This window comes from Macaca nemestrina, chromosome 3 (assembly GCF_043159975.1).
Source record: "Macaca nemestrina isolate mMacNem1 chromosome 3, mMacNem.hap1, whole genome shotgun sequence".
NCBI classification, from domain to species: domain Eukaryota; kingdom Metazoa; phylum Chordata; class Mammalia; order Primates; family Cercopithecidae; genus Macaca; species Macaca nemestrina.
The window spans coordinates 149,221,439-150,296,803 of NC_092127.1; the positions used below are offsets into that span (position 1 = coordinate 149,221,439).

The 1,075,365-nt window shown below is 37.2% G+C and overlaps 6 protein-coding genes, 5 long non-coding RNA genes and 1 other non-coding gene across 36 annotated transcripts; 7 read left to right on the forward strand and 5 right to left on the reverse strand.

Annotated features, from left to right (window-relative positions):
- The first annotated feature begins 18,914 nt into the window (after positions 1–18,914).
- Positions 18,915–92,184, forward strand: LOC105487671 (nuclear transcription factor, X-box binding like 1). 4 transcript variants are annotated; one of them, XM_011751182.3, is made up of 23 exons: positions 18,915–18,969; positions 19,382–19,618; positions 22,009–22,182; positions 27,320–27,429; positions 29,348–29,478; positions 33,396–33,574; positions 33,819–33,980; positions 34,058–34,158; positions 34,879–34,993; positions 36,673–36,797; positions 39,062–39,184; positions 42,631–42,721; positions 47,435–47,555; positions 47,782–47,941; positions 48,967–49,058; positions 54,730–54,751; positions 55,178–55,318; positions 58,621–58,787; positions 70,936–71,005; positions 79,048–79,152; positions 82,210–82,296; positions 82,988–83,041; positions 85,813–92,184. In XM_011751182.3, exons 2-23 carry the CDS (start codon positions 19,384–19,386, stop codon positions 85,984–85,986), a joined length of 2,739 nt encoding a protein of 912 aa, XP_011749484.1. In that variant the 5' UTR covers positions 18,915–18,969; positions 19,382–19,383; the 3' UTR covers positions 85,987–92,184. The 4 variants fall into 4 exon arrangements, with proteins under 4 accessions (XP_011749484.1, XP_011749482.1, XP_011749483.1 ...); XM_011751180.3 differs by having other exon boundaries at positions 18,951–19,032; XM_011751181.3 differs by lacking the exon at positions 18,915–18,969 and adding an exon at positions 18,999–19,217.
- Positions 92,185–93,023: 839 nt separating this feature from the next.
- LOC105487675 (corin, serine peptidase) lies at positions 93,024–369,748 on the forward strand. Of its 10 annotated transcripts, XM_071093632.1 has the most exons (24): positions 105,118–105,368; positions 107,714–107,849; positions 115,580–115,661; positions 142,022–142,166; positions 162,041–162,241; positions 186,286–186,493; positions 207,782–207,963; positions 258,684–258,797; positions 268,157–268,264; positions 271,708–271,818; positions 273,909–274,025; positions 277,446–277,553; positions 286,410–286,641; positions 289,820–289,965; positions 297,901–298,008; positions 306,305–306,418; positions 308,308–308,418; positions 309,515–309,644; positions 329,541–329,657; positions 332,094–332,143; positions 332,292–332,466; positions 348,424–348,695; positions 351,634–351,767; positions 356,066–369,748. In XM_071093632.1, the coding sequence occupies exons 3-24, from the start codon at positions 115,614–115,616 to the stop codon at positions 356,246–356,248; spliced, it is 3,114 nt and encodes a 1,037-aa protein (XP_070949733.1). In that variant the 5' UTR covers positions 105,118–105,368; positions 107,714–107,849; positions 115,580–115,613; the 3' UTR covers positions 356,249–369,748. The 10 variants fall into 10 exon arrangements, with proteins under 10 accessions (XP_070949731.1, XP_070949735.1, XP_070949736.1 ...); XM_011751189.3 differs by lacking the exon at positions 115,580–115,661 and having other exon boundaries at positions 105,120–105,368; XM_071093630.1 differs by lacking the exons at positions 105,118–105,368; positions 107,714–107,849; positions 115,580–115,661 and adding an exon at positions 93,024–94,220.
- LOC105487676 (uncharacterized) lies at positions 122,682–128,682 on the reverse strand. 2 transcript variants are annotated; one of them, XR_011621311.1, is made up of 3 exons: positions 128,389–128,682; positions 125,405–125,548; positions 122,682–123,196 (listed from the first exon to the last, which is right to left on the reverse strand). It is a non-coding gene; the product is annotated as an uncharacterized lncRNA (long non-coding RNA). The 2 variants fall into 2 exon arrangements; XR_011621312.1 differs by having other exon boundaries at positions 125,401–125,548.
- LOC139362421 (uncharacterized) lies at positions 130,811–146,435 on the reverse strand. Its single transcript, XR_011621310.1, has 3 exons — positions 146,379–146,435; positions 141,973–142,158; positions 130,811–130,948 (listed from the first exon to the last, which is right to left on the reverse strand). It is a non-coding gene; the product is annotated as an uncharacterized lncRNA (long non-coding RNA).
- LOC105487674 (uncharacterized) lies at positions 232,262–246,353 on the reverse strand. Its single transcript, XR_011621308.1, has 3 exons — positions 246,064–246,353; positions 233,614–233,713; positions 232,262–233,365 (listed from the first exon to the last, which is right to left on the reverse strand). It is a non-coding gene; the product is annotated as an uncharacterized lncRNA (long non-coding RNA).
- LOC105487672 (ATPase phospholipid transporting 10D (putative)) lies at positions 358,373–495,430 on the reverse strand. Of its 9 annotated transcripts, XM_024794702.2 has the most exons (26): positions 495,206–495,430; positions 473,639–473,798; positions 472,550–472,667; positions 447,254–447,580; positions 444,416–444,610; positions 430,348–430,552; positions 427,940–428,025; positions 417,318–417,424; positions 416,900–417,031; positions 416,376–416,503; positions 416,001–416,253; positions 406,008–406,246; positions 396,390–396,578; positions 392,747–393,356; positions 391,989–392,095; positions 389,940–390,066; positions 387,229–387,413; positions 381,848–382,157; positions 379,243–379,319; positions 378,487–378,612; positions 374,785–374,985; positions 371,236–371,316; positions 369,644–369,748; positions 369,021–369,086; positions 364,568–364,755; positions 358,373–360,732 (listed from the first exon to the last, which is right to left on the reverse strand). In XM_024794702.2, exons 4-26 carry the CDS (start codon positions 447,541–447,543, stop codon positions 360,402–360,404), a joined length of 4,338 nt encoding a protein of 1,445 aa, XP_024650470.2. In that variant the 5' UTR covers positions 447,544–447,580; positions 472,550–472,667; positions 473,639–473,798; positions 495,206–495,430; the 3' UTR covers positions 358,373–360,401. The 9 variants fall into 9 exon arrangements, 8 of the variants coding, with proteins under 8 accessions (XP_024650470.2, XP_024650471.2, XP_024650472.2 ...); XM_024794703.2 differs by lacking the exon at positions 473,639–473,798; XM_024794704.2 differs by lacking the exons at positions 473,639–473,798; positions 495,206–495,430 and adding an exon at positions 465,271–465,316 and having other exon boundaries at positions 472,550–472,751.
- Positions 495,431–495,482: 52 nt separating this feature from the next.
- LOC105487677 (COMM domain containing 8) lies at positions 495,483–525,074 on the forward strand. Of its 2 annotated transcripts, none has more exons than XM_011751196.2 (5): positions 495,483–495,631; positions 498,931–499,086; positions 502,528–502,680; positions 506,014–506,169; positions 507,567–525,074. In XM_011751196.2, exons 1-5 carry the CDS (start codon positions 495,566–495,568, stop codon positions 507,585–507,587), a joined length of 552 nt encoding a protein of 183 aa, XP_011749498.1. In that variant the 5' UTR covers positions 495,483–495,565; the 3' UTR covers positions 507,588–525,074. The 2 variants fall into 2 exon arrangements, with proteins under 2 accessions (XP_011749498.1, XP_011749499.1); XM_011751197.3 differs by lacking the exon at positions 495,483–495,631 and adding an exon at positions 495,930–496,256.
- A 7,691-nt stretch (positions 525,075–532,765) lies between these two features.
- Positions 532,766–951,021, reverse strand: LOC105487679 (gamma-aminobutyric acid type A receptor subunit beta1). The gene is made up of 9 exons (XM_011751201.3): positions 950,882–951,021; positions 950,619–950,710; positions 950,085–950,152; positions 807,382–807,602; positions 644,601–644,683; positions 557,655–557,792; positions 557,399–557,551; positions 554,246–554,490; positions 532,766–535,946 (listed from the first exon to the last, which is right to left on the reverse strand). The coding sequence occupies exons 1-9, from the start codon at positions 950,959–950,961 to the stop codon at positions 535,602–535,604; spliced, it is 1,425 nt and encodes a 474-aa protein (XP_011749503.1). The 5' UTR covers positions 950,962–951,021; the 3' UTR covers positions 532,766–535,601.
- LOC112427757 (small nucleolar RNA U13) lies at positions 662,112–662,215 on the forward strand. Its single transcript, XR_003019487.1, has one exon. It is a non-coding gene; the product is annotated as a small nucleolar RNA U13 (small nucleolar RNA).
- Positions 804,287–811,654, forward strand: LOC139362423 (uncharacterized). The gene is made up of 3 exons (XR_011621314.1): positions 804,287–804,309; positions 805,123–805,143; positions 811,599–811,654. It is a non-coding gene; the product is annotated as an uncharacterized lncRNA (long non-coding RNA).
- On the forward strand, positions 949,846–952,241 carry LOC139362422 (uncharacterized). Its single transcript, XR_011621313.1, has 3 exons — positions 949,846–949,935; positions 950,569–951,257; positions 951,697–952,241. It is a non-coding gene; the product is annotated as an uncharacterized lncRNA (long non-coding RNA).
- A 36,323-nt stretch (positions 952,242–988,564) lies between these two features.
- Positions 988,565–1,065,440, forward strand: LOC105487678 (gamma-aminobutyric acid type A receptor subunit alpha4). Of its 3 annotated transcripts, none has more exons than XM_071093637.1 (9): positions 988,565–988,649; positions 989,861–989,979; positions 1,003,732–1,003,799; positions 1,005,487–1,005,707; positions 1,005,943–1,006,025; positions 1,008,718–1,008,861; positions 1,011,786–1,011,938; positions 1,018,071–1,018,322; positions 1,054,909–1,065,440. In XM_071093637.1, exons 3-9 carry the CDS (start codon positions 1,003,797–1,003,799, stop codon positions 1,055,445–1,055,447), a joined length of 1,395 nt encoding a protein of 464 aa, XP_070949738.1. In that variant the 5' UTR covers positions 988,565–988,649; positions 989,861–989,979; positions 1,003,732–1,003,796; the 3' UTR covers positions 1,055,448–1,065,440. The 3 variants fall into 3 exon arrangements, with proteins under 3 accessions (XP_070949738.1, XP_011749500.2, XP_070949737.1); XM_011751198.2 differs by lacking the exon at positions 988,565–988,649 and adding an exon at positions 989,224–989,457 and having other exon boundaries at positions 1,018,071–1,018,330; positions 1,054,917–1,065,440; XM_071093636.1 differs by lacking the exon at positions 988,565–988,649 and adding an exon at positions 989,224–989,457.
- The last annotated feature ends 9,925 nt before the right edge of the window (positions 1,065,441–1,075,365 follow it).

The following is a 1,075,365-nucleotide window of genomic DNA, read 5'->3' on the forward strand; positions in this document are numbered from 1 at the left end:
TTTTTTTTTTTTTTTTTTTTAGAGAGGAAACATGTAGCTTTAGGGAAATTCATGATAAGAGTGTTGACTTGGATACCGTGGATGCCAAAGCAGGAACTCACCTTTTAGCAACCCAGACACCAGTCATATTCCAAGTTGATTCTAGACTCCAATTGGTAGTCCAGAACTAGCATCTTAACATATGAGGACTAGAACAGTTCTGGCATAAGGGCAGGAGTGAGGAGGGGGAGGTGGGTAGGATAAAATCTGAAGATCCCTAATAGTTGTATCTGAGAGGAGCTGGGACTCAGAGATGGTAGATCAGTGAGGGAATAGAAATTCAATCCCTAGTCTTGTCAGTGTGTCTGGTGAGTGTTTACCCTGTTCTTCTGCCAACTCTATTATAATATAGAGTTCTCATAGGAAGAGACTGCTTTAACATTTGGTATACATTTTTTTTTAAAAAACCGTTTCCAACTTAAAATATGATGTGATTAAGCTTCCTACCATTAGGTGGCAATGTAGGTCTACAATTATAACCTTGAAAGCCCGACGCTGTTTAGAGATTACAAACGGTATACTCAGTGCTCTTTGGCAATAAAGAGTAATATTTCTCTGACACAAGTATTTCCAGAATATTTTAGTATAGCAAAATATGTACTAGTTTGAACTGAAAACATGATCAAATAAAATTTAAAATTTAAATTTAATGGGTAAAGTAATAAGACACATTGAAGCATTTGAATATTTCTTAATTTCAGGAAGTTCACCAAGGGAATAATAATAATTACATCACAAAAAGCTTACTGATGTTTAAGACATGTACTATAGATAAACAAAAAAAGGGGACAAAAAGGAGCGAATGGCATTTATATTAAAATTAAGTTTACATTTTTATTTTTAAAAAGTCCATTGCTTTAAAAAGTCTTAAAACTACTGATTTAACAGTATTGGAAATAAGTCTACTTAGGACACTGTAAATTTAGGTAATGTTCTTCCTGTGTTAACTGAAACTGTGTTATTGGATGCCCAGGTTTATAGACAGTTCAGAATATAAAATATGAATCAACAAGTGTGTAGACTCAAAAGAAATAGTTTGATATTCCCTGAACTAGTTTAGGTGAAGAAGAAAGAAAGTGGAGAATTCAAGGAAAGGGAATGGAGAATGTAGAAAGGCCTCTGAGATCATCTAGTCCACCCCTCCTCATTTTACAAATACAAAAATGATGACCAGGCAACAGCAAGATTGTTGAGAATGTCGAGTATTAGAAACTGAGTGAGAGCGGGAAGTTGTTGAAGTTGTTTTTTTTTTTTTTTTTTTTTTTTTTTAAAACAGAGTCTCACTGAGGGCAGCAGGAGGCAGCCACATGCCTAGGCAGATAGGGGCAGGTCCCCAGTGAAACACTACCTCCAAGCTGAAGACAGTTTAAAGCCTGAAAGCCAAGCTGCAAGTTGAATCCTCAGACCGGATTGAGAACTTGTCTTTCCGTTTGGCATGCTTTCCTCTGATTGATCCCCACCCTTCACCTACTTTGCATATACCTACCCTTTTCTATTGGTTTTCTATACTATTGTGCCCACCTTTGAGTGGTGTCTTCCCTTTAATCTTTTTTGCATACTCACAAACCAATCAGCATGCACTACCTATTCTGAGCCAGTAAAAGGCCCCAAGCTCAGCCATGCTGGGGGCCTTCCCACCTTTGGGTAGGGGAACCACCCCAAAACCCCACATCCCCTATTTGCTGAGAGCTTTCCTTTTGCTTAATAAATTCTACTCCACTCACTCTCCAGTGTCCATGTGCCAAATTCTTCCTGGTCATGAGACAAGAACTTGGATATACCTGAGCTAAGAAGCAGAAAGACCACAACATCACTTTGTCATCCAGGCTGGAGTGCAGAGGTGTGATCTCGGCTCACTGCAGCCTCAACTTCCCAGGTTCAAGTGATTCTCCTTTCTCAGCCACCAGAGTAGCTGGGATTACAGGTGCAGGCCACCATGCCTGGCTAATTTTTGTATTTTTAGGAGAGAGGGGGTTTCACCATGTTGCCCAGGCTGATCTTGAACTCCTCAGCTCAAACAATCTGCCCGTCTTGGCCTCCCAAAGTGCTGGGATTACAGGCATGAGCCACCACACCCAGCCAAGAGTGGGAATTTTTACCATACTTTTCAGAGTAATATGTTAATATCTTGTAGAGTCAAAGTTGGGAATAACCCAAACCCAGTAATTTCATTCTTATGTGTAGTCACTAGAGAAAAATCTGCCAGATATGCACAAGGAGACATGTTCTCAAGAGCATATATAACAGTAAAAATTGGCCAAAACCTATCTATCAAAAGGAGACTAGATAAATAAGTTGGAATGTGTTTATACAATGGAATACTATACAACATTTGAATAGTAACAGATAATACTCAGGTAGTGCTTGGTTTGTACCAGGGACTGTCTCAAAACCTTATAGAGATGTTAATGCATTTGATCCTCAAAACAACTTATAACATAGGTTCCATTATGTTACTTGTTTAACAGATAAGGAAACACAGGTACAAGCAAGTTAAGTAATTTGCATGAGAGCTGCAGAAATAAAGTGGCACTGCTGCTATTGGAACCTAGACATCAATGTCTCTTCTCTGCTCTTGACACTTTCAGTTGTGCTGAGTTTTTTTTTTTTTTTTTTTTTTTTTTTTTTTTTTTTTTTTTGAGATGGAGTCTTGCTCTGTCACCCAGGCTGGAGTGCAGTCGCATGATCTCAGCTCACTGCAATCTCTGCCTCCTGGGTTCAAGCAATTCTCCTGCCTCAGCCTCCCAAGTAGCTGGGACTACAGGCACTCGCCACCACGCCCGGCTAATTTTTGAATTTTTGTAGAGTTGGGGTTTCACCATGTTGCCCAGACTGGTCTTAACTCCTAAGCTCAAGCGATCTGCCAGCCTCGACCTTCCAAAGTGCTGGGATTACAGGCATCAGCCACCGCACCTGGTCAGTGCTGACTTTTATATGTACACACAATATCACCTATACAAAATTTACAAAAAAAAACCACAGCATTAAATCGTGTTTATGGATCTGTACATATGATGTAGAAGTTTAATGTCAGCCAGGAGAATGGTAGAGGCCAGAAATCGGAGCAGTGCTTACTTCTGTGGGGGTGAAGGACAATGAGATGGGAGGGAGGGTGAGAAATACCTAGCACTTCAGCTGTCTGTGCTGTTTCATGTCTTAAAACAATGTGAAGCAAATGGATCCAAATGTTAAGATTTGATAAAGCTATCTACAGATGTCTGTATATTACTCTCTATAATTTTTGGTATATTTGAACTATTTCAAATAAAATAGAAAGAGGAGAAGAGTTTAGTATAAATTCACACAGCTAGTTCAGTGGCAAAGCCTGGACTTTTGACCCTGGGTTCAGTGCTTACTTCACTATCACATTGGGCTTGATTGCTTTCTACACAGACCAAGTTGAATGCTTTATGGGGTTCTACTTGGCGATAACATGCCTGTTATCCATATGTTTCTACTTTAAGCTGGCCAGAGTGCATGTTGAGTAAATTTGGGACAATGCTTTATAGAATTACATTTCATGTCTGGCTCTTGATTTCCTGACTGGTTAGAGATGAAAGAATGCATTTTTCATCAATGTATCCCTTTGGGATTCTGAAAATAGCAATTTACCACAAAATTACTCATGAGCCTGACAATGTTGGTTCTTAAAAGAGTTGATATTGGATTTCTTGTCAGATTGCCAATTTCTCTTCTTTCCAATTAGGTTCATTTTTGTTTTATCTGGGCTGAGCTTTAGCCAGTCTTGGACTTGGTTCAATGAGTTACTTGAGTTATTTCTTCAGAGAGCAGGGGGCCTGTTTCCTGGGTTTCTCACAAAAATTCCAACTTCTCCTCTTTCCACTCAGGTTCATTTTTGTTTTATCTGGGCTGAGCTTCAGGCAGCCTTGGACTTGGTCCAAAGAGCTACTTAAGTTATTTCTTCAGAGAGCAGGGAGCCTGTTTCCTGGATTTGTCACAAAGATTCATGATGCCAAGGAGTGCAGGTACTTTGGTGGCACCAAAATCCATGGTGTTCCATGATCTCCCCCAGTGGTATCATTGCTTACTCTCCACAGGAAGAACGATAGATGAGCCACCCAGTTGCACTCAAGGGATGAACATTTGCCCACTGTTATCAGGGGGTCTCTAGGATAGGAATATAATTTTCCCCCCTCATTTTAAAATTTAATAAATCACTTCCAGCTCCTCACTTTGAAAAAAAAAAAACCCTGATAATTAATTGATCTACATTACCAGTATTTCCATTGTTCCATTCACATGTAATTTCACAATGCCTAAAGAGGACAAATACCAGTGGATGGGCTTTACTTAGTATGGATAAACTCCATTGGATAAATTCAGTGTGAATAAATTCCACTGGAGTACACTTAGGGTAGAATAATTCAAATTATACTTTAAAAATGGTTGGCTCTAAGAAATCAAATGCAATTGAGACCTACATAAGGAGTTTTGTAGCCAGTAAGGAATAGCAAAAATATGCCAAAGAGGTTTGGTTTCATTAGAAAGAACTTTTAAGAAATATTTTCTTGCATTTGTAGAAAATCACTGGGCATCTGAACGTAGATAGTTGTATGCACTTCTGCTTCATGAACTCTGAATATATTTTATCAGAAGGTTTAGAGAATAACTAAAAGGCTGATATTTGCCATATGTGAATAAATAGTCATGGGGAGGGGACACGGGACTCTAGTCCAGAAACATAAAAGGCTAAGAGAAATATGGACCCCAGACCTGAAGTTTCCAATTTCCAAAAGAGTCTCATGCTCAAAACACAGCCCTGAACAAAGAGCCACTGCACCTGAAGGAACCATACCAAATGGAAATGTGGGCTCTGCACTCTGATGACAATAACTAGAAGCATTCTCCAGTGCAGTGGAGATCACATTAAATCTTAGTGACTTTCCACTACAGTATCCAGGATGGGGGCCAGGCTGAAGAATGTCTGAGATAAGTATATCAAGATGGACAAATACTACAAGTTCCTATAGAAAGTTTACAACTTTCACTGGTGCAAAAGTTCCTAGATCTTCTTTTCTACTCTCTTCCACTCCACCTCCCATGTGTTATCATTTTTTCCTTCTCTGTGGAATAGTCCCAATAGTGTACAATGCCTCAAATATTAATACCTGATACTTGACCCCATTTCTGTTTCCTGTTAACACCGTTTCTTTGTTCTCCTTTCTCGTAAAACTCTTTCATAGCATTTGTTCTTGTAGAATTTTTTTCTTATTGTTCTTTCTCGAATCTGATAGAATTAAGACTTGCTACTACCACTCTACTGAAACCTCTCGTCAAGGTCACCAATGACCCCTATATGGCTAAATCTAATGGTCAGTTCTCAGTCCAAGACTTACTAGACCACTTGGTAACACTTGACAGAAATGATCACTCCCTCTTTCTTGAAACACTTTCTTCACCTGGCTTTTGGTCAGTTCTCTGCCTGAACATCCATCTCCCTTGCTTTCTCCTAATCGTCAGGTCTTTAAATATCAAAGTATTGTGTAGTCATCATATTCACTCCCTAAGTGAGCTCATATATCTTATGACACTTTATAATGTCCACGTGTCGAAGACTGCCAAATTTGTATCTCCACTCTCTCTTCTGAACTCCAGACTTGCATATTCAACTACATACTTGATATATCCTTTGGTGAGAACTTGATGTACCCTAAACAGAACTCATGATATTGTCCTCCAATCCATTCCTTCCCTAATATTCTCTATCTTAGTAAATGGCACCTACCACTCCTTCAGGTGAAAAACTTTGGGTCATCTTTTCTTTGCCTCTTAGTCTCATACCTAATAAATATCTAAACTGTCAGTAAATGTTGTCAACTCAATCTTCAAAATATAACCGGAATCTGACCATAACTCACCTTTTCTACTCCTAGTCCAAACCGCCACCTTTCACCTAAACAAGTACAGTAGCCTCTTAACAGGTCTCTTTAATCTCACTCTTGCTTCCCTTCCAGCAATGGTCCATTTCCCTGTAGTAACCACTGTGATCATTTAAAAACATTATTAGATCATGTCACTCCCTTGCCTCAACTTGCTTAAAATTAAATAAAAAATTCCCACCATAGTCCTGCCTATTAAATGACTTTTGATTACCTCTGCAATTTAATTGCCTACAACTCTTCTGCCTGTTCATTCTCTTTTAATCAGATGCGCCTGCCTGCTATTCCTGAAATACACCAAATATATTACTTTTTCTTGGTTCTTAGAGTTTCCATTTCCTCCTCTGGGGAAATTCTTCCCCCAGTGTCCAGTGGCTTATGCTGTCCCTTTATTCAGGTCTCTGTTCAAATTTTACCCTATTACAGTGGTTTCTGGAACTACCTGATTTAAATTCAAACTGTCTTCCCCTTATCCGCCTGCACAGATCATAATTTGACATTATATTTTTATTATCTGTCTTCTCTACTAAAATGAATATTCCATGAGTGCAGATCCTTTATTTCATGTATTGCTCATTTCCAGTGCCTGGAAAGTGCCTGGGATATAATAGGGGATCAATAAATGTTTCCTCATGTGATTAATAAACAGGTAAATTTTCCAACCAATCCTGGAAAGATAAAACTCAAGAGCTCAAATTAAGTTGATTGAAAGATTAGAATTACTGAAATGTGATTATTATTTGCACATCTAAGTTTTTAAACCAGGGGTCAGACTTACTTACAATTTTAATTCTAGTTGGCCATTCTACTACAAGGCCCTCCCCATCTTAAAGCATCCTATCTCTATATTAGTTTTCCTGAAAAATATTGCTTTTACGATGTTACCTCCCTTCTCTTAAACCTCATAGTGGTTACCTATTGTCAACATTGAGACCAAACTTTTCTACTTCTGTTTTAAAGGTCTTTGCTAACCCTTTTTATCACCTTGGCTGTGTATTCAACAGAATTTTATCTGTTCTGATCCCAAGCACAGGCTATGCTTATTTTCGTATCTAAACCTTGACTCATGACATCCCTACCACTCAGAATGCCTCCTTCCATTTAAATCTCACCTTTCCCTTAATCATTTTCTCAGTTCTCAGCAACTTCATGACCTCTTTATCCTTACCCTTGTACTTTACATACAGTGAACCCTTCCCATCTCTGAGTATGTCTGTCCAGTGCCTGACAATACTGAGTATCTGTTAGACTCCATTACTTACTGATTGACAAATTATTTAGCTGAGTATTTGAAAAAATGTATATTAAATATGAATGAGTACTTAGTTTATTTTCTCTCTGTTATAAACGTTATTCTAGAAAAGTAAAATGATAGTCCCATTTTGTTCAAATTACTTTATTTTAATGAAGTTCATATTATACAATACTTTTTTAATCATTAAATTTGAATACTACTAAGTAGTGTAAAAAAGGATTCAGTCCCCTAAAGTTAGGGCTGGCTAGGAAAGTCAATGTGATAATTTAATTTTTCTAATTCTCCTCTGCCCTACCCATGGCAGAACAGCTTTCTTATTTTGCCTGGTAAATTTGCACTTCACGATATTTTTTCCTTTTCCTTTTTCTTTTCATTCCTGAAGTTTGGTTGGGTCTTATTAGCATTTCAAGTAAAATTGATATAAAATGTATACAGTGCCTGTGTCAGTCAGGGTCCAAATAACAATTAAAAGCACACATTGGGTTAAATTTAATACAAAGATTTATTAAATTTCGATAAAAGAACAACTACAAGGAAAACTGTGGTATTCTAGACCTGGGGCCAGGGGGCAGGTACACAAGGAAGGACAATAAGAGTTCAGATCTTATTAGAGAAGGTGTAGTTCAGCACACTGGAGAGCAAAGAAGCTTGCTGGTCTGTTCTAGTCAGAGCTGGTCTGCAGTCCTGGGCAAGTAGGAAGTAACTCTCTAGAATGCATGTAGAACACAGTAATCAATGATCAGGGTGCGCTTGCATAGAGAGATTAGGGGTTGGGATACAGGTGAGGTGTGCCTGAATCTGCAATGGGTGGGAATGGAGGCAGGTGCTGGGACCTGCGGGAGGAAACGTCAGTAGCAAAGTGAGTGGTGGTTTAGGGCACCTGGGGTGAGCCACAGGCCTTTGGTGTCCGTTTCCTCGTGCAAAAGCTGCTCAGGAATGTTATCGCCAGTCCAGACCGAGGCTGCAAGATCACAGATACTCCGCGCAGCAGCCAGAAACACTGGGAGACCACGGTCCTGCTCACGGTGCCTCTTCGGCGCCCTCTACTGCAAAAACAGAACATTTGCTCTGTGGAGATGCTTAAAGGAGTCTGTCAATTGTCACAGAGTGTATATGTAAATATGAATTGGAGCAGAGAGGCAATACATTGGTAACTGGCACAATGTTTACCTAAGTATAGATGTACTTATCAAGTATAAGTGTATTTGAGAAGTTGCATATGAATACTCTGGCAAAAACAATCCATATCAAGACAACATGTCAGTAATGAACAAATAAATACAATGATAGTCGTCCGTTGGTATGGGGAATGGTTCCAGGATGCCCATGTATACCCAAATCCAGGCACACCTAACTCCTCCAGTTGGCTCTGTGGAACTCGCATCTTTTTGCGTAATATTTTATTAATATATTTCAATTTACTTTTCTATTCTCCTGTTGATGACATTACAGATGTTCCTGGGTTTTGGCTATCTTGAATATACCTGCTATAAACATGAGTTTCTGTGAAGCTATGCACTCATTTCGTGTGTGTGCATAAAAAGAAGTAGAATTGCTTGGTCATAGTGCTTTAGTAGTGGGCCATGTTTATCTTTAGTAGATGCTGCTAAACTTTTTTTGAGTGTTGAACCAATTTCCATTCCTACCAGAAAGTACGGGAGTTCTAGTTTCTCTACATTCTTGCAAACAGTTGGTATTGTCAGGCTTTTTGTTTTAGCTATTCTTGTGGATACTTTTTTAAAAAATTAAATTAAATATAAACGTACAATTGTAGTTCTCAATATTTAACCTAATGTCCGTTTTAATAAACACAAAAACCTGTTTCTCTCAAATGCTATCTGAAATTTCAAAGTAAAAATAACAGCAATGGTATTAAAAATTTTTTTATTTCCAAAGCTTTTGGGATACAAGTGGTTTTTTGTTACATGGATGAATTATATAGTGGTGAATTCTGAGACTTTAGCCCACCCATGGCCAGAGTAGTGTACACTGTTATCTAATGTATAGTTTTTTTTTTTTTTTTATCCTCAGCCCCTATCCTCCCCCATCTGATTCTCTCAAGTCCATTGTATCACTCTGTATGTTTTTGCCTACTCGTAACTAACTTAGCTTCCACTTATAAGTGTGAACATACGGTTTTTGGTTTTCCGATCCTGAGTTACTTAGAATAATGGCTTCTATCTCCATCCAAGTTTGTGCAAAAGGTATTATTTCATTGCTTTAATGGCTGAGTAGTATTCCATGGTGTATATAAACCACATTTTCTTTGTCCACTCATTAGTTGATGGGCACTTACGTTGGTTCCACATCTTTGCAATTGTATATTGTGCTGCTGTAAACATACATGCACGAGTGTCTTTTTCATATGATGACTTCTTTTCCTTTGGGTAGATATCTAGTAGTGGGATTGCTGGATCAAATGGTAGATCTATTTTTAGCTCTTTAAGGAATCTCCCTACTGTTTCCCACAAAGGTTGTACTAATTTAAATTCCCACCAGCAGTGTGTAAGCATTCCCTTTCCCCACATCCGTGTAAACATCTATTTTCTTTTTGATGTTTTAATAATGGCCATTCTTGCAGGAGTAAGGTGATATCTCATTGTGGTTTTAATTTGCTTTTCCATGATGAGTGATGTTGAGCATTTTTTTCATGTTTCTTGCCCATTGTAGATCATCTTTTGAGAAATGTCTATTCATGTCCTTTGCCCATTTTGCCCACTTTTTTTTTTTTTTTTCCCGGAGGGAGTCTTGCTTTGTTGCTGAGGCTGCAGTGCAGTGGCGCAATCTCAGCTCACTGCAACCTCTGCCTCCAGGTTTCAAGTGATGCTTAAGCCTCAGTCTCTCAGTTGTAGCTGAGACTACAGGTGTGCACCACCATGCCTGCCTAATTTTTGTATTTTTAGTGGAGATGGGGGTCTCACTATGTTGTCCAGGCTGGTCTCGAACTCCTGAGCTCAAGCAATTCACCCACTTTGGCCTCCCAAAGTGCTGCAATTACAGATGTGAGTCACCAGTCCTGGTCTTTGCCCACTTTTTAATGGGATTATTTGTTTTCTTTTTCTTGCTGATCTGTTTGAGTTCCTTGTAGATTCTGGAAACTAGTCTTCTGTTGGATGCATCTTGCAAATATTTTCTCCCCTTCTGTGAAGTTGTCAGTTTACTTTGCTGATTATTTCTTTTGCTGTGCAGAAACTTTTAAATTAGGTTCCATTTACTTATTTTCATTTTTGTTGCATTTGCTTTTGGGGTCTTAGTCATGAATTATTTGCCTAGGCCAATGTCTAGAAGAGTTTTTCCAATGTTGTCTTCTAGAATTTTTAGTTTCAGGTCTTATATTTTAGTCCTTGGTCCATCTCGACTTGATTTTTGGATAAGGTGAGAGATGGGGATCCAGTTTCATTCTTCTACATGTGGCTTTCCAGTTTCTCAAGATCATTTATTAAATAGGGTGTCCATTCCCCAATTTATGTTTTTGTATGCTTTGTTGTAGATAAGTTGGCTGTATGTATTTGGCTTTATTTCTGAATTCTGTATTCTGTTTCACTGGTCTATGCATCTACTTTTTTCCCCCCAGTACCATGTTGTTTTGGTATCCATAGCCTTGTAGCATACTTTGAAGACCAGTGACAGGATGTCTCCAGATTTGTTCTTTTGCTTAGGATTGCTTTGGCTGTTCAGGCTCTTTTTGGTTCCACATTAATTTTATGATTGTTTATTCTACTTCTGTGAAAAATGATGTTGGTAGTTTGATGCACTGAATCTGTAGATTGCTTTAGGCAGTATGGTACTTTTCACAATATTGATTATTCCAATCTATGAGCATGGAATGTGTTTCCATTTGTTTATGTTGTCTACGATGTCTTTCAGCAATGTTTTGTAGCTTTTCTTGTAGAAGCAATGGTAATTTTTGAAATGTGTTCTCAACTTACATATGCTTCCACTTTATGATATATACTAGCTCTCCACTGCAAAAATTTACAATGATAATACAACAAGTGTTTGTTTTCTCACTCAGTGAGCACATAAGATTATTTCTGATTCCTAAGTGATTATTGTGATTATCACTTTCATTATATAATAGGGCAGGGGGAAAATCCTGATTATATGAGCCCTCTCCCTGTTTAGGTACTTTAAAAATAAACGGAATTTCTAGGTAAACATTAAATGCATTTACACAGTTATCATTTGCATGGTGGTTAAGAGTATAGGCCAGGAGTCACACTACCCATTTGCAATCCTGGCTCTGCTACTATGTTGAATAAGAAATTGTTTTGATGGGGGAGTTGCTTCCAAGATAGCCAAATAGGAACAACTCCGGTCTATAGCTCCAAGCAAGATCGACACAGAAGACAGGTGATTTCTGCATTTCCAACTGAGGTACCTGGTTCATCTCGTTGGGACTCGTTGGATAGTGCGCGCAGCCAAAGCAGGGCAGGGCATCACCTCACCCAGGAAGTGCAAGGGGTCGGGGGATTTCCCTTTCCTAGCCAAGAGAAGCTGTGACTGTACCTGGAGGAACGGGACACTGCTGCCAAAATATTGTGCTTTTCCCACAGTCTTCACAACTGGCAGACCAGGAGATTCCCTCCTGTGCCTGGCTCAATGGGTCCCATGCCCATGGAACCTCATTTGCTACTAGTGCAGCACTCTGAGATCAACCTGGGATGCTGGAGCTTGGAGGGGAAGGGGCGTCTGTCATTACTGAGGCTTGAGTAGGTGGTTCTATGCTCACAGTGTAAACAAAGTGGCAGGGAAGCTTGAACTGGGTGGAGCCCACCACAGCTCAGCAAGGCCTACTGCCTCTCTAGATTCCACCTCTGGGGCAGGGCATATCTGAACAAAAGGCAGCAGACAGCTTCTGCAGACTTAAATGTGCCTGCCTGACAGCTCTGAAGAGAGCAGTGGTTCTCCCAGCATGGCATTTGAGATCCGATAATGAATAGACTGCCTCCTAAAATGGGTCCCGGATCCCATGTAGCCTGATTGGGAGACACCTCCCAGTAGGGGCCAACAGACACCTCATTCAGGCAGGTGCCCCTCTGGGATGAAGCTTCCAGAGGAAGGACCAGGGAGTAATATTTGCTGTTCTGCAGCCTCCGCTGATGATATCCAGGCAAACAGCGTCTGGGGTGGACCTCCAGCAAAATCCAATAGTCCTGCAGCTGAGGGGTCTGTCTGTTAGAAGGAAAACTAACGAACAGAAAGGAATATCATCAACATCAACAAAAAGGACATCCACACCAACACCCTATCTGTAGGTCACCAACATCAAAGACCAAAGGTAGATTAAACCAGAAAGATGGGGAGAAACCAGAGCAGAAAGGCTGAGAATTCCAAAAACCAGAATGCCTCTTCTCCTCCAAAGGAACACAACTCCTCGCCAGCAAGGAAACAAAACTGGATGGAGAATGAGTTTGACAAGTTGACAGAAGTAGACTTCAGAAGATCAGTAATAACAAACTTCTCCGAGCTAAAGGAGCATGTTCTAACCCATTGCAGGAAAGCTAAAAACCTTGAAAAAAGGTTAGAGGAATGGCTAACTAGAATAACCAGTGTAGAGAAGAGCTTAAATGACCTGATGGAGTTGAAAACCACAGCATGAGAACTGTGTAAAGCATACACAAGCTTCAACAGTCAATTTGATCAAGCAGTGGAAAGGATATCAGTGATTGAAGATAAAATTAATGAAATAAAGTGAGAAGACAAGATTAGAGAAAAAAGAGTGAAAAGAAACGAACAAAGCCTACCAGAAATATGGGACTATGTGAAAAGACCTAATCTACATTTAATTGGTATGCCTGAAAGTGATGGAGAAAATGGAAAGAAGTTAGAAAACACTCTTCAGTATATTATCCAGGAGAACTTCCCCAACCTAGCGAGGAAGGCCAACATTCAAATTCAGGAAATACAGAGAACACCACAAAGATACTCCTCAAGAAGAGCAACCCCAAGACACATAATTGTCAGATGCACCAAGGTTGAAATGAAGGAAAAAATGTTAAGGGCAGCCAGAGAGAAAGGTCGGATTACCTACAAAGGGAAGCGCATTAGACTAACAGTGGATCTCTTGGCAGAAACCCTACAAGCTATGACTACTGGGTATATAATGAAATGAAGACAGAAATAAAGATGTTCTTTGAAACCAGTGAGAATAAAGACACAACATACCAGAATCTCTGGGACACATTTAAAGCAGTGTGTAGAGGGAAATTTTTAGCACTAAATGCCCACAACAGAAAGAAGGAAAGACCTAAAATCGACACCCTAACATCACAAGGAAAAGAACTAGAGAAGCAAGAGCAAACACAGAAGCTAGCAGAAGACAAGAAATAACTAAGATCAGAGCAGAACTTAAGGAGATAGAGACACAAAAAAACCTTCAAAAAAATCAATGAATCCAGGAGCTGGTTTTATGAAAAGATCAACAAAATAGACCGCTAGCAAGATTAATAAAGAAGAAAAAGAGAAGAATCAAATAGATGCAATAAAAAAATGATAAAGGGGATATCACCACCGACCCCACAGAAATAAAACTACCATCAGAGAATACTATAAACACCTCTACGCAAATAAACTAGAAAGCCTAGAAGAGATGGATAATTTCCTGGACAATTATACTCTCCCAAGACTAAACCAGGAAGAAGTTGAATCCCTGAATAGATCAATAGCAGGCTCTGAAATTGGGGCAATAATTAATAGCCTACCAACCAAAAAAAGTCCAGGACCAGACGGATTCACAGCCGAATTCTACTAGAGGTACAAGGAGGAGTTGGTACCATTCCTTCTGAAACTATTCCAATCAAAAGAAAAAGAAGGAATCCTCCCTAACTCATTTTATGAAGCCAACATCATCCGATACCAAAGCCTGGCAGAGACACCACAAAAAAAGATAATTTTACGACAATATTCCTGATGAACATCCATGTGAAAATCCTCAATAAAATATTGGCAAACTGAATCCAGCAGCACATCAAAAAGCTTATCCACCACGATCAAGTCGGCCTCATCCCCAGGATGCAAGACTTGTTCAACATATGAAAATCAATAAACATAATTCATCACATAAACAGAACCAACGACAACAACCACAAGATTAATTAACTCCATAGATGCAGAAAAGGCCTTCAACAAAATTCAACAGTCTTTCATTCTAAAAACTTTCAATAAACTAGTTATTAATGGAACACATATCAAAATAATAAGAGCTATTTATGACAAACCCACAGCCAACATCTTACTGAATGGGCAAAAACTGGAAGCATTCCCTTCGAAAACTGGCACAAGACAAGGATGCCCTCTCTAACCACTCCTATTCAACATAGTATTGGCAGTTCTGGCCAGGGCAATCAGGCAAGCGAAAGAAATAAAAGGTGGGTATTCAGTTAGGAAAAGAGGAAGTCAAATTGTCTATGTTTGCAGATGGCACGATTATATATTTAGAAAACCCCATTGTCTCAGCCCAAAATTTCCTTAAGCTGATAAGCAACTTCAGCATACAAAATCAATGTGCAAAAATCACAAGCATTCCTATACACCAAGAATAGACAGAGAGCCAAATCATGAGTGAACTCCCATTCATATTTACTACAAAGAGAATAAAATACCTAGGAATACAACTTACAAGGGATGTGAAGGACCTCTTCAAGGAGAACTACAAACCACTGCTCAAGGAAATAAGAAAAGACACAAACAAATGGAAAAACATTCCATGCTCATGGATAGGAAGAATCAATATTGTGAAAATGGCCATACTGCCCAAAGTAATTTATAGATTCAATGCCATCCCTATCAAGCTACCATTGACTTCCTTCACAGAATTAGAAAAAACTATTTTAAATTTAACATGGAATCAAAAAAGAGACCATATAGCCAAGATAATTTTAAGCAAAAAGAACAAAGCTAGAGGCATCACACTACCTGACTTCAAATTATACTAGAAGGCTATAGTAACCAAAACAGCATGGTACTAGTACCAAAACAGATATGTAGACCAATGGAACAGAACAGAGTCCTCAGAAATAACACCACACATCTACAACCATCTGACCTTTGACAAACCTGACAAAAACAAGCAATGGGGAAAGGATTCCCTATTTAATAAATGGTGTTGGGAAAAATGGCTAGCCATAGGCAGAAAACTGAAACTGGATCCCTTCCTTACACCTTACACAAAGATTAACTCAAGATGGATTAAAGACTTAAATGCAAGACCTAAAACCATAAAAACCCTAGAAGAATACCTAGATGATGCAATTCAGGACATAGGCACGGGCAAAGGCTTCATGTCTAAAACACCAAAAGCAATGGCAATAAAGGCCAAACTAAACAAATGGCATCTAATTAAACTAAAGAGTTTCTGCACAGCAAAAGAAACTATCATCAGAGTGAACAGGCAACCTACAGAATGGGAGAAAATTTTTGCAATCTATCCATCTGACAAAGGGCTAATATCCAGAATCTACAAAGAACTTAAACAAATTTACAAGAAAAAAACAACCCCATCAAAAAGGATGTGGCAAAATATATGGACAGACACTTCTCAAAAGAAGACAATTATGCAGCCAACAGACACATGAAAAAATGCTCATCATCACTGGTCATCAGAGAAATGCAAATCAAAACCACAATGAGATACCATCTCACACCAGTTAGAATGGCAATCATTAAAAAGTCAGGAAACAACAGATGCTGGAGAGGATGTGGAGAAATAGGAATGCCTTCACACTGTTGGTGGGAGTGTAAATGATTTCATCCATTGTGGAACACAGTGTAGCGATTCCTCAAGGATCTAGAATTAGAAATACCATTTGACTCAGCAATCCCATTACTGGGCATATACCCAAAGGATTATAAATCATGCTGCTATAAAGACACATGCACAGGCATGTTTACTGAGGCCCTATTCACAATAGCAAAGACCTAGAACCAACCCAAATGTTCATCAATAATAGATTGGATAAAGAAAATGCGCCACATATACACCATGGAACACTATGCAGCCATAGAAAAGGATGAGTTCATGTCCTTTGCAGGGACATAGATGAAGCTGGAAACCATCATTCTCAGCAAAATATCACAAGGACAGAAGACCAAACACCACATGCTCTCAGTCATAAGTGGGAGTTGAACAATGAGAACACATGGACACAGGGAGGGGAACATCACACATCACGGCCTGTTGCAGGGTTGGGGGCTGGTGGAGGGATAGCGTTAGGAGAAATACCTAATGTAAATGACGAGTTGATGGGTGCAGCCAACCAACACGGCACATGTATACCTATGTAACAAACTTGCACGTTGTGCACATGTACCCTAGAACTTAAAGTATAATAGAAAAATTGTTTTGACCATAACAATACCTACTTCATGGTTGTTGTGAAAATTAGATGAGTAAAAGAAAAAAGGACCTAGAAGAATGCTGGCATGTAGAAAGCACTCAAGGACTGTCAGTCACTGTTATTAGCTATTAAGTATTAACGGGAACAGAAACAATTTCTCAAGAAAGTTTGACATGGAGATTTAGATATAATGCTAGTCCAGCTCTCTGGCATATAACATAACTCTAAGAAGGATCTCTCTTTTTAGTAGCCACTGAATACTTCTTGGACATTACCTAGTGATAATTACTATATTCTCTCTCAGAGTTTAACAGCTCCTTTCCTGTATGTGAAAACCCCACTGAAGAAAAATCTCTCTTCAGGGTTTTCAAACTTTGAAAGCTGGTTGCAGCTTTAAACTTACAGTTCTTATACAAGTGCAGCATTAAGAGAGCTGCTGTGCACCTCTTAGTTTCTAACCAATGAAGTTATATCATTCTCAGATATGTTATTTCTTTTTTTCTTTTCATTTTTTTGAGATGGAGTTTTGCTCTTTCACCTAGGCTGGAGTGAAATGGCACGATCTTGGCTCATTGCAACCTCTGCCCCCGGGTTCAAATGATTCTCCTGCCTCAGCCTCCCTAGTAGCTGTGATTATAGGCACCCACCACCATGCCCGGCTAATTTTTGTATTTTTAATAGAGACAGGGTTTCGCCATGTTGGCCAGGCTGGCCTCAAACCCCTGACCTAAGGTGATCCACCTGCCTCGGCCTCCCAAAGTGCTAGGATTACAGGCGTGAGACACCATGCCTGGCCATGGGACTTCATTTTTGAGTTTGGTTAATGTACAGGCAATTTTGCAATGTCTATGTTTAAGACATTAAAAGCATGGTTTCTAATATTAGACTACTTAGGATAGAATCTTGGCTTCACTACTTCCTAGCTGTATGATCAAGGGCAAATTGCTTAATCTCTCTGTGCCTCAGTGTTCTCAGTTGTAAAATGGGGATAATAAATAGGGTTACTGTGAGTACGAAATTAGTTAATACATAACGTAAAACACTTTAAACAGTGCCTGACATCTAACAAATTCTATCTATTATAATAGAAAGTTATGATAAAAATAGAAGAATTAACTAAGTTGAAGGACTGTTTAAGGACTGTATAATCCCACAGAGCCATCAATATGTTTCTCAGTCCCAGATAGACCCCAGAATGAATTTTTGCAATCTACCCGACTGTATATATGCATATGTATCTTACAGGAAAACTCAGCAAAATCATAAGATTTAGGTCCTGGCCCTCAACTATTTTCCTTAACAAAATTTATTTTAGGGAGATGCTGTGAAGGTAAAAATTATCATGTTCCAGGGAAGCCTCATTGCACACTACAAGGGACTATGACAATAACAGGTTTTAGATTTATTTTCTACATTGCTCTAGCATTTTAGAATGGTACTTTTACTACTCAAGCCACTTTCCTGCAACTCTCCCCCAAATTTCCCTCCTTCACAGTGACCAACCTCAAAGCGTTTTCAATGTAAGTGCCTTTCCTGTTAATGAGACTTCCCTATGAAAATAAATACAATTTAAAGGCTGTTGGAACCTAAAACTCACTAAGCCTGGAGAGAGATGTGACTGTCATCGGAGTCACACATGGTTACAACTTCTGTTTCTCAGATTACAGATTAACTTGCTTTCTTATTTTTCTTGTTCTATACAATGGGTAGAGAGAATTAAACGAAGTTAAGGACAAAAACTTCCTGCCTTCTTAATGATCCTTATAGATTAAGTTCTGCTTTGTTGCCCTGGTTTGCTTAGATCAGATGAAAGAAAATCCTTTATGAAAAACGTTAAACGTACCCTTCCCAAAAAGAAATACTGTCTATAAGCAAATTGTTGTAACTATTCGCTAACCTTGTATGAGAAAATGTTGTAATCCTCCTAAAAACGTCTCCGTTTCTGCCTACATAAACGAAATCTTAAATCTCTACCTCGGAAGGCTGACTGCTTTCCTAGGAGTCGGTGTTTCTAAGGTGGGCTATCCTCAAACTTTGTGCTTTTGATTATTTTACATTGACACCTCCTGCCATCCGCAAGCCCAAAGGCAAGGATAATAAAATATGACAGAGAGCCAATTGGGACAGAGCCATGAAATCCTCATACCCAGCTGGGTTTAGGGCAGTCCTGCAGAAGCAGAAGCAAACTGGGGAGTCCCTAGACCCTCTGGACCCGCCCACCTCCACCATCGTCCGCCCCTATGACCTTCGACCCCTCCCTAGCCCCAGAGCACGCCGGGAGTTGTAGTTTTCAGAGGCCAGCGCAGGCGCTTGGGGTTCCCCTCACGCCCAACCCCCGCACTTTTCCGGATAAGGAAGCGGCCCGTGCTGCCACGCAGTCGCCGGACCGCGGGCGAGGGCTTCTGGGAGTTGTAGTCTGTTGGGGCGAGCGCCGTCGGTAAGGAGACGTAGCTTTCAGCGGGGTCTACCGCTGCGGTTGGTTCCGGGCAGGAGCCGCAGGGTCAGTCTGTGACTCTTCCCCTACTACGCTCCCCCAGAGGCTGAGGAGGCGCTTTCCTCTTCTCCTCCGGCTTTCCGTCTTGGGCACTGTGTGCTCCTTGCTCCGCGGTTTATTTCTCTGCCTAGTCCTCCCTCGCCTCTTCGGTCCATCTCCAAAGCCCGGGCTTGGCGGGGACTCGCCCTCCGGTAAAGGCAGGGCCGCGACCTCCTGAAACTCGGTGCCCGTCCTGCAGGAACCTTCCTCACTCGGTCCCTCATACGGGGTTTCCGCACCGACTCTCTCCTCCTTCGCCTCGGTCGTCGCTGCGCTCACCTCCTTCCACTCTTTTTTTTTTTTTTCTCCTCTGCAGGGATGGAAGCTTCCTGGCGCCAGGTGGCCGGTGGCAGAGGCCGAGCCCGGGGACGGGCCACTGCCGCCCCCTCAGGAAATGGAATCCATCTCCGCGGCGCCGGAGGAGGGCGAGAGAAGGGGTCGGTGGGCGCCGTTCCTTTTGGCGCCAGTCCCGGAGGAGTCGCGACCTCGGCGGCTGCAGGGAGCAGGCACAGCCCAGCGGGATCCCAAGCCCTGCAGACTCCCGCAGCCAGCGGTGAGAATGGCTCCCGCCCGCGGGCTCACCTGGATGCCTCCTAAGGCAGTTGCTAGTCAGGACCGCCTCCGCCCTCGCCTTCTCTCTTTCACTGCTTTTCCCCTCCTTCGGGAGTTTGTTTTCCGGCCCACTTCTCCAGCCTTTCAGGTGGCAGCTCTTTTCGGCACTCTAGGTAGATTTCCATCGCACCTCTTTCATCTTAATTTTAGGTGGTATTACCTTTGTTCCTTCCCTCCACTCTTGCCTGCTTGAATCTCCAGACCATAAGTTGTAAAGTGTGGCCCGGTGTTCTGATTTGGTCTATAGTGTTGTTTGGTTAACACAGTTTTATATGTGGATTGGTTGTCAGCGTTTGTTTGTCGTTTTTAAAAATCTGGTTAACAACCTTGTGGCTTTAGTATCTTTGTGCATGGCAACAGTCAGCTCAGCTGAGTCACAGAAATCCCATTTAGATTGGACTTGGGCACTCCCTCTCACATTCTCTCTCATTTCTGGAGCCAGGTGTCTTTTGTCATCTTTACCTTTGCCTTTGTTTCTTGACTTTTCTATTCCTTGTAAGCACTTGAGCTTTTGATACCTTCCTTGACTGTAGTTCCTATTTACAAATTCCATGTCCTTCTGTGGATATATCTGGTGTTGCCTCCGATATATCAATACCTTTCATCCGAGACCATGTTTTCGTGGAGCCAGGGAGCACTTACGGTTGTGCATGGGGCCGAGGGAATAATCCCTGAAATCATTTTATTTTTGTGTTTGGAATGCATTTCAGGATACATTTTTTTTCGGGTGGGTAGCAGAATTGAGTATCAGTGATTTTTCTCCTAGGCTAATTTTAAACGTAGGTGGTATTGTCTTAGCATGCAGTTAATGGTGGTAATGATAAGGTATGCAATATGGAGACGTGTGAACAGGTTTGGTAAACTTTCTTAGATCTTGTGGGTAGAATGAAAACAAGCATTCTCTACCTGGATAGTTGAGATTTGGCTGTAAGAAATAATACGTGAGAAGGTTGCGTTGTCAACTTGTCTTTACCTTGAGATGATGTTAGATGAATACATTTATCAGGTTATGAATGTTCTCATTATCTCTGTCCAATTCAGCCTTTTTTCTTATGTCTTTTAAGTGCTAATTTCCCATAGATTAATGACATTTATCATCTCTTTTATGACAAGTTTTGAGTTATATATCTCATAGCCAGTTCTTTTTTCCCAGTGCTCAAAGATTGCTAGGGAAGCATGATATACATTTTGGTCCTGGTTTACTTGAAATACTCAGTTTGTTTTGTTAATAACCCCTAACCAAACTGGCTGCAATAAGAAAAGGAAAATGTTTCATGAGGGAACATAATCAAGTATGAATATACCACCTAAGCTAAGAGAGCTTCTCTTGGTAGTGGCTCATCAGTTTCAAGTACAATGTGAATTTTAAAATAGTCAATCAGTAAATTTAAAATCCTCTCAAGATGGGAATTCATGAACTCAGATCAATTCTGCAGGTTTATGGCTCCCTTCTTAAACTGTGTTTGCTGTCCATAAGAGCTTATTAACACTTAGTGCTTGAAGAAAATCCCCGTGGTCCTTGCTCTCAAGAAGTTTGAAGCTTCTTTGGGAGTATGTGCAGTGAAGTAATCTGATTTTGTTTTGCATGATTAATCAAGTAACAAAATGAGAAGTACAGATAGTGCTAAATAGTGGAAGAACAAATCCAAAATTAACATTCTTTTTGGAATGAAGTTGGAAGAAACATGTTTTCCATGTTAGTATTTTGTGTGGATTAATGTAAAATGTTTATTTTTTTGTGATCACAAAAAGTCAATACTAAAGGCAAAAAGTTTTTGACCTAAGAAGCCGATTATAAATATAGTAGGTGTATAGTGAGTACTGCTGATACAAACTCTTTCGTGGGACTGGGCTGGACTGGGCTGGACCGTCCTGTCCTGTCCTACCTGTTGTTCAGAAGGTGGTAGTTTGAAGTACCTACCTTCCCTGATTCTTTATGTGCTCACTGTGGACATGTTTCCTCACTTCTTAAAAATTATTGTGCACAATGTACTTTAAAACATCTTAATTTTTGTTAGTCCTTATTTTGAAGTTGATCACCAGTATTTTGATAATTCTATTGTATTTTCGTATGTTTTTGTTGATTTGTTAATCACCTTTTTCATAAAAATTTGCTGCATTTTAGCAGGATATTTACAAAAGTGTAAGTTTTTGTTGTGGTATCCGCTTTATTTGTGTGTCAAGGAATTTCAAAATACTTTTCTCATGGATTACAGGAAGATAGAATGCTCCAAAGGTGACTTTGAAATGCATGTTGTAAAATGATAGCACATTATGCTTTTCTTTTTGAGAGATTGTTTTGCAGAAATGAAACTTTTTTCTTTTAAACAGAGCTAATATCTCAGAAAAAATTTGAAGAAATCAAGAAAGCTAACCAAGCTGCAGCCAGAAAACTTGTTGAAGAACACTTTAGCTCTTCATCTGAAGAAGAAGGAGATGAAGATTTTGAAGGAAAACAAGGAAAAATAGTTGCAAATACGTTTATAACATACACTACTCAGACAGGTACTGATCATCTAAATTTTGACCTTTGACGTCAATGAAACTGTATTCCTGACATTTTTTTGGTAATGCCTTTGTTCTATATGGAATAGATGTTATGTCTTAAGACGAGCACTGTGTGTTCTAGAGTTGAATTTTTGTACACTTTGGTATTTGAGTTATACATTGTGTAATACTAATTTTTGTATAAAGCAAATAGAATGGCAATGGCTCTTTTATAGCCTTGGGAGGCCTTTGTATGTATTTAATTGGCATTTCAGTAGAAAGCTTGGATGGGGCTGCTAAAGCTCTGGAGCAACAAACTGGGGCAAGTTTTTTTCTGGTTTTGATGATTTAATTTAACTAGAGGACTTTGTGTACCCCCTCAATCTATTCATTTTTTTCATCGTGTTAAATGTGTCTTGAAGTCTTTTTAATTCTTTATTTCCTTATTTTATATCTTATTTACAACATCTGATGTATTTATTTTTAGAGTTGGGGTCTTATCCTGTTGCCCAGGCTGGACTGCAGTGGTACAATCATAGTTCACTGCAGCCTCGAACTCCTGGGCTCAAATGATCCTCCTGCCTCAGCTTCCTGAGTAGCTGAGACTACAGGCATGTGCTGCACCTAGCCATACTTTAAAAAAAAGAAAAACCTAAATTCCCTCAGGTTTGACATGTACATTCGTGTTATCTGTGGTTTATATCTGGTTGCTCTTAAAGCCACATATGTTTATGTGAGAATGGGCCAAAGTGATGTTGCTGTGTACCACTTTAGTATTAAGTGTAAAAATAGATTATTTTAAATGTAAATATTGTCAAACTTTCTGCCTTTTATACTTTAAAATTATTATTGGAAATATTCTTGCATGTAGGCCAGGCACAGTGGCTCGTGCCTATAACCCCAGCACTTTGGGAAGCCAAGGCGGGGGGATCACTCGAGGTCAGGAGTTTGAGACCAGCCTGGCCAACATGGTGAAACCCCGTCTCTACTAAAAATACAAAAAAATTAGGTGGGCGTGGTGGTGCACACCTGTAATCCGAGCTACTCAGGAGGCTGAGGCAGGAGAATTGCTTGAACCTGGGAGGTGAAGGTTGCAGTGAGCCAAAATCACGCCACTGCACTCCAGCCTGGGAGACAGAGCAAGACTGTCTCAATTAAAAAAAAAAAAGTAGTAGTATTTTGCATGTAATGTCAACATTTATTAATATATTTATAGAAATGTCATATTGTTTATATACCTTTTATTAGTAATATATATTTATACCCTTGCTTGGTTCTTTTTCTTACTTTAGTATACTGTTAAAACCAGGAAAAACCTTAGAAATATTTTGGGAAACAATTCTACAGAGAAGAGGTGACTTTCCTAGAGTTACACCATTAGTAATTGGGAGAGCTGCGTTTAAACCTAGTTTACTTAGCTTTAGAGCCATTACTGGGATGATTGCATCTTCTCTGTAAAAGCAGGAAAATTCTGAGGAGATTAGATGGTTACTTTTGTACCTGTTTATGGGGGAAAAGCAGCGTTGTACAGCAGTTAAGAACATTGACATTTGAGCCAGATTGCCATGGTTTGATTCTTGGCTTTGCTACTTGGCTGTAGGATGTTTGACATATTGCTTAGCATCTTAGGGGCTCGGTTTCTTCTTTTGTAAAATGGGTATAGTGACACTAAGTACCTTAGAGTTGTTAGGATGAAATGAATCACTATGTGTAAGTACCGTAGTGCTTATGGTAGTGCCTGTTGTGTAGTCTGTGCTGTGTATCTGTTTGCTGGAATGTTTAATGTATTTTGTGGCTTGATTATTAGAGATTTTCTATCATAGCTGCTGCTTTCTTTTAAAAAATTTGTTTCCTTTTTCAGTCATGTCTTCCCTTGATCATAAGGCCCCACATCCTAAGCTCTCTTCTACTCTATACTAATGTGTTCCTTAGTTATTATATTGTGCTTTCATGAGAAGTATAAGGCCAGTGATGCCAGGATTCAGGACTGTTGGTACAACAGAATCAGAAGCATAACAGAGTTTGAGCATGAGTTAGCATAAAGGCAAATAAAGAGCATGAGAGTTAGTCTTTTTTTTTTTTTTTTTTTTTGGAGACAGTCTTCTTCTATTGCCCAGGCTGGAGTGCAGTGGTGTGATCATAGCTCCCTACAATCTTGAACTACCAAGCTCAAGTGACCCTCCTGCTTTAGCCTCCCAAGTAGCTGGTACTGCAAGCGCACACCACCATGCCTGGCTAATTTTTTTAGAATTTTTTTGTAGAGACAGGGTTTTCCTGTGTTGCCAGGACTGGTCTTGAATTCCTGGCTACAGGGAATTCTCCCACCTCAGCTTCCCAAAGTGGCAGGCGTGAGCCACTGTGCCTGGCTGAGAGTTACTCAAGTCTTCAGACAGAAGAATTTATGTATTTCACCCTTTCCTTCCCAACCCATAACCTTGGTGGTTAGGTAGTTGCCTGAGTATACTGATAGGATCATGAAGATAGTTGCACATCATCGAGTAGGTTTCTAAGGAATTTACCATAACTGCTAAGGAATTAAGATTAGGAAGTTTGGCTGAGAAGTCTAGTTTGGCAAGGTAAGAATTGATAAAAAGTAATTCTAAGGTTAGAGGGTTTCTTGTTTCTAAAGGACTTTATAGAAAATAATCTTAAGAAGTTTTCTGCTTTGAGAGGACTTCGCTTGAACCATTCTAGATAGAGTCAGATTTTATTTTACAACAGGAAATGCAATAATGTCTTTCAGTCTAGCATGTAGAAAACATTTGTCATTTGTAAGTTTTATTAATTTTTAATCTGCTTTTAGTCTTACAGTGTTATGGTAATTTTTATATGCTGTGTTTTGTATAAAATTCATTAGTATTTGATTCCCATTCTTTTGCCTCTACCAATGTAAGAAAATCTGATCACTTGATTTAAGAACATACATGCCAGAGTAATGGGATGGTTCCCACCTTAACATTATTGAATTGAAGACCAGGACTTTACCAAAGGAGTTCATTTTTATTTGAGCACAGCCTTTGCATTTTTGTGATTCTTCTCTCAAATTTCGGACTTGCATGGCCAACTTCCTGATGAGTATCTCTATCTTGCTGATGCATGGACACATCAAACTGCTGTTGAAAGAGAACTTTTTTATTCTTTTGTGTTCTTTATCTTAATAGCACTACAGTTTTCTCAGTCACCCTCCCAAGCCAGCCATCTGGGAGCAGAGATGGCATATGCATGTTGTTTACTGCAATTCTCCCTCTGCCCATGTCAGACAGCTCAGCAGACACAGCACTCTTCCTTCTGAATCTTGACATGAACATCACCTTTTAAAACTGATACAATCTCATTGTCACCAAGTCCTCCTAAGTTTTACTTCCTAAATTTCTTAAATCTACCCTTACTCTGCCTGTGTACTGTTACTGCCTAGTTTAAGCCTTTACAGCTGCTTAATGTGGATTAAATCCATATAATAATTGTGAGGTAGATAACTGTTACTACTAATTTTACAGATGAGAAAACCGAGACACATTAGGTCACTTGCTCAAGCTCATTTTTTGCTTTATCTGCTGTAACTACCTCTTAACGGGTACTTCCTGCTTTCAGTCTTGGCCTCCACATACTCATTTTTCTTTAGTTGCCAGAGTGATTTTTTAAAATGCATGACTTCAAATGCCATGCTATCCACTGTGAAGTGCTGGGCAGTACATTTTATTGATGCAGCCAAACTTTAAATGTTTCGAAGAAATCTTACATAAATTTTTAAAATATAAGGTTAGTTTTTATTTTGTAAAAGTCTGTTCTGTCTTCTTCTTAAATACTGTTTTTTGAGTTAGCTGTTAAATTAGATGAAATTTAAAATGTTTTGTATCTGTTAATGCCAGCTGAGTTGAAAAGCAAAATAGACACCCCATATTATTATTCTGCTCTTAAGGATTTTTTAAAATACTACAATGTTTGTTTAAAATAAAGCAATTGTCTTTAATAATTTTATAATAATTTATAGTTTTGAGAGTATGTTTGTGTTTATTTTGTTTAATGTCCTAAATCACATTTATTTTATGGTAGGGCAAGCTTTTGTAAGTGCTGTGTTTGTTCAGATGATTTTAGAAAGTAAAGAATTAGCCACATGTCCTATTTATGTCATTTTTCTTTTTGGCAACTTAAATTTTGGCTTGAACCACGTTATTACCATGATAAGTTCTGTACTTATGTTAGTTTATGTTTTAATCTACTTTTTTTTGAAGACTCAGTCAACCTCTATTGAACATATCTTTATTGTTCTAAAGCCATGCAGGCTTATTTTTCTCATACTAAAGTGACTCAGATTATTGCCCTTTTATTGTCATTTGTGCTTTAGGTGACTTGTTCTATTTTTCATTTTGCTGTTACTTGTTATTTGTTGGATCTTCCTGCAGTAACTGCTCACTGCAGTGTAGCGTAGAGGTTAAGAGGGTTCACTTTGTAGGCAAACTGAAGTTAATTCTTTTGTGCCTCAGTTTTCTCATTTGTAAAATGAAGATAATAGCTCATTTAATCCTATTGAAGTACTAATAGTACAGTGTCTAGCAAGTAAGCACTCAGTAATTACTCAAAGAAAACGTCTGGTACTGTTTTTTCTAAAAAGCTTATTCTGCCTTCTTAAGCAGAAATAGTGAACATATTTCATGAGATGTGGTTATCGTACTGTAAAAACCTCAGGGTCTTTTCATCAACAAGTGTTTATTAAGAATACACCTACTAAATTCACACACACACACACCCCCACTCACTCACATCTATGCTTATATTTATGCTAAGTGACTCTACTAATTAGTTTAGGCTTTCTTTCACACTTTGCGTTTCCTTAAGACTTTACATCTTCCAGCTCTTGCTTATGGCTCTGCCTCCAACAAATTTGTTGAGAATTGTAATAGCCAAAAAAGTAAGTATAACTGAGAGAGAGAGCTGAGGTGCTGATTTTGAACCATGTATACAAGATTTAATACACAGACTTTGTTACCTCTTGACAGCTCATTGGTTACTTTTTTAAAAAAACTTCTTGTTTTACAGCTATATTTTGAGCAATTGATAGTGCTAGACAGTTCTTACGTAATGTGGTGCTATTAGTGAGTTTGTGTTATTTTCAGATGTTGTTTAGGGTGAGATTTTCAATCTTTTAAATTTCCAGATGGAGATACACGTGAATTAGAGCGAACAAAACAATATGTAAATGAAGCTTTTCAAGCAGGGGCTATGACATGCTTAATTTGTATTGCTTCGGTGAAGAGAAACCAAGCAGTAAGTTTTTCTCCTTATTTATATTAATGTATCTCCCCAAAATATCTTAGTTTGCACTTATAATATTTAATGATTTATTCTTTTGTTTACTTTTGTTTAAAAATACTTCATTTGAAAATTTTGTATATGAATTGATCTTCATTTTAAAATATATAATTTTTAAAAAATTACCACTAAATGAGTATCCAGTATTTTTAGCACTATTGAAATAACTTAGTTGTCTTCAGTTTTAATGCAAATGTTGATTTGATAGAACATTTTTAGCATCTGTACTTTATAGATTCCCACAAAAGTGAAATGTTAAAATGTACTATATTTTACTACTTTTATTGGGTTTGGAAAAAGATACAGTCCGTATCTTCAAGAAAGTAGAACTTGGCAGTAACACTTATGGCTTAATTAGTTAGCGTATCCTGTGTTAAAGGCATTTTGGGAAGTGGTGAGGGTCAGTGGGGAGAGAGATTTGGACAAAACTCATGTCCTTGGAGGAGCTATGGCCTAGTGATAAAAATATCTCTATGTAAATTTAAAAGGGCATTAATGAAGCAATTAAGAAGTGATTACTGAATATGAAAGACTCAACATTTAGACCTTAGATTAATTCACTACTATTATAGCAGCATTGCCTAGAGAAAGCAAATCAAGTCAGATGAAATAGTTTGGTCATGTAGAGTGAATCAGAAATTTAACATGCTCTGGTTGGATAGAAGAGTATATCAGATATAGATTCCTTTTGTGCCTAGAGTCACATCTAGTTGGTTTACTCTGATTTCAGCTACAGGGAATGCATAATCTCTGCATGCAGATACAAACCCACTTTAAACACTTGCTGTGTGTGTGCGTTTTTTCCACCTCTGAATTTTCTTCTTGGAAATTGACTTAGCTAGTACATGGCTATAGTGCAGAAGCACTGGAGAGTTAAAGCCCCTTGCAGCAACATTGCACCACAGGGACTTGGTAGGTGAATGCCCCAACCTCCTTATCATTAGTGGTTGGGGCTGGGCAGTCCAAGGCGTGTTTTACATGGTTCTGCAGATGGTCCCCTGTAGGATTGAGCTTCTGTGGCCCTTAGTGGTAATCAGCTCAACAATATGCCATTCATTGGCATTTCTTTTTCCCATCTAGTCCCCTTACTCCTGCATCCAAGTTCTTATCTCAGATACTGCTTTGGGGATAACCCAAACTAAGAAGTTGGCTGTTTAATGCTGTTGTTAGCTCATGCAATATGCTACATATCTGATTTTCTCGAACAGTTGTAAAATGTTATAAGGAAAGGGGAACTGATTTTTATCAGTTTTATCAAATTATTTGGCAGGTTTTAAAAATGAATTTAGTATTATTCTTAAGCTTTTAAATTATGTATATTCTTAGTTTTTGATTACCTAATTTTTAAAATTTAGCATTAGTTAGGTGTTAGACTAACAGGTTTTATGTAACAAAAGGGCTATGTAGATATATATGTGCATATTTATGTTTAAGGATTCTTTCGTAGTATTATTTATACTTGGAAATAACCATCCAACAACAAGAAATTTAAGTACCTACGTCTACATGATGTAATGTATAGCTATAAATATGCTTATAAGAAAGACTATAAAATTACATTTCAGTTATTATAGTATGACCTTATTTTTTAAAAGTATGAAAAAAATATATATAAATTTGGAGACTGTCCAGAATGTTAGCAGTAATTATTTCTAGCTGAATGAATCTGTGTGATTAATAATAATTTTCTTTAACATATTCTACTTTAAATGCATTTCCCATGAAACAGTTCTGTTATACTGGAAGGAAAGACCTTTTTTCTTTAATCCTTAGGTAGCTCTTGAAAATAGTTTAGTGTGATACTCGTTTTAAATTATTTTACAATTAACAAAGAAAAATTAACATATATTAACTTCTGATACCTTTGTCTTAGGTTTGGAGCTGTTCGGGATGTTTCTGTATATTTCACATGCCCTGTATCCAGAAGTGGGCTAAAGACAGCGAGTTTCTTGTATCTTCTGTGACTGATGATGATTTTGGAAAGAGAGATTATCCCTGGCCTTGGTAACTTTTTCTAGTTAGTTGGATTATTATTATTATTTTCAGATGGAGTTTTACTCTTGTCACACAGGCTGGAGTGCAATGGTGATCTTGGCTCACTGCAACCTCCACCTCCTGGGTTCAAGAGATTCTCCTGTCTCAGCCTCCTGAGTAGCTGGGATTATAGGCACCCATCACTACGCCTGGCTAATTTTTTGTATTTTTAGTAGAGACGGGGTTTTACCATGTCTGCCAGGCTGGTCTTGAACTCCTGACCTCAGGTGACCCATCCCAAAAAATCCCAAAGTGCCAACTAGGCTGGCATGCCACTGCGCCTGGCCTAGTTGGATTATTAAATTTGTAGAATAAATGAAAATTGTAGATTCTACGTTGCTTTATTGGTGGTTTCAATATCCATGTTGGGCCTTTAATTAGTCATTTGGTGTGTAAATATATGGAACCTTGATAAAGGCTGGTTTTTTTCAATTTGAATTTATATAACTAATAAATCATCCAGACTTAATTTTTCCTCTGCAAAACAGTTCCTTAATTATCCTTTGAAAGGACTTTCAGTTTTCTGTAGGACTGAGAATCATTCATAATTGTGATCTTCTTGTCCAGAATTCTATGAGGATGCATTATTATTACCTTGTACAAGACTATCATTTAATGTATTCTGATTATAAGATTCCCAGTTTTATCCTCCCAAATCTCAAAACTGCAAGTGTATAATATACAATATCATTATTTTTTTACATTTATTAGTTTTGCTTATTATTGATGATTATTTGGTCTTGAGAACTTTTGTTATATTTCCAGAAAGAGTTGGAGAGTCGAATTTTATATCTCTGCTAAGTAAAGACAACAAGAAACTCATTCATGTTGGCTGTCCAGAGAGGTAGATTGACTGTCAAAGTAATGAAGCATAAGCTTCAGGGGCTCTGTGTGGTCACATTTTGTAACTTTAGTAACTAATTTTATGTTTAAAATTTTGAGTTTTTTTTTTTTAAATTTAAATTTTTATTTTTTTGAGACAGTTTTGCTGTGTTGCCCAGGCTGGAGTATAGTGGTGTGATCTCGGCTCACTGCAGCCACTGCCTGTACGGTTCAAGCGATTCTCCTGTCTCAGCCTCCAGAGTAGGTGGGATTACAGGTGCCCGCCACCATGTCCGGCTAAGTTTTGTATTTTTAGTAGAGATGGGGTTTCACCATGTTGGCCAGGCTGGTCTTGAACTTCTGGCCTCAGGTGATCTACACACCTTGGCCCCTCAAAGTGCTGAGATTACAGGTGTGAGTCACCGCATCTGGCCAGTGGTGTAGTTTTTAAAAAACATTTAGACATGCTGGTGACTTTTAGAAGAGTATGTAAAAATAATTCTCAGCAATCTGTGAGAGATTTTATTTTCCTGTTACCAATGGGGATATTGAAGTTAATTGAAGGGAGATGATTTCACGCTCCTCACTCTTAAGTAGTGGAGCCAAAATTTGAAACCTAGGATTTCTTACTTTTAAATTCAGTGCTTTTGCTATTCTTTCATCTGAGTTATGTTTTTTGACCTTGCTTTTAGAACTGTTATTTTTCTTTTCATTGAATGCACACTTTTTGAAAACTGTTTCAAACATTTCAAAGTATATTTGTTTTGCTCCTGCATATTATTTACTTGTGGTGGAGGACTTTTAGTGTTTAATAGGTACGGAATTAAGCCAGGTGTTCCAGCTTGTTAGTTTAGAGATTTAAACCTTACGTATATATTTTTTTACCCTCACTTCTGTTTTAAGTAGTCATTTTGCCATAGAGAAGGAAAGGATCAATTAAAAAAAAAATGTACTGTTACTTCTAATTTAAAAGGAACAACAGTTTAATCAGCTGTGCTATATACTTTGTGTTTCATATTTCATACTTTTTTAAGAAAATAAATGACCGTTCTGGTTAAGAACCCATTTTGTTTAATCCTCATCAAGATGGAGCTAGAACTTGGTAAAATGTTAATAATTTTAAGTTATTTTATGGAAATAAAAAATTTAAAATACAGGTTTCTACTAAGATACTACTTTTTAATGAATAAGATCTAGCATAATTACATTTCATTGTTGTCATCCCATTTTAAAATAAAACTCATACATTTGCATATATTACCCTCACTGGGCCAGTTCAGTTTCAGTGCTGATGGGCAGTGTTAAGGTATGTTGAGTTGCCTGTTAGTCATCCATACCTACGCTTATTAAAAATACATATCCCCCTCCACACTAGCTTAAAGGAATAGTAAACACTTTTAATAAAAAAAAATTGAACTCTTCCAATAAAGTGCCAGTTATTTATTCCAGAGACAGATGAACTTAATATTTTGTTTTTGATTTTTCATTACAAGAACAAATATCTTTTGGTTATTTTGAATATTTATGTGGCATTTATTTGGAAACCGAACATATTCTTATGACGATGAAAATATTTTGTATATGATACAAAAGAAATTTAAATGTTAATATGAAACTTGTTCCCGTGTAATGTACTAACTATACTCATTTGTCTGGGAGATAAGGTTAAAGCGTCTTTTGAGAATGAAGTCATCTATGATGATCTACAAGTACATTTCTGATAGAGCTGAAGGTTAACACTTCTACTACCAAAATTTATTTATTTTAATGGTGGAAGTTTAAAGCCTTTCATGGTACTTGAACTTTTCTTTGACTTAGGCACATTCAAATTATATCTTTTTTTGGGCTGGGCACAGTGGCTCATGCCTGTAATCCCAGCACTTTGGGAGGCCAAGACTGGTGAATCACTTGAGGTCAGGAGTTTCAACTCCTGGCCAACATGGCAAAAACCCCGAATCTACTAAAAATACAAAAAATTAGCTGGGCGTAGTGGTGCACACCTGTAGTCCCAGCTACTTGGGACACTGAGGCACAAGAATTTTTTGTACCTAGGAGGCAGAGGTTGCAGTGAGATGAGATTGCGCCACTATACTCCAGCCTGGGTGACAGAGTGAGACTCTGTCTCAAAAAAGAAAAAAAAAAAGAATTATATTTTTTTGTGCTAGATGTTGTGAATTATGAAATTCTTTATTTTCAAGTTTATTTCCCCTTAATTCTAAATTGTAGTCATGTTTCTTGTGGTATTGCCTGTCTATAACCTGACTTCTCTCTTCTGTTTGCTGTTGCTAATATATTTTGTTTATTTGTAATCCACAAAACAAAACTTAAAAAGTTGAGCTTTATGAATAGCAGAGTGAATTTCTCAAGAATAAAGTTCAATGAGATCACTTGGACTCGGGAAGGGGAACATCACACACCGGGGCCTATCACGGGGTGGGGGGCGGGGAGGGATTGCATTGGGAGTTATACCTGATGTAAATGACGAGTTGATGGGTGCTGACGAGTTGATGGGTACAGCACACCAACATGGCACAAGTATACATATGTAACAAACCTGTACGTTATGCACATGTACCCTAGAACTTAAAGTATAAAAAAAAAAAAAAAAAAAAAGAATAAAGTTCAGGTAGTTAGTAGAAAACTAATGTTACTTTCTTTTTGTAGCTGTATTCTAGATATGTGCTGTTTAATTCATGGTAACTGGCCACATGTAGCTATTTCAATATTCAGAAATTATAAAATAAGAAATTTGATTCCTTCCTCAGTTGTAAGCACTAGCCACGTTTCAAGTGCTCACAGTATGTGGCTAATTGCTACTGTATTGGACGATCCCGGTATAAAACTGTTTCATCATCTCAGCACATTATATTGTGCAGTGCTGTTCTATATGGTTGAAATAGATTTTAATAAGATCTTGTTTTTTTTACTAACACAAAGATGGAGCAGAGTTCCTTAACATAAAACTGGTTTAACAGAATATACTCTGTTACTAAGTTCATTTATATTTCTCTCTCATGTTGCTTTTAAAGGCGAAGTTAGCTTTAATAATTTATTCTTCTTTGTAGTCCAAAATGTAGGTTTGAGTACAAACGATCTGAAACACCTAGTAGGTACTATTGCTATTGTGGAAAAGTGGAAGATCCACCTTTAGATCCGTGGCTTGTGCCTCATTCATGCGGCCAAGTATGTGAGCGTGAATTTAAACCTTCTTGTGGCCATAAATGTTTACTCCTCTGTCATCCAGGTGAGTTATATATTGCATTTTTAATTGTTTGTGGGTGATTATTTCTTCTTATGTTGAGACAAAAAAAAAATTGTAAAAGTTGAATTCACAATTGAAGTTTGCCATGAGAAAATATTGAAAGTTATTGCCTTTTGTCAAGTATCAGTAAAGAAAGTTCTAGAAATTATTGATAGGTGTAGAAATTGAAAGTTTTAGTTTCTGACTTGAGATTTTTTTTTTTTTTTTTGCTTTTACTGAATTCTAGGTCCCTGCCCTCCTTGTCCAAAGATGGTCACAACTACTTGTTACTGTAAGAAAGCAAAACCTATCCCTCGTAGGTGCAGTGCCAAGGAATGGTCTTGTCAGCTGCCATGTGGACGGAAGTTGCTTTGTGGGCAACATAAGTGTGAAAATCCTTGTCATGCAGGTAAAAGGCCATACCCATTAGATTTTTCTGACTAAGCAAAAGTCAATTTCTGTGCTAATTTATCGTTGTGGTTTTAGGAAGCTGTCAACCTTGTCCAAGAGTTAGTAGACAAAAGTGTGTCTGTGGCAAAAAAGTAGCTGAAAGAAGTTGTGCAAGTCCACTATGGCACTGTGATCAAGTAAGTTTATATGCATTTCGAGGGGTGGGTATTAAAGAATACACAAAGCATAGACAACCTAGAAAGCAGCAAGGCTAATCAGGTTTAGTTGGATAAAAGGCAAGGAAGAATAGCAACTCAGGTGAATTATATCATGTTTTAAGAAACTACTCTTAAATTTAATATCATTTTTAATTATTGGAGGAAAAATTTTTTTCAAAGTAATAGGTATTTATTGAATTTTGGATTCACTACATTTGTACTCTTTCTTGCTAGCTCTTGTCCCCTTCTTCTCTTTCCCGTCTCTTCAACCAGCACCCCTCTCTGCTTCTTGAATTAATCAAATTGAGGAAGTAAGATTGGTTTTATAGGTTGCTTGTCCTAGAATTGGCATGGTTTTAGTGCCACTTAGAATTCCTTGTTCGTGAAAGGCCATATGAAGCTGCATGTAGTTTTTTTCCGTATTGCATTTTTAAAATATACTTTTTGGTGCATAGGAAATATATGTGTGTGTAAATGTATGTATATATGTACCTATATATACGTATATGTACCTATATATACCTATGTATATATTTACCTATATATACACATATGTATGACACCTGTATAAAATATAAAGTAAAATAATATGAGGGACATAAGCAGTTGTTTATTTGTGATTGAAAAATAGATTGTGTCTTGTATGAAGTCTTTTTTGTTAACTTTTAAATCATTAGTGTTTATTGCGTTTTATTTTAGGTATGTGGAAAAACACTGCCATGTGGTAATCACACATGTGAGCAAGTTTGCCATGTTGGTGCTTGTGGAGAATGTCCTCGATCTGGGAAAAGGTTCTGTCCATGTCAGAAATCAAGTAAGACTTATTTTTTTTTATATATAGGAAATGAGCTATCAAGCCATGAAAAGACATTCAAAAGACGTGCTCCAGGAAACTTAAGTGCATATTACTAAATGAAAGAAGCCAGTCTGAAAAAGCTACAAAATTTAAGCCTCCAACTATGACATTCTGGAAAGGTCCAAACTGTGGTGATCAATGGCTTCCAGGGGTTGGGGAGAGAGAGAGAGATGAATAGGAGAGACATAGAAGATTTTCAGGGTAGGGAAACTCCTCCGTGTGATACTGTAATGGTGAATATATGTTGTTATACATTTGTCCAAACCTATAAAATATACAACACCATGAGTGAACCCTTATATAAACTATGAGCTTTGGGTGATTATGATGTGTCAATGTAAGTACATCATTTATAACAAATGTACCACTCTGGTGGGGTTTGATAATAGCAGAGGCTGTGCTATTGTCATTATTATGTAATAGGTTATAGGTGAGTTTATTTTAGGCTGCTTTCAGGTAAAGGCATAGTAGGATAGCACTTTGAGTCAGCTTCTTTGACTCCCCACAAATAACAGCATCATGTGTATAAGACTGCTTCTGGCCGGGCGCGGTGGCTCAAGCCTGTAATCCCAGCACTTTGGGAGGCCGAGACGGGCGGATCACGAGGTCAGGAGATCGAGACCATCCTGGCTAACACAATGAAACCCCGTCTCTACTAAAAATACAAAAAAATTAGCCGGGCGAGGTGGCGGGCGCCTGTAGTCCCAGCTACTCGGGAGGCTGAGGCAGGAGAATGGCGTAAACCCGGGAGGCGGAGCTTGCAGTGAGCCTAGATAGCGCCACTGCACTCCAGCCTGGGTGACAGAGCGAGACTCCGTCTCAAAAAAAAAAAAAAAAAAAAAAAAAAAAAAAAAAAAAAAAAAAAAAAAAAAAAAAAGACTGCTTCTAATACTTGTCATAATATGTTTATGTTAAAGGTGAGTTTTATAATTTTGTACTTGTTGCAGTTTTTTAAGAGAGATGGTTTCATTCTGTTGCCCAGGCTGGAGTGCAGTGGTGTGATTCTAGCTCACTGCAGTCTCAGACTCCTGGGCTCAAGTGATCCTCCTGCCTCAGCCTTCTCAGTAGCTGGGAATACAGGCACCTGCCACCATGGCTGGCTCATTTTAAAAAATTTTTGTAGAGATAGGTTCTTCCTATGTTACCCAGGTTGGCCGCGAACTCCTGGCCTCAAGTAATCCTCCTGTCTCGGCCTCCCAAAGTGCTAGGATTATAACTGTGAACCACTGCGCCTGTCCTGAGTTTTATAGTGTTTTAAAGTCTACATCTTTCTTTTTGTCTTTGTGGGGTAGTTCAGAGCAAATTTTTTAAAACAAATTTTTAAATTAGGAAAATTCATGAATGATTTATGTAGTCTTGACTCATTTCTTTAGATAACTATTTCTGAAGGAGAGAGCCCTTAAAAATGTGTTTCTTGAGGATGGTAACGTGTCAAATTTCTTTTTAAAAACCATAAGCTTAACAAATATTAGGGATTATTTTCATTAAAGTTAATTTTTCCCAATGATTATGTGGATACAAAAATTTATAGTCTGAAAGTGCCAGCATGCCTTAGGGAGCCTGAAGAACATAGCATTTTGCTGATGTTTAATAATAATGTATCTTATTATTAACATTGACTTTTTGTCTGTTTTTAGGATTTTCTTTGCCTTGTACAGAAGATGTACCAACTTGTGGAGACAGTTGTGACAAAGTACTTGAATGTGGAATTCATAGATGTTCACAGCGTTGTCACCGAGGTCCCTGTGAAACATGTAGACAGGTTAGTCATCTTGTGTAATAGTTACTTTTAAGAACTACCTATCATAATATATCAAATGAGATTGTCCTGTGGTTGTTTTCTATTACTTATTTTCATATACATCTGTGTCATGATCTATATGAATTTAGTGACCTAATATTAGGGTAAGAAGCAGGAGAGTACAGGCATACCATGTTTTATTGCATTTCACTTTATTGTGCCTTGCCAATACTGTGTTTTTAATAAATTAAAGATTTATGGTAAGCCTTTGTAAAACAAATCTTTCAGCTCCATTTTTCCAACAGTATGTGCTCATGTCTCTGTGTCATATTTGGTAATTCTTGCACTATTTCAGACTTTTTCATTATCATTATATCTGATATGATAGCCTGTGGTCAGTGATCTTTGATGTTACTATTGTGATTGTTTGGGGGTGCTGCAAACCATGCCCATATTAGACAGTGAATTTAATGGTTACATGTTGTGTGTGTGTTCTGACTGCTCTACTGACCAGTCGTTCCCCATTCTCTTTCCCTTTCCTTGGGCCTTCCTATTCCCTGAGAGACAACAATATTGAAATTAGGCCAATTAATAACCCTACAGTGGCTTTTGTAAATGTTCAAGTGAAAGGAAGAGTCGCACATTTCTCATTTAAATCAAAAGCTAGAGATGGTTAAGCTAGTGAGGGAGGCAAGTTGAAAGCTGAAATAGGCTGAAAGGTCTCTTGCATCAATTAGCCATGTTGTGAATGCAAAGGAAAAGTTCTTGAAAGAAATTGAAATTGCTACTGCAGTGAATACAGGAATGATAAGAAAGTGAAACAGCCTTATTGATGATAAGGAGGAAGATTTAGAGGTCTACAAAGAAGATTAAAGGAACTATAATATTACCTTAAGCCAAAGCCTACTCCAAAGCAAGGCCCTAACTTCAATTCTGTGAAGGCTGAGAGAGGTGAGGAAGGTGCACAAGAAAAGTTTGAAACTAGCAGAGGTTGGTTCATGAAGTTTAAGGAAAGAAGCCCTGTTCATAATATAAAGGTGCAAGGTGAAGCAGCAAGTGTTGATGTAGAAGCTGTCAGGTTATCCAGATGATCTAGCTAAGGTAATTGATGAAGGTGGCTACATTAAAGAAAAGATTTTCAAGTGAGATGAAATAGCCTTCTACTGGAAGAAGATACCATATAGGACTTTCACAGTTAAAGCTTCAAAGCATCAAAGAATAGGCTGACTTTCTTCTTAAGGGCTAATGTAGCTCCTTAATTGCTCATTAATTGATAATGTAGCTCATTAGTGTAGCTCATAATTGAAGCCAATGCTCATTTACTATTTCAAAAATTGTAGGGGTCTTATGAATTTTGCTGAACCTAGTCTGCTTATGCTCTGTAAATGGAACAACAAAGCCTAGATGACAGCACATCTATTGACAGCACAGCTTTATGGCATGGTTATAAGCCCACTCTTGAGACTGACTGATCAGGAAATTTTCTTTTCAAAATATTACTGCTCATTGACAATGCACCTGGTCACCCACGAGCTCCGATTGAGGTGTATAAAGAGATGAATGCTTTTATGCCATGTCTGCTAACACAATATCCATTCTGCAGCCCATGGATCAAGGAATAATTTTGACTTTCAAGTTCTATTTTTTAAGAAATACATTTCCTAAGGCTATAGCTGCCATGGATAGTGATTCCTCTGATGAATCTTGGCGATGTAAATTGAAAACCTTCTGGAAAGGATTCCTCGTTTTAGATGCCATTCAGAATATTCATTATAACAAGAGTAGGTCAAAATATCAACATTAACTGGAGTTCATAAGAAGTTGATCCCAGCCCTCATGGATGACTTCGAGTGTTCAAGACTTCAGTAGAGGTCTAGACTTGAGACTTTAAAGTTGTATATGTCATTTTGGTTTTGACCAGAGTACCAAGTCCACAAGTTAGCTTACTAGGTAATTTAGTTGTTTTGGCTTTACTGAGACAAGAGTTGCAGATGTTATGGTTGTAATGAAATGGAAGTGGTTTTTTTATGTGGGTTTTTTTTTTTTTTTAACTATTTAATATCAGTTTTCTAAATTTAATAACAAATTTATATGAAGTCCTTTTTAGAGCAAAGTAAGATATAAGTAAATGTTTTAGGAAATTCAAATTGGTTTTTGGTAAAGTTTGTTATACAAATTTAGTGTTAAAATTTTTGTTCTTTATGTTTTAATAATTGTAAAAGGTGCAATGTGAGGAGAAAATATTAACAAAAATAATTTTAATAGCATTTATTTTATTCTTCCAGGAAGTGGAAAAGCATTGTCGCTGTGGAAAGCATACGAAACGAATGCCTTGTCATAAACCTTATCTGTGTGAAACTAAGTGTGTTAAGATGCGTGACTGTCAGAAGCATCAATGTAGAAGAAAGGTTTGTGTATTAACCTTGGAAACCTCTGATTTAAAGACTGTATTGAATTTCTCCATTTTGGACCCGCAATAAGTGCTGTCTTGAACTCTTTCTCAAATGTTCAGGCATATGCTTTGTTTTAATATATTAATAAATATTCTAGATTAACCTTAATCTAGATAATTTTTGTACTAGTGGGAATTGTACCAATTTTTTTCAAATGAGAAGTTTCTTGTCCTGTGCATTGTCCTCTCAGCTTGATATTTCTGATCACTGACTGTTTCTGATCACTGAAATGTATGATTTTCGTATATTTTATATTTGTGTATTTTATAAACCCCAAATACATTGTCTTTACATTTGCTTTAAATAATCAGTTATCTTTTAAAGAGCTTGAAAAAATAAGAAAAAGTAATTTTTGATATTTATCATCATACTTTTGGTGCTTTTCATCTTTTTGTACAGATTCACATTTCCATCACATTTCATTTTTTTTCTATTCTGAAGGATTTCCTTTAACATTTCTAATAGTGCTGGCCATGAATTCTTTCAACTTTGTATGTCTGAATATAACTTTCTTTAGTCTTTGTGAAAAATATTTTTACTTTAGAGCTCTAGTTTGGCAGTTTTTAACCCCCATACTTTGAAGGTATTGCTCTACTATCTTTTAGCTTGCATTTTTTCCAATAAGTAGTATGCTGTGATTGTTATATTTGTTCCTCGGTACTGATTGTTTCTCTTTTTTTCTGGCTGGTTATTAAGATCTTTCTCTTTATCACGTTTTCAGCAGTTTGTTTCTGGTGTTCCTTGGTGTAGTGTTCTTTATGTTTCTTAACTTAGTTTTCATTGAGCTGCTTAGATCTGTAGATTTATAGTTTTTATTATATTTGTGAAATTTTTGGTCTTTATTTCTTCAGATTTTTTTTTCTGTTTTCCCATACCCATCACCTTCTGAGACTTTGAGGACATGTATTTTATATGCTGCTTGAATTTCTAAGTTCACAAAAATAAAAAAAAAATGTTTATTTTTCAGTCTGTTTCTGTTTTAGTTTATATAGTTTTGTCTTCAACATCGCTAATTTTCTTCTGCATTGTCTAATCTGCTTTTTATCCCATCCTGTGTTTTTCATCTGAGAAGTGTATTTTCATCTCTAGAAGTTGGATTTGGGTCTTTTTTATATCTTCCGTGTTTCTCCTTAGCATGTTCATGCTTCCTCTATCTACTTGAATGTTAGATAGGTTATATTTGTAATGTCTGCTTTAATATCCTTGTGTACTAATTCTGTCATCTTTCATTTCTGAGTCTGTTTCTGTTTATTGATTTTTCTGCTTTTTTGGGATTGTATTTTCCTGCTTCTTTGTCTGCTAGATGATTTTTGATTGTTTCTAGACATGAACTTTACATTTTGGGTGCTGGTTCTTTTTGTTTGTTTATTTGTATTTCTTTAAATATTTTTAAGCCTTATTCTGGGACAAAGTTAAGTTACTCAGAAATTCTTTGTTCTTTCAGAGGCTTGATATTTTTAAGTGTGACCAGAACACTCTTTTGTTTAGGGCTAATTTGGCCCCATTACTGAGGCAATAAGTATTCTAAGTACTCTACTTGATGCCCAGGTATTAGAAGATCCTTCCACTCTGGCTATAAGGAACACAGAGTTTTTCCCAGCCTTGTGTGATCTCTTGAAATTATTCTGCCTTCTCTTTCCAGTGGTTCAGCTTTTGGGTTGTTTCCTCTCACACAATACAGACCAGTACTCAGCCAAAGACCCAAGGAGTTCTTTCTGGAGTTCTTCAGAGCTTTTTCTGTGCTGCTGCCTTCTCTCCACAAATTCTAGCCACACTGGCCTCTCTGAATTACGAATGTTGTCTACTCAACTTTGTAAGACAGCCAGATTCTGCTTATGATCTTCTTCCTTGTGCTATAGCCAGAAGTCTTCATGTGTAAGCTGATGGCACTGCAGGCCTTACCTACTTTGTTTCCCTTCTGTTAGGGACTGCCATCTGTGCTGCCTCATTATCTAATGTCTGAAAACTGTAGCTTCATATCTTTTATCTGGTTTGCTGGTTGTCTGAGACAGGAGTGTAAATCTGGTAGTTGTTATTCCATTGTAACTTGAAACAGAGGTGTCTATTGGCTTATTCAAGTCATGGACCACATAACCTTTTCCCCCACCGGCAAAGTGATAAGATAGGCACATAGTATTACTCAATAAACATTTGTCTAATTGAATACACTGTATTGCCTTTTTTTTTTTTTTTTTTGAGACGGAGTCTTGCTCTGTCGTCCAGGCTGGAGTGCAGTGGTGTGATCTTGGCTCACTGCAACCTCCGCCTCCCATGTTCAAGCAATTCTCCTGCCTCAGCCTCCCTGAGTAGCTGGGACTACAGGCATGTACCACCATGCCTGGCTAATTTTTGAGAATAAACTATATTGACTTAATTGCTTTTTAATAATGTATATTTTGTTTTTAGCTATTTTTATATACTGCAACTATACAACCCTAAGTTTCTTTAAGACAATTGTATTCTGTATTTCCTTTCCAAAGTTAGGTAAGTAAGAAGTTAAGGAAAGAGTTAAGATGGCAATATAGACTTGAAGTAGTTGACTGGTGTCCATGATTGAAAAATTAGGACAGGTCATAGCTAGCTATATTTCTCACACACGGAAGTGTCTGTGAAACCAGGGAAGTGACAAAGAAAGCTGGATGCAAGTAGCCTATCTCTGCTTCTCTTCTTTAGTCTCTTATTCTATGGTTTGAAAATAACTGTCAAACGAAGCCAGGAACAGTGGCTTATGCCTATAATCCCAGTACTTTGGGAGGCCAAGGCGGGCAGGTCACTTGAGCTCAGGAGTTTGAGAGCAGCCTGGGCAACATGGCAAAACTCCTTCTCTACCAAAAATACAAAAACTACCCAGGTGTGTTGGGGAGAGCATGTGGAACTAGGTACTCAGGAGGCTGAGGTGTGAGGATGGCTTGAGCCTGGGAGGTGGAGGTTGCAGTCAGTCAGGACTGTGCCATTACACTCTAACCTGGGCAACAGAGCCAGACCCTGTCTCAAGAAAAAAGAAAAAGAAAATAAATAACTGCCAAATGAATCTGTACATTGACTTGATTTTAATTAAATTTTTTAAAAAGCCAGACTAATTGTTTTCCTGTATTGACATTCCTTTGGTTAATATTGTTAGTCTCTGCATAGATAAAGGAATGAAATTATCTGATGGAAATGTTTTGAATCATAGAATGATTAACTGAAGGTCAAGAAAATTTAGCTTGATTTGTTAAATTAGGTCATCATAAGTTCTTAGTGAAGTATGTTTACTTACCAGAAGAATGTTGATATTCTTGAACACTTCTTTTAGTGAAAAGTATATCTTTTCTTTCTATAAGTTCTGTAACTAGTAATGACATGCCTATTATTAATGGGTTTTTGAATTACCTGTTCTTTATATGTTGCTTTCTCTTCAGTGTTGCCCTGGAAACTGTCCACCTTGTGATCAAAACTGTGGACGGACTTTAGGATGTAGAAATCATAAGTGTCCATCTGTCTGTCACAGAGGTAAACTTTAACAATAGCTATGATTTTATGTTTGTATTGATGTAGTGGTTTTTTTTTTATTGTCAATATTCAATATAATGTATTGAGATAGTGTTTTATAGTCATCGTGTATCTCACTTGACTCTCTTAACCTTGAGAATAAGGTAAGACAGTTTGCCAGTGTCCCTATTTTATAGGCAAAGAGGTTGAAACTTAAGAGGGTTCAGTGACTTACTCAGGGAAATGTCTAGTACATTTGAACCCAGGATTTCTGTATATAAAAGTATTGTCCTTTCTATAACACTATGTTGTTTTCCTACTTCCTAACTTTCCCCACACAATTTTTTAATCAATGAAGGTATTCTTAGCGTTTTGAACACCTTATTTATTCTGAATTTTATGTACTTATTTGGAGTTAAATCTAGTGAAGGATTAGATATGTCCTAAGCTGGTGATTTTTAAACATTTTGATCTCATGACCCCTTTACACTCTTTGGTCCCCAAAGGCCTTTTGTTACAAATGTGAGTTTTATTCATTGACATTTATTGTATTTGAAATTAAAATAAAATGTAATAATATTTATTTTTTTAAAAAATAGCAATATTAATCCCATTATAATTATATCTTAATACAAGTAATGTACTTTTATGAAAAATAACTATTATCTGAAAAAAGTAGAAAATTTTACATTCCTACAAATGTCTTTAATGTCTAGCTTAACAGAAAATAGCTGGATTCACATATATTCATTCTACATTCAATCTGCTGTGGATATCACTTGTCACTAGCTTCTGGAAAACTCTAAGCATGTAAGACCTTGCAGACCTCCTGAAAGGGTCTCAAGAACCGCTAGGGTTCCTGGAGTATACTTTGAGAATTACGTTCTAAGTTATTACTAGACATTGAAAACTGAGTTAACTTCACTCATTTGGATTATGTTGATATGAAATGGAATCTACTGAGATATGGTATAGAGTATTAGAAAGATCATGAACTTGGAGTAAGAAATCCTGGATTTAAGCCTAGACTCTGCCAGTTAGTAGTTTAATACCTAGAACAAACTACTAAACTGTTTCTTGGTTGATCTCCCAATCCTTTCAGAAATCCTGCATCATATATGGAACTATTGTTATTTTATATGTGGAACAGGCCAGGAGACTATTGGCCCAAGGTGAATAGAACTAGTCACAGAGTCAGGATGTGAACCCAGTGTTTATGATATTTCCATTATATTACATTCCTTCCCCGTTAGGAAAAGTGTCAGATTCTATTACCCTGTAGACATTTTCTGTAGGTATTCTTTGATTTGTCAGTGAAGTTTAGAAACAGTTTTTCAGGTATATTCTCACCAACACTAGAAAGATTTTATTTTCTTTTATAGTCATTACATCACTGACCCATTGAGTTTTTGCAGATTTTTGCAAACTACATCTCTGTAATGTAACTGGTTTAACAGTAGTAAATCTACTATTTTGTTATTTACCACATTGCAAGATCAAAGGAGGAATGAGATCATCTTGATAAACATCTAAAAATGGTTGATAAATCCAACATTTATATAAGATAAAAATTTAATTGGAAATAGACATATCCTTAACCTGATAAAGAGTATCTGCAAAGTTTAGAGCAAATATAAATATCATACTTACTGGAGAAGTGTTGGAAGCATTTCCTTCTCTCATATTTTTGTGAAGCAAAGCCCACAAATATTTCAGTATTAATCTCTAAAAGATGGATTCTTAACCTAAACATAGTAAACATATTTCTTCATATCAGCAAATATCTGGTGTTCAAACTTCTTGTTGTCTCATAAGTAACTTCATTTTTTAACGTCAGTTTATGGACTCTAAAACCTAATAAAATTGACATTGTAATTGGTTTTGTTTCAAAAGTCTTTTAATTTATAATTTCCATCCTCTATCTCCTTTTTTCCCTTGTGACTTATTTGTTGAAGAAACTAGGTTGCTTTATTTAGTTTCTCAGAGCCTGGGTTTTGCAGATTGCATCTCTGTGGTATTATTTAACATGTTCCTCTGTCTTCTGTATTTTCTGTAACCTGTTAATTGGATCTAGAGGTTTGATCAGATTCAAGTTTTGATATTTTTTGGTAGAGTGGTGTTTTTTTTTGTCATTGTTGTTGTTTTTTTAGATTTTTATTAACCCTTAAAAAAGCTTATTAGTCACAACAAAATTTTCCCTGATGGAAAGTATATGGAAGATGCTGTTGTGCAACTCTCAACATTTGTTTCATCTACAGTTTTAAAAGAATGTGGAATCATAGTATCATACTATTTTTCCATCATTCTAGAATCCTTCATAAGCAGAATTATACAGTAATTTATAGGGGGAATGTACTAACTGTATGCTTGTGTTGCGGGTATATGAAAATTTGATTTATAGTTTTCTTTTCTTTTTTTTTTTTTTTTTTTTTGAGACGGAGTCTCTCTCTGTCACCAGGCTGGAGTGCAGTGGTGTGATCCCCTCACTGCAACCCCTGACTCGCCCGTTCAAGTGATTCTCCTGCCTCAGCCTCCCGAGCAGCTGGGATCACAGGCATACGCCACCACGTCCAGCTAATTTTTGTATTTTTAGTAGAGCCGGGATTTCACCATGTTGGCTAGGATGTTTCGATCTCCTGATCTCGTAATCTGTCTGCCTCAGCCTCCCAACGTGCTGGGATTACAGGCATGAGCCGCAGCCCCCGACCGATTTATAGTTTTTTTTTTTTTAAGTTCTGGATCATCTGTGTTTATAGTTTTAGAACTACCCGAATCATACCTATTTTGGCTGTTAACTGGTATTGGACAGTGTAGTTATAGTCTCCGTATACTACTTTTTCATTTTGAAAGTATTATCATGGAAGTATTTTAATTAAAATATGTTATGCTTTATAGGTATATATAACGAATTCTGTTGGTCAGTAGGGAGACTGTTTAGAGAAATTATCCCTTATTCTCAAAATTTAATTTTAAAAAACGTGATACTGTTGTTTAGAATAGCAAAAAGGTTATGTTTAAGTTCCTCTGCTGGAGATGAACGAAAAATTGTCATTGTTAAGTATAGAAACTGATATAATATGCTGAATGAGAGCTGACTTAAATATTACTATCAACTTTAAAAATACAACTTGTAGTCATTCTTTGGGTAAAATAAAAATAAAACTTGATTATGTGGGTTAGGATAATTGACTTGCATTAACATCAAGAATATATATGTAAAACACATTGGGTATTTTGTATAATAAATGTTATGTTTGACCCTACGATGTTTTACCTCTAATTTTCTCTTTTTTTATGTTCATTATTTGAATTATAATTCTTAATTTGTATTTGTTTTAGGGAACCATTTTGAACTTCTAGAGGCACTTAAGCCAGGATATTGTCCATCTTTAATCTTTTTTTATCAGGTTAACTCCCGGTCCATGTTTTGCTTGGTCCTGACACCTAAGCAACAGTCTCTTTAAGATATTCATTTCTTTGTTGAAAACTCTTCTTCCTTCATTATTTCATTTCTGATAGAGTTCCTTACGGAGAAAACTAGAGTGGAAGAAAGCTCTTAAGATAATAACAGAATCTCTTGGAGAGAACTTTATAACCTGCTTTAAAGATTTCTTTGATTTTGTTTTTTTATATTTCTGCCAACCCGTAATAAAAGAGCGTAAAAAGCTGAAACCAAAATAATATTTTTTTTTTTTTTTGTTTAGAAGAGATATATTTGGGATTATAGCCTAAAATGGTGCCTTAGTACTTAGTCTTTCACAAAGTACAGTTAATGGAAAATGGACTGTACTTGCTACTAACCAATATCAGGTCATGAGAGAGAAGTTACTGGGAATTCGTCTAAAAATTGTGTACTTGGATAGATGTATGAAAATAGGCCAACGATATTATTGTTAATGTTAAATTTTCCAAAGACTTAAATCCATTTTTGCTTGTTTTAGTTTTGAATGAATAATATGTTAAATTTGTTGTGTAGAACAGAAGTTTTAGCAAATTTTAGAGAAATGTCTAAAACTTTATTGAGATACTGGTGGGTACAGAGAGAAAAGTGTTATAAATCAGGGGCTGGGTGCAGTGGCTCATGCCTGTAATCCCACCATTTGGGAAGCTGAGGTGGGAAGATTGCTTGAGTCCAGGAGTTCAAGACCAGCCTGGGCAACATAGTGAGACCCTCCCATCTCTATAAATAATCAGAAATTAACTGGGCATGGTGGTGTGTGTCTGTAGTCCCTGCTACTTGGGTGGCTGAGGTGGGAGAATTGCTTGAGCCCAGAAAGTTGAGGCTGCAGTGAGCCATGATCATGCGACAGCACTCAGCTTGAGCAACAGGGTGAGACCCTGTTACAAAAAAAGAAGAGAAAAATGTTACAAGTCAAAAGTATACAGCTTGTTGAATTTTTACGAACTGAACATAGCCAGGTAACCAAAACTTACATAATTAAACAGAACATTACCAGAATTTTCAACACCCTACTTGGATCCTTCATAACCATTACTCTGATTTTGAACAGTATGGATTAGTTTTTCTTGTTTACTTTATATAAATGGAATCATGCACTATGTACTCTTTGTGTCTGAATCAATGTTTTATGGTAAGATTCATTCACGTTGTAGTTTCTTCATTCTGGTTGTAGAGTATCCCATTGTGTGAATATACTAAATTTATGTATTTTACCATTGATAGGCATTTGGGTAGTTAAGGAAACTTTTTAATTGTCAGTATTTTTTTTTCAGGCAGTTGCTATCCCTGCCCAGAAACCGTAGATGTGAAGTGTAATTGTGGCAATACAAAGGTGACAGTGCCCTGTGGCCGAGAACGTACCACAAGACCACCCAAGTGCAGGGAGCAATGCAGGTGAGTTTGAAGCTTTGTACAAGCTTCTATCTGATGTTGTACAAATTTAAATTCATATTGGCTTTTAATATTTTAATTTAATTTTGCTTTAGTGTTTTAAAATATTAATATTCACAGTATACTCATTCTATATGGAATCAGAAGATATATAAATAGATAATTGTCCTTTAGATGTAATTATTCAATGATTAAAAGTAATTTTTGAAAATTGTACTTCATGATTTAGTCGACCACCAACTTGTCATCATACAAGTCAAGAAAAACATCGCTGTCACTTTGGCTCTTGTCCACCATGTCATCAACCTTGCCAAAAAGTTTTGGAGAAATGTGGTCATTTGTGTCCTGCTCCGTGTCATGATCAAGCATTAATAAAGCAGACTGGCAGGGTAAGGGAATAATGCTATTAAAGAAATAGTGCATTGCTGTGGGTTGTACTTTCTTGCTTTTACTTAGTTTTTCAACAAGCAATGATTAAGCGCTTATTGGGAAGCACTGTGCTTGGAGCAGCGTACAAGGTAATCAAGACTTGATTTTTTTGTTTTAAGCAACTCACAGTGTAGAAAAGGAGTGAGACCAATAAACAGTGTTTGCAAATACAGTGTGATAGTTACATTATGATCATGATATAGATGAATTTGGCAGTCCTCCTTCATATATTGTGGTTTAGGGTTATAGATATCTCCTATAACCTTATTTTAAAGATTTGTTCACTTTTTAATATTTTATTTAATATTTATTTATTTATTTTTTGAGACAGAGTCTCACTCTGTTGCCCAGGCTGGAGTGCAGTGGTGTGATCTCAGTCACTGCAGCCTCCACCTCCCGGGTTCAGCGATTCTCATGCCTCAGCCTCTGAGTAGCTGGGATTATAGGCGCCTGCTACCATGCCCAGCTAATTTTTGTATTTTTAGTAGAGATGGGGTTTCACCTTTTTGATCAGGCTGGTCTCGATCTCCTGACCTCAAGTGATCTGCCCGCCTCGGCCTCCCAAAGTGCTGGAATTATAGGCGTGAGGCACCATGCCCAGCTCATCCTCATGAATATTGAGCCCTAACTAAGTATCAAGCATTTTTTTAGGTGCTGAGGAATAACAGTGAGTAAAATAATGGAGGTTATATTCAATTGGTAGATGTTTTTCTCATTTCCTTATTGGAAGTAAAGGAGGCTACACTGCCTTTTTTCTACCATTTATAAACTGGATTCTGTCTCAGTTATTAATATCAAATGTATGTGGAGGGGGACAATTTAATACAGATAAAATGGAATATTTCAGTAAGCACAATTTATTGATTATTTGAAAGAATTTCAACCTGCTTGAGCAGAGGATACATGGAACTATTTTCTTAGATTCTTAAAATGGCCATATGGTTTAATCCCTCTGACTTAAAATTCTTATGTATTTTATTTGTAGCACCAGCCTACAGGCCCTTGGGAACAGCCTTCTGAGCCAGCATTTATTCAGACTGCATTACCGTGTCCTCCATGTCAAGTTCCTATTCCTATGTAAGTATTAGAATTTCAATTAAAAGAAAAAAAAAATTTTTTTTTTGACATAGCTTAAAGGGTATCTGAAGTCAATCTCCCTTTTTTCTTAGTTCAGTTCATTATTATTTCAGGCCTAACCTATAAACTAGTCTGTCTGTCTTAAGCTTCATTCTTTTCAAACATGTTTGTCGTACTTGCTTATAAACCTCCTATAGATACCTTTTTTTGAGTCTTTACCCCCAGTTGGAGTTTGAAGTCCTTCTTAGCTTTCCATAACAACTTGTGCATGCAGTTACAAAAACCAATCCAAGGAACATCATTTGTTAGTTTTGCTGATGATTCCCATACTAGAGTGGAAGCTCCCTGAAGACAGAAGAAAGCCAGGTTTTACATAAGGCAAACTTGGGGAATATTTAAAGGAAGCCTTGGAAATGAGAGGAAGTAGTTTCCTGTATGGGCCAGTGAATGACTAGGACTGAGCTATAAAGAGCTGAACCTACAGTAATAGGGAATCCTGGAATTTTTTATACTTCCAGCAGAGGTTATGGAGTATAGGGAAAAAAGAAGCGCAGAATGCTGAGAAGCAACATAAAATTAGAAAAGGGGCTGTTGTTTACGACTGAGGTGCCAAATTAAACATTGGTATTTCTTGTGTATTGGTCTTTTAAAGAGAGGGTTGTTTTTGTTTTTTAATTGTAAAAGCTTTCATTTGCACAACATTCCTCCCAGTTGAAATAGCATGTATATTTTTGTATATTGATCACATAGTCAAGTTGGGAGGCAAAGTGTTATTAGGAGATATATGCACAAATAGGGTAATTTTAGTCTGTAGATTTAATGGAGGAGGGCTGTGTAGTTAGCAGAGAGGTTTTTCATGTAGGTATTCAGTTATTTGAGGCTACTCTTTTACTGAAGACTTAAGTTATAATCATGAGGAACCAAGTTGTTGCTAATATCTCTTACTAAGTTAGAATTATTAGCGGCCTAAAATTTTTCCTTGAGAGAAACAGAAGAGACATTGATATTATAATTCATAGACACAAAAATGTTGTCATATACATAGTACCTAGTTAGCATTGAGTTCCTTAGTCTGGGTTTTTTTTTTTTTTTTTTTTTTGAGACGGAGTCTCTGTCACCCAGGCTAGAGTGCAGTGGTTCAATCTCGGCTCACTGCAACCTTCTTCCAGGTTCAAGCGATTCTCCTGCCTCAGCCTCCCGAGTAGCTGGGACTACAGGTGTGCATACCGTGCCCAGCTAATTTTTGTAGTTTTAGTAAAGCTGGGATTTCTCCATGTTGCCCAGGCTGGTCTCAAACTCCTGGCCTCAAGTGATCCGCCCAGATTGCTAGGATAACAGGTGTGAGCTACCGTGCCTGGCCCTTAGTCTGTTTTATATTAAGATTATTTAACATGTATGTCTATCTTATTTAATTCGGTTAATTTGCTTGAAATCTCAGTTTGGATAAAATATTATTTGACAGTAGAAAAACTGCCTGGAATTACTAAGTCATGTTTACTAGAGGTTTAAAAAATGAAATTAGATTTACAATGGTCTTTCTTTCTTACTTGACTGGAATATGTTGCTGGAAGATGTGTGTGTGTGTGTGTGTGTGTGTGTGTGTGTGTGTGTATTAAAACAGATTGTCTCTTAGAGTAATGGCTCTTGAGTTTAGGGTTGTGCTTCCCACTAACTTCTTCTATGAATAAGTCATATACCTTCTCCGTTTGTTTGTAAAATAACGAGGTTCAAGATAGGTATAGTAATGTCAGTAAGGAGAGAGTTTTCAGAGGTCCTTACCATTATAAAATGTCCTTTGTGTGTAGCAACAATTTGTAAATTTTGTCTGATGTTAGTATAGCCACTACAACTCTCTGTTGGTTACTAATAGCATGGAGAAATTCTTAGCAGCAAACTACTGAAACTGACTCAAGAAGAAACAGAAAATCTGAAGAGATTGAATTAGTAATAAAAAATTTACCACCAAGAAAAACCAGGACCAGATGGCTTCACTCGTGAATTATACCAAAAGTATAAAGAAGAATTAACACCAATCCTTTCACTTAAGGAGGGTCATTTCCCAACTTAATTTAACAAGGCTGGTATTTCCCTAATACTAAAACCAGAGGAAGACATTACAAAAAAAGCTGCAGACCAATATCACATAAGAATATAGATGCAAAAATTCTCCACAAAATACTAGCAAATTGAATCCAGTACCATGTATAAAGATTATATACCATGACCAAATGGAATTATCCCAGAAATATAAGGTTGATTCAACATAAGAAAATCAATCAGTATAATTCTTAGGTCTCACTCTCGCCCAGGCTGGAGTGCAGTAGTACAGTCCTGACTTACTGTAGCTTCAAACTCCTGGGCACAAGGGATTCTCCTACATTAGCCTACTGAGTAATTGGGGCTACAAGCATGCGCCACCATATCTAGCTAATGTTTTATTTATTTGCTTATTTATTTTAAATTTTATTTTATTTATTTATTTAGAGACAGAGTCTCGCTTTGTTGCCCAGGCTGGAGTGCAGTGGTGCGATCTTGGCTCACTGCAAGCTCTGCCTCCCAGGTTCAAGCAATTCTCCTGCCTCAGCCTCCTGAGTAGCGGAGATTACAGGTGTGTGCCACCACGATGGCTAATTTTTGTATTTTTTAGTACGGATGGAGTTTCACCATGTTGGTCAGGCTGGTCTCGAACTCCTGACCTCATGATCCACCCATCTTGGCCTCCCAAAGCATGAGCCACCACATCTGGCTGGTTTTTAAAATTTTTGTAGAGATAAGGTTTCACTGTGTTGCCCAGGCTGGTCTCAAACTCCTGGCCTCCAGCAGTCCTCCTGCCATGGCCTTCCAGAGTGCTAGGATTATAGGCATAAGCAAGTCACTGCTCATCCAATTGGTGTAATTCTTATCAGCAGAGTAAAGGGCAATTGATAGATGTAGCACAGCATTTGACAGAATCTGACAAACTTTCTTGATAAAAACACTCAAAAAACGTGGAAGAAAAAGATAATTTCCTCAACCTGATAAAGGGCATCTGTGAAAAACCCACACAGTTCACGTAATACGTCGTGATGAAAGATTGAAAGTTTTCTGCCTAATAACAGGAACAAGACTAGGATGCCTGCTCCTGCCACTTCTTTCAACATTGTACTAGAATTTTTAGCCAGAGCAATTAGGCTAGAGAAAGAAATTAAAAATGTCTTTTTACTTGGAATAAAGAAGAACAATTTGCATTTTCAGATGACATTGACATGATCTTGTATGTGAAAAGTCTTAAGGAGTCCTCAAAAATACTATATGAGTTTCTTAATGAGTTCATTACTGTTGTAGAAAACATCACTATACAAAGCCAGTGGAATTTCTGTACACTGGAAACAAACAGTCTGAAAATGAAATTAAGAAAACAATTCCACTTATATAGCCTGAAAAGAACATTTTGTTTAAGAAATTCAATAAAAGGAATAACAGGATTTGTACAGTAGAAAGGACAAAATCTAAATGAAAACCTAACTAAAAAGAGCAGTAACATTTATCCCTCAACATAATTAGACTGGAAGTAGAGCAGCTCTATTGTTGGTAAATTTGGCTCATTCAATTACACCTCATCAAAACCTCAGATTGTCTTTCCATTTTGTTATCCTTGGTGTGTCATCTTTGACCTCAGGCTGTTTGCTTTTTTGTTAACTTCTCAACCCAGACATGAAAGTTTCCAAAGGGAGAAATGGAAATGTGTATGCCTTCTGTGTGTCATCATCATCACCTTCTCTTTCTTTCTCTTTTTTTTTTTTTGTAAGGGTAAGGAAACTTCTCCGAAGCTCCACAGGAGAACTCTTTTCACATTTCATTAGACCATTTTTAAACCATTCCCTGGAAAGGGAAATGATGTGTTTGTTTTCTTAAATAGACTTTATTTTTTAAGAAAGTGTTCACATTTACAGAGAAAATTGCACAGAAAGTACAGAGTTCCTATGTGGGCCCCCATACCACACAGTTTTCTCTGTTACTAACTTTCATTAGTGATACAATTTTTACTGTTGAGGAACCAATATTGGTACGTTATTATTCGCTAAAGTCCATAGATTACATTAGGGTTTACTTTCTGTGTTGTATGGTTCTGTGGGTTTTAACAAATGCATAGTGTCATATATTTACTATTAGTTTTATACACAATAGTTTCATTGCCCTAAAAATGCCCTGTGCTGTACCTGTTCAACCTTTTTTTTCCTTCCTCATCTCAAACTCCTAGCAACCACGTATCTTTTTATTGTCTCTATAGTTTTCCCTTTTCCAGCATGTCATATGGTTGGAATTTTACAGTGTGCAGCATTTTCAGACTGGCTTCTTCACTTAGCAGTGTGGTTTTATGGTTCCTCTGTGTCTTCTCATAGATTGATAGCTCATTTATTTTTATCATTGAATAATAATCCATTGCATAAAGGTACCATAGTTCGTTTATCCATTTACCATAGAAGAACATTTTAGTTGCTTCCAATTTTGGCAATTAAGAATTAAGCTGCTATAAACATTTATGTGCAGATTTTTGTGTAGACATAAGTTTTCAGCTCATTTGGGTAAATTCTTAGGAGTGTAATTGCTGGATCACATGGTAAGACTTTGTGTAGCTTTTTAAGAAGCTGTCAAACTGTTTACTAAAGTGTCTGAATCATTTTGCAATCTCACAACAATGAGTGAGAATTGTTGCTCTATATTCTCACCAACATATGGTATTGTCAGTGTTTTGGATTTTAACTGTTTTATTTTCAATTGATACATAATAATTATACATATTTATAGGAAATGTAATGCTGTTTCAGTATATACAGTGTGATATAGTGATATATAGTGTGATATATAGTGATCAGATCAGGGCAATTAGCATATCCATTATCTCAGACAGTGGATATTGTTCTTTGTTTTGGGAACATTCAGTATCCTCTTTTCTAGCTATTTGAAAATATATATTATTGTTAACTATAGTTATCTGTAACTATAGTTATAGATATCTATATAGATATCCATTGTTATAGGTAACTATTGTTACCTATAGTTAACAATAGATACTATAGTTAACAATAGATAACAATAGTTTTATAGCACTGTGGGATAACTATAAAACACCAGAACTTGTTCTTCCTATCTATCTGTAATCTTTCAACTTTTCTTTCTTCAGTATTGTGTTGGCTGTTCTGGGTCTGTTATCTTTCCATATAGACATTAGAATCAGTTTGTTGATACATACAAAATAACTTGCTGGTATTTTGATTGGAATCATATTGAATCTGGATCAAATTGGAAATAAACTACATCTTAATAATTTTGAGTCTTTGTAACTGTGATCGTGGAATATCTCTTCATTTATTTAAATCTTTGATTTCTTTCATCAGTATGTTGTAGTTTTCCCATAGAGGTCTTGTATATATTTTGTTAAATTCATACCCAAGTATTTCATTTGTTGTGCTAATGTAGTGTTATGTTTTTAACTTCAAATTCTAATTGCTCATTGCTACTATATAGGAAATCAATTGACCTTTGCTTATTAACTTTGTGTCCTGTAACTTTACTATAATTGCTTATTCCATTTTTGTTTATTTTTTTACTGCTAGTAGAGTTAGCATCTTTAGATATTGTTTTTGAATAATTTGTAATGTTTTCATTTTATTTTATTTTTTCCTTGTAGGGAATGTCTTGGGAAACATGAGGTGAGTTATAGGCACAATTTTAAAGTAAAGCTTATAATCTATACTATTACATAGTATAGCTTTACTAGAGTTGTTAGAAATAATAAAGTCAAAGTATTGTTTTTTACTGTTATAAAGAGTACAAGAGTTTACTAATTTAAAAAATATGTAGTGCCTTTATTTGAGAATTAGCCTGTGGATATGCATTCACTACCGAATCGTATTGAATTTTCCTTTTAGGAGGAGGATGTTTTCCTTCTTGGCATTCATTACTTTGGAATATTTTGATAGGTTACTTTGATTTTGATAATCAATATTATCTGTGCAAACTTATTATACCTTTCTGAAACTTGTTCTCAAATGATAGCAGAGTAATTTTGGAAACATGTAATATGTCCAGAAACATTTGTGTAATGTGTGCTGTGCTGATTTCCTTTATTTTTTAAGGTGAGTCCACTACCATGCCATGCTGTAGGACCCTACTCTTGTAAAAGAGTTTGTGGAAGAATCTTAGATTGTCAGAATCACACATGTATGAAAGAATGCCACAAAGTAACCAAAATTGATGGCTGCACTGGAAAAAACAAGGTAATGTTCTTAGATTGAATGTATATCTGCCCGTAGTATTCTTGAAACGTTTTTACAGCAGTTATACCATAAATATTTTTCTGTTTTGCTTTAGCTTCCTTCCTCTTTTTTTGCCCTCATCCCTTCCCCTTCCTTGCCTTTCCTAAAACAGCTGCCTTAAACAGCTTGGTGTGTATAGTTCTGTATGTTTATTCCAGTTCATAATAATGTGCCTTTTAATGTGGAATCCTTTACATACTGTACCTGTGTTAATACATAGGATATGGTTTTATGATAAAAATACATAGATTATGTATCTTCTTAGATAGTAGGTAAGAGTATCACCTCCATTTCTTTCTGTTCATATCTGAGTTTAGAGCATTTACTCCAAGTTAGTTTTCAAACCTGACACACAGGATGGATGTTGTTCATAATTTTAATAAATTTAAATAAATTCCCAATCTTTTGTTGAAAGTAAAATAAATGGCATCACAGATGAGCACTGTTTCTATGTGTATAATTAACTAAAAGCATTTTACAAGTGTTTGAGAACTCAGCTATTCAAAGATCTCTAAAAATTGTCATCTTACAAGGAAAAACAAATGTAGCTAGTGTTAAACTTTAGTTGTAAAATAATTTTTTTCTAGACTTCCATTCTATAGGGAGTTGTAATACTTGTGTCTAAATGAGAAATAGGCCAGAAAATTTAAGTGTCACTTTATTATTAACATTGAATTTACAACTATTTAAATTATTAATATGACTTGTGTTATTGAAAATTTTAGTTGCATTGTTAGGGTTTTTTTTTGTCTTCAATTTATAATACATGACAACATAGGTATTCTTCTTTTTCATGTGCAAGCATATGTGTAAATATATTGCTTATAATTTCTTCATCGATCCATGACTTGACCCTCAAAAATGTACTCATGATAATACTAGAATTTTAAAATCAAACTAACAAATAATGATACAGAATCATTTTAACTAGTTACGGTGTAGCTGCTCTATGGCTTCCCTCTTCCAGATTTCCAGAATATGAAGTGAGTCAGAAAAAGCTTATTTTCAAAGCTGATGTGACTATTAAGAGATTTATTGTGGATAATCCCCAGATTGCTTCCTGGGTTAAAGCTTCTGTTTTTCTTTTTAAATGAGAACTGCATATGATATTTGACAGATTGACTTGCTGTATTTCTTAACTAAGATAGTCTTTCCTAGAAGATAGAACTTGATATTGGAAGTGATCCAGGAAAATAGCTTAGCTAGTGTAGATTCTGTGATTTTTGTTTGTTTGTTTGTTTGTTTCCCCCATAGCTGGAAGGAGCTCATATTCTAAGTATACTTTTTGTTTTGCAAATAGAGAAACTGAAGCTCTGTGACTTGTCCATGATTCTGCAACAGGAGAGTAGCAAATCAGAAAGTACTATGCCTGATCTTTTAACTCCCAGCCCAATATGCTTTTCTACTCATGTTATTTAAATAGAAGATTTTTGTAGGTGTACCACATAGGAAGAGCAAATGAAATAAACTCTTTATGTTAACTTTGGTTCTCTTTGCATATTTTGTTACTCACTGCCTAATACTTGCTTAGTCTTTCCCATCTCAGAAAGTCATGTTACCATTTTTACCCAGTTGTGCAGATCAAAGACATAGGAATCATGCTTGATTTCTTTCTTGTCTTTGTTGTCCTTTTCCCACAGATAATCCTGTTAGGTTTATCATCAAAATAGATCCTGAATCTGACAGTTTATCATAACCTGTACCTCTACCATCCTCATCTAAGCCACCATCACCTTTGACTTAGGTTTCTGCAGTAATTTCCTAGCCAGCTTTTCTACTCTCACTTTGTTTTATTGCATCAGCCAGATAATCTTTTGAAAAATGTAAATCGAGTATCATCTTCCTGCTCCATATCCTTTGGTAGTTTTCAGTCACTCTCTGACCAAAATTTAAATCCTTTTCAATGGCCTATAAAGGCTCAGTAATGATCTTCCCCAGCTTTCATCTGACTACTCATCACTCGCTTGCTTACTCACTTCTACCTCTGTTCATCCTGTTACTTGAACATTCTACATTTGTTTTTTCTTAGAGCCTTTGTATTTGTTCCTTTCCTCTGGAACTCTCCTTTCTGGTGGCTCTCTCCCTCATTTAACTCAATTTCTATTCACACGTGATCTTTATCAGTCAGGTTTCCTTCTTGTTGCTGCCATCACTCTTTCTTATCCTGCTTTATCTTCAGAGTAGTTACAAAGACATTATATTTATGTTCTTTACCTCCCCACATAAATGTAGGTTCCAGGAGCCTATCTCATGTCTTCCCAGTGCCAAGAACAATTCCCAGCACATAAGTGTTGAGTATTTGTGGAATAAATGAATATACTTTTTAAAAATAAAATTATTTTATAAAATTATAAAATAATATTTTTATAATTTGAAACACTATTTCTTTTTAATCCTATATGTCAAAAAATAGCTTAGAATTTTATCATAATAATTGTTGTAATCATGGCTTCTCTTTGGAATGATAATAAAAATGTTTGACCTTTAAGATTTAATATCCACGTCTATAGCTCTCTTATTTTACCTCAAGTATGATGTGAGAAAACAAACAATATCCTGAAACAAGTATTTTTAACCTTCTTTAGTAGATTGTAATACTAGTTAACATTATTAAATCACTAGAGAAAAGGGATTTAACATTATTAAATCACTAGAAAAAATGTGCCTTGTTAAGTTACATTGAGGTACATTTATTTGTAAAATGTAATTTAACTTTAATTCCTTGATGTGCATTAAAATATAAACTACTGGTCATTATTTTTTCACTCTATATGTGTTTCTCTTTGGCAAGGTGAGATAATTACCTCCAGACTGTTTAGTGCTTTGGAATTTTTATTTATGTGTTAACAGTGTATTGATTTCTTTAGGTCAGTGTTGATTATTGTATAGAAATCAATGAACATTTTTACTGTGTATTTTTTTTTCTGTCTTTGACTATTCTTTAGGAAGCAATTTACATTTTTAGTGGGATACTTTATATAGTCAAGTTCATTTTAAGGTTCATTTAAAAATGAGGCAATTTGACTTAATGAGACTCATAGGCAAAAAAAATCTATATGGATAATAGTCATATTGACAATCTTGCTATTCTTTAGTTTTAATATTTTTAAGATAAATGAGAGCATGTACCATTTGATACATGTACTTCTAAGAGCTGCAGAAGTACTTTATTTTAATGGTATATATAAATTTTATAACTCTAACATATAGAAATGTTAGGCTTACCTTGTACTTAGGTGATTTATTTCCATGCTATTTTTCAGGCGGGCCCAGAATGCCTTCATTGTGAGGAAGGGTGCTCCAAGTCACGGCCACTAGGTTGTCTTCACCCATGTATTTTGCCATGTCACCCTGGAGAATGTCCACCTTGTGTTCAGATGCTTAGAATAAAATGTCACTGTAAGATCACAAGCCTATATGTGGAATGTAGGTAAGTAGACTGAAAAAAAAAGTCTTATTTTATTACAATTAGTTGAATTGGTATCTTTTTATAATTAAGAACCCTTTATAGTGTACTTTGCTTAAACTCTAGATGCCTAGATTTTCTAATAGAGACCTGGAAGGAAGACATGTAGAATACTACACTTTCTGGATACTTCATCCTGAATTCAAACAGGGAAATTGTGCTTTTTTTCCATTTTGGGATTCTGTATAAGATTTTGTTATGAAAAAAATGGTTTCACTGCTTTTAAAAACATTAAAGAAATACTCCTATACCTGATAGTTTGACTATGTCAAATTAGAATTTTGTTCAATCAAAATTTGACTTGTACATACAGGCACACCTTGTTTTATTGGACTTCACTTTATGGTACTTGGCAGATACTGAGTTTTTTACAAATTAGAGTTTTTTGTCAGCCTGCATTGAGCAAGTCTATTGATGCCATTTTTTCAACAGCATATGCTCACTTTGTGTCTCTGTCACATTTTGATAATTCTCACAATATTCAAGCTTTTTCATTTCATATCTGTTATGATAATCTGTGATCAGTGATCTTTGATGTTTCCATTGTAATTGTTTTGGGGTGCTATGAACTGCACTTCTGTGAGACGGTGAATTATTGATAAATGTTGTGTGTGATTGAACTGCATCACTAGCAGTTCCCCTATCTCTCTCCCTCTCCTTGCGCCTCCTTATTCTGAGAAACAACAGTATTGAAATTAGGCCAATTAATAACTCTACAATGGCTTCTAACTGTTCAAGTGAAGGGAAAAGTCACATGTCTGACTTTAAATCAAAAGATAGAAATGATTAAGCTTAGAGAGACATGTCAAAAGCTGAGATAGGCTAAAAGTTAGGTCTCTTGCACCAAACAGTTAGCCATGTTGTGAATGCAAAGGAAAAATTCTTAAAGGAAATTAAAATTCATTCCAGTGAACACAGAATGATAAGAAAGCAAAGCAGCCTTATTGCTGATATGGAGAAAGTTTTAGTGGTTTGGATAGAAGATCAAAGCAGCCACAACATTTAGAGATGTTCCTAACTCTCTTCAATTCTGTGAAGACGGAAAGAGATGAGGAAGCTGCAGAAGAAAAATTTGAAGGCAGCATAGGTTGGTTCATTAAGGTTTAAGGAAGAAGCCATCTCCATAACATGAAAGTTCAAGGTGAAGCAGCAAGTGCCGATGCAGAAGCTGCAGCAAGTTATCCAAGAAAGTTGAGATAAGATCATTCATGAAGGTGGCTACACTAAATAACAGATTTCCAATGTAGACAAAACAGCCTTCTATTGAAAGAAAATGCTATCTAGGACTTTCATAGTTAGAGAGAAGTCAGTGCCTGGCTTTAAAGTGTCAAAGGACAGGCCAACTCTCTTGTTAGGGCCCTAATGCAGCTAGTGACTTTAAATTGAAGCCAGTACTCATTTACCATTCTGAAAATTATGCTACATCTAGTCTGTGCTCTATAAATGGAACAACAAATTCTGGATGACAGTATATCTGTTTACAGCATGGTTTATTGAATATTTTAAGCCCACTGTTGAGACCTACTGATCAGAAAGAGTCCTTTAAAAATATTACTGCTCATTGACAATATACCTGGTTACCCAAGAGCTATAATGGAGATATGCAAGGAGATGAATGTTGTGTTCGTGCCTGCTAACACAACATTCATTCTGCAGTCCATGGTTCAAGGAGTAATTTCAACTTTCAGGTCTAATTTTTTGAGAAATACATGCCAGATATAGGTAGTGATTTCTCTGATGGATCTGGGTAAATTGAAAACATTCTGGAAAGGAGTCACCATTCTAGATGTCATTAAGAACACTCATGTCAACAGGAACAGGAGTTTGGAAGAAGTTGATTCCAGCCCTAATAGATGATTTTGTTCAAGACTTCAGTGCAGAAAGTAACTGCAGATGTGGTGGAAATAGCTAGAGGACTATAATTAAAAGTGGAGCCCATAGATGGGACTGAATTGTTGCAGTCTCATGATAAAACTTAAACAGATGAGAAGTTGCTTCTAATGGATGAACAAAGAAAGTGGAATCTACTTCTGGTGAAGATGCTGTGAACATTGCTGAAATGACAACAAAGGATTAGGATTTAGAATATTACCCAAACTTAGTTGATAAAGCAGCAGCAGGTTTGATAGGAATTTTGAAAGAAGTTCTACTGTGGATAAAATGCTGTGAAACACAGCATCGCATGCTACAGAGAAATCTTCCTGAAAGGAAGAGTTGATTGATGCAGCAAACTCTATTGTCTTATTTTTTTAAATTGCCACAGCCACCTCAATCTTCAGCTACCACCCTGATCAGTCAGCAGCCATAAACATCTAGGCAAGATGCTCCACCTGCAAAAACATTAAGACTGACTGAAGGCTCACATGAGTGTTAGTAGGTTTTAGTAATAAAGTATTTTTAAATTAAGGTATATACATTGTTTTTTATTATGTAATGCTATTGCATACTTAGTAGACTGCAGTATTGTGTAAACATAACTTTTATATGCACTGGGAAGCCAAAAAATGTGTGTGACTTGCTTTAGTGTAATATTCGCTATATTAAGGTGGTCTGGAACTGAACCTGCAATATCTCTGAGTTATGCCAGTAGTTAGGCATATTTTTTTTTTTTTTTTTTTTTGAGATGGAGTCTTGCTCTGTTGCCAGGCTGGAGTGCAGTGGCACGATCTTGGCTTACTGCAATCTCTGCCTCCCGGGTTCAAGCAATTCTCCTGCCTTGGCCTCCTGAGTAAATGGGATTACAGGCGCGTGCCACCACACCCTTCTAGTTTTTGTATTTTCAGTAGAGATGGGGTTTCACCATGTTGGTCAGGCTGATCTTGAACTCCTGACCTCATGATCCACCCACCTTGGCCTCCCAAAGTGCTGGGATTACAGGCATGAGCCACCACGCCCAGCCTACTTAGGCATAATTTTTAATTTATGGATTTAAAAGGTAGGCCTTTGTTTATTATAAGCATTGCTGTTATAGCACCTATCACACTAGGATATGACCAAACCAGTATGTTTTCTTTATTTAAAAAAATGCCAGTTTTTGCTTATGGATTATTTAGATGGAAGAAAAAACTTTCCCTTTTATTTAATAATGATATAATTTACCACTTAACTCTCCTGGCTGTTTCACTCCAGTCTGTAAAGTGAACTTTTTGTAAATATATTTTGCTCAAGTTTCATTTGGGAATATTACTTTATTTCATATTTTTTAGCATAATTACATTTTGAAAAATTCCTGTTCATATTAGCTAATATTTTTGTTCCCTAAACTCTAGACTCATGCTTTGTTAAATTATAGAAGACAAATTTTATTCTTTTCTTATATTAAAGTTATTTTGTTGAAATCTCAAAAATAGAGTATTATAATTTTTAGTCTTAGAAATTTTGTAGGGGGAATTTAGAGGGCAATTTTGCATTATTAATGGATGGTAATGATGAACTTGAGCAGTCTCACACCTGCATTCTGTTTGTTTATATAGCTTGTTCCTCATCAAACTTTCACCCATGAATTTTAGCATCCATTGATGATTCTGTTGTAAATCAGTTGTTACTACGATAACATTTGAGAAAATAGAAAAAGCTCTCAAGAACAACACACATGTGCATGTGTGCCCAGATGCTTCATTAATGAAACCCTTGACCATTTAATCCCAATGATACTATATTAAGTATTCTAGAGCATAGAAACCCAAGGAAATAACTAAGTGTATTTTATAAAACAAATAAGAAGTTGCCAAGTGAGAATTTTCCAACTCCATCTGCTAAATTTATTAATTGACATTTTACTGTAAGAGCTAGCCCCACCTCGTATGTTAATACTAGCATGAACCAGTGGATTCTTTATTTGGTCCTTCGCCATCATTTTGATGTTTAATTTATTGAATGTGAAAGGCCCATGAGAGGGTCTTTAAACTGGTTCTCTTGTCCCTTTGATGTGTTTCCATCTTTGTTTTAGTATTTTCTTTTTTTTTCTGGCTAATGAAAATGTCCCAGGCTCATTTTGTACTTTACGTATCCTAGCCCAGGACTCAGATATTTCTCTAAGGGCCTTGTTAATGGACAGTGATATTTAAAAACCACTTGGTGTGCTTTTTGCTCCTTGTGTATCATTGCTTCTAAGCTCTCTGTTTTGATAAGGACCATTTTTAAATTTATTTTAGTGAATTGGCTGTTGCCGTCCTTCGCATATTTTTTTTCCTTGGGGTTTGGTCTTTCTTTACAATACTTTTGCCTCATAATTGATTTCTCTCATCTCGTATCATTGGTTAACATCTCCAGTCCAGTGTTAAATAGTATCGGCCCTGCCTTGTTTTTCTTTAGAGGAATTACTTCCTGTATTTCTACATTATGTAAGATGTTGGCTTTGTCACCATGTTAGAGAGTATCCAACAATTTCTGTTTTCTTAAATGTGTGTGTATATTTAAATCAGGATTGGATGCTGAATTTGCCAAATGATATTTTAGCATCTGTGGAGATAATCATAACATTTTAATCTTTGGATCTGTTGATTTTGATTAGCTAATATTTAGGATTTAAAAAATGTTCATTAATTGTATTAGTCTGTAATTTTCAAATTTTGTATTGTCTTTGTCAGATTTGGGTATCAACATTACATTTGTTTTACAAAATAAACTTGGCTATTTCCTTGGTTTTCTTTGCTTTAGAATATTTTATGTAGTATCATTGGGATTAACTGGTCATTGAGGGTTTTATGGAATTCCTCTATGAAACCATCTGGGCCTGGTATGTATGTGTTGTTTTTGATAACTTTCTCTGTTTTTTCTAATGAAAATTTCTCTCTTATGGGGTCATTTTTGGGAAACTTATTTTGCTTATAAATTATCTATTTCATCTAGATTTTTCAAATTTATTTGTATAAAAGTTTGTAAAGTAGTTGCTTATTGTGATGAAAATTTTGTTGTTGTTTTACGATTTCCCCTTGTCATTCTTATTTTGAATATTTTTGCTTTCTCCCTTTTTCTTGAGTGTCAGTTAGTAAATTTTTTTATTTTAAAAAACCTAGAATTTTGATTAACTGGATTGACTGTTCTTTTATGGTTTACCACATTTTTTTCTGCTCTTATTTTATTATTTCCTTTAAAAAGAAATTTCTAAATTTCTTTAAGAAGAATTGAGAATTTAATTCATTTATTTTTATGATTTCATTTTTATCATAGATGTGCTTAAAGCTTATGGATTATTTACTGCTTTAGGTATATTCCATATATTCATGTGTGTACTGCTTTCTTTATATTTGAGACTTTCTGTATCTTTACATTGTATTTCCTCCTAAACTCAAGATTTTAAAAATATAAGATCTAGTTTTATTGTGTTGTGATCAGAGCATGTGTTTGTAATTTTTTTCTAATTTATGGAACTTAACAGTACTTCCTTTGTAAAATAAGGTGATCAATTTTTATGAATGTTCCATGTGCTTGAGAAGATGTAATATCTTACAAATCAGAATATAAGATTTGGGTTGTGTGTGTGGATCATGTTTTAATACAGTAGCTTTGTCTTATATTGAAAATGCTGTGTTAAAATTCCATATTATTAGTGTGTTTCTTTTTGTTTTGTTTTTGTGTTTTGAGACAGTCTCACTGTATTGGCCAAGCTGAAGTGCAGTGGTGTGGTCATGGCTCACTGCAGCCTTGAACTCCTGGGCTCAAGTGATCCTCCCGCCTCAGCCTCCCAAGTAGCTGGGGCTACAGCCACATACCACCATGCCTGGATAATTTTTAAGAAATTTTTTGTAGAGATGTGGTCTCACTATGTTTCCCAGGCTGGTCTCGAAACACCTGGGCTCAAGAGACCCTCCTGCCTCAGCTTCCTAAAATGTTGAGATTACAGGCGTGAGCCATCATGCCTAGCCTATTAGTGTGTTTCTGTGTGTCTTTGCATCTGCTGTAGATTTTTGCTTATAAAGATGATTAAGCTGTTACATGTTGTACAGCATTTTTAGTAATTTTGGCTCTTAGCATTGAAAGGTATCCTTTGTCACATTTAATACCTTTGTTTGAGTTCTTATGCATCCCCTTTTTCATTTTAATAGGCAAGTTAAGTAAGTCCTTTAAGAATTTTTAATATCACTAATATCTTTGGTTTAGCTCTGAATTATTACTTTATGATTACTGTTTGTATTATGTTATGTCACTTTTTCTTTATGTGATATGTTTTCTCTGCTCTTAAAAGTTTCTCCTGTTAAGGTTTGTTTTCGTTTAGTGGTTGATTACTTTTTATTTGTACCTTTTTAATGTCTTTAGACCCTTGTTTCTTTCATCTTTTACTAACTGGTTTGGAGCTTTTAATTTTATCACCTGGTTCTCGTTTAAGACTGTATGACAATCAGTGAGTTATTTTATTTGCCTTTTTTTCTCTCCTTCTCTTCTCATTGTTTAGTTGCATGCTTTATTCTTTTTCAGAACATACAACATATATATATTTTTCTACCCTCATTCCGACCTTTTCTTCTTCTTCTTCTTTTTTTTTTTTTTTTTTTTTTTGAGATGGAGTTTTCGCTCTATCGCCCAGGCTGGAGTACAGTGGCACGATCTCGACTCACTGCAAGCTCCACCTCCCGGGTTCACGCCATTCTCCTGCCTCAGCCTCCTGAGTAGCTGGGACTATAGGCTCCCGCTACCACGCCGGCTATTTTTTTTTGTATTTTTAATAGAGACGGGGTTTCATCGTGTTAGCCAGGATGGTCTCGATCTCCTGACCTCATGATCCACCTGCCTCGGCCTCCCAAAGTGCTGGGATTACAGGTGTGAGCCACTGTGCCCAGCCCTTTTTTTCTTAGATTTTCAATTTTAAATTTCAACCATCAGTCTTTTTGCTGAAATTTCCCAGTCTTCTCTTGGATGAATGAAGTGCATCCTCTAGTAGTTTCCCCAAGAGAGCTTGTGAGTATAGTATTCCCTGAATGCTTAATTCTTAAACATTCCATTGCATGTTTCAAGAATGTTTTGCTGTAGCATTTACAACTGTATAAAAAGTCTTTTATTGGTGCTTTCTTTCCTAGAATTTCTTGGAAATGTTGCTCTATGTTGCTTTTGTTTATATTTTACTTTTGAGAAATTTGATGCCAATCTCTCTTTTCCTTATGAGTTAATTGATCTTTTTTGCCTGGGACCCCTAAAGTTATTTCTTTCTCCTTCACTTCCCTCCTCCTCCTCCTCCGTCTTTAAAATCTAATGTTTTTATTAAGGTACGACTCAGGGTTAATAATTTTTGATAAATTTTTCCAGGTACCTTATTAGCCCTTTCAACATATAAGTTCAGTATTTTTATTTTCCTGGATTATAGTTTTAAATGCCAGATCTGTTTCATTTATTTTGTTTTTGTTTTTTAGTGATACGAATTGTGTATATGTTGGATTTTCTTTTTCTGTCTCCAATTTCACTCAATTACTTCTTTGACACTTTTTTCTAAATCTCATTTTTATCATCTAGGTTGTTTTGCTGCTTCATTTCAGGGACCCTTATTAACTTTTGATTCAAGTATGTTCTTCTGTAAATATGTTATTCCATGAGCACCTTGTAATTTAGTTTTTATTTCTGATATAATTTTATCTTATTTTTTTTCCCCTAAATTCAGTCAACCTTTGTTCATTTCTTCTTTTTCTTCTCCATTATGTTCTTAGGTTTTGCTTTTCTGACTTAAGGTGGTAGTGTATTGAAGGGCCCTATACTTTGCTTATTTTGGGTAATTTGCTAGGACTCACAGAACTCAGCATATAGTTATACCTACAGCTATGAGTTATTACAGCAAAAGGGTAGGAGGCACAGTCAGCAAAGGGAAAAGGCACATGAGGTGAAGTGTAGGGGAAACCAATCACAAGCGTCCAGAGTCTCCTCCCATTGGAGCCACACAGGATGCACTTAATTCCCCCAGTAATGAGTTGTGACAACACTTGTAAAATGCTTCCAGCCAGAGAAGTTCATTAGAGACTGAGCACCTAGAGTTTTTATTGGGGGAAGGCTACATAGGCAGCCTCACCTGGTACATACCAGAGTTCAGGGCTCTCAGAGGGAAAGAAACTGTTCAACATAAACCATTGATTTATACAAACAGTTTAGACATAGTCAGCTGTTCTTATCAGTTCTAGGAATGGTGGGAACCTTACTGAAATCCAAATTCCCAAGCACCAGCCAAGGGCTAGTCTTAACAAGGAGGCCTTTCAAAAGAGCGGTCAGGTCTGCTAGGTTAACGCTTCTGTACAGGCGGTGTTTCATATAGTTACTTCAGTTTGGAATATTATGTTCCAGTTTTCTTCTTCTTTGTACTTCTTTTTTTTTTTTTTTTTTTGGGTGAGAGATACAGGAGGGGATTTTCATCAGTGAAAGGGCTTTGGATGTCATTTTCTGTTTATTTTCTATAGTAGTTTTTTATAGGTGTAAATTATATATCTTTATGTTTTCGGACAGAGGTTAGTATAAGATTTCTAGTTGATGACCACTCTCTTCTCAGTGTGGGAAAATACAGTTTTTTTAAATGGTTGGCGTTTTAGGGTGGTGCTGAGAAGAGGAGAGGAGTTATGTGTCCTTATTTTACTTTTGTTTTCTTTGGTCTTGCAAAATCCTAAATTTCCCTTCTTCTTTTGCTGGGTCTAAAGAAGTCTGCCTAAAGTCTGCCTTTCCCTTTTTACCTTCTTCCCAGAGTTGCCTTTCCAAGATTGGCTACTTGAATCTTGTGTACTTACTTTATTTTATTTAATTTTAATTTTAATTTTTGAGACAAAGTGTCTTTCTGTCTCCTAGTCTGGATGCAGTGGCACACTCACGGCTCACTGTAGCCTTGACCTCCCAGGCTCAGGTGATCTTCCCACTTAAGCTTTCCTAGTAGCTAGGACTACAGGTGCACACCATCACACCAGGCTAATTTTGGTGTTTTTTTATAGAGACGGGGTTTTGCCATGTTGCCGAGGCTGGTCTTGAACTCCTGGGCTCAGGCAGTTCACCTGCCTCGGCCTCCCAAAGTGCTGGGATTAGAGGCGTGAGCCACTGCACCCAGCCTTGTGTGCTTTTTAAAATCCATTCCCTTTAGTTAGTGCTGTGGTCTACCAGGATATTTTCAGGGTTTTCATACTTATGGGGACGTTTTTCTGTTGCGATTTTAGCTCAGCCTCCTCTTCTCTTTTCCATTTAGTTTTTTTTAGAACTCCACTAACTCTATGAAAATACTTGCATTGGGAGCTTGAGAAATAGCTCTATCAGAAATTGTTTTTTTTTTTTTTTTCCTAGTTATAGGTAATTTGAAGTTTATAGAAATTTGTAGAAATCAGCTGGGCGCGGTGGCTCAAGCCTGTAATCCCAGCACTTTGGGAGGCCGAGACGGGTGGATCACGAGGTCAGGAGATCGAGACCATCCTGGCTAACACAGTGAAACCCCGTCTCTACTAAAAAATACAAAAAACTAGCCGGGCGAGGTGGCGGGCGCCTATAGTCCCAGCTACTCGGGAGGCTGAGGCAGGAGAATGGCGTGGACCTGGGAGGCAGAGTTTGCAGTGAGCTGAGATCCGGCCACTGCGCTCCAGCCTGGGCGACAGAGCCAGACTCCGTCTCAAAAAAAAAAAAAGAAATTTGTAGAAATCTTCTGGTTGTGCTGCAGTCATGGGATTTAGTGATTTTATTTGTTATTAATGAGCTATATGTTTTTTGAGGGGGACATGTGGATATATTTGGATTAAGGTGGCTTCCATTACCTCAGCACTATAGATTTTTTTTTCTTAAATACGTATTAAAGTATAAGTTTTAATATAGAATTCTATCTCTTCAGTTCTTATAATTTCATTTGCTTTCAATTCAGTGAATTAAGTCATCTTTTCCTTTTAGTCCTGTGTGGAAAAAAACACAAACTGTTTTTCCTCTGCTCTTAAACCACAATAATCAACACAAAAGACTTTTGTGACCAGATGTGTGGGAGTTTCTTCCAACCAAAAAGAAAACAGTCACTTTTATAGCAGGCACCAGCTGGGTGTCCTGTAATTCATTTCTGAGACTACCTGGAGAAAGTGTCAGATCCTGTAGGTTGAGGGCTCAGTCCCACAAGACTGCCTCCCCTTCAGACACTAGTCTCAAGTTCAGGCCTCTGGAATATCTGACTGACTGGCTTCAAGTTTAGGTTCACACAACCCCCTCTTTGGGTTTAATTTGCTAGAGTGCCTCACAGATCTCAGAGAAAAACTTATTTATGTTTACTGGTTTATTATAAAGGATATTGCAAAGTATATAGATGAAGAGATACATAGAGTGAGGGATGAAAGAAGGGGTATGGCAATTCCATTCCTACCCCTTCCCCACCATTCTCATACCACCCTCCAGGAATTTCTGTGTTCAGCTATTCATAAGCTTTTTGTACCCTATCTTCTTGGGCCTTTATGGAGAATTCATTGGATAGGCATGATTGAAGTACGGACACTCATGTAGAAGTGTGACTGGACAGAGGGTTTGATCTAATAACTATAGACCGAGTGGGGAAACTCAACAAGGCCTGTTTCAATTCTTTTTGGCCTGTGTGTGAAGCATTCCTTCTTCCAGAGTATGGGACAGGACCCCTTCTGAAATGGGGTCTTATGACCTACAATCAGACAAGGTAGGTCAGAGAATTTCTTTATGGCCTGGTCAAGACAGAAAGGTGGAGGAAGACTATATTTTTAGTTTTAATGGCATGCCTTGGGGAAAAATAACAGGGGCTGTGGGAGTGATGAGCCAAGAACCGTGGACGAAAACCAATATATGTATATTTTTATGCCATAGTCTTTTTCTGCTTAATGTTAATTTCTTCTGTAGAATTTGGATATAAAAGATATAGACCTTGAAAATTTAATTTATTCCTAAGTATAGAGTAACAGGAATAAAATAATGTTAACTCTTAAGTTCAGAGGTGAACATTCTACTTGGAAGAATCTTAAAAATGCAATAGTGTTTAATAGAGCCAGCATAAAAACTTTGTGGTATTAAGTGAAACTTTGCCAAGAAATATCTTAGAGTATATTTATAGCTAATTTAGTATGACTATTTAGATAATAGTTTTAATTAACATTAAGGAGACTGAACTTATAGTATATTTTGGCAGTTATGTCTGGTGAAAGCAAGAATAGGAAAAGCAAGAAAATACAGAATAAAGGAAAAGAGGAAAAAGGTATGGGAGAGAGAAAAGTGAGATGCATATGATAGGGAGTTTTAGATGGTCACTAGTTACTGACTTAGGCAGTGTCTATTGGAAAGTAGGTTTATTCCTTGGTGTTTGTGACTTTTTTCTGAATTACTCACTGAGATATAAAAGTATTTTAAAGTGCAGTGTTCTAAAATGATCAGATCTGAAGTGAATTACTATTTTATTTTTTTTTGAGACAGTCTCGCTCAGTCACCCAGACTGGAGTACAGTGTCATAATCTTGACTCACTGCAACCTCCGCCTCAGGTTCAAGCGATTCTCATGCCTCAGCCTCCTGAGTAGCCAGGATTACAGGCATGCACCGTCATGCCTGGCTAATTTTTGTATTTTTAGTGGCTAATTTTTGTAATTTTTGTATTTTTAGCTTTCACCATGTTGACCAGGCTGGTCTCGAACTCCCAGCCTCAAGTGATCCGCCTGCCTTAGTCTCCCAAAGTGCTGGAATTACAGGCTGGAGCCACTGTACCTGGCCTAAAATGAATTAATTTCTAATATTAATAGCTTACCCAAGCTTTTTAAATAAGTTAATTTTATTTCTCATCAAATAACCTAAATTCCTCGATTTGAACATATTAAATAGTTTTAAAATTTTTTATGTAGGGGCATTAAGAACAATTGTAATTATGAATTTAATCTATAGGGAAAGATAGTTACAGAAACTATTAAAGAGAGGCCAGGCCCAGATGATATTTTGTGTGTGTTTTGTACTTCTTGCAGCAATTACACTTTTGGCATTTGACTTGTTAGTAGTAAAGGGCTGGATGATTTGAGTTATCAGAACAGTTAAGTAATTTGAAGATAATTGTTACAGATAGAGAATTAAAGTATTTCTTGAGGAAAAAAGATAATTTTATGGATATGTTTGAAATGAGTTATTTTTAGAAAAATTATGCTATAAAATGGATTTTTGTTTGAATGTCATCAACTTTCTTATTTTTAGAAAAATAACCACAGCTGATGTAAATGAAAAGAACCTCCTCAGTTGTTGCAAAAATCAGTGCCCTAAAGAGGTAAGCTTTAGTAGAACCTTTTAAATTGTATTCCTTGGGCATTGTTTCTCTTGGATTTTCTTTTTTCTTGTTTGGTCAAATTATTTCAGGTCTTCTCTGTTGTAGCTTTTTAAATAAAAATGTAAGACATACGGTAGATGCATCTCATTTTATAAATTTGGTGATATTAGGACCTGAAATGACCCTTTGAAGATTTAAGAAAGCAATTTTAAAGATAGCTTACATACTTTATATAATAAAGTATTAACCTAGTGCTTATCCCTCAAAATGTGATTCATACTTAAAGTATGTCAGAAATGATGTGGGTCATAGCAGTTAGACAGTAAATCCATAGTAGTTTGTTTTTAAAAATAGCGGTGCGTGTGTGTATGCATGTGCATGTGTGTACATCTGTGGTGGGATAATGTGCGGGGATAGATATTAATATCCATAGCATTTTGAAGATGGTGACGTAGAAGATACCTCTGCATTTTCATTGTGGCCTTTTGTGTTGGTGCCATTCAGATCATTGACTCTTTCAAGTTCATTACTATGTTAATATAAAACATTCACCTATAAAGTTGTGTTTTTAAAGATTCTGGTGGTTGTGTAAGCATTTTATTCAAACTAAAACTATCAAATGTAGTTAGAAAAAATTGTGCAAAGTAAAAAGGTAAAGAAACTCGCTAGTGATTTATCCTGGTAATAATTTGAGAAACCAAAGCAGTCCATCTACATTTGGCCAATCTGAAAGGGAAGATGCACTTTTGGATTTGGGAGTGGGACAGTTAAAATTACTTGATTTGGGTAGACATTTAAAAAGGAATCCTTTTGACTTACAGATGTACTATATAGTACCTTTTTCCTTTAAATTGTCTTTATACACTTTTCTAAGTGTTTCTCACCTTATTTAGAGTCAGAAATAGATGACAACAGAGTCTTTTTTTTTCCTTTTCTTTTTCTTGTTTTTTTTTTTTTTTTTTTTTGAGACGAAGTCTTCTCTGTAGCCCAGGCTGGAGTGCAGTGGTGGGATCTCGGCTCACTGCACTCTCTGCCTCCCAGGTTCATGCCATTCTCCTGCCTCAGCCTCCCAAGTAGCTGGGACGACAGGCGCCTGCCACCATGCTTGGCCAATTTTTTGTATTTTTAATAGAGACAGGGTTTCACTGTGTTAGCCAGGATGGTCTCGATCTCCTGACCTCGTGATCCACCCGCCTTGGCCTCCCTAAGTGCTGGGATTACAGGCGTGAACCACCATGCCCGGCCGATGACAACTGAGTCTTAAATATCATAATCAGTCTTTGATTAAGTATAAAACAGGAATCAATACATTACGTACCTTTTTAGTATTTTCCTTTAACTAAGGCTTTGGACCACTTTTTATGGATTTAAAATCTGTTGGAAATTGAGTTTTTAAATTTATGTAAGATTATAAGAAGAGAGGCTATTTGAAGTAACAAATGGTTATTTCGATAATCTGTCTTTATAAGTGAAACTAGGGCGTGGGATATTTCAAATTTAATTTTTTGAATTATTCAAATCCTGAACTTGCCTTGTTAAAATAAATTTTATTTCATCCCAATTCAGATTCCATGTAATAAGTAGTTGGGAATGTTTTATTTTTAATCTTAGTAACCTGGTATGGTTTATTAGGTAGAAATATGGTAATTTAATTCAGGTGTTGCTAATTTGTAACTTAGAATTTCCTTAGCTATAAATAAGTTGTGATGCTATGACTTTTGGTGGGACTAGATGGGTCATTTTCATGATTTTGGATTCTAGCTCCTTCTGGAACCCCTGGTATTACTAGATCTCCCTGGGCTTTCTTGAAAAATGTATCTGGAGCCTGGGAACAATCCAAATGGCCGTTATAGTTTGGAACAATCTAAGAGTAGACAGGTGAATTTCACTGTGTCTAGTAGAACTCATTTTCATTTATGGTCTCTTGACGTGGGTGACACCATAACAGTAATTCTAACGCTTTAACATTCATTAGAATCACTTTAAGGGTTTGTTAAAACACGGATTGCTGGGCCGGGCATGGTGGCTCATGCCTGTAATCCCAGCACTTTGGGAGGCTGAGGTGGGTGGATGACCTGAGGTCAGGAGTTCGAGACCAACCTGGCTAACATGGTGAAACCCCGTTTCTACTAAAAAATACAAAAGAAAAAAAAATAGCCTCGTGTGGTGGCATGTGCCTGTAATCCCAGCTACTCGGGAGGCTGAGCAGGAGAATCGCTTCAACCTGGGAGGCGGAAGTTGCAGTGAGCCAAGATGGTGCCATTGCACTGCAGCTTGGGCAACAAGAGCAAAACTCTGTCGCAAAAAACAAACAAACAAAAAAACACAGATTGCTGGGTCCCTGTCTAGAGTTTCTGATTTTGTAGGCCTGGAGTGGGGCCTACATTTTGCATTTCTATTAAATAGTAAACAATAGTGATACTGTTGGTCCAAGAGCGCACATTGAGAACCTGTGAGCTACAGAATGAGGTCATAATTAGAATCAGCCAAGAAGTATATCACTTTGAATCTTTGTACTTCAAAGTTAAGGTATGGGATTCTGGTAAATTCTGATGTACTCTTATATATGTTCTCGTCTCTTTCCCATACTGTAGATTCTTATGGGTGGGGCACTATGTTGTATTTGTCTTTGTATCTAGTGCCTGTTACACAGGTTGTACACATTAAGCTGCTGGTAAATGTTTATTGAATGTGAATAAAAGAATAAATTGTGGGAGTGGCATAAGCTTATCCTTCCAGCTCCACTGTGTCTCTGATATACACTCTATGGATTATTAGGTTTGAATTTAACTAAGTGAAAACATAAGGATGCCGTTAAGAACATACCCGTTCTTAACTGTGCCCCACATAGGCATTTCTGCTCTTTTTTAAAAGAGATATAAAGAGGAACAAAATGGAAGTTTTATTTTATTTTACGTGGTATGGGGCTTCAGTTATTTTATTTTTTAAAACATGTTTAAAGTTTTTAATTGATAAAATTTTATATATTTACCATAGGCAACATGTTTTGAAATATGTATACATTGTGGAATGGCTAAGTTGAGTTAATATATGCATTTTTTTATGGTGAGAACACTTAACATCTACTCTTAGCAATTTTTAAGAATACAATATATGTTATTAACTATAGTCACTATTTTGTACAATAGATGTTTTGCATTTATTCCTCATATCTAACTGAAATTTTGTATACTTTGACCAAAATTCTCCCAATCCCCTTCTGTCCTTCAGTCACTGGCAACTACCATTCTGTTCTTTCACTTCTATGAGTTCAGCTTTTTTATATTTCACATATAAGTGAGATCATGTGGTATTTCTACTGGTTTTTTTTTTTTTTTTTTTTTTGAGACGGAGTCTCACACTTTTGGAGTACAGTGGTGCAGTCTGGCTCACTACAACCTCAACCTCACAGGTTCAAGCGATTCTTCTGCCTCAGCCGCCCTAGTAGCTGATATTACAGGCACACGCCACTACGCCCAGCTAATTTTTTGTATTTTTAGTAGAAACAGGGTTTCACCTTGTTGGCTAGGCTGGTCTTGAACCCCTGAACTCGTGATTCGCCCACGTTGGCCTCCCAAAGTGCTGGGATTACAGGTGTGAGATACTGTGCCCGGCTGGTATTTCTGCTTTTTAAAATTATTTATGAATTTGGTTTTCTCATTCCCATGCAAGCTTTTCTACTTTTTAGTTGGGAAAATTATTTAACTTCTCTGTAACTGAACTTGTTCATATATAAAATGGGGCACTAGTAATATCCACTTCAGAGTGCTGAGTATTATATGAGGTAATAATATGTAATGGACTTAGTTAATGGTAAGCACTATATATGTGGTAGTTATGGTGATTATGATTATCTACAAACAATATTGTTCTACAAGCATTTCTTAGTTCTTTTGAAAGAGGGCTTTTCCTACTATTGGAATTAAAGTGGAACATTTTGATGCAGACAGTGTTGTTTGTCGGTAAACCGTTTGGTATGACTTACTGAAGTGCTGGCAGAATGATGTTGAGGGCTGAGTAGAGTAGAAAAACCCTGTCCCACTTTGAGTGGGAAGGGTAATACATCTCATCTCTAAGTGAATATTTTAGAAAGACCTCTGTTTTTTGCTGTGAAATCTGTATTAAAGATAACCATCATTTTATCTTATGCATTCAAGTCAGCTTTCTTTGTAACTGCTTTTCAGTTTTTTCAGAAATATAACCTGGGTTTTGAGATGACATATACTTACTTACACATCTAACAGGAAAATGGTCACGTGATTTAATTTTTTTAAGCAATGAAATATCACATATATACCTAAAAGTACATAATATAATATAAATATGTATAGTTTAACAGTTAAAAAGTGAATACCGTGTTAACTCTACCCAGGTCAAAAAATCAAGTAATGCTGACATACCAGAAATTTGTCAAGGTCCCTGTCTGACTATAGTTCCCATCATCTATCCTATAGGCTAACCACCCTTTTATAGTAATCCTTTCCTTACTTTTATTTACAGTTTTTACTACCAGTATGTATATCTGCAGACAATATTGTTTGCCAATGTTAAAAGTTTAAAAGTATGTACTTTTGTGACTTGCTTATATATGTTTGTCATTTTTAATTGCATATAGCTGTAGTCCATTGATTCCATTGTATGAGTACACTATAATTTATTTGTTTTACTGTGGGTGGACATTTGAATAATTTCCAACTGGGGTTGTTATCAAAAATACTGCTGTGAACATTCTTGCTTTTGCAACCTGGTACATATGTGCACAGATTTCTATAGGCATGCAGTAGTGTAATTGCTTGGTCATAGGGAATGTTTAATTTCGACTTTAATAATATCAAATTGATTTCCAAAATGGTTGTATCAGTTTATAATCAGTAACTTTTCCAGTTACTGAAAAGTATCAGAAAGTTTTTCAACTTTCCATTGATGAAAGTTCTTGCTCTTTCACATCCCTACCAACATTTTGTGTGGTCAGCATTTTTTATTTTTGCCAGTCTTTTTGCATCTCATTGTGGTTTTAATTTACATTCTCCAATTACTAGTGAGTTTGAATACGTTTTCAGGATTAGAGGTATTACTTTTGCCTGTGGGACGTATGTTGGATACCAGCACAGTGTACACCTAGATGAGTTTCAGTTTTCCTAGTTGCAAATTGCAGAATCAATTTTGGCTTACTTATGGAAAAAAAAGGAGAGAGAAGACATTGTGGGGAGCATTTGGAAGACACTGGGGAGCAATTCACAGATTCTGAAGGATATGCTATACAGTCAAGCTTTGGGAAAGGCAGGATCTCTGCAGCCTAAGGGGGCTTTACAGTGAGATGACTACTTAAACCACCATCTCGCTCTTTTAAGTTTTTAGATTCCCAAGACAGAAAACCTAATAGACTCACCATGGATCCAAGGGCTCCTTTTGGCACAGGCAGCCACAGTCAGGGAACTAGAATAGGTAGCATAGCCATGGCTGTGGCTACTGGGGGAATTATGGTGAACCAGGCAGCCATCCCAACGTATGTCTTCTACAACTTTTACCAGTATGTGACAGGGTCACATGAAGGATTTAGAGAAAAAAAGATACCATGTATTGAAGGCAGAAGACCTAGCCAGAGAAAAGACAGACTTTGAAGATGTCAATGAAATTGTGAAGAAGAGTATGAGGTCTTTTAGGAGGCAGAAAGATATAACATCAAGACCAGTGATTTTTAACCTTTCATCAGCCCCCAGCGCAACAGAATACTGTTTACAGTGAAAGATGACACTGTAATATAGCCATGATCCTATGTATTTTCACAAGGTCTTCCTTTATTGAATCTGATAAGCTTCCCTCTTCACTTTCTCCTATAGAATCATTGATTTAAATGATAGATATCAGAGGCCAAGAAGGATCGGGGGAAGGGGATAAAGTGATGTTGATTAAGGTATATTTCCAAATAGCTAGAAGAGAGGACTTGAAATGTTCCCAAAACATAGAAGTGATCAATACTCAAGATGATAAATACCCTTAAATACCCTGACTTGATCATTACACATTCTATGTATGTAATAAAAAAATATTACATGTGCCCTATAAATATGTACAAATATTATGTATCAATAAAAATATAATAAATTTGAAGTGGAAGGGTTACTTTTTAAGAGACGCTAACTAATGCAATTACCTTAGAGATTAATTAAGGAAAGAGGATATAGAGATGTATTTTGAGAGTAAGAATAAGTGGTAAGCTAATGCCAAATGTTTATGAAGTCTGGCTAGAGGCACTGGCAGGAATGAAGGTAAGAATGAAATTAAGCAATACAAAGGCTTGAAACAACCTCTGTGAGGTAAGTATTTGAAAATGAATAAATATTGAGCTTGTTAAGTAGTATTGTGTCCAGTATTAGATATAGGGAAAAACAAAACTGAAATCATTCAGAAATACCTGGACTTATTCTATTAATAGCCGTTCTCTGCCCTATAGTAGGATTAGTGGAAGTGCACAGTGTGAGTGATCTGAATTTAGTTTTAGTATGAATGCCTCAGCTAAAAATTAAAGAACAAAAAAACCTAGTCGCACATTAGAAAGAGACTAAAGACAATGGGAAAGGATTCCAAATTTCTTAAAGTGAGTGGAGTCAGTAGTTCGAAAGATCAATCTGGTGAATCATAGAGATCAGTAATTAGAGAATTTAAATGTTTACTGCGGGTTCTACTATTTGGGAGGTATCTTTGTTAGGGATTATGACATGAGAGACACAAAGAAATGCAGATGTTCCTTGGTTTACAGTGGGCTTATGTCCTGATTAAACCTATTGTAAAACTGGAAAATGGTTTTAAGTTGCACCACCGTAAGTTGATGACTGTCTAAGACCATTGCCCTCAAGGAACTTATAATAGTAACAAGTTTTATTATAATATCTAAATATACTGAACTCATTTAATCCTCACAACAGCTTTATAAAGTACTAATTCTCTTTTACATGTGGAATTTACATGTGAAATTTTACATGTGAAACACAGAGAAGTCAGGTGACTTGCCTAAGATCCTGCAGTTAGTAAACAGATAATCTGGGACTCAGTTCCTGATAGTTTGACTTTGACATTTAACCCCTAACAAATAGTGTATTTTATATACATTCTGGTTGGAGAGAGAGAAATATATGAAGTACCTAAAAAAATTGTTTTTTTGCAAAATTTCAAGACACCACAAGCAATGTTACAACAATTTAGAAACAGATTTCTTACTTAACTACTATAATTTATTTATATATAGGCAGATTATATCAGGCCGTTATGGTGATTTAAGTCATGTCTTAAAGTGTGGATAAGATTTGAATAGACAGACCATTGACATTCATCTTAACACTTGACTAGGATAGGAAGACAGTAAATAATTAAAGACACGGAGCATAGACATCATGGCAATTACTGAGTTGTTTTGGCTGCCTAAATGATATGCTTTACTATGTAGTCGAAAGGGTAAATGTTGTAGAATAAAAGGCTAAACAGTTATAACACAATATACAATGGCTTAAGGACAGGGCATTTTCTTTTTTGTTTTTTTCCCACAGTGCAGTACAGGGAAGGTAGGTGTGTCATTGTATTCCATGTGTTCACCCATGAATCCAAGTCAGCTGGCGACTCTGCTCTCTTTGGCACATGGTTTCTATTATTGCTCCAGCTTTCATCATTTCCAGCACATGGGGAAGAGAAGAACATGAAGTATACTCTTGAAATGATTTGAAGCATGAATCACCTGTACTTGCTTACATTCCATTGACCAGAACTTAGTTACATGGCTAAAACTAGCTACAAGGGTGGCTGTAAGATATACTGTTGGAGTGGAGCTGGGGAGAATATTTAATTAAATTTAATTAAATTATATATATATAATTAAATATTTAAAATAATTTAAATCTAAAAGAAAAAATAGTTTACACATTAGCCCATTAGCTAGGATTGATCGACCCTTTGTGTGATGGACTCTCTTAAAACTGTTGGGGTTTAGGGGAAGGTAGAGTATGATCAAGATGTAAGTATGTAATTGCTTTATTTTGGTTTTATTTTAGCTTCCTTGTGGTCATAGATGCAAAGAGATGTGTCATCCCGGTGAATGTCCCTTTAATTGCAACCAGAAGGTAAAACTTAGATGTCCTTGTAAAAGAATAAAAAAGGTAAATATTTTAAGTTATTGAAAATACTTTTCTATATAAATTGTTTTTGTGTGGTTTTCTTGTTTTTGTTTTTTGGTCTATATGTTTTGGTAGTTGTTTGGCTTTTTTTTTTTTTTTTTGCCTTTTAATTTTAAGGTTTTACTTAATAGAATCTTTTTATTATTAAAATGAGCCTACTTGTTCTGTAAACACTTATTTTAAAAATAAGCTTTGGTGATTTAATTTTCTGCAATTTAATAGTAAAAGGAAAATTATTTTTTATGTTAGAACCAAGTTCAGTGCCCTCTGTTGGTCAATGTGCTTTAGATTTGACGTCTTTGAACAGGTAACACAATGTAACGGATAGAATGTTTCATCACTTAAGAAATGGCTTAAGGTTAACTTTGTTGCTATTATTTATGAAATGCTTTTTACCATCAGTATTGTCCTTTGAAAATACTGCCTTAAAAAGACCTCATATGAATAGCCTTATAAAGTAAAATAACATTTAAACTTGGAAAGAACTAATTTTAAGATAAAATGATGATAACAGAGGAGTAAATGGGCAAAAACTAATGATTACAAAGCCTGATGGAAACAAACTATATACTGCTCAACAAAACTTATGAAGGAAAATGTAGTGACCTAATAGTCTTTTTCTTAATTCTGTTTCCTTAATCTTCCCTATTGGCAATGCTTACTTACTCCTTTGAAACCAACTTTTTTGACCTCTTATTTACCCTATCTCAGTTATAGTCGTTAACTCCTTTTTTCCTTCCTATTCGTATTGTCATTCCCTAAAGCTTGTCTTTTTCATGTCTTGAAATTCACTTTTATTTATCCATGTGATGGATATGTATTGAGGATCTTTTTTAGGTCCTTTGCCTTTCATTTTTGTTCATAGTTTCTGATATGTTTTCCTAGGATAGGGAACTTCTGAATTTAAATTTATATACTTGGCCTTTTAGGGAGTGGAATCTTTAAGTTTCAGAAATTTAAATTGACCACCTGTATATGAAAATAAATACTTGGTCAAGCCACTTTTAATCTGAGATGTCTCTTAAGTTTTCTGTGAAATCTCATGTCTTGTCCAAGTGCTGTATGCCACCCACCCGTTAGTACTTTGGAACAACTCTTTCCTGGGCTTTGGCCACAACTTCGTGACCCATTTCCTTGTCTTTAGTCACGCCACTTCCCTGTTCTAAATTCTTCAATGGCTCTTCATCACTTATGGAAAAAGTGCATTGTATAAGAAATGTGTGGGTATATGCAGACTTGGCATACCAGGGAGGCTGTGATAAGACATTTGCCTGCTTGTTCAGTCTCATCATCTAGCAATCATCTCTGTTAATCTGTTACTTGAGTGCCCTAATACATATATTGTACCCTCACTTAGCTTAGGATGTGGCAATGTATATATTTCTTTTTCTATGTAAAATACAATGTTTTTTTCCTTTACCTCTCTGCTGACTAGAATCCTGCTAATACTTATTGCAAGCACTTCCTTATTTGAGAAGGTTTTCCTTCTCCAGGTTCCCTTGGGAAGGCTTAGCTGTTCCTTCCTCTTGACTTTCTTTGTACTGGGTTCATAATGTAGAGCTTTGTGATTCTAGGTATCTGTAACCGTGTTTCCTTATCTGTAAAGTAGAGTTTATTATAGAGAGTTATTGAAAGGAATAAAAGAGGTAGTGCTTACATAGCATTTAAAACAATGCTATGTTTAATAAATAGTAGCTGCCATTACTATTGTTATTTATTTAGCACTTAACAGATTATTATACTGTTTATTTCTTATTGTGTTCCATTTCCCTGTCATAGTGTTTAGCATATAAGATACTCTGTAAGTATCTTCTGAATGAGAAAAAATAAAATCCTCTTCTAGGCTGATGGACTTAATGTCTGTAAACACACGATACTTATTTTTGTCTCCAGTGTTTGTTCGGGTTAACTTTCTTCTGTCTGGACTGTCTTTGGAGGAAAAGACTATGTTTATCACTATATTGAGCCGAAAACGAAGAACTAAGAAATAAAAAAACAAAAAAAAACCATCCAAGTAATAAAATTCCATGCTATAAAATGCTTTCACTAAACACACTTTACTCAGGATTTGGTAATCTCATGTCTAAACTGTGGTAGATTTGAACGAAAAACTAGAGTCTGAGGTTCTGGTGAGACAGGAGAAACTGATACAAATTAGATATACTGAGAGTAAAAGTGACATTGGCAGCAATAAATGAATGAATAAAAGATAGATAAACATACTACAAAAGGCAGTCTAAGACTAATATAAAGACCACTCTTCTACTCAGGAGGTCATCGTTTTATTCTGTCATAGTACAGAAATTGGTCATAGTTTTGATGTCAACACATCAAAAACAGTAGATCAGTGTTCTTTCATTAAGGAGGTAGCGAGGTGCCAACATAAGCTTTAGAATAATTTTCATCTATACTTAAAAGAAAAAGTTTAACAGTCAAGAGAAAAATTTGTAGCTCCCTAGAAAACTCTCTAGAGCTGCACTATCTGAGATGGTAGCCACTAGTCACATGTGGATATTTAAATACAAATTGTAATGAATTAGCATAAAATAATATTAAAAATTTGGTTCCTCAGTTTCACCACCCACATTTCAAATGCTCAGTAGCCATATGTGGCTAGTGCTACTCTGTGGACTAATGCAGATTTACAACATTTCCATCCCACACACATACCAGGAAGCTCTGTTGGACAGCACTTTTGTAGAACCTTGTATTCCCTGGACATTTTATAAGAATAACAAACAATAAAGAAAAGTAAAGAAGAAAAACAACATTGGAGCTAAGTCTGATAGTGGCATGTAGTAATTATTAAGTGGATTTAAAAAATTTTTATGGTATTATCTTTTTTAAGTTAAGAGAAAATAAGAGAGTAATCACTATTTGAACCAGATATTTAATGCTTGCAACCATATCATCATTAAATATTAAGTCACATCAAATAATACTTATAACCTTAAGCTATTAGATAAACTTTGCTTTTTTATGGCAGACAGGACTTTGAGGGGAAAATCATTTAAAATTTGAAAATTGGGTTGTTTGTAGGAATTGCAGTGCAACAAAGTACGTGAAAATCAGGTTTCAATAGAATGTGACACAATGTGCAAGGAAATGAAGCGGAAAGCATCTGAGGTAATGTCTCGTTAAATATCATTTTAAAGGCTAGTGGCCTTTCCCTTCTTATTTTGTGTATTTGTGTGCTTATTAAAAACAACTTGAAATCTCATTTTTTTGCCTTTATAATAAAAGCCTAGTTTTATAGGCCTATTTTGAATGGCAGATTGGGATTTTCATTGCCTAGTGTATATCAAGACTTTTCGTCTTCTACGCCCGCTACAAGATTTTGAGATTCTTTGCTGCTTGGGTTATCTCTAGTGTTACTGTTTCCCTCCATTGACCCAATCAGTGATCTCTTGATTTTGTTTGAAAGTAAGGATTCCCTTCCATGATAACACATTTGAGATAAATTTAACTCTAGAGAAACAACAGTATTTAATAATTAATTCTAGATTCTTAATACAGCAAAGAGGAAAAAAGGCAATTTTAAAATTTACTGTTACAATGTTTTAACTCTGTAATATTGATATTACTTGTTAAGCTGAAATGTTCATATAAGGTATAACACTCCACCCACCACCACCTTCAGTTTATTAGATAGTGCCTTAGTAAAACCTTGTCTCAGTATAGCATTTACATTTCTTTAAATGATTTCAAGCTCCTAAAAGTTGATATGGGTTAATAGAACCTGGATGGGTAGATGTTAAAATTCCATATAAAATATGATGACTAAATTGTAAATTGACTTTTGAATGTGTATAAACAGATAAAAGAAGCAGAAACCAAGGCTGCTTTTGAAGAAGAAAAACGAAGACAACAGGTAACCAAACAAAATACCCAGATTTATGTCTCTTAGCATCATTGCTAGATTTTGTGCAAACACAGGATATGTTCCAAGGTCAAACTAAGGGCTAGTCTCTGTTGTGAACTGAAAATAACATAGTTCTTGTAAAACAAAAATGAGCCATCTACTAAGTTCACTTTAAGTATACTGAAACTCTGAGAAGGTATGAGATCTCATATATTCCCAAATTTTTTTTTTTGTATTGGAAATTTTTTTTTTTTGTATTTACTTTCTTGCCAATATCATTCATACTTCAGCCAGAAGAATTTTAATTCCTCCGTTGGCTGGGGAGTGAGAGTGAGCGAATCATCACCATTGTAAGGCATCTTCTGGAGACCTTGAGTTTACTTATCTAAAAGTATTTGAGTTCTATTTTACTGACTTGCAGACCACCTGTAACAAATAAGTGCAGTTTACTAATCAGTACATTTATTTTAATAATACATTCCCATATTTCCCTATTAGACCTTTAAATACAGGATTATAACCTGTTTTTTGTTGTTACCAAGATAACAAGTACATTCCCGATACCCCATGTTTAAGTATTTACTTTATTGATCATATACTTCAATGAGTAGCTTGACTTTCTAATAGTGATGTATAACTTTTTATTATTATTTGTCAGTTTGTATCTTGAAATGCTTTATACTTATCAGATTATATTGTATACCAAACTACTGCCTTTATGAATGATGAGATTGAAACTTGCATGATTTGCATGAATGAGGAAATTCAAACTTTGATGAGTTGTAGGAACAATTAGAACGATTAGGAACATTAGAAGCAATTCATGTAGTAAATAATGGTTGGCCAAGATGACCTTTGAGATTTTATGGTTCTGTAAAGTTGCTTTGCCTCATATCCCCAAAATAAGTTATCAGAGCTAATATAGTAAAACGTAAGTTGGCTGGAATCCTAGGAGATTAAGTTATTAAGAGAAGTTTAGTATGTTTTCTCCTTATTCCCTTTGCTATCTTTTTATAAATTGTCATGGATGAAAATCTTAAATACATTCTCTGTTTACTGACTCTTTAAGCAGAATATAATCAGTCCTTAGTATATGTATGTTCTGCATCTGTGAATTCAACCAACCACAGATCGAAAGTTTTTTCAAAACAAGTAAAAAAAAATACAACAATAAAAAATAATACACATTTTAAAATACAGTGTAACACCTATTTACGTAGCATTTACATTGTTATAGAAATGTAATAGGAAATCTAGAGTGATTTAAAGTATACAGGAAGATGTTTGTATGGTATTTGCAAATCCTGCACTATTTATATAGAGACTTGATCATCCTCAGATTTTTATATCCAAGGGGATCCTAGAGCCAATTTCCTACAGATACTGAGGGATCACTGTATACAGCACATAATATATACTTGGTGACTGTGAGTTACCATTTAACCCTCAGTTATTTTATTGTGTCTGTGATCCTCAAGTTTGCCTGCTTTTAAGATGTTTTGATGTTTTTCTATATATCTGAAACTAACCACTTGGGAGTAGTCTGACATTTTGGCTCATTGAAGAATGCCACTTTGTATTAAACTAAGTTTATTATTAGATCTTTTTCAAGTGTGGTTTATGGCCACAGTAATGGATATGTGAACTAAAGTTTACATTTCCTCCTGTTAAATAACTATTTACAAAGTTTTATGTAGATATTATTAAATACATACATATTTTAACTATTGTCTTAATTATGCACTATAGCATATTACATTATTATGTATAAAAGTTTAATAAGTACTTAGCAGTAAGATAACAATCCACATTTGATACTGAATGCAATTCAGTTGCCTTCTTTTAGTACTAGTTTAAAATGTTTATGTCTAAAATAGTCATTTTGATTTTAAAGCGTGAATAATTTTTTCCTTTGAAGAATTTTTACTATTTTAAAAAAATGTATTTGGTAGAGAAGAATGGAGTTTTGGCAGCTTTTTTCTCTTTACTCACTTGAATTTCGTTCTTAAAAGCCACTAATGTTTATTGCATGCATTGTAAACAACTAGAATTATAGGTATCTTCATTCTCACTAGGCATCACAGCACTTGCTAGAAGCTTTATAGAATGACGGTTCTATAATAATTGGATTGAAGTATAATGGTGTCAATGTATAAGACCAGTGTCTATTTTAGAGCACTCTGATTTAATAAGACATTTTATTTTATTGTTTATTTTTATTTTTTTGAGACGGAGTCTCTCTCTGTCGCCCAGGCTGGAGTGCAGTGGCGCAATCTTGGCTCACTGCGAGCTCCGCCTCCCGGGTTCATGCCATTCTCCTGCCTCAGCCTCGCGAGTAGCTGGGACTACAGGCACCAGCCACCATGCCCGGCTAATTTTTTGTGTTTTTAGTAGAGACGGGGTTTCAAACTGTTATCCAGGATGGTCTCGATCTCCTGACCCTTGTGACCCTCGCGCCTCAGCCTCCCAAAGTGCTGGGATTACAGGCGTGAGCCACTGTGCCTGGCCTAATCAGACATTTTAATATTTAGTGTCATAGTCAGCCCTACAGTTTGAAATATTCTCTTCTGTTATCTCCCAGTCTCCTTTCTGCTTACCTAAACCCTGAATTTGTTGAATGCAATCAGTGGTGGAGAGTGGTGTTTTAAAACAATCAAATAAACATATTGACTATATATCATTACTATTAAAACATTACCCAAATTGATTTTTATGTGAATGGAAAGTTTCAAATCAACATATGCATTGAATTTAATTAAAATGATGCTATTTTTATTTAGGCTGAACTAGAAGCTTTTGAAAACAGACTGAAGGGTCGTCGGAAGAAGAACAGGAAAAGAGATGAAGTGGCAGTGGAGCTATCACTATGGCAAAAACATAAATATTATCTCCTTTCAGTGTGTGGAGCTGTGGTTGTGGTGTTTGCATGGTATATCACCCATGATGTCAATTAAAAAAAGTTTCTATCTTTTAATATAACTCAGATTGGATTTAGATAAGTTGTTAAATTTGAAATATTAGAAAATGTATATTATAGAACATGATATATATTTACATTCATCTCTGTATTCTCTTTCAGCTGTTGTTAGAAGGACAGAATGTTAAACTTTATCTTAATTAGTATACTAGAAAGGGCAGTATAACACTGTTTAAAGTGAAAGCATGACTGAAATTGTAAAATATTTCATAAGGCTTAGAGGCAGAGTAACATGTGTTTTTTTTCATTGGGCTTCCTTGTACTAACTTAGTTTTTTCATTTAACATTTCAAACCAACACTCTAAAACATAGTTCAGATGAGACTGAGCCATATGTGCAGTAAGAAAAATATTTCTTAATGTTTTGGTTACTTATTGTAGAGTACTTTTCTTGATCCTGTTAACTTTGTACTTTTTTTAAAAAGTGATTTTCTAACAGGCCCCTTAAATTGTGACATGAAGGTGTATAATTAGATTTCAGATGTTGGTTTATTAGTGAGGAATTTTTGTCAATAAATGTCATGTGGCTTGTTCTTCAGAGTATATAGTTATTTTCAACAAATACCAAGCTAGATTCCTCACATGTGGCTATTTCTTATGTAAGAAGCTTTTCACTGAAGTTGGCATGTTTCGTAAAACTTGTATGTGTCTTTTAAAAATAAGAATAAAAGGAAAATTAGTATTTATGAAGAATATGTACTGACAACAGGGCTTATGAGCTTTATGTACTTTAATCTCATTTCTCTTTGCCACAATCTTAAATAGATTTCAGCTGAAAATAATCAGTTATTATGAAAACAAATGGAGAAATATCAGTAAATCAAATGTTTGAATTATAATTCCTTTCAAATAGTTTTACTATTTATATGATTAATGTTTACATTAAAATTTTTCATACCAAATTTATAATCTAGAATATTTATTATTAGCTAAAATATTCAGGAGCCTATAATTTTAAGATAGGCATTAGTGTCAATGTATAAAATTCTAATACTTCATGTGGAAGACATTCATTGATGTATATCTAAAAGTGGTAGAAATGTGTTTTAAGCAGAAGTAGGAAGTAGGATTTTAAAATTTTGCTGGATCTAATTCAAAATTTAGTGTCATATTCTTTTTTTTTTTTTTTTTTTCCTCTGTTGCACAGGCTGGAGTGCAGTGGCATGATCTCAGTTCACTGCAACCTCCACCTTCTGGGTTCAAGTGATTCTTGTGCCTCAGCCTCCCAAGTAGTGAGGATTATAGGCATGTGCCACCAAACCCAGCTAATTTTTTTTTTTTTGTATTTTTAGTAGAGATGGGGTTTTGCCACGTTGGCCAGGCTGGTCTCGAACTCCTAGCCTCAAGTTATCTGCCCACTTCATCCTCCCAAAGTGCTGGGATTACAGGCATAAGCCTCCACACCTGGCCCTAAGTATTAGCTGCTGTCCAGAATTAAAGGACAGTCATTCCTTTCTTCATGGGTGTTTTGATTTTAGAATTGTTAACCTTTCCCAGTGGTAGAATTACAGGGCTGGCATTTCAGAAGCTCTAAATCAGATACACTACACTCAAGTTATTACCTGCACTAACTAAAAGTTGAGTGTTAAGGGAACAACCGGGTGTCTACATGGAAAGTCATTTCCATCTATGCCAGAATCTTGGCCTATTAAGTGAACATGAGACCTAGTTCATATCTGTTGTTTATAGGGCTTCTGTACTTGCTATTTTTTTTTTTTCCCCCAATTTGGGGAAAAGAATTTAAGAGCAGAAGAAGGAGACTGAATGAATGGTATATGAAGTTGTTTGTTGTTTTTTCATCTTTTTGGCTAGCTCAGAGCATAATTAATTTACCCAAAGTCACACAACTATTCCTTCACTTATTCAATCAACAGATGTGTTTCCTATATGTCAGGAACTTTCTATGTTTTGGAGATAATGGTGGTCTTTCCTCCTATATTGCTAAGGCACAGACAAGCACAGGCAGGTAATAGACATAAAAAATGAACATGATTTAATGTGTGGTAAGTGGTATTCAAGAAAATAAGAGGAATGGTATAGAATGTGGTGGAAGTAGAGGGTACAAGGACACTGGCTAACTTAGAATGGTAAAATCCCTCTGAGATGGGGACATTTGAGCCGTGACCTGAATGACCTCCATTTGAAGATCTGTGAAAAATCTATATGAGAGAAAGCATTAAGTACAGAGTCCCCAGGTTGGGAAGTGCTTGGCACACCTGAGGAGCAGAAAGAAGGGCTGGTGTGGCTGGAGCCTAATGAAATTTAAATTGAGAGGAGGATATGTCTAGGCCAGTTTATGTCATGCTTGATAGACCAGGGTAAGAAATGTAGGTTGCATTTCAGTTGCAGTGGACAGCACTGGAAAGCGTTAAACAAGGAAGAGCCTTTTTTTGGGGGGTTTTTTTTTGTTTGTTTGTTTGTTTGTTTTTAGGGACCGCTGGCTACAATATGGAGAGAAGACTATAATGGTACAGGGACAAGTTAAGTTTTATCTAAGTAGTTACACTGATTTGTTCTGAGGGAAATTAATGCATATTGTCCTTTTAGCTTCAGTCTGAGCAAATTAGAGAAGGAATGGAAAAATTTACCAAATAGCCACTAACAATGGCCTAAGATTGTGAATGTGATGGTCTTGTTTTCCTCCTTACTTGTGGCATTAACAAACTGTGTTAGCTTCCTATTTGAAATTTGTGGAATATGTATGTTGAAATCTTAGTTTTTCAGTTTAAACACCTTTAGGAATTGACAAACAGTGTTGGTTTTTCAGTCAATTTCACATCTAAATTAAATGAAAACAATCTCAAATAAGTATAATTGCTACTGAAATTGCCAAAGAAATTTTACTGAGGCAAAGCAGTGAAAACATTTGCCTTCTATAAAGAAGTTATGATGCTTGAACTTAATGGCTATGAAGGTTAAACATTTTAAATACAGATTAATCTCTGTGCTAGTGTTTAGAGAGAGATGACATATAAGAATTTTTTGGCTCTTCATGTTATTTTAAATGCTCATGAGTAATACCAGAAACAGACTTTATTTGGAAATAGATATACTATTTAAGACAAAATTTGAAGAGATTTATTTTGAAGTGTTCCATTTTTCTTTGAGAAATATATTTTTTTCTTTGCCTAGATACCTGGCACAGTGATGAACTTAATAAAGACTCTGTCCTCACTATGCATATGGTCTGTGTTGCGGGCTCTTCCACATAAGCAAACAGGTGAAGATTAAGCCAGGCCAAGAGAGCCGTGGGAAAGAAGGGCCACCCATGTGGGGGATCTAGCCCACTGCCAAGGGTGACTTTTTAGGATGCTTGGACCTCATCCATCCTTTTATAATCAAGATTATTAAAACAATGGGAGATGCTGTATGCTGATCTCCAGAAGAACAAAGGATTAGTTGGGTGTTAAACCAAGAACACTAAAGGTGCAGCAGTAGCCAAAATTTTTGGTATAGGACAAAATTTTTGTCCTATATACCTGTATAAATTTTGGTATAGGACCATGTACAGGACAGTATAGGGAAGGCTGTAAAAAGAACCTCTGAGGACCCAGGTGACTCTAGCTGTTAATGTCTGCCTGTCCGTGGATATTGGGAACTGAAGCAGATATCTAAGCTGTAGAGCTAGAGTTGACATGAGATAGCTCTGTGTCTTCTTGGGTCTGTGGAAGTTGCCGTCTTTATTAAAGAGTGGCAGTGTTTAGACCACTCTAAGACCCAAGGCTTATGAGGCAGGCTGGGGAGATTCCAGGGTGAGGAAGAAGCAAAGTACTAGCTACTACCTCCTAGAAGAGATGCGAGAATTTGGGAGTGGTGGGAGGAACTGAGAGACCCTCTGATCTCCAGCGACTTAAAGAGACAAGCAAGACCAGGTATCCACCTGCGAAGCCATTTTTTATATATTTTAGAATCTTGGCATATTGAACAAGCTCAGGTCTATTGCTTACTAAGCTTCTGTTCTTGCTAAGTTTCCAATTAGTAATTTAAGTCGTGCTGTGAAGGATTATATGCAGTTTGAAACTCCACAGTCCAGATTCATTTGAGTTAACACCCTGTATCCCATATATGTATTCTTTTAATATATCACCTAATATTTCCGAAGCCCCCCCAGTCACTTTCATCTGGTCATCCTCTATTCACAATACTTTTTCCTCATAGCACTAACTAGTACCTGTCCTCATATTAAGTGTCTGTTTATTATCTACCTCCTTCCCTGGAATGTAAACTTCATGAGGGCAGGAGTGCAGTTTCATTTATTACTATAACCTCAGAGTAGAGAAGCATGCCTGGCCACATAGTAGATGCTAGTATTTGTTTCCTAGGGCTGCTGTAACTAATACTGTACATGAGTGACTTAAAACAACAGAAATTTATTCTCTCACAGTTGAGGTGGCCAGAAGTCCCAAACCAAGATATAACAAATTATATCTGCAAAGCCCTTATTTCCACAGAAGGAAGGTGACATTCTGAGGTTCTGGGTGGACATTAATTTGGCAGGGAGTAGTTGGGGGACACTAACCTACCACAGTGCTCAGTAAATATTTATTGGGTGAATGAAAATTCAGAGTGTATTCTAAGATGTAAACTCCTTGGACATTTTCATCATGGTCTTCTCTTAATAATTGGTACAGAAGGTAAGGATTGGTTTGTGGTCCAGAATTTTTTAGGCTCCAATTCTGCTTCTACCACTTTCTACTTGTGAGATCTTAGGGAAGCTATTTAAGTTTGTAAGCCTCAGTTTCTTCTGTAAAATGGTGACAATAAGAAATAACAGTAAGTGCCCAGTAAGTTTTACCTATTATGTGTCTACAACTATTTTAAAGCACTTTCTATGTGTAATCCTCATAACAGCCATATCAGGTGAGCCTATTACACTTCTCATTTTATGACAAAGGAAACTAGATTTGTGTCAAGAATGAAAAACCCAGAAAATTATATGTCACTTTATGAAGTGCTTTGCACATAGAACAGCTTAGCCGCAATAATATAGATATGTGACTTTACCTCGTAACTTTAAGACATCTCAAATTGATTCACAAATCAGAAAAAAAGTCTGTTGTGAAGTGAGGTGTCTCAGTTTTTGCGCATATGATTACTGTCATTGAGGGTGTTCTGTCCCTGGGAGGACTGGGTGGGATGCTGACCAAAGGTAGGGGCATATTTAGGCAGTGAAATTGCAGTGTGAGACCCCTCTGTAGCACTAGGTGTGTGAGAGGACTACAAATAAAATTCCTTTGAAATTTCTTACGGGGTCAGATATTACCTCCTTCTCAAGACTACTATGGTATATTAGAGTAGGGGATTGATGTCCCAGAAATACTATGTACAGCAAACAGAACGTTTACACAAATTGCTTTTATCAGATACTGAAAATATCAGTGGGTTAAAGTGTATTATAGTACATATGGATATGTTGTATTCCCCCTTTCGACTAAATAAACTCTCCCCTCTCTGCAACAGGTAAATTTCCAGTTTACCTGTTTCTTGCTGTTTTTATTTATTTTTTTATTTTGCAGGCTTTGCAGCTTTATATCTCAGCTGAAAATATTACATTCTAACTCCCCAAAGCTATTCTGACATTATTTGCAAGTATTTTTTCATAGTTTACATGTTTGTGTATTTGTTTAATATATTCCACAAGAGTAAAAGTCTTGGTGAGGGTAGGAACTCTGTCTAGGTTGTTCATCTGGCAGCCAGCAAACCCAAAATAAATATTAGTTGAATGACTAGCTAAATAGATGAGCCATGGGGTAGCATATCTGTTTTAGCTACTGCTTGCCTGTTATCCTTGGATGCTGCTTGCTTCTCCAAGATCTCGCTCTTGTTCTTAAATTGTCTTCAGTTGTAGTACTAAGTACTAATTTGATCTATAATGTGGTATGTGCTGAAGTTTGCTCTGTAAAATCACCGTTTCCTAGGTATATTCAATACCTTTAATTTTTCCATAAATCTCTTCAAGGTTTGTGTGTGTTTTCTTTTAAATGAACTAACTAGTTGGATGTATTCTTGAAGTGCTAGACAATAAAAGTTTCAATAGGCTAGAAGTGTTTCTTTTTGTAAAATTATTTTAAGAAACTGGATGATGGTTGTCACTTAAAGCTGAAATGCAAATGTAGCTAGTTTTTTTAAAAGAATAATTCAAATAGGTCATTAAAGATTACTGTGAGCACACTGCATATTCTAATCAGTTTGACTATGTTTTGAGACTTCTAATAGTTTATGATTCTTGACATTTTAAAAGTTTATTACAAAGAATATAAAACATCTTTACCCTCATTATATCATTACCTTCATGCAAAGAATACCTCATATATTCTGGTGCTGTTGGTAACTAGAACTGGTTGGGTTTTCTTGCTAAAAGGAAGTTTGACAAATGTTTATTTTACACCATTAATGCAATTAGCTTTAGTTCTCAGAGGAACTAAAAGTAGAAAAGTGAAAAAGTGAGGGAGATTGAGGGACTCTGTCTATCTCAAATCCACTGAGTTAGCTACTTTAATTTCATAGTCCCTGTAGTACCTCCACCAGAGGGCAGAAAGTGGAAGAGAAAGGAGATGAAATAGAAACTTGTACTTGGCCTCAGAATACCTGTAGAAACCTTAGCAATTGAATCCAACCCTCACGTTATAGGTTGAGTTAACTGTGACCCAGAAAGACTATGTGATTTGCTCACGGTGGATCTGTCAGATGCATCTCTTAGGTTCTTGATTCCCAGACTGGCGCTGCGATGGTTGTGTGTGATGAGGTAGTATCTTAGTAAGAACACAATCCAGAAGTCACTGCCTCAGCTACTTTCTAGCTTGTGTAGGCTGGTTACTTCAACTCCCTGATTCTGCTTTCTTTTCTCTAAAATAAAATAATAGCTTCTTCCTCAGAGTAGTTGGTGGAACTAAAAGAATACATGTAAAGTGCTTAGTATGACATCTGCCACATAGTATGAGCTGAATTATTGTGAATTATGTTAAATTTGTCAGATACTGGTTTACAAATCTGATGTTAGAATAACATGGAATCAGTGTTTCAGTCATTTTACTATACATATGCAATATTTTCTACATTTGATCTCACTTCAGAAACAAAATACTGATTCCCCCCCTTTTACAAATGTGTATTTTCCCAGCAATAATTTTCAAGAACAAGTGCTTGGCCCATATTTTGTTGTCTCTACCTGACTTTAGATAATGGGGATGGATTTATTCAATAACCTCATGAGTAATTTTCAAAATTTCCATTGAAATCTTGATTGAAATTGGATGAACAATCATTTCTAAGAAAAACCCAGTGAAGTGTCTTTCTTTGCCACATTTGACAATTGCCTTGGACTTGCTAAAGTCCAAGGCAATTACTGTGATGAGTACCTCCGGTGTCCTCCTTGACGCTGTCTTAGAAAAGGTAGCTGCTTTTGAATGACAGAAAGGCAGGAACTTTTTCGCCTTTTAGGTTCAACCTGTAGGTGCCCTCCGCAGGAAATCAGGAACTAGGTTTTTGGAAGCAGTCAGGGTAGGGTTCTCCCTTGTCCCTGCAGCCTCAGCAAAGACTCAGGCAGTCTGGCAAAAGCAGTTTCTTCAGCATACCTAACAGAAGGCAAGTTTTCATATGCCTGATGCAAATAATGCCCTCCAAACGTTAAACTTTTTTTTGAGATAAACTTGTTCTTTAATTGCCAGTGCCTGCAGTTAATTTTGATTGGCTTCACTCTGGTTAAAAGAAAATGCTCTCGATGCGATATGGAAAATTTGGAGAAAAGTAATTCTTTTGCTCCCAACCACTCTCACACAACTTAAACTTAATCGTCCTGTCCTTTTCTGCTGCCCTCGTTTAGTGTAAGTTTTTGGGGGAGACCAGCAGAAACTGGCTTTCCATATGCCCCTGAATAATAACTTCTTTGAATGCAAAGAGGTGGGGACACGGAAGATCTGTCATTACGGGTTATTATGGGTGGGACCCAGAGACGGGAGTGAAGAGAGGGTGTGGTCCGCGGGTGGAATCTGTAGAGCAGACAAAATATGGGGCCCCTGGCCCTTAAAGTTCAGTTTGTCTCTCTTGAGCTTGGAGAAAGGCATCCGTAGTGCCTCCCCGGGGGACACGTAGAAGAGAGAAAAGCGACCAAGATAAAACTGGACAGAAGAATAAGCGAGACTTGTTCTCCATGAAACAGTCTACTTCCCTTGCTCCGGAAGAGCGCTACCGCAGAGCCGGGTCCTCAAAGCCGGTAAGATCGATGATTCGCTGTCCTACCGCAGCCAGGTCTTATGGCCTCTTAGTCTCGGTGAATTCAGGGTCAGCCCCTCCCTCCCCCGTCCTCTCCTCTGCCAGATGCCACCTCCTTCCCCGGCCGTAGGTGAGCTCCCGCTCTGACAGTCCCGCGTTCAGCGTCCTGCACCCAGTTCCCAGGCGCACGGCCCTCGTCCCGACCTCCACCCGGGTCGCCCGGCATCCGAGACCCTCCCAGGGTCATGGGCAGGGTTTCCTTCAGTGTTCGAGTAGGCTCGATCCAGAGACCCCGGTCCCAATGCCGGGGGCGATGCCACCTTTCCTGCGGAGTCCTTCCTTCGCACGGTGCCCTCCACGCGTCTAGTGGACTTGGCTGCGCACTGGCCGCACTGGAGACTGTAGATGGAGCTGTCGGAGCCAGCCCCTCGGGGATCTACAGCTTCCTCTCTGCGCCGGCGTCGCGGGCGCCCGGTGGCTGGAAGGACTGCGCAGCAGCCTTGCCTGCCCTAGACGTAAGTCCCCTTCCCCAGCTGCGCGCGCCTGGGTCTCGGTCCCTCCACAGCCCGGGTTGGTGCCTGGGGATCCACTCGCCCTTCCTAAGCGCTGGCATCCCAGAACTGGCCCTCTTGCAGAGTGCTGGGAACTCGTAGGTCCCTGCGTGCAAACTTTCTCCGGCGTGAACCTGCCTAGGCACAGGAGCGCTGGCCGCTGGGGGCGCAGGCTCTGCGCTGTAGGATTTGGCTGGCTCCGATCCAGTCCTGGGAAGGGGCAGCGTTGGCTCTCGTTCAGGAGGAGAAAGAAAGGGAAGAGCACCACGGACAGTCCCTACTGGCCTGAGTCCCCAGGAAGAGGGTCTAATTTGCGGCTTCCCCTCTCCTCCGGTGTCATTAGGGCCCTGGAATCTGCTTGCTACCGCAGGTACCAGCTGCTCCGAATCCGGGACCGACCAGTGACGATAGCTGCAGGCAGAGAGGGCAGGCTGTGCGGGCGGAAGGGAGGTGGTGTCTTGTCGGATCTTACTGGGACCCAGTTCCCCAGCTTCCGTGGCGGGCACCCCACTCCTGGTACTACCTAGTCGGGGCCAGTGGATGGCGGTGTAAGCGCTTTTTGCACGGCTTCCCGTTCCTGGGACCGAGCTCTGGGAGCTGTGACTATGAACTCAGCAGGGAAGCCGCGGGGCTGGGCATTCCCAGGGAAACTGTTCCAGTAATTCATGAAGTGGAGCTTTCCTCTCGCGGGAAACTTCTGAGAACGATGCGCTGCAAAGATTGACTCCTGTACAAGACTTCGACGACTGACATATGCAGAATTGTGGCTTCTAGTTTTTATTTTAACTTTTTATTTAAAGTAACTTATCGATGGAAGCAAAACTCTGCAAAGGAACGTCAGACCGCTACCAGAATGGGGGTGAAGTTAGGACTTACTGATGATTATTGTCCAAGGACACATTTAAGCAGATAGTTTTAAAATTAATTTTGGCATAACCCTGAGACAGTACCTTGAGACAATGAGAGAAACAATGCGTTTATAAAAAGTTACTAAACCATTTTTTTTTTTTGTCACAGTCAAAACATTCATTCGCTTGTTTCTATTATTAGGTGCCCAATAGTTTTGTTGTGTGAGATTGTGCTAAAAATCGGTCCTTAGATCCTGGGGCTTGAGACGTTAGAGGAGGTTCCTGGGGCTTGACAGGTTGGAGGAGATGTCTGCATAGACTCACGTGTGGGCTTGACTGACCAGGCAGGTTTTCCATAGAATGCTTTCCAGGACACCAAGAATTTCAATAGGATGAACTATTTTGTGTTTATTTGGGTGTGGAAACACATCAACCTCAAAACCTCAAGATTCTATAAGGCCTTTAAGGGAGAGGGGACTCTTTCCAGAAAGTTCCTTTCAGGGTAGGCTTACAGGACCAACGATGAAAGCCTCTGTTAACCTTCCTGTGGGTTAAAGAGACACACCAAGAATTACTCTATTAACTTCATCAAGTACATATCCAGATATAGGAACACTTTCTTAAAAGATGCAAAACTCACTTCTTCAGAAACCTTCTTCATAATGCTGCAGAAATCGCAATAGCAACAGCATAGAAGGCAGGCATCAGTCCTTCCGCATCTTGCATTCCACAACCAGCTGTGGTTTCCTTTTGGAACGGTGGCATTCTCCACCATAGCTTCATGTGGATTTCAGCATTTGCTAGCTCCATTGCCCAGCCAGCCCCTCAGTTGACCTCCCCCACTGTTGGGGGCAGACAGGAAGTTAGAGGAGAAGCTGAGTGGCCCAGGAGCTCCAGAGAGTCATTTTCCAAAGCCTGTACTTTCAAATCTCCATACTGTTAATGAGGTACTCCCTTGCTTATTTTTCCTCTTTTTCGCACTTCTAGCCTCTTTCAACACAAAGACTTGTGGTCTTAGGGTTTCTGAGTGTCTCCACTGCCGGGGGTAATAAGAGCTCTCCGAGGAGCAGGAGAGCCACAACACTGAATTGTTGCTGAGTGTATCTGAGGGGGAAAGGTTTATTTGACCTGCTACTTCTACCTAATAAGTTATTCAACAAGTATGCATTCACACATCCTGTTAGCCCCATCACTATTCCTGGCATTCCATTTTGCTGGACCAAATGGAAAACGAGGCTGGCTGGCTAAAGGGTACTGACCTGATACTAGCTAGTTAAACATACTAGGTTCACACTAAACACTCAAGGGATTCCAAGACTTACCTGTTCCTCAGAGTCTACACACTCACATAACGACACATACAGACACAATACACTTGTTTGTTTTATGTCTGTTCAGAGAGAGTGGAAATGGCAGACCCCTTAAGAGTGGAAGGTGCTATAGATGGCCTGCCTTGGTGGGAAGAGTAGGAGCTTTGGTGTCAGACCTCTGACTCTGCCCCTTGAAAACCGCAAGGCTCTGGGCAAGTCAAATAATCTTCTTGCTGGGCCTCAGTTTCCTTGGTCAGAAAATGGAGATGGTACCACTGACCACTGGTAGGGACACTGCAGAGTATGGAATATGTACTAGAAGTACTTTATGTAATAGTGGTATATTCCAATGAAGTTTCCCTAACCTTTTTTAAAAAAGAAACTACTTTATTGAAGTATTGGTGAGCAAAAATCCATATATATTTAATGTAAACAATGTGATAAGTTTAGAAATAAGTATACATCGATAAAACCATCACCACAATTAATGTCACAAACCTATCCATCATCTTCAAAAGTTCCCTTCTGCCATCTTTATTATTGTTATTATTATTTTGTTATAAGGACACATAAGATCTACCTGCCTAGCAAATTTTTAAGTATAGAATATAGTATTGTTAACTGCAGAAGCCATGCTGTGTAGTAGATCTCTAGGACTTATTCATCTTGCATTACTGAAACTTTATACCCTTGGTCCAATACCTCCCGCACCACCATTCTACTCTCTGCTTCTATGAGTTTGACTATTTTAAGATTCCTCATTTAAGTGGGATCATGTAGTATTTGTCCTTCTGTGTCTGGCTTATTTCACTTAGCATAGTGTCCTCTAGGTTCATCTCTGTTGTAAAAAATGGTAGGACTTGTTTCTTTGTTAAGGCTGAGTAATATGCTACTGCATGTATATATACATACAGTTTATATATACCCCATTTTTCTTTATCCATTCATCTATCAGTGGACATTAGGCTGCTCCTATGCTTTTTGCTATTGTGAATAATGCTGCAATGCACATGGGAATGCAGATGTCTTTTCAAGATCCCAATTTTAAATTCTTTGGTTACATATCTAGAAATGGGATCATATGGTAGTTCTATACCGTATGCTTGTACCATATGCTGGATCATATGATAGTTCTATTTTTAATTTTTTTGAGGAACTTCCATAATCTTTCCCATAATGGTTGCACCAATTTACATTCCTATGAACCATATACAAGAGATCCATTTTCTTGGCATCTAACACTTGTTATCTTTTGTTTTTTGATAATAGCCATCCTAACATCTTAACAGTGGCAAAGGGCTGAAATCTCTTTGTGGTTTTGATTTGTAGTTCTCTGATGATTAGTGATGTTGAGCATCTTTTCATATACTTACTGGCCATTTGTATGTCTTCTTTGGAGAAATGTCTATTTAAGTCTTTTGCCCATTTTAAAATCAGGCTATTAGCTTTTTGGCTACTGAATTGAAGGAGTTCCTTATATATGTTGGATATTAATCCTTTATCAGATATATGATTCACAAATATTTTCTCCCACTTTATAGGTTGCCTTTTCATTTTGTTGATTATATTGTTTGCTATGCAGAAGCTTTTTAGTTTAACATAATCTTATTTGGTTATTATTGCTTTTTTTGCCTATGCTTTTGGTGTCATATCCAAGAAATTATTGCCAAGGGCAATGTCAAGATTTTCCCTTACGTTTTCTTTCAGAAATTTAACGGTTTCAGGTCTTATGGTTAAGTCTTTAATCCATTTTAACTTGATTTTTGTGCATGGCATGAGATAAAGGTCCAATGTTATTCTTTTGCATATGTATAGCCAGTTTTCCCAGCACCATTTGTTGAAGACATATCTTTCCTCCATTGTATATTCTTGGCAACCCTGTCAACCATGAATGTATGGTTTTATTTCTGGGCTCTCCCTTCTGTTTGGCCATATGGCTGTTTTCATATGAGTACCATACTGTTTTGATTAGTGTAGCTTTGTAATATATTTTGAAATCAGGAGGTATGATACCTCTAGCTTTTTTTTTTTCTTGCTCATAATTGCTTTGGTGATTTGTTTCCTAATCTGTTTTTACTTGAGGAACCAGTCTCATCCTAGAGTTGGTGAGAAATGTCTCAAGACTTTTTCCACAGGCAGTTTTCTGTGACTCTAGAGCCATGTGATGCAATGGAGTCTCTTAGCCAATTGTGGTTGTTTAAATTGAATCAACATTAAATCAAATTAAAAATTTATTTCTTCAGTCTCCTTGGGCACATCTTAAGTGCTCAGTCATTTTATAAAGCTGGTGGCAACTGTATTGGGCAGCACAGATACATGATCTGCTTCATTGCAGTATGTTCTCTCAGGCAGTTCTAGAGCTTTCTTTTGCTTGAGTGATGATATAAGAAGATTTTAGGATGATAAAAGTTTTCCTAGGCCAAGGCACAGTGGCTCACTGGAATTATTGGGGGCTGAGCCAGACGGATCACCTGAGGTCAGGAGTTCGAGACCAGCTTGGCCAACATGGCAAAACCCCATCTCTACTGAAAATACAAAAAAATTAGCAGGGCGTGGTGGCACCTGCCTGTAGTCCCAGTTACTTGGGAGGCTGAGGCAAGAGAATCACTTAAACCTGGGAGGCAGAGGCTGTAGTGAGCTGAGATCGTGCCAGTGCACTCCAGCCTGGGTAATAGAGCGAGACTCCATCTCAAGAAAAAAAAAAAAAAAAAAGAAAAGAAAAGAAAAGAAAAAGTTTTCCTGTAAAGCACCTCTGTTTGCTTCTTTTTCTTTTAAAAAGTGGTTTCCTATAGCAGAATCACTTCTGTTTTCTTGAGGTCTCTTACATGGCTTAGGCATTTGTTGAATAGTAAATGGCCAGATCCATGTACAAATCACTGACAAGTGAGTATTAGTCACATAATCCTCTGAGTTCTCCCCTTCAGCCTTGATGATTTTGCTTATGTATTGTTCTTTTCCCTCCCTATGAGCTTTACGGCTGATGATTTTCCTGACTTTAGAGCAGAAACTGATACAACAGAAGAAGGCTCTTCTCCCTCCATGTGTACTCCTACATGTTGTACCATTTTTTACAAGAATGAAAGCACTATAATACTAAGTTCAATGTTTGGGGGAAAGATCCACCAAGTGTTTAATCAGGCTTAAAAACTAATACTCCACTTCACTATGTAGGACCCCTTCTTGAACTCATCCTCATTTGACAAACTATACATTTTTCTTCCATGGCCTTCCTGGTATGTGTTTCTGTGTGTTCTCTTATTATAAGAACATCAGTCATATTGGATTTAGGCTTCACCCTAATCCAGTATGACCTTGTCCTAACTAACTACAACTGCAAAGACCCTATATCCAAAGGAAGGACACATTTTGAGGTTCTCGGTGGACATATATTTTGGAGACACTATTCAACCCATTACAGATGCATAGATAGGTCAGTCTTTTTCCCTAGCTGGATTTCTTACCCTATGAAGTATATTCTGTTCCTGAGGCTTTGCTAAATCTGCTTTAGTGCAAGCACAATCTGTAATGGTTATTATTCTCACAAACAGACGATCACCATGCAGGTTGGGAGATTATGTTCTGCTAATGAGCACTTTCTACCTGAGTGTGGAATGCATGGGATGACTCACCTTGGGACTGCTGAATCAGCTGTTCTTCCCCAAGCCTGTCACCGTCCCCGGCTCTGTCTTCAGTCTCTACCCTTTCTCTTCACTCATAAAGAGCCACAGACATCCTGGAGCACTGGCTAGTCTGTTCGCCTCATTCTTGAGCCTTCTGCAATAGCATTTGGTCTGCTCTGAGCTCTGCTGAAGGGTGCCCATTAATTATGCCTTCCCCTCTGCCTGCTGGCAGTTGTCTCGATCAGCTCACCTTATAGCAGCTGTTTGCATATTTTCCTGCAATACATTTCTACATGTCCAAACCATCAGAGCCGGTGGTGACAAATGCAGTGTCAATGCTTGATCAGGCTGGTTGGGGATCCAAGGTGGTCCTGTAGGTGATCCATCTTGTCATTTAATGTCAGTGCTGAAACTCTGTAAGAGGCTCAAGACGACATCTGTGGAGAAGGGCCAGTCAGCCAACAGGGTGGCTTAGGAGCAGGGCAGAAAATACAGAGGCGAGTTGCGAAGACCATTTTGGTGTCTCCAGCTTGTGCTTCTTTAGCCCAGGGTCTCTTCAACCCGTTAACCTTTAGGTTGACAGTACTTGAAGAGTACCTTTTGTTTGTAGCACTTGTGGGAAGTTTTAAAGTCCTATGCAGCTATGGAAGTAAGTGTCAGTGTCTCTGAAGCCACAAGTGTCATTCTGCTGAAGTGTCATAGATTAAGATTGACAGTACCAGGAAATCTTAATCTGGGACTCCAAGAACCTCCTGAATGGTGGAAAATACTTTTATGCATAGTTCTGTTTGAATTTTTCTGGCTATATAGCACCACAACTCCCCAAGAAGTGAAAGCCATAAGCTAGACCTCAATAGCTTTAATGTATGAGAATTCAACTACAGAGTCTGGACAAAAAGAATACATTCATCCCCTTATTCAACAAACATTTATGTGACGGGTATATTATTAGGCACTTAGGAGATATCCATGAACAAAACAAGGATTCATGCACTTGTGAAGCTTAGTTTCTAGCTAAGCAATAAACCCTAAACCACGAGTGCAGGGAGGAGAGATGAATATTTAATTAATATGAGTCATTCTACTCAGTGTCCTGGAGTAAGAGCAAAAGATGAGAGAAAGGCATCTGCCATTAGTTTCAGAACCTGGTGCCTTTTACATGTATCCTTTTTTGCAGTTCCATGTGTGATCCTGGGTTTAAAGATTGTGCCATTTTATTCTCTAACCTCAAGCCAATTAATTAATCTGGTACTCAACTGATGAGCCGGCCTGTTCCAGATCTGGAAAACAAAACAAAACAAAACAAAACAAAACACCACATGGGATTTATTGACAGAAGTTACATTGGTCTCCAATGTGACACTCTCTTAAGGCTTTTCAGGGATTAGTTTGACAGTACATAATTTTCATCTTCATGTGCCTATTGTAGAGCCTCATTCTGGGAGCAAGATGCTACTCCTCTGTAGTGTGGTTTGGAAATCAAAGCTACATTGTTTTATTTACTATTTCTCTGTCATCCTTTAAAACAGTGTTGTCCAAGTCAAGAACCATCAGAAAGGGGAGTTCAATAAGAAGTTGATACTACGCTGCTGAAATTTTACAGAAGTCAGTTAACCTTTTAGACCCTGGTTTACTTGTGTAAAATGAGGTAGTTGGACTATTTACTCTTTCAGGGTCTTTTTCCATCTAAAGGCTATAATTTTTATGTGGCAGCAGAAAATGAGCAGGACACTGCCCCATTTTACTTTATTCTTTCTCTCTTTCCTTTCTGATAGCTGATAAGCTGGTGTGTTTTTTCCTTCCTGACACCAGATGCATGGTATCTTTCCTAACAACCACTGCTGCAACTCTCTGACACCAACTGGGTGTCCAATAATTCAACTCAATTCTGACACATCTACCTGGAGTTAGTGTCAGATCCCACAAGACTGCCCCCACTTTAGATGACAGTTGCAAGTTCTGGGCCACCTGCACTTCTGACTGGCCAAGAATCAGGGGTTCCTGTACCTCCCTCCCTCTTCAGGTTTGATAATTTGCCCTAATGGTTTACAGAACTTAGGATGACACTTAACTCACATTCACTGGTTTATGATAAAGGATAGGAATGAACAGCCAGATAAAGAGGTGCTTAGGCTAAGGTCCAGAAGGTCCAGAAGTGTCCTGCCCCAATAGAAATATAATGTTAGCCACAGATGTAATTTGATATTGTCTAGTAGCTACACTTGAAAAAGCAAAAATAAACAGATGAATTTAAAATTAATAAGATAGCTTATTTAACTCAGTAGATCCAAGATTTTATAATTTTAATATTTAATCAACATAAAAATTATTAATGAAATCTTTTACCTTTTTTTCACAACAAGACTTTAAATTTCACTACCCTTACAGCATTTCTCCATTCAAATGAGCTACATTGCACCTGCTCAATAACGACATGTAGCTAGTGTCTACAGTATGAGAGAGTGAGATGGTCCGAATAATGACCTCCTAGAATAAACCCGCGTCCTAATCCCTGAGACTTGTGAATATTATTTTATATGTCAAAATTGTCAAAAGGGACTTTGCAAATGTAATTAAATTAAGGATTTTGAGATGGGGAGATTATCTTGGATTATCTGGGAGGTCCTGATGTGATCACAATGCCCTCAGAGAGTTCAGGAGCTTCTGTCTCCATGGAGTTGGAGTGCGCCACCTCCCAGAATATAGATGTGTTCACCAATTCAGAAATTCTAAGCCCTGACACTTAGGGGTTTTTATGGAGATTTTGTTCATCACACAGGCATGAGTATGTGGTTATTAAATCAATGTCTAGCCCTCTCTTCTCCTAGGAGGTTGGGGAGTAGGGCTGAAAGCTCTAAGCTTCTAATCAAAGTTTGGTCTTTCTGGAGACCAGCCCCTATCCTGAAGCTAGCTAGGGGTTTTCAAGAATCCAAGAATCACCTCGTTTGAACAAAAGGTGCTCTTATCACTTCTATCACTCAGGATATTCCAAGGGATTTAAAGGAGTCCTGTGTCAGGAACTGGGGAAAAAAGCAAATATATATTTCTGATTATGCCATAGGAGTGCTGCCTGGGTAAGGGGCATCCTACATGATCTTAGTGTCCGCTTCCCTCTTAGTGGGCATTTGCTAATTCTTCTTACAGTGACCCTCTGCCAAAGTGAAAAATTGCCTGTTCAACCCCAAAAGACCAATCAGAGGAAAGCTGGGAGGCAATTTAAACCACTATAGCCCTGGTTTCTCTGAGGGTATCTACTCTGGCTAGAGGTCAGATCTGAACATCTTACCTATGTATGCAGCTCTGGGTGGTGAACAGAACGAGGAGAGACAGTCATTGGTATCAGGGCTCTTCCACCAGATGGCCCAGCATCAAGCTAGGCACCAGGTGTGCCTCTGGGTGCTGAGGAAGTGTGATATAGGAGAAAATCTTCTTCTTTAAATAACTATGTAGGAAATACGCCCTTAACTTTGAATATGCATTCAAAGTTAAGAAATAATTTTTTAGAAAACTGTAATAAAAATGTGCTCAGAATAGCAAAGGAGCAGAACTTTAAGGAAGAAAGGGAAAATCCTGAGACTCTGAAATTTAGGAGGGTTGAAAGTAAAACCACTCAGGAAGTAGAGTGAGCCTGATTAAACCATTAAACCCAAGCCAGGAAATCAGCCAGGCAGCCTTGGGTGCAGAGGTACATAGACGTGGGCTCAAGTTCTAGCTTATCACTTACTGACTGGGTGCTCCTCCTGCAAGTTAATTTCCTTTAGGCTCCATTTTCTTCTCTAAAAAGTTGGAATAATACATCTCTTACAAGGCTGTAATGAGGACTTAATGAAAGAATGTATTAATGAAAATGCTTTATTAGAATGCATGTTGCTGGATAAATGTATTTTTTTTTATTGTTACACTTACCTAATTGTGCATATCCCTAATAAAATATCCCTCTTGAATTGAAATCTTAATTGCAGGAATTTAGTAGCTCTCTCTAGAGAAAGAAGAAATGTTGCTTCCAAAGTCTGGGCTCTCTTATAAGTAAGGCAAAAATAAAACAACTGAAAGTTAATGTCACCCTGCCTCCTTTATGGTCTGTCGTAGGACTGCTCCAATATAAATATAATGTTAGCCACAGATGTAATTTAAAATTTTCTAGTAGCTGCACTTGAAAAAGCAAAAAGAAACAGATGAATTTAATCTTAATAAGGTAGCTTATTTAACTCAATTGATCCAAGATTTTATAATTTTAATATGTAACCTACATAAAAATTATTAATAAAATCTTTCCTTTGTTTTCATACCAAGTCTTTAAATTTCACTACCCTTACAGCATTTCTCAGTTCAAATGAGCTGCATTGCAGGTACTCAATGTCAACACGTAGCTAGTGTCTATGGTATTAGAGAGTACAGGGCTATATGGAGCGAGATGTTCTAAATAATGATTCCCTAGATAAACCCACATACTAATCCCTGAGACCTGTGAATATCATTTTATATGTCAAAAGGGACTTTGCAAATGTAATTAAATTAAGGATTTTGAGATGGGGAGATTATCTTGAATTATCTGGGAGGTCCTGATGTGATCACAATGCCCTCAGAGAGGCAGAAAGGTCAGAATCACATATGACAATTAGTGATGGTGGATATAGAGATGGGGGGAGGAATGTGCTTTGAAGATGCAGGAAGGGGCCTCAAGCCAGGGAATAGAGGCAGCCACTATAAGCTGAAAAAGGCACAGATTTTCCCTTCAGAGCCTTCAGAAGGAAGCAGCCTTGATAACACCTTGACTTTAGTCCAGTGAAACTGATTTCAGACTTCTGACCTCCAGAACTGTAAGATAACAAATTCGTGTTCCTTTAAACTACTAAGTGTGTGGTAATTTGTTACAGCAGCAAGAGGAAATGACTATATAACTGATACACAAATATTCACATCATTTCCAAGCCTGTTTGTTGCCCTGGCTGCAGAGTCTTAGACAATCACAGTTGGCTTCATCTCAGCTTGTGCTGGAGTATGCATTTGCAGTCATTCCTAGGGTTTTTGTGCATTACTGCTATCTTCCCTTAGCGCTGGGGTCTATTTCTTTCTCTGACCCAATTGCAACCTTTGATGCAAAAACTCAGTTGGTGTCTTATCACTGCCCTTAAGGATGAACAGAGGAAGGAGGTTTCCTTATTAGGGTATAGTGTGCAGCAGAAAAAAGCAATGGTTGGCTGGATTCAGCGGCTCACGCCTGTAATCCTAGCACTTTGGGAGGATGAGGCTGGCAGACTGCCTGAGGTCAGGAGTTTGAGACCAGCCTGGACAACATGGTGAATCCCTGTCTCTACTAAAATACAAAAATTGACCAGACGTGGTGGCGGGCACCTGTAATCTAGTAAGCTAGTCGGGAGGCTGAGTCAGGAGAATCATTTGAACCCGGGAGGCAGAGGTTGCAGTGAGCCGAGATGGCGCCATTGTACTCCAGCCTGGGTGACAGAGTGAGACTCCATCTAAAAAAAAAAAAAAAAAAAAGCAATGGTTTGAAAAAGTCACTGGTACTCTTCACTATCTGCTCACTTTTTTTTTTTGTCTGGTAAGTGTAAAAATGTTCTAAAAAGTCTATTCATTTAAAAGAATTACTGCAATGTGGGCTTGGGATTCAAGTGTAACTCTTACATCTTCATCTATGAATGTTGGCGAATGTGTGATTAGGCCAGTGATTCTGGAACTTTAGTGTGCATGAGAATTACCTGGAGGGTCTGATCCAACACAGATGGCTGGGTCCCATTGTCAGTTTCTAATTTAACGGGTCTGGGTTGAGACCCAAGAATTCATGTGTCTAACAAGTCCCAGGTGATGCTAATCAGCCGCAGATAGGTGTGGTGTGGGAGAGCCGAGCAGAATACCTCGCCTGCAAGGGGGACTCCCAGGCCTCACTTATTTTTTTTATTTTTTTTTTTTTTGAGACGGAGTCTCGCTCTGTCACCCAGGCTGGAGTGCAGTGGCCGGATCTCAGCTCACTGCAAGCTCCGTCCCAGGCCTCACTTCTATGGGGAGGGGGCCACATAATTGCCAGGAAAGACTCTGAGGCTGGCTTTCCATCACTGAACAGGACACTTACAGAGCCCTCCTCCAGCAACAAGCACAGCAATTGGTTGCTAAGGAACTGGAAAGTCACACACAGCCTCTCTTGCTTGGCTGTTTTGTGTCTCACACCCTGAGGCCTGAAGAAGATGACAATTCTGAGCTTCTCAAGTCTCAGTTAAAAATACCTCATTTGCCACAGGCCAGTGGTGTGCTCACATTTCCCAGCTGGAGTGACTCCCTGGACCTGGGGCTGCCCTGGTGGAAAGTCTATAAGCAGAAAATACCAGATTAAAAATAGGCCTGGGGAGGCCCCTCAAAGCTGGCATACCCAGCTGCCCACGTTGGGTAAGCAAGGCAGAGTGGGGAGGAATCTTTCAAGCCAAGAATGACTGAAGGACTGTCTGGCTGTGTCCAGTTTCATTCCCTAAAGAGGTTAGGACAAACTTGAAAGTTTAGCGTTCTCTTTCCCCTTGGCCTTTGTGGTTTTTAGAATTCAAAATCTAGACTTGGATATACAGCTCTAATCTGGCTTGTGGTGATTTTTATTCTGCCTTCTTCTGCATAACAATAGAATCATAACAGTAGGACTGAGTTTCCATCCTGTTTGAAATTAAAATAAAGAAGGTGAACCTGGGGCATGGTGGCTTATGGCTGTAATCCCAGCACTTTGGGAAGTTGAAGGAAGAGGATTGCTTGAGGCCAGGAGTTTAAGACCAGCCTGGGCAACATACTGAGACTCTGTCTCTACAAAGCAAAAAAAGAAAGAAAGAAAGGCCTTTCCTAAGGCATCCTAGTAAGAACGTGAAGTGGTCCCAACAAAGGACCTGCAAGATCTCACCTGTGTGTGCCTTGGTCAGTGGTCTGAGTTGTTTTATGACAAACTCAGCTTACCTGTTTGACTGGCCTCCTGGTAGCACTGTGTGTGTATTTTTTTTTTTTCTGTTGTTGTTTAACATTACCTCTGTTAACTGAATATAAATAAGGGGAACAAAAATGCTCTTTGAATAAGAAATATATATTCCTAACTAACAATATTCTCAAATCATTTCATGTCAGTCACTCCTAAAAGTGATCTTGTATTGTTATTCCTCTTTTATATATGCTTTAGGAGAAAAAAGGAGTAAAAAGAAAAAAAAAAAGAATAGCATTGATTGCTTTCCAGAGATTTCAAAACTTTGGATTTTCCTATTCCCTGCTCCTTGGTGAACAACTCAGTCCTGAATTTGTTCAGTGGACAGAGTAAGGTAGGTTCTAAAGTGTGGGGAGGGACAGCAGCATGTCAGCCACATCAACAAGGACAGCTGGCCAGCAGAGTATGTTGGTGCCCAAGCAGGGTAAGGATGGTGTCTGTGGAGGTCAACCTAAGATGGGGGTCGGGGTCTGAGTAGGAGGAGGAAGGTGTCCATGCATAGGAGGGCCCGGGCAGAATGAGCATGGCATCTGGGACAGGGTGAGCATGGCACCCACATGGCAGCTGGGGCTGGGACATGGGAAATTAGTTACAGACTGGGGGATTGATCAAGCAATTAAATGTATTAACAGTAAGCCAGCTTTCTCCCTGTTGGAAAAGGAGTTAAAAGTATAGAAGGTATAGTAGATCTGGACCTCTGTGATATGGGATTGAAATTGGAGATATGGGTATAAATGTCTGGTTTTCAATGTGTAAAGATAGATATAGAAATAAATACAGAGGCCTATGTGTATGTGTACATATGTGAATGCACACACAATATAAATACATTTTTTCCATATAGTTCTTTCTACTGAGAGAAATTGGGAACAGCAACACCCCAGGAACAATTAGCACATCCTATGCATACCAAGGGGCCCTCAGATCTTGTTTTTTAATGTCATTTTCTACAAAAAGTAACCAGGATCCTTGGAGAAATGGCTGATTCCAAGGGTGATGCAAGGCTAGTACCAGATGAATCCAAAATATCTCGTTCCAAAAAGCAAGGAAATGCTCAAAGAATGATGGGGCATGTCACAAGGACACAGCAGCCAGCTTTAATGAACTCCCATTGACCAAATGAAGGGCAAATTGAGGATCTAAGTAAATTATGATAGTAACAAATTATAAACCATTGAAAGAAATAGGAAAACAAGAGTCCATTCTTATGTAAGCAAATAAAAAAAGAAATGGGGCTAGGCATGGTGGCTCACGCCCATAATCCCAGCACTTTGGGAGGCCGAGGCGGACAGATCACGAGGTCAAAAGATTGAGACCATCCTGGCCAATATGGTGAAACCCGTCTCTACTAAAAATGCAAAAATTAGCTGGGTGTGGTGGCACACACCTGTAGTCCCAGCTACTGGGGAGGCTGAGGCAGGAGAATCGCTTGAACCTGGGAGGTGTAGGTTGCAGTGAGCCGATATCGCACCACTGCACTCCAGCCTGGCGACAGAGTGAGACTCCGTCTCAAAAAAAAAAAAAAAAAAAAAAAAAAAAGGAAATGGAAAGTTTGAAGAGATGGGATATTAACATGGTTTCAAAGTACCTCTCCACAAAATAATGTTACAATGGGGAGGCTTGACCCACCCCAACAGTATCATGTGATAGATATGACTGTCATCAATAAAAGGACAAATTGATAGGATTCAATGAGAACAAGGCAACGCCATTTTTGTGTTATTTCTCCCAAAGATGTCTGAATTTAATCCTAAACCACAACTGAGGAACATTCTACAAAACAACCGCCCTGTAATTTACAGAAGTGTGAAGGTCATAAAAGATAAGGGAAGACTGAAGAAGACTAAAGAGACATGAAAACCAAATGTAATTGTGATTCTAAATTAGATCCTTTTGGTAGAAAGGGTATTATTGAGACTAATGGAAAAACCAATGGGGTCTGAGAATTAGGTGGTTGCAATGTATCAATGTAATCTCTTCATTTTAATGGCTGTGTTGTGTTTAGGTAGGAGAATGTCCTTGTTTGTAGGAAATATCCATTAATATATTCTGGAGCAGTGAGGCATCTGGTTAGCAACTGAGTATCAAATGGGTCAGAAGAAAAGTTCTTTGTACTGTACCTTCAACTCTTCTGTAAACGTGTGTGTTTTAAATTTTTTAAAAAGGAAAAAAGCAAATAAATTTTGTTTAATAATTTCAGAAGATATTTTACTTTAGCGGTTTTTTAAAATCTACTCTAAGACAAACTTTATTTGTAGTCATGGACATTTTTTCTTTTTGAAAGTAGTGAACAATTTAGTATACTGTTAATATACAACTTAATCTTAAATGAAATATTTTCCCCCTAACTTCTTCAGTTGAAAATATTATTATTTATAATCCTTTAATTCACATCCACAATTCTTAATTGTGTTTCCTTTGAAAAGGATAAAAGTTGATACATGAAAGCTAGGCAAGTATTAAACATTTATAGAACTCTTTTAAATTAGTTTAGTCTGCTTTAATTTGGATCTGGAGGTATGTCTTTTCATAAGCAAATTAGGTGCATCTATAATATACATAGTTTAAAACATTTATCATTTCTACGTTTGGTTTTGTCTCAAAGTACAGATAACTTTAGCACTGGGGAGAAATGAGACAATCGTTTAAAAAATATTTTCTTGCTTGGGAATACCAACTGTGGAAAGATATCAAAACAAAATTTTAAAATGTGATGGATGGAACAGTGGGATCTATACTCTCAAAAGCCTTCTTTTCTTTATATCAACTTCTTATAATTTTAGAAAATGATACATAATTCTTAATACCTTGAACTCTGATCATAAATATTAAACATTCAGTACAGTTTTTATTATAAGTATGTATTAACATATTATTTAAAATATTTAAAACCATCAGTGGAAAGAAGCAGGGAAGGTAAATTATTTGATTATGACTGAAATAGTAATTCTAATAATTTATATATAAGTACTTATAGTAAACATTAACATTCCTCATCATTGAAATATTTTCAACATGAGACTGCTCTCTGTTGTAGTTAAATTGAACATGTTTTAATAAAAAGGTTGAAGTCAGTTTGTAAGTTCATTTTATTATTTTTTTTTTGAGATGGGGTCTCGCTGTGTCACCCAGGCTGGAGTGCAGTGGCATGATCTTGGCTCGCTGCAACCTCTGCCTCCCAGGTTGAAGCGATTCTTCTGCCTCAGCCTCCCAAGCAGCTAGGTCTACAGGTGGGCGTCACCACATCTGGCTAATTTTTGTATTTTTAGCAGAGATGGGATTTCACCATATTGGCCAGGCTGGACCTGAACTCCTAACCTCATGATCTGCCCACCTCGTCCTCCCGAAGAACTGGAATGACAGGCATGAGCCACCATGCCGGCCATAAGTTCATTTTTCACATTGCCATAAATTACTTATGCTGTACTATCTATAGCATTTTTTAATTCATAAAAAGTATGACTCAGTCTATAGCATTAATCACAATTGTAATTAAATGAATATTTGTGTAACAATTGACTCTATTTTCCCCTTGATAGTTTGTGTATTCCATAAGGACAGGGACTATTGACTTGTCCATATTTTATTTCTACCTCTTAGCACAGTTTATCAGATCACTTTCTCATGTGTTTTACATTTTTTATTGTGAGCTCATTTTTTGGGCAGGGGGCAGTTACAGAAGTGCAGAGTGGTTTTGGTTTGCTTCTGACAGGCACCCTAGTGGAATTACCAGTCTGAGATCTACTTTTTTTTTTTTTAATTATTATTATTATACTTTAAGTTCTAGGGTACATGTACTTTTATATTAATTTCACAGCTTGGGAATTCCACACCTGCTGCACAATGTAAATTTGTACCCAAGTCTGCTCATGAGACAGGCTTGGAATTTTTCATTTCTTATAAGAGCTTTTTATTGTTTTCACTTTTATGGGGATACATTATTTTAGTCCTTTCCTTGGGCTAAGTGGAGCTTTCTAACTTCCCTTTCACTGACAATGTAGCACTGTGAAAGTCCCAGATTTATTTAAGGTTCTCATTTCCAGCTCCTAACCTAGGCCTTTTCTCAGGTCTCTTTCTTGGCATTCAAACCCCAGACCCAAGCTCCTGGTTTGACATCCAAGAAAATTTCTCTCCCTCACCCTAATTATTTCCCTCTAACCCTAATTTCCAGAATGTCTTAGCCCCAACTTTTACACCTCCTGTTCTGGCTTTCAGTTTCCCCTTCTTTTCTTGCTCCTAGAAATTCCTCTCTCTTTCTTTTGACTGCAGCTGTGTATTTAAACCAGCATGAACAATAGTTGAAACCATGGATGGTTCCATTTTAAAGAAGAAATGTGTCGGGAGGGGAGGAAAGTGATACTTTCCAGAGTCAGGCACTTTTATACTCTGGACATTCTCCAAACCCTGGGAGATGGGGCTGTTTATTTGGCTTCAGGATTGTAAGAGAAGTTTCAATTAGGATCCCCCTGGATGGTCTATAAAAGTATTGGGAAGCATTCTGTATTTGGTAGCATTCTATGATTATAAGTTATGAAAACCTCTTAGAACTGGCTAAACCAAAGAAGGTGATTTTATCTTAGGCTTATTTGGTGTCTCACAGATCCTAAGGGCAGGAAAGCAGGCAGGTACCAGGAGGGACTAGAATTTGGAGGTAGAAGGCTGGTGGGAATTAATGGAAGAGAATAAGCTTAATTATGGGCATCAAGGTACACAGATGAGATGCAGGATGCCTCTGATCTTTGTTTCTGAATCCGGATCTTGTGAAACCCTTATCCAGTTAAGGCTATTGGGATCATTTCTCCTCTCCCTTTCCCGTTTTTGGGAGACTGATTCCCTTCATGTCTCTCACTGCTTCTGTCTCCTGCTTTTTTACATAGGAAATTATTACTCATTGTAGAGAGATTGTCTTTCCCTGGCCATTTTTGTCTCTGTTTGTCCCCTCTTCCTCTAGGAAGGCCCAGTTGAGTTTGCAAGAGTTTAACTTCCTTCTTAATTTAGTCATTTCCCATCTACATTTTCTGTAGGTTCAGTACTCTTTGCTGGGTTTACTTTTAGTTTCTCTTTGTTTTCTGGCCATGATCTTTTTCCAACTTGCTCTTCTAGACTTCCTTTGTGAAGTCTCCCATAGTGAGAAATATCAGATCGGTAGATTCTGGGTCTGCCGAAAGCTTTCATCTTCAAGTAAATCCTGTCTACCATTATCCTCCTGAGTTGACTAATTCCCACCCAGAAGGTGTTCTCCTCTCAAATCCGCATCTAACCTAGGCTTGGACTCAATCTATTATGGGTTGCCCAGCTCCCTTTTAAATATTTTTCATTTTTGCTATGTCTTCTCTTTTTCCTAATTCCATAAATTTTCTATTATATTACACATACAGTACTTATGTACTCACCTATGATAACTGTGTCAGGCTGAAACTTGACGCTTAAGAATTATCAGATAATTTTATGTTGATTTTCCAGATCTTACCCTGTCCAATACATCCAGATTTCCAATACCTGCTTGGCATAGTTGTCCAATCTTTTTTCTTTTTTTTTTTTTTTTTTTTTGACAGCGTCTTGCTCTGTCACCTAGGCTGGAGTGCAGTGGTGTGATTACAGCTTACTGCAACCTTGACTTCCTGGGCTCCAGTGATCCTCCCACCTCAGCCTCCCAAGTGGCTGGGACCACAGGAGTGCACCACCATGCCTGGCTAATTTTTGCATTTTTGTTAGAGATCGGTTTTTGCCATGTTGCCCAGGCTGGTCTTGAACTCCTGAGCTCAAGTGATCCACACTTCTTGGCCTCCCAAAGTGCTGGGATTACAGGTGTGAGCCACCGTGCCTGGCCAGTTGTCCAATCTTTTAGGCATGGTTCCTTAGTTGTTCTTACAATCAAATGTCTATCTGCAGCTTTTAAAAACCTACCTTTTAGTAATTTATCATATCCTTGACCTTTTGGGGACAGTCAATTCATTTGTTTTCTGAGATCTTGTCTTTATTCCTCTGTTTGATTTATTTGAGTTCCAGCCATACTTTATTGTCTAGTAGCTCTCAGAAGCATCTCTCTCTTTCCAATAAACTATTTAAGCATATTAGATTTGGGCGCAACTCTTTGCTCGTTTGTATCTATCCGCACAGACCTTCAGAGTCTCACTTTTTCCTTCTCATCTGCTCAGCCTATCTGCTCAAAACTCAAACTTTCTCTTAAGGAAAACTCTCTCTTCCTCTAATTTAGTAGTTTAGTCAACTCTTTTTCAGAAAATAAGACTGAACTATGTTTTTCAAACCATTTCAGATATTTTTTGACCTCCTGAGATAAACATTCTGTAGAGACAGGATGTTTAATGCACAGACCTTTGAATTGCCTTTTCAGCCTTTACATTTGCAAAAGTTTTATTGAGTTGTGTTCCTACTTCACCCCAAGAAGAAGGAATACATGATGATAAAGTCTTGTATTTTTTTTTGTTTTCAAATGAAATCTACCACCTATAGAAGGGTAAATCTACAGCTGAATCCATGAATTAGGTCTACGAAATCTAGAGACTGGGTCAGAGATTATTTGTTTAACAAATCCAGGGTGAACTTAGGATCATGTGATGGAGGGTGGCTAGAACCTGTGAACAAACTCTGTGCATCTTAAGGATTGAGGTCTCCCCTTGTCTGTTTCTTTCCATGGCCCTGAATGTAGCTTAAAACAACATAAGGAGGAATAGAATTTGGGGTAGCCTTTCTTCAGTTTAATACTTATATTAAGACTGGCACAAATAGTCAAAACTAGAAGCTCACATCTACTTCTTGAGAACCAAAGGATCTCAGCTGTTTTGTAGTTTCCAGGCAGCACCTTTTGTCCTGTTCACCTCCAGAAGCTAAAAACTTGATCCTATCTCAGCCACAGCTGAAACATTGGGTCTGTTTTTGAGGGAACCGGCATAGGCTGCAGAGACTGTCCACAGTCTAAAGTCCTACAAGGACCATGTTTGGTATGGGTCCACCAAGGCTTAAAGCCTCATGCTCTGTCAGCCCCAGAAATAATCGCTCCATGTGTGTTTTTCCCCCCAGTACCACTCCATACTGTCTTAAGACTCTTGGTTCGAGAGTAGTATATGTTAGGTTTTAAAGAACTTAATACATTCTGTCACTTATTTTTGATTGACATTCAATTGATGTTGACATTCAAATTCTGTGTTCTTTTTGTTCCAGGTAGGGTGATGGTCACACACAATTAAGAGACATAATGGTTATTTTTTTTAATGTACCATACCTCTGTGGAAAAAAGACATAAGCCTTAGTGCTTACCTAAAGACCTAGTGTTTATTAATTGCCTATAGGAAGGGGAACAGTTTGCTTACTGAGGGCTGTGTCTTGTATCCAGAGAGTCAAGCTGACCACACCATATTGGCTCAATAGATGATTGCTGAATGGCCCAAAAGGTTCTCAACTAGTGAAGGTGGTACTCTAAAGAACATTTGGAAATAAAGTAGGAGCTATTTGTTGGTCACAATGTGTGTATTTGTGTGTGTATGTGTTATGGCTGGCATTTATTAGGTGGTGGCCAGGGATGCCAAATGTCCTGCAATATGCGAGAGAGTCCATCAGTGAAAAATTGTCCTTCTCAGAATATCAATTATATTGCTTTTCTTTGGCCTCCCTCCTCCTTCAACCAACAGATATGTGCTTTGAGGCTCATTGGAATGAACGCTCAAGAAATACTGTTGTTTCGGTGCAAAAGTTCACTCTGCACCTATGGTTGATTTGTTGTTGTACTTTTTACATGTCTGCATTACGCTAGTCACAGGGTATTGAAGTCACCTGTGAAGCTGTATATCTTCTTGGAGGTGAGCTGTTAACTCCCTGAGGACAGGGACTATGTTTTCTTCATCTTTATAGTCCTATAACACAGAATAGATGTTACATAAGCATTTGTGGAATAAACCAAATTAGTGGGATTTTAACATGTCATGTAGACATGTTTTGTAATGGAAACCTCAACACAGAATTTCTCATTTTTCAACTAGAATATTTGTGGAAATATAGCAAAAACATATAATGAATGTTAAGCTTGGAATTCATCTTTTGCTTTAGGTGTTCAGAAAGAAATTGCTGCTTCATCTAATGCATGACATCATTACTTGTATTTTTTCACTGCAGGATTCCTTTTCAGCAGGTAGGTTCAGTAGGTTAATTGTTTTCAACGTCTGTTTATGTTTTACTTTGCATTGAAATGCCTGAAATGAATTGTGGTAGAGCATAAAATCCATTTTGTCTTGTATGCTTTCCCTGATTATTTTCAGCTGTAGAAAGTCCATATTTTAATTCTCTACTCACTTTGACAATCTGTTTCAAGTTTTAAAAGTCACAACATTTCCCTTGTTATAGGATCAGTGAGTCAATTAAGTTTCTAAGATTTGCACAAATTCAGGAGCCTCCTTAGCGCTAAATGAAATGTGGGTTTGGCTTTATGCTAAATGTTAGACTCCTTTGGATTTTACCATAGCTTTCTTAGAAACATAGTATCAAATAATCAAGATGTGAAATTTAAAACATTTTTATCAATAAATATCAAATATTTAATTTCCCAAGAAATGGATAACCCAACCCTCTTTCCCCGTTGTAGTCTCTATTGTTTTAAAAAATATAGATTGAAAAACTGACCTTTAAGATTCTCCAATATATGCAAAAAGGGTTCTGATATCTGCCTTAAAAGGAAACTTTATTACTTTAAAGTTTGTATCTTTCATAAAATGATAGTATTGGCAAGTTTGAGATTGAGGGCAAAGTCATCTTCAAAAAGGACACAGGATCCTATTTATCTATCTTGTCTGGAAAATGAGGAGCCTACTGTTTCTTCCCAAAATCATCGTCTGTAACTATTACACAAATATGACCCTTCTACAGTGCACTGAAGAAAATAGGATTTACTTAAAAGGCTAAGCTATTCCCTTATTGCCTCTGAAGATATCTCCTTATTTAAATAAGGATAATAACTTTCCTCCAGGGAAACTAGATAGAGCAAACTCTGAACTATGTGTTAAAAAAAAAAAAATCAGGACTCTTGAGTTTTCTGAACTTGAAAGAAACATTTTTTTTTTTTCGTTTTTCTTTTGCTTTACTAATTTCACTTTACTTTTGGGATATTTGTGGTTGGAGAAAGACCTTTTTATGCCTTATTTGCAGATATGTAGATACGGTTAAGAATGGAAGATGACTTTATAAGGTCATGTAGATTTTCAGTGGCTGAGACAATATTGTACAAGTTGCCTTTGAAACATTCCAGTCTCCTCTCTCACAGTTCAGACTTCAGCTAAACAATGTATCCACAAAACAGAAACGCTAATGTGATATGGTGCCTGGGTACTGGGTTATTATTATCTAGTCTCTTTGATAGGATACATATTTTGCTGGTATTTAGTCTCCATATTGAATCTACATTCTGGGATATGTGATTCTGAAATTTGGGAGAGGACTATATGGTGCTGTTATTTTGTTAATTTTCAAATGGAAAATGTGGGCAGGGTTGGCTTGCAGTACCATGTGTTCTGGTGTGAACTGAGTAATTTCATTTTGAGAGATGGCATGAGTTATTTGAATTTCATATGCTTCAATTACATGCCAGAAAATGGGATTAAAAGACTTACTGAAAACCAGATGCTTGTTCTTTATGTCTCCTGGGATATTAAAAACAAACATCACAACAAAAGATATTTGGGTTTGGAATAATTCCCTGATGGATGATTGTGGAGGCATTTTGCTTGTTGGTTGAGGGAGAGCTATTATTGTAGAGAATTGACAGATGCCTGGCTTGAGAACTATCCATATTATTAATCTGTTACTCAACAAATCTACTTTTAATTCATGTGAGGGTCACTTTCATAATTTTTTAAGAACAGAGTAGGAAGCATCTAGCACTGTCCATTTTTCATCTTAAATGAGGGGGTAACAAGTGACTTGTTTTTGCTCTATAGACAGAGTGGAGATGGATTGGCAAAACTCCATCTCTAAGACTGAAAAAAGAACACCAATCACATTTTGGCATAATGATTGTGCAGGACAAAGTTCCAAGTTGAATATCTAGCAGCAAGTGGAGTCTCAGTATCTGCATTTCTTTAGATTCGTGAGTATATTAATATGTGACAGTGTAATGCCCCCACAGTGTTTAGAGGGAGCTTCTGTGTCCAGTTTAGGATAACCCAGTAGGAGTGACTTTATTATCCTTGAGGCTGGTCCTTGCTTTTCTGAAATGGAAGAGTACAGTTGCAGTTTATCATCTTCCTACCTGAAGAATTAAGGTACTAAATTTGTCTCAAACCAATACATAGTGTTGATTTTGGATGATTTTTTCTTTTTAGTTTTTTTTTTTAACATTGTAAGCAAATATTTTGTGATAAGACAAGAGGTCATTGAATTCTGCCATAATTTTGCATACAGTCCCATCTATTAAAATGAACACTCTCATTTTGGTTTGAGAACAGTTTGACATTTTGGCTTGGTAATATCATAAACTTCAAACAATAAATAGAATTTTAGCTAAATCCACCAGATTAGCATATGAATTAGGATAACCTCTAGCAAGTATTGTTTGTGCATCTAAATAAAGTTAACAGACTGTAATGACTAACCATCTTGTATTAACTAAGTCTACATAATTTTATTTAAGAACATTTTGGTATTTAATTTTGGTAAGAATAATTTTGGTATTTAATAAAATCCATGATATAATGTCACATTAGGCAGATAGAATTAATCTTCACATTTCAAAACATTCTGCTTATCAGAGACAGTTTAAATGCTGCCTCAAGTTTGCCTGATCTTTGATGGCAATTTAAACAAACCTTGTTTAAAATAAAAATATCAACATATCTCTATCTGATGATGTACCTTAAGAAATAGCAAGCTGATGTTAATCTCTTTGTAGACAATTTCTCTGAGTGCATATTATTGCTTTCAGAGCTAAAGACAGCATATGTTTGGCAAAACCTTGGAATGGTCAAGGGATAGGTTTTGTTTTGTTTTGTTTGTTTTTAAATTAGGCATTGGGAGAAATAATTAAGCAAGCACTTGGACTATGGTTTCCAAACTGTGTGCTCTTGTACTCCAGGTTGCTAAAGTGACTCAAGGGACTTTGCTGGATATTTTTAATTTTTGAGGTAAATACAGCGATACTTGACATCTGTTGGTCATCGAATGAAATACTAGCTTGAGGTAGCTCACAGTTTCAACATTAGATTGTGCTCTATTCCTTTTGATGTCCTGTCTCCACAAAGCTGGGTTCTTGGCGGTTGCTATGCAAAAGTTGTGCTATGAAAGAATCCATGTGGAGCAGGCAATGAGGGGTGGCAGTGTCTGATCTGATTCCAAGGTGTAAGGAGTTGTGTGGTAGTCAACAGGTACACACATCATATTAGTATGCAATTGTGGTTATTATTTATGTTTTTACTTCTTGCCAAATACATTTTCTACTTGAAGGATTTTTGGATGATTTAGGAATAGAGTCTGTAAGAAGTAGTTATTTGCATAATTATGTACAAAGTAATTTTTATTTAGGAAATTTAATTAATTCATTTATTTAGTAAGTGTTTATCCACCCACTCCTGACTGTGTTCAGGTGCTGTTCTAGATACAGAGCAGTCACTGATGAGAAAAGGGCAGTATTTGCGTATATAGCAAGAAATATACTGAATTGGTATGACTTATGCTATGACTGTGTTTTTAAAGAAGCAGCAATAAATTTGTACTTTCTAACTCTAAAATCTTATGAGTATTTGTTGGTTCCTATAGTCTGTGATGCAGGTTGCGGTACTATTTCAGCTTGAATGTTTCTGAAACTAGTGCTTTCCTTTCTCCTAATGTAGCACATATAGTATTTATTTATTTATTTATTTATTTGATACAGAGTCTCGTTCTGTCTCCCAGGCTGCAGTGCAGTGGTGCGATCTTGACTCACTGCAACCTCAGTCTCATAGGTTCAAGCAGTCTTCCCACCTCAGCCTCCTAAGTAGCTGGGACTACAGGCAACCACCACCATGCTTGGCTAACATTAATTTTTTTTCTTTTTGTAGTGATGAGGTCTCACTATATTGTCCAGTTTGGTCTTGAACTCCTGGGTTCAAACGATCCTACTGCCTCAGCCTCCCAAAGTGCTGGTGTTATAAGTATGAGCCATTGTGCCCAGCCACATATATAGTCTTGATAATTTTTTTTTCTACTTTGAAGATTATTTTTTTTTCTTTATGGATTTTATATTCTAATGAGGGAAATAGATAATAAGTAAGATAAACAAGCAAAACGCCTAATTTATGACATAATGATAAAGAGCTAAGGAGAATGAATACAGCAGGGAAAGGGGATACAGGTAACTGGAAGAGCGGATTGGCTTTTTGATAGATTGGCCATTGCCAGTATTACCAAGTAGGTAATTTTGAGTAAGGACCTGAAGAAAGAGAGGTTGCCATCTGTGTGGACACCTGAAACAGCATTCTTGGAAGAAGGAAGAACATGCTGAATCCAGTGGTCAGTTCTCAATTCTCATATTACTTGTGCTTCTTAGCAGGTCTTGTCACAGTAGATCACTCTGCTACCATAGGGCCACTCTCCAGCTTTCCTCTTCTTTTGCTGATAGCTCCTTTACTGGTTTCTCCTTCTCTTTATTTCCAAATGTTGGAGAACTCTAGAGCTCAGGCATCATAATTCTTTTTTTCTCACTCTCTTCCCTGTTCAGCTCATCCTATCCTGTGGCCAAACACATTTAAATTTGTATTTCCTACCTTGACTTCTCTGAAATCTAGATCTGTATATCCAATTGCTCACTTACCATTTCATCTACACAGTCAAATACTCATCTTAAATTTAATACATCCAAAATCAATTCTTAGCCTCACTACCAACACATGCTTCACATTCTTCTCCACCCCAGGAAATGGCATCATTATTCACATAGTTGCTCAAGCTAACACTTAGAATTCCTCCACGAGCCCTCTTTTGCTCTTCCATCCCACAGAAAATCCATTGGCAAATCCTGTTGAGTCTAACTTCAAAATATTTACCTCAAATGAGTATTTCTCCTTCTATAGCTACTTTCCTACTCCAAACCATCACCATCTTTTTCTAAGAATATAAAAGTAAACAACAATAGATATAATAGATATAGCATTATTATATAATTATAAAATGCATTATAATATATACATATAATATTAATATAATATTTTTGGAATATAGCAACATGGCATATGATTATATAATAACATATGCTATATATGTGATTTACATAATTATAAATATAAATATAGAAACAAGTTATCATATAACATATCCCATACTGTAATGCTATAACTGAAAATATTGGTGCATATTATCATAAATATAGAAATTATCTCCTAATTTCCACCCTGCTTAACTGTTACTCTCTGCCTCTTCATTTTCCATATGACATCTAGAATGGTCTTTTAGAAATAAAAATTTGATCATATCATTATTTTGCTCAAAACTCTTCCCTTACTTTGCATCCTTCAGAAGCAAACCCTGCCTCCTTACCATGTCCAACAAAACCCTATATAATCTAGCCCCTGGCTACCTTTCCCACCTCATCTCAAGACATAACCTTCCCTGGCACTTTGCACACCCATCAAAGCAGCTCCTGCCTCAGGGCCTTTTCTCTAGGTATTCTCTCTGCCTTGGATATCCTAAATCTTCCTTCACTTTATCCATGTCTCTGCCCAAATGTCATGTAAAGCAGAGGCCATCTCTGACTACTGTATCTAAATATAATTCTCTACCAGTCTATAGTCCCGTGTTCTATTTCACCTTTCTTGATAGCCTTCCTCACCACATAAAAGTATAGTGTATATCTATATTTATTTTTTATTTTTTTTGAGATGAAGTCTTGCTCTGTCACCCAGGCTGCAGTGCAATGGTGCAATCTTGGCTCACTGCAACCTTCGCCCCCTGGATTCAAGCAATTCTCTGCCTCAGCCTCCTGAGTAGCGGGGATTATAGGTGCCTGCCACCACGCCCAACTAATTTTTGTATTTTTAGTAGAGACGAGGTTTCACCATGTTGGCCAGGCTGGTCTCGAACTCCTGACCTCGTGATCTGCCTGCCTCAGCCTTCCAAAGTGCTGGTATTACAGGTATGAGCTGCCGTGCCTGGACATATTTATTTTATTCTTTATCTTTCTGTTGCCTATCTCGGGCAGGATCTTTTTTTTTACTTTTATTTTTCACTGCTGTGTTCATACTGTTTCTTAGAATGGTGCCTGGCATATATTGAGTTATTGATAATTATTTGTAGAATGAATGAATCAAGATCTCTCTTTTGAGCTTCATACCCCCTCCCTATTTAAAAACATATCATAGCACTTAAAATTTTATCTAATGAGAAGTTATTTTTCTGACTCATGTAACTATGAGCCTCTGGAGGAGAAAGAATTAATATTAATGTCCGATTTTCCAGTGCTCATAAAAGACTTGGATACATAGGTGTGTTTCGTAAAATGACACTTAATGAAATAACAATTACCTGGACTCATCCCTCCCTAAAGAAGCAATTCAAGGAACCTCTGGTGTTTCCCCAATGCATTAGACTAGTTAGAGATACTAGGCATCATGATCATCAACTACCTTGCTCTGGATACAATACAGCCCATTTCTGGTTTAGAAAATAGTTGAGTGACATTCAGGAAGCATCTGAAATTTTAGATTATAGTTTTTATAGCTAAAAAATGCTAAGATAACATTAGAGCATCTTAGATTTCATAGAGTTCAACATTAGTGGTCATCTAGTCAAATGCCTTACTTTACCCATGATAAAGCTGAGGGCCGGAGAGGTGGTGCTATTTTCCCAGGTGATGACAAAGTCAGAAGTAGCTTTAGGATACCTAATTGCAGTCTGATTCTTTCTCCACCATACAATTTTCCATATGTTACTCAATTTATTTGATCTTGGTCATCACCTCTCCAGTGGTAACCTCAGAAGACTGTATCTAGGTAACGTCTTAATTCTACTCTGTTTTCACATATAGATTTTATTTCCGTATATTTAGAAGCCTCAGTGGTCCAAGTCAGTGAGTCACACTTTCATGACAAGAATATTAACAGTGCAGAAACATTAGATCAGACTTTTAGACAAATTCTAAGCTGTATCTTGACTCCAGATACTGTTTTAATTAATTTAGGGGAGTTAAATAAGTTTAACACAAGACCAAATTAAGTAAGAAAGTGGCAGGTTTTAATTGCAAATATGCAGCAACTCTCAGGTGAGGTTCTCTGGTCCACAAGTATGGGGCCAGGGAAGTCGCGCCGGCTCCTGCCGTCGGCGAACTTTTATGCATTGGCACTGGAAAGGGGAGGGCAGTGGGCGGGATAGGGGCACCTTCATAGGCCTGGTCGGGTAAGTTTTGGTTTCTTCAGATTGATGTCACGTGGTGCGTGCTCAGTTGATCTGCACTTTCCCGGGTGCAGGCAAGTTGGTGATGAAGAACCCGGAAGCAACAGGGACTGCGCCATCTTGTTCACCTTCCTCCATCTTGTCGCTTTTCCCTCACCCAAACAGTCCAACCTCTTATTGATTATAAGAATTTAGGACATCGTTGTCTGTCTGGCTGCTTCCTGCTGTTAGGGGGCATAGTTAGGGTCTGAGGTGGGCAGTTGGATGTAGGGAGGTAGGAACATTTGATTGAAGGTGACTCAGGTGATTTCTTGGACCCTGGCTCAGAGAAATTTTATAAGACCGGGAGCAAAACATAAGGCAAGGCAGAGGATTAGTATAGGAGTTAGGAATGGAAGCATTTGCTGTATTATAGGCAGCAGCCATACCGGTAGTCTGGGGGTTAAGGGGAGGTTAAATTGTTGAAGCTCCTTTTTGATTTTGTTTAATGTTTGGACGTTGGTGTCAACTAGGCCTGATTCAATTATGTAGTAGCAACACTCCTCTCCTAGGAAGAGGCATGTTCCTCCTTTTTCAGCAGTGAGAAGATCTAATGCCCGTCTATTTTGTGCCGCTACCTGGGCCACTGAGGTGATCTGACATTGTAGGGAAGCTAAGCTTTCAGCTGAAGCCTCTATGGCTGCCTGGACCTGAGTGGAGAGGGTCTGTGTGGATTGAATTGAGTAAGCCAGGGCCCCTGTTCCAAGTCCTGAGGCTACTAGGGACGATGCTAGGGAAACCCCGATAACTAAGGGAAGAAAAATGGCCCATTTTTGGATTTTATTACTGGAAGTGGTAAGCTGGGAAGCTAACTCGGACATTTCTCCTTTGCCATATAGGGTTAAGCTAGGTACTAAAGACACCAGAACGCAAAGGGATTGGGTGTTGGAGGTGTGGTTAAGAATTTTAGATAAAGTTTGGTTACACCAGAAGTAGCCGCCAATGGGGGCCATCTGGGTCCCGTTGGGAGCTTGGGTGTGATTACACCATGAAGAGTTGGGAGTATAGTAGCAGAAAGGAAGGGTTTGACTTTGTGGATTATGATATAATGGGACTTGAGGCAAGGATGTTGCTTGAGAGAAGCTGGTAGAGTTGGTGGTGATATTGAAAGCAACAGGTAGAGGGACTGCCACTAAGGGAGTCTGGCTGCCTGTTTCAAGTTAAGTCCTTGGCGAACAACTGTTAACCATGAGAATGGATCCTCATTGTTAGGGGGGCTTAACTGCTTTTGTAGTTTTTGTTCATGAGATTTTATGGCTGAGGTTAAATTTTGTAGGGCCTGTACACCTTTAGGGAATTGTACTTGCTGAATGTATACTCTCTTCACCTGGATGGTTGCAGTGGGATATGAGGAAAAAGATGATGCATATAGCCCACCTTTTACCCCCTGGGCCCACTGAGAGTCCCAGGGATTGTTAATATTGAGACTATATTTTCCTGTTGTACCATCTTCAGTAAAAAAAAGATGGCATTGGGATCTGGAGTTATCTAAAATTACATGATGTATTTTACAGTAATTGTATGGACACCCTAGGTTGGTTTCTTCCCAGTAGTTTTTACAATTATATTCTGTTTGGTCATATAAGAAACATATGGCCGGGAGGCCTCCAGTGATGGAACTTAGGGAAAAGTTTAGGGAGAGGGCAGATTGACAGCCCTGGGGGGGACATTCTGCAGTGCCCTGCATGACTGAGTGTACCTGGTTGTCTGTAGACCAGGTTTCAGTTACAGAGAGTCTCCATATAAAGTTAGGATTAGTAGGAGTAACTAGGGGAATTAGAGTGAACCATAATAATGGTGGCAAAAGTGTAGAGAGTAAGTTCAACATTGCTGAAATCACAGAGGGCACCCTGCCAAGCTAGGTCTTCTATGAGAGTAAAAAGTCGGGAAACCCACTGGTTGGGAGATGGATCAGGAAGGAGGGTATCTATGGGGTTTATGAGGGGAAAGTCAGTTAAATTAAGATGAAGAATAGCGAGGAAATGGGAAAATTTGAGGAGGGTGTAGCACATCTAACTTGTTTCTATTTTGGTGATTTTTAGACGGGTGGGTGACAGTTGGGTGGACTGCCACTCCACCTGAGGGGGCTGGGCTCTCTTTAACTGGGTAAAATGGACCCAGGAACCGTGACCTAAAAGCTTGGCTGCTGTAGAAGTGGTGAGAATTACTGTGTATGGGCCTTTCCACCTAGGAGTAAGGCCCTTTGCATCTAGATCCTTGAGTAGAACCTGGTCACCTGGAGAAAGGGCCGAGGGGGTGTCTGGATTTCCTTCTGTAGGTGGGGCAAGTGACCTTTCAGTGTGTTCTCTAAGTAATTGTCTTAGGAGAGAGAGATAGGGTAAGTAGGGTGCCAGTGGTGTTGGAAAAGTAGGGAGTTCTTGTAATGCAAGAGGGCTCCCGTAAACCAGCTCAAATGGACTGAGGCCTGTAGGGCTTCTAGGTGCCACCCGTAGTCTGGTAAGGGCAAAGGGAAGTAGGGTTACCCACAACTGCTGTGTCTCTATGGAGAGTTTGGTTAATTGTTGCTTGATGAGTCCATTGGCCCGCTCAACTTTTCCAGACGACTGGGGATGGTATGGAATATGTAGCTTCCAGGTGATGCCGAGTGAATCTGCCACCAGTTGGATTACTCTGGAAATGAAGGCCGGCCCATTATCAGATTGGATTGATTGGGGGAGCCCAAAATGTGGTATAATTTGTTCTATAATTATGGTAGCCACAATGGATACACTTTCCCCCGTAGTGGGGAAGGCCTTTATCCATCCTGAGAAGGTATCTACTAAGGTGAGTAGGTAGTGGAGTCTTTTGTGTCTTGGCATATGGGTGAAGTCAATTTGCCAATCTTCTCTGGGTTGATGCCCTCTAAGCTGATGACTAGGGTGTATGTTGCGTATTGCCCCCTGAGTGTTTGCCTTTAGGCAGATCAGACACTGTTGGCCGATTTTTTTTAGATGAGAGAGAAGGGATGGACACTCAATGATGGGAAATAAAAAATTATATAGAGCCTGGTGCCCAATGTGCAGAGAGTTGTGGATGTCTCTTAGGATTTTTTGCGTTTGAGCTTCAGGGAGGACAACACAGTTTTGGATAAAGATCCATTGGTCAGGCGTTATGGTTGCCTGGGTTTTGTAAAAGTCTACTTTTTTCTTTCTTCTGAGGAATAGGAAGGGGAGTATTGGGAGGTTAAGAAACAGAGATTGGGGACTTTTTGTGGAGAGTGCTATTGATTTTGCTGTGGCATCGGCAAAGTGGTTCCCTTGGGCAATTGGATTGGTAGGCCTTTGATGTCCTTTGCAATGAATGATAGCCACCTCCTTAGGGGAGGTTAGAGCTTGTAGTAACAGTTGGATTTGCCTGCCATTTATAATGGGAGTTCCTTTGGTAGTTAAGAATCCCCACTCTTGCCAGAGTATAGAATGTGTATGTGCTATCATGTATGCATACTTAGAGTCAGTATATATATTAACTGTTTTTCCCTCAGATAGATGGAGTGCCCTGGTTAAGGCAGTGAGTTCTGCCTTTTGTGAGGTTGTGCCTAATGGTAGAGGTTTGGCTTCTATTACTTGGGTGTTAGTAACCACCGCATATCCTGCGTGTTTGTTTCCTTGGGGATCAGTAAAGGAGCTTCCGTCTACAAAGAATGTTAGTTGTGGATTTGGGAGGGGTTGGTCTCATAAGTGGAGATGAGTTGGGAGGGCTGACTGAATGACCTCAGAACAGGAATGCTCTGGGGCATGGGAGGTATTTGGGGTAGGCAGGAGAGTGGCCAGGTTAAGAGGGGAACAGGTGGTTATTTTAATGTCAGGGTTTTCTAAAAATAGGACATGGAATAATTGTATGTGGGAAGGAGTGAGATGACTGATACACTTGTGGGAAATTAGATCTTGGAGGCGATGTGTGGAATGGACTGTGAGGGGGCCTCCTAAGGTAAGTTTTAAGGCTTCTTTGGTCAGTTCTGCTGCCGTGGCTAGAGCTCGTAGGCAGGGCTGCCACCCTTGCACTGTGGTGTCCAGTTGCTTGGAGAGATAAGCAACTGGCTTTAAGGTTGCTCCTATTGGTTGGGCCAAGAGACCTGTGGCTACTTTTTGGCATTCATCAGTGAAGAGATAAAACAGGTATTGGGGGTTAGGCAATGAGAGAGTAGGGGCTGACAGCAGACACGACTTAAGGCGCATAAAATGAGTAGTGATTAGTTTTGGATTGGACAGGGGTCCTGTTGGGGACTCTTTTGCAGCCTGGTAAAGGGGCTTGGCCAGGACCCCAAAATTTGAGATCCAATGTTGAAAGAATCCTACCAGTCCAAAAAAGATAAGATTTCTTCTCCATTGGTTGAGGGGGTGAGGTCCTGAATAAGACTTAATCTGTCTATAGTAAGGGACTTGGACACAAGAGTAAGTTCTATACCTAAGTATATAACTGCAGGGAGACAAAGTTGGGCCTTTTGTTTGGTGACCCTGTAACCTAGCCCTCCTAAATAATTAAGGAGGAGGGCGGTGTCCTGTAGGGAGACATCATGTGAAGGGCTACACAGGAGTAAATCATCAACATACTGGATAATTGTGCTAGAACTGATTGGGCACTGGGCCAGATCTTTGGCCAATGCCTGTCCAAAAAAATGGGGACTGTCCCAGAAGCCCTGAGGGAGGACTGTCTAGGTTAGCTGAGTAGACGTATAAGTTTCGGGGTCTTCCCAAGTAAAGGCAAACAGAAAATAGTGGTTGGGGTGTAAGGGAATGGAAAAGAATGCATCTTTTAAATCAAGGACTGTGAAGTGAGAGGTTTTGGAAGGTATACGGGATAAAAGGGTATATGGGTTTGGGACCACCGGCTGTGTTGGGATTACTGCCTCATTAATGATACATAAGTCCTGAACTAATCTGTATGCCCCTGAGGGTTTTTTGACAGGGAGGATGGGGGTGTTACAAGGAGAATGGGTAGGAATTAAAATCTGTTGTTGGAGTAGATGATCTATGATGGGTTTAATTCCTAGTCGGTGGCACAAAGAGAGCGAGAATTGGGGGTGAGACGGAAAGTGGGTAGGGTCTTTTAAGTGAATGAGAATTGGCTTATGGTGTTGGGTGACTACCGGAGTAGAGGTGTCCCATACCTGCGAGTTGACCAACACTGGAAACTTTGGGGGGGAGGATTAGGACCTTGGTTATGAGGGCACAAAGGCGCTATGAGGGTGATGTTAGAGCCAGGGTGAGGATGAAAGGGAAGGGAAATAGATGCCTTGAGCTTGGTTAAGATGTCTCATCCCAAAAGGGGGGTGGGACAAGAGGGCATGATGAGGAAAGAGTGAGCAAAGCATGCATAGTCCAGGCAGCAATTTAACATTGGGGTCTGGCGAGGGTTAGACGGTTTACCGTCTACCCCAACTACTGAGATAGTGGATGGCTGACTAGGACCTCCATAGGTTGGCAAAACAGAATAGGTAGCCCCCGTATCGATGAGAAAAGAAATTGGCTTACCCGCTACCTGTAGAGTTACCCTAGGCTCGGCGAGGGTGACCAGGGTCTCCGAGTGGGGGTAGCGTCAGTCGTCGTCCAGGTGTAGGAGCTGGAAGGAGCCTTCTGACCCTTGAGGAGAGGCACCACGTTGAGGCGCAATGCCTGCCCTGCTGGTGTGGCAATCAGACTTCCAATGTCCCTCCTGCTGGCAGGCTGGGCATGGTGTGGTAGGCAGGTGAGGATTTGGGCACTTATTTGCCCAATGCCCAGTTGCACCACACTTGAAGCATTGGTTGGACGGAGTGGCCGCTTTGATTTGGGGACACTGGTTTGCCCAGTGTCCTGGGTCTCCGCATTTAAAGCAGGAGCCCTTAGGAGACTTATTTTTGGCTTTCCCTGCTGGCAAAGTGGGTAATGCAGGTTGGAGGGCAGCCACTAAAGCTTGTGCTTGGAGGGCGGCCTTCTGTTTTACTCTGGTTTGTTGAAGAGCTTCCGCTGCTTCTTCCCTAGAGTTAAAAACCTTGAAAGCCAACTTGACTAAGTCCTGAATAGGGGTTTGAGGTCCATTCTCTACCTTTATTAATTTTTTCCGGATGTCAGGGGCTGACTGGGAGATAAAATAAGCGGCAAGGACAGTAGCTTCTGCCGGAGAGGTGGGATCCAGTTGGGTGAATTGGACAAGTGCCTCTTTTAAAAAGGAGGCAGGATTCTCATGTGAATGTTGAATAATTTCTTGTAATTTATCAAAATTTACTCTTTTGTTAGAGACTGCCTGCATGCCGGCTAAGAGGAACTGTATCATAATGTCTCTTCTGCGACGCCCGGGTTGTTGGGGTTGGTAGTCCCACTCAGGGTCTGCAGATGGGACAGCTTGCTCACCCACCGGGATGGCAGGGTCAGTTAAGTGTAATTGGTCTGCATGCTGCCTGGCGGCTGCAAGAATGCGCTCTCTTTCCCTTGAGTTTAGAGTGGAAGTAAGAATGACATGTAAATCATGCTAGGTAAGGTCATATGCCTGTCATAGGTATTGAAACTCCTTGGAATATAGGGTGGGGTTAGCTGAAAAGTCGCCGAGCCATTTTGATTTTGGAAAGATCTGCCAAGGAAAAAGGGACATGGACTCTAACTAGCCCTTCGGCTCTGGCAACCTCTCGGAGGGGGGCCAGCAAACCACTGGGAGGGGTAAGGTCAGGTTGATTAGGTTGATTAGTGGAAGGTTGATTAGTAAGGTTTGGTATAGTGGTTTTCAAGTGGGTATGAGCCGCAATGGGAGAGGTGGGAGGAGTGGCTGAAGAAGGAGCGGGAGGGGTGGTGGGAGGGGCATAGGGAGGGGGGTTGGAAGGTTGGGAGGGAGGTGCCCCGCCTTCGGCCCTGTCTGAAATGGAGGTGGAAGGTAGGGGGGAGGTGCCCCACCTTCGGCCCCATCTGAAATGGAGCCGGAAGGTCAGGGGGGAGGTGCCCTGCCTTCGGCCCCATCTGAAATGGAGGCACAGTCCTCCTCTGTTGTTGAGGTGGGGGCCAAGGGCCGGGTTTTAGCTAATAAGACCTGGGCCATTGAACATTGGGCACACAGGTCTGGGCAAGAGCGCAAGTCCCAAAAGCCTTGGACATAAATGATTTCTGACCACTTTCCTAGTCTTTGACAAAAATTAGAGAGGTCTAGTAGAATATTATAGTCAAGCCTACCTTTGGGTGGCCATTGAGATTGGTTGTCTAATTTATATTGTGGCCATGCCACCGTGGAAAGGAAGATTAGTCTTTTTCGTTTTAGATCCTGAGCCAAATGTAAGGTTTCTAAATTTTGGAGGAGACAACCCAGGGGAGTGTCCCTAGGGATTTTTGATTGTGAGGTTCCCATTTCCCAGCCAACAGAAAAACAGAAACAAGCCTTGCACAGCAACAAAGTGTCCCTTGCCACTGTTAAAGACCGGGGCCTCCTGGAGCCACTCAGAGAAAAGAGGAACTACAAGACGGACATCTCCGGGTTGGAGTCCTCTAAATGGCCACCTGGTGGCCTAAAAGGGGCCTCGGGCGTGCACACGACTTCTGGCTGAGGGGACTTCTGGTGAATAGGTAGGGAAGGGGAACACTCACCGAAGAGGGCGACTGCAGAGCAGTGGCACAAAAGAAACCGGAATGCTTGATGTACTCAGGAAGGTTTCTGAAGCTGGAGTAGCAGGTTCGTGAGGGAGGAGGTTCCTAGGGTCCCCCTGAGGGGTCCCGAGGAGGGGGGTCTCCTCCCGGGTTTCGGCACCAACTGTTTTAATTAATTTAGGGGAGTTAAATAAGTTTAACATGAGACCAAATTAAGTAAGAAAGTGGCAGGTTTTAATTGCAAATATGCAGCAACTCTCGGGTGAGGTTCTCCGGTCCACAAGTATGGGGCCAGGGAAGTCACGCCGGCTCCTGCTGGTGGCGAACTTTTATGCATTGGCACCGGAAAGGGGAGGGCAGTGGGCGGGATAGGGGCGTCTTCATAGGTGTGGTTGGGTAAGTTTCGGTTTCTTCAGATTGATGTCATGTGGCACATGCTCAGTTGATCCACACTTTCCCGGGCGCAGGCAAGTTGGTGATGAAGAACCTGGAAGCAACAGGGACTGCGCCATCTTGTTCATCTTCCTCCATCTTGTCCCTTTTCCCTCACCCAAACAGATACCAACAACATTATTGAATGTTACCCTAACTTGAATTATTTCTGGTAGTGACAGGGTTTTCTAGTAGCAATTTAAATAGATTTATATACTACTATGTAATCTATGGATTGTTGGGAGTCATTTTAATGTAAGCATTTTAACAATGAAAATTGCATTATGCTTAGAACATATAGGGACAATAAAAGTCACAACCCTCTTGAGCTTTTTAGAACCCCTGATGCTTTGAAATGTGTGTTAAAGCATTACTCATGACTATTTCTTTCCTAAAATGATGGCAGCTGTGTTTCCTATCTTGTGATGAGTATTTTTAAGATCACCATACAGAAAAGAGCAAGATTGTATTTAGAGCACATGTCGGGTTTATATGGTGCAGTTTTGGCAAAAATAAAACAAAGAACAAAAACTTTGTGAGTAGATTCTTTGATAGAAATAGTTCACAATTAATAAGTACTTAGAAAACTGAAAACTAGAATCACCTCCAATAGAATTGCAGTGTTTTTATTTAACAATGGCAAGCAGATACAACATATTTAAAAAGTTTTTGTGGATTGCTTATAAAAGTAAAATGCTAGATTTATTGGTCTATGATCCTAGAAAATGGATTTTATTATTTTAAGCCTTTTTTCATGATCCTCTTTCCTTATCCAGCTGGGTAAATGTTCCTCCTTTTTCCACTTATAACACCTCAAGCAAATCATTCTGTTTTCCTCATTGAACTGAAATGACGTATTTATACTCTGATTTTTCTTTCATTTCGTTTTTTATTTTTTTAATTATACTTTAAGTTCTAGGGTACATGTGCACAACGTGCAGGTTTGTTACATATGTATACATGTGCCATGTTGCTTATCGGCTTAAGGAGATTTTGGGCTGAGATGATGGGGTTTTCTAAATAGACAATCATGTCATCTGCAAACAGGGACAATTTTACTTCTTCTTTTCCTAACTGAATACCCTTTATTTCTTTCTCTTGCCCGATTGCCCTAGCCACAACTTCCAACACTATGTTGAATAGGAGTGGTGAGAGAGGGCATCCCTGGCTTGTGCCAGTTTTCAAAGGGAATGCTTTCAGTTTTTGCCCATTCAGTATGATATTGGCTGTGGGTTTGTCATAAATAGCTCTTATTATTTTGAGATATATCCCATCAATACCGAATTTATTGAGAGTTTTTAGCATGAAGGGCTGTTGAATTTTGTCAAAGGTCTTTTCTGCATCCATTGAGATAATCATGTGGTTTTTCTCTTTGGTTCAGTTTATATGCTGGATTATGTTTATTGATTTGCATATGTTGAACCAGCCTTGCATCCCAGGGATGAAGCCCACTTGATCATGGTGGATAAGCTTTTGGATGTGCTGCTGGATTCGGCTTGCCAGTATTTTGTTGAGGATTTTTGCATCAATATTCATCAAGGATATTGGTCTAAAATTCTCTTTTTTTGTTGTCTCTGTCAGGCTTTGGTATCAGAATGATGTTGGCCTCGTAAAATGAGTTAGGGAGGATTCCCTCTTTTTCTACTGATTGGAATAGTTTCAGAAGGAATGGTACCAACTCCTCCGTGTACCTCTAGTAGAATTCGGCTGTGATTCCGTCTGGTCCTGGACTTTTTTTGGTTGGTAGGCTATTAATTATTGCCTCAATTTCAGAGCCTGCTATTGATCTATTCAGGGATTCAATTTCTTCCTAGTTTAGTCTTGGGAGACTATAATTGTCCAGGAAATTATCCATTTCTTCTAGATTTTCTAGTTTATTTGCGTAGAGGTGTTTATAGTATTCTCTGATGGTAGTTTGTATTTCTGTGGGGTCGGTGGTGATATCCCCTTTATCATTTTTTATTGTGTCTATTTGATTCTTCTCTCTTTTCTTCTTTATTAGTCTTGCTAGTGGTCTATCAATTTTGTTGATCTTTTAACAAAAACAGCTTCTGTATTCATTGATTTTTTGGAGGGTTTTTTTGTGTCTCTATCTCCTTTAGTTCTGCTCTGATCTTAGTTAATTCTTGCCTTCTGCTAGCTTTCGAATGTGTTTGCTCTTGCTTCTCTGGTTCTTTTAATTGTGATGTTAGGGTGTCAATTTTAGATCTTTCCTGCTTTCTCTTGTGGGCATTTAGTGCTATAAATTTCCCTCTACACGCTGCTTTAAATGTGTCCCAGAGATTCTGGTATGTTGTATCTTTGTTCTCATTGGTTTCAAAGAACATCTTTATTTCTGTCTCCATTTCATTATGTACCCAGTAGTCGTTCAGGAGCAGGTTGTTCAGTTTCCATGTAGTTGAGCAATTTTGATTGAGTTTCTTAGTCCTGAGTTCTAGTTTGATTGCACTGTGGTCTGAGAGACAGTTTGTTATAATTTCTGTTCTTGTACATTTGCTGAGGAGTGCTTTACTTCCAACTATGTGGTCAATTTTGGAATAAGTGCGATGTGGTGCTGAGAAGAATGTATATTCTGTTGATTTGGGGTAGAGAGTACTGTAGATGTCTATTAGGTCCACTTGGTGCAGAGTTGAGTTCAATTCCTGGATATCCTTGTTAACTTTCTGTCTCGTTGATCTGTCTAATGTTGACAGTGGGGTGTTAAAGTCTCCCATTATTTTTGTATGGGAGTCTAAGTGTCTTTGTAAGTCTCTAAGGACTTGCTTTGTGAATCTGGGTGCTCCTGTATTGGGTGCATGTATATTTAGGATAGTTAGCTCTTCCTGTTGAATTGATCCCTTTACCATTATGTAATGGCCTTCTTTGTCTCTTTTGATCTTTGATGGTTTAAAGTCTGTTTTATCAGAGACTAGGATTGCAACTCCTGCTTTTTTTTGTTCTCCATTTGCTTGGTAGATCTTCCTCCATCCCTTTATTTTGAGCCTATGTGTGTCTCTGCATGTGAGATGGGTCTCCTGAATATAGCAAACTGATGGGTCTTGACTCTTTATCCAATTTGCCAGTCTGTGTCTTTTAATTGGAACATTTAGGCCATTTACATTTAAGGTTAATATTGTTATGTGTGAACTTGATCTTGTCATTATGATAATAGCTGGTTATTTTGCTCGCTAGTTGATGCAGTTTATTCCTGACATCGATAGACTTTACAGTTTGACATGTTTTTGCAATGGCTGGTACCTGTTGTTCCTTTCCATGTTTTGTGCTTCCTTCAGGATCTCTTGTAGGGCAGGCCTGGTGGTGACAAAATCTCTAAGCATTTGCTTGTCTGTAATGGATTTTATTTCTCCTTCACTTATGAAACTTAGTTTGGCTGGATATGAAATTCTGGGTTGAAAATTCTTTTCTTTAAGAATGTTGAATATTGGCCCCCAATCTCTTCTGGCATGGAGAGTTTCTGCCATGAGATCTGCTGTTAGTCTGATGGGCTTCCCTTTGTGTGTAACCTGACCTTTCTCTCTGGCTGCCCTTAACATTTTTTCCTTCATTTCAACTTTGGTGAATCTGACAATTATGTGTCTTAGAGTTGCTCTTCTCGAGGAGTATCTTTGTGGCATTCTCTGTATTTCCTGAATTTGAATGCTGGCCTGCCTTACTAGGTTGGGGAAGTTCTCCTGGATGATATCCTGCAGAGTGTTTTCCAACTTGGTTCCATTTTCCCCGTCACTTTCAGGCACACCAATCAGACGTAGATTTGGTCGTTTCATATAATCCCATATCTCTTGGAGACTTTGTTCATTTCCTTTTACTCTTTTTTCTCCACATTTCTCTTCTCATTTTATTTCATTCATTTGACCTTCAATCACTGATACTCTTTCTTCCAGTTGATCGAGTCAATTACTGAAGCTTGTGCATTTGTCACGTAGTTCTTGTGTTATGGTTTTCATCTCTATCAGCTCTTTTAAGGTCTTCTCTGCCTTAATTATTCTAGTTATCCATTCACCCATTCTTTTTTCAAGGTTTTTAGTTTCTTTGCACTGGGTACATAGTTCCTCCTTTAGCTCTGAGACGTTTGATCAACTGAAGCCTTCTTCTCTCAACTCGTCAAAGTCATTCTCCATCCAGCTTTGTTCCATTGCTGGCGATGAGCTGCGTTCCTTTGGAGGGGTAGATTCTCTCTGATTTTTTGAATTTCCAGCTTTTCTGCACTGCTTTTTCCCCATCTTTGTGGTTTTATCTGCCTTTGGTCTTTGATGATGGTGACGTACTGATGGGGTTTTGGTGTGGTTGTCCTTTCTCTTTCTTAGTTTTCCTTCTAAGAGTCAGGACCCTCAGCCGTAGGTCTGTTGGAGTTTGCTTGAGGTCCACTCCAGACCCTGTTTGCCTGAGTGTCAGCAGCCGAGGCTGCAGAAGATAGAATATTGCTGAACAGCAAGTGTTGCTGTCTGATTCTTGCTCTGGAAGCTTCGTCTCAGGGGTGTACCCCACCATGTGAGGTGTGAGGTGTTGGTCTGCTCCTAGTGGGGGATGTCTCCTAGTTAGGCTACTCAGGGGTCAGGGACCCACTTCAGCAGGCAGTCTGTCTGTTCTCAGATCTCAACCTCTGTGCTGGGAGATCCACTGCTCTCTTCAAAGCTGTCAGACAGGGGCATTTACCTCTGCCGAGGTTTCTGCCTCTTTTTGTTTAGCTATGCCCTGTCCCCAGAGGAGGAGTCTACAGAGGCAGGCCATCCTCCTTGAGCTGTAGTGGGCTCCACCCAATTCGAGCTTCCCAGAGGCTTTGTTTACCTACTTAAGCCTCAGCAATGGTGGTCACCCCTCCCCCAGCCTCACTGCTGCCTTGTAGTTACATCTCAGACTGCTGTGCTAGCAATGAGGGAGGCTCTGTGGGCCTGGGACTCTCTGGGCCAGGTGTGGGATATAATCTCCTGGTGTGCCATTTGCTAAGACCCTTGGTAAAGCGCAGTATTAGGGTCGGAGTTACCCAATTTTCCAGGTGTTGTGTGTCTCAATTTCCTTTGGCTAGGAAAAGGAATTCTCTTCCCCCTTGCACTTTCCAGGTGAGGCGATGCCTCGCCTTGCTTCAGCTCTCACTGGTCGGGCTGCACCCATGGACCAGCGCCAACTGTCTGACACCACCCAGTGAGAGAAACCCGGTACCTCAGTTGAAAATGCAGAAATCACCCATCTTCTGTGTCACTTACACTGGGAACTGAAGGCTGAAGCTGTTCCTATTTGGCCATCTTGGTCGCACCCCCCCTGAAGATTATTTTTATCTTTCAACCTTTTGTGGAGTAACTTTGTACTACAACAACAATCAGTTTGTTTGTCTGCCAATTTACCCCCAGTACAATTATATCATATTTCGTTTAAAGCCCCGATGAAAAGATTAAGATACAATTTTCTTAAAAGAATTTATATTTTAGTTTGATTATCAAATTAAACATACAAATTTAAAAATACACATATATGCAGATATACACTGATACACTACATCAGTGGCTCACCTACTTTTTCTATAAAGGACCAGATAGTAAAGATTTCAGGCTTTGAGTATCATATGATTTCTGTTGCAAATACTCAATGTTGTTGTAGTAGCAGGAGAGCAGTATAGACAGAATATAAACAAATGAACATGGCTGTATCCAACAAAACTGTGTGTACAAAAATATTCGGTGTGCTGAGTTTGGTCCATGGATTAGTTTTCTGATACCTGTTCTATATATTTAAGATGTAAAATTTATCACAAAAGATAATCCAACCAATTAGAAAATAATTCTTGGCTGGGCACAGTGGTTCAAGCCTGTAATCCCAGCACTTTGGGAGGCTGAGGCGGGTGGATTACGAGGTCAGGAGATCAAGACCATCCTGGCTAACATGGTGAAACCCATCTCTACTAAAAATACAAAAAAATTAGCCGGGTGTGGTGGTGGATGCCTGTAATCCCAGCTACTTGGGAGGCTGAGGCAGGAGAATGGCATGAACCTGGGAGGTGGAGCTTGTAGTGAACCGAGATGCCCACTGCACTCCAGCCTGGGCAACAGAACAAGACTCCATCTCAAAAGAAAAAAAAAAAGAAAGAAAAGGAAAGAATTCTCACTTGGTTTCTTCTGGGCTGAATTCCTGCTTTAGAGTAACCTGGTTGTTGGCAGCTATTCCCACCTTCAAGAATTATCTGGACAAACCCACCTAAAACCCCTAGTCAGGTATATCTGGTTCATTGGCTCTTTGGTAAGCGCCGGCTCTGGCCTCAGGAATAATTCTTCTGTCTGAGGGGTTGACAGGAATGTAGCTCCTGTCAACCCCTCAGACAGAAGATTCAAATAATGTCTGCTGGATGCAAGGGAAATCTGGCTGTGACATCTGTCACCCCATTGATCACCAGGGTTGAATTGGCTGATCTGCCTGGCTAGGCAGGTGCCCCTTCCCCCCTCACTGCTCCATGTGCATCTTCCCTGAAGCTGTGTGCTCTGTCAAAGAGGGCGACCATCCCTGATAGATGAGGACCCATCTTTGGTCAGGGGTATTCAAGTAGGTACACTCCCCAACTAGAACCTCCACACAAGCTCTCAAATATTCTCTGTTTGCAGCTGTGGATGTGCCCTCAAGAATGCACCATGTGTTGACAAAATCAAATGCTGCCTGAAGGTAAAAAAAAAGGGGTAAAGACTTATGTACTTGAAATGTCAACTATGATCTTGTTGACCTTTGCAAACTTGATAAAATGGACTCAAAACCTTGTATACCCTATGTAAATCCAAAGCCCTCCCCAGAACCTCTGAGAGCATGGCTCTCATGATTAGCTCTGGTTCCAGGCTCTGCAATCTTGAATTAGTTCAGCTTTGGGGTCATTTTTCACGTTGTCTTTTCTCATCATGCAAAGATAATACAGCCTCTCTCTTACTCTGGCTATAGTGTGGAGAACACGTTAGGGAGTGCATGGATAAATATAGGTAAACCAGATATGAAGAGGTGTTTGCAGTATTTCAGGTGAGACATGTTTATTTTTACTATAATGTAGCATCTATTAGACTACAGAGTTTCGTTTTGCATATTAATATATCCCAAGTGCCCAAACAATACCTGACACATGATAGTTGTGCAATTACCTTTTTTCAGATTGCCAACCCTGGAATAATACCAGATATGGGGATGAAAATTGTTTATTTGGTTCCAGACTTGTTGAGTTTGAGTTACTTTTACAACCTCCAATGAGGAGATGTCAAGTGGTCAGTTGCATATAATGGTCTGGAGATCAGAGGAAAGATCTATGGTTGTTATTTAAAGATGCAAGTCACCTATGGATTGCTACTAATTGAAGATAAACGTGTGGATGACATTGCCTGGGGAGCGAGTGAATGTGAGAATTGAGCCTTCAAAAATAGAAGGAATGACCAGAGAGGCAGGAGAAAGAGAAGCCAAAGGAAGAAAGTGCTTGATGGCTATCTGAAATTTTGACCCCTCAAATGATACCAAGATGGCATACAATTGTGGTAAAATGGTACATTGTGCCAGTGTACATTATGCTTTTAAAATAAATGTAGTTCTTAAGATACAAGAAATGAGATTTCATTAACAAGATTAGTAAAACATAAGAACATTTGGAAGGCTGAGGTGGGTGGATCACTTGAGCCCAGAAGTTTGAGATCAGTCAGAGGAACATGGTGAAATCCTGAATCTACAAAAAAATTAGCTGGGTGCGATGGATGGTGCGCACTTGTTGTCCCAGTCACTCAGGAGACTGAGGCAGGAGAATCTCTTGAGCCCAGGAGGCAGAGGTTGCAGTGAGCCAAGATTGTGCCACTGCACTCCAGCCTGAGTGACAGAGTGAGACCCTGTCTCAAAACAAAACAAAACACACACACACACACACACAAAAAACCCAAAACCAAAACCAAAAATAAAAACAACAACAGCAAAAAACACATAAGAATGACATGCTTTACAAATATGTGCAGGTCCAATCAGATGCGTTGTTCCCTACCCTTGCCATGGAATGCTGTGCCTGTGCTCAGCTTGATTTCAAGGCTGAGGAAGGTGCTTGTGGAAGAGGGATGCCATTTGGAGAAAGGATTGTTTAGAGTCCATGGAAACAAAGCTTAAGGATGATTCTGGTTGTTTATTTCACCTGGCCTTTACTCAACAGTGAAGTCTGAGAGTTGCCTTGTGTTCAGAGGAACCTCGAAGGGCCTGTGCATAATGTAGCATTTGCAACAGTCCTAAGTGGCCATGAGTGCAAGAGGAAAGTTATGCAAGTTATTCAAGAAGAAAGTGCTGAAGTATTGAATTTCTCCTGTGTATTTCTTCCTCCTCTCCCTTTGAAAAAAGCAATCAATTCTCTGGCCGGGCACGGTGGCTCACGCCTGTAATCCCAGGACTTTGGGAGGCTGAGGCGGGCAGATCACGAGGTTAGGAGATCGAGATCAGTCTGGTTAACATAGTGAAACCCTGTCTCTACTAAAAATACACAAAAAATTAGCCAGGTGTGGTGGTGTGCGCCTGTAATCCCAGCTATTCAGGAGGCTGAGGCAGGAGAATTGCATGAACCTGGGAGGCAGAGGTTGCAGTGAGCCAAGATTGTGCCACCGCACTTCAGCCTGGGTGACAGAATGAGACTCCATCTCAAAAATCAAACAAAAAAATCAATTATCTTGTCACTGAAGAAAATATTTGGTCTAATCATGAGTATCATTTTTGGAGGTCCAGTACTTGATATATACTTAGATGAGATATTAAAATGGGCCTCTAGCGTTTTCTCCGCTGACTCTTTACTTATAAATGCTAAATGAGATGTATCTGGCTCCAGCAGTCCAGATGGCAATGAGCCATTGTGAATTCGTCACCCAAGGTTATCCCTATAATGCTTCTGTGATCACCTTAGCGAGGAAGCTTCTTCATTGTTGTAGAAGTTAAATATATTTCATAATTTCTTACCTCTCTGTATACACTTTGCAACATTTTTTTTAACTCGTAACAGACTTTTTCAGGGGTACTTTTCTCAGAATTATGGCTGATTCAGGGTTGTTCTCTCTACAATATCTTATGTGATCTTCCAGCAAATTATATTTCTATCTTTTGAATTCTTATATCACTTTAGCTGTAAGAGTCATGGTGCTTATCATTTGCTATCTTGCAATATAGTTATATTATTCATGTACATATCATCTCTCCTACAGGACTGTGAGCTTTTGAGAGACAGTGATTTGAAGTCATTGTCATATCCATCATTATTATTATAATTAGTAGGTGTTCAGTAACTAAGTAAAATAAACAAGTATCAACTTGTTTCTGCCACTAACTTTGTTGGCCTATAGTCCCACACTTCTGTTTATTGATTGATTTTTTTTTTTTTTTTGTAGACAAGTGTTGTATATAAGCCTGAAAGGGCACTGCCTATCCAATGCTGGTATTGTAATCAATGTGCTATTGCAGATCTCATATTATATTGCACCAGTGCTATGTCTTCTTGAAGATCAATTGTAAATTAACTGTAAATGATAACACATTGGCTGGTAGCTTAATTCAGGTACAGAGGAATTGGATCAGTAAGACATTAACCTAGGAAATGAAGCTCTTCTCAAGTTAACAACATAAGTTATTTCAAATAATGTCTCTCATGGAGAATTCTTAAAATTACAGAAGCTGTCATCATATTATGTAGTGAACATTGCTTGCAATATGGGTTAGTGAACCTATATTCCCAGATAGAGGGAATAAAGCAGAAATGGGAGTCACATAAGCCTTGCAATTCAGAAGAACCCATCAAAATTGTCTTTGCATCCATGGGAAATAATCAAATACTGGTCAGGAAGTCCTGGGAATATTACAGGACCATTCTGTTAGAACAACTTCTTGATTATTATAAGGCTCTTTCTCAAAGGTCATTCATTAAAAAAAAAAAAGTTTGGTATTTATTACAGAGGAAGAACCAACAAAACCTGGTGATGTATGGCATAGGGGGATGATGAAATGGGGAGTCTTCGGACTCCACTCTCCATATTGGAATGGAGGAATTTCTGTAAATACAAATATGAAAGTCAGTAGAAGAACTAGTTTGCAGATAGAGAGAGAGAGAAGGTTCGTCTTAGTTTTGGACTTGTTAAGAAGAGGGGCTACTACCCACCAGGCATTAGAAGTATGTAGTGTAACTCTGAAAGGAGTTTAGGATGCAAGAGAGATTCAGGAGATAGTTACACAGAGGTTAGAGTTCAAGTTCTGAAACTGTCAGAGGAGAAAATGCAGAGTTAGAAGTCCAAGAGAGAGTCGTGAGAAATGTCTTCATTAAGGAGACCCAGAGAGTTTCTTGTAGTGATTCAAAGCCCTTTTAGTACCATCTCAGATGTTTTTTTGAGGTCACTGCTTAAAGCTAGCCATTTGTAATAAATGAATTTCCAGATATCATTTCTGGCAAGAGATTGAACTAAGCAAAATTTGAAGCATTTGAAGACAAGAACTTTATCTGAACCATCATTTTTGCACTTTGACATCCTCTCACAAGGGATGGGCTGCAGGGGCAGCATGGACAGCTGAGGATGTCCTCAGAGTTGTTAGCGTTTAATTGGCAATCAGGGCAGGCTCCTCCTTATATTTCAACTTGTCACTAAATGCATGGTCAGTAATAGCAAGCCTGGCTGAATTATTAATGACCAAATACTTATTTTATCCAGATTCATTCACATTTGGTTTAGACTAATGAGACAAAAAAGAATGAAGTCTGGATAATATTCTGTCTACACCTACTTACCAATTTTGTATCACTGTATTAGGCAGTCTTCAATTCTGTTGTAGCTTTGGTCCAGGGTAAAGTTTTGCCATGGTAATTCATAGCCCTTTGGAATTATACCAAATTGACAAATATGTTTTAAAAAAGCAAAATGGGATATTGTTAAAAGCCCATATACTTCTGAAAAATGTTTCATAAATAGATAGTTTGCTCTTCCCTGAATGTAGATGTACAGTTATCTGTTCATTTATTGACATGATTTGGTGACTAAGCTCATTTCATACCCTAAAGCACAAACAGTAAAATCTTTTTGGAATGCTGCTGTTTTAAATGGATAGCTGTAACCTAAAATTTCATACCTTGTATTGTAAAACTAAAACCATGTTGCGTTTTCCTCTTTTACTTTAGGTCTTGAGAGCTGATGACAATAACATGGGCAATGGCTGCTCTCAGAAGCTGGCGACTGCTAACCCCCTCCGGTTCCTATTGCTGGTCCTGATTCCATGTATCTGTGCTCTCGTTCTCTTGCTGGTGATCCTGCTTTCCTTTGTTGGTGGGTGAGGCCATTATTAAAGAAAAATGAAGTTAAAGTGAAAATTAGCATGATTTAGAAGAGTGATTTCTACTTAGTACTTATTTAACCTAAAGTGTCAGTCAATGAGAGGATTATCTGTTCACAACGTTATGCAAATCTGCAGTTTCAGCTACTGTAACCACTCTACTGGTTATTATTAATATTAATGAATGAGTTTATGAATGTAAAACATTTAAGGAATGATTATTAGGTTGCAGGCACTTTGAAAGTTCCTGAGAACTCCAGGATGGTTAAATTAGTCCTTTCTTAGGAGCTCACAGTTGAGAGGAAGTGATGATTATCACACAAGGCAACACATGTTTAAGATAGAAGTGTATACAAAATCCTATGGGCACATTCAAAGAAAACATCATGGAGAGTTAATGTTTTAACTTTGAAATTAAGTTAATAGAAATTTGGATTAGAAGACAGTAGTTCCGGAGTCACATTTGGCAGAGAAAATAACTAGTACAAAACTATAACCCCTTGAAAGATGAACATAGATTTAGAAACCTGGGCAAAAATTTGGCAGTGGTGGGAAATGCAGCTAGACTGATAAAGTTCAAATGAAACAGGATCTTACATTTTCATACTAAATACTAAAGGATTTGGGGTTTAGCATTTAGATCACTGGTTTTCAAACTCTATTCCATGGTAACAAGGTTCTAAGGAGGAGACTTAAGGATTGCACAAATGTTTGCTTTGACTTTCGTTAAAAAAAAAACCAGATCTTAAATACACACTCAAACTACATATTACATACCACATTTTTAACCAGGTAAAAACCAGAAACCAAGTAATACGTGCTGACAGTTTAACTCATTAATATTTGCATCTTGCTATCTTTTTCTAAATGAATGATACTTTAAGTTTGAAAGGTCAACTTTTTGGAAAAAGCAATAAACTATTATCACTGGTAGCTACCTAATGATATGAATCAGGATTTTTAAAAATATGTGCAATCAAATAAAATAGAGAAATAAATATCAAGACCATGCTGATCTAATTGCATTGCCATTGATTTTGAATTTTTAAATTTTGCCAAACCTCCTTATTATTTTCTTACTGGTTTATAGAACTTACACACTTAGATCTTACAAAGTAAGTTAATCACAGTAAAATACAGCTCATATCTATTTATAGATATTAGGCTTTTATATGATATTTGTTTGAAAATAACGTTAATCTGCTATAAAAATGATTACAAAACACTGCTATGGGTGGTGGATTACCACTGGAGGATCTTTCCAAGAAAGGAGAACTCTGATTATTTTGCATTTGCAAAAGGCAGTAGAACTGGATATACTACAGAGTACTGAAGGCAGAAAGAAATGAAGGCAGGGAGACCAGTTTGGGGCTCTGACTCTGGTCTAAGTGAAAGGTGATAAGGGTTTGAAATAAGGTGTTGGATGCATTAAAATCAATATAAATCAAAACTGGAGTTTGGTATGAGGGAGAGAGGAGTCAAGGCTGACTCCTGGATTTCTGGTTTGGGTAACCAGGTTTTTTAAAAAACTGTTTGTGGGTACATAGTGGGTGTGTATATTTATGAGGTATGTTATATAATTTCCTACAGGCATGTAATAAGCAATAACCACATCATGACAAATGGGCTCTCCATCCCCTCAAGCATTTATACTTTAATGTGACAATAATCCAATTATAATCTAGTTTACAAATCAATTATACTCTATTATTTTTTACAATCCAATTATACTCTATTATTATTATTATTATTTTTTTGAGATGGAGTGTTGCTCTGTTGTCCAGGCTGGAGTGCAGTGGCACAATCTCGGCTCACTGCAAGCTCTGCCTCCTGGGTGCACGCCATTCTCCTGCCTCAGCCTCCTGTGTAGCTGGGACCACAGGCGCCCGCTACCACGCCTGGCTATTTTTTTGTATTTTTAGTAGAGAGAGGGTTTCACTGTGTTAGCCAGGATGGTCTCAATCTCCTGACCTCGTGATCCGCCCATCTCAGCCTCCCAAAAATCTATTATATTTTTATAATCCAGTTATACTCTATTGTTTTTAAATGTACAATTAAACTTCTATTTACTATAGTCAACCTGTTGTGCAATCAAATGATGTCTTATTAATTCTTTCTAACTATATATATTTTTTGTACCCTTTAACAACCCCCACTCCTCTCCCCACCCCCTACTATCCTTCACAGCCTCAGCCTCTGATAACCATCCATCTATTCTCTGTCTCCTTGGGTTCAACTATTTTGATTTTTAGCTCCTAAAATAAGTGAGAACATTTGAAGTTTGTCTTTCTCTGTCTGACTTATTTCACTTAACATAATAACCTGCAGTTCCATTCATTTTGTGGCAAAATGACAGTATCTCATCCTTGTTATGGCTGCATAGTACTCCATTGTATATACGCACCATATTTTCTTTAGCCAATCATCTGTTGATGGACATTTAGATTGCTTCCAAATATTGACCAGTGTGATCAGTGCTGCAAAAAACATGGGAATGCAGATGTCTCTTTGATGCACAGATTTCCTTTCTTTTGGGCATATACCCAGCAGTGGAATTGCTGGATTCTATGGTAGCTCAATTCTAGTTTATTTGAGGAACCTCCAAACTGTTCTTTATAGGGGTTGTACTAATTTACATTCCCATCAACAGTGTACAAGGGTTCCCTTTTCTCTGTATCCTCACCAGCATTTGTTATTATTGCCTGTCTTTTGGATATGAACCATTTTAACTGAGGTGAGGCGATATCTCATTGTAGTTTTGATTTGCATTTCTCTGATGGTCAGTAATATTGAGCCCCTTTTCATATGCCTGTTTGCCGTTTGTATGCCTTATTTTGCGAAATGTCTGTTCAAATCTTTTGCCCATTTTTAAGTTAGATTATTCGACTTTTTAAAATAAAGTCGTTTGAGCTCCTTGTAAATTTTGATTATGAATCTCTCATCAGGTGGGTAGTTTGAAAATATTTTCTTCCATTATGTGTGTTGTCTCTTCACTTTGTTGATTGTTTCCTTTGCTGTGCAGGAGCTTTTTAACTTGATGTGATCCCAGCTATTCATTTTTGCTTTGGTTGCCTGTGCTTGTGTGGTATGACTCAAGAAATTTTTGCTCAGACCAATGTCCTGAAGAGTTTCCCCAATGTTTTCTTTTAGCACTTTCATAGTTTGAAGTCTTACATTTAAGTCTTTAATCCATTTTGATTTGATTTTTGAATATAGTGAGAGATAGGGGTCTAGTTTTGTTCTTCTGCATGTGGATATCCAGTTTTTTAAGCACAATTTATTAAAGAGACTGTCCTTTCCCCACTGTGTGTTCTTGGCATCTTTATAGAAAATGAGGTCTCTATAGGTGTGTGAATTTGTTTCTGGGTTCTCTATTCTGTTCCATCAGTCTGTGTGTCTGTTTGTATGCCAGTATCATGCTGTTTTGGTGACTATAGCTCTGTAGTATTATTTGAAGTCAGGAAATGTGATTCCCCCAGTTTCATTCTTTTTGCATAGGATAGCTTTGGCTACACTGGGTCTTTTGTGGTTCCATATAAATTTCAGAATTGTTTTTTCTATTTCTATGAAGAATGTCTTTGGGATTTGGATAAGGATTGCATGGAATCTGCAGATTGCTTTGAGTACTATGGAAATGTTAACACTATTGATTCTTCCAATCCATGAACATCAAATATGTTTCCATGTTTTTGGTGTCCTCTTCAATTTTTTTCATCAGTTTTTAGTTTTCATTATAAAGATCTTTCACTACTTTGGTTAAATTAATTTGAAATCTGGGCCCATTTGTGTCCATTCTTCTTGGGAAGGTGTTTCGGGTCTTCTAAGGGACTTGAGCCTGAGACCCTACAATGCTGCAATTCTTGAAGACTTCTAGAGAAAGGTACTGCCTTGGTGGTGCTGGATAAAGTCTGAAAGAATTCTCTGAATTACCAGGCTGAGACTCTCATTCTTTTCCCTTACCTTCTCCCAAACAAACAGAGTCTCTCTCTCTCCCTGTGCTGAGCCTTATGGAACTAGGGGCAGGAACACAAGCATCCCCCTGGCCGCCACCACTGGGACTGTGCTGGTTCAGACTTGAAGCCAGCACAGCACTGAGTCTCACCCAAGGCCTGCTATAACCACTACTTGGCTACCATTTAAGTTCACTCAAAGCCTTAGAGTCTACAATCAACAGGTGGCAAAGCCAGCCAGGTTTATGTCCCTACCTTCAGGGCAGTGAGCTTCCCCAGGCCCCAGGTGGGTCCAGAGATGTTGTCTTGGAACCATGGATTGAAGTGAAAAACCTTAGAACTTCAACTGGTGTTCTATTCTACTGCAGCTAAGCTGGTACTTAAACCATGAGACAAAGCCCTTCTCACTCTTCCCTCCCACTTCCATTGGCCAAGGAGCCTTTCCCTGTGGCCACCACCACCACCAACCCATGGGGGCTTTTGCCAGGCTACCACTGATGTTTCACTTAAAGGCCCTTCAGTCAGTTTATGATGCATGCTTCCAGGCCTGGGACTCACTCTTCGGGACAGTGGACTCCTCTCTGGCCCAGGGCAGGTCCAGAAATGCTAACTAACCAAGAGCCTAAGCCTGACTCAGGGACCCCAAGAGCCTGGTTGGTGCCCTACCCCACCGAGGCCAACCAGGCACTTAAGGTGCCGGGTAGAGTCCCCTTTACTTTTCCACCTGCTTTTCTCAAATAGAAAGAGTCTTTCACCATAGCCACCACAGCTAGGAATGTGCAAGGTCACATCTGAAGCCAGCACATCTGAGCCCAAGGCTCACCGCATATAACCTGGGTATTGCTGTTGGATATTCAGGACCATGGGGCTCTTTGGTCAGCAAGTGCTGAATCCTACCAGGTCTCTGCTGTGACAGACCAGCACTGAGTTCAATGTAAAGTCCCCCAGTTGCTGTGCTCTCCCTTTACTAAGCACACCGATTTCTCCCTGCCACCCACTGCTGGAGGATGAAGGAGAGGTGGCACAAGCACTCCCTTAGCCACCCCAGCTTGTGTCTCAGTAGGTCACATGTCTCCCAGTCCGTCGGCTCTGAACCCAGCTCAGCACTAGGGCTTGCCTAGGAATTGCAGTCCTTGTGGCCTAGGCTGTCGCTCAAGTTCACTTAAAGTCCCAAAGCACTCCAGCCTGCAGTGGTGAGGCTTGCTGGAACTCAAGCTCACCACTGTGATGGGCAATTACCCTTTGGTCAGGGCCTATCCAAGTGTTTCCTCTGCTTTCTGCTGTGAAGGGCAGCACTGAGTTCAATGCAAAGCCTCATAATCACTGCACTCTGCCTCTCCCAAGTGCCCACATTCTCCAAGCTGCATGGCTACTGCTGGGGGATGGGAGAGGATGGTGTCGGCATTCAAGACTATCTGTCTTGCCCTCTGTAATGTCTTCTTCAGTGATATGAAGTTAAAAGCAGGTACTGATTGCTCACCTGATTTTTGGTTCTTGTGTTAGTGACTTTTGTGTGGAGTTAATTGTTAAAATTTGGTGTTCCTTTGGGGTGGGGGACAAGTGCTATAGACTTCTATCAGGCTTCTTGCTCTGCCTCCTGTATCTAACCAGGTTAGTTTTGATGCTACCGGTTAACATAGGAAGTAAAGGTGCAGGAACCTGATACAGGCAGATGAAAGAAAGATTGGAAGGTTGATTTGTGTATTAGAGATTCTTATGGGACAACCAAGTACAATGGAATCATAGTTGAATTCAATAGTGAAAGCAGTTCAAGAAATGGAGAAAAATGAGAAATCCAACATGTTGCTTTCCTAAGGAATTTCAAGAGAAATCGTGACCAAATATGATGTTTGGCTTCTGTGACAGAGCAGCACTGACTTTAAAATTTAACTTCCAAGTCATTGGCATAGGACTGAAGCTAGGGGATCCAGGAGGGAGATTGAGAAGGGAGGTCTGCCATGCATGCGACAGTCTCAGTGGCAGTTGAAGCAGCGTGAGTCGATGAACTCTGAAGAGAAAGTGCATCAATTGGAAGCTGAGGGCAATGCTCTGGAGGATGCTAGTGTTGAAGGGGCAAACAGTAGCGAAAAAGAGATACAGGAAGACTAGAGAAGGAAAGGAACCCAGAAATGCTGGCTTTTACAGATGCCAGAGGTCAGAGGGTGACCAAGTAAGAGGAAGACAGAACGAGTGCCCCAGCCCAGGAAGACTGAGGGTTTTCTGTGGGAGTTTTAGTCACTTCTTGCTCTGTGGTGTCACCTGTGGTCTGCTCTCAGGCTAAGACAGTAAACCGTCCTGAAACTCATCTCTGCCACTCTCTTCTTCTAAGAGTCAGCACCCCTACAGACTGGCCTGCTTCTCCTGCCTCTCCAGTGCCCTTCAGTAGTTGTCTTTTTGTGTTTTGTCCAGAGTTTATAGCTATTATCTCTGGACAGATCTGTCTGGTAAGAGCTTCCTCAGCTATACCACTGTCATTTTAAAAAGTCCGTTTGTCATGACACTATGTTCATTGGCTCACACACTTTGAGGAACACTTCCTTTCCTTCTCAGGATCTAATGCTAATATAAAATGTAAGTACATTTAAGTACATCTGTGCTTAGAGGCCTCTGAGCAGAGGGCAAAGGAGGAATGCTTTGCTTTAAATGGGTTATTCCTTTTAATTTTATTATTAGTTAATTAATAATAATTTATTCTTATTAATATAATATACCATTCGATCCAACCATTTACAGTCTACAATTCAGTAGTTTTTAGTATATTCATAGATAAATGTAACCATCACTGCAGTCTGTTTTAGGACATTTTTGTCATCTCAAAACAAAACTCTGTACCCTTTAGCTACCACCCAATCTCTCCCCATCTCCTCACCCCTAGCCCCAAGCAGCCACTAATCTGTTTTCTTTCACTATAGATGTCCCTATTCTAGACATTTTGTATTACCATATGTGGCATTTTGTGACTGGTTTCTTTCCGTTAGCATATATTTTTAAGGTTTACTCACGTTGTAGCATGTATTAATACTTTATTCATTTTAATGGCTGAACAATATTTCATTGTATGGATATGCCATAGTTTTTCCATTTGTCAATTGATAGGCATTTGGGTTATTTCCACCTTTTGGCTATTATCAATAATCCTTCTATGAATATTTATGTGTATGTTTTTGTGGGGACATACATTTTCATTACTCCTGGGTATATACCAAGAGCGGAATTTTGTATCACTTATGTAACTGCTCCTAAATGCTATTTTGTTTATATTGAGGCAAACTTTAGGAAGTGGGGGTTTTCCCATGCATCTTCAAAATCATTCTTTTAGCAATTCAAGATGCAGAAAACAAATAACCTCATTATAAAGTGGGCAAAATACATGAACAGATGCTTCTCAAAATAAGCATACAAGTGTCCAACAAACATGAAAAAATGCTCAGCATCACTAATAATCAGAGAAATACAAATCAAAACCACAGTGAGATACCATCCTCACACCAGTCAGAGTGGCTATTATGAAAAAGTCAAAAAACAACAGATGCTGTTGAGAAAAGGGAACATTTGTATGCTGTTGGTGGAAATGTAAATTACTTCAGTCACTGTGGAAAAACTTTCGAGATTTCTCAAAGAACTTAAAATAGAACTACCATTTGACCCAGCAGTCTCATAACTGGGGATATATCCAAAAGAAAATAAATCATTCCACCAAAAAGACACACACTCATGGCAGCACTCTTCACAATAATAAAGACATGGATTCAGCCTAGGTGGATAAAGAAAACATTGGGGCTGGGCGCGGTGGCTCACTCCTGTAATCCCAGCACTTTGGGAGGCTGAGGCCGGTGGATCATGAGGTCAGGAGATCAAGACCATCCTGGCTAACATGGTGAAACCCCATCTCTACTAAAAAAAAAATACAAAAAATTAACCGGATGTGGTGGCGGGCACCTGTAGTCCCAGCTACTCGGTAGGCGGTGGCAGGAGAATGGTGTGAACCTGGGAGGTGGAGCTGGCAGTGAGCTGAGATCGTGCCGCTGCACTCCAGCCTAGGTGACAGAGCGAGACTCTGTCTCAAAAAAAAAAAAAAAAAAAAAAAGAAAGAAAACGTGGGATATGTGTGTATATATATGTGTGTATATATATATACACACACACACACACATATTCCATGGAACACTATGCAACCATAAAAAAGAATGAAATCATGTCCTTTGCAGCAAAATGGATATAGTGGGAGGCCATTCACTTAAGCAAATTAATGCAGGAACAGAGAACCAAACACCACATGTTCTCAGTTATAAGTGGGAGCTAAACATTGAGTGCTCATGGTCATCAAAATGGGGACAATAGACACTGGAGACTACGAAGGAAGGCAAGGGTTGAAAAACTGTGGGGTACCATGCTCATTACTTGGGTGATGGGATCATTTGTATCCCAATCCTCAGCATCACATAATATACACATGTTACAACTTGCAAATGTACCTGAATCCAAAATAAAAGTTGAAATTTTATAAAAAGAGAAAAAAATTTAAAAACATTATTTTAATAAATTCTGTACCAGATGATTTAATATAGCCATATTGAAGTAATATCTGCCCAAATAAATATTCCTTATTTTATAACTGAGATGTTTGTTGTTGTAATGAGCAATACAAGTATTTTATATCTTTATTTTAAAAACCTCATTAAATTGCTTACTTTAAAAAATGTTCTATTTGATTTGAGTTTATAACTTCGTGCTCATTCAAAGTTTTGTAGTTATTTCTGTGTACATTAGGGTTGCTAAGGGATGCTGAGATGTCAATGGTGTATAAATAACAGGAGGTCTAGCTTCAAAAGCTAAGGAGATAATAATGAAGGGATTATTGATTAGAAAAGATAAAAGCCTTATGCTGACAAATACAGATGTACTGTGTGTCCCTAATTTTGTCTGTTTTGGCTTCCCTCATGCAAAAAATCAAAGATGATAAAAAGATTTCTGAAGATAAGAGAGTTGTGTTGTCAAATAATTGCTTTAGCAGCAGGCTATAGAAGAAAGCAGTAGTAAATTGTTTTTCAACCCAACCACTAAACTGAAGCTACAGCTACAAAGATTGTTTAGTTTTGTATTTCCCAACTCGGCAGATAGTCTGAGTTGTCCATATGGTTCCAAAGATTTGAACTCTAAAAGAAGGACTCAGGTTCTTCAAAGAGAAATTGAAAAATAAGAAAGTTACATTATATGTAAGTTTTTATTTCACTAGTTATAGTCTAATACTGATGGTCCATATGACAAAGAAGAAAGAGCATTCAACTTGGCACTAGAAAGTCTGGCTTTAGGACTTTACTCTTCCATTTACCAGACATGTGAGTTTAGGTAAGACATTTTATTTTCTACATGAGATAACTCTTTTTTGTATCACAGAATTGCTATGGAAGTCAAATGAAATGTTTGTGAAAGTGTTTTTATAAATGATAAGTTCATCATAAAAGTAAATTATTTGTTTTATTTGCTTATGAATAATTATCAAATAATTATTTTAATAGTCATATTATACCCAAGTAACAATTAACTAAAGATACATTTTTGTCTCATGTTAACTCTGTCCATAAGCATTAAAACCTTTGTGCTATGACCTGTTGTCATGGTAACCCCGTGATCCTAACCCCATAACCCTAGCATCAGGCTGTTGCTATAAGATATTTGAATTGCCTTAAAGTAGCTAGGAAGAAATAAAGCTGACCAACAGTTAGATTTGTTACATGATGACAAGTTTGACAGGACTTTTATTCTTAGGCCTGAGATTTACTTTCAGAGACTAATTTCTTTCTTATAAGAACTAAACCTGCAATGGTTTGTGCTGCTTCATATGACTACAAGAGTCAATTTATGCCATAGAGTACTTTGAGATTGAACTGATACCTTCCTTAAATTTTACATATACATATATAATTATTTAATATATTATAAATTCACAATATTATATATAATTATGTTATATATTATTACATCATAACATAAATATACATCTTGCAACATTTAAAGTAAAATTATTTTGATATGTTGAGAAACATTTAAAAGAAACAAAATTAGCTATAATGTAATACTGTTCGCTCCTTTAACAAATATGTATTGAGTGTCTGCTATATGCAACACAGTGTGCTATAGGTATTGGGCACAGCAGTGAATAAAGTCTACCCTCAGGGACTCCACAGTGAGAGAGGAAGGCATTAAACAAATGATCACTTCATTAATTAATTACAACAGAGGTTACTGCTATGTGGGAAGAGACAAGGTGCTAAGAGAACTTATGACAGGAACAGAACCTGGGCTGAGACGAGGGAGGATTCCCTAGGGAGTAAGTAGTACTTCAAACATGAAATGCACAATGAGGATGTTGATATAAGAGAGTGACAGGGTCTGGTTGTAGCATTTATTTATTTATTTATTTGTTTATTTATTCATTCATTAAACCATTTTAATGAGGTATAACTGACATAAAAAAAGCTGCACATATTTAATGTATCACAACCTGATGAGTTTGGAAACAACTATATACCTGTGAAACCATCACCACAATTTCTGCAATAAACATATCCATCACCTCCAAAACTTGCCTCACATCTTTATTATTTTTTCCATGATTAGAACATTTTCCATGATTAGAACATAACATAACATCTGCCCTCTTAACAAATGTTTAAGTACACAAAGAAGTATTAACCGTAGTCACTATGCTGTATAGTCATCTCTAGAACTTATTTATCTTGCATTACTGAAACTTTATACCCTTGGATATCACCTCATTTCCTCTTCCCCTCTGGCAATTGCTATTCTACTTTCTGATTCTATGAGTCTATTTTAGATTTCTCATATAAGTGTGATCATGTATTATTTGTCGTTAGCATAATGTCCCCCAGGTTCATCCATATTGCCACAGATGATAAGATTGTCTTCTTGTTTAAGGCCAAATGATATACCATTGTGTGTATGCCACATTTTTAAAATTTATTCATCTGTCAGTGGACATTTAGGCTGCTTCCATGTCTTGGCTATTGTGAATAATGCTGCACAGAACATGGGAGTGCAGATAGGAAATCCTGATTTCAATTCTTTGGATGTATACCCAGAAGAGGCATTGCTGGATCATACAATAGTTCTATTTTTAATTTTTTTGAAGGACCTTCCATTCTGTTTTCCATAGTGACTGCACCAATTTACATTCCTACTAATTTGTTATCTTTTGTTTTTGATAATAGTCATCATAACAACCATGATGTGACATCCCTTTATCATTTTGATTTGCATTTCGCTAATGACTAGTGATGTTAAGCACCATCTCATATACTTACTGGCTATGAGTATGTGTCTTCTTTGGAGAAATGTCTATTCAGATCCTTTGCCTGTTAAAAAAATCAGGCTACCTTTTCTTTTTTGCTATTGATTTGTGAGTTTCTTATTTTTATGTATTTTGAATGTTAACTCTTGATCAAATATGTGGTTTACAAATAATTTCTCTCAGCTTTTACGTCTACTCAACCTCTGTTTTGCTGTGTAGAAGTTTTCAGTTTGATGTAACACTGCTTGTCTTTTTTTTTTCTTTGTTGCCAGTGCTTTTGATGTCATGTCTAAGAAATCCTTGTTAATAGGATTAACAAGAATAAGTACTTAGGAATAAACCTAACCAAGGAAGGGAAATACTTTTACACTGAAAACCATGAAATACTGATAAAAGAAATTAAATCAGACAGAAATAAATGAAAAGACATTTAATGTTCACTGACTGGAGGAATTAATATTGTTAAAATGTCCATACTACCCAGAGTGATTTATAGATTCAATGCATTCCCTAGCTAAATCCCAGTGGCATTTTTCAGATGAAACAATCCTAAAATTCATCTGGAGCCACGAAAGATCCCAAATACCTAAAGCGATTTTGAGCAGAATGGACAAAGATAGAGGCATCAAATGTGCTGATTTCTAACTATATTACAAGGCTACAGTAATCAAAGAAGTATAGCATTAGAATAGAAACAGACATAGAGACCAATGGAACAGAATATAGAGCCCAGAAATAAATCCACATATATATGGTCATCGGATCTTCAACAAAGGTGTGAAGAGTACACGAGGGGGGAAGAATAGTCTCTTCGACAAATGGTGTTAGGAAAATTGCATATCCACATCCAAAAGGATGAAATTGGACCCTTATCTTATACCATCATACCAAAATCAAGTCAAAATGGATTAAAGACTAAAACATAAAACTGGAAACCATGAAACTCCTAGAAGAAAACATCGGGGGGAAAAAAAAAGGCTCTTTCAAGATCTTGGAAATGATTATCTTGGTTGGGACTTTCAAAAGGTGTCATTGGCAGCTGTATGGAGAAAGGGTTTTAGCTTTAAAAGATGTCATTGGCAGCTGTATGGAAAAAGGGTTACAGCTGAATATGTGGCAGGGAGTCCTATAAATGTATGGGGTATGGTCTGAATTAGTTTTTTCAAACTATTCTTCATCTCAATTTATTCACCCAAGTTTTGTTACAAAAACTCTCATTAGAATGCTTCTGACTTTTTCTTTCTCAGCCTGTTGAAGACTTGGTTTTAAATATTCATCTGCTCATTTCATTCATCCATATATATCTAAAATAAATTTATTTTAGCCATAAGCTTATGAAAAATAGCTTAAAATTACATTTCTCGTTTTCTTAATATGATGGAAAAATGTATGTATGGCTTCTTAATTTTTTAATGAAATGAGGAAAAAAGAAAAATTATAGTGGTATGTAGAGTATAGGAAGTTTAATAAACTGTTCATTTTTCTTGAATTCAATAAAAATATTTCCTTTAGAAGTGACATTTCTCCTCAAAAATGCTAGATGAGCTGGAGATCATTGAACTTAAATACAGTTTTCTCTTAGCAAATTTCTCAGCGGTTTGTGGCTTTTACAAGAATTTGGAGGTAAAAGGATCTTAACTTCCTAACTTATAATGTATTCTTAGTATCACTTAAAAATAGAAAACCTCCCAAATTCTTATTTCTTCACACCCAAAATTTAAGATTCTCTATGATCTTTCATGACCTGACTCCACATTACTTAAGACTTCAAATTCTTTGAATAAATCTGGCTTTCTGTTGTAAATTCACCAACAGAGGATCCTCAAGCATGAGAATTGTTTTTCTTTAACTACTGAGGCCCAAGGTTATATATTATGTCTAAAGCTTTTTGAAATGGTAGTCTAAAGCCTTGTTCTCAAGTGTGGCCCATGGAATAGCAGCATCAGCATCACTTGGAAATTTGTGTAAAATGCAGAATCCAGAATCTCAGTCCCCACTCCAAACCTGCTGAATTTGCATTCTAACAAGAACCACCCCAGATGATTCCTATACCTCTATCAGTCCCATTCTGATCCTCTCTTTCACTTCTTTTCGTCCTCCTATATCTATACTTAGCAAGCCCACCAGTGTCTTTTTATCCAATGTGCTGCATTGGAAACCAATGTGTATTTGAGCAAGACTTTGAAATGAAGAACCTGTGTTTCTCTCTGTGTCTGTCTACATCAGTTCATGGTAAGAATGTTCACCGTTAGTTAGTGCCAGCGATGCTTTCTTCTCCCCAGATGTGCTATGCACATATGATCTTCCTCAGTGATGACTACTACATTCATCTCATTATGCTCTTCAACTATGCCTTCGTATTGTCACCTTTGATTGTCCTTCAGTCTCTCTGGCTGCTGTTTCTCAGTTTCCTTATGCTAACCTTTCTCTAGCTGTCCATTAAATGGCAGGTGTCTGTCCTCAGCTCTCTTCTCACTTTACACTGATATCCCTCTTGGCAATGTCAGCCATTTCCATTAGTTCATTCATCATTCATACATTCAATAAATATGTATGGAGCCCTACACTGGTGCTAGGTGTTCTGCTCGGGGATTGAGGTATAGATGCATGGGACAGACAGTTCCACTTGAGTGCATATGTGCTACAATATAACCAGTGCATGCTCTGGGAACACAAAGGAGGGGCAGCGTTGTTGGGGAGTCTGGTGAGGCATCTGGAGGAAATCATCAGATTGCTTCAAATTTGGGCTCCCCCCCCCCCCACTGAATGTTTCACAGGCCCTTATATTCAATAAAGTGTAACAACAACAACAACAAGCTCCTACAAATCTATTTTTCATACTCTATTATCTATTGTTTTAGTCAAGATTTGCTAGACTCTGTCATGTAACAACAACAAATCCCCCAATACTGGTGATTTACAAACCACAGTTAATTTATTACAATACTACATGTCCTTTGCAAGATGGCAGGGGGCCTGTGCTCATCGAGGTCTTTCAGAGACCAAATTGATGAACTAGCCACCATCTTGAACTTTTGTGGTGATTGTGCCAGAGCTCTGAAGACTCTTATATCAGCAATTAAATGCTTCTGCCTAGAAGCAACGCTTTTTAGTTTTGCTTATAGCCTTGAACTTGAAGCAAGGGCTCACTCAAGAGGCCAGAGAATGCAGTGCTCAGCTTGTGCCCCAGTAGAAGGAGAGAGAATTGGAAATATTTGATGAACAGCACTAACGATATGACACCAACTCAGTTGGGGATACGTTTGTTTACTACATCATTCAAACCAGAGACCTCAAAGGGACCTTTCTCTCATGTTCATATGATTTTGCATCTTTGGAGCTTTCTCCCAATGTTCCCTTTGTCCTTAGGGTTTTGGCATTGGCTAAGGCCTTACTCTTTTCTCACTTGGAGTATTACAATAACCTTATAACTATCCTCTAAACTTTTAAACGTCACTCTGCTGCCAAAGTGATCATTCTAATATGTTTCACCCTATTTAAGACCCTTCTAAAATTTTCCATCACAAGGTAAATTCCAAGCCTCATACAAGAACTATCCTGTCTGGTGTCTCTTTCCTTTCCAGCCTTTTCTCTTACCAGGCTCCTGTGTGCTAGCCATATTTTTTAATTACTTGCTTGTGGGCCTTTTCGTATGGTTTTCCCTTTGTTTTATCTAGAAAATATTTCACTCCCTATTGCCACGCCACCCTCCTCCCTACAAATACTTTGCTTAAACCTAGAAAATCCCTAATCAACTTTTAAGATTCACATTTAGGATACTTTTCTCTAAACAGGCTTTCCTGACTTTTTCAAATGGAATGAGGACAATCTCTCTACTTTTTGCTACCAGATTGTCCTATGCATATCATTCTCAAAGCGCTTGTACCATAGTTTATATTAACATTTTTTAGATTGCATGCCTGTCTCCCTCAACTAATCTATAAACATCTTGATAGTAAGGACCTCTTACTAAATGTTGTGTTCTCAGCAGAGTAAGTATGAAGTTCTTGGCACATAGAAAGTGCAAAGTAAATGTCTTTCACATGGCTAAAGATACAAAGCTAAGAAATTAATTTTAAAATCACATCATAGGAAGATAAATTCTGCAAGCACACAATGGTTGATTTTTACAACCTGTATGTTTTGTCCAAAATGAAAAGTGTATGTGGGTATATGTATATGTCTCTTTGTCATGTCCCAACTCAAATATTGGGCAAGTTAATTCACTCTCATAAACTTCAGTTTCCATCTCTCTAAAACTGTCAAAAAGATTAATTATATTATCTGTTTATAGGATTATTGGAAGGTTAACTCAGTTGATTCCTATAGTGAGGGAACTTAGCAAGGTGCTTGTATTAATTTCCTATTGCTCCTGTAACAAATTACCACAAACTTGGTAGCTTAAAAAGATAGCACAAATTTATTATCTTAGAGTTAAGAAGTTCAAAATAGGTCTCACTGGGCAAAATTTAAGTGTTCCTTCTGCAGACTCTAAGAGACAATCTATTTTCTTGGTTTTTCTAGCTTGTAAGGCTTCCTGTATTCCTTGGCTTGTGGCTCCTTCCATCTTCAAAACAAGCAATGGTCCATTGAGTTTTTCTCACAGTTCATGACCCTGACACATACTCTCTTATCTCCCTCTTCTACTTATAAAGACCCTTGTGATTATATTGGGCTCACCTGAATAATCCAGGATAGTCTCTTCATCTCAAAATTCTTACTTTAATCACATCTGCAACATCCCTTTTACCACGTAAAGTATGTAAAGCAGAATATTCACAGGTTCTAGGTTTTGGGATGTGTCATCTCTGGGGGAGCATTATTCTCCCTACCACAGTGCCCAATCTCTTCATTACAAGGAATCAGTAAAGTTTGACTTTTATTATTATTAGAATTATATAATATTTCTTAAATATAATTAAATTGTTTTTTTGGCTATATAGCTGAAACACTTTTGAGCCAGACTATCTTAATACAAAGTGACTTTCTATTAATAATTTAGCATGAAAAAGCCATAATTTTCTCACTCCAAATTTGGGTTAAGTGATTCACTTCTGAAAATTAGCCATTTCGTGATACTGGGATCCACTTATAGTAAAATGAAATCGATATTTATCTGAGAGTACCTTAGTAGCCCTAAAGAAGACAATTTTATTGTGATTACCATCAATGTGTAGTAATGACTAACAGTTATGGAGAACTTAGTGCCAAGAGCCATTCGAAGTGTTTATATAGGTATTGGCTGATTTGATCCCAATGGTGTAGGACTTCTCCTTAGTTCAGCTAAAAGCTGGGTTCTTGTTACACAGTTATGAAAGATTAGGCTCACAGACACTTTGAACGGTGAGAAAACTGGAATTTATTGGGCGAAAAGGAAAAAAAAGGGAAACAGGGATTCTCAGCAAAGTGGGACTCCTGCTAGCCAGTTTCCCGCCTCACAAATTGAGTCCCAGATACCACCCCGGAACAGGAGAGGCCAGGCTCCACCCCTCTGCAAACGGTGTGAACCTTCTGAGGCTCCACCCCATTGTGCGCTCCTACCAGTGCCAGACTAGTCGGAGGTTCTGCCGGGGAGCCATTTTTATTTGGCTGTCTCACCACGGCCAGCCCCATGAACAGGTGTTTTATTTTTCCTTCCTTTTATGGCAGTTGAGACTTTGTCCAAAGTTTCAGGGCAAGTGATAAAGATGGGATTTAAACTCAGGTGGTCAGGCTGTAGAACCTGTACTTTTAATCATAGCGCAATAAACACAGAAATGTAGAAAAGAATGAGGCAGTATTAGAAGAAAAAATACTCTACTTTGGGCTGATATCTCTTAGCATTTTTATAGCTCATCATGATACAGGTTGAAAGCATTTAGTTTTATTGAGTTATAATACTTGCACTTAAAAAAAATGCATTGTAGACAACCAACTGTGTTGGGAGTTGGTCAGCTTCCAGAGATACTTGAAAACAAGTTGTCCAGTGAGTTCAGGCTTTTAAAGACATGTCCTTTAAGTTTATTCTCTCTCTCTCTTTCTCTCCCCCCAAAATATACTTTGAAAACATTAACTACAGTGCCTCTCAAATATTATCTTTCTCTTTATTCTGCCAAATTGCTTTCAATACATAAAGCTTAAGAGTAATGAAGCTGCCTTTTTAAAAGAAAGTTGTTATCCAAGTCAGTGTTTTCTTAAAAATGTCGATGTTTCAGAGGACTTCTTAGGATAAACAGATGTTATGAACACTTTATTTTTATTTATTATTATTTTTTTGAGACAGAATTTCATTCCTGTTGCCCAGGCTAGAGTGCAATGGTGTGATCTAGGCTCACTGCAACCTTTACCTGCAGGGTTCAAGCAATTCTCCTGCCACAGTCTCCGTAGTAGCTGAGATTACAGGCGCCCACCACTACGCCCCGCTAATTTGTTTTTTGCGTTTTTAGTAGAGATGGGGTTTCACGTCAGGGTGGTCTAGAACTCCTGACCTCAGGTGATCCACCCACCTCGACCTCCCAAAGTGCTGGGATTATAGGCATGAGCCACTGCACCCAGCCAGATGTTATGAACACTTTAAACACTGTTTGGTTAAAATGATAAAGGAAAGATTATTAATAAGGCTAATTATTACCAAAAAGGAACAACTGTTGAAATATTTTATATGACAAGAAACTCATTGTAAGGGAATTACTTGAGGATACAACCGTGAACAATTGGCATTTGCTAAAAGTATGTTGACAGAACTGGATTCCTACTCACAGGTTCAGCAAGATTAAGTAAATCAATTTAAGGGCCTATATATTCATTACAACCACAGTAGCATAAATACCATCTTATGGAAAAAATCTCTTTAAGCCAAAAATAAGGAAGAGAACAGTTAAATGGATGTAAGTAAAATTATAGGTCATTGATTAGTAAATTATTCTGTATGGATGAAATACATTTCCTATGGTAATTAAGCCTATCACATTTATTTTGATTAGGATAAATTGTAAATAATTTTGAAAATCAATAAGAATTAAATGAATTCCTTCATTTTACCTACTGCATTGACTTCTACTCATGATCACACAGACAGTTTGGAGAGCATGTTACCTGCAATATGTCATCATGATTTAGCTTTTATGCTTCAATGTTTTATTTAGAATCTTTTGGCAGAGGAAACTGTTGATCTCAGTTAGCTAGAAACAGCTGCTTTTCTATTTTTATTTGTAGTTAATGTTTTCCAAGTGTCAAGCGTATGTAGAGAAATTTTTTCCATACACTGATATTAAACATTTTATTTATATTTCTTTTATTTTTAATGGTCCTTGGGACTATTTAGAAAAGTGAGAGCCAATTAGAGCATTCACTGTAAATGCTTTTAGAAAAGAAAATCTCCCTTGGGTATTTCTATGGATGGGTCAATATCACATTTATTTATTTTCGTGGCATGCTCAAGTACAGTGCAATATTCTGGAAACAAAAGCTGCTGTTTATTTTGACTGAGTTAAAAATACATGATCTCTTTCCAAGTTTTCAAAAGTTTCTTCCTAAAGACAAAGCAAGGTGGTTTTCAATAATCTTAGGTTTGGTTCTTTGTTTTGTCAATGAATGGATACCTTGAGAAAGTGGCCAGTTGATAATCTTAGTTTAATGAGTATGGAAAACCAAACATCATATGTTCTCACTCATAAGTGGGAGCTAAGCTATGAGGAGGCAAAGGCATAAGAATGACACAATGAACTTTGGGGACTCAGGGGGAAAGTGTGGAAAGAGGGTTAGGGATAAAAGACTACAAGTTGGGTGCAGTGTATACTGCTCATGGCATGTGCCAAACTTCGTGGGGTGCATGGGTGCGTCAAAATCCCACAAATCACCACTAAGGAACTTACTCGTGTTACCAAACACCACCTGTTTCCCAATAACCTATGGAAGTAAAAATTTTTACATGAGTATTTCTTATTTCTTATAGTTATATTTTTATTTTCTGGTCGAAGATGAAGATATTTTCTTCTTTTAGTTTGTGCTTTAGAGGGTTTTTTTTTTTTGGTTCCTATGATACAAGTTTTGATAAATGTATGAGCCCTCCTATTTTTTATTTGCGTATTATGCATAGTTTATGCATAGTTTACTGAAAATTAGTGCAAAATGTGGGAAATAAGCTGATGGCAAGCACCATTGTGTCCTTTGATGACAGATACAGTGAGCGATAGAGCACATGTCCTGGGTCCTGAGTAGCATACAATGACCAGTGAGATTAAGAAACTAAGGAAGCAGGAAGAAAAATGCTGTAAGATTCACCACATTTTATTTGTGGTGAGTCTTGGGTGAGGTAGAATTGCCCTAAATTTTTGAAGCACCAGGAAACCTTGATAGGCGACTCAGTTTCTAAACCATTGGCTCATGAGAAAGCCATGTTTCATCACAGGGCTGTGTGATTTGTGGTAGAAAAGAAACTCTTGGTTTTGTGGTTGTTGACCCCAAAAAGGAGGTCATTGCTATGGCTTTCATCTTTGTCTTTGTGTTTACCTGGTTAGAATGACATATGGGAAAGTAGCTCTAGAGTTTTCTTAATGTGTTTTAAAATAAATACTTCTAATATTTCAAACATAGGATTTTGTTTTGTTTTGTTTTTATCTTTCAGGAACATTACAAAAGGTCTATTTTAAATCAAATGGGAGTGAACCTTTGGTCACTGATGGTGAAATCCAAGGGTCCGATGTTATTCTTACAAATACAATTTATAACCAGAGCACTGTGATTTCTACTGCACATCCCGACCAGCACATTCCAGCCTGGACTACGGATGCTTCTCTCCCAGGGGACCAAAGTCACAGGAATACAAGTAAGTCCAAAGGTGATACATGCTAGAGGCTTTTAATGTCCCACAAGTAGGTTTTTAAGTTTGGCAACCAATCCTTTTAATTCACAATCACTTGCTGGTCACAGAGGAAAATCTCCACTCAGTTTCCTGGTAAGCCTAGCTGAGTGCCCTATTCTGTTTTTTGTTTGTTTGTTTGTTTGTTTAGACGGAGTCTTGCTCTTGTCACCCAGGCTGGAGTGCAGTGGTGCGATCTGAGCTCTCTGCAACCTCCATCTCCCGGGTTTAAGCAATTCTCCTGCCTCAACCTCTTGAGTAGCTGAGATTACAGGTGCCCTCCACCACACCTGGCTATTTTTTTTTTTTTTTTGTAGTTTTGGTAGAGATGGGGTTTCACCATGTTGGCCAGGCTGGTCTCGAACTCCTGATCTCAAGTGATCCACCCGCCTCAGCCTCCCAAAGTGCTGGGATTACAGGCGTGAGCCACTGCGCCCTGCCAAATTCCCTATTTTTAAACATGAAATGACATCAGCCCAGATGTTCAGGTAGGAATGAGTAAGAAATGAAAATGTATCGATGCCATTCAATATTTCTGAGGTCTGAAAATTTACACTGCTTGCCCCAATATAGTGGCATTGATTTTGTAGTGGTTCATCTGTGAAAGTTTGCACTCCAGTTTTGAAGTTTTTGAAGTTTTAAGTTACTTATTTTGAGTTAATAAGTAAGTTAAGTCACTGACATTGTTGTTGGTCCCTTGCAGGAGGACCCATTCAATAACAGGATGCTGAGTGATTTAATGGAGCTATCCCCCTATTTACTTTTTTTTTTTTTTTTTTTTTTTTTTTTGAGATGGAATCTCTCTCTGTCTCCTAGGCTGGAATGCAGTAGCACAATCTCAGCTCACTGCAACCTACACCTCCTGGGTTGAAGCGATTCTCCTGCCTCAGCCTCCTGAGTAGCTGGGATTGCAGGCACGTGCCACCATGCCTAGCTAATTTTTGTATTTTTAGTAGAGACAGAGTTTCACCATGTTGGTCAGGCTTGTCTTGAACTCCTAACCTCATGATCCACCCGCCTTGGCCTCCCAAAGTGCTGGGATTACAGTCGTGAGCCACTGCACCCAGCCCCCTGTTTACTTTTGAGACATTCATGTTTTTGTTTTGTTTTGTTTTTGTTTTTGTTTTTTATCTTGCTTCCTTTTTCACCTTCTATTATTGGCTGTAAAGTTTATTTTATATATTGGTGAATGACAAAAAAAAATCACACCTTGAGAAAAATGGCATGTGCCAAACTCTTCTGCATGAGGACAAAGGGAGGGATTTGTTAGTTATTGCAGAAGAAGAGCTGGGAGAGAGAAAAGACAGAAAGTGTGGACACGGGGCATGATGAGGTGATGAGAGGTGACAGATGACATGCTCTGGAATGTGATTCTACCTTTTGATAAAGTTACTGTGCTTCCAGAATACTCGGTGGGAGTGGATTTGTATGGAAAATGCCAAGAAGCTTCAGCTCTGATACAACCAATGCTAATAAAAAATAATCAGAGCACAGTACAGCCACTGCCAGAATTTTATCCATAGTTGTCTGGCCTCTTCATTTCTACTTTCTAAAACAAGGTTATGTGATTGAAAATTACACAAAGCCCATCCACCCATGATCATTGTCTTGAGTGTTTCCCTTTCATGAAAACCCACAAAGGGATATCACATCTTAGGTCTGAGATGGCGTATTTATTTTTATTTTGAGCCAGGAAAGGGAGGATTAAGTTGACTTTTAGCTATCATAGTATATGTTTGCCAGTGTTTGAGGAAAAGCAGGATTATTCTATTTCTCCAACCCAAAAGAGACAGACAGTTTGGATTCCACTGTTTCACAGAGCACCTATAGGTATTAACTGTTTCTTGTGAATAGTGTTTACCATTGATTCATATGGATTTGGATTCATTATCTGACAGTATTTTTGCAAACCAGAATTATGCCAAGTTAAATTTATTTTCCTCATGGGTTTAATTTTGAGGTTTTATTTTTCAGTCATGTCTTAAGCACTTCATTATTTTTTTTATTTTTTTTTTTTTTGAGACGGAGTCTCGCTCTGTCGCCCAGGCTGGAGTGCAGTGGCCAGATCTCAGCTCACTGCAAGCTCCGCCTCCCGGGTTCACGCCATTCTCCTGCCTCAGCCTCCCGAGTAGTTGGGACCACAGGCGCCCGCCACCGCGCCCGGCTAGTTTTCTGTATTTTTTAGTAGAGACGGGGTTTCACCGTGTTAGCCAGGATGGTCTCTATCTCCTGACCTCGTGATCCGCCCGTCTCGGCCTCCCAAAGTGCTGGGATTACAGGCTTGAGCCACCGCGCCCGGCCGCACTTCATTATTCTTAAGAACAGTGGTTTTCATCAGAAGCGCAGAAGCAATTTAAACAAAAACTCAGTCAAGTTAATGTGGTTGCAATTACAGTAATTGTTATTTTCTTCTACTAAGTGCATTTGTCTTTATTTTGAAAGTTCCATTATTTGTTAAGATTCAAACAGGATTGACAAACACATGTCCTGAAGAGTAAAGAAACATGTGGCAGTTGTTGCTCAGATTGGAAGTTTGATAGAAGTCTGACTCATTTGCTCTTCCTATGGCTGGAACGTTGCTTGTGAATATGAGCATAAATTGACATGTAGAAGAAATCCAGGCGAAATTAGGATGGGTAAATGGAGAAAGGCCAAAACCCTGGCATATGTGTCATTTGATGTTGTTAATGTACTTGACAGTTAGCATTAGTCTTTACTGTCTGACCACATAGACTCAGTATACTGTCAATATCAACTAAAAGTATTTATTGCAAGAAATTTGATAGCTTTCCATACATTTAAGTAATAGTGCAAGCCTGTGATTATAGAAGTTTTAGAGAATGTTTGAATATTTTCTCTGTGATCCTTATAATTAACTGATGAAATACACCAGACAGGTAATAGCATACACCATTTTTTCACAGTGTGAAATTGAGTTTTAGAGAAATTAGTTGGTGTATCCAGTATCACTTGCCTAGCAATTAGTAGACATGAAATTTTGATTCAGCTCTTAGGACTCTAAGATCAGTGCTCTTTCAAGTTTTTCATCATCATTTAATCTGATTGTTTTCTTTGCAGTAGCATTATTAAACAAATTTTAAGTTCTGGGAGAGAAGAAAGAGTAGACTTTTTTGTTGTTGTTTTTATTGCTGTATAGTCAATGTGTAATAAAATATTAGTTGAATGAATAAATAAATGAACTATAGTCATTTTAAATTTTAATACATGATTTATCACTTTTGCTAGAAGTGCCTGATCACACTTCTACTACTTGATGTGTATTTCACCAATTTTACTTAAAGTATCATTTAATGTCTTAGATCTGTATTAACACCTAGCAGAGGGTTTACTTTTATCCTCCTCTTTTATTATTCTCAAATTAAGATGTTATTTTCAATTCGTGGCATATGTAAAAGCTATTTAAATATACTTCAGTCCAAAAATACAATGGTCAGACATTCTATTCTACCCAAATATCCTGGGTAGGAAAAGTACCAAGAAATAGTCTTTTCCTAAGACATTCTTCTTGGAGGTTCTTAATGTAATGCCAAGACATAGAATCCTGCATTTCGTAAAGCTTTAACCAGAATACCCCCTGTATTACACTGTGTAGCATAGTTAGGTTTTGTGAAAGTGAAATAAGTTTTATGTGATATCTGGTACTTCTGGAGTTAACATTAGTTACACTTTGAAAACAAATTATAATGTGAAAAAGGGGCCTATCTGGGGAGGGGGAGGGGGGAGGGACCGCATGTTCTCACTCATAGGTGGGAACTGAACAATGAGATCACTTGGACTCGGGAAGGGGAATATCACACACCAGGGCCTATCATGGGGCGGGGGGAGGGGGGAAGGGGGAGGGATTGCATTGGGAGTTATACCTGATGTAAACAACGAGTTGATGGGTGCTGACGAGTTGATGGGTGCAGCACAGCAACATGGCACAAGTATACATATGTAACCAACCTGCACGTTATGCACATGTACCCTAGGACTTAAAGTATAATAGTAATAAAAAAAAAAAAAAACAAAAAAAGAAAAAAAGAAAAAGAAAAAAAAAAAAAAGAATGTATCAAAGATGACCCTAGGTTTCTGATTGGCTCAACTAGATAGTAAGTAACTGGTTAATTCTGGGAATAAAATTATTCTAGCTGTTTATGTAGCTAAATCTAATGCAGTGCTTTCTTTAAACTACATTTAAATCCTGGAATTAAATCCAAGAGCAAATTAAAAAAAAAAAAAAAAAGAAAATAACAAGTACTACAATGTTGACAATGTTTACTCTAAAGGAGACACTATTGGAGATTAACTTTTAATTTCTCAATCAATATTTACATTATTGCAAGAAATATATATGGGAAACTGGGAAACATGTGGCATAAACTTCCAAATATAATATCTATTAAAATGAAATATATACATATATTTAACCTGGGTAGCTAATGTTGTATAACATTCCATATAATAATAATGCTGTTTTAATAATAATAATAATAAAAAGGAAAAGGCCCATAGTTAATGTTCATACTATGTTTCAGCAAGGAATTTTTCTAGGTTGTATTCTGTATCTGGGATTTTATTTTCACCATTTTTTCCTTACATATTTTATAACTATTTAAATATATATTTAACTTTAAGGAAAGGGAAAACTTCTGCCAACCAAGACCTTTTGGGTAAAAGATAACATGGAACACAATAAAATGACCTAGTAACTCTGATAAGAAGTTAAAGTGACAAGAGAGTAAATTCATGTGCTGAAAGCTTAGGGTGTTCTGTTCTCTTATCACATCTTTGATAACTAGATCCTAAATCTTCTATTTCAGATGAAAATGCATTATCCCTCTCATGTACTTTTCTAAATATCTGCTTTTTTGAGATATAATTCATATACCATAAAACTCATTCTTTCAATGTGTACATTCAGCAATTTTCAAATATATCACAGTGTTGCGTAACCATCACCACTATCTAATTTTAGAATATTCTCATCGTTGCAAAAAAAAGTCATATTCCCCGCCCCCTATTTCCCCTTTCCCTCAACTCCTGGCCAAAACTAATCTAGTTTCAATCTCTATGGATTTTCTTATTCTGAAATTTTTATATGAAAAGCATCAGACAATATGTGGTCCTTTGTATCTCCCTTCTTTTATTTTGCATGATGCTTTCAGAATGCATCCATGATGTAGCATGTGTCAGTACTTCATTTCTTTTTAGTGCTGAATAATATTCCATCATGTGGCTGTATCACATTTTTCTTTATCCAGTCATCCATTGTTAAAAATTAGGGTTGCATATACATTTTTAAAAACTATTATCAATAATGCTTCTATGAATATTCATGTACAAGTTTTTGTGTGGAAATGTTTCCAGTTCTCTTGTGTTTATACCTAGAAATGGAATTGTTTTATTTCTCTGTTTCCTTACTTGTCTTCAGTCTAGTTGTTCTATCCATTATTGAAAGTGGGGTATTCATGTCGTCAACTACTATTTCTTTTATTTTCTTTTTTTCTTTCTTTCTTTCTTTCTTTTTCTTTCTTTCTTTCTTTTTTTTTTTTTTTTTTTGAGATGGAGTCTTGCTCTGTTGCCCAAGCTGGAGTGCAGTGCACGATCTCAGTTCACTGCAACCTTTGCCTCCTGGGTTCAGGCGATTCTCCTGCCTCAGTCTCCCAAGTAGCTGGGATTATAAGCACACACCACCATGCCGGCTAATTTTTGTATTTTTAGTAGAGACAGGGTTTTGCCATGTTGGCCAGTCTGGTCTTGAACTCCTGACCTCAAGTGATCAGCCCACCTTGGCCTCCCAAAGTGCTGAGATTACAGGATGAGCCACTACGCCTGGCCTTCTTTCAGTTCTATCAGTTTTTTGCTTCAGATATTTTGATGGTCTGTCATTAGGTGTGTAAATGTTTACAATTGTTATTTCTTCTTGCTATTTTGAAACTTTTATTAATATATAATGTCCTTCTTTATTTATTCTACCCATTTTTGATTTTTTTTTTTGAGACAGGGTCTTGCTTTGTTGCCCAGGCTGGAGTGCAGTGGCATGATCTCAGCCTACTATAACCTCTGCCTTCTAGGTTCATGCGATTCTCCTGCCTCAGCCTCCTGAGTAGCTGGGACTACAGACACACACCACCATGCCTGGCAAATTTTTGTATTTTTAGTAGAGACAGGGTTTCACCATGTTGGTCAGGATGGTCTTGATCTCCTGACCTTGGCCTCCCAAAGTGCTGGGATCACAGGAGTGAGCCACTGCCCCCGGCCACCATTGTTGATTTAAAGCCTGTTTTGTTGATACTGATTTTCCTTAACTTATTATGGAGTTATATCCTTATAAACTCATTGTTACTTGAAACTGTTGTAAGTAAAAAATACATTTAATACATCGAACCTATAGAACATTGTAGCTTAGCTTAGCCTCCACCTTAAATGTGCTCAGAACATTTATATTAGCCTACAGTTGGACAAATCATCTAATACAAACCCTATTTTATAATAACATATTGGACAGCTCATGTATTTTATTGTATACCTTACTGAAAGAGAAAAACAGAATCGTTATATGAGTACTCAAAATACAGTTTCTATTAAATGTGTGTCACTTTTGCACAATTGTAAATTTGAAAAATTATAAAAGTCAAACCATCATAAGTGAGTCATCCCACTATCTTCTTTTGGTTACTATTTGCAGGGAATATTTTTATCTATCCTTTCACTTTCAACCTATTTGTGTCTTTGAATCTAAAGTGAGTCTGTGGTAGACAGCATATAGTTGGATTATGGTTTTATCCATTCTGCCAATCTCTGTCTTTTGATTGAAAAAATTTAATCCATTAATATTTGAAGTAATTACTGATGACAGACCTACTTCTGTCATTTTGCTGTTTGTTTTTTATATACCTTATAGCTTTTTTTCATCCCTCATTTCCTGGATCATTGCCTTCTTTTGTGTTTAGTTTTTGTTTTTTTTTAAGTATTGAAACATTTCTCATTTCCTTTGTCATATATATATATATATATATATATATATATATATATATATATCTCAAAGCACATATATATATATATTCTATAGCTATTTTATTTATGGTTACCATTGGGATCACATTTAACATCCTAAAGTGATAGCACTCTAACTTGAATTTATTTATTTATTTATTTATTTTTTTGAGACAGAGTCTTGCTCTGTCGCCCAGGCTGGAGTGCAGTGGTGCGATCTCGGCTCACTGCAAGCTCCACCTCCTGGGTTCACGCCATTCTCCTGCCTCAGCTTCCCGAGTAGCTGGGACTATGGGTGCCTGCCCCCAGGCCTAGCTAATTTTTTGTATTTTTAGTAGAGATGGGGTTTCACCATGTTAGCCAGGATGGTCTTGATCTCCTGACCTCGTGATCCACCTGCCTCGGCCTCCCAAAGTGCTGGGATTACAGACGTGAGCCACTGTGCCCAACCTCTAACTTGAATTTATACCAGTTTAACTTCAATAACAAAAACTCTGTTCCTTTAACTGCCCTGCCCCACCTCTGAAACCTTTCAAACATTCCATGGAATCCAGAGTTCCAAAATAGTTACATCAGACAGATTCTGCCAGTGCAGTTGTTGTCTAGGTGGGGAGACAGATTGCTGGTGTTTTCTGTTCCACCATCTTCCCAGATGCTCTCTAGTAAAAAAAATTAACTTTGACAGTTTTCTTGCCAGTATTTTCACTGCTTTTATGGAGGAGTAGATTTTTGGAGGATCTTACTTTGCCATTCTGGGAGTATTTCCTACTCCTCAATTGTTTTTTACCTTACTTATTCACTCTGATTCCTTCTTTCTCATTTCCTCCAATATGGGGAGTTGATTTTTCTCTTTCTCTTTTATATAATGTATGAGTGTGATTCTGTTATATATGTTATTTGTAATTGAAGTTATTTCCCATTTTTGCATAAATTCCTTCATTTCTTCTCCTTCTGCCTAAGAAGAACCTAATAACAGCCAAATGTGTATGATTTTATAGTTTTCTCCATCCTCTTGCAATCTCATTTAAACATGTATACATACATGTACACAGGATAATATTCACATAGAGGATTTGGGTAATTGTTTTTATTACTTTTTTTTTCACAAAGTATCTTTCCCATCCAAGAATACTTCAATATCTTCAAGGCAAAAGCTTAATTCTAATCTATTGTTATAATGACTAAATAGTATTCCATGTTGTCATTATACCATAATTCATTTCAACCATTTCCCCAGTAATGGGAATTCACTTTATATCCAGCTTTTTCTCCCTCAATGAACTACATAGTCTTCTTTCCGAAGAAAAAATGATTTGGATGATGACCATGATACTGTCTAAATTGCAGTGATTTATTTACATTGATAACTAGACATGGACTGAAATGCCCTAAACTCATACCCAAAAGTTACTGGGTGTAGAAAGCTTATGCACCAATTCAAAACCCTTAGATTATTCTTTCTTCTTAGTTTTATGTTTTTAACATGAGATGTTTTCATTAGCTTTAACATGAGCTCTACAAGAATATGAAGCTGGCTGGGCACGGTGGCTCACGCCTGTAATCCTAGCACTTTGGGAGGCTGAGGCAGGTGGACCACCTGAGGTCAAGAGTTTGGGACTAGCCTGGCCAACATGGCAAAACCTTGTCTCTACTAAAAATACAAAAGTTAGCCAGGCATGGTGGCATGCGCCTATAATCCCAGCTACTCGGGAGGCTGAGGTAGGAGAATCGCTTGAACCTGGGGGTGGAGGTTGCAGTGACCAAGATCACACCACTTCACTCCAGCCTGGGCAAAACAGCAAAACTCCACCCAAAATATATATATGCAGCTAAGAGGATCAGAGCAGGTCTTGGAGTTTTACCTGGGTTACTACTCATCAGGCAACTATCCAAGAGGAGAGTTTGAGAAAGGGAGTCTAATTAGACATCTGAAATCCGGTAAATCTCTTACCTGTTAAGGGATGTTGGCCAGGCTGGTCTCAAACTCCTGACCCCAAGTGATCCTCCTGCCTCAGCCTCCCAAAGTTCTGGGAATACAGGCGTGAGCCTCCATGCCCAACTTATAACCATAATTTTATAATAGGGACAAGCATAAATAATATCTTGAAATGTTTGTGACCACTCTATATTGATGCAAATATCTATGATTTCTAATTTTTTCTATAGTTGTTGCCTACATTGGCAATTTAATTATACTACATTTCAGTTGGGTGTTATTGGAAATAGAGATGTTATTTTTTCCCCATACAAGTTCATAGACAGCCTAAATTTTATGTAGGGGCCATTGATTCTTTGGATTCTGATTATGGGCACCTGCTCTAGAGGAAAAAAATATTTTGTTGGTACCTTGGCGGGTCTGAGGTCTGCCTAAGCTGCTTCTCAAGGTCTTAGTGTGTAGTCGTGACCCCTAGATGCCATTACCACGTGCTGTGGTGGACACTAGTGTTAGACCCCGTTGTTCAAGTCCAGTTGGTTTCTCTCCTCTATATATTAAATCACATCTTTTATGTTTAAAGAACAATTATGAGATTCAGACATGGACTTCTGGCTAACAGCAACATCTAAGCAAGAATGAGTGCAATATTTAAGTAATTGTTGCATGCTTATTTGGTTGTTAGCATTCTAGTAAAGACTTGCACAATTCTAGAGGGAGAAAAGTAGCTCGAATGTAAGAATGGACTCTCTTTTTCCCTTTTCCCTGATTTCCTTCCCTTCCTCCTCATTCCATCTTTAGACGATTCTTTCCCTAGGATGTATTGGGTTCCTCCTGGAAAGAGCAAACTCAGTCATCTTGCAGAACTAGGCTTCTGAAAGCAGTAATGGAACAGTGACTGTTTTACTCCCCTTTGGGTATAGTCCTAGATTTCCTTTTTCAAAGATGTCTTGGCAAGACTCCTGACCCTCTCTCCTAAATGAATCCTGCAATATCCTCCAGGTGACAAATGCCCCCAAGCTTATATGTTTATGTCATATTAATACATATAGCAAGTGAGGGTCAGAGTTAAACAGTCACATCAAAAGAGCTTGTGGCTCAAATTTTTTCTCTGCAGCTTCATTATCACAATTTTCTCTTTAGGAAGAACAGCCCAATACCCTTGATTCACAGAGAGAAAAAAAGGAAAACAAACAAAACAGTAGCATGTTAACAGCATTGCAAAAACAATTCTAGTCAAACTCAATGACAAAATGATCTTTTAAAAGTCAAAGGCTCAGATGAAAGTCAAAACAAAAATCAAAAAAACAGAAAAACCCAAACTGTGTAATTTACTTTTATCTCTGGTTCTGAAAGAAAAATTGGCACTTTATGTAATCTTTTGCCTGAATTATTCAATTTGTTGACTATCTCAGGTTTTTGGTATTTGTATTATTTTGTGTTGAGAGCAAAAAACCCATCAGTGGGAATCTGTATGCTATACTTGCGCCTGTGGAAAATATGCCTTTTCACTTGTAGCTGAAATGATTAGGGTAATGAGTTTTCCAAACCAAAAGCTTTACATCTGTTCAATTTGATGCAATCCACTTCTTGTGTTTCAGTGTTAACACATTTTATTCTTCTATTTTGCTGCTCTGGATCATTAATCTAATATTCACATGTGGTGTTTGATTTTTTTTTTTTTTTTCAAGATGGAGTCTTGCTCTGTCTCCCAGGCTGGAGTGCAGTGGCACGATCTTGGCACACTGCAACCTCCACCTCCTGAGTTCAAGCGATTCTCCTGCCTCAGCCTCCTGAGTAGCTGGGATTATAGGTGTGCGCCACCACGCCTAGCTAATTTTTGTATTTTTAGTAGAGATGGGGTTTCGTCATGTTGGCTAGACCGGTCTTCAACTCCTGACCTCTTGATCTGCCCGCCTCGGCCTCCCAAAGTGCTGGGATTACAGACGTGAGCCACCGCGCCTGGCCAGGGTTTGAATTAATAAGACTTATGGTATAGTACTTGTATATAATTATATTAAGCTGTGTAAACCCATTCTGATGTCTGTGTACTTTTCTAAATTTTATGAGATGTCTCAAATTTTAGAGAATCTAGGTTAATATTCTGTGAAGCACCAAATCAGCAGCTATTTATTGGATGTCATACTCTGGGTTTTTGCAGTATGGACTATAAAGATGGATAAGACAGAGGGCCTGTCCCCAAGCAGCCAGTTATCTACTAACTGCCTTGCAACATGAACATATTCTTACGACTTGAGAAATAAAGTGAGAAATTTTATAAGACAGGCTCAGAAAGCAAACATGATCGATTTCGATTCTTTTTATTTTTCTAAAAGATAATATTGCTAATTCATACCATTTTAATTCTATAATAAATGCAACATTTTTTTCATAAAGTTTTCTTTACAAGGACAAAAATATATTTTAATTTAAAGGTCTATCTTGGAACTTCTATTTTTAAACAGATTAAACTGCTTCATTTTAAAATTTAATAATTATCTTGAATCAGTTGAACAGAGCCTTTAGTTTTCAATTTTGTCTGTAGAGTATGGGAAGGCCAACATTGCTGTTGCTGGTATTAATGGGAATGTTATCACCTCAGGAAGTGGGAGATATAAAATTCTGTAATTTTCTCATTGGAATTGCCTCCAAATTCCTCCATTGTTTTTTAAGTAATCAAGCTCAGAGAGTTTGTTTTGTTGTGGCTATATGTTTGTAGATGTGCACTCAACATAATCCTCTAGAATGTGCATTTCAGGAGACTGATTTATGATGTCCTGATAGCTGTTAAGCCACAGTAACTATGTTACCATATAATGTGTCCTTTAAAGTAAACAAAAAATTTTTTAAATGAATAATATGGGAGGTTGCTGTGGGAAAGAAATGAAGACTTGGTCGGGTGTGGTGGCTCATGCCACACCCAGCAACTTGAACCTGGGAGGTTGAAGTTCAAGTGAGTCGAGATCTCACCACTGTACTCCAGTCTGGGCAACAGAGTGAGACCTTGACTCAAAAAAAAAAAAAAAAAAAAAAAAAAACCCAAAAAATCCTAGCACTTTGGGAGGCTGAGGTGGGTGGATTGGTTGAATTCAGGAGTTTGAGACCAGCCTGGCCAACATGGCAAAACCCCATCTCTACAAAAAATACAAATAGTCGGGCATGGTGAGGAGCGCCTGTAGTCCCAGCTACTCGGGAGGCTGAGGTGGGAGAAGCACTTGCGCCTGGGAGGTTGAGTTGAAGTGAGCCAAGATCTCACCATTGCACTCCAGCCTGGGCAATGGAGTGAAACCTTGACTCAAAGAATCCCCCAAAACAAAAGATAAAACCCCAAATCCATAGAAATGGAAACCTTACATCTAAAGTTTTTTTCCTAGAGTTTCTTTAGCTTGTTCTAGAGATTGGGTAATGGCCAAACAATCATATCACAGCCAATCATGAGAAGCAGTGAAGCTAAAATGCCTGGGGACACATCAAACACCATTAACTTCCCCGTAGAGTTGGCCCTACAGGTGCCAACTTTCTCCCTCTTCAGCTGAGCTTCTGTGTCTTCCCTCTATCCACTCTCAGTGCCTTCCCTCTGAAGATCTGTTTAAAGCATTCCAGTCATTAAGAAAATGTGGCACATATACACCATGGAATACTATGCAGCCATAAAAAAGGATGAGTTCATGCCCTTTGTAGGGACATGGATGAAGCTGGAAACCATCATTCTTAACAAACTATCGCAAGAGCAGTAAACCAAACACTGCTTGTTCTCACTCATAGCTGGGAATTGAACAATGAGAACACTTGGACACAGGATGGGGAACATCACACTCCGGGGCCTGTCGTGGGGTGGGAGGAGGGGTAGGGATAGCATTAGGAGATATACCTAATGTAAATGACTAGTTAATGGGTGCAGCATACCAACATGGCACATGTATACGTATGTAACAAACCTGCATGTTGTGCACATGTACCCTAGAACTTAAAATATATAAAAAAAAGAAAGATAATAAATGAGGCAATTCTAAAAAAAAAAAAAAAAAAAAAAGCCAGTCATCTCAGTCCCTCCAGGGGTGCTGTTCCACTTGTATGTGTCTAGTCGTCCATCTCGCCCTCTCTCTAATTTCTTTATTGTTAAAGAGAAAACATGAAATCTAACTTCTTAACAAAGTTTTGAGTATACATTACACTTGTTAATGTGCCCATTGTTGTACAGCAGATCCCCAAAACTTTTTCATTTTGCACGCCTGAAACTCTATACCCATTGGTTAGCAACTCCTCGTTTCCCCTTCTGCCCAACTTCTGGCAACCATCATTCCACTTTCTGCTTCTATGAGTTTGACTATGTTTGATACTTTAGGTAAGTGGAATCATGCAGTATTTGCACTTTTGTGACTGGCTTATTTTACTTAGCATAATGTCCTCAAGTTTCCTCCATACCGTATGATATGACAGAATTTCCTTCTTTGTTGAGGTTGCTGCTGCTTTTATAGAAGAAGCCACTGCAAGACTTGTCAGTGGAGCTAGTCTAACAGTCTCGCACATGATAAGAACTCAGAAAATACTAGCCAGAAAGGTTAGGAGGAGTCTACTTGCTCCCTTTTCCCCTTTGGACCCATGTACTACTCTTTCGTGCTGATTCCCACATCCCTCACCAAAAAACAAGCCAGACTTATGACAGAGAAGCTGGTCACATTTTTTAGTTTATTTTAAAAGCTTTTTAAAAAAATAATAATTTTATTATCGATCAGAATTATATATCTACTATTTAAGCAGTATAGAAAACTGGAAGCATAAAGCAAGAAGGAAAAAAATCATTCCAAATTACCCTACCCAGAAAGAAACCATGTTTAATAACATGAACTAAACATCCTTCCACACCCAGGAGTGTTTTATCTTTTAGCGATTAATAATAAATATAAAAGGTAAATATACCTTTTATCTTTCAAATCAATGAACCTGGTTTAAATAAATATATATACCTAGGTATATATTTATATACTAAACATACCTAGAAGGTATATTTATTAGAAGATAAAAGGTATATTTATTAAAAGAAAGAAATGACATGTCTTATGTGTATTTTAAGGAGACTAGAAGTTCATTTTAAATGTTTCCTTTTGAGTATGTAGAACATGCCTTTCCTTACAATCTTATTCTCCATAAAAATCTTCCTTTGCAGAATCAGAGAGTAAAAAGGAAAACAGTTGCTCAACTTGATTCTGACTTATGATAGATTTTAAGTTTAGAGGATTCTGAGTTAGAGAGGGTTATCTAAATGAGCCTTTTACAAATACATTAAGGACCACAATACCCAGCTGGTATAATCCAGGCTTTTGTATGCAAACCTGCCCTGTTACTCCTAGAATTCATTACTCCCATACTCAAATCTTAATTATTACTACATAATTACTCCCAATAAACTACATAGGGCTGAAAGTCCACTGAGATCTCATCACCTTCATAAGTGGTGAAATTTAAAACAAACCACTAGTGAGGCAGTGGATTTTACAATAAATCCTTTACTTATTGAACATGTTGCTCCAGTAAGTAATTTTTTATACTCTCATCATTATAGAATTTATTTTTACCACTGTTGGCATGAAAAACAAATAATTTCTATATGTGTTAAATTTTGGCTAAATATGTAAAATGTGTTCCAATTCCAAATTCTTTTTAAAAAATATTCTATAGCACTAAGTGCCTTTGTATCATAGAGACTGAATACGTATTTTTAAATGACTAATGTTTTAAAATGCTTACTTTTTAAAAAAAATATAACTCCCAGCATTGTTTTATTGTACAAGTAAGCAAAACTAAGTAATTCAACTTTGAATTTTGTTCCTATATAAATCAGTAACTATTCCCTTTATAAATAGATACATTATAGAATCCAGAAGAAAAAAGCAGAATGAAAGCTTACTTTGGGTCTTTGCCTCAATTTTCCTACCTATGTAACTTGGATACAAATCTCTCCCCTGTCTAGTTCACAGAGTTTTTGTGAGTCACGAATGAGATAATAATAATAGCAAAAACTTCTATATCACATACTATGTGCTGGACATTGTGTAAACATTGTTTTATCTTTATAATAAGCCCATTACACAGTTATTATTATTTCCATTTTACAGATAAGGAAACTGATAAACAGAGGAGTTCAATAACTTGCCAAAGGCCACATAAATATAAAATAGTAAGCCAGGATTTTGAATCAGACTGTAGAAACACCATACTATGTACAGAAATGTGTTTAACAAACTTGAAGACACTATATGCATTTTAATTATTGTTATTATTCAATCATTCATAATTCTAGGATGGATGATTTTATGGGGCAAGGTGTAGTTCTTTCACAATCTATAAAAAAATGCCTGACAGATGCTGCTACAGCTGCAATGTTAAATCTCACTTAATTCTATGGAATGTGAATAATTGATTTACAAAAAAAATTGACCCCTCACTGTTTTAAAAGCATTGTCACAGTAAGTAGTTGCTTGAATGAATGAATTGCAGCTTGTTATGAGCCTTTACTTACGATTTAAACGTCTTAAAACCAAGTATGAATGTGCATTTAGTAATAAGATAGAGACAATTACATATATACATATATGTCATGTGAAAGCTTGAAGCTTGGCAAAATACATCACCAAGAGAATCAGGGTTGCATTAGAAAACGTTTGGTCTAGAATATATACAATTATATAGAAAATAAACTCCCAAGCCTCGTATTTCTCTTGACAAGAATAGCTAGCTTTTACTTAACTCTGATAATTTACATGGCATTGCACAAAATAGTTACATATTTTTGTATAACTTAGCAAGACATTGGCTTAACTGTGCCTTCACTATATCTGTAAAGACTTTTTACAAATGTTATAAATCACTCATTAAGAAAATGTGTCTTTTGTTTCCTGATTTTCTCTTATGAGAAGTAGAATAGTTACTATGTTTAGGTTTGGTTTACAGTTAGTTAAGACCTGAACAGAAAATCAAATACCACATGTTTTCACTTATAGGTGGGAGCTAACTGATGAGAACACATGGACACATAGAGGGAAACAACACACACTAGGGTCTATCAGAGGGTGGAGGGTGGGAGCAGGGAAAGAATCAGGAAAAATAACTAATGGGTACTAGGTTTAATACTTGGGTGACAAAATAATCTGTACAACAACCCCCCATGACACAAGTTTATCTATGTAATATACCTGCACATGTACCCATGAACTTAAAATAAAAGTTAAAAAAAAAGAAGCTTAAATCTTCATAGAGAGACCCTGTCTTCAGTTTTGTGTTTTCTCTTAGCTTACTGTAACCCTCTTACGGATCTTCCTAAGTACACAAAATCCTTTCAAATTAGTTTTTCCCTGAAATCATTCTGGCAAAATGTTTTTTCTTAGGTGAATTATCTAGAATAGAGAATGACCTTCATTATTCCACTCTGCTGATGTAGTCCTGACCCGAGTTGACTACCTTCCTGGTACAGCCAGGAATAGGCACCAAAATTTTCCAGTCTAATTGGTCCCTCTGTGAGGGCTCACAACCCATTATTTCCCAATGCAAAATGCTGCCTTTATTTACACGAAATATGAAAAAAGTTGTTGTAATATCACTTGGATCTCTTTTTATTTTTTAACCTCAAATAATTTTTTGGGGTGAGTACACTTAAAATCTGCTTTCTTAGCAATTTTCAAAGTGTACAGGGCATTATTATTAACTATAGTCACCATGCTGTACAATAGGCTGCTTGATCTTACTTCTCCTGTCTAACTGAAATTTTGGATCCTTTTACCAACATATCGCAATCCTCACCCTTACAGCCCTAGTACATGGTAACCATCATTTTACTCTCTGCTTCTATGAGTTCAACTTTTTAAGATTCCACATATAAGTGAAATCATGTGGTTTTTGTCTTTTGGTGCTTAGTTTTCACTTAACAGAATGTTCTCTAGGTTCATCTGTCTTGTCATAAATGACAAAATTTCCTTCTTTTTAAAAGCCAGATAGTATTTCATTGTGTGTATATACTACATGTTCTTTATCCATTCATCCATTGACGGACATTTTTGTTGACTCCATATCTTCGCTATTGTGAATAATGCTGCAGTGAACATGGGAGTATAGATTTCTCTTCAACACTTTGATTTTACATCCTTTGGATATATAGCCAGTAATGGGGTTGTTGGATCATTTTGTAATTCTATTTTTATTTTTTGGGAGAAATGTCCATACTGTCTTCCATAATGGCTATACTAATTTACAACCCTATCAACAGTGTGCAAGTGCTCCCTTTTCTCCACATCCTCACCAGCACTTGTTATTTTCTGTTTTTTCATTTTTTGTTTTTGTTTTAGTAATAGCCATCCTAACAAGTATGAGGTAATAACTTATTGTGGTTTTAATTTGCATTTCTCTGATGGCTAGAGATCTTGAACCTCTTTTTCATATACCTGTTGGCCATTTGTATGTTTTTTTTTTTTTTGAAAATGTCTATTTAGGGCCTTTTCCCACTTTTAAATTTGGTTATTGTTTCCTAACTACTAAATAAAATTCCTTTTGTATTTTGAATATTAACCCCTTATCAGATGTATGGTTTGCAAATATTTTCTCCCATTTTATAAGTTATTTCTTTGCTGTGTTGACTGTTGCCTGTGCAGAAGCTTTTTAGTTTGATGTAATCCCATTTGTCTATTTATACTTTTGTTGCCCTTGCCATTGGGATCACATTCAAAAAATTATTAACCAGACCAATGTCACTGAGCTTTTCCCCTATGTATTCTTCTAGTAGTTTTATAGTTTTAGGTTTTCAATGCAAGTTTTTAATTCATTTTGAGTTAATTTTTTGTATGGTGTAAAATAAAAGGCTAATCTCATTCTTCTAAATCTTTATATCCAGTTTTCTCAACACTATTTATTGAAGAGACTATTGTTTCCCCATTGTGTATTCTTGACATCTTTGTTGAAAATCAATTGACCATCAATGTGTGGATTTATTTCTGGATTCTTCATTTGATTACATTGGTTTATATGTTTATATGCCAATATCATGCTTTTTTGATTACTATAGCTTTGTAGTGTATTTGGAAATCAAGTAGTGTGAAACCTTCAGTTTTCTTTTTGCTCAATTTTTTTTTTTTTGGTTGTTTATTTTTTGTGTGTTTCCATATGACTTCTAGGATTTTTTGTATTTCTTTGAAAAATGTTATTAGAATTATAATAGGGATTGCACTGAATCTGTAGATCACTTTGCATAGTATGAATATTTTAATCAGATTAATTCTTCCAAACCATGAATACAGGATATTTTTCTATTTATTTGTGTTTCCTTTAACTTCTTTCATCAATGTTTCATCATATTCAGTGTAAGATCTTTCACCTCCTTGGTTAAATTTATTCCTAAGTATTTTTTTTTTGTAGCTGTTTTAAATGTGATTGTTTTCTTGATTTCTTTTTTTATATAGTTTGTTGTTAATGTATAAAAGCAGAACTGGTTTATTTTTATTTTTAATTTTATTTTATTTTTCTCTCCTTCCTTTCTGATTGAAACAACTGATTTTTTATGTTGATTTTGAAAATACTACTTTTACTACTTTTCTGCATGTGCTTATTCTAACAGGTTTCCTTGTGGAATCTTTAGGTTTTTCTAAATATAAGATCATGTTGTTGCAAACAGAGACCATTTAACTTCTTTCTTTCCAATTTGATTGCCTTTTATTTCTTTCTCTTGCTTAATTGCTCTGGTTAGGACTTCCAGTACTATGTTGACTAGTAGTGGCAAGAGCAGGCATCCTTGTTCTCTTCCTGATCTTAGAGGATGGCTTTTCTCTTTTCCCATTGCGTATGTTGTTAGCTGTGGATTTGTGGTAGATGGCCTTTATTGTGTTGAAGTACATTTCTTCTATACCTAATTTGTTGTAGGCCTTACCATGAAAGGATGTTTAATTTTCTCAAGTGTTTTTTCTGTCTTTTGAGATGGTCATATGGTTTTTGTCTTTCATTCTGTTAAAGTGATGTATCACATTTATTAATTTGTGTATGTTGAAACATCCTTGCATCCCAGGTATAAATTCCACTTGATCATGGTAAATGATCTTTTGAATGTGCTGTTGAATTCAGTTTGCCAGCATTTTGTTGAGGATTTTTGTATCTATATTCATGAAAGTTATTAACTTGTAATTTTCTTCTCTTGTAGTGTCTTCGTCTGGCTTTGGTATCAGGGCAATGCTGGCTTTGTAAAATGTGTTTACAAATATTCGTTTTTCTTCAGTTTTTTGGAAGAGTTTGAGAAGAATTGGTATTAGTTCTTTAAATGTTCTGTGGAATTAATAGTGAAGCCGTCAGGTCCTGGGCTTTTCTGTGATGGAAGACTTTTTATTACTGGTTCTTTCACTCACGTCAGTGAGAAGAGACCACCAAACAGGCTTTGTGTGAGCAACAAGGCTATTTATTTCACCTGGGTGCAGGTGGGTTGAGTCCGAAAAGAGAGTCAGCAAAGGGAGATGGGGTGGGGCCGCTTTATAAGATTTGGGTGGGTAGTGGAAAATTCCAGTCAAAGGGGGTTGTTTTCTGGAGGGCAGGGGTGGGGGTCACAAGGTACCCAGTGGGGGAGCTTTTGAGCCAGGATGAGTCAGGAGAAGGAATTTCACAAGGTAATGTCATCAGTTAAGGCAGGAACAGGCCATTTTCCCTTCTTTTGTGATTCTTCATTTACTTCAGGTCATCTGGATGTATACTTGCAGGTCACAGAGGATATGATGGCTTAGCTTGGGCTCAGAGGTCTGACAGATTCAATATCCTTTCTCATTATTGGGCTGTTCAGGTTTTCTGTTTTTTCATGAGTCGGTCTTGGTAAGTTGTATTTACCCAGGAATTTATGCATTTCTTCTAGGTTATCTAATTTGTTGTTGTGTAATTCATAGTAATCTCTTATGATCCTTTGCATTTATGTGGTGTCGATTATAAGGTTTTCTCTTCTGAGTTTTCTTTTTCTTAGCATCCTATTCTCATTTATGGATGCAATACCTATTTAAATCTATATATCTTGCCTCATAGGAGACAGTCATGGTTTAGAGTTATTTTCATGGCATAGCTATTAATTGCTCATTGTTATCATTCTTTAAATTTTCTCGGGTAGGATGATAAATTACATGATCACTTTACTCTGAAGTTATTGATGATTTTTTAAAAAGTTCTCTTCTGTCTTGAACTATTTCTATTTTTTCCGAGTGACATTTTCAGTTATTATTAACCTTATCTGTGGTACCAATAGCCATGCCAGTTTTCTCGGTTTTCAGACCACTTGTGTAATTTTTTTTAGAGATAGATGACTATTTTTCTTTTTTTTTCTTTTTAATGGTGGTAATTTCCTGGCCATCTTGTATTCTGTGTCTGTGGGTGGAGTGAGGAGCAATTGTTTCATATACAGATCTTTAATGTCTCCCTTTTTTAGTTCCAGTTTTTGTTCTTCTTCTCTGCCTTATCTGCCAGCTCCAGCCCGGAACGTCTCCTAGGTTCTGCTGGGCAAATTGACTTCATCCTCTTTCATAAACTTCAAAATTTTTTGCATGCTGTTTTTGGATGGTGGAAATTTGCTAAAAATATTTATGTACTGATGGAAGCCCCTCTCTATGCTCTTTGCTGTTATGAGTTTATGCTTTTTTCCCCTTTACTATTCTTTTTTTTGTGAGGTGTCAGGAGGGAGGATATATGCTTAATCAAACATCTTGAATAGGAAAATAGTTGTACCTTTTTTTTTTTTTTTGAGACAGAGTCTTGCTCTGTTGCTCAGGCTGGGGTGCAGTGGTGTGATCTCAGCTCACTGCCAACCTCCTCCTCCTGAGTTTAAGCAATTCTTCTGCCTCAGCCTCCCGAGTAGCTGGGATTACAGGTGCCCGCCACCATACCCAGCTAATTTTTGTATTTTCAGTAGAGATGGGGTTTCACCATGTTGGCCAGGGTGGTCTCAAACTCCTGACCTAGGTGATCCACCCGCCTTAGCCTCCCAAAGTGCTGGGATTACAGGTGTGAGCCACTGCGACCTTTATTTTCTTTTATAATTAGTATAATGATGCCTTCTCTATTTATTTTTCTGGCAGAGGTTTCTGGTTGAACACCAGTATTCTTTCTCCTTCATTTGTAATTGATCCCACTCCCCATTTTTATCTGGGCACATGTCAAACTGGAATAATCCTAGCCTGTCATGCAACTAGATGTGGCCATGTGACGAAGTTCTGGATAATGGGATATATGTGGAAGGGTCTTGTAGCAGCTGGAACTGTTCTTAAGAAATAGTAAGAGTGTGCCCTTGTCCTCTTTACTACTTCTCCACCCTTCTGTCTGGACCATAGGTTTCACTTTCTTGGGCCATGAAGTTAGGGCTACATAAAGAGCCTATGTTTCTGGCACCACGGGATCCAATTCCTGTCCTGGACCACTCATCTAGACTATTATAGGGCAGAGAAATTTTGTTCTGCTTAGAGCAATGTTATATTCAGTTTTCCTTCACTACAGCCAAACCAAACCTAACTAATACAACCTTAAAAGATAAGGGTAGAAGTGGTTTGTAAACTATAAAGGGGTACTCAAATGTCAGATATTATCATACCTTACTCCAGATTCGATTTTGAGCTCTGCCTCTGAACTGGCTACTTTTCAACTTTCAAATCTTTTTATCACCAACAGCTGGATTAAAGTAGAATAAAATATATTCATCTATTAAATGATTATGTAGTTGTTAGTTCTTTAAAATAATCTCAGAACCACAAAAGTAAAGAAAAAGTGTTAGAATATTTCAGTACATTAATCTCCCTAATAAGGAGCTTATAAAAGTAGAAAAAACACCCCTAAAAGTCAGTAGGAAAAATCTTCCAAGGATATGAAACTGAAGACAAAATGCAAATGGTCCTTAAATATATGAAAAGGTGCTCAACTTCACTGGCAACAAGTTAAATGCAAATGAAAAATCACCCTACAATATAATTTCTCACCTATCAGATTAGCAAAAATCCAAAAGTTTGACACTGTTCTCTGTTGATGAGACTGAGAAAGCAGACATCCTCACACACTGTTGGCGAGAATGCAAAATGGTAATTCTCGACGATGGGGGAATTTGACAATAGCTGCCAAAATTCTGAAAGCATTTATCCATTTACCTAGCAATTCTACTTCTGGGAATCTATTGTACATTTCAGGCATATGTACAGGTTACTTATTACAGCAATATAATAGCAAAAAGTTGAAAACATTTCAAATATTTATTAAAGGGAGGTTTTTAAAATAAATCCCAGTACAACATACAATGGAATGTTATGTGGCAGTAAAGGAAACAATGAAGCTCTCCAAATGCTACTATGGGAAAATTCCTAGGATTTTTTTTTTTTTTTGGTGGTGGGGAACGGAGTCTTGCTCTGTCGCTCAGGCTGGATGGAGTGCAGTGGAGCGATCTCGGCTCACTGCAAGCTCCACCTCCCGGGTTCACACCATTCTCCTGCCTCAGCCTCTGGAGTAGCTGGGACTACAGGTGCCCACCACTATGCCCGGCTAATTTTTTGTATTTTTAGTAGAGACAGGGTTTCACCGTGTTAGCCAGGATGGTCTCAATCTCCTGACCTTGTGATCCACCCACCTCGGCCTCCCAAAGCGCTGGTATTACAGGCGTGAGCCACCACGCCCGACCCCTAGGATGTTTTCTATCTTGCATTTTTCAAATGATCTCTTAATATTCAGTGGTTTCTTTGGCTAGATGGAGGGAATGAGCCTTTTGTTATTCAAATATGGGCTTCCATCAAAGGCATAAGCCCAAAAGCTGATAACCTCTAAATAAAATAATATAATCGAAACTGATAAAAATATGTGGTCAAAATAGATGGGTGTATTACATATTACTATAAATACAGACCTTGTGATATTTCATTATATGCTTTTTAGCTTCTTCCTCTCATGAACTATTAAGAATTATCTTAAGAACTATTTTTAACATAATCCTCTACATTAGCTCTAAGTAATGGAAATTACTCAGAAGACATAGTTTCAGATCTGCAATTTATACATAATGGCTATGCACCTCTAGGCAGATTTCTTAGCCTTCTAAAAATTGAGTTTTCTCATGTATAATATAGATATGATTTCATATAACTAGGCCTTGAAACTGAGGTAATTGTGAATAAGAGAATCTTGTTTAAGCAACAACAATAAAAGCAATGAATCTTTATACAGACAAGAGAATACCGAATAAAAAAGAAAATGTAGAGACTCCTAAAATCCCATCATATAACGTATATCAACATTTTTGTTTATCTCGGGTCAACCAGGCAAATTTCTGGCATGAAGACATTGGAAAAGCCATGGATGTAGTTTTGCCCAAAAGAGCCAACTATGGGCGACGATAATATCAGAGGCTCTGAGCTGCTCCTGAACTGTTGACATAGACAGGATTACAAATCTGTGCAAAATTGTGTTTTTAAAACAAGATCATTGTATATAAATTGTTTTGTGACTTCCTACTTTTATTTATTATATTATGAGCATCATCCCATGTGATTAGTCTTCTGAAGCATCTTTCATGTACCTAAATATTCTATTGTTTGTTCCATATATTTAGAACAGTACTTTTTGCTGAATATTTAGATGATTTCTATCTTTTAAAAAGTGTAAACTATGCAAAGATCAAGATCCCCGTAGATAAATCCACATTCACAAATATGATTATTTCCTTAGGATAAATTTCTAGAAATGACTTGACAATGTCAAAGAATTTGCATGTTGAAAAGATTTTTTTTGGATCCATATTGCACTGCCCTACTGGGATCCAAAAGAAAAGGTGATTACCAGTTTATATGCCTACCAGCTATGTATGCAGAGTATGTATTTTCCACACATTTTCCCAGGACACGAATACTCTTCCTCTGTAAGTATTTGTAGCTTGATTTCATTATCCTACACATATACATACTTACATGCACATATGTGTATGATTGCATATCTAAATTTTTTCTTACAGTAAGTATACTTTATCTTATAAACAAATACTAAATGAGTTTGCAAACATCTGCTCCTGATGTGTCCACTCTTAAATGTGCTTGTCTTTACTTCCCAGGTGCCTGCATGAACATCACCCATAGCCAGTGTCAGATGCTGCCCTACCACTCCACACCAACACCTCTCCTCTCAGTTGTCAGAAACATGGAAATGGAGAAGTTCCTCAAGTTTTTCACGTATCTCCATCGCCTCAGTTGCTATCAACATATCATGCTGTTTGGCTGTAGTCTCGCCTTTCCTGAGTGCATCATTGATGGCGATGACAGGTATTTGGGAACCCAAATTATTCAGTGATAAGAGTTGGTTATACCAGAAGTATCCTAGGAGAAAAAAAAATTATCCAAATGACTCCCTTTCATTTTGGTTGTTATTAAAGGAGTAAAAAAACCCCACATTAGTCATGGCTAGTTCTAATTCTTTGAAAATGGAAATGTTTTGAAAATCTGGAATAATTTTATTTATGGGAAAAAATTATTCACAATGTTAGATTGATGCTATCAGAGGAATACCATAATAGCTGTTCCAGTGAGGATAGACAACACACTCAAAGGGGTGATAAGAGAGTTTCTTGAAGAGACTATTTATGGAGCTGTGGGCAGGGTTAAGAGAACAAGTAAGTGATAGGAGGCACCAGGATCTCATGATACGGAGATATAGTTCCACCACCCAAGATGGAAGGGGAATAATGGCCAGTAGCACCTAGAGAGAGTTGTATCTATGGGTGAAGGATCTCGGACAGGCCAGGTGCTATGACCCTAGGCAGAGGAGCATGGCCGCTGCCAACCCTTCAGTCTTGCAGTGAGAGAGAAGGAGGGATAAATACCCTGACCTCACTTACCTCCCACCCTCCCATCTGCCAGTGCCTCTCACCAAATGAAGTCATCCACAACCAGAGGACAAGGGTGCATAATTCATGTGAGCATGGTGGATGAGATCCAGAATTTCAACTAAATCTCATCAGTTCAAAAGTCCCAAATCTTATACTTTAAAGCAAGTATCAACCATACCTAGATGTTGGGTGGTTCTTCCACTCAACACTGGGAGGCAGAGCAGGGCGAGAAGGGCAAAGTGTAGACACAGAGAGATAGACAGAGGCTCTCCAGCATGATATCAAACAGGATCAGGGAAAATTTCAATAAGTACATCAATCAAAAGTATGTCATGGAATTTTTGGAATATTAAGTATACACTTAAAAAAATTTCAAAACATGTGTTACTTATTCACACATAACACCAATTATTTTCTGAATTAAAATGTTACAAAGTTTTAGAATAGTAGTACAAGAATAAGTTTCATTTTTTCTGTGTGTTTGAATTCTTATTTATGTTAAATTGGCAGATAAAATTGCATGCATTTATTGTGTAAACATGATGTTTTGAAGTATACATACATGATGGAATGGCTAAATCTAGCTGATTAACAAATACATCACCTCACATTGTACCATTTTTGTGGTAAGAACACTTTACATCCATCGCCTTAGCATTTTTTAAGAATACTACACATACACACATACATATATACACATATGTGTGTACATATATATACAGACACATACATATATGTATGTGTGTATATATGTGTGTATACATGTGTATATATACATTCATATGTGTACATATGTGTGTATATATGTACATATTTGTCTATATATACATACAGACTTAGAGACGGGGTCTTGCTGTATTGTCCAGGCTGGCCTCAAGCTCCTGGGCTCAAGCAATCCTCCTGCTTCAGCCTCCCAAGTAGCTGGGAGTGTAGCCACACACCACTATGACCACCTAAGAATACAATATATTTATCAATAACTATAGTCACCATGCTATATAAAAGATCTCTTTAACTTATTCCCCCTAGGTAACTGTAATTTTGTGTCATTTGACCAACATTTCCCCAATCTTCACCCTTGAACTTCCCTAACCTCTTTTAACCTTTATTCTACTATTTCAATTAGATCAAATTTTAAATATTTTATACATAAATGAGATCCTGTGGTATTTGTCTTTCTGTGCCTGACTTACTCCGCTTAACAAAGTGTCCTCCAGGTTGATCCATGTTCTGGCAAATAACAGGATTTTTTCTTTTTTATGGCTGAATAGTATTCCATTGTATATGTGTGTGTGTGTGTGTGTGTGTGTGTGTGTGTATGTATCACATTTTCTTCATGCATTCATTGGTTAATGGATACTTAGGTTGATTCCATATATTGACTATTGTTCCATTGTCTCTCTCTCCCCCGCCTTCCTATTCTGGGAGACACAGTAATATTCAAATTAGGCCAATTAACAACTCTACAATGGCCTCTAAGTGTTCAGGTGAAGGGAAGAGTGGCATATCTCTCACTTTAAATGAAAAGCTAGAGATGATTAAGCTTAGTGAGGAAGGCATGTTGAAAACCAAGATATGCTGAAAGCTAGGCCTCTTGCACCCAATGGTTAGCCAATTGTGAATGCAAAGCAAAAGTTCTTGTAGGCAACAAAGAACTTTTGCTTTGTAGTGCTACACCCGTGAACACACAAATGATAAGAAGGCAAAACAGCCTTATTGCTGATATGGAGAAAGTTTTTGTGGTGTGGATGGAAGATCAAAACAGCCACAACATTCTCTTAAGCCGAAGCCTAATCTAGAGCAAGATCGTAACTCTTTAATTTTGTGAAGTCTGGAAGAGGTGAGGAAGCTGGAGAAGAAAAGTTTGATGCTAGCAGAGATTGGTTCATGAGATTTAAGGAAAGAAACCATCACCATGACATAAATGTGCAAGATGATATAACAAGTGTTCATTTAGAAGCTGCAGCAAGTCATCTAGAAGATTTAGCTAAGATCATTGATAAAGATGGCTACACTAAACAACAGATTTTCAGTTTAGGCAAAACAGCTTTCTACTGGAAGAAGATGCCATCTAGGACTTTGCTAGCTAGAGAAGTCAGTGCCTGGCTTTAAAACTTCAAAGAGGGACTGACTCTCTTGTTAAGGTCTAATTCAGCTGGTGACTGTAAGTTGAAGCCAATGATCTTTTGCTGTTCCCAGAATCCTAAGGCCATTAACAAGTATGCTAAATCTACTCTATTCATACTCTATAAGTGTAACAGAAAAGCCTGGATGACAGCACACCTGTTTACTGATAGACCAATGGAATGGAATCGAGGTCCAATAAATAAATCCATGTCTTCACAGCAAACTGGTTTTTGACAAAGGTGCCAAGAACACTCAATGGAGAAAGGACAGTCATTTCATGCAATGGAGAAAAGACAGTCAATAAAGGGCAATAGGGAAACTGCTTTCTGATTATTTTGAAGCCCACTTTTGACACCTACTGCTCAGAAAAATACAAATTTCTTTTAAAATATTACTACTCGCTGACAATGCACCTGGTCACCCAAGAGCTCTATGGAGATGTATGAGGAAATGAATGTTATTTTCTTGCCTGTTAACAAAATATCTCTTCTGCAGCCCATCAATCAAGGAATAATTTTGACTTTCAAGTCTTATTATTTAAGAAATACATTTCATAAGGCTGCAGCTGCCATAGATAGATTGTGATTTCTCTAATGGATCTGGGCAAAGAAAATTGAAAACCTTTAGAGAATAATTTACCATTCTAGATTCCATTAAAAATGCTTGTGATGCATGACAGGAGGTGAAAACATTAACATTAACAGGAATTTGGAAGAACTTGATTCTAACACTCATGGATGACTTTGAGGGATTCAAGACTTTAGTGGAGAAAGTAACTGCAGAGGTTGTGAAAATAGCAAGAGAACTATAATTAAAAGTGGAGCCTGAAGATGTTACTGAATTGCTACAAGCTCATGATCAAACTTGAATGGATGAGTAGCTTTTTATGGATGAACAAAGAAAGTGATTTCTTGAGATTAAATCTATTCCTGGTGTAGATGCTGTGAACGTTGTTGAAATGACAACAAAAGATTTTGAATATTACATAAACTTATTTGATAAAGCAGTGGTGGGATTTGAGGTTTTGATTTGCATTGCCCTAATAATTAGTGATGTTTAACACTTTTTCGTATACCTATTGGCCATTTATATGTCTTCTTTTGAGGAATGTCTATCAGGTTTTTTTTTTTTTTTTTTTTTTTTTTTTGCCCATTTTATCATCAGGTAGTTTGTTTTCTTGCTACTGAGGTGTTTGAGTTCCTTATGTATTTTGGATATTAACCCTTTATCAGATGTATAGCTTGCAAATATTTTCTCCCATTCCATAGGTTGTCTCTTCACTCTGTTATTTCCTTTGCTGTGCAGAAGTTTTAGTTTGATGACATCTCATTTGTCTACTTTTGCTTTTGATGCTTGATCTCTTGGGATCATTTCCCAAAAATCATTAACCAGGCTATAGGTTCCCCCTATGTTTTCTTTTAGTAGTTTCATAGTTTTGGCCCTTACATTTAAGTCTTTAACCTATTTTGAGTTCATTTTTGCATATCCTATGCAATAAGAGTCTAATTTCATTCTTCTGCATGTTGATAGGCAGTTTCCCCAATGCCATTTATTGACTCTCTCTTCTCCATTGCATGAAATGACTGTCCTTTCTCCATTGTGTGTTCTTGGCATGTTTGTCAAAAACTAGCTTGCTGTAAAGGCATGGATTTATTTATTGGATCTCAATTCCATTCCATTGGTCTATTCGACTGTTTTTATACCAATACCATACTGTTTCAGTTACTATGTGTATTATTCCAGTCTCACACTGCTATAAAGGACTGCACGAGACTGGGTAATTTATAAATGAAGGAGGTTTAATTGACTCACAGTTCTGCATGTCTGGGAAGGCCTCAGGAAACATAATGGTAGAAGGGGAAGCAAACACATCCTTCTTCACATGATGGCAGGAGGAGAAGTTCCGAGCGAAACGGGGAAAAACCCCTTATAAAACCATCAGATTTCATGAGAACTCACTCACTATCACAAGAACAGCAGCATGGGGGTAACTGCCCCCATGATTCAATTACCTTCCACTGGATGCTTCCTATGACAAATGGGGATTATGGAAACTACAATTCAAGATGAGATTTAAGTGGGGACACAGCCAAACCATATCACTATGTTTTGTAGTATATTTTGAAGTTAGGTAGTATGATGCCTCTAGCTTTGTTTTTTTGATCAAGCTTGTTTTGGCTATTTTGTCTTTTGTGGTTCCATGCAAATTTGGAGATTGTATTTTCTGTTTATGTGAAAAATGTCATTGGTATTTTCATAGGAATTGCATTGACTCTAGATCACTTGGGTAGTATGGACATATTAACAATATGAATTCTTCCAACCATGAACATCCATATCTTTCCACTCATTTGTGCCTTCCTCAGTATTTTTCAATGTTTATAGTTATAAGTGTAGAGATCTTTCACTTCCTTGTTTATTCTAAAGTGTTTTTCGTAGCTATTGTAAGCAGGATTGGGTTTTTAAAATACATTTTTCAAGCTGGGTGTGGTGGCTCACGCCTGTAATTCCAGCACTTTGGGAGACCAAGGTGGGCAGATCATGAGGTGAGGAGATTGAGACCATCTGGCAAACACTGTGAAACCCCGTCTCTACTAAAAATACAAAAAATTAGTCGGGCACGGTGGCACGTGCCTGTAGTCCCAGCTACTTGGGAGGCTGAGGCAGGAGAATGGCATGAACCTGGGAGGCGGAGCTTGCAGTGAGCTGAGATTGCACCACTGCACTTCAGCCTGGATGACAGAGTGAGACTGTCTCAAATATATATATATATTATATATATAATACATACATATTTATTTTTTTCAGTTTTCTGTGTGTGTATAGTACTACTGATTTTTTCATTTATTTTTGTATTCGGCTACTTTACTGTATTTGTTTATAGATCTAACAGATTTTGTGTGCGTGTGTATGTGTGTGTGTGTGTGTGTGTGTGTGTGTGTGCATGTGTAGTCTTTAGGGCTTTCTTTAAGGTTTTCTATATATGTAAGGTCAGTGTTTTCTGCAAACAGGGACAAGTTAACTTCTTTCTTTCCGGTTTGGATGGCTTTTATTTCCTTCTCTTGCCTAATTGCTCTGACCAGGATTTCTAGTGCTATGTTGTATAAAAGTAATGAGAGTGGGTATCCTTGTCTTATTTCAGATCTTACAGGAAAACTTTTAAATTTTGTCTATTGAGTATGATGTTAACAGCTTTATTATGTTGAGGTACTTTCCTTCTAAACCTAATTTGTTGAGTATTTTTATCATGAATAAATGTTGAATTTTGTCAAATGCTTTTCCTGCATCTGTTGAGGTGATCATATGTTTTTGTCCTTCATTCTGTTAATGTGATGTATTATGTTTATTGATTTGGTTATGTTGGGCCACCCTTTCATACCTGTGATGAATCCCATTTGATCATGGTGAATGATCTTTTTAATGTGCGTTTGAGCTTTGTTTGATAATATTTTGCTGAGGATTTTTGCATCAATGTTCATTAGGGATATTGGCCTGCAGTTTTTTGTTTGTTTGGTTTTTGTTTGTTTGTTTTTGTCTTGCTTTTATCTGGTTTTGGTGTCAGAATAATGAGTTTGGAAGCATTCTCTCCTATTCAATTTTTGGAAGAGTTTAAGAAGAGTTGGTATTAGCTCTTCTTTAAATGTTTCATAGAATTTAGCAGTGAAGCCATCAGGTCCTGGGCTTTTCTTTGATGGGAGACTTTTATTACTAATTCAATCTCCATACTCCTTATTAGTCTGTTAATATTTTCTGCTTCTTCGTAATTTAATCTTGGTGGGTTGTACATGTCAAAGAGTCTACTCATTTCTTCTAGGTTATCTAATTCATTGGCATATAATTGTCATACTAGTCTTCATGGTCCTTTGTATTTCTGTGGCATCAGTTGTAATGTCCCCTTTGAATTGCATTTTGAAGTGCAAATAAATTCCATGGTATTTGTACTGATTTAATTAATGTATAAAATATTCCCCAAATAGGGAAAAAGTATTTATTATTTTAAATGGAAAAAGCCTGCATTGCTATAGTGTTGAGGTAGGATAAAAACAGTAGATTCTGAATCGCAGAAGTAACTAAAGAACTGTTACCCAGTGGCATTCAGGAAAATGTTTTGTTGTAAACTATCAGTTGCAGGTGTTTTCACAGTATGAAGAGAGAGAAGAGCTGTTAGTCTTTTCCCATGAATGAAGATATGGGGTGATAGTGAAGAGGCCCTTTATGTTCCTAGACTGCAGTAGTATAATACTGTGGTTGTGAGCGTATCCTAGGGCTGCCATAGCAAATGACTACAAAATCTGGGTGGCTTAAACACAGACATTTATTCTCTTCCAGCTTTGGAGACTTGAATTCCAAAGTCTAGCAAGGCCATCCCCTTCTTCTGGGGCTCCAGAAAGAATTCATTTCCTTCCTTTGCCAGCTTCTGGTGGTTTCAGATATTCTTTGACTTATGGCCAAATCGCTCTTGCCTTTGTCTTCGCCTTCACATGGTGTTCTCCTCTGTATGTCTGTGTCTTCTCCTCTTTTGTCTCTCATATAGACACTTGTCATTGAATTTAGTGGCCACCCATACAATCCAAGATGACATCTTCATCTCAAGATTCTTATTACATCCACAAAGACCTTTTTTCCAAATAAGATAATATTCACAGGTTCCAGGAGTTAGGACATGAACATATTTTTGGGAGACCAGCATTCAACACACAGTAGTGGTTGAGAAAGCAAGCTCTGAAGGCAAATGCAGCAGCTCCCTCTTATGTGATATGGATATAGTAGTGGTATTTACTTTACAAAGTTAGTATGAGGATTAAGTAATAAAACATGCTTGGAACAGTGCCTGGCTCTTACGAAGAAACGTCATCAACAGTTATAAAATACTGGATTGAAAAGGACAGGTAGTACTAGTGAAATATGAAGGTTATTCATTAATAATTATTAACTAATTATAAGGTATTAATTACTATGAAAATATTAATTTATTAATATTCATTAATTATTAATGAATGAGCATTCCTGACATATTCTAAGTATTACTTATTAATTATAATATTAATTGTCAGTTACTTATTTATTAATATTAATTATTAATAGAATAAGTATTGCTAACATATGGTAAGTATTCTAAGTATTGAAAGGTTGCAAAGAATGTAGAATACTATATGGATTAAAACAAAACTAGGTAGACTACATAGGGCTTCTGGAGCTAGATGTCAGTTCCATTTCTGCTTAATTTTTCATAATTTCACTTACATCTCTTTGCTTTAATTTCTCTATAGGCTCTTGTATACACATAAATAAGATAATAAAATAAAATTCATTCAGCTTCCAGGAGTCTCTAAATTCATTTCGATCATTATCCTGATTGTAATTCAATCTCTACTTGAATATTGTAAATTTTTACTTAAGCTACTTACAATTTTCAGGGCACTTTTAGGTACAATTTGCTTTTCCCCTGACCTGATAAGTGTGCTAATACGGTAATTTTTTACTTTCTATTTTAATGGAAAATGATATCCATTATTATATTAATTTTCAAGTATCCTTTGGGGACTTATTTTATTTTTTATTATTGCATTTATTATTATTATTTTTTGAGGCAGAGTCTCGCTCTCTTGCTAAGGCTGGTGTGTAGTAGTGCGATCTTGGCTCACTGCAACCTCCACCTCCTAGGTTCAAGCAATTCTCCCTGCCTCAGCCTCCTGAGTAGCTGGAATTACAGGCACCCACCACCGTGCCTGGCTAATTTTTGTATTTTTAGTAGAGATGAGGTTTCACCACAATGTCCAGGCTTGTCTCGAATTCCTGACCTCAAGTGATCCACCCGCCTCAGCCTCCCAAAGTGATGGGATTACAGCTGTGAGCCACCACTCCTGGCTCTGCATTTATTATTATATTTAATTTTATAATTGCACTTTCAGACCAATGCTTCTTGCTGTCACTTAGTGTATGTGTGGGATCTGCAAGCTAAATTTAATAAGCAAAGTGAGTTCAGAGAAGTAAAATGTATTATAAAAATAATTCTAATGTCAAATATAGTTTTCTTTTATATTTCATTATTTTGGATCATTCATCATACTAATTTCCTCTGCTAACCAAACAATGAAGATTTGCTTGTGTTTCATCCTAGAGACAATACCCACTTAATACTATTTAAAACTTAATTTAAAAGTATTATAATGGTATGTGTAAATGTTATAATTTTTAACCTGATTCCTTTGAGACCTCAGATTCTCATCAACTATAGTGTATGTTATAACAATGAGCTTTGACAGTTTCTCCTTTAGACTGTGTCTGCTTTTAATAAATGTACATACCATGTACTGCAAAACAGGCTAATTGAAATGGAGGAGACCCAGCAGATTGTCTCCAGCTTGCTTATATGTTCCAATACATTGCAGATATATTCCATGCTCCTGAAATGAGATTTTAACTTTAAGAATTTGATGTGTCAGTTATTTATTTTTCCCTCTGACATACTGATTGGCCACTAGGTCCTAAACAAATATTCTTAATATCTAGAGCAATTATATAAAAAATTTACATAGCAACATGACTGAGATTAAAAATTTCACCTGAAGCATGGGAACTATATGTTTTCCATCGTGTACTCAGTTTTCCATAGTATACTATAGTTTTCTTTAGTGTACTTAATCCTTGTAGGTTTTCAGTAGAACTAAATGAGTTTCCTCAAATGAGCTTCTTGAAAAACACCATACTGTTACCCAAATTTTATATTATGTGTGTTCACTGAAGATTAAAGAATTTCATCTGGCAACTGCAGAGAATGCGCTTGAAAGTTTGGGGGCAGATTACATTTGATTCAAAGCATAGCTCTGTCCATTGCCAGTTTTAAGTCCCTACCATAGTTTCTGAAGCCCTTTTTGCTTCTCTAGTGTCATAGACCTGGCTCCAGTTGCAGTGACCTTCCTTTCTACCTCTCAAAAATGCCAACCTCTTTCTAGCTTCCTTTGCGTATAATGTTCCTTTTACCTGGTAGCATCTTTCTCCTCACACTAAGCCCTCTTTTCAGAAGACATCTCTGCAGAGAAATCTCTGATCATACTCAATAGGGCCTGTTATCTTTCACCATGGCACAGTTATATCCCCTTTTGCATGTTTATTGCCTTTCTTACTTTATAAGCTCCACAGTGGCAGAGAACTTGTTGACTTTGCACACCATTGTATACCCATTGTTCAGAACACTGCCCAGCACATAGCAGGTGCTCATTAAATATTTAAGTAAAGGAATAAATGAACTCTTCAATCAGGGAATCCTCCTAAATGTCTAGGTTAATGAGAGTTCAAAATATGTTGACTGTAGTTGTACTACACTTTTTGTATAATTTATATGTTCCTAAAATTTTTGCATAAATCAAATTTTGTATATATTTTAAAGGAATTGAAACTTTAAGGTGACTTGGATAATATTTCCAGAGATAATTTAGCTTCTTTCTGAAGCTCCTGAGCTTCTCTTTTTAAAATCAGGCAACACTGATGATCTGGTTGGCAGAATAACCAGCTAAAAGATGTTACATTAACTCTCACTTCTCCATCACTGTTAAAATCCTGGACCTAATGGATAAGGAATCACTAGATTGTGCCTGAAGACTGGCTTGGCGGCTCTGTGCTTCTTCTTAATATTAACTCATATGTACTCAGGTAAAAAGACTTTCTAATTGAAAATTTTAGCATTAAAGTTTATATAAAGAACAGAAAGAAAACAACAATAAAATGTCTAATGTCTAGAGGATACTGACGAGAATAGCGATTGAGAATCTGTTCATGTGAAGAATTCTTGAGGGAACTGGGAGTGTGAACCTCTGAGGGCGTACCATGGCCATTCTCAAATGTTTCTGGGCCATGAGATGGAAGGCGGAGCATACTTTTTCTGTGTTCTTCCACAGGGCAAACATATTAATAGAACTAGTAATTGAAAGTCATTGAGGAGTAAATTCCTACTTAGCTAAAGGAAGAATTTTATGGATAATAAACTTGTGTAAATATAGAATTGTCATCTCAGGAAATGGTGAGTTTGCTACTACTGGAGGTATTTAAACCAACTGATGAGAACTTACTGGAGACCCTAGGGTAAGGAATCCAGCATCCTAAGGTTAATTGGTTTTTCATTGGGTTGAGAGGCAGGTCCATTTACAGTGGCCCAAGGCACTGATGAATAAGGAACTCTAAAAACTCATGAAACAAGATGAAGAAAATTAAATTTGGCATAGGTTTTCTCAAAAACACTCTTATGTTTGCTTTGAAATACTAATCAGAGAATCTTCTTGAAGGTTTTGGGGGGCATGGTGTTGACATATGATGGATCATATCCAGTAGCAACAACTGGCCACCTAACTGCCTTCAGAAAGAATGGGCCAAGTTAACTGCAGGACTTCTGGTTTACTAAGTTGAGTTTGCAAATTGGGACCCTGCTACCTAAAGTCCTGTTTCTCTTCAGTGCAAATCTCAGTTTCTCACCCAAATAAATATTAGACAACTATTTAAAGGGTATCACCCTGGGAAGGAGCTAGGTCATCTGCTTGACCCCTCTGTGTCTTAGGTGGATTGGTCTTTGCTTAAACAGTTCATGGTAGAAAATAGAATTTCAGGCTCTAGGTGTTAAGTTACATATATCCCAAATTGTTTCACATTTGGGAATAAATGGAAACATTAAGGAATTAAATATTTTCATATTTATAGTTTTTAAAAATGTATATAGATCAGTAGTCAAGCAAAAAGAATGAGCATTGTTGCTGTTACCAAAGAAATATTCTGAAAGTCATCTGCTGCTTACTTTCCTGAATTTATCTGCTAACTTGGAAACAGCAGTCAGGTACATGAGTTCTGGCAACCTGGCTGTTTAGGTGGCTGGTTGTAGCAAAGTTCCCATTTCAACATCATACAACACTGGTGACTTAGTTGCTTTTTTGGCATTATATATAAAATATGAAGTGATAGATGAGGTTTCATTTTATGAGCCAAAATGGCTCAAAGCATAGGTAAGATACTGTCATATAATTCTGATTACTTTCATTTTACAAAGATGTAAAGCTAGAGAATCAGGCCATGACAGATAAAATATATCTAAAAATGCCTTGTCATGTTACTGACAGTGTCACAAGCGCACACATTTCATCAAGCTCTGTGCAGTACCTTTCTTCTCAATAATTCATTGGTATTATGTGTTGGGGGAAGTCAGGGACCCCGAATGGAGGGACCAGCTGGAGCTGTGGCAGAGAAACATAAATTGTGAAGATATCATTGACATTTATCAGTTCCCAAATAATACTCTCATAATTTCTTATGCCTATTTTACTTTAATCTCTTAATCCTGTTATCTTCTTAAGCTGAGAATGTACGTCACCTCAGGACCACTATTGTAAAAATTGATTGTAAAACATGTGTTTGAATAATATGAAATCAGTGCACTTTGAAAAAGTGCGATTTTCAGGGAACAAGGGAAGATAACCATAATGTCTGACTGCCTGTAGGGTCAGGCAGAATAGAGTCATATTTTTCTTCTTGCAGAGAGCCTATAAATGGATGTGCAAATAGGAGAGATATCACTGAATTCTTTTCCCATCAAGGAATATGAATAATTAATACCCTGGGGAAGGAATGCATTCCTGGGGGGAGGTCTATAAATGGCCGTTCTGGGAGTGTCTGTCTTATGTGGTTGGGATAAGGACTGAAATACGCCCTGGTCTCCTGCAGTACCCCCAGGCTTTTTAGGGTGGGGAAAAGATCCCGTCCTGGTAAAATTGAGGTCAGACCAGTTTTCCGCTCTCGAAACCTGTTTCCTGTTGTTTAAGATGCCTATCAAGACAGTATGTGCACAGCTGAACATAGACCCTCATCAGTAATTCTAATTTTGCCCTTTGCCTTGTGATCTTTGCTTTGCCCTTTGCCTTGTGATCTTTATTGCCCTTTAAAGCATGTGATCTTTGTGACCTACTCCCTGTTTGTACACCCCCTCCCCTTTTAAAGTCCTTAATAAAAACCTGCTGGTTTTGCAGCTCAGGGGGACATCACGGACCTACAGATATGTGATGTCACCCCTGGAGGCCCAGCTGTAAAATTCCTCTCTTTGTACTCTTTCTCTTTATTTCTTAGACCAGCTGACTCTTAGGGAAAATAGAAAGAACCTACGTTGAAATGTTGGGGGTGGGTTCACCTGATAATTATGTGGCTCTGATTAGAATCTATAAATAATACTTGTTATTCAATTCATTTGAATATCCATATTTATGGCACCATTTTATAATGTGTAAAAAAAATCAAAACAGCTGCAAAATAATTAAACAATTGCACATTTCTTCTGTGATCTGTTAATCTCTCATCACCTGGGCCCTGGTAAGTATGCCAGATATTAATGAGAATCAGGAATGTGTTGGTTAAAAGAGAATGGAATTTTATATTCTCTTTCAGAGTGGCTGTGTCATTTTTACATTATTCATGCCCATCTTAATTCAAACTGTGTTTATCTGTTAGTATTTTCTAAGTTTCTCTATTTTAAGAGTGACACACTACTATTGACATAACAAACAAGACCCTCAGTCTGTGTAGGCTTTTCATTTATAACACTTTTACTGACATTTAACTATTACATGGGCATTATTTAAAGGTTGAATAGTGCGTGTAGAACCTGCTGACCTGAAGTGGAGGGGACCTCGTGGGCAGGTAGTGTGAGCTTTTGTATACCCCATTAAGTTGGGAGTTAAGTTCCCCTCCCAACTTCGCTACTGACAGCTTTATCTCAGACAGGAATCACCTCTGCATGTGATTCATTTACTTATTCAACAGATAATTATGGAGTGCTGACTGTGCACAGCAGGGATAGAGCTGCAAATGAAATAAACAAATATCCTTGGCTTCACGGAGCTTATGTCATGTCAGTGAGAGATAGGCAGTAAGCAAATAAATAGACAGATAATAAATATTAATTTAGCAGATAGTGATAAGTGCAATGAAAATATCAAAGCAGGGGAATGGAGAGCTTTGGGAGGGTGGGAGTATGGTGATAAGAGGTGCAATTTTAGGCAATGTTGCTCAGGAAAACTTACTGCAAACTTACATTTGATCCATGAGGATCTGGAAGTCTGGGAGGTGAGGGAGAGCCAGATATACTGAGCATCATGTCATAATTGATTGAAGTGGGAAAAGAGGTCATGATGGGATCAGTACTGCAAGCAGTTACTGTTGCCAAGGTAAGGAGTATTAGTGGCGGGGGGGCGCTGATGTAAGGGAGGGATAGAGGGTCTTACTAGGAACTAGCTCTATCTCAGCTCCTGGTATCAGTTTATTCAACAAAGATACCTGGAAAATTATCAATTTATTCCTTTAGCAAACACTTATTGGTGCCTATAATGTGCCAGGCACACTGCTAGATGCTGGGTTATGGAAATGAATAAAACATACTACTGTCTTCAAGGGACTCAGCATAATAGAGGACCAGACATAAACACAATTAAATTGCTGTAAAATGTGATCAGTTTACAAGGCGTGGAGCTAACACAGAGAAAGGAGAGGAATTCATTTTATCTGGCATTATTAGGGAAGGCTACTAGCAGGGAGGAGGTAACTGCTGAAATTAATTTTGGAGGAAGAAGAAAAATATACCATGTAGACAAGGTGGGGGAAAAAGGCAATTCAGGTGGAGTGACAGCCAGATCTACCGTATATTAGAGAGAGTACAGCTGGCTTAATTTTTCTAGAAAATACAATGGGAGAGAAGGGAAAATGGATTGGAAGGATTTTTAGGAAGTAATATTGGCAGTATTTAGTGATTATTTGCATATGAATGGCTAAGTTGACTGGAAGGCAAAGGCTTTTGGGCTTGGAGACTTAGATAGATGGTATTACCACCAAAAAAATAATGCATATGCAGTCAAATGCTCTACCCCTGAGCTATACTCCCCGACAAAATAATGTATATGAAGGAGGAGTGGTAGAAGTAGTGGAGAAGGAGTTAATATTGAGATCATTTCTTATGTTGATTCAAGAAGTTCATGGCAGTAATTTTCTTTTGAGTGGAAATGAAAACAACTTTCCTTCTGTAGCAGATAACATGATTTAGACTTTATTCAGTGGTGTGCTGGTAAATTGGATCCCTGAGAAAGAAAAAAACAAACCAACAACAAAACCATTATTTATAGAATCTGCTGATTCTTGTGGTGTAAACACTCCTACCAGATGTCAAGCTAATCATAGTTTATCTGCTCACACGCCACTGTGTTTCATCCCTTGACAAGTATTTGCTGAGCTTTCACTAGGTGCAAGGCATGCAGCTTTGTGCTGGCTGTTTCTTATTTACTTCTCCATATCTACTTTCCACTCTCTTCCATCCTAACTCTTTCCAGGAGAGGCCGCTTTAACAGTGGCTACTTTCTAGTTTCCTGTTGGATTCAACCAATGGAAGCCACCAGCATGAGATCAGAGTGTGGGAGGATAGGCAGTTTGGGTAGTGATCCCCTGGTTGTCTTTCTGCCAGGTTACATGGGTTGACTGCAGCCCACTCACTGGAAGAGGCCACAACCCTTATCAAGCAGCCTTCCCCATACAACTATCTCCAAGTTCCAGAAAATTCTCTTTCCCTTGTCTCTTAAACCTAGGGTGCTAACAGCTCCCTGCAGCAGCCTACTGTACTTCCCCGTGTTGGTTTATCTAAACCCTGCCTGTACCTTTTCCTTCTGTAGGAGATCAGAGCCCTTTCATTAAACACTCTGCGGTGAACCTGCTTTAGTGGCTCACCTCTTTCCTGGTAAGATCATGACTCTTACAAATGAAGAAAAACAATGACACACTCCTGGATTTTAGAGTCAGACCAATGTGACCAAAAAATACCCCAACTGCTTCCATTACTTATCTTCTGATGGGAGACAATGACATGTAAAAATTCCCTTGCACTAAATTCCATCCCCACATTTAGTGAAGTAGAAACCAAAGAAGCCTCTTTCCTGCTTCTCTCATACCCCACTAAGCCTAACCTTTTATATGGTCTCTTGAGGTCACAGAATATGCTGACATAGGAAGCCAATGCTGTTCGCTTATCATAGAGAGAACAAGCCATCTATTATTATTTGGGTTTTCCAGTAGTGTTGTCGTTTGTTGATTTATGTTCCTGTGTTATCTGTTGCTCATGGATTGTGCAAGGACGTCAGATAGGCAAGATATTTGGGAGCACTGGGATGGAGTCACAGTATTTGGCTATGAAATCTGTTTAGGCTTCAATTTCCTCATAATGCAAAAGGAGAAAATGGGAGTAGATTATCTTGGAAGATCCTTCCAGCATTAACATTCTCTTCACGACTAAGTAAGGTCTGCAACTCTGGGAGCTGCTTGTGACTGATTTTGTGAGTATTTTTCACTGAACAGCTCAGCATAACAAAGACAAATTTAGGAGTGTATTTTTAAAAAGATTATTGTGTGAGTCTTGTCAATGAATAGGACATCAAACTCAGTAGCATGCCTTTGACAATGTGATATGTCAAGAAAAGTGTGTTAGTTATATATTGCAAACTGCCGTAAACCTATCAGCTGAAAGAAATACACTTACATTATTACACAGTTGCTGTTGGTCAGAAATCTGGGAGTGGCCCAGCCAGGTCCTCTGCTTTAGGGTCTGTCATATAGGTGAAATAAAGATATTGGCAGGGTTGGGGTCTTATCTGAAGGCTTGATTTGGGAAGGATCAACTTCCAAGCTCATGTGATTCTTGGAAGAACTTAGCTCATGTGATTCTTGGGAGAACTTCAGTTCCTTAAAGGCTTTGGTTGGGGGGTCTTAGTTCCTAGCTGTCTATTAGCCAGAGTCAACCTTCAGGTCCTTGCCATGTGGGTCTCCTCAATATGACATGTTGCTTCATCAAAGCCAGTAAGGGAAAGAGTCTGTTAGCAAGACAGAAGTCATAATCTTATGTAGACTAATGATGAAATTGACTTTCCATTACCTTCCGTTGATTGGGAGCAAATCACTCAGGCAACCTACATGCCAGAGGAGGGGATTAAACAGGGCATGAATACCAGGAAGCAGAGATCATTGGGGCCATCTTAAAGTCCACCTGTCACAAAGATTCTGTTTTGTTTTTTTTTTCTCCCTCATGAAAAAAGAGTTTTAAATTCTGAGTTATCCTAATGTATTTAAAGATTAGTTTATTTGCCAAAAGTAAAAAGTGACAATTAAATGCAATGTAGGATCCTAAATGGAGATCCTGGCAAAATTCAAAAAGGGTCCTTAGTTTAGTTAAAGGTATTGTATCAATGCTAATTTCCTGGTTCTAATAATTATACTATAGTTATGTAAGATGTTTACCTTAGGGGAGTCTGGATGAAGGATATATGGAAAATTTCTGTACATTTTTTGTAACTTTTCTGTAAGTCTAACAGTAGTTCAAAATAAAAAGTTAAGAGAAAAGTGATTTATAAAACTTGAAAATCCATTAACCATATAAGCCTGCCTTGTGGCTGACTTATTTCATAATTTAAACTTTATGTCCTTATCAGAACTTGTTTTTTGCAGATAAAATATATATACTAATTTGTATATATACTATAACAAAATTATTTGAAGATAAATTCTCTAATATTTTTATAGATAAACTGTACAGTTTTTGGTAGATAAATAATTTTACAACACCCTTCCTAGTGAAAACACCATAAAAACTTCACTATCACTATATAGTATTATTATTTATACAGTTATCAAATGTTTGAACAAATAATTATAGAGGAGATATAAGAGCTTTCTGCTTTAACTTTAGTTGAAATGTACTAGATACTTTTGCACAACACCAAATGCACTTCAGACATCAATTTAAAATAAGCATCCTTTCTAAAATAGTTTTTAGATAGCTAAAGTGGACTCCTTCCCTGTGCAGAGCACTGTTTTAAAGTCATCAATCTGTTTGTTGCTTGGATATGGACACATACTCCAAAATAGTGTGGCCTATCTCACCACACTGTTCTATGTGATGAAAAGCAAAATGCTTCACCCTTCCATAGGCAGTTGAATTTTATGCAATGCAAGAACAAATGACTCCTCATTTTGCTCACTGTTTGAAAGTGTTGCTAGTTATTAATACCCCATCACTATTTCACATATATCCTGGTCCAGCAGTTTAAAGCTTATGGGTCTCAGTTGGTTACACCTCTTAAGAGAACTATTTGGAAACACTGTAGACATTTTTCTTAGGCCCTATTTTTAGAATGGAAGGCCTAATGGTATTTTAATGTCTCTATATATTCCCAGAACAAATCTTGAGAAAAATGCCTGTTACCTTTTGAAATTTAGCAAAGCTGGTGGGATTACCAGTGCTCCTCTGAGAAACATTGCCTTAAAGAATGAATTTTGACTTACAGAATGTTAGCAGTAAAAGGACTATGAAAAATGATCCAAACTCCAGCTCTTCCAAAATCCTCATTTTTCAAATGAGGAAACTGAATTTTAGCATGAGTGAGCTATTGGCCCAAGATTCAGCAGTGGAGGAGTGGCCATGTGAAAGTTGCAAAGTGATAGACTGAGGCTTTCCCGTAGAAAATGACCACCATAAGAGTCAATGACAATGATTCCATTTCTGAATTAAAGACTTAACTTTAGAACTTGAAAACAGTCTGCTGGCCTCCTGCATGAAACTTCATTTTTGTTACCCTAGAAGATTCTAAGAAAAGATGTAGAATGATTAAAAAAATAATAAAATAAAATAAAATAAGTCAGTTCAGAAATGAGGAAAGGTCCAGGAACCACTTGGGAGAATTGGGCTCCAGAGTGTTATTCAGTTTGCAGACATCTTTCTCATCTTCAAAAAATGTTGAATGTTTTTTCCGCTTTAAATGGTATCTGGAGTTTCATCAGTTAGAGATTCCATTACTCCAGTAAGCAGTCTTCTTTTAATGATGCAAAAATCTCTGGGAGGGTTAAATATTCATTTATTATTATGCATTATTCTGTGGGTTTTTTTCATCTATTTTCTTATTTGAAAGCCTAATTGAGATTAGCTGTAATTGGGAGTGCTGTTTTGATTAAGGATAGGGAATAATATGTTTCAAGCACTCTGGTAGAGGTGGCCATCTAGGTGGAGTGCTGGCATCGGGGTGATCACAATTGCATTGGGACCCTGGGACCTTGGTCAAGAACTAGGTGGCAAAGAAGGAACACCAATGACAAGCCTAGCTTGTTTTATAGCTTTACTGTGGGCTGGCTCACACCTAGTGAAGAAAGCAGAAATGTATTTACCCTTTTCTTGTGTTCCTTAGCCCCTGACAAATACTGATTCAATGCACATTTGTAGGCTTTTGTAGAATGGAGATCTCACCCATAATGTATGTGATGGTGCCACTCACAAAGTGCATATCAAGATTTGCACTCTCGGCTGGGTGCGGTGGCTCATGCCTGTAATCCCAGCACTTTGGGAGGCTAAGGTGGGCAGATCACCTGAGGTCAGGAGTTTGAGACCAGGCTGGCCAACATGTTGAAAGCCCGTCTCTACTAAAAATACAAAATTAGCTGGGCGAGGTGGCGCATTCCTGTAATCCCAGCTACTCGGGAAGCTGAGGCAGGAGAATTGCTTGAAACCAGGAGGCAGAGCTTGCAGTGAGCCTATGGCGTCACTACAGTCCAGCCAGGGCAACAAAGCCAAGCTCCATTAAAAAAAAATAAATAAATAAATAAAAAATAAAAAGATTTGCGTTGTGCTTACAAGATATGCATTCATGAAATTAGGACTTACTTGTACTACAGTAGTAAGTAGAATAGGTCCTGGGTCAATCTGCCTGAGCTCTAATCCCGGCTCTGACCCTCATTCCCTCAGTGAACTTGGACAAATGTCTTATTTTTCTGTGCTTCAGTTTCCTTATTTGTATATTGGGGATGAGTAATAACACCTATTACTCATCCTGTTCTGATGCATGTGTGGCACTAAGAGCAGTGCCTGGTGAACATAAGTAACTGCATGTAGTAATTTTATGTTCTCCACATTCCTTAACTGTGTATCTTAATTTTATTTAAGAAAATATATTTGCTAGCTTCTCTGAGATAAGATTCAGGACAGTCAGGAAATATTGAAAAACAGTGTTATTTAAGTGATCCTTTCTTAGTCCTAGAAATATCTAATATATTTCAGGTGTCTTCTTTATACCAATAAACTTGCCTGAACGAATTCATATTTTATATGCTAAAGCTAAATATTTCAAATACAGAACCTCTTCTTCAACATCTTCACTATTGAATTTGGTTACATATTAATGTATGTAGACAATTATATGAAGATCAGTATTCTAAAAGATATTCAGTTTTAAGGTGACTTTCTGAGAGGAAGGTAAAATATTTTTATCTGAATGTTGAATTCCCTTTTTCCGTTTTTAGTACAAAGATCTCTCCCTTAACATTATTTTACAGACCCTATTAGTTTCATTTGATTTCAATGGGTGGCATATCCCCTTATATTTTTGTAATCTGTAGAAGTATGAATGGGGTATTGTAAATGTGCTTGTTTGATCAAGGAGTTTTAGAAGCCCAGCTATTAGGTCCTTACAAGAGAAGAGACAGGGAGAGTAGGTAGAATGTGTCCTGAAACTTGAAACACCAGGATTCTATTCCTGCTTCTGCCAGTAGGAGCTGTTTGACCTCAAATCCGTCCTAGAATCTCCCTGGAACTATCTCATATGAAGGATTTGAATAAGGTTTGTTTAAGGTTTGTTACATATCTAATATTGTGTGATTCTGTGATATCTTATTGGCCCTACATTTGTGAAGTGTATGCTTTGGTTTAACTGAACCGGGTATTTTCTTTCCCAGTTTCCTTAAAACTATTTGAAATACCTTTAGCAATTGACCAGCCAGGGTGAGAGATGCAGCCTTTAGCTGTAAAGTAGAAACAATTACCTGGGTCTGCAAGGAAACAAGTCCGTGGCCTTGACTTTGTTGGTATCCTATCTCCATCCACAGAGCTGTGGATCTAGGACTGTTTGATGGCATGTCAAATGAATAAAGATAAGCTCCAGGGGCATCATTACTCATACTATTAACAGATAATTGTTAGCATTTTTTTTATTTTGCATATGACAAACTAGAAATCTGAAAAGATAAATAACTGTACAAGGTCCAAGTTGCCACTCGTCTGTATGATGTTCCTTTTCTAGGGAGCCTGGGGAAGTTAATAATGGAACAGCTTACTCTCTGCTGCTACTCAGAGATGCTTGAATTTCTCAAAGGGAAGATAAAAGTACAAGAATAACATATTTTTGACCTACTTCTGCCTTTGCAATTTGAGGGCCTTCGTTTCCATGTTAATTTTTCCCTTTTGATGTTAAATAGAGCTCTTTTAGGCTGACAACTGTATATTTTAGCCCAGTAAATATTAAACAAATTATTGATGAATGCTCCTACAAGAAATAGATGGTGTAGATCTAGCTATTTCTTCTAGAATCAAGACAATAGAGTGGCTAAAATCACTGTCATAGGACTGAATGTAAAAATTTAAGTTGCTGACTATAGTAAGTATAAATTAAGATAATATCACAACACAGGGGCTAACTTTAATTTCACTATTATTTCAAAACCTATTCTGTAAAGACATTAATTTTCACCTTTCTCTTTTTTTTTTTTTTTTTAGTCATGGACTTCTGCCCTGTAGGTCCTTCTGTGAGGCTGCCAAAGAAGGCTGTGAATCAGTCCTGGGGATGGTGAATTACTCCTGGCCGGATTTCCTCAAATGCTCCCAGTTTAGAAACCATACTGAAAGCAGCGACGTCAGCAGAATTTGCTTCTCGCCTCAGCAGGAAAATGGAAAGCAACGTAGGTGTCTGTGTTTCGTTTCATTTTTAGAAGATTTTATTTAAGTATGCCATTTATACAGGAATGGATATAAATAATAAGTGTACAGTTTGATAAATTTTAACCAAGTAACAAGATCCATGTAACCAGAACCCAGATCGAGGAATAGAATATTAACAATATCCCCAGAAATACCTTCAAGCCCCCTGCCTGTCATATCTCACTCTTCCAAAAGAAACCTCTATCCTTACTTCTATCACCTTAGATTTGCTTACTTCTGAACTTCATATAAATGCAAATCATACAATATGTAACTTTTTAAAACCTGTCTTCATTTGCTCAGCATTATGTTCAAGAAATTAATTACATCTTCATATTGTGGTTCATTCATTCTCATTGTTATATAACATTCTAATATACGATTGAAACAAAATATATTTTTCCATTCCACTGTTGATGGACATTTGAGTGGTATCCAATTTTCAGCTATTACAGTGATGCTATTACAATTCCTGTGTGTGTCTTTTTGTTTTTTTTTCTGGAGACAGAGACTTGCTCTGCCACCTAGGCTGGAGTACAGTGGCATGATCTCAACTCACTGCAACTTCTGCCTTTTGGGTTCAAGCAGTTCTCCTGCCTCAGCCTCCCAAGTAGCTGGGATTATAGGCACATGGCATCACGTCTGGGTACTTTTTGTATTTTTAGTAGAGGCACGGTTTTGCCATGTTGGCCAGGCTGGTCTTGAACTCCTTACCTCGTGATCCACCCACCTCAGCCTCCCAAAGTGTTGGGATTACAGGCATGAGCCACCATTCCCAGCATCTTGTGCATGTCTTTAATTGAATATGGTTATATTTATTCAACAAAAAAGTTTTCTAAAGTAGTTGTACGAATTTATGCTCTTACTAGCTCCTTACGAAAGTTGTAGTTGCTCCAAATCCTTCCCAATTCTTAGCATTGTCAGTCTTTTTCATTTTAACAATTTTGATGGGAATATTGTGAAATACCTGTCCAAATATTTTGCCTGCTTTTTGATGGTCTGTATTTTTGTGCTAAATTTATAGTTTTGTATGAATTCTGGATGCAAGTCATCTGTTGGATATATGTATAGCAAAGATCTCATGCCCTATGGCTTGCCTTTCTACTCTTATTAGCATCTATGATGGAATAGAAGGTCTTAATTTTAATGGGTCCATATTATCAATCTTTTCTTTTGTGTCTTTTGTTCCTGTGTCTTAAGAAATGCTTGCTTACCCCCAAACATAGAAGTTTTTCTCCTATGTTTCTACCAGAATCTTTATTGTTTTGGCATTCAGTTTTACATCTACTATAATTCTGGAATTAATTTTTGTGCATGGTGAAAGGTGAAAGATAGGAATTAATTTTTTTCTATGTGTATATTCAATTGACCCACTGCCATTTAATTATTTAGCAGACAATTTTTCCCTCTGCTCTGTAATATCACTGCTGCTATCAATCAAGTGAGTAATTACATGTATATCTATTTTTGAACCCTCTAATTGACAGAATAGAATTAAGACAATACCACACTATCTGGATTACTATAGTTTTATAGCATCTTTATATTGAATATTATATGTCCTCTATCTTTGTTCTTCTTAAAGATTGACTGTTTTTGGCCCTTTGCATTTAATATAAATTTTAAAATCACCGTGTAATTTCCACAAATGCTGTTTTTGTTTTTGTTTTGTTTTTAAATTGGGACTGCATTAAATTTATAGATCAAATTCAGGAAAATTTCTTTACAACAGTGAGTTTTCCAACCATAACAATGATATACTATGGTAATATTTAAGTAAGTATTTTCAGTGAGGCATTTTAAAATTTCTCTCAATTACGTGTTACAGGTTTAACCATAGAGATCTTGCACATCTTCCCTTAGATTTATTTGTGGTCTCTGGTGTTTTTGATGTTATTGTAAATTATATGTTTTTAAAAATTTTCCTTTATTTTCTGTTTTTATGTATCCAAGAAATTTGATATATCACTCAACAATTTTTATAGTTTGTCTGTAAATCCATTTGAATTTTCTAAGTACACAATCATGTCATCTAAAATAATGACAATTTATTTCCTTCTTTTCAGTCATTGTGCTTTCTGTTTCTTCTATGTCAGAGAGAAGGTTTTCAATATTTCACCTTTAATTATGATGTTTGGTGAAGGGATTTTAGGATACTCTTGGTCAGATTAAGGAAGCTCTTTCTATTTGTAGTTTGCTAACACTTTTTAAAAAATCCTAAATGGGGTTTGAATTTTATTATTTTTTTCTATATCTATTAAGATGATGTATTGTTTTTCATATTATGCTAGTTACCTTTTAGAAATGCCAGCTTTATTGAGATCATTCACATACTATAAAATTCATCTGTTTGAAGTATATAATTAAGTGGTTTAGTATACATACAGAATTGTACAACCATCGTAATCATCTATAATAATTTCAGAGTGTTTCATCACCCTAGAAAGAAACCTACACACATTAGCAGTAAGTTGCCATCCCTCTCCTCAGCCCCTGGTAAACACTGATTAACTTTGTTTCTATAAATATGACTATTTTGGACATTTAATATGAATGAAATCATACAGTATGGAACTCTTGTGACTGACTTCTTTCACATAGCAAAATATTTTCAGGGTTCATATATGCTGAAGCATGTAGTATTAGTACCTCATTCATTTTTATTGTCAATTGATACTCCATTGTAGGAATATACCACATTAAAAATCCATACATTAATTGAGGAATATTTGGACAGTTTTCACTTTTGGACTCTTATGAATAATGCTATCTGTGTAATATTTGTGTATAAGATTTTGTGTTTTTGTGTGAACTTACAGTTTTAATTCTCTTGGCTATATACCTAGGAGTAGAATTGCTGTGACTAGTATTAACTCTACGTTTAACATTTTGAGGAAATGCCATTCCTACAAACAATGTATGGGGGCTCCAGTGTTTCCACATTTTCACCACACCTGTCTTTTTTGTTTATAGCTGTCCTAGTTGATGTGAAGTGGCATCCCATTGTCGTTTTGATTTCCAGTTTGCTAATGACTAATTATGTTGAGCAACATGTCATGTGCTTGTTAGTGTTAACCATTTTTATGTCTTATATTGAGAAATATCTATTCAAATACTTTGCTCATTTTAAAATTAGGTTGCCTCTTTAAATTGTTGAATTGCCAGAGTTCTTCATATATTCTGGATACAAGTGTGCCTTTTAAGATATATAATCTTCAAATATCTTCCTACATTCTTCAGGAGCTGTTTTCATTTTAACAACAGTTTTTGACTTTGAGGAAGTCCACTTTATCTGTCTTGTCTTTTGTTGCATATGCTTCTAGTGTATGTATTTTTAAAATTGGCTAATACAAGGTGACTAATTATTTATTCCTTTGTTTTCTTTCAAGATTTTAATATATATAGCTCTTATATTTAAGTCATTGATCCATTTTAAATTAACTTTTCTGTATGTTGTGAAGTAAGAGTTCAACCTCTTTCATTTGCATATGGAAATTCAGTTGTCCTAGTATGTATTGCTGAAGAGCTATTCTTTCCCCCTGAATGGACTTGGTGCCCCTTGTTAAAAAACAATTGGCCATAGATGTATGGGTTTATTTCTGGACTTTCAATTCTATTTTATTGATCTATCTATCTTTCTTGATTACCACAGTTTGCAATACATTTTGAAATTACGAAGTGTGTGTACTTTAACTTTTTAAGGATTACTTTAGCTATCCTGGGTACCTTGCATTTCTGTATACATTTTAGGATTAACTTGTCAATTTCTGAAAAAAATCAACTATAATTTTGATAAAGATTACATATGTAAATATACCATTCAATCTTTGCTAAAAGAGCTGGAATGGCTATACTAATATTTGATCAAATAGACTTTAAAACAAAATTGTTACCAGAAAAGAGGAGGGATTTTTTTTAATGATAAAGGGTCAATTCGTCAGGAAAACATAACACGGCGCCAGAAATACTTAAATCTGACAGAACTGAAGGAAAAATAGACAATTCAACCATAATATTCCACTGTCAATAATGAGTAGAGCTAGGCAAAAGATTAAAAGGGAAATATAAGACTTATAAAGCACAATAAACCAATGAGATCTAATAGACATCTGTAGTATACTCCACCCAACAATAGAGAATATATGTAACACATATGCACCTAAAATTTTCCATTTTTAAACTTACAATCTATTTGTGTCTCTGAATATAAAGTATGTCTTTTACACACAATATATAATTTAATCATATATTTTTATCTATGAGACAAATCTCTGCCTTTTGATTGTAGTGTTTAATTCATTTACACTTAATGTAATCATGATAAGCAAGTATTTGCATATGCCATTTTGAAATTTGCTTTCTCTATGACTTTTGTATTTCGTGATCCTTCATTACTGACTTTTTTGTGTCAGAAATATTGGGGTGTGCCTTTAAATTTCTTGTTGCTTGGCTATGTTTTTTAGTTATTCTTATTGCTTGCTCTGGAACTTAAAATTAATGTCTTAAGTTATAACAGTCTAGTTCAGATGAATCCCAACTGAATTTCAACAATATCTACACTTTGCCTCTGTATAGCTTTGTTTCTTCTTCCTTCTTTGTACTATTATTGTCATAGAAATTACATCTTTTTATAATACAATCTCAACATAAGTTTATTGATTATGATTATAAATTATTGATTTATGCAGTTGTTTTTAAAAATCAGATAGGATAATAAAAGATTTATAGAAAAAATACATTTCTTTTGTCTTACTTTTACCTATTTAATTACCTCTACTAATACTTTTTATTTCTCCATATGGATTCAAGTTACTGTATACTGTCCTTTTATTTTATCCCAAAGGACTTCCTTTAGTACTTCTTACAGGGTGGTTCTGTTAATAGAAAATTCTCTCCACTTTTGTTTATCTGGGGATATCTTAATTTGTCTTTCATTTTGAAAGGATATTTTGCTGTATTTAGAATTTTTGACAAAAAAATTTTGACACTCCTTTATTTTATTTTCAGCACTTTGAATATGTTATCCCACTTCCTTTTGGACTCCTGAGTTTGGATGAGAAGTCAGATGTTAACCTTTCTGAAGCTCCATTTTATCTGATGAGTTGCTTATCTCCTGGGGTTTTCAAAATTTTCTGTGTCTGATTTTTGATAGATCAATTACAATCTGTCTAAGTGTAGATCCTTTAGAGTTTATTTGAATTTTTGTACTTCTTGGTTATGCAGTTTAATGTTTTTCTCCAAATTTAAGAAGTTTTCAGCTATTATATCTTCAAACATTCTTTCTGACCCATTCTTTTATCTCTTTCTGGGACTCCCATTATCAGTATGTTGGTACATCCTCCAAGTCATTAAGGACCTTTTAATTTTTCTTTGTTTTTTTCTCTCTGTTCCTTAGACTAGATCATCTCAGTTTACTTATCTTAAAGTTTGTGGATTTTCTCTTCTGCCTGAATCAAGTCTGCTGTTAAGTCTTTCTAGTAAATTTTTAATTTCAGTTATTATGTATTTTACTGCATAACTTTTAAAAAAAATAATCTGTATATCTTTATTAATATTTTGTATTTTTTGAGCCATTGCTCTTATACTTCCCTTTAGTTCTCTAGAAATGTGTTACTTAGTTCTTTGAATGTGTTGAAATAACTGATTTAAAAGTCTGTCCAGTAAATTCAATGTCTGAGCTTCCTCAGGAACAGTTTTTGTTGACTGTTCTTTCTCCCTGTATATGGGCATATGTTCCAGTCTCTTTGGACATCTTGTAATTTTTTTGTTGAAAGTTGGACATTTTAAATAATATGAATAATATGAATAAGAATTCAACTCTGGAAGTTGAATTCTTCCTCCCAACAACATTTGTTGCTGTTTCTGTTTCTTGTTGCTTTAACTGTTGTTATTTATTTGTTCAATGAATTCCCTGAACAAATTATGTTAAGTTTGTTCTTTGTCATGTCTGGCCACTGACACTTTTGCCAAGATAGCAGCCTAGTGGTCAACTAATGATTGGACAGAATTTCCTTAAATGCATTTAACAGGTATATATCCTAGTCTTTGCCAAGGGATTCTGTGCATGTTAGGGTACATAGTCTGTATCATAGCAGAGTCGATACTATAGCAGAGTCAATACTGTAGCAGTCAATACTATAGCAGAGTTTACAGCTCTGCCTTGTCCTTTAACTTCTGCTTGTACAGGGTCTCAAGTCTGCCACAGGTGAGATATTTGGGCATTTCTGGGTCCTTCTTAGGTGTATGCATAGTCCTGCACATTCACGGGATCTTTTAGATTCTCAGCAATGTATTAGAGCTTTTCAAATTTTCCTACAGGAATTCCCCACATTTTTCTTTTAATTTTTATGTTTAGCTTCTTGTTTGCCCTGAGTGATATCCCCACCTCAGACAGTTGCAGTGTTAATTGGTTATTTATATATATATATATATATTTTAGAAACACCCCGGGGAAAAGGCTTTGCACTGAGTAAGCTCTTATTCAGGTCAAATAATCACATTTGCTCTGAGGTGAGTTTCTAGGGAGCTAACAGACAAGAAAAATTATGACAATTATTTGGTAATGGGGCATTGTGGCGAGCTCCAAGCATGTTCTGCCCCTTCTAGTGGCTGCTTGGCTGCTAATTTTCACAGCTGATGTAGTTGTGAGGTTATCTAGATCAATAACCATATCTTATCACATGCTTTCTTAGACCATGCCTGATACTAAGTGCTAAAAGTGAAGTTTTCTGGAAACAATAACTGAGATGGAGTTTGGTGTATGGAGTATTTATTAAGCTTCAGCCTTTGTGTTAAGAGAGGGAGAGAAAGCAGAATTTGGAAGAAGGAGTTGAAATATGATCCAGGCCCACCAAAGCCTCAGCTAAATCTTTGGGGAGTTCTGGAATGTATTAGGCCTATAAGAGTTATCCCATGTTGAGCCGAAATAGTGGAGTCTGTGTCTCCACCTCAATCAGTCATTGGATGTGGTCCTTCCTGGGAAGAGTGTGCCACTGGGTAAGGCAGATCTCTTCAGTGTTCCACAGCCGAGGCAAAACCCGAAGGATCTGACAACTAAAGGCAGTGGGCCAGCAAATGTAGCAATAGATTCCTTCTTGAAGGGTGGACATATATGGCCAGATCATATATGTGATATGGGCCAGACACATATGTGATTACATATATGTGCCACATATATGACTAGGCACATATGGTGCCAGATAGCCTTAATTTAATCAGAGACTAAGCTGATTTTGCCCCATTGTTATGAGGCTCCATCTGGTTTTTCTCTATTCTGAGAGTATGGTTCTCCAGTAGTCTCAACCGAGAAGCTGGGAGGCTTACTATATTCCCTTTGTCCTTGGGTAGTTCCAAATTTTATTTTATTTTCTGCTCAGAGCAATATAATTTCTATAATTTCCATTCTACTTTTCCAAAGCTTTCTGCTTAGTTCTTCAGACTCCTGCCCTCTGTGGCAAATGCCTTGCAAGGCAAGCCTCCCAAAGTGATAGATCTGCTTCTCTATGTTTCCCCTTTCACTGTCTACCTGGCTCCTTAGTATCTGGCTGCTTCAGCAACACCAAACTCTAATTTTTGTCTCTTCACCTTTGTGGAATTGCCAAAAGTTCTGCTGGCTTATCTTCTCTTTGCAGTGGTCACGTGTGTTAGCACCATGCCAAGAACTGGCAAGTTCCAAAAGGGAAAAGGCATGCACAGATTGTAGACTCTTAGGGCATGTTCTCACTTATAGGTGGGAGCTAAATGATGAGAACACATGGACACATAGAGGGGAACAACTGATACTGGGGCCTACCAGAAAGTGGAAGGGAGGAGGAGAAAAAGGATCAGGAAAAATAATTAATGGGTACTAGGCTTAAAAAGTGAGTGATCTGTACAACAAAACCCTATGACACAAGTTTACCTATATAACAAACTTGCACATGTACTTTTGAACTTAAAATAGTGCTGGGATTACAGGCGTGAGCCACCAGGCCTGGCCTTAAAATAAAACTTTAAAAAAGAATGTCGACTCTTTGTTCTATAGTTATCTTCTCTCTGGGACCTTGACCACTCACATCTTAATTATCTCATCAGCTCTCAGATGCCTTCAAACATATGTTTCTTGTGTTTTATCTGGCTTTTCAAGTTGTACTTGATGGGGGCATTGATCTGCTGCAAGTTACTACATCATGGCCAGAAATGGAAGTTTGTTTTCTTTTTCACACATTGTTTAGTAGAGATCTTCTGCTAAATTAGGATTTCCTCCAAAAGACAGTATGTAACTAAAAGCCATTAGAAGGCTGAATGAGTAAGACTGAAAGAGAAGTCCTTTAAGTCTTTCTGTTTTAACTACATTTTCTCCTGTTTTGTAAGAATGCTTAGTCTTCATTAGTGGTCATTTGGAAAATGTAACCCTTTGATACAGGATTTAAGAATTCATAGAGAAAACTTGAAAATCAAAAAATCATCAGTGTTATTTAACACTGTTGCTCAAAACATATCAGTTCTTGAAAATCAAAATAACATTATTAATATCTTTTTTTTTTTTTTCAAGATGGAGTCTCTCTCTGTCGCCCAGGCTGGAGTGCAGTGGCGCAATCTCTGTTCACTGCAAGCTCTGCCTCCTGTGTTCACGCCATTCTCCTGTCTCAGCCTCTGGGGTAGCTGGGACTACAGGTGCCCGCCACCACGCCCGGCTAATTTTTTGTATTTTCAGTAGAGATGAGGTTTCGCCGTGTTAGCCAGGATGGTCTTGATCTCCTGACCTCATGATTCGCCTGCCTCGGCCTCCCAAAGTGCTGGGATTATAGGCGTGAGCCACCGTGCCCTGCCCATTATTAGTATTTTTTAATAGCAAACTAAAATGCCACTTGAAACGTTGGCTCACCAATATCAGAGGATATTGCAAATATTCTAATCTTGGAAAAAATCTTATAAAGATTGATGAAACATTTATACTTAAAAACGTATGTTTAAAGAGAACAGAAATTTCCTAAGTACACTCATCTGAGATCCTCTACTTGTCAGATAATCTTTTCAGAATTCTTGGTTGTAGAAATAATTCTCCAAAAATGCATCTGATAATTGGTGTTTGATGTAATATTTACCTAGAATTGAAAATAAGTATTCTGTCTCTTGCTTTATGGATAAACAGGATGCTAGACATATTCATAGTTTGTGTGCTATAGAGAAAGCTACTGCCAGCTACAATCTTTGTATATGCGTAAGAATATAATTTCTTGTATACACAGACATAGTTACTAAAAAGTGTAAGAATATATTGTATGCCAACCAGAAAAGTGTTCATTATATAATACAGTCTTAATCATGTAAGGGATTATGCTATAGAGCCACTTTATAAATACAACTAATGTAGTTTTTCTTTCATTTTTCATTCAATATTGATTGAGCACTTTTTCTTTTCTAAGTGTCGTTCCAGGTACTCTGAAAAAGTGAAAGTAATTATGGTGGCCAGAATTTAAATCTCTATCTGTCTAATGCCTTGGTTGTTAACTAGGGGTGCATTTGCAGCCCCTATTTGGGAACATTTGGCATTGTCCGTAGACATTTTTGGTTGTCATGAGTGTGAGAATAGGGGGAGTTACTACTAACACCTAATTGGTGGATGCAGGTATGCTGCCAAACATCCTACAACACACATGCAGGACAGCCTCCCACAACAACAAATTATGTGGCCCAAAATGTTAGGAGTGCTGCTTTTGAGAAACCGTGGTCTAAGGCTATATGTTTTGCAAAATACTTTCTAACAGCAATAATAATAATAATAGTTTAGCATACTTCCTACCTTTAAGAAGAAGTGTTAAACCTAATCTGTGATACCCACGTGTAAGAAACAGAATATTAAAAGAACATTAATAACTACATGTAAACATGCTGTGATACAGAAAGTATAAAAGGACACAGGCTAAATGTCAATGGAATAGAGCGATGTCAATTACATAAACAAATCCTGAATATTTTAAAAGAGAAAGGCGCCTACTTAGCAAAGAGGATGGAAGAAAGTGTTCTGGTGGAGATGTTCGGGGCTGTGGACTTGCGCTGGGTGTCAGGTTCCTACTTAGCTGATGAAATGAATGGTGACTAAAACTTGACTCTTGTCTCAATCTTCTCCTTCCAATTTGTGAAATCATTTGCCCAAGGAAATAGTAATTCACGCCCTTTACATTATGTGCCCCATTCTCCTTTCTGAAGTGCTTTCATAGCTGTTAGTTCAATTTGTTTCCAGAGTAAATCTCCAAGGTATTGTCATCTTTATTTTATAAAGTAAGAAACGGAGGTTCAGGGAGGTCATTCCCAGCTTATTTTCAATCCAGTCCCCCAGGCTCCATCCTCCCCCAAATAGTCCACCATCCTGGGACCATCTTGAGATTTGATTATTAATCCTTTTTAATACCCACTGCTACAGCCCCCTTCTCACAAGAGCTCTCACATGTCTTTCCAGAGTGAATCAAGCCAAAACCCACAACTTGTAACAGCTGCTTTTCCCAATGCATAGCTCTGTAAATTCGATTCATCTTCTCTTAATATCCTTTAAATCAGTCATAACTCCTAAGTCATTTTGTTCCCATATAGGACACACAGTTGTCTTATCCTTTCTGTCTTATGTTGATGCTAGGTCTTGTAAAGTAAATAGTGTGCTAAAGTGATAATGCTGTGGGAACTGTTCAGAGGTTTTAAAATAAACATTTGTGCGTTTCCATAGTTGAGATGTGAGAACTCAGGGGGCTAAAGTTCAGGACCCATCAATCATACTGAGCTTTCTGACTAATCCTTTACCTAGTCTGTAATCATATATGGAAAGTCGATTTTAAATGGTATTTCTTTGGGCCTGAGGAGATCTCTCTGCCATGAAAGAACTTCAGTTATTTATTAATTCATTTTCCTCTTCCTTTTTGTAGCACCTTATTTGCTCTGTCTAGCTCTGGTTGCTGCTAGCAACCATTTCAGTGCACAAGCAACAAAATTGTAGTTTCAGGATCCTGGTAAAACACACAGTCTGAATTTCTCCTATTGAATTGTGGGTTTGTTTGGAAGAAATAATTTAATACTATTTCTTTGAGGTACTCACATCAATATTTTGCTAGAGATAGATGAGGTACTTACATGGATATTTTGCAAACAGCATGGGGGAGGTGCTGAGCATGTCTCTCAAGCCCTTTAAACCTCTATTGCCGCAGCTTTACAATAGAAATAATAATACCTAAGTGGTAGAATTGTGTTATGGGCTAAATGGGATAATGTATTTGAGATAACTTTATTTGAGAGAAGCCACGTGCCCTGTGCAAATGTAAATCCTTCAATTCAACAGACATGTAGTAAGTGTATTCTATGTACCAGGCAGTTTACCAGGAACTAGAGAAGGCACGAAGACAGGCATATTTTTAAGGAGTTCATAGACCAGTGGAGAGATGGACATGGGACGCACAGACACAGACTCTGAGACAAGGAGTTGAGCTCACATGGTACATTTGGGAGAGACTTGAGACAGTGGTGGGGTGGGGGTCACAGGAGTGGGAAGGGAAACAGGCCAATAAAGAGTAGATTACTGGCCAGGTGCGGTGGCTCACATTTGTAATCCCAGCACTTTGGGAGACCAAGGAGGGTGGATCACTTGAGGTTAAGAGTTCGAGACCAGCCTGGCCAACATAGTGAAACCCCATCTCTACTAAAAATATAAAAAATTAGCTGGGCATGGTGGCATGTGCCTGTAATCCCAGCCTCTCAGGAGGCTGAGGCAGGAGAATCACTTGAGCCTGGGAGGTGGAAGTTGCAGTGAGCTGAGATTGTGCCACTGCACTCCAGTATGGGAGATGGAGCAAAACTCCATCTCAAAAAAAAGAAAAAAAAAAGAGTAGATTACTAAACCATCTACCATAGTGGGCAACTGGAGCAATCCCATGGGAAAATCTGGGAACTAGTGTACAACATGTGGTTTAGAATTAGTCTACTAGAGGGGCGAGGGAGCTGGGATATGCACTTCCTTTAGTCTTTGAAACTGACAGTATCTGGTATAGCCCATAAGTACAATGTCCTATAGGAGAAGAGATGTGGGATTGTGAAGGAGGGGGTATAAACTTGGCTGCCCCCTGCAATGGAAGGCTTTTGTGCCTGTTGGTTTCTTCTTCATTCGTAGCACTCTTTGCCTTTGGTTTCTAGCATATTGCTGTTCTCATCTGCCTGTCACTGCCCTGGCCACCCTCTAGTCACCTTCCTTTTTCTACTGGCCCCTTAAATGTTGATATTCCACAGGATTCTATTTTCAACCTTCTTTTCTCAACATCTTATATGTTTTCTCTGGGAAATCTCTTATTTGCTTATAGCCACATATGCACTGATGATTCTTAAATCTATTTATCATCCCCAATTTTATTCCACTTCTCTAAGCTTCAAACCTCCATTCCACTGTCCTTGCTTACACCTCTCAAGAAAAACTCCTTTGTCTCCACATCTCCAAGGGCCTCTACCTGTGTGGCTATATCCCATAGTAGTTCTCAGTAGTTTTTGACCTCCAACAACATTTGCTACATTTTTTTTTTTTTTTTGAGTTGGAGTCTTGTTCTGTCACCCAGGCTGGAGTGTAGTGGCACAATCTTGGCTGACTGCAACCTCCACCTCCCGGGTTCAAGCAGTTCTCCTGCCTCAACCTCCCAAGTAGCTGAGACTACAGGTGCGTGCCACCACACTCAGCTAATTTTTGTTTTATTGGTAGAGATGGGGGGTTTCACCATGTTGGCCAGGCTGGTCTCAAACTCCTGACCTTGTGATCTGCCTGCCTCAGCCTCCCAAAGTACTGGGATTACAGGCGTGAGCCACCGTACCCGGCCAGCATTTGCTACATTTAATCACTCCTTCCTATCTGATAAACTCTTCACCTGACTTCCAATTGGGTTTTCCTCTTTCTTTGGCCACTTATTCTAATCTCCTTTGTGTTTTCTCCTCATTTCTCTCACCTGAAGACACTAGAGTTCCCCAGGCCTTCGGTCTCTCTCCTTTTGTGATCTAATTCAGGCTCATGGCTTTAAATACCACTGGTACACTGACAAGTACAAATGCTGATCCCTAACCCACATCCCTCCTCTGACCTCTGGACCTGCATGCATATGTATGCTTGCAGCATGGACACACACACACACACACACACACACACACACACACACACACACACACAAATTTGCCTTCTATTTGTTTCTATTTGAGTTTCTAAAATGCATGTCAAACGAAACAGGTACAAAACCAATCTGATATTGCCCATGCACTTTCTCTTCTCCCAGCTTTTCCCACCTTAGTCAATAACAATGTAGTTCTTCCAGTTGTTCTAGTTAAAAACTTGGGGTCATCCTTGACTCTTCTTTTTCTCTTTCATACCATATCTGATTTGTCTGCAAATCTTAGTGGTTCAACTGTCAAAATATATGCATGATCCAACCAGTGCTCACTCTCTCCAAACCACTGGGCCCAGCTCACTTGGATTTGTGCCTGGATTATCCTTCCACCCTCATTATTGGCTTCCTTGCTGCCTCCCTCTGCCCCTTTGGGCTATTAGTGCCTCTTCCTTGATGCTTCCCTATGCACACAGAAGAGAAAGGGATCTTTTAAACTTTCACATCTATTCTAAGTTTCCTAAGGCTTCCCTCTCACTCAGTATAAAAGCCGTTGGTCTTTACAACTGTCAGGCCTTCATCAGTATTGCTGCATTGCACAACTGCAGGAGAATGCCCGTCATATAGAAGTCAATGTGAATAGTAAAACGGGAGAGTTCCCTGACTCCCCTCTCAGGACATGCAACAGGGGTGTCTCATGTGTGGTCACCCTGCAGCTCAGACCCCTAGTGGGAGCATGCAGACAGGCAGGTGCAGAGGCCTGCAAGAGTCCTTTTGGGCCCCAGCCCCACAGCAGTGTCTCAGGGTGGGTGTCTGTGGCTCCTAAAGCCCAAGTGGGCAAGCTCTTTTTTTTTTTTTTTTTCTTTTTAAGATGGAGTCTCACTCTGTCACCCAGGCTGGAGTGCAGTGGCACAATCTCAGCTCACTGCAACCTCCGCCTTCCCGGGTTCATGCGATTCTCCTGCCTCAGCCTCCCGAGTAGCTGGGACTATAGGCACGTGCCACCATGCCCGGCTAATTTTTGTATTTTTAGTACAGATGGGGTTTCACTATATTGGCCAGGCTGGTCTCGAACTCCTGACCTCGTGATCCGCCCGCCTCGGCCTCCCAAAGGGCTGGGATTACAGGCGTGAGCCGTGCCCAGCCTGCAAGCTCTTTTAAATTTGCCTTCTGTAGACGGCTTGTGTGTTAATCAACTCGATGGACCCTCTGCCTTATCTTAAGGGCAGGGAACCAGTGTGACAGCTTCTGTACCCCAAGTTCTTGCCCAGTGTATGGAAGAATTAGATCACATGTGAGCTCCAAGGATGAGTGCAAGGTTTTATTGAGTGGTGGAGGTGGCTCTCAGTGAGGTGGATGGGGAGCTGGAAGCAGGAGAATGGAGTGGGAAGGTAGTCTTTCCCTGGAGCCGGAGCACCCAGTGGCCAGACTCTTCTATGCTGAACTCCCCTCTGCAGCCGAATGTCCCTCTTCTCTCTTTCTCTGCCAAGTCGTTCCGTCTTCGCTGGTCTGCTGGTTCCGAAGTTCAGCCGCTTCGTGTGTCTGTGTGTGTGTGTGTGTGTGTGTGTGTGTGTGTGTGTGTGCGCGCGCGCGCGCGCGCGCGCTCTAAGGTCTTGGGTTTGTATGGGGGCAGCATGAGGGGTGTGGTGGGCCAAAAGGCAACTTTTTGGGTGTGAAAACAGAAATGCCTGTCCTTACTTAGTGCTGTGGGTCTTCAAGCTTAAGGGTGGGGCCTTTGTTGGGGAAAGCTTTGTTGTTGCCCTCTTCTACCCAGTGTTTCTGCCTCCTGTTTGTATCATTTGTGCCTCCTGGAGTTGTGCAACATAGACATCCCACCCTACATTATCTGGCCCTGAATGCCTCTCTGACTTTTCTCCTCATGTTTTTGTTTTTACTCTCTAGGCTGTAGCTACTCTGTTCCATCTGCCTGCAACGTTCTTGCCCCAGATATCTCCCCTGGGTTCTTTTAATCAGCTGCCACCCCCTGTCTGTAGGGCTGTTACATAGAACATGTTAGGGAGAGTAGTCAAAAATGAGATGAAGAAGAGAAGCTATGTAAGGAACAGCTGTCATTATTGTTGTTATTTGGGTAGTGATAGAGCTAAGGATATGCCAAAATTCTTATGAAGAAACTTCATGATCAACTTGTCTGGTACTTAACATTTCATTTTGCTGTAACTTGAAGCTTGAAGCTTTAAAAATCCTTTTAAGTCCCCAACAACATCTTTTGATCTGTGACCACGAGAAATGCTCATCCTGTGGATTTCCACTGTTTTTCTGGGAGAATTACAGCTTGTTTTGACTTTGCTATGCCACATACCCAGGATAAAGAAGCAGTGCCAGATAAAATAGATTTCTTGTTAAGCCTAAATACTACCTGTTCTCTTTGGGCTCAGTAATTCTTGTTTATAAATCATTTGAGATTAGGTTTCTGTTCTCTGCCAAACATTGCTTTGCTTGAAGTGGCACAGTGGCTCCTAAAACAGAAATACAGAGGTTTTCTTCCTCATCTGCATTCATTCTTCTTACTCTCTTGCCAAGCTACCTGCTTGGCTTACAGATTGATAGCTCAGAAACTCAACATCATAGGCTGATCCTTGGGCTTTGTACAGAATATTATTTTGTTCAGTGGCTGGAGACCAAGGCCATCTGCATTTTGTCAATATTATGCCTCTGAATCAGAAATCAGAATAACATTTCAGAATCACAATCAGATTGTGGTCTTACAGATTACGGTAAAATATGGAAATTTTTAGCAACAAGTCAAAAGTCTGATATTATTTAACATATATGATCATAAGTGCACATTCTTGAGCCTATTTTGTTCAATAATCAGTTCTGATTAACAAGAATGCTGCTCATTTGCAATTCAAAACATCATCTATTTTAATTCTGTATTCAGCTTTATATGCCCCATCATGGCCAATTTAATCATAGCTAATAGATCTTTACAGAACCAGGTAAAGGAAAAAAAAAAAAATGCTGTTTTTTTTCCCCCCACATAGCAGAAATATTAGCTTAGTTCTAAGTTTCATATTTGTTTTTTTGTTTTTTTTTTTTTTTGAGACAGAGTCTCGCTCTGTCACCGGGGCTGGAGCGCAGTGGCCGGATCTCAGCTCACTGCAAGCTCCGCCTCCCGGGTTCACGCCATTCTCCTGCCTCAGCCTCCTGTGTAGCTGGGACTACAGGCGCCCGCCACCTCGCCCGGCTAGTTTTTTGTATTTTTTTAGTAGAGACGGGGTTTCACCGTGTTCGCCAGGATGGTCTCGATCTCCTGACCTCGTGATCCGCCCGTCTCGGCCTCCCAAAGTGCTGGGATTACAGGCTTGAGCCACCGCGCCCGGCCCATATTTGTTTCCCAAAATTCCTGGGAAAGGATACTATCTATGTCTTTTAGATGAACATTATTCTTTAAGCTCAATCAGTTCTTTTGAAATTGAGCAACAGTGATGTGGCAGTTGTCTAGTAATTCAGATATCCTAGAGTTTGAACTCTAAACTCTGGGCCACCCACTGAAACCAATGCATGATTTAGAATCATCACATGAAAATCTGTGAATCTCTTTTGAAATTGTGACTTCTTCTGCTAAATAGCATTGTGAGCTTCATAACTGCAATTCCATTGAGCTCAGCAATTGGGAAGTAATTTGAAGTCTCCGTTCTCACCTGCTCTATCCATATGTTTATTTTGTGTCTGAAACCCTGCACACATTTAAACAAAAAGTTAAGTTCTTATTGAGGAGGCAGTGCAACATAGTGTTTTAGATATGTGGTCTTCCAGATATTTTTGCTGCATACCCTCAAAGGATTTTGACAAAGTACACAGTTCTTGCACAATTTTAAATTAATATCTAAAACATTTTAACTGTGAATGTAAATAGTGTCAGATAATAGAATGTAAAGATTATAATAATTGACATATAACTATTTTAAATGTGTCTAGTGAAACCTAAATCCCATAGTGCCTTGACATTTACCAAACATTAAAAAATTTTAAGCTCCTTTTGTAACATTCAGCAAATTTTACTTTGCTCCTTTTTCTCTCTGAACTCATTTCTATTTCGTTTTGCCTACAGAATTTCATTACAGTGTAATATCTTTTCAATGCTTAGATTATTTTTATCCCCCTACCATGCATCTCTAGAACAAAACTGCATAAAATGGAAACTATTACTTTAAAAAACTTTCCTTCAGTCATAAGACTCTGAGTGTCAACAGTTTATTTTCTGATTAATTTATCAAAAAGTTGTACTTTCAATTTATTATAAATGCTTATAAATAATTACTAACCTTAAATGTGACATATATTAGAATTCCATATCTTGATGTATTAGATGAGGTTTGTTTTCCTTGAACACTGGTTTGTGTAGACTGTGTCAGAGTTTCTTGTAGATGGTAGTGCTTTGAAAACTTATTCGTATGATTAAACACATGGGCATGAAAGAGTTTTATGAATAATGGCATTCGATTATTTGAGAAGCTTCCCATTGTACTGTCAAAAAGCAAATAGTAATGATTTATCATTAAAATTATTTTTAATGATTAGATGACAACTTGATTGGATTCGCCTTCCATTTTTGGAAGCACAGACTTGGAAAGCACCTTACTTGCAAATGAATTTGTTACCCAGTCAGTAAAGCCATTCATGTTCTCTACTTCTGAGAATATTACCAGGATTTATCAAATATCTGTTTATTACTCTTTTACTTTGAAGCACTTTGTTTAGCTCTATATATTCAGGAAAATTTATAAAAAATGGAAATACTGGTTAATTTCAATTAATTTTTTCTAATACAATATTTTTATAAAATGCTTTTTATATTATTACATGCTTTAAATATATATTTATCAAAATTGAACCTGTCAGTTTTGTTCATCCAATTTATGTAAAATTTATCTAACTGGTAATGCCAGTCTTCCATGTCAAACTTATTCATCAAATCAGTTACTTTCTGAAAGAAATAGGCTGACTTTAGTTTTTATGTTTAAATTTCCATACGATGAAATTCACTGTATGTGTGTGTGTGTCTATAGTTCTGTTTTAACACATGCATAGATATTTGTAACCACCACAAAATTAGATTACTGAACAGTTCTATCACCCTACATATATCGTCTTCATCTTGTCCTTTATGGCCAAAACCACACTCCAAACCTCTGGAAACTGCTGGTCTGTTCTCCACGTCTCTGGTTTGGCTTTTCTAGATAGAATGTCATACATGGAATCACACAGTATATTCCCTTTTGAGACCTGCTCCTTTCATTTAGGATAATACCTTTAATATTCATCCATGTTGTTACATGCATCAGTGGTTAGTTATTTTTAATGCTTACTAGTATTCCATTGTATGAGTGTACCTCAACTTGTTTATTTGCTCGTTGAAAGGAATTTGATTGTTTCCAGTTTTTTGGTAATTGTGAAAATTCCTACTGTAAACATTCACTTACAGTTTTTATAGGCAAATTTCTCTAAGATGAATACCTAGATTGGTGTCTGTCCACTGTTTTTCCAGAGTGGCTGTATCATTTTGCATTCCCATCAATATCAATGTACACAACTTCCAGTTACTTCACATCTTCTCCAGTACTTGGTATTGTCAGATTGACTTTTGTTGTTTTTGTTTTGACCATTCTAATAGGTGTGTAGAAGCATCTCACTGTGGTAACATTTGCCTTATGATGAAAGTGTTTTAATATGCTTATTTGCCATCAGAATATCTCCTTTACGAAGTGTCTGTTCATATCTTTTTCTCATTTTATGGTGGGAATGGGGGGTTGTTTGATTTCTTACTGTTGAGTTTTGAGAGTTCTTTATATATTCTGGGCACAAGTCTTTTGTTCAATATATGATTTGGAAATATTTTCCCACTCTCTGTACCTTGTCTTTTCATTCTCCTCACAGTGTCTTTCACAGAACAAATGTTTTTATCAGTTTTTTAATGCAACATACTTTTGTATCATGTAAGAACTATTTGCCTATCTCAATTGCATAAAGATTTTCCTTCATAATTTCTCCCAAGACTTTTTCAGTTTTCATTTTATATGACCTACATTGAGTTACTTTTTGCCTAAGGTATAAGGTGTAGGTCAAGTGGTAGTTTTTTCCTTTTCCAAACGGATGTCCATTTGTTCCAGACACATTTGTTGAAAGGCCTATATTTCCCCTATTAAACTGCTTTTGCACCTCCATCAAAAATTGATTGACCTTGTTCTCGTGGGTCTATATCTGGACTGTTTATTCTGTTTCATTAATTTATGTGCCCATTCCTTAACCAAACCACATTGTTTTGATTAGTATGGCTTGATATTAAGTCTTAACATCTACTAGTATGAGTTTTTCCACTGTGTTATGTCTCAAAATTTATTTTTCAGTTGTTGTTATTTGCCTTTCTATATAAGTGTTAGAATTAGCTTGTCTATGTTTATAAAAAAAAAATGTTCCGAAGATCTTGATTGGATTTGTATTAAAGCTGTGGATCAATTTAGGGAGACTTGGCATCTTAAAAATATTAAGTCTTTCAAGCCATGAACTTGGTTTGTCATTTATTTAGGTCTTTCTTGATTCTTTTGTTGGCATTTATAATTTGCTCATATAGGTCTTGCACATATTTTGTTAGATACTTTGAGAACTATTGTAAAAGTTACTGATTTTAAAACATTGAGTTCCCATTGTTCATTGCTTGTTATGGTAAACATGGTTTTAAGATGGTTCCCAGGGTTCCAGTTCCCTGGTGCACTCACTCTGTATAATCCCCTCACTTCTGAATGTGGGGATGAACTGAATATCATGTTGTAGTCACTCCTATAATTAGATTATGTTATTTGGCACAGCTGACTTTAAGAAAGGTAGAATATCCTCAGTAGACCTAATCAGGTAATCCCATAAACTAAATCTCATTTCCTAGGAGTTTTTATTATGAAAGATGTTGAATTTTATCAAATGCTTTTCTGTATGAGTTGGCATGATCTAAGTTTTTCCTTAGTTTGTTAATGTAGAGATTACATTTATTACTTTTTGACTGTTAAATTAGCCTTGCATTCCTGAATACATTCCACTCAGTAATTATTTTGATTTTCTTTTCTTAGGTTATCTTATCTGGGTTCTGCTGAGATTCTTGGGTTCCAAAAAAATTCCAAAGATTTAGATTCTTGTGTCTAAATTTATATCTTTCATTTGATTTAGAAAACTTTAGCCACTAAATTTTCAAACATTTCTTCTGTACAAATCTCATTCTCCTTCCTTTCCTTCTTAGATTTTTAATGACATCAATGTTGGACCTTTTGATAATATACAACAGGTACCTGAAGTTATGTTCATTTTTTTGAAAACTTTTTTCTCTTTTGTTCATATTAGATAATATCTATTAATTTAGCTATAGGTTCACTTACTCTGTCTTGTCATCTTCACTCTGCAATTTCGTGTCTTTTAAAAATATTTTAGCTATTTTATTTTTCAGTTCTGAGCTTCCATTTGATTCTTTCTTATAGTTGCTGTTTCTTTACTGAGAACTTCTATCCTTCATTCACTTCAAATTCGTTGACACTTACTTCATGGAGTATGGTTATTACAGCTGCTTTAAAGTAAGTCTTTGTCAAATAATTTCAACATCTAAGTCACTTCAGGGGTGGTGCCTGTTAATTATCTTTTCACTTAGGGGTTGCTGAGAATGCCCTGCTTCTTTGTATGTTAATTAATTTTAACTTATATCCTGGGCATTTTGAAAATATTATGATATTCTGGGTCCTGTTAGAATGCTCTGGAAAATGCTAATTTTGTTTGTGTGTTTGTTTCTTTTCATAGTCAGTTGACCCAGTTAATTTCCAGTCACAAGTCACATTATGCCTTCTAAGGGCTTTGTTTCCAATGTCCGTTCAGTTTTCAAAGCCTTTGTAGTGCTCTTTGGATCCTCCCCATGAGTGTATTTCCCAGGGATCAGTCTGATACTTGGGCCATGGATTACATTGTTGCTTACTTCTCAAAGCTTTTGGTATTCTGTTTCAGATCATTTTCATGCATGGAGACCTAAGAGATAAACCCAGGACTTTATACATAGCTCTGTGTGATCTTTCATTTCCAGCTCCCTCTTCTCTGTGATCTCCCTGAAACTCTCTGACTTCCAGGGACCCTTTGCCCTGGTCCTCTGTCGAAAAAGTTGTAGTTTTAGCTTTTTGCGCTGTTGTAGCCAACTCTGGGGCAAATAGGCAACTTTGGCTGCTGCTGCCACTGTTGCATGAGTACAGCTTCCATGAGCACAGCTTCTAGGGCCCCCTCCAAGGGATGGTCAGGAGAGGAGATGTCTCAGGGGACTCACCTTCCTTTGGTTTTGCAGGGCCCCTTCTGCTTATTCCTCTGACCAAGGAGAGAATTTCTCTTGGTCAAGCCTGCTGCACAGTTCCATGATTTTGTTGCATTCATTCTGTATTGGGAAATATCAGTAGAAAAGGAAAAACACCAGAAAGCTCACCTCCTTATTACTCTTTTTTAAAGTTTTTATTTCCCTTCTTAGTCCACTTACTGGTCTTTACTGTTTGGATACCACAGACACTTGTTTTGTGTATTCTGTCCACAACTTTTCGTTACAATCACAGCGGGAGGTAAGATGGGACATTTTTACACCATTTTAACTGGACCTAGAAGCTTAGAATCCCACTTTTCACTACAAATTTTAAGATATGTATTTTGGTAGACAGACGGACAGACAGAATAAAATAAGTTTGTTGCCTGAAATGAGCCTCCGGTCCTCTACTTTCGGGGTTTATTTGTGCTTTTTTAACTTTGTCCTTCAAAGATTTTCCTTCAGGAACAATATCTTCTCTGACAACATTTGGAGAATGAGGAGGCAGGATAGCAAAATGGAAAATATTTTAAATTGTCTATGTATAGCAGGTTTGAAATGTTTATAAAGTGCCTTTCTTTTGTCAGTTGGAAAAAAGGAACATTGTGAAAAGGGCAGTAAGAAAGGAAATACTTAATGACGTTACCCTGCATGTGCCCTCAGATAGGCAATTATAGAAAAGAGGGAATTTAAGGATGTGGAAATTGATTCCTTTAAAACTATCTCTGCCTGTAATATACCGTTGGAAAGCCCTTGTATACCTCTAAGGAAACACATTCCACAGTTAGAAGATGGTCATTGTAGGATCAAGCAGACCTGGCTATTACCTTGGTTCCACTTCTCTAGTGATAATCAATCTGTGAAAACAGGCAAACATTGGATGAAAATGGAACGTGAGTGATGGGAATACATGTACACATATACAAGTGATTGCATCAGTGTGTGTGATGAATACTAAGCTCAGAAAAATGCTGAAATTGTGAAGATGGAATAGCTAAGTGTTAGAGGCTGGTGGGGGTCTATGGAAATGGTGTTTGGATTAAAGATTTGTAGAATAAAAAAATCAATTAATTTTAAGCCATGCTGCACTCTGGTGAATATGGTTAAGGTAGTAACAGAATAAAACAAAATAACTGAAGAAATGATGGCCAGACTTTGCAATTCAAGTAGTAGTGTTTTCCTAATAGTGTTTAATAATAACAGTGTTATAATGGTATGTAACTTGCTGAGCATTTATTATGTATAAGTGCTGTGCTAAGCACTTTAGATACATGGTCTTATTTGCTCTTCCCAGCAGCACTGTGAGGCTTATGGTTATTCTTCCTGTGATGAACTGCATATTTGCATCCCCCACCCACAGATTTACATGCTGAAACCCTAACCCCAAGAGGATGGTATTAGAAGGTGGAGACTTTGGGAGATAATTAGGTTTAGTTGAGGTGATGGGCTGGGTGCCGTGGCTCACACCTGTAATTTCAGCACTTTGGGAGGCCGAGGCAGGCAGATGACCTGAGGTCAGAAGTTCGAGACCAGCCTGGCCAACATGGCAAAACCCCATCTCTCCTAAAAATACAAAAATTAAGTGGTGTGATGGCACATACGTGTAATCCCAGCTGCTCGAGCGTCTGAGGCAGGAGAATCACTTGAACCCAGGAGGTGGAGGTTGCAGTGAGCTGAGATCATACCATTGCACTCCAGCCTGGGTGACAGAGCAAGAATCTGTCTCAAAAAATAAAAAAACAAAAAGAACAAAAGGTGAGGTTACGGGGGTGGCGCCCCCTTGATGGGATTAGACGTGCTCCTAGAAGAAGAGTAAGAGATAGAGTCGCTCTTGTGTGCTCTCTCTCTCTCTCTGTACATGCATCAAGGAAGGCCATGTGAGGACTAAACCAGGAAGAGCCCTCACTAAGAATGCCACTGTGCACCCTGATCCTGGACTTCCACCTTCCGGAACTGTGAAAAATAAATGTTTCTTGGTTAAGCCACCCAGTCTGTGGTATTCTATTCTAGCAGCCTGAATGAACTAAGGCACTTCCAATTTTGTAGATGACAGAACTGATAGGGAGATTAAGTGATTTGCTCAAGATCGTAGAGGTGGAACTTGACTGAGCTGTGATCTGAACCCCTTTGAATCTGGGCCTGTTAGTGTTTCAAAGACCTAGGACTTCACTGTCATAAACATAGTGTACACATCTTAAAAGGAGAAAAAAGGATTTCTGTGTACATTTAACTTAATAGCATTCAAAGTTGGAATCAAATCTTGGTTCTGTATGCAAAACTACTTATTTAAAAATCATCTCTTGCAGGCACTTAATAGCATAAATTAAAGGTAGGCCTATAGCATTCAGTCCACGAAAGAAGGGATGAGTTCATCTCATATAAAGAGTAGATGTGTAGGGATAGTTCTATGTAGATGTATATAAAAATAGCACATGATTGTATATAAAAGCAAATACTATTCACTAACCTTATAATTTGTGATGGATAACCAATAGTTATCTGCATATACCCCTCTCTTCTTCCTGGGAATGTTTCTATTTTTCTTTTCATGGTTGGCAGTTTGAATAAATCTCAACACAGTACCAAAAAAAAAAAAAGTGATTATTTAGTTTAGAACTGCCAATATTGACCTGGAGAAAAAGAAGTTTAGAGGTTTGCTCTCAGTCATCTTGAACAAGATGTATGAAATATATGGCTTAATCTTGGCTAAGAGTTTGCACTGAAAATAAGTCCACCTGTTGGATGACTTCTAATTGAAGAAAACATGTAGTGTTCAGATCTGCCCAGTACAGAATAAGTAGTGATAAAAATAAAAGAGCCTCAAAATATTTTTATTTCATGAAGTCTTTTATTTTGCAAGTCAAACACAGATGCGGGCATGAATGTACTTTCCTTTTATTTATTTGTATTATTTGTAGCACATTTTATGCTATTTTTATGAAGCAAAGCAATGCAAGCTGATTTGACTACAGACTTGATACAAAGTAAAAGGCAAGGCCACATACTTTCTAGCAAGAGTGCACATCAGTCCTTTAGAACCCTATTCTACTACAACCAATTCAAATAAAAACGTTTTAATTGAAAAGTGAGGCTAACCACTCAAACGTCGTGGGCAACATATGACAAGTTACTTCTGTCCACCAAATAGCATACAGCATATCTGAAGAAGTTTTCTGAAAATGTTTTCTGAAATTGCCTAACACACCCAGTGAGTAGCCCAATGGGATCTGGCTTTTTACTCCATAGGATTTTATGAAATATTATTCTTTTGAGTCACTAAGCTGTTTCCAATTTTCTCAACGCACATTTCAGAAGACCCCTTGTTAAGTATAACTTGAATAGAGGGATTTTACAGATTTTTATAAAGTCTGAAGACTGAAAAACTTCTTGTTTAACTATGAAACTCAACAGCCAGAAGACTAACATTTGAACATTCTAACAAAACACATAATGTCTTGTTGTTCTGATAGAAAACAAAACTGCATCATATGATTTAATATTCTTATTTATAAGAAGAAATTATTAGAAACATTTAAGTAAAGGAGAATAATTTGTATGTTCTTCCTGTTTTGTGAGAATGCAGCTTAAAGCATCCAGTCCTTCATTTAGCAGATGGTTATGGGGTGGTAACTATGCACTATTCATTTATATAACAAATATGTATGGAGTGCCTGCTATGTGCTGGGGATTGTTTTAGTCACTGGGGTTGAGGAGCAAATAAGACAAAATCCCTGTTCTCAAGGACTCACATGTGGAGAATTTGGTGGTTCACTGGGAAGAGCAAAGGTAGAAGGAAGGAAGGATGACCACCAGGTGGTTGGTTGGGAAAAGGTGAAACATATTTGTCACACTGCTTGCCAAAGTAGAGACCACAGGGAAAAGAATAGTTTATGATAAAGAATCATTCGGAGATGTAAATTTCCTGGCATATCAGTTGATTGTAGGTCCCTGAAATTCAGGAGAGAGGCTTGAGCTGTAGAGATAAGAGCTTGGGAGTCATTTGTGTATGTTGGGCTAAAATCAAAGGAGTGAATGAGCTCATGGAGGGGGCATGTGAAGTGCAAAGCAAAAAGTCAAGAAGAAAGAGAACAAATATCTCAGAACATTTAAAAGGGCAGGTTGCAAAAGCTGTTCTGATGACAACTGTCCTCCCTTGGGACCCATAGGAGTTGTGGGTAATGACTCAACAGACTCACCTTTTAACAGACTAAGGAATAGATATCTTCTCCTTTAGTACTTTTCCTTCCTCGCTAATGTTTTTCCTCTGTGGTGTTGATGAGGAAACAGGCCAGCAACCTGTTGGTTTCAGAATTGGAAGGGAGTTTCATGAATTCAGGAAAACTGAAAAACGGTGAGATTCATTGTATTTGATAGGAAGATAGAAAAGGCATATAAATATCGTTTGGTCTAAAAATTAAATTTTCTAGTTTAAAGTTCATGTTAGGTTACAACGACAACTGTCATCTGCTAAAATCAAGGTTCTTATAGTAATAATAACAATGACAATAATCATAGCTAACTTTTACTGCACACATGCTGGATGCCAATGACTGCTAAGTTGTTTATGTGCCCTGTCTCATTTAATTTTCAATACTACCTAATAGTTACATAATTATTATCCTTATTTTACAGATGAAGAAACTACAGCTCATTATTTCAGGATATTCTCTGACAAGATACCCTTGATACTCAATGTATTTTCGAATGAGAGAATGTATAAAGGTATTCTTAGCAATGAAGAAAATGAGGTCATTCAATTAATCCAACCTTTCACATGGTAACTGGGAGTTTCATTGGAATTAGTGTTGGGAGCAACAAAATAAGTAGGCTGATCCTAATGTTTATTGGAGGAAAGAAAACAGACTTTTGGAAACTAAGTCTAATGAGATAGTGCTTTGTGCTGCTAATGTTGTGTGTCCATTTCAGCACTTGGCACATAGTCAGATGGCCTGTGTTCTGCCTGGTAGGAAGAACTGTAGTGACTTGTATTCCTACTGGGAATACTGTGCCCATTTGCTTCCCAGTTTCCCCTCCCTCCTGTATCCATCTCTGTTCCTCCTTCTCACCTCTCGTTGCCAGCTTGTTACCTCAGTGGTGTGATATGGGGTTGTGTGTGTCTTTGTTCATCTTGTATCTAGTATTTAACATTCCCACTATCTTCTGCTTCTGTCATGGTCCCTAAAGCAATATCAATGGACATTCCTACAACCTGCAATCGTAAAATATACTACAGTGCCTCTGTTTTTCTCTGTCTTTAAATGTAATGCAGATACTTTTTCTCATTCTGTGCTATGCCCCTTAGAGGTCTAACAGATTGAACATGAAAGATTAAAATACTTGAGAAATTTGATGCAGGGGTCCTGGTCCTATCTCATAATCTCTTTTGTACAGGGCAAATAGCATTAGATTTAAAAATAGAAAGAAGCAAACAAAAGCAGTTGGATATTTAACCTAATAAGTTGAGGTTGAATCCCATTTCAGGGGCGAGGTCACTGTTGAATGTGGTCTGAGCCAGTGTTGGAAGTGTAAGAAAAAGGATGGATGAAGGACTGGGGACAGTGAATCAAAGGGCTGAATGAAGGATTTCTTGGCTGGAAGAATACAGACTGGTTAGAGAGGAAATGAAAGCTGAGAAAACTACAGGAGGCCTTTGAAGCTGAGATCCTGGGAGTCTGCGTTTGATAAGGAGAACAATAGAGAAGCCCGGTGGGGGCAGGGGTGACCTGGTCAAAGCTGTGGGTGAGAGAAAACAATTTTTAGCAACTGGTAAAATTGAGTGTGTACTGGTTCGCATGCCTGAGTTGTCTATTAGATCCATGTGGTTGCTGTGAAAAAGCCTGGAGGATGTTACGTTGGAAAATAAATGAGAAAAATCTGAGATTTCTGAGTTTTAACATAAAAAGTGACTTTTTCCTTTAAACAAATTAAATATAATTTCTTTGTTCAAGGGGTAGGTATTTGTTTTTTTGGATCCTGCCAATTGAACTTTTAAAAATATGCTTTAGTTCTAATTTTCATGGTATTCCTTCTATGGAAATTTTGTTTGTGACATCAATTACAACTAACAGGTATTTCTCTACTTTCCATTGTAATGAATGTGGTATATACATGTCTTCCAACAGTATTTTTTTAGTTAACATTTTATTTTTAGCAGTATGAAAGTGGCTTCACTTTCATTGACTTTTTACTAATATTTATAAAGTGTCAACATTATGTGATAATTGAAACCCTCTTTTTAAAAGTTGATGCACAGAAATAAAATGCCTATGATCTATATTGAATAAATGAAGATTTTCTCATAGCTGGATTTAGCTATAAATTTTAACTGCATTCTAAGTGAACATATACAAGTAGAAAAAGTCTTCTATATATATTATATATTTGAACAACATTATTCTGTGCGCTTTAATATTGTATTGGATCATTGTATAATCTTTTAAATATTAAGTGAAACATTTTCTTTACTCTGTAAATAGAAAAGTTAAAAACAGACAATGATACTGTGATATTAAAGAAACAGCTCTGATTGTGTCCTGACAGAGGGAGGTATTTAAATGGTTTTTTGCTAACACCATCAGAGCCCTTTGAGTTGCAGAAGTTGTATACACAAAACTTTCATAGTTATCACTCAATCTCTTGCTCGTTAGTATAGCTTTATTTTATGCCCTTTTCTCTTCCAAAATCATTCAGTGAAACCAAAGCTGAGGTGTGTGAAAGCCCAAGGAGAAATCAAATATTGGAAGATCATAGTTGTTTGCACTAAGCACTGAACACTCTGAATGAGTCATTGTGTAAACAACATATGTTGGGAGCAAGTTGGTACAGTGTAATGAACCCAATTCCAATTATAGATCATCCTGTTACTCTTTAGTGCCTCCAAGGTAGATGTTCAAAAGTAAACAACCAATTTACTACTAGGGAGCAATACAAGTGTTAGGGAAAATAGTGTACTATATTTAGTTCAATTGAGTATGTAAAATTACAATTTGAACAGCTCCCTTAGAATTCAGATGTTGAAAATTCTTCTACTTCCCTTTCTCTTGGGGAGAAAACCTCATGCAAAACAGATGCAAAGTTTAGACTCTCTCAAAACCTCCCTAGAGGAAGAGTGAACACTATTCCTTTGCCAACCCGTTCCAATATGTCATACTTCTTAGGAACAAGAAATTTATCTCTGCCTCATATTGCAGCATAGGTATTTCTTCACATTCATCCTCAATGGAAAGGAAAAAGCATTTGATCACCTTCCTCCATGAGATCTTTATGTGTCTGAAGAATATTATGATGATTATGATCATGGGACCAGTGTTATCAGGAGGTCCTGACGCAAACCAGAAAGGTACATCTTTGGAGGTGTTCTTATTTTGGGTAGATTATTCCTGGTTCCAATATCATGCTCCTTTTTTTTTTTTTTGAGACAGAGTCTTGCTCTGTCACCCAGGATGGAGTGCTGCGGCACGATCTCAGCTCACCTCTGTCTCCCGGATTCAAGCAATTCTCCTGCCTCAACCTCCCGAGTAGCTGGGACTACAGGCATCCGCCACCACACTCGGCTAATTTTTTGTATTTTAGTAGAGACGGGGTTTCGCCATATTGCCCAGGGTGGGTCTTAAACTTCTGAGCTTAGGCAATCTGCCTGCCTCTGCCAACCAAAGTGCTAGGATTACAGATGTGAGCCACTGCGCCCGGCCCCAACATCATGCTCTTTGATTCTGATGTTAAGGATGATCTCTTGGAGAGATAGGTGCTAATGTAAAAGTACTACTTGGATAGATAAGACATGTTTTCAGTTGTAATCAGTAAATTTTGATGGCAGTATTTACTTATTTCTTTAGGTTACAACACTTTTATTTTTTCCATAGTATTTTCTGTTTTAGTTGTTGCTTCATTTTATGTTTACTACTATTTTAGTTCTCTTCACTGTTATTATTTAGCCAAGATAATTTTGAATTCCAATTCTTTGAGTCTCCTCCTGCTTTCTTAGAGCTTCTTTTTTGGATTATCCTAATTACTACTCAGTAATAAAATAATCTTGAGGCCAAGATTGATGTTTACTAAATACTATTTTAAGATGTTAGTCATAATAGCAACATTAAGTCTTATTCTTCTGAGTTCTTTCATTGTCACACAACTTTTCTAGTGCATTGGCAATAGAAAGCAGAAAGAGGTGTTGATTTGGAATTATGTCCATCATGTTTCCTCTAGCTAAAAATCTGTTAACTTATTCTTCTGATCAGGGGTCAGCAAACTATAGCCTGTGAGGCAAAGACAGCCTGCGGCCTATTTTTCTAAATAAAATATTGTTGAAACACAACCACACTCATTCTCTTACATATATGCCTGTCGTTGCTTTGGCTCCACATTGGTGGAGTTGAACAGTTGTAGCAGAAACTGTATGCATCACAAATTCTAACAATTTACTATCTGGCCCTTTACAGAAAATGTTTGTCAGTCTCTGTTCTGGATTAACTCTGAATTGGACATTAGGAAATTGTAGTTCCGGTTACCTCTAGTTTCTAATTAGCTTTATGACATGGGCCAAGTCATGTTTACTCTCTGGCATTGGTTTTCTCATTTCTGGGATTGGAAGCGGGACTGTATGATTGATTGCCAGTCTCTTCTAGCTGTAAAATTCCAGAAATCTAATGAATCCTATTTTACCTAAAATCATTTAAAGTAGATTTTTTTTCTTACAGATTAAATTTTGGGTTTGTGGTAATCACTTTTGAGTATATTAGACATACATACAAATATCCATACATATTCATAGATATAAAAACAATAGTAAAGTTTGTCTACATAAGCTCTGTATGTGCCAAGTATAAAGGCAGGCACAATACCGTATTTCTTTTAATCTTTAAAATAACTCTGCATCATGGGTGTGTATGTTCACATTTTAAAGAGTAAGGTGTTGAGACTCAGAGACAGCTGGTAAGAGTCAGAGCTGGGGCTTGTACCCAGTGCCATTGATAAAATCCTGTGTCCTTTCCACTATAGTAACTGTCTCCTTTAATGAGGTACCTCTATTTTAATTCAGTTGTTTGAATATATGGCCACACGTCACTTCTCCAGAGATTGCTACCCAAATTACTCAGAATACAAGTAATTATTAAAAAGTTAAAAAAAAAGTGGTTATGATCTAAATAGATGTTCACTTATGCCATTACAAAAAAAAAAAAAAAAAAAAGATTCCAAGGCCCTCTTTCATAGCTTGTTCACTTTTATTAAAAAAAAAAAATTAAAAATTTGCTTTTTTGGGTTTCCTAGATCTCTGTAATTAATGGGAAATAGATGGAAATGTGGAGGGATAGTTACTGGTGCAAGGATATGGACACCAGTAGAGATCGGGACTGCTGTGATTATACCGCGGAGAAGAGCGACACACTCTAAATAGCAAGAAAGTCTTAGGCAGGTTAGCACAGGGACAAATTCACCCCAGGAGCCTCCATGCAGAGCCAAGAAGGTTTTGCTGTTCACCAAAAGTACCCTGGAGCATTAAGAAAGTGGCTACAATTAACACACTACATTTCAGAAAGTAGAAAACGGGTTTTCCCTTTAACAGAGTTTTAATAAAATCGTGAAAGAATTTACAACTCTTAAGTAGATAAGCTTCAGTTATTCGAATGTTTCCCTGCATGGGATATTTTCTTCCTTAAAAATGCTGAATGGATGAAATACTGCCAAGTCTAGGTTGTTTAGGAAATCTTTCCCCAGATGTTCAACTACTTCGTTTTACTTTTCTGTTGTTTGTTATTGTCTTATTCATTATTCACTTGCTGATGACAGTGCTCTAGAGATAAATAAGCAATTAACAGTCTGACTTCTTGGCTTCATCTCTTAGCAGATTTTTCTCCACACCTAATTAAGTCTTAAGATATTTCCATTATCTTTTTTTGTTCCCTATAGCTTTTTGTTCCCTATAGCTCCCTATTGTTTTCTTTCTATTCTTCTAATTTTTTTTCAGAGTAGAAGCCCATTTTTCCCCTCAGTTTTTAAAAACCACCTTACCCTGATCTGTGCGTATTATCTACTATAAAGTTAATCCTGTAAAAGCAAAACTTATTTCTTATATTGTCTTTGGGGGAAACCTCACAGTGACCTCCAGAATGAATCATGCCCACTCTCCACTTTTGGCAGCTCTTCCTTTTATGTTTCTCTCATGTACTGAATTCTTGGTTTCTTCTTTCTGAGGCACAGGCATTTCTTTCCTTTGTGATTCTTTAACCCATTACTTCTAATTGACTAGTTTGAGTAATATTTTAACAACTCATGTATTTTTGAGGTAATATTTTATGCAGTTTGTTTTGAAAAGACTTGCTAAAACTTCTTGTGGAAACTAAGAGATTTGTAAACATTTAAGTAATTTATCTCTCATCCCTCTCGGTGTGGCAGTCAGGGAGGAAGGATTGTTGCCCCAAGCCTGTTGCCATATACTTCCTTAAAATAAATGATGTCAGCCGGGCACAGTGGCTCACACCAGAAATCACAGCACTTCGGGAGGCCAAGGCAAGTGAACTGTTTGAGCCCAGGAGTTCAAGACCAGCCTGGGCAACATGGGGAAACTCTGTCTCTACAAAAACACAAAAATTAACCAGGCATGGTGATGCACACCTGTAGTCCTAACTACTTGGGAAACTGAGGCAGAAGGATCACTTGAGCCTGGGAGGCAGAGTTTGCAATGAACAGAGCGTGTCCCACTCAACTCCAGGCTGGACTACAGAGCGTGATCCTGTCTCAAAATAAAAACAAATAAATGATGTCACATTATGACTATATTATGTTAATTAGGACTATATTATGATGCCAATTTAATAATGTCAGTAATAATAAAAAGATCAAATTGAAAGCTCATTTGGTATCAGATGCTATGCTTAATTGTTCACATATGTTATCTCAATTAATCTTCACTACCGTTCTATGATGTAGGTACAGAATTCCAGGAATATTTCAGCTAATGGTTGCATTTCAAAGTTATATTTACAAATTGGTTATTTCAGATATGAAATCTGTTTTCTCATAGAAGCAATGTTGTAGGTACAGCTCTAGGCTGGGCTGGATTGCCGAAGTCTATCACATTTATAGCTAACATGACTAAATGAATGCCTTTGTGGGAAAGTGCTTTCAGAGTTCTCATTGTGATGTGAAGAACTCACCCACCTTCTTCCCAGGGACCTTACTCTCATACCAGGGACTTGACCTGATTTTCAGACCTGTTCAATGAATAGATCTACAATGGGAATGAACCCTCTCCAGATTCAAATTATGCAAATACTAAGCTGCCATAACCATAGAGATCCCAAAATAGAGTGGCTTAAATAAAACTTTTTTTTCTCTGTTAAGCAAGAGATCCAAGGTGAGCTTTTCAGTTTGCCAAGTCAGGCTTACCCCATGAAATTATCCAAAGACTTGGGCTCCATCTATTTCTTGCTTCACCAATCCCTAGACTATGGTCTTCATCTGTGTGGTTGCAGCTGGCTGAGCCCTGTATCTGTGTTCCAGCTTGTGGAATGGTACAGAGAGGAAGTACATGGCAGCACGTCTCTTTGAAGGAGGTGAAGTGGAAGAATGACTTGCTCCCATTCTGTTGGAGAGACCTTAGTAACATGGCTGCACCTATCTCAAAGGGGACTGGGAAATGTAGTCTTTGGCTGGGTACATGGATGCATCTTAAACTCCATTACTGTGAAAAACGTGGGGAGTGCATTCTGATGACAACTGGCAGTCCCTGCCACATTATAGTCATGGTTCCTTTGTCTACAGAGTGGCTCCTGCAGGGTGGACTTTGGTGGGTGTGGCAGGAGAGATGTGGGTGGAACATGGGTACATGCTTTTGCCACACCTAGTTAGAAATGGGACTGGGAAATGGAGTCTTCAGCTGGTAATCACAGGGCAACAAGGTGGCCGGGCCAGTGCCTGGGCACAGATTGGAAACAGCAGAAGCAGCAGGTGTGGTAGCAGCGGCCAAGGACAAGCGGGGAAGGAGGAACTCTATAGGAGGGCAGCACTGAGACCCCTATAAGGCCAGCCTGGCTCTTTGTCCCCAAAGTTCGTCTCTGTGGCATCTATGCAGATATTAACTCTTTAGCCTGAACCTTGGGACAGAAACTGCTTGGCAACATCAGGAAGTAGACGTTACTAGTAAATTATTACAAAATAAAGTCATACACATGAACATTGCAATAAAGCATTTATCAAGGAATTATTAGAGCTCTTTAAAGATTTTGGAATCTTTGGATTTAAATGCTGAAACATTGCAAAATGAATATCCACAAGCTTAGAAACAGAAGTTATATTTTACATTCTCAGTGGAAAAGAACGTTACATTCAAATGAACTTCAGGTGGACCAATTATTAATGAGGAAGATAAAATAAAATGAAAATTTCCCTTGAAGTTGAAAATAGAGTTATAGAATGTATAAACAGGCATTTAAAATTATATACGAATTGTGAAGCTACTTTCAATTTCTTGTACGATCTCTACAATTTTCAGGAAATGTCAGAAGAAACATCAAAATGTCGTATAAATTTACACTTAGAATTCAGACTTACACAAAACTGACTCATATGAAGAGTTAAGTCTTTGTATTAAAATTGTTCCATGAGACTGAATTCTAGACATACTAAATTTTGTATTTTGAAATAATTTATTAAAATTTATCCCAAATGTTGTCATAGCTTCTAAAATATTCTTAACAGCTCCAGTAACAGTTGCATAAGAAGAAAGATCCTTGTCAAACTTAAAAGTTAACAAAAATTGCTTGCAACCTTCTATTTGTGTAGAGCTAATAATGTCATTTACAGCTATTCAGAATGAAAATTTTGCTAAAGTGCAATTTTGATGACTTAAAAAATAAATTTTCAAAACATTGAGTAAGAAAAAATGCAGTTAATTGTGATGTCACATTAATAATGTATTGGTACTTATTTATTATTTTTAAAGGAAAAGCATATTTATGTTTTAGTATCTTTAAAGCACTTCTGGCTGGGTACAGTGGTTCATGCCTGTAATTCTAGTACTTTGAGAGGCTGAGATGGGTGGATCGCTTGAGCTCAGGAGTTTGAAACTAGCCTGGGCAACATGGCAAAACTCGTTTTTACAAAAAATACAAAAATTAGCCAGGTGTGGTGGTGGGTGTCAGTCATCCTGGCTACTTGGGGACCGAGGTAGGAAGATTTCTTGAGCCTGGGAGATCGAGGTTGCAGTGAGCCAAGATTGTGCTACTGCACTCAAGCCTGGGCAACAGAGGGAGACCCTGTGTCTAAATAAATAAATAAATAATAAATAAATAAATAAAGTACTGCAAATTATGTAGCCAGCCCTGGCTGAGGGATTTATCTATCTGCTCAGCTTTCTGCAACTGCCTCTTTGCTGTCTTTTCTATGGCTGCTGCAGGACAATATGACATCTCCTACCTTATTTTTTGTCCTGAAATATATTGCTCTTTTGAGGTTTTAAAGGGATTTGGGTTGTTAACGACAAATGGAAAGGGAGGGAAGTCAAGGCTAAGCTCCTCCTCAGGCCATTGCCCTCTTCTGTTTCTTGCTCAGCTCTTGCTTTCTGGGAAAGTCCCAAACACTTATAGCTGATAGCTACAGAAGCACAGGGAGCACTTGGTTGAACCAAGGCCTGATGTCAGATTTATTTACATTTTGGAGTATTGTTCCTCAGTCTTTTGAACATTCTCATTACAGGAGTAGGATCTAACAGCAGTTCTCCTCCCACTGATCTTTCATGGCCAAGATGCCTGCCACCCTGGCTCCTCACTGTAGGAGAAATGAGTGAAATAGACCAGAGCCAAAGATTTCAACTAGAGAAAGATTCCAGGCTGCAGCATTTCTGACACAGGCAATAGGAGGGAAGAAGAGGGCAGTCGGCAGGTGGGAGAGAAGGCACACCTGCTTGAGTCAGCCACTTGCAGGTGGTTGTTGGTATGGAACGCAGAGACTCATAAAAAATGAATAAGATATTAAGGCATCTGTGGTAGGGAGAATAATGGCCCCCAAAAGATGTCCATGTCCTAAATCCTGGGATCTGTAATTAGGTTACGTGGCAATGGAAATTAAAGTTGAAGATGGAAAGAAGGGTGCTTCTCATCTGACCTTCAAACAGGGGAATTCTGGGTTGTCTCATTAGGCTCGGTGCAGTCAGAAGCATCTTTAAAAAGGCAGGCAGAAGAGGAGAGTCAGAGAAGGATTTGTGATGACAGCCCTTAGATCAAACAGCTGCCATGTTACTGGCTTTCAAGACAAAGGGGGTCCATGAGCCAAGAAATGAGGGACGCCTCTAGAAGACAGCCTTGCCAACACCTTGATTTTATCCCAGTGAGACCCCTGTTGGACTTTTGACTTCCAGGATTGCGAGAGAATAAATTTCTGTTGTTTTCAGCCACCCAATTTGTGGCAAATTTTTATGGCAGCAATAGGAAACTAATACAGCCCTCTTGAGCATTGATATTAACAGCATGAGCTCTGGAGTCAAACTGTGTAGATTCTGATAGGTAGCTCCACCACCTATTAGCTATTTCATGGGGAAAGTAACTGGAGCCTTAGTTTCATCCTCTGATCAATGAGGTTATCACCTCTTGAATGCGTTCTAAGGAAAAAGGAAGGTAAAGTCTTTAAGCCATATACTGTGAAGAGAAAGCACCAGACAAGTATTAGCTTTAAAAAAATCATGGATGCCTGGTTCTTAGCATGGCAAAGGACTTCCCTCCACTCTTACTCCCTTGTAATTTGCTGCTCCCCTCTTCTTTAGCCCCTGCTAACCCCACACTGACTTCTGGTCCTGTAGGGTCAGTATATACCCAGGTACATTCTCACCAGGGCCCCATTCTTTAGATGCCACCCTTTCCTATTTTCTCATCTAAATTCTCTAATGTCTTTTAAAAAGTAGAAATAAGAAGATGAATATATTAAGTGCTATCTGCTGAGGTGTTAATCACTGATAATGGCTTCATCTCTTAAGGTCTTGTAGTTTTGCCATGTCCAGGACTGTGCCTTTTGCGGAGAGCCTCTGGAAATCTTGGTTAGTTGTAAGATAGAGGAGTCCTTAGGAATTGGCTTTTAATTGAGGACTTTTGGCTTAAGTTAAATGAGTAGGATTCACAGTGAGGAATTTCAACTGGGAAATATTTTAAGCAGTGAGACCTCCCAGGATTCCTTCGAATTATACCACATTTTATGAAGCGTTTGGCCTCCTGTTCTGTCTACTTTTAAGCAGCTTTGAAATGACTGTCACAAAATTTTCATAGGATAGTTGCTGAGAAAAGTTGGTAGTTTTCTTGAAGGTCCATAGAGTAGAGCAGTTTAGAGCTTATGATACCAACAATTTCAGAAGAACTTTTCTACAGCTGTGAAGAATTTCATTTCAACCTGGATTCCATTGTGAGAAATTCTAACAGGAATTTGTAATGAGATTATCTTGTAATGAGATCACCTGCTGAAAAATCCATTCAGTATCCACAGAACTCACATTATGTACAAGTTACAGTTGTAAAAATATATAAAAAGCCATTTGAAACAAAACTGACTGAGTAAAAACTGAATTTCTAAAGTTACTGCTTATTATGAGAATGTAAAAAGTAAATTCTAAAATAAATGCACAAAGAACATGTTAGTGTCCCATAGTCATTGGTTTATGAGGATTCAACAAAACTGACTGAGTAAAAACTGATTTTCTGAAGTTATTGCTTATTATGAGAATGTAAAAAGTAAATTCTAAAATAAATGCACAAGGAACATGTTAGTGTTCCGTAGTCATTGGCTTATGAGGATTCGCATTTTTGTGTTGGTATGTAAAATGCAAAATGATTTTTAAAAGAAATATGATTTTATTTTAAAATAAACACTGAAGACACATGAAATAGGATGGTTTTCAAATACTGTTACACATGGGGACACTTTTCACAAGTACTTTACAGGCTGTGTGCTTGAGTTTATGATGTGGTCTCCCTCTTGTGGTCGGTGTTAAGAAAGGTACTGGCTTCAAAGCAATGACTAAATTTCTTTCCCTTTTGCTGAGATTTGAATCTGGAAAGCATTTTGAGAGGTCAGGCTATGTATTTTACATTTTGACCATGGCTTTTGGGAAGCTTGATTATTTTAACAAAAGTCAACCGATCGATCAGTCTGTCTCCTCTCCCTATGGCCATGTCAGAATCAGTTTTGACTATTAGGAAATCTGACCTAGTTTCTCTGTCTTGTGGCCTGTTTTTGGTGTATTATGGCCAGAATGTATCTCTTAAGTTTGGCATTAGTATTTTCCATCTACTTTAGAAAGCCTATAGGTGAATGTGAAGTTTATTGAGTTCACACTGTATACCTGTCACTCTTCTGGGTCCTTCAGCCACAGCAAGAAACCAAACAGATAAAAATCACTGTCTTCATGGAGTTTTTGTTCTATCACAAATATAGGCATGGTTTATGAAGACATAAACCATAAAGACTGACATGTTAGACTTCACATGTTTGCAAAACTTTCCTATAGCCGAAGAAGCTATAGATTTAAAAGACAAATACATGAAACACTGGGAGAAAATAATTGCAACAAAAGGAACTCTGATAAACCAGTCAGGGGGGGAAAAAAAAAACAATAGACGTGTGCAAACAGTAGGAGTAGGCATCAACTGTGAAGGGCTTTCACTTACCTTACGTAATCATTGGTAGAAGTGGGATATTTCAGATTTACTCAGTTGCAGACACAAGCCAAGTATGCCCTTCAGAAAAGATATCTCTTAGCTGAAATCCACTGGGTCTCCATACCTCTCACCTGGTGAGGGTATCAGGTTGAATTCTTCCCTGTATGTGCCTCACAGCGACTACGTGCTGAGTATGGCTGTCGTCGTGTGATATGGCTTCGAAACTGCATGTGTCCTATCCTTTTGTCAAGTGGAAAAAAATGAACCTTTTCTCGGAAGCATCACCTCTATTCTGAGTTCAGTCGCTCCTCCCAAACCCTCCACCATCGACAGATCTTCATGTTATGAAACCTCTCGGGGTTAAGCACATTCAGTTGATAAATAGAGTGTTTTTAGAGGAGACTCCGTATCTGCTCAAATTGCAGTAATGAGAGTTCATAGGAATAGGAGCACAGTTTTTGACTTCCCATTATCTGCTCAGTGCATTCCCTCTTTTCAGGGATAAAATAGACCATTCTCCGCTTGACTCGGGGCTAATCTTAAGGCCAGATATTTTCTGTACATTTCTAGTCCCTGTAGTCTCTCCTGAAACCTCATCCTCTTTTAACTTCTTACCCCTTTTTGCCCTGGCTCATTCTGTCCCCTTGATTGAATGGCTATAGATTGTTCACAGGGGCCATTCCTGTTTACCAGTATAAAAGAAAATGTTAGTCCTGTGAAGACTCTGGAAACATTTTAGCAGTTTTTCTCCCCTCCCCGCTGAGCGCTTGGTTGTTGTGTAACCAGTCCTCTAGACTTAGCAAATTGGCAGCTATGACTCTGGAATGCAAGTTAATTAAATTGTGCTTGTGTTTAGTTTTACGCAAGGTTGTTCCCCGCCCCCGCCCCCCCCCGCGCGCCCCCCCCCCCCCCCCCCCCGTTAGGTTTAGTCTATGTGGCTTTGTTATATGCAATCCTGGTAACTAGGGATACTGAGAGAGATTTTATGTAGTGGTGCTGTGAAGGGCAAGCGGTAATAGAAAAGTGGAGGAGCCTGGGAGAAAGAATCCAGAGACCTCTGTGTTCCACCAGCATGTAAATCATTTAATAGGATACAAACGATTAAACAGTGAAAACCAACTTTCCTGAAGCAATTGACTTCCTTTTCTATTTATGAGCCAAAGAGAAGTTAGTGTTAAATAATTCTGTCCCTAGATGTTGTTGTATTAATGTCTGTGTGTGTTGATCACTTGAGACCACTTTCTCCTCCAGTTATCCGGGTTGTTTCAAAGAACCCAGGTGCCCCTACCTTCCAAGTCTAAGTAGGTATGCTGTATCTGTAAGGTTGGGGGTTAGGACCTCGGCTTAATTGCAGGTTAACCCTGTAAGCAAAAGGCGTTTTTCAGTAGTTTGAGATGGCCATCTTTCAGAGGTGAGTTGTACACTTTCCAGCCTTAGTAAACAGGACATACTGGGCCTTACTTGATATGGTGCTCGGCACTTTATGTCCATTACTGATTAGTATACTCAGAGACAATCCCAAAGTAGGTGGGATTCAGATAAGGAAACTGAAGCTCAGAAAAGTTAAGTAATTTGCCAAAGCAGCACAGATAGTGTAAATTTAAATACAAATCTCTGCTTTTCTACAAGGTTACCTTTATTTTGTTTTCTCAGGTCCTGATTGTGAATAGTTTCTTTTCTGGTCTGTAGATTCAGTATTAGTGTGGACATTAGGGTGTTTATGAACTCATTTCCTCACCATTAACTTTTTTCTCTTAAATATGGTAGTATTCAGAATGGAAGTTATCTGATTATTCTGGGGCAGTTTAAGCACGAAGGGCCAGATGTTCGGAAGTAGCTCGGTTTTCCCAATTCTACCTTGACCCGATGAACATGTGCTGTCACTACCAGCTGCTTCATGGGAGCTGGTGGGTGGGGTTTGTGTGGTCGTGAAGGGAATGGAGAGTATAGGAGAGGCTCCAGCAGAGTGCTGACGTAGGGCTTCAGAATCTTGGCATCCAATTGGAAGATAGTTGAGGTCCTACAGTACCAATATCCTGAAGATCAGGGGATTTCTAAAAGTGCTAATGCTGAGAAATACCTAATGTAGATGACAGGTTGATGGGTACAGCACACCATCATGGCATGTGTGTACCTATGTAACAAACCTGCACGTTCTGCACGTGTATCCCAGAACTTAAAGTATAATAATAATAAAAAAAAGAATGCTGATGCTTTGAAATAGTCAAGTTATAGTAATCAACAATAGAAAGTAGGTAGAAAGTGATGCAATACATTCTTCATGGGATTGGAAGTGAATTTTTAGACATTAGGATAGAACTGTAATCTGTTTTTGAAAGATATTTTTCAAAGTTCTTTTCACATAAATTTGAAACAAGTATTTTTTTTCTATTTCTGGTTATCAGGATACATAATATTGTAAAGTCATAGGCAATTTATTTTAGCTTTTAAATAGCCAATACATAAAATGGACTAAAAGAAACTGTGATTAAAAATAAATTTGGTTAGAGTTGAAATGAAGTCCACAAATTGTTAACTTGTAAAATGAAATTCGTTCAATTTGTACAGTATAGCCCAACAAATAAGAAAAATACCATGGGATGGCTCTTCAAACTGATTTTTTTTCTTTGTTTATGTTTGTCCTAAGTCTGTCCATAAACGTTGTGACTGAGTTATGCATTTAAAAAAGGTCTAGAAAAAAATGTTAATGTATATAGCTTTTCAGATACTACCATATGAATGCAAGATACTATTTTCTTTCCAAATAAAATATATCTCCTTTATTTCTCTTAGATTTATATGCAATTATTTAACTCTTTTATAGAAGCCATCCTGTATTTGTTTAAAATTTGTCAAAGGTAGTTTATATGTTGTTCCATTGTTATCACTTCATGATTCATAGTGACTAAATGCAAAATGTCACTTCAGACAGCCTTATAATTGGGGAAAAATCTCAAAAATAAAGTATTATTAAACACAATTTTTTTTTAAGAAACTAAGTTTATTTCCTAAAGCAAATTCAGAAGGTACCACCTTCCAAGAAACCTAAATAAGAAATTATCTTTGAATTTAGAAACATCTGTGTGACTCATCGAGAGGCGGGTAATAAGCACAAAGTTTAAAAATTGTCCATGTTCTTTAGAAATCTGAAGTTATGTTACTGCACTTCTGTTCAGGAAATGATAAATAACACAATCATGAGGTACATCTTGTTTTCCAACGGTTTAAAAAAAATGCTTCCGGGTCATATTTAGGACTTTTCCCTTCCTTCCTTCCTTCCTTTCTTCCTTCCTTCCTTCCTCTCTTCCTTCCTTCCTTCCTCTCTTCTTTCCTTCCTTCCTTTCTTCCTTCCTTCCAGCATTGAAATGTAATTAAGATTCTTTAGATTTCTGCTTGGCAGTCTGTTTCTAGCAGTCTCTGATCATAAAGCTTGGCTTCCTGCTTTTTATTCTGCCTTTAAAAAAAACTTTCTACTTTGTTTAATTAGATTTAAAATCTACTGGGTAGGATTTTTTACTGTGATTGTACTTGAAATGTTGAATGATGACATTGGAATGTTTTCTAAACTCTATTTACATTCTCTCTCCTATCATAGTGCCACCAGTTACAGATCTATTCTGTTGTTTCTTGACAATGTTTTAGAAAATATTATAATGACTAATTTTTTTTAATAGAGTAATAGCTCTTCCATCATCATGCTGTTAGGCAGGCGATAAGTATACTTAGCTCTTATTTTTAGGAATTTAAGCTGAAGGCCAGATGGCAAAGTTTTCATTGAATCAAAGCATAGCTTTATTTCAAAGGAAAAAAAATGAACCAATGAGTTGACTTAAGTTCAGGAGTTGTTTGGGATTTTCTCTGAACATTTGTTTGACAGAGACAGTTTCTCACTAATTAAAAGATAAATAAAAGACATCAAGGAATGTTGAATAAAAGAGTTGTATTGTTGTGAACGGACTGATTTTGCCTTGTCTTTGCAGCAAGGTGAAACCTACAGCCCATAAAAGAAGATATCACCATGACATTGCCTTTTTAGAATATTGACGTTAAGAGCTCCTTAAGGGCATTTTTTCAGCAGGCATTTACCAACCACCTGTCATATGCTACTTTTCAACAAAAATGTGTAAGTTAAAAGGTACTAATGGAGACCTTTGCATTCTTTGTAATGAAGGAAACATCAGTACAATAGCACAATCTACTAAGAAAACAACAACAACAAAAAGTGTATTTTCATCTCTACAGCCTCTGGAAAGGGAAAGCAACATTGAGGAGGGAAGGATTGAGAAGAGATTGTGTCGGGTCACTCTGATTGGGTGGAATGGAGAGAAATGTCTGGAGGGTGGAGGAGGAAGCAGGGAGATGTAGGAGACATACCCTAAGGCTTTGGCATTCCCATTATATAGCAGAGACCAGTGCTCACATGCTTGTAGAAGAGGCTGGACCTCCAAAAGGAATGGCTGTATGGGGCATCCAGGAAAGCTAGACCCTAGGGACCATGGCCCTGTACCCTGGCTTGGCACAGACACAATGGCACGTTCTGTCTAGCAGTCACTTAAGGACTTAGAGGCCATGAGCCTCTGGCAGTTCTCTGAGGAATGAAAGCTAGAGGTCCTTCCTTTGTTCTTCCAGGTTCCATGTAAGCCCCTTGGATCCTTGTACCATCCTAAGGAGGGAGAGACCCCTGCAAAATGTGCCTGAAAGATCTTTCTCATCAGCTTTTTGAGTGGGGAAGTATGAATTTATTTTATTTAAGAAAATAATGTGGCTTTTCTTGTACCTGGTGTAACAGCATTGAATCCACACACTGTACACCTTCAAGCAGGGCTATTCTGAGTTCAATTTGAGGGTCTAGGTGTCATGTTTTACTCTGAGTCTTCATGTTCTATACCTTTCCTGAGTCCCTCTCTTCCCCTAAAAGTCACTCATTCTATGTTTCATTTCTCAAGTCTAAGTATAATAAAAGCTAATGATAACATAAAGCTAAACAGTCTGTAATTACATTCGGAACTAAGTATTCAACTGAACACAAAATCTTAAGGGTGAAGGAGTTTTTAAACTTGTTTTTGACTACAAAAGCCCATTTTTAAAGAAAATTTTCCATGGACTCAAATGTATAAAGCAGCCAACAGTAGAGCTTGTTATGCCCAGACCGTTTATTCCCCGAAGAAGACCACCAGAGTCCAGAGTCAAAGCTAAGCAGCCAGGATCTTTATTACAGGTTTGAACCTGGAACTCTCCCTCGCTCGTGAAACGAGACGGGCAGGAGAGCTCCCCCACTCAGCTCCGAACAATGTTATATAGTCTAAGAAAAGTGGGCATAGAGTTATTATACAAATCAGATATATGATTGGCTAGTGTTTGAACAAGGCGATTTGGCTAACTATGATTGGTTCCTGCCATTTCTGATATTTTGGTTCAAACTTTGAGGCGGGAGAGCAGGTTTATGGCAGCAAGAGTTTATCTTACTTAAACACGTCTTGTGACCTTGCCTCAGAACTTACAAAATCTCTGGTATGTGCAAAACAAAATCTCTGGTACGTGCAGAAAACCAGGTACTCACAGAACTTACGAAATCTCTGGTATGTGCAAAGCTTAGAGAGCAGAACAAGGGTGTAGCGGGTGGGGGGCGGGTACACATCTATCTTTGTGTCCTTTCAAGCTCTTTGGTTGAAATGGAGTAGGAAATTGAATATACCCCTTTAATCCATGATGTGGCCCCAAAGCCCCTTTCCTTGCTAACCTTGAGTTCTTCTAAAACCTACAATTTTAACCCAAAGTATGGGTAGTGTGGGTGTCAGGGATGGAATGTTAGACACATCATCACAGGCCAGTGGGGAAGATTATTTTCCGTAGGAGGGCCATTTGTTGTCCTACTAAGAGCAGATGCCACTCATAAGCCAGATGTGTCTGCGGGCTTGAATGAGCATCCCACTATAACATAGAGGGATTTTTATCCTGCATCAGTAGTTTATTCTCCTAGCAACGAAAATAATAAAGTTGTAAATATTCATTGCCATTGAGAGCCAAGAAATAGGAACAATCATTTAGTCATGCTCCATAGATACCTCCTATTTTCGGTCTTCATTTATTTATCCAACAGATATCTAACTTGCACCTATAATGTGTCAGTTCTATTCTAGACTCAGGGTACAGCAGTAAGAAAACCTGACAAAATGCCTTTCTTCAAGGAAATTACATTCTATAAGGGAGAGGGAGACAATCAGCAAACATAAATCTTCTGTGAATATAAATTATGTGAGCTGTAATAAAACAGTTTTTTTGTTTTTTAAAGAAGACTGCAATTCTGATGGTCTTGGGCATTGGCACTATTAGAAGTGGTTAGTGTAGTGCCTGCCCTACATTTAATAGATGTCTAAGAAAAGAGTGAGAAGGATTGCTTAGCTTGGAAGACAGATACTTCTTCTGAGGAAGCCACATTTAATGATGGGATTAGAGGGACAGAGAGACATAGATTGAGTTAATTTTTAGATTGTAAGTATATTCTTGATGTGGATGATACTCTGTTTTCAAAAGAAAGTTTGAAATTTCTCAAGCTCTTAGATATTCAAGGATGGTCATTGTTGATTTGACCTAAGACAACCTATAGTCAGAAGTTAGTACGGTCAGTCATATATTGCTTAACGATGGGTATACATTCTAAGAAGTGTGTTGGTAGGCGATTTCGTCATGTGCGAACATCAGAGTGTACTTACACAAACCTAGATTTAGAACATACTACACGTCCAGGCTGTGCAGTCTAGCCTATGGCTCTTAGGCTGCAAACCTGTACAGTATATTACTGTACTGAATACTCTAGGCAGTTGTAACACAATAAGCATTTGTGTATCTAAACATATCTGCACATAGAAAAGGTACAGTAAAAATTTGGTACTGTAATCCTTTGGGGCCACTGTTGTATATGTAGTCCATTGTTAAGAAAAATGTTGTTAGATGGTACATGACTTGTACATCCAGCATCCACTCATGTCGCAGTACCTCCACAGCTACTCGATAAATAGACTCCCAGCTGCTATCCCTACTTCTTCCCTTGTACCCCTAGAGTCTATTTCCAACACAATAGAGCAATCCTTTAAGAATTTCAGTCAGATTATACCACTCTTTACCGAAAACCATGTAATGACTCTTGTGTTAAAGTTACGAAGTCCTTACAAAGGCCTGCAGAGCCCTGTGTGTTTGGACCTTCCCTCCTGCTCGGCCTCATTCTTGTGCTTGGTCCCTGCTCATGCTGCTGTAGCCACACAGGTCTTTTTGCTGATCCCGTGACACCTGCCGGACAGACTCTTGCCCAAGGAACTTGCACTAGCTCTTCCTTGAATCTTCCTGAGACTCCCTTGCCTCTTTCAAGTTGTTGCTCAAATGTCAGCTTGGAGTGAGGCCTGCCCTGGTACCCTAATTGATATTGGGTGCCAATATTAACAATATTAATATTATTACCCCACTCCTATACCCTATATCTGCCTTACCCTGCAGTACTCTCTTCTTCATAGCACTTATTAACATCTTGTGTGATATACAAGAATTTTAAAATTACATTTATTGATATAGCTTGTCATTCTAGAGTATAAGCTTCCCAAGGCAAGGGAGCTATTCTGTATTCAATAATACATAATACAGAATAGTATTAATTGTTCTATAATAATTAATTATTATAGAATATATAGAATAATAGTTATTCTGTAATAATACAGAATGCTAAATAAATGAGTGCATAAATCAGAGGGAAACACAAGCCTTGCAGATGGAGGAAGGCGTGTGTTATACCTCCAATTCCTCAGGAAATAACTTAAAATATGTCATTAGATATTGCTGTTTTCCAAAGGGTCTTCTCTATACTGTGCTTCTAATGGATACTCAGCCACCTTTTCAAATTTATCTCTCCCTCAGCACAGTGCCCAGTGGCACCAGCTCCTCTTCCTCCTCATGGGAATTCTCACTGTTCTTATTTTTTATTTTTATTTATTTATTTATTTATTTTGAGACAGAGTCTCCCTCTGTCATCTGGGCTGGAGTGCAGTGGCATGATCTCGGCTCACTGCAACCTCCGCCTCCCAAGTTCAAGTGATTGATTCTCCTGCCTTGCCTCCTGAGTAGCTGAGATAACAGGTACATGTCTCTATGCCCAGCTAATTTTTGTATTTTTATTAGAGATGGGGTTTCACCATGTTGGCCAGGCTGGTCTCGAACCCCTGACCTCAGGCAATCTGCCCGCCTCAGCCTCCCAAAGTGCTGGGATTACAGATATGTGGCACTGCACCCGGCCCTTCACTCCTTTTGTACTCAGAGCTTCCAGACCCTCATCCATACCTACCGAAATATCTTAATTTCAGCCAAATGAAGGGCCTTCCACCTAATATGACTCACCTCCTCAGAAGGCAGGGTAAAGTCCATGTTGGGCTGGTTGAACACACTCTTAGATTTTCTCTCTCCTCTCTCACCTCTTGTCTTTTACCCCAATCGTTTTACCAATCGGTTGTGCCCAAAGATACAGTGCTCTCCCCAAGAAGTATTCTTGTATCAGCAGCTGAAAGATTACATTCAGTCTTTTTCATCGAATGACATAACCTTGTAAAAGGTAAGGGCAATAGTGGTTTATAGTACTTGATTTCGAGCAGCATGGAGAACGCAGCGCTGACAGGCTCTCAGCACAGGCCCACGTGATGTGCAGAGCTGGGTCAGCTTTCTCCTCTGAGGGGGAGTTGAAGCTGAGCTTTTGACTTTCAGCAAGGGCTCAAAGACAGGGCAAGTAAGAGCAACATACAGTCAGTGGCAGGCTGGTGAGTAATTTTTGAAAAGGACTCTAAAAGTTAACAACCAGAATAATGACAGCATTTGCCAGTAATATTGATACACAGACAGAGAGAGCCTAGGAAGCTGGAAGCAGTTGCAGAAAATCTCAGGGTGATTTCAGGCTAGGGATTATTATTTTAGCAGTCTGTTGTCAGAGACAAGAATACTGAAAAGAGCTGATCATCCTTTGGGTATGTATTCTTCAAGATCCATGTCATTCTGAAGTCCACGGGATCCATAATTGTCCCTATCATCTGGACATGTAAACTAGCTTTTTAGGCCATATAACTTTATGTACTGCTATTTTTGCAGCAGTATTAATTAACTGTCACATGTGTAGTGGAAGTCAGCTTTCGCAGTGAAGTATCTTTACTTGGTAAAATTATCTTCATCAGATGATGATCAGTAGAATATATGCTCTATTTGGGGATTTTGTTTGTTTGTTTTCTTCACTGCTATATTACCAGAGGCTAGAATAGTACTTTGTACATAGTAGACACTCAGTAAATATATATTCAATCAATGAATGAATGTTCCAGTTATCAATCTGCCATTGATTTAAATTCCAACATACACCTCTTAGAATTATAGATGATGTTAGTGGAAATATTTTCAAGATTGTATAGCATGACTTCTCAGGAAATCTCCCTTTGTCATCCTAAGGGGCCACTCAAAAGCCTGTTGGAAAATGATTGTTATAAGACAGTGATATTTATGGTAGAAAAATCTCTACAGAAACCTGATAAAACTCTCTCAGGGTGTTCAAAAAAAGTAGAACTGACTTGGAATGTCATCTCATCTGGATCCAATTCATTGCAAGACAGACATTTGTCTTTTGTTTAGAGAGAAAAATAAAGACAATGTTGAAGTTTTACTCAAATCTAGTGCCCTTAAACTGGCCGAGTATCAGCCAACTACACTATTGCACAAGCACCAGGAACAAGGAAGTGGGTGTGGCATGGAGGATTGGGCCTGGATCCTAGCTTGGGATTTGGGGTGTTTTTCATCTTCCCCTAATTATATGGCTTTGGTCCATTTCAATGTCGACCACATGACACTTCATTTCCTTCATCTGTAAACTACCAAACAAAATATGTTTGTAGTACTTTATTAATTGAACATTTTATACAAGTGGAAATTCTGAATACAGGTTAAGAAGAAATGAAACAGAAAGATTATACAAAAATTATTCTAGTTTTATAAAAGTAATATTAACTACCAAAACTGTGAACTTTCAAAGAAAGAACAAGAATAAAGTAACAATTTATGATAACCTAAAACCAAAGACAGCCACACTTCCAGATAAGGAACCACACAAAAGAAGTCAGTTTCTGCTGAATCAGCCAAGACAGGGGATATCAATAATCAAAACAGTGCAAGCTGTGCTGGGTTTTAAATTTGATCCAGATTTGAGATGACCTTATGCAAGAAATGGCTTTACTGGAGTCAAATATGTAGGGCCTTAAAATCTAGAGGTTAGGAGCTATTGAATGTTGAGCTTTCAGCTCCATTTCCTGAGGAATCATCGGAGCCATAGGTGGGGAATGCAATAATAATTCTTGTGAGGCATTGCAGCTGCTAAAATGCAGACATATGGAATTTTTGCACTCTCTAGTATAATACAGAAACAATCTCACAATAGGATAAACACTTCTTTCAAACTTTCTCTTAACCCTAGAGAGAGGATATTGTACAGACTGGATGGGTAAAATCTTAGTATTTTGGTTTTTCATTTTAGGTCTGGTTTTCTACGAATGGTTTAGGAGTCTGTATTTGTAGCTATAGGAGTGCACTCCTGTGCAGACACCATACTAAACATGTTGAATATTTTGGCAGTTGAAATCCATAGATGTAATTTGTATTGATACTGAAATTATGGACTATAATGGAAAATTGGGCTTTTGTTGTTGATATTGTGAAAATGTTACATGAAGTAGCATCATAAGAAACTTACCAGATCAACTAATGCATAATGTTCAATGAGTTGAAATGCTGATTTCCTTGATAGTATTGGGAAATAATTCGTTAATTTTGTTTTTTTCTGCTTTATGGCAATATATTCTTCTATTAGGGATTTAGGTAAGTTTTTCCATTGAATCGAGAACCTCCTGAGTGCCAGCCGCTGGCTGGGTCCCAGGAACATGGGTTGGAAATATATTAATCGAGAACTTCCTGAGTGCCAACCATTCCGCTGGGTCCTAGGAACATGATGGGAACTATGACAGACATGGGCTTTACTGACTGGAGCTTTCAGCCTGTACTTTTCTCTGTTTCTATTGCTCAGTTAAAATGTTCCATATTCCTGGATTCCCTGTAACTAGTCAACAAGGTTCATCTTATCAAGGAATACATACTGCAGGGAATGGTGGCAGTGACCAGGCAACTCACCACACAGCCAACACACACACACACACACACACACACACACACACACACACACACACACGCACAAAAGCTTTGGTGGAAGGGGAGAGAGAGACAGAAGGAGATTTTTGAAGGTTCTACTTAACTTTTCTTATCTGAAACTGGAGCTCATAAAAAAGTTACTTTTTTCTCAGCTAAAAAGATAAAACATCATCATTGTAAGAACATTTGTAAAATACAGAATACAATACAGTAAAAAGTAAAGTTACTTTAATCCTAATACCGAAGATAATATGCCTCTCCCCATGCCAAACTGTATTTTGTTTTCTAGGACCAGTTGGTGTTTTCTCATCTCAAGTAGCTTGAACTTTGTCCTAGGACATTAAGTATTTTCTAAAATGTAGTTTTCAATGGCTGTAATAGTATTTCTCATTACGGTGGTATCAAAATTTATTTAACTAGCCACTTAATATTGCATAGTGGTTATTTCATAGTTTCCTCATTTTAAACAATGATGGTTTGAACATCATTAAACATAAAACACATATTCATAATGATTTCCTTTTTATGAAGTCTGAGAAATAAGATGATTGCTGAGTTAAAGATTATGCACACTTAAAAGTCATTTGATGCACATTACCAAATATTTTTTATCTTAACATCCACTTGGTTGAGCTGATTTATCCTTTTATTAATGATCTTCCTGAAAAATTTTCTATCTTTTTGTCTTAAATTTATTGTCTACTGTAATTCTGAAGCAGTGGAGTATTTATTGCATTTTGAAAAGAAAAAGAACACCAAAATTTTAAAAGCGCAAATATAAAAATGTAACTGTGTTAAGTAAAAAGAAATGAAAATATTATTAGCGAATGCCATTTCCTATCCCTTATGCGAAAATAGAAGCTGACATTTTAACTGGCATTTTCATTAAGGTAAGTAAATACGTTTCAAATACAGGGCACCCGGTCTCTATGCTATGTTCAAACACACATCCATTTACTGACTCTGTTTTTACTGGAACTTTCCCTGTGACACATAGAGTAGCTTTTAAGAGAGGCAGAGTTTTTAAATGTTGTTCAATTAGTAGCACTGTACTTTGACATAATTTTCAATTATTTAGAAAAATACACCCATTGGGTATTCTCCCCACATAAATTGTGCAATTGATGAAGCTAACCTCTTACTCTCTGAACATGGATGCCTCACTCTGCAAGCCCACCAGTGAACTATCTCCTGCTTTCCTCATACAAGCAAGCACTCTCTGTATGATTTCCAGGTAATTTTCCAGTTAATGTGCTAGGATGCCAAAGAAAAATTGGTGACAATAAAACTGAGGGAATTTGGAAACAAATCTGTTGAACAGCAAAAGAAGATTTTCTATGTATTTATCTTTTGTAATCTTAAAATTAAAAAAAAAAATCTTATTCTGACATTATTTCCTGCCCTTTTTTTTTTAGTGCTCTGTGGAGGGGGTGAGAGCTTTCTGTGTGCCAGTGGAATCTGCATCCCCAGGAAACTGCAATGTAATGGCTACAACGACTGTGACGACTGGAGTGACGAGGCTCATTGCAGTATGTGACAAGCTGTTTGGGGTTTGTCTGAGTGGACAGGGATTCTCAAATCCTGACAATCATTGGCATTTGCGTAGACTGTTTTTGGTTTGCCTTTCTAAAGTGAGCAAACATGTTTATCTTCCCCCAGAATGACAGCAGCATATTTGCACACCTTTCAAAGGCATGGTTTATTAGGAACTCAACAGGTAGATGCTGCATTGGAACAGATGAGGGATTGCAGCATTTTTGCACAAAGTGGTTTAAATTGGGAGAAGGCTTTGGTTTATTTTGTTTGGGTGAGAATTTTCATTTTTGTTTATGAGTATGAAGGTCAATGTTTTTTAAAAAAGGATATTTTTATGACAATATTTTCACCCTAATGATTTTTAACTGTCATGATACAGTAAATACAAAGCCTCTTGTTTTTTTTTTTTTTTTTTTTTTTTTTTTTTTTTTTTTTGAGACGGAGTCTCGCTCTGTCACCCAGGCTGGAGTGCAGTGGTTGGATCTCAGCTCACGTTTTTTTTTTTTTTTTGTAATGCTTCTTCTAAACCTGGAGATAGTCAATGGCACTAACTGTTTAAAATCCACTAATCAGTAGATTCCGCCTTATGTGTCCTCAATTTATTCCCCATTGATTGGTCATTTTGACTTAATTAGCCAGCGGTTTGTCCAATATAGATTCAGATTTCAAGTTGTTTTGCAGTTACAAACTGGAAAGAAGGGGAAAACCATCCTGAAGAAGTCCATTGTAGGAAACAAAGCTGGTGTCCTATTTGTTCACCCCTAGTATGTTAAAAAAAGAAAATAATTACACTGTGTAATCTGTATTCAAAACAGAACTATATGCAATTAGAACACTATATGCAAGTGTTCTAATTGTTCTTTAAGGGTTATATAAACAGCCACAGTTAGTATGGCAAGAGCTGTGTTTCACTCCTCATGGGAATTGCCAAGGTGTTGTAAGTGCTTGAGAATACTGATCTTAATTGAAAAATTCTTTTGGTCTGTTTGCCAAACGGACCAACTCATCTTTCCTCTGATGGGCTAGGATGGACACTCCTTTGTCCTGTTGAATGGCAGAACTACTGAATGGCAGTTTATCATGGTAACATTTCAGGTCAGTGTTTCCCAAACTGGTGTTCCATATAGTATCTGAGTCTGGAATAATGCTTGAAAAAAAATAACTTTGGGAAATACTCTCTATCAGATCTACTTCTTAGAGGGTTAGAATACACATTTGTATAGTAGAGGTTCTGAGAAATCCTGCAGTTTAAAAAAAATATGTTTGCCTAACTTTGTATTTCATCAGAATTATTCTCTCATGTGAATCCTCACCTTTATTTGTTCATTTATTCATGCATTTTTTATTCTGCCTAATATCTAGTATCCCATGGAACTTTAGTTATGCCACGCATATTTCAGGAAACGTTCTTTTCAGGAAGACATTTATGTTTTACAACTTGGAATTTTCTTTTCAAAACAACGCATGGCACACAATTTTACATAAAAAACATTTTTATAGGCTGTATATTTACACTGGGAAGTGCTGCTGTGGGCTTAGCAGAAGATACTGTGCAAAGCAGCCAAAATAGGGATCTTTAAATAATTCAACGTAATTATATCCAATTTATGGGATTTGGTAGAATCTCTAGCTATTCTCCCATTGTGGCCCATGTTATGGCATTGTTCAAATTCTGCATGTGGCTGTATCTCCTGTGGTGGGCCAACTATGGTTTTATCTTATGTTCCTCAATTGTACTGAGCATTGCACTCCGAACCCTGTAAGTGATTTCTGCTGCATTTGTTAAAATTAAATTTGAAGGGGTTAATTTTCCTAGTCAACAATGTGTTACTGTTCTGCAAGGCATTTACCAATGTCCAAGGGGCTGAAACATTTATTAAGGAAAATAGATATGGCCCTTTCCCATGAACATACCATAAAAATGATCTGTTTGGTCCATTGAGGAAATACATCCCTTCAGAAAACTTCTGTATGAAAACACGGGCATCGAAGGCTTCATATGCAATTGTTTTTGACCTTACAAGGACATCTGCTTTTGAGCTTTAAGGTTAAGTGCTTGTGGTGTTTCAGCATGAGTGTTTATGGAGGGTGCCATACTCCTGTTGTCACTACCCTGTGGTGAAGGAATAGTATAAGTCTGAATTAGGCCTGATGTGAATCAGAGTGTGAATGCAACCCACAGATACTCAGGAGAGGAGAAGGAAGTTTTGCTGTGTGTTCTCAATGAGGAGCAGAAGAAAATGCCTACTTCCTAGGGTTCTTGCAGGTAGGCAAGAAAGAGGACTGCCAGAGGAGATTATGCTTCCATGGATTAGATGCAAAAATGATCTCTACTAAGCACTTGCCTGCTTTTATAAAACATGGGTCATATTAGGTGGCCTGTGTAGTTCATTGAGTTGTTAATTTCCTTTTTAGTCAGGTTCAAAGGAAAGGAGAGAAGAAACTTATTGTTTGTGAGTTACCTAATAAACTATGCTAGAAGCGTTTACCTACATGCTTCGATTTAATTATCAGCAGAGGAAGTGTTATCTACCCCCTTTGTACAGGTGCAGAGACAGAGCTTAGGGCAATGAATAAATTTGCCCATGGTTCGCTAAATGTGAAACCCAGTCTTAAATGGTTCAAAATCTAATGCTTTTTCTTTCCCCTGGTCTGCCTTTGACTTGTCCTTGTCCATAAAAAAGTTCAGATTTAGTGAGATTATACTCTGATTATTTATATTGCAGGAAAATGTTTTAAGTGATTTTGATGTGTTACAGCTTTCAGAGGTAATCGTTTATTAAAGAGCACTCCAGGTATCTGTGACTACTTACTGACTTTCTCCCCTAACTGGTTTTGTCTTGTCAATCTCTTCTTAAGTATTTGTTGAATGAAAAGATTTCCAAACAGTGAAACAATTTTAATGGTGTAGCAGAAAAATTTTCAAAAATCAGGAAAATTTTAGAAATGTCTATCTCTGTGGCTTTAGGCAGGCCATTTCTGTAACCCTGGCTTTTGGTATCATCATGGATGGCTGCATGCTGGCCTCCCCAGGAAGCCCCACCTGCAGAGATTTTGATTCAGTTTGTCTGCGGTGGGGACCAGGCAGCAGTACTTTTGTAACGCTCTCCAGGTAATTCTAACAGACAGCCAGACTTGGAAGTACTGGGCTAGAAGGTGCTTGGTGTCTCTTTTGTTGTTAAGATTCTATAATCTTTTGAGTCTATAACAAGCTCCTAGAATAGTTCCTGGGACATAGCAAGTGCTTAGTAGATGAATACTTCTTAATTTTAAATTGGAAACTCAAGTTGTCACAGTGAAATAGCTGCCACAAAGTTCACACACTTTATGACACATAAAAACCACCATCAAATATTTTTCAAAATCATTTTCTGTGAATTTTGTGTAAAATTGGTTGACTTATTTTTGAGGATGGTGGTTATCTAATTGTACACTGAGTGTAATACGGTGTAGTAATGACTACTGTAAGTTCTTGAGTCAGGCTGCTTAGGTTTCGAGCTTACCATTTCCTGCCTCTGATAACTTAGGCAAGTTACTCAACTTCTCTGTGCCTCAGTTTCTTCTGTAGTACAATGGAAACAATAAATAGTGAATATCTCTCAAATTGTTCAGAATAATGATTCACTGAATATAAAGCATATAGACCAATGTCTTGCATGCAGTAAGTCTCAAAGAGCACTGGGATTTGTGGTCATGACTGTTGTCACTCTTGTTATCTTATTGTTCCTCCACTCCCACCCAGCACCTCTCGTTACTAGGTGCAGAGAATGACCACTGGAAGTCATGGGGACAGCTGATGATATCAGCTGATACATGTAAGGGAGACAGAAACACTAAAATATGCACAACAATTTTAAAAGCAGCACCACGTGAAGCTATTTTTGAATGGAGGCAGCATAAACAGCACAACATAAAAATTATATTCCAAATGATGTTTGAATCATCAAAATGACTATCTATAATAATCTTTCTACTAAGATGTAGCTGCAAGTAAATGCTAGAAATAGTTTCATCAAAATTATAAAAAAATCTCACTCTATGCTAATGGAAGAAGTATTAAATGTTTGGAAATTTTACTTTTTGTATAGTGGCAATCTGATTATACTGAATCAATCAAACTATTGGATATTCTTTAATTCCTCCTATGTGTGAATCATGTTTTAGCTACCTAGTAAATGGAAAGATACTGTTAAGACATGGTTTCTTTCTTTATGAGGCTTTTAGTCTAATCACAGAACTAACATATATACATAGAAACTATTAAATACGCTTAAAAAAAAATTTTTTTTTTGAGATGGAGTCTCGCTCTGTCGCCCAGGCTGGGGTGCAGAGGTGTGATCTTGGTTCTCTGCAGCCTCCACTACCCAAGCTCAAGCAATTCTCCAGCCTCAGTCTTCTGAGTAACTGGAACTACAGGCGTGAGCCACCACGCCAGGCCTAATTTTTGTATTTTTTGTAGAAACAAGATTTTGCCATGTTGCCCAGGCTGGTTGTGAACTCCTAAGCTCAAAGTGATCGGCCCACCTCGGCCTCCCAAAGTGCTAGGATTACTGGCGTGAGCCACTGTGCCCAGCCTAAATATGGTATTTTAAAACAATATAACACACACAATATCACAAAGTCAAAAAAAATTGATGTAAACAAGCAAACAAAAAAAGCTTGCAGCAGGGAGTCCTTCTAGTAAAAAGAGTAGGATAACTAGAAGCTGGATTGCATAGAGAGCTGATGGAAAAGATGGGATTAAAGCGAGGCTTTGCACTCAGGTGGTGTTTGTATACTGTGCAACATGATTTTCAACTCTCTAGGTGACATTTTACAATGCATGGAGACTTTTTTTTATTGTCACAACTGTGGGAGTGGAGGGAGGTGTTACTGGCATCTAGTGGGTAGAGGCCAGAGATGCTGCTAAACAAACTGCACTGCACAGGGCAGCCCCCAACAACAAAGAATTACCCAGTCCAAAATGTCAATGATACTGCCGTGGAGAAACCCTTTTCTAGAGCTGGAAGCCAATAGTAGAAAGAACTCAGAGAGTCAAGAAGCCTGGTGCTTCTCGTGGCTCTGCTGTAAATGAGCTGAGCAGCAGTGGACAGACCATGTAACTCCTCTGGTCATTTCAGAATGAGAGGGTTGGATGAAATAACCTCTGGTTCTTTCCATATTTAATCTTCTGTGGGTGGAAACTGAGCATCCGTACTTGCATCTTGAGTTGAGGCAACACATTCATGTTTATAGTCACAGAGATCGTACATTTGAGAGAAGCCCTTGAGAAAAAGGCTTTCTGTGTGTTAGTTTTCTGCTTTAATTTAATGATAATTTTGAGAGACAAGAATTAATAGTGTGCCATATAAGATGTCAAACTGAAGTCAGTATTAACATGCACGAATTTCAGAAGAAACATTTTGTATCAAGCTCTCCTTAAGAAAAAAAAAGCTGTAGCTAGAAAAACATCTACCTTAGGTCATGCAAAATTATGCTTGTTATGGAGCAAGAAAATCACAGCAAGCACTTTTGCAAATTTTGATTTGCTGGCCCCAAATTGTGCTGACAACACTTCTTTCCAGGTCAAATAAACATTTATTTCAATAAAAGGAGACACTGTGATCTTTGCTATTTGCTATGTATTTCTGGCTTTGCAGTGCCTCTGGTTAAGGTTTTGCGTGTTTACTAATCACACGGACCTTAGGGAAGTAACAGATTACAGATTGTTTTCCAAATGCAGCTCATTTTGTATCTCACTTCTAAAAATGGTTTCTAACCAAGCAAGTTATAACAGTAGAAAGTTGAATCCGCACCAGGGAGAACAATGAGGATTTAAAAAGAATTCTGGAGTCCTCTCCATTTATGAAGTAATTTAATAAATAAGGACATCAATTTTTAAAATATCTCTAATGCAGTGTTTTAGTATGAATTACCAGGGGTCCTAGAATGGGTCTCATAGAAGACAAAGAAACTTTTGGAATTTTTGATGTGTTCTTAGGTTAATCACATTCTGAAAGGGATATTTCATTCCCCAGTTGTCCTGCCATCAAAAAAAGTGAGTGTACTGCTTACAAATAAGTTAACTTGTAGGGTTTAAAATGTGCTGAAACACTGTTCCCCATCCTCTGGGCGAATGCATGCATGTACTTTGCACTGATGGTCAAGTTGAGAAGCCTTATTTCTCTGGCTATTGCTGATTCTAGCATGTTGACTCAAAACTTCCCACAAGGGTAATTTAGATTAAGACAAAAAAAAATAAAAAATAAAAAAGATCTTTTAGAATTTCACAAGGTAATGTATATATCTTGATGCACAAATTCCCCAGGTCTGTCCTGTGGGCAGGAGAACCAATGTCATAACCTTTCCACTCAGCTGTCACATGTGTGGTAGCCTCATTCAGCAGCGGGGTTCAGGGTGGGGAAATAGCGCCCTCTGCTGAATGGGATAAAATACCATTGTCAAAGTGACAGCTAGGACTTCTTAGTTCTTAAATTTTCCCTTATGGTGGCTGTCCTTATTTGAAAATTATTCAGGCTGGGGGAAGTGAAAAATAAAAAGTACTTACAAAGTTCTGTATGCGTGTAAGTGTGGACTTATATGTATATATGCGTGTGTGTGTCTGTGCACATACACACCTTCCAAATGAAGACACTGAACAGGTGATTTCTAAGGCCCATTCCATTCCTAAAATGGTGTGATTCTAAAAACTTTAAGAAGTTTTTTTTTTAGAAGAGTGCCTTTTTGAAGCAGAAATTTATGATTCATGTATATGTGAGTGTCATATTTTGGCATACCTAATGTTTTAACTGATCAATGCCAAAGGCTTTGCATAACGAATCGTCATCTAGTGTGAGATGTTTACAGTGAAGTGGTGGCTGCTACTGGTTGTATGAGATACAGGCTTCTGCTTGAGGAGAAACAATCAGCTGGAATTCAGGAGATTGAACCATTGACTACTTGATTTCTGGCCTTCATCAGCCAAGTAGACTGATCTTCAAATGTTTTTTTTTTTTTTTTTTTTTTCCTCTTTCCTTTGTTTTTGCTATTTTCTCTGTTTGAAGTATGCTAAACTTTTCATTACATCCACCCTGCTGAAATTCTGCCCATTTTCTGTATTCCTTCTCCAGCCTTAAGCAAGCTGTTTTGTACTTAATTTACTTTAAATAAGGGAAATAAAAATATATTTAAGAAATCTGCCGGGCGCGGTGGCTCACGCCTGTAATCCCAGCACTTTGGGAGGCCGAGGCGGGCGGATCACAAGGTCAGGAGATCGAGACCACGGTGAAACCCCGTTTCTACTAAAAATACAAAAAATTAGCCGGGCGCGGTGGCGGGCGCCTGTAGTCCCAGCTACTCAGGAGGCTGAGGCAGGAGAACGGCGTGAACCCGGGAGGCGGAGCTTGCAGTGAGCCGAGATTGCGCCACTGCACTCCAGCCTGGGCGACAGAGCGAGATTCTGTCTCAAAAAAAAAAAAAAAAAAAAAAAGAAATCTAGTTTCTGTGAAATGCAGATTTCTTTACATATATTGATTTTAAACATTTGTACAGCTTTACTGAGGTATAATTTACATCTTATAAATTTCATCTATTGATTTTTGTAAACTTATAGAGTTATGCGACCAGCCTCACAATACAGTCTAGAATGTTTGCATCTCTCACAAAATTTCTCTCCCACACATTTGTAGTGGAATCAAGTCTAATCCCTCAGCTACTGTAACTACTTCTCAGACTTCTGTTTATATAAATTTGTTTTTTTCTGGGAATTCCATAAACGAGTCATATAATATGTAATTTTTGTATCTGATTTCTTTCACATAGCATAACTTTTTGGGGTTCATCCATACTGTCACATATATTGGTAGTTTCATCCTTTTAATCACTGAGTAGTATTTCACTGCATATTACATTTTGTTTGTCCATTCCAGTTAGAGAGTACTTGGATTTTTTTCCAGTTTTTGGCTTATGAATAATGCTGCTATGAACATCTATATATAAATCTTTGTGTGGATATATGTTTAATTTATCTTGGGTAGATTCCTAAGAGTGGAATTCACAAATTAATTGTATGGTAAGGTTGCAGTTACCTTCATTAGAAACTGCCAGTTTTCCAAGGTGGCATTATTATTTTATAGTCTCACCAGAGATCCATGAGATTCATTTTCTCAAAATCCTTGCCAATGCTTGCTATTATCCATCTTTTCCATTGTAGCCATTTTAAGGGATGTGTAGTTATATCTTCTTGTAGTTTTAATTTGCCTTAGCTTATTTTTTTTCTTTTGTTTTGCCCTGCCCTCTCACCCCCCACTGCCTTTGTTTAATGACTAATAATGTTAAGCACCTTTTCATGTGTTTTTATGTCTTTCATGAAGACTTTCTATTCAAGTCTTTTGACCATTTGTAATTGAATTATTTTTCATCTTATTATTGAATGTAAGAGTTCTTTAGAGACTCCGGATATCCAAATTTCTTTATCATATATATATAATTTGTAAATATTTTTCTGGTATTATCCCAATACCATTTTTTGAAAAGAACATTCTCTTTCCATCGAATTGCCTTACACACACTGTTTCATTAAACTCTCCTCTTTCAAACCCTGTTAAGTGGCTGATTTTGTCCCAGTTTCATAGATCAGTTCACAGACTCCTAGACTTGAATTAACAATAACACACTAAAAGTCCCACAGCTAGTAGATGGCAGAACCAGGATAGGAGTTCTGGTTTACTGAAGGATAAGACTGTTTTCTTATTAAAATCAGGAAACCATTTCCCCTGAACGTTGTTCATTTCAACATTAAACTATGAGCGTCCTGAGATTACATAGCGCTTCTCTTCTTGCCACCGTAGTCTTTGGACAGTACTTGTTTATTTGAGGATTACATTATGAAACACCCAATAGGCTTAAGCAGTAATGTTTATGTGAAAGGAAATAACAACTCTATAATCTAAATGACTTATTTTATTTTTATGTTTATGCTTACTACTGACAAACCTAGACTTTCAACTCTAAAGAAAACATAAGAGTTACTAAAGTCTATTCTACATGAACAGGAACTTCATTAGGAATGATGGTGAATTGAGAATGCCTTTTCTCATCTTTAACAATTAAGGATCATTCAGGTGACATAAAATGGAAGTCAAGAGAAACACATCAGAAAGTGATACAATCACTTGGCTTGGGAGCCACTTATTTAAATGGCCTTGAACAGATTGCTGTATCTCTGTGTGCCACCTTCTCACCTATAAAACAATAGGTATGGGCCAGGTTACCATTAGGGTGTCCCTTCCATGACTGGCTTTTGTTAAATATTGTACTACGGTAGCATTCTATATGGCTCTGATGACACATTGGTGGCTTCTTTTATTTGCAGACTGCAGTGAGAATCTGTTTCACTGTCACACAGGCAAGTGCCTTAATTACAGCCTTGTGTGTGATGGATATGATGACTGTGGGGATTTGAGTGATGAGCAAAACTGTGGTAAGTAGCATTGTTTCCCCAAAGGTTTTAATTTAAAAATCACAGAAATTTTTGACCAGAAACTTATAGTTCATTACGTGTTAATATGATTAGCAGTTAAAATTACAAAATGATTGGTTTCTTGTGTTTTAGAAGGAAGAAGTTTGTTCAATCACTGTCCTCAGTAATGTCTTACATGTAAAAGTAATACATAAATAATCATGTTAAGAAAATGTTTAAGAAGTGGAATGGGAAGACTGGTAAAGGTTGTTAATGCATTAATAGTTTTTTCCCTCTCCTCAAATATGTTCTGTTTCTCCTCTGGTTAGAGCCAGTGGCTTATGTTAGATTTTGGCCTTTTGAGCAAACTTTGAGGGTAGATATATTGTCTGTGCCTGATTCCCTTAGTACATGTGACAGAAGTCCCCTCCTCTATTTAATCCCCAAATAGTACAAGGACCACCTATGCAGCAGCTACCCAGCGTTAGGATGATGCATTTGTTTTGTGTACACATGCTGATCTTATCTTTTAAAGAATAAACTCACTTTTAAAAGAGTCATGTTCAATTCTGAATGCCATCTCATGAATTAAAATCAGCAAAATTCCTCTTGCTCATTTACCTTTTTGGCTTTGTGACTAGGTTCAGAATTTTTAGGTAGCATATTATTGAGTGACGCAGGAACTTTGCAACATGAACAAAAGGGCAAACGGGGATGAGGATACACCTTGGACAAATGATATGAGACAATGTCCAGCATTAGAAAACATCAAAATGAATGTTTGGAAAGGATCAGGGATATGGTCAGAGGAAGGCATTAGAGTCATGACTGTTAGGTATAACCCCATTCTAGGAAACCTGGTGGTTTCTAGGGGCACCATCTCGCAGCCACTTGCTGTATCTGTAAAAATATTTTAAAACGTGTGTGTACAAACCATTCCTGTGTGACTAGATAGATGTGGATTATTGTTTTTTTCTGATAATATTTTATTTTTATTTTATTTTGATTAATAATAGTTGTACGTATTTATTGAATACAGCATGATATTTTAATACATGTATACAATATGTAATGATCATATCAGGGTAATTAGCATATCCATCACCTCAAACATTTATCATTTCTTCGTATTAGGAGCATTCAAAATCTTCTCATTTAGCTATTTGAAAATATGCAATAAATTATCATTAACTATAGTCACCATCTAGTGCTATAAAAACCTACAACCTGTTCCTCCTATCTAGCTGTAATTTTGTGTCAGTTAAGCAATCTCTGTCTTTTTGCGATGGAGTCTTGCTCCATCACCCAGACTGGAGTGCAGTGGTGCTATCTTGGCTCACTGCAACCTCCGCCTCCTGGGTTCAAGTGATTCTGCTGCCTCAGCCTCCTGAGTAGCTGGGACTACAAGTGCGTGCCACCACGCCCGGCTAACTTTTGTATTTTTAGTAGAGAATGGGTTTCATCATGTTGGTCAGGCTGGTCTCTAACTCCTGAGCTCGTGATTCGCTTGCCTTGGCCTCCCAAAGTGCTGGGATTACAGACATGAGCCACCACACCTGGTGGCAATCTCTCTTTACCCCTCCTCCTCCATACCCTTATGGCCTCTAGTAACCACTGTTCTACTCTCTATTTCTATGAGATCAACTCTGCATATGAGTGAGGGCACACGGTATTTCTGTTTCTATGCCTGACTTATTTCACTTAACATAATGTCCTCCAGGCTCATCCATGTTGCTACAAATAACAGGATTTTATTCTTTTGCCATGGCTGAATAGTATTCCATTGTGTAGATGTACCATATTTCCTTCTCCACTCATTTTTTGATGGCACAAATTGATTCCATATCATGGTTATTGTGAGTAGTGCTGCAATGAACATGGGGTTGCAGGTGTCTGTTTGATATACTGATTTCCTTTCCTTTGGATATATGCCCAGGAGTGGGATTGCTGGGTCATATGGAAGTTCTATTTGTAGTTTTCTCAAGAATCTCCATACTGTTTTCCATAATGACTGTACTAATTTACATTCAGATGTGGGATATATCCTGGGACTAACTAGTCTTGAGACAAAGGATGAGAGGAAATTGTAATTATATAGATCACAGAAATTACAATTGTAGGAGGCCTTAGAGATCATCAGATTCAACCCTTCCCTTTACCAGCGAGATAATTAGGAAAATGCAGGGCATTGAAAATGAGTGAGTGTCGTTTGGTAGTTGGATAGGTTAGTGGAGAGGGCCAGCTTGCAGGTAGCATGTGAGAAAAAATGGTCTTAACAGGCAACATAATTCCTCTGAAGATAGCAGGCTGTCGTGAAGTTTGTGTGTTCGGATGCCGGTTGTCTCCATCTAACAGCAATAATTATCACTTTCCTTCAGACCGGCCCTGCACTGGCTCCCTCTGCTCTTCTGGTTCCTGCCCAAGCACCTCTTGTGCTTTTCTTCTTTTCTCAAACTTATGTCCTCCCTATACTTTCCTCTATTGATCCAAAATACCCTTTAAGATCCATGGTCACTCCGGAAGTCTGTCTATGACCATGGCACTGTTACTAGACTTATCATACTTTCTCATGGAATCTATTATTCGTGAATCCACATACATCTTCTAAAACTCTGCTTATATTCAGGGTATACCACCTCTCATGGCAAAGCATCCTATGGATTCTGCCCTTTGTGAGAGGGAACTTATCACTTAGTTCTTTTTCACTAATATATAAAGTTGAAGTCCAGGCTAAAAAGAATCATGAATATATCATCAATATTTTGCATGGCTTACTTAGCAGTTCTTTTGGATATAAGGCCAGGCATGCTGGCATGTCCTTGTAGTCCCAACTACATGGGAGGCTGGGATGGGAGGATCACCTGATCCTAGGAAGTCGAGGCTGCAGTGAGCTATGATCATACCACTGCATTCCAGCCTGGGAGACAGAGAGAGACCCTGTCTCAAAAAAAAGATAATCAATTAAAAACTTAAGCTTAGCATCAGGAGAGATGACAAGGAGATACCTGCCTTCCCAATTTACCAGACAGGTAAGTTATAATTCCTAGAAACGTGAGAGAGCTGTTACATATACATGAAATCCGCTAGCTGCATTGTGAAACACAAATCACAGTTCTGCTTTTTGAACCAAGGTAGAAATCATGAATTTTTCATAAGGAAAGAAAATGACAACTAAAGAAAACAAAAGCCAACAACAATAAGAACCAACTATGGGTCCTGGGACAGCTAGAGTAGTGTTACTCATCTGAAAAGCAGACCCATCTTACCCCACGGTGATGGTGGTCAGTGGGGCATATGCGTGGGGAGGGCGTGGAATTTTAATTGGGCCAGTCCTATTGTAGAAATGTTATTGAAGGTATTGGAGCCATTGGAACAGACTCTCTTCAATGGGAACCGGGAGCCATACAATCCTGCCTGTTTGTCATGCTGGTTCTCTGCATCCTCGTGAGTTTTCATTTCTCCAGATTGCAATCCCACAACAGAGCATCGCTGCGGGGATGGGCGTTGCATTGCCATGGAGTGGGTGTGTGATGGTGACCACGACTGTGTGGATAAGTCCGACGAGGTCAACTGCTGTGAGTGCTCTGAGGATGTCTGTCTTGCTTATTTTTCCATTTCTGGTTCTCTAGGCTGTACTCAAGGTTGAGGACTGTACTTAAGACTCACTATATACACAGCATTCCAAGGGAAAGATTCTTATACTTTGGTTTTGCCTGTAAAGATCACCGAGTGGTGGGATGACAATAGCAATGGAGTGTATCTGACTTCCACACCTCTCCCCGCAAAACTCCAAGCTTCATTTGGCTGATCTAGCCAAGTGGGTGTCTGTTTTCTCTCTCATTGCTCCATATGTCTCTTTTGTGCTTCTGTGACTTTGTCAAAGGTGATGCTCTGCCCACAGAATGGGGGACCTTTCTTCTGCACACAATATATGAGTAGTTAAGATTCCCTGCAGGAGTGCCCTAACATGTTCTCAGGGGCCTTTTGTGGAAGAACATGGAAAGAATCACCAGAGAGAAGAGAGACTTTAATGTTCATATGATGATACACAGAGAGAGCATAATAGGCCGGGCATGGTGGCTCACGCCTGTAGTCTCAGCACTTTGGGAGGCAGAGGTGGGTGAATCACCTGAGGTCAGGAGTTCAAGACCAACCTGGCCAACAGTCTCTACTAAAAATACAAAAATTAGCTGGGCATGGTGGCAGGTGCCTGTAGTCCCAGCTACTCAGGAGGCTGAGGCAGGAGAATCGCTTGAACCAGGGAGGTGTAGATTACAGTGAGCCAAGATCAAGCCATTGCCCTCCAGCCTGGGTGACAGAGTGAAACTCCATCTTAAAAAAAAAAAAAAAAAAGAGACAGAGAGAGAACGTAGTGATAATATAAATTTATAGACTGTTGTGTTTCTTAGTGAATGAAAATCTTCAGACAGTTGTTATACTTCAAACTAATAACAAGTATGGTTATTAACACTTTTTCCCCCTAGAAAATATAATATACCCATTAGAGAATAATATACACGATTGAATAGAAGCTGTCAGGTGTTAAGAGAGAATGCAGTTGACCTGAAAGAGTTAATGTTATATGTTCTTTTGCATATTTAATTATACTTTTCATTTCATCTTTTTGTATCTAGTAAAAGTTAAGAAAGTTGATTTTATATATAAGATTGAATATTTAATTGGCTTATAATTTGAGGCAAAAATAGAAATGTGGATTATATATTTTTTATTTTGACATAAGAAAAGTCATATAAAAAGTCACAATGTGTGGCTCTCCTCTTCCCTAAAATGGATTTGAAGTGGAATGTCCTCCGAGTCTTTGCTTAGTGGACACAGTGGAACAGAGTGGACTGTATCTCACTAGATCTTGGAGAAGCAAGGACGTGGTGCTCAGATAGAACACTTCTGGTGTGGAGCCTTGACTCAAGAAAAGAGAGGTCATACTATTAGTAAGTCAGTGAAGGCTAAGGTCACATGATCCACGGGTTTCCGATACTCTAAAAGACAATAGGTATAGACTTTAGAAAACCCATAGGAATTGGAAGGTTAATGGATATTAGGCCATCCCTTTCAAATATCAGTTGTCATAAACAAGTGTTGAAGTGTTTATTAGGTGTTAGTTACTATGCGAGTTCTTTCCCATATACTATTTTGTTGGCTTATGAGGTTAAGTAGATAAATAATGAAATATTTGGACTGGGAGTCCAAAAGCTTGCCTTCACATTCTGGCTGTAGCTCTTAGTCATGGGACTTTGAGCAAGTACTATGCTCTGTAAACTTTAGTTTCTCATCTGTAAAACAAAGATGATAATATCTACTTTACAAGATTTATGTGAGAATTTGAGATTATATACACAGTGCAGTTAGCACAGCTCTTGCCATATAATGAACCCTTTACAAATTGTCGTTTTTATTAGTAAGTAGGATCATGATACTTCCATCACTGAAAACAATCACGCAGTTCTCAAGAAAAAGTTAATTTTTGGTAAGTGCTGTTCAATGAGGCAGGAAAAATTCTAGAAATAAAATCAATGATATGTTCATTTGTGTATGCAGAACACGCTGTTTCTTAGCAATGCCTGATAAATGGCTATTGTTTATTTGATGTGCAGATTGAGAGAGAAGAATTAATAAATAAAGTGAATATTGTTCTGACCCTTCCTAGCCTGTCACAGCCAGGGTCTGGTGGAATGCAGAAATGGACAATGTATCCCCAGCACATTTCAATGTGATGGCGACGAGGACTGCAAGGATGGGAGTGATGAGGAGAACTGCAGTGGCAGTAAGTGTGTCCCACCACCCCAGAACGTTCTTTTACTCGTGATCCTCTGCTTGGGAACAAAGAAAAATATTTGAAGTTGCTTAAGTAGGATTCCCATGTAAATAATCCCAGATTGCCTAACACAGTGGTTCTCACAGCCTAGTCAGCCAGGAAATGCTTTCTTGTGCTAAACATAGTTCTCAAGCAACTTACACTGAAAATCATTCCTCAGGTAAGACACCTGACAGCATGGTCAAATTCACTTAACTGTTCTATGGGAAAAGCCGTGATAAAGAGAGAAGTTTAGTGTATAGCATCCAATTAAATCAGATTAGATTCCGGTGAGAAGAAATTGGCTTCTGAAAGGAAATGCAATGGCTTCCTAAAATAATCATGTTCAGAGAAGCAGTTTAATGCCTCTTATTACCAAGCAATTCACTTTAAAAGGATTTGATATCTGTGTGTGAATCTCAAGAAGAAAAAGTAGGTCCAATAAATTGTTTTTTAAATGTAATTTATGTCTATCAGAAAAGAAAGTTCTACACAGATTGTTTTAAGCTCTAATATGTGTGGAAGCTTCTCAGTAGGGGCTGGGTAAGAATATCCCTAGACTCAAAAATCACATTTGTGTATACTACACAGGCACAGCCTAGTTGTTAAGCACATGGTTGTTGCAGCCCTGATACCCAGGATCAAGCCTCAATCTACTATGGTGATTTTTGGCAAGATACTTACAACCCGTATGGGACTCGGTTTGTGTGTCTGTACACTCAGAATAGTGATAACTACTTCATAGTGGTGGCACATGGTGAAAACTCAATATATGTGAGCTTTTATACATGGCTATTACATTAAAGCATATCTTGTGCTGTGTATATTCATAATCAGCCAATGAGACTGGTCACCTATAGGTAAATTAATTTTGTCATAATGCATATTGATCATTAGAATAACTTTAATGGAAAAGTGCCCAAGATCTAAAGGGAGAGCTTTTCAATCACAGACTTATTACATAAAAATAATATATAAAGAGTGTTTGTTTTACCAGTTTTTAAATTCAGAAGGAATACCTTTATTAAACATAATTTATTGTGTGCGTATCAACTGAGCACTTCCCTTTGCATCAAACTCTTCTTCCTTTCTGTATAATTCAACTCTGAAATAATTTTGGATTTTTCATGATGAAATGGCAGACTTTGTAGATTATTTCCTTACATGTGTGAGATGTAAGAAAGTCATATGATAAAATAGATTTAAAAGTAAAATTTTAGTATCTTTATATTGTTTAATTAATTCAACTTAAAAAATGTATATTGTGGTATTTATGTGTGGCCATCCCCTGGGAATTCAGTGGCAAGCAAAACAGCTGATGGGGCTTGCAGACTCCTGGGGAACATAGGCATGCTACGAATTATTATGCAGGTCAGTGTCTAGCCATGCAGCAACAGAGGCTAAGAAGGGAAATTCAGGGTGCTTGGATGCCATTAATATTGGGCATGCCCTGGTAAAGCACCTCAGACAAAAATTCACTGAGGAAGAGATCCGGGAGCTCAGACCTGAAAGATGAGTGGGGTTAACCAAGAGGAATGGGGCTTGAAAAAGCAACTGAGACACAAGGCATCGGTTGACCAAAATTCCTGAGGTGGGAAGGTGCTAGGCATGTGTAGGAGGACCATGAGAGAAGGCAGACTATTGTGATTAGAGAGCTGAGAATGAAAGGGGGCCTGGTACTAAATACTATGTAATTGTCAGCATGGGTTACAGGCTTGTTCTCTAGACAGGGCTGGGAAGGGAAGGAGGGGCTGCTTCTCCTGAAACTTTGGGTCCTGCTGAAGAGTTAGGCCTTTGAAACTCTTCAGGCTCTGTCCCTGCCTACCTTTCTCATCTCTCTCACCCCCTTTCTCAGTGGTTGAAGCTCCAATTACTTTGACCTGTGCACCTCCATATTCTAGGCCTTTTGCATGTGCTGTTTCTCGGTTTGGGAAACCCATCCTTTCCTCTTATCATGACTTGGAAAAGTCCTTTGAGAAACTTCCCCACACTGGTCTCATTGACTTCTATTGCTCTTTAAATGTATTTTAGCTGGGCGTGGTAGCACATGCCTATAATCCCAACACTTTGGGTGGCCGAGGCAGGAGAATTACTTGAGACCAGGAGTTTGAGGCTAGCCTGGGCAATATAACGAGACCCCCATCTCTATGAAAAAAATAAATAAATAAAAATAAATATGTCTTCCATAAAGCAGTGATCACACAGCATCAGAAGGTTTTGTTCAGGATCATACCTCTTATCAGAGCACAAGTCACTTCCAAGGAGGTATCATGCCATTTTGTCTTTTAATGCTTAGTGCCTAGCTGGTCACATAGATTGTCACGTGGCAGGCACTTAATATTTCCCGAAATAATGAATGCGTGATGTCAATAAAATCTCCTTAAGAGCCTAAATTTACAGAAATTGTTTAGATTTGCTTTGAGAAAAAATTTTGACCCTGATGACATTAAAAAAAGAGTGACATCTCTTTTCTGCAAGGCTGTGGTATATTATTTTGCATACTAGTGGTACTGGAAAGGATAAATATCCCAGTGTAATAAACATTGTCTTAGAATTATAGATAAGAATGATTATATATACACATATGCTATTATTTATACTTAAAAGTGCCTTGCAAGGTTGTCTAGATTCCAGGTGACATGCCTGAAGGTAATTGATCATAATGGGGGAGAGACAGAATGGACAGTAATTTATTACCTTCCCCATTTAATCTACAAATGACCAGGAAATCAATGGGAAAAGCAGTTTCCTCTCTACCTACCTTAAGGAAAAATCATTAGGGCAAACATTGATATTACTGCTGTCATTCACTTAGAAACAAGAAACTCAGTTCTCAAGTCATCACAGCTAGGCTGATGACACTTTCCAAAGACATATTGAAAATATGGGTAACAGCTGTATAACACTTGTATTATGATAACGTATCCTTATTGTATTGGTGTTGATGCCCTACTTACTACTAGAGAAAGCATTTTACTTAGAGGGAGACTAGAATTGGGAGCAAATGAGTCTTAAACAAATGTCAATTAATATTCAGAATTTCAAGATTTTTATAACGTTCTCCCTCCCTGAAATCTCTTGAAGTTTATTTTGTAATCAAGTGTTGGCACCCATGTAAAACGAAAGCACTATTTTTTTTCCCATTAAATGCAACAACCTGTTTGTAGTGTAATTTGTCTCTTATTTCTTCATTCCTATTTTGGAACACCTGGATTGTATTTAGTTACCAGAAAGCACCTATTCAACGTATGTTCAATACTTTTGGAGAAATTGGAAGGAAATTAAAGTTGTGTTATTCCTCAATTCCACCAGACGTTCCTGATCCTTTAGATCCTTAGGTAAGGAATTTGCAGATGATGAAAGCCAATGTGCCTTTTCCTCCCTCTGTAGGTCAGACTGCATGTCAAGAAGGAGACCGAAGATGCCTCTACATTGCCTGCATTGATTCATGTGGTGGTAGCTCTCTCTGTGACCCGAACAACAGTCTGAATAACTGTAGTAAGTACAACAGCTGACAAATGCAATCACCACGTCAGGGGATGCACTCAGCAGTTTTCTTCTGCATTGACATTCAAATATCGAAGTCTGGAATCCCTCCAAAAAAGTGTACCTGTTTTCTTTTTCTTTTTAAAAGGTTGCATGTGGTAGGAGAAAAGAAACCAAATGGTCTTAATTAACTTCAATCAGAAACAAATGTGTCATTGTGAATGACTGTAAATTCGCATTGCTTAATATAATTACCATTACTTTCAACTCAGCATTATTTCTCTGAATTATTTTCTTGGCTCCATCTGTAGGCAGATGCTATCTTTCTTCCTTTCTAAAGCACAGCTTCAAAAATGGAAACTGTAACAAAGAAGCAAATATGAAGTTCATAGAAATAGCCACATACAATTTTGGCGGTCTGTTCTTTTTATTTGAGACACAGTCCCACTCTGTCACCCATGCTAGAGTGCAGTGGTGCCATCTTGGCTCACTGCAACCTCCGCCTTCTGGGTTCAAGTGATTCTTCTGCCTCAGCCTTCAGAGTAGCTGGGATTACAGTTGCTCAAGACCCTCAGTGATCCATCTGCCTGGGCCTCCCAAAGTGCTCAGATTACAGACAGTCAGTTCTTTTAATGAAATTTATTCTCGCTTTTACAGGAACTCTGATGACCTATAATGGTTTTGGAACCATTATGCTAATTTGTTTCGGTGACAGTGCAACAGCTCCAAATGGTGTAAACAGGTGGCTCTAAAATGACTTTCAGGAGGAGGAGTTATTTGGGGAAGACAGAATGGGCGGAAGTGAAAGAGCACCCTAGGGACTCTCCTGGGAAATTGAATCAGAAAATCCCCAGCAACTGATTTCTAGTAATGATTTCTGACTACTGGGCTCTGTTTTCATATTATACTCACTTCTTTTACATTTTCTAATGGACTTTTGGCTGTGTTTTCAGATTGGGATTAGAAATTTAGAAGCAGGTCAGTCAGCTTTCAGTTGGCAAGAGGGTATTCCTTTTTTTTTTTTTTTTTTTTTCCTGAGACAGAGTCTGGCTCTATCACCCAGGATGGAATGCCGTGGTGCGATGTTGGCTCACTGAAACCTCCGCATCCCAGGTTCAAGCAATTCTCCTGCCTCAGCCTCCCGAGTAGCTGGGATTAGAGGCCCACACCACCACACCCAGCTAATTTATTTATTTATTTATTTTTTGGTAGAGATGGGGTTTCAACATGTTAGCCAGCCAGGTCTCAAACTCCTGACCTCAAGTGATCTACTGGCCCTACAGGAGTGAGCCACCACGCCCAGCCAGGGCATTACTTCTTAACACATGTCCTCTCAGTCCAAGGCCTTTGGAAGCTGGGATGCTGAAAGGCTCAGTCCTTGCATTTGGTACAGTTTTGCGGTCCTAATTTTACCTGGTGACCTTTCTGGGTCACTGTAGAGCTTATAGTGAGTACCTCTGTAACTGTTACGGAGTCTCAAGGGAGTGAAAAAAGGAGGCTGGGAAGGGGATGTAGGCAGGCAGCTAATTAAAAACCCAGACTGACAGGACTGACTGTGGCATTTAATAACTCTGCCTGGAAGCACATGCCCACCCCTCCTCCATTTCCCATATAAGAGAACAGTAGATATTAGTCAAACCACAAAGTCGACACACTCAAGCTGCCATTTTACTTCCTCTAAACTGATGTAAATAGAAACTGATTTAAATAGAACATACCTATAGATACGCAGTATACACACACACACACACACACACACACACACACACACACACACACACACATAACCTATTTGGGCCACTGTTTCCATTGTTTCATTTTGCTCATCTCTCAATCTGCCGTGGAACTTTTTCAGAGCGATTTCTTTACTTCTCCTTCAATTTGAATAGTGACAGCGTCATCTCAAAGACATGTGTTTATTATTAAAGTTTTGGGGGTTGTTTGACATGGAATGACACTTACTATTAGACTCAAAAATGCAGAAAAGGCAATGTTAGCCTGTGTCAAATTTGGGTAAGAAGTAACTGGGTGTGTGTTATCCTGTTTTCTCTATATTTGAAATATCTCAAATTTTAAATATTCAAAACTATGTTGTCTCCTGTCAAAAGAATAAGTTGTAGGAAAGGCAACTGGATAACTCTTAACTCATAGACCTGACCAATATTTGTAGTGTGTACATGGTGTTCCAGGTATCGGGATGGGTGATAGGTTTTCTAGTGGTGGAGAAAGGAGACGGGCTTCTAGTTTCCTAGAAGCCACTTTTCAATGTGGGAGAACATATCGTCATCTTCCCACTCATGTATTCTACACTGTTGTTCTCTTTAAGCTCATTAAATACACTCATTTTCCCTAGTGCCTCACTGTCTCACAGCTTCCTCATTCACCATGTATATTCTTGCCAACTTCTCTCCACATATATTCAGCAAATGTTTTGCACACTCTGTCTTCTGAGTGAAAGGCACTAGGCTAGCCAGTTGCTCTCATTACTCCTGTGTAATTAAAAATGGCATATGTGCCTAACTTGCAGTTGAAAGTCAAAATGTTATTCCTGATCTTTCAAAGAACTTCAAGATGATATATGCGTACTTAGGTCTCTGTAAAGACAAACAAGTGGCATCTCAGAAAATCCTTCATACACTTGAAAATATGATTTATTACTTGAAGATGTTTACCACTATCACAGACTAGTATTACTCAGCTTCTGAGGCACAACTGAACAGTACTTTCTTAGTCTGCTCGATGCCAAAGGAAAACGTGAGTTTGGAGAATGTAGTAGATACTCGGTCTGGTGGAGACAGCTACTCAATGGAGTTGCCAGGATTCTTGTCCTTGAAGACTCTGTTTATTGACATCCCATAAAATATTATGTGATTTTCTAATGGTCCCTAAAGATATACTGGGTCGGACCCAGTCATCAGTATTTTTTAATTCTGCAGATGCCTTCAATGTATAGCCAAGGTTGAGAATGTATTGCTCTAGTGCCTATTTATGACTGGGCTGCAGGAGTATGTGAGAACTCTGAAATAGAATATGAAAAGGTTTGTGTATTCCCATGTGCATTTTTCAGTGGAGAAGCTTATTTTAAATTCACAGAAGTGCCTACAGCTTTTTTAAAAAGCCTAAAAACCGCATTTCTGATGATACGTAGTTTTTTCAAGAAATAGCTTTTAGCAGCCTGTGTTGCTATGTCCAGTCACAACCCAGCATCTTTAACATTTCTGTCCCATGTTGGGAGGCAAAATGACAGAGTATCCTTGCCTTTGAGGGTAGGAGAAGGAATGCTATTCCCCTCATTCTGGTGTGGAGGGACTAATCCATCATTTCACCGTTATGCAATCCAGACAATGGGGAGAACCTGCAAAAGTGACTCCTGGGCATGTCTCTCCTGCCTCCCTGAGCCCATGCTGACCATGGCTGTGAAATCCAGGCATGGCTGTCATGTCCCAGGCCCTCTCTCAAGCCTCCCACAGTGTTCATCAACCTTTAGTTCTATGCCTACTCGTGCATTTTCCCCCCTTACTCAACACCAAGGAAGAAATGAACAGGTTTGCTTTTTGAATAATTCCCTAAGGGTCTAGCAATTTCCTGCTCTCTCTTTGCAAGCTTCAGCTGGTAGGAGTAAATGGTGTAGTCATGTGGTAGAGAAGCCAATCACCGTAATGGTTACAGATTAGGAGCAAATAGTAGAGGAGAGGAATGACGTATTTACGAAAGCATCTCCATGTGCATTTTCTAATAAGTGAAAAAAAGATTGAATAGAATATTACCATTTGGTAACACATTAAATTAATGAGTGAGGGCATGGAGCATCTACAGCTGCTAACATCACAAAAAGAGGGAAATCAGAATGATGTGGCTTCTGGTGAAAGAACAGCTCAGCCACCTCTAGTCTTGCCAGTGGAATGAAGCCCAGTCCATTCCTGTTGATTCAGCTGCCACAGTTCGGAAATAGAGAGGATGGGGAACATGTTTAACTTCACCAGGAGTGTGCGATAAGCAAGATTCAGAAGCTGTTATATAGCTTACAAGTCAAATGTCTGGGTTCTTCCATAGTCAAATTATAAAGAAAAATCAAAGGAATGGAGGAGGAACCCAAAGACTATCAGAGACTTAAAAGACAGGACAAGTTTCAAAAAATGGGCAAGCCTCAATTACAATATCCAGGGGTGGTACACACTTAGGTAATAAAATTATAAAGAAGGCCGAGCGCGGTGGCTCACGCCTGTAATCTTAGCACTTTGGGAGGCCAAGGTGGGTGGATCACGAGGTCAGGAGATCGAGACCATCCTGGCTAACATGGTGAAACCCTGTCTCTACTAAAAATACAAAAAAAATAGCCGGGTGTGGTGGCGGGCACCTGTAGTCCCAGCTACTTGGGAGGCTGAGGTGGGAGAATGGCATGAACCTGGGAGGTGGAGCTTACAGCGAGCCAAGATTGTGCCGCTGCACTCCAGCCTGGACAATACAGTGAGACTCCATCTCAAAAGAAAAAAAAAAAACAAAACAACGACAACAGCAACAAAAAAAAAAACGTAAAGAAGAACAAGGAAGTGATAACGATAAAACTCACTAGTTACTTTGTGGGAAAATGAGACGGTTGAGATAAGACGAGATATATGGAAGGTTTCTGCAGTATCTTCCTGAGTTCAGTTTCTTGACCTGGGAGGTAGTTATAAGGATGTTCACCTTAAAATAATATCAAACTATTAAAAATAATAATGTTAAAGAGGCATTTAGAGTTTGAGGCAAAGATGAATTTTTGAACATGATTATATATGCTGCTAGATGTAGAAAAGTCATATTTTTCATGTAAATGACCATCATTTAATACATGATTTCTAGTAACTTCAGAGTATCACATCATAAGGATATAACACCATTGAGTTAACAATCCCATCGTTAGGTCGAATTGAATGAATCTTGTTTCAGACTTTTAGAGGTGGAATACCATTGAGATTCCATCAGGATGTTGTTTTTTTTTTTTTTTTTTTTTTGACAGATCTTTATTAGACCTCCTCTGTGTTCAGGACACTGTACTGGGTACTACATCAAACTTACATCAGAGACACAGTTCTGCCGCCTTAAAATATCCTCACGTTTGTGATGTGATCTCCCTCTAGTGGCGATTGTAAATCAGGCTCAAACGTGAGCCTAATGCTTAAGATAAAAAAGGTTATTGATATCATAAATCATAGAATTTGGGGTTGACAGGTATATTGAGAGTTTATCTTGCTTAGCATTCTGTGGCTTCAAAAGAATGCCTTTGAAGGAATAAAACTCAAGATCCAATAAACCTTACCACATTCAATAAAGATCTCCAGAATAATGTATGGTCATTACTTAATCCTTTCCTCTTCCTTGGCTCCTAAACACTTAAAGTTGTATCTTAACCCAAATCAAAAGTGATACATTCTCCACATATAAGAAAGAGAAAAATTATTCATGTGATGTATTCTATTAATAATCTTCAATGAAATACATCAATAAAAAGTTAAACCTTGATGGGGTGGTAGAGAAAGAAAGAAAGGGAGGGTATACCCAAGGAAAGAAAGGACTGCATCAAAAATATCTGTAAGTGTACCAACTGTATAAAATTTTAAGTATATTAAAGATATCAGGAAAAAAGCATACAGTTAGAGATGCATGTGCTGACTTGTAAGATGGTCATGACAAATAAGCAACAAAAGCAAATTGAAGGGTGATAGGAATGGTATGCTTCTGCTTTGGCAAAAGTAAACACAAAGGCATGTATGCATAAATGTGAGCAAGGGAAAGGTATGGAAGTATTCAAAGCCTTCTGTTGGCTTGCAGGGAAGGTGACAGAAAGGGGAGTGGAAAGATGTTGAACTTTTTCTTTCTGCATCTTTGTAGTGTTTTTATCATTATGAAAAACATGCATTTTAAAATCTTGTAACAAAATATTTAAATGTTACTTCTTGTCTTAGTTCAGACTGCTATAACAAATCATTATTGCTTATAAACAACAGACATTTATTTCTCACAGTTTCAGAGGCTGGAAGTCTGAGATGAGGTTGCCAGCATGGTCAGGTTCTAGTGAGGACCCTCTTCTTGGCTGCAGATGGCCGACTTTTCACTGTATTCTCACACTATGAAAAGAGGGTGAGAGAGATCTCTGTCGTCCCTTTTATAAGGGCACTAATCCCATTCTTGGGGGCTGTACTTATAACTGAATCACCTCCCAAAGGCTCCACCTCCTAATACCACCATATTGGAGGTTAGGATTTCAACATATGAATTTTGAGGGAACACAAACATTTAGTCCATAATGTCCAACCCCTCCTTCACAAATCACAGGAAAGGATAAAGTGAACCGACCAACCCCAAACCTCTTCTGTCTACTCTTCTCTCCACTCTGACTCATCCTCAAGGTTATACCAACTTTGCAGTGTTGTGTCTTCTTCAGGAAACTGAGAGTCATATTACACTTCATCCGTCTTTTTTTCTTATCCAGCCAACGTCAGCCTCCTTATAAATATAGTATCTGTGATACCCTCAGATTCTTTAAATTAAGAAGTAGTCGTGGAGATGTTTTAGTATTTCAGCCCAGTCCTTATTGCGAATCTATTTGCATGGATACCACTTCTTAGTCAAATAATTAAATTTAATTTGAATAATCACTCTCAATAAGGCATGGGGTCTTTGGTCTGCCTGGGCGAATTTTACCAGGACACTTACTTGCTTGTCTCTCCCCTCAGGGAATGTGGCACATCTACTGCAAACAGAGAGAGAGCTGGGAGCCTCTCTGCTATATTCCCCCAAAGCTGCCCAAACCACATTTATCCTTGGAGGGAGTGTTAGTCTGTTTTCACACTGCTGATAAAGACATACCCGAGACTGGGCAATTTACCAAAGAAAGAGGTTTAATGGACTTACAGTCCCACGTGGCTAGGGAGGCCTCACAATCATGGTGGAAGGTGAAAGCCACGTCTCACATGGTGGCAGATAAGAGAAGAATGAGAGCCAAGTGAAAGGGGAGACCGCTTATAAAATCATCAGATTTTGTGAGACTTATTCACTTCCATGAGAACAGTATGGGGGAGACCACCCCCATGACACAGTGATCTCCCACTGGGTGCCTCCCGCAACACGTGGGGATTATGGGAGCTATAATTCAAGATGAGATTTGGGTGGGACACAGTCAGACCATATCAGAGGGCTTCCCAGGTCACTCTTGCTCTACCTTTTCCCTTTGGACTTCTACCATTTTGTTCAATATGTCTGTCTTAGTATGTTCAGGCTGCTACAATAAAATGCCATGGATTGGGTGGCTTAAACAACAAACATTTATTTCTCACAGTTCTGAAGGCTGGAAGTGCAGGATCAGGATGCTGGCAGACTTGGTCTCTGGTAACAGGCTGCTTCCTGGTTTGCAGGCAGTTGCCCTGTTGCGTTTCCTCACATGGCTGAGAGTGAGAGCTTTAGTCTCTTCTCCTTCTTATAAGGACTTTAATCCCATATAAATGCCACCCTCATCTAGATCTCATCAAAACCTCATCACCTCCCAAAGGCCCCACCTCCAAATACTATCACATTGCAGGTTAGAGTTTCAGCATATGAATGGGGGATACACAAATGTTCAGTTCATGCAAACTCTATCCTAGCCTGTTCACATTCTACTATAGCTACCAGCATATGCATCCTTTTTCCTATCGAGATTGTGGAGTTTCTCAGTGGCAGAGACAATATTTCTCATTACTCTTACATTTACAGTGCCTAGGATAGTCCGTGATATATTTTCATCCCTTCATTCTGGCACTGTGCTAGGTGTAGACTTTGAGATCAAGAGATAAAGTCTCATTTCACAAAAATCTCAGGATTCTGTGGGGGAGGCAAGTAAGTAAATAAAGAATATGGCAGAATGCAATGAGCATATGGTGGGTATGTGCCTACGATGCTATTGCACTCAGAAGAGACTCATTCTGGAAGTAGTAATGGGAAGAGTGGTTGGCTAGGAAGGTTTCCTGGAAGAGGTATTTGTGCTGAGTCTTCCAGATCACAGAGGAATTAGCTTGGTAGGGAAGATGGGAAAGGGTTAATCCAGGCAGCAGGTGCTGTATGCACCTGGCAGCTAGAACCATGACCACCTTTGGGGACATAATTATGAGCATGTTATAAAAAAGGAGGTAAGAGAGGAGCAAACAGGGTGCACAAAGATATACGATTCTTAAAATATCTGGTGTCACAAGGGAATAGATTTTATTACAGCAGAGATACTGTTGATTGGATAATCACAGGCAATGAAGCTGAAAAGTCAGGCTAGGGTTGAAGTATAAAATAGCCTTAGATTTCAAGCTAAGGGATTTGGATATTGTCTCATTAGCAAGAAGTATCCAACAGATCTGAGCCTCCTCTTGCCCTGAAATCTTGTAGCCTTATATTTAAGCACATTGATCAACAATAAAACATATAGACAGAAGTTATCTAATTGCCTATTTAGTCAAATTCATTAATTAGTTTAGTGACAGTGAAGATGATGGGGCTATCCTATTTTAGTAGTAATGAGTAAATCAGAAGAAGATGAATTGGAGTCAATAAAAGGAATGATGAAAGAGAGTCATCTTTATATAAGATGAGCCAAGGGAAAAAATAAGGAAGGACTTTCTAAAGCATGATATTGTCACAGTGTTAGCAACTACATATGCAGAAATGAATCTTAGTTGCCGGGGCACTTCACTAATCAACTTACTTATTTTCAATACCCATAAAAAATGTTGTATACTACTGGCATTCTAGTCTTAGCTACTCTAAAGAAAGAAAGAATAAAATAGATTTCAACTTTGTAAAACTTAAAGAAGTTGTTTTTATATGTGAAATTTAAAAATATTTGTATGTATGTTTCTTTGTTAGGTCAATGTGAACCAATTACATTGGAACTCTGCATGAATTTGCCGTACAACAGTACAAGTTATCCAAATTACCTTGGCCACAGGACTCAAAAGGAAGCATCCATCAGCTGGGAGTCTTCTCTTTTCCCTGCACTTGTTCAAACCAACTGTTATAAATACCTCATGTTCTTTGCTTGCACCATTTTGGTACCAAAGTGTGATGTGAATACAGGCCAGAGTATCCCCCCTTGCAGGTAATATGATGGGATCTCCCCCAGTCCCTTATTTTGCCTCAGAGAGAACCAAGGGGTGAAGACTTAGTTGAATTTGGACAAAGTAAATTTCCCTAAGGAGCTCTGCATTTAACAAATACCTCATATTTAACAAGTGAGACAAAGAAGTATAAGTTGTAAAATGAATATTTGAGTCAGAATTCATTAACAAAGTACCAAACAAGAGAGGTATGAACATCCTTTGATGATAGTTTATATGTTTTAGTCAAATAAATTCAGAGGTATTTCATTCTGTTGTATTAAAAAGTATTTTTTTAAAAACTATGTTAGTAGAAAAGGGATATATCTGCCTCTTTTTCTGGCAACATTGATGTGTTTAAAATGCTGCACTCTGACCCCACTTGTTAGAGATATGACACAAGACATTGCGCCACCCTCACAGATTGGACAGGGATGGACATTGCTGACATTTCTCTGCCTGTTTGAATGAAATAAGATTCACTATTTCAAGAGTGCAGCTTGGACTTTGAATATGAGTGATATTCTGGTGTCAAGAGTATTGTTCCAGAGTCCATATTTGAGTTCAAATCTTGACCCTTCTCTAGTTTCTGGGTAGTCCTTAGACAGATTCCTGAGTCCCTCTCAGCCTCAGTTCCTTTACATGTACAATAAAGGATAGTAATGGTTGTTGGATTGTATTGTTTTGAGATCAAATGAATGTAAAGGGCTTCTGATTCATTGTAGTGAACCCTGAATGGACAATAGCTATGATGATAGCACAGGAACACAATAGCTTCTTGGCAGTCTGTCCCTTTGCTGTGCCATGTGGTAGGCATTGTAGTTAGAGGGTTTGCATATACAAGATGACTCTCAGAAGTGAGTTACTACTCTCTTCAGTGCTGTTTTCCCTCAAGGGGTGGGTATACAAATGTGCTGGCCTAAATGTGAGTAGCAACTGCAGAAACCATATGTTGGGATCAGAAGTCACACAGAGTTTTTTTTTTTTTTTTTTAAAGCAGTACTATTAATATAGTGGACAGAAGAGAAAACAATAAATTTTATGCTGAATACCAAATGGATGACAAAGTAAGGGCATCTATAGAGACAGGACAGGAAATAATAAAATTTCAAAATGACTTGGGGGACTGAACAAATTATACCAATAGAGAGAATAAAACTAAATATTAGCTGGTGTAGAAATAATTCTGAAAATTTCTGCTAAGTACTTTTAAAAGTATAAAACACCTACCAATTTTATGTTAAAAAGCTGTTTCTAAATCTTACTTCACTTTTGCTAAGCAAGGTCAGTGATAGTGAATAATTTCCTATTAATAGTGCTTAACAATTTCTGGCATTTGACTTTCTTTTCATATGTAGATAAAAATTTCCCTAAAGCAGCACTTTCTGCTGTAAATGGAAATGTGAATTTATATCCAGATATAATTTATAATTTCAGGGCTTAAGTTCCATATTAAAATGCCTAAGATAAGCATGATCGTGAAGTGTTGTTCAATCAAAATTTTGGTAAATTTCTTTTAGATAACTTTATTTCTTTTTTTCAGGTTCACCCATACATCTTTCATTTTCAGTGTCTATCACTGTGAATTTTATATTTTGATATTTGTTTATAAGAAATTTTTGAATAATATGCTAATAAGCTCATAAAGTGATACGTAGTTGCTTTTGCCTGCTTTTGCTAGGTCTGTTTATTAATTTTAACATTGAATATTTTAGCTATGAGATTGAAAAATCTGACATTATCAAGTCCTTACAATGGGCTAAATACTTGAGGATTGTTAGGAGTGTACTCAAAATAACCTTTTGAGTGAGGTGTGTATCATCAGAGGTGCTGCCTACGGCTGGGCACTATAAGGACTATGATAAGAACAGCGCCCCCTGGAGTTGTGCTGCTGTGTATTGTTGTAATTTCTATTTTACGGAAAAAAATAGGAAGTGGTAGAGTCAGGCACTATACAGTCTTCTGTATAAATATGACTAATTTAAAATAGCAGCCACAATTGAGTTACATACATTTTTTATAAACCTGCAACAAAGCTAGTTAATTCAACAGACAGTTATCAACTATTGAACTTTCCATCTTTCCTGACCTAACATAGGAATACCACGGCTTTATCTTTACCCCAAATTCCTGGTGTTGAGTTATGCTGAGCTTTGTCCAGACTTAAACCTAGAAAGAATTTTCTTTGAAACTTCCTCATTTGATTGTTACACTTTCTCTACCAGTTTTGGGCAAGACTGGAGCTGGCCTTTCTGGAACATCTGTCTCCCGTTTTACCTTAAAAATGAGAACTTGGTTGAATTAACGTACAAAATTTGAAACTTTTGAGACGTAAGCATGCATTTGAGTCCATTAAGAGAGTATTGGCCTAGGAACTTACTTTGGTTAGGTTTTTTTTTTTTTAAACTATGTAACTAATTTCTTAGTACTATATTGAGACAAAAATCATAATTTTTTCCATAAGAAGTAAAAAAAGAAGTAAAGAAATCTTCTGTGAGGCACACTGATACCTTAACCTAAAAATATTCTGGGGATAAAAGACATAACACCCCTGAAAGTGCATGATACAATAGTTAGTATATCATTTCTTTAAAACAAAAAACAAACACTTTAACTGACTCGAGCTCAACATAAGTGGGTTTGAGAGGAGTCCTAAGTTTTTCAACAATATTGATGGAAGCTGAAGTAAGGGAGGCAATGCCTTAGGCAAGCTAGGGTGGCACATGAGATGGCTCACAGGGCTGGTCTGCAGAGGGGGAGATCTCTGAGGATGAGGTTGATGAATAGATTCAATGACTTTGGTGGCAAACTATCCAAAGTGATGTTGGAGACTTCCCTGTTTGGAACAAAAGGTTGGAGAATGTGTCTGCTTCAAAGACAGAAGAGAGAATGAGAAAGGCAATGTGGAGAAGGGAATCTGTGTCCTGGAAACATCTTTAGAGCTATTTCTGCAATAAAGTTTCTTCTGGCGAAAGTGTGGTGCTGGAATGTATACTCTTTACAGAGATATTACTTGTTTTGGTTTCCCAAATACCTATCATATATATGTGCATCTTTTATATCCATACACCCACTATACATGCCACACACACAGAATTTAAAACTTGACATAAATTCATAACATCTGTCTCAGATGGAGCTAATTCTGCTTCTAATGTTTTGTTTTTCTTGTTCATCTAGAGCATTGTGTGAGCACTCCAAAGAACGCTGTGAGTCTGTTCTTGGGATTGTGGGCCTACAGTGGCCTGAAGACACAGATTGCAGTCAATTTCCAGAGGAAAATTCAGACAATCAAACCTGCCTGATGCCTGATGAATATGTGGAAGGTTAATTTTAAAATTAATTACAGCGGGGTATTTAACATGGGTGAACATGTTAGCTACCTTTTCAACTTCTTCTATTTATGGTTTCTTGTTTGTTTGTTTTCTATTTAGTGGCCAATCAGGCTGCTTAGGTGAGTGAATTTGTGAACTTGATTGCATTGAAGAATTCGGCACCCGTCTGTTAGATATTGCATTCATTTTAAAAATGAAGTCATTTGCTATTTCTATTCTTTTATTTTTGTGGGTACATAGCAGGTGTATATATGTATGGGGTACCTAAAATATTTTGATACAGACACACAATGCATAATAATCACATCAGGTAAATGGGGTATCCATCACCCCAAACATTTATCCTTTCTTTGTGTTACAAACAATTTTAGTTATTTTTAAACGTACAACAAATTATTGTTGACTCTAGTCACTCTGTTGTGCTGTCAAATACTAGATCTTATTCATTCTATCTAACTATATTTCTGTACCAATTAACCAATCCTGCTTTCCCCCACCACTACCCTTCGCAGACATGGGCAACCATTGCTCTACTTTCTATCACCATGACTTCAATTGTTTTAATTTTCAGCTCCCACAAATAAGTGAGAACATAAGAAGTTTGTATTTCTGTGCCTGGCTTATTTTACGTAACACAATGACGTCTTCTTTCATCCACGTTGTTGCAAACGACAGGCTCTCATTCTTTTTTAAGGCTGAATCATACTCAATTGCATATATGTTTCTTTATCCATTCATCTTTTCATGGACATTTGGGTTGCTTCCAAATCTTGGCTATTGTGAATAGTGCTGCAACAAACATGGGAGTGCAGATATCTCTTCTATATACTGGTTTCCTTTCTTTTAGGTATATACCTAGCAGTGGGATTGCTGGGTCATATAGTAGGTCTACTTTTAGTTTTTTGAGAAGCCTCCAAATTGTTCTCCCTAATAGTTGCACTAATTTGAATTCTCACCAATAGTGGGTGAGGATCCCCTTTTCTTGACATCCTTGCTAGCATTTGTTATTGTCTGTCTTTTGGATATAAGAGATTTTAATTTGGGTGAGATGATATCTCATTGTAGTTTTGATTTGCATTTATCTGATAGTCAGTGATGTTGAGCACCTTTTCATATACCTGTTTGTCATTTGTATGTCTTCTTTTGAGATATGTTTATTCAGATCTTTTGTCCATTTTTAAATCAGATTACTAGTCTTTTTTTCTATAGAGTTGTTTGAGCATTTTATATATTCTGGTTATTAATCCCTTATTGTATAGATATTTTGCAAATATTTTCTCCCATTCTGTGGGTTGTCTCTTTACTTTGCTTTGCTTTGCAGAAGCTTTTAACTTTATGTAATCCCATTTGTCCATTTTTGCTTTGGTTGTCTGTGTTCATGCAATATCACATAAGAAATTTTGTGCAGTCCAGTGTACTGGAAAGTTTCCCCAATGTTTTCTTCTAGTAGTTTCATAGTTTGAAGTTGTAGGTTTAAGTCTTTATTCATTTTGATTTGATTTTTGTATATGGCAAGAGATTGGGGTCTAATCTCATTCTTCTGCATATGAATATCCAGTTTTCTCAGCACCATTCATTGAAGAGACTGTCCTTTCCCTAGTATATGTTCTTGAAACCTTTGTTGAAAATGAATTCACTGTAGATGTATGAGTTCTTTTCTCAGTTTTCTCTTCTGTTCCCTTGGCCTATGTGTCTGTTGTTATGCTAGTACCATTCTGTTTTGGCTATTATAGCTCTGTAGTATAATTTGAAGTCAGGTAATGTGATTCCTCTCGTTCTTTTTGCTCAGGATAGCTTTGGCTATTCTGAGTCTTTTGTGGTTCCATATGAAGTTTAGGACTTTTTTCCTATTTCTGTGAAGAATGTCATTGGTATTTTAATAGGGATTATATTTAATGTATAGATTGCTTTACATAGTGATATAGTTTGGATATTTGTCCTTGCATGTTGAGATGTAATCCCCAATGTTGGAGGTGGGGCCTGATGGGAGGTGTTTGGATCATGGGGGCAGATCCCTAGTGATTGGTTTGGGTCATCTCCTTAGCGACAAATGAACTCTTGCTCTGCATTCACATGAGATGTAGTCATTTAAAAGTGCGACAATACCTCTTCCCCTACTCTCTCTCTTGCTCCTTCTTTACCATGTGACGTGCCTGCTCCCCTTTTGCTTTTCATCGTGACTGTAAGCTTCTTGGGGCCTTCATAGAAGCTGAGCAGATGTCTTCACCATGGTTCCTGTAAAGGCTGCAGAACCATGAATCAGTTAAACCTCTTTTCTTTATAAATTACCCAGTCTCAGATATTTCTTTATAGCAACTCGAGAATGGCCTCACACAGAAAATTGGTACTAGAAGTTCAGCATTGCTATAAAGATACCTGAAAATGTGGAAGCAGCTTTGGAACAAGGTAATAGGCAGAGGTTGGAAGAGTTTGGAGAGCTCAGAAGAAGACAGGAAGATGAGGGAAAGTTTGGAACTTCTTAGAAATTGGTTAAGTGATTGTGACCAAATTTCTGATAGTGATATGGATAGTGAAGGCCAGGCTGATGAGATCTCAAATGGAAATGTGGAACTAATTGGGAATGGGAGCAAAGGTTCACCCATGTCGTGTGTTAGAAAAAAGCTTGGCTGCATTCTGTTCATGCCCTAAGGATATGTTGAAGTTGGAACTTGAGAGTGAAAATTTAGGGTACCTGATGAAAGAAATTTCTAAGCAACAAAGTGTTCAAGACATAGGCTGGCTGCTTCTAACAGCCTGTGCTCAGATACAGGAGCAAAGAAATAACTTAAAGTTGAAACTTATAGTTAAAAGGGAAGCAGAGCATAAAAGTGTGGAATATTTGCAGCCTACCTATGTGGTAAAGAAACAAAAAGCTTTTTCAGTAGGGGAATTCAAGCAGGCTGAATTGCTAAAGAAATTTGTATAACCAAAAGGGAGCAAAGAGCTAATAACTAAGATAATGGGAAAAATGCCTTGAAGGCATTTCAGAGATCTCCCAGGCAGCCCCTCCCATCACAGGCCTTAAGGCCAGGAGGACTGAATGGTTTTATGGGCCAGGCCCAGGTCCCCACTGCCTTTTGCAGCCTTGGGACACTGCTGCCTGCATCCAGGCCACTCTACCTTTAGCCATGGCACAAAGAGGCCCATGTACAGCTCAGGCTGCCATTTTGGAGAATAGAAGCTATAAGCCTGTTGGTTTCTATATGGGGTTAAGCCTGAAGGTGCACAGAGAGCAAAAGTGCATGAGGCTTGGTAGCTTCTGCCTAGATTTCAGAGGATGTATGAGAAAGCCTGGGTGCCCAGGCAGAAGCATGCTGCAGGGGTGGAGCCCCCACAAAGGACATCTGTCAGAGCAGTGCAGAGGGGAAACATGGGGCTGGTGCCCCCACACAGAGTCCCCAGTGGTCACTGCTTCATGGAGCTGTGGGAAGTTGGCTTCTGCACTCCAGACTCCAGAATGGTAGATCCACTGGCAGCTTACACCCTTTGCTTGGAAAAGCTGTTGGCACTCAACAACCTGTGAAAGTAGCCATGGGGACTGAACCCTGGAAAGTCACAGGGGCAGAGCTGCCCAAGGCCTTAGGAGCCCACCCCTGTACCAGTGTGCCATGGATGCGGGATATGTAGTCAAAGGAGATTATTTTGGAGCTTTAAGATTTAATGACTGCCCTGCTGGGTTTTGGGCTTGCATGGGGCCTGTAGCCCCTTTCTTTTAGCCAATTTCTCCCTTTTGAAATAGGAATGTTTACCCAATGCCTGTACAGCTGTTGTATCTTTGAAGTAAATACCTTCTTTTGATTTTACAGGCTCATAGGTAGAAGGAACTTATTTTGATTTAGGATAAGGCTTTGAATTTGGGCCTTGGGACTTTTGAGTCAATGCTGGAATGAGTGAAGACTTTGGCGGAGCTATTGAGAAGGGATATTGTATTTTGAAATGTGAAGAAGACATGAGATTTGGGAAGAGGCAGAGCAGAATGACATAGTTTGGATATTTTCCCCACCCAAACCTCATGTTGAGATGTAATCCCTAGTGTTGGAGGTAGGGTCTGGTGGGAGGTGTTTAGGTCATGGGGGCAGATCCTTCACGAATGGCTTGAGCCATCTCTCACTCTGAGTTCACAGGAGATCTAGTCATGGTGCCTACCTCCAACTCTCTCTTTCTCTCTTGTTGCTGCTTTTGCCATGTGACGTTCCTGCTCCTCCTTCACCTTCTGCCATGATTGTAAGCTTCATGAGGCCTGTCTAGAAACCAAGCAGACTCTAGGCTTCCTTTAAAGCCTGCAGAACCATGAGCCAAATAAACCTCTTTATAAATTACGTGGCATCTAGTATTTCTTTATAGCAATGCAAGAATGGCCTAATACACATAGTATGGAAAGTTTAACAATATGGATTCTTCCAATCCATGAACATGGACTATCTTTCCATTTTTTATGTCCTCTTTAATTTGTTTCATCAGTGTTTTATGGTTTTTATCACAGAGACCTTTCACTTCTTTGGTTAAGTTAATTTCCAGGTATTTTATTTTATTTGCGGCTTTTGTAAATGAGATTACTTTCTTGGTTTCTCTTTCAGATTTTTTGTTGTTGGCATGTAGAAATGCTACTGATTTTTGCCTGTTGATTTTGTATCTTGCAACTTTACTGAATTTGTTTAGCAGTTCTATAGCTTTTTGGTGGAGTTTTTAGGTTTTTCCAAATATAAGATCATATCATTTGCAATCAAGAATAATTTGACTTCTTCATTTCCAATTTGGATGCCCTTTATTTCTTTCTCTTTTATGACTGCTTCAGCTAGGACTTCTATTACTATGTTGAATAACAGTGGTGACAGTGGGTATCCTTGTCATGTTCCAGATCTTAGAGATAAGGCTTTCAGTTTTTCCCCATTTAGTTTGATACTAACTGTGGGTCTGTCAAATATGGCTTTATTTTGCTGAGGTATGTTCCTTCTTACCCAGTTTTTTGAGGGAATTTTTTTCAGGAAGGGATGTTGAATTTTTTCAAATGCATCAACTGAAATGATCCTATGCTTTTTGTCCTTCGTTCTGTTGATATGATATATCACATTGATTTCCATATGTTATATCATCTTTGCATCACTCCTGTAAATCCTAAATGGTCACCAGGAGCAGTGGCTCACGCCTGTCATGCCACCACTTTGGGAGGCCGAGGCGAGTGGATCACCTGAGGTCGGGAGTTCAACACCAGCCTGGCCAACATGGTAAAAACCAGTCTCTACTAAAAGTACAAAAATTAACTGGGAATGGTGGTGGGCACCTGTAATCCCAGCTACTCGGAAGGCTGAGGCATGAGAATTGCTTGAACCTGGGAGGCAGAGGCTGCAGTGAGCCAAGATCATGCCACTGCACTTCAGCCTGGGCGACAGGAGTGAAACCATCTCAAGAAAACAAACAAACAAACAAACAAACAAAACCAAATCCTAAATGGTCATGATGAATGACCTTTCAATGTGTTGTTGAATTCAGTTTGCTGGTATTTTCTTGAGGATTTTTACGTCAATGTTCATCAAGGAGATTGACTTGTAGTTTTCTTTTTTTGATGTGTCTTTGTCTAACTTTGGTATCAGGGTAATAGTGGCTTCATAGAATGAATTTGGATGTATTCCCTCCTCCTCTATTTTTTGGAATAGTTTAAGCAGAGTTGGTACTAGTTCTTCTTTAAATATTTGGCAAAGTTCAGCAGTGAAGCCATTGGGTATAGGCTTTTTTTCCCCCCCACTGAAAGACTTTTAATTATTACTTAAATAGCATTACTTGTTATTGTTCTTTTCAGATTTTAGATTTCTTCATGGTTCAATCTTAGTAGGTTGTATATTTTTAGGAATATATTAATCTCTCATAGGTTTTCCAATTTATTCGTATATAGTTGCTCATAGTAGCCTCTAATGATCCTTTGAATTTCTGCAGCATTGGCACCCAAGCCACAAGTCAAAGTTCTCACTCTTCCGCTTCCCACAAACAGGTAATGGAAGAATGGTAGTGGTCTCTCCTCATGATCACTACAACCCCAGGTCCATGACAAGTACTACCATACCACAAGAGTTCACTCAAGGCCCAAGGGTTCTTCAGTCAGCCTGTGGTGAATGCTGCCAGGCCTGGGACTCTCATTTCAGGACAGTGGGCTGGCCTCTGACTCAGGGCACATCCAAAAATGTCATCCAAGAGCCAGGGCTTAGAATTAGGGACCCCAAGAGTTCACTTGATGTTCTACCCCGCTGTGGCCGAGCCTGGTACCTAAGCTGCAAGACAAAATTCATTTTACCCTTCCCTCTCCTGTTCTCAAGCAGGAGTTTCTCCCTGTAGCCATCACAGCTAGGAATGTGCTCAGTCATACCTGAAGCCAGCACATTTCAATCTCACCGAAGGCTCACAACAAGTACTGCCTGAGTACTGCTGCTGATAATTCAGGGCCCAAGGGCTCTTTAGTCAGCTGGTAACTAATCTTGCCAGGACTGGGTCCTTTTCTTCAAGTCAGTGGGTTCCCTTTTGGTTGAAGATAGGTCTAAAAATGTTGTCTGGAAGCTAGGGCCTGGAATGGGGGCCTTGGACAGGACTCTGCCTGATGCCCTATTCTACTGTGGCTAAGCTGATATCCAAGTTACAAGACAAAGTCCCCTTTACTCTCACCTATCCTGTCCTCAAGCAGAAGAAAGGAGTCTCTTTCTGAGCTGCGAGCTGTGCCTGCCTGGGGTTGGGAAAGGGGTGGCACAAGCACTATCTTGGCCACTCTGCGGCATGTACTAGGTTGCATGCCCCCAAGTCCACTGTCTCCAAGCCCAGCACAGCATCAGGACTTGCCCCAAAATTGCAGTCCTTGTGGGCTAGACCGCCTTTCAAATTTATTAAGGACCCCCAAACACTTTAGCCTGTGGTGGTAAGGCTTGCCAGAACTTAAGTTCTGACCACTGGGATGGGTGATTCCCCTTTGGCTGGGGTTGGTCTAAATGCTCCCTCCATGCATGGGCACTGGCTGAGCTCTGCCTGGTATTGCTTTCTGCTGTGACAGGACACCACTGAGTTCCAAAGCAAAGTCCCACAATCACTCCACAAGTGCACAGATTCTCTGTACTACGCAGCTCTTGCTGGGGAATGGGGGTAGGGTGGTGTTGGTGATTCAAAATTGTCTTTCCTACCCTTTTCAGTGCCTTTTTTAATTATCTGAATTTAAAACCAGGTACTATGATTGCTCATATGAATTTTAGTTCTTATGAAGGTGCTTTTTTGTGTGGATGTTGTTCAGGTTGGTGTTCCTGCATAAAGGACACTTAGTGGAGGCTTCTATTTGGCCATCTTGCTCCATCTCCCCCTCAAAAAAAATCATTTTAAAATTAAAAATAATGAACTCAGAGATGAGTTTAATTAGTACTCTGGTGTTTCTTAAACTGTACTTTACTCACAGAGCCCATTATGTATGGATGCTTTTATACTAGGGATTCTGAATGCAAAGGTGAACATTAAACCTTGGTTCCTTCAAGTAAAAAACATTTGGGGACCATGGCAACACAGGATCGTTAAGTACAGAAATGGAATTGTGGGCCAGGTGGAAAGATGGGGCTGTGGAAATGATTTTGACACATTGAGAGCTGCTAGGTAGTCAGGAGCACTGACTCCACAAGGCATATTAGGCTCTGGCAATTGTTGGATTGTCCCATTTGGAAAGAGAATTAATCATTGGAATACATAGACGTTAAACTGCGTATCTGGAGAGATGAGGCCAAGAATGAAGGAGAAAGATGCTGATTGGTAGGCAGAAGAATGCCAAAGTGAAATGGCTATTTTGCTTTGCAAGAGACCACTCTTATCTTCAGTAAAAGCTCCTTGACAACATCCTACATGTAAATACGTAAATTAGCTGATGTTTCTGGGTTTTCAGCCCTTTAACAGTAATATTGTTTTTAATAGAATGCTCACCTAGTCATTTCAAGTGCCGCTCAGGACGGTGTGTTCTGGCTTCCAGAAGATGTGATGGCCAGGCCGACTGTGATGATGACAGTGATGAGGAAAACTGTGGTATGTATTTGCAATGGTACTTTTCGTGAATGTACAGTATTAACTAGAACAGAATAAGAAACTGTGTTAAAAATGTAAACTATTCACTGATAGTAGGACTAGGATTGAATGCTAATGCCTTTACTTCTTTAATTATTGAACAGTATGGCATATATTCTAAGTCTTTTTCCTAACTCTTGATTTCCTCTAAATTACGCTTCTGTGTAACCCTGATACATACAGTACTCCTCCCCCTTATTTGTGGGGATACGTTCCAAGACACCCAGTGGATGCCTGAAACCATAGATTGTATGGAACCCCATATATGCAGTACTATGCTTTTTCCTACACATACGTCCCTATGATAGAGTTTAATTTATAAATTAGGCGCAATGAGAGATTAATAACAACAATAATAAAATGGATCAATTATAACAATATACTGAAATAAAAGTAATGGGAATGTGGTTTCTCTCTCTCTCTTAAAAAATATCTTATTGTACTATGCCAACCTTTTTGGACCATGCTTAACCAGGGATAACTGAAACCGTGGAAACTGAAACTGCAGATAAGGGTGGAGGGGCACGACTATATTTGCAAACACTTATTAAAAGGAGAAGCAACTCACAAATGTAAGGAATTATTTTTATTATTAAATTATAAAACAGTTATCAGTTTTAAAGTCAGAATAATAGTGTCTTTGCGTATACTTCCCATGTTGCTAAGCAGACATCTAGATGCACAAAGGCAGAGTTCATACACCAACATTCAGAGTTCAGACTCCATCATTCCCAGTTTAATTGGGATTCATTTTCATGTCCTCTCTTATTTGTTCTCTGTTGGCAAAGGATAAAACTCTTCTTGACATTTCTGCCATTGATTTCCAAAATCGCCAGTGGAAAAGCTGTAAATCCCAATGGTAATTTGAGTGGACTTAATTCTAATTACATTTCCCTGCAAATCTTTGTACTTGTAACCTCAGTGTATTAGGGAATAGAAGTCAGACAATGGCCTTTAATAAACAGTGTTTTTGAGGAAAGCAAAATGATTGCAGATCTATTCACAGAATGGTTTGGTTATTTAGCCTTTCCTGTTTAAGAGGAATTGACACTGTTTCATGAAAAACACATAAGGCAGTACATCTTTTGAAATCATTTCATTCTTTTGGCCTTTGAAGTATGAAATACTGCCTTGCTTCATTAAGTGAATTTTCTATGGTAAGCGTTGCCCTTCTGGTCTAGACAAAATGTCAGAAGCAATTAACTGAAATCCTCTCAGCTCCTATAAATATGGACGAGTGCATCTTCTGGAAACCCCCAGCTGTCAGAATGATGGTACAATGACTGGGGTAATTTTATTATGGAGGAATGTACAGTGTTTTTAGAAGCTACTGTTGTTTGCTTGTTTGTGGTTTGTTTTTTTTTTGTAAAGAAATAAATTAAAACTCATTGAATATCCCTTATATAAGTGATTTATTGAGAATGTATTAGATTTGTTCACTTAACTATGACTTTGATGGGTCATGGTATTTGAGATGCAATTTAAAGTAGAGTATCTTAGATGGTTCAAAGATTTTGCATGATACTTTGTTGGGGTGGCTAGACCTAAATTTGTTGTAGGGGACTAAATATTTGAGAAATAAAAAAGCTTAGTTAAAAACAAAACAAAACAGCCTTACCAAGACAAAAAGTTCTGAGTTCTAGAACATATTCTGCAAAAAACAAATTGAAAGTACTATAGTATTGGTATAGGGTTTAAATGACCCTAAAATATCAGGTTTCTAGTTAAGTAATTGGTTTTCACCAGTATTTTAATCACACAATTGAAGACACACCAAAATAATAGAATATATTGTCTAATCCCTATCAAAAACTAAAAATAATTGACAGCACTATTGAGAGCTCTAGTTAAGGAAAGTTAAAAGTGGGTAAGAAATAATACCTTTGGAGTTAAATTAATTGCTCCAGCAGTACTAATTTATGAGAAGTTTTCCAAAGTGACTAACAATAGAAAACTTTACATACTCCGTTCCCCTTTGGGACTCATGCATGTATTTGAATGGACTTGTTCAGTGATTTGGGAGGACACACCACTTCAGATCAAATAAGGAAGTCAGGTTGATGAAGGCTCAACAGAGGACTAATAGGAAGTCATCTGTTTCCGTTTGCCTCCTTGCTGTTTGTCTTTCTGTTTTTGTATGTGCATAGGCACACCATCCGGTAAAGCAAGCACCAGCTCCAGCGAAGCTGGGTTTCACCGGAAGCTTCTTGCCTTTCTGACTTACTCTGTCCCTTGTGGTCTTAAGTGTTTGAGCTGTACTCAATAATTGGACAATTAACTATTTATTGTCATGGATCTGCAGCTCCCTCAGAATTTCCAACAAGGTTATTGAGTTTCCCCTCAAAACAATACTTATTTAACTCAGTTATAAAATAAATATTGTATGAGAAATTAACTTTACTTCTTGTTTCTTTGGCGCTTTTGTAATGGAGAAACATGGTAGCCAAAGCACTTAGCTTATAAATACACTTTTAAAATATATGCATTAGAATTTAGCAATCAGTAATATTGTTTTTAAATATCTCCAGCTCTTGTGGTAGATTTTCACTGTTGAGGTTGCTTTGATTGTGTAATTGCTGATGTAAACAAAAGTTGAAAATGTCAGTACTAGAAAAGATTTCAACAAGTGTTGGGATGAATTATACAAATCCAATATGGGAAGGAAGTCTAAGAGACAGGGGAACGCTGAGCAGAATCTGCACTGTGTCAGTACTGCATTGTCTTAAGGATTGATGGTATGTCAGTAATTGAGCATACATGATATAGATGGAGCTGCCTGCAAAACTAGCAACTTGATAAATGAGTTTATTTTCAACATAACATTTTCCAAGCATCGATAGCCATGCAGTGGAGCATGAGGGAAAGACATGGGCAAATAAATGATCAAGAATGACATCAAAGAAAGGAAAACTAAGGAAAACAACAAAAAGATTATATTGTTCAGTTTTTATATGACTGTATAGCTTTGAGTGTGTGAAGCGGAGGTTATCTCTCGCTAGACTTTACCTCCACGATTTGGGTCAGCTACAAGAGCAGGTGGTACCTGGGCTGTGATGCAAGCAAACAGCAACTCCCAATGGAGCAATTAAATGAAAATGTAGCTATAACAGGTGCTTTATATCGACTGTCAAAATAAAATCCTTTATTACACTAACACAGAATCAAAATTCCTAACTGATCACTATTCTAAGTAAAAAAGTATACATCATATGGAGAAAAGATTGACAGCAATACAAATGTCTGAGTGTCATTAAGTGACTTTCTGTTTATCGTCAGATGAGTAAAAAACCAGTTCTTCACCTATCTTTGGTCTCCTCTTGATCTTAAATAAAATAAAACCTTTAAATATAACCTGAGCCATTTCTCTGAGTCAGAATCCCCTTAGGTTGTATTAGAAGATCTGACTCTGATATTTATGGGTTTTACAGCTTGATTTCAAAGGGTTTCCAAAAGGTATGTTTTATTTTTGGATTTGTGGATAGCATTTCTATGAGTTGTCTCACAGAAGGGCTTAACTGGCTTTCTTAACACTCCAAATACCATCAGCCTCTATGCTTTTGTGTCTCTTTGTTTGGGGAGGAGACCACTCTTTGCTCTGTAGCTGGCAGAAGAGTGAGAGTCATTATGTCCATAGCTTTGGCATATCCACAAATGTGCTTTCAGGATGAATTTTCAGGATTGATTTCTCATCACTCAGTAGGGTTTAATTTTCCATGTTAAGGGACAAATTTTCTCCTTCCCTTTAGATACTTGGTTAACCGTTTCATTGTCTTCTGTGGTGTCTTGGGAAGGCAGACTGGAATGGCAGAGTGTCCTGCATAGACTTAGACTTGAATTTACATCCTGACTTAGCCTTAGAGGCTGTGTGACATGTGGCCAGTCACTTTACTTCTCTGGGTAAGATGCAGAGAACACCCACGTTATCTCCCACAGCTTGGAATGCTTATAACATGCCCTGTTCAATCTCAGAAGACAATAACCAGGAACTCACCTGCTGTGGCGGTGGGAAATCAGGAGGCAATTCCTTTCAAAGGCTGCCCCAGTAGTCTCCCTTGAGGGAAGGAGTCCTGTCTAGCATAGCCTTGTTTCTGACAGCTGTTTATGGCAAAAGAGAGTGGGCTGGCCTGTCAGGCTAAAGCATGGGCTGGGCGAGGTCCCTGGCTCACATAGTAAACTCAGGTAGATGGATAGTGTCTTTTCCTGGAGATAGTGTTGGTTTTGAGTCGGATATTCTCTCTCTTTAGGATTAGAGCCATGCAATTTAAAGTCCCATCCATTCCTTCATCCTGCCTCTTTCACAGGAGACTGGGCCACCCATATGTGAAGAGCATGCCATAAAAATGGCACTGCTAAAAGCAGGAAGTGACTCAGGAATTGGGTAGGCTGCTGCAACTTTCTAGCTGGATGGTGGCTGGTTGGCCTGTGCTGGTATTGCTGCCCTGATAGTCAGGCCTGGACCACAGTGGGAGGCAGGTCCTCTGTTCCTGCAGCTATAGCAGGTGCAGAGGCAGAGCCCTTTGCAGCCATGCCTTGAGGGAAGGGGCACTGTTGTCCAGGATCCTGCATGCTGTAGAAGGCTCTTCACACCTGTTAGGCCTATACTCTGGCTGTTACAGCTCCTATGATCTGCTCCAAGGTCACATCCACAGCCACTTCCTGGGGCAGACGCTGGTCCAGGATGGCTCAGTCCAGACTGTTCCAGCCTTTGCCAATGCAGTATTACCTTGTCTCCTTCCTCCTTGTGAGTGGTTCCACTCCGAAGGGGGAGAATTTAAAAATTTCATGCAGCTCAACTCAAGAGGATGAGTGGACCTACTTACTCTATAGTTGCATAGCTAAGAGATTCTTACAGAACAAAAAGCATCTGCTTTAAGTCGATTTGCTGACGTTATTTGTAATGACAACTGTTTTTATAGAGAAACAGTTTAGGGGCGGAGTGGGGGGAGGAGACTGCCTCTGTCAGGGCAGCCTGTTTCACAGAGTTTTTGTGAAAATGAGAGACAGAGTAAGCAAAAAACCCAGATGAATGCTTAGCACACTTAGTGTGACCAGTCAACCTGATTTGCCTGGGACTGATGGGGATCTTTTGGAACAAGGGATATGTCATGCTCAAATCAGTTAAATCCCTGGCAAACTGAGATGAGTTGATCACTTTTTTGGAACACTGTATCCTCAATTATTGATCGTTGCTATTGTCTCTGTGCTGGGGAGGTTATTATTCTGACATCGACAATTATTTGGTTTCATAACCTACAGCTGCATTAAACAGCCCACCCCATCCATGCCTGTTTTTAATTTTTTTTGGAATCATATCGTTTTCCTCTTAGAATATAAATTTAAAACATATTTGCACCAAAATGTCACTTTACAAAGAAAGTGGTTTCTTCTCAAAATAATACTGTCTCCCCATGTAACTCATGTCTCTCTCTTTTTATCCTACTTCTTTTGTGCTCACTGTAACTCTACAAAGGAGTTATTATGTTATGCAAACTTTTATGAGAAAAGAGAAGACATGGAGAGGTAAAAAATGAATGCGTATGGAGTACTCCTTTAATGTTTATAGCAACCATATGAAGCAGGCATTATTATTTGTATTTTAGATGTTATGGAAACCAAGGTTTGGAGAAGTTAAGTAACTTATCCAAGCTCACACAGCTAGTGAGATTTGGAACTAGGATTCAAATCCAGTTGTCTGACTCTAAAGCTGTGCTTCCACTGCTCCTACCCCTTATGCATACTTCATGTTCGCATCTTACAAAGAACTGCAATTAATGACTTGTACCTGGATCTCATCCAGATCTTTCTCCGTGGAGCTGTGATGTGGAGGGATTCAATTTCTCTAACTGTTAGTTTCCTCACTTATAAAATGGTGAGCATAATGCTGACATTATAGGGTTATTTTAAGAATTAAAGCTAATATCTAGAATGTGGATACATAGTGGATAATACATGTCATCTCATTATCATGATTATTATTATTTGTGAGGATACACTGTGGGGGGCCTTCTGTCCCAGATGATCTATTTATGTGGTATTTCATCATCTCATTCCAAATGTCAAAGTTCTTCCTTGTAGTCTTAAGAAGAATGTGCCTTGGTAAGAAGAATGTGCCTTGAGAATCGTCAGAAAAACGCATGCTATTTTATTTCATTCTCTATTAGCAAGTGGTGTGTTTTGTGAGCAAAGGAGCAGCTCTGGAGAAGGGTCAGCACCATGCATGGAGTGTTGAGCCCTCTTTTTTGATGTCTTTTGCTCTCTGGTAGAATGAGCAGACTGTAGCATTTGGCAGGAGCTGGGTCACAGAGGACAGATTTCAGGCTCTTTCTCAAAACTCAGGAGACTCTTATTGTTAGAACTTTTCAGATGCTGTCTGGATCCTCTACTAGCTGAAAACTCTAAATAATGTCCCTGTGAATTCTTGGAATGGATGTCCCTGGGCCTAAGACCACTCCAGATTATCAGCCAGTGAAAGACTCTCATTATTTATTTCCTATATCTTTGGATGACGAAACACACTAAATCTAATTTTAGCTTATAGTAAGCATTTTGGGTCACTTATTTTTATAATTGTTTTTAGTGAAAATTTTGAAAACCAATTTTTTTCTTATAATGGATTCCAAGAAACCTGAGTCAATCATCTACAAAATGTATCTGACTCATTTGTAGTAGGTCAGATGAACAATAACATTCTTGAAGAAACTTCTTATTTGATCACTGCTTTGCATTTCACTGACAAATAAATTATATTTTCCTGGGAGTCAGAGACATTTTTTTCCTTACATGAAATGAAGTTCTACTTAAAACACACACGTATTGAGGGCCTGCCACATGCTAGCCATTGTTCTAGCCAAGGGGGTGGAGGATACTCAAATTTTTTTGCCACATTGTCTCTTCCTTCATGTACTTCACGGCCTGGCCTGGGCCAGGGATCTGACCGGAATGACAAAACATATTAGACTCTTGTCAGACTTTAGCAGGCATATGAAATGCACTGCACATGAATCATCAATGGTATTTATTAAATACATCACAAGTGCTTGCTATTTCATAGGCAAATTACAGTTCAAGTTATTACATTAATGTGCAAATTATATTCATTTCTCTTACTAATCGATGAAGTTTCCAACTTTAGATGTCTGACTACCATAAAGTAATAGCTTTTGTACCTGGCTCTTAAACTAGTTTTGTTTGGCATAGAAGGAGCCTCTTTTGCTAAAAAAAGAGATGGCCTCCTGATTTGTAGAATGAAATTACATTTTAAGGTGACATGCATTTAGATCACTAGACTTTGGCATATTTGCTTAAAAGCATAATATTATTTTATAGATAAGTCTTATGCATTGACAACAATTTCACTCAGAAAGAAAAAGGAACAGCTAAAGATGAATGTTAATGTATGGTTTTAAATTTTTTCTCCATGTCCCCTATGTCACTTTTTTTTTTTTCTTTTTGTTGAGACAGAGTCTTGCTCTGTCACCCAGGCTGGAGAGCAGTAGTGCAATCTCGGCTTACTGCAACGCCCACCTCCCAAGTTCAAATGATTCTCCTGCCTTAGCCTCTCAAGTAGCTGGGATTACAGGCACACACCGCCACGCCTGGCTAATTATTGTATTTTTTAGTAGAGATAGGGTTTCACCATCTTGGCCGTGCTGGTCTCCAACTCCTGAGCTCAAGCGATCCGCCCACGTCAGCCTCCTGAAGTGCTGGGATTACAGGCATGAGTCACTATGCCTGGCCCCGTATGTCACTTTTGATCTTCTGTTAGGTCAGCTATACAATTTATGTTATAATATGAATATTATTGGGTATTTCTACTTTTAAAATTATATTATTCATGGTAATCAGGGGTCAAAACTTTTTAAGAAAAAAGACATTATGCTTTTTTTTTTTTGAGACAAAGTCTCGCTCTGCCCAGACTGTAGTGCAGTGGCATAATCTTGGCTCACTGCAACCTCCGCCTCCCAGGTTCAAGTGATTCTCCTGCCTCAGCCTCCGGAGTACAGGCACATGCCACCAAGCCTGGCTAATTTTTTCGTATTTTTAATAGAGACGGGGTTTCACCGTGTTAGCCAGGATGGTCTCGATCTCCTGACCTTGTGATCCGCCCACCTCGGCCTCCCAAAGTGCTGGGATTACAGGCATGAGCCACTGCGCCCAGCCGCCATCATGCCTTTATAGTATAGTTTTTCTACATTGATTGAATTTATCATTATTTTCAACTCCACGTCTATTGCAAATAACCTTTTCTTCCGTCTAGGTTGTAAAGAGAGAGATCTTTGGGAATGTCCATCCAATAAACAATGTTTGAAGCACACAGTCATCTGCGATGGGTTCCCAGACTGCCCTGATTACATGGATGAAAAAAACTGCTGTAAGTGCTTATGCGAATTTGTCAACACAGCATTTTTATTTTAAACACCAGTTAAGTCTCATTTTGAATACAAGCCAAAAATGTGTAAGTATCCATACAAATCTTTTAGTATTTTCACATCTTTTGATCAAACTCCACTTGTAAATACATATTCTAAGAAGCCAACTAAATATGTGTAAAATATGTACACTGTAATATTCTTCTGGCATTATTTATAGTATGGGAAAATTAAAATACCTCCAAATATCCAAAAATAGGGAACATAAACTACAACCGTACAAGAAAATAATATGCAAATATTAAAATTAGATTAGAGAAGAAAAATTTCTCTTGGATTCATTTTATATCATTAGTTGAATAAAACAAAATATTCAGTATTATGTGCATTATTGTCCTGAGTTTCGAAAGTACATATATCCACACACAGAAAAAGATCAGAAAGTCATAATTAAAAGTTTACAGTTATAGTCTTTGGGTGGTGTAATTATTAAATTTTTGTGCTTTTCTCTCTTTTCTACATTTTCTAAATGAATGACCGTTGCTTTTAGAACCGGAAAATAATTATGTCTCTTAAGATGTTTTACCTACAGATAGATAAATGAAACAGAAACAAACAGAAAAGCCCAAATTGAAATGACAAACAATGAAGACATTTATCTTTTATTATCTCATATATATATATATATATATATATATATATATCTCACATGTTTTATATTATCATATAAAGAGTCAAGTGTAGGATGGACTCTTGAGGCTGTATGTGGCAGTTTAGTACCTTGTCTGTGATTTCAGTTCAGTTTCAACTCAGGCTGGCTCCCACAATGGTGAAAAGATGACATTACCATGGGCACCTGGGGCACCATGCTTCCTTGATCATGTCCACCTGGAAGGAGGAAGGACCGTGTTCATATCTCCAAGATATCATTAAGGGATTCGCTCAGGTCAACTTTGGGCAGAGTGACAGCTAGCCGTCAGGAGCCTCTGTGTAGTTAGAAAAGACACTTGCTACAAACAGCTGAACTGCAAAAAGAAGCACCATTCAGGGAGAACCAATAAAAAAAAAAGATGCTGTTTTCTCCAGGTTGTTCCTGTCCCCAACTAGGGCACGTGGCACAGCAGCAGAGTTTGGGAAGGAGCTGTCCTGTGAAGCACAGTCACACAACCACAGGCCAAGGCCTATGATATCAGAGCATATGTTTACTCCTGGACTACTAATTGTATTCAGAAAACAAACAAACAAACAAACTGTAGACAGAAAAGTGCCATGCCCAGCTTAAATTAATCAGGATCTTCCTTTGGAACTGGGGATGGCGGGTGTGGGGGTCTGAACGAAATTGGGCTCCCTTAAAAAAAGGAGGAAGAAAGGAAATGGTTGTTAAGTAGGCAATCAAGGAGATTTACTATAATTTTTAAAACTCAAAAGAGAACTGTGTATGATTCACAGAGTCATTTAATAGTAGAGATGTAAAAAAAAAAAAAAAACCCATTATGCATCTCTGTGGACAGAGATTGTTTTCTTTCTAAGGTGGCTTCAGTCTGTTCATCCCTCATGCTCTGCTCATGCAGATTTTAACCCCGTTCTCTGATCTTGGGTATTTCTGCTGCTGTGAGTACCGTTTATTCAGTCTGATTGTTAGAATCAGAACATTGAGTCACTTGAACGTAGTAATTCTGTTTAAATGCTCTTTGTGTGTATTGATGTCTATTAAATAATATTTTACAAATTCTGTTTATACTGTTTTCATGTCCGTTTGGAAGTCTCAGCGATCGCGATCACATACTTTCTTCTTTCCATGCTTCTACTGGCACATGAAGATGTGCATGTTAGTGATAATCACATTTATTTCTAAAATGCTTTCCTTCTCACTTTTTGTTCCCCATGCCAGCATTTTGCCAAGATGATGAGCTGGAATGTGCAAACCATGCATGTGTGTCACGTAACCTGTGGTGTGACGGTGAAGCCGACTGCTCAGACAGTTCAGATGAATGGGACTGTGGTGAGCTACTTGTTTCTGCCATCTGTTGTACTCTCTCAGGCCTGTCAGCCACTGAAGCTAAATGAATCCTAAATTACTTCCTGGATTTTACTGGCCAAGTTCATCTATTTTGTTTTACTGTTATAAAAGCTGATAGTGGTGATCTATGTGTGTTATTTCCAACTCACAGAAAATTTCCCCACCAAGCTACTTCACCATTTGAAATATTTATATTATAGGGAAAAGCATTTTCTGTTCAAAATGTTGTAATCATATAATTTCTGGAATAGGATTTAAAAATTATTCATTAAAACCCAACTTCAATAAATTTAATGACAGTCTGCCAATCTTTTGTCATCTATACCTACTAGAATAGAATAGTCAAGTGGCCCCTCTGCCTTCCCTACACTCTCTAAGTCCAAGACTTCTAACTATCTAGCTCCTTACACAGACAGGAATTAAAGACATCTCCTACCAGCACCTCCAGTGTTGCAGTTTGTGATCTTGAGTTTGATTAATTTCCTCATCCCGCACTCATCACTCCTTCCATTCGCTCAGCTCTTTCTCAGTCCTTTGCATCAACCAGCCAAATCACGATTCTCATGTGTGTTGTCATCAATTGTGCAGCGTTTCATAAGTGCTCTGAGGCTGGTTAAGTACAGAGGATGCTCCTTTATATAATAGGAATTAACACATATACTACATTAATCCTAAATTTGCATCCCTCTCACGCACTTGCATTCTCATATGCTTTCTTGAAGGAAATGATAGAAATGGATTTACAACTCACTTCTTGTAATTATGCAAATCCTGGTTAACTCATGGGATGAGGCCTGGCTCTGGCTGTCTTCTGACTCATCAAGAAAAGTTAAGAACTGCCTGTCTCTTTCATTAGAGTCTATGGTTCTTTGAGGGTAGAGAACATTTCTAATTCATTTTTTTTTAGCCCTCTAGCACACTGAAGGCAGTGATTTGCACAGGGTAGGTACACATCAAATGGTTAATGAAAAAAAATAAAAATGAATGTATGCCAACGAAGCAGAGGCATGTAAAGTTATGTGCTTCCATGGGAAGAAATGTTTTTAATTAGGGTTTCCCCTGTCTTTTCTTTCCCTAGTGACCCTCTCTATAAATGAGAACTCCTCTTCCTTTCTGATGGTTCACAGAGCTGCCACAGAACACCATGTGTGTGCAGATGGCTGGCAGGAGATGTTCAGTCAGTTGGCCTGCAAGCAGATGGGTTTAGGGTAAGGTCAGTAGTTTGTAGCACTGATGAATTTCTCAGAAAGCTTCATGGAACTTGGCAGTAATATCTTCCTTATGGATGCATAGAGAGTTAGTGCTCTTGAACAAAGAGTACTTCAAAACCCAGGAAATGAATCAGGTGAGAGGACCACATTTAATTACAGGCACCTGCCCTGAGGAGTGTGTGCTGGAAACGTACTTTGATGGAGTCTCTAAAAGTAAATGAAGTAATTGTATTTTAAGTACTTCTGAAACGAAATGCTTTCATTATTTATAAAAGCATTATGATCATTTCATTTGAGAAATCTGGATGAAAAAATCTTGTAATTTTCCCCCAAGAGGTTATTGAAAATTTCTTCTTAAGCAACACATTTTTAAAGAAGTTGAAGTTGCTGGCATTTCTGTTTACTCTAAGTAAGGCAGTAAATGTAAATCAAGAAATAGTTCAGTATATTCGCTTCTCAGTAGAATGAAAAGATTCACTCTGGCTTTGATACAGATGTACTGAAATGGATCCTTTGAAAGTTAGATACTTGCTATTTTGTGAGGTTTTTCTTTTTCAGTTCCATTGGGGATGGAAAGCAATAATTTTTGGGGTCTTAGAATACGTAAGTATTTCTTTTACCATCGATATATTTGAGATTTGGGGGAAATGTAGAAATTAGAGAAATTGAAGACAAAGGAGTTCTAAAATTCTAGACTAAATAAAAAATTGAGTAAATGCCATTTCCTGAGATCCACTGAACAAAATAGAAACGGTTTTACAATAATGAGTCATTCAGTTATGGGATAGCAACTAGCAGCACATTTTTGTTATCCTAGTTCAAATAATTACTAATATGTAGCTCCCAACATCTTGAGTCCACTTCTCCCCTGAAAAGACCCACATCTTTAGGAATTGAATAACCAATGCTCATTTATAATAAAGGAACCTTAAACTTTACGAGAGTGGAAAATTGTATTTGCCAAGATCTATTAAATTAGACTTCATTTTTACAACTTCATTATTGTGTCTAAATGAAATAGGATATGATTGTGTTCAGAGATAAATGAAAAATCTTTTGCATATGGTTATGAAGCATCTTTCTTCTCAATAAAACGTTATATATACAAGGTTTTATTTGCAAAGTATAAGGTTGGAACTGCAAAGATTTTACAACCAGAAAGTTCTTTTGACAAGCCACCCTGAACATAGTTGTTCTATTGTAAATAGATAGGTTTCTGTTTTTAAATATGCTTCTTTATGTTTCTTCTAAATATTTGCATATTAGAGTTTTTATTGTGTTAAAATGCACATACATAAAATTCACCATTTAACCACTTTAAAGTGTATAATTCAGTGGCATTTATTTTATTCACAATGTTGTGCAACCATCACCACTATTTGTTTTAGAACACTTTTATTATCCCAAAAGGAAACTATGTACTCACTAGGCAGTTACTTTCCATTTTCTCATACCCACAGGCCCACGTAACCACTAATCTGCTTTCTGCCTCTATAAATTGGCCTATTCTGGATATTTTAATATAAATGGAAATATACAACATGTAGCCTTTTCATCTGGTTTCTTTCACTTAGCACATTTTCAGTCATCTGTCTTGTAGCATGTACCAGTACTTACTTCCTGCTTGTGATTGAATAATATGCCATTAAATGGATATACATTTTGTTTATCCATTCAGACATCTGGATTATTCCCAACTTTGGCTATTGTGTGCACACTGGATTTTAAAAAAAATATTTACTCCATTTGCTCCATTTTCTCAACATAGTTGGAAATTGAAACTTCAATATAATATTTTAGATATCTTTAGATATATAAAATGCAAATAGACATACAGATATTTTTTATTTTAGATTATTTTATTTCCCAGAAGGGCTAGGAAAATCTGAGATAGAGGTGTGGTTGGAAAACCATATCCATTATTTGACTGATTTAATGGGAAAAATGGGTAAGTGGTGATAAGTCCCTTAAAGAAATGAGTACTAGTAGTTTTTGAACTTTTTAGTTGCCTTGAAGTTTACTCTTTAGTTGATTTGAGTGGCTCATGAATTGACAGAAATCTGGAGAGCCAGGCTACGCTAGCCATGATGGTAATGGTCAAGATGAGGCTAGCTTCCTGCTGAGGGAACAGGCTCAGGCAGCTGCCATGTGACCACTGTCTCTGGAGACCAGCTGCTGTGCTGCAAATTCACAATTCTGCCACCGATGACTCAAAGAAACTCTAAGTCACCCTGCACCTTTGAGTCATTTCCTCCAGATCACAGTCCTTGCTAGAAGGGTCTGTCTGGCCATGATCGGCCTATGCTGCAAAAGGAGGGAAGTGGGAATGGATGTTCCTTCTCAGCTTCTGGAGTGGAATTTATGCCAGCCTGCCTTTGTACATTCAGACATATTCTGCATCAAAAATTTGAAGTTTAAAAAGCAACTCCCAACTAATTCCATTCAGTATTTCCCTTCCCTTTTTGTTTTTGAGTATCTGCTTATGGGCCTTGTACTGGACTAGGCATTGGGTCGAGGATGCAAAGTGAATAACATCGTCAGAGTTTATAATGGAGCAGGGAAGACATGTAGGTGAACAGCCAATAACACAAAGTTAGAAAAAAGTCCAGATATTTTGCCATCTGAGAATGGTGTAGACTTATTGCATAGAACATGGCATTTCTATTAAAATTATACAAGAAAAACATAAAACTTTAATCTTACCTTGATAGTATAAATTTGTTATATCACTCATTCATTCATCAGTTCATTCAGTAAACATTTATAGAGAATGGCATTGTAGTGTATGTAGGGTCCAGAACCAGCATAACCTAATTCCAAGTGGATCATTCATCTACTTCAGGGGGTATATTTTGGAGGGAATTTATCAAGAATGCAGGTCTACCAAATTTCATGTGTTGCAGGGATTCTACTGAAATGCTTTCTTGATAGAGGCAGTTGATTTAAAACACTTGCACTTAGGATTTTTTTAGACCCAAATTATACCTTCCATGTCTTACTCTCAAATGCTAGGCTCTCAACTCAGTGCTTGTCTGGATGAGAAGATTTAGAGTTCTTTGTTGAATTTGAAAAACTTTTTGCTTTCATCTGTTGATATCTCAAGAGTTCAGCCCAGATTGGAAGTAAGATGGCCATTTGATTAGAAAAATGTATAAATGAAGCCCCTAAATACTTGTGACAGCTGTATTAGTCCACTTTCATGCTGCTAATTAAGATCGTACCAGAGGCTGGGAAGAAAAAGAAGTTAAATGGACTTAACAGTTCCACAGAGCTGGGGAGGCCTCATAATCATGGCAGAAGGCAAGGAGAAGCAAGTCACATCTCACGTGTATGGTGGCACACAAAAAAGAGAGAGCTTGTGTGGGGAAACTACCATTTTTAAAACCATCAGATCTTGTGAAACTTAATCACTATCATGAGGACAGCACAGGAAAGACCTGCCCCCATGAGTTACAATTCGAGATGAGATTTGGGTGGAGACACAGCCAAACCATATCATTCTGCCCCTGGCCCCTCCCAAATCTCATGTCCTCACAATTCAAAACCAATCATGCCTTCCCAATAGTCCCCCAAAGTCTTAACGCATTTCAGCATTAACTCAAGAGTCCACAGTCTGATGTCTCATCTAAGATAAGGCAAGTCTCTCCCATCTATGAGCCTGTAAAATCAAAAGCAAGTTAGTTTCCTAGACACAGTGGGGGTACAGGCATTGTGTAAATATAGTCATTCCAAGTGGGAGAAATTGGCCAAAACAAGGGGACTACAGGCCCTATGCAAGTCTGAAATCCAGCAGGGCAGTCAAATCTTAAAACTCCAAAATGATCTCTTTTGACTCCATGTCTTGCATCTGGATCACGCTGATGCAAAAGGTGGGTTCCCATGGTCTTGGGCAGCTCTGCCCCTGTGACTTTGCAGGATACAGCCTCCCTCCTGGCTGCTTTCATGGGCTGGTATGGAGTGTCTGAAGCTTTTCCAGGCACATGGTATAAGCTGTCAGTGGATCTACCATGCTGGGGTCTTGAGGATGGTGGCCCTCTTCTCACAGCTCCACTAGGCTGTGCCCCAGTAGGAATTCTTTGTGGGGACTCTGACCCCACATTTGCCTTCCACACTGCCTAGCAGAGGTTCTCCATGAGGGCCCCACCCCTGCAGCAAACTTCTCTCTGGGCATCCATGCATTTCCATACATCCTCTGAAATCTAGGCAGAGGCTCCCAAATCCTGATTCTTGACTTCTGTGCACTTGCAGGCTCAACTTGCACCCTGTGGAAGTTGCCAATGCTTGGGGCTTCCACCCTCTGAAGCAACAGCCTGAGTTGTACCTTGGCCCCTTTTAGTCATATCTGGCACAGCTGGGACACAGCACCAAGTCCCTAGGCTGCACGCAGCACAAGGACCCTGGTCCCAGTCCGTGAAACCACTTTTTTCTCCTAGGCATCTGGACCTGTAATGGGAGGGGCTGCCATGAAGACCTCTGACATGTCCTGGAGACATTTCCCCATTGTCTTGGGGATTAACATTCTGCTCCTCATTACTTTTGCAAATTCTGCAGCAAGCTTGAATTTCTCCTCAGAAAATGGTATTTTCTTTTCTATTGCATTGTCAGGCTGCAAATTTTCCTAACTTTTATGCTCTACTTCCCTTATAACACTGAATGCCTTTAACAGCACCCAAGTCACCTCTTGAATGCTTTGCTGTTTAGAAATGTCTTCTAAAAAAAAAAAAAAATAGAAATGTCTTCTACCAGATACCCTAAATCATCTGTCAAGTTCAAAGTTCCACAGATCTCTAGGGCAGGGCAAAATACCACCACTCTCTTTAGTAAAATATAACAAGAATCACCTTTGCTCTGGTTCCCAACAAGTTCCTCATTTCCTTCTGAGACCACCTCAGCATGGACTTTATTGTCCATATTGCTATCAGCATTTTGATCAAAGTCATTCAACTCATTTCTAGGGAGTTCCAAACTTTCCTACATTTTCCTGTCTTCTTCTCAGCCCTCCAAACTTTTCCAACCTCTGCCTGTTACCCAGTTCCAAAGTTGCTTCCATATTTTTGTGTATCTATAGCAGCACCCCACTCTGCTGGTACCAATTTACTGTATTAGTCCATTTTCACACTACTGATAAAGACATTCCTGAGACTGGGAAGAAAAAAAAGAGGTTTAATGGACTTACAGTTCCACATGGCTGTGGAGGCCTCACAATCATGGCAGAAGGTAAGAAGGAGCAAGTCACATCTCATGTTGATGGCAGCACACAAAAAAGAGCGTGTGCAGGGAAACTCCCATTTTTAAAACTGTCAGATCTCCTGAAACTCATTCACTATCATGAGAACAGCACAGGAAGACCTGACCCCATAATTCAATCACCTCCTACCAGGTTCCTCCCATGACATGTGGGAATTGTAGGAGTTACAATTCAAGATGAGATTTGGGTGGGGACACAGCCAAACCACATTAACAGCATATTGACTTTGGTACCTGCATGTTCAGTATCAAAAAACTTATGGGCATTTAATTAATTGATGATACAAATCAGAGTTTAGACTGCCTTCTGATATTTGCCGAATGCTCAGTTGTAACATCTGGTATTTGAGTGAGTTAGTCTAAGGGAAATGTGACTCTTTATATATCTGGGCTCCACAAGCTGTATCTAAAGTTAGATGATTGGGAAACAGTGTGTCTGGGCCCTATGATTTTGGCAAAAATGCTTTTATGGAGTTTGTTGCAATTTGATTTTATGCGCTGATCTTTTAGTGTTGGTCAATAGAAGTTGGTCAAACATTCTTTTCAAAGCATGTTTCTGTATCTGGGCAAAACCACAAAGAGAGCTTCTATTATATGACCTACTAGTCCCTAATAATCCCTGGTACAAGGGTTTACACTTTAACTTCCTCCAAAAATTTATTCCCACTCATCACCATGGTTGCAGCATTGTCTTGGACATGATATGAATGGATCCTGGGTAAATAAGAACGTGATTTATAACTTGAATAATCCGTCAGGAGTTGACCAAAGAGGGCTTCTATTATTATTATTATTATTATTATTATTATTATTATTATTATACTTTAAGTTCTAGGGTACATGTGCATAACGTGCAGGTTTGTTACATATGTATACTTGTGCCATGTTGGTGTGCTGCACCCATCAACTCGTCAGCACCCATCAACTAGTCATTTAAATCAGGTACAACTCCCAATGCAATCCCTCCCCCCTTCCCCCTTCCCATGATAGGCCCTGGTGTGTGATGTTCCCCTTCCCGAGTCCAAGTGATCTCATTGTTCAGTTCCCACCTATGAGTGACAACATGCGGTGTTTGGTTTTCTGTTCTTGTGATAGTTTGCTGAGAATGATGGTTTCCAGCTGCATCCATGTCCCTACAAAGGACACAAACTCATCGTTTATTTATGGCTGCATAGTATTCCATGGTATATATGTGCCACATTTTCTTAATCCAGTCTGTCACTGATGGACATTTGGGTTGATTCCAAGTCTTTGCTATTGTGAATAGTGCAGCAATAAACATACGTGTGCATGTGTCTTTATAGCAGCATGATTTATAATCCTTTGGGTATATACCCAGTAATGGGATGGCTGGGTCATATGGTACTTCTAGCTCTAGATCCTTGAGGAATCGCCATACTGTTTTCCATATTGTTTGAACTAGTTGACAATCCCACCAACAGTGTAAAAGTGTTCCTATTTCTCCACATCCTCTCCAGCAGCTGTTGTTTCCTGACTTTTTAATGATTGCCATTCTAACTGGTGTGAGATGGTATCTCATTGTGGTTTTGATTTGCATTTCTCTGATGGCCAGTGATGATGAGCATTTTTTCATGTGTCTGTTGGCTGTATGAATGTCTTCTTTTGAGAAATGTCTGTTCATATCCTTTGCCCACTTTTTGATGGGGTTGTTTGTTTTTTTCTTGTAAATTTGTTTGAGTTCTTTGTAGGTTCTGGATATTAGCCCTTTCTCAGATGAGTAGATTGCAAAAATTTTCTCCCATTCTGTAGGTTACCTGTTCACTCTGATGGTAGTTTCTTTTGCTGTGCAGAAGCTCTTTAGTTTAATGCGATCCCATTTGTCAATTTTGGCTTTTGTTGCCGTGGCTTTTGGTGTTTTAGACATGAAGTCCTTGCCCATGCCTATGTCCTGAATGGTATTACCTAGGTTTTCTTCTAGGGTTTTTATGGTATTAGGTCTAACATTTAAGTCTCTAATCCATCTTGAATTAATTTTCGTATAAGGAGTTAATTAATTTTCATATAAGAAAAGGATCCAGTTTCAGCTTTCTACTTATGGCTAGCCAATTTTCCCAGCACCATTTATTAAATAGGGAATCCTTTCCCCATTTCTTGTTTTTGTCAGGTTTGTCAAAGATCAGATGGCTGTAGATGTGTAGATCTGTTCTGTTCCATTGGTCTATATCTCTGTTTTGGTACCAGTACCATGCTGTTTTGGTTACTGTAGCCTTGTAGTATAGTTTGAAGTCAGGTAGCATGATGCCTCCAGCTTTGTTCTTTTGACTTAGGATTGTCTTGGCAATGTGGGCTCTTCTTTGGTTCCATATGAACTTTAAAGCAGTTTTTTCCAATTCTGTGAAGAAACTCATTGGTAGCTTGATGGGGATGGCATTGAATCTATAAATTACCTTGGGCGGTATGGCCATTTTCACGATATTAATTCTTCCTATCCATGAGCATGGTATGTTCTTCCATTTGTTTGTGTCCTCTTTTATTTCACTGAGCAGTGGTTTGTAGTTCTCCTTGAAGAGGTCCTTTACATCCCTTGTAAGTTGGATTCCTAGGTATTTTATTCTCTTTGAAGCAATTGTGAATGGAAGTTCATTCATGATTTGGCTCTGTGTTTGTCTGTTACTGGTGTATAAGAATGCTTGTGATTTTTGCACATTAATTTTGTATCCTGAGACTTTGCTGAAGTTTCTTATCAGCTTAAAGAGATTTTGGGCTGAGACAATGGGGTTTTCTAAATCTACAATCATGTCATCTGCAAACAGGGACAATTTGACTTCTTTTCCTAACTGAATACCCTTGATTTCTTTCTCTTGCCTGATTGCCCTAGCCAGAACTTCCAACACTATGTTGAATAGGAGTGGTGAGAGAGGGCATCCCTGTCTTGTGCCAGTTTTCAAAGGGAATTTTTCCAGTTTTTGCCCATTCAGTATGATATTGGCTGTGGGTTTGTCATAAATAGCTCTTATTATTTTGAGGTACGTTCCATCAATACCAAATTTATTGAGCGTTTTTAGCATGAAGGGCTGTTGAATTTTGTCAAAGGCCTTTTCTGCATCTATTGAGATAATCATATGGTTTTTGTCTTTGGTTGTGTTTATATGCTGGATTACATTTATTGATTTGCATATGTTGAACCAGCCTTGCATCCCAGGGATGAAGCCCACTTGATCATGGTGGATAAGCTTTTGGATGTGCTGCTGGATGCGGCTTGCCAGTATTTTGTTGAGGATTTTTGCATCGATGTTCGTCAGGGATATTGGTCTAAAATTCTCTTTTTTTGTTGTGTCTCTGCCAGGCTTTGGTATCCAGATGATGTTGGCCTCATAAAATGAGTTAGGGAGGATTCCCTCTTTTTCTATTGATTGATTTCAGAAGGAATGGTACCAGCTCCTCCTTGTACCTCTGGTAGAATTCAGCTGTGAATCCATGTGGTCCTGGACTTTTTTTGGTAGGCTATTAATTATTGCCTCAATTTCAGAGCCTGCTATTGGTCTATTCAGGGACTCAGCTTCTTCCTGGTTTAGTCTTGGGAGAGTGTAAGTGTCCAGGAAATTATCCATTTCTTCTAGATTTTCTAGTTTATTTGCATACAGGTGTTTACAGTATTCTCTTATGGTAGTTTGTATTTCTGTGGAGTCGGAGGTGATATCCCCTTTATCATTTTTTATTGCGTCGATTTGATTCTTCTCTCTTTTCTTCTTTATTAGTCTTGCTAGCGGTCTATCAATTTTCTTGATCTTTTCAAAAAACCAACTCCTGATTCATTAATTTTTTGGAGGGTTTTTTGTGTCTCTATCTCCTTCAGTTCTGCTCTGATCTTAGTTATTTCTTGCCTTCTGCTTGCTTTCGAATGTGTTTGCTCTTGCTTCTCTAGTTCTTTTAATTGTGATGTTATAGTGTCAGTTTTAGATATTTCCAGCTTTCTCTTGTGGGCATTTAGTGCTATAAATTTCCCTCTACACACTGCTTTAAATGTGTCCCAGAGATTCTGGTATGTTGTATCTTTGTTCTCATTGATTTCAAAGAACATCTTTATTTCTGCCTTCATTTCGTTATGTACCCAGTAGTCATTCAGGAGCAGGTTGTTCAGCTTACATGTAGTTGAGCGGTTTTGATTGAGTTTCTTAGTCCTGAGTTCTAATTTGATTGCACTATGGTCTGAGAGACAGTTTGTTATAATTTCTGTTCTTGTACATTTGCTGAGGAGTGCTTTATTTCCAATTATGTGGTCAATTTTGGAATAAGTGAGATGTGGTGCTGAGAAGAATATATATTCTGTTGATTTGGGGTGGAGAGTTCTGTAGATTTCTATTACATCTGCTTGCTGCAGAGATGAGTTCAATTCCTGGATATCCTTGTTAACTTTCTGTCTCATTGATCTGTCTAATGTTGACAGTGGGGTGTTCAAGTCTCCCATTATTATTGAATGGGAGTCTAAGTCTCTTTGTAAGTCTTTAAGGACTTGCTTTATGAATCTGGGTGCTCCTGTATTGGGTGCATATATATTTAGGATAGTTAGCTCTTCCTGTTGAATTGATCCCTTTACCATTATGTAATGGCCTTCTTTGTCTCTTTTGATCTTTGATGGTTTAAAGTCTGTTTTATCAGAGACTAGGATTGCAACCCCTGCTTTTTTTTGTTCTCCATTTGCTTGGTAGATCTTCCTCCATCCCTTTATTTTGAGCCTATGTATGTCTCTGCATGTGAGATGGGTCTCCTGAATACAGCAAACTGATGGGTCTTGACTCTTTATCCAGTTTGTCAGTCTGTGTCTTTTAATTGGAGCATTTAGTCCATATACATTTAAGGTTAATATTGTTATGTGTGAACCTGATCCTGCCATTATGATATTAACTGGTTATTTTGCTCTTTAGTTGATGCAGTTTCTTCCTAGCCTCGATGGTCTTTACATTTTGGCATGTTTTTGCAATGACTGGTACCTGTTGTTCCTTTCCATGTTCAGTGCTTCCTTCAGGGTCTCTTGTAAGGCAGACCTGGTGGTGACAAAATCTCTAAGCATTTGCTTCTCTGTAAAGGATTTTATTTCTCCTTCACTTATGAAACTTAGTTTGGCTGGATATGAAATTCTGGGTTGAAAATTCTTTTCTTTAAGAATGTTGAATATTGGCCCCCACACTCTTCTGGCTTGTAGAGTTTCTGCCGAGAGATCTGCTGTTAGTCTGATGGGCTTCCCTTTGTGGGTAACCCGACCTTTCTCTCTGGCTGCCCTTAAGATTTTTTCCTTCATTTCAACTTTGGTGAATCTGGCAATTATGTGTCTTGGAGTTGCTCTTCTCGAGGAGTGTCTTTGTGGCGTTCTCTGTATTTCCTGAATTTGAATGTTGGCCTGCCCTACTAGGTTGGGGAAATTCTCCTGGATGATATCCTGCAGAGTGTTTTCCAACTTGGTTCCATTTTCCCCCTCACTTTCAGGCACCCCAATCAGAGGTAGATTTGGTCTTTTTACATAATCCCATACTTCTTGCAGGCTTTGTTCATTTCTTTTTGTTCTTTTTTCTTTAGATTTCTCTTCTCGCTTCATTTCATTCATTTGATCCTCAATTGCTGATACTCTTTCTTCCAGTTGATCGAGTCGGTTACTGAAGCTTGTGCATTTGTCACGTATTTCTCAGGTCATGGTTTTCATCTCTGTCACTTCATTTATGGCCTTCTCTGCATTAATTATTCTAGTAATCAATTCTTCCACTCTTTTTTCAAGATTTTTAGTTTCTTTGCACTAGGTACGTAATTCGTCCTTTAGCTCTGAGAAGTTTGATGGACTGAAGCCTTCTTCTCTCATCTCGTCAAAGTCATTCTCCATCCAGCTTTGATCCGTTGCTGGCGATGAGCTGTGTTCCTTTGCAGGGGGAGATGCACTCTTATTTTTTGAATTTCCAGCTTTTCTGCCCTGCTTTTTCCCCATCTTTTTGGTTTTATCTGCCTCTGGTCTTTGATGATGGTGATGTACTGATGGGGTTTTGGTGTGGGTGTCCTTCCTGTTTGTTAGTTTTCCTTCTAACAGTCAGGACCCTCAGCTGTAGGTCTGTTGGAGATTGTTTGAGGTCCACTCTAGACGCTGTTTGCCTGGGTATCAGCAGCAGAGGCTGCAGAAGATAGAATATTGCTGAACAGCAAGTGTACCTGTCTGATTCTTGCTTTGGAAGCTTCCTCTCAGGGGTGTACTCCACCCTGTGAGGTGTGGGGTGTCGGTCTGCCCCTAGTGGGGGATGTCTCCCAGTTAGGCTACTCAGGGGTCAGGGTCCCACTTGAGCAGGCAGTCTGTCCATTCTCAGATCTCAACCTCTGTGTTGGGAGATCCACTGCTCTCTTCAAAGCTGTCAGACAGAGTCGTTTGCGTCTGCAGAGGTTTCTGCTGCTTTTTTTTTTGTTTTTGTTGTTGTTTAGCTGTGCCCTGTCCCCAGAGGTGGAGTCTACAGAGACAGGCAGGCCTCCTTGAGCTGCTGTGAGCTCCACCCAGTTCAAGCTTCCCAGTGGCTTTGTTTCCTACTTAAGCCTCAGCAATGGCGGGTGCCCCTCCCCCTGCCCTGCTGCTGTCTTGTCGTTAGATCGCAGACTGCTGTGCTAGCAATGAAGGATGCTCCATGGGCGTGCGACCCTCCCAGCCAGGTGTGGGATATAATCTCCTGGTGTGCCGGTTTGCTAAGACCCTTGCTAAAGCGCAGTATTGGGGTGGGAGTTACCCGATTTTCCAGGTGCTGTGTGTCTGAGTTCCCCTGGCTAGGGAAAGGGATTCCCTTCCCTCTTGGGCTTCCCAGGTGAGGCGATGCCTCGCTCTGCTTCAGGTCTCGCTGGTCGGGCTGCAGCAGCTGACCAGCACCGATTGTCCAGTACTCCCTAGTGAGATGAACCCAGTACCTCAGTTGAAAATGCAGAAATCACTTGTCTTCTGTGTTGCTAGCGCTGGGAGCTGGAGACTGGAGCTGTTCCTATTCGGCCATCTTGCTCCGCCCTGAGGGCTTCTATTATTTCTGTTAGAAGCACTTGTAAGGAATCAGTCTCCTTTTGAAGCTAGATACACCAGGAGACCCTTAATGATGACTCAACTTCTGATAAGGTATCTTTTTCATGTTGTCTTAAAAACCTACTGCAATCTGGCTTTTACCTGAAAGACAGGACTGACAGCAACAATATTACCTACATGCAAAAGATTTTGGTCTTCTTATCTTATTATTTTACAGTTTGGGCTGAAAATCTGATTTCTTACTCTGACCTACCAGACACTGCATAATTTGGTCCCTGCCTTCCTCTCTGACCCAGTAAATATCCTAGTATTCTCCACTTGCCCACTAAACTTTAGACACATTGACCTTATTATTGATGTTAAAACATTTCAAGCTCATACCCATCTTGGGGGGTTTGCCTTTACTGTTATTTTTACTTGGAATGCAGAACTCTAATACTTCATTATTCATGTCTCAGCTCATACATCTGTGACTTAGAGAAACTTTCTTTGACAATCCTACTTGAGGCAGCTTTCAGTCTCAGCATGTAACTCTATCACATTTGGTTATTTTGTCTTATTCAGAGAACTTATCAGTATCCAAAATAGTTTTTTACATGTTTGTAATTTGTTCCTCTAACTAAAATAATAGCTCCTTAGAGAGGGACTCCATCTGATACCACACCAATCTATTATCTCCATTTCTATCCCACCTCATTAACCTGTAAGCATCAGTTTTAACCCTTATCTATCTGGCTATGTCACTTGTTTAAACCGTCACTATAATGTTTCTTCTGAGCTCCAACTCACTTTATATCAGCTTGAACACTCACTCACTAACCCACTGTAACATTAATAAACATGTCAAGCCTAATTTCAACCTAATCTTTTACCTTTCCTATGTCTTCCCAAAACTAACATACAAAGTGAAGAACATGTAGAATCTTGATTCTGAAGAACAATAATCTTTTGAACTAACTCATTTCAATTAAGGTCACAGGCAGCAGGCACATATTGTGTTGCTTCTCTACATTCCTCCCTTCCTTTGGGGCCTACATCCCTTCCTTCTGGATATTTGCTTCACTTCCCATTTTATCCTTGGGCTCCAAATGGGAGCGACCTTCTTTGTACATGACTCTCTTTTTGGTCTGTGATTGGTTGAGGGGTAGGTACCTACCCCAAGATGGACCAATCAAAGTGTCTTACTGCCAGGCCACAGTGATTGGTTTTGGGATTCTTGGTTCTTCAACAAGATTTTTATTTATTTAAGACAGAGTTCTGCTCTTGTCACACAGGCTGGAGTACAATAGTGTGATCTTGGCTCACTGCAACCTCTGCCTCCCAGGTTCAAATGATTCTTCTTCCTCAGACTCCTGAGTAGCTGGGATTGCAGGTGCCCACCACCATGCCCAGCTAATTTTTGTATTTTTAGTAGAGACGGGGTTTTGCCACGTGGACCAGGCTGGTCTTGAACTCCTGACCTCACATGATCCACCTGCCTTGGCCTCCCAAAGTGCTGGGATTACAGGTGTGAGCCACGCCCGGCCCAATATTTATTTTAATTGGAACTGGGAAAGATGACTTCTTTCTTTTTTGGTCATAAAGATGAATGCCTGTGAGTTTAGAACTGTAGGCAGCTAGTCCTCTGGCTTATAGAAAACTTACTTTAAGACAATGAAGCTGCCATCCCCTTTGCCCTCCTCCCCACAACACAGAAGGAAGTGGAGACGAGAGTTGAAGAGCCCTGAGGGTACTGGTTCCCTGGCATTGATCATCTTGAAGACCATCCACATCTCTTTAGTAATTGATTACATTTCCACTTTTTGATACTCACATATTCCAGTACTATTTTAGGCACTTTTAAAATGCCATTTTTTTTGTTAATTCAATATTTGTTTATTTTTTTTTGAATTTTGAATTATTTATCTTGTAATGGACCCATAAAGCTATATATTGACTTAAAACTTTGAAGTGAATAGAGATGCACATATTTTTAGAAAGCATTTTTATATTCCTGTTATACTCAAGAAGAAGAAAATAGCAGCCAACAAAGCAAGACTTGTGTTAGAAAAATACATTCTACTCTGGTTCAGAGTCTTTCTGAAGAACTGGAATTTTAAAAGTATGTTGAAATTGAAACTGATAATCTCTAGCTTTACATGATGAAGCAAAAGATGTGAAGATAAGCAAGAAATATTTTCTTTGAAACTAAAATTAAATTGTCAATAAAATGTCACATTTCTATCTCTTAAAAAAAAGTGTTGTCCCAAAAGGTCAAGTTCTCGAAAAAAGCAGATGGGATTTTTGAAAATAAAATAGCCAGAAGGAAATAGCTGAACTGGCATAGATTCTAAAAGAGGTAGACACTTCTGCTCAAAAATATTCTTACAACATGTTTGTTTTATAAGACTGAATTTTATATATGTTCAAATGATATTTTAATTCAAAATGTTTATGATTGATTATTTTTACACTTATAATAAGATGCTTATTTTAAATGGTGCTTTATTTTTATTTTTGTTTTCTAATTTATATTAGAATGATAGTGTATATTTAATAGTCATATTTTATAAATTTAAATTTTAGTTCACATTACAATTTTGTAATTTTTATATTGCAAATGGATTAAATATTTAGTTTTGTTGATTCTTTTATTTTATGAAATATGAATACTCTGCAAGTTAATTTTATGATCCATTAACCTTCCCCCTCTTTGCTTTGAGATAGTTTTGTCATTTGTACCTATAGATCCTTGCCTAATACAGTTACTACGCTCCATCTCTGAGATAGACAAACACATAGTAAGAGAATACAATTATAGGATGGGCGCAGTGGCTCACACTTGTAATCCCAGCACCCTGGGAGGCCAAGGCATGCAGATCACTTGAGGTCAGGAGTTCGAGACCAGTCTGGGCAACATAATGAAACCCTACCTCCACCAAAAAGTACAAAAATTAGCCGGGTGTGGTGGCATGAGCCTGTAGTCCCCAGCTACCCGGGAGGCTGAGGCAGGAGAATTGCTTGAACCTGGAAGGTGGAGGTTGCAGTAAGCTGAGATCAAGCCGCTCCACTCCAGCCTGGGTGACAGAGTGAGACTCCATCTCAAAAAAAAAAAAAAAAAAAAAAGAAAAAAGAAAAATCTATCTGTCTATCTATTGATCGATCGATCGTTCTATCTATCATCAGTTAGGATTGCAATAAAAAGTGTTTTTAAAATATTGAGTTAACTAGAAAAATAAGCTCAGAATTTGTGCTCTGCTTTAAGCATTTCTACTGATGGGAGTTTTGCTGTATAAACTCCCATTGAACTGAGCTATCCAGCCTGAGAAATGTTTCTGTAGCAGAGTTCATTCAGGTTTCGTTTGAAACCTATTAGTGCCTGCCTGTCAAAATTTCTACTTGACGCAATAACTAACTTTCAGTATTAATATGTCAAATCTATGGGACCCAAACAGGGAGAATATGACAAGATTCAAGAAGAGATTTTTGAAATCAGATACAAAATGTTTAGTGTAAATGTTTCAAGTTTGCAACAGGATATTTAGAATTGCGAATAATTTATCTTATCCACTGTGAAAGGCATTTATATGTCAAGATGAACTGTCAAGGACTCAGGTTGGATGCTTAGATTATTTTCCCCCGTCAATAGATGAAAGAGACAAACCTTATCCTTCAAGTGAAATGTGTTACATGTGTAGGTAATTCCTGCACGTCTGTCTTGTTAGAGGTAAGAGAAAAGCCCTGGTTTTGGAGGAATTTGTGATGACCTTCGTTTTTTAAGTAAGCAGCCCCAACGTAATCATAATTCGAACATGGGATATTTATTACTAAAACAAAGTGACTTGAGGATGGGAGAGTTGGCCAAATTGTCTAGGGATCTGGCTGTTCTCCTAAGCCTTGAAATATTTAATCCCTTTCGTAATGTCAGGATGTTCCAGAACTCTTAATGAGCTCTGTTCTCTCATTTCAGCGTCAGAAAAATGATATATTTGTATGTGTGTCTTATGACTACACAATTCCTCAAGAAGTAAATATAAGGCAAATCCTTCTGCTTCTCTGTATAGCACTGCTTTCAGGCCCCATTATTTAGAGCAGTGGTTCTCAACCAGGGGTGACTTTGCCCCTAGGGCAGCAGTCCCCAACCTTTTTGGCACCAGGGACTGGTTTTGTGGAAGACAGTTTTTCCACGGACTGGGGTGCGATGGGGGGAACGGTTTTGGCATGATTCAAGCACATTACATTTATTGTGTACTTTATTTCTATTATTATTACATTATAATGAAATCATTATATAATGAAATCAGTATACTACTCACCATAATGTTGAATCAGTGGGAGCCCTGAGCTTGTTTTCCTACAACTAGATGGTCCCATCTGAGGGTGATGAGAGGCAATGATAGTAGATCATCAGGGATTTGATTCCCGTAAGAACCACGCAACCTAGGTCCCACGCATGCGCAGTTCACAATAGGAGTCGCACTTCTGTGAGACTCTAAGGCCGCTAATGGGACAGGAGGCGGAGCTCAGGCAGTAATGCCCGTGATTGTGAGCAGCTGTAAACACAGATTAAGCTTTGCTGGCCTTCCCCACACTCACCTCCTGCTGTGTGGCCTGGTCCCCAGGGGCCCTGGGGCTGGGGACCCCTGTCCTAGGGGACATTTGGAATGTCTATAGACATTATTTTTTAAATTGTAAATCCAGAGTTGATGGGATCTTACTAGCAGCTAGTGGGTAGAAGCTAGGGATGTTACAAAACATCCCGCAGTGCACATGAATCGCCCCACATAGCAGATAATTAGCTGGTATAACTTGTCAATAGCACCTAGGGTGAGAAACCCTGATTTAGAGGGACCCTCCGGCCCTCCTCCTCTAGCTCATCCCATGGGTTAAGGACTCTGTTAGCCAAGGAGTTATGCTCACATGGAGCCTCATCCCTTTTCTAGAATGATGTTTTCAAAGTGTGGTCTCAGACCAGCATCATTATCATCACCTGTGATCTTGGTAGAGCGAGAGATTTTGGGTCCCAGCTGAGACTTAACTGAATCAGAAAATCTGGGGATGAGGCCAAAAATCTGTGTTGTAACAGGTCCTCCAGGTGATTCTGATGAATGCTAATGTTTGAAACCCACCGTTCTCAGGAGTCCAAGAGATCTGTATTTGAACCTAACAGATATGTTTGTCAAGAGAGGAGGAGAGAAATTTTCTTTGACAGCTTGATAACTTGATTTATAACATCTAAATATGTAGACAAATGGCATTTGGGCCTCCATTTATACTCTTGCTCTAGGTGCTGGATTAGATCATTGCTAAAATTTCCTTCTCCACGTATGAATCAATAGATGCACACCACATTTTCTTTACACAATAGAACAGTATTCAGTATTCTTAAAAAAGAAGGAAATTCTGCCATTTGAGACAATATGGATAAACCTGGAGGACATGTTAAGTGAAATACGCCAAGCATAGAAAGACAAATAAGGCATGATCTCATTTATATGTGGAATCTAAAAAAGTCAACTCGTAAATGCAGAGAGTAGAATGTGAGTTGCCAAAAACTAGGGGATGGGGAAAATGGGGAGATGGTCAAAGGGTACAAAGATGCAGTAATGTGGAATGAATAAGTTCTGGAGATCTAACGTACAACATGGTGACTATACTTAACAATACTAAATTGTATACTTGAAATTTGCTAAGATTCTTGGCCTTAGTGTTCTTACCACACACACACACACACACACACACACACACACACACATAACTAGGTGGTGATAGATATGCTACTTAGCTTGATTATGGTAACCATTTCACAAGGTATACATATATCAAACATTACATTACACCCCTTAAATGTGTACAATTTTTATTTGTCAAGTATGCCTCAATAAAGCTGGGTGAAAAAGAAAGGAAAATTGAAGTTATGCAGATGCTCAGATTCTGTACGATGGCAGAAATACAACCAAGCAAATTCACTGACTTTTTAAAATGGGTATAGGATGACCCACTGACTTTCTAGTGCTGAAAGTTTATGTTCGTGCATGAGAAACATGCCAGTGTTCAAGAATTTCATGAAAACCTAATTTTCATAATGACATTCTCCTATCCTTGATGATTAATTTCTTAAATTTTCTACTTGTAACTGAGAAATTCCAGCTTAATTGCCTTTCTTCTTGGAAGCTAATGAATGAAATGCAAAAACATCCTGTGGAGTGGAGCCCTTCCTCAGGGGAGCTAGGGGGCCTTTGAGTTCTTTGCAATGATTTTCCCATCCAGCATCAGTGCACGCTGTCTCCCAATTGCACACCCCATGCAAGTATCTTGTTGCCCTCTGAATACCTGATTTAAGAATGACCTGATTAAGTAACAAAATCTAAAGTTTATCTTCCTTTGGCTTTACCTGGATTTGGGAGGTCCATAGGTAGTTCTATTGCAGAAGGGAATTCTCAGGATGCAGGTTATCAGGATGCAGGTTACCACAAACACAGTATATGTGGCCTCTGACTTTTATACTTTCCTTCTCACTTTGCCTCTACATTCAGAACTTCTGGAACTGACGGAAAGCCAGATTCATTTTGGCTAAGAAAAATAAAAATTCTTATTTTTGTAAGATGTTTTTTAATATCTTCAATAATCTAACAGTCAATTGAAGTTTCTAAATAAATTTATATCTTATGCCACTCTTCTTCATTGTGGCTAGGAGGTATGACATTTGTTTTAAAAATCAAATGTTTATAATTCATTCATTATGAAATACTGTTGTGTTTTTCATCTTTGGCTCTTATTCTGTCATCAAGTGTTCCCTTTAGAGAGTTCTTCCTTGCCTTTTTAAAAGTATGAGTTTGGGGAAGTTTTTGTTCATTTTCTATTATGTGATTACAATAGTTTAAAAATAATAATCAGGTGAGGCAGGGTGCTGTGGTTCATGCCTGTAATCCTAGCAGTTAGGGATGCTGAGGGGTGCAGACCACTTGAGGTCAGGAGTTTAAGACCACCCTGGACAACATGGTGAAATCCTATCTCTACTAAAGATATAAAAATTAGCTGGGTGTGATTGCATGTGCCTGTGGTCCCAGCTACTTGGGAGGCTGAGGCAGGAGAATCACTTGAACCCTGAGGCAGAGGTTGCAATGAGCCGAGATCACACCACTGTACTCCAGCCTGGGCAACAGAGCAAGACTCCGTCTCAAAAAAACAAAACAAAACAAAACAAAACACCAAAAAACCTAGAAATATAGAAATATTACATTTCTTACAACTTTTATACTGCCTAAACAGATGCTAAATGGCCACTGATTCTCTTTATGTGTTGTTATTTTATTTTATGATATTGCTATGTTGCAGAATTACAATGGACAAGGAAAGAGGAGGAAAAAAACCCCAGCTACATAAATTTTATTTTACCTTTGATCCCTGCCTAAAGTTGTTCTTATGTTTTACCTGTTGGAACTTTTATATCATACACATTGTAATCCTAACATCTCATGAAGTTCAAACACAGGTCAGCAGGGAGAATAACTAAAACAACTCTAACAATTTGTAACAGTCGAAATTCTCCTCTTGAAATGTTGACATAATTTAATGCTTCTTTTTGAAAGAGAATGAGTGCTAAATAATGATAATGCCTGTTCAAAGATCATTGTACTTTGAATACTTATCCAGTATTTGCCTTGTATCAGAGAACCATCTGTGACCGAATTGATACAGGAACAGGAGAAAGAGCTGCGGTGGCTGACATTACACTCCAACTGGGAGAGCCTCAATGGGACCACTTTACATGAACTTCTTGTAAATGGGTAAGAACGCATTCATAAGAACTGTGTAGAGTCAGATTACAGAACAAGAATTTTCATCAGGCCTTTCTTCCATTTTTTAACTTAAGATAATCCTAATTTGTCTTTTCAGTAAAGAGTTTCCATAGATTTGCTATTGCCTTTACATTTCAACATTGGTTGCTTGTATTTCTTCTTTCCAGACATAGATTTTTTTTCTCTTTTATTCATCATTACAGAAATTATCATGGTGAGAAGAGAGGAACTTGGGTTCTAATCTTGGATTTCTTCTAATATCTTATTCAAAATAAAACCTCATGTCTGCATTTCCTACAGATGCTACATAGAACTAGATAACAAAGGGAATTGAAGCAATGATAACTAAGAAAACATGGAATGTCTAAGAGAGGAATAGACACAAAATAAAATTATAATCAAGTTGCCTTGAAAGTGCACATAAGTTTCCCCTAAAAAATCATTGCATCTTAAACAGGGCTACTTCACTTGTCTATGGGTGGGGTGTAGGAGGAAGACAAATTGAGGAAATTTACACTTACTAAGTTCTTATTGCATTATAGGCACACAGCTAGGTAGTCTTATATACACTGACTCATTTAAACCTCAAATAGATTTGTGAACCATGGATGATTATCCAATATTTTACAGCTTTAATATTTTATTTAGTTTAGAATATTTAAATAACTTGCTCAAATCTCACAGCCCACAGATGCTAAGTGATAGTGTCTGAACTCTAAATAAGTTTATCTGACTCCGAAGCTCATAAATGTTACTACCTCTTAAGAATTTTAAAGAGGAAAACTAAAAATGGACCATTTCCTCTTAAAATGTCTTGACATTTTCCTCACAGATCAAACTGCAGCCAGATTTCTGCATATTTGTCAACTGAAATACTTCCTCTGAAACAATGACCTAAACCTTTTAACAAAGTGATTTGTTTCCCCAAACTTGGAATTCCAGAAAAAACCTTTCAGGTCAGGTAAATGAATAAATAAATAACTCATTCTAGATTGGGAGTTAGTAAACTTGGTTCTAGTCCTGGTTTACTAACTAGAAGTGTTATCTTATATAACTGCAATTTCCAGTAAGAAGTTGGATGAATAGTCTTTGATGACTTTCCTATTCCTAAGAGCTATGTGTTTTCAATCTAACAAATAACAACTAATTATTAAGTATCTCTTTAATACCAAATTCAGCATTAGGATTTGAGCAGATGTAGAAGTGAATGAGGGTAAACAAAGGCCCTTATCTCAGGGAATGTACACTGTATGGAGTGAAGACAAAGATTATAAATTAGTAAAAATAATTTTGGACTTTGGTAAGTGCTGCAAATAAATTTAGGATAATGCAATAGAGAGTAAGGAAGAGAGGATTTTAGACTGTGGGAGGGTAGAAAGCAAATGAGCTTTTCTTGTATTACATATTGTATGCAAATAATTACACGTACCCCTATGTAAATTTAGCAAGAAATGAAAATACAGTAAATCTTCAGAAAGGAATGTGGAAATTATATATTTAGGGTTGGGTTTTGTTTTAAATCTGAGATATCTAGGATTCTAAGTACATCATAGTATTTTTGAAAGTCTCAATATGGGTTTTTATGGTCCTTTTTCATTTACATTGAGGTTGTAATGTAAATGTTTCATGGTTGGAAGACAACTTAGTGATTAAAATTTCTACCCCAAGCTGAATTATCTTGTGCCATCACATTGAAAGATCCTTTAACAGGGACTATGTTCTTGCATTCAAAGTTGAACTTAGATTTTAGAAAATTCTTTTCCTGAACCCACAATTCTTGTAAATTGCACCTACTAGTTTTGATCATGTCATCTAAAGTTATATGAAATAAATTTAAGCTACTTTTCCTCTTGTCAACTTCTCATACAGAGGAAATTTAACCTTGAAAATCTTCGTAAGACTCTTTTCCAGTCTAAATATTCCATTCCTTTATCTGTTCTTTAATTTCTGAAGTCATATTTTACTCGTCTTGGACTATTTCTCAACTGGTTTTGAGCACACACCACTTTGTATAAGCATAAAAAGCTGACATGCTGCCTCCTCACCATTGATTCTAAAAAGTACCCCCATCTCCCCTTGAGAATTGTAGTTTGAATTGACATTGTGGTGGTACCACCAGCCAAAATGATGTGGGAAATTTTGTTAAAATAATTTCTTTTCCCACAAATGTGAAATTACATTATGATATTAAATAAACTAAAAAAATGAGGTATATATATATTCCATATACTCCCGCCCACAACATGATTAATATCTGACCACACTCCTGCCTTGAGAATTCCTGCACCAGGAGGAATTGTTGCTCAGAGAATGTGATCTCCGATGGTAACAGTTGGAACTGTCTTGTTTTTCACTGGTAAAGTGTTTGAATTGAACAGTAAATACGTAACTTAATGTTATACTGTTTTATGTTTCCAAATCCAGGCAGTCTTGTCAGAGCAGAAGTAAAATTTCTCTTCTATGTACTAAACAAGGTGAGAGAATTAGAGATGTGGCAATGGGATATGAACTTAACTGGATTGGCTCATGGGAAGAGTGATCCCTTGTAAGTGACAGCAAAGAGCTAAGCATTTAGCAAGGTTTGGCATCAACTCACAAACTGTGTCTTCTGCTCCTTGGTAGACTGTGGGCGCCGCCCTGCTGTCCGAATGAACAAAAGGATCCTTGGGGGTCGGACAAGTCGCCCTGGAAGGTGGCCATGGCAGTGTTCTCTGCAGAGTGAACCCAGTGGACATATCTGTGGCTGTGTCCTCATTGCGAAGAAGTGGGTTCTGACAGTTGCTCACTGCTTTGAGGGGTAAGCTGCACCTTTCCTTTTTTCCTTTGCCTGGATTTGATCACTTTGTCACTCAGGAATTCTCAGTGGCGTATGTAACTCCATGAAGCCACATCGAGGAGAAAGCCACAGCTAATCTACTTTCCAGGTCTTTATCTTCCTAAAGTTTTCTATCCTTGGTGTTGCAATCTAATATACTGGCTGCTCATTTGTTGGAAATGGCTGCATATTGCTTCCGATTTTTGTCCTAAGGAGGAAGAGAGAGAAAGAAGTTTAGAAGATTGACTCCATGCTACTCTTAGTCTCTTTTCTAGACCTCTTAAATATATCACATATATTATAACTTAAACAGAAGTGATTTATTTGGATACTACAATGAGGCTTGGATGCAGAGAAACTGTTGAGTGGTTTGGGAAGCAGACTTAAAGGTATAATGTGTGTAATATGTGTGCTATTCAGAGTGTGTGTGTGTTTTTGTGTGTATGTAAAGAGAGAGGTTATGTTATGGTCCATTTTATGGTTCCAAATCTAGGCAGCCTTGTCGTAGCAGAAGTGAGATTTCTCTTCTGTGTGCTGAATGAGGTGAGACAATTAGAGGGGTAGCAATGGGATATGAACTTAATTGAACTGGATTGGCTCAGGGGAAGAGTGATCACTTTTTTGGTTTGGAGCCCATCCAAACCAAACCAAAACACGAAACAAAGCAATGACAACAAACAAAGGTTTATTTTGACATAATTGGCTCATGTGAATCTGGAGGCTTGGTGAGTCCAAAACCTGATGGGGTAGGTGGCAGGCAGGAAGATTAGGCAAGAGTTGCAGTTCAATTTGCTGGCAGTATTCCTTCTTGCTGGAGAGGTCAGTCTTTGTTCTATTAAGATTTTCATCTGAATGGGTAAGATTCATCTACATCATGGAGTGTCATCTGCTTTACTCAAAGTCTGCTGATTTAAATATTAATCTCATCCCCCCCCCAAAAAAAAAACACCTTCACAGAAACATATAGAATAATAGTTGGCTAAATATTTGGGCACTGTGGCCCAGCCAGACTGATACATAAAATTAACCACCACAATATGCCTAAAGAGAGCAAAATAATAAAACTAAGGGAAAACCTACCCCAAACTGATGAGCATCACTGCAGAATCTCTTCCAGCTATCTGTTGCTACGTAATTTAGTAGCAAAACAAAACAAAACAAACAAAACCAAACATAAACAAAACAGTAACTACAAACAAAAACTCAGACATTTATTGTGCTCACTGAAGATTCAGACGAAGTGTAGTTGGCATAATTTGTCTCTGCTCTGTGATTTCTGGGGCCTCAGCTGGAAGATTCCAAGGCTAGGAAGAGGCTGGCACCATCTGAAGTCTGACAGTAGATGCTGCCTGTTGGCTGGGGCCTCAGTTCCTCTCCATATGAGACTCACTTCATGGTGGCTGGCATCCTCCAAATCAAGCTTCCCAAAAAGGAAGCCAGGAGGAAGCTGTATTACCTTTTTTGACTCAGCATCCAAAGGCACAAAATATTGCTTCTCCCATGTGGTTGCCCAGAGCCATTAGTCGCAGGCTCCAACTGATTCAAAGGGAAGAAACACAAACCTCCCACATCAAAAGACTTGAGGATAGGTTTTGAAAACCACCATACCAGCCATTTTATTGAATTTATTTTTAATAATTTTACTTTATTTAAATGAAGTAATATTAAATAATAGCAAAAAAATTTGAGACAAAAAATAATCCGCAGATCTATTACTTAATTAAATGGATACTTTTCATTTGATCTGATTAGTTTCTAGGAAAAAAAAGCAATTTCATTTTTTGCCTATTTGTTATTATTTTGTCTTAGCTTTGCCAATTATTGTGTAACCACTGACAGAATTCAGTAACTTCTCTGGGCCACAGTTTTCTGTTATGTGAAATTAAGGGAATAATAATGCCTACCTCACCGAGTTGGTGCAGGCAGGAAGTGAAACAGTCGGTGTAGAGCTTTAAGAACTATGCCTGGCATCAACCAGTAATATACCAAAAGGTAAAGTTTTCTTTTAAAAAAACTATTGCTAAAATCATGGATTCTGCATTTTCCCTTAGCATTATGGCATGAATATTTTTGCATTTTGCTAACACTATTCTCCCACACTCATTAACCTTAACTCCTGATCATCCTTAAGGTAACCCCCGTTAGTGCATTATGAATATTCTCCCACAACCATAAACACATGTATTTTTCACAAGGCATCACTGTTTACTTTTGTAATTTGGAAGAACACTCTATACTTTCATTTATAAGTTGCTTTTCTCATGTAGCAATATATCATGGACATCTCTCCAGGTCAATTGATGTAGCTGTAACTCATTTTTTTTAAGTCGAATAATATTCTATAGATTTACTATAACTTTTAAAATTATTCCCCAGTTGATTCCCAAACTAAACATTTGGTTTAGTTCCAGTTTGCTGCCATTTTAACAATACTGCAATAAATGTCTTAAAGAAAGCTACTCACCTATTGGTACTCTTGTTTCTAGAGGATACAGTTCCAGCACATACCTGTAGTTTCATAAGGAGGTTACAGAGATGGATACATGTTTTGTTCTCTAAGGGGCTAATCTGGTGAGGAGACAGACATTTAAACAAGTAATTAGAATACAGTGTGATAGTGATTATAAAATGGAAATTTGTATATCCAGTTATTTGATTGCTATTTTGGGGGAAATAAAACATTAAAAAATCAAACTAGCACCTTCTTTTGAGAGCTTTTAATGTGTAAGATACAGAATTATTGGAAGAGTCTGCCTAGTATGTCAAAAAACACACTGAAATGTTATTGCTTTAGAAGGGGCCAGATGTTTCCGATGTCTTTTCCAGACCTAATTTGTAACTCCATGGTAAGAAGAAGGTTGTACTAGCAAGAGTACATTCATCATGAGATGATTACCTAAATGAATCCAACAGTTTTTTTTCAGGGAACAGCGCTCTTTATGTGCTGGTTAATCTAGTTTCATACCCCACTTTTGTTATTTCCACATGTGTTATCCAAGTTTCCTCTTTCACTGGCAGATCTGTAAAGTTCAGGAGAAATCTTGCAATAGAGAAGAAATATGTGTTTATAATTAAGGGCATGTACATAATATTAAAGGCCTTGATGAAGTTTCACAGAACATTAAATTTAACAAAACTGTCAAGAGAGGCCTAGTCTATCCGTAAGAAGTTAGAAAATGCCCCAGTTCAAACAAGCCTTTGCTTGAATGTGTGCTAATAACCCTGATTCTGTTTTATAACATCTCCAGGGGGAGCTGCAAACTTTTGGGAACTTCCAATTTATGCCATACTCCCTTTTGGAGCCATCAGTTACAGCAGTTAATGGGATATACTTAATATCCTGATCCCATAATTTGGCAAGGGCTAGAGTGACCCATTGGTAGGTCTCCTCAGCCTGTCTCTTTTAATTATATTTATGGGAATAAAAGACAAGTTTGTTTTGCTCTGCTATGAAGAGGTAGATAAAAATCCCAAATGAAAATTTAAAAACATGAGATGGTTGACCAGATCAAGCCCCATGTGTCCTAGTGATAATTTTCTTTCAAAAGTTCTAAGGAAGAAAGACTTTGACTTTCATGGGATAATTTAGCAAGCAATTTTCCTGTTTTCTTCCACTTCTAAAAGACTTAAGAATGAACTTCCTAGGCTGGCACACAGCTAGTAATGGTCAGAAACATCTGATTCCTCTCCAGGAAACCCACGTGAAAAACTGTCCTCCCACTACATGACCACAACCCATACTCCTGCCACGTCACCCATGTCTTGATTCCCTCTGCACGAGCTCTTCAAACCAACAAGATTTTTGGTTGGTGGCTGCACTTTGTCCCCTGGTGTCTCAGTCCAAAGAGTCTCCTTCTCGCCTCCTTTCTTTTTCTTTTTCTTTTCTTTTTTTTCTTTTTTGAGATGGAGTCTTGCTCTGTCGCCCAGGCTGGAGTGCAGTGGCACGATCTCAGCTCACTGCAAGCTCTGCCTCCTGGATTCACGCCATTCTCCTGCCTCAGCCTCCCGAGTAAGTGGGACTACAGGTGCCCGCCACCATGCCCAGCTAATTTTTTGTATTTTTAGTAGAGATGGGGTTTCACCGTGTTAGCCAGGATGGTTTTGATCTCCTGACCTTGTGATCCACCTGCCTCGGCCTCCCAAAGTGCTGGGATTACAGGCATGAGCCACCGTGTCCAGCCCTTGCTTCTTTTCTTTCCCTCAGCTTACCTGGTTCCCTGGGCTCATCACTTCAGTCTTTTCACCAGGACCTTTCTTTTTCTTTTCTTTTCTTTCTCTCTTGTTTTTTTTTTTTTTTTTTTTTTTTGAAGGAGTTTTACTCTTACTGCCCAGGTTGGAGTGAAATGGCACAATGTTGGCTCACTGAAACCTCTGCCTCCCAGGTTCAAGCCATTCTCCTGCCTCAGCCTCCCAAATAGCTGGGATTACAGGTGCCTGCCACCATGCTCAGCTAATTTTGTATTTTTAGTAGAGACAGGATTTCACCATGTTGGTCAGGCTAGTCTTGAACTCCTGACCTCAAGTGATCTACCCACTTCGGCCTCCCAAAGTGCTGGGATTATAGGCGTGAACCACTGCGCCCAGCCCACATTTTCTGATCCTATGTCTATGCTCTTCAGAACTGAGGGAGAGTATTACTGAAGAATGCAGATTCCTGCCATGCCTGACTTTCAACATCAGTTGGACCCTTAATATTACTCAATAATCTTCCACCTATTTCTAAACAGCTCCCTCTCCTATACCCCACAGAACAAAATCCTTGTTTTCACTTGCCCGCCTGCCCTGATCTGGCAGTCTTTTAATACACTGAGAAAAGGAAGTGAGAAGTTTGGTCTGACTTTTTATTACTGAGCTCATGCTGTGTCCTTCTGCTTACTTCTTTATCTTCTAGGAGTGTATGAACTGTGCCAGTCATTCACAATTTGTTTTTCTATTCCATCTACTCTTAAGAATTTGGCCCATTCCCGTCAGTAGTAATGTCCACTAAAAGAAAAATTTTCCATTTTAGATCTATACCTCCCATGGGGTGCTGTTTCTCAGCATCACTAGGGAGTGAGCAAGTGTGACCTTAAAAATCCCTAGGTGACTCTGACCTTACCTCATACTCCCCACTGCCCTGCCCTCTGTGGAAATGTTTTCTGTCACCCTCCCTCTCCACTGGAAAATGTCTGGGTCTAGGATATAGCTAGCAGTTGGCCTAACATGCAATCCCATTGTTTTGGTGGCTTTCAGAAATTTGAAACTCTCTTGTTTTAAATTGTTGTAGTTACTTGCCTGTGTCTTTCGGTCTTGTCACTCCCTAGTCATGCATGTTGCATCTGCACCTGAACACCTAACCCATGTTGCAGAATATCATACACCTGTCTGCTAACTGAGGTCACATAAAATATATGATCATGATTTCCAAATTAACATGTAACACAATCAGATGCTTTCAATATACTTCCACAGTAAAGTCACTCTTCTACTCTGATTGTGAATAGACAACTATTTGACAGCTTATTCTCTGTCCCCAAATCTTTGTCATCCTTTACTGATCTCACCTTATACTTCATGAATAAAATAGATGCCATCAAGTCTTTCACCTTGTCTTACCCCCAATTCCAACAAATCACCAGCCTCTTTGGCCACATTCACTGCTTTCCCTTGAGTATGGTGGACGACATGTCTTTGCTCCTATTTTAAAATAAGCATATCCCCTTTCATCTTTTCAAAGACTTTACTCTTAAAGTCATCATTTCTATTTTGCATCATTAATTTATCTTTTTTTTGCTGGATCACTCCCTTCAGCAACCATGCCATGCCTTAATATCACAAACCCCATTCCTTTGAATTCATATCCCTCTTCATCTGTTGCTCCATTCTGGCCACTATTCACAGAAAATCTCCTAAAAGAGTTTCATGCAGTCACTGTCTACACCGCTCCATGTCCCACATTCTCTTCAACACACTCTCGTTGGGTTCTTATCAAGATCATTACAGAAGTGACACTTGTTAAAATCTCTAATAACTTCCATCTTGCCAAATCCAATGATGTATTTTCAGTTTTCAACCCACTGGAACTCTCTCCAGTATTTTATCACTACATCCTTCTTGAAATACTTTCACTTTTCTTCTAAAATAACAGAAAACTCCTTGTTTTCTTCATATGTCAGTGACCAACTCTTTTTCTCTTTATTCAGCTCCTCCTTTTTTAGGCTACTGAATGCTTTAGTTCCCCAGTACCAAATTATTGGCTTTCTTGTATGTCTAGAGTCACTCATCTCATCACATGGTTTATATACTAGTTCTGATTTGAACAAATACTTTTCATATTTGAAAAATATGAATATAAAGTATGTGAATAGCAATATGAATATCATACTTGAATATCAAATATATGAAATATTTGTTCATAACTTTTAAATTTATATCTCCAGCCCAGCCCAGATTTCCACCCAATCACCACTACCCACCAACTTCACATGAATATGTTTAACTGTGAAGATGTTCATTTGAACATGTAATAAACATCCTACTTTACATGACCCAAACAAATCTATTTATTTCTCACTTCTCCCACTGAACAAATAATTGTTGCTTCACAAACTTCCCTTATCTCAGTAAAAGGCATCATCCATCAGTTTGCTAATATGCCAAACCTAGGAGTCATCCTTAATTCTTCTCACATTTACTTTATCAGTAAATTCTGTAGAATCTTATTCCAAAAAAGTGGAAGCCAACCACCTCTCCCATCTTAAAGCTATAACCCTACTCCAAGCCACCATCATCTCACTTCTGGACTATTTATTTCCTAGGACTGCCAGAACAAAGTATCACAAGCTGAGTGATTTGAGCCATACAGTTCTGGAGGCTAGAAGTTCAGGATCAAGGTACTGGCAGGGTTTCTTCCTTCTGAGTGCTGTGAGAGAGAATGCCTGTTGCCTAGATCCTGGTGGTTTCCTGGCAATTTTTGGTATTCCTTGGTCTGTAGAAGCAGGACCCTACTGTCTGCCTTCCTCTTCAGATAGTTTTCTCCAGGTTATATATATAACCTGCCGGTGTTATATATATGTGGATTAGTCATATTGGATTCAAGCCCATCCTAATGAGGCTACCTCCATAAGGTCCCTATTTCCTAATAAAGTTATATTATAATATACTAGGAGTTACAACTTCTTCGACATATAGATTTTAGAGGGACACAACCAATCCATAATGATTACTGAAACAGTTTCCTATCTGACTTTTTTTGACTACTCTCTTGTTCCCTTATTACCGATTATTCACACAGTGAGATAGTGAACTTTCTAAAATATAAATCACACCATGTCACTCCCCTGCTTAAAACTTTACATTGACTTCCCTTTATAACAAGAATAAAATCTTCTCATTGGAGCCTATTAAGATCTAGTCCCACCACTTTGACTGCATCTCCTTCTAGTCTCCTATCACTCATTGGACTCCAACCTTTCTAGCTTTCACTCAGCTCCTGAAATCCTCCAAGCTCATTCCTGCTTCAGGACCTTTGTACTTGCTGTTTCTGCAGTTTGGAATACTTTCATAGAGTCTTAAAACTACTTTCTTTCCATTATTCAAGTCTCAATTTGAGTGTCACTTTCTCAAAGACCTTCCCTAACCAACCTAGCCAAAGCAATTGCCCTGTCAAATCTTCTACTACATTACCATATTTTTTTTACTTCTAAGTGCCTTAGATCATCTTATTTGTTCTTGTACCTTTTTTTTTTTTACTATCTAGTTTAGTGGAACGAAAACTCTATGAAGACATGAACTCCATCTGCCTTCCTCATTCTTGAATTTTTATTTCTTTCAGCATGGCATACAGCAGCCACTCAACAAATATTTGTTAGTGGACAAGTCAGCCTCTTCTTGGTGTTGCTTAGTAATCATATTGGTAGTCATTTCAGTATGTGGGGTTGTAATTTGTCTGAAACTAGAAATGTTAACTCATCTGCAGAGGGTCAGTGATCTCTTACCAGCTCCTCCCATGCCTTGGACCACACATCAATTCACCATTTCCAATGTATTAAGCAACTGTATGTTTTCATCACATAGATTAATCATCTGGGTATTGTCTGAAGATTATTATCCTTGAATATAGAAATTGGAGGTAAAGGGCCAAGTGTGGTGGCTCACGCCTGTAAACCCAGTACTTTGGGAGGCTGAGGCGGGTAGATCACCTGAGGTCAGGAGTTCAAGACCAGCCTAGCCAACGTGATGAAACCCCATCTCTACTGAAAATAGAAAAAATTAGCTGGGCGTGGTGGTGGGTGCCTGTAATCCCAGCTACTCTGGAGGCTGAGGCAGGAGAATCACTTGAACCCAGGAGGTAGAAGTGGTTGCAGTGAGCCGAGATCGTGCCATTGCACTCCACCCTGGGCAACAAGAGCAAAACTCTGTCTCAAAACAACAACAAAAAAAGAAATTGGAGGTAAAGTAAGCTTCAAATGGTTCTGCTTTGTCTTACTTTTCTACAAACATTTAAATTATTTGTTAAAGACAACAATTTTCCTCTTTTCTTGTTCTATTTTGCACATCATTTTGCCAAGAAGCCATTTTTATTTTTCCCACTTTGTTTCTTTTTAGACAAAGTCCTGCTCATTCAATAAGTAAGACTTTTGGACAGTTACTTTGGTTTCATGCCATTCTTTTATGGTAGACTTCAAAGCTCTGAGATTTTTTATTTTTGAGATGGAGTCTTGCTCTGTTGCCCAGGCTGGAGTGCAATGGCGCGGTCTCGGCTCACTGCAACGTCCGTCTCCCAGGTTCAAGTGATTCTCCTGCCTCAGCCTCCCAAGTAGCTGGGACTACAGGCACGTGCCACCACACCCGGCTAATTTTTGCATTTTTAGTAGGGACAGGGTTTCACTCTGTTGGCCAGTCTGGTCTTGAACTCCTGACCTCATGATCCGACCACCTTAGCCTCCCAAAAGTGCTGGGATTACAGGTGTAAGCCACTGCTCTTGCCTACTCTGAGATCTTTTTGTAGTCACATTTACTGTTCAGCTGATTCTTCATTTTCTTACATACTGCAATTATTTGTGATGGTAGTATCAGAATTTGGCACTTAAACTCTTCCAACTTTATTGAGCCATGACTGCTTTAAGAATCTCTAGACATATTATCATAGCTTTCCCCCCCTAAAACATTCTGAAACCCGATTCTTGAAGGTCTAGAATATGTATGTGACTAGGCCCTTCTCTTGCATTTTTTGGAACCTGGCATAATAGAATTGTTCATTTCCTGTAATTTTATCACTGATGGCTAGCTTTCTATCATATTTGAGGGATACATTCAGGAAAGAGCACACATCTTCCTTCTATCTGTCACCTTATCACTCACAAGAGTCTCCATCCATCCTATATGCTCCTGTGCCCAGTACCTTAATCCTTTTTGATGCCTGTGGACCCTTGTCTTTGTTTCAGAGAAGTTTAGTCTTAAGGATATGGTGTATAAGGTTCAAAGGATCAGCAATTTAGTCTATTACCATCACTTGCTGTCTCTGTGACTTCATGTGAGTTGCTCATCTCCTCTGAGTCATTGATTTCTCTCCTCTAAAATGGAACAATGAATCCCTATTTACATCTCACAGTTGGTGTGAGGATCATTTGGAATAAAGTCTGTAGAAACACTTGGAAAACTATTGAGATTATATCCTATTGAGACACCCAGGCTGCCAATCTAGTTTGCTTGTTGTATCCATTTTTAAATTTTTAGGCAGCATTTAAAACCACAGATACTTTGCATAAAATCCAGAACTTTGGCTTTCCTTAGACAATTGGAAGGTCAGGTTCCACTGAGCATTCCAACATGACAACAGTTTTCTGGAGCTGAGAGGCGGATGGCCCTCAGAATGGGTAGGGCTTGTGATGTAGCAGTCTGTACTTACTGAATTTCCCCCAGCCACTTCATACATTTACTATGAAGTCTCTATTCTAAAGTCTATTCACCAGATTTATAGTTGAAATCTACCAAAGGTACAAAGAGGAGCTGGTACCATATCTGCTGAAACTATTCCAAAAAATTGAAAAAGAGGTACTCCTCCCTAACTCATTTTATGAGGCCAGCATCATCTTGATAAGAAAACCTGGCAGAAGTACAACTAAAGAAGAAAACTTCAGGCCAATATCCCTGATAAATATGGATGCATAAATCCTCAATAAAATACTGACAAACTGAATCCAGCAGCACATTAAAAAGCTTTTCTACCACTATCAAGTAGGCTTTATCCCCAGGATGCAATGCTGGTTCAATATAAAAATAACTAGGCAAAAGCCACATGATTATCTCAATAGACACAAAAAAGACCTTTAATAAAATTCAACATCCCTTCATATTAAAAACTCTCAATAAGCTAAGTATTGAAGGAACATCCCTCAAATAATAAGAGCCACTTATGACAAACTCGCAGCCAATATCATGCTGAATCGGCAAAAACTGGAAGCATTCCCCTTGGAAACCAGCACAAGACAAGGATGCCCTTTCTTTCCACTCCTATTCAACACAGTATTGGAAGTTTTGGCCAGGGCAATCAGCCAAGAGAAAGAAAGAAATGATAGTCAGATAGGAAGAGAGGAAATCAAATTATCTTTGTTTGCAGATGACATTATCCTATATCTAGAAAACCCCATTGTCTCAACCCAAAAGCTTCTTAAACTGATAAGCAACTTTAGCAAAGCCTCAGGATACGAAATTAGTGTGCAAAAATTGCTAGCATTTTTATACACCAACAACAGGCAAGCACAGAGCCAAATCATGAATGAACTCCCATTCACAATTGCTACAAATAGAATAAAATACCTAAGAATACAGCTAACAAGGGAAGTGAAGACCTCTTCAAAGAGAACTACAAACCACTGTTTAAGGAAATAGGAGAGGACACAAACAAATGGAAAAAAATTCCATGCTCATCAATGGGAAGAATAAATATTGTGAAAATCATCACACTGCTCAAAGTAATTTATAGATTCAATGCTATTTCCATTAAACTACCATTGACATTCTTCACAGAATTAGAAAAAACTATTTTAAAATTCTTATGAAACCAAAAAAGAGCCCAAATAGCCAGGGCAATCCTAAGCAAAAAGAACAAAGCTAGAGGCATCACCCTATCCAACTTCAAACTATACTACAATTCTACAGTAACCAAAACAGCATGGTACTGTACAAGAACAGTCACATAGACCAATGGAACAGAATAGAGAACCCAGAAATAAGGCCACACACCTACAACCATCTGATCTTCAACAAACATGACAAAAACAAGCAATGGGGAAAATATTTCCTGTTTAATAAATGGTGCTGGGAGAACTGGCTAGCCTTATGCAGAAATTTGAAACTGGACCCCTTCTTTATACCTTATACAAAAATTAACTCAAGATGGATTAAAGACTTAGATGTAAAACCCAAAACTATAAAAACCCTAGAAGAAAACCTAGGGAATACCATTCAGGACATAGGCACAGGCAAAGATTACATGACGAAAATACCGAAAGCAATTGCAACAAAAGGAAACATTGACAAATGGGATCTAATTAAACTAAACAGTTTCTGCACAGCAAAAGAAGCTATCATCAGATTGAATAGACCACCTACAGAATGAGGAAAAAAATGCAATTTATTTATCTGACAAAGGTTTAGTATCTAGAGTCTATAAGGAACTTAAACAAATTTACAAGAAAAAAAAACCCTATTAAAAAGTGGGCAAAGGACATGAACAGACACTTCTCAAAAGAAGACATTCATGTGGCCAACAAACATGAAAAAAAAAACTCAACATCACTGATCATTACAGTAATGTAAATCAAAACCACAATGAGATACCATTTCACAACAGTCAGAATGGCAGTTTTTAAAAAGCCAAGAAACCACAGATACTGGCAAGACTGTGAAGAAAAAGGGATGCTTTTACACCATTGGTAGGAGTGTAAATTAATTCAACCATTGTGGAAGACAGTGTGGCAATTTCTCAAAGATCTAGAAGCAAAAATACCATTTGACCCAGCAATCCCATTACTGTGTATATACCCAAAGGAATGTAAGTCATTCTATTATAAAGATACATGCATGCATATGTTCATTGCAGCACTATTCACAATAGCAATGACATAGAATCAACCCAAATGCCCATCAATGATAGACTGGATAAAGAAAATGTGGTACATATACACCATGGAATACTATGCAGCCATAAAATGGAAGGAGATCATGTCCTTTGCAGGGACACGAATGAAGCTGGAAGCCTTATCCTCAGCAAACTAACACAGGAACAGAAAACCAAACACTGCATGTTCTCACTCATAAGTGGGATCTGAATGATGAGAACACATGGACACATGTGGGGAGACAACACACACTGGGGCCTGTTGGGGTGGGGGTGGGGGAGGAAGAGCATCAGGGAGAATAGCTAATGGATGCTGGGCTTAATAGCTAGGTGATGGGTTGTTCTGTGCAGCAAACCATCATGGCACACGTTTACCTATGTAACAAACCTGCACTTGCTGCACATATATCCCGGAACTTAAAATAAAAGTTGAAGAAAAAAAATCTTTTTACCTTGCCTGTTACAGATCATTTTAAAAAATATCAAGGATAGCTGGGTATGGTGGCTTACGCCTGTAATCCCAGCACTTTGGAAGGCCGAGGTGGGTGGTCAGGAGTTCAAGACCAGATTGGCCAACATGGTGAAACCCTGTCTCTACTAAAAATACAAAAATTAGCCAGGCGTGGTGGCGGGTGCCTATAATCCCAGCTACTCAGGAGGCTAGGCAGAAGAATCGCTTGAACCCCTGAGGCAAATGTTGTAGTGAGCTGAGATCGTGCAATTGCACTTCACTGCGTGACAAGAGTGAAACTCCATCTCTAAAAATAAAAATAATAAAATAATAAAAATGAAATGCCAAGGACAGAGCACAATATTAAAAGTAAGAGATTCCTAAAATTTGTAGAACAGCAATGATGCCATAATGTGGTATTTCTTTATTTAGTGCTGATTTGTTAACTTTCAGATGATCTCCAAATCACCACTTAGCTATGCTATTTCTGGAGTAAGTCTTGTAAAATAGAGAAATTTTTATCGTAGGTGTTAATTATAATAGTACCTTTATTAAACAGGAAAAATATTAAATATAAGATATTCTAAGGAAAGTCAGAGAGGCTGAGAGAAGGAAAATTTTTCACTCCTAAGAAAAGATAAAGATAGAAATCTTTAAATTTGACTAGCTGAATTGAGTGAAAAATTTCATGTCTAAACTAGAGCTGAGTGTGGCAAATTGCAAACCAAAGGGACTGATTTTTGCCTCCAGAGACATTGTGTCTGCAATTCTGAATAAATTCCTCTGGATGCTATAGTGTCTCTGAGCATCTGGCCTGAGTTTTTTTTTTTTTTTTTTCTCTCTAGAGTTAATAATTGAAGAATTGAAAGTTGAAATCATACAAGCTCAATATCATCTATAAAGTGCATTTATTATTAAAACAATATTGTAAACATGAAGCAGATTAGACTCTAAATGTGATTTCAAGGAATAAAATACTATCCACAGTGAGAACAAAGAACAAGGTGTTTTAACATCTTCCTCAGTTATTTTCCCTGGGATTGGTGGATTCTCACCTGGCTTCACCTTGGCCTGCTTCCTTCCTCTCACAGTCTGAAGTTCTTTGCACAAACTTCTTTAAGGATGTGCCAGCTCTCCTTGCTGCTGCTTCACTCAATTATAATGTTTGTATAGGCAGGGATCATGCTTTTCTTGCTTATTCTTGTAATCCCTAACACCATGCTTGCCATAGAGAAATTGCCATGTATCTCTACCTCTCTATTCACTGAATGATGTTTGTTCCCCTGATATCCCTGAAATTATTATTATTATTATCATTTTTAATAGAAAAAGGACAACATGCATGACTATATAGGGGGTTCTGTTAGTAGAGTCTGGCCCAAGTATCCAACAATACTAAAAACCAAGTGAGTTCCTACTTTGGCTCCTCCTTCCTAACTCTCTTGAAATCTCAGCCTTTCGAATCTTTGCCATGCTGACGGTAAATAAAGGCATGCCAAGAAAAGTGCCCATAATTAAAGCTCTACCCTTGCCCCAACACTGTGGTCCAATAAATGTCAACATTTTTGATCCTGGCCATTCTGGTGAAGGAGAGCCTGGGAGTGAAGGAAGGGATGGAGGGAGTAAGGAAGAACAGACCCTGCCTTTGTGGTTAGAGTCAAAAACATTCATTGAACCATCATTAAATAGGTACTTGTTGAGGACCTGCTATTGGCCAGGTACCAAGCCCTGTGACCACACCAGTGAAAAACACCAGCCAAATCCCTGCCTTCATAGAGGTAACTATATTCTAGGGGCCAAGACATAGAATAGACAAATGGTTATATCAATGTCATTGATATCAATGGATAGTATGAGAAGAAAATTAAAGCAGTGTCGAGTAGAGTGAAGGGGACAGAGTAAGGGTGAGACAGGTTGGTTGGGAAAACAGCTCTGAGCAGATGATGTCTGAGTTGAGACCTGGATGAAGAGAAGGAGTCAAGGTAAGACCGATGTGAGAGCTGGGGGAACATCAAGGGAAATAGCTCCTGAGTTGAGGATGCTCTTGGCATGTTCAGAATTAACAAGAAAGTCCTTGGGGTGAGAATGAGCATATGGTGTTGGGCCTCAGAGGCCAGGGATAGGAGTCTAGGATTTGTCTCAAGTGTGATACAAAGCTTTTGGAGAATAGTGAGCAGAAGATGATTGATCTAATTTTATTTTAAAAATATTGCTCTGTTCGATATAGGGGATATAGTCAATACATATCCTGATAGTAAGGAAAACGGATTATAGGGACTAAGATTAGAAGAAGGACCATGATTTGGGAGGCCATTGCATGGTCCAAGTAGTCGAGAGTAGCTTAGATTAGGATTGTAGCCATGGAGGAGGGAGAAACAGTAAGATGTGGGATATATTTGAAAGTAGGAGTGGCGAAGACTTGCTGATGCATTCAGTGTTGGGTGTAAGAAAAAGAGAAAATTCACCTGGGCTGGTTATAGTATTAAGTTACTGTAAACTGAATCCTGAATGCTTAAATACTGTGAGATACATAGTGAGCCCTCAATAAATGTTGGCTATGATCAAACATCCAACTGAGAGTGTTAAATAGACCATTGACCATTAAGTCTGCAGCTCAGGGAAAGGATAGAGCTGGAGATATACATTTGGGAGTCACCAGGGTATGGTGGGATTTAAAACCATTGGACTAGATGAAATCAAGGGTGTGAGAATATAAAGCTGAGAGTGAAGTTCCAGAGCATTTCAACATATGGAGACTGAGAGCCAAAGAGGAGAACCCAGAAGAGAAGGCTGAGAGGGAAGGGCCCATGAGATTGGAAGAAATTTTGGAGCATGGCAAGACCTCGAAGTCAAGTGAAGAAAGTATTTTAAGGTGGGAATCGACGAAAATATTGTTGACAAGTATTCAAAAACAGTGGAGTATGAGAATGACCATTGGAGGTTGTGGGTGACCTTTTTAAGCTCTGAGCTGGAAATCTGTAGGGGGTTCCTCTGGCATTTCTTCAAGTCACTTGCTCTTTCTTGGAGGAATGTCTTAATCTTGGCTTGTTCTTCTTTTTCACTTTTCACATAGCTTTTCATTATCTTGCTCATTCTGTGAAGCAAGTAACTAACTCTGCTTACCTTTAAAACTGAAGAAGTTTTATGTTAAAGACTAGCCCCATTCAGGAATCATGAACTAAGCTTTCTGCAACAATAATACTTACTTACTAACCACTCAGGCTATTATATAAATGCCACTTACATGAATACATTGAGAAGTGGGCATGAAAATGGCCATTATTTACATAAATAAAATATTTTAATTTTAATTTAAAATTACATGTGAATTTCACATGATAAACCAGAGTTTAAGATGCCAATAGCTCTTGAATTATAATTTTAGGAGAGAGAATGCTGCAGTTTGGAAAGTGGTGCTTGGCATCAACAATCTAGACCATCCATCAGTGTTCATGCAGACACGCTTTGTGAAGACCATCATCCTGCATCCCCGCTACAGTCGAGCAGTGGTGGACTATGACATCAGCATCATTGAGCTAAATGAAGACATCAGTGAGACTGGCTACGTCCGGCCTGTCTGCTTGCCCAGCCCAGAGCAGTGGCTAGAGCCTGATACATACTGCTATATCACAGGCTGGGGCCACATGGGCAATAAAAGTAAGCCAGTGTATTAGTCCATTCTCATGTTGCTATAAGCACATACCTGAGATTGGGTAATTTATAAAGGAAAGAGGTTTAATTGAGTCACAGTTCTGCAGGGCTGGGGAGGCCTCAGGAAACTTACAGTCATGGTGGAAGGGGAAGCAAACATGTCCTTCTTCACATGGCAGCAGCCAGGGGAAGTACCAAGCAAAAGGGGGAAAAGCCCCTTATAAAACCATCAGACCTCGTGAGAACTCACTATCAAGAGGGTAACTGTCCCCCATGTTTCAATTATCTCCCACCAGATCCCTCCCATTACACATGGAGATTATGGGAACTACAATTCAAGATGAGATTTGGGTGGGAACACAGCCAAACCATATCAGCCAGGATCTTCAGGAGCCTGAGAAACACTGTGTTCCTCAGTTGGGAGGCTGAGGTGGGAGGATTTCTTGAGCCTACAAGGTGGAGTCTGCAGTGAGTCGAGATCTCACCACTGCCTGGGTGACAGAATGAGACCCAGTACCTAGAACCAAAAACTAGGTTGCCTTTGGCCATAATTTCCCATTTTCTCTTACAAAAAGATAGCCACAAATGGTAAATACTTAGTGATGTATCGCACTTCATTTGCTGTGCGAATCATAGATAGACATTAATAATGAACCATGGCATTTAAAATGGTCAAGCTCAAATGCAGTCTCCAAAAATCCCACTCCACACCTCAGAATCTCTCTCCAGGGAGCTACTATAAATGTTTTGGAGCTTCCTTGTGGCAGGAGGAGACCTGCCACAACTGTGCTTTGGACTGTCTCTAACTGCCTGAAGATAGCCCAATGATAGAGACAGTCACAGGGAATCTGCAGTCAAGCTGCATGGTCATATCTCCAATTTTATGTTATGATTTGGTCTTATGTGTATTACATCTGTAGTACAACCTATAAGTCCTTCAAGAAATCATATTGATTTGCTATTTGACTATTTAAATTGATTAAAATAGTTTGGCTGTGTAGATGACTTAAACATATAAAACATGTGGAAATTAAAAATGTGTACTATGTACTTACTCTCAGCCCCTACAATGGACTCTCTCATTCAGTTTGACCTAATTTAGAATAATAATTGTTTGTTTGTTTGTTTGTTTGTTTTTGAGACGAAGTCTCGCTCTGTCGCCCAGGCTGGAATGCAGTGGCACGATCTTGGCTCACTGCAACCTCTACCTCCCAGTTTCAAATGATTCTCCTGCCTCAGCCTCCCAAGTAACTGGGATTACAGGCATGCGACATGATGCCTGGCTAATTTTGTGTGTGTGTGTGTGTGTGTGTTTAGTAGAGACGAGGTTTTGCTATGTTGGCCAAGCTAGTCTCAAACTCCTGACTGCAGGTGATCCAGCCACCTGAGACTTAAAAAAACAAACAAGCAAACAAACAAAAAAAATTCTAAGTACAGCCTACTCTGCCCATATCAAGTATAATGCCATGGCTTTCAAGAATGATAATGTATATAGGCATTCTGTTATGGCCTTAGAAATTGTATATTTGAAAGAATTTTTTTCTTAAAATTTAGTCAGATAAGTTTTGAGTTACATTGTTTCATCAATTACAGAATGGAAAGGATATTCAATAGGCAGAAGTCAATGACTTTTTCAAAAAAAACTCACATGTAACAATCCTCTGACAATATCCATATTGAACTCAGAGCGATATTGCAACATAATGCACACTCCACACATGTAGTATAGCATAAATTGAGCCCAGGAGTTCGAGACCAGCCTGGGAAACATGGTGAAACTGTTTGTACAAAAAAAAAAAATTAGCTTGGCATTGTGGTGTGTGCCTGTAGTCCCAGCTACTTGGGAGGCTGAGGCGGGAGGATTTCTTGAGCCTGGAAGGTGGAGGCTCCAGTGAGCCAAGATCTCATCACTGCCTGGGTGACAGAATGAGACCCTGTCTGAAAAAAAAAGCAAAATTCTGCTGAATTCAGTAAGAAAGACCTGGTTGATCTGACTATACAACTTTCAAGCTTACTATAAAATGGAAAAAAAAAAAAATAGCAACTGCCTAATTCACCAGAGTGTTGTAAAGATTAAAGACAATGAGACCCACTAGTGCCCAATAAATGTTAGCTATTTTTCTTATTCTTTAGACAACCTATGAAACATCCACTGCCTGCATCACATTGATTTTCCTAAAAATGGCTCTTTCTTCCTATAAGGTATCCAGTGATGCTTCACCATCACTGTTTCAAAGAAGAACAGTGTGTATAATTTTGCAGAATGGCTAAACAGTGAAAGATTCACGCTGTCTTGCTGCAAGAAATCCATTGTCGTTCTTCAAGAACTTTCAAGCAAGATGGAATTCACATATTCTCTCTGTCAATACCAAGGGATGGCTTTGAGCTTTTCAACATCTCTCTGTCATATCCTCTAGGATTAGAGGTTCTTACCTCAAGTAATGGCTGCTGGGGCACATATTGAGACACATTCTTTTCATCAAGAATAGGACAACCCTTCTCTGTTAGAATGAACATGTTTTCTCTATTTTAGCAGAGCAGGACTATCATGCTGAGTTGACGCTGAACTGGCAGCCTCCTATCTGGCAGCCAGCAGAGCTCTGGCTTGATTGTTTCATTTTCTTTGTAGTAGCTATTGTTTTTGTTATAGCATATGATAAGGATGAACCAACTTACTTAACCAGTCTGGGCCTTGATTTCCCCGTTAATAAAATAAAGGAGTTTCACTGGATAATTGCTATGAACACTTCTAACTAGAAAATTCTGATTCCAAACCAGCCGTGTCTTTAAAATGACATTTCAAGTAAAGAATATGCCTCTCTTGGTATAAAAATACTTATATTATATTTGCATTTCATATTTGGCTAGCCTCACTAGCCTCACTTTTGAGTCATTTTACCATCATATGTATATTCTTCTTCTTATTATTTTTTTTCAAATTCAGTGCCTTTTAAGCTGCAAGAGGGAGAAGTCCGCATTATTTCTCTGGAACAGTGTCAGTCCTACTTTGACATGAAGACCATCACCACTCGGATGATATGTGCTGGCTATGAGTCTGGCACAGTTGATTCATGCATGGTAAGTTGCTTTCTGGTTACCAAGGAGATTCATTTCAACAGTAACTTCAGTGGATTCCCATAAACTCATTATTACTCACGTACAGCCCTTTGGAAATATTTTTTGAAAATTGTTTGTTGCCAAATGTTTAATTATTTACAGCACATTTTCCTGCAGCTGGTACACAATTCTCCTAATTACACCCATCCTCTTTATTCAGGGTGCCTTCTACTGTCTCATCTACTGTATGGGGAACATCACCCTTGGTCAGCGACAGGAGAAAAACAATTTTTCCTGTTCATCTCATTCAACCATTTTAGTGGTTAGGATAAACGAGGTTCTAAGAGGAGCTAGTAGTAACCATGGCTTCCACCTGGCTGCCCCAGGAAGCAGGGCAGGCATGAAAGGACATTGTCAGTCATTGGAGTGATGGCATTAAGACACACATCAACACCCCAACTTCCAGGGTGTGAGACAGGACTAACTCTGTCTCAGGGGTCATCACACTGGTGTTGTCTGGGCCCTCACTTGATTGTCAGCATGTCCTCAAATGTCACTGAACTCAACCTTTAGATACTCAGGGTTCATGGCCATGAGAGTTTGTAGAACATATTAACGTAACAGTGTAGAGGTGCCTTTTTATTTTTACTTAATAGACACTCATCGAACATTATACTGGACTGGCTCCTAGGAAAGGAGGGAAAAGTGCAAGTGCTCAAATAAGCTTGTAACAAAAACTGAGGAAGACAGTTATTATACTATGCTGCTGTGAAGCACCTTTGTTATTTTACTGCTTTGGAGTAATTTGCCCACTACAGTTTAGTAATGAAGAAAAGATACAACAGTGCTCTTAAGTACTAACTCAATGTAAATACATTATATTTTTGATGATCCATTTTAGAATGGAAAAATCAGGGTATTGAAAATGGCCCTGTGGTGATTGCTTAGACAGTTGTCATGGGAAAGAGGGAGCAGACAGCTCCCTTGGCGTTTCGCTGAGACCACCTTCCTTTCTGCCTCATGGCCTCACGTCATCCTGCTGAGGTGGGTGGTGGTAAAGGAATCCCTCCCTTCTCTACAGGAGGACTGGGTTTGATTTCCCAGGCCCAATAAAAGTGTTGTAGGAGGCAGCATGATGTGGGTGTGGGGCACAGGATTTGAAGCCTGAAAGATCTGGGTTGGAGCTCATCTCTGCCATTAAGACCAGTATAACCCGATGAAGTTATCTAACCTCTCTGGATAGCTTTCTCATAAGTAAAGTGGGACTAATTCTGTCCATGAAGATTAACTAAGTTAATGTATTTAGAAGCCTGTATCTTTCACATATCTGTATATGATATCTGGCACATACTTAGACATTCAATGAATAGTAATTACACCAATATTAAAATCTATCAGTTTGGTGCTTATTATGTTTCGGGCTCTCTGCAAAACGCTTTCTAATAACTCATTTAAATATCATAATCAACCCATATGGTGGTGTGTTTATTTTCCCTAAACAGATCAAGAATACAGGAGGTTAAGTAATTTTCCCCAAATCAGCCAGCATGAAGGTGGTAGATTGAGGATATGAAATCGGGCAGTCTGGCAGCAATGATTAATATAAATACATTTCTACCTCTCTCCAATGTCATCTGGAGGTTTATCAAAAACTAGCACCTCTTGGCACATGTTCAAGATCATCTCTTGGCAATTGCTAAAGGAGGGGAAGGGAGATGATTCCTTGACAGAGAGCTGAAGGCCCACAGACACAGGCACGGGCATGTTCTTATCGTGATGCCTAATAGGAACCAGGTCTTGCCAACTTCTTTAGTAGTGGGATTTCAGTGGTGTGGGTGTACTAAATGCATACCAGATATTCTCTAACACAGCTTCAGGTAGAAAACAAAACAAACAAAACCTACTTTTTACTATATCAGAAGCAAATGTTTCTACTTAAACGTCTATTATATGACATATATTATTTTCCTTAATCATATCAACAGGACATAATGAAGTGTGAGTTTGTCTGTGACAATCTATAAGCCAATACTGAAGCCAAATATGTTGGTTTCAAGCCCAATATTACAAAGAGGACCAAAAGAACAAACCAGATCCGTTGTGCCTTTAGCTGTAGTCTCACTTTCATTTTTAATTGCTTGCTTTTCACCTTTTGTTTTGCATTTAATGGAGTGCCTACCTGACTCTCACTAAGCCTAAATCAAAACCTACATCTCAGGAAGGCATTTTTTATTCCTCTCCACCTGGATGTCATCACTCATTCCTTTGAACTCCTCTTTCTAGCCTTTAGATTTTGCTTTCATGTGAAGTTATTCTTGTTACCCAAGCTGACTTTAGGCTGCTCTGGGACAAAAATAATGCTTGTTTGTTTGTTTATACACTAGCACAGAACTTTTCAAAGAGTAGATGCTAAATAATTATTTTATTAAATGTCTGATCTGGAAGTGAAAATGTGCTGACATTGTAAACACGTTCCATTTTAATCACCCTCTGACATCATAGTTCCACTTCAATAGGCGAGCATCTTATTTATTTTATATAAGGAGAGATCAAGAATGAAATACCTTATGTGTATGAAATATGTGAAAACAAATTTGTGAAAACAGTTTGTGAAACGTTTCCAGGAAATTTTTTCTTTTTTGTCTAAGCATTATATACATGTAACAAATAAATTTTACTTTAAAAAATTCAATTCGGCTCTTAGGCAGAAAAAGTTATTCAGCTCTTTGCAAGTTCTATGCTTATGATTTTGGCTTAGGGTATTGGAAAGTTACAAATTCAAAGATCACTTACACAAAAGTGTACAGCACAATCAAAATTTTAATCTTTTTCTTCTTCTTTTTTTTTTTTTTTTTTAAGATGGAGTTTCACTCTGTCTCCCAGGTTGGAGTGCAGTGGTGTGATCTCAGCTTATTGCAACCTCCACCTCCTGGGTTCAAGCTATTCTCCTGCCTCAGCCTCTGGAGTAGCTGGGATTACAGGTTTCCACCACCAAACCTGGCTAATTTTTGTATTTTGAGTAGAGACAGGGTTTCACCATGTTGACCAGGTTGGTCTGGAACTCCTGACCTCAAGTCATCTCCCCGCCTCAGCCTCCCAAAGTGCTACAATTACAGGCTTGAGCCAGCGTGCCAGGCCCAATTTCTCTTTCATAGCAATAATATTCACGAATGTTCCTAAGAAGCAGGGTGGCCTAGTAATTATAGAGTTGGAGTCTTGTTACCAGGCTGCTTGGATTCAAATCCAGCCTCTGTCAATGAACAAGTTATTTAACTTGTGCTTCAGTTTCAACATCTCCAAAACAGATATAATAAATAATATAAACTCTTAGGTATTTTGTAAAGATTAAATGAGCTAATATGTGGAAAATGTTTAGAAGAAGTTTGAGAAACATTAGTCCTATGTTCTTCAACAATACCAAGTAGGAAGACCATAGATATGCTTCTAGTTTTGAAAGTCTGTAGATCAAGGAGTATTTGTAACCTTCCAAAATGAATTCACATATTTCCTTTTTTTTTTTTTCCCATGGTATCAGCTCTTCTTTTTCGAGGCAGTGCAGAATATACCTTTGTTTTCAGATGTAGCAAATATTGCTATTTCTAATGCCATAGCATTTTATTGTTAACTATATTTGGGGGAAAAACTGAATATAATTCAACTGGAATCCTTAAATATCATGAATGAAAATCCCTATATATATGAAATAAAATACAGGCTATTAATGAAATATTCATTATAAATAATTTTAAGTGGTCCTATTTTGTATTCAACTATGCCAAATTTAAAAGTCTTAAGAACTATTAAGAAGTGTAGTAAGGGACCCCAAATTGTGTTATACTTAATGTATTCATTCACAAAGCCAGATTCTTGAAAATAGATATTTTAGAATATGTTTGTAGTATTGTGTGTGGGGGGGGATTTTATTCCATTTTGGGTAGTTTCCACAGTCATAAGTTCAGCTGAAATTAGAATGAGGTCAATTTTGAGGTAATTAGTTCTGATACTTTTTAAAAGCTTTATGATATATTTTTGTAAGTGCAGAAAATGCCTGAAAAAGGTCTTCTAATTTTCTGGGGGAAAAAATACAATTTCTTCCCAAGCACTCTACCTTTTTAATGATCAGAGTTTAAGATGTTTATTTGAAAGTTCTATTTTTACAGCGGAAAGCACAATTCTTTCACAGGCTGACAAGGTCAGCTTTGTTGAAACTTTCCAAGTTGGTTAATCTGGGTTTAGCTTTATTGTATCCTCAGGATAGCATGGACACACATTACGGCCCTGAAATGCCAGTTACTAACTCCCATTGCTACTCATTGCAGGGCGACAGCGGTGGGCCTCTTGTTTGTGAGAAGCCTGGAGGACAGTGGACATTATTTGGATTAACTTCATGGGGCTCCGTCTGCTTTTCCAAAGTCCTGGGGCCTGGCGTTTATAGTAATGTGTCATATTTCGTCGAATGGATTAAAAGACAGATTTACATCCAGACTTTTCTCCTAAACTAATTATAAGGATGATCAGAGACTTTTGCCAGCTACACTAAAAGAAAATGACCTTCTTGACTGTGAAGAGCTTCCTGCAGAGAGCTGTACAGAAGCACTTTTCACGGGCAGAAATGCTCAACCGTGCACTGCAAATTTGCATGTTTGTTTTGGACTAATTTTATTCAACTTATTTTTTCACCTTCATTTTTCTCTTATTTCAAGTTCAATGAAAGACTTTACAAAAGCAAAGCCAAGCAGACTTTGTTCTTTTGCCAGGCCTAAGCATGACTGCAGCACAAAATTATCAACTCTGGAGAGATTGAAAATCATGCAGGTGCTACAGTAACAGGTTATGGAATGTTCTCTTTTATCCTATCACAAAAAAAGACATAGATATTTAGGCTGACTATCTCTGCTAGTTTTTGTTTCTCAAGCTCAGTGCATAGTGGTAAATTTCAGTGTTAACATTGGAGACTTGCTTTTGATTTATTAAAAGCCAAGATAATTTACACATTTGAAGTATTTACTATTACCCTTCTAATGTTTGCATCATTCTGAGAACTGATGAAAGACAGCAATAAAAGACCAGTATCATCCATTTAGGTAGCAAGACATATTGAATGCAGAGTTATTTAGATATCAATATTAACACTTGACTTTATAGGACCCCATTCTGGATGTATATCAAGATTCGAAGTCTCTATAGAACTTTCCTCATAGCTGGGTTTGTTCAGGATATATCAGTTGGCTGATTGAGATTGCAACAACTAGATCAATATTTATGGACAATATTTTGTTTTACTTATGTGGCAAAGAACTGGATATTAAACTTTGCAAAGGAGAATTTAGACGAGAGATGCAATTTTTTAAAAAGAAAATTAATTTGCATCCCTCACTTAATTAAATTTACTTTTCAGTTTTCTTGTGTTCATCCATACCAACAAAGTCATAAAAAGCATATTTTAGAGCACAGAAAAACTTTGCATGCAGTAAAACATTTTGTAACTTTCCTCAAAAGATGTTTAATGTCTGGTTTCTTCTTGGTAATTAAAATTTTAGAAATGACTTTTAGCTCTAGGCCACTTTACACAACTCAATTTCTGAAGCAATTAGTGGTAAAAAGTATTTTTCCCCACTAAAAAGCTTTAAAACACAAATCTTCGTATATACTTAATTTAATTAGGCATCCATTTTGCCTTTTAAACAACTAGGATTCCCTACTAACCTCCACCAGCAACCTGGACTGCCTCAGCATTCCAAATAGATACTACGTGCAATTTTATACATGTCTTTTTGTATCTTTTCTAGCGTAAACATATTTGAAATTCAAAAAGTTGTTTTAGCAATTTCTATATTATTCATTTCCTGTCCTGCAGTTTGTATAAACCTAAGGAGAGTGTGAAATCTAGCAACTGAATTGTGGTCACAATTTTGTGAAAGTTCAAGAACATTTGTCAGTTTTGTTATAGTTGTAGGTACATATTTAATGTATCAACTTTTAGCCTTGCTCAACTTAGGCTCAGTGAAATACACATATTATACTTAATTTAAATAATTCTTAATACAAATAAAATGGTCTAATCACCTTTTTTTTATGGATATGGGTGGCAAGTTCTAAGAAATTGTTTCTGTCTCTCTAACAGCATGCTGGCAGCCTGTTTACCAATCACAGTTCACCTCCCTTATATCTCACTCTCACAGGTTCATGCTCTTTCATTTTAGAGGATCAGTGGCTCCTTGACTGGTCTGAAATTAGAGGTTGCTAATAGTCTCACAGTACCCATTGAGTGTCCAGTGGGAACTTTAGTCCTGCTAAGGGCACACAGATCTTTAATGTCTAGAGTACATTTTGGGAACCCAATACAATTATTTTATAAATCTTTTGTATAAGATTATATCCCAAAATGTATACTATTAATCAATTTTCTTATCTACTGACAGCAATGATATGATACTTGGCCCCCCCCAAATTTGGTGAAGTACACTGGACACCAGATCGCATCAGCTTGGGTAACTTTATGTAAAAGAGTTATTGACTTGTAAACGTGACCCTTTAAAAGCTTCATACAGATCCCAGCCTCTTTAGGTTAAGGTCTAAATGTGTTTTAGAATTCAAAATTTTCCAAATTTTAAAAGGAAATACAGTTTAGCACTCAGTAATGAAATAATATATTTGTAGCAAAGTATATGAATGATTACATTAAGTACATAAATAGCTTTACATTTGTTCAGGGCATAGAATTTAGGCCTAATTTATAAAAATATTTCAGTTTTCAGAGGTTTGGAGGTTTTGGAATTGTGGATACAAGATTGTGACCCTATCACATTAGCACTCAGTATTTTCCTCTATTCATATGTACAGATAATTCAATTCTGAAAATTGATCTTTTTCCTTAGTGTTTTTGGCTCATTCTTTGTCCTTAGATGCTAACCTTTTTATTTACAAGTGAACATACCTCTAAATTATTGTTTATCAGGAGACGACGATCTCAGGGAATGAATGCCAACTGCTGCGAGGATAATAAATGATATGACATCAGTGATTTTCCATATAAGGCAAAAGCAATATTCTGGTAAAAGGCATGCTTTGTGACTTTCCTTCTAAGTTCTGGTACTAATTACAGTTGGATTTGGCAAATGTTTATAAGAGTGATGATGATTTTTCAGTATACATTATTTATGAAATAGTTTATTTATAAAAACAGTCATAAGAAAGCAGAAAGCAACTTCCATTAACTATGTGAGATTTTGAAAGTTCTAGAAATCAGCTTATGTAAAAGACTATTTGCAAGAAAAACAGAAGGCTACAAAAATGTTAGACCAAAATAGTAGGCAGAAGGTAGAAAACTAAACCCTGAGAATAACAGTCATTAAGAAGACCTTGATGTAGACGTTGCATATGAGCATGGAGATTCAGGAAGGAAATTCTGGATGATTGGTGGCTGACAACTTTCAAATATAATAAATAGAGAAAGGATTTCAAAAGAACTTCAACAGGAATATATGATTTTATAGTAGCACCTGGCCTTACTTAGCATAAAGTAGTTTGTTTGTTACAACTAAAGCCAGCATACATGATTTGCAATAGCAGTAAACTTGCTATAGACATTCCTGTCCTCAAATGTATTTTAAAACCAAATTTTTCTAAGAACCTCATAGAAACCTCCAGAGAACAACCTGTATTAGTTTCAGTTTATATCTCATATTTTAGAGGCTCCAAAACCTGAAAAGTCTCAGGGTATTGTAAAAACTATGAACCTTCAAGTGGCCTCTGGAAGGTTGTTTTGAAATTGATTGTATCACTTCAATCAGGCTATTGTCAGTTTTAAAATACAGGAAATTGCCCAATGGGCTGTTTGTCTGCCTGATCTATGGCTTCAGTTTCCTAACTGACAACATCTATACAGAATCAGATCTCATAAAAGGTCTTCTCTTGATTGGAACCTGAGAGAGGAATGCATTCCTGGTCCCTGATGAAACCCTAGAATCCCTCTTTCCCCTTTCCAATGAAGGCTCCACCTCAGGAAAACACTGAAATGAGCAGAGAGATATGCCTGCATCTTCAGTCAGAAGACCTAAAGCATCTTCCCACAGAAAATAAAAAGCTATTCACAGACACTAATTGTATTTTAAGCAGTATAATTATACCCTATTTTAGGTACCTTGTTGTTTAAAAGGCTCTTGGGATTTTTACCTGTAAATTAACCATCTACGTGTTTTCCGTATTTCCTCTGAGTCCTAACCAATTCATTAAAAACTACTTTTTTCTTAATAAAAAAATTCAGATTGGAGCCTGACCATTTAAAGCATTTCTCTAGAATATAAGATCTCCTAGTAAAATAAATATATCTCAAATGACTCCCCTTGAAAATATTTGAATTTCTAAGAGAATGAAAATGCTTTTACAAAATCCAAAAAGTTTTACAAAAGCATTGGGTTCTGAATTAAATATTTCACTTCCTTAAACTCTGTCTAGGTCAAACTCTAGCCCTCTATTACAAATGTATATACAAACATACAATAATGGTCATCATGTCAGCTCTTCCAAGCCTAGTAAAATGCTCATGTCCCTTATGGAAAAACTAGTCATTCTTGCTTGGAGAGATATCTCTTCAAAATCCCTCTTCCAACCTTGAAAGAATACTTGCAACTCCAGGGAGGGTGTCTAGCTTTCTTAATCTTTGCAGGGTCTAGCCATCTCAAAGGCCTTAGTTTCAGAGTAGCCTTGATCTAAAGCAGTTTCACACAGAGATAAGTTTCCTTGCTCAATAGCACAGGAAGTTGCTGACTTCATTGCAAATACAGTAGAAGGGCCAGGCTTGGGTCTTCTTCCTGACTTGTCAGCTGATTGGTTAGCATAGTTTGATGTCACTTGATTCATCTTTCCAGCCCCTCTCCACTTCTTGAGAGCTTCAGTCCTCTCCTCTGGAGTTAGTCTGTCAAAGTGCTTAGCTCTCAGAATTGGAGATGGAAACAGGGATCCCTGAAGAACTCTGTATACAAACCTAGGTGACAAGAAACATCATTAGAATTAAATTCACCTCAAATGCATTATGGAAAACCCCCTGAATACTAACCAATTAAAAAAGTAAAAGGGTCTGGTGGCCACTTGGCTCCTGAAATAAAGGGGGAGGGTAACTGAACTCTAATATAAAATGGAGATAAAACAATATTAAATAAATTAATATTTGTAAAGCACTTAGAAAACAGTAATTGTCATGTAAGTGTTTATTAAAAAACAAAAATAAATAACATCTATAAAAGTAGAGATATAAATAGTTTCTACATAGGCTTAATGTTAGGTTAAATGAGACAATACATACAAAGCAGGCAGAGTGTTGACACACAGTAAGTGTTAAAAATGCTATTTGTATCAGTTTCCTATGGCTATTGTAACAAAGTACCACAAACGTGTCCCTTCCTAGACTAAACTGGCAGTGTTTCTTCTGGTATAATGTTCTCAAAAGTCTTGTGACTCTCCTATGTATGTCACTGGGATTTATGCCACTAGATAAGAGGTACCACCACAGATCTTTCCTGTATAACCTCATTTCTTTTTCTGGTTACTACTACAATGGTTGAGGAGATCTAGGAATCACATAACTAATCTCTTCAGCACTAGCAGAAAGGTTGTCCAGCTATGCTCTCAAACTTCTCTCCAGAGCATACTCCTAACAGTCAATCTCCTAACTTTAGCAACTTTTGCAATCTGGATAGCCTGAGAATTTCCTAAACCAAGTTCCTTGTGGCTTAGCAGTTTTCCCTTCAGTATCTTTCCTCTCACATTGTACTATAAGCAGTAAATCAGGACACACCTTCAATACTTTGCTTAGAAACCTCCTCAGTCAAATATCCAACTTCACTGCTTACAAATTCTGCTTTCTATATTACTGTAGAACACAAGTTAGCTAATTTTCCTGCCAGTATTTGAAAGATCCACTTCCCTCAAATTCCCGAAGCATGTTCCTCATTTTCTTCTGAGTCCTCATCAGTGTACTTGAAAATTCATATTTCTAGCAACTTTCTGTGTATGATGATATATGTATTCTCTACATCTGATGATACAGGCTTTCTCTGACTTCTTCATTTTCTTCTGAAACCTCACCAGCAGTAACTTAATTTTTCAGTAATGCAGGATTGTTTTCATATTATAAAAGCAATTAATGTAATTTACTACACTAACAGTATAAAAAAAGAAAATCTTATCTCAATTAATACAAACATTTATATTTTTTTAAATGTGAAAATAAGGAATAGAATGGAACTTCTTTAATCTGGTTAATGATATAGTCATAAAATTCTATATAAAACATCATAATTAATAGGGAAATATGGAAACCTTTCCTTCTGGGATCAGAAACAAGACAAGTTTCCCCAGCCAGGTCAATAAGAAAAATCAAGTGCTTACATATTGGAAAGAAAGAAACACAATGGTCATTATTTGCTAATGGCATTACTGTATATGTAGAAAATCTAAAATAAAATATTGGAACTAATAAGTAAATGTAGCTATCAAGATCACTGATTACAACTTTAATGTCCATATTTCTACCAAGAGCCTGGGTAAGGAAGTCTAACAGGATTTTTCTATTATGTGCCTCAAAATTCTCCCCACCTCTGCCCATTATCCAATTTCAAAGCCACTTCCATAGTTTTCTGCATTTGTTATAGCAGAAACCTATTCTGGGTACCCAAATCTGTATTAGTTTCCTATGACTGCTATACCACATTATTACAAACTTGGTAGCTTAGAATTACAAAAATCATTCTCTCAATGTTTTCAAGGCAAAAAATATGAAATTAGCTTCACTGGGCCAAAATCAAGGTATTGGAAAGGGCGTGCTCCCTCTGGACCCTCTAGAAGAGCATCTATTCCTTGCCTCCTCCAGCTTCTGGTGGCTGATGGCATTTCTTGGTTTGTGGCTAAGGAATCCATGATCCCATAGGCATAGTGCCTTCTCCTCTTCTGTGTCAAATCTCCCTCTGCCTCTTTTCTTATAAGGACACTTGTGGTTACATTTAGGATCCACCTGGATAATTCAGAGTAATCTCTTTGTCTCAAGATCCATAATGTAATCATTTATGCAAAGTTCTTTTCTTGCCACATAAGATTAAATTTACAGGTTACAGAGATTAGGACATGGAAATCTTTTAGGGAGTCATTTTTTAAGTATACCACAAAAATACTAGAACTATACTGTTAAAGGCCCAGAATTTTTAAAGCCAAAACCTTAAAGTAATTGTTTTTTCAGAAATTCTATAAGTTCATCTTGTCAGTTTTTAATCTGGAAGCTGGCAATAGCAATGAGCACTACAGAAGTATCTTAGTTTCACAGTGATATTGTTATATATAAGTACCACTGAGTAACTCAGATGGGTTTTCTTATGCATTTCTAGAAGAGACATTCATCAGCAACAAAGGATTGTGTCCGTTGTGCTGTATGATACAGTTACAGATTACAGCGGGCAAACTCTTTCTGTAAAGGGTTGGATAGTAATATTTTAGGCATTGCAAGCCAGACAAATTTTGTTGGAACTATTCAGTTCTGCTGTTGTATTGCAAAAGAAGCCATAGATCATATGTAAATGAGTATGGTTTTATTTACAAAATCAGACAGTAGGCCAAATTTGGCCTGTTTGCCACAGTTTGTTGACGCTGTTATAGAATAACATGAACTCACCACTATGACTCTCATTTATGTTTAAAAAAGGAGAACAACTATTTGTTGTAATCTTTTCAGCTAAACAGATGTTGTGAAACTGCAGAGACAATGAGTTCTGAGTTCCAAGAATCTATCTATATATTAAAAACCCATGTATTCTTCTTAGTCATTTCCATCCCATACAATATTATAAATCAGATTAAACTAGAATTGGGGGAATAACTGAACTCAGATAAGGGAGGAAAGTTGAAAAGTGTTCAGTGTTTACAGACTGTAGTAGAGATTGCTACTTGTCCCTCAATACCCATTCTCCCTTTCTTCCTTTTAGAAACTCCAAGATTTTAGCCACTTAGTTACAATGTACATATGTAGGTTCATGCCACTACAAGAAAAACAAACAAACAAACAAACAAAAATACAAAAACAAAGCTGCTTGCCCTCTACTTTCCCATTCCTGTATACAGGGGCAAGCAGGGTTGGGGATCAGCTGAGGAGTCATCTTCAGTCATGCAGATGAGGGCTGCTATTGTTGGAATTCCCTCCAAAACTCATGTTGAAAGTTAGCGGCTGTTTTTACAATATTAAGAGATAGGACCTTTAAGAGGTGATAAGGCAGAGCCCTCATGAGTGAGATTAATGCCATTATAAAAGGGCGAGTTTGATCCCCTTTTGCCTCTTTGCCCTTCCACCATCTGAAGGTGCAGTGTTCAAGGTGCCATCTTGGAATCGGAATCATCAAATCTTCTGGTGGCCTGACGTTAGACTTTTCAGCCTCCAAAACTGTAAACCAATAAATTTCTGTTTATAAGTTACCTGTGGTATTCCACTGTGGCAGCACAAAATGGACCCAGACAAGGGGCTGACCATTGGGAGATAGCAAAGTAAAAAGATAGAGGAAAGGATCTAGGTCCTTAGATAATTCTGTGAAGCAAAGCTACCCTATCCCTGTAAACTGTCAACCAGATAAACTTTTTCATGAGAGATAAATCAATCTCTCGGTTTGCTTAAGCCACTTATGTTCTCTGATAAAACAGTTAAAACCAATATTTTAACTAGGACACAAATTGACTTTCTCACTACTAAACAGGATGGCCTGCCAACCATTCTTAGTAGTTACTTGAAGGATTCCTAGCCTATGATTCCATTTATTCTCTCAATGATAAAATAAATACCATACCTGGGCAGAAGAGCAATGCACGTTGTGAGGATACAAACTAAATAGAATACTGGATCCAGCATGTGCTCCTGCATAATCCAGTAGGGGTTGGATGGTGGGTTGCAAGTTACACACATGGCTCCAAAAACTATGGCAAATAAAAAATAAGACAAGATGCTACCAGTGATGACCAGCATGTGAATCCAAGTCTGTAAGACAAGACGAACAGAGGAAATGAATGCTCTCTCACTGATACGGTATTGCCACCTGGACAAATCTGCTCCATTAAAGAGACAACACATCTAAGCACTGGATGAATGGTGTAACAAACCTTAGCAAACAAAATATAAGATATCAGAGAGATGGGAGTATCTTTTGTGAATGAGTTAGCTCACTGTTTGAATTCTGTAAAACTAACTCAAATGCCAAAAGGGAATTCTGTTGACTAGTTTATTCTATACTATCCATGCACCAAGAGGTGTCTGGATTTTCTCCTTAACTTTTTTCATATAGTTACTCATTGGTCTGTTTCCTTGTTAATGTAATACCTTAACCCAGTGAACCTCAAACTTAAGCCATTCAAATAGGTGTTAAACAGTACTGTTGCTCATGAATACTGTCATTCTGCTCCCTGAGTAAGCATTCAGATGGATGATATTTCCACACTCCCTTGAAATTAAGCATGGCCATATGTCTTGCTTTGACTAATAAAATGTGATTACAAGGGGTATGTAAAACTTTCAGGTTAGAAGCATGTAAGAGCTGGTCTGCAGTTTTCCATGCTGTCTCCTTCCTTCCATACTGACCAAGAAGTTCTCTCAGAGGACAGTTGCTTCTAGAGCTGTCTGGACTATCAGCCAACTTTATATGAGCAAGAAATAAATGTCTGCGTGTCATACCACAACCTAGCTACTTTCATATTCATGTATATCTTGCAATATGATTTTTCTTAACATTGGCTCACTAATTAAGTAACTTTATCTAGAAAGAAAAGTACAATGAGATATCATCCCACAGACACTGGTTAGGATGTGGAGACAAGGGAACCCCTGTACATTGTTGATGGGAATGTAAATTAGTACAACCACTATGGAGAACAGTTTGGAGGCTCCTCAAAAAACTAAAAATTGAGCTACTGTATGATCCAGCAATCCCACTGCTGGTTGTACACCCAAAAGAAAGGAAATCAGTATATCAAAGAGATATCTGCACTCCTATGTTTGCTGCAGCACTGTTTGTAATAGCCAAGATTTGGAAGCAACCTAAGTGTTCATCAACAGATGAATGGATAAAGAAACTGTGGTATATCTTCATGATGGAGTACTATTCAGCCGTAAAAAAGAATGAGATTCTATCACTTACAACAACATGGATGGAACTAGAGGTCATTACGTTAAATGAAATAAGGCAGGCACAGAAAGACAAATACTGCATGTTCTCACTTATTTGTGGGATCTAAAAATCAAATCAATTGAACTCAGGGACAGAGAGTAGAAGGATGGTTATCAGAGCCTGGGAAGGGTAGTGGAGGTATCAGGGGAGGTGGGGATGGTTAACGGGTACAAAAGAAAAATAGAAAGGATGACTAAGACCCACTATTTGATAGCATAATGGGATGACTATAGTCAATAATAATTGTATATTTTAAAATAAAGGATCTATTTGGATTGTTTGTAACTCAAAGGATAAATTCTTGAAGGGATGGATATCCCATTCTCCATGATGTGCTTATTTCACATCATGTGCTTATTGTATCCCTGTATCAAAATATCTCATGTACATCATAAATATATACAGCTACTATGCACCCGCAAAAATTTTAGAAATAAAAAAAGAAATTTAAATTAAAAAATGAAGAAAAGTGTATGCCTACTTTAAATGTATGAGGTCGGTGCAAAAATAATTGCGTTTTTTTGGCACCAACTTCATAATATTAACATTCTCTGTTATAAAAGAGCTGAGTCTGGGGTTTGATTAATCTTTATTATAAAGAGAAATTAGCAAGAATTACTGTGATAAAACATAATAGCATCAAATGAGATATCTCTTTGATATAATCAGAAGTATGTAGTATTTAGTGTTATTTAGTGCAGTATGCAGTATTACCTAAAATCATGGTGTGTACTATTGCTAGCACATATCATGCTTTTTAGGAAAACACTGCTTTTATTAATCTCTTTTATTTTCTAGGGCTATAATTTTCAAATAAGTTAGATTTTCTTCTTTTCTCTCCTAATCTTGCAAGGTATTTCCCCATGGCAGATATCTTCACAAGAGTCACACAGACTGCTTATTTTTTAATAAAATGTACAAACAACTAGAAAAATGTTAGCTAACTCCTGGATTAAGATCTTTATGCTGCTAAAACAGTAATTCCTTTTTTTTTTTTCTTTCTCAAATGTCTTTCCTTCTATTTGAGCCATATTGCTCCAATTTTTTATCTCTTACAACATGCTTTGGCCAGGCGCAGTGGCTCACGCCTGTAATCTCAGCACTTTGGGAGGCTGAGACAGGTGGATCACGAGGTCAGGCGATCGAGACCATCCTGGCTAACATGGTGAAACCCCATCTCTACTAAAAATGCAAAAACAAAATTAGCCAGGCGTGGGGGCGGGCACCTGTAGTCCCAGCTACTCGGGAGTCTGAGGCAGGAGAATAGCATGAACCCAGGAGGTGGAGCTTGCAGTGAGCCGAGATCACACCACTGCACTCCAGCCTGGGCGATAGAGCAAGACTCCCTCTCAACAACAACAACAACAACAACAACAACAAAAACATGCTTTTGGCAAGTGAGATAGAGACTTCATAGAGTTTATACATTTAAGTGAATTGATACAAAGAAGTGAAAGTCAAAGAATACTGGGTAAAAACCAACAAGGGAAGTGGGAAGTGGCAATGAGATGGTGAATAAGAGCATGAAGGGAAAGAGTTTGATACTTTCAGAATGGCTGACTTTTATTGACAAGAGATCTGCAGGGCCAGGATTTCTAGCCATGCATCCTCCAGCATAAGAAACAATTCTTGAATGATGCATCCTTTCAACAGCAGTCTCTGTTTTTCTTTGACTCTAGCTTTCACTCCCCTTCTTGGTGAGGACACCCAACATTGTGTGCAGCCTCGGCAAAATATTCCTCCCATAGTCAAAGCCTGTGACTGAAGCTAGGGAAATAGGATTCTATCACAATATAATAGACTTGGAGCACAATGGGGCAAGAGCAGAAAGAAAATGAATGGAGCCAGTTCAGACCAGAGGACCATCCTGACAAGTCTGTCCATTAGTTTTTGCTCTGTACATCTCCAGAGTCACTCTGGTTTCTCAGATATTTTTGCTTTTCTTTATTTTGTTCTATCATGGTTCTTCATTATATTTTTTAAATAATTTTTCTATTTCCTCAGGTTATTCAGATGATGTTGCTCATAATCAGTGAATCCAAACTGATACACTTTATGTGTTAAATCCTCTGGAACACTAATAAATGTCAGAACCTTTGGCATTTTCTCAGGTGGCCACCAAAAGTATCAATGCAATGGCTTAAAAATTGAATAGGTATAAAAACAATCCCAAATATTTCAGTTCTAGAATTTCCTTTACTCTACCCATCTGGTATTTGCAGATATTAACCTTTTACTACATTTTAGCTTGTAAGATTTTGTTATAGATTATAAGCAAAGCAAATAATGTCCAAAATAATCAGCCCTACTTAGGAAATTGTTATAAATAATTTTGTAATATAACTGCATATATTTTAAACTATAACCTTATTCAGCTATTTCCTATTTAAAATTCATATATTATCAGGATGGTAAACATAACCCCAAAACTGAATATTTAATAATTTATTTATCCATTCAAATATTTTTTGAGCACCTGCTGTGTGCCAGTCTTGTCATTAACACTGTATGCACTGGTGAACAAAATAGGTATGAACCCTGCCCTCACAGAGAGCATAGTCTAATGTGGAAGATAAACATAAATAAGGTAATCACTTTTTTTTTTGTTTTGTTTTTAGAGACAGGGTTTCTCTCTGTTTCCCAAGCTGGAGTGCAGTGGCATGATCATAGCTTACTGCAGAGCTCACTGTTGGGCTCAAGTGAGCCTCCTCCTCAGTCTCCCAAGTAGCTAAGACTGCTGGCATGTGCCATGACACACAGTTAGTTTTGTTATTTTTTGTGGAGACAGGGTCTCACTATGTTGCCTAGGCTGGTCTTGAATTCTTAGCTTCATGTGATCCTCCCTCCTCAGCCTCCCAAAGCTCTGGAATTGCAGGTGTGAGTTACTGCACTTGGCCTCAGATAATCACATAATTAAATAAATAATTATAAATTATGATTAGAGTTATGAGTAAAAGAAAGAGAATGGTATCAGAGAATGGGTGGTTAGGGAAAGGCTATGGGGGAAATTATATTTTTGATGAAATCTAAATAACATTTAAGTTGGGTAAAGTGCAGGGATGCAAGAGGGAATGAAAATTACCTCCATTAAAAGATAAATTAAGTGCCAAGATCCTGACGTGGTAATCAGTTGAATGTATTGAAGAAACTGAAAGAGGGATAAGATGGTTCCAGCCCATGAATATGTGGAAATGAGGTTGGAGAGAGAAGTACAGCATCACCGCACCATCTTAGGGCTTTCATATTTTATTCCAAGTACAATGGGAAACCACTGAAGGGTTTTACCCAAAGGGGAGCTAAAAAAAGATTTTTTTTTTTTTATTATGAGGAAGGCATAAAATCATCCCTAAAGTCACTGTACCAGGATTATGATACAACACCTTTTTTCCATTTTCACTGAAAGTAATCAGCTTGGTCTTGAAGAATGAAGGTTAAGTATCCCTCCAGTCTGTCTCACATCTCCATGAACCCTCCACCACTGATACTACCAAAGGGAGCAAGGCAGGTGTTTTCCACTTTCCCCAGCTACACATCAATCTCGGCATAATGGCATTCAGTGATCACCCAGAGTAGCTGTGATCACCCTTCTCCCATAGATTCATTACTCTTCTCATTACCACTTATCTTCAGGGTCACTGCTAATAGAAGACATATCCCCAAGCCTAAAAGATTTTAGGCTACTTCAGAGGCGAGAAAACCACTCACCAAACTCTTGCTTTCAATGATCAGATGGAGGAGAATGATGAACAGAGCAGCTGTGTTCAGGGGGTTTCCAAATGCAAAGATGTCAATATCTGAGCCCTGGTAGGTCTAGAAAGAGAGGACATTAGATGATCCTGGATAGTTGTGCAACTTGGTGTGGGTAACATCACTTTATCTACAATTCAACCAAGGCTTGAGTCCCTTCTACAAGGTCCCTATGAACTGGCCATTTGAAATAAACTTGAACATTTTCACAAGTAAGAGACTGACTCTCTCCCAGACAGGGCATCTAATCTTCAATTTTTTTCAACTGGAATTCCTCTTTATTCTGAATTATAATTGATCCTCCTGGAACCTTTTACTCACACTGCTAGCTTTTTAAGGTATAGAGAAATTTGTTCTATTTAACAGAGCTACAAATCTTTGAGGCAGCTATTATGACTATCTTTCCGAGGAAAATATACCCTCCTTTCCTATATGTCTTCAAGTCCTTAAACTATTCCTCTAATGACACAATTTTCTCATGTTTCACCATCGTCTTCATTCTCTTCTGAATATACTTCAGACTGCCTTGTTTATATTTCTCCTGAAGTGCAGTATAGCCAGAAAACTCTAGCAAGGCTAATTCAAATGATTTTATTTGAATAAAGAATAAAAATTGTTAATTTAGAAATGATAATCTTTTTCATTCTTAACACTGTGCTTCTATTAACACCACCCACGATAGAGGTGTTTTCTTTAGGAGAGGGGTATATGTGGATGAGCAGCTATACAACGCTGCTTTGTGCTTGGTGTTAGCCTAAATTTTTTAAAATTAAAGCTTATACATTCTTTGCTTTGTTACATTTCTTCCATTCTTTACCTGTAAAACGGATATTATAGTTTTAGAGACACTACTTATAGAATCTTAAATTTAATGCTCTGAATATCATTCGAGTAGAATTAGCCCAGCACTCACTAATAAAAGCTGTCCTATTCTGGCATTTCCTCTCTGATTTTTTTTAGACAGGGTCTCAGTCTGTTATCTAGGCTGGAGTGCAGTGGCACGATCACAGTTCACTGAGTTCACTGCAGCCTAGACCTCCTGGGCTCAAGCGATCCTCCAACCTCAGCCTCCCAAATAGCTGGGGCCACAGGTCCACACCACTACACTCACCTAATTTTTAAATTTTTTGTAGAGACGGTGGCCTCACTATGTTGCACAGGATGGTTTCAAACCCCTCAACTCAAGCAATCCACCTGCCTTGGCCTCCCAAAATGCTGAGATTACAGGTGTGAGCCACTGTACCCAGCCTGTCTGATTTTTGACTAATCTAATTATATAGCCAGACATCCAATTTTGTTCAAGTCATTGATAAAAATGTTTAAGCAGTACAGGGTTAACAAGAGGCCTAAGAGGACTCAAACTAGGTATGTCTATCTAAATTTAATCCATTACCTAACATATATTTTTGGGAAGATTATACTTTAGTCAGTTTATAATCAACTTGATTATATGAGCAATCTGCCCTCCTTTATGCTGATATTGGTGGCATAGTACAAAGAAGCATCATTGATTCATTAATAACAAATATACTGAGTGAACAAAGACTCACAAAATAAGGCACAAAGAAGCAGACCAGGCTTTGATAAAAAGCATCCAATAAGGTGATCCAGAAGGTATGGGGTAAGTATGCCTAGAAATGAAGCAGATAACGGGGAGGGAGTAAGATTAACAAGGGTCCAAGAAAAGAAACAACACAAGCCAGTACTTACATTTATTTCTGTGAGAGAAAGCTTCATTTCTTCAGGTGGTGTTTTTCAACAGAGGTAAAGATAAGGGTAACTGAATGTGATGGGTTCACAAGTAAACATGATGAAAAAAATCCTTGAAGGAATGTTTATTCAACTCATGTTGCCTTTATTACAGGATAAATTTTAAATCTAGCTGAAATACAGCCAGTAGTACTAACTTCTCCTTTCCTACTGATCAGAAAGTACTGTTCCAAAACTTCTCCAACTCTATCCATTCCTCTTTCTCTAAATTACTCCTTTCATTCCAATTCACTATCAACTGTCTCTGAATGGCTGGATAGCCATCTAACCACCCTCTTTGCTTCCTCCCCTCTTCTCAATCCAATCTTCCCAAATCAGCCAGATGGTCTTAAACCCATTTCCCATTTAGAAAAAAAAGGCAGCTTGCTGCCCTTTTTTCCAATTTCTTAAGGCAAATTGGAAATGGACTTAAAAAAATGTAAACCAGGTTATGTCATCTCTCTAATTAATCAAATTGACTCCTTCCACTCCCTCCAATGACTTCCCACTGCATTTCCAACACAATCTAAGTTTCTTCTCATGACCTATAAGGTCCTACCTGGTTTGCTCACTGAATAGTTCTCCAGGTTACTTCTTGCCATTTTGATTCTGCAGTATGGACCTTCATTCTTTTCCTCAAATGTGCCAGATCCATTCTTTCCTCAGGGATTTACCTGTGCTGTTCTCTCTGCCAGGAATTCTTATCCTGGACCTCCTACATGAGCAGTTCCTTATTACTTGTATCCTAGCTCAAATATCTCTTCCTCATACAGGCACACCAAGCCAGTCTAAAAGTTGTGCCCACTCAGGCGCTTACTACCATGGAAACCTGAGAAGTATCTCATCACCATCAGGAATAATTATATCTGTTTAATAAATTTTCTAGTTTTGTCAGTGGAATGCAAGCATCATAGAGTAGAACGCTGACTCTTTTATTCAAGTGACTAAAACAGTGTCTTGTACATACCAGGTGCCCAACAAATACTTATCAGGTTAATAAAGTATTCGTATACAAGTTTTCATGTAGTAAACTGCTTCCTACACAAATCTTAGAGAAAAAAAGAAAACATAAGAGACAAAAAAAGAAAAAAGAAAAAAAATAGTCAAATGATTGAAAATGACTTTTCAAACAAGAGCCAACTCTGAAGTTGGATTCTGGGGCTGTGTGAAGGATTCTGAGGCTGCATTCAGATCCAGCAGGAAAGAGTGCTATCATTTATTAGTGATATCTGCCATGAACAAAATTGGAAAAACATGTGTCACATCCCCGAGCTAGTCTTTTCCTAACATGTTCTCAGTCTTGTTTTCCTCCAAATGCAGAGGCTGAAGCTTCCTTGAAAACGTTACACTGTCTCTTAAAGAACAAAACTTTATAAATATACAAATTCTCCATATATGTTCTTCCATTCTTTAAAATAATATACTTGGAATTTTTACATCTGTCCCTTTTTATCCCTTCGTCCTCTGGAAAATCAAAGCAATGAAGATTCATTGCTTCCAGTCCACTTTTCTCTATATCTTCTTCTATTATTTCCTCATTGGATATGAGGGATATTCTGCCTACCTTTCTTTATACAAATGTCCATACAATCTCAGCAGAACCCCAATCCAATGGTAGAAGAGAATGTGCCAGAGACAGAGGGGCAAGCAAAATGCCACTGGACAAGAGAGAACCACTTAGAGATAAGTTAAAATATAACTTCATGCATCTGGGGAAATAGAGGTTGCTCAAAGAACCTAGAGTAAAACGAAAGAAATACAATTTTCCACGGTCACATGAGGAATAGGACTTACCAAAGTAAAGAGAGAAGGATCATGATTAAGATAAATGAGAGGCTGGAGGGATTAACTCACGGGGTCCACTGGAAACTGAAAGGGGAAAGTCTGGACATGAAGCCAAAGCCAGAAAAAAAAAAAAAAAAAGACTGTGTAGGTGACGAGACATGGGGGTGAGGCTTCGTGGAAGGGAAGCTTCTGATTGCAGACTTCCAGACTCATCTTTAGAGGAGAGAGATTCTGTAGCCCTGGAGAGAATATTTAATGACACTGAACACAGGAAAACGATCCAAGCATAAAACATAATTTTGTTGGAGGCCAAGTTCAAAGAAAGCACAAATTTTAGAAGGTAAAGTCAATGAAATCAGTTACCTTTTATCAATAGCTATATGCTGGGAAAATCTGCCTACCATGATCATGTTTTATATAACTGGCCAGTTAACTAGAACAATGTGTACAAAGGATTGGTGAAAGGATTCAACAACAGGAAACAATAATCTCATTTATCTCAAGGATAAGGACCAAAAACAATCTTTAGTCCATACAAATGGGCTTTTAAAATATGGGCTATAAAAACTTTGATTGAAAATCTCCCTCAACCCTCCTTTCCTCAATGGATTTGGAATTTCAATTATGCCTGGGGAGTGGGACAAGCTTCACTGACATCAATCACATGTTCTTGCATCCTGGCTTGAACTTGAAGTCAGACTGGACTCCTTTAGGAAAACCCATGTAGTTCCTTGGTCTGAATGGATTGGATGATATTAAAGGATTATAAGGACCCCTTCTTTCCTGAAAGCTGAATCTGTGATTTCTCTGTCGGTTGTTCTAGGTAGTGTAAGGACACTAAATGACTCTCCATTCCAGAAAGGCATTTTAAGTCAGAATAGTTAGACTGATGAAAATAAATGCATTTTTTTAAATTTGGGATTTCCTCAAATTTCTGGTTAATTCCGGAGGGTAAAAATGACAACACTGAGAGCTTACTATGGCTGGAAACTGTACCTGTATTATCTTCCTTAATCCTCACATCATTCCCATAAAGAACCTGCAGCACAGGCAAGTTAAAAAATTTACCAACGTCACATACCGCAGAACCAGAATTTAAACTGAGAGTAAACATAACCTATTCTTTCTAACATATACCGAACCACTTTTTAGTGGTGGGATTTCTTGAAAAATTACTTAACCCCTTCGAGGTTCAGATTCTTCATCTTAGAATGGGACCAACACTAGGTTCTGTCTCAATGTGTTTTCATGAAGATAAATCAGACAGGCGATGTCAAGTAGTTAGCACAATAGATGGCAATGGGGTTTAGTAAATGTTAGATATTATTGGTTGTAAGATCAAACTTTAGATTTCTTCTTATAAGTACATAAGGCCCTTCATAGATTAATCTGTATTTACCTCAAGGGCAAGTAAGTTAATATCTGCCACATGAGTAGAGATCTTTCAAAACAATCAGATATTTCAAACAGTTCTGAGTGGACTGCAATATTTGGCTAATTAAGAAAACACACTGGCTTTTACAATGGATATGGATCCATCCAAGCACTCTTGCTTTAACACCTACCTCTGATTTCTGACCACTTTTGTAAAGTTCAGGCAGTTGCATGAGGGTCTCTGCAGACACGTCTTTCTCCAAAACACCGTAAATGACGGGAGGGGCAGATGTGAAGAGGAGGTTGAAGAAGATCAAAACCCAGTAATCAGTCATAGATGTTCCTGAAAATCCACAAAAGAACTGGTACCAGAAAAGGAGGTTCACATAGGCCTAGAGACACAAAGAAGGACATTCAGATCTTAGAATCAGCAATGGGTGCTATGATTACACATTCCAAATGCTGCCATTTTGAGCTTGGTGACCTCAGCCTCTCTGCAGTTTTCTTATATAAGAGAGGACCACAATTTACCTTGCAGCTTTTTTTGGTAAATATTTTATTAAAATGTGCACATGTATGTACACACACACACAGACACACACATACACACACACCTATGTGTGAAATGGTCATCACCTATTATGTGGTGCTAGCTCTGTTCTAAGTGCTTTGTGAATAATTCATTTAATCATCATAACAACTTGGGAATTAGATTGTTGTTCCCATTTTACAGATCAGGAAACTGAGTGTAATTAACTGAATGCTTGTATCCTCCCAAAATGTATATGAAATCCTCTTGAAACAAAACTCCCTCTATCTAAGTCCAATATCCTTTCCTGTGGGCTGCCCTGCTTGAGATCGCAGAGCACTATCCCCACTGTGACAATGTTATGAGGTGGTACCTTTGGGAGGTGATTAGGCCATGACATCGGAGGCCTCATGAATGGAATCAGTTTCTTTATGAAAGAGACCCCAGAGAGCTCTCATCATCTCATCTCTTTTTATGTAAGGATATAATGAGAAATCTACAATCCGGAAGAAAACCCGCACCAGAACCTGACCATTCTAGTAGCCTCATCTGGATTTCCAGCCTCCAGAATGGTGGGGAAGAAATGTTGTTTACAAGCCACCTCTCTGTGGTACTTTGTTACAGCAGCCTGAACTAAGATACTGAGGCACAGAGAGACTAAGAAACTTGCCCAAAGCCATGTGGCTAATAAGTAGCAGAACCAGTATTCAAATTGAAGGATTCAACACTAGATGAAGAGAGTCTAGCCCAGTGCCTGGCACAGACATGGAGTAGACACAGCACAAACGTCCATTTTCTTGCCTTCTGGGTTGATAAATACATAGTGGTAAAATGGAATGGTGCCAGCAGAGTGGTCAACCATCCCAGTTTTCTTGGGACTGAGGGATTTCCCAGGCTTTGGGATTCCCAGTGCTAAAACCGGAACACTCTCAGGGAAACCAGGATAGTTGGTGACCCTAGAGGCCAGGCACAGGGATTCTACATGGTTTCCTGCAGTATTTTGTCTCAGACAAACTAAGTTCACTATAAAAAGCTCTGTGCTCTTAAGCAGGGCAGGCCACAGGAAAGGATACTGGACTTAGAGGGAGTTTTGTTTCAAGGCTGGGGGATACTTCCAGTTGATTCTTTGCCTTTAGGTCATTTCCCTAACCTCCCTGAATTATTATTTCCTGCTCTGTAAAATGAGAATTATACTACCTTAGGGCTTAGTATTAAGATCAAGTTAGAAAATGGTCATCATCAGCCGGATGCAGTGGCTTATGCCTGTAATCCCAGCACTCTGGGAGGCCAAGGCGGGCAGATCACTTGGAGACCATCCTGGCCAACATGGTGAAATCCTATCTCTACCAAAACAAACAAACAAACAAACAAAAAAAAAAAACCAGATATTAGCTAAGTATGGTGTGGCATGCCTTTAGTCCCAGCTTCTCAGGAGGCTGAGGTTGGAGGATAGCTTGAACTCGGGAGGCAGGGGTTGCAGTGAGCTGAGATCATGCCACTGCACTCTACTCTGAGGGACAGAATGAGATCCTGTCTCAAAAATCAAACACACAAACAAGAAAGTAGTCACGATCTGTAAAATGTCTTATTAAAAAAAAATATTGTCATCATAGATACACTAGAACCTCAAGACAAGGGCCACAATCCCTAGAATAGATTTTCAATTTCCTGATCTCTTGACCTCGTGATCTACCCGCCTCAGCCTCCCAAAGTGCTGGGATCACAGGCGTGAACCAACGTACCTGGCCAGAATAGATTTTCTTAGTCTAGTGTCTACGGACATGGATCATGCCCAGTTTCTAAAAATGTATGGTTTGTGGTTTGGGACACTATTCTGGGGGAATGAATCCATTGTCTTCATTGGGACCTCAAAGGTTGTCCAACATCCAAGAACCATGGTCTCAGAAAGATAAGCTGCTCTAATGGCTTCTGGTCCAAGCCCTTTGCATAGCATATAAAATATGCATTGTTTAGCTAGGTAAATAACAGATATCAATTAAGTCTGGAGATTATCAGTATGAATGGCCACTCAAGGATTATGGAGCAGGAAGACCACCGAGGTCCTGATTCTCTCTACTAATGAACACTCCCTCTCTTCGAGAGTGTATAGCATCTCCTCCTAATACTAGTATTTCTTTACTGTTGGATTCAATCTGGAGTTAAAAGGAGGTGAGAAGGTGAATGGATATTGCCACAATTGGGGAGAAGGTGAACAAATGCAAAGGTTTAAAATAAAAACTTGGGAGAGGGGCTCCTCTTTAAAAGCCATTGGCCACTAAGTTCTGGAATTGTAAATTACAAGCTGCAGTTTTCCCCAGAAGCACATACTCAGGCAGAGATTTCATACATTTCAAATATTTTCCTAAAGTATCTGAGTTTTACTAAACTGACTAACTGCACTAATTCTAATTAGTAAAGTCTTGAGCGATTCCTGAAAAGTGTATTGTGCTGCAGGAAAAAAAAAAAATATTCCTACTGATGGACATACACACTCACGCACACAGAGTTCTAAATTACACATTTGGGATCTCCTAAAAATGACTTTTTTCCCCCTGAAAATGGTATTTTAATAGATTGATATCAACCCATGTCTACTACTAACATACTACATACGGACTTTAAAAACTAAGAGTGAATTTGGCCTAAAATTCATGATATTTACATAATTACCCCTCTTAGAAGATACTTACATCTGATTACGTATGATTTTATAAAAAGAGGAAAATGAAATTTAAATAGTAGGCTGAAGATTAGAGGCCTGGATTTCTAATCAAATTCTGCCCTTTTAGGAATTAAATAATCAAAATATAATTCCTTTATCGTTAAATAACTACTGAGCACAAATACATTTTATAGGTTGGCTAGAGAATGCTTACATCTGTGAGCAACAGCCAGCTACATGCTAAGACATACTAGGTTTTCATCTGTATCTGTGTCTTTACTATAATACATGGGGCATTAATATGGAAGAGCTGATATTTTTTGATATTTCCAGTAAAACGGATGCAAACCTTTTCATTCTCTACTGACAGATAGCGTTAAACATTTCATAATTCTTCTTGTCACAGCCTTTTTTTTATGGAAGGTTAAAAACTGGATTTTAAATGAAACAGACAGGACTTAATTTAAATGCACAGGGAGTAGAAAATGTTAGCAGATGGACAAGCCTGGCAATTTGCTGTCAGCAGCTGAAACATAGCACATTCCCAGCTTAGTTCTGATAAGACAGCAAGACTGGTCCTGGCTGTTCCCAATACATCAATAAGGAAAGTGAGTTTAGCATAGGACACTTCCTCTTCATTCCTGATGCAACAGGCTTGGAAGGCATGAAGGGAAAAGGCACAAATTCTCTGGGGTTACATACCACATTCTTATAGAAAAAATAGAGAATCATGTTGGAAAGCCGTGTATAACACCAGTGTCCATGGACAAGAAGGAGCTTGCTGAGATGTTTGAACTGAGAAACGGCAAAGTCACTGGCCATCACAGCCTGCAGATGCAATGGGGAGAGAATGCCATCCTGAATGATCAAACATGTTAGAACAGACACAGCACAATTCTTGGGAAACTCTAAGTCTCATATTCTACCTTCTTCTGACAGCATTTGTTCCATACATGAATGAAAATCATTTTTTGGATTACGAGCTTTTATCTGAATTTTGTGCCTAAAATACCATCCCACACACACACCCACATATACATATACACATGTGCACACAAATAGGACACTCCCACTTCCTTCCTTTTCCTCTCATACCCTCTTCTTTCCCTTTTTTTTCCTCCCTCACCTGCCTCAAGATCTTTAGGTCCTTCATTCAAATCCTTAGTAGCTTCTTCAGAGTCAGAATTTACGCAGCTATTGCAGGACTAAAATATATATTCCTATGATTTAGGTAAGCTCTATTTTTAACAGGTGAATAATACAGCTAAAATTATCCAGGAAATGCCATAATACTCACCTAGTAAAAAAATCAGTGAATGGATAGGTAAACTTCCTGTCTCCCACTCCTCAGCTAGCCACACACAGCCTCACTCTGCCACAGAGAATTTACCGTGGAGAATGCTGCCTTTGGATGGGCAGGTCAAGGCCACAGAACTTGGGTGCACAATATCCACTCACCTGCATGCCTTCTTGACCCGAGACTCCTATTCCAATGTCTGCCACTTGTATCATGCTAACATCATTGGCACCATCACCTTCATGAGGCAGAAAAAAAGGAGAGAAACTTATGAGGAGTAAAGAAAGGGTGTAAATGTTGCAAATCGATAGGGGCAGCTCAAGTGAACAAATAAATCCTTCAAAGTTCATCCCTTTCTCCAAGTTTCCTGGAAGTAAGTTAAACAGAAATGAAGTGTCATCCCACTGCCATCAGGAAGAATTCCAAACTCAACACTGCTTTAAACTGCTTCACGCTATGGCACCTACCCAGACTGATCTTGTTTTTCATGTCACTCATGCTACCTTCCATTCTCCAGATACACCCTTCTCCCTGTAGCCATGCACGTGATAACACTGTCCTTATCACCGGCAGCTCACTTTGCTGGATTTCAATTTTTCTTGCTCTCAGCTTAATAATTGTTATATATTATATATAATGTATGATATAAATTATAAGTATTATATATAATCCATATGAATATAATTATAATGTAATAAATTCTAATTATGTTATATATAATTATAAATCCAGGAGTTTTCGCTTCGGAAACATCTGGATCCATAAGCTTGAATAATTCATTTATTTGTTTATTCAACAAGATAACTGAACAAAATTCCACCCTAATCCTGAAACTTTACTGCAGCAATCTGAAAAGTGATGCTATCTTTTCACCCAAGTTGTTAATAGGATATGATGGAAACCCAGGAGTTTTAGTGGCTACATCACCACCCTGGGGGGAAAGTTACCTGAGACTGGAAGCAGTCCAGAGGGAAAACAGACATTGAAAGAGAGCGCTGATATGCCAAGTCTTCAGCTTAACACTGGAGTCTCTGAGATCTTAATCTCATACTACAATTCTCTTCAGTTATACTCATTCTTTAGTGTCAAGGCTTTAATATCCACTAGACTCTTTTTTTTTCTTTTCTTTCTTTTTTTTTTTTTTGGGACAGAATCTTGCTCTGTCACCCAGGCTGGAATGCAGTGGCACAATCTCAGCTCACTGCAACCTCTGCCTCCTGGGTTCAAGTCATTCTTTGCCTCAGCCTCCCTAGTAGCTGGGATTACAGGCTCCCACCACCATGCCTGGCCAAGTTTCGTATTTGTAGTAGAGGTGGGGTTGCACCATGTTGGCCAGGCTGGTCTTGAACTCCTGACCTCAAGTGATCCACCCACCTCGGCTTCCCAAAGTGCTGGGATTACAGGCGTGAGCCACTGTACCCAGCCTGATATGCACTAGACTTTTGATTTTCAAATTTACATCTCTAGCCAATTTCCTATTCCTAAATTCCAGACTTTTATTCTCGCTTCACACCAATATCACTGCTTAGACATTTAATGGCCTTTTCAAACTTCACATGAGTAAGACCCAATTCCCAATTTCCCCTGCCTCTATCTCAGTAAATGGCAACTCTGTTCTTTCTGTTCTTAGACATAACTTTGGCATTCCCTTTGACAACTCTTTCTCTCATATAACATATCCAATATGCCAGCAAATGTCACTGGGTCTTTTTTTAGACCATGCCCATTATCTGACCACGTCCCAACCCTTCCTTTGCTCCCAGCTGTGCCCAAGCCGCCATCATCTCTTGCTGAATTATCAAAACTGATTTCGTATGTCTCTGCAGTCCAACAATTACTCTGACAGAACAGCCAACATGATCATTTTAAATTTAAGGCAAATCATGTCCCACTTCTGCTGAAAATCCTTCAATGGCTCCCTAATTTTACAATGTCCTCTAAGACCCTGTGTGATCTGGCCCCCTGCCGCTTATCTGACCTTTAATAACCTGCACAAAACTCCTCTCTTTGCTTAATCAGCTTTGTCCTCAAACACACCAAACATGGTTCCCCTCATGGCTTTCATTTTCGCTGTTTTCTCTTCCAGGAATGTTCTTCCCCGTGTCTCCCATGGCCCCTTTATGATTTCCTTCATGTCTCTGCTCCCAGTCAACCTTAGCAGTGAGACCTTCTTGGAAAATCGTGCTTAAAAGAGCAGCCCCAGCCTATCTCCAGTGCTCTACATCTCCTTAGTCCACTTTATTTTTTCAATAGTACTTATCACTATCTGATACCTTACAGATTTATGCTTTGTTTTACTGTATGCCTTCCTACTAGATGTAAGTTCCTTGTAAAAAGGTACTTTGTCAATTTTATATACTTTTGTATCTCCATTCCTTAGAAAAATGCCTGGTACAAAGAAGGCACTTGATAAATATTTGTGGAATGGATAAATGAATTGTCATGTCCTTGAATTTAGCTTTCCTGAAGGTAGAACACATGAATTTTTCAGTTCTGTGATTCAGTTTATTACTCGGCTTAAGCTTGTTGATTTGGGGGTCTGACACTAAACTAATAAGTCTGGACTATTTTATTGTTTACCATGTCACATCCCTACTACCTGGTTCACAGAAGGTGCTCAAATAGGTGATGGGAAGGAGTGAATGTGGTAGAGAGAAAGGGAGGAGGAAAATGGAAGGAGCACTGGGAGAGGAAAGAGACAGAAGGATCGGTGTCTGGTGTGGTGTGAAAGGAAGAAGTGCAGGACCTGGATTCATCCTCACTCACCAATGGCGAGGGTCATCACCTGGAGATGGCTGCGGACCAATTTCACCACTTCACTTTTCTGCAGCGGTGTGGCTCGGCAGCAGACCACAGTTTGACACCAAGATGTCAGTTCCAGGAACTGCTTTTGTAGACTTTCTTGCAGAGCAAACTCCAGGGTCTTCCCAGTGATAATGAGTCCAGCTCGTAACCCGGAGTCCTGGGGGACAGGAGGCTGATGTAAATCTACACTTAATGACACTTGCTCTGGCAGGGCTTGAGTTTTCTTCTGAAGTTCTTTCAAAATTGTGCTCATCAGCATCTCACAGGCATCCTTGAAACAAGAGGCAAAGGTGGTTAGCCTCCAGGCTCCCTGGCTGCCAGAACCAGTTACATTTTTTTATTGTCATTTTTTAGCAATTGCTGAATCAGGAAAACCTCAAATAATGAATAACTGATTATTTTCAAAGATTTTACGAGTCTTCCACAGAGAGTTCTGTGTGTATGTGGGGATGGGTTAAAAGGAGGGGGAACATCTCACCCCCAACTGTATTTCTTATAAAGAAATAGCTGTGAAATTTCTTCATGTGTGCAATTTGCCTTCTTGAACAGTGAATCCCAAGAGTCCTCTGGTCTCATTCTGCCAATTAGCAGCTGCTTGACCTTGGGCAAACTATGTAACTTCTCTCAACCTTAACTTTCTCATTAAAAATATGCAAATATTATTTCCATCATAATGTTGTTGTGAGGCTTAAGCAAAATAATACATGCAAAACTCCTAGTGTAAGGCGTGACACATGGCAGACATTTGAAATAGTAATTGTTTATATCTTCTTTTGGATTCAATGTATTCATCCACTCACTAAGTATTTAATGAGAAACTATATTAGAAAACATTCTATGAGCTGGACCTACACCAACAAACATGAAAATTCCTGCCCTCATGGCGCTTGCATGCTGGCCAGGATGTTCTTGGTGGTACTTATCACATCTCGTTTGTATACATCCTCACTCCATACTAGTTAGGAAGTTCCTTAAAGGCAGGTATCACTTTTAATTTACTTTTGAAGCCTTCATGAGGCTTAAAAGAGGACCACATCAGGTACTCAGTAAACATTCATTGAATGAATTCTACTCAAGAAGATGAACAATAAGCTTATCCAGAAATTCTTGTGTCAAGTGACCACTAAGATAGATTCCAAATCCAGGAGCAGTGAATTTAAGTTTAGTTTATACACTAAGTCTGAAATAGTTGATTTGTGAAAGAGCTGTCACTCAGAGCTTGTTCGCTGTGATTTTCAATGCTGTTTCATCAAGCATTTCTCAACCTACAACAAAATAAGAAAAGCAAGGAAGAAGTAGATATGGATATGTGTGTACGAAACAGCACAAAAACTATAAACACTCTTGTGGAGTGTTCATAGGGCTCTATTTTAGGAATGAATTTGATCTCATACACCTTCAAAGCCCTTAAGGAAAAGTATACAGAGATGAATCAGATATGCTCATACAGCTCATTACATCATAGTAAAAATTATTTTTAAAATCCTTCCGGAGTTTGGTTAAATTAAAAAGGCACATTTAGAAAGTAACATGCCTCACAGTCATTGAAAACATTAACATCGGATTATGTGTAAGGTATTTGTAATTGAAAGAATACAGCTGCAATACCATACAACAATATAAATATGGTCTTTGTGGCATCAATATGCTTCCAGTATACAGAATACAGTTTGTGTGGATATTCTCCAAAATATAATTTTAAATTGTAGTTTTATGATTATAAATTGATTATAAAGGTTTTTGTACTCTTCTATTTATTTGAGTATGTGTTTAGGTTTTACGAATTAACTATTTTTTCATTATAAAAATAACAGAAGTACATACACACACACAGCTAATCTTCATTATCTGTGGAGTCCACATTTGTCATTTCAGCTGCGTGATAAAATTTATCTGTAATTTCACAATACTTGAGGTGCTTTTGTGGTCACATGTCACAGAGTGACATTTGAGTGTCACATGCAAAGAGTGACATTTAAGTCACGTGATATGCCCATTTCCCAGCTGAAGCTGAACACCATGATGCCTTCTTTTGCCACTTCTCAAACTGTAGCAAAGTCTTCTTTTCATGGGCTATTTAGTGGCATATTTTTTGCATCTTTCTACTTTTTGTCAGTGATTTTGCTGTTTAAAATGACTTCCAATCATGGTGCTGCAGTGTTTCCAAGTAAAAAGGGCTGTGATGTGTCTTATCGGGGGAACTTACCCATGTTAGATAAGCTTTGTTTGGGTATACGTTACAGTGTTGTTGGCAATGCATTTAACGTTAATGAATCATTAATATGCATATGAAATAAGGTACATTTCAGAAGAAACAAGGTCACATATTGATTGTTGACAGTATATTGTAATTAGAGTAAGCTAACTTTGTATCTCCTCTAAAAGCAGTGGTCAGTGTTTACTAATTCAGAGCTCGAGGCAACTACATAAACCATAGCTCTACAAATAAGGAGAATCAACTGTATATATGTAATATGTGATATATAATTAGAAAATATACTGAAATAGGAATCAGAAAATTTAAAGTTTAGTAATCAGATGTACTTAGAGAAATCACAAGCATCTGGAGTCTCAAGTTATAAAACAGATAATTTCTTTTATATGTCTATTTGTTGTAATTGTCAAATGAGATCACGTATGGAAAGCCTTTTTGTAGATTCTAATATAAACTATGAAGATAGAAAGTTACCAATCTGAGGAGAAAAGTTTAAATGAAATTACAAAAATAAAACTTAAAAAATTAAATGACCAATCCTGAAAGGCCTTTGTATATTCCAATGCAGTAACTAGTTACAAACAGGATATGACTATATTAAAACAAACGAAGAAAAAAACTTCTATGAGAGTAAAAGGTAATTTATAACTGGCAACACTTATAATCTAATGTGTAAATTGAAGAACAACATTGATGGAAATGTGTAAAGATGACACGACAAAAGTGACTTCAGACATTCCACTGGCTGCCATGTTGCCTATTTAGAATGTTATAGGAGCAATTCCTTCACTGTGACACACTGGGCTCCATGATCTTCCAGTCCTTTTAAACTCTTAGTGATTCCTGAGGGACTAGGAGTGTGAGGGGGAAAGAAACGAGTTAAATACTACTGACTGAGCCCATACTATGTGCCTGGCTTTTTATCTTGAGTCGTGATTAAACTAAATTAATTATGTTTGTTGTAGTCTAGTTATTTGGAAAATTCCCACGCGGAATAGCTATCAATAGCAAAAAAGTTATAGATACTCAGTAAATACTTCTTGAATTGATAGTTTTAAGTGCCTTTAAACATAAGAAAAATTGTGTATTTATAAATAATTTTTTATTTATATAAATTTAAGGATACAAGTGTAATTTTTTACATGGATATATTGCATTATAAATGAATTTCACAGTCCTAAAGATTTTACTATTCACAACAATCTCTATTTTTATTTTTTAATGCTTACTGAACCTCTCTCATCTCATAGGCACCGCATTAAACAATTTATATTTTTTCATTTAATGCTCACAAAAACCCTATTAAATAGTCATTACTCTCCCATTACAAGTAAAGAAAAAGCAGCATAGGAGGGTAACTCCCCAAGGCCGAATACTCGGTCAGCAGCAGGCCAAGCATTTGATCGCTAGTCTTACCAGCCACCTAGGCTACATTCTTTTTGGTGACTGAAATGACTAAGCATCTTCTTTGGTTCTGCCCCCTGCAGCTACTGGGAGTTGGCTGCTGGTTGTGGTTACGGGTCACTGGGCCACCGTAAAGAAGAACCCACTCTATTTTTCCCTTTTCTCAAAATGTACCATTTAGCTGGGTGCTGGTTGAGGCCTGACTATAAAAACATGCTAACCAGGCTGGGCGCGGTGGCTCACGCCTGTAATCCCAGCACTTTGGGAGGCTAAGGCAGGCGGATCGCGAGGTCAGGAGATCGAGACCACCCTGGCTAAAACGGTGAAACCTCGTTTCTACTAAAAATACAGAAAAAATTAGCCGGGCATGGTGTTGGGAGCCTGTAATCCCAGTTACTCCGGAAGCTGAGGCAGGAGAATGGCGTGAACCCGGGGCGGGGAGCTTGCAGTGAGCCGAGATCACACCACCGCACTCCAGCCTGGGCAACAGAGCAAGACTCCGTCTCAAAAACGAACAAACAAACAAACAAACAAACAGAAACATGCTAACCAATCATGGCAGCCTTAGGCAGGCAAAGGTCAAGAAGTGATCTTGAAGAAAAGTTCCAAAGATTTCAAAGAAGGCAGACTGCAGTGATGGGATTGATATCACTGATTAAGTCTGACTACTGAAGAAGAATGGGAGGAAGTTTTTCAAGAAAAAATAAACAATGTGCACAAATCTTGGAGGGTATCACTATACTGGAAGGCTTCTGAGAAAAATAAAACCCTCATTTATCTGATCAAACATTGGCGTTACAGATTAGCGGGAGGCAAAAATAGAAAAAACTGGTCTGAGTCTAAGCCTCTTATATTCCTTCTTCTTTAAAAAATGACATTTTCCTTTTCCCTTAAACAGTTCTTCAAACTTATGATATTCTCGGGAGCACTATCTAGGAATTACAAGAAGGCATGAATTCCCTAAGAGTCTATTTTTAGAATTGCCATAAAAATATTTAATAATTTATTCACCTGATTTCAATAGACACTATCACTTTTTCTCATCTTGAAAGGGAGGTAGATTCCTGTCTCAGGACTTGATATATTTTCTCATTTTGGGCTAAGGCCTGTCAGATCCCTGGTAATCCAGTGTGGATGGGGGGAAAGCAAATAAAAAAAATGAAACAAAACTTTCTCCTAACGCCTTTATTCAGCAATGATTCCTCTGAATCATTATAATTTTCCACTAAGCCTTTAGAAGAACTATGACGCCCTTCCAAGCACAAGGTAGGTTTCTGGATAGAAAAAATTATCAAGAAGCTAATGGTTGCTGGCCGGGCACAGTGGCTCACCCCATAATCTCAGAACTTTGGGAGGCCAAAGCAGGCAGATCACTTGAGGTCAAGAGTTCAAGACCAGCCTGGCCAACATGGTGAAACCCCATCTCTACTAAAAATACAAATACAAATACAGGTGTGGTGGCAGATGCCTGTAATCCCAGCTACTTGAGAGGCTGAAGCAGAATTGCTTGAACCTGGGAGGCAGAGGTTGCAGCGAGCCAAGATAACACACCACTGCACTCCAGCCTGGGTGACAGAGAAAGACTACGTCTCAAAAACAAACAAACAAACAAAAGCTAATGGTTGCTGTTTTGTTTTGTTTTTTATCCTTGCATACATCAAATCTCAGATGTTCCAATAGCTTTGAAAATATAGAAGAACTGGTTTAATCTCAATATACGCACTTTACTTTGGGTATTGAGGATAAAAAGCTTGTCATCTGGCTCTAGTAGTTTGCATGCATAAGCTATGTTGACAGCTGTCTCCTGCTTGTCCCCTGTCAGCATCCAAATCTTGATACCCGCTTTGTGAAGAGCTTCTATAGATTCAGGGACTCCCTCCTGCAGATGGTCTTCAATGCCAGTAGCACCTAAAAAATAACCAAAGTAAAATAGGACTTGTAAGAAACCAAAGCCAGCTGAAGCTCAGCTAGTCTACAGTTGAATCATATCTGTTAGCCAGCTCAACCCTAAACTATATAAACTGCCCAGCTGCCTTTGGAGAGTCAAAGGAGGTTTGACAACCCAGACCAAAATTATATGCAATGTAATATTTTGGGAAGGAAGCCTCAGGGATCAATGAATTTATCAAACTTACTTATTCTCCTTTTGGCTAGTTTTCTTATCTGTAAATTGAAGGTGTTTGAGTCAATTGTTTATGCAACCTTACACTACAATTTTATAATTCTATGATATTCCCAAGGATAAGGGTGGGATTTTATTTATTTTTATTTTTATAGATTTAGGGGGTACAAATGCAGTTTTGTTACACTGAAATACTGTTTAGGGGTGAAATCTGGGTTCTCAGTGTAATCATCATGCCAATAGTGTAAACTGTACCTGTTAGGTAATTTCTCATCCCTTGCCCCCTGAGCTATCCTTCCACTTTTCTGAGTCTCCAATGTCTACTATTTCATTCTCCATGTCCATGTGTACACATTATTTAGCTCTTACTTATAAGCGAGAACATGTGGTACTTGACTTTCTGTTTCTGGGTTATTTCACTTAAGATAATGGCATCCAGTTTCATCCATGTTGCTGCAAAAGACACAATTTCATTCTATTTTATGACTGAGCAGGATTCCATTGTGTATATATATATATGCGTGTGTGTGTGTAGATATATATATATCACATTTTTCTTTAATCGTTTGTTGATGGACACTTAGATTGATTCTATGACTTTGCTATCGTGAACAGTGCTGTGATAAACCTATGATTGCAAGTACTTTTTTGATATAATGATTTCTTTTCTTTTGGGTAGATAGATACCCAGTAGTGGGATTACTGGATTGAAGGGTAATTCCATTTTCAGTTCTTTGAGAATCTCCATATTGTTTTTCCATAGAATTTGTACTAATTTACATTCCTACCAGCAGTATATAAGCGTTCCTTTTTCTCTGCATCCTTGCCAATATCTGTTGTTTTCTGACATTTTAATAGCCATTCTGACTGGTGTAAGATGGTATCTCACTGTGGTTTGAATTTGCATTTGTCTGCACCTGATAACTAGTGATGTTGAGCATTTTTTCATGTTTGTGGCCACTTGTATGTCTTCTTTAGAAAAATATCTGTTCATGTCCTTTAAAGGGCAGGCTTTTAAAGAATGCTCTTGCCAGTAAGATGCAATGTCTATTTGCAATGTTCTTTCATGGGTCTACAGTTTCCTTTTCTGAAACAACTGGGGCCATATGTGTTTTGGAATTCAAACATTTTTCAGATATTAAAAAAGTAATATGGTGCATATACCATATTCTATAATACTCGGTAATCAAGCATATTAATATTTCTGCAGGAAAACTGACAAATGTTCACACAAATTAGGATAATAAAGAACTATAAATAGTCTTATATCAAATCAGGCATGATTCTTCTGCCAAATGAGTTTTGGCACTAAACCCATGGAGCATTTTTGATTTTGGAATCGCAGATGAGGAAATGTGGACCTATACTACTTACACTGTCACAGAGAAATCACTTAGTGTAGGTATCATTGCTCTATTTGCTAGATACTAAGTTAGGTCAATGCTTTCCTCCTAAATAGAGGAATGGAGCTCAGAAGCTGGTATCTTGGTATATCAGAGCTTATATTAGAATCTAGGTCTCCAGACTCTTAGACAGTGGTTCTCAAACTTGACCGCCTTTAGCATCACTTTAGGGAGCTATAAAAAATTCCAATGCCCAAGCCACACAACAGATCACTTGAATCAGAATCTCAGGGGATAGGATGCAGGCATCAATATTTTTTAAAGCACTTCAGATAATTCTAAGATTCAGTTTAATCCAAGACAAGAGGGATCAGTTGTGCAATTTTAGTTGAAATCAAGAAGAGAAGAAAAATAAATTTCCTTAGTCCAGTAGCAGATGCAGGATAAAAAGCTTGGAGCCAGGCAGACATGAGTTCCATGTTTGGTTAATGAGTAATGTCAGCCACTGGCATATGACTTTGAACAAGTCATTGAACTATTCTGTGCCCCACATTTCCTCTACATAAGATGGAAATTTGTTGTGAGAATTCAACAAAAAGATAACACATATTAAGCACCTTATCCAATGCCTGACAAGAAACTCTATTCTGATATTTATCTTGATTTAAACCAAGATATTTATTGGAACATTTACTTGACTTTGTAGTCTATGTTAAGTGTTGGGTTTTACATGATCTTCTTGGGGTGACCATCCTGACCCCATCACAAGTGAAGTCTAGTTCACTGCAGTGGACAACAGAATAGAATGGATTGGAAGTTGGATAGAGATCAGATTGGACAGGGTAGGCAGATCTATATATGTTTATTAAATCACAGTGGAAGAAAAGGCACTGGTGAATAACCCTTATTCAGAGATATCCAGTGTTTTTCAAAATCCTCCATTCAGGCAATACAACGTAATTCACCTACCAAGTAATGTAAGTTTGTTCTCCAACCTCATGGCAGATTCAAGTAGTAATTCTTCCCTGTTGTCAATGCTGGTTTCAGCTAAAAAATGATTCCTCAGCCACTCTGCATATTCAGTGTCACTCATAACCTATGGGAAAAATTAAAAGAGAGGTATGAAGCAAGCCATATGATCTTGTGGGAATACCAGGACTGACCTCTGGCAAAATATCAAACCATCAACTTGTTTTACATATTCCTCCCTCTGGGCACAGCCATGTCAGATCCATATCCTCACATCACCTGGACACTAGCTTCCCAAACTCTGTGGTCAGACTAGTGCAACAATGATGACGGATGGACCCTTTAATTCAGTATTTCTGGAAATTCTAGGCACCATATATGATGACAGTGGATTAATGTCTTTAATGAAATCAGAAAGTATGCAATTGGGAGAGGTCTCCAATTGACAGTTAAATCCAGTTTGATTCTAATGGTGCAGTTGAGAAAATGGTATCAGGACTGTTTAGTTCGAAGGATTCTGTTACCAGCAGCACCTTTCATATCTTTTGATGGTTTTTTTTTTTTTTTTTTTTTTTTTTTTTGAGACAGAGTCTCATTCTGGCCCAGGCTGCAGTGCAGTGGCATGATCTCGGCTCACTACAAGCTCTGCCTCCCGGGTTCACGCCATTCTCCTTTGATGGTTATTTTATGTGGTTAATGAATGGTAAACAGAGAAGGGTCCTATGGGTGAAACAAGTCTTATTCCAAACAAAAATTAAATGAAATTCCTGGAGAAGTGATCAATGATACATTTTCCTTTGTCTTTAGGTTGCCATAGAAGGAGAAATCTACATTTCGGTTTTTATAAAGCAGAGTGGGGTAAAGGGGGTGAGGCAATTCCTCTCTCTGTCTACTCATTCTTGCCCACGGGTCATTCGATTTGAGAGAATCTGGCACTTGCTGGGCTACATTTTAATCAATGGCAGGATCATTCAATTGAAAAGACAGAGTTGGTTTGATCATGAACTCTCCATTCTTCCTTTAACTGTGTGTGGGGAAGGCTTTTGATTTTGTTTTTGTTTTTGTTTTGAGATGGAGTTTCGCTCTGTTGTCCAGGCTGGAGTGCAGTGGCGCAATCTCAGCTTACTGCAACCTCCGCCTCCCAAGTTCAAGCAATTCTCCTGTCTCAGCCTCCCGAGTAGCTGGGATTACAGGCATGCACCACCAGACCCGGCTAATTTTTGTATTTTAAGTAGAGACGGGGTTTCACCATGTTAGCCAGGCTGGTCTCAAACTCCTGACCTCAGGTGATCCACCTGCCTCAGCCTCCTGATTACAGGTGTGAGCTACTGTGCCCAGCCATCAGGCTTTTGATTCCTCATGCAGCTGGTTGACTGAGTTCCTTGGGGTCTACAACAGATCCCACTTTCCCTAATGCAGCTCCCATGAACTAAAACTTGGGTAAGAAATGAAAAGTTCTGGTAAGAACATCCCTCAAATAATTTATTGGAGCTCCATCTTCTTTCTTACTAAACTTTGGTTTAGAAAGGATATGCTATGTACCAAAATCATTCTCAATAAAGAATAATCAATACTGAGATAATATTTGGATATTTACCTGAATTTACATATAAAGACTTACGGGCACATAAGAAAAGAGTATTAAGAACTTATAATGAAAAAGTTAAGGCTGATCTGTGGCCTCATTCTTTCCAAAGCAGATTTAATGCTGTAAGACAGAGTGGTCAACATTTTCAAAGTCCTGAGGGAAAGAAAGTAAGATCCAGAGATTTTTGTTCCCAGTCAAACAACTGTTTACATATAAAAGTACTCACAGACATATTGAAACATGCAAGAACTTAGAGAATATAACCTTTAGGGATCCTTCTAGCAAAATACTTTGAACAAACTTCAACCAACCAATATACAGAATAGAGAAGGTAAAAAGAGAGCCAGTGTCCAGGGGACTTCCCCAGTGCCTGGATTAGGGTTTACTACATGCTGGTTTTCAGTCAATGATAGTTAAACAAGGAAAAAACAAAAAAGATGGAGTGCACTAAGCAGTCTCACCTTCTTTGCTATACATAAAGTACGAAGGCCTTGTTTGGCATAGTCATCCAAGTGCTTCTGGGTTTTCTCCCTTATTATCATCTGCTGTTTTTCCGGACTTGCTCCATCTGAAATAATGGACAAGATGCTTGAGTTCCTACCTGTCTGCCAAATTACAGAAATACTTTTAAAAACAATAATAGTTTAATCCACACTAAACAAACACGTAAAAAAGCCTTCTGGTTTTGAATCCCAAATGGGTATCTGTAAAAGGGACCACTCAGAATAAATCTTTCCCTCGTTTCTTTCCCCTTGGGCAGAGGAAAGTACACGAACTTGATACAAACACTGTTCCCAAATCATCAATAACAACAGTAACATAACTATAATGCTGCTAGCTGACATTTATTGGGCACTTTCCATTTGCTAGGCACTTGGCCAAAGGCTCTTCAAATACACTGCATGTAGTATGTCATTAAACCTTTCAGGAACCTATAAAGGAGGTACTATAAGACCCATTGAGTTGAAGACTTAGGCACAGAATAGTTAGCTAACTTTATCAAGACCCCACTAATGATGGAGTTCACATTTGAACTCAGATCTGGGTAGCCCCAAAACTTACTTGCTTTCCCATCAAATCCTAGGCAGCTTCCCCCTACTTCACCAAATGCGATTAGTCCCCAAATATCTATTTCTTCGCCTTTATAAAGTCATCGAGTGTGGTCTTTTAATCTCCGAGCTTTTCAAATTACTACTATCTCATTTTTGCATAAGCTTACCTGGGGAAGCCACTGACAGTAACTCCATGATCACAGAATCGGCGCCCTTTGTATACACCACAACTTGATTGGAAAGGGGGTGCCGGACCACAACAGACATTCTTTTTCTTACTGAGTCAAAGGGCAGGATGTGTAGGAGTTGAAATGTTAATGGTCCCAAAGCAGCAAAGTCCACCATGACCTGCTCTGGTGTCCGAGACTGTAAAGTGCACTGGTAAGCCCTGGCAGCATACACTAAGGCCGCTTCGTCTGGGCTCTCAGCCTCATAACACAGGTTGCAGGCCATTGGCTGTCCAGGGAGGGACTCTGCCTTGCCATTCAGAAGGCCTGCATCACTGTGTTGTTTCTCTGTTTCTGTGCAGCAAGCTGAGCTACTGGAGCACTGGGGGCTCTCACACACCTGGGAGACCTCTTCCTCCACAGGTGAAGCCGGTTTTATTCGACTAAAGAGAGGGAGTCTGCTCACAAAGGCGTTTGGAACTCCAGAAGATGGCTCTTTCCCACTGTTAAGCGATGGTGAACTTGATCTTCGGACAGACAATCTCTGGAAAAGACTTTTAATCTCTTCCAAAGACTTAATGGGCAACCCCCCCAGTGAAGGGTGCCTGATCTATGAAAGACAATTTAGGAAGGTCTCAATACAGTCAAAAGCAGTTTATAACAACTTTGAAGGCAAACTGGACATAAATTAGATATAAAAAGAGTTACCACTCTCTTAAATGGCTAGCATCCCATTCCTTACTTACAACCGCCATGGAAAATATTAATACAAATAAAACTTTGTTTTTAAATAAATATTTAGATAATTTGATTTTTATTAATATTTTTAATATTTATGTAATACTTTGCTAATATTTTAATAATATTAAAATGAATGACATACATTTCTACAACCATTTAGAAAGAAATTTGACAACTGATAATAAAACACATAAAATGTTAATATTGCTAGCAGTGGGCATCCTTCAGCAATTTTTTTCTAAAGAAATAACTTGAAACACAGGAATTCCATGATCTTAATTGTGTGCATCCTAACCATAACAATCTTAAAACTATAAGCAAATTAAGTATTCAGTAACAGCAAAATTGACACATCTTGAAATGTTATATAATATTTAAAAATAAAGCTTATAAAGTCTATAGGGGAATACCAAAAAAGTTATGAGACTAGTGTAAAAAAAGTAACAAGTAATAATACACATAACAAAAACACCAGAAGAAAGCAAATCAAAAGATTAACAAAATGTATTTTTCTCTTTTATTTTCTAGATTCTGCAAAAGTTTGTTACTTTGACTTTTCTTTTAAATGGACCAGTAAGCAAAGTAGCTTCATCAAGAAGAGTTATCAATATCATAATGTGGATTTGAATTTCTATTTTCATAGAACTTTTTCTTACTTGTACACCCTGGTTTCTCTTAAATCTTAACTTTTATCAGTGATTAAACTGAGAAATTCACATTAATTATGGAAGGCCAATTAACTGGATGGAAAACTTTTCTCATTCAGAAATGCTCAATAAATTAAAAAGTTTTCCCCTAAAAATAACTAATTTTATAATAATTTGAAGGTCTTATGCTGGTTGACTTTCAAACTTATCAGCAACTCAAAAATGAAGAGTAAAACCCAATCACAGATGAGGTTTCTGTATCTCACATGAATGCTGATTAGCTACTTATTCACTGCCTTTCTATCGTTACTTTGAAATACCATGAGGCTTAGACTCTTATATGCTTCACAGATTTTCTTTCAAGCAGTAGAATATTATATTCTTTAAGAATAAGGCAATAATATTTCTTAAAAGGAAAACATCAAAAGATACTTACTTTGAAAACAGATTTATTAGAAAAATTATGTGGGGGGAAAAGAACAGCCTTTATTCTGTAACTGCATAATCATTTTTTCAAAGAGCAACTTCCTAGGCAAAACCTTGTAAAAATACAGTTCCTGATGAAGCTCAACTTGACTGGAAGGAAATTATTTTTATGTTAAAGTTGACCACCTCAGAAGCTGCCAAAAGAAAATGATCTGATGGAAAATTAAATCGAATTGGGTTGTGCTGCAAACTGAATTTTAAGTGAGTAAAAGGTGAGATAGTTATACACAAGGAGGCTAGCACCGCAAGTGGTGAATCACCAGCCCATTAAACAAGTTTTCCTCCTCATTGAAAATGAATTTACCATGAATTCTAAGCTACAAATAGACTTTAAAAATCTAGGGTTTTTTTTGGCCAGGTGTGGTGGCTCATGCCTGTAATCCTAGCACTTTGTGAGGCTGATGTGGGAGGATTGCTTGAGCTCAGGAGTTCAAGACAAGCCTGGAAAACATAGCGAGATTCCATCTCCACAAAAATTTTAAAAAATAGCTGGTGGCAAACACTTGTGGTCCCAGCTACTCAGAAGGCTGAGGCAGTAGGATTGCTTGAGCTCAGGAGGTCAAAGCTGCAGTAAGCTGTGATTATACCATGCAGCTTCAGGCTGGGTGACAGAGTTGAGACCCTGTCTCAGAAAAAAACAAAAAAGGCCAGGAGCAGTGGCTCACGCCTCTAATCCCAGCACTCTGGGAGGCTGAGACAGGCAGATCACCTGAGGTCAGGAATTTGAGACCAGCCTGGCCAACATGGTGAAACCCTGTCTCTACTAAAACTACAAAAATTAGCCAGGCCTGGTTGTGGGTGCCTATAATCCAGCTACTCAGGAGGCTGAGGCAGGAGAATTGCTTGAACCTGAGAGGCGGAGGTTGCAGTGAACTGAGATCATGCCTCTGCACTCCAGCCTGGGAGACAGGATAAGACTCTGTCTCAAAAGAAAAAAATCTTTAAACATGATATTGAATCCAATACTGTATATTTTGCTTGATACAGTGTATATGATATTGGAGGTCTCAGAAGTCTCAAAGAAAGCTTCAATTTGGCAAATAAACTAAAGCAAAATGAACTGTTCTCATCACTACCCTCTTAGAGGCAAATAATATAGTAGCACTGAGCTGTATTTCCTAGGTTCAAATCCCACCTCCCCCACAAATCTGTATTGTGACCCTGGGTAAATTACTTAGCCTCATCTGTAAAATGGAGAATAGTAGGGTAATAGCATCTAACTCATAGGATTGTTAGGAGGATTAAATTTGTTAATACCAATAAATCACTTAGACCAGCGGACCTCAACCATTTTGGCACCAGGGACCAGTTTTGTGAAGACAATTTTCCACGGACAGGTTGGGTAGGACCTCAGATCATCAGGTATTAGATTCTCTGGATATTAGGATTCTCATATGGAGGACACAACCTAGATCCCTCGCATATGCAGTTCATAATAGGGTTCGCATTCCTATGAGAATCTAAAGCTGCCCCTGATCTGACAGGAGGTGGAGCTCAGGCAGTAATGCTCACTGGTTCTCTCCTCCCCTCCTGCTGCGCAGACTGGTTCCTAACAGGCCACAGACTGTCACCAGTCTGTGACCAGGGGGGTTGGGGGCCCATGACATAAACCATGGTAAGTGCAGAGCACAGAAGAAATGCTGAATCAGTGTTATATAGCTGCTATTATTTATCATTTTTATCCATATATCAAGCTCAGTACAGATACATTTAAACCCAAACTTCTCTTCCAGAAAGTGACGCTTGTTTGCATTAGAGAACTTACTCACCTTTTGTCTGCGTTGGTTAGGAGCAGAAACGACTACTGTGTTGCAAATTGCCAATGCAATGAAGAAGTCGATGATGTACAAAGTTTCCAGTAGTGGATTTTGGACGGTCTCATCTAGTGGCATAAAGAGCCGAGGTGTAATCTGACTAAATTTGTCTAAAAGCCTGGTGTCTGGTACCACATCTGTTTCCTGAAAATCCAATAAGACAGTGTGTTGTTATAAAAAGTATATAAAAGTTAGTTTTAAATCAACATGAGAAATAACTTGTATAGCCAGGATCATGAATCATGAGATGGTAAACTTTATTTTTCTAAAAACAATTTTAATGTGTATCCTGTCATGGGAAGTGAGAATAGGGAAATAAAAGACATAAAAACAAATGGATAATCCAGAATGCACATTATCAATGGAGACTATCTTAACTATTAAACTAAATAGGAATTCCATTTTCACCAAATCTAGCTGAGTGTTTTCTCATTTTGAAATACATAATAGCAGAGGTAGATTTTATTGAGCCCAGAATTCTACCTTGGTCATAGATTTATTCACCATCACTTGATGAATACTAACTCTTAAACTTTGGGCATTATTCATACCATGTTATTGCAACAAAATATTTTATGGCTTAAGTTACTACTATTAAAAAAAACCTCTCCAAAAATAAAAATTATAAGCAGGCTAACATATTTTATCAGCATTTTCAAGTAATACAAGACATTAATAAGGGTTCTTCCAGATTTTTTGATCACCACATACATCTGGCAGCTATGCTTTCTTCTCAGTACAAGTTTGTTCTAAGAAGTTGTTATTGAAAGAAAGTACTCCATTTTGTTTGACACAGTGCTTCTCACACTTATGTGAGAGTACTAGTTTTGACAAAATAATGTTGTAGTAGAAATCTAAGTATAATCCAGTAACATACAGTTAACTGCTTTAGAAATTTTTCAGCTAAGTCAAAGGAGGAACCACATGCTCAGAATCAAGGTTGTACAAAAGCACCACTGTATTCTAAGAGTCCTAGAGGCAGCTGGCCCGCAAAGCACACTGACTGCAGGAAAGCCAGGAGAGGAGATTTAGAGAAAAGAGTAAAATATAAGGATGTATGACATGGACTCAGAAGATTATGGCTTATATTTATGCTTAAAAGTTTGGTGAGAGTTAGCATAGGTTTAATAAGAAGAGAGGATGGGATGGAAAACATATGGGTTAGGTTCAGGTCTTAGCTCCACCGCATACTAACTGGAGGTCTTGGGCAGCTTACTTAACCTCCTTTTCCTCTTCTGTCTAATGGTAAAAATAACACTTACCTCCCAGGTGGCTGTACAAAGTAAATGAGATAATGACTAAGATGAGACCAGTATAACAGTAACCTAAGTAATTTAATGTTCCTTTTCCTTCCTTCTTTCTCAAACGACACACTCACCTTCAGACAGGTTAGCAGTCTCACCTGGCTTCCAGAGTCACCAAGTTACCTGCTGTCAAAAAGCATTGCTAACTTTCTAACTAAATTCATTAATTCTACTGGCTTGTGCTATTTGACTTAGCAAAATTTGAATCTTGTTCAGTTTGATGGAGTTCATAGCCATTCATGATCTGATGGTTGTTAATTAATAAGTTGATCACATTTTCTCATGAGTCTCACATATATAATAACTCTGAGGTGGCACTAGTGCTAGACCCTCAGTTACTCAGGGAATAACTCTGGCCTTAAGGACCCCCTTTCCAAAGTCAGTAGAAGAAAGTGGTAAAGTTGGAGAGACTTATTTATTTGGTCAATGAAGAGATGCCTGGGAAATTTGTTGCATGGTATTTTACCAAGGCCTATGATTATGTTGTTGTTTAGTGCTTATGAGATTCCACAGGTCAGGGCAATATTTCCAATGGCATCCTTCTCTGAATGTTAACATGGAATAAGCAAAAAATTAACAAAGAGTTCTATACTGAAATAAGTTTAAGAAATGTTTAAACAAATTTTTTAATTTCAGCATTTCTCAGAGAGTTTAATGGGTATTAGGAATCTCCAAGAAGAGGCTAGTATGTACAGGCTTTTCAAATTCTATTTTTTAGAGACTTATTTTATAGAAGACATTTGAGACTGAGTCAGAGACCACAGAAGCTAATAGTGATTTCATTGTATCAATGATCTCAGCAATTATTTAACTAATAATTGGTTCAGAACATAAGGATTATCTTGCATTCCGACGTCAATGTAACATAGATGAAAGGTTTGCAACTACTGCATTTGTGACAAATGCTACTTACTATGGTCTGAATGTTTGGGTCTCTCCAAAATTTGTATGCTGAAATCCTAACCAGCAAGGTGATGGTATTAGGAAGTGCAGCCCTTTGGGGTGATTAGGTTATGAGGGCAGTGACTTCATAAATGGGATTAAAGTCCTTATAAAACAGGTCCAAGGGAGTTTGTCCACCATATGAAGACACAGTAAAAGAAGGTACTGTTTTTATGAAACAGGAAGCAGGCCCTCACCAGACCCCAAATCTGCTGGCTCCTTGAACTTGGACTTTCCAGCCTCCAGATCTGTGAAAAATAAATTTCTGTTGTTTATAAGCTACCCAGTTTATGGTATTTTTGTTCTGGCAGCCTGAATGGACTAAGACACTATTTATGTAGTCAACGTAATATGCCATTCAGGGAATCCAATGACTGCATGACTGAAAGGCTGTGCCATGGCCATGAGAACAAAAGTAATACTGAAGTTGGCCCAAGCTGGAGATGAGTGGGAACAGTGTGTGAAAGTGGGGTTGTGTGGCTCTGGTCAGCAAAATTGTGCTGAGAAGTATTGTCAAAATAAAGTGGGAAAAATCTAGAAAGTCAGAACCATAGAACACCTTGAAAAGCAACATAAAACAATATACATAAAAGAGCCCAGAAGATTTAAGGAAAGGTCTATATACAAGGAAGCTTCAGGCATGACTCATTCTTCTACTTTAGTTGGTCCCACTAAATTAAGTTAATTTCTAGTGACTAGGAAGTTAGTCACCAATTAAGGTGAAGATAGAGAGTCACCACATGCAATTCTTACCTGCTTGACTGTATCTGTAGCTGTTTCTCCCAAGATCAAAATCTTCCTTACTGAGACCCAAGATTACATTATTAACTTTTGCTCTTTTGTCGGTGATGGATGGTTTCTGCCTTCTCTGGATGCCTGTTAACTTCAGAACCAGGCTCAAACCATCTTACTTTAAATAATTCCTTACATATGTATGGAATCTCTCCCCAGAGAATTTGGAAGGCCCATTAAAGTAAGGACTGTATCTTATTGATCTTTGGATTCCTAACTCAGTACCTGACACATGGGTAAGCAATAAAAGTGTATTGCCATATGTTACTATAATTTGCTAATCTCATATCTCATAAGGAAAGAGAGGGAGAAACAACCAGATGAAAAAGATGTTCTTCTTTGGAAAATAAACACATATTACCACCCATTGGGCTTAAGTAGGTATTTTTTTAAAATTCAAGAAAATTTTTACTTCAAAAGAGAGCGCAGATTACAGAGCATGATGTAGACAGCTTCCCATAATGTAAACAAAGCCTTATTTGGTTTCCTGGTGAGAGTCTAGTCTCTTTGTCCTAATCTTGTATGGTATCTGCCTATCTCAGATTTTAGATTTACCCTCATAATTCCTATTATGCCTTCCTACTAAGTTGTAGATTTCACATTCAGGTTTACTCCTTTCTTTTTTTTTCTCTCTCTCTCCTCTATTTAAATTCAAATTAACAAGCAAAAACTGGCCAAAACTCCCTTTGCCCTTTAATAGTGTTTGTTGAATCTTTTGAATGGCTTTCATATAATTTAAATGTTAAATTTGTTTTAAAACAGAGAGAAGCAGCAGCCCGCTATAATTGTTTATGCAAAACTTTAAAAACCCACGGTTTAGTAATGGACAAAGGATGGGGCATAAAGTTGATCAAGGATCTCTAATACTGTTCTTCACTCTTCCCCTAGTTCCACCTGTACCCAAGGTTTTTCATTTCATTGCCAGATGCCACTCTACTCATTTTAAGGGTTCACCACTCCACCATTGCAACTTTGGCTTAAGAGTGGGCGCAAATATATTCTATTGCCACCACTCCCTCCCCACTGATTCCTAAACAACACAGTCCTGAAAAAAAAAAAAAGAGACAAAGGTCAATAACTACATGCTAACAATTCCTCCTGCACACCACATTCTCCCACGGCCCTGTGGTTCTGAATGTCTGCATGTACCACATGCTGTAAGCTCCAAATGCCTTTCCTTCCTTTTCCAATCTGTGATCCTCTCTCTACTCATTAGTTTAATCCTAACTCAAGTTGTAGCTCTTTCAGGCAGCCTTTCTTGATCCTTCTTCACTTCCTTAGAGCTGATCACTCCCTTCTTTGTGACCTTACTATACTTACTTTACTTTACTTTCGATATACGTACTATACTTTGGATTAACTACTGTGACTACATCTTTACTGCAGGTTTATAATTATTTGTTTATATGTCTATCTTCTCTAGCTAGAACAAAATTGAAGGCTGAGGTCATGTCTTATTCCAGTATTATGCCATGTCTAGTATTATGTCCAGTATTATGCCATGCCGTCCATTAATTCATTAATAAATTCATTATCTCATAAATATTTATTGCTAATCTGTGGTGCCAGGCACCTCTGAAGGTAAGAGGTGTGCATAGAACAGACAGGATCCTGGCTTACATGGAACTCACATTCTACCTTGGGGAGAGAGTAGATCCAAAACTATCCTAACAGCAAATAAATAAGATGCCTTTATATTGAGACAGAGAGAGACAAGGGAGAGATGGAATGTACTTGGAACTGGGTGGCAGAGAAGGCTTCACTGAGGAGGTATTTGAACTGAGGCTCAATGACAGAAAGGAGACAGCTATACAAAGATCTAAGAGAAGAGCATTTCATGTAGAATAAACAGTATCCTTGTTGAATGAAAAACTCCAGAAAATTAAAGACGCATAAACACACTGGCTTACAAAGTAAAAGTTCCTATTTCTAAAACAGGTACTATGAACCCAGGACTCATGGGCCTCAGTGACATTCTAATGCCCAAAGGCTGGTACATCTTCATCAGTACCCTGCCTGGCATCCTCACTTGCTGGCTCACAACTTGCCTCCTTTGAAGGGTGCCATCTTACAACGTTCCACTTTTAGACATCACAACTCTCAGAATGCCTTCAAGCTGGTGTTCTTAACCTGGGCTCCACAGATGGGCTTTTAGAATTTTATATGATATATTTACAGATGCTTATTTTTCAGATAAAAGATTATGTAGTTTTCTCAAAATAATCTTTAGTCTTCAAAAGGATAAAAATCAACTTGCTTAGACCAAGATTGAGAAATAATCTTATACATTGAGGAAGACCATGACCTACTTATTCTATATATTAGGGGTATGGTTTTACAAAACACAAATACAAGAAGGACAACAATAACAGCAACACATCCATATAATCAGTAATGACACTGGAGTATAAGGCAAATGAAAAGAAAATGGCCCAGATTAAAAGACAGCCTGGTAAGTAGCTTCTTCCAACAACCTTTAAAAATACTTTATTGAGAATGGACCTGCCAGCCATTGTGCTAGATGTTGATTCAAGATGGATAAATCCTTCTCTCAGGGAGTTAATGGTGGATTGCCAGAGGCAGAAATAAGACCAATGCCATGTGGATGAAGGGATGGAGGGACGGTGTAAACAGAGCTCGGACGCTGAAAGAAAAGAATCTGAGAAGTCTTCAGAAAAAAAGTGATATTTAATTTAGTTTTTAAAGAAATAAATATTTCACCAGATTTGGTGGATGGAGGTAGTATATGAAGACAGAATATATTTTAGACAGGGTAAATTTATCTATAAAGGGACAAAGACTTTAAACTAAGAAATAACCAATTATTTGTTCCATGAATAGGGTGAGGTTTGATCAAGAAACCAATAAGGTGCGGCATAGACCCACCTTATTACCAAACTGTGCTGCTTCTGTCTAAACAACAGCCAACATGTTCTTACTTTCAGGTGGATGTAAAATGAAAAAGTTCAATACAAGGATAGATAAAAAGATATAATAGAAGAAAATATATCGATAGAAAAATAGAAGAAAAATATATTTCTGATATGGTCTTATAATGAGTATACAGAATGAACAGTGTACATTCCTTTCTTCTTCCATTTTACAAGTTGGAGAAATATTAAGTCTTGGAATCACTTGACATATGCCTAAGATATAACATAATAGTTTTCATATTAGTGCCACAGAAAGGACATGGACTGAAAAGATCACTCTAGTTGCTGTAGTTATGCATTTGTTGACAATTTGAGAAGAACCAGGATCCTGGGAAGCTCAAGGCCTTCACAGTACAAATAAGACCCCTGGGGTCTACTCATGTCATGTCTCAACTATGAAAAACATATGATAAATTCAATGTAGAAACACAAAGCTTCCCCAAAGCTGATTTATTCTTGTTATTTCACCTATTTTGTAGGTATTGTCAGTCTGATGGCTGGGAAATCCTCATCTTGGTAAAACACAAGACTTAATAAAATGTAAAAGGCAGAGAAGGAAATTGAACTTTTATACAGGTAATTTTAAATATAGCAAAATGTTGATTTCTAATTTTTTTTCACACAGCACCTTTCCCTCTTTTCCCCATCAGCTACATGATCCTCTAGTTTTTCTGGAGTAAAATGGATTTGTTAATGGATGTGACTAGACAGTTCCTGACACTTCCCACTGGAACTCATGAACACAGTCTGTTGAACTCTGAAATTGATATATTAAAAAATGACCTTCTGACCACATGATTATCTCAATAGATGCAGAAAAGGCTTTTGACAAAATTCAACAGCCCTTCATGCTAAAAACGCTCAATAAATTCGGTATTGATGGAACGTACCTCAAAATAATAAGAGCTATTTATGACAAACCCACAGCCAATATCATACTGAACGGGCAAAAACTGGAAAAATTCCCTTTGAAAACTGGCACAAGACAGGGATGCCCTCTCTCACCACTCCTATTCAACATAGTGTTGGAAGTTCTGGCTAGGGCAATCAGGCAAGAGAAAGAAATCAAGGGTATTCAGTTAGGAAAAGAAGAAGTCAAATTGTCCCTGTTTGCAGATGACATGATTGTATATTTAGAAAACCCCATTGTCTCAGCCCAAAATCTCCTTAAGCTGATAAGCAACTTCAGCAAAGTCTCAGGATACAAAACTAATGTGCAAAAATCACAAGCATTCTTATACACCAGTAACAGACAAACAGAGAGCCAAATCATGAATGAACTTCCATTCACAATTGCTTCAAACAGAATAAAATACCTAGGAATCCAACTTACAAGGGATGTAAAGGACCTCTTCAAGGAGAACTACAAACCACTGCTCAGTGGAATAAAAGAGGACACAAACAAATGGAAGAACATACCATGCTCATGGATAGGAAGAATCAATATCGTGAAAATGACCATACTGCCCAAGGTTATTTATAGATTCAATGCCATCCCCATCAAGCTACCAATGAGTTTCTTCACAGAATTGGAAAAAACTGCTTTAAAGTTCATATGGAACCAAAAAAGAGCCCGCATCTCCAAGACAATCCTAAGTCAAAAGAACAAAGCTGGAGGCATCACGCTACCTGACTTCAAACTATACTACAAGGCTACAGTAACCAAAACAGCATGGTACTGGTACCAAAACAGAGATATAGACCAATGGAACAGAACAGAGTCCTCAGAAATAATACCACACATCTACAGCCATCTGATCTTTGACAAACCTGAGAGAAACAAGAAATGGGGAAAGGATTCCCTATTTAATAAATGGTGCTGGGAAAATTGGCTAGCCATAAGTAGAAAGCTGAAACTAGATCCTTTCCTTACTCCTTATATGAAAATTAATTCAAGATGGATTAGAGACCTAAATGTTAGACCTAATACCATAAAAACCCTAGAGGAAAACCTAGGTAGTACCATTCAGGACATAGGCATGGGCAAAGACTTCTTCATGTCTAAAACACCAAAAGCAATGGCAGCAAAAGCCAAAATTGACAAATGGGATCTCATTAAACTAAAGAGCTTCTGCACAGCAAAAGAAACTACCATCAGAGTGAACAGGAAACCTACAGAATGGGGGAAAAATTTTGCAATCTACTCATCTGACAAAGGGCTAATATCCAGAACCTACAAAGAACTCAAACAAATTTACAAGAAAAAAACAAACAACCCCATCAAAAAGTGGGCAAAGGATATGAACAGACATTTCTCAAAAGAAGACATTCATACAGCCAACAGACACGAAAAAATGCTCATCATCACTGGCCACCAGAGAAATGCAAATCAAAACCACAATGAGATACCATCTCACACCAGTTAGAATGGCGATCATTAAAAAGTCAGGAAACAACAGGTGCTGGAGAGGATGTGGAGAAATAGGAACACTTTTACACTGTTGGTGGGATTGTAAACTAGTTCAACCATTATGGAAAACAGTCTGGCGATTCCTCAAGGATCTAGAACTAGATGTACCATATGACCCAGACATCCCATTACTGGGTATATACCCAAAGGATTATAAATTATGCTGCTATAAAGACACATGCACACATATGTTTATTGCGGCACTATTCACAATAGCAAAGACTTGGAATCAACCCAAATGTCCATCAGTGACAGACTGGATTAAGAAAATGTGGCACATATACACCATGGAATACTATGCAGCCATAAAAAAGGATGAGTTTGTGTCCTTTGTAGGGACATGGATGCAGCTGGAAACCATCATTCTTAGCAAACTATCACAAGAACAGAAAACCAAACACCGCATGTTGTCACTCATAGGTGGGAACTGAACAATGAGATCACTTGGACTCGGGAAGGGGAACATCACACACTGGGGCCTATCATGGGGAGGGGGGAGGGGGGAGGGATTGCATTGGGAGTTATACCTGATGTAAATGACGAGTTGATGGGTGCTGACGAGTTGATAGGTGCAGCACAGCAACATGACACAAGTATACATATGTAACAAACCTGCATGTTATGCACATGTACCCTAGAACTTAAAGTATAATAATAATAATAAATAAATAAATAAATAAAAAGATATTTATCTAATGAATTAAAAAGACAAAAAAAAATGACCTTCTGGAGGCTAGGAATAGGGAAAAACCACAAGTCTGGTGGGATTTGGGAGATTACAGAGCAATAAAAAGGCCTTCGATGTACCACATGGCCTATGAATGTTCCTATATATTACACATGCTTATCTGACTATGAGATAACTCTGGTAAGCTTTGCTGGTTCTGAGAGTGAGCCATGATTCTTAAACCAAGGCAGCCTTCCTCAGGGTCACACATAATCAGCCCTGACCAGAAATACTCTATTTTTTTCAGAAATGGTATACTACCTCTCAACATTGAATTATTTTTTAAAAGTAGCCTAGTGTGATATTGTTTGTTTATACTTCTAATTACGTGTGGTGATATTGCAGCTCATGTAGTCTCTTCTAAGGTAGAAAAGACAATAGAGTTTCACTCTATCATAATTACAAGGCTGTTCTTTCATCATACACTGTGGATGTGCAAGATTCTAGTCATGTATTCACACTTACGATGGGGCTACTGAAAGCAGCCTGTCTGGAATGAAGCACTTCACTGGCTCTTTCTCTACTTCCTAGAGTAAAAGAGCTCCCAGTAAGATGATTTGAGGGCTTATTTCCCAAAAGCCCATTATGAACTGTCCTGCAGCTGGGGGCTCTCGGTTTTGCCATATTGCTGAGGGAACCACTGAGTGTGTCTGTAAAATCTTCATCTTCAGAGACAGCTTCCTGATAGGACTCCAACCTCTTGGCTGTGGGATAAAAAGCACATTAAGTCAACATCTGAGAAGAACCACTTGTAAGTTGAATATATCAGGCAGTTGCTTAAGCAGCTATTTCACACAATCTCCCCTGCTTTCAAATCTGGCTGCCAAGGCCTACCTCCCATACCCTTGGTCAATGAACTTACCTTATATCTCACTGAGAAGCAATCAGATCAAAATTCCCTTCTTTTTCCATCATCAAATCTACCTACTTATCTGTATCGGTACTCATACTCTCGGCCTTTCCTCCTCCTACTGTGAACAAATCATCTCTCTATGTTTCAGACACCAAATTCTCCATTTGTCATCTGAATCTCACCTCTCTGAACTCAATGACTTTACCCTTACAATTCTTCCGTTTTTTACTGACACCAATCTCTCTTTAAGTAATTTCATGGCTTTCTGTCCCCATCTCTCCACTGACATTGCTCTTTTTACGGTCACCAATGAGCTCCATGTTGTCGAATCCAATGATCACATCCATCCTTATCTTATGTGAACTCTTAGTAATATCCAACAGACTTGACCATTCTTTCCTTCTTGAAATGTCTCTTTTGGTTTCTCTAACATCACACTTACCTGATTTTCCTCCCACTTCAATAACTGTTTCTTCTTAGTTTCTCCTGTTGTCTCTTCTTTTTAGCCCTCAGATACTGGAGAGCTGCAGAAGTGCCTTCCCTTCTCTACCTGCATCTTCCTTGGTGATCTCATCTGGTCCCATCTTTGAAATGACCTCACTGGGAAGTGAAGACTTCCCGGATCTGATCACACAATTTATAATAGATTCTGCGCCGAGACCTACCACCATCTACACATGTATATCTTATTTATTTTATTTTTTGAATCATCCAGTAGAATACAACCTCAAAAAGGTCAGAGAATTCTGTCTGTTTTGCCAATATGATAATCTCAGATGTCAAAGCCGCAGTTGATAGGTACTATCTTTGTAAATGAAACTTAATGACTTACGCAGTCACTTAAGCCAGAAATCTAGAATCCTCCTAATTTCCTATCTTCTTTCTTATTTTCAGAGTATCACTAACATCTGTCCTCCATACATCCAAAAAATATCTCAAATAACTCTACTTCTCTCCATATCCATTACCTTAGTCCAAGCCACCATCATCTCTCAACTGGACCAGTACAATAGTCTCATAACTGGTCTCCTTGCCCCTCTGCAATCCATTTTTCAAATAGTAGCTACAGTGATCTTCCTAAAAGATAAAGCAGATCAGATCACTTCCTGCATAAAACGCTCCAGTAGCTTTACAATTAACTTAGAATAAAATCTGGACTCCCTATCCTGGCTTAAATAACTCAAGATGATCAGAGTCCTGCTGACCTATCTAACTTTGCTTCTCTTTCTACATGCCCACTAAAATCCAGACTCACTGGCCTTCTTTCTTTACTTTGAAAAGTAATAAGCTCACCCCTGCCTGAAGTCTTCTTTACTAGATATTCCCTCTGACTGGAAGCCTTTCCTGTGGAATTTCAAGACTATGTCATTCAGATCTAAGCCCCACGTCCCACTTAGAGAGGCCTTGCCTGACCCTCCAGTTCAAAGTGGCTATCCAATCATTTTATATTATACCACCTTATTTTAATTTTCTGCCAAGCACTTATCACTAATTTTTTTTCTTGATCTAAAAAATTAATATATATTTGTGAATATTTTCTCTAATAGAAACTCCATGAGAGCAGGGGCCTTGTCTGAATTGTTCAGCATTGTATCCAGTGTCTGGAATACAGATCATCAATAAATATGTGCTTGTTGGATTGCTAGTCATCTCTATTCAGCCTAACTCTAGCTATGGAATAAAGGATGGCTTCGGGTAAGTTCTTCCATGAAGTGAAGAATGTTTGCACGTTCTATTTTTTTTAATAATAGTTTTTGTCTGTACTCTTTAAAGGCAAGGAGAGGCTAAGGGTCTATGTGGTGATCCTAGGTTCCAGTACCAACTCTTCCAAAGACTAAGTGGCTTTCAGCAAATCACTTGCTGTTTCTGGGCCTTTGTTTCCAGAATGAAACATTTCAGAATGAATGATTTGGATTTGGTGACTTTAAGATCTTTCCCAGCTCTGCAAGTCTCATTATATAATCTGCCTAAACAACACGGAATGTTTCCCAGTATGACCTTCCAACTTCAAAAACTGGTTTACATATTGTGTCCCAAAGATTCTGATCTCCTCCATTTCCATCTATGCCTTTGCTTGGAATATTCATTTGTGTCCTTTCTATTTACATAAATCCTGAACATCTTTAGAAGTTTAGTTCAAATGCCAGCTCCTCCACAAAGACCTCTGTAACTATACTGGCTCTTACTCATACTACTCATTGGGAATTTAGGGATTACATGTGCAGAATGTACCAGGCATTTGCTTACTAGGCACTTGCCTCGTTTAATCATAATATCTCAGCAGATACTATTAATACCTGCATTTTACAAATAAACTTAAGTAATTTGCTCCATCTCACAAAAATGGTACAAATGAGTCTTAAAATGAGTTCTACTAGACTCCACAGCCCTGTGCTTTACTATTTCTGAATCTACCTATATATGTTAACAGGGCCAATTTTTAACACATGGCCAATATCCCCTGCTTAATTTCAGTGAGTCCATGTTTTGTCATTTAAATAAAAGTTTATTAAATGAATAATAAATGAATGAATCAATAGACATGTGAATGAAATATCCCTAGTATTAAGGGAAAGTTGTGGGGTAGCGAGTTAATAGTTTTTGAGGTCCTCCTTTTTTCATGCATCTGGCTTGGTCATTATATATATATGTGTGTGTGTGTGTGTGTGCGTGTGTGTGTAATATATATGTATATATATTCCCTTTTTATCTTCAAAATAATGCCATCAGGTAGAAACTATCACTGCCTACTCTGCAGCTGAGGAGATTAAGACCCAGAGAGATTAAGCAGTTCAACCATTTTTAAACAGCTAGTTGGGGGTGGAGCTGGAAATTCTATTTAGGTCTTCTGCCTCCAAAGCCAGCACACTACCCACTACATTATAGCTCCTCAGCAGTGATTTGTATATAATAGGTTTGCTTAGTGGTTCTCCACATGGGGTGAATTTCTCCCCTGGGGGTTTGGCAATGGCTGTAGACACTTTTGCTTGTTATAACTGGGCGAAGAGTGCTGCTGGCATTCAGTGGGTGGAGGCCAAGAATACTTCTAAACATCTTACAATGCTCAGGACAGCCCCCAACAACAAAGATTAATCTAGCCCAAATAGTGCTGAGACTGATAAATCCTTGAGTAGCTCAAGGAATTTATTGATGATGTAACACCATTTTAAAAATATTTTAAAAATACAGAAGTTTCCCCTTATTCACAGGGAATACATCCCAAGACCCCCAGGGGATACCTGAAACCATGGATAGTATTGAACCCTAAATATACTATGTTTATTCATATACATACATACCTATGATAAATGTTAACTTATAAATTAGGCATAGTAAAAGGTTAACAACAATAGCTAATAATAAAATAGAACAATTATAATAATATACTGTAGTAAAACTAATGTGAATGTGGTCTCTCTTTTTCTCTCTCAAAATATCTTATTTTACTATACCAAAGGTAATTGAAACCGTGGAAAGTAAAACCACAGACAAGGGGGTAATACTGTACTTCAAAACACATATAAACATGAAAGCTATATTTAATGATCATGCAACTCCTAGCTATCATTAGGGAAATCAGTCATCATGCAACTATATGATTAGTATAGTTCCAGGTAGCTCAGCTATTACTGTAGGGAAAACTTGTTCAATCAGTACAATTACAAAAGTGGAATCAAGAAGACATGAAGTGACTCAACCTTTAATCATTTTTGGAAGCTATGGAAAGGAAATAGGCTGGGCCGGTAGCTCAGGCCTGTAATCCCAGAACTTTGGGAGGCCAAGGTAGGTGGATCACCTGAGGTCAGGAGTTTGAGACCAGCCTGGCCAACATGGCGAAACCTCATCTCTACTAAAAATACAAAAAAATTAGCTGGGTGTGGTGGCAGGTGCCTGTAATCCCAGCTACTTGGGAAGCTGAGGCAGGAGAGTTGCTTAAACCCAAGGGGCAGAGGTTGCAGTGAGCCAAGATTGTGCTACTTCACTGCAACCTAGGCTAAAGAGTGAGACTAGACTCATTCTCAAAAAAGGAAATAGACCAGTGAAGTTGCAATGTGATTCAGAAAACAAAGCTACTGGAGCTGTAATTCCAGGCTCAGCAAGAATTTTATAAAAATTAGGTGTGAGGCCACGTATGGTGGCTCACAACTGTAGTCCCAGCACTTTGGGAGGCTGAGGTGGGCAGATAGCTTGAGCCCAGGAGTTTGAGACTACCCTGGGAAACATGGCGAAACCCTGCCTCTACAAAAAATAGAAAAATTAGCCACATGTGGAGGCATACGCCCATAGTCCCAGCTACTTGTGAGGCTGAGGTGGTAGGATCACTTGAGCCCAGAAGGTTGAGGCTGCAGTGAGCTGAGATCATGCCACTGCACTCCAGCCTGGGTAGCAGAGTGTGAGACCCTGGGTTAAAAAAATATATTGTAGGAGAAACAAAGGTTTATTATAATACTGATAAAACTTATCCAAATCATTATGACTTTTAATATTCCTTAGTATTTCTTTAACATTTCTTAATATTTATCTTAAAGTAGACTCTAAAATAGTTACATGAATGCCTCAAAGCAGGGCAGGAATTCTTACCTTCTGCTTCATAAGAAAAAACTTACAAAATCTGTTCTTTCCTTTGTCTGAAGGTAGGTACTGAGATAGGTACCAAATTGTCTACTTTATTTCTCTTCATTATTTAATCCCCAATCTGTCTTTTCTTCCCATTACCCTCTTCAAATACCCAGTAATCTTCCTATAGCCTGTTACTTGCATCAATTTGATATATGGAAGAAGTGGGCATGAGTCTATGAAACAAAGGGTTTATCATACTTTCAATGTGCTCTCCAAAGGGCCCAAAACGAGGGTGAACAGCATTCAGAAGAGCTTCCTTCAACTGTATCATCAATCCTCCATCAACCCTTTCACTATGAACTAAATCTGCAAACATTTCCAGCATTCCAGCTTTTGCCTGCTTGCAAATAACACATTCAGCTAAACCTTCTCCAACTGTATCACCCATATATGCTTGATATATAAACCTTTGTTCTAAACTAATTCCCCACACATTTCCAGCATTGTAAGAACGTCCAATATCCTGCCTTCAACATTCCATGCGTTAATCAGTACAAAATCCACCTCCAATACTGACTGCCTGAAAATCAAAACTAGATGGAACAAGAACACTGACTTCATATCTTATGACAATGAACATGATAATATATGTTTGCATATCTGCCTCCCACATCAGACCATGAGCTCCTTAAGAGATAGGCCTGTTTCTTATTTTAACAACAATATTTACAACAACAACGACAGTAACAACAGCTATATTTATAGAGAACTCATTTTATGCCATTTGCTGTTCTAAATTCTTTATGTGAATTATCTTCTCTCATTCTCTTAACCATCCAATGAGATTGATAGTGTCACTGATCTTTTTTATTGAGGCACAGAGAAATTAGATAGTTGTCCAGGGCCACATAGCTTATAGGTAGTGGGAATGGGATGCAGACTTAGGAGGCCTGATTCCAAAATCCTTGTTCTTGGAAAGTGTTCAATGCTACTGTCTCCATGTAAATCAGATTCACAAACTGTACATCATAAAGGCATACTCCGAACAAGCCCAAATTGATAGACATTCTACAATATCCCAGAATAATGCCACTCAAAACTGCTAAGTTTATCAAAAGGAAAGAAAATCATAGAAAGAAACAGTCATCTAGAGAAACTGAAATGATGACTGTTATACAGTATCCTAGCTAGGATCCTAGGACAGAGAAAGAACATTAGGTAAAAAAGAAGGAAGTCCAAATAAAGTATGTGTTTCAATTAATAATAATGTATCAGCATTTGTTCACCACTTATCACAAATATATCATATGACTAATGCAAGATGATAACAACAGGGGAAATGGCATGAGGCCATGCTGGAATCCTCCAGGATATCTTTGTAACTTTTCTGTAAATCTAAAATTATCCTAAATTTAGAAGTTTATTTTTAAGAAAGTCATTCTCTTTAAAGCAGTCTTTTAAATGAGTGGCTTGTTAAAATTTTAATATGCATATTAATCACCTGGGGATATTATTAAAATGCACTTAATTGAAGCTCTGCAGAGGGGTCTGAGTTTCTGCAATGTAAAAGCATGCCCAGATGTTGCTGATGCTGCCAGTACACGGAACACATTTTGAAGCTAGAAGGTTTTAAAATATACAATGGTGTTGTCAGGTGTGTTTAGTGCAATTGCATGTGTAAGAAGTTGTTTCCAAGCAGCAATATTCTTCACCAAATTATCTCCTAGGCAACACTTTCACAGAAAACCCTAAAGGACTAGCCATTAAAACACAGATACATGGTTAAAATAGTTTTCACTTCAGTGAAAATATGTCTCAGAATTAACTTCTAGAGAGAACTGGTCTCCACTAGTGTGTGTGTGTGTGTGTGTGTGTGTGTGTGTGTGTGTGGACATATGTGTTTAATTTTAAACCATTGCATAAAAAAGACCAGAAGCTCTGGGTGTGTCTATGGTAGAGAAGTGGTCAATGGCAAAGTTAGTACCTCTAGAACTTTGGTTCCCAAACAGGTAGCTTATCAATTACAGTTCAGTCAGGATAGCATTTGATTCCCAGTCACTTGGTATCTTTTCTGCGTGAGGAGGCATAAACGAAAAATATTCACTTGGGCAGAGATATGTATGTTCAGTGACTAGAGTGGAAGAGGGCTACTATTAGTTCTTTGAAATGTTATGAACACAAAATTTTGTGCTACAAATACAAAAAAAAAACAAAAACCACAGCAGTGCTTCTCGCTGTATATTTTATGAAACATTGCTGCTGCAAGACAGTTCCTAAAAATGGGGAACTATGGTCAAAGAATTCAGGAAAACAGTAACCTCACAAATGCACTACAGAGGTTTAGCATAGCATTATTAATGTGGTTCCATTTTATTGAATAATGAATGATGAAGTCTTAAGAAAAATTACAAAAGTAAAATCACACTGCGATGCCATTTCTGTTTTAAAAACAAAAACATAAGTGTGTGTGTGCATGCAAATGCATATCTTAAAAACAAAAAACATATATATGTGTTAAAAAAGACCCCAAAAGTGCATTAAAATGCTAACAATGATCTATTCTGTTTGGTGGAGGTTAGTGATGGCTTTTAAATTTTACTATAAGATGAAACATAATGTAGAGTGTCATCATATTCAATATGATTAGCTGTATTTTGCATGTGTATGGTGATTACATAATAAACACTTAACATTTTACCCCTTACACTCACAGGTTACCAAAGTTGACTTAAAAATACATGTACCTAGAAGAAAATATAGTATATTTTTAACAATACCAGGCATGATGGGTTGTCTAAGTTCAGCACTACCATCAGAAATCATAATATTCATAATAATTGACAAATTTATATTACAAAGATATAAACCTTTTGATAAGAAGAGACAATGGAAGCACAATTTAGAGACTGTGGTAGGCAGAATTCTAAGATGGCTCTGAAGAGTCCTGTCCCCCATGGTAGATACACCTTGTGACTATGCTATGATCAAATTATGCCATGTGGCAAAAGTGGAAGGATTTTGCAGATGTAATTAATCAACTGACTTTGAGTAATCTGAAAGAAGACTATCCTTGGTGGACATGATTTCATTAGGTTAATCCTTTAAAAAGGATTCAGGACTTCCCTGATGTCAGAAAGATTCAAAATGAGAAATTCTGTCGCTGGCCTTGAAGAAGCAAACTGCTTTGCTGTGGTGAGGCTGTGTGGCAGGAAACAGTAGGCAATCTCTTGGAGCTGTGAACAGTCCCAGGATGACAGCAGCAAGAAAGCAAGGACCTCAGTCCTAAAACTTCAGTACACTGAATTCTGCGAAATATCAGTGAGCTAAGCATAAGATCATCAATAAGATCACAGTCCCAGCAGACACTTCTATTTCAACCTGGTGAGGGACCCTGAGCAGAGGAGGTATTCACCCTATACCCAGAGTCCTGACTTAGAGATACTGTGAGACAGCATATTTGTATTGGTTTAAGCCATTATGGTTTGTGGTGATTTGTTATGTGGTGATAGAAAACTATAAGTGATAAATAATGAACCAGAAAAATGTTTGTCACATATAGAAGAAAAGGATAACATAACATAAGGGTTGATATCCAAAGTATTTAAGAACTTGTTCTAAATGAGTGCACAAATGAACATTGGTGCTGACCACAGACAATCTAGACTAAGCATACAAGCTGAACATTAACCCTGACTTCACATAAAAGCTCTCCCACAGCCTACCAAGAACAAGGAAACCTCATTTAAAAAATAGGGAAAGAATTCAATTAATTTACCAAGGAAATTAGAATGACCAAAAAACATATAAAAAGTTAAAAATCTCATTACTAAGCAGAGACAAATTAAGACAGTGAAGTGCCAACTTCTCTATAAAAATCACACAGATTAAAAAGTGTAACTTCATTACATTATGGCTGTGTGTGAAAAACAAGCACTATTTTCCTGGGTTGTACGAATGTAAATTAGCATGATATTTTAGAGGAAAATGTATCTTATAAAAACAACTGAATAAATATATATGTACCAAGATGCATAATGCATGCCAAATTTTATTTATCATAATTTTAATCTCGTTTATCTATCTTCGTGTCATAAATCTAAATTACATGCAATCGGGGACTTATGCCACATATTGGGAGCTCACAAAATGTTTGGTGAATGAATAAGTGATGTTAACTACAAGTGCTTTTATATTAACAAAGTGGTCACCATTAAGCATAGCAAACTAAGTTTGACCACATATAGTAGAAAACTATATTCTTAATTTTAAGTTATGAACTGACTTAGGAAAAATTTCATAAGACATTGTTGAATAAAATAAACAATTTACAAAAATAGTACTATTACATGTTCTAACTCATAAAAGGGAAAATGTGTAAATATATGTTCACATATAGAGAAGTATGCATAAAAAAATAACTGGTTACATATTCACCAAATTGTTAATGGTAGTTAACCTTGGGAGAGTGGGGCTTTTAATTTGTTTTGTTCACTTCTATGAGTTATCTTTAAAGAAGCACATATTTCTTTTATAAATTGCAAAATTAATAAAGTTCAACTCTTCAAAGGAAACTTGGAATTTACAAATTTATTTCTTTAGAGTCAGAAGTTCAGCTCATTTTGCTTAAACTAGTTATTCTTAATCAAGCACCAATGGATACCTAGGGGTCAAACAATGAGGCTACAAGGAGCCTGTAATCCCTTTGGAATTGTTTCCAAAATATTTTTCAAAGAAATGGCCCATAGTTTCATTAGCTGTTCAAGAGTATTTATAGTACAATATCATTGTCATCCCTCCAATTCCCACCTTTTACTTCCACTAGTAATTTACTTCACTTTTAAAGAAACCATGGCAGTAGACTGCTAGACTTTAACCTACTAGCTTTTGAAGGAACAACAGTGAAGCTTAAAGCCCATCTGGAAGCATTAAGTACTCAATGCTTAAATCAACCACTTCTATGTCAGAATTGTCAGACATGCAGCACTTAAGTGGTTTCAAAAAAAGACCAATACTAAGGTTGGTTTTCACGGAAATCCAACACTCACCATTTTCTTCATGGCAATAATCAAATCCTGCCACACTACATCTTCGAAAAACCATCTTATTCTCAGTGAGGGTTCCTGTCTTATCAGAAAAGAGGTACTGAATCTGTCCCAGATCCTCGGCGATGTTCAGGGCTCGGCATTGAACAGTAGAATCTGTTTTCTCATTGTAGAAATCCATATCACTTTGAATGAAATATATTTGTCCAAGCTTCACAATTTCGATGGAAACGTAGAGAGAAATGGGAATCAAGACCTAAGAAGATTCAAACAAGTTTTAAAATGTCAACATAGGTTAAAGAAAGGATGTGAAACTGAACATAGCTGGATAAGCAGCAAAGATGTTAAAATTCTACCATAAGCTTAATAAAAAATTACCTGTAACAAAATGATCATGGTCCAAAACATATAGAATCCTGCCAACAGTGGTGATATGATATGTCTATCGGGTTCGGGGTTATTGAAAAAATGCATCTTTTCATACCTGCTCAACCAGATTCCATGACCTTTCAAAAAATACACAGACATCAAAAGGATGCTAAATATATAGCATGCAAACAAAAAACTGTATTCCTAAAGGAGAAGGAATGAGAGTATTCATTTGATTGAACATCAGTTGTTTGTTTTTGGAAACAAAATTCAAATTCAAAAGGCTATACATTCTCCTCTCTCTTTAAGTCACTCTCCAGGTTTCTTCAGTACTATGGCAAAATGTAAATGGATAGAGTCAACATTAATATTTTTCAGGGCAAAGGACGAAAGAGACAAGGATAAGAGGTAAAAACATTACTGACAAATAAAATCCACCTTACCAAAGTCAAACATTCACAGATATGATTTTGAAGTAAAATACTTTAATATCTTGCTGAAAAGATGTCAGCAAATAATCAAATTTTACCTACCCACTGAGCCAGTTAAGCACATTATGACCAGAAGCATGACACACCAGAGGACATCTGTGTTTGCTCTTCTTTCTAATTTGCTGCGTTTATACCGCGGCCCACTGTTGTTCAGCATTGCTTTGGTTTCATGGCCTATGAAGGACGTGCAGTATGATAGAAAATGTACAAATTAAAGCCAAAAAGCGAATACCATATTTAAAAATCTCTCTGGCAGACAATTTAATAAAACACAGTTACATGATCTATTTTATCAGTTTAATCTTCTTTTGTGATCCACTTAGAAAAACAGAGACCAATAATTAAGTTTATCAGACAAAATTTCCTTTCTGCTTCAACAGATTGCATTTTTGAGTAAATGAAAAATGTTAACTTGTAGAAAAACACAGATTAGACAATGAAAATTAGAAACATAACTGACCTGCATAAACCACAATGCCCACAACAGCCTCTGTGTTTCTAATGGTGCATCCTCTAAGCAACAAATTTTCTTTACTGAGACCCACGCGTTCTTTGTTGGAATGTTCTCTATAAGAAAGACAGCATATAAATTCACTTTTAAATAGCAAAAGTGGGGATATAAAAATAAATTTCATGGCCCTTGAATGTTTTTGACTTGGAGTAAAAAGGCATTTCACAGGAAAGGTTTCAAATCTCTGGTCCATTTACTTTGGTTATTTCAGTTACTTGCTTTGTTTTTTGTTACTTTTTTTTTTTTAAGACTTTTAGGTTCGGGGGTACATGTGCAGGTTTATAGGTCAATTGTGTGCTGCAGGGCTTTGGTGTACAGATTTCATTACCCAGGTGATAAGCATCATGTCTAAGAGGTCGTTTTTTGAACCTCACGCTCTTCTTATCATCCACCTTGAATTAGGCCCTGGTGTCTATTATTCTTATCTTTGTGTCTATATGTACTAAATGTTTAGCTCCCACTTATAAGTGAGAACATGTCGTATTTGTTTTTCTGTTCCAGCATTAGTTCATTTAGGATAACAGCCTTTAGTATTCATCCACATCCACATAGCTTCATCCTCATTCCTTTTTATGGCTGCATAGTATTCCATGGTGTGTATATAGGCCACATTTTCTTTATCCATTCAACTGCTGATGAGGATTTAGGTTGATTCTGGTCTTTACTATTGTGAATCAGTTACTACTTTGCCTAGGAAACGATGCAACAAGTTTCTAACTATCATTATTTTCAACGGTAGTCATTGTTTGTCAACTTCTATTACAATAAAAAAAAAATTCCAAGCAAGAATCCTGCTTTTCTAATACAAACTGTATTTAGGATAACTTAGTAATTGATGAGGGAAAAAATCCTGATAGAAAATTAACATTTTCAACTTGGATGAAATCAAGAATCATTCTAGGCAATGATAATCGGTGGCTGCTAAAATGAATGGTTAAAAGGCTGATGGGAACTTTATAGTAATAGGATAAGAGCTCATCCTTTTTTATGGCTGCATAATATTCCATGGTGTATGTGTGCCACATTTTCTTAATCCAGTCTATCATTGATGGACATTTGGGTTGGTTCCAAGTCTTTGCTATTGTAAATAGTGCTGCAATAAACATATGAGTGCATGTGTCTTTATGGCAGCATGATTTATAATCCTTTGGGTATATACCCAGTAATGGGATGGCTGGGTCAAATGGTATTTCTAGTTCTAGATCCTTGAGGAATCGCCACCATGGAATACTATGCAGCCATAAAAAAGGATGAGTTCATGTCCTTTGTAGGGACATGGATGAAGCTGGAAACCATCATTCTCAGCAAACTATCACAAGGACAAAAAACCAAACACTACATGTTCTTACTCATAGGTGGGAATTGAACAATGAGAACACTTGGACACAGGAAGGGGAACATCACACACCGGGGCCTGCTGTGAGGTGGGGAGAGGGGGAGAGATAGCATTAGGAGATATACCTAATGTAAACGACAAGTTAATGGGTACAGCACACCAACAAGGCACATATATACATATGTAACAAACCTGCACATTGTGCACATGTACCCTAGAACTTAAAGCATAATAATAAAAAAAAATAGTAATAGGATAAGGCTGATAACACTAATCTTACAATGGGACAAGGAGACATCATGGGCCTCATGATTTATGGGAAAGAAAGCCATGGCCCTACAGGTGCTTAATCAAACCTCTATTAGGCATTTCAACCAGGGGTCTGTGGCTTCAGAGATCTGTGAAGCCTTTGAAAATGTACGCAATATTTTATGTGTGTGTGTATGTATGTATGTGTGTATACATGCTTGTTATTTTCCAGGGAGAGACTCTGTTTCTTTCATCAGATTCTTTAAATGTCCCTTGATGGTTTACAGATAATAAGATGGCCAGAGAAACATGTTAAACGTCACCACAAGAATGCAGTTGGCCAGATCTAAAACGTGGTAAATTCCACAGGCAAAACGACCTGTTTATTCAGAAAAATGAATGATGTAGGGGAACAAAAGGGGGAAGGAGGGGAAGCCCAACCCAAGGAGGGGGCAGTCACCTCAATCTAGAATGTGATCAATTCTGTAAGCTCAATGACTCAATTTATTGGGAGAAGAAATGTAGAGACATACCAATCAGATGCAAAGAATAGACCTTGTTTTGATCCTGGCTAGAATAAGACAACTATTAGAAAACATTTTTCAGATAATTGTATATATTTGAACAAAAGCTTGGTATTAGATGATATTATGGAATGGTTCCTAAGTTTTGTTAGGTGTGATAATGGTATCGTGGTTGTGACTCATTTAAGTCCTTATCTGCTATAAGTATATAGTAAGGTATTTACAGTGAAATGACACAGTGGAGGGGTAGGAAAGGAAGTGGAAGCACAGCTGAAACAAAGATGGAAAAACTGAAATAGCTAAGGCTGAGTGATGCCACATGGGTGTTCATTATACTTTTCTTTCTACTTTTTCGTGTTTGAAAATTTCTGTAATATATAATTTAAAAATTATTGAAGTAATTACTTGACTAAATTGCTACAGTGGCAAAAATACAAAGCAACATCACTGGAATATTTAAATAAACAAGCAAAAAGTAATGGTTTTCACATATTTTGAAAATGTCCTAATTTCAGTATGAAAATTAGGTTGTTTTCTGGCAATAAACTTCAATTTACAAGTTACTGCTTGTTCCGTCCATATATAAAATTTGTTAATACAACCTTGCTATCTGAAATTACAATTAAAATAAAATAAAAATCAAATAAGGTTTCAAACTACAAAGAAAGAGAAAGATTTATCATTTCATTCCCATATGCTGTAAAGCACTTTCTTCTAACAGGTATATGTTTATATTCCTGCACATGCACAGGCCTGTGTATGAAGAGATGGTAAAAGCTAGATGCATCCTTGAGTTTAAGCTAATTCAACTTTTTCGTTTTACAGATGAGGAAATTAAGTCCCAACATTCACATTTCCATATAGCATTCCCAAGTAAGCACCAGCCAGTCCTTAGCAATGTGGTAATTTTTTTTCTTATCCCTAGAGTCCTTATAGGAAATAATCTAACACATAAAATCATCAATTCCAAAGTTCCTCAGATTTTTTTCTCCTGAAATCCTTATTTTTCACCATTAAATCACTTTGAGGTACAACCGTTAGACAAAAGTTCAGCTTCTATATTAATTGCACTTACTGCAAATTCCAAAAATTTCCTGTATTTTACATGTGTCTGATAATTGGCACTTACGGTATGGAACCTTCAGGATTTTGTACAAAGCACTGGCTGTCACATACAGCTTCCATGAAACATCTATCTACTATGTGCCCAGCACTCCAAGCCAGATGCTAGAAATAGAAAAACAAGCATATGCAGTCTGGACTCATGAGGTCTAAGAGGAGGTAATACAGGTAGAAACATGTAAGAGTAGTAAAAATATGATAGCATGATAGGAATCTGATATTCAGCATACAGTGTAGTCACAAATAGGGAGGATGTCAGTTCTAGCTTAGAGCATGAAGATCAAAGAAGGTGTCATATAGACAGGTAGCATGAGCATCTCAATTTGTGTTTAATTTTTGAAAACAGGCCACAAAGCAGGGAAAGAATAAGGAGCCAGTTTGGGGATTAAAATAATTCCACAGAAAATCACTGTATCCACCTAGGCTGATTCTCTTAGTAAGTGCTTCCCTGCCAAAGGCTGAGGCCAGCTCTCAGGATGGACATGAACAGAACAGACAAAAGCCCCTCCAATCACTAGTGAAGGCAGAATCTGAGGATTCGAGAAGGGAGGCCACTTCGGCAGTCAAGTCATGATAATCAGAAAACAAAGCAGCAAATTTCAAAGCAAACTGATATCGGAGAAGCCCATCACAAACAGGGGAATCAAAGGGCAGAGAAACATGGTGCTCAGAAACCTAGGGAAAAGTGACAATTTGGATAGGCAGAAAGCTAGTAGGGCCTTGGAACTAGGTAAGTGCTCTGAACGAGACTCAGCGCCCAGCACAGCAAATGATGCTCAAATGTGTCTATTAAGAAGAACCATATCCAAAGGATGAAAAGAGAGGCTGACAAAAGTAGGCCACGGCTCCAGTCCCAGAGATTTTGAATGACTTGTCAAGTTTATACAGGAGCAAACAGTTCTGAGGCAGCAAGAGTCAGAGTCTCAGACACTAGACAAACTATCAGAATTGGGACACAGGATCAAAATTTGTGTGGCAACAGTGTTCTCATACATTTTTTAAAAAATCTACTAACTACATGCACTAGGCCAGATTCCTTGCAGAGTGCTATATGCTGCAGACCACAGAGTGCAGACTAGAGTTCCTTCCTGTTCTCTCCACCGCGTAAACCAAATACATCCTGCTAGGGGCAAGTCTGAGCTCGTCAGGGAGTCAGCGTGCCCAGCTGTGGGAAGAGGACAGCTGTATAGGCTGCACCCTAAGACAGATCTGACCTCAGGTGAAGAAACGGCAGCCCCTGAATCTGACATTTACAAAAGGAAACTTTATTCAGAGTCAGCAGCTAGAGGAAATGATCCTTGAAAAGGATTCATCCTAAGAGATGGCTTATGAGCATGTTTCTGATGGGAGAGGGGCAGCTGCCTAACTTCTTTTCATGAAGACCATCTAAAATTTCCATGGAAGGATTTTTCTAATACTAATCCCAATAACTTTAGGATAAATGTTTCATTTTAAGCAAAATACACAAGGCCCTTTAGGTTCTGGCCTCTTCATGATCTGCCTTATTGCTCACCTACATTCCAGACATACTTAGCCACATAGAACAACACAAATACACTGTAGTCTCAGGCCTCTGTGCTCTTGCCTATGTTGCTCCCTCAGCCTGAAATGCCAGCCATTCTTTTCACTTTACTGTTTGCCAGGTATCTTCTCGTTCTTGAAGATTTAATTCCAGCATTATCTCCTAAGACTAAGCCTTTCCCTCTTTCCACTGCATGGCCCCCTCTCTGTCCCTACCCAGATACAGATACCAGATGTCTGTATCTGGTGCTACTTAAAGATGGCATGGAATCCTGAACAGACCAATAACAAGTAATGAAATTGAATCATTGATAAAAGATCTACCACCAACAACAAAAAGCCCAGGGCCAGATGGATTTATAGTCAAATTTTCTCAGCAGTGCAAAAAAATAGCCGATATCCATCTTATGGAAACTATTCCAACAAGTCAGAGGAGTTAGATTAGGGGCTCCCTAACTCATTGCATGAAGCCAGCATCACCATGATACAAAAACCCGGCAAGGACACAACAACAACAAAAAAGAAAGCTTCAGGTCAATATCCCTGATGAACACAGATGCAAAAATCCTCAACAAAATATTAGCAAACCAAAGCCAACAGCACATCAGAAAGATAATCCATCATGATCACATGGTTTTATTCCAGAGATAGATGGATAGTTTAACATATACAAATCAATAAATGTGATTCACCACATAAACAGAATTTAAAACAAAAACTAGGCTGGGCGCAGTGACTCATGCCTGTAATACCAGTACTTCAGGAGGCCAAGGCAGGCAGATCACCTGAGGCCAGGAGTTAGAGACCAGCCTGGTCAACATGGCAAAACCTTGTCTCTACTAAAAATACAAAAATTACCCAGGCATGGTGTCAGGTGCCTATAATCGCAGCTACTCAGGAGGCTGAGGTACAAGAGTTGCTTGAACCAGGAGGCGGAGGTTGCAGTGAACCGAGATCACACCACTGCACTCTAGCCTGGGCAATAGAATGAGACTCTGTCTCACAAAAAAAAAAAAAAAAAGAACAACAACAAAGACCCATATAATCATTTCAATAGATGTAGGAAAAACACTCAATAAAAACCAATATCCTTTCTGATAAAAAATCCTCAACAAACTAGGTGTCAAAGGAACATACCTCAAAATAACAAGAGTCATGTATGACAAATTCACAGCCAATATCATAATGAAAGGGGGAAAGTTGAAAGCATTCCTCCTAATAACTGGAACAAGACAAAGAGGCCTACTCTCACCACTCCTATTCAACACAGTACTGGGAGTCACAACCAGAGCAATCAGGCAAGAGGAAAAAAAACAAAAGGCGTTCAAATTGGAAAAGAGGAAGTCAAATTATCTTTGTTCACTGATGACATGTTCTTATACCTAGAAAACCCTAAAGATTCCTCCAAAAGACTCCTATACTTGATAAGCAACTTTAATAAAGTTTCAAAACACAAAATCAATACACAAAAATCAGTAGCATTTCTATATACCAATAACGTTCAAGCTGAGAACCAAATCAAGAACTCAATCTCATTTATAGTAACCACACACACACAAAATAAAATACTTAGAAATACATTTAACCAAGGAGGTGAAAGATATCTACACAGAGAAGGACAAAACACTGATTAAAGAAGCTGCAGATGACACAAATAAATGAAAAAACATCCCATGCTCATGGATTGGAAGAATCAATATTGTTAAAAATGTCCATACTGCTCAAAGAAATCTACAGATTCAATGTAATTCCTATAAAATACCAACGTCATTTTTCACAGAATTAGAAAAAATATTCTACAATCATACGGAACCAAAAAAAGTACAAATAGCCAAAACAATCCAGAATGGAAAAAAAAAAAAGCTGGAGGTACCACATGACCTGACTTCAAACTACACTACAAGGCTACAGTAACCAAAACAGCATGGTACTGCTACAAAAACATAGACACATAGATCAGTGGAAAAGAATAGAGCACCCAGAATTGAAGCCACATGTCTACAACCAACTGATCTTTGACAAAGTTGACAAAAATGAGCAATGGGGAAAGGACACCCTATTCAATAAATGGCACTGGGAAAATTGGCTAGACATATGTAGAAGAATAAACGAAATCCCTACCTCTCACCACCTACAAAAATTAACTCAAGATGGATTAAAGACTCAAATGTAAGACCTGAAACTATGAAAATCTTAGAAGAAAACCCAGAAAAAACTCTTTGGACATTGGCCTAAGCAAAGAATTTATGATTAAGACTTCAAAAGCAAATGTAACAAAACAAAAATAGACAAATCATATTTAATTAAAACAAACACCTTCTAAATAGCAAAAGAAACAATCAAGAGATTAAACAGACAACCTACAGAATGGGAGAAAATATTTGCAAACTATGCATCTAACAAAGAACTAATATTCAGAATCTACAAGGAACTCAAACCAATCAACAACTACAAAAGAACCAAATAACCTCATTAAAAAGTAGACAAAGGACATCAACAGACATTTCTCAAAAGAAGACATACAAGAGGCCAACAAGCATTAAAAAAAAAGGTCAGCATCACGAATCATCAGAGAAATGCCAATTAAAACCACAATCAGATACCATCTCACACCAGTCAGAATGACTATTACTAAAAAGTCAAAAAATAACAGATGTTGGCAAGGATGCAGAGAAAAAGGAATGCTTATACACTGTTGGTGTGTATGTAAATTAGTATAACCCCTGTGATAACAGTATGAAGACCTCTCAAAGAACTAAAAATAGAACTACCATTTGTCCCAGCAATCCCACTACTGAGTATCTACCCAAAGGAAAAGAAAATGTTATATCAAGAAGACAACCACACTTACGTTTCTTGTCATGCTATTCACAACAGTGAAGTCATGAAATCAACCTAAGTGTCCATCAATGGATGATTAAAGACAATGTGATACACACACACACACACACACACACACACACACACATACACACACACACACCATGGACTACTATTTAGCTATAAAAAACAATGAAATCATGTCTTTTGCAGCAACATGGATGGAGCTAGAGTTCATTGTCCTAAGTGAACTAACTCAAAACCAGAAAATCAATACTGCATGTTCTCATTCATAAGTGAGAGCTAAAAAATGGGTATACATGGACATATGGAGGGAAATAATAGACACTGGGGGCGCCAAAAGAAAGGAGGGTGGGAGGAGCATGAGGGTTTAAAAATTACCTACTAGAAACAATGTTCACCATTTGGGAGATGGGTACACTAGAAGCCCAAACCTCACCATTGCACATGCCCACGTAAAAAATCTGCACGTGTACCATTGAACGTATAAAAACAAAAAAATTAAAACATACAACTATTATATTCTACATTTCCTTCCATCTTACTGTTACTTTTCCTAGAATTTTAACCTACTTTGTTGAGTTGTTTATCCATTTACCTGTTGATGAACATTTGGGTTTCTGCCAGTTTTTGGCTATTACAAATAAAACTGCTATGAACATTGTATACAGGTCACAGAATGGAAAACTATTTTCATTTTTCTTGGGTAACTGTCTAGGAGTGGGATGGCCATGCTATATAATGGGCATATGCTTAGCTTTTTCCGAAATTTCCAAATTGTTTTCCAAAGTGGTTGCACTATTTTACATTCCCACCAGCAGCATATGAGTGTTCAAGTTCCTCTATATCCTTGCCAACACTTGGTACACTTGATCTTTTTAATTTTAGCAAGTAAAGCTCTGTGGTTTAACCTGCATCTTTTCACAAAATTATTTGCCATTCATATGTCAAATACATCAGTTCAAAGTCTTTTGACGGTTTTTAAAGTTGTTTGTTTTATTACTGAGTTTTGAGATGCCTTTATATATTCTGAATAGAAGTCCTATATCAAATATATGGATTGCAAATATTTTCTTCCTGTCTGTGACTTGTCTTTTCATTGTGAAAACAGTATCATTTGAGGAGCAAAATTTTAAATTTTGATGAGTTCTTTTATTTATTTTTGTCTTTAATGGATTGTAATTTTGGTGTTGTATCTAAGAAATCTTTGCATGATACAAAGTAAAAAGATTTCCACCATGTTTTTTTTTTCTGAAAGTTTTTATAACTGTAGATGTACATTTAAGTCTAGGATTCACTTTCAGTTAATTTTTGTAAATGGTGAGAGGTATGGACTGGAGTTCACGTTTGAAAATATAAATACCCCATTGTTGCAGTACTGTTTGTTGAAAAGATAACCTTTCTCCATCTATTTGTCTTTGCACCTTTGTCAAAAACCAGTTGTCCATAAATGTGTCAGTCTATTTCTAGACTCTACAATCTCTTCCATTGATCTGTTGGTCTATCTTTATGCCAAAATGACACTGGCTTGATTATTATACCTTTCTGATAAGTCTTGCAATCATGTGGTTTTAGCCTTCTAGCTTTTTTCTTGTTTTTTTTCCAAAATTGCTTTAGTTATTTTGCATCTCCACTTAAATTCTAAAATAAGCTTGTCAATTTCTTAAAGACCTTGTTGATATTTTAATTGGGATTTCACTGACTATAGATAAATCTGGGGAAAAACTGATATCCATTTAATTAGCTCTTTAATTTTTTTTCACTAGTGTTTAGTGGTCCAGTGTACAGGTAGCTCACATTTTTGTCAGACTTATACTTAAGCATTCCATTTTTCTGATGCTATAATAAATTGTATTTTTTAAAATTTCAATGTCTGCTCATTATTAGCATATTAAAATACAATTGATTTTTGTATCTGGATCTTGTTTACTACAACATTGCTAAACTCATTATTTCTAGAAGGATTTTTGGAGATTTCATCAGATTTTCTACAAAGAACATTATACCATCTGTGAATAAAAGATAGTTTTACTTTTTCTTGTTTGATATCTTTCATTTCTTTTTCTTGCCTGACTACACTAGCTAGACCTTCTGGTGTAAGTTTGTCTTGTTCCTGATCTCAGGGGAGAAGTATTTCATGATTAAATATGCTGCTGGCTCTAGGTTTTTCATGGATGCCTTTTATCAGATTAAGTTCCCTTCTACTTCTAGTTTGCAGGAATGGAAGTTAGATTTTGTAACATGCTTTTTCTATATCTATGAGATGACCACCTATTTTTTCCCTTTTGATTCATTTAATATGGTTTGTTAATATAGTACTAGAATGGTGAATGACATTGTATTATTTTCTAATGTCAAACCAATCCTACTTTTTGGGGAATAAGTCCCACTGGGTCATAATGTATTATCATTTTCATACATAGTTGGATTTGATTTGCTATAATTTTGTGTGGAAGTTTTGCATCTATGCTCATGTAGGATATTGGTCTTCCATGAAATGTCTTTATACCCTTTTGGGATCAAGGTAATAGTATCAGGATAATTCTCATTTCAAAAAATGATTTGGGAACTTTGCTCTTCTCACACTGTGAAGTAGGTCTAATTGTCTTTTTTTCCTGAAAGTTTTATAACTGTAGATAAAAATCTGGAAACTGAGGATCAAAGCGGGTAGATAACTTGGCTCAAAGCCATAGTGCACTTATGGGCTGATGCCTGAAATCAGGTAAGGACTCCAAATTCTAGCTGCCTTCGCAAAGGGGATATGGATGCCACAAGATACCTCCAGAATGAATATTATTATGTGTGTGTGTAAATATTTATTAATTAAAATAAGCCAAACTATTTTAGTAGGTGGCTAAAGTTATGACCTTTAGTGATTTAACAAGGGTATAAGTACAGAAACACTTTATCAAATTAAGTACGATTGCAACACACAATTCCACTTAGACCCACAAACGTTCTCGTCATGTATTACTCACAGGAAGCCTCGGAATCTGCTGAGGTCATTGTTTGGGTTTTCACATTCTATCCTAGTGGAAAACTTCTCCGGATCAACTTCAGAGTCCTAAAAATGTTTTTTGAATCACAAAATAAGAATTCAAGGTTAAATCCTTAATACTGAAGTGTTCTATCACTTTCACCAGTTCTTAAAATAATGCTAAGGCTTTTTTGCAATGAAGTTCATATCATGAATTTCCCAAAGGAAGGAAAGTAGAGGCATAATTATGTGATCTATATTTGGGATTAGAATGGTCCTGGAGCATTAATAAACATCTGTAGGTGATGGGAATGACTGAGTCATTTACTGAAATCCACGCAGGACTCTCCAGAAGAGAGCTTCTACTCATAAGCAGCTTTTTATTGATAAAGCACTGAAAAACTGAAAATACTTTTGTTGTTGGTCTTTAATCACATAAGTGGTTTTTGAGATTAAATGTATATGTGAACACTCTGAGAATATATGCATTTGATCTCAGCCAAATTTTATAGATAAAAAACATAAAAATAAACTAGACATCAATATCCATAATATCTTCTAATGGATCAGACAGATAATTTCAGAATTCTTTATGAAAACAATGAACAAATAAGCAAAGTGCCTTTGTAGGCACAGCTCCTTTAAGGTATGGATTCCCCTAAAACAAGCCACATCAACCTTATTTCATTACTTTTATTTTCATATCCCTTTGACCAGTAAGATAAATGCTATTGATATTGATATATATCATAATTAATAAGCATGTAATAGAAAACAAGAAAATGTGAATTATATGATAATATGATTTATTTTCTAATGAGTAATATCTATGGAGTTCTTTTGACACACTAAAATCTGTTGTGCACTTTAAATATATTAGCTAATTTCTTCTTCACAACTCCATGAAGTAGGTACTATAATAATTGAGCCTAATTAACAGATGAGGAAAGAGAGATACAAAGAGGATCAGTAATTTGCCAAAGTTCTCAAAACAAGAAAGTGTTTATAGTAGGATTAATATCGAGGTCACCAGATTCACCCTTAACGAACCCACAGTGTGCTGATTAGTATTAGACCAGTGCAAAAGAATCATGCTTTTTGCCATTACTTTTAATGGCAAATATTAATTGCTGATTAATACTCAAAGTGGGTATGTAGTGGTACAACAGAATGTTAAGTTGTGCAGGATTTTCACCAATGTCTTTGGTAGGAGACTACTTACAGAAATGACAATGACAGTAGTCTAAGAGGCATATCAATCACAGAGGATCTAAATGAAATCCATAGGTAGAGAGGTGGGCCCAATATGACAAGATGAAATTTACCAAAGATAAAGGTATTGGTAGGCTAAAACACTTTTTTTTTTTTTTGGTTTATAAGTGTAAGACAGAGTAACCCTGACTTAACAGTAGTTTGGGTTTAAAAAAAAAAAAAATAGACCGAGCTCAGTGGCTCACGCCTGTAATCCCAGCACTTTGGGAGGTCGAGGCACGTGGATCATGAGGTGAGGAGATCGAGACCATCCTGGCTAACATGGTGAAACTCCATCTCTACTAAAGATACAAGAAATTAGCCAGGTGTGGTGGCATGCGCCTGTAGTCTCAGCTACTCGGGAGGCTGAGGCAAGAGAGTCGTTTGCACCCAGGAGGCGGAGGTTGCAGTGAACAGAGATTGTACCACTGCACTCCAGCCTGGGCTACAGAGCAAAACTCTGTCTCAAAACAACAACAACAACAACAACAAATCATTAAATTGTAAAATACTTCATCTCAAGTGCTTCCAGAGAAAGGGGAGGGAAACCGACATTTAGACACTATATATGATGTTTTCATGTATATTATTTCATTTGAATCCTACAACAATGCTATGGATACCATCATTTTCATTTTAAGATTAAAAAAAAGGAGGCATAAAGTGTTTAAATGACTTGTCCAAAGTCTCACGGTAATTAACAGCAGAGCTGTGATTCATTTAAATCCATGTCAATATAACTTCAAGGTTTCTGTTTCCCTCTGCACGATACTGAGAAGGGTCTAAAAGCTATGTAGCATGAAAAAAAGTTTTAAGCTTTGGTATATAAGTAATTACAGATTTTAGAAATAATGATCAACTAAAAATAAGATATAAAGTCTAAGTTTAAGAAAAATAATTCTGTTAGGTTCCTTTAATTCCATTCTAAAAAATATGAGTGCTCCACTAAAGTGTGTCAGCTCTGAAGTCATTTTATCCTCTTATCTAGAAAAGAGTACACTTCCACGCATATCTGGAAATGAATGAAACCTTCTGGGATTCTAATTCATCCTGGTGAAAATAAATTAAAAATCTCTTAATCTGTAATATGAAAATGAGCTCAGTCATCTTCTGAAAAAAAAATGTTAATAAGCCACTAACTGAGAACATATGACTTACTTGTTCTGCATATCCCCGAACCACCTGCCTCTGTTTTAAATTGCTCTCTCCATCAAGACCAGAAGTCTCAATGTGACAGATTCCATCTGGATCAGTGGAAAAGAGTAGTACCATGTCTGCAGGGATGACCTCGTTACAGGAGAGGCGAATAAAGTCCCCAACAGTAACGTCTTTCCAGCATCGGTCAATGTATTTTTTCTCTTTCCTATAATTAAAAAAAGATTTTTTAAAAAAGAATATCAAGCCAAAAATACATACAATGTTTTTAAGTTTTTTTGTGTGTACAATTTAAAGTATATATTAAGTATTAGGGTAAATTTTAAACTATTAAATGCTCAAAGGGGCCAGGCAAGTTGACTCATGCCTGTAATCCCAGCACTTTGGGAGGCCGAGGTGGGTGGATCACCTGAGGTCAGGAGTTCCAGACCAGCCTGGCCAACATGGTGAAACCCCATCTCTACTAAAAATACAAAAACTTAGCTGGGCACAGTGGCACTCACTTGCAATCCCAGCTACTTGGGAGGCTGAGATGGGAGAATCTCTTGAACCTAGGAGGTGGAGGCTCCAGTGAGCCTAGATCACACCACTGCACTCCAGCTTGGGCGACAGAGCTGTCTCAAACAAACACACACAAACAAACAAAATGCCAAAAGGGAAGCCACAGAACTGGCAACCCCTAAATTCCACAATTGCTTCACCTGAAAATTTAGTTACTGAGCCACGAAAACATATTTCTCAGACCTTTCTTCCTGTGGGATTTTGAACCATTGTGCTGTTTGAGTCTAATTCTGGAATAAAATTACAATCAACATTTGATGGGCTCATTCAGATACAAAGCAATTTCTTCATGCTGCTCTGTGGTCAGGTACCAAGGATCTGAAGGTGCACAAGACACATCATCTGCTCTCAGCACTTCCTGTCAGGCAGATAGGATGCGTTACCATTATGCTCCACGATGCCTTTTCCTTAGGGTAGAATGAGGACATTTGTATAGGAGAATGTCATTTTCCCTAGGGTAAAATGAGGACATTTGTATAGTAGAATATCATGGTGGCTCAAGCCTGTAATCCCAGCACTTTGGGAGGCTGAGACGGGCGGATCACGAGGTCAGGAGATCGAGACCATCCTGGCTAACACGGTGAAACCCCGTCTCTACTAAAAAAAAAGTACAAAAAACCAGCCGGGTGAGGGGGCGGGCGCCTGTAGTCCCAGCTACTCGGGAGGCTGAGGCAGGAGAATGGCGTAAACCCGGGAGGCGGAGCTTGCAGTGAGCTGAGATCTCGCCACTGCACTCCAGCCTGGGCGACAGAGCGAGACTCCATCTCAAAAAAAAAAAAAAAAAAAAAAAAATCATGTATCATGTTAGCTAGTCAGGTAGCATTTCACATATGATGCCACCAACAAAAATTAACAAGGTCTGTCTTATTCCTCCACTGTCTCCCAAATATCCATAAAAAAGTAATATTTGTGACAAATATAAAATACACTTACTTTATTTCATCAGATTAAATAGCAATCACAACTTACACAAATACTTTTACAACTTCTGCCATACAGAATTATATCAGCTCTTTCAAGAAATATTTAGCTTAGAAGGCTACCTAAGAAGTACATTTTCAGGACATACCAAAAGCACAAGGCTGAAATCAACAAAGGAAATCTTTGATAATCTAAAGGGTTTATTGGCCTATGTAGAAAGGCAAATCAACAGTTTATTCTGTATTTACCAAACTTTTCCCTAGTGTCTGTGCATATCGGTTCATTCTTAGATAGAGGGAGGTAACAGAGCAAAGATAAAAACGGTAGGCAGGGGTATTATTTTGATGGTTTGGTCCTCCATGCCACATCTAGGAGTAGGAATTTCATTCCATAGGAATGGAGAGCAACCAAAGGTTCAGACAAAGAAGGATGTGACCATACTTCTGTCTGCCAACTCCTGAGACAGAGTGATGAATGAATTATTGGATGGCAGGTTATTTAGAAGTATGGCCAAGAGACCAATGGTAAGTTATTAAAATAATTCAGGGGAGGAATGAAGATGGTCAGAATTAAGGAAATAGCAACACAGATAGATACAAGATGAAATCAAGACATATTAGATACCAGAAACAAGCTTTTGGACTTACTACAGGTAAAGGAATTATCCAGGATGACACTATGGTTCCTAACGTGTACTATGAGGTGATGGATGGTGCTGTCATAGGTCTCAGATTTTAGAAGCAACTGGTTGTATCACAGGTGAGATAACTTCAGTTTGAAAAGTTTTTATTTGAAGTATCTGCTCAGCAGTTTGAGGGTCCTGATCTGGAGACTATGAGTAAAGATGTAGATTTGGAAGTCCTAGGTACATAGATGGCAGTTGATTCCAGGTAAGGATAAGGTTTCTTAGGGAGTCTTCAAAGTGATAGTAAGGTGAAAGAAGACCTGAGATAAGTGGTGTCACAGAAATCAAGGAAGAAGGAAATTTATAAGAGGGAGTCACAATAGTTGAAAGTCTCACAGAGGAGTCCTGTATGATGAAGACCCAACTGCCTACAGTATTTGGCTCTTAGGTCTGGTGGTCTTGGAGAAAGATGATAATGTGAAATTGTTGATTGGAAGAGTGAAGAAGAAAGTGTAATCTCTATGAATCAGGGAGTAATTAGAAGTTACCGAGGCTGGGCACGGTGGCTCATGCCAGTAATTCCAGCACTTTGGGAGGCCGAGGTGGGCGGATCACGAGGTCAGGAGATGGAGACCATCCTGGCAAACATGGTGAAACCCCGTCTCTACTAAAATACAAAAAATTAGCTGGGTGTGGTGGTGCATGCCTGTAGTCCCAGCTACTCGGGAGGCTGAGGCATGAGGATCACTTGAACCCGGAAGTCGGAGGTTGCAGTGAGCCGAGATCACACCACTGCACTCCAACCTGCTTTTGAGAGAGAGCAAGACTCTGTCTCAAAAAACAAAGCAAAACAAAACAAAAATGAAGTTACTGAAGTAGAATATTTCCTGAAGGTTACCTATGAAAGGAATAAGGGGTGAAAGTAGCCACTGCAACGGAAGGTTAAGTCAAAGGACAGTAAAGACGAAGGAACTGGGCATGCACATAGGAAGCAGGGCAGAAGCCAATGCAGAAGGCATGGTGGAAGAAAAAGGAGGGAGGGGAGATGTTGGTTGAAGCTACAGAGAAGCAATAGGAATGAGATGAAAAATACAGATGGAAGGATTACTATTTACAAGAAAGGGAATTTCCTCTTCATCTAAGGTCAGAAGAAAGTAGGTAAAGACATAGATGGTGTAATTTGAGGTACATAATTCATGCTTACTGCTTTCTACTTTCTATCTAAGAAAGTCAGGAGGAAATTTGCTAAGAACTTGTGAAGGCCCAAAGAAAGATAGACTTCGACATTTGGGTTAGGAATTTTATTTTCTTTCAAATATAAGAAGTAACATTGCTCTAAGGAACAAGTTTCTTTCTCTGTATGAGAACAAAACTCAAATGAAGTCACTTTTACATTTGAATTCACTTCATTTTTCCCCATTTGTAGCATGTACCAAGATTTAAACAAAACAAAACCCTAGCTAATTTTCCCAATCTCTGGCTAGCTGAGATCTAGAAACACATACTGATATTAACATGCCAATTACCATGTTAGGTGCTAAGGATACAAAAATGATTAAGATAGGGTCCCCACTCTAGAGACATTATGGTCAAATTTTGAAACAGAGACACAAACAGCAATTTCCTAAAAGGGAGCTGTCCACAGGCTACTATGGGAGCAAACAGGCAGGGCACTGGGCCCTGGAGGAAGTGACACTTGAACTGAGTCTTAAAGGATGTTCAAGAATGAATCAGGCAAAGAAAGGTGGGACAGCACATTAGTCCGAGTGCAGGAATAAAGAAGGCTTCAGAGAGCCCAGTGGGAAAGCAACCACAGGTTAAACGACAATGCTCACAGCCACATTTAACTAGCCTGGAACATTTACAACGTTGGGAGGTGCAAATATAAGGCTACATTTCCTTTCCTGATATATAATTAAAACTAGTAAGAGGACTTTCTTCTTTCCCCAGAGCCTAAATGCACAACTAGAACTTCTTGCTTCTCCTCGGTGGTTTGTGCTTGTGTGTGACTCTCAATGACCAGGACACAGCACCCACAATCCCTCCTTTAGGAAAGCTTCTAGGCCTATTTTGTTTCTTTGTAAGTTCAGTAGCAAACAGCTCTGCTACAAAAGCATTGGGAAAAGTTGGTACTAATACACACTGAACGATTAACAGTGATTCCACTAGAATGGGAGCTGGTAAGGGAAGAGAGGGAGAGGTAAGAATGAAGGGTGGGGAATGTGAACGCCTACTTCACTTTATATTTAAAGAGAGAAAGGGTAGGATTATGAATTAATTTTTCTTTTTGGTATTTTTAGTATGTTTCCAATAAAACACTAAATTATTTATAATAAGCAAATAATGAATTACCATTGGGCACAACATCAGCTAAGATTTATTAGATGCTTTAAATATATATATATATCAACTCATTTAATTTTTGAATCAATGTTGTGGTTGGTATCATGAAAACACGATAGCCCTACTTTTACAAATTAGAAAAAAATTGGCCTTGACAAGTTAAGTAACTTGTTCAATGGTACACAGCTCCTAAATAGGCCTGTAAATTGAAACAAGGCAGGTATATCCAGAGTCTATCCTCTCAAATACTAGAGTTTACTGCCATTTACAGTCACTTCTGATAACCACCAAATAAAATGTGGTTTAATTACATATTTTCAAGAACATTTGAAGAATTTAAAATTTTTGTTTCATAAAATGTCTTACATAAGGTTTATAATCTTAGATGGCTACTGAAGGTCTCATTTCACAAATCATGAAATTCTATGGATTTATAAGATAATCCTAAAATGTTAACATTAGCTAATATTTTGAAACTTCTAACATCAACAACATGGTGATTTTTAAAGGTCAGAAAATAATGTACATTCGTTGATGGCAGACATTGGATCTATTTTTAGTTTAAATCCTCTGAGTGTCTCAGTGCTTACCACATAGCAGGCACTCAAATTTGTTGAATGATTAACAGTCTTCTTTTCAAGACAGTTCCATTATGTTAAAACAGATTTTAAAACCTTACAAGTGGCTCCTATTTTAAAGGCAATCTTAAGAAAGTCAGGTTTTCTATAATAGCTTATTCTAACTTAATTGGGGGTATAATAGAGTTTAAATGATTAATTTCTAGACTAGTGTTTGTTATTCCAAATGATACTTTTCTATAGAAAATTAAGCACCTTGTGAAACACCACTTCTTACAAATAAGAACCAAATTATCACTTAGAAATGTTAACATGCTTCTTTCAAAAACTTGCTAAATAGCCCCCATAATTTCACCCTAAATTTGTGAAGAAATAATTTGTTTGTAAGTTGATTTCTTTGTATTTCATAGGAATTTATATTAGCATATTCAAGTCAACAAGGCATGGTTTTATATCCCATCTTTATTTCTTTATAACCTTATAATAATTGCTCCAGAAATAATCTGGGGGAAAAATGTAAGCATTATTTCTTCTACAATACCAAACAAAAGCAAATTATATTATACATACATAAAAATGCATAAAATTACCTGAGCCTATTATGAAACACAAACACAAAGGAACATTTTAGAATGGATATTAAATAACTGACTATAATACTGCATTTCATCTTTAAGTTTATATGAAAATCAATTAAAATAAATCTGGACTATGTCTAAAAGGACACCTGAGAAAAAAGTTATACCAGGTCTTCCACTGGGTAATTTTAATATTTTAAAAATTGTGCAGTGTTTTAAGGAGTTCTCAAATGTTGATGAAATGACTTGATGTGACAAACATAAACTCTAGCAAATAGTCATTAAATTAACCTATAATAATAATCATAATGGCTTTTACTTAGCACTTGGAAAAGACTAGGTGCTATGAAGTAAGTTTTATTATTACATTCATAATAAAGGAAACTGGGTGTTTAGCTGCTTTTTGTAAATTGTCCAAGGTTACACAGCTAAGTGAGAGAATCAGATTAAATGTTGTAGAACAACCTAGAAAAGCAAATAAACACAGACTATCAACTCCAAATTGGAATTAATTTCATTCATTTGAGACAGGGTCTCTCTCTGTTGCCTGGATTGGAGTGTAGTGGTCCAATCTTGGCTCACTGCAAACTCCGCCGCCTGGGCTCAGGCGATCCTCCCACCTCAGCCACCCAATATCAGGGACTACAGGCACAAACCACCATGCCTGGCTAATTTTTTGTTGTTGTTTCTTGGTAGAGACAGGGTTTCGCCATGTTGCCCAGGCTGGTCTCAAACTCCTGAACTCATGCAATCCACCTACCGCAGCATCCCAAAGTGCTGGGATTACAGGTGTGAGCCACTGCACTTGGCCTGAAATTATTTACATATTTGCACTTGTATTCGAAAATATATATAATAAGCATTCTTTCCATTTACTAACTTTGGCATTCACTGGGTAATCTTAAAATTGGTCAAATTCTGGACTTTGTTCATCATATAATCATTGTAAAATATTGTTTCTTTTTTTTTAATTTTTTTTTAATTTTTTTTATTTTTTAATTAATTTATTATTATTATACTTTAAGTTGTAGGGTACATGTGCATAACGTGCAGGTTTGTTACATATGTATACTTGTGCCATGTTGGTGTGCTGCACCCATCAACTCGTCATTTACATCAGGTATAACTCCCAATGCAATCCCTCCCCCCTGCCCCCTCCCCATGATAGGCCCCGGTGTGTGATGTTCCCCTTCCTGAGTCCAAGTGATCTCATTGTTCAGTTCCCACCTATGAGTGAGAACATGCGGTGTTTGGTTTTCTGTTCTTGTGATAGTTTGCTAAGAATGATGGTTTCCAGCTGCATCCATGTCCCTACAAAGGACACAAACTCATCCTTTTTTATGGCTGCATAGTATTCCATGGTGTATATGTGCCACATTTTCTTAATCCAATCTGTCACTGATGGACATTTGGGTTGATTCCAAGTCTTTGCTATTGTGAATAGTGCTGCAATAAACATACGTGTGCATGTGTCTTTATAGCAGCATAATTTATAATCCTTTGGGTATATACCCAGTAATGGGATGGCTGGGTCATATGGTACATCTAGTTCTAGATCCTTGAGGAATCGCCAGACTGTTTTCCATAATGGTTGAACTAGTTTACAATCCCACCAACAGTGTAAAAGCGTTCCTATTTCTCCACATCCTCTCCAGCACCTGTTGTTTCCTGACTTTTTAATGATCGCCATTCTAACTGGTGTGAGATGGTATCTCATTGTGGTTTTGATTTGCATTTCTCTGATGGCCAGTGATGATGAGCATTTTTTCATGTGTCTGTTGGCTGTATGAATGTCTTCTTTTGAGAAATGTCTGTTCATATCCTTTGCCCACTTTTTGATGGGGTTGTTTGTTTTTTTCTTGTAAATTTGTTTGAGTTCTTTGTAGGTTCTGGATATTAGCCCTTTGTCAGATGAGTAGATTGCAAAAATTTTCTCCCATTCTGTAGGTTGCCTGTTCACTCTGATGGTAGTTTCTTTTGCTGTGCAGAAGCTCTTTAGTTTAATTAGATCCCATTTGTCAATTTTGGCTTTTGCTGCCGTTGCTTTTGGTGTTTTAGACATGAAGTCTTTGCCCATGCCTATGTCCTGAATGGTACTACCTAGGTTTTCCTCTAGGATTTTTATGGTATTAGGTCTAAAATTTAAGTCTCTAATCCATCTTGAATTAATTTTCGTATAAGGAGTAAGGAAAGGATCCAGTTTCAGCTTTCTACTTATGGCTAGCCAATTTTCCCAGCACCATTTATTAAATAGGGAATCCTTTCCCCATTTCTTGTTTCTCTCAGGTTTGTCAAAGATCAGATGGCTGTAGATGTGTGGTATTATTTCTGATGACTCTGTTCTGTTCCATTGGTCTATGTCTCTGTTTTGGTACCAGTACCATGCTGTTTTGGTTACTGTAGCCTTGTAGTATAGTTTGAAGTCAGGTAGCGTGATGCCTCCAGCTTTGTTCTTTTGACTTAGGATTGTCTTGGAGATGCGGGCTCTTTTTCGGTTCCATATGAACTTTAAAGCAGTTTTTTCCAATTATGTGAAGAAAGTCATTGGTAGCTTGATGGGTATGGCATTGAATCTATAAATAACCTTGGGCAGTATGGCCATTTTCACGATATTGATTCTTCCTATCCATGAGCATGGTATGTTCTTCCATTTGTTTGTGTCCTCTTTTATTTCACTGAGCAGTGGTTTGTAGTTCTCCTTGAAGAGGTCCTTTACATCCCTTGTAAGTTGGATTCCTAGGTATTTTATTCTCTTTGAAGCAATTGTGAATGGAAGTTCATTCCTGATTTGGCTCTCTGTTTGTCTGTTACTGGTGTATAAGAATGCTTGTGATTTTTGCACATTAATTTTGTATCCTGAGACTTTGCTGAAGTTGCTTATCAGCTTAAGGAGATTTTGGGCTGAGACAATGGGGTTTTCTAAATATACAATCATGTCATCTGCAAACAGGGACAATTTGACTTCTTCTTTTCCTAACTGAATACCCTTGATTTCTTTCTCTTGCCTGATTGCCCTAGCCAGAACTTCCAACACTATGTTGAATAGGAGTGGTGAGAGAGGGCATCCCTGTCTTGTGCCAGTTTTCAAAGGGAATTTTTCCAGTTTTTGCCCATTCAGTATGATATTGGCTGTGGGTTTGTCATAAATAGCTCTTATTATTTTGAGGTACATTCCATCAATACTGAATTTATTGAGCGTTTTTAGCATGAAGGGCTGTTGAATTTTGTCAAAAGCCTTTTCTGCATCTATTGAGATAATCATGTGGTTCTTGTCTTTGGTTCTGTTTATATGCTGGATTATGTTTATTGATTTGCGAATGTTGAACCAGCCTTGCATCCCAGGGATGAAGCCCACTTGATCATGGTGGATAAGCTTTTTGATGTGTTGCTGAATCCGGTTTGCCAGTATTTTATTGAGGATTTTTGCATCGATGTTCATCAGGGATATTGGTCTAAAATTCTCTTTTTTTGTTGTGTCTCTGCCAGGCTTTGATATCAGGATGATGTTGGCCTCATAAAATGAGTGAGGGAGGACTCCCTCTTTTTCTATTGATTGGAATAGTTTCAGAAGGAATGGTACCAACTCCTCCTTGTACCTCTGGTAGAATTCAGCTGTGAATCCATCTGGTCCTGGACTTTTTTTGGTTGGTAGGCTATTAATTATTGCCTCAATTTCAGAGCCTGCTATTGGTCTATTCAGGGATTCAACTTCTTCCTGGTTTAGTCTTGGAAGAGTGTAAGTGTCCAGGAAATTATCCATTTCTTCTAGATTTTCCAGTTTATTTGCGTAGAGGTGTTTATCGTATTCTCTGATGGTAGTTTGTATTTCTGTGGGGTCGGTGGTGATATCCCCTTTATCATTTTTAATTGCGTCGATTTGATTCTTCTCTCTTTTCTTCTTTATTAGTCTTGCTAGCGGTCTGTCAATTTTGTTGATCTTTTCAAAAAACCAACTCCTGGATTCATTGATTTTTTGGAGGGTTTTTTGTGTCTCTATCTCCTTCAGTTCTGCTCTGATCTTAGTTATTTCTTGCCTTCTGCTAGCTTTCGAATGTGCTTGCTCTTGCTTCTCTAGTTCTTTTAATTGCGATGTTAGAGTGTCAATTTTAGATCTTTCCTGCTTTCTCTTGTGGGCATTTAGTGCTATAAATTTCCCTCTACACACTGCTTTAAATGTGTCCCAGAGATTCTGGTATGTTGTATCTTTGTTCTCATTGGTTTCAAAGAACATCTTTATTTCTGCCTTCATTTCGTTATGTACCCAGTAGTCATTCAGGAGCAGGTTGTTCAGTTTCCATTTAGTTGAGCGGTTTTGATTGAGTTTCTTAGTCCTGAGTTCTAGTTTGATTGCACTGTGGTCTGAGAGACAGTTTGTTATAATTTCTGTTCTTGTACATTTGCTGAGGAGTCATTTACTTCCAATTACGTCGTCAGTTTTGGAGTAAGTACGATGTGGTGCTGAGAAGAATGTATATTCTGTTGATTTGGGGTGGAGAGTTCTATAGATGTCTATTAGGTCTGCTTGCTGCAGAGATGAGTTAAATTCCTGGATATCCTTGTTAACTTTCTGTCTCGTTGATCTGTCTAATGTTGACAGTGGAGTGTTGAAGTCTCCCATTATTATTGTATGGGAGTCTAAGTCTCTTTGTAAGCCTCTAAGGACTTGCTTTATGAATCTGGGTGCTCCTGTTTTGGGTGCATATATATTTAGGATAGTTAGCTCTTCCTGTTGAATTGATCCCTTTACCATTATGTAATGGCTTTCTTTATCTCTTTTGATCTTTGATGGTTTAAAGTCTGTTTTATCAGAGACTAGTATTGCAACCCCTGCTTTTTTTTGTTCTCCATTTGCTTGGTAAATCTTCCTCCATCCCTTTATTTTGAGCCTATGTATGTCTCTGCGTGTGAGATGGGTCTCCTGAATACAGCAGACTGATGGGTCTTGACTCTTTATCCAGTTTGCCAGTCTGTGTCTTTTAATTGGAGCATTTAGTCCATTTACATTTAAGGTTAAGATTGTTATGTGTAAACTTGATCCTGCCATTATGATATTAACTGGTTATTTTGCTCGTTAGTTGATGCAGTTTCTTCCTAGCCTCGATGGTCTTTACATTTTGGCATGTTTTTGCAATGGCTGGTACCGGTTGTTCCTTTCCATGTTTAGTGCTTCCTTCAGGGTCTCTTGTAAGGCAGGCCTAGTGGTGACAAAATCTCTAAGCATTTGCTTATCTGTAAAGGATTTTATTTCTCCTTCACTTATGAAACTTAGTTTGGCTGGATATGAAATTCTGGGTTTAAAATTCTTTTCTTTAAGAATGTTGAATATTGGCCCCCACTCTCTTCTGGCTTGGAGAGTTTCTGCCGAGAGATCTGCTGTTAGTCTGATGGGCTTCCCTTTGTGTGTAACCTGACCTTTCTCTCTGGCTGCCCTTAAGATTTTTTCCTTCATTTCAACTTTGGTGAATCTGGCAATTATGTGTCTTGGAGTTGCTCTTCTCGAGGAGTATCTTTGTGGCGTTCTCTGTATTTCCTGGATTTGAATGTTGGCCTGCCCTACTAGGTTGGGGAAGTTCTCCTGGATGATATCCTGAAGAGTGTTTTCCAACTTGGTTCCATTTTCCCCCTCACTTTCAGGCACCCCAATCAGACGTAGATTTGGTCTTTTTACATAATCCTATACTTCTTGCAGGCTTTGTTCATTTCTTTTTCTTCTTTTTTCTTTTGGTTTCTCTTTTTGCTTCATTTTGTTTATTTGATCCTCAATCGCTGATACTCTTTCTTCCAGTTGATCGAGTCGGTTACTGAAGCTTGTGCATTTGTCACGTATTTCTCGTGTCATGGTTTTCACCTCTTTCATTTCGTTTATGACCTTCTCTGCATTAATTACTCTAGCCATCAATTCTTCCACTTTTTTTTCAAGATTTTTAGTTTCTTTACGCTGGGTACGTAATTCCTCCTTTAGCTCTGAGAAATTTGATGGACTGAAGCCTTCTTCTCTCATCTCGTCAAAGTCATTCTCCGTCCAGCTTTGATCCGTTGCTGGCGATGAGCTGCGCTCCTTTGCCGGGCGAGATGCGCTCTTATTTTTTGAATTTCCAGCTTTTCTGCCCTGCTTTTTCCCCATCTTTGTGGTTTGATCTGCCTCTGGTCTTTGATGATGGTGATGTACTGATGGGGTTTTGGTGTAGGTGTCCTTCCTGTTTGATAGTTTTCCTTCTAACAGTCAGGACCCTCAGCTGTAGGTCTGTTGGAGATTGCTTGAGGTCCACTCCAGACCCTATTTGCCTGGGTATCAGCAGCAGAGGCTGCAGAAGATAGAATATTTCTGAACAGCGAGTGTACCTGTCTGATTCTTGCTTTGGAAGCTTCCTCTCAGGGGTGTACTCCACCCTGTGAGGTGTGGGGTGTCAGACTGCCCCTAGTGGGGGATGTCTCCCAGTTAGGCTACTCAGGGGTCAGGGACCCACTTAAGCAGGGAGTCTTTCCCTTCTCAGATCTCAACCTCCGTGTTAGGAGATCCACTGCTCTCTTCAAAGCTGTCAGACAGAGTCGTTTGCGTCTGCAGAGGCTTCTGCTGTGTTTGTTATTGTTTACTGTGCCCTGTCCCCAGAGGTGGAGTCTACAGAGACAGGCAGGTTTCCTTGAGCTGCTGTGAGCTCCACCCAGTTGGAGCTTCCCAGCAGCTTTGTTTACCTACTTAAGCCTCAGCAATGCCGGGCGCCCCTCCTTCAGCCTCGCTGCTGCCTTGCCGGTAGATCACAGACTGCTGTGCTAGCAATGAGGGAGGCTCCGTGGGCGTGGGACCCTCCCGGCCAGGTGTGGGATATGATCTCCTGGTGTGCCTGTTTGCTTAAAGCACAGTATTGGGGTGGGAGTTACCCGATTTTCCAGGTGTTGTGTGTCTCAGTTCCCCTGACTAGGAAAAGGGATTCCCTTCCCCCTTGCACTTCCCAGGTGAGGCAATGCCTCGCCCTGCTTCAGCTCTTGCTGGTCGGGCTGCAGCAGCTGACCAGCACCGATCGTCGGGCACTCCCCAGTGAGATGAACCCAGTACCTCAGTTGAAAATGCAGAAATCACCGGTCTTCTGTGTCGCTCGCGCTGGGAGTTGGAGACTGGAGCTGTTCCTATTCGGCCATCTTGCTCCGCCCACCAAAATATTGTTTCTTATAGCTCTTTTGTGAGATTAGAGACTGCACTGACATTTTAGTTCTCTATCCCTGGTATATAATAAGCATTCAAATGTTACTAAATTATTAATAGAACTGTTTTAGTCAAATGCTCTATGGCTTTACATGAAAACCATGGACTTATACCATTATTTCATTTTAAAATACAACACATAGGTTTTTCTGGTTCCCTTTAGACAGGACATGAGTATAAGAGAAAAAAACAGAACTAATTTCTCATTATCCAAGAAACTCAAATCATCTTACAAATGATAAACTTATTTTCCTTGTTTTCTTGATAGATCATAAAAACAAACATTATGAAAGTCACTAAATAATTCTAATAATGAACAAAATACAAATTCTGCAGCTTTCAGATTAAATATCGCTTCTTCAGAGAAGGCTTTTCTAACATTTTCCTCTTTGGATCACATAAGGTTGAAGATAAGTTATATTTGTCTATACTGTTTACTAAGTATTAACTTACATCTAAGAATAAAAACCCAGGAGCTGCAAATAATATATACTACAGTTTAAAACTCACCTCCACTGAGTTTATTCTTAGCTACATAGACTCTCTATTTCATAAATACTGAAAATACAAGTCTCCAATACAGCAAATATGCCACTAAAAAGACCTCCTATGAATGCTTTCTGTTGTTGCTGTGATGGGATGCTCTAGTTTCATGCACACCAAAAAAGAATATTCTCCTCCTTTTTTTTTTTTTTAGACAGAGTTTTACTCTGTCACCCAGGATGGAGTGCTGTGGCTGGAGTGCAGTGGTGCGATCTCTGCTCACTGCAACCTCCACCTCCCAGGTTCAAGCAATTCTCCTGCCTCAGCCCCCTGAGTAGCTGGGATTACCGGCACCTGCCACCACATCCGGCTAATTTTTGTATATTTAGTAGAGACAGGGTTTCACCATGTTGGTCAGGTTGGTCTCGAACTCCTGACCTCAGGCGATCCACCCGCCTTGGCCTCCCAAAGTACTGGGATTACAGGTATGAGCCACCATGCCCGGCCCTGAAGTTTAATTCTTTTAATTCCACTTATACATGAGTTACAGAAGCTTTCGCTTTGTCGGCTCCTGAGTTGACAACGGCTTATACATTTTTGTTTTCCTCTGACACTTGAATTAAATTCACCATAGGACTTTATGAAATGTTAGTTGAAAATAATAGCAACAACAACAACAACACAAAAGGGTCCTGGTCACACCTAAGGAGAAAAAAGTAACATTCTGCATATTTCTCAATGATACACACATAGTCCTTAGCAAAGCTCCCGTTACACTTACCTGCTATAAACTTTAGTTATTAAATTATTGATCTGTTTATCAATTTTGTATTTCCGATAATCTTCCAGGCCATCTTTAATTGCGATAATTGTAAGGACCACCACCAGAGGCAACATGGTGATTTCCTTTTGGAAGGCTTCTACCAAAGGTACCCAGTTCAGGACAACTAGGAACAGGAAATATAAATTGGCAGCTCTGCAACCCAAACACACAAAAGAAGGTGTTAAGAAGTTACTTCAAGGATTGAAGTAAGAGGCAAAGTACTATACTGTTTTTCAATAAGTTTCTATTAGTAGATTTTGTATGTTACAGAATATAGAACTAGCAAAATACAACGAATCTTAATGAACTATTTATTACCCTGCTAGACATTTGGCTTGTGTCATACTTTAATAAATGTGAGATATCAGGGCTGGGTGCGGTGGCTTACGGCTGTAATCTTAGTATGTTGGGAGGCCGAGGCGGGCAGATCACTCGAGGTCAGGAGTTCGAGACTAGCCTGGGCAACATGGTAAAACCCTGTCTCTACAAAAAATACAAAAATTAGCTGGGTGTAGTGGTGCACACCTGTGGTCCAGCTACTCAGGAGGCTGAGTCACGAGGATCACTTGAACCCAGAAGTTGGAGGTTGCAGTGAGCCGAGATCACACCACTGCACTCCAGCCTGGATGGAGTAACAAATACATAAATAAATAATGTGAGATATTATTTATTAAATATAAAATAGTAAATATTTGAGTGGGATGGTTTTGAGCACGATAGAAAAACATATAGAAAAAAGCACAATAGAAAGTACTATTTTCTTTTTAAAAGTTCAGAAAAAATTAGAAGACATTCAGAGTTAATGTGGTGAAAAAAATAATTAACAAAACAAAGATCAACCCTCTAGCCTTTTGTACATCCAAACATTAGATTTAAACAAGCCTCAAAATTGAGTAGAAAAGCGTATTTCTTTTCTCCTTGTGACTAACTCTTCTATTTCTTCCTTTATGCTATTCAGAACCACTTTCTTCAGGAACTTCTTCCATTCTTCTATTTTATATATTCAAATACTTCTCCATGGGTTCCCAATTTTGGGCCATATGGTAAGTTCAAGACACCCTTTTCCTTAAAGGAAAAACAAAATCTCAATCCTGCTGCTAAATTTTTATCACATATTTTTCCATTGACCATGAAACTTCTCAAAAGAGTAACCTATATATACTTCTTTTTTGTCACCTCCAAATCATTTTACTCTGAAAATTTCCTTCCTAACCCTTTCTGCTACTCTGTGGCTTCAACTCTTTCCAGATGGACCATATCTAAACCTATAGCTCTAACCTTGAACTCTGTTTCAGGTTTTTATTCCATTGGGTACACTAGATTCCAAACTCCATGAAAGAATGAAACACACATAGGGCTATACAGCCATTAATTCAACAAATTCACATCTGTCTTTTCAACATAACCACTCTTTAATAAATGCATATGGCACATACACAGAATGAATAATGAGAATGAATGTATGCAGAATGACTAAAGAATATGGAGAATCTCTTTACTTGCACTGGCATCTTGAATACCTTTACAAAAACAAAATACTCTTCCAGCCAAGGTTCTTTTTACACTTTTCATTTTTCTGTTAATTCTTCTGGTGAGCACAGCTCAACATGTTCACGTCATCTTTTTATTCCTTTCACTGAATGTCTTAATCCATAGTATCTGTAAGAGGTCACCCTTCTTTTCATTCCCACATTGTTCCAAGGTCAGGTCTCCATTATAATTCACTGGGATATATACAATGTCTTCCTAAATGTTTTCTCTGCCATCATCCATCATCTCTAAGCCCTTTCATCTACCCACCACACTGCTTCTGTAGTGAAATCTGACGTAAGCATGTTCATTGTGCCTGCAGCCTTGGCTCTCAACTCTATCCTGATAGCAAGACCTCTTTGCTGGGTCACATCTATCTTTCTGACTTTACTCCCTGTTGCTCCCCAGCATAGATGCTACATGTAAGTCAGAGAACACTACTTCCCAGGCTTCAAGCAAGCCTTTTATGCTACTGCCTTTATGCCATTATTCATACTACTTCCTCCATCTGAAATATGCTTTGCCCACATCTCTGCCTTGAATATCTCACCCACCCTCCATTATTGAGTCAAATGTCACTTCCCCTTCTATTGCTCCAGTTAGTATTATTATTTCTCTTTTCAAGGCTTTCATTCTACTCGACAGCCCTTTATAACATTCACTGCATTCACTAAGTCTTTTTGCTTTTTACATACATATTGTGTTTCCCTAGCACAACGGCAAACTCCACAAGGAGAGGAGTGGCACTCGCACTTCCATTTCCTTCAGTGCCTAAACTCACAGGAGAGTGTCCATGAATGTGATATTAAGCTGAATTAGGTCACTGTTTCACCTAATAACATCTGACATCTGCACTGGCTTCAGAGCTCTATTTCCTCCTATTGTCAGTAAGAAAAATCTGAAATTAAAATGTAGCATGGTTTCATGGAAAGAACAGCAAAGCAAGAGTAAGAAGACCCCTGGAGGCAACCCCTGGTCTGCTACTTGACACTGGCATAACATTGGCTAAACCACAGTCAATTCATTTCCTAATCTATAATATGTGAATTACAATATTTTTTCTGGTAAAGAGAAAACACTGTACCAATTGGAAAGTGTGACATGAATGGAAGGAGTCATCATTCCACAACAGACTTGTACCAAAATTGTCAAGGATGATGTCACATGTCTTAGGTTTAAGTAACATACAGAGTTATGGAAATGAAAAAAATGTTATGCATCAACTAGAATGATATTCTAAGGTTTTCTTCAAAAATAAAACAATACCTGTGAAATTGTTCAAATAAATTTCTTGGCACAAAATTCAGAAGCGTGTACTTTGTTGTTCGTATTCGATTGTTCACATAGGCTCCAGAGAACTTCTCATACTCATCCTTGAAGGGTTGGAGGTGGGGAACAACAATCCGGTGCCTTCCTGCCAGTTTAGGGGTCTGCAAGGACTTGCGCCCACAGGCAAGCAATGAAGAATAGTTATATGGCCTCGAATCATCATCCCTGGTTGCACCTCCAATCAGCTGTCGCCAGTGATATCTGGCCCATTGGAGAGCCTCAGCCATGTCCAAACTGTGGTGAGATCCAGGCTGTGTAGCTGACCTGGCAAGCAAACAAAAAACACACTTCCATGAGCTTCTGAAAAGTCTCAAAGACAGTGAAATTTTAATATTTTTTCGATACCAAATAAATATATGACCCAATGGTTCAACAGGTAAGGGAGAAAGTAAAAGCAGTCTTTAGAACTCCATTTTAACCAAATAGAGCATACATTTTTTGCCTCATGGGCTAAGCATCTGAGAGACAGCACCTAAAAGGCCATTCTGTAACTTGAAGCAAACAATTTGGGCTTAATTTGTGCAAGTCTCTTAACTTCTCTGATCATCAATTTTATCATCTTTGCAATGGCATAATGCCAGGCATCTCAGGAAATTGTTTTGAGGACTAAACGAGTAACACATAAGTCACCTGGCATAAAGTCTGATAGATCATAGGACATCAATAAAACCCATTCTATGTAGACTACAAAAATGCCCACAAATTCTTCCTGTCTTTGCACGCATAACTTTCTGCCAATCAAGAGGTAGAGTCTTTCTCTACCTGTGGAATCTGGGCTTGGCCATGTGCCTTGCTTCAGCTAATGTAACACTAGCAAACAAGACAGCAAGTAGAGGCTTGAAAAGTGCTTGTTCATTGGAGCTTATTCTCTGTCACTGTTCTAGGAACCACTGTGGCCCACACCACATGCCTCAGTTGCCCCATTTACCACCATAACCTCTATAAATACATAAATGACACCACTGACTGCCAACTGACCACTAACAAGTGAGTGTGCCCAGATGAGACAAATTAGAATAGAGAGAAGCTGAGCTGAGCTCAGTCCGACTTGCCCACCCACCAAATTATGAGTCAATAAATGTTATGTCATTAAGTTTTGGGGTGCTTTGCAACAAAACAAAATCGAACTGATACATATTCCCTTATTTTCCTTATTTCTAAGGTTTCCTTATTTTCCAAGAAATGCAGCCCTACCTGGAATATGAGTTTATTAATCAAAACAAAAAAAGGAAAGAAAGGGGTTCAAGCAATTCTCGTGCCTCAGCCTCCCGAATAGCTGGGATTCCAGGCAGACAATGGGAAGAACAACAGCCTCTGAGTATATGTAGTTGTGCCTAGATATTGGACCCACAATAGATAGCCCGTCTTATCATGAGAGAAAATATTCATGTCAGTCTCATCAGTTTTATACTAATGATAGCAACAAGAAAAAAAAAAAAGTTCTATCCCTATCAGCTCTTAGTCCTTTGGAGTTTGGCCTCTAAAATATTTATTTATAGAGAACTAAATCAATGAAGATTGACTGGCCAAAATAACACTATCTCTTCAATATAATTTTTTAAAAGCCTGCCTCTGAAGTATATTTGAAAAGCTGGTTTTTACTTCACCAAGCATACAAAAGTGGCTTAGTTCTTTTAACCTATTGCTCATAACGACAGCTTGAGTTATTAATGTAGTTCATAACATATCTAGAACTCTCCCCCAGAATAAGAACATAAGATAGTGCTTTATAAGTGAATCAATAGATAACAGAAAATACTGAACATAAATACTAAGTGCTTTTCATTAGTTTCACATAACGCTCATTAGGTTACCATTATGACAAATGTGATATTTTTTTAAAAGATTGAAATCAGCACAATTTGATTTATTTCTGGAAACCTTAAAAGGAAGCATTCACTTGCCATTAAATTCTTACTAAGACATAAGAACATTTATCCCTCTAGTGTCCACAATCTCATACAACAATCTATATCTCACTTCCCTTTTTAAATTTTGAAATACAATTTCTTGAGAGTACAAACAGGAATAACTAAACAAATATGAAATAAATACAGGAGGTGTTAACTTCTGCTAATTTGTGGTGTGTCTGACTAATGACTAATAAGTAGCAAACATACTTACTGGTTCACAGAAACAATCGGCTTTTTATTCCACAACCCAGACAAGAACCACATCTTTCCCCAAGTCACTCAGTTCCTAAGAAACAAGCCCATAATGACTGAAAAACATTTCGTTGCCAAAGTATTTCTAGGTCTCCTTCTCTATGTGCCTTTTTAGTATCTTTAAATGTACATGAGATTCTCTATTTACTCTCATATTGCCTTTCCCCTTTATTCCTTCTTTCCATTTTCAAGGAATTTTGGTGAAGATAGAATTAGGGCTGGCTCACTGCCCTCCACAGCCCCCTCCTAGAGCCTGCAAGTCTCTCTCCTACTCTCCAAGGCTGGGCAGCTCATCATTTTGTAAGAACTCTATCTTCAGCACTGTCATTCTCCTGAAAAGTGACCCTTGGGCCAGAGGACAGATTTAAGCTAGATAGAGAAGTACTTTGAAGGGACTGAGGAGAAAAGCCTAGGCTTGGAGGTAATTAATATATGATGAAAATCCTTTCAAATTTCTAGATTAAAATTTAACTCTTTTATACTGGGCAGGAATGACCAAGGATCTATTTAGTCATCCTAGTTCAGAGGCTTCTGAAATGTGTTAACTGCCATCCCAGTGAGAAATACATTCTATGATGCAAAATAGAATTTACACACACACACTCACACACACACATCTGAAACAAAAGTTCTACGAAATATTTCTTACCCTTACCACCTGCAATGCACACAGGGATCTTCTTTCTTCTCTCTCTCATATTAATACCAGTTAGGATGCATTGAATTAGTTTCAAGATCCACTAACGACACTAAACATGTTAGTAAAAAGATACTGATTGTGTGTGGCTTCACACGGGGCTGAAATTATACATGGAAGTGGATAGATCCATGTTCCTAAATAGATCCACATCCCCAAATGCAGCAAACAGACTATTATGGAATGCAAAATTCCAACCACAAAGGAGTAATAAGTTCAAGAGATCTATTGTATATTATGGTGACTACAGTTAATATTGTATACTTGAAAATTGTTAAGAGAGTAGACTTGAAGTGTTCTCACCACAATAAAAGGTATGTGAGGTAATACACATGTTAATTACCTTGAGTTAGCCATTCCACAATACATCCACATATCAAAACATCACATTATTCACCAAAAACACATACAATTTTTATTTGTCAATTCAAAAGTTTTTAAAACAAAATTTTCTCCTTACAACCCTTTCTCCCTTAGTCAATAATGTTACACATAGAAAGCTTTTCCCATAGAAACAGGTATTTGTTCTACAGAGAGCTAAAGATAAAATCTGTTTATGAAGATCTTTCAAATTGTTTTATTTCAGTGGATGCTTTTGTAAAATGAATAAAAAGAAATAACATTTTCCATGTTTGAAAATATCAGATTTAAAAAAGAAGAAAACAGAATCTTACGGTAGAAAATTAACGAAAGAGAGCACCTGACAAAAAGGCTCAGGGGAGGGCAGCACTGTGCCCACCGTAATCAGGAAAGAGCCTTTCACTCTTTCTCTGTCATTTCCAACAAAGTTAAAAGTATGTTAGTGGCCAGGTGCGGTGGCTCATGCCTGTAATCCCAGCACTTTGGGAGGCCGAGGCAGGTGGATCACGAAGTCAGGAGATCGAGACCATCCTGGCTAACGCGGTGAAACCCCGTCTCTACTAAAAAATATACAAAAAAACTAGCCGGGCGAGGTGACGAACGCCTGTAGTCCCAGCTACTCGGGAGGCTGAGGCAGGAGAATGGCGTAAACCAGGGAGGTGGAGCTTTCAGTGAGCTGAGATCTGGCCACTGCACTGCAGCCTGGGCGACAGAGCAAGACTCCGTCTCAAAAAATAATAATAATAATAATAATTAGCCAGGCGTGGTGGCAGGCGCCTGTAGTCCCAGCCATTCAGGAGGCTGAGGCAGGAGAATGGTGTGAACCCAGGAGGCGGAGCTTGCAGTGAGTCGAGATCGTGCCACTGCACTCCAGCCTGGGTGACAGAGCATGATTCTGTCTCAAAAAAAATAAATAAATAAAAGTATGTTAGTACTTGGAGAAGCCTCAGTTATTAATAGTGCTCCACATAAATATTCAGGAAAATTTCTTTAAGATATGATAGGAAAGCAAATCAGTAAGTCATACCTCATCAAGCATCATCACAAATCATTATATCTTAAGGCTTAGACCTTAGAGATGACTTAACACAGTGGTCACAAACCATTAGTCCTACAGCAAAATTCTACCCAATGACTTATTTTGTATCAGAGTGTTGGCAAACACATGGTTTTGTTTTATAAACAAAAATATATATACACATGCACATATAAAAGCAAGATTTTAAAATAGAGATAAATGCACATAAAATATTGATAATTGGTTTTCCTTAAAAGAAATCAAGGGAACAGCCGGCACACATCTTCATATGGTAACAAAGGTTACTATGGACTTTGACTCCAAAGCTGCATTTTGCAGTTCACCCTTTTTAACTGAAGGAACGAGCACTTTGCTCACCGCTTTTTGACAAATCACATTTCTTCTGCTCTGTAAACCCAGGGTCAAATATTAGCTGTATCACTTAGTAGCTACTCAGTCTTCTAACAAATAAAATGAAACATGATTAAGAGTCAAGGAACATGCTATAAATAAACAATGCTCATCCTCTTCCCCACTCTCCTGTTTGAGTGTTTCTCAAGTCATAGATAAGTCAAGGGTGGGAATCTTGTACATTGGGCTTAGGTCCAAAGTTTTCAATTTAAAGTTGTCCAAGTAAATGCTCAGTTCAATGTACCTATTAATGACTGAGACGTAGCAGCATAAAGTAGGATACAAACAGAAAACCGAACAATCAAAAAGACAGGTATGACATAAAGTGACCTTCATACTACCTAATCTCATTCTTCACCATTCTCTCCAAAACTCATTCCAACAACGTTCATGGACAAACTGTATTCCACTTGTCCAGTGTTGCCCAAGCCCCCCTGATAAGAATCACCTGGGGCCCCTGTTAGTCACAGTCTCCAAAGCCTCTCCCCTGGAGATTCTGATTCCGTGGATCTGGAATGGGGTCTATGACATTGTAATTTAGTTAGTACTCCCAATGAGTTAAGGAGGTTGCAAAGCATAGTGTACACTTTGCACCTCTCCAAATGCTGCCCTCTCTTTTTGAAGGACAAGTTAACCATATCACCCACTCACCATACCAGCCTCTATTCATCCTTGACACTGTTTTGGCTTGACCATGGAATGAGGGAGATTGGGAGGGGTCCACACAGGAGAAACCATAAGGCGTTTTCTGCTCTGCCCCCATTAGAACCCTAAGCATGGCTCATATGCATTTGCCATAGTGTGTTACAGATGGCTTCATTATTCAAAGTCAGGGAACATACCTAATTCCTCTCCATGTGTCTGTCCAGTGCTTGGCCAAAGTTAGATGATATATAAATGTCTGTTGATCACTGAATTTTATAGAAAAGAACTTAAAGACATCCCATTTCCTTTTGCATGGCTTAGAGCATAGTTGACGTCAACTTCTGGCACCCCTATTTGCCAGCTTAACTTGCTCAAAGGGTTGCTATGAGGATTCAGTGAGTTAATATATGAAAAGCACTTAGCACGTGTTTGACCCATAGTAAGTCCCAAGTAAGGGTTAACTACCATTGTAACTTTTTACAAAATGTTCTGTCTACAATATTTACTCATAAATATTAGCTGAGAATTTGTGTGCACAGTATTGATACTAACAACTATACCAATTATTCATCTATGTTTAATTTATTAAACTGCACCACATACTGAACCACCTGGTCACATTCTGCTTTAGTAAGTTTGCTCTTCATTTAATGCGGGAGGCTTCTAGGCAACCAACTAGCTGAGGATAGCAATACTCTCTTCTCAACTGTTGCTAAGAGAAAGTCCAGCAATCTAGTAGACAAAAGTTCTAATAAAGAACTTAATGGGCAGCATTTATAGGGATTTCTAGAAACATCATTCATAATTCTAAGATTTAGCCCATTCTTCAAAGAGATAAATTTTCAGAGTTTTCTGCTAATAAACCAACTGGTCTCGTGTTTTATGACCTGATGCTCTGCCAACCATAGGAACCCTGTCTTGAGAATTAACAAAAATAACTTTTTAAAACCATATGAACAACCAGGTGCTTGAAGTTCAATGATGATCACATAACCCAAGAAAGAATGTTTTAGATCTAGATACTCTACTACCATCAGTAATCTGCTGTCCTTAGAGGTATTGATTTATATTCTTAAAAAATTAAGTTAAAGTTTTGTAAGGAAAATGTATTAATTTTATGTAATATTCTGGAATAGTCTAGTGCTACTGTAAAGCAGGTCTGCATGATGCTAGATATTAATTTTCCCATCCAATATTTCATTTACTCACAGATTATAAAACCTGTAATTAAAGTTCTAAAATCTATAAGCTTTCAATTTTAGGTGTGAAATCAACTAAGATCATAATTGAAGAAATACATATCAAGCATTGCTTGGTAAGTACTAACACTTTTAGAATAATTACTGTTTACAAAATACTACATGCCATTTAATTTAGTTTTCACTTGATGTGGAATTTCATTTCATTTTTCAGAGAAAAAAGTAAAGTTCGAAGAATGTTTTAAAATTTTCTCAAGACGTCCAATCTATATAATGCTACTGAGCTGCTGAGACTGTTTTATGTTTTAAAACATATGTTTTATTCCAACTATATAATGCTATTAATACATAAAATTTTAAATAATAAAATATGGTCATTTAAAATTACATTATTTCTAATTATAATATTTTTTTCTAGGAGATATTAAAAACTAAAATCCATCACTAACAGAATGTAGCTAAAATATACTAAGTTCCTTACTATACACAAATATACTTGAAGGCAGATTTAGTTCTCAAAGGTCCTATTTCCCTTAATGAATGCTTAATGAAAAGCTTGCAGTAGGGCAGATTACCAAAGGTAAATACAGGATAATGAATTCTCTTGGGCTCAGTTAGCATTTTTAAATTCCTGAGGTCATCACCAGCCAACAATTTGAAAAATACACATGTTAACTGGTCTAAAAGAAGAAAACATCTATAATCATTTCAAGACGCCCTACATTTGTTTTGCATCAGAATCTCCCGAACCTCATCCCCTAGGTTTCTTTTTTTTTTTTTTTCTTTTGGAGACAGTCTTGGTCTGTCGCCCATGCTGGAGTGTAGTGGTGGGGTGGCTCGATCTCAGCTCACTGCAATCTCTGCTTCCCTGGTTCAAATGATCCTTCCACCACAGTTTCCCAAGTAGCTGGTACTATAGGCATGCACCACCATGCCCAACTAGTTTTTTTTGTTGTTGTTGTTTCTTGTATTTTTAGTAGAGATGGGGTTTCACCATGTTGGCCAGGCTGGTCTCGAACTCTTGACCTCAGGTGATCCACCTGCCTTGGCCTCCCAAAGTGCTAGGATTATAGGTGTGAGCCACCACACCTGGCCATGAACCTCACCCCTCTAGGTTTCTGATCCAGCAGGTCTGGGATGGGGCTCAGGAGTCTGCATGTCTAACACACTTGCAGATAGTACTGATGCTGCTCTGAGATTCACTACTCTGTGCTAACTAACTTTATTGCAAAATGCACAGTTGGAATTAAGACTGAGCAATTTATTAGATATCGCTCATGTTATTGGGAAGCCCATCTTCTTTGAATGTGTAACCTCAGCTATGCACTAATGGCTTGACAGCGGATACAAGAAGATCCTCACATTTAAGGCTAGAATTAACTAAAAGAGCGAAGTCTAGTTTACACAAAAGATTGTTGATGAGATCTTAAGGATTCTTTCTGCAGATTTAATACAGTTAGAATTAGTTTCAACCAACATTTCCAAAAGTTGACCAAGAAAGAACAATGGATCCTGACCTTGATAGACTTATAACCTTCTTCTCAACCAAGATGAGAAAACACAAACAAAACGCCAAAGTTCTTATATGTTCTAAACCATGGAAGACACAGGAATTCTCTATCATAGTCAATAAAAGGCACAGAGAAATTTCATATCTATGGATTTCTAACAATAAGATAGGAATCGTTTCACAATAGACTCATGATAGGAAAGTCTCCTTGACCTACACATCAGAAGTAGCCAGCCCTGCCTGAAGCACAGTGAGCCCTGATAAAACTTGGTCTTGCTCCAATCTGTGTCATCTGTGACCCACTTGTTCAACACTCTCTATAGAAGCTTATTACCGCAGGCAGACTGATTCCTTATCTCATAGGTCATGACAAAAGCATCAAGATGGTTTCGTATCTTTGGTGGTTTCTTTGCTGCCCCAGGTGACAATGTGACACGTTGGTATGGCTCCACTACTATCCTCTATTGACAAAAAAAGGTTTTTCTTCACCTCACATAATCTTTGGAAAAGAAGGTAAGTATGAACAGTCTATGTGAATATGTCTAATATGGGCTTTTGTGATGACAAGGGTCATTTTATTTTGTGGGAAAACTGTGGATCTTGAATAATGAAGTTACGTAATGCTTTGTATTTGCCATTGGGTGGAATGAATCAAATTTGCTGAATAAAATCACCTTGGAGTTCTTAGTGCCATTCAATATTTTCTGTTAAGTGACCTTGAACTAAATCCCCAGTAGGAGAACATATTCTATATTTTAGATATACATTAAAAGTCAGGCAAGGGTAATATGTCACCCAAAACATTGAATTAAAGTAATTAATTTCTTTTAGACACGTTCTTCCTCTGTTGCCCAGGCTGGAGTGCAGTGGTGCGATGACAACTCACTGCAGCCATGACTTTCTGGGCTCAAGCTATCCTCCTGCCTCACCTTCCCAAGTAGCTGGGATGACAGGCATGAGCCACCACATCTAGCTAATTTTTTATTTTATTTTGTAGAGACAGGGTCTTGCTATACTGCCCAGGTTGGTCTCAAACTTCTGGGCTCAAGCAATCCTCCCACCTCGGCCTCCCAAAGCACTGGGATTACAGGAGAGAGCATGTAAATTACATGACAGTTCTCTCATGTGAGAATAAAGCTTTTATATATTTATATATAATATCACATACATATATGTATATTTTATATATATTTATATGTGTAATATTATATACATATATTATTACATACATACATATATGCATATTTATATAAAAGAGGAAAACATGTAAAATCAAAACCATATATAATCAAATATATATATATATTCTATGGATGGTCCATTCAGACATTGAAAGCGTTAACGCTTCTCTTCTTCAATACACTTCAGATTTTTTTTTTAATGCTTCCCTTCTTCAATACAATTCAGATCACATGTCCAAATAAGTTACTGTTTGTGAATAATCAGGCTCAAAGCTGGTTTAGGCTAGCAAAAGGCAGGTAAAATATTGCAGTTGTATATGTGTATCTCTATGTTATCAGGAACTAAAAAGAAATCTTACCCATATTTATGGTGAATACCTAATATGCCTTAATTTCTTTTTAAAGCTGAAAAAAATATGAAAATATCGATGGTAACAATACTGTGTTTTGACTTTAGTCATCCTATGCGCTCCTAAACTAATATGTTATTGAAATGACAAGATAGCATGTTTTTGAGATTTGGTTATTCAACATTAATAAATATTGTTAATTTAATAGACCTAAGGTCATATCAATAGCTACCATTTATAGACATATACCAGGTTATATGCAAAGGATACACATGCATTCATTAATTTTAATCCTTACAACAAAGTACATATTATTATCTCCACTTAGTAATGAGGAAACAGAGTGAGAAACTCACCCAAGTGGCACATCTTAGTAAGTAGTTGCTCAAGCTTAATCCAGATAACTTATATGGAATGAGAGCCTTGGCAGCTATCAGAGGGCTCTGATACAGGGCAGTGACACTTGAACAATGAGTTGGCAGAAGGCATATAGCTCTGGCAACCCACCAAAGAATGTGAGGGTTGAGAGAGACAATAGGAGAAAAGTGATATTAAAAAATTAAATTTAAGATATTTAGAGAAAAATGCTAAAGGCATGCTTCATTTGAAAAAATAAAGTGAACAAATAAATTTAAATATTTGCATTTATTTACTTTTTTGAGATGGAGTCTCGCTCTGTCACCCAGGCTGGAGTGCGGTGGCATGATCTGGCTCTTCACTGCAAGCTCTGCCTCCCAGGTTCACGCCATTCTCCCCGCCTCAGCCTCCCGAGTAGCTGGGACTACAGGCGCCCGCCACGACGCCCAGCTAATTTTTTGTATTTTTAGTAGAGACGGGGTTTCACTGTGTTAGCCAGGGTGGTCTCGATCTCCTGACCTCGTGATCCACCCGCCTCGGTCTCCCAAAGTCCTGGGATTACAGGCATGAGCCACCGCGCCCAGCCTGCATTTATTTACTTTTAAAACATTCATTTTGTATTAGGTGAGGTTACCCATTTTTACTGCTTACTGTGCCTTAGAGCGATTCAATAGAGGACTTTATATGTGTTTGAACTATAATTCAATACATGCATATAAAATTTACTTTCAAATAAATGACTCACTTTTAACCTGACTCCAATATCACTGATCCTACCCGTAAACGACCACCAACCATCTTTTCACTGCCCCATATTCTCAAGTGATCTCATTTCCTTCCTTAGCTTAAATTTTATGGTTAATACTGTAATCACTTCCTCATATATTCTCTCACCCAGTGAACTCCTCTCTCACTTCTTTCTTGGCAAAACCCTCACCCTGCTTACATTCACATGTAAAGCTCTATGTACTCTGTTCCAGTACCTACAGGTTGAAAGTGGCTGGAAAGAAACGCACAACACCTTGTCAGAGTCACTTTAACCTCCTGACCACAAATTCTAAGTTGGCCATTCACACTGACTGCAATCATGCTGCATTTCCTGTCCATGTATTCTCCCACTCTCATACACAACTGTTTCATACCCTCTCCTTTCTCCTCGAACATCCAATATCTCCCTCTTAACTTTCTTCCTGCTGATGACCTTGTTTCTATTTTACTGAGAAAACCAAGGCCATCCAACGAGAACTTCCACAAGTTCCATTCCTCTAGCACAGACCTCTTTACAAAACTCCAGACTGATGCCCAGGAGGCAGCCCATCTCCAGAAAGTAACAAGTGCAAATGGAGGTCCAAGCACTCTCCCCCAAACTGCTTATCCCCCAGATTAGCCCTGTCAGCTAATAGCTCCCTTCTTCTAGATGCTCAGCCCAAAAACTTTTGAGTCATCCTTGGTTTCTGTCTTTCACTTACAACTCACATCATGTCAGTCTGCAAATTCTGTTGACTCTTCCCTTAACTATATCCAGAATCGTACCACTTCTCATCACCTTTATTACAATCAACCTGATTCACCACTATCAGTCTAGTCCTGATATAACATAAGTTAGATCCTGACAATTTCACAACTTAAGACTCTCTAAAGGCTCCCATGTAATTACGGTAGCCACCTCCAGTGCTCCATATGATCAGCCTCTTGTTATTCTCTTTGCCTGTTTACTTTTCATGAAACATGTATGTCACTTTCTAACAATGCACAATTTACTTTGGTATTTTAGCTTTTGTCTGTCTCCCTCCTCCATCAGGATAGAAATTTCTGTCTTTTTGGTTCATTGATATGGCCTAGGCTTGGAAGAGTACAATATCAGGCAAAGAGTAGATTTTCAATGAATATCTGTGGAATGAACCCAAGAATGAATGAGTAAAATAACACCCCTCTTATAGGCAGCAAAGACTAGAATACCTTTAACAATCGTATACACACTGGCTCTACATGTGATATAATAACTTAGGCATTTCATGGTATGTAGCTCACTACAGCTCTTATTATGCATGCTAAAGTTATTATAGTTCACATTAAGATCTAGAGCATGTAATTCTAAAATGGACACTTACGAAACTCTGCAACAGGAAGACATAAAAAAGGAAATAAAACAAGTAGGACTTATTTTTAGAAATAGCTGAAGTATTTAAATTTTATTGTTCTAAAACTCTCCGGGAGGAAGTTATTCTGAGTAACCTTTTTTAAGACAGTTTAAAGTTTATTCTTTAAAGTATCAAAACAATTTCATCCAGGATAGAAATCACTATACAATGTGTACCCAATTTTCCTATATTTGACACGGCATTTCAAGTAAATTTTCTTCTCTGAGAATTCAGCGCTAATGTTCTGAGGACAAGCATACTCTTTATAGTGATGCCTTCAGGGTCTTCAGAAGCATTTCCATAAGGTTTTCTTCAAGTACTTGAAGACCTCCTTGTTTTGAATGGTTTTACAGGCTTTTTCCCCATCAGCTGACCAAATCTGTTTTTATAAAGATTTTTTCACTTCCAACTACCTTAGAATAATTAAGAAATGTAAATAAATGACCTCAGTGGTCTTCAGGAAGTAGAAGATAAAAATTCAGCAAGATTTATTTAGTGAAATCTATTTTCACGATTTAAAGATTTCTTTTCCTTATATTTGTTAGAAATAGGTACTGAAAGGCTACCATTGCCAACCAGGTACTTTTCCAGGCATTGAAAACTAACATGATGGGAAGTCCCATGTGAACTCCATGGTTTCTGTCCTCCAGAAGTACAGAGTCTAGTAAAGGGATCAGGCATGAACCTCATAAGATTCCCTCTTTACCAGAGATACTTCGGAGATTAATTCCCACAAGACAAACTTTGATAAATATGTGGCCAAGCTTCAGACCACAAAATGGTAAGAGCATTAAAAGACTAACCAATAGATAAACAGTTAAGTTTCAAAATGAAGCTAGCACACAGATATGTGCTCACTTAAAAATCAGAGCCAAAATATATATTTGAACTAGCAGAAGAACACAAGTTTCCCAATGTGTAATCTTTACTCATTCACACTAAGGAAGGTAAACTCCAGTTTCATGTGGTAAGTTGTGTATATATGAAAAACATGATAAACACACTGGATTGTGGTTCTAAACAGAATCTTTACAAGATTATTAGGAAGATAAAGGAGAATGAGCTAAAATGATTTAATGCTTGTTTCTCCTACAAGGCCATCTTGTTTACTGTTTTAACCAATAACTGGACAATGCCTGGCATATAACATGCCCTCAATGAATACTTTTCAGTGAATTAACAAACATTAATCAGGTTCTTGTTGATATACCTTGCACCCCAAAAAACACTCTTCAAATGGGATGAATCTTAAGAGAATAAGGGACAATCAATGTATAATAAGTATTATTGCATGAAGGAGTAGGTAGGTTCCTTTGCTGGAGATCTACTTGGTTAATTCCATCTTGACCCTTAAAATGGCCTAAAGCCTTTGCTGGAGAAAGTAATTATGTTTGTCCTCAGACTACTGACGACTTAAGTTGTATTAGATCAGTGGTCCTCAAATGGGGCCAATTGTACCTCCCCTTCCAGCCCCCTAGGACATTTGCTAATATCTGGTGATACTTTTGGTTGTGGAAAGAAGCCAGAGATGCTGTTAAATATGCAGCAACGAACAGGACTATCCTTCACAACAAATAATTATCTAGTCCCAAATGTCAAGAAATGCTGCTGTTGAGAAACTGTGGGTTAAAACAAGGCATCACATTTGTCCAAGGGAGAGGTAAGTGGCACTGTGGAAAGAACAGAGCATTTCCGAGTCATAGGTTCAAATTCTGGCTCTCCCTCTCAGCCCTAGTGGGACTTCTTATGACCCTCAGTTTTCCAATTAGGAAAATGGCAATGATACCATCTGCTCTGTAGGGTTATTGTGAGGAGTTAATGGGAATTTATGTAAGGCATCTGACATATAATAGATCAACAAATGGTAGCTATTCTTACTTTTTTTATAAGAATACGTATGAATTGTTTGATGCCAACATTTCTTCAAAGTAGGAAAAGCATTTTAAAGATGCTTAAGAACTTAAACAAAAAACTCAGAATGTTAAAGCTGGAAAAAAATGTTAATATCCAACTAGTTTACACAGAAGAAAACAGGTTTGGAAAGAATGACTTACCCAAAATTACACAGCAAGTTAGTGGCAATTCACATACAATAATCCTGCTGTTTGCTCCACTACCATTTTCTTATTCATGCATATATAGATAGGCTTTTATTAATCCCTAAACTATGTCATTATTTATGAATGTGTCATAAATTATTTAAGTCAATTTGAATATAATATGATTATGCTTGCCAGAATTTTATATGCTAGTATGATTAAACTATAAAATAAACTAAGATTTCTACAGATAGGTACTTATCCTAACATTTTCACGGCCTATTTGAGCTAATCTGTGGAATCTGCCCCATTGTTTCAGTATCACCCTAACAAGTCTATTATTACTCACAGCAATTTTTTTTTTTTTTTTTTTAGATGGAATTTTGCTCTTGTTGTCCAGGCTGGGGTGCAATGGTGCAATCTCAGCTCACCCCAATGTCGGCCTCTCTGGTTCAAGTGATTCTCCTGCCTCAGCCTCCTGAGTAGCTGGGATTACAGGGATTTGCCAGCACAGCTGGCTAATTCTGTATTTTTAGTAGAGATGAGATTTCTCCACGTTGGTCAGGCTGGTCACGAACTCCCAACTTCAGGCGATCTGTCCACCTCAGCCTCCTAAAGTGCTGGGATTGCAGGTATGAGCCACCGTGCCTGGCCATAATGGTGTATTTTTTAAATTAACATCTTATAGGCCGGGTGCAGTGGCTCACGCCTGTAATCCCAGCAATTTGGGAGGCCGAGGCGGAAGGATCGCCTGAGGTCAGAAGTTTGAGACCAGCCTGGCCAATGTGGTGAAACCCCATCTCTACTAAAAATACAAAAATTATGCGGTCGTGGTAGCAGGCGACTGTAATCATAGCTACTCGGGAGGCTGAGGCACGAGAATCACTCGAACCCAGGAGGTGGAGGTTATAGTGAGCCGAGATCACGCCACTGCACTCCAGCCTGGGCAGTAGAGTGAAACTCAGTCTCAAAAATTAATTAATTAATATCTTATAAGATCAATATTAAAAATTATTCATTTCTGATTTAATAGTCACATGAATAACACAGTTGGAAAAAAAGCCTGAACAAACACAGAAGTCACATACTACAAATATATAGGAAAAAAATATTTTCAACTTCAGTAGTAACCTAAAAAAATAATTTAAGACAGAGGTAGCATTTTTTGACTCTGAATGTAGAATGTAGCAAAGGGTCTCTTTATTCATAATGCTCAATGAAGGTATACAATCATATAATTTTGGAGGACTTTAACCTGCTCTTACTTCTTTAGACCCATAGGACAATATGCCCTAAAAGTGTTATCTCTGGCCCTCAGTAGAAATATACTCATCTCAGCCCAAGAAAGTCACTACACAGCTGGGCATGGTGGCTCACATCTGTAATCCCAGCACTTTGGGAGGCCGAGGCGGGCGAATCACCTGAGGTCTGGGGTTCGAAACCAGCCTGACCAACATGGAGAAACCCTGTCTCTACTAAAAATACAAAATTAGCTGGGCATAGTAGTGCATGCCTGTAATCCCAGTTACTCTGGAGGCTGAGGCAGGAGAATGGCTTGAACGTGGGAGGCAGAGGTTGCTATGAGCAGAGATTGTGCCATTGCACTCTAGCCTGGGCAACAAGAGCAAAACTCCATCTCAAAAAAAAAAAAAAAAAAAGTCACTGCACAAATGTTCAGAAATAGAGAAATTGTTAACTGCATTATATCTAATTGTGTTAAATTTATTTCTAATGGAAATACAAGACAGCTGCTAAAAATGATGTTTAGGCTGGGCATGGTGGCTCATGCCTGTAATTCCAACACTTTGGGAGGCTGGGGCAGGCAGATCACCTGAGGTCAGGAGTTCAAGACCAGCCTGACCAAGATGGAGAAACCCCATCTCTACTAAAAATACAAAATTAGCCAGGCGTGTGGCGCATGCCTGTAATCTCAGCTGCTGGGGAGGCTGAGGCAGGAGAATCGCTTGCACACAGGAGGTGGAGGTTGCGGAGAGCCGAGATAGAGCCATTATACTCCAGCCTGAGCAACAAGAGCGAAATTCCATCTCAAAAAAAAAAAAAAATTGTTTAAAAGAATTTTTAATGACTCATAAAATGCTTAAAGTTTATAAAGTTTTAAAGCACGATTTAGACCTGTATACAAGTATAATCTCAACTATGAATATATACAATACATAAACATGGAAGAATTTGGAATAATATATTTTTAAAAACATTAACACTGGTTATTTTGAGACAGTCTATTAATAGCAGATTTTAATTTTTTCAGTGTTTTTATACTCTTCATTTTTTTTTTAACCATTAACACATATACTTATTTTGGAATTAGAAAACAGATCTTCATTTTAATCAAAAAGTTAAATTTTGATTAAACTTCATATAATCATGAAGCCTACACACAGAACTTAATGTATTGCTTTCACATTTAAGATGTGGGAAAGAGACGCATTTCTTTAAGTCTTCTTTTCTTCCCTTTTTTTTTTAAAGCGCAACTTCACAAAATGCAAGCCAAGTGTGCTGCCTCAACACTGAAAATGAATGTTCACACACAAGGCCATGCATAACATGTGTACATAATAATAATAATGCTATACTCAATATTAAACCAGAAATTATATTTAACTTAGTATATAAGTTTCTTGACATACAAGTTAAACATAGTTTAGTGTATAAGCTTCTTGATAAAGGCAAATACGTGTGTTCCCGCATAGAAGCATTACATGTAATTATAAATGTTGCAAAACTAATTAATTAAAGCATTCAGTTTTGGGGTTTTTGTTTTTTGTTTTTACGAAAAGATAATTACTAAAAGTTACCTGATAAATGTCTGGCTAAATTGTAATAAATAGCATACTTAAATGTCGATATAGTTTTGGGAGACTCTTCTTTCTGAAAATTAGTTGTGAAAACAGAATTTAAATGGTTGTCTGCTCACATAATTGTTTCAATGAAACATTTTTATGCCTATACGTATGTAGGGCATATAGAGTTTTTGATGTGAAAGTAATATAAAAATCTCAAAAATAAGTCGGTTATACTTTTCAAATATTACCTTCATTGCTCTTTAGAAAATTAAAGTCAGTAGGAAAATAAAAGTTTGTAGTTAAGAAAATTTTCAATTCCTAATTAAAAACCTATTTCAAAATTCTTTCTGCTTATTTCTAATATCTTCATAACATGGCCAATCTACAACATTCCAAAATGACCATATTCAACATCACATGGGCCAATTAAGATAAAGAGAGCTGGGATATAGAATTTCCAGCAATAAATGAGGTACTTAATCTAACTTGATTAGATCTCAAGTATATTAAAAGAATACAGCCTATGTTGTTTAAAGATGCACTATGAAAATATTTTTATGCTTGGATTTTAAGTTTACAGAGTTAATTAATTACAACTTTAATGGTCACAGTAGATGTATCATTCCTTACCACTTCAAAAGCATGCAGGATTGCTAAGAAAACTCGATTCCTTAGGCACAAACTCTCTAATGAAAGTCATAAGATTCACATTTGCTTCTTTCAACCATCATCCCCAAATATATCCGAGATCAAAGAACTGGGGGGAAAAGTCTTACTTTTTCCTTTATGAAACATTTGCACAAATGTTTAGTTTAATTCTGTTTTTTTTAAAGGTAATCTGTTGCCAGGAAGCAAATAATAACATAAAACCTATCCAATGTACACCTTTAAGTGTTGAACATTGTGTTTCTGACTGTCTTTTTTTAGTTTCATGTATTAAATTAATGACTTTTGCAGCCAGCTTAGTAATAACACAGAGGTATCTGAAATAGCATACAGGAAAGAAAATAAAATTCTCTTTCCTGGAGACCTTTTAAGTCCGGCACCTACCTGTCAAAACCCAGTGAATATACTGACCTGCTCACCTGAGGATCTTACTCCAAGCCTGTGGTCTCCAGCTTTACTATAGATCAGAATCACATAGAGAGCTTGTTAAAACATAAATTCTGCCCGCCCTGCCGCCCCCTCCCCAACCCAAGCACACAATCATACCAGTTTCTCTGATTCAGTAGTTCTGCAGTGGCCTGAGAATTTGCATTCTAACAAGCTCAAGTGATACTGATGCACCTACTCTGGGGGCCACACTTTGAAAATCATAGACCTAGGCAGCTCAAATATACTCTGGAAAGACTTATTTTTAATTAATGAATGCAGATGCTCGTTCATAAACCCATGGTAAATTGAAAATATCATAAGTCAAAAGTGCATGTCATACACTAACCTACTGAACATCACAGCTTAGCCGAGCTTACTTTAAATGTGCTCAGAACACTTACATTAGCATACAGTTGGACAAAAGTCATCTAACACAAAGCCTACTTTATAATCAAGTGTTCAATATCTCGTGTACTTTACTGAATACTATACTGGAAGCAAAAGACAGAATGGTTGTGTGGGAACTTGAAGTACAGTTTCTACTAAATGTGTATCTCTTTTGCATCATCATAAAGTGGAAAAATCATAAGTTGAACCATCATAAGTCAGGGACTGTGTATTTTCCCCAAGAAGTCATTATCATTAAATATTATTTTTATGCAGTTAATCTTTCTCATACAAATGATGTATATATTAATGTTTAAATAATCAGTGAAACTATTTTTCTTATATACAAGAAATAGGGCAATTATTTTCTATATGAGTAACCACAGAAGTTTTTAAAAAGCAAAAGAAAATAATATGCTTAAAAGAAAGAGAAATGATAAGAGATAAAAAGAATAATGAATAGGAAAGTAGAATTATTTGTAGCTGGAATGGAAAGAATTTAGCCCCTGAACAACTGTAAGATCAAAAGGTTATATCAATAGACTACATCAGAGGTTTTCTAAAGGTCTCTCACCGATTATTTGCTCAAGCTATACAGATGAGGCAAATAAGCACATTAGAGACTAAAATTTTGAATTATATTCTGTTATTTTCTTTAAAGAATATAACATATTACTGGATATGTGATGAAGACAGATAGGTATTAACATTTGTTATTTTGCTTAAACTATAAAAAAGGAAAATTCAGTCTGATAGATGAGAGATTTAATTAATTTCTAAAATGTATTAAAGACTTTCTTTTGGAAGCTACTGAATGAATTAATATTAATATATTATAATTATTACATACAGAAGTATTATTTCACAGTGGCTAAAAATTACTTCAGCACATGACTTATTGCAATGAAAGCATGGATTACACATGTCAATTACTTAAACTGTCTCAGTACATATATTTAAACTGTACCTGAGGCCTATAAGTATTACTAAGAATAGTATATAAACACAAATAAGAGGCAGATCAAAACTATAAATGGTATTAGAAACAAGTTGATCTTCATTGAAATTATAAAATAGATTCATGATAAATACACAATCCCAATAATTTACTCAATGGTACCTATGCATCACACTACATTTATTTTGAATAAGTACTGATAATATAAATAGTTATTTTCAAAACAGCAACAAACAGCATCTGCAATTAGCAGAATGAACACAAGTTTGGCAAACAGATTCACAGTTGTCCATTTACCACAAGCTTTTAGCCTTTCTGAGCATCAGTTTCCAAATCTGTAAAATGGAAATAATATCACCACCTCACACAATTTTGTAAGGAGATTTATTAAACAATGCACTGTGCCTAACACACTAAAGGTGCTCTGTAATTTTAATCTTTCAATTAGTATTTTTGGCACCACTACTATATGCTAGGCATTGTTATTTATACTGGAAATAAACCAGGGAACAAAATGGACAAAATTATCTGCCTTCTAGGAGTTTATTTTCTATGGTACATTTATTTTACCTTGTCCTAGGCACGGTGCTGGGTACTTTGGGAATGAATAAACTAGCCCCAGAACAGGTCAAGTATTTAATTCAATAAAAAGGATGAAATTAGGATAATTGTGCAGTATATGAATTTAGGGAAACAGAAAGTCTTATGAGAAAGTATGGTGTGAAGTCAGAGGATAGAAAGGGAGAAGAGGAAAGGCTTCCCAGAAAAGAAGGTATTATAAGTAAGCCTTGGGAAATGTTTAGAATCCTGACAGAAGAGATTTATAGATTTTAGAAAAGGTAATACGAATACAGGCAAGGAGGCAAGGAGGGTGCAGACTATTTATTTAAGTAACAATGAGTAGTTCAATATGGCTGCAGTTTCAAGTACAAATTAAGAAGTGATGGCAAATTAAATGAAAATCTAGGTTGGGACCAAACTGAAGCCCTGACTTGCTAAGATGAAGAATATGGGAAATCGCTGAAGATATCTGAGAAGAGTGTGATATGATACAGACATTTATAAGATTTATTTGCACTTTCTTTCGGCCAGAACCGCCATCTTCCAGTAATTTGCCAAAATGACGAACACAAAGGGAAAGAGGAGAGGCACCCTATACGTGTTCTCTAGGCCTTTTAGAAAACATGGAGTTGTTCCTTTGGCCACATACTAAAACCTTCTAACTATATTATTGTAGTCTAATTAAGGGGAAATCAAAGTTTAAAAACACATGCTAAGTAGTTATAAATCCTATAAATAAAAGAAAAAGATTTCACAACATTCTGAGACAGGTAAAAACTGATTTTCACTTTCCTTCTCATTACCAAGAAAATTATGATTTGTATTACCTAGCCTACCTAAAGAGTTAAAACCTTGTAAGTTTTACTAAGAGGAATGTAGTAGTACCCATCTTCCTCATTCAAAAAGGCCTTAAACTGAATAAGCAGACTTCAGAAAAAGAAATTAAGGAGTATTTAATTAAAGCCTATCAGCCCTAGGCCCTGGCAAATGAAATCAACAGGAAATTAAAGGGAAGTAAAGCTCAAATCTGTTCAACACTGCTTATTATTTTAGAAAACAGGTGGGGGCAAAACAGTGAATGTGAGCAGAATAGCTTTATTTTGTGATTTCCCTTATAATCCAAATGTTCTCATCAGAAAAATAATTCAGAAATAATGATACCTAACATAAAAGTACACAGGATAAGGGAGACAGGGCGACTTTGTGAAGGAGGGGATATATAATATCATATATGTGCTCTTCATACTAGGACAAATTGCTTTATTAGGATAGTGACTTGTTTTCTCTGATAACTAAAATATATTCACTGCAGAAATTTTAGAAATTATATATTAACACCATGAGAAAAATAGAAATAAACTATAATCCTACCACCCAAATATAAATACTATTAACCTTTGGTTTATTCCCCACCAATAAATTGGTTTCTGTGCATAGGTTGATATTTTTTTTTCAAAACTAGGATATCATTTTGTAACTTGCTTTTATCCACTTCTCATACCATAAACATTTTTCCATATCATGAATATTTTCTCATATTACTGAATAGTTTTCCCAACAAAATGATACATTTTGATTTGTTGTCCATATTTGTTAATGTGATGTGTGAAAATGTGGTAATTTATTGCTATGTTGGGTTTCTTTGATTATTGGGAGGTTAACATCCCCCCTACCCCAACCTTAGATAATTAAATTTTTTTTGAATTGCCCATTTATATCTATTTCTCATTGGGGTTCATTTGTATAGCAGTATTAATCTATCTCTGCCTTAGTCCATTTGGGTTGCTATAACAAATTACCATAAACTAGGTGATTTGTAACCAACAGAAAGTTATTTCCTAAAGTTCTAGAGGCTGGGAAGTCCAACATCAAGGTGCCAGCAGATATTGTGCCTGGTGAGAGTTCACTTTCTGATTCATAGGTGGCAACTTCTCACTGCATCCTCCCATGGTGGACGAGGCAAGGCAGCTCTTTGTGGCCTCTTTTATGAGGGCACTAATCCCATTCATGAGGAATCCTTTCTCATAATCTAACCACATTCCAAGGCTGTACCTCCTACTACCATCACACTGGGGATTGGGAATCAACATATGAACTTGGAAAGGGAGGGAACAAACATTTAGACCATAGCAATCTCACACTGCTTTTTATAGTATCTTTTTAAAGGGAGCATGTAAAATACAGAGCTTACCATTTATCTTTTTTTTTTTTTTTTTGCTTATTATATTTCTTGGTGATATTTTTGAAAGTGGTATTTTGTTTTTATAAAAATAACAGTTGCTTTAAAAGATTTTGGAATATTAGAAAAAATATAAAAAAGAAAATCAAGCTATAACTCTACCACCTAGGAAAACATTTTTTGGGGGGTGGGGGAAATATGATATTTTAATGGATATGCCCATTGATGCAAAAGAAACTTGTATGCAAACAGGAACTGCATTAATCTTTTTCAATCCTTGTTAATTTAGGACATTGTCTTAGAGTAATAGCTTAATAAATATTTTTGATTAAATTAATTAAATTTTATGTATTTATTTCAAAATTATATTTTACACATAAGATAATATATTAAATTTCACTTTTTTATGGAATACATTGCAAGTATATTTTCCAAGTCATTAAATTAAAAAAAAAAACTTTTGTAACTGAGTTTTATCAATATAGATTAAAACTACACTAATTTATTTAAATATTGTGTTATTGGGGCTTTGTTTCCATTTTTTCATATTACAGATAAGATTGTAATAAACATATTTATACATCTTCATATGCGATTCATATTATTTCTTTAGGCTATGTTTTTAGACCCAAAAAATCACTTAGACCCAAAATTACTTAGTCAAAGGCTGTGAACATTCAGAGGTTTTGTTTTATTTTGTAGAGATGAGAGCAAAACGGGACCAGGCAGGTATTGAACCCCTGAGCTCAAGGGATCTTTCTGCCTCAGCCTCCCAAAGTGCTAGGATTACAAGCACGAGCCACTGTGCCTGGCCCAACATTCACAGGTTTTAATACATACTACCATGTAATTGCCTAAAATAGTTGTATTGATATACCTTTTATCGAGTAGCATTAAAAAATTCCATTAAGGTCACAACTCTTTTACAAAACTAGCATCACTATTAGTCCTTATTCTGCAAAGCCATAAAAAAAAGTATTGTTTCTATGGCTAAAATGATTTCTGAAATGAAATAAATTTATCTCAGAAAATAGGGAAGGAATAACTGACCAAGAATAGTGATAGCATCCAGCACACATATATTTGTTCCTAGAGTTGATAAATCAATTCTCCTTTTCTTCAAGCACTATTACATTTATATTTATCAATGCATTGTTCTGTGAGAATTCTCAATCTTACTTGTAGCATTTTCTTTGATTCTTCCTCAGTAGAACTACTTCCAAATACATGAGACAATAAAGAAAACATGTAATGAAGACTTGAATATGTGTATTTTTTTAAACCCTTAATTTAAAAAGTCAATTATAGGAAGTACAATGTCTGACAGGTGAGTCACCTCTGTTCTATGATAAATTATAATCATATTTGAGCATTTTCCTTCATTTTACTGACAATAGCAAAATAAATGGTATCCTATTTTTTTTCTGGGGAAGGGGAGACGGAGTTTCGCTCTTGTTACCTAGACTGGGGTGCAACCGCGCGATCTCAGCTCACTGCAACCTCCACCTCCCGGGTTCAAGCGATTCTCCTGCCTCAGCCTCCCGAGTAGCTGGGATTACAGGCATGCACCACCACGCCCACCTGATTTTATATTTTTAGTAGAGATGGGGTTTCTCCATGTTGGTCAGACTGGTCTCAAACTCCTGACCTCAGGTGATAAGCCCGCCTCAGCCTCCCAAAGTGCTGGGATTACAGGCATGAGCCACGGCGCCCGGACCTATTCAATTCCATTTAATCACTAAGTATGAAAAGTATTCAGGTTTTGCTAAGCCAGGGTCAAACACTCCCCACATTCTAGTTTAGAGTGCTTAGATTTTCCTTCTTTTTCATGCAATTTAATGAATGTTAAATTAGCATGAAAATTAAACGTTATTTTTAAAACTCCCTAAAACTTCAAAATGTTTCTAAATCATTTTTCCAAATATATAAAATGACTTCATTTTAATAAAAATAAACTATCTCAATGTAGGTATATGATATGTATTTGTAGTGAGAATAGAAAACAGTCCAGAAGAAGCAGTTATTACTTTTTGAGGTGGATCGAAGTGGGAGGCTCTTGCTGCGGGCACTGAATGAACTACTCCGTTGCAAAGATTTTTGCTCTTCACAAGTTAATATGGGTTTTTGATGATGCTATTCTTCACAGAAGTGTGACCTAGCTGATTTAAAGGCTGATACAAAAAATATTGGTGGATGAGGAGCCCTGTCCTTGCTGATGCATCTTTCAAGGTTGATTTTGAGTTAGAGGTTTGCTTTGTCCATACAGACTTGTTTTTCTCCCTGCTTAGAACCAGCATGAAAAGAACGCAAGAAGAAACTTTGGTCATATTCAGATCACAGTTTTAAAACCTGAGCTAGCATGATAAGAGCAGTTAAAACATATTCTTTCTAACGGCACAGGGTCCCAGACACCAAAATAACCATCCATTCCCTAACCAACTGATGTCTCTCTGCTGTACGTGGTAAATTAAAACTACATGTTTTATAATGTAAAATAAAGGGTGCCCCGAATAATAACTAGGTTCTTTAAAGTTAGTGTTTTGGGGGAAGCATGGAGGCTTCTTTGTAGCACTCCTTTGAAAACTATTTCTGAGAAAGCTCCAATACAAACACCTTTTTCTTCCTAAGGAATCAACCTTAGGGAATCAGCCTTAAGAATAAATCTGCTGGGCTAAATCTTCAACACTTTCCCTTTTCATCACCTTTGAGGCAGATAGCCAAAATTTCTTTAAACTGCTGATTTCACAATGGGATGACAAAGGGGTGTGTGTGTGTGTGTGTGTGTGTGTGTATGAATGCGTGTGTTTGCGTGCCCGTGTGCGCCCTCGTGTACAAAGGTGTGTGTGTGAGAGAGAATGCGTGTGTGTGAGTGCCCGTGTGCGCCCGCGTGTGCATCGTTTACCTTTTTACAAAATCCAGCATTTAAAAGATTTTTAAATTCCCCTTTAACAATCAAATGATTGAAAATGGTGTAATCGTTTTACCTTTTTTTTTTTTTTTTTTTTTTAAAGTTCAGTAACAGCCCAGAACTGTAGTTTTGAACCATGGCATCAAATCTAAACACGACTAGGGAAGTGGAGCGGGGAGAAACAGGAGAGAGAAACAGAAAGGAAAAGCTGGTGGGCGGTGAAGCAGAAGGCTGGGACAGTCAGAGGGATTCGCCGTCTCATTCTTACCAATTCCTCCCTCGGCACACATCACAGCATGTTGGTCACGAGTCTCAAGGTGCGAGAAAAGAGTTAAGCACAAATCCGAAGAGTGAAAGCGGGTTGTGCTTCCACGCCAGCCATTTGCCTTCGGGGGGGAAAAAAATTCACTTCTCAGACATCTCCCAAACTCAGCCCCGGAGCCGGCGCAGGAGCCTGTGCTGAGCTAGCAACCTACTTCTCGCTCCGCTCCTCCTCCCCTCTCCGCCAAGCTGCAGAGCAGCCTGAGCTGCAGTGCACCGCCAATCGCCCGCCGTCCAGCCCTCCGTGACGTAGCAGGGGCAGGGCCTGGCAACGCCGGGCTCCCAGCTCCAGCTGTTTGACAGAGCTGCCCTTCTGCCCAGAGCAGATGCCCCAGTGACCCAGAGCCCTTGCAATCTCACCTCTGACTTTCACCTCCCAAGTACAGGTTGCTCGCGGTTGACGGTTTGGTTCATTGTTTTGCTGCAGTTCTAACAATTCACTGCTTTAGCTAAACGTGGAACACTGGACAATTATTTTTTGGAGGGTAAAAGAGATCAAATCTAAAAATGTCGCGCCACTGCGTTCCAGCCTGGGCGACAGAGTGAGACCCTACCACCAAATACATAAATAATATATAATGTTACTGTTTTTATGACTAGAAAAGAAATGTGGAAAAATATTACAATTCTGATTTGGTCGTTTTCCTCACACTTTGCCCTTCCGTTCCCTTACTCAGGATAATGTGGCTTTGTCCATACACCTGCCAAGTCCGTTTGCTTAAAACTCACAACTTTTTTTGTTTTAACTTCTAAATAAGCTTCAGCAACCTGTCTGGTTCCTCAAAATGTCTAACTGATTTGGAAAGAGGAAAAACCATTTAGTGAAGGCCGAACCAATAACTCAGAACAAAACCTAACAATCCTGGCTGCCTGTTTTATCCCATTGAAACAAATATAAAAAGTGGGGCCAAACTCTCCACAACTCTCCTATACTGTTCTTCTCTATTCCATTCTCTCAAGTGTTTCTCTGATGTGCAACAAGAGTGAAGAAAACTAAATGAGCATGCAAATGTTTGACTATCAGTAAAGAGCTCACCAGTACAGACGCAGGGAGCTGGTTGGTCGACTTGAAAATTCTCTCAGAGCAAGAGAAGCCAAACAAGTTTCCGCACCCACTGAGAACGTGCTTCTGCCAGACGAGGAGAAACAAGTTCTGGGTGTGGCTTCCGGTGATGCTCCATTAGGGAAGCCTCCATCTGCAGGTAAGGACAAATCTCTAGAGCTTAGTCAAACTCAACCCTCAGAATTAACCCAGCCTAGTAGAACACACTGTCATTTATGTGGCCTCTGAAATTCCTGGCCCTAGTAGCATTTTTTGCAGTCATATGACTGTCTCTAACATCCTTTAAGATGAAACACATTTCCTATCTGAGAGTCAACCTCATAGAGGAGACTTAAAACTGTAGCAGGGCCTCCCTGAACTCTCCCAATCAAGCGCTGGTGTTGTTACCTCAGCAGAGGGCCTTCCTGGGAACGTGCATACCAGCACAATTCAGGCATGTAGCTGGCATTTGCAGCCTGTTTGGATTGCTTAAATCAGTGGTTCTAACTAGCTACACATCACAGTGAACTGGGGAGCTTGATGCCAAGGCCCCACCCAGGCCAATTAAACCGGAATCTCTGGGGGTGGCGCTCTGGCAATGTCTGTTTTTGAAGCTCCTCTAGAAATTCTAATGTGCACAAGGGTGGAGAATCACTGGCTAAGATTTGAATTATTGTCTTAGGAGAAAATCTGTATTATATTTAAGTCTAAAGAGCATAGCAGTAGAATAACGGAAAACATTATGTAATACAACTTAGCCTCATACATATTCTTTATATATTTGTTTATTTTAATATAAATATAAAAACATGTGAAGATACACCTCAAAATTGTTTACTCAGGGAAGGATAGTGAGGAGAGATTACTAGCTTTCTTTTTTTTTTCATTTTAAAAATAACATCTTTATTAAGATATGATTCATATAGCACACAACTGACCTAATTAAAATATACAAATCAATTGTTTTTAGTATAGTCACAAAATTGTGCAACCATCACCCCAATCAATTCTGCAATTTCATCACCCCTAAAAGAACCTCCATATCCATTAACAGTTACTCTATATTTTCCCCTCAACATCTGGCACCCCATTCCAACCCCAGCCGTAGGTAACCACTAAACTAGTTTCTGTGTCTATTTGTCTATTCTTGGTATTTCATACAGATAGAATAATAGAGTCTTTTGTGACTGGATTCTTTCACTTAACCTTAAGTTTTCTTTTTTTTTTTTCGTTGTGAATTCATTTTATTTTAGATACAATAACTCACGGACACAGATGTAAATGACGAGTTGATGGATGCTGACGAGTTGATAGGTGCAGCACAGCAACATGGCACAAGTATACATATGTAACAAACCTGCATGTTATGCACATGTACCCTAGAACTTAAAGTATAATAATAATAAAAAATAAATTAAAAAAAAAAAAAGAAAATGCAACAACCAAATGTGCCTACGAACAAGTCCCCACCCAGCCAAGCGGACTGTGTTCCACCTCCAGAAGGTGTCGCCGAGTAGACGACAACGCTTTGGCTCTGTGTCCGTGAATTATTGCATCTAAGATTACTAGCTTTCTATTTGTGTTTGTCATTTGAATGAAATTTGTGTCTGTATCATTTTAATAATTTAAATATTTCTAATAAAATTTTAAAAAATCGATACTCATAAATGCCATGAAGGTCATTGGAATATCCACTATTAAGATGGGTTTCTGTTAATTTATTAGGTTTCGTTGTATTTGGTGTTTTCTTTTTTCAATGCTTCTGTAATATCCAATTTTCTCCTCAGACTGATTCCTATTTTGAAAAAGATAAAATATGATTCTTAATTTAAGACATTAGCTACTTTAAATCTATATGGTCATTTTCAATTTAAAATATATTTACTTTCTTGTAATTTCAGAAACGTGTTCTTTTTTACGCTTCTCAGGAAGTTTTTTTAAATAAAACCAATATTTCAACTATATAATATAGAAGTGAGGGAACTTCATCTTTTCCAGCTAGAAAATTATTTGGACTCTCAACACTAGTAACTCTCAATACTTCATAATTAATTGTCAGTGGGAAATATGTGGCACACTAGGCCAATGCCTCTGTTTGACCTGGTTTTAAATCTTGGCTCTGCAAATTTTTAGATATGTGATCTTGGGTACCAATACTAAGCTCTATAGGTAAAATGGATCTAATAATATCTCCCTTTGCATTGTTAAGACTATATGAAGTTAGGTAGCTGAAGTGCTTATCACTGTGTAAAACACATAATAGGTGCTTAATTAATAATAATTATCAATTCACTAACTTCTATTTTTCCCTTTCTTAGACATACTCAAGGATTAGTATGGCAGCAGAAGACAAACAGTTATCAAAGTAAACAGGGTTCTTCCTAGAACCTATTAAATTTGTTATACAGTTATATGTCAAAGAGAGACATATGCATTATTTCGGGCTACTACTTTAACATGTAACGTGTAAAGCAGCATGATTTACTTTTGTTTACCTCAAAATATTTCACATTTCCTAAAGTGGCACACAGGCTGATTTCTTATGATTCATAATCAGCCACAGCTTTTTCTTTGTACTTACTATGACTCAAGCACAGATTAGGACATTTCCCACCATCAGTTTTCTGACTAACTTTTGGCAAAGAAGAAGGAGAAGGAGAAGAGGAAGAGGAAGAAGAAGAGGAAGAGGAAGAGGAGGAAGAAGAAGAGGAGGAGGAGGAAGAAGAGGAGGAGGAGGAGGAGGAGGAGGAGGAAGAGGCGGCGGCGGAGGAGATCAATGCTGCAGGCAATTAAACTTGTCCCTTGTAGATGAGCCCTGATTTTAACAACATAATCACAGGATTTTATGTCTCTTTTTTTCTTTCCTTAATATTCATTGAGTGCTAGTGAACCATTTCTGTTAGACACTGTACTAAGAAGTTTACAGCTATGACTTCATGTATTCCTCTTATCATCCCTATGAGGTCATTCTTCATTTAGAGATGAGAAATCTGAGGCACAAAGAGTTAGAACAACTTATCCAAGATGGCAAGACAACAGGTGAAAGAGCTGGCTTGAGAACACAAATTCTTAATGCAGTTCTCTACTGTGGGCTAAGCAGCACAGCTTTCAATAAATTAGGGAAGTGAATAGTAAATTATTTTTGTTGGGATAGGGTAAAACCATGCTATGACTATAACTGCCTTGTTGACAGTAGAAATTCTATATTTCTAGAAACAAGAATATCTACATTATTATTACTAGTTGTAAACATAGATCTTGATTTTATGTGTGCATTTTTTTTAAGAGGAAATACATTTCTTTCCCTTTATATCAGGTGAGTCCCTTTCATCCATAGGAGAACAAATTGGTTTTTAACCTTGTAAAAAGCTTTGACATGCAGTGATTACACAGGATATCAGAAAGAGAGACTCCAGATTATCAGAAACCCAGGCTGGCCCCGGAGTTCTAGATAAGTCCATCAACCATTTATTGATTCTGTTTGTAATATCAAGAACACTGGTAATAGGACAGTAGCACAATTCCTTATATGAAATGATGGCCCTTTAGTCTAGGAAAAATAATTAGTTTCTTATTTAGACAAAGATAGGTACCAGAGCTTTTTTCTGAATAGATGTAGTTGAGAAAAAGAAGTATACATTTCTCTGGTTAATGTGTATTTCCCCTAGTGAGCAGAGAAGGCAGGAGTTTGGAAACTTTGGAGAGGTGAAAGGATGGGAGATAGTTCTATGTAGAGATAAGATGGAATATAGCTTCTAAGGAATGTTATGTAATCTTCCACCAAATGTGGAAGAAGACCCATGACCAATTCCCTGAATAGGTATTGGCTGAGTTACTTTCAGAAAGTAATATCTTAAAAGTTTTGCTTTTAAGCTATTTTATCTTTCTATGGTGCTGTGTTCCTCACAAATCAGAGCTCAGGCAACAGGCTCTGGGTACACTGCAAGATAACACTACCAGCCTCTGCGACAGCTGCATGGGACCTGGGGTGTCTGGAGCTAACCATGGATAAGAAACCCATGGATCTGATGAAGAAGCCTGTGTTCCAGGCTCTCAAAGAGCACAGCAAGTGGCCGAGAGAATGTTCGGTGGGGTCGGCAAGGAGACTGGGCCAGCACAGCTTTAAACACCCTAGGTCCCTTGCAGCTGTCTTAATTTTCACATACCTTTATTCTTTATTTTCACAGTATGTTCTCCAAATTAAAGCTTGGCATGAAAAACTGAACTGGATTCAAAATCCATTCACATTATCACAAGAAATTCCAGTGTTACATTACTCAGTAAAATATTAGTTGGAATACTGTGACTGCCAATATTCAACCAGTTTTGACATAAAATGACAGCTTTATTTGGTTCAACTAAAAAAAGAAAGGACTATTAGCATCTTTAAGTATAATGGCAATTATTGCAAAATCTGGTATGATTGTAAAAGTCATTTATAAGCTTTTGTCACATATTTGAGTGAACATAAATTCTCATTGATAGTAATTATCAAGAATTTGAATGAATCATTATAAAATATCAAAAATTATAACTAGCCATTTAAAGCACAAAAGCTCACATAAAAGTTCACCCAAAAAGAAGCTAGACACAAAAGTCTACATATTGTTTGATTCTGTTCCTATGAAATGCCCAGAATGGATAAAGCCATAGAAAGCAGAGTAGTAGTTGCCAGGAGCTGAGGGAAGAGAGGAATGGAGCGTGACTGCGAAGGGGTACAGGGTTTCTATTTAGAGTGATGAAAATGTTCTGAAATTGAACCACTTAAAAGGGGTGAGTTTTATGGTACATAAGTTATATCTCAATTAGAAAATATATAAGAAAATTGTTCACTGAAGCAAGCAAAAGATAATAAGAATTTTAAAATGTTTTATGAGGATATTGTATATGAACTCAAAGTTTAATATTTTTCTCAATACTTTGAATTTTAATTTTTAACAATTCTGTAATATAAGGAAAACACAATGAGATTTTATACCACGCTCAATAGAGATCAGTTCGTTTACTTCATTAGGCTGTACAGGTATCATCATTTTTCATGAGTGCTAGCACATGAAAAAGTACTAAAATCTCTGTGCTGTATTATCCTCCAACCTGTAATGAAGTCTGTTCTGACCACTGGGAAAGTTAGGGAGGAATGTCTGCCTGGGAGGAAGAGACCAGAGAAAAGATGGCAAACTTGGAGGCTATATGACCAACTGGGATTAAAAATTCACGGGAAGGTCGGGCATGGTAGCTCACACCTGTAATCCTAGCACTGTGAGAGGCTGAAGCAAGCAGATCACTTGAGGTCAGGAGTTCGAAACCAGTCTGGCCAAAATGGCAAAACCCTGTCTCTACTAAAAATACAAAAAAATTAGCTGTGCCTGGTGGCGGGCACCTGTAATCCCAACTGCTTGGGAGGCTGAGGCAGGAGAATTGCTTGAACCCGGGAGGCAGAGGTTGCAGGTTGCAGTGAGCCGAGATCGCGACATTGCACTCCAGCCTGGGCGACAGAGCAAGACTCCGTCTCAAAAAAAAAAAAAAAAAAAAAAAAAAAAAATTCACAGGAAGCACAAATTCAGGCCAGAAAATTATCAACCCCTCCTTCCTCTGTGAATCTTGTAATCAGGAGGAAGTTCTAGCTATTTTATTTGAATTTTGAGGGATAAAGTGACCTTAGAAGGCAGAAAGAATTTGAAACATGTGGATTAAAAATGAATTCTACAATCACTAGAAGAAGTTGGACCAAAGTGAATTAAGTCTTTAGTTTCAACCCCTCTGTACCCAGAACTTTGTATATCTTATTCATTCCCTTATTCATTGAACAAATACTAATAGAGCACAGAATATGTGGCAGGCACCATTTCGGGTGCAGGGAATATACAAAACAAACAAAAAGCCCTGCCCCTCATTGGATGGCTGTAAAATATTTCATATAACAAACGGCAATGTATGCCATGAAGAGCACTGCAAGGTGAGGAGGAGAGAGAGTGCCAGAGTAGGGGAGAGGGATAGCTTTGGATTTGGGGAAGATCTTACCAAGAATGTGACATTTAAGCAAAGATCTGAAGTAGGTGAGCGAGAGAGCCATAAGGGTGTCTGGGGATGGAGCATTTCAGGGAAAGAGAACATGCAGTGCGTTGAGGCAAGGGTGTGCTACCTATGCTGGAAAGGCAGTAAAGCACTGGCATGCCCAGGGCACTGTGATGGGAGAACAACGTGGAGTTGGCAGTGGGAAGTAGTAAAAGTGACATCAGAGACATAAAGTCATGGAAGACTTTGGATGTTACCCTATGTATATTGCAAATATGTAGGTAGGTTTTGAGTAGAGAACTGATACCATCTGGCCTATGTTCCAACAGGATCCCTCTAGTTTTTTTTTGTTGCCAATAAACTGTAGGGAGCATGGTTGATGCTGGGAGACCAGTCAAGAAGTGATTTTAACAATCCCGGGGAGAGGTGATTTTGGCCTAGGTTAGAATTGTAACTGTGAGGGTGGTGGTCAGCTTCTGGATATATTTTGAAGGTACAGCTAATTTGTTTGTAAATTGTGTGTGAGTTATGAGAAAAAGAAAGGAAGCAGGGATAATTCCAAGGTTTGGGGTGGAACAACTGGGAGACAGAAGTTTTTAAATTGTTCTAGGTATTGCTTACCTCCAGAATAATTGATTGCTAACATTCCCTAGATCTGACCCTGATAGGGATGGTAAAGAGTATGTGTGTGTCTGGGTGGTAAGGCTTTTATTTTATTTTCAGAAATGCTTTAGTATCTGATAATTGGCCACTTGGAATCAACAGTTATGAAGCATGATATTCCTTTAAGGATAAGTCTAGCTGGGCACTTTGATCCCCTAATAGTATTGCTGCTAAAAGCCTATTATATAGCAATACATTTTTTCTTTACTTGTTTCCCATTTAGCTACATTTTTTGAAATATTTTACTCTTTAACAGAATCTTGCAAAAATTTCAAAAGATAAACTAATGATTTCAAAGTTCAAAGTGAAGTTTCAGAGGGGCTAGCAGAAATTTTATATAGGATTTGTCATTTCAGCGGGCCTTAAAATATGAACGAGAATATCCTGATGGAGAAATAGAGGAAAAGCCTTTGGCTAAATATAACACAACAAGAAATAAGAAGAAAAACACAAAGATGTTAGAGTATATGGCCTATCTGGGAATTTTAAAAATATTTACGTGGCAAGAATATCGTAGAGAAGGAAAGAACAAAAATTAAGGCTCCACTGTGAAGGTTTTCAAGAAGGGGAGTTGTGGTCAGACCGGGGCTGTAACAAAATAATTTAAAATAATGGGTAGTGTTGGCACTGTAGTGTGAGAGAAAAGAAACGAAGGCCTGAAACAAGAAACTGGCAGTGAGTGTGGAAAGGACGGGATATATTCAAGAGTTTCTTCAAGGCCAAGTCTTCCCTGTTACAAAAAGAAAAATGAGAAGGAACAGAGCTCCGCCCAACAATTTAGGTTGTATTCTTGCAGGAATGTTACTGTTCTGCAGGAATGGGGTCAGTCGGCGGGTCCTAAGCTCTTCAGAAGATCCTTGACCTGAATAGGCTGTACTAGCTGATGTATTTGTGGTCTGACAGATGAAACAGCACTCAAATGACAATAGGAAGTGACATTACTCCATTCATTTAGTTGCCTTATAAAAAGTCTAGCTCAAGTTTCCATACTGAATGTAGTGACATCCCTGCCATCTACTGGGTGAAGTGTCAAATCTCCTTTTTGAGTGATTTTGCTGATCAAGTATTTCCATTATCAGGATGTTCATTCATGGAAATATCACAATAGAAAGTCAGTATGGCCATATGGAAGTCGTACTGATCTCCTGTGTGCCATGGAGGGGCACGCAGTTGAACTTCAAAGGTGCTGATGATGTTCTACCGTTTCTTTCTTTCTTTTTTTTTTTTTTTTTTTTCTTTTGAGACAGACTCTTGCTCTGTCACCAGGCTGGAGTGCAGTGGTGCAATCTCAGCTCACTGCAACCTCCGCCTCCCAGGTTCAAGTGATTCTGCTGCCTCAGCCTCCTGAGTAGCTGGGACTACAGGTACGTGCCACCACGCCCAGCTTATTTTTGTATTTTTCATCGAGATGGGGTTTCACCATGTTGGCCAGGATGGTCTCGATCTCTAGACCTTGTGATCTGCCTGCCTTGGCCTCCCAAAGTGCTAGGATTACAGGAGTGAGCCACCGTGCCTGGCCAATGTTCTACCATTTCATAAACTCAGTGGTGGTGTATTAGGGTTCTCCAGAGAAACAGAAACAACAGGATGTGTGTGAATGTGTGCGTGTGTGTATGTGTGAGTATAGGAAAAGAAAGAGAGAAATATTTATTTTTAGGTTAGCTCACAAGACTGTGGGGCTATTAAATCTAAAGTCTGCAGAGTAGACCAGCAGGCTGGAGACCCAGGGTTGATGTGGCAGTTCCAATTAGAAGGCAGTCTGCCAGCAGGATTCTCCCTTTTGCAGGGAGTGGTGGTGGAGGGTGGGGATACGGGGAGGGGGAGATCAGTCTTTGCTTATTAAGGCCTTTAGCTGGTTGGACAAGGCCCACCCACATTATGGAGGATAATCTACTTTCTAAAAGTCTTCTGATGTAAATGTTAATCTCATCTAAAAAAAAAACCTTCACAGACATATCTAGAATGATGTTTGACCATATATCTGATACTGTGGCCCAGCCAAGTTGACACATAAAATTAACCGTGACAAGTGTGTACATGAGTCTTCCTTTAAACTATAACTACACATTAAAAATAAAAAAGACCAGGTGTGGTGGCTCATGCCTATAATCCTAGCACTTTGGGAAGCTGAGGCAGGAGGACTGCTTGAGCCTAGGAGTCTGAGACCAGCCTGGGCAACATTGTGAGACTCCGTCTGTACAAAAAAATAAAAATTAGCAAGGTGTGGTGGCACTTGCCTATAGTCTCAGCTACTGGGGAGGCTGAGGCTGGAGGATCACTTGAGCCCAAGGAGGTTGAGGCTGAAGTGAGCCGTGATCACAACACTGCATTCCAGCCTGGCTGACAGAGCTAGACCCTGGGTCTAAAAATACCAAAACCAAACCAAAAACAAAGTAAAGGGAAAAGTCTAGAAAACATCCTAACTATTGCCTTTGTCAGCCAGGCAGGCAGAGTTGAGAGGTGGAAAGGAGGGCTGCCCAGACCCCTAAAAGGCTGACTCCCTTGCTGTATCTGAAACTGCTTCCGCTGGCACCTGCTGGCATTGACTATTCCTCCGAAAATTGCTACTATTTAAATCAATCCAGGCTATCATGTTTCATGTTCAGACTAATTTGAATCATTTGTCATCTAGAAGACACAATTCCTGAACTCACAGTAGGCACAGAGCAAGGCAAAATATGTATTTCTCTGTTCACCAAAGTGATGTTTCTTAATAATGTTGTCTTTATTGAAGTTCCATAAATCAAATTTTATTTCAAATGCCCTAGAGAAGCTTATTGTTAAAGAAGGCTGGTGATGAATTCCTTTACAATTTCAAATTTTGTTATGTTCCTTTTCTTATAAAAGGGCAATTATTATGTGCAGTGTACTATACTAGCCTGCTAGATTCTGAATGGTTCTTTACCTTGTCCCTTGATAGGCTATTATTTTACATAAAATCCATTTGCCATCATTAGCATATGCCCTTTGTAAGAATTCTTAACAATGTTTTCATGTGTGTGTACCTTTTATTAAATCAGCTTTTACAAATGCTAACAGAGAGGGCTTATGTTATCCTTTTATATGCTTTTTTTTTTTTTCTTATACATACAATGGAATTTTATTTAACCTTAAAAAGGAAGGAAATCCTGCCATACAGGACAACATGGATGAACCCGGATATATGCTCTTGATTTACATAGTTTAATCTGTGCTAAAAATTCATTTGATACTTTGGAAAATATTTCTTTGCATAAAAACAGGTTAGACTAAAATGGGTTTAACAAAAATGAATTTACAAAAGTGTCTGTGTTCTTTTTCTATTAATTTTTAAGATGTACTATCTCCAGCATGTAATTTTTACTCCCCATTCTCCCTACATTCCAGCATGTCAAGTGGACAGCTCTGTTTTACTATCAAAAAGTCAAGACTTGATTGGCTCTATTGAATTGTGTTCTGATGATGTTGATGCGATAGCCAGTGCTTGAGTCTGGATTGGACTTGACCACTGGTGACTTCAAATTCTGAGGACCTCTGTTTCCTCTTCTGTAATAGATGCCCTTTGAGGTTAGTTTGGCTTCTAAGACGGTAATTATCTGTCCCAGTTTTTGTTTCCTATAATTTAGCAATGATATCAACAGAAGGGCTATATTTGAAAATTTTACATACATCCCCCCGGATCTGAACATTCCTCATGATACTATAAATAGAAATGTCTTTATTCTTGGCATCAAATTTTGATTTAGAAATGTACTCATTTTTGGATACATACTGACATTGGGTTTTATTATCTGTCTTTTTGATTTGGGTGATTCCTTCCAACTAAATTGCCGTGCTTATCCATTTCTGCCTATGGATATTGAACCTATCTCCCAAATCCTGCTTCTTCCTTTACCTGAAGGTCTTTGATCACCCTGACAGTGAGTTCTCCTTCTTTTAAACTCCTGGCTTAGACCCACCATGTGACATTTGTCTTTATTTTTATTTTGTTTTTGGAATTTAACTAATCTAGAAAAATACAAAGTCCAGAAAACAAATTCATATTATCTTACCATTCAGAAATTCAGAATGAATTACATTTACCATTTTGGATTTTATGCCTCCAATCTCTTGTTTCTTGTGTTTTCTTTGTTTTGTTTTGTTTTGTTTTGTTTTTTTGAGACTGGGTCTCGCTCTGTCACCCAGGCTGGAATGCAGTGGCGAGATTTTGGCTCACTGCAACTTCCTCCTCCTGGGCTCAAGCCGTCGTCCCACCTCAGCCTCCCCAGTAGTTGGGACTACAGGTGCACGCCACCATGCCCGGCTAAGTTTTTTTGTTTGTTTGTTTTGTTTTGTTTTGTTTTGTTTTTGCATTTTTTGTAGAGATAGGTTTCGCCATGTTTCCCAGACTGGGTCTTAACTCCTGATCTCATGCAATCTGCCCACCTCAGGCTCCCAGAGTGCTGGGATTACAGGTGTGAGCCACCACACCCAACCTCTCTTGTTTCTTTGATGAAATATTATAGATATCACTAAAGTCCTCTTCAACACCAGTCCAAGTCTCATTGCCAGAAGCTACATATACATATGTAAACTTCCCGATTATTTAAAAAATACACATATGCTTGTAAATTTTTTTTTGTTTGTTTGTTTGTTTGAGACGGAGTCTTGCTCTGTCGCCCAGGCTGGAGTGCAGTGGCCGGATCTCAGCTCACTGCAAGCTCCGCCTCCCAGCTTCACGCCATTCTCCTGCCTCAGCCTCCGGAGTAGGTGGGACTACAGGCGCCCGCCACCTTGCCCGGCTAGTTTTTTGTATTTTTTAGTAGAGACGGGGTTTCACCGTGTTAGCCAGGATGGTCTCGATCTCTTGACCTCGTGATCCGCCCGTCTCGGCCTCCCAAAGTGCTGGGATTACAGGCTTGAGCCACCGCGCCCGGCCGTAAATTTTTTGTATTTTAACTTAAGTGCATGGTTATTATATGTATGCCAATATATAGTTCCACATCTTATGTAGGAATGTGAATCTGAGAGTTCCTTTAGGAGGAAGAAAGTACAGAAGGAAGTATTTCCTTTTTAATTTCCTGATACAAACCAGACTATGCAAGGAAAATCTGCAAAATACTTTAATTATCTCCAGGCTTTTTCTAACTTTCCTCTTCGGTTCTCCCAAGGATCAACGCTCATGCTAACCTTTGCTGCTGCAAGCTCATCCTTGAGGAATTTCTCTGACAGCCCTTCTGGCCCATCTACATTCTTCAAAATTACCTATTTATTTGACTTTGACCAAGATTGCCTTAACATTCCCCAGCTTGACTAAACTTTAGATGGGCTTCTTCCCTGACACTAGACCCCTGACCTCCATTTTTGTACTGCATATTTAGAAAACCTGTAACATATTTTCTCTGCCCCTTTGAAATATAAATCTTTTAATCAGTCTCTTGTCAGTTTTACAACTTATGAATGTATTTCTCAAGAACCTTTGAGCCATGTCTTTGAAATGTAATCAGCAAATGAGATAGTCACTCTATCTTTCATAACATTGGTGGGTACCTTCCTCCAAGTTGTAAAGCTGCATCCTGTCACAAAGATATGGGAAAATTTACTTTCGAGTAAAGCCAGTTAGTAAACACATATAACTTATACACTCCCTCTTACTTCCAATACTTAGAAATTCTCCTGTCCTTTGTTTCAGTGGTGTTGTTTGGATTGAGCTCTGGCCCCTCTCCCCCATTGGAATAATGCTGAATAGAGTCTTCCTTGCCTGTTTAACACTGTCCAATACAATTTCTGTTTTGACATTTTCAATTTTCTACCCAAATCAAGATTCCTATTTCATAATGATTCTTCAAACAAAATGTCAAAAGGAAAATAGTCATGATCAAAACTTCAGTGACTTACATGAATGGCCAGTTCTCTTTCTTGAGTATCATAGGGACTTTCATATATTTTAAAAACAGCTATCTGTTAATTCACATATATTTCTGAGCTCCTTCCAAGCAATGTAACAACAAATAATTTAAATATTTTAGGTGATAGAGCCAGAATATTTTGGTCAAGGATAAAATTTTGGACCATTCTTTGTGGCTTTATGCCCTTGGTTTTCAATTTCAGCTGCACATTAGAATTAGATGTAAAGAAAATACACTGCTGGGTCCAACCCCTGGAGATTCTGATTTCATTGGTATAGGTGTGAGCTGGTCATAAGGATTTTGAAAAGCTCCTCAGCGGATTCTAATTTGCAGTCAAGGTTGGAAATCACTGCCTACCCTTTACATCGATGTTTTTTTGTTTTTTCCCAAGTCGGAGTCTTGCTCTGTCACCCGGGCTAGAGTGCCATGGCGCGATCTCAGCTCACTACAACCTCCACCTCCCGGTTTCAAGTGATTCACCTGTCTCAGCCTCCTGAGTAGCCGGGATTACAGGCGCTTGCTACCACGCCCAGTGAAATTTTGTATTTTTAGTAGAGATGGGATTTCACCATGTTGGCCAGGCTGGTCTTGAACTCTTGACCTTGTGATCTGCCCGCCTTGGCCTCCCAAAGTGCTGGGATTACAGGCGTGAGTCACTGAGCCCGGACTTCAGAGTTTCTTAAAGCACCTATTCTATTTCCGAATTCAACAAACACTTTTTGGTAGTCAGCTTTGTGCCAGACACTGTCTAGATACTCAAATGAATGTGGCATGGCCTCTGCATTTCAAGGAGCTCTCAGAACAATGGGAAAGTCAGAATATAAAGAAACAGCTACAATGCAGTAAGGACTATAATAGATGTTTATTCAAAAAGCTATGAAAACACAGGTGAGACAGCAATTAAAGTTCTCTGGGGGTTGTGTCTGAATTCATTAGGCCAACTAGGTGTGCATGGAGAGAGTGGCAGGAAGAAAGAGGGGAGATTCTAGGCAAAGGAAACAATAGGAGCAAAAGTCTAGGATCAGAAAACCACCATTCTCTAAATGTTCTAAAGGCCTCCTTTGTTATTGCTGCTGCTGCTGTTGTGACAACATTTGGTCTAAGCCAGGTGATCTCTTGGTTAGTAAAAGGTTGCATTTGCATTTTCCAGATCTTCATCTTTTCTATGAGGTTTTGTCTACATCACTGTATCTCAACACTGACTTACGTCAAAATCATCTGGGCAATTTTGTAACAGCAATGACATAACATTGGTGTTAATATGTTAATAGTCAAAGAGACTCTGATAGTATTTGTCTGCAGGGTATGACCTTTTCTTTTCTTTCTTTTTTTTTTTTTTAAGCTCCCCATGTGTCCACTACAAACAGGCATTAAGGATCATTTTGGGAGACATAGTGATGATTGCATTCCTATACAAATTTAGAAAACCTCGCTTGAGTAAACTTAGCCAACCTGTATTTTAAATGGGTAGATTTTATGGTATGTTAATTATAAAGCTATTTAAAAAGTACAAAAGTGTCACATATTTAAAGTTAAAAATCAATACTAAAAAATTCCCTGGGTTGACCAATGTGCTTCTTTGATTAAGAACCACTGGCTGAAATCCTAACAGCTTACGGATGTGGTAGTTCTAAATACAGGGCTTAAAAGGGGTAGCAATTGGGAGGCAGGAGGTTTTACACGCACAGAACCTTCACCGGAAAGATTAATTGAACACCTGGCATGCCATTAAAGAATGCCAGCCCCTGACGATATAGCATGTATTACATCTTAGGTCCAGAATTGCAGTTCATTAAGTGTTTCACTTTAACAGAGTGATTTCAGCTTTTAATGTATTGTTTTCTTTAATGCTACACTGAAATAAATGTGATGGGCTCCCTCTATTGCTCTTCTTAAATCAAAATATCTATTTATTTAAAAAATCTCTTTAATGGAAATATTAAGTCGCTCAAGCTAGAAGATTATTTTTATCTACAAAAATATAATGAAATAAAGAGGTGTTAATAACATTTCTGGATTACATATAATGCCCTAAAAGAAAGACAAAGGCCTTCAGTTTATTAAGTCATTGACCAGAATGAAATGAGACACTTACCAAACTGATTTCTAAGAACCAGTTTTTATAGGCAACCAAATCTGTCTAGGTTTATACAGACAAGATTAAACTCATCACCTTGCAAATCTTTGCCAAATCGTCATTCATAACTTCTTTTAATGCAATAGAGCCAATGCCAGTGTAACATTCAAATATTTCCTATATGGTTACAAGATCGTAATTAAACTCCTTTGAACTTTAAGCCCCTTTCCTCTCAATAGTTTATGAACAGGAATAATTTTATGCAGATTGCCATGCAAATAACTAATTACATATATATTGCAACACATCTAATTAAGGTGAACAAATTAGTCAACTTCAAGTCATAGGGTAACCTGAAAAGCAGGTTTGAACTGAAGAAATAAATGTGAAAAGAAGAAATACAGACCATTTCCTTTTATTAAAGGAATAATGAACTAACATCTTTTCTTTATTCCTATAACATTTTGTTGGAAATTGTAATTACTGGAGATACAGTTGTCAGTTCATAGGTAGTAAAAGTACACAACCCCAGAATCTGGGGAAAAACAAATGTTTTTCATCTGAAATTAACTAGTAAAACTCAACTCATAATGACGGAAACTAGTAATGCCTAGAGTAACCCTCTGGGACTGAAAGTTCTAGTATTTCCTGAATCTTGGTCAAGACTCCACATGAAGTAATTACAAAGGTATGGCATCTAGTAAAATGGAGAATCAAAGAAACACAGAATCTTTTTCTGTACAGTCAAGAGAAAAGGATGCTTTCTTCTTTCTTTCACTGGAAACATCTGTGGAATGGAAGACGGCCATTAGGTCATGACAATTTAAAGAAAAAAAATTAATTTAGGTCTATTCCATTTTCTTTCATTCAGTCTTACATTCGCTGAGCCTCCTTATGATCTGTAATTTGGCTGACTAAAAGAACTTGTGGATCAAGATACAGCATCCTACAGAAAAACAATTCCTACTCTGTGACATTCTAGCTTATCAATCAGTCTCTTGAGAGTTTGGTTACAATGAGTCAGTCTCTTCTGAATGAAATGACAAGCTTAAGTTTGGGGACCTAAAAAGCTGAAAAACTCTAAATTCGTATATTCCAGAGGCTTACCTAAACAGTTAGCTAGCCAAGTTCACCTCCTTGACTTCTCTCAGATATAACTGCTATAATTACAAATTTTAATCTAAGCTGATTGTGGCAATAAAATGAAAAGAGATAGATTGGATTACTAGGCTCTCAGATTTTCCTCTTAATATCAATCTGAATTGATATATTTTTGAGGCAGATGCAAGACATTAGTTGGATCCCAGTTTTATATTTTGCTAGTGGTAACTGCAAGCCATGAAGGATGATGGCTCCTCATGAAAATGTAAAAGACAATTGCTTACAGTGTTTATATGAGGATTTCTTCTATGAGAAATTCTCTTTTATGTTTTAAAAGGCATGATTGTGGTAAAAAGAACAATACATTTATTAAAATTCTTTTCTTTTCTTTCTGCGCACACAGCTAAGTTATATTTCCAAAATTTCCTTACAATTGCATGCTGCCATGAAATTGGGTTCCAGGTGATGAAATGCAGGTAGGAATGATACACTAAATTATATCTATGTCTAGCACATAAAAACTCCCTCCGTAATCCTTCATATTCTACCTCTTTCACATGCAGCCAATTCCAGAATAAAGAGAATTCTGAGTCTTAGAGAATAGAAGAGCCACCTAAATGCCTACGCCTGTATGCATCAGACTGTTAGGTAAGCGCACGCGCGCGCACACACACACACACACACACACACGAAAAAGAAGAAGATTATGTTAAACTTCTAAAATTTTGCAGTTTTATTAAACTAATTAACCATTAAACTAACTAACCATCTGACTAATACAGATACTGGAATAAGGAGTGAGAGGCTACTGTAATATAAACTAAAATATGTGGTTGCTTAGTGATTATCAGCAGGCTAGAACTCTAGGGATTCATATTATGTAGTGCCTAAGACAACTCAACAACTGGGAAGGCTGATTCCATTCCAGTGGAGGCTGCAACTGTCAAGAATGGGGTAAAAAACAGATTATCATCAGTGTAATTGGATGTTGTTGGTGATGTTTAGCAAGATACTGAAGGAAGGGGCTGAGTTCAGGTAAGACCTGGCTGGTTTGAAAGAAAAATTAAAGTGAATCATTAGAGTCAAAATTTATCATAGCTATCTTAAAATATTTAAGATTTTTAAATAAAACTTGAGTGAAAAATGCAGAAAAATTAAAAGAAGAAAATCTAAATCATCTATAATCTCCCAAATGAAAGAAAACCATTGCTAAAATTTTGTATATTTCTGTGCTTAGGAAATTGCACACTACACATGCACACACACACACACACACGCACACACACAGATACCCAGCACACCATGGATAACACAGAACAAATAGATTTGAAACATAACTCTTTTCTCAATAGTTATTGTGAGCAAGTTTATATTCTATTAAGTATTTTTATATAAAATCACTTTTTTTGTGGCTTCATTTTATGTTATAATATCATTTATGAAGCCAATAACTTATTACTAGTTATTTGCTATTGTAAACAATGTATAAATGAATATTCTTGGAGCCAAATATTTTTTTCTTAGGTATTTTGGGAACTGGAATTTCTTTTCTTTTTTTTTTTTTTTTGAGAGGGAGTTTCACTCTTGTTGCCCAGGCTGGAGTGCAATGGTGCAATCTCAGCTCACTGCAATCTCCACCCCCTGGGTTCAAGGGATTCTCCTGCCTCAGCCTCCCAATTACATGCATGTGCCACCACGCCCAGCTAATTTTGTATTTTTAGTAGAGATGGGGTCTCTCCATGTTGGTCAGGCTGATCTCAAACTCCTGACCTCAGGTGATCCGCCCACCTCGGCCTCCCAAAGTGCTGGGATTACAGGCATGAGCCACTGCACCCGGCCTGGAACTGGAATTTCTAAGTCAAAGAGTATGTACATTTAGAAAACTTTATAAATGCAATCACAACCCTCTAGAAAAATTGCCAATGGCAATGTATAGGAATGCCTATTTTTAAAATTTACACTATTATTTTATAATTTTGTCTTTTAATTTTTACCATTGAGATCATAAGTATAACCTAAGACTACAGGCCTGTGGATGCAAATAGGGAGTTATTAACTATAATGCTTATATTAGTTGGGATCAGAATGAGGGATGTTGACATGAAGCCTGCCATTAAAAAGGCTTAAATAAGGGGGAAGTAGAGTAATATTTCACATAGATGTCCATGTAGGTAGTCCTGAGTCAACAAGGCATCAGGCATGGGTTCAACAATGTCAGGTACCTTAATTCCATCCTGTTGCCTCTCTGTACTTGGCCCATGGCCTCCCTGTCCAAAAACAGCATCATTTGAGTTCTAGGAAGCAAGATGGAAGCAGAAACAAAGAAGAAAAAGGCAAATGGTATATTTGGGTTCTCCTTAAATAAAAGGTACTGATAAGTGCTACATAGTACTTCCATTTTTGTCCTATTGACCAGCACTTGGATACCACCCACCCCAGATGAAAGGGAGGCTGGGATATGTACGTTATTTTATTTGAGCTTCGGGACAACTTTATTAAATAAGTGATAGTTTTATCCCTATATTTAGTAGAGGGAACTTAGGTATGAGAGTTTATCCAACCTGTCCAAGGTTATGTGGTTAGTAAGTGGTAGAGACATAACTGGAATCCAGGTCTGTCTGACTCTAGACCCTGTACACTTAATCACCACACCATTGCACCTCAAAAAGTCTTTCACCAACAAAGAAGCTATAGACTATGGCTCTGTCTCTTGTTCAGGGCATAAAACCTCATGCTGGCTTGGATGACAGACGCTTTACTATATCTTTTAGTCTGCATTTCACTTCTACAAGCATCTCTTTCTCTTCCACAAGCATCCGATCCACCATCAACTTCTATAGGTCTTAGTTCCAAAATATATTTTGATTCTTTCTATTAGTATCTAGTTCCTGCTACCACCATCTATCATCTAAGCCCCTGGAATTCTACAGTCTGGGGGTAGAAATTAGGCCATATTAACTCTAATGTCTATATTAGTTAGAATAAGTCTGGAGTAGTCTCCAAATTGGTTCTCCATGTTTTGCTCTTGCACTCTAAGATCTGTTTTGCATAGTATATTTTCCAGTTTACTGAAAAATAATTTGCATAGTATAACTATTTTCCAGTTTCCATAGTATAATCATTTAAAAATGTAAACCACATTATGTCAATTAACTGGTCCAAATCCATGCCCACATCTCTGGTATCTTCTTTACCAAATCCATGCCCACATCTCTGGGATCTTCAAGGCCTGTCCAGTCACACAGGCCTTGGATCATCATGCTGAATAAGGCAGGCTTTCTCTTACCTCAGGGCCTCTGCATTCTGCTCACAACTATTTTTCCCTAGATGTTGCCTTCATGTCTTTTCAGCCTTTATGCCTTAGTATAAATGCCATTTGTTAGCTAGGTGCTTTTTGACCAATCTAAGGTATATTTCCACCATCCCTTTATATTACATTACTGTTTTATTTTCTTAAAGATACTTCTCAGTATATTTCATTATCTTAGTTATCTATTTGTTCATTATCTAAGCACTTCTTCTCCCCTGAAACCAGAAGGTAAATTATTGTCCACTGCTTGCATTCCCAGAGTCATTAGAGCATCCAATCAATGGTAGATGTTTAATCAACAATTGTTAAGGAATGAGTGAATGAATGAATTTCCCAAGGCATGGCGCACAAAACTCTTGCCTCCTTCCACCTCAAAACAAAAACTCTCGAGGAAACTAACTTCAGAAAAAGAGTACCAAATTATTTCACAAATAGCAAGCTTGAATTCCAGTGTAAGCTCAGCAAGTGCACACATTGGGGTTTACCTGAGATCTTTGTATATCTCTCCCAACTGTAAGCACTGATCTACATCACCTATACAGCACTATATAGCTGGCTAGTTGGGTTTTAGATGCAGATCACATCTCTAAGGCAGTGACAGTTCACCAGGAGGGTAACGTTCTGGAACCCACTAGACTTTCTGGAACCCACTAGACTTTGGCTAGATAACGGTAGAGCAAAGAAGGCCACATAGAAGGGAAAGTAATACAATTTTCTAAGTGCCAGGCCAGACTTCATTTCAAGAACTTTACATATATCAACTTACAACAACCCTGTAAATCCTAAGCTGTCATTATAACCAATTATACAATTTACAGGATTGTTGTAAGGAATGAGAAACACAGAGAAGTGAAAATAGCTTGCCTATATTACATAGATAGTAATTTTCAGAGCCAGGGTTTGAACTTATGAAGTTTAGCTCCAGAGTTCATGCATTTAAAGATTACTATAGTACAAGTAAGATTTGGGAGATGGAGACCAGAATATACCTAGTACAGATGAAACTACACGAGACAGAAATATGTTTTGAAAACCTCTTGGATTATACACATAACATCCTCTTACTAATCAAAGGGCAAATATTAAGCACTATCTCTCTTGAAAGTTGTTAACTATTTTAGAGACCATATTTGTTACAGCCTAAATTTTGTCCCATCCAAATTCGAGAGAAAAGATCAAATTCTTCTTAGTACTCAGTCCTGCTTGAAAGATGAGTTAGGACCTAATTCTGTTTCCTCTGACTAAACCTTGGACCCTGCCCGGTGTGTCATTTTACCTTATTTAGTCATCTGTTACGTGGCCTTAGGTAAGCCATATCATCTCAGTTCCTCAGTAGGGATAGTCAAGCATGCAGACTGAGACCACCATTTCCGGCCTCAGACCAGTGATTTTGTAACTACTATCTATGTGACCTTACAAAATATATTATTTCAAATTTATTTCCTCATTTGTAATACCCACCGTACAAGACTGTAGTAGGAATTACTAAGATAAAAATATATGAAGTGTTTGACATATAGTAGATGCTTGCAAGTATTTTTCTCTCAATTATTATAATACATAAAATTTAATTTTTTTCCTCAAAATAGACCTTACCCATCATTAGATTTACAGAAAGACTCAGATGAAGTAGTTTTCCAGACTTCTCATTTTAACTATTACTTGGGGAGCTCCTATTCACAAAGTATCTTAAGACAATTACATTTCAGATAGGGGAATGAGTGTTGTGCATCTATCTGCATTAAGAACTAGAAAGTGGTAAATAAGTGAGGGACAGCTAAAATACCATGAAAATTCATGGGAGAAAGAAATTGACTTCACTTTTGAGACGTGAGGCACACAGAGAAAGGACGTATGAGGTAAACCTAGAATGCTGCTAATGAGTAGTTTTTCTCTGCATAGCCCATAGATTGAATACTTTCTCTTCTGCTTCACCATTTTGCACCACTTTTATTATTAAATTTATAAATTATATTGTAATTCCTGTTTCTGGTCTACTAGTTACTATCCGCTATTGCAGGACATGCTCGTTTTACCATTGAATTCTTCAGCACCTGATTAAAGTAACAGCAGTAATAAGAAATAACAGAAAGGATATTTGGACTTTGAGTTTAGTTCAACATTAACAGCATGGCTCTAGAGTCTGATTGATTCTGTTTAACTTCAGACTGGGCCTCTTACTTAGCTTAGGTCAGTGATTTCTAGGGTTGCCAGATAAAATGCAGGACACCCAGTTAAATTTGAATTTCAGATAGACAAATAATTTTCAGTATAAATATATCCAATACAATATTTAGGGGATACTTATAACAAAATATTATTGCTTATCTGAAATTTCACATGAACCGGACATTTGGTATTTTTATTTGCTAAATTCAACAACCCTAGTGACTTCTCTGATCATGTTTGCTTTCTGCAAATGGGGCTGGAAATCGTACTTTCTCCCTAGGATGATCTATGTACAGAACGTTGCTCATGGCAAAACCTTAATTTACTTTGCAAATCAGGATACTTTAGTAGAGACTTACCTTAAAACTCTGGGAGAATGACCATGCCCAGGCACCCAAAAAGATGGTTACATTTATTCGAAGGTTTTCTAAAGAGTACAAAGAAAGTTCAACAGAACCCTGAACAAAGGTACAAACTGCGTTGAAAGATACGTAAATGTTCCTTTAAAGTAATAGCACAAGGGTATCTTAGCCACATCACTGCAAACTGCAGACTCCCTGGTTACGTGGAAAGCGGTAGTTCGGCCTCTGCGCAAGCGCACAGGGACTTCTTGGTTCTACACCCCGCCCCTCTCCGCCGGAGACAGTCACGTGGGCGAACCGTAGCTTTAGACAAGCGCCAGCCTTGTCACGTGACCCAGGCCCCAACTTCGCGCAGGGATGGAGCCGGAAGAGGGGACGCTCTTGTGGCGGCTGCAGAAGCTGCCGGCCGAGCTGGGCCCGCAGGTGAGGGAGGGTACTGGGGGAAGCGGCGCGGGGCCTGGGCTTCGGGACGGCCCGGCGTGCGGATCAGGCCGGGTGCGACCCAGACGCCTTCGCAAGCTCCCTAGGAAAGGGAGGAGGAAGGGGCGTGATTTCGGGTGGTTGGTCCCCGCCTTCCCTGGGGAGCCTAGGTGGGCAGCTTGGGGCGCCACCCCCGGCCTAGAGGTGCAGCTCCAGGGCCTTTGCGCGCAGAAGCGCCCGCACCAGACGGGGCTTTGAAAGCTTATGGCGTCAAGTCGGTGTTTGCTGCTGCTTCGTATGCGTTTTCTTCATTCATTCAACACATACCTCCCAAAGGCTCCCTACCTGCCAGGCAGCAGACACAGTACTAGGTGCTGGAATACTATGTGACCTACACCGAAGCGAACCCTGCCCCTCCACGCTTGAGGGTAGTTGGAAGGAAGTGAAATAACTGGGCGAGTTACTTTTGTTAGGGTCGTCCCAAGAGGTGATGTACCCATTGACTTCCAGTCTATGAAACAACCTGGCTTGTGAGAATCTGGAGAAAAGCAACCACATTCGTTTGTTCAGCCAGTTTTTCACTGAAGTCTACCATACATTGAGCGTCCCGATGGGATGAGGTAAAATGGTGAGTGAGACGCACAGCCTGTCCCCTGGTGGAGCATCTTTTTTATAAGTCACAATTTTGGTCTTCCTATTTCCTCTGTTCCGTTTACAGTGGAGAAAGTGTAGGGGAGACAGAAAGGAACTTACCTCCTGTCAGGGTCAAGAAAAAAGAAAACATCCTAATTATTTTCTCTGTTTTTGCAAGTGATGAACCTGAAATGTCAGCAGAAATTATGGCTAACTTGCCCAAGATTGCCCATCCAGAAAGTGGCAGAACTGGAACTTATGCTCAGATCTATCGATTCTGAGTTTTTTATTGGCTTTTGGCTCTCCTTGTCTTCATTCTACCCATTTAGATAAGGTGCATAACCTTTACTATCATATATGTTGATGACTCCTAAATCTCTAGGTTCAGCCAAAATTTTCTTCCTCTATGGTTCAAGAATGCCAGTTAAAAAACAAAACCCCCAAAACCCCAAACCAAAGTCTCTTCCCTGAGTGTCAGGCGTCTGCCACAGGTACCTCAAATTCAGTATGCCCTTGCGTGAGCTCTTCTTTCCCTCTGGACCTACTCCTCCCGTAGCCTCATTTTTGGTTTGTGGCACCACCACTTTCACCCAGCCCCTCAACCTGACGTTCTAGGTTTCATCCATGGCCTCTCCTTTTCACATCCCTTCTACCTCTTTACTGCCTCCATTTTGAGTGTCCTCAACAATTTAAGCCCCTTAATCTTTAATTCCTTAACTGAAAATTGAGGCACCTGGGCTCATCCTCTCTCTTTTCTTACATCTTCCAACCTGTTAGCAAATATATGAAAAAATAATGCAAATGTGTGAATAGATTGCTTCCCGGTTGAGCACTAGGCTCTTTTGCTTTGTACACAGGCCCTTTTTGATTTGGCTCCACCCACCTCTCCAGCCTTGTCTCCTGTCACCCCCTAGGCACCCCCCAAAATAACTTGCTATTCCATAAATCAAGCAGTGTGATTTTACAGTTTGCCTCCTGTATATATGCCGTTGCTTGTATCTAGAAATGCACTTCTTCTCTCCTGTTTGCTTGGCCAACTACTCATCCTTTTAAGATGGAGTTTTCCTTGCTTCCTCTCTGTGCTCCTTTGTACCTTGTATATACTTTTATTATGTCCCCATCATTCTAAATTACATGCATTTGTATGTTTGCCTTTTTCGAATGGACTAAAACTCTGTTATGGTAGGGCCTTATTTATTCTCAGTTTCCTCATTTGTAAATTAGGAATAATAGCAATGGTTACTTCAGAGTTGTAATGAGGATCAGTCCAGAGCATGGTACCTAGTTAGGGCTCCATAACAGTAGCTATTATAGTTTCTTTGCCATTAAATAAAGTCATTTCCATGACCTTATTTAGTAACTGGGATGAAGTGTGCATTACATATTTGTGAGTGAATAACAAACATATTCCGAAAAAGAGAATGCTTTTATTTTTCAGTTTGAGTTCTGGGTTTTGCTTTAGCATGGGGATAGTATAGGATAAGCTGTAGAGAATTTTGAATGAATTCAAAATCGAGTATGTTGATTTATGGTAAATAAAAGATCAGTTTGTATAGTATATTAGCCACCATTTGGAAGCAGTTGCTTGTGTTCTGGCAAGTGTGGTGTTAGAGGGAAGGAGTTATTAGTTAAAATAGGGTGGAATATGATTATTTCCAAGTTATTTGGTTCAAATACTACTCTTGTAAGATACAAATAACTTTGAGAAAGATAACCTTAGTATATGTTAAGTGCTTAGAATAGTACTGGCGTTGTGTTATCTCAGTTAATAGATGTTGAAGGCATGAATTGGAGGAGGAGGAGTAGTGATAATAATAATAAGGATGGTAACGAGGGTTAGCAATGTCTGCATGTCTTTGTACATGCCTGGAAGATGTCAAGTGATTTCCGTGTATTCTTCTTCAATCCTTACAGCAAGATTAAGAGAAGAGATGATATCCTCATTTAACACTTGAGGAAACAGACTCGAAGATTTAAATAAAACTTGAAAGTACTGCAACTGGGATTTGAACTGGATAGTTTTATTCCAAAATCCATAGTCTTAATCACTATGTTAAGTTATACATGTGTTAGGCTTTCCATTGCTGATAGTAAGATACTAATAGGATAGAAAGGAATGTAGAAAAAAGGAAAAAAGTACTGAAGACTTTCTGGGAATACATCTAAAGTAACTGCTGAGCTGGGTGTGGTGGTGCTCGCCTGCAGTCCTAGCTACTTGGGAGGCTGAGATGGGAAAATTGCATGAGTTCAGGAGTTGAAGGCCAGTCTGGGCAACATAGTGAGACCCTCAAAAGAAAAAAAAGTATGTTGTGAAAGTGGAGGCAAAGCAAAATGTAGCTTATAGGCCTACAGTAAGAGACTTTAATGTAAGTCCTATCCTTTTGTTTGGTCATTGCTATAAATATATCCTTTATACCTATCTTCCTTTTAGTTTTTTCATTATGTAATTTTTATAAAATTATTTTAGTTTCTCAAGGTCGACATAATAATAGAAAGTCTAGGATTTTTATGAGTTCTAATTTTTAATTAGAATAATCTTAAAAGTGGTTTATACATTTTAACTTAAGCTGGTCTTGCAGATAACATGAACATCTCCCAATGTTTGTTAAGAGGAAGATAAATTTGTTTTATCATTTTACTTATAAGTGCATTTATTTGTGTCTTGCTAGCTTCTTCACAAAATAATTGATGGCATTTGTGGTCGAGCTTATCCTGTGTACCAAGATTATCACACTGTTTGGGAATCAGAAGAATGGATGCACGTTTTAGAAGATACTGCCAAATTTTTTAAAGCTGTAGTTGGTAAAAACTTATCTGATGAAGAGGTAACTTCTCTGCACATTTCTATAACTTACAATAAATAATGCCCAGGTTTCCTTCTGAGTTTTTTTAGAGCAGTGTATAATACAAGGGCCATCATCAGTAACAACAAATACCTTATAATTGTGAATGGAAAAATCTGTGGAAATCCTAGGTTTTTGCAGTTTTGTTTTTGGTTGTTTTTACTCTTTTAATTGTGAAACATTTAAAGCATACAGAAGAAAACAAGAAGTTATATAACTGATACCTACATTCGCATTACCAGTTAAACAGGTGTTAACGTTTTGCAATGTGTGTGTTTCTTTCAGAAATAAAGCATTACAGAGGTTACCAAAATTCCCCTATCCCACACCTGGATATCCCACTTTCACCTAGAGATCACCACTCTTGAAGGTGGTGTTCATGTTTTGTATTATATATTGTATGTATGTTTGAATCTTTGAGTATATTGAATTATTTGGGGTATGTAAGTGTATAACTTGTAATAAAATGTAACATATGTCTGCACTTGTAAATTGTTTTAAATGCAGCATTGTGTTTTACATTGATAAACGTGGATCTAGTGTATTTTAAATCCTTGTATTTGATGATAGAAATTAAATAAGATTTATTTATCTCCCTACTAATAGTCATTGCTTCTTTCATTATTACAAGTAATGCTGCTATAAACATTCTTTACATGTCTTCTTGTTCACACTCACATCAGCTTTTCTGGGGTAGATATCTTGAAGTGAAATTGCATGGTCGTAGGATATCCTTCTTCCACTGAATTACTTTTGCATCTTTGTCAAAAATCATTTGACCTTGTGTAGGTTGCTCACTTTTCTGAAAATCAAGTTATTTATGTTTGTCATTGATTTGGATGATATTCTGGATATGAGCTTATTGTTAGAAATATGTATTTTAAATATTTTCTATTATGTGCTTGCCTTTTTACTCTCTTAATGGTGTCTTTTGGTAAAACAAGTTGTGAAATTTAACAAATCTACTTTGTCAATATTTCTTTTGCTGGCTAATACTATTAGTGTTTTGTTTCAGAAATATTTGTGCCGAAGATATGAAGATTCTTGGATGTGTTCTTGTAGAAGCTTGATTGTTTTAGCTCTCACATTATGTCACTGATGCATTTTGAATTAATATTTGTGTATGGAATGGAGGCCAAGTTCAAAATTTTCTACATGAATATCCAGTTGACCACTTATTGAAATGACCATCCTTGCCACACAATATTGCTGTGCTGCCTTTATTGTAAATCAAATGGCCATATATTTGTGCCTCTGTATCTTGACTCTTTAATGTATTCCACTAGTCTACTTGTGTGTATTTGCCAATGCTACACTGCTTTAATTACTGTAGAATTAAAGCTAAGTTAAATTATGTCTTAATATCTGGTAATAGAAGACCTTCATTGTCATGCTTCTTCAGGAGTGCCTTGGCTATTATATTTTCAGATAACCCTCTAGAATCAACTTTTCAGTTTTAACCTACAAACCTGCTGGATTTTTGATGGAGATTGCACTGAATCACTAGATCATTTGTGGGGAGAATTGACAACAACATTTAGCTTTCCAAAGTTATGAACATGGGCAGCCCTCTATTTATTTAGAGGGCTTTGGTTTCTCTATTTATTTAGAGGGCTTTGGTTTCTCTCTCGTATTTTGTAGTTTTCAGTGTTGAGCTCTTGCAAATATTTTTTATTTCTGAGTAAATGATGTTTTTGATCTTTAATTTTTAGTAGTTTTTTGCTAGTATGTACAAACAGTTGATTGTTATATACCTTGTGTCCCACAGCCTTTCTAAATTTGTTTACTGTATCCAATTGTATATAGATTTTTTGGGGGGAGATTGTATATAATACTTTTCTTTTTCAACTTTAACATCTTTCATTTATTTTTCTTACCTTTGTGCATTGGCTAACACCAGCAGTCAGTGTTTCTTTTAAAAAAGCAGGCATAGTAGATATATGTCTATTCCTAACTTTAGGGAGAAAGTGTTTACTGTTTCACCATTTAGTATGTTAGCTCTGTGATTTTATAGATATCCATTGTCAGACTAAAGAAGCATCCTACAATTCTAATTTTGCTGAGAATTTTTACCATGAATGGATACTGAATTTTATCAAATGCTTTTCCCTGAATTTGTTATTGTTTCTTCTTTATTTTGTTAATGTGATTTTTGAATGTTAAACTAAGGCTGCACTGCCAAAATAAACTCCATTTGATCATGATGTATTATCTTTTTTATATATCTCTTGATTTGGATTGCCAATATTTTGCTTAGGATTTTTATATCAATATTTGAGTGATATTGGCCTAGGTGTTTTTTTTTTTTTTTCTTTTCCTCTTGTCAAGGTGTCAAGTTTTATTCTGGCCTCATGGAATGAATTGGGAAGAATTTTTTTTTTCCTCTTCCTGTTCACAGGAAGAATAAGTGAGATTAATTTTATTTATTTATTTAGTGTTGTGCTACTCAATTTTCACACATTCGGAAATTTTTTGGTTACCTTTTCTCGTTAGTCATGACTTCATTACCCAGTAATAAAAATATAAACAGTATTATTTAAGTTCTTTGAGATCTGATGTGGTTTGCTAAATGGCTCAGAATATGGTACATTATGGTGAATGTTCCATATACATTTGAAAATAATGTGTACTCTACAGTTGTCAGGTATAGTATTGTATATATTGCTAAGGTTAGTTAGAATACATTTTTTCAATTCTTCTATATCCTCATTGATTTTTTTTGTTTCTTTGTGTCAGCTATTGAGAGTTGTATTAATACCTCTAATTGTGAATGTGGATTTATTCATTTCTTTTAGTGCTGCCAAGTTTTGAAGCTATGGTGTTAGGTACTCAGGAATTTATGATTGTTGTGTCCTTCTGTTGCATTGCCCTTTTACTGTCCTTCTGTATTTCTTGTAACACTTCTTGCCTTAAGGGCTACATTGTCTGATATATTAATACAAGTTGAGTATCCTTTGTTTGAAATGCTTGGGACCAGAACTGTTTTGGATTTCAGATTTTTTTGACTTTGCAATATTTGCATTATACTCACCAGTGCAGCATCCCTGCTAAAAAAAATCTGAAATCTGAAATCTCAACTATTCAAATGAGCACTTCCTTTGAGCATCCTGTCAGTTCATAGAACTTTTCCCGTTTTGGGATTTGAGATACTCATCCTGCGTGGCTGTATCAGCTTTGGTGTTTTCCAGGTGTATTCATTTCCACGCTGCTGCTTCCATCAGTCCTTTTTCTTTACTCTCTATTTTGCAGAAATTTGTTAAAACTTATTTTCTGGTTACTCACTCTCATCTTAGTCTTTTTTATAGTTACAGAAGTATTTCTTTTTTTCTTTTACTGTTGCTTTAAAAGTGTGCAAAAGGAGAGTGGAATTGTGTTTTTACGTTTTAAACAGAAAGCCCCTTTTGTCTGTTTTTATTTTTATAGATATTTCAGCAGTTGAATCAGTTGAATTCATTTCATCAAGAAACTATCATGAAATGTGTGAAAAGTAGGAAAGATGAAATCAAACAGGCTCTGTCAAGAGAAATAGTTGCTATTTCCTCTGCACAGCTGCAGGATTTTGATTGGCAGGTAAAGGTAAGAGTCTATGAGTATGTGTATTTTTAATTTCATTTTATGGATATAGACAAATATCTTTATAATATCATGTATCTAAAATTTGTTATTTTGGGAATGTATTATCCCAAAGAAATATCAAAGATAGTTTAAATTACACCTTACATTAACTTGGGCATAAGTACACTACAAACATCTAAGCCACGTGTAATAACATTACATTGATAATAAATTTAGTTAGATCTGTAAATCATTAAATGTCATAAGTGATGGGACAGCATATAGTCAACATATAGATACATACATACATACATATATATATATAATTTATTTTTTGAGAGAGAGTCGTGCTCTGTCATCTAGGCTGGAGTGCAGTGGTGCAATCTCAGCTCGCTGCAACTTCTGCCTCCTGGGTTCAAGCAATTCTTCTGCCCCAGCCTCCTGAGTAGCTGGGTCTATAGGCATGTGCCACCACACCCAGCTAATTTTTGTATCTTTGGTGGAGATTTGGGGTTTTGCCATTTTGGCTAGGCTGGTCTCAAATCCTGGCCTCAAGTGAGTGATCTGCCAGCCTCAGCCTCCCAAAGTGCTGGTTTTACAGGCATGAGCCATCCCACCTGGTCAACATATATTTTTGACCACAACTTTCTAGACTTCATAGCTTTCTTAAGACTGGTAAATGTGATTCTACCTCTAGGAGGAAAACCTGTAAGATACTATTAAAACATCAGTTTTTAATACATTTTGGAGAGTCACTATCAGTAGAGTTCATAAAGAACAATCTCAGACCCACTTTTTGTCCTTATAAGATACCTAGACCAGTAGATGAAGAGGAAACAAATAATTTTGTTTCTTGATTTTAGCATGACCCTGGATAAAGTGCCTTACGTTGTATATATGGATTAAGTAAAGAAAAATGTGGGAAGATAATAGGTAGGTTCATAATCAGATAAAGAACTAAGCAAAGACAGATGAATGTGTATTAGTTAAGAAGTCTGTGTGGCTCTGGCCTTGGCCCGGTCATTTTCAACATTTTTATGAATATTATGCTTATCATATCTGAAGGTGATATAAAACTAGAGCTATAACACGTGTATAATGTGACACAAAGTTTAAAATTATGTCACAGCTAATTACATCAATGACCAAATGAATCAAATAGGCAACCTAAACAGAGGAAGTTTAATTTAAATATTTAAATTTTATACATTTAGTTTCAATTTCAGATTTCATATTTTTATAAATATAAAAGATAAAGGAGGCCAGGTGCGGTGGCTCACGCCTGTAATCCCAGCACTTTGGGAGGCTAAGGCGGGTGGATCACTTGAGGCCAGGAGTTCGAGACTGGCCTGGCCAACATGGCAAAACTGCAACTCTACTGAAAAAATACGAGTATTAGCTGGGTGTTTTGGTATGTGCTTGTAGTCCCAGCTACTTGGGAGGCTGAGGCACGAGAATTGCTTGAACCTAGGAGGTGGAACTTGCAGTGAACTAAGATCATCCTGCCACTTCACTCCAGCCTGACCACCAGAGCGTGACTTTGTCTCAGAAAAAAATAATAAAGGATAAGAGAGAGATGTTAATGGTAGCATATATGAGAAATGTTTATTTTGGTTTATCAAAGTATAGCTTCATTCGTGTTGATTCAGGCCCATATTTTGTTGGTAGAAATGCAGTTCTTTTTTTTTTTTTTTTTTTTTGAGTTAAGAGTTTCACTCTTGTTGCCCAGGCTAGAGTGCAATGGCAGGATCTCAGCTAACTGCAACCCCACCTCCCAGGTTCAAGCGATTCTCCTGCCCCAGCCTCCCGAGTAGCTGGGATTACAGGCATGTGCCACCACGTCTGGCTAATTTTGTATTTTTAGTAGAGATGGGGTTTTGCCATGTTGGTCAGGCTGGTCGTGAACTCCCGACCTTAGGTGATCCGCCCACCTCAGCCTCCCAAAGTGCTGGGATTACAGGTGTGAGCCACTGTGCCCGGCAGAATTGCAGTTCTTCAAGCAAGAGATAGTGCTAGTACCTTATGTTTCCAATGATAACATCTTTTTAGTGTAATATCTGTTTAGTTTTGGCTGCCAAACTTAATAGATATTTAAGCAAATTGGACTCCAGCTAGCAAAGAATGACTAGGAACTTAAAATCATGGTGTGTGAAATTGCTTTGAAACACTGATACCATGTACCTGGAAAAGATTAAACCTAGTAGAAACATGACACTTACCTTTAAAAGGCCAAAAGTCATAGTTGGGGGAATATATAAATGCTCTGTGGCTCCAGAAAGTAGGTGAAGGACTAAGGTATATTATTTGCAATAAGATAGGTTTCAATTCAACCTAGGGAAGAACTTTTTAACAAGTATGAATATCTGGAAATAATTGTAACCTCTTCTCGAGGTAGCACGTGCATCATCATTGGTGGTATTTAAGCATAGGGTGAAAAACTATTTATTGGAAATACTGAGGAGGAGAATTATGCATAAGATAGTTAACCTGAAACTGCTACTTCCAGATCTCAGATATTATAGGTCCTGTTTTTGGGTGAGAGAATGGAGGAGATATGTCAAGATTTGATTCTATAGTGTATGTACTACAAGAGAGATCCTTTGAGGTCATTAGGGAAGATGTCCCTTATCATTGCATAAGTAATTTTTTTGCAAGTGGTAGCATTCTAAACAAAGATTCAGTTTTTGTGGATTTTTCTGGCTCAGATTCCAGGAAAATTGAGTTTCCCTATGCTGTCTGCCAAGGAAGCTACAGTGCTCGTTTCAAAAAGTACTAGTATTATAAATATTTGGTTCTTCCAATTCCCCTAGGATATATTCCAGAGAAATAAATTAAGAAGTAAGGTAAGTGTACGGAGTGTTTCTGTTGAGTGGTTCTAATTGAAGATGGTATCTTGATAACATATTTATCAATATTGTGATAGATAGATAGCTGACCATTAATCAAGCATCTTAAGTTCTGAGAGTTTACCAGTATTTTTGGTCTCGCTTATCTTTGTACATGAGCTTTCATCTTCTTGTTGCCTTTAATCTTTAAGAATTCTCTATGTTTCTTGTACATTAGACCCTTTCATTACTTCCCAGGCATGACTCTGATCTACATACCTGCTTCTGCCACAAGATTGCTGACTGGTTATCTTACTTTCCTACCCATTTCCTCTCCTTTATTCACTGTCCTTTCTCTCTCTATTCTTCAAATATGCTTTAGCATGGATTTAATTTGTTTCTTTCACTTTTCTCTATACTCAACAGCAAATAGTACTTTTAAAAAATGTACTGCTAACTAAACTCTGATGCATATTCAATATGGTTCTTTTTACTATTTATTAATTACTATTTTTCTGATTTTAAACAGCTTGCACTTTCCAGTGACAAGATTGCTGCATTACGAATGCCACTGTTAAGCCTGCATCTAGATGTAAAAGAAAATGGTGAAGTAAAACCATATTCTATTGAAATGAGTAGAGAGGAGCTGCAGAATCTAATACATTCCTTGGAAGCAGCAAATAAGGTATTTGCTATAATTTTGTCATATGATTTGAATGTTTAAGGCTTTTGGGTTTTTTTGAGTTGGAATCTTGCTGTGTCACCCAGGCTGGAAGGCAGTGGCGTGATCTCGGCTCACTGCAACCTCTGCCTCCTGAGTTCAAGCGATTCTCGTGCCTGAGCCTCTAGACTAGCTGGGATTACAGATGCCCACCACCACGGCTGACTGATTTTTGTATTTTTAGTAGAGATGGGGTTTCACCATGTTGGCCAGGCTAGTCTCAAACTCTTGACCTCAAGTGATCTACCCGCCTTGGCCTCCCAAAGTGCTGGGATTACAGGCAAGGGCCACTGCATCCGGCCAAACGTTTTAAGTTTTGATTGATGCTCCTAGACTCATAGTTCACTTTTAGTGTTTTTTTCTCCTGATGTTTTATGTTAAGCACAGAAAATACTTTGTTAGTGTGTTCTGAGCTCTAGTTTTAGATATTGATTACAACTTGTAATGTTCAATTACTTAGTTTTGAACATAATGTATTAAGTAATTTTTGAAAGAATAATAGTGCTATTCTAACAGCTGAATTTCTTTTGCTTCAACGCTCATTAATGATAAAAATAAAATTTTTACCTTAGAATAATAAAATTAATTGATTCTGAAGAGTTTTTATGATTAAAAAAAATTACGATCCTGAAGAAAAAGTGGCTTTATTAACTGGACTAATAATAGAAAATTGCTTTTATGATCCTCTATGGAAGACAAAATATGGCCTGTAGTTATTATGACAAAATCAGATTGAGGCAAGGCAGAACTAATGAATGTCGAAAAACTTCACATTTACAGTGGAGTGGCTGAATAACAGTAACTGCTCCTAATGTTTAATAAATGAGAAAAATAATATTTAAACAGTGGAAACTGTTGTTGTGAGGAGGAGTAATAATAATTATCTTTGCATACGTATGTTTCTTTGTTATTGCTCAGCGTTTTCTTTAGTGATCTCATCTCAGTGATTAAGTCTCAGTAATTCTTACAACCTCTACTGCCCCACTATTTATCTTCTTGATCCTGCTTTTTAAAAACTCCCATAAACTTCAGCTTCTCTCCACACTCTGCATTTGCTCAAACATTGTAGTGCTTTGATCACTGGTCCACATGCCTATTAACCAAACGAGCAGCTCGGGCTTGGCTGGATGGCTGAGTGGGGCTACATGTGTGAAGGGTGCATGTGGTAGAGCCCGATATAAATGGTAACAGATTCTGAACTGTAGATTCTGGCAGGCATATGTCATCAGTTACTGTGTATTGTACTTCCTTGTTATGAGTTCTCCATTGCTCTTTTTCAGAGACTTCAAAGCATTTAATATGGAATATATCAGCATCAGTCTTTTATAACCTGATATTTTCTGTTCAATTTGTGTTTTAAGGTGGTCCTGCAGTTGAAATAACTGGCAATGATGAATACCAGTGCTATCAGATTTTATTGCTCCAACTTATATGGCAGAGTGAATACTGTGTGTTCAGAAACGCTGTGATGTCTTGACTGTTGCAACAGGCTGAGAAAGCAGCAATGTTGATATTATAAAGATAAAAATGTATCCACATTCCTTAACAGGAAATTACATGGTTGAGAGGAAATGCATAAAATGAAAGATGAAAAATCTATAGTAGCAGTTTATATTTTCATGATTGTTTTGCCTCATTTATTAAATACTTGAGAAATCTTTAGAGATACACAGTTTTATTGAAAGCTAAAAATAGGTTCTAAAGTAATGTAAAAATGTAAAGCACAAATATACTTGAATATTGCTTAAAGAATTATGTGAATAGCAACATATATTATGGGTATATAATTACTTTGTGATATTTTTTAAAAGTTTTTCAAAGAATGTATAAGCTGCATATATAACTCAGGAGATTCCATGTCTTTCTCATATTTCAGAGGAAAGATTATAAAATATAAAATTTCTTAGAGAACACCTCTTTGTCAGAGATAAACAAGAACAAATACTCTAAACTTATGTGAACAATTTTGAGTTTATGAATTCTAGAAACTAAAGAATACAGAAAAATGAAAATAACAGTTTTACTTCTGCACTTCTATGTTTGGGAAACGTTGCTCTGATAAAAAATAGTTGCCATTGTGCAGTGTGTGTATTATTCAAATATGAGATAAGACTATGTACAGGTCCACTTTTGTTAATAAACTCAATATTGAATACTTTTGAATGTTAAATTCATTGGAAAAACAAACCATTTGTAACCTCAGTTAACTTTAACAACAAGCATTCTGAGCAAATGAAAAGTGTCTTGTTTTATTTTTATATATTTATTTTAAATGACTCCAAATAACTCAGTAGTTATACGTAATTATACATAACTCAATAATACGTAATTAATAGGTGCTTGCTATTTGCAAGCCATATGGCTCATTAGAGCATCATACTATTCTTTGAGGCATCCAGAGCAATTATTACTATTCTCATCATACAGGTGAGGATAGGCTTAGAGAGTTTTCTTTTTTTTTTTTTTTTAATTTATTTATTATTATTATACTTTAAGTTGTAGGGTACATGTGCATAACGTGCAGGTTTGTTACATATGTATACTTGTGCCATGTTGCTGTGCTGCACCCATCAACTCATCATTTACATCAGGTATAACTCCCAATGCAATCCCTCCCCCCTCCCCCCTCCCCATGATAGGCCCCGGTGTGTGATGTTCCCCTTCCTGAGTCCAAGTGATCTCATTGTTCAGTTCCCACCTATGAGTGAGAACATGCTCAACCATTATGGAAAACAGTATGGCGATTCCTCAAGGATCTAGAACTAGATGTACCATATGACCCAGCCATCCCATTACTGGGTATATACCCAAAGGATTATAAATTATGCTGCTATAAAGACACATGCACACGTATGTTTATTGCAGCACTATTCACAATAGCAGAGAGTTTTCTGAGTGTGGTCTAAACAGTGCTACTCAAAAATGTGTCTGCAGAGAAGTGCTTGTCTGTGAACTGTTTGTTACAGGTCAGTGATTCAATATGGAGCTTGGGCCAGAAAGTGTGTCAGTATACTGCTTTCTTCATCAAGAAATTTTGGTTTTAAAAAAATTATCAGCTGAAGGAAACTGTGCTTAGTGTGGTAGGTAATTTACCTTCTTGTGCAAGTTATTTGTTATTACGGGCCAATGATGGTTTGTAGAACAGCACTTTGAATAGCACCCATCGTGAAGTCTCTTCTAAATTTCAACTTTAGAAGGAAAACATCTTGCTGTGTAGTTAGTCACTCTCTCACCACTTGGTAACACTCTATTAGCATATTCAGCAGCTTTATCGAAATTGGATCAGTATACTAAATAGTATACATATTAAAGTGTGCAATGTGATATTTTGACATACACATATTTACATCCATGAACGCATCACCACAAATTAGGATAATGAACATTTGAACACTCCTGAAGTTTTCCTCTTCGTCCTCTGTAGTCCCTGCCCCTTCCATTTCCCACAGGTAACCACTGATCTGCTTCCTGTCACTACAGATTGTTGCATTTTTGAAAGTTTAGTATAAAGGTATCATATAGTATGTACTATTTTTAAAAAAAATATCTGGCTTCTTTCAGCATTATCTTGAGTTTCATTCATGTTGCATGTATCAGTAGCTCATTTCTTTTTATTGTTCAGAAGTATTATGTTGTAGAGTTCTGCCACAATTTATTCACCTGTTAATGGATATTTTGGTTGGTTCAAGTTTTATTCATTAGAATACATAGAATGCTATGAACTTTCTTGCATACATCTTTGAATGAACATATGCTTTTATTTTTTTTTTAGCAAGTACTTTAAAATGAAATGACTGGATGATATGATAGGTTTATTTTTTCAAGATACTCCTGAACTTAAAAATTTTTTTATTTGAATAATTTTTGAGGGTACAGGTGGTTTTTGGTTACATAGAGAAGTTATTTAGTGCTGATTTCTGAGATTTTTATTGCTCCTGTCACCCAAGCAGTATACTGTACCCTTAATGTAATATTTTATCCTTCACACCCCTCCCAACCTTCCTCCCTGAGTCCACAAGGTTCATTATATTACTCTTATGCCTTTGTATCCTCATAGCTTAGGTTTTCCATTCCCGAGTTACTTCACTTAGAATAATGACTGTCAAGCTTTTTCTAAGTGATTTTAACATTTTGCATTTCCATTGCAGTCTATGAGGGTTCTGCCTCCATCTTGCCAACACTTGGCATTGCCAGTCTTTTTAATTTCAGTTATTTTAATATGTATGTGTCTCACTGTGGTTTTAGCAATATTTAACAAATTTCCCTAATGACCAGTGATGTTGAGCATCTTTTCATGTGCATATTTGCCATGTATACATCTTCAGTGAAATGTCTGCTCAGATCTGTTGCCCATTTTTCAATTGGATTTTTTGTCTTCCGAGTATTGAATTTTGAGAGCTCTTTTGACTTATGTGAATACAAATCCTTTATTAGAGAGATACTTTGCAAATGCTTTCTTCTAATCTGTGGCTTATCTTCCCCCCGCCCCCATGTAAATGGACCCTATATGTTTTTAGATCAGTTTTAGATAAATCAAACTTTAAAAGATAGTACAGAGTTTCTATATTATTAACATTTTACATTAGTACAGTGCATTTGTTATAATTAGTGAACTAATATTGACACATTATTGTTAAGTAAATTCTAGAGTCTATTCAGACTTTCTAAGTTTTTCCCTAGTGTCCTTTTCCTGCCCCAGGATTCCATCCTAGATACCATATTACATTTAGTTGGCATGTTTTTGATGACCTTGACAGTGTTGAAGAGTGTGGGCAAAATACTTTGTGGGATGTCTCTCTCTATTGGAATTTGATGTTTTTCTTCATGATTAGAATTGGATTATGGGTGTTGAGAAGGAAGATCACAGAGATAAAATGCCATTTTCATCACATCAAATCAAGGGTACATATTACTAACATGAGTTATGGCTTGATATTAATCTTGTTACCTGGCTGAGGTACAGGTGTCTTCACTATGAACTGACTCTTCATTTTTCCCTTTTCTTACTGTACTTAAGGAAATCACTATAGTTCAGCCCATACTTAAGGAGTGGGCAGGTGTGCTCTCCTTTTTGAGGCTGGAATATCTATATAAATGGTGTGGAATTTGGTACATATTTGTTTCTTTTCCACTATTGAGCTTTCTACTTATCAATATGGACTCATTTTATACTTTGGGTTATAATTCAGTACTGCTTTGTTACTCGAATTGTTCTAGGCTTGGCCATTAGGAGCTCTTTCACTTGGCTCCTGTGTCCATTCGACATATCCCCATCAATGAGGTTGGACTTTTTATTTTTTTCAGGGCAGGGGGTTGCATCTTCTTTTTCTTTTTTCATCTTGGAAAGTATTTTCTTACTCTCTGGCAGTGCAAGATGCTCCAGGCTCATCTTGGGTATTTCCTGCCCAATCCTAGAATCAGTTACTTCTCCAAGGAACTCTGGTTCCTTTTATTGAAGAATGGTGTTAGAAACCAAGCTAGGTATGCTCATTGCTACTGAGGTGTTATTTCTTTTAGGCCCTTTTGGTGCTGACAGAACTAAGAAATATGTGCGTGTATACTAACCTGCGTATATACACATATCTATAATTATTTATATGATCATACATACCTATATTAAGCTAAACAAGCTCATACTGATGTCTCCAACTCTAATCCGTTACATGGATTATTCTAGCCTCCTATCCTTCCCTATCTACAAATTTCAGTTCCAACAATGAGAAAGGAGTTAATCCATTTTGAGTAGGTTTCTGTGTGTGATGTCAGATAAGGGTTAGGTTCATTATTTTATATGTGGACATTCAGTTTTCACAACACTGCCTGTTGAGGCTATCCTTTCCCCAGTGTGTATTCTTGGCACTCTTGTTGAAGATCAGTTGACTATATTTGTGTGTATGTACTTCTGGGTGCTCTATTGTATTTCATTAGTCTTCATGCCTGTTTTTATGTTACACTTTGCTGTTTTTGATTTTTGTAGCTTTTTTCATACATTTGTAGGCCCCTGTCAGGAAGGATGAGGCCTCCAGCTTTGTTTGTTCTCAGGATTGTGTGTGTGTGTGTGTGTGTGTGTGTGTGTGTGTGTGTGTGTGTGTGTATGTCTACTAGGGGTCTTTGTGGTTCCTTTGAATTTTGGGGTTTTGGGATTGCTTTTTCCTATTTCTGCAAAAAATGTCATTGAGATTTTGATAGGGATTGCATTGAATCTGTAGATTGCTTTGAGTCCTGTGGATATTTCAAAAATATTGAATCTTTAATGCATGACCAGTGCTGTCTTTTATTTGTGTCTTGTTTAATTTCTTTTAGCAGTGTTTTGTAGTTTTCAGTGTACAAGTTTTCTGCCTCCTTGGTTAAGTTTATTTCTAAATATTTCATTCTTTTTGGTGCTATTGTAAATGGGATTTTCTTAATTTCTTTTTTGCCTTGTTCATGATTTATGTATGCTGAATCTGTATTCTGCATCTTTACTGAATTCTTTCATTGGTTCTAACAGCATTTTTAAAATAAGGTTTTCTGCATATAAGATTGCATCATTAATGAACAAAGATAATTTTAATTCTTTCTTTCTGATTTGGATGCCTTTGACTTCTTTTTATTGCCTAATTGCTCTAGCTAGGTCTTTCGGTACTATATGGCATAGAAGTGGCAAGAGTAGACATCTTTGTCTTCTTGATCTTAGAGAAAAAGCTTTCAGTTTTTCACTTAAGTATGATGTTAGCTGTAGGCTTTCATATGTGGCCTTTATTATATTTAGATAATTTTCTCTATTTCTAATGGTTGAAAGTGTTTTTATCATGAAAAGGTGTTAATTTTCGTCAAATGCTTTTTCTGCATCTATTGAATTCATTATGTGATTTTTATCCTTTCTGTTAATGTGATTGATTGATTGATTTTCATATGTTGAACCATCTTTGCATCCCAGGGATAAATTTCACTTGATCATGGTATATGATTTTTTTTTAATGTGTTGTTGAATTTGGCTTGCTATTGTTTTGTTGAGGATATTTGTACCTATGTTTGTTAGGGATATTGGCGTGTGGTCTTTTTTTGTCATGTCTTTGTCTGGGTTTAGTGTCAGGATCATGGTGACCTCGTAAAATGAATTTGAAAGTGTTTCCTCTTCAGTTTTTTGGAAGAGTTTGAGAAGGATTGATTTTAATTCTTCTTTAAATATTTGATAGAATTCTTCAGTGGAGCCCTCTGGTCCTTGACTTTTCTGTGTTGGGAGGTTTTTGATTACTGATTCAATCTCCTTGCTAGTTGTAAGTCTTAACATATTGTATTTTCTCATGATTCAGTCATTGTAGGTTGTGTGTTTCTAGGAATTTATCTGTTTCTCTTAGGTTATCTAAGTTGTTAGCCTATAATGATTCATATTAGTCTCTTGTAATCCTTCTTATTTCTGTGGCATCAGAAGTAGTATCCTCTGTTTCATTTCTGATTTTTTAATGTGAATTTTCTTTTGTTCTTAGTCTAGCTAAAGATTCGTCAATTTACTATTTTCAAATAACTAACTCTTAGTTTCATTGATTTTTATTTTGTTTTATATTCTGTATTTCATTTATTTATGCTTCAATCTTTATTATTTCCTTCCTGCTGCTAACTTTGGGTATAATTTTTTCTTATTTTTCTAGTGGTTGAAGAGTATCTTGTTTAATTTTCACATATTTGTCAATTTTCTAGTTTTCTTAGGCCATTGATTTCTAGTTTTATTCCACTGTGGTCTGAAGAGATAGTAGGTCTGATTTCAGTCATCTTAAATTCATTAAGACTTGTTTTGTAACCTAACATCTGGGCAATTCTGGATAATGTTCCATGTGCTTTTGGGAAGAATGTGTATTCTGTTGCTGTTGGGTGGAATGTTCTGTATATGTCTGTTAGGTCTATGTAATCTATAGTGTTGTTCAAGTCCTCTCTTCCACTATTGATATGTCTGGATGCCCTATTATTGAAAGTGGGGATACTGAAACCTACCATTATTGTGTTGCTGTTTGTTTCTCCTTTCATTTCCCTCAATGTTTGATTCATATATTTGGATGCTTTAATGTTGGGTACTATGTATTTATCATTGTTAGATCTTCCTGGTGATTGACCGTTTTATCATTGTATAACATCCTTCATAAATTTCTGTGTCTGTGTTGTTTCGTGCAGATTCCCAATTAGTGATTTGTGGGTTTCTCAGATGTCCATAATCTCTCTTTCCTTCTGGCATCAGTCTGTGGTACTACAGGTATTCTGAACTGTCACAAACAGCCCCACTCTTTCATTCTCAGATGCCCAAGGTTTCTAGAGTTTTCTAGGTCCTGTCAGTACCCCGAGTCAGGCAAGAGAGAAATCAGTCCCTTAAGAAGCCCTAAAACATCAGAACATTGGATACATGCTCCACAATTCTCTCCTCCATACCCAGTTCCCGGGGAAAGGCTACCAAGTTGTATCAGCCTCCACTGTACTGCAGGTCCTCTGGAATGACAGCAAGCAGCCAAGCTCCCTTCTGTCCTCAGCGACCTCTAGGCATCTAGAGTATTCCAAGTCCTGTCCATAATCCCAGACAGAAAACAGTCACTTGGGCAGCCTCCTGTAAACCCAAAATGCTGAAGTCATGCTCCAACTTCTCCTTTCCCTGGGAGAAACCAGGAGCTGGGAGTTTTCTGCTGGTTCCATGCTGAGCTGTGGAGGTGGACTATGGTGAATGAATGCCACAAATGTTCCTATTGGAGATGCAGCTCGTTTTGTGTTCTCTTAAGGTACAGATGCATCTTAACTGGTCTCTGGATTACTCACAAAAGAAATTGGTCTGTATGTTGTTGACTTCGGATCTCAGGTAGTTAGGGGCTTTCTATTCTGCTGTCTTGCCGATGTTACTCCACTTTACAGTTCCACAATGAATGAGAGTTGTTGTTTTGAATTCTCAGCAGCATTAGGTATGATCAGTATTTTGAGTTGTAGCTATTCTAATAGAGATGTAGTAGTATCTCACTGTTGTTTTAATTTGCAATTCCCTAGTGACCAAGGATGTTGAGCATCTTTTCGTATGCATGTTTTCTATCTGTACATATTCTTTGGTGAGGTGTCTATTCGGATGTGTTCGCTTATTTTTAATTAGGTTGTCTTAATGTTGATTTTTCAAAGTTCTTTGTATATTTTAGATAGATGTTCTTTATTAGACATGTGTTTTGCAAACACCTTCTTCCAGTCTGTGGCTTATTGTTTCATTCTCCCAACTGTCTTCAAAGGCTGAAGTTTTAAATTTTGAAGAAGTTCAGTTGACCAGTTCTTTTTTGGATCATGCTTTTGGCATCATATCTAAGAAATCATCGTGTAACCTAGACTAACAAAGGTGATCTCCTAAATTGTCTTTTAGAAATGTGATAGTTTCAGTTTTACATTTGGGTCTATGTTCTATTTTGTGTTAATTTTTGAATATGGCACACGGTGTGGCTCAAAGTTCACTTTTAGCATGTGAATATTCAATTATTTCAGCACCACTTGCTGAAAAGGCTATCCTTTCTCTACTGAACTGCCTCTGTGCCTTTGTCAAAAATTAATTGTTCAGGCTGGGCATGGTGGCTCACGCCTGTAATACCAGCACTTCAGGAGGCCGAGGTGGCCTGATCATTTGACGTCAGGAGTTCGAGACCAGCCTGGCTAAGGTGGTGAAATCCCATCTCTACTAAAAATACAGAAATTATCTGGGCATGGTGTTGCATGCCTGTAATCTCAGCTACTGGGAGATTGAGGCAGGAGAATTGCCTAAACCTGGGAGGTGGAGGTTTCAGTGAGCCGAAATCGTGCCACCGCACTCCAGCCTGAATGACAAAGACTCTGCCAAAAATCCAAAACAAAACAAAAAAAACAATTGTTCGTGTACATGTAGATCAATATCTGAACTCTGTTCTGTTCTATTCATCTATTTGTCTATGTTGATATCGATACCGTGCCATCTTGGTTACTGTAGCTTTTTGATAAATTGATAAATCTTGTAATCTGGCAGTGTTAGCCCTCTAACTTTGTTGTTCTTTTTCAAAGTTGTTTTGGCTTTTTTAGGTCATTTGCATTTCCACATGAATTTTAGAATATTTTTGCTTGAGGGTTTATAATTTATATCAGATGAGAAAACTGCTATTATGCTTATCTTTGTTTCTCTGTAAATACCATGTCTTTTTCTCTGTATGCTTTTTAACTTTTTTTCACCATGGGTTATGTGCAATTTGATTGTGATGTACTTTGGGATAGTTGGTTGGTTGGTTGTTTCTTGTGTTTGCAGTTTGTTTTGTTTCTTGAATCCGTAGGTTTGTAGTTTCCATCAAATTTGGAAAAATTTCAGTCATAATTTCTTGACTGTTTTTTGTCCCTCCCTGCACTTCAGGACAATTACACATATATTGGGCTGCTTGAAGTTCTCCAGTTTCTCAATGATACGTTTCATTCTTTTAAATTATTTTCCTCTGCATTTCATTCTTATATCTTTAAGAACAGTTATCATTTCTTTTACATTGTCTAATATGTCAAAACCAGTGTTTTTATCTCAAACATTGAAGTTTTGATCTCTAGCAATTCATATTGGTTTTTGTTTTTGTAAACACATTTTACATCTCAACCTAGTTTTTTAAACATATGGCATATAGTTATAACTTTCCAGTCTTAATTTTAACACCAGTGTTAGTTTTGATTGACTAGTCTTCTCATTGTGGATCTTGTTTTCCTTTTTCTTTGCCTGCCTGGTAATTTCTGATTGGGTGCCAGATGTGATGAATTTAACCTTATTGGCTGTTGGCTATTTTTATATTTCTGTAAATATCCTTGAGCTTTGTTATGAATTGAATGCAATTAAGTTATTTGGAAAGAGTGATCTATTAAGCTCTTGCTTTTCTAATTTGTGAGGCAGATCCAGTGCAGTGCTCAGTAATGGGCTAATTATTCCCTATCACTGAGGCAAGACTGTCTTGAGTACTTTACCTACTGTCTTGTGAATTAAGAGATTTTTCCAATGTAGTTGTTGGGAACAGGCACTATTCCTGGCAATGTATGAGAACCATACCCTATTCCCTCTGATTTCTTCAAGTAGCTCTTTTTCCAGCCTTGGGTTGTTTCTTCACATATACGTACTGATTGATACTCTGCTGAATACTCAAAGGGCAGTGTGCTCTAGGTTTCTAGGGTGGTTTTTCTCGGCAATTTCCTCCTCTTTGGTTTTCTCTCTTGTGAATTCTAGCTGCCTTGGTCTTCCTGGACTCTCAGTTCTACTTCCTCAATTCAGGGAGCCCTCCAGGCTCCCCATGGGTTCCTCTCTCTGAACTGTGGTCTGAAAACTCTGTAAAGTAAGCTGGAGCAGTCATAGGCTGTACCTGCTTTGTTTCCTGTCACTCAGGTATCATTATCCTGTGTTCCCTGATACTTGGTGTCTTGAATGCCAGTGGTTTGTGTGTGTCAGGGAGTTGGGAGGGGGGTAGGTGACTGTTTTTGTTTTTGATTGTTTCAAGTCATAGTGTAAATCCTGTACCTCCAAAGTAATTTTTATTTCAATAACTTTTGGAGTACAAGTGTTTTTTCGTTACATTGATGAATTACATAGTGTTGAAATCTGAGATTTTAGTGCACCCATCACCCAAATAGTGTACATTGTAACTCAGTAGTGTCTCTAAAATCCATTATATCACTCTGTATTCCTTTGCATACTCATAGCTTAGCTCCTACTTATCAGTGAGAACATATGGCTTTTGTTTTTTTACTCCTGTTATTTCACTTAGAATAATTGACCCAAGGTCCATCAAAGCTGTTGCAAATGCCATAATTTTGTTCATTTTAATGGCTTAGTCATGTTCCATTGATGTATATGCACATTTTCTTTATCCACTCATTAGTTGATGAACACTTAGGTTGTTTCCACATCTTTGCAATTCTGCATTGTGCTGCTATAAACATACATGTTAAAGTGTCTTTTTCACATAATGACCTCTTTTCCTTTGGATAGATACCCAGTAGTGGGATTGCTGGATCAAGTGGCAGATGTACTTTTAGCTTTTTAAGGAATCCCCATACTGCTTTCCATAGAGGTTGTACTAATTTCCATTTTCACCAGCAATGTATACACATTTATTTCCCCCACATCCACACCAACATCTATTGTTTTTTGACTTTTTAATAATGGCCATTCTTGGTAGGGGTAAGGTGGTATTTCATTGTGGTTTTAATTTGCATTTCCCTGATGATTGGCGATATTGAGCATTTATGTGTTGGTCATTTGTATATCTTCTTTTGACAAATGTCTATTTGTGTCGTGGCCCACTTTTCAATCAGATTATTTGTTTTCTTTCTTGGCAATTAGTTTGATTTCTTTGTAGATTCTGGATAGCAGTCCTTTGTTGGATGCATAGTTTGCAAATATTTTCTCCCATTCTGTGGATTGTCTGTTTACTTTGTTGATTATTTCTTTTACTGTGCAAAGTCTTTTAGTTTAATTGGGTCCCATTTATTTAGTTTTGTTTTTGTTGCATTTGCTTTTGGAGTCTTAGTCATGAATTCTTTGCCTAGGCTGGTGTCTAGAAGAGTTTTTCTAATGTTGTCTTCTAGAATTTTTATAATTTTAGGTCTTTTTTGTATAAGGTGAGCGATCATGATTCGTTTCATTCTTCTACATGTGGCTTGCCAGTTTTCCCAGCACCATTTATTAAATAGGGTGTCTCTTCCCCAATTTATGTTTTTGTGTGCTTTGTTGAAGATCAGTTGACTACACATATTTGGCTTTACTTCTAGGTTCTCTATTCTGTTCCATTGGAGTATGTGCCTACTTTTATACCAGTACCATGCTGTTTTGGTAGCTATAGCCTTGTAGTATAATTTGTTCTTTTTGCTTAGGATTGCTTTGGCTATTCATACTCTTTCTGGGTTCCATATGAACTTTATGATTGTTTTTTCTAATTCTATGAAAAATGATGTTGGTATTTTGATGGGAATTGCATTGAATCTGTAGATTGCTTTGGGCACCATGGTCATTTGCACAATATTGATTCTTCTAATCCATGAGCATGGGATATGTTTCGTTTATGTTATCTATGATTTCTTTCAGCATCGTTTTTGTAGTTCTCCTTGTAGAAATCTTTCACCTCATTGGTTAAATATACTCCTAGGTATTTTATTTTATTTTTGGCAGCTGTTGTAAAAGGGAAAATTCTGTACCTGTTAATCCATCTTGATTGGAAGTGTAAGCCCATGTCATTAAAATTTTAGGTTAAGAAAAAAAATATCTATTTTTGTTCTTACTCTAATGTGAACTGAATGCCTGAGAGATGTTGTAGGCAGTTAATTATAAAGTAGTGTAATTATGTTAATTCTGAAGTCATTAGAGAACATGAGAAAATAGAATACAATGTTTATTTTATCCCTGTAACTATAGCTTGATAAGATTGAATCTCAGAATTAGGGTCAAAAGCTGAGCTATATCATGTAGCATTTTATTTTCTGCCTAGGGTTATTTAAGAAAAAGCATCCTAAAAATATTTAAGACCCTTTTAAAGGAGAGCAGATTCAAATAAACTCCTTTGAGAGGATTATCTCTCCTTGCAGATACAGAGTATGTAACTGGTAGGCTGTACCGCACAGACTGATCTACAGCTTGTCTAGCAAAAGTGGTTCTATCTTGTGATGACTTGCCTGGCAAAACCAAACATAATTCATTGATAATAATGTCACGTATTCCTGTGATAATTGAAATAGTTAAGGTTATATTTGTTTAACATTGGGACATAATTATCTTCTAATAAAGCTAAAGTTTCTGTTAAGAATGCTATTTTCTTTGAAAAGCGAGTTACTTCTGTAGATAATACCTATGTTGAGAATGTGATATGATGATATTCATAGACTCAATGTCCAACCAAAATTGACATCTCCTGCTACTGATATTTTCTGTTTAGGATATATGATAAATATCTTATTTTTCTTTTAAGAAAAAAAAAGTTTTGAAGAAAACTTCACCGAGTTTAGGTGAAGTATTGTCTTTCATTTATGTGCTACCAGACGCCAAAGTTAACTGATTTAAAAGTTGATTTACTTTTTTTTTTTTTTAATTTATTTATTATTATTATACTTTAAGTTGTAGGGTACATGTGCATAACGTGCAGAGTTCTCCAGTGCGGCACATTAGTTGTATGTGGATTTTTTTTTTTTTAGGGTCTTTTTGTTTTTTCCAACATAATGTTTCTGCATTCATCTATTCTTAAATTGAAAACCACATAATTTACTTCTTATAAAGTCTTAAATGTGAAACCAAGAAATTTAATTGAGCAGTAAAAACACTCTCTGAATGTAGACCATGATCTCAGTTTCTTCCATTTTTCCCCCTAGTAGAAAATAGACTTCTACATAAGAAAGCTAAAATATGTTAATATTTTTGTTAAAGGTTTAATATTATCAGAATACAACCCATTCAAGTTACATAATTACATTTTTATTTATTAAATATGGAATCATCTATTGAATTGCAATATATTAAATATACTGTTTCCTCTTAAATGAAACTGCTTGACAGTTAAAAAAAATATATGGGCTTGCCATACTTGCAGGTCTTTTATGTTTTTAGATCTTATTTACTTATTTATATTTTTACAGTGAAATAGTAATTTAAAGAGAGGGTCGGAAAATTCTGTAGTCACTTGAGTTTCCTCTAGCCACATTTTATTGCAAACCAGTTCCTCCTTTGAACATCTTTATAATTTAAGTCTTTAAAAATGCTTTCATTTCAAACACTAAATATTTCTATATTGGAAAAGTTTTTACAGTATATTATTTATTTTTTCCACATGCCCCACCCCTTTACAATATATTTTAACTGCTATCTTTGGATTTCATTTCTTTCTGTTTTGTAAGAATCATACTATAATTCACCCTGGTAAACTCAGTTTTTCTTTCAGTATTATGTGTACAAAGTACATTGTACTGTACAATGATTGTATTAATGAAAAACACATAGTACACACTCAGTGTACATTTTCTTTCAGTGCTACGTGTTTTTCATTAATGTACACTTTTCATAATGTATATTGAAGCTGAACATGTTGAAGCTCAGCAAGAGTTTTCGATTAATTTTGTTTATATTCTGAACAATTAGAATGTCTAAGTGTAAGGCAGAGTGTGAGCTTTGGAGTTGGGCATCTGGCTCGGTCACTTACTTGGCAAACTCTTTTTGTCTTGATGAACTTCCATATCTCTGTGGGAAGAGACAAAATGGGAAAAACAAAAATCTCATACATTTTGGATTGATTTAATTCTCACAAAATGTCTATGAAGCAAATTCTAATGTTATCTTCAGAGAAAAAAATGGCCAAGCTGAATAGCACCATGTGTAAGCACGTGGGCCATTCTGCAGAACTGGCAGAGCTTCTGGCATAGAAGAAAGGGAGAGAGGAAATATTCCAGAGTCAAAGAGACTTAAGAGACCTCATTTCGATCCTCACTTGAAAAAACAACTGTAAAAAGGTATTTTGGAGACAATTGGGGAAATGTGAATAAAATTCATTAAATAATGTCAAGGAGCTATTATTTTTGTTTGGTATGATAATGGTATTATGGTTGGATTATCTTAATGCCCATAATTTATAGATATATGTATAAGTGAAATCACATAAGGGATAAGATTTACCTTTAAATACATTAGAAGAAAACCCCACAACTGATTAAATGAAGCAAGTGTGACTTAATAGTTGCAGACTTTTGCTAGTTGTGGAATCTGGGCGATGGTTATGTTTGAAATGTTTCGGAATTAAAAAAAGAAAAAGAAATTATGCAGTGGACTTAGATAACTGGGATACCAGTGACACAGATACAGTGACTACGCAAACATATGTTCCCAGGTGCCTGAAGGAGAACTCTCTTGAATGTCAGTGTATGACAAAAATACTTTTATCCGAATACTTTCATATTCACTTTGTAATTATTGTGAATGTGTAGATATGCTAATTTGCCCTAATATGGTTTATTAAGTTGGCCTCCCCATCTAAACTGTAATTTTCTCTGAGACTGAGAAGATCTGTTTGATATCTTTACTCTATCCTTTTCCCATTGCCCTTGCATGATTACTATTCAATGATTGCTGAATTAAACAACACTTTCGTTTAGGAAGATGCTGGATGCTAAACACCTATCTTACTCAGGCTTCTTATTGACATAGAAAATTCTGTACATGTTACATATACATGTGTTCCTTTTCTTATTTAAATAAAACTGATGGGCATTTATTTCTCCCATTGTGTAATATAGTCTGTGGAAATAGTAGCCAGTGTAGGATGCCTCAGCTCTCTCTTGCTCTGCAGGCCAAAACTCAGCTTTTAAAGTGGCAATTCCCAGTTATTTTGTTAAATGGATGTTGAAGTCATCCCTGGGTTGGAGTTTAGACTTTTATTGAAAAGCTATTCTACTAATCACCAGTTAATGGATGAATAAAATTCACACTTTTGGTCTGTTCATTGTTTTATTGTCAACACATTCTTTCTCAAGGGAGAGAATGAATTTGGAAGTTGGAAGTCTTCAAATTAGGGAAGTCTGACAAATAGGCCAACTCTAACATTCATATTTACAATGGAGATTTTAAAAGAAGTTTGACATAATACACCTCACAAATGGATACCAATAAGTCAGTTTTAGGCATTATTTTTGAATACAAGGAGACTGTTCATTTCTTCTTTTTTAATATAAACACCCCATATGTTTAAATGTTTGTAAGGCATGTTGTTATCTTAAATAATATTTTTAAAAATCAAAGTGGTACAGACAAAAGTTCCTGGAAAAGCGCTGGTATCTTTTTTTTTTTTTTTTGATTGCTGAGTAATCCTGAAAAGAATTTCTTCCAAATAAAGGGATGTAGCTTTGTATTAAATTTTATAATAAAAGTTCTCAAATGATAGATTCAAAATTCTAAACATTTTTAAGGATTACAAAAAGATATTCCTGACATCTTGCATGTTTTAAAACATAGTACAAAGTAAGCTTTTTATATGTAGGCATTTGTAATTTAAAAAAAAGTTTTATTTGTGTTTTCAGAATAAACGAGCTAACATAAATTGTACATATTTACAGCAATAAACTACATTTCAGAAGCTGCACAACAACTTTTGTAAGTACAGCTGATGATTTTTGACACCAGCTTTCAAATGTGTTTTCATTCTTTCATTTGCTGCAACATTTAAACTCTTGTAGTACCAAAGCAAAGGAAACACCAACTTATTTTATAGCAAAGCCACATTATTAACAAAAATACTGAGTGAACGCCAGTCCTGTGACTGTTATGGTATCTCTGAGTCCTGAAATCGAGAGCACAAGCAATTCTTGTGTCCATACCTGATTGCATGTAAATTGATTTTGCATTTTACAAGAACACACAATTACTCAAGGAATGATTAAGAATAGAAAAAAGGCCATGAAGGGTAAAAGGGTCAGGAATCAGAGGCCACTGAACAGTTTCTTATTCACTGATTCACTGCTTAGGAGGAAATTGATATTTTTCTTTCACGTGTGTAAATCACAGTCAACAGGCTTCATGGATTTTGTCCACAGATAGCTTTTGAGATAACAAAGCCATAAATGTCACATACATTAAGCACATAAAAAGGAATTAATGAAACAGTTAGAGTATTTTAGTCAAATCCCTAACAGAAAGGGTACGGTTAAGCACACACAGTATGAAAGTTTGCTTTCAAATGTAAAAAGCAACTACAGAAAATCACAAGTTTCATTGGACAGAACAGCAATTTCAATCAGAAAATGCAGCATATATTGATACAAAATAGAAAACTTGAAATATAAAAGTAAGGAGTCTACCTTTAACTTTCTTGGCATTTTTTTAAACCTGTCCCATTTCATTACAATTTCTGCAGGTTTTACTGAAATACTCATTCTTGACATTTAGCTTCTTTAGTGGTCTGGTAGGTATACAAAAGTATTACCTGCTTAGGTAAGAAAGCGGATGCTTATGTCAAAGAGCCTTAAAATATTGTAATTTATGTTTATTTGCAATGAAAGAAGTCTACTTGGTAAAAATAAAGAGGGAGAAAAGGATTCTTTTATTTACAAGAATTGTAATATCAATCAGGGTAAGAATTGGTTAAATCATGTTTGGTAGGAGGATAGACAGCAAATTGGTAACTGGAGATCTAAAAACACAAGGTATAAAACACTTAACGTGTAACATATTTGGTGAGTTTAGCATAACGGATTTTGAGAGGCAACAGAAGGTATGTATTTCTTTCTGTATATACATAGCACCTGCTTTTGAAAGCCCCAGCTATTTAGTACAGGATGCTATGAATTAAAAAGCAGGAGACTGGTGTGGAAAGTTCAGCTAATTTTCTGATTCAATCAAGTTTTAGGTGAGGTGGTAGCCAAAGAGGTGTCCCATTGCTGGCAGGATAGTAATTTCCTAAGTTTTAGTCCCATGAGTCCTGCTTTCTCAAACCTCTTGAATCACTGTAGGATTAGGCCCCTTGAGTAAAGTCAAGAGGAGCAAAATAATGATTCAGAGATGATAGATAGGTTTTCAAGCAAGCCACCCTCAACCCAGATGCCTTTCTTTCAAAAGCAATTTTATTTGTATTAAACAATATTAAACTTCCCAATTTTCATGTCTGTTAACCTTTTAAATGACATGACCTTTCACATTAGCCATCAGGCTCCCATCATGATGGCACCGCATGCTGCATGGTGGTTAAACAGGAAAAAGCTTATTTTAAAATGTCAAAAAGTTTTTGGTCCTTGTAAACATTTAAGTCATTTGGAATTTTCAAAACTGTTGTGAAATCTTGGCTTTGTATAATGCCACATGGTAGTTTTTGTTTGTTTGTTTGTTTTGTTTTTTCCTTTATTTAGGCAGGGTCTCACTCTGTCACCCAGGCTGGAGTGCAGTGGTACGATCTCAGCTCACTGCAGCCTTGACCCTCCGGGCTCAAGTGATCCACCCACCTCAGCCTTCCGAGTAGCTGGGACAACAGGCACGTGCCACCATGCCTGGCTAATTTTTGTATTTTAAGTAGAGATGGGTTTTCACCATGTTGTCCTAGCTGGTCTTGAGCAATCAGCCCACCTCAGACTCCCAAAATGCTGGGATTACAGGTGTGAACCACTGTGCTTGGCTCACGTGGTAGTTTTTTTTATCAAGAAAGAGAGTTATTGACTTTCCTTGAGATAAGGAGTTGAGCAACACAAGTCAATAAATATTTGTGTATATAATGAACATTCCCTTCTTGGAAGAGTACTGGATGTTCTGAATATGAAAGAACACTTGGATATATAATTCTGTTTTCCATGACACTGAAGTTAAGTTAGAATAATCAAAGGACTTCCCTAAAATTGTCTCAGGGGCATTGTTGTAAAATTTCAAGCTTTATCCAGTGAGTATTTTAAAAAGATGTAAGAAACAGATCAACAATGAGTTAATTAGCTTAAAAAAAGAAAAAGCAGATACACTGCAATTCAGTTTATTTGGGGAGTATCAGGTAGAAAAATGTGTTATCTAGTAAACTGGGATGGTTGATTGCCACTCTGAGGTAAGGCTTGCAAATTATACATTTCTTGTATGCAAATTAGTAAATTATTTAACAGGACAACTGGAAAGTTAATAATTTAAAAAGGGGGCAGAGGCAGAAAATGCATTTCCTTGTACATCTATTATATTGTATGCACTCTTGAGAAGCAGTGGTGAATGTCAAGAACTGTCCATTCCTCTTATATAGTTCTAAATCTTCTATTTATATCTTGGCAGAAATAGGATTTGTTGTGCAGTACCTTCTGGGAGTATTAGGATTCACATGGGAATGTTCCATCAATAATACAGTGTTGCCCCAGCTTCAAGAATAAATACCCTGTAGAACCTAGATTTAAAAGGCCATTAATAAGGCAAACAATGATAAACAGTGGGGGAAAAACCATAAAAGAAAACTTTCCTTTTTCATAAAGGAAAAGCAGCAGTGATTAGGAGGGAATATTCAATTCTTCTAGCACTGGTAGAATCTATATTGGTAGTATTATCAGGATTTAGTCTGTTTAGAAAAATCCCAGTAGAAAAAAATCTCAGTGACTACTTTGCAAGACACAAACCTGGGTTCAACTGTACGTTCGACTGCATTTTTTATTCTTTGAGAGGTTGTAGATATAGACTCTATGGGACTAAAATAACTTAAGAGAGGATGTCATCTGTCTCACAAGGTATTATCTATAATCCTGAAATATTGCCTGTTATGAAAAAGTGTTTCTCTTTTGCTGCATTTCTCATTGTAAGTCATCTAATCAGCATTTATAGACCCTGCCATGGACAGAACAATAGATGCTTTCGACAATACAAAATAATTAGAAAATGTGGTGTTTGCTCTTAAGGACCTCACAAAGGGAGGCAAAATATCTCTTTGCAAAACTAGAAATGTGCAAATAAACTGTCTATTATTATTGAATAAAGTGACCACAAGAATTGAGGTAGTGTTAACAGGAGAGTGAAGAGAATGAGTCAGGGTGCTCATGGACAGCATTTTGGATGATGTTGTCCTGATTCATAAACCACGACTGAGATGGGGCTAGGAAAAAGAATATCTAATCAGCGGAAATAAAATGTAAAACTTCACAGCAGTGAGAACATTTTGGGATGACGTGTGGATGGATGTTGGAGTGGAAGGATAAGGAAGACCTGAGGATTAGCTTGCTTGCAGCTAATTAAGGAACTCATGGAGAAATAAGGTGAGTATGAGTAGTGGAGAAGACTGGGCCAAACTTAAATGATTTATAGGGAGCCAAGACATGTTTTCTGTAGTGTGTTAATGTTAAATGTATTAATATTTTCCACACCCTTGAGGTTGCTGAGGCCCCATAATTATGGTGGCCATATAATTTATTATTCACATGGACAATTTTGAGAGTGAAAGGGAGTTTTATTAATAATTACACACTGCGACTGTCTGAGGCAAATTGGGTCATATGGTCTAACAATAATGTTAACCAAAAAGGACTGGAGCACATTTCAGGCTATTTCATTGCTGTGCAAACTTTCCTTCTATACGTTTTCTCAAGAGAATAAGGAAAGGCTTTTATGTATGGAGAAGCAGGTGGGTGGAACAGATGGAAAAAGCTGAAAACAAAACTGGACGCAGAGTGTCTACTGAGCTTGATATTTATCTGTTGGGAGTGGGAATAGTTCTCTTGCCCCCTACCTCCACTTATTTTTGAACTGCCCAAAATCTGGATCATCAAGGTAAAATGGATAAAATCTAGACAGCTTAGTAGAGTGGAAAAAGCTTGAATGGTCAGGAAATAGGAAAATCATGAAAGTTTAGAATTGGAAGGTATCTTTCAACAAAGAAAAAAAAGAACATCTGTTTGCAGAAATTGTATTGAGGACCATGTTCAGAGACTGGAATTCTTCATGCATGCTTGAAGAACATGAGTAACTAGAGTGCTAATCACAAACTAATAAACTTTCAGTTTCGTCATGGCTGTGCCTAACACCAGTGGATTTAACTAGGTAAGAAGTTAACTAAGTGAGCCGGGGTGGAAGGAGTTGAATAACGGAGGTTTTAAAGACCTTCTTCCCAACTATTATAGATGGAAAGCTGCTTCTTGCCTGAGAGCTCAAAAATATCTGCTACTCTACTTTCAGGAAACAAGACAGTGTGGGGTCCAAGACTGAGGAGGGCACTGCAACAACATTTGGGCTTAGATGCTACTTAGAGGTTGGCTTTTCCACCCATGATGGGGTGTTTCATGGCTGTTCCTTGATTGAATTACAGAGAATGGTTTAAGGGCATCTTTATCTTCCAGGGATCTAAAAGGATTTGTATTATCTGAGACTCTTAAAGGGAAATATTGTAGTTATAGAAAATTACAAAAATAGTAACATATTTCCACTTGGCTTGCAAATGTAACTGTATGTGCTATATATTTTTAAAGGAGTATGAATAGGTATTGAATTCAATTCACTTGATATCAGATGGCTTACTCTCAAAGACGTGCTATCAAGAATTATTACTACATTAGTTGGGTTATGTTAGCAGAGGCCATGGTGCTCCTGTATCTTTCTGCTAACCTCCCATACAAATGAACTTCTCTAAAATTACCTTTGAAATTTGGTTTTGGAAGAGAACTTGGAAGTCATCTGGTGGCAGGTTCAAAGTCATGCACCTGGGCAGTGGCAGAGACAGCACAAAAGCCAGGTCCCCAATCGTATTAATAATTCCAAGGTGTTTTCCATCCACTGTGAATTCCCTCTCTCCATCATGATGCTCATTTATTGTTAACGTTTCAAGGTTAGGCTGCATGTTGTTTGGTATATGTTTAGATCTCTCTTCCAAATCTATATAAATGCTGTGTAGAGGAAACAGGTGTTCTACATATTTTTATGGGATAAATTTAGACAGTTTGCAGGTTGTCTGCAAGGCTGAGGGCAAGTGGGTAGGGTGTTATATACAAGTAGAAATTTGTAATGGGAGTAATATACAAAAAAGATGAAATGGATCAAGTTCCTAGAGGATAGTCTGTAACTAGTGGTGTGCTATTTGAATGATAAGCCCTTCTAGGAGGAATAATAATAAATTGTAAAATGGGCCTAATTAAGACTGAAAAAGCGAATGAATAAACAAGTTTGATAAAGGATTGATACACTTTAAGTTCACTATATTACAATTACAATGTAAGGAGATGGCCTTATCTTCAAACTCTGGGGTAGATAATGTAAATTTCTGTAAGATTGAGCTAAAGATTTTTATTTCCACTTTATTTTGAAATAGGCTGGGAGAGAGAAGGTTTATGTAAACACATGTACTCTTTACATAAGTGACAGAAAAGCAGAAAAGAAAAATAACTCAAGGCAGTTCAGAGGAGGCTATTATGATTACACAACCTGCCTCCAAAGGACTTTTAAAAGCAATAGGAATAAGAATTTGGAAAAACTTATTAAAATTCATTGTTTTAGTGAATTCAATTGAGTCCAAAGAAGTCAAAACTTTCAGCTCTTCATGGGTAAGATAGCTTATGAGGTTTGGAAGTAAGAAAGAGGAAAAATAATGGAATCAATTTCATTGGGTTGACATGAGGCAGGATGGTATACAGTGTGGGAAGGGAAGAAGAAAGGAGGTAATCTATTTCACACAAGTAAAACTTGCAAAATGCACACATATCATATTTTAATAATTTGTCCCTATAAACATTATATTAGAAAATATCCTCCCTTCCCTGTTTCTCTGAGAAACAAACCTAGGAAGAAGAAGCAAGAGCCACTTAGCAATACTGATTGCCCTTGCTCATCCTTTGGCATCCAAATGAGGTTGTATTAAGCTAATGAATCTATGACCCTGTAAACCTAAGGCAAATGAATAATGCTATTTGGCCTTTCTTTCACTTTTTAATTTTTATTGGTTTGTTTTTCGATTGTCTGCAGAAACAGAAATGCAGGTAGTGTTGTTCAGAAGAATGATTTTCCTTCCCAAATGGTTCAGAAATACACCTACTTTTCCCACCTTGAATTCTGACTGGATCGAATGTTTCCTGATAAGTGCTGGTCGTTTCAAGATATGCAAAGTATCCAGGGGCCAATAGGGAATGGTTATGAGTCCCTTGATGTAACAAGGACTTTTTAATTAGAAAAATAACAAGGACTTTTTAATTAGAAAAAAACAAAACAAAACCAACCAACCAAACAAAACACCCAAACAACTGTTCGACCCTTTCAATTTGAATAAGAAATTCTTGCTATCGGAGAAGTAATAACAAGCACAAAACTCTTTACCCTTATCCTTCCAGGAGCTTATTATTCTCTGGTTTGCAATTCTTTTATTAAAAAGGATTTCCTTTCAAATGCTTTTGGTGAAATTGCAGTCTCCAACAGTTATGTTTTCTGTCTATTTAGTTGATTTCAGTTATCTTAAAAAAAGAAAGCATGGTTACAGTAAAAGCACAGTGTGTTCTGGAACTAGTAATTGACTGACCTGATCAGTTCAAACAAAGCATTTTTCTTTCTCAATTGATGGTGGACCCTAGGTGGCAAATTTTAGAACCAATATATCTCAAAGTGATGGCTTACTGAACTCTCCTGGCACTTAGAATGTTGGCACAAAAAGTCCTACCTTGCAAAGTTCTTACCTCCAAGAAAGATGATGTCCATTCTAAAACATTACTCAGAAACAAGCTGGTTTAGATATTCTAAATTTCTATATACACCATTGCTGTCCCTGGGACTGCCAGTTTGCATGGAAACACATCTTGTGGCATAATATCCCACCATTCTGAAGACTTTTTCAGGAATACCAATACTTGGGAGAAATGTATTTAAGAACATTTAATTACCAGACTCTTTTAAGTTTAATTAGCACATATCACACATATCCCAAATACATACATACATATATATATATATGTTTTTTCTTTATCTCTCTCTTTTTTTTTTTTTTAAAGACACAGAGTCTCATTCTGTTGCCCAGGGTAGAGTGCAGTGGCATGATCATAGCTCACTTGAACTCCTGGGCTTAAACGATCCTCCCACCTCAGCCTCCCAAGTAGCTAGGATTACAGGTGCATGCCAACATGCCCAGCTAATTTTTTTTTTTTTTTAATAGAGACAGGCCTTGATATGTTGTCCAGGCTGGTCTCAAACTCCTGGCCTCAAGTGATTCTCCCACCTTGGCCTTCCAAAGTGCTGGAATTACAGGCATGAATCACCATGTCTGTTCAAAAAGACTAGTTTCAAATCCCAGTGTATAACAATATTTCTCTTTGCCTTTAAAAAATAATGACATGGTTACCTCTGGATCTTTCAGGAATGACTCAGTCCGTTGGTGTTATCAATCATTTACTGTCTCTTCCTTTATTCTTTCCCATCATTTGGACATTTGGCTGTTTACCCTGATCAAACCCATCCATTCACTTCTATTCTTAATAGAAGTTCTGGGAAACTGGAAGGGAACAAGTTAGAAGCTAAAGCTATTGGTGCAAATAAAGCTTTGGATTACCTGTGGATTTTGAATATCTCTTCCATTCCTGACCCCCTCAATGGCATGAATAATTCAGTATCTGAACATATGAATAGCCATGAATGACTGATAAAGACAATTCTCTTTATGATGCAGTTCAAGGAGCAGCTAGCTACAGTTTCCGTTTCTGCTGGTGCGCTATTCCCAAGCCCCACAGGCTTGCAGCCTTCTCATCAGCTGCTGTCCCTTTCAGTGGGGTAGGGGGATGAGGCAGTGATCACAGACACCTGGCTATGGCTTGCAGCAGAGTTACACAACTGCACACACAAAATGGCAGAGAAAGAGCAAGAGCTAAAAAGATTCTGGTTTGGGCCCAAATCACTACTCATTTCACTTCATGAAGAAAAGCAAATACCTTATAAGCTTACATTATTTACAATGCTCAGATTTTTTGAACATTCACCCAAAGCTGAGGACCACCACGCAACAGGGAACAGTTCAATGAACTATGTACAGAATTTACAAGGAAGTTTACATAATAGTCTACATTCCATTAGCAAATTTATCTTTATGTTCACTGCTTGCTTTCAGGAAACAGATATATTTGTTTGTTTTTCTGTCCCCCTCATCCCAATAATGCTGATTGAACCACCATGAACAAATGCTTGTACATTCCTTTTTTCTCCCTCCCTCGGATATATGATTTACTTTGTTTAGGAAAGACAATGGTGACACATCACCCTTTGGTAAGATACTATTCAAAATTGTCCATATAAGAAATCTTGGAGATTATTTCCTTCTAGAAGTATTATAAATGTATCTTTTTTTGTTTAACTTGGCAAATTGTAATTGAATTCTTTCTTAATATTTATAAAATAGTCATTGATTTTAGAAAGATGGAATTTAGTCAACATTTCTGTGTATCGTACATAATGCTTTTTAAGGAATGCCTATCCTTGGACCCTTAAACCAAAGTTTATTCTCTGCACCACATTTTTTTCTCTTTGCATTTTCAAGACCCTTTGTTGATTATAATGCACAATAAAGATGGCGTGTATGAAAACACATATCATTCAGTTGGCAGAATTACCAACCAATCTGCTGTTTCTATTTGGCAATGTAGAAAACAGAGGCAATAATCCTGGATAATTCAAGCCAAAAATATGTCTTGACCTGGATCTTTGCTTCACAAAGCTGGTAAGTATAATGCACATGTCACCCCTAATATTTTAAGCCAAGGAACATGATTGGAAGGAATGAGTATGCAGTCATCACTGTCCAGTGAAAGATGGAATTTCCATGGGGCTTTCACAAGTGAAGTTTATGACACAGTTTATGTCACAGTTTCTGAACTATAAACGTGGGGTTACTTGGACATGACTTGGACATCAGAGAGTGGGTCTGTGTAACTTTCAGCCTCTTCCTCAGCTAAAGTAATGCAGGGGATTATGGCTATTTTCATGGCAAAAAGAAAACAACCCCAGTAATGATTGAATAATAATCCCTCTATCATGTAATAATCTGAATCTTTCAACAATGGGGCCAGTTTTGAGGGCACTTAAGAATGTCCAACAACATTTATGTTTTATGTACATGATTTTGGGCAAGACAAGAGAGACAGCCAGAGAAGGAAGTTGTTTTTTTTTTTTTTTTTCCTATTCACTGTTCAGCCTGAAAGGGGAGGATTTGGCTAGGAGTGGAGCCAAGGAGGGAAGACTTTGGCCTAGAGGTGTCCAGAAAGAAGTGGGGACAGAGGTCTTTAACCGTAAATATTAGCAGCTTCTCCATTCTTCTGGCTGCCATTGCGTCTAAAATCAGCTATTTAACAGGATTTGCATAATGCTGACTGTGGCCCCTCTACTGACCAGGAGGGCATATGGTGACGCCATTTTCTGCCTGATGGGTAGATTCAGGCTTAATAAGTTTACATTTTACAAAGGTTAAGATATGAATTCAAAATGTTCTCTTTTTTTCTCAAAGATGCTTTACATCTAAAACTACAGCATCAAAATCGTTAGATTTTTAAAGGCAAGATAAAAATATAATAAAAATACAAATATTCTCAATCTTTCCCAAGAAGAATAATCTAAATAGATAAAATAAATTGTTTGTTAAGGAACATAGATTACAGATACTTCCTATCTGATTTAGCATTTCATTCTTAAAAGCTTTTAAAAGAGCTTTGACACCCAGAATGATTCATTTTTATTAGGCATCAGCTAACAATTTTCCTTCCTGTGTTTAAAATAAATGGCTGCACAGTGGTTCCTTTGTCGTCATTACGGAATATTAACCTTACAATCACTGACATGGCCACATGCCACTCTATTTGGCCATTTTATGATGGCAAAGCATCTCACCCTGCCAAGGGACTGAAGAGTTTCAAAATGGATGACTTCATGCCCTAAGGCTGGGGATTTCCTTGACCAGGAAAGCGTGATAATACAACTAAAAATCTAAATAAAAATATGGTCCCTATAACCCCACTGTTTTCTCATGAAACCATTGAGATCATTTTTTCTAGTTAAAGCAGAGTTTTTGTACATATATTATCTTTAGCCTTAACTATCATTTATTTTGAGGTTCCCTTTTCCTCTTGCTTTCTAAAAGAATATCTTTACTTTCTCCCCTTCAGCTCATCAGTAAAAATTCAGCATCATCTGTCCAGTGAAGTCTGTAACTTCCAGAAGCTGATGCTATTTTAAACATGGACCCTCATCACAGTCTTAGGGAAAAAGTTAGATCATTAAGCCAGGCCATTGTCCCTATTGCTGCCTCAACCCTTATTTCACACTCACGGGTCAGGTCCCAAACCTCCTGCATCACCGTTTGGTTAGCTTACAGTTTCATTCAGTCTTGCAAATGAACATACAGAATTCTTAGATATTAAGGTTGAAAAATAAAAGGACAAGGTTTCATTGACATAACATGGGAAGAATCTCAACTGTAGCTGGTTGGACATGTTTAGAATTATGTTGGGCTACTGAAGGATGCCCCTTCTATGAGAACCATGGCCAAGAGTAATCCACAAGCAGAGATAAGGCAGAGGAGCAATGACAGTGATTAATGAGTGTAGACAGGGTCTGTTCTTTAGGGACTCGTGCACGTGTTGGAAGCTCCACTGCTTTTGTCATTGCTCTTGTTTTTATCTGTAGTTCTGCTATTTTCAAGATTTTCTTTAAAATGGAAATCTGGTCCTGAAGGGGAATGACACCAACATGGGTGTTTGTGTATTTTCCAAAGCATTAATTCCAGTCTGGAATGCAGAGCTCAGAGAGCAGAGCCATAAAGTGGCAGCTGAGGCCTGTGTGACTAGCCTGTCACCATTAGATACTGCTCTCTAGAAGGCAAAGAAATATATACTATTTGATTTAAGATTTGGCAGTTCAGATAACTGCCCAGGCACCCTTTTCACAGCACATAAATCTTGCCTTCCTAATGGCAAGCGCAATATTTTTCTCAAGCAAAAATTGCTCACCATCCCCTTCCTCCCACACTCTCTGGAGCAGGAACTATGGAACTGGGGTGGCATGGCTTCCTGGCACAGCATCAAGGGGTTCCAGACTGATGAGATGAATTCAGGGCTGCATGTTTGAAATGGCCAGTTAGAAAAATGGTCATTCCCTCCCATTGCCTCCTTATTCTCAAGAAGAAAAGAAAAATGTTCTCAATGGCTACCAGGTCGACCAGGTTGGATTCTAATGTTAATTTAAAATTTGCCGGAAAGTCTGAGAAAGAAGCATGTTTCAGAATATCCAGCTTAATGGTGCGGTGAAGATGGCAGGTTGGGATTGTGTAACCTTGACTAGCACTTGCCCTTCCTTTCCTCTTCTATGGAGCTGTGGAGCCCTTTTACAACGGACACGGGAGAACTTAAGGATAGAAGGGACTCTTCTTTCCCTTTCTAAGCTCCTTTTTCTTTTGCCTTCTTCCTGGAAATCTGTAACTTATCAATGGCTTTGTTTTTTTCTTCTGAGATCCTGGAAATTGTTTTTTTTGTTTTTTGTTTGTTTTTTGTTTTTTTGTTTTTGTTTTTTTTGGTTTTTTTTGGTTTTTTTTTGGCAGCAGAAGATTGTTACAGTTTACCAGGAAGTAGTGCAGGTGGACAGCAAGGTCCTCTTTTCATTTTCCCTAAAAAATAAATCAGTAAAATTCAGGGCAACTAGAAAAGACTGCTAAAGATCTACCTATTTAACTTCTCTCTTTTTGTTTGTTTGTAAACATGGCAATTAATAGAGCTCTTACAGAGCCGATAACCTGGACCAAGGTAGACTGGAAAAAAATATTTTTTTTTGTTTTGTCTTTTTGAAGTAAACATGGTGCAGTAATAAAACTGATATGCAAGACCTAAAACCAATTGGATGGCTGAATCTCTTACCTCAAGAAACAGCAGTATCGCTGTTGGGGACCTGTAAGGTTAAAAAACAATAGAAGAGGAAAGTAGTCTAAATGGAACCATTAGAACAGACCTCAGTGTACATAGTAAAGCCAATAAACGACATTAAAAAGAGAAAAAGTGATGGGGAAAAACATTCGGGACCACTTGTCTATGGAATTCACGTCAGTCAAGTCGGGGATCTTGACTTTGAGCTGGGAGGCGCGCCTGCGGATGCGCCCCTTGCTGGGCACCCCGTGCCGGTCCAGGGTGCGCCCATAGGCCTCACGGCTGCTCAGAGGCTTGCGGTACTGGATGCTGGCGCTGTCATAGGAGTACATGGTGGCCTTGGGGTCACTCACGCTCGTGAGCACTTCCGAGCCACTCGTCTCATTCCGGATTTCCAGGGTGCTGAGGAGAATGTTACCGTGGGCGTCGACCTGATGGCAAAAAGAACAGGCTCCGACACAAGTTGCAGGACCTTTGCCTGTTTTCATTAACCTGTTACTAATGATACCCCATAAGGCTCATTAAACATTGTCTCCCTAAACATCTGGCTTGATGTGCCTCCCGTGTGGAGATCGATCGATCGATCGATCTATCTATCTATCTATCTATCTATCTATCTATCTATCTATCTATCTCTAATCTATCTGTCTGTCTGTCTATCTATCTCTCTTATCTCTCTATCCATCCATCCATCCATCCATCCATCCATCCATCCATCCATCCATCCACCCACCCACCCACCCACCCACCCACCCATCCATCCATCCATCCATCCATCCATCCATCCATCCATCCATCCATCCAGCTGGCCATGCATCTATCTACTTTATCTATCTATCTATCTATCTATCTATCTATCTATCTATCTATCTATCTATCTATCATCATCCATCCACCTTGCTAGTTTTCCAGCTGTCATCTGTCTCCACTCACAGAACACTAGTGTGTGTGTGCGCGCGTGTGTATTTCTTCTTGTTATAAAAGTGGTACATGGAAACAAAGCTAGAAGCACAAAACAAAAAGTAAAAATTCATAATCCCACCTTCAGAGTCAATCATTAACATCTCGCTTGACTTCCAGAATTTTCTCTATTCATATATACTTACAAACACAGGTTCATTCATATATTTTGCCTTGCAACCTGCTTTTCTCAGTTAATAATACAGCCTGGGCATCTTTCCTTGTTAATAAATATTCCTCTGTGACACGCTTCATTAATAGCTTACATGAGTAAACCACAATTGAATTAATCTGTTGTTAGATGTTAAGGTTTGTTTTACTTTTGTAGTCTTACAGACAAGTCTAGAAGGAATATTTTATAGTTAAATCTTTGTGCATATCCATAATTATTTCCTCAGGTGAAATTGACAGATATAATTAATGGGTCAAAGGATATGCCTGGCTGTCCTTTGACTTTTGTTCCTCTACTGTTGTTCACAAATGCTTCCTGCAGTTCCAGTGATACCTATCGCAGGTTTCCTGGTTCTTCTCTATGTTATGCCCACACATACTCTTTTGGAACTACAGAAAATGTGAGCATAGTTTGGCTCAGGATGTGGCCTTGTTTAACTTCAAGCTGATATACTTTGCGAACTGATTTACCTGGAAGGGACGTGACTCATACATGAAAATGAGCTTGAAGTACTTCCAAGGCCAGTAGAGGGAGCTGTGCTAACATGTGTATTAGCATAGTGCCTGACTTACAGTAAGGGTTCTATAAATGCTTTTGAATGAGATTAATCTTAGTAAACACCTAACACACTAGGTATAGGTAAGGAGGCAAAAGAGCCTGGCAAAGAAGAGATAGAGAAAAACATGGGTGGCAAATACAAACAAGAGAGAAAGAAAAGAAAGGGACAGAGGATAGATAGCACATGATGGTACAACCGTAGTACAGTTTAAAGAACTAAGATTTATTGAGTTTCCACCATGAGCCTAGCATATATATTACTTGTTTAATACAGCAACCCTATTTTAAAAGGCCATCCATACCCATTTTATAGATAAGGCAACTGAGATTTAGAAGAGTTAACAATCTGGCTCGTTTACTCAGCTAGTAAGTGCCAGCCCTGATATTAGAACCTATGTGTATCTGATTCAAAGCACTTTCTACTGGGAGGACCAGGTCACAGTCCTTGGCCTTTGTTACACACCATAGGAAATTCAGTGATGCATTTGTTAGCTTTAAGATTTGAGTTGGCTGGAGAGAGAAATGGCAACCGACTCTGGTTTCCGTCATCTCTCTCTCCTTTTTTATCTGTCATTATTTCCCTCTGTGAAGCATTTTGCTTCGGTCTAATTGGGCTACCCACATGCCCTGACCATATACCTTTATTGGTGGCTTTATTCAGGGAGTTATTATTATTATTATTTTGTTGTTAATAACTACTATTTATTGAATTCTATTGTGTAATTTATCTCAGTAATTCCAGTATTTCAGTAATTGAATCTTACTGAGCAATTTACCTTAGTTATAACAACACTATGACATATATGTTATCCTAATTCAGCAGACAGGGAAACCAAGGCTCAAAGAAGTTAAGTAAATTAAACAATAAGATTAAACAGCAGTACCAAATTTGGGATTAAAACACAGAATATTCTTTGTCTCAAATATTATTTTCTCTCTCTTTGTATGTTAATCAAATCCACCTGTTTTGGCCAAGGCTCAATTTAAATCCTGTTTTCTTTGTGTGCCTTTGTACTTTGCCTGCCCACAGTCACCTCCAAAACTTTCTCCCAACATTTATTGAGTGCTTACTGCGTGAGAGATAAAGTGTTAGGTGTCAAGGATATATGCTGAGCACAATGAGCGTCCTTACCATCAAAAACCCTTAGCACTGACTTTTACAACAGAATTTACAAACTCGGCCACCTACAGGGACCAAGAAGCATGACTGAGTAGGGCCAGGTGAGAGTAAGTAATTAAGTGAAGTTAGGGAATGGTGATGCCTATGGGGCCTTGGAGAGCAGATGTCTAAGGAGGAGACTGCAACTCAGCTCCGGTTGACAGCTACACTGAATGGACTAGACCCTAATGTTGCCAGATCACCCCCTTTACCAGAAAACCTGAACATATTGATTTTTATTTTGTCTTCCCTTAAAGTTGGCTCAATAGTGTAAAAATGATTTTTCGGTCAGATGAAACATATCTGTGTCCAGATCTGACTTTTGCACTTTTGCATAGCCAGTTAGGGATCTCTCTTTTTTTTTTTCCATTCACATATCCTTTAGCATATATTACTTTGTGTTGATGTTGACTTTAGGTTTCAGTCCTATTTTCCCAACCAGAGCTATTGGGGTGCTCAGGAGCTAGATAATGAGGGCCTGGACTAGGACAATGTAGAAAAGAAAAGGAAAACTACACTAAAGAGGAGCTTTTGAAAAATGTTTAAAATAGAAATGAAATTGATTTGGCAACTGATTAGATTTGTAGCACAAGGAAGGGAAGGTGATCTGGAAACTGTCAGCTTGTTAGGCTGAAAGGATTACATTGTCATCAGCAAAATGGGGTGTCTGGTGTGTGTTGCATGTATAGGGTGGAAAAAAAGAGTTTGCTGTTTAGGTTGAATTTGTGATATATGTTAGGCATCCTTGTGGTGGTGTCCAGCAAGTAATGTATATGTGGTGATGACTGGGATAATGTTGGGGCTGAGATTATTTTAGGAGTGGGAGGCACCTATGCAGTCAGTGAAAGAGACACAGAGAAACTATAGAGGTAGATAACAGAATGCTATGAAGAGAAACTCAAGGAGGGAGAAGGGTATCCAGAAGGAGAGAATGGTCAATAGTGTTTCAGAGAGAACAGGGGGAATGAAGAAGGCTCACAGATTTATCAGTAAGACCATTTGTGGTCTTAGAATAAGAGCTGAAGCAGAACCTGAATTTCAACGGATTAAAGACTGAATTGGTAGCAAGGAGGAGAAGGGAGTTTACATGGACTCTCCTTTTCAAAAGTTTGCAGGTCAAAGGAAGAAAAGAAATAAAAGCATTAGCTCAAACATATCAGGATAGGGTGTCAAGTGAAGCTGGAAGAGACACAGTAGACAGGAAAAGGAGAAGGATTGAGAATGGCAAATTCTATGGGAGTGAGTGAGGAAGTCAAAGATATGGAAGGATAACAGGCTACATTCAGAAATGGGAATTTTACACATGGAGATATGGGAGGTAGAATATTTCTGAGCAATGGGAACATGTACTAATGTTTGCTTGAGACTTGAGGCCAGGTGACGGTGAAGGTCGTTGGGAATAATGAGCTAGATGCAGTCTCTGTCCTCTACTGTATGTCTATAATTGAAAAAGTCATGTACATGAAAGTTGACATTACTGAGGATGGTAGGGTTGAAGTGATGAGGACCAAAATGCTTGAATTCCTTAAAGGAGGGAGAAGTATGTTATAAGATAAGGACTGGAGCACATGATTTTGTTAGGTACTTTGGAATAGATAAGATAATCACAAAATATGAATTTTGTCCATAAGACATCATTACCTTCTTAGAGATATATGAGTGAAGCATAATATTGGGAGTGACAAGTTTTCAATCAAATTCTAAATAGCATAATATATATCATGATTAGGGATTCATCAAAGTGAGAAATCACTGGGGGGGGGCGGGTCACAGAAGCCTTCTTGTAATAGCGGGGCTTGCACTGAGTTTTAAAAGATGGGTAGAGGACAGAACAAAAATTGAGAGTTGAAAGCTATGTTATTATTCTAGTTTTATTATCTACTCAGAAATGGCCTTGGATAAGTCTGCATCTCAGTTCTGTTATCCATAAATGGAAGGTTTTCATTAGGTAATCTCAAGGGTTGGCTTTCAATCGTTGACAGTTTTTGATTATGGAGAACATTCCAGGTGGAGGACATAGCATTCTGAAAAAATGCTTGTAAAATGGAATCATGTGATCTGCATTCTATGCATCATTAAGTTACATTATTATGAATCTTTCTAAGTAAACAAAATTGCTAGAATTTATCGGCTAGTGAAGCATACAGATGCTCCTAATTAAACAGAAGTCAGGGTTAACAAGGTACATTTTATTAACCTATGTTGGTTAACCTTGGTGCAGATTCATGTGTGCCTAACGATTGCATGAAGTTTACCAGTATGTGCAAATCCCTCAATATTCTCTGTCACTGAGCTAGAAAGCATAGCATTAAGTGGGTTTGACATTTAAGATAATGGATCTAGTTTTGCAACTATCCATGAAAGCTGATTTCATTACTGTAGAGTTACATCAACATTACCATGTTATTTTTCAGGAAAATTTTTAAAGTAGCTATATAACAATTCTTGCCCACTTCCATTTTCTTTCTTACCCAGTGTAGGTCTTGTCCTAAAGGCTGATGTTAACAGACTGTCTATGTGTGTGTGTGTGTGTGTGTGTGTGTACATGCTCATGCATTTCTTCTACAGTGTGATACTTTACCCTCACCCTCCAGCTTTCTGCTGTCGGGTAAGGTATACATGTGGTAGCCATACCACTACTGATATCCACAAGTTTCTTGTTGGTTCTGCTGTAACCCATTCTCCTTGGAGAAGAGTGGCTTTCCCTTTGCCTCAACCATATCAGGGCATCTAAGTTATTCTTATATCTGAAGCTGACACAGCTTTCCAAAAATAATATCCATGGAAAAAGGGCTATTATTTCTTCATATCATCAGAGGGAGCAAGAAGTCATGTTGTACATTGACCCAACATCTGCAGTGATTAAATGCTGCCTAATTAATAAAGACATATCAAAATCTCAGATATCTATATCTGAGTTGAGCACAATCCAGATTGAAGGTTTTTAAACCTTGAGTCAGAAGGAAGTGAGGCAAATTAAAATTGTTAACATGCTGAATTTCTAAGGCAGGTAGAGACCAGCAGATTTTTTTCAAAAGTTGCTGATGTTGAAAGAACTGTCCCGTGGGATAATTATTCCCCACTCCTCAGAGTGCCCTCAAGTATGGGAATTCCTACTCTAAGCCCCAGGAGAGAATCTAAGGGAGGAACATGTACAACTTCTTTTCTCCTTCTCCCCTCTCACTGCTCCCCACTGATCTATGTGGCAGGTATATTTAGAAGAAGGAAGCAGGCATTCTAGGCTCTGTGCCTTCTGGAGTTTTCTGTCTCTGATCTACTTACTGAGAGGGTGCATGTTGAATACTGCTGTGCTTTTGGGTAAAGTCTGCAGTTGTTCATCAGTTCCAGTGACAGGGGAGGTAAGTCTGTTTCTGATTAGAAGGAATGACTACAGTATATTAATCATACATTCCTCAAACCAACATAATGGATTCTCTTTTTTAAAGTTTAGAGTGCCATTGAACCTAAATTTAGAGAAAATGAATGTAATTATGAATAAGGCTTCAGGAGGGCCCATCAAGAAACCCTTCCTCTTCCACTTCAGATAGATGACCAGTAAAGGGGAGCAGAGAATGCAGTTTAGTTCTGCAGCCCCAAGGGCTTGGCAATATTTCACTCTCACTCTACTCCTTATTAAACAGGCATATTTCCTGGCTGCAAAAGGCAATTTTAGGTGGATCATGGATAATCATTTAAAATGTTAATAGTAGTTCATGCATTCACTCACTCATTTATTCAATCAATGTTTACTGAGTGCCTACTATGCCTTAGGCACTGTTCCAGACACTGATGAAGACATCAGCCCCGCCATAAGCAATAGAACATCATGTCCCTCATTTTATAAATTCAGAGATCTCAACAAATAAAGTCTCTTGATGTTACAGTCTCCTGTACAAACACTGGAACCCTGACCCGCTATTGATTCTAAATGTTTTACTGGACAAATACTATGACCTTTTTCAAATGCAGGTTGTCAGCGCCCTTTCCAAGAGCCTCTTTGAAGTTTGCTCTCCTGCAACCACGATGTCCACCTTCTTCTTGCCTGCCGAGCCTTTCTCTCATCTCCTTCCTGAAGGTCATGACACCCAGCCTTAAGGCCTGCTGATCCCAGACAAGTCTTACAGGGGCTCTCATGTAAAGAAAGGCCTGGAATTTTACTTCATAAAGACCTGAGGTGGCAGGGACAATCCAGCTTCTGGCTGGCGAACACTTTTCTTCCTTCCTCCAGTGCACTGTTTATAAACCCCATTATCTGGTTTCTAAATTCTAACTCTGATGACACAACAATCCTTGGAAGATGGTGGTGAGCAAAACAGATAAGGTTCTTGAAATACTGGTGTTCACGTTGTTATGGAGGAAAATGGTCAATACCATCTCTCCTCCTAAAATTAGTTTTTTAAAAATCAGGTAACATTATGAAGAAAGCAAAACAGCTGCATGTATCTTGTAATGTATTTAGGAAAATATGACCAGTTGGTGATTTTGTGCATATTTTTCTTAACATTATATTCATGCTCACATTTCATTATGACAAGGGAAAAATCTAAAGTAATTCACATTTCCTTATTTTCTCCTGGACCTTACTACAGAAGAACCTAAAGGATAGTGCTGCATGGATGTTTAGAGGCATCTAAATCTCAAAATGGCCAGAGCAGAACTCTTGATCTTCTCTCTTCCCATCCAACTTGTTCCTTCCACTGAGTGTCCCATTAGAATGTTACTCCAAGGGGGCAGGGATGTTGTATTATTCACAGCCGTTTCCCCAAAGCCAAGAAAAGTACTTGGCATATAGAAGCATTCAATAAATATCTTTGAAATGAATGAATGGGGATAAATACATTGGATATAGTGGTTAATTTTGTGTGTCAACTTGGCTAGGCTGTGGTTTCCAGTTAGGTCAAACACTAGTTTAGATGTTGCTGAGGAGGTATTCTGTAGATGTGATTGGCATTTACAGTTACTGTAAGTAAAGGAGATTACACTCGATATTGTGAGTGGGCCTCATGCTATTGATTGAAAGCATTGAGAGGAAAAACTGAGGTTTCCAGGAAAAGAAGAAATTCTGTCTCCACACGGTACTGTAGAAACGTTGGCCAAGTTTCCAACATGCCCTGCAGATTTCAGGCTAAAGATTGCAACATCAACTCTCATCTGAGTTTCCACCCTGCAACCTGCCTGACAGATTTTGGACTTGCCAGCTTTCACAATTGCAAGAAATGATTCCTTAAAATAAATCTCTTATCATTTGTATGTTGGTTCTATTCCTATTGGTTCTGTTTCTCTGAAGAACCCTGACTGATACAAAAGGCATGCCAAAAATCATAGGGTGATTCTCAAATGACTGAAGTCCAGAGAACACTGATGTGATGGCTGTACTATTTCTTTCCTTAGCATAAATCTGAAGCGAATGTGCAGATTTATTTTCTGACTTGGGTTCAGCCTTTCTTCCGCCCCTTCCATCTCACTCACTCTTTCCTCTCTGCCTCAACATCCTCAGTGAGTGCCTTAGGCTGTGAAAAATGTTGCCACTCACAGAATTGAACTGCTGTGGATATTTTCAATATATAAATATAGCTGAACTCATTTTAGTAATTGGAATAAAATATAATCTTGTTTTCAGTGGCAGTTTTAAAGCCCTGTCGAGGAATACCTCTGGGCTCAATCTACTTTGCACTTGCTAGCCAATTCAATTAGATTCGTATTTACTGAGTGGTTCTGAAGCACAGAGCAGGAAACCAAGTGAAGTGGGGCTGGCTACAGAATAAGCTAATTCACTGTCCTCAAGAAGCCTACACTCTACTTAATGAAGCCAGCCGGTGCGAACCGCTGCCTTCCCTTGTAGAGAACACACAGTTGCAACAACCCAGCATTCATCTTCCCATCCCTCTAATAGAATGTACTGTATTGGCTGTTGCTGTCAGTCATTTGCTCTCACCAGGGCTGCCGAACCCTAATCTCTTAGCCTGGAATTCCTGAAACCTTTTATGCGGGGAGGAGATGGGAGGTTCTGGTGATGCTTTGCATGTCTCTTTGCATATCCTGAAAGCTTGTGGCAGAAGTGGAAACTTTATTATCATTTTGAGAAGGAACAGAAGATTAAGTGCAAATTTACATAAATCTAAGACAAATAAATTATATTATCCAGGAAATAGAAAAGGAAAAAAAGAAAAACAAAAATAAAACGAAACAACTGGCAATTTTCCGGAACATTACTCAGGTAGATACATTTATCCTGGATTCCTTTCTTTTCCTTATTTCTCCCATTCTATGTTTTAGCAGGTCCAAATTGCTCTACTTTTAAACACATCCTGATTCTGTTCACTTTTTTCTTTCTTTTTTTAGTATTTATAAGCACATAGCAGGTGTATTCCATGTCTTCTTCTTTCCACCATCACCTCTTGCATCTTAAGTGATCTTCCTCTTTCCAGAAATGTTGCCCTGTGGTCCTTTCTCTGCATAGAAGCTCGAGTGATCTTTTAACAATGTAAAACAGGGCAACAGAGCGAGACTCCATCTCAAAGAAAAAAGAAAAATGCAAAACAGGCCGGGTGCAGCAGCTCAAGCAGGTAATCCCAGCACTCTGGGAGGCCGAGGTGGGCTGATCACCTGAGGTCAGGAGTTCTAAACCAGCCTGGCCAACATGGCGAAACCCCATCTCTACTAAAAATACAAAAATTAGCCGGGTGTGGTGGCAGGCACCTGTAGTCCCAACTACTCAGGGAGGCTGAGGCATGAAAATTGTTTGAACCCAGGCGGCAGATGTTGCAGTGAGTCGAGATTGCACCACTGCACTCCAACCTAGGTGATAGAGGGAGACTCTGTCTTTAAAAAAAAAAAAAAGAAAAAGAGAAAGTAAAATAAATGATGTCTATTTATATCGTCTGTTTACTCTGTGTGTATCTTCTAGTTACTTTCCAAAACATAGAATGAATTCCAAATTTCTTACCCTAGTCCAAAAAGCACCATGTGGTTTGGTTCCTGTGGGTACCTCAGCTCTCATTTCCTACCAGGCTGCTTTTGAGCACTGCACCAGCCACACCAGCCTTATTTTGGCTGTCTCTTGTTGCTCCTAAGTCCACAGGGCATTCTCACCTGCTATGCTTCTCTTGTGCAATGCTGTTTCTTGCCCACATTGTTACCTGGCTAGCTTCTCATCATTTTCTTTACCATATTTATCATCATCTGCCATTATATCGTGTGTTTATTCACATATTTATCAATTACCTCAACTGGAATATAAGCTCCAGGAGGGCAGGTGCTTTTTTGTTATTCATCACTACTCAGTATGTCCTCCTTGCTTTTCCAGAACTGAGCCTAAGATACATTTTGCTGAGTAAATGTCTGCAGAATGGGGAAATCTGAAACTTACACTTTGAGCCATCTCTCTGAACTCTGAGTTTCAATGGCCAAGGACACCAGCAGAGGTGGCTAGAATCTCTAGGATCTCCAGGGTTGTGGTTCTCAGACATTGAGGTATATCTGAATGAATTGGGAAGCTTGCTAAAAACACCAGTTTGAGTTCATCTCATTTTAGATTGATCCTCCTAGTCTGTATTCCACCCAAACATCCCAAGGGTCCTAGTAGGTAGTGGTGGATGCCTATTAGTTTGACCTATCTGATTCCATTCTACCTTCCTGTGATGATAATGCCCTGATATTCTTTTGGTTCATATGGTTGAAGTATGCCTGATTGCATCTTCTAGGTTCTAGGGACACGTGTGTGATCCAGACCTGGGCATTTAGCATTTTCCATCTTCCTGGTGAGAAGAATTGATTTGTGCATGAAAATATGACAAGTCTGTGCAAAAAGACTCAATTCTGGGCCTTTTTAAATTAGAACTATTGGATATAAGAAATAATTTTGTGCTAGGGTCAAAGAGATTTGACACTATAAACTTGGAACTTTGGGACCACCATGAGGGAAGGGTCAAAACAAAGTCAATATAAAAGAAAGCAGAATTAAGAGATGAAGAGAGATACTTCTGACAAATTGTTCGGGCACCTGGAACAGCACATGTGAAACTAGGACTATGCTGCAACCTTTCTAGTCGTGTGGACCAATAAATCCCTTTCCCTCCTCTTTTATTCTTAAACTAGTTAAATAAAGTGGACTTCTTTCTTGTTCACCAAAAGAGATCTAGATATCTGGGTAGAGAACAAAATAGAAAATAAAAGACAGAGATTCCTGAAAAGGAAAATTAGACTTCTGAAGACTGGAGATAGGATAGTATTAAATCAAGGCTAGAGAACAAAAAGTGAACGAAGCCAGATTTGGCCAGGGGTTTGAGGAATAAAGAAGTTCATGAACTATCAACACAGGCTGTCAGTAGAAATTCTGGATGTTAGGTATAGATGGTGAAAGTTTCATCAAAGGCAGGATGAGTTTTCCAGTTGGTCTGAAGTCCCAGGCTCAAAGACTGACAGATATGGAGCTGTTTCAAGCTGGACCTAAAGACAGAGCTGTATACCTTTACAATGCCCACCTCCACCTGCACATTGCATCCTGGAATTAACCACAATACAGAGCTGATTCACATTTAGAAACTTGTCTGTAAGTGTTTGGGTGACTCACGATGGAGAACAGGAATGGGAGAGAAGAGGCCAGATCAAAATACTAATATCTGATTCTAAGGGGAAAAAATCTATTTCTTGACTATTGGGGATGCAGCCACATATTTGGTATTGTGAAAGGAAAATAAATCTTGGGGCCCCAAAATCACTAAGCTAAAGGCAAAAGTCAAACTGGGAACTGCTTAGGTACACCTGCCTGCCATTCTATTCAAAGTCACCCCTCTGCTCACTGAGGTAAATGCATATCTGATTGCCTTCTTTGGAGAGGCTAATCAGAAACTCAAAAGAATGCAACCATTTGTCTCTTATCTACCTGTGACCTGGAAGCCCCCTCCCTGCCTCGAATTGTCCCTCCTTTCCAGATCGAACAAATGTTCATCTTACATATGTTGATTGATGTCTCATGTCTCCCTAAAATGTATAAAGCTGTGCTCTGACCACCTTGGGCATATGTCGATGGGACTTAATGAGGCTGTGTCAAAGGCACACGTCCTCAACCTTGGTAAAATAAACTTTCTACATTAACTAAGACATATCTCAGATACTCAGCATTCACAGTATGAATCTTTGGCAGATATTCTCTGGTGTCCCCTGTGACACAGAATGACTGAATCGGTATCTGCTCACAGACCACCCAAGCTACAATTTCAGCCATTTCATTTATTTGCAAATGGACAGGCATTGTGGCTAGTATATACAACTGAAAAAGTTCAAGATGAGTATAAAAGTGGCCCAGAGGTAGCTTACTTAAAGCCTAGTCATACTGTGAAATCTATCTTTCAAAACTCTAAATACCATCTCTAGTTTCAAATGATGCCTGAGGGGCTTATGAATCTACAGTCTTTATCACCTTAGAGGTTGAAACTCTCCTAATATCTGGATCTAGCATCTGCACTGATATAAAAAGATGCTTCAGAGCAGCTGGAGGAAATATAAATCAAGACAAAGCAAGCACTCCTGAAGCTTCAGTACAAATACCCCTTGACCTGGCTGCCCAGCCAGAGCTATCAAAAGTAATGTGTAATAACTGAACAAGGCCACTCTATGCTCCAGTGAACCAAGGCAAATACTGAGGAAATCCCTCAAATGAAAATTGTTTGGGACCAGGGCACAGATGTCATTTAAATTTAACTGTTTACAAGCATCTGAAAGTAGAGGATCATCCAACCATTATATTTAAAAAAATTAATAGTTTTTTTTATATTTTTGAGTTTAACTGGCGGGTAGCAATTTAAAATACCACGCAGTTTGCATTATGAATGTAACTGCTGAAATGACACATTGAATAGATGAAGCAAATACTTGCATCGTTATTGACATATTATCCATCTGGGCTTTTGGTTTTAGAAGAGGATAAGAAAGTTAGGAACTACAAAACCTAAGCAGGTGCAGGGATGATTATAACTTGCATGAGATGGTAATGCTGTATTATTATCCCACCTAAATATGAAGAAGTTTATAAAATTGATAGAGGAGATAGAAAGAAATTATTTAGACAAATAGTAAGGACAACAGAGTCCTTGGCGGAATTTCTGTTTTAGCAAAAAACAGCCTCCAAAATCGTTTCTTTTCTAACAAACAGCAGCCTGAAAAATCAAGCTGTAGACATAGGTAAGGAAGTTGGAAGCTTTCATGGTGAATGCTGGCAGCTGTGCCAGTAGAAAAGGGCTACCTGGAAGCCAGGTATGTTCAACATGAAGGCTCCATCTTCTCTTTCCTTTGTCATCCCATGTACAGTACAGAGAAGCAGGCAACATGGCGCCATCCAGGTAGAGAACCCATTTGCATAATAAAAAATTAGAGTGGGGTGGCCAGCTCTTTCACACACTTTGCAAATGGCACATCTAGCCTTAACCAGTTTTTTGAGCCTTATGCAAATGGCAGACCTGGTCTGACTAATCTTTCATGCCCTATGTAAATCAGACACTGCCTCCTCTTATTCAACTATAAAACCTATTGCATTTCACCACAGACCAGAAGACCCGCTTGGGAGCCCTCTCTCTGCAGGAGAAAGTGTTTCTCTTTCTTTCGCCTACTAAACCTCTGCTCTTAACCTCACTCCTTGTGTGACTGCGTCCTTGATTTCCTTGGCATGAGACGATGAACCTTGGGCAGTCCCAGACGAACAGTGCCATTTCAAAATCTTAGCCATAATGCTCCTTTGAAGATTACATGTGATGTTATATGGCACTGTGATTCAAAAAGAACAGCAGAGGTTGATATAAAGCATACTTAATTTTTTTTTTGAAAATAAAAATGATAGGAACAGTAAGACAGTCTGGAGCAGAAGCTGAAGTGGAGTATAGTCTCTTTTTCTTACTTATTATGAATATGTAAGAATTTTATAAAACATAATGTAACACTGAATGCTTTGTGTGGTTTCTAAAAACATCTTAAATGGAGAACAACTCTCCAGTATTTATCAATTAATTAATTCATTCATTTAACAAGTACTTATTTGGTATCTACCTTTTAGCTACTAAGGAAAGAACAATAAATGTAATAGACAAGGGCTCTGGGGTGTATAATTGGGAAGCTGTAGCTTAATAAGAGAAACAGATTTTAAAATATAATTATACAAATAAACATATACTAACTATCATGGAAGTCCTATAGTGGAAAAGCACAGGATCCCATGAGAACAATTAACAAAGACACCAAATAATAAATCAAGAGTAAGGGTATCTGTTAAGGCAACCCCAAAGTAGTAGCATTTATGGTAAGAACTGCTACAATTGAGAAATTGAGAAAAGCCCAATATGACCTTCAATTTCGCTAATCCTTTTTTCTGTTGTATACAATGTGATGTTAATTCATCTAATAAAAATTTAAATTCTGTGATTTCCATTGTCCCACTTTTATACTTTCAGTTATCTTCTGAAACTCCCCATTTCTTCATATACCATATCAATTTTTCCTATGGACTTTATTTGAAACTTTTTATTTGGAAATTATTATAGATTCCCAGAAAGTTGTGAAGATAGCGCAGAGGGGCCCCATGTACTCCCCTACTCAGATTCTCCAACTGATTACATCTTACATAACTATGATATAATATGAAAATCAGGAAAGTGACATTGACATAAAGTGTGTACAGTTCTGTGTAATTTTATTGGATATATAGATTCATGTAACAAGCATTCCAATTAAGTTACAGAACTATTCCATCACTGCAATGATCTCCCTCACACTACTTCTTTATAATCAGTCACAACCATCCACATCCTTCCCCACTATCACTAACTCCTGGCACCCACAAATCTGTTCTTCATCTCTATAATTTTGTTATTTCAAGAGTGTTATATAAATGGAATAATACAGTATTATAACCTTTTAATACTGGCTTTTTTCACTCAATCTAATGCCCTTGAGAGACATCCAAGTTTTTGTGTGTATCAATAGCTCATTTCTTTTTTATTGGACTAGTACTCCATAGTATGAATATACCACAGTTTGTTTAACCATTCATCTATTGTAGGATATTTTGGCTGTTTCCAGTTTTGGGCTATTTCTTATGAACTTTTAAATACATTAATTATAGTTATTTATACTAATTATCTTTTAGGCCGACATTTGAGACTTTTACTGCTCTGTTTCTATTGACAAATGTTTTTCTCTTAATAATGATCACATTTTCCTGTTTCTTCTCATGTCTAGTAATATTTTACTATATATTAGATATTTTGAATGATGCACCATAGAGACTCTAGATTCTGCTATCTCCCCCAAAGAATGTTGAGTTTGGTTTGGTAGGCAGTTATATGACTATCATATCACCCAGAATATGTGGAGAATTGGTTTTATGTGTCATTAGGGTGAGCCTGTTTTAGGTTTTCCCTTAACCCAAGGGGAATCCCTTATTCTTGTGACTTATCCTTTACTCTTAAGGTAGAAGCCTCTTGAGATTTTTATGGAAAACCTAATGTGCTTACCACCCCCACACTCCCCAACAGGCTGGACTCAAACTCCAAACTCTGACTTTTATATGGTGGACAGTAACTAAAATTTCCGTTCATTTTTCTTTCCCCCAGCTTCTAGCTATTTTTTCTTTCTGCACTCCTTGGTATTTAACCTGTACATTTGTAGTTCAGGGATCAAGCTGTGGATGTTTACACTCAGGTGTCGAGTTTCTGCTATGGCTCACTTCTGAAATTTCCAGGAACTCTGGAAGAATCAAACTCCATGATCTGACTCCTCAGGCCAATAAAATGTCAGTTTCTACAGAAGTTTTGCCGCCCCACATTCGTCAGCCTGGGGCATGGCTTCAGGGGAAAAGCTGTATAAACATGGATTTCACACAGTGTGGTTCCTTTCTTTTGAAGGTTGATTCTCTTTTATCTTTTGCTTGTTTTGTTACTCTCCCATGTCTTAAAGCAGATTTCTAAACATGTGCTCACAGTTTATTATTTGTATCAACAGGAGGATGAGTCTGATAAAAAGTATTCTGCCCTGTTTCAATATGATTTGTTTTTGAATTTTGTCATAATTATGTCTATTTTTCTGTGGAAACACTCCAGCCCCTTTCCAGCTCCCCATTCATCTCACTGAGAGCCACCTCCATCCAGCAATAAGATCCTCCACATTTACCGTCCTTCAGCTTGTCCGTATGACCTGATTCTTCCTGGACTCCAGACAAGAACCTGGGTACCAAAGAGGCACTGAGCTGGTTAACACTTAAGCTATCTGCAGATGGCAGAGCTAAAGGAGCACTGTAACACACCTACTGGGGCTTCAGGAATCGCAGGCACCCACCTCTAGATGCTACCATGGGGCCAGAACCCAAAAGTGCTGGCCCTGGCTCCCACACCTGTCCGTCTTCATGCTCCCCCTCCCATAGGGTTGGAGTGCGTGGCAGCCCTACAGATGAGCGGATCAGGGAACTCTCCTGTTTCAATTTAATTACTCTCCCTAGAGAACATTGCTTTTTAGCAACTGAAGGGCCCTGCTTTCTTCATTATACTTTCCTAAATTCTACTTATCTTTGAGTATCCATTCAGTTCATGCCTTCTGAATTTTCCGAGCACTGAACCTAACCCACCTCCTTTGGGTAGGGTTTTCCCTCGTGACTTATCAATTAATACACATTCCAAGATGTGCAGAGGATGAACTAGTATGTTTGGAAGGCAACTGAGATGAGGATGGGAATAGAAAAGAGGTGGCCTCCCAAAATACTTTTAAAGCTGGTATGGTTACAAGCAGACATTGGGAAGCTGCTTCTTTTCAGGTATACAACTCAAACTAACTGTGTCCTGTCTCATTTTATAATCACCTCATATGAGTATAATATTCTTATCACAACAAGATCAGAAGATTCTTGAGGGCAAATATCTTGTCTACTTCTCTTCCTATAGCACTGAACATAGTGCCTCACACAAAGATAGAAGTTTATTTGATGTGTTCCTTTGCATTTTAACCACTTGGCTGAATCTCTAAGTTTTCTTTGCTAATTTTTCAAACAGTGTTTGTCCAAACTTTCGTCATACTAAAGAGCATGAAGATACACCCTGAAAATTTATAATTTGGCCTAAGCTTAACTATCCAACCACATTTCACACTATTCTGCTTTCTCCCTCACTAACTCTGCTCTTGCTCTACTGGTCTTCTCTCAGTATTTAAACACACAGGAATTCCTGCTTCAGAGCCTGTGCACTTGCTATTTCGTTTACCTAGAATGGACATGGCATGGTTAGCTGTTTCTCGTCACATAGGTCTCAGATCAAATGGTCATTCCACAGACAGGTCTTACCAAAGTATCCTGCTCCCTTAAATCTGACCCAAATACTCTCTTGTTCGGTACTCTGTTTTCCTTTTTTATATTATTATTATTTTAAGACAGAGTCTCACTCTGTCACCCAGACTGGGTGCAGCGGCACAGTCTCTATTCACTGCAACATTTGCCTTCCGGGTTTAAGCAATCCTCCCGTCTCAGCCTCCCAAGTAGCTGGGACTACAGGCAAACACCAAAATGCCTGGCTAATTTTTATATTTTTTGTAGAGACAAGGTTTTGCCATGTTGCCCAGGCTGGTCTCAAACTCCTAGGCTCCAGTGATCTACCTGCCTCAGCCTCCCAAAGTGCTGGGATTACAGATGTGAGTCACTGTTTTACTTTCTTTTTAGCACTTACTAGTAACTAAAAGCATCCTCTTACTATTTGTTTGTGTTTATTGCCTATCTTCTCATGTTAGAACCTAAGGTCCATGAGGGTAAGGAATTTTGTCTCATTCACATCAGTATCCCAAATGCCTAGATCAGTGCCTAAATGAACAGTTGTCACCCTGTGTGCTATCTTGAAAACAATTTGAGATAGATACACATGTCAATGTCCTTAACGGTAAATTGATTTCAGTGAAAAATGGCTCAGAGGTAGAGGCTACAGAGATGTTTTTAAAGAATAAACAGGGTCGGGCACAGTGGCTCACACCTGTAATTCCAGCCCTTCGAGAGGCTGAGGCGGGAGGATCACGGGGTCAGATCGAAATCATCCTGGCTAACACGGTGAAACCCCGTCTCTACTAAAAAAATACAAAAAGTTAGCCAGGCATGGTGGTGGGCGCCTGTAGTCCCAGCTCTCAGGAGGCTGAGGCAGGAGAATGGCGTGAACCCAGGAGGCGGAGCTTGCAGTTAGCCGAGATCATGCTACTGCACTCCAGGCTGGGCAACAGAGCAAGACTCCATCTCAAAAAAAAAAAAAAAAAAAAAAAAGAATAAACAGATCATTCGTTTAAATTTAATTCCATCCAATGAGATCACAGGTTAGAAGATGTACCAATGAGAAAAACTCAGTTCTTACAACAACTCTGTGAGATAGACATACTATAATAATCTCCATTTTATGGATGAGGACACTGAGAGAAAAGGCTAGATAAAGACTTAAGTAGGTTGATTTGGCTGAAGTTGTAAAGCCAGTAGGTGACTAAACTGGGAATGAAAACCAGGCAGTTTGATTTCAGTCTGTGGTTATGGCCACTGTGCCTCATCTGCATTTAGGAGTGCAAAGTGTATTCACTTCAGTTCTCTCATGTATTTACCACACAAATCTAGCATGATTACTTTACATATGCTTTTACAAATGGTTTAGAATAAACAATAATGGACTTGGGGTTGAGTTCCAGGGTATATTACTAATCAATATAACCCACAATCTAACTTCTTCATTCCTTAATCCCTGAATATGTAAAATGAAGGCTTGGTTGAGTCTTATTAAAGATAAACTAATATTTTATTAATTGTTTTGAAGTTATGAGAGCCCTGGGCATCATGATGCTGATAAATTTAACAAGAATATTGTTAGGAATATTTAATATCTTACCTGGACTTTATTCATCTCCAATTTGTTCTTCTCATTGGCACTCTGGTCTTGTTTGCTAGCTCCCTTTTTCTGAGGGCCTTTCCCAAAGAAGATGTAATTTACAAAGGCATACTCCAGCAGAGCCAGGAACACAAACACAAAGCAACCCATCAGATAAATATCAATCGCTTTGACATAAGGGATCTTTGGCAAGGTCTCCCTGAGGTGGGTGCTGATGGTTGTCATTGTAAGCACTGTTGTGATTCCTGTGAAAGAGAAAAACAACGCTTAGCTAAAGGCACCACTATTAAGTTCCTTTTTCAAGATTGAGAGGACAGATGCCATTTGCCATTTCCTTGTTCATGCCCCTGAGTGATCACAGTAGCATGATAAACCACTGGGCAAAAAGGGCAGATATTTTGAAAGACAAGGCATTAGCCTCCCTACATAGTCCATTAATGAATCATAAAATAGAATGTGTAGTTAATGAAGGGTTGAAAACATGTTTTTTAATTGCACAAAATAAAAACAAAAGCAGATGGAAAAGCAGATCAAAATCCCATTGAAATCCTACTATTGAATGTCACTCACTTTATTATGTGACCACATTTTTCTTCTTCCTTTTCTCAGCATCTCATTCATTGTGCTCCTAAATTTGTCTTTGTGATACTAATCCCTATAGCATCCTCTACCAAATTGAAAGCTGCTGACCAGTTTGAGATCTACTTCATTCCATGAATCAACAGGACACCCAAATTACAAGGTCAGTATTGCATTTTAAAATAATTATGTGTAATTCATAGCAAAACATCACCAAAAGAGGAAACATGAGAAATGTCATAATTTGTATCAAGTGCTTGATTTATGTATATTTTACATTTACTATTATCTTGTTACTTTGATATTTCAAATATTATCTATTTTCTTGGTTCCAGAACCTAGCATGAATTAGTTCCGTGATGTCAGAAAACAACTTCTTAAAAGTTTGAACTTGGATTTGTTAAAGAAGTTTAAGACTATAAGCTCATAAAGGACAGATTGTGTTTTATTTACTTTATTAAATATAGCATTCTTAATAGTATAACGTTTGCTTAGCTGCATAACATATTTTGTGGTGATGATGGTGATGATGAAGTGATAACTGCGAAAAGCAAGAAGTGAAAAAGAAGTCAGAATCTAGTGTAGATATTTGTTCTGCATACTAATATACATTTGTATAGTGTTGTACATTTTAAAATAATTACAGTTATAAATTATCCTATATGGCTGTCATAACAGCCTGAAAATGATAGGAAGTGTATATTATTCTCATTTTATAACTGGGTAAACAGAAAATCTGAGATTAGTTATTTTGTTTTAGGCCACCCAGTGAGGGTCAAAAGAGCACAGAAATGTTACACAATAGCATTTACAATAAGCAATGAGATGAAAAGGTAAAATCGAAAATTTGATAGAGGCTCTTAAAAATAAAGTCAGAAAGTATGGAATAGATAGTAAAGACAAAGGAAAACTTCCAAAGGGAATGGGAGGTAGCAAAATGAAATGAAGGAAAAAATAGTTTCGCATTCATTTGCCAATCAGATTATTCTAGATGTATATTCCCGGATTTGACTATTCAACTTTTAGAAGAACAGATAAAGCAGGAGGTCAGGACTGCCAGACAAAAAATTAAATTGGTTCAGATCAGTAATAAATTCTAATGTGCTGGGCTGATATAAAATGCTATAATGAGTGGTCTTTCTTATTTCTTTAAAAAAATCTTTAAATTTCACCTGATATAACTCTAGCTAATGTGCTTCACAGAAATGAATGAGTCACTTACAAATTCGCCAGTTGCATTTCTGCTTCTACTCCTTGTTTTACATTTTTATACAAAAAGTGTTAGTAAATGGATGCCATTTTAAATTACATGTTTTAAAATATCTCAAGTTTTACAGTCCAAAGAATAGCTTAAACAAGCACCTTTATATACTAACATCTCTAATATCTCTAATTAAAATAGTATTAGCTTTGAGGATAGAAGAGTAAAGAAAACCACAATTCATAAACTTACTAGTTATTATTCTCTGCTGTGGACACCATCCACTGTTTTTTTCTTAAGTGTAGCATATAGACATAACAATACTCATGTTCAAGTAATATATGCAGATACATACGTGTGATACTATTATTTGTTTGCTTTCTTTAATCTTAGGTTGTTCAAAGATTGAAAAAGTGCTACAAACAAACACTTGACTTTGTGAGCTTTATGTATTCAGTCATTACAAGTAAGCTGTAGTGATGGCAATTAGTGTAGCTGTGAACAGGTATGCTGATCATCTAGTCCAGCTTAATAGTCTCCGAAATGAAGAGATGAAATATGTTAGCTTAGCCAGAAATGTTATGTGTGTGAGTGTATGTGTGTGAGAGAGAATTTGCCCCAGAAAGAAATAACTGAAATGGCTGTAGGATCAGACAGTGACACAGACTTGCACATCCCCAGATTCAGCAGACAGACCTTACACATCCTAACCTTCCAAAGAATGCTTTAAAGTCTCAAACATAGCCCATCAGCTTTCAGCAATTAATTAACCATGGCAGGATTAGTTCTAAATTTTGTTCCCCCAAGAAGGAAATCATTTTTATTCTGTCTTGACCACAGATTATTAATATAGCTGATGAATTATCTGTGCCTTATTCAAGTGTAATAAACTCCATTTAAAGGAGACTCGGCTTAATACGATTTAATTTTAGTTAGTATCCAAAGGATAGTATTTCTCAGCAATTGACAGCTTGTTGTTAGTCACGTGGTTTACTTTCTCCAAATTCATTTGAAAATAGTGCATTGTGTATGTTCTTCACTGTTAAAAGCAGGGATTAAAGAGGAAGTCATCCCAAAGTTAGTAAAAATTAGCGTAATGAGAATTTAAAAATATATTCCATGAGACACTTAAGTAGTGCTAGATATAGTCCAAGATTTTTGTTTGTTTGTTTTGGTAAAATGCTAATAAGACAGTACATTGTAGAATATTCATTGTAGACATGCTTACATTTAGATGTCTTATATTCAGGGACTCTTATGATGATCTAATTCTTTGGCTTGCTATAAGAGAGCCCTTCCCTCTAATTCCTGATATTGGTTATTTGTTTGAAAATAAAACCTGTTAGTTCTCTGCAGTGCTGAGAATGTATTACCTAGTGCGACTCTTGCTGCAGATGCATCATAGTTGATCCAAAAAGACACCCATGACAGAATTGTAATCAGTGTAGAAGGCATGTAGGTTTGCAAAATGAAGTAACCAATGTTTCTCTTTAGACGAAAACTTAGTGACAGTCGTGGATATGCTCCTGAGTTGAGAAACAAAAGACAAGTAATCAGACCATCATTTGGTTGGAACCATCTTCTTCCTTTCACAGCACCTCTAGTATCTTTTGGGGGAAACAACCTCACCTGTCGTGAACTCCACCTTCTTAGACACCATCTTGTAGTCAACAATTGAAAATTGAGGAAGTTCGATTTTATTAACACCAGTTACTGCCCCCTCTCCTCCATTCCAGTAAAACTCTATGTCATCAGTGGTATAGCCATCTGAAATCAATAAACACAGCACGGTTAAATAAAGTTTAGGAAAGCATTTTGAATACCACCTGGGAGCTAGAGGAAAAATTCCCAGCAAAAAGGTGGTAAGGTGGCATTGCTTTAAATTAGGGTGGTATGCAGGTCTCATGTGGAGTGCTATTTCTGATGATTTGGTAGTAGCTGCATTGAAAGAATGGGTGCATCTGGCTTTAGTGGACTTAAGCTCTGGATCATTTAGTGATAGCTGAAGTCACCGATGCAATTTATTCTTATTGTATCTACTAATGTTCATTCCTTGGTTAAATTGGGGGATGGCTGAATTCTAGGTACCTGGACATGGCTTTGGCTATGTGCTACTTAACAACAACAATCGCACAGCAAGTAATAATAATTGAGCACATATTTGTTAAAAGGATAACAGGTAGTGAGAAGAGATGAAGTATAATGAAAGACTAAGTTTATATATAGCCATTACATGAGTAAGACATTAAAAACTGCATATTTCTTTTAGAAAATTTGGCAAGCTTTTATTCATATCCTTTGATTATAGCTAATATTATTATAGCTAATATATGGGTAAAAGTCTTAGGACTATATAAATTCTTGATAATGCTTTTATATCTTTATACTTATGAGAGTGCACTTTAGTTAATTTAAGGGGAATGTGTAGGGAACTGTAGATTGTAGTAGAAGGGTCTGTCCTCAGGCCTTCAGCATGAAGGCCCTACGCTGATGGCCTAATCTTTTCCTCTTCCCACTCTGCTCCCACCTGGCAGTGTTCTAGCTGGGTTATCATTATGTGTAAGAGTAACTTGCTGAGTTGATGGGTGCAGCACATCAACATGGCACATGTATACATAGGTCACAAACCTGCACGTTGTGCACATGTACCCTAGAACTTAAAGTATATATAAAAAAGAGTAACTTGCATAAAAAGAATGTACGGATATATTTTAAAAATCTAAAAATAATTTAAGGCATATTTTACGACCACATTTTTCTCTACCAGCTAGAGACAAAGAAGATCTTTCTAAATTCATTTTCTATTTAGGTTCACCTCAAATAAAAAAGCATAAAATCTTTTTTCCACTAGAATTGCTGGGGCTAGTGTTTCAAAGGTAACCACATAAGCTCTTTGTAGTGGACATCATGCTGACCTACTTTTGATTAAAGCCAGTAATACCTTTTCAAGAGATAGAAAATAATATATTTGATATTTGGAAGTTGAATGCCAGGTGCCAAAGGGTCACCATCAACTTGTCCTTGCCAGAATGTAAGAAATTTTAAGCTATTCTTCCCCATTCCGCTTCCCGCTTTTAAAAAGGAAAACAAAACTATCTTAATTTTACTGCTTTAAACTGACTTCCAGATATAACCACCAGTGTTTGAAAGACTGAGACCCTCTTTACTATTGGACTTAGAATATTATCTACAGTGGACTAATTGGCATATTGGGGATTTTATCAAGTTTGGGTATGATTCTGTAAGACTGATTCTAAATATCTCTTTGAGAATTTGATTAAAACCTGCCAATAAAATCCACAGAAAAATATAGATAGATAGATAGATAGATAGATAGATAGATAGATAGATAGATAGATAGATAGGATTCGATGGCAATTTCAGGACATCATGGATCCCATTCATGGAGTTTAGAATACAAAACTCCTGTCTCAGTTGAAATGGTTAGTGGCAATATGACAGCTTAAATTCAACCCAGACTTCTTCCTTTCCAATTCCAATTCAACCATGAGTTACCTCTCCTAAGTCCAGCAGGAAGTAGTATCTGGGGAATGTGAGTTCTCAGCCCTGCCTGGATCCAGTGGACAATGGCATCATGGGATTTTCTTTCCCCCCTCAGCCACTAGAGAGAACCTAGGGACTGGTGGCATGGAGTCCTTGGGTGGGGATTAGAACAGCGGGATCCAAGAAGATAGCTGGGTGAAGGGGCTGTTGGGCCTACTAAAGAAGGAAGCATATTACCACCTGTGTGATTGTCTGGAGGAACTCATCATCTCAGTCCTTTAAGGGATGTGGGAAAGTTAAAAAGGTGGGTTGAGAAATCACCATACTGTTTTCCATAGATATTGTGCTAATTTACATTGCTACCAACAGAGTATAAACGTTTCCATTTCACAACATCTGTTGTTTTTTGACTTTTTAAAAATGCAATTCGATTTAGCAATTCCACTGCTGGGTATCTACTCAAAGGAAAAGAAGTCATTATATATAAAAGACTGCATTCATATGTTTATCACAACACAATTTACAATTGCAAAGACATGGAACCAACCTAAGTGCCCACAGACTGATGAATGCATAAGAAACATGTGGCATATATATACACCATGGAATACTACTCAACCATAATGACGTGAACCCGGGAGGCGGAGCTTGCGGTGAGTGGAGAGCGCGCCACTGCACTCCAGCCTGGGTGACACAGGGAGACTCAGTCTCAAAATAATAATAATAATAATAATAATAATAATAATGTATTTTGCAGCAACTTGGATGGAGCTGTGGAGGCCATTATCCTGGATGAAGTAACTCAGGAACAGAAAACCAAATATTGCATGTTCTCATTTATAAGTGAGAGCCAAGCTATGGGTAGGCAAAGGCATACACAGTGGTGTAAGGAATGTTGAAAGACTCAGAAGTGGGGAGGCTGGGAGGAGGGTAAGGGATTAAAACAATCACCTATTAGGTACAATGTACACTATTTGGGTAATGGATACATCAATAACCCAGACCTCACCACTATATAATTCATCCATGTAAGTAAAAACCTCTAAAGTTACTGAAAAAGACAGAGAGAAGAAAAGGCAGGTTGGGTCACTGAATGAGAGACAGAGAGAGAGAGAGGAGACTACCTCCTGGTGCATCAGCAGGGGATGACAACTTGGCTGGAGCTCACCATGCTTTCCATCTAGAACTTTGTTCCTTTTAAGGTGACCTGGCAGGTGGGTCCAAACCCCAAAGAATATGCAAGAAAAAATAAAAATCCATATAAGAAACCCAGTAGCCCTAGAGAAGGAAAACAAGTGGAAAACTAGATTAGGTATCATCTAGTGAAAAGAACTGAGGAGGAAGCAAATAATAGCTTGAACTCTCCATTCCTCACTCTTGGTAAAAATATAGGAACACTTACAGATATCTGATTACAGCACAGGCAACTTTTTATTCTAAAACTCAATGGTTTTTTTTTTTTTTTTTTTTAATATACAAAATGTCTTAGATAAATTGAAGAAAAGATGGCCACCGATGAGGCCAGAATTTGTGGCTTGGAAGACAATTTTATAGATATTTGGAAAGCATGAAGAAACTATAAAAATTTCGAACGACTCATCTAGGAGATCTAATATATGAATAGTGGGCATTCCTGAAAGAAGGGCGTTATATAGACAAGGAGCCATAATAAACAAAAAGAAAACAGAAATTCCCCAGAGCTTACTAAATAAATTATTTTGCAGATTGGCAAGCTCACTATATCAGGTCATCCCAATGTCGTTCCTAAACTCCAAGGGTGTAATAATAGTCTTACAATCTTCCAGACAGAAAGTACAAGGTGTTTTCAAAGGAAAAAGTATTGAACTTCTTATACACAACGCTGGAAAGAAAAGATTATAGAATGACATCCACAGAACATCTAGAATATAGGCATAAAGGACAGCAACTCTGAGACCCAAAAGTACTACTCCCTGCCAAAATACACTTCTTTCCAGAGAAGATATACAAAGATTCAGAGGACATATCATTTAGGTACCTGCGTGAGGAAACTTCTACGGAAGACTAATCAAACAGATGAATCAGGACAGATAAGGGAATCCACCTTAGAAACAGAGGAACTGTAAAGAATCATGACTAATCAATTCCATGCAAATTAATTTGAAAATGTGGATGAAATGGGTAATTTTCTCAGAAGAAAGCATTTTTTTAAAGCCCAAATAGGAGGCACAGAAAATCAAAACAGCTTGATTTCATCCCTACAAACAAACAGATATTTAAGAACTGATAATTCTATTGCTACTTAAACAGCTCCAAAGCATAGGCTAAGAATGAAAATTTCTAAATTATTTTCATAAAGTAAGCAGAACATATTAGCAAACAAAATCCAGCAGTACTTTAAATAATAAAGCATAATCAATATGGTTTATTCTGTTTAATATTAGAAAATCTAGTAATATACTTCATTATAATAACAAATCTAAGGAGAAAAAAACCATATGATTATTTATACAGATACTAAAATGGCATTTGATAACTTTCAACACCAGTTCTCTCTTTTAACAAAGCAAACAACATTATTCAATAAATATGAGAAAGAGCCAGGCTCTGTGGCTCTCGCCTGTAATCTCAGCACTTTGGGAGGCTAACGTGGGCGGATCACGAGGTCAGGAGATGGAGACCATCCTACCTAACATGGTGAAACTCTGTCTCTACTAAAAATACAAAAAATTAGCCGGGCGTGGTGGTGGGCGTCTATAGTCCCAGCTACTGGGGAGGCTGAGGCAGGAGAATGGCGTGAACCCAGGAGGCGGAGCTTGCAGTGAGCCGAGATAGCACCACGGCACTCCAGCTGGGGTGACAGAGCGAGACTCCGTCTCAAAAACAAACAAACAAACAAACAAACAAACAAACAAAAATTTAGCAGGGCATGGTGGAGGGCGCTTATAATCCCAGCTACTCGGGAGGCTGAGGCAGGAGAATCACTTATACCCGGGAGGCGGAGGTTGCAGTGAGCGGAGATCATGCCATTGCACTGCACTCCAGTCTGCGTGACAGTGCGAGACTCCGTCTCTCTCTCTCTCTCTCTCTCTGTCTCTCTCTCTCTCTCGCTCTGTGTGTGTGTGTGTGTGTGTGTGTGTGTGAGAGAGAGACAGAGAGAGAGAGAGAGAGAGAGAGAGAGAGAGAGAGAGAGAGAGAGAGAGAGAAAGATATTTCCTTAACATGGGAAGATATATCTTTCCTGGTCCCAAACCAGCATCATGTGTAGTGTGGAAACAGAAAACATTCCCATGACAGTTACGGAGAAGATGAGCGTGTCTACTACCATTGTTAATATTTAACATTGTTCTGGAAATACTAACCAATACATTAGACAACAGAAAGAAAGTTGAGGTACAGAGTTGGAAAGCTGCTGGTTAAACTATCAGGATTTGCAAATTATGCAATTGAATATTCAGTAAACCCCAAATAATTAACTGAAGAGCTATTACAAACAATAAGAATTTGGTAGGGTAATGGGGTATAAAATTACTATACAGAAATTGATAACTTTAATATATAAAATGATAACTTATAACATAATAGATGAAAAGGACCACTTAAAAATACAGACAAAATTATCCAGTAATAAATTTGGTCAGAAATATGCAAAACACATATGAAGCAACATTTAAAATAAATTTAAGGCACGAAAGAAGCCTTGAACAAATAAAAGGCATAGCATATTTTTGAAAGGAAAACTCAACATCGTAAGTTTCACAATTTAATATGATTGCCTCATAATGCCGATAGGATTTTTGTTCTGGGAACTAGACTAGACTGAATTGAAAGTTAAAATAAACCCAAGAAAACTCTGAAAAAATAGTAGAAATAGGCTGGGTGTGTTGGCTCACGCCTGTAATCCTAGCACTTTGGGAGGCCGAGGTGGGTAGATCACTTGAGATTAGGAGTTTGAAATCAGCCTGGCCAACATGGTGAAACCCTGTCTCTACTAAAAATACAAAAAAAGTTAGCTGGGTGTGGTGGCAGATATCTGTAATCCCAGTTACTCAGGAGGCTGGGGGAGGAGAATCGCTTGAACCTGGGAGGCGGAGGTTGCAGTGAGTCAAGATTGCACCACTGCACTGCAGCCGGGGCAATAGAGTGAGACTGTCTCAAAAAAGAAAAATAAAAAAGTAGAAATAAGGGGCAACTAGCTCTACCAGGTAGTAAAACATTATACAACCTCAATAATTACAGCAGTGTGATCCCAGTGCTGGACTTGAAAGAAAGATCAGTGGGTTACAATAAAAAATTCAGAACTAGTGCCAAATACATAGGAAAATTTAGAATATGATAAAAGTGGTACCTCAAATTATTGGGAAAAAGATAGTTTAAGAAATCATGCTGGCTGAGGAATTACTTGAAACAGCAGTTTGGACCCCTATTTCATGTCATAAACTATTGTAAATCTCAAATAAATTGTAGATCTATCTAGAATATATAACTACGCTTATACTGCAAGAAAACATGGGAGAATTATTTTATACTACTGACATGGATGAGGCCTAAGTCTAACAAAGAATTCATAAATCATAAAAATTTAAAACATTCAGCTACATTAAAAAAGTGTGGCAACAAAAATCTATAAACAGAATCAAAAGCAAATAAGAGACAAAAAATAATTGCAGTTCATATTTACGACAAGGATTAATGTTCTTAATATATAAAAAAACTTCTACAAACAAAAAAGAAAATGACAAAAAACTTAATGAGAGTATAGTAAAAGAATATGAATGGAGAATTCATTGAAAAATAAAAATGCTCAAACTCAATTATAATCAGAGAAATGCAAATTAAAATTAAAACTGTATCAAGATACTCCCTTTTGACTTATAACTTGGAAAAAATCCACAAAGCGATAACATATTTTGCTCTGCATGTGGCGATGGAGCTACTCTCATGTTGCTGATGAGGATGTAATTTGTTATAATCCAAATGGAATGCAGTTTGCTTCACCTATCAAAAGTATTAATGTATATATCCTTTCACCAAGCAACTCTTATTTTAAGAAATCATTGCTGAGGAATTACTGGAAAAAGTAGTTTGGATCACTCTTTCATGCCATGAACTATTGTAAATCTTAAATAAATTGTACATCTGTCTAGAGAATATAACTATAAAAATTTCTAGAAATTAATCATTAAAGAAATTTCTAGAAATTTCCTTCTAGAAATTTGTTTTATAGACTGAATTGCACAATTGTGAAGAATGTGCATACAGGATTATTCATTAAAATACTGTTGTAATAGCAAAATATTTGAAACAACATAAATGTCCCCTGATATGGTTTGGGTCTGTGTTCCCACCCAAATCTCATCTTGAATTGTACTCCCATAATTCCTTCGTGTTGGGAGGGACCTGGTGGGAGATAACCAAATAACGGGGGTGGTTTCCCCCATACTGTTCTCCTGACAGTGAGTAAGTCTCATGAGATCTGATGGTTTGATAAGGGGAAACCCATTTGCCTTGGCTCTCATTCTCTCTCTCTTCATCTGCTGCCATCCATGTAAGATGTGACTTGCTCCTCCTTGCCTTTTGCCATGGTTGTGAGGCTTTCCTGGCCACCTGGAACTGTAAGTCCAATTAAACCTCTTTCTTTTGTAAATTGCCCAGTCTTGGATATGTCTTTATCAGCAGCATGAAACAGACTAATACATCGTCCAATAGAAGAGTGGTTAACTAAATTATAAATTATAGCACATTAATGCACTATTATAAAGCCAGAAAGAAGAACAAGGAAGTTCTCATATATATATTATTTAAAAACTCTCAAAAATTCATTTTTAATTAAAAAAATCAAAGTTCAGAACAATAATGTTGCAACATGCGAGGGAAAAATCTGGGAAAAGCAGAAACATATTTGCATATACTTGTATGTGTATGAAAAAATTCTGGAGGGACAGATAACAAGGTAATAATTTTTGGGGGAAGGCTAGGAAGATGGATGATAAGGATGAAAGAAAAATTTTCACTCTAAACTTTTAATATCTTTTGAGTTTTGAATTATGTGAGTAAATTAACAATCAAAAAATTAAATTACAAAGAAGGAAATCTTAGCATCCTATGTGTTTTCTACATGTGGGCAATGAGATTTCAAATACACACCTCCAGATCTAGAATGGGGTTTATTAAGAAAAAATTTTATGAGCAGGGAGTGATGTGGTTTGGCTCTGTGTCTCCATCCAAATCTCATCTCGAATTGTAATCGCCTGGAGGGAGGAGGGGCCTGGTGAGAGATGATTGGATCATGGGTGTGGATTTTCCCCTTGCTGTTCTCATGTGAGTGAGTTCGAATGGGATCTGATGGTTTAAAAGTGTGTGTGTGGCACTTCCCCTTTTGCTGTCTCTCGCTTTCCCCTGTTGCACCATGGTAAGATGTACTTGCTACCCCTTCACCTTCTGCCGTGATTGTAAGTTTCCTGAGGCCTCTAAGCCTTTGTATAGCCTGTGGAACTGTGAGTCAATTAAACCTCTTTTCTTCATAAATTAAATACTCTCAGGTAGTTCTTTATAGCAGTGTGAGAACAAACTAATACAGGGAGGTAGTAGATCACCAATTGTTTCCCAAATTCTCATTATCCCATGGCTTAGGCTCATCAGGTAGCCTGGGTGCCCTGTGGCCAATGTTCTAGTAGAAAGGAACCCTGCCTTGCAGTGCTGTACATGTCACATTTTTATAGGATTGCGTGGGGTAGCCTTAGGAACTCAGCTACTGAGATCAGCTTCTGTGTCTGTTGAGTTAACTCAGATCTGCTGAGTCTGCTCACTTCCAGGGAGGAGGAAATGAGCTGCTGGCACCACCCGGACCTGTCTCTCCTCAGAGACAAAAAAATTGCTTTTCTATCAAGTAACACAAAAATCAGATAAGTTAAAGAATTCATGATGCCCATGAGATAAAAACAAACCAATTGGTTTGGAAGAAGGGGAGTGCTGATGCCAAGCCTGAGAGAAATTTCTCCCATGGACTTTTTTTTTTTTTTTTTTTAATGTGATGAAAAATGCCTCAGCAAAATCCATTCAGGAAGATGGCATGAAAGGTGAACTTTTTCATAAAGACAGATGGAACCAAAATAAGTAAAATTTAGTTTTTAAAAATCCTTTAAGGAGCCAAGACAATACAGTCCAAATTTAAAGCTCTCTTCTCGTCTGACTTATCTAGGCATGGATTTTAGTAGCATATCTAAATATCCTTTGCTCACCTCTATATGGGGCTGGAGTGGTCTTTCATTCAGTCAGGTTCCCGTTAAGTGCCTCACATTTCACAAATGAATAACCTATTCTGAACTAGACTGCACATGGTTTTGCTTTTCGTTACCAACATAGAATAATTACACTGAATGCTTGTTAAGGAGGGAGTTTTAAACCAGTATCTAGAGATCTGTGGAGAGAGATACTATTTATAGATCAAAGCCTAAATAGGAACCTTTGCTCTCCTCCCAGTTAAAGTCTGGATTTGCCAATAGCTTTTGACTTCATTATACCTGTTATTAGTTTGTGATCCTGGGTGGCCCATTATCAAGTAGGCAGTAAAAACAGGGCTGACAGAACACAGCTTCCATGTAAGCTTCAGAGTCACCCATCAGTGACGCTGGTGTGCTTACTTTCCCTTTCTGAGTGCTCTAACATGAGGTCTTTGCTGATTCTTCTCTGCCACAGACAACTTCTCTGGATTCAGTCTCTTATCTTTCTAGATATCCATCAGGATCCCTGATGAAGCACAGAACAATACCTAGTTCTTAGGGACGGCATCAAACATACCTAATTCTCTAAGCTGGCAAGCAAATCAATGGAAAATATACTTGACATTGCAATACACCTAGTTGTAGTGCCTACTATGTATCAAACACTATCCTAGGCAGGAAGGATATGCAGTGGGTTAGGCATGGCCTTACTTTTCAGGATCTCATGGTCTAATAGCAGTCTAAGCAAACTGTTGACCCAAGGGAGTTAAACTTCTCAGAGGATTTGACCAGATGGGTAGAGCAGGCCTGCCTGGCAGAAGGAGTAACATATAGGGTGAATACTGTATAAAGGGAATAATATAAAGGTTGGATGATGTCAATGGGAAATTGTGATTTACTTCATGAAATTTACTCAATAAGCAACTCAATTTTAGCGAGAAAACTGAACTTTGGCAAAGTTGAATCCATACAAACACTACAAAATCCTCAACAATTTCAGTATGCAAAGAAAAAACTGGGCCAAGAAGAGTAAGGTAATTAGGTAATTAGGTAATCAGGATTGAGTGTAGGGAGAGCTGTAGGTAGACTCCTATGGCCACTGGTCACAGTCCTTCCTGCTCCTAATTGACTTTTACAAACTCCCATTATACACATGCCTCGAAAAAAGCACAGAACCATGTTGAATTTTACCAGGTTTATCTGTCTTTCCCCCACTATGCTCTGAGCTTCTTGAGGTCAAGGACTGATTCTCATCATTTTTGCTTGCAATCAAAAGACTGAAGTAGTAGGTTCTAGGCTGAGCCACTAGCAATGACTCCCAGAACCACAGTGCAGATTGGCCCTTCAAAGGGACTGATCAACACAATCAGAAAGCTGCTAATCAGGTAGCTACAGCAACCACATTGACTCCAGGATCACAGAAAGCTAAAACCGGAATTCTTGGTTCCAGAACCATCCATGAGGTATGACCTGCACCAGCAAAACAGATGCCTCAAACACTGCCTCTGACGTGACTTGACTCCACCTAATCCAGAAAACTAAATTAGAGTCACCTCAGTTTCAAGAGAATCTGGGAGATGTAGTTAGCTTTCTCAAAGGAGGTCAGCATACATGCTAAACTAGCTAGATGGACTTCTGCTGTGAGCAACAGACACTGGATTGACATCCTTCTTTCTCTTCTAGGGAAGAAGTATTTGCTCCAGTATTGTGATTACCAGAGCTTTTTATCAAAACCTCTGTTGTAACCCATGCCAGTTATTCACTTGATATTTCTATGCTGCATACTCCATTTTCTATACTCTACTCTGTACTGCTGGGGCTGGGCTTCCTGCTTCACTGGCTTCATGTTAGATGCTTCCCCTAGGAAAAGCTCGCTGAAGATTAGAAGATGGAAGGGAGAGGCTGGGCACAGTGGCTCACGCCTGTAATCCCAACACTTTGGGAAGCTGAGGCGGTCGGATCTATGAGGTCAACAGATGGAGACCATCCTGGCCAACATGGTGAAACCCTGTCTCCATAAAAACACAAAAATTAGCTGGGCATGGTGGTGCGCACCCATAGTCCCAGCTACTCAAGAGGCTGAGGCAGGAGAATCACTTGAACCTGGGAGGTGGAGGTTGTAGTGAGCTGAGATTGTGCCACTGCACTCCAGCCTGGTGACTGAGTGAGACTCCATCTCAAAAAAAAAAAAAAAAAAAAAAAAAAAAAGGTGGAAGGGAGAAAGAAGCTTCCTGCTCCTGGCTCTTGCAGCTTGGTAGCACCTCAGTTTCTGGCCACTGCTGCCAGGGCAATTGAAGAAATCACCTTTCTTTTGGCAATTCCACAAACAACTAGGACAATGCCTCTCATACGATCACATCAGATTCAAACTTGTGTTCTACTGCAAGCGTGTTGGCAGCCTCTGACATCTGCCCGTTTAGCACTCTTTTTTCCTTCTCCCTTTGGCTTTTTTTTTTTTTTAAGCCCTTCCAACCTTTGTAACAAAGTCTCTATTAAATATCCTTTTTGAAAAACCTTTAGTGGTTTCTGCTTCCCAGATAGGATCCTGTCAGTTACATAGTACTGCACATACAATGCAGAATATTTCAACTGTTTCTATAGCTTTGTGTTTATCTCTACCCTTTATCTTCTCTATTCTTCATTATATTATAAGCTCTTTGAGGAAAAGGGCCTTCTTTTATTCATTTAAAAAATTCCTGATGCCTAGAACAGATTCTGTCTATAGTCAAGTTTCAATACATATTTTTGAATAAATACGTTAATGTTGTTTCCTGCTTAGAGTTTTGAGTTTATGGTCCCAAACTGGTAGCCTGATAGAGGGACCTATTTGGTGTATTCTTGAGCCTGATTTACTCCCTGATGAAAACAATTCTGTTCACAGAGGCCTTACAGGTAAGTCTGGGCACAAAGGAAATGGAAAAAGCTGTGTATTAATTTTAGGCTTACTGAGTTAACTAAGGTGACAGAAGTGATGGATTACCACCTCAGGCTGGTCTTTGAATTATAAGATCCTAGGTGAGAAACATGTAAGCACCAATTAGCTGAGAGTCAATGATGGTTTGCCATTTGCGGTTGAGGTGGGGAGAAGGGTGAGTCAAAACAGTACCTCACATTATCTCCCAACTTCTGAAGAGCAGCAGAGCACGTCAATACCGTACAAAATAAAAAAGGTGGACTATGACTACTGATCAATGCAGATTTTAACAATATTCAACAATTTATCCAGTCAGTGGTCTGGGTCTTTATTTCCAAGCTCACACACACACTTCGTTTAACTAAAACCCATTAGGCTTAGTGTTCAAGGCATTGAGATAATTACAGATGATTTGGGGGAAAAAAAGAATGCTCACTCCTTTTTTTTTCTTTGAGACGGAGTCTTACTCTTTTGCCCAGGCTGGAGTACAGTGGGGTAATCTTGGCTCACTGCAACCCTCACCTCCCATGTTCAAGTGATTCTCCTGCCTCAGCCTCCTGAGTAGCTGGGATTACAAGCACGTGATACCACACTTGGCTAATTTTTTTATTCTTAGTGGAGACGGGGTTTCACCATGTTGGCCAGGCTGGTCTCGAACTCTTTAGCTCAAGATCCCCCCGCCTCGGCCTCCCAAAGTGCTGGGATTAGAGGCCTGAGCCACTGTGCCTGCCTGGCTTACTCCTCTCCAAGTAGAAGCTTGAGTTCTCATGGGAGCAATAATGGCAGTTAGATCCAAAGGAAAGAATACTGGCTTTGAAATACACTATTATTTCAAAGGTTACACAAGAACATTTTGCCGCAGAGCGAGAACATCAATTTACTCACACCTAAACAACCTATTTTACCAAAGGTTTTCCTTTATGAACCAGTGACTTCACACTGTGTCTCAGAGCTGAACACTTGGATACCAAGGATGTTGTTTCCTAGCAACAATAACTATACAGGAGCTCTTGAAATTTCCTTTCAGCCCCTGGGGACTTCTTAGTGGTGCAGAAAGTACAGATAAAATTAAGTTGATGTCAGTGGATAAAGATGCATGGAGTTAGTACCATTGTAGAAGTATCTGGGATGTTAGTATTCCTTTGATACTTGAAACATTCTATTTTGGATGCATTTTCTAATTTGGCAATAAAAATTCCTCCCCACTGTGCTTAATAGAGCTAGGGGAATGGTCTAGTGTTGTACATAAATGTGTTTCAGCTAATGCAGACATTTAAGCTTCTAATCCATGGGTGGGTAGAAATAAGTTTATGTCCTGTTGTGGAGCAGTTGTAACCCAATCTCAAATTTCATGGTGTGGATCTTGATTGGCTTAGGCCAATCATTAAAATATGGTGATTGGCTCAGGGTTAGGCAGCAATCCAGGTCTAAAACAATTATCTCATAGCGGTCCCCTGGCCAAATTAGTTGCTTGGCAATAGGCATGTAATCCAAGTTGATCCAGTCTCAAAGAAACCTAGGTTATTTTTCTTCAATAGTTGGAGGAAAGATAATTTCTTTTTCTCTTTTAGCTGTTGCAAACAAGAATGTTGAGTGGAGAATGCCTGGTCCTTACAGGAGCCAATATGTTTCCTTCCTGTTTACATCAGTTGCACCTAATTAAAGTGTCCTAAATGACACTCAAAATCAGCATTTCAACTATTGTTAGAAAATAACCTACTGAAATAAGCATAGTGGTCTTCCACTCCCTAATTCCTCTTACTCTTCCCACATGAGAGGAGACATATTAGGAATTTATCAATAGCTCTACTGTTGTAGCAGTGTAGATCCTTTACATTACAGAGTCAATGGATATTTGGAATTGTGCATCTTAGCTTCAGATAAGACAGTCAACTGGGTTTAATTTTTCCAGTGGCTCCAGATCTGTGTAACAATTATTCAAAAGGCTACTTTGGGTTCCTTTCCCATAGAACTTTGTATCTCCATGATACCCCAAGAAGCAGCAAATAAACTCTGGAAGCCAGATTTTTAAAACATTCTCACAGTTAAAGGCAAAATGCAACAACCCGTTTAATGTTTGATTCCTGACAACACACTGTTTGAGTGGTCATCCACTGCTTACAGATAGCCATATCAGTGTTTTCTCAGTAGTTAATTAGGTTTTTAGATAATTGTGAGAAAACATTTTCAATGGTCCGTTTTCAAGGCATAAAAATCTAAGCACTGGCAGCCTGCTTGCAAATGAAACAAACCTCACGGCTCATTCACCTAGAAGGTCACAATAACAGAACACAATGTAGAGGAAGGGCCAGTCCATAAAAGGGAAGAGAGTTTCATTATTGAGAAATCAAATCTTAAGTGGGGAAGGGGACAGGGATAACCTTATAAGGGGATAATGAAACTCAGGCGATGTCCAGGAAAATTGTAACCCCATAGTACTCAACCAGTGAGGAACTTGTGTGTAAGAGATAAACTACCTGTTGTGACTTCCCCAAGTGTGCCTGCCCACAAAACACCCAATCTTGCAAAGCCAATTTTAAAAAGTCTCACTTTCACTGTTCTTCATAACACTAAGTCCATTCTTTGGGTTTGGATGGGTGAGTGTGTTTCTGATAATAATCAGTAGAAAACATGTTCTATTATAAGTAAAAATTCATCTTCTTGGAGAGTATCCACCACGACATCCTTGCTCACCCCTGTGCTAATAGAAAACAAACCCAATCCTTTTTTTGTTTTTTCTTTGTTTTTAACATAATAACACCTGCCAACTTTGAGAACACTTTTCATGCTCCCTTTCTTTTATTCTCCAGGCTCTGGTCCTTCACAGGATATGCTCAGTCTTAGGAACTTTTTTCTACTCACAGTTTCCAGTTTGGTTACATGTCCCATGAAGTACGCAGTCCTAAACTTAGCGGTAGCCATGTCTACCTTTTTTTTTTTTTTTTTTTTTTTTTTACCTCTTTTTGGGTTATCTGTCTTGTTTCTCTATTGCACAGACCTGCCCCAGGGTTAATTCTGCCATTGTTATGGAGCCACTCTTGACTGACATAGGAATTAAGCAGCAGTAAATTCAGACATATCCCCAGATTTGCTGTCTTAGAGTCCAACCACGTTTTCTGATTTCTTAAGCATTCTCTGGAAAGCTCCATTATTTCCAACCAGATCTAGGACCTAACACACCTAAAGCAAGGTCAGGATACTCAGGCTTCTCCCTACTTCATTTGGACCCTGGCATTTTCTACGTTTGGACAATATGTAAACACCCAGAGTGACTTTTCTAGAGCCCTGTTTCTTCATATCTGACTGTTTACACTGCCTAGTCCACTACTCATTGTCTACACTAGACCATACCCATTTAAAGGCTTTTAGACTCCAGGTATTATATTAAATACATTAAAGTATACTCACATTCCATGTTAAACATAATTTACATATCACTATAAAACATTTAATTGCAGCTTATTTGTTAACATAATATTATACTAATTTTAGTATTGTAGTATTCTTTATGTATTTTGGAGCCAATAATCTGTTTAAGACCCTCGAGTAATTTGTAGATGTAGACATTTTGCCTATAATGCTTGTTGGCTATATGGCTGAACCTTTGACACCAATGGGGTTCTAGTGCAATGGCCAAGATCTCCTTCTAAGCTTTATTTATTTGGAATATGTCCAACTCCTTCTAAATTTCCCAATGGTAGGAATTCTGCTGCCACCATTATATCTCCTGACCCTGATTGTGGCCCTTCCTGACCTTTAAATTGGCTATCTACCTGTAATTTCTCAAGATGAAATTGCCTGCCAGTTTGAACTGCATGTGATAGGCATTAGTCTGGGCTATCCAGCTGGGGTCGAGCCTCTATACAACCCTATTCTGACCTCCTCTACAATTTTTCTGATCCCATGTGGATGAGATTCTCCCATGCCTGCCCAAGTCATGACATGCTTGGAGTGACTGGCTAGCAAAGTCTAGTCACCGGTCTTCCATTAAAGCAGCACAAGTTCAAATTAGCTTTTTCCATAATCAAATGGTTTTTACTTTCTTTTGGACTCACACATAAGTGTGAGTGGAACATAATATTGTTGCCATTTAATTGTATCTAACAAGTTTGATAATTTTATCTAATTCAATTTGACTCACTATTTTAGCCTATTGAGTTTTTGCTTTGTGAGATGGAGTCTCACTCTGTGGCCCAGGCTGGAGTGCAGTAGCACAATCTTGGCTTATTGCAACCTCCACCTCCCAGGTTCAAGCGATTCTCCCACCTTGGCCTCCTGATTAGCTGGGATTTCAAGTGCATAACACCATAAAAAATATTAGCCCAGCTAATTTTTATATTTTTAGTAGAGATGGGGTTTCTCCACGTTGACCAGTCTGGTCTCAAACTCCTGATCTCAGGTGATCCTCTTGTCTTGACCTCCCAAAGTGTTGGGATTGCAGTCATGAGCCACTGTGCCTGGCCCATTTTTGTTTCTAGATCCTGATTTGCTCAACCTTTTAGTTTCATGTTATCTGCAAATTTGAAAAACATGCCTTTTATCATCATTCCCTTGATTGAGACAAATGTGGACTGGCAGAGACAGAGACAGAGCCCTGTAAGACTGCCCTGGTAATATTCCTGTAGGATGAATCAAGTCTTTAATCAGCACTTTGTGGGGTGACACCATCATTTATTAATTTAATATTTGTCTAATTGTTTAGCCTTTAGTCTATATATCTATATTTATCATTTTTTTGATTCACTGATTTTGCAGCCTATCAAATAAGAAAGTGAGGTCTGTTAGACTTGTTTTTAGAAACATCAAGCTGTTTCCATAGATTACTGTTCTCCTTTTACAGAATGTGGGGTTAGAATATTGCCCAGAATGCTTCAATTTCATCAGCTTAAGTGTCTGTCAGATTTATTTTTCTTTCCTTCTTGGACAATGGAATGATGTATTTCATTCCATAAATGCCAATAGCCATGCGGTGTACTAATGTCTATAGGCTCATGATAATATCCTCCCACTCACAAGGTCTGCTTTCCTTTAATACATGCTAATGGAGTTACATTGCATTAATTTATGTAGGTACATATGTTTTAGGTAAATTGTTAGCCAAAGATCAGAATGAGGGTTGCTCAATGGCCCAAATACATAGTGAAGTAAAGGATAATCACAACCTGCAAATGCTAAAAATCTTATTGTCTGTATTGATGTGCTTGTTATCAATAAAATCTTCTCAAACTAACAGCTTCTAGCCATCTACATTTTACTTGTCTTCATAGTCAAAGGGGAGCATATTTTATGTCTCAGAAAAAAATCCCTAGTCATCTACCTCTGTGGCATAATAAATATATATGTGCTTTTTGTCCCTCATTCCTGACACAGAGCTCTTAAATCCCTTGGAATTTCTTGGGTATTAGCAGAATCTCTTGTTTTAATGCAGTGATTCTGGTGAGCATCTAGATGACTTCAGGATGGGGGCTGGTTGCTAAAAAGACCACACCTTGATTAGAAGCCTGAAACTTTCACACTCCCCACCCCAACCTCCAGAGAGCAGAGAAAGACTGTAGACTGAGTTAATAATCCATCATGCCTATGTGATGAAACTTCCGTAAAACCCCCTAAAGTTCAAAGACTTTCTGGGCTGGTGAACACATCAAGATGTTGGAACGGTGGCATGCCTGGAGAGGGCATGAAAGCTTTGCACCCCCACACCTCCCTGCCATACTTTGCCCTATGTGTCTCTTTCACCTGGCTGCTCCTGAGTTGTATAAACCAGTAGTAGTAAGTACACTGTTTTCTTGAGTTCTGTGAGACATTCCAGCAAATTGTCGAACCTAGAGGGAGGTTTGTGGGAACCGCTGATTTGAAGCTAAGTTGGACAGAGGTGTGGGTAACCCGGGAACCCAGTGCTTGTGAATGGCATCAGAAGTGAATGCAGTCCTTCATTTTGCCAATTTAATGTAGACAGTCATAACCATCTATTTTAATTTTTGTTTTATTTATTTATAATGAGGTTGAGCATACTTTCAGATGCTAATTATTCATCATTTGTATATCTTTTTTTTTAATTTATTTTTTATTATTATTATACTTTAAGTTCTAGGGTATGACCCTATTCCTGGTATAAAGTCCTTGCAATTTATCTTTATAAAACAGCTTTGTGTGCTATTTGGACAAGCCAAGCAGAGTCTTTAGTTCTAAGAGGTATTTCTTTGAATGAAACTTGAAATGCCCTTGCCTCAGTGAATGTCCTTCTGATATGTTCCAGCAGTAATAACACCCTTAGTGGATTGACTCACTTTTTAATATTTTATTCACTCTTGCTGCTTATGTGTCAATGTCTAAGGTGTCCCTCCAGTTGTTTATAGTAATTTTTGCATATTTTTTCATGATTAATTTTGAAATGATTTTATAATTTTGGTCTTAAAGAACAAACTTTTCTCATTTTCAGGTTCTGAGAGATCACGTCTATTTCCACTTAAGAAAAATAAATAGAAGGTTTAAGGTACTATTAGAATATGCACATTTTCTGAAAGTCCTCTGGCTTTTTTAACAAAAAAGATAAATAACAGTTATTCAAAGGCTATCAAAGACACATTAGTTTTTATGTGATTGAGCAAATAATACTGCTATTATAAAATACTCTGTATTGAAGAATGTTGCTTAAATTGTGATGATGTGCTTGTTTTACCAATAAAATAGTTTAAATTTAGATTTATTCAAAACAAAGCTAAAAAAAAAAAAAAAAAAAAAAAAAGAAGTGAATGCAGTCTTCTGGGACCGAGGCATTAAACTTGTGGAGTCTGACGCTAACTGTGGAGTGTTAGAATCAGAATTGAATTATAAGAGATCCACTTGGTGTTCAGAGAGTAGGAGAATTGGTTGGTGTGAGGCAAACCCACACATTTGGTGTCAGAAATGTTGTAAATCAGTTCAGAGTTTTAAATTTATATTAATAATCACAGAGTAGATTTCTCTTAGATACCTGTGGTAAAATCTTTTACTGTCTTGAAACCCTGTTGCATCATCTGTACGTATAATAAACATCTCAATTCTTGGTGCCTCCCTCCTTAAAATAATCTCAGGTGAGAGATGAAAATAAATTGTGACTGTTTACTCTTGTTCTTAATTTCCACTGAGATCTGGGTACAACCTTCTCAAAAAGATGAGTTTCACAGTACTGCAACCAAATGAAACATGTACTACTTGCAAAGTTTATGAGAAATCTGTTTCAAAATTCAGACAACCTTGACTTCTTATTGTTATCATGGAATAAAGAGGATCTTGCTGTTCAACTAATCTTGGATGAAGTCTTCACATTATTGTGATAGGATGTTGCCTCTCCCAGTAATTTCTGCTCTGGTTAAAAAGGAAGATCAAAACCTCCTTCCACTTTGAAACGTTTGTTTGGATGTAGGCAAAGTCCTTTGTGTTAATATTCTCTGAAAAGTGTAATGACTACATTCACTTGGACAAATGAAAAAGAATTAACCCCATATGCAAAAAAGCTAAACTAGTGTGTCAGTATCATAATGTTTTTAAAGATTGTTTTCAAATTGAGTGTTAAGAATGCCTAATCTATTTGGCATCCTTAAAGATGTGCATCATTGCTTTATTTTAAAAATTAAAAAAAAACAAAATCAGGCCTAGTTTGGAAAATGGAGTCACCTCTGATTTTGACAGGCACTTAGTGTGTCAAATATGCCTTTATTTTCTAAAGTGTAAACTACCTTTAAGAATAGTAAGATTATGGTGTTTAAATTAATTAAAATGAAATAATATTAAAAATTCAGTTCCCTAGTCTCCCTACCTGCCTTTGAAGTGATCACTAACCACATTTGGCTGGTGACCACCATAATGGAAGAGCAGGTCTAGATCATTAGTTACCAAGGCGTGCTTCCCATTCCCTATCCCTACTCCCAGACCAGCAGCATTAGCATCACTTAGAAACTTGTTAGAAATACAAATTGTGAGTCCGGTGAGGTGGTTCACTCCTGTAATCCCAGCACTTTGGGAGGCCAAGGTGAGTGGATCCTTTGAGCTCAGGAGTTTGTGACTGGCCCTGGCAACACGGTGAAAACCCATCTCTACCGAACACATAAAAATTAGCTAGGTGTGGTGGTGTGCACCTGCACTCTCAGCTATGCAGGAAGCTACAGCGGGAGGACTGTTTGAGCCCAGGAGGTCCAGGCTGCAATAAGCCTCATGATGGCACTATTGCACTCCAGCCTAGGCTACAGAAGGAGACCCTGTCTCAAAAAAAAAGAAAAAAAAAAGAAAAAGAAAAAGAAAAAAAGAAAAAAGAAATGCAAATAGCAACTCAGACACTCTGGGAGTGGGCCCAGTCATCTGGTTTAAACAAGTCCTCCAGATGATTCTGATGTACATTAAAGTTTGATCATTCAGAGACAAGGCTCTAATCTACTTCGCGTGTCCTCCAGAATTCATGTGTTGGAAATTTGGTCCCCAGTGTGGCAGTATTGGGAGGTGGGGCCTGTAAGAGGTGATTAGGTCATTAAGAGGGATTCATGTCACCTTCTCAAGAGACTGGGTTAGTTAACACTAGCGTGGGTTGTTATAAGGCGGGGCCACCTCTTGAGTTTTGCCCTTTACACACATGCTCCCATGGCCTTCCAATTTTCTGCCATGCTGTGAAGCAGCACGAGGCCTTCATATGATGTGGCTGCCCAATCTTGGACTTCCCAGAGTTCAGAGCTGTAAACTAAATAAACCTCTTTTCTGTATAAATTTAAAAAAAAAAAGAAAAAGAAAAAAAAAAAAGAATAGTAAGATCGTGAACAAGTAAAATAGAAACCAAGGCACTTATCTAACTAACTTAAATGCAATACTACTTTAACCTTACTGCAATAACAGTGTTATTCTTGGCCTGAAACCCCAGATTTGATAGTTTGGATAATAATCTCATTTACCTAATTTAATTTCTAAGACCACCTTATATCCTCAATGTGGGAAACTATTCAGAATATCTCTAAGGTATTTTTGGTCTGAAGAGTCATGTGCATCCTGATTTTATTGGTTATGAACCCATCCTTGAGTGGTTACTGAGTTTTGTTTTGCTTTATTTAAATTCACCTTCTTTCCTTTTTTTTTTTTTGTTTTTAAATTGTGGTGTGGGGGTCACTTTTCACTGAGAAATTCTGATGATGAGAAATAGTGATTTGTCATTAAAGCACAGTTTTAGAAAATCCATTAAAATATAAAAAAAAATCGTCAACCTGCCAAAATCAGTGATGGCAAAATGTTTATGTTTATGGTATGTTGTTAAGAGAAAACAAATATAATAAAAATGTATGTGTATGTGTACATATAACCAAGGTTATATACGGAAATAGTTAATAGTGGTTATCTATGAATGATAATATTATGGATGATTTTTTCTTTCAAAAATTTTACTTGGTGAATATGTAATCATTTAAAAAAATAAAACCCCGGTACGTTATTTTTGTGTTCTAGAAATTGCCTGTTTGGGAAAAGTAAACATCAGTCTGTGAAAGTTATCTAACTATCCTGTAGAGGGCACTCAAGACCTTCCAAATTCATAGCAGAGACGTGATACTGTGAAGATTTTATTCCTTCAGTTACAGGAGTTTTAGATTTTCATGATGATTTTAGTTTTGAATCACTGATTCTCACAAGGTTTTATTTTAAAATTCATTTATGTTAAGTGACGCTAGAACAATTATGATTAATAGACCTTGTCACATATTCAGATCTTTAGCTAGAAATATATCTGAATATATGCAACTCTAATTGATTACTAAAGTAACCATAAAAAATGACTTGCTTGGTATATTTAATGCGTAAGTTGTAATACTTTCACCAACATTTTGAGAAGGAGTATGCTAGCTCATGTTCATGCTATTTTAGCTATGCATATTAATGAACAAAAACCTATGTGCCATAAATGATATGAACCCATTCTTCACATCTCTGTTATGATTTTACAACTGATAGCAATAAGATGCATTGAATTAAAAATTACCAATATATCAGATCAGAATTTAATTTTCATTTTTATTTATTTATTTACCTAGTCCCTGATTTTTTTTTTTTTTTTTTTTTTAGGTATAATCTATCATTTTAGTCTCATATCCCTTATTCACTCACTCTCAGATGATACTTATTGAGACCTGCTACCCAATTCAGTTTTTAAATTGGATACCTTCCTCATCTGTGGATGCAAAGTTGTGGTCCCTGACCTGAATTTTCACAGAGGTGTTGCACACATCCTACAATAATCATAGTCTACCAAGTTCTTGTATCTATAGAAAATAGTGGATTTTCTTTCCTAAAAAAATAGCCTTTCTCCGGCAATTCTCAGCTGTCTTCAAATATGGCATGGTTTTTGGATCCTCTCTAGGGTCAGGTTGGATAGCCTTAGCAACTAGGAGGCCATGTGCTTTCGAGATTCACAAACTGTTACGCTTTCTTGTATAATTTCTTGGTTTTTGAAATCCATGTGAATAGAATGTTGCAGAGCTGACAGTTCACAATTGTTTGTATCTATAGCTTATCTGCACTCATTCCCAAGTGCTAGATTGGTGTCACAGAGGTTATTGTAGTAGGCATGTTGGACACATTAATGTCTGTGTTTTAAAAATTGCATTGTGTCTGGGCATGAAGGAAAAGAACTGATTCGATTATTATTGGTTTTGCTAGAATTGATTTTTTACTCCATGTAATTTGGCAGTTACATTGATGAAATACGTGGCTAGCTGCCAATTTTATTTATGTTGAAGGCTTTATTTCTGACGTCCATGAAACAGAAAGGCCTGCAAATATGAATTTGTTTTTAGAGCTGCCTGGGATGGAACAGTTTGGGAATAGCAGTTAGGAAAGGGCAATGCTCTGTAATTATTGCTCAATCTCAGTCTTGGGAAGAAAAGCAGTGATGATACTTTTCACTTTTTCAGATGGGAAAAATGAAAGTACAGATTTCCACGACCTGATTGGGAAGGCTGAATGCTTGCAAGCTTCTATCTGTGGAAATGGGGCCAATAATGTGTGCTACCTGACTCACAGGAAAGATAAAAAAGGTTATTTTGCAAAGTGACAGCTACAGAGTGCTTCTTAGAAGCAATCCATCATCAAAATGCTTAGAAGAATGCTTCCAAGTACACAGGCATCACATGTTGCGTCAGGATGGGTCTATAACAGTGGTTCTCAACCTCAGGTGATTTCCCCTGCCAGGGACATTTGGCAATGTCTATTTTTGGTTGTGAAAGGAGTGCTACTGGTATTTAGTAGGTAGAAGACTGGGATGCTGCTAAACTTCCCACAAAGAATAGTACAGTGGCCTAGAAAAAAGAATTATTCCACCTAACATGTCAGTACTGCTGATATTGAAAAACCCTGGCCTATAGCTAGGGGATGCTGTGTTCAGTAGAATGGTTCATGTTAAAACTATTTGTATTGGTGATGTAATATGTGGTGCATAATTATACCTAGATCCTATTCTATTAGGGTAGAACATTTAGGAAGGGAAGATGCAGAATAATTTTGTAATTCAATCACAATAGGATTTCTTCACTATAATCCAAGCACCTCATCCCTACCCCCAGCCTAGACAATAAAAATGTGGTCACATACTACTTGTAGGGAAGAGGATACAGGGGAAATTCGCATCTGACAATCTTTGTAAGTTTTTGCAAATTCTTTGCTCTTTGGTTTAGGAACTGTTGGCCAGAAAGTAAGAAGCTTGTTTACATATACAAACTTCCTAAATAATTCTCTTCACCCATAAGTTCCCGAGCACATACACTAGTTAAAGGCACTTCAGGGCAGTGAAGAGGGGTAAGACAAATAGACAGGAAATAAAAAGTCTGATGTGAATTTAGGAAGGCCTGTGTCTATCTCCGCCCCTTCAAGCTGGGTTCTGGGGTAGGAATATGAGGTTAGACAACCTCTTCCAAGTTCTGAGACACGAGTAGAAGCAGGCCTTGTAGGGAAAGCTGTTCATTCCACTATTTGGGAGAATGGGCAGGATGCTCTGTTAAGGCTGTGGAGTGTCAGAGATAATTTTGTCTGAGTTTCCTGAGTTTATTAAAGTAAGTGAGGCTTTCTGAGGAATCCTGATTGTGAACATGCATGGGGAGAGAACCAGTGTTCCTGAAAGAGATCTCAGAGTCATTCCATTGGAAGATGCAGCATGGATGGTTCCAGGTAGGGATTAGACAAAGACCAGTTAAGTCTTGAGCTCATCACTACTGCAGAGAGTTGAGTGGGAGCTGAGTTGACACCCATAAAATGCCCAGTCACCAGTGGAGTGAGGACCTGATCCTGCTTGTGCTGAGCCCCAGACAGAAGTTACAGTTGAAGTTAGAGACTGGCCCAGGACTCAGGAGACTCTGCATGATAGGTGGAAACCCTCTTCATTAGGCCCCAAGGGTGAGGCTTCTGTAGGCACCTCCAGAGCTTAGAATAGACTTCAGGGGTGTGGCACAAAGGGGAGACAGTGCAAAAGGACTAGGGCACATTTCCCGGCTCTCCTGGTGGCAATTACCTCTGTGCTGAGTCCTCTGTCAACGCCACAGGAAAGAACAGGAGGAAAGAGCCTGGTGTCACTGTATTTACAATCTGAAGTGTCTGAAAAATTGCTGAATCAGAGGAAGTATTGCTGAATCAGAGGAAGTATATGGCCATTATCAGACTGAACCATAGAGTCTAAAATCAAATCATACAAACCAAAGAATGCATTTTCATACATCTTAGTTTGTAGACTTTGAAATTCTTACCCATTTTATCTTTATCTATAGAAAAAAGTACAGAGATTATGAAGTCCAGTGCCTCATTCCCAATCTTCATTGAATAACTAGTGTGCCTATATAAGCAAAAACCATAATAGAATTATATCAAGATGTACAGTTAAATCCCAATGAAACAATATAACTAGGACTTTGATAGGATGCCGATAAGTACTTTTTTCTTCAAAGAATTTCCATTTTATCTTTTCAGTTGTATAGATGGATGATCAATTTTCAGAAGTTCGTGTTAGTAAAACATGGATTTTTAAACAAAATTGTACTAGAAAAATTCTTTGTCATCCACATAGTGCTAATTAAAGGACTCTGAGCATGAAGATGGGGCTTATCCCTTATCTAGATTGCTTTTGGACTAGCCAATTCTGGCTACTGATTTTCATTTCAAAAGGAAGATGTTGGCTAAGTTTCTTTTCTACAGCTTAGAGCAGTCAGTGCTCCTGGGAATTCTTTGATAAATTTCATATAAATATTTATCACTGAAAGTCCGCTGTGTGGCTACTTCTTCCCTGTTGAAGATTATCTTTTACTAAATTTATTACTTGGCTGGCAACTGTTTGTTGATACTTGGTTATATGCTCCACACAATAAACCTTTAATTCTGAGGCAAGTAAAATGCATTATAAGAAGCAATTCCAGAGAAATTATTATATTAAGAATATATGCAGCAAATTATAATTCTGCTGCAGAATAAAACCTATAAATAAATACTAGTGATTAAATAACACCCTATATCAAAAGCATGCATGTTCCCTTGTGATCTTAATTATAGCTGCCATTGATTTAGTGTCTTTAATGGGTCAGGTATGGAACTGGGCCTTTTACGTACATGACCATATCATTCAATCCTTACAGCAACCGTTAGGAAAGAAATTATCATCTCCATTCTAGTCATTAGGGAACTGAAGCTTAGAAATTTTAAACGACATGGTCACAAGCTTTGTTAGGGCAGTATTAGTCTGTTTCCAAAATCTTTCTTCCTCACTCCACTGTCTAGTTTCATACTAATTATTTCATACTACTAATTCACACTTTTAGTTTCAGACTATAGAAAAAAACTACCGTATACCATATTAGGTTGAATCATATGAAAGTGCTGATATATTTGACCCTTCCTGGACATAAAAGAACAATCTCACATGGTTAAACCATACCACAGTACAGGATGTTTAGCTACAATACAGTACAGAGATGGTTTTCAATTTACAATGAGTTTGTGTCCCAACAAACCAATCATAAATTGAAATATAGTAGAGTATGGTACAGTATAGTATAGTATACTCAGTAATATCCTATGTACTACAGTATGTTCAGTATTAGGCTCAGCTCAGTCAAGATTATGATGAATTCAGGCACTATGGGAATTGGCAGAATAGTTTTAATCTATTGACCTATCCACATCTCACATTGCATTGTTAATCTGTTATCTTGAATATAATGAGGGATTTGAAAAGCAATACATAAGTCATTTTGAATCTATCACACCAGAAAAAGCAGTTCTGGTGTGATGGAGAGAAAAAGATGTTGAGTCAGAAATTGGATTCTGGTATCAGCTCTGCCACTTGCCATTTCTAACCCCTGAGCCTCAGCTGCCTCCTCTGTGAAATTAAATCTATTATATTTCCTTGACAGAGCTGTGAGGATTAAATAATTTAATAAAAAAAAAACTCCAGCCCGGTGCAGTGGATCACGCCTGTAATCCCAGCACTTTGGGGAGCCGATGCGGGTGGATCACCTGAGGTCAGGAGTTTGAGACCAGCATGGCCAACATGGTGAAACCCCGTCTCTACTAAAAATACAGAAAATTAGCTGGGCATGGTGGCACATGCCTGTAATCCCAGCTACTCAGGAGGCTGAGGCTGGAGAATCACGTGAATCCAGGAGGTGGAGGTTGCAGTGAGCCAATGCTGCGCCACTGCACTCCAGCCTGGGCAACAAGAGCGAAACTCTGTCTCAAACCAAAACCAAAACAAAAAACACAACTCCAAACACATTTATTGCATATCTACTATGTTCAGGCACTGTAATGAACTTTTGGTATAAACAAATCAATGAACTCTGTACCCTTTTTTAAATCCTGAAATAACTCATTGTTAAGAGGGAGATGGAGAAATAAATACAATATGATGTGAAAAGTATTAAAATAAAGGGCTATACAAAATGTTATAGGAAGACTGAGGAGAAAAGAAACATTCATCTACTTAAGAGCAAAATCTCAAGATTACAAAGCTCATCTGTCTTGTTTGTACTCTAATAAATCCTTACTATTAATAAATATTGGTTGAATAAATACATGGCTCACTGAGGTTGAGGAAGAAGGCTGGAAGTAGAACTTTACCGTCACTGCCTCTTCCATTTCCTTCCATTTCCTTTCACTGCGCACATCCTGTCAGTCTAGCTTGTGCCTCTACTCCTCCCAAGAATGTCTTCCTACTGAGATCATCTATGGCTTCTTTTTTGTTTGTTTGTTTGTTTTTTTGTTTGTTTTGTTTTTTTTTCTTATTTAATTTTTTAAAAATTATTATTATACTTTAAGTTCTAGGGTACATGTGCATAAGGTGCAGGTTAGTTACATATGTATACTTGTGCCATGTTGCTGTGCTGCACCCATCAACTCGTCAGCACCCATCAACTCGTCATTTACATCAGGTATAACTCCCAATGCAATCCCTCCCCCCTCCCCCATCCCCCCTCCCCATGATAGGCCCCGGTGTGTGATGTTCCCCTTCCCGAGTCCAAGTGATCTCATTGTTCAGTTCCCACCTATGAGTGACAACATGCGGTGTTTGGTTTTCTGTTCTTGTGATAGTTTGCTAAGAATGATGGTTTCCAGCTGCATCCATGTCCCTACAAAGGACACAAACTCATCCTTTTTTATGGCTGCATAGTATTCCATGGTGTATATGTGCCACATTTTCTTAATCCAGTCTGTCACTGATGGACATTTGGGTTGATTCCAAGTCTTTGCTATTGTGAATAGTGCCGCAATAAACATACGTGTGCATGTGTCTTTATAGCAGCATGATTTATAATCCTTTGGGTATATACCCAGTAATGGGATGGCTGGGTCATACATCTATGGCTTCTTAACCGCCAAATCCTCTGGGCCCTTTTTGGCCTTTATCTCCCAGGATCTCTTATTTGTGTTTGTTGTTGCTGATCACATTCTCTCAGAAATGCTCACGTCCTTTTACTGTTTTTGAAATAAAGTTTCTGGGTTCTCTCCTTATCTTTCTCTGATAGTTTCCTGTCCTCTTCTTGCGGTTTTCAATCAAACCCAAAACTCATACATTTTAGTCTTCTTGGATAGTATTTCCACTCTTGGTTTTAATGACTGATGATGATTCCTAAGTTTTGGTTCCAGGACAGAATTTCTGCTTTGAGATTCAAACTTAACATGTTCAACAATCTACATGTTATCTTCAAATGAAAATTCCTTTGGCACATAAGAAATACAAATGTTCAGAATGGAAGCCATCATCTTCTCCTCCAAACATTCTGTGCCTCTTCTGGTACCCTCCTGCTCGCAGTTCATTGAACTATCATCTGCCTAGTCACCCTTGGGAGTCATCCTTGATTCTTTCTTCTTCCGCACATACTGTGGAAATATTATCAATATTTGGTTTTCCTCTTCTTCCTAGACACATAGAGGATAATGGGAGATCCTTTGCAATTAGGCAGGTTATGTGACTCATTCTGGTCAGTAGGTTGTAACCAAAAGTAACAAGTGTTATTTCAGACCAAAGCCCGGATCTGAATCTCCATGCTGTTTTCCCTTGTAATGACTCAAGAAGCTCTCTTTGCCAGATGGTGCTGCTATAAGATGATAGAATCTCCATCACCTGGATCATTGAGTGATTCTATGGAACAGAACAGATCTCCTCACCAACACATGATAGACATTTAGTGTAAACAGGACTGAAACTTTTATTGTAATAAGTCATTAAAGTTTGGGTATGTGTTTGTGACTGCAACATGACCTAACTCTCCCACTGATATACTGACCTCATCTAACACATTAAATCATCTTTCAAATTTCCTTGTTTTCTGTCTCTATTACTTCATTTTTATTCATGATTGTTTTCCTGGATTGCTTCCACAACTTCCTAACTGAATTCACTAACTACTCAAATTTTGATCCTTTCAAATCTGTCTTCTACACATCTATTATAGTGTTTAATTTAAAATACAAATATGATGATGTCACTCCCAGCTTGAAATCTTTTAATGATCCTTCTTTACCTAGCACAGTAATTTTTAAACTTTGTTCTCTGGAACAGTTCGTTGATGTGCTGGAAAAAAAAAATCCCTAAAAGACTAATAATGCCCCCAGGTTCCAGAGGATTATGCAATAGTGCACTCCATTGTGGAGATCTATAAATGCACATCACTAAAATATTAAAATATCTATGTGGTAAAAATTAGTATGACTTGCTTTAAATTTTTATTTCCCCAATTTTTTGGATCTTTAACCGTTTTTGGAAGAATGCTTCTTAGTATTGGATATCAGAATAGTGTCTAAGCTCTTTACCTGGACTGCAAAGCCCTTTGTGATCATCCTCTGTCTATCCATCCCTTTGGCTTCTTTTCCTACCACGATCTACTTAACAATTTATGTTTCAACACATTAAATGTGTACAGATCTTGCAGACACTGTGTGGGGAAAAAAATCTTGCCTTCAGCAGTGCTATTTACTCCAACTGGAGTGCCATGACACCAACCCTGTGCCAGTCACTCTTATTACTCCTAGTCAATGTTATTTAGGGTTCAGATGATGTTTGCTGCAGGAGGCTATGACTCAAGGGCTAAAATTCACGCTCAATACTGTGTGCTGTCTTGACATCTGATGAAATCAGGAGGACTTCAAATGGTCTAACTGCAAGTTCCCCTTGCTACTCTACTCCTTTGGATAAGGTCTCCTAAATAAATAATTCTCTTCATCATGGGCTCAAGAACAGTTTTCTCTTATCCCTGAGTAGTGGGTTTCAGTTTTCTGTCAGATTGCAGAATTATTTATTTGTCATTTTTTTTTAGTTTTCTGAGGCAAAATCTCTCTCTGTTGCCCAGGCTGGAGTGCAATGGTACAATCACGACTCACTGCAGCCTCAACTACCTGGGCTTAAGCGATTGTCTCACTGTAGCTTCCTGAGTAGCTGGGGCCACAGGTGCACACCACCATGCCAAGCTATTTTTTATTATTATTACTTGTAGAGACCAGGTTTCACCATGTTGCCCAGGTTGGCCTGCAGAATTATGTAAACAATTCAATCACATACACCTTGTGGGAACCAGAGAGCCCTACATCCTCTTGATATACAAAGCTTCTGATTGTTCACTCATTTTCTGGGTGCAGCTCTCAAGGGATATGCATGGTATATGGTGTCTTTCCCTCACTCCTGACCCTGAGCTGTGAGTATTTGTGATTAATAAACTGCTGATCTCTCTGTCCACTGTCAGGTTGTTCAGCCATCCCAATAACCTTGGGGCAGAAATACTCTTCTCACAGGCAGAATGACTAAGAGGCAATAAAAACAGAGATCTTCCTAGACACCTTACCTCACAGCTCCCCTTGTTCATCCTGAGCTGATAAGCACTCTATATACATCTTCCTTTGCACTTGCCACATTTTATGTGTCTATCTCTATATTATATTGTAAAATTCTTGATGTCAGAGCCCCGGCCTTACCTTCCCACATAGTTGCCACAATGCTGTTTGTGAGTCTGACAATAACATTAAATAATGTATATTCTTGAGTGCATTTACAAATCACAGTTCAAGACTCCACAAAGTTGGTGTTGTCCTTATTCTAGACATGAAAAATTGAACCTTAATCAAGCAGTTTTCTTTAAGACCACACAACACGTTAAGAAGCAGAGCTGGATCTTGAACCCCGGTCTGGGTCTCACATATAAAGATATACAGATATACAAAGGTATACAGATGTACTGCTCTTCTGAGTCCTTGAGGCTGGGATATGCCAAATTACTTGGTGATGTGATAGTGAAACTCACGTTTTGTCCTCAAAACTGGAACAAAAGAGGAACTAAGTACTTTACATTCGGGAGAGAACTGATGACACATCTTTCCCTGAGTGTACTTAGGGGTAGCAGACACTATCATTTCAACCACCATTCTCACCCAAACTCAAATGTTCATTGCAGCACTATTCATGATAGCAATGACATAGAATCAACCCAAATGCCCATCAATGATAGACTGGATAAAGAAAATGTGGTACATATACACCATGGAATACTATGCAGCCATAAAACGGAAGGAGATCATGTCCTTTGCAGGGACACGGATGAAGCCGGAAGCCTTATCCTCAGCAAATTAACACAGGAACAGAAAACCAAACACTGCATGTTCTTACTTATAAGTGGGAGCTGAACAATGAGAACACACGGACACATGGTGGGGAACAATACACACTGGAGCCTGTCAGGGTGGGGGTGGGGGGAGGGAGAGCGTCAGGAAGAATAGCTAAAAGAAGCTGGGCTTGATACCTGGGTGATGGGTTGATCTGTGCAGCAAACCATCCTGGCATATATTTACCTATATAACAAATCTGCACGTCCTCAACATGTGCCCCAGAACTTAAAATAAAAGTTGAAGAAAAAAAATAAAGTGATAGCCTGAATTGCTTCACACAGAGTGGCAATTGGAAGAAGTTTTGTCTACTCATTAGGTGGATAGCTGAGACCTCATTTCCGCCCACTAATGATCCACTTGTAAGCAGCATGGCAGTGTCCTTGGGATGTCAAGTCCAAGAATTTAGAGCAACTACTTACTGTAAACCCTGAAAAGATAAGCACCTGGTTGGTCAATATTATCTGTCCCTCATGTTCAGATGTTTACTCACATTGAGCACAGAATATACCTGCATATCAAATGGTGCTCATAGCAATTACACATAAACCCTATGGTCGGAAGTATTGTAAAGTTTTTTTTGTCATAAACCTTAACTTCAACTAATTTAAACTTAATTGATCATTATTCTGAGCGTTGCCTAAAGCCTCCCATGACTTTTCTTTTTTTTTTTTTTTTTTTTTTTTTTTTTGAGATGGAATCTCGCCCTGTTGCCCAGGCTGGAATACAGTGGTGTGATCTCAGTTCATTGTGACTTCCGCTTTCCAGGCTCAAGTGATTCTTCTACCTCAGCCTCTTGAGTAGCTGGGACTACAGGTGCCCGCCACCACGCCCGGCTAATTTTTGTATTTTTAGTAGAGATGGGGTTTCACCATGTTGGCCAGGTTGGTCTTGAACTCCTGACCTTGTGATCCACCTGACTTGGCCTCCCGAAGTGCTGGGATTACAGGCATGAGCCAGACTTTCTTAAACTAAAGGTGCCTTACTAAGATGTAGAAAGATTTTTTTTAAAACCAAATTATAAACAGCCATTTTTGCAAACCTTGATGAGAAAAAATTATTTGTGAGTGTGTGTGTGTTTGTGTGTGTCTCTTTCTCTTTCTTACAGTATAGGAAATCAGGTTTGGGACAGTTCTTTAGGAAATTGAAGAGAAGCATCTTTATATGTTTATATTTAAATTTGATTTATCACTCTGTTTCTTTGAGTTTGACTACAAAATAGTAAAAAAGGAAGACATGTTACAAAGACAAAAATCATAAAATAGCTACCCTTTTTTGCATGTTCATTGTCAGTAACTATTCTTGAAATTATGAAAAGTAAGCATTTTTTTCTACTGCCATTTTATGAATGGTGATGTCTTACTTGTGTATTCATCATATTTTCATGGTACCAATTATTACCAACTTAGAAGGGAGCAAGATTAGGTGTGAAGAGGTTCTGAGTAAGGAAAATGTGTCAGAATTGCAAGGAAATTTGGAAATTAACTTCCTTGGTTTGCCAAGTGAAAACGAAGGCCCAAAGAGATTAAAAAGCTTGGCTGAGTTCATACAGTTAAATTGAGCAATAACAAATTTGAAATTAGAAAAAAGGATTAGATGAGGATATGGATAGATTTGCCCGTTGGCTTAATAACTGTTGTCACAAACTGCTACTGGTTTAATTCTAAGGAATATAAGTTTTATGGAGGAAATTACCTATTTTGTAGAAATGAGAGTGTGTGTGTGTCTGTGTGTATGTAAATAGAAAGAAAAGAGAAGTGAAGAAGTAATTATTGCAACAGGAGACTAGATACAAGAAGAATAATTTCATGACTAAATAAGTCCAGCTGTTCATTTTACTGAAAGGGAAGTCTGAAGCTCAGGACTGTGATTTGCTCAAGATCACACAACTCGTCAGTGGCAGAACAGGATTAAAAACCTCGTCCCCAGTCCTATCTTCTGTCCACTAAGCAAAGTTCCTATATTTTTTATTTGTTAGTATTGGGAACAAATTTAATATTCCTTAAAAGTTAGTAAATTTTGTTTTAATACAAAGAGCAACTTAAAAATTTTTTTTTTTTTTTAATTGAGATGGAGTCTCTCTCTGTCACCCAGGCTGGAGTGCAGTGGCGTGATCTCGGCTCATTGCAACCTCCGCCTCCTGGGTTCAAGCAATTCTCCTGCCTCAGCATCCCAAGAAGCTGGGATTGTAGATGCCCACCACCATGCCCAGCTAGTTTTTGTATGTTTAGTAGAGACGGGGTTTCACCATGTTGGCCAGGCTGATCTCAAACTCCTGACCTCAAGTGATCTACCTGCCTTGGTCTCCCAAAATGTTGCGATTACAGGAGTGAGCCACCATGCCCAGCCAAGAGCAACTTTTTATGAAAGTTTCAGTAGTGTATGACCACTAACATTATTTAATTTTAAATAATGTTAGTGGTCATACACTACTGAGACTATTAGTATTCATAAAAACCTAGGCTAAGAGTCTTAAGCAATGTGTGGTGAGAAAATCAGGTTAAAGTATGAATGAAAGAACAATACTGACTATCAGAATCCATGGTGCTGGGAGCTTGGGCCTGGCTCCCTGTAAAATTTCTGGGAATAATCAGAATCGTCCTAGAGCAAGATTTCTTAGTGTTATCACCATTATATTTTGTGTTGGATAATTATTTGCCCAGGGGAGCTATCCTGTGCATGGTATGATGTTGAGCAGTATCCCTGGCCTTTACCCACTCGATGCCAGTAGCACCTTCCCTCCCCTGTTGTGACAACCACAAACGCCTCCAGATATTGCCAAATGTCACCAGGTGGTGGTGGGAAGGGATTGCTGCAGTTAAAAAACCACAGACTTAAACTGATAGGCCTGAGCCCATAGGTGCTGGGGCGTAGATAATACCAACTAGGGACCTGGCCAGGAGACTGGAGGAAGTAGGCATGGTAGTTCTTGACATCCTTCAATTTGAGGATATCTATATGTTGATTCATACTTAGGCTGCATATACACATAAGCAGGGGTGGAGATTCCAATTATGGGAAATGCCTTTGGATATCTTCAAACAAGGGCTTCATGTCTCTGGATGGTAGTAGAGATATAACATTGGGCTTGGAGTTCCCACTCCCAGAGGTTTCTGCTGCCTATAACCATGGGTAACAACGTGATTCATCTTTAGGGTCCTACTTATGGAAAGTCCCTTACTGTTGTGATAGATACTTAGGCAGATATTGGCTGCCCTCCACTTCCTTTTCCTTTGTTTCATGTGAGCTAGAATGTGGATATAATCAGTCAGCTTTTACTGCAAGGACAAGGGCAACTGGTTGGGGCACGGGACAGCCAAAACTGGCTGGGGTCTCTGTACATCCTTTTGGAGCAGAGTCATTTACTTACCTAGGTTCTGTTCTACAAGAGAAGAACAAGTGCGTCATTCCTGCTAGTGAATTGTGGGGTTTATTTGTTCTAGCAACCTGGTCTGTGTCATACCTAATATACAGGGCAATGTGATAAGATGAACACTGGGGAGATAAAGGTTGGAGACTGGCTAGAAACTATAAAGAGCTGTCACACAGGACAGCAAAGGAGTTCTAGGGAAAGCAAAACATTTACTTGATTAGACTTTTCTGCATTTGTTATTTGTTGGTTCCTTTTGGGTAGAAGATCAATTACCAGCATTTTCCTTTTTGGGGTAGTTGAAGATCTCTACAAGCAGATCAGAGGAGTGCAGTGAAGTCATCTCTTTTCTGTCAGGTTGAGAGGACTGACTCCTTAGAGCCGCCTTTGGAGGTTAGAGTAAACTTTGACTTTAGCTATAAATTACTTATTGAATTTCTATTTTCTGCCAATGGTGATGTGAGATTGAAAGAGATACTAGACATGGTGGCTTTCTAAAGTTGCTTACGGTCTAATCAGGGACTTCTAAGCTATTAGGACACACATGGCATAAAGTAGTATATGATAAATTAATCAGTAAGAATAAGATCTCTAGAGAAAGTAGTGCTTGGAATGAGCTGTGAGTGGTGGATATAATAATGGTAATGCCTACTAATTATTTAGCACATGACATGTGCCAGCAGGGTTCACATAAGCAGAGAGGAGGATAAAGGCCATTTCAGGTAGGTAATAGTGAGGTGTGGAAGGAGGGAAGTCAGAATGCATATGGTGGGTATGTCCAGGTATGGCAGAAGCTACACTTTGTATAGCTTTGGAATTGGGAGATGTCACACAACTTCGGTACCCTAGGTTATAATCCATTTACACAAACTAATGTGCCACACATAATGTCACAAAATCTCAGAAAAAAATTTAATAGTCTAAAAAGTAATATAAATTAAAATTTAATAGTACATGATATCAGGTAAGTTGTGAAGCTTAAGTCACAGTTTTAATTCTTCTATGACAGTAAAAACCTTGCAACTTTTCATCATAATGGAAACTAAACTTGGAGAAAAATTATGAATGTCATCTCATGAAAAAGTCTACCTCTGCTACATGATATTATTCTTCGGTTACTGAAGAAGGCAAGAAGAAAATATTTTTAGAAAGGGGGGTAATGTTGAGATTGTTTTTTTATTTTCCCATCTTATGCTATTCCCCTAATACTAGGTCTCTCTGTAGCAGTGGATAAAGTAGGAGACTCATTTTGGAGCCAGATTGTGGATCTCAAATGGTTGAATTTATCCTATGGACAATGAGTAGCAATTGAGGCTTTAAAAAACCAGTGGGTAGCATAATGAGAAAATCTTTACAGAGATATGTATCTGGTTGCAGTGCTTAGAATAGGTAGGTGGAGAACAAAACTGGAGGAAGAGATGCTGGCTAAGAACTGTGTTTGGAATAATTCATGCTTATGTTGTAATTTGAAGGCTGTTAGGAGACACTTTGCTACCTGAGTGAGAGACAATACATTTTCTGGCAGAGATTAGCTTGTGGGGACTCACCTGCATGCACACTGAAGAGATCTGCGTCTTGGGAAAATCGTTCAATGTACAGATAAATTTGGACAAGAAAGGAAGTCAGACACATTCCAGATGGCACAATGGCTTTATGAGCCCTGGAATTGTTCAAAATGGGAACCTATGGTGAGCCTATGGGTAGTATGAGGGCACTGAATGTTGGGGTGAAGAATGCTAAAATTAAATTTGCCTATGACATACTTTTACCTACTGTGTCAATCAGGGTCCCAGCAGGAAACAGATGGCACACTCAATGTGAATAAATTGAGGAATTAATCAAAGGGCTATTTACAACCCTCAGGACTGGGCTAAGAGAAAGCCACAAGGTAAGAACTGGACAACAAAGCATCCTGAGGCAGGCAACAGCTAGGGAGCCAGCCACCACCACCTCTGTGCCTGAAGAGTCAAGGGAGAGAGCAGATTAGCTGTGCTCATAATCCAGAGGGTGTAGCTCAGGAGAACGCCCTCAGGTAGAAGCTGTGGTCTTGGTAGAGGGATGGAGTCAATCTATGGCGATGAGTGAAACACCAGAATAAATACCTTGATCTCACTTTCCTCTTATTCTTTAATCTCCTGCCCATGCCTTTCATTGGTAAAATCAGCCAGAAGACAGAGAGCAAACAAGCCCACGACCGCAATCCAGATAGGTCACCCTCCCAGGACACAAAGCAGGCAGAGAAGGGAGGAGAGAGGAGTATAGTGGGGCGGAGCAAGGAAGACATCTAACATGATTCTTCCTGGTGTTGCTAATCGCTGGGTGGGAAGAAATAATCCTTACCCCAAATTCCTCTCCAATGGGTCTTCTTTTAAAATGAAAATTATCCTGAAAAAGGTTGAATTAAACTAATTCAAACTAAGTGGTAATCAACTAATAAATGAATGAGTGATAGATTAAAGGGTAGGAGGATATTGAAAGGACAAACAGAAAAGTGAAACAGACTATCATTTGGAATTTTGCCTGGGGTTCACCGTATCTAAACTGTTGAAGCTTTTGTCTGTGTCTTTTATTGTAGCAGTCATGCAAGCTGAGCTGAGGATTAGAGAGAAATTGTATTTTGTTTTTTATTCTGGGTCGGAGGGACCTCCATATGGGGACGAGAGAGGTGGAAGGATGTACAGGAACTGAGGATACGTTTTCAGAGTGCAGTCAGCTAGGTGCTCACTGCTTTCCTCTCTTTGTCCTATTCGTTTTGTTTCCCTGTTATACCAAGAACATATTCTGTGGTACAAATCAGCATCCTGATGTTATTTTAGAATTTCTTGTTGCCATGGTGTATGTTGATTATTTAATTTTTTCCCTATTTCTATTTTAGTTTGTTCTGCTTCATTCTTTAGGATTCTTATTTTTCCTTGTCTGTACTTTCTATCTCAAATTCTTTTTTTCTATTTCATTTTAAGGGGAAAACAAATTTTAAGCAGTCTTTAAAAGAATTTTATGCACATCTTCTAAATATTGCTTTTAACTTGGATTTTCTTGTTTTAGCTTTTATCTTTCATTCCTTCAACTTTCATGTTTCCAGTTTTTTCTCTCTCTGGTTCTAGCCCTTTATGTTTTTTATTTATGCTGGTTTTATCTTTAATCTTTTATCTTTCTTTCATGTTTAAATTTTTTTAATCTCACTGGTTTTAGTTTTTCTTTTCTTTTTTCTATTCTTTAGGTTTTATCTTTGTTGAATCTTCCACTTTCAGTCCGAAATTTTGCTTTATTTCTTATCTTTTCCTTTTCTTTTTATTCTCAACTTTTTTCTTTCATTTGCCTCAACTCCCTTCTCTGTCTTTATCATTTTAATAGCTTTCTCACTCTTCCTCCTCTTGTGCTCCTTTCCTTTCTTTTACTCCAACTTCTTCTATTTTGTCTTCTTTTTTTCTCTGTTTTGTAATTTGCTCTTGTGCTACAAAAAGGCAAGCAGCTTTGCAACATGAGGAAAACCCATAAAGTAAATTGGACAACTTGGAGACCTTTGTCCTCCCACTTTTTAATTATCCCCCTAAAGGCCTCTCAGTTAACTGAGAGATAATCTCTCTAAAATCCTCACTCTGGAAATCTAAAAAAATCCAAGGCAATGCCAGTCCCTTTTAGTGTCTTCTCTGTTCATCTAAGTCCTAAATGTAAGGCTGCTATTATACTGTATCTCTGATGCATGCAGTTTTTATTGTGTGAATTTAGACCATTTCTATCTCCAGCGATCAGATAAATGTGTTATTGCATGAGAAGTAAATTAGTTTCTTTCCTCCCTTGATCTTAGGACTGTTGTTGAGATCCCCAGATCATAAAATAATATTCTGTGTTCTAATTAAGTGTTCTGGGAAGCCTGCCCCTGTCCAGGTGAACACTGTTTCTCTTTTATGATCTTCTGTTTATTTATTCTGTACATCCCAGGGTGGTATTAATCACCTCTTGTGCTCTAAGTACAATGACTGCCAGGTGGTCTGATGGAGCTTAACTTGGAATCATTAAGAAAGGAGCAGGATTGCTTCCTTATTAGCCCTTTTTGTTTTCTCAAGATGAATTTATTAACCTAAATACAAAAGTATCCTCTAGTCTATTCATAGCAAACTTTACTTTAAAATGGACAGAACCTGTAATGCATTCTGTTTCTATTCTCTAATGGTAACCAGGTGACCAGATCATAGATTATTTTATAATAAGCCTCTTTTTGCTTACTGGTATTCTAAATATGACCTGGGAAAGTGATCATGTCTCCCTCTTTTCAACCCGGGGATAGTTGTTTCAGGATCCTGCAATCAGAGTGGGATGAGAAAACCCAAAAGTAAGAGGGACTGATTTTCCGGCCTGAGATGTGCCTTTTCCTCCCCCATCACCGACACATACAAAGTTTGGCTAATCTCTAATTTTAAGTCATGGTCCATGGTATATGGTATGTGGCATGGTAGTCTAGAAGATGGGCTCTGAAGGAAGACAGGGTTAAAATTCCAACTCAGTAGTTTGTGTCATTTTGGACAAGTTTCTTCAACTATACTTGCCTCAATTTCTTTATCTCTAAAGTGAGTATAATAAATTTCTTAAGGTGTAAAGTGCTTACCACCCTACCTGGCACATTGTAATCTCTCAATAAATGCAAACTAATACTTTTTAAGACTCAATTCAGAGGTCTTCATCTCCATGAAATATTCCACAACTGAGCACGTTGGACACACACACACACACACACACACACACACACACACACACACACACAGGCTTAGACACATATTCTCATTTATCAGTCTGGTGCTTCAGATACCTTTTTTTTGTGTGTAGCATCTTGCACATATCTCTTCATGGCATGTTCACAACGTACTAGCAGTATCTGTTTACACATATTCATTTCTTGCTATTTGATGAGCATTTTGAGGTTAGGAATTGTGTCTTATTCACCTTCGTATTCTCAAAATCTATCATAATAGCTGGTACGCAGCATGTGCTTAATAAATATTTAATTAAAAACAATGATGAACAGTTGATGTCTGAGGACATTTTAAGTATCTATGTCTTACGTAACTTAAAGAAAAAATTCTTTCTTTTACTTCCTAAGCAACAGATGGGCAATAACTTAAACCTCTATAGGCACCCTAGTCTGTCCTCTGAGTGTGTAGATGAATCGGGCTTCTATGTGCCACATCATAACCAGGTTAATGGATCACTATATGAAAGAAAAAAGAAGTCTCCTAGAACCACATAAAATTTATGATTGATTACAAACTACTCAAACCTTTGAAAAATGCTTGAATTTTATAATTTGATGTGAGAATCACATCAATAGCCGAGAAATGTGGGCAAATTCTGAGATACTGTCATTACAGATTTAAATTTTATGGCTGAGGTCACTCCACTTATCCCATTTTTCTCCCTTGCTGCCACTCTACTCACTCTCCCTCATCCATAGCTAAATTTCTAGAGTTATCCATAATTCCTGTGTCCGTTTCCTCATTACCCATTTACCTTATTCCACTCTGACTTCTAGTTCCATCAATCTCAAACAGTTTGTACTACTATGGCTCTGACCCTCATTTTGCCATATTCAGTTTTTTCTTCTCATTTTATTTGACAAATCAGCTGCATTTGACCTGATTGTCCTTGCCATCCTTCTTGAAACTTTCCTCCAGTGGCTTCTCTGACATTTTCTCCTAATCATCCCGCTATTTATCTGGAAGCTCCTTGTCATAATTCTTTGCAGACTTATGCTCTTCTCTCAAGGTTGGGTTCTCTCAAGGTCTTCCTCTCTTCTCATTCACTTTATATTTTCTCACTAGGCAAATGATCCATGTCATTGGCTTTAACAACTCTCTCTACCTTGATAACTGCCAAATGTACATGTCCAGCCTAGATTTCTCCTCTAAACTCCAGGTTCATGGCCTCACTGCCCACTTAACAACTCCAGTTGATGACTTAAAGCCACCTCAAGTTCAATATCTTCAGCATGACCTCTTGCTTTCCCCATCAAAACCTATCATCAACAAAGTTGCACCAGTCAGAAACTTGGGAGTAATCTTTGATGTCTTTGGCCTTTTCTCCAGTATCTAATTTGTCATTTCCTATTTTAACACTGGAATTTCTCTTAAATCAGTCCAGTTTTTTTTTTCCATCACTACTGCCATCACCATTTTTATCATATTTGGCAGATGCTACTGAACTGTCTAGTCACTTCCACTCCGTACTTCTCCAAACCGTTTACTACAGTAGCAGCCAGGTGACAGATTTCAAAGTGTACATCTGTTCACGTTACCTCCTGCCTAAGTTCCATCGGTGGTTTCTCATCTTGCTTTGTCTCTTCTACAACTCCAACTTCTGCAGGTTCCCCTCACTCTGACTTTAACTACCCTGGCTTCAGCTTTAGTTTCTTAAATACCCATGTTCCTCTTGCCACAAAGCTTTTGCATGTGTTGTCATTTCTGCCTAAATCCAGAATACTTTTTATCCTTTTCCTTTTGGCTTATTTACTATTAGTCCATGAGATATTTTGTTGGCATGCTTTCATTAAGTCCGCAGAAGAAATTTTTGTTATTATGGCCAGGAACATCATTGCGGTTTCCTTGACCTCCTTTTTTAGTTGTTTGTTTTAATCTTATAGACACAGAGAACCACGCGATGAACCATTATTTTTTTCTTGTCACTAGCTTTTGAAGAGTCTTTATTATACGGTGGTTACCTGGAGTCAAATTAACTAGGTTTAAATTCTGGCTGCAGTATCCAGTGGCAGTTTGATCTCTATCAAGTTATGCAAAATTTCTGTGTTTTCAATTTCTCATTTATGTAATGGAAATATTAATAGTATTTATTCTCATTGGGTTGTTGTGAGAGGTAAATAGATTAACATGCATAAGGCATTTAGAATGTGTGTGATGTAAGTGTTCAGTAAAAATTTGGATTATTATTATTTCTGACCACAACTTGAAATGCCAGATTGAGTCATGTGAAAGTGACTTATGGGTCTTAATTATGTGGATTCTTGACTCAATGCTCCACTTTACTCTGTATATAATAACACGTATAGTAATTGAAGAGTAGTTTTGAGTATCCAAATTCAGATTCTAGAGAAATACAGTAGACTCCTCATTGTAATAATAGAGATTTATTATTGCTAAAATAGGTTTTTATAGATTTATTATTACTAAAAATAGATTTATTATTGTTAAAATAGAGGTCAAAATAGTAGAGATACTATTTGTAGGACTAACTCTAAAGGCATTAAGATTTGCTCCATAGAACTGTATAATCAAATGTATAGCAGAAAATACCTTTGGAACAAGGTTTTATCTGCACTTTTACTCCAACAGATACATCACTGAACACCATAATTAGAACTCAGGATTAGAGCCATGTTATATTATCAACACAGGCAGTTTTTCATACTTGTTGTAGGAAATTGGCTATTTCCCTACACGTGAAAGGAGGTTGGATTCCATTTTTATTTTCTAACGCCAAAAAATGAGAAAAAAATAAAACAACAACTCTGAGTTGCAGCACTCTTGTAATCAATTGTTTAAAAAAATAGGCAAAAAATACAGCTATTTCTTAGGTTTCCAATCCTAAAAATATTTCCTACTCTCTGTATTCTTTGAATTTTCTGGAAAAAAAAATCTTCCTTATCCCATATCACAGATGTCTCCGTAGCTAGACTCCACTGGCAGAATAATAAATGGATTCTTGAGATTGTGCTGGGTCTGTTTATTATTATTATTTTTAGAGCTTTCCTGCAGAGAGTAGAAATAGCCAGTGCCTTTGTTGTACATCTTGTAATTATATTTGGCCATATTAGTTGATCCTCCCCCCTCTCATGTTGGTTAATGTAACAGGCTCCCAGAGTGAAACAAAATAGAAATTCATTTTTACTTCGAGTCTGATGCAGAAAGCACACAGGCAGAAACACAGATCACTTTTTTGCTTAAAAAAGAAATCACCATCTGCTTTGTATAGGGATTAATATTCAGGCACCATCTCATTGAGGTGTTTCATGTTAGAGTCTTTTGACCACAAATTACCCTCGGTTTTTCTTTAAATGGAATATGTAGGTTTGGCTATTAACAGAGAGGCAGAATGAAAACAAAGGCAGGTTTTTGTCTGAAATTTTTAATACAGTGAAATTGGACTTTAGAGCTAGCCTTACAGAGAATGGTGTTAAAAACAAAGTAAACAGTAAAGGATTGAAAATCTTGGTATAATCCCCAGAATTCTCTTATGGGTTTAACTCAGCTTCACTATTTATGAATTTGTATAATAATGGTGCCGTGATTTTGCAGAATGCTTTCAGAGCAATTTCCTCACTTTGGGTCACTTTTTTTTTCAGCTCAAAAAGTACTCTCTAAGATTATTAGGCATGTTGGGAAGCTGATTTAACTTTTAGGTCAATCAAGGGCCATTTAGATTAAATGAACTAATGTATGTATAAGCACTTTGAAAAGTACAAAGTTCTCTACAAATGCAAGATGATTTCACTGCTATTAAATAAATGGTAGAAGAGTTAAGGCAGCTTTTCTAAACACTGAATAACAAATCTCCAGATGAAAAAGTGATAAATGTTTCCATGAGGATGTTCACTGCTAAGGGGTGTACTTCAGATTTCATAATACTGTCTGGCCCCCTTGAGATTTGAAATCTTTGCAAGAGCTGTGAGATTATAGTCAAAAGTCATCAGTACTTGCACATGAAGAATACTTTGAGAAGTCATTTCACTTTCTGTGCCATAATGCAGTTTATTTTATTTGATTCTCCCAAGGGGTTTAAATACTGGGGAATTGTAGTCCAACTAGTTCTTGTCCAATTGCTTGTGGGACACAACCTAAAATTTCTACGTAGTTGGGCATCATCATCCCTAAGCTATTTTAATTAGGATATGGGAGAACTTGGCTTCCAATAATGTTATGGCTACCACTTTGACGGTGATTATGAGCAGGGGTGGTATTTGAAAACACAGGGGGTCCCCACTCAAACTATTGATATATCACCCAAACTCAGAAAAATTCCTAAGATTACATTAGAGTTCTATCAAGTTACATTTACATTACAGTTACATTCGGGTTCATTGAAATTACTACTGTTATGGGCTGAATTGTGTTTTCTCTACCCCTAAATTCATATGTTGGAGTTCTAACTTCAGATTCTGACTGTATTTGGAGATAGGGTCTTTGCAGGGGTAATTGAGTTAAAATGAGGTCAGTTAGTGTGGATCCTAATCAAATATGACTGGTATCCCTAAAAGAAGAGGAAATTTGGACACAGAAATGTACAGAAGTAATTCTGCATCCAGACTGCCTTTGAACTTGAGCTGTAACATCAACTCTTCCCTGGGTCTCTGGCCTGGTAGCCTACCCCACTGATATTAGACTTGCCAGCCCCTACAGTTACATCAGTGATTTCCTTAAAATAAATCTCTCTATATCTCTCTCTATATATACATACACACACATATATACACACATATATAATACACATATATATATAACATGTATATATATATACACACACGTATGTTTATATACATACACACATACATTCTACTGGTTCTGTTTCTATGGAGAACTCTATGACTAATATAACTACCTTTAGATATTTACATCCTAAAATATATGAATGCAAGCTACCTCTGAATTATATATTCTAGTGGCTAAGTGAATGGCCTTTAGAGTTACACTGCTGAGTTCAGTGTTAGCTTTGCCATTTTCTAGTGATATGTCTTTGAGCAAGTCATTTAACCTCTCTGTACGTTAGTGTCCATATCTGCAAATTGGAAATAAGTGGGTGTGGTGAGGATTTAAGGAGAAAAGTGTTATTGAAGCATTTAGCATAGCGCCTTGTCACATCATAAGCTCTCAACATATGCTAGTTATTAGTATCATATTGTGATTATTTACATATTGTTTTACTTAGGACTCTTAGTTGGGGATAGTGAGAACTGAATAAGGCTAGTCTAAGTAGAAAGGAGTTGATTAACAGATGTTGTGCAGCCCACGGAATCACTGAGAACATCAGAGAACCAGGCTCTGAGGCCACAAAGCCAAGAACCATTGCCAAAAGAATGCTATAGAACTGGTCCCAGGAATACCCCACTGCAGCTCTCTGAACATTACTTGTACCATCAACACTGTTGAGTCTGGGGACCAGAGGAGGCCTCCAGAACCACTTCAGAAGCTGCTATTATAGGGCTTCTCTTGTACCAGCACATTCTCTGGGCTCCCTTCCTCTTTACATCACTAATTTCCAATTCAACATTTGTGATGAGTGTGAGTGATTCACGGAACCTGGCTCTCATGATCAGCTGCAAAGGGTGCTGGGAAAGCAAGGCATTTTCAGTTTTGATGATGGGAGATAGGCTCTGCCTTACAAAGTGGGAGACACACAAGACACAGGAATGCTGGGAGTTCTAAAAATGATCAACATTCACCACATATGTAGATGGATGTTGACATCAGCTGACCACTGCCATAGAAACTCTTCTCTTCACTTCTGTTTTTTACAATCCTTTTCCAATCTTCTCTCTGTGTCACTTTTAACCACTGCTGCCTATAACAGCTCCCCAGATCTTACCCCTAATCGCCCTAACTTTTTTTGTATGTGTTGAATTGGTTTAAGTGCTTTGGTGTGATAGTGTCAGGTGAAGGATATAACATTATTTTATTGCCTATGAAAACATTTAATTAAGACTGCTAGGGAAAACATCTAATTATAAGAAAGAAAGATATTGAAAAATATGAACTTTGAAATTAGAAAAAATGAAGTTTGTATCTTGGCTTTCTGCTTAGCATCAAAGTGACCACTGGCACGCTTCTTACATTAGGTCTCAACCTCTCCATTTGTAAAACAAGTAGCATTAAATGACTGACTCTGAAGGATGTTTGTGAGAATTGGACATAACATATGTCTTGTAATATGAGACTGACATATAATTTCATTTCTGTAGCCTTCAGAGGCTTCAAAAATATCAATCAAATAATGACTGTAATCATTTCCTAGCCTTCAGAGGCTTCAAAAATATCAATATCAATCAAATAATATTTTTAAATTCTGATTTTATCAGATTTTTATACACAGAGCAACAACAAATAAATGTCAATTCTGGGTGGCATTAGCAATGAACATTACGGGATGGAAACTTTCTGGATAAAAGGACCATTTGAAAGAAAATAAAACTAGACCAACATCTTCCAAGCCATTTTTATTAAGGTTTATGACCCACTCTTCTCTGCCAAATCAAACTAGCATCTGCATCACACAGGCAGCAGAAAGGCCATTTTACCTATGGTACATACTTTCCAATCCCTAAACTCAGGATTTCCCTTTTTCTTATTTTGTCCTTAGTATAAATGAAGCTAGAGATGGCACTGCAGAAAAGATTGACTGCATACCTGATTGGACATGATCAGAAAAGAAATCTCTGCCTAAATTTGCTCTTTGGAAGTGTTTGGAAACCAAATTTTGAGGAACAGAGAATGCTTTTGTAAGAGCAAGCTGACATCCCTAAATAGATGTATTTGAAAGTTTTCCTGAAAAAAAATTTTTGCACCATGAAAATTAATGAAAAATATATGTCTATTTGCTCAACACTTTATTGGTAAACTTGTTTAAGGAGTAACTGTAAGTTTCTGCTTTGTGTAAAGTGCTGTGCTTGGCTCCAAGGATATAACGATGAGAAACACAAATGCAATGTCTTTATTCTTAGGGTTTACAAACCCTTTGGAGAGACAGATCTTAGTCAAATTCAGTTTCTTTGTTCATTCATCCACCCGATTAATTCATTCAAAAATAATAATCTATTGAATGTCTACTAGGTGCCAAGCAATGTGCTGTTAATGATAGCCATATTCATTGCATGCTTATTATGCATTAAGCCTAGTTGCTTTACATACCTTTAATCCTTGCAACAAACCTGTAAGGTACACATTATTTTATAGAACCAACACAGACTTACAAGGGTTAAATAATTGGCTTAGGATGATATATCTAGAAAGTGGTAGAGCTGTGGGGCCCAAACTCACCCCTGCTCTACAGCCTCTCAGAAAAAGTCCATCTTGTGACTCACACAGTTGATGAACCAAATGACTAGATCAATTTAAGTATACAGCAGAATTATTTTTCCCTCAGGGCCCTTGATATATCTGGGCTAATGGTGCTAACAATTTCTATAAATTAGGAAAACAGTAATTAGGCCTACCAAATTGAAATCCAGGGAAGAAATGTTACTGTAATAGTTATAGCCAAAGACGAGGGGCAAAAACCGTAAAAAGCAATGTATTGCCTTTTTGAATGACCCCAGAAACCCTTTAGACCACAGTGTTTCTGTTTTTTGTCACTGCAAAATTAAACAATTCTCCACCCACACCTTCATATTCTTTCTAAGGTTATTTTCATTTGTGAAAACTAAGTCCCTTCATTCTGAAAGGATATGATCAAGGTCTGGAAAGGCACAGTGGAAGCATAGAAGATGAGAGTGAACGAATTGACAGACATCTAGACACTACCAGCACATTATGCACATGTACCCTATAACTTAAAGTATAATTTTAAAAAAAAAGTTTTCCTTGAGTTTCAAGATGATATGACTAGGCCGTGTGTGGTGGCTCACTCCTGTAATCCCAACACTTTGGGAGGCCAAGGCAGGCAAATCACCTGAGATCAGAAGTTTGAGACCAGCGTGGTCAACATGGTGAAACCCCATCTCTACTAAAAAATACAAAAATACATGTAGTCCCTGTAGTCTCAGCTACTTGGGAGGCTGAGGAAGGAGAATCACTTGAACCTGGGAGGTGGAGGTTGCAGTGAGCCAAGATCGTGCCACTGCACTCCATCCTGGGTGACAGAGAGAGACTCTGTCAAAAAAAAAAAAAAAAGAAAAGGAAGAAAGAAATAAAGGGAGGAGAGAGAAAAGGAAGGAAGGAAGGAAGGAAGGAAGGAAGGAAGGAAGGAAGGAAGGAAGGAAGGCAGGCCTTCAAAAGTGGGGGTCAGGGTAGGGATTAAAAATAAAAGTCTGCCACAAAAAAAGCTTCATAAGAGGCTAATACCTTTTGATGAAGGGACTACATATCTAGAAATTAGGCCCCAAATTTGCAGGGTTTTTTTTTTTTTTTTTTTTTTTTTTTTTTTTTTTTTTTTTTTGAGACGGAGTCTCACGCTGTTGCCCAGGCTGGAGTGCAGTGGCGCGATCTCGGCTCACTGCAAGCTCCGCCTCCCGGGTTCCCGCCATTCTCCTGCCTCAGCCTCCTGAGTAGCTGGGACTACAGGCGCCCGCCACCGCGCCCGGCTAATTTTTTGTATTTTTAGTAGAGACGGGGTTTCACTGTGGTCTCGATCTCCTGACCTTGTGATCCGCCCGCCTCGGCCTCCCAAAGTGCTGGGATTACAGGCTTGAGCCACCGCGCCCGGCCCCAAATTTGCAGTTTTTAAAAAAAGTGAGGTAAATTGATTTCTAACACAAAAGTCATTGCCAGATATACAAAATCTTAAAGAGTTTATCTTCTCTGCAGCCACTTGCAGGAAGCTACGGGGGAAGGATCCACCTTAATAACAAATATCAAGAAAGATGACATGGAATTCAGGAAACAGAGACTGCAATACAAAACACAGACAGAAAATTCCTAAGATGAAAGGAAAAGAGATCCTAAGATGATGGTGGTACAGGAAGGCCTGGAGAGCACCCGGTTTAGATTACAGCATGAGAACACAGCGTTCTGGGAAAGATGTCCCTTAGAAGATGAATTTGATAGAGTGTGTGTTTAAGAAGAGATGTGCGTCAAGAAGAAATAGTTTGTGAATAATTTAATAATGGGAAACAAGCAAAGTTGTACAGGAAAGGGAATTTACACAGCGCACTAGCTCAGTTGTGAACAATGTTCATACAGTTATAAAAACATGAACAGTGAATATAAGTATAATAAATTGTGATCGAACTATTGCACATTAATGTTAAGCATATTAAATACTCACCAACTGGTCATGTATGGGTCATAAACCAATCAATGCAGGACAATGGGTCATGTTGAGGGCTGCCCCCTGTGCTAGATATTACTCCCTTAATTGCTGGATTATGGGAGAAGACCTGAGGGTTCTCGGGGTGGGACTAGGCTAAAAGATGGGTTGCTTGGGAACTTCAAAGCAGTAACTATTTCCTAACCAATAAAGGAGTACTTCAATATTTTAATACTGGTGGATACTGATTGATCATTAGTCATCAATATTTGGGGGATAAATGTGTGTGTGTGTGTTTGTGTGTGTGTATATGTTGGCAGGGGAATGTGGGAGACTGTAAAAAAATAGTATCATGCATAAACCTGAAAAACCAAGAAGTAACAGTACAATGGTGATGTCATTTGGAAATGTGAAGGTAAATAATAAACTAAAAGAGTTGTGAACTCGGTTACTACTGGTCATAGGAATGGAAGGAGATGGGAATGTCGGAGGTGATAAGGGACCACTGTTTTTATAATAGGCTTTGGAAAAATATTGAATTCTTAAACCACGTATGTGTATGCATGATGAAAAATAAAATTGGAAATGAATGCCTACTGTGTACTAGAGTCAATGATATTTCAAGATAGGTATTCATTCCCATTTTACTATTAAGAAAGGAAGAGTAATTGGTGGAGCTGGTGTCCTTTCTATTATGCCACTTTGCCTATAAAGGTGAGAAGAGGCAGTATTTCTTTATAGGTTAGAAGACCAACTCAAGGCGTTTATACTAAGATTTACAAAAGCATTCAGTTAAAGATTGATCCTTGATTTACCTTAACAATAAATTAGCAATAATCAAGTTATGAACTTATTTGTAAGGGAAACATCAAGGGAGTCACTTATCATGAACTTCCCTAAAATGTATCTTGACTTCACTGACAGATAAAACAGTGAAATGGAAGGAATTCTGATGCATTACACGTTGTAGTAGTTTGATATGGTTTGGCTGTGTCTCAGCTACTTGGGAGGCTGAGGAAGGAGAATCACTTGAACCTGGGAGGTGGAGGTTTGGGTTCCACCCAAATCTCATCTTGAATTGTATTTCCATAATTCCCATGTGTTGTGGAAGGGATCCAGTGGGAGGTAATTTGAATCATGGGGGTGGTTCCCTCATACCGTTCTCATAGTAGTGAATAAGTCTCATGAGATCTGACGGTTTTCAGAGGTTTCTGCTTTTGCATCTTCCTCATTTTCTCTTGCTGCCATCATGTAAGAAGTGCCTTTTGCCTCCCGCCATGATTCTGAAGCCTTCCCAACCATGTGGAACTGTAAATTCAATTAAAGCTCTTTTTCTTCCCAGTCTCAGGTATGTCTTTATCAGCAGCATGAAAACAGACTAACACTGGTTTTTGCTTAACTAAAAAACATTGGAAAGAAAATGGATCTAGAAACTTGCCGGGAAAGATCTCTGAACATCCTATACTGTCTTCTCACCAAATCCTCACTACTATGAAGAAATAAACAAAATATCTCAAATAAGCAAACCCAAATGTGCAAACCAAAATAATGTGACTGGGCCGGGCGCGGTGGCTCAAGCCTGTAATCCCAGCACTTTGGGAGGCCGAGACGGGCGGATCACGAGGTCAGGAGATCGAGACCATCCCGGCCTACACGGTGAAACCCCGTCTCTACTAAAAAATACAAAAAAAAAAAAAAAAAAAAAAACTAGCCGGGCGAGGTGGCAGGCGCCTGTAGTCCCAGCTACTCGGGAGGCTGAAGCAGGAGAATGGCGTAAACCCAGGAGGCGGAGCTTGCAGTGAGCTGAGATCCGGTCACTGCACTCCAGCCTGGGCGACAGAGCGAGACTCCATCTCAAACAAACAAACAAACAAACAAACAAAAAAACAAAATAATGTGACTGTCGAAATGCCAATCAGGCAATATGTAAATTAGAATGTATCATTGTACTCAGAATCTAGAATAAAACAGTATCCTAAAGAAACTAAAATTCCATGGTGAAATTAAAAACAATGGAATGAACAACTTATCTTGGCTTTTAATTTGGTTGGATTGGATATTTTTGGGGGGAAATATTATAGACACACTTGGCCTAATGTGGAAGGATTAAATGAGGATTAGATGAGGGAGGCTACATTTTTTTGGCTAGCTTCTGAAATAATCTTGTGATTGTGCCATAGTTTTCCAATATGGTGCTATGGCAGAGACCTATAGATGTGATTCTTTTTCACCCTGATGGTGTCTAATCTGCTGGCTGTGTGATAGGATGCAGTATTTGTTGGGTGAATAAATGGCTGCAGAGCCCAGTGTAACTTTGCTTTCCCACAGAGCTGCGAAGCTTGCAAAATCAGCACAATCTTTAATTTCTATACATTTTCTAAAATATGGAAAGAAACTTTTATCTCATTCAACTTCACTTTGTTCATCCACTCAACAAACCATTATTGAGGAAATTATCTGTGAAAGCCTCTCAGTTGGGCATCCTTCACTGAAATCTAGAGTAGGAGAAATCATTTTCTTCTTTCAAATCATATGAAAGTTAAGTGTTCACATTGATCAGGGTCATGAAATATTTCAGTTCACAGGTTATGAGATGACCATAAATCCAGAGTTGATTTGTTTTCATCATGTCGTCAGGGTTTATAGCACTCTACATATATTTTAAAAAGTGATTCTTTTTCTGGGTGGCATATGTGCTAATTCAACAGCTTGCAATTCAGTCACAGTCTGCTACCATTTCAAGTGTCAAATTTTGTTTTTTCTATCTTGCTATAATATTATATAATTATGTAAATAAGGCATTATTTATTGAGTGTTTTTATGTGATACACATTTTTTAAAAGAAACGTCATGAGGTAAATATTATTGTCCCTATTTTATATATAAAGCAATTGAGGCATAGGGTAATGTAATGACTTGCGTAAGTGGCAAAGCTAGGATCAAGCTCAGAAATGTTTGATTTCTACTGCATTATAGGGTAGTTTGTTAGTAGTGCTTGTTAGCTTTAGGATAAATTAAGATATATTAAAATTGTACACATAAATTTAAGTTACTTGAAAAAACATATATTGAAAATACAGCCCTCTCTCTTTCTCTCTCTCTATGTAATATATATACACATATTAATGAATATCTTAAAACCTCATTATATATATATCTATAACCTGAGCCCAAGAGGAAATATTTTAAATAATGAGAAAATAAGAACTAATGTAAAGTAATAAATATAATATATTTTTTCAAATGTTAATTTATCTGAGACCAATAAAGCATATTGCAATCTCTTTGCAAAAGGTTTTTTATATTCTGAAAAGTGTAGATTATTGTATTCTCTCTCCTTAGCATTTTCATGGAAATAAAGTCAGAAAATATTTCTACGATCTATAAGAAACAACAGAAGCAAAGACCACTATATGTAAGAGGGCTATAAAGTGTGTGTATATTCTGACATAATTTTCATAATTTCAATGAGGGAAATAAATCAAACTGCCTAGGGTCTAAGAATTAATATCAGAGCTGGGAATCAAAATCTATGCTCTTTCCTCTATTCCATTTTGAACTTGACTAGAAGGCCATGTAATCTTATTAATGAGACAAATCCATATGGGTGTACATCTGTATTTTTTTCAGATCAGAGCTTGTTGAACCCAACCTTATATATACTATGTTTTGTTTATCTGATAACTGAGATGACTACTAAGTAACTACTAAGTAACTAGTAGATGGGCGGTGGCGTATACAGCATGGATCCACTGGACAAAGGGATGATTCGCATCTCAGGCTGATGGAGCAGGATGGCGTGAGACTTCATCAGGCTACTTAGAATGCTGGAACATTTAAAACTCATGAATTGTTTACTTTTGGAATTTTTCATTTATGATTTTCAGACCACAGTTGACCGTGGGTAACTGAAATCGCAGAAAGAGAAACCATGGGTAAGGGAGGTACTAGTGTCCTTTCTTTCCTTGGCCTCTGTGACTCAACACTCCATGGTTTTCTTCCCATTTTTTGGGCTGTTCCTTCTTTCTTTCCTTTCCTGTCTTGTTTTATTCCGTCTAGTTATTAAATACTGAAATTCCCCAGGCCTCCCAAACCCTCTTCCTTACTCTGTGTCATCTCCTTAGTAGAAGTCACCCATGCTGATAGCCATAATATGCAAATAATTCACAGATTTATATCTTCAAGGCAGACCTCCCTCCCTCTGTGCTCCAGACCTGTATCATACATCAAAATGTCCAAAATTAAACTTATGATCTCTTCTTTGCCTCCCACTCAGAATCTAAAACATTTCTGGTATTCTCCTTTTTGGTAGATGGCATTCGTGTTTATACATTAATTCAAGCAAAAACCCAGGAAATCAAGTGAGCAATTCTTTTTTTCTCTCCCTTGCTTATTCATATTGTATACTTTACCAAGTCTCATCTATTTCACCTTTTACCTCTCCCTGGCGTTCATCTACTTCTTTCCATTTCCACCTGGTCCAAGCTAGCATTATTTCTTCCTGATCCATTCTGATAGTCTTCAAAATGGTTTCTTTCTTTAATTTACCAGTGTCAATCCATTTTCCATACTACAGCTAGAGTGATTTTTGAAAACACAAATCTTATCATATTAACTCTTCTTCCCCTAGTTCAAAATCTTCAATGTTCCACTATTCTTAGGATAAAGACAAAATTTCTACAAGATCTGAAGGGTCAGTCCTCTACAGGTTGAGTATCCCTTATTTGAATTGTTTGGAACCAGAAGTGTTTCAGATTCTGGGTTTTTTCAGATTTTAGAATATTTTCATATACATAATGAAATATTTAGAGGAGGGGATCCAAGCCTAAACACAAAATCCATTTGTGTTTCACATATACCATATACATACATGCTGAAGGTAATTTTATGCAATATTTTAAATAGTTTTATACTTAAAACAAAGTTGATATATATTGAGCCATCAGAAAGCAAAGGTGTCACTATTTTAGCCACCAATGTGGGCAATTGGTGGTTTTTTGGCATTAACCATCATTCCTGACTCTGAGTTTATATGCTTCAACAAGCAATCATTTTCTTATACTTATTCACACCTAAGTACTTAGTAAAAAATGGTGTACCATTAATACAGTTAAAAATAATGTGTTCAGGGTAACTGAACAGCATGGCAACATCACCAGAATACCTGCATCAGCTGATGAACAACAGCAACAAACAGGACTGTGTTCTGATTAAAAGATTACTATGTTTTTCTGTCAAGTGAGGAGAAATACAAGAAGAAAGCTAGGGACCAGGAAGTGAGTCTTTTAAGAAGGAGGAGGCATTCTGTAGGATGACTTTTTAAAATGTTTTCTCCAGTGTCATTTGCCTCATTAACAATGGTTTTTGTGTTAAAAGTCTTTCTTTGATTTTATAACTGACATGATTTTTTGTTGTATTATGAATGCATGCTAATCTAGTCCTTCAATGAGCCCATCACACATTTTTACCCTGTTGTCTGTAACACTTTTTCTGTAGTGTTAACATCATATTCATTGTTACTATTATCACAGTCACTTTGATTTAGAACCATTCTGGCTATTTCACCATTGGTCAATGCATGAACAACTGAAGCCTCATAATTATGTTAAAAACTTCGATATCCACATTTTTCAACTTACTAATGGACTCTAAAATATGTATTTTTGCAAATATAAGGAAGTCAGACATCATTTTTTTTCACTTGATATATGGATCTTTCAAGCTCAACACTTTGTTCATCAACATCACTGAACATAATCGTAGGCCAGAGGTTGTGACAGGCATGCACAACTGTGTCTTTAGTTACTATGTTCCAAGGGTTGGCAACAGCATATATGGCATCCTTCATGATCATTGCTTTGAAAACCTTCTATACTCACACTTCTGTTCACTGCTGCTAGCATGCTGTTCAAGAAAGTGTTTTTATATTTGCTCTTCAATATAAAATAAGGATACCCTGGTCATGTGGCTGAATTAATGAAGTCACATTTGGGTGAAATACATGGCATAAACATTCTTCTTCTTCTTCTTCTTCTTTTTATTATTATTATTTGTGAGATGGAGTTTTCCTGTCACCCAGGCAGCAGTGCAGTGGCATGATCTCGGCTCACTGCAATCTCCACCTCCTGGGTTGAAGCAAGTCTTATGCCTCAGGTTCCCAAGTAGCTGGGATTACAGTCATGCTACACCACACCTGGCTAATTTTTTTATTTTTAGTAGAGACGAGATTTTGCCATGTTGGCCAGGCTGGTCACGAACTCCTGACCTCAAGTGATCCACCCGCCTCAGCCTCCCAAAGTACTGGGATTACAGGAGTGAGCCACCGGTGCCCTGCCATAAACATTATTTTTGATGAGAATTTCAGCTGGAGGATGAGCAGAACAGTTGTCAAAGAATAACACGATCTTACATTCATCCTCCAGTCCAGCTTCCCTGCAGTGAGCATGAGGCTGCTGGTACAAAATGTTTACAAAACCAATCAGAGAAGATGTCTCTGGTCATCCATGCCTTTTTGTATAATAATGGACTAGTAAGAAATTCACTGTTTGAAAACAGCAAGGATGCAAACTTTCCAATCACACAGTAAGTTTACACTTATACATGCCGATAGCATTGGCACATGCTAGCACAGTTATTTTGTCCTTGGCATTCTAAATTCCTGTAGGGGCTGTCTTATCAGCTGAAGGCAGTGTCTTTCTGGGGCAATAATGCCGAAATGGTAATGTTTCATCAGCATTATAGACTTGTTCTGGCATCAGATTTTCATCAGCAGTGATGTTGGCACACTCATCAATGAATTTCTCCACTGCTTCATAATTACCAGATGCCTTATTACTGCAAATCTTGAAAATTAATGCCATGTCTTTTCTCAAATTTTTGCAACCAGCGTGTTGAATAGTCACAGTTTCTTTCAATCCAGGTTCATCATAATAGATATTTGCTTGTTTCATGATCAGTATCCCATTAATTGGCATGTGTTCATCTTCCATGTTGACAAATCAACTTTTTCAATACACAGTCAAGATCTTCGTTTTTAGTTGTATGTAGTGTTTTCCATTTTTCATTAACTCCTATTCATCACTTTTATCATAGAACTTCAACAGTTTATCCTTCTGTGTTTTCAGGTCATATGTGGTGGTCATTCCAATGCCTAACTCTTCTGTAGGATGTTTCACACTTACAGTGCTGCCCAATTTCTCCAACAGCTTGGCTTTCTGTGCTATAAACAAACAGAAATTCTTTCTCTTTTTCTTCTCACTGTAATTGATAGGGGTATCTGCGGGCCTTTTTTTTTTTTTTTTTTTTTTTGCCATTTTCAACAATATCTTTATACCACAAACAAAGAATAAGCAAAAAATACACAGTGAGTAATGCATGTAGGTTTGTGGCCTCATGTGGGGCATTGTGGCAAAGCTGCTGTTGGCATGTCTGGTCTGCACACATGTCATTTTATTACGCTTTGTAGGTGTGCTTGCTTGAGGGAATCTGGGCATGTGCAGAAAAGATAAATCCCAGCAGAAAAAGCTGGGAGGGTCTTTTTTTTCCCTTGGGGATGCTGAATAAACTGCTGTGTTCCTGTATTTCTACTATAACCAGTCACATGAGGTCCGGCGTAACATTTTCTACTTGTGGCATCATGTTAGTGCTTAGAGAGTTTCAGATTTTAGAGCTTTTTGAATTTTGAATTTTTGGATTAAGAATGTTCAACTTATACCTACATTTCCAGTTTTAACTCACACCGTGGTCTTTTGTCTCTTATTACTACAACCACATTAGATTTACTTTCATCCCTCATGCTTACCAAGATCCTTCCTGCATAGGGTCTTCAACTTGTTTTCCCTACCTGGAAGGCACTTTCATCTCCTCTTTGCCTAGTTAACTCTGTACTCATCCTTTAGATTTCTAAGCAATCGACACACTCTCCAGAAAACTCTCTTTACCTCCTTAAGTCCAATTCTGCCAATTCACTCTTTAGTAGCATAAAATATCACTATTTCATAGCAATTTCACCTTTATTGGTGTAAGTCTTTGACAAGTGCCTATCTCCTTTACTGCCTGAAAGCTCCATTAGGGAGCATAGGGATCCTCTTAACTTTTGCTCTCCATTGTCATCTTAGCATAGTGCTAAGGGCGCACCCAGCCTATAAGTACTTGCTGAATGGATTAATTAAATAATTCATCAGTTAACCAAACATTTCTGATTATTTGATGCCAATTCTAAAAGCTGTGTCTTCAAGAGAGAATATTCAATTGCTCGGGGAAGAGGGAAGACACATCAGACATAGATTTTAATAGTGTAGATAAATGCTTCACTAAGCACTGAAAAACATTTTACGGACTGAGAACTTTATTTAAAAGAATGCCGCCAGGCATAGTGGCTCACACCTGTAATCCCAGCACCTTGGGAGGCCGAGGCGGGTGGACCACCTGAGGTCAGGAGTTTGAGACCAGCCTAGCCAACATGGTGAAACTCTGTCTCTACTAAAAATACGAAAATTAGCTGGGTGTGGTGGTGCGCATCTGTAATCCCAGCCACTTGGGAGGCTGAGGCATCAGTATCGCTTGAACCTGGGAGGCAGAGGTTGCAGTGAGCTGAGACTGTGCCGCAGCACTCTAGCCTGGGGGATGGAGAAAGACTCTCTCAAAACAAAACCAAACAAAGTAAAACAAAAAAACCTCAAAACAAAACAAAAATATGCTATGTGCCAGTAACAGATTGATTGGAGATACTCCACTGACACTTAAGATTTTTTTAAAATTTAAATCCAAGCATGAATTATAGTGCTTGTGTTGATATTCATTGCTGAATACTAAGGGATGGTCACATAAAAAAGGTTCAGTAAGTTTGATTTTGTAACCTAGTTATACATGACTTTCTATATGTTTTGATATTTCTTCCTCCAAACTAAAAACAATAACCTTTCAATATACAGGTCATCAGGACATTTTCATTACAAAAGCAGAAACCCAGCTTCTAGTACTCAACCATATAATATCATGATGGCACATGATGACAATATATGGTAAACTCTGTTTAGAAATCTTTTTATGCCTAAACACAGCTCCTTTCTCATATTCTACAACTAATTGTTGACCTGCCCCAGAGAAGACAGCAGGGAAGAGTTTTGAGGAGCACAGTATTGTGAACCCAACCATCAATTTCTCCATTAGCCAGGTCTAGCAGTATTCTGAATTGCTCACCTTTGCTACCACTCTTTCATATGTCATATCCAGAATTAGAAGACAGGGTTAATGATCCCTCAGTGAGCCTTCAAATTTCAGGTTCTCAGCCTTCAAATTCCATGATTATTCTCTGAGAAATTGCTTTCCTTTATTATGCTCGATACTATCAACCAAAGCACTTTAGTAATATAATCTAAAGCAACAGCCCCTAAGAAGCTGACACTCTATGTTGTACAGAGATTAAAATGCTAGCTTTTAAGTCAGAAAGGCATGAGTTCAAGGTCTTTGATATTAACTAGATGTGTAACTCTGAGCAAGTTACTAAAAGTTTCTGAGCTTCTGTTACCATATGTAGAAGCCAGTGATACTTCTTACTTCCTAGAGAGGTTGTGAGGATAATATGAATACCTGGCACAGGTTTAGATTTCAATTAAGTATAAATGTAACTACAATTCTTTTGGTCCTCTGACCCTACACATGCTCTCTAGTGAGCACAGGTATAATTTTCTGATATATACACGCCAGGCTGCAAATTTCTAAGTCTCATTTTGCAACCAGGGTTCATCAGTCATTCTCAGCCATTCTCTCAATCAGGACAGCTGACAGAATCCTCAGTGAGGTCATTAATTTTAGCTTTGGAACCGTTAGAAAGTCTGCAGGGGATTTTCACAGCATTCAACAAATTAGCAAAGGTCATCAAAACAAATCCACTTACTGAATTCACTGGCTTGAAATCCTATCAAACCAGTGTTGTTATATTAAATTAAAGAAATTTCTACTGGCAATATTTCTATAAAAAGGGTCAAACTGAATTGTGTTTGGATTTGGTCCATTGTTGCTGCATTTTAAAGTCACAAACCTTGATCCCAAACTGACTTGTCTCCTACCTGTACCTCCCCGCCCACCAAAGTGGTGTGTGATTTTCTTCACGTTTAAAAATTCCTCACTTCTCTTCCCTGTCTCTCCAAGTTCAAGTCTCATTTCCTCCAAATAGCCATTCCTAAATTCTCTGACCCTGTCTCAGATCTGTTTTCTGCTTGACCCAGAACATATATATTTTTTTAAGTTGAGTGGGGGTGACTTTAACCATACTCTTTAGCCCTGCAAAAGCGTATTAAACAGGATTCAGTTAGGTCCTTGCATTTTCACAGATGCCCTTAATGACACCTGTCTCTACTTGGCTGATAATCCAAGCTTGTGGAGCATCCATCAGCCAGCATGATAGAATCTTCACACCACACACTCTTGCCAAATATGACAGCACTGAGGTCCATTTCCTTGCTTTCCATAGTGCCATAAATAATGTTTTGGAGGAAATACTTGAGGGTCAGGTAATTGATCCATTTCTCTACATACCCTGAATGGTGCCTTTCAAACAAGCCAGATCACAAGGGTGTTGGATCCCTTTGTGACATCATTTTGGATCTAATATGCTGCTTTATGAATTGTACTTTGGTGTTATACTAATGGACCACATTGTTGTGTAAGAAAGAACTGGATAAAATTCAGGGCCCTCTTTCTGAATACCTACCGGAGAACTATTCCTCACACCTCATTAGGAAAAGCTGTACATCTTCTGAATATTAAACTAGGTCTTTATTTTATGGAAAATTTGAATCATAAGTTGTGTTTTATTTACTTCAGCCATTAGAAAACTAAGTGATAAAACTGAGGTCTGTGTCTTTCAATTGTATGGTCTTTCAACTGTAATAACAGTCTGGCTTTATTATTTTTTTATCCATAGTTTTCCTTTGTTTTAGTCACCATAATTGCTAATTTTAATCCTTTTGTATTGAAAATATTTTTTGTGGGGTGCCTCATGTCTTTTGTAGAATGAGACAGGTATTAAAAATAAATCCCTGATCTATTCCTTCAGTGAATTACAGAAATTCCAGTTTATGGACGATTACTTAGCAATGATTTATTTCTTGCCTTGGTTTTTTAAGCAGTTTTAAGTTTCCACAACTAGATTTTAAGCAGAAGGATGTGTTTAAAATTTTCCTTTCTAAAGACTGATTCAGATAGAGAAAAAAAGAAAAAGTTAATTAAAAAAACAATAAAAACTTTTCTGCACCCCTCACATACTGACAGCATAGGATATGCTCACTGAATCTTTAAATCAGACTTCTGCACACTAGTCTGCTTCTAAGCAACTAACCGTGTGAGTTTGACCTCAGTGCCATTGAGCTTTACAGGATTTCACTCTCTTCATCTCTATATGAGGGAGTTGACCTAAATAATCTTCAGTGTCCTCTCTGGTTCTAAAATTCTAAGTGCTTGTGTTCCCTAAAGGGATTTTTGCCAGGCATAGATCTTTTAGGGCAGATGTGACTTAATAAACTACTCATAGATATGAATGTGACCAGGTGACCTATTTATTGCAGGGGATGTTCATGAAAGGAAGAGCTCTGTCCAAAGGAGATTTGTTCATGTTTTCATTAAACAAAGAAAACAACATTTCCAGACACCTTGGTTCAGAATTTAAGCCGGAAAAACAATTACAAGTGGGGAAAAAATGATTAGAAGTTCAGAGTTTTAAAAATTCTATACTTTCTTATATATCAAGTGTTGATTCTAGTTCTTTTAGTACAAAACAGGCAGTGTGATACTGTAGAAGAATACTAATTTGAGTGAAGACCTAACTTGCAGACCACCACTGGTCATTAATTAACTAGATAATTTATTGCCCTTTGTTGTGTTCCAGATTTTTCAGTAATGAAAAGAGAAAAATTACCCACCTTTACTTGCTAGATGTTTTATGAGGGTCAAACAAGACAATGCTAGAAAATACATTTCGATAAGTGCAAAAGGTTATATAAACGTTGTGAATTATTGTGATTAATTTCCAGAGAGCATGGCCACTGGTGTTGTGGGATCAAAACAATGAATCAAGGAATGACATCTTAAGACTTGGTGGGTATTTTGGATTGCTTTTAAAACTGAACTGAATGATTTTGCAGTTGGTTATTAAAATGGCTGAAGTAATCTTAAACTCTTAATGCTCCCCAGTCTGTGAATGACTCAACAGCTTGTAAATTCCCCAAAATGCAAATTTAATGGAGTTGAGAATAAAGTCCTATCAATATGCAGGTGCCACAAGGGCTGGGTTCTTGTCTGTTTTGTTCACTGCACATGTAAAGATCTTTTCAAATATTTACTGACTACATGGTTTGAAAGTTGAGTGAATGATGAGGTATCCTCCCTGGCTGTGTGGCTTGCTCCTGTGCTATGCCAGTCAAAGTATAAGATCCCAGGCTGTGCTTCAGCAAACTTACAAGTAATGCAACATGAAATTCTGAGGTAACTTTGACATGCTTGTCTTAGATTGCTTGTGTCAACTTGGCATCGCTACCACAGCTATCATAGAAAAGATTGTGAAATTTTTTTTTCAGAATCTCCTTTCCCAGGTTTGAGTTTGCCAAAGAGATGTATTGGTATCTGCTATGGCTTGAATATTTGTGTTTACAGAAAATTTTTATGTTGATATCCTATTCCATGAGGCGATGACATTAGGAGGTTGGACCTTTGGGTGGTGACTAAATCATGAAGGCTCTTCCCTAGTGAATAGATTAATGCCCTATAGAAGAGACCCCAGAGATCCAGCTAATCCCTTCTGCCATGTGAGAGTATAGTGAAAAGATGTCTGACTGTGCAGGAAGTCGGCCCTCCCTAGCAGCTGAATCTACTGGTGCTTTGATCTTGGACTGTAGAACTGTAAGAAATAAATTTCTTCTCTGTACAACCTACCCCATCTAAGGTATTATATTATACCAGCACAAATGGACTAAGACAGCACCAGATTTGGAACATGGTGGAGGAAAGGCCATTATTTTCTGGAGGCAACTGCTGCCAGATGCATGGGCTGATGTGAGATTCACGAAGACTTACTGGGGAGCATTTGAGTACCTCCAACTTACTATAGAGACTGAGATAGTTGGTAGGAGCTTCCCTGAGATCCTTGAGTATTACAACACCTTCCTTGCTTGGGTGCTGCAGGCTGAAATTACCAAGGCTGGTTTCTCTGACCTGTGCTCACCAGATTTTCCAAGCTTTGTGTAAGTTCTTAGTTCCCTATATTAAAACTTGTAACACCTCGAATATATTGAGTGACTCTTCTGTTTTCTTGACAAGACCTTAACTGGCCACAGAATGTCAAATGTTAAATTTTGGAATGTTAAGTTTCAACTAAATGCATTTATATACACAAAGTTACAGTTAGCACTTTGGGGGAAACTAGAATTCTTCTTGGCCACTTATTACGTAGTAAACTGTGGCTTTTCAGCGTTCAGAAATACCCTTGAGACCTAAGAAAGTTAATTAAGTAAAGTGGTGTGTGTGTGTGTGTGTGTGTGTGTGTGTGTGCATTTATTTATTTTTGCTTTATGAAAACAACCTGGTTCAACAGGGTAAAGTTTCCTACATTGGAAAGAACAGATTTTTAACTCATATAGCCCATAATGTAGTCTGGGCTTCACCACTTTCTAACTGTATGTATTTGGTGAATTCATTTGACTTCTCCTGGGCTTGGTGACTCCATCAGCATGATAGAACTAATGACAGCTCTCTTACTTTTCCTATAGGTTGCTGTGGGACTAAAAAAAAATGTATAAAAGCATTTCTCTCTCTCTCAAACCCCCCCCACACACACACATATGCACACATATACTCACATAAATATGTCATTACTTTCTAGGTACTTGTTCATAATTGGTTGAATGCAGTAATTAATGGAGAGTGATAAAGACTCAATAAAAGTAACTTCCAGGGCACTGAAGCATCTTCTGCTCTCCCTAAGCCACAGTTCAGAATTGTTGAGTGTCTTTCTGGCACTGAATAGATCTTTCAACAGCTCAATGCCTGGTTTTCATGTCTATGAAATGTACACAGATGCTGTGGCTTACTTTCCTTGAGTAGTGTTATTGACTTTTCATGACTTCCCTATCTAAAACAGAATGTCTGTGTATAGCACATACTCACAGACCACATACCTCTCAATCCCTCCACCTGGATTTTCTTTTCTTTATCACTCCTGCATTACATTTCCTACTGTTTTGATTATTTTATACTTGCCTATAATAGATAATAAGGTACATTAGAGCTGGGGCTTGTTTTGTCTAGAATAGTTCATGACACGTGGTAAAGAGTCTAGAAACTTTGTGGGTGAATAAATAGATTTATGAGTATCTGAATTATTAACCAAGACTTTTTTAGCATTCTGTTTGATTCCCCAAAGTATTAGTTAGGAACTAAACTGTTAAATCTACAAATTGAAAATTTTGGAAAATATACCAAAGCATCTGCCCCCAACTCCCATTTTCCTTCCTTAACAAAATGGAAGATTTATCTAGAATTGTGTATGACGTAGAGTTGTTCAATGCAACAAATACTGGGTATTTCTTTCCTGGGAATTAGGAAGAGGAACTGTGAGCTAAATTCCTTGTCACATCACCTCCTTTTCTACCAAGCAGGCTGAGCAATCATCTGCATGGTGCTTCGTAGAACACACAAAAGAATGTTGAAAAGTTGTCTGCTTAGCAATGAGGTACACAGGGACAAACTAAAACTAGTGGCTGTATTAATATTTAACCTGCCAATAATAGGGAGAAATATGTGTCTTCAGACTCTTTTCAAGTGATCACAAGTTAGCCTAAAAGGAATTGAATCACTAGCCTGTGGACTTCACAAAAAAAGCACATTGGAATTTAATGCTTAGTTAAAATATCAGTGAAAGGTTTCTCTAGTTACTGATCAATGATCTAATTTCTGATTTTCTAAAACGCTTGAGAATGGCGTGGTGCATCTGTAAAAATGCTACTTTGGGAATGTAAGCTTTTGAGGGACCAGGATGTAGTCATCTTGTCATCCTAAAAGTACTGACGGTGTCAGAAATGGCATGTGCACAATGAACACTTGCAGGATGAAAGAATCAGAAACATCTGGGAACTTAGATAAATACAGCCAGGAAGAGTGAGACAAGTAGCACTTTGTCATCAGTCAGCTCCAGAGCAAAGGAGAAGAGAGCTTTGATTTGATTGGTGATGTACAGAAAGATCAGCTTTTTAGGTGAAAGCCAAGAGATATGGGAAAAAATGGCTGGAATTGAAGAGGGGAAAGTGATGACGACATTGACAGCAGCAGTGGCAATAATCACAGTGATGACAAGTGTGAGAAAACTGAAGAACAGGAGCACTCACAATGTTACAGAAGTTGAAGCTGCTCAGAATTCTGGGGGAAGCAAATAGCTGATTACCCTGTACTTTCATGACAGTTGTTACCCCCATTTATTGAGTAGTTAAAATGCGGTAAGCACTGTACCAGGCACTTTACATGATATTTTAATGACATCCCATAAGGATATATATACACTTTTTTTTTTTTTTTTTTTGAGACAGAGTCTGACTCTGTCGCCCTGGCTGGAGTGCGGTGGCATGATCTTGGCTCACTACAACCTCTGCTTCCCAGATTCAAGCAATTCTCCTGCCTCAGCCTCCCAAGTATCTGGGATTACACATGTGTGCCATGAAACCTAGCTGATTTTTGTATTTTTAGTAGAGACGGGTTTCACCATGCTTGCCAGGTTGGTCTCAAACTCCTGACCTCAAGTGATCCACCTGCCTCAGCCTCCCAAAGTGCTGGAATTATAGGTGTGAACCACTGCATCCGGCTGGATCTATATGTTCTTTATTCTGTCTTTAGCTCTTAGCCCTCCATGATTCCAAAACCCTCCTTTATGCCCACTGAAGCACACAGTCCATCAAAAGTAAAATCCCCCTATCCTCAGTGCTCTCATCCTCACCACCTCCTCTTATCAAAACCTTGCTCTCTCTTACAAACATAGCTTACCCAACAGCTCTCTCAAGTCCTTGCTGCTCTTTCTCCTACATCCCTGGTATTAAGCCTGGGAGTTATACAAAGTGACTCTGTTTCATTTTCTTTTTTGGGGAGTAGGGGAATGGAGTCTCATTCTGTCACCTAGGCTGGAGTCCAGTGGTGTGATTTCAGCTCACTGCAACCTCTGCCTCCCGGGTTCAAGTGACTCTTCATTTCTTTTTGTCCCTTCCAGACTATTCTTCCTTACTCCTTCCTAAATTTGAATCTTATGTCATCTTATTGCTGCTGTCATCTGCCAATCCAAGGGTAATTAATCTCCTTTTTCTACGTTTGGCTTCTATTTCAACTTCAAACTCCTGTCTTAGTTCTTTGTGAATCCAATATACATGTGGATTATTTTTCTATACACCAGACTTTAAATTCCTTTGTCTCTGCAATGATCATTTCCTCCATTTTACCTCACCACTCACTCCCATCTCTAGACCTTGTTATGACCAATAACTGCATCACTTCCAACTGGCTCTTTCTTATCCCCCTCATAACTGTAATTGTCTCCTGGTCTAGCTTCCATCCACTCCATTTAGACTTTCACTCCCAGCACTCTGTGTTGCTAAATCCAATAGTCAGTTATCAGTTGTCATCCAACTTGCACTATCAGGGACATTTATCCTAGGTGATCACTTCTTTTTCTAGAACATTTTTTTTTAACCTTGATTTCCAGCATACCCTTCTCTCCTAGGTTTTCTCCTACCTCACTGTCATCTCTTTTAGTTTGCAGATTTGGCTCTGCTACTTACTAGGTATGAACATGGGCAAGTTAGCTATTCCCACGGTGTCTCGGCTTCTTTGTTTGTAAATGATAACAACACTTCCTCCTTGAAAAAATGGGAACGGTGGCACCTACTGATAGTCATGGTTGAGATTAAATGGTAGATTATTTATAATGTGCTTGCACATAGTCATTGCCATGTTTGTGTTTTCTATTATCTCCCCAACTTCTAGCACTGATTTGACCAAGACTAAGCACTTGGACCTCTTCTTGAGGTATACTAATTACCTCAGAAATGCCATTCAGATTCATGGGTTTAAATATATCTATAAGATCATGACTCGTAAATTCGTATTTCCAGATAGAATCTCTCCTCTGAATTCTAGACTTAGACTTTCACTTGATATCTCCACTTAAATGTCTAACTGATGATATAAATTTAAAATGGTAAACACTTATCTGGGCTCTACTTGCAGTTTTCTTCCATTTGGTCGACGGCATTTTCTCAGAACTTTGATTTAGAAAAACCAGTTTAGTTCTAAGTGTAGATCTTGAATGTCTAAAACAGAACTTATCACAAAAAGATGCTTCCCATGTGAATTCAGTCAAAGTAATGTGTAAGTCTCAGAGCTGGTGTCTAGTGTCATCTTTGCCGGACTTAAATCTTCTATATTCATGCCTCCAAATATACTTAGCATATATCTCACCTTGACCTACTCTTGGATTGCCCTTCTCATGGTCTTTGTGGCATGTGGACATGGTATCTGAGATTCAATCTAAGCATGTTTTTGCTTTAGTTTTTGCTAGTTATAGTCACGTTATCATTGTAGTATTATTATTTATCCTCATATGGAACAAAAGATAATTTTCAATGTTTGTTGTGCATGACATTCTCTTCAAAGTAAAACTTTAAGAAGAGTAACTTTGTAACCTGGTATCAAGCTAGCAGAATAATACTTCTTAAACTTCATGAAACTAGGAAGAAAATTTAGTTTTATTGTAACTGTACATATTGGTGAGGAAGCTGTGAAAATATAGCAGAATCAGGCTTGTTCCTTTAATTATGCAACTAGATGAACAGTTCGAAGGAAATAATCAGACGGACAACAGGGAGATGATTGCATTTGTTGGGGCAAAAGGGAGGACACTTCCGAATATTTCCAATCTAAAATCAGAGGACAATTATGTAACATACCTTCTCTCTACATATAACATGTACAAATTCAAAGAGGAAGATATAAAATAATGGCAACAACAATGAGACTAAGGGAGTTCATGTAGAAAACACTTATAACTCAATAACCGGATACTGAGTGAACGCAGGTGACCTGTGAGAACCTATCATTACTGCAGACAGGATGGAGGAAGGTAATGAGGAGGTAGACATTCAGGATCTGGACCATTGCTGAGACTCTGAAGCTCACAATCATGCTAAAACAATTACTGATTCTTGGTAAAGAGACTAGGTTACTTAAAATGAGAATTATGCCAGAAAAACACCTATGTCCTAAGTTGTAAAAATATGCCTAATGACTAAGATGGACTTTTCTAGTGTTGACACATTAATTATATAGAGAGGTGGTTCATCACTCTGCCCAGGAAGATACTTACAAAATGATAGATTTTCAGGTCACTAGGAAGATCAGAGTATCTGCCTTCAATTCATGTGAAGCTAGAGCTTTAACACATCGTGAGAAATACTCACAGTTATGACCTTGAATCATCACAAAAGGATAAAAGCTTTTCAGAATTCTGTGTTGAGAAAGATTTACATCAAAAATAGTTAAAATAAGGTCTGGAAAACTTGTGCTCTCCAGAATGACTCATTAAATTGCAGACCTCTAGATAGCGGAGGTGTAAACTATATGCTCCTTCTGCTAAAAAATCTCTAGTTTCTGGACACAGAGTCAAATAAAATCAAATATAGTGATTAATTTTTTTTCTTTGTTAAAATAAGTCCTTTCTGCATAGAAAATATTCACCCAAATATTATTTTTAATGTGGGATTAGGAGTATTAATGAAATACTATATTTCTGGAAGTCCTCCACATGTGAGAAATACCAGGAATGTTACTTAACAAAATTTGCTGTTCAGATGTATGTATTTCAGGTAATTTGAAAATGACTTTACTGCCTCAGTTTATTTAAAACTCAAACTCTCTGATTCAAAGGCTGAGCAAACTGTGTGAAAAAAAGGCTTCTAGCTAACCATTTAAATCACATTAGGAAGCAAACAGGCTGGGAAAGTAGATTGAGGAGCACAGGTGAGACAGGCTTTTTAAAATTTTTCTTAAAATTATTGATGTATTTATGTATTTATTTATTTATACTGACTCCAGATTTTTACTACTCAAAGTTGAGTCCATCTACCAATAGCATTAGCATCATCTGGGAAATGTTTGAAATACAGACTCAAGCCCCAGCTCAGGCTCACTAACTCAGAATCTGATTTTAACAAGACCCTGAATGTTCAACAAGCACTGCAAGGAGCATCTCACACACGTTGTGTGATTCTGCTCTGATAGTGCCTAAGATGAGAGCAGGCAAGCCCTTGGCTCTATTCAGTGAAATTTTTTTCTCTACATTGTAGATCCACATAATCTAAATTCTGGGAATACAATGATTTGGAATCAATGCAATAATGTACTAGGAGTTTTCTGAGAAATCTACCTTTTTACATAATCAAATGAGTACAGTCAGTATCTATAGGGCACAGTGTGGTGGGATGAAGATTAACACACAGAAATTATTCTTATATAACGTTTTATGTTTGAAAGAAATAGACTGTGCTTGATTTCAGTTTGACAAGCTATTTCTTTCTTTCTTTTTTTTTTTTTTTTTTTTTTTGAGATGGAGTTTCACTCTTGTTGCCCAGGGTGAAGTGCAATGCACGATCTTGGCTCACTGCAACCTCTGTTTCCTGGGTTCAAGTGATTCTCCTGCCTCAGTCTCGTGAGTGGCTTGGATTACAGGTGCATGCCACCACGCCCAGCTAATTTTCGTATTTTTAGTAGAGATGGGGTTTCGCCATGTTGGCCAGGCTGATTGTGAACTCCTGACCTCAGGTGATCCACCTGCCTCAGTCTCCCAAAGTGCTGGGATTACAGGTATGAGCCACTGCGCCTGGCCTGAGAAGCTATTCTTGTAAAAAACGTTATGTATTCATTCAAACACACATTTTAACTTGCTTTATTTCTTTTACATGATAGAGACTGTTGCTAAAATGGCTGATGACCATGTGTCTGTCTCCCAAGTATAGATAACTCTTCTTTCCATAGCATGATTATTCAAATTAATGTTTATTGGTCACATTCATATTAATATGTGGTGTGTGTGTATATATATGGTTTTAAATTTATATATTTACATATTTTAAAATATATATAAATATAATATATATTATATAAATATAATATTTTAATAAATATGTAAATATAAATATATATTTTTATATATGGGTTTTAAAAATAGGTTAGCATCGTGTAACAACTTGACTTCTTATTACATAGATTTGAATATCAAGCTGGAGCACTTAATTCTAATGTAAGGCAGGGTGCATTGGTCCACCTATTTCAAGGCATGCCCTTTGGAGAGAAAAAATGGAGCCGTCTGCCATTTTTTAAGAAAGAATGAAAGAAAGAATAGTTTACAATCTTTCCTTTGATCATTTCAGTGATTTCTTTCTTTGAAAATCATGTTATTTTCTGTTCTTTGCTGTACTTTATTTCATTTCTATGTTTCTATTCTGCTTTTTATTTTGAGAACTGGGTCTATTAAAAGAGGATGTTAAAGAAAAAAAGAAGAGGAAAAAAAATCAATGCATGGCAGCCTTAGAGCAGTGGCTGTCAAATGTGGCTGCATATTGGAATCAACTTGGAAGCTTAAAAAATGCTTGTGCTAGGACCCACGTTCCACAAATTCTGATGCTATTGGTCTGGGGTGGGGCATAGTATCAATAGTTTTTAAAAGCTCCCTTTAAAAATCTTTGATCTTAAAGATGAGAATAATGCAACTTAAATGTGGAAATTGACACCTATATGGAAACTAAATTGTATCCATGTTTCATGATTCCTATGTGGATGTGGTTCATAGAAAATCCAAGACCTCTCATAAGAATATGTCCATTTCCAAAGTTGTAGATGTTAATGCATCTATATGAATAATAAATTGACTTTAAATATAGTGCCTGTTGCACTATAATTATGAATAATAAATGGACTTTGAAACTGCAGCACCATTGTTGTCAGGCCCAGCACCACACTGATGTGATTTGGGGGAATAGTATTGGTAGCCACTTAGAAGAGAAAGGGTTTCTGGCCATTGTGTGATCTATTGCATTTATAGAAGTGATTTGGTAAAATAATTGTTATTCTAAAAGTATGTCAATATTCAGTTTAGTGGCAAGAATGTCAAAAATAAAGCCTACTTAAGAACTGAATTGGGAAGATTCAGTGACAGAGAAGGACCAATTAAAATGTGTTTTCTTCGCAGGCGTTTGCTTCCTGTTCAGATAGAGTTACACCTAAAACCACCCAACTCACACCCAGTAGGGAAGCTAGAGAAAAAGGTTTTGTGAAGACAGTATTGAGAAGTAAGTTTTCTCAAGAGACTATAAGGGCTAAATTGTAGACTTGCCAGTCAAATTGCCTGAGTTCAAATCTCATTCAAACCTCTAGAGTTTTTTGTCTTGAAGGTAGTTACTATCTTGACGCTTTGATTTTCTTCTTGTGAGAGGAATCAGTGGGGAATCTAGAAAGTGCCTGGGCCATTAATAAATATTAGATATTGTTATTATCAAGTTTGGATCTCAAGTGAATCAAAGTTCCTTAGTTCAGCAAGGATGTCCAGCATTAGAAGATCAAAGTTCCTTTTTAAAATGTGTCTTTAAGTGTTTGGTTATTTCCTAAAAGCTTTAGATTTTTAAAAGTGAGCTTTATTTTACACTTCCTCTTTGGAATCTAGATGCAAAATTGTCACCCATCATAACACCAATTGAAGAACAAACGTCCAGAAATCTAAATCTGTAAATCTGAGATTTCCTCATCAATCTACACAGCCGCTTGCCCATGGATGGAAAATAAACTGTCTGTAGTATAGAAGTGAAAAACTCTAAGGCTAACTTTATAGTCAAGTTGATAGAAAAACTAATTTTCATAGAAGGAACTCCATTCTCCCACTGACTTTTATTTTATAACTTTGAAAGATCAGATACTTTTCAGAGTGAGTGCTTTTTCACAGTTTCAAAGAAGCAGGCTGGAAAAAGGAATAAATTAATTCTGAAAAAATATTCCTTCCTCTCTACACCCACCCCTCTGCTCATCAAAAAAAGCTACAGGCACTAAAATTCATTAACATTTCTATGAACATAAATGTGAAATATTCATTTTCATTAAGTAGTCTACTGAATATGGCAAAATCAGATTTATCTAAGGAGATATCCAATGCTGCTAATTTTCTTGACAATGGGGACATAAAGCAAAGGAAGTCATGAATCATTCATGAAGTTCAATTTACTTCTGTTATTTTTGGTGTTTTGCGTCCATGAATAGAAAGTGTGCAGCATGTTGTAGATGCTGGTTTTACATTATTTCAGATCAGAACTAATGATTTGGCAGGCAGCAATAAAGTAAGAACGGTTTAAAGGCTTTTGCCTGTAATTGTCCTATATTTCATATTTTCATTGTGAGTATTTACATGTTTATATATTCATATTTTTTCTTATATTCTAATATACTTTATAAATCATGATCACTTTAGAATTAATATTTTAGATAGGCTCAGAAAGCAATGTATTAGTGATGTAACTAAATTTAGTGAACTCCCAGCAGTCCAGATTTTGAGGCTAAAAGAGACCTTGAAGTTTATAAAATGAAACTGGCCTCTCAATGAGGAATGTCTTCTATATTATTTCTGGTATGTGGCCTTTTCTATTAGTTGAAGTGTCTCTGTGGTAGGGGAAGTTCTTTCTTAAACAGGGACCTACTTCATGAATGAACACTGCTGCTCATCAGAGAGTCTCTTAATTTCTAAAGCTACCTTCCTGCAGCTTCTGACTATTGTCTACTTGTTGCTGCTATATCGCCAGCACTTAGTAGTACAAAGAGCCACATGTCGCTACTTAAGAAGTGCTAGTTGAATTAAATGGAATTAAACGGGTTCAAATCTAGCATTTCTGGATGTGCTGGTTAACTTTATGTGTCAACTTGACTGGAAAACAAGGTGTCCAGTAGTCAAACATTATTCTGGGTATTCCTGTGGGGGTGTTTTTGGAGGAGATTAACATTTAAATCAGCAGACTGAATAAAGCAGCTTGCCCCCCACAATGTGGGTGGGCATCATTCAACCAGTTGAAGGCCTGAGTAGAACAAATAAACTGACCCTCCCCTGAGCAGGAGAGATTCCTCCTGTCTGACTACCCTGAAACTGGTACATCAGGTTTTTTCCTGCTTTTGGACTGAAATGGAAACATCAGTACTTCCTGGGTCTTGAGTCTGATAGGTTTTCAGACTGGAGTTATGCTATCAGTTCTGGTTCTCAAGCCTTTGGACTGGGACTGGAAATACACCATCAGTGCTCTAGTTGGCTGACTCACTCTGTAGATCTTGAGATTGTCAGCCTCCATAACTGCATGAGCCAATTCCTTATAATAAATCTCTCTTTCTCTCTTTCTTACTTCTCACTCTGTCTCTCTATCTAGATATATATCTTATCTGTACTTTATCTATCTTTCTCTCTATATATATATATGTATTGGTATATAATATATACTATTATATATGTAATGGTATTGATAGCCATGTATCATATATATGATATCTACAGAAAGAGATAAGATATATATAGATTTTATATATATATCATATACCAATATTTATATGTATATATGTGGGATATATAGAGAGACAGAGAGCAAGAGAGAGAGGAAATAGTATTGGTAGCCATTTAGAATAGAAAGGCTTCTATTCTAAATATATATATATTTCTAAATATATATGTTTCTAAGAATATGTAAATATATATTCTTTATATACTCTATATATTCCATATATATGTATATGCTATACATGTCCTATTGGCTTCATTGGCTGTATTTTATATAAAATTATATATTTTATGTTATACATTATATATTTTATTCTATATAAAATACAGCCAATAGGACATGTTTAGCCTACTGGCTCTATTTCTCTGAAGAACTATGAATAACACACTGGGCAACTCTGAACACAGTTTCATCTGCTATATGATAGCACATTAAAACATTCCGAATGTCTGCTATGCCTCCTTATATTTGTCTTACAGATATCTTGTTCTCCTCCTTCTGAATGAAATTACCTTAAAACGGCATTAAGAACTGAACATAATTCTCCAGATGTGACCATTCAAGGGCAAACTTTTATAGAACTACTCCTGTCTTATGTCTGAAAACTATGCTTTAAAAATTTTATTTCCAGTTGTTAATATGGTGCTGTACTTAAATAAAACTTAATATTTCACTTCTGCAAACCTCCCATTTTCTCAGAACATTTTCCATATCTAAGCTAGGCCATTTTATCACACTAGGTGGACAGATATTTCTTATCACGTTATTTTTGTAGACAAGAAAATAGTTTTATTTTGGAAATAATTAAATATGACTATCGCTTTACATTCTGTGCACATGTTTTTACTATCAAGATATTTAAATTAAGACAATGACAATCTTCTGAGAGTTAAACAGATAAATTAAGTGGATAGTTCATTAAATTCAATACATATGACAAGGCCTAGGTTAAAAGTTACTAAACCATTTTTTAAAAATTTATTTATTATTATTATACTTTAAGTTGTAGGGTACATGTGCATAACGTGCAGGTTTGTTACATATGTATACTTGTGCCTTTTTGGTGTGCTGCACCCATCAACTCATCATTTACATCAGGTATAACTCCCAATGCAATCCCTCCCCCCTCCCCCCTCCCCCCTCCCCATGATAGGCCCCGGTGTGTGATGTTCCCCTTCCTGAGTCCAAGTGATGTCATTGTTCAGTTCCCACCTATGAGTGACAACATGCGGTGTTTGGTTTTCTGTTCTTGTGATAGTTTGCTAAGAATGATGGTTTCCAGCTGCATCCATGTCCCTACAAAGGACACAAACTCATCCTTTTTGATGGCTGCATAGTATTCCATGGTGTATATGTGCCACATTTTCTTAATCCAATCTGTCACTGATGGACATTTGGGTTGATTCCAAGTCTTTGCTATTGTGAATAGTGCCGCAATAAACATACGTGTGCATGTGTCTTTATAGCAGCATGATTTATAATCCTTTGGGTATATACCCAGTAATGGGATGGCTGGGTCATATGGTACATCTAGTTCTAGATCCTTAAGGAATCGCCATACTGTTTTCCATAATGGTTGAACTAGTTTACAATCCCACCAACAGTGTAAAAGCGTTCCTATTTCTCCACATCCTCTCCAGCACCTGTTGTTTCCTGACTTTTTAATGATCGCCATTCTAACTGGTGTGAGATGGTATCTCATTGTGGTTTTGATTTGCATTTCTCTGATGGCCAGTGATAATGAGCATTTTTTCATGTGTCTGTTGGCTGTATGAACGTCTTCTTCTGAGAAATGTCTGTTCATATCCTTTGCCCACTTTTTGATGGGGTTGTTTGTTTTTTTCTTGTAAATTTGTTTGAGTTCTTTGTAGGTTCTGGATATTAGCCCTTTGTCAGATGAGTAGATTGCAAAAATTTTCTCCCATTCTGTAGGTTGCCTGTTCACTCTGATGGTAGTTTCTTTTGCTGTGCAGAAGCTCTTTAGTTTAATTAGATCCCATTTGTCAATTTTGGCTTTTGCTGCCGTTGCTTTTGGTGTTTTAGATATGAAACCTTTGCCCATGCCTATGTCCTGAATGGTACTACCTAGGTTTTCCTCTAGGATTTTTATGGTATTAGGTCTAACATTTAAGTCTCTAATCCATCTTGAATTAATTTTCGTATAAGGAGTAAGGAAAGGATCCAGTTTCAGCTTTCTACTTATGGCTAGCCAATTTTCCCAGCACCATTTATTAAATAGGGAATCCTTTCCCCATTTCTTGTTTTTGTCAGGTTTGTCAAAGATCAGATGGCTGTAGATGTGTAGATCTGTTCTGTTCCATTGGTCTATATCTCTGTTTTGGTACCAGTACCATGCTGTTTTGGTTACTGTAGCCTTGTAGTATAGTTTGAAGTCAGGTAGCATGATGCCTCCAGCTTTGTTCTTTTGACTTAGGATTGTCTTGGCAATGTGGGCTCTTCTTTGGTTCCATATGAACTTTAAAGCAGTTTTTTCCAATTCTGTGAAGAAACTCATTGGTAGCTTGATGGGGATGGCATTGAATCTATAAATTACCTTGGGCGGTATGGCCATTTTCACGATATTAATTCTTCCTATCCATGAGCATGGTATGTTCTTCCATTTGTTTGTGTCCTCTTTTATTTCACTGAGCAGTGGTTTGTAGTTCTCCTTGAAGAGGTCCTTTACATCCCTTGTAAGTTGGATTCCTAGGTATTTTATTCTCTTTGAAGCAATTGTGAATGGAAGTTCATTCATGATTTGGCTCTCTGTTTGTCTGTTACTGGTGTATAAGAATGCTTGTGATTTTTGCACATTAATTTTGTATCCTGAGACTTTGCTGAAGTTGCTTATCAGCTTAAGGAGATTTTGGACTGAGACAATGGGGTTTTCTAAATATACAATCATGTCATCTGCAAACAGGGACAGTTTGACTTCTTCTTTTCCTAACTGAATACCCTTGATTTATTTCTCTTGCCTGATTGCCCTAGCCAGAACTTCCAACACTATGTTGAATAGGAGTGGTGAGAGAGGGCATCCCTGCCTTGTGCCAGTTTTCAAAGGGAATTTTTCCAGTTTTTGCCCATTCAGTATGATATTGGCTGTGGGTTTGTCATAAATAGCTCTTATTATTTTGAGGTACATTCCATCAATACCGAATTTATTGAGCGTTTTTAGCATGAAGGGCTGTTGAATTTTGTCAAAAGCCTTTTCTGCATCTATTGAGATAATCATGTGGTTTTTGTCTTTGGTTCTGTTTATATGCTGGATTATGTTTATTGATTTACGAATGTTGAACCAGCCTTGCATCCCAGGGATGAAGCCCACTTGATCATGGTGGATAAGCTTTTTGATGTGTTGCTGAATCCGGTTTGCCAGTATTTTATTGAGGATTTTTGCATCGATGTTCATCAGGGATATTGGTCTAAAATTCTCTTTCTTAGTTGTGTCTCTGCCAGGCTTTGGTATCAGGATGATGTTGGCCTCATAAAATGATTTAGGGAGGATTCCCTCTTTTTCTATTGATTGGAATAGTTTCAGAAGGAATGGTACCAACTCCTCCTTGTACCTCTGGTAGAATTCAGCTGTGAATCCATCTGGTCCTGGACTTTTTTTGGTTGGTAGGCTATTAATTATTGCCTCAATTTCAGAGCCTGCTATTGGTCTATTCAGGGATTCAACTTCTTCCTGGTTTAGTCTTGGAAGAGTGCAAGTGTCCAGGAAATTATCCATTTCTTCTAGATTTTCCAGTTTACTTGCTTAGAGGTGTTTATAGTATTCTCTGATGGTAGTTTGTATTTCTGTGGGGTCGGTGGTGATATCCCCTTTATCATTTTTAATTGCGTAGATTTGATTCTTCTCTCTTTTCTTCTTTATTAGTCTTGCTAGTGGTCTGTCAATTTTGTTGATCTTTTCAAAAAACCAACTCCTGCATTCATTGATTTTTTGGAGGGTTTTTTGTGTCTCTATCTCCTTCAGTTCTGCTCTGATCTTAGTTATTTCTTCCCTTCTGCTAGCTTTTGAATGTGTTTGCTCTTGCTTCTCTAGTTCTTTTAATTGTGATGTTAGAGTGTCAATTTTAGATCTTTCCTGCTTTCTCTTGTGGGCATTTAGTGCTATAAATTTCCCTCTACACACTGCTTTAAATGTGTCCCAGAGATTCTGGTATGTTGTATCTTTGTTCTCATTGGTTTCAAAGAACATCTTTATTTCTGCCTTCATTTCGTTATGTACCCAGTAGTCATTCAAGGGCAGGTTGTTCAGTTTCCATGTAGTTGAGCGGTTTTGATTGAGTTTCTTAGTCCTGAGTTCTAGTTTGATTGCACTGTGGTCTGAGAGACAGTTTGTTATAATTTCTGTTCTTGTACATTTGCTGAGGAGTCATTTACTTCCAATTACGTGGTCAATTTTGGAGTAAGTACGATGTGGTGCTGAGAAGAATGTATATTCTGTTGATTTGGGGTGGAGAGTTCTATAGATGTCTATTAGGTCTGCTTGCTGCAGAGATGAGTTCAATTCCTGGATATCCTTGTTAACTTTCCGTCTCGTTGATCTGTCTAATGTTGACAGTGGAGTGTTGAAGTCTCCCATTATTATTGTATGGGAGTCTAAGTCTCTTTGTAAGCCTCTAAGGACTTGCTTTATGAATCTGGGTGCTCCTGTATTGGGTGCATATATATTTAGGAGAGTTAGCTCTTCCTGTTGAATTGATCCCTTTACCATTATGTCATGGCCTTCTTTGTCTCTTTTGATCTTTGATGGTTTAAAGTCTGTTTTATCACAGACTAGTATTGCAACCCCCGCTTTTTTTTGTTCTCCATTTGCTTGGTAAATCTTCCTCCATCCCTTTATTTTGAGCCTATGTATGTCTCTGCGTGTGAGATGGGTCTCCTGAATACAGCAGACTGATGGGTCTTGACTCTTTATCCAGTCTGCCAGTCTGTGTCTTTTAATTGGAGCATTTAGTCCATTTACATTTAAGGGTAAGATTGTTATGTGTGAACTTGATCCTGCCATTATGATATTAACTGGTTATTTTGCTCTTTAGTTGATGCAGTTTCTTCCTAGCCTCGATGGTCTTTACATTTTGGCATGTTTTTGCAATGGCTGGTACCGGTTGTTCCTTTCCATGTTTAGTGCTTCCTTCAGGGTCTCTTGTAAGGCAGGCCTAGTGGTGACAAAATCTCTAAGCATTTGCTTATCTGTAAAGGATTTTATTTCTCCTTCACTTATGAAACTTAGTTTGGCTGGATATGAAATTCTGGGTTTAAAATTCTTTTCTTTAAGAATGTTGAATATTGGCCCCCACTCTCTTCTGGCTTGGAGAGTTTCTGCCAAGAGATCTGCTGTTAGTCTGATGGGCTTCCCTTTGTGGGTAACCCGACCTTTCTCTCTGGCTGCCCTTAAGATTTTTTCCTTCATTTCAACTTTGGTGAATCTGGCAATTATGTGTCTTGGAGTTGCTCTTCTCGAGGAGTATCTTTGTGGCGTTCTCTGTATTTCCTGGATTTGAATGTTGGCCTGCCCTACTAGGTTGGGGAAGTTCTCCTGGATGATATCCTGCAGAGTGTTTTCCAACTTGGTTCCATTTTCCCCCTCACTTTCAGGCACCCCAATCAGACGTAGATTTGGTCTTTTTACATAATCCCATACTTCTTGCAGGCTTTGTTCATTTCTTTTTTTTCTTTGTTCTTTAGATTTCTCTTCTCACTTCATTTCATTCATTTGATCCTCAATCGCTGATACTCTTTCTTCCAGTTGATCGAGTCAGTTACTGAAGCTTGTGCATTTGTCACATATTTCTCGTGTCATGGTTTTCATCTCTGTCAGTTCGTTTATGGCCTTCTCTGCATTAATTATTCTAGTTATCAATTCTTCTGCTCTTTTCTCAAGATTTTTAGTTTCTTTGCGCTGGGTACATAATTCCTCCTTTAGTTCTGAGAAGTTTGATTTACTGGAGCCTTCTTCTCTCGTCTCGTCAAAGTCATACTCCATCCAGCTTTGATCGGTTGCTGGTGATGAGCTGCGTTCCTTTGGAGGGGGAGACGTGCTCTTCTTTTTTGAAATTCCAGCTTTTCTGCCCTGCTTTTTCCCCATCTTTGTGGTTTTATCTGCCTCTGGTCTTTGATGATGGTGATGTACTGATGGGGTTTTGGTGTGGGTGTCCTTCTTGTTTGTTAGTTTTCCTTCTAACAGTCAGGACCCTCAGCTGTAGGTCTGTTGGAGATTGCTTGAGGTCCACTCTAGACTGTTTGCCTGGGTATCAGCAGCAGAGGCTGCAGAAGATAGAATATTGCTGAACAGTGAGTGTACCTGTCTGATTCTTGCTTTGGAAGCTTCCTCTCAGGGGTGTACTCCACCCTGTGAGGTGTGGGGTGTCAGACTGCCCCTAGTGGGGGATGTCTCCCAGTTAGGCTACTCAGGGGTCAGGGACCCACTTGAGCAGGGAGTCTGTCCCTTCTCAGATCTCAACCTCCGTGTTGGGAGATCCACTGCTCTCTTCAAAGCTGTCAGACAGAGTCGTTTGCGTCTGCAGAGGCTTCTGCTGCGTTTGTTATTGTTTACTGTGCCCTGTCCCCAGAGGTGGAGTCTACAGAGACAGGCAGGTTTCCTTGAGCTGCTGTGAGCTCCGCCCAGTTCGAGCTTCCCAGCGGCTTTGTTTACCTACTTAAGCCTCAGCAATGGCGGGCGCCCCTCCCCCAGCCTCGCTGCTGCCTTGCCGGTAGATCACAGACTGCTGTGCTAGCAATGAGGGAAGCTCCGTGGGCGTGGGACCCTCCCGGCCAGGTGTGGGATATGATCTCCTGGTGTGCCTGTTTGCTTAAAGCGCAGTATTGGGGTGGGAGTTACCCGATTTTCCAGGTGTTGTGTGTCTCAGTTCCCCTGGCTAGGAAAAGGGATTCCCTTCCCCCTTGCGCTACCCAGGTGAGGCAATGCCTCGCCCTGCTTCATCTCTCGCTGGTCGGGCTACAGCAGCTGACCAGCACCGATCATCCGGCACTCCCCAGTGAGATGAACCCAGTACCTCAGTTGAAAATGCAGAAATCACTGGTCTTCTGTGTCGCTGGCGCTGGGAGTTGGAGACTGGAGCTGTTCCTATTCGGCCATCTTGCTCCGCCCCTTCCTGTGCCACATTTTCTTAATCCAGTCTGTCACTGATGGACATTTGGGTTGATTCCAAGTCTTTGCTATTGTGAATAGTGCCGCAATAAACATACGTTTGCATGTGTCTTTATAGCAGCATGATTTATAATCCTTTGGGTATATACCCAGTAATGGGATGGCTGGGTCATATGGTACATCTAGTTCTAGATCCTTGAGGAATCACCATACTGTTTTCCATAATGGTTGAACTAGTTTACAATCCCACCAACAGTGTAGAAGTGTTCCTATTTCTCCACATCCTCTCCAGCACCTGTTGCCAAACCATTTTTTAAAACAAGAAACCAGTATAAAAGTAACCAGGTGTCACTAAGTGTTACCTTTGTCTGAAAACTTCGTGGTAGTGTAAGTAGGAAGAACATAGTTAATGCCTTATGATGAAACAACAACAACAAAAGTCATCGTTTCACTACCCTTACCACCCTTCAAAATTTCTAAAGTAATTTAAATGTTAGATCTTTCCTTATATGGCTGTTGGTTGACACTTTTATAATTTTTGAAATAGTTTGTTGTTGTTATTGTTGTTGTTGTTGTTTAAGAGATCTTACTCTTTTTTTTTCTATTAAGTGATAGGGTTTCACTGTGTTGCCCAGGCTAGACTCAAACTCCTGGAGTCAAGTGACCCTCCCAGCTCAACCTCCCAGATAGTGGGGACTACAGGCCCATGCCATCGTGCCCAGCTGAGATGGTCTTAAAACATGAATATAAAATTACACAAATGAAAGATTGTGTGATGTATATAAATGAAATGATATTTTATTGCAAGTTAAAAAATCCTCCTTAAATCTCATCTGAAAAAATTAAACTAGACTTATCTTCTAAAAGTCAAATGACTTGAAAAGTTTGAAGCCAAGAAATTTAGCATACATTCACTACACAAATATTTATTTTCTAGGTTTAATGATTGAATGGTGAGCAAAACAATGATCCCTTCCCTCATAGAAGTTTGTAATCTAAAGGGGAAATAAACAACAAGCATAGAAACAAATACTACTATGATATGGATGTCTCAGTTCATTTGGATAGCTATGACAAAATGCCATAAACTGGGTAATTTATGAACAACAGCCATTTATGTATCGTAGTTCTATAGACTGGGAAGTCTAAGATCAACGTACTGGCAGATTTTAGTGTCTGGTGAGGGCCCACTTTCTGGTTCATAAATGGTACCTTCCAGCTGTGTCCTCATACGGTGCAAGGGGCAAGGTAGATCTCAGGGCTTCTTTTATAAGAGCACTGCAGTAGTTTTTCCTTATCTTCAGGGGATATATTCCAAGACCCTCAGTAGAAACATGAAATTGCAAATAGTACCAAACCATACATATACTATGTTTTTTCTATCTGTACATATCTATGATAAAGTTTAATTTGTAAATTAGGCACAGTAAGAGATTAATAAAAATTAATAATGAAATAGAACAGTTATAAAAATATAATGTAATAAAAGTTACATGAATGTGATCTCTCTCACTCAAAATATCCTATTGTACTGTCCTCACCCTTCTTCTTGTAATGTGAGATGACGCAGTGCCTGTATGATGAGGTAAAATGAGGTGAATGATGTAGGCATTGTGACATAGCTTTTGGTTACCATTGATCTTCTGAAAATATATCAAAGGGAGCATCATCTGCTTTGGGTGATCCTGGATCATCAAGCCATGATGACATCAGTGGCTGGATGCCAGGAGGAGATGGTATCAATGATATAGGTGGTATAGATAGCATATACATGTGGATACACTGGATAGAGGGATGATTTATGTCCCAGCCAGGACAGAGCAGGATGGTGGGAGATTCCATCATGCTACAATCAAGGGTATAATTTAAAACTGATGAATGTTTATTTCTGGAATTTTCCACTTAATATTTTCAGGCAAAAAACAAAACTGTAAATAAGTGGGGACTACCGTTATCCCATTCATGAGGACTCTGCTCTCGTGATCTAATCACCTCCAAAAGATACATTCTTAATAGTATTATATTGGGGGTTAGGTTTCAACATATGAATTCTGGCGGGATACAAACTTTCAGACAATAGCAATGGGAAACTAAAAAGAATTTTGAAAGAGAATAACTACTGGTTCCTAACTTAGATTGGAGGAGTCTTAAGAAAGCCTCCTATCAAAGGTGGCATGTGAGATGAGGACTGAAGGATGAGAAAAGGAAGACGAAAGAACTATGGCTGGGAAAAGCATTTCAGCCAGAAGAAATGAGAAAATTATTAAGATGGGATAAGAGAAAATATGGTCTGCCAGAAACAAAGTCTCTGGTGCTGGAGTAATGTATACAGTAAGTAAGGGGAAAATGGTGACAGATGGGATTCAAGATAATGAGGAAGGTCAAGTCACACAAGAGCTTGAAGATCAAGTTAAGAAGAGTGGACAGTTTTACCAGTGTAGTAGGAAGTCTTTGATTTTTTTTTTTTTTTTTTTTTTTCTGAGATGGAGTCTCAGGCTGTCCCTCAGGTTGGAGTGCAATGGCGCCATCTTGGCTCATTGCTGCATCTGCCTCCCAGGTTCAAGCAATTCCCCTGCCTCAGCCTCCCGAGTAGCTGGGATTACAGGTGTGTGCTGCCATGCCCTGCTAATTTTTGTATCATTAGTAGAGTCGGGGTTTCACCATGTTGGCCAGGCTAGTCTTGAACTCCTGACCTTGTGATCTGCCTGCCTTGGCATCCCAAATTGTTGGGGTTACAGGCATGAGCCACAGCAACCAGCCTGAATATTTTAAAGCAGAGAAATAATATGATCCAATTTACAGCTTGCAAAGATCACTGGGGCTGCTGGGCAGAAATTGGGTTAGAGGGAGTCAAAAGTGAAAGCAAGAAGACTGTAAAAGGCAGCTACAATGGTCCAGGTAAAATGTAATGATAGTTTGGAAAAGACTGGTGGCAATAGGGCAGGGGAGAAATGGACAGGCCTGATAAATATTTTGCAAGTAGAATAGATGGTACTTGGCAATAGAACGGATCAGCGGAGTTTGAGAGAAATGGAGCTGTTAACAATCCCAGGATTATGGTTGGATAGTGAGATTAAAGTGACAGAGGGAGAAATTCATTTGAAAGGGAAAAATCAAGAATAAAGTCTTGAGCAAATTAAACTCAAGATGCCTTTGAAACATCAAAACAGACATGCCAAGAAGAGTGCTAGTACATCAATCTGGGGCTCAGAAGAGATCTCAGTTGGGGATATAAATTTGAGAGCCATAGCATAAGATTGAATGTAAAGAGGTCCTTTGTGACCTTTCTGAGAACAGTTTTAGCAGAGGCGGGAGATGGGTAGGCAGGTGCCAGATTGCAGTGGGTTGGGAGGAAGTTGAGGCAATAGACAACAGATATAGATTATCCTTTCAAGTACTTTGGAGAAAAAGAAAGAGATTAGGAAAAAGCTTCAGGGAAATGTGGGGATAGAGTGCAGGTGTTTTAAGATGAGAAGAGTTTTCAACTAGTTTATAAGCTGTGAGAAAAGAGGTAGACAGGGCAGGATTGAGGATCTGAGAGCTCAGGGGTGAGGTGTGTGTGTGTACTAAACATAATTTCCAGAGGAGGAAGAAAGAGATGGAATTCTAAGCACAGCGGGCAAGGCTAGCCTAAGAAAGAAATAGAAACACATCTTCCTGTGAAATACAGAGAGCTAACTCAGAATAGTGGTGAAGAATAAGGAAGTTTAAAGAAGATGAGTGAAATCGAGAGATTTCAGGCCTGAAATGGCTTTTCTTTTTATTATTATCATTTTGGTGTGGTGAGGTGACAACATCTACTGTAAATGAGTGGATGAGATTAGAGTCCGGATCTTTTAAAATCTGTACTACCTGATTCCTTCACGATTATTATCCCAAGCCCTTTCCATATCTCCATGAAGCTTGTGGTTATCAAACCTTCACATGATACTGTTATTGATTTCAGATTCCAAGTATACTTTAGACTAAATTCCTTGATTGATTTTTCTATATGTCATTGACTCATTTTATAGCATCCTAGGGCTACAGAGCTATTAATCTGCTCCAAGTTCAAGCAAACTTTCAATTTAACAAGTCTTTATGACTTTTTCAATTATACTTGATTAGATGACATCAAGTTAAGCAAAACATCTTTAATTTGTCTCAAAGGACCTAACCAAGGAAAACATTTTGCCAGCCTTGAGATTGTGATGGGAGAACATGCAAACTCGTGAATTTTGTAATGTAGGCAAAGTTTCCACTCTGTTGGTCACAAACATGATTGGTTCAATCTTACATCAGTGTGATGTCTACTTGATCATTCTTATTTCCCAACTGACACTAGAGCCTCTCATTTGTGATTACTTTAAGGCTCAGTATAGTCTTGATACACTGTCAAGTCAGAAAGAGCTGTTTTAGAAGATAACACGTTTTTTGTGAAAAGTTAAAAACTAGATGAATAGAAGCCTATAATCCCAGCACTTTGGGAGGCCGAGACGGGCAGATCACGAGGTCAGGAGATTGAGACCATCCTGGCTAACACGGTAAAACTCCGTCTCTACTAAAAAATACAAAAAACTAGCCAGGCGAGGTGGCGGACGCCTGTAGTCTCAGCTACTCAGGAGGCTGAGGCAGGAGAATGGCATAAACCCGGGAGGCGGAGCTTGCAGTGAGCTGAGATCCGGCCACTGCACCCCAGCCTGGGTGACAGAGGGAGACTCCATCTCAAAAAACAAAAAACAAACAAACAAAAAAAACCTAGATGAATAATCTATTCAGTATTTATTAAAACTTAGCAACATATTGATTATGTACTTAGGTAGAAACAAGCAAAGCTCATTCAAACTCCACATGGGCATATGCTAATTTACTGCTTAAAATTATTATTCTTAACATTTATGAACTCTACATTGGTTTATCTATTGTTAATAGGGATTCATTTTAAGTAAAGTGTTGAAGTTAAATTATGCTGTCATCAGAAGCTTCTTCTTTGTTTAAGGGTAACATCAATAGAATCAAGGCCTGCTTGGTTTCCTGCATCCATAAGCTACCTTCTCCCTGTAGCTGCAATTGTTTGACCCTTGATCTAAAAGCGAAATTCAGCTTCTGGGATCTATACTGAAATTTATCAGGGATAGTTTAGGAAATACAGACCAGTCTTTGGTTGATTCAGCATTTCCAACCTAGCCAAGAGTGTTTCCAATTAATGCTATACTTCTAATTATTATTATTATTGTTGTTGTTGTTGTTGTTTTGAAGTGGAGTCTCACTGTCTCACTCTGTCACACAGGCTGGAGTGCAGTGGCATGATCACAGCTCACTGCAACCTCTGCTTCCCGGGTTCAAGCAATTCTCCTGTCTCAGCCTACTGAGTAACTGGTACTACAGGTGCATGCCACCACGCCTGGCTACTTTTTGTATTTTTAGTAGAGATGGGTTTTCACCATATTTGTCAGGCTGGTCTCGAACTCCTGACCTCAGGTGATACAACCTTCTTGGTCTTCTAAAGTGCTGGAATTACAGGCGCGAGCCACCGTGACCAAACTACACTTCTAATTATTGATGGTATGCTCCCTTATTCACCTGTTGATTCAGGATTCTGTGATGAAGAGAAGAACACTTGGGCTTGAATTCTTATTCCATTACTTTTTCACTCCATTACTTTTTTTGCCCTGTGACTCTGGGTAAGTTATTTTACTTCTCTGAGCCTCAAGTATATCATCTCTCAAGTGTTGTTACAAATACTTATGTCACAAAGGTGTTATAAAATACCCAGCTTTAGTTATGCAAATCTTTCTCCTAAGTTCCTGCCTCTTTACACTCCTCATTATTCAAGTTCTTACAGTCAAGAGTTTTTGCTTTGTTTTAGGTAAGTATCTTTAGGGATTGTAGTTCTGTGACCAACTGCTGGATCACGATGATAATTACCATCTTTTCAAATTTGTACATATTAGCTTATTTTAGAGTCTCAGTTACTGTGTTAATCTGTATGTCCAGACAACTAGTTGCATCTTGCTCAACTGCCTCAATGATTGTCATATGTCTGGGTCACCATCTATTACCTGACATCATATTTGATGATTACTTTGGGCTATCTGGGTGCCTGGGCTTCCCCCATCCCTTCCCCACAAAAGTTACATTTAATTTCTGCTTCATTTATAGTTTTGATCCTTATATGTTATATTAAATGGACTTAAAGTCGTCTATTTTTAATATGAATAAATAAATCTTCAAACTTAAAGAAAAATGTCAACCTATAATAGAAAAACTCAGTGTCCATTGTAAATAAAGTATGCATTTTGGGAGAAAGTGTTGATAATTTTAGAACTTACAATTTAAAACACAGAATCAATTTCAAGTATTTGTCAAAATTCATTGCTCCTTTAAGCAAATGACACAATTCATAAGGTCTTGCAATTTCAAGAGGTTGCTGTATGTTAATATTCTTCAGCAGAAGCCAAGGTAAAAAATCAGAAAGTCAATGGAAGAGTGGTCAAGGGTAAAAAACAACTAATATGTATGGGCAACCCATGAGTTATCCTTCTCTTTCTATATCAGTTCCAAAAGTAATGATTTACTTGGTGAACTAATGTTCTGCCTTATTTATAAAGTGTTATTAGCTATTAGTATAAGATTGAGTTTACATAGTTCATTCCTATGGTTTGAATATGGTCATTTTTGGTATCTGAACCAAAAGTTACCATCAATACTTTATATATATAAACACCTTTCAATACCTAGTAACTTCTTTATATAATGAGATTTAAAATTAGAATATTTATTAGAGAATTATTCATGAATTTTCTTGTTCATTCTAGGTTTTGGTGGTAGTAGGTCAATGTCTATATTTAAACTTGTAATTACATCTACATTAACACCTTCATCTATTTCTATGTATACAGTGGAACTAGAAGGTTAATGTAATTGCTTCGTGATGAGACACTGGGGAAATACATTCATTCTTCAACAATACTATAGAATGACCTGGAATTTTCCCATTTTCCTTTACTTTCTTAATGTTTACATCTAGAAAGCATTTTAGATGATCTAAATAAACATCTGTCAATTTCTAACATTACATTAAGTGGTACTATAATAATGGTCTGATTAGCTACTGGACTTTTTTGCACCTCTGAAAACCAAGAAATGGCTTAGCTTTGGTGTTCACAATTAATGCTCTCAAATACCTACAGGCTGATGGCTGAGAAATAATCACAAAAAGATAGTCAGATTAAATCTTCATAGCTGAAATATTTGAATTGTTAAGAAAGCAATCAGTGAAAAAGCAGCCCAAGAGGACAAACTAAAATTAGTCACTAGACTTAAAAACCATTAAGTCTTTGGTGCAAAGCATGTCTCATGAGTGTAATTTATCATCTTTTTCTTTTCATGAGGAAAGACACATTATTCACACAAGACACTAACATAATGTTTTTCTAAAAGACAATTTACAATAGTTTAGGTCAAAACAATCTCACAAACTCTTTTAATATTAAAATATCTTTCCTTTCTTATTAATCCAGCTTGGATATTGGAAGACTTTGGGAGAAACTACACTCTGAGAAGGAGAAAGTATGAGTTTATAAATTGTTGATCTAAAATAAGTGAACTTTCCCTAATTGTTCAAAACAATAACTTCATTGAGCCACCAATATAAACCCTTTGAAAACTTGTCGGACAAGTGCAGCTAAAAAATCCTGGTACTAATTAACTCAGTGAGAAGTTGAATTCCATTGGGTGAAAGAAGCATCTCTCCTTTTCATGCCCCTGTCCAAGTAACTCACAACTTTCAATCTCCAGGGTGCAGTTCTGCTCATCCAGTGGATATCTTCGAAGATCCATCATACATGCAGCTGTGGTTGTGATTCTGATAGAGTGGAGAGATAAAAAAGAAAACATTACAAAAGTGATGACATTTCATTTCCAGGCTTCCTAGCCCCAAATCATGTTTACCAGTTGGTAGAAACAAGGCATCAAAATTTTATGAGATTTTAAGGAACTATTATGAATAATTATATGTCAACAAATTGGATAATCTAGATGAACAGGTGGAAATGGATAAATTTCTAGAAACATACAACCTACCCAAACTGTGTCAATAAAAAACAGAAATCTGAACAAACAAATAACAAACAAGGAGAGTGAATCAGTAATAAAAAAATTTTCCAACAAAGAAAAGCCCAGGGCCAGATGGTTCATGGATGAGAAATAATCATGAACATTCAGAGAAGAACTAATACTAACCTTTCTTAAACTGTACCACAAAATAGAATAGGGAAAACTGCCAAATTCATTTAATGAGGCCAGCTTCGCTCTAATTCCAAAGCTAGACAGACAATACAAGAAATGAATAGTACAGGCCAATATCCCTAATGGAATTAGATGCAAACATTCTCAATAAAATACTAGCAAATAAAATTCAACAGCATATCAAAAGGATCATACACCATGACCAAGTGGGATTTATTACTGGGATGCTAGGATGGATATGCAACAATCAGCAACATATACAAATCAATCAATGTGATACAACATAAAATAAAAACCACATGATCATCTCAATAAATGCAGAAAAATTAAAGCTTTTCCCCTAAGATCTGGAAGAAAACAAGAGTGGTCCCTCTTGGCCCTGCTAGTCAACATGGTACTGAACTCCCAGCTAGAGCAATCAGCAAGAAAATTAAATAAAAGCTATCCAAATCACAATAAATAAATAAAATTATCTCTTTTTGCAGATGACATAATTATGTATGTAGAAAATTCTATAGACTCCATGAAAACTATTAGAACTAATAAATTCAATAAAATTACAGGGTGCAAAATCAACACACAAAAATCAGTGGCATTTTTATATACTAATAACAAACTCTCCAAAAGGTAAATTAAGAGAACAACTTCATTTACATTAACAACAACAACAACAAAGTACCTAGGAATTAACTTAACTAAAGAGAAAAAAAGACCTGTACATTGAAAATTATAAAACATTGATGAAGGAAGTCTAAAAAGACAAATATATAGAAAGACATTCCATGTTCATGTCTTGGAAGAATAATATTGTCAAAATGTTCATACTACCTCCCCAAAACCATCTTACACATTCAAAAATCCAGATGGTACTTTTTACAGAAATAGAAGAAATAATCATAAAATTTATATGGAATCATGAAAGACTCTGACTAGTCAAAGTCATCTGAAGCAAGATCAAAAACCTTCTAATTTATTTTTCCATTCACAGTGTACAAGGGTTCTTTTCCCTCTCCACACTCTTGCTAACGCTTTTGTCTTTTGTCTTTTTACCAATAGACATCCTAACAGGTATGAGGTGGTATTTCATTGTGGGTATGATTTGCATTTTTCTGACGATTTAGTGTTGAGCACTATTTCATATGCCTGTTGTCCATCTGAATTTCTTCTTTTGAGAAGTTCTGTTTAGGTTCTTTGCTCATTTTTAAATTATTTATATTTTGTTATTGAATTGTATGTGATTTTTTATATGTGTTGGATATTAACACTTATCAGTATATGATTTGCAAATATTTTTCCCTATTCCATAGGTTGCCTTTTCATTTTGTTTATTGTTTCCTTTGCTGCATATAAGCTTTTTAGTTTGATGTATCCCACTTACCTGTTTTTGCTTTTATTGTCTGGACTTTTGGTATAATATTTAAAAAATTATTGCTAAGACTAATGTCAAGAAGGTTTTTCCTTATGTTTTCTGCTAGTTGTTTTACAGTTTCAATATTTATGTTTAAGGATTTAATCCGTTTTGAGTTGATTTTCATGTATGGCATGAGATAGGGATCAAATTTATTTATTTGTTTATTTTGCATGTGGATATCCAGTTTTTCAAACACCATTTGTCAAAAAGACTGTCTTTTCCCCATTGTGTGCCCTGGCACCTTTGCTGAAGATCAGTTGACCACAAGTGTATGTATTTATTTCTGGTTTCTCTATTCTGTTCCATTGGCCTATATGTCTGTATTTGTGCCATTACCATAGTGTTTTGATCAGAATATATTTGTATTACAATGTGAAGTCAAGTCGTGTAATGCCCCAGCTTTAATCCCAAGACCTATTGATTATGATATTGGCTCTAGATTTTTCATATACAGTTTTGATTATGTTAAGGAAAGTTCCTTTTATACCTATTTTGTTGAGAGCTTTTGCCACAAAAGATGTTGCATTTTGTCAAATGCTTTTCTACATCTATTGATATCCTTATGTAGTCTTTATCCATCATTCTGCTAATGTGGTATATAGCATTGATTAATTCACATATGGTGAACCATCCTTGCATCCCAGTAACAAATCCCTCTTGGTCATTGTATATAATCCTTTTAATGTGCTATTGAATTTAGCTTGCTAATATTTTATTGAGGATTACATTACTTTCATAAATAATGTAGCAAATTTATAATTTGCAATAGCCATATTTCAATAATATCCCAATAAAGCTATTAACATATTTTGTGACTAAAAATTTTAAAGATAGGCAGATTTAGTTTGAGTCTTAACTTTGTTGCCACAAGTGGCGTGAGTTTGCATTAATTAAATTATCTCCTTGCAACTCAGTCCTCTCATTAATCAAAGCACCTACTACAGAGCATTGCTGTGAGAATTAAAAGAGATAATGTGTGCAAAGCTTTTAGCCCAGTGCCCCATACTTAAGAAGTGCTCTCCAAATGATGATCATTATTATAGCTGTTATTATCTCATGACCCTTTCTATTTTTATTATCACTTTAGCAATGTCTGTGCTACTATCTGCAGAATTTGTGAATGGGAGGAATCTACATTATACATAAAAAGCTTATCTTCCTCTCTTGCTACAACTAAATACGACATCATCATCATCAACAACAACAACGAAACCAGCCTTCTGTGACTTAAGGTGCTTCACACTTCCCACTGTTAGAGAGATTTGTCAGATTTGTCTCTGAAGCTCTGGTCCACTTGTATTCCACAGGTAGCATATAACCAAGGAAGAAACACTATCCTAGGATGAGAGTTAATACCATATTCACCACCTCCAGTTGAGCTTTTGTGTTTATTCAAACTCAAGTACTCTAACTCTACATATCCTATCTGGACTTCATTATCTCTTCATTTTCTCTTACCTGGGATGTTTTTCTGGTCAGTGAAGTCTGAGAGTAACTAAAATTCAGATGGTGAGTCCACATTTACAACCTTTCGATTCACTTTTGAATGACAAAGAACTTTTAAAAATGTAACGGTCCTCCCCATAAAGTGTAATCATACGTTAAACAACACAAAAATTCAACTTAAATGATGTTTCTTTTTTATCTTAATCTCCAGGAGCTACAATTTGAAATTTTCTTAAAATACTCTATGTAAATAGAAGCACAGCTGTGTCTTCTTAGGGAGATAACCTCTTAAGACAGTAGCCTACAACACACACTACCCTGCACTTTGCTTATTTTCTTTAACAATGCATCATGAATTTGCTTCTGCATTAATAAATAATAAGCTCTTTTTAAAAATTTACTACAATTGTGTGGAAATGTAATAATGTATTTTCTAATCATCCTTTTGTGGGCATTTGTGTTCCATTTTATTTTTTCAAATGAAAGGGCGCTGAATATACTGTAGTACTTTATGTACACAGCATATGTACTGTACTACAGTAAACTGTATAAGTGTGTATATACATACACACACTGATATATTCACATGTGTATATATATATGCATACTCTCTATCTATCTAGCTATCCATCTCCGAGGATTTTTGAGGTTCCAAGGTGAGTTATTGCTTTGGTCATTCGTGCTAAACTATCAGCAATAAAGGCTTCTTTTCCTTAAAGGAAAAGGAAAAACCCTACCTTTTTCCAATTTTCCTTTGGCTTTCACTATGAAAGAAGAAAATTCACAGAGGATACCTTTTGAAGCCTTTTGATACTTTTTCATAGACAGGACATTGGTCAATTTATTTGAATTTATAATAACAAATTTACTTGAATTTATTTAAGCATTACTTCGAAGCAAAAGGAATTTTCAAGTTTAATTAAAAAATTTTTTTCAAAATGTTTTACAAAACACTATGCTTTCCATTCCCCTGATCATATGGGTTAATTAATTTATTCACTTAACAATACATCATGAATATCTTTTGTTGTCTAAAAATACAGTTCTGCAACATTCTTTTTTTAGTCTCATAGTGATTCGAACACCCTAAACAAAAAAACCACAATAAATATTAAAAATGCATTTATCTACTATTCTCCTTTACCATATTTTTTGTTTAACAGCTTCTTATGAATTCAAAAACTGTCAAGAGGGGAACATTCTCTCGGAATTACTAAAATATGGCAAGTCCTATGATTCTACAACTTAGCTGATGCTTTTCAGTCAGAGATGATTTTGCCTCACTGGGGACATTTGGAAATATATCTGGACCTAAAAGTTTGAAACTGGAATCTAGTGAATGGAGCCTAGAGATGCTGTTAAACATCCTACCATGCATAGGACAGTCCCCAACAACACAGACTTAGCTTTTCTAAACTGTCAGTAGTGCCAAGGTTAAGAAATCCTGCTACAATGATGGTTTACAAATTTGATAAGGAACCTCAGTATGTAAAGTACAAATGAAATAAATAAAAACCATATTTTGTTAATATAAAATCACCTTATAAGTTCCAATGTTGATCCATTTTAATGGACACACACTTCTAAAAGCAGGGATTGTGATGAGAATTATGGTTTTAAGCCTCTCTCATTACCAATTTATATTTGTTGCATTTTATTTATACAGCATTGAGAAAATTCTTATAAATAGTGAAGTACTTTCTTCTAAATTCTTAAATAACCAAGCAAAGGCTACCCTGAATTGGGAAAACAGCAACAACAACAGCCCCAATCCCTGTGCCAAGAAACCACCTTTATAGTCAATGACACCATTGTAATTAGTTTAGGAACATCCATAAATAGTTGGTCTCTAGAAGTACTTAATGATAGATTAAAGGCAAGCTTTACTTGGTGCTCAATGCTCTGCATAATTTAACCTGGCAGCACAAGTTAATATAGTGATCTTGAATGTGTTAACATGGGGCATTCTTATATTTATTGCAACATATTCACAATAGCCAAATATGGAATCAACCTAAGTGCCTATCAACAGATGAATGGAGAAAGAAAATGTGGTAGATATGGACAATGGGATATTAGTCAGCCGTAAAAATGAAATCCTGTCATATGCAGCAACATGGGTGGCACTGGAGGCCATTATGTTAATTGAAGTAAGCCAAGCACAGAAATACTAATATTGCATGTTCTAATGCACATGTGAGAGCTAAAAAAGATGGATCTCAACATAGAATGTAAACTGGTAGTTATCAAAGACCAAGAAAAGGGAGTGATGAAAGGAAATATAAGCATATAGTATATTAATTACCACTGAACTATACATTTAAAGTGGTAAAGATGGTAAATTATATATGTATATTTTACCTCAATAGAAAAAGCAACTAAGACATTTAAAAAAGTAACATAGGACAGGTGACAGTCTAATGCTTCTTATTACAGTTTAAAATATTTATTATATATATTTTTAAGTTTTATTTTAGGTTCATGGGTACATATACAGGTTTGATATACAGGTAAATTATATGTTACAGGGATTTGGTGTACAGACTATTTCACCACCCAGGTGATAGTCATAGTATCCAATAGGTAGTTTTTCGATCCTCACCTTCCTCCTTCCCTCCACCCTCAAGTATGCCTCAGTGATTGTTGTTCCCTTCTTTGTGTCCATATATACTAATATTTAATGTTTAGCTCCCACTTATAAGTGAGAACATGTGGTGTTTGGTTTTCTGTTCCTGTGTTAGTTCACTTAGGCTGCCACCTCCATCCATGTTGCTGCAAAGCACATGATCTCATTCTTTTTTATGGTTTTGCAGTATTCTGTGGTGTATATGTGTCACATCTGCTTTATCCAGTCTACTGTTAATGGCCACTTAGGTTGACTCCATGCCTTTGCTATTGTGAATAATACTGAGATGAACATATGTGTGTATGTGTCTTTATGGTACAATGGTTTATATTCCTTTTGGTATATACTCAACAAGGGAATTGCTGAGTCAAATGGTAATTTTGTTTTGAGTTGTTTGAGAAATCACCAAACTGCTTTTCATAATGGCTGGACTAATTTACATTTCACCAGCAGTGTATAAGTTTTCCTTTTTCTCTGCAACCTCACCAGCATCTCATATTATTTTACTTTCTAATAATAGCCATTCTGGCTGGTGTGAGATGGTATCGCATTGTGGTTTTATATGCACTTTTAATGATTAGTGATGTTGAGCATTTTTTATATGCTTGTTGGATGCATGTATGTCTTCTTTTGTAAAGTGTCTGTTCATGTTCTTTGCCTACTTTTTAAGGGCTTGGTTCATTTTTTGCTTGTTGATTTCTTTAAGTTCTTTATATATTCCGGATATTAAACCTTTGTCAGATGTGTAGTTTGCAAAATTTTTCTCTCATTCTGTGGGTTGTCTGTTTGTTCTGTTGATGAACAACATTCTAATGATGTTTTGCTGCGCAGAAGCTCTTTAGTTTAATTAGGTCCCATTTGTCAATTTTTGTTTTTGTTGCAATTGCTTTTGCTGTCTTCGTCTTGAAATCTTTGCCAGATCCTCTGTCCAGAATGGTATTTCTGAGGTTAACTTCCATTTTTTTTTTTTTTTTTTTTTTTTTGAGACAGAGTCTCTCTCAGTCGTCCAGGCTGGAGTGCCGTGGCTCGATCTCGGCTCACTGCAAGCTCTGCCTCCCGGGTTCACGCCATTCTCCTGCCTCAGCCTCTGGAGTAGCTGGGACTACAGGCGCCCGCCACCACGCCCAGCTAATTTTTTGCATTTTTTTTTTTTAGTAGAGACGGGGTTTCACCGTGTTAGCTAGGATGGTCGTGATCTCCTGACCTCGTGATCCGCCCGCCTGGGCCTCCCAAAGTGCTGGGATTACAGGCGTGAGCCACCGCGCCCGGCCGTTTTTTTGTGTTTTTTTTTTTGTTGTTGTTTGTTTGTTTGTTTTTTGACATCTAAGTCTTTAACCCCTCTTGAGTTGGATGGCCCCACACATGATTTTCTAAAGCATGATTCTAGAAAAGATGTGATTATAAGGCATCCTGATATCCTGTTTAAATGTGGATGAAAAATATGAACTATAGTGTAAGGAAGCAGTCTAATTTCAATCTTCTGAATATGGCTAGCCAGTCATCTCAGAATCATTTATGGAATAGAGAGTCCTTTCCCCATTGCTTGTTTTTGTCAACTTTGTCAAGCATCGGATGGTTGTAGGTGTGCAGCAAAAAATAATTATAATAGTTTTAAATAAAATTAGAATCCAACATTTGTGGCACCATTAAAGAAAAAGCCTTAGGGATACTTGAGAGTATTATTTGAGCACGATTGGTCAGCACATCTCACTTTATTTAGTCCATTTTCAGAAAAAATGTCATCTGGTTAGTTAACCACTCCATTATTAAATCAGGACATGCATTGAAATATAATATTGGCTGTATGAATGTCTTCTTTTGAGAAATGTCTGTTCATATCCTTTGCCCACTTTTTGATGGGGTTGTTTGTTTTTTTTCTTGTAAATTTGTTTGAGTTCTTTGTAGGTTCTGGATATTAGCCCTTTGTCAGATGAGTAGATTGCAAAAATTTTCTCCCATTCTGTAGGTTGCCTGTTCACTCTGATGGTAGTTTCTTTTGCTGTGCAGAAGCTCTTTAGTTTAATGAGATCCCATTTGTCAATTTTGGCTTTTGCTGCCGTTGCTTTTGGTGTTTTAGACATGAAGTCTTTGCCCATGCCTATGTCCTGAATGGTGCTACCTAGGTTTTCCTCTAGGGTTTTTACGGTATTAGGTCTAACATTTAAGTCTCTAATCCATCTTGAATTAATTTTCGTATAAGGAGTAAGGAAAGGATCCAGTTTTGAAAAAATGCTCATCATCACTGGCCATCAGAGAAATGCAAATCAAAACCACAATGAGATACCATCTCACACCAGTTAGAATGGCGATCATTAAAAAATCAGGAAACAACAGGTGCTGGAGAGGATGTGGAGAAATAGGAACACTTTTACACTGTTGGTGGGATTGTAAACTAGTTCAACCATTATGGAAAACAGTATGGCGATTCCTCAAGGATCTAGAACTAGAAGTACCATATGACCCAGCCATCCCATTACTGGGTATATACCCAAAGGATTATAAATCATGCTGTTATAAAGACACATGCACACGTATGTTTATTGTGGCACTATTCACAATAGCAAAGACTTGGAATTAACCCAAATGTCCATCAGTGGCAGACTGGATTAAGAAAATGTGGCACATATACACCATGGTATACTATGCAGCCATAAAAAAGGATGAGTTTGTGTCCTTTGTAGGGACATGGATGCAGCTGGAAACCATCATTCTCAGCAAACTATCACAAGAACAGAAAACCGAACACCGCATGTTCTCACTCATAGGTGGGAACTGAACAATGAGATCACTTGGACTCGGGAAGGGGAACATCACACACCGGGGCCTATCATGGGGAGGGGGGAGTGGGGAGGGATTGCTTTGGGAGTTATAACTGATGTAAATGACGAGTCGATGGGTGCTGACGAGTTGATGGGTGCAGCACAGCAACATGGCACAAGTATACATATGTAACAAACCTGCATGTTATGCACATGTACCTTAGAACTTAATAATAATAAAAAATAAAAATAAAAAAAGAAATATAATATTGAACCATTGATTCAGAGTTGTGAATTATAATAGCTTTTACAAAGTAGTTTACATAGCCAATGTAGCATTGTCTACAAAATACCTAGTTAATGTCTCGTGTGTGGGTACTTAGAGTTGTGAGTAATTTTTTTAAAAACCCAACTTTTAGGAAGCATAACTGAATTTACTGTTGCTAGCCATTATGATCGATCTATTCAACAATCAATAGTTATAAGGAATATAAGTGATATCACCTAGGGAACTATATGTCACACCAAGACTTGACTATAACTCATTGTTTTTTAAACTATGATCTCCTGGGCCAATTGACTTTTATTCCTCTAAATCCCAATGTAATATTAAAGAGAACTGAGTAATCATCACAACTTAGCAAGGTAAGAAATCAATAGCTCTAAGAACTTACTCTCAAGAAGTCATCTGGTTTCCTTTGGAAAGTACTGAAACAACTTCCATCTTGGAATATATATGTTCCAAATTTCAGACTCACAGGAGGATTTCACTGTTCTAACTTGCATTAGGTACCAACTCTCCCACAACTATTGAGTAAGGGTTGGAGGACAGCACGAATACACAAATACAAATATGGTCACCAAAGACCCACAGGGCCCTCTGAGAAGGGAGGAATTATTGAGACTCAGACAGGTACTCCCACACAAGCACATACTCATGAATCTATGTTAGGCTATAGAAATCTGTGCAACAAAGTGTTGAACTCTGCTGATTTAAGAGTTTGGCATTTCTACATTTTGTAATGCTTATGGTTAAGTGAGCTGAGTGTATGAGCTCTTTGTGAGAAAAGAATGCTCAGCAAGAATTCCCCAGATCATCAACAAAAAGAGAGATGTCCCTCGGCAGAGTTCTGTTCAGCTCTCCTGTCTTCTGGGTGAGAAGGAACAATGAGTATCTCTAAGAATGATTGCTCTTGTATTTCCATTTGTTCTCCTTGCCCAGTATGACTGCTTCACAGTCGTTAGTCACTTCTACCATTAGTTAACACATCCACATGGAAAAGTACTCACACTGTGGCTGAAGCTGGTTGATTATTATAAATCTTCTATCGAGTCAAAGTTGCCAAATATTAGATTACAAAAATCAATAGACTAAGGGCTTCAAGATTGAATTGTTCATTCTGTCTTTAGCTTTTCAAACTCAAGATTTTCATTCTGGTGTGTGAAAATATTTTTATTGGTGGATAGCAAATGAAAGTATAGGAGGGTAAAACCAGCTAAAGGCAAAAGCATTAACTGACTGTTCTTCTGCAGAGAGATTTCCCAGAGGTAGATTCATGACAGTGTAACATTCATCTGTCTTCTTTCAAAGACATTTAGAATGGATTACATTATAATCCAATTTATTGACATTTTGAAAGTTAGATCAGAACACTATAATAGGCTGTTAGTTAGAAACCGTGGCCTCATGATACTTTAGAATGAACAGAAATCATGTCACTATAGTATTCATTTATTAAGGTTTATGCTGCATGGTCGTTGGCCTTAGGAGTCATTGTAATAGCAAATCATTTATATTTAATGTCTGAAAGTGGCATGATTCTAATTGCTGACAAAACATAATCCAAAAGCCTTGGCCCATAAGTTTCTTGAAACCTAGGTTTATACACACACACACAAATACACACGTGTGCACACATATACACATGGAGAGGGTACATTTGCAAATAGCAATGTGAACTTAAATTAACAAATTATGTATGCTCAGTTGAGGTTTTCCTATAATCATCAATTTTATCAGGAAGAACTCCCAAGTTTTAAACCCAATCTCTGTATAACATAATTGTACAGTTTAATAGAATCTGTATGAAAGAAAAACGTGAATGAAAATTCCCTAAAAATGCTGAACCCTATTAATACCCCTAATATTGGTGAAATTGAGAGTTAGTAGCAGTTATAAGATTGATATCAGTATCACTCAATAGAGTGTTTGAAGAATGGCTCGTTTAGCCTCTTGGATACACCTTTAATTCATGTTAGTTACGTTACACAAAGAAACTGATGAGAGAAGATGGATGGGTTAGTCTAAGTTATGACTAATGAGTACATAGATTTTTTTTTTGCAGTTAATACTTGTTAACTGCTCAGTGCAATAGGGTGAAAAGAATTTGCATTATCTTCATAGTTGTGACAGGTTTTATTAGGTAGGAGTTTGGCTAGTCTGTTTAGAAAAATACATTGGTATTTGAAGGTGAAATCCCAGGAGTGTGAGACATAAATGATAAGGAAACCAAAGGAGATAAACCGTTTTGTGAGATTTAAGAGATTTAGGTGTGAGGAAGCAAAACATTGGAGTAGTAAAAAACTTTAAAGAACAGCCATATTGATATTTAATTTTAAAACTTTTGCTGTACAATAATAGTACATTTTCTGTATTCACTCAAAGCCTGATACACACCAAGCATGCTTGTATGCGCGCGCACACACACACACACACAAAAGCCTTGGGTAAATGTTTTATTTTTATACTTGGAATACTGGGAAGGGGCTGAATTCCTTATCCTGACAGCATTATTGGAACAGTATTCTACAAATTGAAGCAATTCAAAGCCAGAAATTACATAAGCCCTTTGAGAAGCCTCAGCAGTCTCGGGGAGGGCATTGGCCTCCTACAAATAATGGATTGCAGGTTCAGGCTACTCTTACCTAGATCTAAAGAGGCAGCGTTACTTTGGCTAGTATTATGTTAGAATCCTAGATGACAGGCACTGTGCTAAGCACCTTACATACAGTATTAGTTTCCTCTTGCTGCTGTAACAAGCTACCGCAAACATAGTGGCTTAAAACAACACAAATTTATTCACTCACAGTTCTGGAGATCAGAAGTCTTAAAATCAAGGTGTTAGCAGGGCTGTGTTCCTCCTGGAGACTCCAAGGAAGAACTTATTTCTTTGCCTTTTTCTGCTTCTAGGGGGCATTTGCATTCCTTGACTTATGGACCCGTCCTCCATCTTTAAAGTACATCTCACTCTCCTGCTTTCCTTTCATAAGGACCCTTGTGATTACACTGGCCCCACTAAGATATTCCAGGAAAATCAACTTTTTTATTTATTTATTTATTTTTTTTTTTTGAGACAGAGTCTCGCTCTGTTATCCAGGCTGGAATGCAGTGGCACAATCTCTGCTCACAGCATCCTCCCTCTCCCAGCTTCAAGAGATTCTCCAGCTTCAGGCTCCCCAGTAGCTGGGATTATAGGCAAGCATCACCATGCTCAGTAATTTTTTTTTTTTTTTTTTGGTATTTTTAGTAGAGACAGGGTTTCACCATGTTGGCCAGGCTGGTCTCGAACTCCTGATCTCAAATGATCCACCCACCTTGGCCTCCCAGAGTGCTGGGATTACAGGCGTGAGCTACCACATCCTGTGGACTTTATCTTTTTTTTTATTTTCCTTTTTTTTTTTTTTTTTTTTGACACAGAGTCGCTCTCTGTTACCCAGGCTGGAGTGCAGTGGCGTGATCTCAGCTCACTGCAACCTCTGCCTCCCAGGTTCAAGCTATTCTCCTGCCTCAGCCTCCCGAGTAGCTAGGACTACAGGCACCCGCCACCACACCCAGCTAATTTTTGTATTTTTAGTAGAGATGGGGTTTCACCATGTTGGCCAGACTGGGCTTGACCTCCTGGTCTCTCACCTCAGTCTCCCAAAGTGCTGGGATTACAGGCATGAGCCACTGTGCTCAGCCAGAGACCTTATCTTAGTTACATCTGCAAAGCCCCTTTTGCCATGAGAAATAGCATATTTACAGGTCCAGAGAATTAGGATATGGACATCTTTGGAGGAGAAAGCATTATTTTACCACATGTGCATTATTTATGATTTATAATAGCCTTACTATGTTGAAGCCTTTTCCACTCCAATATCAAAGATAAGAAAATTAACATCTCACTGGATTATTAAATTTTTCCAAGTTTACATAGTCTATGGTAATGCTGAGATTAAAACCCAGATATACTAGATTCAAGGGTTAAGGTCTCTCCAGTTATTGTAGTCAGGCCAGATGAATCTAAGCAGAGATTTGCTTCAGTAAAATTTCTTCCATGAGCAGTGAAACAAAGTACAAATATTAAAAGTTGACCTTACCATACTTTTAGTATTTATTTAGTTATCAATAATTTATGACATTCATTACCCAATCCATAGTGAGTATAAAATGATATATGACTAACCAGGAATGTAAGCATTGGCTACAGCAATTAAAAACATCCAGCTACATATTCATGCTGTCATATATATGTATATACAGTAATACTGTAAGGTCTCAAGAGAGAAGATGGGGTCACTGTCTACTAGTTTTATATAATAGGTAAGGTGTGCTTATTTCTCATTTGGAACTACTACCTTTGACATTTTCTTAGAAATCCAGATCTCTTACATCAGATAAATATTTCCATTATTAAGAAAGCCTAAATATCACTCACAATTGCAATGCAAGACAGTTTAATTCTACACTTATTTGGTTGGCGGCAACTTGGACACAATGTGCCTTAACCTAGGTTTATGATAACTCATGAACGCAGGTATGATGCAGGTGGAATGTGGTATGGAATAGGAAGGAAAAGAGAGTTATTATATGCATGTACAAGTTCAATGCTTGATACATAGTAAGCACTCGATTAGCAGTAGCTGCTATCATTTTCAGTCAATATGCTTCCAAAGTAATAAAAAATACATATAACGTTGCTATTACAAATACATTGCAAAATTAACATATGGCCTTATTAAAACATCTGGAAAATACAGAAAATTATAGATAAGAGAAAAAAATGACCCATAATGTCATTACCACAGTTTTATTATTAATTTATTTTCTTCTTAAAGTTGAAGTTATATTGTATGTAACAATTTCATTTGCTGCTTTGGTCAACCTATAGGTAAGAACTTTCCTAAGTCTTAGGTATGCTCCACGGACATAATTTTAAAGGACACTATACTCCATGACTTACTTAACAATTCAGTCACTGGGAGATATCATTAAATGTTCTTTAGGATGCTTTAAAAAAATCACACTGAGTAAATAGCATTCTTATGGCTATTCTTATTTTTTGATTCCATATTTCTGCTTACTTTCCCTCCTCTCTTTTGCAGACTTAGTGCTGAATGCTAATGACACTCTTAGTGCAATCCCAGGCAGTCATTTTCAGGTAATTAGCTACACACCAAATGTTGCATAAATGGGCCCATTATTATTCACTTCTGTTGGGGCAGGGTGATTCATGAACCACTTTATAATTATGAAGATCAGTCCATAAATCAGAGTAGGGGATTGAGGGTGGGCAAAATTTTTTTTAAAGGATTAATAAGGACTAGGACAATAGTAATTAACAGGCTCTTGTCCAAGTTCCAGTATCAGTGTTAGTCATGTTTTACCATGAATGTCTGGCTGAGTTCAAGACATACTATTTTTCCTAAATTGTATCATTATACACATATTTCTATGAAGCATAAGAGTATGCATTTAATTTCTACCATATTTAATACTTTCTATTAACCAATAAGCTGAAATATGTATTAGGGAGCAGAAATAAAATGAGGCTTCCCCCTCAAATTAAAGCATCTATATTCTTATCATCTTGATTATTAGGAATTTCTGTAGTGGACAAATTGTAAGGAATTAAAACAACAGCAATGGTTTCTTGATCTTTTGGCTAAGGTGAAGTGTGGTATCTTTTCTTACCAATTTAAAACAATAGCAAGCCCTAAGCATTCAGAAACGACCTAGATATTAAAGTAAAAGTAGAAGCCAAAGAAAATGTTTACCTGGAACGGAATACCACGACTTGGAATCAGCAAGTGCAGGATAATTAAACAAGGAAGTAAGAGCTAGAGCAAATACATGAATCTCTTTCACAGTTACTACTTTTTTGGTTTATTTGCAAACCTATTCTATTGCTTTGCCACATGATTCTCTTTCCTAGAACAAAGAACTGATACATTTACTGAGAGGTAATCAGTCATTTTGAAATGGTATTCCTCAAGGAGTAAACTAAGATTCAAGAGTGATGGAGCATTAAGATACTGTGTTGTTTGAGAACAATGGCTTTATGCTGACAAAAAACAAACAAAACCAAAACCAAACAGGACAGAAGTATAAATTGTGCAAAATTCCCAGCTCCCTAAGGGGATAAAAGCAGGCCCAGGACATTTATTTTCTATTTAAATAAGCAATAAAGAAAACAAATAACTTGAAATTAGTGGAGAAACACTACTTCTAGAACAACGATTAGCATTGTAGTATGTCTTTTCATTCTTCCCCTATGTATGTGGACTTTTTGCATACTTGTAATCATACATAGGATTCTGTTTCCTTCCCATTGAATCTTAATATCAGATACATTTTCCTCATTGGCATCAGGATTGTAATTTTTTCAATGGGAAACAGTATACTTTAAGTTGAACATTTAGGTGGCTTTCAATTTCATCAGTTTAAAATGAAACTAAAACGTTTTCATGAATGTATTATTTTTCCACATTTTGGATTATTTTTCTAGCTAGTATCTAACAAATAGGATTATTATACCCAAAGATACAAAAATGTATATGTCAAAAATGCTTTCTTCAAGGGTTGTGCTAAATTATAGTGCAAAATATTATTAATTTTCTTCACTGGTTCTCAATTGAATGTTATAATATTTTTGTTCATTAAATAGATGAAAAATGGTACGTTTGTGATTTTAATTTTTTAATTACTAACAGGATGAAGGGTTTCTAATATAATTGTTTACAAGCTGCATTTGAAACTATTCTTTCTCTAGATACCAAAATTATTAGAGATATATCAATATATCAACTTATGACTAAAAGAATATCAGTAATAATATTAATTATCAGGCAGGAATAAAGAGTATCCCAATATAGATTAACTTTGGTGTTGTCTTATTCAGTTATGTAGCTGAATAAATTTGTGTTGCTGAATTTAATATCTTTGTTGACATATATTTTTAGTGTTTATTGTTAAACTTTTTTGGAAGAAGATATAAGTTATAGAAATAAAAAATTAAAATAAGGCCTGTGTTGCTTTTCAGAGTTCACAATGAACACCATCAAAATAAAGCTAATTGAGAGGTGATCATCATATATTCTAAAAGACAAAAATAGGAAGAGGATTTTGTATATTTTCAAGTTAATAATTAAGCACTCCAGATATCTTGCTAACAATAAAACATGATTTCTGTCTCTGTGCTTTTGTGAGCATAAATCCCTAAAAATGGCCATATTTAAAAGCTACAAAACAAAGTTAGTTTTATTTTCTATTCATTTTTATAGGTCCAGTGTTAAATAGGCAAATTCTGGAGGAGTCAGTATATCAGCAAAACACTATTTTTTAAAAATAAGAAATAGTATTTATTTCTATAACAAAGAAATTATAAATTAATGTAATGAGAGATCATTTTCTAGCTATCTGAGATTGGCCAAGATTGTCTGGTGACATTGGATTTTTGTGTCCCTTTGGGAAAATTAGGAGTTATACTCTTGGTGAGAAAATAAATGGATACATCCACCATGGTAAACATTTTGACAACATCTTGATTCAGTGATTACCTCTTGACTCAGTCACTATACTTCCAGTTCCCGACTCACTGCACACAAGGAAACATAAGTAGAGGTGTTCCTCAAGCACTCCTTGTAAAAGCAAAATAAGTAAACATAAAAATGGTCCAGCAAAGCTAAATAGATACACACCTCTAGTGTATATACAGTGGATTACTTTACAGCAGTTAAAATGAATAAAATAGGTCTACCTGTATGAACATGGGTATGTCTTACATAGTGTTGTGTGGAAAACAAACAAACAAACAAAACAAGAAGAGATGCTTACCAAAACTATATTTATTTAAAATTTTATAAGAATGAAACATTAGCATATATGCCTTAGGGAATCACATATGTGTAGCAAATTTTAAAAAATGTACACATTTAAAGGATACCCAATAATTTTAGAATAGTGGTTATCTCTGGGGAGGGAGAGGTAGAGGAAGGAAAAAATATAGGATGGGATGAAGGTGGTATTGGAATAATTTAAAATTCCTCCTCCCATCATTGGTTCCTTCCTTCCTTTTTTCCTCCCTCCTTTCCTTCCTCTTTTCCACCCTCCTTTCTCCTCTACCCTTCTCCTATCTCTACCCTGCAACTCCCATCTCTACTTCACACCTTCTACCTTCTATCTTCTATCTCTATCTCACCCTGCACCTTCTTCCCACTGTTCCTCTCCCTCCCACCCCAAATCCTCCCCCTTCTCCTACCCCACCCCTCCCCTCCCCATCCCTCTTTTCTCTTTCCTCCCCTTCCCTTCTTCTTTTTTTTTTTTTTTTGTCTATTGTGTTATTTATTTTATTTTATTTCACTTTAAGTTCTGGGCTACATGTGCAGAATGTGCAGGTTTGTTACATCCTGTCTTTTGTCCATCTTTCCATCGTTCTTTCTTTAAAGGAAGCTGAAGCAAATAGGGCAACATGTTATATTTTTAACCTCTCCGTTACTTTCCAATTTGATATCCTTAGACAAACAGATAAATCCTCAAATGAAGATCCTTTTGTAGTACATGAGCATGATGATTTAATTTCCACACCCAGGTGTAAGACATGCCTCTCTCAAACCTTGTTATGAGGTCAGCACATTACGCTTCTGATATTTTAAAATATCCCAAAATAACTCCACTTACACTCTTATTTTAAATGTTACTTTGAACTGGGCATAGCCACCTTCCTGTCCCCAGTTCGAGTTACAACAGGAAAAGTAAAGGAACACAAAGATTATCTCTCCATCACATTGACTCTATACCTAACCGGTATTTAATACTGGGTGATGATTATGATCTTTCAAAATGAGTTCCTTCAATGAAGAAATTCATCAACTTACGTGGATCTTGGTGTTTGAAACTGACATATATTTCTCCACATTTCTCATTATTGCAATTACACGTTTATTTATTTGGTAACTTGTTTCTCGTGTGACTTCCACCTGAATAGATGGGAAGTACCCCATAGGAAATGATCTCCTAATGATACATTTACTAGGGCTCAGTGTCTGACACAGAATTGATGGGTAAGGTAATGAAATTAATATGGAAATTAAGGAAACACTGAAATCATTACTTTTCTAAAGAAGAAAGAAGACAACCAGTATGATGTCTTCATTAAAAAATTATGCCACTGTTGCTTGGAAAATATATTCATGGTAAAGATCCATTTTCTTTATCCTGACTAAATTCTCATTAAAAATCATTTTGAGTCCATTGGTTAAATAAACAACCACAGATCATTGTCAGTTGAACGATTTCCAGGGTCACGAAACTACTAAAAGTATGCTTAAATTAGGCTAGATATTTTAGGACCTCCCAGTTGTTAAATTGTACACACCCTGTGGCTTGAGGGAGAGGCGGCTAAAACACTGGTATACACATTGAATAGTCTAAGCATAAACATGGGTTAAGGTCCTACTTCTTCCCTTACTATTAGGAATACAAATAGATTAGGGCCTCAAAGTACAAAATGTTGGTTTCTTTTCAAGAAACAAAATGATTGTCCTTGACAAAAGAATACATGAATGAGGCTTTCAGTGATTAATCTGTGTCTGAGTTTCCTCCCACGTTAAGTGAGTGAACCAGTGGCTGGACTTTTCTATGAGAAAAGCAAGTATTTACATGGTACAAGAGGATTTCTGTTTTTAACCATTAAAACATCATTTTTTGATTAGTGCCATTAGAATGTTAACTTCATGAACAATTAAAAATTAATATTTTCTGGCAGATTTTAGTAGCTCCATACATAAAATCCAGGGGAAGATAAATGAAGTCATATGGTTCTGATTCACTGCTAGTGTTACAAACCATTGTGAATTTGATCACAATCCAATTTGTACTTCAAATATCATCTAAATTTGATTAATTTCCATTTGTAACATTGTAAACTGGAAAAATTATGTCAAAAGCAATTTGTTTAGAAAAAAATCAGAGATAAGAGACAGTCTATGAAATGAAAGAATGTACAAATCAAACATCTGACAAGGGGTTAATATCTAAAATATCTAAGGAACTCATACAAATCAATAGTAAGAAAATAAGTAACCCAGTTAAAAGATGGGCAAAGGATTTGAATGGATACTTCTCAAAAGGAGACAAATAACCAACATGTATATGAAAAAAATGTTCAATATCACTAATTATTAGAGGTGCAAATTAAAATCAAAATATTACCTCACATCCTTTAGAATGGTTATTTTTGAAAAGATGAAAGATAAATGTTGGTGAGTTGTGGGGAAAAGAGAAGCCTAGCACACTGTTGGTGAGAATGTAAATTAGTACAGCCATTATGGAACCAGTATGGAAGTTCCTCAAAAAATTAAAAATAGAGCTACCGTATGATCCTGCAATCCCACTACTGGGTATATAGTCAAAGGAAACAAAATCAGTCTGTTGAAGAGATATCTGCATTCCCATGTTCATTGCAAGGATATGGAATCAACTAAGTGTCCATTAACAGTTGAATGGATAAAGAAAAAGTGGTGTGCAGATACACAATGAAATACTATTCAGTTTTAAAAAAGAAGGAAGTCTTGTCATTTATAATAACATAGATAAACCTAGAGGCCATTATGCTAAGTGAAATAAGCCAGGCCCAGAACGGCAAATGCCACATGATTTCACTCATATGTGGAATCTAACAAGTTAAAGTCATAGAAGTAGAGAATAGAATGCTGGTTACTAGGGACTAGGTGGGGATGGGGGATTAGAGAGATAATCAGTCACTCTAGTTAATAATAATGTATTCTTGAAAATTTCTAAAAGAGTAGATTTTTTAAAGATGATATGTGGGGTAACGCATATGTGAATTAGAACAATTTAGCCATTCCACAATGTATAGATATTTCAAAAGAGCATGTTGTACATAATAAATATATAGTTTTTATTTGTCAGTTAAAAATAAATGATAAAAAGGTAACTTTAAATAAATCTGATCTTATATTTGTACCTTTAAGATAGAGTAAAAAAATGAAGAAAATAAAGAAATGTTTAGAGAAGCATTTAAACTGAAACATACATGGACATATAGGAAGATATTTCAAAAATAGTTTATCACAAGAAGTAACATGATGTTATTTCCTATATAGGTTTCATATATTTTTGATTAGCATCATTAGAATTTTATATATATATATATATATATATATAGAGAGAGAGAGAGAGAGAGAGAGAGAGAGCACCTTCAACATTCACCTTAAACATTTAAAGTGTAATTTAAACTATCAACATTGTTCTTTATTAAAGATTAATAATGCAAATTTATTCATGTTTATTTCAATTTGTGTGCAAATACATTATTTATACTGCAAGAAGGCTGTGGCTTCTAAAATTCAATTTCAAATAAATTACAAAATTCCCAGAGGTTCTGTGGTTTTCTTTTTTTTAGAGTAGTCAAACTTTTAAAATAAAGTTTTAGTAACTAGAAATTCGGAGTAAATAAATGTGCATTTCTTCTGATCTTCCCTTTCCTACCACCAACTCTCAAACTAAAAACAACAAAACAAATTTCTAAATACACTGTATTCATAAAGAACATGTGAGCACATAGCACATACATTGTTAAAGTTAAAAAATGTACTTTTTTTTTTCCAGTGTGAATAAGAAATTTATTTGAAGAAAGCATAGGAGAGCTAAGAAGGAGCTCCTTGTGCTGCTTCTTACTCTCAGAGGAATTCCATATCCTTCTGCCTAAAGCTGCTTCATAAAGACTTTCTTTCAAGTAACTGAAGGTCATTTTGTCTGCCAGTGCATTCAAATTTAAAAGTAATATTTATCATGAATTCCCTTTTATATGTATGCATAGGTAATAACACCACAGGTACTTTTTTTTTTTTTTAAAATATACTTTAAGTTCTAGGGTACATGTGCACAATGTGCAGGTTTGTTACATATGTATACATGTGCCATGTTGGTGTGCTGCACCCATTAACTCATCATTTACATTAGGTATATCTCCTAATGCTATCCTTCCCTGCCCCTCCAACAATAGGACCCGGTGTGTGATGTTCCCCTTCCCAAGTCCAAGTGACCTCATTGTTCAGTTCCCACCTATGAGTGAGAACATGCAGTGTTTGATTTGCTGTTCTTGCCATAGTTTGCTGAGAATGATGGTTTCCAGCTGCATCCATGTCCCTACAAAGTACATGAACTCACCCTTTTTTATGGCTGCATAGTATTCCATGGTGTATATGTGCCACATTTTGTTAATCCAGTCTGTCACCAATGGACATTTGGGTTGGTTCCAAGTCTTTGCTATTGTGAATAGTGCTGCAATAAACATACGTGTGCATGTGTCTTTATAGCAGCATGATTTTTAATCCTCTGGGTGTATCCCCAGTAATGGGATGGCTGGGTCAAATGGTATTTCTAGTTCTAGATCCTTGAGGAATCGCCACACTGTTTTCCACAATGGTTGAACTAGTTTACAGTCCCACCAACAGTGTAAAAGTGTTCCTATTTCTCCACATCCTCTCCAGCACCTGTTGTTTCCTGATTTTTTAATGATTGCCATTCTAACTGGTGTGAGATGGTATCTCATGTTGGTTTTGATTTGCATTTCTCTGATGGCCAGTGATGATGAGCATTTTTTCATGTGTCTGTTGGCTGTATACATGTCTTCTTTTGAGAAATGTCTGTTCATATCCTTTGCCCACTTTTTGATGGGGTTGTTTTTTTCCTTGATTGAGTTTTTTGTAGGTTCTGGATATTAGCCCTTTGTCAGATGAGTAGATTGCAAAAATGTTCTCCCATTCTGTAGGTTGCCTGTTCACTCTGATGGTAGTTTCTTTTGCTGTGCAGAAGCTCTTTAGTTTAATTAGATCTCATTTGTCAATTTTGGCTTTTGTTGCCGTTGCTTTTGGTGTTTCAGACATGAAGTCCTTGCCCATGCCTATGTCCTGAATGATATTACCTAGGTTTTCTTCTAGGGTTTTTATGGTATTAGGTCTAACATTTAAGTCTCTAATCCATCTTGAATTAATTTTCGTATAAGGAGTAAGGAAAGGATCCAGTTTCAGCTTTCTACTTATGGCTAGTCAATTTTCCCAGCACCATTTATTAAATAGGAAATCCTCTCCCATTTCTTGTTTTTGTCAGGTTTGTCAAAGATCAGATGGCTGTAGATGTGTAGTATTATTTCTGAGGGCTCTGTTCTGTTCAATTGGTCTATATCTCTGTTTTGGTACCAGTACCATGCTGTTTTGGTTACTGTAGCCTTGTAGTATAGTTTGAAGTCAGGTAGCATGATGCCTCCAGCTTTTTTCATTTGGCTTAGGATTGTCTTGGCAATGCGGGGTCTTTTTTGGTTCCAATATGAACTTTAAAGCAGTTTTTTCCAATTCTGTGAAGAAAGTCATCTGTAGCTTAATGGGGATGGCATTGAATCTCTAAATTACCTTGGGCAGTATGGCCATTTTCACAATATTGATTCTTCCTATCCATGAGCATAGTATGTTCTTCCATTTGTTTGTGTCCTCTTTTATTTCACTGAGCAGTGGTTTGCAGTTCTCCTTGAAGAGGTCCTTTACATACCTTGTAAGTTGGATTCCTAAGTATTTCAAGGGAAATGATACATAGAATTTTGCCTAGGTTACATTAAACATAATTAATTTCTGTGATCATTACACTACAGGATAACAAAAGTCACGATAACCTTTTTCAGGTTTATGGAAACCTGAAATTGGAAACTGAATATTCCAATTAACTCCCATAATTAATTAATCTGAATGAAAGGCTCTTTTGGTACCTTGCCTATTTAAATGAATAAATTGTGAAGTCCTATTATACAAGAACTGCATAAATTAGAGCTACATTTTAGTAGAGATCATTATTCTACTGAGTAAATTCAAAATCTTGTACCCAGAAAATCTTATTTTTAAACCTAATTGTTAATTAAGAAAATATTGCACAATAAACACATAGAGCTCAATTTTGAATATTCCTTATGCATCATAATTTGAGTTTAAAAACATGACTCACAGCAAAGGGTTCTTGAATTTTGTATATTTAAAAATATTTAAATGGAGTTTATTGAGTTAATATTTGTGAATCTTATATTAATTATTAGTAGTCTTACAGTAAATGATATATTCAGAAATATGCAGAACTTGTAATATCACTTATGAAAATAGGTTTTTCTAATAAAAGTAAGTAAAAATAACATTCCTCTCTTGAGTCATTTCCTAAAATTTCACATTCAAATTTTCTATAAATAAGTTGCTCCATTTAAAGGCTACATTTAATACAGCAACTAGAAATAGGAAAATGGAAGAAACAGTACTAAGCACTTTGCATATATTATCTTTTTAAATCCTCACAGTATCTCTCCTGTACATTGGGAATTGTTGGATGAAAAGAGAAATCTTAGTATATCAGAGGAGGGAAACATATGACCATGAATTTTGTGCTATGTTTAATCTTGATCTGTGGCAAAGTACAGATCTGAATGTATAAGCACTCTACATTTCTTTATATTTGTAATTCAGAAAGGGCTTTACCTTTCATTCTGCAGGAAAAAAAAATTGTGAAAGATTTTGTAATGAACCAAAAAGATGACCAGATGTCTAGTAGACAAAATTGTCTCACCTTCACTGTCTATGAATTATTTTGGAACTGTCTACATTATTTAAAAATGATAGAAATGTAACAAATTTCTACCTGTAGAATTGCAATTGCAATTGATTATTGCCCTGTGGATATTGGCCAGTTTTGCCAATTTGCATATATTTGTAAATTCTTTTCAGTATGCTATGTTTTTTCAGTATACTACGTCTTTTCAGCGTATGTGGTCCTTGGATTCTCCTTTGAATGAGCTGTAGCATCTTACTAAATCTCTCATTAATTAATGGGTTAATTGAAATCTCTTTTTTTTTCTTTTTTGAGACATGGTCTAGCTCAGTTGCCCATTCTGGAGTGCAGTGGTGTGATCATGGCTCACTACAGCCTCAACTTCCTGGGCTCAAGTGATCTCCTGACCTTTAGTCTTCCAAGTAGCTGGGACTACAGGCATGCACCACCATGTCTGCCTAATTTTTTATTGTAGAGATGGGAGTCTCAGTATGTTGTCCAGGCTGGTCTTGAATTCCTGGGTTCAAGCAATCTTCCTGCCTTGAATTACCAAAGTGTTGGAATTACAGGTGTGAACCACCATGTCCAACCTCATTAAAATCTTTAATCCATGTTTGTTTTATACTTTTACATGAATTTATCTCTTTAAACTGATTGCCTATGAACTGTTTTTGAGGTAATCCACTATAATATGCAATGGATTTATTTAACAGAGCCAGGTAAAATGTGTTGCCAGAATAGTGTATCTTATTAGGAGATTTAAGCTTGGTATGTCTTTTTGATTCCCAGAAATGAAACCCAAGAGGCAACAGAACCTAATTTTGCTGACTGAATTTCTCTATTTTTCTTCCCTCTACTGATTTTTGTTTCCAGTTTGCTTATAGCCACTGGCTTATTCTCCATTGGTGACAGCAATGACTGGGAATTTGGTTTCATGATCTGATCATCTAGTGATTTATACAAATGGCTAACAGATTATAGAGACGTGAGTTCCATACTCTTTGGGTGACAGGTAACAGAGAGATTGGTTTGTTTACATATACATATACATATATATACACACATATATATATACACATATACGTATGTGTGTATATATATGTATATGTATATCGTCTTTGTCCATTTTGAGCTTAAATCAATTAAGAATCTTGTATTCAATGGAATGGAAAGCTGTTTGATATTTGGACCATGAGTTTTTGGGTTTCGATGTTTACTATCAACCTGTGGCAAAAGTGCTGATCTGAATTTATAAGCACACTAAGTGACTTTGTGCCTGTATCAAAATATCTCATGTACCCCATAAATATATACACCTACTATGTACCCACAAATATTAAAAATAAAAAATTTAAAAAGGTCTTTCCCTCTCATTGTATGAGAGCATTGACAAATTATATTATAAAGACTCAATATAAAGGGGCTGTGTCTTGATTGATTTAGATAAATAAGTGCTAATATAAATAAAATATGCTAACATTAATACTACATAATATTCAAGATTATGAAAAATATAAATTTGTGTTTAAATAAACTGGACCATTATTCTGACAAACTTTATGTCAATAGTAATTATGTTTTGTGATATGTCAGCTTGAAGATAATTTTTACAATGTCCTGTTTAAAGCCTAGGACTGATATTGAATTTAATTAATGAATAATCATTGGATACTTAGATAATTTCTAAGGTAGAATACTTAAACATTGATTACTAAGCATGCTTTTATATTTATGTACATTTGCTTCCTTTTTATGCTGTAGAGTGGTTGTAGCTTTGGGGAATGTTAATGAGTGTGTTTATTTTAGTCACTTTAAAAAGATGTTAAAAGAATATATATGGTCATATAAATTTGTGTTATATGTTTTCATAAGTTCTGCTAGTCAGCTGAAATACTTATGTACAATGGACAATTTTCAATATTACACTCCCTAGTTTTCTTTGTGAAATACAAGTTCATTACTTTGGTTAAAAGTTATAATTAATAGGACGGAGACTATTTTAGAAGCAATAGAAACAAAGAAATACAACTTATGTGTGTGTCTTTATTATTCAAGAAATAAAAAAGGTTTATCCTAAAGTCATGGTTCTTAAAATTTTGATCTCTGATTCATTTATACTTTATTTATTTATTTATTTATTTATTTTGAGACAGAGTCTTGCTGGAGTGCAGTGGCGCCATCTCTGCTCACTGCAAGCTCCACCTCCTGGGTTCACGCCATTCTCCTGCCTCAGCCTCCTGAGTATCTGGGATTACAGGCGACCGCCACCAGGCCCAGCTAATTTTTTTGTATTTTTAGTAGAAATGGGGTTTCACTGTGTGAGCCGAGATGGTCTCGATCTCCTGATCTCGTCATCCGCCCGCCTCGGCCTCCCAAACGGTTGGGATTACAGGCGTGAGCCATCGTGCCCGGCCCATTTATACTCTTAAATGACTATAAAACTGGCACCCATGACCCTATCTTAACTAAATGTTCAAATCTTTGATAAGTTTTTTATTTTTCCATTTCTAAATCAGTTTATATCTATATCTATATATATTTTTTGCATTTAAAACTATTTTTTATTTTCCCAGAGTGCTCCTGAAAATCTTAAAGTAATTTTGTAAGGATTGCACACGAGAAGTTTTTAAGTAAGAAAATGTGCTTAGGACCAGGCGCAATGGCTCATGCCTGTAATCCCAGCACTTAGGGGGGCCAAGGTAAGTGGATCACCAGCGGTCAGGAGTTTGAGACCAGCCTGAGTAACATGGAGAAACCCCTATCTCTATAAAAGTACAAAATTAGCCAGGCGTGGTGGCACATGCCTGTAATCCCAGCTACTTGGGAGGCTGAGGCAGGAGAATCGCTTGAACCTGGGAGGCGGACGTTGCGGTGAGCCGAGATCACACCATTGCACTCCAGCCTGGGTGACAAGAGTGAAACTGCATCTCAAAAAACAAACAAACCAAGAAAAACAACAACAACAACAACAAAAAACTATGTACTTACTCTGCCCCCAAATTTGTATAAGTAAAATATTATTAATAAAAATATTGCAGAGTGTTCATGCTATGATTTAAATGTTTGTCCCCTCCAAAACTCATGTTGAAATTTAATTGCTATTGTAACAATATTAAAAGGTTGGACTATTAAGAGGTGATTTGGCCATGAGGGCTCCACCCTCAAGAATTGATGAATAACATTATCATGAGAGTGAGCTCATTATAAAAGAGGGATTTCAGCCCCCTCCCTCCCTCTCTCTCTTCCTCTATCTCTTACCCTTTCTTGTCCTTTCACCTTTACCCATGGAATGACATAGCAAGAAGGCCCTTGCCAGATGCCAGGCCCTCCTCAATCTTGGATTTTGCAGCCTCTAGTGCCATGAGTCAATAAATTTCTGTTCACAATAAATTACCCAATCTGTGATAGTCTCTTATAGCAGCCCCAAAACAAATTAAGACAGGAGGTTTTATGGGAAGTCCCTGGAAATTTCTCAATGTCTTTGCTTTCCGTAAATTCTTTTAAGCTTGGGGGATATACTGTATAAAACTCTTTTCAAAATAGCTTTTCTAGCTTTTCTGTTTATTAGAGCCCTCAAGGGGCTTTGCCTAAAGATATTAAGTAACAACAGTAAAGTATTTTCAACTATAATTTCTGTTATTTTTATAAGTACATTTTTTAAAGTAAACTTTTTAAAAGTATACTTGTCCATGTATTAGTTCATTTTCACACTGCTGATAAAGACATACCTGAGACTGGGTAATTTACAAAAGAAAGGGGTTTATTGGACTTACAGTTCCACATGCTGGGGAGGCCTCACAATCATGGTGGAAAGTGAAAGGCACGTCTCATATGGTAGCAGACAAGGGAAGAGAGCTTGTGCAGGAAAACTCCCTCTTATAATGACTCTCAGATCTCATAAGGCTTACTCAATACCACAAGAACAGCATGGGAAAGGCCTGCACCCATGATTCAATTACCTCCCACTGGGTCCCACCCATAACACTTGGGAATTCCAGATGAGATTTGGGTGGGAACAAAACCAAACCATATCATTCCACCCCTGTCCCCTCCCAAATCTCATGTCCTCACATTTCAAAACCAATCATACCTTCCCAACAGTCCCCAAAAGTCTTAACTCATTTCAGCATTAACTCAAAGGTCCACAGTCTAAAGTCTCATCTGAGACAAGGCAAATCCCTTCCACCTATAAGCCTATAAAATCAAAAGCAAGTTAGTCACTTCCTAGATACAGTGGGGGTACAGGCATTGGATAAATACACCCATTCTAAATGGGAAACACTGGCCAAAACAAAGGGGCTACAGGGTCCATGCTAGTCTGAAATCCAGCAAGGCACTCAAATCTTACAGCTCCAAAATGATCTCCTTTGACTCCATGTCTCACATCCAGATCACACTGATGAAAGAGATGGCTTCCCATGGTCTTGGGTGGCTCTTCCTCTGTGGCTTTGATGGGTATAGCCCCCTCCTAGTTGATTTCATGGGCTGGCATTGTCTTCAGCTTTTCCAGGCACATGGTGCAAGCTGTTGGTGGATCTACCATTCTGCAACCTGGAGAACAGTGGCCCTTTTCTCACAGCTTCACTAGGCAGTGCCCCATATGGACTCTGTGAGGCCTTTGACAACACATTTCCCTTCCACACTGCCCTAGCAGAGGTTCTCCATGAAGGCCCCAGCCCTGCAGCAAACTTCTGCCTGTGCATCCAGGCATTTCCATATATCTTCTGAAATCTGGGCGGAGGTTCCCAAACCTCAATTCTTGACCTCTGTGCACCCACTGGCTCAACATCATGTGGAAGCTGCCAAGGCCGGAGGCTTCTGTCCTCTGGAGCAACAGCCTGAGCTGTACCTTGCCCCATTTTAGTCATGGCTAGAGTGACTGGGACACAGGGCACCAAGACCCTAGACTACACACAGTAGGGGGACCCTGTGCCCATCCCAGGAAACCATTTCCTCCTAGGCCTCCTAGCCCTTGATGGGAGGGGCTTCCGTGAAGACCTCTGAAATGCCCTGGAGACATTTTCCCCATTGTCTTGGGGATTAACACTGGGCTCCTCATGACTTATGCAAATTTCTGCAGTCAGCCTGAATTTCTCCTCAGAAAATGGGTTTTTCTTTTCTATCACATTGTCAGGCTGCAAATTTTCTAAACTTTTATGCTCTGCTTCCCTTATGAAACTGAATATCTTTACCAGAACCCAAGTCACCTTTTGAATGCTTTGCTGCTTAGAGATTTCTTCCACCATATACCCTAAATTATCTCTCTTGAGTTCAAAGTTCCACAGATCTCTAGGGCAGGGGCCAAATGCCACCAGCATCTTTGCTAAAACATAACAAGAGTCACCTTTTATCCAGTTCTGAAAAAGTACCTCCTCTCCATCTGAGACCACCTCAGTCTGCACCTTATTGCCCATATCGCTATCAGGCCTTTGGTCAAAGCTATTCAACAAGTCTCCAGGAAATTCCAAATTTTCCCACATTTTCCTGTCTTCTTCTGAGCCCTCCAAAGTGTCCCAATCCCTGCCTGTTACCCGGTTCCAAAGTTGCTTCCACATTTTTAAATGTCTCTATAGCAACACCTCACTCTACTGGTACCAATGACTGTATTAGTCTGTTTTTATGCTGCTGATAAAGGCATACCCGAGACTGGGCAATTTACAAAAGAAAGACAATTTATTGGAGTTACATTTCCACGTGGTGGAGGAGGCCTCACAATCATGGTGGAAAGTGAAAGTCATGCCTCCACATGGTGGCAGACAAGTGAAGAGAGCTTGTGCAGGAAGACTCCCTCTTATAATAACCATCAGATCTCAGGAGACTTACTATCATGAGAAGAGCAACGGAAAGAACTGCCCCCATGATTCAATTACCTCCCACTGGGTCCCTTCTACAACACTTGGGAATTCAAGATGAGATCTGGGTGGAGACACAGCCAAACCATATCAATCCACAACTGCATTTCATTAATTTGAATCTAACAAGTCTAGATAGCAAGTTTTCATCCTATCCCCACATATGCTATAGAGATCTACTTGTAGGCAAAATTGTGAAGTAGAGAGGAGTCAGCATTTCTCACTGCTTTTGGGGATCGTGTGCCTCATTTATTAGCTTTTCTTACTCTCGGCACAACTTAAAAGTGCCCTGAATCACATTCTCCAAAAGTTCTCAATATTCTTTACCATGTTATTTCTACTTCTGGGTAATGAAATGCCATAACATAGTTTAAATGTAATGGTTATAAAAGTCCAAGGCTCAAAATGGTTAAGACACTAATGAAGTTAGGTTTTCAGGTAGTTTGCATCTTGTTATGATTTAATTTATCATCCCAGGCTATACATACAGGGAGGTAAGGTGAATAAAGCATCTTATATCATACGTGGGTTTCCATCACTCATCCAGTACGCCCCTATAATTTTGGCAGTTAAATCAGCTAATTGGAAGACCATGCTCCTTCCAATACTATTTTAGTGTGTGACCAATTTGCCATGGTGAGCATAAATCAGATCAAATACCAAATAGAAAAAGAAATTCTGCGTGGTGGAGTCAGACTAATTTTCCTAGAATCCAGGCTGAAGGTTGAGGACAGATGGTGTAGGTTCATATCATTTGGTTTGTTATAATCTATGAAAACTCTTCCCCACCCCTAATAACGATTTCAACTTGTAATTACTACTATTTCAGGTTTGACTGCAACTATGATGTAATGAGATTGCTGTGTCAGTTGGATCTGATTTCAAAGAGATAATGCACATTTTCCTTTCTGAATGAGTTCATTTAAAATAATAGGTTCAAAATGGAAACAAAAACTGGCAGAAATAAAGGCTCTTGAAAACATGGCATTCCTTTAGTTTTCACTCAGATAGCATGGGGAATTGAAAGGGTCTCTGTGGACTGATGGTCTCTGTTTCACATCATCACAGATAATAATGGATCCTCAGGGAAGAGTCAAAAAATTGGTCTGTTGCTGATGCGCATGTCTCCCTGGCTCAGAAGCAAAAAACAAACTCAGGCCCAAAAAAAAGAGGCTTGTGCTGATTTCTTCACTTGTTCACTCATATATATTGATCATCTTTACAATAAGGTGCTATGCTAGTAAATATATTTTAAAAATATAAGATGTACATAAGATGTATATACTATTAGAAGTATAGGATATGGACGTAATTTTTGTGGTTAAGAATGTGAACTCTAGGTAGACTGCCTGTCTCCATAGCCAGGCTCCATCAGCTGTTGACCTTGGGCAAGTTACCTGAATTCTCTGGACTCAGTTTCCTCTTTTCTCAGTTGTGATAATTTTAGTACTTAAGTAAAATAACACCTATAAAGCATTTAAAGTTGCCATGAAAGACTAGGATTCAATAAACATTTGCTATGATGAATGATGATGATTAAATTACTTACCACAAGGTGCCTCCAAATCACTAAACATCCCAGTCATAGACTTAATACATTACAGGAGCTGCTAGACCTTAGGAAAACATTATTAAGATAGAAGCCCTGGCCAGGCATCGTGGCTCATGCCTGTAATCCCAGCATTTTGGGAGTCTGAGGCGGACAGATCATGAGGTCAGGAAATCAAGACCATCCTGGCTAATGCGGTGAAACCCCATTACTACTAAAAGTACAAAAAATTAGCCAGGTGTGGTGACAGGTGCCTGTAGTCCCAGCTACTTGGGAGGCTAAGGCAGGAGAATCACTTGAACTCAGGTGGTGGAGGTTGCAGTGAGCCGAGACCCCGCCACTGCACTCCAGCCTGGGCGACTGAGAAAGACTCCATCTCAACAGTAATAATAATAATAATGATAATAATAATAATAATAATAATAATAATAATAAGCCCTGTTCTCAAGGTTTAAGATGCTAACAATCTTCTGGGTGGTGCAGATATACTATATCAGTGTTCTGTGATTAGTGCTACACTAGACGAGTACATGCTGATTTGTTGCCTATCTACTGCCGCATAACAAATTACTCCAAAAATTAGTAGCTTAAAACAACAAATGTGTTATTTCACAGATTTTGTGAGCCAACAAACTGGGCTTGATGTAGTTTAGTGCCTCTGCCTCAAGACCTTTCACAAGGTTGCAATCAAGTTGCTGGCTGGGACTGTGGTCGTATCTGAAAGCTCCACTGAGTGATGATTCATACTCAAGCTCATTTACAAGGTTGTTGGTAGGGTTAAGTTCCTCATATGCTGTTGGACTGAGAACCTCAATATCTTGCTGGCAGTTGGAGACCTCTCTCTGTTTCTTGTCACACAGGCATGTCCATAGGGAAACTCTCAACTGGCTTCCATTAGAGCAAGTGAAAAACAGCAAGGGCCAGCTGGCTAGAAGTCAGGCTTTTAAAACCTGATCGAGATGTGACATTGTATCACTTGTGCTATATTCTATCCATATGAAGTAAGTCCAAACTCAAAGGAAAGGAATTACACATTGATGTGAATACCAGAAAGTGAGGATCATTGAAATCCATTTTAGATGCTGTCGAACACAAAGTACAGTGGTGAAACAAACAGCAGAGATAGAAAGACTTTAAAAGTAGACCAGCATGATCTGGGTTTTTAAAGGATAAATAATTATTCACTGGAAAGGTATGGGGGAATGGCATTCTAGGTAGAGAGAATAAAAAACGTGCAGAAACCTGAAAAAAACCCGATAGGATCAGATGTCATAGAAGAAGTTATATTGATGCCATAATAACTTCTAGGTATACTAACAAGCAAACTTCCCACAGCGCCATAGAACAGAACGGCTCATGGACAAAATTAAAATGCTTGAATCGTGTGATGTAGTAAATCAAATTAAAACACAGAAGCAAAGGGAAAGATACTGGGAAAGCTACTTTTATGATAGGGTGCAACCAGGTATAAGAACCTCAGTATACGTTTCTCTCTCTCTCTCACCTCAGACTTTCCCAATGATAGTGTGATTATGAGGACCAGAGTTGAGGTTCAAGCAACATAGCTCACAGAAGATACTCTGGGCCAGTAAGGTGTAGGGAAAGATGTAGTTTAAACATGGCTGTGTCTTGGCAATGAATCCCCTGAACAGCCATTAGTTTTTCTTGTATTTATTGGGAAGAGAACATGTGGGGTCAGAAATGGTCCTTTAGGGTGTTGCTAATGGGTGGCCATGTTTGGGGGCATTGCAGTTATCAATTGATGATTAAGACTTTGATCTTTCTATCTGTAAGTAACACTCTTGTTAGTGCAATCAATTTTTCTATTGAATTTTTTCTTTGGCATGTCACATGTTATTAATTTATTGTCTATATTGAGCACGTCATATGAATTCTGCCTTTGTTTCACAAGGTACTTGCTTACTCATTACCTATGCTTAATTATCCTATGAATTTTACCTATACCCCATAAGCTACAGGTTTACTTACTATCTAAGCTCATTATTTCTTATAGATTTTATACAGTGTGTTATTTTTTCTTGTCTTTTTAGCACAGTTGAATACAGCATATACACATTACATTAGGGAACTTGAAGTGTTCTGGTGCAGCAGGAGCACAGGGGGCTTATCAAGGAAGGGCAGGAAATAAATGTAGAAAGGTAGAGAAGGCTTTGTATGGAAACATGGACTTTATCCTGCAGGCAATGGAGAGTCACTGAAGGATGCAAGCAGAAATAGAACTGTATTAGAAATATCACAATATATTTATATAAAATATTAAAGTAAAAATAATGTATGATAAACTGAACTCAAGCAACTATTCCAAATCTTTGTTTTTCTTAAGTCCCCTAAAAGGTAGCCCGCAGAGGCTGGGCGCAGTGGCTCACACCTATAATTCCAGCACTTTGGGAGGCCGAGGCGGGTGGATCACGAGGTCAGGAGATTGAGACCATCCTGGCCAACACGGTGAAACTCCGTCTCTACTAAAATTACAAAAAATTAGCCGGGCATGGTGGCGGTCGCCTGTAGTCCCAGCTACTCGGGAGCAGAAGAGTGGCGCGAACCCGGAGGCTGAGCTTGCAGTGAGGGAAGATTGCGCCACTGTGCTCCAGCCTGAGTGACAGAGAGAGACTTCGTCTCAAAAAAAAAAAAAAAAAAAGGCCACCAGATATGGAACATTGCCCAGAAGATAACCACAAGAAGAAAGAATCCTCTTCCCCTCATCTACAAATGCCTTTATACCCAAACTTAGTGTCTTGTTTGAAACAAAATCCTCAATTGTTTTAATAATCCTATCCACCTCTCCAGTGTCAAGACCTTATCAATCAATTATCTATCCCATCTCTCACTTCTATCTGTCCTTTTCTCATAGTTTCTCCACTTTTGCCTCTAAACATGTTCAGGGCATTACGATACAGACAAACATGTAAACAAATGAAAAACTCAAACCAAACAATAATTACAAAACTCTTTCCTTAACCATGCCTCCTGTTCTAGCTACTGCCTTCCCTCTCTCTCTTCCCTTCTTGAAAGAGCGATATGCTCCTTCTACAGCACATAGTTCAGCCCAATTACCGCACACAACCTTCTATAATCAGAGGTCTCCACTGAGTGTTCTATTGTCAAGTACCATGGACACCTTTCTATTCTTACCTTACTGAACATCTCTGAACCTTCCTTTGTTCTGTTTGCAACATCTTACCAGTTCCAATATTAATTAACAAATTAAGTAAAATCTTTGGTATGTGCTTATTTTATATTGGCATGAGAGTTATGATTTTACTTTTATAAATTTGATTGAATACACTGAAAAGATTTTTCTTTCTTTTGTAATCAGAAGTATGGGTAAGATTTGTAAAGAAAATAATTTCCTCACGATGTAATTTAATACCAGCATTAATAAACATCTCACCCTTTGACAATACTGAACTAGATTACTGTTGTTTTTGGTTTCTTTTTATTCTTAGTTGCTATTCCCAGTCACTTGTGAAAGTTAAAAGCTGGGGCTACTACAACTAGTTATATATGGTTGTGATCTTCAAGAGCAGATATCTGAATAAAATGAAAAACAAGAGAGCATCAGTTAAAAAGTATATATGTGCTAGCATGGATGTGGGGTTTATAAGCCCACCCAGGTTGGTAGGGGTGGGAGAGGATTCTCAGCAAAGACTACAGGTAGAACAGAGAGACCTGTGTTTCAGGCATTGGTAGATGGGCTGTGAGAGAATTTATAAATGTGTCCTGCAAGGCTCTTAGAGACCCAAAAGAACATGTGTTTTAGAAAATTGGAATAGTGCAGTATGATTAAATATAGTTTTTAAAACTGTTTAACTGATAAATAATTGTGGATATTTGTAGGGTACAAGGTGAGGTTTTGATTTATGCTTCTATTATAGAAAAAGTCAATCAATTAATTAGCATATTCATTTTATGAATTCATCATTTTTTAATGATGATAACATTAAATATTCTAGCAATAGTACATATTAAGTATTAATACATAATACATTATATTAACTGTGGTCACCATGCACTACAATCACTAAAACTTATTCTCCCAGTTTAACTGGAAGTTTGTATCCTTTGATCAACATTTTGTCTTTCTCCATCCGTTTGTCTTTCTCCCCGCTCAGTCACCTTTTTACTCTCTTTTACTATGAGATCGATTTTTTAAAATCCATATATAAATGACATCATATAGTATTTGTCTTTCTGTGTTTGGATTATTTCACTTAACATAGACTTCTAGTTCCATCCATTTGTTACAAGTAACAGATATTTTTAAAAGCTAAATGGTATTACATTGTATATATACCACATTTTCTTTATCCATTCATATATTGATAGGCACTTAGATTGCTTCCATATCTTGGCTATTGTGAATAATGTTAAAATAAACATAGAAGTGCAGATATCTCTTCAACATACTGATTTAAAGTCCTTTGGATATATATTCAGCAATGAGACTACTAGATTATATGGGAATTTTATTTACAATTTTTTTAAGGAACCCTCATACATTTTCCAAAATGATTGTATTAATTTACATTCCCACCAATGGTGTAAAAGGATTTCCTTTTGTCCACATCCTTGCCAAAACATATTATCATTTGTCTTTTTTATAACAGCCATTTTAATAAGCATGAGGTCATATCTCATTGAAGTTTTAATTTGTATTTCCCTTATGACTAGCAATGTTGAGCATTTTTTAATGTTTCTCTTGGCCAGTTGAATCTCTTCTTTTGAGAAATGTCTGTTCTCATCTTTTGTTCATTTTTTAATCAGATTATTTGTTTCCTTGCTACTGTGCTATTTGATTTCTTTATATATATTGGATATTAGCCCTTTGTCAGATATATGGTTTGTAAATATTGTTTTCCCAGTCAATAGGTTGTCTCTTCACTCTGTTAATTGTTTACTTTTCTGTGCAGAAGCTGTTCAGGCCAGAAAGAAATGGAAGGAAAATTCAGAAAGCTGAAAAAAAAAAGTACCTGTCAACCAAAATACAATAACCAGTAATTCTGTTCTTCAAAAATAAAGGGAAGGCTGGGCATAGTGGCTCATGCCCATAATCCAGCACTTTGGGAGGCTAAGGTAGAAGAATTTCTTGATCCCAGAAGTTTGAGATGAGCCTGGCAATTTAGCAAGACTCATTTCTAAAAAAAAAAAAAAAAAGATAAAAAAATTTCATAGTGGCACACACCTGTAGTCTTAGCTTCTTAGGAGGCAGAGGTGGGAGGATCTCTTAAGCCCAAGTGCTTGAGGTAACAGTGAACTGTGATCATGGCACTGCACTCTAGCCTCGGTGACAGGGCAAGGTGCTGTCTCAAAAAATTAAATTTAATTTAAAAAGTGTCTGGGGACAGTGGGATAAAAAATTTCTCAAACAGCTGAAATAATGTATCACTATTGCACCTACTTATAAGAAATGCTGAAAGGAACCCTTGAAGCTGAAAGAAAAGATTGCTAAGTAACAACATACATATATATATTATATTATATATATAATATATATATACACACACATATATATAAAATCACTGGTAATAGTAAGTATATAGAGCATTCTTATAATGTAATAGTGGTGTGAAAATCAACTATATCTCTAGTATAAAGGGCAAAAGACAAAAATATTACAAATAACTATAGCTGCAGTAATGTGTTTAAGGGACACAAATTAAAAAAATACAAAATATGTCAACAAAACAAACGGCGGGCAGGAAGAGAATAAAAGGGTAGAGTTTATGCAAGTGACCAAAGTTAAGCTGTTTTCAGCTTAACATAGCCTGTTATTAGTATAAGATATTTTATGTAATTTTTATAATAACCACAAAAGAAAAACCCTCTGTAGCTACACAAAAGATAAAGTTTTCAAAGCATACCTCTAGAGAAGATCATACACCACAGAGGACGATATCAGGAGAGAAAGAAAAAATAAATAAAAAAATAAAAAACAGAATCTACAAATTAACCAGAAACAATTAACAAAATGTCAATAGTAAGTCCTAAAATGTTAATTGTTACTTCAAATGTAAATAGATGGAATTCTCCAACCCAAAGACATCAAGTGACTGAATGACAAAAAAAAAAAAAAAAAAAGAAAGATCCAAATAATATGCTGCCTACAGAAAACTCATTTCACCTCTAAGGAGTGACTGAATGAATTAAGGGAAAAAAAAGACAAGACCAAACTACATTCTGCATTCAGGAAACTCACTTCATCTCTAAGGATACACAGAAATTGAAAATTAAGGGATAGGGCCAGGTGCGGTGGCTCATGCCTGTAATCCCAGCACTTTGGGAGGCCAAGGCAGGCGGATCACGAGGTCAGGAGATGGAGACTATCCTGGCAAACACGGTGAAACCCCGTCTCTTCTACTAAAAATACAAAAAAATTGGCCAGGCGTGGTGGCGGGTGACTGTAGTCCCAGTTTCTAGGGAGGCTGAGGCAGGAGAATGGCGTGAACCCAGGAGGCGGCAAAGCTTGCAGTGAGCGCAGATCTCACCACTGCACTCCAGCCTGGGCGACAGAGCGAGACTCCATCTCAACAAAAAAAAAAAAAAAAAAAAAAAAGAAAAGAAAATTAAGGGATAGAAAAAGACAGTCAAAGCCAATGAGAACCAAAATTGGGGTAGGAGGGAAACTATAATTATATAAGACAAAATAGACTTATTTAAGATGAAAACTGTAAAAAATACAAAGAAGGCCATTGTATAATAAGGAATTACTTCATCAAGAAGATATAGCAATTATAAATATATATGCACTCCACATTAGAGCACCTAAATATATAAAGCAAGCATTAATGGATGTTAAGGGAGAGACAGACTGCAATACAATAATAGCAGGAGACTTTAATATCCCACTTTCCACACTGGGCAATCTAGATGGAAAATCAAAAGGGAACATTGAACTTGAACTACAAGCTACACTGAAAGGACACAAAGATAGATGTGTACCCGCCCCCCACCCGCTACACCCTTGTTCTGCTCTCTAATCTTTGCACGTACCAGAGGTTTTGTAAGTTCTGTAAGTACATGTTTCTCTTTCTGAGGCCAGGTCACAAGGAATGTTTAAGTAAGATAGCCAGGTCACAAGGTGTGTTTAAGCAAGATAGCCATAAACTGGTCGTGCAACCTGATGCAATATAATTAACTGCCTTTGTGTAAAACTGCTCTTCTGCCTCAAGGGTTGTACTGAAATATCAGAAATGGTGGGAACCAATCATAGTTTGCCAAATCGCTTTGTTCAAACTCCAGCCAATCATACCTCTAATTTGTATAATGATTCTATGCCTACTTTCCTTAGACTATATAACATTGTTCGGAGCTCAGTAGGGGAGCTCTCCTGCCCGTCTCGTTTCACGAGCAAGTGAGAGCTCCAGGTTCGAACCTGTAATAAAGATCCTTGCTGCTTAGCTTTGACTCTGGACTCTGGTGGTCTTCTTCGGGGAATAAACGGTCTGGGCATAACAAATGGGGGCTCGTCCGGGATTTCCCCCAAGCCCACCAGACCCCCAAGTCAACGGATCTTAATCTGTAGGTAAGCCGGCTTTGTCACTGTCTCTGTCTTTGTCTCTGTCTGTCTCCCTGAAATTTCGCGAAATCCGTAATCTGTAATCTGTATTGGTCTGTTCTGTAAGTGGCACGGTCTTGGCGGACGCGCTAGAAGACAGCCACTCGGGACTGGTGGGAGACGTTCCCCAGTGCCCATCTGGGGGCCTCCATCCTTGGTTGCCCCGTCTGACTCAGGTCGGAAGTCCGACACGCGCTCGCGAATGCTCATCGTTATTACTGTCTGTCCATTATTGTTAAGTGTTAAGTGTAAGCCCAAAACGAAACATAAAACCTTTTCTTCCCCCTCCAGGACCGGACCTGTCGGATACTCCCCTCTGCTTCACACTCATTTTCGTCCCCCCTTCTCTTTGTAGGAGCAGTCCAAAGATGGGCAACAACCAGAGCACGCCGCTCTCACTCCTTGTTACCAATTTTAAGGATGTGAAGGCTCGGGGGCGTAACTTAAGCGTAGAACTAAAGAAGGGAAAGCTAGTTACTTTCTGCCGTTCGGAGTGGCCCTCTTTCGGCGTAGGGTGGCCCTCTGAAGGAACTTTCTGTCTCTCTATTATTACTAAGGTAAAAACTAAGATTTTCCTGCCAGGGCAGTCAGGACATCCTGATCAAATTCCTTATATTCTAGTGTGGCAGGATCTTGTGGAAAACCCACCACCCTGGATAACTCCATTCATCCTTGAGCCCTGCAAAGTCCTAGTAACGCGACCTACAAGACAAAAGACTCCCTCTGCTCCCTCGGCCCCTGTGCTGCCGGACAGCCAGGACCCCCTAACGTTAGAACCCACATTTCCCCCACCATATCAGCACCTTATCCCGCAGGACCCGGTCCCCCAGGGTGGTGCTTCCGTAGAGGGAAACCGAGAAGCGGAAGCAGCCGAGAGTGAAAGTAACCTGGGGGGGCCGGCCGGCCGAACACGAGGCCGCGTACAGCGGGACCAAGCTTCCCGACTCCCTGACTCCACTGTAGCCCTGCCTCTCAGAGAAATAGGATCGCTCGATGATACCGGGCTCTCCCGTCTCATGTATTGGCCTTTTTCCACCAGTGATTTATACAATTGGAAGTCCCAAAATGCTCGGTTCTCAGATAATCCCAAAGATCTAACCTCGTTGTTAGACAGTGTCATGTTTACTCACCAGCCGACCTGGGATGACTGTCAACAGCTCCTCCGAATCCTGTTCACAACGGAGGAGCGGGAAAGAATCCAAGTTGAGGCCAGAAAACTGGTTCCAGGAGATGACGGCCAGCCAACTGCAAATCCTGACCTCATTAATGCGGCTTTCCCTTTGACCCGGCCCAGATGGGACTACAACACGGCAGAAGGTAGGGGACGACTGCTCATTTATCGCCAGACTCTAATGGCGGGTCTCCGGGCTGCAGCTCGCAAGCCCACCAATTTGGCTAAAGTATATTCTGTGTTACAAGGTAAGACAGAAAGCCCCGCTGTGTATTTAGAGAGATTAATGGAAGCCTTCAGACAGTTTACCCCTATGGACCCGGAAGCACCGGAAAATCAGGCAGCGGTAGTAATGTCCTTTGTAAACCAGGCAACACCAGATATTAAAAGAAAACTCCAGAAATTAGAAGGTTTAGAGGGAAAGCAGATTCAGGACCTCCTTCAGATGGCCCAGCGAGTTTATAATAATAGGGATACTCCAGAAGAAAAACAGTTCAAGGCAACCAAAGAAATGACCAAAGTCTTAGTAGCAGCTTTCCCCCAGGCAGGAAATGGCCAAAACAGAAAGCAGAAAAAGCAAGGCCCTAGGCAAGGATTAGAAAAAGATCAGTGTGCTTATTGCAAGGAACGTGGCCACTGGATTAAAGACTGCCCAAAGAAACGGAGACCAGCTAACCCTACCTCCGTACTCGTTACCCAGGACTCTGACTAGGGAGGACGGGGTTCGGACCCCCTCCCCGAACCCAGGGTAACTTTGCAAGTGGAGGGGTCCCCAGTTCGCTTCTTGGTCGATACTGGGGCGGAACGCTCAGTCCTAACCAAACCAATTGGAAAAATGTCTAAGAAAACATCCTGGGTGCACGGGGCCACAGGCATCAAAAAATACCCCTGGACAACCCAGAGGACTGTAGACTTAGGAACGGGAAAAGTCTCCCATTCCTTCCTAGTCATCCCAGAGAGCCCCTGCCCTCTACTAGGGAGGGACTTGCTGACAAAGATGGGGGCCCAAATCCACTTTGAGCCAGAAGGGCCCAAGATAACTGATTCCCAAAACAGGCCAATATCTATCCTGACTGTCACCTTAGAAGATGAGTACCGACTCCATCAAGAGCAAAAGCCCCCCGATCAGGGAATTGACTCTTGGCTCCAGCGTTTCCCTGAAGCGTGGGCAGAAACTGGGGGCTTGGGGCTAGCTAAACATCGACCTGCCATATTTGTGGAAGTTAAGCCAGGGACGGACCCCGTTCGGGTTCGGCAATATCCTATGCCCCTGGAGGCAAGAGAAGGAATTACGCCCCATATCCGCCGACTCCTAGACCAGGGAGTCCTACGGGCTTGCCACTCATCCTGGAATACTCCACTGTTACCTGTTCGTAAACCCAACAGTACGGACTACAGGCCAGTACAGGATTTAAGAGAAGTTAATAAAAGGGTCATGGACATACATCCCACTGTGCCCAATCCATACACCCTTCTGAGTGCCTTACATCCCAAAAAACAGTGGTATACCGTTCTTGATCTAAAAGACGCTTTCTTCAGCCTTCCTCTGGCTCCCAAAAGTCAAGAACTCTTTGCATTTCAATGGACGGATCCTGAGAGGGGCATCAACGGTCAGCTAACATGGACCAGACTGCCACAAGGGTTCAAGAACTCGCCAACTCTGTTCGATGAAGCCCTTCATGAAGATCTGGGTGAGTACCGGCGGCAACACCCTGAAATAACTCTTTTGCAATATGTTGATGATCTCTTAATAGCGGCCAGGTCCCCGGAAACTTGTGTTCGAGGGACTGAGGACCTCCTGAAGACTCTGGGGGAGCTAGGCTACCGAGCCTCAGCAACAAAGGCTCAGATCTGCAAGTCGGAGGTAACTTATCTGGGGTACCTATTAAAAGGGGGGCAACGCTGGCTAACCAAAGCCCGAAAGGAAACAGTCCTACGCATCCCTAGACCCCAGTCAACACGGCAAGTGAGAGAATTCCTGGGGTCGGCAGGGTTCTGTAGGTTATGGATACCCGGATTTGCTGAGTTAGCCAAGCCCCTATACCAGGCAACAAAGGAACGGCAGCCCTTCAATTGGACGGAAGAGGCTGAGCTGGCCTTTCAGCAAATCAAAACTGCCTTGTTATCAGCCCCCGCGCTGGGGCTCCCTGATGTCTCCAAACCCTTCCACTTATACGTGGATGAAAGTAAGGGTGTTGCAAAAGCCGTGTTAACACAGTACCTAGGCCCCTGGCAGAGGCCAGTTGCCTATTTGTCAAAAAAATTAGATTCAGTGGCTGCTGGCTGGCCACCCTGCCTCCGGATAATCGCGGCGACCGCCCTAATGGTCCGAGACGCTGATAAACTTATCATGGGGCAAGAGTTGCGCGTTATAACCCCGCATGCCATTGAAGGCGTCCTCCGGCAGCCGCCGGACCGATGGATGAGTAACGCCCGGCTCACCCACTATCAAGGACTGCTGTTAAACCCCCTCAGAATAACTTTTCTGCCCCCAACCTCTTTAAACCCTGCTTCACTGCTGCCAAATCCAGACTTGGACGCCCCGTCCCATGAGTGCACTGAGATACTGGCTCAGGTGCATGGGGTGCGGGAGGACCTGCAAGATCGTCCGCTCCCCGACACAGAACTCACCTGGTTCACTGATGGCAGCAGCTATGTCCACCAAGGCCAGCGGTATGCAGGAGCGGCTGTAACGTCAGAGACTGAGGTAATCTGGGCGGAACCCTTGCCTCCAGGGACATCGGCCCAAAGAGCCGAACTGATAGCCCTTACACAGGCCCTCACCCTAGGGGCAGAGAAAAAACTAACAGTATACACGGATAGCCGCTATGCTTTCGCTACTGCGCACATACATGGGGCCATCTACAGAGAAAGGGGACTATTAACAGCCGAAGGCAAAGAAATAAAAAACAAGCAAGAGATCCTAGCTCTATTAACTGCTTTGTGGAAACCAAAGAAATTGGCTATTGTACATTGCCCTGGGCATCAGAAACCAACTACGCCAATTGCTCGAGGCAACTTCTTAGCCGACCAAACCGCAAGGAGCATAGCAAAAGCTCCCAGTCAGCTCCTCGCGCTCCAGCTCCCCGATCCTGGCCCGCGAAATTTGCCATGTTTTCCCGACTATACCGAACAGGATCGCGAATGGATGAACACGCTTCCCCTAAAACAGGTTAAAAATGGGTGGTGGACTGATATAAATGACCAAACCATCCTACCAGAAAAATTAGGACGGCAGGTGTTGGAACACATCCACCGGACAACCCACCTGGGTGCCCGGCGAATGATGGACTTAATCAGGCACGCCAAGTTTAGAATCAGGCGCATAGCTGAACTGGCCAGCGATGTCACAACAAATTGCAAAGCCTGCCAACTAAACAACGCTTGCCCCCAAACCCAGACCGCCACAGGAATTAGGTGTAGAGGAACTAGGCCTGGTATCTATTGGGAAATAGACTTTACTGAGATAAAGCCTGGAAAATATGGGTATCAGTACTTACTTGTCTTTGTAGATACTTTTTCAGGATGGACAGAAGCGTTCCCAACTAAGAGAGAAACTGCTCAGGTTGTAGCAAAGAAAATTTTGGAAGAAATCCTCCCCAGGTATGGCTTTCCCGTCCAAATAGGGTCAGACAATGGACCAGCCTTCGTTGCTAAGGTAAGTCAGGATTTGGCTTCCATTCTGGGGGCAAATTGGAAATTACATTGTGCTTATAGGCCCCAAAGCTCAGGACAGGTAGAAAGGATGAATCGGACTCTGAAGGAGACCTTAACTAAATTGACCATGGAGACTGGCGCTAATTGGGTAGTACTTCTCCCCTACGCTCTGTTCCGGGCCCGAAATACCCCTTACAGACTAGGCCTCACACCATATGAAATCATGTATGGCAGACCCCCACCCCTGGTCCCCAGTCTAAAAGATGACTTACTCAAACCTGAAACTGAAAATGTCTCTGAGCTCCTGTTCTCCTTACAAGCCTTACAGAAAATTCACCAGGAAATTTGGCCCAGACTACGAGAACTGTACGAGGCAGGACCTCCGCCGACGCCTCATCCGTTCCAGCCGGGAGACTGGGTCCTAGTCAAGCGCCACCGGCAAGAAACTCTTCAACCCAGGTGGAAAGGACCACTGCAAGTACTCCTGACTACTCCCACCGCTCTCAAAGTAGAAGGCATCGCTTCGTGGATCCACTACACACACGTCAAACCAGTGGACCCAACATCCGACCTTCTCAAGCCGTCTGGAGCACCGGTTACATGGACTGTAGACAAAGCTAAGAACAATCCCTTAAAGCTAACCCTGCGCCGTCATCCCCATAGCCGTAACCATGTCTAGCTTACCTATGCTTTTATGCCTTATGCATCTGACTCTCCTCACTGCTGCGCCGTCTAATCCCTATGTCTGGAGGTTCTGGCTCTATGAAAACAAAACTCACCCCGGGGAAACCCCCCAAGCGGGTAAACTGCTAGCTAGCACAGACTGCCCCCCCTCAGGGTGTAATACTATAGTTTACCTCAATTTCACTAGGTTCCAGATTGCCCAACCAGCAACACCCATGATCTGTTTTGAATACGATCAAACTGAATATAATTGTAAAAATTATTGGTGGCACCAGAGTGCAGGTTGCCCATATAGCTACTGTAAGACGCACTCTGTCCGATACTGGAGAGAACGACAAGGGTGGTATTTTTACAAAACTGAGTCTCCCGTCACTTACACTTGGATAATTAGAGACCCATGGGACTCTCGGTGGACAACCCCACAACATGGGGGAGTATATTACTCATCAACTAGTACCTGGCCCAGTAGCCATTTATATCTGTGGAGAAGTCTAGTCCAGATTCAACCCTTAATCCACACACAAATCCACAGGCAAGAAACCAAGTTATCACAAGACTTGCAGCCCTTCTCCTGGCTAACTCTATTACGGGAAGGGCTAGCATTCGCCAACCTCACTGGTTTAGGCGACCTGTCCTCTTGCTTTATGTGTGCAACCCTAGGAAGACCACCATTAACGGCTGTTCCTCTATCCTCCCCTCCCACAAACTATACAGGTTTTAACTCATCGATAGTCACGATACCCGATGTAGCCCTGTACCGTGACCCATACCAAGAGAAATACCCCTATTGTTATTCGGCATTTAGCAACAGCCTCTGCAACCAATCGGCTACATACCCTAATAGTCCCATATATGCTCCCCCTGGTGTGTTCTTCTGGTGTAATATGACTCTGTTAAAAACTCTGTCCAAAAGCATCTCTGACGGACAGTTGTGTATCCCTGTTACCCTAGTTCCCCGACTGACACTGCTAACCCCGGCAGAGTTCATAGGCTGGGCAGGGACCGCCCCAACTAAAACTGCGCGACATAGACGAGCAGTTTTTCTACCACTAATTGCCGGAATATCCTTAACCACCTCTGTCGTCGCAGCGGGGTTAGCAGGAGGGGCCCTACAACACTCCATGATAGAAAACGACAAGCTGTTACAACAATTCTCTGTTGCTATGGAAGACTCCGCCTATTCCCTAGCCTCCCTTCAGCGGCAGCTCACCTCCCTAGCACAGGTCACCCTTCAAAACCGCAGAGCCTTAGACTTACTCACGGCTGAGAAAGGAGGTACCTGTATGTTCCTCAAAGAAGAATGCTGTTTCTATATAAATGAGTCAGGGTTAGTTGAGGAAAGAGTCCAACGCCTACACGAACTAAGCTTAGAAATGAAAAAGCAACAATTCACTACAGCCGCTAACAATTGGTGGAGCTCTTCAATGTTTTCCCTTCTGGCACCCCTTTTAGGCCCCCTAATGTCTTTACTACTTCTATTCACTATAGGCCCCTGTGTGGTAAATAAAATTTTACAATTTGTCAGAGAAAGGTTTGATACCATCCAACTAATGGTCCTCCGTAGCCATCACCAGCCTCTCCTGCACCCAGAAAGTGAGGCTATATTATAAGACTCTGGAAATCCAAGATTGGACATCCAGTTACTTATGAGAAGGGAGAAATGAAAGGACACAAAGATAGATGTGTACCCGCCCCCCACCCGCTACACCCTTGTTCTGCTCTCTAATCTTTGCACGTACCAGAGGTTTTGTAAGTTCTGTAAGTACATGTTTCTCTTTCTGAGGCCAGGTCACAAGGAATGTTTAAGTAAGATAGCCAGGTCACAAGGTGTGTTTAAGCAAGATAGCCATAAACTGGTCGTGCAACCTGATGCAATATAATTAACTGCCTTTGTGTAAAACTGCTCTTCTGCCTCAAGGGTTGTACTGAAATATCAGAAATGGCGGGAACCAATCATAGTTTGCCAAATCGCTTTGTTCAAACTCCAGCCAATCATACCTCTAATTTGTATAATGATTCTATGCCTACTTTCCTTAGACTATATAACATTGTTCGGAGCTCAGTAGGGGAGCTCTCCTGCCCGTCTCGTTTCACGAGCAAGTGAGAGCTCCAGGTTCGAACCTGTAATAAAGATCCTTGCTGCTTAGCTTTGACTCTGGACTCTGGTGGTCTTCTTCGGGGAATAAACGGTCTGGGCATAACAACACCAAACAGACCTAACAGATATTTATGGAACATTCCACTCAAGAGCAACAGAGTATATGTTCTTCAAAAGTGCACACAAAATATCCCCCAGGATAGATCTTATATTAGGCCACAAAAGAAATCTTAATCAACTTAAGAAGATTGAAATCATATTGAGTATCTTTTCTGATCACAATGGCATGAAACTAGAAATTAATAATAAGAAGAATCTATAAAATGAATTTTGATGTAACATTTAGACATGGGGATGGAAGGAGAATCAAAGGGCCTTCCCTGTTAGTAGTTTTCAAACTTTTCCTTACTTTCCAACAAGAAATGCATTTTACCTTGTAACTCGGTATAACACACTAAAAATTTAAGCAAAATTTTTGTGAAGCAATATTTATCCTGAATACTTACAATGTACTTTGCTCTATTCAGTCTTATTATATTATTTTATTCTATTCTTATTTTCTATTTTCTATTATTATTTCTATTCTTATTTTATTCTGTTCACTTGTAAAAATGCTTGTCACCACCTGTTAAATTGATTTCACTCATTAATGAATGGCTGCAGTTTGAAACTCATTAGGATTTTGTTCATTTGTTTATTTGCTAAACTATGGAACTTGGACTGTATCCTGAAAAGTGAAAGGTTTAACAGAGAAGTGACTTGATGTTCAAATACTCCATCTATGTTTGTTGACTGACTGGATGAATTCATCCATCCATCCATCTATCCATCCATCCATTCATCCATCCATCCATCCATCCATCCATCCATCCATCCATCCATCCATTCCTGAGGAAGAGTGTGAAACAAGGGCTTATCTATGATTAGATCACACTTCTATTTGGTTCCCCAAGTGCCTCACAAGGGAGGATGTAAATAAGAGTAACAAAAATGAGCAATATAGCACCTAGTACTCTGACTATAAGAAAACAAGTACAGCTTGTGCATTGACCCTCAGAAGCCATCTTTAATGAGCAGTGAGACAGTTCATCTAAGTCACGAATTGTCACCATAGCTTCTGTTTCCATAGAAACAGGGCAACTGGTGAAGCACTTGGCTCTAAAAACTATGATGAAATATCCAGTAGCCAGATGGTCTGGCAACTGAAATTGTCATGCTTTTGTGAGCATTTATCATGAATTGGCATCACATGAGAAAAGAAATATTTTCCAGTGAGAATGTAGCAGAAATTGAAAAGTATGATCAGCAGGTGTCTGTTGGTAATTGACATTGAGGGCCAAGCAAAAGGCAAAAACCTAGGGCTTGGAGCTCCACCCAGTTCAACAATTCCCAGTTTACTTCTGCTGTCATTGTTCCTATTGGCTTTGCATCCACTGTGAAATAAATATTGCTTCCATCCTCACAGTGTATAGGAACAAGTGGAATGCTGAACATTTTCAAATCCCTCTTGAAGAAGATGAATTTCTTATACATCTCCTGCAAATTAAAAATGCCAACCAGCACTAAGCAGGAGAGAGACTAATGTAAGCATTTTACATTCTTTGGCATGCATTTCAAAGATTTCTGTGTTTGGTCAATACCATTGTAATGTAATTGGTAAAATATTTACTTGACAATTATATATAAGCAGAGATCATATTATAAGACATTAAAGGAGTAATAAAAATAACTTGTAGTAATTATATGCTCACTATGTACCAGTCACTGGGCTAAACACTTAACATTATGAGAGCTAGTAAAAGATATGTGCTACTATTATTCTCATTTTACAGACAAAGAACAGCTAGTAATTTGAGTACAGATGCAACACAGTCTGCACTCTTAGCCCATAAAAAAGTTTAATGGGCTAAACTTGTCTCTCCAAATATAAGGTGGTAAAAAGCAGGGGCTTCAGAGCAGGGCTATGAAAACTTTCTGTGTCATAGATCCCTTTTGCAATCAAGTAAAACCTATGGACACCCTCTTAGAAAATGGTACGAAAAATCAAAGAAAGGATTACAAAGGAAAACAATTGTGTTAAAATACAGTTAACAAAAGTTAAAACATATCATATAGTTATATATACTTTTAAAGTAATGTATCAAATAAAAATAGACAGTAGGCCAAATATCTACCATAATTTTGAAGTAGTAAATACAATAAATAAAATTTTGAAATACCTGCAATAAATTGTAATTAGATGTAAGGTTTGGTATATTCATGTTTTTTCTTTTCCTTTTTATCAACTTTTTTTATTTAACTTTTTTTGTGGGCACATAGTAGGCATATACATTTATGGAATACATGAGATGTTTTGATAAAGGCATGCAACGTGAACTAAACACATCATGGAGAGTGGGGTATTCATCCCCTCAACCATTTATCCTTTGAGTTACTAATTCAATTACACTTTTTATTTTAAAAGGTACAATTAAGTTATTATTGACTACAGTCATCCTATTGTGCTATCAGATAGTAGGTCTTATTCATTCTTTCTATTTTCTTGGTACCTGTTAAGCATCCCCACCTCCCCCAGCCCCTCACTATCCTTCCCAGCCTCTGGTAACCATCCTTCTACTCTCTATGTCCATGAGTTCAAATGTTTTGATTTTTGATTCCACAAATAAGTGAGAACACGCGATGTTTGCCTTCCTTGTGCCTGGCTTATTTAACTTAACATAATAATCTCCAGTTGAATCCATATTGTTACAAATGTTTGGATCTCACTCCTTTTTATGGCTGAATAGTACTCCATTGATGTTTTATTGGTTACAAGTCACAAGAGAAATTAGTGGTAATAATACAACTAAGGCCTGTTGCCTACATTAATTATGGAAAGAAACATTAATTTCTATTGAATAGTAGTGTAAAGATGTAAAATTTTCCCATTTAAGTTCAAGGACCCCTAGAATCCTACCTATGTATTATTTTGGGGATCCTAAATACCAGGTTAGAAGCCTTGGCTTTAGAGGCATGGCTCTCAATCTGGGGCCATTTTATTTCCCTTACCTCCACCCCACTCCACAGGACCCTTGGTAATGTCTGTAGACACCTTTGATTGTCATGACTAGGGTAGTATGCTACTGGCCTCTAGTGGGTAGAGGTTAAGGAGGCTGGGTGGCCCTACAGAACAAAGAGTTATCTGGCTGAAAACATCAATAGTGCCAAAGTTAAGAAATTCTGCTTTAGCACAATAAGATTTAGGTTTGAGTCCAAAAGCTGGTACTTATAAATGGAGTACTTGGAAAATATTTCCTTCCTGAATTTTTGTTTTTTAATCTGTAAAATGAGGGCAAGATCTATATCGTTAGGCTTTTATGAGGGCAAAATAAAGTGAAACTGTATAAAAAGGAATAATGCATTATACAAATTGTTTTCTTTTGAGTCATTGGAGTATACAGGGTCATTTCAGGAACTACTTATGGGGACTGATGGAGAGGCTTCAAGGTCAGAATACTCAGGTATCTAAGCCACACTTTCACCAGGTATTTCCTGCTTTTTATCTATTTTATATGTTGAGTGTCCCTGAAAGATTATTGAAAAATATAAAATTCTTTGCAGCTCAATATAATGTTAGACATAGTTATTATAAATATATTATGACAACCAAATATAAACAAAAGATTCTGAGCTCTTTATTTCTTAGCATTTAATCACTTATATGTTCATATTATCGCAGAGGTTACGTTAGCTAGCATTGCTTTAGGACAAAGTTTGAACACAGCAACTTGAGAAGAAAAACATACATTTACTGTGCTTCCATGTGATACATTTTGATGAATATTTTCTCTGTAAGAGTATTGAAAACATGTCAAATAAAGGGAATGAGGTAACTAATATTTCAAAACCACCTTTTCTTCTGCTGCTGGAACAGAATAGAACTTTCTGTTTCTCAGTTTCATGCATATGGTAATCAGTTTGCTTTGCTTTGAACTACATAATTGTAAGAATCACAGGATATCCAAAGCCTGTCCATGTATATTTCTGTTCACTAACACAGTTACACGAGGGATCAGCAGAAATACTACTGGTTCTATTGGTTTAAATTAAATTCCTTAATCAATCCCTTGAGAAGTGTTATCCAGGAGGTAACTGCTGAATGTGCATGAATCTTTTATGCTCTTCATTCTATAACAGATTCTGGGAGGCTGGCAAATGTGAATTTTGCACAACAAAAATGAATGGAAAATGAATGGCTGATATCAGACAAGGCGTCTCGTTGTTTCCTGATCTTGGAAACCTAATAACACAGGCTTGGCAGAGCAGAACACAGATATGATAAAGTTTTCTTGTCTTAGACCTACCCCCATCCACCTCCCTTAAAGTAGCAGAAGATGACATCTACCCTTTGATTCCTTATGCTGAGATTTTATTATTATTTAGTCCCTCAAAAGACTATGTAAAGACAGAACCATCCTTATCATCCACTTTATCAGTTGAGAAAGCCATGGCTCGGAGAGGTTGTGTAATTTGCCCAAAGTCACTTAACTCGTAAGTAGCTGAATGAGGACAGGAAGGCAGGGCTTTTTTATTTCAAGAACACATGGTCTTAGCCTCTACTAGAGACTGCCTCTCCTAATTTCATCCTTCCTCTCCTCCCTGTCCCTGGAATGAAGTGATTATTTAAGTACCAATTTGCACTAGGGGTAGAATGAGTTACAAAGTGATAAGCCACTCTGGATGACTTGCTTCTCTGTCATTTTCTTATCAAGGCTAACTTGATGTAAACATACAGAGGAAATACATTGTGATAGTCGCCTTTGTGTTTTTCCTCTTTCCATGCTTCACTGAATTGTACCCTGAAGTTCTCCTTCACACCCTTGCCCAGGAAGCTGAGTGGGAACCACCCATTGGCTTAACTGGAAGTTGCCAAAATCCAGAGAAAAAGGCTGTCAAAGTTTTGGCTCTTGAACTTTGCAAAGGCTTTATTTCAAGGAAAACACGAAAACAATTTTTAAAAAAGATTTAATCTACTTGTTGACCTCCTTCCCTAGACTGAAAAAATAATTTCTTCTAGCTGAATAAGAATGGCCATTTGGACAGAAGCTAAATTCAAAAGGAAAGACACCTAAGCACCACACAGCAAGAACAGTTGGCCAGCAGCACTGGGGCTGAGACACCAGGGCCCTTGAGAGTTAGCCTGAATGAAGCTCATGCTTCCAGTTCTTTAGGTCAGACTTCCCATCAAAAGTAACCAGTGGAGTACCTGCTTTTGAGATGTCCTTCAGAAGTGACGCTTGCCTGTATGCCTGACATTGTTCAGTCTTCCATTTGGCTTACTTTTGGGGGTAACTACCTTCTCTAAATATTGAAATTGAGTACTGGGGTCATGTGACACTTATGGGGTGGTGTGCAAGTGGGGAGAGAAGAGACCCCTATCTAGGCAACATGGAATAGCTGGAACAGTCTTCTATGTCCAATAGCTCATAGATAGCCATAGGAAAGAACCCTTTCTACATTGAGATAATTTTATCTTCCCTATGTGTTCAGTAAATGGTCTAAAATAATTGTGAGATTCCAGAGGGAGGATAATAATAATGAGCCCCAAGTCTATGGATAATTCTTATATTGACTGAGGTAATATAATTACTAATTGTAAATGAAGCTAACATTCATTGACTTTTTAAATATGTGCTAGGCACTATGTCAAACATTTTATGTACATTATTGCTTATAATCTGCATAAAATCCCTATGAGATGATATTGTTTTTATTATCACAGATATAGAAACTGAGTCTTAATAAGTTTAAGTATATTTAGCAAGAAGTAAAGTTTGGATTTGAGCCAGGAATTTTTTTTTTTTTTTTTTTTTTTTTTTAAATTTTTAGTAGAGACGGGGTTTCACCGTGGTCTCGATCTCCTGACCTTGTGATCCGCCCGCCTCGGCCTCCCAAAGTGCTGGGATTACAGGCGTGAGCCACCGCGCCCGGCCTTTGTTTTTTTCTTGCTTTAAGAATTGAGAAAAAATGAAGAACGGGGCCAAATAGTAAAAGAGGATGGAAGCATTATCCAATCATTTTGCCTGGAAGAAAAATACATACTCATGTATGTATATAAATACTTGCACGCCTGTAAATGTTTACATGTATGTGTATGCATGTATACTCTTTCAATGTATGTGTATGTATACACACATAGGGAGAGAGAAAAAAATCTACCTTCAATGTGTGTGTATGTGTGTATGCATATATGCTCTACCTTCAAACAGATTGTGTCTTCTATAGAACAAAACATCAATCTCAACGATAAAATAATAACTGACAGATATCCTGAGTCTGGGCAGGATGACCTGATCTGTGTTCTCTTGTGTCATAATTTTTTCAGTTGTGTGACTCTCTTTTCTTTCTCTGTCAACTAAGTTTCCAGCAGGGTAGGGACCACAACTTGTTTATTATTATTATTTTTTAATCCTAGAGCCTAGTACAGCCCATGACCAACCTAAGATTGCCCAGCTAGCAAGTGGGATTCAAACTCAGGTAGTCTGGCACTAGAGCCAAACTTTTAACCACCATTTTGTTCTGCTGCCCCCAGAACAGTCGTCTCCCAGAAGCACTGCCTTGTGACTTTGAGGCATGACTTCTTCCTTGGTGTGGGAGTAAATCAGATTTTCCTTATGTTTACTTTCTTTATATTTGCACAGAATATTGGCAGGAAATAAACTACACAGAGAAATGTTGTCTGACTCCAAGCTTAAGAACAAAGCTGAGTATCCATAGTCCATTCCGTCATATCACCAATTTCTTATTTATCATATGCATTGAAATATCAACAAATATAGCAGATTAGGATGCTCCAGATGACTGGTAGCTGCCTGGGAGGATTTTATTCTGCAAAGCTCCTGTATAACACGATAGATGGAAATGTTCAAGAATACAGCACATCAATAATAAATGCATATATTAAACAGGGAGATTCTTAAGGTTTTTTAAAGCTAATGCACCATAAGGATTTTTTTGTCTTTTGGTTTTTTCCCTAGGATGCTGTAGGTAGGTCATCTAAATTACGGATACTTAGTTTGTGAACAATTAACTACTGAACAAACGAGAGTTCACTGTAGTAATGGTTCACATTATCTAGTTTGTGAATAATTGATTGTGGCACTCCTGCCCTGCTTTTTGGCCCTGTTTATTGCCTATAAGCAGTCCCATAAAGTTAAACTCAGGGTTTATCTGAAAGCGGGAATAAAATGCATACAGAGATATTCATTATAGTACTATTTATAACAGCAAAATCTGGAAACAACCTACTTGTTCAATAATAGATTAAATGTTAAATAAATTTTGGCTTCTCTGGGTAAAGGAATATTTTGGATATAGTGGGATAGTGTTTGTGAGGAAAACTTCATTATAATTACATGCTTAAAACATAAGAGACGGAGGAATACCTGAAGTATTTGATATCTGGGGTGAATTATTTTTAAGTTTTTCCCCTCCATTCTACAGGCCAAAATTATTTTCAGTGATTAATTTTGGTAATTACCAATTATAATTTTTTAAATTTATTTCATTAACATAGAACTATAAAATATAACAAATAATAATGTTTAAAAAGAAGCATGAATTATAGAATTCTTATCTTGAACTTTTTCATATGTAATCATGCAGGTAAAGAAAATGGAGTAAAATAAAATGTAAAAATAAATAATACAGTACAAAGAATGAAAATAAACACATTAGTATTTTTAGACTACTTTTTTTTTAAAGAAGGGGAGGGGAAGCCCACAGAGAAATACTTCCAAACATTGGATTCCCAATGTTTCAGAGAATGATCTGTACATACAAAGACAAGGTTGAAGTAACTCAAATCTTTATCTTTACAACCACTATGCTGCCACTTTTAATTTAAAATCTACTAGTTAAGTGCAGGAATATACAACATAGGAGTTGAATACATGAACTGCATCCAAAGTGAGCTTGAATGATTCTAACTCTTATAGAACTAACTTTCCAGAAGAGAAAAACACGTGTAGTTAATCATGTGTGTCATGGAACATACATGAGAGTCCTTTGGATTAATTCTCATGTACATTACAAAGTTTATGTGTAACTAATGAAATTGTGCCAATTTGAAGCTTAAATATATATAAAATATATATTATATATATATTAGTAAAACTCTTCATTAATCGTTTAGAACCTAGATCAACAAAAAAGATTGGAAGAAAAAGAATATTTTCTCCCTGATATTAGGATCACTGGAACATTGTGAGACTATGAGGCAGGCTGAATTTTAGTTGATTTTATTTATTAATTATTGCTTTTAATTTCTCTATGTGTCCCTTCCCCCTCACTGCTTGCACCTGAGGTGAACCACTTCCACTGTTCCACTCCTGAAACGTTACTGATGATACATCTCTGAAAGAAAGAAGATAATATAAAATTATATATAGGGTAAACTGGAAAGGAGCTTCTGAAGCTGCCCTCTGCACAAGGAAGGCTGAAATGGCCCAGTGAGATTTCTGAAGTTTATAGTATTTGTGATACCTGAAATAAGTGTGCCACCTGGGCCAGGATTGATTAGGCCAGGAAAGAGATGCCCCATATTGGATGGTGGCCAACAGATAAATCAGTGCCTCTTTCTGGAGAAGTAGGAATGCCAAATGCACAGATGAGGTAGGTTAATTACATTTGAGTATTCATTAAACTATTGTTTTGGTTCTCATGATGTCAGTCTTGGAAACACTGCCACCCATGTGATTATCTACTATATTTTGAGGTTTTATTTTAGGCAATAAACTTTTTATTATCCAAGCTTATCTCTGTGGCCAAACTTAAATAATGGTTTAGTTTGTAAATATGAACAAATAAAATAGGACTATACTATAAATACTAGCCGGGAATATATAAACATGTTAATAATGGGTAGGCTCTCTGGGTTGTGAGATAATAAATGCATGTTTCCCCTAACATTTTCTATATTTTTTATCATGAACGTGTGTTGATGACATGTCAGGAAAATATTATCAGAGATAACTTTATTTTATATTTTCAACTTGATTGGCTTTAAAAGGAGAGAAGAAACAATCTTTATAAATTCTTTGCATAGAAGTAAGTTCTTTTCTTTGGTAAAACTAATTTGTGCACAAACTAAAAGTGCTATAACCTGCCGAGACTAAATACAGTTTATCCTAGGCTGGTTATCTTAATTTGTATTCCTACACTAGAGGATAAACAAACCATTTGAAGTTCTTCCAGGGTAGTAAGAGACCAAGATAATGGTCAGGTAGTTACCTTGGACTGCAAAGGTGAAGTGGGTTAGTGCTTTTGACAATCTCTTGCCTATACTGAAAGGTTATTTTTGAAGACAAGAGTACCGAATGTTCCAAGCTCCCACTGTTGTCATGGAAACATTTCAGCTAGCTGAATAGGTTAGGAGAATTTTATGTTCCCCTCTTTGACAAATACAAGAAGACATGATCCTAGCTTTGCATTTCTAATCAGAAAACTTCAGTTTTCAATTCTCCTAGCACTTGATTAGTCACATTTTCTTAATGTTTCCCTCCCCACTCCACAACAGAAAGCAACAGGCAATTCTCTTTCAAAAATTATTGCCACTTTAGAAACAGAGCCAAAATTGAGCCTGGGCTGATCTTCTTGTGCTTGGGAGTAATACTGCTTGCAGCTCTGAAAGGCTCCTGCAGGTTAATTTAGGCTCCTGCAGAAACTCTTCTGATTTGTATGGACTTTCAGTGGTTTCCTGGAGGTAAACTCACTTACTAATAGGCAGGAATTATTCCTCATTTTAGCAGCAACAGACTGCCAACACTAGCTTATAATGCACAGGCAAGCTTTTGGAAAATGGCGTCCTAAGGCTAAAACCAAAACAGCCATGTCATGTGCATACATTCAGAGCCCGCAAATCACACTTTTTCCTATTATTTATCTGTAACAGCCCTCCACACTCTTTTGGAAGATAGAAATAGTCTAAGAATCCAGAGGCGAATTGGACGACTAACAACTGCATTGCAGGCAAAGACTGACCAATTAGGTTGAGCTAGCTGAAGCTGGAATTTGTTGGGCTTCTTTAAGAGTCATCAGACTCAGCCTCTGTGTGTGTGTGTGTGTGTGTGTGTGTGTGTGTGTGTGTGTGTGTAGGGAGAGTTGACAAGGGCACCTTACAGCATCAGGTTTGTTAAGCAGTGAATAATGTAATAATTAAGTTATTAGAATGTGAGCCCTTCCAGCTATGTGAATTTGGGGAGCTCCTCTTGCATCTCAGCTTCTTTATCAGTATAATGGAAATGCTTGTGGTGGGAATTAAAGAGTTAATACATGTACATAGTGAATCACCCCTGACACATAATACATGTTAAGTAGGTATATTTGGCATGACAAAGCCATGGGGAAGAAAGAAAACAAAAGAGCATAAAAACGTAGAATAGAGAAAAAGAAAATAAGAGAAAAGGACCAGGAAAGAATGAGGTGCATCTGGCTATAAGGTAATCTCTTTCCTAGTTGCCTCAATTGTTGGATGTTGACAAAAACCTACCCCCTCCCCCACACCTCACCCTAATCCCACTGGAGCCATCTCTCACTGGATGCAACTAACCGAAATTATTTTACAGAATTAATTTGACTAATATGATGGTTTTCATTATCTAATTAGCTCCAATGAAATCCTGTTTTCTGTTTTGTTAAACGTTCCAATGTCTGTTCTGCGCTAATGTAATGATGCTTGCCTAACAAACCTTAAGTTAATAAAGAAGTGCATAATAAAAAGTGCTGTTTCAATGGGGCAGGAAGGGTTTGTGATTAGAGGGTTTCAGCCTTGCCACAGAAGAATTATATTTCTTCTGAGATTAAATAGTGTATTTAAAATACATCTGTACATTCTTCTTGCAAGCTAAAAGTAACAAATTGACTGATGCAAATGAATAAAAAAGAAATCAACCTGAAAATCAGTAAGTAAATCTTGAACAGTGCCTAAATCCAGACCAAAATCAGTGATTTTGGAGACCATCAAAATAAGTTGTAGCACATGTTTCAACTCCAATATTAAACTAAAACATGGTTGCCAAATGAGACACCAAAAATGAAAATAAAACAGCTTAGGTTTTCATTTTGCATGAAACACAGTTTTCCTACACTCACAAAATGGATTTTCATATAAATGCTTCGTTTTTGAAGAGTTTTGTATAATAATAAATTATAACATGTATAGTGCAAGTTGTATCCTCCCTTTAATCAATCATATTATGTACAATATGTTATAAAATTTGCCCAGTAGAAAAAAAATTCTACTTCAGCTAGCTGATAGTAATAAGTGCTTTAATGCTATCAGTATATATTGCTTTGTATTTATTCTCTTGCTTTTTCCATGTGGCTTTTCTCCTTTAAATTACACATTTCAAAAGTCTTTTTATTCCCAACTAAGCACTTTTAGTGGATACTTAATAAATATGAGACAAATGAATGGATGCAGTAATGACTAAGTAAAAATGACTAAAGGATTATGATTTGGGGAACTTAGCGAATAATAAAATTAAATGATACTCTTACCTTTTACAAATGAATTATTATTTAAATCAAATTTCCTTTTAATGATGTAATACATGCACATAGGAAAAAAATTAAAAGATTTTAAGGAAATAAAGTGTCTCCTACTCCTCTCTTTTCCACTCCTTAGGCTCACTGAAGAAAATCATTTGAACCGTTTTAGTTTTTTCTTCTGGCGTTTTATATTTTGAAACACTCTTCTTTTCCAATGTATCCTACCAGCCAATTTTCTGACATCAACTGGATGTCTAACAATTCAATTAAATCTACAGTAAGTTTACTATTTCATTTTGTTGTAGCACATTTTACAGCAACTTTGTAAGAAAGCATATAAATGGAGGTAATTTTTTTTAGGTTTGAAATAGGTCATATTTTTACTCTACTTTTATATATTTTTTTTCATTTTTAAAAAAATTATTACTATACTTTAAGTTCTAGGGTACATGTGCATAACGTGCAGGTTTGTTACATACATATACTTGTGCCATGTTGGTGTGCTGCACCCATCAACTCCTCAGCACCCATCAACTCGTCATTTACATCAGGTATAACTCCCAATGCCATCTCTCCCTGCTCCCCGCTCCCCATGATAGGCCCTGGTGTATGATGTTCCCCTTCCGGAGTCCAAGTGATCTCATTGTTCAGGTCCCACCTATGAGTGAGAACATGCAGTGTTTGATTTTCTGTTCTTGCGATAGTTTGCTGAGAATGATGGTTTCCAGCTGCATCCATGTCCCTACAAAGGACACAAACTCATCTTTTTTATGGCTGCATAGTATTCCATGGTGTATATGTGCCACATTTTCTTAATCCAGTCTGTCACTGAAGGATATTTGGGTTGATTCCAAGTCTTTGCTATTGTGAATAGTGCCGCAATAAACATACGTGTGCATGTGTCTTTATAGCAGCATGATTTATAATCCTTTGGGTATATACCCAGTAATGGGATGGCTGGGTCATATGGTACTTCTAGTTCTAGATCCTTGAGGAATCTCCATACTGTTTTCCATGATGGTTGAACTAGTTTACAATCCCACCAACAGTGTAAAAGTGTTTCTATTTCTCCACATCCTCTCCAGCACCTGTTGATTCCTGATTTTTTAATGATTGCCATTCTAACTGGTGTGAGATGGTATCTCATGGTTGTTTGATTTGCATTTCTCTGATGGCCATTTATGATGAGCATATTTTCATGTGTCTGTTGGCTGTATGAATGTCCTCTTTTGAGAAATGTCTATTCATATCCTTTGCCACTTTTGGATGGGGTTGTTTGTTATTTTCTTGTAAATTTGTTTGAGTTCTTTGTAGGTTCTGGATATTAGCCCTTTGTCAGATGAGTAGATTGCAAAAATGTTCTCCCATTCTGTAGGTTGCCTGTTCACTCTGATGGTAGTTTCTTTTGCTGTGCAGAAGCTCTTTAGTTTAATTAGATCCCATTTGTCAATTTTGGCTTTTGTTGCCATTGCTTTTGGTGTTTTAGACATGAAGTCCTTGCCCATGCCTATGTCCTGAATGGTATTACCTAGGTTTTCTTCTAGGGTTTTTATGGTATTAGGTCTAACATTTAAGTCTTTAATCCATCTTGAATTAATTTTTGTATAAGGAGTAAGGAAAGGATCCAGTTTCAGCTTTCTACTTATGTCTAGTCAATTTTCTCAGCACCATTTATTAAATAGGGAATCCTTTCCCCATTTCTTGTTTTTCTCAGGTTTTACAAAGATCAGATGGCTATAGATGCGTTGTATTATTTCTGAGGACTCCGTTCTGTTCCATTGGTCTATATCTCTGTTTTGGTACCAGTACCATGCTGTTTTGGTTACTGTAGCTTTGTAGTATAGTTCGAAGTCAGGTAGCATGATGCCTCCAGCTTTGTTCTTTTGACTTAGGATTGTCTTGGCAATGTGGGCTCTTTTTTGGTTCCATATGAACTTTAAAGCAGTTTTTTCCAATTCTGTGAAGAAACTCATTGGTAGCTTGATGGGGATGGCACTGAAACTATAAATTACCTTGGGCAGTATGGCCATTTTCACGATATTGATTCTTCCTATCCATGAGGATGGAATGTTCTTCCATTTGTTCGTGTCCTCTTTTATTTTGTTGAGCAGTGGTTTGTAGTTCTCCTTGAAGAGGTCCTTCACATCCCTTGTAAATTGGATTCCTAGGTATTTTATTCTCTTTGAAGCAATTGTGAATGGAAGTTCATTCATGATTTGGCTCTCTGTTTGTCTGTTACTGGTGTATAAGAATGCTTGTGATTTTTGCACATTAATTTTGTATCCTGAGACTTTGCTGAAGTTGCTTATCAGCTTAAGGAGATTTGGGGCTGAGACAATGGGGTTTTCTAAATCTACAATCATGTCATCTGCAAACAGGGACAATTTGACTTCTTCTTTTCCTAACTGAATACCCTTGATTTCTTTCTCTTGCCTGATTGCCCTAGCCAGAACTTCCAACACTATGTTGAATAGGAGTGGTGAGAGAGGGCATCCCGGTCTTGTACCAGTTTTCAAAGGGAATTTTTCCAGTTTTTGCCCATTCAGCATGATATTGGCTGTGGGTTTGTCATAAATAGCTCTTATTATTTTGAGATACATTCCATCAATACCGAATTTATTGAGCGTTTTTAGCATGAAGGGCTGTTGAATTTTGTCAAAGGCCTTTTCTGCATCTATTGAGATAATCATGTGGTTTTTGTCTTTGGTTCTGTTTATATGCTGGATTATGTTTATTGATTTGAGAATGTTGAACCAGCCTTGCATCCCAGGGATGAAGCCCACTTGATCATGGTGGATAAGCTTTTGGATGTGCTGCTGGATCTGGTTTGTCAGTATTTTATTGAGGATTTTTGCATCGATGTTCATCAGGGATATTGGTCTAAAATTCTCTTTTTTTATTGTGTCTCTGCCAGGCTTTGGTATCAGGATGTTGTTGGCCTCATAAAATGAGTTAGGGAGGATTCCCTCTTTTTCTATAGATTGGAATAGTTTCAGAAGGAATGGTACCAGCTCCTCCTTGTACGTCTGGTAGAATTCAGCTCTGAATCCATCTGGTCCTGGACTTTTTTTGGTTGTTAGGCTATTAATTATTGCCTCAATTTCAGAGCCTGCTATTGGTCTATTCAGGGATTCAGCTTCTTCCTGGTTTAGTCTTGGGAGAGTGTAAGTGTCCAGGAAATTATCCATTTCTTCTAGATTTTCTAGCTTATTTGAGTAGAGGTGTTTATAGTATTCTCTGATGGTAGTTTGTATTTCTCTGGGGTCGGTGGTGATATCCCCTTTATCATTTTTTATTGCGTCTATTTGATTCTTCTCTTTTCTTTTTTATTAGACTTGCTAGCAGTCTATCAATTTTGTCGATCTTTTCAAAAAACCAACTCCTGGATTCATTAATTTTTTGGAGGGTTTTTTGTGTCTCTATCTCCTTCAGTTCTGCTCTGATCTTAGTTATTTCTTGCCTTCTGCTAGCTTTTGAATGTGTTTGCTCTTGCTTCTCTAGTTCTTTTAATTGTGATGTTAGAGTGTCAATTTTAGATCTTTCCAGCTTTCTCTTGTGGGCATTTAGTGCTATAAATTTCCCTGTATACACTGTTTTAAATGTGTCCCAGATATTCTGGTATGTTGTATCTTTGTTCTCATTGGTTTCAAAGAACATCTTTATTTCTGCCTTCATTTCTTTATGTACCCAGTAGTCATTCAGGAGCAGGTTATTCAGTTTCCATGTAGTTGAGTGGTTTTGATTGAGTTTCTTAGTCCTGAGTTCTAGTTTGATTGCACTGTGGTCTGAGAGACAGTGTGTTATAATTTCTGTTCTTGTACATTTGCTGAGGAGTGCTTTACTTCCAATTATGTGGTCAATTTTGGAATAAGTGTGATGTGGTGTTGAGAAGAATGTATATTCTGTTGATTTGGGGTAGAGAGTTCTGTAGATGTCTATTAGATCTGCTTGCTGCAGAGATGAGTTCAATTCCTGGATATCCTTGTTAACTTCTGTCTCGTTGATCTGTCTAATGTTGACAGTGGGGTGTTGAAGTCTGCCATTATTATTGTATGGGAATCTAAGTCTCTTTGTAAGTCTCTAAGGACTTGCTTTATGAACTGGGTGCTCCTGTATTGGGTGCATATATATTTAGGATAGTTAGCTCTTCCTGTTGAATTGATCCCTTTACCATTATGTAATGGCCTTCTTTGTCTCTTTTGATCTTTGATGGTTTAAAGTCTGTTTTATCAGAGACTAGTATTGCAACCCCTGCTTTTTTTTGTTCTCCATTTGCTTGGTAGATCTTCCTCCATCCCTTTATTTTGAGCCTATGTATGTCTCTGCATGTGAGATGGGGCTCCTGAATACAGCAGACTGATGGGTCTTGACTCTTTATCCAATTTGCCAGTCTGTGTCTTTTAATTGGAGCATTTAGTCCATTGACATTTAAAGTTAATATTGTTATGTGTGAACTTGATCCCGCCATTATGATATTAACTGGTTATTTTGCTCTTTAGTTGATGCTATTTCTTCCTAGCCTCGATGGTCTTTACATTTTGGCATGTTTTTGCAATGGCTGGTACGGGTTGTTCCTTTCCATGTTTAGTGCTTCCTTCAGGGTCTCTTGTAAGGCAGGCCTGGTGGTGACAAAATCTCTAAGCATTTGCTTATCTGTAAAGGATTTTATTTCTCCTTCACTTATGAAACTTAGTTTGGCTGGATATGAAATTCTGGGTTTAAAATTCTTTTCTTTAAGAATGTTGAATATTGGCCCCCAGTCTCTTCTGGCTTGTAGAGTTTCTGCCGAGAGATCTGCTGTTAGTCTGATGGGCTTCCCTTTGTGGGTAACCCGACCTTTCTCTCTGGCTGCCCTTAAGATTTTTTCCTTCATTTCAACTTTGGTGAATCTGGCAATTATGTGTCTTGGAGTTGCTCTTCTCGAGGAGTATCTTTGTGGCGTTCTCTGTATTTCCTGAATTTGAATGTTGGCCTGCCCTACTAGGTTGGGGAAGTTCTCCTGGATGATATCCTGCAGAGTGTTTTCCAACTTGGTTCCATTTTCCCCCTCACTTTCAGGCACCCCAATCAGACGTAGATTTGGTCTTTTTACATAATCCCATACTTCTTGCAGGCTTTGTTCATTTCTTTTTTTTCTTTGTTCTTTAGATTTCTCTTCTCGCTTCATTTCATTCATTTGATCCTCAATCGCTGATACTCTTTCTTCCAGTTGATCGAGTCAGTTACTGAAGCTTGTGCATTTGTCACATATTTCTCGTGTCATGGTTTTCATCTCTGTCAGTTCGTTTATGGCCTTCTCTGCATTAATTATTCTAGTTATCAATTCTTCTACTCTTTTCTCAAGATTTTTAGTTTCTTTACTCTGGGTACATAATTCCTCCTTTAGTTCTGAGAAGTTTGATTTACTGGAGCCTTCTTCTCTCGTCTCGTCAAAGTCATTCTCCATCCAGCTTTGATCAGTTGCTGGCGATGAGCTGCGTTCCTTTGCAGGGGGCGATGTGCTCTTCTTTTTTGAATTTCCAGCTTTTCTGCCCTGCTTTTTCCCCATCTTTGTGGTTTTATCTGCCTCTGGTCTTTGATGATGGTGATGTACTGATGGGGTTTTGGTGTGGGTGTCCTTCTTGTTTGTTAGTTTTCCTTCTAACACTCAGGACCCTCAGCTGTAGGTCTGTTGGAGATTGCTTGAGGTCCACTCTAGACTGTTTGCCTGGGTATCAGCAGCAGAGGCTGCAGAAGATAGAATATTGCTGAACAGTGAGTGTACCTGTCTGATTCTTGCTTTGGAAGCTTCCTCTCAGGGGTGTACTCTACCGTGTGAGGTGTGGGGTGTCGGTCTGCCCCTAGTGGAGGATGTCTCCCAGTTAGGCTACTCAGGGGTCAGGGACCCACTTGAGCAGGCAGTCTGTCCATTCTCAGATCTCAACCTCCGTGTTGGGAGATCCACTGCTGTCTTCAAAGCTGTCAGACAGAGTCATTTGCGTCTGCAGAGGTTTCTGCTGCTTTGTGGTTGTTGTTGTTGTTGCTGTTGTTGTTGTTTAGCTGTGCCCTGTCCCCAGAGGTGGAGTCTACAGAGACAGGCAGGCCTCCTTGAGCTGCTTGAGCTCCACCCAGTTGGAGCTTCCCAGGGGCTTTGTTTACCTACTTAAGCCTCAGCAATGGCGGGCGCCCCTCCCCCAGCCTGGCTGCTGCTTTGCTGTTAGATCACAGACTGCTGTGCTAGCAATGAGGGAGGCTGCGTGGGCGTGGGACCCTCCCGGCCAGGTGTGGGATATAATCTCCTGGTGTTCCCATTTGCTAAGACCCTTGGTAAAGCACAGTTATGGGGTGGGAGTTACCCGATTTTCCAGGTGTTGTGTGTCTCTGTTCCCCTGGCTAGGAAAAGGGATTCCCTTCCCCTTTGCACTTCCCAGGTGAGGCGATGCCTCGCCCTGCTTCAGCTCTCCCTGGTCGGGCTGCAGCAGCTGACCAGCACCGATTGTCTGGCACTCCCTAGTGAGATGAACCCAGTACCTCAGTTGAAAATGCAGAAACCACCTGTCTTCTGTGTCGCTCGCGCTGGGAGCTGGAGACTGGAGTTGTTCCTATTCCTACTTTTATATTAATAGATGATTTATTACACATGGAATTTTTGGATGGAGTCATTTTATCTCAGGATTTTGAGAGTGCTTCTTCACTTTCTGTAGATTCCAGTTCTGCTGATGAGAAGTCAGGTGCCATTCTTATCCCTCCTCTTTGAATATGATTTAAGTTTTCTTCCTGGAACCTCTCCAAAAATTTTTTATCTTCAGGAGGTTGTAATTTCATAGTGATGGGCCTTCAAGTGCATCTTTTTAATTTATTGATCTGGGAATTTTGGCGAGGCTTTCAACATGACAACTTATTTTTTTTTCCCATCTATTAAAGTCATCTCCATTTATATAACAATTTTCTACCTTTCTCTCTCTCTCTCTTTTTTTTTTTTTTTCCTTTTTTGAGATGGAATTTCACTCTTGTCACCCAGGCTGGAGTGCAAGGCGCAATCTCAGCTCACTGCAACCTCCGCCTCCTGGGTTCAAGCAATTCTCCTGCCTCAGCCTCCTGAGTAGCTGGGATTACAGGTGCCTGCTACCACGCCTGGCTAATTTTTATATTTTCAGTAGACACGGGGTTTTGCATTGTTGGCCAGGCTTGTCTTGAACTCCTGACCGCAGGTGATCCACCTGCCTCGGCCTCACAAAATGAGATTACAGGTGTGAGCCACTGCACCTGGTCTTCATTTTTTTTTTTTCTTATTCTCTATGAAACAGTCATTTGGATGACTGAATCTTTAGTTAATATTTACATTTTTCAGTTTTTCATCTTTCATTATTCATCTCTTTTCTTTTTTTCTACTTTCTATGAGGCTTGCTTGGTTTTTGTTCCTACTCTTTCATTGATATTTTTTACCTAAGAGCTATAATATTTTTAATTTCCAAGAGCTCTTTTTTGTTTTTCTTTTAAAAATAACATACCGTTTGTGTTTTATGGATGAAATCTCATCTCTCTTTCTATGAATGCACTTTTTAAAAATACCTTTCTTTTTGAAATTATTTTGTCTTGTTTGCTGTCCCTGTTTCTTTTAAATTCTATTTACCCCCTCTATCTCTTATGGAGAAAGATTTTTTTCAAATTGCTAACGCTCATTGTTTGCTGTTTGTTCATTTTAATAGTAAGGCATTTAAAAGCAGGACAGGTATATCTAGAATTGTCATATCTTCTTCTTGAATTGATCCCTTTACCATTATATATTAATCTTCTTTGTCCTTTTTTACTGTTATCCACCAGAACAACTAGATTCATAAAATAAACACTATTAGATCTATGAAAAGAGATATACAGCAATACAGTAATAGTGGGGGACTTCAGCACTCAACAGACAGCATTAGACAAATCATCAAGACAGAAAATCAGAAAAGAAACACTGGACATAAACTGGACTCTAGACCAAATGGACCCAACAGACATTTACAGAACATTCTGTCCAGCAATTGAAGAATATATATATTCTTCTTCTCTGTGCATGGAACATTCTCTAAATTAGAACATATATTAAGCCACAAAACAAGTTTCAATAAATTTAAACAAATTGAAATCATATTGAGTATCTTTTCAGACCACACTGAAATAAAGTAGAAATTAATTCCAAGAGGAACTCTCAAAACTATACCAACATATGAAATTAACCTGCTCCTGAATGATCTTTGGGTCAATGATGAAATTAAGACAGAAACTTAATTGCACTTAATTAATTGCAATTCCCATCAAAATACCAATGCCATTTTTCACAGAATTAGAAAAAAATCCTAACATTTATATGGAACCAAAAAAAAAAAAAAAGAGCCCAAATGGGCATAACAATCCTAAGCAAAAAGAACAAAATTGGAGGCATCACATTACTTGACTTCAAAATATATTACTAGGCAACAGTAACCAAAACAACATGGTACTGTTATAAAATTAAACACATAGAACAGAATAGAGAACCCAGAAGTAATGCTACATAGCTACAACTAACCAGTCTTTGATAAAGTTGACAAAAACATAAACTGGGGAAAGGATACCCTATTTAATAAATGGTGCTAGGAAATTAGATAGTCATATGCAGAGAAATGAAACTGCTTCCATATCTCTCAGTATATACAAAAATAATTCAAGATAGATTCAAGGTTAAATGTAAGACCTGAAACTATAAAAATTGTAGAAGAAAATCTTGGAAGTACCCTTCTGGACATTGGCCTAAGCAAAGAATTCGTAACTAAGACCTCTAAAGCAAATGCAACAAAAACAAAGTAGATAAATGGGACTTAAACTTAAAAGCTTCTGCAAAGGAAAAAAAACAATCAACAAAGTTAACAGACAACATGTAAATTAGAGAGAACATTTTGCAAACTATACATCTGACAAAGAACTAATATCTAGAACTAGAAGAAATTCAAACAAGTCAACAACAACAAAAAACAAATGACCCCAGTAGGCAGTGAGCAAAGGAGACATGAACAGACATTTCTCAAAAGAAGGCATACAAATGACCAACAAGCATATGAAAAAATGCTCAACATCACTAATCCTCAGAGAAATGCAAATTAATTCCACAATTAGATACCATCTTATACCAGTCAGAACACCTATTATTAAAAAGTCAAAAAATCATAGATGTTGGCAAGAATGTGGAGAAATGAGAGCACATATACACTGTTGGGGGGGCATATAAACTAGTACAACTTCTATGGAAAACAGTATAGAGATTTCTCAAAGAACTAAAAATAGAACTACTATTTGATACAGCAATCCCATACCCAAAGGAAAAGAAATTATTATATCAAAAGACATCTGCTCTCATATGTTTATTGCATCACTATTCACAATGGCAAAGATATGGAATTGACCCAAGTGTACATCAATGAATAACTGGATGAAGAAAATGTGTTATGTATATATATATCATGGATTACTATTCAACCGTAAAAAACAATGAAATATGTCTTTCAGCAACATGGCTGGAACTGGAGGCTATAATCTTTAGGGAAATAACTCAGGAACAGAAAGTCAAATATTGCCCATCCTCACCTATAAGTGGGAGCTAAATAATGTGTACACATGTACATACAGAGTGGAATAATAGATATTAGTTACTCAGAAAATTGAGAGGGGAGTAAAGGTTACGCTAAAAGGCCAGACTTTACCACTAAGAAATATATCCATGTAACAAAACTCTGATAAATCTGTTAAAAAAAGATGACATGACTAAGTAGGACTTATTTTAGGCATTTTAGAATTAGCAAAATTTATCAGCATCATTCTTTGTGTTATTATGTCTAAGGAGAAGCAATCATAAAAAGCACATAGTGCATGATTCTCTTTATATAAAATTCTAGAAAATGCAAACTCATTTGTAGTGACAAAAAGCAGATCAGTGGTTGCTCGAAGGTCATGGGCAGAGAGAGAGATTGATTGCAGAAGCGCAAAAGAAGACTTTGAGGGTGATGGAAAAGTTCTGTATCTTGACTGTCTTGGTAATTCCCCCAGGTGTATACAGCATATTTGTGAAAATCCATATAATTATACATGTTAAATGTATCACTTATTAAATGGAAATTATACCTCAATAAAAATTTAAAATATTTTTCTAAAGGAAAAAAAGCAAGGCAGAGGTTTTTCATCTCATGGTTTGCATTTGAGACTTAACCTTTGAGTTATATGTTATTAACTGTAGATTTCCCTGTGAAGCGTTTCAGTTTCTTTAAAGACAAATCCCCAATGAGTAGGCATACCCTGGGGTGCGCCTGGGGTGCCAGTGGTCTGTGAACAGAGGGATGTTAATGGATACTGGATGTTCCAGGTTGAAATTATGTAGGCTTACATTTACTTCCTTGCTTTCTCTTTGATACTTCACCATTGCCCCATAACATAGGGCCATGAGTCCAAATTCTCTGGTTTATTTTTTGAGCATATAAAACTCGTCTAGCCTTTGAATGCTTGGTGGGGTGGGGAAAAGGTATTTGCTGGGTTGCAAACATTGTAGGAAAAAATATGGGTTTAAGTCTCTCCTATGAAGTCTTTCTATCTGCTCTGTTTTCAGCTCTAAGCTCCACCTTGATTTGCTTGTTTATTTGTTTCTTTTGTTTTTGAGATGGAGTCTCGCACTTCTGCCCAGGCTGGAGCGAAGTGGGGTGACCTTGGCTCACTGCAGCCTCCCTCTCCTGGGCTCAAGTGATCCTCCCAGCCCAGCCTCCTGAGTAACTGGGACTACAGATGTGTATCACCACACCTGACTGATTTTTTTTTTTTTTTTTTTTGTAGAAGTGGGCTTTCGTCATGTTTTGAATTCCTGGGCTCAAATAATCCACTGGCCTTGGCCTCCCAAAGTGCTGGGATTACAGGTGTGAACATTGATGTTTAACAGAACATTGTGTTTTCATTTTCAAGCCTATCTTCAGTTCTAAGGAATGTTATCATTTGCTTTATCATTATCTATTTCTGTAGATCCATAAGAATTTAGTTTTTCCTTCTCAGTAAACTCAGTGTTCTTTCATTCATAAACTTGCAACCTACAAAGTATTTATTGATATTCTCTTCCTGTTGTTGTTTCCCTCTAGTTCTTTTTGTTTGTTTTGTCATTGAGGGTTTACTTTGTTTATATTTCTCCTCTATCATTTTGGTGTTTCAAGAGTGGGCAAAGATAGACTTATGTATTTACTGCTCTGTATTTAACCAGCATCCTGTAAATATCCCAGTATTTTAGAAATGATTTAGTGGTTTGATATTTAGGAAGCCTTCACAGTGAAGTCCTGGAGTCAAACATGCATCACTTGGTCTCTGCACCTTCCATGAGACTGTTGTTTTTCTCTTCCTCCCGGTGACTTCTTACTTCTCCCCTACTCATATTTACTGCCTGTGTGTTACAGAAAAGGTGTTTATCCAGTGGGTTATTTTAAGAGTTCAAGGTAATCCTCCTTGCATCCACTAAATGTATCTGTCTATATTTCATGTAATATTTAATTTTGCCATAAAATTTTAATTCTTGTTAATGTTAAACTTTTTTCCATTATTTATAATTTGGAATACATTTTAGCTTTTTCATGAGGTTTGGTAAAAGTTAGGGTTGAGAATATTAGAGAAATGAGCCTCAAAATGTGATGTATGTATCACCACCAAAGAAAGTACTCATGTCTTTGGCTAAGATGTGAAGTTTGTAGTATTAAAACCCAAAGTTATTCTGGAACCTATAAAATCTGGGTCTGATTCCTGCCTCAGCCACTTGTTATATAACCTTGAGCTAATTATTTAATCTTCCTCATTAACCTTACTCATTCCTCATTACAAATTGTTTTTAATAATGCCTATTTTGTATGATGTTGAGCAGACGGAATGAGATATTTAACAAAAAAATTCAGGAGATTGAGATAAGTGAATGAGATAATAAATGAAGAAATTTAGAACACCGAACGCTCTCTTGCCTATAACATTATCGACTTTTAACATATAAACAGACCTTATAGATACTACAGAAAACAATTACTTGCTTTAGAGACAAGGTTTGGTTTTGCTCAGTATTTTTATTATTTTTTATTTTCTTTTCTCCCTCATTTGCCAAGTTTATGATTACAAACATGGTGGATTGCTCAAATAATTAAACTTAGAATTTTGGGATAGCTGTGCATTATTCTCACTAGTGTGGGAAAACCTTCTGCACAATGTGAAGGCTGGATTTGTTTGTGGCTGACAGTGAATTGATAGAGACATGCTGGGATTGTTAAATGAGGCTGTCTCAAAGATGGATGTCAGTTGCTGCGTGATCAATTTGGTTGTGGAGACTAGAATTGATCACATCAATGGTGGCAATGAAAGTTCCATTCAAGGCTGCAGCCTACTGAAGTCAACTGCATATGGACATGACCTGGAATAGATTCACTTGATTAAAGCTCCAAGGCAGCAAACAGAAAGTTGGGTAGAGATATGGGAACTAGGAAATTTAATTAATAGTTTCTGTGTAATTTGTTAGAATAGAAATTTACTAGAGTGAAAATAACCCTATGCTTAAAGATAAGAGTTCTAAATTTTACAATGCACTATTGTATCATTCATTTCCAACTTAATGAGACACTTTTTAGTAAAACAAATTTAACTGCTTTTGGTCATGTATATATTGGTTGCAAATTATCACAGTGATTTCATGGAAAATTTTGTTATTTTGTGCACATAAACAAAATATGCTGAATATTGTAATTCAGTAGGAAATCGAGTCTTGACTAATACATTGTCAATCTTTTGAATTCTGAATTTTAAAATTTCATTTGCCTTTTGCATATATTTGTGGTCACTTTACAATTTTCCTACAAAAACTATTTTCCATATCTATTAACTTATGTTTGTTCTCATATTCTCAAACCTTTATTATTTTATCAATGATGACCACATTGCCATATTTATTTTTAATGTCTGACAATTTATAGCAACAGCTCCATAGAATTTGATGGGAACTAATATATTTAAATGTTAAATGGCAGGAACATAATCTAAACTTATCTCTGATAAGCTCAGGGATTTGTAGTTTGTTATATTGTTGAGAAAACTCCTAAGAGTACATGTAACCATTATCTTGGCTACCCCTTTCTAAACTCTGATTAAAAATTCTAATCAGTTCAGGAAAGTTGAACATCCATCTGTTTTCTGATGATTTTATGTATGTTAGCTTTAGTTACATAGAACTGTATATGTCACTATATATGACACTCTATAATAAAAATATGATACACTGCAAGAAAATGAGTTATTTTAACTGAAGAGGATGTGAACATGACAGAATTAATAGATACACTCTAGAATGCTGCTTCTCAATCTGAATTCTATTTTTACACATTAAAAATATTACTCTACATCATGTATAAGTTTGTTAGTTTAAACAGCCTCTTAGGAATCTCACAGAAGCTTTGCTCCATTTGGTCTCATTTTTTCACCATACTCTTCTAATGGGTTGTCTTGCTGATGAAAGGGGAAGGCAGTGGAGTGAAGTGTGAGACTGACAATCAAGGTTGCCGTGTAGTATCTTTATAATGGTAGGACTGTAGACCCTATATGTTTTTATACAGACTCTCAGTGTCATATCCAGGAATTTAGAACCAAGTAAAGTCTTTTATTCTTTCTTAATTAGGGTGAACTGGTAAAGAGGCCAAAGAATGGATTTTTCACCAGTTTTTTTTTTTCTGACTCTTAGCTTTCCTTGATTTGTAGAAATTTATTTAGCTAGACAGTCATTCTTTGCCCTTCTCTAAACTCAGTTCCAAAATAAAGTAGAGAAGACACTTCTCACCAATCCACCCTCCCTCCCCACACCCACCCCACACACAGCAGGCTCTAGGAGCTTGTGCCTTGTGTCAAACTGTGAGATTTCAAGTTCCTGCCTCCCCCAACTTTTAGCTGTAATCTTTGAGTAATTATATCAGTTAGGATTCCAGTGGGAAAAAGATGGTACACTCAAAGCTCAAAGTAGAATAATCTGATGAGAGTTTCACAAAGCAACTAATTTTCAAGTGTAAGCAATTTTGTAAGGAGCCTATGAGGGAGGCGTGCAGCACTCCAGTTCTAGGAACAGAAGGGCTGTTACTGTCCCTAAACCTGAAGGGAAGAGGAAAAATATGGTCCCTGGAACCAGGAAGAAAAAAAGTTATATAGATAGGTCGTAGTTTACTTTGTTGAATGACATAAACAGTGTAAGACAATAAGCAGGGAGAGGGCTGAAGGAATAAAACTTGGCCTCACTCTCTTTCCTATGTCTGATCTTCTATCAGGTTCTTCCATGGACTAAACCCAAATGGAAGCCTTCCACACAGCTCAGCTTGCTTGGGTAGAAAGCAGGTGGAAAAAAATGGAGAGTGGATAAGAAGTGGCAAATGGAAGATAACTGAAACAGTAAATGATATAACCTGTGAGCCATAGTTTCCTCATCTGTAAACTAGGGTTAACATAGTACCTACTTTATAGAATGTGGTGAGAATTAAATAAAATACCTGATATGGTTTGGATTTGTGTCCCTGCCCAAATCTAATGTTGAATTGTAATCCTCAGTGTTGGAGGAGGTGGGAGGTGATAAGATCATGGGGGTGGACTTCACTCCTGCTGTTCTCCTGATAGTGAGTGAGTTGTCACAAGATCTCATTGTTTATAGTGTGTAGCACCTCCATCTTCTCCCTCTCTCTCCTGCTCTGCCATGTGAAGACATGCCTGCTTCTCCTTTGCCTTCCACCATTATTGAAAGTTTCCTGAGGCCTCCCTCGCTATGTTACCTGTACAGCCTACAGAACCATGAACCAATTAAACCATTTTTCTTTATAAATCACCCAGACTCAGGTAGTTCTTCATAGCAATGTGAGAACAGACTAATACAATATTAGATGCAGAGTATGTAGTGTAGTTCCTCATACACAGCAGGGATTAAATGCAAAATAGCTAACATTATTATTCTTACACACATGGGGGATTATTTTATCAAATGGAAAAAGATTACCAAAGTGGTCTGTAGTTGGGTGAAACCCACTAAATTCTTTCAAACCTTTTCTATTTTAGCATGTGTGTAAACATATGAAATAATACAAAACTATTTTTAACACAAAATTGGAACCATTCTAGTTCATATAGTTTATTACAGACCCAGTTTAAAGAACATCTTCAAATTGGGCTTTTTCTATCCCTTCACTAAATACATCAGCAAGTCTTGTGTATTTGTCTTCATTCCCACACTTACTTAGCTCAAACCCCTATCATCTCTCCTCTGAATTATTACACCAACTTCTCAGCTGGTCAACCAGCCTTCAGAATTCCCATTCCCTAATTCATTACTGTGGCACTGATCCTTCTAAACTGGGCCTCGGACTAAATTTATACTCTTCGTGGAGACTTTTCTCAGTAGATATCCAGGTTATTCCATTATCTGTGCCCTTTCTTCCTTTTCTGGCCCATCTCTGGCCATTTCCTCATTGCCTGCTTCATCAGTAACAAGCCACAGATCTCGTAGTCCCCCAGTGCATCACCCCTATTCCAATGGTTCTCAAAGTGTGGTCCCAGGCCAGAAGCACCCAAATCAACTAGGAAATGTTTGTTGGAAAGGCAAATTCTCAGGCTTTATTCAAAACACAGTTAGTCAGAATCTCCCTGAAAGAGGCCCAGCAATCTGTGTCTTCACAAGCCTTCCAGGCAAGTCTGGTGCACACTCAAGTGTAGAAGCCCCTGCCATGCCTCTTTGTCTTCGGTCACTATCATCACTCTTCTGGCATGTCCATTCTACTTACTTCATCTTCAAGACTCATTTCAGGCACCAAAGACTCCAGTATTGACTTCCTTACTTATTCTTCTTCTAGGAAGAGGACAATGAATGTTTGTAGATTTCTTGATAACAAATTAACTTTAATTTTCCTGAATCTCATTATTTGTTCAGATAACTCACATGTTTGAAAAGAAATCAACCTAACTCTTATGATAACTTTATGGGGGAAATTGTATTGTACAAGTATTTATGCAGAAAAGCTAATGTATTTGTTTGGAGAAAAGAGGGAGCTTTTATGTAATCAGATTTCTCCTGAAAATGTGCCAGACAATGATGAATAACTACATCTACTAGTAATAACAGTTAATGACGTGAACTCTATTTAATTGGACTCACTTTACAGGTGAAGAAGAGGGGTTATGTAACTCATTCAGGATTACAAATCTACCAAATAGCAGAGTTAGGACTGGAACTCAGGTCTGGCTCACCTCAAAGATCAGGTACTCAAACATGATATTATCTTTGAAACACAGAGAAAGCAATTACCTGAATTCTTTTTCTCAAGGATTATTCTTTTAATTCAATCAAAGGGAATAGAGAAAAGAACTTTTATAGGCAATGTAGTATGGTTACAGTTGGTTATTGAGCAAATAAGCAGAATTGTATGGGATGGTCTAGCCTCAGTTCTCCCCTGCAGTGTCATGACCAACTAGTTCATTCAAACTGACTACGTATAAAGATTGCTATAAATAATTTTTAAAATAACATATTTTGTTTATAATTTATTTTTGCACATATGATAAAGATTCAAGATTAACTATATAATAATGTCTTTCACAAATACTTGTATTGCCAGAAGAAAGGCTGACAATATAGCTATTGGTAATGTAATTGTTCAAAAAATACAGCCTATTTTATGGTAGTTGAAACATCATCCACCTTTGCTGGCTGTGGTGGCTCATCCCTGTAATCCCAGCGCTTTGGGAGGCCATGGCAGGCAGATCACGAAGTCAGGAGATCAAGACCATCCTGGCTAACATGGTGAAACCCCATATCTACTGAAGAAAAAAAAAAATTAGCCAGGCGTAGTGGTGGGCACCTGTAGTCTCGGCTACTCTGGAGGCTGAGGCAGGAGAATGGTGAAACCCGGGAGGCGGAGCTTACAGTGAGCTGAGATCATTCCACTGCACTCCAGCCTGGGCAACAGAGCGATAGTCTGCCTCAAAAGAAAAAAAAAAAGAACAACAACAACAAAAAAGAAACATCATCCACCATGTTTATTCCAGCAACAGAAAAATACCATGTTCTATGACCTTACAGTAAGGGAGGAGACCACCCCTCATATCATCTTATGCCCAATTTCTGCCTCCAAAGAAAGAAGAAGTAAAAACTAAAAGGCAGAAATGAAATCCACAGGCAGACAGCCCGGTGCCGCACCCTGGGCCTGGTAGTTAAAGATCTACCCCTGATGAAATCGGTTATGTCATCTATAGATTACAGACATTGTCTAGAAATGCACTGTGAAAATCCCTATCTTGTTTTGCTCCGATCTAATTAGCGGTGCATGCAGCCCCCAGTCACATACCCCGTGCTTGCTCAATCAATGACGACCCTCTCACACGCACCCCCTTAGAGTTGTGAGCCCTTAAAAGGGACAAGAATTTCTCACTTAGCTTGGCTCTTGAGACAGAAGTCTTGCCGATACCCCCGGCCATTTAACTTCCTTCTTTAACTTGGTGTCTGAGAGTTTTGTTCACCACTTGTCCTGCTACGTTTCTTGGTTCCCTGACAGGGAATCGAACCTGGTCACGGCTGTGAGAGCGCCAAATCCTAACCACTAGACCACCCCTTAGGCAAAACCTGAATATAAAGGACCCCCATGCTGTGGTAACTTTAATAAATACCAAAGGACATCATTGGTTAACAAATGCTGGATTAACCAAGTACCAAAGCTTGCTATGTGAAAATCCCCACATAACCATTAAAGTTTGCAACACCCTAAACCCCACCACCTTGCTCCCGGTTTTGTCTGCCACTAGTCCTGCTACAATAGAACCGGTGAGTATTTAATGGGGTGGGGATGGGGGTATCAGGGTTACTGGAAAATCCTCTCTCAACTTATTTTCTTAATAAATTTAGGGAGATTTTCTGATAGCATATTCTTTGGTGCAGAAACGGCAGGACTCAACCTTCTTGATTGTGTGCAGTGGGCATAATTAGACAAGAAAGTGAACGGTCACATTTCCAAAACCACACTTTAAAGTTTCAATATTTTCTTTTGTTTTAAAATAAGATGCCCCTATTGTCAGTACAATGCCCAGATTGTCAGTACAATCTTTTTATTTTTAAGCATTGTTAGCTCATTTTCTACTCTAATATCAGTAAAGAGATGTTATCCATTTTTATGGAAACACATTAATGATAAGTACCAGCACATTCAATAAAGTATACAATTACCATTCCATTAACTATTTTATTAGAGCAATTTCATTATGAAACATTTCTTTGGAAAATATAACTATTATGCCCTTTTCTTTATGTTCTGGAAAATCATGCCTTAAAAAAAGTGAGCTTCAAAAGTCCCTTTATTAGTTTTTCTGCATGTACTTCACATAGACAACTTTAATGAATCATTTGTATATATTTTATTTAATTATCTTAATTTCATCCATGGACAAAAAGCAAGAGTAATGGAGCCAATCAAATGAAATTGTTATTGTAATAAAAGAAAGTGGGTGGTGTTTGGGGGTATAATTCAAAAAATTTGAATATGTTAGACCATTGGAAAGGAACAATTTGTAAATAAAACTAAGGAGATGGAATCAGAGGAAGAGAAAAATTGCATTACAAAGAAGACATTATGGCAAACATAAAGATGGAAAGTTTAATTACCATGGTTACTCTGCAGTGATATTTTTAATAAAAAAGGACTATGTTTTCAAAGTTGCCTTCCTAGTTTACCATTTCAGAGTTTCTTCAACTGACAAAGTATTTCTTACATAAAACTGTATTTCTTTCTGTTTTAATTAGAGCTCGTGGACTCACACAAATGGGATTCTCCTTTGACATAAAAAACTAACAACCTCTCTTCCTTTTTAAGTTCTTCAAATGCGTAACAGTAAAAAAAAATCACATTATCTTTCTGTCTTCTTCCATTATCTCAGTTATTTTATAGTATATTTTTTCAAGAGCCAAAAGACCAGGCACACTGCTTTGCTTCAAATGGTGGGTTTCTAATTCCCAGAGGTGTGACATTGGGCAGGCTATTTAGCCTCTTTGTATCTCACTTTGCTCATTTCTAAAATGGGGATAATGGTCATTTCTTCTTCCTAAGGTTATTATGAGGATTCAATAGTCAATGTATATAAAGTGTTTAGAACAGTGTCTTGTATGTGGCAAGCACTATAAAAAGTTTTCTATTATTGTTATCACATAGTTTTTGTGTTTCAGTAAGTAATTAAAAAATCTCATTTTTATATTAATAAAATATTTGGGTATGATAAGGGATTTTAAAAATAAAGAAATGTGTACAGGCTGGGCGCAGTGGCTCACGCCCGTAATCCCAGAACTTTGGGAGGCTGAGATGGGCGGATCACTTGAGGTCTGGAGTTTGAGACTAGCCTGGTCAACATGGTGAAAGCCTGTCTCTACTAAAAATACAAAAATTCTCCAGGCATGGTGGTGGGCACCTGCAACCCCAACTACTTGGGAGGCTGAGGCAGGAGAATCACTTGAACCAGGGAAGCAGACGTTGCAGTGAGCCAAGATCACACCACTGCACTCCGGCCTGGATGACAGAGTAAGACTCCATCTCAATAAAAAAAAAATTAAAAATTAAAAAAAAAGAAAAAAGAAATGTGTACAATTTAGAGCAAAGGCAATTGCTATTAATAGTTTCTCAGACAGTCGACTGTGAACTTTAGCTCCAGATTGACTGCAAGAACAATCCAGCAATCCTAAAAACCCACAGACCCGCTGAAGGAAGCAGACTGCTTCTGCAGGACCCTGGAGACACCCCAAATACTGTGAGTGCCCCAACTGTGGAAGTGGGTAAAGGAAAGCCTCCTCTTCTGAACAAACACCCCCACTGGAAAAACTGAAGGTCTGTTTGTGGGAGAAGTTTCTGACCTTCCTGGGGCTGAGTTAATTTAGAGAGCCAAGAGAAATACAGGGGCAGAGGAAGCCGCAGAAAGGCCTTGGGAGCTCGCTGGGTCCCCAGGCAGGCCATTCCTGCCTGGCACCACAGGGTTCCATCTGGAGGGTATCCAGAGGAGTGGGAGGAGGGGCAGCGGGGGTTGGGGGAGGTGGCGGGAACACCACAGCGAGAAGGGTATCTCCAGCTGAACTTTGTAACAATTTGAACAGGGCAAGAAGCCTCCTGGACAGAACTCAAGGGAGGGTGTGAATCCAGCATGCAGACTCCACAGGCGGGGGAAGAAACAAGCCGATTTTTCCCCCTGCAGTTGGGAGGCGCATAGCCTGGGGCAAGTTCTCAAGTCTGGCTGCCCACTGCCTGAAAATAGACTCAGGGCTGTTAGGTGGGGCACAGCGGGAGTGAGACATGCCCTTCAGTTTGCATGGGAGCTGGGTGAGGCCTGTGATTGCCAGCTTTCCCCCACTTCCCTGACAACCTGCAGGACTCAGCAGACGCAGACATAATTCTCCTAGGTATACATCTCCATTGACCTGGACTTTCTGCTGCTTCCTCTGCTCCTGTATTTCTCTTGGCTCTCTAAATTGACACCCACATCCTCCACAGCAGCCACAGCAAGACCCACCCAAGGAGAGTCTGAGCTCAGACATGCCTAGCTCTGACCACACCTGATGGTCCTTCCCTACCCACCCTGTTACGTGAAGACAAAGGGCATAAAAATCTTGGCAGTTCTAGGGCCCCATCCACCTCCAGTTCTTCTCCATAATACCCCAGATGATGCTCTTGGGAAAGCACCACCTCCTGGCAGGATGCCAACCAGCACAAAAATAGAGCATTAGACCACCAAAGCTAAGAACCCTTACAGAATTCAATGCACCCCCCTGCCAACTCCATTGGAACAGTTGCTGGTATCTATGGCTGAAAGACCCATAGATGGTTCACATCACAGGACTCTGTGCAGATAACTCCAATACCAGCCAGGAGCCTGGCTGGGTGGCTAGACCCAGAAGAGAGACAACAATCACTGCAGTTCAGCCCACAGGAAGCTGCATCCAGGAAAAGGGGGAAAGTGCTACATCAAGGGAACACCCCATGGGACAAAGGAATCTGAATAACGGCCTTCAGCACTAGATCTTCTCTCTAACAGAGGCTACCCAAATGAGAAGGAACCAGAAAACCAGCTCTGGTAATATGACAAAACAAGGCTCTTTAATTCCCCCCAAGACATAACACTAGTTCACCAGCAATGGATCCAAACAAAGAAGAAATACCTGAATTACCTGAAAAAGAATTGAGGAGGTTAGTTATTAAGCTAATTAGGGAGGCACCAGAGAAATATGAAGCCTAATGCCAGGAAATACAAAAAATGATACAAGAAATGAAGGGAGAAGCATTCAAGGAAATAGTTTTTTAAAAATTCAAATATTCAGGAAACACTGGACACACTTACAGAAATGCAAAATGCTCTGGAAAGTCTCAGCAATAGATTTAAACAAGTAGAAGAAAGAAATTCAGAGCTCTAAGATGAGATTTTAAAATTAACCCAATCCCACAAAGATAAAGAGAAAATAATAAGAAAATATGAACAAAGCATCCAAGAAGTCTGGGATTATGTTAAATGACCAAACCTAACACTAACCAGTATTCCAGAGGAAGAAGAGAATTCTAAAATCTTGGAAAACATTTTTGGGAGAATAATTGAGGAAAACTTCCCTGGTCTTGCTAGGGACCTAGACATTTGAATACAAGAAGCACAAAGAACACCTGGGAAATTCATCACAAAAGATCTTCGCCTAGGCACATTGTCATCAGGTTATGCAAAGTTAAGATGAAGGAAAGACTCTTAAGAGCTGCGAGACAGAAGCTCCAGGTAACCTATAAAGGAAAACCAATCAGATTAACAGCAGATTTCTCAGCAGAAACCCTACAAGCTAGAAGGGATTGGGGCTCTATCTTCAGCCTCCTCAAACAAAACAATTATCATCCCAAAATTTTGTATCCAGCGAAACTAAGCATCATATATGAAAGAAAGATACAGACGTTTTCAGACAAATGCTGAGAGAATTCACCACTACTAAACCACCACTACAAGAGCTGCTAAAAGAAGCTCTAAATCTTGAAACAAATCCTGGAAACACATCAAAACAGAACCTCTTTAAAGTAGAAATCACACAGGATCTATAAAACAAAAATACAAGTTAAAAAGCAAAAACAAAAAACAAAAGTACCAAGTACACAGGCAAGAAATAGCACGATGAAAGCAACCATACCTCACATCTCAATACTAACATTGAATGTAAATGGCCTAAATGCTCCACTTAAAAGATGCAGAACCACAGAATGGATAAGAACTCACCCATCCACTATCTGCTGCCTTCAGGAGACTCACCTAATACATAAGGACTCACAAAAACTTAAAGTAAAAGGGTAGAAAAAGGCATTTCCAGCAAATGGGCACCAAAAGCAAGTGGGGGTAGTTATTCTTATATCAGACAAACAAACGTTTAAGCAACAGCAGTTAGAAGAGACAAAGAGAGATATTATATAATAGTAAAAGGTCTTGTCCAACAAGAACATGTCACAATGCTAAACATATATGCACCTAACACTGGAGCTCCCAAACTTATAAAACAATTAATAGACCTAAGAAATGAGATAGACAGCAACACAACAATAATGATTTGAACAAATGTACTTAACAGATATATACAGAACATTTCGTCCAACAACCACAGAATACACATTCCATTCAACAGTACATGGAATTTTCTCTAAGATAGACCATATGATAGGCCATAAAATGAGCTTTGATAAATTTAAGAAAATTGAAATTATATCAAGCACTCTCTCAGGTAACAGTGGAATAAACCTGGAAATCAACTCCAAAAGGAATCTTCAAAACCATGCAAATACATGGAAATTAAATAACCTGCTCCTGAATGATCACTGGGTCAAAAACAAAATCAAGAGGGAAATTAAAAAATTCTTTGAACTGAACGACAATAATGACACAACCTATCAAAACCTCTAGGATACAGCAAAGGTGGTACTACAAGGAAAGTTCATACCCCTAAATGCCTACATCAAAAAGACTGAAAAAGCACAAATGGACATTCTAAGGTCACACTTCAAGGAATGAGACAGACAAGAACAAAGCAAACTCAAATCCAGCAGAAGAAAGGAAATAACGAAGATCAAAGCAGAATTAAATGAAATTGAAACAAACAAAAAAACATACAAAAGATAAATGAAACAAAAAACTGGTTATTTCAAAATAGAAATAAAATTGATAGACCATTAGCAATATTAATCAAGAAAGGAAGAGAGAAAATTCAAATAACCTCATTAAGAAAAGAAACAGGAGATATTACAACCGACACCACTGCAATACAAAAGACCAATCAAGGCTACTATGAACACCTTTATGTACATAAACTAGAAAACCTAGAAGAGATGGATAAATTCCTGGAAAAATACAACCCTCCTAGCTCCAATCAGGGAGAATTAGATACCCCGAATAGAATAATAACAAGTAGCAAGATTGAAATAGTAATTTAAAAATTGCCAACAAAAAAAAAAGTCTAGAACCAGATGGATGCACAGCAGAATTATACCAGACATTCAAAGAAGAATTGGTACTAATCCTTCTGACACTATTCCACAAGATAGAGAAAGAAAGAACCCTCACTAATTCATTCTATGAAGCCAGCGTCACCCTAATACCAAAACCAGGAAAGGACACAACCAAAAATAATATCCTTGATGAACATAGATGCTAAAATCCTTAATAAAATACTACCTAACTAAATCCAACAACATATCAAAAAGATAATCCACCATGATCAAGTGAGTTTCATACCAGGGATCCAGGAATGGTTTAACATATGCAAGTCAATAAATGTGATACACTACATTGACAGAATTAAAAACAAAAATCACATGATCATCTCAATAGTTGCAGAAAAAGCATTCTACAAAATCCAGCATCCCTTTATGATTAAAACTATCAGCAAAATTGGCATACAAGGGACATATCTCAATATAATAAAAGCCATTGATGACAAACCCACAGACCCACAACATAATACTGATTGGGAAAAAATTGAAAGTATTCCCTCTAAGAACTGGAACGAAACAAGGATGTTCACTTTCACCACTCCTCTTCAACACAGTACTGGAAGTCCTAGCCAGAGCAATCAGACAAGAGAAAGAAACAAAGGGCATCCAAATCAGTAAAGAGGAATTTAAAGTGCCAGTGTTTGATGATGATATAATTATTTACCTTGAAAATCCTCAAGACTCCTCCAGAAAGCTTCAAGAACTGATAAAAGAATTCAGTAAAGTTTCTGGATACAAGATGAATGTACACAAATCAGTAGCTCTTCTATACACCAACAACAACCAAACAGATAATCAAATCAAGATCTCAACTCTTTTTCCAAAAACTGCAAAAAAAAAAATAATAATAATACTTAGGAATATACATAACCAAGGAGTCAAAAGTCCTCTACAAGGAAAACTACAAAACACAAAGAAATCATAGATGACACAAACTGAAATACATCCCATGCTCATGGATGGGTAGAATCAATATTGTGAAAATGACCATACTGCCAAAAACAATCTACAAATTCAATGCAATCCCCATCAAAATACCACCATCATTCTTCATAGAATTAGAAAAAACAGTTCTAAAATTCACATGGAAACAAAAAAGAGCCCGCATAGTCAAAGCAAGACTAGGCAAAAATAACAAATCTGGAGGCATCACACTACCTGATTTCAAACTATACTGTAAGGCCATAGTTACCAAAACAGCATGGTACTTGTATAAAAATGGGCACACAGACCAATGGAACAGAATAAAGAACCCCGAAATAAAACCAAATACTTACAGCCAACTGATCTTTGACAAAGCAAACCAAAACATAAAGTGGGGGAAAAGACACCCTTTTCAACAAATGGTGCTGGGATAATTGGCTAGCCACATGTAGGAGAATGTAACTGGATCCTCATCTCTCAACTTACACAAAAACCAACTCAAGATGGATTAAGGACTTAAATCTAAGACCTGTAACTATAAAAATTCTAGAAGATAACTTAGGAAAAAACATTCCAGATGTTGGCTTAGGCAAAGATTTCATGACCAAGAACCCAAAAGTAAATGCAATAAAAACTAAGATAAGTAGTTGGGACTTAATTAAACTAAAGAGCTTTTGCTTAGCAAATAGAATAGTCAGCAGAGTAAACGGACAACCTACAGAGTGGGAGAAAATCTTCACAATCTATACATCTGATAAAGGACTAATATCCAGGATCTACAACAAACTCAAACAAATCAGCAAGAAAAAAAAAATCCCATCAAAAATGCGCTAAGGACATGAATGGAGAATTCTCAAAAGATGATATACTAATGGCCAGCAAACATACGAAAAAATGCTTAATGTCACTAATGAGCAGAGAAATGCAAATCAAAACCACAATATGATACCACCTTACTCCTTCAAGAATGACCATAATAAAAAAATCAAAAACAGTAGATGTTGGTGTGGATGCAGTGATCAGGGAGGCCTTCTACACTGCTGGTGGGAATGTAAACTGGTACAACCACTATGGAAAACAGTGAAGATTCCTTAAAGAATTAAAAGTAGAACTACCATTTGATTCAGCAGTTCTACTACTGGGTATTTATCCAGAGGAAAATAAGTCTTTATATGAAAAATATACTTGTATATGCATGTTTATAGCAGCACAATTCACAACTGCAAAATAGTGGAACCAACCCAAATTCCCATCAATCAACAAGAGGATAAAGCAGCTGTGGTATGATATATATATACACACATATGTATGTGTACATATATATGTGTGTGTGTGTGTGTGTGTGTGTGTGTGTGTATATATATGATGGAATACCACTCAGCCATAAAAAGGAATGAATTAACGGCATTCACAGCAACCTGGATGAGATTGGAGACTATTATTCTAAGTGAAGTAACTCAGGAATGGAAAACTAAACATTGTATGTTCTCACTGATATGTAGGAGCTAAGTTATGAGGATGCAAAGGCATAAGAATGATACAATGGACTGTGGGGACTTGGAGAGGAGAATGAGAGGGGGACAAGGGATAAAAGACTACAAATATGGTGCAGTGTATACTGCTTGGGTGATGAGTGCACCAAAATCTCACAAACCACCACTAAAGAACTTACTCATGTAATCAGATACCACCTGTTACCCAATAAGTTATGGAAAACAAGAAAAAAGAAAAAAAGACAGAAAAGGGAAACATAGTTTCTCAGATAGTCCTCTAGAATGTTTCTATGCAGCCTTTTCTTAAAAAAAAAAAAAAAAGAAAAGAAAAGAAAAATGAGAAGACCACAGTATGCACAATGCTCCTCATTCTCTCAAATGCAAAAATATGGTGGTTAAAACCGAACATGGTACTCTGGTAAGATGGTCTAACTCTCTAGGAATTATGTATCATCAGTTTTAGACTTTACAGACCCTATAGTTTACTTTTCTTCAAGCACACTGTAGCTTTCTATTGGGTTTCATGGAGCAGTGCCATATTGTTGACTACTGTGTTTGTGGATTGTCCCCTGGAGAAGAAGGCACTCAATTTCTCCACTTTTGTGGAGATGCATACAACTGGCTTCCTTCTTCTCCTCAATCCCCTACCAACATCAAGAGTCCCTAAAATCTTTTCCAGGGAGCAAGGAAAACTCAGTTCCTTGTGTAAATATTTTACATGACGAATAATTGAATATTGGTATCCGTTACTTTTTCTCTGAGGTAATAACTGAGAACTTAGAATTTACAAAGCAAAACTGTTAAGCTATCTGAACAAAATTAATATTGGTCACTTGATGCATTTTTATTGCAAGTTATGTTAGGAAACAGTGTGTTTTAAATTTTAGCTTGTTGGATGCAGGGAAAAAGACTTAAGTGAATCTGTTTATAGTATTATCTGATGGTAGTTTGTATTTCTGTGGGATCCATGGTGATATCTCCTTTATCATTTTTTATTTCGTCTATTTGATTCTTCTCTCTTTTCTTCTTCATTAGTCTTGCTAGCAATCCATCAATTTTGTTGATCTTTTCAAAAAACCAGCTCTTGGATTCATTGGTTTTTTGAAGAGTTTGTTTGTATCTCTATCTCCTTCAGTTCTGCTCTGATCTTAGTTATTTCTTGCCTTCTGCTAGCTTTTCAATGTGTTTGCTCTTGCTTCTCTAGTTCTTTTAATTGTGATGTTAGGGTGTCAATTTCAGATCTTTCCTGCTTTCTCTTGTCGGCATTTAGTGCTATAAATTTCCCTGTATACACTGCTTTAAATGTGTCCCAGAGATTCTGGTATGTTGTGTCTTTGTTGCATTGGTTTCAAAGAACATCTTTATTTCTGCCTTCATTTCGTTGTGTACCCAGTAGTCATTCAGGAGCAGGTTGTTCAGTTTCCATGTAGTTGAGCAGTTTTGAGTGAGTTTCTTAATCCTGAGTTCTAGTTTGATTGTACTGTGGTCTAGAAGAAATAGATAAATTCCTGGACACGTACACCCTCCCAAGACTAAACCAGGAAGAAACTGAATCCCTAAATAGGTCAACAACAGGCTCTGAAATTGAGGCAATAATTAATAGCCTACCAACCAAAAAAAGTCCAGGACCAGAAAGATTCACAGCCACATTCCACCAGAGGTACAAAGAGCAGCTGGTACCATTCATTCTGAAACTATTCCAATCAATAGAAAAAGAGGGAATCCTCCCTAACTCATTTTATGAGGCCAGCATCATCCTGATACCAAAGCCTGGCAGAGATACACAAAAAAAGAGAATTTTAGACTAATATCCCTGATGAACATTGACACAAAAATCCTCAACAAAATACTGGCAAACTGAATCCAACGGCACAACAAAAAGCTTATCCACCACGATCAAGTTGGCTTCATCCCTGTGGTGCAAGCTTGGCTCAACATACGCAAATCAATAAACATAATCCATCATATAAACAGAACCCAAAGACAAAAACCACATGATTATCTCAATAGATGCAGAAAAGGCCTTTAACAAAATACAACAGGCTTTCATGCTAAAAACTCTCAATAAACTAGGTATTGATGGGACATGTCTCAAAATACTAACAGGTATTTATGACATACGAACAGCCAATATCATACTGAATGGGCAAAACCTGGAAGCATTCCCTTTGAAAACTGGCACAAGACAGGGATATCCTCTCTCAACACTCCTATTCAACTTAATGTTGGAAGTTCTGGCCAGGGCAATCAGGCAGGAGAAAGAAATAAAGGGTATTCAATTAGGAAAAGAGGAAGTCAAATTGTCCCTGTTTGCAGATGACATGATTGTAGATTTAGAAAATCCCATCATCTCAGCCCCAAATCTCCTTAAGCTGATAAGAAACTTCAACAAAGTCTCAGGATACAAAATCAATGGGCAAAAATCACAAGCATTCCTCTACACCAATAACAGACAAACAGAGAGCCAAATCATGATTGAACTCCCATTCACAATTGCTTCAAAGAGAATAAAATACCTAGAAATCCAATTTACAAGGGATGTGAAGGACCTCTTCAAGGAGAACTACAAACCACTGCTCAACAAAATAAAAGAGGACATGAACAAATGGAAGAACATTCCATCCTCATGGATAGGAAGAATTAATATCACGAAAATGGCCACACTGCCCAAGGTAATTTATAGATTCACTGCCATCCCCATCAAGCTACCAATGACTTTCCTCACAGAATTGGAAAAAACTACTTTAAAGTTCATATGGAACCAAAAAAGAGTCCACACTGCCAAGACAATCCTAAGCAAAAAGAACAAAGTGGGAGGCATCATGCTACCCGACTTCAAACTATACTACAAAGCTGCAGTAACCAAAGCAGCATGGTACTGGTACCAAAACAGAGATATAGACCAATGGAACAGAACAGAACCCTCAGAAATAATACCATACATCTACAACCATCTGATCTATGATAAACCTGACAAAAACAAGAAATGGGGAAAGGATTCCCTATTCAATAAATGGTGCTAGGAAAACTGGCTAGCCATATGTAGAAAGCTGAAACTGGATCCCTTCCTTACACCTTACACACGAATTTATTCAAGATGGATTAAAGACTTAAATGTTAGACCTAAAACCATAAAAACCCTAGAAGAAAACCTAGGCAATATCATTCAGGACATAGGCATGGGCAAATACTTCATGACTAAAACACCAAAAGCAATGGCAACAAAAGCCAAAATTGACAAATAGGATCTAATTAAACTAAAGAGCTTCTGCACAGCAAAAGAAACTACCATCAGAGTGAACAGGCAACCTACAGAATGGGAGAAAATTTTCACAATCTACCCATCTGACAAAGGGCTAATATCCAGAATCTACAAAGAACTTAAACAAATTTACAAGAAAAATCAAACAACCCCATCAAAGAGTGGGTGAAGGATATGAACAGAAACTTCTCAAAAGAAGACATTTATGCAGCCAACAGACACATGAAAAAATGCTCATCATCACTGGCCGTTAGAGAAATACAAATCAAAACCACCATGAGATACCATCTCACACCAGATAGAATGGCGATCATTAAAAAGCCAGGAAACAACAGGTGCTACAGAGGATGTGGAGAAATAGGAACACTTTTACACTGTTGGTGGGACTGTAAACTAGTTCAACCATGGTGGAAGACAGTGCAGCAATTCCTCAAGGATCTAGAGCTAGAAATACCATTTGAGCCTGCCATTCCATTACTGGGTATATACCCAAAGGATTATAAATCATGCTGCTATAAAGACACATGCACACATGTGTTTCTTGTGGCACTATTCACAATAGCAAAGACTTGGAACCAACCCAAATGTCCATCAATGATAGACTGGATTAAGAAAATTTTGCACATATACACTGTGGAATACTATGCAGCCATAAAAAAGGATGAGTTCATGTCCTTTGTAGGGACATGGATGAAGCTGGAAACCATCATTCTCAGCAAACTATAGCAAGGACAGAAAACCAAACACTTCATGTTCTCACTCATAGGTGGGAACTGAACAATGAGAACACCTGGTCACAGGGTGGGGAACGTCACACACCGGGGCCTGTCATGGGGTTGCGGGGCAGGAGATGAGGAGGGATAGCATTAGGAGATATACCTAATGTAAATGACGAGTTAACGGATGCAGCACACCAACATGGCACATGTATACATATGTAACAAATCTGCACGTTGTGCACATGTACCCTAGAACTTAAAGTATAATAAAAATAAATAAAAATAAAAAATAAAAAGAAATGATGAAAAAAACTTAAATGAATTTACCTACGAAATTTCTCAAGCAGAATATTAGATGTAAAATTCTTAAGGAGCCAGACCTATAATTTATGTCCCCTGCATAATCAAAGAAAACAAGACCTTTGTTAAACATTAACAAATGTCTTCATCATTCACATTCCATAGGCTGAAAAGGTGAGAGTTGGAGGTAAAGTTTGGGAACCCCTGAGCTTTACCTCTGCTTTCCCTGTGGGGATGGTGATATGCCCTTTATGAAGGAGAAGTTGGTTCCAGCATGTATCAGAAGATAAGCCAACCCTTGTCAGCATTCTAGTAGGGGGACAAAGATTGTTGGTGAAAGTCTTCTGAAAAAAAATGATGTAGCCTGCGGCATACAGAAGATCAAGGTGAGAACATGTCTATGGTGTCCCAGGCTGCTAACCTCACAGTGGGAAAAGCACATTTGTGGACTTCCTCAGTCATATGGGAAGGGCCTCTTGTTAGTCAGTGCTAACACAAAATAATGACTTAAATTGGGTAACATACTGTAAGCGGGGTAGGGGGATAAGAAGGAATGAAAATACCAGTCCCATCCTACAACATTTTAGCACTTTCCTCCAAGCCCAAATTACTTTCGGAAAAAAAAAAAATTGTAATTTTCAGCATGAAAGCTCAATTGTTGCCACCCACCACAAGAAATCATTGTATACAGATTTTCAGGTTTTATTTTTTTACTGGTAAAATAACCTGTAAAACTATAAATGATGCTGTAGAGTTTAAACATAGAAAGAAAAGTAACAGATTTCTGAATTGCAAACTTCTGAAACTGATCTGCAAGGAAAATGAGGAATGCTGATTCATTTTTTTTAAAAAAAGGTTCTATATATTGGATTTTCTGTGGCTCTTTCTGGTCACATAGGCCTTTTTAATGAGTATGTACAATTTTCAGTTCCATTATATAGGGATTGGAGGCTGAAAGAGGAAAAAATGGGGAAGAAGATGAAGGAGAAAGATAATGGGATGAGAAAAATAACAGTCAAAACAATAAAGACAGGTAATATTGAATGCCACTACCAGGTGCTGTGCTATGTCCTTGAAGGGCCAGATCCTACCAGTCCTCACCAAAGTTCTATTCGGTTGACAGCATTTTTATGCACACTTTACATATGAGAAAAGTGAGGTACTGAAAATTTAAACTACTTGCCTAGACTTTCTGTATATTCTGATGCCATGAAAGGAAAGGCAATTAGTTCTTTGTGGTTCTGGCTTCAGCTCCTTTCACTGTTGAGCTATAGAAATATCTTCGTGTATTAAAAGGAAAAGCATAATTATGTACCATCACCTTTTCCTTCCTGTCTAGCTCTCACTTCGTATAGACTTCCAGAGAAACTGCCTCTTTTCTGGCATTAGATCAATGCAATTTTCACATTCTCTACTCTTGAAAAACGGAATTTCCCATTTATTGATTATGCATGCACAGTGTATAGATACAGCCTATTTGGAAACACAGCTCTTGTTTCTCAGAGAAGTATGCTGATAATAACTTTGGCAAAAATAGGGACTTTGATCAGCATTTTGTGATCAGCCAAGATTTTGACGTATTAGCTCACTTTTACAAAGTTGTACCTTTTATTCCCTTGCTCCTTCTTCCTCTCAAAAAACTAGCTCAGAAAAATGTAGCATTTGAAATGGTCTACAAGTAGCTGTCTGCAAAAATGGGAAAAGTCATCCCAAATAATAAATAATCATAAGCATGCTATTCAGACCGAGCTGCAGGGTCAGATGATAACTCCTAACAAGGCCAGCAACTGAGTAAATTGCCTCTTGATCTCCCCACTGAGAATAAATTCATGTAAATCCAAGGAAGCTGAGTTGCTGCTGCTCATCCACCATGTGTGGTGACTAATTTTATTAAGTGAAATACATGAAAAAGAAGGCTACTTGCTGTAGAAATGTATGTGAAGTTGATTGCCTTGGCCCAGCACTGAGCCCCGTGGCGGCAGTGAGTAAGGCAGGATAGGCTGATTTGTCAGCCATGCCAGAGCACAGAGAGCCAGGACTAGAACCAAGTTGCCAGCCCAAGACTACATCCATCCACTCTGCAGATCTCTAGGAAAGCAAAAAACAGGTACAGTGTTGCCCTCCACTTTGAGGTAACCTTGCTTCTGAGGAGAGGGTTGACTGTACTTGGAAAAGTTTACTTTTCTTTAACCTAAATACTTAAAAGCCATTAACACTGAAAATTTGAAGTTACAACTTCAAATGAATCAGTTTGATAAGTTCTGTTTCTCTTAGCAGTTGCAAACTTGCCATTTCTAGACCAAGTCAATTAAATGAGGCTATATAGAAACGATGGGGCCCATTGCCAACTGGACAAGCCCATTGCTAATACATTTTTTTTTTCTCTAAGAACAACATGCCAGTATCCACTAAAGCTAAATATACACCTACCCTTCATTTGAGTCATTCTACTCCTATGCATATCCTAAATCTATCTATCTATCTATCTCTCTATCTATCTATCTATCTATCTAAGAGGTGAATGTGCATGTTTGCCAGAAGACATTCACAAGCAAATTTATTTATAATTACCAAAACCTGGAAATAACCCAAAGAAGTTCACTAATAGGAAAATAGATAATTAAAATGTGATATATTCACACAATAGATAGAATATTACACAGAAATTATAAATGAACAACTGATTCAGTCAACAATATGAATGACTCTCGTGGATATTACATGGACCTAAAAGAAAACATGCAAAAGGTTAAAGACTGTATTATTCTATTCATGTAAAGTTCAAGAGCAACTGAAATCAATAGATGGTGATAGAAGTTACTTCTTGGGGTAAAGCATTGTCTGGGAAGAGTTAACAAGGAATCTTCTGCTTACTAAAAATATTTGATATCTTGATTGAGATAGTTATATGGGTGTATATGTTTGTAAAACTGCATCAAGCTGAACATTTAATATCAGTTTTACTGTACATAATTATTTAATTGTATTTATGTCATAGCCCAATTAAAAAGTTAAAAACAATACATCATAAACGAACAAAACAAAAAATACAAAATAAAATAAAGCCTGTACCAGGCAAATGAAAATTTCATGAGCCATATATTTAGTCATTGACCATGAATATCTGTCCTCAACTAACATTTCCAAAGCTCTTCCTACAATAGCTGAAGCATTAATGTTTTATCCTTTAGCTCATGTTTCTAGCTTTGGGAAAATATTTATGACAGCAAGAGTTAGTATTTATTTAATATATATATTCAACCTTTTGTACTTAATATAAATGTTGTGTAAGTATTTCTAGCATGGTCATAATTCACATAGCTGCTTTATACTTTGGAATTCTATTAATTTTGTTTTTTACTTAACTATTCCAAAACTTTTCAACACTTAGGATATTTCAAATTTTTCATACAGAATAAATATTTCCTTTTGGTTTTCAACTTGAAGTTAGCTTATTTCTTGAAGTATGCTCCCTGCAGTGGAGCTATTCACACAAAGAGCACAACTGGATTTTCTGAGCATGTTTGAATGCCAATTACTTGTAGAGGGCTGGCATTATTGATGGTGCCATACACAATTTATAAGTTTACCTATTTGTTGCATAGTTTCCAACACAAGTTTCTTAAAAAGCATCTTTAAAAATATCAAAGTATAATGATTCTCTAAAGTGATTTAAAAGAGCTTTGCTTCTGACTAGATTGAAGGTTGATTTTCTAAAAAATAGTTAACTTTGTATTTCTCCATTTGTGTACTATTTTTGATAATTTAAAAATAAGGATATTAAGCAGAATCAGTATAAGGACTATACATGTTAATCACATTTTTCTCTATATTTTGAATACTGACAGTTTATTAATTATGTTTATATGTTATGCTTTCCTCATTCTTTTATTTTTATTTTACTGCAGTTTGCCTTACAAAAAGTTTCTTTACACGTTCAGGCATATCCATCTGTCTATAATATCATTCATTTCTTGAATGGTCTTGATTTTCTTCTCTTCTGCATCATTTAAATATGCTATTGTATATTCTTCTATATTAAAAACATAAATTACATGTATTTTGATTGAGTTATTTATTGCAATACAAAATATGAAATGTAAATACTAATTAATTACTGTTAATATAAATATCTAATTACAACAAAAATTATGAAATTTTACCCACTGTATGCTATTTTTGCTGAAATGCTCATAAAAAGAATTAATGTATTTTTAAAATCTCAATTATTATTTCATTAAACTTTTTCTCCTGGTTTTTTGAGGCTGACTGCAACCTCTGACTCCCTGTTTCAAGCAATTCTTTTGCCTCACCCTGCCGAGTAGCTGGAATTACAGGCATGTGCCACCAAGCCCAGCTAATTTTTTGTATTTTTAGTACAGACGGGTTTCACCATGTTAACCAGGATGGTCTCCATCTCTTGACCTCATGATCTGCCCGCCTTAGCCTCCCAAAGTGCAGGGATTACAGGCATGAGCCACCACTCCCGGGAACCTAGATTTTTATAGTCACTGAGGTACCATGGAGGGTTTTGCACTTGGAAATTCTAACTGCTAAATTTCTTCCTTATGGAGATTAATGACTCTGAAGGGTGAAAGGGATGGAAATGAACCAGAAACAAAGAACTGGTTAGTATATTACAGAAAAAAGTAGACATGATCTAGATAAAGTTGTGGTAGGAGAAATAGGGAAGGGTATAAGTGGGGAGTATTCTAAAGGCAGAAGTATTGAGTATTCAGCTGATTGAATACAAAGGAGACAAGACAGAACAGTGTAAAAGATGATCTCAAACCTCATTACGAATCTGTAAGTCCCTGAAGGATAAAGGCTGTGTTTTGTCTCCATCTTATTTTTGGCAGCAAATAGAACAGTGTGAGGCACATTTGCAGGTGCTCAGTGATTGTTTTCTGGTAAAGAGCGAATTCAGAGGAAGAGACGCGGCAATGTCCAAACGGATGGCCAGATCTAGGAATGTTCATGAAGTAAAAGGAGAATTTAAATTTTGCATATCATAACATACACTCAGATCTAAGTTATTGACAGAGTGAAGGGAGAATTTTTTCTTCCTTTTCAAATGTCCTAAATTAGGGTAACTTAAATTTAAGATGGTAGTTTTACCATCAATAAAATCTTACAAAGCAGGAAAAGTGATGGAATATTTTCTAAAAGAAGTAGAAAATGGAGTCTTTAAAAAAAATTGAAGCAAAGGTAAAGGAATACAGCATTTGTTTTAACCTGGGGAAGCTTAGGGAAGTATAGCAATTTTTTTTTTTTTTTTTTTTTTTTTTTTTTTTTTTTTTTTTTTGGAGACGGAGTTTCGCTCTTGTTGCCCAGGCTGGAGGGCAACGGTGTGATCTCCACTCACCGCAACCTCCGCCTCCCGGGTTCAAGTGATTCTCCTGCCTCAGCCTCCTGAGTAGCTGGGATTACAGGCATGCACCACCATGCCTGGCTAATTTTGTATTTTTAATAGAGACGAGGTTTCTTCATGTTGGTCAGGCTGGTCTTGAACTCCCGACCTCAGGTGATCTACCCATCTTGGCCTCCCAAAGTGCTGGGATTACAGGCTTAAGCCACCGTGCCCAGCCTGCAATCTTTAAATGATGGCGTTGCTGTCACATTTTAGAGTGAGGAAACATTACCTTATGCTTTAGAAATCTAATTTTTATTAAGTTCTTATAAACAACTTCATGGTATTCATTTAAAATAATTCATCACCCCCAAGGAAATATTCTGGTAAGACCAGTGAAGAGGAAATTCTATGGTTAAATTTTTCTTATGATTCTGTCACACATCAAACAATATTTCATGGCAACCATTAGGTTTCATAAAGTGATTATTTCAGGGAAAAATAAGACAGAATAGTTTATTTTTCATAAGTAGGTTAATGATGTTAAGTGTAATTTCCTTGATTTGCTACAAAATACTTTTATCTGAAGCCTGTATGCTATCAATGTGTAATAAAACACACTATCTGCATAATTTAAAATCATAGCTTTTAATCACCATAAAATATAACTAATATATAATTTCTAAAATGTACTAGTTTTCAGATTACATTTTGTAGATTTTCCAAGAATCTCGTATGTAGAAATTGATAAAGTATACAGTCTAGTGATATGAACTGATATAAATGGAGAAATTGCAGTACAGTTTGGTCAGCTGACACTTACATATGTAAGGACTAAAAGCTCCAAAAGCTTGAATTAGGAGCAACTAACCATTCTTCAAATAGTAAGAAAATACTTTATTAAGAATTATATATATATAATGAACAAAAACTTTGTTAAAAGTGTAGAATCCCAAAAAGGCTTGGATATGAGAGAAGTTATGAAAGTTCAATATTAATAATATTAAATGTGTGACAAGCAGTGGCAAAAGATAAACCTAGAAAGAGCTTGGACCCTGATTAATCTCTTTATATGTTAAATGCAGAAGTTAGAATTTTATTCCAAAATTAATGAAAGTGTTTGAGATTCAGGGAGGTTTTTGAGTAAGAGTGTGATGCAATTAGCTTCATTTTATAGGAAAGTAACTTTTTTAGCAGTGTAGAGAGTTGTCTAGACAAGAGAAAGACAATAAGAAGAGCAAGGTTATTTAAAAAATAGACAGAAGATTATCAGATAGGGTGTTGTGGCTCACGCCTGTAATCCCAGCACTTTGGCATGCCAAGGCGGGTGGATTGCCTGAGCTCAGGAGTTTGAGACCAGCTGGGCAGCATGGTGAAATCCTGTCTCTACTAAAATAAAAAAAAAAAAATCCGGGCATGGCAGTGTGCACCTGTAGTCCCAGCTACTTGGGAGGCTGAGGCAGGAGAATTGCTTGAACCCAGGAGGTGGACATTGCAGTGAGTTGAGATCAAACCATTGCACTGCAGCCTGGGTGATAGAGTGAGACGACGTCTCAAAAGAAAAAAAAAAAATTATGATAATCTGGGTATGGCAGAGGGAGTAGGAATGGAGACAATAAAAAAAAAAAAAGAAATTTGAGAAGCATTTTTGAAGCAGACTCTGAAGAATTTGATGACCCGTTGGATAAACTATGTGAGGGAGAATAAGGATTTGAGTTTGCCTGATGAAGAGATATGAAAGGCAGAATTGATGTGGATACTAATGGCATCAACAGAAATGGATAAGCAGGCATGGAGAAAGAGATGATGTTTCATACTAGAACTTAGAATGTGTGTTATATGCTGAGTCTGAAATGCATGCAGGACATCCAGATGGAGATACTGTAATCAACTTTGGGATTCAGATGGTAGATTAGAGTTCTCATCAAAAGATAATTTTAAAAGTCACAAAAGTGCGTGATCATGGATGAACCAAACAAGAAGAAGGTTGTATAGAAAACAGGAAAAGATTAATATTTGAAGGATTAATCTGCCTATTGTCAGAGGATAAACAACAGGCAAATAAAATAAAGGGAATAAATAGGAATGTTCTACCTCAAAAGACAAAAAATGGTAAAAAGTACATAAATATGTAAGTATCTTAAATATGTTTAATAGGATAAGATTTAAAATTAATTTTCTAGATTTGGCAATTAGGAATCACTGATGATCTCAGTGAAAGAAAGATCAGAAGGCAGTTTTATCACCCTTGAGGATCAACCAGGATAGAGAAAAGTGGCTCTGATTTTGGGGATTTTAGAATTGGAAACTTATTAAAAGCACCAGGCAAGTGCTTGACCCTGACGCTATTTTGACAGGTGGGAGAGGAGGTAACTTTAATATATTGGATAAATCATAAATTTGAAGTCGTATTTACAGCTTACTCCCTTCATTTGTAGACTACAAAAATAATACCTACTACTTCATGGGCAGTTTTGGAAAGAATAAGATGCTCTATAAAAGGGCTTAACTCTACTTAGATACAATATTTTAAAAATACAACAAGCTGATGATAATGATCAGCATCACCAATTTGTTGCCATGGAAATTTTTTATTGGAACTCCAACAGAGTTGAACATGGATAAAATGCCAAAATATTATAAGTAATTGTAATTTTCCTCATCACGCCTGTGTCTGGAAATAAATTCTAACAATAGGCTTTCACGATGGGCATGAGTACCCACTATAATGTTCCAGGCATGGTGTAAGCACATTTCATGTACTCAAAGAGCTTGCAGTGTTTTTTTGGTCAATATGAAAGGTAATCTAGTTCCCCGAATCATTGTATCTGTCTGTCTCCAGAGTTTACATTATCCAGAAAAAAATGTTACATTGTTACTTTGTGTTGTCCAATAATAAAAAGCACCATCTAATAATTTATACTGCGATCCAGTAAATTTTGATTTCCTTCTAAGTACATTTATAGCTTCAAGGAAGTGATTTATCTTTATGGAACAAGAACATTTCCAGCTTTTAGTGATTGAGCCATGGATTTCAGGATCATTGGAAACTATAACGTGGCTGATAATTATTTTTTCATCCTCCTCATTTTATAGATGAAAGAATAGAGGGTCAAAGAAATCAAATGGCTAACACAGAATATTACTGTGATTTGAGTTAAGCACAACATTTCTGTTTGCTGACAACCATGATTCTCTTGAAATAGCTAATTTATTTTAAACTTCTTTTATGGAAAAATCAATTTTACTAAACATCATACATTGTTGTCTTAATACAAAAGTGCTTGATTATTAGTGAGTTGATATGAATCTTCCAATAGCTTCTGAAGCCTCAGCTGTGCCAATGTGGCTTTAGGAGGGAACAAAGGTTGGGACTCAGGAATTTTTGCTTCAGAATCAGCCTTTTGACTCTTGTCCCTAGCCCCAGAATTTCTGTTTTCTTACTGAACTAGTAGGTGTAGAAGACCTTAAAACCTTTTTACCTTATAAATCCAGCCATGATGAGCACTGAACTGGCAAGACCCTCCTGAGCTCAGGCAATCCACCCGCCTTGGCATGCCAAAGTGTTGGGATTACAGGCGTGAGCCACAACACCCTATCTTGTTACATGGAATTGGGCAGTTATTTGACTGCCTTTCTCTGGGTATGCAGAAGGTGTTTCTAAGTCAATGAAGGCCACATTCCACAAAATGGACACCCATTTGAGGGTCTTATAAAATCCTCATAACCCAGATCCTCAAGATGCGTTCCATGAGAAGTTCATTCTTTTAACAAGCAATTGGTGATAACTGAAAGTGTTCCAGCCACTGTTTGTAGACACTAGTATTCCTAATCAGTTGAACAGAACCCTGTTCTCACATGGTCATGGGAAGACAGAGATCTGGGAGAGAAAATCCTTAGCAAGCTCAATGTTAGGCATTGGTATTCATATCTTAATTGATTTGTCTCACAGCACTGCACAGCTTTTTCCAAATGATATACTCTGCCTAGATCAGAACGGAATCTGTGTCATCAAAGTTACTGAATTTTTAGCCCTTCCAAAGGGGCCACTGGGTGTCCTCTCTCTTTCCACTGCTCTAGCTCCCCAAATCTCTCTCTGACTGAAATGCTTGGAGGTTCTTCTTAACTACTGTGCATGAATTTGGATGATCTTTTTCAAATCACCTTCCAGAAATAGTTGGGACCTTGTAATCTCAGCTCTGGTTTATGGGAAGATCCAGTGAGCATCCCTCCTAGATGCCTTTGGCTTCTCACGCCAAGAGTCAGCTTTCTTCCTTCCTGTCATGCAACATTCTCCCACACCACATGCTCATATAATTCCTTAGCAATACTCTCTCTTTTACCTAGCCTCAAAACTTTAGGAAAATGGAAAATATTTTTTCTTTGCCAAAATGTTAAAGTTTATTTTTATAGCAATCCGAAGTATATTTTCTATAGAATGCAGTCTTTATTATATTGACTATTTTGTAAAGTGTTATCTTTAATAGCTAGCACAATCCAATAAAGTATCCCTTATTAAGATATTTTGCAAATTTTCTATTTGCTGTTGCAACAAATTACCACAAATCTGGTGTCTTAAAACAACATAAATTCATTTTCCTATCATTTGGGAGGCTAGAATCCTGAAATCAAGATGTTGAAAAGGACTCAGTCCCTCAGTAGAGTTAGGGCTCTAGTGGAAAATTCATTTCTGGTCTCTTGTAGCTCTGGTAGCCCCCAAAGTTAAACATCCCTTAACTTGTGTCTTCATCACCCTAAAATGTGACCCTGTCTTCATATTGCCATCTTCTCTGTGTGTCTCTTTCTCCAGCCCCTTCTTGTAAAGATACATATGGTTGGTTGCATTTTGGACCCATCTTGAAAATCCAAGATAAACTCAAAGAATCATTAATGTAGTCACAGTATCTGCAATATATGGTAATATTCACCCTTTTGGGGTATAAAGTAATATAATAAGTTTGTATTCACAGATTCTGGAGATTAAGAAGTGGCTATATCTTAAAGGGAGCATTATATTCAGGTGACCGTAGACGTCATAGTTACCAAATTCAATTTTTGTTTGGATACACTCATTTTCTTACTAGGAATAATTACAGAATTATCCTACACTTGAGTGTCACACAAACCATTCACTAAACTGTGTGTATTAATGCATGTGTGCCAAATAAATATCACTTATCTCTATATTATCCTTCATTGTCATACATTTGGCCCTTCTTATTTTTAAATAAACCATAAAAATACTGAACTGAAGTTAAACAATACTGAATAGAAGTTCAACATTCATTTATTTTCTTTCAGCAAACATGTATTCAACCTTATAAGTATGCAAGGTTTCAATCAGCCACTTCAAATAATTTAGTTCACTTAACTCTCCAAAAAGCCATTTGAATCAGAGCTCAGCATAGTGATTAGGATCCTGGATTTTGAAGTCAGACAGGCCATTTACTAGCCATGGTAAAATTATTTCACATAAGTATTGATTTCCATGTCTATAGAATGGACATACAGAATACCCAATGCCCCACCTAGTACAGTGCCTGGCAATAGTAGACAGTCTGTACCTGGTGGCTGTTTATATTATACTCATGGAGGAATTAATATATGCTGTAGTAGTTGCTGTGGTATATTGTGCAAATCATCCTTCAGGACCAAAATACTCATCTGCAAAGTCCCTTTCCATTAATTGCTCTTCAGTTAAGTGAACAGCCAGGCCCAAGGTTATGCTCCCTCACAAGAGCATCTAATTATGGCTCCACACCATGGGAGGATACAAACAACTCTGAGGGCTTGAGATCACCCTGCAGAATTAGCTGAGGCCCCTGTTGCCACTGCCCCACAGTTCACTTCTCCCTGTGCCCCGTCCCTACTTTTGGTGTCATGTTAATTAGCAACAAGTAGCACGTATGTTGGAGACTTTGTAAGACACATATCCTCTAGAAGATGTGTGATAGACCTACAAAGATCCAGAGCGCTACCATATCAATGATGTGTTAAGGATCTATTAATCTAGAATGCAAAGACATAATGTCCAGAATTAAAGAGATTATTACATCTTGCATTTCTTACCATCGAGAAACAAAGAGAAGTACCTGGTAACCTTTTTTTCTTTTTTTTTTTCTCCATTCTGGGGGTAGTGGTAGCATATTTCACATACTTGGGACCCAAGACTTCTTTCTTCTTTCTGATTTCTCCATTTGGAATAAGAATGTCTATCTTATACCTGACCCACCCTGGTGTTATTTTAGAATGTCATAACTCATCTGGTTGCACAGATTCATAGCTGGAGAAGAATTTTTCCTCAGGATAAATCATATCATTTCTCACTCATACTATGATATTGAGATGAGATTCTGGACTTAGAATTGATGCTGGAATGGGTTAAGACTTTTAGGCTGCTGAGATGGAGTTTGATGTAATTTGCACATTAGAAGGACATGAATTTTGAGGGTTTACAGGGCAGTGTTATGGACTAAACTGTGTTCCTTCCAAATTCATGTGTTGTAGACCTAACCCTCAGTACTTCAGTATGTGACTGTATTTGAAACTAGGGCCTTTAAAGAGATAATTACGTTAAAATGTGGCTATTAGATGGGTGCTAATCAATCAGGTATCCTTAGAAGAGGAGGAGATTAGGACATAGGGAGAGATTCCAGGGATGCATGTGAACAGAGGGATGGTTGTGTGAAGAAACAACAAGAGGCAGCCATCTGCAAGGCAAAGAGAGTGTCCTCAGGGCAAACCAAACCTGCTGACACCTTCATTTTGAGATTCTAGCCTCCAGAACTGTGTGAAGCTACACTGTGGTTATTTAAGGCACCTAGTCTATGGCATTTTGCTATGGCAGCCCTACCAAACTAAGACACCCCTCATGTAATTATTAGTCTACATGGGTGTACCATTGGCCTACATGGGTGTACAAAAGTCCTACTCTGTTGGCTTAACTTAGGATGAGTCTAAACTCAGGGCCATCTCAGCTCTAGTGCTCTAGGTAGGATCAGCTAATTCTTTGGTTATAACTTCACTGCAGTTCAGATTCTCTATCTAATTCTACCTTCTTTACTCTGTCACAGGTGTTTCTGAGAGCACCTCAATAAACTTCCTGCATGGAAATCTCCATCTTAGAGCCTGTTTCTTGAAGCCCACACTTAAGAGACATGTAAACTGTATAGAACATGGTTAACTGTATGAAACAGAATAAACATTTAATAAATGTAAGCAATTGCTTTCAATGTTATTGGTATCCTTACCAGCTTAGGATTTTACACATGAGTTATTTATTATTTATTTGTTTAAGGAAGCAATACAATTTTGCACAAAAAAATGAATGAATATTGCAGTAACTTTGCCTCCCCTAAATGACACATAATGAGTGAAGCTGCAGAGCCAGATTTAACTGGATCAAGAAATTACAGAGAGGAGCAGAGAAGGGAAAACGCGTCTGCGGCATTCCTCTCAGACACTTGATGTTGAATAATAAACACTGCAATGCTGCTTTCACTTGCATAGTATCTCCTTTCTCTCATATTTATTTTGATTTCAAAATAAAGTGAACTGAAATAAATATGGGAGCAATGCCTTAATATTTTTATGACAACAGTGATTATTATTCATTCCATATCACTTTATTGTTTCCATTGTCTCTGGTCCTTTCCCTTCTAGTTACATGTTTTAGCTATTAATATTGAACAGAACTACTGAAATAATATTAAGGACATTTGAAGAGGTATAAACATTGCTTACAGCTACAATTTTCACCAAATTTTATTTAGTTCACATCTATGTAGTACAACCTCTGGCACTCAGAAAAAAATAAATGTGGTGAGCTTATTTATTGAGATATTTATCGATTTTCTTTTGCCCCATCTCTGTTCTTTCCACAGGCCTCGAGGGATACTCAGATGAAGGTTTCTTGGTGATAATCCCTCTTTCTGTGTTTTATATAAAAAAGGGAGTTTACTGAAGAGATTCTGCTAGGTGTAAACTAGGCGGAAAGAAAAGGAAGCAGGACTCTGAAGTAAGAACAAAACAGGAATGACTTCTTGAGAGGATGCTCTTTTCACAATCCTTTTTTTAGTAGTAGGGAGCTGTGTTCTGCTTCTTGGCAATGTTCCTAGTGCCCACCTTAGAACTTCGCATTTGCTCCTCCTTTACCTGTAATGTTCTTTCGTCTGTTATTGTCATGGGTAGTCAAAACTAGGTTTTCAAATGTTTCATTCTTAGGCATTCCTTGATACCTTATTTTAAATTATAGCCCTCACCATCCAGCACTTCATATTTACTAATTAATTTGTCTCCACTGCATATTTCAATTTGACTGTATCACATTTATTTCACTTATTGTTGATAGTCTATTTCCCCACTCAGAAATGTAAGTTCTTGAGAACAGAGATTTTTCTGGCTTTGCTACTCACTGTATGCACAGCACCTGGAACTATGTTTAATAGCAAGGGTTTAATAAATAGTTGATGAATGAATGGATATAATCCTTGCATTGTTGTACATTCCTGGATAGTGGGAGTAGCCCTGGTCATGATAAAGTGGAATTCACACCCAGTATACTGGTCAGGGGTTGAAGTTAGATTTAACCCTATTTAAATAAAATAAAATGCTTGATATTTTTGGATGATCAATATTCATGGTTGCATATTCCTCATCCAATGTGCATGCATTTACTGGAAGAAATTTCTATGGAAGGATAAAACAAAGTTGGCATGAACTATTAATTTGTGCTGAAATATTTCATGGTGATTAACAGATCTAATCAGAATTTTAAAAGGCAATGATAACCATATAAATGGAGTTATATTCTATTTTCTACCATCTCAAAGAGAGATATTTTTGCCTTCACTTCACTTATACTGTGTTTTATTGAGATTGTTTAACCTCCTAGAATTAGCACAGAATGATCAGGTCTGTGATTGAGATAGCTAGCTGGAATTTCCACAATTTACTTACCTTCCTAGCCATTATGCAATCTCATTTCAATAAAAAAAAGATATATATATGAATTTGAACCTTGCCAAGAAAAATAGGAGAAAACAGCTCTTCCATTCTTAGTTAACAAATCACACAAAATTAATTCCATCCCATCCTCAAAACATGAAAAACATCCAACAGTGCTTCTTAAACTTTTACAGGTGCACAAATTTATGTGAAAATCTGATGAATGTTATAAATGAAATCTTTACACTTCCTGCCCCCTCCACCAAATTCATATCCCCACAAAGTTCTGTCTATAATTCCAGGGGCATGGACTCCTGAAACCTCTCTATGGGGCAGTGTGAGCACCTCTGCTCCAGGACAATACTAATACCTCAACACTCCAATGTTATGCGGTGGCTCACGCCTGTAATCCCAGCAATTTGGGAGGCCAAGGTAGGTGGATCAACTGAGGTTGGGAGTTCGAGACCAGCCTGACCAATATGGAGAAATCCCGTCTCTACTAAAAAATACAAAATTAGCCCAGTGTGTTGGTGCATGCCTGTAATCCCAGCTACTCGGGAGGCTGAGGCAGGAGAATTGCTTGAACCTGGGAGGCGGAGGTTGTGGTGAACTGAGATTGCACCATTGCACTCCAGCCTGAGCAACAAGAGCGAAACTCCATCTCAAAACAAAAAACAAACAAACAAACAACAACAACAACAATAAAACAAAAACACAACAACAAAACCAAAGACAAAATGCATGGGAAAACCAAGAAGATTATTTTAGTTAGGCCATTACAAGAGGGAATAACATTTATTAAAGAGAAATGTCTCAAAGAAAAGGAAGGGGACATGGGGGCTTATATATTGGCAAAGACTCTCTTTTTAACCAAACTTTAGTTAGCCTCCTCTGAGCCACCTTTTCAATGAGGCTTTCCTTTGGCCTTCCATGTCTGTCCTGGCAGACTCCACTTTAACAAGAACCCCACTAAGTCAGTTTAGCAAGAGTACCCTCCACCCTAGCTGTCTGACCAAGTTCTTCATCCTTAACTTTGATGTATAAGTTCTTGGCCTGTTTTAAAGGGAGAATCATGTTAGGCCAGCATAGTAAGAATCCTTCTACCTGTGATTTTTCCTTTTAAGTATTTTACATTCATTCATACATTACACTCTGCTCTTTGGTTGCAAATCCTCACTTTTTCTTGTATTCGGGCTTCAGCCCCATCTCTCTCCTCTGCAGTGAAGTTGACTCCTACTGCAATAATCTTGAATAAAGTCTTCTTTACTATTTTAACAAATGCCAGATTTTATATATATATATATATATATATATATATATACACACACACACACACACACACACACATATATTTAATAAGCGGGTAAGCAAGGGAGTCATCTGTAGCCTTTTGGGAGTCATGAGAAAAAATGGACGTTTGAGTCTTATTTGAGTCAAATGTGGAAGGGTTCTTTGCAGTTGGGACACACAATTGTTGAGGGAGCTTGAGAAACAAAATAGGGGGGAGAGGGTTTTCCATTCTTTTCTATTTTCTGGGAGAACAGAGCTCAGATAAAGTTCAATGTTTTCAGTTCATAAAGTCTTTAAACTCTTGCCATGATAATTCAACTGTCAGTAGTACTCAGTTTCAGAGATTTATACAATAATAAGTTATTTGTGGAGCAATTGTATGGAAATTTAAAAATAAGTCATATTTTCCACTCAAAAGTAGAGGGTAGTGATTGGAAAGGAGAGATTTATAAGAAATTTGTTATGGTTGAGATGTTACTTCTAGTTTTAGTGGAAGAGACAGTCTTTAACTGAAGACAGATTTCTCAATTTTTCCTTGTCTAGAATTTTTATCCTCTTCATTTCTCTGCAAGGACTTATTTCCTAATGTCATAGTCTAAACATACAGAACATATACTGTTAAACAGGAAAATCATAATCTTGTGGGTCTAGAACCTCAGAATCTCAGACCATGGGAATATTCTCACAAACAGCCCTGATTTCCAAAGCCTACATCCCTCTTCTTGAATGTTCCAAAAGCCATATCCTTACATTTTCTTAATTATCTTAATAACACTTTCTTTACACAAAATAAGCACAAAAGCACAACAATCTTTAATGATTTATAATTGTCAGGCTTACTGTAAAAGAATTTAAAAAGCCTAAATAAAGAAAAATATACTAAATATTGCTTTAAGTAAGACCTTAAAATGTCAGTTCATTTCTATAGTTATATTACTTTTATGTATATATTTTATTTTACTATGTCTCTTACCTACCTATTTCTATTTTCCATTTCTGAGAAGGAAATATTAGGTCTTTTACTGCCACATCTTTCATTGCACATACACACTCCCATAACAAATGAAAAATACTAGTGTAGATGCCACTGGAAATCTTTTAGTAAAATAATATACTTTCTATTCTGATGACTCAAATCCAAGTAGATTGGTAAAAAATACACTTAAAAAACTTTTTTACAAGTCAGAGAGGCTTGGGGAACCGTCGCTCATGAAAAAAGAAGAAAAAAACAGTCAAGATAATAGAAATAATGTGTTATGTTTGCTACAGAAATGTTCCCAGTATGTAGTATTAGAAATGAGCAATTGCCTTAGGGATATTGCTACTCCTTTGCTGGACTATGAAGAACCTGGGATACTACAATACTTAAAAGGAGCTTAGATGGTGAGGTGCCATTTAATATTTTTCTTAAGTACTCATGCTACCAAAACTCTAGAAGAAACAATTATAATACAAAACCCAAGAGATAAATGAATTTTTTAGATAAGAAGAATGTTTGCTTGCAAAGAAACTGCAGGGTTCTTTGAAGCACAGAATTTTTTTTAAGTGATAAAATTATAGGTGAGGAATACAGAGGTTGTATAAGGTATTTATTGCTTTGTAACGAATTACTCCAATGTGTAGTGGCTTAAGACCACTGTTTTCTTTGTTCACAATCTGTGGCTCAGCAATTTGGGATGCTGTGAGCTCAGTAGTTTTCTAATTGAGTGGCTTGGAATCACTTTTGTGGCTGCAGTCAACTTGTACCTTGGCCATGGCTAAGTGGTCTAAGATGGTCTCACTCACATGTTTTGTGAATGCTAGCTGTCTGCTGGACTGTGCCTCTTTAACCCAATATTCCCGGCTTCTTCTCATGGCAGCAGCATTCCAAGACTTCAAGGCCTAATGCACAGATGCATGTCAAACCCCTGATTGCTTCGTATTTACTAATGGCTTATTGACCAAAGCAAGTCACATAACCAAAGTCAATATCCACATGCGAGGGGATTACACAAGGATAGGAATACAGGCAAGCAAGACTTTTTGAGGAACCATTACCGTGGCAACATGCCACAGAGGCACATACAGTTGATACTCATTATTTGTTTATTCCATATTTGCTAATTTGCCTAGTTGCTAAAGTCTATTTGTAACCCCAAAATAGAAATTCACAGTGCTTTTGTGGTCAGTCACTGACATGTGCAGAGCAGAGAGAAATGTGAGTAGCCTGACACACACATTTCCAGCTGAAGTTGAAGGAGATGATGCTTTGCTTTCTTGTTTCAGCTCATACTGTAAACAGATGTACTTTTGCAGTAATGTATATTTAGTGCTATGTTTTTCACATTTTTGCATTATCATTGGTAATTTTGATTTTTAAAATGTCTCCCCAGCATAGTGCTGAAGTGCTTTCTGGTGTTCTTAAGCACCAGAAGGCTGTGGTGTGCCTCATGGAGAAAATATGTGTTCTAGATAAGCTTCTTTCAGATGCGAGTTATAGTGCTGTTGGCCAGGAGTCCTATGTTAATGAATCAACAATAGATATTAAGTCAGGCATCTTTAAGTAGAACCACATATAAAACAAGAAACTGCATTGGTCTGTTGATGAAAATGTTGTGACCAGATACTCACAAGAAGAGACATGGAGATATTCACCCTGCAAATTCTCACAGGAAGAGAGATGCAGATTCTCACAGGAAGAGAGATGCAGACACTCACCCTGCAATTTTTTCTAAAAGCAATAGTTCAGTATTTGCTAATTCAGTGGTTGTGGCACCTTTATAGGGCATAACTACCATGAATAATGAGAATCAGTTATATATCAATTCCCATCTAGTATAGTTTTGGAGCAGTATGCCTATCTTATTTCTATGAGAAGTTAAAGAAAATCATAAGCCACTTCTGGTAAATTAAGTGATAAAGGAAATGACCACGTGGCAAGCCCAAGGTGAACTGAATTAGTTCAACAACAATTCCAGTTGATAAATATTTATTAAGTATCTATATAATTGGGCAAAGCAATGCCACTTGTAGGTGCTTAGAATGGGGATAAAAATTTGAACACTTGGTTGTATCCTAAAAATGCTCAGAATCTAGTCAAGGAAACAAGGCAATGGAAGATGTGATTTGTGCTAGAGGAGAAATGTTCCTAAAGTATTAAGGAAGCCCAGCAGTAAGAAATACATTTGGCTGGTGAAATCAGTGCAGTCTTCATGGAAAAGATGACATTGAAATGTAGATGGTATTTACATTTCAAAATGAAATGTAAATAGCTGTGAGGTAAAATAAAATTTCTTTTGTAAGAATCATGAACAAAAGTTAGGTTGGAGAAAGGATGGAGGAAGTTTGGGACATTTAGGAGGGGAATGTATCGTGAAGGCCTAGTGCAATGGTTACATCAAAGGTGGTAACATCTGCCATTTACAGAGCACTTGATATTATTTTTTAAAGTGTGATACGTACACAAGTGATGATTTCTGAGTAGAGATCTAACCTAATTAGAGTGATACTTCGATCAAAATTCTCTTCAGCAACAGTCTGTTAGATTCAGTTGGAGAGAAGCCACAAGAGGGGCTGGGAGAGGAGTTAACACATTATCATGAGAGCAAGATAATAGATGAAAGGGGCACTGAAACCCAAAATGAGGGTGATGATCACACAGATACTGGAGAGTTCTAATTCATGGAACTATGGAGTGAGAGATAGAAGTGTGCAGAAGTCAAAGATCAACATGAGGTTCTGAGCTTTTCTGGATAGCAGGCTGGTGATGCCACTAACTGAAAATGGAAAGACAGAAGGTTTTAGGAGGAATTCAGGATCTGAGTTTAGGTATGCTCATTTTTATTACCGGTAAAGCCCCTAGAGGAGATAGGCATTAGAAACTGGGAAATTCAAGAGAGGCTAAGCCAGGGATATACATTTGGGAACCATTTGTAGACAGACAGTTATGAAGCTATGATTATAGATGAGATTAACAAACCAGAGCAATTGCAGAAGAGGATAAGGAATATAGGTACAAAAATTGCCTTCACGGAACAGGGAGAAGGAAGCAGGAGAATGCAGAATAGAGACATCAAAGTAGAAGAGAGCAAATAATTATTCAGAAAGTGCCAACTTATGATAATATACAAAGGAAAGGCAGTTTGGGTGATTTGAAGGTTCTTAAACACCTTTAAGGAGCTGGTTGAAGAATGTTGAAATAAGAAGTCAGTCAGAAGTGGGTGAGAAATGTTTATTATCTAAAGAAAAAAGATGGGATAATGCAGCTGAAGAAGGTAACCAGTTGAAGTTTCTTTAGAATAGGGACTCTTTTAGAGGCATGGTTTAAATATATATTGTGGTTTGAGGACAGTGGTGGTTGAATAACATAATGGGTTTAATCAGAGTTGGGTAGTGGAAAGTTGAAATGACAGAAATTTAAGAATATAAAACATTCTAAACTTCTGATGAGTTCAATACTAAAATGGCGGAACATGAGATCTAGGTTCAGGAAGGAAGACAAGTAATTCTTGGGTAGATAAGGTAATCTGAAAGAACTGAAAAAAATCCAGTCTCATTGTTGATGAGAAGTAGATTCAGTAGGATCAGGAAGTAGTTGGCTGTGTTGCTCTATATTAAAAGTCCACATTTCATGCCAGGTGCCTTTCCTATACAGTTCTTTCTGGGTTCTGATAATTGTTGCATTCCCTTTGCCGCTCAGGCTGTGGTAGGCTGAATAGCAGCCCCTAAGGATAACCCATGTCATAATCCTCAGAACTTGGGAATGTTACCTTATATGAAAAAAGGACTTTGTAGATGGGTTTAAGTTAAAGATCTTGGGATGAGATTATCCTGGATTATTTGGCTGGGTGCTAACTATAATCACAAGGGTGTTTCTAAGAGGCAGACAAGACAGTCAAAAACAGACTGGAATCAGGTGAGAAAAAGTGATACGATGAGAAGGCATGAACTGAAGAATGAGGACAGCCTCTGGAAGCCAGAAAAGGAAAGGACATAGCTTCTCCCACTAGAGCTTCCAGAAGGAACTCCGCCCTGTGGATACCTTGACGTTAGCACAGTGAAACTGGTTTCAGACTTCTGACTTCCAGAGCTGTGTGATGAGAAATGTGTGTTATTTAAGTCACAAAGTTTGGGGTAATTTGTTACAGAGGCAATAGGACACTAATATACAAGCCTAGGGTGGTAACGGCTCTCTGCTCAGGGTAGCACATCATCCCCTGTCAGTTATTCTAAACCTTGTTCACACTGTATAAGTACTTGTTACATTAAACGATCCTCAATTACCTAGTTTGAGTATGTCATCTGTCTCCTGACAGAAACATTTATGAGTTTCTGTTTCATCATTTTTAAAGTGAGTATTATAACTAATAATACATAATACACAAGATATCTAATAATACTTAATACAAAACAAATGAATTAATGGAGTAAGCACACTTTTGTTAAGTTGTAAAGATCTCTTTGTGGAAAATGTTTTTCTTGCTTCAAACTATTGGGCTCCACTCACTAGGAGACCCTCCCGGAATGAACAGCTAACCTATGGTGAGTAGATAAGGATGTCATAAACTCATATTAGACTCACGTTCCATCATAATCAAAACAGATTATGATTAAGAATCTCACGAAAAATATAAAAAGGCAAGTGGTTTCTGGTAACATGGGAAAGAAGTAATGCCGAAGCACAGACATGTCAGCTGGTTAATTAACGCTTTAAATATAAGGACCTCTCATATGTCAAAGAAGCTCAGCACTCTGCCTTTAGGGAATAAAACTTTGCTCTTTGCTGAATTTCTCTGGGCTTTTCTCAGAATGTCTTTGTTTTCTTCTCTGTTCCTAATTTCTACTTGTCACCTCCTCCCAGAAGTCATCCATGATCTACAGGCTGAGTTAGGTATATTCCTAAGTGTTACTCTAGCCCCTGTGATTGTCTCTTTGCTAATCAAATATATTTACTTGTCTGTCTCCCACCAGAGTTCTCTCAGGACAAAACTATGTCCATTATCTCTATGTCCTTAACAATTGACACAGTGTCTGGTTCATAGGAAAGTCTCGACAAATATTTAATAAAGGCATTTTGATAGAATGAATGAATAATATACAGGCATCTAAAGTTAAATCTACACAATTATTATATGAAGACAACAATATTCCAAGTATTACATTTTGTTTATTCAGAAATTGTTAAAATAAATAGTCTCTAATAGTGCTTAGTATCCCTATTCAAGATATTAGAACAAAAATAATGCAGGGGAAATGCCACGATGTAAAAATAGCTACCTTAAATGGAACAGCCAGACTTCAGAATCAAACAAAAATGTTCATATGAAATTGAAAATCTGTAGATCCCTGAGAGACTTCCCTTCCGCTGTCTAAATTTAATGTGGATAATTTATCATTCTATAAATATATTTCAGCTACAGTTCATTCATATGCTTTGCAATCTCTGTGTGCATTTCAGCACTTGGCATTAGTGAGTGTATAAGCTATAAGATTAAAAACTTATACATATTTTCTATTGGAATTGAGTGGGTCAAAAACCTGGAGCGCATAACATTTAATATATATTATTTCTCAGAAAAGAGTTACTGTGTCCCACCATTAATAGATATTATTTTATAAGCTCTGCATTCCTCTCTTCCTGATGTGTTTTTAATGACACATCAACTGAGTCATGGTTCAGGTGGGTAAGGAAAACAGAGAGCACTTTGGAACTGGAATGAGTAGTGAACCAGGCCTTCAACATATTTTTGTCATCCTACGGGCAGGAAATTATGCTTATTTTGAAATACAATGCCTAGCTTATCTTTAATAAGACTAAAACTTTTGGAGAGTGATTACACAACCAGGAAGGAAGGGGCACAACAGAGGCTACAAAGGGTATAGGGGAAATATATATACCCATCACTACCCAGGCAGACTGTCCCACTGAATATCTTACTAGTCACAAACTGTACATTTTTTTTTAATTAAAGTGCCCTGTTATAATCAGCAAATAATTTATTTTATTTACTGGTTTATTTCTATGCCATTCATACATTGATGTATTTTTTTGATTTGCTGATTCAATTAGCAAGTTTTTTTTGGTACATCTATGATAGAACAGGCACTCTGGTTGAAGTGAGAAGGTAAATGGCACATGGTCTCTGCCACTGTGAAGCTCATAGCTTACTAGGGGAGACTGACAAATATACTAAAAATTGCGCAACGCAATGAACACCAGGAGAGTGTTATTGTAGTTACATGGTATAGAAGTAGTATAGTATAACAAAATAGAGTGTCAGAGGATATGATTTACTTAGAAACAATGATGGATTACAGAATAATTTGGAATATGGAATCAAATTTGAGTCTAAACTTGCAAAATATAAAATTAGATTTAATAGATCTGGAATTTTTCTTTGTTTAGTGAAAAGAAAACAGCTGAAGCTATGAGATTCTAAGGTATCCAGGAACATTTCAGTCAAGAGGGAAATGGAAAGGCCTGAAAACAATCTAATAATTAATGCTGTCAAGGCTCAGTTATGGTGGTCAGCCCTGTCTGTGATCTGAAGTGATGTTTGAGTAGCTAAGGAGAAAGGCAGGCAAATTTGAGCAATGCCATCCTTAGCTTAGTGCAGCCACATCCACAGAGAAATTAGGTTTTAATACCACTTCAATTCCTAAGCTTTTGGTACTATGTGGATAATTTATCATTCTATAGATACATTTCAGCTACAGTTTATCATGTTATACTCTTAACACGGATAGTACCAAAAGCTTAGGAATATATAGCTTTTAACACTGATAGTACTAAGTCAAATTTAATATCAAGTAAATTCCTGTTATAAAGTATAACATGGATAGTACCAAAAGTTAAGGAATATTTAGCTTTTAACACTGATAGTGCCAAAAGCTTAGCAATGTAGTCGGTGTTAAGCCCTTAGGTCAAGTCTGTCTTCTCAGAATGGACCCAACTATAGGGTAGAAATGAAAATACCGTAAGAATATAAATTTTGCCCAGCAGGAAAAGAGTCGGAAGCAAACCAAAGTAATCCTAGGACTATGATAGTGTCAGTAATCACTTGGATATCACATCAACCTCTCCATGAAGATCCTTTCACAACTATTTATGTCCAACTGAACCTAAGGAAAATTCATTTTTTTGGTTTGTTTTTGACAGCTTTTATAAAATATAATTCACATACCATGCAACTCACCCATTTAAAGTATACAATTCAATGTCTTTTGGCACATTATATTACTATTTTTAAAAATTGTGGTTAAATATGTGTAACTTTAAATTTGACATTTGAGGCATTTTAAAGAATAAAATTCAGTGACATTATTTACATCCATAATGTTATACAACCATCACTATTATCTATTTCCAAAAGTTTTTAACCATCCCAAACAAAAGCTCTGTACCTATTAAGCATTAATTCCCCATTTCCCATCTCTTCAGCCCCTGGCAATCTCAAATCTACTTCCTGTCTCAGTGAATTTGCTTAATCCAAATATATAATATAATTCCAAATATATAATATAATTGGAAATATACATTATTTATCCTTTTGTATCTGGTTTGTTTTACTTAGCATTATGTTTTCAAGGTTCATCCATGCTGTTGTATATATAAGAACTTCATTCCTTCTTATGGATGAATAATATGTCATCGTATACACACACACACACACACACACACACACACACACACACACACCATATTGTGTATCCACTTATCTATCAATAGATACTTGGGTTGTTTTCACCTTTTGGCTGTTGAATAATGCTGCTATGAGCACTGACATATAGTCAGAAAAATCATTGTTTTTTTGGTCATTAGTCAATTACTTTAAGTACATCCATGGATTTACATACCAGCAGTTAGGTAATTTTTCCCAAGGTCACTGAAGAAGTTATAGGCTGTAATAGCATCTAAAGACTACATTCCACCTGCATTCTATTTTCTAAAACTTACTGACTTTTCTAGGTCAAATATGTGCTATGACTACCTAGGTTACCTTTGGACTGAAATTAGTCGGAGTTCCATGGCATGCTACAGAAGTGGAACAGAATGGAAATCTGCATAAATGTAATTGAATAGCTAGCTGTGTAGGTGAAGAGAAGGCACTTCTAAACAAGGGTGAATAATTGGCTTCTGTGACTGCTTTCATAATAATCTTTAAAAACACTGTATATTTGACTTCAGTAGATCAAAACATCAGCATGTTACTTTTAATACTTGCAATATCTAGATTTTATAAAACAAAGGGTGACCATTGGCTAATATCTAGTTAGTTGCATACAGAGCCTAAAGGTGTTAAGAGTATGAGAATTGTGGAAGTTAAATCTCATTGTATAATACTTTCCTGAAAACTAATTTTAATAGATAAGTCAATTCTGATTCACTTACTTTTTCTGACTGGCATAAGAGGCAGAACATTATGACAAAAGTAAATAACAGGGACCAGCTTTGGAAACACCATTATCTCTGTGTAGTTTTCTGATCACCTAAACAGAGTTCACATATTAGTATGTTAACAAGATCAGAAGTTGGCATTTTAGAGAAAAGAGAAAGAGAGTAACTCAAGTTAAATGTAATGTTACATTAACATCAAGTTAATGGATTGACTATGGAGATAAATGAACTAAACTTACATGAGATTTGTGCAAATTGTGCCATGATACTACAAGTTAAATGTCCTGTTAAATCGTTGAACGCACTAATAAATTCTAATAGTCTCTTCATAAAAACCTTTTTCTTTTCTTCCCTGTCAAGAAAGACTTAGGTTCAAAGTCATCTCCAAGTACTATTGATTGCTGGAAAGATGAAAAATCAACTAACAGGAGATAAAATGTCATGATCACTTAAGTCTTTCATGTTTCTGAATAGGATTTTAAATTCAGAAAACTCTTTTTCTGGTGTAACCTGATAAACACACACATACATATACATATACATATACATATACATATACATATACATATACACATACACATACACATACATATACACATATAGATACATATATAGATACACATACATGTTATAATTCAAATTAGAGAACAAATTATATTCTCCAGCTATACAAAAATGTGGACCATTTGGTTCTGTGCTTATATGTCTGGCTATGCTTTTGATTTGAAGTTAGACTGTGTGGATCATATCCTTGACTTCTCTTAAGTTCTGTGACTGTGGATAAGTTATCTCCATCCTTTGAGTTACTTAGAAAGATGAGAAAAATAATAAAACCTAGATCTTTAGTGTTCGGAGGATTAAATGAAATCATGAAATACATGCGTTACACATAGTAAGCAACAAAACAATATTGGCTATTTAATTTATTTTTCAATGATAATATTCATTATGCTTCAAAATAAGAATTAAATGAATGCATCTCTAAATATTTTGCTGGCCATTTTCTGGAGACACTGTTGTAAAAGATGTACAGAATTAGATATACCTTTGAAAGAGGTGTGAGATCATTGTATATTTAAAGAGATCAAATGCCATCCAGCTTCCATGTAGAGAAATCCATTTCTACCCTTGGCATTCTTTACTAGAATTATTTATAGAGTGTGAGAGGATTTAGAGCTTCCATGAATTTTAAAACAAACAAAGAATAAAAACTTAGCACCAAGCATTTTAACTTCATTCTCTTGCCCCCAATAGGTAAATTAATCATTTGTTCATTACTATGTTTTTCCACCAGGTGTCTGAATAAAAAAGATTAAAAAGTTTCATCATGGAAAAGGGAAGCTGAAAGCCTTAAGGTGAATTCATGGTTTTAAGATATTCAGTGTTTATATATATATATATATATATTTATATATATAGTGTTTATATATATATATATATATTTATATATATATATATTCAGTGTTTATAAATATATATATATATTTATCCTGTGAACCTATGGCTCAAATGGGAAGTGTTTTATTAAGAAAATCTCCATAGTTCTTTTGTAGTTAAGCCTGTAAGGTCTTAGCTAACTGTGGGACTATGCTTTGTACTAGTCTTTTTAAGCATTCACAGGTGAGTAGAACAAAAATATTTGAGAATGGGAAAGGTAACTCTGAACAAATTAGTAAAGTCACTCATCTCCCCAAAATACCATATTTAGCAAAATTTTCTTAAAATGGGTTCTGTTCAGTGCTACACAAAGATATTTCCTTCCTTTCCTTACTCTTTCCTGACTCAGTAAGTGCAGAAGCTCTTTCTTATTTTTTTTTTTTAATTATACTTTAAGTTCTAGGGTACATGTGCACAACGTGCAGGTTTGTTACATATGTATACATGTGCCATGTTGGTGTGCTGCACCCATTAACTTGTCATTTACATTAGGGCTCTTTCTTGACTCAGTAAGTGCAGAAGCTCAAAAAGAAATGAGGAGATTGGTGACAATTAACAAAGCAAAATGTTACCCTTTGTAATAGATTATAGCTGTTGAACTAAACTTCAACAAGGCAATGTGATACCAAAATCTGAGAGCATGGCCTACAGTACTATCCCTATGAGGCATTTTATAGAATTTCAGAACATAACATTCACATAAACCTTAAACTGAATTGCTTTTACAATTTTAATAAAATCAAAATATATTCAAGTGTTTGCTTTGGACAAAGTTAATTTGAAGGACATAAAGTCAATAAAAAATGAACATTAGACATCTTTGTCCCATAATCTTTACAAGCAGCATATTTCATTAAATGACATAAACTAAATCTAAATATGTGACTTAATCATAATTCCCTGAAGCTGAATATATCCTACAAAACTGGGAAATAGGCAACTTTTATCTTCTCTGTTACATTTTCTCTGTATTCCATAATTACGTTAACGCCTTCTTTCTATGAAAACCATTCTTGCGAAAGAATCTTGAATCAGTCCATGTAAATTTGCCCTTCTCAGGAGTATTTGGAGGTTAAGTCTTGGAATTAGAAGTAGAGTCTATTACTGTTGCCACATGAATTTCATATGCCAACAACCTAGTAAGACTGCCTCTGTGTGACTCTATGCATGTACACAGTGTATCTATGTGTATGTGAAATGGTGAATGGAGGCAATGCACAGAAACTGCCCCTGAGGAACAGGTAGTCATTTACTTCACTTATGTTTCATTTATCAACAGATCAAAGCCCAAGATATGCCAATATGCCAAGAGAGTTGTGTTTGATAAGATGAACAATTTTCTTGATGGGTATTTTATTAGTTTGTTTTCACACTGCTGATAAAGATAAGCCTAAGACTGGGCAATTTACAAAGGAAAGAGGTTTAATGGAGATCTCATAGTTCCATGTGGCTGAGGAAGCCTCAGAATCATGGCAGAAGGCAAGGAAGAGCAAGTCACATCTTACTTGGATGGTGGCAGGCAAAGAGAGAGCTTGTGCAGGCAAACTCCCATTTTGTAAGACCATCAGATCACATGAGACCCATTCACTAAGAGAACAGGATGGGAAAGACCCACCCCCATAATTTAATCACCTTCCACTGGGTTCCTCCAGGACACATGGGGATTGTGGGAGTTATAATTCAAGGTGAGATTTGGGTGGGGACACACAGCCAAATCATATCAGGTATGTTTGGGTTAGGGTTAGGGTTAGGGAGAGCAGAGTGAGAAGAAAAATTAGGAGACCTCTCAAGATCCCTTCTAATCAGGGTAAAACTACCTAAACCTAATTTCAGGATATTTGACCAATAATCTAAGGTGCAAGCACCATTGTGACTTTGTGGCCCTGCATATGTTAAAACATTTGTCCAATTAGTACTGTTTGTCACCATATTCCCTGTCTGTGCTTCTGATTTTGATCTTCAAATACAGACAGAGAAATTGCAGTTTGTACCAGCTGTGAACAGAAATGCCAGAGCACACATGTGACATGCATGTAACCACAGAACCCAGACTCGATGTGATAGAACACTAATCACGTAAGCAGTTCCAGATAATTTAATAACCTCATCAAAATATCATAGTGATTTACCACTTAAATTCAGATGCATCCACTTCCTTTAAACATCAAAGCCAAATTCAGTTTTTTTGTTCTCAGCCTTTATCTTCTGCAACTATAGTTTCAGAGGGGGAGAATGCAAAGCATGGAGAAATTATTGAGCTGGTTTTAGCCCAGTTGTTTTATTTTTTATTCTTCAGACCTAGCTAAGGTCCTCTGAGGATTTTGCTTTCATTTTCTCAACTCCAGAAGGAGCAAATGGAAAAGGCTCAAAGCAGCATGGGAGTTGTTCCAAGAGTAGGGCTGTGAACATACATTTGTCCTACTCAGGAGTGAGGCTTTGCCTCCACCTACGCTCTGAGGGGGCAGCTGTGATGTCTCGATGGGATGAGAGAAAAATCAATATGCATGGCAATCTGGTGTTGTGCCCATGGGACCATTGAGGGAAGATATGCTGTGTGCCATCCCTGTGTCACAAATGAGGGTTGCCACCGGCAACCAGGACACCTCTGTGTTAAAACAATTATTGAAAGGAAGGAGTGGAGTGATGGTTGTAACAGGAGAAAGAGGTATTTCCATCCTCTTTATGTCTCCCTCTCTTCACTTGCCTCAGAAATTCCTACTCATCCTACTACCCCTACTCTATCATTCTTTGTATGATATATCTGGGTATTCAGCAAAGAAGTAGATTTTGGGGTGGAGAAGCTCAATTTCTGCCTGACATAAGGGAAACAATGGACTGTCCTTCTCTGATAAGTCATATTTAGGTAGCAGCAGTTAATGGCATTTGACCGATGAATGTGAAACATCACAATGGCTTTACACATTGCATGACTCCTTACAAGATGGAAACACAGAAATTGTTTATTGAAGTGAAAGGGCAACAGATGGACATTTACAGTCATTGAATGCCCTAAAGTGGAAGAGCAGGGAAATAATTTATCCCTGTGTAGAAGTGCCTGGTGTTGTTTATCCCAAGCAGAGTGGCTGACTTGTCTTTGACACTTTCTTAAGTTACATCGACCACAGAGGAGTGACTGTGTGCTGGCATATTTAAATGCCTACAGGGCCAGCACTTTGCTTCAGAAAAGCCTACTAGGAAGGTATTCTTATGGGAGGCGGAGGCAGTAGAGTCTTCATTTATTTTCTGTTCTAAGCCTTGCTGTTCCAACCCTTGCCCACTTCATAGACTAACGGCATTGTGTCCTCGTTAGGGCATGAATGAGCACAACAGCTGTCCTCCGGGGCCTTTATTTTATATTAGGGTCTGACTGTGACACCTGACCAGGAAGCCAGTGTCTGTTTCTTGGGTAGTCAATTCAAAAGAATTGGCATTGATAGAGTACTGAGACCTTCTGAGAGATGTGGATTTTTCCACTACTGGGGAAGAATTAGTATTTACATTGATTAAGAAGAATGTGCAATGTGCAGACCATTTTTTAGAAATTGTTTGCCCCACAAAGGAAATGACTTATTTGAGACAGTCATGTCAACTCTGTTCTTGTTTCTTTTCACTAGCTGTTCTCAGGATATATTTCAATTGTCCTCTTGCTCTGTGGGAACCAGTTGACTACTAAAAGAGATCATATACTGTAAAACTCAAAGTGGATTATTTACATACAAGTGATCTCAAAACTTATAGTCTCCTACCAATAGAAGGTATTCAACAAATGCTTATTATATGCATGAAGGCTGTGTCAAATTCTTCACAACTGTATTAGTCCATTTTCACTCTGCTGTAAAGAACTACCTGAGACTGGGTAATTTATAAAGGAAAGAGGTCTGAAGAAAACAGTTCAGCATGGCTGGAGAGGCCTCAGGAAACTTATAGTTATGGCAGAAGGGGAAGGGGAAGCAAGGCACCTTCTTCACAAGGTGGCAGGATGGAGAAGCTCTGAGCAGAGGGCAAAGAGCTCCTTATAAAACCATCAGATCTAGTGAGCACTCACTCACTAACATGAGAACAGCCTGGGGGAAACTGCCCCCCATGATTCAATTACTTCCACCTGGTCTCTTTCTTAACAAATGGGGATTATGGAAATTATAGGGATTACAGATGAGATTTGGGTGGGGACACAAGGCCTAACCACATCAACAACATAGTTTTAAGTTAGGGTGGTGAGGATGGAGAGACTAGACAGAGCATTTCATGTGGAGGGAGGACAGTTTATACTTGGCTAGGGTAGGGGGATCCATGTCCATTCCTGAAGGCTAAAAGAGTACATTTTTATATCAATTAATTTAAAAGCAAAGCAGCATGTGCCTATATTTGTCTGAAATATTGAAACAGATGGGACAGACATCTTATCACATGCTAGTAAAAATAAGCCCTTGTGCTATTTTAGTTGACAATTTTCCTCTTTGATCTATAATAAATAGGGTTATATCTAGACTATCTTTGCTTTTTACAACTTTTTATTGTTAAACGTTTCATATATTTAAAAATATTTGTAATGAATAATACATTTTTAAGCATAATAATAAAACATATATATACCCACCACCCAGATTAAGAAATAACACCTTTCCAGTACTGCTGTGTCTACCTGTGTGAAAACATGGGCATTTCCATTGTCTTTTCATTAAAGGTAACCACAAGCACAGGTATGTTTTGTACAATTTTCCGTATCATTCCATTATCTAGGAAAGAATGACAAAGAATAAATAGCCTTTCACTGGTTATAGCATAAAAAGTGGCAATTTTTTCAATTTAGAAAGACAGTTGGTCAAGTTGGGCATGCCATAAAATGTAGAAATGGAATAGAAGTGAGTGCCCCAAAGGAGACTTAGCTTTAATTCTTCTTTTAGATAAAGTAACTTTTTACTTTTGTAACTTTTTTCTTTTGTAGATAGTTTCTCTTTGAACTTTGGTTCCTCATTCAAAATTTTTGTAAACGCTGTTGGTATATTCCATTCAAAAATATAGAATAATATGATATAAAAGATGGTCTCCCTTATTCCTCAATAATTTTTTTTGTATCCTTGCACGAGTTTGGGTATTTTCATTTTCATGGGATTTAATGTATTTAAAAAATACTGCATGGTTCAGGGAGGATGCATTCAGATGTATTTTATGAAGCATGGATAGCCATCAAATTTATTTAAGGTAAAAAAAAATGTTTCTCCAATTAAACATTAGTGATCTATGTTTGTTAAAATATGGCACGTCTAAATTTGTGATCTTTTACCTCATAAGACTGGCAAATGGCTACTCTAGCTGGATAATATATTATTAACCACTCTGGTTGGTTGAAATATAAGTAACAGGGAAATATTAAGTATGTACATTATATTATGCAAATAAGTGATGTTAAATCAAGGTCCTAGAGCTGACTTTCTTAAGATGTAGTTAACGTTAGACAACATGAGCTAAAGTTGTGACTTTAAATGTCATATACAGCTATTTTAAGCCAGCATATATTTATTGAACAACTATTTGTTTCCTGGCCTTGTGCAAAGTTCTGGGGATTTAAATATCTAGAAAGAGCTTACAAATCCAACAGTGGTGCCTTTATTATTAATGGTATCATCCAGCAGTCACTTCTACAATATAAGGCACATAAATTCAAAACTGTCTTTTGGTTTTGGGGCTGTCGTAGTTATAAATGGAAAGTGTGAAAGATAAGTCAGTCACACGTTGCCATACAGTGTTTGATGCCTTTATTAAAAAACAAAAACACAAAACAAAAACTATACCTTTATTGATAAGCCCTTCCTTAATTAAACTCCATACTCTTCTTTAAATCCATGTAGATGATCCTTCCAATGTCCTGGCCTCTCAGCACCTGAACTTCTTCTGCAATGACCTTGTCATCTGCCCTACCTCGCCACACACAGCTAGGTTCATGCTCTTGACTTTGTGATTATCAATAAGTGCATTACAAATGCAAACATACCACTCCCCATGTACCTCATCCTGTTTCAGTTTGTTCCTTTTAGCAGTTCAATTCCAACAACCTTTTGACCCCAGCAGGACCAACAATCGATTGGTCCTACCAGCTTCTCATTGTGTCTTACCTCATACATGTTCTCACTTCTCTGTATGCCCAGCTTCAATTCTATGCTCAGACATTACGATCACTCCTTTATATCCATCGCCATCTCTCTTTCCAGTCTCTCTCTTTTTTGAATTACTTTGACTAGAGTATAACCCTGGTTAATCAATATATCTGCCTATCTCATATGTACATCCACATGGCCAAAAGTAGCTGAAGAAAAACAATAACAATGTGGATTGATCTCACTTTAAATTCATGATTACAAAATGGGCCTGATTATATTGACTGACAACTTTTTTTCCTCCGTCTAGACTAAGCACCGTCCCTGTCTTCTGGATGATTCTTTTGTATCATTCTTCCAAAATTGAACATTTCCTTCCAATTTTAACTCTCAGCTGATGATCTAGCAAACTGTTCACCTAGGAAATAGAATACATTAAAACAGAACTTGCACATGCTCGCAGACCACATATACCTACCCATCTGCTTCTGTCCCATGTCCTTCACCTTGTCTCCTAACTACAGACAAGCCATGTATGTTAGCTATCTAAGATCAGTCCCCATGCTTACGTAGTGGATCACAGTCCCCCTCACCTGAAACAAAGATACAACTCCTTTCTTTCTCTTGCATCATCTGCGTTTCCCTCAGTACTAGACTATGGTCATCTGCAAACAAACATGCTTCCATCTATCATCAGTGTTCCCTTTCTCTATGTTTCTCCTGCACATGTGTTTTTAGCCAATATACAAAACAGTTTTGCTTGATTATCTTGTTGAACACATAACCTTTCCAATAAAATGTAATTTCCACAAAGGCAGGGATTTTTAACTCTTTGAAAGCTGCTTTTTCCTCAGCATGTAAAACAGTGCCTGGCACATAATATATCCTCAGTAAATTTGCTGAATGAATAAATAAAAAACATGATTCAAATAGTGCTTTCCATGAGCCAGGCCCATGCTAAATAAAATCTGCAGCATTTTCTCAGTCAATCCACACATCGATGCAAAATACATTCACCTCATCTTAAGGTCTCCAAAAGTCCCAACCCATTTTGGTAACAACTCCAATTCAAAACCTTTCCTGGGTCTCGTCAGCTCAGAAGTTTATCATCCAATCATGAAAATCAGATATGGGTAAGACTTTGGGTATAATCTGTCTGGGGTAAAAGCTCTCTACATGTGGACCTATGAATCTAAAAAGTGAGTTATCTGCTCCCAAAATATAATGGTGGAGCATGCATAAGATAAACTTTATCAATATTGTAGTTCAAAAACGGAGAGATTGAAGGAAATATGGAGTTACTGTCTCTAAGAAACACAGAAGTCCAAGTATACTGGGCAAGCTCCATTAGTTTTTACAGCTTTAGATTCATCCTTGGTGGCTCCAGGCTCCATTCTCTGGGCCCAAGGCTCCCTGCTCAGAGTCACCCTTCCCTTCTTTCATTTTGTCCTCTGCCTGTCTCTTTCAGTGCAAGCCAGCAACGTTGCTGCTGGTATAAAATTCTTAAAAACTATGTAGGTCTCTGGCATATTTCGTGAGAATTTACTGTTAGACAAGAGGCTCCTACACAAATCTTTCCTGAAAAATCCCATCTCTAGTCCTGACTTCTGCTAAGATAGCTAAGGGGATCCATGAGTCATGCATTTGACATATTCAAAAAGGCCTCTGTGTGAATAAATAATCTGACCTTTTGGTTGTCAGAGACACTAGCAAAAAGTTGTCCAGCCACACCCTTGGCTGTCCCACTTTCCTGAGAGTTAATTTCCTAATTTAGCTTATTTTGCAATTTGAATAAGCTGAGAATTTTTCAAATCATCAAATCCTGTTTCTTTTTTGCTGAACAGTTTCTCTTCCAACTTATCTCTTTCTTCTCACATTTTACTATAAGCAGCAAGGAGAAATCAGGCTCCACCTCCAACACTTTGCTTGGAAATTGATATGGTTTGGCTCTGTGCCCCCACCTAAATCTCATCGTGAATTGTAATCCCCACAAGTCCAGGAAGGGGCCTGGTGGGAGGTAATTGGATCATGGGGGTGGTTTCCTCCATGCTGTTCTCATGATAGTGCGTGAGTTCTCACAAGATCTGATGGTTTTACAAGTGTTTAGCAGTTCCTCCTTCTCTCTGCTTACCTGCCACCATGTAGGATATGCCTTTCTTTCCCTTTGCCTCCTGCCATGATTGAAAGTGTCCTGAGGCCTCCCCAGCCATGCTGAACTATGAGTCAATCAAGCCTCTTTCTTTTATAAATTACCAAGTCTCAGACAGTTCTTTGTAGCAAGTGGAGAATGGAGTAAAGCAGAAATCTTCTCAGTTAAATATCCAAGTTCATTGCTTGCATATGTTACTTTCCTCTTAACTGTAGAATACAGTTTTCTTCCACTATATAACAATTGCCTTTCATGATCCTTATGTCCTTCTGGGCCCTCACCACTAACACTTTTAATATCCATATTTCTACCAGCAGTTTGTTTGTGATCACTTAGGTATTCTACAAGATGATACAGGTTTTCACTACCATGCCCCTAGCTTCCTTCTGAGCCCTCATCAGCGTCTGTAACATCTATATTTCTACCAACAGTTTCGTCAGGACAATCTCTGCCTTTTCTGTCAAGTTTCTCAAAATTATTCTCCCCTGTATTCATTACCCATTTACAAAGCCACATTTCCTCCCACATCTTTGGGTGTTAGCACAGTATCCCACTGCGAGGTACTGAAACATGAACCATACTACCTTCTGTCTCCAGATCCTCAGTCTCTCTGAGTTTATCCCATGTTTCACAAAATTCTTCTTCAGCTCACCAAAACATTGTCCACAATATAGAGATTCGCATCATGCCTCTATGCCTTAGTGGCATTTTCCTATGCTCTGAAACCTGCAGACTGAGCCAATTTATTAGTAGAGATATTGGTTTATGGAGCACTTCCTTGGACATGCTGCTGCCAGGCAATATTCCCGACCCCAAAGCAATCTCTTCCCACTGCCCCCTCATACTATTCAGATTCATCCTTGATGGGGAGCTGGGAAGGGGAAAAAAGGGAGACTTGAGATGTAATTATAGTGGCATTTTATACTGGGAAGAATTGCTTTAAAAAAATTGAGGCTTGAAGGTATAGACAGGCACATTGTCACACTCAGCATAGAAAATGTCACAGGTGTTCTTACATAATTATTCATAAGATTATGAGAGGCTTAAATATTGAATGACAGAGTATGAATGAACAAAAGAGTAACATTCATTTTCTCAACAAACATGTATGGCATACATAGCATAGGTACGGCACTAGGCTAGGGCTTAGAAACAATAAAGTAAATAGGATATGATTCCTTACTTCAAGATGCTTATATTCCAGTGGGAGAATCATAACTTTTATATTAACATATATTATAATATGATTTGGAAAGCACTATGATAGAGGTATGAATCCAGAGGCTATTTACATTGTAGCAGCACTATTGTTTCAGCCTGTGGAAATGAACAATTTTGTATTATTTGCCTTCCTCAGATTCAATTGTGAATAGTAAGGAAACACCAACACTTCTAATGAGACACTCCATGAGGTCAACAAAAATGGGCCACCAGATGGGGCTTATGCATTGTACCACATTGCCATTAATAACTTGGGGCAGAGTGGGAGGGATCAGATACTAGAATACATAGTTAATAACAAGGGGTAATCCAGAAAAATAAAATCCCATGAACAAATACACTTAAATGGCACAAAACCAACCATAGATCAAATATATATACGTGAAGTTCTAGGCTTTGCAATCAAACCAAACTATGTAGAAGATGGGACATAATGTTCCCACATTTGGTAATGCTAGATGCCTGAGGGAACTCCAGCCATTCTCAGTGGTGTCTAACCATTGCCAGAGGAAATCTGGTTGTTACTGCAGGTTCTAAGAGGAATCCTGCTCAGGAGGCCATGGACCTGGTTCTAATTCTGCTTCCACTACTGATTTACTACTTACTCCTCTTGTGTGTAACTCAACAAGTATACACTAAGTGAATCTTGTGCATAGAGTGGCTACAAGTAAGAAGGAATTTTGAGCACTGCCCTCAAGGAGCTGACATTCTAGTTAGTGTGACAGACAAGAAAGTAAAGAACTGCTCTACAGAGTGCTCAATGTAAAATATGTGCATGAGGCACAGAAATACTACTGAAAGCATATTTATTCTAGCTATACCATAATCTGGTAGGTAGAAAATACTTGAATTTTTATTTTAATAAAACATCGTGCTGATGAATGTTTTAAAAATACCAATACCGAGACTTTAATTTGTTTGGGCATACATTTTCTTAGAACTCTAACAACATGTCTGAACCTGTTCTAATCCCTATATACACAACACACCTTTTCTTCCCAGGGCACTTCTGTCCTTTGGTGAGCCATAACTCCAGAAGGTCTTTGAAGAGTTCCTAAGCCTGTTCTTGGAGGGAAAAATATTTTCCACTCTTCTTTTCTTGCCCATCCTGCTCCCTTGCTTGTATATGCTCCCTGCTCTACAAGGACCCTCCATGCTCTACCTGATCTGCCCTGTGGCAGCATCGAAGATTCCAGATAGGATCTATCCAGTGCTGGATCTCCCTGGTGCCCCTGGTAGCAGCAAGATGACTAAAGTCTGAATCCTGTGAAGACCTAGACCCAAGTGCTTGGGCCTAGATGGATTCTGAACACTTCTGAAAGTCCTTGAAAATGGATTTCTAGAGAAGCTGACTGTATATCCCAGCCTACAAGAATTCACTTACATTCATGTTCAGTTTGACAGATAATCTACTTTCTTCCCAAGGATTAGCTCTCAAGGGTGTATGTTCAAGGGAGGATTCACCATCTCACTTATCTAGATGCATATTCCTTGCTTTTCATAGTGAAATCTCAGTTGGTAGAGTTCCTTTTAAGATACACTATTTGGTGGTATAGGCATTAATATCATGGATTTTGTTCTAAAAGTCTTAAGATGTTCAGTACTACCACATATGGTTTGAGCTACCACACAAGTAGGAATGTCTAGCAAGTTCTGCTTGGACTTTTCTTATTTACTCTATATCACAGAAAGAGTGTTGCATTTTGAGCCAGAGAAGGGATGACATCAGACTGGCAGAATTTGGCAATGAATCACTGGTGACCTTAGGCAAATTATCTAAAGTGTTTAAGACTCAATTTCTCAATAATAAAATAGAGAAATCAAGAGAATTAAATGGAATAATTCAACAGAGTCTTCAAGACAAGTGTCTGAAACCTAATAAGTGTTTAACATCACCACTTGGGTATAAATAAATATACAAATAAATAGAGAATAAACAAATACATTATTGTTCTGTATCTGGATGTTGGAGTCCTTAGGGATATATATTTCTATGAAAATATTATAGTCTGAAATTTTAATGCTTACCAACATTTAGACAGTTTTAAAATTGGTGTATGAGGTGGTAGAAATATTTGAAAACCAGAAATCAGAATTTGGAATACTTATTATTTATTTATTTATTTATTTATTTATTTATTTTTGAGACAGAGTCTCCCTCTGTGGCCCAGGCTGGAGTGCAGTGGCATGATCTCGGTTCACTGCAAGCTCCGCCTCCTGGGTTCACGCCATTCTCCTGCCTCAGCCTACCCAGTAGCTGGGACTACAGGCGCCCTCCACCACGCCCAGTTAATTTTTTTGTATTTTTAGTAGAGACTGGGTTTCACCGTGTTAGCCAGGATGGTCTCGATTTCCTGACCTCGTGATCCAACCGCCTCGGCCTCCCCAAGTGCTGGGATTACAGGCATGAGCCACCATGCCCGGCTCAGGATATTGATTTACATAGCAGAACACCTTACCCACCTCTGCCTACCCATGGTGAGGAAGTAGAATCACTGTGAAACTAACGAATCCTCCACTTAAGGACCTGTAACTTTTACTGGACTCTTTCAAGACCTTAGGAGGAGCCTAGCAATTATGTATTAAATTGTAAAACCTTTGGACTCCTAAAGCCTAGATAAGTCTCTGCCTAGGTCTCATGACACTTCCCCTTAGTCTCTGACTTTGGCTATTTAAGGAACTTAATATCCCTTAGATACTAAGTACACTATGTTTTTTTTTTTTTTTTTTTTTTTAAGAAACATGCTTAAGTTTTCACTGACCACAAATCATCTCCCACTGGAGTATATTCGTTGAGTTCTGCAGTGGCATTTGGACATTTCCTCATTGCAGAGATCTTCAGTAAAGTAGTTTATCAAATGTTTAAGAATATGCATCCCTTTGGCAACTTTTGTTCACTGATGTGCTAGCTTGAATGACACCCACTTTATGATTCATCATGAGAAAAATAGTACTTGACATAACAACAGATAGCATTCATGGTTTTATTAGAATAAAGTGAGCAAAAAGAAGACTAAAAATTTAATAAAATTTTTTTTATGGAATTAGAAAAGATAATATAACCCCCAAAGATAGCTGTATATATCTTCCCTCATTTTCATAAGAGAAATGGCAGTTGGGAAAGGCAAAACAAGAGGATTGGCAGAAACAACTATTCATTCTAACTAGAGTGTAGCCAATGAAAAAATGTAAGCTTGTTAAAAAAAGTATGTATATTATTGTGTAGTTCTTAAGCTCACTAAAGAAACAAGTTCCAATTTTGGAATGTGTGTCTCAGGCTGTTTTCTGATTCCAGGCAATGAGACCATCTGACAATATGACGTCAATTCTATTCCACACTGTTGAACTTATGTCCTGCTTTAATCAGCTTGATATGAGTTTCACAAGAAATAAAAGCAGTATGTTAATGAACTCGAGATGAGAGTGCTACAGTCAAAACAGAAATCATTTTACAGTTAATGAAACTGGTGAAAATTTAAAGAGAAGCAGGGTGTAGTTTAATACTGTCATTTTCAAAGTAAACATGTACTGTATCTTATTTTTGAGAATTGTGTCTGAAATAATGCATTTTGCATGGAACTTAAGAGATAAAAAGAAGCTGCTGCCCTTTTCTTGGTCATAAAAATTGCACTTAAATAACAAACACATTTTGCATAATCTTATCTATCATTGTCAGATGGTGAAGATTCTAACTATCCAGTGAAGAATCATGGAATGGGGTGTTAATTTACCTTTAAATCCATTACACAAATATTTGCATACATTTTTCCTTTTTTAGCATCCTCTTTGCACAAAGTTAATATATTGATAAAGTAGGTTTAGACTAAATGCTTTCAGTGTAGACTCTTAGGGTAAACACTTGGATTTAGATAATACCTTCAGCAAAAGGCCATTTATGGAGGACCTGTTACTTGCCAAACACTTTAGGTATACATTTTCTATTAATTCTCCCCAAAACTCTGAGAGATATTTGGTGTTATTCCGTTTTACAAATGAGGAAATTGAGACTTAGATTAAATAAATTATTAATGCTTACAGATTGTATGAAGACTGGCTATGAATTCCAGTTTCTTCCATTGTAAAATGGGATAATACCACCTATGGACCCGGCGAAGTGGCTCACACCTGTAATACCACTTTGGGAGGCCCAGGCAGGCGGATCACCTGAGGTCGAGAGTTCCAGACCAGCCCGACCAAAGTGGAGAAACCCTGTCTCTACTAAAAATACAAAATTAGCTGGGTGCAGTGGCGCACGCCTGTAATCCCAGTTACTCAGGAGGCTGAGACAGGAGAATCTCTTCAACCCGGCAGGCAGAGGTTGCGGTGAGCCGAGATCGCGCCATCGCACTACAGCCTGAGCAATAAGAGGGAAACTCCGTCTCAAAAACAAAATAAAACAAAACAACAACAAAGAAACACATATCTCATAAAACTGTGGGGATAATTACAAGCTCATGTTTATTTATATAGTGCTAGGTTCATTTTGATTAAAAGCTTCCTCAATACATGGTTAGGCATGCAGGCTCTGAAGCCTGAGTACTTCAGTTTGAATTTTTAGCTTTACTTCTTAACCAAGTGAACTTGAGGTTATTCAGGTCTTTATATGTCCATTTTTTCATCTGTAAAATGGGGATAAAATAGTACTCACAAACATAATATTGTTATGAAGATTAAATGAGTTATAATATGTAAAATAATTTTAAAAAGTGCCTTAGAACTTCATTCTTAAAGTTTAGCTATAATTAATATTCACACATTCACTTGATTATTAGATCCATCATTAATTTTGTGTTCCACAATTTTTATTTTTAATAAAATTTACAATAAAGTAAATGGATTACAGATCTACTCTGTTTGTGGAACTGCAATGCATAGTTGGAGAGCAAAATCTCACATTCCAGGGTACCTACCATTTATGTGGAGGTAGAAACTTAACACATTTAGTTATAAATAAATAATTTTAAACTGCTATATATTTTTTAGATAGTATGGACATCTTAATGATACAACACAGCAAAAATGTTATGATGGCTAGAAATTAAATGACAGACTCAAATGTATTTTTGAATTTTTTTATTCTGTTCAAATTTGAATCGGATTAAATTACATTTTCCTTGTTTTCACATAAAAAAATATATTCACCATGCTTTAAAATCAGGTGATTCAAAAGGCTTTAGGAATGACTGCAGTGGATTTCAATGAAGGAAAACACATAAAGCTATCATTTGGGATAATCATCAGCATTGGCGTTGACACTTGCTAGGTAGTGCCAATGTATTTGGGTTTCCACACCATTTTCCACTAGGCTGATAGTAAAGTAAGCGCTAAAGATGTAGGGACCTAATATCTCTGTTTTGAAAACTTTCTCCAAATGTACGATTCCATACCGTGGTAAGGCTTGAGGCTTTTTTTTTTTTTTTTCAAGGACAGTAAAAAAAGAATATGTGAATTATAGCTTGGTATTATATGAGTCTATTTAATTATGTTTTAAAATGCTTTAGTCTTTAAATGACCATTGAAAATTTGTGATTTTCCCATTTGTGAATCAGTATTCTACGTGACTGCAGAGGGCGGGGGATCATTTTGCATCATTTGTTCGGGTTTTCCAATTATAAGAGTTTAGTTTTTCTGCTAATTTCATTTTCATTTTTTGTCTGTTGTATTTTCAGTTTAGCTAATGTTGCTGGTCCCTTCCTCTCTTCTACACAGAAATGTTCAAATATATAAGACCCTGAAACTGAGCCAGTCACTTCCTGCTTCTTAGTTCTTTCCTAATATATATTTTTTCTGTGCTGATGAATATTCTGGAAAAGGTAGACTAAATTAATTTCTTTCAAAGTTTTCTTTCACTTCCATCATCTAAGTGAAAACACTGTTATCTAAGGGCACTAACAATTTATTAATGAACAAACTCACAGACATTTTCTTAGTCTCATTCTACTCAGCTTTCATGTATACCTTTAATAAATATTTGTAATCTCTGTACCATAATCCATGTATTTCACTAGTCACTGGAAGTGACTGAAATTGATGAATAAGGTATAATTGAATCTGTTCATTTATGGAGTTTTGGAACAGTTAGGGGGGTGAAGTAAATGTTGGAGATCTATCTTAGGTAAGATGGTCATTTCTGAGGGGGTTATATTTGAGCTGAAAACTGAAAAATAAGAAAGAAACTGCCATGTGATTTTGGAAAACTGCATCCCTGAAAATACCTTGAGGCACAAAGGAATTATACATGTTGGAATAACTGCAAGAAGGAAACTTTGGGTGACATTTGTCTTCCTTGGCCTTGTTAAAACTTAACATTGGTTTAGTGACTCAATACTCTGTTGATTCTCTGATCTTCTGATCATCTTTTCTTTAGTTCTTGTCTTCTGTGTAGGCATTTTCTTTCCAGGCAAGAGAAAAAATAAGTAGACCATAAATGCTTTGCTGGGAGCTTAATGACTCAAAAAGACCTGATTTTTAAGAATTTGACAATTCAAGGAATACAATGTGCAATGTGAGTATGAAGAAAAATTACATGTACAAGTTAGACCTGGCTCCAGCACTTGCAGACCTAACAGTCAAACATCTGTCACAGTCATTGGCACAGACTGGGTTTTCCATGCTTGCAGTTCAGTGTGCTGGTTGAAAGCCTGAATACTCAAGTGTGCTCCCTAGGATCTCAGGCCCCACCCAAACCTACTGAATCAAAATATATGTTTTCATAAGTTCACCAGGTGATTCAAATACACATTAAAATTTTAGAACCAGGAGGGTTTGGAGTCAGACTGGCTGAGGTTTAAAGCCTGGTCCTCCTTCTTATTACCTGTGTGGCCTTGCCCAACTTAACCTCTTGGAATTTTAACCTGTATCCCTTTGCTTTTGTTCCCAAAAGCATATATTTACTGGGCTTTGAAGTCAGGGATTGAAAAGCCTTTGAAAATGATTGTGTGGCTTTCAAAAGCACAGATAGAGGATATGTGTAGGTGCTGACAGTCATCAGTTTTGTTGGAAGGATCAATAAAATAATGTGCATAAAGCTGTTAGCACATACTTTACAGTGGTTTCCAGTATGTGCACAATACATGATAGTTAAGCTTCTCTTGCTGGCCAAGCCAATTACAAATTAACCATCAATTTAACGACTTTAGATAGAGTTGGGTATGGTTAGTAGAGAACGGTGGCAGTACTTATTATCTGCACTGTTGAGTAACACACTGGGAGACACATCATATGACACACACAATTATTTTCTTAATTCATTTTTCTAATGACGGCTCTAGCTGCTTTTTCAGGGAAACTTTGTCAGGTGTGTTCACATTGTTCTATTCACCGTACCTGGTAAAGCTAGAAGATTAAGGGAGTCAGATAAAATAGGAATTCAAACTTCCTTCTAATTATTCTGATTTTTAACCTGCTGAAGAATAAGAACAAGATCAAGATTGCTTGAAATGGTTTCTCTGCAGTTTCCAAATCTTTCTGCAATCATGAATGCCAGAAGAGCCACATCATATAAAGATGGGCCACTGGACACCAGTGAGAGGCTTCAAAGATGTCTCCAACTTTGCATAATAGTATGTTGTACAACAGAGCCTGGGAGCTCACTGCATCAAAAAACAGCAGCAGCAGCAACAACAACAACAACAACAACAACAACAACATAATAGTCTGATTCAATCCACAAAGTATTGAATACCTGCAGTTCTAGGAATGCTGTTAGTTCCTGGGGAAAGAAAGGTGAATAAAAACAGGTACTCTACCTTTAAGAACTAATATTCCAATGTGGCAGTAAAGGCAGACTCTGAACATGTAGATACGAATATTTAGCTCCTTGACAAAACCTCTGTAAATCAACTACTACAAATATAGCAGGCAGGTCCATAAATGCAGAGACTGAATCCTGCCCTCAATAAGGATAGAATATAAGAAACTATCCGATACCCTCCATAAATGGAGAGAAGCAATTCTACTTAGAATTGAGTCTCTTCATTTATACAGGGTATCGGATAGTTTCTTATATTCTATCATCTTATATTCTACATATCATCTTATATCCTATCATGTTTCTTATATTCTTATATTCTATCCTCCATATTGATACCAGAAAGAAGCTTGTTATACAATTCTGAAATAGTTATTCACCTGCCTCCTTGGATAGTTCATCATTGCCATAACACTGTGAATAAGGAACACACTTATCTTGGCTTGACTCCAGTGCTTAACCCATGCATGGTACTCTCCATCCACTCCAAGACTTTCCAAGTATGTCCTAAGCCCTGATTGCTGTTTCTTTACCCTGACCTCTTCTATTTTTGGTAACTTTTTAGATGTCACTCATAACTCAGCTCAAATATCACCTTCTTCAAAAATCTCGATTTCTTAACTTTCCTTGAAAGACCTGAGCTCCTATTGCTTTGTGGCCCTTTCCACACCCAGCATACATTATCCATTAAACTGCAGTTATTTCTTTCCCAGACTCTTTCTCCCTCTAAAAATATAATATTTCTTGCTCAACTTTGTATCTCCAGCAGCTGGTAATGCGTCTAGTGGTTCATGAAAGTTTGTTTAATGGATAAGCAGAGATTAACTACAGGAGTTATTTGTCAGATATTGATGCACATTTATCGTAATTTCCAAACCAAAAGCAGGTCGAACTTACATAAGCCAGGAAGTCACACACTGACTTCAGCACAAAATAAGTTTGAATATTTTCTTTGGATACTATCAGTGATCTTGAAACATGTTAGTTGATTATATGTTATTATTTAATGAAGTCAATCTTGGTTCAATAATATACTTATTTTAGGCCCTTCATAGCCTCTTTTAGACTCATCTTCAATGTCATTTATCATAGAAGGAATAGAACGACTTTTTAAAAAATTTTCCTTCTGAAGTACATTGCATTTCTGACAAATCAATGAACTTGAAGAGTAAAAATATACTTTTATATATAAAAATTTCCAGAGTGGACTACTGATTGCAGTCTAACAAACACAACATTATTTACCTTGGTACCCAAAATACAATCTTCTCTTTTGAAGATCAGTTCAATTTGGGAAGAAAAATCAACCCAAAACATATATGGGTGAATAAAATGGTTATCAATCTAGACAGTCACATCTTGCATTAAAAAACGTCCAAAGTGACTATAAAATAATGAAGCTAACTTCACTGAGTAGCTTGTGAACTAATTCTGAAACAGCTCTGAAGACAAATAAATATAATTGGCTTTTCAAAAAGCTGCTAATTTGACTGTGAAGATACTCAGTTTTATATTTTGTACCATACTTATTTATTAATTCCTTTATCTAATTCATTCTTTCATCCAAACCTACCGTGTGCCAATCATGATCTAGTCTTCGGGATTACAGCAGCACACACAACGAATTTTATGTACTCATAGAACTGAGCACATCTGGTGTTTGGAGATAGGTATCCAACAAATACGTGATTTGAAAAATGGTTATAATTACTAAGATGAAAAACAAATCAAGGTAAGAGGACAGAGGGTGATGCAGGACCTCTGTGATTAGATGGCATGGTGGAAGTGAATGAAGTAAAGGAGCTGGCTTTGTGGATATCTGGAGGAAGAGCCATCTGGGTAAAGGGGATGGTAAGAACAAGGACCCTAGGCAGAAGTCCACTCAGTATGTATGAACAACAAAGCCTTTGTGACTGGATTGAAGTGATAAAAGGGAAGTTATAAAGCTAGAAGGAAATGAGGTCTGGGAGCTACCCTGGGGTTTGACAATGTGGTGTCTCATTTTGGATTCTTTTCTGAGTGAAGTGAGAAATTATTGGAGGGATTTTAGAAGAGGAGTGACACGGTTTAACTTCTCTATACCTAACAGACTGTAGAGCAGTTATTCAAAACTTGGAGGAAGTCAGAATGGGAGGATTCATATAATTTCATGACAAATTGTGCACAACTCTGTTTGTGAAATGTGAAGGTGCACATTTGTTTTCCTGGAAGGCAAATTTTATTTCTTATACCACCTTGTCAGAAAGATCTGTGATCCCAAAGAACTGCTGTTGTAAAGAAACAAGGACAAGCAATTTGAGGCAAGAAATGATGGTTCCAACTAGGAAGGGAGTAACAGTGGAGGTGCTGAAATGTAGTTGGTTCCAGGATTTATTAGGACATGATTAGTTTGTAATCATCCCTAACGTATGTATGCATCTATTTCCAATGTGGATTTAAGTCCTTAATAATATTGAGTGACTTGAAACAAAAGTTGGACTTGTGTCCCATCTTTGTAAACTGTGTGATCTTAGCTTCTCTCAGCATAAACTTGTTTATGTACAAACTGTATTTTTAAAGGGATCATAGGTAAGTTGTAGGTAAGTATGCTTCATTGATAAAAGAAGTTTTGAGTACAGCACCTAAATATAAAAGCACTGGAATCACAATTGCGAGAGCTTCATCGTACTGCTTCCAATATTTACTAGGTGTGCAACATTTAGCAAGTCACTTAACCACTCTCTGGCCTTTATTTCTTCATTTAAAATAGGAACACTAGTTTACCTCATAGGGATTTCTGGAGGAATGTAATAAAATAATTAATGCAAACTGTTTTTCTGTTTTTCACAGTGCGTGCCATGTAGTAAGCACTGAATAAAGTCTAGCACTTTATTCAATTGTTACCTATTATGATTTCATAGTTTGGATAAAGTACCTCTAAGCGCTAACCAACAACAATGCCAAAGGAATCTCTCTAATAAGAGGAGCCTACTATCATGAAATTAATACTGCCCTCTTTAGTTGAAGATGTTTTGCTTTTAGTAGAATATTCCTTTTGAGGTGTCTGTTCAAGATAGAGAATTTCTGAGTTCCATTGTTATTATCTGTGCAAAACCATCAGCTTAGGATAGGTGGGGACACTTAAAGGTATAGAAAAATAAATTGGTTAGAAATATGAATAATTTCATTATACCTGGAAAGTGCATGGGCCATTTTCATCTATGTCTCTTGTTACTAGACATTAGATACTCTGAATTACTAGAGATATTTTTCAAGGACATTTGAGACTACCCAAATATTTTCAGATAAATTTCTTCCATAAGTCAATGTTTACACCAATCTTTATAATTTTAGCTAAACTAAAAATTACAAATAGGGATGTTATTGTGATTTTAGGTCCATGTTCTGATACTTAGTATGCATTATAGTGTTCTTTGTATATACTTACTGATTTTCTGACAGACAACTGAATCTTTTATTAATAAAAGCACAATGATTACAAAAGAGAGCTCAGGACTTCCTCCCCACCCCCGCACCACCAATTAATGCCTTGACTTTATGAAACTGAAGGTATATTTAGGAAATGTTCATCGAAATTCTATTTGTTAAAACTCTTTGAGAGACATGCTCGGTGTCAGCGCAATATTATGGATGTATGCAGTATTTGAGAAGACGTTCAATTAAGCACTTTGGGGACCTTCTGGCAAAAGCTATATATAGGCCAGTTATGACCAGTTTTGAACATCACTTTATGTTTTCACTTGGTTAAGTATAGCATAGCCACGCATGGTACTCCTCCATGAGACAGATGAACAGAAGGACCATGTTCCAAAGAGAGCAGCAATCTGTTGCTGTTAGCTTTAAAGGATTCTTCCCCAGCACTTGAGAGCTGGGATTTGCAGGCCAACTTTTGACACTTTTTCCATCCCCTCCCTTGAAGTTATTTTTTTTTTTACTTTCTTTTTTTTTTTTTTTTTTGAGACAGAGTCTTGCTCTGTCGCCCAGGCTGGGGTGCAGTGGCCGGATCTCAGCTCACTGCAAGCTCCGCCTCCCGGGTTTAGACCATTCTCCTGCGTCAGCCTCCCGAGTAGCTGGGACTACAGGCGCCCGCCACCTCGCCCGGCTAGTTTTTTTTTGTATTTTTTAGTAGAGACGGGGTTTCACCGTGTTAGCCAGGATGGTCTCGATCTCCTGACGTCGTGATCCGCCCGTCTCGGCCTCCCAAAGTGCTGGGATTACAGGCTTGAGTCACCGCGCCCGGCCAGAAGTTATTTTTTTTTTTTTAAAAAAGGTTGATTACTGCCGTTTATTGAACTCTTACTATTTTCTAGATGCTTTACATACAATGACGTATAATATGAAAATCTTGTGAGGTAGTTTGTGTTATTAGCATCTTCAGATGAGGAAACTGAAGCACTAGGAGATTAAATATTTAAAGTTTCACAGGTAATAGGAAAAACTAGAGTTCAAGTATAGTTTTGAATGATTCTGTCTCTCTACTTGATAATACACCATACTATTTTTTTACAACAAAGTGGGTGAGCAGTGGATGTTTCTATGTGTCATATGTCAGGAAGTTTGGATATTGACCTTCAGATTTGAGACTAAAACTAAATTCATTACTGCATGTGACTGATTTAATGTTAGCTATGAACTTTAACTCCATGGTAGGGTTGTGGTGCAAACAATGTTATAAGAAGCAGTAGTCTTGGGTCCTATTAGCAATTTACTTGGAAGGAAGGAAAAGGACTAAGAGAAGGAAGGTCACCCTTTTCTGGGAGAGCCAGAAGAATTTTCCAGTGACTTTTTTGCCTGTGAACAACATTGTGAGGTGTATCTAGTAGCAACATTGAAGGATTTCACTTAACTTTCATGTTTGAAAGACTGTCCATTTTCATAAAAACACAGAGATGAGCATTGAGAAAACAACTACTTGGCAAAGGAAAGCCAAAATAATATTTTTCTGAATGTCAGATGCAAGAAGAACATTTTTTGAGGCACAATAGAAGTAAATAAAATTAAAGATACATTTGCTGCCTATTTTAGAGAAGTGAAATCAGGTATATTAGACAGTGGGAAGGCCTGTTGCACTTAGGAAGTAATAAAAAGTGAAACACATAACCATGGTTTAGCAAAGTAATCATTTTGTAGATAAAAAAGGGGATCCCTGAGTCCTGATCTGCTTTGCAACTACTCTGCCTAAAAGATATAATATTCAAATATCCTGCATATGAACAATCTCTGATCTCATTAAACCCCCTTGAATGTGGACTCCTGAGGCTACAAAATTCCAGGCATATTGCCGTGAAGGTTGAGGTGGACAGCCTGGGAGCCATGCCATCTCTATCAACAAGTTTTTCAGGTTGAGAAGCAAAGCTAAGGTAATGTAATCTCAGCTCAATACAGTGTATCATTTTTCTCTGACTCTTGATCCTGAATTGGCTTCTGTAGTCTAACCCAGCTCATGGGGGTACAACCAAAGGTGTTAACAGAAAATCAAATAACTTGGAGAAAGGACTGAGCTGAGCAGGGCTTGACATTAGTTCGGTGTAGTGCTAAAAGCTGTCCTATCACTTGAGTGCATCTTTTAGAGTGAGGCAAAACAAGGTGAGATGGAGCAGCAAAGTTTTATTGTTGTTTTGGGAGAATCCAATCATTTCCCCATCCATTCATTCATTCATTCATTTCAACACAATATTACATGTTAGAAACATACCAGTTCCTAAGGGAATGGAGAAATGTATCAAATAGAGCCTTTGTCCTCAGTAATCTGGTAATATAGTTGAGGCATAACACATACAAGAAAGTTCAAAGGTCATTGGGTGTTACAGTTATGAGATAACTAATGAATAAAGCGTTGGCTGTTTTGGCAGACTGGCAGGGTTATAGACAGAAAGAATGATTTCCTTCAATACTGTTCTGATGTCCAGAAATGGAAACAAAAGAAGCAGATTATAGAGTGACCAGGTCTGGCCACTAGCCTTTAGAGGTGGTAAAAGGTTTTAATTTACAGTGAGAATCACTTTATAATAGCCAATCATGGCATCCTGAGTGAACAGGACTCAAATGTAGATGAATTAGGAAGAGACCAAGAACTGGAGTAACACAGTGAAGAACTTCCAGTCGAGGGCTTTTGGAGGACTAACTGGGTGAAGAGATTAAAGTAAAAAAGCAAGTATTCCAAGTATAGACTTTCCAGCATGTTTTTGACATGAATGAAGCTGGAGGTCAATGAAACTAAGCAGTCTATGGTTAGTTTCTGTTTGAATGTAGAAGCCACTGACCCCAAAGTGGAATAGAACCAAAAAGCAAAACTGAGTTATGTGAGCTGTATAGGAAGGTAGCCATGAGTTCATGTGGATGTAAGTCAATGCTAGTAGGGATTGAGAGGTGATATTGACAGATGTAAAAAGAGGGGAGTAATTTAATAGCTTGGAATTAACAATTGGGAAGGAAAAGAAGGTATTTATATGACATTCCATGTCAAGAGTTTGGTAAAAGGTGGGAACTCCATGGAAAAAATGGATAAATAGGTCATGGTCCAGAAGACAGAAGGATGTTGGCTATCTTAAATTAAGCATGGCAGTACCAAATATGAATCAAGAAAGGAGAACTAAGTTTAAAAGTAAATGTGCTAAACCAGTAAATATGTATTTATACAAGTGGTGGAATATATATGTGTGTGTGTGTATATATATACACACACACAACATGCACACAGATAAGATGGCATATAACCAATTCATATATATGTGGTGGAAGAGCTGATAATATATCATCTTATCTATCTATACCACTCTCTTAAATATTAGCAGTTCTCTCACCACATCAGATACCCCTGAAATGCTTGTGGCTCATAGAGATGTCAGTGAAACATGACACTGCTATTACCTCACTCTTTAATATCTCATCATGTGTTTATCTCCTTAAACAAAACACTCTACCGAATGAACTACAGTCATCAGTGTAACCTGAACTTTGACAAATACCAGTAGCAGTATTTTTTACAATAACTCTTACACCTACCAGTAACAGTAACATTGGTCTACTTGGGAGAACAATCAGTACACAGGAAATCTGTAATTTTTACAGCTAAAGAAAGAGCCCGAATAAATGAATAAATAAACAATTGGCATATAGGAATCTTCAAATGTGGCTGAAAATTCTAGTTCCTTTGGAATTTATGTGTCTGGCTTGCTTTGTGTCTTGAGGTTTAGCTTGTAAAAGCACTACCTAAAAATCTCTGCACTGTTATAATAGAGTTTTCCCTGTTATAACACTGACAAAGAGGTTCATTCTTAAGTATGTAATTAAATTTTTTTAACTATTAACGCAACTTATTACCGTGCTTTAATTGCCATTATTTAGTCACCCTTTTTTTGTCTGATTTGAACTTTGTCAGCAGAGAGATTGTGGATGAGAAGAAGTAAGTTAACATTTTGCATCAACCTTGGTATTATGTACAAAGGGTAACAGAAAAACCCTGAGAGAAGGACCAGAATAATTATAACAAAATTCCACAATAAATCTCTTCACTGTGCTGTGGAATAAGATTTTATCTTCTGAGTCAAATAATATTCCATATGCACATAAAAAGCAAAATCTCTTCTAAATATCAAGGAAGATCTACCACTTGGTAAACATGAGATTCTCACGGATCATTTGCTTATCAATTAAAAAATAAAATAGTTTTTACTCTTTAGTTGAAAATCTGAATGTCATACCTTGTTTTCTGCAGTGTGAAACTATGAATCTCTACTGCATCATATTATCCTGAATTTAAAAGGCATCACATTAATAGTATTCAATAGTATACCAGGGTTTTCACTTCCCCCCAAATTCCCAGAAATTTCTCTCATGATTTTCTGAGATATCCCAGGAAATGGCTCTCATGCTGTCACGAACAAATCCTTTTAACCTCCAACAGGACAAGGTCATCCACTTTTGGGTACAAAGTTATCAGTGCCTCTAGTCATAGGATCTAAGCAAAAACAGGGGATCAGTTTATGTCTTCTGTATTTCCAAGATCTGTGTCTGTGTAAAGTTGCTGCTCTGGTTGGGGCCACAAAACTACACCATACTGCAGAGTCAAGGAAAAGACTAGAATATTGGCCATCCAAACACAGTTGGATCCCTTAACTAAGTGTCCTTGAGCAAGACATGAATATGGCCACTGCCTGCTAGAAGTTTGGGGCTGAATCTTCCAAAAACTTGCTCTATTAGGAAGTGATTACAACTTATGATGCTTGCAGGAAAATTCTGGGGAAGATGATTTAATGAGCAAAATTTAGCAAACACACAGATAAAACAAATATCATTAAATCTTGCCTTTGAGGAAATAATAATCAGAATCCTAAATCAGAATCCTAATAATTACAACAATAGCAGCTGTTTATGAGCACAAATTATGCACCAGGTATGGTACTAAATGCTTTGCAATTACTTCTCATCATTGCCCTTACAACCGTATGCGATAGGCACTACTACTTTTTCCCTCTTATGGATGAGAAAAGTGAAAGAAGATTAAATAATTACGCATGAGCAAAGAGGTACTAAATGATGGAACCAGAATTAGAACTCAGGCATCCAACTCCAGTGTCTACATTCTTTGTCACTTAGCTCTATTGCAATCTGAAAGGACTTTGGTTTACATATAATTAACATTTCCAAACAGATTAAAGAGTAAAAAGCATAAGTAGAGTAATTAAAACTATTTAGGTGGTTGTAAAATGAAGCCATTAAAACATGTAAATTAAAAATATGGCAATTAAAATAAAAGTTCAAATGATGAGCCAACTGGAATAACAGATATAACTGAAACCTGAACTAAAACAAACATTAAGTGGAGGAAATGCCTAGGATTCAGTTCAAAAAAGGAAAAAGACAGATATTAATAGAAATATTAAGAAAAATAAATGAACTCATCCAGAAGCTCCAATATAAGACTAGTAGGAGCTATAAAAGGAAAGTATAGAGAAAATGGTGATAAACCAATATTTGGAGATATGATAGCCAAGATCTCGCCATAATTAATAAAGTATCTGAGTCTTTAATTTTAATACAATATCCCAGAGTGGTGAGCAGGCTTTTAAAAAAAATCACCCAAAGCCCCATACCAAGGCACATTATAATAAAATCAAGTACAGAATCAATAATAGAGAGAACATTCTAAAGTACAATAGAAAGCATTTTTTATTATTGTTAATCTTAATTCAAAAGATAGTGAAAATGAACTGCCAAAGTTCTCCATAAAAATATCTTAGAAAGTACAATTCTATCACCTGTGAAAGCTTCATTCATTAATCCAAATCAAGTAAAGACATTTTCTGATGTATTAAATGAAATTATAATTGTGCTTGGCAGTAAATATCTTTGAAAACTAGTAGCTATTATCGCAATAGCTATTAACTCCCATTCAAAACTATACAGGACTTTAGTACTACATTTAGAAAGATATTAGAAAGTACAAAATGAGACAAATATTTTAAAATGTAAGGAAATTTGGTAACAAATTTATAAATGTTAAGTTGATTCAAAGATAATTTTAAAAGCATCCAAATAACTAAGTCTTTAGAGGTTTGCCTTCTTTTCAGCAGGAACAGTATCAGCAAATTTTTACTTTCCATTTCATAGGAAACTCAGTATTATTTTTGTCTTGTGAAATCAGTGCCTTGTGATATTTTTATTTTTAACATTAATGTTTTTTATCAGAAATATTTTTCTCATTGAAGCATATAACATTTTAATGTGTTGCCTCTGTCTTAATATGACTCGTTATATTGAAGAATAAATATTCCCACCAAAGTAAGTCAATGGGAAACAGAGTGTGCACTGTACAAATTTACTTTGGAATAGAGTTTTCTGGAATGATTCTCTTCCACTATGTGAATGGGATCTGTGATTATAAAAAATTTGAGCATCCTCTGTATCAGAGTGTCTCTTTTTGCATAAGAAGTTTTAGGCAGAAAAAAATTAAAAAAAGATTGTGACTTGTGCCTGTGCTACTGTGCTACTATTTTGTGTATCTGTTCAAAGAGATTGACATCCTCTTAATTTTTTTCTTTTTTGAGACTCGGTTTGGCTATGTTGCCCAGGCTAGTCTGGAACTCCTGAGCTCAAGCAATCCTACTGCCTCAGCCTCCTAAATAGCATAATCTTATCTTAATGGATGAATATTAAAGTCCTAGCAATAGTAATTTGGAGTCTAGGCTTACTTGATTTCAAAGCTAATTTTAATTTCACTAATAGAGTTAAGAAAGGGAAGAAAACTAGAACATAGAGTCAAGGCACAGGTTAGTGACATTAGAGCATCTCTTCCCAAATTTGTCCTTACAGATGCTGAAGGTCAGGAGAGGAAGGTTTCTCCAGCACTGTTACAGATCCTGAAGTAATTGAGATATGGTCCTATTTAGCACCATGCCTATCTAACAGAGCATAGTTGTCTACTTTTTGAAAACATACCATATAGGAAAATTATTTTGCTATTATTTTATTTTCTGTCTTCAAAGACATTGAAAACAAGTAAAACACATATGTTGGTAAAAGTAAATGACTTAAACCCATTTGGGTTGGTTCCAAGTCTTTGCTATTGTGAACAATGCTGTAATAAACATACGTGTGCATGTGTCTTTATAGTAGAATGATTTATAATCCTTTGGGTATATAACCAGTAATAGGATTTTTGGTTCAAATGGTATTTCTGGTTCTAGATCCTTCAGGAATTGCCACACTGTCTTCTACAATGTTTGAACTATGCCCATCAATGATAGACTGGATAAAGAAAATGTGGTACATATACACCATGGAATACTAGGCAGCCGTAAAAAGGATGAGTTTACGTCCTTTGCAGGGACATGGATGAAGCTGGAAACCATCATTCTCAGCAAACTAACACAAGAACAGAAAACCAAACATCACATATTCTCACTCAGAAGTGGGAGTTGAACAATGAGAGCACATGGACACAGGGAGGGGAACATCACACACACTGGGGTTTGTCAGGGGGTGAGGGGCTAAGGGAGAGCTAACATTAAGAGAAATATCTAATGTAGATGACGGGTTGATGGGTGCAGCAAACCACCAGGGCACATGTATACCTATGTAACAAACCTGCATGTTCTGCACATGTATCCCAGAACTTAAAGTACATATAAAAAAGTGTGACCCATTATTTTTGTAGCCATGCAGTAGTAACATGTTACATTTCTTGCTAATAAGGATGGAGATAAAAACAGAACATGAAATTGGAACCTGGAACAAAGTGACTCATCATACTGTATTTTCTCTACATTCAACCATAAATGCTACATTCAACCATCGTTCCTAATTTTCTTAAGCTTCTTAGCAAGAAATAAAGCTCTTGGCATCCATTTGGCATGTGTATTTCCAGTAAAAAGAAAGAAACAAGGCTGATCTCCAAAGACTCCTTATCTTTTCTAAAAATGGCATTCCTCATTGCCCTTTTTATATGGGGTGAATAAAAATGACTCTTTATATTTTCAGCACACACAGCTTCTTTGGTACAGAATTATCCTGTGACACAAAAGACCAAAGTACATAATACTTGAAAATAACGAGCAATAACACAGTTTCCTCCACCAAGATAATGACTTTATTCTTCTTTAGCTCCACTAATCCAATAACAAAAATCTCAGCACATAGAAAAGAATGAAATTCCTCTTCATTGTCCAGTTTGAACAAACCTGGAGAGATTCTAAGGGACAAGAGCAGATATCATCAAAGGTAATCCAAAGGATTCTATAAGGACCATGAAAGAGCCTTCCATTTAATTTTGAAAGTAACGGAACCTCCCCAGGAAGTGGAACAACACATTAAAGAGATAGGCTCTTAACCCAGAGAGCAATTTCTAAGAATAGAAATAGTTCCCATTCATTGAGTGTTTATTAGATGACACGCACTCTGCTACTCATTCCAAATGTATTTTCTCATTTAGTGATCTCAATGAGTATGCCTCTTTGGTACTATGATGATCATATTGAAGAAACAGTGGCATACACAAGTGGTTGTGCCCAAGGTCATATAACTGACATATTGGAGAGTTAAGTAATCATATTCAAAGACTGGCTTCCACCGACATCCATCCTTTTAATCTTAGTTCTACAGCAACATGGAGTTACAGTATACATCCTAATCCATTTAATCAGCCTCACACTAGGAATCCAAATCTTTTTTTGCAGCATTCCAGACATGTACCTGTACTAGCCTAAACAGAGTTTAACAAACATTCCTAGTGATGGAGAGGTTGGAATGAGAATAAACAAACAAAAACATGAAAAAAAAAAAAACCCCACTGTTCTAGTTTCACACATAAGAGTTCTCATAGGAATTTGAAAGATGAATATTGTTACAGGCATTTTATAAGTGAGGAAACTGAGGCTCAGAGAAGTTGAGGAGTCAGTTTTAGGTCATTCTACCATAAATAATGGAACTGGTTCATTTGATTCCAAAGCTGAAGTTCTTTCTTTTTACCAGGTTACCTACCTCTGGAGAGACACTAGTAACAAGGCATTAGTTCCATTTTTTAATAGCTACGCAGCAAATTTCTTATGAGTGAACCTTTTTCACATTAGGGTCACTAAGGTAAGCAAGTAGAACTAACATATTCTTTTTTTTTTTTTTTTTTAAGATAGCTCAACTTATTTTATTAGGATGCTAGTAAGTCAGTATTTGTCAGCAAGCCAAAAACAGACCAGAACATACATTTTTGGAATGTTCTAAATAATATTTTATAGTATAAGTATTTTATTAAATATACTTCTATTTGCCACATTAAAACATTCTTTTAAATTTTCACTTCCAAATGTTAGTGTATTTTTAGCTACAAATATTTTGACTAAAATAATATCATTAAAATAAATTTTTTTTAAAATTTATTTATTATTATTATACTTTAAGTTGTAGGGTACATGTGCATAACGTGCAGGTTTGTTACATATGTATACTTGTGCCATGTTGGTGTGCTGCACCCATCAACTCGTCATTTACATCAGGTATAACTCCCAATGCAATCCCTCCCCCCTCCCCCCTCCCCATGACAGGCCCCTGTGTGAGATGTTCCCCTTCCTGAGTCCAAGTGATCTCATTGTTCAGTTCCCACCTATGAGTGAGAACATGCGGTGTTTGGTTTTCTGTTCTTGTGATAGATTGCTAAGAATGATGGTTTCCAGCTGCATCCATGTCCCTACAAAGGACACAAACTCATCCTTTTTGATGGCTGCATAGTATTCCATGGTGTATATGTGCCACATTTTCTTAATCCAATCTGTCACTGATGGACATTTGGGTTGATTCCAAGTCTTTGCTATTGTGAATAGTGCTGCAATAAACATACAAGTGCATGTGTCTTTATAGCAGCATAATTTATAATCCTTTGGGTATATACCCAGTAATGGGATGGCTGGGTCATATGGTACGTCTAGTTCTAGATCCTTGAGGAATCGCCATACTGTTTTCCATAATGGTTGAACTAGTTTACAATCCCACCAACAGTGTAAAAGTGTTCCTATTTCTCCACATCCTCTCCAGCACCTGTTGTTTCCTGACTTTTTAATGATCGCCATTCTAACTGGTGTGAGATGGTATCTCATTGTGGTTTTGATTTGCATTTCTCTGATGGCCAGTGATGATGAGCATTTTTTCATGTGTCTGTTTTCTTTGAAGTTTCCACATGTTCGTCATTGATCTTCTGTTGGAAGCAGCACAGTATAAGTCTAAGCTTTCTTTGAAATGATAGACTTTCAACACTTTCAGGTGAGTTATATTTCTCTACTAGCTAGGCTCTTTTTCAGGCCCCTATTCTCTAGTTCTGCCCACATTTCCCCTCAGTTTTCTCAAATATTATTTAAAACTATAGTTATTTTATTCTTACATTATTTAACACAAGCAACTATATTCCATCTGATCTGTGGCTTTGAAGATAAAAAGATCTGAGAGAGACAATCTTCAGTGCTTCATTATCTCTGCTGCATATGGACAGAGTTCCAAGTCCTTTGCCATTTCTATTGTGTTCGCAGTGTCCTCTGGATTGTCAGTGCTGTTCTTAAAATGTGTTACCCAGGACTGAGAAAACAGTACATGAGACCTGACCTTGTGCTGAACTCATATTTCTATTACAATAGTGGTTGAGCATGTAGGCCATGAAATCAGATGACTGATTCCAAATTCAGACTCAGTCACTTTCCAACTATCAGATCTTAAGCAAATTACTTGTTTCTGCCTCAGTTTCTTCATTTTAGAAGGAATAAAATGTGACTGTCTTAAGAAGCCATTGCGATGATTATATGTTACCACCACATGGACCCATCTCTTTGAGTTTGTACTTGGAGCCTTTTCATCTCTGCCATTATGGTGAATGAATGGTCCAAGGCTAAGCTTCCATTTTTGGCTTCTTTTGTTAATTCTGCCTTTTCTTCCTAACTCTACATGTTGAAATACTTCTCCTTTTTCTTGACATTGGACCTCATCTCCATTTTATCTATGCTCTCTTCCTTGGTGAAATAATACAGTCACCAAGGCCATTATATACTAATTACTTCAAATCTAGATCTCCCTCTTGGACCTCAAGCTTCTACAACTGCCAGTCAACCTCTCCACTTACACGTCTACAGGCATTTCAAAAATAACATTCCAAAAACAGAGATCTTTAGCTTATCTCCAGAAGTATTTTGTCTACAGTTTTCCTCAAGTCTGTTCTTTCAGTTCCTTGGGTCAAAAACCTTATAAACATACTGACTACTCTAATTTTTTCACAACCCACATCTAAACTATGAGCAAATCAACCAGTGCACTAATTTCTACCTCTCTGAATAACTGTGTCCTTCTATAATGTGTTAGTTACCTTTGTTTTAATAAGTTCTAAATCGTGCTTGCCTTAACCACTCTAGATGAAATGCAATTCTTATCTATCAGGTAGAAGTTGAATAGTTCTGTTTTCTGACTCTGCTCCGTTCATAATACACCATCTGAACTAGGTAATGGGTATAATATACACAAATATATTTGGACTGGTCAATATGGTCTCATTGAGGAGGCACAAAAGAATTCGTTTGTGTGCTCCCTTTGCTAAAAGTATTTTCAGTCTTCATTTAGAAATGTATTGATAGTTATTTTACGAACAATACAAGAAAAATTAGTGTGTATAAGTTCTGCATCTAATTTTTGACTAAAAATGTTTTTCATTAAGTTATTTTTCTACTCTTACTTATTTCCAATAATCACCTTCAGTGTAGCAATTTGTTCCACCTTGAATATTTAAACAAGTGGCCAAGAGTTCAAAGGGAATTTCTACAGCAGGACTGTGAACATATTTTAAATGCAGCAGTATTGACAGACTAAGCACATAGCTTTCTGAGGGAAATATTGTGAAGAGAAAACATTCATGTGTGTATTTGTAGGTTGGCCCACAGTGGAAAAGTATTATCCATAATAATGTGCATATATTTCTCATATCTCAACACAATTTATACTCTTAGGAGGAAATTTCCTACTCATGGGCTATTGAAGAACCTTAAGCATTAAAATTAATCATTTTCATGCAAGTGATTTTATTTTCATATATAGTTCCATTTTCATATCTCCTTAAAATTTAGTAAACCTGACTACATAAAAGTCAAAGCCATCAGGGAGATATTGTTAAGAGCAGTCACTTTCTAAGTTGAGATTTAAAAATAAATAAATAACCACTTACCATTTGCTTAAGATGTGCTAACTATAGTGTGCATTGTGGGGAAAAGAAACACAAGGAACAGACTCTTAAAAAAGATTACAGGGCTGGGGAAGGTGATTCATGCTTGTAATCCCAGCATTTGGGGAGGCCAAGGCAGAGGATTGCTTGAGGCCAGGAGTTTGAGACAAACCTGAGCAACATAGGAAGACCTCATTTCCATTAGAAAGAAGAAAAAAGGAAGGAAGGAAGGAAGGAAGGAAGGAAGGAAGGAAGGAAGGAAGGAAGGAAGGAAGGAAAGAAGGGAGGGAGGGAGGGAGGGAGAGGAAGGAAGGAAAGAAAGAAAGAAAGAAAGAAAGAAAGAAAGAAAGAAAGAAAGAAAGAAAGAAAGAAAGAAAGAAAGAAAGAAAGAAAGAAAGGAAGGAAGGAAGGAAGGAAGGAAGGAAGGAAGGAAGGAAGGAAGGAAGGAAGGGAGGGAGGAAGGAAAGAGAAAGAAAGAAAAAAGAGAGGAAGGAAGAAAGGAAGGAAAGAAGGGGAAGGAAGAAAGAGGAAAGAAGGAAAGAAGGGAGGGAGGGAAGGAGGGAGAGAGGAAGGAAAGAAGGGAGGGAGAGAAGGAGGGAGGAAGGAAGGAAGAAGGAAGAGAGAGGAAGGAAGGGAGGAATGGCAAAAGGAAGGAAGAAAAGAAGGAAGGAAGGAAAGAAGGAAGGGAGGGAGGGAGGCAGAGAGGGGAGAGAGTGAGGGAGGGAGGCAGGAAGACTATAGTGCAGAGCACTGGCAACTGACAACTGAATATGCCAAGCAGGAGCCTTTGAAATACCCTACCCAGCAAAAATCCTAAGAACGACACAAAAAGATTACAGATGCGTCTCAACTTGTGATGGCAATATGTCTCAATAAACCCACAGTAAGTGAAAAATACCTTGAGTTAAAAATGCATTTAATACCCCCAATAAACCTATCATCAAGTAAAAAACAAATCATCTAAGTCAAACGATTGTAAATTGGGGACTGTCTTTAAACTATTTTTAAAGAGGTAAGACTAATACATATGAGACAATATCTAATTAAACATTTTATAATTACATGTTATATGGTAAGATTTCCAATTTCTACAGAACTGTGAGAAGGGGGTCTACGAGAGTTGAAGTAGTTGTAGAAGATGGAAGATGAGCAGTGTACAGTTAAAAGGGAAATGAAAAATATTTATTGTTTAGTTAAAAAGAAACAAAGCAAAGCTGGGTGCGGTAGGTACACCTGTAATCCCAACACTGCAAGACCCAGGAGGGAGGGTTGCTTGAGGCCAGGTGTTTTAGACCAGCCTGGGCAATATAGGCAGAAGGAAAGAATGAAGGAGAGGAAGAAAGAAAGAAAGAAAGAAAGAAAGAAAGAAAGAAAGAAAGAAAGAAAGAAAGAAAGAAAGAAAGAAAGAAAGAAAGAAAGAAAGAAAGAAAGAAAGAAAGAAAGAAAGAAAGAAAGAAAGAAAGAAAGAAAGGGAGAAAGAGAGAGAAAGAGAGAGAAAGAGAGAAAGGCAGAAGAAAGAAAGAGGAAAAGAGAGAGGAAGGAAGAAAGGAAGAAAAGAAGGGGAAGGAAGACGAAGGAAGGAAGGAAAGAAGGATGGAAGGAAGGAAAAAAGGGAGTGAGGGAAGGAGGGAGAGAGGAAGGAAAGAAGGGAGGGAGGGAAGGAGGGAGGGAGGGAGGAAGGAAGGAAGAAGGAAGAGAGAGGGAGGAAGGGAGAAATGATGAAAGGAAGGAAGCAAGCAAGGAAGGAGGAAGGAAGGAAAGAAGGAAGGAAGGAAGGAGGGAAGGAGGGAGGGAGGGAGGGAGAGAGGGAAGGAAGGGAGGGAGGAAACATACAGTGCAGGGCAATATAGGAAGAACACATCTCTACAAAAAATAAATGATGACACAAAAAATTAGCCGGACATGTGCCTGTGGTGCCAGCTACTTGAAAGGCTGAGGAGGCATATTGCTTAAGCCTGGGAGGTTGAGGTTGCAGTGAGCTGTGATGGCACCACTGAACTCCAGCTGGGCAACAGAGTGAAATACTGTTTCACTCTTTCAAAAAACCAAAAAAGGGAACAAAAAAAACTAAAAAGGGAACAATTGAACAGAGACTTGGAATTAAAAATCTGATTAGTAATTAAGGAAAGTGAAGGAAAAACAATAGTTGTGATATAAAGTTTCATGGTTAGGCAAAATCAGAGACTATGTTTGAGACTATGTAACAAGGGTAGATTTAATTGAGAAGTGTCACGTCTGGAGAGGAATTTCAACTTGATGTGGTGGATAATGGGGAATCAATCTGTTTCTGAGCAGGAGAGCAGTGTGATGAAATTGTGCTTTAGAAAAGCACATCAGCTAATGATGTGTAGGATACAACAGGAAGAAGAGAGAACAGGGGCACAAGAACAGGTAGAAAACTCAAATAAACAAAGCATGAGTGAGGTCTTTGGGAATCATTTTTGGGCCTGAGGCACTTCTGAGCAAATGCAGCAGATAACACTTTTAAAATAACTTATAATTTTGAGTTTTGTGATTTTTTAAAATCTGGAAGTGACTTGTAGATATCATGTCACATTTGGAGGCATTTAATAAATAATTCTAATTTTGATATCAGTTTTCCATTTTTGTGCCCTTAAGTCTTGTGTTTCATGTCTTAAATATTTTCACAAAATGTTGAAAAGTTGTCAGGCCCTGTGCCTGTTGTGCTGGAAAATAAGATATTCTTGAACCAAAAGAGATGAAATTCCTTTGTCCTAGTATTGTCCATACTTTAGTTGAAAAGGCAGAAACATGTAAATAACATATATATGGTAATAACACGTTTAGTGGCACTCATTAATCCTCAGATTCCACTTTAGTTACTGAAGTTTAATCATCTAAATATTCAAAGCAGATAGTTGTTTGTATTGTAGAACAAAGAATTTCTGTCTTCAGTAATCCTTTGGTGTTTAAAAAGAACAAATAACTCTGCTTTAAGCAACTTTATACAACTTTATTTAAAAAGGGGTAAGAATTTGGGAATTTAATTAAAAAATAGAATTTACATGAATTTTTGTTATTGTTACTATCTGGAAGTGGTTACCACGACTTTGCAACTAGAAGAAAATGGAGCACGCCGCTGTCTCAGCTCCAGTTCTTTGTGGTTTTGTTACAGGTGGGCTCTCTCCTGATAGCTCTATTCCTGTCTTTATTAAAAAGAAGAAAAAAGATTTCAAAAAGATAAATCTGCACTTTGGGTGGCCGAGGCGGGTGGATCACCTGAGGTCGGGAGCTCAAGACCAGCCTGGCCAATATGGTGAAACTCCGTTTCTATTAAAAATACAAAAATTAGCCGAGCGTGGTGGCACATGCCTGTAATCCCAGGTACATGGGAGGCTGAGGCAGGATACTCGCTTGAACCTGGGAGGTTGAGGTTGCAGTGATTTGAGACTGTGCCACTGCACTTCACCCTGGGTGACACAGGAAGACTCCATCTCAAAAAAAAAAAAAAAAAAAAAAAAAGGTTAAATGTAAACTTGTCCTGGAAGATATAGAATTGCAAGGCCTAATCCATTAAACAAAGCTGCTTATTTAATATAACTGCATGTGCTGGAAAGGCCAAAGCATGCTCCACTGAGTGAGCAACACTCACAGTTTACAAGCAGGGGTAAGGAAAAAAAGAGTAATTTAGGCAAAGACTATTTTCTTCTCAAAATGTGTTTTGTGAGTTGAACCACTCAGGAGGATGAGGCACTACTTCCAGTAAATATGTACTTTTTTACATGTAGCAAAGCAATATTAAGCTTACTCTAAATATATCCTATTAAATTCAATCAGATTACTTAGATTGATATACAAAATAAGCCAATATTTTTCTAAAACCTCTAGCCTTAAAAATACGTTTATTGTATTTTCATGGTACTTCTCATTCCAGAAATCCTCTGTGACATTTCTGTTTTAGTCTAAAGTAAAGTACTGCTTCCATAATGATGATGGGATGCTGCATAATCCATAAACAGCATGTTACATGGATACAAAATAGGATGCCTCTCTATCTAGAGTGTTATAATGCCATAACACTTGAAAATAAGAAATGGCATACCAGGTTTATTATTATATTTGATATACAAACCACAGTGGATTTTAAGCTTAAGAAACACTCTTTGATACATAAAATAGAAGTTGAATTGCAACACAGCCAAATGGTGGCTTCTGGATGACTATTTCACAATCTGGGATAAATACCATTGATTGAAGGAAACCTAGCTTTAACATCGTGCTCAAAAAGTTTATAAGGAAAACTTAGGCTTTTATTTTGATAATGATGATGTAAGCAACATGTGTTACATAGGCAATAGTATTATCTCAATTCTATAAATGAGGAACTATGATTGTAAATGGAACATGAATACAAATTTTTTAATTTTAATAAAATGTGTTGCTTAGATGTATTTTAATGTATATTTAAAAATAATCATTTCCCATACACAGAGCTAATTAAATTTTTCTTTAAAAATATATATGAATTTACACACATATACATACCAATACATACGTAAATAACAAACAAATCAATGTTTTTAAATGATGTACAGTTATGGCAGAAATCATGGAAGTGGTACCAAAATACTAAATTTGAAATGATGGTTTAATGAAATAAGATGAGAGTCCTGCAGAAGACTACTTGAAAAATTTTATAAATTGTTGCCAAAATCTGATACATCTTCTCAGGAAGTGGTGTCATTTCTAACAATATAACTAAGATATAAAATTCATAACATTTCTGAGATATTTGTTTTTCTCTTCTTTTTCCTTCCTTCCATTTTTTCTTACATTCTTTATCTAAGTCTTTTCTTTCTTCTTGAGAATCGACATTTGATATTCTTCGACAGGCACACAATCAAGGTCAAGAATTTGGGGAGAGGTAACTCTTATGTTTTTGGTTACTGTTTGTATTTAATCTTCTACATTAATTTAATTAAGAAGGCATAATCACAATGATACATCCACAAATAACACACTCACGCAATAGCTGTAATAACTGCATGATTATTTCCATTGCTTATTTAATGTTTTAGTTAGTTACAATGCCATATATACCAAAAAAGATATCCTTACTAATATCATTTAATTATAAAGTTTTCCATGTAGATAAATGAATAAAGCACATCAAAATAAAAACTTTGAGAGGCAAAAATAGCAGCTCTTTCACTGGAGAACATTTTGAATAGCTTTCTCTGTACTCCAGTGATGAAACTCTAAAATACATGCCAACTAAACTGTGAGGGGAATATCAACACTGTGTCCTTCAGTGGGAATTGTAAAGTCTCCAGGCATTCTTTCTAACAAACTGAGTTACCTATTCTTTCTGTATGGTCTGCTGTTTCTCTCTTCCATTTGAAAGAGCAGATTTCTTTCTCTTAACAAGATGCATTTGTCAATAACAGCCAAGCTTCCTCTGCAAATACTACATCAACTCTCATATTTATTCCCTGCAATCAACTGCACAGTATTTTTACCTAGCATATCTCACAGTAAGCCTTGTGAGATCTGCCCAGGACTTTTGAATGTAATCATAATTGCTTCTCTACAGGGAAAGTTTGTAGAAGAGAGAAACAATTTCTTTCAGTGTGGATAATCAATACAGAGAGCTAATGTTAAGCATTTAGGACCCCCAAAACTGCTTTAAAAATCAATAATGTGTGTGTGCATGTGTGTATGTGTGTGAGTGTGTGTGTGTAGTGGATCTGTATTATCAAGATAATTGCCTCTATTTTTTATTTTGCTTTGTCATTGAAGACCAAGGCAAGATGAGATGATTCTCCAAGGAATAGTGAAAAACTCTATCTTTCTTTTATATTCAGTAAGTGTAGCCATTGATTTTATTCTCACACACAATCCATGGTCAGACACTGCTAAGAACATAAAAAAATCGATTCGAAGTAGAGCCAGGTAAACAAATATGGTAGAGGAGTTCTCAAAATCCTCATCAGGCCACAGGTTTTTAGTTAACACTAGATTCATTTCTAAAATGTGAAGCGGAATGGCTTCTCTTTGGAATTTAGAGTCATTAGTATGAGTTAGAAAAGCCAAAAAGATTGTATACAATTTTGTTCTTTCTTTTTTTTTTTTTTTTTTTTTTTTGAGACAGAGTCTCACTTTGTCGCCCAGGCTGGAGTGCGGTGGACCGATCTCGGCTCACTGCAAGGTCCGCTTCCTGGGTTCACGTCATTCTCCTGCCTCAGCCTCCCGAGTAGCTAGGACTACAGGCGCCCGCCACCGCGCCCGGCTAATTTTTTTTTGTATTTTTAGTAGAGTAGGGGTTTCACCGTGTTAGCCAGGATGGTCTCGATCTCCTGACCTCGTGATCCACCCGCCTCAGCCTCCCAAAGTGCTGGGATTACAGGCGTGAGCCACCGCACCCGGCCAAGATTGTATACATTTTTCAAAAGCTCACATACTTGGCAGAGCTACTCCCATTTAGGCTGTCTAACTTCTTTGGTTATTTTCATTTCTGTAATGGTGAGCAGTGAAATCACCATACATAGACAACTGTCTTCCTAGAAATGATGTACAGGGACAGTAAGATGCCTTGTGCCGGGGCTAAGAGTGTAGACTCTGGAGTGAGAAGACCTGGTTTAAAAATGCTTTCAAGGCTAGGCACGGTGGCTCACGCCTGTAATCCCAGCACTTTGGGAGACCGAGGCGGGGGGAATCACCTGAGGTTAGGAGTTCGAGACCATCCTAGCTAACATGGTGAAATCCTGTTTCTACAAAAATACAAAAAAAAAAAAAAAAATTACCTGGGCGTGGTAACACGTGCCTGTAATCTCAGCTACTTGGGAGGCTAAGGCGGGAGAATCACTTGAACCCGGGAGGCAGAGGTTTCAATGAGCCAAGATCGTGCCATTGCACTCCAGTTTGGGCAACAAGAGCAAAACTCCGTCCCAAGAAAAAAAAAAAACAAAAACCTCCCACATTTATGCTGGCTTTGCAAAATCACTGTTTTGCAAAGGTACAGAGTGGTTGGCATAGTGTGCTACCTTTTAAACAAAGGAAGGTATAAGAATATGAAACAACAAAATACCAATCCTTGGTGGTCACATTGGGAAGATTTTAGGGAAAATAACTTGTTTAGAAAACAGCTAAGTAAGAGGAAGCAGTCAAGCATTTAGCCTGCTTTCATTGTATAAACTCTACTTTAAGATAATCAAATAGTCAGCGAGTTCAGTTCTTCTTTAGAGAGTAGTATAGTTCATAAATAAAGAAGAGATGATAGAATATCTCTGCTTCGCAAATGCTAAATAGGTTTAGAAAATTGTTATTTGTTTCTATTATAGTTTGAATTGTGTCTCATCAAATTCACACGTGTAAGTCCTAAACCTCCGTGACTTAGAATATACCTTATTTGAAAATAGAGTCTTTAGAAGGGTAATCAAGTTAAAGTGAGATCATTAGGGTGGGTCCTAATCCAATATGACTGGTGATGCCTGGTGTCCTTATAAAAGGGGGAAATTTAAGCACAAATACGCACAGAGGAAAGATTATGTGGAGACACAGGGGGAAGATGGTTATTTATGCACCAAAAAGAGAAGTCTGAAACAGACCTTCTCCTCAGAGCCCTCAAAATGAACCAATTCTGCCAACATCCTGATTTTTTATTTCTAGCTTCCAGAACTGTGAGACTATGACTTTCTACTGTTTAAGTTATCCAGTTTGTGGTACTTTGTTACACAGCCCCAGCAAAGTAATACAATTACATTAAAATTAATAGAAGTGGATAGATCACGCTGTCAATATATCTGAATCTGTTCATCAATCTTCATATCATCAAAAAAGACAGTCACGCATTTTGGGTCCCTTCATAGAATTATCCTATACTGCTTAGGAAGCAGTCTTGCCAAAACACAACCCTGAAAGCAGGTAATCTAAATGTGATCAAGTCTTAACATAGGAGACAGAGATAGAGAAAGACATTTACAGCAAGGGAATATCATCACAAAAATGACATTGTTTCTTCAAAAAATAATTTACAAGGGGGGCTAAAAAGGGAAGAGAGGAAACTATAGAGTACAAGAGATGTGAATAATTTAGCAGGCAAACGCAATGTGTGTACTCTTTGGGACCTACTTTTAAGAAGTAAAGAAATAACAAATTATGAGACAGTAAAAGTTACTTTAGATCTCCCAGTGTTGGAATCTTTAGTATTAGCTTAATAGTAGTACATAGCTCCTAGTGTTGTAGTAAAGATTACATATGACAATATAGGTGAGCATTAAGCATAATGTCTGTTATATAATATATTTTCAATTACTTATTTACATGGGTTTTGGTGAAATTTCATTATACAATTGCCACTAATATTAGTTAAAATGATACTGTACATACATCTTACTTTGTATATACTTACAATGATAACAGACCTACATACATACTCAACAACACTAGTACAGAGACCTAATGTGGACCAGTATTGAAATGGAAGGCTTTTCACTTCCCATCTTAGTCCATTTTTGTGCTGCTATAACAGAACACCACGAACTGGGTAATTTATAATAAACAGAAATGTTCTGGCTCCCAGTTCTGGAGGCTGAGCAATCCAAGATTCCCTAGGGAGCTGCATCTGGTGGGGCCTTTTTGCTGAATCATAGAATGGCAGAAGGGGAAATTGAGGGCGCAAGAGAGAGAGAAAGTGCGCAGGGGAGAGAGAGCACATATGCCAGAGGGGTCACACCAACTCCCATGAAAAGCTTTAGTCCATTAACAAGGATGGAGACCTTATGACCTAGTCACCTCTTAAAGATCTCTGCTCTCCAAACTATCACAATGGCAATTACATTTCCACATGAGTTTTGGAGGAAACAAACATTCAAACCACAGCACTCCTCATTCCACTTGCCATTCACACACATTCATCTTAATTCCTCAAAACCACCTGGCCCTGGGCTCACATCTGGTAAAAGAAGAAGGAAGGAGTACTGTGGAAATTTGAAAGAAAGCAATTGTAGGGGCTAGGAGGAGAAGGCAAAAAATTTAAAAAGGCATTTTTTTTTCAAGGAGGTTAAATGCTCCACTAAATGTCTTCTCAGAATTAAATTGCTCTGCACCTGCCATTTTCAGGGAAAGATAACACATTCTTTCAGCACCCACATGGCTAGACCTTGGAGAGAATAAGTGTATGCAACCATCTGGATCATATTTGGACAAGAGGCCATTAATAGTGATAATTGCTCTTTGGTTAAAAGCCATCATGTAGATATAGAAAATGTTGCAGCTGACAACTATTGTGAATCAGGTGACTGCATCCTACGGTTTTTAATTTCATTTCTACAAACATTTATTGGGCATCTATTTGGTTTGAGAGAGGATGCAAAGGTTAAGGAAATACAGTTCACATTTTCAACAAATACACAATCCTGTACATCAGTGGAAAATGACTACAGAAAGATAAAACATAGTAATAGAGTCACAAATTTCAATTGATAAGATTACATTGTAGTAAGGCATCAAATGAGAGAGATTTTTCATCTGGCTAGGAAGGTCATGAAAGTCCTCATGGAGAAAGTGGAATTTGAGAGAGAATTTGAAGCAAAAGTAAGATGGGAAAAACTGGTGGGGTGGGGGAAAGAATGGGGGCAGAGAAGGGAGGGCATCAGTAGGGCTGTAGGGTTACCATGTAAAATACTGGTTTCCCAGTTATATTTGAATTTTAGAGAAATGACAAATAATTCTTGTAATATAATTACTGTTGAACAAGGTAGGGATTAAGGACTCTTACACCCCTCATGCAATCAAAAATCCACATATAACTATGGACTCTCTCACAACATAACTATTAATAACATACTGATAACACCTTACTAATAAAAACCCTTACTGATAATGTAAATAGCAACAAACATATAATTTACGTTATAGGTCTTACTTTATTTTTACAATAAAGTAATCTAGAGAAAATAAAATGTTATTAAGAAAATCCAAAGGATTATAAATCATACTGCTGTAAAGACACATGCACATGTATGTTTATTGTGGCACTATTCACAATAGCAAAGACTTGGAATCAACCCAAGTGTCCATCAATGACAGACTGGATTAAGAAAGTGTGGCACATATACACCATGGAATATCACACAGTCATGAAAAAGGATGAGTTCGTGTCCTTTGTAGGGACATGGATGCAGCTGGAAACCATCATTCTCAGCAAACTATCGCAAGAACAGAAAACCAAACACTGCATGTTCTCACTCAGGTGGGAACTGAACAATGAGATCAGGTGGACACAGGAAGGGGAACATCACACACTGGGACCTATTGTGGGGAGTGGGGAGTGGGGAGGGATAGCATTAGGAGATATACCTAATGTAAATGACAAGTTAATGGGTGCAGCACACCAACATGGCACATGGATACATATGTAACAAACTCGCATGTTGTGCACATGTACCCTAGAACATAAAGTATAATAATAAAACAAAAATCTTAAGGGGAAATAAAAGAAAATCATAAGGAAGGGAAAATATATTTGCTATTTATTAAGTGTAAATGGATCATCATAAAGGTCTTCATCTTCATAGTCTTCACATTGAGTAGGCTGAGGAAGAGGAGGAAAAAGAAGGGTCCTTCTTGCTGTCTCAGGGGTGGCAGAAGTAGATGACAGGGAGGAGGTGGAAAGGGAGGAGGGAGAGGCAGGCACATTCGGTGTAAATTTTATTGAGAAAAAATCCTCCAGTAAATGGACTTATGCAGTTCAATCCATGTTATTCCAGAGTCAGCTGTATATTCCATGAAATATTTATGGGATAAAGTATTTGAAACATACTGAATCTTGAAATGCCTCAGATATGTTTACAGAAATAAGCAGAGGGTCTTAGATTTCTGAAAGAGGAAACTTTTTTTTTTTTTTTTTTTTTTTTTTTTTTAGGAGAAGTAAGATGGCAGTAATGAGAAAAATTGAGATAGGAAATGGGCCAGGAAGTGACAGATAGTGAGGATGTTAATTTAGGTGGTAGAAGTGATTTGGAAATAGAGAAGGAGATTGAGATAGAGTGGAATAGAAGCAACAGATTAAATCTCAGTGACAAAAGAGATGTGGAATTACAGTTGCCTTCAAGTTTATGTCTATTGAATGGGATGATGGTAATTTCATTAACACTTGGGAAAGGAGGATGGCCCAGTTTTGAGAATCAAATGATATGAACTAGGGGTCATGTGAGGAGGAGCTGGCAGGCAATTCAAATACAGATGCTCAGTGAGCAATTGAAAATTTTTGAAACTTGATCGTTTGGGAATTTAGATATTTAAAGCTGTTAAACTCAATAAAATGATCAAATCTTGAAGAATCCTTAGAGTTTTCAATTAGTGGCAAAAGAGGAGTCAATAATGAAATAACAAAAAACAGAAGAACAAGAATAATTTAAAAATTGTGCTGGGTCTTGGAAGTCCTGAAGTCAGAGTCAGTCATTACTCTTACAGCATTCGGACAAGTCAAGATTCTTTAAGATTCTTTAATATTGAGAACTAGTGATGGTTTTGGTAATTTTTGGCAGAGCTGTTTTGGGAAAGTAGTATGGATGGGAACCATGTTGTTGGAGATAGAGGAGTAACGTATAGTGAGGCAGTAGAGGAAACCAAAGCTGTGAGAAAACTGGTGCTCAAAGCAGAAACTGAAGAGAGGGAGTCAACAGAGAGGAAGGGCTGAAGAGGTAGGTAAAATGGGGGAGCAAAGTCTGTAAAGAGTGTGCACCAAAAAGATTACATGCAGACATGAAGAGATTAGGCTCAGAGAAAAGAGAAAAATCCTCCTTAAAGTTAAGTGGAAGAAAGGGAGGAAAAACAGAAGAATTTTAAGTGACATAGAGGGAGCTGATACTGTATCTTCTCTGCTTTTGAGTAAGAAAGGAAATGACATCATGTGTTCTGAGATGACCAAGTTAAATGGCTCATAGCACACGGACTAAAGTTCTGGTCTCCTAACACAACTTACAGCACATCATGGACATTTTTTATTTAGATTCCCCACCTAAATGGAAGAGGAAGTAATAGAGGTTACTGGGTTACTCTTTTGTGTAATGCATTTTGTCACAGGAGGGTGACCCAAGGGCAAGAGGCACAAGGAATGAAGTCTCTCCCAAGGGCCGAATATCTGTTGCATAGTAGCCTGGTTCCTCTAGAAGTGCCAATCCCTCACCAGACACCATTCTATTATTTCAGGGTGTTTACAGGACTATGTGTCATTCCTTTGGTGAAAAATCTGATTTGACATAGTTCACAAAAATAGACAACTGACTCTATTCTTCTGGCTCATATAAGTTATAGTATCTCATATTGAGAGTTTGAATATAGCAAAAAATTGATTTTCTTTAAAATCTGTTTTCTGTTACGATTATGGAATACCTAGCCAAAGGCTTTCCAGTGCATTCAGAAAATCTCATTGATCACATGATTGCTAAAACCTACTCATTAATATATGGACCCATTCATGATGACTATGAGCTGGACTGATGGAAAGGATTAAGGTAAGAAGTTTGATTCTCTTAATTACTCATGCCTAAAATAAATACAGCTATAAATATTCCAATATGTTATATGATAAGGATATTCTAGTATGTATGCTTAGGAGGTGACCAATAACAGATATTCTTTAAAAGGCTCTTACCTAGAAAAATGCAGACTGTCATTTCTTAGATTAGGAAATGTTACATCAGGGGAATTAAAATGAATATGCCCTAATATATAGGATCACAAAGCAATGGAATTTAGGTTTAGTAGGTGATATAGTTTGGCTCTGTGTCCCCCACCCAAATCTCATCTTGAATTGTAATCCAAATTGTAGTCCCCAGGTGTCAAGGGAAGGCCCAGTGGGAGGTGACAGGATGATGGGGGTGATTTCCCCATGATGTTCTTGTGATAGTGAGTGAATTCTCATGAGAATTGTTTTTTTCGGTAAGGATGGGGTTCCTCCCCTTTGGTATTCTCTCTCTCACCCGCCACCATGTAAGACGTGTCTGCTTCCTCTTCTGCAATGATTGTAAGTTTCCTGATACCTCCCCAGCCAGGCAGAAGTGCAAGTCAATTGAACCTCTCTTGTTTGTAAATTACCTAGTCTTGGGTAGCATCTTTATAGCAATATGAAAACAGACTAATACAGTATGAAATTTAGGGATAGTTTCATCCAATCACTTTTTTTAAGGTTGGTGGATCTGAAGCCCAGGGAGGTGAAATGCCTTACTGAAGGGTATCAGCTGGTTAGGCCACAAGTCTCTTGACTCAAAGTCCCAAGTGCATTCCACTGACAAATTTCTTTTTTTCTTTTTCCTTTCAAATTTTAGATTCAGGAGGCACATGTGCAGGTTTGTAACATGACTACATTGCATGATGCTGGGGTTTGGGCTTCTATTAAATCCATCACCCAAATCATGAATATAGCACTCAATAGGTGGTTTTTCAACACTTGCCACACTCCCCTTCTCCCCAGTCTTGGAGTCCGCAGTATCTATTGTTTTCAGCTCTATGTCCACTGAAAAATTTCAACTCAGCTTCTGGAAAGTTATTCTTAGGGCCAAAATAGTGAGTGTGTGGCACATAATAGGCACTCAATGAGTATATTTTTAACTGAACAACTTTATCGCTATTTTAATTACTGATACCCCTGGTATCAGTTATACACCCTTGGTATGCAGTTTGTCCAGTGCCTGATAAGGCTATATAAGGCACAACTACTTTAGAGAAATACAATTTAGGACTTATTATGTATTGTCATATTGATTAGTTCATAAGATTGTCCCAGTAATGAGTAAGGGAGTATTAGCCCGTTACTATACAACTGAAAAACTAAGTCTTAACAAGTTTACATAATTTATTCAAGGTCAAGAAGTCAGAAAATTGTGGAGTTTATGCCCAATCTCGGTCCCCTGACTTTAGATGTCATACTTTCTCTGCTATACCTTATGACCTTTCCAGGATATTGATAACTTCTAGGGAAAGGAAAACCAAATCTGTGAGGGAAGAGGAAGTGGGAAAGACAGAGGAAGAGAAAGGGAAGTTATGAGAACTAGTGTGAGGCTCTTACAGAGAAAATTGGTGCCATAAAAAGAGCAGGGCACAGATAATAGATGAATGGTTTGTGTTTCTCTTTGGAAAGGTCATTGTCTGTTTGCTAGACAACAAGCTACAAAGAACTGGGTTTGCTCCGAAGGGATTAAAGTGGTGTACAACTTGGAAATAGGAGTTGACTTTTAAGTGCACTTGAATGGGAATGGAGTGGAAAAGCACAGGCATGGGAATCAGGATACATGGATTTTAGTCCCAGTTCTGGCATTACCTTATTATTCCCTTATATAAGGTACTTCTCCCTTTTCTGTCTCAGTTTTCCCAGTTGTAAAATGAAATGTATTCAACTTCATGATTCTCAAATATTTTCCTTCCTTTGGATTATTCCCATTGGTAGATGCTGGTAGTAATTTGGGAAATTCATGAAGTGAGACTCTGTAATCTGACAATGTAAGCCACATTCTTTCTCGCCAAAAAAAAAAAAATCTAGTTGCTCTTTTTTTTCAATCAATCAACTTTTTATATATTCTTTACTAATCCATATACTTACACATGTCATGGTTGATTAGCCTATTGAACTGAGTCATGGATTTACTCTCCCAGGATAATTTAGAATGGTAACTCATCCCTTTACACATCGGGCATGTCTGATGGAAGTTACACTGGTAACAGAAAAATTACAATTGATTTATAGTATATGAACCATAACTAATAATTAACCACCAATCTTGGATTAGTAGTCTTTTTGTTGTAGCTACCAATAGACTCAAGGGAACTGTTAATTTATTTTACCATTTCTCCCAAAGACTTTTAACTCAGAGATTTTTAACTGAAGTTGAAAGTCCTTGGGGTACAGAAAGAGTGGGAAAATTTCAAAGATTGTTTTACCAAGAACAACTACGTTATTTTACTGTGCAAATGAAGACCAAAGCTATCAAATTTCAAAGATCATTTTGCCAAGAACAACTGATATTATTTTACTGTGCAAATGAAGACCAAAAGTATCAACTAAATAACCAACCACTAGAAATTTCATCACAGATATATATTGTTTTCACTTGTATATTGTTTTGGGGCATTAGTGAATTTAAAGACATTAATTGTTATATTTTGACCCGTAACTGGAGTTTCAGCTTAGTATTCATGGTACATGGAAGGATTTCAAGGGGCTTATGAACACTCTGAAATAACAGGAAAATTTGAGATATTGTGAATATACAGGTTTCATCTGTTTCTCAAAAGAATCACTAAAGGTGGCAACAAAGAATAAACAGCCACCACTTTACATATCCTATAATAACAGTTTACAGTTCAGATATTTCTGTCGTAAAACTGGTAGGTAATTTTGATGTGTTGCCTATAATTTGTAATAAGCCCTTAACTACATGAGGGTTAGTAATAGACCTTCATAAGTATATGACACTCCATTTATATATTCATCTATATATTCTTGCTTCTCTTCCCTTTGCCCACTTCCAAAAGTTGAAAATGAAACAAAGCAACAACAACTTTAAAACATGCAATATAAAGTCATTTACCGGAGTCCATAGAGAACTGTTCCATCAGGATGCAGTCGAATCATTCGATTTTTCACTGTGACCCCATGCACAAATGATTTCTTGTCATTCAGAAAGTAGGTGTCTGGTACCCAGAGTTGGTCAGCTACCCTATTGTCTAGGGTGAGGTTTAGTGGGATTCCAGAATAAGAAAGCCTTTTGTCTTTCCAAGACTGCTGGAAATACATGGTGAGTGTATAATCCTGTGAAATAAAGAAAGCCAAAAGAAGAATTTTACTATCATTATCATCTAAGATTTAATAACATGTAGGATGTCCTGTAAGAGATTACATTTGAATATATTAAAATTTGCACTTAGAGGTATAAAGTAACTAACAGGTTAAAAGTACTAGGGGCCTTGCACTGTGGATCATGTCTGTAATTCCAGCACTTTGGGAGGCCAAGGCAGGAGAATCCCTTGAGCCCAGGAGTTCAAGACCAGCCTGTGGAATGTTATGAGACCTCATCTCTACAAAAAATAATTTTTAAAAAGTTAATTGGGTGTGGTGGTGCATGCCTGTAGTACCAGCTACTTGGGAGGCTGATGTAGCAGGATCTCTTGTGCCCAGGAGACTGAGGTTGCAGTGAGCCAGGATTGTGTCACTGTACTCCAGCCTGGGTGACAGAGCAAGACCTTGTCTCTAAAAATATATATAATTAGTTAAATAAATAATGAAAGTACTAGAACTATACTTGAAAGTATATATAAACATTTCCACCAATATAGAGCAAATAGATGTAACTGAATTTTAAAGTTTGAAGTTAAGGTAATGATGTCATGGGTAAGGTCATAAAGAGAAATTGTACAGAGGAATCTATGTTCACAAACATTGACCTCTGGATATTATATTATAGTTCTGTTTTGGAGAGGAATGTCTGATAAAAAATAACTAAAAAACTGAATGCATTTAAAAGGAAAGGGTGTTTTTCAAACCACAAATTCTTTTGAATGAACACTACTCTGTTTAACACATAAAGATTATCAATTTGCCCTTATCTGAATTTTTCTTTGAATTACAACTTATCTATGGTTGGGTCCTGAAAAGTAGTTATGAGGCACATAAAAATGGAGATGTTTATTTGGTCTGAAGACTAACCTCAGTGGTGGCACTATTCAACATTTCTCGCTTACCACATTTGTGTTTCATTTCAGGAAGTGGTGTGAATTCAGAGCTGGAATTGATCTTGAAGCTTGCTTCTTCACCTTCACAAGATATTACAAAGGACATCCCCCTGAACTTTTTCTTTCTACTTAGGTTTCCCCTGGCAGTTAGAGACAGGAATACTGGGATCACTATAAACGGCTCAAGCTGCTGGAAGGGATGGTCTTGCAGACAATGATCTTAGCACATTAGTTATTGTCTGTTTTTAACAACTCTATTAATGCAAAGTATGACTGTCCATTAAAGGAAAATAAATTGGCAGCAGTAAAATCCTAAAGTCTTTGACATGAATCTCGATAAAAACAGAAAGTGCACTTTTTCTAAGACATTGATATGGCAATAGTGACTTTGTGAATGCTTTAGTGACTGCTAGGAACACACTGTGTACCTCGTGCACAGTGTCCATGTACTACCACTGTTATATATACCACTGGGGAAAAAGAATTATTCGAATCATGTCTAACATCTGGGCAAACTGCACTTCATCTAGACTTCCAAATGGATATTTATGCATTTCTGAAAAATCTTAAAATATAAAACAATATTCTTTCTGCACAATGAATTCCAGGGTCTTTTAACCGTATTGAAGAACATTGATACTATTTATTCAGAAGCCGCCTTCCAATAATTTAAAGACATTCTTTCTTGTTCAATGGCAAAAGGATATTCACATTTGACTATTAGTCCCACAGTATCCATTTTAAAGATATAAAACCTCCTTCCACCTTACCTTCATATTAAAAAAAAATAACCCTCAGGCTACCTACAGTCCTCTTCTCAGTCACTGACATTCTCATTTGCATCATCTACAAGTTCTTAATATTGTGATTTTTTGGAGGAAAATGAATTGGGCAGATTATGGGTTTAGATTACAAAACTGCTTGATTTTAAACTCTACCATATGTAAGCCTAATTATGAGTGACTGACATAATCTCTTGTACCTAAGATGCCTCTTTTTTTTTTTTTCTTGTCCTTTAAAGACAGTCTCACTTGGCCATCCTGGCTGGAGTGCAGTGGCCCCATCCTAGCTCACAGCAGCCTCAGATTCCTGGGCTCAAATAATCCTATCTTTCAGCCTTTCAAGTACTTGGGACTACAGGCATGGACCATCACACCTGGCTATTTTTTTTTCTTTTTTTCTTTTTATTTTTTGAGACCAGGTCTTTCTGTGTTGCTCAGGCTGGTCTCAAATTCCTGGCCTCAACTGCTCCCCTGGCCTCAGCCTCCCAAAGTGCTGGGCTTACAAGTGTGAGCCACCGCACCTGACTTGCCTTATTTCTAAAATGAAAAAATAGCATTTTACTGGCTTTTTGTGAGAATCAATTGAGAAAATTAAAGTTAAGGTACTTTAGAAACCATAATGTGCCAAACAAATAAATTATCTTCAAAATTTTTAATTGCTATGTACAAATTAGTGTTACACTTCCAAATACTTAGAGTGTATATGCTCATTTTCATGAGCATTTCTATTTTTAAAGAGATGTTTATAAAAGAATTTGTAGGCAGATGGACTCTGTTGGCCATGAAAATAAACAATTGTGATGAATTATAAGTCTTGGTGGTGGATTCTTGTTTATAATTCAGCCAGTGTAGGAAAATTAAATATCAGCCACAGTCATAGTGTAAATGTTGCCACGGCAGTCAGCATGATCAACAATGGAATACATGTGTCAGCTTATACCAATTCCTCATTAGCATCCAGATTCTTATGAGTGCCACACAGGATTCCTCACAATGTAACCTGCAGCAAAATCCTTGCTCCACAATTATTTTCAATAACGTTTTAATATGCGATGGGGAAAACATATGATCATAAAGTATAAGGGACTATCTTGAAAATTGGTAGGAGTAAATTTTACCTCAAAAGAGAAGTATATGAAGTAATGCATTGGTTAAGTAGCTTTATTTAACCATTCTACAATGTACACATATTTGAAAACATCATGTTGTACACAATAAATATATACAATTTTAATTTTTCAACTTTAAAAAAGGCAAAATAATACTGAATGATAAATGCTATATTAATACATAGCATTTATTATCATTTACTTACTGGTGTGATAAGTGGAGAACAGAAAGGAGAAAACATGGGTAATCCCTGTTTAGACCTCTGTGTGTGTGTGTTTGTGTGTGTGTGTGTGTGTGTGTGCGTGTAGACGTTTCCCCTTTCCTCTTTGGAAACTATTTTTGTTTCCTGTAGAGAAAGAGCTACATGCCATGTGGTGAAATCTTTGTTATACAACTCATTCTGTTTTCAATAAATATTGAGTAAAAATTATATCATGGTTATAAATTCAAGCAATAATGTACCTGATTTGCAATAGAAGTTATCCAGTGAAAATGAACATATGCTAGCATATTACATCTGCAAGTAGGTAAGGGGGAGCAAGTACCCTTCACTCCTGGTCTTTTAATGCATTTCTAGGGTTAGCCGCCTAATCTAGGACCTGATTCTATGATGAATGAAAATACAGACATATGATATTGATAACCTTAATAAAACCTTTTTGAAGGTAATGATAATTGTGGTGATAATAATGAACATTATGGAAGTACCAAAATACACCAATTTTTCCTTTTTCTACAATCTATGTAAAACCACATGCATGACAATAATTCCCTTCTCCTGTGGCGTGCTCTGTGCTCATGGTTCTCATAACCCTTTCATATCTATTATTACATTTGTTCTCACAGAAACCTTGTGAGATGGGCAAATTTTCCATGAAAGTATTTATCATTTACAAGTCAGAGAAACTACTTACTATATTTTAAACAATTTTTTTATCCACCCCTTAATATAAAAGTTAACAATGACATTTGACTATAATAAAGCCTATGACTTCATTTCGGTGGATTCTAGTTTTAGGTAGAAAAGAAATCCTCTAAATTGTATTTTTGTTCTCTTACACAACCAGTTTTCTGTTAATTCTTCATTAGTCCAAAGTGCAAGCACTCCATAGAAGATGGAACATTTTTTTCAGAAAGAAATTAATGCTCTTTGGCCAACAGCATTAAAATTATTTTCCTTCTAGGTGTGTTCACAAGTGTTCCACCATCTTTCTCAAGTGTGCAAGCTATTTCTTGAGAGAAAGTGTGACGTATTTAGAAACTGTGGGCCATAGGGAATTCTTTGACACTGAGGTAAGTTAATGTGATAAATGGATATGAGCTTGCTAATAAAATTAATTGGGCTAATTCAGGCATGACAGAATTCGATTCATTGAGGAAAGGCAAGATGGACAATACCAAACCAGTAGCGCTCAATAAACTTCAAAACATTTTTTAAAAATTATCTTTATTTATTTATTTATTTTTTTTAGATGGAGTCTTGCTCTGTCACTCAGGCTGGAATGCAGTGGCATGATCTCGGCTCACTGCAACCTCTGTCTCCCAGGTTGAAGAGATTCTCCTGCCTCAGCCCCCTGAATAGCTGAGATTACAGGCGTTTGCCACCACGTCTGGCTAATTTTTGTACTTTTAGGAGATGGGGGTTCTCCATGTTGGCCAGTCTGGTTTTGAACTCCGACCTCAGGTGGTCCGCCCGCCTCGGTCTCCCAAAATGCTGAGATTACAAGTGTAAGCCACTGCGCCTGCCCCCAAAACAACATATATATGGTTTTTTTTTTTTAATCTAGAGATGATTAAAGGTACGGTATAAGAAAATTATGTTAAATAAAAGTCATTCTTTTGGAGAAAAAAGGTAACATTCTTCCTAGATTTATAGTTTTAAGGACAGGCTGATTCTTCCCCCCATATTAGGTACATTTAACAGTGTCTGAAGACAGTTTTGGTTGTCACCAGTGGGATTAGTGGTGTGCTCCTAGCATCTGTGGGTAGTGGCCAGGGATGCTCCTTCACTTTCTACAATGCACAGCACAGGACCCCACAACAAAGAATTGTCTGCTTCAAAATGTCAATAGTGGCAAGGTTGAGAAACCCTGCCTTATATGAAAATATCTCTTTTAAATATGAGTAAAAGATTTCAAAATGTTTTACCATTGTTTATCATGAAAAATATGTATATGAACATGCTAATCTGGAGATTTTAATGTATCCTTCAAAAGTTTATGCTAGGGAATGCTGACATAAGATGGTTTATACCATAAGAAAACGTTTTATTAAAATCCATTAATTATCTAGCATTTGGAATAGGAAAAACAGCTATGCAGTGCAGGCAAATATGTTAAAGTATGTGTTTTACTAGAATGAGATGTAAGAAGACATCACAGCGAGCTGCAAAAGGGAGGGTTCCTTGTTCTCTGACCCCACAATCTGCACATCTCAGATTATGTTAGGAAAGAGACAGGATATTGCTTTAGCATCTAGTAATGGAGCATCCACTCAAAAGGGTCGTTCAAGCAATTTCTTCTTTTCTAACTATTCTCAAGAAAGGCATTACATGTATTTTTGTAATATGTGTGTATATCTTTTGGGGAAAGAACCAAAGCTCTTGTTCACATTTATGTTTTATCTTACATTGATTTTAATATATATTAAAAGGAGTCCCAAGTACAAGCCTCTGTTCCCCATAAAATATTCATGTCAGTTTAGCTGAGCTCTGAGATCTGCCCTTTGTAAAACTTGGGCTGCTTCCCCGGAAAGACTTATTAGAGTAGAACTGTGCATCACTGCCTATGACTTCCACAGTTCTTCTGTGATGGAGACTGCCTGCCTGTAATCCCTGCTGCTTGAACAGAGTCACATTCTGTATCACATGAGGCTGCTCTCCTCCCATTTTTGGAATAGGAGTAGATACCTGATTCAAGAACAGTTGCTTCACAGGCAGTCAATAAACATAAGCCTGGCTCGAAAAAGTTGAGATGGACCAATCAGAGTCCTTTCTCAGGAATTTGCTTGTTCGACAAAGGATCTGAGGCAGGAGCTGTGGGACCAAGTGCAAAGGTTATGACTAAGAATTAGGGCTGCACTGCTATTATGAAGTTATAAGAGAGGAGAGACTGTGAATCAAAAGAGGAAGCCAGCCTGTAGAGAAAGAAAGAAAGTGGAGAAAAATGCAGAAGATGGCCATAAGGGGCAGAGTTTATTGTTAGAGGGTGAATGAACAGATTGACGAAGACTTTCTACTTCTGTTTCTAGTTCTCCCGAGGTCTGACATGTTCAGTGCTTTAGCTCCTTGTGATCTCTCTTTGGTATCCTTACACCAAATTCCACTTTCCTTGTGCTAATTTACTCCCATCTTCATTTCTTCCAACCAGAAAAAGTTGTAGTAATGATGCTCATCAACATACAAATCAGAATCTCATTACCAATAATTGCATACATTAAAGGCCAAGGAAACCTCATACAATCATCTAGCCCACCTCCCTGAACTGAAAAATTGGAGGTATGCTGAGAAATCTTAGACCTAGAGATGTTAAACGACTTTTAAAAAGGGAGAAATATTTGATTTCGGTTTTGTTTATTAACCAAGACAGCAAGGAAGAGAAGAAACACATATTTACTTGCCAGCAAAACAATTCCCTATTAAACACAATGAAAATAAATTACCAAGATAAGTCACCTATATATACTAGTATACATGCTGGTAACAAGAAAAGCCCCTTAGGATAAGAAAAAAAAAACATAATTTGTATGTGACAATCAGTGAAAAATGGTCTGATAAATAAATCAATCTAAACCGTAATTGTAATCAACCACAAAACATCGGTTTCTAATAGAACCTTCTGTCTAAATGAATGTTTTGGTTTTCACTGTCACCATTAAGTACATTCTAAAGCAGAAATTCATCATTGTATCCTTCAGGTTTGCTGTTAATTTCTAATCTTTTATCTTTACATCATCTAGTGTTATGTTAACTATTAATATGTGTTTGTTGTGCTTATTCCTTAGCCTTGTTTTGTTATAATACCTTTAAAATACATGCATTCTTCATTAACATTGTTGCTAAAGTGCATGTTCTTATTTACTATTGATTTTTCCCAGCTGTAGCCTAGTGTGTGCTTCAGAGAACATAATCTTCTTTTACCTTTGTCGCATCCTAAATAGTCCCATTTGGTCTACCCATCTGTGTAGTCAGACTTTTTGTTAGTGTTGTGTTCTGAACAATTTTGAAATTAATCAATCCAATGACTGAACAGAATCATGTAGTTGTGATGCTACACCAAATGATAATCATCTAAGAAAATCACATGGAACACATTTTAATACATAGGGCACATATGACACTGACATGCCAACTGGAGTATGAATTACAATAAAATGAACTGCATGGCATGAGACTCACTATAAGAAACTCTGAGCCTGTACTCATATAGCATAGGGTTTTAGCGTTCTTAATCTAATATCTACTCTTAAAACTATAAAGATCAATGTAAAAACCTATTTTTGATGATGAACCCAATTTCTTTAAATAGATATAAAATTTATATTTCACACAGTGACAGCCTAAATGGCTTTCATTCGAAAAACTAAGTAATCAGAAGCTCAGATAGTTTTTGTTGTTTCCATGGTAAGATATAGTGAAATGTTGGGCCTGAAGTAGGGAAAATTTTCTAGAAACTTTCAATTCAAAATATTTTAGCTTTTTAGAATGACTAACTCATTGTATCAACTTTTAATGGTTGTTTACTATATTTAAACGATTGTATTATGCCAGATACTGAGATATAAAGGCTGACTTATACATTCTCTGCCTCAAGGAACTCATAGGCTAGTAGGAGAGACTTAGCACTGCTTATTTCCAAGCTTTTCCACTGTCCTCTGCAGGCTTCTCAGTTCTTCCACCACCCGTGTAACCAGCTCCCTGCATGAAGTTCCCATCACTTCAAATACTCAGAGAATTCAGAGTGGTTCCACTTTTCGTTACCGGCATCTGCCTAATAAAGGATACAAGTTGATTGAGTAGGAGTATATCAGTTTAATAAGCACTTGCATTAGCCTAGAGAATAGATAAATCAGAGTTGACTTAATACACCACTAAAAGAAAGGTGAAAGCGAGGAAAACTGTGAGTTATTTGAGGCAGCACTTGGTGGCCTTTTAATATGGGAGGTTAGGGAGAAGGAGGCACCAAGGATGGCCACCAGGTTTCTGACCTGAGTAGGTAGGTAGACTACAATAAGAAGAGTTGAAGATTGGGGGCTGAAGATGACTATTCATTTCAGATGGGTTTGTGTTGTGGGTGTCAGTGGCACATGCCCATAGAGGTGCCAAATAAGTAGTTACGGGTCAGAATATAGGAAGACAGGGCTCAAGGAAAAACACAACTATGTGACCATGAGTGATAGATGAAGTCGTGGGAATGGATTAGCTCACCATGGAGAGAGCATAGGGTGAGAAGAGGATAGAGCCCTGGGAAACTGGATTCTAGGATTAGTCATTCGCTCCTTTGAGCTCCCACAACTCTCTTTTACTTTGATTGTAGCACTTATCCTATTGTTTTAAAATTATTTCTCAGTCCCACTAGATTCTGAGTTCCCGAAAGGCAAAGTTTATCTTTCAGGGTCCTGGCATAGTGTACAGTGGATAGCAAATGATCAAATGCATCAGTTGAATGTGAAGTAAGTGGTGTCATGTATTTGGGGCACTGAAGATCAGAAATAAGTGTGTTAGTGCCATCATCTGATTACATTCCAATTTCCTGAAAAATTGTTCATCCTTATAAAACATAAATGGGTACTTTCACATAACTAAAATAATTAATAATCCAGAATTTCTATTCTCTAACAACTCAAAAATGAGTGAGTCTATAATTCCTGAAAACATAGAGAATTAATAGATTTCCAGGAGATGACAAAAGCATATGGCAAAAATAAAATTAAGTTTAAAAATTTACTCCTTAGAAATGAATTAATAGTGACTTTATACAAAATATTAAGAAATATATTTTGAGATATGTCAAAGTGGTATTTTATTGATGGTTCCAGCAATTACTGTCATCAGTTTGATAGTACAAGGCTACTTGTACTTAAGTTTTAAAAATTGATCTCTATTTAGTGAAATTTTGAGGCTTGTTTACAAGTTAGTCAATAATCAAAACAAAAAATACTAAATTGATCATTAACTCATCAAGATAATGATTCATAAACCACTTGCATTTTAAAAACCACATAATGGCATATGACACAATAGATTTTCTATATGTTCCTTAGTTCCAGAGATTCATAGGATATTAGTGTTTCCATTTTTCTCAATATATAAATAAGAGCAGAAATAAAATCAGATGCATGGAAGATCTAACAGAATATTCAGAATATGGTGGTTTGGGCTGACTATGCTTAGGTGGACTATGACTACATGACCCGAATGGTAGCCAGTATGTGGTATGCCTGGTAACCCAAGAAAGCGAGGCTAGTTATGAAGCAAGCTAAATTGAGAAAGGATATATGAATCTGAATTAAATCAAGATTCTATCAAAACTCATATTACTTTGAAGAAATGAAGAAATTCATGTGTCATTTTCTAACATTGGAAGGCAGTCTTTTCTTATGATTTGTGATTTTCTAATAAGTACAGAGCTTAAAAGGGAGAAGTCTATAGGAAGAATTCTAGGTCTGTACTCTTTTGTTGGAGGAGAAAGAGGTTTTAGGGATTCTTGACTTAAAATAGAGTGGAAAAGGATTCAGTAATATTCCTTCCAAAAATCAAATAGTTCTGATATCCCTTAGAGCTTTCAGTTACCTTTCCAGTAAAGACTCTATTGGGCCCATTTGGAAACCTTAATATCAGATGTTCTAACAGAAAGACTGATTTTTATCAAATTATCCATCAAATTATTATTCTAAAAAGACTAATGGTAATAATCCATGGGGAGTCCCTGAGGAAGTCTTAAAATAGAATGAATAGCGTAATTATAATGCCCTAATATCAACTTTACCACGTTAACTCTTTTGCCTCCTTCTCTGTCTTCTGTATACCATCTTGTATTTTAAAAATTTACTATTCACAGACAATCACCATCAACATTCTGGTGGTTTTCTTTCTCCTTCTACTTAAAAAAAATCATTCTATATATGACTTTTTAATCACATGCATTGCTCCTTTTTTCACAGCTATTTGTTTAGTCATTTATTTATTTTTGTCTGTTTATTGCTTATCACCTCACCTTCTCTAACTTACTTTCTTTCTCTAACCAAGTTACCTAGTGGTAGGCAATTTTGTGTATTTTTGCTCATGCTTATAACATTGTGTGTATGTGTATATATATCTATATATACACACACACATACACGGCTTTTGTCATGTATTGAAAAGATAGTATACGTTTACTTCTGTAATCTTTCTTTTCTTTTTTCTTTTTTTTTTTTTTGAGACGGAGTCTGGCTCTGTCGCCCAGGCTGGAGTGCAGTGGCCGGATCTCAGCTCACTGCAAGCTCCGCCTCCCGGGTTTACGCCATTCTCCTGCCTCAGCCTCCTGAGTAGCTGGGACTACAGGCGCCCGCCGCCTCGCCCGGCTAGTTTTTTGTATTTTTTTAGTAGAGACGGGGTTTCACCGTGTTCGCCAGGATGGTCTCGATCTCCTGACCTCGTGATCCGCCCGTCTCGGCCTCCCAAAGTAAATCTTTCTTTTCTTAATGACACAGCACAGAAATTCTCCAATTAAATGAGTAGACATACAACTCATTTTACTTAATAGCTACATAGTATAGTATGATATGAATATACTGTTAATTATTTAATCATTATTCTATTAATGCTCATTGCAGTTGTTTTAGGGTTTTTACAACTAAAACAATTTTGCAACAAATCTCTTCTGCATCTGTGTGTGTGTGTGTGTGTGTGTGTGTGTGAGAGAGAGAGAGAGAGAGAGAGAGAGAGATGCATTCTCATATTCTATCTCAGCTCACTTCATAGATAGCTTGGCTTTTGTCATGCTCACCAAACATGCAATATGAAATAACCCCGTGTGTGTGTGTGTGTGTGTGTGTGTGTGTGTGTGTAAGCATATTTACTAGTACTAAATTACATTTTTTTTGTTTGCATGATGCCATGTTCTGGAGCTCAATATTATAATTTGCTAAAGTAAATAAAATAAAACCATAGCCTGCTCCTTTGGAACTATCATTTTCTAAATATTTAGCTAAACCCAAATGTGTAAAAAGTCTCAAGTAAGGCCTTAAAGTCAGGTTTACAGAACCAAAGAGCCACATAAATATCCATATTGGCCATCTCCAGTGGCATCTGTTCGAACTTCTGTTGGTCTTTGACTGAGTCTGGCTAGAAGTGTCTTGGCAGACACTACTGGAGAAAAGGATTTTTGGTTACTTTATATCTCATGATGAGAACATAAAGAAAAAGAAAACTCTAGAAATGTCTTTGTGAGTGAAGAAAAAAATATTTGAGAATATTAAAGCAAAAATTTGGATAGCCTTAATTTTCCTCTGATGTAGCTTTATAATCATCCTTGGGCCAGTATCAAGCACACACATCTAAATGAATTAAGGATATAGACTGGACCTAACTAGGAAAGAAACCTCCATACTAATGGCATGGGAAAACAAACTGAGCTATCAACTAAGTCTTTGGCTAAAATAGACATTCAGTATAATAATGACATGTGGCATTAGGAATTGGGAGACTTGGAATCTAATTTAAAGACTCATTGCTTATTAGTTCTGTGATTGTAGAGAAAAATTTATCAAATAGTCTGAAACTCAATTTCCTTATTTGTGTGATGAGCAGAAACACTCTTAATGAGATTGTTGGGATGATCAATTGAAATACTGTATGTAATAGTCCTAACAAACTTTAAAAACTATAATTTAATAAGTAAGAAAAATCAAGTAGCTTAAAATATGTTACAGAGCAATGCAGTTCATAATACATATTTTCATTCTCTTTGGGTAAATTATCAATTTTGGAACCCTAAATACTTAATAATAATTTCTGTCTGTTTCTGAACATTTAACTATATGATCAACACTTTACTGGGTGCTTTCTATATGTTATATTGTTTATAACAATAGAAAACCACCATATAGAGTAGGAGTTAATAACCTCCTTTGATAAGTGAGACTGAGTTTAAGGGATGCCCAAAGTGATTCTTCTCAAAAATATCACAGCTGTGATTTGAACCCTGGTCTGTCTGACTCTATGGGCAAAGTTCTTTCCACTATATCACATAACGTGCAATGGTTTAGGCATGTACCACAAGCACAAAAGGGTTTCCTCCTAGGTCATAGCTTTCATCTCTTGCTCAAGGCTGATTTCTGCCTTGCTTTTTTATGGATGCCAATTAATCATTAACATTCAGTTCTTGGGTAGATTTTCCAGTTTTCTCTGATGTTTTATCCATGAATTCTCCTTCATCAGTCAGTGATGCTGATGAATGTTGCTGCCATGATGTCCTCTGTGTGTGGTTGATGCTATATACAAATCGATCATTCATCACTGCCCTGGACAGTTTGTCAGATGTTAGCCAAGGGAAAGTCAGCATTTTTGTTCCACGGTAATCCTTAAGGAGTATGGAGAGTGGAATAATTTTCTTTTGGTAGGATGGCTTTCACATTAAAAAGTCTGCCAAAGTATTTTACCACTTCTGAGTAAAAACTTCATTAATCATTAGTTATGGTAGCAACTATATTTTGCTTGCTAGAAATTATTTGTAAGAGACAGATAAAAGTCAAATATTGCTATGTGCTTAGAGGTTAAAGGTCTGTTAATTTAGATTGTGAGTGTATGACGATTCTAGGATAAAAGATGAGCATAAACTGATCGAGGGAAGGGGCTAGTGCCCCTATGACCCAGCGCCAAGCTGACAGAATGCCAAATAAAGGAACTATCTCTGGCCCAAAATAGAACTATGCTCCCCCACCTTTAAATCGGGTCCTCTATCTCCACCCTGATTCTCATTGAATGGTACAATCAAACACTCCATTGACCAAATGTGAACCTAAGAGTCTTTCTTGACTCTTTTTCTCTTCTGGCATTTCTGCTTCATTAAAATGTTTCTTTATTCTGTCTATACCCGCTACAATCTAGTTTGGTCTTTATCACTTCTCACCTGATTTACTATAATAAGCTCCTAAGTATCCTTCTCTTTCTAGTCTTGCTTTTCCCTCATCCATTTGTTATATGGCAGGTAAAGTGAGATTTCAATTTTTAAAAAACTGCAAATATGATCATGTTGCTCCCAAGGTTACATTTGCTATAGCTCCTCAATGTTATGAGAATAAAAATACAAATTTCTTAAGGGCAGACAATACTTTCCTCTGTCTCTATCTTATCTCTACAGTCACACTTCTTACTTGTTTCTTTTACTCTATTATACAGCCACCCTAGTCTTCTCTTGGTTCCCTCAACATACCTCTTGTCTTGCTACAAAATCTTCTTGGTCTGGAACACCGATTCCTCCTGTCTTGCCCCTTTGCCTTTGCCTGGCTAAATTGTTTTGAACAGGCCTTAGAGTGGAAATGGAACTACACCCTCTTTTCCCATGTCAGGAGCCAGGAAGTCTGGGATTGGCCCTTCCTACGTGCTCCTACAGTATGTTGTCATCATGGCCTGCATCGCTCTGTGTGGAAATTAGCTGGGTGCTCTTTTATTTCTTCCACTAGACACTGGGCTTCCCAAAGGGATATTGCTCTTGCTACATCCTCAGTGTTGAGAACACGGCCTGCCATCTAGTGGATTCTCAAACTACTATTTGCTGAATAAGTCAATAAATGGATTGGAGTCAGGAAAATCCAAAGATAGACATCCCAGTTAAGAAAAAAATTAAAAATAGTAGTGGAGGTGAAACACTCTATTAGTCTGAATGAAGGCAGAAAAATATGAGGTTGTATAAAAGAAGGAGGAAAGAAAAAGAAAGAAAGAAAATAGAATGGACTTAAATTGGTTGCTGCAGATATGGGAGATGAAGAAAATAATGTAAGCACTCAAGGAGGACCAGAATTTATAGGAATGAAACATTGGATGTTAATTTAAAGTGCTTGAAATAGAGACATAAATGGTAAAGGGCAAGATGTAACTGATGAGCAAGACTCACTTTTAGACTATATTATCTTATGTATTTAAAATTTCTTTTTAAATACATTTTAAATGTGCCTTAATCACTCTCTAGTGGAGGTATATGTTTCAAAGATAGGCATCAGCAACAAAAGTGGCCCAGAAAAAGAAATTGCCCTAAATAATTTACCATTCAGTCAATCAAATTCCTATTAAACTGAGTAGTCACACTAACACATTTCTCTTTACGACATTTAAAAGGTATCAATTTTGTCACATTCTAAGCTTTACATCATTTAAAAATTTTTCTAAAAGTATTGCCTTTAAGAAAAGTCATGCAGAAAACCAGGTTTGCTGAGAATGAACCTGAGGATCTAGAAAAGTGGGTTTTTAGATCTTTGGCAAGACAGAAATCCCAGAAAGTGAGCTCTTCTCTCTAGCAAAATGAGTAGATTGACCTGGATCAACAATTGTTATCTCAGTGTGCATAATTCCTTCCAGGACAACTTGGACTATCCTGAAATTTACATTTTCTGACAGATGCTTCCACGGAGAATTATTATGCTATTAATTCTCATGTCATTATTGAGGAATTAATTTGAGAATGGCCTGGAATTCCCTAAGGATTCTTCAAAATCCTAAAGGAGCAATGTCTATGCTTTCATTAAGCCTAGAAAATCTGTTCCTGTCTCCATTTATAATGTCATTTCCTATTTTGTTAATTTCCTCCTATACTTTCTTTCTACTGCAGCAAAGGGAACTTAAGCCTGAAAATTCATCTTATTGTTGCTCTATAAAGACACATTATCGTGACTACTAAAAAGAGGAAAAAGGGGAGAGAGAGAAAAAAAAAGAGAGGAAGAGAAAGAGAGAGAGACTTTTATTATCTTTACTTTCTGGTACTTTATGTTCTCCTGTCTTTTTGACTTGCTTACTTCTGGCTCAGCAAATTTTTTTTTAAATATGTAAATTCTGGAAGATACAGAAAATTGAATCCTAGCTCAGACACGAGTGGAAATCAAGGATCAGCAACGGCGTGACCGCTAAAGTGATATCTGCAAATATAATGCAGAATTTTATTTTTGAAAAGCAGCTTGAGTTCCCTCCAATCTTCCACACTTTGTCTGTGCCCATTTCCCTATCCTGAAGGTGGAAGAGACTGAAGGACAAGAGACACCTTGTATAGAAATAAAATGGAGAGTTTTAGGAAGGATAAAAGGGCTGTGCTGATGCATTTTTTTTCATCCGCACGGAGCAATGTGTATTTTGGTACAGTGCTAAGAATCCTCGAGCAATTTCTCTCATGTCACAAGTTTAAAGAGTTATCTATGAATGAGTCAGCCTGGGAGTTGCTATGGTAACAATTCTCATCCTTTTAGAGCCAGTCCACTTCTGATGTTGCCACTGAAAAATACCTTGGTTTCAGAAGTATGTGAAGTTCCCCTTGCATTTAAATATTCATTGTTATATATGCTTTCCCTGATTTTGCAAGATTACCTGACTATAAATCATTTTCAGAGTTCTATAAATAGATGTGCTGTGTCATGTTCCTTTCTTCCACAAGATAAAAGATAAATCCCTGTACTCACAGAACAATCTCTCTCTCTCTCTCTCTCTCTCTCTTTCTCTCTCTCTCTCTCTCTCTCTCTCCATTTTCTTTCTTGGGTGTAAGTTTGTGCATGTGCGTGTAAGCAGTGCCCTTCACAGTTTAATATTTGAAGAAGACACTCTGAACAGCAATCATAAGCTCCAATTTTCAAAAGAGTAGTTGAAAGTACTTGTAGGCTTGCCACACTGCAACTGCACATGAATGTAAATGATCCTCTAGTTTAGTGTGGAGTCACTATGGGCAACATTTGCGTGGTTTACTGATTTATATTCCAAGAAAGAACTGCTTGGCAGAATGAAATTGCTTGTAGCTGCCATAAGTCCAAAAAAGGAAGTCCAGACTCTTCTTTGACAAGAAAGGTTTTCAATAATCTAGCTCAACCTACTTTTCCAACATCTTTTCCCCCTTGACTAACTGCTCACTCAGGCATACCTGCTGCAGATACAAAGAGCTGCTCAATATTTCCTTAACATTCTTGACATTGACATTTCACATATCTTTTAGGCTGTATTTTTTTTTTCTGTTCTTGAAGGTCAAAATTCTACTTATCTACAAGTCCCAAGTGGAGTCAAGTTTATTCAAAGCCTTTCCCAATCCCCACTCCAAATCAAATTAACCTCCCATTATTTTACAGCTTGTTACTTTGTTAATGTCTCTCTACTATAGCATCATACATTCTGCTTGGTATGTGTAGTCATTATCTAACTATTCATCTGTTCCCCAACTCTATACTTTCAAAGGTGTAGCCTATGTCTCATGTTTTTTTCTGTGTATATGATTACCTTCTTTCTGAGGCAAGCATGACACACTGTTAGCTGTGATGGTTTCCCTAAAATCCATTGCTGTGCTGTGCTTTTAGAAACTGTAACAGTATAGTATCATGATGAGAGTATAAGATTTGGTGTCAAATCAAGCTAAATTCGATTCCAGTTTTCACTATTACTAGTTTTATCACCAAGTCACTTAACCCCTTTGGGGTTCGGTTACCTTATCCATTAAATAGAAATTTAAATAATGTAATAAAGAGCTTAATACAGCACTTGGTGTACAATTATGTGTTCAACAAATAGTAGCTATTACCATTGCAAATATAACTCAGGGACACTGCAAGATGATGCTTTTTCTCAATTGTTCTCACATTACCACTTTTGTGATTGGTATATGAAAGACCCCTCTGAAGTTGTGACATGCCTACAGCTACATTTTTGTACATATTTGACCATACATTGGTCAAATTACTTTTTCGGGCTAGCCACAATACTCTGATGTAGAGAAGGGATTTATATAGACTGGGCAGTGGGCTATGCATTGGCTTAGAATATTCATTCTGCTCATTATCTATCAGCTCTACTAGATGGAGACTCCTTCTTGAGTTTGAAGGTTAGACAGACAGAAATGGCACAATTAGCAGCATGGAGTAGAAACAAAGGCACACAGAGAGGAAGCAGTATGTAGGAACAAAAGAAGACTAGCAATAGCTGCTAGGAATCAGAAATGCTTCCAGATAATGCAAAGATGAGTAGCTGAGCCTCCTGAATGGTAGAAAAAGGAAATTCAGTTATTTCAGTGCATGAAGATCTCTAGAGTTAATGCTGGATCCTGAGTCAAGTCTTAGTTCCCAATGAAGTCCAGCTCTGTGGGTGCTAGGACCATTTTCAGTTTTTACAAACTCTTCCATGTCTTATCAACTAAAATAATAGGAACACATCTACCCTCTTTACAGTCTGGGAGTACCTACATTAGGATTTCAATATTTATGATTTAGACACGCCTACTGTTTGACAGTTACCCCAAGGCAATCATTTCTTTATCTACCAACTAATTTTTGAGTAGCATTTATGTGCCAAGCACTCTGTTAGGTATTGGAACCCCAGGGAGAGATACTTCCTCCCTCCTCCATGCTATTCCTATACCTTAGTATTAAACTTAGTATACTGCACTGCACTGCATAAAACTCTAGTTTTACATTTGTATCTTTTCCTAGAACTATGACTTCTCTGAAGGCAGTGTTTGTTTTATACCATGTCATGCACAATGTCCAGGATGTAATAGGCATTCATTAACAATATCAGATATTTGCATAGATGAATAGATTGATCAAACAGTGGTAAGTGTAATTTCTTGATGACACTGAAATAATTTTTTGAAGACTAGAACAGATGGTCTCTGACTTATGATGGTTCAACTTATGATTTCTTGACTTTACAACGATATGTAAATGATACATATTCAGTAAAAATCATACTTGAAATTCTGAATTTTGATCTTTTCTCAGGCTAGAAATATGCCGTATGATACTCTTTGCAATGCTAGGCAGAGGCAGCCAACCACAGCTCCTAGTCAGCCACACAATCACAAGGGTGAAAAACTGATACTCTACAGCACACTGTGTTGCCAGATGATTTTGCCCACCAGTAGGCAAAGTGTTCTGGGAATGTTTAAGGCAGGGTAGGTTGAGCTATAATGTCTGATAGGTTAAGTGCATTTCTCCTTCTCCTTCTCCTTCTCCTTCTCCTTCTCCTTCTCCTTCTCCTTCTCCTTCTCCTTCTCCTTCTCCTTCTTCTTCTTCTTCTTCTTCTTCTTCTTCTTCTTCTTCTTCTTCTTCTTCTTCTTCTTCTTCTTCTTCTTCTTCTTATTCTTATTCTCTTCCTCCTTCTTCCTCTTCTCCTCCTCCTCCTCCTCCCAATTAATTTTGTTCTTAGTATAGTCTATCTTGTGAGATGCTTGGCATTGTCGAAATAAGGACTTGAGGCAAGCATCTCTGGTATTTTATGGAAACTTTAAAAACAATACAATGTCTGAGAAGACATATAATCCATTTAGTTTTGTCCACTCAACAATACCAAGGAATGATGGTCAACTCTCTTCATTTTAAACTCTCTCCAGATAATATGAAATGAACATTGATTGGAAACAAGAATAGAAACCCAGTTTTAATTTCTAAAGGGCTTTATTTTGTATTTAGTTGTAGATTATATTACTTGATGAATTTTATTATAAGATTAAATAATAAGAGGATTCATTAGATTTCAACAAGAGAAATAGCCATGAAAATACTGCAAGAGTTACAGCTAGTATCCAGAAGGAAGCCTTGACTTAGTTAAGTAATATCACTCAACATGCTTACAAAGTGAAGAGGAATGGGATTAACATTTTCGAATATTATCAATTGATCAGACACTTTTAAAGACAGCTTTACTGACATAACTGATATGCAGTAAACTGTACATATTTAATGCGTGCAGTGTGATGAGTTTGGACATTTGCATATACCCATAAAAGCATCCCAATCAAGGAAATAGACATATCTATCACCTTCAAAAGTTTTCTTCTGTCCTTTTGGGATTTTTTGTTTGCTTGTTTTGTTTTTTGTTTTTGTGATATAAACTCTTAATATGAGATCTACCTGATTAACACATTTTTAAGTGCATAATACAGTATGGTTGACTATAGGTACTATACTGCACAGCAGTTCTGTAAAATCAGTTGGTATAAAATTTTGATTATGCAAGACGAATTAATCCTGGACCAGACAACTTGATATTCATTTTATATACATTATTTTATATAGTCTTCTTAGAAATTCATAAAATCAGTGTAACAGCAGTGTTACATAAAATCAGTGTAACAGACTAAGGCTAAGAGAGATTACAAAGGATCATTTCAAATGTCTGAGCTGGGTGTTGAACCCAGGTCTGCCCAAATCCAAAGCTGTGCCCTTTTACATGAGGCCTCCTATCAGTGAGATGACTGTGGCTCCTAAAAAGATATGCCTATGTCATAATTTCTGGAACTTGTGAATGTAGTCTTATTTGGAAAAAGAAATTCGACAGATGTTATTAAGTTAAGGATCTTGAGATAAGATCATTCTACATTATTCAGGTGGACCACAACTCCAGTGACAAGTGTCCTTATAAGAGACATACACACACAGCGAAACACACAGGGAAAAGAGGAGAAGGTGATGCACGGACAAAAGCCAAGATTAGAGTCATGTAGCCACAAGTCAAGAAACGTCTGGAACCCATGAGAAAAGACAAGGAAGGATTTTCCCCCAATTACTTCAGAGGAAGCACAGCCCTGCTGACAACTTGATTTTTAACTTCTGACCTCCAAAACTCAAAGGGAATAAATTTCTCTTGGTTTAAGACACTTTGTGGTCATTTATTAGGGCAACCATAGGAAAATAGCACACCTTCTAAAGTTGTTCTTTCAAATTTAATATATATTTTTGGATATTCACAAACATTATCAGTCACTCAGTCAACCTTATCATTTGGCATTTCTACTTATCAGTATCATTTTGGTACTTAGCATTTAGATTCTTGAATTTTCGGTCCTGTGCAGAATATAGAATTTATCATGCCCCCTTCCTTTAGTGTGATCGAGGAGAAACAATAAATACATATCAAATATCATTGATGAAAACTATTTATACATATATTTAGAAATACTTATTCAGCACATATTTTGGAGTAGAGATAGTTTTAGGTGCTGAGGATGCAACAATAAACAAGACAGAAAACTTCTCTATTCTCAGTGAGATTCCAGAAAAAGACAATAGCTAGTTCCAGGCCATACAAAAGGAGCAATCATGGTGGGTTAAAGGAACAAAAGGGAGGCCTGACATGTATTAAGCATTTCAACAGATGTGAGCTAGTCTACTACTACTATTATTATTATTATGAAACACACAATCAGTGTTTAAACAGAATATTTAGAATGTGGTGACCAAAAGAGAATGTTAGATTATTTTTGAATATACAAATACAAATACAAAGGTACAGGATCAATCTGATCCAGCTATAGACAGGTGATTGCTTGTTGGGTTGAATGACGAAGCACCTCCAAAACATTTCTCGATCTAAGCGCCATGCAGTACCTACACAATTTCTACAATTCTAGGGAAAACCACAATAATAAATGAACATGTTCAGTCTTTCATCCCTCTAACAGTGTTTGTGTGTATGTGTGTGTGCCTGTTCCTCCTGTCAAGATAGAGCAATCCTCAGAAACACTTGACATTTTGGGACAGAATGTCCTAAAAGGGAAGGAAAATAATACAGGGAAAGAAAAAAATGAAGGCCACCACTAAAGACACATTTTATACAACCTACAAACTGCCTGGAGTCAGCACTGCTGGCAGGACATTGCTCATGGGCAAGGACTTCATGTCTAAAACACCAAAAGCAACAGCAACAAAAGCCAAAATTGACAAATGGGATCTAATTAAACTAAAGAGTTTCTGCACAGCAAAAGAAACTACCATCAGAGTGAACAGGCAACCTACAGAATGGGAGAAAATTTTTGCAATCTACTCATCTGACAAAGGGCTAATATCCAGAACCTATAAAGAACTCAATCAACTTTACAAGAAAAAAACAAACAACCCCATCAAAAAGTGGGCAAAGGATATGAACAGACATTTCTCAAAAGAAGACATTCATACAGCCAACAGACACATGAAAAAATGCTCATCATCACTGGCCATCAGAGAAATGCAAATCAAAACCACAATGAGATACCATCTCACACCAGTTAGAATGGCAATCATTAAAAAATCAGGAAACAACAGGTGCTAGAGAGGATGTGGAGAAATAGGAACACTTTTACACTGTTGGTGGGACTGTAAACCAGTTCAACCACTGTGGAAAACAGTGTGGCGATTACTCAAGGATCTAGAACTAGAATGACCATTTGACCCAGCCATCCCATTACTGGGGATATACCCAAAGGATTATAAGTCATGCTGCTATAAAGACACATGCACGCGTATGTTTATTGTGGCACTATTCACAATAGCAAAGACTTGGAATCAACCCAAATGTCCATCAATGACAGACTGGATTAAGAAAATGTGGCACATATACACCATGGAATACTATGCAGCCATCAAAAAGGATGAGTTTGTGTCCTTTGTAGGGACATGGATGCAGCTGGAAACCATCATTCTCAGCAAACTATGGCAAGAACAGAAAACCAAATACCGCATGTTCTCACTCATAGGTAAGAATTGAACAATGAGATCACTTGGACACAGGAAGGGGAGCATCACACACAAGGTCCTATTGTGGGGAGGGGGGAGTGGGGAGGGAGAGAATTAGGAGATATACCTAATGTAAATGATGAGTCAATGGGTGCAGCACACCAACATGGCACATGTATATATATATATATATATATATATATATATATATATATATATATGTAACAAACCTGCACGTTGTACACATATATCCTAGAACTTAAAGTATAATCTAAAACAAATAATAAAATAAGCTTTTGAAATTAGTAAAATTACATATATGTACCATAAAATAAAAAGAGAAAATGTGGAATCCTTTTTGATGATACCCTCAGCTTCCTGTTCTGACCTGGCAGTCACCAGGTGGAGGAAGCATTTTAGCTTCCTGTTCTTATTTCACAGTATCATAGAAAAGTCATACAAGACACTGCTACTAAAAGTACTGGTACAAACTTTCTGCATGTAGTTCACAGCATAGTTTTAGTTTCATTATTGGTTTCATATTTCATTATAATGAAAAATATATCCACAATTCTGGCTCCAAGCAGGATGGTCAAAGAAATCATCCTTTTCATGAGGATTAGGTGAATATGATTGCAGAAATAATTTCAGTGGAAGAAAATTAGTAAAGAAGAAACATTTGTTTCATAATATACCTACAGTGCTAAAAAGGATACTGAAAATCACCGATTCAAGTGGTGATTATTTACTTTTCACATCCCAGGCACATCTTGGTCATGCATTTACTGGGTATCCTCCTGGATCTTGTCTGTTTTTCCTTTATCCATGCTTCCCACATCCAATCAATTACCAATTTCCTTCATTTATTACTTCTAAATTCAATTCAGACATATCCCCCTCACTCCTACTGATCTCGGTTTAGGCCACGATGCACTCTCTTCTGAATAATTGTATAATTCTAACTCATTTGTCTGCCTTCAATTCACTTACCCCTCAAAACTCATTTTTCACATTGGGTTGAAGTAATCATGTTATAAAACAAGAATCTGATGTCGTTACTTTGCTTAAATGGCTCCCCATGGCTCTCAGGATTAAATTCAAATTTGTCGACATGCTTTTTCAGACCATTTATGATCTATTTATATGCCTAGCCACATCCCTTATTTCTCTCTCTATCTTGAACTCTCTTTTATAGCCATAAAATCTTATTTGTCATTTATTCAAAGGACGATGTTCTTCATAAGTATTCTCTCAGATGCTCATATAATGACTTTCAAATACATATTTTGGCATTTCTACTTGTCTTTCTCTTTGTCCCAAACCTGCTTGAACTGTCTACCTATGCCTCCTCTCCAACTCTCATTTAGTCCTAAATCGATGATATGAATTTGGATGTCCTTTCATCTGGAATAATTCCTTCACCCCACAATACAAGAGGCACTTTTAGAGCACCTTCAGCTTACTTTTATTTTAGCATTTATCATATTTATTGAAATTACTTATTTCTTTAACATCTTCCCTCTGTAGTGTAGGCTCCTCTAGGGATAGAATTATATTTTATTCACTGATGCTTCCTAGCATCTAACTGATCGTTGGATCATAGTTACTGCTCTCAAGAAATATCTTCTTAATTAGTACATAACCCAGGCAAACAAAACAGCCATTTCTAGGGGGGTATGGTTATAGAGTCTGCTTATGTGACAGCTAAGTTTTTGGCTCAGAGCCATCTTTACAGGGCTAGGCACTTGTTAACACACAGTCTTGAAATGATTTTTTTGTGCAATAGATACTTATATTTACTTGGATTTACCTTTAAGTTAATGCAGCACTATTCACAATAGCAAAGACTTGGAATCAACCCAAATGTCCATCAGTGACAGATTGGATTAAGAAAATGTAGCACATATACACCATGGAATACTATGCAGCCATAAAAAAGGATGAGTTTGTGTCCTTTGTAGGGACATGGATGCAGCTGGAAACCATCATTCTTAGCAAACTATCACAAGAACAGAAAACCAAACACCGCATGTTCTCACTCATAGGTGGGAACTGAACAATGAGATCACTTGGACTCAGGAAGGGGAACATCACACACCAGGGCCTATCATGGGGAGGGGGGAGGGGGGAGGTATTGCATGGGGAGTTATACCTGATGTAAATGACGAGTTGATGGGTGCAGCACACCAACATGGCACAAGTACACATATGTAACAAACCTGCACGTTATGCACATGTACCCTACAACTTAAAGTATAATAATAATAAATAAATTAAAAAAATAAAAAAAAGAAACTCCATCTCAAAAAAAAAATTATTTAAGACAAAAAAGAAAATTAATGAGTGGCATGAATCTCTAGAGAACAAGCTGAGTATCAAAGAAACTAAGCTCTCTGGTGCCAGCTTAAATGTAACTAATAAAGATATCAAGTGTTTCTGAGAAATGATTGCCAGCTTCAGAAAAATTTAAAAAGATGTACAAGTTCATAAAATAATAAAAGTATGTGAATGAGTCAAGATGAAAGGGGCAAATAAGAATAAGGCAAGAAATGAATTTCGTAGTCCATAAAATATAATGCACATAATGACTACTTATTTCCCCAGTTGCCAAATTTACAAAATGTGAATGATTCCACCCCTAGTCATGGTTGATAAGACTAGGAGAAAATATCTGATCTAAGTGAAGACAACTAGCTACCTTCTAGAAATTCTGAATTTCAATAAAGAAATTATAATTTTGTGGGAAATTTTAACTGGAGAGCCTGGGCATGTGCATAAGCTACTTGTCATGTAGACCAAGAAGCTGACCTTTATAAAGAGAAGAATGAAGCAGGTTGATGGACGGGAATGACAACGAGAAGTGGAGAAGTTCTGATCGATTTCTAGTTCCAGATTTTATCCCTTTCCTGAGGCCCAATACAGGCCTAGCCTCGGTTATTATCTGACATATTTACATAGGAGGGGAATTCAGGTGAATAAGCTAGTATAGCAATATTAGTTTTTTTTTTTAATCTGTTGTACACTCTAATTGATGGGTACCCATCCTGTATTAGTTTTGTATTGAAATGTTTTCTACCTTCTGAACGTAGGGCCATTGATAGTAAATTTTGATATTTTAAATATCTTTCTCACAAACACTCTGAGGGATTGTAGACAAAATATTTCTTATTCAATCATTGAAGAAATATATAGGCAACTGCTAAGAAGGTTGTAATATAAGAGTTGTTAAGTATTTTAAACATCACATATGCCTTTATATCCATATAGGAAATATCCCTTTTTTTGATAAGCTAGCTTAAGTTGGTTCTGGTCTTTTAGGAAAAAAAAAAAAAGAACTCTTAATCATACAGGAAAGGGCGTAAAATAATGGTTAAGTTATACATGTTCCAAAGTACAGGAAGGGGAAAGAGCACTTTCTCATGGTGGGAGTTAAGAAAAAAGGTAGTAGGAAATATGGAATGTTGGACCTAAGTAGCTCATGGTTTGTGTGATGTGATTACCCACCATGTTTTGCAGATCACTGCCAAGATACTATTTTTACTTCATACCTGGCAAATGTGATCATTACCAAGACAATTCTGTCCTTTTTTCAAAGATACAAAAAAAGCATTTAAGAGCTCTTTTGGGATTTTCTAGATTTCCCTACCATCTAACCTACTTGGATGCCATTCATATTATTTTCTCTAGCTATTATAAATTTCGTATCTGTACCAAGCAAAGTCATCAAAGAATTGTATATTTTGACCAGAAATGTTTGTCTTCAATAGAACTAGCTTGTATCTATTACATTTCCTTATTATACCCTCAAACCTGATATGAGAAATTATGTATGAAAAAGTCAGACAAAATGTTTTATATTGTAAAATTACAACATACATTATATCTCACAATGTTCACGGGATTTGTGCTTCTCCTTAAGTTTTGCTTTGCCTTTAGGCTTTGAAATCTTGTGTGTGTGTGTGTGTGTGTGTGTGTGTGTGTGTATTTTAATTTAATTTAGTTACCAAGAATATTAACTTGCTGTCTTCTTCCACAACTCTATAGTGTCAAACAACCTGTGTTTCCATCTGATATTCTTACCGCTGCTGTCCTATCTTTATTTTTCCATAGATTAGATTTACTATTTACTTAAACTTTTAAATTATATGTACTTTTGTTGCTACTTTCATATTCTTTGTGAAATGCTGTAGAACTTTTCTATTAAAAGTGTGGTCCATGTACCTACGACATCAACATAACGTGGGAGCTTGTTGAAAATGCAGAATCTCAGGCCCCACCCTAGGCCTACTGAATTTTCATTTTAATAAGACCCAGGTGATTCATATTTACATTAAAGTTTGAGAGCACTACAGTAGAGAATTTAGAATCAGCTAACATAAATTTATCTCCATTAGTGGTTAAAATTACATACTGGTTTCAATCCTGTCAATTTCAAACTGGCTTAAGCCACTTGGGGAGTTGGTTCAAAATGGAAATTTCTAGACCTAGTCATCATTCTATGATCTAGTAGAGACAGAAGGAGACCATGGAGTCTGTATTTTGTCAGGTTCTCCAGGGAAGCAAATGGCAGACTTGAGTCCTACAGATCTTCACTTTCTCTAGGATGTTTCAAAATGTCAGTACCTAATGTGAATCAATACACAGCTTCATCATTTGTCCTTTGGTGGATGAATAGAGGTGAATAAATATTGCAACTTTATAAGTTGCTGGTGAGTTAAAAGCAAAAGGACTGAGATGATATGGACCCTAAAACCAATCCAGACTGTTGTCTGGAGGTCTTTGTTATATGTATGCTTTGCTGAGGTCTGAGGAACATGAGATATGGTGTGTTTATTTACTCTTGGGAACTGTTTTAGAGGCATCCCAGTCTCTAAGACTGTCCTTTCCAATGATACACACCTAGGTCTGCATGAAAGATTCGGAGTCTGTTGGGAGAGTGATAAAGATTCACATTCCTGATAAATTTATTTAAAGTTAATGTAAACTTGGTAGAGAAACAAGGTCCAGTAGGAGATGAAGAAGGTGTAGAAATAGTTGAAATGTGTAGGAAGTAGACTAGAAGGAGGCTGTTTTTTCAATTAGTACAGTTACACTTTCATCCCAAATGTTTGGAAGCCACTTATTTAAGCAAATAACTTAAATAAGGGTGAATTAGTCAGGCTTTAAAAATTTTAATGGCAAAAATCCAACTTAAACTAATTTAAATTAATTTAAATATATTAGAAATTTATTACCCACTCTAATAACTGGGAGGGCCAAGAGGAGTCTCTTTCTCATTTCAGGATTAGCTAGATCCAGGTATCAAATGGCATCAGAATTCTGCCTCGCTCTGTCTCACAGTTTTGCACATCTGTCTTCATTCTCTGGGTCTATAGTTATGCATATATATGCCCACAATGTGGGCACTTAGAGACCCAGTTTCGCATGCTTGAAAGTTATCTAGCAGCACCAGAATTATGAGGTCTTTATAGTTTCTTGCAAAGAAGAGCGCATTTTTTTTTTTCTTGATCATTCTTGCAACAATCCCCAGAAGACTCTCACTGGTCTAGCTTTGATGATATGTTTATGTCTCAAATAGTCACTCTGGCCAGGTTAATAAGAAATTCAGATTGGTCAGACTCAGGATATGCCCAGCCTTGTTACTGAGGGGTAGTGTCAGCCCCCATCAGAACTGCATAGACTAAAGAAGGTTACTGAAGGAAAGGGGTGGGCGATTATCTTAGAACAAGGGGTTCTGGACAAATACCTGTATATCAACCACATTGGTCGAGCTGAATTGGCTCAATATCTCAAGATACAAATCACTAAAAGCCACTTTCAGAACATTGGTCCCAAATTGATTTCAGGTTAATAAACGTTCTCTCCTCTCTTTCACTATTGAGACATCCACAATGAGCTTAAATGGGCAAATTTACTACTTCCCTAAATGCCCAGCAGGGATTGTCTTAAGAACTGAAGACCATAGAGTCCCATCAACTTTTTGTTTCATGGAGAATCAGTGGTGATTTGTAACTTACAATCCACACAATCTTGAATATGTATCAACAAAACACTGCTATGTTACAGGAAGCTTTCAATACTTTTTCTGGACAACTTAACCTCAATGCAATGGAAATAGTCCACTTAATCACAATTGCATGGGTATACATGAATATTTCTATTTCTATAGAATATTTTTACTTCTATTTATGTCAAATTAGTTTTTGCATTCCTTTGTTTATATATACATATATTGGATGGGAACAAATTGAATTAAATTTACTTAAAAAGTTCCATAAAGTTCAATGTCATTTAATTTATTTGTATTACTATGGGGTCCAAATTTTAGTAGAATTTACAAGAAAGTAGTTGACATAACCAAATATCATAAATTCTTGTCATTAAGTAAGAAGAGTTGATAAGCATTTAGTAGATACTCTGATTCTTATTAGCCTATGTTTTTGGAATTGGAATATAAATGTTGTGGTTGCTCATTATCAGCAATGAATTTTGCATAACTGTAAATGAGAAATAAGTATTTTAAACGAAAGAGAAAATTATCTTCTTGGCTACTTCCAGCTGATTGTACTCTCTTTATGTATCTAAACAGGACATGAACATCTGTGTTAGGTGGACAGATTGGTTACTAGCAATAAATATAGCATTCTATTCCATTTGGCAAAAATTAATATTTCTAAAATTTTACTTGGGGTATTTTATCAGCTGTCAGTTCTGTCCTCAGTCCTTTAAATGGTCTGGTTGACTCACACACCAACATGCCAGAAACCTAGCAGAGGACTGGCATGCGATAACATGCTGATCTCTGGTGTTCCTCACTCATCAGACCACCTCCAGATCCCTCTTTTCTACTGTTCTTTCTCCCATAGCTCTAATCCTTGGTTAGCCCACACTTTGAACTTCATTTCCTGATACTTATCCCAAGCCTCTCCTTCCCTCAACTTCCTAGAGGCCAGTTAGGGGTGATTTATCAATATTTGAGTTTTTAAGTCATTTTTTTAGGGCAGGACTTGGTTATAAATCAATGTTCAGGGCAGGTTACCCTTCTGTGGCCCCCTTTTCACATTTTCATATCGGGAAAGTCAGTCCTAGTCTCCTTGTCTCTCTTTGTACAATTATTTTATGTTACTTCTTTGCAGGTGCTTGATTTTTGGAAAAATGTAAGTTGAAAACTTTGCCTTCTACACTGTAGCCTTTGCTATAATGATATTGTTCTTAGTAAGCTTATATAGACATTAAGTGCTTTTGATAGTTTCTTATTATATAATAAAATTAAAGGATAGATATACAATAAATGTAGTGTCTTAGTTTGGAGAGAGAAAGTATGCATATGTGGATCTGTGGTTATCCATGTGACTACTATGTGGGTACCCAGAGACCACAACTTATTGAAAGTATAGTAGCCTCTATGGATTAAACAGGAAGGTTTTCTGAAGAGACCATATCATTAGAGTGAATCTATTCACCTTTTTATTTCCCTAGAGTTTGTAAACCAATAGTTTCAGCTAAACTACTATGGTCCTCCTTAATCTTCTAGACAAATGTAGCAGCTATTTTGATTCATTCTTTGTTTTTATTTATTTATTTTTCATTTTGCTCTTTGTAACAGAGACATCCCCCTGTTTCTTAAGCCTCCCAGAATTGTTTTCATGCGTGTTTTTCTCTTTCATTGAACTAACCATTACCATTATTTTTTTGGCTGTGCAAGTCAATCAAGGTAATCCTCATGTGACAGAGAAGGTGTGACAGAGCGAAGCCCCTAATGTTACGTAAGCATGAAAGAAGGACACCTGTTCCAGGGAAAGGAAAATCTTCTTAGAAGTGGTATTCAAGACCGCTATGCCTGTAATCCCAGCACTCTCGAAGACAGAGGCCAGAAGATCACTTGAATCCAGGAGTTCAAGATCAACCTAAGCCACATCTCTACAATAAACAAACAAAATTAGCTGAGAGTGGTGGCACATGTCTGTGGTCCCAGCTACTCTGGAGGTTGAGGTGGGAGGATCACTTGAGTTCAGGAGTTCAAGGGTTCGGTGAGCTATGATTGTGCTACTGCACTCCAGCCTGGGTGACAGAGTGAGACCCTGCCTCAAAAACAAGCAAACAAACAAACCCCACACCAGCATTCAACCGAAGTCTTTAAGGATGAGTAGGAATTATCTAGATGAGGAAGAGAGAAGAAGCTATTACAGACAAAGCCTCTAGTATTTTTAGAAGGATCAAATGTGTTCAATACCAGTTGGTTTGGGATTTCGGAATTTCAAATAGTAAATATATCTGTATTATTACTTAGATTTTCTATGTCAAGAAGGAGTCACTAAAGCGTTTTAATTAGGAAAATGCTTTGAACAGATGAACATTTTATAAACATCACTCTGACAGCAGTGCCGAAAGTGGACTGGGAGAGGAAGGTGAAAGAAGGTAGAGACAGGGAGACCTCTGGTTGACTGACGCAGAAAAGAATGAAGGCTTGCACTAGGGAATAGGGAGTGAGGATGGATAGATGAGACAGACTGAAGAGAAAATAAGAAGGGAGAATCATTAAGACTTCGATGACATAAGATTTGAGAATGATATCTTTACTTCTTTCTCTTTCAACCACTAAATTGTCTCAGTGGCGTCTCTTCTTTTGGCACACTTTGACTACGCTGTGCCAAAAGTGGAATCCCTGGTGCTGTGCCTTCTTTTTGTCTCTGCTTTCCCTGGAAGTAATATGGGCTGCCATAGCTTCATCTGCATGAAATATGACTCAGTGTCAATAGCACTGATCTCTATATCCTCTTATCAAACTGCTAGTAGGCTATCTCCACATATATGTGCTGCCAATTCCTAAAGCTTACCAAGATAAAATGAAACTCAACACCTTCTCCCCAAAACTGGCATCTCACCATTATCATTAAGAAATATCCAAGTCATACTCCAGTTTTTCCAGGAAGAAAATATTTTACTACTTTATCCTCTACTCATTACTTTTTTTTTTTTTTTTTTCTGAGACAGAATCTTGCTCTGTTGCCCACACTGGAGTACAGTGGCGTGATCACAGCTCACTGCAGCCTTGAACTCCTGAACCCTTGTCCTGGGCTCAAGTGAGACTTCTGAGTATCTGGGACACAGGCACATGGCTAATTTTATTTTATTTTATTTTTTAAGTAGCGATGAGGTCTCACTATGTTGCCCAGGCTGGTCTCAAATTCCTGGCTCCAAGTGATCCTCCCACCTCAGCTTCCCAAAGTGCTGGGATTAGAGGCCTGAGCCACTGTGTCCAACTTACTCATTACATTGGTAAGTATTTAAGTCTTACTCGTCCTTCCTTGCATATCCAGCCAAAACTTTTTGCTGATGTCCCTTTGTGTCCTTTTCCACATACTGTACTATACATTTAGAAAACAGAATTCTTTCATCTTTATCTCTACTTCAAGACTAAACTCAAATTTCTAGGAATGTCAATCACACATCTAGAAATTTGACAGATGATTACTTAATATTGGTAACAATTTCAAGTTTATAGAGTATTTACCTATGAAAACAACCTAATACAATTGTTTATGAAAAGTAAAGCAATTTTTAAATTTTTATTGGCTTTATTTATTTTCTTAAGGGCATCTATCATTTTCCTGTCATTAATATTTGAAATTTTTGTTTTATTTCTAATTGTTATTGATTTTCTAAACCTCATGATAAGTGGCATCAATCTATTATTTGTTTTTCTTGTGTCTTCTCTAATAAGCTAGTTATGGGTGGTTTTATTTATGTTTTATGTGATATATTTCTCTCCCCAATTATTAGTAAATACAGGGTGTAATTATCCAGCATTTGTACTGATGGGATAAATAGCACTAATACTTTTCAAAGTACAAATGAAAACTGTTGCATAACCTTTTTTTTTCAGCTTTGTAATGATTCAGTGGAGTATGACTAGAGACAACTAATTACCAACTTTTTGGTAGCAATATTCTAAATTACTAAATGGAAACCTAGAAGAAAAGACTTTTAAAAAATTATAAATGGCAATGCATATATGAAATCAACAACAGTAGTTTCAAATCTCCCTCTAATCATTTTGAAGTGGTAAGATATTGACTGAAAGTTCTTAAACACTGAGATAAAAATGAAAGATTATTATTTTCCCAAACTTTCTTTGTACTTCTTAACATGTAAAATGCCATATTTCCAAAGTAAAGTTAGTGAATGAAAATTTGATGAGGAATAGGATATTTAAATAGTGTTAAGAATTCTTTAGTAATTGCAGAAAGAAAAAATATAATTTATAACAGAGAAACCTGGAAGCCTCCACATTACCCAAATGATCAAAGAACACATCATCAGTAATGGGACAACTGACATCATGTACCTTCAAAAAAAAAAGGCAATGAGAACACAGCATTATTTCTCTGATAGTCCTGCTAAAAACACACAACCTGAATCTAATAATGAGGAAACATCAAACTAACTCAGATGGAAAGATGGTCTATGAAATAGCTTGCCTGTCTCTTAAAAATGTTAAGGTCACGAAAGACAAAGAAAGACTGATGAACTGTTCTATGTTAAAGAGACAAGATCACTGCTGCAGTGTGTCATCCTGGATTAGATACTGAATTAGATACTGGGCTGAGAAAAATATAGGTAGCTATTAAAGATGTTATTGAGACATCGAGGAAATTTGAACATGAACTTTGAATAAGCAACAGCAATGTATCAATGTTAAATTTTCTGATTTTGACAGTTGTACCATGATTATGTAAAGAAATGTCTTTGTTTCAGAAAATATACACTAAAGTATTTAGGTGAAAAGGGAAAGACAGCAATTTATTTTCAAATGGTTCAGAAAAATGTGTGTGTGTGTGTGTATGTGTGTGTGTGAAGAGAGAGCAAATCATCAATTGAGGAAACAAGAAACTTTTATTTAAGTTTGAAAAATATCAAAGTACAAAGCTACATAAATATATGTCCTTTTATTCATCATAATTTTTCTTTATGTTTTATAAGGATGCTACCTTATTCTAGTATTCCAGCTCTTGGTGAAAAGGTCTCTGCATAATTATTTCCATAGGTTATTGGGGGTGCAGGTGGTGTTTGGTTACATGAGTAAGTTCATTAGTGGTGATTTGTGAGATTTCGGTGCACTCATCAACCGAGCAGTATACACTGCACCATATTTAAAGTCTTTATCCCTCACCCCCTCCCACCGAAAGTCCCCGAAGTCTATTGTGTCATTCTTATGCCTTTGCGTCCTCATAGCTTAGCCCCTACATAACAGTGAGAACATACAATGTTTGGTTTTCCATTCCTGAGTTACTTCACTTAGAATAATAGTCTCCAATCTCATCTAGGTCACTGCAAATGCCATTAATCCATTCCTTTTTGTCAAATAAATATATATATATATGACATAAGATTTGATAATGATATCTCATCGTATATATATGATAGAATAGTAAATAGAGGGTTCAAATTGTGTGTGTGTGTGTGTGTATACACATATATATCTCTCACAGTTTCTTTGTCTATTTGTTGATTGATGGGAATTTGGGTTGGTTCCATGATTTTACAAATGCAAATTGTCCTGCTATAAACATGCGTGTGCAAGTATCTTTTTCATATAATGACTTCTTTTCTTCTGGATATATACCCAGCAGTGGGATTGCTGAATCAAATGGGGGTTCTACTTTTGGTTCTTTAAGGAATTTCCACTATTTTCCACAGTGGTTGTGCTAGTTTATATTCCCACCAGTAGTGTAGAAGTGTTCCCTGATCACCACGTTCATGCCAATATATACTGCTTTTTGATTTTTTGATTATGGCCTTTCTTGAAGGAGTATGGTGGTATTACATTGTGATTTTGATATGCATTTCCCTGACCATTAGTGATGTTGAGCATTTTTCTTATGTTTGTTAGCCATTTGTATATTGCCAAGGCAATCCTAAGCAAAAAGAACAAAGCTGGAGGAATCACATTATCTAACTTCAAACTATATTACAAGGGTACAGTGACCAAAACAGCATGGTACTGGTACAAAAACAGGCACATAGACCAATGGAACAGAATAGAGAGCCCAGAAATAAGGCCAAACATCTATGACCATCTGATCTTTGACAAAGCTGACAAAAACAAGCAACAGGGGAAAGATTTCCTATTCAGTAAATGGTGCTGCGGTAACTGGCTAGCCATATGCAGAAGATTGAAGCTGGACCCCTTCCTTAAACCATATACAAAAATCAGCTCAGGATGACTGGAGACTTAAATGTAAACCTCCAAACTATAAAAACCCTGGAAGATAACCCAGGCAATACCATCTTGGACATAGGAATGGGCAAAATTTCAAGACAAAGACACCAAAGACAATTACAACAAAAGCAAAAATTGACAAATGGGATCTAATTAAACTTAAGAGCTTCAGCACAGCCAAAGAAACTATCAACAGAGTAAACAGAAAACCTATAGAATGGGTGAAAATATTTGGCAACTATACGTCTGACAAAGGTCTACAATCCAGTATCTATAAGGAATTTAAACAAATTTACAAGAGAAAAACAAACAATCCCATTTAAAAGTGGGCAAAGACCACGAACAGACACTTCTCAAAAAAGGACATACATGCAGTAAACAAGCATATGAAGAAAAGCTCAATATCACTGATTATTAGAGAAATGCAAATCAAAACCATCACACCAGTCAGAATGTCTATTACTAAAAAGTCAAAAAATAACAGATGCTGGTGAGATTGAGGAGAAAAGGGATCCTTGTACACTGTTGGTGGGAGTGTAAATTATTTCAACCATTGTGGAAAGCAGTAGGTGATTCCTCAAAAAGCTAAAAGCCAAAGTACCATTCAAATAGACATTTCCATTACTGGGGTAATAAATTGTTCCATTATAAAAACACATGTATGCATATGTTCATTGCAGCACTATTCACAATAGCAAAGACATGGACTCAACCTAAATGTCCATCAATGACAGACTGGATAAAGAAAATGTGGTACATATACACCATGGAGTATTAGGCAGCCATAAAAAGTACTAAAGCATGTCTTTTGCAAGAACATGGATGTAACTGGAGGCCATCATTCTTGGTAAACTAACATAGGAACAGAAAACCAAATATCACATGTGCTCACTTACAAATGAGCTAAATGATAAGAATTTATGATCACAAAGAAGGAAACAACAGACACTGGGGTCTACTTGAGGAGGGACTGTGAGAGGAGGGGGAGGAGCAGAAAACATAATGATTGAGTACTGAGCTTAATACCTGGGTGATGTAATAATATGTATTCACACAACAAACTCTCATGACACTTTTTTTATGTTGCCAACCTTCACATGTACCCCCAAACCTAAAATAAAATTCAAGTAAAGAAATACAAAAAATTTATGAAACTATTATGATTTTCTAAATACAAACAAAAAAGATATTTTTTTCATCTTTAATATTCTGCAGTTTCACAGTGATGCTCTTATGTGTGCTATTTTGGTCATTTATTATTCTTTATATTTAGCAGGTCATTTGAATTTAAAGATCATGCTTTTCTTCATTTCTAGGAAATGTTTATTTTGTTATTTTATTGAGAATTTATTCTCCTTCATTTTCTCTTTCTGCAATCCTATAACTGAATCTTGGACTTCTTAAACTAATATGTCTTTTCTCTTATGCTCTGTCTTTAAACTATATTGTGGGGAATTTCCTTGACTTTATTTTTCTTTTTTAATTTTATCTATCATATTTTTAATTATCAGGGGCTTTCTATTGTTTTTGTCCCTTCTTCCTAGAATCTTGTTTTAGTTTTGGGATGCAATATCTTCTCAAGCCTTTCTAGGCATATGAATTAGGTTTTATTTAAAATATAATACTTCTTTTTAAAATTGTCTTTGACTCCTCTAGGTTAAGATTTTCCTATCTGTTCTGCTTTCTCATTGTCATACCACATGCTATCTTTAATTATATAGCAATTCTTGATAAATTATTATGCTTAATAATTAAATAATAAATAAGCTTGACTGGAACTGTGCACACATAGGGGAATTGATGGGAATGAAGCCACTGTATTGAGGAAACTTCACATGCCCAAAGCATCAACATCTACACTCATTGCTACAGTTTGCTTTGACCCTTTATTAATTATTTAGAGTACTCTGTTTCCACACACTGACAAATTGGGGGTGAATATCTGACTAGATATTTTAAATATTATAATAGGGAATTATGAAGATGGAGTGAAGGTCACATACAGAAGTTTCTATCCACATTTCAATCATCCATTCACTGAGTCAATCTACAAATTTATGTAGTTTGAATGTTCCAGGCTGTGCTCAAGGTGCTAGAGAATATAGATTTTAACAAAACAGATACATTTAATGCTTTTTTAAAGGTTACTTTCTTTGCAAGAGATATTGAACAAATTAAAACATGAGAAAATAATATGCTGTGTATCATGAAGTAAATTAAGACATAGTAGAATAGATACAGATTGATGGGTTTCAAAAAGAAGAGACAGTTTTGTTTAGATAAAGTGTTTCAGGGACACCTCTTTGGTAGAGTAGCATTTGAGAGGGGATTTAAACAAAATGAGGAAAGACATGAAGATATTAAAGGGAAGTATGCTGTAAGTAGAGGAAGCAGAAATACAAGGCAAGATGGGATGTGTTCTGAAGAATTTCTAGATATGTCTCATGATTGCATTGGAGACTCTCTGGGGCTGGCAGGCACACTGTTTTACTATTTAGCAGTAGGGCTTTCTGAGCACATTCTAGATTGTGGCTATTAACTTCCAACTTCATCAAATACCCATCTATTTTCTTTTGTTCAAGAAATTTGTTGAGCGTTTCTAGTATTTGTTGAGTATTTCCAGTTGAGTATTCCACACTTGGTCCTTTTGTTCATTGCAATACAATTGTACCTTATAAAAAATTCATTTTAACTGACTGTTCAGGAGTAAGGAACATAAATGAGTGGACTCAGGTGCCTTCTTGAACTAAAAACAAAAGCATAAATAAATCCTCTCCTCTAAAAGTATCTCTTAAAGCTTTTTTAAAATGATGCAATCCAAACCAAAAAAACAAAAGCAAAAAGACCCAAAAACTTCTTCACAGAGATGGTAAACAAGCCCAAGGGCATTGGAGAGTTTTAACAGTAATTCTAAGATGAGAATCCTTGTTATTATGGTATCTCTCACATCAATAGAAAAATAATAAGAAAGTTAGCATACAACATAAACAGCGATTGATATTTTCAACAAGAAAATGAAAACAGAAGTGTAAAAAGAGACAGAGAGATTCAATCTGAATGATGCTTTCTAGTGAATTGAGCCCAATGCAGTGTGTTATGAATTTTTATTCTTCTTCAATATTCCTGCATTTAAATATCTAATAAATAAATGATTTCATAAATCACAGCAAATAAACCTTAGTTTTATAAAAAATGAAAATTCATTAAACTACCTTTCTTTCTGAGGCGGTAGTCAACGGATTGTCAAATTAAATTTCAAATTGAAATTAAAAAGGAAAAAATATATTAATATCAAATTCTGAATCTAGGAGCTATGAAAAAAATTATATTGCTCTGCCAGAGAAATTTGTAATGGTTCTCAGATCTTTTACTTGTCAATTAGAAAGAAACAAAGTTCTTAAGTCATTTCTGATCATCATCCTTAAGTGTTCAGTAATTTGCACAAATTCATCATCCTTATTTAAGTGTTCAGTAATTTGCACAAATTCATGCAGAATTGGTAGCAGAATAGAAATATAAACTGGGCCCTAAGACCCCAAATATTGGTTCTTTTACCATATCATAACATTGCATCATTCAATTTGAAATCAGTGAATATTTTCTACATTCAAAGTCTGGCCAATATGCCCACTGCCTCCCTAACATTGCAGAAAGAGATGATGATATTAGGTAGGTGCAAAAATAATGGTGGTTTTGTCCATTATTTTTAACAGCAAAAACAGCAATTACTTTTGCACCAACCTAAAACAATCTACAGCAATGGTTACATTAGGTAAAACTGATTTTCACTGAGAAAAACAAGACTCGGCCTGGTGCAGTGGCTCACGCTGGTAATCCCAGCATTTTGGGAGGCCGAGGCGGGCAGATCACCTGAGGTCAGGAGTTCGAGACCAGCCTGCCAACATGGAGAAACCCCATCTCCACTAAAAATACAACAATTAGCCAGGTATGTTGGCACGTGCCTGTAATCCCAGGTACTCAAGAGGTGGAAGCAGGAGAATCGCTTGAACTTGGAGACAGAGGTTGCAGTGAGCCAAGATTGCGCCACTGCACTCTAGCCTGGACGATAGAGGAAGCCTCTATAAAAATAAAGAATAATAATAATAATAAAATTTAAAAAATTCTTCAGAAGAAGAAAGTTTGGACTTAAACATTCGTAGAATGACCTCTTCAATTTTCTTCCAGGGCTAGGAACAAGATAATCTTTTTGTGAATGTAAGCACACAGAGGCTTTAAATCAATGCAGTGTGTTATGTTTAGAGACAGTTTTGCAATCTCACAAACAAAACTTCAGCTTTAGTTTTATGCCACTCGTCGGTTTGATGACTGGTTGAACTTCAATAGACTTGGCTTTTTAAGTTCACCTAATTGACATAAATAACTTTCCTTGTAACCAGCTTTCTTGATATAGCACTTAATCCTTTGAACGACAAATGTTTATTGAGCTATTACTATATGTGAAGCACTGTACTGAGAGCTGGAAATATAATAATATATAACATATCATACAGTCCATATCCCTGCAGAGGCCATGACGTCCCTCCTCTCATGATCTCTATGACCTACTGCAGGAACAGACACTACTAATCTAATAATTATACAATTAAATATAAAATTACAATGGTAATAACTGTCATGAAAGAGAGGTACTATTCCTCTGTAAAAGTGTATAAGAAGAGCATTTGACCATTCGTCGTTTGGGGGTAGGCAAATGGTCAGGAAGGTCTCAAATGGGATATTTGAGAAAAGCCAGAATAAATACAGCAGAAGAGGGAAATGGGCATCAGGCTGAAAGGACGACTTGTGCAAATACTGGGTTGGGGAAGGAACTGTATATTCCAGGAGCTGAATTTTCCAGGAACATTGTATTTTCTTAAACTGGAAAAGAAAACACACACACACACACACACACACACACACACACAGAGTATGTGGAGCCCAGACATTATGGGGGGATGTGCAGTGGCATGGGGCTGCAGAGGTGGGCAGGGGCCAGTCCAACCAAGACTGCTTAAATCTTGTGGTCTTTATCCTGAGGGGAGTGGGAAGACAGTGAAAGATTTAAGCAGGAGAGTGACATGATTAAGCTTACATTTTGGAAATAAAACACTTGGTATGAGAGAGAAAACGTGGGGGAGCAAACACTATAGAGATCAGTTGGTAGATTATTGCCAGAAATAATCATCCACGCAATGGAGGAGAGGGCATGTGATTCCCTGGGAAATTTGTTGGCAGAATTTTCAATATATACTCTACAAAAATTGAATGTTTTAAAAATAAAACACAATGTTTTACACTTGAAAAGTAAAGGCATATTACATCTATTTATTCATCTACATATTCACACATGTGCTTATCTACCTTTTTGTTCTGTTTTGCTTTTCTTCTCTACTGACATACTTTCCATTCCTGAAAGGTTGATTCTCTCTTTCTCTCACGAGAAACGTTCTTCCTAGCCTTCTTTCCACTCTGCCTAACCAATGTCTAATCTTCTTTGCTCATGGTTTAAGTATTTCTTTTTCCAGGAAGCCTTCACTGACTTCTAAAATGGGGACTCCTGTTGCACCACATAGTTCATGGCCATTAATTAACTATTTACAATTGTTCATATAATTATTTGTTTATCTTAGTCCACTGTAAGTGCTTTGAAAGGCAGGAACTGTTTCTATCACATCATCATTTCTTATTAGGTAACTAGAGTGCCTGACACATCATAGGAACCGAAAATATATTGCGAATGATGAATGCATTAAAATATAATGTATTTGACAAGACTAAATTCACATGTTTCTTTAAAATATCTTCGTTTTTTAAGGTGACAGTGCACGTTTGATATTTGGTTTATATTATTTGTAGGGGGGAACATTTACATTATTTCAGTTTGGGGTCTGCTTTGCTAGTGATTTTCTATCATGCCTGTGTTATGATCAGTGCTTTAAAAGAAAACTCTGTTTTGAACATGCAATTAATTGAACAGGATATTTAATTTTAACACTCAAAATTATGCAATATTTTAGCTCACATGGAGATGTTCCACCTTTAATTGTCTCCCACTAGAGTTGTTGCTATGTTGTGGCTACTTGGCCCCAATCTCAATCTCTTAAATGCCTGGAAAAATTCCCAGCAGCACTTTTGTGTTGGATTTGTACAATCATATATGTGTGTGTGTGTGTATGTGTATGTGTGTATATATGTATACACACATAACATGTATATATTGCTGATACTATTTCATTCTTCCTTAGCTATTTTTAATTCCTTAGCTTTTATCACAAAAAGTAGGTCACAAGTAGGTCACTACTTGTTCAACAATGTACAGTTTTGTGCCTAAGGGATTTACGTATTTAAGTCAATATAATCAGGCTCAGGGTGGTGTGATACAGACTGAAAGCAATAAAGGAGAAGTTCAGAGAATGGCAAAATCCAAAGGTAAAGAGAGTTAGGAATCCCACATAGCGATATAAAAACCTAATCATTTTCTCCCTCTGAAAATAAAGGTCTTTGTCCCACCTTTAGTTATGTTTAAACATTTCAAAAGAGGCAAAACTGTAAAATATTATAACTCTCTGAAATATGAAGAAATAAAAAAATCTTAAATGCATGGAATTGACTACATGATATGATTTCTATACTCTAAGTTATATTTGCCTTTTCTTGAGTTTCATATAAATGGAATTATACATATAGACTCTTTGTGTCTAGCTTCTTATGTTCGGCATAATGTTTTTAAGATGAAGTAATATCTTTCCTTTTATCTGTGATATTAATAATTTGTATCTTATCTTCTAATAGGTGAATCTAGGTAGAGGTTTCTCTAATTCATGGATTTTTTTATTTTACCTTTATTCTTTCCTTTCTCATGCTTAATTTGATTTAATTCTCTCTTCCAAGCTTAAGATGGAATCGTAGATAGTCGATGAGAATTGTTTTTCTATTTTAGTACAATCAGTTAAAGCCTTAACTTTCTTCATTACTTTAATGGTATTCCATAATTTTGATTTGTAGGATCTTTATTTTAACTTAGTCCAAAATATAACTACCTCAACTTTCTTATTATTTGTGTTTGAAGATTACATCTTTTTAGATTATTCTATTTTAACATCTTTACATCCAAAATGGATTTCTTATGGACATTATTCAGACACCCTCTGCCTTTTCACTAGAATGTTCATGTATATAGTTTATATTTAATATAATTAATGACTTTCTTAGTTGTAAATCTGTCTTAGTGCTAATTGTTTTCTATTCATTCCCTTTTTTGTTTATTTTTCTCCTTTTCCTGCCTTAATTTAGTTAAATTAAAGTTTTAGTGTTATATTTTATGTCCACTATTGGGTTACAAACCACTCATTTTCAATTAACTTTTTTAGTGATTGCTCTATAGTTTACAATATGAATCTTTATCACAGTGGGAGGTATTACTTTAACTCTTATTTTATAGGTTAAGTAACTGCAGACACAAAAAGCTCTACATACTTCCCTAAGATTATACAGCTTGTAAAAGGCAAAGATGATGCTGAAAGGGAAACAAAAGAGTTTAGTCTAGGGAAGGTAGTTCATATGCAGAAGAATAGTGTATGAGCAAAAGAATAGTGAGAAAACATTCATTAAAGACACTAGGAGAGAGAAACTACATGCCAAATCACTTTAATGGCTAATGAATTAAATCACAAAGAAAAAGTGAGAGTTCTAGTCGTGGTGGTGGCAGTGAATAAAATATGAAGTAACTTCATTAAACATTTTTGAGTTTATTCCCATAGGCATTGTTTGTCATAGAAATTAGCTAAGGCTAATTGTTTAGTATTGGAATATTTGTAAATCCAAATATTCCAATACTAAACAATTTCAGATGTGTATGCATATGTGCATATATGTGTGTATCTACACACATACATATCCATATATTTTTAGCCAGTGTTATAATCTGTTTTACAATTATGGTTCTTTATAATTTATGGCATGTTGATATTATTCCTGTATATTTTACCTTAATAAAATTCTTCAGTCAACTATTCTTATTATTAATATTTTAAAGATTTAATCCAAAAAAGAGTCTATAATTAGGAAATTAGATTTAATATAAGGAGGGATTTCAATAGGTTTTTTTTCTATTCACACTGTATCTGACCGTTGCATACATATTTTATAATTCTTAAAAATAACATGGAAAGGGACAGCTGTACTATGAACATGAAAGCAGAGGCTAACCACCTACATAGAAAACATTTTTAGCACCTCATCTATCTTATGTAGAAATGGGAGGCTCACTGTATATAAAAAAGACAGAAATAGATATGCATATATCATTCAGGTACTTTATTACCTCCTCTTTCTACTGGTTTGGCTTCATTACTAATCTTCCTGAAATATTTTCCAGTATGTCCTCTCTTCTGTGATAAAATCTCTGCATAGTCATTAGTTTAACCTTGTAAAGATTTTCTTAACTATTTGTGTACCCATTAAACAAATGGCAAGTTTCCTAGCATAGCATTAAAAGGTTCCAAAGTCTGATTCTTAATCTCCTCCATAGACTTCTCTCTCATCATTCTCTTATATCAACATTGTAGTCAATGTAAATCTGATGATTTTTGCCACTTTACATGTATATTTGTTTTTCCGTAAGTCCAGATTTTTTCTAGCTTTGTTGAGGTGTACTTGATAAATAAAAATTGTAATATATTTAAGATGTACAAAAAGGTATCTTAAAATACACATACATTGTGAAATAATTACCACAATCAAGCTAACATGTCTATAACCTCACATAATTATGATTTTTTTTGGCATGTGGTGAGAATACTTATAACCAACTTTCTTATCAAATTGCAATTATACAATACTGTATTATTAACTATAGTTGCCATGCTATACATTAGTTCTCTAGAATGCATTTATCTTTCATAACTGAGTCTTCATACCCTTCCCAACATCTTTGCCCCCTACTTGGCCCAAGCCTATTCTATTATTTTTTGAGTTTACTTTTTTTAGATTCTACATATATATGAGATTATGCAGTATTTGTCTTTCTGTGCCAAGCTTGTTTCACTTAGTATAATTTCCTCTAGGTTCATCCGTGCTATTGCAAATGTCAGGATATATTTTTTAAAGGCTGGATAATATTGCGTTGTGTGTGTATCAACACACACAATGCAATACACACACACACATTTGGGTGTGTGTGTGTATATATATATGTATATATAAGTATATACATATACACACATACAATGCAATATTAGGCAATATATGCACAATCTAGTCTTTATATATATAGTACATATATGCATCACATTTTCTTTATTCATCAGTTGATGAGCACTCAAGATTTTTTCATATCTTTGTGTTGTTTATTCATTAAGAAATTTATACTTTGTTGTGTCTAGAGATACCTATGTATCTCTAGCTATCTTGAAATAATTTTGTCTTTGAATTTTTATACTGAAGTTAAAATAATATATGCCCCATTATTACTGTATTAGAGTATTTTTAATTTGACTATATGTTTACCTTTATAAAAGAGTTTTATATTTTCATATGTTTTCATGTTACCAATTAGTAACATAAAATAATTAGCATCATTTCATTTCAATATGAAGAACACTTTTTATCATTTTGTGTAAGGCAGGGCTAATGGTGACAATCTCTCTCAGGTTTTATTTGCCTGAGAATATCCCTGTATCTCCCAGAGGTTTGTTGGGAGTAGTACTCTTGTTTGGGAGCTGTTTTTCTTTTAAAACTTTGTATATGTCATTAAATTCTCTCCTATAATATAAGGTCTCTGCTGAGAGAAATCTGCTGATAGACTTATAAAAATTCCCTTTTATGTGGTGTTATTACTTGCTTGTTTCAAAATTATCTGTCTTTAATTCTTGATAATTTTATTTATTTATTTATTTATTTATTTTTATTTTTATTTTTTTATTTATTATACTTTAAGTTCTAGGGTACATGTGCATAACGTGCAGGTTTGTTACATATGTATACTTGTGCCATGTTGGTGTGCTGCACCCATCAACTCGTCAGCACCCATCAACTCGTCATTTACATCAGGTATAACTCCCAATGCATTCCCTCCCCCCTCCCCCCTCCCCATGATAGGCCCCGGTGTGTGATGTTCCCCTTCCCGAGTCCAAGTGATCTCATTGTTCAGTTCCCACCTATGAGTGAGAACAGAAAGGATGAGTTTGTGTCCTTTATAGGGACATGGATGCAGCTGGAAACTATCATTCTTAGCAAACTATCACAAGAACAGAAATTCTTGATAATTTAATTAGAATGTGTCTCTGTATAATCTTCTTTGGGTTAATCCTGTTTTGGAATCTCTAAGCTTCATGACTTTAGATGTCCATATCCATCCCATTACTTTTTAAAATAAATTTTCTGCATTTTTCTCTCTTTATTTTCCTCTGGAAATCTCATAATCCTTTTTTTTTTTTTTTTTTTTTTTTTTTTTTTTTTTTTTTGCTTGATGGTATCTAATAAATCCTGTGGTATTTCCTTCCCCCTTTTCATTTTCTTTCCTTTCTTCCTTGACTGGATGATTTCACATGACCTGTCTTTTAGTTCACTGATTCTTCTGCTTAAACAAGTCTGCTGTTAAAGTTCTGTATTGCAATTTTATTTCATTTGCCATATTTTTCAGCTCCAGAATTTGTTAGGTTCTTTTTTGCAATTTCTATTTCTTTGTTGAACTTCCAATCTGTCATGTATTATTTTCCTGATTTCACTGAGTTTTCTGTCTGTTTTCACGTAGTGCACTGAGAATCCTTGAAACAATTACTTAGAATTTTTTGTCAGGCAATTTATAGATTTCCATTTCTTTAGGATTAGTTACAGAGCTTTATTAGTTTACTTGGCGGTTTCATATTTTCCTGAATCTTCTTAAATTGTGTAGTGTCGTGTTGATGTTTGTGTATTTGAAAGAGCAAACACCTTCTCCTGTCTTTACAGATTAGTTTTGGCAGGTACAGACCTTCTCATGCTGGAGCTAATGGTACTGCCTCCAGGATTGCAGTTGAGAAGGTCTGAAATCAGGTCATGTGGTTGTTGCCAGTTATCCATAAACCCAGAATGAACATGAATGCTCTCTGTTTGCAAAACTCTTCTAATGCCAGCATCCAATTTTAAAATTCTACTCATCCTTTAAGACCAGGAGGTTTCCCTCATAAATTTTTAACTTTTTTCTCAAATGATCTATGAGCCCTCATGAACTCCTCTAACAACTGGCTTAAACAACTAAAAGACTTACCTGAGGCCTTTATGACTGCAGGGGTATAGTTAGATGCATATATATATTTTTTTCAGGTATATATGTATATATACCTGAAAAGCAAGATTTTATATATATCTGTATATGTGTGTGTGTTTGTATGTGTATTTATACATATATGTGATATATATCACATATCATATATCATATATTATATATACAAATATATCATGTAATAATGTATCATATAAGATATGATATATCATATATATGATATATGATATATAATATATATTTATATGTGTATCTATATCTATAGATATCTATCTATCTATCTATATATATATATCTAGCCCAGAATAGCACTTTTTATAAAGTAGGTAGTGAATAAATTGTATTTAAAAGAGTGAAAAAATAAATACTGAATTCATTGAATTTCAAGTTATGTTTGTGATGTCAAAAGGGTAGAACACTGGAATGATTCAAGACAAACTGAGTTGTACATCTACTCTCTTTCATTACATTGTATAGTTGCAGCTTCCTATTTTGTAGGTATATAGACAGTATAACAGCCATTAAATTTCTGTTTCGCAGCTTCAATCCCAACTTTTTACACTACGTATGTGTCGAGTTAGGGCTGGTATTCAACCAGTCATTTCAGCTGTTCAGCTCGTTTTTCTCAGAGTCTGCCAGTAGAGGGAGCTAGAGGAAGGCTGGAGGAAGAAGAAAGTACTTGCTCCTTCCTACTTGTTTCCAATGAGCTTCATGCACACAGTGGTTCCTGTGAGCCTCACTTCAGCAAGGCTTCATCAACTCAGCAGTGACAGTTTTGTCCTGTGACAGCAGCTGTTGCAATTTTTACAACACTTGCAGCACCAAGTCTATCATACTTCCCCTCAGAGACATTAGCTTCTGCTTAGAAGCACCCAGTCCTTTGAGACAGGAATTTCAGTTCCATGGGGTCTTCCTCTCAGTGTCTAAGTTTTCTAACATCTTTCCTTATTTTACCAGCCAAGGGTAGTACCTGCTTTCTGAAGTTGGTGCTTCCATGATGTTAAAATTACCTTTTTACTCTTTCAGTTGCTCAGTTGACTACTTTATGGCTAATTAACAATTCTTTATATTTCTCTGGTCAAAAAGAAACCTGTTCTTGTTCCTGCCTTCTTACTGGACCTTAACTGATAATCACGGGAAACGTATGAAATGCGAAAAAAAGGAAGACTTTTTCTACAAAAAATGATGAACTAAACAGTCTGAAAATTATTTCACCCAGAACAAATTCAGCAAGTTGAGATTCAACACTGTCAACTAAAAATTTAAACCTCTCTGCAGAAAAGTATTTCCTTGGCCACCGATGATTCGAAGTTTTCAAGCATAAATCCAGTTATGCGATTTTGGAGATATAAGCTCAGGGCAATGTTACAGAACTAGGATGATCACATATTAAGTGCTGATAGGACTTTCCCAGAAGCTCTGCTCTAGGCTGTTTTTGCAGTCTGAGAGTCTAGAGAGGAGTTAAGGATATAGATATCATGGAAATGGATTAGAATACTAGGAAACAGACAATCCTTTTTTCTGTGTGTATTCACAAGAAGATCATGCCTAACAAATTAATAACTTTTAACTATTAAGTAGTAAAAACAAAAGCTTTAAGAAATTAAATTCTTTGAAGTATATTCAAATCAAATGAGATTGTTGGATAAAACATTTTGTTTTCATTTAGAATAACCGTTTATAAGTCCCTAGTATAAGAAAACCATCTCAAAATTCTGAACGACTCTTGCCTTTTATTTGCATAAAATAATTTTAGTATGACTCAGCTTAACAAAAATTAGTTTGTATATTCATTCTTTGAGGTGGAATCCATTCCCATATTGAAAATATATTATGATAGAGAAGAAATACCTTAGATACATCTCAATTTAGTGGCATTTTTATGTCCTCATATGTTATAAAATATAATTATGTACATAATTTTTGAAAATTACATTCTATTTAGGAGAGGGAGGTGAAGCAAGATGGCCAAATGGAAGACTTCATCAATCATCCTCCCTTCAGGAACACCAAATTTAACAACTATTGACACAAAAAAGCACCTTCTAAAAACCAAAACTCAGATGAGTGATCACAGTACTTGTTTTTTTAACTTCATATCGCTGAAAGAGACACTGAAGACAGACTGTCTTGAATTTCCAATGCCACCCATCTCCTATTCCCTGACAGTGGCCTCGGGGTGGAGATAGAGAATCTATGTGCTTGGAAGAGGGAAAGCACAGCAATTGTGGGGCTTCGCATTAAAACTCACTTCTGTCAACACTGGGCAGAACTCAGCCAACACACGTGGACATGGAGGGAGCATTTAGATGAGCCCTGGCCAGAGGAGAATCACCCAATTCAGAGGTCAGAACCTGAGTTTTACTAAGCCTTGCCACCAAGGGCTGAAGTGCTCTGGAGTGCTAAATGAACTTGAAAGGTAGTCTAAGATACAATGACTGCAACTCCTAGGCAAGCCTTAGTGCTGTCCTGGGTTCAGAGCCAGTGGAGTTGGAGGGCATGCACCTAGTGAGACACCAACCAGGGAAGCTTGTGCCCCTTCTCCAACACCAGGCAGCACAGCTCATAGATCTGAAAAGATTCCTTTCTTCTGCTTGAGGAGAGGGGAGAGTAAAAAGGACTCTTGCAACCTGGATATCAACTCAGCCCAGTAGAATAGGGCACTGGGCAGAGTCATGAGGACCCCACTGCAGACCCTAGTTCCCGGATGACATTTCTAGACACCATGGGTCAGAAGGGAACCTGCTGCCTTGAGAGGAAGGACCCAGCCCTGGCATGATTTATCAACTGTTGATTAAAGAGCCGTTGGGTGCCAAATAATCAGTACTAGTAACTAGGAGTATATGACTCTTGAGATATGCTGGGCTCAGGTGTGATCCAGAATATTCACAGCTGTGGTGACTATGAGGAGAGACTCCATCTGCTTGAGAAAAGCAGATGAAAGAGTAAAGGGGGATTTTGCCTTGCAGCTTAGTTACCAGTTCAGCTGCAGTGAGGTAAAGCACCAAGCAAGCTCTCAGGGTCCCTGGTTCCAGACTTTGGCTCATGGATGGCATTTCTAGACCAGTCCTGGGCTATAGGGGAGTGGAGATTAAGTCCAATGTTTCTTTATTGATTTTCTGTTTGGAAACTCTATCCAATGCTGAAGGTGGGGTGTTGAATTCTCCAGCTAATATTATGTCAGAGTCAATCTCTCTTTAGCTATAGTAATATTTGCTTTATATATCTGGGTGCTCTAGTGTTGGGTGCATATATATATATACACACACACACACAAATATAATATATATACACATACATGCATTGTTATATCCTCTTGCTGAAATGACTCCTTTATAATTATATAATTAACTTCTTTGTCTTTTTTTGTAGTTTTTGACTTAAAATTTATTTTTTCCTGAAGAGCATGAATATTTTTGTTTATCCAGTTTTTCAGCAACATCAAATTGACTTTTTAATTTCTGCCTATATGGGTATTTAATAATGTTGCATTGTTTTGATTTCACATGTCCTTAATTACTAGTTACATTAAACCTCTTTTCAGATGCTTATTAGCCACATGTCCTTTTTTTATGAAACAGCCTTTTAAAATCTGTTACTGTTTTTCTACTGAGTAGTTTTATGTTACAGATTGTAATACTGTGTGTTTATACACCCTTTAAAAATGTTCTGGGCCGGGCGCGGTGGCTCAAGCCTGTAATCCCAGCACTTTGGGAGGCCGAGATGGGCGGATCACGAGGTCAGGAGATCAAGACCATCCTGGCTAACACGGTGAAACCCCGTCTCTACTAAAATATACAAAAAACTAGCCGGGCAAGGTGGCAGGCGCCTGTAGTCCCAGCTACACAGGAGGCTGAGGCAGGAGAATTGCATAAACCCGGGAGGCGGAGCTTGCAGTGAGCTGAGATCCGGCCACTGCACTCCAGCCTGGGCGACAGAGCAAGATTCCGTCTCAAAAAATAAATAAATAAATAAATAAAAATAAAAATAAAAAAATAAAAATGTTCTGCACAGTGGCTCCTGCTGGTAATCACAGCACTTTGGGAGGCCAAGGTGGGCAGATCACCTGAGGTTGGGAGTTCGAGACCAGCCTGACCAACATGGAGAAACCCTTTCTCTACCAAAAAACATACAGAATTAGCTGGTGTGGTGGTGCATGCATGTAACCCCAGCTATCATGAGGCTGAGGCAGGAGAATCGCTTGAACCTCATAGGCAGAGGTTGCAGTGAGCCGAGATTATGCCATTGCACTCTAGCCAGGGCAACAAGAGAGAAACTCAGTCTCAAAAAAAAAGGAAAAAAAAGAAAATGTTTTGTCAATCTGAGTTTTGTGATTTAACTTTATTCATGATGTCTTAGGTTGAAGAAGGTTTTATTTTAATGTGGTCAAATTTAATAAATTTTATTGTATGTCTTTATTTTTGTATCTTGTTTAAAAACTCCACTCTTGCCTAAAGTCTTAAATTTGCCCCTATTTTCTTCTAAATTGAATATTTTACTTTGGGTTTTATGTATATCTGAAATTTATTGGGGGTGTAATATGAAGAAAAATGTAATTTTATTTTATTCTATATTTGACATTAATTCCCAGTACATTTTATTAGTCAGTCAGTCTTCCCCTTCTGATTTGTAATTGTCTCTCCATTCTATACCAAATTTCCATGTGATTATCTATAGATAGATATGTTTATATACACATATATTTTGTTCCTTTGTATATCTCTTTCTGTATCAATATCACAATGTTTTAAATAAGTTTCAAAATCTGGTAGAGTATGTTTTCATATGCATGTACAGCCTGCAGGTGTTACTAGAAAAATGAAGGCTTACTTTTAATCAGTTATTTTCATTTCCACCCATTTTAATATTTATTTTAATTAACCCTCTCTTTTCCAAATATTTCAGTGTATATGACACCTGCCTGCATTAAAATTTTTGGTTGCTAATATTGGAAGCAGATGTTTGGTTTAGAAATGCATCATCCAGCTGGCATATCTCTATTTAGCTAGTCAGTTTCTTGGCACAGACTCTGATGCTTATTTCTGGAGGTATTGGAAGATATATATGTATGCAGGCTTGAATGTATGTATATATTAGGATGTTTGTGTGTGTACTTACATGCGTTTATGAGGCTACTAGTTCAATAATCATCCCATATGTATTAATAAGAAAGATTCAGGAAGTATTTCATCCGGGGTCACACGTACATAACCAAAAGTCAATTATGGAATTCTGAATATTGCTTTTATCCTGGAAAGGCATTTTCTCTTACATTTGGGTGGACAAGATAGTAACTGGGAAATCAACAGAACTTTTGAAAGGGTTTCAGTTCTTTTTTTTAAACTGTAAGGTGATAAAAATAACATTAAATATTTTATAACAAGAAAAGGTGTGAAGTCACTTAGACAGCTGCAAAACACCTGGCTTTTTATGACTCTAGATAGAATCTTTCTAGTCAGAGAATTGCTCATTGAGTCATGTGAATGAGTCTTTTTAGTTATACTCACTGAAATTATATACTAAATGTAAAAGCAAACTAGTATTTTAAAGGGCAAAATGTTCTTCAAACTCATTGGTATTTGGACTTTATGACTCTATGATTGAAGATGAACTCATCTTGATCCTTATTAACATAGTTTTTAGCATCTACACTAAATTCCAGTCATCTCTTTGCACTCAAACCATCAGTGAGTAATAAAAAAGTCAACTACTTACATCTTAATATTTTATATCCTATATATTTTATGTTAATCAATGCCTATTAAATATTGCCTAGATGCCAGGTTCTATTTTGGGTGCTGAATATACGGAGGTGGACAAGTCACAGATCCTGTCTTCAAGAATTTTGCAAGAAAAGGGAATAAATACTTAGAAAGCCTACGTGACAAATGACTTTATAATAGTGACAATTCACTGATTGTCCCTTGTGTACCACATACTTTATTTAAAATGTCTTTAATCATCGCAACAATCCTATGTGCATTTTTCCTTATCATACAAATGAGGAAACTGGATATAATGCAATCTAAACAATTTTCCCAATGTATTTCATAACCAAACTTAATTATATAAAAAGATATTTTGTACTTCAACAGTATTTTATAACCAAAACTTATTATATAAGATTAAATTTTAGTTGATTATTTAACAAGAATGTTTCCTAGACCCTAACACCAAAAAGTAGTCTTATTGCTACCCAAGTGTTAGTTTTACTAAGTGGGAGAACTAAATATATTGCAAAACTATTGTTTTCCCTAAGCTCCTGAATGGCATATTGGGTAGGAGTTTGAGAGTTGAAATGGGAAGATCATGAAGAGATATTGATATTGGAGAACTGTTTCACAGAGGAAGATGCAGCTGAACTGAATCTAAACAAATGGTTCACCCAGTGGGAATCAGCACCCTTGCCAGCAATTAGAAAGGCTGAAGAAGGCATCCAGATTAGAGAGACTTACTCATGCAAAGACCTGGAGGCTTGCTGTTCTATAGGGATGCATGTTATATAGGGATTTTAAATATTTTTGTATGGATGAACTCCATAGCTAACATGCATGCCTTGATCCCTATAACTCAACTATTTTTCTAAAAATTCAGAGGACCTGCTTTTCTAGTAACATAAAAAGATAAAAACCTTTAACAGCTCTTATTATACATAAAAGTGGTAGTTTCTTAGCTTTCTAAGAGCTTGTGTTTTATTATGCTTGGTGATATGATTTGGCTCTGTGTCCCCATCCAAATCACATACCTAATTGTAATTTTCAGTGTTGGAGGAATGACCTGGTAGGAGGTGACAGGGTCATGGGAGTGGACCTCCCCACTTGCTGCTCTGTGTGTGAGTTCTCACAAGATCTGGTTATTTAAAAGTGTGTGACACTTCTGCCTTCTTTCTCGCTCTCCTGCTCCACCATGTGAAGAGGTGCCTGCTTACCCTTCCCCTTCTGCCATGATTTTAAGTTTCCCTGAGGCCTCCCCAACCATATTTCCTGTACAGCCTGTGGAACTGTGAGTCAATTAAACCTCTTTACATTACAAATGGCTCAGTCTCCGGTAGTTCTTTATAACAATTCATGAATGGACTAATACACTTGCCCAAAGAAAAGTACTAGGTATGGTAATTACAACAATAATATAGGACGAGTAAGCCATAGTGTCTAATCAGAAATCCCAAGGAAAAAATTAGTAAATGTATACCTTTTATTTTCCCACCTAACTTAACAGCCAAACTAATTTACCACATGTTCCAAAAGATTTAGCAGTGACAATGCTGCTGACATAGGAGACTAGGTAAATAGAGAGAGTGAATGAAGAAAAATTATAGTACTAAACATTATGTTATAGCGCTATTCTCTGCATGTCTAAAGACATCATTTGAAATGTTTTTACACATCTGTGCCACCAGGTTGAGCACTGGCAGATGTCTGTGGCAACGATTTTGTAAGTGAATGATATTACGTATTAAGGGCTATCTGCAGGGAGCCAATTCAAATAATTGAGATGAATGTTTGGCTAGGAATGAACCTCCGAGTACTTCACTAGCAGAACAGAAAAATAATTCCTAGGTGGAAAAAGAAATCAAACCTTATTTATGGATTCCATGAATACAGTGTTAAGTAACTACTTGTAGAGTGTACCAAACTTGACAATTTATTTTGCTATAAAATACTTAAATAAAACTAGCAGGTAAAAACCACAGGCTACTTGCATATTTTCAAAATTTGAAGCTTGCTTCTCCTCAAATTAACAAAAGAAAACACCAATACTGTGAATGGCTTATGTTGGTTAAATGCAGAAAATATTCTGAGGTTGTCTTTGGCAAAGATGATACAGCCTGACTAACATGGTCAATCAGAATAAAAGTAAAATAAAATAAATAAAATGGGATGCTATAGAGTACAGTACAAATAAAAGCACAGTGCCATGTGGTTTGCTTCAGCATTAATGTAAAATTGAATTAAATACATGAGAAATGGAAGATATTTTTCTATTTTAAAAAATCACAGAAATTCCTAATTACTGTTAGCTGTTTTTGTAACATGCTGTTAACATAGTACATATGTTTTATTTAAAAATCTTATTATGTTAGAAAAAGCCTTTACCAGTTTACTAATGTGCTATAAAATATGCACTTTTTTTCAATGTATTAAAAAAGCAAAAGAGCTTTCAGTTGACTCTTTACTAAGGATATTTCCTAGAACATAACACCAGAAATGAAAATAAAGTTCATTCCCCATGATTTAAAGATAAGTTGAATATATCTTTAAGCAAGAGTATTTTTTATGATTTTATCTTTAAAAAATCATAAAAAGTCGATTTTTCCAATTCACATTTCTCAAGATATTATTACTTATACTAGGTCATTTTCCAAAAAAAGAAGAAAATTTTTTAAAGTACTTAAAGCATTCAGACGGTGATACAAGATAGAATAAATGAAAATATCAGACAAATATTAAGGTTAGTAACCAAAATTTTTTTAACAGACATTGATTATGATTTATATTTGTGAAGCTGAAGAGAACAAATGTTCAAAATGTTTAAAGAGAATTCCTATGAAAAAGCCTGAGGATAAGAAGGATTCCATTTTAGATGTATTAGATATCAGCATAAATGTCTGCTTGCAATTAGAAATTTGTTCCTCAATTCATGAGAACCATGAAGGCTTGAGATATTAAGTTTAGAGTCACCTTCAGAAAGCAGTAATCATTAAACTACTTGTGATTTCTTAGAGTTATATAGTAGCAAAACAATATCAGAGAATGGGAACTATAATCTTGGATTCACCCACATTTAAAGAGCTTAAAGCAGAGGAGTAAAATCAGTCAAGGAATTGAGAAGTTCTAGTAGGGAGAAAAGGAACATCGAGATGGCAGAGACCACAAACCTGAACAAAGTTGGAGACAGTTTTAAGTGGGCCAGCTTTATGGCCGTGTAACCTGTGCAGTCACACAGGTCACAACACTTAGAAAGTAACCACGTTTGGTTTATGTTCTGTCTTCCTGCGCTCTTGACTTAAGAATTTCTGAACAAGGGGCTCTGCATTTTCATTTTGCACTAGGCCTTGTAAATTATGTAGCCAGTTCAAGTTTCAAAAATGAACGTTGGAATCAGCATGGAGGTAGACTAATAAAGGTCTCCTAGGATTCTGATTAAAACACCTGTGACTATATGAAAACAGAATGTAGCATTATAACCAAAAAAATGGTCATAAAAGTATTTAAAGCATTCAGACAGTGGTACAAGATAGAATAAATGAAATGGTCATAATGCTACAAACTAACAAAGAAGAAAAGTCGCATGCCAAATATCTGAGCAGAAATTCAACGATCTGCTTCCTTGGTGAAGATGAACGCAAAAGTACATTATTGGACAGCTTACCTAATATTGCATGCCCAGAATCATAGTTCAGCAGAAGGCCACAAAATATGTAAGTGGAGATGAGGATGAATACACTGATTCCTTGATAGGTTTAGTGCCCAACCTTGATATGTAGGGACTGCCAAGACCAGAGAGAAAAAGGCCTTCTTCCCCTAAATACGTAGGTGCTATCTTTAAAATGAACCAAAACCAGAATCCAGAACCTTCTGAGCAAATCAGTTATTCTCAATCTCTGTGTGCATTCAGAGAGTACTCTGAGGATGACATATGCAGGAAGTAGATGGCAGCAAGAGAGGTTTAGACACTTCTCTTCATTCGCCTTGGAATGATTAGCTGCCTAAAAACATCACTATACATAGGACTGAGAAAAAGTAGATGGTCGGGAATAATGCATGCTTCTGGTGGGATGCGATAGAGTATTTCCAAACTAAATAAGAATTGCAATCTGCATATGCATCTCTAGCTTAGTCGGACAACCCTAACCATGGAAGAAGAAGGAACTGAAGCCTGTCAGACTTAAATTGCCATAAGGTTGTGGCCACATACCTTATTTTCTGGCTTAGAGAGTGGAAGAGGCTAGATCCTACCCAACTAAAGGTGGTCCTGAACTCTCTATGTATGGATCCTGTCTGTTATTTAACAACAGAACTGTAGGGAGAGCCCCATTTTCGTAGTTTAATAAATTGAAAAATAGAAAATATTTCGTAAATTTGGATTTATTGGTGAAACCACAAAAAGCATTAGTTGCCAGGTTGTGTTCTACTAATTAGATAAGGTGTTTCATTTATCTGAAATCTGGCACAACTAGAATAATAATACTCATTAAGGATCTGGGCATTAGGGGCTGGAAGCAAAATAAAAGGTTACCCTTTCATGATTTTTCTTCTCTTCTCCATGTGTTGAAAATATATCCATCCTTTAAAGTTGGCTTGAAACCCACCACTTTTGTGAAGGTTTCTTTTGATTAATTTTATATTGACTTTTTCTTCCTTATCTGAATTCTCATTGTGTTTATTTCTATTTGTTGTTTAACAAATGGTTCTATATTCATAATTATATTTTTATTTCACTTAACACATTATGTACTCAAAGTTAAATACCTTTTTTTTTTTTTTTTTTTTTTTGGAGACCAAGTCTCACTCTGTCTCCCAGGCTGGAACGCAGTGGCGCAATCCCAGCTCACTACAACCTCCACCTCCCAGGTTCAAGCAATTCTCCTGCCTCAGCCTCTTGAATAGCTGGGATTACAGGTGTGCACCCACACCCAGCTAATTTTGTATATTTTAGTGGAGACCAGGTTTCACCATGTTAGCCAGGCTGATCTCGAACTCTAGACTTCTGGTGATCTGCCCGCCTCGACCTCCCAAAGTGCTGGGATTACAGCACGAACCACCGCACCTGGCCCTGATTTTTTTGTTTGCTGTGACATTCAGCACTTTTGGGGTAGGGAATCACATTTCTGTATACCTTTCCCATCCTTCTAACTCCATTTCAAGCCTAATACAGAAGTACACACATAAAAACTATCGTAATTGCCAAGGGAAACAGGAATGGCTAAAGAAAGGCAATAAAGAGATCAAGGAAATATAGATTTAGAGATAAGGTTTCTTTTTAGCTTAGAGAAGATAGTTTTATAATTATACATATTTATAATTTCACAGGCAAGTATGTGATTAACTTTCTTAGTAAGAATGTAGTCACATCTCACAAATAAGAATATAAGCTCCTCAAGGCAGGATTTATTTTATTTCACCGTGCCTAATACAGTGCTTGACACAAGGTAGGCACTTAATAAAGATTCATTGAATGAATAAATGAATGGATGAATTACGGATATTGGTAAACAACTTAGGAAACGAAATAAACTGACAGGCTCTATACACTTTCTATGTATGTTTTCCTTTTCATCCTAAAGCTTATGAGTTGTTGTTTCTTTAACAAATAGAAAACGGAGCCTTCAAATTTTAAATAGTTGGATCAAGATTACATAAAGTATTAAGTGGTGAATCTGACAATCAAACTAAGAACTGCCTTATTCCCTCCAAAGCCATTCACTTTCTGCTATATAGTAACATAATTGTAGAATACTACTTTTTAGGCCAGGCACGGCGGCTCACACCTGTAATCCCAGCACTTTGGGAGACTAAGGTGGTCGGATTACAAGGTCAGGTCAAGACCAGCCTCGCTAACACGGTGAAACCCCGTGTCTACTAAAAATACAAAAAAACAAAACAAAACAAAACAAAACAAAACAAAAACAGCCGGGCGTGGTGGCGGTCGCCTGTAGTCCCAGCTACTCAGGAGGCTGAGGCAGGTGAATCGCTTGAACCCAGAAGGTGGAGGTTGCAGTGAGCCGAGATCATGCCACTGCACTCCAGCCTGGGTGACAACAGCAACAACAAAAAAATACTACGTTGTATTGATGAAGGAGAGCAAGAGAAAATAGGACCTTTAATGTGTAAAATGAGATTTAAAATTAAACATAAGAAAATTCTACATTACATTACGATTATTGCACCACGGGGTCTCACTTTCGCCCAGGGTGGAGTGCAGTGGTGTGATCTCAGCTCACTTCAGCCTCAATTTCCTGGGCTCAAGCAATCCTCCCACCTCAGCCTCCCAAGTAGTTGGGTCTGCAGGTATGTACCACCATGCCTGGCTAATTGTTCTATTTTATTGTAGAGATGAGTTTTTGCCATGTTTCCCAGGCTGATCTCAAACTTCTGAGCTCAAGTGATCTGCCTGCCTCAGTCTCCCAAAGTTCTGGGATTACAGGTGTGGGCCACCACGCTCGGCCTGCAATGGATTTCTAATAAGGATGTATTTTTTCACAGGCAACTGAATGGCAGATTAGGCACCGATTTCAAGTTTAAAATTCGACTATCCTCTGTGCCTTAAAGTGCCATTAGAAAAGATTAATCTTAATTTGAATTCCATATATATATACACAAATCCATATGTATATGGATTTATAGATATATCTGTATATTTCGGTAAAAGCATGTGCTTGTGTTACTTGCAAATTTACATTTCTGTTTTATTCCTCATAGCTGTTACATTTCTTAGTTGGACACAAATCCCACTTTAGAGTCTCCCACCTGGAAGCTTAATAATGCCAGATACTTCTGAGATGTTGAAAAATTATCTTCAACTGTCAACTGTACCCCAACATTTTAAGTATAGGGCTACAAAATGATGTGTCAAAACTGAAACTAATTTTTACCTCAAAAAGCTTCCAGTTTTGCACACAGAGATAAAATCCTCTGAAGAACAACTGAAAATTAATGCAATATTTTTTATATATCACACTGAGAGATTCTGTAACTAGATCCAATTCATTTTATTATTATGGGCATATAAAATTCTTGCCTTATGTTATAATATCCTTTTTTGTAAACCTTATTTGCAATTATAATCTAAATTCACTTGCCTCATAGTGAAACTCACCCAGCTTCTTCAGAGAAATATAGGTTAAAAAGTCCCTGGCATATGGTGAAATCTCAATAAATATTTGTTGAATAAATTGAAACTCACATACTTTCACATTTTGGTAATTGCTTCTCTACATAAGGAATTAACGGCACTTCATCTTTTAGATTCCACTGACAGAACTGATGGTGTTTAATGAACCATCAGCTTATCAATAACAAAGAGGATAAGATTTCTAAAACTTGGCTTTCATCAATATATTAAAATAATTTAATTGAGTGAAAATTGAATCCTATCTCATTTACCATGAATAAAAATGTTTCTCATTTACAAAAGAGATTCCCTCAGATGCCTTTTGGAACAAAGTATCTACATAGCTATTGCAACTGGCTAAAAGAAACTTGTTTAATTAAAATAGTTTTTGATTAAGCAAAGATTTGACAAAAATATATTTTTGGATAAACATTCAAATATAACTTTATTCAAAAGATATATTCTGATGGCTTGTGCATCTTTCCCACTAAGTTATAATTCAATTAACAAAAAGAAAAGATAGCATAGACTACATTCAGAAAAATGAAGTTAGCACCACTTATGGAAGAAAGCTTTATTTAGTGCCAAATAGGTAAGAATAACAGTGCCTCTTGATATTTGTAAAATTCTTTATTTAGTGCCAAATAGGTAAGAATAACAGTGCCTCTTGATATTTGTAAAAAAAATTTTAATCTACTTAAGGGAGACATTGAAGAAAAACATAGTGAAGATGGAGGATGGGATGATGGTCTGTGTACAAATTTCTTACTATCAGATTTGGCCCAATATCTTTAAATAGAGATTCACAACCATCTCGCTGTGATTTTAGAAATAGCCCAGAACTGCTAACTTCAAGCTACTGACACATTAGGTTCCTTTCTGTTCCTGAACAAATTCATCTCTTTTTTAGCTCTCGACTAATTTCCTGGTTATAACCTCCTTCTTGACCCAAACTCAATGCTTAATATCACCCCATTGGCCTTAAACCTCTGATTTCTGGCTTCTTTATTCCACTACAATGTTGAACTTTTCATTGTTTTGCTTCTGACTGCTCCACTTTAACTCACAAGGCCTTACACAATGACACTAGCTCTGGGGACCAGGTAGTGTCTAAAGTTCTGTTTTAATCCTTGAGATTGAAAGAAATAGACTTCTCAAAAGATCAGAAATGAACTATTCCAGGAAATTTCAAATCTTGCCATTCATTTTCTATATGCAGATAACACCGAAATTGCATCTTTAAATCTGCCTTTCTCATGAGCTTCAGGATCCCAGGTGAGATACCTGAGAAATATCTCCCCTTAGATATCCCTGTAGCCTCTAAAATTCAAAATGTCCAAAACCTTATTTACCACATTTTCCCATCTGATACATCAAGCGTTACACATGACCACTACCTGTAAGTCTCCCTTGCAGTCCCTATTTGCATAGAGACATTATCATTCTTTCAAGTCTACCTGCAACCAAACTCATGGTCCATCTCCAATCCCTACCATTCTGCATGAAATTTAGGCATTTGTGGATTTAATATAAAATTGCGAGTATATAAATGGCAAGGGAATTGATTTTTTCATATTTTCATATTCTAATCAATTGCCAAATCCTATTTAAGTATTTACCAACTCCAAGTGTCAACGTTGAAAGGGACTTTAATGATGACCTAAGTTACCCACGTCTATGCTATTTGTTCTGTCCCATATTGTCCTGTCCCATGATTTATTCATAAGGCACCAATGATATCTATTGCAAATAGTCTTCTATCTGGTTCCCCAGTCTGTAGTCTCTCCCCACTCTAAGCTATCCTTCAAATCACATTCACATTAAGCATCCTAGAATAAATATTATATCACTAGTCTGCTAAAAATATTAATAATATCCCATAACCTACCCAAAACATATGAGACTTGCAGTGTTTTAATGTTGTCAAATAACTTTCACATGTTATTGTGTTGTAATCCTCCCAACAATCTTGATACCCAAAGCAGCTCAAAGTAATAAGTAGTTCTCTCACCCACTTCACCTCAGGAAGCAAACTTTCTGTAAAAAGCCCATCAAAATATACTCCAGTAGCTTAATCTCTCCAGATAGTAGGTAAGGTAGATGCTTTGAGCTCTGTGGGAAACGATGTTTATTTTCTCCATGATCCATTTTGGTGTCCTGACAATTAGGAATTCATCATTTCTTTCAGAAGTGTATTTGTCAAAAGGGAACAGTGTAAGGTAACACCTAGGATGCAGTTGTTGCTTTATTACTTTTTAGAGTATAAACTAATATTCACTAAAGGTGCTCTTCATAAAAGCCTAAAGCAATAATCGCAATTATTATAACATGTAATTATAAACTAATTAATATGACAGTATGGTTGAAGAGCAATACATTATTTGTTAAAACTTGATTAGGTGGAAAATTCCCTTAGCTTTCTCTTTGGGCTGAAAAATAATTAATATAGGTGAACATCCAGAATTTGTAGTCAGAAATTTATGCTTTTTTATTGAAGAAGAAATAAAATGTCAAAATCCACAATGTGCTATAAACATCCAAGGTGACTCTTAAAAGATTTGAGTTTACCAAGTTACCTTCAAACTATTTCAGCACAAAATACAAAAAAACTTCAGAAGGTTGGTCAAAGTTTTCTGTCTATTACTCCTTTCCCATTTATTTCATGGATTCACTTATTATTCACAAAGTGGAAAATAATGCTGGAGACATTAATTTAGATGACTACTGATATCTAAGCTAAAAGTATTCTTTAAAAAATCCCATGGCCTCTGAAACCTTTTGCAGAATTAATTTTCAAGTGTCTGTAAATTTCATCTGAAGGATTCTGATTGTGGATGGTAGCAAGGAAAGTTCAGAGATGAGTAACATGTTGTGAATATAAAATTACAAAACTATGCATGTGAAGTGGATTTCAAGATTGATTCATTTAAATTGGAAAGGAGAGGAGATACGGTTTATTATGAACACAATTACTGGTTCCCAAATAATGGGAAATAACAACAAAAACAAAATATTGTTCATCAAACAAAATATTATTGATAAAAAGAATTCAAATGTTAGCAACTTTTATTTTTTCTAGGTTTCTCTGTCATTCTCAAGATTAAGTGATCCTATCTAAAAGTTACTCTCTTAAAATGTGAGCTCTTTTAAGTTTTGGGAAAATCTTAAGTTTTAGGAAAAATCTATGGATATTTGGAATTGCTGATAAAGAGCAACTTTTGTTTTTTCTCCAGGTTGATTTTTCTCCCAACCCACAAATATTAGTTAATTCTCACAGATCATTATGGGTCAAACACTGTTCTAAGGGCTTAACATATATTCATATATGTCAACTAGCTTTATTCCTACAATAATTCTTAAGGAGTTGATATTATTGGCTCCATTTTACAGATGAATAAACAGAGGCACAGAAAGGTTAAGTTGTTTTCCCAGTGTCACACAGATAGAAAGTAACAGAATTGAGATATGATTATTGTTGTACTGAAAACAATGATACCCAATGCAAATATTATCTTCTATTAATTTTCCAAATTCTGATGAGTGAAATCAATATTGAAAAAAATCACAATGGGACAAACTAGAATTTGTCCAGATGAAAGTAATTAGGTTGGTGAGCAGTTGAGAGAAGCATCAAATCGAGGCTGTATATCCACCCATCAGAAAAGTTTTAGCAAGGATCCCAGAGGCTCTAAGTCAGGAAACAACAGGTGCTGGAGAGGATGTGGAGAAATAGGAACACTTTTACACTGTTGGTGGGATTGTAAACTAGTTCAACCATTATGGAAAACAGTATGGCGATTCCTCAAGGATATAGAACTAGAAGTACCATATGACCCAGCCATCCCATTACTGGGTATATACCCAAAGGATTATAAATCATGCTGCTATAAAGACACATGCACACGTATGTTTATTGCAGCACTGTTCACAATAGCAAAGACTTGGAATCAACCCAAATGTCCATCAATGACAGACTGGATTAAGAAAATGTGGCACATATACACCATGGAATACTATGCAGCCATAAAAAAGGATGAGTTTGTGTCCTTTGTAGGGACATGGATGCAGCTGGAAACCATCATTCTCAGGAAACTATGGCAAGAACAGAAAACCAAACACCGCATGTTCTCACTCATAGGTGGGAACTGAACAATGAGATCACTTGGACTCGGGAAGGGGAACATCACACACCTGGGCCTATCATGGGGAGGGGGGAGGGGGGAGGGATTGCATTGGGAGTTATACCTGATGTAAATGACGAGTTGATGGGTGCTGACGAGTTGATGGCTGCAGCACGCCAACATGGCACAGGTATACATATGTAACAAACCTGCATGTTATGCACATGTACCCTAGAACTTAAAGTATAAAAAAAGAATCTAAAATTCTAAGTACATCACTTAATATTGATGTAGTGCAACTACATGAAGGGATCATCGTAAACAAAAAGAATAGGGAATATTATATATTTCTTTTGAGCTGATGTCCTTGATCCAAATTTTGTGGGGTTCATTTAATGGCTGCCTTGAAAAGTTTCAAATCTTTCTGATGCTCTTTAGCTGCTAAAGTGTTTTAACTAGTAAATAGTGTTTCAGAGAGGGTGTGACAGAGTTTATTTTTCTGCGATAAAGGAGGTTGTTTTCTAATAATGCTCCAGCTGGAAGATCTTCTGTGTACTAAAAAGCCACCCAATTACCACGGTGAGATAGAGAAGAGGACAGAATGAGAAGCACTTACCCATAGAACAAAGTCTGTTCAGAACAGTGCTAGGCCATGAAGAGAAAATCACACAGAGAAAATGATCCCATATTTGGAAAATAAACAAAACAGTTATGGTCATTTTTTGCAGAATTTATTTTAGGACAGGTTTGCTTGTCATCAATCATTGACGACTAAACATTAAGCAACCTTGGAAAGAGATGGGAGCCTTCTGTGTAATATGAGTCCTAACGCAAGAAAGAGAGAGGGAAGAGGATGAGGGGAGCGAGGGAAATGCAGAATTAATGTAGACCAAGGCTAGTATGGACCACAAGAGTTGGCTGGGTTTGCAGAATCTGGGAGAAAATAAGTCTGAACCCAAAATAAAACAGTACCTTAAAAAACTTTAGTCTTAATGGAAAGTGTTTGAAATTTATTACAACTCTCTTGTAAGTCATCTGTAATTGTATATAATGAAGGTTAAGTTAACTATATAGTAAACATAATATAGATTTTTTTCTATAACATAGATTTGAGTTTCCAATAACATTAGTTCCATAAGCCTTCAGACTGTTGTTAAAGATGGGCATGAGATAAATGCCTCTAGAAATTCCTACTTCTGCTTCTAGAATTATACACATAGACCAAGCCTGGAGTCTTCACTGTGTTGTTCAATTTTGGTTTTTTAAAATATTGAGGAAATTAATTACCTCTTTGAACTTCAGTTTCTTCTCCTGTAAACTGGACATAAAAACAGAAGTATTTTTAAATGTTGATGTATGGATCAAATAAAAACCTATATTTGTGTAAAAAGATAGAAAAATCATCACTCCTAAATGAATAGCAACAAAAAATCAGATAATTTGTAAAATTACAGCTTTTCTTGAATTATTGAGTGCTGAGGTCACAGGGCAAGCAAACAATTTAAAATTTAAGGAAAAATAGGCCCCTCTAGTGAGAGGCAGATGTGAATACTTGCTTACTTGTGGTCAATGTCAGATTTCACACAAGCCAGTTAAAAAAATTGTTCAAAATTCAACTAAAATTTTCAGTGAACTGCTGAAGGCTGAGTGTGTACTAGTGTAAGCATCTAGAAATACAGCTCAGGAGAAATTTACACTAACTCGCAAGATCCTCTCCACAGTTCTTATGAGGAATATTGGGGGCAGAGAACTGGGAAAGCCTCCCTCATGGCACAAGCCTGGGGGAGGGAACAGCATCTGCTGCACGAAGGACAAGAAGGCTCACTCAGAAGCTTCTTCCCTATTTCCCCTCCTGAACAAAAGCCATAAACTTCTAGAGGAAGAGACACAAAGTCTGTTACACTCACTGCACAGATGAAGATCTACTGAGGCAGGAGAAAGGGAAAAGAAAATAATATTTCCACTGGTTGTTGAGGAACAGGAAGTGAAACCATTTGAGATCTCTTTCAGGTGAAGGAAGCGTAAAATCACTGAAGAAGCCTCATCCACAAGAACCAAAGCAAGCACCTGCCTAAGACAGAGCCTGAACCAGAACAACAGAGAGGACCACCTTTTTTCTCCACCACTAGTCTAATAAGCATTGAGGGATATGCAATGGCAATCTCTTGCTGACAGAGGGTCAAGAGCAGAGAAACAAAGAGAGAAAGAGAGAGAGAGACAGAGAGATTCTCTGAAGTTTAGGCAACGGACAGAGGAAAGATCTAAAGCCGATGATGGAGTAATCATTGAGAAAAATCCTCTGGTAAACCATCACCCAGCCTAAATGTGAGGTAAGACTAGACAAAAATAAAGATAATGATTCACTGAGGCTACTCATAGCAACGGCAAAATCTAAACTCTGACTGACTCAACTGTTCATGTGGAAGATCAGCAAGAGATAAAGAGTGTTTATTTCCTGGAACCAATAATATTTAACTCAGTTTCTACTATACTATGTAAGATGTCTCCATTTCAACCAAAAAACATGAGATGCACAAGGAAGCAAAAAATAAAATAAAATAAATGTGCTGTTAAGAGACAAAAAATTGTATAGGACCAGATACAGACACGATATAGATGTTGAAACAATCAGAGAATTTTTAAAAAGATGATTAATATGTGAGAGGCCCAAATTGAAAAGATGGGCAACATTCATACCCAGCTATGGTCATTTCAGCATAGAGATGGAACTTTTAAGGAAAAATAAAACACAAATATTAGATATGGGAAGTATAGAAAGACAGATAAAGAATGTCTTTTCCGGAACAATTAGTAAATGTGATACAGCCAAAAACAGAATCAGTAAACTTGAAGATAGGTCAACAGAATTTACCCAAACTGGAAAAGGAAATAGAAAAAAGAGAAAGACAGCAAAAAAGAACAGAATATCCAAGGGCTATGTGACTATATAAAATGATCTAATGTATGTGTAATTGGAATCCTGGATAAAAGAAAAGGGAGGGAGAGAGAGAGAGAGACAGAGAAGATAACAGGAAAAAGTATTTATGAGATAATGGTCAGTAATGAGAATTTTCCAAAATTAATTACAGTCATAGATCACAGATGCATTAAGCTTAAAGAAGAAATAAATAATAAATACAAAACCAAACAAATAAAATACAGACACGAATTTATTCACACAGCTAAAAACTAAATATAAAGACAAAATCCTTAAGGCAGACAAATAAAAAATTATTCAGAAGAATAGAGATGAGGATTGTAGTATACTTTTTATTAGAAACCATGCAGCAGAAGAAAATGAAGAGAAAGCTTTAAAGTGATCAGAAGAAAAAAAACCTGTCATCCTATACTTCTATATTCAGTGAAAATATATCTCAAAAACTGTGAGAAAACCCTTTTTCTCCATAGAAACATAAGTGGAGAGAATTTATTACCACTACTCTCACACTAAAGGAAACTCTTAAAAAATTTCTTTATGCAAAATCTGACACCAGACAGGAACTTGGAATTACATCAAGACATAAGGAATGCTAGAAAGGTCATAAATAAAAGAAAATATGAAATTTATTTTTTTCCTATTTTTATTTTTTATCTTATTTTTAACTAAGGGAAATTTGTTGATATCAAGTGTTGGAAAATGTTAGCTGTTAGTTTCTTTATACTGCAGACAAAATGCTGGTCTTTGGAGGAGGATAATCACTAATCAGAATTTTGCCTGGCTTTTTTTTCTGTGATGTGTTACATGCTACGGTTGAAAAGGTAATTTTGTATAATTTATTCAAACTTTCTATTATAGACCCCAAAATTATATTTTAAAATACTTTTATTATTGTTCTAACTTAATATAATTCATTTTATCTTAGGCATTGATTAGTTTCCATACAGAAATACATTATTTGAATTTCACTGGAACCAACTTGATCTAATCTAAACTTTCACTGAATAATACATAAAGACAATTTCTTCAATCACACATACCTTGATATAGTTAAATAGAATAGCATAATGATCTAACAATAATACTCTTTCTAAGTATGAAACTCACTATACAACAGTTTTTACACGAAGTGTTGGTTCAATAAAATAACATGGGTTATAATAGGATTTACTTTATAGTTTATCAATATATCTATGGAAAGCTACCACTGGGAAAATATGTTGCATCAACAGACTATAAAATATCACTTTTATATCTCTGAAAGCCATAGGTCTGTTTTTCACAATTGCCATTGACTTCAAAATATAAAGAACAGAAAGCCTTTTTCCTACTTTGTTTCTATATATTCATAGTTTCTATATAAAATACTTACTTTAAACTCAATGTCTTGAATGTCTTCACTGGTTATCCCATAGATTCCTTAAAGTCAACTTACCTTTTCCCTCCTCATCTCTATTCACTGCCACACACCTCCCTCAGTCAAATATCCTCATCCTCTGCATTCCATATGTCATAGAATGCATAACAACTCATCCAGCTGTCCACATAGGAAACTAGAAATTATCCTTATCTTCTTCCATTTCTACCTATTGGTAATCACCAAGTCCTATTAATTCTACGCCCATTTTATATTTTTGGATCTCTTCACCTAGACTGTTACAATAACCTCATTGCTCTCCTAGTTCTAGTTTTAACTTTTTTCAACCCAGTCCTATGAATGTAGCTCAAGTACCAATTTGGCTATCCTACTCTGATGTTTTAAGTTCTTGTTTTCCACGTGCTGGCGCCTCCTGTTGCTTCCATCCTAATCTTGCAACACTTTCAGACGCTTTATCTTCCAGCCACATTGTGTTCTCAGAACTTGACACTGACTTGCTCATCCCTGGGTTTTTGCCCTGGTTGCTCTCTTTCTTCAACTGAGTAACTCCTACCTCTGCTACAGGACTCAGTTTAGGCTTCATTTCTCTGGAATCTAACCCTGACTCCTTAACCCCAAATTAGCTGAGGTTACTCAACTGTTCATATCTACTCCCATTGCTCTCTGCACTCTTCCCTTTCATGTATACTCACATTGCATTCTATTTGCCTATTTACTTGTTCAACTCCACAGCAATCTCTTAAACTTCTTGGAAGTAGGGGCAAGATCGTTATCACTCTTAGATCCTCAGATACACGCCTCTTAAAAAACTGCACTCGTGGGTAGGCATCCTGCAGTTATTTGTTGCTAATGGCTTGTGCTTGAATAGCACCTCACGAAAGCAAAATATTATTCTTCATTTTAAATCACAACTTAAATCCAAGCTTCTTGTCCTATTTGGATTCCTAATCTGTCAACTCTGTTTGTAAATGCAGATTAGTAAAGCTTGTGAAACTGAGGAGTTCCTTTATCCTGTACCTTCACAGCCACGTTCTTATGATGACTTGCCAAGTGTTTGACTCTTGATCATTTCATTTTTCAATTTCTAAAGTAAAAACCAGGTTCTCTTCTAATTAAAAACAGGAGTGAAGTTTATTTGAGCTCTGACAAAGAACAGCAGTCTCCCTCTTCCTTTCTAGAAATATACTTCAGACACGAAGGAGGCGCTTTTGTAAAAAGGCATTCCTGACTTCAAAGAAAAAATGGGCACCCATCTGCCATTTTATTCTCTTTCTGAAATAAGCATATGCCACATCTAAGGACCAAGTTTTCAAAATCAGAATATAAAACCCTCTACACCTGTACATCTCTCTATCATTTGATTGGTTCCTTTGGTTCTCAAAATAGAAATGTATTATCATCTTGCTGTGATGTTTATTGCCATGACATCTGCGTGGTTTTTCACATACAAGCACTTACAGAAAGCAGAACAAAACAATAGTTAGTAAGCATCACAGGATGGGGGTCAGCAGAGATGATCTCAGACAGAGGGGATTTTTTTTCTTCCATTATCTTTATTTCTAATCTTAAAAGAAACTGTCGGCTGCAGTGGCAGAGAGGGATTGGCCAAGAAAAACAGAGGTTAAAATAAAATTCTGTGTATCTCAATTAGATGTAGCATAAATAAATTGGATGTTGTACATACCCTGCCAAAATGGAATAAATTAATGTCAACTTCTAAATAAAATTTCTTTCTAATGGTCCTTTTTTCATATTTAAAATCAATTACAAGACAAAACGGGCATTTGGTCTGCATTTTTGTTCTCCTTGTTTTGAGGCTAATGCCTGACACATTCCATTCTTGCATACTAGCTTTTGATTTTTATTGTAATAATTTGGTTCCATGTGTGATTCATGTACTTATTCATTCATCCAAGAAATATTTACAGGATATTAAACATGTGCTATGCACTGAGGTATATACTGGGCATGGAATCTAGTTCAAAAACATGTGAGTACAGGCAGACCCTGTCCTAAGGGAGTCTACCATGTGAAGATTAACTCATGTAAAATTTCCATTATATGCAGAACTAAAGTATAACCTTATTTTCATGGCACATGGAATTGTTCATAATTTTTCTGCAACCTAACTTTCGAGCCTCACTTATGTCCATCTACTCTATGTACCATATTTTATAGACAACATACTGTCCTATTTGCATTATCTCCTTGACATGTTACGTTCTTCTAAACTTTCTTGACTTTAAGTAAGCTGATCTCTCTTGTAGAATATTTGCATACCCCCTCTATTATACATTAATACCTAGTTCTTAACATAAACTCTTGTATGGTTCCTTCTTTGATACTAATATTTGGGTAGAGTTGGCCTCTCATGGGTGAGTATTTATTGCATGTACTGTATTATAATTATTTTAAAATTTATTCCCCTTCTTTACCCTTTCCACCACAACATTTGGTGGCAAAAGTATAGTGCAAAGCTGATTTAAAATTTTAAATATTTAAAATATTATTAAATAATATTTGAATATTATTTATTCAAATAAACTGTTGAATTCAATCAAACTGTTGAATCAATCAATGGAATGATTGATTCGAGATGAGGAAAAAGGAGAGATTTCTAGGAGTAAGGGTCCCACTTTACTTAAAATTGCACCACAACTTAAATATAAGTCAAAAATTAGTTGTATATACAGTAATCAAAACATTTGACTCACTTATACTACTACTAAAGGCCCAGAAAATGACACCACATTGTTCCTTTTCCTCAAGAGGTTTAACCAGCTTTCTTGACTTCTTTCTGTCCAGACCCTGTATCCTAAAGAACCAGGGAGCCTCTTGAAGTAAAAGTAGTTTTGAAATCTGTGTCAGTGGTTGTAGGCTCTTAGGTATAATTTTACAAATAACCAGTATACAATCAACATAATCCCGTGTGAGTTATTATCCTCAAAATGTGATTAAATAAACATTTCCTTAAGATTTCTTCTAGAAATATTTTTCTAGTTATTTGATTTTTATTGTACTTTAATTAGAAATAGGTCCCCATTCCTTAAAAATATAAAGCAAAATAGCATTCTTTTTCAACGTTCCCTTAAGTCTTTAAAACCCTGAACATAATTTCAATATAAAAAATTAAGTAAATACACAATCTTTTTTTCTTTATTATATTCCTCCTTTGATAATACCTGAATGTAATTTCCAGAGTAAAATAGAATATAAATATTCTTAAACCAAACCATGTAGGTGAAATTACAACTAAATGCTTTTTCTGTAATCACTAAATAAGACATTTAACTAAGAAACTTGTTTACAGAAAAAGAGTGTTTGTTTTTTTTTAAGTGATTTTAATGCTCATTAAAGCAGAGAATTGACAACATTATATGCCTCAGTTTTGAATACACTTGCAGAAGCATACACAATTCTGCTTTCATCCTACAGTGCCTCTCTCTAAGTTTCCTGCTCTGCAACTCACCAGCTCTACAGTTTTCCCCAGGTGCGATGACTGAGAAGCATCATTTGCTCCTCTAGCATTTAAAGGACATGCCTGGGCTTCTGAGAGCACCAGACAATAAGCAATCCACTCACTCAAAAATGGTTATTAACATGTTTTAGCATAAGCTTTATTACTTGTATTTAGAAGGAGAATTATAATTTTAATGGTCACTATGACCTCCTCCATCAGGCAGATATATTTATTTAGCTCAAGGAAAGAGACAGGAACAGAGTAATGATACCTTGCCTTTGGGACATTCATAAATTATGTCTGCCAGAGCTCAAAAATGGGTACTCAAAAGTCTAATATAGTTCACATTTTGTCTTTGGAACAATGGAAATCATTCTATTCTCTACAGCAGTGATTTTCAGCTTTTCTACTGTTTAATACATCTGAAGAATATAATCTAACTCCTATTTCTCAGCTGATACAGTGACTCTTTGAGGTCTTGATGTGGGTATGTATGCCCTTGTTATTTGAGAAGCACTGTTCTATAACTTATTTAAATGCTTGCTTTGTTTGTTCTTTGATGTAATTGTCAAAGCCAAGAAAGAGATTCCTTACCATGGATGTATCTTCACAGTCTTGCTACCTATATTGCCAAACGTGGAAGGGAGTACTATATCTTTGTATTACCCTAGAAGTCAGAACAACTTGGACTAATGAAGGGAAATCATTGGAAACTAGATTTTTTGCCCTTAGTTAAGATCTGTCTAAAAATAACATCTTGTCAATAATGGAATAAGATCTTCTAAAGTGTTCCTAAAGTGTTGAATTTTCTTTCAATGAAAATATACGAACAGCCACTAGGTGATATCTATTCGAGGTTATTATGGAATAAAAACATGGCCCATTAGCAAAACTCTGGATTGACATCACAATACTGGGCATCACAATATGGTACAATATCACAATATATCATCTTCCCCACCAACACTTCAGATTATCAGACAATCATTTAAACTTAGGCAATTTATACTAGCCTGAGTCATAGTGAGTATCAGTTTTTACTCTACACACACCTCCATCCTGTTGTCAGATTTTTATGAGGTAATGGATATTAACTAAAAATCTAGTCACACTGGATACTGTGAAATCTAAATAACAACAGCTTTTTATTATAAATCAGTTTCAATACACTACCCTATCAGGACACTGATTTCCAAAATAATAATAACAACAAATAACATTTTGTAGAAACCCTAATTGGGGAAAAAAAACAGTTCCAAATGGCAAGTACCCCAAAGGTTTGGGGTTATTCCTCTGTGAGAATGATAAAGTATCATGATAAAATGCCAACACAGCAATGAGCTCTTTAAACTAGGTACAGTGAATCAATAACTTCCCAGAGTAAATGATACGCATATTGATTTGGGGTGAGGAAGCAAGACCTAACGCCAGGGAAGACTTGGAAAATTGTAATGAACTTGAAATGGAAATAGAGAAGGAAGAAAGAAATTTGACTGAAAAACACATGTGTGTGTGTGTGTGTGTGTGTGTGTGTGTGTGTGTGTATTAAAAACTACTTTCCAGGGAACCTTGATAGTTGTCAGTGATAGAAAAATTACTTATGGCCCTTATGTCCAATGCACTGCAATTTAAGAAGAGGCTGTGGAAAGGCAGCATATATGCTGCTAAATATATCCCAACTTGACAAGGCCAAATAAGTGATTCAAAACAAGGTGCTAGTGGAAATTTTACAATCACAGATACTTGTAAACTGATGCTAAGTTTCTGAGAAATAGGCTTGAATACTCAGAGATTTTGGGTTAGAGAAAGGCTAATTGTGAGCCTAAGTAATCCAGGATAATCTATAAAATTACTGGTTTGTGTTGGGAGCTATATGTTGTTTTTAAATGACTTATACCTAGGTCACATTGAATATAAATATTATTATGACATCAATACAAGAATAAACATCCAAGGTTAGTCTCCATTTCAATTCTCTTATCATATTCATTCATTTATTCACTTAATATGTATTAAGCACCATCTATGTGCCAAACAATATTCTAGGCACTAGAGAATCAGCAATGAATAAAACAGACAAAATTGTATGTCCTGGTTGGACTTATATTTTCATGTAGAGAGAGAGAGATAATGAACCTTATAAATATGTAAAATATATGTAAAATGGTGAGAAGTGCTGTGCCAAAAAAAAAAAAATGAAGCAAGAAAATTGGATAGGAAGTACTGAGGATAGGAATGGGGGGTTTCAATTCCAATTCATCTGCAGTCACGGAAGATTCACTTGATTAGATATTATTGGAGCAAGGACCTAAAAGGCACAGAAGTGAATCCTGCAGCTCTCTGGAGAAAGTGATTTTTCTGTGTAGAGACACCAAGCACAGAGTCCTACAGCAGAAGCATGCCTGATGAGGTCTGGGAAGAGCAAGGTGGTCCTTGTGGCTGGAGCAGAGTGAGAAAGGAGCAGGAGATAATGTCTGGAAAAAATTAAGAAATAGGCCATGTTGGACCTTGGAGGCTATTAGGAAGATTTTCGGTTTTACTCTGAGAGAGATGGGAAGCTACTTGAGTAGCTTCTTGCTTTTGAGTAAAAGAGACAGGATCTGATTTTTGTTTTAGGATCACTCTGGATGCTATTTTAAGACTGAAACATAGGTAATCAAGGGCAGAAGAAAGTAGACCCAACTGTAGTAGTTTTCTACTGCTGCTATAACAAACCACCACACACTTAGTGGCTTAAAATGATACAATTTTGCTACCTTACAGTTGTGTGGGTTAGATGTCTCACTTGAGTAAAACCAAGGCCAGTGCAGGGCTGTGCTCCTTTCTGGATGGAGGCTCTAGGGGAGAATCTGTCTCTTGCCTTTTGTAGTCTCTAGTGGCTGCCCACATTCCTCTGCTCATGGACCTTTCCTCCATCTACAAAGTTTGCAACATCACATCTCTGACTCTTCTTCCATTGTCACATATTCCCTGACTCCTTTTTTTATCATTATTCTGATCATTATTCCTTCTTATCACATCTGGGAAAGAGTCTTCATTTTTAACAACCCACTTGATTAGATTGTGCCTACCTGGATAATTCAGGATAATCTCCCCATCTCAAGGTCCTTAAATTAATCACACCTGTACAGTTCCTTTTGCCACATAAGGTAACATACTCACAGGTTCTGAGGATAAGGGCATGAACATCTCTGCAGTATGAGAGGCATTATTCTGCCTACCGAACCAGTTTACTGTGATCTACCTTCTATTTATATTACTCTTATTGGTACATTTTCATCATTCTCTCTTTAAAACCACAAACATTTGCAGGGATAGGCTTAGTGGGTCTATCTCACTTCAGTCGTCATGTCTTATTTCCAGGACTTTGTACTTCCTACTTTGGCCTGCTTCACTACCTACTTAGCTTGGTGTTTCCAACATAATCAGCAGGAAGGAAAAACAGTAATAATGGAAGAGCAAAATACTTCTAGGACCTAAAAGCACTATAAGGTTTGGAAGGCTGTATGTTCTCTCTGCATAGGAATTTTTATAATCACAGTGGCAGGAGCACAAAAGGAGATCACTGGAGATATATTAAAGTATGGAGACCACCATCTGTGTGAAGGCAGAAGGACAAACCATATGGCATATGGAGGTATGTCTCCAACTCCATGACTCCATGACAAAAGTCCTTAAAATAGAAGGAAGATGGGATCAATAAGCAAAGTGAAATATTTGTCATTATCCTACTCTGAGCACTTTATATTTGGAAAGATTTTGCATTGTTCCTCAAACAAATGGTTAGTCTATCAGATGTTTTTAATGTCTAAGATAAAAGTTTAAATTAATATAAAGTAATGATTCTCATTTAAATTCCAGGTAAAGACTATCAATGGCTTATGGATTATGCAAATGATTGATATTTGAAATAAAAATCTACATTGAGTTATCAAAGATAATAGCCACTTTCATTGAAGAATAAGCAAAATTTCCAAATACTTCATTAATATCCACATCAGTGATACTTCAAGAGAGACTAACTCAGCAGTGTCAGCTAATGAAAGTGAATGAAGAATGTGAAGATTAAAAGATAAGTATGAGTCAAGAATTAATTTGTGAATTTCATGAGTCATAAGTGCCCCTAGTGTTTTCCCTGGCCTCACCAGGCTTTAGGTACAAATGGTAGAGTTGGCATCATGTTCCAGCCACTCTTGGTCCCCATCTGCATGTGCCGGGTAAGTTCTTACATATACACATGAACCAGGCTTCTTGGATGTAGCCATTATTTGCCAGGGACAGTGCTTTTCCTCTCTTCTTGTTCTGGGCCTTTCTCCTTGGCACTGCAGAATCATTCATGTATTGCTGCACCCACAGACTGCTGTTGCTCTTGCCAGGTTTTGCCATCTCTAAAAGGTGCCCCCAGTGCTTCTGCTTGGTCTGTCATGTTCCCTGGCACCACTATTGCATTTGGGAAATTTGTGTTGTGAGAGTTGCTTGGGGTTCTAGTAAAATGAGTAATTGCATTAATTCCTCATTTTTATATAACATCTGTTAAAGGGATTCAAAAGCATTGTGTCCTATGTCTTACTACATTTTAGTGAAATGACTTTTTAAAGTTTGCATGTGACAGTCCCATTCCTTACCATATCTTCATTCAAATACTGTTCTGTCTCAGAGATATTTTTTTCTCTTTTCTGAGCCAGATTTTTCTGCCTGACATTTTGTTTTCTTTCTTCAGGTGTCTCCTCAAATTCTCATTGAAGTTGAGTCCTAGCCGGTATACTTTACCAATTCAACAGACGCACTCAAGAAGATTCAGTCCTAATAGCAGATACAGCTTAAGCTAAAGCTTGAACACATCAACACTTGTATAAGACCTCAGTCTTTTGTACCTGTTTTGTACTATTCATTAAACAGTGGTTTTTTTTGTTGTTGTTGTTTGTTTGTTTGTTTGTTTTTTAACTTTTAAGTTCATGGGTACATGTGCAGGTTTGTTACATAGGTAAACGTGTGTCAGGGGGTTTATTGTACAGATTATTTCACCACCCAAGTATTAAGCCTAGTACACACTAGCTGTTTTTCCTGATCCTCTCCCACCTCCCACCCTCCACCCTCTTATAGGCCCCAGGGTGTGTTGTTCCCCTCTATGTGTCCAGGTGTTCTCAACAGTAAAGTCTTAACACATAAGAATTAACTTTTTGGGCCAGGCGCGGTGACTCACGCCTGTAATCCCAGCCCTTTCGGAGGCTGAAGCGGGTGGTTCACAAGGTCAAGAGATTGAGACCATCCTGGCCAACATGGTGAAACCCCGTCTCTACTAAAAATACAAAAATTAGCTGGGCATGGTAGTGGGCACCTGTAGTCCCAGCTAGTTGGGAGGCTGAGGCAAGAGAATCCCTTGAACCTGGGAGGCGGAGGTTACAGTGAACTGACATCACACCACTGCACTCCAGCCTGGGTGACACAGCAAGACTCTGTCTTAAAAAAAAAAAAAATTAACTTTTTCCATTCTTACTTTCTTTCAAAACTATACTTTAAAAACTTTTGTTCCCTACCATTTTTTCCAGTCATAGCCAAAGGAACTTCTTTGGTTGAGGTAAGGCTAGAAGAGAAATCTTTCCTGCTTGCCTGTTAGAACATCACTCCCTCCTTGGCATCCCCCTGCCCACACCGAGAACCGCTGGGAGGATTTTATGGAATACTAGGGGCTAATGAAAGGCAGTAGAAATCACTTTTCAATACCTTCCTACTAAGTTAGAAATGCTGGCAAATGTATAAAGCTGTTCCATTCATTGGGATGTGTCTATATAAAGAAAATGTTATATTAAAATCTTATTTATTACCAATGGGAAATTTTAGGATAATAAACGGCCTTTACACATTACTCAACTTGTATCTTAAGAGAGATTTTGCCGTAATAATTTGTGCACGTTCGTGACATTGCAGGTGCCTTATCAACTCTTAAATTTTCAATGTAAATATTAAAAGGTACAAATTACTTTTCTCTCAAACTTCCTACTTAACACTTTTGATTAAGAACTTATTTTTGAGTCTTAGATTCCCTTGCTATTTCAATGAAGTAGTAACTGCAGAGTGTGATAAGTAATATGAGATTGTTTTTATTGTACACAGAAAAATGTGGTGGTACAAATAATTACTGACTACAACTTTGCAATATGCCACATTCTGGCAAATGGAAGTATCAAAGAGTCAAAACTAATGGACAAGCTTATGGCTTTGTTTTGGGGACGAGGAGAATGAGCAGTATTTATTATAGAGAACATTGCTCATTGATTACCCAATAGGTTAATATATAACCTGAAAATAATATTAGAATAATGGACAACCACAGCAAAATATAATAAATGAAAATGACTTAACTTTACCTTATGGAGGAAGCATTGCAAGAATATTCATATTTAACGGGGATTTTGGTTAATGAACAGGTAAATTGTAGAATCTGTTTCAGAGGTGGTTAGTCACATGCATCTAAAAGTAATACAGGTAAATTATAACACATTTCCTTAACACTAGGAAAAAGAAACTTCTCTTCAGTCTAATGGTATCCAAACATGAATCTTTTAGGGAAATTTTCTCCAGAAATTTCTGTATGTGAATTATCAATTAACTTAATAAAAGAGAACAATTTCCTGTAAAACCAAGTTGTGTGAGAAGTTATATGACAATTATAAACATATTGCTCATCTCTTTTTGTATTTCTTAATCATTATTTGAAAAAAACACAACAATGACTATTGTTATATTGTTCAGTAATGTCAAAAACTGGAATGCCAGTGGGGCGCGGTAGCTCACACCTAAAAGTAATCCCAGCATTCTGGGAGGCCGAGGTGGGTGAATCACGAGGTCAGGAATTCAAGACCAGCTTGGCCAAGATGGTGAAACCACATCTCCACTAAATACACACAAAAAATTAGCCAGGCATGGTGGCAAGCACCTGTAATCCCAGCTACTTAGGAGGCTGAGGCAGAGAATTGCTTTAACCTGGGAGGCGGGGATTGCAGTGAGCCAAGATAGCGCCACTGCACTCCAGCCTGGGCAACAGAGTGAGACTCTGTTTCAAAAAGAAAGAAAGAAGAAAGAGAAAGAGAGAGAGAGAGAGAGAGAGAGAGAGAGAGAGAAAGAAAGAAAGAAAGAAAGAAAGAAAGAAAGAAAGAAAGAAAGAAAGAAAGAAAGAAAGAAAGAAAGAAAGAAAGAAAGAAAGAAGGAAAGAGAGAAAGAGAGAGAGAAAGAGAAAGAAAAACGGAGACTGGATGCCAACTGATATCTGCAAATGCGACCTCAGATTCACAAATTCCTTCTTTCCTTTATTTATTCATTCAAAAAATGTTTATTAAATTCCTAAGGGGTGTCAGGCCCTTTAGAATTCCTGGGAATTGGCTGGGTGCAGTGACTGATGCCCACTTTGGGAGGCTGAGGTGGGCGGATCACCTTAAATCAGGAGTCTGAGACAAGCCTGGCCAACATGGTGAAACCCCACCTCTACTAAAAATACAAAAATTGTCCAGGAATGGAAGTGCGTGCCTGTAATCCCCGCTCTTTAGGAGTCTGAGGCAGGAGAATCATTTGAATCAGGCCAGCCGAGGTAGCAGTGAGCTGAGATCGTGCCATTGCACTCCAGCCTGGGCAACAAGAGCAAAACTCCATCTCAATTAAAAAAAAAGAAAAAAGAATTCCTAGGAATTATTGTGAGCAATGTAAATGTAATGTAACCACACAAATTAATACATAATCACGGTAAGTAATGCTATAAAGAAATAAAGAAAGGGGTTATGAAAGATTAGGGGGAAACACTGACCCAGTCTGTGATCATGGAAAGTATATTTGAAGAAGAAATATTTGAACAGAGATGGATGAGCGTGATTTAACCAGGAAAAAGGAGAAAGGAAACACTGCGCAGAGAGAGGCAATTGTGTGTATGAAGACACAGCAGCAGGAGGTAGCCGGTGGAGGCTGGTGTCGTGGAGGGCAGAAAGCGAGGGCGGAGGCGTGGAGTGCCAGGAGGCTGTTGCAGGAGCCAGGGAAGAAGTTGAAATGCCTAGAAAGAATTTAGACTTTATCTTAAAATCCACTAAAAGGCAAGGAAAATTGCAATCAGTGTATGCAGGTAGGTCAGGAATTGGGGTAGTGTAGATTAAATCTGCAGGACTTGGTAATGAGCTAGAAATGGGAAGGTGAGAGGAGAGCACTTCTAAGCTGGAGGAACTTTTGGGGTGACTTCTAGGTGGAGGAACAGAATGAATGGACAGTTGTGACATTCCCTGAGCCGAGGGGTTGCTTGCAGGGGAGAGTCACAAAAATGGTTCCTGCTTTAGGTCCTAAAATTTAGTGAAAGTTTTAAAATTTAGTGAAATTTTCTGAGGAATAATTTCTGTTTTTCTAACTCCTCAATATATTTTACATATTTATTAATTATGATGTATACCATCATGTTTTATTTTTTCTTTTTGGAAAAATAAGTCCTCTTAAATTAAAGCCAATATATCAGAAAATTTAAAAGAAGTTGAAAGTTAACATCTTGAATGAAAAATAAAACATAATAGTAAATAAATATATATATTTTTCAGAAATAGTGATTTTACTGTTTTTCAACTGACTTTTTTGAGCAGGATCATTCTTGTTGTGGAGGGCTGTCCTGTGTAAGATGTTTAGCAGTATCCTTGCCTCTATTCATTAGATGCTGGGAGCAAACAGCCCTCTCCTTAGATGTGACAACCAAAACTATCCCCAGATATTGGCCAGTGTTTGCTGGTGCGGCGGGGAGGGGGAGGGGGAAATTGCCCTATGGAATAACATGAGCTGATGATATTACAATGTGAGTAGCGCTACTGAATTACACAGAACAGGACCAGAGTATAAGAAGTGTATATTCTTCCAGGAGATGATGGACATTCCATGGAAATGTTTCATAGAAGAAATGATATTGGAGGTGGCTCATGAAAAAAGAGTAGGAAAGTGTTAGGTAGAAAAAAGTTACCCCAGGCCAGGCTTGTATGCCTCAAATTACATAGCATTTTGAGGACTGACAGCTCATTCTATGCTGCACTGGTCCATACTCTTAGTCCATCCACATTCACCTTTCTGATGTCCACACCTTTAATGTACGTTCTCTAACCTTTAGCAATTAGAGAGGTAAAACTGCTTTTTATTTCCCTGCTTCCTTAAGATCAACAGAAAGGATCAGCTTCAGCCAAGATCCCTGGCTTTAATTCTTGAGAGAAAGAAAGATAATCACGGTGAGAACATAATGGTTGTAAATGATTCTAATACATTTAGAACTTCTAATATATTTCCAGCGCCCCAGTGATTTATCCAATGTTGTGTCTGCCCAAGCCATCTGCTGAGGACATCTCATTGCAGTGTTTGAACATGAGTGATTTTCACTCAATTTCCTCACTTTCCCCTTCTATTCTACTATCAAATTCCAGTTTTACACCATTCCTGGTTTTGAACACTTCAAAACCCTATAAAATGTCTTCATATAACAATTGTTGAGTAATTTTGTAATCTGAAATAGATGGAATAGAATCCTATTGTAAGAAAGGCTGCTTACAATTGATGGCATTAGACATTTTCTATTTCATACAATTAATAGCATGTCATTCAAACCCCTTTGTTAACAAGATATAAAAGTAAACAACTTATTTTCAATTTCCTAGCCCTCAGGCAGGTAATATGTGGCATTAATGACTTTCCTAATCATAACAGTAATTCTTTTATATTCAACAAAAAAGTCTGATAACATTAGCAAGTTTCATCATGAGAAAATTTACTGAAGGAAGACAGTCACAAATGTGATAGAACTAAAATTACGTTAGCCAGAAATCACTTTCTAGTATTATAAAAAGTAAAATTTCTGCCCTAAATCTGTTACTCGCAGATAATTTGATAACAACTGAGATCTTTTCAATAATTTTTATTAGAATACATTTCCTTTCTTTCCCTAGTCAAGGCCTCAATAGGTCCCTGTACTATTGCAAAAGAGCAGATTATGGGGATTTACTGGGGCAAGAAGAGGGAATGGTGAACTCAACCTCAGTAGTAAAATCTAAGGACACAATTCACTGAAACACCTCAGCACCTCAGTCAAAACAGACTGCAAAGTAGAGATCCCCAAAAGGGAAAACATTTAAGGTTTTGGAGGTTTTTCCCCTATCTCCTCTTCATCTTCATTGTTTTTCAGTCACTGTAATCAAAAGCAAACACATAAAGATTTATTTGTGCTTCAAACGGAAAAGCTGGAGTGATCAGATCATAGCCATTAACACTGGTTTGACAATAAACATTTTTAAAATCCTGGGGATTGGCAGCTAGAAGAAGAAAAGTCTAGCAGATGGAGTCTCTGATTTGCACACAAGACAAAAAAGTCAAAATAGATCCAGGAAAGGTTAGCAATGATAATTATATTGCCACTTCTTTCTCAATATATAGTATTTATTGTTTTTCCAAGCAAACGTGGGTCCTGTAAACGTTGACTATAGCTAAAAGAAACCATGGTTAATTAGTCTTTTGGAAAATCAAGCAGGCTGATGGAGTGATGGACACAGCATGGTCTTTGGAAGAAAATATCAGCTGGTAGTAAGGGGATGATACATCATTTGTTAAATAGTGAATACAAGAATTCCCTGCTTTGGGGCCCTTGTTATATAAGCTGGCCTTCTCAATGACACAACTGTAAAGAAGAGAAACAACTTTTTCTCCAGGTACCAAGTACAAACCCAGATAGGTCAGCCTTCTTCATGCTTTTCCAGCCTCATTTGTAGCACTTTCTTCTTGTTCTCTAAGACTGACTGTGAAAACATGCCAGGCTGTCCTCCTGGTATTTTGCATTGGCTCTTCCCCCAGTCGAGCACCCACAGTCATTATCTTGCTAGCTCTTTCTCATTCTTCAGGTTTCAGTGTAAATGTCACTTCCTTAGAGAGGCCTCCTATATCTCCTGAATTAAAATTATTTTCTTTGACCCAGATGCTTGTATCTCAGCCTCCTATGTGCATTATTGCATTTGTTGTTGTTTGCCTCCCTTCTGCAAGGACAGCGATTGTGTGTGTCTCCTCATCTCTGTCCCCAGCACCCAGCACTGTGAATCTTCCCTAGTTAGTGTTCAATAAATGTTTGTCAAGTGAATTCTAATGCCTCATGTTTCTCTAAATGTAGGAAAATATAGCATTTTCTACTTTTAAAGTGCTTCCGTGAAAGGGACATCCTAAACTAATTCATACTTCTTGTCTTCCATTATTTCCTCTAAAAGCAATAATAAATAAAAATTAAAATAATACCAATTTGACTTTTCCACATAATATCACAAAATGTAGAAATTACCATTTTGGATAATCAAGAAGGGAACTATGTCTCTCAGGACCCTAAGTAGGTTCCCAGGTTGCAAAACAACACAAGCTTCTTTGGATCAAAAGCCTATTACTTCCTATCTAGTGTGCTGGATGCTTTACGCTCATATCCTCTTTATCTCCTTAAATAATCCAACAGTTAGATTATATTATCCTCATTTTCCAACATGATGCTAATTTCAGACAGTGCTAGGATTTGAATTCTGATTCACCTAATGCTATGTTGTTTCTCCAAAATACTTCTAAAGTATTCTTTCAGAGGAAAACTCCGTAATATTAGGAGACGATGTGGGATTATTATTCACATTGTTTTAAACTAGATATTCTAGAATTTGATCTTCCTGTCTTGGAAACCCTGAAAATTAAATATTAATGCTAACATGTTTTATTGTATCATGTGCCTGGAGTCCTAGCTGAGCCTAATCTGAAGTTCAAGTATGTCTGGTTATGTATCATAGCTGGTGATGGAATAACAGCCTGGTTTAATTATTCTATGCCATCTTCATGGATTAAGTATAAACTCTCTGAGGATAATTAATGCAGGCAGAGATTAAAGGGACTTTGGAAATCCATGAAGCATTTTGTGAGACATTGGTTATACTCGGGTGGAGCCCAAGTGGAAAAATGTGGCATGAAATGGGAAAAAGTAGTGCTCCCCCACTTCACCATGGAACACAGCATGGTTCTCCACACTGTGAGGATAAAGGGGAATATAGTCACATTGTGACACTTTGCAGCAGAATTAAGAGAATGAGTGTGACCACTCCCATGGAGGTATCAGAAGCAGTACTGAGGTACCACACTCCAGCAACCCTTGGCCACTGCACAGCAAACAGTAAGAGGGCTGTCTTGGAAGAAATGAGAGCTCTGTGTGAGAAATCAAGTGAGACATGCTTTTGGATTCCAAGCCATTCTCTGACACAGGTGGAAAGGGTGAGCCAATGAAATAAGAGTGATATAATCTGACAGGCATAGGAACATTTTTGTTCCTTCCATAAACCTGCACTATGAGTTTTTGTTTAAGTTTTTGACTTGATTTAGCATGCCCACTATTGATACTTCAGTGCCTGCTGACCTCTTTGTTAATAAAGTTCTAAGTTCAGATTAACTGAAGTACTCATAATTCCCATTCGTACATCAATAATTTGTAATAATATTGCCCTTTTTCTAGTGTTCACCTTTTTCAGATAATTTATTTTTTTAAAAGTCTAATATAAAGGAATATGTAAAAGAGTTGGTCTTCTTTTTTAAAGGCGGGTTGAATTTGATAAGGTATCTTAAGAATTTTGTAATCAATTACTATCTTGAAAGAAAATAAAAAGCTCTTAAGTAAGAAATTTCCATTATAAATACAAAAGGACCATTAACTAATTCCTGTTGATCATACATTTATCTTTGAAGAGCTGAATATTTAACGAAGAACCCACAAACATCTGTAAAGCAGTTACCTTTCAAAAACTCTCCATACTATTTTCTGAATATTTTGAGTTAGCTAATTAAAAGAACTCTCTCTCTTTTAACATGGTATTTAAAATCAGGGATGTGAGGGGCGGAGCAAGATGGCCGAATAGGAACAGCTCCAATCTCCAGCTCCCAGCACGAGCGACACAGAAGACAGGTGATTTCTGCATTATCAACTGAGGTACTGGGTTCATCTCACTGGGGAGTGCCGGCCAACGGGTGCTGGTCAGCTGTTGCAGCCCGGCCAGCGAGAGCTGAAGCATGGCGAGGCATCGCCTCACCTGGGAAGTGCAAGGGGGAAGGGAATCCCTTTTCCTAGCCAGGGGAACAGAGACACACAACACCTGGAAAATCGGGTAACTCCCACCCCAATACTGCACTTTAAGCAAACGGGCACACCAGGAGATTATATCCCACACCTGGCCGGGAGGGTCCCATGCCCAGGGAGCCTTTCTCATTGCTAGCACAGCAGTCTGCGATCTAACCGCAAGGCAGCAGTGAGGCTGGGGGAGGGGTGCCCGCCATTGCTGAGGCTTAAGTAGGTAAACAAAGCACTGGGAAGATCGAACTGGGAGGAGATCACAGCAGCTCAAGGAGGCCTGCCAGTCTCTGTAGACTCCACCTCTGGGGACAGGGCACAGCTAAACAACAACAACAGCAACAAGAAAGCAGCAGAAACCTCTACAGACGCAAGCAGCTGTCTGACAGCTTTGAAGAGAGCGGTGGATCTCCCAACACGGAGGTTGAGATCTGAGAACGGACAGACTGCCTGCTCAAGTAGGTCCCTGACCCCTGAGTAGCCTAACTGGGAGACATCCTCCACTAGGGGCAGACCGACACCCCACACCTCACACGGTAGAGTACACCCCTGAGAGGAAGCTTCCAAAGCAAGAATCAGACAGGTACACTCGCTGTTCAGCAGTATTCTATCTTCTGCAGCCTCTGCTGTTGACACCCAGGCAAACAGGGTCTAGAGTGGACCTCAAGCAATCTCCAACAGACCTACAGCTGAGGGTCCTGACTGTTAGAAGGAAAACTAACAAACAGGAAGGACACCCATACCAAAACCCCATCAGTACGTCACCATCATCAAAGACCAGAGGCAGATAAAACCACAAAGATGGGGAAAAAGCAGGGCAGAAAAGCTGGAAATTAAAAAATAAGAGCGCATCTCCACCTCCAAAGGAATGCAGCTCATCGCCAGCAACAGATCAAAGCTGGACGGAGAATGACTTTGATGAGATGAGAGAAGAAGGCTTCAGTCCATCAAACTTCTCAGAGCTAAAGGAGGAATTACATACCCAGCGCAAAGAAACTAAAAATCTTGAAAAAAGAGTGGAAGAATTGATAACCAGAATAATTAATGCAGAGAAGGCCATAAACAAACGGACAGAGATGAAAACCATGACACAAGGAATAAGTGACAAATGCACAAGCTTCAGTAACCAACTCGATCAACTGGAAGAAAGAGTATCAGCGATTGAGGATCAAATGAATGAAATGAAGCGAGAAGAGAAATATAAAGAAAAAAGAAGAAAAAGAAATGAACAAAGCCTGCAAGAAGTATGGGATTATGTAAAAAGACCAAATCTACATCTGATTGGGGTGCCTAAAAGTGAGGGGGAAAATGGAACTAAGTTGGAAAACACTCTTCAGGATATCATCCAGGAGAACTTCCCCAACCTAGTAGGGCAGGCCAACATTCAAATTCAGGAAATACAGAGAACGCCACAAAGATACTCCTCGAGAAGAGCAACTCCAAGACACATAATTGCCAGATTCACCAAAGTTGAAATGAAGGAAAAAATGTTAAGGGTAGCCAGAGAGAAAGGTTGGGTTACCCACAAAGGGAAGCCCATCAGACTAACAGCAGATCTCTCGGCAGAAACTCTACAAGCCAGAAGAGAGTGGGGGCCAATATTCAACATTCTTAAAGAAAAGAATTTTAAACCCAGAATTTCATATCCAGCCAAACTAAGTTTCATAAGTGAAGGAGACATAAAATCCTTTAGAGATAAACAAATGCTTAAAGATTTTGTCACCACCAGGCCAGCCTTACAAGAGACCCTGAAGGAAGCACTAAACATGGAAAGGAACAACCGGTATCAGCCATTGCAAAAACATGCCAAAATGTAAAGACCATCAAGGCTAGGAAGAAACTGCATCAACTAAAGAGCAAAATAACCAGTTAATATCATAATGGCAGGATCAAGTTCACACATAACAATATTAACCTTAAATTTAAATAACTAAATGCTCGAATTAAAAGACACAGACGGGCAAACTGGATAAAGAGTCAAGACCCATCAGTCTACTGTATTCAGGAGACCCATCTCACATGCAGAGACATACATAGGCTCAAAATAAAGGGATGGAGGAAGATCTACCAAGCAAATGGAGAACAAAAAAAAAAGCAGGGGTTGCAATACTAGTCTCTGATAAAACAGACTTTAAACCATCAAAGATCAAAAGAGACAAGGAAGGCCATTACATAATGGTAAAGGGATCAATTCAACAGGAAGAGCTAACTATCCTAAATATATATGCACCCAATACAGGAGCACCCAGATTCATAAAGCAAGTCCTTAGAGACTTACAAAGAGTCTTAGACTCCCATACAATAATAATGGGAGACTTCAACACCCCATTGTCAACATTAGACAGATCAACAAGACAGAAAGTTAACAAGGATATCCAGGAATTGAACTCATCTCTGCAGCAAGCACATCTAATAGATATCTACAGAACTCTCCACCCCAAATCAACAGAATATACATTCTTCTCAGCACCACATCGCACTTATTCCAAAATTGACCACATAATTGGAAGTAAAGCACCCCTCAGCAAATGTACAAGAACAGAAATTATAACAAACTGTCTCTCAGACCACAGTGCAATCAAACTAGAACTCAGGACTAAGAAACTCAGTCAAAACTGCTCAACTACATGGAAACTGAATAACCTGCTCCTGAATGACTACTGGGTACACAACGAAGTGAAGGCAGAAATAAAAATGTTCTTTGAAACCAATGCAACAAAGACACAACATACCAGAATCTCTGGGACACATTTAAAGCAGTGTGTAGAGGGAAATTTATAGCACTAAATGCCCACAAGAGAAAGCTGGAAAGATCTAAAATTGACACCCTAACATCACAATTAAAAGAACTAGAGAAGCAAGAGCAAACATATTCAAAAGGTAGCAGAAGGCAAGAAATAACTAAGATCAGAGCAGAACTGAAGGAGATAGAGACACAAAAAACTCTCCAAAAAATCAATGAACCCAAGAGTTGGTTTTTTGAAAAGATCAACAAAATTGACAGACCGCTAGCAAGACCTATAAAGAAGAAAAGAGAGAAGAATCAAATAGACGCAATGAAAAATGATAAAGGGGATATCACCACCGCCCCACAGAAATACAAACTACCATCAGAGAATACTATAAACACCTCTATGCAAATAAACTAGAAAATCTAGAAGAAATGGATAATTTCCTGGACACTTACACTCTCCCAAGACTAAACCAGGAAGAAGCTGAATCCCTGAATAGACCAATAGCAGGCTCTGAAATTGAGGCAATAATTAATAGCCTACCAACGAAAAAAAGTCCAGGACCAGAGTGATTCACAGCTGAATTCTACCAGAGGTACAAGGAGGAGCTGGTACCATTCCTTCTGAAACTATTCCAATCTATAGAAAAAGAGGGAATCCTCCCTAACTCATTTTATGAGGTCAACATCGTCCTGATACCAAAGCCTGGCAGAGACACAATAAAAAAAGAGAATTTTAGACCAATATCCCTGATGAACATCGATGCAAAAATCCTCAATAAAATACTGGCAAAACGGATCCAGTAGCACATCAAAAAGCTTATCCACCATGATTAAGTGGGCTTCATCCCTGGGATGCAAGGCTGGTTCAACATATGCAAATCAATAAACATAATCCAGCATATAAACAGAACCAAAGACAAGAACCACATGATTATCTCAATAGATGCAGAAAAGGCCTTTGACAAAATTCAACAGCCCTTCATGCTAAAAAATCTCAATAAATTCGGTATTGATGGAACGTATCTCAAAATAATAAGAGCTATTTATGACAAACCCACAGGCAATATCATACTGAATTGGAAAAAACTGGAAAAATTCCCTTTGAAAACTGGCACAAGACAGGGATGCCCTCTCTCACCACTCCTATTCAGCATAGTGTTGGAAGTTCTGACAAGGTCCATCAGGCAAGAGAAAGAAATCAAGGGTATTCAGTTAGGAAAAGAAGAAGTCAAATTGTCCCTGTTTGCAGATGACATGATTGTATATTTAGAAAACCCCATTGTCTCAGCCCAAAATCTCCTTAAGCTGATAAGCAACTTCAGCAAAGTCTCAGGATACAAAATTAATGTGCAAAAATCACAAGCATTCTTATACACCAGTAACAGACAAACACAGAGCCAAATCAGGAATGAACTTCCATTCACAATTGCTTCAAAGAGAATAAAATACCTAGGAATCCAACTTACAAGGGATGTAAAGGACCTCTTCAAGGAGAACTACAAACCACTGCTCAGTGAAATAAAAGAGGACACAAACAAATGGAAGAACATACCATGCTCATGGATAGGAAGGATCAATATCGTGAAAATGGCCATACTGCCTAAGGTAATTTATAGATTCAATGCCATCCCCATCAAGCTCCCAATGAGTTTCTTCACAGAATTGGATAAAACTGCTTTAAAGTTCATATGGAACCAAAAAAGAGCCTGCATCTCCAAGACAATCCTAAGTCAAAAGAACAAAGCTGGAGGCATCACGCTACCTGACTTCAAACTATACTACAAGGCTACAGTAACCAAAACAGCATGGTACTGGTACCAAAACAGAGATATAGACCAATGGAACAGAACAGAGTCCTCAGAAATAATACCACACATCTTTGACAAACCTGAGAGAAACAAGAAATGGGGAAAGGATTCCCTATTTAATAAATGGTGCTGGAAAAATTGGCTAGCCATAAGTGGAAAGCTGAAACGGGATCCTTTCTTTACTCCTTATACGAAAATTAATTCAAGATGGATTAGAGACTTAAATGTTAGACCTAATACCGTAAAAACCCTAGAAGAAAACCTAGGTAATACCATTCAGGACATAGGCATGGGCAAGGACTTCATGTCTAAAACACCAAAAGCAACGGCAACAAAAGCCAAAATTGACAAATGGGATGTAATTAAACTAAAGAGCTTCTGCACAGCAAAAGAAACTACCATCAGAGTGAACAGGCAACCTACAGAATGGGAGAAGATTTTTGCAATCTACTCATCTGACAAAGGGCTAATATCCAGAACCTACAAAGAACTCAAACAAATTTACAAGAAAAAAACAAACAACCCCATCAAAAAGTGGGCAAAGGATATGAATAGACATTTCTCAAAAGAGGACATTCATACAGCCAACAGACACATGAAAAAATGCTCATCATCACTGGCCATCAGAGAAATGCAAGTCAAAACCACAATGAGATACCATCTCACACCAGTTAGAATGGCAATCATTAAAAAGTCAGGAAACAACAGGTGCTGGAGAGGATGTGGAGAAATAGGAACACTTTTACACTGTTGGTGGGATTGTAAACTAGTTCAACCATTATGGAAAACAGTATGGCGATTCCTCAAGGATCTAGAACTAGAAGTACCATATGACCCAGCCATCCCATTACTGGGTATATACCCAAAGGATTATAAATCATGCTGCTATAAAGACACATGCACACGTATGTTTATTGCAGCACTCTTCACAATAGCAAAGACTTGGAATCAACCCAAATGTCCATCAGTGACAGACTGGATTAAGAAAATGTGGCACTTATACACCATGGAATACTATGCAGCCATAAAAAAGGATGAGTTTGTGTCCTTTGTAGGGACATGGATGCAGCTGGAAACCATCATTCTCAGCAAACTATGGCAAGAACAGAAAACCAAACACCGCATGTTCTCACTCATAGGTGGGAACTGAACAATGAGATCACTTGGACTCGGGAAGGGGAACATCACACACCGGGGCCTATCACGGGGAGGGGGGAGGGGGGAGCGATTGCATTGAGAGTTATACCTGATGTAAATGACGAGTTGATGGGTGCTGACGAGTTGATGGGTGCAGCACACCAATATGGCACAAGTATACATATGTAACAAACCTGCGCGTTATGCACATGTACCCTAGAACTTAAAGTATAATAAAATATATATATATATATATAGATTATATGTTGCAGAAGTACAATGCTATCTTAATTACCATGCTTTTAAAATATATCTTAGTATCTGACAGAATCAGTCTCTATTTTTGCTCTTATATCTCAAATTTTTTTACTAACTGATGATCTGTAACTGAAAAAAAAAGTTAGTGTTTGTGAAGTCTTTTAAAACACCCTGAGGTTTAGATGTGAATTGCATTAAGTGATAAGTGAATTTAGGAAAACAGTGTTAAGTCACTTCAACTGTGAACACAGAATTCCTCTAAATTTGGGGAGTACTTTTATGTGTTCTAATAGAGTTTTAAAATTCCGTATATGTTAGTCATAGCCTTTATTAGGTTAGAATTTTTAAAAAGCTTTGTTGTAGTTTCTCTTTGTATCATAAATGATACCTTACATTTGCTGGTTGAAAATTGCTCATATAAAATTATATTATGGTAAACAAACTCCTATTTTTAGCTCTAAAGATTAGATGGCTATCCTGAATTGTCTATATAAAAATCATAATCATTAATTAACAAATATTTGTTATTTTATCCCTTAATTTCAAACCTATATGAAGCATTTGTTTTTCTTGACTTACAGCATTACCTAGGAACTTCAGTTCTGTGCTAAACAGTAGAAGTGATAGAAGACAATCCTGATGCTATTCTTAATCTTAATAAATTCTAAAGTTTATTCATTGAATATGATATTTACTTAGATTTTTACGGTATTTTTATAGGGTTACGGAAGATTAATTCTAATCCAATTTTCTAATTTTCTTTTCCATCATTAATATTTTTAACTTCATAAAATCATTTTTCTCCAGCATAAATGAGATGATCATATGACTTCCATCCTTTGACTCATAAATGTAAATATTTATATTTATACATAATTGAAGGTTGAGTCACCTTTGCATTTCTGGGATAAATCATGCATCATTATGATGACATTTTAAGAATATACTGTTGATTTGGTTAGCTAATCTATTTTTTCATATTTTTAAGTATAGTTCATAAATGAAATTAGCCCATGAGGTTTTTTTTTTTTTTTAATTTTGTACTTTATCTGGTTTTGGTATCAAAGTTAAATTATCATCATTAATTTAAAATAGGTGATTTTCATCTTAAAAATTTCTGGAAAATTAGACGGACTCTCTTGAGAAGTGTGTTAGTGTTCATCAGTGAAATGATCTACCAGAAATAGAATATTTTATTTAAGTTTTCACTTTTATTTGAGCCGGTGTGGCACAACCCAACTGAACAAGGAGAAGAGTAGTAGGAAAAGAGGTCAGTGATGAAAGGGAGGAGGCTGCAGATCATGTGGGCTGCTTTTACTTTAAGAACTTTGGCTTTCATCCTGTGGACATATTGTTTCTTTTACCAATGTATAAGAAACATCTTTGTGCTTTATGTCTTCTTGTTGCCTTACATTTCCCTTTATGTGAAATAAAATACCTATCCTATATATAAAAAATAAATAAAAATAAAAAATAAAATCAGGGATGTTAAACCCATGAGGATAAAAGAGTTTTTCCTAAAATGTCTTTATGGAAACAGTATATTGGCATGGCAGCTTGTTAAAACAAATCACTCTGTGCTCTTTTGCAATATGAGTTTCCTTCTCCTGCCATTAAGAGGTGGAGTCTATTTCTTCACCTTTGCATGTCTGGGATGGTCTTCTGACTGTAAATTCCACCTAGGCCTTCAGAGGCCTGGCAGCTTCTGGTCTTGCCTTCTTGGAACCTTGGATTTCAAGGTGGAATTGCAGTGGAGGGGAAAGAGCATGTGGAGGTGACAGTGCACAGCCAGCACAAATTGTCAAATGTGAACAAAGCTTTTCCCAGTGGAATTGTCACATGAATGCAGCCATATGAGTGACTTCAGATGAGACCAGCAAAAGCATTGTCAATCCAGAGAATGTTAAAATCATCATTGTTTTAAGACACTTAGGTTTTAGGCTGTTTTATCATGAAGCAATAATAACTAAAATTATTCAGTATGTTCTTTCCTTTCCTTGAAAAACAAGCTCTGTTTGAGTTTTTTTTTAGAGCTTGCTGTTCTAAATTTGTTGTTTACACTACTTCAATATACTATTTCAAGCTCTGTGTCAAATGCCAATATGGAAAGTATTTTGATTGTCATAGGCAATTTGTAAGTTGATGAGCACAGAAATTAAGTGTTGCTTCAACACAAAGTGAATGTTGTTTACTTACAAATCTTGTTTTCACTTGTTTTGGAAGCAAATAAAATGTCTTGAAGATTAAATATAGATAAAAGCCACAAAATCTAAAGTAGAATAACACATGTACTATAGATTCTTTTTATTAAACTTCTGATGTCATAAGGGGAAAAATACTGTATATTTGGTTGACAAACTTTTCTCACAGGTAGGCTTTTTAAAAATAAACATCTGGCAATAAATGAAAAGGTTAGATCTAGGGGAATTTTAAAGATTATCAATGTCAAGTCCATCAACTTCATTTTAGATATGAGGAAACAGGGTGAGTCAAATGGTTTACTCATAATAATATAATGAGTTAGTGACAGACTTCTAAGGTGATGAGAGTCAGAGATGGGTTAAATATCTTGCTCATGGTCCCACAGCTGGTGAATGGCAGTTCTAGCTGCACCTTTTTTGGCTTTAGCTTAATTACTCACAGGGGTTGAACAAAGCTAATATAAAAAGAAAAAAAAAAAGTGAGTCATATAGATGCTAGTGAAGAGAGAACCAAGAAATTGGTTTTGCTGATGTAAACCCAGTGCACGGGCCAACTCAAAGTGGGCAACAGAGAGTTTCTGTCCTTGCCTTGTCTTTAAGGGTCCTGTTCCTGCCTCTGATGAGGAACACTATGGGCACCTGGGCTATCCTATTTATGACTTATGAACAACTTGCAACCTGAGAGATGAGAAGCTCAGAATCAGGTAGGTAAGGAAAGCCCCAAAGTAATTATATCTGCCATTACAAAAACTATTTTGTGCCAAGTGCTATGTTAAGTGCTTCTAGGTATTATATAAACTAAATAGGAAAGAACTATTGATGTCCGAGCTGATTGTTCAGAGTTTCCAGACTTCTAGATACAGAAAGTTTGAGAGAGAGGGCAGAGATATCCTACACCAAAGATGCTTTGGCACCTTGCATTCACCTTTATTTGGTACATATATTTGAAATGCATGTATGAACAATCCTGGTCTGAGGGTATTTGTGAGGGTAGACAATAATCAGGTTTAACCAACTCTGTGATGATAAGTTATACTGATTACCAGTTGATGGCTTAGAAGACAATAAATGACTTAGCCCATGTTTGCCTTGCAAAGCTCAAACCACATATTGGCAGAAGTACTCCCACAGAAGGCTGAAATAGAAATGGAGTGACATTTCAGCCCAATACATTCTGTTTATTTAAGCTGTTGTTGATGTTTGTCTTTGAGATTTTCAATTTAATTTATCCTCCACGAAAGAAACCATAGCTAGTTTACATTCATATTGATTACTTACTCTAATAACTCCCTTTGATTAAAAATATGATCAGTTTTAATTTCAGGGAAGCAACCTATATTCTTCTTATTATTTTTGTTTTTTACAGATTTTTTTTCCTTTGGGGTAATATATAGTTACAGACTATACCAGGGGATAGTCTATACCAGACTGGAGTTAGGAGACTCCAGACTATACCAGACTGGAGTTAGGAGACAGAATGAGCAGCTGGGAGCCTAAAGCAGGTGGTCAATTATGCTGACCCCTTAGACATAGGGGTGTGTCTTTGATCTGAAAATGATAATAGATGAGTAGAGATCTGGGGGAAAATCCAGAATAACTACTGAGTTGGACTAGTAAATGTAAATAGGGGTGACATTCATTAACAGATCCAAGGTTCCAAAGATAGGAGTCACAATTCCAAAGGAGAGGTAAGCTAGATATTAGTAGGCATTGGCGTGAGAGGAGATAAAGAGTCTTGGAATGGGGATGGATGGCTAGCAATGTGACGGATCCAGGAAATAACTCAGGGAACATTGCCCCAGTTTAGTTAGTGATCAGTCTCCTAAGTGAGTCTAACCCTTGGTCTTAAATGTAAAGGTTTTGATGCATATTCACTACTTTTTATGATAAGCAATGAAAAAATTGGAAGAATATATACTCTTGAGCTTTATAAGAACACATATTTCATAAAATCAGACATTATGAAAAGCTGTAAGTCACCATAAGTGAAAAGAATTTCAGATAAGCTTTGACTACCTTATGCTAATATAAAATATGTATCTGTGCACGCACACGTGCAATGGTTGTCTCAAGAAAGGTAAAGTCTAAAATATGCAATGAGAAGCATAGGTCAGTGTCACCCACAAACTTAAATGACCTGCTTGACACAGTGGAGGACATTATCAAGTCTTGAGTTTCAAGTCATCATTAAATCACTGAGAACCCATCAATTACAAGACTGAAGGTCTCCTAAATTTATCCAATGTTGTATTTATTCTGGTGTGCTTGCAAAAAGCTTGTTAGTTGAGTACAGTAATCTATCCTTTTCTTCTTTTCCTTTGTAAAAGCAGTCAATCAAGACATTTCTGCAGCACTTTAGCAGAGGAGGTCAGGGAAGCCTGATATTCATGAATGGCTGATAATTTCACATACTTTATTGCATATAATCTCCTATTACAGTAAATTCCTGATTTCCCCATAAGCCTGGCCATCTCCTGAATTGGCGACATCAATAGAAGTTCAGAATGACCTTATTTATAAGACAGAACATTGTGATGAGGAAGACAGTTTCTCCAGACAGGAGAATCTAGATATTCTCAGTTATTTACTAAATTAGATGCATCTATTCTGCATATATAAATGAAATATATTGCAGAGTATTTCAGGGAGGAGGGACTTTAGAAACAGTATACCCCAATATCCCTACTCGAAATTAAGAAACTAAGGTTCTTAGACATTAGTGACATACCAAGGTCTGTGAGATCTGTGAGACCGTAGATTTCCAGCCCATTACACTTCCTGCTGTACCAATTTTCCTCTAAATGGCAGACATGTCTAACAGATGGTAGGCAAGATAATTTTAAGTAATTAAAGAAATAGCAGAGAATGACATAGTGAGAAAGTTGTTCTCTTTTAAAATATATTTCAATACTTCTGATTTACATCCAGTAGAAAGCTTTAGTGTGAAGCTAGTACAATTTTTAGGGCCTTTATAACATCTCTTCATTTCTGATTTTATCAAAGAGAGTAGACAAGAGGCATCACAGGCAGCAGTATTTAGCTAGAATTTAATGGCATCTTTTTCATGGAATTCATTTTTAAAATTATCTTTTATTTTTCAAAGTTATATGTGTTTTCCATTTATAAAAGTGATATAAAGTTTCTTTTACAAATAAGTTAATTTTGGTTATAAAATAGAGTTCATATAAAAGTGTCATGTAAATAATAGCTCAGGGGACCCTCAACTATTACATAAATCATAGAGTTAATATTAGATGACAAAAGTTTAGTGAAACCAAACATAGCAATATTATCTATATCACTACCTCTCAGTTTATAAATTATTATATTTGTATAACTTTATACATTAACTAAAGTTATTTACAGCTATTTAATAATTTTGTGAAATAAGCAACTATTTAATGATTTTGTGAAATAATCAAGAAAGCATTACCATCTCTGTCTTACAATGAAAGAAAATGGAGCCCAGAGAAATAAAACCACTTACACGATCGCAGTACAAATGATAGAATATCAAGAAAAGCTTAATTCATTTTTTTCCCCAAAGGTTATTCTGCCTTGTTACACAGCCCCTTATTTTAACCAGAGATAACTTGCCCTACTAATGAAAATGGGAAGTTTGCTATGTAAAAAAGCCAGTAGGCATTAATCATATTTTCATGGGTTCTAATATCTAGTACTAGAGAAAGGCCATTATAATATGTCCTCTCTAAAACATACAACATATAAAACTTGGGTACATTAAGATGACCCAACCATTGAATATGAGGGAGATAAAGAAGGAGGTATATTTAAAACATATAAGACCGTGATCCTTGAATGCCAAAATTGTACACCATATCTGAATGTTTGAAAGAGAGCAGAGAAAGGATATATTGCACAAAATTCTGAGAACGAAAAGAGGTTCTAATACTAAATATGCATTTGATATTTGGTGCCTTGGCAATTCAGAAACTATTGCATGAATTTGTGTCAAGTTTATGTAAGCTATTTTAATATAAATTTGTTATTCAATCTTTGAAACAGCCAAGTGGTTGAGGTTATCATAATTCTGCAAATAAGGAAACTGAGGCTCTAGGATGTTAAATGTTAAACGTGAAGACTCTTGAATAATGCCTCAATATTTGCATAAATGTGCTTCCATTGCTATGCCCAATAATGATTTGGGAAAGGGAAAATCTGATTTTGTGGCTATGGTGGATCCATTAGGTTCTTTGTGTCTTAGTTTTTCAGAGGTATCAAAGGCTTCATTATGTCATCTTAAGGTGGTATTATTTTTAATTCACAATAGCCCATTCCTCAGAATCATTATTCATTGTTAAACATAATCATATAGGATTAAAGCTAAATCCCCTTCCTTTTTATCCCAGACTCTGGATTCAAAATACAAAGATCTGTCCACCCGATTCACTGGTCTTACATATTGAGTAGTTTTCACAACATTGTTAGGTATAGCTAGAGCAGTTTTATCCAAAAAGACATAAATCCAAGCAAAGCCCATTTGTGTTTACCCAAATATCTGTACATTTAAATGCAACTAGAGATGGGCCATAAAACTCCTCTCTTAGCCTAAACATCTTCCCCACAGGACTGGCAGACCTAAAGAGTCATTGTTTTTGATTAAGGAATTTGTCTATTGATGACCTTTTTAAAAAGAACATGAAGCCAGGCACAGTGGGCATGGCTGTAGTCCCAGCTACTCAGCAGCTTTGTAAAGCAGGAGGATTCCTTGAGCCCAAGAGTTTGAATCCAGCCTAGGCAAAAGAGCAAGACTTTATCTCCAAAATAAAATAAACATAATAAAGTAATTTTTTTTTGTTAAAAAGAACATGAGTTACTTAGGACAGATTACATGGAAGACCATGCTAATGCGTTTATTTGTCACAATATACTGCATTTTCATGACACTTAATACTTCATAATTACTCTTTGCTCTCACTGTCCTAACACCTACATTAAAAGCTGGCAGAATAGTATTATTAGTTCCATTTCATGCACAAGAAGCAGGAAATGTACACCACTTGACGTGTTTGCAAAGCTAATTAATGACATTCAAGACAGGACCCTAGTTCTTTGTTGAATGGCCAAGCCTCTTTCTAAGCTGATTTTTCTTAGCAGAAAGCAGAACCCTGAAGGAAATGGATTCCGCAGACTTAGGATGGAAAAGAGGAATTGGAGGATAAAAAAAAATCAACGGAGTAGATTTTTAGCCAGGGGCAGTGCCCAATAGTAAGTAATTGCTATAAGAAAAGTTGGATATTAAATGGCAAGAACCAGCACCCAGAGAAGAAATTGTAGCATTACAGGATGTTAGAGCTGAAAGGTATTCTCAGGCTCACTGTTCTCACATTCTCATTTTACAGATGATCAAAGCAATCTTGTAAGAGAGACTAAGAAGCAGACTAAATGACACATAGGAAGGAAAAGACAAAGCTGACATAAAAGTCGGGTCTATAAATTGTATATGCTGTGCTGTGCCACTCACCTTACAAACTTGCTTAGGGATGGCAATTTATAAATAATTTAATAATTTAAGCTAAGATTATTTTCAATAAAAATAGTGAAAAGTTATGGTGTAGAGATGACATTTTGGATGGAAGAGAACATGGCGTTAAGTGAAACATATAAAGGAGAAAAGAAGAGGTTAAGAACAGCCTATACCTGTGCTTAGTCAGGCATCTGTTAAATTTTTCCAATGACTGATAAATATTTCTAATTATAGGCCAGGCACTCTGGCTCATTCCTGTAGTCCCAGCACTTTGGGAGGCTGAGGCAGACAGATCACCTGTGGTTGGGAGTTCGAGACCAGCCTGACCAACATGAAGAAACCCCGTCTCTACTAAAAATATAAAATTAGCCAGGTGTGTGGCGCATGCCTGTAATCCCAACTACTTGGGAGGCTGAGGCAGGAGAGTTGCTTGAACCCGGAAGGTGGAGGTTGCGGTGAGCCAAGATCATGTCATTGCACTACAGCCTGGGCAACAAGAGCAAAACTCCTTCCCCAAAATATATATTATATATATATAATATATATTTCTAATTATTAATCAAAACACAAGCTAATGAAGCTTTTTAAAAGACTACGGGTCTCTGATAAGCTAATTTTTAGCAAATAGGAAAAGTGGAACAAAGTATCTCATATGATTTCCTTAAAACTTTATTTAGAAGGGTGTGATATTCAGTAGGCAAACTCTTCATTGATTGATTGTGTTTTTCTTAGCATGATTGAGAGAATGTGCAGTATTTTTAGCGAATATTTTGACAGGATATACTTAGCAATTTGTAAATAATGGAAAACTTGCTGATTGTACATTCTACTCAAAATATATTTGTCTCAAAGGCATATTTAAGGAGCATAAGACAGATTACATGAAATAAGAAAATAAAAACCAACTATTTTGTTTTGATTTTTCTACTATGCTCCAGGTAGATGATAAGGCCATCCTTCCCATCTAGGTGGCTTAATGACTATTTTGTACAAAACTCCTTAGAATATTTTGTGACCTAAAGTGTTTAAAGAACTGCTCTATTCAAAAAGAAATCTAGCTCTCAACAAGCTGAGGAATACGGGAGTGCAAATACTCACCTTTTCTGGGAACTCAGCTCATTAAATCAGATCTGGTGATACCCATGGTAACATATACTGAGTTTTGGGACTCCGGTACATTTTGGTAGCGCTCTATTTCACTTTCAGATTTGTGGAACAAATCTTTTTTCATGTAAAGTTTGCTGGGGGCATGCAGTAAAGAAGAGGTGGCACTTAGTGACTGGCTGTGGGGATTAGAAAGAAGAGAGGATGAATACGGGTGTGGTTGACTTGGCAGATGGTATTGCCACTGATGTGATTTTATAGCCTAGCCTATGACGTGAGAGGTTGTTAACCCATGATTTGGCTTCAAGTCTGGAATCTCAGCAGTGGGCCAAGGAGAAAAGAAAGTTTTTGTCAATGAGCTTCTTTAGAAGCAGAGCCTAAAGTGGGGCCTCTTGTGGAAGTGATTTATTATGGGAATGTGCTCAGAAGGGAAGCAAGAGACACAGGGATCTGCTGGGGAAAATGGCTAATCAAGTAGATTGTCTCTGGGGGAGAAGAGATTTAGTCTGTCCTACAGGGTAACCCTGAAATACAAATTGCACAACAGAGTTAGGCCTATCAGGTTGCTGTTTTTGTTTTGTTTTGTTTTTCTTTTCCGTGTAATTGGCTGCTGGCTGTCAGAGGGGTGGTGAGTAACCTCTCAGGCAAGACTTTCATTAAACCAAAGACAATAGAGAAAGAAGCTTCTGGGAGCTTCCACAGCAACAACTCAGAGCCGCTTTGGGATGAGTTTTTCTGGGCTCTGAAGGAGATCTGGGCTGGCCACCAACAACCTAGACTGGGGCTGGTTAACAAATCCAACTGCAGGGATCACTCACAAAGGGAGCAGTCAGCATTCTGTATTTGAAAGAACACAGGGAATTCTTGCTTAGTCTGAGCTGATGTATATTCAAAGGACATCTGGCTGGTCTAGTTATGAGACAAAGCAGTGGGAACCACCATGCAAGTCTGTCATTGGATCAAGAGCTTTTTGAGAGTAAGATTTCCACCACGGACTGAAGGAACAAGGACAGAGACCAGCCTCTTAGGAGAAAAGGGCTGACTAGGCCTAGCAGGTGGTCAGGGTCCTAGCCAATGATGCTGGAATTGGACAAATAAATCAGTCAGTCTCACCTGGGAAACTGGAATGTAAACTAGGAAACAAGACAAAAGCTGCATCTCACTGGAAAAACAGAGTGCAGATTAGGGCAAGTTTATGGCTTGGTGAATACTCAGGGACATGGGGTAACCTCATCTGCACAAGGATTACAGAAATCATACTAATTATAGGTCCCAACAGCTGGTGGATTCTCATCTACAGCTATACTTGATACCTATTTCTGGGTTGACAAAGGCAGGCTCCAAAGGGGTCTAGGTAGCCAGGCTTTCATGACTCCTGCGTTTTTGGAAAAAGGAGATAGCAATTAAACCCTTAGAACTCCTAATCTCGATATTCTTAAATATCCACTGCCAGCCTCCATAAATGTGCCAAATCTCTTATTTCCTCTCTGTTTTTACTTATACTATTTTCACATTTTTTCTAGTATTTTGTATGATTCCATATTAGTGTGGCAAGTAGTAATTTCTGTGAAGAACAAAAACCTTAAAGAGTTTTGAACAAGAATGAACTCCCTTGTTACTGCAATAGGCATTAAAAACCTAACACGTAACTAAAAGCTTTATTAATTATTGATACCATAAGCAGACTGGCTGGAGGCTTAGATGCAAGTGTTACTCCTTCCTGTATTATTTTTGGAAAGTCAGTTTAACATTTGATTCACTTGTTTGAGTCACCCGTTGTGACTGACAGGAAGACCCAGCATAGATTGCCTATTAACCATAGCCTTCATGAAAACAGCCCTGCTTGCACTGCAGGTTTAATTTCTGCATGAACAACTGAATTAATTACTGTAACTGCATCCGGTATGTGTCTCCTGATTTATATATAATATTTCAAAGTTGGTTTACATTTTTATAACATTTGCACAAGCTAGGTCAGCTGGTATCTGTGGCATTGTCCATGTGCTACTTTTGTTGGGTCAGAGACAGCAGGCAAAAATAAAAATAAAAATAAAAAATCACACAATACTTCTAATTTGCTGCTGCAACAGGAACACTTCCAGCAGCTTTTCTGCTCTCTCTGATTTCAGTTGAATTAATTCTGAGTGCTAGTAGCTCTTCAGTGAAACAGAAATGACTTATACAGCCTCACATTGGCAGTGAAAATTCTCATGGGAGCCATTTTTAATTTTGGAAGAAACTTGCTCTAAAAGCAGCTCTTCCTCATCATACCTTGGCAAGAGAGGAAGGAAATTCCTCCATTTCAGTAACAGATATTTTAAGTGATTTGCCCTTAAATACTGAGATAATCTTGAGATTTGCTGAGTACCCCATCTGCCACTTAGTTACTTTTAGTACTGTGCAGAGAAAAGATAAGTGGTTTCAAATTCAGCGAACAATTGCAACCTTATCGGTAATTGTAATTCTTTTAGCTTTAGCTCCTTTCCATCCTTTTGTGACAACTGTATATTCATATGCTAGGTAAGGCTCAAAAGTCATCTCTTCTGAAGTCTTCTCTGTGTTTGTCACTCCTGCCTCTGAACCCTTTTAGCATGTTGTGCATGTCCTAGTCATAACAGTAATATTATAACTGGAGCTAACAATTATTGAGCACATCTCATATACCAAGCACCATGCTAAGCACTTTATATCCATGATGTATTTTACCTTTTGTAAGAATTATGTAAGAAATGTGATATTGGCATTTTATCCCCATTTTATAGATTAAAATGTCCTGCCTCCCACTTCTGTGCCAGGCAATTCCATGCCTTCGTATGCAGGGCATTTCAGAAAATATTTTGTAAAGTTTAATGGGAGGAAATCAAACATTAGCCTTACTTGCTACCAGGAAGGATCTATTTTCAAACAGCTACAAAATACTTTAAGCTCTTAAACTGTACGTCACTCTTAGATACGAGCTTCAATGATACATTTCAGCATATTACATGTTCTTTAATTTGATTCCTTTTTGTACAGGCATTTTGTACTACCTTTTAGTGTATTTGCTTGTAAGGATGTTTTTTCTATATGAAAATCATTCACTGTTCCCTTTTGTGAGAAAAACTATGGTTAAGATACCATTTAAAATATTTGAAAATAGCAATGTTTTTCATACAATCATATTTGAGAAAAATTGTATTTATCTTACACATATTTAAATTACATATTGTAGTTTATAAATAATCCAATGATGGCTTGATATTAATATTTCCGAAGAGAAAATATGGGTGTCAGAGATGCCTATTAGTCTGTGTCTTTTCGATTAATCCAGAACAAGCTCTTATCCCATGATGTTCTGTGATATCTCTATTTATATTTTGACTGCTTGCTCACCTCATATCAGATAAATAGCCTGCTTATGTCATCTCTTTTCAAGTAATGAAAAGAAGTTTCCCATTTCTGTGGCATAGGGCCTCCAGGTTACTACCAAGGCACTCTAGGTGGTACATGAGTGCCAGAAGAGATTAGTGCATTCTTCCTCTGAGCAGCAAACTTTCAGATTTATAAGTATTGGCAGCTTAAAGGCAGGAGATTATGGCTCAAGAGAAAGGCAAAAGTAACTTCTAGAAACAAAGAGATTCTTCAAAGTATAGATAAAAGGCCAATATTTCCAACTTTTCCATTGGTTTGAGTCATTCTGAAGTGTTCCCTTTACTTGTATGACTTTCTCTTACTGGGCTTACATCTACTACTCTACTCACTTTCCCATATATACCTGAGTTTTATGCCCCTTAGAACACTGGACAATCTGTATGTTTGAATATTTATTATAGCATTAGGAAGTGGCTAAGGATCCTCATTAAAGATGTTTAACTGAGAGTATTTTCTCAAGTAAATAGAAGAAGCAAGAAAGAATTGTTTCAAATTAAGGAAAACAAATAGTTTGTCTTAATAGTCTGTTACAAGAATATACCCAACTTTTATTAGGAAAGCTCTAAATATGTCCAGACATTCGGATGGTAACAAAGGGACTATGCTGTTTTCCTCCTTTCCACAACATCATTGATGAGCTTACTTCCTTATGTCTCCACAATTTTCAAAGAAGGTAAGAGGAACAGAACCACCCTAGACAGTGAAAACAGCGATTGCCATCAAGGAGTCTGTATTTAATCCAATTGTAGACACACTTTGAGGTTAACTGTATTTGTGTTTTAATAGGTTTTCTGATAGGTTATAGTCTATAGGTCTATAATAAGAATTGTCTAAATTAAAAAAATTAACCATTCTAAGTGTGCTGCATAACAGAAATATTAAGTAAATACTAAATAATGGTGACATTGTCAATATTTAAAGTCACATTAACAATGCCGAATGAATAGCAGCATTAATTTAAGTGCTGCCAAGTTGACTGTGTAATTTCTGAATGTTAATTTAATTAAATTAGTACCAACACATAAATAACATAGTTTTCAAGAAAACAGTCACAAGAGAAAACAGAATTTAGCTTATTAAATTCATCTGTATTTTGTCACATGATACAATATATAATCACTGTTGCAGAAATATCATTCTTAGGAACCAAGAATATATATGTAGATTAAAATTTACAGCATGACCTTATGCAAACCTAAATTTGCAGATAGATATTAGAAATGTATTATCAAACATGATACCACATAGTAAAATTAGTAGTTAGCCAAATATTATAGGAAAAAAATAGCAGATTCCTTTATAAGGCTTCTTATGTGATATAGACTCTGCTGGGAGCCACAGTAGCAAACTAACCTTTGCTTTTTCTCTGGTAGCCACAGCCTTTGGTAGCTTGAAGAATTACTACTAAAACAAGTTTAGCTTGAATATGTAACCTGCTGTGAGTTATAAAATATTAAAGTCTAACTCTTTCCCTTAAACTGTGATATCAAAAGAAATCCTCAACAATGTACATTCCAGAATTGTAATCCATGTGTAATCTGTATGGTAAATGTCATCAGTTGCTTAAAATGGTAAAGCCACAGGAAGCCACTACACCTAAGCACTGCAGTGTAATAACAATCTTGATTGAATAAATATACTTGAGAGCCAAAGTTTGCTTTAGAGGGCACAACTTAAGAAGAAATTTGAACCTTTTTCAAGGCAGGAAAATATGTTTTTTTTTCTATCCTGTCAAGATGACTTTTTGCATTGTATCACTTCTACTTGTTTTTTTTTTTTCCTTAACTGATGACTAAGAGATTACAATGACTTCATTTCCTCTGTAAATCGTAGAGTTGTTTAAGGAAATTTACAATCGCATAATGGTTCTCAAAATATTCTAACCTCAGTTTCATCACCCCTGTTGACCTCATCACTCAATTAAAATAGAACATGCTTTCTATGCTTTGCTAAAAAATAGGTTACATATGTATTATATTTTGATTAACTGGTTTGAGAGTTAAGAATTATAAACAATGGAAAAGAGTTCATTTAACAGATACCTTTTGAATGCCCTTCATATGCATGATGCTGCTCTAGACACTGGGAATACATTAGAGAACCAAATAGATAAATCTCCCAGCCTTATGCAAGCTAGCGTTTCCTATTGAGGAGAAATGGAAATGGGCAAAGATGGTGAAGGTTTGGTACTGAAGCACAGAAATTAGTTCAGAAGCTTTTGCTATCATTCAGAATTTAGACAATAGCAATAGCAATGTGGAGAGAAGTGATTAGACTCTGAAGAGTAGGAAGGCAAAGCATTTAGAAGTTGCTGATGGGTCTGGCACAGGAAAGACATCAAAGATGACCCCATTAAATGGATGGTCTGAGCAATTAGAAGAATGGTATTGCTTCTTGCTGAGATAAGAAAAAATGTAGGACAAGAAGTCTAGGTCACAGTTGGGGCTGGGAATAAGGATTTTGTGTGTGGATATGTTAAATTTGAGATGCATATTAGACAAATAAATGGAGATGGCAAGTAGATAGTTAAATGAAGAGCCTGGAATTCATGCTGGAGGTCTCAGATTTAGAAAGTCCTTAGAGTGAAGTTAGTATTTAAAGCCATTAGACTGGATGAACTCATTCATGGAGTGGGTGGAAAAGAGCAAAGGTCTAAAGAATGAACCCTGGGATAGCTCAAAGTTTACACATTAGGAGATACTCAGTAAGCAGCAAAGGAAGCTGAGAAGGAGTGGCTGACAAGGGAGAAACCTAGATGTAGTAGTATTTCGGATGACAAATAGACAAAGGTTTCAAGAAGGGCAAGTGCAGGCCAGGCACGGTGGCTCATGGCTGTAATCCCACCACTTTGGGAGGCCGAGGCAGGTGGATCACCTGAGGTCAGTAGTTCGAGACCAGCCTAGCCAACATGGAGAAACCGCCTCTCTACTAAAAATACAAAAATTAGCCAGGCAAGGTGGCCAGCGCCTGTAATCCCAGCTACTCAGGAGACTGAGGCAGGAGAATCGCTTGAACTCGGCAGGCAGGGATTGCAGTCAGATGAGACCACACCATTGCACTCCAGCCTGGGCAAAAAGAGTGAAAACTCTGTCTCAAAAAAAAAAAAAAAAAAAAGAAGAAGAAGAAGAAGGTCAGGCATCGTGGCTCATGCCTGTAATCCCAGCACTTTGGGAGGCCAAGGCGAGTGTATCATGAGGTCAGGAGTTCGAGACCAGGATAACCAATATGGTGAAACCCCATCTCTACTAAAACTACAAAAATTAGCTGGGCATGGTGGTTCATGCCTGTAGTCCCAGCTACTCGGGAGGCTGAGGCAGGAGAATCTCTTGAACCCAGAAGGCAGAGGTTGCAGTGAGCTGAGATCGTGCCACTGCACTCCAGCCTGGGTGACAGAGCGCGACTCGGTCTCAAAAAAAAAAAAAAAAAAGAAAAAGAAAAGAAAAGAAAAGAACAGCAACAACAAAAAAGAAGGGCAAGTGCAATATTTTCACTGAATAAAATGACTGAGAATGACCATTAGGGATAGCAACATGGGGGTCTTTATTGATCCCAATATGAGGTGTTCTGGTGGAGTACAGGAAATGGAAGCTAATTTCAGTGGGTTTGAAAGGAAATGTGTGGAAAGAAATTGGAGATGGTGAGTATAGTAAACATTTTAAAAAATGTTTGTTGTAAAGAAATAAAGAGAAATAAGACTATATTTGAGATAAAATGCACCATGGTAAATGAGAAAAGAAAAGGAAAGATTTCCACTTAACCTATTAGAAAAGTTGTTAATGTAAAGGATTTTGATGGACAGGAATGAGAAGGCCTTTCTAATCAACAGAACATATATAAAGTACAAAAGTGTTTTAGGAGTAGCACTGAGAGGTGTGGCTGGAGAGAGTGTGGTTCCTGAACTGGAATGAAGAAAAAAATGCAATCAGAAAATTAGGTGAAAGTCAAAATGCAGAAACTATAGAATATTGACTGAGTGGCTTAGACTTTAAGAGATGTAACAGGAAATTAGCAGACGTTTTTCAACAGATATACATTTTTAATGAAACTCTGGCAAAATGTTTGGATTACAGGATTCATTGGAAGACTAAACAGAATGAAAAAGGAGATAGTCAGAAAATAATTTCATTTTTGAAGAGAGAGGAATAAAAGTCTCAACTGAAAAGTAGACATAGGACAGATTTGAGGAATATTTCAAAAATATATAGTCAGTTATCTGTAGTGACTCAGGGAAAAAAGAGTTTATGACAACACAGGTTTAGGCAGACTTGTGATATATTTAACATGGTAACAGAAGAGGAAAACACTGGTTTGGGGACAGTGGTTTTCTATCTCATGCCAAGTATCCTGGTTCAGTGCTGATCTAACTTAATCTCACATGGGGAGGTTCTATGGGTGCTCCAAAAATGGAAATGGAGGAAAGAAGGCAAAATTTAGAGATGAGATGAGATTAGTTTGGAATAAATGCCCAGAGTGATAAAAAGGCAAACTTGGAGAAGTCATCAGTCTTTGGAGAAAGCCGGGGGTTGGCATCTCTCCCTGTTTTTACAGCCATACCTCATTTTATTGTGCTCCACAGATATTGCATATTTTACAGATTGAAGGTTTGTAGCAAGCCTGCATCGAGCAAGTTATTGGTGCCATTTTTTTAAACAGCATGTGCTCACTTCATGCCTCTGTATTACATTCTGGCAATTCTCATAATATTTTAAGTGTTTTCATGATGATTATATCTGTTATGTGATCTGTGATCAGTGATCTCTGATGTTACCGTTGTAATTGCTTGAGGGTGCCATGAACCATGCCCACGTAAGAGAGCAAACAATTGATAAATGTTTTGTGTGTTCTGATTGCTCCACCAACAGGCTGTTTCCTCATCTTGCTCTCACTCTTTGGACCTTCCTATTCTTTGAGACACAAAAATACTGAAATTAGGCCAATTAATAACCCTACAACAACCTCTAAGTATTCAAGTAAAAGAAAGAGTTGAATGCCTCTCACTTTAAATCAAAAGCTAGAAATGATTAAGCTTAGCCAGGAAGGTATGTTGAAAGCCCAGATAGGCTGAAAATTGGCCTCTTGCACCAAAGAGTTAGCCAAGTTGTGAATGCAAAAGAAAAGTTATTGAAGCAAATTTAAATGCTACTCCAGTGAACACACAAATGATAAGAAAGTGAAATAGCTTTGTTACAGACATGGAGAAAGTGTTAGTGATCTGGATAAATGATCAAATCAGCCACAACATTACTTTAAGACAAAACCTAATCCAGAGCAAGACCCTAACGAATCCAGAGCAAGACCCTAATACTTCTTTCAAAGTTAAAAGAGGTGAGGAAGTTGCAGAAGAAAAGTTTGAAGTTAGCAAAGGTTGGTTCATGAGGTTGAAGAAAGGAAGGCATCAGAATACCATACAGCCATAAAAAGGAATGAGATTTCCTTTTCAGAGACACGGAAGAAACTAGAAGCCATTATCCTCAGCCAACTAATGCAGGAACAGAAAACCAAACACCACATGTTCTCACTTATGAGTGGGAGCTGAACTATGAGGACACATGGATACATAGGAGTAAACATACACTGGGGCCTGTCAGGAGTGGAGTTAAGGGGAGGAAGAAGAGCTAATGGATGCTGGGCTTAGTACCTAGGTGATGGGTTGATCTGTGCAGCAAACCATTTACCTATGTAACAAACCTGCATATCCTGCACATGTACCCCAGAACTTAAATAAAAGTTGAAGGGGAAAAATAAATAAATAAAAATAAAATAAAATATACTCATGCTCAGAAAAAAAGGAAGGAAGCCATCACTATAACATAAAAGTCCAAAGTGAAGCAGCAAGCATTAATGTAGAAGCTGCTACAAGTTATCCAGACGATTCAGCTAAGATGATGGATGAAGTTGGCCACACTAAACAACAAATTCTAAATATAGATGAAACAGCCTTCTATTGGAAGAAGATGACATCTAGAATTCTCATAGCTAGAGAGGAGATGTCAATGCCTGCCTTTCCTTCACAGCTTCAAAGGAGAGTCTGACCCCCTTCTTAGGGGCTAATGCAGCTGGTGACTTAAAGTTGAAGTCAATGCTTATTTACCATTCTGAAAATCCTAGGGCTCTTAAGAGTTATGGTAAATCTACTCTGCCTGTATTCTACAAATGAAAATAACAAAGCCTGGATGACAACACGTCTGTTTGTAGCACGGTTTACTGGATATAGTAAACACAATATTAAGACCTACTTCTCAGAAAAAAAATAATCCTTTCAAGATGGCACTGCTCATTAACAACGTACCTGGTCAGCCAAGAGCTCTGATGGAGGTGTATGAGGAAATTGATGCTGTTTTCCAGCCCTCTAACACAACATTCATTCTGCATTCATTCATTCATTCATTCAAGGAGTAATTCCAAGTTTCAAGTCTTATTATTTAAGAAAACATTCTGTAATACTATATCTACCATAGATAATGATTCCTCTGATTGATCCGGGAAAAGTAAATTGAAAACCTTCTGGAAAGGATTCACTATTCTAGATGTCATTAAGAACACTTGTGATTCATGACAGGAGGTGAAAATATCAACAGTAACAGGAGTTTAGAAGAAGCTGATTCCAGCCCTCATGGATGATTTCGAGGGGTTCAAGACTTCAGTGGAGGAATTGAGTACAGATGTGTAGAAATAGCAAGAGAACAAGAATTGGAAGTGCAGCCTGAAAATGTGACTGAATTGTTGCAATCTCATAAAACTTGAATGGATGAGGAGTTACTTCCTATGGATGAACAATTAAAGTGTTCTTTTTAGATGGAATTTATGTCAGATGAAAATGCTGTGACCACGGTGGAAATCACAACAAAGGATTTAGAATATTCCATAAACTTAGTTGATTAAGAAGCAGTAGAGTTTGAAAATACTAACTCCAATTTTGAAAGTTCTACTATGAGTAAAATGCTATAGAACATCACATGCTATAGAGAAGTCTTTCATGAAAGAAAGCATCAATCTCTGCAGCAAACATCATCTTATTTTAAGAAACTATCATATCTACTTCAGCCTTCAGCAACCACCACCCTGATCAGTCAGCAGACATCAACATCAAGGCAAGACCCTCTATCAGCAACAAGATTATGACTTGCTGAAGGCTCAGATGATCATTAGCATATTTTAGCAATAAAGTACTTTAAGTTAAGGTACATGCATTGTTTTATAGACATAATGCTATTGCCCACTTAATAGACTGCAATATAGTGTAAATGTAACTTTTATATACACTGGGAAACAAAAATTGTGTGTGACTCACTTTATTGCAGTATTTGCTTTATTGTGGTACTCTAGTTATCAAATCTGCAATATCTCTGAAGTGTTTCTGTAATTGTTTCTCATGCCTAAATTTAGAGCTTCTATATTCTGGACACTTAAGCAATTGTTCTTATGGCTTTGACAGCCCTGGCCCATACATCTTAGGGTTGATTAATTAAGTTGGCTTTTTCAAAGGAAAGGACATTTTTCTGAGATACGATCTCAGTGACTTACCATAATTAGCCTAACACACAGTACAGAAAACTAACTAATCATATAATTTGGAATGAACTATGCTAAAAAATATGAATAAATACATTCTGCTTTTTCAACATCAATTTTTATTAAAGTTAACCTAATTTTTCCAGGCCTAGGAAACTGTCACCCTATGTTTGTCAATGGCTTCGTTCCTTTATGGATTTAGGATAGCATCCTTCCTTTCATCCTTATTTTTTTAGCCTAAGGGCACGAAAACATAACAGCCATCAGTTGTTCAATTTGCAGGAGTTATTTACAGTGTTTGGCTAATTTGAAGACTGGCAAGCTTATATTCACCCAGTGATTTGGAGTTCTCATATCAAGAAGAATTTAAAACAGAGAAATTTCAAGACATTGCCATTCATGGCATATTGGAATTCAGTTTTGAAGTATTCAAAGGGTTTATTTTTCTCTTGGCTTAAAGTTCTTTGCACAATACTTTCTTTATCTTCTTTCATGTTTTTATGATGTCAGTTTGTGAATGGAGCTATCATTGTGAGTGACGAGCTGCCTAGCTATCCTGAGAGAACTGAGAAATTGCACAGCCTCAACAAGGAGGCAGTTTTCCAACTTTTGCTAAAGGGGAAAAATATCACATGTCTGCATGAAATAGACAATGCTCATTTGGGTTCAAGGGAAGAAATCTTTATTATGCAAGAGATGAAACATTGTTTTTATTAAGAAGAGTTGTTATTGGTTTGAGGCAGCACTGCATGCTGGTGTGCGGATTTTAATATGCCATTTGTCTTTCCAACGTCTACTGCCATTTAAAATGTCGCCAGTTTTTCCCAATGGTGAGGTAAAACCATGGGAACAGCATTCAAACCACTTCACAGAGTACAAGCCAATTTTAACAAATTCGTAATTAAAACCCAGCCAAATCTCTCCTCGTACTGCCAAAGTCCTTCCTGTGTATTTTCCAATTAAATATCCTTTCTCTGAGGAAGCAGGCTTCTAGGGATGCCAAAACTGAATCACTAATGCCTGTATAACAATGAGACCTCTCTGTTCTCATATCACTTTTAAGTACCTTAATCCTATTGGCTTTCACAAACATTTGTAGAAATAATGCATCCATTCGTTCATTTGACGGATATTTATTGAATACCTACTACATACTAAAAACTGTTCTAGACTCTGAGGATGCATCAGTGAACAAAACAATGTCTTTTTAGTCATGGTGCTGTCATTCTAGCAGGAAAAGCAAATAAGCAAACACAAAAGTGCACAGCTAACATAAATATTAGGTTGATAACTGCTTTTCTTTCCCTTTTTTTTTTTTTTTTTTTTTTTAAGATGGAATCTTGCTGTTATTGCCCAGGTCGGAGTACAATGGCACGATCTCAACTCACTGCAACCTCTGCCTCCGTGGGTCAAGCAATTCTGCTGCTTCAGCCTCCCTAGTAGCTGGGATTACAAGCATGTGCCACCACTCCTGGCTAACTTTTTTTGTATTTTTAGTAGAGATGGAGTTTCACCATGTTGGCCAGGCTGGTCTCGAACTCCTGACCTCAGGTGATCCACCAACCTCGGCCTCTCAAAGTGCTGGGATTACAGGCGTGAGCCACTGCACCTGGCATGATAACTGCTTTGAAGAAAAATAAGGTAAAAAAGAGAAGATTGACAAAGTATGCTACTTTAGTTAAAATAGGCAAGAAAGACCTCACTGGAGAAGGACTTTTTAAATAAAGATCTGAGTCAGAGCAGGACATTCCAGGAAGGGACAAAGCAAGTGCACAGGGCAGAGGCAAACTCACCTTAAAACTAAAGAAGCTGAAGCTTCAAGGCTGCTCACTTGATCAAACTCTTGCAAAGGCCCCGGGAAGGGCCTTAGGCTTGAATTCACATGTTCATATATTATTTTTAAATTTAATTTAATTTTAGTTTTAGTTCTGGGATACAAGGGTACATGTGCTGGATATGCAGTTTTGTTACATAGACAAACGTGTGCCATGGTGGTTTGCTGCACCTCACAAACCATTACCTAGGTATTAAGCCCAGCATGCATTAGCTCTTTTCTCTAATGCTTTCCCTCAGCCCCGCCCTCCCCTGACAGGTCCCAGTGTGTGTTTTTCTCCTCCCTGTGTCCATGTATTCTCATTGTTCAGCTCCCACTTGTAAGTGAGGACATGTGGTGTTTGGCTTTCTCTTCCCATGTTAGTTTGCTGAGAATAAAAGCTTCCAGCTTCATACATATCCCTGCAAAGAACATGCTCTCGTTCCTTTTTATCGCTGCATAGTATGCAGCTCATGTATTTCTTATAAAATTTGCAAAATCATCAATTTTAACCACAGTTGGTTATTTTCTGCTGTTTTTCACTCCTATTTCCACCTCCACCATGCTCTCCTCACTCCTGTCAGGTGGTGTTGGAGTGGTCAGTGGCCTTGTTGCATCATGCAGAGACTCATTTTGTTTGTGTAGTGGGATATATTTGTGTGGTTTACAATTATTTTTTACTTAAGCTGTTGTTGGCTTCCCAGTGTAGGAATCCAAGCACACAGCTACCGTCCATTCTGCCGACATGCAGCAGACAGTTATTTAATATAAAAATAATATGTTATGGTGATTTTCAGCTCACTTAAATTTATAAATTTGCTGTAAATTTTTTATCTTAAATAAATATTCACTTTTATATCCAATGTTTATATTCACTTGCCTAAAGAAGGTTCCACAAATGGCATAAGCTTCAAGTTCATGGCCCTTGTTAGGTTCTGACCCAGGAGCCTGCTTGGCATGTTCAAGACCTTCATGGGTCGTGGTTAATCACACTCCAGCAAAGTGAACACCGGGAAGAAAGGTGGGAGACCAGCTTGGGGAGTGGCCACAGAGGGATTGTTTAGGACCTTGGAGCTATATAAAGTCTTTGGATTTTATTTTAAGAGAGAAAGCCATAAAAGGTTTTGTTTCTTTTTTGTTTTTTGTTTTTTTTTATTTTATTTTTTTAATTTATTTATTATTATTGTACTTTAAGTTGTAGGTTACATGTGCATAACATGCAGGTTTGTTACATATGTATACTTGTGCGATGTTGCTGTGCTGCACCCATCAACTCATCATTTACATCAGGTATAACTCCCAATGCAATCCCTCCCCCCTCCCCCCTCCCCCCTCCCCATGATAGGCCCCTGTGTGTGATGTTCCCCTTCCTGAGTCCAAGTGATCTTATTGTTCAGTTCCCACCTATGAGTGAGAACATGCGGTGTTTGGTTTTCTGTTCTTGTGATAGTTTGCTAAGAATGATGGTTTCCAGCTGCATCCATGTCCCTACAAAGGACGCAAACTCATCCTTTTTGATGGCTGCATAGTATTCCATGGTGTATATGTGCCACATTTTCTTAATCCAATCTGTCACTGATGGACATTTGGGTTGATTCCAAGTCTTTGCTATTGTGAATAGTGCTGCAATAAACATACGTGTGCATGTGTCTTTATAGCAGCATAATTTATAATCCTTTGGGTATATACCCAGTAATGGGATGGCTGGGTCATAATGTACATCTAGTTCTAGATCCTTGAGGAATCGCCATACTGTTTTCCATAATGGTTGAATAAGAAGTGATATAATCCAAATGGCATTTTAGAAACATCCCTATGGCTTCTGTGTGGAGAATGGATTTGAGTGTAGCAGAACTGGAAACTCAGAGGCCAGTTAGATGTTATGATTCAGGGAAGGGATAGTATGGCTTGGTTTTGGGTGGTGGTTGGGAATGTAATCGAATTTGGGGTATATTTGAAGGTATGTCTGACACAATTTGTTGATGAATTGCAAGTGAGAGGTGAGAGAGTTGGGACTTGATAAGGTAACCAGCAGGTAAAAAAATAAAAACAGAGAGTTTAAGAGACATGCTTAAGGACGCCTTGTTGGTGCTCATTACAAGAGCACCAAATTTCCTGACTTTGAGAACAGTTTTCTTTCCACTATTAAGATTTTAATGAGAATTAGAAGGCTATAGAAAAATATTTTGAATGTTTTGGAGAGAGTAAATAAATATTGCTTTTGAAGAAGAGCAAAATACTATATTTTTCTAGGACGTACAACAATATTTACATCAATGTTACGTAACTACTTTAAAATAAATTGCCTAATTTCTTTTACTGAATTTTTACAAATTGGCATTTAAATATATATACACACACACACACACATATATATCTATATATACACACTTATATATATAACCAAAGAACCTTGTAGATAAGCCAAATTATCTTGAGAAAGGCATAGCATTTTCTGATGTAAACAGGTTTCCATTGTGTCAGCAAGACAACCAAGCAACAACAAATCTCTTGCTTGTCAAAAAAAAAGACATTGCTTCAGACTTGACCTGAAGGAGTCACTGGAAATCTGATGGGAATAGCTTGGGACTAAAAAATAATCCTTTTGAGAAAATGACCCTGTCTGATTTCAGCTCTGTTATTAGTGGAATTTGGTATAAACGGCTTACAAGTGCCTCTTAATGTGATGCAGTTCAAATCCTATCAGCTGTGTCACATCAGATTGTAAGTGGGCTCGCCAGGACTTCAGGACCCAGTAAGGTACAAAGCAGCATAAATGAAAAGGCTTCATAATACTAAATAATGCAATACAATAAGCTTTGCAAGGTGAAGATAAATATGACTCTGATCTATCTTGGCAGCATCATATCTGTCATTATTGTAAAATGCAGAATTCAACATGGGAATGAAAAATAAGAATGAATATTACTATTTGAGAGGCGCTAAACTGAAACAAGGCTCATATAAAAAATTCGCCTGAGGAAAAACAGCTCACATCACAAGATGATCAAAAGAAAGTATTTACAAGACAGTCACACAGTGATGAGCATTTTGAGGGGAAATCATAAGTTGATAAAATTAGATTCTAAGACGACCATCCCCCCAGAGGAATTACTTTAAAGGTGAGACATTTGCTTGCACTGCCTTAAATGCTTTCAATACAGCTTCCGCATGACGCAAAGGCTTTTTGAACTTTGCGTTGCTCACTGACATGACTAATTTCTTTTAGTTTAGTTTATTCCTTAAAACACTGGTTAACCACAGAGAATCTGCTAATTTAACAGCAGAAAAGCAAAGTTATTTTCCTAGTAGGATTTATTAGGGAAGCCAAAATACTTCAGAATTTCTGAATTTAAATTTAAATGTATAAATTTGCTGTGATTTGTTTTCTTCTTCAATAAATATTCTCAACCAGCACCCTTTTCCCGCACTGTCTGAATCTAGCAAACCAAAAGTAATTATTTAATCAAATCTTTACTTTATCAAAATCACTTCCCAAAGTTTTGACTCAATTCTTTCCACGAAGAGACCAATGATCCAAATTTTTAAAAAAGCACAATAGCTGTAGTTCACCTTCGTTAGTTTCCATAGAATGGATGGGGGGCAAAAAAAAGAAGAAAAGTCACTTTTTACCAAATCAAATTTTACCTGGGAAACCTGACAGTTCAATTACAGATGTACAGATTTCCAAGCCAAAGACAAATTTAAATCACATGTCAAAGCCTTTAGAAAAATAGAATTATGTGAAGTGTTATTATTTTCCTAGCAAAATATTTTTAAATAAATTGATCTGACAGTTATTTTTCAGTAATTTTGTGTTTCATAATGATAGAATAGAAGATTAAATATGTTTATCGTAGAGTCACCATGGGATATTAATTCTTCAATTTAAAACCATAAAATCCTCGAATTGGACACTTACATTTAGCAGAAAAATGCTTAAAATGAATAATAGGATAATTTATCCAACCATGAATAATGTAATGAAGAAATGAAGAAATGGTGAAGGTCAACATCGTACATTCATCTTAAAGTGCCATCTTTCTTGTGTGGCTTCCATGACTCATTTTAAGGCTATTTTCATACTGGAAATTAATTGAGGCTGCTGAATTCATTAATATTACCCCGCCAACACTCATCCCCTAACAGGAACGAGGGTTAAAGTGGAATATTCATAGGGATACAAAGCATGCCACTAACTGCAAGAGAGACCCTATGGGATTTTTAAACTAGGTATAAAGTCATAAGAGTTGATTTCCTGGTATGCTTTCTATCAAACTGAAAACTATCTTGATAATTATTTGCTTGTATTTACTATGACTGAAAACAACATATGGAAGTTAATTCTACCGAGAGAAAAAAATAGTCTTACCAACACAAGTACAGAAATGTTTACGGGGTTGTTTTATTCTGCAGTTATAGGGCAATACCCTGGAAAGCTGAGATATTTCTGTGGGTTTTATTTCTCCCACTTGCAGATGACAACTATTTACTTACTATATCATTTAGGATATGATGGTAAACTTAAGAGTAGTCTTGTATTCAAGGTCTGACAGGCCTGCATTTACATTCCAGTTCCCTTACTTTCTGTGTGATTCTGTATAAGGCTTACAGATTGTCAGCTATATAGAGCATATTTCAGAAAGTTCACTATTGGAGGTCATCTTTATTCCTTGATGTTTGTTCTGACAAATAAAATTCATGAATTATAAAGCATGGGAACACTTTGTCATCCATTTCCTAAGGGGTGTGCCCCAGAGAACTGTCATTCAGATGTATTTATTTGGTGACACCATAAAATAATAGAAATTACATGAGTGAGGAGTCAAAAATGATTCCATATCTTGGTGCTTGCATAGTACCATTGACAGAAATTAGAAATAATGGAAATGATGATTTGGACTGGAAGGTTCTAAGTCCAGTTTTGGAACACTGTGTTTGACAGCCAGTAGATTTTACAATTGGAAATGACCAGCAGGCAGTTGTATAAGAGGCTTACTATGTGGCAGATGCGTCAGGGCTAGAGGTAGGTATTTGGAAGTTACCAGCAGCGTAAAGTCATAAAATTGGATAAGGTCTCTAAAATTCATATTTTAGAAGGAAAGCATGGCCTTCCACAACTCATCTATGACCACCAGAGACAGAATACCAGCTTCGTATACTGCAGATTTTATTTAGCACAGAATTTCTTACATTTTTTTCCTTAGGTTTTTATGTTGCAGTAAGAAAATACCTTTACAACTATACAAAAATCTCCACTATTAAAAAGTCTTTAGGTACAAGATATTCATTAATCCTCAGACACCATAAATGACATTAATAGAAGTTATGTCTATGAATTTGTCACATAAAATACAGAAATCAGCCCGGTGCCGTGTTCCATGCCTGTAGTCCCAGTTACTCAGTAGGGTGAAGTGGAAGGACTGCTTGAGTCCAGAAGTTTAAGACTAGCCTAGGCAACATAACAAGACTCCTTCTCAAAAAAATTACATTAAAATTAAAACTAGAGAAGTTAAAGGACTTAGTTATACTATAAGAAATCAGATACCACAAAACAAACCTAGGGGTTAACAGCATGCTCCCTCATCCCAGTCACCCATAGGTAAGTAAAACTGGACTGTGCAATGATCAGAAAGTTATTCTTATTTGTAGTAGTCTTGAAGAATCCACAGTGTAGAGAAGTTTCTCTAAGGCTGAATTAGCTCACAGCACTCCTCCTCAATTTTGCCTTGCATGGAGATTAAAGTGGTATTTGTACCAACCGAATTGACATTTTCTCCATGATAAATTGGATGCAAAATTTGACATTGAAATCTTCTCATTGACTATCAATTAATTAGTTAATCAATTAATAAGATGGACTTCGGCATTGATTCTTAGTAGAAACCACCATTTTATTTATTTACTAACTAGAAAATGTGCCATTTAGCCTATGCTTTCTTTCTTACTTTGAATCCAGTTTTTTGTTTCAAAACATTATTCCAATTTCTTAGTGATTAAAACTTTATATCTACTGGGGTGGACAAGAATGACAATGACAGGCTCTTCAGAAAAATAAAAGGCATTACAAAGGCAATCTATTAGAGTTGTCTCCAAATCTTCCAATGAAACCTTACTAGGAACTGCAATATGTAAAACATATCGCACATAAAATATCCCCTATGGAAGCAAGGTACACCAACAGCTCCCTTGGCCTGCATTTCCCCCAGGGCATCTCTGCGGAAATCCAAGGGGGCACAGTTTAAACATTCCTGGGTAATCTAATATCCCACCTGCCATGTGAATCACATCCCCCAAAAGCCTGGATGCATGGATATCCAGTGTTTTGAGAGTCCCTCTAGTGACATACCTCATGAGGCCTTACCTTGTTCAAGGCTTTCTGCATGTCTAATTAAATTACTTCCACTGGTAGTTTCTTGTCTATAAGGCATTTGTTTGTTCTTTTAAAAGATCTGTTTATGCCTGAGAGAATTCAGGTTATTTAATCAGGCATGATTTCCATTTATAGAAACCATATAGACTTTTTCCAATCTATTTGCTTATTTGTTCAATGAACCTGCCTCTTTCTACAGGTCAGTGATTAATAAGAGCTTTTTGAATGACAATGGACCCTTCTGCACAGAAATGAATGCTTTGTTCTCCAAATAGAAACTCTAGGTACTATCAGCATCTCATGAATCCTTGACCTTCTTTAACCTCATAGGCTATTTAAAATTACGTTTTGAATGAATCAACTACCTCTCACAACTCTGTGCAGCCTCTTCAGGTGGTAGATTTTACTATTGCTTATTCTCATGAAAAACCCACGCTAGGCATTTTGTAGTCTGCAGACTTCAGTCTCTTGCTCAGAGTTTGGCTATTTACTGCTACTTTGTCACTTTCCTACCATAGCTAAAGTCATTCCCTATCAGGAACATACTTTACCACACTTCTGTCCGTTCTATACTGCATAATATATTTGTGAGGTGGTATACTTGTATAAAAATTCATGCTTGCTTCAACACTAGTGACTATTCCATTTGGTGATTGGATTTTGCTGGGTTAGGCCATTACGATATTGCAGTTCATATTTTCACAAAGTGTACACACTCCTCTTACATCCAGTTGCAGACGCACTGGCAGCTAATTCTAAGAGATGAGGAGAAAATGTGAATCTATTCTGGAAAGTTCCTTGTGTAGTTAGCCAGGGTGGGAGCAGGAGATGTTGACAGATCACAATAACTAAGCTTACTGTTCATTGGACTTCAGTTGTACTGCATGTGCACAGGATAAGCTACTTTAAAAAAACCCAGTTTGTTCCTGTGTAAAAGAACTCATCTTTAGCCTAAGCACTAAATGAGCTAGAATTGTCCTATTCAGGTTCTCTTCTGATGGTTTCTAATTTTGTGCGAGATTTTTATATTTAATTCTTTGTTTTGCATCTAACTTCGATTAACTAGGGAAATTCTTTTTAAGTAATAATATTAATCAAAATTCAATGAATCATATTGTATAAAAACTCACAAATGTCTGCTGTTCAATAAAACACTCTGAGTGCCGAGATTATTAAAGGAACCAGGTCCCTTTTTACAAGATTGAAGGCTCAGCAGAAACACAATGAAAGAGGTCTAGATTCCTCAGTTCATTTAGTCTCTTACTTACAGTGAGTGGTAATGTAAATGTAGACCAGAGAACTGCATTTTGAGACCATGCTTTATGGTTTGCCTGTTTGTTTGTTTGTTTGTTTGTTGTTTGTTTGTTTTTTGAGACAGAATCTCGCTCTGTCGCCCAGGCTGGAGTACACTGGCACAATCTCGGCTCACTGAAACCTCGTCTCCCAGGGTCAAGCGATTCTCCTGCCTCAGCCTCCTGAGTAGTTGGGATTACAGAGGTATGCCACCATGCCCAGCTAATTTTTGTATTTTTAGTAGAGACGGGGTTTCATCATGTTGGGCAGGCTGGTCTCAAACTTCTGACCTCGTGATCTGCCTGCCTCGGCCTCCCAAAGTGCTGGGATTACAGGCGTGAGCCACTGCTGCCAGCTGCCTTATGGTCTCATGGACGATTTCTCAATAACAGTCTCTTCCTGTCTTTTTCCCTCATCTATCCTTTCCCTGTTTGTTTCATCCAGTGAATATTTGGTAAATATCATATCATGATGTCAGCTCACATCCTTTCCTTTTTTTTTTGTAGCCCTTCTGTGAATTAATTTTTGATCAGCAACTTTCTCTCCCACCAATTCAGGCCCAGGCTTGAGTCTTTCAGGGCATGGATTCCCAACCAATTTGTCCATTTGTATGTGTATTTCTCCGGTTTTGCTTCTCACTCTTGTTTGACTTTTGATGATTAAAGTAGAGGAAAAAACGATTGCCTAGCATGCTACCTTTATATGTGACCCGAGCCACCACCCGATCTCATTTCATCCTTGACATGTTAAGACCTGAGAAGTCCTACCACAAACCTTGCTATGAAATGTTGGGAAATACAGTACCTATCAGTCCAGGCAAACTCAAGAGTGAAACAGAAGCAGTGATATTGAACAAATGCCTTCTAATCTGGGTCGGAGAGGGTAGCTTCCTTAAAGAAGAAAGAAGGTGAAAATATTGATTTTAAATGTTCTCTACCAGAAAAAAATGAGACAGATTAAAAGACCTCTGAAAGGACAGTTTTTGCTATTATTCTGTAACATTATTCCTATTCAACTTATGGTCTATTTTTCAATGAGGGCAGGACATAAACATAAATGGAATAGAAAGTATGCTACCATTTTTCCCCAGCCTGAGTTATTAATAGAACAAGAATTGAAATTTAGATGTATCAGCAAGGTGTAATAGATACCATTTCGATAGAAGATGCTTAACACGTGTTCATTGATGATTTAACCTTGGTTTAGGACTTACTAATGCTAAAAATTCACTATTAAAAACATATTATTGTACATAAGCCTTTGCGTTTTGTAAGAGCCAATGTTCCTTAAGAAGAGTCACATAATAAGCCTCATCAGTGGACTGAATATGATTAAAAAATAGGTTTCATGTCCAATCTTGAAAGTAGGCTTTTATTTTTTCTTTATTTAGGAAGTAACTATCAAGCACATGAACATGCAAGGTGCCCAAAGGATGGGAAGGGCAAAGTCTAAACACAAGAGAGTAGAAGTGGAAAGACAACTTTGCTCAATGTTTCCTAATCTCCGGCTGAGAATTTTCCTAACTCATGGCAAATGGGTCCATTTGGGCCCTAGCAATAAAGCCCAGCTGTCAAGTGAGACATCTTGCCTCTCACCCAGTAGCTCCATCTCTGCTATGGTGGGACCTGTTTAACTTCAGACTAGCAGAAAATAAGTCATTCTGTTTGGGGAATGTAATTAACATTATGAACAATATGTAGACAAAGTGCATGTTCATGTAAATGGTGTCTGCTCGGTTACCACTTGAGTGCCTTCTACACCAAAACAGGTAATTAAAAAGCCCACTACTGAGCTCCTTCAATCTCAACTCAACAAATAACTGCATTAATGGAGAACATTTAATTCCAACCCATAATTAAGTTTGGCAGTCTGAAATTATTCATTTTTTGTTTGAGGTTAACCTTTCTTCCCTGAACATTTTGAAATTCTTCCAAACCATCTCTATTCAAGATTCTATGCTACATATGCATCTAGAGTATCTTTCTTTCGACAAACAATTAAATTACTTTGTTAAAGAGACCTAAGAAGTAGCAATGTCTCATTCTCCCTGGTTGATAGGAATGTTGATTTGAAAGATAAATGTTTATGAGTTTTAGAAACTGAATATATTTGAGATCATCTTACTTACCCTACCTCCAACTGTAAGAATAAATAATCTAGAAGCCAATGTAACAGTTCAGGTTCTGCCATAATGGAAGAAGTCTATGTCTTCTATTGTGGTTATGAGTTTTAAAAAAAACGGAGTCACCTTTACATTACTAAAGACAATATGACTTATGAAATGATAACTTTAAAAAATGTTGTTCATAAGGTGGCCGGGTGCGGTGGCTCACGCCTGCAATCCCAGCACTTTGGGAGGCCGAGGTGGATGGATTACCTGAGGTCAGGAGTTTGAGACCAGCCTAACCAACATGGTGAAACCCCATCTCTACTAAAAATACAAAAAATTAGCTGGGCGTGGTGGCAGGAGCCTGTAATTCCAGCTACTCAGGAGGCTGAGGCAGGAGAATTGCTTGAACCTGGGGAGGCAGAGGTTGCAGTGAGCTGAGACCATGCCACTGCACTCCAGCCTGGGCAACAGAGCAAGACTCCATCTCAAAAAGAAAATATTGCCCATAAAGTAATAATAATAGTAATAATGCAACTACTCTGTTGAATTGCTTTGTAGACCTCAAAAATATCAGGCAGGCATTACCCATTGATCTTCATTACAGTCCTTCAGTCCAACACCTGCTGCTATTCATGAAGGTAAAGCAGACATCATTATCTCTAATTACATGAAAAAAGAACTGAGTCTAAGAGAGTTCAAGTGATTTTTAGAAGATCACGTGTCAAGCACCAGTATAGCAAGAAACAGAAGCTGTTCTTCAGACTGTGGTTGAGGGCTCTTTCCACTGAAGTACCTAGACTCTCGACTTTCACACATTCTCCTGGTCTCCCTTCCCCTCTCTTTTTGAGTGTTCAAGGTTCTGCCTGCAATTGTTCAAGGTCATCAATATTAGACCACTCAGGAGCCATTTATATGCAGATACGACAGAAAAAAAAACTTGGTAAATGAGTGGTTATTTACATCTTCTTAAAATATGGAAAAAAGACTCTTTTTTACTATCATATTATACAGGTATTGAGCTTGTTTTTTTAAAAGTCAATTTTAGATTTAGCCAGCTACTCATCTAAAGAAATTATTAAAGGATAGGAAAAGTATATAAAATGTGATCCTGGTATTTAAATAATTTAGACTTTAGGTAAAGGACAAAAGCAATGCACATGCAACAATCAGTGAATAGTATCAGACAAAACTCCCCAGAGCTCTGAGGGAGAGTCTCTTCAGGCCAGTAATTTTAGCTGTGTTTCTTACCTTATGGGTAATAGGGGGATGCTGTGACGCTCAGCCCAGATCTCACACCCCTTTCAGAACCCATTCATTTTTCCAGTTGCTGGGAGTGATGGCTGACATCTCTCAGCTAGGTCACTCTCTAGATATGCCATAGTTGAAAAGAACTTTGTCACCCATGGTCACACCTTCTTCCCAGTGACAGCCCACATCACATGGTTGGCTAATGTTGGGTGGCAGAATCCAGGTAGGATACAAAGACTGCTATAGCTGAATGTTTATGTCCTCTCAAAATTCATATGTTGGAATCCTAACCCTCAATGTGATGGCATTAGAAGGTGGGGATTTGGGGAGATGATTAGGTAACGAAGGCAGAGTATTCATGAATGAGATTAAAAGTCATATATATATGTGTGTATATATATATGACTTTCATTTTTTGCCTTGAGAGAATACAGTGAGGAAAAGGTTGTCTATGAACTAAGAAGTAGGACCTCACCAGACACCAGACCTGCTGGTGCTTTCATCTTGGCCTTCCCAGTCTCCAGAATTGTGAAAAAAATAAATTTCTGTTGTTGATAGCCACAGAGCCTATCATAATTTTGGTATAGCAGCCTGATCAGACTAAGACAAAGACCCATGTTGGAACTTCAGATAATTCTGAAGGGTCATTCTTGCTCCAGAGCTCCTCTTGGGGTTAGTTACACATTTGTAACAATGACATCTTGATTCAACTTCAACATTTCACCTCTCCCCTTGCGTAATGCTGTTGCCCTCAGTGCCCCACAGGAGTTGTTCCAAACAGCATTTTCCAATAAACATCCCAAGAATCACAAATATTCATCTCAGTGTCTCAGGAGAACCCAGTCTGCAACAGTGCCTCATTCTACTCCTCCTTTTATTCTCACATTTTAATTTCTTCTCTGATTTCCAACAGAATTAACTGCAAGCACTAAACTTACACTAGCTGCAGCTTGCTTGCTCGCTCTCTATTTTTTTCTTTCTGTTGCCTTCTTTTGGTTTTTAGATCCATTGGATGCTTCAGAAGCTAATCCACAAAGCAATGGATACATTGACAGAAAGATGCATATGCTACAGTCAGGGAGGAAAATGAGAGAACTGAACAGAAAGTCAGACAGCACTAGATATAAACAGACGGATCAGCAGAGCCAGCAAAAAGACAACAGGGTTTGTGCCTCTGAGAAATTTACAGCATTGATCTTGAATTCTTGGACTCCACCATCTACCATATTTAAAAGGCCACAGTACAAATGGATCTTAAGGAACACTGTGGCTATACTAGCTCTGTACTTTTGAGTCTGTATGCAAAACCACTTTAAATTGATAGCCATATGCTTGTAAGTAATTGTGCATGTGGTATGTATGGGAACTGAATTACCTCTCCCCCTTGCCTGAATGCCTATTTGTGTGTGTGTGTGTATCACATTGATAATATTCATCCTTGAGTTTGCAGCCTCAGCAGGAGATCCTATAGGAAATCAGGAGAGGAAACAATGATTATGCCTTGCTGTCATGCCCTTGTTCCTTAGTAGCCTCAACTCACATCTTTCTCATGTTCCTTTCCAATAGTGACATGCGGCCTCCATACTGCTTCAGTGAATAAAGGGGAACTCAAGTTTCTTCAGCACCTAAGGCGGCAGGTCTTCTGCTTCCTATATGCTGGTTATAATCATGCTTTATCTTATTTATTTATTTTTTGAGACAGGGTCTCACTCTGTCACCCAGGCTGGGGTGCAATGGCACAATCTCGGCTCACTGCAACCTCCGCCTCCTGGGTTCAAGCAGGTTCTGCCTCAGCCTCCCATGTAGCTGAAATTACAGGTGTCTGACACCACACCCTGCTGATTTTTGTTTTTTTAGTAGAGACGGGCTGTCACCATATTGGCCAGGCTTGTCTTGAACTCCTGGTCTCAAGTGATCTGCCCACCTCAGCCTCCCAAAGTGCTAGGATTACAGGCGTGAGCCACAGCGCTCAGCCTTAATCATGCTTTATATATAACTACTAGTTGGCTGACTTTCTTTGAAACTGAAATAAATTAACCTGAGGCCTTTACCATCTACTATTAAAAGTCCAGTGGTTTCCCTGGGATTTTGTGAATATCCAAATATGTTTTCCTGGTTGCCTTTGGCTCTATTGTTTCTTCTGAACTCTTACTACCATTCTGGTCTTAAGTACATGGCTCTTCTCTTCCCTATACTCAATGCTGACCCAGATGTGGAACTCAGAATTCCCAAAAAACATTCCAACAAAGCATTATGAATAAAAGCCTTTATGAGAAAGTGGAAAAGCAGTGATGTTTTACAACACTGCAATGAAAACTAACATATAATCAAATGAAAACATCCCTGTTTTTAAGTTCTTCTGTGAGTCAGAACTGAGAAATAAATACTTGCTGAGAACTTCAACCTCTTTAAGGTCTAGTTTCTCAATTTTGTTTGTCTCCAATCTGCCTCTTCTCTCCGGTTCTCTATTTTCTATTCTGCTTTCAACTTTCCTTATACTATTAAGCAGAAAATTTTAGCCCTTCTTCCCTTCTTAGCTCTAAACATAATTTTGCATTCCCAAATGCTCATTAATACTTCCCTGAAACAAAGGACGAGTTATTCTGGATCTTTCCCATTAGCACTGTGAAACTGGCAGAGTCTCTGAAATCCCCATCTTTCTTTTTTTTTCCTCCTTCCTGCCAGTCTCGGGGAGTTAGAAGGGGTAGCCCAAAGATTTATTTTTCCACTGACATAAACTATGCCGTCTTCCTGAGGAAGAAGAAGCAGTTTTGATGAGTTTAAATGGCATTTTTCTTGACCCAACACAGAGACAAGAAAATTAACAGCGAGGGCACACACGAAACCCAAGCCAGGACCCCGGGTGGGCCCAGTAATAACCCATTCATTTCCCATCATGCTGCTTTTCTAGAACAGATGGTAGCCAGATGAGCCTCCATTACTTGTCAGTTAAGGAACCATATGGAAAAAGAGAGTGGAAGGAATGGAAAAATGGAAGACAAGCGAGGAAACATCAGTAATATTGAAATTGAATTTATGATTGAAGTTTTTCTCTTATTTATGTGGAGTTCAGAGATGGAGCTGAACATTTGTTGTCAATTCACTCCTGAATGCAAGGGGGAAAATCCAGGAAAAAATAGTCTATCTCACAGTGTTGCATGTCTACTTAGAGCAAGCCATTTGCGAAGCAGGTATCCAACAAAAATGTTAAGCAAGTATTTATAAATTCTTATTCATCAAAATTATTCTTTGCTTCCTTCAACTGTTTGCATTGGCATTTACTTCCCCCTTTGCACCTGAAATTTCCAAAATGCTTCTTGGGAACTTCTAAAAAGCAGCTCTCAAAGAAAAAAAATATATGTACATATACATATTTGCTGCCTGACAGTATTTCCTTTCTACTAACTCTCCAATAAAATTAGAAGTTAAATGGATTTTGAACTTACAAAATGATGTACTGGTCTGATGATTTCAATTATAAAACCACTCTGAAATTATGTATTTTCATACCTCAGTGAAATCCACAATGCATTATGCCTAACTGGTAACTCTTGAAATTCACTTTGTGCTACACCCACCTCCCACCCTAGGAACTTAGCAACACCCTTGAAACAAAGGCAATAAAATTCTGAATTGACCTGACCTGTGTGTGCCTGAATGTGCATGGGACAACGTGAATATCCAAATATGTTTTCCTGGTTATAGTGATAGCATATACATAGTTAAGCATTTGCTTGCTAAACTCCCAACCTACACCTAAGAGAACATATTATTCTTTAGCTGAGAGAGATGAACAAATACAGCAAGATCTATATGAGTGAGTAGTAATACCATGCCTTACCTATGTACTACCAAAAAGAGTGAACGTGAAAGACTGTAATGGCAGCAGCAGAATTTAGTGATCTCTCAAACAGCCTAACTCTGCATTTTTGAAGTACAGAAACAACAGTTTATTTATTTCAAGATAGCTGTTTTTCCTAAGCTATGTTCTGTGGTTGTCTTCTACTTTATAAATATACTGTTCATCTTCAGTAAGCCCTTTTGTTTTTTTTGTTTGTTTGTTTCTGTAGAATCAAGCTAAATATTTCCATTGCCTTCATTTAGATCAAGCCAAAAGAAAGCAAGATTTTTAAAAAAATAAAGACGATATTCCTACGTGAGGCAGAAAAATGAAAAATACCTCCTGTAAGCTATGTGGTAATAATAACTTGCTATTTTAACCTCAGATGCCATTTGCATTTCATAATGTAATTTCCCTGTTCTGAAAGGACAGTGATGAAATGATCTGACCTTTACCATATTACTATTTGATTTCTCTCTCAGTGTTCACTGGGAGAATTCAGAAGAGCTAAATATACCTGGGTCTTTCTGTCTTTCTTTAACCAAAAGTGAGTCATCTGATTAGCCTCTGTATTCTCCCCTCAAGAAACAGTTGGCATGCTTCTCCCCTCCTGTTGTTGATGTGCGGCTCCATTAGAGAATCCTGGAGTAGAGTGCAGTTCTGTCTTTCCACTGGCAGGAATCTTGTGAATTAAAAAGTGACAAATCACTTTGGATTATTCAGGTCTTCATCTTGGACTCAAACAAACAAATCACCCCTGCTAGCAAACCTGACTGGAAAACTATTGTGTTGCCTCCTGTATGAACCACTACATGCATGCCAATGGAGGGAGCAACAAAAACTTGGATTCGCACCGAAAAATTCCCTCCTCTGGAGAGAGTTCTTTTTTTTTTTTTTTCTTGTCATGAAAAGATTAAGAGGAAAAGCTCTGTCTATGACAGTAACCCTAGGTAAGAACTAGAGCAAGAACAGCAACCACTTTCCTTCCTTATGGCTTGCTTTGAGGCCTGAAATTCAGAACTCAATTGTTTGGGTAGGGTTTTGCCTATCCATTCATTTAGAGAAATAATTAAAGATCTGTTTTTAATGACAGAATTCAGACTAGAGGAAACTCTAAAGGGGAAAGAAATTATTATTGGATAAAATAAAAAAGGGGGTTAGAAGTCTGAAGTCAGACAGCCCTGAGCTTTAAACCCAGCTCTGTTATAAATAAACCTTTCTGGGCTCAGTTCTTTATCTGTGAAATAAGGATATTAAATATTCCTATCTGAGGTGACTGTTGTAAAAACTGATATAAAGTATTTATCCTGGTACCTGATACATGGCATGCATTCATTACATTTTAACAACTGTTTTTATTCTTAGCAATGGGTTATCTTTTTTCCTGATCTAAATACAGTAGTACAGATAGACTTGAATTGAATGCATCAGGCTTAAATTGAACACAATTTTATTCATCCTGCTCTATGTGTAAGGCTCTTATCAAGCACATATGAGGTGTGGTCATTGGATTCAAGAAGTCCTCATTGCAAAAAGACTCCTGGCATTTGGTAATTTAACATCTGTTGTGTCTTGTCTTCATTAATTACTCTGAAGTTCAGTGACATGGCAGCTTTTTCTGTGATAACATTTTGAGTATTGTGCACCGTAAGGTCACAAGTCAGTCGTTGCAAGAAGCGTGACTTAATTCATAATGGCCTAGTCCAGGGCCCTGTCATTGTCTCTGAATGTGTGGTTAAGATTGAATAAATCAATCCTCAAGTGTATATACTAAAAAGATGATTACAATGTGGGGATTTTTGAAGATATGATGGATCGTTTGTAATTTATAAAGTAAAAATGTTTGAACCTCAAAATTTTCCATCAGGAAAGATGTTAAGAGAAATTAACTTTCTGGTCTCACCCTCTTGCCTTTGGACAGAACAGCCATCTAAGCCAAGTAGGACAGATATAATTATCTTTTTTTGTTCAGAAGCTTTCTAAGGATGTACACTTCCCAACTACTGTTAGTAGTTCCTTCCAGCATCTTCTCACTTGTTACAGTCAAGATGCTCTTCCTTATGTCCAATTTAAACTTCATTTCCTTCTCAAGTTAAGATTGTCTCAGAGGGAAGACAAATCCATTATCTCTTCCTGTTTCTGATTAATAGCACTTTTTACCTTGTATACAGTAGATCCAATATGAATTAAATCAGCAAATGGATCAAACATTTCATAAATCTGAAGACATTAATCAGACTACTCCTTACTTTTATAAAGTCTAACTCAGGAATAAATAATATCAATTGTTAATGCATTTCCTCCTAGGACCCAATTTCTAGTATTAGCCATATTCCCTAAATCTCTGAAATTTTTCTATGTTTAAATGTTACTAGAAATAATGATGTTTTGTGATCTAACTGATGTAGTGACCTAATTACCATACATAGACTCTGAAGCTAATTATCTAGGTTCAAATCACAGCTCTATCACTTACTTGTTATATAACTTTGGGCAAGTTACTTTTTTTATATCTCAGTTTACATATCTGTAAAATAGGGATAATAATGATATGTACTTCATATGGTTGCTTTATAGATTAAGTAGCTTAATATTCACAAAGTGGTTAGAATAGTACCTGCTTTGTAGATGTGTTTAATTTGTATTATCATTATCAAGACTCCAGGATTATTTTTCCAGCCTGAAGAGTCATGTGAATCTCCCTGTCATTTTGAATACCCTTGGTAATCTTACTGCTACAGATTTTTTATTTATTTATTATTTTTGGAAAACTGTTTAATTTTTTTAACGTTTATTTTAAGTTCAGAGGGGTACATGTGAATGTTTCTTACATAGCTAAACTTGTGTCCAGGGGATTTGTTGTACAGATTATTTTCATCACCCAGGTATTAAGCCTAGTATCCATTAGTTGTTTTTTCCTGCTCCTCTCCTTCCTCCCACCCTCCAACTTCTGACAGGCTCCAGTGCGTGTCGCTCCCCTCTATGTGTTCATGTATTTTCATCATTTAGCTGGCACTTAAAAGTGAAAACATGCCATATTTGGTTTTCTGTTCCTGTGTTAGTTTGTTAAGGATAAAGGCCTCTAGCTCAATCCATGTCCTTGAAAGGACATGATCTCATTCTTTTTTAAGGCTGCATAGTATTCCATGGTGTATATGTACCACATTTTCTTTATCCAGTCTATCATTGACAGGTGTTTAGGTTGATTCCATGTCTTTGATATTGTTACAGATTTCTTAATACTATTTTCCCTACCTGGAATATCAATTACCTTCCAACCTAGATGATTATTCTCCTGCATATCTCAGCTTGATTGCACTTTCTCTGCTATGTCATGAGATCTCATCTTCAGGGCCAATGTGATCTCATATTCAGGACCTTTTATAGTGCCATTCATGGTCAGTTATGACTTCATGCAGACAGTTATATTTTCATAACTTACCTTCTCAGTGAGATTTTGGATGTTCCTTAAAGATTAAAGTAAACCCTACAATTTTTAATAACCTTTCACAGTTCCTACCAAGTACCTTTGCTTTTACAAAGCACTTGATAAGCAGAAGTGAACTGATAAATAATATTTTTGTTTGTTTGATTATCTACAAACTTTAGTGTAAAAACTCTTTTAATCTCACCGACTATAATTTTATTGTTGATATTTATATATGAAGCACTGTATTAGTTCGTCCTCACCCTGCTATGAAGAAATATCTGAGACTGGGTAATTTATAAGGAAAGAAATTTAATTGACTCACAGTTCCACATGGCTGGGGAGGCCTCAGGAAATGTACAATCATGGCGGAGGGCACCTCTTCACAGAGTGGCCGGAGAGAGTAGTGCCAGCAGGGGAAGTGCCAGATGCTTATAAAACCATCAGATCTCATGAGAACTCACTCACTATCATGAGAACAGCATAGAGGAAACTGCCCCTATGATTCAATCACTTCCCACTGGGTGCCTCCCACAACACATGGGGATTGTGGGAACTAAAATTCAAGGTGAGATTTGAGTGGGGACATAGAGCCAAACCATATTAAGCTCTCATAACACTGCCTGGTTACGGTGTAAATGTTGAATAAATAGGATGATGATGATGATAATGATTGCTATAGATTGAATGTGTGTTCCCCACGAAAGTCACATGCCAAAACTTAATCTCCGATGTAACAATATTTAGAGGTGACGTCTTTGGGAGATTATTATGTTGTGGGAAAAAAACCTTCATAAATAAGCCCTTAGGAAAGAGGCTCCAGTAAACTCCCTCACCACTTTCCACCATGTAAGGACACCATGTGAAGGCTGTCTTTGAACCAAGCAGTAGCCCCTCAACAGACACAGAATCTGTCAGTGTCTTGATCCTGAATTTCCCATCCTCTAGAACTGAGAGATAAATGTCTCTTGTTTATAAGCTTTCCAGTCTATGATACTCTGTTATATCAACCAAAATGGACTGATGATGATGATGATGATGATGATGATGATGAATTTAATAAAGGTGAATACTATGCTTTAAAATGATCAGTTTTTTCCCCAAGTACCTACTCAGGGTCAGGGAACTATGCTAAAATATTTGTACACATTATCTCATTTAGCCTTCAATAACCTAAGAAGAAAATTTCATTTATTTCCATTTTAAAGAGAAATTCAGGCTTTGAGTGGCAAAGGGTAATTGTAAATCCTGGGTTTCCTAGGACAGTGTTGTTTTATACTTGTTGTCCATGGGTAATTATTAATAGTGCCCATTTTCATTCTCAAAGGTGTATGTTTCGTCAATGACTTACATAGCCACTCTAGAGTTAATGCCAATATAACAGATCTTGTAAGTAGAGGAGCTGTAACTTAAAAAGCAAGAAGTCAATCTCAGAGCCCTAACCCTTAGGCTAAGTCCTTGTAAAGCGACACATGTTATTTCCTCCTCATATAAAGAGAGTATCACAAAATATGACATTTAGAGAGGTATGGAAGGACCATATACAGATTGAAATTTTGTTTAAGTTTGAGTGGTAACATGGTTCTGCTCCTTCTCAGAGTGAGAAACAATTATCAGGAGGGAAGACGGAGAAAACTATTTTGATATTTTTGTCAGTTCTCACAAATAAATTTCACAATTAGAAGTAATATGAATTTCAACTGCATGATGAAAACCCCGATAGCAAACAAAAATATTATATTTATTATATCTGACTATGCATAATGTGAATTAATGTTACCCCTGGTGTCTTGGCATTCAAGAGGGAGAAATGCATTATAACTCTGAGAGATAAACATAAAATAAAAAATACCAGCACTTAACAATTACACTATTGTACATTTTACACATAACTTATACCAGAGCTTATATTTGTATATATCTCTTTTGATACTCACAGCTCTCTGAAACAGGTAAAGCAGAAATTCTTGTTTTCATTTTACATGAAACTGAGAATCAAAAAGATTAAGTAAATCACAAGATTTATACTTGAGAGTATAAATTAGGATACAACATCATCCTGACATCTTAAAGTGATTTAAAATTGTTCAAATATAGCCTGACAGAAACATGTTCAAGGGAAAGGTACTTCAAGGGTAAAACCAAAACTATACACTCCAGACGAAGTGTCTGGACTTAAAAGATTGTTGGTGTGTACTGCCCACTGGACACTGATTTTAACTATGAGATTAATTATTAAAACAACAAAATATTATTGTCATCTTGCTCATTAACACAGATGTTACACAACCAGAGAATGGAGTTAGAGTTGTTGATTTCACATCTCAGGCTACAAATTATTAGGCATCACTGTCAGATCAAGCAAAATGCTTTTCAAATGCAGAAGATCAGTGTAGGCAACACAAACGCTGTCTCAGCACACCTTGGCCACTTTTTCTACCTGGTTCATATCAGCCCCCAAATTCAGGAAATTGCCGATTCTGGGAAAATGTATTAAATAACTCCACCTTCTTCTTTCTCCTTTTTCTGTTTTCTAATATCTGTCTATAAGCAAACCTGTTCTCTCATGCAACCATTCATTCACACTCTGATATAAAAACAGTAATTGCAGACTACCATTATGTTTTCCTCTCTCAAGGCTAGCTACATTTCTGCAGGAATGAAAGCTGAATACATCAAGTTCTAATAATGACATTTCAAGGAGGTAGCTTTCCAGTTATTCTGAAATCCCCTTCTGCAGGTGCTCACTAGTTATTGTACAAATAGGGTCCCATATTTTGTTTCAACAACCAAGCTCCACTCAGTGAACTTGAACAGGATAAGTTCATTGAAAAAGACTAAAGGCAATTCCTTTGTTTGGTTTTGGCTCATATCTCTGTCCGTTTTTCAGAACTAAAGGTACTGTATAAATTCTTTAAAATGTGGAACAACAGAACAGTGACTATGCAAACACATAATTCCTCAAGTTAAATTTATGTCTGCTAACAGTGATTTTGAACACAATAGAACAGATGCCATCCTGTAAAATCCTGAAAGTCATTCCTTTCCACAATTTCAGAGAACCACGTTATGAAATTCCTTCCAAACTTTATGCAACACAGCTTGTGGGGTGTTTCCCAAAGTGATGTTTACGTAGGTATAAGAGACAGACACCAATAACCTGCCAAGGACTGAATCCATTTTTCCAGTTTTGTGAATATATCCTGCTCTCCAATTTTTTTATCCTGTCTTCCTCTCATTCCCGACTTCAACACTTCTAAAGATCAGTTTTCCCCACATGAAGATAGAAGTTTTCAGTTGGCCAATATTAACCTTTCTAGTGAATCCTCCTTCTCTCTGCTCATCAGCCTCAACTCAATAGTTGGCTTGGGATTTTTATTTCCCCAATTATTTCTTTAGGACATGCTAAATGGGGGCAGGGGAGGAGGGCAGGGAAGAGAAAGAGAGGTGGTGATTGATGTCAGTGGTAAGAAATTTTCACCACCATTTAATGTGGTAGTTGATTTACCACATTTACTGGTTACAACAAATTACTGTGTGAATGTGGAGATTTCAGACAAAAGTTGACATTTTAAAACATATCATGTAGCAGCAAGGATACAATTACGTATACATGAGGTATATATATAATTTTGTATACATACAAAATGACTAGATACATAAAAGATTTGGGTAGATATATATTACATGCATATATATTTGTGGATTAGACGTAATTTTAACTTTTTACTTTTATGTTTCATTAAGTCTTTGCTTATCTTTTAAAATATAACTTTTCTCATTTAAAAACCTCTACAGATTGGCTAAAAGGTCCCTTTTCATATGCTACCTTTTATTTTTGATTTTTCTTCTTTTTAAATGTCATTCACTTTGTAGTCATCAGTCAAGTTATTCTTTAACAACTTATTACCTGTGTCTAGAAATATGTGACAGTCCATGTGCCAGTAAGATGACATTTGGAAAATGAAAAGTAGTGATTATTTTTTAAATCAGACTACATATATATAGTGCACACACACACATATTACATATATTATATATACATACTGTACACATATACATGCATTGATATTTGTCAGGAAGTGATTCTGTATCTGTGAAACTGGCTATGTCATGTGATGAAGCTGTTTCTATGGAAACAGTTCATGATTCATGGTCAACATAAAAAAAAAGATGAAAGTATAAGGTAGACATGATAAAGAAACTGTTAAATTCTGAATTTAAAAATGTAAATGCTATATTTACTAACAATTTTTATGACTCAAAATTTTCTCTTATAATCCTAGTGAATGTTATTACTCAGTCCCTAAAATACGCTATGAGTGATAATAGAGAATATAAAGAATATAATTCTAAGCTTCCTAAAGCTTACATAGTGGGGGTATAAAGGCAAGGTTAGGAAGACCTTTATATGTATGATTCCTAAATTATATTGGGTCTTTGTCTTTTATGAGTCTTGATTTCCTAATAGACCCCAGGTATTCTTTTTCCAGTATAATTCTCTCTGGTAAGACTGCAGAAAAGACTCGATAGAAAATACACGATTTCCTGTGGGTTTTGAAGTAGACCTAGATGCATTTGGGTGGGAGACAGTTTGCAGGTGGCAGGAGGTAGAAATAATGGACACTGACATGAGAAAATGTTCTAGACACAGGTGGGATTCCAAATGAATATCATTGAACTGTCTCCATGGAGACAACAAAGCTATTTCCCTTGACTAGAGAATTGTGTATCATTTCCTTGAAAATAATAAATCTTAAGAAAAAAATATCTCCATGAGTTATGGAGGGCTAGAGTAGGCAGAGATCCCAAGCTTTCGACAAATCTATTTCTCTGCTTTCAGGAAAGATACCAAATAAACCCTATCATTCAAATGGGATTCACTCTTAGCAACTTCCCTGATTAATCCATTTAGCAACAAGAGTCAAGGAGTCTAACCTCTAATTTTTCCTGTTATATCTGAAGAGCCTTCATCCATACTCTTTTTCAGTAGAGGTAGGAAAGGAACAGCTGATTGCTAACAGCTACCTAAAGGTCCTCTTCTATCTGAATCTATTTCTCTAGCTGTTTCTCTGTCTTTCTCTAAATGAAATAGTACAATCTGTGAATAAGACTTTGCTTAAATAGATTTCCTCTTTCCAGGAGACCAACTTGTGGAGACAGTGCTCTGTTGAATTCTGGTTTAGAATCATACCCAACAGGCCATTCAAATGTTTCCATTCTTTTGCAAAGGTCCTGAGAGTCACTTTTTAATTTCCTGGCAGGTAAGCTTCATTTCTCAAGGCATGCTGTCAACCTCATTTGCCCTATCTGTTATATCCGGTCTCATTTTATCACCAAATACACTTTCTACAAGAACTCACACTGCTTTCATGCAATCTCACATGGAAACACAATGTTCCAGAAGAACTCTGAATCACTTTTGTGATACAGTGGAGAAGAGACCAGATGCTGTGTAAGTAAGTTTCCCACACATCTATTTCCCCCTACCTATAAGGTTTTATAAAGGCATCTAAAACAGAACACAAAGATCACGCCTCTGGAGGAAAAGTATGCTCTAAATCCTGTCAGAGTCTAGGTCCTCCTAGATAAAAAAGCCATATTACTAGGGATAATTAAAGTTGACTCTATTCCATTCTGTCTTTGCCCAGCACCCTTTCTCCCTATCTCTAACCAGCCCATTTCAGTCACTACATTTATGGGCTTCAGAATCTCTCTCTGTAGAGCTCACTTTATTTGTGAACAGATTTAGAAGAAATAGTTCATTGATGTCAATATTTAATATTCTAACTCAATGCTTCCCCAAGTGCCTTATAACATATAATATACTCTATTTTTTTTTTCTGAAAATGTGTCCACTTCAGCAGTGAAAGAGATGGTGTGGTACTCCTGGCCCTGGGTTCCCTCCCTAGGCACATGGACACCCAATGTCAATCACTTAATATGGAACCTTAGGGGGGATCCAGGGCTCATTTCTTCTCTAATCCCTGTCATCCAAAGAGTCACTAAATTCCTCTGATTTGCTTCTGAATATCATTTTTCTGTCTATTCCTATGGAAAGTACCAGTTTAGGCATCTATCACCTCTCATCTGGACCTTGAAACACTCTTAGCTTCCTAACACTGTCCTCAGTTTTAGCCTTCTCTACATCATACTCCACATAGCTGCAAAAACTTAAAATGTAAAACACAGTTCCCGTTAAACCCTTTGTCAGATGCTCTACATTTCAGGATTAGGGTCCATTTCCTCAGCATAGATATTCCAGCATCATTTCTTTATCTGTTTGCATGTGAGTGTGTAGTACAAATTTTCTTTTTAAAATAAAAGTGGAGGACACGTACACGTAAGATTTTTTTTAAACCAAGAGTTCAAAGGGGCATGTAAAAGACAGTAAATATTCCTTGTTCCACTTCCAAAAGGTAATAACTATTACTCATTTCCTTGTGTGTATCCTTCCAGAAATTGTCAGTGCATATACAAATATACGTTTATAGAAAGGTTTATTATTACACGATGAGAACATTCAATAGCATTGTCCTACATCTTGCTTTTAGCATGCCGTCTGATCTCTTGGTAATCTTCCCTGTGCCTTTTAAGTTCTCACAATAGGAATTATCTGTAGTTCCCAGAACACTTCATGCTGTTTTCAGGCACACCTCCCAATGCATATGCCCTTTCTTTTGTGTAGAAATGTGTATAGGCTGAAAATGAGAAGAACTTCCACACAATTGCTAACTATTCTTTTCTAAGATTCATTTCAGGCATTAACCCTTCATCATGCCTTAGAAACTACAGTCTGGTGCTCCCATAGGATCCTATACATACATGTCTCTATCATAGCACCTACCACATAGACCAAGATAACTAGGGATGTTTCAAATCCACAGTTCTTCTTTCAAAAATATACTTTTCAAAAAATACATTCCTCTAAAAAGAAAAATCTTCACTTCAAGATTAGAAACTTTACATTGTTTGTTTATTTTTTTAAAAAAGACTATAACCTCTACTAGAGCAAAGACCATATTTAGATGTCTTTTTTTTTTTTTTTTGGTATTTTCTTTTTTGCTTGAGTAGTTGGATCAATGCTATTGGAAAATTATCCTTTATTCTTAAATTCACAATGCAACAACGGATTTTATTGGGGATGTGAGAGTCAGGGAAAGATACATTGGTTCATTTAGTAGAGAGTAGCAATGAAGACTGAGGACTCTAAAAGGGGTAAGTGGGCTCACTAAAGATAAAAAAAGGAATCTTTCACTCTTTTCTTGTGGACAGCCTTTTTCTGTAAGATTTCACCACTGATATGAATTCATTGTAAACATTTTCTTAAGCATATCTGTCAAGTAGTGAATAATAGATTGTTAAATGTTACTATTAACGTCCTTCCTTTTCAGTAGATAGAAGTCAAGGAACTTCATGAAATGCTTGATCTACTGAAAACAGAAGCATTTTGGGAAAAATAATTTCAGTGCTCATGTGGTTTATGGATGAACTATGTACTAACATTTAGTCAACTATAAACATCTACCAATTCTTACTCCTATGATTTGTAAGTATGATTGTGTCATTTGAGCCCCCTCACTGAAACCTAAGCCAACTGGAAACATTTGAAACGTTCATTTCTCTTTTGAAATGTTTTACTTTCCTTGATAATGCAAGATTTCATTTGTGCATGAGTGTTTTGAAGGTACTATGAAGTATTTGGGGGCCTGCCAAGACAAAAATCATCAGAAACTGAAAGAATGGACATTAAGTGATATTCAGCTAAGACAAACACGTTGGGTTTACCCCTTATTTCTCAGTCACCTCATGGAAGGATTTTAGGTAGTTTTGGTAAATCCTTTGGGATGCTCAGATCTTCAAAAATAACAGTTTCCTTCTGTTTCACAACAAGTGTTGAAAAAAAATATTACTTCAGTTGTGGTGGAGCAGTATTCCCAGTTTAAATACAATGGACAGCTCCAGGTAGAAATAATTCCAGTTTAGTCTTGGCTCTAATGTTCAGTACAATATAAACCAGGCATTAGGCCAATTTCATTTTGAAGATCATTGCTTCTTGTTACTGTCTTTGCGAATGTGTTTAAGGAAGAAAAAGTTGGATGAGGATGCCATGACTAATTAAAATAATAATTCAAGAGGCCCTAGATTGCACACAATCAGTACTTCAATGTTCCCAGGAGGCTACATCATTTGCACTCAGTGGGAACTCAATAAATTCTTGTGATTGACTCACCTACCAGGAGAATATGGTATTTAAGACAATCTAGTAAGGGAGTAAGATGGAGACAAAGATTTTTTATTTTGATGGAGTCTACAATCTTTAAATATCAAAGTTTTTATGATAGGGTATTTGAACTGGAAAGAGTTTTAGCACTTATGTAATTTGGCTTCATTTTACAAAGGAGAAACCTAGAGAAGCCAAATTACTCACTCAAAGTCCTAGGCTATTTTTTACTAGTCTAGTAGTTAGGAGCCAGACCCTAGAGACAAGCTGCCTGGTTTCAAATTTTGGCTCTGCCATTCACTAGCTGTTTAAATTCTGAGTAAGTTATTTAACCTAACAACATTTCTCGCTCTCTCAAACTCAGTTTTTCAATCTGTAATGGAGGTGGGGAGGGGTAAGAATTGCATAGCACTAAGTAAAGGATTAAATAGCTATTAATGTAAAGCACTGATAACCGTATCTCACACATGGAAAATGTTCAGTAAGTTACTATTCGTTTTCATTGTATTTCACACTATAATACCCAGTCTGATTCTACAATCCTAAAAACCCAGGCATTCAAATGTAAACTCCAGCTTTAAAACAATCTAGATAGGCTTGCTTTAATGTGGCTTAGAGTGAAAAATATATACATATATATATATATATATATAAAATCTCCAAACAGGCAAAGGGAAGATTTTCCTTCCTCAGTCTCTCCAGATGTTATAAAATTGTAACCCACAACCTAAAAGAAAAACTTTTTGTGATTACTCATATAAGAATAAAATGTATTTATATGCTAGCTAATACTTCTTTCTGCTTTTGAGTGGTACTCACCTATTTGTTCTGTTTGCAAAGGAAATTCTATTAAAACCTCAGAGAATTTACTGACAGCATCAACAGTATGTTTAGGCTATTTTACAAACTTGTTCCTAGCTCCTCAGTGGTGGAAAAACAGTTTGCAATGTTCTTTATCCTGAAGAAAAAAGTCATAGGTTTCCCTGCAAAGCAACAGAATAGTATTGTGGAGTTACTGTACTTGGAAATGTTTTCATTGCCATCATTTGAGATTGGTTGATTCACAGGTATTAATACAGATAAGAAGACTATTCATTAGTTTAGGTCAAGTCCCATCTCCCATCTTCAGGATCCTGCCTTTGTCCTGTTGCTCATTATCATCATCATCATCATCATCATCATCATCATCAGTTATGGAATTAACTTTCTCTTTAGAGAACAGTTACCTGCAACTTAAATAATAACATTCCTAAAGAAATTTGAAAGGAAAAAAAATGTTCATTTCTTTTTTATTCTTTTTTTTTTTAGACTGTTTTGCTCTATTGCATAGGCTGGAGCGCAGTGTCACGATCTTGGCTCACTGCAACCTCCAGCCTCCCAGGTTCAAGTGATTCTCATGCCTCAGTTTCCAGAGTAGCTGAGACTATAGGCACGTGCCATCACACCCAGCTAATTTTTATACTTTGGTAGACACGGGGTTTCACATCATGTTGTTCAGGCTAGTCTTACACTCCTGACCTCAAGTGATCTGCCCACCTCGGCCTCCCAAAGTGCTGGGATTATTGGTGGGGGCCACTGCACCCAGCCAATTTCTTAATGAAGCTATATCTTAGGATAATGTACTACCTTGATATTCAAAGTACAATCTACATACTAGCAATCAGCATTGCCCAGGAAAATGCAGAATGTCAGGCCCCATCCCACACCTCTGATTCAGAATTTGCATTTTAATAAGATCCCAGAGTGATTCACCTATATGTTAAAGATTGAGAAGCACTGACCTAGAGAAATGCATGTGGGGACTGGGAATCTGACAAGCAGTTACTGTTTTGAGTCACACAGTGATAGTAATGAGATATAATTGAAGTATGTACCAGACGTTTCCAGAGTCTAATATTAAGATAACCACCACAACAACAGAAACAATGAATTTTAAGTGGATATTTGGGAAATTAAATTTGTTTTTCCTTAAGCATTATTTATAAAATTGGCTCATTTTCATTTTTGTCATCATTGTTCACTGTAATGTCTGTAAGAGCATTCACTGTTATACTCATTCATGCAAGAAGGAAGGAAAGACAATGAATCCATGATAGTTATCTCATATTGGGAACAGCTTGGATTGAATCCTGCGTTGAGTCAGGACTCATTCGATGTAAGGTCTTCTAGGGATGGCCATATGGACCATCGTGTCTTCAGATTAGTTACAGAGAGCTGCCTGGTTGGAACTCCTACTTGGTAATCAGGATCCACCTCTTGAATAAGAAGGAACAGCTAAGTCACTGGAATTTGAAATACAAGAGTTCAACTACTTGTGAGAAGATAGTTAATATCGTGTTTCCCCAAACTACTGTTTGAAGAGAAAACTTGCCTACTACTGTCTGTGTCTTACTGGCTTTATAGTAGCAGATGTTAGTGGTTATGTTAAGGACAATTTCTGGGAGCTCTTGTCTCCATTTACTCCGACTGCCTCCTGTTCATCTTTAATCAGTCCTCTGTGTGTGTATGTGTGTGTGTGTGTGTGTGTGTGTGTGTCTATGCCTTGGCAGAAACTGTTAAAAGACAAGGTTTGAAGGTTATACTACATAAATGGAAATCATGGTGGTTTTTTAAGATGACAGTTTAGAAAATGGTAACAGTATGTAGTTGCTATCACACAAACAATATATCCCGTGATGCCAGAAGAACAATCCTTTCTAATTTAATCAATAATATTACTGCATGAAAAGTCTTGTTCTCAAATAGATATGTTTATCTGCATTGGAATTATTCTTCACAATTTTTGCATTCACTGCTTAGAAGCAATGATTCTTGACTATAGAGATTCTTTACTATGTAAAGATTGCTTTTGTTTTTTAATTTGTGGAAAATTAAGAAAACAATTTTTCACAAATTGAGAAATCAGAAAATACTCTTGATATGATGTTAGTTTTTAAAGCAGACAATGTAAAAACCAATCAGGGATTATATTTTACTTGGGGAAGCAAAGAAAAAAAACAAAAATGAATGGAATCTAGTTCTCAAATCCACTAATTTAATGCACAATTATTTCATTTTCCCAGCCATGGAATGGGTAATAATGGTAAGGAACAAAAACATAAATGTAAACAATGTTTTAGAAATTGATTTAACTTGCATTTTCTTAAAAACCATTTTTGTGATATTCTTGTCCATTCTTGTTGTTATATTCTTGTCATTTAATGTTGATGAAAATTTTCTATTAAATTACTCAAAAGTTATGGCCTATCAGGGTACTGAAACATGCTTAATACAAAAAGCAATAAGCAATAAGTCTTATTTTCCATGGATTTCCAACCCTATTTATATCATCTAAAATCACAACATATAGTAAGCAATTCTCTTTTGGGGGTGTGGGCTAATCCTCTGAGTTGTGTTTACACAGAACCCTCAATTTTAAAAACATTACTCTTTATTTCCATTTTTCTTGGAGTTATTTCTAATCTATTTATTTCAATGTTTTGTCATAGATGAGAGAAGATAAAATAAACTTTGGGTTCTGTTGATAGTGCTCATTAAAAGGAGAAACAGGAAAGAACAAGTAAATCAAGGTTTATCATTTTTCAGCTTTGAGTGGTTTCTATTTTCTAATCATGTCTCTAACATTGTTGTGGAAAGGTAATGGGGATTGTAGTAGAATATGTATTTTCAAAGGCTTATCAGCTGGGTGAATATTTTTGAAAAATCAAGTGCATATACACGTGTTGCCATGAGTAAACAGACTGTATTATTTAAGCATTAGGAAGAAATGTCCAGTGGTATTTCAGTTAAAGTCAATCCTTGTTCTGAGCTTATGTATGAATTCAGTGGAACAACTGATTATACGGAACTTTTTGTTATGGTGGTTGTTGATTGCAGCAACTTCCCATTTAATTGAGTTTAAAAAAACTGAAAAGGGGTATGTCAATATAGCCAACAGAATCATATATTTTTTAAAATTCTGAAAAGCATGGCACTCTGCATGGCAAGGTAGAACAAAGACTGCATTTGCCCTTTGAGCTTTTAAAATCTTCTATTTTATCAATTTTCTGTGGATGTTTACAAGATACCAAAGTAAATGATTGAAAAGGAAAATATTATCATTATTAATCTACATGATACAACTTGTTAAGCTAATTCATTGTCTAATTTGTCCAGTTGCATTTGTGTAGATTAGGCACAATTTGTGTATGTACACATATTATTACATTCCTCAAAGTGTTTCTAAATAGTGTGTTTTGGGTTACTTTGTAGTGTTAACATGTATGTAAACAGAATATAATAAGTCAGTTTGCCAATGAGAAAGTATTCATTGTGTATTACGTTTTTAAAATTGAGTTTCTTTTTCCAGCAGGACAATCAGAGACATCTAAAAATAGTATTTTAAATAAGCTATTTGAAGCAGGAGCCGCTACAACTACAAAATACAGCAATTAAATAGTCACACCTTTTATTCTATTCCTATTCAGTAAGCTATAGACATATTTATTTCTTCCCTAACATAACCTAAAAAGGAAAAGAAAAAAATTCTTAAACCCCTAGCCTATTAAAAAGAAACGACACAGTAGGAATGAAATGAAAGACAATTCAATAGCCTTTATAGCCATAGAGTGATACAATCTCAAATGGTTTTACTCTTTAAATTATTCAGGATTTATAAATTTCTGCCGCCATAATATTTTTTTACAAGTGGAATAAAAATGGCATTTTGCTCACGTAGATCTAGCTGATCCCTGGGTGGCTTATTCTAGAAAAGCAACAGGCTTTTCCCCGTCTTACAAGAAGCAACAGTTAGAAACTCTAAGTAGAAAACTCCTACACACAGTGGACGGAACCAGCCGACAGAGAAAGTGGCACCTTTTTCAGTTCATTTTGCAACAGCTTCCAAAAAGAGAAGGAACATGTATATAAAGGAATGTTGACCCCTTTGAAATGAAAGGACTATGCTGCGTTACTGTCGCCCCCTCTCCCTTCCAACGTCCCTTAAATTATCAGGCTTTTTAGGCATGCTTAGGTTTCTAGAGTAAGGTGAAGCAATAGGACTTGATTTAGTTTGTTTCAACTTAAATTTGCAAGATGCAGTAAGACAAATTCATAACCTCCCGCAAGGGAACAATACAAGCCTACCCAGGCTCGGGCACTTTTCCTACTAGCAATCATGGACTGTTGTCTTAGCCTGTTGCTCCTGCCACCTGGTGTGCCTGAACACTTTGAAACCCCGACTGTGCTCTTGGTGGCAGGCCCTTGGTGCGTCGGGGCTTGCTGACTGACTGAGAGGGCCATGGGGATTGCCCGGGCTGCGCCTGGGGAGGCGATGGCTGCCGACCACCGGTCCGGGGACCCTAGTGCAGGCCGCCCAGCTGCCGGCAGATGGTGCCCTCCTCATCCGAACACGCAGGGAAACCCAGCTAAAGTAACGCTCAGACTCCGCCCCAGCCGATCCACGGCGCAACAGTCACTCGTCCTTCCCAAAATAGTGCAGAGCACGTTTCCCCTGGAACACCGCAGTAGCCCGTGTGTGTCGAAATTACAAACCAGGAGCGACCGGGTGTGTGTGCCGGAGTGGGGAGCGCGTGCGGAGTGGGACCCCAGGGCCCAGGGGCGAGGTGACCGCCAGTGAAACGCAGAGGGCAAAGGGACCGGTTCATTTCCCATCTGCGTAAGCTGGCCCGCCGGGCCCGTCGGGAGGCCACTCACCATATTCACTTCGGAGACCATGTCTATGCTGGCGACATCGATCCGCATCCCAACGTCCACGGGGGGCCCTGCCAGGGAGGTGGGCCACATTAGCGACAGATTCTCTCAGTGACAGCAGGCTGGGGAGGGTCTGGGGACTTCCCAGCCCTTACTCCATTCTGAACGGGCTCCCTCCCTGCTCCCCCCACCCCACCCCTTTCAGGGGACAGCCTGGGAAAACAGGTGTGGGCACACGTATGATGCAGTGACTATGCAGAGGGTGTGTCGGCCCGGGAGAAGGTCGCCTCCGCCTGAGGATTCATCCACCTGAGACTGGGGATCCGGTGTGTGTGTGAGTGTGTGTGTGTGGGGTGTGTGTGTGTGTCCAGGGCATAGTGCACGCTTACGAAAATGACATGCCCTTTTTTTTTCTTTTTCTTTTTTCTTTTTTTTTTCTTTTCTTTTTTTTTTTTTTTTTTTTTTTTTTGACATTTATCTTTGACAGAAAAGGAGAACTAGGGATGGGTTACAGGTTGAAAAAAGATGAAGCGTTACCTCCGAAGTCCGGCCGCAAGCGAATGTCATATCCTTTGAGCAATCTGTCCACTGTCTCTTTCACGTATGACATGTTGCTGGGTTCATTGGTGCTGAGGGGAAGAAGTAGGGACCGTATTCAAAATGAGCACAAACTGTGAGCACATATAAAAAGATACAGGCACACCTACCCCCAAACAACAAGATACATGATCCAGCAGACACGTAAAAAGAAACATACCAAGAAAAAAAAGAGAGAGAGAGATTCAACAACAGCAGCTCACCTGTGTGCACAACAGACCATGGTAATCATCACAGGGAAAGAGAGAAGCCCCAAACTCTCTCGATTTTGTGCTGTCCACATTACTAACTCTGATTAAAGAATTGTCTTTTCTGCGAAGATTCAAGGAATGCAACTTAGTCGGCTGCTGGGCAGTAATTCCCGAATGGACCTGCGCATGCGCAGAGCGCGCTCACTACCAAAAGACACCTTGTGCCTTGCAAACAGTATTCCTAGCGGTAATAGGCAACAGATTTCAATTCCTCTAAAGTTCCTATTTGGAGTGCTCCGTGTCCTCCGGGTAGTCAGAGACAAGCCGCTGTTTCCACGCAGGGGATCCTACGAGCTTGTGTAAACGGAGTTTCCTTCATGCATTGGAGGTTGCTATGTTGATTTCCTTTCTGCCCTCAACCTGATTTTGTTTTTGTTTTTTTGCTGGGCTCTCAGTGATCTGGCTAAGGCTGCCTGTGATTGGCATCTTTCATTGACAGTCATGGAGGTCCTAGACGGGGACTCTGGAGGCGGGTCTGTTATTTTCTGGTAGCCTGTGGGGGTACCGGGCGGATGTGATCAGCGGGGGTTGAGGGTGGGGGTGACTGGGAGCAGGGAAGAGTGGAGAGAGAGGGAGCTGGAGAGTTACTAAAGGTATAGAGGCAACTCTATAAGACGTATTTGAGAACTCCAAAAATCAGTTGCCCTTGGGAGGCATCCTAGGACATTTGGCTTGGTGTAGACTTCTGTAACAGGCAGAGTAGGAGGGACAAGTCAACTTTGCTTCTAACCCACTTTTCTTCCCTGCCTTTGTCGTTTCTCATCCAGGTTGGGAAATGAGGGAAACAAAGGATCCAGCAGCAGTTCTGGGCAGGCAATCTTTTTTTCTAGGGTCATCTACGGCAAGCCCCACTTTCCTCCAGCTTCTGATAAGAAAAATCTCCTTCTTAAATTGACAGCATTTAAGGTGGTATTTGTGACCCCTAGCAGAACTCTGAAACATCCAGACAGTTTAACCTCTGTTCACCACTAGGTTGGGATTCTGCAGGAGCAAGCATTGTTTGAATTAAATCAAATTCAGTAACTTCGATTCTACAAATGTCATTGAGCACATGTTAGGCAGAAGGCCCTGGGCTAGGTGTTTGTTCTTTTTTTAAATAGTACATATTAAATTGTGTTGTGGGCATTCTGGGACTTATAACTGATTCAAAAAGAGTTCCTGACCTAGAGAAATTCACATGTAAGGGAAGGGACGGATACAAGTGTAAGTAAAGCCAGTGGTAATCCCTACTCCTATTATCGTCTGCTGCTTACTTTTTTGAGGGAAATAGGGGACAGTCTAAAAATTAGCTTCTAACTAGGATGGAAGTGTTGCAAGGTCAAGAAACTTATGCATGTTCTTAGTATTTCCTTACACAGGAGATACCAAACAAAAAAAAATAGAAAAAAAATTATTCCATTACAATAACAACAAAAAATTCGAATGTACATAGGAATAACTGGGGAAAAAATACACACAAGAACTTTAGAGTGAAGTTATATAACATTATTTAAACACACAAAATATGACCTAGATAAATGGAAAATATACCATATGGGTAACTGGGAAGACTCAACATTGTAAGGATGTCAATTCTATCCAATGTAAGAAATATAACCAATTTGAATCAAAATTCCTACATTCTAAATGGAAATGAAGAAACTAATTCCAAAATTCAAATACAAGAATGAGGGGGTAAATAAAAGCCAAGAAAACTTGGAAGAAGAAGAAGAAAAAAAAAAGAGAAGGAATATGGGGGCATTTGCCTTTGAGATATCAAGGCATTACTGAGCTATATAGAAATTGAATCACCTATGGCATGGAATTCATGTAGAGATAAAAAGCAAAAGAGTACAAGCAAATAAAGAGCACAGAAATACTCCTCTATTTTAAGAAAAGTAGGAAAAGATGAGCTATTCAATAAATACTGCAAGACAATTTATTATCCATAAGGGAAAAAAAGTAAATCTTTACATCATTACATACACGACAATGTATTACAGGTAGATATGTAACTTTAATACAAAAAGCAAAACGTTCAAAACTTCAAACTATATAGGAGAATATCTTTATGACTGTGATAAAAGGAAAGATCTAAAGATGAACAAAGGTATAAATGATAAAAAAGATTATTGCGATAACTATGTTAAAATGTAACCTTCTTTAAATCCAAAGATTCTTCTGAAAAGTCAAGTTATACATAGAAAGAATATGTTTTCAGGAAATTTGACCATCAAAGGGTTTGTATAAAGAAATTACCAGAAAAAAACTTCTAGAAGTAAAAAAAGATCAAAAGCTACTCTAAATAAGGAATTGCAAATTCAAGGAATTGTACACTATTTTAAACTAATCAGGTATGCAAAACTTAAGAATATTAAAAATTGGCTTTTAAAACTCCATATATTTTCAGTAGACAAAATTGATCTAAACACTTTGTACTGTTCTTTGGACATACTAGTAAAGTCAAAGATGCCCATGCCCTTTGGCCCAGAATTTCTACCACTCAGAATATACCCTAGTGATAAACTTATGCAGTGTAAGAATGTTTATGGCAGTGTTGTTTTTAGTAGTGCAACAATTTTTATTAATTGCAAATAAATAGGAATATAATCACAAATGTAATATAATAGTCAAAATAGTTGAACCTCTACGTGCTTCTACAAAGATAAATCCCAAGAGTAAAGCATTGAGCAAAAACAAAACAAGAGCAGGGTGAAGAATGATACAATGAGCCATGATAACATAAATTTTAAAACAGTTAAGTGTAAAACCAAGAATATATATTATGTCATATGCAGCACATATATATATATATATATATATATATATATATATATAGGTATGGGTGTGTTTGTGTATGTTTATGTATGTATACATATATATGTATGTGTATATATATACACATACACAAACATACACACACCCATATATATATACACACACACACACACAGAATAGAGAACAAAAATAGGAAGGATACCACATTTTAGGGTTCAAATGAATCTACAATATTTTATCAAAAAAATTTCATTCCAATTAGCCACAACATGATATTCTCCATATATTTCTACTCTCCATATATTTCTAGATATTTGAAATATTTTACAGAAAGCTGATCAAAACCGATAACGAAGTGACAAACTAGGAGATATATTTGCAATTTATATTTTAAAATGTCTATGCAAGTCAATGAGAGAAATAAATGTCTAATAAATAATGAGCAAACAATTGTAACAAGAATTTCACCAAAGAATCCCTAATATTTGATAGCAGAGTAGGGTGACTGTAACTTTGTTAGAGTAGGGTAGGGTGACAGTAACTTAACTGTACATTTTAAAATAACTTAAAGAGTATATTTGGATTGTTTTTAACTTCAAGGATAAATGCTTAAGGGGATGGATACACCATTCTTTATGATGTGCTTATTTCACATTGCATATCTATATCAAAACATCTCATGTACCCCATAAACATACACACCTACTATGTGCTTGCAAAACTTTAAAAAATAGAAATTTTTTTTAAAATAATTAAGTGACCAATAAATATATTGCAAAGTTTCAACCTCAATAGTAATCAAATGAATACAATTTTTAAAATAGATATGAAGTACCATTTTCACTTGTTGGTTTGCTAGTTTAAAATGGTTTAACATTAGGTAATCATGGAAGCTGTGGAGAAACACGATTTCATTTACTTTGGGGGAGTATAAATTGCCACAATCTATTTTAAGGATGATTTGTAATATTAATAGTAATATGATATGTCATTAGATGCATGTATTGGTGGCATTTGCCTTCTGTTCAATTAATCAGTTTTTCTGATTTAACCTAATATGATATAATTTTATTTCAATCACTCATTGTTAGTAGAGTATGAATTTTGATAAGGCAGCAACACCATTATTGCTTTTTAAGACATTTACATATCCTTTGTTATGTTTTCATACTTTTTCTAGATTAAATATAGTATTAATTTAATAAGATCTAAAAATCTCATGTTACTTTTATATTGCATTAAATATTCTAATTAACTTAAGAAGTAATTTTAACCTGTGTTAGCAGGAATGGTACCGCTTCACTTTTTGCATATCAATTTATCCTCTAGAGATATATCATTTTCTTTAAAAAAAAAGTCTTGTGTTTCAGATTATATTAATAACCAGCTATTTAATATATTTTTTAGCTATATAAGAATACATTTTTCACTTTGCATTTTTCAGCTCTTCTTATTTATGTATTATAGCAAGGACCTTTGAGGATAAAACTTACATCATGTAATAAGCCAAGTATATTTTTACCTCTTTTTATTTTTACTTCCTGTTATGCTATAACAATTTTTATATTTAAAAATTCATATTGCAATTTTTTCTAGATTTATTCTTATTGGAATGTCTTCTCAAGTTATTATTTATAAATTTTTACTATTTGATAAATTATGGTGATATAAGGATATTCATTGCTCATTTCAAGTAGAATTCTATCCAAATAAATACGATATTTTGTTTTAAAATGTATGCTCTGTCTTACTAATAAAGAGATGTTCTAAGCCATTGCTTTTATTAAAATGTTGCCATTGCATTAATAAGAATAATATTAATAGGCTTATTATTTATCAGCACTATTTTAAACACTTGACGTATCTAGTGCTCATAATATCTTAAGAGGTAGGGATATATATAATCAGTTCTGTTTTAAAGATGAAGACACTTAAACACAGAAAGTAACTTATCCAAGGTCAAACAAAAAATGAGAGACAAAATTCAAATTCAAATAGTCTAATGAAAGTTTACATTCTTTTCTAGTACATTATTAATTATGAAAAATGTTGCCAGCATAAAATATATTTTTAACCTCTACTGAGATCTTTAAATGTTTTTTGCAACTTCTCATGTATAATTAAATGCATTTAGGGTTTAACATATGTTAAGAGTGATTTATATTTTAGAAAAAGCCCAAATTATGTAAAGAATTTTTATTTGAGTATAGCAGACCATGCTATCCAAGTAGAATCTTATGAAGGGTACTCTGAAAATCCTGATTTGTAGTGTTGTGCCCTCTAGTTGGTCCCTGTAATGCTGTGGGTCAGGAAAAGTCATAGAGAATGATGACCATTAAGCCTGTCCTCAGTAATATATTACTGTAGAGCATCATCTAAAAAGAGTTGCCATTCATATCTGTGTTAATGTGTTTTATATATTTTACAGTAAAATAGATTTTACTGTTTACTGATGTTGTTTACTAGAAACTATAATTTTTATCTTCTTTTATAAAATAAATATTTGGTGCCTGATATTAACTGGAGAACAAAACAACCAACCAGGTGATTATCCGGTGAACACTTTCCAGCTAAACATTATAACCTTTGGGCTAATTCATTAATGGTGAGTTTATTTAAAAATATTTTTAGAACTATGCAACAATAAGCGATACAAACTATTGGAGCAAGGGCACCCAAATCACCAATATATAATAATTTTTAAAAATGCTAGAAATGAGAAAAGGACTTTTTATTTTTATTTTTATTTTTACACTAAGGTCTCACTATGTTGCCTAGGCTGATCTCGAACTTCCTGAATTCAAGAGATCCTCCCACCCCGGCCTTCAGAATAGCTGCCATTGCACCCAGCAAAAACATTTTTTCTTGCCTTGGAATATCAGGGAAGTTAGCTCAATAGAGTTGAAACTTTTTGCTAGATCTTGAAATTCACCAAGTTGAGAATTTGGGAGGAGTTAGAAGAGATGGAAAGCACAAGTAAAGGCTTTGAGTTTTAAAGTTGATGGCATTACAAAAAAATGGAAGTAGTTAAGGCAGAATTGAACAAAAATTATGTTTGCAGTGGTGAGAGGGGATAATGAGAAGCGGATAGGAATGGGGTAAGATGGTGAGAGCTATGTTTCCAACTTACAGATAAGCAAGACAAGAATAGCAAAAGAAATTTGGGGATTTGGTTGGGAAATAAAACTTCTTTTACTCTGCCTCATGTTAAATACATATTCTTCATTAATGAATTGAGATAAGAACATTGCTAATCTATCATTTTTATCTTGTCATTAAAATTATTTTAAGATAGATTTAAAGAAAAATTTAGAAAAATCTAGACTGAGAATATGACATAGTGACAGTGTAATTAATTAAGAAATAATCTAATTACTTTCTGTTGGAAAAAAAAAATCAAGTTTATAAAACTATCCTCTCCCTGAAATGCAAATCAGAACCACAATACGATACCGCCTTACTCCTGCAAGAATGGCCATAATCAAAAAATCAAAAAATAATAGATATTGGCATGGATGCAGTGAAAAGGGAACACTTCTACACTGCTGGTGGGAATGTAAACTAATACAACCACTATGGAAAACAGTGTGGCGATTCCTAAAAGAACTAAAAATAGAACTATCGTTTGATCCAGCAATCCCACTACTGAGTATCTACCCAGAGGAAAAGAAGTCATTATATGAAAAAGATATTTGCACATGCATGTTTATAGAAGCACAATTTGCAATTGCAAAAATGTGGAGCCAACCCAAATGCCCATCAATCAATGATATATATGATATATATGTGATATATATGTGATTTTTTATATATATACACACACACACACACACATATATATATATGATGGACTACTACTCAGCCATAAAAAGGAATGAATTAATGGCATTCACAGCAACGTGGCTGGAATTGGAGACTATTATTCTAAGTGAAGTAACTCAGGAATGGAAAACAAAACATTGTATGTTTTCACTCATAAGTGGGAGTTAAGCTATGAGGATAAGGGCATAAGAATGACACAGTGAACTTTGGGAATTCAGGGGAAAGGGTCAGAAGGTGGTAAGGGATAAAAATCTACAAACTGGGTACAGCATAGACAGCTCGGGTGATGGGTGCACCAAAATCTCACAAATCATCACTAAGGAACTTATCCATATAACCAAATGTCAACTGTTCCCCAAAAACCTATGGAAATAAAAAATTTTAAAAATAAAACTATCCTCTCTGTGACAGATAAAACTTAAATCATTCAGCATTTTGAACAACAAGTGTTTTCTTCAGTCATGGAGAATATCGGATGGAGGATTTGCGGGAATTGCACATTTCTTTCCCTTCCTGTCCTTAGAAATGTATTAGCCATAGTCATGGAATGGTTTTAATTTGTACTTAAGAAATAAAATACTTTTCGGTCCGGGGCGGTGACTCACACCTGTAATCCCAGCACTTTGGGAGGCCGAGGCAGGCGGATCACGAGATCAAGAGATCGATACCATCCTGGCTAACACGGTGAAACCCAGTCTGTACGAAAAATACAAAAAAATTAGCCGGTCGTGGTGGTGGGAGCCTGTAGTCCCAGCTACTCGGGAGGCTGAGGCAGGAGAATGGCTTGAACTCGGGAGGCGGAGCTTGCAGTGAGCCGAGATTGCGCCACTGCAGTCCAGCCTTGGCGACAGAGCGACACTCCATCTCAAAAACGTAAAATAATAAAATAAAATAAAATACTTTTCAATATGAACCCTCACACAAATATATGGACATATAATAAAAAGTCAGCAAGCCTTTAAGAAAAATCAGTATCATGAAAGATAGGAAGTAAATTCCAGAAGCAGAAAATTAAATCCCATGGAAAGTAAAACTACTTTGAAGCACAAAAGCATCCAAGAGTACACAATAAGAAGAACAAACTACTAGAAGAAAATAAAAATCAACAATAACAAAAACTAAGATTTATGAAATTGAAATGTAATTGTAAATTTTAAAATGAAATTCCATAAATGGGTGGAATGACACAGTTGAAGATTTTATTAGTTAGCTAGATAACAGAAACAAATAACAATCTAGATGGCACTGCAAAAGGGTAAAGACACATTGGAAAGACATCCAAAAAATCTAACAAGAATTACATAAGAACAGAGGAAAAGAAGGGGAGGAAATAATTTTTAAAAGTAATGTTCCTGAAATAACAACAGTTATTAATTTACACCCCTACTCATTTTTTTTTCATTTTTCTATTTTTAATTTGTGTTGGTACATAGCAAGTGTATATACCTGTGGAGTACACGAGATGTTTGATATAGTCATGCAATGTGAAATCATAACATTTATTGTGATTATTTACACATGTGAAATCCCACATTTATAATTATATGAAAGGAATAGAAAGAAACTAACCATTTTCATCTATTATTTCTGAATGCTAATGTTACAGTTATTTTTTTCTTCATTTATACTTTTATATATTTCTTTCCAAATTCTACATGAATGTATATTATTTTTAAACCAAAAGATATACCTATAAACAAACTGCATACTCCAGTTCTTTTGGCAATAATTATGAAATGATCAAACTTTAATAAGACTTGAAAATGGCAATTTTCATAAAAACACACATAACCATAAAACAGAAACAGAAATACACTACTTTATAAAGAAAATTAAAATGATGAAGAATGAGATATTCATCCCCTCAAGCATTAATCCTTTGAGTTACAAACAGCCCAATAACACTCTTTAAATTATTTTAAAATGCACATTTAAGTTATTATTGCCTAGAGTCTCCTTATTGTGCTATCAAATAGTAAGTCTTATTCATTCTTTCTGTTTTTGTATCCACTAATGGATCCCAGCTTTCCCTCAAGCCCCCCACTACTCTTCCCAGTCTCTGGTAACTATCCTTCTACTCTATGTCCATGAGTTCAATTGCTTTGATTTTCAGATCCCACAGATAAGTGAGAACATGTGATGTTTGTCTTTCTGTGCCTGGATTATTTCACTTAACATAATGATCTCCAGTTCCATCCATGTCACTGCAAATGATTGCCTCTCATTCTTTTTCATGGCTGAAGAGTACTCCATTGTGTATATATACCACATTTTCTCTATCCATTCATCTGTTCATGGATTTTAGGTTGCTTCCAAACCTATTGTAACAAGTACCTATTGTAAACGGTGCTTCAGCAAACATAGCAGTGGAGATATCTCTTTGATATACTGATTTTCTTTCTTTTGGATAAATACCCAGCAGTGGGATTGCTGGATCATATGGTAGCTCAATTTCTAGTTTTCTTTGAGGAACCTCCAAACTGTTCTCCGTAGTAATTGTACTAATTTACATTCCCACCAACAGTATACAAGTGTTCTCTTTTCTCCACATCCTTACCAGCGTTTGTTATTGCCTGTCTTTTGGATCTAAGCTATTTTAACTGGGGCAAGATGACATCTCATTGTCATTTTGATTTGCATTTCTCTGATGTGATTGAATGTTAAACAGCATTAATTAGTCATATTCTGATGAAATTTTGGAACATCGTGGATAAAGAAAAACATCTAAAACACTCTTGAGAAAAATAAATCATATTATCTACATAGATAAAAGAATAATTTGTCATTCTTTTGGCCAGTAAAATTAGTACCAGAAACAATGAAGCAATGTTTTTAAAATTCTGAGCAAAAATGACTTCGAAGTGCTAATTTTATACTCTAAAACACTAACATTCAATTGTGTTGGCACTATAAAATCATTTTTAGACATAAAAGGACTAAGAACGTTTTGCCCCATTAGATCCTTTTAGCAAGAAATACATAAGGATTGCTATAGGAAAACAAAGCATTAATACTGGAAAGAAGTAATTAACACATAAAATAAAGTGAGAAGCAAATAAACCAGTAAAATAAAATATTCTCCAATTTTTAAGTAGAGCGCTGTGAAATTTAAAGCATTTGTAAAACAAAAAAAATATTCTGAAGCTATAAGCAAGAGGTACAGAAACTAATTATGAGTTAGAGGAGGAGCCATGAGTTTTATCAATTTTGATGAAACAGGAAGAAGATATTTTAAATAAGCCATACTTCTTTAGTAGGAATTAGGAATTAAAAATAAAATCTCTAATTTATTGAGTGCTTACTCTGTTCCAGGCCCTGTTTTAAGTATTTTTTGTATAGTAAGCCATTCATACCTAACATATTGAAGCTCTGGTAATATTATTTTATTATTCTGATTTTTTAAAAGGAGGAGCAGATGGGAAAAGTAAGTTGTTGTGGGTCACATAGCTTAGATATGACAAGGCCAGAGTTCAGACCCACAAAGTCAAAATCAAAACTCAATATTATCAACTGTTTTGCTATACTCTTTCTGATGAAGAAAAGGCAGAGGATAGAGAATGAAATATTTAAATATTGATGTACAGATAATTGTCCCAGAAAAAAAAGAAGGAACTGAGATAGTAGATGAGTGAAAAAAAGTTGGAATATTCAAGAGAAGACCACACATTATTGAAGATAAGTATACCTGCAGAGGATCCGAAAACACAGCCATTTCTGTGGGTTCCCTTGATTACCTTCTGTTTTTTTCCAGCTTCATCATGATTCCTCCATTCCTAGTAGTTTAGCATTTTCTGTGTCCACACATGGCAGAGTATCGCAGCTGTTCATTATTAGCACGTACATTCTTATAATAAAATCACTAAATCAACGTGCTATGAGGAAAATAACCTTTTTTAAAACTTAATAATGTCTCTCACTTATCTGGAATTCTGTCTGGCACAAAACAGATATGCAATAAATGCTTGTTGAATTGATGAATGAATAAATAAATAAATTTAGCAATATTTGGTAAAGAGGATGGGCCATAAGCAAGGCAGATACGTTAAGTATATGATATGTTTAGATAGTGATAGGAGAGAAAAATTAAATCAGGCCATGGCAGATAGGAATCTGGGGAGGGTTTTGTTTGTTGAAAAGTAGAAAGAGTGGTTAAGGAAGACTGGTATAAAAAGGTGACATTTGAGTACAGAACTGCGGTTAGCAATGTAAATATGCTAACAAAGAGCACTACCAACAGAAAAGAGCAAGTGCAAAGATACTGAAGTAGGAATGTGTCTCGTAGGTTTAAGGAGGCCAGTGTGACTAGAGCAGAGTGAGAGACAGAAAAAGTAACAGGAGGTGAGTCAGAGAGTCGAAGCATTCACTCTAAGATGGAAAACCAGTGGAAGGATTTGATATAAAATAACAGGATCTGATTTGCCTTTTAACAGAAGCACTCTAGCTACTCTAGAATATAGACTATTAGAGGGCCATGGTGGAAGAAATTAAGTCAGTAATCCAAGTGGGAAAATTATAGTAGTAGTAGAGGTGATGAAAAGTGGTCATATTCCAGATATAGTGTGAAGCTACAGTTAACAGGACTTCCTGAGAGATAGGATACAGATGTGAGTAAAAGAGATGAGTAAAAGATGACTCCAATATCTTTGAGCTGAGTAAATGGAAGGGTTGCCATTGTCTGAGATGGTGAGGATGCTGATAAATAGTTTGGGGGAATACTTGCATTGTAAATCAGTTTCAAACATGTTGAGTTTAACATGTTTATTAGAAATCCAAGTGTAAATTCTGAGTAGGCAGCGGGGTAACTCCATGTCAAGGAAGAGGCCTTGGTTGGAAGTATAAATTTGAAAGCTAGCAGCACATATATACTATTTGTATGAATTGAATTGTTCCCCCCAAATTCACAAGTTGGAGACCTATCCTTGAATGTAACTAACTTTGAAGAAAGAGTCTTCAAAGAGATAATCAGTGTTAAATGAGGTCAGAAAGGTTGGGGTCCTAATAAAAAAGGATTGGTGTCTTTACAAAAAGAGGAGACACCATATATGTTCATGCACAGTGGAAAGGCCATGTGAGGACACAAGGAGAAGGCAGCCATCTGCAAGCCAAGGAGAGAGACCTCAAGAGGAACCAAATTGGCTGCGGGCAGTGGCTCATGTCTGTAATCCCAGCACTTTGAGAGGCTGAGTCTGGTGGATCGCTTGAGTCCAAGAGTTCAAGACCAGCCTAGGTGACATAGTGAAACCTTGTCATTCATACACACACACACACACACACACACACACACACACACACACACACACACACATTAGCCAGGTGAGGTGGCATATGCCTGTTTTCCTAGCTACTAGAGAGGCTGAGGTGGGAGGATTGCTTGAGTCTGGGAGGCAGAGCTTACAGTGAACTGAGATCTGCACTACAGCCTGGGCAACAAAGTGAGAGCCTATGAAAGAAAGAGGGAAAGAGGAAGGAAAGGAAGAAAGGAAGGAAGGAAGGAAGGAAGGAAGGAAGGAAGGAAGGAAGGAAGGAAGGAAGGAAGGGAGGGAGGGAGGGAGGGAGGGAGGGAGGGAGGGGGAAGGAAGGAAGAAGGAAAGAAGGAAGGAAGGAAGGAAGGAAGGAAGGAAGGAAGGAAGGAAACAGGGAGAGAAAGAAAGAAAGGAAAGAAGAAAGGAAGAAAGGAAGAAAGAAAGAAAGAGAGAGAAAGAAAGAAAGAAAGAAAGAAAGAAAGAAAGAAAGAAAGAAAGAAAGAAAGAAAGAAAGAAAGAAAGAAAGAGAAAGAAAGAAAGAGAAAGAGAGAGAAAGAAAGAGAAAGACAAAGAAGGAAAGGAGGGAGGGAGGGAGGAGGAATGAAAGAAAGAGGAGAAAGAAAGAAAGAGAAAGAAAGAAGGGAGGGAGGAAGGAAGGAGAGAGAGAGAAACTAAACCTACTGACACCTTGATCTTGGACTTTCAACCTCCAGAACTATGAGAAAATTAAATTTCCATTGTTCAAGCCACAATTGGTGTTTTGTTATGGCAGCCCTAGCAAACTAATATAATGTTTAATGAAACACTGCATAATTTCAATAATATTGTGAGCATAGGTAGAAAAGGAAGGAAATTCCAGGTATGCTGGGCCTTTAAAACTTTTGAGGTTAGGATAGACAAAAAGAAACTAGAAAGAATGACAAAGAAAGAACAGGTAGAAAGAAAACCAGAAGAATGAAGTGTGCTGAGAGCCAAGTGAAGAGCCAAGCATCTAGGAAAATGGCCAAGCATCTAGGAAAAATTAATGTTGATAGATCAACCAATATGAGGCCATAAGGAAGTTACAATTAGTCAGAGGAGAAACGCATATTTTTCAATGCTGTTGCTTAGTGGATTTTGAGGTCATGAGTTTTGAGGTCTGGAGTGTCAAATTATTTTCATTTGATTTCATTAAAAGTCTTAAATGAAAAGTTTAATATATATTTTCAGAGAAAACACATTTCTTAAAAGTTAGTGATATATATGCAGTTTACAAATTGTCAGTAAAGATAAAGGCAAAATGATGAAGAAAAATTACAACTGACTCTTGAAAAACATGGGTGTGTATTGCACGGGTCCACTTATATGCAGATTTTCTTCCACCTCTGCATTCCTGAGACGACAAAATCAAACTCTTTTCTTCTTCCTCCTCAGCCTACTCATATGTAAAGACAAAGAAGATGAAGATTTTTATGATGATCCACTTCCACTTAGTGAATAATAAATACATTTTCTCTTCTTTATGACTTTCTTAATCACATTTTCTCTAGCTCATTTTAGTGTAAGAACGCAGTGCCCAATGCATGTCATATATAAAATATGTGTCAATCAACTGCTTGTGTTATCAGTAAGGCTTCTGGCCAACAGGCTATTAGTAATGTTCTTGAGTGGTCAAAAATTACACATGGATTTTCAACTGCCTGGGGGGTCAGGGCCCCTAACTTCTATATTGTAAAAAGGTCAACTACATATTTTAAAATTGTAGATTTCCGACATTATCATATTATTTTTTGTGGCATTAGTCTTACTACTAAGAACCAGAGACATTACCAATTTAACAATTGACTCGATGTAAGGTGATTATTTGTGAAAGAAGAAAAGAAGGCCAGGCATGGTGGCTCCTGTCTGTAATCTCAGAACTTTGGGAGGCTGAGGTGGGAGGATGACTTGAGGCCAGACAGAGACCAGGAGTTGAAGACCAACCTGGGCAATATATGGAGACACTGTCTCTCCAAAACAAAAAAAAAAAGAAGAAGAAGAAGAGAGGAAGGAAAAGGAAGAGGAGGAAGGAAGAAGAAAGAGGAAAGAAGAAGAGGAGGAGGAAGAGGAGGAGGATGAGGAGAAGAAGAAGTAGAAGAAGAACAAGAAGAAGAAGGATGATGATGATGATGATGATAATGATGACGAAAGAAGAAGAAAATAAAACTTATTTTAAAGCAGGAAAAACTAAATGAAAACATGGATAAAAATAGAAAAGGTAGGAGATTTTATTTTGAAAGAGAAATGTCAATAATTCAAACTGAAAATCTGAATTTAACAACAATTTAATGATTTGAGTTCTAAAAGAGAATAACCAGTTTTCTAGCCATATTCTGAACGTCTCCTTGACAATCTGTGGATGAATATCCCCACAGCTTCAAAGCAATGTGCAAAATTTTGATTGAGAGATGACTCAGATTCTGTTCATAAAACAGTCACAGTGAGGGTGTTAGGTCATCAAGAATTTAAGTATCTTGACAATATTTCAGAGATTCAGTGGTAAAACTAGAAGTCAGCGTGTGTGTGTGTGTGTATGTGTGTGTGAGAGAGAGAAAATAAATCATTCGATTTTGTAACTTTCCTGGTTACAGCTACTCTTTCCTGTTTTATGTTTTTATTTGTTTCCAATGTGTTTCTTATTTCTTTATTCGGATTTAGCCCTTTGGTGGCTTCTTACAGTGGTTGTCATAGTACAATTCTCAAAGAAGTCTATCTCATATTTCCCAGTGTTTCCTTTAAGTCAAATGATATATACTGCTCAGTTAAGAAAATGTTTATTTTCAGTTGTTCAAGGAGTTTGAGCAAATAATGTGAATAATGCTACCATCAGCTACAATTTAAGTTAGTGTAATTTCACACAGCTGCCAGGGTCATAATACTTTTCCCTGACAGTTGTGACATTTCGAAATCATGATCCTAAGCAATCCTTTAGACTTGAATGTTAACATAAGCAGGTAATTTAAAAATCTGACTCAACACTTTCATAAACACATAAACTATAAAACATGGAGAATGCCACACATGCAGTAAATTGCAGACATGAAATTACATTTCAGGTCATTTAACTCCACAGCATCTCTTTCTAAATACCTTATTATCACTTCCTACAATCTAAGAAAAGTATTAATTTTTATATTCTCAATTTCTGCTTTTAAAAGTTGGTTATTTATTAAAAGTTAAAATTTCTAATTATAACAGGTTGGATATTTTAGCACCTACTTCAGAAACTGATTCTACCCTCATTTAAACCCAAAAGCATCATTTTATTCATTAAATTGTTTGCACAGACCAGGCACAGTGGCCCAGTCCTGTAATCCCAGCACTTTGGGAGGCTGAGGTCAGTGGATCACCTGAGATCAGGAGTTGGAGACCAGCCTGGCCAATAAGGTGCAACCCTGTGTCTACTAAAATACAAAAATTAGCCTGGGCATGGTGGTTGACACCTGTAATCCCAGATGCTCAGGAGGCTGAGGCAAGAGAATCTTTTGAACCCGGGAGATGGAAGTTGCAGTAAGCCAAGATTGTGCCACTGCACTCTGGCCTGGGCGACAGAGTGAGACTCTGTCTCAAATAAATAAATAAATAAATAAAAATCTATACAGATAGAACTTTTGTCACCTAGAGGACGGTAAAGAACATTTCTGGATTCCATCTTCCTTTTAGCCAGAATTGTTGAGCAATTCTATGATTCACTAAAGTGTCACTATGTCACTTTAATGATCAAGTCAAATAATTAGGGATTTTCAAAAATTTTTATTATACATTATTGAAAGAGATGGAAAAATCTTAATGACAGGAAAGAGAAAAATAATAGAATTGGCTTTTTTATTCAGTAGTTGAGAATATGACTTTTTATAGGGCAAAGCATGAAAGCAGCATTTTCTAAAGAATTTTTGGCTTTTGCAGCCTGATTCATGTTTGGTTTAAAGCAACATGCTATACCTGGGTAAGAAGGGAACCATCTCCCTCTCTCTAACCTACATTATTTCTATTGTTTTTTCTTCATTGAATCCCTTCCTTATTACCATATACCCGGTGTTTAATTAGCACTGATATACTCCTATTTTCTGTATAAGCCAGAAGCAAGCCTTTCACCTGCTGCATCCTCTATCTGCAGTGCTTTTCTGCCCATCTCATCCTTGTGAGCTTTCAAGGTGTAATCCTCATTAATACTCCAGCTGCTGTAGCATTTGGTCAAAACCTCTGTTTGAACACTTTTACCATAGTTCTATTGTTAGCTGAATATATTTTTTCTACTAGATTATGACCTCCAGGAAGACAGTCAATAACAGAATATAGCAAAAATCCTGTTATGTTGTAGGATCTCAAAAATATGTTTGAATAAATTAAGAACAAAATGAATAAATAAATATTTGTAGGGGCTGTATGGATAAACAGAAAAGCTTCTATGTATTATATTGTTGATCACAGATAGTAAACATATAAAACTAGCTTATGATTGCCTGTTGTTTATGTAAAATTTTGGTAATCTTTACAAATTAAGGTAAGCAATTATTGGCAATAGTTTCCAATTATTGCTCTGAAACCATTTGGTGTCATGTTTGCATCTCAGTCATGGAAGCCTTTATGCTGAGATCTCACTTCAGTGCAGTTAAAAGTCAGAGGCCACAACATCCCAGAGTCTCATAATTTTGCTTTCTAATATGGAAGAGTCACTGTTGAAAAAAAAGAAAAAAAGAGGAGTCTTTTTTGCACTAATTCATTGTTATTTAGGCTAATCAATGAAGGATATTACAATGTTGACATATATAATGGTTTCTCCCTCAAATATAATGAATATTTTCTATTTTTCCTTATCTTTAAATTCTCAGTAATATTCAACACTATTATCAACCTAACCCTCTTTGAAACATACTATTTGTTATTTATATTATTATATGTTCTCTTATATCTCTGCCTTTTCCTTTCTGTCTTATTTATAGACCCATCATAATAAATATGGCTACTAGGCTGGACACAGTGGCTCACGCCTGTAATCCCAGCACTTTGGGAGGCCGAGGTGGGCAGATCACAAGGTAAGGAGTTCAAGACCAGCCTGGTCAACATGGTGAAACCCTGTCTCTACTAAAAATTTTTAAAAGTTAGCCAGGTGTGGTGGCATGTGCCTGTAATACCAGCTACTTGAGAAGCTGAGGTAGGAGAATCACTTGAACCTGTGAGGCAGAGGTTGCAGTGAGCCGAGATTGCACCATTGCACTCCAGCCTGGGTGGCAGGGTGAGACTCCGTCTCAAAAAATAGAAATAAATAAATAAATAAAGCTACTAAATACTATAGTTTCCCAAACTTCATCTTCTGTCTTTCTATAGCCTTATTCTATATATTTTTTATAGAATATCTTATCTATATCTTAGAGTTAGTTACCAATTATATGGCAAATTTTCTCAAATTTAAACCTGTGGTTTTAACTCTTGCTTCAGAATCATATACTTAATTTCTGAATTAATATATCATATTTAATTTCAGTTTGGACATTAAAAAAAGGAGGAAAATCTAAGCCCTTAACCTGTGGGATCTGATGCTATTTCAAGGCAAATAGTGTCAGAGTTAAATTAAATTGTAGGACACCCAGTTGGTATCCTATGCAGAAGTGGAGGATAGATAGGTATGGGAGGCTGGTGAGGAAAGGGGGGAAACTCTACACATTTTGGTGATCAGAAGTATTGTAAAAGTATAAGAGAGGAAAAAAAATTAATTTGCTTTAAAAATATAAAAGAAGATGTAAATAGTGCTTATCCTATAATACAAACATGACAATAGTGCTAGATTTAGATACTGACAGGTTCTTTATAAAGATGACATATTGAAAATTAATATTGACAAACCCACGGCAAAGAATAATTAGCTGCAAGTGTTTGTAGAAAGCAAAGTGGAAGATTTTACCTTAGTAGCTCTCCAAATCTATCATGAAACTATGGAAATTGTAAAAGTGCAGAATAGGACATCCACAACCAGTTCCAATAATATATGGATACATGATACATTATAGAGGTAACACTGCAAATAAGAGATTATAAGATTTTTAGTGTTTTTAGAATTGATTATCTATAAGGAAAGATAATAAACCTGGATACCTACTTCGTAGCATATACAAAAATATACTCAAGGTGAAATAAATGAAAATCCTATAAACTTTTATAATTAAAATAAATGGGACAAAATTTCATGACATTATTTTAGAGAAAAATTCCTTAGACAAGACAGAAAAAACACAAACCATAATGAAAAGATTCATAAACTTGACTATTTTCAAATTTAAATCTTCTACGTAGTGCAAACTTCTATTTTGGTGCAACTCCAAATAAAAGTAATAAATTTGTTCTCTTCCTTCTATCATAGTTTCACTCCAAGACACTATTGGAAGTTTAAAAACTTGGTATAAAAATATTTTTGCAAAAGATAATAGCCTATAACAAAAAATAGAATCTAGGATTAACAAAGTGCTCCCTAAATAACTAAGGAAAAGACAGCCAAGTCAATAAATAAAATGAACAATGGATATGAATAGAATTCAAAGAAGATAAATCCAAATGACAACTACACACATGAAAATATCCTAAACCTAAACAATGCAAATAAACTGATGAAATAGCATTTTTAGCATTAGCTGGTTGGACATTTTAGCACCTGGTTCAAAAACTGATTCTACTCTCCTTTAAACCAAAAAACATCATTTTGTTCATTAAATTGTCTGCACAGACCAGGCACAGTGGATCAGTCCTGTAATCCCAGCACTTGGGAGGCTAAGGTGGATGAATCACCAGAGGTCAGGAGTTGGAGACCAGCCTGGCCAACAAGGTGAAACCCTGTCTCTATTAAAAATACGAAAATTAGCCAAGCATGGTGTTGGGCACCCAGCTAATTTCTAAAAATCATTTTAAAACAATAATACAAGTGTTCTTAAGTATGTAGAGAGATGGGAACACAAATTATTTAGTTACCTTGAAACACCACCAGGCGTATCTGGTAATGCTAAAGATAAGCATAGCCATTCACACACAAAAACACACACAAACCCAGAGAATGCAATTTGTTGGTCTAATGCAAAAAGTGACATGTCCAAGAATGTTCACTGAGTTCTAATTTATAGTAGTGAAAAATTAAAAACAAGGTATGTGCCCATCAACAGGAGAATGAATAAATTGTGGTGTACTCATACAATGGAAAACTTTGCAGTGGTTACACAAATGAACTACAACTATATTTTTGTGGCAGAATCTGTTGTGGAATAGCAATATCCATAGGCTTCTTGGCATACTTCCCTTGAGGTTCCAGTGACTATGTGACATGTTCTGATCAAAGGAATGTGAAAAGAAATGTCATACATTGCTTCTTAGCTAAGATGGTTAAATATCTCATGTGTTTTTTCTCCTTTTCCTTTCTCTCCCATGTATATAGAAAAAGGCTAGAAAAAAGGGAATGTAAGATAGTGGAGCCATATAATGAAAGGAGCCAGATCCCTATGTCACCGCTTGGAGATAAGCTACTCAGGAATGCATATGAATAAACAATATTGGACTTTACATGAAGAAGAAAGAAACTTTTCATTATTTTGTGTTGTTTTTGTTATAGAGGCTAGGGTTGATTACCATGACAATGTTTAAACATAGGTAATCTCAAAAATATAAATTAATATAAAAAACCTTTGTAGGGAAATGGATGGAGTTGGAGGCCATTATCCTTAGCAAACTAAGGCAGGAAGAGAAAACCAAATACCACATGTCCTCACTTGTAAGTGGAAGCTAAATGATGAGAACACCTGGACACATAGAGGGGAACAACACACACTGTGGCCTATCAGAGGATGGAGGGTGGGAGGAGGGAGAGGGTCAAGAAAAATAACTAAAGTGTACTAGGCTTAATACCTGGGTGATGAAATAATCTGTACAACAAACCCCCATGACACATGTTTACCTGTGTGACAAACCTGCACATGTACTTCCAAACTTAAAAGTTAAAAACATCAATTTGCATGATGATATTATATGAAAAATATTTAAAACAAAAAATAATGTTACATGGTATTTATTTTGTATACACATATAAAAAGATATAAGTGTGCATGAAATGAACTACCAAATTCAATATGATGGTTACTTTTAAATGAAGGACAGTGTGGTGAATACTCAGGAAGCTTTAATTGTACATGTAATGTTTTATTAATTAAGTTTTAAATTCTGAATCAATTTTGACAAATGTTAGAATTTACTAGCGCTCAGTGTGGAGTATCTAGATGTTTATTATATCATATTATACTGTGGGATTTTTTTCCTGTCTTTGGAAATATTTTTAAAAATTGGCTTTTAATGATTGGGAAGAATTTTTATAGAAGTCTATACAGCATATATAGTTGGTGGGAAGATTTATACTCATTCATCAAACATAAAGTTAGATTTAGGTACAAATCTTAAAACTTGAAAAGGGGAAGCTTTTCCCCTTTATTAAGAAGTGCATTTTACTCAGAGAATATGAATAAATGAGCTGCTCTAAGATTGAAACTATACGAAAAATACAAAGTGAAGCAAGACTTAATCAAATTCATGTACCCCACCACGATGACTGGAACATACCAGAACAGACATGCATGTCCACAAATGATCTCTTTGGGAGCAGCTTGGGCTCTGAGTCTGAGTCTGATGTATTTCTGTTTCCCAAATGGTCAAATAAAACCACGTGGCCCCAGTTGGGATGTTACCCTTATCCATTCTTGCACCTAGTTTTTGGCACCAGGCAAGTAGTACCCAAGGTAGAAGTCCTCAATTCAGCTCACATCCTTCTTGGTGTCCATTTTTCTCAGTAGTTGTCGCCCAGACAGTTCACAGCTGGGTTTAATACCTACTGCAGCTCCCTCAGTCCTGAGTGGGATCACAGGTCTAGGTTCAGCTCATACCTGTGGCCTTATTTTTGCGGCAACAATGATAAGGTGAGGTCTTGGGCAAAACAGGAAAGCCTTTGATGATTGTCCCCGGGCCTTCCCACCTTCTTCTGCCAGTGTTTCCCATACAGCTGCATTTCCTCTCAATTTTTAGGTACTTTGAACTTTGAACTTCATCTCCCATTGAAACTGCAACTAGTCTAATGCTTTCACTTTCACTTTCACTAAAACTTATTCCCACCAAGGTGTTAACTCTCTAATGTTTTAACACATGTAAGATTTTTACCTCTAGCTGCAAAAGGACTTTCTGTCAGTGGCAATGAGTTAAAAAATAAAAAGCGTCAGGTTCAAAAATCCAATGTGTGAGTTATTAATAGAACTAACACTTTGTTAATGCTAACTATGTTCCAGGAACTTTTCAAATAGTTTTAACATATATTAACACATTTCATCTTTGTTAAAAATCCTATGAAATAGGCACTATCGTTGTCCTCATTTTGCAAATGACACTGAAACCCAGAGTGGAGAAGCAATGTTCCAAAAGTGAAGTAGCTAAGAAGTTCAGGAGTCAGGATGACACTAGGTCAGAGCCAACAATATTCCAGCTTTGAGGGGGAAGATTCAGGAACTTTGCTACATAATCAGAATATATGGTGATGACATGATAATTTCACAATAATAAAAGTTACTGGGAAATGTGGCAACATTTGAGTCGATCATATTTATTTGCATTGACAAAATAAAGTAAGCTCTGCATTGCTTACCATATTTCCTTCATTAGTACGCAACGCAATCGCTGTTATGCAATCATTCACAGACTATTAGAGTAGAAGGCAGGAGACCTCTCTAACTACCATTAACTGACTAGATGTGATCTTTATTTTGTTACTTAACCCCTTAGGTTCTCATCTCTTAAGCAATGATGGGGCAGAGACCTGAGCTAAACAATGTAAAAAGTTATTACTGCTCTAATTGTCAGCAAATGGGTCTGGTTAGCTTTACTGGCTATATTTTATTATAGTTTGTGGCTCAGATAACATGATCATCTGATTACATCTTAAACATTTTTTTTTAAAGAAATACTTTGGTGATTGCAATTCCTGCTGCATTGTTTCATTACTTATTAAAGGAAGGACAAGACAGTGTGTGCCACTCATTGAGAAAGCTTCCTTGAGTATGCACCAAAGCAAAGGCTGGCTGAGAATCTGTAGCAAAACAGCCAAATTTATCCAGAGGTGAGCAGAAGCCTGGTTAAAATGTCAGCTGTGGTAAGAATTCTTAGTTTATCTGCACAGGCTTGCACAGCTCATCCGAACATCTTGTTTTGTGAACTGTTTGGCAAAGTCTTTAAAAAGGAAGCTTTCGAAGTATACACATCCATTAAAAAATACTGAATTTAGATGAAACTTCCAGTTGCTTATCAAATGGTGACCATCATCACGTTCTTGGTTTTATTTATTTCCGTTCCAGGCTGGAGACCACCTGTTGAGTACTACCTCAATCACACTGTGGTCAATATATAATGTTTTTGGTTCACTTCTCCTTATCCAGCAGACAGGCCCTAAAACCCCCCAACTTAAATCACCTTAACCAACTAACTTCTCCACTCCTACAATCAAATTCCAGAGCACCTTTGGAGATAATCCACAATTGCGTAGATTTTTATTTTAACTATCATATGACTTTGACATCATCTGGCCACCTAGAGGCTTCTTGTCAATGGTCATAAGCATGGTTTTTATAACTGGACTTACTAGCTCTCAAGTTCTAATTTTTGCTTCTCAAAAAAATTAAAATTGATGCTGTTCTTAATGTAACCACATTAAACTTAGTAGATAGTGTTGATTACCTGTGTTAATGCATTAATTTTAGGTGTTGTTCTTTAAAATTATATAGATAAGCCTGTAAGGCAAATACATTATAATAGTGTTTTTTTTAAATTTTTAATTATTATGGGAACAAAATAGGTATATATATTTGTGTGGTAAATGTGATGTTTTGATACAAAAACAAATATTTAACTTTTTATAAATACATAATTTATATAAAATTTAATTAATAAATATTTTGAATATATTTATATTTTATTTTATATTTATATACAAAAATATAGGGTGAACAAAATGTAGTATCTGATAGCATGACAGGGTGACTACATTTAATAATGTTGGTATTTTTAGAAGCCCAGTTAGAATGTTGACTGGGTGCAGTGGCTCATGCCTGTAATCCCAGCACTTTCAGAGGCTGAGGCGAGTGGATCACTTGAGGTCAGAAGTTCAAGATCAGCCTGGCCAACATGGTGAAACCTTGTCTCCACTAAAAATACAAAAAAAATTTAGCTGGGTGTGGTGGCGGGAACCTGTAATCCCAGCTACTTGGGAGGCTGAGGCAGGAGAACCACTTGAACCTGGAAGGCAGAGGTTACAGTGAGCCAAGATCACGCCACTGCACAGCAGCCTGGGCAATAGAGTGAGACTCCATCTCGAGAAAAAAAATAAAAAAGGTAAAATATTTTATTTTTTCCTCAAATGATAGTCAATATTAAAAGTTTTACAGTTGGCATTCCTTATATTCTAACACAAACTTTCTACTGTCTTCTATTATTTGTTTGTATAACCTCATCTAGCCCATGCCTTATTTACCATTTATCATTTCAAATGTATATTTCAGGTACAGAGTACTGTTCTGAGTTTAAGTGACTGTAGGGCACCTTTGGTTGTCCCACAATGATCATCTCTTGTTTTCTGCCCTCCAACTTCCTGTATTCTGTTTTTAATGAATGACAACACTCAAGCATGTAACCAAGACAAACATCTGGGAGTCATTTCTTATTAACAAATGCCAACAATGCCCATCTTGCCACCTAAATACTTCTCTAATCTTTCCTCTTATTTCCATCTCCACTGCCACTAGTCCAGTTCATCTATAATAGTGTAAGGGCAAATTGGCCCGCCTGTCTCTATACTTCACTCCAAAACATTATTTACCTAATCTCACAATCCTTCCTCCGCAGCATCTCAGCTGCAACCAGAATGACTATTTAAAAATACAAACTTGATTTTATCAGTTCCAAGGTATACATCCTTTAATGGTACTCAATGCTGTTAGAATACAAATGTCTTAGTAAGGCTTACATCTCCTTGTTACCTGTCTCCCCTATCCAGCCTCTTGCCCCAACTTTTCTTCATTCTCTAGAAAGATTATCTGGTCATCTATTGCTATTGACTTCAAGATTAATTTCACAATGGTCAAAGAACGTTCTTGGTATGATTTCTATTCCCTGACATTCTTTATTTGGCATGCTTTAAAAGCCTGCATGTGGTCAACTTGAGAAAACATTACATGTCATTTGAAAAGAATATATATACTCTGCAGTTATTAGGTGCAGCATTCTCTCTATGTCAGTGAAGTCCAGTTTGTTAACAGTGCTGTTAAAATCATCTATGCCTTTATTACATTTTTCATCTGTTTGTTCCTTTAGTTACTGAGAAAGGTATGTTAAAACATCCCACTATAATTAGAGATCTTAGTTTTGTCAATGTGTTCTTTAGTTTTTAAGCTATTAATTCAGGTTTAGATAAATTCAGAATTACTAGATCATTCTGATAGGTTTACCTCTTTATCACTTTGAAGTATCTCTCTTTAACAATACATTTTTCAGATAAAGCATCTTTTGCTGGATATTAATATAATGACAAATGATGTGTACTTCACCTTAAAATTTTCTGTCTTTACATTTAAAGTTTAGGTATTTTCTTTTCTTTTTCTTTTTTTTATCCAAACAGGGTCTCACTCTGTCACTCAGACATGGCTCCCTGCAGCCTCGGCCTCCTAGGCTCAAGCCACCATCTGACCTCAGCTTCCTGATTAGGTGGGACAACAAGTACATGGTATTCCTTTTATTCTAACACAAACTTTCTACTGGCTAATTTTTTGCAGGCTTTGCTATGTTGCCCAGGCTGGTCTCAAACTCCTGAGTTCAAGCAATCCACCTGCCTCAGGCTCCCAAAGTGCTGGAATCCCAGGCTTGAGCCACCATCCCCAGCCTAAAGTTTATCTCTTTTAAGTACACTTGAGATTGGTTTTGTTATTCAGTGTGGCAATCTTTAATTGCAGCATTTACTTTTATATATAATGCAATTATTGAAATATTTGGTCTATCATCTTACTATATTTTCTATTTATCCCACTTAATCCCACTTGTTCCTGTTAGGGTTCACACATAGCAAAACTTTGTGTTACAAGAAAAGCCAAATGTGTTGAAAATAACATGTTAGTTACAGAACCTTATGCTAAACCTGGATATAATGATTTTTGATTCTTGGACTCTATAATTCCCCACTTGAAAAACAGTTTTTAATAGCTACATGTCTTATCATAATTCAAGTCACTATAATAAAAAGCAAGTGGAGCAATTTGATTTTGGAATAATTTTGTATTCATGATATAAGATATAGATGCAATAGATGTACCTGACCTATAAAAGAAAATAGTTCCATCTTATGATTATTATAGGAAAATTTTAAATACATTTTTTAATTTTTTAGTACTGCAAACTCTGCAGGAATATGCATTCTGTGTTATATGTATTATATATGTATAGTATCATTTTATTACAATAAGTATCTTTCCCAAGAGCCCAATTCTTTCAGCATAACATAATGAAGGGTCTGTCTGTGAGAGGTTGGTAGCCTTATGAAATTTTTGAAAGATGAACTCAATCTAAAATCAAAATCTGTGGTCATAATTCAACATATCAGGGACAGAGAAAAACACATTTTTTGTCATAATTCTGTCATAAATAATCTAATGGAAGGGATTCCATTCTCAAAGAATGTCAAAATGAGTCAGAAAAGTAGTATCTTATTTTTATCAAGCAAGATAAAACAAAAAGACATTATTGCTTCTTTATTAGAAGATGTGAAAAAAAAACAGAATAACAAGAGCCTCTTCAAATCAGATACCTCCAAGTTTTTAAGTAAATTAAAAAATATAAGTACAAGAACAAATGAAAAAAGGGAGGAAAGAAGACATTTGTATTCATAGGACAAAGGGTAAAATGCTGAAAGTTTGGCTACAAATAAGGCAGAGTAGAGGACAAATTAAATAAAGGCACAATTTTGCTAAGCCCCATGTGTTACAAGTTGACTCTTAAAGAGTTAGGTAAAGAAATTTGGTAACCACTGCAGAAGCAGTGGTTCCTAATTTTAGAGAACATGCAAAGGGAGATGTAAAGTTCTCTGTGATTGACAAAAGGACATTTTTAGTCCTTGGATCTTCAGGAGGCTTAAAAAAAGCTGACTATAAGTTAAGAGGGGCTGTCTATAGCTTTTACTTTATGACTGAAATGTTTGCACTGCTTTACTACTTTCTCTTTTAATATCAAATAGATCCTTATTAGATATTGTGCTCAAACCACAAGTTTGCTACCTTTTCAGCATACACTGACATTTAAAATCTCACTGGATTTTTTCATTTGTTTGTTTGTTTTCTGAGACGGAGTCTCGCTCTGTTTCCCAGGCTGGAGTGCAGTGGCCCGATCTAGGCTCACTACAAGCTCCGCCTCCCGGGTTCTCACGATTCTCCTGCCTCAGCCTCCCCAGTAGCTGGGACTACAGGCGCCTGCCACTATGCCTGGCTAATTTTTTTGTATTTTCAGCAGAGACAGGGTTTCACCGTGTTAGCCAGGATGGTCTCGATCTCCTGACCTCGTGATCCACCGGCTTCAGCCTCCCAAAGTGCTGGGATTACAGACCTGAGCCACCACACCTGGACCCATCAAGAACCATTTTAAAAAATCACTTCAGGAAGGTTTCTGCATCCGAGACATTAACCCTAGGAGTCACAAAGACAGGTGTGTCTGGCCTCCCCCAGGCCCACTCTTGGCTTAGGCTCTGTCTCCATCTAGGTGATTGCATTTGCCTGCACCTTAGCCTCTCAGAATTCAGTTCCTATACATGTCTTAGCAACAATTAGAAATCACTGCATGCCATTGACCTTCAAGGAAACACGAACCTATTTAAATTATAAGTATTAAATTTCAAATACGAAACATATTGTTTTTCCTAGAAGTATAATTTTTAAAGTTGGAAAAACTAGACGATATGGCATCAAATGTATTTGAACACATTCACAGAATAAAACTGATTCTGGATTATAAACTACGTATCTTAACAGACTCGAAGAGACTGTGTCATTTGTTTTTTTGTTGTTGTTTGTTTGTCTGTCTGTTTTTTAAATCAAGTGTTTGGCCTCACCCATAGGTGGAAGAGACAATCAAAAAGCAAGGTGCGTTTTGAGCACCTCAAACTCTTCCCTTTCATCCCTAAAGTATATCCTTTAATAGCCAAAGACATCAGAAATTATACCAGGGAATCTATTCTTTTTTTTCCCCAAAAGTATTAATATTATTATGCATTCCATGCCTGTATTAAAATATCTCATGTACCCCATAAACAAATACACCTACCATCTACCCATAAAAACTAAAAATAGGGCAACCCACTCGGGTCCTCTTCCATGCTGTAGAAGCTTAGTTCTCTTGCTCTTCACAATAAATCTTGCTGCTGCTAAAAAAAAAAAAAAAAAAAAAAAAAAAAAAAAAAATCTAAAAATAAAAAGTATTAATAATGATAATAATGATGCCCTATTGCTCATTGTGCCTATAATCTTGACATAAGTGTCTTGTCATTTTTTTAGAATCAATGCCTAGAATTGTAACCGCTGGGAAAAGTTAAAGAACTTTAAGAAAGTTTTAAATACATTATTGTAGGCCAGGCATGGTGGTTCACGCCTGTAATCCCAGCACTTTGAGAGGCCAAGGCGGGCAGATCACGAGGTCAGATCGAGATCAGCCTGGCCAACATGGTGAAACTCTGTCTCTACTAAAATACAAAAAATTAGACAGGCTTGGTGGCACGCGCCTGTAGTACCAGCTACTCGGGAGGCTGAGGCAGGAGAATCACTTGAACCCAGGAGGTGGAGGTTGCATGAGCCGATATCACACCACTACACTCCAGCCTGGTGACAGAGCAACACTCCATCTAAAACCCAAAACCAAAAACAAAAACACAAAACAAAACAACAAAAAAAAAAAACAAAGAATGTTTTAAATATATTATTGCAATGTCGCATAGCATAATTAATGATTTCCTAACTTGCCTGTAAATATGTGTGGGCTGATATGGATCAAGAATAGGATTCAGTTCTTGAAAGGGCATTGCATTTTAGGTTCAAAGCCCAATTTCCTAGACCTAAGGTTTCCCTTAAGGGAAGTCAGAGATTAAATCAACAGAATAAACGCCTCACTGGAGGAAGAGTCAGAAGACTGGGATTTCCATCCTGATTCTGGTAGTTAGCAATTATAGAAACTTAGGAAAATCATGTCGTCTCTCTGAGCCTCATTCCCATACTTAAAAGAATGTAGCAGAACTAGATGATTTCTCTGGTTCTGTTTTGGCTTTGCATTTCTGTGATGAAAGTGGGAAACTTGAATGTCAATATGGACATTTACTTTCTCCAAAACCTAAATTTGTCCCTTGTCTCAGTGTCTGTCAAGTCTGAAATGTGAGAGGTTTCTTTTGGCTTAAAATATTGTTATTTATTTCCTAAATAACAATGAACTCCCTCCTGGATCCATTCCTTACATAAGCATATTAAATGCTTAGAGCTTGGGTCTTACAAGAATAAATAAAACAGCATCCCCATCCTCGAGAAACTCAGTCAGTCATGAAAAGAAACCATTAGGCAAATGGTCCACAGAAGTACAACAGTCTGTAGAGACAGATAACAAAACCCTTACCTGGGAGGACATAAATTTCATAAGTGAGGAGAACTTAATCTAAATTTTAAAGATATGTGTTTTCCAGGTAGATAAAATAGAAAATGGTATTTCTGAGGTAAGTGACATGTGAAGATACATGGAGGACTGAAAGCTTTAGTAGATTCAGACAATTTGCTACATAGAATTTATCACTAAAATAAAGTTTTTTTATTATAAAGCAAATAGAAACGATTTGGAAGTCTTATGCTATTCATAAATCATTCAACTTTTGATCACTGTAAACTGTTTCCAATAAATAGCTTTTTGTGGTGTACTTTTCAACGGTAAAGTCCCTAATCCTTCTCTGATATTTATCCTCATGCATTCTCAGTATTAATACTATTGAGGTTCTCCTTCTATTCCTATGATATTCAGTCCCTTTAACGCTCTCTTAAAATTATGGTTAATGCCACTCCATGCAGTAGCCACCAGATGGTAATGAAGAGCAGTCTGGCTTCCTAGTCTTTTGAGGACCACATATTTCACCACCGTATCATGTTCAGGCTTCACAGATTTGTCTGGAAAGTAAACGTTTAATTCCAAACACTGTGTTGGTTTGATGGCAGGCTAGTATACATCTATAATACTTTAATAATTTAGTTTACGTGTGTCTGATTTGTGTTATAGTTTCTGTACTGGGGACTTAAAGATACAGAAAATATCACATACATTTCTGCCACTGTGCTTTACTTTAAAGGTGGTTCTTATTTAAACATTTGAAAGATGAAAATATTTGCGTCTAGAATGATTAGTGGAAATACATGCATTCTTTAGGTTTAATTTATGTTTTCTTCTGATTATAAATATATTTAAAAGAGGAATCACTTCATATCACCAGTAAAAAAAAAAAATGATAAAATAGCAACATCCAATGCAAATATATACAATAAAATTGTATAAAATACACAGTACATTCTGCATCTTTGTTTCTTGGGCTTATTAACTTGCCAAATTTGCTCACTCACTACTTTTTTTTCCTAAAGCTTGTAAAGTAAATGTTGATATTTTTGCAAAGGCTTAGGCCTATTTTTTAAAAAAGAGTTTTAAAGTGTTTTACTTGAATGATTGTATGGTATGTAATGTTTCTTTCTAGTATTTTGTTGTCTCCAAAATTTCTATAGTGAGAATGCATTGTTTGATTGAAAAGTCAAAAGAACAAAATTCAAATATAATGATTAATTTAGAATCTAAGTAATAGTTCGTGAAGGTTTAACATTTATAATGGTTCACATACCATGAGTTATTAATTGTGTAATAAAAAACTGCCCATCATAAGAGTAACAAAAACAATAAGTTGGCCGGGCGCGGTGGCTCAAGCCTGTAATCCCAGCACTTTGGGAGGCCGAGGCGGGCGGATCACGAGGTCAGGAGATCGAGACCATCCTGGCTAACACGGTGAAACCCCTTCTCTACTAAAAATACAAAAAGAAATTAGCCGGGCGTGGTGGCGGGCGCCTGTAGTCCCAGCTACTCCGGAGGCTGAGGCAGGAGAATGGCGTGAACCCGGGAGGCGGAGCTTGCAGTGAGCCGAGATCGCGCCACTGCACTCCAGTCTGGGCGACAGAGCGAGACTCCGTCTCAAAAAAAAAAAAAAAAAACCAATAAGTTGTTGTAAGATAAGGTTCAGAGTTCTGTAACAATTTCATATCACTTTTTGGAACAATAATGTCATTTGAAAGGTGAGAAAAATTTTAACATTGAATTGACACACAAAATTTTACTAGAACCCAAAACATTTAATTAACATTTAATCTTGTATCTCCATACAACTGTATTAGTTAGGATTTTCTAGATAAATTGAATCAATAGAGTATAGATCATTCTATCTGTAGAAATTTTAAGGAATTGACTCACACAATTACAGGGGTTGCTAAACCCAAAATCTGCCGGGAAGTCTGGCAGACAGGAGACCCAGGGAATACCTAATGTTGCAGTTCAATTCTGAAGTCCATCTGCTGGCAGAATTCCCTCTTCTGGGAGGTCAGTCTTTGTCTATTAAGACCTTCAACAGATTGGATGAGGCCCGCCCAAATTATGGAGGGTGATCTGTTTTACTGAAAGTCTACTGATTAAAATCTTTATTTCATCTAAGAAATACATTCACAGAAATATTGAAAATAATATCTGACGGGGCGCAGTGGCTCACTCCTGTAATCCCATCACTTTAGGAGGCCGAGGTGGGCAGATCACGAGGTCAGGAGATCGAGACCATCCTGGCTAACACGGTGAAACCCTGTCTCTACTGAAAATACAAAAAATTAGCTGGGCATAGTGGCAGGCGCCTGTAGTCCCAGCTACTCGGGAGGCTGAGGCAGAAGAATGGCGTGAAACTGGAAGGCAGAGCTTTCAGTGAGCCGAGATTGTGCCTCTGTACTCCAGCCTGGGCAACAGAGCGAGACTCCCTCTCTAAATAAGTAAGTAAGTAAATAAATAAATAAATAAATAAATAAATAAATAAAATGAAAATCATATCTTACCAAATATCTGGGTACTGTGATCTAGGCAAATTAACACAAAGTTAACCATCACACCATTCTTATAAAATGTTATTCAATTAGTTTTATGAAATATTTCAGGCATATGAAAAATACATATAATAGCCTTCTAAGATGGCCATCAAATGAATCACATGTCTCAGTATTTACATCTTTGTGTATCCCCTCTGCATGAATCTGGTTTGACAATGTTACCTGCACAGACCAATAGAATAATGCTCTGTGACTTTCAAGGTTTGGTCATAAGAAGTCTTCAGCTTCAGCCTAACTTGAAATGTTTACTTTGGGAAAACCAGCCGGCATATAAAAAGTCTTACTACCCCAAGACTATCACGTTATGTGGAAATCCAAGCTGGCCAAGTAAGACAGAGAGAAAGCGGGGACGGGGGTGTGGGGGGGAGAGAGAGAGAGAGATCTCCAGCCAATTCCCCCTCTCTATCTGAGGCACCAGTCATGTGAAGCAATAAGCTACCTTCAATGCCCAGCTCAGTCAAACCTTCAAAGTATGCCAGCCACAGCCACTATCTAAGTGCAATGGGATGAAGGACCTCCAGAGAAAACCACCACATGAGCCTAGTCAAACTATGTGCACTGTGAGAGAGCATCATAAATTGTTTTAAGCTAGAAAGTCTTATAGTGCTTTGCTCCACAAGAGAAGATGAATACAAAAAAAGTAACATAGTGAACACCTAAGTCCTGACCACCAGATTTAGCAAATCTTAACATTTTGCCATATTTGCTTCAGATATTTTTAATGAGATAAAGCTCTACATAAACGGTTGAAATAGTCAATGTTGCTCTTCCTGATTTCATTCCTCTTTCTGCCACAGATAGCCATTATCTTGAATTTGTTATTTATTTTTTCATGAAAATTTGTTCATTTGGCTACATATATACCCACAACATGAACAATGTTTTTTTATGTTTTAAATTTTATATGAGTATTTGGCTGAAGATATTATCATTATTGAGAGAAAGAGCTTTGCTCCCTGATGCACTAGAAGCCAATACTATGTCACTGAGTTTTTGAGAAAAGAAAAGGTTTTTATTGCAATTTGACTAACAAGGTGACATGAGTCCAGCTCAAATCTGTCTCCCTGTGCTGGCTTTAAAGTAGTAATTTTATTACAAAAAGTTTAGGGGGTGCATTCTGGAATTAGTAGGAGATTGGTGGAAGGAAAGAGGAGGTCTGGAAAGTCCTTGGGCATGCACAGGTATCTCTTCATGCCTCCTCATGGGTCCCATGTGCAAATTTGGGAGGAGTTAGTATGAAACATGCAATGAAAATTCAGCCTGTGATGTCAGCATGTCTGTTCTCTGCAAAATCTAGTTTAGCAGCCATATTGGCGTTAACCCATTTTAGCTAGTTTTGTTACAAGCAGAGGGAGTTTTAGCACTGTTTCTTTTTTATCCGTTATCTTGTAAACTAAACAATTTCTGTCAGTCATTGGTGTCTTCAACTCTTTGGAGAATGGTTTCTTTATTTTGCCTCTTGCTTATTTGGTATACATTTACTCCTGATATATTTATATTGAAACATATATCTTATTTCCTTATTTTAATTGTGGTCTAGTTCTCTCTTTACACCACAATATAATGTATCCACTTCTCTGTTAAATGACATTTAATTTGTTTCTAAGTTTCCACTATTACAAACAACATAACATATTTTAGATGTCTTCTCATGAACATGTTTGAGAGTTTCTTGGAGATATAAAGTTTAAATTAGATGGTTTGGTCATATGGTATGAATATGTTAAAACTTAAACGTATTGGCAAACTGCTTTCCAAAGTGGTTCTATTAGTCCCTTATCAGTCTTGAAACAAGACATAACATTGTATTCATTATAAAATAGGCACTTGGCAACAAATTTAACAATGTTTAAATGGCCATCAAATGAATCAAACCTCCAGTATTTACATCTTTGTGTATCCCCTCTAAATGAATGATATGGGTTAATTTGGGGCACTACTGGTAATGCATAAATTATCCTTGTAGACCATTACTATTAGGCGCTGAAAATAAATCTATTTCTTAACAATAATGTAATCTTTTTCAGAAACTTTAAAAATACACACATACCATACATATACCTAACATAATTAAAGGAATGTTTCTTGTAATAATTAGTACTCTGTACTAATTACACACAATCACACACACAATCTCACACACACAATTATGGCTCTTTGGAGTAGTACTTCTAAACTTATCCTGAGAGCTTATTTCAGAATTCAAGGTCTGATGAGTAAAATAATGCTTCATACATTATTAGGCATTTTCAATTGAGCCCAAAAGTAGTTATCAAATGTATTACTTGGATTGTATTCCCTTAAACTGTATTCTTTCCACTTATTTTAAAACTTCAGACTTTCAAAGAAAACAAAAGCTAATATTGAATAACTAATATTTCTGAATGTATTTCAAATTAATGTGAGATCTTGGAGACTATTAAGTGTTGATATATTGTCTTAATGTCCAACTTGATCTCAGAAAATTATAAAAAATAATTAATAACCTAAAATACATAATGTAATAGGTGACTTTCCAAATTTCATGTGTAGAGTTTATTCAGATAAAAATATTGTCAAAATTTTATTTTTTTCAAACAATTGCACTGAAATAACTAAATCTGCATTAACTATATGGCAAAAAAATTCTTATTTTGACAGCAGTATTAACTGGTATTATGAAATGTTTACTCAAATACAATATGTTAAATTCTACCAGATTAGGAAACCCTTGACACTGTTGGTGGGAATGTGAACTGCTACAGCCATTGTGGAAACGCTATGGAGGTCCCTCAAAAAACTAAACATAGCTCTATTATATGACCTAGCAATCCCTCTTCTGAACATACACCCAAAGGAAATAAAATCAGCATCTTGTAGAGATATCTGAGCTCTAATGTTTATTGCAGCATTATTCATAATAGTCAAGATATGGATACAACCTATGTGTGTCCATCAGTGAATGAATGAAGAAACTGTTATATGTATATGGGTATGTGTGCATATATATATGTGTGTATGTTTGTGTGTGTGTACATATATATAGACACACACATATATGTTCAGCTTTAAAAAAGAAGGGATACTGCCATTTGCAACAACATAGATGAACCTGGTGGACATATAGTAAGTGAAATAGACCAGACACTGAAAGCACAGAAAAATAAATATGAAATGATCTCACTTATTTGTGGAATCTATAAATAGTCAAATACGTAGAAACTGAGAGTAGAATGGTAGTTTCCAAAAGAGGGGTGGTGGGGGGAATTTAGGAGATACAGCTTGAAGCATACAAAGTTATAGTTCTGTATAAGAAAGTTATCATTATTATATATTATATAATATTTAATCTTAATTATAATATACAATATAATATGTTATGTATAATAAGATCCAATGTACAGCATGAGGCCACAGTTAATAATGTTTCATTGTGCACTGAAGAGTAATTTGCTAAGTGAGTAGATTTTAGGTACTCGAACCTCACACACAAAAAGGTAACTATGTAAGGTGGTAGATATGTTAATTTGACTGTAAAAGTCATTTTGCTATATATGTATATCAAAACATCTCTTTGTATACCTCGAATACATACAATAAGAAATGAATGAAGATAAAAAAATCTATAACTAGACAATGATAATAGGCTGATATACAGGTAATATTTCAGTGGAAACACTGTTTTAATACACATAAGAAAAGGCATTAACTAAGAGAGTATCAAATCAATTCTTCTCACCTATGCAAAATACAAGGGACAGAGAAATACATTAACATAAAATTGTCAACAGCTTCTAAATTCTTGGAACAAAAACATTTCAAACTGGGCCTATATCTACAAGTCTTCAGAATTTAAAGCAGTAATTCACATCAGTACCCTCTCAAATGGTTACGGTTGGCTCAATATTTACCAGAAAGAATTAATGAAAAAAAAAAAAAAAAAAACAGGAACAGGCTGAACCCTTTCGGACTATTTACTTTATTACCACTCAAATATTTTGTGTACCAAGCTCATTGGACATATGATAAATTGACAATAAATGGGACCAAGTACCCACAAGAGACTTAAGATCTACATGACAGTCTATAGAAACTGGCAATGGGGAAGCTTATAAAATGTGATAGAGATTTTTATCACACATTAACTACAAATATTCATTCACTTGTTTGGTTGAATGTTCTATTATCTGAGTTATCTTTTATATTAAAATGTTGGTCCATGGCCTATAAGAACTTGATGAGAGATAAACAGTCTCACAGGAAAATGCACATATTTACATAAACACAAGATTTTGTGTTCATTTTCAGGGCATTTCATAGGCACTGTGGACTTTAAAGGGTCCATCCTAAGACGTTAGCAGTTGGGCTATCTGTATTATTTGCATCTTATTATATTCGAAGTAAACTCATTTGTTAAATCTATAAAATGTGACTGGCTTAATATAATGATATTTGGGGGTAGTGTACTTGGGCCCAATTCAAATTCTACTAAACCTAGTAATCAGAGGCTTATATCAACTTAAAGAAAAAAAAAGTATAGGTATGATTTAACACCTTCATATTTCTGCACAGCTACACAGATAATAATAATTCACTCACAATCCTGGGCTATCACAAATAGGAGTTTACATGGGAAACAATAGCATATTTATATTTGCAAGTTAAGGTAAATTATAACATTTCAGAATGTTTGATTTCTAACAACAACAACAACAACAAAAACCCTCATGTTAACAAGCAATTTTTTTTAAAGATTTCAGGCAGTGAAATTCAACATATATCTTCTTGAAGTAATATAAAAGTAGCATGAATGAAAGACTGTGAAATAAAATGAAATGAGATATAAATGTCTTTATTATTATCTTCAGCTGAACTTGAATACTATAACCCAGTTAATAAAAATACAACTGGAAGTAGCTACTCTGAAAGAATGTTCTTTTAATTTGAATATAATAGTTTCACAGATTTTAAATTTGAATTTTAAAGATACGATATGTAACATTTTTCCCCAAAGCCATTATTTTGGGTTGTTAATTTTTTGATATATGTATTTTAAAAATGAAAATTACAAGGGAGAGTGGTAGAAAAATACCAATTTAGGTTTCAGAAAGTATAGGAATAGTAGGCTTGCAAATGTAAGGTAGTGGCTTACATCTGTCATCACAGCACTTTGGGAGACAGAGGCAGGAAGATCGCTTGAGGCCAGGAGTTTGAGCACAGTCTGGTGACATCACAGAGCCCCCACATGTCTACAAAAATATAAAAATATATTAACCGGGCATGGTGACATATACCTGTAGTTCCAACTACTTAGAAGGCTGAGGTAGAAGGATTGCTTGAACCCAAGAGCTAGAGGCTGTAGTCAGCTATGATGGTACCACTGCTCTCCAACCTGGGCAACAGAGCTAAACTCTCTTTTTAAAAAGGTAGGAAAGTTTTAAGATTAGAGAAATAATATAATATGTGGAGAATCTGTGGTGACCAATGCTTTCATGGCATATGAAAGGATATGGAGGATACACTAGTACTTCAATTATTTTTCCCAAAAGAGGGAGCTTGAATGTCATCCAAATTTATGAGATGGATCTGGGAACAAGCAATTCATTGCTTTGTTTAATTGTTCATTCAATAAATATTTATTGACATTCTATGTGCCATGCACTGTAACAACAGGTAAAATAAACACAGATGAGTGAAAATTACTTAGCCCAGCCCCTCAGAGAAACCACAGTCCATGAGAAAAGAGTGACAGAGATGGAATTAGGATGAAGTTAACAAATTCCATGGAGACAGCAGCACAGAATGCAGAGAAGGTAGGTACTGCGCACGATGGGCAATTTTGCCTTTCCCTTAGAAAGAAAACTTGAATCCAGACGTTTAAAACACACAAAAAACCAAAACTCCTGTCTAATACAATGCGATCCCTCTTCATACCCGTCCACTAGTCATCCCAATTTGAACAAATCATCAGAGTTCCGACTAGAACCTAATTGGTGTTTGGTTCCAGGAGATGGGAATTACTTAGCTCATTGATCTATCATATGAAAATTTCCACATGCATCATTACTAATTTGAAAGACGCTTTTCCCCCTTGAAGCCAATAATTAATGTTTTCCAAATATCTACTGGGAATGCTTATCTTTGCTCAGTAAAACACTAAAGATATAGAGCTTAGTGTTCCCTTTCATGTCACAAGGGAACTAAGATTTGTCCCCCTCCATTTTAGTTTATGTATCCTTTCTCTCCATACCCAACCTTCTCTCTCTCTCTCTCTCTCTCTCTCTCTCTCTCTCTGTCTCACACACACACACACACACACACACACACACACACACACACATTTTCTCTTGTTCCCCGCCTTTCTCTCTCCAGCCATCCTTGCCCCCTACCTAAAGCGGTCAACCTCTGGAAGTAAGTCAACTCCATTCTGAAAAAGAAGAGTGTCGCAAGAAGTGAAAGTGATTTTGACCAGAGGTGGCTTGTCTCCACTTCTCCCCTCCTCTCCAGAAAAGGATGGAGCAGCAAAGAGGAGGGTGTGCGCGTGTCTGGTGGAGGCGGGTAAAGAAATGGGGTGTCTTTAAAGCAATAGCTTAGCAAATACTGGGACTAGAGTGCGGCTCGAGTCCACTTCTCAACAGTTTGGCGAGAGTCCGCCAGGTGAGTTGTAACCCCTGTTAGCAGGAAGAATCTTTTCGCTTTCATTGCCCTCCCTACCGCCCCGCATAACACCTGAAGGGGAGGGTCTCAAAGGTCTTTTGAGCCCGGACTTGATCCCCTCTCCTCACCACTGCTACCACCCCACGCCCAGCAGTCCCCATCACCCGCCCTTTCTCCACCTCCAACCTTGACTCTGGGTACAAACAGGTCCTCGCACAACCTGACGAGAGAGGAGCTTCATTGGTTAGATCCAAATCCCAGCGGAAGGGGGGGGCCCAGGAGGGAGGAGGCCGAGCACTGCTGTGGGCGGGAAGCCCACCTGGGGTCGGGGGCTGAGGAGCCGGAGGAGGGGCGAGAGACCCGGGTCCTCATCCGCGGAGTTACGGTCGGAACAAACTTGGCGAGTCTAGCAGCGCAAGCGCGCGGATGCTAACCCCAGAACCTTCAGCGCGCGGGCACGAAAGGGTGTGGAGCGGTATACATAGCTCTACATACACATTGAGCGCTGAGCGAGAAAGGAGGGGGCGAGGAAGGCAGGTTCCGCCTCCCCTGGCCCCGTGCACACACACGCCCACCGCGGCTCGGGCTGGCTGAGCGCGGGCGAGTGTGAGCGCGAGTGTGCGCACGCCGCGGGAGCCTCTCTGCCCTCTCCTCGCACCCTGCTCAGGGCATCTGAAGAGCCTGGAAACGTGAACAGGCTTGAAGTATGGCATGTTGCAAAGATGGTTTCTGCCAAGAAGGTACCCGCGATCGCTCTGTCCGCCGGGGTCAGTTTCGCCCTCCTGCGCTTCCTGTGCCTGGCGGTTTGGTGAGTTCTCCGGGGTGCGGGGAGGTGGGCAAGGGAAAGTGGAGAAATGACCAGCTCCCGGACCCCTTTGGCCACTCGCTCCTCCCTGGGTGTACTAGGTCTCCCTGGGTGTACATTTCAGCTGTAAGAGGAGGGGCCGAAGCCAGGCTTTTCTGTGACCGCATAGATGCGGAGAGCACGAAGGGCGCAGGATGCAAGAGGCATGTGGGCACTGGGGGTCTTGTGGCGGGGCGCGCTTTTCCTGACCATTTCTGTCTTCTGCATCCCAACCCCCAGGCTCGTCTCCTTTAGCTTGGGGCAAGCGACTCTTTCCCTAGAAAACAAACCTGTTTGCACCTGTTCTCTGATGGATTCTTAAAATAATCTCCTCCGCCCCCATTTTTTTTTTTTTTTTCGCTTGCAGTTTAAACGAATCCCCAGGACAGAACCAAAAGGAGGAGAAATTGTGCACAGAAAATTTCACCCGCATCCTGGACAGTTTGCTCGATGGTTATGACAACAGGCTGCGTCCTGGATTTGGGGGTATGAACGATTTCAAACGCGCAAGTGTGTCCTGTCTGTCCCTCTCTTGGTCTTCCTGTCTGTCTGTCTGTGGGAATATCATTAGGTATGGCTCACGTGCAAAAATAAATCTCTCTCTCTTTCTATCTCTCCTCTCTTGGTGAGACCTATGACAAGAAGACCGCCTCCACCCGTACTTTCCCATCTCCCTGCCCCCTCAGAAGCTTTGCCTCTCCCCCACACTAATTACCTCCCGGGACCTGACTGCTGGTTGGGGGAGGTTGGAGAGGAAGAGTCAAAAATGGGAACTCTGGGCTCAGCTGCCTGGCCGCTCTTCGCTGAGAATAGTTTCCCTGAACCTGGCCACTTAGCTCAGAGCAGGTTGCACTTGAGGCAGCTGAACTGAAGTCCCTCGTCCTCCCACGTGTCCATGCCTATGCCAAAACCTTGGCCAGTGTTCTACCTAGGACATAAATCTGGGGCATGAAGCTGCCTGCTCTGCTAGAGAACCCATTCGTTTCCTTTTCTCTTGTACAGCAGGATGCTTTTTTCTCCCTTTCTTTTTCGGTGATGTGTCATTTGCTTTCCTCCTAAGACTTTAAAGTTAGAGATGTTTCAGCTTGCTTTCTTCAACAAAATAGGTATAAAGGACTTAATAGAGGTGCATCCATTAACAGCACTGTTGCTCTTTTTCATATTCATATTTCCTTTGCATATATAATGAAAACCTATGTGGCAAGCTTTGTGCTAGGTACTAGGTCCACAGAAATATTAAGATACAATTCTTAACCTCAAACAGCTTCTCAGTCCAGTTCAACGAGGACAAATGACTTGCTAGGGTACCATTCATAGGTTTGGCCCAGGTCCTTTGATCTCAAAGTCCCTGTTCTTTACAGTACACTGCATTAATTACCCTTCAGCAACTGAGTTGAACAGGAGAGAGATTCTGTCTTAAAGGAGCTTACATTCAAGTGGTAACAATAATAACAACTAGTAATATTGTATTTATTTAATTAAATGTTCACATATGCCAGGCATTTTGTAGGCATTACTACTCTGTTTAACCCTCACAACAACCCTTTGAAAGCCATTACTCTCCCCACTTTACAGATAAGGAAATTGAGGCTTAGAAAGTTAAGTAACTAGTCCAAGTTACAAGTGGGAGGAGAAGGATGCAAACCCAGAGCAGGCTGTATATTTAAAAAACAAAGCCGTGCACATGGGGATGGTATCAGATACTGTGTGATGAGTATCATCTAATATTAGAAGCATGGAGCAACTTTATACCTCCTATTGAGGGTGTGTAGGACATGAGATGTTGGGAGAATGGAGAAGGTAAGAATGGGGAGCAGGACAGCCTATGATGTGGAGTAGGAGTATGGCCTGAGGCTAGAAAGAGTTGGTGGAGAGAAAATAAAGTTGGATAGAGTAGAGTTGGGTGTTTCTTTGGTGTCTAGTCTCATTTAACAGATGGGGACACTAAGGTCTAAAAAGGGAAAGTGATGTATACAAGGGCACGTAGTACATCAATGATAGGATGAGATCAGGTCTTCTGAATTCCAAACCATTATTTCTTGGATTTTATGAGAAGGTTATGGGAACCCATTGAGGGTATTGATTCAGCATTTGTATATTTCTTTTCTTTCTTTGAGATAGAGTCTCACTCTGTTACCCAGGCTGGAGTACAATGGCTTGATCTTGGCTCACTGCAACCTCTGGCTCCCAGGTTCAAGCGATTCTCCTGACTCAGCCCCCCGAGTAGCTGGGATTACAGGTGCAAGCCACCACACCCGGCTAATTTTTTTAAATATACTTTTTGGTAGGGATGGGGCTTCACCATGTTGGCCAGGCTGGTCTTGAACTCCTGACCTCAAGTGATCCAGCCTCCTCAGTCTCCCAAAGTGCTGGGATTACAGGCATGAGCCACGCTGGGCCAGCATTTGTATGTTGACAGTGATAAGAATAGATGAGAAGAATGAAAGTTTCTCCTGCTTCTTTTCACATTGCCTCTCCAGGGATAGGCTGCCTGCACTGCATTCGCCTTCATGCAAATCTGAAAAGGGGTGAATCATTTGTCAATGCATGATCTTCCATAAGTGACTGGGAAATTACCATTTTAGATCAAAAATAGTGTTGTGGAGCATGGTTCAGATGATGTGATACCATTTAAGGCCATATTATATCAATAAAAGAGGATTTATCTGCTCATAAACGTTTTAAACTTGACATTTCAAGTGAAGAAAAAAAATAAGAAAAGTATCCAGTCCTATGTAGTTTACATATTCGCTCAGAAAATTGATATACCAGAACATAAATCAAAGTGAAAAGTTAGAACTGAAACTATACTGTTTGATTATAAATGTTGAAAATTAAAATAATACCTGCCCAGCTGGCTATAATGCAAGCTATAATTCAAAAGGAAGAAGGGATCCATCGTAGATGGATCCTTCTTACCATCTGCTCTCTCCCATACCATTATATTGACAATAACATAAGTGAAAACAATATATGTGAGCCATTACTGGGTTTTGGTTAATCGTAATTCTACTAAATGTCTCAAGGACATTATTAGTCATGTAATTTGTCACTGCCAAAAGTTCTGCATTACCCACCTGAAAACATTTTTGTAGTTTTATGAGAAGGGGTTGAATTAACATTACTTCCAGCATTACTAATTGGTAAACCATTTAAACATTTACTAAATAGCATAACATGGGTTTTGTTTGTTTGTTTGTTTGTTTGTTTCTTGGCTTTGCTGATAAATGTTTGTGGTAAATGTGATTCACTTTTTAGAAGTGGGTCATTCTCTGTAAATGTGTAGTATTCCAAATGTGACAGAGGAATAGTGATTCTCACCTGCAGAAAATGTGTTTTCTGTTTACATGAAGTTGTAAATGTGTACCACGGAAAACAATGAGAAACTTCATCATTAGCACAGACTCTTAGATACCACAAGTCAGATCCCTTCTATGACATTGGATACTCTGTGGAAAATTTGGTATTTTAAAAATAAAATGAAAACAATCCAGATTTTGACTAGTAGGCTATAAATATGGATTTACTTCCTGGTTCCTATAATCCTGCTTCTGCTCTTTGTGGGGCATTTACTTTATATCTGTTTATACAACTTTGCTGTGTTCCATTTCAAACAAAGCTAAAAGCAAAGATTTGAATTGAAATTGGATGGTTTGTGATTGCTCAGTAGGCCAGGCAGGGGTTGAAATAGATTTGGAAACTAAATTACATATTTTTAACTCAGCAGCACAGCTTGTGATAGGGAAATAAAAGGAACTGAAATGGTTTCCTTTTTTTACATCCCTCCAGGATCTCCTCTCCCTTGTCTCCTACATTCTCCCATTGGAGAAGAAAAGGGGAAAAGGCGAGAAGAGAGGGAAGGAGTCATGGTTAGAGAAGCTGATTTCGTACTTCCGAGAGGATGTAGTTCTCTCAAACTCTGACAAATCAGTTGCTATCATCCTGAAGTAGCTTTCACCTGTGTGGATATAGCACACAAGTGAAACCTTCCACAAAGAAGTCAGAAAATAATCCCCTAGCTCTTGTTCACTTTCAACACTGTTATATGCTTTCTTAAAAATGCATAGCTAAGGTATTTACTGACTACCAGGAAATGGTTTAGGAAACCTGCCATTACTCATTTTCTGTTTATCAAAGGGTTGCACAGCCTTTCACACAGCTCAGTATTTTGAGGCACATGATCCAGAATAACAAATGTTTCAAATACAGATCATTGCCTTTGAATCATCTTCCGCAACCTCTCTGAAATGGGAATGAAGCATTTGAGTCATTTTTGTAAGGTTATTCACTAACATAGTAGGACTTCACATTAGTGGACTTCACATTATTTACTAAGATTATTACAACAACACAAAGGGATAAGTAAGACAGGCATCATCCCTCTGTTAGAAAACAGGCTGAGAAAATTTGTAATGAATTGCCCACCAATTCTATAGCTACTTCTTGGTAAAGTCACAACACACACCCTCATCTTTAAAACCTTAGTTGGGCAGCTGGTCCTATATCCACTTCTGAGGCATTCTTGCATTGCCCTGTTTATCAAGAGTCAAATTTCCTGAACATGCCTTCTTGCTACTAAGTAGGACCTTAAAATAAACTAAATTACATTTGCTCTGAAGAAGTGAGATAAGAACTTTTATTCTAAAGCTTTAATAACTTTTCAAATAGCAAAGAAAACACAGAAAATTGTATGCATTTGGGTTAAGTTGGAATGCTTTCCCCACAAAAATCAAATTGTATTTGCAATGTTTTCAAATAATCTATGTATCTCCATTTAAAAGTTAATGTGTCTTGTGCTAGTCTTATTAATTAAATGTCAATAGAGAAATGCTTTTAAAAATACATAGGCAAAAAGAGCACTTCTCGGCAACATAAAGCTTCATTCTCTTCCAATTTGTCTCATTCTTTCATTCATTCATTTGTGAAACCAATCTGTATTGAGAGACCACTATATGTCAGGAACAATGTAAGGTTGTGAAGATATCATTCTGATCTGATATGAGCCCTCACAGACTTTACAGCTAAGCATTATAGAGAGATGAAAATAACAAAGAAATAATAAAATAATTAAATGAAAATGCTATGGGATAATCTAATAGCATGCTAAAAGGGGAAAAAATGGGTGAGGGATCTATTTCAGATTTGGTGTTCCTGGAAGTCTTTTAAGCTAAAACCTAAAGGTGTCAGGCATGAATAGAGTAAAAGAAAAGTAATTCTCCGAGGGAACAAAACAATTAAGTGCAAAGTCTGAAGGTAGATAATAGGTTAGTGTGATGTAGACTGTAAGAAGAGTCCAACATGCCTGTAGCCAGAATGCAAGAAGAAGAATCTCATGAGGTTTGGCTGAGATGGTAAACAGAGGCCAAGTCTCGTAGGGTCTCTGGGGACCCTGTAAAAGAGCATAAATTATTATCTTAGTGAACCTGGAAGCAATTGGAGTTTTCTAAATGGAGGGAATGACATGGCTTGACTTAGAGTGAAAAATGCTCCATCTTGTCTGCATAAAGGAAGACTTAGAAAAGGAAGTGGGGGAACTTGGAAGCAGGGAGACCAATGAAGCTTTTGTTACTTTAGCTTTAGTTCTCTTAAGTTGCCAGTTGCTTGGAAAAAGGTGGTAGAGGTAGTAAAGATGGATATATGTAAGTTGATTAAAGTGAGTTTTTTGGAGGTTTAATTCAACAAAGAATTGGCGATTGACTTGATCTGGATGTTAAAAAAAAAAAGAGAGAAGTAAAAAATGACTTTTCCATTTCTATTTTGAGAAATTGGGCAAGGTTGATGTTATTTGAAGCTGGGGAGAACTGCACGATTTCCTGCCCTCTTAAGTTCACACTGTGGAAGATACAGAAAATAAGCAACAGAAATAAGTAAAATACAGTGTGTGTGCCAGATGTTGGTTAACAGCTATAGAGTAATGTAAAGCAGGGGAGGGGGTTGCAATTTTCAGTAGAATAATTAGTGGAGTTTCTACTAAGAAGGTGCTATTTGAACACTGGTCGTACTTAAATAAAAGCATAAACCACATTTGGGGGTTTCTGATGAATGAGAAGGAATTCTAAGTGCAAACATGTTAAGCAGGGAAGTCAGGGTCCCTATACTGAAGTTTAGCAGGGCTGAGGCATAAGAGGGGATCAGTGTGATAAGAGGACAAGGTTGTGTACAGCTTTGCAGGCTGATTAGGACTGTGCTTTTACTCTGAGTCAGATCAAAAGTGACTGGAAAGATTTTAGCAGGGACAAGGCCTGAACTAATTTTAAAAGGCTCTCCTTATGTTGAGAACAGGCAGTCAGAGGCAAGGGCAGATGCAGCAAGGTTTTCCATAATAAACCAGAGGAGAAACGAGGGATACTTTGACCAAGCTGGTTGCAGAGAAGTTTGTAAATTTACAAGAAATGGTTGGCTTCTGGATATTTTGAAATTAAAGTCAACTGACGACAGCTAGAACGTGGGATGTGAGAGAAAGGGAGGTGTCAAAGCCGATTCCAAAGTTTTTGATTTGGACACCTAGAAAAATGGAGTTGTCAAGACTGTGCCAGAAGTAGACCAGGGGCATAGATGAGCAATTTGTGTGCAGGTATGGTACCTTTGAGATGTTTATTACATATCAGGTGGAGATGAACCTGAAATTCAGGGATCATGAGTATGTCAATATACATGATATTTAAAGCCAGAAGTCTAAAACGATTACAGGGGATTAAGTTTGATAGCGAAGATGTACAAATATTGAGTTTTGATGTCTCCAATGTTAGGAGGTGGCTCCAGAGAGGAGAGGAGGAACCTTTGTCCCAAGAAGACTTAAAAGGAGTGGCTTGTGAAGTACCAGGAAAACCAAGGGAGTGTGTATAAAATTAAAGTAAAATGTAAGGGGGAAAAAATAAAGAAAAAATAAAGAAAGGAGGACGGATTAATTTAGTCAAATGTTCCTGACAGATAAAGAAAGATGAGAACTTAAAATTGACCACTGGATTTAGCAATGTGTACATCTTCACTGATTTTGACTGTTTTGGTGGAGCCGTTTTGGTGTTGTGATAGGTGTGAAAGTCTGATTGAGTGCATTCAAGAGAGAATGGAATAAGATTTTTCTGGGCATTTGTACAGGGAAGTAGAGAAATTGGGATGGTAGAAGGAAGGAGGTAGAAAAATGGGAGAAAGAAAAAATACTTTTAAAGTTGGCAGGAACAATGCTGTACATAAGGAAAAACTCATGGTACTGACAAAAGGAAGTGGACCCTAGGCATGAAAAACAAATTATTGAGATAGATGATGGCATGAATAAGAAAAATCAGAGGTACTGTTGATAGTTTGGTTTTTTTCCAGAAGTTCAAATATAATAGAGAAGAGAAAGAGAAAAGTTTGCCTTTTGTTTTTCAAGGTTATACCATAACATGTTTTTCTTCCTTTCTTTCTTTTTTTTTTCTTCTATTGGGAATAATCTAGTAGAGAATATTTAGCATTAGATTGGAGGGAAGGCATAGCTAAAAGAAATATGTCTTTGAGAAAACAAGAGAAGTTTGAATTCAGAGCACAACTTTACTTTCTTATGCTCTTGGTTAAAAAAAAAAAAAGATATACAACATACCGGTGCTATTTTATATTTACATTTTCTTTAGGGTTAGGATGTATGCATTGCATTCGGTATTTCCTGAAATATACACTCTAAAATCTAGATTACAGGATATTAGAAAATTGGTGATATTTGGGTAATACTTCACTGAGTTGTTAGACTTCTTTTAGATGAGAAAATACATCTGATTGCATTTGTATATATCATTAAACATCACTGCCTTATAGTCTACGCCTTTCTTACATATTTGTTCTATAAGCCACAGGTACACAGAATTGAAACCTAGATTAATAGTTCTTGGTATGTGACACACTTTCATTATTGGCCGATACATAACCTTCTTTTTATACATCCTTTCATCTATTCAATCATTTATTAAAATATAATAAACATACCAGTTAAACCACCAACCAGCACAAAGTGTAGTACTTGGACAAGTTTTATTCTGCTCTGTGGTCTCCTCCATCCTATCTTCCTCGTCCAAAGTAACCATGATTTTAAGTCCTTTTAAAATTCTTAGTTTTCCTTTGTATGTCATTTTAGGTTGACTTCTTTATTTTAAAAGTTTATTTTAAATATTTAATTGTTTTGAACTTGCTATATATAATCTTTTGATGCTTTTAACTTAATTATATATTGCTAAAAATCATTCTTATTGTTGCATATTGCAATAGATCATTCATTTTGACTGCTGTGTGATATTCCCATTGCATAGAAACCAGCTTATTCATCTGCTCTGTTGGCAGTAGGCTTTTTGCTTGTTTCCAAGATTGTGGTGCTGTGAATATCCTGGCCCAAATTTCCTGCTGTAAATGTGCAAGAGTTTCTTTTGCATATATATCAAGGAATGGATTTTCTGGATCTTAGTGTAAGTGGGAGTTGACAAGATAATGCCAAACTATTTTTCATGATGAGTTTACAAAATCAACTCCCATTTACAGTTTACAATGAACATGACATTCAGGATCCAGATACCCTCTTTAACACAAGATATATATATCTTGAAATGGTATTTCTTAAAATGGCATTTTATTGTGAAATGATTTGAATTTTTCTGATTCTCACTATGTTCTAATGTGGTTGAATATCTTTTCCAATCTTTATTGGCTATGATACTTTTCTTTCTGTGAATTACTTGTTTTTATTGTTTGCCCATATTTTATTTTTTTTGTTGTTCATACTTTTTTTATTTATTTGATGGTTGTAATTATTTACAAAGTAGACCAGGATTGATGGATTATATGACATGGGAGGCACTAATCTTTAATGTCTTCTAAAGTGAAAGAAACTTCTAGAACTTTATAGTGTTTTCTGCTTTCTCAGTGATATCAATGGATATCTCTCGTCTTTGTTTAGTATTCAGGAAGGCTCGTATATGTATATTTTGTAAATGACAAGCGAAGAGATTTCTTTATGTATTTCATTTAGGATTCCTTGTTGTATCGCTTCAAGTGTCTTCATTTTTGGAGATATATCACTAGTATTTTGTAAGGTGATGGTGGATGTGTGATGTAGGTGGCTGGATAATTAGAAATGTTTCCTCAAGTGCATGTCTGGGAAGGCAATATGGAAAATAAGGATGGACTAGTTTCAAGATCAGCAAAACACCCTAGGCTTTCTCATGATGTAGCAACAAATAAGACATCATTATTGGAGATGAAATTTCAAAAATGATTCCACCCTTTAACCATATCTGTACTGCTAAAATTAAGTAAATTGGGAAATTATCTGATTCATTGTTAATTGCCTTCCCTCTTTCCCAGCAAGTTAGACTCATTAATTAGATGGTAATATTTCCCTGAATTTGATCTTGCTGGTCTTGGCTCTTTCTTTCCCAAAAACTGTTGAATCATCTTGTTTGCCTTACAGACTGTCAACCATATTTTCGGTATTAAAAAATGTATCCCTACTACCAACAAAGTAGAATTGTAAACTAAAAGATGTCTTTAATGTTGTACAAATGCATACCAAATTATGGGAAGAAATCCTTCCAAGCTCAAAATTATCTGGTTTCCATGTAATTATACTCTCAGTAAGGTTGATTTGAACATCCTAAACTGTCGTATTAGAGGAGGTGTCTCTAAGAGTTATTCTTAATTACATAGTGACCATTATTCATTGACAACTGATTTATCAGCAGCCTATTACATTTAAAACCTGTGATTGGTCCTGCCAGAGGATACAAATACAAATAAGACACAGTTTCTAAAAATGGGAAATATTTTTAGTTTAATTGCTGTGGAAAGTAATTCTGTTAATTTTTTCTTTTGATGGGTTTTTAAATCACTGCTGGGATGATATTAGGAGCATGATGAAACACAGTTATTCAACGCCTAATATGTGCAAGGCGTTGTGCTAGTTTGGGACTTCAAAAACGATTAAGATTTTGCCTTTGCTGTTACAGATAGAAAGACCCAGGCAGTATGCAGTAATAGGAATAATAGTAAAGACGTGAAAAGCACTGTGAGAAAATACTTTAGAAACTAACGAACAAAGCAGGAAATGTAGGTATAGCATGTTATATTCTAGATATGAAATTCCACATTTGCTTAAGTAGTTAATGATTTATTATTGGTGATGTTATATAGTATAGTAAAGCAAGCACATGCTTTGGAGATCAATATAAGGGGATTAGAATTCTGGCTCTGTCATACATTATTTAGTCTCTGTGAACTCAGTTTCCAGATCCATAACATTCTCATGAGGATAGCGCCTTTGGAGGGTGTCGTGAAGATTACATGAAATAGTATATGGGAAGAACCTAATAACCTACCTGACAAATAATTGATCTTTAATAAATAGTAATTATTGTAACTTTGCTTATTGTTCTTTGGAAAATACCCACACCCTGTGAGCACACCTGCCCCTCAATCTGTCCAGTCTTCAACCCCACTGCCACATCCCTAGTCCAAGCTGTTATCACCAACTCTCAACTTGACCAATGTAGCAGCCTCTTAGAAGAGCCCTTCTTCTACTTTTGCTTCCCTGTAATGTATTGTCAATACCATTGTCAGAATAATTTTGTAAAATATATAATCTAATCATATAAACTCCCTTACTTCAAACCCTCAGTGGGCTCCCAGTGATTACGGGATACAAATCAAACTTCTTACCACAACCTGCAAGTAAAGACAGAGACAGACTGAATTATCAGAAGAAGAAAGCTCCAAGAAAAAACATAGGAAAAACTATTAACCTTTCTGTTCTCTAAGGCTGCCATAACAAAGTACCAAAGACTGGGTGGCTTAAACAATAGGAAATTAATTTTTCACAGTTCTGGAGATAACAAAGTGCAGGCAAAATTGATTTCTTCTAAGTCCTCTCTCCTTGGCTTATATATGGCCATCTTCTGTCCATGTTCACATTGTCTCTGCTGTGTGTGTGTGTGTGTGTGTGTGTATGTGTGTCCTAATCTACACTTCTGATATGGTCACAGTCATATTGGATTAGGACCTACCCTAGTAACCTCATTTTAACGTTAGTGTCTCTTTAAAAAGTGTATTTCCAAATATGGTCACATTCTGAGGTACCAAGAATTAAGACTTCATCATAGGAATTTGGAGGGAATACAATTTAGTTCATAACAATACTCTATGTAGCTCCCCATCTTTTACTGATATATTTACAACTTATTTTCCATGTAGTTTTAACTACAGTCACCATAGCATATATTATAAGTGTGTTGCTTAAAACATGCCGCTTTTTAGAATACGAGTTCGGGGGTAGGTGTTCTATCCACTGTACCCTGGTTTTCATTCTATCTTTGTGACTTTTATTTCTCATCATTCTGTCCCTCCCTTGCTTTGCTTCAGCCCCACTGGCCCCCTTTCTAGTCCCTGAATACACTCAGCCCTTTTCCTGTCTTTGATCTTGTCCTCTTGCAGTTCTCTCTGCCTGGAATCCAGCTTCCCGAGCTCTTGCAATGGCTCATGCTCATTCTCCAAGTTTGAGTTTAAAAGTCACTGCTTTGAAGAAGCAGCTGTGACTGCAAATCAGGAATGGCCTTCCCAGTCTCCCACTCTCTTAACATCCTGTATTTTTCCTCTTAGAAATGATAGCATTCTGTCATTTAGTTTATCATTTTAGTACTGTATTCATACTCTGACTGCCCCAATGGCATGTTAGCTCTTTGAGGCAGGGAATTCCTGAGTCTTGTTTACCAATGTAGCATCAGAGCCTAGCACGGAACCCAACACACAACTGGCACTCATTCAATAAACGTTTATTGAATGAATGTCTGAAGGAAATCCCTTTACCAATCAAATGTTTTTAGGATCTCACTCGGTCTCAAAGATCCATAGGAACATATAAGGCAAATACTGAATCATGAATGTCACAAATACTAAGGTTATAATTTTGAACACAAAACATTATTCAAGAATCATTGAGAAAGTAGCGTGTTATGCAAGAATTGGAAAATGTTCATTCTTATCATGGAATCATTGTAACTATAGAACTACAAGAATTAGCATACACCCACACACTTTAAAATAAATGTATAAGGAAAAATATCATTGGCCTAATTCTTTTCTCTCCTAGACTCCTCGCTCCCCTGAAATACCTATGATATTAATATTTTATAGCACACGGTGTTGTAAATACTATCCTAGAAAACAGATGAACACTGTAAAATAGAGTGAAGTGAACAGCCTCAGCTAGGAACTTGTTAGAAATGCAAATTGTGAGGCCACACCTTATGCCTAGTACTAAATCAGCATATCGAGGTGTGGAGTTCAACAATCTGTATTTTTACAGATATATCAGAACCACTTCCCTAAACCGATCATCAAAGTAACTTTTGATTTCTCAAGAATCTTGTCAAATAGTCTAGTTGCCAGGACATAACCAACCTTAATTATTCGAGTAACTTATCACCACTTGCCCTGACTTGCAATGACATAGTGTTTCTGCTTTTTAATACTCTGACAATTGTCCTTAAGAAACTAACATAGTGATTTGTTTCACTGTTGAACCTATTTGAGTGAAATTGCTATCTTCTAGGGTTCAGCACATATTACCTGCTTCCTGGACTACCTAACTATTCCTGCAACAATTTGACATTAATTAGCTTATTACTATCATGTTTTGCTGTTGTTTTCTCCAATTTTCATTCAAATGAAAGTCTAATTAACTTTTCTGCTTTCCATAAATGTAGTCTTGAAAAAATTAAATCTCATGATAGATAAGCCTGATCCAGACTTTTTCCTCTTACTATACTGCCTAAGGCTTTATTTTTCTTAGGATATTTATTTAATAAGGAATTTTCTCATTCTCCCTCGAGCTACCTTTCTTTGTGTGGATCAATCTTCATTCTTTAGAAGAAGAAATATTCAGATTCATTTTTATGAGGATAACTTTAGAACTAGGGCATTAAGTAATACCAATTTCTCTTTGCCTTTTTTTTTTTTTTTGGCATGAATCCCATTTCCCAAGCAAGAATCCAAGTGAGAAATTATTTCATCTTTATAGCAGATATCATTCTTCCTATGGAATATCTATCCTCTGGCTATACAGTATTATAAACCGTTGTTTAAGGAAGTTATGTTCAAGTGGCCACAATTTTTATATTTTTGTTTGTATTAAAATGCTATTTTATACATAATAATGACTATTGTCATTATTGAGCACATTCTATTCTAGAGACTGGGAAAATGACTTACAAGTATTATTGCAATTAGTACTCATTAATATCTTTACCTATGGGGATATATGACTTGAAGATGATATTACTAGAAGATGTTAGAACCAAATGTGAACTCCAAACTTTCTGATTTTAAGTTTCATGCTAAACTCAGATTGTGCTAAACCCAGATTGTGTTCCCGAGTCTAAAATCTATGTTAGCCATATTGTCATTATGCTCCCACATTTCTCTTCTGCCAAAACACCTATGTGCTTCATGAACTAGTCTTATTTAGATACAGGAAAGAGTCTCAATAGGGGCCATTGTCAGAAGCAAAGGGAACCTCACATGGAATGAATACTTTCATGAGATAGTCGCTTTGCTGAGCATCTTATTTCAGCAATTTCATTTGATCGCTATCAAAATCTTGCCTGATGGTTGTGGTTGCTACTATTGAGGAGTTAAATAACTTGCACAAGGTTGTACAGTTAGTAGGTGGCAGAGCATAAGTAGCTGTTACTTATAAAAAAGTTTGTCTTTGATTCCAATCAGTAGTGAATGGTGTGCCTTTTGATAAAGGTGACATGAATCATTTTTAAAATTATTTACTGGTATCCTCAACTCTCCAAGGATACAGTCCTTACAGCTGTTATGGTTTTTCTCTTCTTTGCTCCTGTGGCCACACTTCCCCTTTTTAACAGCTCACTTCTTTATAGAAGCCAATCAGATGGTGGACTATAAAATATCACAAAGGTTAAAAACTTTTGTGTCTCTGCATTGCCTGTTGTAACAGTGTCCAGGGGTGATGTATATTTAAGAAAGGTTCCTGGTAAGTAATTAGGGTTTCTTTTTGCCTGTAAGTAAACACTGCTTTCTGGTTTTGTTGTGCTTTGGTCTACATTTTTTTGTAGAGATTCATTATCTCACTGAAAATTTAAGATGCTTGTAGAAACATGATATATCATATCTGTATTTACTCTGTAATTATCTAACCATCCAAGCCTGTAAAATTGGTAATTATTTTTTCACACTTATTCACTTCATACCCGCTAGGTCCTGTTACAGAAGTGAAAACTGACATATATGTCACCAGCTTTGGACCTGTTTCTGATGTTGAAATGGTAGGTATTTTCGAAGTTTAATTTACCTTTTGAGACTTGAAGAAAACATGTAGAAAAGAGGGCAATTAATATTTATTTCGTTGTCAATCACGCAAAGCCAGAAACCCAAAGAACCCCTAATTAAACTTAAGTATGTATAAAGAGTAAGACATTGAATCTCATTCAATTTGCATTTCAGCTGTAACATTTGAGTGCTTGTTGATTTAGGGTCATACTAAACAAAGAGAAGAACTTTCCTATTACTGGTTCCTATAGCACAACCTGGGGTGTAGCTTTTTTTGTTTTTGTTTTGTCTTTTCTTCTTCTTTCTTTCTTTCCCTTTCTTTCCCTTTCTTTCCTTCTTTCTTTCTTTCTTTTCTTTTCTTTCTTTCTTTCTTTCTTTCTTTCTTTCTTTCTTTCTTTCTTTCTTTCTTTCTTTCTTTCTTTCTTTCTTTCTTTCTTTCTCTTTCTTTCTTTCTTTCTTTCTTTCTTTCTTTCTTTCTTTCTTTCTTTCTTTCTTTCTTTCTTTCTTTCTTTCTTTCTTTCCCCTTCCTTCCTTCCCCTTCCTTCCTTCCTTCCTTCCTTCCTTCCTTCCTTCCTTCCTTCCTTCCTTCCTTCCTTCCTTCCTTCCTTCCTTCCTTCCTTCCTTCCTTCCTTCTTTCCTTCCTTCCTTCCAGATGGAGTTTCACTCTTGTTGCCCAGGCTGGAGTACAATGGCGCAGTTTCTGCTCACTGTAACCTCCACCTCCTAGGTTCAAGTGATTCTCCTGCCTCAACCTCCTGAGTAGCTGGGATTGCAGGTGTGCGCCACCACGCCTAGCTAATTCTGCGTTTTTTAGTAGAGACAGGGTGTCTCCATGTTGGTCAGGCTGGTCTCGAAATTCTGAGCTCAGGTGATCCTTTCGCCTCAGTCTTCCAAGGTGCTGGGATTACAGGCATAAGCCACCACGCCAGGCTGTTTTTTCTTTAGGAAACTATTGAGGGGGAGAAAATTAGACATGATAATTAGTTTCAGTATGAACTAGTTGTGTACACTATTTTGTAGTTTTCGTTGTATTTAGTATTTCATGCTGATCTAATTGCTTGCTGCCCATCCCAGCCCTTCTCCCTCCTTCTCATTCATGTTTAAGAGCTTAGAATACCAAGCACTGGTCAGGAAGAATTCATTCATACAGTTGTGCTATCTTATATTAAAAAACTTACTTTAGTTTATTCCTTGATCTAAAGCTCCTAGTAATTCGAAACCCTTGAGTTATTTGACTAATTTTAATAAACTTTGTGAAAATAAAATATCTTTTACACATATTACTTTGTCTTTAAAATGCCTAAAATTACATGATTAATTATGCATGATACTTTTTACACATTAACTGATTTTTGCTATCTGGTCTAAAGTAAAACACAACTGTACTACCTGGTACTGGTGGTTTTCTTAAATTATAGCAAATGTATTATTAGATAATGAGCATGTGTGGTAATTTATTTATCTTATGAATGCAGAAGATGAAGGCATCAGGATGAATAAAAATTACTCTAATTGCTGAGAATCTTTTTGCTCCATTGATTCAAGATCATTCCTGCTCCTATTAATTTTATTTGCAATGGTCTTTTTTATGAGCATGAAGGAGGACAGAATGTAATGCATTATTTTCACATACTTATATGTAGTCATTTGTGACTTAAATATGTTCCAAAATAATTGCCCTAGGAATACACAATGGATGTGTTCTTCAGACAGACATGGATTGACAAAAGACTAAAATATGATGGCCCCATTGAAATTTTGAGATTGAACAATATGATGGTAACAAAAGTATGGACCCCTGATACTTTCTTCAGGAATGGAAAGAAATCTGTCTCACATAATATGACAGCTCCAAATAAGCTTTTTAGAATTATGAGAAATGGTACTATTTTATACACAATGAGGTAATCTTTTTTTTTTACTTCTTCCCTTTCTTTTTTATTCTTTTCTTTCCTTCCTTCTTTCTTTCCTTCCTTCCTTCTTTCCTTCCTTCCTTCCTTCCTCCCTCCTTCCCTTCCTTCCTTTTCTTCCCTCCTTTCTTCCTTCCTCCTTCCCTCCCTTCCTTCCTATTTTAGAATCTAAAATCATAATTATTTTTTTAAAAGGGTTGATTTTATGTAATTGCATTTTTCATCATAGACTCACCATAAGTGCGGAGTGTCCCATGAGATTGGTGGATTTTCCCATGGATGGTCATGCATGCCCTTTGAAATTCGGGAGTTGTAAGTTATAATAAAAATTTTGTTAGAATTTATGATTACCTCATGCAAGTTGATATTTACATATGTATTTTATTTTTCATAATCCAACATTTAAGTCATGGTTCATAACAAAAACTGCCTGGTTTTATTTATGGAGATTTCATTAACTATTATTTTATAATAAAGAAATAAAAACAACCTCCTTTCCCCACAACAAACAAAAACCTATTTAACAGATAATCTAAGTACTCTTAGTCACAATTGACTGGTGATCAGTGGTGAAATTTAGGGACCTCTGAACTCTACGTGTTGGTAGTGTTACACAGAAAGTACAAATTATATAGATAAATATATATCTATATAATTTAATTATATATCACTTTGGAGAGAGAGAGAGAGAGAGAGAGAGAGAGAGAGAGAGAGAGAGAGAGAGAGAGATAGATGGACAGACAGACATTCTATTGTAAACAGAGTCCTTCATAGCCAACTTGGAGGAAATCCTTAAAAGGTTCAGAGCTTCCTGACATCATATAGCTTGAAATGACAGAAGCAAGCACTGCTGGTATAACAGTGACTGAAGCATAGCAAAAGCATGGTAGGGGTGTGGTCTGAGATAATATAATGCCTTATATACCACATTAAGGAGTTTGCATTCTATCTAAAAGCTATGGGAAGCCTTTCAAAGGTTTGATGAAACAATGCAGCTTTCTTTGACATTTTACAGTTCCACTTCTACTTTTTTTAGAATGGGTGGTAGAGAGACTGGAGTGGAAGCAGCAGAGAAATGGAGGCTGTTGTTTTAGTACAAGCAAATATGGCAGTGGCTTAGACTAGGATGGTACTAGAGGAGAAACTGTGAAATAGATATGTTTGGGAAATTTTGTAGAAAATGAAGGCAACAGGATGAGATGAATGGATAGAAAATAATATGAGATTCCTTCCCTTAAGGTCCCTTCTCTGAGATGGCAGCAAAATGTGATTGCCTTTTCTAAGGTCTGCCTCACATTTTCAATTCAATCAGAATCTACCAAAAATAGATGCTGGCTTTTACTATTGCTTCAGATTCTTAGTTGCACTGATTTTGAAACTGTTGCCTGCTGTTATCATCGCTCATTGCTTAACTTAATGAGAATCGACAGTCACTATTCTTTTTATAACCCCTAGTGATCACAATATTCAGTGGGCTAACTTGAAGCCAGGGAAAGTAATATGTTCTCTTACCAATAATTTAATGAGAGAAGATAAAGACAGAAAAATACATAGACAGTGTGATCTCATTGGGGCCAGAATTAAAATCCATTTGTGCTGTAATCATTCAAATTTTACCCAAATTAGTTCTCACGTAGAGGAAGTCCTTTTCACTCCCTGCATCCCAACCTCTAGTTCTCAGAAAAAGCTCTCTTCAGAAGGACTTGAACATAGTTAGTGTTCAATCAGAGTTGGTATAAAATAAAGAAATTGCACATTGGAAGCGGATGTTTTTGGATTGGGAATTAAAAAGAGAGGCACACCATACTCAGCAGGTAAGGATTGTTAATTACTCTGGAAACAGGGGAAAATAACACTATTTAAACCCCCATGCTTACAGTTCAGAGGAATTAGAAAAACCAGGAAAGAAAAGGTCATTCTAGCAATGTAAGGGTAGCCAAGGGAAGGATACTTAATTTGCAATATCATAGACAAGAACATAGTATACAGAGGCTGTAACAGTTTACTGAAGCGTGAATATATTTCTGGAGATAAAGGCTGACAGATAATATAACTGAATGATGCTAAAATGACAACACAAGCCTCATTGTTTTGTAAGGTGCTCGTAAGTGTCAACTTCTTTCATAGAATGAAATGATTCCATTGAGGAGCTACTATGCTATAGCCATTTTAGGATGGTTTGGAGGGAGGGTGGCACACAATCCATTTTGGTTCTTTTGAACTTTCTTGTGTGTGAGCCAAGCTGTCTGTTATGGGTAGACTGGTAAGCAAGCAGCTGGTCTCCATTTGAACAGAGTGCCAAATAATAGAAATGGGCTTAAATTGCCACTGGGAGAGATTTGTTTAAGATGGAGGGGGAAATGTCCTGATTGTAAGAAATTAAAGGTAGTGGAATTGGTTGTATAATTATATTCCCTGGACAGCTTTACAAAAAACATAGCCAGTTGTCACCGTACAACAGTCCCCAAACACAGGGATATTGCCCAGAGGCAGAGTTTGGAAGAGGTGACCCCAGGGGAACTCTCCTAACAATAGAATTTGTTTGGTTTTGTTATTGTATTATTACAGGCAGCATACGGTACGTTTCTAAATAGCAGAACTGTGTTAGGATGGTATTGGTCAAGCACTGGAAGTGAATTAGAAGTGAAAGAAGTAAGAGCTTGACAGTACGGTTTTGGTAGTTTAATATATCTGCTTTTGAACTGTTTATCCTACTAGCATGGACACACATCCAAGTGTATTGGTGCATATGTAGCATTTTAGATCCCTCAGTTTTAATATCTCCTCCTCCAATTATTTGGCATAAAAAATAAATGCTGTTGAGTTGCAAGGGTATTTACTTAATCTCTAGTTTTCTAAGTTTTAAACATGTTTGACTAAATTATAGTGAACGTTGTTTTCATTTATTCCATCTTTCTTGAACAAGTACTGTTTTTAAGTGTTGACCACTGATGCAGATGAAAAAGGAGCATTGACTCTAACCACATTCTGTGCTCTCTTTTAGATGCCTATCCAAAGAGTGAGATGATCTACACCTGGACAAAAGGTCCTGAGAAATCAGTTGAAGTGCCGAAGGAGTCTTCCAGCTTAGTTCAATATGATTTGATTGGGCAAACCGTATCAAGTGAAACCATCAAATCGATTACGGGTGAGATGTGTAATAATTAAAGCTGATATGCTACTTGGTGTTAGCAATAGAGTTTTCTCCTGACTTTTTCGTTGAAATAGTTATTTATTTTTTTCAGGAGAACAACAAACATTTTCCAGAAATAGAGTTGATGCATGAGTTACGGCTCATAATTTCTTTATATTTATAATCTTACTTTAGTTTAAAATAAATTCTGATTTAGTAAGATGCTAAAAGTGAGTTGGTTTTCTTATTCGGAAATGAAAGCCAGTAATCAAATATGTTGAAATTATTTTCACAAAATTATGTGGTAGGAAGTCTGATCTTGTTTTTTGTCTTTGCTTTGTTTTTGGTTTTGGTTTTTGATGATTTTTGTGGGGCTTTCCAAAAATTTTATTTTATCTTGCCCAATTTTATGGTGTCACCTTCTCTTGTTTTCTGAAAGTAAACAAAAATCTCAAGCTTAATTACAAAATATATTATGGGTGTACATTAAAGTTATTTCATGAGTCGGGGGGATGCTTATTATTGATGATTCTTGGTCTCTCTTTTCTTTTGGAATGTGAATAGAAAGAATTACAGCATTTAGTTTTTAATCATTTTTAGTGGAAAAATTAGCTGATTATTGCTTGTTCTAAGACTGTTCCTCACATACACATGTCACCAGAAAAAAATATTTTTGATGATAGTTATCTTAGTTTGTTTGGGCCATCGTAACAAAACAACACAAACAGGGTGGCTCAAAAACAACAGAAATTTACTTCTCATAGTTCAGGAGGCTGACAAGTCTAAGATGAGGTGCTATCAGATTCAGTGTTCTATGAGGACCTATTTCTTTGTTCACAGAATAGTACCTTCTATGAATAAGTCCTCACATGGGGACCCCCAAGGTGTAGGGAGTGGGTGTTCATACTGGGGCCTCTTTTATAAAGGCACTAATTCTATTCATAAATACTCCATCATCATGGTTTAATCACCCCAAGGCCAACCTCTTATCATTACATTGGCTATTATGTTTCAACATTTGAACTTTGAGGACCACAAACATTTAGGCCATAGCGATAGCTAAACTTTATTCAGCAATTACCATGTGACGGGCGCCCTTCTAAATTCTTTCTATGTATTTTTTCTCATAACCATCCCATGAAGTGGATACCACCATAACATTTATTTTATACATGAGAAAGGTTTAAGTACAATGTGTTTGCCTAAGTCGTATAGCTAATAACTGGCAAAACCAAATTTCAAATCTAAGTGTTAACTTCTGAGTTTGTGTTCTTAAAAAGGTGTTGACTGAGAGATAAAATGCTAAGATTGCATTAGTAGAAAATGAGTAGTTTAAGATCTGGAGTAAAGATGTGAGATAATGAAGTTTTTGCTTCTGTTTTAAGAAAAAATGGATAAAGCAGTGTTGTGAAGGGATGATGAAGCTAAAATAGTCAAACTCAGAGCAGTGAGAGGAATGGTGGTAGTCAGGGGCCTCCGGGAGGAGGAAACAGGGAGATATTAGTCAAAGGCCATAGTATTTCTGTTATATAAGGTGAATAAATTCTAGATATCTACTGTATAGCAGAGTGCATATAGTGAACAGTACTGTATTGTCTACTTAAAAATTTGCTGAAACAGTAGATCTCAAATGTCCTTGTCAGAGAAGGTAATAAATAAGAAGGAGGGAACTTTTGGGGGTGATGTATATGTTTGTGGCATAGATTGTGGTGATAGATTAACGAGTGTATACTTATTTCCAAACTCATTAAGTTGTATACATTAATATGTACAGCTTTTTGTATGTCAATCATACCTCAAAAATTGGTTAAAATTAAACATAAATAAGATAAAATGGAAATTTATTATGGATAAATAAAATTAATATGTAAGCCTTTGTTTTAAAAAAGGAATTTAGCCCACTGTCTCTACTATTAAAACTGCTTTGTATAAGTCACAGTAAATTTCCATTACTTTTATCTTTATGACACCTGTCATGACTGTTTTCATTTTGAGGAAACCTTCTTCACATCAGTCATGAAACAATACAGTAGCTTTCTAAGAGGGCACTTTGCCTCTCATCTGTCTAAGAAAATACACTTTTGGAAGGGCATTTATTTTCCAGTCTGCAAGTGGGATATGGAACACAACTGGTAGGATGTGAGGTTTCTGAATGCTGGACTCACGGTTTGTGAATAAGGCCACTGCTTCCTAGGTAACTTTTTTGACATGTTATTTTGAGATGTAACAGTAAAAATACTTATCAACAGCTACCAGAAATCAGGTTTTTGTCTAAATGCCAGTAAAACATGCTTGAACTCAGGGGTGTCATATATGCCTGTCTGTTATACACGTCTATATTTTTCTTCATATAAAGAACATTTAGAAATTCACCTCTTTCCTAAAACTAAGGTAGCCTCTCTCTAAGCTTGTGATTGTGTATGAAATCTATATATGAATGAAACATATATATTTATATATAAATAAAATATGTATCTTTATTCTTTTCTAAAATTAAACTTTATATTTTCATAAATGGGTGTGTATGTGTCAGTGGCTGTGTATGTGTAACTGTGTGCATTTCTATTTTTTTCTGGTGGTTTTCCATAGAAGTTAGGTCTAAATGTTGTTTCTAAAAAACGCTGAAAATGAAAGCTAATTGCCTTAGCAATATTAGATCATCAAAATAGAAAGCACTACAGAAAATTTTAAAAAGTTTTAGCCCAATTTGTTAAATTGCTTAATCATTACATGGAACAAAGTGTTTTTCTGTATAATAATGTTCAATATCATTTTCTCCCTCGTTAGGAAACTACATACTTATTGATGTTTGTGAAGCTATGCACAAAAGAGAATTTCTTTCCTTAGAATACTGTTTGTTAGTCTGAAATATGTTTAAGAAGTCATTGACTAACTGCCTGCAGAACCGATAACACATTTTCCTCCTGTTTTCTTGGCAGGTGAATATATTGTTATGACGGTTTACTTCCACCTCAGACGGAAGATGGGTTATTTTATGATTCAGACTTATATTCCATGCATTATGACAGTGATTCTTTCTCAAGTTTCATTCTGGATAAATAAAGAATCAGTTCCCGCTAGGACTGTATTTGGTAATTGCAATTCATTTCTTGGGTGTTTCTGTTCACATTACATTTTATTCGTGATTCATGGGATATTTCTAAGAAAATCTTAAACCCTAATACATCAGGCTATCCTGAATAAGGAATCATATAGGCTTTCATTTTTATGTAGCCAGTACAAAGTAATAAAGCCTGGGGAGATTCAGGCATCCTTCCTTTCCTCTGGGGCCATGCATCAGATTTCCCTTGTTGAGCACCAGACAGGTGTAGACCAAATGTGAATCTGGACATAATCTCACTTTCAGTGATATTCTTGGGCTCCTAGTAGAATGCTGTGTAATTGAATTAAAATTATATCTGCGTGTTAAAATGAAATGCATTGGCAGCTTAAAATAAAACAAATAAAAGTCATGGCTGAATGAATATGAAAGCCTTAGAATAATTTAGCTTTTAATGAAGTGGACCAAAATGCAAATGGTTTAAATGCATTGAATTGGGAGGTATTATGTGCTTAGTTTATAAGCTCATCTACTTACATACTTCTTTTTTTCTAAACATTGTTCTTTCTTTTTGTCTTTATTGTAGCTTCATATATACTGTATAGTATTCTGAACCATATAAAGTTCAGAGCATATGAGTTTACAATTTTATTACACTGTATTCTACATATCAGTCATGCTTTTAAATAGTAGAATTTGTTATAATTATGTTTATTTTAATGTCTTTCTCTATTATTTCTCTGTTCATTGTGAGTAACAAAAGCACTCAGTAGTACAATAAGAAGAAAAACGATCAGAATTGCTCTGGAATTGTGGTGTAGTCCTCACAAGAGTGCCAATTCCTCTTTGCTTTTCTACCTAGTAGGATCACAGCCATGGTATAATATCCCTTATCACACAATAGCTGAAGAGATGCTGGTGCAAATGAACTAAATAGAATGGGAACTTTTCATCCTACCTCCCCATCCTTTTCGAGAACTGTTGATTAGGGGGTCTTAGTGTCTTCAATGGATCTGAAATACTCTATAGATAGCTATCCTCCCTTTAATCTTAGGTTTCTTTAAGAATGTGTTGGAGTATGAGGATGCATTACAAAAATAGAAAAGAAAGTATTGGAATTATACTAGAGAAACTCATATCGGGGGGCAATGGTGGAGGGAGGGTGTGATCTTAGGAAGGCAGTGAGGAGGTATAATGGTACCTTAAAGAGTTGTGAGGGTTCAATTAAAGAATAACTGCACAACTCAAAGTGTTGAATAAAATTTAGCTCTTAAATGTAGATTTGAAAACAGAAGAGAGAAAACAACAAATCTAAACTGTGGGTGTCAGCAAGTCTAGGTTTAAACCCAAATCTGCCACTTATTTTCTCCATTCATAAGATTGTGACAATACATCTCACCTTCATAGACTAGTGAGGATTTAAAAAATTATATATAGTACTCAATATAGGGTGTCTGGACCACTTGGTTCATATTAATTACTTACTCCAATACTTCTCCAATCTAAGGAAGATAGATTTTGTTCTGATTTAGTTTTCTTGACTTTTAAGTGTTTTAAAGAAAGCATAACTTTCTAGTGTGTACTATTGGATGCTCTGCTAAGTTCTTGATGTTCATTATCTCATTTAACACTCAAGCTAATTTTGTGTCTTCACACATCATCTTTTGAAGCACTTTGACTAGGCAAGAAGTATTTACTGAGGCTGAGCATCCTAAGTCTGTTAACTTTTTCTTGTAAAAAAAAAATAAACATTTCAGGAGCTACCCTCATTAAAAATTAAAAAGAAAACACAGAAGTTTCTACTATATCTTACAAATAAAAAAACTCTTGTATACATATTGTTTTTTAAGAAAAAATGATCCTGAAGAGCGTATAGAACAGCAATTAATGATCCATCATAGGTGCCTGTAATCAAGGGGTGATGGTGCCATAAGTGCAGAATGTGGAGGCAAAAAGCCTAGCTTCTTACCCAGGGACTATCACTTATTAGCTGTGGACCTTCAGTAAGTTACCTTTGCCTGCTTCCTCATGTGTTAGAAGAGGATGAATGATTGCATGTACCTCATAGGATTGCTCTAAGGATTAAATGAGTTGATTTAGAAAAGCACTTGAAATAATGCAGATGCATAGAAAATATGATTTAAGTGTTATTTATTAGTATGGCATTCCATGCTACTATCTACTTCATTTGAAAATCATTACTTGATATATTAATGTGACTACCTGCCATATATTATTACTATTGTGATGGCTTGATAACCTTTTATTTATTTCTTGATTGATTACAACCTGATAGCTACTGTTCATCTCACTTGTCCCCAAATAATAGAAATTTCCAGTGGTGCGGTGAAGACTAGTATTGATTACAGCTGTACTCACCCAACATTTCCTATCCAAATAAGACATTTTAAGAAAACTAAGTAGCAAGAAGTAAGGATACTAGTAGTACCAAAGATAAACAGATTTGCCAAATATTGTTAACCTTAATAATTACTCAGTAAAGTAGTCATTATTTTCTATAGATAAGGAAAATGACTCAAACATATTAAGAAACTTCTGTAAAGTCAAATTGTAATTGGTGGACCCAAGACAATTTCTATCTAACTTTGACAACTCAGTCATTCTGTCTTCACAGGAGGTGTGGGGATGTGGGGGCTTGTGGAGAATTCCAGAGCTGCTGAGTGAGATTATATGGATGTGTGCTAAAGATACTTTGTGGCTGGTTTTTTTATTTTTTTTTTAATTGGAAATTTGCCCATCTTTTGTGCCCATGTGCCAAGATATTGTTTTTAGTTGAGCAGAGAAATTATGTCGGTAATTAAGTGTTCAAAGACCTAAGATGTGTCATATTGATAACTATTAGACTATCATTGAGGTTCTATGAAGGTACTTTCTTAGGAAAGTTAAGTTTTAAGTATTTAGGAGGAAATTAGAAATCTATTTGCATATGAGATTTAGGTAAATATTAATTCTGGGCAAATTTTTTTCTTCCCTAACTCTTATTTCCCTTTCCACTCATAAGAAGATAATTTGTTGGGTCAGAGACATCATTAGAGACTGTACAAAAACAAAACCAAAAAAAAAAAAAATCAGTGTAATGAAAGGAGCAGAGTGTGCTAAAAATCTCTCCAAAGACCTTCTATCTCCAAAGCTGTATGCCTCTAAGTTTTCTAATTATTCCAGTATAGTAAAACATTAAACACAAGTAAATGCCAGCTGGCATATCTTAATCATTGCTATTTCATTTTCTAGGAGTGGCCAGCCAAAAATTCACTCTTGTGTACAGTCTTTGCCTACTCTTACACATCCTCACTCAGCTTCTAGGCCAGCCAATATGGTGCATATTCAGCATGCTAAATGCAGGGAATGGCATCAATAATTGGATATATTTTTTAAAATGTGGCTTTTAAATGTGTTCAGGGTAGGTGCCGGCTAAGCCATACACGACAGATGAATTGTCTTCTTGGATGCAGAGGAAACATGGATTCTTATTCTGAAGAGTTGGTTTCTGTTTGTTATTCCACTGGTTTTCATTTAATCAAATGTTCCACTTCAGACCAAGTATAATAAGCATACCCTTGTCACGGCAGTTCTTTCTTTAAATTTTAACACCAGGAGAGATAAATTTTAATGTCGAAAGAGGTGACAACATTTAAATACTTAGCCGAATGTTTGTGCCAGCTAATTTCCCAGTTTTGCCAGTGTCATAAAGTAGGAACCATAGTATCTGGAGGGCTATTCTACAAACTTTAAAATCAAATTGATTGAAAATAATGCAAGATAAGTGGAAGGTAGCCACCTATCCAGCATGTGTGTTTGTGTGTGTGTGTGTTGGTGTCCACATCATCATTTAACTCATGAACTTGGTGATCTATCCTCCTAAACAATTGGAAAGTAATTATTGAATTTATGGGTCAATAACTGCATTAGTATTCTGTTTGCTTGACATTGGTAAGGGCATTCACATGATAAGAGGAGAAGATAAAGACCACTACTTCTGATCACCAAGAAAAATAGTCCTATTACAAAAAAAAAAATAGTTCAAAGTGACATAGGGAATCTTAAGTTGCTTATATTTGAATTTGAGTATCTTTTTTGGTTATCACAGTATGGTCTCTGTAGAATTTTCTGAGTACTGAATAGTATTATTATTTATACTGTACTGTTCATATTTTATTCTAACTGCTTTTAGCATTGTTTCTATGACATTAGAGGAAAAATATTGCTTACATATCTGAGAAAGTTATAGAACTTTTTTGAATTCTTAATACTCCATTAAATTTAAATTGTTATGAGCAAGAAAAACATTTTAATCTATCATCAAACGTAGCTAAAAATTTTCAGTTATTTTATTGTTTATTCATATATCTCACAGCCAACATGGGAATGGTGCCACTTTTCTGAGATTCAAAATGAAGGCCTAAATGTTCCAAGGTCTCTTTCTGAAATAAAATCCAATAAATTCACAATATAGCATTTTTATAGATATTTAGATATTTATATATTTGAATAAATTCATTTTATAATCTATTTTAGACTAATAAGAATGCTAACAATGTCACAAAATATTTTTAAAAGGGAATACAACCAAATTCTCAAGTTTCTTTCTCTGTGTGGGGTCTCAGATCTTTATAAATGCTGTGTAGCTCATGTGCTGCACAGTTGCTCCAATTTTTCATGTTCTAAGCATTGAAGATTTAGAAGAGACTGGATTTCAGAGAAAATGGATTGGTGAGGAAGTGGAAGAATGAGTTTTTATTTCCGTGGATTTATCTTGTGCCTAGCACTATGTGAAATATAAACCTGAAGCAACCTTAGACTTGTCTGCCCTCAAGAAGACTATAGTTAATAAAGCTGTGGAAATGAGGGTTACACACATGTATCAGTTAAGGAATAGTAGTAGGCAGAATACAACAAAATTCTGAATTGAGGAGACCTATTATTTTCCCCAAGTCAAAATGTTTTATTCCTTCAATATTGCACTGGACTCATTATCTTTTTGGTTGAACATGCATTATTTGCCTTTCAGCTGGGGATTGGTATTGGAATATGCAGTTTAAATGCCTTCAACATCATTGTTCTATTATTATCATCATCCCCATCCCCAAATATGTTGTTTGTCAACTTCAGGAGCTATCCTAGTCATTATGTAGAATCAGTTTAAATGGATGTAGTAAATCCTCGCAAAAATTTCCAGACTTAAACTGTATAATATGGGTTAGACAGACATATATACATGCAGAAATGGACAAGTGCCCAAATATTAGCATTCTTAAATAACGTGTTACTCTATAGTACCAGTGGCAAGGAGAATTTTTCTACTAAGAGTGGAAACTGACTTTTTTTCCAAGCTAAGGAAAAAGCATTCCTGGATGTGGTGCTTCAGAAGACTATTGATGGAGGAGAAGTACTTCTGTTCTTTTTGCAAATATTTTCCAGCCAGCTGTGAACTGATGGGTAGTATAGGTCCAATATTTATAATGCCAAATTGCTCTGGAAATCTATTCGTCCAGTAATATAACTTTATTGTTTTATATATATGAGGCTTCTGCACAACTAGTAAATTTAGTATTTTAATTCAATAGATAACGTTTAAAGATAAGAAGACCTATGTATAATTTATGCCTTTTCTGGCAGTGGTTCTCAATAGCAGTGGTCCATGCTTGACTCCAGAAATTCTGATGCTCCAATTTAGGAGGACAGTGTTCCTCACTTCCCATTCCTAGCTGAGAGTCAGCGCTTCAATGAGTTACTCTTCCTGATAGGTGTGTGTCTGTTGAGTCCGGTGGGTGTGTTGGCATAGTTTCCAGTATCATCCCACTGTGCGCTAGGTGCCTTACACACTTTTAACCTTTATAGAAAACCCAATCGGTAGGTGTCAAATAAAGACCAAAGAATTTTCCAAATTCAACGCAAGACTTATTAAGCAATTGTTAGAAAAACTAGGATTAGAACCATATCTTTCTCTCACTCCAAATCCTGTGCTAATTTTATTGAACCACTAAGATTCCAATTCTCCATCAAAGATGGTTTTGTTTGAGTTATTGTAAGTTTTGTTAACCTTATCCCACCTGATTTTCTAGGTTTCTGTTGTTGGTGGCAGTGGTTTTTTAAATATAAATTATGGTAAGGTGTTTTGTCTCTCTGCTCTTTTGCTTTGAAGGAATAACAACTGTCCTCACCATGACCACACTAAGCATCAGTGCACGACATTCTTTGCCCAAAGTGTCCTATGCTACTGCCATGGATTGGTTCATAGCTGTCTGCTTTGCTTTTGTATTTTCGGCCCTTATCGAGTTTGCTGCTGTCAACTATTTCACCAATATCCAAATGGAAAAAGCCAAAAGGAAGACATCAAAGCCCCCTCAGGAAGTTCCCGCTGCTCCAGTGCAGAGAGAGAAGCATCCTGAAGCCCCTCTGCAGGTACTTGACTTAATCCGCCTTTAGTTTAAGATTTTAGCTTCCTGATCAAATTTATGTTGTCAGGAGAACAAACGGAGGACTTAAAATCCTGATATCAACTTGTAAGTCATTTAAAAATCCAGAAAAATATAAAAGTAACTGTATGAGCTTAAACTTTATGTTGGTGATTAAAAGCTTAAAAAGTAAACAGCTGTGACAGAGCTAGATGTAGGCGAAGCTAATTGTTTGAAAGTTTCTTTCGGAGTTACATGTTTTATTTTTCTACAGAAAAGGGCAAAATCTCATGTATACTATTAGGAAGAACCTGTGAACATCTGTAAGTGAGTTGAGAAAACATTCTAATAGAGTTCATGGTGCAAAGCAAAGCAGCAGTTAGTTTTTGTTTGTTTCTTTAAAAATTTTGCTTATGTTTAATTTTTGTGACTACATAATAGATGCATATATTTACGATGTACCTGAGATGCTTTGATACAGGCATGCAATGTGAAATAACCGCATCATGGAAAATGGGATAGACATTTCTTCAAGCATTTATTCTTTGAGTTACAAACAGTCCAATTACATTCTTTAAGTTATTTCAAAATGTACAATTAAGTTATTATTGGCCGTAGTTGCCGTGTTGTGCTATCAAATAGTAGGTCTTATTCATTCTATTACTTTGTACCCATTAATCATCCCTATCTTCCCCCCACCAAACTCCCACTACCCTTCCTAGTCTCTAGTACCATCATTTTACCCTCTATGTTCATGAGTTCAATTGTTTTGATTTTTAGATCCCACAAATAAGTGAGAACATGCAAGGTTTATCTTTCTGTGCCTGGGTTATTTCACTTAACATAATGATCTCCATTTCCATCCATGTTGTAGCAAATGACTGGATCTCATTCTTTTTTATGGCTGAATAATCATTCACTGTATATATGTACCACATTTTCTCTATTCATTTATCAGTTTATAGACACTTAGGTTGCTTCCAAATCTTAGCTATTGTAGACAGATCTGAAACAAACATAGGAGTGCAGATATCTCTCTGATATACTGATTTCCTTTCTTTTGGGTATACACCCAGTAGTAGAATTGCTGAATCATGTGGTAGCTCTATTTTTAGTTTTTTGAGGACCCTTCAGCTGTTCTCCATAGTGGTTGTACTAATTTATCTTCCCACCAACAGCGTACACATGTTCCCTTTTCTCCACATCCTCTCCAGCATTTGCTATTGCCTGTCTTTTGGATATAAGCTATTTTACCTGGGGTGAAATGATGCATCATTGTAGTTTTGATTTGCATTTCTCTGATGATCAGTGATGTTCAGTACCTTTTCATATACCTGTTTACAATTTCCATGACTTATTTTGAGAAATGTCTATTGTATTAGTCCATTTTCACACTGCTGATAAAGACATACCCAAAACTGGGAACAAAAAGAGATTTAATTGGACTTACAGTCTCACATGGCTGGGGAGGCCTCAGAATCATGGTGGGAGGTGGAAGGCACTTCATACATGGTGATGGTAAGAGAAAAATGAGGAAGAAGCAAAATTGGAAACCCATGATAAACCCATCAGATCTCGTGAGACTTATTCACTATCACAAGAACAGCATAGGAAAGACTGTCCCCCATGATTCAATTACTTCCCCCTGCGTCTCTCCCACAACAGGTGGGCATTCTGGGAGATACAATTCAAGTTGAGATTTGGCTGAGAACACAGCCAGGCCATATTATCTATTCAAATCTTTGCCCATTTTTGATTGGATTATCAGATTTTTTCCTATTCAGTTGTTTGACCTCTTTATATATTCTGATTCTTAATCCTTTGTCAGATGAGTAGTTTGCAAATATTTTCTTCCAATCTGAGTTGTCTCTTCACTTTGTTAATTGTATACTTTGCTGTGCAGAAGCTTTTTAACTTGATGTGATCCCTTCTGTCCATTGTTGTTTTGGTTGCCTATGCTTCTAAGGTACTACTCAAGAAATTTTTGCCCAGATCAACATCCTAGAGATTTCCCTGAATGTTTTCTTGTAGTAGTTTAATGATTTGAGGTGGTCTTAATTCATTTTGATTTGATTTTTGTATATGGCAAGAGATAGGGGTCTATTTTCATTCTTCTGCATATGAATATACAGTTTTCCCAGCACCATTTATTGAAGAGACTGTCTTTTTCCCAGTGTATACTTTTGGCACCTGTGTTGAAAATGGGTTTGCTGTAGGTGTGTGGATTTGTTTCTGGGTTCTCTATTCTGTTTCATTTATCTATGTGTCTGTTTTTATTCCAGTACCATGTTGTTTTGATTATTATAGGTTTGTAGTATAATTTGAAATCAGGTAATGTGATTCCTCCAGTTTCATTCTTTGTGCTTAGGATAGCTTTGGCTATTCTGGGTCTTTTGTGGTTCCATATACATTTTAGGATTGTTTTTGCTATTTATGTGAAGAACATCTTTGGTATTTTGATAGGGATTGCACTGAACCTGTAGATTGCTTTTGGTAGTATGGAAATTTTATTAATACTGACTCTTCCAATCCATGAACATAAAATATTTTTCAATTTTTTGGTGTCCTCTTCAATTTCTTTCATCAGTGTTTTCTAATTTTCATTATAGATATCTTTCATTTCTTTGGTGAAGTTAATTCCTAGGTATTTAATTTTATGTGTGGCTATGGTAAATTGGAATACTTTTTTATACCTTTTTCAGATTGTTAACTGTTGACATACAAAAATGCTGCTGATTTTTGTATATTAATTTTGTATCCTGCAACTTCACTCTGTTTGTTTATCTGTTCTAATAGTTTTCTTGTGGAGTCTTTAAAGCAGCAGCTCTTAACATGGCCACACATTAGAACTACCCCATGGGGCAGGGTGGGGCCTGTACCTGTGTATTAAAGAAGAAAACAAAACCAATAAGCAAGAAGATAAATAGTTGTAGTAAATGTACATTCAAAATTAGGAATTCTTGACCTAAAGGGATAGATCTAAGAAGATGTGGAAAGCCCAGTAAGAGCTATTGTATTTTACATTTGACACATCTATGAGTCTGTGATTTAAAAAAACAAACAATTAAAAAGTGTCTTTTTCTTCATGGAGTCCAACTGTACAAAAATAGTAAGATCTTCATAAAAATGTAGAAGCAAACAAGCAGCGCCCCTTTCACTCTCTTTCCTCTTCTTCTTCCTCTGCTAGTCCCCTGTTTCGTTCTCTCTCTTTCTCTCTCACTATTGCTCTACTCAGCTTCTTTTTTGAACCAGCAGACAAATGCCTGTGGTCACTTAAACACAGTCTATGGCGTTTGCCACAAACAGTAGTCTAAGACTCCCTTTGTTTGCATACACCCAAATCAACACATGTATAAATCATCAGCTTTATTCTCTATTGATCACAGGTCAGTCCCTTATTCATTCATTAATTGATCTATTTACTCATTCAACAAATATACATTTAGTGCCAACTTTGTGCCAGATTTCCTGTTTAGAGTCTGTGAGTAGATAGTGTACCATAAAACAAATATCCTGCCAGATGGAGCTTACATTTCTTGTGTGGGGCAAGGGAGAGGAGGCAGACAATATTAAAAAACATAAATAACAAAACAGGTGATGTGTTAGATGGTGATAGGGCTATGATAATAGTAAAACACTAAAGGGGACAGGAAGTGCGGGAGGAGGATGGGATTCCGTTCTCAGATGCCAGCTGAAGAAATTAGGTTAGGCGTTCATCCTGGCGGGAATTAACTGGTCAGGGTCCTGCAATTTATAGCTCTGCTCCTACAGGGCACTGGACCCTTTAAGAGTGGCATGTGTGCAGGTGAAAAAACAATATCTTTCCACTAAGTAAGTCTAGATAGTTTATATTTTCCTTTAAATGAATCAATTTCATCATGATTTTGAAAATCATCAGAATGAATTTTACATACTATTTATTAGTTTAAAAAGTACTGATTGAGTATGCAGTTTTATTTTCTTTCCCATTCTCCATGGGTAAACTTGTACCCTCTATGCTTGTTGTTTTATTTTGCTTTGCCTTGTTGTATTGAAGCCTTGATAGAAGATTCTTTTTATGGAATCTTTCAAAAACTGGAGTCTTGAATTTATTTATTTATTTCATTGTTTCTATTTTCTATTTTTATTATTATTATACTTTAAGTTCTAGGGTACATGTGCACACCGTGCAGGTTTGTTACATATGTATACACGTGCCATGTTGGTATGCTGCACCCATTAACTCGTCATTTACATTAGGTATCTCTCCTAATGCTATCCCTCCCCCCTCCCCCCACCCCACAATAGGCCGCATATGTGATGTTCCCCTTCCTGTGTCCAAGTGTTCTCATTGTTCAATTCCCACCTATAAGCGAGAACATGCAGTGTTTGGTTTTGTGTTCTTGCGATAGTTTGCTGAAAATGATGGTTTCCAGCTGCATCCATGTCCCTGCAAAGGACATGAACTCATCCTTTTTAATGGCTGCATAGTATTCCATGGTATATATGTGCCACATTTTCTTAATCCAGTCTGTCATTGATGGACAATTGAGTTGGTTCCAAGTCTTTGCTATTGTGAATAATGCCACAATAAACATATGTGTGCATGTGTCTTTATAGCAGCATGATTTATAATCCTTTGGGTATATACCCAGTAATGGGATAGCTGGCTCAAATGATATTTCTAGTTCTAGATCCTTGAGGAATCACCACACCGTTTTCCACAATGGTTGAACTAGTTTACAGTCCTACCAACAGTGTAAAAGTGTTCCTATTTCTCCACAACCTCCCCAGCACCTGTTGTTTCCTGACTTTTTAATGATCGCCATTCTAACTGGTGTGAGATGGTATCTCATTGTGGTTTTGATTTGCATTTCTCTGATGGCCAGTGATGATGAGCATTTTTTCATGTGTCTGTTGGCTGCATAAATGTCTTCTTTTGAGAAATGTCTGTTCATATCCCTTACCCACTTTTTGATGGGGTTGTTTGTTTTATTCTTGTAAATTTGTTTGAGTTCTTTGTAGGTTCTGGATATTAGCCCTTTGTCAGATAAGTAGATTGCAAAAATTTTCTCCCATTCTGTAGGTTGCCTGTTCACTCTGATGGTGGTTTCTTTTGCTATGCAAAGGCTCTTTAATTTAACTAGATCCTATTTGTCAATTTTGGCTTTTGTTGCCATTGCTTTTGGTGTTTTAGACATGAAGTCCTTGCCCATGCCTATGTCCTGAATGGTATTGCCTAAGTTTTCTTCTAGGGTTTTTATGGTTTTAGATCTAACATTTAAGTCTCTAATCCATCTTGAATTAATTTTTGTATAAGGCGTAAGGAAGGGATCCAGTTTCAGCTTTCTACTTATGACTAGCCAGTTTTCCCAGCATCATTTATTAAATAGGGAATCCTTTCCCCATTTCTTGTTTTTGTCAGGTTTGTCAAAGATCAGATTGTTTCTATTTTCTAATTATTGAGTCATGATTATATTTGAATTCCATCTTTCTGCAAGTTAGTTTTGTTACTCCTTTTCTAGCTCCTTGATTTCGCCTCTTATTAATTTATTTTCAATGTGTTTTATTTAATAATAAATTTTTCTTATTGCAATAAGATTTCCTTTGCAAACAGCTTTGGCCATAATTCATACCTTTAAATATGTAATATTATTATAATTATTTGCTAAATGTTCTATAATTATGTTGCTACTTTTATCTGTGAACTAAGAATTATTTGGAGATAATATTTTCAAATGGGATTTTCAAAGACTTCATCAATAATTTTTAGTAGTATTGCATATGTACAGAAATATTACCTATACTGATTTGAATGTTACAGATATTTTTACTGTGCTCCGAGCTATGCTAAAAACTTACAAATACTTGATGCCAAATTGAAAAAAGTTAATTTTTAATTATTAAAACAATTTTACTTAAAGTATTATTTCGACTGTTTAACATATTTATTATCTTGATTTTTAAAATACCAAGAAATATTTGAAAAATTCTGCCACTGATATTATGAGATCATGTTAATTTTTTGCATTTTAATTATTTTTATTTTATACATTTTAATGTTGTGATATGCAACATGTTAAGACACATTACTGCTTTATTTCTATATCATTCCAGGCATCTAATAATAAAATAAACTTATTGTTTATTCTCATATGATAATTTTTCCTTAAATTCTATTTGGTCTGATTTTAGTACTTTTTTTATAATTCTTAATATTAATTTTCCCATTATATTTGTATCACTAAAATTTTCCTTATTCTTTCTTTCTTCATGTACTTTGGAAGTTATGTCATATTTGTATATCACTAGTAGTTAACTTTAAGTTCTAAAATAGAGTATTTCAATTTGTGATTTTCTAATAAATTTGAAATTATAAAATATATTGACTGTCTCATATAGCTATTAACACTCCGCAATGCCGGGATTGCTGTAGGTCTAAGTATTCCAGTTTTGGAGACACACACACACACACACACACACACACACATATATATATAATTTTTGTGTTATAGTGAATTGATATAGTTTTCTTTTCTTTTTTTTCTTTTTTGCAAAGTGATGAGACTCATTGTACTAGTGCTATCATGGAATATTCTAAACACTTCAAAGTACTACTTAATCACAATAAAACTATTCTGCTGAATTTCCAAAGATGGGAAGAGAACTGTTAATCTTCCGTGGGCTCCCTGAAACATACTTCCTGATTACAGCAATTGCCATTACAGTAAATGGTTGGTTGAGCTCATTCCATTGGCTAAGTTCATTCTGATTTAGTAACTCCTTTTTCAGCATGATCCACATGCTATGTGTAAATGGCACATCCAAGGTCAAGAAGATCAAATTTGGTTGTGAAGAACATAGGATTATACCATTTAAGCATTGGGAAAGACTTTAAAATAAATCTAGCCAAAATATGCATTATATACTTCGTATCTTCCACAATGTGTGACTATGTATGTGTAACGACTTAGATCTCCACAGTGGTTTACTTGAAGAATATCTGTGGTCTAAAGACAGTGATTAATGGGTTGGCCCACCCATTCTCCTGATTCTAGATTCCTGCCAGAGTGCAGCTGGTTTTACAGTATCACTTGTCATCAAATGCCTTCAGTATCAAGTACTACTTTAAAGATTAAGAACACATTAAAATTAAAGGACAGAGAGAGAAAGAGAAATAAGAAGAAAGAAATCAAGAAGGAAAAAGTATGTTAAGAGCAAAATGTTACAACTAGAAAGAAATATTTATTCTAAGAATCTTACAAGTTTTGAATTTCAGTAGAGATTTCAATCAGGAAGCTGAAATTTGCTTATTAAAATATGTGTTCCAACTGGTAAAGCTATTTACTTATTCAAATGATACTGCCTTTGCTTAAAATTTGTTTGAACTCTTCACTTTAAATTGTCTTTAGAGTCTACACGACATTTGGTATTTCAGTAGCCCTTTGGGTAACTCACTAGTAGTTTGATCCATTGTCACTATATGGGACCTGTGGACTGTTGTTGATAACCTGGCACAGGCTTATGGTGATCATTTTGGTTCTTTGGGAAATGGAATAGTTCATGAAATATTCATGAAGCAAGGAGAAAAGGGCAATTGGCGGAATCTAAAAGCAGCTATGGGTAGCTTGAGTATGTCTTTGGGTGTCTTAGAAGGCAAACCAGCTGTTCCATTTCTGCTCATTATTACCTTGACGCTGCATTTGCCCCTGTTCTAGTTTGAGTTGAGGTTCTTTCCTTTCACATTCTTAACTACTTCTTAGACTACCTACTGTCTCACGGATGCAAGTGATTTGGATTAATAGAATAATTTGAAAAATAAGCAATTATAGAACAAAAAAGAAAGCTTTCTTAATGAAATGATATTTTTAAAAATCGCTTCAATCATATATTCTTTAGTTCTTGTCCAGTCACAAATTATGCATTAATATATGCATGCTGTATCTTATGAAAAAATCAGTGATATAATGAGATGGCTAACATTAATTGTATCAGGTATTATATAATGTGCTTTACGTGTATTACTCAATTTCAAGCTCACAATAACTATTTACAGATGAAGAGACTGAGGTTTGCAGTTCTTAGGTGATATATTCAATATAACACAGATAGAAAATGGTAAACCTAATATTGAAATTAATTTGGCTCTGTCTGAATGCAGAGCTCTTTTTCTTAAATACAATTCTATGGCATTTAATATTTAATTTTTGATATCTCTATTAAGAGTAGACATTAAATTATATGTATTATAGATATATAAAAATATATACATATACATATGATGCATGTATATATGAAGTCAGAAGATAATAAGCCCAATATAGAATATTTTGTTCATATTTCTATAAATAATTAATAGCTTAATATTCTGAATACTTTCTATGTACCAGTAATAAAAACTTTTATATTTAGTGTATAATTGAATTCTAGCAACTTATAAAATATGTTCTATTTTTATCCATGTTTTTACCGTTGAGTAAATTACTCGTTAAAGATCAAATAATCTTCCCAAGGTCACCTATCTAGTAAGTGGCAGGGTTGAGACAGAAAGCCTCATGCTTTTTAAGCCTCAAGACTTAATGACTGATTGGATATATTGGGTGAGGGAAATGGAGGCTGAGATAGATGGTGGTGGCATCAATCACTAGGATAGGGAAGAGAGATGAAGCACATTTAATGAAGAAGCAAATTAATTCAAGTTTAGATAAGTGGAGACTTCCATAGCAGGACAACTTGTCCTTTCCCACAATAACGACTTTCTTTTTTCAAAGTTGAAGTGCAAAATTCTCTACTGTATGCATTTCCTTTCCAATCTACCTAACTTCTATTTCTCTTTATTTCCATTTTAACCATAACTAGTCTTCCCGGACTTTTCAATTTTAAAGTCCATAGATTCTTACAACCCTATTTGCAAAATTAAAGAGCTATTTTCTCTGCTTAGAGTCTTTAAGAAAAAGATTATGTAAAAAAAGAATGTGTAAGTAATAATTCAAGTACTCTTAATGATAATTATTTTTTGTATTTATCCTTCAAAGTCAAACTGTAGCCTTATTTTCTTTTTGGGGCTCATTCTGACCAAGCTCTAGGATCTTGAGGATATGGTCTTAAGTATTCAGATCCTTAAAGTGGGGGTAATAATATTATCTACTGGAAAGGCTTATAATAAGGATTAAGTTGTGTAATTCCATAAAGTACCCAGTACAGTACTTAGTGCCTAGTAAATAGTATCTGTGATTATTACTTTTTATTTCTTTAGGAATCTTAAATAAAATATGCATGATCTCATTTATCACTTTGTAATATCCTGTGGTATTTTGCTTAAATTGTTTCCTATGTGATTGCTGTATTTATTTAGTGATATGGCGAGCTCATTAATAAAATGAATTATGACTTCATAGAGCACACTTATTTTCCCATACAGCACATAGCATAGTGCTTAAAAATTACAGTTGTTTATTAGTTGGTTATGAACCAATCATAGAAATCTGACAATAAGAAATATGGTACTTTTAAAACCTAATATATTTGTCCCCAGTTTTCAAAAAATGTGTCTTTGATTGCAATTTTTTTTTTACCTGAAATAAATGTGAGCATAAGGCAGATAGATGTTAAATAGTGAGCCACAGCAGGGTTTCTGTGACCATTTAGGACAGCAAATACTCATTCTTAGCATTCTGAGACACATTTTCAGCTGTTGGACTTGGCTAATGGGCAGCAATAGAGAACTGAGAAGGACACTTTGCGGAACAAAAAAAAAAAGGAAAAACAAAGAGCCTCGGCAAATCTATGCATACAGCTGTGCATTGTGAGGAAAGAGTAGTTGGCTACCATAATATACAAGCTTCATTCCATTCCTAAAGGGCATATAAACTAGGTCAGTGTCAGATTTTCACTTCAATCATTCTTAAAATTCCTCTTAAAAATGCTGTTCTTTAAATACTTGAAGCTAACATGCAACAAACCTTATTTTATTCATTTGTCCTTATTTCTTTCATTTTCAAACTTTGTTTATGGTAGTTTGAAAAAGTACGTGAGGCAGTACTGACAATTCATCTGACATTTAGGTGTGTTTATGACAGGAGTTTAGTGACATTCTTTAAATTTTATTTAAATAAGTATCTCCTCAAACTCATACCTCTTTTAAGTACAGAATGTTCTGTTGTTAGTAATGTTCTTTAGGCAATGAGTGATTGTTTAATGCACAATTACTAAACTCTATGTTTTCAGTCCCCAAAATATTAGAACTATGTTTCATCTCCAGCCATGTTTTTTTATGTTAGTTTGTTTATTTTTCATATGTAGAGAAATGATATGCTAAGCATTAGAGCAGATCTCAGCTAGTCAGATAACAAATGTTTACCAGGCAACTATTATGCAGTCACCCTGCAAAGCACTGAGGATTCAAGACAAAACCTAGGAACTTAGCCTCATAAGAGAGAAAGGCTATTAATCTTGTTAGTGGCTGTATTTACTATATAAAAGTATGGTCTGAGTATTAGTTTTAGAATTCAAGTATGTTTATAGTAGAGTGAACTTACTGTAAAATTTTTACTGTCACCTTAAACCTGTCTCCTGAAATACAGACCTTTATATTCAATTACATACTGGGAACCTGTTATATTTATGAACTACCTAGCAAGTGTCAGTATGTTGGGAATACTGTGCTCTTTCTTTCATAGATATGAGGGTGGTAGGGAGGATAGGCATTCAACAATCTAAAGTAAATAGTGACAAACCTTCAAAATGCTGTGAAGGAGAGGTAGAAGGGGTAATAATAAATTGTAGCAGAGTTGAGCTTCAAATTACTCTTTGAAATGCAAAAACGTAACAAATTAAGTATCACTATTCAAAATGGCAAAGGGAAGAATAAATAGATTTTAGTAGTTTATTGAACCAATATTTTGCATATTTTGGTAATTATTGGCAATAATGTCACATGGAAAGAAAAATGCCAACTTTAGCATCAAAATTGAATATTTAGGTTCTTTCCTTTTCCTTAAGAGGAAATGCCATAAATTTAGTGCTGCATTAAGAAGGCTATATATATTAACTGGTGTTCAAGGAGGGAGTAAGGCAACATAGTTTAATACAGTAGGGTGTGTATGTGTGTGTATGTGGTATAAATATAGATGATATAGATTAATAGTATATTTGTTCATTTATTTTCATGTGTTCTGTGTTTGTAAATAGCATGGCAAATGAAGAAGCTGTGAAATGTATTTAGTATAGAATTTAGAGAACAGCATGTCATCATCATCATCATCACCATCATCATTTATTGAGTACCTACTATGTACTACATACTGTGCTAGTTGCTTTACATGAATTATCTCTAATCTTTATAACAAATTCTGCCATGTGTTGTTATGTTGTTATACACATAATCTTGTGGTTGTGCAAACTGAGCCTTGGTATTTTGGTAAGTTGCCTAAATCATATGTGTAGTAAATGGTAGACTTGGATTTGAGCCTTGTCTGTTTGGCATCAGAAAGCTGGAAGGTTTCAGATTCATGGTGCTGCCTCTCACCTAGAAATAACTGCAGGCAGGCATTAAGGGATGTTGTCTCTACTCTCAGTTCTCCAGTGTAGTGTAGCTTTGATCGCACAACCTAATACTTAGGTTTCCATTTCTCCATCTGTTAAATGATGAAGTTAGGCAAGATTATATCTAAATTCACATCTAATTAAAAATGTCTGTGTTAGTACAAACCCATCCATTCTTTGTAACTAATGCAAGTTTGCTTTGCACTGATTTTTTTTTTTTTTTGACGGAGTTTCACTATTGTTGCTCAGGCTGGAGTGCAATGGCACGATCTTGACTGACTGCAACCTCCACCTCCTGGGTTCAAGCGATTCTCCTGCCTCAGCTTCCCAAGTAACTGGGATTACAGATGCCCTTCACAACGCCCAGCTAATTTGTTTTGTAATTTTAGTAGAGACAGGGTTTCACCACATTGGCCTGGCTGGTCTCGAACTCCTGACCTCAGGTGATCCACCAGCCTCGGCCTCCCAGAGTGCTGGGATTACAGGCATGAGTCACCATGCCCGGTCGCTTTGCACTTTTTAACAAGTTCTTACTTTAGTACGACTGATATATGAAGAGCTGATTAGAGGAAGGATGGTTCTTTCTGGGGTCACTGAGTCAGATCAAATTAGATATTCAGGTTATTTCATGCTCATCTCTACAGCAGAAATCTATACTGCTCCAACAGCAATAAAAACATCAATTATACTGTGCTTATTACTTGCTGGATAATATTTTAAGCATTTCATATCTATTCATATAGTCTTCACAGCAATACTTTTTACAGATGAGAAAATTGAGGCACAGAAAGGTCTAAGTGATTGCCCAGAATTACACAGTTGTTAAGTAACAGAGACCAGATTTAAACTCAGGGGTCTGGATCCAAAGTGTAGGTTCACAGCCACTACAGACCGTTGTCCCTCAATTACAACCCATCACAACCACTGCTGAACTCTGCTGTGTCCCTGGCCACATACTCACTCCCCAACTATCCACAATTTTTCTGAAGATTGTCTTAATGTTTACATTGTTAGAAGTGTAAGCCATACTTTGAAACTCTATCCCATTTGTATACAAGCCATATCCCTTAGTTAGTGTTTTGGTTTACATAGAAATCGGTCAGAGAAAATTAATCACATGCTTGAAATCATCTACTCTTCATAAAATACATGCGGATTTGGTCAACTCTAAAAATTACCAATTAATTTTGCACAGTTATTTTAACAAACTGTAGACTAACTAATCCACACTTTTCCTAACATTTTGTGACATTTTAAACATTTAGAAAACTTTAGAATATATTACCATTGTTTTTTATTTGAAATAATCTATTTTATGTGCATCAACATATTCAATTAACAATATTTATTTACAACATACGTTGGTTTAAATGGGAGAAAAATTTGCAAGAAGTTTTAGAGGTAGTTTTTGCCCTGAAATACTACATCAGGAGACAGTGTATAGTGATATAAATAATCCAGAGGAACAGACATTTTATTTGGACACTACAAAGAAGCATGCGGAGCTTTAGGGAGTGGGGGATGATGGCAGAACTCAGACTGGTGGTGGGGTGTATTTTATTGATCGTCAGCAGATAAAGGAGAGTAGCAAGGATAAGCCAGCTCCTTATTATGTATATCGTGAGTCGGTTTGTAATGTTTATGGTCTAGCTTAAGAAACATTCTAGAATTGCTATATAATTTATAAACAATTACTATATTATTGGAATTGTTATTACTTCTCCATTTACTCCATCACTTCCCAGCGCATATTTCCTAACACATAGCCAGGTGCTCAAGAAATGCCTAACTGGTTGATTTCATTCCTCATATAACTGAGATATAGACATGGTTGCTGGTAATAGCAATATATGAAAAAACTACACATTTCCATTGGTGAAATTTTGTTATTAAAAGGTTTTTTTCTGGTACTTCAATATTTTATTTATTTTATAATCTTTTTTTTCCATTTATATTGCAATGTGAGTGGGCCAGCACTTCTTTTTAGAATGGAAAAAAATCAGCTTCAAAAATATACAACTGCTTTAAACAACTTTCCTCAACATTTAGTTATATTTTCCACCAAGTTCTCATCTCTAAGCTACTGAGTAAGATTATTCATTCCTTCTGGTGTATTTGACTAAGCTGCCAATTTTCTCTTTTGCTATTTTGAGGAGCTAATTTTCCCACAACATAATATACATCGCTAAATCTCCAGCTTTTTGCTCAGCCTCAGATGATTTAGAAGTTTCAAGAAACATCAGTTTGGGTATGACTTATTTTATTTCACTTAAATGAATTAGAGGATATTATGTATGAAAAATGTCTTTGGTAAAAGAAAATTTTTATATATTTTGATCAATTTTTCAACAACTTTAGAAAGAGGACACTTTTCACTCAGATTGTGTGACATGGCACGCTTTTCGTAATATTTTCTAGTATTTCAGATGTTACAGGATTTTTTTAGCTTCCTAGATTCTTTACTTGACTAATACATCATGTACTTTCCCAAACTGTCTTTTGCTGCCACGATTAATAATCCTGAATTTTCAACTTCTTAGTTATTCTGTAAGACTCTATTCCTTCTCCCTCAGTCTATAGCTCTTGAACTTTGAGCTCAATTATTATAACTCTGCTATCTTCATATCGATGACCAGTATGGAGATTTCTTTATACTCTCTAGTCTCACGAATCCCAAACAATGTAGGCCACTAAACTTTTCTTCTCTCTCAGACTCTCTGTCTCTCTTTTGAGGGTGGGTTGGCTAAAACAAGATTTTAAAAAGTAAATATTTTTAATTGCTTTTTGTTGGCTAATTGTAAACAGCTTTAGGCTTCCTAGTCAGAGAGAAGGCCATTCTCAGGGGTTTCACAGAAGCAGTAGGCATGTGGGCACTCTGTTTTGGCCTCCCTAAAAGGTTTTTCTAAGTCCAGTCAGTTTAATGTGGATATCAAGACATCTCTTGAAATATATATATATATAACAATTTTCCTATTATTTTATTAAATATATATATTAATGTTAGGAAAAGAAGCTACAGAGGAAGAAGCTGCACCATTTAGCACATCTGCGTTTTCTCTTTGTCTAGGCCCCTGGCACTTGGGGATTGGGATTGACATTTCCAAAGAGAAATTGGCAAAGAGTGGCAAGGACTCTGTGTGTTCAAAAAGCAGAAAGTCAACTCTTTAAATGCAAAGTGGGACTATTACTGTCTCCAGGGTAACAAACTATTAGGACATATGGGTTTAGTCTATTGGGCAGATTTATTTGAAAAGTGTTTTGAAGAGTATGAGCTTGAAGATCAATATTTAGTACATGGCCTGGCACCCAATATTTGTTGGTTGAGTCAACAAATGAAAGACTATGAATACAATGTAGTCTCTGTAAAATATTAATTATAATTACATAGCATATATTCAATAATATAGAAAACATGATTAATATTAACTGGTTAGATAACGTAATAACAGTAAAAAGTCCCACAAACCCATATGACATTGTTGATTTGCTTTTTGAGACTCACATACAGGTTTTGGATAACTGAAGGAAATTTGTGTAACTCTTCTCTTAACCACAAACGACCTAATTTCTTTGGAACTCACCCATATGAAGAAAGTACTATTCCTGTATTCCACTGACTTTTCCTCTGAGCCTTAGTTTTATTATGTGGGTTATCTCTGTCTTCCAGGGCAGATAAATATGAAATAGAAAGTTAGAGTCATGCTCAACTCTCCTGGTCAGAGATACCTGTGGCACCAGTATAGGTTTTCTGGCTGTTTGTGAAGGAAGGAATCTATTACTTGCTTGTTCTAATAATAATCAGATACTCTTCTGAGTGCTAGTTTGGTTGGAAGAGCTCTGATAAGGATATCTTGCTTGAAAGGAGTGAAAAAGAGATTTTCTTTGGGGCTTGAAGCTTCTTGCTTCCCTGGAGAGTAAACAAGAGCTGGACAAACATATAGTAATGATATTTTTTAGAGAATATCATTAGTTTAAAAAAATGAGGGAGAGCAATGGTAAGTGGAAGCCTGGGTTAGGCACTTAACTTTCACCTACTGCTCCTTCCATGAAGAAATGAGCCTGAGATTTGTTTTGAGAAAAAACAGATTTTCTTAGGTCGAACCATTAGAAAATGCCAGTTTGCTAGACAAAAATGGCTTTTAAAGAGGTGGAAAATTATCTTTTGAAGTAAAGATGAGGCCTAGCTCTGACATAAAATTCCCTTATTAGTTGCCTCTTTTTAACAGCAAAAGAGGTAATTAATAAGAATTTGTCATGAATTATGATAGTGATTTGCATTTTTAAATTTGTTAGCTTATTTGTTTTGAAGACAGAGATTTCAGCTGAGCTGAGAGTATCAAAACCTTGGAGCTATACTCTGTGTGCCTGGGTCTAATGGGGGCACGTCCTCTCTGGGCATCTTAATGGTCTCAGTAGGATTGTTTTGTTGGTTTATTCGCTTTGTTTTATTTTGACTTGAAGCAGTTTATGCTTGTATAGATTCTGAGCTTCAACAGGCGCTCTCTCTTGTGCTTAGCTCACTATCACTGCTTCTGCAAGCAAGAAACCCACTTTGCTAAAGCCTTAGCTGATCCTGAAAAATGTTAACACGCTTTCTGCTGTTTGCCAACGGGCTGGTCTAAAAATGGCACCAAGGAGGTTACCTATTATCCATAGAACAAGAATACATTTGGGGACTGAAATAGATCTTGGTCAATGGAGACCTGATCTGCTGACAGAAAGTTATTTTAGCATCCCCAAGCAATTCACAAAAATAGAATGAGATTTTTATATGGTGAATCCTATTTGTTTTTGGTTAATTAAAAAAAGTGAATCTCTCCTTGAGTAGCTTTCAATATCTAATTTCTTTTTCTTTATACTTATTTTCCCACAGTGTTTCTTATGAATTGCATTTGTATTTCAAAATTCAATACATCATTCATTTTTGCACATTTCCCATAGGTAATATCCCTTGCATCATAGTCAAATATATTTTATAAAATTCATTACTACAAATGTTTCAAAGAAGTATGCCAACATATTATTGAGATAAAATATGGAAATTTTAAAAACTTTTTTCAATGAAATATACAGATTTTATTCCAATGTAATCTTCAAATTCCTAGCAAATGACTTTTTTTTTTCCAATTAATCTACAATGGATAGTTTAATCTTGTGCTTATTTGCCTGCAATTGCTGGAGTTTATGACTATTGTCCTTGTCGCCTACCCAGATGAGGTACCCAGATTAAATTAAAATGCTTTAGATTAAATTAAAATAATAAAAATTATTAAATGCTAAATACCCAGATTAGCATTTGTTCTGGACAAAAATGTCCTTGCTTGACCAATAGATTAGGTAATCACCCTAACAAGGGACCAAATGTAAAAGATGGTCTTCTAGCAGTGAATATTTGCTAAAGTATTTAATTTAAATGTTTCCAAATAGTAATCTAGATATATATGACTGTAATATACATACTATAATGGGCTTAAAAGTTAATATTACAATCAATAAAGGATTTTAGAATCCCATAAGAACATGTGATAATTTTTGACTGCAGTTAACTTACTGTCCAGTCATTTTGTAGCCAGTAAGTGCACTAGCTACTCATGGTTTTAGAAATTATAGCACTATGAAGTTTCTAAGCTTCAAAGAACATAAAATTGAGGGACAAAAAGGATCTCAAGTCTGTTACACTGCAACGTCTGTGCAAGGTATAAGCCAATTGTTCTATAAAGTAAGACGGTCAAATACTGTCTTTAAACACTGCTGCTTTACTCTCAGAGATTTTGCTACCGGACTATAGTCCTCATTTAGGAAAAGAAGTATATGGAAAGAAGTAAAATTTGGGGCTGAAGCATGTAGGATAAAATCACAAATATGAAAGTGAGAAGAGAAATCCTGAATAAGATGTCCTTTATTCCACCTGCTGGGATCTAGCGTGTGCATTACCTAAGTGCTTCCATTTTTAGGTCTATTTTGCAAAGCAGTCATCAAAGATACCTTAATGTTTCATCATATTTGTTGGCCTGAATGAAAATTCATGCTGGACTTTTACTGGGGTGAGACAGTATGAATCCAAGTGTTACATTCAGGGTAGAACACTGCTATCGTTTGAGGTAATGGTAATCTGCTTGTTAGACCAAATTTATTACTGTGTAGTGCAGCCTAATTCATTACAGAGTTGTTCATCTCAGAAATAGCTACATGAAATAAAATATTATATATGTTTCTTTCAGGCCAATCTCCCAGCACAGTAGAGTGAGCACAATCATCTACTCTCAGCAATGCAAGCAATGAGACATAATTTGCTTCTTTTTTTACTAGCCCACCATAATATTCTTCCCTAGTCTGAATGCTCCCCACAATCAGATTACTGTGTTTCCTCCATGATACTTCTTTATCATTAATATCCTCTCTTCTGGCAGAAGGTCTCTTTATTTATGATAAAGTTTAATAGGTTTCCAAAGGATAAACAAATCTGATTATTTTCAGGGTAGCACACAGATTGGATGTTCAGTGGAGGCTTTATGACTGTTTCAGATCACGTGGATGGGGTTCAAGGTGTAGGTCTACCAGGTTCACTATTAGAATAATTTTAGGATGCTGAGAAAATAAAGACATTGGCCAAAAGCCTCTTGATGTATTGACAGTAGTTGATAAATCAAAATAAAAAGAATGCAGCCCAAAGTGGAGTATGTAAAAGGATACAGTAATTCATTTGTGGCTATTATTTACAATATACTGTAAAGTATTCTGGCTGACAGCCCCAGCCTCAACCGCCAGGCCTGGGAGTGAGGACATCTTCAGGGTGATTCCAACCCCAGCCCTTCTGATTGAAACCATGTGACAGACTCCAAGAGAATGCTGCTTACCTGAGTCCAGCCAGCCTCCAAACCCTTGAGAGATAAAATTAAAATGATTGTTGTTGCTTTAAGCCACTATGTTTCGGGGAGATTTATTATGCAGCACAAAAGATTAACTGGGAAACACATGCTTTTAAGTCAGATACAAGCAAGTTCAAAGAATGACTCTGCCTCTTGCTAGTGGGATGATGTCAGCCAAGATCTTGAATTTTTCTTATTCTGTTTGTTCATCTTACAGATGTCTAATCTGGAATGCTGCAGGTGCTCAATAAATATGTTTCTCTTCTTTTCTTCCAGTTTTACTTCCTTCCTTCCTACCTTTTTTGCGCCCTTTCTTCTTTCTATCCTTCTTTCCCCTCTTTCCTTCCTTCCTGCTTTCCTCCTCTTCCTTCCCCTATAAATTTAACTAAGTGCAGCTGCTTTTGTGGTAGGCCATTTTAAACTGGAATATGTTAGTGCCAGGTGTGGATTTAATTGGACCTTTACTTAGAACGCAGGCAGACAGAATTCAGGATGCATTTATTTTTTCAGTGAAAACTGCTGAATCACTGGTTCCAAAATCGGCATAAAATATGCCCAGACCTTCCACAGACGGCGTGTGTGATGTGATCAAGTGCCTTGGGGGAATGGGGTAAACAAATTTTTTAAAAAGGAATGTTTCCATCAGTTCACAGTGAACATTATCAGAATTCAGTTCAGGCAAAGAATATCTTAAAAAGCTAGATAAAGGAAATGAAGGCATGAGCAACATGTTATTTGTAGGAATGACATACATTATCTCCTTGGCAACTGCAGGGTGGCATGCAATTTGGCAATCTATGTTGTGTCATCTTGGATGCCTGGAAGTCACTGTTTCCTATGGAAACAAAGGAAAGAACAACATGAGAAAAAGAGTTCTGATTTTAGTATTCTGGAAAAGTATTTTAAAACCAAGAGACCAGCAGGCTTCCACGGCATAACGAGAACTCAAAATGGCATTAAATTTTTATTTATTAATTCCACAATGCTTTAGAACATGAATTAGATCCAATTATTTTTGGATCTGCTGCACTTTTATTCTTGCTTTGTGCTCAAAAGATGACTTAAGAAATTTGTGTGGAACTTTCAATGCACCAGTGCTTAGTGTTTCATAAACATCAGATTCTCAACTTATGCACATTTATTTATCTATTCATTCAACAGATATTTGTTAAGAGCCTAATTTGTGCCAGGCGTTGTACTAGGTATCAAGGCTGTATAGACTCCTTATGTCTTATAATCATCCTTTCCTATCCACAGAATGTTGTGACATTTCTTTATTTGAAGTGAATCAATAATTTAACAAGCAGTGACTTAGCTCCACACTGGAGTTTCTATTATATTGGGAACTAAGACTTAGCAGACATGAACCATAGGGCTACACAATAATTGATGGAACACAAAACAATTTTCATAATGCTCTTTCTTTGGTTAGTTATTTGGGAAACCTTTCTTGGGTTTCCCAAATGACTAACCAAAAAGTGCTGTTTTTATCAACAGTCTCCAAGTAAATGGCTCCAAAATATTTATAATAGTGACTCAAGCTCTATCTAATTTCATTTGATAGGTCATTTGATGGAAATTGAATGTCTTAAATAAATGAATGTTGCAATATAGCTGGCTAGAATCTATCAGTTTCCACTTTGATGAAATTCAAAGAAGTATCAACATTTTAAAATGCTGCAAATGCAGCCTAAAGGGTTGCAGTGAGACTGCTTGGTCACAGCAGGAGAATGATATGGCCAGTTACATGAGATTAAAGCATCACATCAGTCTTGCCAGGATCACCAGTGGCCTATAGAGATTTTTTTTCCCCCAAAATAGTGCTGGAGTTAAGAACTTGAGGTTTTATTGTGGAGCAGAAATTTGGGTTCAACAGTCAGCTCTTCCTAAGGACGATGTTATCTCTCACTGATTTGTTTAGTGTCTTTAAAGTATTGCTTTGACTTCTTGTTCTTCATCTACTTTCCAGTCTCTTCCAAGAAAAAGGTGAGGCATTTATTTACATTCCTGGAGACTATTAAGGAATGACTTTGAGGCAGATTGCTAGTATCTACCAACGTCCCCACAAAAAGCCTGTAGGCTATTTTTTCAAATAGTGATTTTAGGTGATCTTTCAGCTCAGAAGAGTGGAAGCTATATGTCTGATTTTATAATTCCAGTATTAAAATTGACAACCAGATTTCACTTCCTGAATTTTCCTCCTATAGGGTCTTATTTTACTATGTCCTCTCTAAGAGCAGTATTTCAGTTTAGAATTTTCTTGGGTTTGTGGAGATATTCATGGAAGATTTAAATAGCATTGCAGCTGTACAGAAAAGCTGTTCTAGTGTGTGCTTTAAAAATCAGCTTTTCAATAAACGATAGCTTTAGAACTATGATTGAGAGGAAAAAACCAGTCCTTGTTAAACAAGCTATCACAGCCATTGGCTACATGTTCCAAGCAGTTTGAAGAACAGGCTCATATTTCTCATCCCTTTGCTCTGGGAGAGGCAGGTTGGTGCCCATGAGCTTCATGTCTTTCCTGTGTAGCCTCAAAGGGCAAGAGAAAGGTGCAGGTTAATGTAGGATTGACTCTTTCCTACTTAGTAGCAGTCATTCAGGCATACTTTCCAACAGGCAGATGTATGAGACAGGAGAGGAAAAGCATTTTATTCTGGTTATCAGTTAATATTCCAGGACTGACTCTTTAAACAGTCCATTAACTACCATAGTGGCCCAGGAAGTATAATCTGGGTAGAATAAAAGACTGTCATCTGGTTTTCAAGTGGATTTAAATGTACTGCTTTTGGCTTTATAGCTCTGCCAACTACTTATTTCCTAAACACATTGTGTGAAACTTATTTCTGCTGTTTTGAGTGTACAAGAGAGAATGATTTTGTTGTTGATTTATTTTAATGCTGTTTACTCATCATTTATTTGTCATCGAATTCATTTGACTTACATTCATTGAATACTTTCCGGTGTTTGGTACTGCACTAGTTGGTAGGGAAAGGAAAATAGTAAGACACTGTTGAGGCCCTTAAAGAAATTCACAGTCTGGAGGGGCACTCACACAAGCATGCTAAATGCTAGGCTAGGAAAAAGCATTGGGATGTGGTGTGAAGATTCAGTGGTCCTGATTTGAGTTTATATGGTGTAAGATTTGATGAGGGTGGTGGAGTGTCAGATTAAACCTTTCAAAGGAAGCAATATTTCGATACTATCTTGGAAATTATAAAAGGGAGGTAAAGAAGATGGAGGAGAGAAGACAGTGAGAAGAGAATGTACAAAGAACCAGAAGCAAGGGAATATAGCTCACATTTCTAGAACTAAACTAAGACATCCTGGCGAGAGTCCAGGTGTTTTAATTTGGGTTTCTCTCAGAGCAGACTCTGTTGCAAGGATGTGTGCAAGCAATTTATTTTTAAGGTATTCTCAAGAAGCACTGTGAGGGAAGTGAGAAGGAAAGGAAGAAAAGCCAGTCAAGTGTCATTAATGAGCGGGTTTACCACTGTGTGCTCATCATGCTTGAGACCTTCCCAAAGTATGTGCGGGGCAAGCCTTAGAACAGTCCCACTGGATGACAAAGAAGTTGGAGTACTTACCAATTCCTGTCTTTTGTTGATTAGGTTCACTCAGCAGTGTTTTTTAAATTGAAATTGTATATATTTAAGGTGTGCAGCATCATGTTTTGACATACATGTACATAGTGAACTGATTACTACAGTCAAGCTAATTAACACGTCTATCTCTTAACATAGATACTCTTTTGGTGTGTGGTGAGAACATCTAAGGTTTACTTTCATAGCAAATTTCTAGTATAGAATACAGTATGATTAACCATAGTCCCGATGCTATACACTTAATCTCTAGAATTTATTCATGTTACATAACTGAAATATCATACCCTTTAAACGATATCTCCTCATTACCCCCTGGCCCACACCACCACTGGTAACCACCATTCTACTGAAAAATTAGTTAATGGGTACAACGTATGTTATTTGGGTGATGGATACCCCAAAAGCCCTGACTTGACTACTACACGATCTATGCATGTAACAAAATTGCGCATGTATCCAATAACTGTATACACATTAAAAATACATAAATAAGTAAATAAGTAAATAATGTTTATAAAGATCCTGTAGGCAGAGTATCCCTCAGGCAGAGAAAGGCAGTAAGCTATCAGCCTACGTGGAGTAACCTCCTGGGTAAACCAAGTGAATATGGATCAGGCGCTGATAGCCTTTGCTAATACCAGGGTACCTGACATGGCTGAAAGGATGGTTTGGGGAAAGGAAGGGGAGATGAGGCTGGACTGGGAGACAGGGCCCAAATCATGTAGAATGTTATGCCATATAATTTTTCCCCTGAAAACAATCAGGTGCTACTGAAAAAGTTTAAATAAGGAATTGACATGATCACATTTATAGTGTGTAAATATTATTTTAATGAAGAGTAGAGACAGAAAAGGTGCATAAGGATGTTAAATCTCAAAATGTTAATAGGCTGTGCAATAGTCAGGTAAAAAATGTTGAATGTTTTTGCAAGGGCTGTGGAGAAGAAGAGACAGATTAAAAAAATATTGAGAAAAATTGAAAGGAAAAGAGAATAAGGCAGAAGGAAGCAGAAACAGCTGAAGTTTTGTGGCTTGAAAGCTAGCTGGATAGTGTGCTAATCTCTGAGATCTAAACTACAGCAGGAGAGATATTTGTTTGGACAAATACGTTGAGTTTATTAGATATGAATAAATTCACACCTCTATTAGACTTTGAATATGGGCAAGAATGTAAATTACATAAGGGTAAGAACTTTGGGCTGGTCTCTACTTTCATATTACCAGAGCCAAGAAGAGTGCCTGGCACTCAATAAATATCTGAAGAATTGAATGAATAAACTGGTAGATAGATGAATAAATTAATTAAAAGTTTGGTATTCCTCTAGGATATCTAAATGATGTCTGACTGGCTACATGTGTCTAGATGTTAGAAAAAATTGGGGGGAGAAGACATTGATTTTATGATATTGATGTAAATATTTTATTCAAAGCAACTGAACAGGCCCATTCACCTGAAGACTAAGAAAACTGTGATAACTGAGAGCTAAAGCCTATGGAAAAATAACATATTAGAATTAGGTAGAGAAAGAGCATCCCACATTGGATACTCATAAAGGTAAATGGAACATTGCTAGAATGTAGAATTATGGGAAGAATTGAAATAAAGAATTCATTAAGAGTGCTACACGCTACTGAGACAGTATGTAAGACATACATTTTTGTGTGTGTGTGTGAGACAGAGTCTCACTCTGTTGCCCAGGCTGGAGTGCAATGGTGCAATCTCAGCTCACTGCAACCTCCACCTCCCAGGTTCAAGCAATTCTCATGCCTCAGCCTCCCAAGTAGCTGGGATTACAGATGTGTACCACTATGTCTGGCTAATTTTTGTATATATTTTTTAGTACAGATGGGGTTTCACCGTGTTGGCTAGACTGGTAAGACATAGATTTTTAAAAGTGCTAATTATAGTGATCCACAAATAATTTCAAAGGAAAGATGGGAGAATAATCAAATAACAATGAGTTGAAAAGTGAGTGACAGATGAAGAAGTGGAAACCATAATTGTAGACTATTTTTCCCCAGACTGGTGGTGGTAGATAATAGCTGCTGGAAGAGCTCACAGATTTGAGGAGTCTCATGAGCGGATGCTCCATAAAGAAAAGAATTTTGCACTGTTTTTCTATACTTGTATCACGAGACCCAAGAAGAATGCCTGGAACATAAATAGGTACTCAATAAATATTTGTTGAATAATTGGAAAAGTAACTAGATGGCTGGATGAATCAACAAATTAAAAGTATGTTAGGCCTTTAAGACATCTGAATGATGTCCTACTGGATATATGTGTTGGCTTATTTATAACCCAAAAGAAATTTTAGCATGCTATATTTTGAGTAAGTGCAAATATTTTTAAGTTGTTAATATTAAATAGAATAATATCCACAGGATTCTTGATTTTGTGCCTCTCTTGAAGCAGTCACCACCCCCAGAGGAAACCTTTTAAACCTTTTAAACCTTGGAGCTCTTAATCATCTCTTTACAATTGGCAGATCTTGGCAAGATGGTAAGAATTTTAGCTAATTCTTAGTGTTGCTCCAAGGATGCTGATCATGTCCTCCTAGGAAAAGTAAATAAAATGAATTTTGAACATGGCACAAAATATAGGCTCTCATACATTTCTAACATTTACCAAAGTGGAAAGTTACAGTATTAACATTTAGTTCAGTTGAAGAATACAAATATCTGAGTATACAAATAATGGTCAGTTCTACAGTAATATTTTACGTGACAGTGGCCATCTACAGATCTCTATTAGAATATTAAATGATAACAATAGAATAAAAGCATTGAACAAGTATTGATCATTTACTATATGCTAGGCAATGTGTTAAGCACTTTATGGAAATTACCCCACCACTAACTCTAGGTAGTAGTTATTGTTATTATTCCCACTGACTCAGGAGAAACCTTAAGCATAGAAAGGCTAAATAAGTTACCCAAGGTTACAAAGCTAGTATTTAGCAAAGTCCAAAACTTGAATCTATCCAATTTCAGAACCTGTGGTTCTGACTTTGTTTTTTTTTAAGTACTAATGTAAGAATGATAATAAATGAATTATATTTGATAGTTTTGGGTTTTAAGATTTGTTTGTTTGTTTGTTTGTTTGTTTGTTTGTTTTTGAGACAGAGTCTTGCTCTGTCGCCTGGGCCGGAGTGCAGTGGCCGGATCTCAGCTCACTGCAAGCTCCGCTTCCCACATTTACACCATTCTCCGGCCTCAGCCTCCCGAGTAGCTGGGACTACAGGCGCCCGCCGCCTCGCAGGGCTACTTTTTTGTATTTTTTAGTAGAGACGGGGTTTCACCGTGTTAGCCAGGATGGTCTTGATCTCCTGACCTGGTGATCCCCCCGTCTCGGCCTCCCAAAGTGCTGGGATTACAGGCTTGAGCCACCGCACCCGGCCTAAGGTTTGTTTTACACAAGTTGATAGAGAGCACATTTCCTTTACTGCCTACTAGGTATTTGGGTCTTCTAGTTTCTGGCCTGCCTGGCTGAAGTGGTTATACTGGCAGTATACATTAATGTGCTGATGAGCCATTTGCCATAAATTGCAACTCAGCTACTGGTTCAATTCATGCTAAATTTGCAATCTGCCTTTACTGAAGTGCAAAATTGGCTTTCTTGTCATAAAGTGGTAGAACATGCAAAACAGTCTAATACCTTATTTTCTAGCTCAAGTAAGATTAGCTAGACTCAGAGAAAGTTAAAAAAAGTTTCACTTTGGATGAACAGCTGTTTCAGCTTGAGAGCATTGTTAAGCATTGAATGTTTTTTGATAATGCCCATTGGAAACCATAGCTAATAGCTTAGAGCTTACTCTTCAGGACACGTCAAATTAGTTTCTGGAAAACAGCCAAATGGCTTCAGCAATTTGGGGGAGTGGGTGGTGAGAGTGGCAGGTGTCTGTTTAACAATGTAAGTGCTACCAATTGGTGTCATAGTAGAACTTAAGTTTGTTCTGCTGACTTAATGTGCTGTTTTATTGTAGATAGAGTAGATTTGTAATGAATTGTGTTAATAGGCTAATTCAACATATGCGTTATGACCAACTGATTATACTTCCATTTGTAAAGACTAAGGGGGAGAGGACTGATTTTAAAAATATAAGAACTGACACAATAGGTGACTTAATGAATCCTCTTCTGCTACATATACATGTGTACACACAGTTACTTTATACATAATTTGGCAAATGTGTTAATTAACTTTATTAACTTTAATTATTTGTAGAAAATTTTGAGAATGAAGAATCATTCTCAAATCAGAAACAAGAGGTAGAGCTCATGTTGATACCTTCTCTGGGCTACAAATGGAGCCGAAATTTCAGTGTCTTATGTACCAAAGGAAAATGTTTCAATCAGTTTTACCATATATCTTGAATAGTAAATTTTTAAATAGCTTTTTAAAGTGCTATATCCAAATTTCAGGGAGAGTTTGTGGAAGAAAGATAGGGAATAGATTTCCTCTTGTAGAAGAACATCATAAAAATATTTTTGTCACATAGAAGATGCAGATTTGAGTAGCGTTGATTCATTTTTAAAATAACTCACAGGGAAAGTGTCTTCAATTAAAAATACCACTTTGCTCAGCTAGACTGCTCTTGTTAAGATACAGTTTTCTGTAGAATAAATCAACTAAATGTAAGCCTATGTATAAATATTTATTTACGCCTGAACGTAGAGGATATTTGTGATACAAAGTATTATCTATAAGCACTTCATGACAGCCAAGCATCAAAGTAGAAAGAATATTATTAATGGGAGTAAGAACAATCAGTAAGAACTCTAGAACAATTTTCACATGCACTGGAAAGGAAAGATTTTCTAATCAGGAGAAATTTTTTTGTGAGATACGAAAAAAGTTAGTACAGGACTTAGCTTATATTGGAAACTATGTAAATGTAAGTCAAATCCAAACTGTTTACAAACATCACTTAGGGGTTGTTGCGGACATATTTCAGATAAACTTTTTTCTTTTTTAAAAAAAATCTCGTGAGCATGTATTTTTAATTCCATGAGTATATATATTTGCTATTGCAGGTGGCCTCTTGAAGTGGTTAAGAGTATGTATTTGGGACTCAAATCATGAATAACACATTTTAATTGTATCATGTTGGGAGAGAGAGGTGCTCAACGTTTTAGGTTTCAGTGCCCTCATTGGGAAAATGAAAACATTAGCACTATCTCATGAGTTGTTGTAGGAACTGTGTGAGGTTATTTGTGAAAACGCTTTAGGTAGTGCCTGGCCTATATTAAGGGCTCAATACATTGTAGAAATATTGATGATTATTCAGGATTTTTGTCTGGAAAGTGATATTATCAGATATTAATTATGTTAGAGTAGAATGCATTATAAATCATTGCCATAATTGTTCACTTCAAAAGAAAAAGTAAGAAGAGAAGGGAAGAACTTAGAATATCTTCAAGAAACTTCAAATTTCTCTTGACAAGGAAGAGTATTGATCTTCCCTATCCTTATACCACTGAGAGAAATCTTTGAAAAATTGTTTCTTGTACCAACAGGCATCTTCTTCCCTCACCCCATAAGGGAACAGTGAGCTCTTTTGCCTATTTAAAACTTACTTGTTGCTAATATCTCAGCCTAAGTATTACTTCCACAAAGAGGTTTTCTAACCTTCTTGGCTGGGTAATGTATTCCCTAGTTCCTCTAATTTTTCTTTATACCATTTACTGTTTATTATTTTTTGTGATTCTTGAGATACATTGCAAATACTATATTATTTTTCACCCCTGTGCTCCCAATGCCCAGGAAAATAACTTGAAACAGTTGAATTAATGAATGAATGAGTTGAATCACTGTCCTTAATAAGACCTTATTACTTATGTCATTAATTGTGGATCTTCTATTACCCACTGGACCTGGGGAATATGCTCCAACAAGAGATGAAGCATGGAACTTGAACTACTTTTCCCTAAAAATAGATCTATTACAGTTATTATAAATGTTTACATTCATTAGGCAAATATTGTCTGGAATTTCAAAGAAATTGGAATTGGAATTGGAAATTGGAATTCCAAATTCAGCAAGGTTCTTGACTCATCAAAATGACTTACTTACCTTGTACAGCTATTGTTTTACAGAGGGCTATTTTACTCTCTTATAATGCCTGAGCTATGGAATTTTTTTCTCCCCAGCAAAAGTATACTGAGAATCCTGCCTTGATAAATGATTGTTTTTTAGACAGCACCCGTGTTGCCTTTGCTGATGTAGATAAAATTGTAACTCAGACTACTTGCGATGCCAGCCACCTATAGGGTTGGCATGGACTTGAATCCTTCTGGATGGCTATTCATCATAGCACAATTTCATTATGATGAAGTCATATCAAGTCTATATTAAGAATAAAGCATTGTACAAATATTGTCTGAGTTTGAATATAAATTTCTGAATATTTTGAAGCTGAAGAAAATAATTCCCATAGGATAATGTGGATGCTTTAAAGGTGAATTTACTTGCCATCTAATTTAGCCTTCTTTTGTAATGTTTTATCAGATCTCTATATATACATTAACTCCACTTTCAAGGATTAAAAATATTCTTAAAGTGTGAAAAAGAAAAGTTATAAATTACATTGCTAATTACATTTTTCAATATTTAAACAAATGCATGGTTTGAAATCCAAAACACATGTACACTTGCACACATACACATAGATACATACTTATTCACATTACGAGTGAGTCATAATCTGCAGGGAAGTGAAAACATTCAGGGAAAAATATTTGGTGGTTGAAGAAGACCAAAGTTGTTATAAAAGTTCAGGAGACTGGGTGTGGTGGCTTATGCCTGTAATCCCAGCACTTTGGGAGGCTGAGGCAGGTGGATCACCTGAGGTTGGGTGTTCGAGACCAGCCTGACCAACATGGAGAAACCCCGTCTCTACTAAAAATACAAAAAAATTAGCCGAGCGTGGTGGCACATGCCTGTAATCCCAGCTACTGAGGAGGCTGAGGCAGGAGAATCACTTGAACCCAGGAGACGGAGGTTGCGGTGAGCCAAGATCATGCCATTGCACTCCAGCCTGGGCAACAAGAACGAAACTCCGTCTAAAAAAAAAAAAAAAAGAAAAGAAATAAAATGAAAGAAACAGTGATCTGTGATCTGATAGAATAGTACACGAGATCTCCTTCATATGTAACCCACATCTTTTCTTAGACATTGAGACATTTGTGGCTATAGTTTTTCTTACATGGCACATGACATTAGGTGTAGCAGATAGTTCAATTAAAAGCATGTTAGCTGAGTGCCGGGTGCAAAAGAATCACTCAAGAAGAGTTAGCCATTGTTTTGGTTGTTGTTACTGCTACTTTTTCCTAAAGAGCTTTTTGACATGTCTTATGCATAAGTTATAAGGTTTACTCTAGTGTTAATTTGCACCCTTACTATCAATATGAATGTTGATTTTTCTATTGCATTTTGTATTTCTTTGTATTTATTTCTCATTTTCACCAGCAACATCCTTTCCCTGACTGACTTCACCATAGAATATTATTTTTTAAAAAGCTTTTTAAAATTATACTTTAAGTTCTGGGATACATGTGCAGAATGTGCAGGTTTGTTACATAGGTATACACGTGCCCTGGTGGTTTGCTGCACCCCATCAACCCGTCATCTATATTGGGTATTTCTCCCAAAGCTATCCCTCCCCTAGTCCCCCAACCCTGACAGGCCCTAGTGTGTGATATTCCCCTCCCTGTGTCTCTGTGTTCTCATTGCTCAAATCCCACTCCATAGACTATTCTCTCCTTCAGTGTCATTTGCTGTGGTAATTATTAGACATGATGGCCATATTTTCATAGATGTATAATATTGTCTTCTAAAATTTTGTTTTCTGTAATTATTTATTTCTGTGACGTACCATTTTCTTTTGGAGGCAGAATCTTATTATGTGACCTCAGCTGGGTTACTTCTATATAATATTCATTTGAATCCTACTATGTGCTAGACATTGAGCTAAGTGCCTTACATGCATTATCTTATATATTTATTAGGAGGAAGGCAGCATTATTACTCCTATAGCAAGGACTTTGAGGTTTTGAGAGGCTAAATAACTTGCTGAATATCTCATAGCTAGTAAATGACAAATTCAGCATTTGCAACCAGGTCTGTCTGATTTGGAAGCCCACAATTTTAACTGTTTAGCAAGCGTTTTTCAATTTCTGATCCCTGGATCACTGACAACAGCATAGCTAATGAAAAAGACTACCTGCAAATAGGGCTTGTTTGAGACTTTGAGTTTTTAACTAGTCTCAGATTATGCTTATAGATACTTTGTATAACCACAATACTGCTTTTCTACATTGAATAAGAAAAGATTCATCTAGCTTAGTATCTGTATTTAGAGGAAGTGAGTGGAGTGTCCTTTGCACTCTTTTCTCTCCAGGGGTATGTTGGTGGCATTGATGAAAGCAGCTCCTGGTGTGATTTCAGCTAGCATTTGAACAAGTCTGCTTAATCAAGCTAAGAACCTCTGCTCTGACCAAAGAAGTCTCTAACAAAGTGGTTTCCTCCATTGGAGCCATATATCTACTATACAAAATATTTACAAATAAAAAAGAAACACTAGGAATCAGTATGAAACAAAAGTAATCACAAAGTCACCTATCTTAAAGAAATTCTGTTTTAAACCCTCAACTCTAAATATGTAAAGGGAAAATGAATGGATTCTTTAAGATTTCTTTTTCTGGTAATCCCAAATGGAAAACAAAAGTTTATCCCAGTGCCTGATATTGAAAGTAATATTTCTATAACTTATGGAAATATAAACATTGAATTAAATGCCAACATTGGGAGGAAATTAAATACAATAAATAGGGAACTCAGCATTTTGGTTTCTACATCTTGGAGCTCAATATATGATAGAGTGCCTTGCTAACTATTTATAAAATATTTAGCATGTTTATTTGGAAGGGACGTGTTAAAAATTTCTACGCATAGCACTTTCTAAAAATGCTGTTGACAGTTCTCAGTAAATCATTACCTTGGAGTTTAGTTCTAGTTGCTCTACCACACTTATTTCCCTGTTAAATAAGATATGTGGCTTACTCATGAAGTCCTGTCTAAATGGCCTTGAATAAATGTCTTTACATTACTAGATTCTTTTTTTTAGTATGTGACTCATTGATATTCTAGAAGATAAACGTATTCCTTATTATTATTGTTAGTTTTTAATTTACAAGGATTAAATTACATTTTATTAAACTTCATCAAAGTTAAACTTCATTAGCTTTTCAAGCAAGCAATATGAATGTAGCTGCATGCATTCTGCAAACCTAATCTTAGTCACTTTATCTCTTTGCTGCTAGAGTAATAAGTTGAGATGATTCTTTTTTTGCAGTTGATAAAAATTGTTTAGAAATTGTGTCAGATCACAGTCACGATTGACGAATTGCTTGGATCTGCTCCTGTTTGCCTGTTACTGCTTTAATTTGTTGGTAATGTTTAAATCTACTCCCTTGCGTCTCTTTTCTTGCTTCAGGCTATTGTGACTAATGACAAAGTGATTTCAAACTAAATCATTTTTTAAAATTCAAATGAAGCTTAGGTGCTTTTTCTTGTTCGAAACCACTGTGCATCAGCTAAATCATGATGGAACCACTGAAGTCTCTACACTCTGTATGAAACACAACATCATTCTGACACATTAGTTGCACCAAAATGTGAAGTCTGGGTCAATATTCTTCCTGGTGAGTTGTCTGCCAGATAGATCAGCAGATACCTTATTCCTTTTGTGGTCTGTCATCGTGGAAAATGACTACTTTTAACAGAGTAAAACTTGAGACATAACTACAAAAATAACTTGAGTGTCATTTAACTGCTTGGCAGAGAGCAATGATTTAAGTCTCAAATCAGTCTAATTCCACTTTCCTTTATGTAGGATATGGTATACAAAATAATGAAACTTCTAAGGCATTGTCAGCTGTACTTGAGATTGAGTCAAGATAACTTAAATGCCTTAGGCACTGCCTACAATATTCTGAAGATGTGTCCCACAGAAAAAGAAATAATAAATTGGAGATCAGATAAAAATATTTGACACTTTCTAACTTGAAAAATGATCTTGATTCTATAGGATATCCATTTTAATGCAATTTATCAAATATGAAGTAGGTGCCTACTGTGTGCATTAATCTACAAAGATTGATAAGACAGTCTTTATGCTCTATCATTACTTCTTTTAAACTGGAATAAAAATACTTGATCTTTGTTTTCAGACAGTAATCTTTTTGGTACTGTTCATATTGCTCACCCTACTCTCAAAAAGTCTCTTACTTCATTGTTCTTTTTTCTAACCACCTTAGACTGATTCTTTTTATTTTTGCTTAGGCTTTTCTCTTTCTCTAGGCATATTATTCAAATCTAAGCTTTTATTTCTTTGATATTTATAACTTACCCAATAGTAGATATCGTCAAAATATAGTTTTCCAACTGTCGAAAACATGACCTACAAATAATGAATGGACAGGTCTCCAAGATTGGTTCAATGGTTAATTAATGAGAGAACCACTTAGACGGTAAAATGGATTCAAAGTCATTTTGAGGAATGGCTACTTATAGGCAATTTTTTTAAAAGGAAAAGTAAAATAAGACTGGTAGGTTAAATACAGAAGTGCTTAATGTCTTACAAGGCAATAAAACCATAACCTTTGGTGATCTTTTGTACTAGACAAGAATCCATAATTGAATATGTTAACTTGACAGTGTTTGGGTTCTAATCAAATATTAAATGGCAAAATCAAATTCAAGTAAATGATTCTAAAGATTTAATTATCCTTGTGTGGGCTTGTTAAACAATACTCTATTATGACATTGAAAAGACATGCTGTATTTTTTTCTGATGTCCAAGTCTTGTATAATTTTTCTTAACATCATACTATTATGAATACTTGACTGACTCAAATATGTGCAGCTTGTTAAGTTCTTTAAAGCCTCCTCCACATTTGTAAGTAGAGAACCTCTACAATGAGGCAGAACAGACACCAAGTAAGTCACTTGCTGTGTGAATTCCAGCCACCTGTAACCTTTCTGTTCTTACTTTTCTCTACTGGAAAATGAAGTAATGGAATAAGTTGATCACTGAAATCCCTTTCTGTTTTAAAATACTGTAATTCTTAAAGTGTGGGATTATGGAGGGCAAAGCATCTTGGTCCTTCAGCTAGTGTGTGGATTAGGCAACAGTGCCCCCTAAAGGTCCTCTATGAGTTCTGGGCAGGCCAATCTTCTAAGTGTCTTAGAATGTCTGAGGAACTTCTGCCCTCATGAGCCCTTTGGCTGCACCTCCCATCAGGACCTTTGATCTAACTCATCTATCTATTGCCACAATAATATTGCATAACAAAAAAAAATGATACTTCAGGTACACACAATAAATATTTATTTTTGCTCCCAAGTCTATGGATCAATTGTGAATTCTGTTGATTTTGATTAAGCTTGCTTGGGCAGCTCATTTTCTCTTAACGGAACACTAATGAATCTAGTGTCAGCTAATTGTTGGGTGTTCTAGGATTGTCTCACTGTGATAACTGGCTATTCTCCAAATGATCTCTCAATCTCTAGCAGGCTAGCCAGGCTGACCTGTTCTTATGGTGGTAGTGGCAGTGTTTCAAGAAAGAGTGTAAGTAAGTAAGAACTGTTGAGGTTAAAAATTGGAAATGGCAAACTATCATTTCCTCCACATACTGTTGGACAAAGAAAGTCATTAGGCAGCTTATGGAAAAATAGACTCCAACTCTGGATGGGTCAGGAATGGGTAAGCTCCTGGGCCTGAATATGGAGCATGAATATTGAGGGCATGAATATAGAGAGAAATGATGAATTGGTGTCACTTTTGAAGCCAATCTATTATATAGAACACAATTTACAAGATTTCAGGACATTCCAGAAGGATACTGGTCTAGAACAAAAGAACTTAAATGTTTTAATACTTTGTTTTGGGGGGCAGTAACGTTACTTGGAGTCAGTTTGATCCTTCCTACTCTTGCTCTTAAAATGCATTAGACAATACAAGAGCAGTGTTTGAGGCTATTTATACTATACTATTAAGACAGCCACTTCTACGTACTCTACCAAATGCTACATGAATGTTGACATTTTCTAGTCCAGCAGGTGGAAACATGCACTATTCCTGGCTTTGGGTGAATGTCAGATATTGTTTTTTCTAATCATTTCAGATGGTTCCTTTCAGCCTTGGGTAGTTACCTCACACTCACAAACTGATCTTTGTTTGGTAAAATACTCAATGGGGACTCTCTTTAGATCTTTAGAGTTCTCTCTTTGTTTAGCATTCTTATCTCTGGTACTTTGTCCTGTGAACTCTAGCCACCTTGGTCTCCCAAGATTCTTAACTTCATCTTTTCAGTTCAGGAAGCCTGCCAGTTTTTTTCTGGCTTTTCCATTCCTAAACCACAGCATGGCAACTCTTTCAAGTTTGCTTTTTCCCTCTCAGTGATTATGGTTCTGTGTTGTCTAATGGCCAGTTTCTTCAAACAACAGGTTTTTGTTTTTGTTTTTGTTTTTTTGCATACTTTGTCAAGTTTTGGGGGTCATTTTAGGCAGGAAAGTAGATTCAGTTCCTGTTACTTCATTTTTACTGGCAGGGAAAGTCTCCAGTCCTTAGAATTTAGTGTTAGGAAACATACAGATTTCTAAAGGTCATGGGCAACCTAACTGACTGAAAGAAGAAGACAGTATGCAACTATCATATTATATTTGAAAAAATGTATTACTTTCCTGTTTGTCCAATTTATCATTTTTACTCTCTTTTCTTCTTTTCTTGGGATATTCAGCATTTGGTCATAGTTTGGTTCTTGAATATATTTTACCTTTTGTTATATTTTTTATTGTATCTTTGTGTATGTATGCTTCCTTGCCAAAGATTATATATGCTCTTTAAATTGTAAGGATATACCTTGTTCTTTTTTTTATATTATTCACCATGTGTATAACATTTTAGGATCAATGATAATCAATTAATTACTATCCTTTTCTGTAACAAGTGATTCAAAATCTAAAGATTAATTAGGTGACATTTATAATGTTCTATGTAGAGGAAAAGTGAAGGATAAGTAATGGTTCTTCAGCTTTTAGGTTGATGTCAATTTAGATTTCAATTTTCTCCACCCAAATTCAGTGCCATATGTTAGGCTACAATTGCTCATTAGTTCAACTGCAACCTGCTTAGAAGAATACGCCAAGTTGACATGACGAATGCTTTCTACACCTGTCAGAGTCTACATTGACTCTGTTTTGTGAGGCTGTTTTTGTCTACTCAGCGACCTTGTAGTCATGATTTATGAGATATGAGTTGAACTTTAAGCATGCTAGATGAGTGTACTAATAAAGATTACATTTATAGAGTAAACCTTTATGTCTAAAGTGAGATCTTAATTAATTATATATAATCTACCCACTTCATATATTAGTATCTGTGAATTGCCCTTTGAGGCTGGCTTCTTCCAATCACCCTTTTATGAGCTGTTCTTCTTTCTCTCTCCTCTATTTCTCCATTTTTTCACTCACCATCTACTTCATGAAATGGTAAGGGGGGGGAAGTTATGGAAGTAATTATCATCTAACATTAATATAGCTTAGAATAAACATAGAGAAGAAAAATTACTGTGGAAATATCATCATATATTCTAAAAAATCAGATGTGACTATTTGGGGGATGATCTGAGAAATTACTGTCCTTCATTAGCATGGAGAATCTATAATTAATTATGTACATAGTTGTTTATTGTGGCTGTCAATATTATAAGAATTTTAGTGGCTTGCTGCACAACTTTCTTCAAATACAATCTTGTTCTACAAAGAAAATAATTTGATGAAAACCAGTGAAATGTATTTCAATTTAATCACTATTGGTTAATGGTTTGAATCCAGATATTTATGCAACTATTCGTTGATGCTGTTTATAAGTCTAATACAACCTTTTCTAATTAAATTTTATTTGTGTTTTCATTGTTAATTGAAGTGAGAAATAAAATGTGTCAGGATTTTTAGATTTTAAAATAATGTGTATAATTACCTATGCCTTTTATGACAGTAAATTCAAAGGATTTGGAAATCAAAGTTTTTGGACTTTTTAAATAAATAAATGTTATGTACATATGGATAGTTGTTATTGTTGGTATTCTGTGTACATGACTAGGTATGGTTCTCCCTGTTTATAAAGTAAACACATAGAGAAATTTGAAGTGTATATGACATATACAGAATATTATTTACAATAAAACTAAACAAATAACTTTTAGAACAGTAATCATTAACTCTTAAAATGCAATTAAGTATAACATCAGCTTGTCGTTCTAACAACTTAATCTTCTTTCTATAGATTTAAGGTCTAATTATTTATAAGAATAGACCATGTTTTGAAATAGAAGATTTTTGGTTCAAAGTTTCAAATGTATGCATGTTATATTTTGTTATATATTTTAAAGCTTTTTAAAATCAAGGTGACTACAGCTTATTAATAAAGTTTTATTTTATAGAAATGACTGATTTTAAGAATTTTGATCCCTTTAAATTTTGTACAAAGCTGCATAGTTACATAACCAATATATTTTTTCATATACCTTTTCAGAATACAAATGCCAATTTGAACATGAGAAAAAGAACAAATGCTTCGGTTCACTCTGAATCTGATGTTGGCAACAGAACTGTGGTGGGAAACCATTCAAGCAAATCTTCCACAGTTGTTCAAGAATCTTCTAAAGGCACACCTCGGTCTTACTTAGCTTCCAGTCCAAACCCATTCAGCCGTGCAAATGCAGCTGAAACCATATCTGCGGCAAGAGCACTTCCATCTGCTTCTCCTGCTTCTAGCCGAACTGGATATGTGTCTCGAAAGGCTTCAATTGCATCTGCTTCTGCTCGTCACGTGTTTGGATCAAGATTGCAGAGGATTAAGACCACAGTTAATACCATAGGGGCTACTGGGAAGTTGTCAGCTACTCCTCCTCCATCAGCTCCACCACCTTCTGGATCTGGCACAAGTAAAATTGACAAATATGCCCGTATTCTCTTTCCAGTCACATTTGGGGCATTTAACATGGTTTATTGGGTTGTTTATTTATCTAAGGACACTATGGAGAAATCAGAAAGTCTAATGTAATTTTGTTGCTATAGTAGTTTGCTAAAAGATGATGAAAATGCAGAATGTCTTTTTAAATGTTTTTAAATATAAACAACTATTCTTTATTAAAATAAAAAATCTATGTAATTTTTCCATTTAAAGATATAAGCCAGTTATTGGGAGAGTTAATTCCTCAGTGAAAAAGTGAACTATGTTTTTATTTTCCAGAAAAATTAATTTAAAAGAACTCAGCATTCACTTAGATAGAATACACACCATCCTGGAAAGTTGGGATAAGAGAAATAGAGCTATTAGAGGCATGTGGCACATATTTTTTCATTGATATTTGAAAACAGACTATGACATTTTAAAAATCTACCCGATGAATATCAACCTGCCACCCTAAATTTCCCAGTGGCACTGCCCTTAACGAGAATTGTTTATTGGATGTCATGTGCAGTGACCTTTGGTGATCTTCTTAGGAGCTTCAGGTAAAGAAATTTTCCTGTTAAATGAAACATTGGCAAAAAAAAAAATGGAATAGTATAAACGCTGATCAATAGAGTAAAAACTCTGCAGCATAAAAAACTAAGACAAAGACCAGAGGAAACGTGTTCCCTTTCTTATGTTGGCCAAACAGTACTTAACAGTTAATTTGAAATTTTGTTCTCTGAGCCAAAGTTTAACTCATTGTATGAATTCTTTTTCATGGTAGTTCATTCAGGTATGTATTTATTTACTACATAGTTATTCAGAGCCTGCTGTGTCCCAGGAACTATGCTAGAAACTGTCTCTCTAGGAAAGCTCTTGCACCTTTACCTACAATATTACTTAAAAAGTAGAACACACAATGCATGCCAAAGAACCATAAACTAGCAGAGGACATTGCATTCTTTAGTGAAGGACATTTATTTAGAGTCTGACAACATATTCAAAATATTTTCTCCTCCTATACTGATAGTGGATAACAAATATATTTGTTCACATAACCACTTTGAGATAAGTACATGTTAGTACAACTTCAGCAATTGGTTTTCCAAATAGATGAGAATGTGGTACAGATTGTTCTGTAAGTGAAAAGCATTGTGTACTTGAAAGTAAAAATCTGGGCACTACAAAACGTAATAGATTAACTGTCTCAAATTTGATCAGAGTCACAGAGTAGAATTTGATCAGAATCACAGAATCATCAGAAATAGGAACTCAGCACGGTCATTTTCAGGTGCTTTCCCCAACATAGATCTATATATTAACTAGTGAAATGCTGTATTTTGAAGAATTTTTGTGTCTGTAGTTCTGTAATTCTGGGCAGTCTTCATGTTGGTTTTTTAGGAGTTTTTTTTTTAAGGTTTTATAACTAAGGTGAATATTTTAAAATTAAGAGACCGGCAAATGAAAGGAGTAAAGAAAATATAGCTGTGGGGTAGAATGCCACTGACCCTGCTATGTGGTTTATTAGGATTTTCATCTACTGACTTCTTTCTCATTAAGTAGGCTTAACAACTTAATTGAAAATTTTGCAACTGTCTATGCAGCTCAACCTAAGTCTGGTTTCTGTCATATTGCCTTTAGATTTTCTTCTGTGCTTCTCTCTATCTGCTCTGGAATGGATGAGTGAATGTGTTCTGGGTGTTTTAGGGAACATATTGATAGAAATGGCCACATTGCAGACGAAATCACTCTCTCTCTGTTTGTTTGTTTGTTTGTTTTAGAAAAGAATTGATAGTAGGTAATTGGCATCAATTTTTCAGTTATTTCATTACCTTATAATAGTAGTTTTTGAGACCTGAAAATTGTGCAAATGTCAAATATTAATTGTAAGTCATATCTAAGAATTCTTTCTTGGCTGTCTTTCTATGTATTCCATAAAATCAACACATTTTAAGGCTGAAAGATACTGTAGAAATCATCCAGTCCCAATCCCCCATTTTAAAACTGATTCTAGTAAAATTAGGCCTGGTAACATCTGTATATATGTATATATTTAATAAAGAGTACTTGTACAAAAAAGGTTATCATAAATTATTTCATGAATGTGAATAGATTTCTGGCCTTGAGAACAATGCTTGGAAATGTGGTTGGAAGCACAATTGATTCACTGCTAGTTATTCAGAGCTTACTTTGTTCCAGGAACTATGCTAGAAACTGATAGTTCACTATTCTGATGAAAAGGCTGTTTTATTTGTTGCTGTTGTTGTTTTGTTGTTGTTGTTGTTGTTGTTGTTGTTGTTTTGGTGAGGAACTCTTACTCTTTGCTAATCTATTGGCCTATCTTAAGAAATAATTCATTGACTATTCATTGGCTTCCTTTAAAAAAAGAAGTATTCTTCTACAAATCTTACAGAGTATGAAGAGATAAAAAGAAATGATTTTAGGTTTGTAGACAGGAGATCTAGGTGAACTCATAGATTTTCTTTTCTTACCTTTACATATGAAGGTTTAAAAATAAGTCAGGTGGCCAAAGAACGAGAAAGGACAAAATTAACCAAGGATTCTTAATTGTTAATTTGAAGAACACATTAACTAGAAAGCTTAAACATTATTATTAAGATAAATTATTTCATTTGCACACAACGTTAATGATGATGATGATGATGATGATGATAATAATAATAGTAGTAGTATGTTGCTTGCTTTCCTTAACTGAATTTCATCGAATTCATTCAGTGATTTTTATTTTGGTCATCATTTCTATCTTCCCAATAACCCAGAGGTACATCAAGTAAAAACACTTTTGTGAAGAGCCAGTCACTTTTACCTGTTAGAAAATCTCACAAGAGTAATTAGGGGCACCCAACGTTCTGGCTGTCTCTGAATAATAATGAATAATTTTGGCTGTGAATGGTACCTTTATATAACTCTTTTAAGGTGAAATTCAGAATAGTTTTATTCAGGACCTAGTGCCTGCAGTCCAAGTTGGCCACTAACTGCTACATAATTACTTTCAATTTCCTACAGGCATGACTAGGTATAAAAATATATTTACATGATTAATCTACAGTTTAAAATGACTTGCACTTGTGCACATACATAGTACTTTGAATAATGTATATTTTAAATTGGACCTCACAAATCTTGTATTAAAGTAGGTAGAGAGTAGAGTCACCCTTTGTTTGATAAAATGAGTCATAGGGAAGTTAAATGACAAAGATAAAATCACAGGGTTGGAAAGAACTTTGAAAGGTCATTTTTCAATAACCTTACCTTAACAGTGACCCCATTTTAAACAATGCATAAAAAATTTATTTGTGGCTTATTTTACCCACGAGCTGGCCAATTCTTTCTGGCCTAGAAAAAAATCTCCGCTCTCTCCATTCTCAATGGTCTCCTCTTCTAAATTTGTGAATAATCTCAAGTAGAAGGCACCAGGTGTGGAGATGGGTCACTTAATTTCAAGTTCTGACTGTCTTGTGGTTTTTGGCAAGTCTCTTAACCTCTCTAAGACTCTAAGACTGATTCCTCATTTATAACAGGGAGGAGGTGGATTATGTAATATCTAAGAGCTTTTCAGTTTTAATATTCTCTGATTCTCATAGTAAATAAAAGCATACTCTTGTAATAAAAACACTGAATAGTTTGCACCACAATAAGTGCTTATGGACAAAAATTTAGTTCTACCGCTTGATTACTTTAAGTTCATGGCTTGCTTCAAACTAAGGTTTCCTTACCTTAAAAAATATGTATAACATCTCTCCATTTAGATTAAGTGTATTCTTCCCCAGGGAAGATTGTATTCTTTAAAGACTGTAGAATATTGGTTATTTCTCCTTTCTGGGATTTCCTGGCCTTTTATTCACTAAGTGGGCTCCTGCCCAGTTTAGAAACTGTGCTGATTTTTAGATATACAGAGATAAAATTAGCCCCTTTCCTTGCAGGTAGTCACAGTCTGGTAGAGATGATGGATGTACAGACAAAAATTATGGGGTGTAACAAATGCTTCAGTAGAATACAGCAGGGCCAAAACTAGGGTGATACTCATCTCAGGCACAAATATATATGGGGACACCCAAACTTCAATAATCAAGATACCTAATATTTAAGTCAATATTTTTAAAAATCAAAATTAATGCAAAAAATTTATGACGAACAGAATATACAAATTTTAAATAAATTAATGGAATCAATAGTAATAATATTTTCTTCTGCCTCAGACTCCAAAATTGCTCACATAGCACTGATCTAGAGGTGGATAAAAGATGCACATAACTTAATAACATTGTTGATGGAGAGGGACAAGAGTGATAGCAGAGAAGCTTTCACAGAGATAATCTTAAACTAAATTTTGTAGAAGGATTTGTAGTTCTTATAGCCTCCGTTCCCACTTCCACAAACAAACAAAAAAACAAAAGCACAATTTTATCACCACCTGAGGCAGGAGAGGAGATGAAGATGTGGAAAGTCAAAGGAAACTCTTACTACAAATTCTTAGTTCAGTGTTTGGAGGGAAGGGTGAATGCAGGGAAGTGAGAGTTGTTGAGGTTGGAAAGACCGAAACGGCCTGGATTAGGGAGAGTTTTATGTAAATTACTAAAATAATGGAATTTGTTCAGGATTAGTGGCAATTTATTAAAAATCTTGAAGGATAATACTATGAAAACTAACATCCTTATTTTTCTATTTTAGAAAAATCACCTGATTATTGTGTGAACTATGGTTTGGAGGGCCACAAATCTAGAGGTAGTGGAACAATAGAGAGCTCTTATTTTTTTCTTTCCTCTCTTAAACTTTGCCTTCTATTCTTTTTTTTTTTTAAGTGCAATTACTTCATTGTCATTTGTAAAAGTGATACATGACTGTTAAAGATAGACATTGCGGAAATTTAAAAACAATCTCAAAATTCTACCACCCAGAAATTATAAATATTTTATATTTGGATATGTTTGTCTAGAAGAGTAGATTGCTTGATTAAAAGACACAGTTTTATAAATGTAGCAGCCAATATGACATATATGCTGTCACTAAATAATACAAAATTAAATTGACTTATATCAATATAAGATAAAAATAGGAGGGTAAAACTGAAGAAATTGTTGAAATTTGGATGGTGTTTCTTTAAAGCAAGAGATTTAGAGAGTCGGTGCTTTTTTCCCAGTTTTTATTTCAGGAAAATTTTCTGCAATTATGTCTAAGTAAATTTTTTTAGAAATGCCAATTATGTCAAATCCCTTTTGTCTCTATACAGTTGTCCCCAACTGTTTTGGCAATAGGCACCGGTGAGGGTGGGGGAATGGTTTTCAGATGAAACTGTTTCATCTCAGATCATCAGGCATTAGTTGATTCTCATAAGGAGCGGACAACCTCGCATGCACTCCTATGAGAATCTAATGCCACCACTAATCTGACAGGAGTCAGAGCTCAGGCAGTAATGCTCAATGGGTGCCACTCACCTCTTGTTGTGCTGCCCAATTCCTAACAGGCCATGGATAAGTACTGGTCAGTGGCCCAGGGGTTGGGGACCCCTGCTCTATAACTATTTATAGTATTCTTTGTAATGACTTTGGTATCTTTAAAATTTTCTTTAACTTTTGTTAACCATAACCCTAGTGAGTTTTCAGTTGTGATTATTCTATTTTGTAACTTCTAATGTACTTTTCAACTTCATAGTGGTTTATTTAGTTTTCCATTGCTTTCTTGGTCACTGTCATTTCATTTTTCATCTCTTTCTTCATTTTTACCATTGCTTTATTGAAATATCTTCTTTGAGCTTCTCTCTTTCTCTATTAATGAGATCATGTCTATAATATTTTTGAGACTACAGAGAACTATTTATATAAACTCTTCCTCTATTTCTTGAAAAAGTTTTTATGTGGCATGAGCTTCATCTGCTTTTTCATTGAGTTTTTGTCTCCCTTCCCTATTTTGGGGCTGGTTTCTTTCTATTAATCACTGAGCAGAGCCAGCTATTTACTGAACTATAGTGTGGGAAGTGGTGGGAGGGTGAGTCAGATCAGCCCACAGAAGCTATTTAAATTTCAGGTTTCAAGCCCACCTCCCCAAAACTGTTTTATGTGTTTTTTCTTCTGCCCAGGCACCATATTTTTAAATCTATTTTTGACATTTGGGTAGCCTATGTAGTTCACAGTGTAAAACTCTCTGTTTTACTTTCTTTATGTTATTGCTGGTGATTCTTGCTCTTAGTCCCGCCCCCTTCCCCACATTAAGCTTAGTATTCTATATTATTCAGCAAACTTGTTCACAACTCTCAAATATAGTCTATCAGAATTTTTATCTTTGCTTCTACATTCCACTATTTGGAAGTATATAGTAAAATCGTATGAAGACAGATTTTGTTTTTCTCTTGCCTGTTTACACTCCATCCTACAGAGGTTTCCAACAAACCATCTTTTTTTGAAATATCTCAGGACAGTGATACTTACTGAAATATACATCCTGCTTAAGATAAATGCCAATCAATTTCCTTTCTCCTATTAGTGCAAATGGCTACCTATTTAAAAGCTACTGACTATAGTTTGTCATCAATTACTTGTTAATTATGGAGTTTTCATTTTTTTCTCAATTTTTCATTGTTATTTTAGGAGGCTGTCTTAGGTGGGGAATGAATTATGAATATTTTTATTTCACCATCTTTAACTGAGTCACCATATGTTATTTGCACTTCCAATAGACCAGGGATTGACCAGAGTATCTTTTACTGATATGACAACCAGAGCTACATGGCTTTTACCTTCTGTATATCAGATGTCACTGGAATCAAGCATTAAACCTAGATTAAATCTAGATTAAACCAGCTCTATGGCACCTCAGAAAAAATGAGAAGGACTAGGAAGCTGATAGAAAGATCTCCTGTATAAAAAATAAATTCTTTTTACATTTTCCTTTGTAGTATTTCTGCAAGCTTCTTTAGTTTCTATAGGGGAATCCCAGAGTTGTCCTCTGAGATTGCTTCCCTTGCCTTTTTTTATTTTCATTTTTCTCTCCTGAGCTTTACTTTTCAGTCATGTATTTCTATCCCAATGTTAATTTATTACACTGTTTATATTTTCCTGTCCTTCAATTCATCAGTAGATTAGTGAAGTACTTATTCCTTTAATTATAAGTATAAACATTTTTAAGTTCTTTTTGGATAACGATACATTTAATGGAAATTTTTTAAATGCTTATGGTTTCTTAACAGCTTTTCTCAACCACTAATTACTTCTGTTAAAAAATAAAAGGAATACCCACGTGTAATATAAAAGAAACCTTGAATAAAATGGTATCCTTTCCTTTTACTAGAGACAAACATCTCCACTTCAAAATGGAAAAATGGAACTATGCAAAGGAAATTTACAATGTTCAAGAGTACTATATTATCACTGAACTGATTAATTTAATTGAAAATACTAACTTGCGAAAAAGAATGACACAAATGTATTTGAAATGTCACCAGATACCTCAAGCTATGACAGAGTTGGTCATGTTAAACAAGTAGTAAAGGATAAATTCTATATTAACACTAAGATTTAAATTCTATATTAACATTAATATTTATATTATTTATATGTTAATATTCTATATTAACACTAAGATTTAAATCTAATTATAGTCTTCTTTAATTTTTCTACTATATACATTTCATTTAGTTTTCAGTAAAACAAACTTTTCATTACTTCTACTTATCCCATGTAAATCTAGTTGCTATAAGATATAACCTACTTTGGAAATAGCTTCCTATAATACATTGGGATTTTGGTGTGAGTGTGTGTGATCAGAGAGAATAAACAAATGGTGTCAGCAAAACAGACTGTAAAATATGGAGATAATGTGGATTTATATAATTTGATAAAAATTTCTCCCTTGAAATTTGTAGATCACATATGAATATCATAATGTGAAGTGCAGTTAGGATTTTTTCCCTATATTAATACATATACATAATCTCTTTAATACAATATGTTTCTGAACTCATTTGTTTTATATTTTATCATATATGTCATATTTTATATTTTCTCATGCCTCATATTTTATATTTTCTCATGTCTCATATTTTATATTTGCTCATATATGTCTCATTTTTATTATTACTATAGTATGCATTAAAGGAGTCTGGCAAATACCTGAACAAAGTTATGTTGTTGGCAATATAAGATACTACCAATTGCATAATATTATTTCCAAAGGCAAATTAATATGCAAATTATAGATTTCCATGGGTATCTATACAAATTATTACTTGAAGTCCATAGGAAACAGCTTCCTTTGGGGGAAATAAAAGAAGCTCTGATAACAGAAAATGTATAGTATTTCAGTTAAACTATGATTGACATATTTTTTTCTCAGTGTTTTATATTTGTGAATTGTAGTCTGTATTTTGTCTTTACAGATGTTGCTAATACAGTGTAGCATGTTGGCTTGTCAGTTTACTGATTATGTATATTGTCTCCTAGTTCAAGTATACAGTAAATCAAAGCTTTCATTTTTCAAGAGGCAGAAAAAAAATTGTTGGTTGATAAGGTAAGGTTATATGATTTTGAGGGAGCTTCATTGTAAATTGAATGAGAATCCAGTTTTCATGAAAAGCTGTATCTATGCGATAATACTTTGAATGTCTATAGTTTGAAATAGGAGGTTAATTTTTTCCACTGGTTTATCCTTAATGAAGGAAATCCCCTGATATTTACTTTGATTCTGAAAATATTGAAAACTTCAGAAGAAATAAAGGTTTTCTTTGATTTTTCAGATGAAGTGTTGTACAAACTGAGGAATATAAAGTTCATTCCCTTCTTTCTTCTCCTGAATAATTTTAAAATTGTTTAGTTGTACAATTGAAAATATTCCTTATTATAGAAGTAAAAAATGCATATTTCATCATATCATAAAAAACTAAATTTGTTATCATCTGAGCTTCAATATTCTTGCTCAATTAGAATAGTAAATGTGAAGTGTGATATTTATAACAGTTCAAGGTTTGATAGGAGATAGAGGTGTTTTGATTTTATAGGAAAATTACTTCCTCAAGAACATATTTCTTGAGGTTTTAGTAATCACATTTGACTCCCTGAAATTGGCAATTTTATTCTATGTAGGAATATTATCATGGTATACTATAGTGAGGAGCACATAGTCATTATTATTTTGTTTTGGCAAATTTATTTTGAAAAAAAGGAACATTATCAAATATTGGTTTACAATTTTAAAGTAATTCATCAGGAAATGATTTTTTAAACACTGTCTCTTTAAGTAAATGTCCCTTGCTTTTCAAAGCTCAACTTATTCCTCATGGTAATACAGTTCCTTTGCTTCTTAACACAAAGTTTATACTAGAGCATAGCATTGTAGAGTTATTCAGGTCTCAATTTCTCACTGGAAAATGAGTCTTTAAAATAGTAAGGATTTAAATTTCTATAAAATTTAATCAAAGATACTTATATTTTAAGATAAATGTGTTGGAGCTAAACTCTGGAATTATTAAAATATAAAACATATCCCTCTAATGTATTTTTTCTATTTAAATTTAAAACAATAAACATAAATATCTTTGGAATATTTTTTGGTTTGTGTATTGTTTTTTCTGTCTATAAATATCCTTCCTTTAAACTGGTCACAGTATTTTGTCTGACTTGATAGTTCACTTTAAAATCCCTGCTGCTATCATGAATGTTCCTGGTTTTTACTTAACATCTAATTCTCTGCATGACCAATACCACCATCGAGATTGGAGTTTTGCCAAATTTTAATGGTTTGAAAAATTCTTTGTAGGTTATATGGAGGAAGAAAAGTTATACGACCTGTAATATCTGATGTGGCATAATAAAAACTTTTCACTATGTGGTTTTGGTTCACTAATGGAGTTCAAATGTGTGTATTTGTGTGTATTTTTTTAAAGATTCAACCCAACGAAGAGAGTTAAAATTAATAAAGTACAGCAATCAATCTATGACTTAATCTTAACTTGGAAGACCAAAGTAAATGTCTGAGAAACTGAATGGGATTAACATTTAATAAAAACATGTGAGTTTATGCATTTTAATATTTAGCTCAGATTATTAACTGTAATTAGTTTGATGAAATAAAACACTTTGAATACTGTGACTGTCTTTTATAAAGTTTTTTTTACATCATATAATGTACGATGAAACATCCTAAATGTAGTATTCCAAAACATCTCTTTCTTGAAGAAAAAAATGTAAGTTTTTGATTATAGCTTTTTTAAAAAAAATTTTTTATTAGGAAAAGTGTGCATATTTGGAGAGATTAAGGTAATGAACCCCTATGTACCTAGAACAAATATTTTAAATATAATTTTACATAGTTGGATATGCTCAGTTCAAAATTTTAGAAAAACACATTTTGTAACATTCAACTTTCCTAAGCACCGACATTTTCAAGAAATTCAAATGTATGTATAGATATTTTTCCTGTATTTATTAAAAACTAAGCTTCCCTGGCCATATAAGTTAATGTTTTCATTATCTCTGAAGTCTTCAACTTGGGCATATATACACACACGTGTTTATTATATGTGTATTATAATACATATAATTGATATGGAACATATATACATATGTATACATGTGTATATATGTTTGCATACATGGAGTTTAAGCTATATATGCTTTTAAAGAAGTAGAGCAAATCAAATATTTGCAGATATCTGAAGCACCCCAAGGTTCCACAGAATACAACTTGAAAAACACTATTCTAGGTACTGGGTGCTATCGGGATGAATAAGATATGATGTAGCCTCAGAGAACCACATGATCTCAGAGCCACAGTTCAATAAAATGTACATCAATGTAGCTCATTGGCTAGTTTCCAACTAGAATAAAAATTGTTGCTTGTGCAAGCAGTAAATTTTCTTTTGTTTTTCCTCAATATTATTCATTCAAATATAATTGAAATTAAAACTGAACAAATATTTGAGACATAAAGTAGTTTTTTGTGAATCTAAGAACTGGTAGGTTTTATTTTACCATTGTATTAGTCGTAGGAAAGTATGTCTCATATTAGGAAAGATGGTGTCCAAAATCACATACTTTAGATTCCTTCTTATATAATTGACAGGGAAGAAAATTTCTCCTACTTCTGAAAAAAGCTGCTGCTGGCCATGACCCATACATCAACCAATCTTGAATCACACTGGTTACAATGACTGAATAGAATAAGAAACTTCAGCATCATCCTTCACAAATTACTTCTATCTTTGCACTTTTAAAATTCAACATTAAATCTCAATCATTGCACATGATATTTTTCATTCTACAAGCACTGAAGAGTGATAGAAATGATGATTATAGCTTTTAAAGAAGAGAATACACCTGAGAGGAAAAAGTTGACCGCGGATGTTCACAACACACACACAACATATTCCTATATGAACACAGACTAACAAAACACATAATACACACAGAATTCTTCTTTTGTTCACTTGCTGTATGACATATTATTTGAGTTAAGTCGACTCCATATTTATGGTATTTGGTCACTTAAATATGATTTTATACTATAGTAAGAAAAATTATATTTAAAATTTAATGTTTAAAATGTACAGCTCTTTTTATTTATTGTGTAGTGATTTTTGTTATATATGTGTGTGTATGTACACAAATTTATGTGTGTGTTTTTATATTCACTTAGTATTTATGCACGCATATATATGTATGACTGTATACACACACACACACACACACACACACATTTCTGAAACTGTCATTGACTGCCAGATTCTACTCAATTGAGTGGAATACTATTCAGAAAGTGCTTGCCTCTTATATTCAAGGTTGATAATAGAGAATTATAGTCAATATAGAAGAAGGTGGAAGTCAAAATCAAAGAAACAAAATTCTCCACAGTCACAAGCATAAATAGAGATGTAGGGGAAATAAATTAATGGAGTACTTGGAGGAATGATAACTTTCAAAACTGGATTAAATCAATGGCATACATTATACTAGTTTCATTTGTTTTAATCTTTGATGAATAATTTCTATATAGCTCATTTTCTGGAGAAGTCTAGTTGTCCAAGGTCAATTTTCTTTCTGATTAATTGGAAGCTGAAGCTCAAGGCTGGTCTCTTGGTTATGAAAATAAACTCTCGGGTGGTTCAGTAATTGTGTACTTGTTTACAGTGTTACCTAATCTACATTATTATTCTCTGTGCATTCTGAGAATTAATCTCTTTTAAAAGAAAAATTATATGAATTCCTGCTATGTTATTCCAGTATGTTTTGCTGATGTCAAATATACATTCATCATGTAAATTGTTAAATGCTATCCCTCTCATTTTGTTCTGAAGAATGTAAAATAGCGTCATCTATTTAACATTGGTTTGGACTATGTTCACCTTTGAAAACTCTTCAGGGTAATATTCATCAACTGCACATTCTAGGCAAATGGATTCATGAATCTGTATCATCAGCATTAAGATAAATGCTAATCAGGGGCATCATTTTTTAAGTAAGGCCCATATGTCTGCTTATGTAATAATATTATTGTCAAGATGCCCCATGTACATTTATCAGTTGAAAACTGAACACATTGATACATGTGTATGCTGAGCAGAGGGATATACCTTAATTGATATCTTATTCTGACATACTGATAGCATTTCCATTTTTTCCATGACTTCAGTTTCCTGCATTTTGCTTACTCTTCACTTGGTGTAAATGTAATACAATTTGGTGCCAAAACTCCTTCTCTCACAGTTTGTAGTGTTTCTAGCAGGGTCACAGAGAGAAGAGAACAAAAATCCCCTTCTCTTCTGCATGTAAAATGGAAAATGGAAAAGATGAGGGCGTGTTTCTATTTTTGCGTATTTTCAAGTGCATAGCTCTCTAAACACTACATCATATAATAAATAATACTGCTCTATAAATGAGAACAATCTATTTTTCACTCATAAGTAAGACTAGGTCTAATGCTTATTTTAGCACAAAAAAGCAAATGTTAGGGGTTGGGGGAAGCTATTGCTGTTTATTTTGGAAAAGATTGCATTGTAAATAGAATTATACCTTCCGGCCACTCAAAAAATAAACCGTACATAGAATTGAAAATGCCCTTTAGAGACTGTGCTAACTGAATTATTCAAATATATCTCTTAAAGAGCAGATCTAAAACGCTGGCATTCATCATAAAGGTTGAGTGATATGTAATTCATTTTCCATTAGACAATTACTCCTTGCATTTCTGCTCAAGTAATGGTCTTATTGCAGGTTTCTTGATCTTGTCTTTCCAGACTCATCCATTCTATACTCTGATGCCAAATGTTTTTAAAGTTCATTTCTGTTCATTTCACATTTGCCTTAGTCTGTGTTTGTTTTGGGGGAATAAAATATAAATTCTTTACCATGACATTTAGGGCCCAACATAATCACCTTTATCCTTTGCCTCCACCTATTCTATGACCTAATCACTCAGGACTGCATGAAATTCTCTAAACGTATCATGCCTGCAAGGAAATATCTTGATGCTTTTTCAAGCTAAATCCTTTGCCTGGACCACTTTTTTCCGGCTCTTGTCTTGCTGGCAACCTGTAAATCACAGCACTGGCCATCTTGCCTGCTGAGGCCACCTCTAGATCCTCCTTAGTGTATTTAATTCCTGGCATTTTCCTAAGTTCTCTGTATCTACTTTGTAATTACTTGGTACCATTTTTTAAATCTGTAAAGCAATTATATTTGGATAAAGGATGAATACTCTCTGATCACGAGTTCACAGTTTTATCCTGGGGGTTTAACAAGATAAAAATCAACATACTCATTGGTCTGATGACAAAATGAGGGTCCTAGCATAGCACTTTGCAATTTGTAGGTTTAGTTTATTGGCTAATTTGAATTTTAAGTTTAGTTGAGTAGTTAAAATCTAATAGCCTCACTAATGTCACCTTGCATATTTTGTCAATAAAATGTTGATATTTTTAATGTCAGAGCTGACCTATTACAGCATGCCAACAATAATTTTCACTTTATTTATGTGTTTTTGATAATATAATATTAACTATTTAAAAGAAATGGGCTAGACAATTTACTTCACACAGTTCCAGTTTAAGACTGTGTACTATGACTAAAACAACCATTTGTAATGCTCTGAACTAAAGATACTACCATGGATCTATAATCATAATTCTGATGTTTAGAACAATTGAAGAGGAACTCAGATGTAATTAGTCAAGAATGTTTTTGATGTTTAAATAAGTTGAACAGGTTTCAAAAGTGTCTTGCACAAAGTGCTTATTTTTTTTATTTTTTATTTTTTTAAGATGGATTATTGCTCTGTCACCCAGGCTGGAGTGCAGTGGTGCGATCTCGGCTCACTACAATTCCACATTCTAAGTTTAAGTGATTCTCCTGCCTCTGCTGAGTAGCTGGGACTACAGGCACATAGCACCATGCCTGGCTAATTTTTGTATTTTTAGTAGAGACAGGTTTCACAGTGTTGGCCAGACTGGTCTCAAACTCCTGACCTCAGGTAATCTGCCTGCCTTGGCCTCCTAATGTGCTGGGATTATAGATGTGAGTCACTGCTCCTGGCCCTTAATAAATATTGAGTGTTATTCCAGTTGTCTATTGCTGCTTAACAAAGTTCCTTGAAATTTGGTTAAAAACAAAACAAAACAAAACAACAACAACAAAAAACACCGTTTTTGGTTTTCTTATTCATTTTTCTGTAGGCTCACCTGGGTGATTCTCACTTGGGATTTCTTATGAAGCTGCAGTGAAATATTGCCAAAAATGGAGCCATAGGAGTGCTTTTCTCACTCACAGGCCTGATGCCTGGCTGGAGAGAAGTACAACAGTAGTGGTTGTTTGAGGATCTTTCTCTGCAAGTGGCTACGTTGAGTTTTCTCATAGGATGGCAGTGTCAGAAGTTAGACTTCTTATGTGGCAGCTGGTTTCCCCCAGAGTAAGCATTCCAAGTGACAGGAAGTAGAAATAGCAAACCCACTACTGCCCAGCATACAAATTAGCATACTGTTACTTCCGCCATATTCTATTAGTCAAAGTAGATACAGAGTCCACTCCAATTCAAGACAAAGGGATGTAGGCCTTGCTTCTCTATGGAAGAGAGTCAAAGTATTGTGGCCATCTTTAATTGTCATATGTTTTGACACTATTCAGTAGTCTATTTAGTGAATGTCATCATTTCACACCTTCTTGGCTGCTGAAAAACTGAAATTTAGATGACTTGGTCCTAGATCCTCTACATTGAAATGTAAAAAATGTGATCGAGGACTGGTGTGGTGACTCACGCTTTGTAATTTCAGTACTTTGGGAGGCTGAGGCGGGTGGATCACGACGTCAGGAGTTCGAGACCAGCCAGACCAACATGGTGAAACCTCGTCTCTACTAAAAATATAAAAATTAGCTGGGCGTGGTGGCGCACGCCTGTAATCTCAGCTACTCAGGAGGCTGAGGCAGGAGAATCACTTGAACCTGGGAGGTAGAGGTTGCAGTGAGCCAGGATGGCATCACTGGACTCCAGCCTGGGCAACAGAGCAAGACTTTGTCTTAAAACAAACAAACAAACAAAAACATGTGATTGGATAATTTACCTTATAGTTAGTATATAATTGTAGCCTAAGAAAAATAACCCTAGCTATCATTTCCCTTTGACCAGTATTATTTGGTATGTTTTTGTGTATGCTGCCACTACCTAATAGTCAAGCACTAATCCAGATAAGATAATTTAGAGGAAGAACTATTTATTCTTCAATGAAACCCATAGAGGATGCATATCTCTACATTCATAACACAATAAACAAGACTGTGAGAGAACTGGATCATAGATGTTTTTCTAGGCAGGGTGTTAAAATTAGAGGTCATTCAGGTTCTAGTAAAAAGAATTGCCAGAGTAGAGAGGCTTCTTTCTAAACCTTCACTAAAAATAACCATACGATTTAATAAATCAAGGAAACTCTGAGTTTTGGGACTGTACCACTAAAGCTATATCCTTCCTGCCGATATTATGCCATTCCCTTAACTGTCCCTTTAATTAGTTGATTAGTTCCAGATCTGATAGTGGGCAGCAACTGAGCCATTAAGTGGCAATTTGAAACTAGGCAAATTTGAAATTAGTTTTTGAGGTTCAAATTTCACAATGTTAGACGGTCTATATAAATAAGCAGCTCATAGGGTCTAAATAAAGATGTCACTTCTGCCAAATAACTTGCAAACCATTAGTTTAAAAAACAAAAACTTTCCAGAAAGCATGAAATAGAACCCTTCATAATGTCACGCAGTCAGGCTGCAGGGCTGTGCAGTGTGGTATCATAGATAAAATATATTTTACAAGTGCTAGTATAGCTAAATAATTATTTTAGATTTGAATTCTTTCTTGATCAAGACATTATTGTATGAATTTTTTTTTCTAAATTCCATTGGTTGTTCTCTTTTTTATCTTATTGAAATCATAGAATTACAGCATGGTAGTCAAAGAATAACAGCACAGTGATACAAATTAATTTAAAAGGAAATTTATTTACTTGGATTCCTTAAACATGAAGTGTGTACATATAACACAAATGAACACTTTTGAAAAACTCCTTTCATCTCTCATCTTTTTTCCCCATATTCCACATTTACTTCCATATCCTTGCCCCCAAATGTCTCTATACACATTTTCCTGAGACCTACGCTATACACCACTCATCTCCTTATCCTTCCTGTTTTCCTCCTGGCCCTCTAGTTTAATTTCTCCTCATATTCCATTACAAAAAAAAAGCTAACCTGACAGTTGGCCAAATCTGCTTTAGAGAGTTCCAATCACTCATCTCCCTCAAATTGGATTTGTGAGGGGATCTAGACTGAGAACAAAGGTGGGATGATTGGTGTTTTGCAGACAGATGAGACTTACATGAAAAGAAGAGGTGAGCACATTGTGCCTCTTCTCACTTCTAAGACTAAGACCTGGGAAGGGGTGGGAGATAGGGAATGTAAACAGTTTGTGCTTTGAAAGATGTTAGGTGAGAGAAGATCTTGCGATAGTAGACTTATATGTGTACTTCATCTGGCAAGTTCTGAAGGCATCAGGCTCACAGAAACACACCATACAAAAGAATGTATATCTTATTTCTTGGCATCTTGTTCAACACACTATTTATCCCAGATGTTTTATTTTTGTTGAAAAATTACTATTTATATTTGCATTAAAATAAGTCAGTGTGGATTTGTTAGATCTTGACTTTGCACTTGTAGCTTCTGCTGTCATCTCATTTTAAAAAGTGTGAAATGTGTGCAGTAAACAATATTATGATTTTAACACATGGACAAACCTGACAGACAACTAGCAATATCCTGTCTCTGTTTATCTGACCTTTCCAGATCAAACCTTACTCACCACTGATATAGTTTGGCTGTGTCCCCACCCAAATCTCATGTTTAATTATAGCTCCCATAATTCCCATGTGTTATGGGAGGGACCCAGTGGGAGATAATTGAATCATGGGGGGCAGTTTCCACCATATTGTTCTTGTGGTAGTGAATAAGTCTCATGAAATCTGTTGGTTTTATAAGGGCAACCCCTTTCACTTGACTCTCATTTGCTTTTTGCTGGCTGCCATGTAAGACATCACTTTGCTCTTTCTTCATCCTCTACCGTGATAGTGAGGCCTCCACAGCCATATGGAACTGTGAGTCAATTAAGCCTCTTTCCTTTATAAATCATCCTGTCTGGGGTATGTCTTTATTACCAGCATGAAAATGGACTAATACAACAACCATTCTATTAAATACATCATTAAGGATACTTACTAATGAAGGAAGGTGGTCTGGGACACTAGCAGCACAGGAAAGTTAGAAAAACTAACTATATTGTAAATATATATTCTACTATTTACCAAAACTTACTTTAATTTATGCACTCAAATTAAAACATCGGAAAATTCATTCTTCCAAAGAGTAAAATATCAGCTGCTATTGGGAATGCGATTTTATATTCAGTTCAAGCAATATTTAAAATCAATTATTACAGTAGAATATGAACTTGAATTGGGAAGAACACAAGATCCTAGGAGAAAATAAATACTCATATTAAATTGGGAATCCAATGGGATAACTATATTCTTGGAATGAGCTGTGGTATGCACACAATTAATTAATGTATCTAAACTGCAATTGAAATATAAGCTGTAGGCCAGGCGTGTTGGCTCACGCCTGTAATCCCAGCACTTTGGGAGGCCAAGGCCAGTGGATCACGAGGTCAGGAGATGGAGACCAACCTGGCTAACGTGGTGAAACCCCGTCTCTACTAAAAATAGAAAAAATTAGCTGGCGTGGTGGCAGGCGCCTGTGGTCCCAGCTACCGGGGAGGCTGAGGCAGCAGAATGGCGTGAACTGGGAGGCGGAGCTTGCAGTGAGCCGATATCGTGCCACTGCACTCCAGCCTGGGCTACAGAGCGAGATTCCATCTCGGGGGGAAAATATATATACGTGTGTGTGTGTGTGTATATATATGTATATATGTGTATATATATGCTGTAATTGTTAATATTCATAGTGTTATATGTAATAATTAGATGAATCTTTTTTTATGTGTGATGAAACTGGAATTGAGTAAAACAAACAAAAAAGTAGACTTAAACATAATAGCACGTTTTGTTTCTTTGTTGCTTCCAAACAGGATTTTGCAAACATTTGATCCTTAAAAAAAAACTTTGTAAATAAACTTAAATTATCTACAAAAATAGTAAACTTTTTATGACAGAAAAAAATTGTTGAATTGTGTTAAAATCATTTGAAAATTTTCAAAGAACTCAATCGTTGTGCCAATAAAATAGGGGTTTTGAAAATATAGCAGATTGTAGTTATTAAAAACAAAGCCCATGACACAGGAAAATATTTCAAATACTCACTCAAAATCAAGGGATAATATGAACAACTTCAATTGTATCTTAAATTTTATATAATATTTAATTTTCACATTCTATAATTGTGCTTTGGAATATTTTAAATTTATATAATTTTTTTCATAGGATTTCTACTATAAGTAGTATAAATTCACATTTTTAGCGACATAAAATTTAAAAGGCTTTCCAATTTTCAGGATCTAAATTTGTAAAACCTTCAAAAGAATCATAAATAACAAAAAGGTTAATGAAATTTGTCTCATACAAACATTTGTTGAAGATAGGTTCCCTTAATAGAGGCAAAAAGAAGGTACTTGCAAATATATTTGGGCTGAAAAATTACATATTTCAAAATAAAAAAAATAGAAAGGATATTTTCTATTTAGCCGGATTTCTATGAGCTTATTTTCTCAATTTAAAATACTATAATATATGGTGAAGAGTTAAATGAAAATGTCAAAAATTTTACATATATCACTCATAAAGTTCATATATGAGAAGACTATAGGCGATTTAAAAAGTTTACAAGCAATAATACCATATTAAAATACATTCTTTAGAAAATACCAGTGACCTAATCTTACAGACCAAAACACTAATTAAAATACATCAGCACAGCATACAGCAAGAATGATATATATATTGAAATGGAACTTCGCTCTTGTTGCCCAGCTGGAGGGCAATGGCACGATCTCGGCTCACTTCAACCTCCGCCTGCTTGGTTCAAGCAATTCTCCTGCCTCAGCCTCCAGAGGAGCCGGGATTACAGGCGTCCGACACCACACTCAGATAATTTTTGTATTTTGAGTAGAGACGGGGTTTCACCATGTTGGCCAGGCTGGTCTCAAACTGCTGACCTTAGGTGATCCACCTGCCTCCGCCTCCCAAAGTGCCATTTTATAATGTTCATATTATCAATACAGGATTTAAAAAACGTTTTAGCTTTAATATAGAGTTATATCATTTTAATTTTAAGAACTAATTTAATTTCCAAAATGAATTTTGAATTGCACTTTATTGGTCCACCAATATAAAGTCTCAAAAATCTCAAAAAATAGTAAAACACATAATTTTAATTAATTCCATTGCCCTCTTTCACTTTCAAGGGTCTCAGTTTGGACAAAATATTATGTGGTCATCATAATTAGCATCCTAGCATGCTTAGGAGAGGTCAGA

Bases quoted from the DNA above. Each gene is read 5' to 3' on its own strand.
- LOC105487671 (XM_011751182.3), top strand. From the start codon at position 19,384: ATGGAAGCTTCCTGGCGCCAGGTGGCCGGTGGCAGAGGCCGAGCCCGG. The intron at 34,159-34,878 runs GTAAGTTTATAT...GTTTTATTTTAG, and splicing joins CACTATGGCACTGTGATCAA to GTATGTGGAAAAACACTGCC. The intron at 55,319-58,620 runs GTAATGTTCTTA...GCTATTTTTCAG, and splicing joins GCTGCACTGGAAAAAACAAG to GCGGGCCCAGAATGCCTTCA.
- LOC105487675 (XM_071093627.1), top strand. From the start codon at position 94,465: ATGGGCAGGGTTTCCTTCAGTGTTCGAGTAGGCTCGATCCAGAGACCC. The intron at 258,798-268,156 runs GTATGTGACAAG...TTTTATTTGCAG, and splicing joins GAGTGACGAGGCTCATTGCA to ACTGCAGTGAGAATCTGTTT. The intron at 332,144-332,291 runs GTGAGAGAATTA...GCTCCTTGGTAG, and splicing joins TCTTCTATGTACTAAACAAG to ACTGTGGGCGCCGCCCTGCT.
- LOC105487672 (XM_024794705.2), bottom strand. From the start codon at position 447,543: ATGGCTGAGGCTCTCCAATGGGCCAGATATCACTGGCGACAGCTGATT. The intron at 417,032-417,317 runs GTCAGTTATGTT...CGTCCTTCATAG, and splicing joins GGGCATTGTGGTTTATGCAG to GCCATGAAACCAAAGCAATG. The intron at 396,579-406,007 runs GTAAGTGTGAAT...TTGGATTTTCAG, and splicing joins CTGCTTTCAGTAGCCCCATC to GAAACAGATGTGGTACCAGA.
- LOC105487677 (XM_011751196.2), top strand. From the start codon at position 495,566: ATGGAGCCGGAAGAGGGGACGCTCTTGTGGCGGCTGCAGAAGCTGCCG. The intron at 499,087-502,527 runs GTAACTTCTCTG...TTATTTTTATAG, and splicing joins AAAACTTATCTGATGAAGAG to ATATTTCAGCAGTTGAATCA. The intron at 502,681-506,013 runs GTAAGAGTCTAT...GATTTTAAACAG, and splicing joins ATTTTGATTGGCAGGTAAAG to CTTGCACTTTCCAGTGACAA.
- LOC105487679 (XM_011751201.3), bottom strand. From the start codon at position 950,961: ATGTGGACAGCACAAAATCGAGAGAGTTTGGGGCTTCTCTCTTTCCCT. The intron at 644,684-807,381 runs GTAAATGACTTT...CCACTCTATCAG, and splicing joins ACAGTTCTCTATGGACTCCG to AATCACAACCACAGCTGCAT. The intron at 535,947-554,245 runs GTAAGATATTAA...TTTTGCCATCAG, and splicing joins TGGAGATGAATAAAGTCCAG to GTCGACGCCCACGGTAACAT.
- LOC105487678 (XM_011751198.2), top strand. From the start codon at position 989,372: ATGGTTTCTGCCAAGAAGGTACCCGCGATCGCTCTGTCCGCCGGGGTC. The intron at 1,006,026-1,008,717 runs GTAAGTTATAAT...GCTCTCTTTTAG, and splicing joins CCCTTTGAAATTCGGGAGTT to ATGCCTATCCAAAGAGTGAG. The intron at 1,018,331-1,054,916 runs GTACTTGACTTA...ATACCTTTTCAG, and splicing joins ATCCTGAAGCCCCTCTGCAG to AATACAAATGCCAATTTGAA.